The sequence below is a fragment of the Anabrus simplex genome, chromosome 4 (genome assembly GCF_040414725.1).
Source record: "Anabrus simplex isolate iqAnaSimp1 chromosome 4, ASM4041472v1, whole genome shotgun sequence".
In the NCBI taxonomy this organism is placed as follows: domain Eukaryota; kingdom Metazoa; phylum Arthropoda; class Insecta; order Orthoptera; family Tettigoniidae; genus Anabrus; species Anabrus simplex.
This window is the reverse complement of record NC_090268.1, coordinates 110,212,151-111,274,388: the sequence shown is the minus strand read 5'-3', so window position 1 is coordinate 111,274,388 and position 1,062,238 is coordinate 110,212,151. Positions and strand designations below refer to the sequence as shown.

The 1,062,238-nt window shown below is 40.2% G+C and overlaps 1 protein-coding gene and 2 long non-coding RNA genes across 5 annotated transcripts; 2 read left to right on the top strand and 1 right to left on the bottom strand.

Moving 5' to 3' along the window:
- Nucleotides 1-22,916: 22,916 nt before the first annotated feature.
- LOC136872458 (uncharacterized) lies at nucleotides 22,917-57,667 on the top strand. The gene is made up of 4 exons (XR_011018073.1): nucleotides 22,917-23,052; nucleotides 34,346-34,492; nucleotides 40,808-40,978; nucleotides 57,288-57,667. It is a non-coding gene; the product is annotated as an uncharacterized lncRNA (long non-coding RNA).
- Nucleotides 57,668-58,041: 374 nt separating this feature from the next.
- On the bottom strand, nucleotides 58,042-176,445 carry LOC136872457 (uncharacterized). Of its 2 annotated transcripts, none has more exons than XR_010859907.2 (6): nucleotides 176,382-176,445; nucleotides 152,512-152,620; nucleotides 140,386-140,486; nucleotides 104,080-104,188; nucleotides 79,619-79,724; nucleotides 58,042-58,138 (listed from the first exon to the last, which is right to left on the bottom strand). It is a non-coding gene; the product is annotated as an uncharacterized lncRNA (long non-coding RNA). The 2 variants fall into 2 exon arrangements; XR_010859908.2 differs by lacking the exon at nucleotides 176,382-176,445 and adding an exon at nucleotides 160,673-160,840.
- A 30,701-nt stretch (nucleotides 176,446-207,146) lies between these two features.
- Nucleotides 207,147-678,039, top strand: LOC136872190 (membralin). 2 transcript variants are annotated; one of them, XM_067146026.2, is made up of 16 exons: nucleotides 207,147-207,373; nucleotides 220,967-221,408; nucleotides 230,210-230,445; nucleotides 245,655-245,833; nucleotides 263,296-263,357; nucleotides 271,317-271,425; nucleotides 272,551-272,609; nucleotides 295,326-295,367; nucleotides 309,339-309,450; nucleotides 342,686-342,929; nucleotides 349,464-349,554; nucleotides 406,166-406,223; nucleotides 444,140-444,223; nucleotides 533,312-533,444; nucleotides 621,765-621,864; nucleotides 670,443-678,039. In XM_067146026.2, exons 2-16 carry the CDS (start codon nucleotides 221,112-221,114, stop codon nucleotides 670,956-670,958), a joined length of 2,322 nt encoding a protein of 773 aa, XP_067002127.2. In that variant the 5' UTR covers nucleotides 207,147-207,373; nucleotides 220,967-221,111; the 3' UTR covers nucleotides 670,959-678,039. The 2 variants fall into 2 exon arrangements, with proteins under 2 accessions (XP_067002127.2, XP_068083285.1); XM_068227184.1 differs by having other exon boundaries at nucleotides 207,147-207,420.
- Nucleotides 678,040-1,062,238: the final 384,199 nt, after the last annotated feature.

Below are 1,062,238 nucleotides of genomic sequence, written 5' to 3'. Positions count from 1 at the left end.
ACAATATTAAAACAGCCTGAAATTGCCCAAGAGCGTTCCAGTTTGAGTAGTTTGCTATCTGGAAGAGTAAAACAGAAGTCAAAATTGATGCACAGGCAGCCTGAATGGCATCCAACTAAAATGCTTGTACATGGTAGCCTAGGTATTTTTATTATTACTATTACAATAAATCTTATGGTCCTGTAATAACATGAACAAATTTGGAGTAAATATTGTATGCTTCCATTGATGTGTACGTCTAGATATGTAATATGATTTTATTTATAATGAGATCTTCTTTAATGTTACAAAATATGGAAATTTACAGAACTTGTTTAAATTACATGACTAGTTTTGGTTGTTAATTTAACTACTCATTTACTAATATTTTTGATGTGAAAATAAAAATAGGTGTGTAATAAATTGTGGACATGATAGGAAAAGCTGAGAGAACAAGGTGACATTTACTTAAATTTTGCTAATTCATGTACCAGATCTCGGCAATGTTCACTTGTCTATATTCAGTTCATTGAAGTGCAAAAGCTAAGGATTGGAATCAAATGAAATTTTTTTCAGTTATGAGCAACTTCACATTTTGTTCCACCACAGCACAAGCACAACATTGTGTTTTCAACTCCACCGTGGCTTACAGTGCACCCGAATGTCCTTGCACTCAATTTGGGATTTTGGGAAAGGGTGAATGACATAACCTGACTGTCATAAGGACACAGCTGTGTGTCGCAGTTTTGTATGCCTGAGCTGGGTCCCTATCATGACCCAGATGGACCCAAAGCCATTCACAGAGCATCTGGCAGCAAACATTCGCCAATGACCTTGACCTTCTTGGCCTGTCTTTGAATGATTTGAAAATAAAGAAACGGCAGTAGCGGAGAAATATTGTTGCCCAGTGTGTGTGACAGCACGAGAGGAACTGAGAATGAGATCTCGCAAAGCAACAGTATTCTCTAATGAACACAGTTCAGATCCCACACTCTCTACAACTGATGATGAGAACCGAGCTATGAATATTCAAGAGTAATGTGAAGTCTGTCCTACTCTCTCCACATATGAAACCTGGAAAGCACCAAGTGAGTAAGTCGTGCGGTTAGGGGTGCGCAGCTGTGAGCTTGCATTTGGGAGATAGTGGGTTCGAACCCCACTGTCAGCAGCCCTCATGGCCCTTCCCTTTCTTTTGTCAATACCTTCATTTTTCAAAGTGTTGGGCCCCTTACATCTTTTTCCTTCTATTGAGTATTAATAGAGAAGTGTTGCTCAGTTGTACTTCCTCTTAAAACAATAATCACCACCACCACCACTGGTAATTTTGTCCAGAATAAAACAGTGATTCCTATTTCCTGCCATTACTCCTCTACCTTGATCAATTTGGTGCTAGCATCGAGAAACACATTCCAGTGGCCTTCAAACACATATAGTGCATTTATATTACTGCTGCTTTATCCAGAGCCCACTATGAAATGACCCTTGAAATAAAATAATTTTTTTTCTTTCTTTCATAGATATTTCCAATACTACTACTTCTTCATTTCGAATCACCCATCTTTGGGGTACGTCAGATCAATTACTTCTTAGATGCTTGTGCTCTTTTCTTCTCCCAATAGTTCTTCATTCTAACTGATCTTCTCCTCCTTTCCTCTGATATCTGAATCAGTTTTCTGGTGTTGTTCTTAACTTGGAACCTCTTAGTTTTGTCTTTGGTCATGGTTTTGGCTGTACCATTCTTTAACATGAGTTCAGTAATCTTAAGATCTCTCAGATCCTTTTCAACTTCCTTAAACCAATTGGGTTTAGCCTTTCTTTAGTAAAAGAAGTCAAAGATCTGTTTAATTAATCTGTCAGGATTCATTCGGAATATGTGTCCATAGAAATCAATCCTCCTTTTCCTCATGGTATCCAAGAGTCTGTCCGAATTTACGTAGAGGGATTTGTTTCTATAAAAAACTTGTTTGTAATTTGGGAATTTGGGCGCCATGATCTTCCTCAATATTTTTCTCTCCTTGATTTCCAATTTCTCCATTTGCCCTTTCCTCCCCATGACTAGTGCTCTGCTGCATAGAGTGCTTCCGGCTTAATTACTGTGTTATAATGCCTTATTTTGGTGTTCCAAGAGAGGGCTTTCTTATTGTATGTGTTTTTGGTTCTCTGGAAAGCTAGTTCCATTTCGGTCCTTCTCACTTCCATTGCTTTCCCTTCAAGGTTGTTCCATTCAATCCGTTCCCCTAGGTACTTGAAACTCTTCACCACCTTTATTTTTTGAGCTCCTACTTTAATTCTCTTAGGAGTGTCAAGTATATTCGTCATGATCATCGTCTTTTCTAAAGAAATCTTAAGTCCTATCTTCCTCACCTGCTCTTGTAATTCGGCAATTTGTTCTTTTGCTTCCTCCCACGTTTCTGCGAGCAGCGCAAAGTCGTGAGCAAATGCCAAACCCTTAATCATGATTCCTTTGTTTTTTGTTCTAAGTCTTATTCCCCCTCTCATTCTTGCATTCCATTCCCTCACAACTTTTTCAAGTGTATAGTTGAACAACAGAGGGGAGAGACCATCCCCTTGCCTGACCCCTGTACTGACCTCAAAAGGTTCTGATAGTTCGCCCATGAATCTGACTTTGGAGGACGTATTTGTGAGCGTCTCCTTGATGATGTTTAAAGTTTTCCCGTCCAAGCCAAACTCCTCCAAAATATTGAACGACGACTCTCTGTCTATGGAATCGTAAGCTTTTTAGAAGTCTACAAAAGTCACTGTATTCGGTTTTGCCCTCTGCTTCTGGTATGCTAAAATGTTTCTGAGGTTTTAAGATCTGTTCAGGGCAAGATCTTCGTTTCCTTAACCCTGCTTGATACTCCCCAAGTTGGCGATCAAACTGAGGTTCAGCTCTTTGCAGTAATGCTCTGGACAATATCTTGTATGTCACATCAACCAGTGAAATCCCTCTGTAGTTGTTGGAATCCGATTTCAAACCATTTTTGTGAAGAGGGTGTATCAGGGCCATTTTCCATTCTTCTGAAATAACCTCATTCTTCCATATCTCTTCAAAAAGTTTTTGGAGTGAGACAATTGCATTTTTGCTTGCATACTTCTATAATTCAGCTGTTATCTGATTTTCCCCCGATGCCTTGTTATTTTCCATATGAGTTAGTATTGTCTGGATCTCGCTTATAGATGGGGGTTTAGAGTCAGGGTTGGGGGATGACTTTGGTCCACCATCGAACACCATCTTTTGGCGTGGTTCTTCGCAATTCAGAAGTTCCTTGAAATATTCTGCTAGTACCTTAGAGTTGCCCTTATTACTATACGCCATGTTCCCTTTTTTTGTCCTGAAGTTGGAGAGTTGGGGGGTCATATCTTTTTAGCTTCTCCCTGAAGATCCAATAATAGTTTCTTTTGTTCTTAGCAAAGTCGTCATTTATCTTCCTGAGTAGTTGCTTTCCTTGTTCCTTCTTAACTTTCTTCATCCCCTTGGACACCATCTTCCTAGTTTCCATAAAGTGTTGCCAGGCACTCTCATCCTTTTTGGTTTGCCAGGTGTATTCCTCAGAACAAGTAGTCTATCACACTCTTCGTTCCACCATTTGTGCTTCTTCGTCCTGGTAAGAGGCGCAAACTGCTCTGCCTTGGTTATAAGATTCTTCTCCATTTCCTTCCACTCCTGACCTCCTAGGTCGCTGGTTAACTTGCCCCAGTCCTCCTTGTTCTTCTTTATTTTTTCCGGATCATATCTCCTTCATGCAAGGTTTTCCCTTTGAAAGTTACTCTTGGGGATGATCTTCAGTTTCACTTTAGATAAGTAACCCTAACATTTTGGATTTCCTTATGAAATTTCCGCTTTATCGCAACATGATCTAACTGGAATTCTCCCAGGAGAAGATTTTTTTTTTTTTTGGTAATGTTTTCGTACTTCATACAGTGCCAGAAATACTAATACTCAGATTTAAGTGTATTATATTTCAATATTACAGTGTTTGGATGAGCAGTACATTCTAATACACAGTTGAGCCCGAGTTATAGAAACATCAAGTTGCACATCAACTAAGAATTACTTACAAATCAGGATTAGATATTATGTCTTAAATTATTAAAATCATTTTCTCTAGTTTCTTTTGAATACCTAAAATTAAAGACAGAGATATAAGTTAACATGATTGGTACTTACAATTCTTTTCATAGATTAGGTTTGCAACATTATTAATGAATATAGTGACAATAAACATCACAGTAACCGCAAAACTTTTAATTTTTAATATTAATGGGAACTTTTCACTTGAAACTTCTTTTCAGCCTTGTAAAAGCAAACTGGAGTAATATTATTGTCACTGTAAAAGAGTTACAAATTAAGGAGAAATATTAATTTTGAGCTTGATCCTGGTTAAAAGAAATCAGACACTTTGGTTTGGTTTACTTTTGTAGGTTTAAAAGTACAGTATACACCTCATTTCGCTGACTTAACATTTTGCACTGATGTAACACCTACACACATCCATTACATTTTAAAGTGTCACTGAGTTTGGGTGTTTGAAGTTTCAAGTAATTTTCTCCGTCACTGTAACTGTTGTCTGTAACTGCTCCATCCTCTTGAATAGTGCCATTTCGACATCTCTTCCTGTAAGTCTTCACATACAACCAGATCATCATCAAAGTGTACATTTTTGTGATATCGGAAACCATTTATAACTGTTAGGTTCTTCAGTCTGCCAAAACTGATTTTGAATAAATAAATTTATAAACTAACTGAGAAAGAAAAGAATGAAATGAAATGGCGCATGGCTTTTAGTGCCAGGAGTGTCCGAAGACATGTTTGGCTCGCCAGGTGCAAGTCTTTTGATTTCACTCCCGTAGGCGACCTGCGCGCCGTAATGAGGATGAAGTGATGATGAAGATAGCACATACACCCAGCCCCGATGCCAGCAAAATTAACGAATTAATGGTTTGATTTCCCAACCCTGCCAGAAATTGAACCTGGGACCACTGTTACCAAAGGCCAGCATGCTAACCATTTAGCCATGGAGCCAGACACCTGAAAAAGAAAACATACGGTAACAGAATTATACCTGAGAAAGAAAAATCTTAATTAAAGTAGAATGACGTTTCGTTCTTGAAAGAACATCATCAGATTCTATCAAAGAACACTCATAATATTTAGAAATGTATAAACATTTATGTTTATTTCTATTTAAATCCTTAAGAATATAGCATCCTCAATTGGCACTATATTTATTAGTAGAAACAAACTCCATAGAGCCCTGAAGATGGTTCTCCGTAGTTCCCCATTTTCACACCAGGCAAATGCTGGGGCTGTACCTTAAATAAGGCCACGGTTGCTTCCTTCCCACTCCTAGCCCTTTCCCATCCCATCCTTGCCATAAGACCTACCTGTGTCAGAGCAAGTTGTAAAAAAAAAAAAAACATAGAAAATGTATTCTATATCATTGCACCATGTTTTCAAGAAATATACAGAATGTATAAAACAAAAATTTCATCCCCTAGAAAAGAAATCGTTGAGTTGCTATTCATTTTTCCGACACTATACGTAACATTCAAAGTTTGTGTAAATTCATGTAGTTAGTATTTATTTCGTAGCCTGAAGATTGCTTGGCTCCACAACAGTTCCACTATCAGCTGTTGTAAAAAATTGAAGACACAGTGACTTCAACGTAGGAAGGTGCCCGCTCAGGGAAAGTGTTAAGGCGAAAGAGGATCTCCCACTGCTTTAAGTAGAGTTGCATACATTGTAATATATAAGCTGATCACAGCATACCAGCATGGTATAAAAGTCCAAGCAAATCTTTAATTTCCTATTTACTGGTTTATGAACCCTCCCCCGCCCCTTCTTTCTCTCTCTTTCTCGCTCTCTCTCCATAACTGAACTAGACTATACTACCAGACTATCGTCTAAACTACACTTGTTTTTTTTACATTACATCTATCTACACAATGGCATTATTGCAGTGGAAGTGCACTAGTTATCACTGTTGCCTAGCTAAGTTTCGTCAACTGATACCTATCTCTGCGGCCTCCATAGTCTGTCTGCAGGAATCTCGTCTGAGAGGATATTGTCTTTATTCTAAAGACATAGTAGCTGTGATGGTGCGGCAACTGGGGGTGTTTGTACCCTAATCTACTCCGAAATCTTCAGCGATGAAGTACCGTTCCATACTCGGCTAGATGCAGCTGCAGTTCGTGCTCCATTGCCAGTAATGACAACCATGTTCAACCTGTACCTTCCAGCGTACTACGATCTTGAAATGCGTGCACTCCAATATTTGTTTGCTTAGTAACCTCCTCCTTTTCTCATGCTGGGAGAGATGAACACCTGTAATAAATTCTGGGGTTCTCCGTCTTCCTTTGCTATGGAAAGGTTTCTTAAGTGATTAAGCAACCAGTTCAATCTTTGCATGCTTAACACAGGGGAACTGACACATTTCAGTAGCGCACATGGCACATTCCTACACCTGGATGTTACCGTGCGCAGCTGTGCGTTAGTTCCCCTGCTACAGTGGTAAGTACATGGTGACCACTTCCCGATAATTCTGTCTCTCTTGAATCAAAGACAGTCCAAAGTACCCAAGCGCTGATTACTTCCGCGGGTAAATTGGTGAGAATTTTGCAAACTCGCAGTGATGGCCAATGATATGCTGGAGTCTGTTGACAACCATGTTTCTTCCATTACTACTGGAATTCTAGTTGTTGCAGAGGAAACAATTCCTTCCTCATCCCTCACCAGAAACAGGTTCCATTCTGAACCAACGAAACTGCAGCAGCCATACGCAATCGCTGATGGGCTTTAACCATTGTCATCAGAATCCTACAATGGCCAATCATATCACATTTAAGCGTCTGTTCGCGAAGGGCTGTTTTTGATTCGAGAAAGTAAGAAAGCTACGTGGGAAAAGTATGTGTCTTCCAGACGGCACATACTCCATCATCACAAGAGTAGACAAAACTCCACCGTATTGTCGGAGTACAGAACTTGCCCTCAGTCCCCGAAATCTCCATTAATGGAGAAATAGTTATGATTCCTTCAGTCATTGCAGACCACATCATGTCACATTTCGCAGATAAGTCCAGCTCTGGGAGATATGACTGCATTTTTTACCAATTAAGCGCGAAGGACAGGTACACCATCCCTCCTTCACCTCTAGTGCTTCACGTTCCTGTAACATGCCTTTCACAAAATGGGAGTTGTGGAGTGCACTCGCGCTATGGAGGGACACAGCTCCTAGACTGGACAAAATCCACAATCAAATGCTTAAACATTTGTCTCAAGGATATCCTCACTGTATTCAATAGAATATGGAGTGAGGGAGTGTTTCCATCTCAGTGGCATGAGGGAATTGTGGTACCAGTTGCCAAGTCAGGTAAAGATCCAAAACTTTTGTATAGTTATAGGCCAATATGCCTTATAAATGGCCTTTGTAAGCTATTTGAAAAAAATAGTTAACTGGCATCTTGTATGGGCCATGGAAAAGGAAGGTCTCCTGACTAATTACCAGAGTGGTTTTTGCTCTCTTCGGTCTGCCACTGATCATCTGGTCAGACTGGAGAGCGCCATTCAGGAGGCCTTTCTCTGGAAGAGTTTTTTGACCTGAAGAAAGCTTACGATGATTCTCTCCACATTACACCTGTGGGGATTTCAGGAAATTTGCCAACCTTTATTGAGAATTTCATGTCCCTCCGGCTCTTTCGAGTCTGTGTAGGGAATGCATTTTCTTAATATTACGTTCAAGAAAATGGAGTACCACAGGGAACTGTAAAGAGTGTTCATGCTGTTCGCAATTGCCATCAGCGGCATAGTTGCCGCTGCAGCACCTGCAGTCGGTCCATTGCTGTATGTAGATGATTTAGCTCCTCATTACAGCTCTGGTAGGGTGGCGTTAGCTGAGAGACAGCTACAACAAGCTATTAACAGAGTCAACAGATGGGACCTGCAACATGGTATTTGATTTTCAGCAGCAAAAACCTCAATTGTAAATTCTGTCGCCGACAGCTTGTGCATCCTGAACCAGAGCACCGCTTGCAAAACAGTGTCTTACCAGTGGTAAACATCTGCAGATTCCTGGGTCTCCACTTTGATAAGAGACTAACGTGGCAGTCCCACATCCATCAACTGAAGGTTGCCTGCATGAAGAGACTCAACATGTTTAAGTATCTCAGTGGCACTTCGTGGAGGCTGAGCTGACTGTGCGGTGCTGATACGTATCTACACGGCAACAGTCCTCTCTCGAATGGACACTGGTTGTGCAGCTTATGGTTCAGCATCAAGATCTGTGCTGAGCCTTTTAGACGGTTTTCACCATTGTGGAGTTAGGCTGGCAATGGGAGCTTTCGGTATTAGTCTACTCACTGAAGCACGAGTTCCATCTTTACGAATAAGGAGGCAGCAGTTAATACTCACGTATGCTCCCAAAATTCATGAAATGTTGCTACATCCAAGCTATCAATGCATCTTTAGTACCCAATACCACCAGAGGTACCAAGACCGGCCAGTTGTGATTCGAATTGATGGCTTGTCAATATTAAGTTAAAAGAAGGTATATAATGGTTCCACCTTTCAATACTATTAATATAAGAAATGTACGTTTACATTCCTATTTAATTAAAATTGGTACTGCTTTTGACCAGTATTCATGGTCATCATCAGCCAATTATAATTTTAAAACAATGCATAGAAAAATAATTTGCGAAGTTTAAATAATTCTGTTTGTTTCTGCTAGTGAAGCACTAAAATCTTTAAGGAGCACTGTGTGTTAAAATATAGCAAAAAAACACAAATAAGATGCACAAGTAAAAATGAAGTTTAGATGATGCTGTCAGATGCAGTTTATGGAGCACTATAATACATAAGGGAGCACTGTGCATTGAGATTTCAAAGTTATGTAGAAGTCTAAAGTCAAATACATATTTTTAGTGTAGTTTATAAGGCACTGTATAATTTTAAGTATCAGTAATGCGTGTCTATGAAGAAGTCGTAAATCAAATACGTTATTAAGACATATATGTTTCGCTAGTTGCTTTACGTCGCAACAGCTTTCAGACTGTGGCTGCTGTCCAGCACGCTCGATGTTTTCTCTCTAGTCGTGAGGCATTTGGACTGTGGCAGCAGAGCCCTGAGTAGGTCCCACACTTTGCAAGTGTGCGGAGTGTGGAAGGAGCCTGGAAAAACAATGTGGGCTTGTCAGGGGAAGGAAGAGTGCAGGCGGGTGTATGGTCTGCAAGGTTAGTATGGTCTGTCCGGTAGAGCCCTCAGTAGGTTCCTAGAGTTTAGCAAGGGTGCGGGATGTGGGAGGAGCCTGGAAGGATGATGTCGGTTTGTCAGGCGAAGGAAGAGCAAAGGCTGGTGAAAGTGCTGAACGCCGGAACCCTCAGCACATTGCCAACCACTTTACATTGTGCCTAGCTTTTCCCCCCATGTCTTATATTAATTGTTGTTAGAGATTAATTCCAAGATATTTTACAAAACAATGAATTCCATTATAGTGACTATTTAAACAATTAAGTTCTATAAAGAAGCTAGAATAAAGATTCAAAATGTAACCATAACATGACAGCACTATTTGTAGTGTGATCAAATTGTTAAATACATTATCATCCTTTGAAATTTGAGCAAGAAAGAGAAATTCGGGAGTGCACTGTTTATTTGTTTTCGTGAATGTTGTTATTATCACTTGTGATTGCGATCAGTGAAACTGTGCATAAATGCCATTGTAGTGTAGTTAATTCATTAACTAATGTTTTAATGCAGGCAGATTTCCATTCAGCTTGTGTCATTGGATTATTATTATTATTATTATTATTATTATTATTATTATTATTATTATTATTATTATTATTATTATTATTATTATTCATCTAAAAGTATCGTGGTGCTGGTTAGTGAAAACTCGACCGATTGGGGAGTGGAAAGAGATGGCGGCACAGCCCTGCCAGAATAAAATGTCACGAACCGCCACTGGTTCTCGGTATACTTACACTGGTGTCACTCAGTGTCTTATATTAGATCGTTTATATTAGACTCATTTTCTGTATCCAAAGAATCGCATACAATAAACACCCATTGGGTATAGAGGGAAGTGCAGAGGATAAGAACTGTACAGGATGTTCAGAGATCAGACTTGATCACACTTCACTCCTGGTCCATTACTTCTGTTGCTCATTCACTTGTTCCACACAGTATTCATGCACAGACTTCAAATATTCCTGGCAAATTAGTTTTTTGCAGATTTCACCACATGTTATACTTTATTTATCCTGTTTGCTTCCACTGTCTTCGCATTTTTCTGCTTGACACTTTCCGAAGTTGTACTCTTTCCTCAGATTTTTCAGAAAGCTACTGAATATGACTTGGGAGATTTGTTGGGAGAATCAGTATTTTACTTATCAATGCCAAATGTTCCTTTGTGATATCCAAGAACATAATTTTCTAGAAATTTTGACAGAATGTAGGTCCAAAGTTGAGATTCTTTGCATTATAAACAGTGATACTGTTGGTGGCCATCGCGATGATGTTTGAGAGACGGTGTAAGTGTCACATATTTCATCAACCGTGTTCTACAATCCCTTTAGTACCATTGTATAATGTCCTGGCTTCTACTTGGTGCCACACACTTCATCAGTGGCTGCATTGCGATTGCACAGTCGCAGAGTCTTGCACAGTGGATGCTAGGAGAACCAATAGCCACAACATCTGCACTTTCACGGTCACCACTCTGTAGTTCACTTTCCGAATTACTTTCTTCGATACCGTAATTTTCTGATCATCACTAGCTTCAATGTTGTTATCTTCCTTGGGAACATCTAAGAGGTTTGTAATTTTGTTCTGCATCACAGGGCAATATATCTTCAATTCAATTCTTGTTCTTGCCCCCCAAAAAATGCACACATACCTACTTTAAAGTACACTTGTCTAGTAATAATTATTGCACTGTTCGTCCAAAGTACTTAACAATAAACAACAATGGCATTCATGAACGCTCCCATGGGTGAGATTTACCCAGTCAATGTTTCTCTCACACTATGAGTGGAATTAACAAAGCTCTGCAGCTGATTCAAGGTGACCGGGCGAGTTGGCCGTGCGCGTAGAGGCGCGGCTGTGAGCTTGCATCCGGGAGATAGTAGGTTCGAATCCCACTATCGGCAGCCCTGAAAATGGTTTTCCATGGTTTCCCATTTTCACACTAGGCAAATGCTGGGGCTGTACCTTAATTAAGGCCACAGCCGCTTCCTTCCAACTCCTAGGCCTTTCCTATCCTATTGTCGCCATAAGACCTATCTGTGTCGGTGCGACATAAAGCCCCTAGCAAAAAAAAAAATTCAAGGTGATGACATTTGGAAGAGTTCACTAGAAAGGTACATAGGACTCAAACATTTGAATTTGCAAAATCTGGTTGATGCAAGTGGAGTCGTGGGTAAAATCTATATAGTAGAAAGGAATAAACAAGTGATAAAATGAAGTCATACTACTGGTATATCAAAAGATAGGAACACATATAAGGATAAACACAATGACAGATAATATAGAAGACAGTGGTGTAGCATTAGGGGAGACTTTGAGTCTGAGTCTCCCGGAATATATATATATATATATAAAATAAGAGTTTTGTCTGTACATTGCTCAGAATTTGAAAAGAACGGTCATGTCCACAGTAACAAGGAAATGCACTTTTTACTTTTCCGTAATGTCTGTCTGTCTGTCTGTCTGTCTGTCTGTCTGTCTGTCTGTACACGCATCATTAGAAAACGGCTAAAGAGAATTTAATGAAAATCGGTATGCAAAGTCAGGGAATAAGTTGCTGCAATCTAGGCTATAAATAATTTTATTTATGCTGATAGAAATGATAGTTTAGGAGAAGGCCTAAAATTTAATTTTCAAATATTTATGTTATTAGTGGTCCTATCTTAATGAAAATTGGTATACAAACTCGGAGAATAAGTCACTACAATCTAGACTACAAATAATTTTATTCAACCTGGGTGAAATGGTAGTTTAGGGGAAGGTCAAACATTTAATTCTTAAATATTTATGTTATGAGCAGTCCTATCTCAACGAAAATTGGTACGCATAGTCGGAGAATGAGCCAATATAATTTAGGCTATGAATCACTTTATTCACGCTGAGTGAAATGGTAGTTTAGGGGAAGGGCTAAAATTTAATTCTTCAATATTTATATTATTAGTGGTCGTAATGATAATTACTACATAACCAAAGATATATAGAATTAACTTTCTGACCATTTATGTATTATACATTTTTACCTTACCGGCTATGATAACACAGATATTCATGCATTTGTAATTTTGTTGCTAAGTCCATATCAAAGCCAAACCACGAGAAAATGGGTCAACAGAATTTAATAAAAATCAGTATATAGAGTTGGGGAATAAGAAACAAAAGTCTAAGCTATAAACAAATTTATTCACCCTGGATGAAATTGTAGTTTAGGGGAAGGTGCCTAAATTTTTAAATGCCTATATTATTGGTCATATCGAAAAGTATTACATAACAAAAGTGATAGAGAATAAAATTTCCGATCATCTATGTTTTATTCGGTTTTACCGTACCGACTATGGTAAGAGTGTTATTTCAGAGTCGGAAGAAAACTAAATGTGAAGGCCTACAATATCGAAAGCGCATAACATTACATTGACCATTGTTTGTTGTGATGTTCTTTGTCTCTTATGCTGCCTCTCAACTCCGATAGATGGGATTACTGCTGCGTACTGAGTACCGCAGTCTGACTGAATATTGGCGGGTTATAGCTGGGGAGTTAGAAAACTTTCTTCTTTAGCATGCTATTCCTCTGGTTCATACATTTTCTGATACAGCTGGTACGTAACACACTGGTTCATCATAGTATTCCAGCTATTCTATCCCAACTCTGATGTGCTGTTTTGAATGAGCAGTGTGCATACTTAAGGCAGAGGCTCACTTAGTAGTTGTAGTAAGTATTAGTAGTATTAGAAGGTGCCTGAATATTGTCCCACAGGAGTTCTTTTGGGTGCTGGTAAATCTAACACGAGCCTGGCATATTTGAGCACCTTCAAAAACTCCTGGACTAAGCCGGGATTGAACCCGCTAACTTGGTCTCAGAAGGCAAGCAATTATACCGTCTGAGCCTTGATTAAAATCTTTGGGGAATCCATGCTTTAAATATAATTTTCTGTTTCATGTTCATGTGCATATAACTGCTGTAAAAAGTCTAATAATAATAATAATTCTTTTCATTTTGGCCACCTGAGGAATGTTGATTTGTATTAGCTTTGTTTCTTTTGGTCTTTCCCATTGTCCAATATTCTTTCATTCTCATACTCTGCAACCTTCTTCACTCTTCTGTCCATTATGATTTTGTTCTGGGCCTAGTTTTGTCCGAAAACTTGTGCAAACCTGATTTTTTTATTTAAAAATCACTCTGTTGTGTATCTCTGGCTCCTGTATTCCCATTTCTTCTGGATCCCTTTGTACCTCTTGGATCCAGCATAGTTTGGTTGTGTATTATTCGCCCCTGGTCTATTCTCAGGATGTGTCCGAAGAACACGCTTTTTCTTTTCCATATGATGTCTGAGATTTTCTCTATCTTGGTATACAGTTCTTGGTTCGCTCGTCTTCTAAATTGACCTTCCTCTGTTCTTCGCGGTCCCAATATCTTTATCCCACCATTTGTAATATCTTACATACTCCTGTTCTTACTAGGTTAGGAGTTCCTGCTGCGTATAAGGCTTCAGGTTGGATCGCTGTCCAGTGAAGTCTCAATTTTGCATTAATCAAAATATTCTTCTAATTGTAGACAATAATAATAATAATAATAATAATAATCTTTATGAACGTCCCTTCAACTGCTGCTGATTTTTAAGGTACGCCGAGATGTCAGTATTTTATTCCATAGGTGTCCTCAAATTGCACTAATCAATGGCGTATGGCCTCCAGAAAAGCCTGGTACAGGTGTTTCGAGTTGACACCCATGGGCGACCTACGCGTCTGTGAGAATGAGACCCTACTGAGAATGAAATCTAATGTTGAAGATGGACAAACACTCACTCTCGGAGTCAAAGGAATTATCCAATGAAGATTAAAATCCACTATTCGACCGGGAATCGAACCCGGGATCCCTTCCACCAAAACCCAGCATTCTAACCAGTTAGCCACGGAGCCTTCTCGCAAATGCTTCATGCATCAGGAGAGAAAGACAAGTGATGGAATTCAGGTGATCTCGTTTCGAACATTTCATTACTCCGTACATTTATGACAGTTTTAATAATATTAGTATTGGTTTGGTTTATACGTCCCACTAACTGCATTTCACATGATAACATCTAGAAAATCAGGCTATCCGACTCCATGGCTGAATGGTCAGCGTTGAGACCTTTGGTTCAGAGGGTCCCGGGTTCGATTCCGTCCAGATCGGGGATTTTAATCGCGTATGATTATTGTGGCTTGGGGACTGGGTATTTGTGTTTGTCCCAACTCTTTCCTCTCCATATTCAGACAGCACACTACACTACCAACCGCCACTGAAACAGGCAATAGTGATTACATCCCTCCATACAGGGTTGGCTTCAGGAAGGGCATTCGGCCGTAAAACAGGGCCAAATCCACATGTCAGACACAGTTCGCACCCGCGACCCCACAGAAGTCGGAAAAGCGTTAGACAAAGAAGAGGAGGAAGAAGAACATCTAGGAAATCAGATTACCTAGATTTGAACCTTAGTGTAATGAAATCATGTGCTCATATTCAGGCTTCAGTCAGTCAGTCAGTCCGTCAGTCAATCAATCAATCATCAATGATCTTCATTTAGGGCTGACGCCCTATCAGTTGTTTAACTCCGGAACTAAAGATCCAAGCCGAATGGTTGAAGTAGGCCTACTGTTTGATTGGAAATATGGAAAATGAAAGAAGAGAAGATATTCGATGGGCGTTATTCAAATACGTGGGCTTGTAATAAGTAGGTAACAATTTTGAGGTATAAGTTATGATTTGGTTTGCTGATTAATAATGAATAAAAAAATAAATTATTTTAAATACTAGTAGCAAGTGAGGGCCTGAAATTTTGAAATTGGTTTTCTTTTTAAACAATCTGCGATTTAACTGTCTAAATATCAGTTCCGATCCCTCATGTGGGTTACCGTTAGAAAGTTCTTTGTAAGACCAAGTTGTAGGGCCAAGTTATGTGGGGTCGGAATAGTGAGGATTTCTTAAATTGCTTTTGAATGTAAATTCCGTTCCATAATGTACCTACCATTGAATATAAAATCTTACTCCCGATAACGGTGCCGTTGCGGCAAGACTTTCTGCAATTAGGACAAAAGTTACGTGGTGCATGACGTTTTAAAAATTACATTTTCATTTTTTTTTTCAATCTGCTTTACGTCGCACCGACACAAATAGTATATTATGGCGATGATGGAATAGAGAAGGGCTAGGAGTGGGAAGGAATCTGCCGTGGCCTTAATTGAGGTACAGTCCCAGCATTTGTCTGGTATGAAAATGAAAACCAGGGGGAAAAATCTTCAGGGCTGCCGACAGTGGGGCTCGAACCCACTATCTCCCGAATTCAAGCTTACAGCTGCGCGTCCGTAACCGCAGAGGGCATTCTGCCCTATAACAGGGCCATATCCACAGGTCAGACACAGTTCATACCCGCGACCCCACAAGAGTCGGAAAAGCGTTAGATAAAGAAGAAGAGGAAGAACATCTAGGAAATCAGGTTACCTAGATGCCAAATATTTCAAAACGTATGCTTCGTGTCGATTGGTAACCAGCCAGACAGTAGCGGCGCTAAGAAGCTCGCCCCCCCCACCCCTCCCCGCAATAATTGAAAATGGGCCCCTCGTTTCTTGATAAGGAAAGTTACAAATTTATTTCGTATAGGATAGAGTTGTATAGTAGGCCTATTATAATTGAACAACAACGACGCAACGATGATAATAATAATAATTACATAATTTAGTTTTCAAATCCGAAGGAATTAAAGTACCGGTAATACACTTTATGGCACGAACACACACACAAGAAATCTATATTCCAATTAAAGTAACCAAAACACGCTGACTGTCACAATATTAAGAAATAATCTCGTTCCTAGGATCAAATAATTTACAACTCAACCATCCATCGTAAGCCTACTTAGCATCACCGACTGCCGAGAGTTATAAACAGGCTCGAAACTTAAGTATTTAGAATTTAGTAAAGGAGGGTGTCTTTGTTATAGCATCTTCGCTGACTAGTGGGTTCTCAGAACTGGCTAATTGCTTCAAAAGCCTTGTTTATTGTTGTGAGTGCTAGCAACGGATGCTTATTGGAACAGGTTGGGAAACCCACATTCTTTCGAAATAACTACCGTACCGGTACTCCTATTGATAAAAGAAGTTCTGCACTACGACGGCCTAAGTTTGAAATAACCCTTTGTAATACAGATAATACTGTGTTGTGTGTTGTAGCCTTATCAGTCCGGCTCCATGGCTAAATGGTTAGCGTGCTGGCCTTTGGCCACAGGGGTCCCGGGTTCGATTCCCGGCAGGGTCGGGGGCTGGGTGTATGTGTCGTCTTCATCATCATTTCATCCTCATTACGACGCGTAGGTCGCCTACGGGCGTCAAATCGAAAGACCTGCATCTGGCGAGCCGAACATGTCCTCGGACACTCCCGGCACTAAAAGCCATACGCTATTTCATTTTTTCAATATATAAAATCACTCTTCAGCTGTTGAATTAAGAAACAGATATGGGCCGCACTTAAGCGACTGCAGCTATCGAGCTCGGTTTCATGAAATCACTGCAAATGTGAACGTATTAGTAAAATATTCCCTGTCAGTAGCGGCGATTGGGAATTAGAAGTTGGAGGGCGGGGGGGGGGGGGTCTAAAATATGTATAGACAACTAAAAGTACCTGGCGGGGTCTGCGGGGTCCTTATCGCCGCCACTGCGAGCCAGATAAGTTAGCAATAAATAACATCAAAAACGTAACAGGCGTAGCCTGAAAATAGTCAGGTAATCGGCTTTTATATACTGTATTTCATTTTGTGTACTATCTAGTGCGTTTTTCATTTCACCCTGATTTTTTTTCCCCCCCTGTCTTAACGTGTCTTTCATAAAATAACATAACATAACATAACATGACGACATGACATGACATAACATAACAAGTCAGACTTGCATCGGGCGACTTCGTTATGAAAACTCAACGGAAGGCCTTGTGACTATGAGAAAACACGATGTTACTTCAGTCTACATCTTACATACCAATAGGGGCGAAACGTCAGGGGAGACAGGGTAGACAGCGTGTACCCTTAACATTTTGTGAACGAAATACTGTCTAGTTAATTCAATTATTTTTAAAACATTAATTATTTCCACATTCATGACATTATTGTATTCCCTGCTTTACTTATTTTCGTCTCACTTCGGCACTGTTAGGGCTCGCATCAGTTACACGAGGCACGTAGGCGAAAGTAGACGCTGTCCGTTCTGTGTATGATCCCTTTGATTTCAGACAGAGCAACACTAACGCTATCTGTAGGTGTTGACTGTGGAACTATGACTTTCCTATAGCGAGATTTCTCAGCCCAGTAGACAGACTTACCAGCGTCTCTTCTTGCTCTCATTGGCTAGTATTTGGATCTCGGGTATAAAAGTGCTCTTATTGGCTACCATCTCAGACATGTGTTTAATGTAGTTAATTTGAATTTATTTTATTATAAGACACGTCTAAAAATAAAATAAAATAAAAGAAGTACGAAATACAGCAAACTTACACCTAATAAATGAATGATAACATGAAAACCCTTCAAATAAATGCATTTTCTTGCCCGCCAATATTAGTTAAGGTATTAGAATAACCCCCACAACTATTGGCTTATAATGAACTCCAGAGTGTGCATAGGGAAACAACAAAAATTGCTTAACTAGATGTCGTATATTCCGTTAACGTCAGTTTCTAGTGAACGCGCTATGAGTGCCTTGAAACGAATTAAAACCTATTTAAGGAATTCAGTGACCAACCAGAGACTGTCTAACTTGGAAACTCTAGCTATGTATAGAGAAGGAACTGCTGTGGCATCTTAGCAATTCGCCTGACTTCAAGACGAGGGTAACAGATATATTTGCTGAAAGGAAGGACAGGCGGATTGAACTCATTTACAAGAATGTTGTTTAAGGTGACTTGTACGAAAATGTATTCATTTCTTATTTCTCTTATTAAATCTACATAGCAATTTTTTCATTCTAAAAGTATGTTGTTATTTGACAACTCTCGCTGCCCATTTAATCTATATTTTCGTCGCCGTAAGACCTATCTGTGTCGGTGTGACGTAAAACAACTAGCAAAAAAAAAAAAAAAAAAAAAAAAAAATCTATATTTAAAGATAAAACGAGTGCATGTAGAGTTATAGGATTTGTCTTAGTTTCAGTCATTAATATAGTATTGAATATAGATCTGTATGCGTCGAAAACAAAATGCCATATATAACATGATTAAAATAGTTTAAATTTAAAAAAACTCTAATAAAAAATCTCTGTCCCCCCGCTTACTTAGTTCACGCTTCGCCTCTGCATACCAAATGGTATTTACAAATAAATAATTCTGTGTCGTCGACATAATACATGCAGTCTACATCCTTGGATCCGAAGATTTTCTGCTTCTACCGCTTTTCCCGCATTTGTGGGGTCGCGGGTGCGAACTATGTCCCACATGTGGATTTGGCCCTGTTTTACGGCCGGATGCCTTTTCTGACGCCAACCCTATATGGAGGGATGTAATCACTATTGCGTGTTTCTGTGATGGTTGGTATGTAGTGCGTTGTCTGAATATGGAGAGGAAAGTGTTGGGACAAACATAAACACCCAGTCCTCTAACCAGAAGAATTAATCAGACGAGATTAAAATCCCCGACCCGGGCGGGAATCGAATCCTGGACCCTCTGAACCGAAGGCCTCAAAGCTGACCATTCAGCCAATGTGTCGGGTCCTTGGATTCGAAGATTGTTCGACCATAATATAGATACACAGTACATCTACTCCTGCGTTCATGATTTTTTTGTTTTTGTTTTGTTTGCTAGTTGCTTTACGTCGCACCGACACAGATAGGTCTTATGGCGACGATGGAACAGGGAAGGGCTAGGAGTGGAAGGAAGCGGCCGTGGCCTTAATTAAGGTACAGCCCCAGCATTTGCCTGGTGTGAAAATGGGAAACCAAGGAAAACCATTTTCAGGGCTGCCGACAGTGGGGTTCGAACCTACCATCTCCCGAATACTGGATACTGGCCGCACTTAAGCGACTGCAGCTATCGAGCTCGGTTTCATGAAATCACTGCAAATGTGAACGTATTAGTAAAATATTCCCTGTCAGTAGCGGCGATTGGGAATTAGAAGTTGGAGGGGGGGGGGTCTAAAATATGTATAGACAACTAAAAGTACCTGGGTTTGTGGGATATATCAGTGGTGGTGGGGGGTATATACATCAGAACTGAAAAAAGAAAACTACGAAATGTAAATTTTCATACTCTCTGAGCGAATTTCTACAGAGAGGTAAAGGTTGACAGTTTTGTTATCGCTGTTGTTTTTGAGATTTTGATTCAATACTACACAGAAATACTTTCGCCAAATAAACAATATTACATACATATTACAATTAACTAAAAGCACGGCGATGCTATTCTTTTTTCTTCTTCCTTAATCCAAGGTTGATTTTTCCCTCGGACTCAGCAAGGGATCCCACCTCTGCCGCCTCAAGGGCAGAGACGTGAGACTTTGGGTTGGGAGATACAACTGAGGACCAGTACCTCCGCCCAGGCGCCCGCATCTGCTATGCAGAACAGGGATCTTGTTGGGGAATGGGAAGGATAGGCACGGAAAAGGGAAGGAAGCGACCGTGGTCTTAAGTTACGAACCATCCTGGCATTTGCCTGGAGGGGAAGCGGGAAAGCACGGAAAACCACTTCCAGTATAACCCACCTCTACTCAGTTGACTACCCGAGGCTGAGTGGACCCCGTTCCACTTTTCAAATTTTGTGACAGTGCCGAGAATCGAACCCGGGCCTCCGGGGGGTAGCACCTAATCATGGTAACCAGTATACCACAGAGGCGATGTTATACAATTAAAAATCAGTATTTGACTGCACGCGAAGAAACTATCAGACACTAAAGAGACTGCGAGACTGACGAACGCGCGGCAAGCGGGTGAATTATACCTCAATGTCCATGACTTTGGTATATATATGTACATTAAAAAAAAAAACTGCTACTCTTCCTCACAGCACATGCAAAGTGTTCACTACTTGCTGTGGTGCTATACAAATCGGTAAGCCGCAGCAATCGACATTTTTTGCGTACTTCCGCTAAGAATTTTGTTAACAATTAAAGAAAATAAAGGAAATAATTAGCTTATAAGATAACAGGGCTTGTACAAATTGTTTATTGCCGGCTAAAATTAGGGTTGCCATGCGTCCTGAAAAAGCGGGGTTTTCCTGAATTTGAGCACGTCCCGACGTCCTGACTTAATTTTTAAATAAATTTTTAAAATTTATAAAAATCCCTAAATGTCCTGAATTTTAAAAATCAGAGCATATTATTTAAAATTTTGCTCAAATGTTTTTGAAAGGGAATGGATTTTTTTTTGGTTGGTTATCCATAAGCAGAGTCTGACGTCATTACCTGACGTTGTTATGGTAACAGGCTTGACCTATGCTAACGCCCGGGAGCAGCGTGTTGAATGAAAACCTACAGCCTGTTTTCCAGGGATGTAATGAATGAAACAGATATAGGCCATTAGTACAGTGGGGTCGCCACTCCCAAGGTGATTATTAATGACTGATAAATGCTATGAAATGATAATGAAGAGTGTTGCTGGAATGAAAAATGACATGGAAAACCGGAGTACCCGGAGAAAAACCTGTCCCGCCTCCGCTTTGTCCAGCACAGATGTCACATGGAGTGACCGTGATTTGAACCACGGTATCCAGCGGTGAGAGGCCGACGCGCTGCCCGTCTGAGCCACGGAGGGTCCAGCGTGTTGAATAACGATGAAAATTATTTTGTATCCTAGTTAGCTAGTAATAAATGCATTCAGTTTATAAAGCAATGTAAATCCAGTGAAAATATTCTGAATTGCTTAAATATAATGAATGCATGTATGGAAAGATTTTGTTTATGAATACACAGTAGGCAGATGACAGAAATAGACTGAAAGTAGAATCTGTTAAATCAATATTATTGCTGCAATACAATTTTAAAGAAATATATAGGCAGAAATTGTATGATTACATTTAAAAAAATGATGAGTTGCTAAAAAAAGTGAGTCGAGTTCAGAAAAGTATGATTAGTATCAGCATCAGGGCACTTCTGTATCATAGATATCTTTAAGCGAAGGTAAATGAATGCTGTTATTAGTTTTAATTTATTCGTGTTATTGAGAAATGAGTAATTCCACGTTACTTAAAAATCTATGCAAATAATAGTGAATATTATATAATTTTGAAGTGGTCTGTAAAGTAGGTGTTTACCGAGCTCGATAGCTGCAGTCGCTTAAGTGCGACCAGTATCCAGTATTCGGGAGATAGTAGGTTCGAACCCCACTGTCGGCAGCCCTGAAGATGGTTTTCCGTGGTTTCCCATTTTCACACCAAGCAAATGCTGGGGCTGTGCATTAATTAAGGCCACGGCCGCTTCCTTCCCACTCCTAGCCCTTCCCTGTCCCATCGTCGCCGTAAGAGCTATCTGTGTCGGTGCGACGTAAAGCAACTAGCAAAAAAAAAAAAAAAAAAAAAAAGTAGGTGTTTTACATGATGTATGATTTCTTATTATTTTTATATTTGATTTTTTAACATTAACATCATTTAACAAGTGTGTCTTTGGGTTAACCAAATATACTCGTTGGAACCATTCGCGCTGACTTTTGGTCTTGAACACGGGGGCAAGGATAAAAATATCAGATATTCTTACGGGAGCAAAAACACGATTGTGTCCCCGTACCACTATATGTATGGGGGCAAGTGCTCACGTGGAGTCGGCGCCTATGGTTGGAACTTGTCGATGTTGGTGTCCTGAATTTCATCCTGAACCTTATGGCAACCTTAGCTAAAATGCAATGAAACTGTAACATTTTCTCTAACCCCCTCCCCCCCCCCCCCCCCCCACCACGCTCCCCCTAATCGCCGCTATTGTTCCCTATGAAATGTTTCTTGCTTGGAATTGCGGTACTTGATACTTTCTCTGCCCTTCGATGTTTATATCCAAACGTTAATATATTTTTCGTAGAAATGAAAACTTCGGTAAGCTATAATTATTGCTTGTGAAGAAGAAAGAGTACGTTAAAGGTATCTTGTGTGACAGAATTTCGACTACCCGGCGTCATTTAAAATCTATAAGTAGCAATTGAGGGACACTGAATAAACACTCACTATTATTATTAATAATATTATTACAGCCAACAACAGCACGGTCGTGTTGGTTAGACTAAAGTTACAAATTACAGGGTATGAGTTTCTTTAGTTTATTTCAGTATGATGGAATTCTTCACTGTTCCATTCTTGCCAATATTTTCAACTTCTTGAGCAAAGAAACTGAAACCAAATTTTTAGCATTTCAATTTCCAGTTGAACTAATTTGTGTGACAAATTCACTTACTCCTGCATATGGATACGTATTCGAAGCATGAGTTTGACCTAATATATAAATGTCTACATATTGCGTTCATTAGAAACAACACTTGTTGCGACACTGGACTGATTTTGTAATCCCGCTAGGAAGGTTTATTTATTTTTATGTATCTAAATTGTAGCTATATTTTTAAGGAAAATTATTTTAGCATTATCCCTGGATAATTCAAAAGAAGATGAGTCATTGGTTGACGCAGGTAAACGTTCGTCGTCACCGACTCTGATTCGTTGTTCAGTCATCAAGTAGGGATGGTTGGTCATCGAGTGGGGTAATGTGTTCGTGCTGTTTTCGTTTGGGCGGGGAATAGCTCTTTTCAGACAGTCTGGTGTTCTCTTTGGTCTGGTGCTGGCCTTAGTTGAATGTGGCACCGTACGAAAGTCAGTTCATACTTCTCAGCAGACTGAACAGAACGAGGTAAGTAGGTACCGTACTCCGAAGAGTATATTTTTGTGTGTTCAGGGGACAGCTGGCAGGGTTTTTCGAGTGCTATTGCGGAGATAAATCAATTTGGCATAATTTTATTATACTTAGGTTTTTTGTATTTTTCCATTTGAATAAATGTGTCTAACTAATGTTGGCGTATGCCAAACTTTCGATCGAAGACTCCACCATTCATCACAATGAATAACGAAATTTGGCCACTGTGGATATACGTTATTGCAATCCTTCAGCCATGAAGTACTGACGAACACACGATAGGTGAAAGAGAATTAATTACGATAGGTAGCTTATTCGCAGGTGGAATGAAACTACTCAAGGGCGTGTTGAATGGGGTTAAATTATAAATCATTTTCATTTCGAAGTTTCATACGTATGGTGAATGTCATAAAAGAAAGTAAAATATTAAAAAGGGAAATGAAATGGAGAGCAGGATGAAAAGGACACTGCATTCTGCATTTAGTTCTAGACTACTACCTTGTTTGACACCAGCATCAATACCATAGTCGAATGCTTGTGTGGTTAGAGCTGTGTACACTGCTATTGTTATTTCTTGTCAGCGTTGATACAATATGAACAGTAATAATATACATTAACATAACATACGTTACATTACACAAGATATATAGCAATTTACAGATATAATTATTGTTGAAGAATGTGTACGCTATGAATTGCCTACTGTGAATGGTCCACGGTTTTGGTCATACGAGTCTCTGGCAGTAATTGTCTTTATGGTGATGAGATTTGAAATGTTGATCAGAGAACACATGTTTTTTTGACAGTCGGACCCATCACAGCTCATCCCAATGGGTACGGTGAACGTTAATTGTAACTGCGGAAATTTCAAGACGTGAACACTGCACGGCGCACTAAAACGTAAGAGATAACTACCGTAATATTAAGTTGCCGTTGTAGCTATTATGTGTTGTGCGGTTGCAAGAATCGGAAAACCAAATATATTCCTGGAGTAACTTCTAAATACAAAATATATCACCTATTATTGTACTAGTATTTCGGAATCCCAGGAGCACCGTCCACATTTCGTAAGAATGTTTTAGGTTAGACTTAGGGCCTACCTACCACCTCTGAAATATGTATCCCGTTGTGGGTGGTGCCGCTAGAAAAACTCATGGTATCTCCTGCCTGTCGTAAAAGGGGACTAAGAGGCCCAACGGGCTCTTAACTTGGGAGTGTGGGTTGGTGACCACGGGGCTCTTAGCGAAGTCCTTCATTGCCTCCACTTCTCAGGCTCCTCGCTTTCATATATCCTACCAACCTCCCTGGCCAACTCTTGTTGACCTTTCCTAGCCCGACGGTATTACGTGTGGAGGTCTAGGAAGTCTCAATTTCACGTCCTTCATGGCGCCTTTTCTTTCTTTAGCAAATATCTTCATTTTTCAAAGTGTTGGACCCCTTCCATTTTTTTTTCCTCTTAGTGTTAACAGAGGATGGTTTACTTGATGGTTGTACTGTACTTCCTATTAAAACAATAATCCCCACCACTTCAAACTGTGCAGTAAACAGTAGCGGTGATTAAGGGGGGCATGTGGTGGGGCAATCGTCCCCCCCCCCCACTACCTGGAGAAAATACTACATTTTTATATTATTTTGGCCGACTGAAACTAGGAATTATAGGATTTTAAAAAACGGCAATTTGTTCAAGCCCTGTTGTCTTATCAGGTAATTCTTTCCTTTATTTATTAACACAATTATTAGCGGAAATACGCACAAAATGTCGTTCGTCCCGGCTAACCGATTTGTATAGCACCACAGCAAGTAGTGGACACTTTGCATGTGCTGTGAGGAAGAGTAGCAGGGATATATATATATATATATATAGATATATATTAGTTTTTTTTTACCAAGGTCATGGACACTATGGTATGGTTCACCCGCTTGACGCGTGCATTCGCCAGTCTGGTAGTCTCTTCAGTGTCTTTTAGTTTCTTAATGTGTAATCAAATACTAAATGATTTTTAATTCTATAATCACACCGTCCTTTTTAATTGTAATAATTGTGTAATATTGTTCCTTTGAAAGTTTTATTGTATTTTGAATCAAAACCTCAAAAACAAAAAACTTATTACGGCACTTACATTGGTAAACTGTCGACCTTTACCTCTGTCGAAATTCGCTCGGGTACTGTTTTATTTTTTTCGCACTTTTAATTCCCAATCGCCGCTACTGGTAAACAATGTTACTAAGCCCAGTTTGATCCGCATTATCCTCAAGCATTCAGATTGCGGTATGCAGTTATTAAATAGCATATTCCTTATTTTTACCGATATCTGATTTAAATCTATCGTACCACAGGGAGTAGAGTAGTTACTGGTTATAATTATATTGGTGTCTTGTGGCAGATATAGACTCCATCTCGTCAGCCATGCCGTGCGTCTGTGTGACGTCAAGAGTCACGGGAAGGTCTGGTAAAGCTTTAATAACCAGAGTCTCCAACTTAGCCGGATTTCCCGCTAAATATATCGGATCCTAAATCAATTTAGCGACTAGCGGCTTTTTTATTTATTTTTATTTTATTATTTTTTGCGGAATTTTAATGTGTCCGAGGATTTTCTAGTGGCTTTGTAAAATGTAAAGGTAATGTCACATTTATGGCATATTTATCACCGAGTCAAATTTAGAATGCACCTTGCCCTTGGTGGAAGTATCGTGCCACTACTGTTTCTGAATTGCGTTCGGCCGAGCATGTAAATCCCCTCATGTAATTAGGAAGTATAGTTTTTTATTGGACGAGATCTGTTTTCCTGTGAGTGCGATTAGTTTGCGTAGTTTTTCACTGGTACCTGTGCGGGACTGAGTCATCCTACTGCAGCAACACCGTCATTATTTAAACATGTTGTGCATGCATTCTGTGTTTTTATGTTTAAACCATTTGCGGTATTTATTATTAAATTAAAATCAATATGAAAAATCTAGCGGAAATGGCACAGTCAATTAGCGGATTTCGCGCTTAGTGTTCGCAACACTGTTAACAATCTGTAATAAGAGAACTGTGTAGTGATTCACCCAAGACAAGACAAATTAACTCACCAGTGTAAGGGTGTTGTGACGTGAGAATTCATGGAAACTCGATGCGTACGATAGCGTAAGGTTGCCAAGGTTTTCGAGTTGAGGCATTTTCAGTTAAGGTGATAAGCCTATCCGTAATGTTCGTAGTCTTCTTACCCTATAAGGACAAGGAAGAATGTTAAAGGTTGCCTACGGTTATTCTGTTTACAATTTTGTAACTATGACGTGCCTAGCTCTTTTTTTTTTATTTTTTATTTTTTTTTATAACTAAGAACATTTCTCATCCTCGTGAAATTCAAGGAAGTATTTCCTATGCCGGGCTGAGTAGTTCAGTAAAATGACCTCAGACCCTATTTATTATACAAGGGAAAGAAGAAAATGAAAAAGAAAATGTAGAATAGTAAACAGGAAAATCAAAGAAGGTAGGGAGAGTAGAGAAAGTAGAAAACAGCTAATGAGGGAACTGAATAGAGTGAAAAAGGAACCAAAGAGAATTATATGAATGGCATTCTTCAAGAGCGTAATGACCACAAAGGGAAATGGACAAAGCTGTATTCATATATCAGGAATCAAAAAAGGAAAAGGAATCAATTCCTACAATGGTGGGAGAAGGGGGTGAACACTATTTAACAGATACTGAGAAAGCAAACCTATTTAGTAGGGAATTCAGAGATTCAGTAGATGATTGTCAGGAGTTGGAAACCGAAACAGAAGATACAGAGGCAGAGACACAGAGGGAAACAAGAAGCTTCTCATTTACAAATGAAGATATTTTCAGAGAAATCAAACTGCTTCAGCAAGGAAAAGCAGCAGGAAGTGATCAAATTACTGGGGAGGTGATAAAGACAATGGGGTGGTACCTAGTGCCTTATTTAAAATTTCTCTTTGACTATGTCATAAATAATAGTGTAATACCAAAGGAATGGAAGGAATCTATAATACCAATTTATAAAGGAAAGGGTGATGAAAGGAAACCAGAGAACTACAGACCAATCAGCCTGACCAGTATAGTTTGTAAAATACTGGAAAGTTTAATATCAAAGTACATCAGAGGGATATGTGATGATAAAAATTGGTTCATGAGGAACCAGTATGGATTTAGAAAGAAATTTTGAGGCACAACTGGTGGGATTTCAGCAGGACATATCAGATCAATTGGATTCAGGAGGCCAGTTAGAATGCATAGCCATAGATCTTTCCAAAGCCTTTGATAGAGTGGAACATGCAATATTATAGAAATTGGAGGGAATAGGATTGGACGTAAGGGTTACACGTTGGGTAAAATCATTTCTAAATTCAAGGGTTCAGAAAGTCAAAGTAGGAATTAACGTATCGCAGGAAGAGAAAGTTTGGAAGGGAATTGCGCAGGGTAGTATAATCGGTCAGTTACTTTTCTTAATATACGTAAATGATTTAGGGATCAATATAACATCAAAAATAAGATTGTATGCAGATGACATAATTGCTTATAAGGAAATAAATACCATTGAGGATTGTTCAGAATTACAAAGGGACCTTGAGAGTATCCAAAAATGGGTTGAAGAGAATAACATGAAGGTTAATGGAGGCAAATCAACTGTTACAACATTTACGAACAGGTGTTTTAAAACTGAATTTGAATATACTTTGGATGGGGTAGTTATCCCAAAAGATGACAAATGCAATTACTTAGGTGTAAGATTTGAAAGTAATTTGCACTGGAAGGGTCACGTGGATGACATTGTTGGGAAAGCATACAGATCGTTACATGTCATAATGAGGCTACTTAAAGGATGCAACAAAGAATTAAGAGAAAAGTTACTTAAGTATGGTTCGTCCATAATTGGAATATGCAAACAGTGTTTAGGATCCTCACCAAGAATACCTAATAAAAGAAATGGATAGTATGCAGAGGAAAGCAGCAAGATTTGTAACAGGGGATTTCAGGAGAAAGAGTAGTGTATCAGAAATGTTAAAGGAACTAGGGTGGGAAACTTTAAGAGAAGGGAGAAAACTAGACTTATAGGATTATATAGAGCCTATACAGAAGAAGCATGGGGAGATATCCGTGAGAGGCTTCAGTTGGAAAATAATTATATCGGCAGGACTGACCACAAATATAAAATTAGAGGGAATTTTAGCAGAAGCGGGGGTAAATTTTCATTCATTGGGAAGGGTGTGAAGGAGTGGAACAGTTTACCAGGGGTAGTGTTTGATCCTTTTCCAAAATCTGTACAGATATTCAAAAAGAGAATAAACAGCAACAGAGAAAATAAATGAAATGTTAGAGGGCATTCGACCAGTGCAGGTCAATGTAAATAAAAAATGTGTGTGAATAAATTAATTCCATCCCCTGGTCTAAGGAGTTTGGACAGCCAAAGTAGGGGACTGCCTGTAGGGGTGCAGTACAGTGGGGACTTTGAGGGCCCTGGGACCGCTATGGTAGCTATGAAGGCCCTTCAGGAACTCTGAAAAGTGGTGGTAAAAAGGGCTCTGGTTAAGACGCAGCAGGTCGTTATGCTACTTAGGTTCCAGAATGGGTAAAGAAAAGAAAAAGTAAATAACTGCAATGTAAATTTTAATCTTATACCAGTTGTACAGTATCATTTGAAGTAATTCCACATACTGTATATCAGTTGACTATATTTGTAAGTAGTACAGGAGATATTATAAGTAGAATTTTGTAAACAATGTAAATTTATTAAGGATGAGCTGTGTGTTTAATAGAAAAAATTGTTAGCGTAAATTATATAATATTGTATTATAGGAAAATTTTATTCTCTTGTAAATTTAATATTGAGTGCTTGACAATAATGTATTTTAGTGTACCATTTGCCACCGAGATAGACACCTCATTTGCAAATAAAGAGATTTTGATTTGGTTTTGACAGTAAAGCGCTGGCCTTCTGAGTTTAAGTTGACAGATTCGAACCTTGCTTGGTCCGGTGGTATTTGAAGATGCTCAAATGAGGCAGCCTCGTGTCGGTAGACTTAAAACGTTACGTGTGGACGGCGAATGCGACGTCTCACTTGAACTGATCGAGGTTCGAAGACTGAGAAAGACCGATGAGTGAGAGCTTTGTGTTAAAGTAGTGTGCCAACCCACAAATATTTTCTCTGCTAAATTTCGAACTGTAGCAAAATAGCATATACCAGCTGTTGTAATGGAGATTCTCAACACTCGCCAGTTTCAGAACAGGTCATCTTCTCCTCCCAGCACTTTATCCTCTGAAGCAGAACGTGCTGGGTTGAGATCCTGTGGTTTTCTAATGAAACAATACATGCTGGCAGTAATAAAGCATATATGGAAATTTTAAAATCTATTTCTAAAGTTTTCATTTCCATTACTGTTTTTATTGTTTGTGATAAGTGCGGAAAGAAATGTCAAACATTTCGCATTTATATTGCAGTCCCAACAGATGCACTGACCGTGGTTGGGATCAGTGGGAAGCTCAACCAACTAGTCTTTTTAAAGTTTAATTATTTAACCACTCTTTACGAAATATCTGACTACTTTTCAACCTTTTCTTTCGACATATTGACGTACCGTACTAAAAGAGAACCTAATGTCAAAAGAAACATGATATTAAACACGACACTGTCCAGCTCATCAGGACAGTAACGATTGCAACAAATTCTGCTTGAGGCTGTGGGCCAGAGCTGGACTAGAAAACGAGTGGTAGGATGCAGCTTAAGTTCAATACAACGGTATTGACTAGACTATTATACCGCAGTAAATTCTATATTACTTTTCCTCCTGTTAATGAAAGGTGATATTGTTACCCCTGTAAATCGTTAATAGAAGTTTGAAAATCCGTCAAAAAAAATCCGCTGTCCGCTAAATGGAAAATTTTTCCGCTGTTCCATTTAAAAATCCGCTGAGTTGGCAACACTGACGATAAGTGCTGCAGTTAGCTGGAGATAAATTAAAAGCTCTCCTTTCTGAAAATGCATTTGATGCGTATGGAAAATATGTAGCGCATAAAATACGTAGTATTCCAAACGAAACAGGTCTTTGTGCAAAAGCTCATAAACGATGTGCTTTTTGAGGCTGAAATGGAATATTTGAATTAGGACGTTAACATTACCGAATGCGCAGGGCCTATTGAGCGACAGGACTAGCTGATAGTTGTTCAGGAGCAAAGTGTTCCACACCACATGGATTTCCTTACTACACCCGTCCAGGAGACGCCAGGGGTACAATGGTATTTCGACAAGCAATGGAAAGTCCATGCACGAATCTAGAGAATACAAGCTCTTCAGTGATTACGCCAACCTCAGCAAACATTTCGGACTTATTTTCTAAGTATGGGATGAGTAAGCCTATGTAGTGAAACAATGCATACGAATCGTTTAATTCATTATTTTCTACCAGCCGGGCTGAGTGGCCCAGACGGTTTGAGGCGCTGGCCTTCTGACTCCAAACTTGGCTGGTTCTACCCTGGTTCTAAAATACGTCAGCCTCGTAGTAGATTTACTGGTGCGTAAAATAACTCTTGCGGGACTAAATTCCGGCACCTTGGCGTCTCCAAAAGCCATAAGAATAGTTAGTGGGACATACGGTAAAGCCAAAGATTTTAATTATCTACCACTTTTTGCATCAAGAACTAGTTTACAAAGTGACTGTTTTAAGATTTTTTTTAGATGAAAATTTTCAGAAATGTTACTCAATTTTTAATTTTCTTTTTAGAAATTAGAATTTAGATATCAAGTTTGTATTGTTGTAGTAATTTTTCAATAAATCTAAAATAATAAACATGTCATATAATTCGTGTAAGTTTTAAGTACAGTATTCCTTCTTCAGAAGTTTGTATAGGCTATAGCTCGACAGACATATTTCCTGTATAGCCTAAGTAGACTAGAAATTATTGTGAACTCAAGATTGTTGTAGCTCTGCCCCGTCACTAAAAATCTTAATATTGCAGTGAGTGCCTCGTGCTGAGTGATAGCTTTCCTCATAGCAATGTATTGTTTTTCAGTTTCGGGAGTTACTAGAGTTAATAATTTACAGTAAATCTCCATCTCCATACGCAGCAAACTGACGTGAGAGAATCTTCCTCTCAAGTACTGCAAGCATCTTGAGACCACCGTGAGCGATGCACAACCTTTCTTTCTCTATCTCTCAGTTCAATAGCACACAGAAAAATTAACAGTATTTCATCCATGGTGATCGTCGTAACACTGAACAGATGTCTGAGCGGAAGACTGAGCAGTGTGGACGCATGTCTTGCGTCAGTCTTACTTGATCATGCGAGACTGACGATAAAACCTTACGTGTAGACGGGCATTTACTGGCATGTAAAAACTCCTGCGGGACAAAATTCCGGCACCTCTGCATCTCCGAAAACAAAGTAGTTAGGGGACGTGAAGACAATAACATTATTATGGTTGTTAAAAATGCTTCTTACCACAGATGTTTCAAAGTTCTACCTGAAAACATTAGAGAATGCTGATAATGGTAATCAGCGATACTTGAATGAAATTTCGATCGGCTTTTAAATTGTAAATTTGTAATTGCGACAGCCGCCACTTCATCCAAGGTATCCTTACGTATTCCACAATGGAAACCGTCGGCTGTAAACTCCTTACCCTCGAGCAACGCAGCTGGTTGGAATACGCTTGGATAGCAGTCAGATTATTTGATGTAACTTCGGTCCTTTGTCTCGTTAGATGACCAAGTAGGGTACCTCCTTGGATAATCATTCTGATTTGCACACCGGCCCGAAAGAGAACACGGACCCCTTCATTTATCGGAGACTTTCTGTCCATTGTTGGCCGGTACCCCGATTCGGTCATTTTCGTGGATGGTTTGAGGGCAGAAGTGGGAGTAGGCTGTACGTTCGTTGTTCACAATAAGTTTCTTTTTCCTCTACCAAAAGTCTAGTGAGTACATAGCAGAGCTCTATGCCATCTGTCAAGATCTCTGGTACACACTGTCCCCGATGAGCGCCGGCAATTTCTGCGGTGTACAGACACCTTGAGTGCGCTACAATCTATAGATACAAGTTTCCCTTGGCACCGTCTGGTGCAGTGGATCCAGGACCTGGTGGCCGGGTGTTCGGATGCTGGCACCAGAATTAAGTTTATGTGGCTCCCAAGCCACATGGGTGTAGAGGGGGAATAGTTAGTTGAAAAGTCTGCCAAGGAGGCTGTTACACTGCCCTCGTTGCCTTACAGGGTTCCAGCCAGTGATATTCACTCTCAGCAAACACATTTGGTTGTCCCATTAGGAGATGGAGTGGCAGGGCACCCCTCTTCCAAATAAGCTGAGGGAGATGAAGGGAACTACGAAGGTATGGAAGACTTAACTTCGGGCTTCTTAGAGAGAAGCAATGATATGTCTTCTTCGGATCGGTCACTGCATAGTAACTCGCTCCTACCTACTGAAGGGTGAACGCCCCCACCCCCCTGGTGTGTACTTGTGGCGGTCATCTATCCGTGGTACACATCCTTATGGAGTGTGTAGACCTGGCCGATCTGCGCCGTAGTCTAAAACTCCAGAGTGCCATTTCCCTCATCCTACGAGATGACGAGCAGTCAGAAGACCTAGTCATCAGCTTTATGAGGGATAGTGGCCTTTAGCATGCGTAAAAGTGTATTTTGTACTAGTATTTTTCTTGATTAATCTTTTACCCCATTGACTCTTTTAGTTCATGTTTGTGTATTTGTTAATTTTACTTATAACTTAAATGATGCATATCTCTGTACATAAAAGGCAATGCCTTATTCCATTGTAATTCATATTTTCCTTAATTTTATTAGAAAATAAGACATTGCGAATTAGATCCACGGGTTATTGTAATCTTTATCATATTTTATCATCATTTGTTTTAAATTCTAGTCAGTGGATATATTTTAAAAACTTTATTCTGTCTTTTCAGTCCATCTTGTACTATTAGGGGCTGATGACCTAGCTGTTAAGCCCCTTTACACAACAAACATCAATTTGTAATTCTTAAGCTTGCACTACTTGCACGTGTCCTTCAGAAAGCTACATTAACCTAGACATTCTTCGAAATTGATGCCCGATGTAAACTAAGTAGGAAAGAACATTTTTTTTAAAATACTAGTAGATGAAGAGCTACTATACATTCCAGATAATTGTCGGGGCACACAACATATTTCAATATATGGTATATCGTACAAATTTCAGAATTTGTAGAATGCCGAAGTAGTGTACAAAGCAGCGTGAACTCCTTAGAACGTACTCTGCGTAGGTTTCAGCTAATCCATTTACTTTTAACAAATAAGTAGGGGAGGTATGAAATTTTAACCATAGTCCAACTTTGCTTCTTGAGCACTTGTAAAAATATGGTGACATTAAATTACTATATGGTGTCAGTTTCTAATAAGTTTAAAGATTACTAGCCTGAATTATTTAGTGATTATGACCATGTAGATTCTTATATTTCATGGACTTTAAGCCTAGATGTTTTCCAAGCCATACTTTACTTGCGTTCCAAAATTCTATTCAGATATTTCTCTAAAGTACCGTTCCTGTATGGCAAAGTATTGCTTGCATACTTCCCTTTCATACTGGGTGGTTACAAATAAACTTTCCCTACTTAAATCACTTTGGACAGGAAACTATGTCCCAAATTTTGTAGGAATGATGTCCAGATTATGGACTACAAGATTTTCATGGTTCACCAGTTCCTGAAAGATAGGATTTATCAGCAGAGTGGTCACACGTGTTGATCTGGAGGGAACCGCATCAAGAGCGGTATCAAACATACCATTGGAAATGCTTCGTGCAGTTGAACAGCAAGCTGTTGTATACTTAGACTGTCCTGGATACAGATGAACACCATTTCAAGCACTTTGTAGTGCGATGGTTGCGATGTTCATGAAAAGAGCACAGCAGTCTCTTGTAACACAAGTGATGAACTATCACCAAGAGCTATACCAAGTTCGAAAAAATTACAATAATGAAAACTGTTACCAAAATCTCATATTTAAATTAGAAAATTGCCCCTTTGTCTACTGTACCAGATATCGTAATAAGCATCATTTTAGTAAATGTCTAACTTTCGTCATACATTTATTCAACGAGTTGACTTAAATTCCTAAAGGCAATTAGCTGTTGTATTATTGACTAGATATTGAAGAAGCTCTCCTTTGGATTATTTAACACCAGTTGTATCTTGGACAATGTGATGTACATTGTGATGACTTTTAAACAATTTAAAATAAGGAAATGGAACTGTTACTGATATGTTTACTCAAATTTCTTTAAAGGGGCCCTATTTTTTTCCTGCAGGTGGGCCTGTATCATATACATAACGCCTCAGGCTTGGTGCAGCAGAGCTAATGCAGAAGAGTTGCAGTTGTGGTTGATAGTAGTTTACAGCTATCCTTAACATTGAAATTGAATCTAGCGAAGATGTCGGCTAAGGATAACATGAAGGTAAGCATAATTGAAATGGTACAAATTTTAGTGAAAAATGGAAGGGTATGAACTAGGAGAGTGTGCATGTGATGTACAGAAGGCAGAAGTATTCTGTTAGCAGTATGTAAAGATTGTTGGTCACAAAGATAAGGTCCAGATAGAGGAGGTGACTAATGGTAATGAAGTATTGAAATTTATCTATGACTAGTTAATGTACCCATGCTTCGCTATGGAATTTTACATTGTATACAGAATTCTAGGTTAGGTAGTGTACATTAGTGAGCAAGATTGTATTAATCTGCATAGCTCTGAACGTTACCCTAGAAATGCAATGGAGAAGTCACCAAATGTCTCTTTCCATATGAAGACTGGGTTAGGGAGTATTCATTATAACGGTAGGCCCGCTTGCTACTATCAATCACAATCAAGTTGCGGACAATCTCCACCTGCCTTTTTACATCCTCAGAAAGACTGTCTTCGTAATTTTCCCAACTGAAATGAACATACATCATTACAATGACGTCGGTAAGAATGATACGATTAAAATAAATGTTTTCATATGAAATACTCGATCAGATGAAAAACCACACATTTTCTCACTTTTAACGAACAGTACTACGCTTCCGATCTAGCAATCCTAATTTTCAGAGCTGGCAAGCCGCAGACAGTCCTGATCCGTGAACACTCTTCGTCTTTTTTCGGCAGGAGGGGGTGGGGGGGAGGGGCGGACGAATAGTGTAGAGTCCCAGGGCAAAAACTATGCCCTTTTACTAATCTGTTTCCTAGTAATACCCGATGAATCGGAAAATCTCAATTCACTGCACTGGCGGCGGAAAGAACTATCTGACTTGGAGGCAAATTCCTCCTCCAAGCCAGAGGAGAAAGCCTCTCTTCACTGCTAATTTGGAATAAAATGAATGTAGATTTAATAAAAGTGAAGCCGAAGAAGCTTTTCTTAAGAAACGGCTCTTTTAAGGGTTGAATTTTGAATTATTTAGTGAACTGTGGTGCTATAATTTGGAATAGGCCTAAATTATAATTCTAGACCAGGTCATACTATTACTACTACTGAGCCTCTGCCTTAAATGTGCACACTGCTCATTCAAAACAGCCCGTCAGAGTAGGGATCGAATACCTGGAGTATTATGATTAGTGATGTGCGCGAGTGACGCTTGGACTTGCGAGAATCGAGTCTGGCGACTCCAAGCCTCGCCGAGTAACCCGCGCGAAGTACTCGAGTCTCCACTGTGACGTCACGATCTGTAACTGCAACTTGTTGCCGAGCAGTCAGAAGAAATGCCCCAATCATTAAGTACTATTACAACAGCTACGTAAATGATGACCATAACGTGAAACACGCGAGTGTAAGACCGTAACATATTTGTTTCGAAATGCCATTCATTTAGTTTGTCACACAATGATATTCATCCTTTTCTCCTTCGTCTTTATTTAGTTGGGTGCGTTTATTACCGCGCCTCTGTAGCGTAACGGGTAGTGTTACTAACTCCCGTCCTTGGAAGCCTGGGTTCGATTCCCGGTACCGCCAGAAATTTTAGAATGTCCGGAAGGGTGGTATGTTATTGAAATGCTACATGCAGCTCACCTGCAATGGGGGTTTTCCCGAAAGGAGGTGCACCACCTTGGGATGAGGATATGAGTTTGCATATTTGCATTATATCGCCCAGTAGGTTAGCCTTTGGTAACTTGAGATACGGAGTAAAGATTAGGAACATGATTTAACTATTCATTGTAGGCTTCCTTCCCTCTTCCTTGTCTATCCCTCCCAATCTTCCCATCCCCCAACAAGGCCCTTGTTCAGCATAGCAGGTGAGGCCGCCTGGGCAAGGTACTGGTCATTCTCCCCAATTGTATCCCTCGACCGATTGTCTCACGCTCCAGGACACTGCCCTTGAGGCGGTAGAGGTGGGATCCCTGGCTGAGTCGGAGGGAAAAACCGAACCTGGAGGGTAAGCAGATTAAGAAAGATAGCAATCTAGCTGTATCCCTATCTCTTCTTAATCTGCTGACCCTCCAGGTTCGGTTTTTCCCTCCGACTCAGCGAGGGATCCCACCTCTACTGCCTCAAGGGCAGTGTCCTGGAGCTTCAGACTCTGGGTCGGGGGATACAACTGGGTAGGATGACCAGTACCTCGCCCAGGCGGCCTCACCTGCTAAACTGAACAGGGGCCTTGGCGGGGGATGGGAAGATTGGAAGGGATAGGCAAGGAAGAGGGAAGGAATCGGCCGTGGCCTTAAGTTAGGTACGATCCAGGCATTTTCCTGGAGAAGTGGGGAAACCACAGAAAACCACATCCAGGATGGTTGAGGTGGGAATCGAACTCACCTCTACTCAGTTGACCTCCCGAGGCTGAGTGGACCCCGTTCAAGCCCTCGTACCACTTTTAAAATTTTGTGGCAGTCGAGAATCGAACCCGGACCTCCGGGGGTGGCAGCTACTCATGCTAACAACTACACCACAGAGGTGGACCATCCCTATTTCACATTAAAAATATCTTAACACAGTCGCTAGTTACGTAGATTCATCTGAACACACTGCAGACAATTGACAGTGCGAGATGCAAGGTTCGGTAAGGGGCGCAATGTTCACACAATTGTAGACATCAGATATACCACACACAGCTTTAAAAGCTTTGAGGTCAGGTATTCTTTGTATAGTCATGAGCGTACTCTAATGCCCTTTATAATATAAATAGATTAGTCAAATGTACGTTTGTCCTGCCTGATCTCTACAATTTCACACTGTGCGCCGGTAAAATGAAATGGCGTATGGCTTTTAGTGCCGGGAGTGTCTGATGACATGTTCGGCTCGCCAGATTCAGGTCTTTCGATTTGACACCGATAGGCGCCCTGCTCGTCATGAGGATGAAATGAAGACAACACACACACATACCCCCCCGTGTCGGCAAAATTAACCAATGATGGTTAAAATTCGTGACCCTGTCGCGTATCGAACCCGCGACCTCTGTAATCAAAGGCCAGCACGCTAACCATTTAGCCACAGAGCCGGACTGTAGCTCATAAGCACCTGTGTCCACACATTCCTTAGTTTACGTTACAATATGGTTTTGTTGTGTAGGCCTATACATTCATGTAAATACGGCATAATGTACATCAGTTTGTACATTATATCACTGTGCATTATTTGGAAACGGACCCAATACTTGTCCTTGGCCTACCTAAAATATTAAGCATCGTGTTGTTTCCATACACGGCTCGCAGATAACGCTGCTAGCGTCCTTGGCCTCAAGTCCGGACTCGAGTACCTCGAGTTTTACGATCCCAGACTCGAGTCTTCGCGAGTCCATTCGCAGCCCATCAGTAATTATGATAAACCAATGTGTTACGTACCAGTAGAATCAGGAAATACACGGACCAGAGGAATGGAATGCTAAAGAAAGTATTCTAACTCTCCTGCTATTTCCTGCCATTATTCAGTTAGGCTGTTATACTCGGTACACAGCAGTAATACTATCTATCGGAGTTGTGTGGCAGCATAAAACAAATATCACAACAAACAATGGTCAATATAATGTTATTCTTGATGAATGTTATGCGCTTTTGATATTGTAGGCCTTCACATTTAGTTTTCTTCCGACATTGAAATACCACTCTTATTATACTCGGTAGGCCTATGGTAAAACTGAATAAAACAAATGATTGGAAATTGTAATAACTTTGTTATGCAGTACTTTTTGATAAGACGAATAACATACTGTAGGTATTTAAAAATTAAATTTTAGGTGCCTTCCTCTAAACTAAAATTTCATCGAGGATGAATAAAATTTTTTATAGCTTAGACTGTAGTTTCTTATTCCCCGACTCTATGTACCGATTTTCATTTAATTCTGTAAACCCATTTTCTCCTGGCTTGGTGTTGCTATGGACTTGGCAACAAAAATACAAATTCATGAATATGTTATCATAGCCAGTACGGTAAACAAGTATGAGACATAAATGATCGGAAATTTAATTCTGTATAACTTTAGTTATGTAATATTTATCGATAGGACCACTAATAATATAAATATTTGAAAATTACATTTCAGGCATTCCCCTAAACTGCCATTTCATTCAGCGTGAATAAAATAATTTATAGCCTAGATTGTAGTGGCTCATCCCCCGACTTTACATACAGATATTCATTAAATTATATTCATCCATTCTCGTGATGCATGTACAGACAGACAGAAATTACGGAAAAGTAAAATGTGCATTTCCTTGTTACTGTGGACATGACCGATACAGAATTACAATTCTTTTCAAATTCTGAGAAATGTACAGACAAAAGATAAGACATTTACAACAAGATACAAAAGTTGGCAACTAGAAAAGCAGCTGGAATTCATAAGATCAGTCAGTCAACACTGATCTGCATTTAGGGTAGTCGCCCAGGTGGCAGATTCCCTATCTGTTATTTTCCTAGCCTTTTCCTAAATGATTTCAAAGAAATTGGAAATTTATTGAACATCTCCCTTGGTAAGTTATTCCAATCCCTAACTCCCCTTCCTATAATGAATATTTGCCCCAGGTTGTCCTCTTGAATTCCAACTTTATCTTCATATTGTGATCTTTCCTACTTTTATAGACGCCATTCAAACCTATTCGTCTACTAATGTCATTCCACGCCATCTCTCCGCTGACAGCTCGGAACATACCACTTAGTCGAGCAGCTCTTCTTCTTTCTCTCAATTCTTCCCAACCCAAACATTGCAACATTGTTGTAACACTACTCTTTTGTCGGAAATCACCCAGAACAAATCGAGCTGCTTTTCTTTGGATTTTTTCCAGTTCTTGAATCAGGTAATCCTGGTGAGGGTCCCATACACTGGAACCATACTCTAGTTGGGGTCTTACCAGAGACTTATATGCCCTCTCCTTTACATCCTTATTACAACCCCTAAACACCCTCATAACCATGTGCAGAGATCGGTACCCTTTATTTACAATCCCATTTATGTGATTACCCCAGTGAAGATCTTTCCTTATATTAACACCTAGATACTTACAATGATCCCCAAAAGGAACTTTCACCCCATCAACGCAGTAATTAAAACTGAGAGGACTTTTCCTATTTGTGAAACTCACAACCTGACTTTTAGCCCCGTTTATCAACATACCATTGCCTGCTGTCCATCTCACAATATTTTCGAGGTCACGTTGCAGTTGCTCACAATCTTGTAACTTATTTATCACTCTATAGAGAATAACATCATCCGCAAAAAGCCTTACATCCGATTCCACTCCTTTACTCATATCATTTATGTATATAAGAAAACATAAAGGTCCGATAACACTGCCCTGAGGAACTCCCCTCTCAACTATTACAGGGTCAGACAAAGCTTCACCTACTCTAACTCTCTGAGATCTATTTTCTAGAAATATAGCAACCCATTCAGTCACTCTTTTGTCTAGTCCAATTGCACTCATTTTTGCCAGTAGTCTCCTATGATCCACCCTATCAAATGCTTTAGACATGTCAATCGCGATACAGTCCATTTGACCCCCAGAATCCAAGATATCTGCTATATCTTGCTGGAATCCTACAAGTTGAGCTTCAGTGGAATAACCTTTCCTAAAACCGAATTGCCTTCTATCGAACCAGTTATTAATTTCACAAACATGTCTAATATAATCAGAAAGAATGCCTTCCCAAAGCTTACATACAATGCATGTCAAACTTACTGGCCTGTAATTTTCAGCTTTATGTCTATCACCCTTTCCTTTATACACAGGGGCTACTATAGCAACTCTCCATTCATCTGGTATAGCTCCTTCGGCCAAACAATAATCAAATAAGTACTTCAGATATGGTACTATATCCCAACCCATTGTCTTTAGTATATCCCCAGAAATCTGATCAATTCCAGCTGCTTTTCTAGTTTTCAACTTTTGTATCTTATTGTAAATGTCATTGTTATCATATGTAAATTTTATTACTTCTTTGGCCTTAGTCTCTTCCTCTATCTCGACATTATCCTTGTAACCAACAATCTTTACATACTGCTGACTGAATACTTCTGCCTTTTGAAGATCCTCACATACACACTCCCCTTGTTCATTAATTATTCCTGGAATGTCCTTCTTGGAACCTGTTTCTGCCTTAAAATACCTATACATACCCTTCCATTTTTCACTAAAATTTGTATGACTGCCAATTATGCTTGCCATCATGTTATCCTTAGCTGCCTTCTTTGCTAGATTCAATTTTCTAGTAAGTTCCTTCAATTTCTCCTTACTTCCACATCCATTTCTAACTCTATTTCTTTTGCTTTTGTATGTCTTATTTACAAGTTTTTTTATTTTTTATTGCAGGCATATCCTGTAGGATGCTTCTCTACTGTGCTGGGTTTATTTCTGTCCATCCTGTTGTGTGGAGAACTGATTACAAAAGCACATCATAGTTGCAGCCTGTCAACTTCCATCTCATCAGCTGGTCAGTCAGGAATATGCTGCCATATCTCCTGGATGTACTGAGCTTACCAGGTAATTAATTCTGACTTTAATGTTAGAAGATAAGTTATACACTATTTGGATATAATTTAAGTACTGTAAGTAACGTACAGCATTTATTCTTGGAATTATAATTTCTTCATATTGAATTGAAATTGCTCCATAAAGATGGTGGTGATTATTATTTTAAGAGGAAGTACAACTAGGCAAACATCCTCTATATAACACTAATCAGAGGGAAAATATGGAAGGGATACGACGCTTGGAAAAATGAAGGTATCACCCAAAGGAAGACAAGGGCCACGAAGGGCGTGAAAATGAGACTCCCTAGGCCTCCATACGTAATACTGTCGGGGTCAGAAAAGAACGAGTTGACCAAGGTAGGTCGGATAGGATAGATGAAAGTGAGGACTCTGGCACAAGTGGAAGCAATGCCAGGACTCAGCTAAGGGCCCTGTGATCGCCAATCCATGCTCCAAAGTTCAGAGCCGCTGGGGCCCCTTTTAGTTACCTCTTACAACAGGCAGGGGATACTGTGGGTATTCTACCGTCCCCACCCACAGGGGTGCTCCATAAAGTACTTATTTACAGATTTAGGCTACATTTTAGGGAAATGCTTCCAAAATATACTAAATGAAATTAACTGTAATAATTCAATACTGACAATGCCTGCTGACTGGTTCAATACTGTCCTGTATCCAATTATCCTGATCTAATATAATTTTTGTTACAATCATGGCCTATGGCATCCTTCTCAGTTGCACTTTTCCATTCCTTAACCAAGTTAAAAAACTGAAAGAGAGCAAGGACCAGCCAATAACCTAATCTTGGCTCGCCCACAAAATTTTATTTACGTATGCCACATTCTGAATCAGTTGTAAACTGGTAGAACTGATGGAATTTATATATAATAGGTCTGATACTAAGACTCTCTTTGACCTCACGTAGCCAGTTCTGTTTTGATGGCAATTCTTCTCAAGCTAGCTTTAGTTTTACTGTCACGACTATACCTGTGGGGACTTAATGACTGTAAAGTTATGCAAGTGGCATTCTGAAGAAAATTACTTGACAGGTTAACTTCTAATGCTTCTACATTTTTACATTTATTACTTATCTTTAAGCTGTAACTAACTCCTGAGGACGTTAAGGTCTCTCCGTATGAATGATGTACTGATGATGGCTTCCTTCTAGGTAAAATATTCCAGGGGTAAAATAATCCCCCATTCAGATGTCTGGGTGTGGACTACTCGAGAGGGGGCTGTAACGAGGAAGGTGGATACGGACATTCTGTGAATTGGAGTGTGGAATGTTATAACTTTGAATTGTTGTGGTAGGCTAGAGAATCTGAAAAGGGAAATCGATAGACTGAAGTTAGATGTACTATCTGCAAAACTTTTAGTGACACTTCAGCTCCCTAGTGCTTTGAGATATGTATTGACAACTTATGACCAAAAGAGTCATTATAAATTGCTGGTAATACATCTGATTGTGTAATCACAAAACTTAGAATACTATTGTTATTTATACAGTAAAACAAAGAATAATATAGATGAAAAACTGAACTTCAAAACCTATTAGAATGGAGGAAAATCCAATCACATCACAGAAATACCTTAGAACTCCAACTTGGATATCGTTGAAAAATAAAAGCAAAAATAGTGGATTTCTGTAATAGAGAAAAAGAAAATAAATCATTGCCCTTCCCCCTCAGTAAGTAGATTGAGCTGCCACACATACGGCAAAATCCTTTTCCATGATTAAAAGAAAACATTTTCTGCCTCTCATCCTAACAAATCTCCAGGCAACCCTCATAAAGAACATGTTGCACAAGGCCTAGGTGAAAAGGCTGAAGGAAACACAGCATAGGAAGAATGGATAGTTGTCAAGAATATCAGTAAGGCTGCTGAAGAAATGTTAGGAAGAAAGGAAAGAACTAAGAATCAGTGGCTAACTCAGGAGAGACTAGACCTGAATCATGAATGATGAAAATACAAGAATAAAAAAAATGACAAGGGCAGAAAAGAATACAGGTGGTTAAAGAAGTGATTAGAAAGTGCAGGACAGCTAAGGAAGAATGGCTGAAGAAGTGCAAGGATGTTTCAAGGTTGTACGGTCCTAGGAAAGGTAGATGCTGCATACAGGAAAATCCAGGAAACATTTGGAGAAAGGAAAACTAGGTGTATGAATATAAAGAGCTCAGATGGAAAACCACTCCTACGGAAAGAGAAGGCAGGAAGATGGCAGAACATTTCAAACAGTTGTCAGGGTAAAGACGTAGATGATATGGTTCTGGAATATGATATACTTGGAAAAGAAATGACTTAATATAGAGCACGATTCTATTCAAAATACCATTTTTGTAGCTAGGTACTTTGCATAACATGTTTTTTAGAAATCGTTTTGTAAGTTATTAAAAATTCCATATTTTTTAACTTGATTCATAATTACCAAACTATTTAATTAAAAACTGCATAAATAATCTTATGTTTATCCTTCGTAATATGTATAATTTTTGTTTAAATTAAAAAAAACCAGGCATGTCAAAACTTTGCACACAGTACATCAACAAAACAGCAATGTTTACATTCGTTCTGACCACTGCATGTGTCTGACATCAATGTAATTTCTTCTCCATTGGCTATATTTTCAATTATATAGAAAATGCAGGACCCCACCTCACTTCAACCTTTTTTGCCAACAGTAGCAATGAAAATTATAAGAACCCAAATCCAACATGGGTAAAGTTGTACAGAGCCAATAGTTTATAAAAGAGCGCCTATAGTGCTAGTTGATTGACAGTAACACACTGCTTCTATATCAAATTCATGAAAAGTCTTCATTCCTGTGTTTTCTATTAAGGTCCTTATTTTTCAAATGTTTTTTGTGGCCAGTTTTATTTTCATCCTTTTCTGTTTCACTCATTTTCCAAATGTAACATGTATCACATACATCCTTTCATCAATGGAAAGTTATGTTTAAATCTGTGTTAAATATTTGCCTGTAAAGCCCTTTCTTTTCGTAATACTGCTCTTCCTCTTTGCATCACTCAACATACAGATTATACATTTTTGTCAGCTATAGCTCATCATTCTTTTGTTTAGTCCCTTCTGCAGTAGTGTGAAGGGATCCGAGGGAATGTATTTATATGGTCATGAATAAATTGTTCTGCATTCTCTGGTCTCACGTTCGGTGGTTTACGTTTATCACTTTCTTTGTGAATCTGTTGACTGTATTTTAGTGCAGTTCTTACATACATTTTACTCATGTTTAAAATCATTTTGAAAAATGCTTGGTAAACTTGTATCTGGATGTTATTCTTAATCAAGTGATAGTCTATTTTGCCTTCTTGATTTTCCTAACATTGCAGTCGTCCTGAGTACATTTGTTTCACATCACCTAGATGTATATACATATACTGCTTATGCATATCTGATAACTTACAAAATGATTAATACTTTCTGTCTACTTTCTCCAAAGTTACTTGTACACTTTCTAGGGCATCTCGACCAGTCTTTTTGTTTTAAGAACCTACCTGATTTCAGAATGTTACAAACACTTTTGTAGGGTTGTCCAATTTGTTTCTTTTTCCACTCAGATGAGTGATTTTTCTTCTCGTCCTTCTCATAGTAGTATTACGACTTTCAGTAGTCGGTCTCTTCTTTAATCTGAGTTTACATTTCTGTGAGCAATAATTATAGCAACTCCTCCTGGCCAGTTGAACATCAGTACTGATTTTTCTTTTCCTCTTAATAGTGTAGTCTTGCGTATCATAAATTTTGTCATCTGTTGTAATATTATAAAAGAATGCTGGCACAATACATCTTCTGAAGTTTGACATTCCATAATCAATTTTTGTAATCCAAATCAATACTAATCCCTTCTTCAGTTGTGATTTCCCTCCCTTCAGGGCATTCTTGTTATTGATCTCATGATGTAGTGTATTTTGTAGCACTTATTGTAGACCTAACCATAACACAGGAATTTCATTGCAAATCTTCTGCTGAAGTTTCCTCCTGCTTGGAATTAAGTTCTGATTCTGCATCATTTCCAGTCTCTCCTGTTAATCTATGGGCACAGGAATTCTGGAAGGTGGCTCTGGAAAAAACTGACATTTTTAGTCTGGTCACCCTCTTGGAATAGCATGTTTTATAATTTAGTGATAGCATTCATGAAGATACAAGATCACTGATTTGACCTTCATTAAATCTTGATTATGAAAACCCATTATGCAATGACCTAGCTCCAAAGAACATTGCATTTTCTTACTTGGCAGATTCATTGCAGCCATAATCTCAGCATAGCTTAAATACATCGTAATTATTTAAACTGCACACAGTAATGAGCGAACATACCAAGAACAGAAAGAGGCTTGAGCTACTACAGCATTATTGTAGTAAGGAAAAAAAGTGGCAAATATAACAAGCCTTTAGTGCATCTCAATAATTCAATTAGAACCAAAGTAGCATTCACATTTATGTTAATACTGCTCTAAAATTTTCTCATATCCCTTAGAAGCAAACTGATGTATCTTAACTTTTTAGGTATTAACTATTATTATTATTATTATTATTATTATTATTATTGAATATCCAGTTACAAAACATTTAGGGAAGTTTTTTTTTCTAAGTATGAAAACCCATGAAATATGCCATTTTGGCTATTTTTGTAGATATGCTATTTTGGTATTAAGCTGGCAATATGTATATAGTTAATAAATATTAGGTTTTACAGTCTGCTGAAACTAATTTTGAGTAATAAATTTATAACCTACCTGAAAAAAGAAAATATGGTACAGTATTATACTTGAAAAAGAAAGGACTTGATTAATATAGAACATCTTTTGTTTTTGAAAGATCATAATCAGATTCTATTGAATCATATATATTTGTTTTATTTAAGCATAAATAAATATTTGAACATTCTGTAACCTCCGCGATAAGGTGACAAGTAATAGTTTATAGTAATAATACTAATAATAATAATAATATTATTTGCATGGTTCATGTTTGTGGGTTACTGTAGTCACGTCCTAGTTCGTGAACCATGGGCAACGGCTGAGTGGCCTAGTAAGTGGTCCTGAGAGTCGGGATACCAGTTGCTATGGAATGGGAGTGGGCATCTCGGACATATTCCGAGTCGTGGCCCTCCTTGTGCTCAGGCGGCTAGGACTATACAATTCACCGGTGGTCCATAACCCGTTAGAGGAGAGATCCTCACTTGGACTATGTGCAAGTAGGGCAGCATCCTGCTTCATGAATTTACCGAGCTCAGAACACTTTAAGCAAGCCTCGGACCTATGGGAGTAATGGAGTCCCACTCCCATTTGACAGGCGAGGGACTCTTTGGAAACAACTTGGCGAACGAAATGGAATTTGATGGGGAGCTATCAATATTAATGGGGCTTCTGAAAGAAAGAAGGTAGAATTGGCTGAGTCAACAAAGAGGATGCATCTGGATGTGCTAGGAGTAAGTGATATTCGGGTAAGGGGAGATAATGAGGAAGAGATAGATTATAAAGTGTACTTGACGGGTGTTAGAAAGGGAAGGGCAGAGTCTGGGGTAGGGCTCTTTATCAGGAATACCATTGCACGCAACATAGTTTCTGTTCAGCACGTAAATGAGCGAATGATGTGGGTAGATTTGTCAGTGGGAGGAATTAGGACAAGAATTGTGTCCGTGTATTCACCATGTGAGGGTGCAGATGAGGATGAAGTCGACAAGTTTTACGAAGCATTGAGTGACATCGTGGTCAGGGTCAACAGCAAGGATAGAATAGTGCTAATGGGCAATTTCAATGCGAGAGTTGGGAATAGAACTGAAGGATACGAAAGGGTGATTGGTAAATGTGGGCAAGATATGGAAGCTAATGGGAATGGGAAGCGTTTGCTGGACTTCTGTGCTAGTATGGGTTTAGCTGTTAAGAGTACATTCTTCAAGCATAAGGCTATTCACCGCTACACATGGGAGGCTAGGGGTACCAGATCCATAATAGACTATATCTTAACAGACTTTGAATTCAGGAAATCTGTTAGGAATGTAAGAGTTTTTTGCGGATTTTGATGATACAGACCACTATCTGATCTGTAGTGAACTATGTATCTCTAGGCCTAGGGTAGAGAAAGTGAAATCTGTCTGCAAACGAATAAGGGTAGAAAATCTCCAGGACGAGGAAATTAGAAGTACATGGATATTATTAGTGAGAAGTTTCGAACAGTAGACAGTAAGCAGGTTCAGGATATAGAAAGTGAATGGGTGGCATACAGGGATGCTGTAGTAGAAACAGCAAGGGAATGCCTAGGAACAACTGTGTGTAAAGATGGGAAAAGGCGAACATCTTGGTGGAATGATGAAGTGAGAGCAGCCTGTGAACGTAAAAAGAAGGCTTATCAGAAATGGCTCCAAACAAGGCTGGGATGAAATGGCTTCATAGAGTAGTAAAATTAGCGTGGAGTGTTGGTAAGGTACCTTCAGATTGGACAAAAGCAGTAATTGCACCTATCTATAAGCAAGGGAACAGGAAGGATTGCAACAACTATCGAGGTATCTCATTGATTAGTATACCAGGCAAAGTATTTACTGGCATCCTGGAAGGGAGGGTGCGATCAGTCGTTGAGAGGAAGCTGGATGAAAACCAGTGTGGTTTCAGACCACAGAGAGGCTGTCAGGATCAGATTTTCAGTATGCGCCAGGTAATTGAAAAGTGCTACGAGAGGAACAGGCAGTTGTGTTTGTTTCGTAGATCTAGAGAAAGCATATGACAGGGTACCGAGGGAAAAGATGTTCGCCATACTGGGCGACTATGGAATTAAAGGTAGATTATTAAAATCAATCAAAGGCATTTATGTTGACAATTGGGCTTCAGTGAGAATTGATGGTAGAATGAGTTCTTGGTTCAGGGTACTTACAGGAGTTAGACAAGGCTGTAATCTTTCACCTTTGCTGTTCATAGTTTACATGGATCATCTGCTGAAAGGTATAAAATGGCAGGGAGGGATTCAGTTAGGTGGAAATGTAGTAAGCAGTTTGGCCTATGCTGACGACTTGGTCTTAATGGCAGACTGTGCCGAAAGCCTGCAGTCTAATATCTTGGAACTTGAAAATAGGTGCAATGAGTATGGTATGAAAATTAGCCTCTCGAAGACTAAAGTGATGTCAGTAGGTAAGAAATTCAACAGAATTGAATGTCATATTGGTGATACAAAGTGAGAACAGGTCGATAATTTCAAATATTTAGCTTGTGTGTTCTCCCAGGATGGTAATATAGTGAGATTGAATCAAGGTGTAGTAAAGCTAATGCAGTGAGCTCGCAGTTGCGATCAGCAGTATTCTGTAAGAAGGAAGTCAGCTCCCAGACGAAACTATCTTTACATCGGTCTGTTTTCAGACCAACTTTGCTTTACGGGAGCGAAAGCTGGGTGGACTCAGGATATCTTATAAGTTAGAAGTAACAGACATGAACGTAGCAAGAATGATTGCTGGTACAAACAGGTGGGAACAATGGCAGGAGGGTACTCGGAATGAGGAGATAAAGGCTAATTTAGGAATGAACTCGATGGATGAAGCTGTACGCATAAACCGGCTTCGGTGGTGGGGTCATGTGAGGCGAATGGAGGATAGGTTACCTAGGAGAATAATGGACTCTGTTATGGAGGGTAAGAGAAGTAGAGGGAGACCAAGATGACGATGGTTAGACTCGGTTTCTAACGATTTAAAGATAAGAGGTATAGAACTAAATGAGGCCACAACACTAGTTGCAAATCGAGGATTGTGGCGACGTTTAGTAAATTCTCAGAGGCTTGCAGACTGAACGCTGAAAGGCATAACAGTCTATAATGATAATGTATTGTCCCCTTCAAAAGTGGAAATAATTTATTAAGGGAGAATGATTTATTTCATCAGTGAGTTGATACATTATTTCGATCGCCAGGAGGGTGAGATTTTACACTCCCGTGCTAGCGTGAACAAGCTGCCTGCGAACAGGTTTTGACAACCTACCAAGAGAACGAGGAAGCAGGGTGAAATTCCTGTTAGGTGTCTTTGAGACACATGTATGTGGGTGCCACGTGATCGGGCGGGCAGCGTGATTATAATCGATCAATAATTGCAAGGTCGTGTGACGTGAAACTAGGGCAGCCAATAAAAATTACAACCTTCACAGGAATGCAACAGATCCACCAATCAGATATAATCAAGAGGCACACCTCCGTCTTAAGACAGTGAATTTATGGTAATTCCAAAGGAAATTTTATAGAGGGTTTTTACTTCTAAACACTTGATTTGAGCGTTACTCTGAATGCAGCTACGGTCGAGACTGGACGTCGTTTGCTTTACTGGGAGACTTTGCATTAGAGAAGGCACTGAGGACTGAATAAACTGCAATTCAGGCATTTGAAAAACTTCTCTAAGATTTATTTATGACTGTCATAAGATAAGTGTCCATCTCCAAATTATTAAACATCGCGTGTGTATCCTGGACTATTGCTAAGACTTTTATTAGTTTCAGCTTTTCTACGAGAACTCAGAAGGAAGGTCGTTGGTTCGAGCTCGCTTCAAGATGGCTCTCCCTTTCCGAGATGAATCCTACTGTTTCCTGTGCACCTTCATCTCCATGACTCACTAATTATGTAAGGCGTCGGACATGGGCAAGACTTTGTTCGATGGAAGGTGATGTGACCACGTACTAGGTCATCAGCCAGAATCCAGTTAACACCAGCCACATGAGTATTCTTTAAGAATTCATCTTTCTATCTTTCTGTAAAATGTCTGTAAAACGTAGCCTTACCTTATTCATTTAGATTTTCTATTAGTTTAGCAGTAGTTTGACTTTTCATTCTTCTTTCCTCGGTGGGAGGTAGTTTGTGCTCTGGAATGAATGTGTATTCGGTTCTATTAGTTAGAGATAAGAGTGAATGTCATCGAGAGAGACCTCAACTGTCCTAAAAATTTAAGACGGCAGGAGAAATAAAAGTAAATGACCTCCGCGTTAATCTTGAATGATTTTGAAATAGTTTGAAAATTGAGACAGATTAGGACAGTGTTCTAGTGTTTTTCTAAGTGTCAAATTTCTTTCTACGATTATACGACATTTCTGTGGACTTTAGTTCGTTTAGAGTCGTCTGAATAATTTCGTACGATAGCTTTGCAAGTGTGATTAGGCACGGTCAATAAATATAATAATAATAATAATAATAATAATAATAATAATGAGTAAAAATAATTAAACCTAATTACGGGCTAAAATTTGAATAAGGTCATGGGTTTAATGTTGGTTTGTTCTTGGAAAGAATTATCGTGTGCTCACTTTATGTAAAGTAGGCCTGGAACATGGCATCCTCCGGACGGAGTAATGATGAATTATATGTATATTTTACTGTGCTATTAATTTGATTATGACTTGCAGATGGACATTATATTTTGTGTGATAATTTATGCATCCATTAGTCATTTTTGGAAGAAATGTGTCACTGGACACGATTTTTTCTAGCTTGAGTGCAGATTAATCGAGAGCCACAATATAGTAGGAGAATAAGAATAAATGCCGCAACTCATGTACCGTAAGCGCGTATTCTAATATTTTGACCTGTGCTGTAGGTATTTTACTTATTTTGAGTGATTTCTATTTAAAGGATTCCCTTGAACATCGTTGTATAATTAATTTCTGCATAAAAGTGATAACCTCAGCTCTATCATGTCCTAGATCGATACCTGGAATATACATGATATTGTCATCTAGAGAATGATTTCCCTAATTTGGAATAAATCCAAAATTTAATAATAATGGGTTAGTGTTCGTGTAAATAATATTGTAATATTGTCGTGTACCTATGTGTGAATGTGTGATGTGTGATTTGATTATATTCTGTGTTTTGTGAATTTTCTTGAATGGTTTTATGATGATGTTCTCCACTGCGCACGTCAAATTTTGACCGATTTACGTTATTTTCGCGTGTCTGTGATTTGATGAATTATGAATCTTTAGAAGATTTTATTATAATTCAAGGTAGATTAGGATCTAATTCACTAAAATAAATTGAATAAGAGAAGGCAACGTCCGTGGATTGATGTCACGAGGCTGAATTTTTAGTTATTGTACAGTCACTTATTGCATAACAGGGAGTAACGTTTAGGTTGATATGAGATCAAATAAGAATTATGAGAAGTTCAGTCACTTCATAATTATAAAAATGAATGGATTGATGAAGGGAAAGTCTAAGGAAGACTTATTAACCACAATTTCTTGAATTAAACATTTTTTTCAATAATTTTAATAAGGGAAAGAAAATGATCATTTTCTTGTAGAATTAAGTGAGATCCAGAAGGAATATTTTAATTTAAGCAATTTAATTATCATTATTGGAGAGAGTGATACCAGATAGTATTTTGATTTTCAATCCTGTTTATAGTAAATTAATGATCCCTATTATTATTACAGACAAGAACATTCGTTGAGCTTTAATTTGATGAAGATTCCTTATAGACGATAGCACGAGAAGAGATTTTCAAGAATTAGTCCCAGATTTTGTCAATTTAATTGTTTATTGGAAGAGTGATAGTTTTTAATAAATGTATAAACCTGTTTTAGCTTCTTTTCATTTGTCGCTAGTCCTTCATCTATTCCTGCCTTTAAAATTTTCTGCACAGCCGATAAGCGAATGGTCTACCTCTGAGACTCTTGCTCACCGGCGAGCTGAGCCCGGCATGATGGGGGCAGTATGTATGTACGTATATTATTTGCTACCATTGTGCAATCACCTTGTTACACACCAACACTAATTAACGCAGACATGATGATATGTATGAAATTGAAACCATATGCACATTAAACACTGAAAACAATAACAAACAGGTTAACAAACATGACAGCTAAGAAAGGATAATTGGGAAGCAGCTGGGAACCATTTCCAGGTGGTGAAAGGTATTGGCAATGCTGAAGAAGCAAAATCAATAGTGATTTTAAATATATAAGTTTACTTAACAATTTATATCCAAATTAGAGCGCAAATAATCAAACAAAATACCTTTAAAAATCAAAAATGGGTGTTAAAAATGTTTACTATTTACCCCGAGGGTAAAATTTAGGTTATTTAAACCTCTAGGTCTGAACGTCTCACACTACATTTCACTGTTCATGGCGAAACATTTAAATCATACAATACAGATGGAAAGAAAAAGGAAAGTAACATTATATAGTCAGAAGTACAGGTAAACCCTGTTATACATGGATTCGTTATCCGCAATTTCACATATATGTGATTTTGGACTTAAGTCTAGTGATGCCATCTGTTAACAGTACGTGGAAGCTGTAATGCCTTAAGACGGGTACAGACATGCGTGCCAAATTCTGTAATGTACATAACGTCGCGCCAAGGTTAAACGGGACAAGCACATCGTTACACGCATCTTCTGTCGTGTTTGTCGAGACATGAATTGTCGGTTCCGGTCAGTAGAGCTGTAAAGTTACACTTGACAGGTTTTGTATTTAAAATGCTTTGTAAAAGGAAAAAAAAAGTGCCTGTCTAAATAAAGAAGCGTGTACCAAAGTCGTATAAGCTAGAAATCAAGTGAGGAGTTTTGGATCACTATGAGAAAGGTGAGCGTATTGTTGACATTCAGCGTGCTTTGGGACTCGGTGAATCCACTGTGAGAACTATTCGTGAGAATGCGGAATCAATTCGAAAACTGTCAATCTGCCACTAACTTAAGTGTGACTAGTGACCAAATCTCGCTTGGAAGCGATGGATAGAATGGATTGATCATCACAACCAACAACGCATGCCTCTCTCTGAAGCTGCTATTCAAGCTTGTTTATTGTTGTGTGTTTCAGTGTTAAATATTTGTGTATAAAGTGTGTGTTAAAATGTTTCAGAAACATGATAATGGTTATTTTTTGTAAAATTACTTAGAATCTCTGCTATTTTAAACTTAATGTGAGATAACGGAAACTTAACCCTGTGTTTTTTTAAAAATAAAATGACTCTATTTACGCGAATTCATTATGCGCGGCAATTTCGCGGAATGTAACTATCGCGTATGAGGTCTACCTGTATGTACATGTAACAAAGGGAAACACATAAAATATATATATCCTAGTGCAGGGCACCTTTAAGAGGCAACCCCCTCAAAAATACTTCTGCGAAAGGGTGCCTGTCCTAAATGGGAATACACTAAGATGAAATGGGATAAATGACAGTCCCAAGGGGAAATTTAAATTTTACGGTTACATCGAAAGGCGTTGAATATCTAATTTACAAAATCGAGAAATGAAATGGGAACTGTCTCTTAACACAACTCTGACTTGCCGGTAGGCTGTCATTTTATTGAAATTTTGGCGATTGAAGGAAAAAACGGGTAAGCTCCGGCAAAAGAAATTAAATGGAATACTACATTTGAACATAATCTGAAAAATGAAAAATAACTAAGTGCTTACCTGTTGAAGGGGCCAAGAAGACCTGTCTCCTGCAAAAGGCAACTTCTCCCTTCAGTGGTCACGATTCAAAGACTCCTTGGAAGAGCTAGGCTCTAGTAAAGCGCTTTTCTCCGGAAATTCGGAAATCGAAAAACAACCAATGAGCGTCTGTTCTTTTCCTTCACCCACCAATCGCAACAATTTTTATTATGACCAACAGGGGCCCAGGAATAAAATCTGATAAAGAATATCGAGTAGCATCCAGAAACATCGAAATTGATGCAATATTATGAAACCAGAAATATCCCATGCTGATCTGGTGTGTGTGGTGTAGGGTGTTTCCTAATTAATACATCCTACTTCAATCTTTCACATCAACCAAACCATCTTAAAGCTGTATCAAAATTAAATGAATCCAAAATTCATACACAAAAAACATAAACCCACAGAAAACAATAAATAAAGGATATAAAATTCCCTGGTGTTACAATTCTAAACAATCACTACACATTCCAAATATCTGAGTGATTTGATAGAATCTTATCTTTCATGAACGAAATGTCATTCTATATTGAGTTGTTCCTTTTTCAAATATAACACTGGACAATGCTTTCTTTTTCAGGTAGTTCATAAATTTATTATTCAAAATTAATTTTGGCAGACTAAGAAGCTAACAGTTAAAATTATTCATCTGATTGTCAATCCCAGCCTTTGAAGTGGAATACATACATACATACATACATACATACATACATACCCCACGTCATTCCATCTATATGATGGGTTGGCAAATGAAGTGCCTCCACTAACTTCTGTCTTTGTACTTTTCTCCTTCAGTGCTGTCCCAGTCCCCTCCTTGTTGCTGAATGTTGTTTTTCACCATGTCTATATTGCATTCTTGGCTGCCCTCTAGGTCTTGAATATTTCAACTGCAGAACATACATTTTTCTGGGTATGTGACCATACCATTTGAGTCTACTTAGTTCTGTTATTCTGCATTCTGCCAATCTGAGCCATATCCCTGATGTTCTCGTTAAGAATTTTATCTCGTCTTGTTTTGCCAACCATCGCTTGGACGATATCATTTTAGCTGCCTGAATCCTTGCTTCATCCTTTTTCTTCCTGGTCCAGGTCTTACTCCCATATCAAAATTGGCATGTAATAAGTCAGATAATAAGCTCGCATTTCAATGGCACTTTTGGGTTCCATATTAGGTCTCTGACAACTCTATCGAACGTTCCTCCAGCTTGAATCCTACTGGTAAGTTCCTCTTCAATGGAGCCTATTGCTGATATCATGCTTCCAAGATATTTTAATTTGTTGGACATCTTGAGTTGTTTACCCTCTATTTCAATGTAACCTTCAGGTTGACCAATTCTCTGCATAACCAACACGTCACTTTTTTCCTGACTGAATCTTAGGCTGTACCCTTTAGCTGTTACTGTCCATGCATTGATCTGATCCTTAAGTTCCTCCTTGGAATCTCTCCATATACAGATGTCATCAGCAAATAGCGTAACTTTCATTTTTTTGTCACCAATGTTTTGGCATACTTATTGAATCTAATTCATTACAGTAATGAAAAGAAGAGGTGACAACTCAACCTTGTCTTAGGACTATAGTTATTCTAAAGGATTCAGTCATTCCTGATGGTGTTTTGATGCGACTACTGATGTCTTCATATAAATTCTCAATTTGTTTTATGTCATTGCTTCCACTGTTTCTCAGCACTTCCCAGACTTTGTCCTTGCTTACAGCATCAAAGGCCTTTTTGATATCCAGGAAGGCTAGCCAAAGGAGCTAATGTTAATAATACTTCTCGATTAGCTGATGTGGTCCAAATATTAAACTGTTGATCTGCCTTTCTGGAATCTGTATTTGTTCCTCTGATAACTTGAATTCTATCAATGGTCTTATTTTCCTTTCTAAAATCCTTTCATACAGCTTTCTGACTTTGGGAGTAAATGTAATTCCTCGGTAATTGGAACATTTCTTCCTATCACCTTTCTTAAAGAGTGGAATGATACTTTTTTTTGAATCTGCTGGTACCTGCCCATCCTTCCATATCTTGTGTGTTTTCCTGCATTACCCATAGATCTGATCATGTCACCATACACTTCATTAATGCTTGGGAGATTTTCCTGTTTTGATGTACTTCCATGCATATTCTTTATCATTCCATGTTGGATCTGTTAGTGTCTTCCATCCTTCCATCATTAACTAATCTATCTAATGGAAGGTTTGTAATATCATTCACATTTAACAGCTTATCAAAATAATTTTTGATCTTGGTCATCTGTAATGAGATACCCACTATCACTAGTCAGATAATTATGTTCTTTGTCCCTCCTCCTATTGTTAATCATTCCATAAAACATTTTTCTGTTGCCATGTACATCTTCATTTAGTTTCACTCCATTCAACCATTTTTCTCTTTCTGCTCTGACAACCTGCTTAGATTCTTTTTTTTTTTCCTAAGAGTTCTTTGTCTTTATCTGTTTGACTTTTGAAATAATTTCTGTAGACATTCTTTCTTTTAAGGACTGTGTCTCTTGTTTTATCATTCCATCATGGTGTCTCCATTTCCATTTGTTCTTTCACATGTCTCTGCTGTTGTCTTGACCAAGCATTCCTTGAAATTTTTCCATTCTTCAACTGTTCCAGTGTCTGTTTGGATTTGCTGCTGGATTTTTCTTGATATTCTGTGGCCTTCTGTTTATCCTTCAATTTCCATACCTTAATTTCTTGTCCTGGATGGTTCTTATTTCCTTCAACTTTTTAAACCTGAAACTAATGAGCCTATGATCACTGTCAAGAGACACACTTGGGATCACTTTCACATCCAGCAACATTTCTTGTATATATTTATCATAATATAATCAATGATGGATTCCTGTTGCCCATTCCATTTATATCTGGTGATTTTGGCTTTTTTGTTTGTAAAACCAGGTATTACCAATAACTGTTATTTCTGAGAGAAATCTAGGAGTCTGCTTCTCTCAGCATTCCTTGGTCCCCATCCATGTGTGCCCATGATGCTCTCATAACCTTGCCTATCAGACCCTACTTGGGCATTCATGTCATAACAATGGTTCCTTCACCTCTAACTTGCTCTTCCAAGGATTCTTCAAATAGGTCTTTCTCTGAACTATCATAACCTAATTGTGGGGCATATCACTGAATGATACTAATGTTCTGGGTAGGGTTTAATTTTAGATTGACTTGGATAATCCTGTCAGATTTGAAGTTTGTTATATGCTGTTTCCTTGAATGGTCCATTATAACTTGTTCCATTCTTAGCTGAACTTCCTCCTGACCAATAGATGGTAACCTTCCAAGTTTTTTTTTTACTCTTGTCCCTTCCACTTGGTTTCACTTAGTTATAGTACATTAATATTCCTCATTTTCATCAAATCAATATACACTTCTATTTTCCCTGTCAAAGTAATGATATTCAGAGTTGATATTCTGATTGTGGTTGTTTTTTTTGTAGATTTTAGTTATCTTGCTGGATCTTGATGGAGCATAGTGTTGAGCTGTCATTAATATCAATATCAGGAGAACTTGCATCCTTATTGAAATAATGCAGTATAAAATCATGCTAATTTATAACTGTTAGGTTCTTCAGTCTGCTAAAACTAATTTTCAGTGTTTATAACCTACCTGAAAAAATGGAAATTATGATTGACAATCTTTAGTGTAATTTTTAGATTGTGAAAGCTCATTTTGATATCTGTATTTTACATTATGTACTTAATATATGAAAATAAGTTGTATTACAATAAAAAGTACTTTAAAAATTCCTTAGGCTTTGACTGACATTCAAAAATTGTTATGAAACAATAGGTACACTTTAATATAAAATGTTACAATAAAACAAAGATTTGTAGGGAAATAGTTTATATTAAACACTAATTAGCTGTTCATTTGTTGCAGCCTGTGGAGACAACTGCTGGTATGAGCATATCCAATGCTGTGATCAACTCCTGTACAGAAAGCTCTTGACACCAAGGGTCCAATGATGCTGAAGATCAGTGTGGTGGCAAACTGCTGAAAGTGTATAGAGGAATGAAGACATTCTAGTGCTCCAGATATGGAAGTGGAGAGAATATTCTTTGGTTCCAAAGAGCTGTTTCATGCTGAAGAGACATGGCTAGGGAAGTTTGCTGAAGTTTCATTTTGGAAGTTCGGAAGCATGCTGATGGCATAATGCTGCAAGAAAATCTGGTGGACTGTTTTGTAAAGGTCAATGTTTTTAAAAATGTTATTGCTTGTGCATATTTTAACATGACCAATGTAAAATGATTTATGTAATATCTAACACTTTCTTTAATAAACAAATTTGTATAAAATATTCTTTGCTGCTTGATATTTTCATTTCTTTAAAAAATACCTTCCTAATGTTTTGTCCTTACCCCAATTTGCCACCAAACAGGACTTTGAGGAATATATATATATAGTACTTACATATTACTGTACCTGTCCCAATTTTTGTATTAAAAAATTGGGACTTAGTTTTTTTTCAACTTTCATTTTCTACTTTTCATATTTTGAAGTTTACAGAAAAAAAAATGTAAACATGAATATAATTCAGAATTATGAAATGCAACACTAACAATAAAAGCACAAAATAAATTGAAAATTCTTTATTCAAAGCAAAAATTACAATTTTTTTAAAAAATTAAGCAATTTTGGCAGAAAAAAGCCTAAAAAATATCACCTAAGTCCAACACCTTATTCCAAGTGTCCAGCCCCAGCGTTGAAACTTTCATGAATCACGGAGTGTCCTGTTCCAGAAAAAAAAAAATACATAAAAATAAACAAGTGGGGACAGTTTAAAAGAAAATAAACTAAAAATTTGTTAATCTAGCAACCATTTAACACTACAACCGCAGCTGAATCATTTGCGACCCAGCTGTTAGTCCTTTCTCCCCTAATTTTCGCAAAAAAAACTATTTGTAGTAAGTGTACAGCCAAGGAATACACTTGTGCCTGCTAGTGGATATTTTACTTGAAATTTAATACACATTGTGTATATTGATGTAGAATGTTAAACATACAAATAAGAAACATGTAGACAATAGGATTGCCCCACTTTGCTGACCACAGTGAGTCCTGTTCTAAACCCCCTGCTCCTATGGTATCGCAAATGAACACAATAGGAAGAAAGGTTTCCATTTCCTAAACTTTTAGAGGCCAATCATCTGACATCAGTACAGACGATGTACATTATGCTGAATATAGTTTCTTTGCAGGAATTACACTTCACACGACACACACTGAGAATACATAATATTCCTTGGCTGTACACCTGCTACAAATATTTTTTGTAGAAGACAGGGAAGAAAGAACTAACAACTGGGTCACAAATGACCCAGCCGCAGTTCGAGTGTTAAGTATCAGCATACTCTGTAAATCACTTTGCTGACAAGAACTGCTCAGTATTAAAAAGATAATACACATTCATCTGACACACGAATTCAGCAATACATCATGCACTGCTTTCCAAGAACATGACCTTGTTCATCATCACATTTGCTGTTCATGCCAGTAAATAAACACATGAAGAGAACTTATCTGAATGCCTTGAAATACACAGTTCGAAAAAATTAGGGGAACATGTTTTGTAACATCTGGTATGTGAACGTTAATTTGGTGGATGGGGTTCCAATGATCGTACAGCATACCTTGAGACCTTAGCTACTCAGGGTATGTCCAATCAAAGTTATACTCTTATCTGTAGGCATAGCCATGCATTGAATTGTCGGGTGACCCCTCAAAACGAAGTGAATAGCGGTGCGTCCATGTGTTGTCATGAGGTACACAGACTACTGCGGCCATTTGAGCACGTTGTATGTAAACCAAGCACATACCATGAGACATCTTAACAGGTTCAAGTCACAAGGGCCATCACTCTGATCCAGGAAAGATGGACTTTTTGTTGTTACTGTGGATCTCAATGTCTCTCCGCCAGTTATTCAACGCTTTTGGAATTGCTACAATAAGACAGGCCAGTTCACAAGGAGGGATGTACAAGGTCGTGGACGCATGACAACCCCACAGGATGACCGATATCTGGCCATCTGTGCGTTGCGGTGTCGTTCAGCAACTGCCAGAGAACTGCAACAAGACCTCGGGAGGGTCACTGGAGTCATGGTGTCTGACCAGACAGTAAGGAACAGGTTAAGAGAAGTGTCCTTACGACCCAGACGTCCTGTTCGAGTGCCCTGTTTAACGTAGCAACATCGAGCAGCTCGCCTTCCGTTTGCCCGTACCCACGTCAACTGGCAACTTCACCAATGGAGACCTGTGTTGTTCACAGACTAGGCCATATTTCCCCTGACACAGCGTGATGGGTGTCAACATGTATGGAGATGCTGTGGTGAGCAGTACATGCCACATGTTGTCCAGGAAGGCGACAGATTCGGACAAGGATCTGAAATGATGTGGGGTGGCATCAGTATTGATGGCCGTACGGATCTTGTCATCCGTGGTAATCTTACCACTGCGGGGTACATCGAGTATATACTGCTACAGCATATGTTGGTTGCTGCATATGGTGTTGGCCCTGAATTCGTACTCATGCACGACAATGCCAGGGCTCATGTAGCGCGCATAACCAGAGCTGTCTTGCGAGAACTGGACATTCAAGAGATGGAATGGCCAGCAGTTAGTCTCGACAATAATCCCATCGAGCATGTGTGGGATAGGCTTGACAGAAGTGTTCGTGGGCATCCAGTTCCACCACAGACTCTCCAAGACCTCGAACAGGCTCTCAATGAAGAATGGGACCTGATACGGCAACGTGACCTCTGTAGGATGCTTATATGTAGCATGCCACGTAGCTGCCAAGCTGTGATAAATGCTTGTGGAGGACATACGCCACACTGAAGCTCTCCAACTGTGATAAAAATCCACCCTGGAGGACTGTTATCACTTTGTTTTCGCCCCTGTTTGGACATTTCCATTTGTGTTCTGAAAATGAAAGCGAATCCGTCAATGTTCTTTTGTATACTTCAACGGTAAAGAATAAAGGTTTAGTTGGATATATATCTGGCTGTGAGGTATTGTTTTGTGGAGCATGGCATACATTCAAAAACATGTTCCCCTAATTTTTTGAACTGTGTATAACTGGACCGAACCTGTTAACTTGAGTTTGTAATGGCAGCACACTGCCATCTGACACTGCAAGCCGTTCTTTTTGGACTACTTTTTATCTGATCCATTCAATTGCTACATTGTCTTGAAAAATGCCAAAGTTCTGGAAATTTACCCGTGAAAAGTTCTTTGTGTTCTTGTTTTATTTACTGGTATGTAAAAAAAAAAAAAAAAATCTCTTTGTTAACTTAACTATTAGCTGCTCTCCTCTGATGCCTGGGTTTGATTCCCGGCACTGGCAGAGATTTAAGGAGGGCTGGTATGTGGCTGAACTATCACATGCAGCTTGTCTCCATTCAGGGCGTGCCTCAAAAGAGCTGCACCACCTCACAATGAGAACACAGGTTTACTTATTGCAATACAACATTATGCCATCCCTTATTAACTATGTCATCTACAAGACAAGAAAACCACCCCTAATTCAAATATTTTAAACTCTCATTTACCGGGCGAGTTGGCCGTGCGCGTAGAGGCGCGCGGCTGTGAGCTTGCATCCGGGAGATAGTAGGTTCGAATCCCACTATCGGCAGCCCTGAAAATGGTTTTCTGTGGTTTCCCATTTTCACACCAGGCAAATGCTGGGGCTGTACCTTAATTAAGGCCACGGCCGCTTCCTTCCAACTCCTAGGCCTTTCCTATCCCATCGTCGCCATAAGACCTATCTGTGTTGGTGTGACGTAAAGCCCCTAGCAAAAAAAAAAAACCTCTCATTTTTAGAGTAATTCGGAAAAAACTAAGCTAGCTTAGCTTTTTATGGAATCCAAAACACAAAGAAGTGAGTACCGTATATCTTAAGAAAATCTTACATTATTTGCTAGGATTTAATCTGCAGCTCCCTTGGTGACAAGCCAGTGGGAATGTCACTCACTTGTCACATCTTCAATAACTCACAAAATTCTGCCCTAAAATTGTCCACAATCACCTTTTGAATCTGATGAAACAAGACAAGCCAGCCTCCGCCACCAACAGTTTGGGTATAACAGAACATACTATTTTGCCTGGCTGTATCATTTCAATGCTACTACGTTATGAAGATCAAGCCCAGTAATTCGACACTTCTTCGAACAGAAAATTTCCCATACATTGCAATCTGGTTAACAACAATATCAGTTAGGTATTAACAACATTTAGAGAGGTCTACAATCCTCGTCTGACAGGAAGAGAAAGCTAATGTAATACACAGCTATCTATTAATTACTCATCAATGAGTAATGACATTATTCTGAGACATTAAGACTTCAATGGAGTTCTCATCATTTGATTATTAGCAAATGCTTGTATGGTGCAAGATGCTTACTTCCCATTCAGTAAAATGATTTGTACCTTATAGTATGTCCAAATTCACACTAACAATTTTGTGCATTGACAATGATTCATGAAATTAAAATATATCTCAGAAAGGTTCTCTTGTAAATGAATTGCTTGGGATGAATAGAAACCTCTTATAATATTAATTCTAAACTTGAAACTACTTCTCTATATTTTTAAGCATCAGGTATTTTCCACAGAATCACAGAATTAAGTCCATATTAAAAATAGAATGTATTGTGGAAAAAAAGAAAAAAAAAGCATTCTTCAACATGTCTTTATAATTCACCTCCTTGAATGAATTGATAGACTGCAAGGCATATAATGTGATTTTGAAAGACATGAAGTCTCTACCAAAAGCAACTTGCCTTAATGCACATTTCAATGGGAAATGGATGGACTCACCCAAAGAAATTTCAAGTGATTTGGACTCCATTGTAGTTAGGGGTTTAATATCAATTTATTAAGTAACTTAGATAATATAGGGTGATGTACAGAATACACTGCTAATCATAATTATTATACTTTTGGTGATATTGGTAAAAATTGTTGTTCGACTGCATTTCCATTGCATTCAGCCAGTTTTACTTGTACACATGAAAGTATTAATCAACTTCACACAGAGTGCCGATAGGAACTGATATGGATGGCTCTTGTAAGTTCATTATCAACAAACAATGCATTTTGAAGAGTCTCTCTAAAATTTTCTCTTGATCATAATTTTGTCTAACACTCAGTGTTTCATGTTGTGTCAGTACAAGAAACACTGATGTAACAGAATGGGAACAACTAAGTGTACAAGTATTCATCAAAGTAAGGAAGCTAAGGAGAAAGATATTTTTTACTTTGTGCTTTTTTTTTTCCTTTGGTTTTTCTACTCGTAAGGATATGTAATAGGGTGGGCTGAAAAAACTTGAATTCTTTTTCCAAGTCGTAATACCGCGGAAAAGTTGCGAATTGGGGAGAATAAAACGAGGTAGAAAAAGAATCAAAATAGGTTCATTTATTTCGGTTGCGCACGTGCTCTAAAGTTCGCCGAAACTGGGAAAAATGTATATTTTTACGATAATTTTCTACCTTGCTTAACTTGTCAATATTTAAATGTAATAGCTCTAGCCGACTCTTACTCCGACCAATAATGATTTAGAAAAAAGAATGGTTCAAATCGGTTAAGGGCTCGTGCAGCAGCCGTCAAAAATCTAACAAATTCTTGCACTCAGCGTAACTCGCTCGGGTCAAAGACACTGATGCTCAGCCCATCTACCACTCTCGCCACCACGCCGTGCCATTGTGTCAGTCTGCACTTATCCCTCGTGTTTGATGTGTGTTTCATTCGCTCTTCCAATTACTACTGCGGCATTTGCATCTATTGTATTTTGATGTTTGTTTTGTGTTATGACATGTTTGTGTAACTTTGTAACTTAACGGTGGTATACTATGGCTGTACCTCAGAAACTCATCACATGACAGATATTTGATTGCCCTATATTTGCTGCACCTAAAGACTTTTCATCAAACAAGCTAAAGTTAAAGTTAAATCTGTTATCCTTCTAGTAAAAGTAGCGATAGCAACCAAGATATTGGTCTTCATCATCAGTTTCAATAATATTAACATTTGAATACGAGCACGAGGGTTTCAGATGAGATTCAGATTCATCATCCAGAGTTAAATGGCTGTCATGCAATCTCCTTTCCAATGATTTAATATGTTTCTTTGTTTCAGACACATCCAACTCTCCAATTTTTCCTATTCTGTGTGCTCGTAATAAGTAAACAAATCTTAGCTCAATAGCAGGTATTTTGTTTGATTTTGCACACAGTTGACAGTTGTATCACATTTACATAAATCAGGGGTTCTGTTACAAATGCAATTAACAACAATGGGGCATTTGCAAGCTGATACGTCAAAAAGCAGTGAGCATTTTTGCTTAAACTCCTCAATCTTCTGCTTAAACGAATCTTTATTCTTATCCTGAGTATATAATTTTCGAATGCTGTAATATTTATCATGCAACGCTTTTATAAGTTGCACAATTATCTTATCTGTAACCATTGGGATGGATGCTTTCTGATACAAACCAATTATTTTGTTAGCTACTGTACTTGCAACATGGGAGAAACTGACTCTCTTATTTTTAACTTTAAGCGCCAAGTGGTATCTCTCCTGTGAACAACACCAAATCACGTCCTCACCAGTATGAAGCTTGTTTGATGAAAAGTCTTTAGGTGCAGTAAATATAGGGCAATCAAATACCTGTCTTGTGATGAGTTTCTGAGGTACAGCCATAGTATACCACCATTAAATCACAAAGTTACACAAAAATGTCATAACACAGAACAAACATCGAAATACAGTAGATGCAAATCCACAATAGTAACTGGAAGAGCGAATGAAACACACATCAAACACGAGGGATAAATGCAGACTGACACAACAATAGCAGGGCGTGGTGGCGAGAGTGGTAGGTGGGCTGAGTGTCAAAGTCTTTGACCCGAGCAGGTTATGACGAGCGTGAGAATTTGTTAGATTTTTGACGGCTGCTGCGCGAGCGGAAGATCTTAACCAATTTGAACCATTCTTTTTTCTAAATCATTATTGGTTCTAGTAATAGTCCACTAGAGGTATTATATTTAAATATTGACACATTAAGCAAGGTAGAAAATTATCGTAAAAATATACATTTTTCTGAATTTCGGCAAACTTTAGAGCACGCGCGTGACCAAAAGAAATGAACCTATTTTGTTTCTTCTTTTACCCCATTTTATTCTCCTCAATTCGCAACTTTTCCGCGGTATTACGACTTAGAAAAAAGAATTCGAGTTTTTTCGGCCCACCCTAATATGTAATAATCTGTGTTTGTCCTAAGTTTATGTTTGTATCCTCTTCCTAGCTTCCTGTGTCCTGATGAATGGCTCTGTATGTGAATTATGGGTGCAACACTTAGCTTCATCACAGAAGACAGATGCTACAGTACAACAAACATGGCCAACCTTCTCATATCAATCAAGCACATTCCACAATTCAACACAGACTAGTATTACACTGTAGTTATATAAGTTTGGACTAGTGATTTTAACTGCAGTAAGATGAATGCTAAGTATTAAAAAAAAATTCTGACATTTTCAGTAGTGCAATTATACACCTTAATTTTAAGGGTAACTGCATATGTAAAGTAATGGGAATTCACATTTTAGTTTGAGTGCTATCAAAGGTGTTGCTCATAGGGTTAGTTGTGCAGCACTGTCTAGCCCAGTGAGGAAAGCAATGGCAAACTAGCTCACTCCTCATCTCGCCTAGTATGCCTCATTTTGTGCTGCCATTGGTTTTCCTATAACTGTATAGCCTTTGGTAGTGCTATTTGAGGATCCAACCAGCCTGTGGGCTGATGACCTAACAGATACATAAATATGGTGATATCACTGCCACTCAACAGCAGTCAGTTGACATTCCATTTCTGAAAGTGACATTTTTAACCTTTAGGTATGTTTTCTTCAGAAGTCATAAGAGCTAGAGCAAACAAAGTTGGTATATGTCTTTAAATGCCAAAACGCAACAAGGGAGGCTTGCAAAAAGTATATTTTTCCCTAAAAATGTAAGTAGTATGAAACTAATCGCCTCCAAATTTTTTACTGTAACAACCAGCGTTATTAACTTGCACAAAAATAATTATGATTCCAAAAGTTATGAAAATTGTACCTGAAGTTGTGGCAAAAATTTGAATTTTTATATTTGAAATGTTGACTAACTAAGGGAGACAGATAGTTGATATATTAAGCATGTATTTTGCTCTAGTTGCATGCTTATAATTATCTGTGACTATTAATAATATCAATATTACTGTGATCGTAGCCACAGGACCTCTAGTTTTACATGGAACTCGGAAGAAGCCTCCCCAAAGAATGCACCTTGGAATTTTTATGATCATTCTTCGTGATGTGGGTTACTGTAGTCACATGCTAGTTTGTGAACCATGCGCAATGGCCAAGTGGCCTTGTAAGTAGACAAGACCTTTAATTTCAAATATCCCACATACATTGGCTGCAATTCAAACCATAACACCTTCGTGAGAAGAACATGATAAATTCACTCGGCAATCACATCAATGTATGACGATAATGTTGGCAAGAGTACATGGAAATTTTCTTTCATAAAATAGGATTTAATCCAATGTAATCCCAGGGGAACTCGGAAGAAGCCTCCCCAAAGAATTCACCTCGGAATTTTTGTGATCATTCTTCGTGATGTGGTTTACTGTAGTCACATCCTAGTTTGTGAACCATGCGCAATGGCCAAGTGGCCTTGTAAGTAGTCCTGTTGCTATGGAATAGGAGTAGGCATCTCAGACATATCCTCAGTCATGGCCCTCCTTGAGCTTAGGTGGCTAGGACTATGCAATCCACCGGTGGTCACTGACCCATTAGAGGAGAGATTCTCACTTGGACTATGTGCAAGTAGGGTACCATCTTGCTACACATATTTTAAATTTATTTTATCAAGAATGCTCAGCATGTTTTAAGCAAGCCTTGGATCTATGGGAGTAAAGAGTCCCATCTTTGGGGCTGCCGACAGTGGGGTTCCAAGCCGCTATCTCCTGAATGCAAGCTGATAGCTGTGTGACCCAAACCACTGGTTGAGTCAGCAAAGAGGATGCATCTGGATTAGAAGTTAATGATATTCAGGTAAGGGGAGATAACAAGGAAGAGATAGGATATAGTAAAGTGTTATTAACAGGTTTTAAAGGGGAGGCCATAGTGTGGGATAAGACAGTTAATCAGGAATACTACTGCACACAACGTACTTTCTGTCAGGCACATAAATGAGCAGATGATGTGGGTACATTTAGCAGATGGAGGAATTAGGATGAGAAATGTCTCAATCTATTCACCATGTAAGGGTGCACATGAAGATGAAGATAACAAATTTTATGAAGCACTGAGTGACATTATAGTCAGGCTCAACAGCAAGAATAGGACAGAGCTAATAGCGATTTCAATGCAAGAGTTGGAAATAGAACTGAAATATGAGAACGTGAAGGGCAAATTTGGGGAAGATATGGAAGCTAATAGGAATAGAAAGCGCTTACTGGACTTCTGTGTTGGTATGGGATTAGCAGTTATGAATACATAACATAAGGGAGGGTAGGGGCACCAGGTCCATATGAGACTACATCATAACACATTTTGTTTTCAGAATATCTGCTAGGAATGTGCAGGCATTCCAGGGAATTTTCTGTACTGACCTAAATAATTCGGCCTAAAATAAAGCAAATTCTGTCTGAAGATGAATAAGGGTAGAAAATCTCCAGGACAAAGAAATTGGACAATAGATAGTAAGCAGGTTCAGGATGGGTGGCATACAGGGATGCTGTAGTAGAAACAGCAAGGGAATGCCTAGGAACAACTGTGTATAAACATCTTAGTGGAATGATGGAGAAGGGAATTGTAAGCAGATGAAATAAACAGAGTGAAACAATGGTTGAAACCAAGAAGAAGTAATGGGAAGATTTCAATAATAACCTGGAAAGGCTAGGTCAAGCAGCTGGTAAACCTTTCTGGGCAGTAAGGAAGTATCTTAGAAAAGTAGGGAAAACGAAAATGAATAGTGTTTTGGGTAAATCAGGCAAAGTCATAGAAGATCTGAGGGAATCACTGGACAGATGTATGGAATATTTTGAAAATTATCTCAAAGTAAAAGTAAATCTTTCAGTTGACATTGCACATAACTTAGTGAAATTATGCTTGAGGAAGTGGAAAGGATGGTAAGTAAACTCCATTATCATAAAGCAGCAGGAATACCTAACAAAGTCGTGTACAAAGAGCTAGAACCTATTACAGATACTATGCATAAGAGGAGACTGGGATTCTTTGTACATATCATGAGGATGCTGGATTTGAGACTTCTGAAACAACTAGTACAACACAATCTCGTCTCAAAAAATACCACAACAGGATGTAAATGGATCAGAGAAATAAGAGAGGATCTGAAGGAAATAGGCCTTACAACAGAAGACACCTCAAATAAGATAAAATTGAATACAGAACTCAAGAATACAAACCTCCGCTTTACCGTTACACAAAACAAACCAACAACACGCATATTTTCAAGTGAGGAAAGGGCACGAAGATCAGAGCATCTGAAGAATTACTGGGAGGACCACAAAGCCCGAACAATCCCTTCAAAGAGACCTGAACGACGGGCTGATTGAAGCGATCCTATGTGGTCATAAAATAAGAAGAATAAGAAATTACACCTGAAATGGTCAAATATAGTGGGTAAGCAATGATGAAATTGCTTCATAAGGTAATAAAACTAGCAAAGAATGTTATTAAGGTACCCTCTAATTGGACAAATGCAGAAATTGCACCTATCTATAAACAAGGGAACAGGAAGGATTGCAACAACTATCAAAATATTCCATTACTCTGTACACCAGGCAAGGTGTTCACTGACATTTTGGAAGGGAGGGTGCGATCAGCGGTTGAGAATGAGTTGGATGAAAACTAGTGTGGTTTCAGACCGCAGAGGAGCTGACAGGACTAGATTTTCAGTAATCGCCAGTTAACTGAAAAATTCTAAGAAAGGAAGAGACAGTTTATGTTTGTGTTGCATAGAGCAAAAAGATGTTAGCCATACTGGGGGATTATGGGATTGAGGGTAGATTATTAAAAGCAATCAAAAGTACTTATATTGACAATTGGAAGCATTGAGAATTGATGATAAAATGAGTTCTTGGTTTAATAAACTTACAAGGGTTAGACAAGGCTGTAATCTTTCACCTTTGTTCTTCATAGATTACATAGGTCATCTACTGAAAGGTATAACGTGGCAAACAGGGATTCATCAGGTGGAAATGTAGTAAGCATTTTGGCCTATGCTGATGACTTGGTCTTAATGGCAGACTGTGCTAAAACCTACAGATAAGTGCAATGGGTATGATATGAAAATTAGTCTCTTCAAGACTGAAGTGATCTCAGTAAGGAAGAAACCTAAGAGAATTTAATGTCAGGTTGAGAATACAGAATTGTAACAGGTAGATTATTTCAAATAGTCAGGATGCGTATTCCCCGGATGGTAGTATACAGTGTGTTAGAAATGATCCTCCGCAGTAACCTGGTACAGGAAATCTCTAGAAAGATATTTCTGAATGTAGATCCCAAAAAGGTATCTTTGGTCTGACAGTGAACAAATAAATCACTTCTATGTCAATATCAGGAGCTGTATCACAATGATCCTTTCTCACAGGACACTACTAAGGCTGGAGAAATATTAATGAATGCAATATCGGAATACAGGTAAAAAAACATGGAGCACCTTGACATGAAGCAGAACAGAAGTCATGCATGGACCACGAGTGCAGACCCTTGAGTTTCAAGTTAATGTTAACCTGTAACAAGTCAGCTGCTCCAAAATGGAAAATATGCTGCAAAAAAGAATACACCATGAGTGACCAGAGATACTATGCATGAGAGGAACTATTTTCAGACCCCACTTACAACAGAAGAACTGATCCAGGCCATACAGACTTCAAAACCAAATAAAGCTGCAGAGCTATCTGGACTGATGATTGAACAGATAAAGAATTTTGGGCCTAAAATCTTACACTGGCAGGTAGAATTAATAAAATATTGCCGCACCAACCTCAAAACCCCAAAGATCTAGAAGAAAGCACAGCTCTAGTCAAACAACGGATGATCCTAAGAAGTTTAGGTCAATATCATTGCTGTGTCATACATTCAAACTGCTGGAAAGAATTATTCTAAATAGAATCAACCCAGTCCTTGAGGAGAAATTACTGAAAGAGCAAGAAAGTTTTAGAACTGGAAATTCTTACTACAGTCAAGTTGTTAATCTAACACAGCACATCAAAGATAGGTCTGAGAATAAATTTATAACTGAAGTACCTTTTGTCAATTTATCTGCAGCTTATGATGCTGTAGAACATCGACTATTTTTGCAGAAGATTTATCAACTAAGGACTTCCATCTTATGTCACTTATTCAGATCTTTCTTTAAAACAGGGATTTATTCATTACTCTTCATAGCAAGAACAGCAGATTGCAGATACAGAACAATGGGCTTCCACAAGGAAGAGTGTTATCACCTGCACTGTATAACATTTTCACCAACAACCAGCCAATCTTCACTTCATCTATACCAATGACACAGCTCTAGCAGGGCAGGGAAAAGGTTTTAAGAAAATGGAAGAGATACTTGAAAATGGTTTGAAAGTGCACGCACAATACGACAGAAATCACCTAACAACAAATGCTTCCAAAGCTCAAGCACGTGCCTTTCATCTGCGCAACCGGGAAGCTAACAGAAAACTGGATGTGTCATGGTGCAACTAAAGTTTCTCCATAGTTCCAAACAAACCTAACTTGATGTCACATTAGACCACATGCTATCCTTCAAATGCCACTGTTTCAAGGTAAAGGAAATTGTGTATGCTCGTTATAACATTATTCATAAGCTGGCGGGTAGTGGAAAGGGTGCTCAGCCCTCTACACTCAGGACATCTGCTCTGGGGTTCTTACTTTTCAGCAGAAGAATATGCGGCACCTGTGTAAAATGCTTCTTATCATGCAAAACAAGTAGATACTGACTGCAACGAAACAGAATAGTAACTGGACATCTAAAACCATCTCCTTTATGCAAACTCAATTCACTGTTAGGCATAGCTCCACCCTGCATCCGTAGGAGAGTGGCTGCAAATGTTAAAAGACCAAAACAGCATGACAATGTTCGTCACCAGCTTTCATCACCAACCTGCTCCTCAGAAACTTCAGTCACGTAGCAGCTTTCTTAGAATAACTCCAATGTCTTGCTCTCCACAAAGTCCAAGGCTTACAAGGTAGAATGAGGAACAACATCTGTCACCGAATGAGATAAAAAAGGAACTACCACCAGGACATGATTTGCTGTGTATCACTTGGAAATCTCTCAATGGTTTACATGTTGGTGTATCCAAACGTAAGGATAACTTAAAGGAGTGTGGATTACTTTGTGCATCAGGAGACATCCTTTGTGAGTGTAGACTTATTACGAACAAGTACATCTGATAGTCCACCCAACTATTTTTATTTTTTTTATATTTATTTATTTGGGAAACCAAAACAGCAAGAAGCCGAATTACAGAGTTCCGCAATGAAATACATATTTACAATAGAGTAGCACAAGGCAAGCATAAAGAAAAGTGGAAGAATAATGACAAAAAAACATCTAACGATAAAAATAGAGGAAAAAAATTAAAAACTAACAAAATTAGAGACACAACATATAAAAACAAAAAATAAAGGCTAAAGAAACAACAAGAAAAATTGTTGAACGTAAAACGAAGAGAAGAACTTATAGCTAGTCACAGTAAGATAAATACAGATATAACACTTAAGTAATGGTATAGTACAGTAAAAAATAAATAAATATTATATTATGTACAAAAGAGAGGACAGCAATGAGAAGAGAAAAAAGGAATATGAAGAAAATGAACTAGGTTAAGTTAAGGAAGAATCGATTAAAGGAGGCATACGAAGAAAAAACGTCCAAGTTCGTCAGAAGATAAAGAGTTAAGGAGGGTTGGTATGCGGATAAATAAACTTCTTTGAACGAGAGAGAGGCGGGAATACGGAATATGAAGGGGCGGATTAATCCTGGTTTTGCGAGTTGGAACATGTAAGGAAAAGAAGGATGCAGGTTCAGGAGAACGAAATAAACCGTTAACAGCGTTATATAGGAATCTAAGGTCGGCTACATTCCTGCGACTAGATAATGGGTGAAGGTTTAACTTGTCTAGTATCTGATTACTGCTCAAGTTTCGACAATCAGATACTCTGGCTCTAACAATGGCACAGAAGAATGACTGCACGCGGTCAATATGATTCAGATTAGTGGGTGAAGAGGTAGACCAAATGGGAGACGCGAATTCAATAATCGGTGGGAGATACATAGTAGGCTCGGAGGGCGTGGATATCGGTGATGTCAGAAAATCTATACAACAAACCGAGAAGTGACATTGCTCGCGCGGTTATCTTTTGTATATGGGGGACAAATAACAATTTACTGTCAAACATCACTCCTAAGTCATTTTGTTCTGTTAGAGTTGGGAACGGGTTACCGAGGAGGGAGTATTTACTGAGAATAGGGGATTTACGAAGCGTGATCGAAATAGAGGAACACTTGGCAGGATTAGGCTTAAGACGCCATGTGGAGCACCATTCAGAGAGTGAATTAAGCCCACTCTGTAAGGAGTTTACGTCAGATAAAGAATCGATTTGTTTGAATGTTTTACAGTCATTTGCAAATAGTAGAATTTCACAAGAAACGGAGGATATAGAATTAATGAGATCGTCAATAAATAAGACAAAAAGAAGCGGACCTAGGACACTGCCCTGTGGGACGCCAGAATGTACCATAACAAGAGTCGAACTGAACCCATCAAGAACCACACGCTGAGTTTTGGTATTGAGGAAGCTCTGCAGGAGAGTTAGCAAGCGACCATGGATATTAAAATGTTCTGAGAGTTTACAGGAAAGAAGTGCGTGGTCTACGGTATCAAAAGCCTTAGCAATATCAATGTAGCACACGTCCAGTTGAGAACCGGCGTTAAGAGCAGATGTTGCACGATGGAGAAGAACAGCCAGATTAGTTAGGCAGGAGCTACCAGGAAGAAAACCATGCTGCTGGGACGATATATAAGGAAGTGTGAAAGAAAGAAGGCGCTGGTGGATAATCTTTTCACAGATGAGTGACAGGGTGGGTAATATAGAAATCGGACGATAGTTTCTGACATCAGACCACTTTACACTTTTAAAAACCGGAGTGATGTTAGCGATTTTCCAGTCGTCAGGAAAGTAGCCGGCTAAGAAGCAACGGTTAAATATAACAGCAATAGGATGGGCAAGAGTCGTAGCGGTATTCTTAAGGAAGACAGGACTGAGACCATCCGGACCAGTAGGTTTATTTTCTGGCAGGGAGGAAAGTAACGAATAGACTTCTGACTCAGAGGTGGAAAGATTACTGAGACTATGAGAAGGAACAGAATCAATAGACGGAAAATCAGGGAACTGAACAGGTGCAACAAAATTAGACGCAAAGTAATCGTTGAAAATTTCCGGTCTATTACTACCACTGGCTAAATTATCACCCCAAGTCACTGTGTCTGGCACACGCTTTGTATTTTTCCTGCTGTTTATCAGAGACCAGAATCTTTTACTATTACTTCTCACTTCTAGGCAGGCAGAGTTTATGTAGTCCTGGTAATCCCGTTTTAGAAGCTGTTTATGGTGTTTGCGAAGGTCAGAAAAAGTTTTATAGCTGGCTTCAGAAGGTGACCTTTTCCAGTCTTTCCAGGCTTTCGTTTTATTAATTTCTGCAATTTTGGTGTCACTTTTCTTCCAAGGTGGGCATCTGGCGGATGTTTTATGAGTGGGAACAAGGTCACGGATCACAGCACGAGTCCAGTCATAGAACAGGTCCACTGCTTCTTGCACTTCACCCACTTGCAGCAAGTGCCAGGGTAGAAGAGAGAGGGTGTGATTGACAGCCTGCCAATCAACCTTCCGCCACAAGGGTACACAGTTCCTGGTAAAGGGTCGATGACATTTTGGGGGGCGGGGAGGGGCAACAGAGAATGTTGCCTCTACAGACTTGTAGTTCGATTTAAAATTATTTCGTCCCACAGAAATAACGGAAGGCTCAACGGAGCAGAGCAGGTAGTCAAGAAGACTATCCCCGCAGGTGTTCTCAAGGACGTACTGTTGGAGGCCTAGGCCCGTAATATAATGGTCGAGATACCACTTGTCAAGGCTATTAGAAGGGACACCATGAGCAGGGGAATTCCAAGAAATAGAGAGGTTAAAGTCGCCTAATATAATTACATTAGAATTCAGATTAATGGCTTTCATTACAGAAGAGAGAACATTTTCAGAATAATTGAGGGTTGATCGAGGTGGCCTGTAAAAACAAGCAAATAGATATTTGGAATGTTGAAATTTCACTTCTACCCAAATGGCTTCGCAGTCACTACTTAAATCAGTACGTTGGTTAGCATGCCATTTGGATTTAACGGCCAGGAGAACTCCCCTGCCCCGAGATCCACGGTCCGTTCTGAAAATGGAAAACTCTTTGGAAAGAGGGATTTCCGTGTCTGAAACAAAGTCAGTTAACCAACTTTCAGAGAAAGCGACAATATCGAAAGAAGAAAGAAGTTGTGCTCCCAAGATCATCTGTGGGCAGTCAATACCTACGGTATCCCCACTTCTGAGTTCTAGAAAAATCGTATACGAGTCACGTGAAATACACATTTCAGTTTTGCTATGTTTTCTAATATTCATTCCTTTAATCACTATGGGTTTAGGTATACATTAATATATACCGGTACCCTATATGTAGGAAAAACTGTTATCATCTTTTCCTTCCAGGCTTCATTGTTTATGAAGTCTCAGAAACCCCACTCAACAGTGCGCCAGCTTGTCGTTCATCGTGTGTTGCAGCCATAGTGGCAGTGGCCAGACCTCCACGCACCGAGAAACGAGACCAGCTGTTTCAAATTTTAACACTCGGAAACGGTTCTAAATATCATTCTGGACCGAAACAATTTCTATTTCTGAGAAGCATACCATTTTAACCATGCAAGCTGAACAACATGCCAGCCTGAAACAAGTTGAGCATTCCTTGCTAGTATCAAAACTGAGGAAGCCCTCTTTGTGTATAGTCCTAAGCCATCAAACATCATCAGTACAATAAGCTTCAACAAGCTCTAATTTGAGGAATATAACAGGATTATGTGCAATATAAAGTGAAAAATAACATAGATGGCTAAATTTTAAAGAAGGAATTGTGACATCCCCTCGTAAAACAAATTTCTCTTCAACATCAATTTAGTTCAACAGAGTATATATTCTATATCTCAACGTACCAGAAGAAAATTACTGACTAGTTTCTTCACACCAACTTTTGCCTTAATGTAGACTACGTAAAAAAAAAAAAAAAAAAGTATAAACTAATTCCTTCACACCAGTTTTAACCACATACTGTGTTAATATAGATCTTCAGTCTAAACATTTCAGAAGGTTGACCACGTCTACAGTACAGAATGCTTTACTTCATAATGTTCACTCCATTGCCAATGGAACTGTTACTACATGAGAAAGGAGCCATGATGCAATCATAATTCCTCATTATGATCAAGAAAACCTGAGAACAAGCTCAATACATATTTACCGTTTATATTATTCAATAGTTAAATTTTACTTCTTTCTTAATAATACTGTAACCTTAACCGAAAGGTCAACCCCCTGGTTTTGCAGTAATATGCCTATGTCTTGCTTAGAGGCCTCCGGCTTTATTCCCAGAAGGTCCAGGAATTTTAATTATGGACTGCGAGCCAGAACAGGATTCACTCAGCCTCATCAGACAAACTGAGGACCTGTCTAACATGAGAGGCAGCAAATCCAGTCATGAACGTCAAACAATATGACTGAGGGTATTATCGTGAAAATGACATGATGCTCCAATATCTGCAGGCTGACTGACTACGTAGCAATCATCTTAGCAAATCAAAGCCCAAAAATGGGCAACTTAGCTAACAGTTAGTTTTCCTAGCTGTGTGTAAGAGAATGATACAAACCTACAGTATACTGGCTGCAAAATCTCAATAAATGCCTACAGCTTTTATCCTGAAATTCAAAATCCCAGAACACTAAAATTATTCTTCCATCTAGTATTTATTTATGCTTCTTAATTAGAATCACAGTGGATAGAAGAAGTACATGAACTTAAACAGGGTATTTCATCTGTCAAATATCACTGAGGAAGAGAATGTTTGTTTTTCTCGAAACATCTATGATGTTTATCTATATAAATAAAAATGAATCGCTAAATGTGTTGCTAAGCGCAAACGGCTGGACCAATTCGGCTAATTCTTTTTTTCAAATATTCGTCGAAGTCCGAGTCAGGTTTTTATGAAGAGAAAAATTGGAAAAAATGCCAGGAAAAATGTGAAAACCCCATTTCTCTTTTTCCATTCAAACTGTTCATCTCTCTTTCCTTCTCCCAGGTTTGCGCTTAGCGCTGTCCTCCTCTAATCTAGCGCTTTGCCAAATGTCCGTAAATCTCCATGTTATCGGTTAAAATGGGTGAATATCGGATTATGTACAAAATTTCAAGCCGCATTTGATGCCGTTAACAAAAGAAAGGTTTAGAAAACGATTGAGTGTGAAAATGTTAATATAATAGAATGTTACCTTAAATGCAAAATCTTCATTGCTTAGAACTTATCATGTCATAACTCCTATTTTATATTCACTATATTAGTAATTTTTTCACTGCTGGTAAAGGAACATTTCAGCTCGATGTAGATAAGTTTGTTTTTAAATTCAAATGATAAGAACATGCACTATTTGTGTTTCTTTTCAGTCATATTCCGAGATTTTTATGTGCAGGCATGAAAAAGTCAGTCGCTGGCCAACTTCTTTGTTATTGAATTTGCATGGGGGGTCAAAGCGAGGCAAATGGTCTTCAGATATGGGAGTTATTTTTAAAACAAACCTCAAGTTCTTATCTTGCTTAGTTCTCAGTTTGTGACAGTTAGAATGCCTCCTTGGATTTTGGTTTCGCGCGTACGCTCTCCGGACAGTCGTATGCAGTGTCGTGTTTTGTTATAGTTGGAGACCTTTGTCTACCCTGATTGTTTTTAAATCTTCGCTTCTCAGCAAACAAGTTCATCGATTTCTTTGGTTGATTGGTTTATTTTGTGTGTGCTTCCATATACAGCATACTCATTTCAAGACTCATGCCGCCTATAAGACGCGGGCGGAGCAACTTCGGTCGAAGAACTCGAAATGCTACAAGCCAAGCTACTGTACTTTTCAGTCTAATCGGACTACACAACAATGTGAAGAGTAAAATGAAACTGAAAGGATTTGGATATCACAAACCTGTACAGCGCATCGTTCAGCTAATAATCTTCCAAGTTTGAATCAAACTGCTTTCAGTTACCATGTTTCAATTGACTACAGTGCCTACCAATGCGCTGCTATTGGATCTATGAACTCAGTTTGCCAGAACTGTAAGGCATTGAAATACAAAAATGAAGCCGCTGGATTGTGTTGCGGAAATGGCAAAGTGAAATTAGCCCCATTGATTCCACCACCACATTCATTGTACTCATTGGTTTCAGAAACAGGAACAGATTCCATACATTTCCTTACAAATATCCAAAAATATAACAACTGCTTTCAAATGACTTCATATGGGGCAACAAATGTACTTCGGGACAATTTCATGCCAACTATCAAGGTAACATATAACAAACAGACTTATCCCCCATATTGCTTTCTTTTCAACTATTCTAACGGGGAAGCATAAAGGAGAAGACATTTTGATACCACGCATCCCTATGCTTCCGACTGACATACCATTTGAATTTAAACGACTGCAGTTTCCAGTGCGGCTCGCTTCTGCTATGACCATAAATAAATCCCAGGGGCAGTCACTGAGTGTTTGCGGCATTAATCCTGAAAACCCATGTTTCTCGCATGGCCAATTGTATGTTGTCGGTTCCCGTGTTGGAAAACCATCAACTTTGTTTGTTTACATGCCATGTAATGAAACAAAAAAAAAATATATATATATATTGTGTACCTTAAAGCTTTACAATGAAAAATATCTCCATAGTGTTGATTGGAATCAGTGTTTTCTATGATAGTTATTTCCTACGACGAAAGAGGAGTAAGTTTTGCCACATTATCTTCACACCATCAACTTATCAAATTACTTGATTTGCAACGGGGGATAATTATGGTTCTGTGAGGGATTTGAAGACCTGCTGAACAGTTCCCATCTACGTTACAGTCAATCAGGGTTATTTCTGGGCAGTGATAAGCTGTGACCTATTTGAGCATTTCCTTATTCACAATCAAGATAGTAATATTGCAGGTAATGAGAACACGATTTTCCAGTAGTTTGCTACTAACTTTTGGTACCTTAACTCATTTGATGTTGATGATGTAGTCATTTGCATTATTCTGATTTTTGCGTGCAGTACAGACTTAATTTTTGCTAATTCTTTATTTGCTATTTGCTTTACGTCACAACGACACAGATAGGTCTTACGGCAACGATGGGATAGGAAAGGATTAGGAAGGAAGCAGCCGTGGCCTTAATTAATGTACAGCCCCAGCATTTGACTGGTGTGAAAATGGGAAACAACGGAAAACCACCTTCAGGGCTGCCGACGGTGGGGTTCGAACCCACTATCTCCCAGATGCAAGCTCACAGCCACGCGCCTCTAACCGCACGGCCAACTCGCCCGGTACAGACTGAATTTGAGTTCGTTCCATTGTCACTGATTTTTGACAGAACGACGTCTGTCGGGTCAGCTAGTAGTGAATAAATAAGATGATAAATATAAAGTGTATTGGCAAGGTGGATCTTTCCAGCATCCTATATAGATTTTTATGAGACTATACAAGTCAATACACGTGTAAATAGCACCTTTTATGATCAAATTGATCTACAATGTTCTAATTCACGACAGGATTCAAATCCATCATCTGCCGAATCCAAGCTCATAGCTATTTGATCTGAACCGTGCAGCCAATTCATTCGGTATACTTCTATATAGAAGAAAAATCAGATAAACCTAGTTCAGCTCTCTGGCCCAATTTTCAAGAGAGGAGAAAAAAGAAACTATGTATTTTTGGATAACATTATTTTCATAATAGGGCTATCTTATCTTCTTGCTAAGTGTTTTAAGACCACATCAATGCTCGTATATTTTCGGGGGCACTGTGATAACATAGGGGAAAGTCTGGAAAAAGCCTTAATTAAAGTATATTCCCAGCATATGCCTGGTGCAGAAATGGAAAATTGTGGACAACCACCATCACAGCTGCTGACGTTAGAGTTCAAACCTATCACCTATCGAATGCAAAGTTAAAGCTGCACAACCCATACTGCACAGAAAACTCATTCAGTAGGCCTATCTTTGTGGTTGAATCTCTAGTGATATATCAATATTAGCCTGAAACATCTTAGTTTCAAAAACATAGTTCATACACTTCCTCAAGAATTAAAAAAAAAAAAAGTTCTATTATTCATTAATGGCTAAATCAACAAGCAGAGAATAGGAAGAGTGATTCCAGAAGCAGAAAGAAAATTACATTCGGAAAGGATGAATCAGTACTGGGCTAACAAAAAGAAGAAAAACCTCCATAAACCTGACTAAGTAGTCCTATGTCAGCTAAAATATTAAAATAAATAAATGGCTAAATTTATAATAATTTCTTTAACAGTAGAAGAATTGTTCTGAGGTGTCTGGGTAACACATTCCTATACATTTAACCTGTATCCGAACTGACCTCTCTTAACAATACTCGGTCCTAACACAACAATAAATCCTAAGTGCAAATATAAATTGTAATTTTATATACAAATTCTGTACACTGTACATTCAGCAGTGAGTATAAAATTCCAAACTCTTAAACATAATATACAAGTGTAGAAGATATTGCATCATGACTTCACTCTCTGAAACAGGTAAGAACACCAGAAGCCTATCCCACAATATTTGTAAATTAACAGGAGAATGGCATGGCTTGCCTTTTAACTAAGATCTTGAAAATATATTATACTTTCTGAATTCCATGATCAAGATAATTATTACATTTGTACAGCTAGTGGTGAGCTAGTCATACAAAGCTTTAAATATTTTCTGTTATATTAATTCATATTATATATACACTGAAACAGGCCCCAGGTTCTAATATAATATTTCATGAAAATAGAAACATAAGGTTCCTACCTCTTACAAGTTCTCTTCATCCAGCAGCTCAGATCTATGTTGCTTCCAGAGTAGGGTTAAACCTCTGATTGATAGGAAATTGCCGAGAAATAGATGTGCTTTTGCCCTGAAAAAGAAAAGACCAAAACATTGTAAATTTAAACTTGGCAACAAAGTGTCAGAACAAATATAGTTCATAAATAGCAGTATTACAGTACTGTATTGACCTGAATATATAAAATTTCATTGTAGCTAATGGCCATATATAAATGGAGTGTTTAGTGACACAACAAACTATACAACAGTGACGGTGGGCTCTCAAGAGCACATTAGCATGTGAAAACCCAGTTCTAGTGAATTTTACTTTCACCGAGTAGAGTAACTTTGGCTAACAATGGCCACGGATTTTCAGGTCTGCATTTGGGAGGCGGTGGGCTGGTTCTACCATTGGCTGCCCTGAGATTGGTTTTCTGTGGTTTTCCATTCCCCTCACTAAGATGAACGTCAGGACAGTTCCTTTTAAAGGCCAAGGGCGCTCCCCTCTCACCTTCACCGCAATACACCTCCTGGCCTGACAGTAGACATCACCTTTTAGAAAGCTCGCCTTACAGAGTATGGAATGAAAACATAGTATCAGCTGTACTAGTAATTTTAGTTGTTCTTAAAAGGTTATACACGATTCTCCATAGCCCGCCTGGTGGCCATGATTGTTAAGGCATTGAAACCTAAACGGTCTGACACTGAGGTTAGCCGGTTCGAGTCCCATTGGTCGAAAAAGTTTTCACCATCAGAATGTTGGCTGGCAGGGTAGGGGAGGTGGTGGTATACAATTTCCAATCACTAGATTGCATACCAAAAGACTGAATTAAATTCCAAACCTCTCCGCAGTGCTCATATGGAGTGAGGGCATATGATGCTGCTGATGGTGATCGTCCATCGGATGGGGACGTAAAGCCTTGAGCAGACCCCTTGGTGCTATTCAACAGGAGTAGGCTATGTGCTGGCACCAGGTTTCACCCTCTCCCTTCCTACTATCATATATCACGTCATTCATTTCATCTCATTAACTCCTCTGATGAGGTTGACGTCAGGAACAGCATCCGGTCATAAAAACCCGCCATGACAGATTCATCTCACCTCATACCCGACCCGTAGAGAAACAGGACAAGGGTTGGACCAACAAACAAACAAACAAACAAACAAACAAACAAACAAACAAACAAACAAACAAACACGATTTACCATGAAAGTCGGAAAAGATACCAAACTCGCACAAAAACACATTAAAATCGATATGAAACAACAATCTGTTTGTTTTAAAATTTCCGCAGATATTTTCCAAAAGCGGGTTACTTATTAACTCAGTATTTTCTAATTCCGATAAAGGTAGCCTATTTACAAGAAAAATTAAGTAATGTATGTGATTACAGCATATTTAAGATCTCCTACAATTAACATAAATTAATTTCTAAAATAAATTTGAGAACAAAAGTATTATTTCGATATAAAATATTGTGGGTTTTCCTCAGTTTTATTATGTAACACTGATAGGTGACCAAATTTATAGGCATAATCTGTCGGTAGTCACTGTGCAATAGTAGTGCAATGTTATAAAAACAGTCCTGAATGCCGTATCACTTGTTTATTCTCTACAGAACTCATCTGGTTTTACCAGCACCATGTCCAGAATATTCTTCCCTCTAGTTTGTACCATCACTTTCTGAATCAGCTGTCCTTCCCATATTAACTTATTTGCCATTTGTTGGTCAGGCTTCCTGTCGTTTGCATTATGTTCCCAATTGACATTTGGTAAATTGAGATCACACAATTGCTTTTTCTGGGCAATCGCTTAGACTTCAAACGCTTGCCTTAAATTTAGTTAGTAAAACTTTTAACTCTCATGGCACCTCCAGTGCCTTCATTCTAATAACTTATTGATAGGTTAACCCCCAAAAACTATTCCACACTTTGTACAAACTTTTGAAAGAACCATCTTCAAAAAGTTGCAACGGCATCCAGGCACTATTTTTGAGCTCTATAATAAACTGGTAAGACAGTGGCAGCAATATTTTTAAGAGCTCTGGGGTTTTTCGATTTTCCTCTGCACATTAGTGGCAGCTTGTGAGTGCCTGAAGCATTAGCACATGCTGAAACTGTAATCCTCTCCTTATTGTTTTTCAATAAGTGCACTGATAGCAGTTGTTAACTCCTTAGAAACAAAGGCTGAAGTAAACGATTACTTCATTTACTTTGTTACTATTTTTTCTGATTTATGTGAAATTACCGATTTCAGTTCAATAACAGGATTTCAGCCCACAGATAACCCTTCCTTTTAGCTTTGACAGTAGGTTTTTGTCGGTGAATGCAGAACTGTTTTGGTTAAATCTTCAACACAATCTTCAGCACAAACAGTGCAAAGTTCAGTGTTCTCCCCAGAAAGTTTTGTTAGCTGGGTGGCAGGAATGAATAGCCGGGCGGGGAATAGGCCTCCTACATAAAAGTGAAAATGATAAGATTTCAATTTCATCCCCTCAGAGCAATAACAATAATATTAATGTCAAAATTGAACTATTTCAGTGTTATTATCACGAACAAGACATGATGGATTATTTTCAATTTCTAGTGTTCTATTGCTCGTTCACAATCATGTAACACCGGAACTTACACTCGGTTGCTGTGGAATTCCATATGGGTTTGTCACGTCGGGCAGAATCGAGTGCTCACAAGCGATTCCACGCTAACCCAGACACCGCTCGTGCACGACACTACGGATTAATCAAGCTAAACATTTAAACTCCGATGTAATTGATGCAATTATGCTGTCAATAATGAAGATTTATCATTTAAATAAACAGTTTTACAGCATTAACATTTTTATTTGGAACACCTAATTACTCAAATATGTATTCATATTATGTAACTAGTGTGATGGTGCAATTTATGTTAATACAGGCAAAAATTTCTGGAAAAGGTGTGATTTAATTTTAACCATCATTTAAGGTTAAAATATCATGTCCCTGTAAAAATTCTAAATAGAGGTTCTACTGTAGTTTATATGTGGTGCCCAGTACAAAAGCATAGCCACCATAAGACAAATATAATTTATACATGACAAGCAACATGAACTACTGTCGTGGAAAAAGTTTAGACACCCGAGTTTATACATTAATAAAATGTTTATCCTTTTCCCCACATAGAAACAAGCTACATCAAAATTTAGCTTATTTTATTCTACATTTAATTATGTGTAGTAGAAATTTTTATCATGCCCAGTTAAAATTTTAACGCAGGTTGAACAAAAAAAAAAAAAGGTGCCTTTCTTTTTCCATTTCCAACAGAGCGCTCACTTTGAAAATTCATAACTTTATTTGGCTTGTTATGAAGCTCATGAGAATGTCAGGCTAAAATTAAAACTGCATTTTTCCTGCATGTAATTGTTGATTTTACATTGATTTATATTTAAATGAGTGGTTTTGAGAGAAGAAAGCCGCGTATCTGCCAAGCGGTGTTGTCCAGTTGGCCTATTTGCCGCACCACTGAATTCTGTTACTGCTCTGTATCAGCTTTGAGTCATGTACAACTACTTTGCAAGAAATGTGTTGTGGGGTTGTGTGTGCAAAAGGGGGAAGCTTGGTTCTGCAGTTTATTTTTATCATTATTGTACCGGGAGGTACAGCTCAACCCCGTGCATTTAAATGAAGCGCTTTGAAGAACGCTATCTAACATACAAAACTTGAAACACCTAGTGCAAGAAGGCAGGACGCTTATCAACAGATGTCACTACTAAAGTGATAGAGTTATATGTTATTTTATGGTTTCCTAAACTGACTGGATTTCTGTTGTTATTTTTTAATTATTTTTTTTTAGTGTATGACAGGTTTTAATAACTATTACAAGAAGTTTGGACTTTCCTCCATAGATGTCTCCATTTAAGAACTGATGTCATGCACTCTGGTGTCTGGTGCAAAGTGGAATAACTAGAAATTTAAAGAAATTTTGTGTTTATAGGTTTTCTAAACTAAATCTATTATTCCTTATTTTGATATTTCTAAGGTGCAACACTTCTAGCCCTTCCTGCCGACTTAGGATTTCAACCAATAGGAAAATTCATGTATTTACTTTTCTGCCAATCATAGGCTTCTTGTAACTTTTCGACTGTCCAATAAAAATGAGAGGGTGTGTCCGGATTTAGTCCAGAGCCTTCTCGAACCTTCCTCTTGGGTATAAAAGCTGACGCCTTTTCAAACTTTTCAAACTAACTTGTCTTACTGATCGTCGTGTTATTGAGTGTGTGTGCTAAGAGAGGAGGCGAGGGCCACATTCTTCGGCAGTCAGAACATCAGATAAGGTAATGGCCACCAGTTTCTAACTCAGAAGTTAGCTCCGCAAGCCGACTCGAGGGGAAGGTTCCAATCTTTAACTATGTAACAGTCAATTTCCTAAACTGTAAACTTTCTTTCTTCTCATGTAAAAGCTCAAGTAAGTCAAAAGTACTTAACTGAAAACCGGGGTTAGAGAGTGTGTTACCCTCTCAAATTCCCCTTCAATTAATCTTGAGGTGACTACGATTTTGTAACTGTTTTCACTTGTAAATTGTAAATTAACTTGTCCATCTAGTCACCTCAGTAGTTTGGGATTAGCCTCTGCATCATCAGGCCATAAGCCCCAGTAGGGTTTTAACATTTGATTTCAAGGAGCGCAAGTATTCACCTCCATACATTTTTATTTTTGGGCCAGTAATTGAACCTGTTATTTTCCACGAAGGCCCGGTAGAATGGGTACTTGATACCCCTGTGTAAACTTAAAAGACAATTGATATGATTTTGTAAAATGTAGATTGTGCCTAGAGAGGCCTGAACGTGTAATTTTATTGAGCAAAGACGCTCTAATCTCTATTGTAAATCGTAAAAGTTGCCTTGAGTAGGCGGTTAGGGTTTGGGAGCGCAGTCTCCTTGATTGAATTATAGAGCAGGGGGGCTCTTTCCTTGTAATGTAATATATATATTTGTGTAATAATGAGTGGTGCCTTTGGAAGCAGTAACTTGTAACCTTTGAAGCAAAGTGCTCTTCAAAATTGAGATTTAGAATTTCATGTAAAACAAATTGAGAGATTCGTCTCCTTGCCTATCTACTAAATGCAACATTAGCGATGTTGGGACCTTGTAAATTATGAGCTTAAAGCTCAAATTGTAACTTACCAATTCTTGGTTTTTCTGTTTTTCAATTTTGTACCAAACTAGCTCTGTACCTGAAATCTTGTTCTTTCACCAAGTGAATAGTTTTGTTAAAATTTAATATCTGAAAGGAAATATAACCTTTATTTTAAAATTTTAAATTAATCTTTGACTATCGTAGATAGACCCATTCAAACCCGCACCTTCTTTCACCTCTGTGTTCCACAGAATACCCCAGAACAATTATAAAGAAACGGAATCTTTGTTTGGCTCAGTAAAATAGAGAGGTGACAACTGTTGGAACATCCTATAGCTGGCCTGGCTATGTCATTCTCATTAACAATGCCCAACACACCCAGGGAAGTTGGAAAGTGGTGATATTGTTGTTCAGTTTTTGCCCCCTAATGTGATGAGCTTAGTTCAATCCATGGACCAGGGTGTTCTGGAAGCATTCAAACGTCATTATCATGTGTTTCTGCTATGATCTACTCTGAGTGATTGTGAATTATCCTGTAAAAGTCTTACGGATTTGTTGAAGTCTATGAACATGAAACATGTGATTTACTGGGGTGCCCAATCCTGGGTACACCAGTGACTCTTTACAATTCCAGGAACAAAATGTATAAAGAAATTTTTTCGGAAGAATGTTAACCAGCATGAGGTGAACGAGTGGTTACAATCAGATGATGCTGAACTTGATCTAACAGATCAAGTAATAGTGGATTCCGCGTTACTGACAATGGTTGAAGCAGACGACTCCGACCTTGATAATAGCAGTTCTGAGAAACAAGTTACAGCAGATGATGGATTTGATGCATTGGAGGTAAGACTGATTTCAAATTTTTATTAAAATACAGTACCACATGCTTTAATTACAGTACTGTAATAAATTTACTGTATACAATACTCAGTTCAGTAGTAACAAAAGAAATTTTCATTATTTCAGATTGCTTTGCACTTTGTTGAACAAAGCAATGAATCTACACCAGCTGATGTATTGTTGATTGAACGGTGGTGCAACATAGCTGCACGACAGCGCTGTACCAAGAAAATTCAGAAGAAAATCACTGATTTTATACACTGAGTGACATTATGTAAACATTTTAGTGTTAATATACAGTATGCACCTTTGCTTAACAGAGTTTATGCATTTTTATTTCGACATTTAACTTTAGAAAATATTTACCATGTGTCATCCGAAAAAACACGTCAGCCAAAGTGGCTCCGCCCCCTTTATTTCATATTTCATATAAATGGGGTTCTACTGTACTAATGAGATTCCACAGTATTTGGAAATTTGTGAAAAATATAATAATCGCGAATCTCCGTTATTATTCCTTGTACAATACAAATGCATGATACATAAAAGATTAGAAATTATATTTTATACAACATTTATAATGTACAACTTGTTTGATGCAGCTAACACTAACAGAGAAATTTAGCATTTCCTGTTTCGCCTCCTTTCCTGCTACTTCAAGAGATGAAAACAAGCATTTGTCATGGTCCTGGTGTACTATAATTGACTACCGCAGTTCCAACCTTGTGATGAGCAAATTAATGTTCTGTTCAGTCAGTACTGAAAGATTTCTGCCATGTTCTTAAATATTCAGTTTATTATCTTTTGTTGTTGTTATCAACATCATCATCTATATATATAAAATAAGAGTTCTGTCTGTACATTGCTCAGAATTTAAAAAGGATGGTATTTCTGTATCAGTCGTGCCCACAGTAACAAGGAAATGCACTTTTTACTTTTCCGTAATTTCTGTCTGTCTGTCTGTCTGTCTGTATGTATGTACACGCATCACGAGAAAACGGCTGAAGAGAATTTAATGAAAATCGGTATACAAAGTCGGGTAATATGTCGCTACAATCTAGGCCATAAATAATTTTATTCACGCTGACTGAAATGGTAGCTTAGGGGAAGGCCTAAAGTTTAATTCTCAAATATTTACATTATCAGTGGCCATATCTTAATGAAAATCGGTATACAAAATTGGGGAATAAGTCACTATAATCTAGGCCACAAATAATTATACTCACGCTGAGTGAAATGGTAGTTTAAGGGAAGGCCTAAAATTTAATCCTCAAATATTTGTTATTAATAGCTGTATCTTAACAAAAACCGGTACAGGAAGTCGAGGAATAAGTCACTACAATCTAGGACATAAATAATTGTATTCACACTGAGAAAAATGTTGGTCCTATCTTAATGAAAATCGGTATGAGAAGTCGGGAAATAAGTCGCGATAATCTAGGCCATAATTAATTTTATTCACGCTGAGTGAAATGATAGTTTAGGGGAAGGCCTAAAATGTAAATCTCAAATATTTATATTATTGGTGGTTGTATCGATAAATACTAGGCCTACACAACTAAAGTTATACAGTTTTAAATATCCGATAATTTATATCTTCATTGTTAGCGTACCGGCTATGATCATAGAGATATTCATGAATTTGGATTTTTGTTACTAAGTCCATATCAGCGCCAAGTCAAGAGAACATGGGTAAACAGAATTTAATGAAAATCAGTATGTGAAGTCGGAGAATAAGGAACTACAGTCTACGCTATAAATAATTTTATAAGAGGCCCTAATATCACAGAGTTGAAACAAAACTAAAGGTTAAGGCCTACAATACAGCTCATAAAACTAATCAACAATAATATTACATTGACCATTGTTTGTTGTGGTGGACTTTGTGTCTTCTGTCACCACTCATCTACGATATATAGGATTACTGCTGTGTACCGAGTATTGTTTTTAATTTACCTCACGTCACATCGACACAGATAGGCTTTATGGCGACGATGGGATAGGAAAGGGCTTGGCCTTAATTGCAGTCGAAGAATTTGCCTGATGTGAAAATGGGAAACCACGGAATAGCATTTTCAGGTCTGCCGACATTGGGGTTCCAATCCACCGGATGCAAGCTCACAGCTGCGTGCCCCTAACCACACGGCCAACTCGCCCGGTTGTGCCGAGTGTAACAGCCTGCTTGAATATTCGCAGGAAGTAACTGGAGAGTTAGATAACTTTCTTCTTTAGTATGCCATTCCTCTGGTTCATAAATTTTCTGATACTACTGGTATGTAACACACTGATTCATCATAGCATTCGAGCTATTCAATCCCTAATCTGAGGCATTGATTGGAATGATCAGTGTGCATATTTAAGTGAATTATGGCAGAGGAGTGTTCACGGCTGTCTGCAGTCTGGTCATTCCAGCTCTGGAACTGTGAACTGTTAGATCGGCACCGTAGTACTGCAACAGACTATCCTCATTTTTTCCGTATTGAATAGGTGGAAATCAAAGTTTTATTGTTCTCCTTTTAACCGTAGTACTGTTCGTTAAAAGTGAGAAAATGTGTGGGTTTTCATTTGATCGAGTATTTTATATAACATTGCTTTTAATTGCTACTTACAGTACCTATTGATGTTTTTGTAATGGCCTTTGTTTACTTCAGTTAGGAAAACCAGAAATTCAGTCTTTCTGAGAATCCCGTAGCGAAGCACGGGTACATCAGCTAGTCATAGTATAATTTGAGAAGACTATCTACTAGTGTACAGTAGTTGTGGTACTGAATGTACTGTTACGTGCCAGCCCCTTGGTAGCCCCTTTCAGTACTTATTGTAAGGGACTAGTGAAGCAGCTGACCGGGGAGCTCCCAGCCAGCCTGGAGGGCACGGCTGGTATTTCCATGTATTGTTCCGTCTCCAGTCACTTCACGAATCTTCTGGTTCATATCACATGAGCTTTAAAAAGGGAGGTTAGCTGCGGACAGCAGGCGAGTGTTGGGCTCTGTGGTGGGGTCAGTGGCTGGGCTGAGGGCAAAAGAGGTGTTGGCTATCGCTAGTGAACCTCCAAGGTCTTTTTTTTTTTTTTTTGCTAGCGGCTTTACGTCGCACCGACACAGATAGGTCTTATGGCGACGACCTCCAAGGTCTGAACGAGGAGCTGCTGTTGGTGTATCGGAGAGTCAAGCAAGTAGCTGGACTGCAGATGACGTGCGGAATGGAAGACTCTGTCCTATCTGAGAGTGCTGTGTGTTTTAGTATTTCTGTGGACTGAGGAATGCCGTGAGCCCACGAGGGAAGCCGCTATCGTGAGTGTGAGTGTAAATGGACCTGTGTTAATATTCACTGTTGTGAGCATCATCCTGCTGTTGAATACCGTTGAGCTGTTGCTGTTTAGTTGGTTTACTGTACGTGACTTTGTGAATTACTGGACTGTCTGTGCAGTCGAACCAACAAGCAGTCATCGCGTCAAATCTCTATAGAACACTTTTCCGCCTTGTCAATGCTTTACATATTTTATTATATTTAACTACCGTACATGTTTCGAGAGCCAACTACTCTCTTCTTCAGCGGTGCCAAACATTAATTAATCTTTGGACTTGGTGCATTGGTACAAATAGAGCAATTATATATAAATCTTAAAATCTATTAAATTTATCACTATATGTTAATTTTACGTCCTTATTTACATTTAAAAAGAACAAATGTTTCTGAGTGTCTAAATTTAACATTTACTTTGCCATTTAGTACAACCCTTTAAAATAAATAATTTCAATTCGTAAAATAATAAATAACATCTATAAAGTTGGTCACTATCTTAAAATCGTAAAATAATAAATAATAAATAGCCAATTCATAAAATAAATCATCATCATCATCATCATCATCATTTCTCTTTATCCAGCTGTAGCCGGGTAGGGGCAAATATGGTTCCTCTCCACTTTCTTCGGTCTTTCCACCACTCCTCCTCCAACACTGTGTCCCAGTCCAGGTTTCTTTCTATAATGCTGCGTTGGATGGTATCCCTTCCATCTCAATCGTGGTCGTCCACGGCCTCTCCTTCCTTGGATTTGCATTTCCATCACCTTTTTTGGCATTCTTTCGTCGCTCATTCGCTTTATGTGCCCAAACCATCTTAGTCGGCTCTTCTCTATTCAATCATTCATTTTTTCCACTCCAATTTCTTCCCAGATTTTCTCATTCCTTATTTTGTCTCTTCTACTCTTCTGTATCATACTCCTCAAGAACTTCATTTCGGCTGCCTGTATTCGACTCTCATCCTTCTTTGTCATTGTCCAAGTTTCTGCTCCGTAAGTTGTTATGGGTACGTAATACATCTTGTACATAGTATCCTTTGCTTCCGTTGGCACATCTTTGTCCCATAACATGTTTCTTACACTATGATAGAAACAACTTCCAGCTTGAATCCTTTTACTAATCTCAGCATCCAGTCGAGCATTCTCCATTAATTCACTCCCCAGGTATTTAAACGTTTCCACTACTTCCAGGGGCTTGTCTGCAAGTCTAATCTGACCTTTCCCTTCTTTCTCCCCTCTAGTCATAACAAGAGTTTTACTCTTTCCTACACTTACTTTCAATCCACATTCTATCTTCCCATTCACCACATTCAACTGTTCTTGAACCTTCCTGTCGTCTTCTCCCCAAATCACAATATCATCTGCAAATAACATCATGTTCATTTCTCTTCCTCCATATGTTGCTTTTGCTGTTCTCATGATGTCATCCATTACTACTGTAAACAGGATTGGTGATAGAACACTTCCCTGTCTCAGCCCACTAGTCATTTTGAACCAACTTGTCCTGCCAACTTGTGTTTGCACGCAACTACAACATTCCTTATACAATGCCATGATCATTTTTATTAATCCCTGTCCAATTCCTTTTTGCACCAGACTGTCCCAAACTTTCGTCCTGGGGACACTGTCATATGCCTTTTCAATGTCAATGAATGTCATCACCATATCATTCCCGTACTCCCAATGCTTTTCCATTAGTTGTCTCATAATGAAAATGGGCTCTATTGTTGACCTTCCACTTCTGAAACCAAACTGATTTTCCTGTATCTGATTCTCAACCCTCAACCTTATTCTACTTTCCAGTATCCTTTCCATTATCTTAGCAACATGGGATATTAGAGTAATTCCCCTGTAGTTCTTTAAAACTTTCTTATCACCTTTCTTGAAAATTGGGATGATTATTCCTTTTGCCAATCCTCAGGGACCTCCTTATTCTCCCAGACATTCCTGAGAACCCGATATGTCCACTGTAGGCCTACAGCTCCAGCTGCCTTTATCATCTCCACTGAAATTTCATCTATTCCAGCAGTTTTTCCATTCTTCATCTTTCTTACTGCCATTTCAATTTCATTCATTGTAATTTCTTTATCCATTTCTTCATCAACTAATTGCCTTTCCTGGTCGTCCACTGAATGATTGTCATCCGTTCTTATGTTCAGCAGCTTCTGTAAATACTCTCTCCATCTATTTCTTATTTCTTCTGGCTTTGTTAAAATTATGCCACCTTCATCCTTCACAAATCTGGTGTTTACTTGATCTCTCTTTTTGTTTCTTAAGATACCATACAGTAATTTCTTGCTGCCCTGCGTATCATATCTCAATTTCTGTGTGAATAAGGCCCAGCTTTTCCTCTTTTCTTCCTCCACTACTTTCTTGGCCAAATTCTTTGCCTCCACATATTTTCTTCTACTTTCTTCCGTCTTAGATGTTTTCCATGCTTTCCATGCCATTTTCTTTTCCTTCACTTTATTCTTTACCCTATCATTCCACCAGTGTGTTTCTTTGTCTTTCACATTTCCAGATGTTCTACCACACACCTTTTCTGCACATCCAACCAGTGCTTCCTTAAATCTTTTCCATTCCTCTTCAACATTCCCCACCTCTGTCCTGGGTACCAAGGGTATTATTTCCCTTTGAAATTCTTCTTGTATGCTTTTCTCCTTCAACTTCCATACTTTAATTCTTTTCTATCTTCTTAATTGGGGTTTTTCAATCTTTCCAACTTTCAATTTTCCTATCACAACTCTATGATCTCCACCAAAGGCTTCTTCAGGCATGGCTGTTACATCTACAAGGTTCTTCCGGTGTTCTTTCTCTATGATTATATAATCAATCATGGTCCGTCTCCCCAACCATACCTTGTAATCTTCTGACTGTTCTTCTTCCTAAACCAGGTGTTTCCAACAATCATTTAATTCCTCATGCAAAAATCCACCAACAACTCACCTTCTGGATTTACATTTCCATATCCAAAGGGCCCTACAACATCTTCCTTTCCTTGTCTTTCCATTCCAACTTGTGCATTTACATCTCCCATCAATAGTACTTCCTTATCTTCTATCTGTCTCTCCACTTCCTCTAAGAAGTCCTCTAGATGTTCATCTATACAACCAGTTTGTGGGGCATACAACTGAAATAGATCTTTCACGCCATTTTCAAACTGGAGTCTCATCATCATCATCCTATCGCTGATGTACTTCATATATTCCACATATTCTTGGATTTCTCTTCTAAGTATGATGGCCACTCCATTTTTTGCTTCAGGTCCTCCGCTATAGTACAGCCTGTATCCTTCTTTCAGAGGGATCTCCCCCGTACCCCTCTTCTTGGTCTCGCACAGTCCAAGTATGGCTATATCTTTCTCTATCATGAAGTCAACCAGTTCTTCTGTCTTTCCCATCAGTGTCAGTACATTTACTGTTGCAATTTTGATGTAGTTTGGTGCTGGCTGCCCATTTTTCACAGTTCCCCAGCACCTGAAGAGCTGCGCATCGCTTTTAGCAGGGGACGCCCTAACCTTTTCCGAGGCACCATATCTGCTTTGTCCATATAGGCTATTGTTACGATGGGCTCGCCACACCCAAAGGCATTTTATACCTACTGCCAGGTTCAAAATTAGGCCGCCCCTAACATGGAGACAGACGCCTTTCGTAGCCGCTCCTCTGGAGTACAGACGCTACGGGTATGCCCCTTCCGCCATCTCCGCCGTACCGAAGTCCACCTTCTCCGCCGTAGATGCCGTTGAGGTCTTCACTCGTAACCCTGAGCTGAGACCCATACCAGATGTTACACACCGGGTCAGTGTGCTCTAGGACTCACATAGGCAGGGGCGCCACTCCCTGGGTAGGGCTGCCTCCGAAGAGCGTTCCTACCTGCTACCAATAATAAATAACACCTATAAAGTTAGTCACTCTCTTAAAATATTTTCTGCTCTCTTCTTTTTCTTCTTTCTTTAAGTCTGCTATAATTCCGAGACCTCACATGAATTAGAATTTCCTCCTCTTAATCCCGTCCAATTCTTCATTTCATCTAATTTATCCACAAATTAAAGTGATGTAACATGGGTCTGAATCAAATAACATGTCCTCCTTGCTGTCAATGACCTTACGGGGCGAGCTGCTACTATGCTGCCGGTTACGTGATGACCATGCTAGCTACTTATATAACCGTCAAATTCTTCAGTTCGACTGGTTGTCAAATTTAACCATGAACGAAGTATTATTGCACTAGTCTGAATAAACAAACATGTTCTTGCTCTCTTTATATATATAATTGCTCTATTTGTACCAATGCACCAAGTCCAAAGATTAATTAATGTTTGGCACTGCTGAAGAAGAGAGTAGTTGGCTCTCGAAACATGTACGGTAGTTAAATATAATAAAATATGCAAAGTACTGACAAAGCAGAAATGTATCCTAGAGAGATTTTAATATAAGTCAATACGGACCAACATGGTGAAAATAATCAATTCAGTCATCGCGTGTTGAGTGGCCCGTTGTCCTGCATTCAGATCCAGCAGTCTACACATAGCTGCTGTATGAGGTGACTGGTCTTGGGGAAGTGAAACTAAGGATTAACTGCCCCAGGTACAGCGACGGGCCAAACTGCCTGCTGTGCCGTTAGGAAGAAAGAGATTCGGAGTTTCATTAGTTACAAATTAGTGTCAGAATTTGGAATACACCCCACGTGTGATACATGATTGTAATCAGTGTGAATCAGCGGACCAGATACTACAGGTTTTGTCTGCCATCGGGAGCATTCCAGACCATCGGTGTATAGTGGATACACACACATATATTTTTACGTTTCCATTTTGTGTTAATCACTGCAAGCCAGTTGAGACCACAGGTCACATGAAAATGGAGGCTCAGCTAAATGCACTCTTCGATATGAAAAAAAAAAAAAAGATGGAGGAGAAGACAGAAGAAATTCAAAGGAAGATGGAAGAAGGCTATAACAAGATGGAAGAAAGCAGAGAAGTATATTAGTAAGCTGAGAAAGATGGATAAAGGAGATGAAAGGGTCAGAAGAAAACGGAAGACAGCCAGGAAAAGACGGAGGACGACTCGAAGAAGACGGAAGGCAGCCAGGAGGAGACGGATGATGGTCATAAGATGATGGTAGATGGCTGAAAGAAGACTGTAGAAGATCACAATAAGATGGAGAATGCCCACATAAAGTCAGAAGACAGCCAGAAGACAGGAGATGGTCAGAAGAAGATGGAAGATGACCAGAAAAAGACGAATGACAACCAGAAGACAGAAGATGGCCAGAAGGGGGCAGTAGACAGCCAGAAGATGCTGGAAGACGGCCGAAATAAAATTGAAAATGACCAGAATAACATGGAGGACGGCTAGGAGAAGTTAGAGCACCTCCAGGAGAAGAAGGAAGACGGCCAGAAGAAGATGGACGACGACCAGAAGAAGATTGGTGACGGACAGAGAAATGTAGACGAGGGTCTACACGAGATAAAGCACGTTCCGCAGGTTGACACTCTGTCCCATAGACCTTATCCAGAAGACTGCGAATTCTGTTGCAGGAGGGATGCCGACCATGAAATTTCCTGCCTAGCGATCACCGTGGGGTTCAAAGGAAACTGAAGCCGTGATGCCCGGATGGAAACGCAGAGGGACGGGGATCGTCACCTTCCCCTGGGCTCCCTGGGTTACCAGTCCGCAGTGCACGAGGCTATGAGATTTACTCCAGCGAGGACATCATCTGAAAGAGAGCTGCGACTTCCAGTGGATTTAGGGTTCTGCCAGCCTGAGGACCATCCTATCCCAAGAGATAGGAACTGCCTGTATGTGACAGGGAGACCGGAGGATGTGGGCACTGCTATCAAGAAGAGTTTGAGCATGGAGAGTGACTGGGTGATGGCATGGTACGACCAACGGGTTGACACAATCTGAAATAATGAAAACGACCTAGAATGTCTACATAACCTTGTCAGGAAGAAAGGCTTTTCTCTCAAACTCCAGGGGATGTGGAGAGACACTTAGCTTGTTCTGAGGAGATTTTTTTTTTTTTTTTTGCTATGGGCTTTACGTCGCACCGACACAGATAGGTCTTATGGCGACGATGGGATAGGAAAGGCCTAGGAGTTGGAAGGAAGCGGCCGTGGCCTTAATTAAGGTACAGCCCCAGCATTTGCCTGGTGTGAAAATGGGAAACCACGGAAAACCATTTTCAGGGCTGCCGATAGTGGGATTCGAACCTACTATCTCCTGGATGCAAGCTCACAGCCGCGCGCCTCTACGCGCACGGCCAACTCGCCCGGTCTGAGGAGATTAAATGACGTCAACTACCGAGTATGATGGACACTAAGGTGCAAGATGAAAGTGGTACTTCTAGACAGACGGGTGCCATACCGAGAAACAGCTGAGAAGATAACTGATCGGGATGATCAGCTCTCGAAGGGGAGCAATGTCACGTGCCAGTCCTATAGTAGATCCTTTCGGTACTTCTTGGAAGGGCCTAGTGAATCAGCCGAACGGGAAGTTCCCAGCCGGCCTGGAGGGCATGGCTGGTATTTCTGTGTATTGTTCTCGTCGGCTGATTTACCTGAGTGTTTCTTGGAGATTCAACTGGAATATTCCGCTTCTAGCCACCTCGCGAATCTTCTGGTTCACGTGACACAAGCTATAAAAGGGAGGCTAGCTGGCGAGTGTTGGGCTCTGTGTTGGAGTCAGAGTTGGTGCTGGACTTGGGGTCAATGTTGGACTCATAGTGAAGTCAGTGTGAGACTCAGGATGTTGGGGTCGGTGACTGAGCTGAGGGCGAAAGAGGTGTTGGCTGTCGCTAGTGTCCCACCGAGGTCTGAACAAGGTTGGTGTGTCAGAGTGTCAAGCGAGTAGCTGGACTGCAGACGATGTGCAGAATGGAAGACTGTGTACTATCTGAGAATACTGTGTGTTTGAGTATTTCTGTGGACTGAGGAGCGCCGTGATTCAGCGAGGTAAGCCGCTATCGTGAATGTGAGGGCAAATGGACCTGTGTTAATATTTGTTGTTGTGAGTATCATCCTGCTGTTGAGTACTGTTGAGCTGTTGCTGTTTGATTGTTCAATGCATGGGAATATGTGAATTACTGGACTGTCTCTGGAGTTGAACCAACGAACAGTCATTGTGTGTTGAGCTGAGGGCGAAAGAGGTGTTGGCTTTGTTCAGATCCAGCAGTCTAAACACAGCTGCTGTATTAGGTGACTGGACTTCGGGAACTGAAAGTAAGGATTAACCGTCCGAAGTTATAGCAACCGGCCGAACCGCCTGCTGTGCCATAACGAAGAGGGACTTGTAAACAGACTTGTAATTAGTAAGTGTGGCCATTCATAGCTAATTAGAACTGTGTATATACATGTGTGTGTACATTTATTGGGTCATCTTGGAAATAAATTACAGTAATCTTCTTCTTCTTCCTTTAATTCATGAGGTCTCCTTAAAAGTTCCTTTTTAGCATTGACCTCAAAGATCTTTTGCTACCATGTGTTTCCCTTCATCCCCACCTAATTATACCTGCTCCCTTCAAAAAGTTGCAGGTCCTCCTTATTGGGTCTTTCTTCTCCCTTCACCAGGTAATCCCATGTGAAGATTCTAATTCTTCCCAGCGCCTCAACATTCAAAGAGTATGTGTTCAGCTGATTCTCCTGCATTGTTGCATTTCCTACATACATTGTCTCTTATTACTTTAATTCTATGTAGGTGCTTTTTATGATGGCAGTGGCCAGTCAGCAGTTCTACTACCCATCTTATATTTCCTCTGCTGAGTTCCAGCAGTTCCTTAGTATGCTTCTTGTTTGGGCTTTTTATTAGTTCTTTTGCAAGCCTGCATCGTGAAGGATTTTTCCAGTTTTCCATTTGTTTCTTTTGTATCTACTTACTTATGTAGAGGCGGGCTTGTCTACAAGAGACCCCACATACTGGTTCTGGGCCCACAAAAGGTGTTTCTGACCCTTTTCTTACCAGTTTATCTGCTTTTTCATTACCTTCTATGCCTGCATGCCCAGGTACCTATATTATTTTAACAACATTGTATGCTGAGAGCTTCAGAAGTGTATGATAATACCAAACAATTTTGGATGTAACCCGCACAGCTTTAAGTGCCTTAATGGCTTCTTGGCTATCTGTCCTTGAGCCACCTGTCCACCACACAATATCTTCCCTGTCAGTTTTCCGTCTGTTAATGTCCTCGTCTTCCTTTGTAGTTATCTGGGTCTCAAATGGTTTCTCAAAGATGTACTTTGGAATCATATAATCAGCTGGCATGTGTAAAACTTCCCCTGTTATTACTCTCCTAATTTTACAGTGATCAAGATTGGGCCTTTGAGCCTTTCAGCATCCATTTTGCTCCAATCGATATGAGCTCATTCTAGCCTGTCCTTCTCTAAAGTTATTTAATGAAGGGAGATCTAGTAGAGTATTCAAGGTTCCTGTCGGCGTGGTTTTCAGGCTCAGTTATGGTTATGCATGCCATTCTCTGAAGGCTATTTAGTTTGCTACCGACTTTTCCTTGACTTACTTTCACCCACTAAATGATTGCTGCATACGTTGTCAGTGGTCTAAAGATCATTGTGTATATCCACATTACCATTGCCGGCTTTAGACCCCATGTTGTTCAACCATCCCCTTGCATGCATACCACAGGTTCTTTTTTTTTTTTTTTTGCTATTTGCTTTACGTTGCACCAACACAGATATGTCTTATGGCGATGATGGGATAGGAAATGCCTAGGAATTGGAAGCCCTGGCATTTTTCCGGTGTGAAAATGGGAAACTACGGAAAACCATCTTCAGGGCTGCCGACAGTGGGGCTCGAACCTACTATCTCCCGATTACTGGATACTGGCCGCACTTAAGTGACTGCAGCTATTGAGCTCGGTACAATAGGTTCTTAGAGTGGATTCCTGGTTAACATTTTGTCTAAGATTACACCTACGTGTAACACCTGTTCTTCCATATAGATTTCTTGCCCAAAGAGCTTCAGTGTTCTCGTCCCATCTAATTTCTTCCTTCTTGTGAAAGGGACCAGTGTTATCTTGCTCAGGTTGACTGTGAGTTGTTCTTCCCGACACCAGTTCTCCACAAGCAATGTAAAAAAATAGGAGAGCTGGCAGGTATGCATGACCTTTGCATGAGGTCCTGGATGACACTAGATCAATTACAGTAATAAAACAGACGGAGTTTTATTCGTAACTATACTATCATTACAAAGCAAAGAAATATTCTGAGGCTCAGAGGTTCTTTTGTGAAAAGTATATTTGGAATTACATTCCAGCGGTTTACCATTTTAAGTGATTAAATTAGTAAACCATGCAATACATCACATGTGCAAAATCACTTTTGACTCAGTTGCTGGGTGAAAGCAATATGGCGATATTCACTTCTCATTTGAAACGGAACTCTGGAAACATGCTGGCCAATAAGAGAAGAATCTTCAGTGATCACAGCGATACGAAGAAAAGACTTTTGGCATTTGCAGCAACCAATATGAGAAGAATCTTTAGCAACTGAAGCAACACCCTCAAAGGATGGGTTTTTTTTTTGCTAGTTGTTTTACGTCGCACCGACACAGATAGGTCTTGTGGCGACGATGGAACAGGGAAGGGCTAAGAGTGGAAAGGAAGCGGCCGTGGCCTTAATTAAGGTATAGCCCCAGCATTTGCCTGATGTGAAAATGGGAAACCATGGAAAACCATTTTCAGAGCTGCCGACAGTGGGGTTCGAACCTACTATATACTGGATACTGGCCGCACTTAAGCAACTGCAGCTATCGAGCTCGGTAGGATGGGAGTTAGACAACATATTTCAAGTTCTGCAATCAAACCCTTAAAATTAGGAGAAACAAGTAACTGATCGGGACGTCAGGAAGCAATGTAAAAAAATAGGAGAGCTGGCAGGTAAGCATTTGTGTTTCTTTTTGTTTAAGAGCCAACATTTTTGGGATCAATTTTTGAGAAATGTGATACATGTTCAAATTTTTGTGAAGAATTGTATGTATACTTCCAACTGAAATTCCACCCATGGCTAATCTTTAGTCAGTCACCCATCACAACTTCACGCGTAGACTCTGAATGTTCGCTTCATTTGTCGCAGATGAAGGTCGACCACTATGCAGATCATATTTGAAACTTGCAGGACATTCACAAAAAGACATTTATGTCAGGCATATCTTTTTTATTCCTACTACACCACAACATTTTTCAAGTTTTTAAATATCTCTGATGGAGGGTTATGTAACAAAACACCAAATTTAATATTGGTACATTGTTCTGCATTCATCATTCTCAAATGCAATAATCAACTAACACAAACAAGAGACAGTTGCCACACAGAGACAGCAATGGTCATGAACATGACATTTTGTATAGAAGTAATATAATGAGTGCTGCCAACAACTTGACGCAAGTGTGATGAACAGATATAACTTGAAAACAATATTCTCTCAGCCATGGGTGAATAATGCAAGTATCAAGCTCGAATTATTATTATTATTATTATTATTATTATTATTATTATTATTATTATTATTATTATTTCATGATTATTATTATTATTATTATTATTATTATTATTATTATTATTATTATTATTATTATTATTATTATTATTATTATTATTATACCGGTCGGTACATCTCTACGCCGCACATTTGAATTTTCTGCCTTAAAGTACTCCTCTACAGGAGAAACTCTGAACTTTAGCAACTGTATCAACTCATAAGTTTCTCAGAAGATGTCACTACCGGAAATTTTGTGATTACAAAGTTGTCAGTGCTGTGTGGATTTCAACGTATTTTGTTTTCTATTGATCAAGAAGTGTGGACATTCTCTCATAGATGTCTCTACTGTAAAACTGGGATCATGCACCCTGGTGCGAAGTGAATGAACTTTCTTGAAGAAATCTTGTATTCAGAAGTTTTTGTCTTTACTAAATTTTGTTCTTTCATTTGTGGGTTGGCAATATTAATCTTTCTTTCCGCCAGTTTTGAACTTAGCCAATCAGTAATTTCTGCAATTAATTTCCAACCAATCCTAGGTTTCTTCTTCTATTTTGATGTGTAACTTTTAGCCAGCCAATAAAGTTGAGTGGGTGTGTCTTAATTATTCATGAAAGGTCTCGAATCTTCCCTGAGTGTATAAAAACTGTTGATTTTCATGGCTCCTGGCCACTCGAACAACATCTAGCCTAGTGTATGGAAGTGTAGCAGGAGGCGGGAAGTGCCTCTTTCATCCGGCAGCAGCTCTTCACCAAGGTAATGGCCACTTCTTTATTTCTCGCTAGTTCAGCAGTCTAAACCGCAGGGAAGGTCCGAAACCTTTACTATGTAGCCTATCTTGTAACATGTAATTTGCCGTCGCTTTTGTAAAAACTTCATCTATCTTTAACTGTAAATCGGGGATAGAGAGTGTTTTACCCTCTTGAGCTCCCCTTCATTTTTGGTTTGAGGTAACTACGTTTTGTAACTGTTTCTTCCCTTCTGTAATGTCTTAAAGTTTTCTCATACGAGTCACCTCCCTAGCTTGGGAATAGCCCCTGTGTCATCGGCCTAGTGTCTCTTAGGTTTCAAAATGTGTATTTAGGAGTGCTAATTCATGCCTCCTTTCCTTTCTTGCATTTAGGGCCATTTAATTTAACCTATTTTTTTCTTTTTCTTTTAAGGCCCTGTAGGCTGGGTACGAGATACCCCTGTTTAATTCTTGTAAGTTGTGCCTTGATGGCAAGTGATTGTAAAGTCTGGTATTACCCTTATAAGCTTGAAAAATTGAGAGCGGGTTAGCTCTGTTATTTGTGGTAAAAGTGCCTCTAGGAGGCGTGACATGTTTTTTTTTTGGAGCCTATGCTCCTTGAATGAAGGGGTTTTCTGCCCTTTGAACAAATGAGTGTACCCTGGGAAAGTTGGGCTAATAGCTCAAGGATTATGTAATTGGGGCTCGAAGCCCAGAACTTTTAAGGACCCCGAAACTCGGGCTTTCGTTTGTAAAAATTATACCTTGTACCTGATTAGTGGATAGTGGTTGAGTTGTTGTTATCTGTTTAAATTCTATGTAAAATTTGTTAAGTTTTCTACTTATGAAAATATAACCTTTATTGAAATTCTAATTCATCTTTCGACCTTGTAGTTAGACCCATTCCAGCCCACACCTTCTTTCACCTCTGCCCTCCACGGGTAGCCCCGTAACAATTATTATTATTATTGCTTGTAATGTATAGCTACGAAGTGTTTACATCCATTTATTATTATTATTATTATTATTATTATTATTATTATTACCATTATTACGGTATTATTACATCATATGTACATACGATACAACTGCGTTGTTTGTGAGGTTATGTCATGAAACATGTGCTGTACATAAATATTTACATGAGTTCAGTTCATGTAAATACCTGTAAATTAACATTATACAATTTATTTTTACCTGTAAATATGATGTGTAATCCGCTACAGAATTGTGAAACACACTGTAACTTCTAGAATGGCACTAGATGATCGTAGAATATTCTGTACATTACAATCATGTTGTTAGGCACTCTAGAATTTTCGAGAAGGTATTTTAGTAGTGTATCTTTCTAGAAGCCTGGCCAGGCACGTATATAAGGAGGTGGTCTTGATGTTAATGACGAGTTATTGTTCAGTAGAGTTATGAGTTAACAGGTTATACTTGTGACCACGTGGTGACATGCTTTTAAGCAGTCATCTGTTTCAATTGTGTTTCAAGGTTGTAATGTCTATGTGCTATGATACGCAATTGTTAAAATGGCGGCTGTTGATGTTCTCGGAGTGAAGTGTTTTATTTGTGATACAGTGATTAAGGTTATGTGTGTTTAGTTTGTAAATAGATGTGAATGAATAACTGTACCAACTGTCAGCATTTTGTGTGCATCTTTGTGGATACATTAAACTAATGCAGAAATTTTTGAAAGGAGTTATTCATTTCAATGAATAAAGTTTCTACCGGGACCTTTTTGAGCCTAGAGATATGTTCATAGTAAAACAGGTCCCAGGATACAATAGATTACAGTGAAACATCATTAGTGTGTTCCTCATTAACCCGTTTTCCCACTTAGCACCTTGTAAATTCGAAGTCCCGAATCTCATCGTATTAAATCTACCGTATATAAAAATGAATTTTCACTACTACTGCTTAGTATGATAACATTTTTCCTAGCCCTGAAAATTATATTGGTCATCCATTGTGAAACAAATGCGATTTCCAACTCGGGTAAGATCCATCACCACAGTTGCGTGATTACGGAAAAAAGCCTTAAATTCCTGAACTTCAAAGGGTGAGTTGCACGTTCGAGGAGCAAGCCATTAGCCTCAGGTTTGCTTGCTGGTTAGCAGCAAAATTGTTGAATAACACAGTGAGTCTATTTGAGCTTCCATTTCGCATTCCATTCAGAAGTTAGAAATTTATTTTCTAGTACAGTGTAGTGAATATTTGTCACATGATACAGTAGTCTATATCTGGATTAGGAGCATATAAACATACCTATTGCATGACGAATTTTCGCTATTACTGCTTACTAGAAATACGATCACATTTTTCCTAGCCCTGAATATGTTATTTGTTATCCCTCGTGAAAGAAATGTGATTTACAACTCGGGTAAGAGCCGTTTCCACAGTTGTGTGATTATGGAAAAAGTGAGCCTGTTTGTGCTTGTATTTTGCATTCCATTCAGGATTAGAAATTTATTTTGTGCTGAGTGGTACAGTGAAGTTTAGTCGCGTGATACGGTAATCCATATTTGGATTAGGAACATAATCGTTTGAAACTGACTAGCGTGATGCATATTTGTCTTGTGATAGCCTAGTTATAGATATGGAAATAGTCGTGAAATAACTTACCAATGAAGACAAAATTAAAATCTTTCAGAAAATGGTCTGGCATCCACATCTTTAAAGTGCGCACAGGTCGCGAATGTTGAACTCGCCTTTGAGTTTTGACTCCAACATTCAACTTGGTCGAAGTGTTTCAAAATGGCGGTCAAAGTCATTCCTCCTGATTCCTCCCGGTCACTTATAGTGGAGTGTAACCTCCAATTCACTGTCTAAGAGTGTGACTAGAAAATATGTTTAATAACCCACTGTTCCGAAATAAAAGGCTTCTACTAACATTTGTTTTAGAAAGAGTGCAATCTGCAATAATACTTGTATATTTTTGTTTTCATATTTGTTGTTTGGTGTTTTTCACATCGTTTAATACTTTCCTCTCATCTTTAGAAATGTTATAGTTTTCACTGTACCCGTGGATACACAACGTGCAATACCTTCATGTCGGAAAAAATTGTATCTAGTGTTTTCATATCCCTGTTGGATAGGTTTATTTTTTGTATATTCAGTAGTATGTTTTCTCGCTTAACATGTTCATTTTTGTTGTCCCCTGCTGAAACATCTTAACGAGGTTTTACTGTACTTCAAAGTAACAGATGATCTCATCAAAACAAGGTAAATGTCCTACCTTTTAGGAATTGACGTCATCTAGCAGCAATCCTACGATGTATTTACCTGAGCTTAGATCTTTGTTGCTCCTATACAGACTACGGCAACATTTCTGACTGATGGGAAGCTACCAAGAGAACTTGCGAGCATACAAATGTGCTTCAGACCTGAAGTTAATCTGGGGAGGACAGCTGAATCAGAAAGGGATGCAACCAACTAGAGAGAAGAATATTCTAGATGTGGTGATGATAAAACCAGATGAGATCTATAGAGAAATTAACAATAATCCAATATTATCAGTTTTACATCCCATTAATAACTCCTGACTGATTTTAGAGATGCCAAAGTGTCAGAATTTTGTCCCAAAGAAGTTCTTTTACTTGCCAGTTCTTTTACCAACACAAGCCTGATGTATTTGAGCAGCCTTACTGAGCCGGGATCAAACCTGCCAAGTTGGGGTCAGAAGGCCAGTGCCTGAACCATGTGAGCCATTCAGCCCGGTAATAGAGAAAATGTAGTAAGAAATGGTGAAGACCCACTATAATATGCCAGAGAAATGAAGATATTAAGGAGGAGGAGATGCAAGTTGGAAAGGTTAGGAATGGTTATGGAAGTAAGGAATTTACTAGAAGAGTGAATTTAGTGAAAAAGTCATCTAAGGATAACATGATGGCAAACATAATTGGCAGTCATATGAATTTTGGAACACATATGTGAGGAGAAAAAAATAATAATTGTTTACAATACCTGAGTCCAATCTTGACTAATACTGCCTCATTTCAAATGTCCCGAAACAGCTTCCTGGTGATGACCCAACACAGGATGCTCAGGGGATGACCGCAAATAGGCTATTCCTCTGAAAAACCAAATCCAAAATTCAAATACATTCTGCTCAAGAGGAAAAGAAAACATGCATTATAGAGAATAAAAAATGCTTTATAGAGAATCTAGCAAACTTTCCATTCTAATCCTACTTTTACACAATAAAAGCTTGTTTCTAAAAACAAGAGCATGCCTACCAATTTATTTGGTAGCGACTATACATAATTTTTTAAAAAGAAAGTTAATGTAGGCCTGAAGAAAGAAATTCACAGGTCATCAACTGTTTCCAGTATTTGGTAGTGGTGGTGATGAATATTGTATTAAGAGAAAGTACAACTGGGCAACCTCACTAATCAGAGGGAAATTTGGAAGAAAATTTAAATAATTCAAGGTATCAGCAGTATAATAGCAAGGGCCACAAAGGACATTAAAATGTGAGACTTCCTAGGCCTCACAAAACTAATGGGAGAGTGGCATAAGTGGAAATAGTTCCAGGTCAGCTAGGGTCCCATGGTCGTCAACCTATGCTTCTAAGTGGAAAGCCCCTGGGCCCACTTTCATGACAGCAAGGATTACGACGGATGTATTCTACTGCTCCCAACCATAAAGGGTGATTCCAGCACAGTCTGTTATTTCAGAGAATGGTCTTGAGTTTGGTGACTGAGTGAACACTACTGGGATACATAAAATCAAAATCGAGTGGGTTGGCCATGTAGTTAGGGCCAAGTAGCTGTAAGCTTGCATTTGGTAGATGGTGGGTTCGAATCTCACCGTCAGCAGCCTGAAGATGGTTTCCTCTGGTTACCCATCCCTTTCCCATCCTTGTATCACTGAAAACCTTCAATCTGTCAGTGCAATGTAAAACAACTAGCAAATGAAATTGGACTTTAATACTTCAAATAAAAAACAAATCCACTGTTTACTGGAATGAAATTTTCATACCATAGCAAGCAGAGTCAATATACATAAGCATTAAAAAAATCTACAATGTCAAATAAAATTTACAAATTTACACATACTTTCAGTCAAAGCTTGTTTACATGTACTGTAACGGAAGCTGTAATTCAAGACTATTCGATCTCAAATTTAAATAACACTCAACTATGTACTTTGTGCATTTATTTTAGCATTATGTTTAAATTTATACGTATTTAAAATCTCTGTCATGCTTGCCAACTAAATTGTACTACTTCAGCTCAGGAGATCTTTGATATACAGGGTTATTACAAATGATTGAAGCGATTTCATAAATTCACTGTAGCTCCGTGAATTGACATATAGTCACAAAACTCAACAGTCATGTAGAAAAACTCAAAAAGTTTCTGCCACAAGAGCGCAGCAGCAGTGAGCAGTGAGACAAGATGGCGACAGGAGCCGAGAAAGCGTTTGTTGTGCTTGAAATGCACTCGCATCAGTCTGTCATTACAGTGCAACGACATTTCAGGACGGAGTACCACAAAGATCCACCAACTGCTAACTCTATTCGGCGATGGTATGTGCAGTTTAAAGCTTCAGGATGCCTCTGTAAGGGGAAATCAACAGGTCGGCCTGCAGTGACTGAAGAAATGAAATGTAATGAAACAGTTGATCGCGTGCGAGCAAGTTTCACGCGTAGCCCACAGAATTCACAATTACGTATTTATTATTTTCCACCTAGTCGATACAATGATTGCTTAAGGCAATTTAATGGTTAAAAGTGGCACATGTTTTGTATATTATCAACATCTTCAGCCACATAACACTGTTTAGATGAAAAATATATAAACTGACAAAGTAATGCTTAAGAGGAAGTGTCCTCAAAATTAACATAATCATGCCTTAAGCAATCATTGTATCGACTAGGTGGAAAGTAATTGTGAATCTACTGAAGTGCGATACGGACCATGAAGCTGATTTTATGTAGCCCACAGAAGTCGATGGAGAGAGCAAGCAGAGAGCTGAACATACCACAGCCGACCGTTTGGAAAATCTTACAGAAACGACTAAGGCAGGAGCCTTACCGCTTACAATTGCTACAAGCCCTGACTCCTGACGACAAAGTCAAATGCCTTAAATTTTCGGCGCAGTTGCAACAGTGTATGGAAGTGGATGAGTTTAATACGAAACTTGTCTTCAGTAATGAAGCAACATTTTTTGTTAATGGTGCAGTGAACAGACACAATGTGCGAATCTGGGGGGGGGGGTAGAGAATCCTCATGCTATCGAGCAGCACATTCAAAATTCACCTGAAGTTAATGTGTTTTGTGCAGTCTTGCGGTTTAAAGTGTACGGCCCATTTTTCTTCATTTAAAGTTAAAAACTTCATTATTGTTCCGTATTGAATAGAGAAATAAGATGTACAATATTATAGGTTAGGATCCACCTTTCAATACTCCGTAATAAGATGGTAAAAAGTAGTTACAACCTGTTTAATGGGACCGGTTTCAACACATTTTAAGTGTCATCATCAGCCAATTTGCGAAGATCTTAAAACAACTAGCCTGTATTCAATGTGCTAGTTGTTTTAAGATCTTCGCAAATTGGCTGATGATGACACTTAAAATGTGTTGAAACCGGTCCCATTAAACAGGTTGTAACTACTTTTTACCATCTTATTACGGAGTATTGAAAGGTGGATCCTAACCTATAATATTGTACATCCATTTTTCTTCTGCGAAAAGTCCGTTACAGGACACATCTATGTGGATATGCTGGAAAATTGGTTCATGCCGCAACTGAAGGACAGAGCGGACTTCATGTTCCAACAGGATGGTGTTCCACCCCACTTCCATGGTGATGTTCGTCAATTCTTAAACAGGAGATTGCCAAACCGATGGATTGGTCGTGGTGGAGCTGATAAACAGCAATTCTTGTCATGGCCTCCATGCTCTCCTAACCTAACCCCATGCAATTTCTTTGTGTGGGGTTACGTGAAAGACTCAGTGTTTACACCTCCTCACCCAACAAACCTGCCAGAACTGTGAGCTCGCATCAACAGTGTTTTCGAATCCATTGATAGGGACATGCGAGTGTGGGACGAACTTGATTATAGGCTTGATATCTGCAGAATCACTAAAGGGGCACATATCGAACATTTGTAAATGTCAAAAAAAAAAAAAAGGAGTTTTTCTATGTGTGTGCAAAGCCTTGTGACAATATGTCAAATAATAAAGTTATTGTAGAGCTTTGGAATCACTCAAATCATTTGTAATAACCCTGTATATAGTTTTAATTGAGGGTAATGGTTAAGCATATGACTTTATATAATCTGTAACATTCCCCCAAACATGGGCATCTCATCTTAAGGATTACACGAGCACGTGAACACCCTGCTAGTCCCAAAACTCTTGAAATTTACACGACATTGCATAATGAGAACAAGATTTCTGTACATTGAGAATGTATTTACATAGTTGTAACTGCCGATTCACTTCCATTTCCATTTGAATCATGCGCCACACCAGCCGATCACAGGCCCGTTTTGAACTACAAACTTCGGCATATTGCATAGCTAGAGCTTGAAGGGGCAATGCTGCCAGTATGGTGAATATAATCACAGTATGCTTTGTGATCACGGCACTGCCTTCTCAAAATGCATCCGATGGCTGCTTCATATCGCAGAGGAAGTGGATATTAAAAACTATTTAAAATAATATGTGTTTGGTCCACCTTGGCAATATCCTTTTTATAATTAAAAATGGTTTACTCATACATGTTTCAGGAACATAGTACATTCCCTTCATCAGTTTAGTCCAATACTATTTTAAATAGATTTTAATAGCTTTAGACAAGTCAGTATAGGATTAAATCAAATACCTATTATGGTTAAGTTTATCAACAGGTAGTGGATTACAAACCGCTGACCCACTTCCATAGCCTTCTCTAAAATTTCTTTCCAAATCGCAAAGATGGCAGCACGTATCCCGTAGTCCCGTAGCAGTGGTTAATGCACAGAGCTGTTACCCTGGAGCGGTTCATCGACTAACCACATGGCATTCTTGACTGTCGCAGTTGTACCATAATATTGCTTAATTAACCAAACAGGTGACAAAATATAGGCTAACTGAGCTTGTGTTAAAGTACTGATCGACTGAGGAGATGAGGAGCAACTTAGACCTATACATCGGATTCTTTTTATCTACTGTCAGCTCTGTGTAAACTCCCAAATATTTTAACCACGCAACGCTATCGTCCCCAAAAGTCTACATGCTACTTCATTTACCTCTGTCGTCGACTTCTGCATCGCCGCCATACTACCAACACCTCGCATCGTTGCCTGTCATTTTACTGAATGCCACATGGCTTCGTCTCTTCACTCACTGCATCATCGTCACGTCACGAATACGTCATTTTTTGCCAAATTTCTCAAATATTTTCGTATGTCTCCAGAACCTTACACATGCCATATAATATTGAGACTTTCTGTCCCTTCCTCAGCCCAGTCTAGACAGTGGCGTGTGTGGAGGGTTCAACATCTTTTCATGCTGCGTGCTGACCATGCCTTATTATCATCCCGCACCCAGGACTTTTTATTTGGAGACACTTGGTGAGCAAGGACATTTTACTATTTGTTGAGGACCTAGTTTGCCACATCCTTTCTAGATCTGACACTTCTTGCCTCTATTCAAGCCATATTCTTGTAACTTTGTGCATTTGGTGCGAGTGCTATGCTGGATTAGTTCATATAACTAGTTTTGGAACTGAAGCATCACGATCTCCGACTGTCGGAACATTAAGTGCAATATTCTCCGTCAGTGCATTACAAACTTTTTCTTTATGTGGTGATACTTTTTCTAAATACTTCATCTTTTTACTTTGCTCAGCGAGGTCCCATTTCCCATTCCTGCCTGCGATCTCCCTTTACCTTCCCCAGTATAGGGTTCTTTACTTTCTAGGTGCTTTATATAGTGTAACTGTACTTGGGTATCTTATTTTATCTCAAATATCTTTATTGTAGTCATTGTTTTGTAGCCAATTCAAGTTACTGATATTTTATAATTATCTCAAGTCTTAATTTAGGTTCTTCTTGCTACACTGGTATATCAGTCTTTTTACTTGTTGCTTGTGATTTATTTATTCTTGTTATTGATCTTGTTTACGAGTCTTTTCACATCCTAATTTTGAATCCATTGGGTTTTTACATGCTTCTTGAACTCTGCTTATTGGTTCTTCTTCTTCTTCTTGCTTACTTTCTCACTATTCTAAAATATGGTAGCAAGTTAATCATATACATCTGAATTCTGCCCATTTGAATCTTATGTTACGTCACAAACCATTAGCTGAGCCAACCCCCAATACTACTACCTGAACCACAGTTTGGTAGCAGAGCGTTCCGATTCCTTTCTTTCATCTGATATCTTTGGCAACAAATGCTAGTACACAGTTTTGATCTTTTATTACCAACACTACAGTTTTCTAGCACTATATTTTGTTTCTTCATCTTCAATTAATATTTGTCTTAATCCCATTATGGCACGTTTCTCTGATAAAGTAAAGTAAACTCGTGTCCTCATCTCGAGGTGGTGCAGCTCTTTTCAGGCACACCCCCAATGGAGATGAGCTGCATGTACTATTTCATCCACATACCAGCCGTCCTGCCATTCTTAAATTTCTGGTAGTACCGGGAATCGAACCCGGGCCCCCGAGGACGGCAGCTACTAACACTAACTGTTACGCTATGGAGGCGGTCACAGACTAGCTGAAACCATGAAGTTACTGGGCGAACTATGTAGGTTAGACGACTATTTCATCATCCACTCACCTAGACATGACACAAAGAATAAACAGCAATTCAACTGACACTTGCACTGTATCACCACCACCTCCAGGCAAAGTGTCTTATGACTTCCACTTCAGACAGCTGCTAGAAATCATTATTATTCACCCTTAACACTCACACGACGGGGCAGCCCCAGCATCGGAACTTGCACAGATCCTATGTCAGGGCATACTTGACAATGAGTCTTTCTGGCTATAATTCGGTTGTTTGATTGTACCCGCTCGAATTGACAATAAAGTATGCTCCTACCAACTGCTGATAACTCTCTGAAATGGACCTAGAGTGGCAGGCATGTTCCCAGAAAAATAAGGGCTAAGGGTTAAGTTCAACCAACAAAAAGGACTAATTTTGTTAAAAGATTTTGTACATAAAAATGTAGGAAATTCTGATGTCTTCTCTAATATCTGTCATTTGATATAAAACACGTCAGGTACTGTTCAGTGACTGCCTAGCCGAGATAGTTAAGGTACACTAGTTCATCTGGAAGGATGCAAGTTCAATTCCTTGCCAGGAAGTCGAACAAGTTACAAAAAATATTTCCACTTATGAAGAGGCATATGGCCCATGGTTCACTCAGCCTACATCAAAAATGAGAACAGTGCCAGTTTAATTTCTGGGGACACAGGCAGCCAGGCATATCATCTATCCCACTTAGTACCAAGGTTACGGATAGTGGAAGTCTTTACTTGCAAGTAGTAGCATTATACATTCGATACAGACCAAATTTTTAGCATTAGCAAAGAACTTCAGCTCAGACTTATCTATCTCTTGCTCTATTTCTCTATCACATAACTCTCATCCTCCTTAGGTCCTCTTCCATCTTATCCAACCACCTGGTTCTAGGCCTGCCTCTTATTTGACATCTACCGAGCGAGCTGGCTGTGCGGTCAGGGGCGCGAGCCCGCATTCAGGAGACAGCGGGTTCGAATCCCACCATTGGCAGCCCTGAAGATGGCCCACCGTGGCTTCCCATCCTCACACCAGGCAAATGCTGGGGCCATACCCCAATCAAGGCCACTGTCGCTTCCCTCCACTCCCAAGCCCTTCCCATCGCTTCGTCGCCATAAGACCCATTTGCGTCGGTGCGATGTAAAGTCAATAGAAAAAAAAAATTGACATCTTCCCAGCTTTACCTTGAAAACCTTCTTGACCATCATATCCCCTAGCATTCTCTCCACACAGCCTAGCCATTGCGGTCAGTTACTTTTGATTTTTGAAATAATATCTGGTCTATTGTATAGTTTTCCAATCTGAACTACATATATAGAAACCTTCAGATATGTTGTGGAGCATATTTGTCTATTATTCCACTATTTTACCAAAGAGATATGAACTATTCTGGTAATGCTTTGAAGTACAACACAAAACCAGGCCAAGAAAAGAATTGTACCAAATAGCTTACAATTTAATCTATCATCTCTTATAAAATGTTTTAGGTCACAGCAATAAATTAAATGCATAAATAATCATTATTATGAAAGCTTTAACATTTTCTTTAATATAGTAAGTAGACAAAATGTAGATGTTCAGGAGGGGGGTCACAATAGCTCAGACATTATTATTAGCTTTTTGTAAAAGTAGTTGTAGTTCACATCTCACTCCATGTATAGAATATTCTCAAATTAGGAGTCAAGTTACTTTAGTTTGAATTCCACTTTAAAGTATAGATCCTGTGTCTTATGATCAGAAAGTAAGTCGCTTAAAAATAATGCTTATGTTTTTTTTAGGACAAGCAGAAGTACAAGAAATGCATATTGAACTTTCAAAGTGTAAGGATGTCCTCATTTTTGTATTTCTCACTCATTTTGAACAACTGATGAAGTGGTGGTAAAGAGAGAGCATAAATTCTGCAATTAGAATCTGAAAAGCAGTCAATGGCTTTCGGAAGAATATTCTAAAACCAAACCAAACCCCATGGCACTACAGCCCTTGAAGGGCCTTGGCCTACCAAGCGACCGCTGCTCAGCCCGTAGGCCTGCAGGTTACGAGGTGTCGTGTGGTCAGCACGACGAATCCTCTCGGCCGGTATTCTTGGCTTTCTAGACCGGGGCCGCTATCTCACCGTCAGATAGCTCCTCAATTCTAATCACGTAGGCTGAGTGGACCTCGAACCAGCCCTCAGGTCCAGGTAAAAATCCCTGATCTGGCCAGGAATCGAACCCGGGGCCTCCGGGTAAGAGGCAGGCACGCTACCCCTACACCACGGGGCCGGCGAAGAATATTCCATCTAAGCATAAATTCCACATTATAGAACTATTTGTACACAATGTTCATCTAAAATGACTTTTTCTTTGGCTGAACAGCTTCATGTAGTCATATTTAATCACTTTTCCTTACATGAAATAGGAAAAAACACACACAAATACTTTTACATCTCTGAGTATAATAATTTCAAACAGGTGTTCATTTCAATTATAATCACAAACCAGTCAGCAGTGAATCAATTTCTGTTAGATATATCTAACCACTGTGGTAATTATAAATTGATGAAGAAACATCAACATAGTATGTTTAAAAAAAACAAAGTCACCTCTGTACAGGCCATGAAGGCCCTTGGAGGAGTGCAAGGTAAAGGCTTCCACCATTGTTAACCTCGGCACGTGATGGGGTAGAGTGGTTAACTCGACGCCCGGCCGCCTTTGCCCCTAGGAATTAACCTCGTACTCATTTTTGGTGTAGGCTCAGTGAACCTCAGGGTCAAATGCACCTCCGGAAGTGGAAATCTTATTTCTTAAATTTTATGACTTCCTGACGGGGATTCGAACCCACGTACTTCCGGGCGAACCAAACACGCCTTTACCGCCTTGGCCAGGCAGCCCCTATAGCATGTTTAGGTCAACATAATTTAGGATGTGTCTTTAGTAAGCAAGAAAGCTTGTAGTTTTATGAGACTGTTGATATTGTGTTCATAGCCATGGAACTTCTAGTTTTATGTGGAATCCAAACCATTTTCAATTCAATAATTCCAAATGCAATGGCCAGGTTCAAGCTACATTTCTCTGATAATTTTCTGATATTAGAGGATAGTGGTTTATCTTTACCAAATCCTAACCGTAATATTTCACTGCCAAATCCACCATGTGCTAACTTGATATCATTTGAATCTGAACTTTCTAGTTATTCTTCACCTCCAGCTTATACTGACACTCTGACGTCCAACAATGTTTATAAACCTACCTTACCAGATGCTCTTCACCCTATGCAACCTCACCCTTATTTTTTACCTCTTTGCGTTCACAACAACTCAGCAATTACTACTCTTAATATACAGATTATTAAGCAATCTCTGTTTCAGGTACCTCAGTTACAAAATAGTGACCCTCGTAGTCTAACCGTATGGTCATTCTCCGTTCGGAAATTTTAAAGGTTAATTTAGCTACCTTCCCTCAGTTAATTGGTCTCTTGTCTTCTAAAACTACAGGATACTTAACAAATTTTGGGTTAAAAAATATGACCTATTTTCCTGACTGGTTTCAATTCCATACAGCTATGCATAATTACTTCCTATCATAAGAAGTGCGCCATAAACTAAGTTTGGAGTTTGTGTAACGTCAACAACTCCCTCATGAGCCTACTCATGACTATCTCGATTTTATCACTACTTATAGTGATGTCTTAAATATTGCCCATTCTACAGTGGAATTAATTTCTATTGTTCAATTTTTTGCTACTCCTTCTTTCCGTCAGTTGTTTAATGTGGCTGCTCCACCCATCTCTATGCTTCAGTTGTACAATTTAGCTCTCAAGTTCACATTGTACATTCTCCTGGTGACGTATTGTACTAATACTTCCATTTCTCCACCGATTCCTCAAGCGATTTGATCTCCTGTGAATATTCTACCTAAAGCTATGGTTCCTCCTTTGTCTACCAATACCAGGTGAGTTGGCCATGCGGTTAGGGGCGCGCAGCTGTAAGCTTGCATCTGGGAGATAGTGAGTTCAAAGCCCAATGTTGGCAGCCCTGAAGATGGTTTTCCATGCTTTCCCGACTTCACACCAAGCAAATGCTAGGGCTGTACCTTAATTAAGGTCATGGCCGCTTACTTCCTACTCCTAAACCTTTCCTATCCCATTGTCGCCGTAAGACCTAGATGTTGCAGGTTATAAATTTCATCTTCTTTGTCCGTATTGAAGATCTACTTGTGATACAAATTCTTATAATTTTGTTAATTACCACCTATTCAATACAATAAATTATTATTTATTATTATTTATTTTGTTAATTATAAGAATTTGTATCACAAGACCTAGATGTGTCGGTGCGACGTAAAACAAATTGTAAAAAATTGTATTTCAATAAATCTTCTATTATATGCTTTTGATGCAAAGGCAATGGACATATTGTGAAAAACTGTGACACTCCCGATCAGGGAAATGCCTCTCAACCTCGTCGATAGTCAGAAGGCGAACTTCAGGGGTAAATCTGCCTTCTACCGTTAATTTACCAAAAGTGACAACTATATGCAATGTGCTAATTTTGATGATGTACTGAAATCTCCCTCTAAATTTGTTTCTTATAATCTGACCACAAGTTCTTCTTCTTATTCTCCTTCTTCGAATTTCACATAAGCTATTGTATTCTCTTAATCATATTCCATCTATCGCTCTTTTAGATTCTGGAGCTATTGTCTTATTACTTAGTTTATCGTTTTTCCAGCCACTTCAACAAATTTTCCCTACTCTTCAACTTTCTCAATCTAACTTGCAATGCATTTCTGCACCTAATACCTCTATTAACCTGTTTACTGGGGATCGCAACTTAATTCGCTTGAGGAACTAACCAACCAGGCGGGGAGAGTGACTTCAGTCATACGCTGCTGTTTTTTTTCTCGACTCTGAGCCTAGTCAGAGTAATGAAATTCAGTTCTTGTTATCTGCATGCCCCTGTCATCAAGTGGTATTTTTAGTAAGTACTTCTGCTTGATAGAAACAGAGCAGACAGAGCTGTATGTCATTCAACAAAATTCACTTCTGTGCAGAAGTGCGCTATGTGTTCGCCTCGAGCGTGAAGTAATCAGCTGTGTCCTTACTATGTGTTTACTCGAATACTTTTACCGTTTTCTGAGACTGGAAACTGTATAGTATATCATAAGACGAAATTATAAAAGAATTCAATTATATTAGGTCCACTTATTCAATACATTTCTGCCGTCTATTAAATGGTCTATTTGAAAGTTATATAGTAGTTTAAAATACCTTGGACATGTTTCGACCTGACATCGTTCTCTATATGCCATTTTTTATTTTACGAAATAAAAATATCACACGGGAACTCGTTTAGAATTTCTAAACAACTTTATTATCACTACGAAACTTATCCTAGTCTCGTCAAACTCTCTTTTAAAACACCACAGTTCTAACCTTATTTCATTCCTGCCAGAAGAAGAAAACAATCACTCCTCAAAAACAATCTACAAAGAAAATATACATGTTTCACATCAGAGACCTAATGGTGATGTTTCTGCCGCCATATTGGACGTCTGAGTGTCTGTTGCAATGTTACAAGTCTTCAGAGCAAATCCTTTCCACTGGACCTACTCATATACGTTCGGTGATAATATTTTTCTATTATACAAAATATGATTATTGAAGGTTTTATCATGATTAGGATAGCTGTCCTACGACAATTATTCCCCCCTAAAACCTTCAATACCTATCCTAGACCTTTCTTTTTCTAGGTCTTAAATTATACCTAGGGGTCCTGATCTCCATGTCTTCAGCTCTCTCATCCTCCAAGGTAGGTACCGATATGAGTTGATCCTCTCTGAAGTCCGTGTTCTTCTAGGGTCCTTTAGAGAGAGCCAACTCGCCGGTCCCTCCGCCTTCTTTTAGGGGTCGAGGTAATACCTTTAACTCTGAAGTATGCACCTTCGTCGGCGGTATAGTTTTCAGAAGATACACACCAGTTCCCAACCTTTTCTCCACCTCAAAAGGCCCGAGCCATTTTGGAACCATCCCAGCATGGAACTTTTGAAGCTTGTTACTGAGGGGATGGTTTCGACAAAGAACTAGGGTTCCCGGTTTGAACTCCGTTTCTTCCGGTGTATCGTTGTTCTCGGCTTCTCTCCTGGAACGCTCTTCGGCTTGGTTATGCGCCTGTTGAATTCGCTGCTGGTTCTGCACATGCCATGTATCAAGACCCTCCAGTTCCTCTTCTCGCCCATGGATGAAGTTCCAGTCGCCGGTTCTCTTGATTGGACGTCCAAGAAAAAGTTCTGCAGGCGAGAAACCTGTGACGCGATTAATCCACTGTCTGATGGCCAGTAGGGACTCATGTAGGTGTTGGTCCCACTTGGTATGTTCTTTGTCAACCAAGTGAATTCGAAACATCATCTTCAGCTCCTGATTTCTCCGTTCGGTTGGATTCGCTTGTGGGTGGTAGATCGGTAATAATAATAATAACTTAAATGTTTCCACCTTTTCAATACAATATATTCACAAGATTACAAAATTATACGGTACTAGTTTCGACCCATCTAGGGGTCATCATCAGCCGTATTGGAGCAAAGATCATTTGTGCTCCAATACGGCTGATGATGACCCCTAGATGGGTCGAAACTAGTACCGTATAATTTTGTAATCTTGTGAATATATTGTATTGAAAAGGTGGAAACATTTAAGTTATTATTGTTATTACTTATATATTGTTCAATACGGACCAAAAACATGAAATTCATAACCGTCAATGGTAGATCGGTGTCGTCCAGTGTTCGATTCCCCATTCTGACAAAGTTTGCAACCACTGTCTCGAAGTGAATTGACTACCATTGTCTGTGAGTATACACCGAGGATATCCATAACGACTGAAGACTTCTGTCTTTAAGAGTTGTATGATACGTCCCGATGTAGCTCCAGGGATGGTGAATGCTTCCACCCATCTGGTGAATAGGTCAGTCACCATGAAGATTCCCGTTTTTTCCCGAGATGTCCTAGGGTACGGTCCCATAAGGTCAATGGCGAGTACCTCCCAAGGTTGATGGGGTCGGCGTCCTCTCATGCTGGTACTCGCCTTCTGATTGTTCGCCTTAGTGCGAGTACAGATATCACATGCTTGGACGTAGCTCTTAATTTCTTGCCGCATGTGCTTCCAGAAGAAACGTCGCCGAATCGAAGAATATGTTTCCTCTTGACCAGGATGTCCGGCTTCTGGATCATCATGATATTTATTCAAAATCCTCGTGGTTTGCGACTTCGGGATGACGATGACTGGAGAAGATCCAGGCAGATGTGAAATGTATTTAAGTATGCCGTCTTCGAGTCGAAAGTTCTTGTAGCACATCTTAAACTGAACTGGGATAGATCGACAATTAGAGCTGCGTTTGCTGATCCAGGATTTCATTCGGTTACAGGACATGTCCTCAGTTTGCCATTTCCTTATTAATTCTAAATCGATCTCATTATTCCTTCGCTGGATAGCAAGAAGCACATGATCGGTTTGGGGCCTCTTAGTTGGCACAGGAATTTCTCTCTCTAATAAATTCGTCGCTGATACCTGCCCGTCCTCAGGATTTCTTGATAGGCTATCCGCCGCTTGATTGGTTGCCCCAGGAACATGACAGATCTCGAAATCAAAGTCGGCAAGGATCAAGGCCCATCGCATCAGTTTGGACTTCGATCCAGATACTTGGTTCAACCACTGAAGTGAAGAGTTATCCGTAAATAGCCTGAACTTCCTTCCCTCTAGATAACCTCTAAACTTCCCGACAGCCCACACCAGTGCTAATGCTTCCTTCTCGGCTGTACAATAGTTTCTCTTGGGAGCAGAAAGTTTCCTACTGGCAAACTCAATTATATCGTTGCTTCCTCCTTCTCTCTCATGGAACAGTACAGCCCCAAGACCGATGTCACTCGCATCCATCTGTAAGCAGACTTCCCGGTTTGTATCCAGATAGGCTAGACTTGGAGCATCACAAATAGATCTTTTTATCTCCTGGAAGGCTGTTTCTTACTTCTGAGTCCATTTAAATGGTATGTTTTTGTTGAGGAGGTCAGTTAACGGAGCAGCTTTCATCTCAAAGTGCGGCACAAAACTACTGTACCACCCGCAGAGGCCTAAAAATTGACGTACCTGGCGTTTCGTTCGAGGTCTTTCTTGTTCCTGAATGGCCCTATTCTTCTCAATTTGTCCCTCTAATCCCTTGTCCGTCAATACATGACCTAAGTACTCAACCGAGTTTGATGCGAACTGACACTTCTTGACTTGGCAAGTAAGTCCTGAATACTCAGTCTTTCTAATATTCTAGCTAGGTGTTCCAAATGGTCTGAAAATGTCTTGCTATACACGAGAACGTCATCCAAATAGACCTGGCAGAATTCTCCTGTGTATCCTGATAAGACTTCGTCCATCAGACGCATAAAGGTGGCTGGAACATTCTTAAGACCAAATGGCATGACTCTGAATTGATAAAGTCCTCTTGGGGTAGAAAAAGCAGTCATCGGTCGAGATCCTTCTTCGACTTCTACTTGCCAGTAACCAGAGTTCAAATCGAGGGTACTGAAGACTTTTGCCCCACTCACTTGCTTTATCAGGTGGCGTAGATCCGGCATGGGGTAGGCATCTGACATAATCTTGTTATTTACCTGACGCAGATCTACACAAAGTCAATAATCCCCACTTTTTTTCTTAGGTAATACTATCGGAGAAACCCATCCTGATACTGAAGGTTCAATCAATCCCTGGTTCTCCATTTCCTTGACCTTTTTTATAACAAATTTTCGTTTATCTGGGTTAAGTGAGTAGGGCCTTTGTTTAACTGGGGTATTATCCTTGCATGTTATTTTATGTTTTACCGTTGTGGTAAACCCGATTTTATCAGTGATGACCTCAGGGAACTTATTCAGTAACTTCTCAAGATCTTCCTTCTCCTCCACCCTCATCCGTCCTGTTTTCAGATCCGCCCATACCTTGGGTTCTAATGTTTGTGACTCGAGAGCTTTATTTTCAACCCATGCCAGTCTACATCTCTTCCTATTACCAAAGAATATTTCATTAGCTGTGTAATCTATCACTACCCCATATTTAGTTAAGAAGTCATGTCCTAATATTATGTCAGGTATCAAATCCTTGATAACCTTCACCGGTATGTCTATGACTTCAGTGGAGCATTTGACTTGAAGAAAAGTACAACCCTCAATCTGATAATGTATGTGGTGAATTACCCCTCTGACTGTTACCACCTTGTCAGGATGGATAGGTTCTAAAAATTTAGCCACATTCATGCTCACAAACGAGTGTGAAGCTTGAGTGTCAAGGATAGCGATTACAGGCTTATCATCAATCGTCAAATTAATAGCCGGGTGGGGTGAACTAGGCTCATCATCACTACAGATTTGGCCAATATGTTTATCTTCCAGCCAGGTGCCATGTATCTGGGGCTTCTTCATTCCGGAACCCTCCTTCCCCCAGCTCGAACGGTCCCAAGCTAGTTTTCCGGACATTGTTCCTTAAAATGCCCGGTCTGCCCACAACGGTAACATTTCTTGGATTCCCCCGCTGTTGAGGTTTTCATTTTTGAGGAATGGTAACTTGTTTCCTCGTCCAGTTTTGTTATGATGTGACTGAGCTCTTCAAAAGTTTTTGGTTGTGCCACTTTAACAAGTGATCGTATCTTATCATGTAGCAGCTCGATTATATAAGGAACGCTTGTATCAATATTTTCTTTTTCATGGACTCGCTTAAATAGTTGGAGTTTTTGAATTACGAAAGCTCCTGCTCTCATCCCACTGGGTTGCGTTTCAGTGAGGAACTTCGTTTGGACCGACGTTTGGACAGACTCCGAGTCAAATCTCTGGACGGATTCCTTCCTAAATTCCTCCCAGTCGAGGCTGAGCCCTTTTATATTCTGCCACCAAGTCCCTGCTGATGCTTTTAGTTGTTGACTGACAATTTGTAAGTATATCTCCGTAGGTATATTTGTCCTACCTAGTAGAGATTCTGATGTCTTTAAAAATGCTTTAGGACACTCTTCCAGTTTCCCATGAAATTCTGGTAGGCTATCTCTGATTACTCTGGGATCGACCAGTATCCCTTAACCTCAGATTCAAACTTTGTAAGTTTCTGGCCTACTTCGGTTTTAAAATGGTTGGATTCCCGCTCGATTTCTCCAATCTTCTCTTCGACTTTGTTTTCCAAGGTATGCATATCATTTACTACTTTGTCTACATCTGATTCTACGCTGTTGATTTTTTCATTAATTTTTGAAATATCCTCTTTCAGATCTCTTACCAAGGAATCGATTCGGCCTTTTATCTCTTGAGCCTGGGCCTCTATTTTCCCTTCGAGTGTTTCAGATTGTGTCCCAATCAAAGTAGTTAGTTGCGTAAGCATAATGCCTACCCGGTCGTTGGCTTCCTTCTCCGAGACGACTTCAAAATCGAAACTGCCTGGGTCTTCCTCATTTTCTATCAGATCCTAGCGTAGCCTCTCTTGTAGTTCCGACTTGCTCCCAGCCGTCAGTAACCCTCGGGATATCAGCGCCTTTCGTAAAATCACGACGGTCATTTGATCAATTTTCATCGTTAAGTTTCGGAAGTCCTGTCACGGTCGCCAATTTATCGTTCTCTATATGTGATTTTTTATTTTATGAAATAAAAATATCACACGAGAACTCGTTTACGTATTTCTAAACAACTTTATTATCACTACGAAACTTATCCTAGTCTCGTCAAACTCTCTTTTAAAACACCACAGTCCTAACCTTATTTCATTCCTGCCAGAAGAAGAAAACAATCACTCCTCAAAAACAATCTACAAAGAAAATATACATGTTTCACATCAGAGACCTAATGGTGATGTTTCTGCCACCATATTGGACGTCTGAGTGTCTGTTGCAATGTTACAAGTCTTCAGAGCAAATCCTTTCCACTGGACCTACTCATATACGTTCGGTGATAATATTTTTCTATTATACAAAATATGGTTATTGAAGGTTTTATCATGATTAGGATAGCTGTCCTACGACAGACTTAGAGGTCATCATCAGCAAAATAAAGAAGACAGACATACGACATAAAACAGTGATACATAAAAATCTGAGACAAAACACATTCAACAAATGCTATGGGAGTTTACTTTAAAATGTACATACTGTAGCTTCACTATTAAAAATATATTCGACAAGTACAATGGAAAACTGTTAAAAATGTACATGGATAAACTTGGACAAAATACATTGATAGTAGGTTCAAGTGTATTTAGTACAATATTACAAAGCTGGAGGACATATTTAAGAACTTGTGAGGGCAGTTGGATGTTGTTCTAATCTTTCATATTCTGGAAAACGGAGTGAAGTTTATAAAAGATCTGTTGTAATGCATCACAGAGAACACTAGTAAAGCCAGGATGAGAACTTGTACTGAAGCTTCATGGTGGGAGTGACAACTTTCTTACGACCTTTCCTTCCTTTACGACCTCTATTTGTGGGGGTTTCGCTACGTGATGTGTTATCTGTGTTAGACGTGCTCCCTACACTCGATGTTTCATCAGCGTCATCACCGGAATCTTCAGTGTTAGTGGAGAGCTCTGAATTTATATGAGAAGTTTTCATTCCTTTGGATTTCATGCAAGGGGCACCTGGTAACATTGCTACCAGTCATAGTCTTGACAACAAAAGCCAGATTCACGACTAAGTATTTTTTTATTTTCCATCTTGTCGTTATATTAGTTGCTTAAAGCAACTTATTTGTTAAAAGTGGTACGTTTTTTGTACAGGGGCGACTTTTCCGGTGAAGTATTGAATGAATGAATTTTTTAAAAATTTATTTTACTTTTGATATTTGTTAGTTTTACGAAAATAATTTTTTTTTTTGCACGGCGTTTTCTTTACTCACTGATATGGTGTATTAAGGACACAATACTTTTTTGAATTGTAAACACAAAATATTGTGTTATGTTGTTTTATTCTTTTATCTGACCAATGATGAAGGAATTGGTTGAATTCCTGAAACATGTTTGGTTGAATAAATTTTCTTTCATTAATAAGTGTATTGACAAGGCTGATTCAAATATAACTATTTTAAATATTTCTGTACTACTTTTCTCATAGCGGAATGTGCAAGTTAAGTTGCCGGAAGATCGGAATGTTTCGTCTTCCCTGCGTCATACTGTGTAAAGTATGAGTACTAACACATCGTGGTTCATTCGTAGGGTTGTGTTGTTTTATTTAAACCTGTATCCTGTTTATGACATAGTGTGTATTTTATTAGAAACACCATTTTATTTATTTATTTATTTATTTATTTATTTATTTATTTATTTATTTATTTATTTCATGCCTTTGTATGTGGCGAAGTTAGGGCTCACGGCCCTCTCTTACACTTAACCATGTTGGAAAAACAAAGATCAGAACGAAGTTCAACGTTTTGTTGCCCCACTGAATCACTGCAAATTTGTGCTACAAAAGAAGTGAAACATTCTGGTAAATCGTATAATCTTAGTTTCAAACGATCGTGGTTTACAGAATTTCCATGGTTGTGCTCCTCTCCAGCTCTACAGAAGTTGTTTTGTTGGCTCTGCTTACTTTTTAGCAATAAAAATAACATTTGGAATAAAGAAGGATTTTCAGCCCTTTTGAACATAACATGCTCTTTACATAAGCACTCAGACTCTGCAGAACATATAAAATGCCAGCTAGATTTGAAGACTTTGGAAAGAAACCAAAATACGATCTCTGATGCCCTGAATGATAATGCTGGACTGTATATTGTACAGTTCAATGAAAATGTACATTTAAATAGGCTTTTCCTTCAGTTGGTAATTGATGCAGTGTTCTATTTAAGTAAGCAAGAACTAGCTTTTCATGGTCATGATGAAACATTAAATTCAATAAATCGTGGTAATTTTAAGGAATTGTTAATATTGCTGGTGTCAAGGAGCCCTGCAGAAATACAAAACCAGTATTCTAAGATAAAAAGTGTGTTTAGTGGCGAATCAAGCAGCATTCAAAATGAGTTAATCGAGTGCATTTCAGAATACATCGATGATTTTGTAAAAACAGAATTGACGAGTGCTAATTTTCCTCTGTTCAGGTGGACAATACGACAGATATCACACAGGAGCCACGCATTCCAACCGTGACTGCTAATGGGAACAAAAAAAGTTTTAAAACTTGAACCGTGACTCCTGTCCGCTGGAGCTCGAACTCAAAATTATTGAGTGTAACTGTGGATGACTGGGAGGAGCTGAAAGAAGTTTTCGAAAATATAGTTACCAGTGAACAGTCTGGTGACAAATGTACCCTACTTGCCAGAGACTTTCTTCACGACATGAACAGTTTTGAATTAACTTATCTGGCAGTAGGGTTTCATGACATTTTTTGTTAAAATAATATTCTTTATGATATTTTGAAAAAGAAGTCATTGGATGTGAACTATTGTATATCAAAAATAAGAACAACATGTGATCTAAGAAACAAGAGGACCAATGAGAATTTTCTAAATAAATTTGAAAAGTCCAGCAAAATGACGGATATGCGCCAAACCCGAGAGTATAGCACCCTTACTCAGGAAGAATGTGTTCAGATGTATCGAATTTTATATTTTGAAATTTTGGATAACATTTTGATGGGAACTGATGAGAGATTTCGCAATTGTGAAAAAATTAAAATTGTTTGCTTAGCCGATAACACAAAATTTGAAGAATACAACACGTGCTTTCCTTCTAGTGCTCTTGAAAATGTGCAAAATTTCTTTGGATCTGTGTTTCCTAAGATGCATCGCTTAAGAAACGAACTATCTATTTTGTATGCCGATGAAAAGTACAGACATGTTTCTACTGAAAAGACGTTCCAAATGCTTCACGAAGATAAAGACATTTGTACGGATGCTTATAAATTGTTCTCCCTTATTCTGCCCATCTCATCTACTACTGTGTCAGTGGAAAGAAGCTTTTCTTGCCTAAAACGTATAAAACATACCTTAGAAATGCAATTTCAGAAGAGAGACTTTCTTATTTGGGGAATATTGCTATTCAGAAAGAACTACTTCTGCAGTTAATGAACAAACAACCATTCTATGAAGACATTACTGACAAGTTTGCAGCTTTAAAGGATCGGAGGATTGACTTGATGTACAAAAAATAAGTGAGTTCAATTATTAAGAAAAACAATTAATGTAAATATTAATGTAAATATATATTTTCTTAACTACTATAACTTTTTTGGTTTCTAGCGTCAGTAAACAGCTGTGTGTCATAAATGAAAACACGACAAAATGTCCATCTCTTCCCAAGGGTGCCGTGCTTTCATAATTGTTAGTCTCCCGGTCAGATCTTATCTCTACTGTGCATTGTAGAGCAAAGGCAGCCACATGGTTGCCGCGCTGTGACGTTCCGGTCTGTATACATTTTTGGTCACAAGCTGGACCCTCCGCCAGTCACAGGTACAAGTACAAAACAACCATAAACAACACGTAGTTCCTAAATCTGTCGCTCGAAACCGAACAGGTTATAGCTCTTCACCATACTTTACAGCCACGAGCCACCAGTGGTTTAGTATATTACTAACATCTTCAGCCACATAACACTGTTTAGATGAAAAATTCATATATTGACAAAGTATCAATGCTTTGATAGAAAGAGTCCTTAAAAATAGCATAAGAAGATTAAATGACAACATTAAAAACAAAATATTCATGAGAAAATATATAAATTCTTTTATAACCAATAAGTTGCCTTAAGCAACTAATGTATCGACAAGGTAGGTAAGGTAAGGGTTATTCTGCCCGAAGGCAGGTCCGAACCTCCGCAGAGGTGCTCCCGAGCCGGAGTTTACATGCGGTAGAGTGGCCAGTTCCTTTCCACTCCTCCATTCCCTTACCCCCTCACCAACAGCGCGTGGAAACCCATCCAACTCCTGACCACGCCCAATGTTGCTTAACTTCAGAGATCTCACGGGATCCGGTGTTTCAACACGGCTACGGCCGTTGGCTATCGACAAGGTGGAAAATAAAAAATACTTAGTCGTGAATCTGTTAAAGTGTGATATGGACCATGAAGTTGATTTTATGTAATAAAAATACCATTAGAGGTCAACTACTAATTACACAGTCGGTAATTTTTAACATGACACTTTAGTAGTACACCGCTTGTCTTCCTTCTGTTATGTGTTTCATGAGTGTATTTTTCAGTCATAATAATATCGCCTAAAAGATACCGGGTTGAAGAATTACGTGGTGACAGCTTACGCTCACTTGTACATGAAATGCTGGAGTTTAGTGACGAGGACAATGACTTCAGTGACTTCCATTCAGACAGTGAAGATGATTCGTTCCTCAGAGAAGAAGGAGGCACAAGTGTATAGGTCAGCATTCTGCTTCTATCAAAGCGAATGGTCGCAGATTTGAAAGTGACATTTCGAGTGACGACAGTGACGATGGAGAGAGACAGGTAGACTCAGTGATATGTCAGGGCCTACTACATGGGTAGAAGATGGATATAAAAGGAGTAGATTTCCAGCAAAATTCACTCCTGGAGTAAAAGGACAGTCCTTGGATGTAAAGACTCCAGAGGATATTTACGAACTGTGAGTGGATGATACTATCTGTCAGTATTTATGCTCAACAGAAAATTCATGGAAGAACACTGATGAGCAAAATGAAACGAAGGAGGGTAGGATGAAATTAAACTTTTATTCTGGCTTTTTGCTTCTTCAATGGATTGTTCACAAACCTACAATAGAGCATTATTTTTCTTGTAAGAAGTTATTAGCCACGCCCATATTTTACGAGATCAAGGCGGAAAAAGGTTTTTTCTGCTATTGAAATTTCTCCATTTTCTGACGATGGGCAGATGTCTCCAAAACTATACAAAGTAAAGCCAGTCTTCGATCACTTTGTAAAAATATTTCAGGAGGCTTACATCCCGGATGACAAGCTATTCACAGACAAAAGCCTAATTCTATGGAAAGGTCACCTTGGTTGGAAGGTCTGCATTTCAAAGAAAAAGTTCACATTGGAATCTTACAAAGTTTGCGTAGCGAAAACTGTCTAGGTGTGGAATATGTTGTGGTACACTGGAAAATAAACAGAACTCAACAATATACTGTAAGTCCATGGCATTGATGTACCACTGTATTCCAAGCCGACGAGAATTATGTGTACCCTGGTATATACTATTCTGAAATAAGGATGCCTGATAAGAATGGACATTACTGTAGCAGCCCTGAATTGCAAGACCTGCTAAATGACATCTAAACTGACGCAGTGTCTAGAGTAAGAACCAACTGGAAAAATCTCCCAAATGAACTTATGAGTAAAAAAGCTTCAATAAAAAAAGGAGAGGTAGCAGCTGCTTATCAAAAGAAACTCATGGTTCTAAAATGAAAGAACAATAGAGACGTTTACATGCTTGCTAGTGTCCACAATGCAGAAATGCAAACTGTCCTTATCAGAGGCAAGGACGAAACTAAAGAGGAACCTGTAGTTTGCATTGACTACAATGATTCTATGGGGGCGGGGGAGTAGATCTTACTGATCAGTACATCTTTACATACTCCACAGCAAGGAAACGAATGAAGAAATATTAGCAGAAAATTTTCCGGCATCTTCTATTAACAACATGGAGGAATATTCAATCACCTGTAGTTCAGAATTCACCTTATTGATAAAATCCTCAAGAAGTACACAGCATCACCCAACAAAGTTTAAAATCATGGATCTGCTTCTCCCGTGGAGAAATAGATTTCCGCTAACTGTTGCCCTCGTTGGCTTAGTTCTAATCAGATTCTTTCCTTTCTAACACCAGCCACCGCTTTCCTTCAATTAGTTTCTGACTCTACTCAAACGAATTAACCTTTTAAGTGCTGAGATACCAGTTGTCTGTTTGGTAACTCAGTGCTGAGTTTTTTATTTGTATGTAAAAAAAAATGTAGAAGTCTCAATTTTTAGCAGTGGGGTGATTAGTTTAAAATGTTTATAAATGTTGGTTCATTATGAATCTAAATGCAAATGGAAAGTCTTACGCTTACAGTATGTTCAATATTATTTTCAGAGAAAACAAAATTACACATTTTGTGCCCACGCGCGCATCATCTTTATACAAAGCAAAGGGCCCAAAATAAAATTATTTCTTAAAAACTGGAGGCAACTTACAAGTACATAAGTTGACATTTACTTCTAAACTTGGAATGTGGTGACAGCTCAATATTTTCCACCAGTTGTTTGTGATACTGATTTGTTTCATCAACAACAAGCTTCACAAACTCCACTGGCATAAAAGTTCTAAAAAGGGTTGTCATCAAACACTACCTGAAAGTCTGGTGGGAAAAAGTCATCCATCTGTCACAAAAACAGTGATGAAACAGCTTTTGAACTCACCCTGTTTTCCTTCTTTCGTTCAGAAGGAGACTGTTTCTTTTTCACTTATAATATTTTCAGCACACTCTGTATTACTCTCACTTTCAAAATCGGTTAACAATTCATTAAAAGCATCACCTTCATCATCACTTTCCGCTGTGGTTAATAACTGAAAGATTCTTTGATCCAAAATAACATTGTGGCGAGAGCAATTTGTTGTAATGTATATTATAAAATCTCTGAAACCTTTCCTTTTTTTTCTCTTGGACCAGTAAGATCCTTTCCACCCTCCCCCAATTTCTCTACCATTTTCTTTGGAACATTTTCTCTCGCTAGTCTGTTTTATTTTTTCAGTTTTTGTTTGTATCTCTATCTTCTTCATGGACGATCATCACCCCCCCCCAACAAGGCACCTCTCTCAGGACATCCTCCTCCTTATTCATAGTCTGTTTGGTACTTTTACCCATGGTCATCATTTTCTGCACATCCTTCGGCTTTCTCCTGGTGGTGGGAATATGTAACATTCATCCAAAAGTCTACATGCTACTTCATTTACCTATGTCGTTGACTTCTGCATCGCCGCCATACTACTAACACGTTGCATCGGTGCCTGTCATATTACTGAATACCGCATGCCTCTGTCTCTTCGTTCACTACATCTTCGTCACATCAAGAATATGTCATTTTCTGCCGACGTTTAAAAATATTTTTGTATGTCTCCAGAACCTTACACATGCCCTATATATACTGAGACTTTCCTTCCCTTCCTCAGTCCAGTCTTGACAGAGTGGTCTGTGTGGAGGGCTCAACATCTTGTCATGCTGAGTGCTGGTCATGCTTCATTATCATCCTGGGGAACACAGAAGAAGCCTCCCTGAAGAGTGCTACGTAAGGTATTCGGGTGTTCCCTGGGCAACGATGGTACACCAGCTGATTCTTCCACGAAGGCGCTGCTACACAGCAACAAGCAGATGACAGCAAATACTATGTCCGCTAACAGTCCTTTTCAGGACCAACCAGAATACATGTCGATCAGACTTGGTAACAATCTCCACATTTGTCACTTAAATATTGAATCAATATCACCACCAAAGAGTCAGTATCTGTATTGTCTTATGCTGGAGAAGAACATGGATTTGATATCACTACAGGAAACACACACTAGTGACAGTGAAGATCTCTTCAGAAGAGGAAAAATAGGTGGTTACAATCTTGCTGGGGCAATCAATGATGAACGTTATGGGACTGCAACTTACATCAGATCCCAGTTAACTGATTTTAAAGTCGTTTATGAAGACAGCGCAACAGATATATTTGTCCTGGCAGTGGAAATCTCAGGCATTACTGTTGTGAATGTCTATAAACCACCAGGAGTCAGTTGGTCCAGCCGTTCATTAAAAGTTTTTGATCACTCTGTTTTGTACGTCGGAGATTTCAACAGTCACAGTCCAGCATGGGGATACGAATTCGAAGATGACAATGGGTCCAACCTAAATAACTGGATTGAAGCAAACTCCCTACAACTTGTCCACAATGCTAAACATCCTGGCACATTTCATTCTGGCAGATGGCAAAAGGATTATTCTCCTGACCTGTGCGTAGTGTCACAGTCAACTCCTGAGAATCAACAAATGGTACAACGAAAGGTCATCAGTTCCTTTCCTCACAGTCAACACAGACCAGTTATTATTCACTATGGCACTGAGATCCCTCTTGTGTCTTCAGAACCACGACCTCGTTGGAATTTTCGACTAGCAAAGTGAGATAAATTTGCAAAAGGGCTTGATAACACTGTACAGTGGATACCACCAGTTCCTGGAAATTACAGTAGATTTGTCAATGCCATAAAAGCTAATGCTAGAAAGTTCATTCCCCGGGGATATCGTAAGACGTATATACCAGGATGGTCAGAAGAATGTAATCAGCTCTACACCGAATATTGGAACTCTCCTAATAAAACGTCAACTGATGAGTTGCTACGGGCTATAAATAAATCTAGGAGAGAGAAGTGGCACAGAACTACAGCAGAGATGGACTTTAACATACTCTAGTTGTAAAGCCTGGAACCTCAGAAGAAAACTTGGTAGTGACCCTAACATGAAACGCAGAAGTTGGCCAATTAACCCAAACACCATTGACTCCAGACTGACACAAATCTCTAGAGCGAAGATGGATAAGATACACGCAAGGAGTGTTAAGAACCAACTAAGAATGAGAAGATCACATTTGACGTCCCATCCGGAGTATTCCTGTGACTTCAGTACTGAAGAACTGGACAAGGCTCTATCCAAGATAGAGATAAATAAAGCTGCTGGTCTGGATGAAATCTATCCTGAGTTTCTGAAGGCCATAGACCCTGGTACAAAACATTGGCTAGTCAACTTCTTCAATGAAATTCTACGAACTGGTAAATTACCTAACTTGTTAAAACAAGCCAAAGTAATTGCAGTCTTGAAACCAGGAAAGGAAGGAACATGTTTCTCATTATTGACCAATTTCACTCCTTAGCGTAATCTACAAGATGCTCGAAAGAATGATACTTAACCGTATCCAGGAAGCAATAGAAAGAGTCATCTCAGTTGAACAAGAGGGTTTCAGAAAGAATCATAGTTGTTGTGATCAGGTGTTAACACTGACAACACAGATTGAAGCAGGATTCCAGAAAAGACAGAAGACTACTGCAGCTTTTGTCGACCTTACATCAGCCTATGACATGGTCTGGAGAGAGGGACTGTTGCTCAAATTTGTTCAAGTCATCCCTTGTGAGAAGGTAGCATGCTTACTAAACAACATGTTATCCAACTGTCGACTTGCTGTATTTCTGAACGGTGAAAGAAGCAGGTGGAGATCTCTAAATAATGGTTTACCCCAAGGGTCAGTATTATCTCCCATTCTATTCAATCTTTACATCCATGACCTACCAAGAAAAACTCAAAGAAGATACAGTTTGCAGAACTCAGAGTATGGATTCGGCACACCGTGAGGATGTACTTACAGAGGACCTAGCTACCATGTGTGACTATTTTTACAAATGGAGACTCCAGCCAAATCCTAGTAAAACAGAAGTAACAGTATTCTACCTGCATAACATGGAAGCTAATTGGAAGCTACATGTGGTTTTAACAGAAAAGAAGTCTCCCACAATTTCTTCCCAAAATATCTGGGTGTCACACTGGATCGATCCTTGTCGTTCAAACAGCATTACTTGAATCTGTCAAAGAAGCTGAGTACAAGAGTAAATCTGCTGCATAAACTAGCCAGCAGCAACTGGGGTGCAGATGCAAACACTCTTCACACTGCTTCACTTTCTCTAGCATACTCGGCTGGTGAGTACTGCGCTCCTGTGTGGGAAAACAGCGTACATTCGAGCAAGATTGACATACAGCTCAATGAAACCATGAGAGTTGTTACTGGTACAGTGAGGTCCACTCCTACTCAGTGGCTGCCTGTTTTAGCAAACATTGCTCCTCCAAATCTGAGGAGAAAAGCAGCGAAAGTACAGTTGCTCAAGAAGACCTCTGCACACAGGAATTCACTCTTGTTCAATGCCTTACGAGATCCACCTGTGATGAGGTTAAAATCCCGGAATCCACTCTGGACTCCTATGAAAAATTCAGTGTAACAGCAGAATGGAGACAGCGATGGGAACAATGTCCACCCACCAACGCCTTTCTGATTAAAGACCCAATGAAGAAAGTGCCAGGTTTCAATCTTCCTTGACATGATTGGTCAAAACTCAACCGTTTCAGAACAGGCCACGGCAGGTGCCAATATATGATGAAAAAGTGGGGATATTGTGAAAGTGCTGCGTGTGAGTATGGTGCTGAGAAGCAGACATTGCTTCATGTTGTTGAGAGTTGTCCACTGTCAGCATTTAAGGATGGATTACGGGCTCTGCATGAATTGACACCAAGTGCAGTGGACTGGTTGTCGAAGCTGGACATTCTAGTTTAATTACTTCTATAATTTAATTTATATGTTCATTGTATATTTCTACACATTATGCTTGTAAATGTCATATGATATAATAATAATAATAATAATAATAATAATAATAATAATAATAATAATAATAATAATAATAATAATAGTACCGGCCGGTACACCTCCACGCCGCTAGTTCAAATATTGTGCCAATTGAAACTCCTCTACAGGAGAACGCCTGAACTTTAAAAAACTGTATTAACTCAACAGTTTCTCAGAAGATGGCTCTGTGCGAATTTTGATGTGTTTTTGTCATTGATCAAGAAGTGTGGACGTTCTCTACCAGATGTCTCTACAAACAAAACTATGATCATGCACTCTGGTGCACAGGAATGAACCTTCTTGAAGAAATTTTGTATTCAAAAATTGTTGTCTTTACTAAATTTTGTTCTTTTATTTTTGGGTTGGCAAATTAATCCTTCCTTCCGCCAGGTTTGAACTTAGCCAATCCCGAATTTCTTTAATTAATTCTCAGCCAATCATGTATGTCTTCTTCGATATGGATATGTAGCTCTAAGCTATCCAATAAAGTTAAGAGGGCGGGTCTTAATTACCCCTGAAAGGTCTCGAATTTTCCGCGAGGGTATAAAACTGCTGATTTTCTTGTCTCCGGGCCACTCGTATAACATCTAATTCAGTGTGTGAATATGTAGCAGGGGGCGGGAAGCGCCTCTTTCTTCAGGCAGCCGTTCTTCAACAAGGTAATGGCCTTTTAACATCTGTTTTTCTTGCTAGCTCAGCAGTTTAACTTTCGGGGAAGGTTTGAAACCTTTAATATGTAAACTATTAAACATGTAAAACCCTTTTCCTGGTAAACTTCAGTTTTCTCGAACTTTAATTCGGGGATAGAGAGTACCTTACCCTCTCGAGCTCCCCTTCATTTTTGGAATTGAGGTGACTACGTTTTCGTGACCGTTTCTCTTCTCTTCCTTAATGTATTAATGTTTCTCATACAAGTCACCTCCCTAGCTTGGGATTAGCCCTTGTATTATCGGCCTAGCGCCACATAGGTTTGAAAAAACTTTAGTGTAGGAGTGCAAGTACTCGCCTCCATTCAATTTTGTATTTTGGGCCATTTATTTAACCCGTTTTGTTTTCCTTCCTGAGAAGGCCCAGTAGATCGGGTACAAGGTACCCCTGTGCCATTATAAGTGTGCCTTGAGGGCAGTTAGTGTAAAGTCAGTTTATGGCCTTTTAAATAGGCTTGAAAAATTGAGAGCGGGTCAGCTCTTTCTGGTGTGTGAAAGGTGCCTCTGGGAGGCTTGAGGTTAAAAGTTGGGAGCAAGTGCTCCATGCAATTAGGGGTTTTCTGCCCTTTGGTAATTTGTGGTTGTGAGCTGAGAGCTCAGAAATTATACTTGGGGCTCGAAGCCCAAATCTTGTAATGAACTGTAATTTGTAATTTCTTAATTTGTTGATCTGCTACTTGGTACCTGTTATACTCTTTTATTTGTTGATTTTGAAAACAAAATATAACCTTTGTTAAAGTTTTAAATTAACTTTAATTTTGTAGTTGAGACCTATTCCAGCCCGTACCTTCTTTCACCTCCGCCTACCACGGATATCTCCGTAATAATAATAATAATAATAATAATAATAATAATAATAATAATAATAATAATAATAATAATAATAATAATAATAATAATAATAATAATAATATTTGGAGACATATTGTGAGCAAAGACATTTTATTATTTGCTGGCACTTAGTTTCCAGACCCTTTCTGGATCTAGCGCTTCTCACCTCTATTCAAGCCATCATACTGTATATTCTCGTAACTTTGTGCATTTGGTGCGATTGCTATGCTTGATCAGTTCATATAATTAGTTTCGGAATTGAAGCGTCACAATGTCTGACTGTTGGAACATTGAGTGCAATATTCTCTGTCAATGTATTACAGAGTTTTTCTTTACGTGGTGATACTTTTGTAAATAGTCTGATTTTAGGTTCCCTATGGGAATCAACATCTATATCATAGTCTGATTTTCGCGTTGCTCGGCAAGGTCCCACTTCCCACCCATGCCTGTGATCCTCCTTTCTTTCCCCAGTATAGGGTTCTTCTTCTTTCTAGATGTTTTATATAGTGTAATTGTACTTGGGTATCTCATTTAATCTGAAATGTTGCTATTGTAATCAATGTTTTGTGGCCAGTTAGTTATTGATATTTTATTATTTTCTCAAGTCTTCATTGAGGTTCTTATTGCTATGCTAGTATATTGGTCCTCTTACCTGTTGTTTGCAATTTGAAAATCCACAGCCTGTTTCCAGTCATTCGACCAGGTCAGGAATGGAATGAATGAAGCCCCATCTAGTGGCGAGGATAGGAAATGTGCCGGCTGCCGAAGCCTGTTGCACCCCTCTGGGCCAATGATAAATGACTGACGGATGAAATGAAATGTTAATGGAGAGTGTTGCTGGAATGAAAGATGACAGGGAAAACCGAAATAACTGGAGAAAAACCTGTCCCGCCTCCGCTTTGTCCAGCACAAATCTCACATGGAGTGACCGAGATTTGAACCACGGTATCCAGCGGTGAGGGGCCGACACGCTGCCGCCTGAGCCACGGAAGCTTCTTGTTTGCAATTTATTTATTCAAAATACAATTGAGTGCTTGAGTAAGAGAAGGAGCTAACCCATAGAAATTCAGAAATTCATTTTATTGTGTTTTCGCATGGTGCTGGTATCTCTTAGCAATCCTGTGCACTACTTGCGGTTGTGGGATAGTTCTTTGTCTGTCCTAATACACACAGAAATCTGAGGACCTTGGATATCAGCTGTACAATTAGTAAGAGAAGGGGCTAACCCACATGCCTCAGTGAACTGGAGCGGAGGAGCGAGAGTGACATGTAGGTACTTTTTCAACCAGAATATGTCTTGTGATGGTACAAATAGTAGTGTTAGTGTGAGTAAAATGTCTTCTGGTGGCACAAACAGTGGTTTCAATGTGAGTAAATGTAAAAAACTTAAACGAAACGAAAACAACTGGAAGAGCTCCGTAGCTAGGAGATTGAGAAATAGTGGTGAAGCTTATGTAAGTGATAAAACTAAGAAACTTGCGCCAGCTAAGAGAATGAGTGAAGGATGTAAGTGTGCAGTGAAGAATGAAAAGGCTAATGGTACCTGGTGTGAGTAATACAAACTATCTGATATTGAAAAAAGAAAACTGTTTTGTAGGATTTTACAAACATGCAAATTACAACTTACAAAATGCTTTTTTGTTCGGCCTAATTAAATAGAAGTCATGTAAGGGAAGTAAGAGAGCCTATGTAAAAAAAAAAAAAAGGTCCTAAGAGAAAGGTGACATACTACTATTACCTAAGAAATGAAAGCGGTAAAAACGTTAGAGTGTGTTTAAAAGCTTTCGGTGACAAATTGTCTGTATCTAGATAGCGTGCTTCAGTTGCTAGACATGGGAAGAAAGAGGAACAATCATGTGGAAGAGCTGACGATGATTTTAGTTACAGTGATGCAAGTCTGAATGGAAGTACTTCATTTTCTGGGTCATCTTCCAACCCATCAGTACCCTGTCAGGACAAGAGAGGAAGACACGGAAAGTGTTGAAGTGTTGAAAAAAAAAAAGAAAAAAAACCTGACTGTCAATTTAATTTTGTGTGTAAACAAGTTAACATGTTTCCTAGGTACGTTAGCCACTATAGTAGAAAGGAAAACCCACACAAGAGCTACATAAGGTCTCACATCAGTTATTGTAATGCACAGATTCTATCTCAAAGAACACGAGGAACAGACTAATGTAATCCCTCCCCTTTCATATGAGAAATACATGTTTTAAAGAAATCTTTAATAATGGATTTAAGGCACCTTTAAGTGACACCTGCACAGTATGCGATGACTGGAGGGGGGCTATGGATGAGGATGGTGCAGTTTGACTTCATCAAATAAAAGTAGAACAAGAATACAAAACTCTAACTGATGCCAGAAAAGACTTTAAACATCCTACTTGTGAATACTTAGTTATCACATAAGACTTACCTAAAATATGTACGAAAAAGTTTTCAATCTCAGGCAGCTGTGGATGTATAATCTAAGTGTTCATGTCTATAATGATGAATCTGGTATCATGTGCATGTGAATGGAAAACATTGCTTCTCGGTGATCCTGTGAAACTGGTTCATGCCTACTAAAACTTTTGGCTGATAACCACACAAAACTAAACTAAACTAAACTCTGGTTCTTCTCAGATTCTTGTATTTATATGGTTATCTTTATCCTGTATAACATTTTGGTTCATAATGGGAAGTTTGATGAAACAAAACATTTATTTCTGGTGGCTGGCCACACATTTTTGCCAAGTGATAGTGATTTCAGAATGATAGAGAAAAAGTCTCGACAAGTTGATTATGTTTACACTCCCGAACAATGGAAAAACACTGTTAAAAAGGCCCAGGTCAAGAAGCCATTTACAGTAGTGAACATGGAAAATTCAGACTTCAAGGATTTACTCTTAAACAAACATTGTAATGAGGGACAAACCAAGTGTTGAGGGTAGAAAAGGACTGAGTAGAGAAATAACAACAATAAAAGTAACAAAAGACAAGCCAGGTTTCCTGTTCCTTAAGTTCTCATAGTCACATTCAGAGTCATGGATAAAAGTTCATATTTTCAGAAAACAACCTGGAAGGCCAAAAAAAGAACAAGAAGATGAAAGTATTACTTCCAAATGAAGTGTTGAAGAAACAAGAACTGGAAAACCTGAATACCCTGTACCCATCAGGAAGGGATATTAATCACTTAAAAGACAGAGATTTGCTGCTTCTACTGCCATACATTCCAGCAGTGAATCACGGACTGTATTTAAGCCGCAAACCAACTACTAAGAAAATTAATGAAGATCTTGACACTGAAAACCAAGAAGAGGGGGGGGTGGGATCCTAATTTACAGTATTATCTTCTTTGCATACAGTGTTATTTTTAAACTAATATACAGTATTACCCCTCTTTTACACTTTTCAAGGGACCAAGGAATACTGGTGTAAAAGGGGGGGAAGTGTTAAGCATGGGAAACAACTTGTACAGGTATATATGAGGCGTGTTTTTTAAGTAAGGTCCGTTTGAAAATAAGTACACAACAAAAGGTTATTTCAAAAAAGTAAAGTACATACTTCACTCTATTTTTTGACATAGTTGCCAAGTTTATTCAAACACTAATCATACCTCGTAACTAATTTTAAAATACCCTCTTCATAGAAACTTGCCGCCTGCTCCGATAACCAAGAGTTCACTGCCGTTTTCACGTCATCGTCATCATTGTATTGCCAGTGAGGTGATGTTTGAGGTGGAGGAACAGATGGTAATCGTTCAGCGCAAGACCAGGACTGTAGGGTTGGAGGTCTAAAACTTCCCAATAAATCGCAGGTCTGACCTGCAGTGTGAGGTCTTGCATTGTCATGGAGAAGGACAATTCCCTTTGTCAGCATGCCGCGTCTTTTGTTTTGAATCGCTCTGCGTAACTTTCTCAGGGTTTGGCAGTATGCTTCTGCATTGATAGTGGTTCCTCGTTGCATGAAGTCGACCAACAAAACACCATGCCTATCCCAAAACACCGACGCCATGATTTTGCGCTGGGACAGAGTCTGTTTGGCCTTCACCTTTACAGGCGAGTGTGTGTGTCTCCATTCCATGCTCTGTTGCTTCGATTCAGGCGTGATATGCGAAACCCACGTTTCGTCTCCAGTTACGATCTGACTCAAGAAGCCGCCACCTTCTTAGTCATAACGAGTCAAGAACTTCATCGCACACTCAAATCTTTGGTTTTTGTGGTCCTCTGTTAGGAGTTTCGGGACCCAACGGGAGCACAGTTTCCTAAACTTTAGGTGTTCAGAAACAATGTTGTAAAGCACTGATCTCGACGTCAGGAAATTTGTTTGAGAGACCTGTTATTGTGAAGCGCCTGTTCTTCGCTTCAACTGAAGCCACCAAATCGTCTGTAATCAAAGAAGAGCAACTGGAGCGGTCCTCATCATGGACGTTGTCACGGCCATCTTCGAATTGTCGTACCCACTTACGCACATTGATTTCACTCATAACAGTATCACCGTACACTTCGCAAATCTGTCGATGAATTTCTGTAGAAGACAGGTTCCTTGCTGACAAAAACAGTATCACTGACCGAACCTCACATGCAGCGAGCGAGTTGATAGTCTTAAACATTTTGAAAGCAAGAACAGAACCGTACAGGTTAGCTACAGAGCTGAAACTGACATCAGTCCTTCCCGAGGCATGCCGGTACACGACACATGCGCTCGTTGCGATATGCACGCGAACTACTAGTGTCTACAACAAAACAGACCTTACTTAAAAATCACGCTTCGTATAAAAATGCTCTGGAAAAGGAGGTACATGTTACACAAATGCATATTATTTTAATTACTGTAATTACCTCAAATAAAAGTCCATATAAGTTAATTACTGTACTGTATTAACTGTTGACTACACTGTCTTTGTAATTCTGTTCATCCTTTGTCCAGGAGAAGGTTACCAATAGGTGGTTTAAAATTTGTGTCATATATTCTTTTAATATACAGTAGTTACTTTCTTAGAATGGCTATAGAATTATCTAAGATGCAATATTTTCTCTGAATGAAACATTTTAATTGCTACTATTGTACCTGTGTTTACAACATTTACACAAATTTATTCCAGATGGAAAACTACACAATCACAGAATCGATCTCTGTTTAAACTTCTTATTTCTTATGACCTCCATTTGTTTTTCAAGCTCATAAAGGTTATAAAAATTATTTTCCCTCCCCTCTACAGATGACAGATACCTGCGTAAAACATCCACTGCTGCACTTGCATCAGCACTGGTAGGCATCACTTCACTGTCTTCCTCTGCTTCATCACTGTCACTGGTGGGAGACTCGGCTGCTATTTGCTCACCAACCAACTCCTCCACACTTCTTTCCTCTGCAGTGATCACAGAATCATCTACCCGAAGTGCAGTCTGACTCCAACATTCTCCATACATCAGGTAGCAGGCCTTCTTCTTCTTCTTCTGGCAGCTGAGATTCGGGCTGATTCTTGAAAAATCCTGCTTTCAAGAAACAATTTGAGATAGTAGTCTGCTTCATGGCTCTCCAAGACTGTGCAATGAAGTGAAGCGCATCCAGGATTGAAAATTTAAATGATGATGGATCCTTTCCAGCATCCATAAGGAATAAAATTCGCTGCACCAGGTTCTTCCCTATAAAGTGACTTAAAGGAGTAAATGACCCCTAAATCCATAGGTTGTGCAGTTAGCAGGCAGAAGTTCTAATGGCACATTCCTCAAATTAACATCCATGGAATGTGCAGGGCAACGGTCGATGAAAAGAAGAATCTTCCTATTTTGCACACCCATTTTTGAATCCACAGCAATTAACTGCTGTCGGATAAGATATGAGGTCATCCAAGCTTTACAGATGGCATCATAGGCAGTAGGTAATGATAGCACATTCTTGAAGCAACGAGGCTTTTTAGATTTCCCTATCACATAGGCGTGGAGCTTCTCAAAGCCATCAGCATTGGCTCCCAACATTACTGTGAGCCTCATCTTGCTGTGTTTCCCACCATGGCATTTATCTCCTTTGAATGCCAAAGTCTTGCTGGGCAACACACTGAAAAAATGTCCAGTTTCATCTAGGTTAAAAATGTTCCTGGGCTCGTAATCCTTCGTCAGCTCCTGCAATCTTCTATTGATCCATCACTAACTGCATTAGATTCCCCACAAACAGTTTTATAGGTTAGGTTATACCTTTTCCTAAATCGGTTGCCAGCCATTGGACGTGCTGACATTTTCAATGCCAAGAATGTTTGCCACTTTAAGCGCCTTTTCCCTTAAGAGCCCACCATCAATTGGAATGCCTGCGGCTCTTGAAGTTTCAAACCAACTTCAATTATTTCCATTTTCTCATATTTGCAGTATGACGCATACATCCCTTTCTTGGAGTTTGGTCCGCATTCTGAAGCACTTGATGTAATGCTTCCTCTGTTTTCACAATTGTATTCAGCGTGGATACAGGAAGCTGCTATTCGAGTGCCAATGAAACACGTGTTCCACGGTACAAATCAACCTTTTCTAATATTCTAACTTTCTCATTCACAGTGAAAGTTTTTCTTATCTTCATTTTTTCCATTATTAGCAGGAAAACAATAAAGCAATAACAAAGAAGGATTAACAAATACACACGACGGGAAGGGAAGATCGCGGCAATTCACTTTGTAATAATATAAGAGATATTATTGAGATTCTTTCAATATGGAAAATAAAATGATTTTCATTACTTGTAATAATTCACTTTGACCGCTCGACTTACATAACAAGAACAAAAAACGTAACAAATAACAAAAATAAATGTGACGAATCAGGGACAATAACTTTAACAACTCCAAGAACAAACGCAAGTGTAAAACAATAACTGTGAAATAATGAACTCATGAAAGACAAGCAGTGACAAGTGCAAAGTTCCAATTTGTTTGGAGTGTTCAAATAATATGTGTTTGCAGTGCGTGTAACTTGACGTTGAATATGGTCAATTTGAGTAGTACAGATTTTTTTGTGAAATTTATTATAGAGAACATGAATCAATTTTGACTTCAGTGAATCCTAACATTAAATTACAATATTGAAGTTTTCAGGAAGGAAATACCTTCAGTTATTATTATTTGTGTCCATGTGTGCAAATTTTGAATGTAACATGAACAAATTACTTTCAGAACAGTGGAACTCAATTTTGTAAATCTGATGCATTTTATGGTTCATATAAGGTCCCACATATGTAGTACAAAACACAAAAAATTGTGTTGGAAGGTGATTTTTACACATTTTACCCACCTTCTAAGCGCGGTCCAGGGGACTGCACAACTATAGTGTGGGCGTACTATTGACGACTGCAGTTGAGGGTTAAACATAAATATGTAAGTGTAGAAGATATTGCATCATTCACTCTCTGAAATGGGTTAAGAACACCAGAAGCCTATCCCACAATATCTGTAAATTAACACTGCCTTTTAACAAAGATCTTGAAAATCTATTATACCCTCTGAAATCCATGATCAAGATATTACATTTGTACAGCCAGTGGTGAACTAGTCATACAAAGCTTTAAATACTTTCTATTATATTCATTCACATTATATATATATATGTATATAGTGAAACAGGCCCCGAGTTCTAAATAGAAACATCATGTTCCTACCTTTTATGAGTTCATTTCATCCAGCAGCTCAGATCTATGTTTCTTCCAGAGTAGGCTCTCTGACTGATAGGAACTTGCCGAGAAATAAATGTGCTTCACCCCTGAAAAAGAAAAGACCAAACAAATGTAAATTTAAACAGTATACATGGCAAAAAATTGTCAGTAAACATAAAATTCTTAAACAACAGTGGTCAGTACTGTATTAACCTGAATATATAAAGATTTATTGTAGCCAATGGCAATATATAAATAGTATTTAGTGACACAATGAACTATATAGCAGTCGCAGTGGGTTCTCAAAAGCACATTAGCACGTGAAAACCTGGTTCTCATGTATATTCACGCATTCATTGATAATTCAAAATTGTTTCCTTTGTTTTCACCTGAGTATATTAATCGACTGAAAGCATTCGACTTATATTGAAGCTCTGTTACACTGACAGCTGTTTGTTTTGACTGACAATGCAGGGAGCATACTGAATTTTGAGCCACTTTCCGTATTACTGTTAACCGAAGCCTCCCAGAAGTTACTATTGCATTATCATGCCAGAAGATTTCGCTAGTAATTCTGGACAGGTATTTGTAATCGTGGGAAGTTTTGCTTTGCATTGTGATTGGAGAATCGTTTCAAGTTAAATTAATTTGCATAAAAGTAAATGTGGTACGCATTATTTTTTATGCTTGTCATAGCTAAGTGAACTTTATGCTACGTAAAGAAAACTAAGAATAAAGCTTGCGACCTTTAATATTCACTACAATACAGCATTGTAGTAAAGTTGCTGTGAATTTTACTTTTACCGAACAGAGTAGCTTCGGCTAACAGTGACCACGGATTTTCAGCTCGGTATTCGGGAGGCAATGGGCTGGTTCTACCGTTGGCTGCCCTGAGTGTACCGGGCGGTACACCTCCGCGCCGCTAATTAAAACATTGTGCCAGTTGAAACTCCTCTACTGGAGGAAGCCTGAACTTTAACAACCATGTTAATTCTAAAGTTTCTCAGAAGATGTCGCTATTGTAAATTTTGAAGAGTTCTGAACTGTGTCTTTTTCGATTTATATTTGTTTTCTCTGTAGTGAGAAGTGTGAACATTCTCTTCTAGATGGCACTACTGAAGAACTACAATTGTGCACCCTAGTGCAAAGTGAAGGAACTGTTTTTTGAGAAATTTTGTGTTCATAAGTTTGTTATTTGTTAAATTTCTTTCAGCATTTTTTGGGTTGGCAGTATAACCCTTCTCTTTCCGCTTGTTTTGAATTTAACCAATCCCAAATTTCTCTAATTAATTTTTGACCAATAACGTATGCCTTCTCCGATATGGATATGTTGCTTGATCCTAGCCAATAAAGTTGAGGGGGTTGTGGGTTCTCATTCATGAAATGTTTCGAATTTTCCGCGAGGGTATATAAACTGCTGATTTTCTTATCTCCTGGCCACTTCAGTAACATCTTTCCTAGTGTGATTATGTAGCAGGGGGCGGGAAGCGCCTCTTCCTTCGGGCAGCAGTTCTTCCATAAGGTAATGGCCTTTTAATAACTTAATTTCGTGCTAACTCAGCAATTTAACCCTCGGGGCAGGTTTGAAACTTTTATCATGTAACCTTCCTTTAAAATGTAAAAGACACTTGGTATAAATTCCGTCTCTTTAACTACAAATCGGGATAGAGAGTGCCTAACCCTCTCGAGCTCCCTCTCATATTATTTTTGAGGTGAATACGTTTTCATAACCGTTTTTCTTCGCTTCATAATGTAATAAATTTTCCTATCGTGTCACCTCCGTAGTATGGGATTAGCCCTTGCATAAGCGGCCTAAGAGCCAAATAGGTTTTACAAAGGTGTATTAGGAGTGCAAGTTACGCCTCCATTCAACTCAGAATTTTGGGCCATGTAATTGACCTGTTTCTTCACTTAATAGGCCTCAGTAGATTGGGTATTATTACCCCTGTTCTTGTGTGCCTGGAGGGCAGACTGAAGGTTGAGTTTGGTGTGGCCTTTGAATAGGCTTGAACTTTGAGAGTGGGTTGCTCTTTCTTAAATTTGGTTTCTGTGTGCCTCGAGCAGGCTTAACTGGGTAATTGGGAGCTAGTGCTCCTTGGTATGATTGGGGTTTTCTGCCCCTTTGTTGAACCTTATACATAAGTAAAGTTGGGCTCATTGCTCAAGGATTGTGTGTCTGGGGGTTCGAAGCCCAAAACCAATAACAAATTGTAATTGTACATTCTTAATTTGTTGATATGCTACTGAGTACCTGTCATACTTGTTATTTCTTGATCTTGAAAAGAAAATATAACCTTTGTTAAAGTTTTAAATTAACTTTAATTTCGTAAGTTGAGACCTATTCATCCCAGCACCTTCTTTCACCTCTAACTACCACGGATAACTCCGTAACACTGAGAATAGTTTTCAGTGGTTTCCCATTCCCCTCACTAAAACGATTGTCCACAGAGTTCCTTTTAAAGGCCACGGCCGCTCCTCTCATACCTTCACCGCAACACATCTCCCGGCCTGACAGTAGATGTTACCCTCTAAGAGGCTCGCCTTACAGAGTACGGAATGAAAACATAGTATTAGTTGTACCAGTAATTTTAGTTTTATTGTACACTCACGGATTAGTCTCAGATAAAATGGATCCTCAGTTATAAGAGTTCTATAATACCAATATATATGGTCCGTTATTGGACATTATAAATTTTCCAGCTAACTAATTCCTGGTTGCCAGCGTTTCGCCCCCGTGTGCTATGTTGGGCCCATCAGTTGGTACATAGCACACCCATCAAGACGCATGGCTAGTGCATACCGTGGACTTTGTCTCATTACCAAAAATATTGATGCCTGCCTGGCCATCATATGATATAGATATTGATTCCCATAGGGAACCTGTAATATTTGTCCAAATTTGTACCAACTGATGAGCCCAACATAGCACACGGATGCGAAACATCCTTATGAAGGATCTGACATTCAGTACGACGATGAACGAAACACAGCTTCAGGCATGGGAATCATTCAAGGATGTTTGTAGCAAATTCCTGGGTAATGTTAAAGATGTCAACTACCAACAGATTGTGGAAACCATGCTGTACAACTTCCAGAAATTGGGTTGCCGCATGAGCTTAAAATGACATTTCTTGCACAGTCATCAGTATTATTTTCCTTCAAATTTAAGAGTATTCAGCGAGGAGCATGGAGATCAGTTCCATCAGGATCTAAAAGAAATATTATAAGTTAAGAACTTCATTTTCCTGTATTGAACTGAGATTCACAATTAGAATTGTGGAAAGGTTCAACCTATTCCATACTCAGTATGTCATTTACAACAATAAATAACATGTTGTAATCATCTTATACGACACACTTAGTATTGAATAGGTTGAACCTTTCCTCAATTCTAATTGTAAACGAAATATAACAAAGGCATCAGAGGCGATGGGATGTCTCCATGATGTCAGATTACTGTTGGTGTCTAGTGTGAGATAACACTATTGAGGAACACAAACGCAAATCAACACAGAGTTCATTCACATCAAAGTGCAGCAAACAATAGTGTTCTTGTACATTCTAGCAATGAATATGTTACTTTTTTGTATATTCGTTGCAATTTGATCATGTCCCATTAAAATTACATATATTCTCTACAATGGTGTTTTCTATCGAAATTACAACAATATGGCAAATTTGGATTTCAAATAGCAAAAAAGAACTGTAGGTGATAGGCAAAAATGGTTTACATATTTGAAATCAGCACACCTAAATTAGGGTAAATCACCTCTTCAACCTCTCGCCAGAGAGAATTTTTTTTTCTCGCAGGCCGGTGTTATTTATTCTATCATACATGTTTCAGGAACAATATGCATTCCCTTCATCAGTCAAGTACATATGTATTTCAAAACACATTGCAGATATTCATGTTCGATTGTGAGGTAAATTTCTTGTTTTCAGTATCATATCTTCCCGTGTATGACATCTAATGTAGACTTCACTGATGAAGGGAATGCATATTGTTCCTGAAACATGTATGATAGAATAAATAATTTTCAATCATTAAAAGTGTATTGACAAGGTGGACCCAACATAAACTATTTTAATGGAATAATATGGAGCATGAAGCAGAAGTATCGTAAGAGGTTGGCTGCAATGGAACTGACAATGAAAAAAATCACAATCTTAGATGCAATGAATTTCATTAAGGCTACCCTGGATTCTGTGGAGCAAAACACCATTCAGAATGGCTTAAATGCAGCTGGCTTTTGTCGTGTTCCCGGAGGTGAGTTTTCCAAGAGTGAAGAATGGGGCCAAATAGGAGATGCCTCTTTCAAAACATATGTTCGAAACATTGATGATCATTTTTCAGTGTGTGAAACTATGTCAGTAATTGAAGAACAGAAGGCCAAGGAAGCACTGGTGCAGGATAGAAGCAGTGTTGCCAACTTAGCACATTTTCCGCTAAATTTGGCGGAATTAGAAGACCGTCGGCGGAGAAATATACCATTTAGCGGACAGCAGATTTCTTGGCGGAATTCTAAATTTATTGTAGCGGAATTTAGCGTTTTATTCATTTTACTTTTTCTTAAAAATGTACTCCAGTATGTCTCTGAGCTATTCCGTATTTCTTGTCAGGAGCTAGCAGTCACATATGAGTAGTATAGTTCCAAAACCTGCCTTCTCCATTTTCACAAATTTTTCAGGAGAGAGGAAAAACTGTTTCAATATGATGCTGACATATTAATGATATATGTCTTATACCACCGATACCGATATGAATTGTAGAACCAGGAAATGTTAAATCTATTTACTTTAGAGAAACCTGTTATTAAAATTGTAAAGTTTAAATATGGATAAGGCACCTTTTGGAATTGTACATGGTGGATGACCGTTTTTGGAACAAACATGGTTGGATAAGGCAGTTTATGGAACAAAAACGTCAAATATGCAGAAAGCATGTTTTGGAACTAATAAGGAAAAATGGCATTTTCTGGAATAAATTTTGGTGGTGTAGACTGGTTTTGGAAACTACATAGTGAAGGTTACATTGAGTTAAAAGATTAAATTTTCAAGGTTAATTTATAATGTTAAAAAGATTAAATTGCCAAGGTTAATTTATTAGGTACATGTTAAACGTATTACCCTTTATTACATAAAACCTTGAAAGTTAATGTAAATTACAAATATAAAGCAGTATCAAGAGGTACTGAGAATAGAGTACAGATCGGATGAACCTAGACTCTCAGTTCATTGTTCTCAAAACAGTCTTCTTGATGTTCGCACTGTTGGTCAGCTTCAATATCATCTGCGAGGGAGTTATTCAAAACTTCTACATACAAAGACAGTTCATTCAAGTTCTTCCAATCTTCACCATAATGACTTTTCAACAAATTGTCAACATCTCTAAGTTTGGCCGGTTTTAGAGCATTTCCTTTATGTATTGGAAGTGGATGGATGTCACTAATTGCTTTGTTCTTCTGAGTTACGGATTGTGGTTTGTTAAGGTCACTCCGATAAAAAAACTTCTCCTCTTACCAAAGTATTTGTTCTCCTTTTGTTTCTACTAATGATGAACCTTTTTGAAGCATTAAACTGAAAATGCCTTTTCCCGGTGGCTTAACCCTTTACTGCATGAATTATTTTTCGTTTTCGTTTGGTGGAGAAAATTTCAAGCTTCAATGTTCAAATTACGTTCAGTGTTTTACATTTACCAGCAATTCTTAACTGGGGCTAATAGCTTAACACTCATATGTGATGTGGATTGCCATAACGGGGTATATATACGATTTTTCACGATTTCACGCTAAGCTTTTAACATTCAAAGACCGAACATTACTGCCTACTGGCCATGGGTACGTATTGCAGGGCACAAGTATACTTGCACGACCGTAGGTCGGTAATGTCTTTGAGGTTGAGCCAGAGGTACTCCTGAAGCCTGTGGTAATGTGATGGGGAGGGCCCACGTAAAATAAACGGTTGTTGGTACGCGTGGATGCAGACTACCTCTGTCTACAATCTGTATCCATTTATACAGGTGAAAAGTTGTATGTTGCCTGAGGGCAACAGTATGCAGTAAAGGGTTAAGGACCTCTCCGACAGGTTCTTTCCAATTAAAGTTTGGGCACTCAGATCCAAGTTTAAACACGGTACAGTAATTAGAGTAAATGTCCCTATACTCCTGGGGTGAAATAATTGTGTCCTTCTTGCGGATTTCTTTGTTCAAAAAATGTGAACACTCTATTTAGCTTGAAGGCTATGAACACGTTTTTGAGTCATAAGGTTTTGTTTATCAATTGCACTTGTTGCACGTTGCAATTGTTCCTTAAATCTTAAGCAGCGTGAGCATGCATCCACTGCTGGAGCTCCGAACCCAATATTTTAATTCATATTAATATGATTCCTGAAAAAGGATTTTGTGACTTTTAAGGTTACATCTCCATAATTTTCACACCTGGAGTTGTAAAGTCTCCACAACTTATTTATATTTAAGTCGCTAACCAAGTACTGTCTTAGTGACTTACCCCGGCAATAGTGCTTTTCTATTACTTGAATTTGGCCCATAAATTTCCCAATTGCCTCTCTTTTACTGGTGTACTTTTTAGTGATCTCTATATAAACTCTCAGAGCTCAATTACTGCCAAACTATACGTTGAAAATGTAAGATCAGTAAAGTGGATAAGGCACCATTTGGAACAAACTATCAAATGGTATAATGGAAAGCAATGGGAGTAGACTGCTTTTGGAATGAAATGGAGAAGGCATCTTTTGGAAGTAACTTTTGGTGGAGAAGACTGCTTCTGGAACAAACTTTCATTTCCTTATTAGTTTTTGAATAGGAGAACATATTTTTTGGAACCCATTCCTGGTTTTAAACGACGCAGTTTAGAATGTACAACAAAATGGCGTCATTAACTAAATTTCCGATTTTTTTGGAGAAGGCAGGTTTTAATAATAATAATAATGTTATTTGCTTTACGTCCCACTAACTACTTTTACGGTTTTCGGAGACGCCGAGGTGCCGGAATTTTGTCCCGCAGGAGTTCTTTTACGTGCCAGTAAATCTACCGACACGAGGCTGTCGTATTTGAGCACCTTCAAATACCACCGGACTGAGCCAGGATCGAACCTGCCAAGTTGGAGTCAGAAGGCCAGCGCCTCAACCGTCTGAGCCACTCAGCCCGGCGAAGGCAGGTTTTGGAACTATACTACTCATATAGAAAACATGTTATTTTGATTTGATGTTATATGAGATCGTGGTATTATAAATTTGTAATGCATGGGGAAAGGGTACTTATCTCTTAATTGACGAATGACGACAGGTAATGAAACTGGGAGAGAGTACCATTTATATTTATGCTATGAAGGAAGACCGTTTAATGAACTGGCCTGTTCTGTGTGTGGCCCTTGAGGTAGGAGATTCACCTAGTTTGCACCCGGCAGTAAAAAGCATACAAATTTTAGCTTGCCGGCTCGCAGGCAAGAGGTTAATCCCAGTGGAACTCACAGATCAGGCAAGTACAGATATTTATTATTATTATTATTATTATTATTATTATGTGCGTCTGGACCCAATGGATCACGCAAAGCTCTAACGATTCTGTTTTCTGAGTTGCCAAACAGTTCTCATCCTTTCTCCATGGATCCTTTTTCGTTCTTTTGTCCACTTTGCTCCGGTCTTCTTTTTCACTTCGTTCTCTGGTTGCACTTTCCATCCATTAATTCTTTTCCTATACAGGTTTCTGTCGGCGGTGTCATTTGAGTTCATCTGGGCTTTTTCCAGATCCTTCTTCACTTCCAGTACCCATGGAATATTTTTTAGATGTTCTATGTACCGGTAGGTGAGAATCTTGTGTGTCTGTCTACTTGCCGGCAGTCTGTGGACGTGCCCATAAAATTTCAGACGTCTTTTGCAGATGTCTGCTGCAGTGTTGGAAAGTTCTTCTGTCACTTTGCATGACCTCAGTCTATAGCCATCTTCTGTTTTTCGGGGCCAAGAATTTTCCTCAGATTATTATTATTATTATTATTATTATTATTATTATTATTATTATTATTATTATTATTATTATATATAATTCGCTAGGGCCATCAAGGACCATGTTAAGTCTTGTTGCATTTGACACTGTACTTGGCCTTCTTTAGAGCCCAAATTTCCCTCATTCTTTGTGAGTGGACCTGCTTACGCTCCTCTGTCCAAGGGGCACCGTGTCTTCTCTTCGGTTGCTCGTCTCGGTTTAGCCTGTTCGTCAATATTTTCTTGTGGAAGAGATCTCTGTTAAGGGCGTCTTCAGCTGAGATATGTAGCATTTGCAGGTCTTCTTTGGTATTTCTAAACCAGGGAATTGTGGTTTTGGGGTTTGAATCAAAAAAGTGAAAGATTTCTTTAGTTAACTTTCTTCCGTCCATTCTTTTCAGATGACCGTAAAAACATGCCCGTCTTTTTCTGATTGTGTCGGTAATTTTCTCTATTTTGCTGTAGACTTCCTTGTTGGATCTCTTTTGATGGATTCCATTTCTGTACTTTGATCCCAAGATTCCTCTCAAAATTTTGCGTTCTCTTTTCTCCAGTTCTTCAAGGAGTCCTTTGTTAGCATTTAGAGACAGGGTTTCGGCTGCTTATAGAACTACTGGCTTCAGAACTGTTTCATAGTGACGTATCTTGGTGTTTTGGGAAAGGCATTTTTTGTTGTAGATTGTGCGGGATGTTTGGTAGGCTATTTCCAGTTTGTGTACTCGCTCCTGAAGTGCTTCTTTGTCTAGTCCATTTTTCATGATGATCTCACCCAGGTATTTGAATTTGTCTACTCGGGTGATGTCCCCGTATTTTGTATGGAGTTTTGGTGGAGCCTCTTTGATGTTAGTCATTACTTCTGTTTTCTCAAACGATATCTGCAAACCAGTTTGTTCGGCAATTTCCTTTAAAATTTCAACTTGAGCTCTAGCGGTTTCTATGTCGTTTGAGAGAACAGCAATATCATCGGCAAATGCATCATTTGATATTTGAGTGTCCAATGTTATAATGAGAAGATATTTTTTGCAATGTCACCTGAATGATTGCAACCTGGAATTTTCTAAACCACTCTATAATGTACTCAGGTGGTGGTGGTGATTATTGTTTTAAGAGGAAGTACAACTAGGCAACCATCCTCTATATAACACTAATCAGAGGGAAAAATGGAAGGGATCCGACACTTCGAAAAATGAAGATATCGGTCAAAGAAAGACAAGGGCCATGAAGGGCGTGAAAATGAAAGACTCCCTAGCCCTCGCAAACCTAATAGCGTCGGGGTCGGAAAAGAACAAGAGTTGACCAAGAGAGGTTGGATAGGATAGATGAAAGTTAGGAGCCTGGCACAAGTAAGTGGAAGCAATGCCAGGACTCAGCTGAGGGCCCCGTGGTCGCCAACCCACGCTCCAAAGTTCAGAGCCCCTGGGTCCCCTTTTAGTCGCCTCTTACGACAGGCAGGGGGTACCGTGGGTGTTATTCTACCGCCCCCACCCACAGGGGGATATAATGTACTCAAGAGACAATGTTGTTATATGCAGTTTCTCACATTCATTAACAACATTTTTTGTAAACTAATAAGAACATCTCTTTGTTGTGATTTTAAACTATAACCCTAATATACCTATGGTAAAATAGGGTTCATGTATTGTTTTTGGATAATAAATAAATAAATAAATAAATAAATAAATAAATAAATAAATAAATAAATAAATAAATAAATAAATAAATAAATAAATAAAATAAAAAATAAATAAATAAATAAATAAATAAATAAATAAATAAATAAATAAATAAATAAATAAATAAATAATAACAACCTGCTACTTTAGGAGATGAAAACAAACATTTTACATGGTCCCAGTGTACTTGTGTATAGTGCTCTGTTACCGACTACCGTGGTTCCAACCCTGTGATGAGCAAATTAACGTTCTCCCCCCCACTTCAGTTAGTACTGGCAGATTTCTGCCATGTTTTAAACATTTAGTTTATTATCTTTTGTTGTTGTCATCATCATCATCATCACCATCATAGTATAATTTGAGAAGACTACATTTGATGCCAGACATCACTTACAACCAGCCATCTAAGGAGTGAAAACAAGGAAATGTCGCGGAGTTGCGGTACCCACTAGTGTACAGTACTATCATTAACCATGCAAAGAAATATTCTGGGACTAAGATGTTCTCTTGTGAGAAGTATGTTTGAAGTTACATCCCAGTGGTTTACCATTTTAAGTGATAAAATTTGTAAACCATGCAATACATCACTTGTGCCAATTCAATTGTAACTCAGTTGTTGGGTGAAGGCAATATGGCAATATTCACTTTTCATTTTAAACAGAACTCCAATAACAGAAGCATCTTCAGTGATCACAGCGACAGAAAGAAAAGACTTTTGACATTTGCAGCGACCAGTAAGAGAAGAATCTTCAGCAACAGAAGCAACACCCTCAAAGGACGGGTGTTACAGAATACATTTCAAGTTCTGTCCGACTCGTTGGCTGAACGGTCAGCGTACTGGCCTTCGGTTCAGAGGGTCCCGGGTTCGATTCCCAGCCGGGTCGGGGATTTTAACCTTAATTGGTTAATTCCAATGACACGGGGGCTGGGTGTATGTGTTGTCTTCATCATCATTTCATCCTCATCATGAAGCGCAGGTCGCCTACGGGAGTCAAATAGAAAGACCTGCACCTGGCAAGCCGAACCCGTCCTGGGATATCCCGGCACTAAAAGCCATACGACATTTCATTTTTTTCAAGTTCTGCAATCACTGACTTAAAATAAGAAGAAACTAGTACCTGATCCAGATGTCAGGAAGCAATGTAAAAAAAATCAAGAGAGCTGGCAGGCATGCATTTGTGTTTCGGTTTGTTCAAGAGTCGACATTTTTGGTACCAATTTTTGAGAAATGTGATACACATGTTCAAATTTTTGTTAAGAATTGTGTGAATATTTCCAACTGAAATTCCACCCACACCTAGTTACAACTTCACACAGATCCTGAATGTTTGCTTCATTTGTCGCAGATGAAGGTTGACCACTATGCAGATCATATTTGATACTTGCAGGGCCTTCACAAAAGGACATTTATGTCAGACATAAACTTCAGTCATTTTTATTCCTGCTACACCACAACCTTTTTTAAGCTTTTTTTAATATCTCTGAAGGAGATTTGTGTAAGAAAACATCAAATTTAATATTGGTACATATTCTGCAGTGATCATTCTCAACTGCAATAATCGAATAACACAAACAACAAAAGACAACTGCCACACAGAGACAGCAATGGTCATGAACATGACATCTGTATGGAAGTAATGTAACGAGTGCTGCCAACAACTAATGCAGAAATTTCCCAAAGGTAATTATTCATTTCACTGAATAAAGTTTCTACCAGGAACTTTTTGAACCTAGTGATATGCACATGGTAAAACAGGTCCCAGAATACAGTAGTCTACTTCAACGTACCAGATAATCTCATCAAAATAAGGTAGATGTCCTACCTTTTAGGAACTGATGTCATCTAGCAGCAATCCCATGATATATTCACCTGAGCTCAGATCAATGTTGCTCCTATCCAGACTGCGGAAACATTTCTGACTGTTCGGAAGCTACCAAGAGAACTTGGGAGCACACAAATGTGCTTCAGACTTGAAGTTAATCTGGGGAAGACAGGTGAATCAGAAAGGGATGGAACCAACTAGAGAGAAGAATATTCTAGATGTGGTGCTGATAAAACCAGATGAGCTCAACAGAGAAACTGCAGTAATAATAATTCAATATTATTGGTTTTACATCCCACTAACTACTTTTGACTGTTTTGGGAGATGCCAGAGTGCCAAAATTTTGTCCCACAGAAATTCCTTTATGTGCCAGTTCTTTTACCAACACAAGACTGATGTATTTGGGCAGCCTGAGTGAGCTAGAATCGAACCTGCCAAGTTGGGTTCATAAGGCCAGCGCCTCAACCGACTGAGCCATTCAGCCCGGTTATAGAGAAATTGAAGTAAGAAATGCTGAAAACCCACTATAGTATGACAGAAAAGGCAGAACCAGGTTCTAGGAAGGATATTCAAGGAATCATAATGAATAAGGGGAGCATATATGTGATGAAAAGAGAATAATTATTGTTTACAATACCTGAATCCAATCTTGACTTATACTGCCTCATTTCAAGTGTCCCAAAACAGCTCGCTGGAGATGACCCAACACAGGATGCTCAGTGGATGACTGCAAATCGGCTATTTCTCTGGAAAACCAAATCCAAAATTCAGATACAGACTGCTCAAGAGTAAAAGAAAACGTGCATTATAGAGAATAAAACATGCATTGTAGAGAATCTAGCAAACTTTCTATTCTAATCCTACTTTTACATGATGAAACCTTGTTTCTAAAAACAATTGCATGCCTACCAATTCATCTGGTATCAGTTCTATAGAATTAATAAAATAAGTAAGTTAAGTTAATGTAGGCCTGAAGAAAGAAAATTCATAGATCATCAACTGTTTCCAGCATTTGGTAGTGGTGGTGGTGATTACTGTTTAAAGAGAAAGTAGAACTGGGTAACCACACTAATCAGAGGGAAATTTGGAAGAAAATTTGAAAAATGAAGGAATCAGCAATAGAATAGCAAGGGCCACAAAGGGCATTAAAATGAGAGACTTCCTAGGCCTTGCAAACCTAATAATGTTAGGGAAGGAAGAGAACAAGAGTTGACCAACGGAGATTGGACAGGAAGGATTAAAGTGAGGAGACTGGCATAAGTAAGTGGAAATAGTTCCAGGCTCAGCTAGGGTCCCATGGTCGCCAACCCATGTTCCTAAGTGGAAAGACCCTGGGTCCCCTTTCATGACAGCAGGGATTACAATGGATGTATACTACTGCCCCCAATCATAGGGGGTGTTTCCAGCACAGTCTGTTATTTCAGAGAATGTTTTTGAGTTTGGTGACTGAGTGAACACTACTGGGATATAGAGCACTAAATAAAATGTAAAAACTGAGTGGGTTGGCCGTTTGGTTAGGGCCACTTAGCTGTGAGCTTACATTCGGCAGATTGTGTGTTCATATCTCACCGTCAGCAGCCTGAAGATGGTTTTCCGTGGTTACTCATCCCTTCCCCATCCTTACATCACCAAAAACCTTCAATCTGTCAGTGGAATGTTAAACCACTAGCAAAAGAAATTGGATTTTAATACTTTAAATATGGAACAAATCCACTTTTTATTGGAATGACATTTTCACACCATAGCATGCAGAGTCAATATAAACCGAGCTCGATAGCTACAGTCGCTTAAGTGCGGCCAATATCCAGTAATTGAGAGATAGTGGGTTCGAGCCCCACTGTCGGCAGCCCTGAAGATGGTTTTCCGTGGTTTCCCATTTTCACACCAGGCAAATGCTGGGGCTGTACCTTAATTAAGGCCACGGTCGCTTCCTTCGCATTCCTAGGCCTATCCCATCATCGCCATAAGACCTATCTGTGTCGGTGCGACGTAAAGCAAATAGAAAAAAAATAAGAGTCAATATAAATAAGCCTTAGAAGAATCTACAAAGTTTCAGTGTCAAATAAAATTTACAAATGTATACATAGTTTTAGTTAAAGCTTGTGTAAATAATGTATATATAGTGTAGATATGTTCATGTATAACTTGCTTTCTCCTTTTTGATTTTTATGTATTTTCTTCCATTTGTTATACTTCATATGCAAATTGTTCAAGTGCTTCATTCATAACTATATACGGTTAATTTGTTCATGTACAATTTCATATTCAGTACATATATACAGTACCTCTTTCTTGTATATATTGGTACCTCTGACATGAATAAATAATAAATAGTTAAAGTTTACTTATATGTACTCTAACGGAAGCTGTAATATTTAACACTAGCTGAAGATAACCCACTTTGCTTGGTTTTTTTGTACATCCGTGCAGTTTTCTCTATAAAATACAGAAGATGTGCATTAAAGACCACTATTTCTGTTTCTTCTTTTGTTCTTATTCCTTTTTTGGGGTACATAAATATCTTACACACTATGTCATTTCATAAAAATACATTGCATTTGATGTCTTGTTGCCTGGCACATGCACAAACAGATTTTCTGCTTGTCAGACAGGGGAGAAAGCAACATAGAACTGACCACGTGTGAAACAGGAATCCTTCCAATTAACTCTGCAACTGTGGAATGTTTAACGCTGAGACATATTGATAGTCATACTATAAGCTAATCTCACTGGAAATTGTAATTGTTTGAAAGAAAATGACAAATCATTTGAGATCAACGGAATTCTTGGTATGGAAACCAATTTTTCCTCTTTCTCCGCCAGTCAGAATTACTGCCTCAATGATATTGTTAAGGGGCTGTTTCATTAAGTATCTGCTTTATATTCAAGAATTACAGAAAATACTCACAGGTGTACTCAAACAGAAAACTGTTATGGTTCTGAGATTGCCACACTCCTGGGAGATGAATCAAAGATAATATAAAAAACCAAGGAGTATACATCACTGCCTTCTAGAGTACATTCTGATTCCAATCCTTCCAGTATATTCTCACTCATTTTAATACATTCAGTGATGAAGTCAGCCAATTTCAAGGCCCACATCTCCCACACCACCACAACTACAGACCCGCAACCCCTATAATGCATGATGGGAGAGTCAAAGTTACTACCACACAGAAGCATCAGTGGTCTGCGGTGGGTAGTTGTGGCTGCAAGGTGGAATATACAAACACACACAGCTATATATATATATATATATTCACTTGACAAATAAAAAGTCGATACGGAATGAGATTTGTAACATGCAATATATATATTCGGTCACTTTCAACCACCACATCTCCCACACCACCGCAGCTGTCGACACACAACCACTATAGTGTACCACGAAAGACTCAAGGCTACTACCACACACAATCATCAGTTGTCTATGGTGGGTATTACTGATGGCAAGGTTAAACATATGAACACTCATGCCTATTTTTATATGTAGCCAGTCACTTTCAATCCACACATCTCCCACACCACCACAGCTACCGACACAGAACCACTACAGAGAACGATGGAAGACTCCAGGCTACTACTGCACACAAACACCTATGGTCTGTAGTGGATAGTTATGGCTGCAAGGTGAAATAAACATACACGACTATTTTTATACATGGTCAGTCACTTTCAACACCTAAATCTCCCACACCATGACAGCTACCGACACTCAACCACTATAGTGCATAATGGGAGACTCAAGGCTTGTAAAACACACAAACACCAGTGGTCTGCAGAGGCTATTTTTGGCTCAAAGGTGAAATATACGAACACACGCGTCTATTTTTGTGTATAGTTGGCCAATTTCAAACCTCACCCCTCACATCTGCCACACAACCATGGCTACGTACACACAACCACTATAGTACACGATGGGAGACTCAAGGCTACTACCACACATGAACACCAGTGGTCTGCAGTGGGCATTTGTGGCTCCAAGGTGAAATATATGGACACACGCATCTATTTTTATATATAACTGGCCATCTTCAACCCCATCATCTACCACGCCACTACAGCTACCGACACGTAACAACTACATTGCACGATGGGAGACTCGAGGCTAATACCACACACAAACATCAGTGGTCTTCAGTGGATAGTTGTGGCTACAAGGTGAAATATACGAACACACGTGTCCATTTTTATATGTAGTTGGCCACCTTCAACCCCCATATCTACCACACCAATACAGCCACCGACATGCAACCACCATAATTTCTGCCGGGCTGAGTGGCTCAGACGGTTAAAGCCTTCTAACTCCAACTTGGCAGGTTCGATCCTGGCTCAGTCCGGTGGTATTTGAAGGTGCTCAAATACGACAGCCCCGTGTCGGTAGATTTACTGGCACGTTAAAGAACTCCTTCGGGACTAAATTCCGGCACCGCGGCATCTCCGAAGACCTTAAAAAGTAGTTAGTGGGACATAAAGCAAATAACATAATTTCTGCTCAACTGAATAGTTAATCTTACAAAGCGCCAATTTTTAAAATACTGAGATTTTGCCATTGGATGGTGTTAAATGACACCATACATTACCCACCCTTTTATATAGGAACGGCTTAAAAGATAAAGTATTATGTACATCATTGCATAGCGCTCAGCCGGGACCTGAGTTCATGTTCATCGAGATTACTGTTTGTGCTGCGAAACTTCTCTTCCCAGTTGTCTACAAACCTCCTGACATAATGAACATGACGGAGTTTGAAGCTTGTTTATTCGACCTCATGCCTACCTATGAGCATGTAATAATCGTAGGTGACTTTAATACCAACCTAATGAAAGAATCAGCCCAGAGTGAAAAATTAGTGGACATGATGTCTTCTTGTAACCTGGTTATCCTTCCTCTAAAATCTACTATCATATATATATATATATATATATGTACACAAATAATTACACCTCACATACACTAATCGATCATATCATAACTAACAATCCACAGAAAGTTCTAAATCATGGCCAAATTCCTACTCCATTGATCTCAACTCACAACCTCATTTACTTGTCCTACTCCCTCCATATACCCAAATACAAACCAAAGTTCACCACCTGTAGAAAACTAAAAGACATTAATTTGGATCACCTGATGTATGATGCTTATAACCTACCCTGGAATGATATTCTACCACTAGATGATATTGACTCAAAAGTTGACACGCTTAATTCTCTTATTACTGGACTGTACGACAAGGATGCTCCTAGAAGACTTGTGAAAGTGTGACGTAAGTGTGATAAACTGATATAACTTGAAAACAATATCCTCTCACTCATGGATAAGTAATGCAAGTATCAAGCTCACATTATTATTATTATTTTACTTCTTCTTCTTGTGTTCCGGCCTACTAAGGACCACGTTACAATTTCAATTCCTCCTCCTTAGTTGTTCTTTCCTTTTCTTCCAGTATTCTTTCATTGTTTCACTGTGCTTCTTTTTCCTGTCTTCAGTCCACTTTGTGCCAGTTTTATTTTCCTTCCTCCCTTGGAATCCTTCCATTTGTAAGACTTTGTTCCTAAAAGTCTTTCTTTCCAATAATTCTTATTCTCGTATGTTGTTCCTTTCCAGGTCTTTCTTGACTTCTTGAATCCAGGTGGTAATTGACTTCTTTTCCCAAAGGTACTTGAAGATTCGTTTAGTTAGTCTATTGTCATGCATTCTGTAAATGTGTTCAAGAAATAACAATCTCCTTTTTGTTATTGTTTCTGATGTTTTCTATGTTTTGGTAAATTTCATTGTTACTTCTTAATTTCCAAAATTCTGCAATTTTTAGAGGACCTAATATTTTCCTTATAATTCTTCTTTCTAATATTTCTAATTTATCAAGCTTGTAGTTCAGAGCTAGACATTCGCTGGCATAAAGACATTCTGGTTTCACTACTGTGTTTTAGTGCTTTATTTTAAGTTTTCTTGATAAGCACTTTTTGTTGTAAGTATTCTTAGTTATACCGTACGCTCTTTCCATCTTTTGTATCCTCTCCTCTGTAACAGATTTTTCTAAACCATTTTCTTGAATTGTCTCACCCAAATATTTGAATTTCTTTACCTTTTCTATTTGACCAATATCAGTTACTAAAAACTTTGGGGAACTTATTATATTCGTCAAATTTTTTTTATTTTCTCGGCAGAGATTCTCAAGCCTGTCATGTTGGCTGTCTTTTCAAGGAGATTGACTTGCATTGCTGCATCTGTAAGGCTTGTAATGTATGGCTATGAAGTGCTTCCATCCATTTAGTATTAGTATTATTATTATTTACACAGTCGAATGATCGCATTGTTTATGAGGTTATGTCATGAAGCATGTACTGTATATAGACATTTATATCAGTTCAGTTAATGTAAGAACATGTAATTAATATTATATCATTTATTATTACCTGTATATATGATTTGTAATCCACTACAGAATTGTGAAACACACTGTAACATCCAGAATGGCACCGGGTAGACAAGAACTCTGTAGAATATTCTGTACATTATATCTGGGGACGTATACAAGGAGGTGGTCTTGATGGTTGAGACGAATTATTACTTAGTTGGAGTTATGCTAGTCATCAGTCAATTAATTTAAGGTTGCGATCTCCATGTGGCATGTGCTTAGTGTTAGGATTTGTTAAAGATGGCGGTTTGGTGATGTGTGTATTTTGTTTGTGACAGCAGTTGATTAGGTTATGTGTATGTTTATGTGAAGTTAAGGTGAAATAATAAGTGTACCAACTGACAGCATTCTGCATGCGTCTTTGTGGATACATCAAGTTAGTCACCCTCCCTGCCCGTGATAAAATGACGAAATTAAAAGTATGATGGCTCGCCGTGAAGCATGTTTCAAGAAGTACAAGGAAACTTGCAATGAGTGTGATTTCGAAAACTACCGTGTTCTTAGGAACAGAGTCAAGCAAGTCCTAAGAAATTAGAAATATAAATACTTAAACTCTCTTTCAGGTAAATTAAATACAAATGATGCTTCAAAACATCTTCATTCACTGGGTATTTTGGAAAGTCAGCAGCAACAGATGGAACAAATTATTACCCCTGATGAGCTTAATACATATTTTTCAGAAGATAGAATACTGTCTAACCCAATTAACCACAAACATAAATGCACACCAATCATTCACCGCATCACCTAATCGCTCACATTTTACTTTCCAAGCTGTCTCTAGTGTTATTCTTATTGGGGAGTAATGTATGGAAGTACTTTATTCAATTAAATTTAAAGCTGTAAGTGTAGATAAAATCCCTATAAATTTTATTCATAATATTATGGGTGCCATCCTTCCTATTGTGACACATTTTCAACTACTGTCTTAAGCCTGGTATTTTTTCATCTCTCTGGAAGAATGAAAATGTCATTCCAATACCCAAAAAAACCTGATCCTAAACTACTTTCTGATTATCGCCCCGTTTCTTTCTAAGGCTTAAGAATGACTTGTGTATGAACAAGTATTGCAATATTTAAATGACTATTTTCTCCTTGACCCCTTACAGTTAGGTTTTAAGAAGGTATTCAGTACTTCAACTGCTTTCCTTAAAGTGACAGAAGACATCAGACAAGCCATGGAACAACGTCAAGTGACTGTTCTAATGCTGTTGGATTTCAGTGGTGCTTTTGACACAAATAGACTTACAACAATTAGTTAGGAAACTGGAATCCTACTGGTTCAACTCTTTAACGCTCAAGTTCTTTAAATCTCTTTTGAATAATTGTTTGTAGCGAGTAACAACTCATGACAGCATTTCAGAATGGAGACCTAGGAAAGTAGGCACCCTGCAGGGTAGTGTTTGGGAACCACTACTTTTTTCACTGTATATCAATGACATAATACCAATGTAGTTGGTCCGTTATTGGACATTAGACATGATTTTAGTGTAGACAAGGTATCATTGATAAATGCACATATTACACAACTAGGTCTACATATACCAGAAAAACACAGTCTATCACCATTCACACACTTAGCTGTACAGTGCTCACGTCATTTCCTTACACGCGGGTCAAGTATCAGTACGCTTTATGTACAAATCTTCCTCCATAGCTTGCTCTGTCAGCTGTTTTGTTGTGCTTTTTCAGATTTATAGTAAATGTTGAGGAGTTAATTCTATACATTATGGACTCAGACAGGACATAGAGGAGAGTGAAATGCTCTGGTAATGAACAGGGTAAGAGAAAGAGGTGGGAATGAAATTCCATCAAGCCTCTTGAAATTAATTAATATGGACTTCATGTTGCCAACAATGTGTTTAATAAAATAGAACATAAATTCCTTGTAAGGGGACACAGTTTCATTCAGTGCTCTAACAGAAAAAAAAAAAAAAAAGTGGTGCATGAAGAGTTACATAACCAAAGACTTGCACAAAGTTGTAAAAAGTGCCAAGATGAGCAATACATTCACTGTTCAGGAAATGGAAGGAGGTGAATTTTCAGAAGTTGATCAGTACAAAGAAGTTAAATACCTCCACAGCAGTTTGGGTACGTGCAGAGTCTGAGTACCCTGGCACTATTTTGATCAGCTACCGGTCCGTATTCAATGAAGGTCAGAGAATGGAAAGAGATCTCTCTTCTCAAAAATGAAATTACTGTGGATGACTTACGATAGGCTGAGCTTTGACTAAATAGTTTAAAAAACAGCATAACTTCTGAATAGAAGCATGATCTGATGTCTATGATGGAAAAACTACCTGAAAGGGAGCATCAAATATTTTGTGGGAATCTATGTTTAGACTGGATGTAAAAATTAGATTGTTGAAGAACTTACCACATCATTTTCCTCCCCCAGAAGTGCCTGTTAGTTTAGAAATCTTCTTCTTCTTATCCTGTTTCAAGTGGGGTCGATGTTTCTGGCAAGTCTTTTCCACTTTATCTATCCCACACAATTTCTTCCCCTAATTTATTCTCTTTCAGATTTTCTCGTACATTATCTGTCCACCTCCTTCTTGGTCTCCCCCTATTTCTAGTCCCATTCACAGTCATATCCATCACTCTCCTCCCTACATACCTTTCATCCCTTCACATAATACGTCCATTGAGGAGTGAGGGTAATTGTTTCCACCTATTCTATACTACAACAGTGTGACGTCGTTAATACATCACATATTTATTAGATTTCAACATAGGGACCGGTTTTGGCATTTGTATTTGCCATCATCAGCCAAAGGAAAATTGTTACAAGGCTTTATACAAATCTACATTAACATAATTTTAAAAATATATGTATATACAAATTGAACCATACTCTTAAACTATTTTGCATATTAGTTGTACCCTTAAAACTTTTTATTGAAATTACTAACATATTTCTTATGCGATATATTATAATTTGTTAACTCTGTACAATCTTTTGGATATAAATAATTAAAAGGTTGTCAAGTCCTTGTAGTTGTTGTTGCAAAATGCTGATTAAGCATCTAGTTTAATTAAAATCAATCTCTTAAAAAAAATTTTTACAGCTGCTTAGACCTTAAGGGCATACTGTTTTTCTTGGCCAATTATACATTCTAGTTACTAACATACATTAAAATAAATTCACCTAATGTCATATTTGGAACATAAAACATATTTGTACTTGGTATGGAGATTCATTGCAGTACAGGTCTTTGGTAGAATCTATCTCTTAAAAATAACAACTGCTTTAGACATTAAGAGTATTCAGTGTTTCTTGGCTAATTATGCAATTTAGTTATTGACATACATTAAAATAAAATCAGTTGATGTCATTTTGAAACATTAAACATTTTTATGTTTGGTATGGAGGTCCATTGTAATAAAGATCTTTAGTGAAAAAGAGTTCCCCATAAAATGAATGTTAGCGAACTATAAGAAGGTTCACTCTGCCTTGGTAAAATGTGAAGTTAAATGACAATCCTTTGTAAATACAATGGCGTGGAATGGATGCCAGGAATAATATTAATGTGCGTTTATAATCTATATTTTGATTGTAGTGTCCTTAATTATGGATAGACTTGATAACAGTAGACTGGTGAACCAGATTTCTTGAAAATATTACGTTCAAAGGATTTGAGATTCTAGAAATATCTCGATCCAAGACGGACGGAACTGCAGTTCCTCTCCGGCTTTACTCTTGACAACTTGGTGCTTGAGGTATTTATATCCAAAAGATTGTACAGAGTTAACAAATTATAATATATCGCATAAGAAATATGCTAGTAATTTCAATAAAAAAATTTATGGTGTACACCTAACATACAAAATAGTTTAAGAGTATGGTTCAATTTGTATATACATATATTTTTAAAATTATGTTAATATAGATTTGTATAAAACCTTGTAACAATTTTCCTTTGGCTGCTGATGGCAAATACAAATGCCAAAACCGGTCCCTATGTTGAAATCTAATACATTAATGTATTAACGACGTCACACTGTTGTAGTATTGAATAGGTGGAAACAATTACCCTCACTCCTTAATGTAAATCTGGATTCAATACGGACTAAAAATGAAGTTTTTGACATTAAAAATATAATGAGTCCATACCATAGCAGTCTTCTCTCCTGTACTTTCTTCGATACTTCTGCCACTTTAACTGTTCCTCTGATTTTGATGCAGTCCATTCTAGTGACACCACTCATCCATCTTAGCATCTTCATCTCTGCAACATCTAATTTATTACATTGTGCCTTTGTTGTTGCCCAAGTCTCTGCACCATACAAGATGGCTGGCCTCACTGCTGTCTTGTAGGCTTTTCCTTTAACCCTTATGCCAAGTCTTTTGTCACACAGGAAGCCAGATATTCTTTTCCAGTTCATCCAGGCAGACTGCACTCTGTGGTTAATTTCCATGTTCAAGCATGTACCATCCATCTCTAACAATTCATTCCCATCACTTCCGAGGCACAGGTATTTGGTTTTCTTTCTATTAATTTTTAGGCCTCTATCTTCCAAGGGTTTTCTCAAGCTTTCCAGCCTCTCTTCTAATTCTATCCTACTGGTGCTACACAAAATAATATCATCAGCAAACATCATGCACTACGGTGCTTTAGTTCGTACACTATCAGACAAGACGTCCATCACAAGGTTGAATATGTATGGACTCAGTGAGGACCCTGATGGAACCCAACTCCAACTTGTATCCATCCAGTCAACCCTACACTGCTTCTTACTCTCGTTCTAGCTCCCTCATACAAATCCTGGATAATTCATACAAACTTTTCCGGTATTGCCCTGGTCCTCAAACACCTCCAGACTTCCTGACGTGGGACTCTATCACAGGCCTTCTCTAAGTCTATAAAGACCATGTGTAACCTTTTATTTTTCTCCCTGTGCCTCTCTATGGTTTACCGGAGTGTAAAAATTGCATTAATGGTATTTCTCCCAGGCATGAAACCAAACTGTTCATCCCCGATTGCTGTTTCTTCTCGAAGCCTTTTCACAGCAATCTTCTCCCACATTTTCATCGTATGGGACATTAGTTTTATACCCCTATAGTTAGAACATTACTGGAGGTCTCCCTTCTCTTTGTAAATTGGCACTATTTTTGTCTGCCTCCACTCCATGGGCATTTTCTCTTCCTCATAAATCTGCTGCATTAGATCCCAGAGCATATCCATTCCTTTCTTTCCAAGGCACTTCCAGACTTTAGTTAGTTTAGAAATAATAGCAGTTTATACATTCTTTATTATAATATTGTCATAGCCAAAATTTGTTTGCAGCGACCAACTTTGTAAGGTACTTGCAGTGCTTAAACTTTAAAGGGATGTTTCATACATATAGACATCAATTCTTAAGCAAGCAAAACTATGAAATAAATAAGTAATGTTTTAAAATTGTTTTTTTATCTAAAAACCTTTATTTTGGCACTAAGGGCCTGTGTTGAGTTCAGTACTCATTTGTAAAAGATAAAAGCTTAATATAAAGGAACAGAGTCATTGCTTAAATGCTTTGATATGTATTGTTTGTCATGCATATTTCAATCAAGTACGGGACTTCTTCTGGGTTCTGATTTAAGTGTAGTCCACTGGCTTCCTTTAGTTTTAAGATACAAATTATCTATATATACAACATAAGAGGTTTGTCTGTACATTGCTCAGAATTTGAAAAGAATGGTATTTCTGGATCGGTCATATCCACAGTAACCAGGAAATGCACTTTTTACTTTTCTGTAATTTCTGCCTGTCTGTCTGTCTGTCTGTATGTACACGCATCACTAGAAAAAGGCCAAAGAGAATTTAATGAAAATCGGTATGCAAAGTCGGGGAATAAGTTGCTACAATTTATGCTATAAGTAATTTTATCTACGCTGAGTGAAATGGTAGTTTAGGGGAAGGCCTAAATGTAATTCTCAAATATTTATATTATTAGTTGTCCTATCGATAAATACTACATAACCAAAGTTATACAGAATTAAATTTCCGTCCATTTATGTCTTATACATTTTTACTGTACCGGCTGTGATAACACAGATATTCATGAATTTGTATTTTTGTTGTTAAGTCCATATCAACGCCGAGCCACGAGAAAATGGGTTAACAGAATTTAATGTTAAATGTAGCAAAGGCTTTTCAGTCTGTCAAACAGTCTGTCTGTCTGTGTTTGACAGACTGAAAAGCCTTTGCTACATTTAACTAAGTCAACACTGGAAAACATGGCTTCATTTTTAACAAAATAACAGAATTTAATCAAAATCGGTATATAGAGTCACAGAATATGAAACTACAGTCTAAGCTATAAACAATTTTATTCATCCTGGATGAAATTGTAGTTTAGGGGAAGGTGCCTAAAATGTAATTTTTAAATACCAATGTTATTGGTCCTATCGAAAAGTACTATATAAAAAAGTTATAGAGAATATAATTTCCAATCATTTATCTTTTATTCAGTTTTACCGTACCGACTATGATAAGAGTGGTATTTCAGAGTCGGAAGAAAACGAAATGTGAAGGCCTATAATATTGAAAGTGCATAACATTGATCAACAATAACATTACATTGACCATCGATTATTGTGATGTTCTTTGTCTCTTATGGTTCATGTTTGTCACGTAGTCACGTCCTAGTTTGTGAACCATGTGCAGCGGCTGAGTGGCCTAGTAAGTGGTCCTGAGAGTTGGGATACCAGTTGCTAAGGAATGGGAGTGGGCATCTCGGACATATTCTGAGTCATGGCACTCCTTGTGCTCACGTGGCTAGGACTATACAATTCACCAGTGGTCCATAGCCCGTTAGAGGAGAGATCCTCACTTGGACTATGTGCAAGTAGGGTAGCATCCTGTTTCATGAATTTACCGAGCTCAGAACATTTTAAGTAAGTTTCGGACCTATGGGAGTAATGGAATCCCACTCCCATTTGACAGGCGAGGGACTCCATGGAAACAACTTGACAAACGAAATGGAATTCGATGGGGAGCTAACAATATTAAAGGGGCTTATGGAAGAAAGAAGGTAGAACTGGCTGAGTCAGCAAAGAGGATGCATCTGGATGTGCTAGGAGTAAGTGATATTCGGGTAAGGGGAGATAACAAGGAAGGGATAGGAGATTATAAAGTGTACTTGATGGGTGTTAGAAAGGGAAGGGCAGAGTCTGGGGTAGGGCTCTTTAACAGAAATACCATTGCGTGCAACATAGTTTCTGTTAGGCATGTAAATGAGCGAATGATGTGGGTAGATTTGTCAATGTCACACCAGGCAAATGCTGGGGCTGTACCTTAATTAAGGCCACGGCCGCTTTCTTCCCACTCCTAGCCCTTCCCTGTCCTATCGTCGCCGTAAGACCTATCTGTGTCGGTACGACGTAAAACAACTAGGAAAAAAAAAAAGGATTTGTCAATTGGAGGAATTAGGATAAGAATTGTGTCCGTCTATTCACAATGTGAGGTTGCAGATGAGGATGAAGTTGACAAGTTTTATGAAGCGTTGAGTGACATCATGGTCAGGGTCAACAGCAAGGATAGAATAGTGCTAATGGGCGATTTCAATGCGAGAGTTGGGAATAGAACTGAAGGATACGAAAGGGTGATTGGTAAATGTGGGCAAGATATGGAAGCTAATGGGAATGGGAAGCGTTTGCTGGACTTCTGTGCTAGTATGGGTTTAGCTGTTACGAATACATTCTTCAAGCATAAGGCTATTCACCGCTACACATGGGAGGCTAGGGGTACCAGATCCATAATAGATTATATCTTAAAAGACTTCGAATTCAGGAAATCTGTTAGGAATGTACGAGTTTTTTGCGGATTTTTCGATGATACAGACCACCATCTGATCTGTAGTGAACTAAGTATCTCTAGGCCTAAGGTAGAGAAAGTGAAATCTGTCTGCAAACGAATAAGGGTAGAAAATCTCCAGGACGAGGAAATTAGACAGAAGTACATGGATAAGATTAGTGAGAAGTTTCGAACAGTAGACAGTAAGCAGGTTCAGGATATAGAAAGTAAATGGGTGGCATACAGGGATGCTGTAGTAGAAACACCAAGGGAATGCCTAGGAACAACTGTGTGTAAAGATGGGAAAAGGCGAACATCTTGGTGGAATGATGAAGTGAGAGCAGCCTGTAAACGTAAAAAGAAGGCTTATCAGAAATGGCTCCAAACAAGGGCCGAGGCAGACAGGGATTTGTACGTAGATGAAAGAAACAGAGCGAAACAAATAGTTGTTGAATCCAAAAAGAAGTCATGGGAAGATTTTGGTAATAACCTGGAAAGGCTAGGTCAAGCAGTAGGGAAACCTTTCTGGACAGTAATAAAGAATCTAGGAAGGGAGGGAAAAAGGAAATGAACAGTGTTTTGAGTAATTCAGGTGAAATCGTAATAGATCCCAGGGAATCACTGGACAGATGGAGGGAATATTTTGAACATCTTCTCAATGTAAAAGGAAATCATCCTGGTGGTGTTGCAAACAGCCAAGCTCATGGGGAGGAGGAAAATGATGTTGGTGAAATTATGCTTGAGGAAGTGGAGAAGATGGTAAATAAACTCCATTGTCATAAAGCAGCAGGAATAGATGAAATTAGACCTGAAGTGGTGAAGTATAGTGGGAAGGCAGGGATGAAATGGCTTCATAGAGTAGTAAGATTAGCATGGAGTGTTGGTAAGGTACCTTCAGATTGGACAAAAGCAGTAATTGCACCTATCTATAAGCAAGGGAACAGAAAGGATTGCAACAACTATCGAGGTATCTCATTGATTAGTATACCGGGCAAAGTATTCACTGGCATCTTGGAATGGAGGGTGCGATCGGTCGTTGAGAGGAAGTTGATGGAAACCAGTGTGGTTTCAGACCAGAGAGAGGCTGTCAGGATCAGATTTTCAGTATGCGCCAGGTAATTGAAAAATGCTACGAGAGGAATAGGCAGTCGTGTTTATGTTTCGTAGATCTAGAGAAAGCATATGACAGGGTACCAAGGGAAAAGATGTTCACTATACTGGGGGACTATGGAATTAAAGGTAGATTATTAAAATCAATCAAAGGCATTTATGTTGACAATTGGGCTTCACTGAGAATTGATGCTAGAATGAGTTCTTGGTTCAGGGTACTTACAGAGGTTAGACAAGGCTTTAATCTTTCACCTTTGCTGTTCGTAGTTTACATGGATCATCTGCTGAAATGTATAAAATGGCAGGGAGGGATTCAGTTAGGTGGAAATGTAGTAACCAGTTTGGCCTATGCTGACGACTTGGACTTAATGGCAGACTTGAAATTAGGTGCAATGAGTATGGTATGAAAATTGGCCTCTCGAAGACTAAATTGATGTCAGTAGGTAAGAAATTCAATAGAATTGAATGTCAGATTGGTGATACAAAGCTAGAACAGCTCGATAATTTCAAGTATTTAGGTTGTGTGTTCTCCCAGGATGGTAATATAGTAAGGGGGATTGAATCAAGGTGTAGTAAAGCTAATGCAGTGAGCTCACAGTTGCGATCAGCAGTATTCTGTAAGAAGGAAGTCAGCTCCAGACGAAACTATCTTTACATCGGTCTGTTTTCAGACCAACTTTGCTTTACGGGAGCGAAAGCTGGGTGGACTCAGGATATCTTATTCATAAGTTAAAAGTAACAGACATGAAAGTAGCAAGAATGATTGCTGGTACAAACAGGTGGAAACAATGGCAGGAGGGTATTTGGAATGAGATAAAGGCTAATTTAGGAATGAACTTGATGGATGAAGCTGTACACATAAACTGGCTTCGGTGGTGGGGTCATGTGAGGCGAATGGAGGAGGATAGGTTACCTAGGAGAATAATGGATTCTGCTATGGAGGGTAAGAGAAGTAGAGGGAGACCAAGACGACGATGGTTAGACTCGGTTTCTAATGATTTAAAGATTAGAGGTATAGAACTAAATGAGGCCACAACACTAGTTGCAAATCGAGGATTGTGGCGACATTTAGTAAATTCACAGAGGCTTGCAGACTGAACGCTGAAAGGCATAACAGTCTATAATGATAATGTATGTAATGTATGTATGTATTTTATGCTGCTTCTCAACTCTGATAGATGGGACTACTGCTGAGTACCAAGTATAACAGCCTGACTGAATATTGGCGGGAAATAGCCGGGGAGTTAAAAAACTTTCTTCTCTAGGTGGTAGTGGTGATTATTGTTTTAAGAGAAAGTACAACTAGGTAACCATCCTCTATATAACACTAATCAGAGAGAAAAAATGGAAGCAGTCGACACTTCGAAGAAAGAAGGTATTGGCCAAAGGAAGACAAGGGCCACGAAGGGCATGAAAATGAAAGACTCCCTAGGCCTCCATACGCAATACCGTCGGGGTCTGAAAAGAACAAGAGTTGACCAAGGGAGATCGGATAGGATAGATGAAAGTGAGGAGCCTGGCACAAGTAAGTGGAAGCAATGCCAGGACTCAGCTAAGGACCCCGTGGTCGCCAACCCACGCTCCAAAGTTCAGAGTCCCTGGTGCCTTTCTTCTTTAGCATGCCATTCCTCTGGTTCATACATTTTCTGACACAGCTGGTGCGTAACATACTAGTTCATCATAGTATTTCAGCTATTCGATCCCTACTCTGATGCGCTGTTTTGAATGAGCAGTGTGCATACTTAAGGCAGAGCCTCACTTAGTGGTGGAGGTATAGTAGTAGAAGCAGTAGTAGTATGGCCTGGTCTAGAATAATAATTCAGGCCTTTTCCAAATTATAGCACCACAATATTCACTAAATAACTCATAATTCAACTCTGAAAAGAGCCGTTTCTTAAGAAAAGCTTATTTCTCTTCACTTTTATTAAATTCTACATTCAATTTATTCCAAACTAGCAATGAAGAGGGGGTTTCTCTTCTGGCTTGGAGGAAAAATTTGCCTTCAAGTCAGATAGATTTTTCCGCCGCCAGTGTAGTGAACTGATATTTTCTGACTCATCCGGTACTCCTAGGAAACAGAATAGTAATTGGGCATAGTTTTTGCCCTGGGAGTCTCCACTATTCGACCCTCTCCCCGCCGAAGAGTGTTCACGGATCACGGCTGTCTGCGTTTTGGTCATTCCAGGTATGGAAATTTGGACTGTTAGATAGGCAGCGTAGTCCTGTTCGTTAAAAGTGAGAAAATGTGTGGTGTTTCATTTGAACGAGTATTTCGTAATATGAAAGCATTGCTTTTAATCGCGCCATTCCTATTGACGTCATTGTATGTTCATTTCAGTTGGGAAAGTGGTGGTGATTATTGTTTTAAGAGGAAGTACAACTAGGCAACCATCCTCTATATAACACTAATCAGAGGGAAAAAATGGATGGGGTTGGGCCCTTCGAAAAATGAAGGTATCGGCCAAAGGAAGACAAAGGCCAAGAAGGGCGTGAAAATGAAAGACACCCTAGCCCTCGCAAACCTAATAGCGTTGGAGTCGGAAAAGAACAAGAGTTGACCAAGGGAGGTCGGATAGGATAGATGAAAGTGAGGAGCCTGACACAAGTGGAAGCAATGCCAGGACTCAGCTGAGGGCCCCCTGGTCGCCAACCCACGCTCCAAAGTTCAGAGCCCCTGGGGCCCCTTAGTCGCCTCTTATGACAGGCAGGGGATACCATGGGTGTTATTCTACTGCTCCCATCCACAGGGGGAGATGGCCATTATAATGAAAACATCCCCACCTGATTGTTTCTGATGGTATGAAATTGGGTCAACCATTACAGTGAGAATTCCCTCATTCTTCATATGAGAAAAGATGTTTGTGACCTCCCGTCACATTTCTTTTTTTTTTTTTGCTAGGGGCTTTACATCGCACCGACACAGATAGGTCTTATCGCGACGATAGGATAGGAAAGGCCTAGGAGTTGGAAGGAAGCGACCGTGGCCTTAATTAAGGTACAGCCCCAGCATTTGCCTGGTTTGAAAATGGGAAACAACGGAAAACCATCTTCAGGGCTGCCGATAGTGGGATTCGAACCTACTATCTCCTGGATGCAAGCTCACAGTCGCGCGCTTCTACGCGCACGGCCAACTCACCCGGTCCGTCACATTTCTAGGGTAACGTTAAGAGCTATACAATTTAAGACAATCTTGCTCACAACGTGTACACTTCCTAACCTAGAATTCTGTATACAATGTAGAATTCCGTAGCGAAGCACGGGTACATCAGCTAGTTAAGATATAAATTATTTAGTTTTACACTTGTAGCTAATTAATAATTTATGAAACGAAGGACATATAATCCATAAGGATAAGTGTTTAAAAAAATATGATTATCAGACTAATGTAACAAATAAAAACACAATAAAGCTTTTACTACAATTCAGTTTTTGCAGTTGTCAATTTCAATTGTTATTTGGGCAAAACAACTAGCTTAAAAGACCCATAACATTATGGAAGGAGGAAGATACAAGTTTTGATTGTCGAAGAATTAGGGTATCGCTTAAAGAAAGAGCAAAGCCACTAAGGGTAAGAAAATGAACACGTGTCTTAGTCTTTACATGAGTGAAGTCAGAAGATAATTAGTATAACTAAAGGAGGTGTAAGAGGGTAGCATGGTACAAGTAAATGCAAGCAACAATTTCCAATTTGAAACTTCTCAAATAAGGCTAATCAATTTCGTTTCTGCAATTCTTCTGGAAGGAGGGAGAGTTACGAATCATTTTTTAAGAAGAAAAAGAACAAGAATATAAACCCTATTGCAGTTCTAGGATTTAAAAAATTCTCCTATCTAGTGACTCCCAATTTCTTTCATCTCTTGCATAGGAGGAATCAGAGACAAGGACTTAATACAAATCCACTTTGCAATACAGAGAGTGGTGCTGCTTGTGTTTGGTAACTTGTAAGTAGATACCACGGGAAGAGAGGTGAAAAGGGAAGCTGTATGATCCTGTGTGTATTTATCTCAGTGCTCTTAGTTTTTGATCTTGAAGATAATATTTTTGTTATTATGCAAGATGAATCACTACAGTAGATCTCATCTGAAGCTTTTCTAGAAAATTCCCCATAGGCAATGTTCCCCAACAGCTGATAGTAAACCACATACCTTTTTTTAGCTATTCACACTGTGATGAACCAAACCAAATTTTAGTGTGTGGTTCAATTTACCCAACGCTGGTAGAAGACAGTGACAGAAAGTTGCTGAGAACAAACAATGCATAAAAGTGCATTAAACATGAAAACCAGTAAGTTTCAGAGTTTGAGGACAGGTAACATCTGGACACAGATAGTCAGAAATTTCACAGAACTGCCCAGCATGTGGAACGTATAAACATGACAATGGCAAAACCTTGGAACCAGACATTAGGTAGGTTTTACTTGGTACAGACTGACAAATCTTACAGACGAGATTTGCAGCATGACAGAAGGTATTCAAAGGGGAAGGAACATCTTTCATTAGCTTAAATGTAGTAAAATTCAAAATAGCACAGCAACTACAAATGCAATTTAAACAAAATTTTGTATATTTAACCCATCTAATGGGGAGTGCAGCATATGCCGTGCAAAGGTCTCTTCCATGGTGGGCACACACCTTATGATGAATGTTATTATTTAACACGGGTAATAACCATCACATCAAGCTGAAATTTTAAGGATGGGCTCTGTCTTGTGCCACCATCTCATAGGATTCTGTTCAACTCCATAATCAGGGCTGTACCTGCACGAGGAACCCTTGCATCTTTTGAAGCGGTAGCTGTTTCATGCAGGAAAGATCTATATACATTCTCACCTCGCAGAGTCACATCACGCTGAGTATATGCGAATGTTTGAAAGGGTGTATTACATTTTTATGGTGGGAAGAAGAATCTTTGATTGGTGATGCTGAATGTAAAACAAGAGCTAAAATGTTTCCACCTATTCAATACTAAGTGCTGAAGCAGGCTTGATCAGTTACTTGTCATATAATTCCAAGTGAAAGAGACGAAGAGTGTCAATAGTAGTAGTGAGTGATTTTCTTAAACCTCCTTTTTTACAAGCTGCTTTACGGCACAGTGACACAGATAAGTCTTATGGCAACAATGGGATAGGAAAGGCCAGCAAGTGGGAAGCAGCAGCCGTGGCCTTAATTAAGGTGCAGCTCCAGCATTTGCCAGTGTGCAAATGGAAATAACCACGGGAAACCATCTTCAGGTGGTGGTGGTGGTGGTGATTATTGTTTTAAGAGGAAGTACAACTAGGCAAGCATCCTCTATTAACACTAATCATAGGAAAAAAAGGAAGGGATCCGACACTTTGAAAAATGAAGATATCAGCCAAAGGAAGACAAGGGCCACGAAGGGCGTGAAAATGAAAGACTCCCTAGGCCTCCATATGTAATACCGTTGGGGTCGGAAAAGAACAAGAGTTGACCAAGAGAGATCGGATAGGATAGATGAAAGTGAGGAACCTGGCACAAGTGGAAGCAATGCCAGGACTCAGCTAAGGGCCCCGTGGTTGCCAACCTACACTCCAAAGTTCAGAGCCCCTGGGGCCCCTTTTAGTCACCTCTTACGACAGGCAAGGGGTACCATGAGTGTTATTCTATCGCCCCCACCCACAGGGGAACCATCTTCAGGGCTCGGGATTCGAACCCACTATCTTCCGAATGCAAGCTCACAGCTGCACGCCCCTAACTGCACAGCCAACTTGCTTGGTGATTTTCTTAAACACACATTTTTATTTGAATGCCTCATAAATCTATATGTTGAAAAAGTGGCAATTCCAAGGTGGTTTTACGGGGATGTCCAATAACTTTCTACGAATACTAGGTAATTTCTAGATCCCTTATAACACGGTTTTTCTACTTTTGTTATGTTGAAAATGTGGAAAATGGCTTCAGCAATTTTTTTTTTTTGCTATTGGCTTTATGTCGCACTGACACACATAGGTCTAACAGCGATGATGGGACAGGAAAGGGCTAGGACTGGGAAGAAGGTGGCTGTGGCCTTAATTAAGGTAGAGCTCCAGCATTTTCCTGGTGTGAAAATGGGAAACCACAGTGGGGTTCGAAACCACTATCTCCCAAATACTGGATACTGGCCGCACTTAAGCGACTGCAGCTATCGAGCTCGGTTTCAGCAAGTTTTGTCACTATGGCTAGTTTTTACATCTCTGTACCCTTCCTTGACCAGAAACACTGTTAATTAATCAACCTCACCATTTTCTATTAGTGGTGTATCAGAAAGTGCAAATGTAACAGACTTTAGAATTAGAATAGAGAGTTATTTGATGAACAAGACATACGCAATTCTTATTCTCAGATCTGACAAAATTAAAATTGTAGCACTTGTATTTTAATGGCATTATACAAAATAATTCATGGTCCTACGAGCCTAAATACAAGATATAAATCATCATATACCGTACTGCAGTAGTGCATTTTATATCATGAAGAAGAAACTGCTCCCCAAATGGGTGAGATTTAGAGAAACAGAGTTCCTCGCTTAAAGGGTTAACATTAATTCACTGCCATTCATGAGTTATTGTTCAGATTTTCATGAAGCACAGTATTTACCTGTGCATTTTCTTCATCAAAATTTTATCTTAATTTTTTTTTAGCTAAATAAATACTACAATAATTTGTTGAATGTATCATGATTCTTTTGCTGAAATGATTAATAGATTTACACTAGCATCGAAACATTTAAACTCAACTCTGAAATTCCCTATAACATTCTTGGAACCGATACTTCATGGAGATTTATTGGATTTCTGATCTAATTCCTAGTGCAGTATTTGTACGTTCTGATTTATTACAAACTAAAATATGATATTTAATTATTATTTAAGTATTGTAAATATCTGGAGAATGATACTTGTAATATAATCTCCAGCTCCAAGCATCAGCCTGGACTCTGCTATATTGCAATACAAAAGAATTTATGCACTTTAAAAGACTGTTATATGTTGTTGTTGAAATCGTCTATTGTTAGCTTTAATATAAAAGTCTATGTCGGATGACAGTGTGATCCCCAGTCTTTGAATGCATTCAAGTGTACCGTTTGCTTCATAGTTGGTGCTTACACATCTCCCACGCAAGAGTTTTCTTGACATTGTAATGGATGGACAGCAGAAGTGCACATTCCCCTGCAATTCTGGACAGTCAATTAGGCTGGAGATAATCATGCGGAGGATGAAAACATTTTGGATGTTCCTCCTTGTTTCAAGAGAACAAAAGCTAAGCTGATTCTCTCCCTGTGTAAGTGGAACTTCTCCGAAGTGGCAGCCCACGCGAATTCTCACAAACCATTCAAATTTATTCTGTACAGCCTGAAGCTCATGATGCGGTGAAATTTGGTGAGAAGACCACAGCATAGAACAGTACTGATGGATAGGCAGCACTTGAGCACAGACTTTCACATCTTTAGTGTTTGTAGGTTAAATACATGTTTGAGGTGTATATAAGTAGACCAAGGCACTTGGAGGCTTTTACACATATAAAATGAATGTGCTCATTTGGATCCAAGTCATGTGTTAGAAGAACTCTAAGATCTTGCACAACATATGAGCAGTTCAGGGTACAGGCACTTAACAAATATGTAAAATGCAGTGGCTCTCGTGTGCAAGAGAATGTTATACAAGAGCATTGTCAACATTCACCTTCATACCACTGGAAATGCACCAGGTTTCAACTGGTTTTAAACTGTCTTTTACTACAACACAGTCCTTGTATGATTCTATTTTTTGAAATATCTTAATGTCATCTGCGATATTTTAGATATGATTTTACACCATTTCAGCAAAGGAATCATGAGAATATTCAAGTAACTGTGGTAGGGTATTTAAAGAAACGTTATTTAGCTGTAAAAGAAATGAATATGCAAAATTGATATACCATAATTTCTTTACAGGCAATTGCTACAAATTTTAAAGATCTGAATAATTTATTAATGTATGCTGTCTGTGAAGTCTTCAGCCCAGATGGTCGGATCCTTAAATAGCAGCACTGAAGTTGTACGGAAACCGAAAAATACAAACAGCGCTACAAGAGGCATACAAGGTATGAAAAGGAGTGAGGTACTTTAACACTGCTTTCCTCATTGAGGTAGAAAGTGCTATTGAAGCATGATTTGCTTTCTCAGCACCACCTATCATAACATTCAGATGAACTCTGATTGTCATTATTCAGCACCATCAATACCTCAGCAGCTTCCACATTGTAACATCCATAACTGGAACTGAGACTCCACGGTCAACACATCTTCAGACTGATCGACTTTTGTAAGTAGCTTTGCAGCCTATAAAATTACATGGAACTTTGCATGGTCTCAGAAACGTCATTCCCAACTTCCAACCAGAATTATAGGCTAATCATTGTATGAACCAGCAAACGGACAGGGAGCAGATATTCTGCTCCAAACCAGCAGGTTAGTATAGTTCACTTGCAAAAACATTAAACAGGCTCATTAATCACATGTTTCCACTCTTATGGCATTCCTCAACCTACTGATTGAAAAGGCCATTTACAATACCTATAACCTAAAAGCATAAAGATGTAAAAATTAGGGTACAAGTATTTTATGGTGACAGTTGGCTTAGGGTAACAGGGAACGTGGGATACGTGAACGAATTTTTAAGATAAAAAAATTACAATGAAATTTCATGGATACGATTCTTTCACATAACCAGGATAATACGCAAGACAGACGACCCTCTTAACTATAATCGTAGACGAGAGAGGATATAGTCCATTCTTCTAAAAGTGAACGTATTTGAATGCGATACAATACGAAAGGTGTGAAAATGAAAGATTCCAATAGGCTTTGAAAACTAAATACAGCTATAGTCAGAAGAAAACAGTAGTTAACGGAGTGAGGGTAGAGAGCGAAGATAAAATAGATCAGAACGAAAAAAGTAATTAGAAGATGTGATAGACTTAGGTAAGGACCTCGTGGTCGCCAGTCTGATGTTTAATATTAAATAGGGCCCAATAATCCACGGCAGTCGAAGTAACTCATATTTTCCTGTTTGTAATCGGAACACCCTAACCTATTTTAGACATTCATAAGTGCAATTAAGGACCCCGTGAAACGCCATCCCGACATTTTTCAGAGCCGATTTTATTAAAATCAACATAAACATTACATTCATTAACGAAAATATTAAGGTCCTAAACTTACAGAAGATTTCGAAAAAATTGCGGCCGATGATTCAAAGCCGATAAGATCCCATGCAGGCGTGCTGCGCTTCCAGTAAGCAAGGAGTAAGAGCGACGCATCAAACTGGCCGTGGTCAGTGGATGAGTCAATATCGTTCCACGTTTCACCGCTAGGTTCGTTTCTTGCGGCCCTTAATCGTATCGTTTGTATTACGAAACATATACATTGTGTTCCCCTCTTAGCAGTGATCGTGTGCAGTTGAGTGGACAGTCGCTGTGACGAGGTAGCGTGGACGGTATTGAATAGTGATTCTACGAGTGTAATTCGTAAACTATGGGGGAGCAAAGTGGTGGCGAGGAGTCTCCGGATCCTTCAACCCTCATGGTTGCTCGGGAAGAAACAGTTCAAATGGAACAAGATGCGGATGATAGTTCAAGTGAGAATAGCGGTACATTGAGTAATTCTAATACAACAGATGCGTGTGTGAATAATGAGACTGGTGCTACGGTTTCGAAGACTGAGACGCAGGAACTGTACCCTAGTACTCATTATGGACCCTTCATTATTTTTGTGGAGTCCACGGCATCAGGCAATGTTGGTAACATGCACCCCATGACCTTGGGTAGAATTTTCTATGAGAAAAACATTCCAGGAATTAAATCCGTGGCCCGAAAGGGTCGAAATAGAGTACAAATAGAATTTGTATACGCCGTGCAGGCGAATTCATTTTTGAAACACCCTTTATTAGTTGAGCTTAAGATCCGGGCATATATACCAGGCTCTAATGTATTGCGTGTAGGAGTTATCAGGGGAGTAGAGAAGACGTTAAATGAGGCTACTATATTAAAACACTTAAAGTCTACAGCAGCTATAAAATCGGTACGGCGTTTGAACCGTAGAATTGTTAACGAGGGAGGAACTCAGTATGTCGCCACGGGATCTATCAAAGTGGTTTTTCGGGCGCAGAAACTTCCACAGTATGTGTCATTATATCAGGTGCATTTAGAGGTGGAGCCATACGTTTTTGCTCCCATCCTCTGTAAAAAATGCCAACGGTACGGTCAGGTTGATAAACATTGCAGGGCAACATGTCCAAGGTGTGGGAAATGTGCATTGCACCATACTACGGCAAACTGTACAGAAACTTTCCTGCAATGCGTGCATTGTCGCGGCACCAAATTAACTGGAGCCGTTGACTGTCCAGCTCATCATCAGCAAGTCCGTATTAAAAAGATCATGAGCAATCAGAACTTATCTTTCAAGGACGCTGTACAGAAAGTTCAACCTATTGAATATAATGTTGTGGACAATTCCCAAAATTTTCTCCCCTTTAACTGGGGAGGAGCCGATTCCTACACAGGAGAATCCCCGTAAGAGAAAATTTACACAAATAATTTTAAAATCACCTAGACCAGTACCAGCTCAAGGATATGATCGGGATGGTTATTATAATTTCGTTAGAGAGATTCCCCGTACGGAGATGGGTGCTTCACGAGTTACAACTTTTCCAATGGCGCAAGCTGGAGGATGGAGGCACCTTTGGACGAGCCTGCTGCCACTAGTAGCGCCTCAATGGCGCAACCGCTTTCATCATTTCATAGGCAAAGAGAACATCTCCAAAGTGGTCTTTATCAATCTATTCATCAATTGGTGCAATTGTTGGGTGATCACCCAGTGTTAGCTCATAATGTATACCAGTTAAGGGACAAGGTTTGCTGTTTCATTAAATTCTATGATCAGAATCACTCAATGGAACTCTAGAAGTCTCATGAACAAAGGTCATGAGCTATTCAAATTAATTCAGGAAACCGTACCTCACTTTTAGCCATACAAGAAACTTGGATTGACCTTGCAACTCGCATCGCGTATCCTAATTATAAAGTTTTACGTAATGATGGCCCCGGTTATGGTGGGGTTGCTTTTTTGGTTCACTCTTCAGTGACATATATAATTCATTCGAATATTCAGGCCATACGCCATACATATGTTATAGGATTATATTATATGCATATTTTACTTGTGAACATCTATTGTCCTCCTGACGTTTCCATTAATGAGAGACAATGGGATCAATTTTTTCACCAATTTACTACAGAACCATGTGTTTTTATATTTGGGGATTTTAATATTCACCATACAGTGTGGGGAGGAAATTCGGATACACCTCAAGGTATACAGTTCCTTAATGCAGTAAATAACCATTCGCTTGCTATTTTGAATGATGGCTCTCCTACGCGATTGACTGCGCCTTCTGCCCCTCCTAGCGCCGTAGATTTAACATTGTGTAGGCGAAGCATGGTGTCTATCACTACATGGCATACTTTAAGTGATACTTATTCCAGTGATCATTTCCCCATTGCTATTTCTTATGGTATAGGCCGACCTATTTCTCCACCGAAGCACACAGTTCACAATAACATGGTTCGTTCCTTGAAGAGATTTAAACCGCACTTATATACCTCTTACATTGAGGATGAGTTACAAAAAATACCGGACAATATTTTTTCATATCAAACTTTACTTCAGATTTTAACAGATTATATTAATCTTCACCACCCCATCATTGCCACACCTCGTTTATCTTCTAGGAAACCTATGAATGTTAAATGGTGGGATGCAGAATGTCATTTACTAATTCAATCCCGCAAGGTGCTTTTCCGACAATATAGGCAGCACGCCACATCTGAAAATTATTTCCGGCTCAAACGACACATAGCACAGACTCGCAGAATTTTCCATAAAAAAACGTCGTGTCGCTTGGAAGGAGTTTATATCGTCCTTCACGCGTCAGGTTCCAATTGCAGCCTTGTGGAATGTCATTAGGGCAATCACAAGAGTTTCGCAACAGTCCCCTCCCATGACCTTCCCAGGTCAGGTCTTATCCGATTTTCTTGTTCGAGAGACGCCAGATTATGTCGTACCACAGTATGTTCATTCACAAGACCCACAAGACGCACGTTTTTCCGTAATGTTACAACCATGCGATTATCAGGAATTAGAGGCAGTTCTACAATCGTGCTCGAATTCATCCCCCGGTCCAGATAATGTATCATATCAAATGCTTAAATTATTACCTCTTAGAGCAAAGAAGGTATTATTAAATATGTACAATGATATTTTTCGCAATTACAGTACCCCAGTTAGTTGGAATGAATTTTTTTCTGATTCCTATTCTTAAAAATAAGCAATTACCCACTGAAGCTAATAATTATCGCGGTATAGTACTAGGTTCGTGCCTCCGTAAAGTCTTTTTAAAGATTACATCGAAGAATTATATGGGTATTAGAATACTATAACTTGACGCCTCGATATCAATATGCCTTTTTTTAAGGGACGTAGTACATATGATGCATTTAACAGTTTTGTTATAGACTTGTTATTAGCTCGTCACAGAAAATATAGTACCATAGCGGTTTTCCTTGATATACAGCGGGCTTATGATTCCGTACCTTTGAACATATTATGGGAAAAGCTTGCGACTCTTAAGATTCCTGAGGGATTTATTCTCATTCTCAGACAACTTCTTACATATAGATCACTGAGATTTAAATCGACACATTATACAATCCAACCCCGGCAGGTAAGTAATGGGTTGCCGCAGGGCGATATTCTGAGTGGTATTCTTTTCGCTCTTTTTATGAAGGACTTCGAAACGTTAATTCTCCGTCATGCTCGAATACAGGCGTATGCTGACGATTTTTTGCTTTATTATACGCATGAGAATTTACAGCTCTGTAGGCAACATATTATTTACACGCTTCACGAAGCCAGAACATGGTTGAAAGCCCATGGGTTAAATCTTTCTATAGCGAAATGTCGAGCGATGATATTTACACATCACCGAACCTATGACCGATCACCACTTTCCTTTGATCAGTATGAAATCCCCGTAGTTAGTCACCATAAATATCTTGGGTTATTTATCGATCAGAAGCTTACATGGAAACAACATTTTTTATATTTGCGTTCGAAAAGCGAACGGTATGTTCAGGTAATACAAGCTGTAACACGTAGGCAATGGGGAGCAGATCCAGTTGTGGCGCTATCCTTGTATAAAACCACTATTAGAGCGATATTGGACTACGGATCACATATTTTTGACTTGGCATCATATACGAACTTAAATACTCTTAACATCTGTCAATATAAAGCAATACGCTCATGTATTGGAGCTTTAAAGTCCACACATACAAATGCACTGTTGGTAGAATCCTGCGAAGCTCCCTTACATGTACGCAGATAAATACTTGCTACGCAATATTTACTCAAGAAATTTTCTCTGACAAGTCATCCTTTATTTCCGAAGTTACAGTTACTCTCGGAGTATTATTCCTTACGGCGTCAGGGTTTGCGACGATTGCCAGTTCTGTATCATGCTTTTACCACATTGAAGTCAAAACAGTATACAATAATACACAGTGTTAACTTAATGCCCTATACCTTACCCTATCCGGTTTCTTATTATAAGCCTCAGATAATATGGCCTACACGTAGTAGCTCTACTAACGTAATTTGTTTGCAGGAGACCGAGATTCGTCCTGTTAAAAGAGTGAAACTTTCCAGTATCCCACAAAGCATAAACATTTTTACAGATGGGGCCAAGAATATTACTGGAGTTGGGGCCGCTTATTATATACCTTCTCTAAATGTTAAAAAACAATATGGTTTACCTAGTGATTGTTCGATTTTTACTGCGGAGCTATTCGCTGTACAGCAAGCTTTACTTTTTGTTCAGCGTCAGGGATATACGCGAGTTACGATCTATAAGGATTCGTTGAGTGCATTACAGTCGTTGGTCTCGTACGAGTTATCCTATAATTGGCATGTATACAATATCAAGAGTCTCCTCTATATGCTCGACAATTTCGGTATTTATATAACATTAGTATGGGTACCAGGACATGTGGGGTATCTTAGGAAATGAAAAAGTAGATTGTCTTGCAAAACAAGTTTCTCGTCTCCCTGTTCCGAATACTAACAATATTGTTCCTTCTTCTGACTATGTAGTTGTTATTCGACAAGCTGGTCGTCAAGAATGGCAGAATTACTGGCGACAGACTGCATAAGTCAAAGGTAACTTTTATTATCATTTACAACCAACAATTCCGGTTAAACCATGGTTTATGCGAGGATCATATTTTAGACGACATATTATCAACATCATTCGGTTAACGTTTAATCATGCCCTTACCCCACAATATAGATCTCGTTTCCATTTAACGCAGGATACAAACTGTTCGTGTGGTACAAATATTATTAATGGCGACCCCAACCATATCTTATTTGAATGTTCTTTATATGACAACCCCCGTAAAAAATTTATGACCAATCTCAAGCGACTCAAGCAGGTATTTCCAACCAGTTTTTCTTGTTTGCTCTGTAATCCTACCGTCGTCGAGATTATTAGAGTTCTAAATTTGTATCTGGATGAAGCCAATATCGTGTTATAATTCTATCCGCTATATATGGTGAGATGTTCTCATGTTTTTGGATGGTTCCATTTGAGTGATTCTTCATATCATTAGTGTATTCCTTGAGTGTGCATTTTCGGATTATCAGAATGTGTGACACTATAGAAGGAGTGTGATTGCAAGAACGGAAGTTTCTCGTATGGGATAAGTGTGCTGTAGCAAAATAGGGTTATTATGTGATATAGTGAAAAATAGAGTTTGTGTAATCAACTTGCAAGATCAAACATAAATTATTGAACAGAAATTTTAATTTATACTAGTGCTATTACATAAGTAAGGGAGTATTGACTGGGTGAAATGTCGTAGACACAGCCCATAAGCATCAGCAAGCAAGCAAGCATATAGATTGTGTCTGTATATTTGATGGTAAATAAGCTTTCTTAAAGAGTTAGAAAGCTAGTGAGTGTTTAAAATTGACTAGCGAAGCGTGTCGTATTAATGACATTGGACTGCTGTTTGACAGAGACTGTGATGGGTGCTAAGTGATCCTAGGGGACAAGACGCAGTAAAAAAAAAGTTTTCCGTGTCAACTAAAGTAAATGTGGCTTCAAAAACCACAGAAAGCTAATTTTAGAGGTATCCTTCCCCTTCACAAATCCACGCCGACCCAACCCCACACACACACTATTTGCTTTACGTCGCACCGATACAAATAGGTCTTCCAGCACAATGGGATAGTGAAGGTCTAGGAGTGGAAAGGAAGCGACCGTGGCCTCAATTAATTAAAATTGAAATTAAGGAGGGAAGTAAAAATAATGCTGTATACAGAACTACAATTAAATCGATAAATGGAGAGGTATGCTCATTGGCGATTATAGAATATATTGGGGGGGGGAATATAAGGTTAAGTTAAGTGATTTTAAGAGGCCAGACGATTTCTAACACTTTAGAAAGGAAAAGGAAACATTGATTTGGGCTGATACATACGTACATACATACATACATACATACATACATACATACATACATACATACATACATACATACATACATACATACATACATACATACATACATACATACATACATACATACAGTACACCAATGGTTAGAAAACGAAGTCCAGGTTTCTTGGTATAGGTACTTAAAACTTATCAAGAACTTCTTAGTCACTAACTATTATGTCTCTGTGAATAGAGAGTAAAGCAAGCCCGTTAAGCCTACTTTCGGATGTGCTCTTCCTTAAAGCAAGTCTTCAGTCTTCTTAGGCTAGATAAAGTTCTTTCTACGGTTGCGATAGAAACAGGAAGAACTGCGAGTAATTTGAGAAGGGTATAAATGTTGGGGAAGAAAGTCTTGTCACATTTATCTAGAGAACTTACAGCCGTTTTTTGGAAGATTTGAAGGATTTTCCTGACTCCACTTTTCTTTCCACAACATAAACTCACTTTGCACAATCTCTTTATGTGACAGATCTTCTTCGTAGAAACTAAAAGCAACCTCCAGTGAACCAAAATCTGTTATGATACACAATTGTGGAAGGATGTTTTGTAAGGATGCAACAGTTTCCTTGTGAGATTCAAAGCGTCCTTTTAGTGAGTTACAAAAATCGTCCAGGTATGGCACTCGATATTCTTCTTCTTCTTCTTCTTCTTCTTCTTCTTCTTCTTCTTCTTCTGTGGTATAGAGGACGTTTCTACGTGCTGTTTGAAGGCGGCAAATTCTTGGAATCACTTCTTTAATGTCAAGTTTGCAGCAAATGAGTTTACTTGATTATACAAGGCTTTAAATGAGTCATCAGCATTTGCCCTCTCCTTCGATGGAAGGTGGCAGACACTTGTGACGTTAGTCAAGGCCTGTGGAAGATCTATATTTTTGTTTTGAAACTGCTCAGATAAGTTATGCGTGGTTGATAGCATCCGCCTCAAAACAAAAAATTAACAAGAAATGAAAATTGACTAATAGCACTACTTAGAGTGTGAGCCTTACTTGCTGAATCATTTAATTCCTCTTCTATATTGCAAAGGGAGAGAAAGATAGGTTCCAAAATGTCTTTAAATAAAATTACTGAGTCGTGCATTTCTACCCATCGGGTTTCGCACATTGAAATAAGTTTCTTTTTCTTTTGTTCTGGACAACATTCAGAAATCATTGATTTCAATATTTTGGTTCTTTTGGCAGACATATGAATGAATCCACTGACTTCTTTTATGACACCCATACAGTTTCTTGTAGAAGGTATTTTGCTCGCATCTGACAAACATAAATTTAGAGTGTGTGAAGAACAATGTGTATACAGGGCTAACGGTTGCTTTTCTCTGATTGAAGCTTGTACTCGTCTGAATTACCCGCTCATCGTGGCAGCACCATCGTACCCTTGGCCTCTCATTTTGTTTAGGTCAAAACCTAATGTTGACAAGGTCTCCAATATTGTGTTGGCCAAACCTGCTCCAGTGACGTAAAAACGGGGACGAATGTCAGAAAATCTTCTCTGATTTTGAACGTTTGGTCCTCTACCTAACGTACACAGAGAGAAAACTGTTCGATTTGGCTGATGTCAGTGATTTCATCTGCTAAAACGGAATCAAAAACAGACTTTCTGACATTTTCTACAGTTTTTGATTGCATTAAGTGACCGAATGTGTTAATAAGTTCGTTTTGAATGAAAGAACTTGTGTACATCGTCTTCCCACCACTGGTCATTAATTGGTTTTTAAGAATATTATCTCCACTGTTGGCTCGGTATCTCAACAACAATCGAACATTCCCATCATTTTGGTCCAGTTCTTCAAGGCTTATTCATTATTTCGGGGGGCCAGGCCCCCCGGGCCCCCCTTATATTCGCCCATGTGTATGTGTCATGTAGTTTTTGCAAAAGACAGGCAGACAACTGAAGAAATCTGATTGACTCACAATAATGTGAAGTTCTTACCGCCACTTTGAAAGAATATTGCTGCGAACCGCATGAGCAGTAGTGCACGCTTCTAAATCTCAGAAGTAAACCAACAGAAAAGTTCTTAAAGCGACGTGATTTCCATCAAGAATGGGCCGTATTTATTGTTCGGATGGAACTGGAGAAAAACGTGGAAGAAATTCAGAAGAAGACATATGTAAAGTGTGCCGGTATGTGAGTTGGATGTAATGCATAGACAACAACAGAACCTAGGGCGATAATCCGCGATCCTAGCGGTGTGAAGCTCAACTAACACTTTGTCCTCCAACTCTCGGCTCTACTTGCAGGCCTCGGTACAAACTGTATTGCCAGTGACATCACATGAATAGTCACCGTAAGTTGGTGACATTAACCACCTACATTTCCAATGTCCTGTTTTTCTTCTACACGGAGATATTTTTTCGAACGACTAGCACGCATAAACACCATTTTCCCAACCAGTGTTTCTTGTATATTGCTTGACCCCACGCCTGTAATGATTCAGATAATCAATCATTTCCTTGATGATTCCCGCCTAACGTTGTAAACATTACTATTGCATTGTTTTCTTGTAAGCTATTTGTTCCTGCTTCCACTTGTATTTTGTTTACATGTATCTCTTGGATGGGATAACAATATACGATTATCTGACTCAGTGATGTGGATATATTACTTCCCCCGAGAAGTCTGTGTGTGAATATCGGTACTTCAATGTTTTTAGACCAAGTGAACCGTGTTATAATGTGTCTATTGCTTTAAAATTACGTTTTTGTGACTGGGCGACACGTCAAGAGTCCATAAATTTCCGGAAGAAGAAGAACCGTAAGGCTTAATTACCAAACATGCTATGGACATAGCCTAATAGATTACACAAGGCAGTTGTAATCGTGCAAGCGAAGAGGAATGTTGTTAAGTGAGTGAGTGCTGACATGGAGAATAGTACCGGGTGATGATAGGTCGTTGGCACGGTAGTGGCAGGCCCACGAGGCGCAACGTGGGTTGCAGAGCCGGACAGCAGGTAAGTCTGATTTCAATTTCAATGGCTGCATCAGTGATGCCAGTGTTGTTGGTGATTGGAGGGGTAGAGATGAACCCCTCACCTGATCCTGCTAATGCGGTTGGATGGGAAGAGATGGAGAAGATAAGGGAAATCGTTAAGGGTCAAGTTGAACAAATGAGAGAGTTACTACGAGAGCAAGCCAGTGAACTACGAGAAATAGTGAAAGAGGAGATAGGCAAGGTGATAGAAATGGTAGTTCAAAATAATAAAGAAATATCAAGTTTGAGGGTTAAGGTGAGAAGAACGGTGGAAGAGATAAAATAATTGAGGTGGCAGGAGATCAAGCGTCAGAGGGAAACCCGAAAGAAAAATATTTTAATATATAGGTTACCCGAGGACACTAAATAAGATCTGGTATCCAAAGTGCTCGAACTAATAAACGACAGGTTGAAGATCAGCTGCCGGGAGGCCGATATAGACGAGATACAAAGAATGGGGAAGGCAAAAGGCAAGAGACCGGTGAGAGTGAGGTTCGCTTCAACCCTACTAGTGAAGAAGATTTTGTATAATACACGCCGATTGAAAGGTGAAAAATTATGGATCAAACAGGAGATGGAGAAAGAAGCCTTCAGGAACCAGAAAATGCTACAGTTCCACCTACGAAAAGCTGCCTCTGGGGATCCGTGGTAGAGTGTCGGCCTTCGGATCCCAAGATAGCGGGTTCAAACCCGGCAGAGGTAGTCGGATTTTGAAGGGCGGAAAAAAGTCCATTCGACACTCCATGCCGTACGATGTCGGCATGTAAAAGATCTCTGGTGATACATTTGGTATTTACCCGACAAAATTAATTAAATCTCAGCCATAGACGCCCAAGAGAGATCCGGACCTAGAGTAAAACGGAATGTCGAAATTGACGAGCAGACAGCCAGATGGCGTCAAATAGAAATGTCTGCACACGGTAGCTGAGGCCATACGATTATTATTTATACCTACGAAAAGCTAGGCGTGCAGGATTAATGGCCCACATAATAGGCAACAAATTAGTAGCAGGTGACGGCAAGTGGAATAGAGCATGGGGGGGGGGGGTGGAGCATTTAAAGAATATGTACAACACAGAGAGTACATTGGCCGAGGAGAATGGTGAACGTACGAGGCAGCTGAGATCAGCAAAATGCTGACCAGCGAGCGACGATCAGGAAGTGAAACGACAAGGACAGAGAGAGGAAGAAGCCGTCACAGAGACAACTAATAGTGAGGGCAGTCCTGGTGACCTACAACGGCCGGCAGCTGAGTGCTGACTCCGTGGGAGACGCAACACCGAAACTCGGACGTGTGAATCTGAAGGACTTCTGGCACAGAAAAGGTAATTTAAACGATGGTGGCCTCGATAGGGAATGTGTTAATACACTAGATGAGAACTCTGACGAACTGCATGTTACTAGGATTACCAGGTCTAAGAAGAACAGCCAGAGTGAGGGGCAGGGGAGGAAGAAATAACTAGAGATAACAATAAGGTGCATCAATATTGTGGTCCTTAGAAGTAAGCAAATATAGTGGAGACAATACGGAACACTTACTGATTTATCCTTGTTAAAATGGGAGCAAATTCGACGGTGGTGCTTTTAGTGACTTGACCTGAAAACTTGCGCTAAATTCAAATATCAATGGAAATGCATATACGAAAATGGATAAATAAATTACGTCTAGAAAAAATGTGTTATTGAGATATTCATTCATTCATTCATTCATTCATTCATTCATTCATTCATTCATTTATTTCAATTAATTCCAACGAGCCTGCAGGCTCATACATAGGAATTGTACAGGACATTACATACTGGCGGGCACTTACACATCAAAATATAGTTTGTGTATATAAGATTATTAGTAAATGGTTGAGCATATAAACACATACAATATATAAAATATGTACATCATCAATATGAGGATTATATCATAAAAAATGTATTAGCCGTGTGAATCCCTTAAGGGCTATGGCCTCCTGCAATGCAGGGACAGTGGTCAGTTTAGCCCATCAGGTGAGCAGGTCCTGAAGAGCATTATTATATTGGTTAATCTGTAGTTTGTTTCATGATAACGTATTACCGCATATTGTACGCTAGTGTAGTCTCACCCCCGAGTGAATGCAATGGTGTTTTTCTGGATCAACAATTCGCGAAAACGCACTGTTGCATTAATGACACGTGTACAGAGAATTATTTCTGACTGTATTTACATTTACATAACATGAAATTTGCAAAGGTACTATAATAGATTACAGAGCATTTACATAACATAAGAGTTGCAGAAGTACAAGAATAGATTTTAGATTATTTACAATTACATAACATAAAAGGTGCAGACGTACAAGAATTGATTACAGAGTATTTGCAGTGCATATAGATAACACAGAGTTGCAGAGATACAAGGACAGATTATAGAGTATTTACATTTACATAACATAACAGTTGCAGAGGTACAAGAATAGTTCCGGACAGTTTGCAAGATTGTTTGAGAGAATGACTTAATGACAACTGATATTTTGATTTAAACAGCACTGTACATTTCCCAAAAATAAGGCTTGACTCTTTGTTTGAATTTTGCCGAAGTTAGTGTTGTTTTTACCTCCACAGGGATGTTATTAAATAACTGGATCGCAGAGAACTTCAAGCTGTTTATACCATATTTATAAGAGCGAACATTGTATAAGGCAAAGTCATTTGCGTGCCAAGTACTATATGGATGGTTGTCAGAATTCAGAGTATATGTAGTGTTGTGGTGTATAAACGTATGTTTTATTTTATACATGAGTACAGCTGTATTGATTTCTGTACTCATGCTTAGGGGTGGTATTTTAGCACTTAGGTATAGATATTTTATTGGCGTTAAGTAGGGAAGATTAAGTATACCCATTTCTAACACCTCTATTTTGTACTACCATTAGCACATTTAAGTCAGACTTCTTACAGCGCATCCAGATTACATTCAAATATTGTAGGTGACTATGAATTAAAGAGTAGTAGATCTCTTTTAGAAGATGTTGTGGGATAAGATAACTAAGTTTTTTTAAAATTTCTGCAACAGGTGTGATCTTTTTAGTAATGTATTCAACATGGTATGTCCAGTTCAAGTTCCTATCAATCACCAACCCAAGATATTTGACAGTACTAACTAGTTTTACTTCAGTATTCTGCGTATATATTTTACTGTGTGGGATTTCATTCTGACCTTGTTTTGTCATTATCATATAATCAGTCTTTTGCACATTAATTGTTAATTTATTTGCTTGAAACCCAAAGCACAGACAGGTCTTCCTGCATATCTTTTACAATGGAGTCTATATTGCAACCAGTATAGAACAAGTTTGTGTCGTCGGCATATAGTGTGATACGTCCTTTCAAACGGCAAGTTTCAATGCCATTGATGTAGACCAGAAAGATTATCGGCCCTCATACCGACCCCTGTGGAACGCCGTGGGTTACCCTAATTGCTGAGCTCCTACAGTTATTCAGCACTCACCACGAACTCCTACTCTCTCTAATTTAGCTAAAAGTATTTCATGGTTCACTGTATCAAAGACCTTCTTTAGATCTATAAACAACCCACCAGCAAAATTATTAAAATCTATTTACTCTTGCAGCAGATTTATGAGATCTACGGTTGCTACTTCAGTGTTAGAGTTCTCACCAAAACCATATTGTGCATTGTAAAATAAATTATTTTTGTTTAAAAAAGTGAGAAGTCTATTTTTAACAATATATTCTAATATTTTGTGGATTATGGAGAGAATGCACATAGGCCTATAGTTACTAAGATCCCTCCCATCCCCACCCTTGAAGACAGGAACCACTTTAGCCACTTTTGGCTCACTAGGTAATGTACTAGATGCCAAGGATTCGTTAATGATCTCTATTAGCATCCCGCTTGAAGAATCATGAAATTCTTTTAGAAAGTTGGCAGTTATACCATCCTGCCTACAGATATTCTTGTTTTTTAGATTTGATATTATAGATCTAACTTCTGTTTCATCAGTAGGATATAGGTAAAGTGAGTTAAGGTAACTAGGAACCCCAAGTTTTTCAGTGCTTTGGGGAGGGATTGCTGAAGCCAGGGTTTTAGAAGTATTTGAAAAATATAAATTTAATGATTCACATATTTCCTGAATGTCTGTAATTATCATGTTATCTATTTCTGGAGGTGTACAATTATCGCCTTTTGTTGTTTTTCTGTTATGTATGATTTCATTTATTATTTTTCATGTTTCCTTTGGGTTCCTGTTATGAATTCTAAATTTATCAGAATAATATTTGTTTTTTAAGCTCCTTTTTAGATTTGTTACATTGTTTCTACACCTGCGATATTCCTGATTGAGATTGATGTTATTCTTTAGGGTGGGATTTTTAAGTTTCGCTTGTAAAGTGTCACTTCGCGTAATAAGGCTGAGAAGTTCAGAAGATATTCGTGGCGAGCTACCAGTTCATTGAGTTCGATGACTTTGTGCTTTCTGTCTTTGTGTATTAAGCGTGAGTTGGTCAATAAAGGAATTGTATATTATGTCACTGCCTGCTGTCATTTCTTGATGGATACAGTACTTTTGCATCCATCTCTTGACACAGGCCAGAGTAAAGTGTAGCTTCCACCGAAGTCCCAGTCAACATCCATGGCTGTGACATTATGGAAGTTGCTGGGGTATTGGCAGTGCTGAGTAATGACATTCAGAGCATGACTAGTGCTTCTGAGTGTTATGAAAGGTGTTGCTCATAGGGTCAGTCGTGCTGCAATAGTACTTTCTGACCCAATGAGGAAAGCAATGGCAAACTATCTCACTCCTCATATTGCCTAGTACGCCTCATTTTGGTGCTGTCATTGGTTTTTGGGGTTTCCTTATAACCGCATAACCTTTGGTAGTGCTATTTGAGGATCCAACCAGCCTTCGGGCTGATGACCTAACAGACATATTATGTCAATCCTTATGTCAATCCTTATGTTTATCCTTATGTTTATGACTTTTCTGTTATGTTCAGTGATATTACTACAATCAGGTCTATCATCTTTTCTGTCTACATTAATATTAACTTCGAAGTTGCTAAAGCAATTCTGGATAAATGGATGAATAATTATTTAAAGGGTAATTATTCAAAGACTGAATTAGACATATAATCAAAATGTGAAATGGACTGCTGTGAAAGGGCTTGATCTTTCATTTATGCATTACTTTTTTAGCTTTAGCATTCCTGCCTGAACGTTCACGAATAGATTTTTCTTTTTTCTCATTTAAAAGCATTGTATCATCATATTCAAACACTTGTCAACAAAATTATCGGCACATTCCTTATACACATGATTCAACGAATTTACATTTAAGAGCTGGACAATTTTCCGTTTAACTTTTCCTACTAACAGAAAGAAAATCTATAAATTTAGCTTCAAAAACATTGAAACTTCCCTATAAGCAATACTTGCCATAATGTCATTACATTAGGGTAAAGCAAATTTGCATCATCATATTGTTTCAACAAAATATGAACATTTCTTAAATAACCCATAATTTCTTCAGTGCTCGACAACGCATTACGGCTTTCCAAATAGGGTAATTTGGAACACAACCAGCCACACTCATATGCATATGTATTTTCCTGAATTAAATCAAACCCACAGATCATACCTACAACAACACATCGGCACTGAAGGTTAACTGCTGCGCTATACAAATAAAATATCCGTATTATATTTTAAGCCAGTTAAAATATGGGTCGAGCAGGTCAGAAGATTACGAAGTACTATAAAAATATCTTTATCACTGGAAGAATATGTATGCAAACACAATATTACTTACATTTTCTTGTCACGAGGGAAACTGAAGTAAGAGCGCGCAGTCTTCTCTACTTCATAGTTACTGCAGCCAAACACAGCACATACCTTTCCCCTCATGTTGAGAGAAGATATCAAGGAATGACACACGCTACTATTTAATTATGTTAACTCACTGAAAAGGCATAAATAACACCAAAAACTTCACGCATGAATACACGTGCTCTTATGACAGAATCAGTAGTTCTCAGGTCAATCCACTAGAGGGAGCTCTAATAGCTGTCCCTCGATAACTCGCTGAGTATTGCGTATTCTCTCTGCTGCATTTGAAGTACGTTACAGAATGAATCTTTGAAAGAGCTGTTACGAAGCTTGCATATCCTCGCATGTGTGGAAACCTCGATTCCACCGAAAAGTAATGTAGAAATCGAGTAGTTCACGGTTTACTCTAAGGCAACATAAAGACGAACCGGCAGGAGCAGATACCCGGGGGGGATAATGGTTTTGGTTAGGGAGGATTCGCAAGCAAGAATAGACCAAATTGAATCAGAAATGGAGGAGATGATGTGGGTTAAAATAAAGATTTACGATGAGAGTAAGCCAGAGTTATGAATTGGTTTTATCTATAACCCTCTTGAACACTCTCCGTTTGCGAAAAAGGATTTCTTTGATGAGTTGGCACTAGAAATTAATATAATTCAGAACATTTTTGACGATGCAGGTATTCTAATAATGGGGGACTTCAATGCGAGCGTTGCGGATCAGAAGCCGGTGTTCGACAAAGAGGCAGAAGAAGTTTATGTACAAAAGAGAGTGAACCAGGATAAGGGCTGTAATAAACCTGGAGAAAATTTTCTAGGGCTGTATGGTACGGTACAACTATATGTTTTGAATATATGGTGGTATGGTGACAAATTAGGGAACCTGACGTACATAACGGAGACCGGGGAATACGTTGCCTGTGATTAAAAGCATGAAGGTTAAGGAATGGGGTGAGTCACATCATCTACCAATTATTGTCAGAGTAAATGATAGAGAGGGTAGGGCATTAACAAGCAATACGATAAAATTCAAAGAAATGTTTGTTACTAAATACAGGTGGAGACAGGAGCTAAAGAAGTATTTTATGAACTATTATGAGGGAGAAATAAGCCAGATAATGAAAGCTGGAATAGACTCAATGATCGAGATTAACCTAACGAGTACAGCAGTTAAAATAATAGAAAACACTGTGAATATGGCAGGGGAGAAGATGAGGATAAAGGAGGGGACGAACATAATAGGAAAGGTTTGGTACAATGACGAATGCAGCCATAAAAAGTATGAAGTACTGAAAGCATTGAAGGTGTATATAAATCACAGGTGAGAAAACCATAAGATTGAATTTTGTAACTTGAGAAGAGAATATAGAGAAATACTGTGTACAACTAAGTCCGAATGACAGGAACAGAGAGTTGTTGAATTGAATAACAATGCAAAACAGAATGATAGTAGAAAAGTATGGAGTACAATTAGGAAGATTTGTGGAATGCGGAAGCTTCCTTGGCAGGCTGAAAAAAGTCAGGCTATCTGTGTTGAGCACTATAAGAAACTATTAGAGATTGAAGATAGGTGGAGACCGAGAGTAGATGAAAACGGAATATCGGTAGGGCTGGGGTGTACTGTATCTGCATTAGATAAGGAAATATCGATAGAAGAAGTAAGAGAGGTCTTAGGGAAAACCAAGAAAGGCAAATCAGGAGCGGGGCATCACTAACGAATTTTGGAAGCAGGTGGCGCAGACTAAGGATATCCTAGAAAGTATGGTGAAATTATTTAACAAGATATTTGAAGGGGGGGCTTTCCCAAATCTTGGCAAGAGGGAGTGATCTGCCCAATCTACAAGAAGAAAGGAGATAAATCAAACCCAAATAATTCCAGGGGCATAGCGTTGCTGGATACATTAAGTAAAATATACACAGTATGGTAGCAAAAAGGATAATGAAGTGGGCAGAGGGGCTATCGATTCTGGAGAGACTTCAGTTAGGCTTTAGAGAAGGGATGAGGACAACTGATCATATTTTTGTACTAAAAAGAATAATGGATAAGTATGTAAAAAATAAAGTTGGAAAATTGTACATTACTGCTATTGACTTGGAGAAAGCATTTGATTCTGTGAGCAGAGGGGCGGTTGTAGCCAAGATGAGAAGGATAGGGGTGTCTCAGAAGTTGATACAAGCTGTTGCAAACGTATATTCAGAAGTAAAGTGCTGAATTAAAACTAAGGAGGGAGTAGTATTTTGGGAATATTCCCGAAAGTAGGGATGAAACAGGGTTGTAGGTTATCACCTGTACTGTTCTTACTGTTTATAAATGATATATTTCAATCGAAATGTTTTGAGACAGGGGGTTTACCCAAAACTTGAGCACCAGGATATTCCGGATCTCATTTTTGCTGACGACATCCTTCTGCTCACTTTGACACCCAATATAAATGCAGTGGTAAATTACTGTAAATATTGGAATTTAAAAATGAATGCACAGTAATCCAAGGTAATGGTGTGTAAAAAGGACATAAACTGTCAAAGAATGAAAAATGGTGGATGGGCGAGACGAGATTAGAAGTTGTCAAGAAAGTGGAATATTTGTGTTTGATATTGGGTGGAAATGGAAAATGGAGAGAGCAAACAAAAAGAGCTAAACTATAAGGTATGAGTGCACTGTCAGCCATTAACATACCGGAGAGAAAGATGCCCAACACAGATTACAGAGTGTATAAAAATGTTTCTAATGTGTACGGAGTGGAAATTTGGGGAGTTGAAAGGAGGGTTGATTCTCTTGATAAAATGACGATTAAATTTGGTAAAATTATTATGGGTCTAATCAATTATACAGCTAACTGCGGAGTGAGAATAGTGTACAAAGATATAAATCTGCAAGCGGATATTATTAAAAAGATAATAAAGTATTGGCTGAGACTGAAGCTGCGAGAAGGTGGCGAAGTATTACAGATAACATGTCAACGCCAAATTAAACATCAGAACCAAGGATACTGGGTGGATGGGGTACGGAACATCTTGGAAACGATAGGAATGATATATTACTGGAAAAGAGACTGCACAGAGAAGATGAGAATATGTAAAAATAGTCCTAAGTGTTATGGATATTGAAAAGCAATGCATTGCTGCACAATGTAGAAGTAATAGGTCATTAGAAGAATTTTGTAATGTAAGTGGGAGAATGAGGATAAATGTATAGATTATAACACAAAAGGGAATGAAGGATATAATATGGTGGTTAATGGGGATACATAAAAATAAAGCATACAGACAAAACAGAGATAAAATAAATGTTTACAGTGTTCTGAAGAAATGGGATAGGCAAACCTTATAAAAGATTGTTCAATGACAAAGCAAATACGAGAGAAATTTATAGATGAGGAGGATGTAAGGAAAATTGAGAATGCAAATCAGCTATATACAATTGTATAGTTATTGAACAGAGAAAGGATGCACCCGGGGAGAATCGCCAAATTATTTAACATTATTAGGAGAATGTGGAGTAGGAGACTGAACTTCAGTGGAATAACCTTTCCAAAACCCAAACTGCCTTCTATCAAACCAGTTATTAATTTCGAAAACATGTGTAATATAATCAGAAGGAATGCTTTCCCAACTTACATGTAATGCATGTCAAACTGACTGGCCTGTAATTTTCAGCTTTATGTCTTTCACCCTTTCCTTTATACACAGGGGCTATTATAGAAACTCTCCATTCATGTGGTACGGTATAGCTCCTTCATGCAAACAATAATTAAATAAGTACTTCAGATATAGTACTATATCCCAACCCATTGTCTTTAGTATATCTTCCGAAATCTTATCAGTTCCAGCTGCTTTTCTAGTTTTCAACTTTTTTAGCTTACTGTAAATGTCATTGTTGTTATAGGTAAATTCTAATACTTCTTTAGCATTAGTCACCTCCTCTATCTGGACATTATCCTTGTAACCTACAACCTTTACATACTGCTGACTGAATAGTTCTGCCTTTTGAAGATCCTCGCACACACACCCACACACTCCCCTTGTTCATTAATGATTCCTGGAATAGCCTTCTTGGAACCTGTTTCTGCCTTAAAGTTGTTGTTGTTGTTTGAGTCATCAGTCCATAGACTGGTTTGATGCAGCCCTCCATGCCACCCTATCCTGTGCTAACCTTTTCATTTCTACGTAACTATTGCATCCTACATCTGCTCTAATCTGTTTGTCATATTCATACCTTGGTCTACCCCTACCGTTCTTGCCACCTACACTTCCTTCAAAAACCAACTGAACAAGTCCTGGGTGTCTTAAGATGTGTCCTATCATTCTATCTCTTCTTCTCGTCAAATTTAGCCAAATCGATCTCCTCTCACCAATTCGATTCAGTATCTCTTCATTCGTGATTCGATCTATCCATCTCACCTTCAGCATTCTTCTATAACACCACATTTCAAAAGCTTCTATTCTCTTTCTTTCTGAGCTAGTTATCGTCCATGTTTCACTTCCATACAATGCCACGCTCCACACAAAAGTCTTCAAAAACATCTTTCTAATTCCGATATCAATGTTTGAAGTGAGCAAATTTCTTTTCTTAAGAAAGCTCTTCCTTGCTTGTGCTAGTCTGCATTTTATGTCCTCCTTACTTCTGCCATCGTTGGTTATTTTACTACCCAAGTAACAATATTCATCTACTTCCTTTAAGACTTCGTTTCCTAATCTAATATTTCCTATATCACCTGCCTTCGTTCGACTGCACTCCATTACTTTTGTTTTGGACTTATTTATTTTCATCTTGTACTCCTTACCTAAGACTTCATCCATACCATTCAGCAACTTCTCGAGATCTTCTGCAGTCTCAGATAAAATAACAATATCATCGGCAAATCTCAAAGTTTTGATTTCCTCTCCTTGGACTGTGATTCCATTTCCAAATTTCTCTTTGATTTCCTTTACTGCCTGTTCTATGTAAACATTGAAAAGGAGAGGGGACAAACTGCAGCCTTGCCTCACTCCTTTCTGGATTGCTGCTTCTTTTTCAAAGCCCTCGATTCTTATCACTGCAGACTGATTTTTATACAGGTTGTAGATAATTCTTCGTTCTCGGTATCTGATCCCTATCATCTTCAGAATCATAAATAGCCTGGTCCAATCAACATTATCGAATGCCTTTTCTAGATCTACGAATGCCATGTACGTGGGCTTGTCCTTCTTGATTCGATCCTCTAAGATCAGACGTAAAGTCAGGATTGCTTCACGTGTTCCTACATTTCTTCTGAAGCCAAATTGATCTTCTTCCAACTCAGCTTCAACTTGTTTTTCCATTCTTCTGTAAATAATACGTGTTAAAATTTTGCAGGCATGTGATACTAAACTAATAGTGCGGTAGTTTTCACACCTGTCAGCACCGGCTTTCTTGGGAATAGGTATAACAACATTCTGCCGAAAATCGGATGGGACTTCTCCTGTCTCATACATCTTGCACACTAAATGAAATAACCTTACCATGCTGGTTTCTCCTAAGGCAGTCAGTAATTCAGAGGGAATATCATCAATTCCAGGTGCCTTGTTCCTATTTAGGTCACTCACAGCTCTGTCAAACTCTGACCTCAAAATTGGGTCTCCCATTTCATCAGCATCAACAGCCTCTTCATGTTCCAGAACGAAATTATCTACATCGTTACCTTGATACAACTGTTGGATATGCTCCTGCCATCTTTCTGCTTTGTCTTCTTTCCCTAGAAGTGGCTTTCCATCTGAGCTCTTAATATTCATGCACCTAGATTTCCTTTCTCCAAAGGTTTCCTTGATTTTCCTGTATGCAGCATCTACCTTTCCCAGTACCATACAGCCTTCGACATCCTTGCACTTCTCCTTCAGCCATTCTTCCTTAGCTACCTTGCACTTTCTATCCACTTGATTCTTTAATCGCCTGTATTCTTTTCTGCCCACTTCATTTCTAGCATTCTTGTATTTTCGTCGTTCATCAATCAGGTCTAGTATCTCCTGAGTTATCCACTGATTCTTAGTTGATCTTTTCTTCCTTCCTAACATTTCTTCAGCAGCCCTACTGACTTCATTTTTCATGACTCTCCACTCTTCCTCTACTGTGTTTCTTTCAGCCTTTTCATTTAGTCCTTGTGCAACATTTTCCTTGAAACGATCCATCACACTCTTTTCTTTCAACTTGTCTAGATCCCATCTTTTTGCATTCTTTCCTTTCTTCAATTTCTTCAACTTCAGATGGCATTTCATGACCAACAAGTTGTGGTCAGAGTCCACGTCTGCTCCTGGGAAAGTTTTGCAATCCAACACCTGGTTTCTGAATCTCTGCCTAATCATAATGAAGTCTATTTGATACCTTCCAGTGTCTCCAGGTCTCGTCCACGTATACAGCCGTCGTTTGTGGTGTTTGAACCAAGTATTGGCGAGGACTAAATTATGGTCAGTGCAGAATTCAACCAGCCGACTTCCTCTTTCGTTCCTTTGTCCCAATCCAAATTCTCCTACTGTGCTACCTTCTCTTCCTTGGCCTACCACTGCGTTCCAGTCTCCCATCACAATTAGATTCTCGTCACCTTTGACATATTGTATTAAATCTTCTATCTCCTCATATATTCTTTCAATTTCTTCATCATCCGCTGAACTAGTAGGCATATAGACCTGCACTATTGTGGTGGGCATTGGTTTGGTGTCTATCTTGGCGACAATAATTCTTTCACTATGCTGGTCGTAGTAGCTTATCCGTTGCCCTATTTTCTTATTCATTATTAAACCAACTCCTGCATTACCCCTGTTTGATTTCGTGTTGATAATTCGGTAGTCGCCTGACCAAAAATCCTGTTCTTCCTGCCAACGTACTTCACTTGTACCAACTACATCTAACTTTAGCCTATCCATCTCCCTTTTCAGATTCTCTAACCTACCACAACGATTCAAACTCCTAACATTCCACGCTCCGACTCGCAGAATGTCAGTATCCATCTTCCTGATGATCGCCCCCTCTCGTGTAGTCCCCACCCGGAGATCCGAATGGGGGACTAGTTTACCTCCGGAATATTTTACCCGGGAGGAAGCCATCATCAGTACATCTTTCATACAGAGAGAGCTGCATGTCCTCGGGAGGTGGTTACGGCTGTAGTTTCCCGTTGCTTTCAGCCGTGTAGCAGTATCAACACAGCAAACCATGTTGAGTATTATTACAAGGCCGTATCAGTCAATCATCTAGACTGCCGCCCTTGCAACAACCGAAAGGCTGCTACCCCCCTTAAAGTACCTGTACATATTCTTCCATTTTCTCTGAAATTTGTATGAGTGCCAATTATGCTTGCCATCATGTTATCCTTAGCTGAATTTTTTTGCTAGATTCAATTTCCTAGTAAGTTTTTTCAATTTCTCCTTACTTCCACAGCCAGTTGTAACTCCATTTCTTTCCAACCTGCACGTCCTTCTTGGTCTCAGCACTTCTGTGTTATAATATATCTTTACCATTCCTTACCACCTTTACAGGTACAGATGTATTTTTACATTCCTCAACAATTGCTCTAAACCCATCCCAGAGTCTGTTTACATTTTTTATTTATCGTTTTCCACCGATCATAGTTACATTTTACTTTACATAGTTCCTTTTGGGGGGTATGTGAGCGTGATTCATTATTGAAGTTGGTGATATAATGAAGGGTGGCTTTAAGGTGGTTGGAATTTGGTCTGTGAGTGATTATAGGTACTGTTAAGAAGCTAATTTAGGTAGGTGGTGGAATGTGTTTGTTAATGGTATTTGAGTAAGGTGTTTATGGTTTGTAAGAGTGAGTAATGATTATAATAATTTAATGAGGAATTTGGATTGCTGTAAATGGAGTATAATTAAGTAAATCCGAAATATATGTGAAGGTAAGTGTGATTCGGATTAAGAGATTGAATTGGTGGTGTGTAGAGTGATTAATTATTATAATTAAGTGTGGCTATAATGTGGTTGGAATTTGGTCTGTGAATGTGAGAAAACTACTGAAAACTACTGATTCTGTCATAAGAGCACGTGTATTTGTGTGTGAAGTTTTTGGTGTTATTTATGCGTTTTCAGTGAGTTGACATAATTAAATAGCAGAGTGTGTCATTCCTTGATATCTCCTCTCAACATGAAGGGAAAGGTATGTGCTGTGTTTGGCTACAGTAACTATGAAGTAGAGAAGACTGCGCGGTCTTTCTTCAGTTTCCCTCGTGACAAGAAAATGTAAGTAATATTGTGTTTGCATACATATTCTTCCAGTGATAAAGATATTTTTATAGTACTTCATAATCTTCTGAGCTGCTCGACCCATGTTTTAACTGGCTTAAAATATAATACGGATATCTTATTTGTATAGCGCAACAATTAACCTTCAGTACCGATGTGTTGTTGTAGGTATGATCTGCGGGTTTGATTTAATTCAGGAAAATACATATGCATATGAGTGTGGCTGGTTGTGTTCCAAATTACCCCATTTGGAAAGCCATAATGCGTTGTTGAGCACTGAAGAAATTATGGGTTATTTAAGAAATGTTCATATTTTGTCGGAACAATATGATGATGCAAATTTGCTTTACCCTAATGTAATGGCATTATGGCAAGTATTGCTTATAGGGAAGTTTGAATGTTTTTGAGGCTAAATTTATAGATTTTCTTTCTGTCAGTAGGCTTCAAGTTAAAAGGAAAATTGACCACCTCTTAAATGCAAATTCACTGAATCGTGTGTAAGGAATGTGCCAATATTTTTATTGACAAATGTTTGAATATGATGATACAATGCTTTTAAATGAGAAAAAAAAAGAAAATCTAGTCGTGAATGTTCAGGCAGGAATTCTAAAGCTAAAAATGTAATGCATAAATGAAAGATCAAGTCCTTTCACAGCGGTCCATTTTTCATCTTGATTATATGTCTCATTTCAGTCTAACCTGTTAAATAATTCTTCATTCATTTATCCAGAATTGCTTGTGTAACTTTGAAGTTAATATTTTAGTAACACTCTCTTTCTAGACGTAATTTATTTACCCATTCCAACGAGCTAGAATAACATAGAGAGGCGGAAGCGCTGCCTGGGTGAAGCTAATAGAACGAAAGTCCGCCATGTTTCCTGTTGTCACACAAGCAAGGGGCCATGGCCTTTAAATGACGAAAAGTGTAGAAAATATGCATTTTAGAATCACTGGGGGAGAATTAAAGACGGTTGCCGATAGCTTGAAGCATTAAAGCGAATACCGCCACTTCATCACATTGCGGCACGAGGCCAACATCACGATCAGTTGATTGTAGGGTATTCGAAATCATCGCACAGTGACATACGAATAGGCCTCGAAATCGGAACAAGAGCGTTACCCTGCTTGGCTGTTGTGGTTAAGCGTAAATTAGAATAAAAACGATGGACATAAATATTTATGACAGGAAGCCTTAAAATCATAGGGACCTACAATAGGTTACAACCTCATTCTGTTCATATTTTTAACATTATTGCATCCTCATGAGTACTGTGTTCCTTTATTAATCTGTTTACCATCCCGGGTTGGTTTTTCCCACGAACTCAGCGACGGATCCCACCTCAAGGACAGTGTTCTGGAGCGTGTGAGACATTGGGTCGGGACAACTGTGAGGGAGGGCAGCACCTGCTATGCTGAACAGGGGCCTTGTGGGGGGGGGAAAGGAAGCGGCCGTGGCCTTAAGTTAGGTACCATCCCGGCATTTGCCTGGATGAGAAGTGGAAAACCACGGAAAATCACTTCGAGGATGGCTGAGGTGGGAGTCGAACCCACTTCTACTCAGTTGACCTCCCCAGGCTGATAGAATCCCGTTACAGCCCTCGTGCCCCTTTTCAAATTTCGTGGCGGAGCCGGGAAACGAACCCGGGCTTCCAGGGGTGGCAGCTGCTCACGCTAACCAGTACACCACAGAGGCGGCCCATGAATACTTTACCACAATAATCGTTTAGTGTAATTATTTATTATAATATAGGGGGGGGGATATAATGTTTCTCCCATTACCATATCATACTGGGATTACTAGCTTGAAAGTTGTCCATTATGAAGTGTGGCGTAGTTTTAAAAACCAAGGCAACAGATATCTACAACAAAGGCTGTATACATTTCAAAAATAGCAGTAAAATGCTGTATTTACCATACGTGGTGTACGTTTCAACGAAATAAGTGCTTTTTTTGTGGTTACGTTTCCTTGGTGGTGGGCGCTCCATTTCCTTTATTTGTAAATGTGAATGAAAATTAAATAGGGCTGGAAATGTACAGAGCATAAGCAACTGAATTGAGTGGGATACCATTTATCTCTTTTCGCCCTCACAACGCATTGTTCCGTTAATTCCTTGTTCTTTAAACGAAATCTGAAACAAAATTCGACAAATAATAACCGTTGCTATCCGTACTTTCGCTAAGTAAACAATAAAATGGATTTAATTACAAACAGAAATTACAAAAAGGTATCTCGGCTATAATTCATAAAGTACGATATATCCTTGGTTTTATTACTCCGATTAGAACAACCATACGCTGAGCTCACGGCTGGCATTCTTGAAAGCGAGAATCTATGTTTTCACTTCTTAAAACTTAGGGAATTAAATTGGCATGCACGATCTCCCTGTCACCTCAACATATGCTCTCGCGCCAATTCGCTTTGTTTTGACAACCGTTAACATGGCTGCCCCTTACCAACTTGCTTCAAGCAGGGAGCGCTGATGACAGGCTTACAGCCCCTCTATGTTATTCTAGCTCGTTGACCCATTCCCATTGATATTTGAATTTAGCGCGTATTTTCAGGTCAAGCGACTAGGAGCGCCACTTGTGACTTGTTTCCCATTTTAACAAGGCTAAATCTGGAAGTATCGCGTGTTGTCTCTACTGTATTTGATCACACTGTATCGTTGCCTACGCTATAATACAAGGCCTTGAAATGCACTCGTTGAAACGGGTTGCTTCCTACTTCACCATTCAGCCGCTTGGATCGCGTCCTTGCCCCCTTGTATTCGCATGGGCGTATATGTCAATAAGTAAATTATATCCTAAATAAAAAGACCTGAATGTTTTTGAGAGTATTGACAGTACTTTATTTATAGAGCGGTGCTGCATTGGCGGGGATATGTCATTGAAGTTTCAAAACTTTCCTTTTGAGGGGCTTCTTATCAAGTTTCAAAACTTTCTCTCTTCTACTTGAGTGGCTCAAAGCAATGTTGTCTAACAGAGGTCTCAGAAATTTTCACAGTAGAAAAAAGGATGGTCTGCCGCCTTTACACTTTCCACACTTAATTTCACTGTTGAACATGTCTTTCGAAAAAAATAAACGTATACCTTTTAGTAACTTTCTTCGGGGTAAGTACTGCGTAGCGGAGGTAACAAATTCCGTCGTTCACTGCAAAAGTGCCACAGCCGATGATTTTCGGTATCTGAGGGTTCCTCGATTTTGAAAACGAATAAGACACAATGTTGGACTTTGAGTAGGTGGAAAAGAGATATGCTCTAAACAGCCTTTACAGTCTGTTTTTTTCTTTTGCCACACGAACCATAATGTCATTGTATTCCGCTTGGCGTCTTAGGTAGGTGAAGAAGAGCTCGATGTCATAGCTCGTTAGGTTCCTCGTCAATGCATAATGCAAATGTATACTTATGAGGTATTTTACGCAGGCCACAGTGGATTGGGTAGTCAAGATCTATGCCTGATACATTTCTCTCATGAATCCTTTTTACTTTCTCTGAATGCATTTGAAGTTTCTTAATATATGACAGGAAATCATTAATTAACCAACTGAGGCGTTCATCTTCAGTACTAAAAGATGCTTTCTTTGCTAGTGGCTTTACGTCGCACCGACACAGATAAGTATTATGGGGACGATGGGATAGGAAAGGCCTAGGAGTTGGAAGGAAGCGGCCGTGGCCTTAATTAAGGTACAGCCCCAGCATTTGCCTGGTGTCAAAATGGGAAACCAGTGAAAAACCATTTTCAGGGCTGCCGACAGTGGGATTCGAACCCACTATCTCCCGGATGCAAGCTCACAGCCGTGCGCCCCTAAACGTACGACCAACTCGCCCGGTTAAAAGATGCTCGTTTGTTCTCGTTCCTGGAATATGTCCCATGTGAGGTGTTGCAGACGTCATGCGCATCAAACAATTTCTAAAAATGCTCCATAAAACAAATGGCTTATTTTAAACTGTATTTAATGCTCTCGGGACAAACCACCTCCATACTTTTCAAACCAGAGATTGTTTCAGGGGAAAAAATATTTTTAGCTCTTGCTGCATTCATTTTCGCCAAATTTGTTGGGCAAATTATTTGCCTCGTTGGTTTCCTAATTTAATATTTCTGAGTTTGAAGATGCCTCTCAAATGATCGCCGGTCACGGTAGTATTGTTTACAAAAATGTCCAGTGACAAATTTTGGGATCGCCCGATTATTATAACGTACGGTAACTCAGATCAAAACTTAGGAACAGAGGCTTACTTCGATCAGCTTGAAGTCGTATCTCATGCGTAATACTTCCTCTGTTTACTGTTTCGAACATTCGCTGGAAACTTGTGAAACGAAAATCCACTACCTTTAATTTCTCGTGAATAAACCACGACTGGAACTTCGAATGCTTAACATCAGACGAATACATAATATACTCACAACCAACTCAGATAATGAACACGTTTATAAAGGTGCAAACCTGGTAGACGGGGGGCAAGAAAGCGATCCTATCTGCCCGGCATTGAATTTTAGTGTAACCACTTCCATAGCGTTTTACGGACTGTATTTCCAGGCTTTGTATTATAACGTAGGCAACGCACTGTATAGTGCGACGACTTATTCTGGTTGATATGTTCCTTCCCTACGCGGCGCTGGTGTAGATGTATAGGTATCAGCTGACTCTGAACACGTATTTCTAAATGAGATTTTTAAATGATTTCATTCGGAATTTGTCGTTTAGTCCGCCTCTGTGGTGTAGTGTTTAGTGCAATTAGCTGCCACCCCCGGACTCCCAGGTTCGATTTCCGGCTCTGCTATCCTGAAAGCGTTTTTCTGTGGTTTCCCACTTTTCCTCCAGGCAAATGCCAGGATGGTACCTAAATTAAGGCCACGGCCGCTTCCTTACCTCTTCCTTTTCTATCCCTTCCAATCTTCCCACTCTCCCGGAAGGCCCCTGTTCAGCATAGCAGGTGAGGCCGCCCGGGCGAGGTACTGGTCATACTCCCCGACCCAATGTCTCACGCTTCAGGACACTGCCCTTTGGGCTGTAGAGGTGGGATTCCTCGCCGAGTCCGAGAGAAAAACCAACCCTGGAGGGTAAGCAGATAAAGAATGAAATAAAGAATTTATTGTTTAAATGCATGATTTTAAACCGTGTATTCTTTATGGTGGTGTTTCAGGGCTGTGTGTTCTTTTCACCGACCTGTGACTGTGTTTATGAGTTTTCTGTGTTTGATTAAAATTAAGATATAGTGTTTCTTCTTTTGAAAGTAATCAGTGAAAATAAGGAGGAAATATTTTACACCAACGAGCTAGATAGAGGACTGTAGAGTGGCTAAGATGTCTGCGACAGTGCAAAGACGAAATAGCGACCCCATATTTTTAGCGCCATCCATATAGTTTTTTCCGCTTTCAGTACGCTACTTTTCATAGATTAGATCGAATAAATTAAGTGGATAAATTATGCATTCATTGTTGAGAAAACGCAAAAAAGTTTCTTTTTTTTTTACTAAAGTACACAGTTTTGTCAATTAATAGAATTATGTTGCCTGTGCTTGTGTAACACAATCCGGCAAGCGTACAACAGGCCTACTTTTATTTTCTTGTAGGAATTTACCAAACAGCGAAACACTATAAAGTGTATACTACCTGCCTGAGTGGCTTAGATGGTAGCGCGCTGGCTTTCTGAACCCAATTTAGCATATTTGGTACCGTACTTGAAAGTGCTCAAATACGTCGCCCTTGTGTCAGTAGATTTACCTGCCCTTAAAGGAATTCCGGCGGGACAAATCTCTAGGACCTCAGCTTCTCCGAAAATCGTACAAAGTAATATTGGTTGGACCGATAACCAGTAACACGATTTACTATTAGACTGTATCCTACAGAGCATCAGTTCCGGCATTTTGAACATAAATATATAGATAACAACGATGATTGTTGTCCAACGCCACACCTATTAATACAATGTTTTGAATTTCCTAGTCACCTCATGCTCTCTGCTAACGATACCAAGTGATACGAGGACTTTGAGTCCTACATCACCACTACTACTGAGCGAGTTGGCTACGTGGTTTGCGCGATGGTAGCTCTTACATTTAACATGTTTATGGTGTCACCAGTTAACATTTAACAACAACATGTTAAATGTTAAAAGTGTTAAATGTTAACTGGTGACACCATTAGCATGTTAAATGTTAAATGTCAAAAAATTGTTTCATTTAACATTGTGTCCACACTTAATAAACATGTTAAAAACTTGACGTTCTTTGTTTATATACAGGTAGTTCATCATATCAGTTTATGGTAATACATTTAGATGGTGTCTAGTATTTTTAAATAAGGACAATGGACTCAAATGAAGAGGAATTGGCCTTTGTTATTGCCACTGTTGCTTCTTGTTATGATTTAGAAATGCAGTTTTATTAGGCACATTTTCTCCCCTCACTCTGCTCATTGCTTCAAAAGCAAACCACTTTGAAGTATAAACTTCGTCCGCTCCCGACTACCGAATTTTCTGAACTTTCTGCAATTCTCGACTGTACTGGGAGCGGAGGGACGCTAGTTTTTATTTTTCGATTTACTCGCGGGAACAATTATAGATATTTTCGAGTTCCAGGAAACTGTCGGCTTTCTTCGCTTTATATCTGTATTCCTCTGATGAGACATCCCACAAATAAGGCCTTTCTATTATATCATTAATTAAGTCCAGAGTAATCTCCTTGCTCTACTCCATTTCTGACTATACATTTTAGTATAGTGCAGAGAGAACGACACACGTGCGTGTACTGTATTTGTAGCTTATAACAAAGAGAAGGAGTGTTGCGGAGTGTTGTACCGGTAATTATAATCCTACTATATGAGGAGCACGTCGTTTGCGTCGTTTAGGTTATGTGTTGGCATGGAAACATCATGGAAGTTGCCGAAGCTGTGCCGACATCGCACGAACAACGAATTGACTTGACATGTTTTCCACTTGGAGCGGAAAACACGTCAACATGTTAAAAGTGTTAACTCAACATTCTGAGTTAACATGCAAAGTCAATTGGAAGACACAATCACAATATACATGTCAACTGTAACATGTTAAATTTAACATGTTGGTGTTAAATGTTAAACAGTGGAGACCGGCCTTTCGGGATACAGTGAGCTCCAACTCCACTGTCGGTGGTTAGATAGTTTTCTGCGGTTCCCATTCAATAATATATGCTCTGCTATTATGATTCTTTATTTAGGTGCGGACAATCCCACCCCGCCACCCGCCACCATGTATGTTTTTAAAATTATTTTTATGCCTTCTAATATTTAACCTTGTTTATACACAGCCTTTTACGTTCACTGTACAGGTTTCATATCGATATTATTGGTGTAAAACGTTAGCAGGCTGTGGTCTGTGCTCTTCTGTTAACAGACGACGTCTGACACTTAGCTTTTTAGAGAGTGATGGGTGAAATAATTTTCTAGCAAATGGTGTTGTTAACCAATAAGTTCTAAATGTTGCATAAAATTATGCATATTAGTCAACAACGTCCTGGTATGTAATGCCACGATATATGACAATATTCCATATGGTAACGATATATGTTGAACAAAACATGCCAATACCACATCACTGGACTGGATGATACTGTACGCAAATTTTGGCAGGTTAGCCTAGTCAGATGAATTTCAGTGGAACGGAAGCTCTTATTACGGTATTGATGTGAAATGTTTCGAGTACCTTATAGAGCTTGTGTGCTTGTAAAGTGTGATGGTCGTTTTGAAGACGGTGTTCGGTCAGCTGGGTTCTGTTTACATTTTTTTTTCATGTCATGACTGGTTTATTACTGGTGTCAACTTTCGACGTACTTATTTTATCTAGCGCCCTATGTACTGCATTATCTGTATGTATTTCACATGTACTTCGTTAACGCAAGTGATGCTGGTTTGCTGGCGATGTGTGCTGACTGCAGAGGTTATTAGGTTAGGATTAATGAAACGTCATGTTTATTTTGTGTTAATGTTTAGAATGGTTTATATATCTCTGCCTATTTACATGTGTGAAATAGATTTTCCGTATAGATTTAAAAGTGTAATTCGAGTACGTGATTAGGGTAAATTTAAGTAAGGGGGTACATTTTAGTGTGTCTGAATCTCTTTGTTTTCCTCTCTCTCATACGTTAAGCAATATGATTTCACGATTCTAATCCATCGAAAATTACTGCCAGTGACCATATCCTATATTGTTTACTTCTGTTTAGATCTGACTTCAGTTGTGTTGACCTTAATCGCTTAGATACATACTGGTTCTTTAGTGTTAAGTTTTATTGTTATCTCTTGAAAAAAGGTCTTCTGTCACTGGTAGGTTTTGATATGGTGAAAAGTTTTAGTTATTGATAGGTTAAGGTGGGATATATTAAACATACAGGTATGGACAGGAAGTCAAGCTGAATTAGGAAAATTAGAAGAGAAGATTATTTACTTAACTGTATGGTCACCAGGCCTGTTTCCTGTTTTTGATATGATTTGCATAAAAGGGTTTGCAGCAGAGAGGGTTAGCAGGCCATGATCTATGCTCTTCTGTTAACAGAACAATGTCTGACTCTCCTATAAACAGAGTGGTGGTTGGAATTGTTTTTTGGCAAATGATGTCATTAACCTGCAAGTTGTAAATAATTGCCAAGATCTCTTCCTCTGTAATTTTTCCTTATGCACCTTGAATTTTTACATGCACCCTGCATTCCAGTCTTGTGTACATGCCCAGGATGTGATTCGGTTTTCTGAGTTAGCCTATAGATACTGTACAATAATTGAATGAATAGCTCTGAGTGAGAGTTTTCACTGGGGGAAAACTATGATTGCTTATGTAATATAGGTAATATTATTGTCACTGTATAAGAGAAATATTGGTGTTTAGTGCTTAGATATATCCTTTTAGAAAAGTATTAAATATTATTCATCCTATGATAAAATTGAAACACAGTTCTTCAGTACATTTTCATTCATTTCTTTGTCATTTACACATGGCATTATATTTTCAGAATTCTTTTAAAACGCTGACATTGTATCTGTGTGGTTTGGTATTTAACCGTTGGCATTGGAGAATATGTTGTCAGAATCGTAAGTATAAAATGTAGGAAAGGTATTTGGTCATTGCCCAACAGATTCTGGATTGAATACTCAGTCGTATAGTTCCCTAAATTAAATGAGGAAGTTATATTTAGCAGGAACGTATTAACAAAAGTCTTGTCAGAAATTGAAGATGTATTTCGAAGTACTTGCATGACATGAATATTTTGTATCATGATCAAAACAGCTGACAGTTAGTATGTTTAATCTTGAGATTAGAATTATGTTTGTGTGTCTGGAGAATTTACTAATGTACAGCATATAGCAAGAAAGTCAGTGTGGTGGCCATGATCATTAAGATGTCAAGTCTCTATGGTCTGACACCATGGCTTGCAGGTTTGAGTCCTGTTGGTGGAAGAAATTTTTGCCATCAGAATGTTTGCTGGCTGGGTAGGTGTGGTGGTGGTATACAATTTCTAATCTCTAGATTTTGTGCTAAAAGCCTGGACCCAATTCCAAACCTCTGTGCAGTATTCGTATGGAATTTATTATTTTAACTTTTAGTGGTGTTCTTATGGAGCGAGGGCATATGATTCATCCATCAGATGGAGACATTAAGCCTTGAGCAGATACCTTGATTTTATTCTTCAGGAGGAGGTATTATGCTGACACAGAGTTTCATTCTTCCCGTACTTCATCATTATTCTTCTTCTTCATCATCATCATCATCATCGCCGCCGCACATCTAGACAAGCAGGTCCCCCATGGGCGTCAGAGAAAAAGACGTGCGCCAGGCGAGCCGAACATGTTCTCTAACTTCTGGCACTAAAAGCCATAGGCCTACACTAAATAAATATGCCAAGAAATGTTTAGGGCTACCTTATAAAATTGAAACTCTTAAAAATGTTCCGCATAGGCATGCTTTATGATATATGTTATAACTTTCTTCTGGGCTGTACACTTTTGATGGTAGTTGAAACATGATTGGAGCGATCTAACGAGTTTCCCTGCTAGTCCTCAAAGTTCGTATCAGTGCTTTACAGTGGTGTCCCATGTCATCGAATTATTCTTCCAGTTGTATTTTGAGTTTCAAGATCAGGAAAATTGTATTGAGCCAGCAATTTTGTGTATTATCCGCGCAGTTTTTAGTGATAGATTTTTGTACTCGTTGGAGAAGTAAGAAGGGTTCCGTCAATACTGCCAACTGAATGGAAATGAAATCTGAATTGAATCGATAATATGATCGATGGATATGAATTTTATAAACCTTTATTATTTTAAGCAAACAACTGTGTCACACACACACAATATTTAATACTATATAACATTTCCCGTTGCGAAACTTGTTCCTAGCATGAATTCTATGGTTTGGCTTTGCTGTGTAAACAACAACAGTACGAGTACTCAAAGTGTACGCCAGATGGCGCACAGCGATGATAAGCGATTCTTAGTTTGTGTTTCAAAGGTTGCCAATACGAATCTCGAAGATAACCAAAGTCGACCGCTTCAGCACTAGGGTGTAAATCTATCACTAAAAAGTGCGCGGATAATAGTTTTGAAGGAAAGGTTGAGTGTATTGTTATGTAGTCTTCTTGCTTCACGATACTCTGTAACGTGGTTGGTTATGAACTGTAATATTTTTCCAAGAGAGCTTGACCAAATGACGTGACTCTTAATTAATTTGTAGTATGAACAAAGCAGTTGATAGACAATATTGTTTAGAGATTATAATGATAGTCTTCACACTAGGCAAATGCCGGCTATACCTTAATTAAGGCCACGGCCACCTTCTTCCTACTCCTAGACCTTTCCTATCCTATTGTCGCCATAAGACCTACCTGTGTCAGTGCAACGTAAAGCAGATTGTTTAAAAAAAAAAAAAAAAAAAGAGAGAGAGTCTTGTGCCTGTATTGGGAACATTGTTTTCTTATATACCTGCACTTATCATTCTGATGACATATTTTCCATGTCAGCGACTGCATACCATACCACAAAGATACCATGTCAACTCTGTAAAAGAATTCTAAAAGATAATATGTAATGTGTGAAGTCAAAGAAATGAATCACAAAGTAATAAGAATTTTGTTTCAGTTATGTTACAAGATTAATAACATTAAACACTAAAGTGTAAAACACTAAACTGTAAGTTATGTAATATGCTGAGAAATGTCGAGAGCTACCTTTATAAATAATACTATCATAGGATAAGACGAATAGCCTATTTCAAGATTTTTTTAAAAGTCATCGTTTTCACAAAAACATGTTGTTTAGCTGTTGTGGACATCACTTCTAAATTTTGTTTTAATCACTTCATCAGTAGCAATCAGTTTCAAAAGGTTGTGACATTTTATGAAATCTTCAAAATGTATTGGGGTGATGGGGTATGGTATTTTACATATGTATTTGTTGTGTCAAAAAAAGTGAGAGCTTCAGGGTGAGCACATCAGAGACACATGGGCACATGGGCATTCTTAACAGAAATGAGGCATTGGATCAGTTCTTGTAAGTACATACCTGGCTCAAATTAAGGGACCCACAGTATAAATGACAAAATAACAAAAGGTAAACAAGACAAATCTGACCTTGTGCTACTTGTAGGAGTGATGTGTTCATTACAAATGCCAGGGACTCACCAAACAGCTCCTACAGATATTTTTGTTATATAATCTAATATCATTAATCGGGCAACATTTTCCATGCCTCCTGTGGCTGCTACCTCTGCCATTGGCTAAAATTCCTAGAATATTTGCATCACCTCCCAAATTTAACATAGATTTCACTGCCAACCATTGCACAGTAAAAACTCCTCAACATTGTCTTTGCAGCGAGACTATTTTTCTGACACAAAACTCCTTTTTCTGACAACCATAAATCTTTGAGGGAGGCTTTCCACCAGGTTTTGTTATATTGCCACAGGAATTGACCTCCATTCTTCTTGTAGATCTTGGAACAGGTTGAGAGCAGATCACTCACAGTTGGTATTTCAACTTAGCCCAAAGATGTTCAGTGGGGTTGAGATTGCGGCTGAGGGTAGGCCAGTCCAGTTCTACAACCTCCATATCATCATACCATATTTGTATAGATGCTGCTGTAAGTATTGGGGTATTACCATGTTGAAGCTTTTGCCATAAAGTGGGAAGTGCAAAATTGTTTAGAATTATTTCATACTCACTGGCCTGTAGCACTCTCTGAACAAGAGCTAGGGGGCTTAGTCCATACCATGAAAACAGCCCCATACCATGATGCCTCGTTCACCAAACTTCACAGTTGGAAGTACACACTCAGAGTGATGGTGTTTACCTGGCATCCTCCATATCCAGACCCATTTGTCAGCTTGCCAGATAGTGAAGTGTGATTTGTCACTCCTTACCACTTGCCTCCATTGCTCAGGAGTCAAAAGTCCCAGTGGGTGGGGGCTGTAGAATAACACCCATGGTATCCCCTGCCTGTTGTAAGAGGCGACTAAAAGGGGTCTCAGGGGCTCTGAACTTTGAAGCCTGGGTGAGTAGGGCCTTCAGCTGAGTGCTGGCATTGCTTCCACTTACTTGTGCCAGGCTCCTCACTTTCATCTATCCTATCTGACCTCCCTTGGTCAACGCTTCTTCTTTTCAGACCCCGACGGTATTACGTATGGAGGCCTAGGGAGTCTTTCATTTTCATGCCCTTCGTGGCCGTTGTCTTCCTTTGGCCGATACCTGCATTTTTCGAAGGGTTTAACCCCTTCCATTTTTTCTCTCTGATTAGTGTTATATAGAGGATGGTTGCCCAGTTGTACTTCCTCTTAAAACAATCACCACCACCTCTGGAGTCCAATGGCATCATTTTTTACACCACTTTACCCAACGGCAAGGATTAATCTTGGTGCCTGGCCATGAAAACCCAATTTGTGCAGTTCTTGGCAAACATTTCTGGTACTGGCAGTTTTACCTGATGCACTTTGGAACTTTGTAAGTCTTCCATCTGACGACGTGTGGTTTTGTCACACTACCCTCTTAGTACTTGCCGGTCCCTGTTAATCATTTTATATGGTCCGCTGGTTCTTGATAGTGCTACTGTCATTTCCAGGTTACAATATCACTACTTACTGTTGATAGAGCAATCTTCTGCAAGGTTGAAATTTTCCGAACTGACTTACTGGAGTGGTTGGCTGCCTATAATCATGCCGTGCTAAAAGTTGCTGAACTCTGTTGTCTGTCCCATTCTCTGGTTAACACGGTTCTGTGATGACTCCAAGGCAGTATCTCAACTGTAAGCAATAATACCTTGTATAACAGGGGTGTGCAGAAACTTTTGGCAGTATATTGTATAGTTCATATTCAGTACAACTTCTACATCATCATCATTTCTGTGCTCCATCAATACAGGTGCATTTTTTTTTACAAGCCGTGTATGCAACGCCAGTTTACATCTCTAATTTCAAGGTCCTTGAAAATCTGCTGCTTCCAAACATCATGAGGTCTTCCTCTTGGTCCCTTTCCAGGAAACCGAGCTCGATAGCTGCAGTCGCTTAATTGCGGCCAGTATCCAGTATTCGGGAGATAGTAATTTCGAACCCCACAAATGCTGGGGCTGTACTTTAATCAAGGCCACGGCCGCTTCCTTCCCACTCCTAGCCCTTTCCTGTCCCATCGTCGCCGTAAGACCTATCTGTGTCGGTGCGACGTAAAACAACTAGCAAAATAAAATAAATAAAAAAAACCTTTCCAGGAACACTGCGGTTAAAGTATGCTCGAGGAGTCCTGTTGGGATCCTTTCTTTTCATGTGACCCATACCATTGCAATCTCATCACTTTGACACACTCCAGAAAGCTTCTTTCTGATCCAAGTTCTTGTTGGATATCCACATTTCTTATGTTATCAAATTATTATTATTATTATTATTATTATTATTTTTTTTTTGTATACAAGAATGGAGGAATTTCATTTTTGATGTCTGAAGATGACTTTTTGTTGATCCAGTAAGTGTTGTTGTTTCCAGACGATACGTCAGTATAGGTAACAGACATATTTTGTATAAGCTGACCTTGGAGATTGACGGAAATGTTTCATCCCAAAGTATTTCTGTATTCTGTTGCTAATCTCTTGATGTAGAGTATTGCCTGAGGAGAGAACTCTACCTAAGTCCTGGAAGTTGTCTACAATATCCATCCCCAATTCTTAGATGAACAGTTGGAGAGTTTCTACCCATCACCAAGCCAACTGTCTTGGCTTTGCTGATTTTCAGATTGAAGGTTCATGCCAAAGATCTAGTCTAGCTTGTACTTCAGCTTCTGTCTCACCCCATATCATTACATCATCCTCAAAAACAGGGCCGTAGTTGTTGGATCCTTTCTTTTAACTGCTTTTAAAACTTCATCCATTATGATTATGAAGAGGAGTAGTGAAAAGCTTACGATACTACCTGGCGATATGGGATTCTCTCCACACTACACCAGTGGGGATTTCAGGGAAATTTGCTAATGTTTGAGAACTTCATGTCCCTCCGGCTCTTACGAGTCCAAGTTGGGAATGCATTTTCTCAATATTACGTTCAAGAAAATGGAGTACCTCAGGGATCGGTACTGAGTGTCATGCTGTTCGCAATCGCCATCAATGGCATAGTTGCCTCTGCTGGGCCCGTAGTTGCTCCATTGCTGTATGTAGATGATTTAGGTCTACATTACAGCTCTGGAAGGGTGGCGTTTGCTGAGAGACACCTACAGCAAGCTATTAACCGAGTCGACAGATAGGCCCTGCAACATGGTTTTCGATTTTCAGCGGTGAAAACCTTAGTTGTACACTTCTGTCGACGTCGGCTTGTGCATCATGAACCAGAGCTCCTCTTGCGAGACATTGTCTTACCAGTGGTACACACCTGCAGATTCCTGGGTCTCTATTTTGATAAGAGACTAATGTGTCAGTCCCACATCTGTCAGTTGAACGTTGCCTGCATGTAGGACTTAACATGCTCAAGTTTCTCAGCGGCACTTCGTGGGGAGCTGAACGTGCGGTGCTGCCACGTTTTTACACGGTAACAGTCCTCTCCCGAATTGACTATGGAAGTGTGGCTTATGGCTCGGCATCAAAATCTACGCTGAGTCTTTTAGACAGTATTCACCGTTGTGGAGTTAGGCTGGCAACGGAAGCTTTTTGTACTAGCCCCATTTCCAGCCTACTCGCTGAAGGGGAGTTCCATCTTTATGGATAAGGAGGCAGCAGGTACTCCTCACGTATGCTGCCAAAATTCGTGAAATGCCGCTACATCCAAGCTATCAATACATCTTTAGTACCCAATACCACCAAAGGTACCAAGACTGGCCGAATGCCACACGGCCGGTTGGGTTTCGAATTGATAGCTTGTAATACCAATATAATGGTCCGTTATTGGACATTATAAATTTTCCAGCTAACTCATTCTTGGTTGCCTGCGTTTCGCCCTCGTATGCTAAGTTAGGCTCATCAGTTGGGACTTAGCACACCACCCAAGACGCAAGGCTGGTGCATACTGTGGAGGCCACTGCATAGGCTACTTGAAGCCATCAGCACTGCCAATGCACTATGAGAGCTACGTCTCATTTCCAAAAAATTGATGCCTGAATAACGGACCATTATATTGGTATTATAAATTTTACTCATTCGGGACAAATATTTTAAATTCCCTATGGGAATCAACATCTGTATTATTTGATAGCTTGTGTCGAGATTTCAATACAGATATCGGTGGTTATCTTGAACAAACTTTTAGTGAGGTACCTCCGTAGTTAGTTCCACGACCAGAAATACGTCTAGATCTACCCTGTGGACCCATGGTGAACACAGATTGCTCCATTTATCGGAGGTATTTCCAGGACTTCGTTCACCAATATCCGGCCGCGAGACATATCTTCACGGATGGTTCTAAAATTGTAGAAAATGTTGGTTGCTCTTTCGTCACTGATGATATGAGCATGAAGATCTCTCTTCCTAGTGTATGCAGCGTGTATACTGTGGAGCTTTACACCATCTTAGAAGCTCTGCGGTTTACATTGGGTGACGAAAGGAACCACTTTCTTTTGTGTACCAACTCGTTAAGTTCTCTGCAGTCTAATAAAACTTATTTCTCGCAACTCCCACTGGTGCAGCAGATTGAGGACCTTAAGCCAGGTTAAGTGAAGCTGGCACCAGAAACACTTTCGCGTGGCTTCCAAGACGCGTTGGTATTGCGGAAAACGAACTTGCGGATATAGCTGCAAAGGAAGCGGTACTTTTACCTCCAAGGCCTAATAATGTACCTGCTAAAGATATTTGTTCTCAGCTACATCGAACCATCTTGGTGTCCTGTGAATCAGAGTGGCTAGATAATCGAACTCCCAATAAGCTGAGAGCAATTAAGAAGACAACCTCTGTGTGGCGGTCCTCTCTCTGGCCTTTATGGAGAGAGGCCCTAGTGTTGTGTAGGCTGAGGATAGTTCATGGATGATCTACGCACTTTTATCTCAAGAGGGTCACCGTGGCCCACGTCCTCACAGAGTGCGCCGATCTCTCTGGCCTAATGCAGAGCCTCGGCCTGCAGGAAACACTTGAATGCATACTAGCCGATGTCTCTACTACTGCTGATCTTTTTATGCGCTTTATGTGTGACAGTGGATTAAGCAAGGGTATGAAACTTAAAAGTGTACTGTTACTCAGGGAACGCATGTTCCCTTTCGATTCATTAGGAATTTTTTGGCCTAATTCAATAAATTTTTGTTTTATTTTGTACTACGTTTCCAAATTCCTTTTGTTAAATAAATAATTTTATTTTAAATTTCATTTCCACTAATTTGTCCAGAGAGGATGATTACCTAGTTGTACTTCCTCTTAAAACAAAAATCATCACCACCGCTGCCCCTCTGGGTAGGGGCGGTAGAATATATTCACGGTATCCCCTTCCTGTTGTGAAAGCAGAGTTCTATTCAAATGAGCTGCTATTTGAGAATGGCAAATATGAATAAAAATGTATTAATTTATCATCCATTATTCATGCGAGGTACTTTCTCTTATTCATTATATTGCGTTAGTTATTTGTTATTTAAAGTAAAGTTTGCTCAAAGCAGAACCACAAGGGTCTGATTTTATTTTCCGACTTTGACAAGTTTCTGGATTGAACAAAATTATACAAAATGATTCACAAATTATTTACCCTTGATCCATTAGTCTAGTTTTGATGATGCAAATCTCAGTAACACAATATCTTGATGTACCGTAGGTTTATATTCCTCTCGCATGGGCCTGCACTATAACACACAACATAATATGTACAGTATATACTGTATGTACCGTACTCAATGGAAACCGGACAATTTCTGCCTTATTCCACATGTTTAATAGACAAACTACAGTATACACATACTGTAACACATATTGTATAACACAATTTCTGCCTTATTCCACTTGTTTAATAAATCAACTACAGTATACATATAACACATTATATACAATACTGTATTTGTCAAATTATTCTTTCTTTCTCATGTCTTAACAAAGAAACTTGTTTCACCTTCCTTGATGTCATGTCTATTTCAATGCAGTCTTTAGCGCTGTACAGTAGCTCAAGAAGTCGCGGAGAATTCGACTTGACAGCAAATTTCATAATGTCCCTGACACACTCAATAGCTTGTTCATGAGTGCGTATTTTATTCTGACTTTCTCTTTCCTCCTCCTCTTCCTGGTCTTCGTCCCTCAGATTATCATCTTCTTCATTCTCTGTATGGCAGATCTTCAGAAGCTGTACAGCAGACTGGAAACTGTAGTGAGTAGCAAGCTGGTTGTCACTACGAATGTATTAGTCTACATTACATGTGAAATTCTGTTGTTGGCTCAGCAGAGATACCAGTGCAGCATTTTCAGTCACTTCCTCAGGTGTGCTGATGTCATCATTTTCTGCAAATCCCGCTTTTGCAAAACACTTTACGACTGTTTGAGGTTTGATCTGCTTCATAGCCAAGCTGATCCAGTTGACAGCATCCAGTATGGAAACTGAGCGTGCAAGGGTGTAAGTGTTGTCAGCTGTATCAACATTCTTGATCAGTGACTGCATCAGTAAATGCCTGTAGTGAGATTTAAAGGTGTAAATCACTCCTTCGTCCATAGGTTGAAGAACGCTGATTGTGTTAGGGGTAAACCAGGCTAGCTTGACATTGGAAAGCAACATATGTGGGTGAAAAGTGGCATTGTCGAGAAAAAGAATAACTTTGTGATTGTCCTCCTTCACCGTACGGTTAAATTTGTTCAGCTGTTCTTCCATTAGAGCACTGGTCATCCAGGCTTTCACATTGCTCCTCCAAGTTACCAGAAGCTTGCACAAGTCCCAAGTTTTTAAATTCCTTGGTTTTGCTGATTTCCCAATTACCAGGGACTTTTCCATTTCCCCCTCCATGTCACCGCACAACAGTACTGTAAGTCTTTCGACATTTTACCCTCACCACACTTTTCCCCATGAAAGGCAAGGCTCTAAAAAACAATCTTGTTTCGTCGGCATTGAAAATGTCTAGGTTCATAGCCAGAAATTAAATTTTGCAGCTTCGATTTCCACTCGGCTACTACATTTCCATCCACGTCTTTGGACTCACCACAGACTTCATTCCATACGATATTGTGTCTTGTTTTGAAACTCTCCAGTCACCCTGTTGATGCTTTAAATGCAGTGTTGCCAAGTGATTTAGCAATGGCAAGAGCCTCAATCTGTAGCATAGGTCCGCTAACCGGAAGGTTTCTCGAATGGGCACTGACGAACCATTCCCACACTAAATCATTGATTTCTTCATTGCCTGTTACGTTAGATTTCCTCTTCATTTGTCCATTCCCCTTCATCCACTGCTAGTAATGTCGTCCTTATGTTTTAAAGTCTCATAAACTTGAGTTTTTCCACACCTGAAACGCGACATAATTTCACTCACAGACAACTTTTCCTTTTCACTCGCTTCAATAACTTTCACTTTCTCGTTCAGTGTCAGTGATTGCATCGAACTCGTGCTCTCCACAGGCTTCTTACAGTGAAGCCTCATTCCAGAATTGTTCACTTCACACGTCACCGCATGCCACTTCATCAAGGCCATCTTGATTCTCTACAGTACTTAGTGATGGGATATTCAATTCATTTTACTGAATCGATTAATTTGAGTCCGTTCATGTTACTGAATCGATACAGTGATCCGAATCACAGCACATTAGTCACTGCTCGTACTGCATCTGTGTAGTATGGTAAGACAGCAGCAACAGCATTCAGTGCTCGCAGCTGCCATCTGGTCTTCATACCATAAACTCCTTTCTTAGAAAAAAATGCTAGTCACTCTAATACATCGAAGGTTTCCGGCGACGCAGGGTGGGAAAGGTTAGGATTAGGAAGGTAGCAGCCATGCCCTGAATTAAGGTACAGTCCCAGCATTTCCTGGTGTGAAAATGGGGAAACTACAGAAAACCATCTTAACGGCTGCCGACGGTGGGATTCGAACCCACCATCCCCCCGAATGCAAGCGTATAGCTACGCGATACTAACCGCACGACAACTCGCTCAGTCATTTTAGAAAATATGTATTTTTATATCAGCTGAGGATTTTTTTAAAAATCATCATATTTTGTATAGGCTACTCGAGATGTACAGTAGCCTGCTGGTTTTCTGATTCAACATACTGTTGGTTAAGTTATTGCGTCTGTCCACATATGATTGAAGTCATGTGCAACGATGTGACATATGAACTGAGAGAATACTGAGCCGTTCTTCCCAATATAAAACAGCTACTTTTGAGTGGTCATGCGCATGACTCATAGTCATAGGGCAGGCTAGAGTCGAGTTTAATTGTCAAATGTCAACTAAATTATAATACTAAGATTCATTAAACTAATAAATAATATAACCTAATAGCCTATCCACTTACTAGCTACTTCAGAATTATGTTTTGACTACCTTTTTAACACTGCAAATAAATCCATCTATTATTTAAACCTCCCTGTAAGAAGAAGTCAGTGAATGCAAATGGGTATTATTTTCAAATGAGCTGAGCTCGAGAGTCCATTATAGCATATGATTCTTTCAGTGTACCATGGCTCACTGTATGTCTCGCTGCAGCGGAAGCTCGGCCCTTCGCCAGTGTCCAGTGTGCTGATAAGGAGCCGCGTTATCTTGTGTCTCACTGAGCCGTGCTCATTCACGATTCTTTTGGTGTGCCATGGCTCACTGTATGTCTCGCTGCAGCGGAAACTTGGCTCTCCGCCAGTGTCCAGTGAGCCGATAAGAAGCCGTATGTATCTTGTGTCTTACTGAGCCGCGCTCGTTCATGATTCTTTCGATGTGCCTTGATTCACTGTCTCGCTGCAGTGAAAGTTTGGCTTCCCGTCAATGTCCAACGAGTGCGCCACTCAGTGCTGTCCACTGGGAGTAAGCTGAATAGTGTGCCGTGAGCTCGCCGTTCCTGTGAATCGATTCACTCGGACACTTGAATGAATCTATACACTGCTTCGAATCATGCATTCAGTAGCCAACACTACTTGCCGTTGCAGAGAACTTGTGGTAGTCTTTTAACTCACTGGTGATTACAAGATTAGATTTACTTTGTAAAGTCACTGGTGATTGATGCAAACTGACTCACGACTGACTAGCATTTGCTGGCTGTACTATATATATAAGACAGCGAGAGATTTTCATAGTATCCACTTCCCAGTTTATTCTGGGCACCTCCTCGACTGTTAGTCAGTTTCTGGCCTCTTCTATGCAAGCCTCAACAATTCGCTGACGGTATTGTTTTGGTTGCTGGTCCCATGTACATTGTTGCTATTGCCTGCTTTCTAATCTTGCCAGGCCCCCTGTGCTCTTGGCCTTCCTTCCTGCTGTAAGCTTTTAGGAAGTTGCATGCTGACTGCTTTTACTGTCAAATATAGTTCTTAAATCATTTTCTCTGCATGTGGGGCTAGTCTCATAAGCTGTTGAAGGAACCATGTTACTCTCATCAGTATTTAGTTTTGCGATTTACTCTTCTTATTCTGACTGTGATGCTTGTACATAATCGTCAGTTTAAATAATTTTTCTTATATGTGCAGTAACTGTCTAAAAAGCCCAGTAATATTTTTTTTTTAAACTTTTGCTACAGACCTGCATGTTTGAAAACCTATTATCTGAATAATATTTTCATGATGATTGGTTTCAACGAGCTGTTTAATAATTAATGAAATTCATAAGAATGTTTTCTTTCTTTTTAGGTTGGTGACTGAAGGATATGAGGTACTGTGTATATTCTGATACGTAAGACATCTGCCCTGGTTCTTGATAAGCTCATAACCCTCCAGCAGCAAGTAGAGAAACTCTGAAAATACTCAAAAGTGAAGTGGAGGATTGTTTTTAAATATGCCACGTGATGAGGGTCAACCCGAAGGGGCAGGAGGTAGAGGAGCTCAGGTAGACCCTCCAGGTCCAGATATTGGAAATGGACCTGCCCCTGGTGGTGCTGGAGGGGATAATGTTGGAGCAAATGGCAATAACACAAACAACAACAATAGGGCACGGAATAACAACAACCAGAATCCATTAATTAATGTTCGAGATAGATTATTCCATGCATTATTTTTTAAAGCTGCATTGGCATATGCTCGCACATTTCCACGACCTCTCAGAAGATTTCTGGAATTTGTAGTTTTATTGAAGGTAAGAACTTGTTACTTTCTATACATTTCAAAACATCTGATTATTTCTTTTTTTTCTTACTGAATTTTTTGCAGGTCAACTAGTTTTACCTCCACTTTAGATATGTTTTATTTTAGTTCTCCTTGTCATCAGATATCCTCCTTTGATTACTGCATACTCTTACACTTAACAATTCATCAAATATCCCTCCCACCAATTATTTCTGATTGTGTTTTCAGTAGTACTCTATTTTTGTCCTTACAAATATAGTATTTACTGTATATTTACACCTGTACTGTTTGTTTCTTTTCTTCACAAGTCATTGTAATAGATTCATTCCATTGTTCAAGAATCTGTTATTCCTTGTGTGTATAGTATTCAGCTTTTCTTCTTTCCCTAAGCAACCACTTGTTTATTAATTCTTTTTTGCTTCAGTGTAACTTAGTATCTGCTCACTAAGATCCATTATGATGACTGTATGCTTTTAATTCAGTTATATCCTTTTCATCTGTTAAACGCTTCTGATTTGCAAGGTAATTCTTCTTGCCTGATCTTGGAAACCATGTTGTATTTGTTGCAGTTCACCGGTTAATATTTATTTTGGTTGTTTGTAAGTAAGTTAAGCCCATCAGTGTAAGGATATAAGTATTAATGATATTAACAAGATATTTTCTGGAGATTTTTAGTTTATCTGTCTATTTAATTAATTAACTTACTAGAAACCTGTTCTGGTTTCACACGGGATCAGTTTTGAATTTATGGTCATAGACCATGCAAGATTTCCTTGTCTTGACGGTAGATGTTTCCCTCCTAATGTATGCATGTAGCTCAGTCTGGTGTTTTTCCAAGGCCTGGTTTCCTGCCTGTTAGCTCACTCTTTTTTTCCATGCTATATTTAAACCATTCCTGTACTTTCAAAAAAACAATAACTCCTAAAGGATATTTTTATCTTAATAAGATTATTGAGTTTAAAAAATAATTTAGGAGGGCTTTTTTTTTTTTCCCCCAAGGTCCGATCGGTCGTGAAATTAAAACCATAGTGAGAATCTGATGAAGTGTTGTGCATATGTGTTGTGCAGTGTCTCTAGTATGCCCATTGACTGCGTCACGTTGCACTTGCCAGTTCTGGGTGCTCAGTGAGCACATAAACATGCCTACAACCATAGTGTCCCCCTCCATTTATGAAGTGCGTGGAGTCATTCGATTTCTTCTTGCTGAGGGGTGTAATGCAGCTAAAATTCATATATGAATGAATAGTGTGCACAGTGAAACTTTCATGAGTGACAACGAAGTGCAGCAATGGTGCAGAATCTTTGAAGGAGGACGTATAGATGTTCATAATTCAGGCGGTCAGGGAAGGAAGCGAGTGTCAACCGATGATCTTGTTCTGCGAGTGGATCAGGTGATTTGAGAAATCGTTGGGTCACAATTTATGTGTTGAGTGATTTGTTTCCTAAAATGTCAAGGTCAACTCTCTCTATACCATTGTGAGTGAGAGACTTCTGTGCGAGATGGGCTCCCAAGATGCTGTCTGACCACCAAAAAAGCACAGTGAATGGGCACCGCCTGAATGTTTCTTCAGAGCTACCATGCTGAAGGAGAAGATTTTTTGAACAAAATTGTCACAGGGGACGAGACATGGGTCCATTTTGAAAATTAAGAAATAAAAGCACAATCTAAACAGTGGATGCATTCTCATTCCACACCTTCTCCATCAGAAAGTGTATGGCTACTGTGTTCTGGGATGGAAAAGGAGTTTTGTTGGTGGAATTTATGGAAAGTGGCACAGTCTTCACTACAGCCTCATACAGCGTGACTCTTCAACGTTTGCGAAGGGCAATTCAGAACAAGCAAAGAGGAATGTTATCAGGCATTGTCCTTTATCATGGCACACTGCAGCTACAACAGACGCTCCTGCAGCATTTTCAATGGGAAGTGTTTGATCACTCACCATGCAGCTCAGACTTGGTTCACTTTGATTTTCATCTCTTTGGTCATATCAAACGTTTGGTCAGTCACCACTGTAGATTAATGTTTCATGCAGTTAAAAACTTCCTTGATAAATACTATATACAATGCTGAAAATCCACATCAAAATTTATTTGGTGTTTCTCAAGATTAAGTTTGTAGAATAACACCCAGCCCTGCCTGTCGTAAGAGGTTACTGAAAGGGGTCCAGGGGCTCTGAACTTGGGAATGTTGTTTGGTGAACACGGGGCCCTTAGTTGAGTCCTGGTATTGCATTCACTAGCTTGTGTCAAGCTCCTCACTTTCATTTATCCTATCTATTGTCCCTTAGTCAACTTTTGTTCTTTTCCGACCCTGACAGTATTAGGTTCCCGAGGCCTAGGGAGTCTTTTAATTTTCACACTCTTCGCTGCTCTTGTCTTTCTTTGGGCGATATCTTCATTTTTCGAAGTGTCAGACCCCTTTCATTTTGTCCCTCTGATTAGTGGTATCAGGGGATGGTTGCCTAGTTGTACTTTCTCTTAAAACAATAATCACCACCGCCATCACTGCCTCTCAAGATTAGCCTGTACAGGCACAGACATATGTGTACTGAAGACTTGCACATCATAGATTTATTTTCCAAATCCTCATCCACGACATGGAAAAAGGGCAATGGCATAAAGTAGAAGATTGCCTATAGGGGTGAAGTACAGCGGGGAATTTGCTTGCCCCAGGACCAGCACAGTAGCTGTGAAGGCCTTGCAGGAACTCTGAGAGGTGACTGCTGATGAGACTCTGGTGAAGCCATATTGGACCCATGGTGGATTTAGTCTGCTTATGAGCTTTGGATCAAAGAATTTAGGAATATGACATCAGTTAGGTGTGAATGACAGCTTAGTTCCTGAAGCTACACCAACTGCCAAAACTAAAACAAGACCTTTTTAGTATGATTGGAACTTTGAATATTCTCACACTGTTTGTTTGTCCAACCTTTGTCCTGTTTCTCTATGGGGTCGGCTATGAGTTGAGATGAATCTGTCGTAGTAGGTTTTTATGACCCTTCCTGACATCAACCTCATCAGAGGAGTTAATGAGATGAAATTAATGACGTGGTATATGATGGTAGGTAGGAAGAGGGTGAAACCCAGTGCCGGCACATAGCCTACTCCTGTTGAATAGCACCAAGGGGTCTGCTCAAGGCTTAATGTCCCATCCGACGGATGAATCACATCAACAGCGTCATATGCCCTCACTCCATATGAACACTGCGGGGAGGTTTGGAATTTAATCCAGGCTTTTGGCATGCATTCTAGTGATTAAAAATTGTATACCACTACCTTCCCTGCCCTGCCGGCCAACATTCTAATGGTAAAAGTTTTTCGACCAACACGGCTCAAAGCGGCTAACCACGGTGTCAGACCGTTTAGACTACGCCCTGAATGGAAAATTTTATCGTGGTCATGGGAGAAACTGAATTGAAAAAAATTAATATAAGAAACCTCCGATTTGACTGCATGCCTGGAAGTGAATTACATATAAACAAGAATAGGGTGGGGTTTATATGCCTGTAGACAGTTTGATTTTATTAGTGACATAATAATCAAATGATCATCAATTGAGAATGGCGAGAAATACTTTGTGATCCATGTTGATGCTCCACAAGTAGGATGCTTGAGAAGAAAAATCAGACTTCCTCGTCATTCTGGAAGAATATGTAGATTGTGAAAATCTTATCATAATGGGAGACATCTCTGCCCAGGTTGGGTCACACAGATTTGGTTATGAACCACGCCAATACCACTGAATTTTCCTGAATTGGTCTCTATCACGACATTCTTCATCTGCAATTCCTAACCTCTTGAGTTCTTCCTTCATCTGCTTGGCATATCCCCCCTGGCTCTTCAAGTAGTACACTGACTGACAGAGCAAATGCAACACCAAGAAGGAGTGGTTCGAAAGGGATGAAAGTTGGGGAAAAAACAGAGACGGCACGGACGAATAATTGATGTTTATTTCAAACCGATATGCAGGTTACACAATGCGCACGGCATCGACTCAGTAGGATGTAGGACCATCGCGAGCGGCGATGCACGCAGAAACACGTCGGGGTACAGAGTCAATAAGAGTGCGGATGGTGTCCTGAGGGATGGTTCTCCATTCTCTGTCAACCATTTGCCACAGTTGGTCGTCCGTACGAGGCTGGGGCAGAGTTTGCAAACGGCGTCCAATGAGATCCCACACGTGTTCGATTGGTGAGAGATCCGGAGAGTACGCTGGCCACGGAAGCATCTGTACACCTCATAGAGCCTGTTGGGAGATGCGAGCAGTGTGTGGGCGGGCATTATCCTGCTGAAACAGAGCATTGGGCAGCCCCTGAAGGTACGGGAGTGCCACCGGCCGCAGCACATGCTGCACGTAGCGGTGGGCATTTAACGTGCCTTGAATACGCACTAGAGGTGACGTGGAATCATACGCAATAGCGCCCCAAACCATGATGCCACGTTGTCTAGCGGTAGGGCGCTCCACAGTTACTGCCGGATTTGACCTTTCTCCACGCCGACGCCACACTCGTCTGGGGTGACTATCACTGACAGAACAGAAGCGTGACTCATCGGAGAACACGACGTTCCGCCATTCCCTCATCCAAGTCGCTCTAGCCCGGCACCATGCCAGGCGTGCACGTCTATGCTGTGGAGTCAATGGTAGTCTTCTGAGCGGACGCCGGGAGTGCAGGCCTCCTTCAACCAATCGACGGGAAATTGTTCTGGTCGATATTGGAACAGCCAGGGTGTCTTGCACATGCTGAAGAATGGCGGTTGACGTGGCGTGCGGGGCTGCCACCGCTTGGCGGCGGATGCGCCGATCCTCGCGTGCTGGCGTCACTCGGGCTGCGCCTGGACCCCTCGCACGTGCCACATGTCCCTGCGCCAACCATCTTCGCCACAGGCGCTGCACCGTGGACACATCCCTATGGGTATCGGCTGCGATTTGACGAAGCGACCAACCTGCCCTTCTCAGCCCGATCACCATACCCCTCGTAAAGTCGTCTGTCTGCTGGAAATGCCTCCGTTGACGGCGGCCTGGCACTCTTAGCTATACACGTGTCCTGTGGCACACGACAACATGTTCTACAATGACTGTCGGCTGAGAAATCACGGTACGAAGTGGGCCATTCGCCAACGCCGTGTCCCATTTATCGTTCGCTACGTGCGCAGCACAGCGGCGCATTTCACATCATGAGCATAGCTCAGTGACGTCAGTCTACCCTGCAATTGGCATAAAGTTCTGACCACTCCTTCTTGGTGTTGCATTTGCTCTGTCAGTCAGTGTATATTAAAAAAAAAGTTTATTTTACCTTGCTGGATCCATTCTGACCATGTGCCCATATAATTGCAGCCGTCTTTTCCTTATTGTTGTTTCCAGGTCTTCTGTTCTTTTGTATATCTCCTTATTTGATCGTAATCTGTAGTTTCCCTCTAACCCTTGGGCCGTAAATCCTCCTTAATATTCTCCTTTCAATCTTTAGTAGTTTTTCCAGGTTCGTTAGTGTTGTTGTTTCCACCCCATACGGAATCACTGGTTTTACCACAGCGTCATAATGTCTTAGTTTGGCATTAATGGAAAGATTCTTTTTGTTGTAAATGGCTTTGGTGGCATTGTTTAGCCTTTCCAACTTAAGTCTCCTGTTTTCCATGGCCTCTTTATCCATCCCGTTGCTGCTGATAATCTCTCCCGGGTATTTAGACTGCTTTGTGACCTTAACTTCGCCATATTTCGTCTTTATTGTCCTCTTCACATAATTCATGTCCTTGCTCATCATCTCTGTTTTTGTGAAGGAGATTTTTAAACCTGTTTTCTCGGCTATCTCCTGTAGTTCATTTATCTGTGTTATTGATTTCTGTTGTGTCTCAGCGAAGAGTGCCAAATCATCAGCAAAGGCCAAACACTTGGGTTTGACATGTTTATTTTTACTACCTATTATAGCACCTGAGTCATTATGTTTCCACAGTGTTTTCATGACCTTAGGCCTATCTAGAACCACGTTGAAGAGTGTTGGGGAAAAGCTGTCACCCTGTCTCAGACCTGTTTTTATCTGGAAGGGTTTGCTGATCTCTCCTCAAAATTTCACTTTGGATATGGCGTTTGTTGATGTTAACCTAAGTAAGTTGAGTGTTCTTTGATTGATGCTATATTCTCTCAAAATTTCCATCAATGTGTCTCTATCTATTGAATCGTATGCTTTTTGAAAGTTAACAAAAGAGATGATGTTCTTTGGTCGTGCATTGTAATATTTGATTATCATTTTTAGACTCAAAATATGATCCTGACAAGAGCGCCTTCTCCTGAAGCCACCCTGATATTCTCCCAACTTGTGATCAATTTGCGGTGTCAGTCTGTTCAATAGGAGTTTAGGAAAAATCTTATACGTGACAGATAAAAGTGATATTCCTCTGTAGTTGTTGACGTCTGTTTTCGGTCCCTTTTTATGTAGGGGGTGTATTAATGCCACTAGCCAGTCTTCTTGTATTTTTTCATCTCTCCAAATATTCCGGAACTGTTCTGTCGCTTGAGTGATAAAGGCGTCATTGGCTATCTTCCACAGTTCTGCTACTACTCCATCTTCACCAGATGCTTTGTTGTTCTTTAGGGAGTGTATTACTTCCCTTACTTCTTCCTCATCTGGTGGTTTGGAATCTGGGTTCGGGATTGTGTCGTTCTCAATCTTCAATTTTTCCCGTGGTGATTCACAGTTAAGGAGGTCTTCAAAGTACTTTGCAAGGATCTCACAGTTATCTTTATTGTTCAGGGCAAGAGTTCCGTCCGTTTTCTTGAAATGCAGGCTCGGTGCTTTATAGCCTTTGATTCTATTTTTAAAGGCCCTATGGAATAATCTAGTATTGTTTTTCTTGAAGTTTTCATCCAATTCTGTTACTTCTGCCCTAAGGTGTTCTCTTCTGACTCTTCTCAGTGTTTGGTGTGTTTGTTTCCTTATTTCTCGTGATTTTTCCAAATTTGTCACAGTCTTATTTTCATTCCATGATTTCTATGCCTCAAATCTTTCTTTGATTGCATTTTCGCATTCTGCATTCCACCATGCATGCATGCTTCGACATTTCATAGACGCTAATTCAACTGCTGGCTCCTGCAGATTTTTTGTCACTTCATTCCAATTTTTTGGCACCTGTAGCTTTTTCCTGTATTCTTCCCTCTTTTCTTGGATGAGTAATTCACGGTCAATTTTTGGCACCCTATTGCCACACGTATGTGTTTTTCGTCCGGGTATGAAATTTGTCTTAATCTGTGATAAGTAATGGTCTGATGTTACATTTATCGCTTTTCTAACTTTGACGTTATGAATTTCCTTGTAATTGTTCTTGAATATCGCTACAGGGTCCAGTTGAAATTCGCCTAGCAAGGGGTTTGGTGATACCCATGTTTTCTTTTTCTTTGGGCGTGCTTTGAAATGGGTTGACATGAGTTTTAAGTTGTTCATGTTGCATAAATTGGTCAGTCTTTCTCCGTTTTTATTCGTCCTGTTGTGTGCTGGATATTGTCCAACTATTTCAGTGTACTTCTTTTCCCGCCCTACTTGTGCATTGAAGTCCCCCAGGAGAATTTTGATGTTATTTTTTGGGATCGTGTGTATTTCATCCCCCAGTTTGTCCCAAAGCTCTTCAACCATATCAGGGTTCTTTTTATTATCCTCATTTATTGGTGCATGAGCATATATCAGCGTGTATTTCTTATTCGCTGATTTGACCATCATGAGCGATAGTCTTGAGTTTACACTCTTGAAGTCGACTATAGTGTTTAGAAACTTTTTGTTTACTACAAAGGCTGTTCCCAGTTGTGGGACGTTTTTCATGATCTTTTTTCCGGCCTTTCCTTTGAAGATTCTGAACCCATCTGATTCAAAAAGTTCTTCATCCATGTACCGCGTTTCCTGGAGGGCCAGTATTGAGATGTCGAGTCTGTGTAGCTCCGCTGTTAACTGTTTCAGTTTTCCGACCTGAATAAAGGAGTTGATGTTGAATGTTCCAAAATAGTATTTTCTCTTATTCTTGAATTTAGCAATGTTCTTGTCGTGCTCCGATTCACTCACAAGTTTCAAAATGTCAGGCACCCTGGAATCCGAAAGCCTGATTTTGTCTTCAGGGTAATTTAATTCGTAAGAAGCTTGTTCTATGATATTAATGTTCATTTTAGGGGTTGGACATAGTCCAACATTGTACAACTAAGGTTGTTAGCCTTAGAGGGTCTCATGATGTTTTCTGGCGAAAGGCAGGCATTTCCTCCTACCTTAAATAGGTATGGTTTTCCCGCCAATACTCGGGTGGCTAACTGCAGTGGTTACCCACTGGGCGATCGGGTTGCCACATCCCTATGCCTATTATTATTATTATTATTATTATTATTATTATTATTATTATTATATAGATATTTATGAAGTGCATTTTACATTTAAGATTAATATTGCTGTTTGAGATTTAAATATATACTTTCGTAGTGTATTATTATAACATTAGTAGAATACCCTTCATTTTGTATGAAATTTGTGTAGAATTGTACTGGTATTTGTCTGATAATTATAATGGAATGTTGAAAAGTAATTCACTATTTAATTTGCAAACATTTTTGTTTGGGCAGAATAAGAAATGTTCAGAAATAGATTACATGCCTTACCTAATTTACAATATAAGACATAACCCTAGGGAGGCAATGGCAATGAAAGGATCATTCATTTTTTTCTTCTGCAGTCCATTTTAAATTTCAAAAAGTGTTGTTTTGGCTACCAGAGAACCTAGAAAGATTTATTTATGCTTATGTATTTGAATACATTTTCTTAGTAATATTGTCCATATTTGTTTCAGGCTATTACTGCATTCTTCGTTTTGGCATATATTCATGTAGTGTTTTCACGGACTCCAACCAACTGTTTAGAACATATAAAAGATGATTGGCCTCGAGAGGGAATTCTACGTGTTGAAATCCTTCGGAACGGCGGAGAAGACTATAATATTGAAAAATCCTATGCCAAAGAAGAGAGGTTAAGACAAGAAAATGCTGGTGATATCAGCAGTGTGTTAGGGATTCTCACCAGAGATGGGTAATGTCTTGTATATTTATATTTCATGTACGCTCAAAGTTGACGAATATGTACAAATGCCTCCAAGGAATGAGGCTGTTTACTGGTCCCCTGTTAGTCAGTCAGTGCTTTTGAATCTCCCTACAATTTAAAATTAGAGCTAATTAGTATGCATAATAGTACTGTTATTACAAGAGCTGTAAATAAAGTGGTGGCAAAATACCACATTTTCTCGTGTATTTACACACTTTTTTCCCAAAAAAATACAGGCGAAAACTATGGATGTGTAAATTATTCGAAGAATTCAGATATTTTAAAAAATATTTACAATTCATTTACATTTGAAAGATACATCAAATATAATACACATGCACACCATTGGTTCAACTCATTTGCAGTTAATTATCATTTGGCATAAAATTCCAGTGTGAGATTTTTCTGAAAAGTCAAATAAGGTATGTCAGGTAGGTAAGTTGGACGGACACGTGGGTTTGAAGTACCAACACTGGAAAATATTCTTCCCGTTACGAGCTGATAACACGACCTGAAGTGAAATAAGCATGTACTAATAAAAGTACGATTCATTTAAGTACATAATCACGACATACTGGCAAAAAAGAAAACTGTCTAACACGAGAAGGGCCGGGCATCAAAGGAGGTACCTTGCTATATTTCTCCAAACCGTTCGTATCCAAGCTTGTACGAGTGACGTGTCCATCCACTCTTTTTTTGGATACGAATGTGGATCCCTCACGGAAATTTTACTTTAGGCATTGTTTTTCGTTTTAGAACAACTTAAGGTGCAAGTTTTCTGCCATCACCTGTTACAGCAAGTATTGCATTACATCGTTCTTTGTCGCTTCCAGTAGCGCGTACGATAACACTCAATGTCCCTTTCTTATTGATTGTTTGACATTGTGGCATATGGAAACTCATTGGCGTCTGACCTGTTGTTCCTATTTGGAAGAGCAAATATTACTTCACTTTACGCTTCTCAATCACAAAGCGATGAAAATCAATTACTTTTTGGTTGAAATAATTCGGCATTTTGTGGCATAATGTAGTTCGTTGAAGAGAAAGTCAGTTTCTCTTCATAAAATTAATCATCAAGTCTCGGCTAACCTTCAGATCTGAGACATTGATTCCATGTGTAGCAGCGATTTCTCATCCTTTAAAATACAGCATTTCATGAGAAACGGTATATCCAGCGTTGCATAACAAAAATATATATATAATATATTTAAGCAGATCCTCCGCTACTTTCGGAAACTTGCCACTTTTTGGTCTGCGAAATACTTTGTGAGACTGGTTGGTCGCTTGAAGTGCACTTCTCTGTTACCGTGGTAGCGCACGTTGCATTCAGACTGAATACTTGCGGTTTTGAGGTCACAGAAAATGCATGTCCGATACCTGAAACACTCATAAAATATGTTTGTACCAGACTGGAATAGGGTGTCACTACAGTAGTGCAGTGGTATTTCCTACTGGCTGATAATAGCACATTGTCTGGTATTTGGAATGCCTGGTTTTGCAATGGAAAGGCTGCTATCTGAGTAGTTGACATCTTTATTTCAAAACTCATCCGGAGCTGTGTGATGGATGTTTGAACAAGTGGGTGCATCAAATACGTGAACATTTCTTCTCCGCTTTGGACCCAAACATATTGCAGTGCATAAATTATGTAAGGGTGTTAATTATGTGAGAAAATACAGTAGATAGAACACTATATTTAATGAACTAATAAGTACAGTTGGATTACGTTCCTTCAGTGTAGTCACTCGCAAAGTCTATTACATTTTGCCAGAAGCCATTGGGGACCATTGGCAAGGCATTCTCTGTTGATGACAGCAGTTTTCACAAATGATTTCCATACTACGGATTACTTGTTTTTTTCTATCAAATTCTGATAATATGTGAACACGTGTGTTTAACTTCATTCTTAAAAATTGTAATAGTATCACTCCAGTGGCTTCTAGGGACAGAAGACAAGGCAGGAAGATGGCAGGAACATATCCAGCAGTTGTATCAGGGTAAAGATGTAGATGATATGGTTCTGGAACAAGAAGAGGCTGTTGATGGTGATGAAATGGGGGACCCAATTATGAGGTCAGAATTCGACAGAGCTTTGAGAGACCTAAGTAGGAACAAGGCATCGGGAATTGATGACATACCCTCAGAATTACTGACTGCCTTAGGAGAAACCAGCATGGAGAGGTTATTTCATTAAGTATGTAAGATATGTTATGCAGGAGAAGTGCCATCCAGTTTTCAGGAGAATGTTCTTATACCTATTCCCAAGAAAGTCGGTGCTGACAAGTGTAAAAACTACCGCACCATTAGTTTAGTATCTCACGCCTGCAGAATTTCAACACGTATTATTTACAGAAGAATGGAAAGACAAGTTGAAACTGAGTTGGGAGAAGATCACTTTGGCTTCAGAAGAAATGTGGGAACACGTGAAGCAATCCTGACTTTATCTTAGAGGATCGAATTAAGAAAGACAAGCCCTCGTACATGGCTCTCTTAGATCTAGAAAAGGCATTCGATAATGTTGATTGGACCAAGCTATTCAAGATTCTGAAGGTGATGGGGATCAGATACCGAGAATGAAGAATTATCTGCAATCTGTATAAAAATCAATCTGCAGTGATAAGAATCGAGGGCTTTGAAAAAGGAAGCAGCAATCCAGAAAGGAGTGAGGCAAGGCTGCAGTTTGTCCCCCTTACTTTTCAATGTTTATATAGAATAGACATTAAAGGAAATCGAAGAGGAAATCAAAACCCTGAGATTTTATCTGAGACTGCAGAAGATGTGGAGAAATTGCTGAATGGTATGGACAGAGTCTTGGGTAAGGAGTACAAGATGAAAATAAATAAGTCCAAAACAAAAGTAATGGAGTGCAGTCGAACAGAGTCAAGTGATGTAGGAAATATTAAATTAGGAAATGAAGTCTTAAAGGAAGTAGATGAGTATTGTTATATGGCAGAAGTAAGAGGACATAAAATGCAGGTTAGCACAAGCAAAGAAGGCCTTTAAGAAAATAAATTTGCTCACTTTGAGCATTGATATAGGAATTAGAAAGTCTTTTTTGAAGAGTTTCGTCTGGAGCTTGGCATTGTATGTAAGTGAAACATGAATGATAACTAGCTCAGAAAGAAAGAGAATGGAAGCCTTCGAAATGTGCTGTTACAGAAGAATGCTGAAGGTGAGGTGGATAGATCGAATCACAAATGAAGAGATACTGAATCAAATTGGTGAGAGAAGATCGATTTGGCTAAATTATCATAAAATCAACTTCATGGTCCGTATGGCACTTTAACAGATTCACAACTAAGTATTTTTAAAATTTTCCACCTTGTCAATACATTAATTGCATAAGGCAACTTATTAGTTAAAAAAGTGGTACATGTTTCGTATTTTAGTAACATCTTCAGCCACTTAATAACACTGTTTAGATGAAAAATTCATATATTGACAAAGTATCAATGCTTTGAGAGAAAGTGTCCTTAAAAATAGCATAAGAAGATAAAATGACAACATTAAAAACAAAATACTCATAAATAATTTATAAATTCTTTTCACAATTGAAAGTTGTTGTCAAGGAAACACTTGTACAATAGTCCATAGAGAATGTCTTATAAAAGTTCATGTTGAAGATTTTTTGAATTTTAAAGCCAATTTATAATTTAAAATTATATTTTTTATAGTAATTATCGAAATGAAGAATTCTACGTTTCATAATGTGGCTCCTATTACTATTGGAGGTGATATCACTAATTCGTAATCAGTTTTTTTAAAAATCCTGGTCTCCTCTGGAACAGTATCTCTTGTCTTTTTTACAGTCTTGTGTCTGGTGTAGTAGTGATGTGTTCTTTCTTGTTCACGTACTTGAGGAGGTGGAGGAGCGGGGTATATTGGTGTGTCATTAACTTCCTTGTTGTTACCTTCTGCTTCAAAGGTGGAGGCACACGTCTTAGGGCTATCTGGAGGTGGAGAGATTTCAATTCTTTTTTCGTTATCTTTTTCAGTATTTTCAAATACACCAGAATTTGATCATATAATGGGTTCTTATACTCTATAGCCTCATTAAGGTTATCATTTTTCTTTACAAGTTGGTTGAGATAAATGTACAGATCTTCATGTGTGTTCATTAAGCTGCCCTTTTAATTTTTTTAAATGATGGTGAGGTCTTATTCTATGTTGGTAAATTTATGACCTATGGTAGTGATGTGTTCTTTCTTGTTCACGTACTTGAGGAGGTGGAGGAGTGGGGGATATTGGTGTGTCATTAACTTCCTTTTTGTTACTTTCTGCTGCAGAGGGGGAGGATCACGTCGTAGGGCTATCTGGAGGTGGAGAGAATAGCTGAGAATCTTCTAAGTTTTTCAGCATTTACATGTTCTAAATATCTTACTTTAATATTGTGGCTGGATTGTCGTATGTATGTATGTATTCTTGCACTCAAAGCATGTAAGTTTATATATTCCTGAATCAAAACTTTTTTTATTGAATGAGAAAACTGAAACGTTTGTCAGAGAATCCTCTGGAGTGATGTTGTTGTTTTGAGTCATCAGTCCATAGACTGGTTTGATGCAACTCTCTGTGCCACCCTATCTCACCATCATAAAAAAATTAAAAAAGGACAGCTTAATGAAGACACATGAAGATCTGTACATTTATGTAGACCAACTTGGAAAGAAAAATGATAACCTTAATGAGGCCATAGAGTATAAGAACCCATTATATGATCAAATTCTGGTGTATTTGGAAATACTTGAAAAAGATTACAAAAAAAGTATTGGAATCTCTCCACCTCCAGATAGCCCTAAGACGTGTTCCTTGCGCTTTGAAGCAGAAGGTAACAATAAGGAAGTTAATGACACACCAGTATCCCCCGCTCCTCCACCTCCACAAGTACGTGAACAAGAAAGAACACATCACTACTACACCAGACACAAGACTGTAAAAAAGACAAGAGATACTGTTCCAGAGGAGACCAGAATTTTAAAAAACTGACAACTACGAATTAGTGATATTATCACCTCCAATAGTAATAGAAGCCACATTATGAAACGTAGAATTCTTCATTTCGATAATTACTATAAAAAGTATAATTTTAAATTATAAATTGGCTTAAAAATTCAAAAAATCTTTAACATGAACTTTTGAAGACATTCTCTATGGACTATTGTACAAGTGTTTCCTTGACAACAACTTTCAATTGTGAAAAGAATTTATAAATTATTTATGAGTACAGTAGAGTCTCGCTCAACCGACCTTCGCTTATCCGACACTCCGTGTTATCCGACACTGTTAGTCTTAATTTGAACTTTAAGTGGATGCAATTCTGGGACACGCGGTGTGGAGGGTGCGACTGTGGGACAAGCCCTGGCAGTCATGCGGTAGGATTGTTCAATGCAGTATTGGTTGGGTGCGGATGTTATAGTTTTCAAATCCTCTGTGAGTATGGCGAGTAAACGTAAGAAAGTGATTGTTTCTGTGGAGGACAAGTAGAGTGGGTTAAAGAGACTGGACAAAGGGGAAACGCTTCAAAAAATGGCCTCAGATTATGGTGTTGGACGTGTTAAAGGGGGAGACTGGAAACATACGAGGGAATAAATTGAAAAGTGGTGCTCTACCAGAGCAACAAGTGATGCACTGAAAATTAGAAAAAAACAATGAAAAATGTGAGTACGAAAAAGTAAGTGAAGCACTATTTCTTTGGTTCACTAAAAACCAGGAAAAGGGCTTGTCAATATCTGGCCCCATTCTGCAAGAAATGGCGGTGTATATCCAGAAGGAGTTTAATAAGGGACCCTAATTTTACTGCCAGTGCTGGGTGGTTTGATCGGTGGAAAATACGGTACGGCATTGGGAAGCTTAATATCTGTGGAGAAAAACTGTCAACTAAATCCGATGAGGTTGTGAAATTTAAAAGACAATTTCAAGAAATAATTCTTGGTGAAGGATTATCCGGTGATCAGATTTTTAATTGTGATGAGACTGGGCTGAATTTCAAGATGCTGACATCAAAACTCTTGCAGCCCAAGCCAAGACGTCTGCACGTCTACAGGCGTAGTGAGAAAAGAGTACTGCATCTACTGTACAATTGAATTAATAAGTCAATAAATAGAGTCCCGTAAAACATAGTACATAATACAGTATAGCCTTCCTGTTTGTTTTAGTTCAGTTTCAAAGTTATTCCGTATTATCCGACATTTTCGGTGATCCGACGTACTCCAGGTCCCGTTTAAGTCGGATAATCGAGACTCTACTGTATTTTGTTTTTAATGTTGTCATTTTATCTTCTTATGCTATTTTTAAGGACACTTTCTCTCAAAGCATTGATACTTTGTCAATATATGAATTTTTAATCTAAACAGTGTTATTAAGTGGCTGAAGTTGTTACTAAAATACGAAACATGTACCACTTTTTTAACTAATAAGTTGCCTTATGCAATTAATGTATTGACAAGGTGGTAAATTTAAAAAATACTTAGTTGTGAATTTGGCTAAATGTAACGAGAAGAAGAGATGTAATGATAGGTCACATCTTAAGACACTCAGTACTTGTGGTTTTTGAAGGAAATGTAAGCGGTAAGAATGGTAGGTGTAGACCAAGGTATGAATATGACAAGCTGATTAGAGCAAATGTAGGATGCAGCAGTTACGTAGAAATGAAAAGGTTAGCACAGGATAGGGTGGCATAGAGCACTGCATCAAACCAGTCCATGAACTGGTGACTCAAACAATATCACTCCAGAGGATTCTGTGACTAATGTTTCAGTTGTCTTATTCAGACAGCGTCACCTAACTTACCTTAACCATATATCTGTCATGAAAACATATTTCAAGTGCAATCAGAGTAATGATAACTGCTTCCCTATAAATTTACAAACTTTAACCAGACGCAAAAAAATATAAACTAACCTTTAAAATCAGAGATGGATTCAGGTGTATCTTGAGATGTATCACATTATTACTTATTTCTAATGAGTTAACAACCGATATTGGCCATGTTATTTAAGCATTTATTACGAAAACATGTTCTCTTTCATTTTGAATTTTGTTTACAGTACACTTGTCAACGGGTAATACTAATCGACTCTGACATCGCAAAAAAGAGAGTTAAGAGGTTCCACCTATTCAATACACTGATATAAAGTTGCACCAACTTATGTTGCAACATGTTTAATTCGGGACCAACCTCTTAACTCTCTTTTTAACATTGTGATTCTCAGTTCAGTACGGAAGAATTATGAAGTTTCTAACTTTAAATCTGACATCGCCTTCGAATGTCGACAAGAGAACTCGCTAGTGCATTTAGCGAGAAAAGATACCAAAGATGCTCGATCGCATTCAGTATAATGAGAGTACATAAATGTCCTTGCTGCTTTGCTTGCTGCCATTGACCTTATGTTTGTTTGGTTCAGACAAGTGTAATTTTGTTTTAATTTTGTCAAATTTAGTACCAGCTGAATCTGAAGAACTTGACGGTTAAAAATGGCTTGCATGGTCGGTCGAGATTAAGAGGAGAAATTCTTATTTATATGCAAGGTCTTAGAACTTTAGCAGTCTAAATAAGGAAAGGTGAAGTTTTCAAGAACATAGTAGACAGCATTTCAAATTTTAGTATATAGTGACTAACTTAATAGGTTTTATTCATTTTATGATTTGAAAATTATACTTTTTTTAAAAGTTTTTATTAAATGAAATAGTAAGTACACGTGAACATTTTAGACACAAAAGAGATATTTTAGTGATTTCAAGATTTATGTATAATTTGTTTTATTGATGATTTTATTGTACAAATGTGTCAAGTCCAAGAATGTTTGTTTGATTTGCACCGCTGAGGAAGGGAGCAGTTGAGCTCTCGAAACATGTATGGAAGGTAATATAATAAAATGTGAAGTATTGACAAGGCGGAAAATTGTTTCATAGTAATTATCATTAGTAGACGAATAACCTTAACTAGAGTTTTTAAAAGAAAGAATCATGATATGAAGATAAAACTGAATTCAAGAGGACAAATTGGGGCAAATACTCATTTGTGGGAAGAGGGATTAGAGTAGGGTTACCAACTGAAAATTTCCAAATGCAGGACATAGCTTAGCAAAAAGCAGGACATTTAAGAAAAATGCCTGACAATTTCAATCGATAACAAAATTATACATATTTTACACACAACTTTTTACAAAAGGAAATACCTTACTTAATGATCAGTCCTTGCTGCAGTTCATTTCCTTGAAGCTGTATTTTTCAACAGAACCTATTTTTGAAAGAAGACGCAAGTTATTTTCTTAAAGTACATATTTATAAAATTCTTCATACAACACACCTTTGAAACTGAAATTCACAAGGAACATTCCTTTCACTGATTCTACCAACAAATGGTTCCTTTCCTTTGTCCATTGAGCATTTATGAATGAAAACACACATCTAGTGGAGGCATTGCTGCCTGGTATGGCAAAGAAAAACTGGTAAATGTTCAAAAGTTCAGAAAATATCTCAATGTTCTGGCACTTATTAAAAAAAACAGACCATTGTTGGTCTAGTGTTTTATCTTTGTGCAGAGTTGAAGTTTTAGAATAAGCCCCTATGTTGCAGAACTGGTCGAATAATTTTGAATCATCTATTTCTACATCTTTTGACTGTAAGTACTGAATACATGGTACAGTATCGTCAAAGCTGAGGTCTTTAATGTTCTGAAGTTTCAACCATTTGAAACACTTGAATTCCTCTACAGGATGCATCCATTTATCCAAGTACTCAGTACAGGTTTCACAGAAACAAGATACATTCTCCATAAACACTTTGCATTCTTTATCCAAACCATCTTCTGAAAATGTATTTAACATCTGTCTGACTTTAAGGGGAATGAATTGACCTTCAAGTCTGTAACTGAATTCTACAACTGAATTATGTTCTTTCTCAAATGAAAAAAAATTATAGTGAAAAATGTGCTTGGTTGAGGAAAGAAGCAAAAGATAGAGCTCTGAAAAGTCATTTTCAAGGAAGTTTCTAATTGATGAAGGCACTGACTTCCTACCCTGAGAAAGAAAGTAGGATTTAAGAGCTGGGAACAATTGCAGGATTCTTTCAACTGCTGGATACAATGTTAACCACCTAGTCTTAGAATGATTTAAAAGCTGCAGATAATTTACATCAACAAATTCACAAAAGTCTTTCAGTTCCTGAGTGAGCACTGCATATATATGAAAGAAGTTGAACATTTTCATCACCACAGACTTGATATCAACAGGAAGAGCATCAGCTCCATGTTGCAAACAGTTATGTAGAATGTGAGCAGGAGATCCAACACCTACTATGTTTTCATTCAAGTCTTTTTTGAGAGCAGAGAATACATTCTTCCCTTCCCTGCATGCAAGGCTTCCAAAATTAACATCGACATTGGCTTCAGAAGTAATTTAATGCTTTTTGAGAGTATCTGAAATATAGGAGGAAATACATTCAGAAATTTCATTTGGACATGCTTGTAAATCAAGAACTATTATCTGAATGCCATTATTTTTGTGATCAAAGAATTGGATGACAATTGGAAACAACTTTAGTGCACCACGATTGCTTGCATCTGTTCCTAGGCCAAAAAATGGAACTATATTGTTAAGAGTTTCAATTATAATATCTGTCGAGTGAGGAGCAATAACATTATTTATTATGGCTTCTGTTTTAGTTCTTGCACAGGTCAGTTTCTGTGCTACTTCAGAACCTAAGAACATACTCTTATTCAGTTTAGCTGTGCAGTCCATTGATTTGTACGACTGGTGATGGAAAACTGTATGAAATGACATTGTAGCTTCTGCGGCTTGAACTTTTTTATCATCTGGTGAATATTTGGGAGTGACAAATGATAACATTGAACATGATATTGACCTACTTCTCACCGTCTTTTTGTGCTTTTCACTGTTAACGTGTCTTTCCAAGTCACCAACACCTTTGTATCCGACATTAACGTAACTATCACACACTGCACATTTTGCTTCACTTTCACTGCATCCGTGAGTAAAGCAAGGATACTTATTTTTTAGTTTATCCGAAAATTTACACTGTCTTTTTTTTTAGATTCACTCCTTTCAGGTTGCAAAGATGACATACCGGTACGTAATAGGATGCAATGAGATTAACCCATTAACGCCTAGCGTTACCATATGGTAACACATGTAATACATTATTAAAGCTGTTACTGTACTTTCAACAGTTGTGCTGGCGGATTGGTACCACTGCTTATCGCTCTATAAGGGAACCGCGCTTACGATAATGTAGCTCTCATTGACGTGTTTGTTACAATAATAGCATACAGACAGTTCAAAAATTGCAATCGCTGAATGTGCAGCAAAAATGGACATCCGCTTCGAGTAAGTGCATTTTTATAAGCTTATAATTATTACATGGATTATATTTTGGTGTTATACTTATTTGTATAGTGTAATATACATTCTATGACCATAACAAATGATTTTACTCAAAACATGTGGAAGTTATGGCTTCCGAATTTCAAGTTTACCATATGGTAACGCTAGGCGTTTATACTCAGTAAAACATATATTTTGCTTTATTGTTTTAGGAGCGGGTTTTCACTTGCTGAAGCACTGGACATCATTTACAATGATGATATTGACGGTGATGTGTTTATTGAACCTCCAATACCAAATATAGACACAGATGAGGATTCTGGAAATGAGGATGAAGGTGGATTAGCTGACAACCTGACGTCTCGTCAATTACTAGCTAACGCTGAAATAAAGTTATCCAACGAAGAAAGAATAGGTGTGGACGAAAACGAGTACAGCCCATCGGTACAGCCACCCACACTAGCGGCAGCTTCACCTGAAATTATATCTACCCCAATATCTGAAAATGTTATCAAATGGGTCGCTGAGAGGGAAACATCCGACACGCGGTGGGAGAAAGGAGCTGATTTTGACATTGAAAAACCTACTGCATTCCCCCTTCCAGATTATTCAAGATATGAACACTTGTCAGTAATTGACATTTTTGAATTGTTTATAGACGAAGAATTCATAGAACATTTAGTGGAGGAAACCAGACGCTATGCATTATTTTTGAATTATCAGGACCCAAAGATAACAGCAGAAGAAATACGCTGCTTCATTGCCATTCTATATGTTAGTGGCTACAATAACATGCCTTCTAAAAGGCACTTCTGGGATTCGAATGATGACTTGAAGAACCTGGCAGTTTCTCGGTCAATGAGAAGAGACCGATTTCTTCAAATCTGTAGGTTTCTGCACTTTGCAGACAACTCTAGAATTGACCCTAATGATAAGGCATGGAAAATAAGGCCTATAATGGAAAAGTTAAAGAAGAGATGTATTGATAATTTCATACCCGAGGAACATCTATCATTTGATGAATGTATGGTGAAATATTTTGGCCGCCATGGGTGCAAACAATTCATTCGTGGTAAGCCCATTAGATTTGGATACAAGATCTGGAGCCTGAACACCAAGGACGGATATTTAGTGAATTTTGAGTTGTACCAGGGTAAAGGACCAAAATCTAATGTTGACTATGACAAGTTATTTGGTAGGGCTGCAAGTCCCCTACTTGTTCTGCTTGAGGAAGTTCCAGATGAGAAAAGAGAACTAAGCTACACCTTCTTCATGGACAATTTATTTTCTAGTGCACGACTTTTCTCATTTCTCAAGTATTGTGGCTATTCTGCCATTGGTACTGTTCGAGAAAATCGAATTCCTAAAGGATGTCCTCTGGAAAACAAGCAAATATTTTCCAAAAAAGATCGTGGGACTTATGAGACAGCATTAGAGAAGAATGATGGACTGCTTTATGTCCGGTGGATGGATAACTCCGTGGTAACAATGATCTCTTCTTCATGTGGTGCACAAGAAGTCGGTCAAGTAAAGAGATACTCACAGCAGCAGAAGCAAACTGTAATGATTCCAAGGCCAAGGCTGGTCGCCAAATACAACACCTTTATGGGAGGCACTGACCAGATGGATCAGAATGTTGCCTGCTATCGCACTGGGATACGAGGCAAAAAATGGTACTGGCCTTTGTTCACATGGATGCTAGATGTGGCTGTTCAAAACAGCTGGATTTTATACAATAAAGGGAGAGAAAAAAAAATTTCTCACCTGGATTTCAAAAGAGAAATAGCTACAATCTATCTCCAGAGATACCAGAATGTACCAAAAGGAGCTGGACGACCAGCAGTTTCACGGACCTCTCTTAGCGGCCGCATATCAGATTCTGTAAGACTTGATAAAACTGACCACCTTGTCCAGCACACAGAAGGAAAGAGGAGGAAAAGGTGCGCTAATGAAAACTGTAAATCCAGTGTAAGGACAATGTGCTTGAAGTGTGGAGTGGGATTGTGCATCGACTGTTTCGTTCCTTTTCATACTGGCTAGACCGTGTGGTTTTACAAACACAGAAAGAAGTGATGTGTGTAATATATCAAATGTGAAGTTCTAATTGTTATTTAATTTTAGTAGTATTACATTTAATAATAATCATAATGTAGAATAGTAGCCTGCCGATGATTCAGAGTGTAAATTTTTAATCAAAGTGATATCCAATATAAGTAGGTAGTAGAAGCGCCTAGCGTTGCCATATGGTAACGGCAAATATTTTCAAAACTGAGTGATGAATAACATTAAACATTTCTTTTTCAGTGTGTTTGTGTTACTTAGAGTCATAATAATGTAAAAAACAAATAAAAATTTAGAAAAAAATAATTCAGGCGTTAATGGGTTAATATACCAAACATGATAGCTGCAAATCATATGGCAAGCGCATGTAAACTGTAGCTCTCGACACTTCCGGTTTCTCTCAACATAAACGTGGAAATGAAGCACGTTGAATGGTTGATCGATGCCTGGACTTAGAGTTCAATATATCGAATATTAGTATTACTTATTTCCACCCTCGGAAGTAGCGCCCTGAGCACATGGAGTTGATGTACGATACAATAACATGCTGTCTTCAGCCTAAAACCTAAGTGAGCAATCTTGTAACGAAAAATGCCAGACAATGTCGATAAATTAGAAATGCCGGCCGGACATAACCAAAATGATTGAAAAGCAGGACATGTCTGACAAAAGCCTGACGGTTGGTAACCCTAGATTAGAGAGTGAAATAATTTACCAAGGGAGATGTTTGATAGTTTTCCATCTTCTTTGAAATCATTCAAGAAAAGATTAGATAAATAATTGATAGGGAATCTGCCACATGGACTGCAGCCCTAAATGCAGATCAGTTGTGATTAGTAGATTGATTGATTGATTATTAGCCATCTGACTACTCTGTTTTCATAATTTATTGTAGATTAACAGATTTATTTCCCTTCTTCATTCTCGTCCCCAGTTAGCTCCCTCAAGTCTTGAATTGATAGTAAGGTCTCGCATATATTTAAGAGTTGTTTGACTTTTAGGCAGTCTTGTCTAAACAGCGTTGCTTCCATGTTATATTCTCTAATCATTCCTACCATTCTCTGTAATGATCTAGTTATAACTGTAATGGTGAGAGAGCACTTCCTTGTTTGAGACCTTACTCCAGCTTGAACTGCGCTGTCCTCTGTATTCTTATTTTTACATAGCTCTCATTTCGTTCATACATAGCTTACTACTCTTAAACTTACAATTTATTGAACACTACACAACACATTTTATAAAATATTGAAACCGCAATTGGCTTTTGAAATCTTTGTTTTATCCACTGTGGATACAGTGAAATTATCTTAAAAACTTAAAATTCACATGATCATGTTGTCCAAATATTAAAAATTGATTATGTCACTGTAAAGAAACAAACCAAAAGCAGAATACTAGTGAAACGGTTAACATATCTTGTACTAACAAATGATGATGTGATGAAGACTTAACCTTATAAGTTTGGACTGCCAGGACATCAGACTGCCTCAACTGTTACCTGCTTACCAATTGGCCTTAACTGCTTTGGAGGCTGGTGGGAGCTCACATTATATCATCCAAGACTGTAAATAGAATGTTGTCTGCAATGGCTTCTTTGAAAACTTATGAAAAGTTATTCTGTATTTTTTTTTTTTCTGTGTTGAAACTATTTCAGTATTCTTGTGAATATTTAGCCCAAGCCTGGAATTACCTTTGTAAATTAACTCCATATCTTTTTTTTACTTCCTGGAAGTTTTGATTGTTGTTATAAATGTATTGAGCTAAATATTAATAATTTATAATTCATTTCATATTTATTTTTATAAAATAGTTTTGAATGTACGAAGGTCGATCAAATATAAACAGGATTTTTGTTCCTGAACATCAACAGTTGGTAGGACTGGCCCTGAGCTTCTGCTATGCCTAGGCGGTACCGTTAGAAGTGGGGGGAGCATGCTGTTAGATATTTCCCGCCGTTTCATCAGTAATGCTCACGATGTCGGAGCAACAGGTGCACCCCTCCACTGTGCAACACATAATTATAAAACGTCTTGCTCTTGAAGGAGCTACAGCGGTGGAAATTTGCCAGAGATTGACTGCACAGTTCAGTGATCAAACTTTGTGAAGGACGCGTGTGTTTGCCTGGCATAAAAAGTTCAAGGAAGGATGAGATCATGTGGAAAATCAGCAACACGATTGCCATCCTCGGACCAGCATTACAGACGAAAACATTCATGCTGTTAAAGACATTATTGATGATGATCTACGGGTGAGAGTATCAGACATTGCGAAGCACTCCTAGAGGACAAAATTCTGGCACCTCGGCATCTCTGAAAACCATAAAAAGATAGTCGTTATTGGGATGTAAAACCAGTAATATTATTATAAACAAAGACCACCGTACCAAGCGAATGGCTGCGTGGTTTGGGTCACTTAGCTGTCAATTTGCATTCGGGAGATAGTGGGTTCGAACCCCACTGTCAGCAGCCATGAAGATGGTTTTCCGCGGTTTCCCATTTTCACACTAGGCAATGGCTGAGGCTGTACCTTAATCAAGGCCACGGTCGATTCCTTCCCACTCCTAGTCCTTTCTTGCCCCATAAGGAGCTACAGCGGTGGAAATTTGCCAGAGATTGACTGCACAATCAACCTATCTGTGTTGGAGCGACATAAAGCAGTAAATTAAAAAAACAACCTAATAACCCAGAAGATTCTTATTGCTTAGAGTTCTGCTGTGTATAAACAAAATATATGTGCTCTTACTATATTGTCATAACAATGGTATTTCATACATGTATTTCATTCTTGTTTTTCCAGATTTGTAAATATAGAACCTTCTGCTGTGGATGAATTATCTCAGGATGCCAATGGACTCTCAGAAACAAGTTTAGATAATGATACTATAAATGGAAAAATACTTAGTACTGAAATGGAGAGTGGAATTCCTGATATTGGAAAAGACTCCACAAAATTGGGAAACATGTCAAAAAATTTAGGTAGGTTAAAGTATTTCTGTATGGTATATCAGGTATTGTATCCTCTTTTCAATTATGTTTTAAACTGTGGTAGAAATGATTGGTTTTATTTGTATATATTTTCAATGTAAAAAATCTGACCTTAAGTCCAAGATAAGCAACAAGAACATATTTCCACTGAGTATTTTTATACATTTGGCTAGTTCAGTTGAATAATAATAATAATGATGATAATAATAATAATAATAATAATAATAATAATAATAACAATAATAATATCAACATCAACAACTACATCTTAAAATCTCACTTGCAATGTAAGGAAAGGATTTAATTATAGTACTGTACTGAAATAATTATTCAAACTAGGATTTAGTTGAATAGAGACCAGAATAGGAACGAAAGAGGATGACAAGATTTTGGGAAGAAAAGAGGAAAAACGCCCGAAGATGACTTTATGTATTCAAGTTCTATTGCTCTCCTTAAGGGAAACATTTGTGTAAATAAATAAAATAATAAAACGGCAATCGTGAATAAAGAATTGAAGAAACAGTCGCTGCCGGAGGAATGTCCGGGCATGTCTAGAGCTAGTGCTGAACGTGTCAGTTTACAGGTCACCAATGGCAGGTTGTTGATACAGCAGACACCTGTCGGGTCACCCGAAAAAGTCACAGCTGCCAATGACAATACTGCTGATATCCAACAACATCATATCGGTACCACTGAAAGTATCTGTGCCAAATCGTGTAGAAAAACTTATAAAACAGAGAGGAGGACATGTTAGCTATTAGCAATGGTTAAAGGTATCTATTATGTGAATAAGTGAAAAAAAAAAAGTTATTGTCATATTCCAATATTAATTCGCACGGGACTGTCCAGTATTCTAGAATTTATTTAACAGTGTACCGTACTGTATTTGGTCTGTTTCTATTCTGCTAAATCCTAGTTTGAATAATTATTTTAGTTCAGTACTATAATTAAATCCTTTCCTTACATTGCAAGTGAGATTTTAAGTTTTTCCCCCTCATCATGATGATGTGTTCCTTGCAGATCAGTGCCCAAGGAATCTGGAAAATCTCGTGCAGATTTGGAAAGACCGTTCAGGGGAATATGGCTTGCGCATTAACATCACTAAAACTGAGTATGTGCAATGAGGCTTGCAGACTGCTGGTAGTATTTGCATCGACAGGCAAGACCTAGTTAAAGCCAACCAATTTAAATACCTTGGATCACCCATCACCTCAGACGGAAAGACATTACCAGACACCCGAGCACGAGTAAATGCTACATGGCTGAAATGGCGTCAGATCAGTGGTGTGCTATGTGACAAGAAAATTCCCACCCGCCTGAAAGGAAAAGTCTACAAATCCATGGTCCGACCAGTTGCACTCTGTGGGTTGGAATGTTGGCCTACACCTAAGAAGTATGAGCAGGTTCTACATGGTATGGAGATGAAAATGTTACGTTGGTCAGTGGATCTTACAAGAATGGACCATATCAGAAATGAAGATGTCCGAAGGCGATTGGGAGTGGCACTTATCCCAGAGAAGATGCAAAAAGTACAACTTAGATGGTATGGTCATGTCATCTGAAGGCCTGCAGACTGAATGCTACATACAGCCCTCCAATTTGATCCTGGAGGTTCTCGATTCCGAGGTCGTCCCAAGAAGCAATGGCTCGACTGCATCAAGGAAGACGTGCATCTTCTGGGCATCACTGAAGCTAATGCCCTTGATCGCAGGAAGTGGAGGATCACATGTTTAAAAGCAGACCCGGCACCAATGTGGGACTAAATGTTAGGAAAGAAGAAGAATAGTCATCATCATAATTTTTTCACTCCAGCAAGCCGGGTACAGTTTTGTACAAGTCTGCTCTAGTTTGTCTAGTCCATCCACAGATGTTCATATATGCGATGCTGGTTTACATCTCTAATTTCAAATTCCATGAAAATGCTTCTTCCCAATATCATGAGGTCTTCTTCTTGGTCCACATAATTTGGGCTCTGTGGTTATTTAATTGTGTATCTCATTGCATTGCCAACTGTAATAGCAGAAGACTGCCTTTCTTTTCCCCCTAGAAACAAATGACTGATTTAGAAACCTATTTTTATTGTACTCTTCATCTGTTTTCTGTTATACCTTGGTTATTGGCTAGTATGTTGCAACATTTGAGGGAGAATACTGCTCGAAAATTTTGATTCTCAAAGTACAACATGTTAAATATTTTCAACTCGAGCACATAGCAGTTGTCCATTAAGGCATATGTAGATCATGGCTAGAAGGCAAAAACACAGGACTGCATCCATCATGGCAGACAGACAGGCGGCAAGTCCCCAGGTTCACATAGTAACCTGCCAGAGTGAGCGGCAGAAACAGTAGAATGTCGAAGAGCGATAGCCAATAGTAACGTAGTGGGAACTCGTACACCTTTAACAGTTGAACAGCAGAATAATGGTCCACCTTAATTATTAACTAGCTGAAACCTGTCAAGACATGATGGTCAATAGGGTGAATATTTATTGAAGGATTTCCTTTTATATGACATTCTTGTACTTAATTTTTTTACAGTTTTTTTTTTTTTACATCAAACGGACACATACAAGTCTTACGGCAAAGATGGGATAGGAAATAGCTAGAAGTGGGAAGGAAGTGACCGTGGCCTTAGTCCGCGAGTGGTCGCTAGCCGAAATGTAACGTGAGTGGTCGCGCGCGAGACTTTATCTCACATTAAAGTAGTATGATATTTTTCACAGTTTTGTGGGGCGTAAGGCTGAAATTTACTGTTGAAATGAAATGCAAGTTCTACCTTACATATTTTGTATAAAAATGAAATGGCGTATGGCTTTTAGTGCCGGGAGTGTCCGAGGACAAGTTCGGTTCGCCAGGTGCAGGTCTTTTGATTTGACTCCCGTAGGCGACCTGCGCATCATGATGAGGTTGAAATGATGATGAAGACGACACATATGCCATGCCCCCATGCCAGTGAAATTAACTATTTATAGTTAAAATTCTCGACCCTTCCGGGAATCGAACCCGGGACCCCTGTGACCAAAGGCCAGCACGCTAACTATTTAGCCATGAAGCCGGACATAAAAATGAAATGATTAGCTGTTTATTAAAGACACAAACTACTACTTAAAATAACATATGCAATGTACCGTAACATGGGGTAATTTCAATATAATGGGGCCTTCCCGCGAAACTGCGACAACAGTGGATCAAATACGCGGCGTATAAACAAAGGAAACGTTATTGGCTGTCTGACTGCGCACTAAGAATATGTGCATTCTTGTCTACAATTCACCGGGAGAGGTTGTTAAGAAGTGAGAAATTTATTAAATTACCGCTGTCATTGGAAACTTCAGTTTCAGAACGTCACATACCATACACTGATGGTAAATTAATACTGCAATCCTATCTTCTGTTATTTGCTATCATATAAAGCTTTTGCACGAGTTTCTACGTTGCAGTGTTTTAATGTTGCAGCTTTTTATATACGAAGTTGTCTTGTTATAGGGTAATACCGATCATGTTGAGGACATATGTGAACAAAATGGGACCTGTCGGAAGGTGTAGATATAACCCTATCCACTTAGAGAATGCAGTAAAATCTGTCCGTCAAGGGAAAAGGAGTATCCGGAGAGATGCAATGTACCGTAACATGGGGTAATTTCAATATAATGGGGCCTTCCCGCGAAACTGCGACGACAGTGGATCAAATACGCGGCGTATAAACAAAGGAAACGTTATTGGCTGTCTGACTGCGCACTAAGAATATGTGCATTCTTGTCTACAATTCACCGGGAGAGGTTGTTAAGAAGTGAGAAATTTATTAAATTACCGCTGTCATTGGAAACTTCAGTTTCAGAACGTCACATACCATACACTGACGGTAAATTAATACTGCAATCCTATCTTCTGTTATTTGCTATCATATAAAGCTTTTGCACGAGTTTCTACGTTGCAGTGTTTTAATGTTGCAGCTTTTTATATACGAAGTTGTCTTGTTATAGGGTAATACCGATCATGTTGAGGACATATGTGAACAAAATGGGACCTGTCGGAAGGTGTAGATATAACCCTATCCACTTAGAGAATGCAGTAAAATCTGTCCGTCAAGGGAAAATGAGTATCCGGAGAGCATCTGAACAGTTTGCTGTACCACATACCACACTAAACGACAAATTGAAGAACAGATATTCACACAAGGTGGGTGCACCGACAGCCTTAACCAGGGAGGAGGAAAAAACTCTCGTCGAAGGGCTGCTGTTATGTGCCAGGTGGGGTTTCCCGCTCAGAAATACTGATATGCGTAACATCGTCCAGGGTTACTTGAACCACACTGGGAAGGTCGAGAAAAGGTTCGCAGATAACCGTCCCGAGTTAGAATGGATTCGAAGTTTTCTCAGGAGGAATCAGGAACTCACAGTGAGGATTGGGGAGAACACCAAACGATCCAGGGCAGCTGCTACGAGATATATTATCGTGGACTATTTCCATAACCTGCAAAAAGCATAGAGAGAGTTCCTATGTTAAATATAAATTATGATGAGACAAATTTCTGTGATGATCCGGGAAATGTGAAGGTTGTTGTGAAACGTGGGGTCAAACATCATGAGAGAATTTTATACTTGTCGAAAACGAGTATCAGTGTTATGGTGGCTGCGGCTGCAGACGGGACAGTGTTACCACCATTCACTGACTACGAAAGTAAGCATCTGTATGACACGTGGACAGAAGGAGGGGTCAGTGGTGCTGGTTATAGCCGAAATATGAGTGGCTGGTTTGATCTTACGATGTTGGAGGCATGGTTTAAGTGTCGTGTCTGCCCCAGTTCAAGCTCAGGACTCATTCATCCGGGGATTGAACCCATGACCGGGAACGTAGGAGGAATGGTGTCGCTGAGACATACATTGATATTATGGGGAAATTAAGGGCTAATATTCATATTTATGTAATGGTAGTGAAGCCAAAGTATTATAATAATATGGGGAAAAAAGATTTAAGGTAAAATTAAGAACCACATAGGTCTTAAGAGTTTGAAGACACACAAAAGCTGTAAGCAACAGGTTGTGCAATTGGAAGTAAGGCTTGGTCGAAGTAGGGTGAGTCACATGCTGCACCCTGCTGAAAGAACGTAGTATGTCTTTAGAAAAGGTGGGTGGAAAGTGACCGGAAAGAGGCAATTCCGTTTTGGTGTGTCTGTGGACAGTCTCGATAGGATGAGAACTTCGATGGCCTTCTCGAAGGGAGGCGAAAGTTAATGAGGGTATAAAACAGGGATACACACCCTAGTGGAGGCTTTTTTTTGGAACGTCTGTACCAGGAGTGCGGGCGGAAGCTTTGTCAGTCAGGTCTCCAATAATAATAATAATAATAATAATAATAAGGTCCAAGTTTGGACTTAGAGTATTCACTTCGGTACTTCGACCACGCCAAGTCTTCTATGTTATTGATATTTGAAATTGAGAAGGAGATTGTAAATACTGTATATAATTATACATACTCATCAGTCTACAATTAAAGAAGGTTTTGGGAAGCAGAGGACTTCGTCTCTTTCACACGTAGCGAATCACCCAGGCCCATTGAAGTAAAACTCCCTACCGCTCGGGGAAAACAATCTGATTATTCATCACTATTCGTCGCGGCAAAACCTGTGTCATGACATAAGAAAATTATGTTGCCTTATATAAAGGCATTACAGGGGCCTAAGGTCATGATAGGCGATAACTTGTCGAGTCATCTCTCAATTAACGTAATCAAGCTATGTGAATAGCATGACTCAAATTTGTTCTATTGCCTCCGAATGCTACCCACCTTTGCCAGCCTCTTGATGTTGCCTTCTTTCATCCCACTAAAGATGGCTTGGCGAAGTGTATTAGATGAATGGAAGAAAACGAATAGGGGAGTGGTGCACGAATCAGAGTTCCCTAAACTTCTAAAAGAGACAATAAGATAGGTGTAAATTGTGCAACGAATGTTATTTCTGGGTTCAGAAAAACAGGTATTGTTCCTTTCTGTCTGGAAAACATGCTAAACCAGATTCCACATGATGACAGTGCTGATGCCATCAATCGAGAACGATCGTGGACTGCATCGTTCGTTCAACATCTCGAGTGAGCCCGGGTTGGAGAGGCAAGTACAAATGCACCGGTTCGCCGTGCGAAGCGCTTGACTGTTCCTCCTGGCAAAGGGATCGTGGTGAGAGGTTTGGCCACCAATGCAGCTGACAAGGATGATGATGATGATGATGATGAAAGTATAGAGACTGAAGTAACTTCAGAAGAAGAATCAACATCAGAAGGAGACAATTCAAGTTTTGAGGCGAGCGAAACCTGTCACGCCATCTCCACCGCAGAAACTCTAGCTTCTCGTGAGAGAGAGGGGGAAGATGGGTTGTCTATAAATGACTTTGTTCTCGTTGCATTTCCTACGAAGAAGAGAATTCGGCGTTTCATTGGCCAGCTGGTGAGGGTTAGTCCGGGCACACTCGAAGCAAATTTCCTGAGGAAGAGGATCCTGGCTGGCACAACATATTTTGTATTTCCAGACATTTCCGATGTAATGGAAATCGAAAAGGAACAAATTGAGAGGAAACTTATACCAGCATCCTGCAAACGAGGGAAGTTCGTTTTCTTTGATATAGAACATGTTGATGTGGAGTAGAAGGCGACTATGTCCTTGTGTAAAATATTGTGATTAGTGCCTCTTAAATGTAACATTTTTATCTGTATAATCTGTTTAATGTGTGTTATCTATTGTATTATGTTTTACTTTACTATTAGTAAAATATCCCATATCTTCTTTACTATTGGTTCGAACAGTTTTACTAAATAGCTTGAAAATAGAATGCGTTTAGAGACTTTAATTTTCTGTGTATTTCGATCAATTATTTTTAGTGATTTAATGATTGTTTATTTGCTTTGTTTTAGGTTTATATGTTAAGAAATATTAAAAAAAAAAGTAAAAATGTGATCGGTATTACCCATAAGACGGTCAAATGCCGATAATCAAGGAAAAGAAATGACTGATCGGAATTACCCCACTCCATGGGGTAACACCAATCACCGATTTTTATTTATTTTTTCAATATTATCGACTACTTATGATTCTTTGTTACGTCAAATAAAAGCTAAAGAATCATAAATCTTATTTAATTTCATAAGTACTACGTAAATAACGCGGGACGTATCCGAAAAAACCTTAAAAAATGATCGGAATTACCCCATTTCACGGTACTAAAAATAACTTCCTTCCTGAAGTTGTAAAAAATAAAATTTCACACATGCATTACGTCTAGTAATATTTACGTAAAAAGTAAGGTTTCTGAACACAATAACGGTTTCAAAAACAAGAAGTGCTCATAATACAAATACTAATGCGTACAACAGGCGAAAGTTTCTCGCTCCACTTGAACATAACACCAACGCCATTAGTCGCGCGATGAGATAAACTCTCACGCACCGTGCACGGACACATAGGAACCTTTGTTCTGACTAGGGGAGGGTGTGCTTACCCTTCAAATGTGAATCGTTCTACTCACGGCAGTTATAAACTCGGCTAGAATAGGGAACAGTCACCTCCCTTTCATCACTGTGAAGTAATAGCACAATAAAAAATAATGAGAGAAAATCTCATGTAGCGACCACTCACGGGTTAATTAAGCTACAGCCCAAGCATTTGCGTGGTGTGAAGATGGGAAAGCACGGGAAACCATCTTCTGGGCTGCCAACAGTGGGGTTCGACCCTACTATCTCCCGAAAGCAAGCAACAAATACTAACGCGTATAACAGGCGTAAGTTTCTTGCTCCACTTGAACATAGCACCAACGCCATTAGTCGCGCGACGAGAGAAACTCTCACGCACCGCGCACGGACACATAGGAACCTTTGTTCTGACTAGGGGAGGGTGTGCTTACCCTTCAAATGTGAATCGTTCTACTCACGGCAGTTATAAACTCAGCTAGAATAGGGAACTGTCACCTCACTTTCATCACTGTGAAGTAATAGCACAATAAAAAATAATGAGAGAAAATCTCATGTAGCGACCACTCACGGGTTAATTAAGCTACAGCCCAAGCATTTGCGTGGTGTGAAGATGGGAAAGCACAGGAAACCATCTTCCGGGCTGCCAACAGTGGGGTTCGACCCTACTATCTCCCGAAAGCAAGCAACAAATACTAACGCGTATAACAGGCGTAAGTTTCTTGCTCCACTTGAACATAGCACCAACGCCATTAGTCGCGCGACGAGAGAAACTCTCTCGCACCGCGCACGGACACATAGGAACCTTCGTTCTGACTAGGGGAGGGTGTGCTTACCCTTCAAATGTGCAACATTTAACTGGCCATGGTTGAAAACTAGGTGAGGTAAACAGACTTCCACGTCTCTTGAAGTTTATTGATCGTGACACAAAATGCCAAGCGAATTGGAAAGTGATGCCTCTTGAAAGAAAATGGACGTGTTTTATCGGATATTTTAAAGTCAGTTCGAGGGATCAGAACACTCTGTCCAGCTTTATCTTCACTTAATCTTTCCAAATCTAAACAATTTTCATACATATTTCTTAGAATTAGGCCCTAATCTGGTTCAGTTCAAGAGCTGTTAGGAAACATTCCGATTTTTAAGGAGCATAACTATGGCTCCAATTTTTAGAATATGAATATGTGGAGGCAAACCATTAATCCCAAGGAATTCAATTTATTTAGGAAATTGAAGTAGCTAACTTTTGTTGGCGCTAGTGTATGTTTTGAATTATTGGGTAGCCTATAAGCCCAATGACTTTCAAATTAATTAATCTTTCGCAAAGTGAACATTTTGCTATAACTTTCAATTACAGTATCATCATGTGCTGAAATTCTGGTTGGTAGTTCAATAACATTTGATCCGTCACCATTTACTGAGGGCAGTCTTGCAAAACAAATCAGCGAATTCCATTTTTTTTGTGGTTTTGCCCGCATATTTTTCTGTAAGTTAAGTGGCGTATTTTGAAAAAAGATTCAAACAGGAGATTATTTAAGACAGTTATAAATCAGTACAGACTAGAAAACCAAGAATAACGGCTGAGAGGATTTGTTGTACTGACCACACACCACCTCGTAATCTGCAGTCCTTCGGGCTGAGCAGCAGTCGCTTGGTAGGCCATGGCCCCTTGCGACAATTACACCATGGGGTTTGGTTTTATAAATAAATAATTGCTTGGCGATAAGCATGTTGCAAAACAGACAAAAACTTTATGAAATCTCTCCCAAGAACAATAATTTTCACACCAGAAGGATTGAAATGTCGTTACCTATGATACATTTTAGAAAATGATTCCCACACATTAGTGAATGATTATTTGCCATTGGGGCTTTATTCCATGTTGAACCATGTTAGTTGAATATCGCCAGATGCTTTGGAATTTAATTTTAAACCCGACATCGAATTTTCTTTTAAAGTTAGAGAAAGTTTGAATGTAATGTGCACTATTCAACAGCTGGGCAGCAAAACAGTGAATTTTCCTGTCCATGAAGTACCAGCTGACCAGACAAGTGCATTAGCCGATCAGAATGCTACATTTTTCTTTAATAATTTAAAAATATACAGTAAGAAATTTTAATGCTTTTAAAGATACTGCCAATCTACAGGTCAAGAGCTTTTGTCAGAATGCTTTACAATGTCTGTCGGTTCAGCCGTTCTCTCAAAATTGATATAATAAAAATCATCATAGTGTTTTAAATATATAAGCCAATTGCTGTACAACAAACAATGGTGCATTATTATCGTGGTACATTTACATTAGACAAGGAGTAACACTCATGGCTATGGTGCCATTAATAATAATGGTTATAATGATAATTGCACTAAAATTATTATACTGCTACACAAGAATAATATTATATAGCTTGCGAGGACTATAACGTGCCCTTTATGGCATGGGAACTCTGCAGCGCCTTGGTGCTTTGCAAGGACATGTCTCCCGGACCAGACAGTGTCCATAACCAGATGTTGAAACACCTTAGTGAGGATAGTCGGTTATATCTCCTTCATGTGTTCAACCGAATCTGGATAGAGGGTGGGTTTCCATCTCATTGGCGAGAGGGCATAGTAATTTCTGTCCTCAAGTCTGACAAAAATCCTAGGTATGCAGGAAGTTACAGACCTATTTGTCTTACTAACTGTTTGAATAAGGTATTTGAGAAGATTGTAAATCGCCGACTTGTGTGGTGTCTGGAGAAAGAAGGACTTTTGTCCGAGTACCAATGTGGTTTTTGAGAATTCTATCGAGGATGCATTTCTCTACAAATTTTATTTTTATTAAGGTACACTCGAAAGAGCATGAGCTACAAACCGAACATAATTTAACACTCATGGAGACCTAATTCAGAGTACAGTAAACAATCATAATAAAATTGAAATGATCTCCCTAACAGGGATTAGTTTTCACTGCTGTAATCAGACAAAGATTTTGTCCTCATCTGACATACCGTTATGTGATACAGGGTACATCTCTGTCTGCATAATTCGCACACGCACCTATCGTTCGGCGAATGAAGTAGCTTATTCTCACAAATCTTATAATGAAATCCATGATTGGCCAGTCTCGTAATGGTATGTCTTGGTTCGGCTTTGTCCAGTTGCGGTCGATCATCGCTGATGTTCCATAGAAGTCAATATCTATCTCTGTTCTCTTCGTCCTCCTACTTTCCAATAGTTTGTTGGATGCCTCAGTAAAAGGCAGACGTAGTCTTAGATCCCCCATAAAAAAAGTTTTCTTGGCAAGTATGTAAACAAGTCTAGATGGGGCATATTTTCCCACTCTGAGGGCATGTTTTAGGAAACAAGCGTTCACCTTTTCTATGTGATATAAGTCAGTGATAGTCAGTTTTTCCCATATTAGTTTCAGACCGTAGGTAACCATGGGTGATATCATCGTATCAAAAGTCTCATGGCTATCTTCAGTGATAGTGCTGCAATGTTCATTACCCTGCATATTGCTTTCGTGGCCTTTGCTATCCTGTCCTGGATGTGACACTGGAAGGAGCTGGCTGTCTTTTGAAGGCTTACACCCAAATATTTGAACCTATTGACTGTCGTTAGTGGTTTGTTGTGGAGAGTCAGTATGTTTTTTTGCGATAATCTCCCTCCCTTTCTGAAAATCATCTGATGTGTTTTCCACATATTGATTGAAAGATGGTTTTCCTCTACCCATGTCTCAAGTTTCATCAAGGTTTGCTGCAGCCCTTCTTGGTTGGTCGAGCCTAAGACCATGTCGTCCGCATACGTGATTAACGTGGTTGTCTTCTTTCCTTTGAGTATCTCAACGATGTCTGCTGTCATTATGTTGGCCGGGCTGAGTTGCTCAGATGGCTAAGGCGCTGGCCTTCTAACCCAAACTTGGCAGGTTCGATCCTGGCTCAGTCCGGTGGTATTTGAAGGTGCTCAAATACGACAGCCCCGTGTCGGTAGATTTACTGGCACGTAAAAGAACTCCTGCGGGACTAAATTCCGGCACCTCGATGTCTCCGAAGACCTTAAAAAGCAGTTAGTGGGACGTAAAGCAAATAACATTATTATTATTATAGTCATTATGTTGAACAACAACGGACTTACGGGGTCACCCTGTAGGACTTCATTGGTCTGTGTAATAATCTTCGATCTGTTGACAACATCATCGATTTCAATATACTTATGTTGGATAACGTCTTCCAATATATGGATAAGTGGGTGCTCTATGCCAATCATATCTTTGACTTTTTGTCTCAGTAGTTTCCTGTCAAGTGAGTCAAAAGCCTTGCTGTAGTCTATGAATACGGTGAAATATTTCCCTTTGGATATTCTTAGGGCTTCTTGTACTTCTCCCAACAGGTATTAGACTGCATGTAGAGTTGATTTCTCTTTAGTAAAACCAAATTGACATTCTGGAATTGTGACTTCTGATTCTAGCCTCTTTGTAACTATCTTCATATATATCTTAAAGAGGTTGTTTTCTAGCGCCACTCCTCTATATGCATTAGGGTCACTTGTGTTGTCCTTACCTTCATATAGCACTTTAATGAATGATTTCCTCCATGAGTCTGGAATATCCCTGTCCAAGCAAATATTGAAGATATTAGCCCACATTGGTAGTAGCGTCTCTAGTGAGTCCTTGATGTGTTCAATACTAATTTGGTCCGGTCCCGGTGTCTTACGATTTTTAGTTCTTATGATGTTCGCTACTACCCCAGGTGTTGTTGATATTTTTATCGTTTACGGTCTTTGTAGGTTCTTCTGATTCCCTTCTATCCTTGATAAAAGCTACGTCCTCCTCCAATTTGTTCAAAATTGTTTGAAAATGAGACTCCCATTTATTAAGTGGAATTTTGCCGGCTTTTGAAACTGTTTTCTTTCTTAGTGCCAGGAAGGGATCATTTCTTGCTTCCTCTGCAGTCTTCTTGGCTTCTTCTTCAGTTAAATCGTCTCTCTTCTTCTTTATAAGTAGCTTGTATTCTTTTCTTTGGGAGATATATATTTGATGGTCTCTCTCTGATTGTGAGGTTCTTTCCCTATCCAGCACAGCTAGAGTTTCCTTTCTCTTTTTGTGACATTCTGCGTCAAACCACCTTTGAACTCTCCTGACTGAATTTGGTTCAGTTGCTTCCAGTATCATCTTCGTGATTAGCTCAAGTGCTTCATTTATCTTCTCTTCTGAGACGAGCTCTTCCGCTTTCGCACTGCTAATTTTATTTAATTTGTCTTTGTCCAACCTTCTTGATGGCTTTATGCCATTTGTTATCATAATCGATTATGATGGATGTGATATTGTTATGTCTGTTGCTATTGGTATGTGTTTCCTCAAGAGGGAATCACCCGATTTCCAAAGCCCTTCCTGTCTGTGGATGATTATTTCTTTACCCTTGAAGAATACAAGGTCGATGGCACTAGAGTCGTGTCCAAAGTAAGTTTTCTCTTTCCCCTTGTTGACTAGTGTGAAACCATCCTCTAGTAGAAACTCTATCACTATTTCTGTTTTTTAGCTGGGTTTGTCAATCCTACAGTTTGTCACCGGCAACAATAATGTTGGAGTCCTTGTTTACTCTAGTAAGTGCAGTTGATATTTTCTCAGTAATGTCATCTGCAGATTTATCCGGATTCATATATATTCCAACTATTGTTAACATCGACGTCTGCACTGTGGTTATGTTTTCTTCTTTATAAGTCTGTTGTAGATTTCCCGCTGAGTACCTGAGGAAGCAGGATACTCCCCCTTCAGGTCTGCCTTTCGTTGGCTTGGCAAGCGTATGTATCCCATAAAATTCAGGAATGTCATTAGGTTCTAGTAGAAATGTTTCTGTTGCTGTGAGTACATCCAAACTTTTTATTGTCAATTCAGATATGTATTTTAGAGCGTTCTTCAGTCCCTCTGCATTCCATAATATGATTCTTAGCATTTTAGTGATAGTTGAAAGTAGGTTCTTCGGTCCTTCTGTCCTCGAAAGAAACGAAATTGTCTTACTAAGATTCCTTCCAGCCAGAACTGTGGAACAGGTTAATTCTAAGAATTGAAATGGTATACCCACTTTGAAAGACTTGCTTTACCCACGCTTTACTAATTCTTCACATTCTATTTGTCTTAGGATTCCCTTTCTCTCCAGGAAACCTTTTGCGTTTTCTGCTCTTGTTTCTTTTTCCTCTTTCCCCACATAGAGCCAAGCTGTTTTTCCCATGGCCTGTAGCTGGCTGTCCTTTTGACTAGTGCCTATTAGCGGTTAATTTCTTATCTTGGGTCTGTACCTATTCCGATCTCTTATTTGTAGATGCTCATCACCCTCTTCCATCCCCTCTTTATCATCAGACCTTATCAATGCCGAAGTATCCACAGTCTTACTGGGACATCGGATGCGATTTCTTTTGTACGCAACTTCAGTGGAGCCTGCATTCTCCTATTCTATTTCCACTGCAGATTCATCGTCCCTTGCCTCTTTTATGATCATCGTAACTTCTTCTCTCCTATTTAGTACTCCCTCCATATTGATACTTTAGGCTCTTCCTGCCTTGTGGAGGGCGCTGTGTCTTCTCTCGTGCTACTGACTACGATTCTTGTTTTCTGAGATTGTTCTTGTAGTTTATCATTTCGGTTAGCTCCTGTAGCTGCCTATTCATGTCATCTCTTATGCGATCTATTTCATATTGAATGGCCTGATCAGCTTTATGGGTTTGAAAGTCATGCTCACATTGGAAGCATAACCATAGGGGTTTTGATTTCTTCTTCGTCGCTTTAAGTGCATTGTAATGTCCTTGTTGAAGTTCTGCACAAGCCATGTGGTGCCATATTTTGCATGCGCCAATACATTCTACTCCGCTTTTGGAGTCTTTGACTTTTTTCTCACAGATGGGGCAAGTGTTCACATCTATAATGAGGTCATCGGTTTGAATCATATGCTGTGTGCTCGCATCTGGCATTTTGGGAATCTAATAAGCTGTGACAATATGGCAGTTCTTTTCGTTGTTCACGTTTTGGATTTTAATTTCTCTACTATTTAACCTATTGCAAATGAAGTGTGAAGGTAATATTCTGTGGTTTACTGTTATGACCAGGTATATTCTCTTGTGGTTTCAGGTCTTCCTATTTGTCGTCTTCTACTGCTTTCAGCCTGTTTTCACTGACACTAAATTCACTTACTTCTATCCAAGCAAACCCCCTTGATCCGGAATCATAAAATTTTTCCAGTGCTTAGAAGCATTCATATGATTTCTTAAAAGTGATGCATTTGTTTGATATTGGTTTCTTTATTGGTCATAGAAAAATCAACCACTGTAATGCTAGTTTTATATCAGAATCTTTATACAATCAAGTACATATTGATGAACAAGTATAATTACATTACAAAAAAAAATTTCTCCAAAACCAACCCCACTATTGAGGAAAAGCATTGTAGAAGTCTTACATCCAGAGAGAAAGATGATGACAGTGTGTCGGGGGGGGGGGGGGAGATTAGAGTGACAGTAGATATACAGAGCGCCCAAGTACACTTGAAGATATTTCTCCACAAACAGCATTTGATGTCTGTTTTCCTTGACTTAGGAAAGGCCTATGACACCACATGGCAATATGGTATCCTTCCAGTCCTGCATCAGTGGAGATTCCGAGGTAACTTGCTGGTATTTATTGCAAATTTTTTGTTCCTCCGTCTATTCCGTGTCCGAGTAGAGGGGGGCATATTCACAATATCACGTTCAGGAAAATCACAGGGATCAGTGTTTACTATCACTCAGTTCGCGATTGCCCTAAACGGTATTGTAGCTGCTGCTGGTTCAGCAGTATTACCTCGCTATATGTGGACGATTTTGCTCTGCATTATAGCTCGCACAATATGGCAGTCGCAGAACGACAATTACAGCAAGCTATTAGGAGTGTTGAACAGTGGAACAGTGGACTTTAGACATGGCTTTTGGTTTTCAACCGCAAGGCCTTTTTTGTACACTTTTTCCAGAAACGCACTGTTCACACCCATTCTGAGCTTTATTTATGGAATTTCACTCTTCCTGTAGTTGACACTGATTTCTTGGGCTCCTTTTCAATAGCAAGTTATCGTGGGAGCCACACATGCAGCAGTTAAAAGTGCAATGCACTAAGAAGTTGAATATTTTGAAGTTTCTTAGCGACACTACTTGGGGGGCTGACTTCACGGTGTTCCTACTATTTTATAGCGCACATATGGATGGTTAGAGGGAAGAAATGAAAGTGGGCTGTGTGTTGGTTGTCGACAATGATAGGTTTCTTTTTGCTTTCCCGGAAACCTGTAGTGTGTACACAGCAGAGCTGTATGCTGTCTGTGAAGCTCTGCGGTACGTGCTGCCCGATGAGCGCAGCCACTTTCTGCTGTGTACCGACTCCTTGAACAGGTTAGACTACGGCAGTGCAGCATATGGATCAGTAAGACAAAGCGTCCTTGCAAAACTGGATAGCATCCACCAAAGCAGGGTTAGGTTGGCAACTGGGGCTTTTCGTACAAGCCCCATTGCTAGCCTACTCGCAGAATCTGGTGTACCGCCTTTTAGACCTGAGGCTCCAGCAAATGCTTCTGTCCTATGTTGCAAATTTGCGACAGATGCCACTTCACCCAAGTTATCCTTGCGTATTCCACAATGGAAACAAGTCGGCTGTACGTTGCTTATCCTCGAGCAACACGGCCGGTTGGAATATGCTTCGATAGCAGTCACAGATTGTTTGATGTTCCTTTGGTTCCCTGTCTTGTCAAACAACCAAGTAGGGTACCTCGGTGGACCTGAAATAATCCTGGATCTGCACACTGGCCTGAAGGGAAACACTGACCCCTTGATTTATCGGAGGCTCTTCCTGTCCGTTGTTGGCCGGTATCCAGATTCAGTCGTCGTTTACATGGATGGTTAGAGGGAAGAAATGAAAGTGGGCTGTGTGTTTGTTGTCGACAATGATAGGTTTCTTTTTGCTTTCCCGGAAACCTGTAGTGTGTACACAGCAGAGCTGTATGCTGTCTGTGAAGCTCTGCGGTACGTGCTGTCTGATGAGCGCAGCCACTTTCTGCTGTGTACCGACTCCTTGAACTTGCTACAGTCTATTGATATATGTTGTCCTCGGCACCCTCTGGTGCAGCGGATCCAGGACCTTCTGGCCGGGTGTTTCGATGCCTGCACCAGAATCACGTTTACGTGGCTCCCAAGCCACATGGGTGTAGATGGAAATGAGATAGCTGATAAGGCTTCCAAGGAGGCTGGTACATTACCCCCGTTGCCTTGCAAGGTTCCGGCAAGTGATATTCACTCTCAGCTGAGACATTTGGTTATGTCCCATTGGGAGATGGAGTGGCCTCAGATGGAGTGGCAGGCCGTCGTAATCTGTAATCTATCATTTTACCAAAAATAAGGTGTTTTGAATTAGATCCACTGATTATTTTAAACTCACAATCATTGTTCATCACCATTTGTTTTCAATTCTAGTCAGTGGATACATAAAAAAAAGTTAGTTATTGTTTCATGTCGTCCATCTCGTACTATTAGAGGCCGATGACCTTAAGATGTTAGGCTCCTATAAACAACAAGTACCGAGCTCGATAGCTGCAGTCGCTTAAGTGCGGCTAGTATCCATTATTTGGGAGATAGTAGGTTCAAACCCTACTGTCGGCAGCCCTGAAAATGGTTTTCCGTGGTTTCCCATTTTCACACCAGGCAAATGCTGGGGCTGTACCTTAATTAAGGCCACGGCCGCTTCCTTCCCACTCCTAGCCCTTTCCTGTCCCATCGTCGCCATGAGACCTATCTGTGTCGGTGCGACGTAAAGCAAAAAAAAAAAAAAAAAAGTCAATATCATCAATCTGTTTTATGTGATTGTGCTGCAGTGAATTTCAACATTTTTCTTCAAATGAGATTCTATCTCATTATCCCCTAATTCACCATTAAAAAAACATTTCATTGTAACATGGGTTTAAAAAATGTTGATTGGTTAGAAAATATATCTTCATTTGGCGTAAATTTTTCGTTTCAGATCCGCAAATACCACTTCAGACTACAACGTGGGATGGCTCAACTACTCCACAGCCAGAACAGGTAGATAAAAAAAAATGACTAATAAGATTTCTACCTTCTGAATTTAAAATTTCTCACCATCAAATCAATTTTTATGTGAATATTCGGACTAATGAAGAACTCAGTTGTTCCACACCAATTTAGTTACCTCTCCCTCTTCTTCTTTTGAATTTATAAATGCTTCGTAATTATTTAAAAAAATTATATTGAAAGAAAACATTTACTGGAACTGCTGCTCTTTATAATGTTGTCTTAAGGAATGAGGCTGTTATTGCTTTTTAGGTGCAGTGGAACCTCGATTCTCCGTTTTTGTAGGGACCATGAAAGAAAAAGTACAACACAGGAAAATGGAAAATCGACAGTTTGGCTAAGCGTCACAAAAATGAAATATGTATAATTATAATCTTACAGACACTCCTAAACCAAACCAAACTACAGCCCCAATGGGCCTTAGCCTACCAAGCGACCGCTGCTCAGCTCGAAGGCCTGCAGATTATGAGATGACGCATGATCAGTGTGACAAATCCTCTCGCCCATTATTCCTTGCTTTCTAGACCGGGATCGCCACCTCACCATTCAATAGCTCCTCAATTAAAGGTAATCGTTGGGTGAGTGGACCGGGAACCAGCCCTCATATCCAGGTAGAAGTGCCTGACGTGGCTGGGAATCGAACCCGGACCTTTTGGGTGAGAGGCAGGCAAGTTAGACCGCAGTCATTAATTATTGGTATGCTAGTTAAAAATCTTGAATCTTACATTCAGTTTCCCATGGAAACTTCTTTCATTTCAGCAGCAACTTTGATTAGCCAAACTTGCCGAAAAATATAATAATGCCAAGCCAAACAACAATCGACGTCAAGTAGTTTTTAATTTTATAATCTAGTAAAATAAAGCACATCAAGCGCAAAAGTGCCCAACATGATACCAAAATCTTTTTTAAAATCTTGCATTGTAATTTGGTCACCTGTATACTGTTTGTTGTCAGTTTCTGGAAATCTTGTATCGCGTAGATTAGGTCTTCATTGACTTTTAAAGGTTATGTTGTACTCGAGAATATGGTTTCGAATGTAAGTATCAATTCTCAAAAGTTCTTGAATGCATTATATTCAATTCTGCTTGTCACTAATCACACTCAAATTGGAACTAGATGAAATATCATCAGAACTTCAGAAATTACCATTATTCATGACCTTGAGCTCAGCTGGTATGTGCATTTGCTGTTCAAGTCAGTATGAGTGGGAAATGATACAACTTCTTAAATGTAACGTGTGCAAATAAAACGAATGCAGTTTTCATAACATGTTAACACAAATTTAAAATTCCCAGTCTTCTATTAGGACCAAGAACAGTAATAGGCAATTCTGAAAACTTCATGGCTTTATCTATGTAGGGTGCAACATCTTTTCTGGTCTCGATAACATAATTATATATTATAATACTAAAATACTAAATCGAAATCGAGCAGTTTCGATTCATACCTGAAACCCAGTGACTATACAGTGCCCCGGGGAAGTGCTGAAAATCTGATCAGCGATACAATCGAAAAAAGTAAAAAAATAAACATCTAACTTTAGACATAATGTAGACGTTTTACAAGTAGGCCTATATACAAACATTTGATGAAACTCGTTCCGTCTTCAAGTAGAGCTGTCGAAATGCGATCTGTCTCCTTCCAATTGTTGTGGCCACTGTGTGCTCTATGATTTCCAAATGCGATTCTTATGCAAGTTCACCGCCGATTACTTTTTCAGTAGAGTACCTGCTCTAATTATCACAATGATGGGACGTTAACACCAAGATTCATAAGTATGCTGCAGTAATCCTTTTGTGATATACAGTTTGTTGAAAAACTCTTGATAGAGGATCTAGCATTGATGGGACTGAAATTTCTGGACGGTAGATCTGGGAAATCATTTCTTCGAGGGACGGGTAATGCAGGATATTTACGTGATTTAATTATGATGCTCACGGGACCATGTAATTTAAATGAATAATCGAGGAAAACGTAGTTTCCAGGAATGTATAATCAAGGTTCTACTGTACAGGTGAAACCTCATTAGAGTGTTCCGCTTTAAGACGTTTCCTTACTTAGTATGTTGTAAATTCTAAGGCCCCATTTGCAACATGTTAAATCTGTATAAAAATACCTTGCTTTTCATGCCACAAATTTTTGCCATTACCACTTAGTACAATCACACTTTTCCCAGCATTTGTGCTGGGACCCATAAAAGTATCAGTGTATTATTGCACGTAATGTAACAAATGTAATGTTGAAAACTGTTAGTTGAAGCCAGGACCAGTGGGTTATAAACACTGATTTCTGGTCACACATTTCGACCATGAAGTACTCGGAGGTAACACTTGCGGGAGAATGACTTTGACCGCCATCTTGAACGCAGTAGCACTTCGGCAGTACCCGGCATTGATTTGAAGTTTGAACTGACTCATGTCAACACTTGCACCATCTTTACACGCTTAAGATGCAGATGCCCGTCCACTTCCTGAAGGATTTAAATTTTGTCTTTATCGGTAGACAGTTTTGTGACTTTTTCCATGTCCATAATGTAGGGGTACAATTTTAGTTTGTAGTTATTGTTGATTGTGTTTGGACATGATATAAAAAAAAAAATGGCTTAATGGTTGATTACGCTTACTCACAGTTACTGTACTCAGATAAGTGAAGACTGCAAAATTGAGACACCAGTCTGACTAGTGTAGTTGTCAAAGGCGAAGTGGGCTAACAATTGCAGTTTACCAATGTAAACAGCAAAGACCGTGGACACGTTTACACTGTGAGTGCCCAGCGTTTCACAAGATGCTCATACAAATTAATCCATTTGAAAAGTAAGTTATGATTCAAAATCCAAATCACAGCTAGCAGGCAGAGTTTTGCACGAAGCGTTTTGCTGAGACCTTTCCAGAAGACTTACGTGGTAAGTACACATTGGCAAGAGAAAAGGGAAAGGTGAAAGGACAGTCAGGAATGTACAACCACTTAGATTTGCACAACACTTATATATTATAAATACCTATTAAAAATATAGTTACATAAGCAAGTTTTAGTGTTATTAATATATTGATTCTTACAGAGTAGGCAACGAGACTTAACTGAGACCGATATGATAAAAATTTTAACACCATTTAAAGGAACAAATTCCTAATAGTGTAGATTCAAATCTGGAAAAGAAAAGAAAATTACAAAATTTAATATACAAAACGAATGTAAAAAGTTAGATCCTGCAGATCACGACCAGATTGCAATATGACTAACACTCTCTCTCTTTGCGTTTAGGCCATCTGTGGACCACGGTGCTTGTGTTCTAGCTGTGTTTTTGTCTTCGTCTGCCCCTTTTAGCATACTGGATTGTGTTCTTAGTGGCCTCTTGAGCCTTCCTGTTGGCCCAGTATTCCTTCATTTTCTCGCTGAATTCTTTCCTGCGCTCCTCTGACCAATTCCCGGCTCCTTTGTGGCTAGCTGATGTAAGGGATGTTACGAAAGGTTTAGTTTTGACCATTAAACGGTATGCATTTCTGTCAGTAATGGCGGCTTGATTAATATTAAGCTCTGCAAGATCTTTGTCCACTTGTTTGGTCCAGGGGAATCCAGTAGCTTTCCCTTTGTTAGCAACCTTGAAGATCTTATGGGATAATCTATTAGGATCCATTCTGTATAGGTGTCCATAGAAAGTCAGACGTTTTCTCCTGATGGCATCTATGAGGTTTTCTTGATGCTGGTAGAGCTCATTGTTGGGTTTGTACCATCGCCTTCCATCTGGTAGGATCCTTGGCCCTATTATTCTTCTCAGGAATTTCCGTTCTTGCACTTCCAGGGCTCTCAGTGGGTTTTTTTTTAGTTAGGGATAGGCATTCTGCTGCATAGAGGACTGATGGTCTGACTACTGCATTATAGTGTCTCAGTTTTACATTCTTTGATAAATGCTTTGAGGCATACAGTTTTCTGCAGGCATGGTAGGCCTTGTCTAATTTGATTCTCCTTTGTTCAAGAGCCATCGTTTCACTTAGGTCCTCCGATACCCACTCTCCGAGGTACTTCACATTTTTAGCTCTCTTGATGTGTTTTGTATCACTGACTCCCATTGTTGTAGGGGCATCTTTGATGTTGGTCATAAACTCGGTCTTTCCAATGTTGATCATGAGGCCCGCTTTAGCTGCAATAGAGTGCAGTGTTTGAAGCTGCATAGTGGCCTCATGCATGTCGTTTGCTAATAAAGTAAGGTCATCAGCAAAGGCCAGGCATGGAATCCTCAGGTTGTCTGATTTAAACCCCATTCTTAATCCGGTGTTCTCAGGTAATGACCTGGTCCATTCTCTTATGATCTTTTCCAGGACACAGTTAAATAATATGCATGAGATACCATCTCCTTGTCTCACCCCTGTTTTGATTGTGAAGCTCTCTGATAATTGACCTCTAAACTTAACTTTGGAAGTGGTGTTGTGCAGGGTGGCTTGCACCAACCTATTAATTTTTTCGTTTAGTCCCAGTTCTCTTAAGGTGTTGAAGAGTGTGATCCTATCCACGGAGTCGTATGCCTTCTGGAAGTCGACAAAGATAGCTACCCACTGTCGGCATCTTTTCTTGCTATATTGAAGGATGGTCTTCAGATTTTTGTATCTGTTCAGCACAAGACCTTGCAGTTCTGAACCCTGCTTGATATTCTCCTAATTCTTTATCCAGTTGTCTTGTTATGTGCTGTTCCAGAATCTTGGAAAAGACTTTATACGATACTGAAAGGAGTGATATTCCTCTATAGTTGCTGGGATCTGTTTTGCTTCCCTTCTTGTGGATTGGATGGATAACAGCTGATGTCCAATCATCTGGGAGCCTTTCCTTAGCCCATATGTCCAGGATTACTTTGTGTATGTGCCTGAATGTTTGCTCACCAGCTTGTTTCAACATTTCTGCCACTATTCCGTCTTCTCCAGGAGCTTTGTTGTTCTTGAGAAGTTGAATGGTCTCTCTTACTTCTTCATAGGTGGGAGGAGGGATGTCTTTGGTGTCCGGGTTAGCTGGTTCTCTAACTGGGAGGCGCTGCGCAGGTTCTTCAGCATTCAAAAGTCCTTGGAAATAATCAGCTAGGGTCTTGATGCAGTCATCATCATTGAGGCACAATGATCCGTCTGTTCTCTGGAAGTGTAAAGTTTGGGGTGTGAACTTGGTCGTCTGTTGTTTTAGACCTTTGTATAAGTCTCTGGAGTTGTTTTTTCCAAAATCCTCCTCGGCTTGCTTAATCAGTTCTTTGTTGTATTTTCTTTTCGCCCCTCTTATGATGCTGGAGGTGTTCTTTCTTCGTGTAATAAAGGCTTGTAGGTTGGTTTCGTTTTTATGTTGGTTCCATTTGAGCCATGCTAGTCGCCTGGATTCTATAGCCTCATCGCATTCGTTTGACCACCATGGGTGCTTGTTTCCTTTAGGTCTGTTGGGGATCGTCTTCTGAGCCGCGTCTGTTATAGCATCCCGAAGTGGGTCCCAAATTGTAGTGGTGTTAATCGTATTGATGTGTTGGTTCAGACTCTCTTGGTAACTTGCATTGTCTGCTTTAAGTTTGGTGATATCAAACCTAGGAATCTTCTTTTTCTTCATAAGCATAGCCTTGGTCTTATACAGTGGTTTCAGATTCATCTTAACCATGGACAGGTAATGATCGGAGTCTATGTTAGCTCCTCGTAAAACCTTCACGTTCATAATGTCGCAGTGGTGCTTCTTATCTATTGCTACGTGGTCAATTTGGAACTCGCCCATCATGCTGTTTGGGCTGTGCCACGTCATGGCCTTCCTAGGTAGGCGTTTAAAAGCCGTAGACTTCAAGAGTAATCCATACTTGGTGCACAGACTGATTAGCCGTTCCCCATTCTTGTTGGTTCTCTTATGGGCGGGGTATCTTCCTACAATCTTCCGGTATTTCTGTTCTCTCCCAATCTGAGCGTTGAAATCTCCCAGCAGTTGGGATGTGGTCTAGGGTTTCCTCAAGGGTGTCCCAATACTTATCTGTAGTCTCTGGGTTTTTCTTGTTAGAGTCATTGGTAGGAGCATGGAAGTTAACCAAAGAGTATCCCCTATTGCTAGACCTGAAGGATATTACTGAAGTTCTATCATTGGGCGAAGAGAAGCCAAGTATGTTAGCAACTAGTTTGTGGTGTACTGCGAACCCTGTCCCCAGGAAGGGTACATTCATCATGACTCTCTTACCAGGCTTTCCCTTATATATTCTATATTCTTGAGACTCCATGGCATCTTCATCTGGGAACCGTGTCTCTTGTAAGGCTGCAATGCTGATGTTCTTGTCTTTCAGGATTTCAAGGGTATGTTTAAGTTTCCCGGTCTTGATCAGCGAGTTAATATTGATCGTAGCTAGGTATGTGATGTTCCTTTTTCTTTTAGTTCTGACTGGGTCACATGAAGGCATAGGTCCCCCAGAATCCGATGACCTATATGCCCCGTCATGAACGGGGGTGGATTGGTTACCACCTGGGGATTTATCATTATTGTTTTCGTACTTCATGTTTGATACAGTCTATCACACAAGTGTGTATAGTTGGTCACCCGAAAGTGACGAGTTGTTGACTATCAAGGTTGTAAGCCTTGAAGCCCCCAGCACTGATCGGTTCACTGACCCAGTTTCCCGCTGGGATATGACTAACACTATTTTAAGAAAAAACAGAACTATATTTAGAAAGATACATAAAAACACGAAGGCCTATATACAATAAGAAAACCACCAGGATCACCTAGAAAAGATAGGAGCAATAGGAGAGAAAAAAAATCATAGCGCCGCCAAGGGGAGGGGTGAGGAAGATTTTCAGCCTGCATAAAGTTTCAGAAAGTAGTTAAGCCACTCACACAATTAGGCGTATACACTGTTCCATATCCAAGGAAATCACTGATTACGATTAACTCTTCTAGCATCTGTACATGGAGTAAGTCTAGTGGCAATAACAGTGTGAAAATTATAAATCAAGTTCAGAGTGAACATACTCGTAGATAATTTCAGTTGCCACACAAAATGTTATACTGCGAATCATGCCTGAAGGACATAATGGAAGAGATTAATACTTCTTAATCATGAGTTGAAAAGCACAATACGATTAATTTTTGCTCACCCAGCCAGACGTCGAAGTTCAGATGTAAAGTAGCAGGTAGAATATGGTATCGCATACGGGCCAGCCATAATGCGAGTCCGAACGCCTCCCTGCACGCAGTTCGTCTGACTGCCTCTTTGAGGCCAGGGCAGGTACTTATAGGGGAAGATAGCAGAGTTCAGAATGTACGAGAAATAGGCGTGACGTACACATGCAGCGGAGGAGGGGAGGGGACGGAGGGAGAGCAGTAGTAGAGTGCATAGTGGGCTGGGTAAGTAGTGAGAGCAGGTCGGAGAAGTTGACAAATGGTAAAGTGGAAATCTTGAAGTAATAAATACGTAGGGTTACAGTAACTAGGCTATCACAAGACTGTTATCCTCCATGTTACTCAGCTTCTCACAATATTTACTACCCTTCATTGTATCACTCAGCACAGATTACATTTCTAACTTCAGTTTGGAATGTGAAATGAAAGTACAAACAGATAACTGGGTTATGCACAACAATCTAACTGCTAACCGCCAAGCAAAACTTTCCTGAGGCTAACAGCTTGCTTTTCAAAGGTGTAATTTTCCCTGTGAATTTCAGGAATTCAGGCCTTTTCCTGTTATCATACAACTTTTCCCCGGCTTGTCTTCTGTTCAAAATCACATTCCATTCACAAAGGATGATATAAATTACCCTACACTGTGTTGTTGATGTGACAACTCTAACTTCTCTTGTTCATGTGGGTTGATAACCAAAGGTGCCCATTCCTTTGACAGACTGTATGAATTTCCACTGTCTCAAAAACTTCTTGTAAAACTATATAGGCCTATTTATTGTTATAAAAGTTCCATTGAAATAAAAAAATATAATAGCATTTAAATGCTTTTGTTTACAGTATTCCTTCAGTACAAATAAAACAGTTTACATGGATGGGGATGAACCATCATCGGCTGGCAAGACACTTCCTTCAGAGGATGAGGTCAATGCAGAAGCTCGTTCAAAAGGTAAACAACATGATACTGCATATTTTAAAGAGGACTTTTCACAATGTTTGGAGCCAGTGACCTTAATGTTTGGCTTCATAAAACAGCAATCATCATTATCACTATGCTACTTAACCTTTTAAGTGCTGAGTTACAAGTTGACTGTTAGGTACCTCAGTGCTGAGTTTTTTCATTCGTATGTAATTTTTTTTGTAGAAGTCTCAATTTTTAACTTATCAATGGGGTGATTAGCTTAAAATGTTTATAAATGTTGGTTGTTTATAAATCTAAATGCAAATGGAAAATCCTACACTTATGTTCAATATTATTTTGAGAGAAAACAAAATTACACTTATGTGCCCATGCGTGCGTTATCTTTATACAAAGTAAAGAGCCCAAAATAATATTATTTCCTAAAATCTGTACGCAACTAATACATGTAACTTCTTAGAAGTATATAAGTTGATATTTTAAAATATTTTCCAAACCTGGAATGTGGTGATAGTTAAATGATTTCTACTGGTTGTTTGTGATGCTGATTTGTTCAACTATCTGCACCAACTCCATTGGCACAAAAGTTTCTAAAAAATCAATGATTTTCGGGTTGTCATCAAACATTACTTGGCCCTTGAAACTCTGGTGAAGAAAAGTAATCCATCCGCCACGAAATTAGCGATAAAATAGCTTTTGTACTCACCGTGTTTTTCTTCTTTCGTTTAGGAGGAGGCTCTGTTTCTCTCTCACATACAATATTTTCGGCACTCTCTCAGTCACTCTCACTTTCAAAATCGCTTAACAATTCCTTAAAATGATTATCTCCATCATCACTTTCCACTGTGGTTAATAACTGAAAGATTCTGTGATCCGAAATAACATCGCTGCAAGAGCAACTAAATTGTTGTTCCGCCATGTTTGTTTACATCACAGATGAACTCCACAGACATCTACAAAAAGCTCTAAGTTACTTCCCGAAGTTATAATCTCTGATCAGTTAGTTGTACATTATGCCCAACAGATGGCAGAACATGTCAGAGATCAAATTCACACTCGAAAGTGAACTGGGAAACTAAAAAATTAAAATTCTCGTTAGTCTTAATGTTTTTATTTTATTTGTTTTGATCTGTGAATATTTTCTTTCTTCTGCAGAATCTCAAGTTCCACTTCCTCTCGGTGATTGGGACCCAACAGCTCCTGAATCACAACAGGTACTATTCTTTATTTCATTTCAGATTAGCCATTTGCTTTTTGTTGTTGTTGTTGCTGTTGTTGTTGTTGTTGTCAATTTGGATGTACAGATGATTAAAAAGAAGAAAAAGGTCATGCGGTAGTAGAACAAATGATACAGTCTGCTTCTTGTGCCCTAAATTATGAGACCAAGTTCCTGCATTTAATCAGCATTTAAGAGTTTGATAGTGAGACCTCCATCTCAGTAGATTTACTGACAACTGGATGAGTTGGCCATGCGGTTTGAGTCACGCAGCTGTGAGCTTGCATCCGGGAGATAGTGGGTTTGAATCCCACTGTCGGCAGCCCTGAAGATGGTTTCCCATTTTCACACCAGGAAAATTCTGGGGCTGTACCTTAAGGCCACGGCCGCTGTTGTGAGGGAGCTCTGTTATCATACTGTGGTATATATTTGATTACCAATACTGTAGGGAGCTCTGAATTCCGAATACTGTAGTGAGATAGCGGGCGATAAACAAATAGTATCAACTGAAGTGATATAATATAGTATGGATATGAATAATAATAATAATAATAATAATAATAATAATAATAATAATAATAATAATAAATGATTAAACCATGGAAACGCGTGAAGGAGCTCGGCCAATAGGAAGACCAAAAATTAACAATATGAATGGAATATTTTTAACAATCAAACACAGTAACAAGATAAATAAATTGAAGACAAATTTTAACAAGTGGTGAAAGATAAATATGTAAAACTTGAGAAAATTAGAAAATTGTGCCACATTTACAAATAGAATTTCCGAAATGCATGTACGAAAAGCCTATTGAACAAATACAAGCGTACAATGAATACACACAGAAACTGAGTAAGAAAAGTGGGAGCAAACCCTGAAAGAAAAGAAGTACGAAAGGAAGGGGAAGGGAAGTGGGATAAGGATCAGAACGGGGAAAGGATTTTCTTCACCGGGTATTCCTATGTTACGAGAACAGAATTTACAAATGGCATACGTCTTAGAAGACAACTAAGGTGATTACAAATAATTTTATATTGTCCGTAGCGCAGTTCGTGTAGAAGTGCAGTCTTTCATATGAGCTTATAAATTACAAGGTATTAAGTCGGTGGAAGAAAAGTTCAGCAGGCAAATGGCCCAAATGAAAAAATGTCCAAATAATGATAAATCTTGCTCACCAAATAATTTGAAGATATACAGTCCAGATGGAATTGACATAATACAAAGTAGCACGGTTATTTTGGTGCTCCACCACTCTGGGACGAAAGCAGACTCATGTGGAGCAGCGGAGTGGGAAATATATAGTGGTGTAGAAAAATCTAGAAAGGTAAGGAGGCTACAAGCCTGCAAGTTCGAGAAGCATATCATCACGTGTCCAATAGGTGAACACGCAGTGCACAGACAATGGAGAAGGCGAAGCGTAGAAAGGATGACGTCATAGTCACGTGATGAATGGCGCAGGCAGAGCACAGGTGAGCGGAGTAGTGGAATGCTTGATGCGGCGAGGACAAGATCGAAGAGAACAGCAGCATGCAAGGTAGGGAATACACATTGTAAATTCGGCGATCATAACACCTCTTCCTTTCCACTCCTAGGCCTTCGCTATCCCTTCGTCACCATAAGACCTATCTGTGTTGGTGAAAAAAAAAAAAAAAAAAAGTATTACTGACAGTTTAGTAAGTCCTTTCAGAAGGATAAGCATATTAGCATTCCAGTCTGTCATTCAAACAATTAATAGATACAGGATTGTAAAATGCATTACGTTACATCATTATCATGCATTTTGCTCATCCAGCTCCTGCCAAGTTGGAATGTTTATGGCACCTTTCCAACTTCATTTTCGTGGATAGATGTGTTTTCTCTTCTGAAGACTTAGAACAAAGTTGCTGCAAAATGTGAAGAGTTTCTCTTTGTTTCTTTTGATGCAAAAAATACCCAGAAGATAATCATGTCTATCAGTATGGGTTGTTAAAGGTTCAATTTATTTCCTAGTTATTTGATACATACTGAAAATCTGATTCTGACAGCCCTGCTGTAGTTTGAAATTGCACTTGTTTTCTTTCAATTTATTTCCCATAGTTGGTTAACCACTTGACGTACTTTGACGGATCTCTCTGTCCTGGCTCTCGACTGCACTCCGGTACAAAGACGGATCTCTCCGTCTGTGCATAGTGTTTATTTCCGGACCCGCTCCAAGCCGGTTTCCTTTGTGAAAGGATTTCATATTAGTAAGGTAACCTCTTGACAGATGGAATCACTGTTTTATTCCATTGATGTATTCGATAAACACGTCTGTGCAGTTATTTCGCAGAAAGAATAATCAGTATCTTAGCAACCTCATCGTAAGCGAAATCATGGCTGCCTCCATGTTGAGTGACGAAGCGATTATATAGGAATTTTAGAAGAGAATGACATTGATATAGAAATAAGCGACGAAGAATTTAGTGGATATGGAAAGTAGTGAAAGTAGTTCGTGTGATAGAAACTTTGGCGCTGGTAATGGTGAACAAAGTGCTGTTTTGCCGTCAAATATGTTACTGAATTTTAGGCCTACAACTGATGCCGCACCAGCTGCTTCTAATCATGTTTTACACGATAGGAAATGGAACTGGGAGCACGTAAGTAATACTCCACAGTATCATTCATGCATCGCAAGTGGTGAAATGCCCGAACAAACTACAAGTTGTGAACGAATTTCTAACAGCAGTCTTTTCGGGAACATCTAACCAATGAGGTAAATGCTTATGCAAGTAAATGTCTTGTATCGGCTGCCGAGGATATAAATAGGGTAATGTCATTTGGAAGGAACACTGGTTTCCTGTATCTGTGGATGAAATGAAGGCCAGATTACCTTGAAGTGGTAATGTATGATGGAAAAAAGACGTTCAGGCCCCATCTTGTTGTTGTCTACAACTGTGGAAAGGGTAGTGTTGATTCCCATGACCAGAGACTCGCATCATTCCCCTTGATGAGGAAGTATGTAAAAGGATACAAAAAATATACTTCCACATGCTAGGCATGACACTTCTGAATTCCAACATCATTCATCCCCTCCTCAACCCTGAAAAGAAGCAAGTAGGCTTTACCACCGTCCGGATCAATTTGGCTGAACAGCTGTTGACAAGTGTGACCTTGCCTGACTATCTGAAATAAGGCACTCCCAACAACGAAGAAGGTTATCCCATCACGGAGATGCAAAGTCTGTGTGAACCGGGGTCTGAGAAAGGAATCTTCATTTGAATGCCATTGGTGCAAGGTGGCGATGCACGAATATGACTGTTTTATGACCTACCATATTCATAAAGACTGCACAAAGTACATATGACAGTAGTTTGGATATTTCCTCTCATTACGTTGCAGTAAAGCATGCTTTTTCAGTGTCGGTGATAATATCATGTAAAGTAATGAAAATAAATGGTACACCAAGGCATAAATAAGTTTAGTTAAATGGTACGTGAATGGGTTAAAATCTCTTTTCTAAGATGCCTGTAAATACCTATTGGTGTTCTGTTCTGTCTCTATAGTTATTGCAATCTTGCCTGTTCCCTTTCTTGTAGATTAGTACAATTACTGCTTTCGTCCAGTCAGAATGTACCATATTTACTCGCATAATTTCCTCCCCCTCCCCCCTTTTAAAATACTTTTTTCAACCTCAAAAATGGAGAAGGAAAATTATGCGAATCTAAATTAAAAATGGAAATGAAAAATCAACCAGTCTATATAAGGTGGCTGCATATTGTAGCGTCAGTCATTAGTAAAGGGAAGCTGAACAGTGAAGAAGCCAAATGGATAAGTTATTTAGTGAGGCCACATTTAGTCGGTCACTTAGTTGAAGATACCGACGGACAGGCTTACCATGGGGTCATAGAAGGATACACTTACTATGGAGTCATAGAAGGATACACTTACTATGAAGTCATACAGTACAGACTTACCAAGAAGTCATATGATACGGAGAAGAAACAGTCACTTAGTTGTCAATGAAACAAAAAGGATACATCACCAAATTAGGCTTGATACATCTACAGTAAACATCAGATCAAAGGAATACGTCGTAATTACACTCAAAGTCAAGTGAACCAGTGAGGGATATATTTCATGTATAATTGTTAAATGTCCGGTCAAGAAGAATTTAAATTCATGTCTAGTTTCTTTCAGTTACAATGTCATAATTTCATATTCTCATCTGTTTTATTGCAACAAGACTTACTATTTTTTCAATACAATTTAAATAATATATTTTGTTCTATCAAATGAATTCATAGTATTATTTTAATGACAGAATTAGATAACCTCAAATTTAATGGGGAAACCGAACGCCAATCTCCTTTTCCCAGAACTTGTATGGTATGTTGTCAAAAGTAAGTTTATTACCCCACACCCTTTTAGTATTAAATATTCTACATAGTGGCTATGAAATTGTTTTAGGCCTAAAATAGTACAAATTAATTTAAAATATGTATAACAATTAAATAAAAAATCGAGGGCAATAATACGTTCCCTAGCAATAATTTTGTGGAAGCTGTCGTCTTTTAACCCATTGACATACTAATTTTAACAAGCTCAGCATGCCTGTATATACCATTTTTTTCATACCTAACATATAGTTTTACACTACTAGTTTTATACATGTAATCTACATACATATATTCATACGTACATTATCATTATAGACCGCTATGCCTTTCAGTGTTCAGTCTGCAAGCCTCTGTGAATTTACTAAATGTCGCCACAATCCTCTGTTTGCAACTAGTCCTGTGGCCTCATTAGTTCTATACATTTTATATTTAAATCGTTAGAAACAGAGTCTAACCATCGTTGTCTTGGTCTCCCTCTATTTCTCTTACCCTCCATAACAGGGTCCATTGTTCTCCTCGGTAACCTATCCTCCTCCATTCGCCTCACATGACCCCACTACCGAAGCTGGTTTATGCGTACAGCTGCATCCATCAAGTTCATTCCTAACTTAGCCTTTATCGCCTCATTCCGAGTACTCTCCTGCCATTGTTCCCACCTGTTTGTACCAGCAATCATTCTCGCTAATTTCATGTCTGTTACTTATAACTTATGAATAAGATATCCTGAGTCCACCAAGCTTTCACCCTCGTAAAGGAAAGTTGGTCTAAAAACAGACCCTGTAAAGATAGTTTCGTCCAGGAGCCGTCTTCCTTCTTGCAGAACACTGTTGATCGCAACTGCAAGCTTACTTCATTAGCTTAACTACACCTTGATTCAATCTCACTTACTATATTACTATCCTGGGAGAACACACCTTCCTAAATACTTAAAATTATCTACCTGTTCCAGCTTTGTATCACCAATCTGACATTCAGTTTCTTCATACCATACTCATTGCACCTATTATCAAGTTCCAAGATATTAGACTGCAGGCTTTTGGCACAATCTGCCATTAAGACCAAGTCGTCAGCATAGGCCAGACCGCTTACTACATTTCCACCTAACTGAATCCCTCCCTGCCACTTCATACCCTTCAGCAGATAATCCATGTAAAGTATGAGCAAAAAAAAAGAGGAAAGAAATGGCATATGGCTTTTAGTGTCGGGAGTGTCCGAGGATAAGTTCGCCAGGTGCAGGTCTTTTGATCTGACTCCCGTAGGTGACCTGCACGTCGTGATGAGGATGAAATGATGAAGAAGACGACACATACACCGAGTCCCCGTGTCAGAGGAATTAACCAATTATGGTTAAAATTCCTGACTCTGCCGGGAATCGAACCCGGGACCCCTGTGGCCAAAGGCCAGCACACTAACCATTTAGCCATGGAGCCGGACTATGAACAGCAAAGGTGAAAGATTACAGCCTTGTCTAACCCCTGTAAGTACCCTGAACAAAGAACTTATTATACCATCAATTCTCACTGCAGCCCAATTGTCAACATACAGTAAATGCCTTTGATTGATTCTAATAATCTACTCTTAATTCCACAGTTCCCCAGTATGGTGAACATTGTTTTCCTTGGTACCCTGTCATATGCTTTCTCTAGATCTGTGAAACACAGCTGTCTATTCCTCTCGTAACATTTTTCAATAGGGAACATGCATAATTTTCAAAAATATTTTGTTTGAAAAGTACACCAATAAAATAGTACATAAACGTATTACATTGTGGTAAGTTGCCTTGTTTTCTACCATTAAAAAAATATTTAAAACTGCCTTTCTGCAAGGCGAGCGAAACGGCCTCTGGCGTAAGCAGCGCGCTGTGACGTCACGATCCAGTACCGCATGGAGCTTTACCAGCCATTCTGCATCAGCCGTTACTAAAAGCCGATTGTTTATTATTCGTGATTGCGAATAACTTTAAAATGACAGAAGAAAGGTTCAAAACAGCACAGTCAGACAATCTACCATGTGTAGATGTCATCATTCTTGAAAAATAGTGACTTTTGTGGCCGCAGAAATTCGCGGATAAAAAGCAAGTTTGTAAGTGGCATCTTTTATATACGTGCAATGTACTGTAACTCATAGTATTAGGATAACAACGAACCTGGATAGAAATCACATCACTTTCAACATTTCCTTCTAGACTGATTCCCATATTAAAGAATAACATTGCATTTTCGGGCTTTCAGCATTAGTGAAGTATGAAATCGGATTTCAGCACTAACATAAACATATAGGTAGCATTATAATACTAGTCCGCCTCTGTGGTGTAGTGGTTAATGTGATTAGCTGCCACCCGCGAAGGCCAGGTTTCGATTCCCGGCTCTGCCATGAAATTTGAAAACAAATAGTACGAGGGCTGGAATGGGGTCTACTCAGCCTCGGGAGGTCAACTGAGTAGAGGGGTTTCGAATCACACCTCAGCCATCCTCAAAGTGGTTTTTCCTATTTTCCCACTTCTCCTCCAGGCACCTAAGGCCACGTCCGTTTCCTTCCCTCTTCCTTGTCTATCCCTTCCGATCTTCCCATCCTCCAACAAGGCCCCTGTTCAGCATAGCAGTTGAGGCCGCCTGGGCGAGGTAATGGCCCTCCTCACCAGTTGTATCACCATATCCAAAGTCTCACGCTCCAGGACACTGCCCTTACAGTAGACTCGAAGTTATCTCCAGGGATGTCCTGAAATAATTTTTAAATTTATATTTGATTAATCAGGTTAGGTTAAAAAATATTACTTTAAGCACAGCCAGAAGAGTAATATACAGTACTTACCTAAACCTACAAAGACAGCAACAAATGTGAATGCACAAAGTGGTAAAGGTGAAATCCCTCGCTGAATACGAGGGAAAAACCAACCCTGAAGGGTAAACTGATTAAGAAAGAAAGAAGGAAAGGAAGAAATATCATAGTACCATAGGCCTATAATCTATCATTCCCGAAAAAAAAAAAATATTCACGGTTGGGGCAACTGGCCTACCCACTTCCGGGGCTCATGAAAGAGAAACATTAAACATCTTGGTGGAGGGAGAAAGTTAAACACGATAAAGATAATAATGACTTCATCTAGTTTTCACAAGTCGGGCTGAGTGGTTCAGACGGTTGAGGTGCTGGCCTTCTGACCCCAACTGGCAGGTACGATCCTGGTTCAGTCCGGCAGTAGTTGAAGATGCTCAAATATGTCACCCTCATGTCGGTAGATTTACTGGCACGTAAAAAGAACTCCTGCTGAACTAAATTCCTGCACATCGGCGTCTCCGAAAACCGTAGAAGTAGTTAGTGGGGCGTAAAGCCAATAACATTAATTACATTTGGCTTTTAACAAGCTGAGCCTATTACGCAAGAAAAGTGTCTTGATGACATTTTAGTCGTTCAATACAGGAATGTTTTTGGGTGCTGTGACTTTTACCTTTTCTTTTTTTTTCTTTTTTTTTTTTTCTTTTGTTTTGCTATTTGCTTTACGTCGCACCGTTACAGATAGGTCTTATGGCGACGATGGGACAGGAAAGGCTTAGGAATGGGAAGGAAGCGGCCATGGCCTTAATTAAGGTACCTGGTGTGAAAATGGGAAACCACGGAAAACCATCTTCAGGGCTGCCGACAGTGGGGTTCGAACCCACTATCTCCCGGATGCGAGCTCACAGCTGCGTGCTCCTAACCGCACGGCCAACTCGTCCGGTATTTTTACCCTTCGGTTTATTGACTTGGCTTGTATAACCTAAAACTTAAGCTAAGTTGGATAATATTTTAAACACCAGCATCACTTATAAGACCCCAACAAACAAGCATTGGTTTTTTGTAGAGATATACATTTGTTAAATTCACGTTGTTTTCTTTCATGATGTACACGCCTATTTTTTGTTATATTATAGAGTATTTAGCTATAGCCTAAATTTCTTTACAAATGTAAGCTCTTCAATAAAGACATAAATAACTGTCGCATGCCAAGATAAATTGGTATAATTAGAGCTGTCAATATGATTCATAACCCCTTCGATTTATTTCCTTGACATGGATCACCCAAAACATAGGTTAGGTTTGGAGAATACTTTAATAATCAGCATTAATTAATGCACTGTTTATTACCTTCATATTCCAAGATGTAATTGAAGCATTTAATTAAAGCATCACACATTAAAATTTAAAGTTTTACCACTAGAATAGCTGACATGGAAAAGTGATTGAAAATTCAAACGAATTCTACTTACGTTAAAATGATCTTCAAAAAAATAATAATAAACTGTAGACTTTTCCGATATATCACCAGCATTTCTCCGGCTCGCCAAAATCCATTTCTCCCTAGTTTTAGCGTCTTTGGAACATTTATAAACAATTTGTTTGGGATGGTATGTGATGTGCTATTGCACATCTCCATTTATAAGTTTTCTGCCTCACTGTCTGCGCAGGATTCATTTTAAGTCTAAAATAAACCACTTAGATTATTATCCAATGTACAGACCTCGAATTTAACTATACCAGACACTAACATGAAGTAGAAATACGCAATGTGTATCCTGCTTCTCACAGCACACTATGTGTTATTTCGTCTGTTAATTCAGTCAACCTGTACGATGATGTCAGACCAATGAGATCGCGTACGTGCGTCACGTGACATTTTCGTACTTTTATATTTTTATCATGTTTGGAGTTATTATTTGCGCATTCTGATCACATTTTTGAATTCTGCATGATATTTTGAATCAGATTAGCATATTTTTAATTAAAACCCCAGCTCATGCATGTTCCCAATTACCTGGCGCATACTGAAAATCTGATCCTGACAGCCCCTCTGTGGTATGAAACCACACTGGTTTTCATCCAACTTCCTCTCAACCACTGATCACACCCTCCCTTCTGAGAAGCCAGTGAATACTTTGCCTGGTATACTAATCAATGAGATACCTCGAGAGTTGTTGCAATCCTTCCTGTCCACGAACCTACTACGCTGGCATAGCAGTGGGGAGAGGTGATACTCCCATGTGGCGCGTTCCAGGTGGCGTATAGGGGGGTCCTAACCGGCTTGCTGGCGGACTTGAGGGAAATAAAATACCTCTCGCGGACCAAACACACAAATCCCTGTGGGTTGGGGACGCAGACTAAGATTACACCCATGGTATCCCCTGCTTGTCGTCAGAGGCGACTAAAAGGGGCGACCAAAGGATGATTATATTAGAACCATGAAACTCCTTGCGATTAGTACCACCACGCGCGGAACACCATGGGTCGCTTTTCCTTGCATGTAGTACCACTAGGTTAGGTACCAGATAGGTTTGTGATTGGTAGCAAATGAGAGCGCAACGGCTATTACAGTACCTGTGATTAGTAGCACTATCTGAGCGACACCATGGGGTGATGGAACCCATGGTTCTGGCTTGCCTATGATTAGTACCCACTATATGAGGTACACCACGGGATAGTACGAGTCCCTGTGGTTAGTACACTTCGGTGATGAACACTATAGATTTGCGTTGCCTGTCAATGGCGCCGCAATGTGCGAAACAGAGTAGGTCTGTAATACATGTGCGAATTTCATTACCTGTGAGTACTTCCATACTGTGTGGAATACCGGAAGTCTACGCTACTCTTGATTAGTACCGCAACATGACAAATACCATGGATCTACTTTACTAGTGATAAGTACCGTTATGAGGGGCCAATGACTTGGATTTTGGACTCCTTTCGACTACAAGCATCATCGATTCAGTATTGTGCTATAGAAGCAGTCCCTTGGTCAGTAATACTATTGTTTTACACCAGTTTCTGTGCATGTGAGGCACTGTGGGTCGGTTCCACTGATCGTTTTAAATTCATATCCATTCATCCATTCATTCTTTGTCTTCACGTTTTGAATTGTGGTCGGTGGAGCATTTTGGGTTTTTAATTTGTCTTTTCATTTCGTCACATTTCGTACCATTAGGAGCCGATGACCTCGATGTTAGGCCCCTTTAAACAACACACATCAGTCAATCGATCCTTCCTGTTCCCTTGCTTATCGACAGGTGCAATTACGGCTTTTGTCCAATCTGAAGGTGCCTTACCAACACTCCATGCTAAACTTATTACTCTATGAAGCCTTTTCATCCCTGTCTTCCCACTATACTTCACCATTACAGGTCTAATTTCATCAATTCCTGCTGCTTTATGACAGTGGAGTTTATTTACCATCCTTTCCACTTCCTCAAGTGTTATTTCACCAACATTTTCCTACCCCCCATGAGCTTGGTTGTTCAGGACACCACGAGGAAGATTTCCTTTTACATTGAGAAGATGTTCAAAATATTCACTCCACCTGTCCAGTGATTCCCTGGGATCTGTAATGAGTTCACCTGAATTACCCAAAACACTGTTCATTTCCTTTTTCCCTCCCGTCGTAAGATTCTTTATTACTATCCAGAGATGTTTCCCTGTTGCTTGACCTAGCCTTTCCAGGTTATTTCTAAAATCTTCTCACGACTTCCTTTTGGATTCAAGAACTATTTGTTTCGCTCTGTTTCTTTCATCTACGTACAATTCCCGGTCTGCATCGGCCCTTGTTTGGTGCCATTTCTGGTAAGCCTTCTTTTTACGTTTACAAGCTGCTTTCACCTAAGATGTTCGCTTTTTCCCATCTCCTAGGCATTCCCTTGCTGTTTCTGCTACAGCATCCCTGTCATCATCATCATCATCATCAATGTCCCACTCCAGTAGCCCAGGTGTGGTTAACAAGCCTCCTCCACTCCTTTCTGTCCTTCCACGTTTCCTGCTCCATTACTTCCACCACAGCCAATCCAGCTTCTCTAATGTCCTTCCATATCTGATCCACCCAACTTCTTCTCGGTCTTCCAACTGGTCTCTTTCCCTTAACTTCTCTTTCCAATTCCCTTCTTATTACCCGTTCCTTTCCCATTCTGTTTACATGTCCGAACCACCTCAGTCTTGCTTTCTGTATCTTCTGTACTAACGGTTCTATATTTAGTTCCTCTCTGATTATAATATTTTGAATTCTATCTCTTATTGTCTTTCTAACCGATATTCTTAAAAATTTCATTTCTACTGCTTGGATCTTACTATCTTGTCTCTTATTAGTTACAAGCATTTCTAGTCCATATGTTACAATTGGTATGAAATACTGTTTATACGAGGATTGGGGCAAAAGTCATGGCAACTATTTTTTTCTTGTAGATATGTGAATGGATCACTAACGTATATGTGTTGTGTGGCAGTTCTGCAGGCATAGTGTGTATGCAGAACTACAGATGGCTCTGTGATAGCTGGTAGTAGCGTAGCGAGGGCTGTGAAATCAGTCGGTTGGTGAGTGTCGTACGAGATGGAAGTAACCCGTGTTGAGCAGTGCGCTTATATCAAAATAGCCGATCTCCGAGAGAGAAATGCGATGGAACGTCACAGTGAATTAGTGGAAGCCCTTGGAAATAATGCCCTACCATACCGTACAGTAGCACGGTGGATAGGAACGTTTCAGGAAGGACGTGTGTCAACCAGTGATGAGCAACGTTCGGGACGACCTGTCGGTGTGCGGAGCGACGTGGCACGTCCCGTCATTGAGCAGTTCCTGGATGAAGACAGACGATGGACGTTACTGGAGTTAGAGAGGGCAAGTGGCATCGAGAAACACACCATCCACAGGATATTGCGTAATGAGCTGCAACTGCGCAAAATCGCATCGCGGTGGGTACCGCATGCACTGACGGAAGTTCAAAGGTGCGTTCGCTATGCAATATGCTGCTACCACCTTGCATGCTGGCAACAGGACGGAGATCAATTCTTATCACGAATAATCGCCATCGATGAATTTTGGGCCAGGTCATACGAACCAGAACTGAAACGTCCGTATTGAACTGAGATTACATATAATTAAATTTCATAAAAATAGTTTATTCCACCTATTCATTACTTTATATTATTTGCAGTGCATATATTTACATTACAATGAGTAACTAGGGACTAGTTTTGACCCTGGTTGGGGTTATCATCAGCCTTAATTAAGTACACATTTTTTGTTGAATGTCCTGAAACATTACCTTCCTATAAAGTAATAAAACTAATAATATGAGGTATATGTACAGTGCAATAACATTCGTTGTGATGTGTGGTTACACCGAGCCAAGCGCTGTGGTACTTGAAATGTTACATTAATATTAAAATATTTCGTGACACAAATTCATTATATTAAAAGTATACATTTTCGTTAAAATGTCTGAGTACAAAGGTACAAATTTTGCCGGTAAGTTCTGTGAATTGTAGTTCAATTGTACTTTGCATCAATTTTACGACGGTGTTTGAACATTAAAATATTATGTGACACAAATTCATTGCATAATGATAAAAGTATACAATTTCGTAAAACAGTCTAAGTACAATATCCATATGTTTCTAGTAAGTTCTGTGAGTTGTAGCTCGATTGTACTTTACATCAACTGAGTAAAATTTTATTTTTACGACACTGGCGCAGAGGGTATTTTCGATAACTTCCATTAAGTCCAAGTAATGGTAATGTAGGTTGCAAGGGGTCAGTTATAGATATATGCGGACTGGATGTAAACAAATCCTTGAAAGTCTTATAGAATTACAAGTAAGCTCTGCATGCGGTGGTTTGAGTAGATAGAATTCTCAGTCCATAGCGGAAACAAATGGAACCTGATGATGAGAAAAAAGAAAGAGTTAACTCAAAGTTCGCGAAGATAAAGAAGAGGGTACGAAAATGAAGTGAGGAATTAACGCCACCACCACCCTCCTCAGGCTCAATAGTATCGATCCCCATTAGAATCAGAAATAGACCACAAAATAAACTCCCTAGATTTAACTATCACAAGACACTCGGATTCTGTAACTTATAAAATATTTAGGAAACCTACTGAATCCGCTTCTACTATTTGTCAAGACTCAACGCACCCCCAGTCCCATAAACGAGTGACATATAACAGCCTAGTTCATCGAGCTTTCAAACATACCTATGATCAAGAAGGATCTATCAAACGAACTGAACATAATCCGCAGTATAGCAAAATTTAACGGCTTCACCAGTCATTTCAAGAAAATATAATTAACAAACATAAACATCGCCCTAAAACAACACTCAGGAAAGAAGTACCTAAATCTGTATCTTTCTCCACCTTCACATTTAACAATGAAATTGACAAGATTACTAATATTTTTAGAAAGCATGGTGTTAAAATAGCTTTCAAAACCAGTAATAAAAATATGAACATTTTACATAACATGTCACGTATCAAAAAGATTAGCAGTTTCTGAAAATCGGGTGTTTACAAGCTCAAATGCAATACCTGTAATCATATTTCGTATGTATGGCAGACCGGGAGAAATTTCAATATAAGATACCATGAGCATATCAACGCAATAAGATATAATAAATTTTCTGCTATCGGCCAACACATGTTTGATTATAGCCATAAATTTACCAATATCGCACAGGATATGGACATTCTTGAAATAACAAACAAGGGTCATTTACTCAATATAATGGAAAACTACTGCATACACCTAGATCAATATTTTAATGCCAATTACAATCTGAACGAACTCTCGGAGAAATCCTACATTCTATTCTATTTTATTTATTCATTACTTTTCTCAGAAATAATAATTTGGCTGACCAAAATTCGTTCCTAAGTTTAATTAAAGATACTTCGCCAAAGCAATTACCATCACTCCCACATCCTTCAGTTCCACCTTAAGTTACTGCCCTTCCCTCCCCCCACGCCACCCTGCTTAACCTGTTTGCCCCCTCCACCTCCCCTTCCTTCCTCCTCTTTCCTTTTTCAACAGACACTCATACTAGTTGCACACTACCAGCCAAGCTGCACACACACACTGCCACGCGAGGCGAGTGTTTCCTCTCTTCGTTTTTCTGCCTTCTTCTTTTTCTTCATGAATTTTTGTTAACTCTGACTTTCTTTTTTCTCATCATCAGGTTCCATTTGTTTCCACTATGGACTGAGAATTCCATCCACTCAATCCACCGCATGCAGAGCTTACTTGTAATTCTATAAGACTTTCGAGGATCTCATTGTAATGTAAATATATGCATTGCAAATAATATTAAGTATTGAATAGGTGGAATAAAATACTTTTGTAAAATTAATTTATATGTATATGGTTCCATAAGTTGCATGACAATAGCCTCACTCGACAACATTCCAGTCTCTTCTGCTTGGGCTGGTCTTTTTTCTGTATAAATTGAAAATCCAAGACAATATTCACTGTCAGACTCACAAGGGCCAGATCGGGCCCTTTTCTGTGGATTAAATTGGATGTAGCACAATCTTCCCCTAAATTTTACTAGACTTTCATCTACTGCTATATCCTGCTCTGAGTAGTAAAGATCTCTGAAATTTTTTTTGCAGTTGATTTACAATAGGTGCAGTTTTTTGAGCCTGTCATTTTCCATGTGAGTTTCATTGTTTATGACACACAGAAATTTAGAAAGGATTATGAATCTTTTGAGAGGCTTGACTTCAGAGAAAAAGGGACTGAGCATAGACTTTCAGTTGGACCAATATGACTGTAAGGTGGGTGTTCTTACTTGAGCCATAAGAATGCATAAAGCAAAATAACCCTTGATTTAATCTGATGTTGTGGGAAACCATTGGCTCAAACTGGGTGAGGTAGGATTTTTTTAGAAAAACTGATAGACAAAATGGTTTGTTTTGATAGCAGTTTCTTCCCATAAAGAATCGTGAAGCATGTGTTGAAAAATGTGCAGAGGGGCGGGGTCGGAAGGGAGGTTCTTGGTTATGTTGGGCTTTATTCCAGAATTTCCTGTAAAACTGTATTTGTTTTACTCAAATTCTAGCCGTCTTCCCTTGCAATCTTTGTCTTTTTGGGGGCATGCTGTGCTTCATTATCACTGTGGCCATTGATGCTTTCATGGCCTGTACTTATAGGCATGATACTATATAGGCTTTTAGGCTTATGCCTTGTCAAGAAAATAAAGTAAAATTCTTTACGTTTCGCAGAGAACTGTGCTCTACGTCATCAAAAGAAAATCTCGACTGTCCACGAGAAAAGCTTCTTATAAGTTCTCTGCGAAACGTAAAGAATTTCACCTTATTTTCTTGACACGGGTTGAGCCCAAAAGCCTATACAGTGTCATGTTCATTATCACTGTCACATTCAAACACGTCATCACTTTCAATCGAAATTTTTGACACGCTGCTGTCACTTTCACCGCTAGTAAATAAACCTGTATCACTTTCTGAAGCTATATCACTGCCAGATTCACTTCTGCTATCCTGTAAAATATGCTCAATTTCATTCCTCGTAATACGAGGTTAGTTACGGCGTGCCATTTCTGTTGACTAACACACGGGGAATCGCTCTACTTTCAGACTGATTGCCTGAGGCGTGATGCAATCTACGCTGATAATTCCAACTTCAAGAGAGAGCAGAATCTCAGCTTTATTAAAAGTAAAAGTTGTGTAATCTTTTCTAGGTTTATCTGGTTTCAGCAGTTCTAAGAGTTAATATAGACCATGGTTGTTTGATTTGGTCTCATGCCATGGTTACTCAAAGCGCTTTAGGTTAGTTGCGAAGCCATTTTACCTCAAATTTTTTCCTTTCGAACGGCGGGAAGCATAAAATGTTGCAAACGTAAATATGAGGATTTTAATACATTGTGAGCATAGGAAATCTCAGGGGACCAACAAAAAAGTTGTAAAAGACGGGAAAACGTAAAAGCTGAGAACGTAAATGCAGGGTAATACTGTATTTATGTAATCTTTCTCCACTGTATTTAATAAGCTTAGCGGGAATGTTGTCAGTACCTGAAGCTTTATTGTTTTTTTGACATATAATACTTTGTAATACCTCTTTATAGGATGGCTCTGGTATTTATTCTTCTGATGGGAAACTAGATGGTTTACCAATACAGGTTTCTGGATCATCACAATTTAGCAAGGAATCGAAGTATTGCTTACAGTAATTTAATAATTTGTCCTGATCAGCAGTTAAATTTCCAGACATCTCTCTCATAATAATCTTGGTTGAAATCCTTTTTTAATTGTGTTGACAGTTCCATACATCTTGCAGATGTTCCTGTCTCTGTAGTCATCTTGGATTGATTCTATTTGTTGTCTCAGGTAAACTTTTTTTTTTTCTACAAATGAATTTACTACATTCTTCGTGTTTTTCTCTGTATAGTTCCTCAACGTCTACATTCTTATTAGACTGCAGTCACTTATTACACCATATTGCCACTTCATTAACTGCATCTTGACATGCCTCATCGAACCATTTCTTTTTCATACTGCACCCTTCGGGTTAAGGTGAACTACAGTTATTTCTCCAGCTAGTCAGATTTCGTCTCAGGGTATCCATATTTTAAGAAAAATGTTTAATTTTTCTATAAGTTCAATTTTACGTAAGTTCAGAGAAAGATACTAGTTCCAAAATGCAGTTCTGAAATTCGTATGTCATCATCAAATCGCAAAGTCCGCAAATACAAACTTCGATCAACGACTTCCAACGCAGATCCGCTCAGAAATGCTCTTATATGCTAAGTATGACTATAATCAAATACTACGAATAATAACTCACTGAATTATAAAAATTATTAAGAAGCTTATTTATTAAATTAATAAAATTGTGAAAGAAATGGTAAAGTACCTAAATATGTTATGAACTTCCAATTAATATCTCAAAAACAAAGATTCTCATACGTGAATTAATTCTTTAAGTCAGCGCTGGCTTATATATAGCTTATGTTTGCTTATTACAACATTTTAAACTGGATATTTCTAAAGTGAAATCAATTTTTTCTAAATCTTCCATGCAAAAATTAAACCGTGCTACTTGCATGCACAAATATAGCTTAATTATCTGATTATTGTCAAAGTTCATGTTTTTACCAAGTAGTTATATCATTTACGACGTCAAAAATTCACTGTCATAATAATCACAATGATAACAGTAATCGTATTATAATAATAATGACCTGAATTATAATAAAAATGACCTAAATCAAAAACAATCTGCATAATCTGTATTATCTGAGTTCTGATAATAGTGATCTGAATTCGTTGGTATCGGATAAAATAAAGAAAACAAGAGATCGACTGACGTGTTAAGTTACTTGGTTCTACTGCCATTCAAATTACAGCTCCTAGCTTATTACGCATTTCTATAGTGTTTCAATTTAAGAAAAATATAAACGATATCTCATATATATATTATATTTCCCTACTCTAGCTATATAATTCCTTATTTAACGTAACACAGTTCAATGTGCACATAGCCGATAAGCTTCTGCCATATAAACATGCATGCAAATACCTGCTGTATGATATCTCAATATTATATTATCACTCTGGTTATACAGGGTGTTTACAAATGAATATCGGAGTTTTAACGCCTTATAATATTGAATACATTAAACGTACAGTTATACATTATATATCAAATGAAAGAGCAACTCAAACAGTTTTGTTTGTTGGCACCAGTGCGCATGTACGTGCAATGGTTTCGCCGCAATCCGCTAGACAGCGGTAGTAGTACGTCATTATGCCAATGAGGTGGCGCACCATCTTGATGGAAAATGAAGTTCTCTGGCTCATTTTCTTCCAACTGAGGGAAGAGCCATTGCTCTTGTGTATCGAGGTAAGAAGTACCAGTTACAGTACGTTCACCATAAAAGAAAGGCCCATAAACCTTTCGCCGGGATACGGCACAAAAAACATTCACTTTAGGGGAATCTCGTTGCATTTGTACCAACTCGTGAGGATTTTCTGAGCCCTAGATGCGCACATTATGAGTGTTTACATGTCCACTAAGGTGAAAGACCGATTCATCACTGAAAACAACACGATTCATAAACTCATAATCATGTAACAGCATGTCGTTTGCGAAGTTGGCACGTAATCTGTGGTCTGCCGGCTTTAGAGCCTGTAATAACTGTTAACGGTAAGGACGTAGCTGTAAGCGTTTTCTTACAACTTTCCAAACGGTCGACGCAGGAAGTTGTAATTCACGACTAGCCTTCCGGACTGATTTCTTTGGGCTACGAGTGAATGACTCTCTCACTCGCTCAACAGTCTCTTCACTTAATCTTGGTCGTCCCTTGCTCTTCCCTTTACAAAGGCAACCGGTGTCTTCAAACTTATGATACCATCTGCGAATGTTATCATCACTTGGAGGATCACAACCGAACTTAATGCGGAATGCACGTTGCACAGTAACTACATATTCTGTCTTTGCAAACTGCAAAACACAAAAAGCTTTCTGTTCACTAGTCGCCATCTTTGCTACTACCGCTGTCTAGCGGATTGCGGTGAAACCATAGCACGTACATGCGCACTGGTGCCAACAAACAAAACTGTTTGAGTTGCTCTTTCATTTGACATATAATGTATAACTGTAAGTTTAACGTATTCAATATTATAAGGTGTTAAAACTCCGATATTCATTTGTAAACACCCTGTATAATAATCTTGACTTTTACACGATCTATATTCATGGAGAATATGACACAACACACACAAATCTATCCATTACCAGTTATTACTACTGCCAAATCATCCTGAATACTCAGCTAAATACATATAACTGAACCATCCATACCTTGCTATAAGTTTTCCCTGGGGTATGTTTCCTTTCAGAAATTGCTTTGTTTCCATCCATATATCTCGTATTATTCATTTCACACGTCTCATTATTTACCATTCTGCGCAATATTTCAGTTAAATCATAACAAACACTTCCATATCATCCTCAATAACCTTCATTTCAACTCATATTCAACTCAGCATTCATATATAATGCATATAACCTCCAATAATCATCTAATACATTGAGACATCACGTTCATTTCACGCAGAATTTCTTTCTTAATACTCAACTTATCGTAAATACGACACATAACCCCACATACGGTATCTATTTTTCATACATTACCATACAGCAAAGAATATGTTGACTTTAATTAAACACTTTCAAATACGCGTCCTACTATAACGTAATCTAGGTTTGGATAGCACTATGTCATTCATAGATCTTTTAAACTAACTGGCACTCTTTGAAATCAGCTGTTTTACTATGTCACTTTTTTAATCGTATGCTCACTCACTGATTGAAATTATATAATAATACTTGATCAATATATCATGAGATATCGTCTTAATTCCACATTGACTTAATATATTAATAGCATCTTAAATATAACGCACTTCACTTCCTTATATCATTTGCACACTTAATTATTTCATGCTTGGGCTATTCAGTTCTACAGCACATACCATGAGTACGTTAAATAAAGAACTATTCTACTTATTACTACCACTTAGCTCGTCATTCGACATCTCGGGCCTTAGTTGCTCCTCTTCGTCTGCTCCATGGCTGGATCTTAGGTCATGATTTGACGACTGGTCGGATCCTTCATCTCAATTGGCTCTGGTTGCGTGACCTCCATCTCTTGTGTCGGGCTGTCTTAACTGCCAAGATGACATCTCTCTCCAGGTTGGTCCATGCCGGTTTAGTAAGCCATCATTTCCTCAGAAGTACTGTAGACAATATCAAATATCTCTGAAAAATACATATTCATTTTGGATTTCTGATATCTTAAAATTTCGGTTGATATCTATATATTCTAGCTTTCTTCTGTAGAATAATTTCTTAATTCTTGAGGTCTGCGTATATGGTAAATCGCTTCGTCTCTTTGAAATATACGGAGTTAGCTTATTTGATTTTGGGAATGATTGTTTCTCTATTTATAATATCTCCGCTATTATTTTCTCCAGTTGCAGTTCCAGTTTCTGCTCTCGTCTATCACCAGATGTTATGCTTTCAGATGATCAGCATATATATCTGAACGAAGTTTTCAAAATTCACCGGGTTGTTATCCTCCTCACTGTATTTTATATATTAATACGTTCTTCTCTTCGATATTAATGTTGCTTCAGCTTAATATCCTCATTAGAAATTGTTCAATCTTCTCAATTCTTCAGAGCACTATCAATCACCTCTTGTCCTTGCAAGATTAAATTTTCAAGTCAGTTTTTCTAATAATCTCTTCGATTCTTCTTATTTTTTTAAAAAAACAATTCAGTCGATTCTGCTCTGTCGCACATTGCCTTCGTAACATCGTAGTTCCGAATCAGTCGTGGCCTTCTAATATGCTTAAACGTTCGATATCTTGCTATATATTCCTGTGTCTTGGGTGGTCTCTACCTTCTGTAGGCGCCATTTTGAAACACGTCCAAGAAATGCATTGGGTACAATACTAAACACCTTTTGGTATCACTTTCAGTGCTACTGATGCGTTTCGCATTATTCCACATTTGTTCACAAACTTCATAATTTGTTTCATCAGTGTCTTCTGTAGGATCTTCTCCCAGAATATCAAATCTGTTTGCAATTTCCACATTATACTTTAATCTTTCATCCTCCTGCTTTAGTTTCTCAGTGTCAACTTTGCATCTTTCCTCAGTCTGTGACTTACAAGAGGTTTTTAATTTAATTTAAGAGAAGCAATTATTATGTTGTGATCAGATCCTATCTCAGGTCCTCTGTAAGCTTTGATATCAGTTATGGAGCTTTTATGCCTGTTATCAATTAGTACTTGATTTATGTGATTGGCAGTCTTACCGTCGCACAAATACCATGTTTCGTTATATAGTTGTTTATGTGGGAAATTGGTACTTCGCACATTCATGTTCGTGGATGTAGTGAAATTGATTAGTCTAATGGCATTATCATTGCTTTCGTCATGAAGACTTTCCCTTCCTATTGTTGGCACAAAAATTTCTTCCTTTCCAACTTTTGCACTGAAATCACCCAAAATCATTTTGACATGTTTGGGTAATTTATTCCACAGTTCTAACAAATCCTCATAAAAGGAGTCTTTAGCGTGATCATCCTTGTTGTTTGTGGGGGCATGGCAGTTCACCAGTGATATGTTAAACCATTTAGAATGTACCCTCAAATAGCATAGTCTTTCATTCACATGTTCAAAGGGCAGCACTGACGATACTAGTGAATTTTGGACACAAAATGCAGTACCAAATTCGTGGGGTCCAGTTTCTTTACCACTCTTAAAAAGTGTATACTTCTCCATGTCCTGTATACCATTACCTAATAATCTAGTCTCTTGAATTGCAGCAATTCCCTCTCTATACTTCTCCAACTGTTGACTGAGGATTTTGAAGGATCCAGGTTTATACAGGGTTCTGACATTCTAAGTTCCTATTCGTAAAGCCGATTCCCATTGCAGGGTCGTCATATTTTTATATCCATTCTTATTCATCCGAGGCAAATGTGAGATATTCGTAACATTTTTTTTTTTTTTACGCAATAGAGCCGTTAACCCTATGTGCAACCCCCAACCTGGAGGGCCAGAGACATTTCTGTCAGGGTTGCCATAGCTTAGCCGAGTAGTCCCAGTTATGTGCCAGGTACTCACCCTCACCTCTTCTATTAGAATAGGATTAGCTCGTTATAATGTATAGTTGGTGGTCCGTCAGCCACATATTTCTTGAGTTTTAGCAGGTACACTTACTCGACATGGGTTCCCTTCTCCATCTTATGCCGTTGGCCATCTAGTGGCTCTTCCGTCTTTAGGAGCAATTTCTCACTCTAAGGGCAATAGAGTGCCCTTCCTTATACTCGCTCATCCACCCTCCTAGGAGACAGTTGGCATTTGGTAAAAGGTGGTCTTATACCAGGAGATACTCGGTCCCTGCATTCGTTAGCTGCCTGTATGCAATATATATGTATAAACAACTGTTGCCCCCTCTCTAGCACGGGTAGGTGAATATCAGGATTTCACCATCATTGAAACTGAGACCAAAAGGCATTTCCCAGTTTCTCTAGTTCTTTAGAGAGGGTAGATAAAATAAGGGGGGGGGGGGGGGGGGGGGAAATATGCGATTATATTTTTTTTTCCAAATTTTCATTCTAAAAATCAGGGAGGGAAAATTACGTGAGTAAATACGGTACATTACCTAAATCCAATTTTAATTCTGTTGCTCTGTCAACTCATATTATCCCTATCTTCCTGTTACATTTTACTGTTTCAGGTCACATTTTATCTATGCCTTTTGCTTTATGATACTGGCTTATATAGCAACCTCTCTGTTGATATCATCATCATTCTCCCAGTTATTTCTGTTCTTCATTAGAGAGATTACTGTGAGTGGGTTTTCTAAATGTACTTTCCATCTGTCTAGTGATATTCTAGGATCTACCATGGGTTTACCGAATTGACCTATTGCTCTTGGTCTGAAATTTAGTTTTTTAGTTCCTTTCTCCCTTCTAAATGATAGGTCAGATTAGCTTGTAAATATATACTTGTTTATATTGACCTCTTTTCTTGCAGATTGTTGAACAAGGTGCTTTAAGTCATACAGAAGAAGAAGAGGTATGTATTGCTGTTGAAATTATCAATGTGCTTTCAATTTTACATTGAATTCTGACTTGTATGTTAGGTAGTTTATTTCACCACTGCTGTCGCTGCAGTAACAGTTGTCTTCTGAATGAATTGATGTTGTTGATCATGGATTCTTTCAGGGGAAGCTTTTGAACTTCCTGATGACATTACGTACCAAAAAGTGATTAGCGATAATATAAGCAGGCACATGCAATCATGCAAACTGACAGAGCTACAGCATGTTAAAACTTTCAACATTTGTTCATTATCATAGGCTTGAGGCACAGTTTTCATGCGGTTTTCTTAAAAAAAGGACCAAAAGCGAAATATTGGCGTGCTTTTTGGTATCTGTCAGCATAAGTTAGCACTACCTAACAGGAAACTTTTCAAGTTCATTATTATACGTACCTCTTAATCTTCTTCTCTGCCATCTGTCTAAGCCAGATTCACTACCCTCTTAAATCGCACTAATTTTACATATTGTTGCATATACAGTAAAACCTCGTTAAGACATTTCTGCAGGGGACAACAAAAATTAACTTGTTACACAAGAATACGTACTACTGAATATACAAATAAAAACTACCCAACAGGGATATGGAAACACTAGATATGATATTTTCCGACTTGAAGGCAGTTATTACAAGTAATGAATCTTATTATTGTGACCGTATTGAAGCTTAGTACTATATATTAAAAAGTTACAAAATAGTTTATTAATATCCACTAGTTCAATACAATGCAATCCTTATAATTAAGATACAATTATTACATAGTGTTTGATATGGGACATGTTTTGCTTGACATGGCAAGCATCATCAGCCATTAAATACTGTAAGTTAGGTCAGGGCTCTGAGTCAGATGTTACATATAAGACTATCCCTTAAAATCTAATAGTTTATAATAATATTGTAATTAATGGTCATTAGTTCTCCAAAGCGGTGGAAAGTTATGCTAATATTAAATTAAGTCATAAAAACTTTAATTAGATAGTTGTTTTGTTGACTTCACATGTGACAGAGATGAAAAGTATTTTACGTCAGAAATTATGTAAAGGTTGATTCTGTGATTAATGATCAACATCATAAAAAAGTCTTAATATTTACAATAATATTTTCCAATGTTTACAAATATTGTGTGCATCATCAGTTATAGATGTGTGGATTAATTAAAATTATTTAATATGTTAAAATCTCATCCCAGTAATAATTAAGAATGAGAGTCAGATACGTAGTGTTTCGTGGTAGAATAGCTGGTTGAGCGGCGAGTATTCATGTCATGAACAGCCTAATGGCACTTGCCAGAGCATCAACATATAAGAAATTGATTCATTTTCTCCAAAATCTTTTGTGGACTTGTCGTAATTGTATGTCGTAAACTTGTACTGTATCATCTGATGAAGTCAATAAGGAGGAGTTCAACAAGAAATTAGATGTAATATGAACTGCAATGTATCGCGTGTTGAAGTGTGAAATATAAAGGATGTAATATAATACTTCAAGTTACAGTAACTTACACTCATTTTCCTTTTTTGGCATTCTTTCGTCACTCATTCGTGTTACGTGCCCGAACCATCTTAATCAGCTCCTCTCTATTCTATCATTCATTTTTTCCACTCCAATTTCTTCCCGGAATTTCTCATTCCTTATTTTGTCTCTTGTACTCTTCTGTATCATACTTCTCAAGAACATTTTGGATGCCTGTATTCAACTCTCATCCTTCTTTTAATTGTCCAAGTTTCTGCTCCGTAAGTTGTTATGGGTACGTAATACATCTTGTACATAGTATCTTTTGCTTCCAATGGCACATCTTTGTCCCATAACATGTTTCTTACACTATGATAGAAACAATTTCCAGCTTGAATCCTCTTACTAATCTCAGCATCCAGTTGAGCATTCTCCATTAATTCTCTATTCTAATTTTTAAAAATTAATCCATACATAATACAACTGATGGTGTACACAACATTTGTAATAATTGTAAAATACTATTGTAAATATTCAGACTTTTTTATGATTTGTATCATTAACCCTTTGCCGTTCCCCATTTAAAGGTGGATGCCCGGCCGTAATTACGGTGTTTTCTGACAGAGTCCTTTACATGCCAATAGGCACAGCAACTTAAATACCACCCTTCAAAAGAAAATAACTAGAAGTCATAAGAATGAAGATATAAATGTAATTTCTTTTGAATTTTGTTCCTAAACGATTAGTGCATATAAATGTGTACTCACCTTAATGCTGAATATCCACATTCTGCTCCTGATAGTATTCCAAAAAGCACCCTGTCCTGCACAGTGGTAGATTGCACTGCTTACATTTGAATGTTGTTTGTTTACCTCTCCCAGAAGCTGCCCTATCTTTAACTTAAACACAAAGCACACACTTTGGCATGACCAGGTATCGTCACAAGAGAATGAAATAATTTAGGCGATGGACAGCCGATGGGTAAACTTTTCCTTCCCGTACGTTTGCGAGATGTGATGTTCCCGATCAGCTGTTGCACCAAGTTGCGCCGGAAGTTTAGCTGTCTGTTTCCATGAGTTGTGAAAGCTGGTCTGTTACTCATATCATAAAGAATGAAACTGTTCAACGTACACATTCATCACAAGAAAAATAAATTTCCACCATTTTTTAGACGATCGTCCAACTCCGTAGTATTCTCTTTTCTGGTCACTGATGTCCACGCCACCCATGTTTTGTGTAATTTATGACAGCACGAAGACATACAATTTCTATTTCTTCATTGCCTTTAGCATTTTTTTGTTTCACTGTACCATCATTCACAGAATCTGAATTTGTTGACAGCATAAGAACCTTTCAACACAACTCCGTGATTAGATGACATGGTGTGAACTTGAACAAGAATAATCTCCAACTAAAGACGATGTTTATAAAGTAGGTCTGCTTGGGAAATGTACACAGGAAATACTGTCAGCAAGGTCCCGACAGCTTGCTGAGCCAAGGGAATACAGTATGGTTTCACAAGACCCTTCAATATTTCTGTCAACACACTTCTAATGAACGTGAGTAGGATGAGTGCTTTGGAGCATTTGGTACGGCAGGCAGATGATAATATTCGAGTGCTCTGGAGTGTTAAGGACGGCAAAGAGTTAATCATAGAATCAACCTTTACATAAATTTTGACATTGTAAAAAACTTTTTATCTCTGTCACATGTGAAATCAACAAAACAACTATCTTACTAAAGTTTTTATGACTTAATTTAAAATTAGCATAACTTTCTACTGCTTTGGAGAACTAATGGCCATTAATTACAATATTATTATAAACTATTAGATTTTAAGGGATAGTCTTATATATAACATCTGACTCGGGGACCTGACCTAACTTAACTCTTTCCGGTCTAACTGCGAGCATAGCTCGCAGCGGCCGAAATTACGTTCAGGACGCGCTGCGGGCATAGCCCGTAGTAAGGTTTGACAATTCGCTAAAAATCGAGAACGAGCTATGCACGCATTCTGGTGGTTACATCGTGTTCCTTCATGTATTAGTTACGAGAGTATTTAAGCAGATGGCAGTATTATATGTCAAAGTCAGATAATTTACGATATATTTGAACTGCATGCATCAGTAGATGTTGTCACTCAGTGAGCTCTAAGACATGGTTTCTCGCGGCGAACATGTGCTTGACGAAAGTGATATTTTCGATATTTTATGATATATTATAAGTTTATGCGCAAATGAACATATTATTGACATATGAATTCGAAACAACTTCTTGCATTTCATTATGATTGGTGATCGTTTTACGGCCTAGCGTATGTTCCCGCGTATTTCATATTTGCGTGAATACGTAAGATTGTCTACATATTCGTAAAGTTGTCTGTTTAGAAGACTGTATTTTCTCTTTCTCAGAAGTATTTTTTGGTAAATGGAACAATAATTTTACATTTGATTAAGTTTTAACAAAATTTATCAATTAAAATAAAATTTCGTAAGAGTTCCCATTTTCGTTATTGTAATTATTACTATTATTATTATTGAAAAATTGTTTTTATATCGTACTCATTATTGTTGTTGTTTTGTAATTGCAATGCACATTTTATATTAGCGAAATAGGGTAAATATAACTGTATTTCAGAAAACTGTACTTGCTTAGTTATCCGTCAGACTTTTCTTCCATTCGCAAAACATGGTATAATATATAAACAATTTTAAAATGTCAAGTGATAGTTGACATGATACAAAGAGCACTTTTGAAAATTAGATGCTCAAACAAGCACAAAGAAAAAAGAATCATGTCAATATCTACTACAGGTACAGAGATATAATGTTTTAAAGATCCTTAAAAATGTCCAGTCCAGAACGTTTGTTAGGGATATTAAGGCCCAGACTGGAATGGGTTAAGAGTATTTAATGGCTGAAGATGCTTGCCATGTCAAGCAAAACATGTCCCATTTCAAACAGTATGTAATAATTGTATCCTAATTATAAGGGTTGCGTTGTGTTGAACAGGTGGATATTAATAAACTATTTTGTATCTTTTTAATGAAGGCATTTTACGTTGTGTATCCGCGGGTACAGTGAAAAGTATATCTATCATTTCTCAAGATGAGAGGAAAGTATTAAAAGGTGTGAAAAACATGAGAGAACAAATGAGTCGTCCAGTTGCAAAATCCGAGACGTCCATTTTTTCTCAAAATGAGTTGTCACTGCCATTGTATGCAGCTCATCAAAATACACAATCCAGTAATGTAATACACGAGCAAAGGCCTTTAATCCATACCTTTAAAGGTGACAAATAACGGAACTGCTGCAAGACACTGTTTGACCAGCGGCAAACTTTAAACAGTGAAATGCCAGACTATGACATTGATGTGGGAGATTTTGTTGAGGACAATAACGGATTGTTAATATAATTGTACTAAATGTTAAAGAACTTACAAAATGTTTTGAATGAATGATGATTTCTTGATGAAATTATAAAATCAAAGAGCGGGGATTAGATATCAAAACATTATGTCCTAACCTTAAAATTATTTCCATTCATGCTATTTTCATAGTGTAATACTTTAAAATGTAGGTAATAAAACACATTCACCATAAATCTGCACACTCTATTCCATATGCTGCTGTAAAACTCGTTATGTCCAAATGTTTTTTTGCAAAAAACATGGGTACTGTAAGTTATATTTTGTGGAGATTTTGCAGAGTGATGAAGATGAACGCTGTTTAATTACAAAATTTCAACCTCCTATCTCTGTTGCATAACAAATGAAAAATTTGTTTGTCTGCACGTAATGGGTTTTGCAACTGGACGACTCAAATATGAAAACCTTTTCTGCTGGGGCTTATAAAATAACAACTGCACTGAACAGTGTGAAAACATATGCAAAGGGGCCAATAAAAATATCCAAGTATTGTTGTAGAACACACTCTTTCTAAAACAAATGTTAGTAAAAGCTTTGTATTTCGGAACAGTGATTTATAAAACATTATTTTGTGGTCACACTCTTAGACAATGAATTGGAGGTTATACTCGGCCATGTGCGACTGCGATAGAAGGACTTTTGCTGCCATTTTGGAAACTTTGACCCAGTGGAATCAATCGAGTTGAAACTCATAGGTGTGAGTTCAACATTAGTGACCTCTGCACACTTAAAGATGCGGATGCCAGTTCACTTTCTGAAAGATTTTGATCTTTTCTTCTTCTTCTTCTTCTTCTTCTTTTATGACCACATAGGATCACTTTAGTCAGTCCGTCGTTCAGGTCTCTTTGAAGGGATTGTTCGGGCTTTGCGGTCCTCCCAGTACTTCTTCAGACGCTCCGATCTGCGTGCCCTTTCCTCAGTTGAAAATGTGCGTGTTGTTGGTTTGTTTTGTGTAAGGGTAAAGCGGAGGTTTGTATTCTTGAGTTTTGTATTCAATTTTATCTTATTTTTGGTGTCTTCTGTTGTAAGGCCTATTTCCTTCAGATCCTCTCTTACTTCTCTGATCCATTTACATCCTGTTGTGGTATTTTTTGAGACGAGATTGTGTTGTACTAGTTGTTTCAGAAGTCTTGAGTCCTGCATCCTCATGATATGTCCAAAGAATCCCAGTCTCCTCTTACGCATAGTATCTGTAATGGGTTCTAGCTCTTTGTACACGACTTTGTTAGGTATTAACCGCCACTGTCCATCTTTCTGATATTTTTTGTTGATACAGGTTCTTCCAATCCTCCTTTCAATTTTCTGAAGTCTGTCAGTCTTTGATTGTTTATTCAGGTAAAAGAGTGTTTCTGCTGCATATGTAGCTTCCGGTTTTATAACTGTGTTGTAGTGTTTTATTTTTGAATTTATTGATAGACATTTCTTTTTGTAGATATCCCATGTTAATTTTTGTGCTTTAGCTAATCTATTTGTTCTTACTTGGATTGAGATTTTTTCATTTAAGTTATGTGTTATTACTTCTCCAAGATATTTAAACTGAGTTACTATTTTGATTTTATTACCATTTATGGTGACTTCTTTTAGCTGTGTTGGTTTTTGGGGCATAATTTCTGTTTTTTCAAATGATATTTTGAGGCCAATTTTATTTGCAATGTTTTGAAGTTCTGATATCTGGGTTTTTGCTTCTTTTATGTCCACTGCTAGTAATGCTAAATCGTCAGCAAAACCCAGGCAATTTGTTTTGATTTTTCGGCCAATCTTTATTTTGGGGGGACATTTTCTAAACCATTCCCTCATTACCATTTCTAGAGCACAGTTAAATAATAGTGGTGAGAGCCCATCTCCCTGCCGTAGTCCAGTTTTAATTTCAAATGTCTCTGATGTTTCACCCCTAAACTTCACTTTTGACTTGGTATTGGTGAGAGTCAATTTTATCATGTTTATTAATTTGGGGTGTAGTCCAAGGTGTCTTAAAATTTTAAACAGAGATTCTCTATGGATGCAATCATAAGCTTTCTTGAAATCTACAAATGTTATCACCATATCTCTGTTTCTTCTCCTGTTATAGTCCATTATCAACTTAAGACTCATGATCTGATCAGGACAGCTCCTCCAGGGTCTGAAACCTCCTTGATATTCTCCTAGTTCTTTCTCAAGTTGTAAACTTATCCTATTAAGGATGATTATTGAAAATATTTTGTATGTTATGTCTAGGAGAGAGATTCCCCTGTAGTTATTAGGGTCGGTTTTGTCCCCTTTTTTGTGCAGAGGATGAATGAGGGCTGTTGTCCAGTGTTCTGGTAGTTCTTCTTTAATCCAGATAGAGACAAGTTGTTGATGGAGGGCAACTTTTGCTGAGGTTCCTGCATATTTCCAGATTTCCGCAAAGGTCTGATCTTCTCCTGGCGCTTTGTAGTTTTTTAATTTATTCAGAGCTTGGTAGACTTCCTTTATTGTGGGGGGATTGATGTTTTCTGGTGATGTTTTTATCGGGGTGTTGGTGTCCAAATGAAGGAGTTCTGTAGGTTCCTCACAATTTAAAAGCTTGTTGAAATGTTTAGCCAAAATTTCTGCATTGTCTTTATTGTTATGGGCCAGCTTACCATCTTCATCCTTCATCAGTAGGGTCGGGGGTTCATATTTTTGGAGCTGTTTTCTGAAGGTTTTGTAGTAGTCCCTTGATTTAGTTTTACTGAACTGTTCTTCAATTAACTGCAGGGTGTCCTTATGATGTTGTCTTTTTATTCTTCTTAAGACTTGGGTAGTTTCTTTTCTCTGTTTTACTAGCTTTTGATAGGATATTTCTGTCTTTTGGGACTGATGTAATAGCCATGCCTGATGTCTTTTCTCCACTGTTTCATCACATTCACTGTTCCACCATTGGTGTTTTTTACGTGGTTTAATTGGAGCTAGGTCTTCTGCAATTTGTTTAAGGTTGTGTACTAAGTCTTCAAGTTTGTCTGTGATTTTTATTTTTTCAGTTGCTTTCTGGTAATTTTTGTTGTTGATTAGCTGGGTAGGATCTATTTTTCTTTTAGTTTTAAGGGCTTGCTTTTGTTGTCTCCTCTGGGGAGTGAGTTTAATTTTAATTTTAACTACGTAGTGATCTGAACCTGTGTCTATTCCTCGGAGGACTTTGACGTTATAGATCTCTTTGTGGTGGTATTTGTCCATGCAGACGTGGTCCAGTTGCCATTCTCCTTTAGTGTAGTCAGGGTGTTTCCATGTTTTGAGTTTTTGAGGTTTCCTCTTAAAACATGTAGATTTTGAGATTAAATTATGGTTTCTACACAGGTCAACTAGTCTCTCTCCATTTTTATTTGTTTTCTTGTGTGCTGGCCATTTTCCGATGATGTCACGGTATTTTCTTTCTCTGCCTAGTTGAGCGTTGAAGTCACCTATTAATAATTTTATATGGTGTTTGGGGATGTTATCTATGGTCTGGTCCAATAGGTCCCAAAATTCTCCTGTTTCCTCCTGGTCTTTTGAGGAGTTGTTTTTATCATCTTTTCTTCATTAGAAAGGAATTTCATTTTTTCCGTATCCATACCTAGGCTATCACAAGACAAATATGCACCATGCTAGTCAATTTCAAACGATTATGTTCCTAATCCAGATGTAGGCTACCGTATCATGCGAAAAAACTTCACTGTACCACTCAACGAAAAATACAGTGGAAGTCCGCTATAGAGAGTACGGCATATAACGAGAACCCCGTTATAACGACAGGTTTTGTTTGTCGCTTCAAAAGTCCTATATTAAACTGTGTATTAACCTTCGGTTACAGTGATAGCCCTATCACTAACGCATCCGTTATTACAAGTGATTAAGCGCGCACGATTTTTTCCGTTACTTATATTTATGCACCCCAGAAATTATGTTGCGCACGATCGATCACTTTCAGTATCGTTTCCTCGTTACGTCCACTAAAGATTCCTCGTCGACATTTGAAGGCAACAGTTAAATTGAAATAATAAATATGGTAGTTCAACCTATTCAATACAAGTAAATATGAGATGTAGAGATTACATTCTTATTTAATTAAAAGTGAAAATGGTACCGGTTTCGACCCCAGTCTGGGTCATCATCAGCCGATTATAACTCGAAAAACAATGCATAAGTAAGAAAGAAGTTAACGGTCAAGTCCACACAATATCAGTTGAAGAGGCGATTAATAATACCCGTCGACTGCTGTTCCGTAAAGAAAATTTGAAATGAAAGAGAACATGTTCTCTTAATAAGTGCGTAAATAACATGTCCAATAACAGTTGGTAACTCGTTAACAATAAAGGCTGATTAAACGATCTCTTAATTTTAATGCTGAATACTGCAATTAAGTAAGAATGGGATACACCTCAAGGTATGGCAGAGTGCATCATTGATTTCAGAGGTTAGTTTATGTTTTCTCGCATCTGGTTAAATTACGGAAAGGCTATTATCATGTAAATTTATAGTGAGAATGTTATCATTTCTCTGCTAGTGCTGGAAGTATGTTTTCATCATACATACAGTACGGTTAAGTTAGGATAGGTGACGCTGTTTAAGAAAACTGGAACATTTGCCACAAAATGCGATCGATCATCTTCGGTATGTATAGTTTTCTCACTGTGTGAATTTTTGAGCTCTCTCGTTGACATCCCCCTGTGTGTGGGGGCGGTAGAATAACACCCACGGTATCCCCTGCCTGTCGTAAGAGGCAACTAAAAGGGGCATCAGGGGCTCTGAACTTTGGAGCGTGTGTTGGCGACCACGGGGCCCTCAGCTGAGTCCTGATATTGCTTCCACTTACTTGTGCCAGGCTCCTCACTTTCATCTATCCTATCCGACCTCCCTTGGTCAACTCTTGTTCTTTTCCGACCCCGACGCTATTAGGTTTGCGAGGGCTTGGGAGTCTTTCATTTTCACACCCTTCGTGGCCCTTGTCTGCCTTTGGCCGGTGCTTTCATTTTTTGAAGTGTCGGACCCCTTCCATTTTTTACTCTCTGATTATTGTTATATAGAAGATGGTTGCCTAGTTGTACTTCCTCTTAAAACAACAATCACCACCACCACCACCACCACTCTCTCGTTGACATTGAAGGCGATGATGGACTCGATTAGTAATACCTGTCGACTGCTGTTCTCTGTAGAAAATTCGAAATGAAAGAGGATAACATGTTTTCGTAATAAATGCGTAAATAACATGTTCGATAGCAGTTGTTAACTCGTTAAAAATAAAGGCTGAAGTAAACGATCTCTTAATTTTAATGTTATATACGGAAATTAAGTAAACCGGGCTAGTTGGTCATGCAGTTAGGGGTGTGCGGCTATGAGTTTGCATCCGGGAGATAGTGAGTTCGAATCTCACTGTTGGCAGCCCTGAAGATGGTTTTCCGTGGTTTCCCATTTTCACACCTTAGTTAAGGCCATGGCCGCTACCTTCCAACTCCAAGGCCTTTCCTTCCCCATCGTCGTCATAAGACCTATCTGTGTCGGTGCGATGTAGAGCCACAAGCAAAAAAGAAATTAAGCAAGAATGTGATACACATCAAGATATGGCAGAGTAAATCACTGATTTCAGAGGATAGTTTACATTTTCTCTTTCTAGTTAAATTTTAGAAAGGCTATTTATTCCCATGTAAATTTTTAAGTAGGAGGTTATAATTTCTCTACATGCGTTTGAAATGTTTTCATGATATATATACGGTTAGGTTAGCTAACGCCGTTTGAAGAAGAAAACTGAAATGTTTGCCACAGAAGCCTCTGGAGTGAAACCGCATTTCTCCGAATCCAAGTCGACGTCGTCTTCTCAGAATCTCATGTGAAAAATCAAGGGTCTTCTTGCCATCGCGGCCTAACAGTAATGGACACCACTGGCAACTACCGCGGTAACCACGCTGCTTCTTTTCATCCCCGTGTGCGCACACACAAGACTCTCTGACAAACGACCTTTATTATACATGGCTAGCAGCGTCACTAGGTCTCGGGAAATAGTGAAGAGAGAATGACGTTCTATTAGCCTCTACAAAAAGTTTCTCAAATCTGCATAATGGCATCAAAACATGCGAGCCTTCGAATTCTTAGAAAGGCCACAGCTCAGTGGCAGAGTTAAAATGCATCTACTGTACCTCACGCTTAGTAAAATTAAATTTTATAGACAGCAGGGATATTTTTGTGAGGATCGTCGTATTGTAAATATACGTGGAATAGGTATTGCCGGCAAGTTTTAAACAGGTTTTTCGTCAATATTATGGTGTCATTTTTCAGTTATTGTTTGTTAAACACTCGGAAATGTAGAATAATTGTGCAGCCGCAAGAAATATGGCATAGGCCTAACGAAGGCCAATATTCGGCGTTATCGTGAAGACAAAGCTAGCTAAAAAATACGTACTATACAAAAAATGCATTCAGCAGCCCGCAACAAGGACACTTTAAAGAAGTCGAAGATGAAAATGTGTGGTATGTGCTTGAAAAACGCAAGGGTGGAATAGCCACACCACAGCGCAGTAAATTCGTTCGTTGACCTTCAACACCCCCAGGGAAGTTGGCTGAACCCGGCAAGCAAGATGAGGGTGTAGTGGCCGGTTGTAGCTGACGCTGAGGAAAAGTAACAGTTTTACAGTAAGCAAAAGTATTTTCCTGATGGAACGTTTGTGTGAAGACAAAGATAGTCTAAAAATGCATACTGTACAAGAAAGGCATTCATATGGTTTTACAAAGTACTTTTTAAGCCTGATTAAAATCTTTTGAAGGAAAAAGTGTGGGTCATATTGCATTCAGGGTCGTCTTGGATGAAATTAAACATACACTTTCACGTAGCATCAGTTTTTGAAAAAAAAACAAAAAAAAAACAAGAAGTTAGCCATAGTGTTGATATCATTCGCGAAAACACAAGTTTTGAACAAACTGATTGCCATTTCATACCGATTTTAATGTGTATGGGAGTTTTTCAGACTTCTACAAAAAATCTGATACAATGACAGTCCGCTATAGCGAGTAGATTTTTCACCATTATGAATTCTCACTATAGCGGACTTCTACTGTCCATTTCTAACTTCTGAATGGAATACAAGCACAAATAGGCTCACTTTTTCTGTAATAATGCAACTGTGGCGACGGCACTTATCCGATTTGGAAATCACGTTTGCTTCACAAGGGATAACAAATAACATTTTCAGGGCTAGGAAAAATGTGATCGTACTAAGCGGTAATAGCGAAAATTTGTGACGCGATATGATGAGAATCGGGACTTCGAATTTACAACATGCTTAGCAAGAAAACGTGTTAATGAGGAACGCACTGACAAGGTTTCACTGTACCTCATTTGCACTCAGTACCTTGTTGAGTCTGTTCTTCACTGTAAATTACACATTATTCTAAACCAGCATTTTTGAGGGTGAGAGACAGTTTTCAACAATCTTTATAGTTTGAGGTAATATTTGCTTTCTCGACAATGATCTTTATAGTTTGAGGTAATATTTGCTAAGTTTCTTGACAGATCATTGGAAAATACTTCATGCAATTCCTATTGATGATACTTCACTACTATCAAAAACAGAAACAATTTCTCACACAGTTTCATAGTGTTCACAGTCCTACTCCACTATGTTAAGCATGATTTTTGAATTTTCCACCCTTAACAGTCCTCAACAAATATTTTCTTAATGTTCGATATTAACCAGTCAACATCAGGAAAATTCCACTGTATTTCCTCAGCAATCCTATGCAACCCATGAGCAAGACACATTAAATGGACCATATTTGCACAGAGGTCGCGAATGTTGAATGTTGAAACTCGCACCTTCGAGTTTCGACTCAATCTCTCAAGTTGGTCAAAGTTTTGTTCGATTCAAAATGGCGGCCAAAATTTCCTCACAGTTGTACATGTTGGAATGTAACCTCCATTTCATTGTGTATGAGTGTAACCAGAAAATTATGTTAAATAACCTACTGTTGTAGAAAGTCTGTGATCTGCAATAATACTTCGATATTTTTGTTGGCCCCTGTGCACATGTTTTCATATTTGTTGTCTGGTGTTTTTCATGCCTTTCATTGTATTTGTTATTTTATAATTCCTGTTGGAAAAGGTTTTCATATTTTTTCACTCTTATTTTTCACGCCTTTTAATACTTTTCTCTCATCTTTAGAAATGGTAGATAGACCTATAGTTTTCACTGTACCCTCGGATACATGACGTAAAATGCCCTCATGTCGTAAAAAACTGTATATAGTGTTTTCATATCGCTTTTGGACAGTTTTTATTCGTATATTCATTAGTATGTTTTCTCGGTTAACACGTTTTTTTTCTTTATCCCCTGCAGAAACATCTTAATGAGGTTTCACTGTAACCATTTGTATAGTCCAACGAATTACAAATGAAATAAATGTTTCCATTCAAGGATAGCTGCTTCTTTAAGGGAATCTTGAAAAAATATTGAATCAGTAAATAATGGACCATTTAATTCAAAATACTATCGAAATAATGTTTGAAAAAACTATGAGGTTATATCTTCACGGTAACCCGTATGCAAGGGCTGCTATCGTTTTTGGATTTCTTCTTTGTAATTTTTGGCTTCTTAATGAGCTAGACCTGTTAGCAAAGTTCATCAGGCACTTGCCTCTTGTATGGAAGGTTGCCTAATTGAATGCTGCCACAGTAAATTGTTTTTAAGAGTGCTTGAATGCCAGAAATCGATGTCAGAATATTTAGTGGCGCTGTAAAGAACAAAATTCCAGCACTCTAGAAAACTGTTTAAGACCAAGGGTAAATGAAGGTGTATTAAATAATGTTATTGTTTCTTTAATATATGGTATCTGTAAATCTACTGAAATAGTATCCAAGCACTTAAGTGTTATTAAATGACTACTATTGTTGCTATGATTTTATCCTGCAATCTGTAGTTTAGGTGCTATTGTTCAACTATGTTAACTTTCCAGTTGATTTCCATATCCTGTACTCTATGAAGACATTACTGTTACAATTTGACATGATAATACATTTCGTGAGCTACTAGTCGGACCATTAAAAGTAAGTTAAATAAATGACTGTATGTTTCTGTTTCATTACAACCTATTTTATTTCTTTTTCAGTTTGTATTGAATGCAAATGAAACAGTAGAAGAACCTCCATCAACAGCAAGTGATAAGATTATTGCACCCCTGAAGGAATCGGTCTCAGAAGTTGAAAAACTTGTTCGGGCAGGTATGTCTTCTGTTACAGTAGCTGGAATATAATAATAGTAATAATAATAATATTAATAATAAAAATTTTAACGAGGGAGTGTGGGAAATCTTGCATGAGACACTTGTGAAGGGTTTGCACTCCACAAGCTGGTGGGATTCTTACCCACTAAAAATCACACACCCTTTTCCCACGATGTGCATCTCCACCTTGCAATCTCTCTCGCATTACTTCTGGGTGGCATCGTGTTTTTACCCTCTCAGGCTTTTCTTCCTTTGTTTCTCCTTTACTGGTGTTCGTGAGCATTTAAATCCCTCTTTTTCTGTCGTAGGATACTTTCTGCATATTCAACTATGCCATCCAACATTCTTGGTTCCGTAACATCACTAGAACAATAGATTCTGTTGTCAGTTCTCCTTGCTCAACTTCTAAACACCTTCTTTGTGTAGACCAATGTTCACATACAAAAAAAGGTGTGAAGTACGTCAGCATCATTGCAATAAATACACAATGGATCACTTGCTCTGCCTATTCTGAATAGAAATTTACGAAAATATCCATGACCTGTCAAGAGCTGCGTAAGGTAATAGTTAACTTCACCATGTGTCCGTGCTACCCAGTTTGCTAAACATGGTAACAGCCATGCACCCTCATCAAGATGTACACTAAGCAATGCAAATGCACAAACAACAAAATGAAAACAAAACACAATTACTTACCGTAAGAGCAGTAGCACAAAATACAAAGCATGGAGAGCAAAAACATGAAGGAAAAAGGCCAGGATCTTTACATTAATGTTTGACAGGTTGCCAGGTCAATAATACTAGCTACTAAATAAGAAGCAAGATTCATTTTAAATAAAGGAATTTTACTTAATAAATTAAATATGGAATTAAAAAAAAAGTATAAGTCCAATTAAATGTATATTCTCTTTTTAAAAATCAAAACGCAATTCAAACTAAAAGGAGAAACACTATTTTATAATTAATTTTTAAATCAAGATAAAATGTTGATATCAACATGGGCTTCCTCAAATAATCAAATATTGAAAAACTCAAAACAGATATCATTAAATAAAATTGTCAGTAACGTTTACTTAAGGTATAGAAAGATTGAAATGTTAAGAAAAGAGGAAAACTTTGGTTGCAACCGTAATATTTGAACGATAAACAGTATTCAGTTACTACACGGAAATTCATTTAAACAATTAGTTTGATGATCATCAGTATGTGGGCCAGCGACTATTAATACTGCTTAAAATTGAAATTTGCTACACTACCAAAACAAATAATAAGTTGCACGCAAAGTCACACACAAGGACACACGTACCAAGAAAATAGTGGCTCCAACCGCAAATAAAAATTACACAAATTAACCAAACAAGATAAATTATAATAAAATAATAGCGGAAAGCAATCCCAACTAAATGAAGAATATCAAGGGAAAAATACTATAAACGTTCCCACATAATAACAGAACACAGAAGCACACAACAGGAGCAACCATTTACCGAGCCAAGCCATCATCCCATAATAATAATCAAAGCCCCAAAAATCTAAAACGTGTCCATCAGATAAGATAAGAAGAGATGACCCATTAATAACAATAATCGAAGGCAAGGAACCCCAAACAATGAGTAGTATGTGACAAGAAAATGTAAAGAGAATGGCATATATGAAGTTAAATATCGACCAGCAAATTTCAATTTTTCACAGACTTGACGTTATTAAAAGTAATAATAATAATAATTTATCCAATAGGTGATAGTATGAAATTACATTAGCTTTTGTTAAACAGTTCGCCTACAGCTTAGATAACTTAGAATGAAGGGCGCTTTGGATTATGCTAGGATACGTACATGGGGTAGCAGGTACTCTGTTGAAACAAGCATTGTCGTCCTCTTCTTACAGCCTACAGTGTTGCCATGTAAATGCTCTCTCTTTCTCTTCCAGCGCATTACGACGAAATTCAAGCCATACTAACGGAAAATAATTGACATATACTTTGCATCTCTGAAACCTGGCTGACTCCTAGCATTCCTTCCTCCATGGTTGATATCGATCAATATGATCTAATACGTTTCAATCGGTCGGATGGAAGGCGTGGTGGCGGGACAGCGATTTACTGTAGAAATGATCTAAAGAGCCGAGTGATATGTACTTCTTCCCAGGGTGTACGAACACGGCCGGAATTCATGTTCGTTGAAGTAAATATCAACAGACAAAAAGTGATGTTTTCTGTCATATACAACCCACCTGTGTAACTGATATGACCGAATTTGAAACGTCTTTACTAGACTTCCACGCTATTTATGAACACATAATCATTATGGGTGACTTTAACAGTAACCTAATTCATACGACTCATGACAGTAAACGATTAGTAGATTTGTTTACTACTTGTAACATGACTATTCTCCCGTTACAACCCACGAACCACGTGAATGCAACAAACCGTTCATCACACACACTCATAGATCTCATAACGAACAACACAGGTAAAGTAATAACTCATGGGCAAATCTCTCTACCATCCATTTCGACCCACAACCTTATATATTTATCGTATTCCTTCAAAATGCCTAAATACAAACCCAAGAACATAACTGTCAGAAATATGAAGGACTTAAACTTGGATTACTTGAAATATGATGCTTATCAACTACCGTGGGACGATATACGGAGTCTAAATGATACTGATGCTAAAGTTAACTTGTTTAATACGATGGTAAAGAACTTATATGATAGACATGTCCCCAAACATCGAATAAAGGTTTCTCGCCCTTCTTGTCTATGGCTAGATGATGAAACCAAGAGAATGATGGCCCATCGTGACTTGTTAATTCGACATTATAAACGTACCCTAGATGACACAGACTTCGAATCTTACCGCATCTTAAGAAATCGCACAAAGCAATTAATCAGAAATAAAAAATGTGCATATTTCCTGAATTTAGCTAACAACATATATTCTAATCATGCATGGGACCAACTTAGAGCTCTGGGAATAGGAAAACATCAACAGAGACAGACAACTCCTGACATTCCACTTGACGAACTGAACGATTACTTTAGTTGAATAAATATTCAACCTACCCCAGTTTACTGCACCGACTCCGCACCCTCCCCCCCAGCCAATCCAACATTCACATTTCACAGTGTCACAGAGAATCAGGTTAAAAAGCTTTGTACTCGATTAAATCAAAGGCCACAAGTTAGATGATATTCCTGTTGGTTTTATACATAACATTATGGGCGCTGTCCTGCCTATACTGACGCACATACTGAATTTATCCTTCTTGACTTCAGTAGCGCTTTTGACACTATAGACATTCAGACTATGATAAAGAAAATGGAACTGCTAAATTTTGACCTGGCTGTGCTTAAGTTTTTTAGTTCTTATTTGAGTAACCGTCAACAGTGTGTAACAGTAAACGACAAGGTCTCTAAATGGAAAATGAAACTTAGTAGTGCCCCACAGGGCAGTATTCTAGGGCCCTTACTTTTCCGTATTTATATCAATGACATACCATCTGTGACAGGAAATAACATACACCACCTCTATGCTGACGATCTTCAGATTTATCGACACTGCAAGACTTCAGACTTAGATGAAAGAATACAAGATATTAACAATGACCTCACACGACTCAGTATATATGCTCAACGAAATTCTCTTATGCTAAACTCCACTAAATCTCAGGCAATCATAATTGGAACACGAAATTTACTGAACTGCTCAAACAATATTCAATCTCGCCTATCCTACTGAATGGTAACATTATTCCCTACAGTAAAACAGTTAAAAATCTCGGCGTAATTATGAATGAAACACTTGATTGGTCTGATCACACGAAAATCATCTGTAAAAAGATTTTTGGAGCGCTTCACCCTCTTAAACGGCAAAGGGATGTATTTCCATTTGAGCTTAAGGCCAAACTAATACAGACACTGGTTCTCCCTATTCTTGATTATTGTGACGTTGTTCTAGTTGATATGACAAGAGAAGAAACACTTAAACTTCAACGAGCACTGAATTCCTGCCTGCGATTTATTTACAGTATGGGCTGTCTCATGGCTGAAGCCTGATAAACGTCGGCAGCTACACATTTTAACGATGGTGCTTAGAGTACTAGCGGAAAGTCAGCCACTGTATATTTCTTCTAAACTCACCTTTTTATCATCATTTCACAACTTAAATACACGTTCCAGATCCTCTCTTTCTATTCCACTGCACCGCACAAATAAAATTAATTAGATCGTTTGTAGTGACCGGCGCCAGATTATGGAATTCCCTGCCAGCTCAGGTCAGAGAAACTAGCTCTTTATAAAGATTTAAGGTCACCTGCTGAGGACAGCTAACCGAATGGCTGAGGTTTGAATGTGTGCGCGCCTGAGGATTAGTCATTATTAAGAGTTCTTACTATTAATTAGTTTTATTATTAACTTAGTAATGTATTTAAACTTGTTCTTAATTTTATTAATTTTTTTGTTTGGTTTTAACTATTTTAAATATCTCAGTATTTTATTTATGATTTTGATTAGTATGTGGTTAAGTGGAAGAGAGGGCCTTGAGCCCTAACTTTGCCACTGAAAAAAAGGCATTAATACATAAAATAAATAAAAATAAATTCATTAAAGTCTCAAACAATGCAAATAACAATTGCATCCAAATAATTAACCGTGAGGGCAAATTCAAACAATGAAGAAAAATTAGGGAGGAAAATCCACACCAAAATAAATAACAGAATAATAGTAATAAACATCATGGCAATAATAATAATAATAATAATAATAATAATAATAATAATAATAATAATAATAATAATAATAATAATAATAATAATCTCAACAAATGAGTAGGCCTCGCACAAAATACAACCTCTTAGACGCATAACTAGCGATTCCAAATTCCCACACATTTCAGTTATATGCTTTTCTATTTTAATTTTTTTCTTCGGATTCAGTCCAAAGCCGATACAAGATTTTGCTTACAAAGGTTTATATGGTGCCAAAAAGGTGCGTTTATGATGTTGGTCAAATCCACGATAAGATCACACACTTTTTAATGCTTGGTCGTACAAGATCGCCGGAATTATTTATAACTCCCAGTACTTACTTGGAGTGGGGTATCCGATATTAAGACTTACAACACTTTTAGAACTTGCCATGCCGGTATTGGTTAACACACACACAAAGTTTTTTTTCTTACACTAATGAAAATTTAAGGTTGGTGCACACTGAGAAGCATTCAAAAGAGTAAAGGGCATAGTCCTGACATCTTCCCACTTATCCTGGCGAGTAACACTCCATTACTAGCACTCTCCGACTACACCAAGATGTCTTTTTACAAGCGCAGCTAAATACAGCCATGTTCAATGCTCGAACACAACAGACAGACTGCTCCTCACTCACACAGACAAGGCGGAAGTCACCAGCTCCCTGCATTCAAAGTTCGCACTGCGCAAATGCGCAGCACTCGATCGATAATCCGGCGAATCAGATTAATCCAGCAAATACGTAATAATAGGGGATATAGTTTTTTAATTAAATGTGCATGGTAAATTCCACTATTAGACGACAGTTCCAAACAATGTGCGATAATGTTAGATAACATCTCGATACACAAGTAGACATACCAAATAAATAAATACTCATAGATGTTTTCATGTTACAATTCCATTATGCCAAATAAATATTTGTTGACATTTTCACGTTACAGTTCCTCCCTTCCGAAGCCAGAACACAGGGGAGGCGCAAGTCCAAAACAATGGATAGCATGCCATGTGGTAATTTCAGTGCCCAAACCAAATTTTCATATGTTGAATACAAGAAGAGACAAACCCAATTTTTCAAGTCCAAGTAACAAGAAATAGTCTTACTTGGTTGCAGGAATGTTGACCTTCACACAATACCAGCAGATCAACATGTTGTGTGTGAACAGAATGGGATGCAACTTGGCTAGCGTCTCATCGCACACCACACAAGTTGACAGTACATGACACAGAACATTGATCACACCAGTACAGAGTGCAGTAGGCAACCATAGGTATCACACACATTAGATCTCTGATCAGCAGATGCATGGGTGTATCGGCGCGCGAATAAACTGGAACACCACACACACACAAGCAGAAAGAGAGGGTCCCAGTGCACAATACAGATTACAATAAACGGAAATGATTCAACCACACATGTTAAGGACGACAATTTTTTTCCCAAGACACTTTTGTAATGTTTCAGTATGTTTCAACAAGTTCCACGTGTCCAAAATTACCAGAAATAATAGCTCCAATTTTGTACCCAAGTTAAACATAGTAGTAACATCGTTAACGTAATTATATCACACCACATTGTTGGTATCAGCATTTGAAAAATCACCGAAATAATGAAGTTACTTTACATTCTTTTGTTGGCTAGTAAGCAAACATACACCAATTTTTTAATTACCAATTTGTGTGTTATAGTATTAACCATCCAACCTTTGAATAAGAATTACATATTAAGAAAAGGGAAAATAACTGAAATATTCCAAGACTTCTAATATCGAGACTAAACGCAAAAGATCAGAGAAATAATTTTGAATATTTAAGATGGCTCATGGAATCCAGTGGCAAGTTACAGTAGTTTTAATCCCAGCAAGTTAAGTAAAATTCAATAGACTCAGTAAATTAATAGGTCAAAGACCATTATAGTTTACACATTCTTTTACATAAAATACTAGCATTATTCCACACATTACATAATTCCACAGGAGAGTACAGATACCAGAAGGATCCCAAGACAATGAACAGAAAAGATAAATGACCAGCGGGTACAGGGGTGTAACATGGAAAAGTATATACTAGAGGAACGTAGCAGTACACATACTGACAAATCATCCGCAGAAATCAGGTAACCCAGAACACAAAGATTAGGAAAACAGGTAACGAAGAGACAGAAGAATTACAGTAAACACAACTATCCATAACCATAACGCAGCAACCACATGGAAGGAAGGAAGCAATGGCAATAACTGGAGACTTCGCATGCATAATAATAGGTGAAGGGGAGATCTCAAAGTGTGTCCACAAGAGATTACCATGCAACCATTACCGAGGCTAACAGCCACATGACAGTCAACAATTAGAGTCTGGACGATAGGGAACAACTGACAAGACATAAAAATGACATTACATCAACCAGAACCAGCTCTACGCAGCATAATAAGGGCCAAAATTCAGGGAAAATTACATCTCCATATAAATAATCTTTGAATATACTGAGCACAGGTGTATTATCACAACCATCAGTGTTCAAAAGAACCTCTAGATAACCCAGGACTAATTATATGGTGGCATAACGACAGTCCACCCTGTGTGATTATGCCAATCATCACAGACACCCTACCAGCTAGTCGGAATACAGGGATATAATAAAACATAAACGATGAAGAAATGATAGGTTACACGATGACAAGGCGCATGAGTTGATGGAGAAGAACCTTCAATCAATCAATTGGGTCCCATACCCCAACGACGGACAAGGAATTTTAGCAGCCGTCCAGGAACCATTCCGAATGATCCCATACTCACTGGAATAAAACCCGGAACAGTCAGATGACAACCAGGCAGCAATATAGAATTGCAAAATCATGCAAGGTAGAGCCAGAAGCAACTGAATTACAAGAGTTTCGTTTACAAAACCAGATAAGGAACTAGCAAAGGCACCAACTAAGGAATACCTTATGTAAATAAGCTTAACCGGAAGAGGTTACACAGACACAACCACCAGGTGCAAGGAAAATTTCTCGTACACAAATTTTTCATAATAATACCAGATCACATACAACATCTGATCCACAGATACAAATCAAAAGAGTCATAAGCTCTCATATCACTAGACATCAAATGAAGACATGATCAGGTCAGTGTACATTAACGAAATGACATAAAGGAATTTTAAACAAGCATCATCATCATGATATGTCTCCTGGATTGCCATCTGGTCTTGGGGTCTCTTAATTTCTGAGGGAACTAATTGCTGTTGTCAACTCTTCTAATGAATAAAGTGGTATATCATCTATGTCCTTCTCGTCCTCAATCCTCTCAAGGTTATCTGGAAATAGTGTGTTCACGATATCCTCTGTCCGGCTCCATGGCTAAATGACTAACATGCTGGCCTTTGGTCACAGGGGTCCTGGGCTCGATTCTTGGCAGGGTCTGGAATTTTAACAATAATAGGTTAATTTTAATTTCCCTTGCACGGAGACTGGGTATATGTGCCATCTTCATCATTTCATCCTCATCACGATGTGCAGGTTACCTATGGGCGTCAAATCACAAGACTTGCATCAGGCCTCTTCGGTGGCCACATGGCATTTATTTCTTTACTATATCCTCTGCGGTTTTTGAGTCCTTAATTGGATTTGGGAGATTACCAAGTTTCTTCATAATGACCTTATAATCTAGTCCCCATGGGTCATCATCCACTTCCTTAGCCAGTTTCCACTATTTGTCGACTTTACGCCTTTTAATTGCATTTCTAAGTTCTTTCTTCACTGATTCGTACTCCCCTGTGAGTGAGGTATCTTCTTGGCCGATTTGCGCTCTCTGTCTAAGTCGCAGACATAATGTCAGTTCAGCAATTTCTTTGGTTCACCAGTACGCGGAATGTTTTATGTTTCATGGTGTGTTTCGGTTCATAGACAAATCGCTTGCTCTCTGAATGAGCTGCATGGAGAGTTCAACACATTTCTCAGAAATCAGAAATCAGTACTGATCTGCATTTAGGGCAGTCGCCCAGGTGGCAGATTCCCTATTTGTTGTTTTCCTAGCCTTTTCCTAAATGATTTCAAAGAAATTGGAAATTTATTGAACATCCCTCTTGGTAAGTTATTCCAATCCCTAACTCCCCTTCCTATAAATGAATATTTGCCCCAGTTTGTCCTCTTGAATTCCAACTTTATCTTCATATTGTGATCTTTCCTACTTTTATAAAAGCCATTCAAACTTATTCGTCTACTAATGTCATTCCACGCCATCTCTCCGCTGACAGCCCGGAACATACCACTTAGTCGAGCAGCTCTTCTTCTTTCTCTCAATTCTTCCCAACCCAAACATTGCAACATTTTTGTAACGCTACTCTTTTGTTGGAAATCGCCCAGAACAAATCGAGCTGCTTTTCTTTGGATTTTTTCCAGTTCTTGAATCAGGTAATCCTGGTGAGGGTCCCATACACTGGAACCATACTCTAGTTGGGGTCTTACCAGAGACTTATATGCCCTCTCCTTTACATCCTTACTACAACCCCTAAACACCCTCATAACCATGTGCAGAGATCTGTACCCTTTATTTACAATCCCATTTATGTGATTACCCCAATGAAGATCTTTCCTTATATTAACACCTAGATACTTACAATGATCCCCAAAAGGAACTTTCACCCCATCAACGCAGTAATTAAAACTGAGAGGACTTTTCCTACTTGTAAAACTCACAGCCTGACTTTTAACCCCGTTTATCAACATACCATTGCCTGCTGTCCATCTCACAACATTTTCGAGGTCACGTTGCAGTTGCTCACAATCTTGTAACTTATTTATCACTCTATAGAGAATAACATCATCCGCAAAAAACCTTACCTCCGATTCCACTCCTTTACTCATATCATTTATATATATAAGAAAACATAAAGATCCGATAATACTGCCTTGAGGAATTCCCCTCTTAATTATTACAGGGTCAGATAAAGCTTCACCTACTCTAATTCTCTGAGATCTATTTTCTAGAAATATAGCAACCCATTCAGTCACTCTTTTGTCTAGTCCAATTGCACTCATTTTTGCCAGTAGTCTTCCATGATCCACCCTATCAAATGCTTTAGACAGGTCAATCGCGATACAGTCCATTTGACCTCCTGAATCCAAGATATCTGCTATATCTTGCTGGAATCCTACAAGTTGAGCTTCAGTGGAATAACCTTTCCTAAAACCGAATTGCCTTCTATCGAACCAGTTATTAATTTCACAAACATGTCTAATATAATCAGAAAGAATGCCTTCCCAAAGCTTACATACAATGCATGTCAAACTTACTGGCCTGTAATTTTCAGCTTTATGTCTATCACCCTTTCCTTTATACATAGGGGCAACTATAGCAACTCTCCATTCATCTGGTATAGCTCCTCCGACCAAACAATAATCAAATAAGTACTTCAGATATGGTACTATATCCCAACCCATTGTCTTTAGTATATCCCCAGAAATCTGATCAATTCCAGTCGCTTTTCTAGTTTTTAACTTTTGTATCTTATTGTAAATGTCATTGTTATCATATGTGAATTTTATTTCTTCTTTGGCCTTAGTCTCCTCTTCTATCTCGACATTATCCTTGTAACCAACAATCTTTACATACTGCTGACTGAATACTTCTGCCTTTTGAAGATCCTCACATACACACTCCCCTTGTTCATTAATTATTCCTGGAATGTCCTTCTTGGAACCTGTTTCTGCCTTAAAATACCTATACATACCCTTCCATTTTTCACTAAAATTCGTATGACTGCCAATTATGCTTGCCATCATATTATCCTTAGCTGCCTTCTTTGCTTGATTCAATTTTCTAGTAAGTTCCTTCAATTTCTCCTTACTTCCACAGCCATTTCTAACTCTATTTCTTTCCAGTCTGCACCTCCTTCTTAGTCTCTTTACTTCTCTATTATAATAAGGTGGGTCTTTACGATTCCTTACCACCCTTAATGGTACAAACCTGTTTTCGCATTCCTCAACAATTTCTTTAAACCCATCCCAGAGTCTGTTTACATTTATATTTACCGTTTTCCACCGATCATAGCTACTTTTTAGAAACTGCCTCATGCCTGCTTTATCAGCCATGTGGTACTGCCTAACAGTCCTACTGTTAAGACCTTCCGTTCTATCACATTTATTTTTAACTACCACAAAAACAGCTTCATGATCACTAATACCATCTATTACTTCAGTTTGCCTATAGAGCTCATCTGGTTTTATCAGCACGACATCCAGGATATTTTTCCCTCTGGTTGGTTCCATCACTTTCTGAATCAGCTGTCCTTCCCATATTAACTTATTTGCCATTTGTTGGTCATGCTTTCTGTCGTTCGCATTTCCTTCCCAATTGACATCTGGCAAATTCAGATCTCCCGCTACAATCACATTTCTTTCCATGTCGTTTCCCACATAGCTGACTATCCTATCAAATAATTCTGAATCCGCGTCAGTGCTACCCTTTCCCGATCTGTACACTCCAAATATATCAAGTTGCCTATTATCTTTAGAAATGAGCCTTACACCTAGAATTTCATGTGTCTCATCTTTAACTTTTTCGTAGCTTACAAATTCTTCTTTCACCAGAATGAACACTCCGCCTCCCACCCTTCCTATCCTATCTCTACGATACACACTCCAGTGCCGTGGGAAAATTTCTGCATCCATTATATCATTTCTCAGCCATGATTCAACACCTATTACAATATCTGGTGAATATATATCTATTAAATTACTTAATTCTATTCCTTTCCTTACAATACTTCTACAGTTCAACACTAACAATTTTATGTCATCCCTACTTGATTTCCAGTTCCCTGTTCCCTTATCACCGCTCCCTTGGCCATCCCGTTTCCCTGAATGTACCTCCCTATTACCCTTCCAAACAAATTTCCTAACTTATACGTACCACTGCGGTTTAAATGAAGGCCATCTGAGCGCAGATTCCTATCTCCTACCCACCCATTTGGATCTAGAAATTTCACTCCCAGTTTCCCACATACCCACTCCATAGTCTCATTTAAATCCCCAATCACCCTCCAGTCAGTATCCCTTCTACACAGTATTCCACTAATAACAATCTCCGCTTTCTTAAACTTCACCCGTGCTGCATTTACCAGATCCCACACATCTCCAACTATGTTGGTACTTATATCAGCTTGCCTTACGTTGTTGGTACCAACGTGAAACACTACCACCTTCTCCTTCCCCTCCTCCCTCTCTTCTACTTTCCTCAACATCTGCCTCAACCTAATTCCTGGATAACACTCTACCCTGGTACCCTTTCCTCCACACACTTTCCCCACGTGTCTAAAAATGGAATCTCCCATGACCAGAGCCTCAACCCAACCCACCTCGTTTGATCCCCTCCCCTCCTGATCAGCCCTATCTTTCCTGATAACTGCAGAAGCTATTTCCTCCTCCCTTTTCTCCTTCCCATGACCCTGTTCCACCTGTCTTTTCCTATCATCTACTCTACATTTTCCTTTCCTACCTTTTCCCTTCCTCCTACTCCCACACATCTCAGCAACAGTTCCCTGTCCCTCATCTTCCCTCTGTTGTTCTACCTGTAGTGACTCGTACCGATTTTGCACAGACACCTGTCCTGAATTCTGATCCTGAATAGAGCTCTTAGCCTGCAATCTCCTTCCCCTTAGAACATTAGACCACCTGTCTTCTACAACTCCTCCCTTTCCTTCCCCTCCCTCTTGTACACCTACTGTAACCTGTACGTTGTTTGAGGGAGTCCTATCTTCCCTCCTGTCTTCTGTGAGAATCCTAATTATCTCCCTCAAACTTTCCAACTCCTCCCTCATACCCCTCAATGCCTCGCCACACCCACAGAAACTACACTCGCGCTCCTTAGCCATTCTTTACGGGGGGAAAATGAAATTAAGAATAAAATAACTTATTTGCAAAAAAAAAAAAAAAAAAAAAAAATGAACGGAGGGATATATTGTCTGGGATAGTACACAACAATAAGGTAATTAATATATGACTACACTACAATACTACTTAGTCGTGCTCTATTTTTTTTATCCTACAACCCCTGACAGGATAAAAACTGCTGTTAATTACTGAATATCGAAAGTAATAGCCTACACAAGAACTACACAATTCCAAACTGCAATTAAGCCTATTCTAATTACAACAGTATTTTAGTACGAGTTTCTACGGATACCTCTACTACACCAGTACTACACAAATATTTTACAATAATAAAATAATCACACTAAATTCTAATAGGATATTACTCGTATACTACTGTACAGTACACTACAGTAATGTTAAACTACTTTCAGACGTATCCTAATTACGGAACCGTACCGTATGTCACTAAACTAAGCACAACAGAAATGAAATTTGCAAGAACTACTGTACTCAAAGATTACCAAGGAAGCTAAATGCTTAGACAAATTATTATTAGTATTACGGTCTAATAGATACACACGAAAAATAACACACGAATATAGCAGGCAAGATACGGCACTATCTAAATGTACTGTATCTATACTACAATGTATCTACACTACACTACCCTGCGTTTGGTTAAATGCTTAAGTATCGAAAAGATTGCCGTACACGAAGAAAAACACGAATATAACTGGCAAGATACTATCTAATATATTATACCTTATCTTCACTACAATTCTACTGAAATGTGGTTATGTGATTATTACAGCTGGTGGATTACTATTATTTTCCCTACTCCACGGGACGGAAAATAAAAGTGTCCTTAATTAGGCTTACTGAAAAATACGAGGTTGTCTACAGTAATTTCTCAAATATTTCTATAAAAACTACTACTACTACTACTCCAGGGACTTGAACTGCAATTACTGGGATATATGAACTTTATTATTATTAGCTAACCGCTCATAAATATTGAAAGATCGAGGGAGCGAAATATAAATTACGGATACTTTAACTACCTACTTAGAAGTGCCAATGAATGGAATACAAGATCAGCTGATTTTTATTTATATTTACTTGACTACACTACACCCTTTGTTCACAACTTAAGCCAACAATGCAATATTTGAATATGAGGACCGACAATAATCAATAACAATACAACGACTGTTAACTATTACCGTGTAATCTCTTTAACTTCTTTTTAAATGGAGGTTTACAGGCGTATCGTGGTTTTTTTAATGTAGTAAATTATTACCTTCGCGACAGTTTGAACGGATATCTATACGAAATAGCGGAGAAGTTGCTGCAGAAGTTACGGTACTATTCCTTATGATAACCTACCTTTGTAAGTATAACCAACGAACCTACAGATATTTACAAATATTTTTAAAGTTAATATTATTACCTAAAGTATTTCCTAAACCTAAAATCGAAACAAGGTACACCTAGCTAGCCTACTTAACCTAGAAAACGTAATTTACTGAGGACCAACTGAATTACTTGTTACAAAATTTAAATAAATGTCACTACTCCCAATTTCTATCAACAAGCACTAAACACCACTATATAAACAGCACTAAATGAATCAGATATACACAAAATTTAGCTATTTCAATAGGTTTTCACTACTTTATCACTACAATAATGCAAGAGCTCTCTCAACAGCCAACCGTTCTCAAGCGCATCCAACAATGCATGTGTAACAAGTAATCAGCAGCTTCATTTCTCTTGTAGCCATAACATTGTTCTGTTACACTCTCCATTCCATTCTTTAAAACCCTAAGAAATTTATTTCTGTCCATACGGTTCATATTCAACTGCGTTGATTTATGCGGTACAATATTTATCTGTGGAGTTTTATTGATCATGATCAATAATGGACTGCACCCTTACAAGTCGGGGGCTTGAGTCTCTGCACTGAGGGCTTTTCACAAGTCCTTTTACCAACGAGAAGTCCGACTCGTTGGCTGAACGGTCAGCGTACTGGCCTTCGGTTCAGAGGGTCCCGGGTTCGATTCCCGGCCGGGTCGGGGATTTTAACCTTAATTAGTTAATTCCAATGGCACGGGGGCTGGATGTATGTGTTGTCTTCATCATCATTTCATCCTCATCACGACGCGCAGGTCGCCTACGGGAGTCAAATAGAAAGACCTGCACCTGGCGAGCCGAACCCGTCCTGGGATATCCCGGCACTAAAAGCCATACGACATTTCATTTTCACCAACGAGAACAGTCTGAAATATGTACACCACAGTTAGTCAAAGATCCTACAATGCTGATTAAATAAGGTTGCATTTGATGTCAGGTTGATAAATATCCAAGATAACATGAAAACTTGGTTATAGTTGGAGTCATATTGTGTTATCAGTGTTGAACATGGACAATTTAATCGAACAGAATGGATAATTCCATTGGTTTTACATCCGATGGTCTATTGTGAACCTATTCAAGTACCATTATAGTATACTCATGTTCATAAAAACCATAACACCTTGAAAGTTTATACGAAGATAATAAGAAGTTCATATTCACAGGACATGTGCATTAGTATGTTCTGAAAAAATGATCAGCATTTGAAGCATGCCGGCCCTCAGGTTCAATGTCCACATAGGAAGTTCATATTCATAGGACATGTGCATTAGTATGTTCTGAAGAATTGATCAGCATTTGAACCATGCCTGCCCTCAGGTTAAGGTCCACATCGATATCTTTGCGCACCACTTTCGACTGGTAAAATGTGTCTGCGGCTCTCGTTGTCCTTATAAACCGAAGGTAATGGATCAGTGTGACTTGAGCAGAAGTGCAGGATGCCTCGCAGACGTATGCGAGAACCGTACCGTCAAACGAGTGAGTTTGAACGAAGGCGCATTATTCGCATGAGAGAACATGATGCATCCATTTGGGAAATTGCTAGTCGCGTGGGACGAAGTGTGTCGGCAGTGCAACGGGTGTGTACAGAATGGTTCACAGAAGATCGCAGAACATGACGAGATGGGTCTGGTCGCAACACCCAGACCCCCTCCCCCCCCCCCCCCCCCCCGAGAAGATCGACACCTCATGAAAATGACATTGCAGGACAGATCTGTGGCGTTCTCGGCTCTGGCACAAAGCAGCAGATAGTGTTTTCGGACGAATCCAGGTTCTTTTTGTTTGCAAATGCTGACCGCATTTTGGTTTGCCGCAGATAGGGGGAGAGGCATCTCATTGAGTGCATTTGCACAAGACATACTGCACCAACCCAAGGCCTTATGGTGTGGGGTGTTATTGGGTACAACCACAAATCACAGTTGGTGTGTGTCCAGGGCACTGTGCCCAATTTGACCTACGTGAATGATACCCTTTCTGCACAGCACCCCAGACACCATATTTCAGCAGGACATTGCGCGACCATATGTTGCTGCATGAACACGTGCCTTCTTATTGTCACAGGCTGTCAGACTTGACCTGGCTCGGCCGATCACTGGACTTTTCACCAATCAAAAATGTGGGGGATATGGTGAAACGATGGGTGCAGCGCTGTGACCCAATGCCAACCACCAAAGATGAACTGTGAAACCAGGTAAATGCAGCATGGATGGCTATACCCCAGGAAGCCATTCGCGCCTTATACACTTCAATGCCATCACGCATGGAACAAGTTACCAGTGCCTACTAGGCAACAGAACACATGCTGAACCTAGGTGATTGAAATCCTAATAGTTTCTGCAGAACATGCTAATGAGCATGTCCTGTGAATATGAACTTCCTATCTCTAGTCTTTCAAGGTGTTCTTTTTTTTTATGGACATGAGTGTACATCAAGCGCTTGTATCTAAACATGACTGTCATTCCCAATTTTACGTATTCATGATACTCAAAATATTTTATATACTAATGGCTGAAAGAACATTATACATCATCATGGATGGTTGGATATATTTACACAGAAAACAACTGAGATATTCAATTCGGTCATTTTTTATTCAGTAAATCCCTATACTGTTACATTGACAAAACTAAAGAATTTTATTAAGTTGAAGGTTAAAAGAAGAGAAATGATAGGAATTAATCACTCGGACATAGTTTCCAAGCCCTTAATCGTAATTGTTGTTTAAGATAATCCCATAAAATAATGGACAAGGACTGTTTATATGCGTCTGCTCCAATATAATTCAGTGGAAAATCAATTTCTTTGTTTGACAAATTCATTATTCTGTTATACGAACACTAGTTCACATTAATCCTTAATTTGCTTTCTTCCAGCTTCTAAAATGTAGCAACATTCGAATGATGTATAATATTTGTTGAAATTCGGATATATAGGTATAGTCATTTTGTCATACAAACATATCTCAGTTTTTAAATTATCCTGTTATATATCCCGTTTACCAATACTAATTTCCAAGTCAGGTTTTACAAAATTTCTGTTATTCAGATACGTTTCCATAACAAGATCCTACCTAATAACTTTATTCCCGCTGTAAAATAAATTAAATTTAAATATAATTTAACCTACTATAAACAAACATTTGCCCCGAGGGTGTCTACAAGCATGAAAGACGAAACACACAATGGTGTACGCATATACATATGAGGATATATCTCCTTGATTAAGCAGTGTAATGAAATAGCAAATAAAATAACATAAAACAAGAGAGTGAAACCACATTGGACAAAGAAACAAATAAAAGAACAAAACAATACACCTCTGAAGCACACTACAACTTAACTTGGAATTAACTACAATTAAACTATAATTAAATAAATGGCAGATGTCCTTGTAGTTATATGAGCTGTTTAACTAATTAGTGATGGTGTCATTTAAATGTCATCTCAGTGTTAAATAATGTGGCCCAAACATAGAGGTAATATTCATATAATGTGTCTTCTTCAGCTGAAACACATAATTAACAGTTAAATGACCCTGTAGTTGGGCTGGTGGTGGCGTATGAATGATAATTCATGACCTCGGTTCCGTCAACAAGCTATTCAATGTGACCACAATTGTGGCAATAGGTGTTCAAGGCAAGGCCTCTATTATGTGGGATATGTATGTGGTATATGGGGTAACTCATCACGTTAGGGGTGTATGTGTTAAAATTACATATAATGTAACACTGGGACTCAAATGAGGAATATCAGACACTCAGGTTTGAATTAAAATACTCCATAAACTCCAGAATATCACACATATTATACTTCATTTACTAAATTAATGTAGTTCAACTTTAAATATAATCTACACGTTTGGTATGTCTTGAAGAATTTGCTATTGCCAATATAAAAAATATAAAAAATTGTAGTGTCCATCTCTACTCATTAGCACATTACCGCATCGAACTTTCCTATGACGAGGGGAGGAAATCTTCCACTTCCGCGTGCATTGCAACACAGTACAGTGACCCTATCTCCTTTAAAACCATAAGCCCGTTCGATCTTGGCATTAAAAGAAAAAAAGATGTAGGGTTGTGGCGACCCCATCGGCCAGTGTGTAACCACTGCAATTAGCCTTACTGACATGAGGAAATGCATGTCATGCACCGACCAGCTAGTGCATAACAAAATATTAATGCAAAGATTCATGATAGGCCTAGCTAGCCAGTAGTAGCGTATTATATTGCTTTCAACAATGAAACTAGCCTCGGATCGAATGTAAAACCAATACCAAAAGTGACAAAGCCATTGTGCAGCTCTGTCGGGTATGATGGCCAAAATGACTTCGACGATAGACAAATCTGTTCAGAGAAAAATATAATAATTGGGACTATTAATGTAGTATCCTTAGAAAAGGATGCAAGAATTCAAGAAATCACACAGATAATGACAGAAACATACTGATAATGGGACTGTAAAATAAGAAAAAAAGGGAGTGGTAGTAAGGTGCTGGAGAGGGGATATAAAATGTGGTGGTCAGGAAGAGAGAAAAGAAGAAATGATGTTGCAATAATAGTGGTTAAAGAACTGGCCAACAAAGTACTCAATGTGAATAATGTTTGCGACAGAATAATTAAAGTTCAGTTAATGATGGAAGGAAATATCCTTGATATAATTCAGGTTTATGCTTCTCGAATGGATTGTGAAATAGATGAAAAGGAAGAGTCCATCACTAAACTGGAGGATGCTCTAGCATCTAACAAGACTGTGATTATAGGAGACATCAATGCTAGAGTTGGGCAAGATACAGGAGGATAAGAAACAGTTATAGGAAGCCACAGAGAAGTTCACAGAAATGATGGAGAGATGTTATTTGACATGTGTCTGAGAAATAAATGGATCATTGGTAATGGATGGTATAAGAAGAGAGATAGTCACAAATTTACCAGATACAGTTGGAACTTTCAACAGAAATCCATAATTGATTATATAATAAAAATAATGGAAGAAATCAAAAGATGCTTGACAGACGTGAAAGTGATACCAAGCATTAATCTTGTCAGTGACCACAGACTATTAGTGGGGACGTTGATGAAATTCAGAAGGGGTAAATGTGGGGGAAAAAGATAGGCAAAAATCAGATGCTGGAAACTAAAAGATAGAGAAATCCAAGAGATATATACAGAAAAGGTTAAAACTCAACTTCCTAAAGATGAGAGGAAGGATGTTGAGGAAGAATGGAAAATGTTCAAACAGGCTTTAGTCAAGGCAGCAGAAGAAACACTTTCTCGGGCTTTGATGTTAAGAATGAATTTGGACTTTAAGGAAACTTTTAAGCCCAAGAAAAATATAGGTCATTGCTTTGGAATTAAAAATATAACTGGATGAAAACATTGTTGTACTTTTGTGGTGTTATGCTCTCTGCATTTCACCGTTCATTTCTCTCAGCTTCCATTTACCTTCTTTAATAATATCTCGAAAATTTCCCTCAACACTTTCTCAGGGATTGACGTTAAAAATTAATTTGGACTTTCAGAAAACTTTAAAGCCCAAGAAAAATATAGTCATCGCTTTGGAACTAAAGATATAACTGGATGAAAGAATGTTTACACTCCAGCACAGGGCGGCACACAACCGGTATCGACAGTCAGACACAGCCCAGACCAATTAGTCTATCTAGTGCAGCCTTCGATACAGCACGTTCGGTACAGGCACATTCCAGCTGACGCGGAGCATGTCATGTTGCCTCTCGAAGTTCTCACTACTACGCAGTTACAGTCCCGTGTCCCATGTGCCGGCACTCTGTACTGAAACACTCCGCCTCAAGCTCCTAATGTTGCGGAACAACTGAATGTAATACCAATATAAATGGTCCGTTATTGGACATTATAAATTTTCCAGCTAGCTCATTCTTGGTTGCCAGCGTTTCGCCCTCGTGTGCTAGGGTGGGCTCATCAGTTGGTACCTAGCACACCTACCAATACGCGTATTGGTAGGTGTGCTAGGTACCAACTGATGAGCCCACCCTAGCACACGAGGGCGAAACGCTGGCAACCAAGAATGAGCTAGCTGGAAAATTTATAATGTCCAATAACGGACCATTTATATTGGTATTATAAATTTGCTCATTCAGGACAAATATTTCAGATTCCCTATGGGAATCAACATCTATATCATCTGATGGCCAAGCAGGCATCAATTTTTAGTGATGAGACAAAGTCTCTTAGTGCATTGGCACTGCCGGTGGCTCCAGTTAGCCTACGCAGTGGCCTCCACGGTATGCACTAGCCCGCGTATTGGTAGGTGTGCTAGGTACCAACTGATGAGCCCACCCTAGCACACGAGGGCGAAACGCTGGCAACCAAGAATGAGCTAGCTGGAAAATTTATAATGTCCAATAACGGACCATTTATATTGGTATTATAAATTTGCTCATTCAGGACAAATATTTCAGATTCCCTATGGGAATCAACATCTATATCAACAACTGAATGTTCCGGTCTGCCCAACCCTATATAATAGATGGCAAAAAATCAGAATGGTTTAGAACAGACAGAGGAGTTTGGCAAGGAAGTGTACTTTTGCCAGTGCTCTTCAATGGACAACATTATTAGGAAAGTTCACCAAGGGCCAGCAGCAAATGATATGAAAATCGTAGCAAATGCAGATGATGTAATGATTTGGGAAGAAAATGAACAAAAATTTGAAGAACAACTAAACACTTGGCAGAGGGCAATTGAAGAAGCAGGCATGGAAATAAGTTTAACGAAAAGTGAGGTAATGAAAATCAGTAGAGAAAACAAAAAAATTATGTTAGATGTAATGGAAAAATTCTTAAAGAAGGAGATGCTTTTAAATACCTAGGAAGTAAGCTAACTGGAGATGCTTTTAAATACCTAGGAAGTAAGCTAACTGGAGAAGAAAACAGTAAGGAAGAAATTTTGGAGAGGATAGGAAATTGTTCAATATTTTAGTACTGTGTACTGGACATAATTAGAAATTGGAAAGTACCTACCAAAGCAAAAATCATGATATATTAATCATATTATTTGCCAATATTGACCTATGGATCAGAATGTTGGACAAGAAAAGATCTGAGTAGATTACAAGCGACAGAGATGCACTTCCTGCTAGGGATCTTGGGTAAAACAAGAAGGGACAAGATAAATGAAACCGTACAAAACACGCTACAGATCAACCCTCTAAAAGAAACTATGTAAAGAAGTAGGCTGGAATGATTCGACCACGTAAAAAAAAAAAATGGGACAAAAAGATTACCAAGAAGAGCTCTGAAATGGACAGAATCTGGAAGAAGACCAATTGGAAGACCACGAATAGGATGGAGGGATCAGGTGGAGGGTGACTTAAATCAGAACTACAGTGGCAGATGGTGATGAACGATAGAATGTGGGAAAAAAATAGAAGATTGGAAGAGGCTCTGTGAATGACCTGTATAAGCAGAAACGTATCAGGAAGAAGAAGAAGATAATAAAAAAGATCCAGTTTCATCGGCATTGACAATATTGTTTGGTGCGTACGAATTGATTATAATTATGAGTTATGTCTTTTTGACAACTGTCGACATCGCCTGTGTTACATAAAATCAACTTTATGGTCCAAATCGCACTTTAACAGATTCACAAATAAGCATTTTTAAATTTCCACCTTGTCGATACAGATTTAAAAAAAAAATATTCAAGGATTATTCGCGTAGATTAGTAACGACAAGGTGGAAAATAAAAAATAATTATTTGTGAATCGCCAGTGTTCACGGATTCTGCTTTTCTGCACAATTGCCTGCCTGCTACGTGATATTTAATCACTACTGATCTGCATTTAGGGCAGTCGCCCAGGTGGCAGATTCCCTATCTGTTGTTTTCCTAGCCTTTTCTTAAATGATTGCAAAGAAATTGGAAATTTATTGAACATCTCCCTTGGTAAGTTATTCCAATCCCTAACTCCCCTTCCTATAAACGAATATTTGCCCCAATTTGTCCTCTTGAATTCCAACTTTATCTTCATATTTTGATCTTTCCTCCTTTTAAAGAAACCATCCAAACTTATTCGTCTACTGATGTCCTCCCACGCCATCTCTCCACTGACAGCTCAGAACATACCACTTACATGTAATAGACTTTGTATTGATTAGGTGGTCTAATAATTACCTTACTGTTATTATTTCAATCACATACCACTTAGTCGAGCAGTTCGTCTCCTTTCTCCCAAGTCTTCCCAGCCCAAACTTTGCAACATTTTTGTAACACTACTCTTTTGTCGGAAATCGCCCAGAACAAATCGAGCTGCTTTTCTTTGGATTTTTTCCAGTTCTTGAATCAAGTAAATTTGGTAAGGTTCCCATACACTGGAACCATACTCTAGTTGGGGTCTCACCAGAGACAAATATGCTCTCTCCTTTACATCCTTACTACAACCCCTAAATACTCTCATAACCATGTGCAGAGATCTGTACTTACAATCCCATTTATGTGATTACCCCAATGAAGATCTATCCTTATATTAATACCTAGGTATTTACAATGATCCCCAAAGAGAACTTTCACCCCATCAATGCAGTAATTAAAACTGAGAGGACTTTTCCTATTTGTGAAACTCACAACCTGACTTTTATCCCTGTTTATCATCATACCATTGCCTACGGTCCATGCCACAACATTATCGTGGTCATTTTGCAGTTGCTCACAATCTTGTAACTTATTTATTACTTTGTACAGAATAACATCATCTGCGAAAAGCCTTATCTCTGATTCCACTTCTTTACACATCATTGATATATATAAGAAAACATAAAGGTCCAATAATACTGCCTTGAGGAATTCCCCTCTTAATTTTTACAGGGACAGATAAAGCCTCACCTACTCTAATTCTCTGAGTTCTATTTTCTAGAAACAGAGCCACCCATTCAGTCACTCTTTTTTCTAGTCCAATTGCACTCATTTTTGCCAGTAGCCTCCTATGATCTACCCTATCAAATGCCTTAGATAAGTCAATCGCAATACAGTCCAATTGACCTCCTGAATCCAGGATATCCCCCAAAACCTTATCAATTCCAGCTGCTTTTCTAGTTTTCAACTTTTGTATCTTACTGTTAATGTCATTGCTGTCATAGGTAAATTTTAATACTTCTTTAGTATTAGTCACCTCCTCTATCTGGACATTATCCTTGTAACAACAATCTTTACATACTGCTGACTGAATACTTCTGCCTTTTGAAGATCCTCGCATACACACTCCCCTTGTTCATTAATTATTGCTGGAATGGCCTTCTTGGAACCTGTTTCTGCCTTAAAGTACCTATACATACTCTTCCATTTTTCACAAAAATTAGTGTGGTCACCAATTATACTTGCCATCATGTTATCCTTAGCTGGCTTCTTTGCTAGATTCGATTTCGTAGTAAGTTCCTTCAATTTCTCCTTACTTCCACAGCCATTTCTAACTCTATTTCTTTCCAACCTGCACCTCCTTCTTAGTCTCTTTATTTCCCTGTTATAATATAGTGGATCTTTACCATTCCTTACCACCTTTGTAGGTATAAACCTATTTTCACATTCCTCAACAATTGCTTTAAACCCATCCCAGAGTCTGTTTACATTTTTATTTACCGTTTTCCACCGATCATAGTTACTTATTAAAAACTCCCTCATGCCCGTTTTATCAGCCATATGGTACTGCGTAACAGTCCTAATTTTAATTTCTTCCTTTCTTTCACATTTATTTTTAATTACCACAAAAACAGCTTCGTGATCACTAATACCATCTATTACTTTGGTTTCTGTATAGAGCTCATCGGGTTTTACCAGCACCACATCCAGAATATTCTTCCCTCTAGTTGGTTCCATCACTTTCTGAATCAGGTGCCCTTCCCATATTAACTTATTTGCCATTTGTTGGTCATGCTTCCTGTCGTTCGCATTACCTTCCCAATTGACATTTAGTAAATTGAGATCACCCACTACGATCACGCTCCTTTCCTTATCGTTTCCCACATAGCTGATTATCTCTGAATCAGCATCTGCGCTACCCTTTCCTGGTCTGTACACTCCAAAGACATCTAGTTGCCTATTATCTTTAGAAATTAGCCTTACCCCTAGAATTTCGTGCTTGTCTTTAACTTTTTTGTAGCTTACACATTCTTCTTTCATGAGAATGAATACTCCCCCTCCTGCCATTCCTATCCTATCTCTACGATACACCCTCCAGTTCCGTGAAAAAATTTCTGCATCCATTATATCATTTCTCAGCCATGATTCAACTCCTATTATAATATCTGGTAAGTATATATATATATATCTATTAAATTACCTAATTGTTTCTTTACAATACTTCTACAGTTGAGCACTAACAGTTTTATGTCATCCCTACTTGATTTCCAGTTCCCTGTTCCGTTAACACCGCTCCCTAGCGCAGTCTGTTTCCCTGAATGTACCTCCCTATAACCCTTCTAAACAAATTTCCTAAGTTATATGTACCACTGCGGTTTAAGTGAAGGCCATCTGAGCGCAGATCCCTATCTCCTACCCACCCATTAGGATCTAGAAATTTCACTCCCAGTTTCCCACATACCCACTCCATAGTCTCATTTAAATCCCAAATCACCTTCCAGTCAGTATCCCACCTACACAGTATTCCACTGATAACAATCTCTGCTTCCTTAAACTTCACCCGTGCTGCATTTACCAGATCCCACACATCCCCAACTATGTTGGTACTTATACCTGCTTGTCTTACGTTGTTAGTACTAACATGAAACACTACCACTTTCTCCTTTCCCTCCTCCTTCTCTTCTACTTTCCTCAACATCTGCTTTAACCTAATTCCTGGATAACACTCTACCCTGGTACCCTTTCCTCCACACACTTTCCCAACATGTCTAACCATAGAATCCCTCATGACCAGAGCCTCAACCCTACCCACCTCATTTGATCCCCTCCCCTCCTGGACAGTCCTATTTTCTCTCACTGCTGCAGAAGCTACTTCCTCCTCCCTTTTCTCCATCCTATGACCCTGTTCTACCTGTCTTTTCCTATCCACTACTCCACATTTCCCTTTCCTACCTCTTCCTTTTCACCTACTTCCAAACTTCTCGGCAACAGTTCTCTGTTCCTCATCTTCCCTCGGTTGTTCTACCTGCAGTGACTCGTACCAATTTCTCACTGACATCTGTCCTGAATTTTGATCCTGAATGGAGCCCTTAGCCTGCAATCTCCTTCCCCTTAAAACATTGGACCACCTGTCTTCCACAATTCCCCCATTTCCTTCCAATTCCTGTATTACACCTACTGTATCCTGTACATTGTTTGGAGGCCTACTTTCCTTCCTGTCCTCTGAGAGTATCCTAATTATCTCCCTCAAGCTCTCCAACTCCTCCCTCATACTCCTTAATGCCTGGCCACACCCACAGTTCCTACATTGTGGCATTCCTTAAAATGCTGAATACAAACGATTTTGCTCAAACTTAGCAACTATGAAACACACTGTAGACACACCAAAGTGAGTGAAAGTACGGAGAGCTACCCCTGCACATTCCGGAAGACGTGTTACATATGTAACATTTTTAAGGTTATAACAAACAGTTTTGAATAGGTGGAAATCTTTAGCTTTTTTTTAAACACTATATTGCTCTTCAGTACAGATTAATATGAAATTTATTACCTATGCATTCTATCGTGACGTTGAGAAAATTAGAATTTAAATTACCCTGTAAAATGCTACTTTTTAAAATGTAAAGGCAGTTTTGAATTAAAAGTCCAAATTGTTTTTTTCCCTTTAAATATGACATAGGAAGGCAGTTTTCTTCCATCTACAGTTACACAAAGCATAACTGTACACCCAACATCGAAAACTACGTGAGCCAGGAGCGTGTTGACAACCTTGACGCATATAAGACCCGCACCCCAATTTCGTGCCTCAAATTTAAAAAAAAAATGTATGCGGGGATTATTCGCATAGATATGGTATTCTCAACGCAGGTTTCATTATTCCAATCTTATTTGAAGACATTTCAACAAGAAGCACATGACGCAGTTATGATATACCTGATTATATTTTGAATTATAATAAACTGACACGTTCTAGGCTTCGATCCCTTAATATATGCCTGAGCTAACACTTACTATCTAATGTGCCAACCAACTCCTCCTATGTTCCTACTGTATCCCATTAGCATTATGATATTCCGTCCCTAATTAGACCTTCGTAAATAATAGGTTGAGTAATTCACACAGAAAATCACCACACAGATCACCAAAAACTCATGACATTATCTGTTATTCAAACTACTAAGATTGAATTATTATCATAGTATAATCACACATGCCAATCAAGATAGCAAATTTAGAAAGCTAAATTCTGTTAAATACACACAAAAATAATACATACTGTGACTTGCAGTAATACGCTACGTGTTAGCTCTCTTCGTCGCTTTGATAACCTCAGGGTAAACTGTCTGTCTGTTAGATCATCAGCCCAGAGGCTGGTTGGATCCTCAAATAGCATCACCAAAGGCTGTGCAGTTATAGGGAAACCACGAAAACCAATGGCAGTACCAAAATGAGGCGTACTAGGCAAGATGAGGAGTGAGGTAGTTTGCCATTGCTTTCCTCACTGGGCCAGACAGTGCTACTGTAGCACAACTAACCCTATGAGCAACACCTTTCAAGACACTCTCACACTGGTTGTGCTCTGAATATCATTAATCAGCACCACCCATACCCCAGCAGCTTCCATATTGTCACAGCCATGGATGAGACTGGGACTTCAGTGGAAGCTACACTTTACTCTGGCCTGTACCAAGAGATGGATGCAAAAGTACTGTATCCATCAAGAAATGACAGCAGGCAGACAGGGTAAACTATACATTATATATTATACATCTTGCATCTAATAAAGCTGAAAAGAAGACAATAATAACAATGTTATTTCACATTATGATTACAACACAGGTTACTGACTTGGTTGCCAGTGTCTAGGTCGCACATGGCTTTCGTTTCCTCTTATGGTTTCGGGATATACGGTGCTTGTGTTTATTGTCTTATTTAGCAGCACATCTTCACGTCATTTTAGACCTGGTTATTGATTTGCTGGCAGGACCTAGTGTTTACAGTGCACTATGTCTTCTGGTATAGGCTAGAGCAATTTTGTTATTTTCATAGATCTGTTTCTGTCTTAACCTTGGCTTTAACAATATGAAGGTGACTGAAGTATGAGCGATGCTAGTAATGCTATTCCTTATGCAGCCAGTCCCTGTTATGAATGGTGTGAAAATTTTGCTCATAGGGTTGGTTGGTGCATGCATTTCAGTGGGCTTGGCAGACTGATATGTAATAGCCACTCTGGCTTGTTGAGGAAAGCAACGGGAAACTACCTCACTTGTCATTTCCCTAGTACACCTCTTCAATGATGCCTAGGCCATCTATGACAGATGATGGCAGAGCTGTTCAGGATCCAACCATTGTTAGGGCTGACGACTGTACATACATACATACATACATACATACATACATACATACATACATACATACATACATACATACTATCTTACCCAAAATGAACCTGAAACATTGTTTTTGTAGGCTTCACTATTCATATAATTATGCTTTACTGCTACTTGTTATCATCAATCCTATTCAATTCCAACTTGGATTTTTAACACCTAAAGATTTAACTTTTAACAACAACTGATTGTATCTCTACTTTTCCAACCCAGCAAAATAATGGAATAAAAGAATACGCCTTCTCTAATATCTTCAGAGACTATAGTTCCAGTAATTTGGACATGTGATGCCACCAGCATACTGTTGCAGCTTAAATATTTTTTTCTTCCATGGTCTTCATCACTTTTGTTAGTTTCATCTAACGTAGTATGCTAATTATAAGACACTGAATACTCAGATTAATACTAAATGACTATTATATTCATGATTATACCATTCTAATAGTTTCAGAGTCCATTTGTCACTGATAACATTGTTTCTGTCAAGTTTCATAGTACCAGGTGAGTTGGCTGTGAGGTTAGAGGTGCGCAGCTGTAAGCTCGCATCCGGGAGATAGTGGGTTTGAACCCCACTGTCGGCAGCCCTGATGTTGGTTTTCCGTGGCTTCCCATTTTCACACCAGGCAAATGCTCGGGCTGTACGTGAATTAAGGCTGCTTCCTTCCAATTCCTAGGCCTTTCCTGTCCCATCATCGCCATAAGACCCATCTGTGTCGGTGCGACATAAAGGAAAAAAAAGTTCTGTAGTATTTTGTATTACTGCCAAAGCGTATAACTGTATCAGACAAGGGGCTTCTTAATTCAGGTGCCATGTTCAGCAGAACTTTGTCACGTTTGTTCCCTCGCTCCTGCATTCTCACTGCTTCAATTGATATTTCTAATTAGCACCACGGGAAGATGGCACCATTGCCCCCCCCATGACCACCAAATAAAAATTATGTCAAAATTTTTTATTTCATGCAAATTTCTCTGAATGTGTTGTTTTCCTGAGTAATTATATCTTTTTGATGAACTCCGGTTAATATCCTTGATTTCAAATTGAAAATGATAAGATGGTAATAGTTCCTTTCTGCGTCCAGGGTGGGAACGTAAAAGAAATCCAGGCCAGCTTACTTTCAGGGTTCAGTGTTTACATTTTTCAATATGTGAGTTCCGAAAAGAGAACGGCTTCTTAATAAACACCTTATTTGCCAGTAATGATGATGGATGTCTTCATCCTACGAATCGTTGGCTGTAGAAGAATATGATCTATTTGACGCTTTAATTCTAAATCTATCTAAAATCCTTAACCAAAATTGATAAATAGCACTTCCAGGATACCTTAACTATAATCATTTAAGTTTGAAAGTTGTGAAAAAGAAAATGAAATGAAGGAAAAATTATTATCTTACATTGAATTAATCAAATCTGCTTCAGTAGCATAAACTATCAATGTTGATCATTGATACAAGGTGTCTGGGTTAAAGGTATAATAATATAAAATTTAATACCTTGAGTAGTGGAGATATTTGTAGCCACACTCGAGAAAATATTCCGTACACGAAATAATAATAATAATAATAATAATAATAATAATAATAATAATAATAATAATAATAATAATAATAATAATAATAATAATAATAATAATAATAATAATAACTAAAATTAAATGAACTCGGAAAGTAACAAAAATAACAATGCGAAAATAGAGAATAGTAAAATTACACACTAGCGGTGGTTACACATCAAAACTTGGAAATACGACGGTAGATAATAAATACGCAAAATCAAACCATTTGCGAAGGAAAACTTACATGCCTAATAAACGACAACTAAGGACAGTAGTGTGGAATGTGCAAGGGCCCTATTGAGTTCCATGTGAAGGTAGGATGCTATGGTGAAGAAAAGGTTAGCAAGAATCGCCCTCTAGCTGAACTGTAGCCTACTCCTGTCAAATAACACTAAAGGGTCCGCTGAAAGCTTTAGTCCCCATCCGATAGACAAATTACCATCAGCAGCTCATATGCCCTCACTCCATATGAACACTACAGAGAGGTTTGGAATTGAATCCAGGCTTTTGGTTGCAATCAAGTGATTAGAAATTGTATACACCACCTACTCTTCCGGCCAACATTCTGATGGAGAATATTTTTTTGACACACCGGTCTTGAACCGGCTAACCACAGTGTCAGACCATACAGACCTTACGCTTTAACAGTCATGCCCACCGGGTGTGCTTGAAGCCCACGTGTGTGTTGGGAAGTCCAGAGAGAATTTGCACGAAAAATGTACATGTTGTTAACATATACAGCGTATACGTATACGAACGCTAGCGCTGTGCCACGTCCGGGGAGCCACCTGGTGGCGAATGAACGTAGCATTTCCACTTCTATTATAACGTCCAAATTTAAAAAGTCATTGTTTAAGGAGCCTTTCTTGTGGACAGATGAGGTTTTCTTCTGATGACGCAGAGCACAGTTCTCTGTGAAATATAAAGAATTTCACCTTATTTTCTTGACATGGTATAAGCCCAAAAGCCTATGCAGTATCATGTCTAGTAGTTATGGATTTCACTGGGTGAGATAAAACAAATCATCGTTGCGCCTCAAAATGCCTTTATGTGACAATGTCGAAGGGACCAATGCTGACCTGCAGCACATGTATCACTTAGAACGAAAATTCGTTGATATAGTTCATGCAGTACTAAACCTTAGATGACAGAACCTTTCTGCTCAGAGTTCTGAGCTGAGATATCACATAGCAGTTTTCCTAGGTGCAACGACAAAATAACCTTTCTTATACTTCCTGCTATCCTATATCAGTTTATTTGTGCTAGCATATATTTCAGTTGTTTATCATTTCATTATTATTTTCTTCTTTTCTTTTTATCCATCGTTATTGTTTGAGAATTAGCTAAATCATATTGCCGCAGTGTCATTTTTACGAAACAGTCTTGGTTCAGTATAGAAATGAAACAGTGTCTAAGATGAATAGAGCAGCTATTGTCGAACTATGATGAATTTTAGGGCAAGATTATGACTGAAGATAAAGCGATAAACGAACACCAAATTCATAAAGATTCTTTTGAAATGAAATATTTCAAGATTTGTTCTAAAGATTGGGGTAAGATAAACCAGTTGCGTACTCCACAAAATCATGTCAATAACCATTCACATTTAAATTCGACACACACACTTGTTGCAATTCAGTGGACAATTCTTGCAACGCAAAGTTTCTGCGGTGTGATTGATCTAGTAACAAATGGTTAGCCTTTTATGACAAGTTTAAATTAGTTGTTCCTCAAATGGCTCAATTTCCACAGTGAAGAAATTCCGTTATTTTGGTAGCTCATTAGTTGATGATGCAGTACAGGTGATTCAAGGTTTGGAGATATCAGAGGCAAACTATAAGGCAGTGTGGAAATTATTACAAAAGCATTTCCAAAATAAACCTCTCATGATTCACAAACCTAAGCTGATGAAATAGTGTGGTTCATCAGTGTACAATTTATTGAAGAACATTGTTCAAAGACATTTGTATGCAATACAAGCATTAGATCAGCCAACTAAAAACTGGGACAGTTTGACTCGTACACAAAGGGACAGCCGGGAAAGCAGCGTATAAATGAGGACAAAACAGTAACTGTTGAGGGAATTTCTGGAAAAAAGCAATTTTTATTTTTTGAAAAAATGAACAATCTAAGTAAAGCACCACTAAACTCATTCTCAGAGTTTCAGAAAACAGTATAATTTTAATAATAATTGTTTTCAACATGCGCATCACTTTAAATACAAGCTGTGATAAAAACAGCCCTCAGCTTGTCCCAGGTGGGCGCTAACCACTACGGTGGCTGCCGAGGCAGTGGATGGACAATGTTATAGAAGATATACATGCTGTGAACCTCAACCTTGGAGGCGTCCTAGGAAGAATAAAATTGCTGAATTGTAGCTGAACAGTAGACCCAATTTCATGGGGGGAAAAAATGCTAGGAAAAAGAGTCATAGAGATGTACTTTGATCTGAACTTAATGTACATGTAAACTAAATAATACCTATACATGAACTTTCTTGAAATGCATATAGAGCAACAAATGAAATTAACCAATATGAAGAAAACTCCTGCAATTTCAATACACTCCAGCAAAACTAAATTGCTAAATTTAGTAATATGTTGTCATTCTAGACCTACTTCTTGCTGCATACCCATAGTGAGGTATGATCAGTCTCTCTTCTTTGTTAACACCGGGCGGGTTGGCCATGCGGTTAGGGGTGCACAGCTGTGAGCTTGCATCCGGGAGATAGTGGATTCGAACCCCAACGTTGGCAGCTCTGAAGATGGTTTACCGTTGTTTCCCATTTTCACACCAGGCAAATGCTGGGGCTGAACATTAATTAAGGCTATGGCCTTTCCTATCCCATCATCGCCATAAGACCTACCTGTGTCGGTGTAACGTAAAGCAAATAGAAAAAAAAATTCTTTGTTAACAGTGGGAATAACTTTCAAATTATTGTGAAAGCCTGGTATGTATGCTAAGAGCTTAGAACCACTTTTTCTAGTGTTGTATGTCTACTGTTCACTATAAAAGTGACCAAGTATGAACAATGCTACCACCACCATTCCTTATGCAGCTAGTGGAAATGTGACTAATTGGGTTGGTTGATCTACTTGTTTCAGTGGGCTTGGCAGCCTGTTATGTTGTAGTTATGGCTTGGTAAGGAAATCCCTGGAAACTACCTTACTCCTAATTTTTCTAGTATGCCCCTTCAGTGACATCTGTTGGTGAAATTGTTGGATTCTAATCATTCATCAAACTGCGTAGGGAATGTGCATGTACACAAGTATGCTAAATTTTCATAGGGATACGTCTGCAATAGTCTCATTTACTCTTCACATTTAATGAGGTGAGATTGGAGAAATTCTAAGTGTGTTCTTCCTAATTCCTCTTGGAAAGAATAGTTGCAATAATGATTCAGCTTGGCCCAAAATTGCTGGCAAAGTGACGCTTCCAAAAGTGCTTGACAACATTGCCCTTATAAGTTTTTAACTGCAGTACCAGCAGTTGCTGCTGTCGATATAATGAACGGTCTTTATTATCAGCAATTACTGATACAAAAGTGACATAATTTCTGTCATATAACATTATCCTTGCACTTTGTGGTAGGATTGTGTAATAGTTTGCTAATAATAGTTCCATTTACATAGGCTATCTCTGGAACAAATGAAAGTTGTCATTTATAGTAGCTTTGAACTTTGTGGTTTTTCCCTTGCCGCAAGATACTCCTTGTGTTTACTGTGTGCGTGTTGAAATTTGATAGTCTTTTTTTTTTTTTTGGAAGGTAAGTGATGAAAATATTGAGAGAGTAAACCATCTTCTGGCCTACAGATTATTTACGGTGCAGTTCAAATCCACTACCTCTATGACTACATAATCTGTAGTGCATAGCTAACTCGCATGATGTTCTCGTAATGTGTGTTAAAATTTGTTACATCTTCTATTCTTTTCTAATTCCTGACATATTTGAGTGGATGTTAATACTACATTAAAAGTTTTCTTGATTGCAACCAATTTGATAAAGCTTTCTAGAGGTTCCTTATTTGAAATTCCTGGGCTGTACCAAGTTTTGGCATGTTAGTTTTGTTCTTTCAGTCTAATGTACCAGATACTACTATGAATACTTTTATATTTACCATTTTTATTTCTTGTTTCCAGTGTTTCCTGAAGATGAATATATTGTGGAATATTCATTAGAATATGGCTTCCTCAGACTCTCTCCAGGAACTAGGCAGCGACTCAACATACCTGTAAAAATTGTTACTTTGGATCCTAGTAAAGATGCATGTTTTGGAGATGCTTTTAGTCGCTTCATTTTGGATGAATTTCTGGGTTATGATGATTTGCTTATGGCAAGCATTAAAACCTTAGCAGAACAGGAAGATAATAAAGGATATTTACGGTAAGAATTACTTTAGAACATAATTTGCATTGCAATCTATGCTTAACATTAGCAGTAAAACTTATGTTATTGCCATTGAAAAATGAAAATTGTATAGTTCAGGTCAATCAATTCCCAGGCTAATCTCATAAATAGTTCATTGTGTACCTTACACAGTACTGACCCCCATCACCTTCAAAGTACAGGTGAGGAGGCTAGACATCAATCCCAGTGGGGCTGCCAGGATCGTAAGCATTCCAGGAATTAATTTTCTCCCACCGTGTTGAAAACAATTTGCTATTGCGTTTGAATTTCCTTCACCATTTGAAGTCATTGCCACTTCAGGTACATTCTCAGTTTTGGGGATGGGAAGAAGTTGCAGAGTCCAGAGTTGGGCAGTAGAGAGGATGTGACTTTGAGATGATGATGTTCTTGTCCACAGACCATTAAGACAGGAGAGTAGATCGACAGATGCATTGTCATAGTGAATTGAGCCATGGGTTGTTTCACCACTGACATGTCCTTCCATAGACATTTAAAAACTTTTGCATAGAAACCAGCATTAATTATTTGACTGTATTTGCAGATAGTCAGGCACACTTTTGCAATCAGCACATTGGTCAACCAGGTCTCATATCATCATCATCAATCGATGTTCTGCCCTCCTTATAACAGAGAAACCACTCTACTCCCCAAAAAATGCCATCCTCATCATTTAATAATATATTGATGCTGTTTTCCCAGATTTGAAGGAGAATTTGATGCAGACATACTGTTAACATATCCTCAATTTCACTGTTAGCAGAGAGCACTTGGTATCAAGTTACGAGCACATGTCTAGTGTCACTCTTGATGCACAGAACAAGCTGGTTTTCGGGACACTTACTCATCATAGCACTTGGAGTACTGCTTTTGGCTAGTAACAATGATAACATAACTTCATACATGAAGTGCAGTCTGGAAATTGAATGACTAGACCTCATAGAGATTCAGAAATGTGTTTGACAGTGCTTTTCCCGAGGAACTAAAGCCTGAAAATACATTTGCACTATTCATGAAATTCCTTTCAGAACATAAAATATTTCATATCTCCCAATTCTAACGTGAAAGAGTCTTTGTAGAGAAGTAAAATTTTGAAGTATCTAGTTTCTTTAGACAGCTTAGTACAGCATTTTGTGCTTTCACTTAAACCCCATATGTATGATGTCATTTTATTGTGTAGATGGTATGCTTAGACAGAATGCTCATCATCATCATCATCATCATCATCATCATCATCATCATCATCATCATCATGGTCATTAGGGTATTAATTACTAACTTATTTTATATTTTCTTGTCTATTACCAAATCTGTATAAATGCTAGTGGCGACTCCTGACTTCTCTTTCGGGGATGTAACTGAAAAAAATTGCAAGCATCAATGCAAACAGACCGTCATTCCAAAACATTTTTCAAGAGAAAACAACAAACAACGCCAACAGAAAAGTTTATTTAAGATCTCACATCCTCTAATCCAATGGTCTGTTTCGTAAATATTTTTGTTGAAATGACTAACACACGACTTACATTGTGTTCAGAGTTGGACACGGTTGTCCTTCATTTATAATTCTGCTTTTCTCCGTAAAAGAAAGTATACTAAATGGTTCTCTTAATAATCGTTCAATTACACAATGGTTAGAAATCAGTTCAGTTTGCGCAGTAGAAACGTCTGATCCTGGCGCTCCTACATCCATGCCTGCTGAACTACTCTCTGATTGGTATGATATCATTTCAAAATTGTATCATTCTTGTATTTTCGTTGTTTAATATTTACACTACAAGCAACAAAACTGAATCATTTATATTACAACAACACACATTTGTCATGTATCATCATTTATAGCTCAAGAAAAGAGCCACTCACAAGCAAGAACTCCAGTATTTCACGAAATAGCAAATAAATCCTGGCCACATGCGATAACTTACAATACAGGATTCCACCTTGCACCGCCCTCTTGACGGATGTGGCTGCTCATTCCGCATTCCACTCCCACGAAAGGGATCAACAAACAACAAGGGTCTAATGTTCGTGCTGCCATCTCTGGAGTAGTTTGGCAATTAGTAGCAATCACTAGCCAGTGACGCTTGTTTCATCCATCTCTGAGTATCAATAACTGTGCGTTTGAATTTTATATAAATAACAATTAATATTTATTTTTCATTGAAAATACATGGGATGTAACATATCAATCGTATGTATGGGAAATTCGCCACTGATAGGCTTTCTTCTGTTCTCTACTTTCCTCCCTTCTAGATAATTTTTAAATTGGTTTCCAGATTTTTCCAAGAGAATAAGTAGTAAGATATTCAGATTGGGAGCTCCTACCAGAGTACAAATTAATGTTCTATCTTGAGATCTAGCAGTGTGTTCGGGAGAGAGGAAATTTAACAAGAACAACAACAGACATAATGAAATAATAATGACGTTTGATCTCCAGAGAGGCCTGGTGCAGGTCTTTTGAGTTGAAGTCCATTGGCCATCTGCATGCCTGTGAGGATGGGGCCCTACCGAGGTTGAAATCTAATGCTGAAGATGGCAAAACACCCAGTCCTCAAGCCAGAGTAATTTACCAATTAAGGATAAAAATTCCCAACCCATCTCGGAATCAAACTCGGGGCCCCTCAGACCAAAGGCCAACATGCTAATCAGTTGGCCACAGTGCCAGATTAAAATGACTTGGAAAGAATAGCTAGAAATATATGTACCTATAGAGTAGTCCACCAGTCCAATTCCTTGGCTGAATGATCAACATTCTGTCCTTCAGTTCATAGAACCCCAGGTTCAGTTCATGGCCGAGTCAGAGATATTAACTCTGTATGGTTAATTCTTGTGGCTCAGGGACTGGGTGTTTGTCTCAATACACTTCTCATCATCTACACACCAGAAACATGCAGTAGTGAATGGATCCCTCCACATAGGGTTGGCTTCAGGAAGGACACCCAGCTGTAAAACTGGGCCAGTTCCATATGAATTGTCAACCCGAAGTAAGTAGGAAAAGATCAAGAAGAAAGAAAAAAAGATGCAGATTGTACCACCAGACCCTTATCATTCTGCTAGTTCTTACTGTCAATATTCCTCTGCTTGCTACTTCTCAGCAACGTAAAACGAACCAATCTTTCACAAGAAGTCTTTAATCTAATGGGAACAAGAAAGGTTCACCTATTCAATACCATACAATGTTATAAAATAATTTATAACATTTTATTCTTCTTAGTACTGGTTTCGATGCTGGTGTGCATCATCATCAGCCATAAAATTAGAAAAACATACAATGACAAGGTTACAAAAACAATGCATAAAGTGTACACAAATTTTAGAAAATTAGGCTGGTGTGTATGCATCCCTGAATGAAAAAGTAACTAGGGCCCGTTTGAAATGGTTTGGCCATGTCAAACGAATGGACAATAGATGGACAGCAAAACAATAGCTACACACAGTCGTGGCCGAAAAACGACCGGTAGGATGACCTAGGAAGAGATGGCTGGACCAAGTGAAAGAGGACATAGGAACAAGAGGAGTCAGCTGGGATGTCGTGTTGAGAGAAGAGTGCTACATGGACAAACAGAAGTGGAGAGAGCTCGTAAACCACACCCGGGCAACTGGAGTGCAAAACTGATGATGATGATGATGATGAGGCATGACTTAATTAAAAACGTGATCGTAAACATTAACTTATAACCTAAACCTGAAAATATAGCACCAAATGTCTTAAAACTTTGTATATACTTCCTCTTGACAAGAGTTCTCTAAATCTAAAAGCGTTGAATAATATGTGAGCAGATTAAATTGAGCCAAGGACAAAAACTAAAATCTCACTATTTTAAAAGTCCGAGAGCATATTTCCTTATTTTGTAAGATTATTTGTCTAAAAGATTTTCTTGCTGAACATCCACTGAGTCTTGAAGTAACAGGTGCAATTAATAAGAAAACATTTTACTATTGGTTAAAAAAGTCTGTCGTTAAAATAACGTAACCAGTCATAAGACGTAAAAACTTCTAGAACTAAAAAGAACGTGAAGAAACTTCAAACACTGTTTTGTATAATAAAATACATGTCTTCTCTAACTTAAAGTACCTGGCTGGATTCGGTCTGCTGAGTATTAAATAACAAAATTATTTTATTTTTTATTTTAAATGAAAATATTCTCGGTTCAAAATGGACCTGAAGCAGATAAAGAAAAAGAGAAGAATGTTAAGAAAAGCCTTTGAAAAAAAGATAAAAGATGATAAGGCACTGTCGTAAGAATTAATGTGAATATGTGACTCACCTCTGGCAGCGTGTATGATGTTTATAATCAAACGTTAGAGACGACACTGTGAGCTGCAAGACACCGTGACCAGTGTACCTGTGTTGGAGGGGAAGGGAGGAGTAAGTAGATCAGGGGAGGTACTGAGGGGAGATAGCAGGAATAGGTAGGGAAAGTGGGAAGGGGAAGGAGGGGCTTAGAGCTGATGGCATTATTAGCAAATAGTATTGAAGAAGCTAAATTTCAAGTAGAGGAATTAGAACGATTAGCAGCGAAGGTTGGGTTGAAAATTTCTTTTGAGAAAACAGAAATGATGCGATCTTTTCAAGCTGACACTTCATATATTATGTTAAATAATACTCAGAAAATAGTTGTAGACGAATTTAAATATCTTGGTGAGATTATAACTTGAAATGCTAACAAAAAAGCATCCATAGATAGTAGAGCTCAAAAATTGAGACGAGCACAACAAATTAGCTGGCCGAGTTACAAGAAACAGTCTCTTTCGATTAATGCTAAATTTTGACATTATTACTCTGTCATGAAGCCAGAATCAACATATGCAAATGAAACATTATTTAAACTGAATCCTCAGTCAAAAACAGACAAACTGCAGAAAGTTGATAGAAAAATTCTTCGGACATTTATTAATAAAAAACACCAGATTTATGGCCAGTGGAGACTTTTGACAAATTCAGTACTTTACAAGGAAAGTGAATCAATCAATCATTGACACGATGCGAAAATGGAAAATTGCATTCTTTGGACACATATACCGCTTACCAATTTCTAGACTTCTGAAACAATTATTGATTTATTTTGGAATAGTAAAAAAACAACAAAAAAAAACAACAACATGGTTTAAAGAAATACAAATGGATTTAGATGAATTGAAAATTACTGAAGATCAAATTGAAAATAGAGAAGAGAAACAGATTCTAAATAACAAGTACACAAGTCTATCACTAAAAAAATATTACTGCTTTGAAGAAGTTTTGGGAAAGGAAAAAGTTGTTAAGTGTTAAAAGTTGAACTTACGGTATTCTTTGAAGACTTTGTTGTGTAAGGTTTGATTTTGGTGCTCCAATGAGGGCTTAAACAGTGTAAATAAAAATAATACAGTACATTGGAATTATTTTTTTTCTTTCCATTGATTCATTTTTATATATAAATAACAGCAAAAAACAACAACTTTGAAAGAGGCAAAAAAGGCATTAAACTATCAAATAGGCTACTAAGCCAAAAAAGGCAAAATGATAACTCATCCTACCTTTCCCAAATGTACGGAAACATTTTTGTCCCTATATGACACTTCAATATATACACCCAGATAAAAAAAGCATTTTGCCTAACTTCCAGGCTCTACTTATTATTACAATCACACATATATATACCATCAGCCTAGTCAGTACTCAGTTTTAAGTGTTAATTTATCGTATTGACTTGGCTGATGGTATATGTATGTGTGATTTTAAGGATTAATAAAATTGGTTTTGCATCGCACTGACACAGATAAGTCTTATGGCAATGATGGGATAGGAAAGGACTAGGAGTGGGAACTCACAGCTGCACACCCTTAAGCACTCATCAACTCGCTCGGTGACAGTGTTTTCAATTAGCAGTTTGTTATGTATGGAAGCAAAGTATTGTGTAGGACTTACATTGATAACTGTGTTGAGCTTTTTTGACCTCAAAATGGAATGGTTTCCCCATTAGACAGATCAACATAAATGATTTCCCTTTGTCTCTCCCGACCCTTTGCTGCTTTTATTTTCTCTCTTCTCCTCTAACCACCTGATGTAGTTTCTGTTGAATAATTCCTTTTTTTTCATTACAAAATAATTTTTTTTTTTTTTTGGTCATGTGCTATATCTTCAGTCATCATCCTTTCAGCTAATTCTTTTTGTGGTTTAATAAACCCGATGTTTAGCCTTTTAAAACAGCAGCCGTCACCACTAACACAATCCTGATTATGATTATATCTGGTTTTCCATTTTCACATGAACTGTACCTTAAAGAAGGCCGCAGTTTCTTCTTTCCCAGTCCTGTCCCGTCGTGGCCATTAGGTGTGTCTTAATTGGTGTGGCATAAAACAAATTAACATTATTACCACAAGTGTTATCTTTGTTGGTCTAGGCATTTATATATTGATTTTTGTGAAAGGAAAAATGTATCAGTTTTTAACTTTTTTTAATTGAAATTACTGGAGAATGACCTATAGATTTACCACTGCAAAGTTATTTTTTAGATTAAATTATTGTTTCAGAAATGTTGTTACTGGAGAGCACTATCGTTTTGTCAGTATGTGGATGGCCAGGACATCATACGTAGCTGCCTTTTTCATAATGCTAGTCTTTGTAAGTATTCTTACTAATTATATATATATATATATATATCTTATTTTTGGTAAGTTTTAATAGTTTACATATCTGTAAAATTTACTTCAGTTGCCAATTAAAAATCTCCACATGATAATTCTTTGGGATTACACCTTTAAGCAATTACTTTTACTTCAGTTGCCAATTAAAAATCTCCACATAATAATTCTTTGGGATTACACCTTTAAGCAATTACTTTCTGTGCTTGGTATATTGCATTCCAAAAATATTCATAGCCATTGTATATAGTTCTTTTAGACTGACAAGTGCCTTCTCTGTGGTTCGAATTCCATTGTACACATGACAAAGGAAAGGAAATTGACTCAGTACAACAAAGAATGAATGCTCAGAGAATAAATTAAAGAAATGAACCACAAGATATGAGTCTTTTCCAAAGAGGCAAAGAATAGCAACTTCTTCGTAGAGTTTATGAACCCATGTCACCACATACTCTGGTGAAAGAAGAATTTGTAAGCCACGAAAAAGTTAAAGATGAGACACATGAAATTCTAGGTGTAAGGCTCATTTCTAAAGATAATAGGCAACTTGATATATTTGGAGTGTACAGATCGGGAAAGGGTAGCACTGATGCGGATTCGGAATTATTTGATAGGATAGTCAGCTATGTGGGAAATGACATGGAAAGAAATGTGATTGTAGCGGGAGATCTGAATTTGCCAGATGTAAATTGGTTAGGAAATGCGAACGACAGGAAGCATGACCAACAAATGGCAAATAAGTTAATATGGGAAGGACAGCTGATTCAGAAAGTGATGGAACCAACCAGAGGGAAAAATATTTTGGATGTGGTGCTGATAAAACCAGATGAGCTCTATAGGGAAACTGAAGTAATAGATGGTATTAGTGATCATGAAGCTGTTTTTGTGGTAGTTAAAAATAAATGTGATAGAAAGGAAGGTCTTAAAAGTAGGACTGTTAGGCAGTACCATATGGCTGATAAAGCAGGTATGAGGCAGTTTCTAAAAAGTAACTATGATCGGTGGGAAATGGTAAATAAAAATGTAAACAGACTCTGGGATGGGTTTAAAGAAATTGTTGAGGAATGCGAAAACAGGTTTGTACCTTTAAGGGTGGTAAGGAATGGTAAAGACCCACCTTATTATAATAGAGAAATAAAGAGACTAAGAAGGAGGTGCAGACTGGAAAGAAATAGAGTTAGAAATGGCTGTGGAAGTAAGGAGAAATTGAAGGAACTTACTAGAAAATTGAATCTAGCAAAGAAGGCAGCTAAGGATAACATGATGGCAAGCATAATTGGCAGTCATACAAATTTTAGTGAAAAATGGAAGGGTATGTATAGGTATTTTAAGGCAGAAACAGGTTCCAAGAAGGACATTCCAGGAATAATTAATGAACAAGGGGAGTGTGTATGTGAGGATCTTCAAAAGGCAGAAGTATTCAGTCAGCAGTATGTAAAGATTGTTGGTTACAAGGATAATGTCGAGATAGAGGAAGAGACTAAGGCCAAAGAAGTAATAAAATTTACATATGATAACAATGACATTTACAATAAGATACAAAAGTTGAAAACTAGAAAAGCGGCTGGAATTGATCAGATTTCTGGGGATATAGTAAAGACAATGGGTTGGGATATAGTACCATATCTGAAGTACTTATTTGATTATTGTTTGACCGAAGGAGCTATACCAGATGAATGGAGAGTTGCTATAGTAGCTCCTGTGTATAAAGGAAAGGGTGATAGACATAAAGCTGAAAATTACAGGCCAGTAAGTTTGACATGCATTGTATGTAAGCTTTTGGAAGGCATTCTTTCTGATTATATTAGACATGTTTGTGAAATTAATAACTGGTTCGATAGAAGGCAATTCGGTTTTAGGAAAGGTTATTCCACTGAAGCTCAACTTGTAGGATTCCAGCAAGATATAGCAGATATCTTGGATTCTGGGGGTCAAATGGACTGTATCGCGATTGACATGTCTAAAGCATTTGATAGGGTGGATCATAGGAGACTACTGGCAAAAATGAGTGCAATTGGACTAGACAAAAGAGTGACTGAATGGGTTGCTATATTTCTAGAAAATAGATCTCAGAGAGTTAGAGTAGGTGAAGCTTTGTCTGACCCTGTAATAGTTGAGAGGGGAGTTCCTCAGGGCAGTGTTATCGGACCTTTATGTTTTCTTATATATATAAATGATATGAGTAAAGGAGTGGAATCGGAGGTAAGGCTTTTTGCGGATGATGTTATTCTCTATAGAGTGATAAATAAGTTACAAGATTGTCAGCAACTGCAACGTGACCTCGAAAATATTGTGAGATGGACAGCAGGCAATGGTATGTTGATAAACGGGGCTAAAAGTCAGGTTGTGAGTTTCACAAATAGGAAAAGTCCTCTCAGTTTTAATTACTGCGTTGATGGAGTGAAAGTTCCTTTTGGGGATCATTGTAAGTATCTAGGTGTTAATATAAGGAAAGATCTTCACTGGGGTAATCACATAAATGGGATTGTAAATAAAGGGTACCGATCTCTGCACATGGTTATGAGGGTGTTTAGGGGTTGTAGTAAGGATGTAAAGGAGAGTGCATATAAGTCTCTGGTAAGACCCCAACTAGAGTATGGTTCCAGTGTATGGGACCCTCACCAGGATTACCTGATTCAAGAACTGGAAAAAATCCAAAGAAAAGCAGCTCGATTTGTTCTGGGTGATTTCCGACAAAAGAGTAGCGTTACAAAAATGTTGCAATGTTTGGGTTGGGAAGAATTGAGAGAAAGAAGAAGAGCTGCTAGACTAAGTGGTATGTTCCGAGCTGTCAGCGGAGAGATGGCGTGGAATGACATTAGTAGACGAATAGGTTTGAATGGCGTCTATAAAAGTAGGAAAGATCACAATATGAAGATAAAGTTGGAATTCAAGAGGACAAACTGGGGCAAATATTCATTTATAGGAAGGGGAGTTAGGGATTGGAATAACTTACCAAGGGAGATGTTCAATAAATTACCAATTTCTTTGAAATCATTTCGGATAAGGCTAGGAAAGCAACAGATAGGGAATCTGCCACCTGGGCGACTGCCCTAAATGCAGATCAGTATTGATTGATTGATTGATACTCTCTCCCCATTGACAATGTTAAGAAATCTCTGTGGGAAGTGCACTATGTGGCCAGAACGTGTCATCCACTGGAGGTCTCGCTAAGTTAGAAAAGAAGTGAGTTAGAATATTCAGATACTTACTCCTCCGTTGTACTTTGTCTAGCATAAATACTGTTACAAACTACCTGCCTCCATTTTTTGTGGGGGTACCATTTAGTGGTATATATGAGGACTTCTTATGCAAACTGTTTGTATTAACTTCTTAAGTGATTCTGTTGCTTTCAAAGTCTTGCAATCATGGAATGTGGTTGTAATTTCTTAAATCAATATAATTTACTTTTAATCTACATTGTATACATGACAAAGAAACGGAAATTGACTCAATACAACAAAGAATGAAAGCTCAGAGAATAAATTAAAGAAGTGACGTACAAGGTATGAGTCTTTTCCAAAAAGACAAAGAATAGCAACTTCTTCATTGAGTTTATGAACCTGTTTCACCATGTACTTCTCCCTCCCTAATGACAGTATGGAGAAATCTCTGTGGGAAGTGCACTATGTGATCAGAACGTGTCGTCCACTGCTGCTGGATTATCTGATGACTGTCTGGATAGTTGATCATAGGAGTGGGTTGCACTATCCTTGTGAACTTGGCGGGGGGAGGGGGTGTAGTGTCCATGTTATTCAGCAGGAAGGCCGGTTTAAGTCTGTTGATGGACACGGCTGACCACGAGGCGTTTCCAAAGTGAAGTTCTTTCCAGAACATTTGATTACTAGATGTAGTCCAATAGAGGTTGCTGAACTGGATCCTGTCTGATGAATATAGTAAAACCTCGTTAAAACATTTCTGTAGGGGACAAGGAAAAAGATCATATTAAGCAAGAAAACGTACTTCTGAATATACAAATAAAAACTATCCAACAATGATATAGAAACACTAGATAAGACTTTTTCCGACATGGCATTTTACATCTTGTATCCACGGGTACAATGAAAATAATATCTACAATTTCTAAAGATGAGAGGAAAATATTAAAAGGTATGAAAAATATTAGAGAACAAATATCAAAACCTCTTCCATTGGAGCTTATAAAAACAGTTATACTGAAAGGTGTAAAAAGCACCAGACAACACACATGAAATCACATGCACTGGGGCCAATAAAAATATCGGAAGTATTGTTGCAGATCACACTCTTTCTAAAAGAAATGTTAGTAGAAGCCTTTTATTTCAGAGCAGTGGGTTATTAAGCATTATTTTCTGGTCCCACTCTTACACAGTGAATTTTCACTCGACCATGTGCGACTGCAAGGAAAGACTTTGGCCGCCATTTTGAAGGCGACAAAATTTCGACTAACTCAAGTGACCACGACGAAACTCGAAGGTGCGAGTTCAACATTCACGACCCCTGCATGCTTAAAGGTGCAGACGCCAGTCCACTTTCTGACGGATTTTAATTTTGTGTTCATTAGTAAGGAATTTCACAACTTTGTTTGTATCCATAACTAGTCTATCACAAGACAAAAATGCACCACACTAGTCAGTTTCACACGATTATGTTCCTTATCCAGATATAGGCTACTGTATAATGCAGTTCGCTACATTTCACTGTACCACTCAACACAAAATAAATTTCTAACTTCTGGATGAAATGTGAAATACGAACACATTCAGGGTTACCTTTTTTTTCCAGCAATCTCGCTGCTAACCAGCAAACAAAACTGAACATTCCTGAGGCTAATGGCTGAAGGTGCAACTTATCCTGTGAAGTTCAGAAATTCGAAGGCCTTTTCCTGTATTTATGCAACTGTGGCGACGGCTATTACCCGAGTTCGAAATCACGTGTCTTTCGCAAGGGATGACAAATAACATTTCCAGGGCTAGGATAAATGTGACCGTACTAAGTGGTATTGAGAAGTGACGTGGTGAGCGAGTTATTTTTATATAGAGTTAATGCGATGAGAGTTGGGACTTCGAATTTACGATGTGGTAAGCAGAAAGACATGTTCATGAGGAACACACTAACGAGGTTTCACTGTATGTGAAGATGTCAGAAGTTCCAGATGGATGAAAACAGATTTTGCAGTGTGATATCAAATGTTGTCTGGCTTCAGTGAGACCATGTGCTGCCTCAGATTGAAGACAAAAGAAGGAATGTCACAGGTCATTGGTGTTGGATCAAAGAAATAATCTGGAAGCTTGATTGTAACACCTAATGTCATTTCTGCAGGAGTGGTATTTTATTCTGGTATCATGTAAGCAGGGAGGCCAATTTCCATGTTGGCTTTTGGTTCGTAATTAGACATGTTGTCTGTGTACTATTGTGGCATTTTAAATTTAGTTTTTTAAATCAAGATATGCTATTTATTTTTAAACTGCATTATACACATGGCAAGGAAAGGAAATTGACACAATACAGCAAAGAATAAAAGTTTCTTAGGAAGGAAGCCATACTTTCCAGCATCGACTCAGTTAAATGTAACTTAAAAGCTTCCCAGTTTGTCGAACACACAAGTTCAGTATAGATATTACACTGTAATATACCTGTAAAAAACACATTATGAAACAAAGAATAAAAATACACTGTTAAACAAAGAATGACATGCTTCGTTCTTTAAAGGACATTTTCAGATTCTATCAAGCCACACTCGAATATTTAGAATACATAATATATGATAGTAGGAAGGAAGAGGGTGAAACCTGGTGCCAGCACATAGCCTACACCTGTGTGAATAGCACCAACGGGTCTGCTAAGGCTTAACGTCGCCATCCGACAGACAAATCACCATCAGCAGCGTCATATGCCCTCACTCCACATGAGCACTGTGGAGAGGTTTGGAATTTAATCCATGCTTTTGGCCACCGCCGTCTCGATCCTCCTATACTGCCTGCTCTATGCGAGCCTTTTTGCGACTACGCTGCGACAAAATTTCTCCGCTAGATGGCAGACATGGACGCACAATTGTCTAAACTTATTCTAATGACGACAGCCTACAAAACACTATGCAGTATGGTCATATGTTCACTGAAGCTTGTAAATTACATCAGTAATATTAAATATCGGCAATATTACCTGCACGATGTCGCAGTTGGCCTCTTCATGCACAATTTGAAGATTTTCCTGCACGAAGACTTGGAGTGGTACCGTACTTTTTGTGTTCTTGCCAACGCAATATGAAATAAGAGAGGTCTTACGAACTTGGCTAGGATAATATCACTAACATTTTGCTGATGTTCTTTGACCTCACACTGTAAAAAAACACATTCTGAAAGTTTTTATAAATATTTGTTTTACGTCGCACCGATACAAGTGGGTCTAATGGCGATGATGGGATAGGAAAGGCCTAGGAATGGGAAGGAAGAGGCCGTGGCCTTAATTAAGGTACTGCCCAGAATTTGCCTGGTGTGAAAATGGGAAACCACGGAAAACCAACTTCGGGCTTGCCGACCGTGGGGTTCGAAACCACTAACTCCCGGATGCAAGCTCATAGCTGCGCGCTCCTAACCGCACGGCCAACTCGCCCGGTATTCTGAAAGGGAAGACGTCGCAAGTCTTCGTATTACGCTCATACACTTGAAGGACTTCGACAATAGGGCACATCAGTTTAAACGAACTCCTGGAGATGCTTCACCAGAGCAACAAAACTAGGTTTTGGGTATCAAACTCCTCCTCTGTCCTGATGCATACCGGTAATCAGTTCCATTTAGAGGTGTCGAAGCTCTAGGCAGTGAGATGTTGCTGACACAAATGTCACACTCCATCCTCTCTTCAACAACACGAACCTAGTACCCGCAAGTTAGGATTTGATTTCCTGTTTCTAGTTTGATTGGAATATTATCGTCTGGATATCTGAGGTTGTCCAAAATGTCTAAACATGAAGGCGTTTTGTGATTGTCCGTCACAATTTTTATCACAAGGAATCCACTATCCTCCACGGCTTTAATCACCTTCTGGAAAAAAATCCGCAGCCTTTTTCCAGTCATTCGACCGGGCCAGGAATGGAATGAATGAAGCCCCCATCTAGCAGGGAGGATAGGAATTGTGCCAGCTGGCGAAGCCTGTCGCACCCCTCCGGGGCAATGATTAATGAGTGACAGATGAAGTGAAATGATATTCGAGTGTGTTTCTGGAATTAAATATGACAGGGAAAATCGGAGTATCTGGAGAAAAACCTATCCCGCCTCCGCTTTGTCCAGCACAAATCTCACATGGAGTGACCGGGATTTGAACCACAGAACCCAGCGGTGAGAGGCCGGCGTCTTCCGCCTGAGCCGCGGAGGCTCCATCAAATTCTGAAATAAGGTTCAAAGGCACAGATGCGAGAGTAATCTGAGGATATCCAATTACTTCCTTCATTAGGTCCTTGCCTCGATAAAGCCGACAGCCACTTTTCTCTCAATTCTCTTCTAGACGGTATTTCATGGAGTCGTATATTTTCAGGCTGCGAACAACCTTGCCGAGATTGGCAAAATGGTATACAACAGTTGAATATTTCGGGGAAAGAATCAGAAGTTTCAGTTCTACGAAAAATATACCTTGCACGAACGGAAAGAATCAAGTACCAACACCTTAAAATCACTTTTGAAATATTTATAAACATAAGATAATTAATTAATTTCACAGTTCTATTCAAAATACATCTTGTACGAACGAAAGTGACCAGACACGTTTACTCATTGTACAAAATAACTCAGGTTTTCACACACATTCATGCACCAATAATACAGTGCTACACCCACACTGACAGCGAAGATTGTGCGTCTACTGCTGCACTCTTACGGCGATTTGGAGAACTATTGGTAGTCGCGCCTTCCTGTGTTAAACTGGTGGCATAGAGCAGGCAGTATAAGAGGATCGAGACGGCGGTGCTTTTGGCACGCAATCTAGTGATTAGAAATTGTATACTACCACCTCCCCTACCCTGCCAGCCAACATTCTGATGGTGAAAATGTTTTTGAACAATGGGACTTGAACCAGCTAACCGCAGTGTTAGACCATTTAGACTTCAATGCCTTAACGATCATGGCCACCAGGCGGGCTATTTACCCCGTAGAACAAGTTCTCGTTATCAGGTTTGTGCAAGAAAACTGCTCTGTTCACACTGCACATGTAACCAAAGCTTTCTTCAGAGAGCATCCTGTGAAGGGATACGAGTGTGTTCTAAATCGCAACATGATAGAACAAGTCTTCTTGCACCGTAGGTCTAACCATCAAGATATCGTTCAGTGAGTAGTTACTAGTAGTTTTAGCAGAGGCGTTGAAGTTCCATGTGATGAAGATCAGCAAATTCTGTCATGAACATGACATAGTCCTCCTACAAGTCTGGTTGGCGATGTAACCGCTGTTCAATTTGAGAGACAATGAGTGGCATATTTAAATGAATCCCCAAGTTCCTCATGATGTGGTTTAATAGGCAGTCTTACAGCATATCTTCCGGTGCTATCTCTAGTAGTGTTTTCACAAAGTGTTCTTTGCACTGACTTTCTTCCTTAGAATGCAATGGAGAGAGATATCTTTACTTCCTTTTGTTGCCAGAACCGTTCGACCTGTGTGTGCAGTTCATTGCTGCGAACAAGACAAGACATTACTATCTTGCCGGTAGACTTTAGATAGAGTGTGGTGGTATCTTGCCTGATAAGATCCAGCCAAATTCAGTGTCCTGTAGTATGGGGTGATTTTCTCTCTTGAGTTGACCATGACTCAATATGTCAAAAAATACAGAAGCCCCTAGTAGTAAATCAACTTCACCTGGTGTACTAAACTGAGGATCCGCCAAGGGAATGTCTCGTGGAAGCTGCCAGTCAGACGTGTCAAGCTGTGCTGGTAGGGAGCTGACCAGTTATGCAAGGAAGTACAGCACGTACAAAAGGAGTAGTATAGTCTGTGACCCTGGATGTCACTTGAATTTGACAAATATGTGATGATTCAATTGTGTTAATATCACTAATTCCCTTTATAGGCATCGAGAGCCGACTCAGTTCGATCCCCATGTGATCTGCCCAGTGGCTGGTCGTGAAATGCATTTGAGACTCGCTGTCGAGTAGAGCTCGACACTAATGCGCACTCACATGTTTGTCTATAACCACTACAAGAGCTGTTGACAATAGAACTACATGAGTATAGTTGCTCTTCACAGTACAGTAGGTTTGCTGCTGAGTCTGGTTGGTTTCTGATGTAGCAGAAATATTGTAGGAAGTACTCTGCTCCTTGTGCAACAGAGTGTGATATCTGTTATTTCAGATTCGACAATTTCCTGAACTACACTCCTTCAAACTATGATTAGCACCCAGACAGTTAAAGCAAAGCTTACAATTCTTGGCAAAATGTATTCTATTTCCAGCGCTGGCTTTGCAAAACCTAGGGCATTTTGTTAGGGTGTGAGAAGCTTTTTAAAACTCACAATGAGTTGATGTGACGAAGGACTACCCCTATCTCAACCATGTTTGGGTATGACCTATTGCCTGTCCCTTTGGTGTTTTTCAGAGTTGATTAACTCCAGAGTTTGACAACTATTCTCCAAAAATGCTACTAAATCCTTCAAGTGAGCGAACTTCTTACCTGAGGATTTAGCTTCCCACTGTTGTCTAAGATTGAGGCTGATTAGATCTAGCACTATGCGAGATAACAGCCTCATGCAAAGGCACATCTATCTCCATTACTTTGATAGCGCTCAGGTTGCTCAGCAGTTGATTTAACAATATTCTTAAATCTGTAGCGTTTCTGTTTTCACTGATGGAAGATATAGCAGTTGCTTAACATGTAGGCCTACAATCAGTTTGGAGTTATATATCTGAAAGATTAATTCCTAAGCTACCATGAAATTTCTTTCAGTGACAGGAAAGCTTTCAATTAATTTCTAAGGTTCTCCCGATAAGCATGGCAGTAGGTAATAGTACCACTGTATGATCGTTAAGGCATGATTATTAATTACCAGACTCTGGAAGGTATCTTGAAAGTGAACAAATTCAGAAATAATTCCCGTAAATTTTGTCCCTGAATTTGTATGGAGTCTTATTTCATGCATGCTACTAGTATTTGAAGAACTAGACGTTGCAGGGGAAGTTGTACTCGAATTTGCATCCAACAGAGTTTCCATCTTAGATTCTATTTCTAGGATAAGTTCTTCAATGAATTCTCTATCTGCATCATGAACTTCTTCGGTATTGTTAATTTTGAACTGGGTTTGAACATTGTTGTATTCCTTCTTAATTTAACATAGCAACCTTTGCCTAACTCTAATATCATTCATATTAGACCTTTCATTCAATGCACTGACAAAACTAGCTATGCACTTTATTTGCGTCTTAATAACTGCTCTCTTCTTTATGAGACCTTTTCGCTGAACAGGATCCATGGTGAAGGATAACACGTAATAATGGATATGAGATAAGGACTGGGAATGCCAGACTACGTATAGACAGAAGGATGTATCCTTCCACAGCAGGATTGAAGACCAAAAGAGCTCTGAGTGGCTGGGCTGCACTCTGGTGGTCACTTCTGGAACTACTGCTATGGGTCTGGATTACACCTTGGGACCTCCACCAATTGCTGGACAACTCCTTGCAACCTCCACCAATTGTGTTGGCAAGACTGTGTTCGGGCAGCGCTATAGTTAAGATGGCGGCAACACATGCTTCAATCTCGAAGTTTAACGTTAATGATAACTGTGTTACAGCTCAGTTAATCACATCACCTGTCACAGTGTTTCATGTAGGAAATGGTTGTGAATTTTGGATATGGCAGGTTAGTTGAATTCCCTTGTTTGTACTTTACTGCGCAGTAGTAACTCGTGGGTGGTTGTAGGCTTGGCGGCAAATTGAACACATTTGTACTTTACACAAATATAAACACATGTAAATGAACTGTAATCACGAATAAATGCACAGAGTATATGAGATATATCACCACTGAATCATATCGGGTACCGGAGGACCAAAATGTTTGGTCTCGTGTTTAAGTAGATTACTCAAGTTGCATAAGTTCACAAAAATGTACTTTATTATTATCATTAAGTGCAAAGGGAAGGCCAATAGAATGTACATTTCTTAACTGATTTATTCGCTAATCTAATTACACTTTACAAAATATATAGGCCTACACATAGGACACTTTGGGTCATATTGTAGCACACTGCCACGACCAACCTCAACACATCTGCTCAGGCTAGTCCAAGTCTCGTAAATAATTGACGCCGGTGAGTAGTGTCACCTATAGCCTCCCCTTCCACAAAGGATGCAGCTGTCTGATAAGTGATGCCCTCTGATGGACGAACATACACATGGTGTTCAACATTAAAGGCCTAATGAAAGCACAAACCTCCAAATTTAGTATAGCTTCACTCTAGAGTAAGTAATATAGGGGCTAGATGGCCTCCTCTATTAATTGTACATTCTTGCCGTGGTAGGTTATAGAGATTCCGACTCCATACAGTACATTTTAAATTATTCAGTTTATTTAGAGTATAGGCAATGTAGAATCAAAGCATTTTACATTTTTAATTGAAGTTGGTGTTATATACGAGGGTTGGAACTTAAATAGTGGCAACACTGCTGTGGAGATGCTATACAACGGAATCTAATATTGTCGCTGATAACATATGTTGATTACGTACCTACCTTACCTCAGAGCAAATGGACTCACCGTTCCCACATCACCTGCGTGCGCACAAGCGAGAGAAACACAGTCACTTGTGAGCTAGCAGCCTAACATAACGTTGTCAATATGTTTTCCAAACAGGAACAACGAAGTTGGATCAAGATTGAATGTGCCAGAGGTCGTACAGCACAACAGTGTCATCGAGGTTTTCAGGAGTCTTGTGGGGAATCTGCATTGCCTTACAGAATAGTGGCACGTTTGGTAAAAGCCTTCAACGATGGTCGGCAAACTATGGCGGACATTCATCGGGCAGGTCATCCTACAAGCGTCAGTGAAGAAGAAGTGCATGCTCTTGCCGCGTTACTGGACAGTGATCGAAACCAGACGATTCGTGAGCTCGCCCAAGAAACCGGATTAGCGCATATGACTGTGCTTCACATCCTGAAAGAACGCCTGGGCATGCAAAAAATTGCATCACGATGGGTTCTGCATGATTTGACGGAAATGCACAAATGGTTGTGTTACGATGCTGCTAATGTTGTAAGATGCACTTAGAGTGCTATGAGCATGAAGGAAAGACTTTCTTATGCCGTATCATAACTCTGGATGAGACATGGGCCAAATCGTACGAGCTAAAACTGAAATGCTAATCGAACGAATGGCATCATTATCGGTCACCACGAAAGTCGAAAGTTTGTCAGAGACCCAGTACGGTGAAAGTTATGGTGATCCTCGTGTACGACTGTGATGGTGTTATCTTAACGCATTACATTCCTCCACGGCAGACCGTCAGTGCACAATATTACTGTTCATTTTTGGAGCACCACCTGCGACCAGCTTTGAGAAAGAAGTGGCAACACTTTCTGCAGAATCCACCCATCATTTTGCGCGACAATGCTCGGGCGCATACAGCTCAAGCTGTGGCTGATTTGTTCGGTCGATGGGACTGGGAAGTACTGTACCATCCACCATACTCCCTGGACTTAAGTCCTTGTGACTTCGATTTGATTCCGAAGATGAAGGAACCACTTCGTGGCATTCGCTTCAGAACTGTTGCAGAGATTCGACAGGCAGTAGACCGTTCCATTCGCACCATCAACAGAACAGACTCTGCTAAAGGTATACTACGACTTCCACATCGCTGGCAACGGGTTATACACAAAGCAGGTGACTACATTGAAGGACAGTAAAGGTTGCTAACATGTAACTCTTTTGTATCTGTTGTAAATAAATAGTTGCCACTATTTAAGTTCCAACCTTCGTAGTTTCTCCCACGTCGATTGTGGAGTAGTAAAATAACTCTATATATTTCCCTTCATATCCCCATTTGCTTTGAATTGCTTATTTTGAAATGATGCATCCCATATGAGCTATTTCTTTTGGCAGTGGCTAGAGCAAAATGTAGCTTGCACAGGAGTCTATCTTGTTATGGCTGTGATGACGTGGAAGCTACTGCTGTATGAGTGGTGCTGAGTAATGATGTTCACAGTTTGACTTGTGCGTCTGGATTTTATGAAGGATGCCACTCTTAGGATCAGTTGTGCTGCAGTAGCATTTTCTGGCCTAGTGAGTAAAGCAGTGGGAAAGTATCTTACTCCGCATCATGCCTTGTATACCTCGTTATAGTGCCACCATTGTTTTTTGTGCTTTCTTTATAATGTCCAATGATAGACCATTTGTATTGGTATTATAAATATACTTGTTCGGGACAAATATTTCAAGTTCACTATGGGAATCAGCATCTATATCCTCTGATGGCCAGGTAGGCATCAATTTTTGGCAATGAGACAAAGTCTCTCATAGTACATTGGCACTGCTGGTGGCTCCAGGTAGCCTGCGCAGTGGCCTTCGCGGTATACACTAGCCATGCGTCTTGGTGGGTGTGCTATTTACCAACTGATGAGCCCAACTTAGCACACTGGGGCGAAACACTGGCAACCAGGAATGAGTTAGCTGGAAAATTTATAATGTCCAATAACTGATCATTTATATTGGTATTATAAATTTACTTATTCGGGACAAATATTTCAAGTTCCCTATGGGATTCAACATCTATGTCATCTGTTGGCCAGGTAGGCATCAATTTTTGGTAATGAGACAAAGTCTCTCATAGTGCATTGGCACTGCCGGTGGCTCCAGGTAGACTAAGCAGTGGCCTTCACGGTATGCACTAGCCATGCGTCTTGGTGGGTGTGCTATTTACCAACTGATGAGCCCAAATTAGCACACTGGGCCGAAATGCTGGCAGCCAGGAATGAATTAGCTGGAAAATTTATATTGCATATATTGTCCAATAACGGACCATTTCTATTGGTATTATAAGTCTTAAAACAAGAATAATAGTTAACACCACCTTTCCAATACTTATCTTTCCTTAGATTTAGGAAATAAACATTACAACAGACCCCCTTGAACGGCTTATGTCTCCGGTCAACGCTCATCCAACATAAGAGGTAGGCGATCTTAGTCTCCTATTTTGAACACCCTATTTTCAAGGCCCGAGTACATCTTTTTCCTCTTTCCATTTTCAGATTTCAGTTCACGCACTTGGCATCTTATTTTTTTCCGTTTTGGTCTTGAACTCCCAGCAAAAATGAAGCGGCTTCAGGCGTGATCAATCCTGTTTGAAGTGTTACTACTCCATGTCTGCTACAATATATGATTTCTCTCACCTGTTCTCACGTACCTATACAAGAGTGGGATTTAATTATTTCTTCACTTAAAAGAATATAACCATAATGTTTTGTTATGTATGAACATTCTTATTAACTGACTGGCAGCCATGAGTTTGATTATTACACTGCCAGCTCTGTGTTGTACCTTATGTTTTTAACCTCTGGCAACACGATTATGTGTTTTTTCTAACTCAGCCATGATGAACACTCTTATATATTTTCACTCTTGTTTTTATGTTTGAACATTCTGATTGACTGACTGGTAACAATGATATCCTAATGATTTTAATTATTTCACTACCAGCTCTGTATTGTACTTTCTGTTCTTATCCTCTGTCTCAACTCAATTGTGTTTTTTTCTCTTAGCCATGTTGTAACATTCTATGTTTTTTTCACACTAGTTTTAAGCCTATTTTCATTTTCTAAATATAAATGTTTTTCTTAGTGTGCCATATATGTTAAGGACACTAGGTTCAGGGCCCTGACCTAACTTAAGGCTAAGATTTATTTTCGGCTGATGATGCTTACGACTGTTAAGCGAAACATGTCCCATCTTACAACGCCTGTTGCAATGTTTATTTCCTAAATATAAGGAAAGATAAGTATTGGAAAGGTGGTGTTAACTATTATTCTTGTTTTAATGTTCATATCTGATGTCCAATACGGTCTACAATGAGATTTATTACTTGTAATATTATAAGTCTTGTCGAAAACTTTACCGTAGAGTTTGTACGATGTCATGTCTTGAGTTTGAACATCGCAGACCTGTTCACGTGAGACAGCATGACTACACGACCACGATGGCAGCGAGTTGAGAATGAACTGCCTTGATCTAGCAGAACCCCGTTCTTTTATATCAATCTGTCGAGGTCAGCTTCCTCCCCTTATGTAAAAATCAGTTTCTTTACACCTGAATTACTCTTAAGTCTGTTAGCCGATATTAATGAAATTGCAGTATGCTTGCCTTTAAATAATGGGCTATACGGTGGCGTATCTCATTAATTGATATCTCAATGGGTTCCAAAGTTAGTAAAATTTCTTCTAGTATGTTTGACAATATCAGGTGGTGTTCACGTGATAGTTGTATCACCCCTCTGTGTGATATCGCTTGCTTGCTGTATGCATGCCCGAGCCGTTCTGTTCCGCTACTTTGCATGCGAGGGTCATCCCGTTGCGCTGACTTCCATTAAATAAAATAATGTTCCAGGCCATACATGGTTCCTGGTACAATACTTGTGGATGTAATAAAAATAATGAACACATTTTATTCTTATGTAGTCAGAAAGTTCAGGGAATAAATCGCTTGGTTGTCTCAATACAGGTCCGGTGACAGGATACTTGGGCTCCTGGGCAGCTGAGGGGTCCAGGCCCTTAAATACCGGTCGTCCTCCCCCCCCCCCCCCCCTCCTCACTTAATTTAGACCAGAACTGCGAACTTGCTGGTTATTTTATAACCAAGATTTATCTGATTACCAGCCACTGGTGGTGGAGTTTGCACCAAAAAATGATGTAATAATGGTGTAAAATTGTTGCAAAATTTTTATCGGTGCTAACGTGGTGTATTTGCGGTGCTAATTTGGTGCAAAAGCGACAATAAATGCACTGATTTAACACCAATGAACACTGCACCAAAACTGTACTATATTTACACCACACATTTTTTCACATTAATTATCACCGTTTTTACACCAACAAAGTTGGTGCAAGAGAAGTGACATTTTACACCATAGTTACAGTGAAAATGAAGTACATTAATCAGACAATTTCTGCACCAACTTTGTGGCAAAAATACTCCAGTTATTCTTTCAGCCTTCTTTATTGTCAACACCACCGTTGAACCATATTTGCTTCAAAAATGTTCCATATTTACACTAAGTGTTTGGTTGCCTTTGTGGAATCACCTTGGTGTAATTGTAATGCCAAATTTGTACAGATTTCTTTGTATTTACTCCATAAATATAATAGTTCAAAATTGGTGTAATCTTGGTTTAAAGTTGGGGTATTTTTGGTGTCCCTTTCGAAGCAAGCATTGTGGTACATTTGTGGAGTAACCTTTATGCCACTTTGCAAAATTAGTGCATATTCTTTCACATTTATTCCCAAAATTATAGTAGAAAATTGGTATAAAATTGGCAGCAACAACAACAACAACATCATACTTCTCTGCTGTACACTGACACACTCTACCTTGATTTATTTTTTCGCTTTTTACACAACAAAAGTTTGTATTCTTATTGGCATTGAAATTTATTTAAACATATAGATGAAGGAGAGGAACTCGTCGAAGAGGCAAAGGTAAATCCGTTTATAGCTCTAAAACCAAGAAAGCCACACTTCCCTTATGATATTGCCATAGAAGACTGGGAAGGACATTTTAGGAAAGTGCTGAACACTGACAACTTATCTGTAACTACAGTAGATAATATCGTACATGGAGAACAAAAACTCTCTCAGGACTTCACCGAAGAGGAAGTAAAAAATTCCATAAGGGACTTGAAGGCTAAGAAAGCTGCAGGAATTGATGGCATTTTCAACGAACATATACAAACTACAGAAAATATACTACTAACAACGTGGACATCGCTCTTCAATAAGTGCGTGGAAATGAACGAAATCCCTGACACTTGGCGGCACTCAATGATGAAGATCTTATATAAAGAAAAGGGAAACATGAGTTGCCTAGGTTTGTACCGTGGAATTGCCTTAGAAAGCAATATCTTTAAACTCTTTACCAGGTTACTAACAATGAGACTGATGGAAGAGGTAGATCACGCCTTACCGGAAGAGCAATTCGGCTTTCAACGAGGGAGATCTACAATGAATGCGATAAAGAATGTGATCGATGACGTAACGGATACCCTCAGACACCCAAAAGGGAAACTTTACGCGATCTTCGTAGACTACAACAAAGCGTTCGACCTAGTGGACTGGGAAAAGCTACTGAAGAAACTGGGAAACATAATAGGATATATGAATCCTTTAACGAACATCATTAGGACCATTCTTGCTTATAATTACATCTCTGTAAACGATAACGTATCTATCTCGAATCCCATAATGCAGATGAACTGAGTACTACAGCGTGATCCATTGAGCCCCATATTCTTCAATATAGCGGTCTCCGACCTAATACCCACTATAAAGGTCGCAGGCGATGAGGTACATATATACATATATGCAGACGACATGGTACTCGTATCAAAAAAACACGAAAAACTACAGGCTGCTTTCAACAAGCTGAACATTGGGCAGAGGACAATAAATTCAGAATTAATTGACAAAAGACGGTACAGATAATCTTCCGCAAGGGAGGCAGAACAGCATTAAAAGAGAAAATTCACTATGAAAATGGAGGAGAAACTATGCCAATATTAAATATTGGGCATTACATTACAAACGTCAGGAACTACTTATACCAGACACATCAAGGATAGAGTGGCTGAGGCCGTAATAGCAATGAATGACATCTTGATCTTACGCAAACTTTAGGTTGAAGTCGCTATGCAAAAATATCTCCGGTAATGACGTACGGACTAGAATTGATATGGGAACATCTAACTAAAGGAAATATTTGAGACATTGAAAGTTTAAAAGCAATCTACATGAAAAAGGTATTATGTTTGTCCAAATTCACTCCTTCAAGACTATGTTATGAGCTGACAAGAGAACTCTTCTATACAGAAGAACTACGTCACAAACTAATATTGCCGTCTACAGATGCATTCAACCAGTTACAAACAGAGCTGCAAACCAAGAAGGGAAATATATGGGAAACATTTTACACCAGTACGGATTGGATGAAGGCAGACTATGAACTCAGGCATATAGTGACTAGATTAGTAACACACGGTTTTCATCATCGTGTGTGTGCTAACAAAACTTTTCACATCCCGAGAAAGGAATGTATATGTGTACTGTGCGAGAAGACTTGCGACATATCATGTTGTGATGGGACTAACCAAATTCTGTTTGATGTAATTAGTCATGTAAACATATTTTAATGGCCAATGGCTGCAGTAAAATCTTTATTATTTATAAAAGAATATGATTGTATGTCATGTTTTTCTCGAAATTCTCTTGGCAGATAGACATATTTTCACCAGGCTGAGTAGCTAACTGGAACGGTAGAGCGCTGGCCTTTTGAGGCCAGCTTGTCAGGTTCGATCCTGGTCAGACTGGTGGTATTTGAAGGTGCTAAAATACGTCAGCCTTGTGTCGGTAGATTTACTGTCACGTTAAAGAACTCCTGTGAGACAAAATTCTGGCTCCTCGGAGTCTCCGCAAACCATAAAATTAGTTAGTGGGACGTAAAATCAGTAACATTCTCCTATATTTTAATTCAAATATTACCTTAATACTTTGATTACTACTACTACATGCTTGTGCAATTTTCTACTTGTAACTTTAAATTCCTTTTTTGTTGGTTGGTAGTCTTTATAACAAATTGCCTGCTTTCTGATGCTGAAGGATGGGTATTTTTCTATCATTGTACCCCTAAGGCCGGTTTAGGGGTACTGAGCCTACCCCTTACCTTGTGACCCTTGGTTCAATTTGTAGTTGTGTCGGGGATTTTTTACCTGAATCTGAGGGCTGGTTCGAGGTTGACTCACCATATCTGTGAACAGTTGTGAGCTTTCTTTCCAAAACTCAATGTCCAATTGAGGAAACATGAATTTCTGCTGCCAAAATCAAATAATTTTTAATTAATGCATTTAAATGTAATATGGATTTATTTATTGAATTTCTGTTGCGGTATCTTATTTCTAACCCTGATTCTGTTTTTTTTTTCTTTCAAAATGGACTATTTTCTAGATACCAAGCAAATTGGTTACGTGGTTTGGGTTATATAACTGCCAGCTTGAATTTAGGAGTGTGGGTTGGGACCCCACTGTTGGCAGCCCTGAAGTTGGATATCCATGATTTTCCATTTTCACACCAGGCAAATGCTAGGACTGTACCTTAATTAAAACCAAGGTCTCTTCCATCCCAGTCCTAGCTCTTTTCTTTTCTATCATCGCCATACGACCTGCCTGTGTCAGTGCTACATAAAAAAAAAAAAAAAGAGATAGGAAAAATATTTACTGGCAATAGTAAATTTTGAGAAAAAAATATTCTACATTGTTGTTTTAAAACGTTTTATTTAGCACCGAAAAACTAATAGAATATCAATATGTAACACTTCAAAATTTTATACTATTTGCTACAAATTTTAAGTATTGATTATACTTGAATATGTTACTTTTACAAATAAACAGAATGCAAGGTGGATGTTGGGTTTCCACATTCCAAGTCATCGTCTGTGGACAAGGCATCATGGGAACTGTTTGGATGTAGTGATATTAGTGGAGGATATACAGTAGTTAATTTTGATTTTTAAAATGTCCTGTGGGTATAATACTTTATGGAAAGAACACTAATTTTTGCCCTGGATTTAATCATTTGTGAAAATAATTGCACTCTTTTAATCGAGAATTCACCGGGATTTAATATAATTTTGCATAAAACTATGTCACTAGGGAATGCCTTATATGAAATATATGACTACCCTTTTAGTTGAAAAATTCACACTTTGGAAAGAAACCTCTCGATCGAGGAGCTATCCGACGGTTAGAGAGCTGCCCTGGTCTAGAAAGCCAAGAGGATTCGTCGCGCTGACTATGCGTCACCTCGTAATCTGCAGGCTTTCAGGCTGAGCAGTGGTTGGTTGGGAGGTCAAGACCCGTCAGGGCTGTAAGGCCATACCTTTTTTGTTGCCCTAAGACGGTGGTTTCCATACTTTTCATCTCACGGCGCCCTTGCTAAATAAGGGTATTCACACAGCACTGTAGATCAAAATAGGCTTAATAATTACACCTTGCTAATGCGATTAAGTTAGATAAAAGTGATTGAAACACGTATTTAACAGTGCAGAAAGTGTAATAAACAGACATTGAAAACATTCAACTAATAATCTTTTCGGGAAGGATCAGCCTATTGATCGCGGCATGTTTTCTCAAAATCATGGAATCAAACCGTATACTGCCATCCTCATTTCCTTCTTTGCATGGATTTTCACTTGATATTTACTATTTAATAGGACTGCCGAAACTCAGTTTCGCACAGATAAGAGGTTAATGGTGAGTCCACTTTATTTCACTCCCATAACTATTATTGCTGTTCGATTAAAAAGTTTCCATTTTTAAAATTATAAGAATTATCTTTACATTTAGTTGACTTAGCAACATGCTTAATCAGAATATCCTTCAATTGATTTAATGTCCGAGTTCGCAAGAGTACACCCCGCGAAATTAAGTTATTTTGTATGCAAATATAACGTACGGAGAAAGTTCAGGCAAGCTTCTAGAACAATCCAGAACCGTAAATAATTATTGCAAAAATGCCATTTACTAGAGGCTTTAGCAAACTCGGATTCCTAGTAGAGATACTGGGACTGCACCAGAACTACTGCAGTAGATGTCCCATGCTATTGCGCCGCTTTGAAAACAGTGGAGAAAAGAAAACTAAACAGCTCCCCGGGACGTCACGTTGCACGCTGTGGGAACCGCTACCCTGAAATATAAGGTGCTGCAACAACCGTGTTTGTGATATGTAAGAATTTAACAGAAGCAAATGCTGCCAGCTAGAAACTCTTGACACGCGAGGCTTGAGCTCGTATTAAAATGCTAGGTTCATTAACCTGGAATTGTCTGTCCTTTGTTTGAGGGTAAGAATAGGAAGGACGTTGACATCCATTTGTTGGTAAAAATAAGCTTGCCTTTAAACGGAAACATGGCTTTCAACGAAAATAAACGAATTGTGACAAATATGAAAACAGTTTTGCAAAAGTCTGGTCGGAGCGGGGCGCTTTGTGTTGCTCTTCCTATGGGAATGCTGCAGGCACTCGTTAGTATGTATATAATTGAGTTTTGGTTCCTTTGTTCGCCTTCTCCGACGTCTTGAGCCGATCGTTAAACGTAATTGATACATGTCAGATGGAAAAGAAGTCGGCGCATGTAACTCACGGCTACGCACGCAAGTAAAGAGCAAACGAACAGCGTCTTGACGGGCTGCTTTGCTCTAACAGGGTAATTTCATATCCTTTCATTGTACGTTTCGCTTCCTTCAGATCGCCATGTAATTCTCGGAGGCGATAACTTTCATTAATATTGTTGTCACAGTCTTACTGTGTTGTGCCGATCCTAGTGGCACAGTCGGTTACTCGTTGGCTTTATATAGCATAAAATAATAGCGGGTTCGATCTTTGTGACATCGATGGTATTTGGGGGTGAATGCGTCAAGTCCAAAATTCCGACATCCTAGCATCTATGAAGACGCCCGCTTAAGTAATAATAATAATAATAATAATAATAATAATAATAATAATAATAATAATAATAAATGTTTTTTACGGACACCTATCCAGAATGGACTCAAATAGGTTATCCCATAGGATCTTCAAGGCTGCTAACAAGGGCAAAGCTACTGGATTCGTGTGGATGAAGCAAGTGGAGAAGGGCCTTTCAGAACTGTATATAAATCGAAACGACATAGCTGATCGGAGTAACTATCATACAACTCTTAAAACTAAATCCCTCACGGAAGTTACCCACAGACCAAGAGACGAGACCAGGTAATAACTTGAGATCTTACTAGGTAATACGGAAAGTTATGTTTTCTAAACAAATCTTGCGACGAGATATGACTCGTGATTAAGTGGAATACTTAAACTACCTGTAGTGTGGCACGCATGAGACATAAAATGAAGGTTGTAAGACAGACCGAGCAATTAGACTTAGGTCGATAGTGTCGTACATTCTGCGGTTACCTCCAATTCTCTCTCTCACTCTCTCTCTCTCTCTCTCTCTACGTCTTTCTTTAAAGACGTTATCCCAATTACATTAGTTTCTTGGTTGCGCAATAGCTCATCCAATTATTGCCAGCACGCCGTCTGCTGTTCTTAAGTGTGATTAAAAAGAAATTGTAGGCATCAGTTTCAAGCAAATGCATTTGCTTGTATTAGTCTAAATTGTTTTGCCTCCCTATCCCTAGTGGCTCAAAAGTAGTGCGCTGTGAGAAGCCGTCTCTAAGCCCATGGTAAATCTGATGTTGCTTCCACTTGTCAATGTACGCGGAATTTTTGAAATTAATAGTCGCGTTTACGTCGTCCGGATTCAACGTAAGACTGGAGGTTCCATGGCTATGATTACGCTATCAACGATCACGTAAAACTATAAGCCTGGTTGCTTGTATTTTATATCATCCTTACTTTTTTGCATGTATGTGGCAAAGCAACTATTAAACGCCTAGAATAATTTGTTGTGCGATTAAAATTTCTCCTCCCTCTCCCCGACTTTCTCAGTCCTTAGTTCAGGATAACATTTCATTGCTTCTTTTCATTCTTTATTCTTTATTATTATTATTATTATTATTATTATTATTATTATTATTATTATTATTATTTTTCTCCAGATCACAGTAACCAAATACCCAATCGATCCATTGAATGAGAAAAATAACAATGTTCATCCTAAGCCACCAAATTCCACCAACAGAAATTGACAACACAAATTCCTAATAAAATTAATAATACAAACGGAAATAATAATAATACTAATAAACCCCAAACGTACTCCTTGGACATGCCATGAAGTCCGTTGGATACTCCGGAAACTTGACCCACAAAGTTTGGGTCAACACAGTAGTCATCCTCCGTACCTTCATGCCACGTCCATCGTCTCCCCTAAATATATTTATTGGCTTCTTTTCATTCGAAACGCTTCTTTAAAGACTTGACTGACTTTTTGAACGCCATACGTTTTTGTTTGTAATTTCATCCTTGCGCGTTGCTGTTGAGCGCTGTTAGGAAGGAGTGATTTCTACGTAAGAAAGTTGAACATCAATTATTTTACATAATTACTGATTCGTTCTGTTTCATGCAGGAGTTCCCAATTTTATTATTTTATTAATACAACTTCCCCCATGAGGAGGCTGCCACAAGGAAAAAGTATAGGCTATTTTAAAGTGTGTTCATCTTATCCTTAAACAGCTATCCCCACTCAGTTGCCAGCGATCTGGAAAGTTGCAATGGCGACAGCAAATCACCTTTTAGTGCTATTCGAGCACACACTCGTGGACAGCACTGTGAAGTTCGTTAGGAGTTGTACATTTTAGTCGTCTGAGAAGTTGATTAATTTTTCTGAAGAGTCTGTAGTCGGATAGGTCCGACTATGCTGTGTGTTGTCGAATAGTAAACCTCAAAGATAGATAATATTCTGCTGTGAGGGTGATTGCTTCTTACTAGCTTGGTGCCTCGCGTTGTTATAGAGCGCTAGGCGCTAGGGCCATTTCCTCTTCGCCTCAGTTGAATTCTAAAAGAGGAGGAGTGTAGGTTTTTCAGTATGCTTCCCTGTTGGTTGATTGCTTGACAAGAAGCCACTCTATTAGAATGAGCCCTTCTATTTCCTCCCCCCTCCCCCTGAAAATGGGTTTTGGCTTGAAACGCACTGCACTGCGTTTTCTTTGAATATTTGTTACAGATGCACCTTTTTTTAAAGATCTTTTTTACTCCGGTATTTTTTAATTTCGTATGGCTATTTCTAGCCGAGTGCAGCCCTTGTGAGGCAGACCCTCCGACGAGGGTGGGCGGCATCTGCCATGTGTAGGTAACTGCGTGTAATTGTGGTGGAGGATAGTGTTATGTGTGGTGTGTGAGTTGCAGGGATGTTGGGGACAGCACAAACACCGAGCCCCCGGGCCACTGGAATTAACCAATGAAGGTTAAAATTCCCGACCCGGCCGGGAATCGAACCCGTGACCCTCTGAACCGAAGGCCAGTACGCTGGCCATTCAGCCAACGAGTCGGACTTTTCCTCCGGTGATTGTGATAATTGTCTTCCCAGACGCAGACACGAAGCCCTGCCTGTCGTAAGGTGCGACTAAAAGGGGCCCCAGTGGCTCTCAGCTTGGGACTTCCCACCCCCTGTGGGTGGAAGACGCAGACACGAAGCCCTGCCTGTCGTAAGGTGCGACTAAAAGGGGCCCCAGTGGCTCTCAACTTGTGAGAGTGGTTTGGCAACCACGGGGCCCTTAGCTGAGTCCTGGCATTGCTTCCACTTACTTGCGCCAGGCTCCTTAATCTATCCTGTCCGACCTCTCTTGGTACACTCTTGTTCTTCTCCGACCACGATGGTATTAGAGTATTCGAGGCCTGGGGAGTCCTTCATTTTCACGCCCTTCGTGGCCCGTGCCTTTCTTCGTCCGTTACTTCATTTTTCGAAGTGATGGAACCCTTCTTTCTCTCTCTCTCTCTCTCTCTCTCTCTCTCTCTCTCTCTCTCTACTCCCTGTGGATGGGGGCGCAGACGAAGAATACACCCACGGTATTCTCTGCCTGTCGTAAGAGGCGACTCAAAGGGGAGACCAAGGGATGATTGAATTAGAACCATGAAACTACTTGTGATTAGTACCATCACGCGGGGAACACCGCGGGACGCCTTTACTTGCGAGTAGTACACTATGTTAGGTACAAAGTAGGTTTGTGATTAGCAGCAGCAGCAGCAGCAGAGAGTGGGTTCACTGCGGGTTTACAGTACCTGTGATTAGTACTACAATATGCGGAACACCACGGGTTTATGTTGCCTATGATTAATACCACTATATGAGCGACACCGTGGGACTGCGTTGCCTGTGATTAGTGCCTACTATGTGAGGAACACACGGGATGGTACGAATCCCTGTGATTATTTCACCTATGTGAGGAACACCATGGTTTTGCGTTGCGTATGAGTGGCACCATTATGTGAGAAACATCATAGTTCTGCGTTACCCGTGCGATGTACAATACTTGTGAATAGCACCATAATGTGTGGAACATCGTGAGTCTACGCTACTTTTGCGTGGTACCGCAACATGACGAATACCATTATTCTACTTTCCTAGCGATAAGTACCATTATGAGGGGCGGTTGACCTGGAATTTAGACCCGTTTAGACAATAAACATCATCGATTCAGGATTGTGCTTTAGAAACAGTCCCTTGGTCGGTAATACTATTGTTTTAAGATAGTTTCTGGGAAGGTGGGGCATTGCGGGTCGGATCCACTGATTATTTTGAATCACTACGTTTTGAATTCAGGTCAGTGGATGATTTTGGACTTTAAAAAATTGTCATGACATTTCGTCTCGTTTCGTACCATTATGGGCCGATGACCTAGATGTTAGGCCCATTTAAACAAGCATCATCATCATCATAATCAATTGTCTTCCATTGTACGCGATTAAGTCATACTAATGGTGGGGTAATGAAGTAACACAAGCATTTTCCAATGAACAAATTGCAAATAGTTTGACGGTAAATTTCCAGAGAAAGCCAAGAGGAAATCAGGCATTAAATGGACGGAAGAAATAAAACAACACTGAGAAAGGATGAAGAAGTTTTGGGAAGAAAGGGAGAAGAAAATATGCCACCTACTCTTAAAGAAATTAAAGAAATAATTAACAGCCTAAAAAAAACACAATAAAATTAGTAGAGAGGACTCTACAACAGCTGAACTTTTAAAATGGTCTCACCCGAAAATCATTCAAGAGCTACAGTTAATCTTTGAAGATATTTGGATAAATGAGAAGATACCAGAAGACTGGAAATTGGGTCTCATACATCCGTTGAATAAAGAAGGTGACAAACAAAATGTTGATAACTATAGGGGAGTATCTCTGATGCAAATCGCTTGCAAGGTATTCTCAAAAATATTGCTGAACAGAATGGAAACAACACTTGACAAGCAATTAGGAGAATATCAGGGTGGATTTTGAAAAGGTTAATCTTGCTTAGACCAAACACTTAATTTAAAATCAATAATTCAAGAATACTCAACTCCAAGAACATAGCAGTGACAATTGTGGATTTTGAAAAGGTCTTTGGTTCTGTTGATAGGTAAACCTTAAATAAAACAACCTGGGAATTTGGAGTGAAATCTGAATTAGCAAACCTAATACGAAAAACACTCACAGGCTCGGCTTCAAAAGTGAAATTTATGGGCGAAGTATCTAAACCTATCAAGATAAATACAGGTGTACGGCAAGGGGTTGACTTATCGCCATTCTGTTCAACTGTATCCTAGAGAAAATTGTAAGAATTTGGATTGAAAATTTAAAAGAACATCAAATTTCGTCAATAACTTCAAGGAGAGAAACAACAAAGGTGTTGAAATTAATTGCCTGGCATTGTAGACGATTTTGCTATACTTTCAGAGAGCCTGACAGTTGCAACAACACTAATCAATCTCTTGGAGGAAATAGCCAACAAAACAGGTTTGAGAATTTTGTAGAAAAACACCGAAAAATTTGCTTAGAAGAAAGTAAGTTTACACAAATGGAAAGGACGTCTGGCATCATTACGTTTTTTTTTACAACAAAAATGCGTATCTACAAATCTGAAAATAAGGCAGTGGTGGTGGTGGGGATTATTGTTTTAAGAGGAAGTACAACTAGGCAACCATCCTCTATATAACACTAATCAGAGAAAAAAAAAAAAATGGAAGGGGTCCGGCACTTCGAAAAATGAAGGTATCGGCCAAAGGAAGACAAGAGTCACGAAGGGCATGAAAATGAAAGTCTCCCTAGGCCTCCATACGTAATACCGTCGGGGTCTGAAAAGAACAAGAGTTGACCAAGGGAGGTCAGATAGGATAGATGAAAGTGAGGAGCCTGGTACAAGTAAGTGGAAGCAATGCCAGGACTCAGCTGAGGGCCCCGTGGTCGCCAACCCACGATCCAAAGTTCAGAGCCCCTGGGGGATGAAAATAAGGCACTAAAATACAGTGGTAAAACGAGAATGTTTTTACACAAGTTAATAAGTTTTGATCTATAGTTTAGATAAACTTCAAGTACTAGAAAGACGAATCATGAGAAAATCTTAGGTCCAATGAAAACAACAGAACAATGGAAATTAAGAATAAGGAAATATACTAGTATATAGAAAATATAACAGAAATAACAAGGAGTGTGTTATTTTTTTGGACATATCTATAGAATGAATAATAACAGATTGAGAAAATAGATATTCACGTACCTTTGGGAGAACCACGAACCTACTACGCTGGCAAAGCAGGGGGAGAGGTGGGGGACGCCGACGAAGAATACACCCACGGTATCCCCTGCCTGTCGTAAGAGGCGACTAAAAGGGGCGACCAAGGGGTAATTGTCTTGGAACCATGAAACTACTTGTGATTAGTACCACCACGCGGAGAACATCATGGGTCTCTTTTACTTGCGCGTAGTACCACTATATTAGGTACGAAATAGGTTTGTGATTAGTAGCACACAGGAGCACCGTGCGGTCGGCTTTTGCAGTATCTGTGATTAGTACCATCATATGAGCAGGACCATGGGATGATAACTACCATGGTTCTGCCTTGCCTATGATTAGTACCCACTATATGAGGAACACCATGGGATAGTGGAAGGTCCCTGTAGTTAGTACTCTTATGTGATGAACACCATAGGTTTGCGTTGCCTGTAAATGGCGCCGCAAAGTGAAAAAAAAAAACATAGGTCTGTATTATATGTCGAATTTCATAACCTGTGAGTAGTATAATAATGTGTGGAATACCGCAAGTCTCTGCTACTTTTGATTAGTACCGCAACATAGCAAATACCATGGTTCTACTTTCCTAGCGATCAGTACCGTTATGAGGGGCTGATAACTTGGATTTTGGACCCCCTTTAGACTGCAAGCATCATCGTTTCAGTGTTATGCTATAGCAGCAGTCCCTTGGTCAGTAATCCTATTCTTTTCCGTCAGTTTGTGTGAATGTAAGGCATTGCGGGTCGCATCCACTGATTGTTTTAAATTCATGTCTATCCATTCATTCTTCGTTCAACGCTTTGAATTCTGGTCAGTGGAGAATTTTAGACATTTAATTTGTCATTCCATTTCGTCTCATTTCGTACCATTAGGGACCGATGACCTCGATGTTAGGCCCCTTTAAACAACAATCATCATCATCATCATCATCACCTTTGGGAGAAAATGTCAACAACGAGCTGGATACAAGAGCTCAAGAAAGATCTAGGAAGGAATAAAATAACAGAAGAGGAAACTATGGAAAGAGATATTTTTATAATATTTTAAGAACGGAATGATTCCAAGGAAAAATGAAAAGAAAATTTGGTCCAAAGTGGTCTGAGGAGAGGAATAAAGTAGTGCAATGAAGAAGGAATACTGGAAAGAACGGAACAGGAAACAACAAGGGAGGGTGCATTGAAATTGATATGTGGCCCCTATCAAGTCTCATGGTAAATAATAATAATAATAATAATAATAATAATAATAATAATAATAATAATAATAATAATAATAATACTAATAATAATAATAATAATAATAATAATCCGACTAATAAAGAATATATTGATGTACTCACAAACATTAAAGACGACAACGGTTTGTATCAAACTAGTCCAAACTGATCTCAATCACACCTGCAGATATTGAAGACCGCAAAATGTTCAGACATAAGAACTACACTTGGGGAAGTTGCCTCAGTAGATAAGCCCAGCAGATCTAGAAGAAAATGGACTGACGAACGTCGAGCTAAACATAGCGACATGATGAAAGAATTCTGGATGAACAAGAAAAATAACAAAAAATCATAATTTGCTTTATGGGATCCTTTATGGGTCGAAACAAACTTAATAATAATAATAATAATAATAATAATAATAATAATAATAATTTACTGTATGCCACGGATTCGCACTAAGGCTGATTTTATTTAATAATTCAATATTCCTGAGAAACTATTAAATTGTTGTTAAATTTTCGTAGACTTCTTTCAAAGGTTATTTTCCACAACTTCCATTTTCATAAGAATAACATCTAAAAAATATTTTCACCAGTCGTCGTGGAATTATTAGATTATACTTTTTTGTGCAGTAATATGATGAACAAGAATATTTGTACTGTTCATTTAGCTTGAGTATAGAATTAATGCCAATTTTTTCTTTATTGTCATTTTTGGTATTTTTTTGAAGGGACACATGAAATATTAGACGAAGAGTTTTTTGTTGGGTTGTAATGTGTGGATTCTCCTCTGCGTGTGCCCGGTTTGAAACATTACCTTTGTGGAAGAGCACATTCAATGCCTGTGGTGAGCTGAAAGTTTGGAGCTCGTTTGGTATCCGACATGGGACTGGTAATCACGTTGCTTTGCCCTTTAAAAGACCAATCCCACCACCATTGGTACTCCCACCATTTTCCATCCGTATTGAAAATTGTAAGATTTTTACTGCATACTCTTAATCCTACGAGTATTAAGTTGTTGGAACGATATACGTGTTTTTATTTCCATTTTTAATCTGTTGCCCAGCCGTACAAATTTTTCAGGTAGTTTATAAATGAATTTACTCAAAGTTAGTTTCGGCAGACTAACGAGCCTAACAGTTATGATTTTCTAAAGAATGTTTAGATCATAATTTTTTTAAATTTATCCATGTATTCCTTATTGTCAGACTGGTATAAATTCACAAGCGACAACATAAAAAGTTATAAATGTTTCTTACATAAGGTTGAATTTGCTAAATATCTTTCATAACCAAGCAAACTAACCAGCAGGTGCTGGTGACATCTCCCTGTGGATGGGGGCGGTGGAATAACACCCACGGTATCCCCTGCCTGTCGTAAGAGGCCCCAGGGGCTCTAAAATTTGGAGCGTGGGTTGGCGATCATGGGACTCTTAGCAGAGTCCTGGCATTGCTTCCACTTACTTGTGCCAGGCTCCTCACTTTCATCTATCCTATCCGACCTCTCTTGGTCAGGTTTGCGAGGGCAAGGGAATCTTCCCTATTCACGCCCTTCGTGGCCCTTGTCTTTCTTTGGCCGATATCTTCATTTTTCGAAGTATCGGATCCCTTCCATTTTCCCCCTCTGGTTAGTGTTATATAGAGGATGGTTGCCTAGATGTACTTCCTCTTAAAACAATAATCACCACCACCTGCTGGTGACCTAAAAAGAGTAAGGAATGGATGTATACCTGTGAGTCTTGTGTTTCCAAGATATGTGCAGGAACACAATGCAGAATTCTGATAATTAGGGGAAAGTATTTCCTAAGCAAAATGATTGCACCAGCCTTAGCACCCGCCCCTGCAGCCAGTCATTCACCCCCACGTACCTCAAGGCCAAGAAAAGATGGAAACGAGAAGGGATTAGAAACAACAGTTAACTTTCAGATTCAGTACAGACTTATCCTCCCTAGTAGTTCTGTGCAAGAAAAATGCCAAAAGAGAAACCGTCACAAGTGTATTTTTAATTCAGCCAGTACAGTACATGAATTTGGAAAAAACGTGTTTACAACAGATTGGTGTGTTTTATTTTGTAAATTGTGCGGTTTTAAAGTGAGTGCAGAAAGGTGGTTTGTTGTACAGCAGCACATTAACCTAGGAGATAATCTGAAAGCTAACGAGTGGGAAGAACAACATGTGTTTCTAGGTTCTTCGAGGGCAAAGTGTCTGCACTACATCCAGCAAATCATTCTCTATATTTTTATTTACATTTTCAAGTAAATTAGGAGAATATTATTATTTATGTAAAAATAAGACCTGTAGAGTGAATAGAACAGGGATATATTACTTGTAAACCATAGTCACGAGAAATCAGTTTGGTCAAATATTTTAGTCATTTGTTACTTATAACATTTTACCTTAAATTTATGGGCACTTTATTGATCATTAATAATGACTTTCTAGGTCATCACCATCCGCCCCTACTGATGTCAGTGTTGGCCTGCGGGATGCAGGTTGGCGATCCTTGCTCTGAATGGCGGGACCTCGAAAGATCTTAATCTCTTACCCCCTCTCCCTTTTCACCCTATACTGCAATCTCCAAGGCCAAACTTCACACACACACACACACACACACACACACACACACACACACACACACACACACACATTGTTTGATGAGGACATTCTACTGGTTTGCCCTCACGTGGGACAGAGTTTGTCGACCTGATGGGTAAACTTTTGCGAGGAGCACGGGGAAAGTGGTGAGAGTGGTGGAGTGACGTGGGTGGTGGTGGTTATGGAATAAATTGGCTCATTAGAGCGCATCAGCTCCAATTTGGTGTCTTTTAATATAAGAGGGGTACTTGATGGGTTTCGTGCTGTGAAAATACGGGGGATGTATATACGTGACTCATTTGATGTAGAATCAGTCAGAAACAAGAGGGGCTGTTCATGCTCCCCAAGCCTAACAAGCTCTATACATCTTTTATGGAGGACATGTTTATTATTTCATTCTCATGTGGGCCCATTAATTGTCAAAATTGTCTGACAGTGCAGGAAGTGATGGGTGATTGTATTTGTTCCCGATTTCATTGTGACTTGCGCTAACGAGCCCTATTCTTGTAGTTGTATCTGAGTTCCTACAGAGTGACGTGACGACGAAGCGCAAATATTTTGATGTCCCTTTAGGACTTTCAATGAATACCCGAACATATGATAAGAGAAGGCCCATGTATTTTGAAAATTATGGTGTGTCGTTATATATAGAGAGAACGATAAGTATTCGGAAACCGCAAGCTTAGGCCGTTTGCTGGTAGAGCGACATTATACATATCGTCGCTCCTATACCAAAACCGCGAATGTGACAACGCTCTTCCTATCCATTATTTTCCTTAAGACTGGTTACGCCTCCCAGCCACATATTGATATATAGTCCATCAGAACAATTTTCGTTGAGTTCACTTTCCTATGCGGATGTGTAAATACATCATACTCTAGGGGTGGGTAAATATGTCATGCAAACATACATTCCTAGAATACGGTACAGTAATGCTTTACACATTAGCATAGGAAAATGAACTCAACGAAATTATTCTGATGGACTGCATATCAGTATGTACTGGGAGACGTGACCAGTCTTTTAAGGGAAATAACGGACAAGAAGAGCATTGTCACATTCGCAGTTTTGGCATAGAAGCGATGATATAATATAATATAATATAATATAATATAATATAATATAATATAATATGAGAAGGCCCATATATTTTTAAAATTATGCAGTGTCGATACATATAGAGAGAACCATAAGTATTGAATACACAATCATACAAAATACCGGGCACTTACACCTTCATGAAGCACTGATAAAAGTGGGGAAAATATAAAACAGCAACATTAGAAACAGGTAAAAACGAGGGTTGAGGCATAAGTTATAGCAACTTTTTTTCCTCACACATTTTCACGGCGCTACCATACAATGGTCATATGTCCTGGATCGCATGACACTCATAGTACATGGACACATCACTAGATGGCGGTGTATTGGACAGATACCACGCACAGGGCGATGGGACAGCATTAGAGTCAGGCTCCGTGCAGGATGGATGTGACGAGACAAGATCAGCGTCTTGCTTACCGGACTTGCCTTCGTGCGATTTTGATCACATCCTCAAAGTGAAAGAAGCATTGCGTGGGAGACGGTTTGGAACACGAGAGGATATTAACAACGCTGTGAAACATGAGATTGCAAAATTCACACATGGCGAGGCGACTGGTATCCGACATCTCCCCAATCATTGGCAACGTGTTGTGGATAATCTAGGGGACTACTTCGAAGGTTTACCGCAAAGCTTACTGTACTGTCTGAGAATGAACGTTACGTAGCACAAGGATTTCCTGGCTGACACTTTCGTCGCTTTGCGTCCTACGCCCGGTAAACTTACTCGGTATTTTTCATACATTCCCCTGCACTTAACGCTCCCCACTTCCGTCTTTATATTTCAATTTGTCTGGTAGATCCTACGTCCGTGCTAATAAAAATAGTTGCAGTGACTTATGCCCCAACCCTCGTAAATAGAACTTCCTTTCTTACACTTCAAAAGTATTCGGACACATTGGTCCAGTCCAAGAACATGCGCTTTATCATACAACACTGTTATTTCAGTACTTCGTGTTGAATATCGTTTAGTTGCATTTATCGTTTTTAGTCTGCGTTACATGGAATTCACGTAATGTGCAGTTACTGTTGGAGGTATTAGTTCCCATTCAGCCTGTAAAGTATGTTTTAGATCTCTTTGTGTTCGGTCTCTTTCGGATGTTCATTTTCTAAAGGCTCCATATATGTTCACTGGGATTAATATCGGGTGATTGTGGTGGAGTGTGTAGGTGTTTGGGAGTGTTATACAACAGTCACAGTTTGACGTTATGAGTGGTATGCTTGGGGTCATTTTGCGTAAAGATCCAGTCGTCAGTCATCTCGATATTTTTCGCACTGGCTGGTAGCTCTTGTTTAAGGATGTTCTGGTACATTCTGTGGCCTGTTACACCATCAGTAATGTGCAGCCTCCCCACACCGAGTGCACACATGCAGCCTCATACACATACAGAGCCATCTCCATGTTTAACGGTTGGAAAGATGTTCTTTGGCTCCAATTCAGCGCTCGCTTTCTTCCATACCTTCGGCCTTATATCTGGACCTGACAGACACGTTTAATTTTCTCTCATCAGTCCATATCATCTTTTTCCAAAATTCCTTAGTTTTATCCTGATTTTTCAAAGCAAATTCCAGTCGCTTTTTGATGTTGGTTTCATTCACCCACAACTTCCTCCGACCGACTCAACCATGGTACCCTTCGCGATTACAGACACGTCGGACTCTGCTCGCAAAAAACTGTGACACTGGTGTTCTTTAGTTCAGCTGCAATCTTCGGAGCACTGAAACGGTTTTTTTCTTGATAGATTAGTGGATAACACGCTTATGATGGTGTGAGGATTTGCGGTCTATTCGTTCTTGGTCTGTTTTGAACGGATTTGTCCCCGCCGAATTAGTCTATTGCATTTTATACCCTTGAACGAGGTCTATTAACAATCCGGCTTATCTAATTCAGTTGTTATAATTGATTATGAAGCCTTATAATCGATTTAATTTCATCCTGTGTCATCTCCTTACCTTTGCGACCCATTTTATGTTTCCTTATTTCTGGTGTTGATTTAACTGTTGTACACCTGCTGCAACGTGTCGCACTACTACTCCTGAGGCTCCATAAGGTTCTGAAACGCGTGGGTGACGGTACAGCACGAATTTGTTTCTCTCTTTCATTATGTCCGAATACTTCTGGAGCATACAACAGGCCACCTTATATAAACGAAATGATTCAATTTTCCCAATTTTACCAAATTGCAATGTACTTATTATTCCTCTCAGCCTTATAGGACCTGTGCCCCTGAACAGGTGCACAATACTAACTGCCATCACCGATCTCATCCAAACCCACGTGGCTGTAATAGAAGAGTCGCATAACAACATATTAATGATTACTCCTCTCGAATACAATCTTGGCCGAGAACTTCACACACGGATAACAGCATTCAGTGAAGTCCCAAGACCCATGGTTTTCCGCCCCTCAGACGCCTACTCTCACCAATAATCAGAAGAAGCATCTGAAGTAGAAGATGATGACGAATACGAAGACATGTAAGATACAGAAGAAAAAACATCGGAGGATGGTCCTACATTTTGTGAATGCGGCTCCCAAACCACCACACCACCGTCCCTAGCGGACATCAGCACCTAAACCTGTCCTTTAACCATAGAACAGGAAATCCATACTGATTCAATAAACACACAACTTGCAGCCATAGAATCCACCCAAACTAATTCCTCACAACTAAAAATCCCTCCTCATACCTTTCAACAATCACTACCTCCGTCTCAACCACAAACATCCTCCTCACCCCTCATCTACCTGCCAACAAACATCTACTCAGAATCGAACCCGCACTATCCGAAATAAGCCTCGCCCACAATCCACACTAACCTTGATGTGCTATAACTGCCTACAGTTAAACCACTCCTCCGCAAGATGCACAAATCAGCCCCGCTACAACAGATGTGGTGATCATCACTACCACACCGTCTGCCCAGTCCCACGGGACCAGGCCAAGTGCGCTAACTGCAAAGGCAAACATGCCGCTTCATATCGAGGCTGCCTATTCCTCAAAAAAGCAATAAAAGCCCACCACATCGCACACACACACCTCCGCCAACCACAACCAACTAATCAACAAATTCCGTCCCTACTAAACCTCAGCCTCAATCCCCCTCCCACGCACTATCTGGGCCGTACGTCACAAACCATCTTCACCATAGAACTTCTTAAAAGTCTCCTCTCTCTACTAACCAGCACTACATAACCCACGCATCCCAACCCAAGATCTTTCCCACCCAGAAACTCTGCATGCCCCAACAACCGACAACACATCCCTTCTAAACCTCTCAACGAGCCCAACTGATGGCAGCACCTTCCAAAGTGCAAATAAGTCACCTATTCCTAAGTCCCAAACAATGGCAAACAACTGCCACCACCACATTTCAATACCTCCACCTTCGCCACTCCACCATTTCCCTAAAATACTGGAAAAACTACCAATGAGAATACTTTCATCTAGTAAAAACTAAAGTTGTTACAGACGTGAAAATTGGTATTTGTATCTCCTTTAAAAACAAAGAAAAACGCGTTTTGGGGGGGGAAATCATCTTGGGGGGCGGGAGTAAAATGGAGTTGAATTCCTTTCATGAGGACACAGAAATAAAATAAACTGAAGAAGTTAGAGTCGTGATAATTGGTATTTAGAAGATCCTTTACTATTAAAGAAACAAGTTTTTTGCCGGAAAATTCACTTGGGGTAGGGGAGGAGTGTGAAAAGGAGTGAAATAAAGTGAATTATTTTTATGGGGATACTTATATCCCAAAGCTGAAGGTAATAGACGTGAACATTGGTGTTTGGAATCTCCTTTAAACATAAAGAACATGCCTTCTTTTAATTTTTTTGTGTGTGTGGGAGGGGGGGGGGGTAAATAAACTTGACGGCGGTGGGGTGTAAAAGGAGGTGAGTCCAGTTGATTTTACTGTTCATAATGTACTTATAAGGAGCCTCCGTTGCTCAGGTGGTCAGGTGGCAGCGCGCCGGCCTCTCACAGCTCGGTTCCGTGGTTCAAATCCCGGTCACTCCACGTGACATTCGTGCTGGACAAAACGGAGGCGAGACAGATTTTCTCCGGATACTCCGGTTTTTCCTGTCATCATTCATTCCAGCACACTGTCCAATATCATTTAATTTCATTTGTCATTCATTATCCATTGCCCCAGAGGAGTGCGACAGGCTTCGGCAGCCGGCACAATTCCAATTGTCGCCGCTAGATGGGGGCTTTATTCATTCCATTCCTGACCCTGTAGAATGTCTGGAAACAGGCTATAGATTTTCGATGTACTTATTCTGATCATAAACCGATCATTTTTAATCTTTCCTGGGTTCGTTTTCAAGAGCCATCTTTTTCTTCGGAGAACGTTCTTAGATTACAGTAGATTCTCCTGGCATATAAGTAAATAAAAATTTAAACACCTTTGAAATAAACGATAGGAATGAGATTGACCGTCCAATTGTTCACCTCTATAATAAGGTCAATAATACACGGAAGTATGTCATTCTTATCGCCAGAAATCCCGCACACTTGCCTACGCGCGACAATGGTGCTGGTCACAATGTCAACAATGACAATGGCAGCAGATGTAATTTACCGCCAAGTAGCGGTCTTGCATCTTGCTATGGGGTCCAGAACATCTATAATAATAATAATAATAATAATAATAATAATAATAATAATAATAGTAATAATAATAATGTTCTGGACCGTCGCCAAATGTGCGGACCGCGCTGGAAATGGGTCCTGGACGGGTAATGACTAAGAATGCAGTCCGACCGCGGGTTCAGTACCGCCAAGGCACCCAAGAAGAAACCACGCCGGATCTCCTCAAGGATTTGATCCATAATAAAAATGCTTATAGGAAAAGATGGCAAATATTTAGGGACCCAACTGACGGGGTGGAATACCTGGACCTAGCCCGGGAAGTACGAAATCGATTCCTGGAAAGAAAGATTGAAAAATGGGAGGAAACTTGCCGTAATCTATTAGAAAACGAGTCAGATCGCGAAATTTGGCGGATTCTCTCAGAAAACCAGTCAGATCGCGAATTTCAGCTGATTATATATAAAACAATAAGCATTCAATTATAAATTTCAGTATAATACCGTAGCGAAGCACGGGTATCTTGCTAGTTGAAAATGTGAAGACATGTTCAAAAAGCTGTTTACAACTTAATTATGATTACATGTCGTGAGATAATAATTACATGTCTCTCAAGAGACTGGAGAACACACACATTAAATACAAACTCCTGTACCGATAACAATAATCTTCAATATCAACAGAAAAGGAAACCTGTGAAATAAAATCTTTCTATGAAAGGTACATAGCTTATGATTCCTCTCAGATAAGTCATTACAGCAAATTTTACTCAATTATCTGAACAGATTGTTTAAAAATTACATGACTGCAGAAATCTTTCTAAAACAATCAGATACATGTTTTATCATTTTCCGAATATGAAATCATAGTGAAAAGTTAATTTGATTACCGTTTTCTAACGCTGACTGGGATTGACAAGATTGTAATGAGCTTTGTTTAGACTTCACATTGTCAGATTTGTCTGGAATAGCGTATTAACAATTGTATTCTTTTAAGCCTACTGCCATTTCTTGAAGGATGCAGTACTTTTGTATCCATCTCTTGGCACAGGCCAGAGTAAAGTGTAGCTTTCACCGAAGTCCCAGTGTCATCCATGGCTGTGACAATATGGAAGTTGCTGGGGTATGGGTAGTTCTGAGTAATGACATTCAGAGCACGACTAGTGCATCTGAGTGGTGTGAAAGGTGTTGCTCATAGGGTCAGTCGTGCTGCAATAGCACTTTCTGACCCAGTGAGGAAAGCAATGGCAAATTACCTCACTCCTCGTCCTGCCTAGTTCGCCTCATTTTGGTGCTGCCATTGGTTTTTGCGGTTTCCTTATAACCTCATAACCTTTGGTGGTGCTATTTGAGGATCCAACCAGCCTCTGGGCTGATAACCTAACAGACAGACATTATAAAGCAAGTGTGAAAAATTGGAGAAATTAAGACATAGGTACGATACTAATAAATCATTTTTCAGATAATTGATAATTTGAAGGAATACCTTACCCTAATATTAGAAGGTTTTATCAAGTTGTATCAATCATATCTTACGGATTCTAGGCCCAGGTTTATCAAATTTGTAATACCGCTACACAGTTTGTATGAAAGATATGTAGTCTTTTTCAGAACAGCTGTTTAGTTCTAAACAGTTGTCCCCGATGAATTAGAAAAAGGCAAACAAGAAAAATAAGCCTAAATATTCTAAATTTCATGTCAATGCCTTCTCTGAATCAACCACCCTATAACCTGTTTAGTTCTCAATTATGGTTAAATGAAAGTTATTTTTTAACAGTTCAATTTCTACTCACATGTGAAAAGAAATACCAGATCCCTTCTACTAGCAGTCTGTACAAATGAAGGCTCGTGCATATCTTTCCATTCCACAGGTAATGCCTAACTTTAGGCCTAATATTGCCGATCAATTTAAGTAATGTAATGTATCAACTCCCACATTCCTTGAAAATATTTCACAATATGTTATCACTCCGTCACATATAATACCAAACCAGACTCACTAACAGGCATGATTCAGATCGAAAACATGCAAGGGTCTGTAAACATTACCACGTGCTAGCCATGCGTTCGAATCTGAAGCGCCCGCAACATGGCGATGCGCGAAAGTGTTCAATATTTCGCTTAGCATCAGCGCGCTCTGTGAGTCTAGATAAGTAATATTAAAATCTTTGGTGCGTACCGCAGTTAATTTCATTTTCCTATTTGTATGTTTTCTTTACAAGCTGGGCGATGTGCATACATCTCCTGACAGAAAATTTGAGTGGATTCTTGTACAGAAGAATAGGCGTCAAACTGTATATACCGGGTTAAGATGCTCAAGTTGGTGGGTTCGTTCCCAGCTCTGTTCGGTGGTATTTGAAGTTGCTCAAATACACAAGCGTCATATCGAAAGATTTACCGGCATATAAAGGAACTCCCGCGTGACAAACTATCAGTCACTTCACCGTCTCTGAAAACCGTAAAATTAGTTATCTGGACGTTAAGAAGTTATTATTATTATTATTATTATTATTATTATTATTAGACTTCGTATTCTTTGCCCGTGCTATGATCCCTTGTTTTAGTCTTGAATGTATATGCCATGCCTATTCACCACCACCTTGTACAGTCTCATCACATTGGCATCGATTAAAAAGTGTTTCTTCAAATTACGCTATAGACTTTCTTTATGAAGACTTGACATTCGCCATGTTTCGGATATCCTTATAACGAATTATATTAAATATAAAAAACTCAAGTCGGACTACGGACACATTGTGTAGGGCTATATCGTTGTATGCATTATGTTAGACATATCCTCCTGTGGGTGGGGGCAGTAGAATAACACCTACGGTTTCCCCTACCTGTCGTAAGAGGCGACTTAAAAGGGCCGCAGAAGCTCTTAACTTGGAAGCGTGGGTCGGCGACGACGGGACCCTTAGCTGAGTCTTGGCATTGCTTCCACTTACTTGTGCCAGGCTCCTCACTTTCATCTATCCTATCCGACCTCCGTTGGTCAACTCTTGTTCTTTTCCGACTCCGGCGGTATTAGAGCGTTTGAGGCTTAGCGAGTCATTTCTTTTCACGCCGTTCTTTGCCCTTGTCTTTCTTTTAACGTGACACGCCCCCTCACACAAATGATATCAAAATGATGTTCGGCTAGTGACACCATGGGTAAGCGTATCACAACACGGAAGCAACAAAATACAATGCCACCAAAAACACAAGTATAACTTTAAAATAAATGTGGAAGAGTGAATGTGTAACACAAGGGATCCATTTCCCACGGAACTAAAAGGGATGGGATCAACAAGGGAACCAGAACAAGCATCTAGAAGAAAAATTTATACACGCTTTTCAAAAACTATACCATAATTAATTCAAAAATTAATACAAACTATTACATCTTTAGCAGCAAATAAATATGTGAAGTAAATCAATTTTATCTAGTTAGAAGAAATATTTGAAGTTTCAAGGAAATAAAAATAAATACACAAATCATACCTACGTCATCATTGTTTTTTTGAAAAAGGAAGAGAAATTTGGTTAAATATAGTGTTTTTAAAATTAGAATAAATAACTTATAAACCCTAAGGTGAGGATTTTAACACATAAATATACTATCTCTTAATTTAAATAAATAAATAAGGTAAATAGTACAAAATTTAAGAAAATATACATTTTTAAAACGAAATACTAACCCTAGCGGCCTAACTAAGAAAGGAGCTCCTTGGATAGACCTAAAAGGAACCATATTACATACTATCTACACTTAAAAATAAATAAATTTTCTAAGAACCATTGTCGATGGAGGGTTCTCCGCACGAACGCATAGCAGAAGAAGAAAAATACAAATTCGCGCTGCATCAAATCAATTCACAAAGACAAATCTTGACGGAAAGTATCAGTCACATTAGCATACCACAAAAATAGAACCGTATTGCATAGTAAAATTAAACACCACCAATATTAAACCACAAACAGAAAGAAACGAGAAACCATCATTCATATGTCGTACACTTCAAGACAGAACCACACGGTTCGAGGTGAGATAAGGATACTCAGTAATGCAAGAATGATGACACGAACGTTATTAAAGCCCTCCAACAACAATGTCCTTACATTCTATAGAAGCACTACACGTGAAATGAATAATACCGAACTTTGCAACCACCAAATAGACCAGAATATAACTGTCTACCTTAAATTACTTTTAATAATAATAATAATAATTATTATTATTTTGAAAAATGAGTGTCAACAGAGATTGCTCGGTGCACAGTTCAAAATGTACAGTTAGAGAGGAGAAACTAACCCGTGTTAAAATAATGAAATTAATATAACAAGATGTCACAATAAAATTTACGACAGATACCGGCAGAATTTACAAGCACGGGCAGCAATAAATCAAATGAAAACACCAGCATGAAGGGAATGTCATGAGAAGCGCACACACAAATTTAGCAGAATAAAAATAGATGAAAAATAAAATGGGAAATGATCAAAACACACCAAAGGGTCATCGGACAACATCACAATGCACATACAAGGCACCAAATACAAGTCCCATGACGAAATTAACGTACATAATTTACGCCTCGCAAAAATATGAACACCAAACAACGAGGCGAACACAAAATTAGGAAAAAAAACGTATCAACAAATAAATAAGAGGGGTACTTACATAAATTAAGAAAACTACATTACAAAATAATCCATAATGAATTAAGCAACCGAACAATCACTATCGCTCACAAGGCAAACACTACATTTTAAACTAACACTACACCATTTTCATACTAAACACTAATGCTATATCTACTATTATTTACAATTCTTAATCCCGGAAAGGGATACCGAACACCTTTCACCCTATTCCTGAACATAGCATGTTTAATACACAAGCTGGCATCAGAGAGCCAGTTCTCAGCGTCATTCTCCAGCGAGTTCAGATACCAGACAGCCGTTCCTAAAGCGCCCAGCACACAGCCGCAGTCTAGCGAGTCACGCGCTATCTGTCTATCAGTGTTCAAACTCACCACAAGTTCCACTGCGCGCGCACAGATGGCGTTAACGTACACGTTTCAGGCAGTTGAATACGCAATGTTACCAACATAGAAGTATAAAATGTGCCGTGCATATGGTCCAACAACACATACGAAAAGTCCAAATATATTATGCAGATATACGAAGACGTACACCGTCAGATTTCAAGTTTATTTATTAATTGTAACGCCACACACGATATCTTAATTTTTGGAAGTTTCGGATCCCTTCCATTTTCTCTCTGATTAGTGTTAATAGAGGATGGTAGCCTAGTTGTACTTCCTCTTAAAACAATCACCCCCACACTTCTGTGATAGGTACACACTCCACTCATTGGAAGTGGTTACAACTATCAGTGCTTAAGAGGGACATGGAAGGTTACCGGCGACGCAAGGATAGGAGATGTCTATTAATATTCGAGCCGTAGTTCTTATACAGGCAACCACCATTTGCAAGGTGATTGATTACGTGGATATGATATTATTCTATGGAGAAGCTAGACGTAATGCGTGAGAAGCACCATGCTTATACAAAGAATAATTTCTTGAACGAAGGCGACCGGCTTTGGATACGTTTCGAAGGGTTAAACGACGGCTGCCTGAAACGATATCCTTCGAAATGGACCTGCTCGAGATACTCCAGTGACATCTGATAACGAAGAGGCTATGCATATTACAATTAAGGACAGTCTCCAGCCCAGTAGCCATAGAACATGATCTGATTATCATCCTGCATTCGGAAGATAGTGGTTCGAACCCTACTGTCGGCAGCCCTGAAGATGGTTTTCCGTGGTTTCCTATTTTCACAATTTTTTACAATTGGCTTTACGTCGCTTTAGGGTACAGCCCCAGCATTTGTCTGGTGTGAAAATGGGAAAACACGGAAAACCACCTCCAGGGCTGCCGACAGTGAGGTTCGAACCCTCTATCTCCCGGATGCAAGCTCACAGCTGCGCGCCCCTAACCGCACGGTCAACTCGCCCGGTATACCTTAATTAAGGCCACGGGCGCTTCCTCTCCACTCCTATCCCATCGTCGCCATATCACCATAAGACCTATCTGTGTCGGTGCGACCTAAAGGAAACATACATTTTCAGATCAGTCAGACGCGTGTACTGCTCATATTCCATCGCAATAATTATGTACATCGAATGTGGTATGTGATCAGTGATTATAATTACTATCGGTCTTAATTATTAATGTGGCTCACATAAGATTGTAATAAATACATAAACACATTTTGCCAGCATCGGGTTTGAAATTCCGAATACACAACATTGGCCGTTAACAACCGCGGTCATCGGGAAGTCGTTTGCAGTTGCTCTTATACCGTAACATTTCAGTGTCAACGCCGTTTCTGTTCAAACACGGAGCATTCCTTTTATGATTCTCCGCGCCCATTCGTTATTACCTCCTTGCTGGTTTGTTAGCAACATGCATTTCAAGCCACTTACCTACGCAGTAACGTATTTTCGTATGCCAGGGAAGGTAATTTCTTGTTAGATTATAAACTGCGGGTTGCATAAATCCGGAGAAATAGGAGCGGTCGATTCACCCGGTATAATACAGAAATTGGTTGACGAAGTCTTATCCTAGTACGACGGATGCTCATGTTCAACATAATTATTTTATTTCATGGCACCGAGCTCGATAGCTACAGCCGCTTAAGTGCAGCCAGTATCCAGTAATCGGGAGATAGTGGGTTCGAGCCCCACTGTCAGCAGCCCTGAAGATGGTTTTCCGTGGTTTCCCATTTTCACACCAGGCAAATGCCGGGGCTGTGCCTTAATTAAGGCCACGGCCGCTTCCTTCCACTTCCTAGACCTTTCCTATCCCATCGTTGCCATAAGACATTCTGTGTCGGTGCGACATTAAGCAAAATAAAAAAAAAAAAAAAATTCATGGTTCCTGTAGAGTTTAGAGCATAAGCGTAATTTGAAAAAATGAAGTAAATAATATTTATTTTCTTTCTTTTAGCGACGAGGTAATAAGTCAAGACCTAGGCACACGGTCCTATTTTCAACACCTACTTCTCAGCTCACAATCTGGCCACAGGATGAATTTTAAGGAATGTGAGCGGTAGAGCATAACTACTTGCAGGGTGAAAGTTATCCTCAGGGATCTTGTTAACCATACTCGAGGCGAGCGGTGACCAAATTTTCAATTACCAAATTTTAGCCGTCCAAATTACACATTTGTCGAATATACACAAATTTGCCCTAACCACTTCGATTTACTGAAGTTAAAATAAAAATATAACTTGTTTTCTCTAGTTCCTCAGCAGTTGACGTTGTTCCAATACTTACCGTAGCGCAGTTGGTTGGATGCTCCTGTGTTCAAGGTTATGGGATCGAATCCTGGTTTGATGACATTACAGAGGGTTTAAATGCGAAATACCTGCGCCAGACTCAATAGGTGAACCACCTTTCCGTTCATAATTTCGACACTGTTCATGTCGTGATACCGTTAACAGCTGAAGGGATATTAAACACATTAATATCAATATATTAAATAGTAGGCCTACAATAACATTTTGATGTATAATATGAAAGCTCTAGAATAGAGTCCTGCGACGTAAAACCCCTAGAAAAAAAAAAGAGAGAATAGAGTCCTTCCTCCACTCTTCCATCACCGCATCCTGGCCTGATCACGTTGTCTTATGCTGTTCTTAACTACGAATACTATTGGTCCATCCATCCTAAGCTTCAGCTTTTACAGTCTCTCATTTCTTCTCTGTTTCCATGCATTGTTAAATAGCTATGTACACATACGTAAAATAATTATAATGTAAATAATGTGTGATTTTTAAACTGCATTATATATACAAACACGTAAAAATACACGGTATATTTAATATCAATCGATCTGCAATCATCCACTAAGTTGTATATATCAAGAAGATGATGTAGTTTGTAGACAGTATGTTCATAAGTACGACGACATGGCTATTATCTAACGAAGCCATGGCTATCTCTGTCGTTGTTTTTCCTCAGTTGAGCGAACTGTCTCATCAGCGTTTGTTCCAGGGGGCACTTGAGTATAATGCACGTTATTAACTAACTAGTCTTTCACCCTGTATTTATGGAGAAGATATGGCATGCAGACAGTATGCAAGTAAGCGCACAATATCATGGCTGTTATTTAAATGCGCCACGACTGTCTCTGTCACCTTTGTCAGTTGAGTGACGTTGAACATCAGCGTTTATTCCAGGGAGTATTCAAGTATAGTGCATGTATGTATTAAAGACTCTATTGAATCACACTAGTCTCATAATTTGCACAAGATAAATTGTCATATTTAATGGCGTGTGACCTTCGAAGAGTCCTGGTGCAGGTCTTTCAAATTGACATCGTATAGGCGACCTGCGCGTCTAATGAGGATGGGGCCCTGCCTATGATGAATTCTAATGATGAAGACTGCACACACACACCCAGTCCCAGAGCCATCGGAATTAACCAATGCAGGTTAAAATCCCAGACCCAGCCGGGAAGCGAACCCGGCACCCTCTGGACCAAAGGCCAGCACGCTAACCATTAGGCCATGGAGCTGGGCTAATTATCGTATGAAAAATGTTTTGTCCCGTTTTCCTCCACGAAAGTAAAGCAGCAATGCTCTGAGGATTCCCGGTTGGATATCTGAACATTCTGCAAGTCTCAGGTGGGTGCGAGGCTGTTTCATCTTGAGTGTGTTGGATTCTGTCCTTAACATTTCTTGTCCGACGCTTCGTGGTAACTTTTATTTTCTCTCGTCCCTGACGGTGGGGTAACGTAGGTTTAGAATCCCTTTCACTCACATTTTTTTTCCTTCAAGAATTCGGTTCTGTTATTTCCGTTCCTTCTTCGTATTGGTTAGCGTTTGCAATACATATATCCCATGCTTATCGTAAGATGCGACTAAAGGAATAGGGTGCTATGGTCTTAGTATTCATTCTGGTTAATAATAAACGGTTTAAACCCTGCAGCGCTCACATCTTGTAACTTGGAAAAAGATGAGGTTTTTAAGTGGATTTGTTTTCTCTTTTTCCTGAGACTTTAATGATCTATTATACTGTCTCTTTCATTCTCCGTATTCCGGCCTTTTTTTTTCCTTTCGGACTCCAAAAACGATTCTTCTTCGAATATTAAATGTGTTTATTAACTCAACTTTCAGTTCCTCAAATTACCACCAACTTTTGGTATTATTACTAATGCCTGTTACGTTGGGCACTTCAAAACATTGCTACTACCCAGTCCCGTCCCGCCCACCCCCGTCGCTGCCGCCGCCGCCGCCACCAAGTGGAAGAATGGAATCCTTTCTCTCTCTCTCTCTTTCTTTTTGTATGGCTTTTAGTGCCGGGAGTGTCCGAGGACATGTTCGGCTCGCCAGGTGCAGGTCTTTCGATTTGACGCTCGTAGGTGTCCTGCGCGTCGTGATGAGGATGAAATGATGATGAAGACGACACATATACCCAGCCCCCGTGCCAGAGAAATTAACCAATGATGGTTAAAATTCCCGACCCTGCCGGGAATCGAACCCGGGACGTCTGTGACCAAAGGCCAGCACGCTAACCATTTAGCCCTGGAGCTGAGTTTCAGATGATGATCGTGACGACCTTCGTAGCCATATTGCTTGGGTTTTGTGACAAGGTCCGCTGCCTCATATAAACAGCTTTTCAGTTACACGTTATGGAGATGCGGACGCTGCGCTGGGCAGTGGGCATCTTCCTAGGCTTATTTCAGCAGCGACAAAATTTATCATGGAGAAAATGTCCGAGAAACACCTGCGATGGTACGGTAGTTATGTTCCCTGCCTACAGTTTCCGAGACGGCAAGTAATGTTCACTCAAGACCGCTCGAGGAAACCAGATATCAATTTTAAACGGAAATAGATGATTAATATTATCGTGTTACAAGACACAAGGAATGTGTTTGTTCCGACCTTAAGACTGTAAATAGCTGAATAATGTTATCATGTCCCAAGACACAAGGAAGGCTACCGCCTACTAATGTGACTAATGTGTTTGTCCCAATTCTAAAATTGTAAATACTTACTTATTGCTATCATGTTTCCAAAGGAAAGCTGCCGCCAACTAATGTATTTATCGCTTGAGGCAACAGCTACTTCCTCTTATTGACTGTATGTCCCTTATCTTATGAATGTCATACTGGAGCCAGCGGCACTGTTGACCTAAACCAACATCCGCTCTAATGATATTTCTGTCATACTTGTTATTCACTCATTAATGATAAGTAAAAGTTATCTTGGTATAAAAGCAAGCTCCACATATGTATCGGAGCTCACAACATTAGATTAAGTGTTAGTGTGTAGACCACCAGCTCATATTCGTCTTGAGAATAAAACATTGATAAAATTTGTGACTTCTTACTCTACCAGTCAGTACTGCGAACCGACGGTCGAACTTGTGACCATTGTAGTAAATCAAAAAACTACTACAAAAACTTAACTCGGTCATGTAGTCTATGTTTAGCACCTCGGAGTTGTCAGCTTCGTTCTGACAGGGCCAGCGTTTATGTGGGAGACAAGACGTGCAGTTTATTCGAGGGCAAGTGATGTCCAAAGTCGCGTCAAATGGCGTAGAAAGATCCGTGCAGCGGATCCTAGACAATTGAGAAAACGTTAGGAATAATAATAATAATAATAATAATAATAATAATAATAATAATAATAATCCTGTTCTAGTTAAACACCAACGTGGACTCAATTTATTTATGGCTTGAACCTGGTGACCCTTGTCTGTCGTTGAGAGCAAGACAATTCTCCCCACTGTAGTCAGTAGGTTAAACGGTGTAAGGCTTGTCCTTCAAGCCACTCTTTGACGTAACTGAGTGTCTCCTTCTTTCACACAAATATAATATATTCGTACCCCAAATTAAAGTTGCCGAAGTGAGTATGACAGATTAGTTGGTATAGAGTGGCAGTGCGGCCAAATTTAATGGCAGGGGTCCGTCAATAGAGCCTGATGATGGAGCCTCTTGTGACGTGTGATTACCACCACCATCACTACCACCACCACCACCACCACCACCACTGGTGTTATTCAACTCAAATGACTGAGTGAGTCTCCTCGTATATGATCATAATTTTGATATATTGTGCGAGTTGAGTATATGGTATAGTAATTGATACTTCCCTCTCTTTCCCCTCTATTCGTCGTCCGTCTACTCCCTCTCCTCCCTCCCCCTTTGTCGTGGTGTTGTGTGTCGAGTGGTATATGGCTCCCCTCCTCCACCCACCGCAAGAGGGCTCGCGCGGATACCCTGGGTTAATTAGGTCATTAACTTCAAACTAGATGGTGTGTTGAAGGGAGTGAGAGATGAAAGTGAGGGAATGATGGAGAGAAGACAAGGATATTATTTTACTATGTGAGAGAGAAGAATTCTTTGGTTGATTTCAAGTGTTTAATCTCTTCAATTTCTTTTGGCATTCTGCAGCTTTAATTGTTTACAGGACATTGCCAATTGCGTCAAATACGTGATCAAGTCGAAAAATATGTTCCTCTGTCTGTGTATGAACAAGGTTTGCTGGTTTGCTTTATCGCTTTAGTTGTCTAGAAGTAACGTAACGACATACCGCTCGATTCCCATCCTTACCATAGAACATTTAAATACTTTTATGAGAGAGCTCGCAAATTGGAGGTGTCGGCTGAAATAAACGAAGTAGGTTCTCATCCTGTTCTCAACCTTCATGAATGTGTTTCTTCTTTAATTAGGCGATTGAGAGGGGCCCTAGGGGCTCTCAACTTGGGAGCGTGGGTTGGTGACTATGGGGGCCCTTAGCTGAGTCCTGGCATTGCTTCCACTTACTTATGCCAGGCTTCTCACTTTCATCTATCCTATCCGACCTCCCTTGGTCAACTCTTGTTCTTTTCCGACCTCGACGGCATTAGGTATCAAGGCCTAGGGAGTCTTACATTTTCGCGCCCCTCATGGCCCTTGACTTTCTTTGACCGATACTTTCATTTTTCGAAGAGTCGGATCCCTTCCATTTTTCCTCTCTGATTAGTGTTATGTAGAGGGTAGTGTCCTAATTGTATTGCATTTCCTCTTAAAACAATAATATCCACCACCATTTCCATTTCGTCTTCAGCAAAATACTGGGAAAGGTACACATTTTATATGATACAGTCACATTCTCCTCAATCCAACCGCAGTTAACCCACGTTTTCAGATACCTCATTGACACAGGTTTTCAGATTTTACCCAGTTACCCTATTAAACCTATATTGACAAAAATTACTCTTAAATACAACTTAATTTTCAAGTGTTTAAATTACACTTATGTACCGTGATGGTTTGTTAACACCAGATCGTTATCGATTGTAAGGTTTTCTCTTGAGTCACATTGAACTTAGCTTGCACTTTACTTGGACGCGTCGTAATTTTTAACAGCTGTGGACTGACAGAATAATTGGTCGGTATAGCGAGACACACTGATACCATTTACTTCGTTTGTCAGAATCCGCTAGTCGTAGACTCACTTTTAACTGGTGTGACAATCACATTGAACTGTTTGATGATCATTTGCATTCCTGTTAGACTTGCACCGTGCCATCCGTCCCATGTTGTCCAGATTTATTTCAGGCAGTATTTTGCTAGTTATGGCGATTGGTGTGCCATCCTTTTTCAGCCGACATAATTCTACTCAAGCATAGTAAGACACAGCGGAGAGATCCATTCATACCGAAATCGTCGGACATAAAAATGCCTGAGGTCTGTGAGCAAGTACCCAACGCGTAACTCTGTCTTCTAACCGCATATGTGCCTGATGCTATACCTGCATGGTACTACTAGTATGTGTTATAATTCTCATGTTTTGGTCCGTATTGAAATGTACAATGAAGTCAAATATTAAAATTTATTTATTCCACCTATTCAATACATAAAAATAGATATTTTAATTAAGAATTACATCTTGAATAAAGTTATAGGGTTATGTTTCGCCCTTTAATTAAGGGCATCTTCAGCCTTAATCTCAATACCTGATTAATTACCTTTCAGATTGAGATTAAGGCTGAAGATGCCCTTAATTAAAGGGCGAAACATGTCCCTATAATTTTATTCAAGATTTAATTCTTAATTAAAATATCTATTTTTATGTATTGAATAGGTGGAATAAATAAATTTTAATATTTGACTACTAGTAGGTACTTATCTGATGACTTTTGGTTCTTTACTATGTATTGCGTTATTTTGCGATGTATTTATATGAATCAGGGATAGGATTACTACAACCCCGTTGTTTATTGAAAATGTAATCATGAATGGAGCCCAAAACGTTAGTGATGATATCGACCTATTTTCTTAAGCGTCCTGAAATGATTGGCATCAGTCAGGAATCCGGTCTTGCAAGGGAACTGTTGAATTGGACCAGACGGATTTTTAAAGAGACTTTGCTAAATTAACAGCTAACATATCATAGATTCAATGGTACTAATCATTTTGGTGCAAAATCAAAATTGCTGAAAAAATAACAGGCGACTTGAGCACTTCGCTGATGATAGCGTGAAATGAACTTGTGTATGCATTGTCAGTGCAACGTAAAGCAAATTGTTAGTAAACTGTCGGAACTGAAACAACAGAATTTTACTTTGTAATAGCTTAAGCGTATCTCTGTACGGCATACTTACGTTTTCGATACGATTTGGATTCTAAATGTTGATGATAATCAAACCTTACATTATTCAGCATTGTATGTGTAATCATCGAGTATTCGGAGATTCCATAGCTAAGCGAATTGTAATAGAAGAATGTCTTGAGGTACTCGACGAGAATAGATGAAGCGCCACCATAGAATTGTTGCTGGGCTTGAGTGGCTCAGACGGTTGAGGCACTGTCCTTCTGACCCCAATTTGTCAGCCGATCCTGGCTCAGTCCGCTGGTATTTGAATGTGCTGAAACACGTCAGCGTCTAATCGGTAGATATACTAGCACCTAAAAGAGCTCCTGCGGGACTAAATTCTGGCACCTCTATGTCTCCGAAAACAGATAAAAAAGTAGTTAGCGGGACGTAAAACCAATAACATTTTTCTATTACCATACTATTGGAGATACAATAGACCTACTGAAAATGTTAATAATCCCTTCTGTTAACACTCGTGAAATAGAGCGCATTGCTGTGTGCCCTGAGTGCAATGCACTTTTATTTTATTGTTCGTAACGGTAGATTGCCAACATCATGTGATGCCAGACAGCTTGAAAATTAAGATTTATTGTAAACATTATTTTCCTTGAATTTTTTTGCTGAGAAAGGCTTGTAAACAATTTCTGTTGCCCTTGCTTCCTTAAGATTAAATGAACTCGCAACCTTCTTCGGCTTTCAAAATGGTCAGACTAATGAATGCAAAAAATATCGTTCCGTAGCCTCTGTAGATCGAAAGGTACCCGAACAGTAGCTGACGGGCAAGGTTTTATAGTTGTTTCTTTTTTTTTCTTTCGTTTCCGATAACCAAACATCTACATTTGGGAAGTTATCTGTCGTATGGTAATTGTGGGGTAAGGACTTCGTATGGACGTTCATGGAGTAGAATAATCGCACAGTTCTGGGTATTTTTTTACAATGCATTATACTCAGAACAGTCGGATTTCTACTCCGAAAACATTAAGGGTGATGTGTCAGCGAACTTAATAGCCTTAGGTTCGTCAGAAGTTCAAAATTCCAGCGCTCTCGAGTTTTACTTGAGCAAATTTGAGCTGTAACCGTCATTAGTATTATATCATTGTAAAATACAACAATCGGTATGTGCAATTTGATATTACGATACGTCAGTCCAGTTAAAATCCAAAATTGAGATTGTGAAATTGACCTCGACTCAGTTGTAAGGCATAAACATGAATTAAAAAAAAAAAAAAAAAGCAGCGTTCTTGTTTTAAGGCAGAACTTGGACATTCCGACGTGTATGAAAAGCCAGAAGTGACTTTCTGAGCACTGAATACCAACAGTATATTGTTAATATTCTCGCTTTTGGCAGTTGTATATGTAAGTCGTCGGACCCTCTCTGCGCGGATTTGGGAACCATCAAGCTTAGAGAACCGCTGTTCCTAGACTGCGTCATTTTATTTTCGGCAATTTATGACGTCGTAAAGGAACAGAATGAGTGAGGCTGGTGATTGCGTCAAGTACTTTTATAGCTGCATTATTTTATGTATTTGCCAATAAAGTTGCGGTAGTGCAGTTAGTGCTGAGCCAGTCATTGGTTAGTGAATACTTACTCTGTTGCCATTGTGTAATTCACCTTAATCCGACAGTAGCTGGAATTTTCTGTGTCCTGTTATGAATCAACTATTTTATTATTATTATTGCGCTTTTACGGCCGCATTGGACCACTGTAGTCAATTTATGTCTGGTCTTCTATGGCGTTTGATGGTTTTTTCCTTTCTGTTCTTTCAGTATTTCTTCATTCTATCTGATCTTCGTTTTCGTTCTTGTGAAAATACCCTTTTAGTTGTTTCTCTTTTATCAATTTTTGGTAGGAATCTAATTTTACTATTCTTCAATTTATTTACTTTGATTTATTCTTTAAATCCTCCAGTGTTATGTCTAATTCTTTCATGTCTTCTTTTATTTCTTTTATCCAGACAGGTTATTGTTTTTGTTTCCAAAACTTTCCAAAATTTTGCGTATTAACCTGTCTTGAGGTGTTTTCAACAGATGACCAAAGAATGATATTCTTTTCTCTTTCATGAAATCCGTTATAGGTTCTATTTCCTGATAAACTGCTGTATTTGAGATGATATGCCATTCTCCTTCTTTTTGGCACTATTAATGCGTGTTCTTACTATTCCTCTTTTTTTCTTTTTCTGTGTTATTCTTGCCTTAGTTTAAATAATGTTTCACTTGTTTAAGTTATTTCAGGTTGGACTACAGTCTTAAAATGTTTTAATTTTGTATTTATTGACAAAAATTTCTTTTATGAATTTCTAGTTACTTTTTGGGCTCTGGATGATTTATTCGTTCTCCGTCCAAGATTTTTTTCAGTTAAATTGTATGTTATACTTTATCCAATGTATTTAAATTGTTGTACAATTTCTATTTCATTCCCGCTTATCGGAACACTGCTTGTTAAAAGGGGCTCTATTGCCATTATTTTAGTTTTTTCAAATGAAATTGTTAATCCTGTTTTTCCAGATTTAGTTTGGAGACTTTGTGATTTGATTCTGAGCTTCATTAAGGTTACTAGCTACTAGTGCCAGATCATCTGCAAATCCTAAGCAATTTAGGCTAATTTCATCTTCAGTGTATCCAATTTTTATATTTTTGTTATTCTCTTTATACCATCCTCTAATTAAGTATTCCAGAGTACAATAATTGTACAAAAGTGGTGATAATAAATCACCTTGTCTTAGTCCTGCTCTGATTGTGAGTGCTTCGGATAATTCTCCCCTAAACTCCACCTTTGATTTATTATTTGTTAACGTTAAGCGAATCATTTTAACTCATTTACCATGTAATCCAAACTTTCGTAATATTTTTAATACTGAAGGTATGCAATCATAAGCTTTAAAGTCTACTGAAGTGATACTCATTTCTTTCTGTCGTCTTTTGTAGGTGTCCGTTAATCATTTTAGTGTTATGATTTGATCTGGACAACTACGCCATGGTCAAAATCCTCCCTGGTACTCCCCTAATTCTTTCTCCAGTTGACATTTGCACCGATTGTAAATTAATCTCTAGAATATTTTATATGTACAACCCGGGAGTGATATTCCTTTATAATTATCAGGATTTGTTCTATCTCCTTTTTTGCGTAAAGGGTGGATTACTGCAGTTGTCCAATGGTCTGGTAATTTTTCATAATTTCAAATTTTTGTCAAGCGTTGTGAAATTATTCTCTAATTGATTCCGCTGCATTTTTTCCACAACTCAGCAAATGTTCGGTCTTCCCCACAAGCTTTATACATTTCCAGTTCTTCAGTTAGTGCATGTAGTCCGCAAGGGTTGTGAATGTTAAACTATAAGAAGAATGAGGATAACAATTAATTTGTAGTATGTCTTGAGTGTCTTTAAGAGACGACTGAATAGACGACTGTCCCAACACGGCGCAATTTGGGTAACGCTGAGTGAATTGCTTAGTAGGGGTTCACAGATGGTATGTGTAAGTGGACCGTTGCAAAGGGTTTCTGGGTTTCTTTAGAAGCTTGCCAAATATCTCTGTCTCAAAGGTAGTAGTGTAGGCTACTCAGTCTATGATTCGAAGCAGTGTATCGATTCATTCAAGTGTCCCAGTGAATCGATTCACAGGAACGGCGAGCTCACGGCACACGATTCAGCTGACTCGCAGCAGACAGTGCGCACTCACGGAACAATGAGACACAATACACACACGGCTTATTAACGGGACATTGGACATTGGCGGGGAGCCGAACTTTCGCTGCAGCGAGACATACAGAGCCATGGCACACTGAAAGAATCGTACACAGTCGCGGATCAGTGAGGCACAACACCCACACGGTTCGTTATCTGTACACTGGACATCGGTGCGGAGCCGAACTTCCGCTTCAGCGATTCATAGAGAGCCATGGCACACTGAAAGAATAGTTCGCTATAACGGATTCTCGCACTCAGCTAATTTGAAAATAATACCCACTAAATAATAGACGGATTTATTTGCAGTGTTAAAAACAGTCGAAACATAATTCCAAAGTACCTAGCTTGTAAGTAAGTAGGCTCTTAGGTTATTTTATTTACTGTATTAGATTAATCAGTCGGTATTTTTATAACTAAGTGACATTCGACAATTAATCAAACTCAGCTCTCTAGCCTACCCGCCTGGCTGAATGGCTCAGACAGTTGATGCCTGGCATTTTGACACCAACTTGGCAGATTCGAACCTGGTGCAGTCCGGTGGTATGTGAAGGTGCTCAAATACGTCAACCTCGTGTCGGTAGATTTACTGGCATGTAAAAGAACTCCTGCGGCACTAAATTCCGGTACCTCGGCGTCTCCGAATCCGAAAGCCGTAAAAGTACAGGGTCTTTCACTCTAACTGGGGCCGGCGCGGCGCGGCGCGGCGCGGCGCAGCGCAGTGCAGCCAAGCGGGTAGATGGGTGAGCTGGTCAGACGGGCACATGGCAACTCGCTGAGCGTGGGGCCGGGAGTGTGCCCGTATGAATCGAATGTAGATAACAAGCACACGTAACGCATAATCACAGTAAAATAATTTCTCACCTTGTCACAGAAGATGTTGAAAATATCCTCCATCTGCAGCCACACATTTCTGGCTTCATCTAAGGAAATTTTCATTGATACGCATTAGTTCATCTACCGAGATAGCCTCAATTTCTGTAGTGATATTTTGTCTGAATTCATCTACATTGTGAAAATGGGAGTGTTGGCGGCAGTAACTGTAGACAGGATAATAGGCCCTCTAGTTTTTGAAACCACAGGGATTTTGGAATCATATTCTCATTCCATTTTTTAACAATTCTCTGACAATGAAAGCCAGTCTGGATATTTACGGGAAGGCTCGGCAAGCGTGCATACGGCTAACGAGTCATTAAGTTTAATTGAGGGAATTTTAGACAATAGAGTAATTAGTAAACCATTGCGATTTTTATTTAAGGGAAAAATTGAAAAATAAGGGTTTATGCAACAAACAAAAGGAAGGAGCACATTACGTAAGACTGCTGCTAAATTGGTGAGTCAGGTGGCTAAGAGAGAGCTAAGAAACGTTAAAAGGTTCCTCGTATTTTCAACAACATTTTGAGCTGTTTTGAGTGCTCAGTTGCTAAGCAGCCTTACAGCCATTTTTACGTGGCAAATGGATTTGAAAGACTTCGTTAATCAACGAGAAGAAACGGTGCAATTTCGAACATAGAAACTGGACATAATTTACATGCTGTGTAAAATGTGTTTTTGTTTTTTAAGAAAAGTGATTACACCATTTAACATAATACAACTTCAAAACCAACCCATTCTAGTTTAGTCACACCCTTTCGACACTACTGTTAGTTTCTAGGATCGTTGGCTGTGCTAGAGAGGTCGTACCATCTCGCGCAAGTGGAGAGCGGCAATCTGCCTGCTTGTGTCAGCGTGACTACGCTCATTTCCGCAAGAATCGTGATGGAGTGGGGCAAGGCGCACGATGTGTTGCTTGTGAACACTCAGGCGATGTTTTCCGTTTGAGCAGTACCACGCTCTTGCCATAGCTTTCGGCATGCTCGTCACCAGCTGTTTACGCTTCTGTGCAGCGAAAGATCGTAGCAACTAACGGTAGTCGCTTTCTGATTCTCAAAAAGTGAATGCAATTTCTGGGCAGCCACAGATCCTAGCAATTATCAGTAGTCACTTCCTCATTTTTAAAATAAATAATTTAATTTCTGGACTAAAACCAAAAAGTGACTATCATGAACAATGTTATTTTTAAATAAAGGGTAGCTTATAAAAGCATGATGAAATGCAAATTCATTTAATAATGCTAAATACATACTTCTCCTTCAAATGGGCCTTTTTCGAGAGAAATACCCTTTATCATCGGGGTAGTTTGAGTTGACAATTCATTTCTCGAGATCTTAACATTGTCTTAATATAATACATATAATAAAAGTGGTGAATGGTATTTCACGTTGAGTTGGAATGCTCTTATTTATTAGCTTTAAACATATTTATTCTGAATATTTTTGAGACATTTTTGACGTGAGTTCGTATGTTCTGTTCTGTTCTAGACTGTGTCAATATCCATGTTGCTACGGTATTCACATCATCAGATTTTTGTTTTTATTGGTAAGTACTTCTCTGCTGTATCATTTTCTAAACCGCAATTCGTAGTGCTGGTTAGAGAGCTTCTCATCCAACTTCACTGTAATGATTGTATCTCTCCACTTACTGTGCTATATTGGTCAGATTTTGTGTGTAGACAAATTAAAGATCTTTTCAAACACCTGACTATTTTTCTGTGTTTATAAATGACAATGTTATGGAAAAGGAACGGAATAGGAAACAATTGACAAATTGACAACATTGGTTACGCCAGCATTAAAATTAATTGTGTTGCGCAGAAATAGCATTTACCTCCGGCTTTGCACACGTGTAATTTCTTCCAATTGGGTATGAATTTCATCCAATAGTACGTAGCTCGTGTCTTGTTTCCCGGGACACATTGGCGGTGTTTCAGCAATACATGAAAGTGGTGGTGATGGTTATTGTTTTAAGAGGATGTACAACTAGGCAACCAACCTCTGTATAACACTAATCAGAGAGAATGGACGATGATCGATTCGTGATAAAATTGTAGTCGAGATACCGAACTAATGGTGCGGTAACTTTCAAATTTGTCAGTACCTGCTTTGTTAGGCATAGGGATAACGACGTAACAGTTTAAATAAATCTGCTTCAAGAGTAGGTGAGATGGCAGAAGATACGAAGAGAAATAGTGGGCTATTTCATGGCGTAGAAAGTATTTTTAGCAGTTAGTTGCTCTTCACATTTCACTGGTGCTGTAAAAGTTGCCTTTTACACTGAGTGGCCAAAAGTCACGGGAAGGTACTGAATGTGATATTAATAATGAGTTGCTCCCCCGCGAGCCTTCAAAACGGCAGCAGTACGGCGAAGCATCGACTTTACAAGGTGTTGGAATCGTTCTGGAGGGATCTGGACCCACACATCTTGCACTGCTACCCACAATTGGTCTTGTATAATTGGTGCGGGGTTCATGGAGCGCACACCAGCATCCCATAAATGCTCGATTGGATTATGATTGGGGGATCTGGAGGGCCAGTCCATGGTCGTAACTTGACTGGAGTGCTCCTCCAACCACCAGCGTGTCACCACAGAGCGGTGACATGGCTCATTGTCCTGTTGAAACATGGTATCTCCATCAGGGTACTCTAGGGCCAAAACGAGATGCAGGTGGTCTAAAAGAATGTCCACATAATATGCACCTATCAGCGCACTCTGCAGCCGGACAATGGGGCCTTATTGCGACCCTGAGAACGCCAGAGTAGGCCAGAAAAAAAAAAGATGTGATGGCCTACACTGCCGTACGTCCCTCAAACATATCACCAGTAACATTAAAATGACCAACTATTGTTGTTATTTTAGCTGTACGTTGTCTCATCTGCTGTCACGCATTTCCGCTAATGTCATTACTGCTGGAATTATATAAAAACCAACCCGTCAACAACGGGTGCGACAGCTATAATGTACATAAATACAAGATTTATCTGTTTTACATCCTACTTCGCTTTTATCTTGGATTAGGTATACACAAGTTGAACGTGGGTTAAGTTCAATTTTTGTCTGCTAGTCGGTGTGGTTGTTTATGCGAACAGCACAGCAGTTTTTTAGCGTGCCAGGTGTAGGATATAAAGCGAGGAAACTGCCAGTCATAAAATCATTTTGCAACAGAATGTTTATTCTCAGAGAGCACAGTCCACAAAACGTTACCAATGATGCTTTGATACCAGTCACCCCACCATGTGTGAATTTTGCAACCTCATGTTTCACAGCTTTGGCAATATCGTCTCTTGTCCTAATTCGTGTCCCACGCTATGGTTCTGTCATTTTGGCGATGAGGTCAAAATTGCACAGAGACAGGTCCGGTGAATATGGTGGGTGTTCCAGTGCTTCCCACCCCCAGTGCTGAACTTGGCTTTGTACAGCTTTCAGAAAAAATTAATGCGGTATTCCTACACAGTTTATGCAACATAATTCCGTTGACAATTGCCGCACCGAGCGGCACATGTGGTTAAGGGCTGGCGTTCGGAACTCGTTAGTTAAGAGTGCGACCGCGGCGAAGACAGATTGCTTTAAGAGTATGTAAATACTACACTTGTATGTCTGTAGATTTACTGATACCTACAATGCTTTCGTCTTGATCTCATTTATGACACCATGGCTCATCTAGACAATTCAATCCACTCAATAATGTAAACGAGAAGCCATTGTTAATATTCAGGTGTGAACATTACACTACATTTTAAAAATATATAATCAGTGTAGTGTACATGAAATGAAAATTGATGTCAACAGTTTGCTTTATCCAGTTAGTGTTACAGCGCATACCAGGAATTCACTATATGATTCAATGACGACTTGTTCTACCACAGACATTTGATACTTGACTATTTTACAATTTACATACCCATCAAACCGCTAAATTTGCCATTTAGCTGCTGTATAATTTCACGCAGGTTCATGCCATTTGCTCTACAGTCCATCAGTATGTGGCGCGAGGAGAATTCAAATCTATCACACACACACAGGCAGGTGCAGTTTGTTATGAAGCAAAATATTGTTGGCTGGCGGTATTCGTGTTGTTCCATGTTAATTTGAATAGCCCTTCATTAAATATGTCATAGCTAACTTAGTTTGGCACATAATGTCACCAATTCTACTTTTTTTTTGTTTTCAGATAGAGGTTAGTTGAGTTCCCGCTATTGTGTTGGGTTTTGGAAACGAACGTAAACATTCTTCCTCTTGAATATAAATTGGTACAAAGCGACCGAATGTCACAAATGGGTTTTGGTATTCTCTTTTATTTGCCTGTTGCTCTTTTCTGGATGGATGCAATACTTCCTGCATTTGTCACATGGCACAGGCCAGAGCAAAATGTAGCTTCTACCCTAGCATCAGTCTCATTTATGACTGATTCTACGAAAACTGCTAAGATGTATGCGGTGCTGAGTAGTTAATGACATTCGTAGCACAGCTAGTGCGCCTGGATGTTATGAAAGGTGCCACTGATAAGGCAGGTCGTGCTGCAAAATCACTTTCTGGCCTAGTGAGAAAAGCCGTGACAAACTGCCTTACTTCTCATCATGTCCTCTGTGTTTCATTATAGCGCCGCCATTGTTCTTTTTCCTTGCGATTTCCCTATGACCACACATCCCCCTGTGGATGGGGGAGGTAGAATAACACCCACGGTATGCCCTGCCTGTCGTAAGAGGCTACTAAAAGGGGCCTCAGGGGCTCTCAACTTGGTTGGCAACTATGGGCCCTTAGCTGAGTCCTGGCATTGCTTCTATTTACTTGTGCGAGGTTCCTCACTTTCATCTATCCTATCAGATCTTTCTTGGTCAACTCTTGTTCTTTTCCGACCCCGATGTTATTAGAACACCCGAGGCCTAGGGAGTCTTTCATTTCACGTCCTTCGTTGCCCTTGTCTTCCTTTGACCGATATTTTCATTTTTCGAAGTGTCGGATCCTTTCCATTTTTTCCATCTGATTAGTATTTTATAGAGGATGGTTGCCTAGTTGTACTTCCTCTGAAAACAATAATCACCGGGCGAGTTGGCCGTGCGGTTAGGAGCGCGCAGCTGTGAGCTTGCATTCTGGAGATAGTGGGGTCGAACCCCACTGTCGGCAGCCCTGACAATGGTTTTCTCGTTGTTTCCCCATTTTCACACCAGACAAATGCTGGGGCTGTACTTTAATTAAGGTCATGGCGGCTTCCTTCCCACTTCTAGCACTTTCCTGGCCAATCGTCGCCATAAGACATATCTGTGTCGGCGGGACGTAAAGCCAATTGTAAAAAAAAAAATGCCTTTGTTATTGTAGTACGTAAAACAGTTTACAGTACTTAGAATATGTGATGAAAGCGTAATGTTTCAGTTTCGGTTGAGACAGATTACTATTATAGCTTAAAACTGGGACTCGTTCATGCTCTTAATATATGACTGTCGAAATCACATAGTTTTATTACAAGTAGACATAAATCGCCTTTATTTTTATATGACCAAAGACATCGTACATACATTTAATACACGAGTGTCAGTGATGCGGTAAATGGCCGGCCTGTTATGCCAAGATAGTGCGTCTCAACAGTAGCCTACAGCCGTGATCCGGTAAAGATGCGCCCGCTTGCTACGCTGTCCCGTGTTATCTAAACTTTTTGTCTGGTCGCTGGAGCACGTGCCATATAAATATATAATAATGCAATTATATTGCAGCCAATGGCCATACGATGGAATTACTTTAAATTGCATAACGAGTAAATTTAAGTTTCTTAGTGCTTAGAATGATCAACAAAAATTTCTTAGTGTGGTTTGTTCTATTGACACAGTTCTCAACATGGTAGGCCTGTATATCACTCGTCTTTCTGCACTGTTCACAAACACACTCTGTATTCGGCATGTGAAACACTGTGTTGGAACAGAGTGGTTGGTTGAGTGGCTCAGACGGTAGAAGTTCTGATTTTGTCAGTCCAAGTGGGCGGACTTCATCCCGGCACGGTTTGGTGGTATTTACATCATCTTCGTGTTGGTAGATTTATAGGCTCATAAAAGAATTGCCGAGGAACCAGATTCCAGCTCCTCGGCGTCTCCGAAAACTGTAATGTTATAAATTTTCGTCTAGGCTAGCGGATCGCCCGTTACAGGTAAAGACCGTGAGTGGGAGACGCGTTGCGAGACAAGAGACTTTTATAAATAGCCACTAATTAATATTGTCATTTATTGTCAAGTATAATATTGTGTGTGTACTAATTGGGTCATCTCGATTAAATTAGTCCCAATAAAAATGCCAGTATTTTATACCTAACCGAAGAGTTCCAGTGGAACGAACTAAAAGGATTGTTATCCTTCTACTTGATTGTCTCGTCAAGATGATGATGATGATGATGAATGGTGCGTTCAACACATGCAAGTATTGAACTCGTATACAGCTGTAAATTAGCAAACTTTTGTCCATAAATAAAGGCACACAATAACTATTAAAGAAGTAAAACTTCACTTAAATATTTCCGCGTTGTTATTCTTGCTACTGAGAATCTGACGACTCACTGAGGGGTTTTCCAGACGTAGATTTAACGTCAGTTAGTGGAGGTGAGGGAATTCTTTAAATAGCCCCTCTAAGGAGGGCACATAAGCTTATCAGTAAAACAGTTCAATGAAATGCTCATATAGGATACTCTATATTCTCGGAGGATGCGATTTTTACATATTCCAATTAACTTATTTCTATTTTGTACTATCAGGCTAATGAAGGTAATATACTTACTCAACATTTACTGCCCGTGTTCTTTGCAACCTGCTGGAATACTAAATGAACTAATGAACGAAATTAGACGTCAATTTTGTTTCTATTGCAAATATATGAGTTAATAATTGATACATTATTTATTTAAATACTTAATTAATTCTAATATGTACCCAGTAATTTATTTAATTGTCCTTGTTGTGCTTGGCCTTTCGGCTCGATTTCATCTTTCCCAATTTCCAGAATATTATAATACCGTCTCTTATATTAAACCAAGATTAGCAATTACATGAAACTAATCCAACGTACAATTACCAGGAAACAATTAAAATATAACTTATAAAATATTAACTGTATTAAGACTTTTGATGATGATGATGATGATGATGATGATAAAATAATAATAATAATTATTATAACTAGCTAATGTACCCGTCCTTCGCTACGGGATTCTCAGAAAGTCTGTCTTTGTAGTTTTCCTGCCTGAAGTCGTTAGTAGGAATGTAGCGATTAAAAGCAATGTTATCATATAAAATACTCGATCAAATGAAATACAGCACATTTTCTCATTTTTAGCGAACAGTACTACGGTGCCGATCTAACAGTCCGCAAACAGTCGTGAACACTCCTCTGCCATTATTCCGTTAAATATGCAAGCTGCTCATTCCAATCGGTACCTCAGAGTAGGGATTTAATAGGTCGAATGCTATGATGAACCAGTTTGTTACGTATCAGTAGTATCAGAAAATTTATGAACCAGAGGAACGGCATGATAAAGAAGAACGTTATCTAACTCCTCAGCTACTTTCCGCCAATATTCAGGCAGGCTGTTATTTTCAGTACGACCGGGCGAGTTGGCCGTGTGGTTAGGGGCGCGCAGCTGTGTGCTTGCTCCTGGGAAGTAGTGGGTTCGAACTCCACTGTCGACAGCCCTGAAGATGGTTTTCCGTGGTCTCCCATTTTCACACCAGACAAATGCTGGGGCTGTGACGTAATTTAGGCCAGGGCCGCTTCCTTTCCTATCCCATCGTCGCCATGAGTCCTATCTGTGTCGGCGCGACGTAAAGCAAAGTTAAAAAAGGACTCTGCATACAGCAGTAATCCTATCTATCGGAGATGAGCGGCAACAGATACACAGACCACATCACAACAAAAACAGTGGTCAATGTAATGTTATTGTTGATCGGTGTTATGAGCTTCCTGTATTGTAGGCCTTCACATTCAGTTTTCTTACGACTCTGTAATATTAGGGCGTCTTATAAAATTAGTTATAGCGTAGACTGTATTTCCTTATTCCTCGACTTCACATACCGATTTTCATTAAATTCTGTTTACCCATTTTCTCGTGGCGGCGCTGAAATGGACTTAGCAACAAAAATCCAAATTCATGAATATCTCCGTTATCATAGCCGGTAAGTTACAGTAAAAATGTATAAGACATAAATGATCGGAAATTTAATAATATATAATTTAGTTACATACTATTTGTCAGTAGGACCACTAATAACACAAATATTTGGCTGTTCAATTTTAGGCCTTCCCCTAAACTGCCATTTCACTCAGCGTGAATAAAATTATTTATGGCCTAGATTATAGCGACTTATTCCAGGATTTCACATACCGATTTTCATTAAATTCTCTTCAGCCGTTTTGTCGTGATGCGTGTACAGACAGACGGACGGACGGACTAACGGACGGGCGGGCGGGCGGGCGGGCGGGCAGGCAGGCAGACAGACAGACAGACAGACAGACAGAAATTACGGAAAAGTAAAAAGTGCATTTCGTTGTTACTATGGACATGGCCGTTACAGAAATAACATTCTTTTCAAATTCTGAGCAATGTACAGACAAACCTCTTATTTTATATATATAGATTATTATTATTATTATTATTATTATTATTATTATTATTATTATTATTATTATTAACAGTGGTAATAGTCACTGCCGAATAGATAGTAAATATTTCTAATTCTGGTTTTTGAATGACGAGCTCGATTTTACACGTATGATGATGGTGATGATGATGATGATGATTTTCTTCCGATCACTCTTGGAATCGACCATCTTTCTTATCTGACCTTCCTTGGTCAACATTTATTCTTTTCCGCCTCTGACCGTATTAGGTTCGGGAGGCCTAGGAAGTCTTTCGGTTATACGCCCTTCATGGCTCTTTCTCCGATGTTTCGGATTTCTTACTTTTTCCTTTCTGACTAGTGTAACGAAAGAATTTGTTCCTCGGTTGTATTTCCTCTTAAAACAATAATCACCACCACCGCCATTCTCGGAATCGAACGGTTCCAGAGAATTTCCACTGAGTAATCCTGCGTTTGGAGGTTAAAAGAAGTTGCTACAAGGTACAAGGCGATTGACAAACTCGAGTATGTTTTTACAGTAACTGTTTGGCAGCTTTAAAAACATGTGAATTCAATTATGCAGGGAACTGCATTTGTGATGTCATTCGTTTTTCAGTCGGAATGGAATTCACAGGTGAGATGGAATTGATTAAATTTGTGAGGAGGCGCTTGCCGTACGTGCTCGGTGCGTATTGTTGGCCGTTCGGCTCGGTTTCATCTTTCCCAATTTCCTGCATGCAACTCAGTATTGTGTACTAGCTGTGTGATGGATTGCGTGCAGTAACTCGAGTCGAGTCGCTTTGGGCGGGCCGAGTACACACACAGCTTCTCCTGTTACATGCCGCATGTCTGTCTCTGCCTGCTTGGTAGAGCTCTGATGGCTGTAGAAATATCTGGCAAACCTGTACCGAATAATGTTTGATAACACTCACTCTGCTAAGTATTGTTACTCCACAACAGTAAATATGGATTGCTTTCACGTCAGTGAACGGCCTTCGGAAGCACTGTTGCCGACTTGAGATCGGCGCTACTGTAGCTGTTGGCATAGTGTGTAAATGCCATAAAAGTGACGTTCCGAAGGAGGGAAGAGCAGAGTGCCCGGGCTTTTAGGTGCTTTACATATTTGAAAACATGTATTCATCTGCTCGAATTGGTTTGATTACGTGTTTTGCTGCTACTTGTTGTGAAGTTCCTTCTCCCTACTTTTGGCAAGTAGCTATCAACCGTCTGTATATCGTGTAGATACTGACCCACTATACTTGTACCCTTAAGAAAGAATATTCTGACAGCCGACGATTTTCTTTCAGAAAGGAAAAATTTGTCAAGGGTTAATATTTACTAGCATTTAGGTGTTTGGCAGCCACTGTTGTTTATAGACACTAGGATGAAGTATCATGGTACTTCTCCGAAAAGAAAGTTAGCTGATGGCTAAGCGGGTTTGAGCTTCAGAATCCAAGCTATAGAGGAAATCAAAGGTGTACTAATTCTACTCCAGGATTGCCTGTCCAAAGCAACTCTGCAACAAGCAGAGCAATTTAGCTTGCGTGTGACCAAAGCGGGCGTGTGCGCGTACTGAGCGTAGAAGAAAGCAATCAAACTTAGGTTTCTTGACTCGACAAGAATGTCTACGACTGTGCTTCTGTATAGCAGTGTAGCTGCGAATTTCGTTCGGTGCAGCTCCAGGGTCGGGAATTTCAACCATCATTGGTTAATTTTGCTGGCACGGGGACTGGGTGTATGTGTCGTCTTCATCATTATTTCATCCTCATCATGACGCGCAGGTCGCCTACGGCATCAGATCAACAGACCTGCACCTGGCGAGTCGAACGCCATTTCATTTCAGTTGTTGTTAAAGCTGCAAGCAGCAGGAAAATGAACAAACCACCGGAAGTGGGGAGGGGGGAGGGTTATGTTGGTAATTAAAGAGGATTAAATTCCAACATTGGTTAAGTATTCATGTGTTTATGCGCAGGTATCAAATAAGCTAGTAGGTATCTCGCAATGCAAATTTTATAAAAAGCTAATAAGCTCACATTCAAGAACCTCAAGTATGGTACGAAATTTTGTAAATTTGGCCAAAACCACAGTTGATAAATATTTAAAATAGGGCAGATTCATGGTGACTGACAAGTACGTGGTAATTGTTATTATCCTCGTGCCAGAAACATATAGAATATACCGTTAAAAATTCATTGAGTAAGATTATAGAGGTTTAGACCAAAACTTGACTACATTAAGTGCATTTTGTGGAAAGAGGTCGTCTTCAGTACAGGAGGATGGGCACAGCGGACATTGAGTGGAAATGTGCGGGAAGGACTTCAGAACATTTACCACTATTTGAGAGCGAATATGTTTTTGTTTAAATTGAGGTCAAACAGTGATTTAAATGGTCAAAACATACTGTATTTTTCGGTGGATATTATAAAGGATTATACTCTCGAGTCGCAGTAGCCAGGAAAGTACGAACATTTGCGGAGGAAGTGCACAGTAAAATGCTTCCTGATTTAGCACATACTATTCAATCTTAGTATATGTGGACAAATTGTTTCAAGGGATGTATTAAATATATGTTGTGTAGTATTTGATAAATATATACTGTATTAACGTGTTCGCCGTTCCACAGCTGCTCAAAAACTGGTGCAAATATTCGTAGTGAGTTGAAAGATCGTTTGAAAGGTTTAGGCGATTAAAATAACATATTTGCAATATTATATTTTTAAAAAGCTAAGAAATCAGTATTATTGAGAAAAGGCATCTGTGAAAGTTTGATTGAAAATGATGAAATAATCGATTTTATGATTTTCTTATTTATATTATGCTTTACCATAATTCACTTGGATTTTTTTAATCCTTCAAGCCTTTTAAAGCCCTCTGCATGTACAAACGTCTTCCATCGCTGGCTCATGTTATTAATACGGGTTTGAGGCGAACTGTTCCACTACTGATGTATTGGCTATTACAATAGATTTTATTGCAGCCAATGACCATACAGATGGAAGATCATATTAAAAGAGGTAATATCGATTAATTTGCTTTTTTTTAAATATTTAGTCCGTTTTATGTCTTACGTAAGTCTGTTAGCGAGGTTCCTCTGTTTTTGCACCACATTACATGGTATCGGTCGCAATTTGACCCACATAGCTTGCACTTACACTTGTCTTCTGGTTTGTGGTATTTCTCTGTTGTGGATATTCGGCGATGAAACCCATGAACCGCTGCTCTTTTCGTGGTGTGTTGTAGGTCGTATCTGGCTTCAGTCCACTCCGTGTAGATGATCGCATCCGTGGCGAAGAACTCCGGCCATATCTCTTGTTTCTTCTTGGTGAGTTCTCTTAGTAGATCTTTATAGGCTTCGGCGGCTGGCAGGAGTAGGTGTAGGCGAAGTTCTTCTATGAGGAACTTTTCCTTTGTTAGCACGCAGGTGAGGCGTGAGAGTGTGTACTTTGATAGACTTAGAATTCTTTTCAGGAAGCAAGTTTTGACTTTTTCTATGTCTTCTAGATTTTTCTTGTTTAGGTTCTTCCATACCACCTCTACTCCGTTGGCGCGATCTTCAGGCGGAATATGGTCATCGCCGTTTCCAAAGATAGTTTCCGCAGATTCTTTATACTATTTTCTGCCACCCGGGCTGGCTGTTGAGCGCTTTCTCTGATGTGTGGGTCGTATGTGTCCCCTCGGCTTTGCAGCATGAGTCCTAGGTATTTGAAGTTTGACAAGTTTCGCAGTGGATTTCCTATTGGCTATTATGCATTTAGTAAAATATGCGCTTGCTCTAAGCAGGAGACGTATGAGTGATATTATAATCATCTTTAAAACAACATTTTACCACTCAGTGGAACAGATACGTGGACATGCTGCAGTAAGTTCACTCGTGATGGAGGCTGTGAACACTGTTTTGGAGAACGAGGATATTAGAAAATAGTACCTTTACTCTCGAGTCACAGTAGCCAGGAAAGTACAGTAAAATGCTTTTTGATTTAGCATATGCTATTCAATCTTAGCATATGTGGACAGATTGTTTCAAGGGATGCATTAAATACATGTTAAGTAGTATTTGATTAATATATACTGTATTAACGTGTTTGACATTCCACGACTGTTCAAAAATGCTGGCCAGCTTATAGCGTTTCTTAAGATATTTAAGTAAGCCTTAATTTATTCATCCTGTGGGTGATGGGGAGCTGGCTTTTGTGCTACGTTTTGTATTACAGTAGAAAGATTAAAGAAAGAAAGAAAGAAAGAAAGAAAGCCAAGTTGCCTGTAGCTTGGCCAAGTTGCTCTGAGTTTAACTTGATGAGCAGGGCAGCTGCCCAATCGGAGAGAAAAAGCGATTTCTTGAAGTTAGATCTCAAAAACCTTATACCAGTGATAGCAGATCTTTACCAACTAGCGTGTCAATTAAGGTCTTGCTTATTACTTGTTACTGTTTAGTGTACCATCGGTTAATTTTCTTTTAAAATCATCATGAAACTCCTCATTTGATTCAATTAGGTATTAGATTGCATTTCATATAAATCTATTCGACTGAATGTTTCATGATTTCATTTTGCAAACATCACTGAAAATTAAATTTTAAAAACCAGGTAAATTTTTAAAATAAGGTATGTTTTTGCTCTAATCTAATACAATTGTAAAAAAATCTGGCCATTAAAATTAATTGGGACATATTTCTTTATTAAAGCGTAATGTTAAAATAGGCCTATGCCATGTTCGTAGATTTTCGACCTATTTATTACTAGAGCCCTGCGCGGGGATTAAAAATATCATCCGCATTCGCTCCGCATCTGCACTTCCTTCATCCGCATCCGCAAATGGTTATCCGCATCCGTGAATTGCTATCCGCGGATATTGTAAATGTTACCTATATATAATACCGAAGGCATTGAAACGGATAGATCTGTTAATGTGATACAGTAGGCCTGATACCTAGCACCAAAACCCCCATAGTCACAGGTTTGTGAGAGATATTCTCTTGCGACAACTCCCGACGTATTGACCTTTGTTTCTTCCTTCCATTAATTGTAGGCAGTGGGCTTAGATCATATTTACGACTTTATGGTCTCAAGGCTTTTTATATATATATCACAATTCTCCCTTACCACTGTCAAGGGTCACCTAACGACAAACAAAAATAAGAGTATATCTGAGTTAAAATTAATAAACTTCATTATCCGCATCCGCGAATTGTTATCCACGGATATTGTATTATCAGCAAAATTATCCGCACTGCCATACAGTTTGTATCCGCCAAGATAGTAACTTCGCGGATATCCGCATCCGTGCAGGGCTCTATTTATTACATGTTAAGAACATTAAAATGTGTTAGTATGTTGTCTGACATGCTACAGAAGTCGTATTCGCGTGCCACCAACAGTGTTGACTAAGGGAGGACGGATAGGCAATTTGAAAGAAACGGAGGGACTGATAGCGTACCGATATCGTCCGTGGCCTCTCACTTTGGCGTCTGCGGTTCGATTCCCTGCCAGTGTATTTGCGAATTGAAAAGTCGCATTCTTGTGGTTCGGATTCTAAGTAAAATTGGATGGTGGAGGTGCTAATTATTTTAATAGGAAGTGCAACCGGGCAACCATCCTCCCGAGTAAAACTGGAGGTGCTGTGGCTATGGACACGATAATCAGCGATTACGTAAAACAACTAGTTAGTTGCACTTTGTAAAGGTGTGCAGCCTGGTAGTGCCAGATGAGGCTTGGTGCCACGTAGTCGCTTCTCCGCGCTTCCAAGTTGCAAGCCTCTGATGTAAGAGTGGACGATTGCTTCTTATTCTTCTTCTGCCGCTATTCCCGGGACCCTCTAAAGCGAAGCTCTCACAGTGAGAAAATAAGTTGTGATAATGAAGGCCGAGTGCAGGGTGGTTGGCAGAAGGCAATAATGCCAGTGACAGGCGATATGCCTGGCGCTGCGAGACGATGTGAACAGGCCCAGCAGCGATCAAAACAGTAGCCCCAGTGAATTGTTTAATCTCGCGATAAGGAAGTTTCTAGAAGCAGCTGGAAGCAGATTAACAATGGAGTAAGTGTCCGGAATGATCTGGGATTGAAAACTGTTAGGATCTTCTGCGGGCCTATATAAAGAGCGCAACTAGCGTACGCCAGACAGTCTCGAGCGAGTCAGTCTGGAGTGCGTCAATCGCGAGTGAGCAGACGGTCGCGAGTCCGTCAGACGGCTACGGAGAGTTCAACCAGACTTCTCAGTTGTGAATTGAACTGTTCTGCAACGATTCTATTGAAGCCATGTGGGAGAAGAAGCGTTTGACGCTCTACAGGGCTATGTGTTCGAGTGTGTTTGAAAAAAGAAAAAAAAAAAAGAAAACACCTGTCGAGTGAAAAACTCAAACACGAGTGAAGGGGAACTTGTAAATAACTGTAAATAGGAGTATAATATATTTAGTGGATAGTAAAACACACGGCCCCTCTGAGTAGTGATTTTAGTTTTAAGAGCCGCTATAACCCCTCACAAAGTAGTTAAAATACTTCTACTGCATTGGGATCCTCGGGTTGATTAATTGGGACACACATCTGTTACTATGTTCTTGAGATTATTTTGAATGCGCGACTACAGTATGTTAAGAATGTCATTTCGGTGGTATTTGGAGGTGCTGAAATAAATCATCTTCGTGTCGGTAAATTTACTGACACGTAAAAGAACTCATCCGGGACGAATTCCGGCACCTCGGCGTCTCCGAAACCAGTCAGAAGTAGTCAGTGGGGCGTAAAGCTATTATTATTATTATTATTATTATTATTATTATTATTATTATTACTATTATTATTATTATTATTATTATTATTGTTATTATTATTATTATTATTATAGGAATGTAAGACGCTGACACATCATTATCGTTTGGTAAAAGGAGAGCCATAGAGGACTGTTCTGTCCTATTTAGTTTAAGCTAAAGGTTACCAGGGTAGAATGGGGCGATATAAGCGTAACTATGAATTTTGAAAATACACAGCACATGGACCTTTCGCATTCATTTGTTGATCAGTATACAATCCCGATCAGTGATGTATAGAAACCCCAAATATATTTATCGATCAGTATACAATCCCGGTCAGTGGTGCATTGGAAACCCAAATTTATTTATCGCCAATTTCGACTGATTTCATGGAATGAAGTTAAATGTTTTGTTATGGATGGTTGAGCTACATTGAGGTCACCTGGCCGAAGCTGAAACTGCACTCAAAATATTGTTTGATCTTTTTGAGGCAGTAGGAGGACGATTAGTTAATATTCATAGAGTATATACACTAACCGTACAAAACTTCATATATATCTCACGGAAATTGTCAGCATCAAAATATCCGTATTCCTGAAACGTATTTACTACCGGCTGATCCATTTGGAACAAAACTTTATACGGTTGAAGAATTGTCTAGAACTTATAATAATGTAATTCTTGCCATCAGTCAGTAATGCAATTCTGGCACAGTAGCTGGATGTTCACTGTGCGATCTAACTTGTGATTTAATTATTGTTAGATTTTATATACTGTAGGTCTATTACTGTATAGGAAGTCCGACTCGTTGGCTGAATGGTCAGCGTACTGGCCTTCGGTTCAGAGGGTCCCGGGTTCGATTCCCGGTCGGGTCGGGGATTTTAACCTTCATTGGTTAATTCCAGTGGCCCGAGGGCTGGGTGTTTGTGCTGTCCCCAACATTCCTGCAACTCACACACCACACATAACACTATCCTCCACCTCAATAACACGCAGTTACCTACGCATGGCAGGTGCCGCCCACCCTCATCGGAGGGTCTGCCTTACAAGGGCTGCACTCGGCTAGAAATAGCCACACGAAATTATAAATTATTTATACTGTATAGGAAGACGTGAATCCTCAAACCCGTTGATAATAGAATTGAAAATCAGATTAAAGATTGTTATTGATTGTGCTTTTCGATGTGCAAAATATTAGAAATGATAGTCTACAGATATATCAGCAGTGGCTCCTGTTACTAGAAAGTAGTTTTGAACAAAAATACTAATCGGTATACAGCATGCACTTTTTAAAGAAAACATACCTCTGAATAAACCCAACTCCTCTAAGAATATTTTAATAATTTGTGTTCTAGTTTCCTTCCAAGTTAGCCTTCTACTCAGATCATCCCAGTAGATTTGCGTGTTATTTTCACAGACAGACCAACATATAAATATGAAACTGAAGGTGGAATTGCTTGTTGTTCATCTCGTCTGAGATAAAAACGAAGTATTAGCTTAGTATTTGCATATCTAATATTTCAAGTACTGAGGAACCTTTCCGGAAACTCCTATCCCTCCCCACCCCCTCTCTGACTTCCCGATATTTTGGTACTTCTAACATTGATACATACTCCCTTCACTAGTGAATCCACGTAGCTGTAACGTGATAGCGGGAACCGAGGGAAACATACCCGTATGTTGTATGTTAATGAATTTTAAAAAAATCATAGTGAAGCAGATATATGCGTTTTCAAGTAAATACCTTTCTGCAGTAACATTAACATTTTAGGAATGCGTTTACTCGCCCTCCCCTCCCCCAATATTCTTACCTCTAAACTGTGTATTTCATTCGTACTTTGTTTTCATTTCGTATTAGGCAAATAAAATGATTTTGTAATCTTCCTATATCTTCTTTAGGTTTCGAATACTACGTCTCGAAAGATGTTTCAATTACTTTATTTTCTTATTACTTATTTTTATTTTATAGGAAACCTAAGGTTGATTTTCTCCAATTCAATTCATGGCCTTCAGAACTCCAAAAATCTATTTAAAGATATAGATAATGTATTTGTGAAATTCTGAAGATCTTTGTGAGCAATTCTGAAGTGCGAAATTTAGATTGTTTACAAGTTAATATCTCGTAGGTATCAAAGGGGTTCTGAAGCCATTTGCAATTGTGACTTTAAAGTAAACCATCTTAACAGCTTCATCATGGATTTATTTTATTTTTTATCTTCTTATGACTCGTAAATTGAACACTTTTAAACATACTTCCTAATCAAATCTTGATTATTAATTATTTTTCACATCCTGTCCTCCCCACTAAAATCAATATAGCTTTGTATTTTAAGAGCTTTGGTTATGCAGAGTATTGACACATTGGACTGGTATTTTTGTGGAATTGTTGAACATTTTGAAGAACGTTGTTTATGCGGAGTTTGTTCACATTAACAGGAGGCTGAGTGTGTTGTCACATCGTAGATCGATTTCGCGTCGACGTAATTTGTAATTCAAATTTTGAAAAAGGTATAAGATCTTGACTGTTTGGTTTGGATTATAGCAGAAACATTGAATGTACTCTCTCTTCCCCCTTTTCATCACCTACCCGTCGTTCCCACCGTGCGATGCACTTTCCATTCCTATAACCAAGGAGCTAACCCGCAGCGATAAGGACATGGCTCTTTGCAGAGGAGGATTTGCTCATCTTTTCAGGCATACTGTGCTGAACATACTCGTATTCCTGTCTTGCCGTAAGTGACGATGCTTTGGTTTCACCGAATGCTTAACACATTCTACTGGAATTATTTGTGACAAATTCTAAATACCGTAGTTCCTTAAAAAAAAAAAAAAAAAAAAAAAAAAATCATATTCTGGTTGGTTTACTTTTTTCACGAATTAGGCCTACTTGTTCTATATTTTCATCAGCGGGACGTACCCGTCGTTGACGGGTCGATAGTTGGTGATGTCACTGACTTATGTTGACGTGTAATTTTTAAGCAGTAACATTCGCACACTCTCGAGTCCAGCCTGAATTAGCAAGACCTACCAAAAACTGGCCAAATACCAAGCCGAACGCCTCTCGGCCGGTGATGGTTCTGTAACGCGTACTTTAACACACGGAAACCGAATTTCCTGGACAACTATTAAAGTTACAAAGAAAATTCGTATGGTTTTTTGTAGAAAAGTGAATTTATCCACTTGCTGGTCATTATTTGGTGATAGGACTAATCATTAGCCCATTATTTGGTTGTTAGGAGAATAAAATATGCACAGGTTCATTAAATACCTACATATTAATGGCTGCCATTTAGAAAATGTTAGTTCTTAACAATAGATTAGGCTTGTATTTGAACTGAATATCTTGAGATAGGCCTACATCGACACTAAATTTCAGCTCAGTTGGTCTAGTAGTTTAGGCATGATTGGGCAAGAAATGAAGAGGCGCCATCTCATTTGAAAAATACGTGATTTTCAAAATTATTTTCGCGTATATTATATTTTCATGTCAACATCTTGTAAGAGTACATGGCAGAATATAGGCCTACCCGTCGTTTAGTTCCATACCTCTTATAACTATGAGGCGTGATAAGAAAGTTTCCGTTTGAGGGCGTTGCTGCAGCGGTCATGCAACGTAGCGGGACTCCGATTCGGATATATAAGCACGAACATGTAGGCAAAGGGATTAGTGTGGCAGTCTTGTCGTGCCGAGGTGCGTGTGTTAAATGTGTCCATGTGAACTATAGCGATGTTATTACCAGATGCGTTCAACCAGGACCAACGTGCTGTTATTCTGTTTTTTTTTGATGCCGAAGGCCAAACACCGGCGGATATTCATCGGGGAATGAAGACTGTGTATGAGGCTGCATGTCTGTCGAAAACCACTGTTTTGATGCACCAGGTTCCGTGCGGGTCGCGTTTCGACACAAGACGCCGGCCGATTCGGGAGAGGGGTCAGTCTCATCCAGACAAGAACAATTGGGCGGTGGATGAGGCGATTGGCGTCCTATAGTCCTGATCTCTTCTCATGCGATTATCACGCCTTCGGTCTTCTCAAAAAGGCCTTGAAGGGTCGACGCTTCCTGTCGGACGAGGATGTGCAGCAGGCGGTTACGGACTTCTTTACGCAGCAAGACACAGTGTTATACAGCACGGGGATCTTCAACCTGGTGCGTGGGTAGTATGAGTGCCTTAATGCTCACGGCGATTTTGTCTCATGGCATCCCAATTCACATGTTTTCTGTTACTCAGGGAACTCACGTTCTCTTTTGATTCGTTAGTGGCCTTTTGGGCTAAACACAATACTTTTTTTGTTTTATTTTTTACTTCGTTTTGAAATTCCTTAGTTGAATAAATAATTTTGTTTTATTTAACATTTCTTTTCCACTTAATTTGTAGAGAGAGAATGATTACCTAGTTGTACTTCTTCTTAAAGCAGAAATCACCACCACTTTCTATTCTTTCAACTTGTCTACAGTAATTCGACCATTACTTCTGGGTGGCAGTTTCAAATGCATTATTTATTATATTTTGCATTTCCTTAGTCTTGAAATTAACGTTATGTTGTTTAACGTACCCTTTTACCTGACTCTACGCCTTTCGCGGGGATTCAGTTCACGGTGGTATGGAGGCAACCTACGACAAGTTACTCCATTGTTTTCTGCAATCGAGTCCGTAATCATACTGAACTGATCTCGTGCAGAATTTATGATACTAAGTAGCTCTCCTTTAAGATGGTCATCTGAATAAGGATATTTTTTGAAGTCTGCCATTCCCTGATATATCCCTTTCATATTTCGGAAGTGGGGATTATCCATGACCATGGGCCGTACTGGGTTCAACTTTGGCTAATAGTTGATATCTGAAACATAGTTCAAAGCTAACAGCGTCCATTTCGTCGTGGTAGTGAGCATTTCCCTACGAAAACATGTTTCACTTTCTTTACAGAGCTCACCTTACCGCCGGCGTGCGACGGTATACATTGTGGTCCACGAACAGCAGACTTAGCCAAATTAGCATATTTAGGTGCTTTTATTGTTTTGTTCTTCCAAATGTTTGACAGAACTACGAGTTACATTCACCCAACTTTCACAGAAGTATGCAATATTCCTTGCCTTGTTCCTAAATTGTTTCATTTTCTGTAAACATGCGTGTTCTCACAGTTTCTTTCGATCATGACCACTTTCTTTCCTCTCATTTTTGAGCTGAAATCCCACTTTTTTCACAAATGATAAAAAGTTGAATATTCGACATTTTGCAAAGCTTTACCATAATCAACTTCCATTCATTACAATATGAATTGTAACGGAGACATTTTGAAACAGGAATACGTAAAAATTGTGTCGCATGGCACTACGTACAAGATCATTATGTACTTCCCTGCTGGTTTTATACTTACGCGTAGTTTTCTTTTTCCCCTCCGGTGTGATGAATAGCCCTTTGTTACTTCCTTTTGTTAATTTAATGAATATGGGCTTATTGTCGTCAGTCGTCTTACAGAGCTCGCTAACAATGAACGATTGACTACATCTAGGGATCTTTTCCTTCAAGTAGTCGAACACACTTAAAATCGTTTTCCTCTCCCTACTTTTATTCTTACCCATTTTTCTGCGGTCCATTACGATCACTGAACACTTTCAAGTTAATGCACGGTTAGTCACTATAGAGCATTCGTTAGTGCTCAGATCCACTGACACACAACAACCTAAAACAATGTTTTTCAAACAGCCAACAGGGCTACCGCAGGCAGAGAGAGCTTTGAGGTGCCTGATGTGAAAACGGGTTCCCACTGTAAACCATCTTCAGGGTTGCCAGCAGTGGGGTTCGAACCCACCATCTCGCGAATGCAAGCTCACAGCTACGTAACCGAAATCACGCAGCTAACTAGCTCGGTGCGTTAACTACTGACGGTTTTCGGCGACGATGGAAAACTAGTAGATCCATACTGGGAAGGTAATTATCGTGGCTTTAATTCAGATAGAGCCCATGGATTTGTCTGGTGAAAAAATGGAAAAGTACGAAAAATAATTCATTGAATTACGTTATGCATGTCAGTTCTCAATTATCCAACAATAAAAACCATGGGCGCCCGCAGTGGAGTCTATGAACGAACACAACGTTGCAGCCGGCCAGACCACGGCAGACGTTTCTCTTACGCGTGCTATGCGAAATGAAATGGCAGATTCGTGGAAGTAATGTTTCTGGGAATCTTCATCCGAAGATAGAAAATAATTTCATCATTTTTTGCACACCTTTGTCATTTTGGCTTATAAAGCAAAAATTGGCCTGGAACGACAGTTTCTATTGCACATATAAAAATTATTCCGTTTCCTTGGAAATTTACTGTATATATTTAAATATATATAAATATAAATATCGATACACTCTTAGCATCACCATTACCTATGACGATGTTTTTTCAGGTCAATTCGTTCCATATTTTGGCATAATTCGATGCTCGGAATTGAAATGCTTTTAAAAATCGCATTTCAAAGATAACTTCCTGATTTAATCATTTAATAAATGTATAAAACAGTTGACTATTTTTCGCGCTAACTGTCGTGTTCTCCACAAAATTTCCTGCAAAACTACATATTCTATTTTTGTTTCTAAGCTAAATATGAAAAGCGACATATTTGGCAACAGCGCGCCTAATTCTCCCATATGGTACGCTTTGGACATGAGAGCTCATTGAATATTGAATTTTCACGACCGCATTGTAATCGAAACAGACTTTCAACGTTTAGGTCGTGTTACGTACATGTAGTACGTGTTGAAGAGATGTTAAGTACAGAACAAAAATGGCCAGCCGGACACCAGTGGGATCCGAACCCACGATGAGAAAAACGACTATAGGGCGGGGCGTAGCATTCGTAAGGAAGTTCGCAGTCTATACAGTATCTGTTCATTGTCTTAATGCCCGCCTGGTTGCCATGATTCCTAGTGCGAAGTCTCTATGGTCTAACACCGTGGTTTGCCAGTTCGAGTCCCGCTGGTAAAAAATATTTCGTCATCAGAATGTTGCTGGCAGGATAGGATAGGTGGTGGTATAGAATGTCTAATCGCTAGGTTGCATGCCAGAAGCCTAGATTAAATACCAAACCTCTCTGGAGTGAGGGCATATGACGCTATGGATCATGATTCGTTCATCGGATGGACATGTCAAGCTTTGGGAAGACGCCTGGGGATTGTTCGTAAGAAGTATGCTATTTCATCCTCTCCCTACCTTATCATTATTTACACACAGACACGTAGGTCGCCCATGGGTGTCACGTAGAAAGACCTGCATCAGACGAGCCGATCTTATCCTCGGACAACCCTGAAGATGATTTGTCGTGGTTTTCCATTTTCACACCTGGCAAATGCTGGGGCTGTACCTTAATTAAGGCTACGGTCACTCCCTTCCCACTCCTAGCCACTTCCCTATCCCATCGTCGCCATAACACCTATCTGTGTCGGTGCGACGTAAAGCAAATTGTAATAAGTAAGTCAGTCAATCAATCAATCAATCAATCAATCAATCAATCAATCAATCAATCAATCAATCAATCAATCAATCAATCAATCAATCAATCAATCAATCAATCAATCAATCAATCAATCAATCAATCAATCAATCAATCAATCAATCAATCAATCAATCAATCAATCAATCAATCAATCAATCAATCAATCAATCAATCAATCAATCCTCGGGCATACCCGACAGAAAAAGCCATACGCTTAATAAATGAAACAGGTTTAATGTACGGTACCTTTTATAACGTGTTGTTCACTGCTGTGATCTTTTTCAGGTATTAATTTACGTTTCTATAATTGGGTTGACAGTGGCACTAACGATTCCGTTTGTATTATTATTGTTATTTTTTCGTTATGCCCTTTCATAGAATGCGTTGGAACTTGTTCATTGGTTTCATGAATTTCGTCTTCCTGTACTTCCAAAATCTCTTCATGAACTCACTGTGTTGCCTCTTCCGTTCTTCTGACCACTTCGTACTAGTCCTGCTGCTAGTTTTATCCATAAATATGTGTTTATTTGCTGAGGTCCTGAAACTTCACGATTTCTAGTGATGTCTTCCCCGATGTTCAATTCATTCAGGTCCCCTCTTGTTTTCTTCAGGCATTTTATTCTCCTCTTTTGGGAATTTATTACATTGAATAATCTTCTTGTGAGTCTATTATTATCCAGCCTAAAATGTGTCCAAAACGTTTCAAACGTCTCCTTCGAACAGTATTGATGAAACTGTCTACGTGACTACAGTGGTCTGCAGTTCGCCTTTTGATCCAAATTCCATTTTCTTGTGTGGGGTCGAAGATTTTCCTGGGAATTTTACGTTCTTGTTTTTCAATATCTGCAATTTTAGTTAAGGTTGCTGATGTATATAGAGCTTCCGTTGGGATAACTGTTTTGTAATGTTTCAGTTTAGCATTACGTGACATTACTCGTTTTTTGTAGTGATCCCATGTTAGACTTAATGCCCTCTGAAGTTCTGAGGCCTATTCTGTATTGGCCAAACTGTCTAATTCCCCGCCCCTCCCAAAAAAAAAATTCTTTCTCGAAGGTATTTAAAAATGTATACCTGTGAAATTGTCCTTCAATTTTATCTTTCTTGCACTTTTGTTGAAAATTCTGTGTATACTTCGTTTCCTCGAATGATATCTGAACGCCTTTCTGTGGATGTTATTCTGTGTAATATCTCGAGAGCATACCTATATAGTTTCCTCCTTGTTGTTATTGATTATCGTAAGGTCATCTGCGAAAACCAAGCATTTCACTTTGATTTTGTTCCAAGCAGTCCCGATGTTTATGCCTGTGATATCCTGTTCCCACTATTTGATGACTTTATGTAAAACAAAGAAAGAAACTTATCGAAAACCTGTGTGTACTTCAAAAGGTCAGAAATTTCCCCAAAAATGTCACCTTAGATTTTGTGTTTGTGAGGGTCTGACGAATCAGTTCTCTGGTCTTTCTGTCCATTCGAAATTGTTCAAGCGTGTCTGACGAGGTCTGTCTGGCCACAGAGTTATAAGCTGTCTTTCTTTACAGTCTTTCAATCGCATAAACATTCCATTTAACGGTGTTTTATCTTTTGTTTCAATGTTATTCTTCAAATAAAATTCAAAACTTGCATTAGTGATTAATATGAATGTACTTAAAATGGATAATCATGAACACGTGAACTAATTCTGATATGGACATGAATACTGCGCCTATTTAAAATGAGTTAAGCAGTAGATACATAATTAAATTAAAATAATGGTCATATTTTAATATTTGTGCAATTATACAATGAAATGATCAGATATAATTGCCAAAAATGACTGGATGAAAAATAAACTTTGTTACCATGTCCAAGAAATCTTTCACTCCTTATCCCCCGAGCAAGGCCATAATTTCACTGTGGTTCGCAAATTTCTGTCACACTACCGGGCGCGCAACACGATCCCATATCTGTTCCTTTCCTAAAACCAGATTGATATTCCCCAATCAAATTATCTGTTTCTCTAGCGAGGGTAGCGTAAGGGGCGCTGGAACACTCTTGTGCCAGGCTCCTCACTTTAATTTTCCCTATCAGAACTCCCTTGGTCAACCCTTGTTCTCTTCCTACCTCGACGGTATCAAGTTTGTGGGGCGTAGTGTGTCTTTAATTTTCACCTCCTTCGTGACCTTTCTCGTTCTTATACCGATACCCTTATTCTTCGAAGGGTCGAACCTCTACCATTTTTTTCTTTGATTAATGTTAGGAGAGGTTGGTTACCCAGTTGTACTTTTTCTTTAAACAATAATCACCACCACCACCACTACTATCATTTTCACACCAGGCAGTTGCTGGGGCTGCTTCGTTTTTGCTGGCGTAGGCCTTTCCTATCGCATCGTCAATGCGACAAACCACCAGAAAAAAAAATCTGCTAAAGCATTCTGGCATTTAAAGATTTCCTGTTTTAACAGCCTAGCTTGTGAAATACTATTGAATGAGAGGTTTAATGTATTTGTTACATCGCCTTTAATAGCCAGACATTTGAAATGCCGTTTTTATGCCCATCAGGTGACTAGCTCGAGTTAGTTTCAATTGGCTGGTGAATATAGCCCGCTTTCACGCTGCCGTGTCTCGTAGTAAACCCTTAAGGAATCGTCTCTCCAGCGGCTCCTCTCGGAATACACACAAAGAATAGTAGTGGCGTGCTATATATAGTATGTCGTATGAAATATTCATGGAAAGTCGGCCGCACATGGACTATAAGGTGAGACCCTCCCCCGTAAGAACACGAGATGGGATTTCTGTTTTAGCTGTGAGGTTGGAATAAGGAAGAGCGGCTGTCTGTGTATACATCGTTGTCTCACTTGCTTTCCTGTGACAGAGTTCTACATTCCAGATTTTGCATTTTGGCTTGCTTTTGGTGTTCACTGCCCATGTGCAGTTGATAGTTGCCTTGTCTCGAGACGGGAACTTACTTCGAAATGTAACTTGTGGGTATACTTTAAGATCCATTCTGTGTTTTAATTGAACGATTACTATATTTTATCGTGGCAGTTACTCAGAATGTTTGTTGTTGCTTGTATCGTTATTTTAGAAGCATGTCTAGACTATAGTATGTTATCCCTTGTGTAGCTTTTATTTTGCTGCTTAGGCTTCCCGTTTTCCTACCTGACTCATTCTAATTTTGATTGATCATCTTTTTCTCTCTCTACTCTTCGCTCTTCCCTCTGTGGATAAAAATGTGACTTTCGAAACGAAGATAGAGCTTCAGTCCTTCCATGGTGTCTAGCCTGGTAGTTCTACGTACGACCTTTGAGTGAGTCTATGTTTTGTAATGAAATAAACAAGTGACCATTCCATACAGTAACTATTATCCACAGCGGGGGAAATATGTATGTCGCATCCCGGCTGATGCTAGCGGAAGAGGTTAAAATGCGTTACTGGTGCGCTCTCAGACGAAATCGTAAGCATACGTTAATATACGTGCATTCCACCTACTCTGCTGTATCTTGATAGCCAAAATCCACCTGAGAAAGAGAAATCATAATATTGGTGTTCCAAGAAAATTGCCGGAGCTGGACTTATGGCTGGTGAAAACTACGCAAGTGATTTGTGAATTCTAGTGGTAAAGCCAGTTGTCAATCTTAATAATAATAATAATAATAATAATAATAATAATAATAATAATAATAATAATAATAATAATAATAATAATAATAACAACAACTACAATAAAACAGCCATAAATCAGTCAGATTATCATTGTTATAAAATGATAGTGTTGATGTCGTGGTTTTGGGGGAGAAACAATGTGAAAATCATCCCCACTTATAACACTGCAGTGGCAGCGCATACTAGATAAATGTTTGCACTTACATGCTTGGAATTCGAAAATAGCTTGGAACGTAGTAAGAGTATCATGGCATGAAGTGCAGATTGCTTGTGGTCATATTATAAACATTTTTACCAGCCGTCAGGAAGGAAGCTGACTTGACTATGGTAGATTTTATCAGAAGCGTGGTGAATAGTGTTCATCTCATAGAAATGAAGCCTGGCGAACTACACATAGTTTCCATTTTAAATGGATGTGCTACTGAGGCAACTGAAAGAAGCCGCCATTTAGTTGTTTGAAACTTGAAACTGGTTCATCGGCTTTGTAGAACAGGCAGACTACACTATAGCTAATCAGTTTAATGGACTGATCTCTTCAGTATTAAGCTCCTTAAAATGGTGTCGTAAAACTTGCGCCGTGTTAAAATCAGTAAAACTTGCGCCGTGGTCATTAATCATTCTAGGATCTCATTAGCGAGAGGTCTTGTTTGGGAATTCCACAGGGAAGTTTCGCGTTTCAGAATGTGACAGTGTCCACTGCTTACTTATCCCTTATCGGGGTTTTCAAAATATTATTTCTGATTATCTCATCTTTATATCAGCATCACTGTGCGACAGGCCTCGCCAGGGCACATAATTTCCTTGGCAGTAGCTATGGTTAATTCTTGACTCCTATCACTTCATAAGCGGTGCATGTCAGGGGAAACGCAGGGTGAGACAGTTTTTTTTTTTGTTTTCACTGGTCATTCTTTATTCAACAAATTCGCTATCATTTCATTTGCCATCCATTAATCTTTGTCCGAAAAAGCATGCCAGGCCTCGAATTCGGCAGCATTTTCTTCCTTTAGTGGTATTTCATCCTTCATTCATTCTATTCCTGACTCTGTCGGCTACAAACAGGCTGTGGATATTCTTCATTAGACTGAAAAGATGGTTCCATGTTTCCACACTTGGTTTGTAAATAAAGTCAAACTACGTAGTTATACACATTTCACCCACTGATATAAATACGATGCAGGTCTTTTAAAAGTGCAAGAAACCAACATTGATAGAGTGAATAACATTTTGTATATATTAACTAGCAATTACCCGCGGCTTCAGTCCCGTGGATTTTGTAATTTGAACAAAGTAATCGTTCCTCGGCATTGTACTAAGACATTACTGGTAACTGAAAATTCATAAAGTAAAAAATCTCGCCCCAAAATTGAGTGTCATTTACCCCAGAAATTCTTTGTAAACCATGTTTATGGTATTACCTTTTGGGGCTAATACGACCGTGCGACATACAACTGTACCTGCGAGAAACAGTCTTCTCTTAAGTCAAAAAATAAATACATATCTCTTTATGTTTTCTCTTAAGTCAAAAAATAAATACATATCTCTTTATGTTTAAAGGAGATTCCTATTCCCATATCTGTAACGTCTTCAGTTTTTGAGATATACAAAAGTATCCCCATAGAAATAATGCAACCCCTCGATCAGTCCTTCCCCCATTCCTACCCCCATCTAAGTGTATTTTCCGAAGATTAAATTCGTGTTTATTTTTAAAGGGGGTTCTTAGATACCAATTTTTCACGTCAGTAACATCTTCAGTTTTTAAGATATAAGTATCCTCATAAAAAATAATTCAACTATTTTTCACTTCTTTTCACCCCCCGTTAAGTGGCTTCTCCGAAACAAAAAGGTGCATGTTCCTGTATTTTTTAAGAACTCTAAAAATACCAAGTTTCTTGTCTCTAACATGTTAATATTTTGACATATATGTAAATATACCGGTACTCATTTTAAAAATTTACCCGCTTTTCCGTTTCTTTTCAGCCCCTTAACTGGATTATCCGAAAACCAAAAAGTACGTGTTTCATTATTTTGAAGGAGTTTCCAAATACCAGTTTTCATGTCTGTACGTCTGTAACACCTTCAGTTTTTGAGATAAATGTATATTCGTAAAAAAATTCAACTTCTTCCTCACTTCTTTCCACCCCCTTCCGCCTTAAGTGGACTTCCAGAAAACAAACAGATCGTGCTTATTTTGAAAGGAAATTGAAGATACCAACTTTCACGTCTGTAACATCTTCAGTTTTGAGATATAAGAATCCTCATAAAAGTAATTCAACTCCTTTTTCATTCCCCCCCCCCTTCCTACCCGTTGATTCCCCCCTCCCAAAAAAGTGCGTGTTTATTTTAAAGGAGATTCCAAATACCAATTTTCACGTATTTAGCATCTTCAGTTTTTGAGATATAAGTATTCCCATAAAAATAATTCAACTCTTTTTTCACCCCAGCCCGTTAGGTCGATTCCCCCCACGCCTCCAAAAATTGCGTGTTTATTTTTAAAGGAGATTCCAAATGCCAATTATCACGACTGCAACATCTTCAGTTTTGAGAGTTGATCCCCCCCCCCCCCCCCCAACATGCGTGTTTCTTTATTTTTAAAAGAGATTCCAAACACTAATTTTCACGTCTGTAACATCTTTAGTTTTTGAGATATAAGTATCCTCATGAAAGGAATTAACTCTTTTCACTCCACCCCGGCCCCTTAAGTTGGTTTCCCCCACCCAAAAAATGCGTGCTTCTTTATTTTTAAAGGTGACTCCATATACCAATTTCCACGTCTTGTAACCTTCAGTTTTGAGATATTTCTTCAGAAAAAGAATTGAATTTTTTTCACTTCCTTTCACACTCCCCACTCAAATGAATTAAAAAAACAAACAAACAGTAACTTACCCGTTTCTTTAAAATAGCTTCAAAATACCAATTATTACGACTGTAACTTCTTCAGTTTTTGAGATATATGTATCCTCGTAAAAGGAATTAATCTCCGTTTTCACACCACCCCTCCCCCAACACGTTGATCTCCCCCGCAAAATACGTGTTTCTTTATTTGTAAAGGAGATTCCAAATACCAGTTTTCACGTTTGTAACATCTTTAGATTTTTTGGTATACATTTATATATATATTCTCATAGATATAATTAACTAATTTTTCAATTCTTCCACCGTCCCCCGTCAAGGTTCTTTTTTTTCTTCCGAAAACCAAAGAATACGTGTTTCCTTATTATTAAAGGAGATTATAAATACCAATGTTCAGGTCTGCAGCATCTTAGATTATTCATATATACTGTAGGTATGCTAATTTTAAAAATTCACTCCCTTTTTACACTTCCTCTTAAGTGGATTTTCCGAAAAAAAAAAGTTTAATTTTACAGGAAATTCCAAATACCAGTTTTCAAACCTGTAATATGTTACGTATCTGAGATAATTTGCAGATATAGTCTTTTTTTAAATTCACCCCGTTTGTCACTCCTCTTCACCTCTATTCGTCGGATTATCCAAATACACAAAAATACTTGTTTCTTTATTTTCACAGGAGATTCCAAATACCGATTTCCTTAATTTTTTAAGATATAAGTCTCTTCATAGAAGGTGATCAACCCCTTTCCCTCCTCTTTTCACCCCCCTTAATGGGATTTTCTGAAAACAAAAAAATACGTGTTTCTTTATTTTTAAAGGAGATTCCAAATACCAAAATTACGTCTGTAAACTTTCAAATTTTTGAGATATAGATATCCTCATTTTAAAAATTCACCCCCTTTTTGCTCCCTCAGCGACGGAATATACAAAAATCCTCCCTTAGTGAGCACCTACACCCTTATATAATTGTATCCCGAAAATGTCACTTCTTTATGTCCAGAAGTTTTGGCTTGGCGATGACGAGTCCGTCAGTCAGTCAGTCAGTCAGGACATGTTATTTTATATAGAGAGGTTTCAAAATCTCAGTTGTACAGATATTCACACCATTCGTTGAACCTGGAAATAAGTCCCTGCGGTGCAGCGCAGGTAGCAGTTGCTTCAGACAGCTGTCAAACCACTTCTACTCCCGGCGGGGAATCTCCACGGCGCAAATTTTACTCAGCGCAACTTTTACTCGGCGCAACTTTTACAGAACCTTTAAAACACCAGGAATGAACAGCAGCAGCATTGCTCGCCCTGGGTAGTATTAAACAAAGAGAGGCTATCCTAATCCCTGTAAGAATAAATTTGGTATATCCTCCTCCCCTCCCCACCCGTATGGCGCAACAGCCCCAAAGGGCGTTGGCTTACCAAGCGACTTATATTCAGTCAAAGGTCTGCAGATTACGAGGTGTAGTCTAGTTAGTATGACGAATCCTGTTGGTCGTTATTCTTGGCTTGCTGGATCGGGGCTGCTATCTCACCGTCAGATGTAATCTCGTAGGCTGAATGGGCCTCGAACTAACCCCCAGATCCAGTTAAAAATTCCTGACATGGCGGAATTCGAACCCTGGGCCTCTGTGTAAGAAGCAGGCACGCTACTTCTAGCCACGGGGCCGGCAGGGTGTATCGAGTTTGAAGGAAGGTAAAGTATTGAATGATTGTAGATCCTCACTTAGAGCTGGAGCAGATGGGAACAGTAATCGATTTCGGAAAGTCGGAGAGAAGGCTAAGCGACAGGAATCTGGTACAAGAAAGTGGAAACGATACCAAAGTCTCTGGCGTTGTCTACGTTAAGCATTGCGAAAGAAGTCAGGAAACAAGTGTGTTCAAGTTCCAAGTTGACTTTAAATAACTTCCCATGACTTTCGATTTCTATTTCAGGAAAATTCTTTCATTGTGTGTTTTTCGTTCGCTGGTCGTTTTCAGTCCTAGTCCCACTTAACTACAAGTACACGTACCAGTACACTGGAGATTTAACCACAAAAGGCCCAAAGTCATATTAGACTAAACCACCCACCGGGTGTAGTCCATATTCTGGTCAGCTCGATTCCGTTCTAACAGTTCCGCCGTTTGCCATCTATGCTGTCCCTTTACTATCATGTTCAGAACTGCACTCAAGACCCCGATGGGTCGGAGGGCTAAAATCCCTCAAGCCCGAATCCATCGAGAAGTGTGGTCTGTCTGTCTGGAGATCTAACCCATACATAGCAAATCGTGATCTCGCTGTTCCTGTCTCCCGGTTGTTACAAGAGGGTAAACGTAATTAAGATAGAGCATTGTGTTCTTCATTCTAATTGTTACTACTACTACTACTACTACTACTACTACTACTACTACTACTACTACTACTACTACTACTACTACTACTACTACTACATTTTTCATTCCATACCATGATATAGTACGGGAGCTTCCTAGACGGTGATGTCCTCTCTCAGGCCAGGAGATGTATTGCGATTATTTGAGGTGCGGAAATTGAGAGGGGAGCGGCCGTGGCCTATAAAAGGAACTGTCCCGACGTGAGAAGAATTAAAAACCATGGAAAACAAGTCTCAGGACAGCCGACGTTAGAGTTAGCCACAGCCTCCCGAATGCAGAGGTATAAAACCACGGTAAAGTCGTGGCCACTGTTAGGCTAAGCTACTAGATTTGTTACCAAACAATATGGAATAAACAATATGGTAAAAGGGAATACGTTCTCTTACAGAGCTGAACATGTGACAGCTTTTTGAACTCGAGCTCGAAGGTCGCAGTCTGCTAATGGCTACTTTTTTTCCGCATGGACGGTCGATTCGAGATGTGAGAGAATCACATTCAGCTCCTTTTCAATATTGAACTGGCTATGGAGACATCTGCTGTGTATTGGCTGAGTTATGTGGAATCCAGATAATAGTCAAGTGCGTTCATTGCCCTACATGATTGTCTCCATAGACAACCAGTAGGTTACATCTTTGAATATGATTTTCTCTCGTGTCTGTCATTCTAGTGAAAAGTTATCGCACCCGGCGAACGAACGACAGGGATTCGGACTTGTCTGGGAAGCAGTCACATTTTCAGCTCCGAATTAGAAACATAGGATGGACGGATTGATTGATTGGTTGGTTGGTTGGTTGGTTGGTTGGTTGGTTGGTTGGTTGGTTGGTTGGTTGGTTGGTTGGTTGGTTGGTGCAGATCTTTTCTAGTTGACGCCCATGAATATCGCGCATGTTTGTGTGTGTTTGTGTGTAATGGGGTAGGGAGAGGAAGAAGCCCGGTGTCGGCATATAACCTACTCTTGTCGAATGACACCAAGGGGTCTGCTCAAGGCTTTACGGCCGCATACAACGGACGAATCTCCAACAGCGTCCATTTGTATCACTTTTGATATTCTGCCTAAGGCCTCGATGAAACACATGGCTATGTGAACCGCAAATTTTAAATCGTACGTTGCGCCACCGTAGAGTTTTGGGCTGGTAGCGGAGATTAGCGTACCTTTATCATTCTCCTTCACCATCTCCCACCCTGTCTTTACCTAGTGTTCGCCGCATATGACCTGTGTCGCGTCAACACAGAAAAATACTTTACCATTCCGATCGGGTCGCGTCTTACGTCGAAAGTTTTTTTTGACGTGGCCAAGTTTTTTTCGCCGTGTTTTCCATATTTTTTCCAGAAACCAGTCATCCTTGATATTCCGCTGTTCCCTTTTGAGACGAAGTATGAAGTGTCATTGATATATTAGCTTTATGGGGCATTCGTCTGCGTCTGATCTTGACGATCGATTGTGCACCTGAACACTTCTTGAGAGAGTTCTAAACACCAAAGTCAGTGTTCCCTTTCCTGTATTCTGCTGTAGAAGACCGTACTCGAGAGCTGAGTGAAAGGTTCAAAAACCCATAGTTTTGGTAAGCAGTAGCAGTGCATATATTCATAAAACTTGGATGTGGAAAATGTAGATAACTATCTGAAACTACGACAATTCAAGACTGAACCAGCTGCAGGACAATCCCACGATGAAGTTCACTTTAAGGTGATCAATATGGAAAAATAACTTTCTAGAGGTGAAAACCTGTCTGGTAAAGATTGTCGGGAAACTTATCGAAAGGAGTGCACTGATATACAGTTTTCTGAAGAATCTACTTGTCTTGATCCCAAACAGATATTGACTGAGCCAGAACAATTCAAGGCTGACTCAAGAGTGCTTGGAATGCTTTCAACGAATCATCATCTCACTGTGCTGCTATCTGATCGAGCCATCTTTCAGCTTAGTTGCTTTGCTTCTCAAGATCGAGCTTTCAAAATTCATCGTAGGCAATGTCGACTTATTTACCTTCATGTCAAACAAATGAATGGCTTAGAAAAATACAAACCGAGCTCGATAGCTGCAGTCGCTTAAGTGCGGCCAGTATCCAGTAATCGGGAGATAGTGGGTTCGAACCCCACTGTTGGCAGCCCTGAAGATGGTTTTCCGTGGTTTCCCATTTTCACACTAGGCAAATGCTGGGGCTGTACCTTAATTAAGGCCACCCATCCCATCGTCGCCATGACATATGTGTCGGTGCGACGTAAAGCAAATAGCAAAAAACAAAAAAAAAAACAAAAAAAACAAAAAAGAAAAACAAAGATGAGTGGTAAATTGTCAAAATTATCCTTGTGCTCTCCCTGGGCAATGCTTTTATGGAACTTTTTTTTTTTTTTTTTCATTAGTAAGGAAATGTTAGTGGGAAATCTTCATGAAGTGTCTCTGGTAGCCCTAAGAAGAGTATGAGATGGCTGACAAAGTTTGGGTGGAGAAGGTGGTTAGTCGAGGGCCAAGAAATGCTTTGTGATGCTCGTGGGACCAATGCTAAGGTAAAATAAGCAGTCGCAAACCTAAAGCGAAGAGAAACAAATTGTAGAAGCTGAGGCATATGAGAGTGAGAAAAGGGTTGAAAAAGAAAGAGGAGTTACGAGTCAGGCAAAGTGAGCTGTTAGTGAAGATTTAAAAATAATACGTCCAACCGTCCAAGGCACCTGTAACACCACATCTCAAATACCTGAATACGACCTGTCTTGTTGGAGTTCAGTGTCCACGTTTCACCGCTACGCCGCCTACCAAACAAATATTTTAACGAATGGTTTCCCGAACTCTAGGCTCAGTGTGCATTTGGTTAAGAAACCATGAAGAGGTTTCACGCCATCTGTGAATGCTCTAAACGGGCCGTTCTCCACAATGTGTCATTATTTGTGCTTCTGCTCCATAGTAGTAGGAGGCACTGCCTTTGAATTCGCACGTTTTCATCATAAAATCCTGTCTACAATGGTCTGTTCTTACCCTATTTAGCGTAGTCCATTCTTAGCGATGACTCACCTTTTCTTACGGAATCCTTGATCAGATGTGTATTATGAAATGTATGTTCTTTCCAACATTCTCTCCATTTTGTTTGTATTGAAATGTTTCGATACTTTGTGGTAATTTAATGGCGGTTAGCGTTATTTTAATCGGATATGTGGTAGATCCTAAGAACTGTACACAAATGGGTTTTTTTTTTATATTGATAAACGTAGGCCTACTAGAGCGTTACTCTTCTGTACTCTGGGCCAGTAAATTTAATGCAGGAAAACGGTAATAACATACGGAGAACTTGGGGAAAATATAGGGAAAACAGATTAATGTGACAAGCGGGCAACCTATGCTTTGTGTGAGTTGACCGGAAACACAAACATTTCTCGACACGCCAACGACTTTCGACTTGGAGGTCACGGTTTCACTCAAGATCTTTTAATTTCAGAAACACCCTCTGATTTTGATTTGTGCATCCGAATCCTATTGTTGTTAGCAAGCTTCCTAGGTATTTGAAATGTGATGCCTTTCAAATGGGGTTTCCTTCCAGATTGATAACAGCGTTGGTGATTTGAAGCTTATTGATTACATTGAACTTTATTTTGTGAATGTTTATTTTAAGGACAAACTCCTTGTGCATACTTCATTGATGCTGTTGCTTTTGATCCCGTATAAATGTAACTTGAAAGCTTGTCAGGCTGTTGAACACAGAATTTCAGTATAAATATTATACTATAACATACCTATAAAAAACCACAGTATTAAACAAGGAATGCAAGTACACACTATTAAACAACAAATGACATGTTTAGTTCTTAAAAGAACATTATCAGATCTTTCAAGTCACATTGAATATTTTGAAATATTGTTTATTCCTGTCCAATCATCTATGAGTTTGAATTTTGGAACTTGTAGCCCTGCTTTGTCACTACTCGCCCCCGTATGTTTAGTAGTGTGGATTTCTATTCCTTGTTTAATAGTGTTTTGTACAGGTACGTTATAGTGTAATATTTATATTTAACTTGTGTGTTCGACAGACTGAAAAGCTCTTTAAGTTACATCTAACTGAGTCGATACTGAAAAGTGTGGCTTCCTTCTTAACAGATGTTGATCCTAACATGAATTTTGTAAATTTTATTTTTCGCATTGTAGAATTCCAAGTAGTGTGGTCATTGAACGAAATACAAAGAGAGTTAACATTAATAAGTTCCACAACGTAGTGGAAGGATAGTGGATAAAAATAATCTTCGTGCGCATTGCAAATTGAATTGCTTATACTACCAGTCTGCTCTCTGATCAAATCCGCCAATAATAATACTGTAAGCAAAACTGGAGACCGACAAGGGGATGGATTATCACCTATTCTTCTTAAGTGTGCCTTAGAAAAGGTCATCCGGGAATGGAAAAGTGTCCTCGAAGGAAAGGAAGTTTAAAGTGGACTCAGTTTTAAGTGATCTAAACTTAAACTTCATGGAGACTGCCTAGCTTTTGCAGATGATTTTGCGATCCTAGCACCATCCGCTGAAGCAGCTGAACAACAGATTGAGGAAGTTTATCATCAGGCAGGCAAAATCGATCTCAAAATCTCAATTGAAAAAACAAAATATATGATCAATATTAAGGACAGACCATTTAAGATAAAAACAACACAGGGCGATGTTCAAAAGATTGAAGCTTTCAGATATTTAGTAGAGTTGCTAGATATGAAGAACTAGGAAACAGGGCGTGGAGGCAAAATTAATGAAAATGAAGGCAGCATACATGAAGACTCTTGAGTTATACAATCAGAGAGCATTATCATGAGGCGCTAAGATCCGACACTACCAGATAGTTGTAAGACCAGAAGTTTTATATGCATCAGAAATACTGAACTTGAGAAATAAAACCTCAAAACGAGAACTGGGGAAACTAGAACGAAGGATAGGGAGAAACATCTTAGGAGCCATTAAAAAGGAAGGAACATGAACGCTCAGAAAAACTGAAGTGCGTAACAAGGTGGGCAAAGTAACGGACGTCATCAAGAAAAGGAGGCTGACTTTCTTCGGTCATGGGTTTCGTATGTCTGACAGTAGACTGACATAACAGATCGGAACACAAGTTTGGAATCCCTAAGGTAAGCCTGGATGGCACCAAGGAGTGGTTGATGATTTGAGGCTGAACGGGATAACGGAGCAAGATGTCGTAGATAGACGCATCATTAAACAGAAAATTCAGGATTGGAGGGTACCTGAAGATGAGTTCAAACCAGCGAAACGACTTCCCTAGTCAGAGGACGGAAGGAACGCTCACAATAAGAGAATGAAGGACAAGTGGACAAGGATATGTAAACATGGTTGGAAACCTAAATAAACGTGGTCCAACGAGGCCGTAATGATGTATAATAATAATAATAATAATAATAATAATAATAATAATAATAATAATAATAATAATAATGTCTCGACTACCGTGTGCAGACATTTTAATTTGATGCCATTTGGCTGCCTGCTAGTCATTTTCGATATTCCTTTTTATTCTAGGCCTACTAGATGGCAAAGTAAAGCAAATTATTCTAGGGCTGAGTTTTAATGAATTTTATCGGGTGAACACAAAATGTGTCACCAGAGTTCTTTTACATGCCGAGAACGTACCGCATGGAGTGTCGAGTGGACTTTTCTCTGCCCTTCAAAAATTCGACTACCTTTGCCGGGTTCGAACGCGCTATCTCGGTTGATCATAGCGAGGGCGCGCCCTGCTACTCGGATTACTGATGGAATATCAGAAAACCTGATGCCTCGGAGAGGTTGTTTCGACCCAGGGAACAAATCAAAGGCACAAGGACTCATGCCAGGATTATATGGAGCAGGACTTTCCAACGCCACCTACGCAACACAGTAGTCGCTGCTTCCGTCACGTGGCAACGCGCGTTGTCATGCAAGATGCACGGTGAATTATCCCTCAAGAAATGTAGACGGCCGGCCCCGCGGTGTAGGGGACAACGCGTCCACCTGTCACCCGGCGGCCCCGGGTTCGATTCCTGGCCGGGTCAGGGGTTTTTAATTGTAAATTGAAATTGTAAATGATTAATATCCCTGGCCTGGGGACTGGGTGTTTGTGTCGTCATTAACGTTCCCTTCCTCACATTCAACAGTCTACACTTCCGCAATTCCACTTACACGCAGGTTCCCCTCATATGGTGAAAGTAGTGGCAAAAGATCTACAGAGGTCGACGCCGCAAACAAATATCATTTTATTTTAAAAAATGTAGACGTTTCCTCGGTATACCTGGATACAAGTGGTGCTAAAGGAAATGGCGATTGTACTAAAGGAAATGGCGATTGTACACTGTGTTGACAGTTCTACTTCGGGGTGGCATTGTCGGCGTCGTATGCCACTATCAGTATGATTTCGCCTTACTGAGTTCCTGTTGATTTTTCTGTGGGCGTGGCAGTTCTGAGTGGCGCCATTCATTGGATTGCCATTTTAGTTCGGGTTCATACGCTCCTGCCGTGTTTCGCGAGGGACCACAGTACGCCGCAGAAGTCCGGCCCCGTCATTTCGGTGACTGTTGAAGTGGGTACCAGCTACAGTGTACTCGTACAACGTCTGTGAAGTAGCGGAGAATCCAGCAGGATGCAATTTTCCTCAGGTTGAGAATGTTCTTCAACACGTGCGACTCCTATTGATAACTAATCCCAACTTCTGAGGATGGTTCTCGGACAGTCCGTGATGGTTTACGGAAATAAGGCCTTGTTTGGCTCCCCCACAGAAAGCGTTCACCCATCGTGCAACAGTCCGATGTGGTAATGTATAGTTGCCACAGGCTTCACGTAAGCCTTAATGACATTCCTGTTTTTTTTTTTTTTTTTTTTTTTTTTTCCACAGGTCACCTGTATTTTGATGCACGATTGCTGTTCTCCCTTTGCAAACATGTGTTAGGGTAGTATAGAACACATTGCCCATTTCAGCTGCTCGCACAGACATCACCATTCGCTGAACCGACTGCTTTGGGCGTTCTACGCAATGACACAAGCTTAACCGATGCCCCTCACTGTCTGCTAGTGATGCGGGGTGTTGCCACTATTTCATGTACAACCGTCATATATGCGGGATGAGTCGTGTGTTAAGGCCAACACGTTTCCGTTTTGGAGAAAATTTATTCGTGTACCTCGTTTTTATCCTTAATCGAAAATTGCATATTACTTATTATCATATGTTCAATACTTATATTTTCACCCGGTTTCTTCGCGTAATTGATACTTGCCTTAGACTAAGGCACTGAAGCTAGTAAAGAAAGAAAGTCTACTCCGTGCATCTTGAAAAAAAATGACATCAGAGTAGGAAAGATGCTGACCATGGAAGGTGAAAAATATTCAACCCGAACTTCAAAGTCTTCGCTATAATTTACGATGAACTCTGGCAGACAGGAGATCATGAGGCAAGCAGCTCGCTATAAATTGTTGGGAGAAAATGAGTAGACGTAACTCAGTATAGTTCTTCGTTGTTCCATCCTCATACTCGTATGATCTACTGGGGTATAGTTGTCGGGGGAGCTGTTGCGATTTTGTAAGAAGGCAGTCGAGACAAGACAGGTAAGACGGCATTCCTAAGAATCTCTTTAGTTTGTGATTGTGGCTTTTTGCGAAACAAATTAATGTCGTGATGCAAAGGAGAAGATTTTTTATTTTAGCTGTAATTTATCTGCGGATTAAACTGCCATAAGTTTGTATTCGAAGTTATGAGAAACTTTTCCTGTGCTGTGCTGTGCTGTACTGTGCTGCTAATTTCAGTGCATTGTAGGAGGTGTGTGTGTGTCTTGCATGTTACAGTGGATCTTCTTCAGATGCTCGAATTCAACGTTACCATCACTTTTCCTGCCGCCCCTTTGTTGACAGTCATTCTGGCCCTTGTTGGTAAGTCGAAACTTTCATTGCTTTTTTTTTTTTCCTATTTTCCATTTTGTGGTTTGTTCTTGACATGTTTATTTGTTCTGTAAACTGTAACTTTTCAGAAAGCATTGCGAGGGTGGACCTTGAATATTCTGACATTTATGCTATTGGCACACTAAAGCAATAAAATTTGCAGTGCAAATAGTCCTGATAATTTTGCTTATGTTTGGAACGCACTTTTGTCTAGATTGAGCCTTTTATAGTGCTCGAAATAAAGTTCTAGTGCTGTTAACTCCTCTTTCATCAATAATGGTACTAGCAATAACGAATTAATCGACATGTTGGTCATTACCGCGGACATGTTACGTGTTCTCTCTGTTATAGATAATGCACGAAACGCAATGGTTGAATAACAAGACCCGAATGTAGAGATCATAACCAGAATGGGTATTGAAGAACTGTTTTTCTGGAATTAAAAAATCTTGTGTACAACCGTGACATCTGATTCGAAACTCTTTGGCGTGTCTTTTACGGTGTCGAAGGATTGACGCTAAAGCTTCGTCAATAAACCGACTTCAGGCCTTTGAATTGTGTGTGTATTGCAGAATGTTGGAAGATCCCACGGGTAGATCATGTCATCAATGATGATGAGATACTCCAGTGTGCTGTAAATCATGCCAAATTTTAACCCTCGCAGCCTATTTTTGTCACATCTATCAAAATGTCAAACACAGCCTAATATAGCTGGTTATAGAACACAAGATAGAAGGGAAATGTGGAGTGGAGGTTATCATCCTGGGTGCGGAATCTCTGACAGTGGACATCCTCAATACGGCAACTCTGACCCTCTGTGATATGACGCCACCAGAAGAAAACGACGAAGAAGAAGATTAATCCAACCATCCGTCATATTCTTTGCAGAAACATTTTGCAAATATCACACAATGGTAGTGTTAGTTATTTTAAGAAGCAAAAAAAGTGTATTTAACCCCGCTTCTTAACGTTATTTATTGGAGAGAAAGGGATAATTCAGATCCTCTGGTAAATGAAGTTATCAGCTAGAGAAAGGGGAGGACATTGAAAGGCAGGAAAAATTATTCTCACGGTGATAGCAAAGCAGCAGAAGTAGGCTATGGAGGTCGGATAGGGATGAAGTGGAAGTAAGCTGAGATCCGGCAGCCACCACTCACAAGTTATGACGTCCAGAAGTACACCTAACGGATACCCTCTGTCTGCGCCAGAATTTGAATCGTGGTTTCCAAGTGGTACACTATCTGTTATGGAACACAACTAGGATCTATTTACGAAGATGACATTGTGAAAGATACCATTCGGCGTTTTGTCTGAATCTCATGATTTCTATGTTGATGATCTTGTAATTGTTTACATCCACAATAAAGAAATATTCGTCAGGAGTGAAGCGAAATCCAAAAATATTCCATTCTAGAATAGTAGCTGCACAGCTGCCGAAATCGGAATTTAAACTACCGGCCTCTCATATTACAATCCCCGCCTCCATAGCTAAATGGTCAGCGTGTTGGCCCTTGGTCCAAAGGGTCCCGGGTTCGATTTCCGGCCAGGACGGGGATTTTAACCTTCATTGGTTAATTCTGATGGGTCGGGGGCTGCATCAGGCCTCTCCGGAGGCCACACATTATTTCGATTATTATTATTATTATTATTATTATTATTATTATTATTATTATTATTATTATTATTTTGCGATCGAACGAGTTGTTTTACTACCGATCCATATTTAATATCAAATTAATGTCATTAAATACTAGATTACACAGAATTGGGCCCATTTAAGATTTCTTTTTTGCTATTTGCTTTACGTTGCACTGACACAGATAGGTCTTATGGCGACGATTTTAAGATTTCTGTTTAACTTCAGAGGTAGGAGAAATGTTCCTCTGAACCTTATATTTTTTCTATTTTTTTCTATTTTATTGTTTTAGTATTGTTTCACACTACAATCCGCCTTTGTAGCCGAATGCGCTATGCCATGTTTCGTAACAAAACTAGGAACCCAAAACAAAATTTTTCGATTCTGTACCACGGTGGTTTTTGTGAGGCTGCTTTCTCTTGTGGATTTCTCCGACTCAAACAGAAAAAAAAAACACATTTGTAATAGTCGTAGGGCATATTCCAGTTGTAAATACAATAGTTAACAATCCCATCCGTGCTACTGATAAAATCATTTTTATGAGAATTGGCGGATACTAAACATTCCAAAAATCACATGGCATACTTTTTCTTTCTTCCTCAAAATTGTATGTTATCTATAACCGTCTCCCAACATCAATTGGTTAAATGATTAGCGTGCTGGCCTATGGTCACAGGGGTCCCGGGTTCGATTCCTGACAGGGTCGGGAATTTTAACCATCATTGGTTAATTTCTTTGGCACGGGGACTGGGTGTATGTGTTGTCTTCATAATCATTTCATCCTCATCCTGACGCGCAGGTTGCCTACGGGCATCAAATGGAAAGACCTGCACCTGGCGATTTGAACATGTCCTCGGACACTCCGGCACTAAAAGCCATACGCCATTTCAATTTTTTTCAACCTCAAATGATTACAGTGAACAGTATTCCAAATTTGTTAGCTCCATTTAACTTAGCACTGTTGTTGTTGTTGTTGTTGTTGTTGTGGCATTGGTAACGTTTCATCTGTGTTTATTTAGATGAGGTAACTTGCCATCAGTCTTGATAGGACGCCTTATTGAAGTCAAACGTGCGTTGTTACAGCTGTGATTATTATATGAAGTTTTTCTTAGTGCAAGTGTGTCTGCATGATGCTTCATTCTTTCAGCAAACCGCCAGTCAGCCAAGCGTAGGTAAAACCCGATAAACGATACTCTGTCGCGTCGCAGTGATTTCCTTGTGCGTCTTCGACCTTTGATTGTTTAGTTTACTTTAGTTTATTGCCTTTCTTATGTGGCGGGGTTCAGGCAATAGAGCCTTCTGTTACGCTAAACCATATTATGCAACTCCATTACACAGTTTATATAATAATATAAATACCTGTACATGTAATCATTAGTTAAACATCACATTTCTAAATATAACTAATTTCTAAATATAACTTCTTTTTGCTATTTGTTGTACGTCGCACCAATATAGATAGGTCTTATGGCGACGATGGGATAGGAAAGGCCTAGGAATGGGAAGGAAGTGGCCGTAGCCTTAATTAAGGTACAGCCGCAGTATTTGCCTGGTTTGAAAATGGGGAAACCACGGAAAACCATCTTCAGGGCTGCCAACGGTAGGGTTCGAACCCACTATCTCCCGGATGCAAGCTCACAGCTGCGCGCTCCTAACCGCACGGCCAACTCACCCGGTTCTATCCTTGCTGATAATTAAGAACTAAATATTCGTTTTTTTTTAAATAGTGAGATTTACTTTTTTCAGGTTTGAGTACCGCATTAAACATTTTCTATTAAATATCATTGGATTACCTATGCCTCTAATTTCAGCAGGGATTGAGTTCCAAGAAAGTATGGTTGCAGGTATAAATAAGTTGTTCTCTGCTTCACTGTGAAGAATGGAAGGGATTATGCGGATAACCTCGAGGGAGCTCTACCTGAAGGGGGATGTATTTAAAGTCTGTTCTGAGATAGTCTGGTTTGCTTGTTAGCAGAACACTGTGGAGTAAAGAAATAGCGTGGTATTTACGTCGTTCGGTCAGTCTTATTCATGACAGTCGAAAGAGGTAAGAGCTGATATGAGTTTGGAATGGGATATTCAATACGAATCGAGCCCAAGCATTGTAGGCAGGCTGTAGTCAAAATCCAAGTGTTTTGCTCATACTGAAGACTTCGTGCCACTTTTTGGCTCGTCCTCTGTTGCCTCAACCCTAGTCACTCGGTACGTGGTCATGGGAAGGTTTTACAAATATTCTGTTTGTCACTTTCTCTCTTAGTATAATTCGGATTTCATATCTTAAGAGAATAATACAGTAGCCATTTATTACCTATTTCTGTCACAGTTGATAAGCGCCAATCTGGAGATAGCACCAGATGAAGGTTCGGAACTCAACACTGACATAGGTGATTCTGTGGTTTGTCGACCCCGCAAATCACTCACTGGAGGCAAATACCAAGATCATATTCTTCGCTGTATATCCGGAGCTAAGGCATGACAATGACATATAGCCAGACTTTATTTTCGTAATGAGTTGATTCTTCTGACTAAGAGAAAGTAAACGACGACGTCACTGAATTTTTTAGTGAATGAATAACTATTTCTTGTCTTCGGATTGTTGAAAGTGTGGTTGTATAGTACAGAATTGTAAACTGTGAACTTCTGCATTTGTGATATCACCTCGAGTGCATGTGTTTGTTAGTGCTCAGGACGTAAAGCTCGTATCTCTTGCGTATTGTACAGTCAGCTAATTACGTACTTAGCCGTCATCTGAGGAGTTCAATAGCCATGTTTTGTTTCTCGACATCGTCACTGACTTAAGGTTAGGTTTGCTAGGAATTTTAGATACGTATTTACCTCTATCCCCGGTCTAGAAAGCCAAGAATAACGGCCGAGAGGATTCGTCGTGCTGACCACACGACACCTCATAATCTGCAGGCCTTCGGGCTGAGCAGCGGTCGCTTGGTAGGCCAAGGCCCTTCAAGGGCTGTAGTGCCATGGGGTTTGGTTTGGTTTGGTTTTTATTTACCTCTATCGCTGTGAGCAACTTTATTTACTGTGTTCTTGGTTTCTGCACCTTCCAGCCTCTTTCACTTGGCTCAGATTGCTTTTGGAAGTTATGTAAGACATGCCGGATATAATTGAAGTTAATCAGTGTGTCTCAATTTACCGAATACTGTTTATATCAGGTTAATTGAATCCTTTGCTTGAACGTCATGAGTACCTCCGGTGGTGCTTTCGTTTTAACGGAATGTGGAGTGTCTTAAGACGAGGGGTGGCAGTTGGGGGGAAAACAGTGTATCGATTGAGATAACGCGTGCACTGTACGGGCTGTTGAAGCCGAGAAAGCGCTAGAGGTGCTTAATTAAGTGTAGCTAATGTTGGAACGCAGTGTTCCAAGACCCTCGGTGTGGATATCAATGAAGTAAAGATTAGTAGAGTATGTTGAATTTTGTTGCACCAGTTTCGTTGTCATTGATACAGAACATAAGGAAAGCCTGCCAGGGCAGCTCTTAAATTCACTTTTCGATAATCTCTATGTGTAATAAGTCATAAAAGTTGAGTATTGGCACGTTAGCTGTGTAATTGTTGTATTTATGTGAGCACTAGAAACGGGACACAAATTGTTCCAAATCCATAATTCGTCGTAAAATATTCGAAACTGTGATTGAAGTATGATGACATTCTTATTAGAGACTTCGTGGTGGGATAATTTCAGTATAATTTTGTTGTTTCAAATATTATGCTTTGTACCTGTCTAGATTCGTAAATTGAAATAATATTTCATTGTAAAATATTGTTCTTCCTAATTTAGTTGATATTTATTGACCTAATGTTGACACGTTGACGTCAAGCGTCTGTTGGTCGGTCATAAAATCAATCAATCAATCAATCAATCAATCAATCAATCAATCAATCAATCAATCAATCAATCAATCAATCATATTAGTTGAAAATCACAGATTTGGAACTCTTTATCTACTACTTTGTAAGGGACACCAGGTCCACAGTGCACTTCGACTGATTTCAACAGCGAAATGTTTTCCTCTGAGATTGCAAGTGCCCCGTCAGTGAAGGAAGAATTAAACGAATAATTATTTCGCATATTCTTGTTGGTAGAGAAATCTTAAAGTAATTGCAATTATTGCCATTGTCATTGCATTTCGTAGCAGTAGTATAGATTTTATGATAACAGTATTTTAATAGAATCTTCGTTGTTCGTAGTGAAGTTGGTAGTTACATTCGATTAGTATATTAATTCCTTTTACTTAATGAGGGGGTGGTCTGACATTCAGTTGAACTGATAGTGTTCTCTGATTTTGAACAGATTTCGACATGCTACCTAATCGAAGATTCCCTGGCCAATACCTTCCCGCTATCCATTCACCAGCATTCCTTTGTCCGTTGCAGCTGATTGCGTTAAAGGGACTGAAAGAAATGATGAGAGGTAAGTTTCAAGTAATTCAGTAAGTTTGTATTTTGTGAAAAACTAGAGATAAGAATGCACAGTACAGATTAAATTATATATTTTGAAGAGGAATTTTATAATTTTTGAATTACATTGCTTCTAAATAACCTGTTTAAGTGACCATAATCTTACGTTAAATGGACTGATATAAAATTACATCTACACCGACCGAGCGAGTTGGTACGCATTTAAGTCACGTTGCTGTGAGCTCGCATTCGGGAGATAGGTCGTTCGAACCCACCATTGGCAGCCTTGAAGATGGTTTTCCGTGGATTCCCATCATCACATCAGACAAATGCAGGGGCTGTAGCTCAGTTTAGTTCACAATCGCTTCTTTTTCTGTCCTGGTCCTGGCCTTTTCCATCGTCGCCATGACCTATGTTGGTGCGGCGTGAAACTAATTGTAGAAAAAAAAATCTGCATTAACTAATATCGATGCATGCATGTATGGCTGTTTTCCTTTTCAAAATTGAAATCTGAGCCTTGCTTTTTTTTTTTTTTTTTGTATTGGGGGCCGATGACCTTGGATGTTCGGCCTCTTTAAACAACAAGCATCAGCATCATCTTTTTCTGTTACGTAACGTGTGGAAGATGGCACTGATATCAGCGGTGAACTCTATAGGCTTGTAGTATATTCATATACTGTACATTATTCATATCTCTGCTGATTTCGAGTCCAAAGCATATCCGTGAATTTATATTAACTAAAGAAGATTTTTAGTAAATTTTTGTGGACATTTTAATTCTGAGCACTCCAGTGATTTTCACGAGCTAAGGGACGGTTTTACGTAAATCTGTGTAAACTGCTTGTAGTGCAAAATAGGAACAAGTATACTTTTGAACATTCTTAACTAATTAAACTTTGATACGATAACGAATTCAAACTTTTAGAATGCAGAAGGTAGGACCATTTTTTATATCATAAAAAGAGGTGAAAGGATATATGCACTAAATGGCATAGTTAGGACAGGATAGACGTTGGGTGTGATGAGGGTTTTTAGAAACTGAGCTTTGTTCTTCAAAGTAGTAACAGTCGAAAATGCTCATTAGCTGTAATTAACACTCCATATCCTCTTAACAGGAAAGAAGCAGAAGTAGAGAGATTCAAAAGGCTCCTATTACGTCAGCATTTTGTAAACCTTTTCTTTGCTGCGTGTGATAGGAAAAGAAGTGAGAGAGAAACGCACACACTTTATGAAAACAAAATGAGGCTGTTCCGTTTAGAAAATGCAGCAATGCACACCTTACAGATCAATTACTGTATATTATATATTAGTTTAAAATATAAATTATGAGTGACTTATTTGATTCCTTTTTAAGAATTTCAGTTGCCTATAAGTAATGATGAGAAATGTTTCATTACTCGATTACGATGTTTTCACAAACGAATATTAGGTCCTCCTCATCAAGATCATTTTTAAAAATCTGTTGGACAGCCCTGTAAACAGTTCATATTTATTTGAAAAGGAGATATTGGAAATAAAAGATTGCTAGATGTGACCCAAAGAATCTGTGTGGTAGGCCTATAACAGGTATTTTATTAATTCATGGCTATATGTTGAACTTTTGTTTTCAAAAAGCACCTCAGTTTGATGATTTTTGTCGTCCTGAGTTCGATTTTTGGATATGAAGTAAGAAATAGTCCTTAGAACCGCTTAAAAAATATTCGTTTACACTTTATATATGAAGAATTTAATCAGTTCTCTCTGCTGTTCATTTAGCATAGGAGTAAAATTTTAATATCAGTCATTAAACTCGGTCAAACGACCAGGATATTAGAGCGCCTTTAAGTGCTGGCCTGTGTAGCGAGGAATCGGAAAAGAGGCGATTTGAAGCATCAACGTCGATCATTCTTAAAATTACTTCCTTAGTTTCTATATTTCATTTAATGGAAGATTAATAGAATTTTTCTCAAGGTTATTGCGACTTCTGTCCTTTACTTAGTCTCAATTAGGTACACCTTCACAAAGAAAATACGCAAGTCACACTAAATGTGGTGCCCAGATGGTTCACATAAGCAGTGGAGTACGAAGCTGCTGGTCTTGATCGACCAAGCTTTCAAACAGCAATAACAACTGCAATTTAAATTCAAGAGAGGAAGGAAAGGAGCTTGTCTTAAGATAACAGAATAATTATGTGGTATTCGGGTATAAGAGCAAAAGTCCTTATTCTGAGGTTAATATGGCAAGCAGCAGAATGTTTTTGCTTCACTTCATAGTAAACCTGAGTAATTCCGAATACAGTTCCTTTTGGTGATACCACCAGGTTAAAAGTGCACCAGTAGTAAAATGCATCATTTTGGTTCGGGAAACAACCACACATTTTCGCTTGTTACTTATTTTACGGTCACTATTCGCATTAATTTTATTGCGTTTAGTGAATAACTTTACTTAGGTATTTTTACTTACTGCATAGATCTAATATTTGGAAGAATTTGCTGTCAATGAATATTATAACGTTAATTTGTGTATGCATTCTCAAAATTATGTAGGGCCAATATCGTTTTAATTTTTCATTGGAGTTTTTGATTTAAAATACTTAACGTAGTACCTCACAGATGGCATATTTACATCAGGTACCTTTTCATTGCAGATCTCATTTATTTGAAGTATGTGATGTTACCCCCCCCCCTCTCTCTCTCTCTCCTGTAAAATTATATTTTGGGACTTACGCATATTTTGGACGAAATAGCTACATTTCTGTCGTAATAAACGCCATGAATAATTTTTGACACATTTGTAGATTGAATTCGACCGTGAAGATGGGGAATATATTGTCAGAATATAAAAGTAAATTGAGACTATTTTTAAACAAACCTTGTATTGGATATTACATACATCCTCGCTTAACAAGTACTTCTGTAAACAACTTTGGACTCAGCAGTACACCTACAATGGACATCTTCTAGTAAATAAGAATGTTCAGTTGTTGGTTTGTGCTGTGTAAATTGTGTTAATGATATCAATGATTGGAAGCCAGTCTCTGTATTTTAATCGCATGTTGATGCGAGATTGCAGGTCAACTAATGAGTATGCATTGGCCCACTATCCACTACTGAAGCTTCATTAGAGATTGTCCGGAACCGCTTTGGTTCAAAAGTTTATTCCAATCTGCGTTCAGAAGCCCAAAGCATTTTTAAACGGTAAATTGGAATAATTGATATTACTCAGAAATGGCTGTACACCTATAGGTACAAAACATAATGTCGTTCAAGAACATATTCTTGACAAAGATGTTACATTTTTTGTGTGTACGTGTTATCGGAAGTAATTTCTTTTCAGTTTCTGCTCGCTTAATTTATAATTGTTAGGTTCTGGTCTGCCGAATTATGAATTTATGAATAAATACATTTATAATCTACCTGAAAAACAAAACATATGTTTTAACATACGACTCTGTATGTTTCGGCAGACTGAGGAACCGAACACTTATAAAGATATTACAATCACCTCGGTACTAGCCAAATGAAATGTTTACAGACAAACTCACAAAAGAACTGAGTTATCAGGAGAATTGGTGTCGGTTCGACGGTCTTGAAGTCGATCTTTGGGAGTAAGTCGGCATCCATGCTATTCAGAGAGGTACTAGGTTGTTTTATATGCATCCGGGAGATAGTAGGTTCGAATCCCACTATCGGCAGCCCTGAAATTTTTGTCCGTGGTTTCCCATTTTCACACCAGGCAAATGCTGGGGCTGTACCTTAATTAAGGTCACGGCCGCTTCCTTCCAACTCCTAGGCCTTTCCTATCCCGTCGTCGCCATAAGACCTATCTGTGTCGGTGCGACGTAAAGCCCCTAGCAGGTTGTTTTATCTTCTAGTTTTCGCTTCGTCTTATGTTCGGTTGTATTGTTATATTACTATTTACTTTTAAACAAATGTCACATCTGTTCTTTAAAAGTTGTGTTTATGGAGAAAATGTGTTCCTAATCTGGAGCTTCATCTTTAGAGTTAGATCAGGTTAAACCAGGGAGGTGAGAAGAGTAATGGAGTGGCCCATCACCACTGCTAGCCTGTGGAGAAAGTGGGCCCACTCTGCAGGCCCATTCGGCACAACCATGCGCTACTGAATGAGTGAGAATGCAGTTAAAACTAACTCCGTTTTCTTCCTTTTCAAGTACAAGGCACCTAATTATAATATACTACATTGTACACAAAATCTATATATATAAAGTAGCTTGTCCTGACTGACTGACTGACTGACTGACTGACTGACTGATTCATCATCGCCGAGCCAAAACTACTGGACATAAAGAAATGAAATTTTGGGGATATATTCATATTAAGATGTAGGTGCTCGCTAAGAGAGGATTTTTGGATATTCCGTCGCTAAGGGGGTGAAAAGGGGGGTGAAATGTTAAAATGAGTGTGTTTATATCTCAAAAGTTTAAAAGTTTACAGATGTGAAAATTGGTATTTAGAATCTTCTTTAAAAATAAGGAAACACGTATTTTTTTGTTTTCAGACAATCCCAATAGGAGGGGTGAAAAAGGGTGAAAAAGGGGTTGAATGCCTAATCAGGATACCGGAGCTTATATCTCAGAAACTGAAGATATTACAGACCTGAAAAATGGTACTTTTGATCTCTTTTAAAAACACGTATTTTTTTGTTTTTGGAAAATCCAATTAATGGGAGGGTGAAAAGGGGGTGAATTTTAAAAATGAGTGAATCTATATCTCCAAACTTTTAAAGTTTGCAGATGTAAAAATTGGTATTTAGAATCTTCATTAAAAATAAACACGCATTTTTTTGTTTTCGGAAAATCGCAATAGGAATCGTGAAAAGGGGTGAAAAATGGGTTGAATGCCTTTAATGAGGCTACTTATATCTCAGAACCTCAAGATATTACAGACCTGAAAATTGGTGTTTGGGATCTCTTTTAAAAATAAAGAAACACGTATTTTTTTGTTTTTGGAAAATCCAATTACTGGGGGGGGGGGTTAAGAGTGGGTGACATTTTAAAATGGGTGTATCTATATATCAAAACTTTTAAAGTGTATGGATATAAAAATTGGTATTTAGAATCTCCTTTAAAAATAAAGAAACACGTATTCTTTTGTTCTCGGAAATTCCCAATAGGAAGGGTGTAAAAGGGTGAATAATGGGTTGAATGCCTTTAATGAGGCTACTTATATTTCAGAACCTGAAGATATTACAGACCTGAAAATTGGTATTTGGGATCTACTTTAAAAGTAAAGAAACACACGTATTTTTTCGTTTTTGAAAAATTCAAATATTGGGGGGTGAAAAGGGGGGGTGTGTGAATTTTTTAAAATGAGTGTGTCTACATCTTAAAACTTTAAAATTTACAGATGTAAAAATTGGTAGTTAGAATCTCCTCTAAAAATAAAGGATCACGTATTTTTTGTTTCCTGTAAATCCCAGTAGGAGGGATGTAAAAGGGTGAAAAATGGGTTGAATGCCTTTAATGAGGATACTTATATTTCAGAACCTGAAGATATTACAGAACTGAAAATTTGTATATGGGACCTCCTTTAAAAATAAAGAAAGACGTATTTTTTAGTTTTTGGAAAATCCAATTAATGGCGGTTAAACAGGAGGTGAATTTTTTGAAAGGCTATATCTACAGAATATCTTGGAAACGTAAAATGTTACAGACGTAAAAAGTGGGTGTTTGGAATCTCCTGTAAATGTAAAGAAAAATAGGTGATTTGTTTTTTGAAACTCCACTTAAGGGGAACTCAAAAGGGGTGAAATTTTAAAATGAGAATTTTTACAGTATATCTAAAAAAACTTAACATGTTACAGAAGTGAAAAATGGTATTTTTTATCTCTATTAAACATAACGAATCGTGTATTTTTAGTTTTCGGAAATACCACTTGTGTGGTGGGGGGTGGGTAAAAGTGACTGAAAATGGTGTTGAATTCTTTTAATTAGGCTACTGATATCTCAAAAATTAAGATGTTACAGACGTGAAATTTGATATTTGCTATCTGCTTTAAAAGTAAAGAAAGATGTATTCTCGGAAAATCCAATGAAGGGGGGGGGGGTGAAAGAATTAAAAATTTAATTGACTTAATTGTATGAGAATGCATACATCTAACAAAAACTAAAGTTGTTACAGACGTGAAAATTCGTATTTAGATCTCCTTTAAAAACAAAGAAAAACGCGTTTTGGTGGGGAAACCATCTTGGAGGGTGGGACTGTAAAGGAGTTGAATTTCTTTCATGGTGACACATAAATCAAAAACTGAAGAAGTTAGAGTCGTGATAATTGGTATTTAGAAGATCTTTTACTATTAAAGAAACAAGTATTTTTTGCGGGAAAATTCACTTGGGGGGGGGGGGGGGGGGAGTAGTGTGAAATGAAGTGAAAAAAGTAAATTATTTTCATGGGGAATCTTATATCTCAAAACTGAAGACAATAGACGTGAACATTGGTGTTTGGAATCTCCTTTAAACATAAAGAAACAAGCCTTTTTTTAATTTTTTTGGGGGGGAGGCAGGGGTAGCGGTAAATAAACTTAACGGCGGTGGGGTGTAGAAGGAGGTGAGACCAATTGATTTTACTGTTCTTAATGTACTTATAAGTATCCTCCGTTGCTCAGGCGGCAGCGCGCCGGCCTCTCACAGCTGGGTTCCGTGGTTCAAATCCCGGTCACTCCATGTGATATTCGTGCTGGAAGAAACGGAGGCGGGACAGGTTTTTCCCCGGATACTCCGGTTTTCCCTGTCATCAGCCATTCCAGCAACACATAATAATAATAATAATAATAATAATAATAATAATAATAATAATAATGTTCCGGACCGTCGTCAAATGTGCGGACCGCGCTGGAAACGGCTCCTGGACGGGAAATGACTAAGAATGCAGTCCGGCCGCGGGCTCAGTGCCGCCAAAGCACCCAATATGACACCACGCCGGATCTCCTGAAGGATTTTATACATATTAAAATGATTATAGGAAAAGATGGCAAAGATTTACGGACCCAACTGACCGGGAGGAATACCTGAGCCTCGCCCGGGAAGTACGAAATCGATTGCTGGAAAGGAAGATTGAAAAATGGGAGGAAACGTGCCGGAATCTAATAGAAAACGAGTCAGGTCGGGAATTTTGGTGGATTCTCGCAGAAAACGAGTCAGATCGCGAATTTTGGCGGATTATATATCTAAAACAATAAGCATTCAATTATAAATTTCAGTATAATACCGTAGCGAAGCACGGGTATCTTGCTAGTTGTAACATATAAAACTGTACTTTTGATCAAACTAAAGCCGCTCAAAGACCACAAATTGACAAGAACCAGCATTGCAGTCACAGTCCAACTGTGAGCATCATTGCCCTTTGAACTGCGTAACTTTGGTGAAAAGTTTGTAATTTTTGTTCCCTGGATCTTTTCATTTTGCACTCGGAATAAGTGTCTTAGTCGAACGCCTGAGATTTTAGTAAGCTAAATAGCGCCCTCATTTATAATTAAACATTTTGATTTCAAGTCGTAAAATGAAGTTTTTCAAAGCTGGCGCTTTTTTTTAAAAATTCTAGAATTCCTTCTTCGTAAATTTTTAATGATCATTCTCGTACGTCTCAACAAGGCCCTCATTTTTCTAATTACCAATTTCAATTTCTCTTCTTTCTTTTGACACTGTACATGTTCGAAGTTTTCTCCATTTTCCTCGTCTGGGGTTGAACACCCTGAATTAACAAACGAGAATATTATTAGTTAAAATAGGGACTAGCCAACTATTGTAGGAGTATATTGTGTTCATAGCTCTTCCTGTAATAAAATAGGAAATGTTCTCACCTTTTGCACCTGAGCAGTATTAATGGCACTGGTAGCCCACTTCAATACGATATTACTTCGCTCGACTGTGTCAACATCCCTGGATTGTGATTCCTTCCTTTTCTGCAAACTGTTATTTTTTAGAATGCCATTCAAACGGAACTGTTAAAGCATATCAGTCACTGTCTTAATTTAAGTCCTTCCGGACTGAGAGGCTCAGACGGTTGAGGCACAGGCCTTCTGAAACCAACTTGGCAGGTTCGATTCTGGTTCAGTCCGGTGGTATTTGAAGGCAATGAAATACGCCAGCCTCGTGTCGATAGATTTACTGACTCGTAAATGAACTCATGGGGGACTAAATTCCGGCAGCTCGCAGTCTCCAAAATCCGCAAAAGTATTGAGTGGAACGTAAAGAAAATAATAATAATAATAATAATAATAATAATAATCATAATCATCATCTTAGGCGCTGATGGCTGTAAGTAGCTGGGGTAGGCAGGCATTTTCTCTCGGTCTCGGCCCGGATATGTATGTATTATTCACCTCTTCAGGGCTTAAGTGCTCCGTACAAATTAATAACGCTATGAACACCAGGTGGCGAGTTCTTCCTCTTAACTGCCTTCGTCCACAGGGCCCGACGGTCTGGGTTCTTAGGGAATCTACATCAATCCTTATTTTAAAACAATGACGTTCTCTCCATGAAAAAAAAAAACAACGAAACAAAACATGCGTGTCTACGTTTGATACGTCGTAGCCTACGAGAAGGAAAACTTACCGATGAAAAGCAATGCCGAGTTTTCTGTTCCTGTCACATCTATTGTTGTAGCCATACACACAAAGGTCTATGATAAACAACGGTTCCATTAGGTAACTTACTGGGTGAATACAAACTTATGACTAGCAACTAGCTCACACTGCTCCCCAGCCGGCCGTGGTGCCGAACAATATGGCTGCCGCTTTCAAGGAGTGGTCCTGTTTGGCTTGGCTAAGGGCCACTCCATTACCCTTCTCATCTCCCTGGTTTAAACGTTAATTTAGAGTAAAAAATCACTCAGAGTTGACTGCGGTATGGGGGGGGGGGGTCATGTGTTCGGGAGATAGTGGATTGAAATCCTTGCGTCGTGTCGACAGCACTGAGGATGGTATTCTGTGGTTTCCTCTTGTTCACACCAGGCAAATGCTGGAGATATATCTGTATTAAGGCCACGGCCACTTCTTTCCGGGTCGTAGGTAGGTCTTTCCTGTATTGTTGCAGCCGAAAACACTAATTGTGTTATGAGTTATGACGTTAAAGCTCTAGTGAAAACATAGAAACACAAAGTTGTCATTAATTAAAGTATGAATTAATATACCGCCCTTTTAGATCAGGCATGTTCGTAGCGATTGCCCACTTCTCGAGAATGCTGTTCTTTTTTCTAGAAAAGATTCATGCTCGCGGCTATGGCGAGTTCAGTGCTAGTTGTCTCACTGAAGGGATAGGTGTGGAGTGAGTGTTCAGCGTGGGAGGTGAGGAGACAGTCGAACGAATGCTTTTTGGAGCTTGAAACTTCCGAATTATGGAAATATATTCAAGACAGCGTGTTCACTGATGTCTTACAGCACCATTCATATGCATATGTGGCATCGTCTATCGCAGATTTTAGAATACATTAAAAGTAAATAGTGCGTGACAATTTATTGCCACGTACTCTGTGTTCCTATACAAGTGTCGCAGGAAGTAGATTTCTGAAACTTCCAACAACAGCGTTTAATACTTTTTTTGTACTTCGTCACGACTGAAGTCTGTCGATGTTGAGAAGATCATTCTCAACTAACCTCGTACTCTGTTCTCGTGCTCTGTCACTGATGTGAAATGTCAACAGAACAGAATATAGTTTGTCTTAGGGAGAGACCGTACGCTTGCATTTTTATTTGTTGCTGTTAGGGTTACCATTATATTTTGAATCGGAAGCATGGCGTTGAATGTTGGTCAGTTTAAACCTGATTTTGTTGTTACGAGGGTTAATAATAAAACTTAATGAAACTGGAACATGTAGCTGAATAGTTAACCAGTTAGCTTCCTGTGTTAGAAGTAATCATGCCGAAGGGACCCCGAAATTGAAACCTTCTGATATAACAGAAGTTGTACAAATGGCACGCGCCTTATACTGCATGAGAACATATGTTGTAGTGTAACCTACATTGCATAATAGAAAAATGATGTACCTTATATGTTATTTCCATAGATTAATATATGTACTAAAGAAGCTGGTTACTCCCTTGGTGTTAAACGTTTGGTGTCTGTAGAGTTTTTAATTATAGAATGTTATCCTTCAAAGTTCTGAAAGTTAAATTACTCAGTTTATTTCTGTTATTTCTGCTAGAACCTAAGTCGATTACGATTTTGCTAGATCTACCTCCACGATACTAGATATGGCGACACTGCTCACCATGGTATGGTCTGACTGTGAAGTCTTCAGACCGGAGGCTAGTTGTATCCCCAAGAATCACCACCGATGGTTATTCGGTTAAGTTATAGGGAAACCCCACAAACCGATGGTAGCGTTGTAATAAGGCGTACAAATCATAGTAAAGAGGTAAGGTATTTCGCTATTGTTTTCGCCACCAGGTCAGAAACTCCTGTTATAGCACGACCGGCCTTACGAGTAGTATCCTTCATAACATCCAGACGCACTGCTAAGCCAGCTTCCTTACCGTCACAGTCATAAACGAGTCTGAGACGTCGGTGGAAGCTACATTATTATTATTATTATTATTATTATTATTATTATTATTATTACCTGGCGAGTTGGCCGTGCGGTTAGGGTTGCGCAGCTGAGCTTGCATCCGGGAGGTAGTGAGTTCGAAACCCACTGTCGGCAGCCCTGAAGATGGTTTTCCGTGATTTCCCATTTTCACACGAGACAAATGCTGGGGCTGTACCCTAATTAAGGTCACGGCCGTTTCCTTCCTACTTCTAGGCCTTTCCTATCCCATCGACGCCATAAGACCTATCTGTGTCGGTGCGACGTAAAGCCAATTGTAAAAATAAATCTTATTATTATTATTGCTCCCTCTGTGGATCATTGGTGGGGTGTCAGTCTTCTGATTTCAAGATCGTGGGTGCAAACGTAGCAGACGTAGTTAGGATTTAAAAGTGCAGAAAATAGTCCATTCGATATTCCATTTGCCGAGCTGGGTGGCTCAGACGATTTAGACGCTAGCCTTCTCTCCCCAGCCTGTTAGGTTCGATCCTGGCTCAGTCCGGTGGTATTTGAAGGTGCTCAAATACGTCAACCTCGTGTCGGTAGATTTACTGGCACGTAAAAGAACTCCTGCGGGACAAAATTCCGGCACCTCGGCGTCTCCGAAAACCGCAAAAATAGTTAGTGGGACGTAAAACAAATAGCATTAGACTATTATTATTGATATTCCATTTCGTATGATGTCGGCATGTGAAGAATCTCTAGTGACACATTAGTGTTTGCTTTACAAAATTATTGGAAACTCAGCCATAGATCGTCCAGTAGAGAGACGTTTTTCTGTCACTTGATGGAGTAAACTGGAATTTCGAAAGTGACATACAGGCTGTCTAAATTTTGTCAAATAAAATACCTGCGCACGTTAGTTGAGGCCATAGATTATTATGTCGTTGAGGCATATTTTAAAATAAGTTAACCTCCGTATCACATCACTGAATTTGTTGCTCTATTCTTAATTATTCTCTTAGGCGACATTATTATAGTCCCGTTTTAAGAAACAAGGTTCCTTGAGATGACGAGCAGTCAGCAGACCTCGTCTGCGTGTAGCAGAACAACTCGTCACCCATTTTATGAGGGATAGTGGCCTGTTTTATCATGTAGGCCTATAAAAGTTTTCTAAATCTGCTTTTGATTTTACTTAATTCTAATTACGTTTTATTTTGGTGACTCTGTTTTAGTTTGTTTTGTCTATTTTCTCTATCATTTATAAGAAAATAAGGCATTGTGAATTAGATCCACTGATTATTTTGATTCGTAATCATTTTTTATCATAATTCATTTGAAATTTTAGTCAGGGGATTCATTTTAACATTTTAATTATCATTACATTTCGTTCCGCCTCGTAGCATTACGGGCCGATGACTTAGATGTTTGGCTCCTTTAAACAGCAATAGTCTTCAGCATTATTTCCTTGATTATTCCACTTTCTATCGAGTTGTGATGCATCTTCCTTGAGCGGTGTAGTTTCCACACAATTTTGATTACGAATTTACATTAAATATGTAACTACAGTATTTAGGTAATATAATACACACATAAAACATGTGTTAACGTTATTTTCGAAGCTCCCTTTGTGTGTGAGCTGGGATCAGCTCTAGGACATGGCGAGCTGTAATGTGCTGAAGCGCAGAGCGTCAGCCCGCTTGATAATGCTCTCTCTCGTAGACAGGTCGTGTGTTGACTTCACCAGTGGAACTTTTCTGAGAGTTTTCTGGAAACAGTGTTTGTGTTTGTCCCCATGGATTAGCTGGCAGAGAGATTGCATCTGTGGATGGCTTATTACATTACAGTTGTTCGTTTCGCCTGCCGGAGCGAGACGTGTGTTTCGTTTTTGTAATTGGTTTGAGTGGTCGGACTGTAATCTCTGTTGCAAGAGACTTCTTTCGAGTCTCGCTCATCTTCCTAGGCTCTCATAATGTATTAAGTTGGAAGATTTAATGACAATTCCTAATATACGGTTTAAATTCTAGATTCGCATTTTAGTATTGTTTTCCTAAGTAGCCGACCACATTAATTAAGAATGGGACTAGGTGTTCTCAGAACTGTTTCTAGCAACTTCTAACTGACCCCTTTACCATGTAGTTGACGTAAAGTTTTTAATCTTTAGGATGATTCATCTAAGTTGTCCACCTCAAATATCTTCTGATCCGTTAATGATATAGACATTCAGTTATCAATTTCTTAAATAACAATAATGGCGCATGGCTTTTAGTGCCGGAATGTGTCCGAAGGCTTCGGCTCGCCAGGTGCAGGTCCTTTGATTTGGCTCCCGAAGGCGACCTGCGCGTCGAGTTGAGGATGAAATGATGATGAAGACGGCGTATATACACAGTCCCCGTGCCAGGGGAATTAACCAATTATGGTTAAAATTCCCGAACCCGGGATTCCTGTGACCAAAGGCCAGCACGCTAACCGTTTAGCCATTGTATTAAAGGGCTCATTAATTACTGCCCTGTTCCTCTCAACCACGTACGTAATACAAAGAAACGGGTAGGAACTTTGTTTTTAAAAATGGGACTATAGTAATGTCGCCTAATAGAACAATTTGGAATAGAGCAACAAATTCAGTAATGTGCGGGGTTTTTTTTCAAATCAGACGAGTACTTTTGGAGATATTGAAGAGTTTCAAATGTGTGGGTATTAGACAGAAAGCTATGGTCCTCTCGCTGTGATGTGATTCACGCTTTGTTGATAAATACACATACCGAACGTATTCCATACATAGCATATTGTGATGGTATTGTGCAGTAAGAATAAATTTAGAAGAGACAGTCTCAAGAAACGAAATGGGCGAGTTTAGTTTCATTTTACATTTTAATGTGTAAGTTAATTCAGTTTTCTCAAGTTCACCGGTACTGAAAGAGTGCAGACTTATTTTTATTTATTATTATTTAAACTCGACCTCTGCCTGTTGCTAACGTACATGGATTTTACTTGTTGACTTTAAGGAGGATCAAAGAGCCCAACAATGATGTTGTCCGTTAAGTTTGCATCCATTCTTCTCAATGACCATGTCATTCACTGGATTTTGAAGTTGTTGGTTTCATCTCGTGTACTAGGTACTCACGAGAAGGACAATAAAACTGTTAAATTATTACAATTTAACTTTGCCATGTGTTTTTTCTGTTTCAACAGTAATATAACAAAAGTTTTGTAACTCCAAAATGCTGTAGCTCTACATCATACGGTACGGTATTTTTTCCGGCCCCCTCGAGATAAAGGCGAGGTATATGTGTTTATCAACAGGGCGTGAGTCAAGCACGGAACTACGCGCCCAACATCAAGGCGAGGGGCTCATCTCTTATCTGATGCCTACAATTTGAAACCGTTTAATATCTTCAAAAATACTCGTCGGATTTGCAAAATAAGAACAACACTGAATTTGTCGCTCGACTCTTAATTGTTTTATTGGGTGAAATGAGTACATTCCCATTAAGAAAACTAAGTTGCTACCGGTTTCATGTATGTGATCGAGAGAAGGAGGGCAGTATTTTACGAGCCCCTTAATACAATTTAAGAATCTGAAAATGGAATGCCTATATGTTTAACAAATCAGAAGATATTTGAGGTGGACAACTTAGCTGAATCATCCTGTTTAGTACAAGAATTAATAAATTGTATTCTTGTTTCTTACGCAGAGCGAACTTCACGAACTGCTTCGTTCCTCTTCCATAGGCCCCTAGAACTCGCTTCTTGACTGGCGCACAGTGGACAAAATGCTCGAGAATGCGGCCAGAAGTTGAAAAATGAATTTCGTTAAATCGAAATTTTGTTTCATGGGAATTAAAAGAAGGGTAATTCCTTAATTAAGTACCGTTTAACTGATACCCTTACTTTCATTACCCGCGTTGTACAGTCATTGTGAGCTTAATTTTATCCTGTGCGTCGTGCGGGGCGCATTCAGAACACGCTGTTTGGGTTGCGTTGTGACGTGTTTAAATTCTTTGTTTGAAAAGAAAGCGATACCGGGTGAAAAGAACTATGTTCATGGAGGTATGTGCCGTATTTTTCATATATTTATGAAATAAGCATTTGAACGTATTTTTAATTTTTAATTTTCTTGAATACTGATCTACGTGTTGCGTAAAGGTTAGAATTTCCTCTACTTCTTGCCGTGGTTTTATTTATGTGCTCGTACTTTGAAGTGTTCAGAAATGAGTTTAAAGCAAAATTAGCTGCGGATAGCCGCGCATTCAGTTTTTTTAATGACAAATAATGTAACATGGCCGGGCTGAGTGGCTCAGACGGTTAAGGCGCTGGCCTTCTAACCCCAACGTGGCAGGTTCGATCCTGGCTCAGTCCGGTGGTATTTGAAGGTGCTCAAATACGACAGCCCCGTGTCGGTAGATTTACTGGCACGTAAAAGAACTCCTGTGGGACTAAATTCTGGCACCTCGGCGTCTCCGAAGACCTTAAAAAGTAGTTAGTGGGACGTAAAACAAATAACATCATTATTATTATTATTATTATTATTATTATTATTAATATTATTATTATTATTATTATTATTATTATTATTATTATTATTAATGTAACATGAGAATTAAAGATGTAAATTGAATACGAATGCATAGTCACATAAATGTAACCAGACGTTCACACAGTCTTTCCAATAGAACAGAGTAACATACCGAGTTTACATGTCACTGCTTTCGTAATATTTAGGTTTTCATTTAAACTGATAGGAAGTATTGTTGGTATGCCCTGTAATATTTTTACGTTCTTGAATTCTTATAATATTGTTGTAATATCTATATAAACATGCTAATATTAAATTATTATACACCGGGCGAGTTGGCCGTACGCGTAGAGGCGCGCGGCTGTGAGCTTGCATCCGGGAGATAGTAGGTTCGAATCCCACTATCGGCAGCCCTGAAAATGGTTTTCCGTGGTTTCCCATTTTCACACCAGGCAAATGCTGGGGCTGTACCTTAATTAAGGCCACGGCCGCTTCCTTCCAACTCCTAGGCCTTTCCTATCCCATCGTCGCCATAAGACCTATCTGTGTCGGTGCTACGTAAAGCCCCTAGCAAAAAAAAAATTAATTATTATACATAAGTTAATTTATGTGATATTTCGGCTTTTCAAATATTTTTCACTTCCTAAGCAAGGCACAGATGCCATATCGAAGCCACTGTTTCGAACTGTATGGCCTACAAATTAAGATTACTGACAGATTACTAAATCTTAACTAGGTATTCATACCACTTTTAATGGAAATTGAATGGCAATTGGACTTTTGACCACGTTTTCGAGTATCTTGCCCCCTGTACCGTGGGGTGCCGGATGAGCCTGGTATAGAGGCCACTTGCATGTGCCAAGTTTCTTTGCTTTTCTACGTTAAGATCTGCTTTGGTAAGATACTGTTCTGTTCCAGCGCCTGCGGTGCTGTGTTTGCCAGTTTGTGGGAGTCATTCGGTTTATCTTATTTCATAGTGTCAGTATCATATCGAAGTTACGAACTCTGGCAGATACGATTTATTGCACTTGTATTGTGAAGTACTTCAGTGGTATCTATTTCCACACGTTCCTGATTAAAACATTCGACGCCGAACTTGGAAGCTTCCTGGTTAATATTTCGTATTGTTGTACGTGGTCCCTCGTGCATTTTTCCTGTGAAGTGATGGGCAAATTCCACATGCATATTGTTTTGTTTGTACTCAAAATAAGCGAATGAAGATCAATTGAGAGAATAGTACACAAGTGGTAGCGCCAACAGAAAATGTTATTATGCTGTTTAGCTGTTTGTTAATCTGATGATCATTGTTGAGTAGCTAGTTAATTCAGTGTTGGATAGGGATTTCCTTTGTTTAAAGGCAAGTATTCTATTAGTCATGTGCATAGTAATGGTGACTTCAGGGAATATGAGCTATTTTCTATGTTTCTTGTCAAGCCTTGAGACTTGAGATTGGCGCATGTGCAGCAGCCATGCTTACCCTGCGCACCCCTTACCCCGCAAACACGCGACTTCTCGCCGGACAACCATAGTATTTGTGGACGGACTTAACTTCTATGTTACTAGCTATAGGGTCCATGCTTGTGTCCCGTGAGTGAATTGTGAGATCCAGCGTAATCGCATTTCTGGTGATCATTCTGATTGATTGGGAATACTCGTTTATTTCATCATTCATACGCTCGCTCACTGAAAAGAGAGAGAAGGGAGAGCATGATAACTGAGTAACGTCGTCACTTACCTTTCACCAAAGCGACCGCAGCCAGTTTGTAGAATTTTCGAAAAAGGAACATGTTCCTGTGCTTACATTTAAAACCATATCCGGGCCCTGGGCTGTCATGGGAAGATATTGAAAAGCTCAAGGGGGTCATGCAAGAATGTCAAGCGGAGAAGACAAAGGAAATGTTAATGGAACAAAAAATGAATTCAAGGATATGAAGACCTTCATACAAACAAAACTTGAGAATACAAAGAGAGCGTACTGCAGAACAAAAACGAGATAGATGAAATGTGGAGGGAAGTCCTGGATCTAGAAGAAAGGCTAAAGAACCTTGAATAAAAGGAAAAGATACGACTGAAGGAAAATAGGAAAAGAAACATAATAATATACGGGCTGGTAGAAACAGAAAAAGAGAACTTTAATGATATGTTAGACAGAATACTTTCCTTAATCAGAGAGAATTTGAAGGTCGAGTGTAATGAGAGTGATATCGATAATGCCTTTAGATTAGAGAGGAATATGGAAAGAAGACCAGTGAAAGTATGTTTGGTATCGAGTTTGAAGGCTCGAAAAATTTTGGAAAGTGCGAAGAGCGTGAAGGGCACAAAAATATGGATTAAGAAAAGAATTCGATCAAGGAGAAATGGAAAATATGCGAACATTACGTTTTCATCAAGGAAAGGCGCGGCATTCGGGGCTAAACGCATTTATCCGTGGAAACAGACTTATAATAGCGGGCGATTCTTGGAGCCGGATATGGACTGTTAGTCAGCTACACGAGCTGGAGCATTGCCCTGATGTGTCAGCTATACGGAAGGCCAGCGGACTAGTGAGTAACGACTGTAGATCCGAGACAACAGCTGTGTGTAGCAATCAACAAAGCACGGACAGTGAACTGGATGACGCAGCGCTCGAAACCAGGCATCACCAACCCAAGAAATCAACTCAAGAAGGAGAAGTGGTCCATAGGAGGCAAGACAACCCAGGGAGAAAAAAAAAGAAACATAAGCCAGCGCTAAATTTGAAAGACATTTGGGCTAAAAAAGGGTTCACAAGGTCTGAGAAGGCTAGGGGGTTGGAAGAGGAAATAATTAGCTCTCCAAGTGGATCCATTATACAGTTAGATAAAGCACGAATGACGAGAAGTAAGGCATTGCCAACATCAAATATACCCACGAACAAATAGTTAGACTGGGTCGTGGGATTCATAAATATCGAGGGTATATTGTGCAAACTGGGAAATGATGAAGTTAGAGATCTAATGCGAGATAGGGAGATTATTGGGATAGTAGAGACTTGGTTGCCGCCTGGCCACAATGTACAAATACCAGGTTTTACGGTCTGGAGTAGAACGAAACATAAAAGAAGTCTGAAAGGGCGTTACCCGGCAGGGATATCAGTAATCGTAAAAGACGACATATGCAAGCAGGTAGAGCTATGGGAATCGGGTTGTGAGGAAATGATTTGGGTAAAAGTAAAGAAAGGAAACCAGAGTGGGAGATTTTCATTGGTTTTGGTTACAACGATCCACCGGGGTTCCCGTTTGAGAAGAAAAACTTCTTTGAAGAGCTTACTGATGTTGTAAACCAGATTAAATTAGGAAATGAAGAAGCGGGAATAATTATAATGGGTGATTTCAATGCAAGGATTGGCGTAAATAATCCATTATACGATAGAGAAATTGATGAAATATTAATAGAAAAAAGGAGAAGCAAATACAAAGAGTAACAAAAATGGAGAGAAATTGCTGGAAATGTGTGTGATAGAGGAATTGTGCATTTTGAATGGGGGCTGGCTGGGGACGAATCAGGTAACTTAACATACATAGTCGAGTCAGGAGGGAGTGTTATAGACTTGGTATTGGCATCTAGGGAGGCTTTAAGTTATGTTAAGGACATTCAGATAAAAAATTGGACAGCGTCTCATCATTTCTCAGTTGCTATTCGATTACTGAGAGACGAAGGTGAACAAGAAGGAAAACAGCATTTTAAATATGTACAGAGAAAATTTGTAAGATAGAGGTGGAGTGAGGATCATAGAGACGAATTTAGGGATTACGATAGGGGAAAACTTTTGAAATTCTGAAGATAGACATTGAGTATATGATAAGAGGATAATAACATAGATGAAGCAAGAAGAATGGTTAAAAGATCAATAGAAGTAGCTGGTAATAAAATGATTGTGAGAGAAGGCAATATAAACAAAATGTATGGTATACTGATGGGTGTAAAGAAAAGAAAAATCAAGTGATGAAGGCATTGAAAATGTACCGAAATGAGGGATCCAAGGATTTACGAGCAGATTTTTGTAAAAAGAGGAAGGAATACAAAGAGTTAATGAGCGAAAATAAAAGGAACTGGCAGGCCAAAGAGGCAAAAATTATTACCTAAGTACTGTAAAGAAAATGAAACTAAGAAAGTATGGAAAAGAATTAGTTCAATATGCAAAGATTTTAAAAGCTGTAACCAAGTAAGCATATGCGATGAGGAGTGGTTAGCGTATTTTAAGGGGTTGTTAGGGGGTAAAGATACATGGGAAAGGAAGAGTACCGAGACTGGTATACTGAGACATGTGGAGTTTACTCTGCCTGTACTAGACGATACAATAACCACAGATGAGACACTAGATATATTGAAAAAGGAGAAGGGAGGAAAATCAGGTGCTGTCAACGGAATTACGTATGAATTTTGGAAAGAGTTATGGAATAACAACCGGGTGCTAGAAATAATATCTAAAATATTTAACAAAATCTTTGATGGCAGAAACATTCCAAGATGCTGACAGGAAGGAGTAATTTGCCCGATATATAAAAGAAAGGGGGAAAGATCGAGCACGAATAACTATGGGGGCATCACGTTGTTGGATACACTCAGTAAGATTTACACCGGTATTTTAGCAAAAAGAATTATGAAATGGGCAGAAGATTACTCTATACTCTCAGTGTACCAGTCAGGATTTAGGAAAGGAATGAGAACTAGAGATAATATATTTATAATTAAAACAATAATAGATAAATACATAAGGAGGAAAGGAGGTAGATTATATATTGCAGCAATAGACCTGCAAAAGGCTTTTGATACGGTTAGCAGACGGGCTGTCGTTGCGAAGCTGGCTGGAATAGGGATGTCAAATAAAATGATTAAAGCCATAGAAGAATTATATGCAGAAGTGATATGCTCGATTAGCGTTAAAATAGATCTAATGGTAGGCAGGATACACTCGAATATGTAAACTATCACCCATTTTGTTTTTACTTTTTATTAATGATGTCATGGACTGTCAGGGGGAGGAGGATAGGACAAGCCCTTGCTTAAATAACAAAGAAATTCCTGGCCTCGTCTTCGCAGACGACATCCTTCTGCTCTCACTAACTACAGTCGGCATCCAGAATAGTCTTAAGAAAACGGCCGAATACTGCAGTACATGGAATTTGAAAATATAAAGAAAACTAAGGTAATGGTTTGTAAAAGAGGAAACAAATTAAAGGGAAACGAAAGTCACTGGTGGTTAGAAGGTGTAGAATTAGAAGATGTAAATAAATTAGAATATCTAGGAATCATAATAACATCGAACGGGAAGTGGAAGGAACAAATAAGACGTGTCAAATTGAAAGGACTGGCCGCCCTATCAAGTACAAGGTCTGTAGAGAGGAAGATGCCAAATATGGAATACAAGCTGCACAAAAATGTTTTAAATGCTCTTGTGATATAAACCTCACTGTATGGTGCAGAAATATGGGGTATCGAAGTATACAAAAAAGAATTAGATGTAATAAGTAATACTTTCTGTTAAATAATAATGGGTCTACCAGAATGCACAGCAAATAGTGGAGCTAGAACATTATGTGAAGATATCAGCATCCAAGCAGATATAAGCAGGAAAATAGTAAAATATTAAGAATGGGAGAGGGGAGGGAAATATTGAACCTAGCATACCAACACCAGATGAAACACCTAGGTGATGATTATTGGGTGTCGAAGTATGCTAGACAGAATAGGAATGGGAGAATACTGGGATAAAGAGATGCACAGGAAAGGGAGGAGATTCATAAAAAGAAAGTAACGATTAGACTGACGGACAGATGATTAGAGCAGAATGTGAAACCAACAGAACACTGCAGAATTTTGTGGAATTATTCAAAATATGCCAATAAGAAAAGAAAGACTCCCAAATAGAGAACTAAGAGGTGTGGTGTGGTGTGGTGGCTAATGGCGTTATATAAAATAAGGGGCTGAGAGAACCATAATGAAAATCGTTGTTTATTCTGTGGAGAAATAATGGAAGAGGCTCACCTATTGGGAGTATGTAGGGGAAGTAATGCACTGAGAGCTAAAGATTTAGGTGATGAATATATATTAAAACTAGAAAGAGAGAAGGAATTTTATTCAATAGCTAAATTGTTAAATAAAGAATGGATCACTCCAGGAAGAACAGCAAAGTATTTTTTGTATTTTAAGAAGTATGTGGCAGAATGAAATGAAAAGAGATTAGCACTAACTAAAAGTACTTTTACGGTTAAACAAATACTTGCGTCAAAATAGTGAAGGTAAGATACATGGTGACATTTAAGCAAGCATTGTGATACACCTGAAAAGTTTCTTTAAATGCCTGTGGAGGCGTTTTGGTGTCTTGCCTGAACAGGTTTGACATAAAATGTAGTATCTGCTGGCAAGTGGGTATTTACAATTATTTAAATTATTTCTGCTGTAAAGTAGAAGTGTGTGTTTTTTGTTAGTTTGCCGCGAGGTGAGCAGTTATATTGTATGTTTGATAATGCTCATTTTTGCTTTAAGTTAAGTGTATAAATAAGTTAAGGTAAGATACATGTTTTCCTAGACAATATAGCATTGCTAACGTCTAGGAGAAAACAGATTATATTTAGTATAGTTAAACAAATATTAGAAGAAAATGTAAAATATAAGGCATGTATCGAAATTGAACAAATTGCAATAAAAGAGTGCTCTCTCCCTTAATTCCGGATAATCCGGAACTAGGGGATGGCGTACTCCTATTCATTTATGCTTATGCTTATTGTTTAAAGGGGCCTAACATCGAAGGTCATCGGCCCTATTCATTCATTCATTCATTCATTCATTCATTCATTCATTCAGTCTTACCCAGCTATGGCCTCCCGCCGTGGTCCTCTCCTGATTGACTCCTAAGACTGTGCAATCGTGGTTTGCGGCTGGTTGGCCAGCGCCTTCTTCTTTCTGGTCCGGGGCCGGCGTCGTAGTCCCGGCGTCGGTCTCTTCTTCATGGTGAAGGAGGAAGCCTCGTCCTGGCTGTGGCGAAGCCGGCTTTGATGGCGGTTTTGACTGCGTCGTCAATATCAGCAGGGCTTTTTGGGGTGGTATTTTCCATTCGCTGTATGAATGTATCGAGCTTCTTTTCGAACTTGCTCCATTTGGCTGGTTTGAAGTTTAGCCTTCGCTTGGGATTTAGTTCGTATTGCCGATGGTATGCACGTGTACGAGCTTTTGTCGACATCGGATCATTCCTTCCAGTTGCTTAACTGTTTGTCAGTGAATGTATTATTATTTTGGTACATGAAGCCCGGACGATTGAAATTTTAACTTCTTAAGTGCCTTCTTGGAACGTTCCTGTTTCCAGTAGGATTACATGCTACAGCAATTGATAAGAGAATTCACTACTCTGTCGTACCTCTTGCTTAACCCACTTAATGATGCAGTTTCATCGAACGTGACCTTTATTATCCGAAGCAAGTTCCTGTATCAAGGAGGGTTCATTACCATTGTTGGAATTAATTAGTTCACGTCTTATATTTATAGCATGTGATGTTAAGATGTAATGAGACTTTCAGTGCTCCACTCTACATCCCATTACCTCTTTATATCCCTCATGAAAACTGTATTCTCCCTCTCACCCGCTGCAGAAGTATGCCACTTGATGAGGTCACGGACTATGTATGGAGGCTGTGGATTGTAGGCCGAAGTATGTTGCAGTTTCCTCTTAAAAAAATAATAATGCAATTCTCTCAGATGTCTCATGTTGATGCTGTTGATGCGACTGTTTTGGAGTGTTAACGGTATTTTTTTTTTTAAAGAGGCACGTTATCTCACGCTCTGCAGTAGGATTAGAGAGCTACGCTCATCAGAAATTCAAGATGTAAATGTTGTTACTGACAGCAAATGTCAAGAGTTACCCTGCCAGCTTTTTCCGCACTCACTGTTAACATAAAATGTTGGGTTAGTTCCTTATTTCAAATATTGGGACCCGTTCAAGTCATATGTATATGTAATCTCTCTCTCTTTCGTGCGTTTATTTCACTCAAAAAATCGGAATGTTTCTGAAAACAGTCTATTTTTATTATGCTTTAACATGCTTGAGTTGGAATCTTGTGAACTATGATAGTTTTAATTTAACTTGAGCTGGCACATGTACTGGCACAATCTTAATATAAATCTCTTTTAATTTTAATCCCCGTAATACTAAACTAATTTACTTTAGACCTGCATCTTTTTATGTACAGTATACGATGCTTAGTCTCTGTTTTACACACACACACAGAGGGGGGCGCAGTTCTTTTTTTTTTTTTTTTTTTAAGGGACTATCCGTCGAGATGGTCACGCTCGATGTTGCTTAACGTAAATCTCGGGAGATAGTAGGTTCGAATCTCACTATCGGCAGCCCTGAAAATGGTTTTCCGTGGTTTCCCATTTTCACACCAGGCAAATGCTGGGGCTGTACCTTAATTAAGGCCACGGCCGCTTCCTTCCATCTCCTAGGCCTTTCCTATCCCATCGTCGCCATAAGACCTATCTGTGTCGGTGCGACGTAAAGCCCATAGCAAAAAAAAATTTTTTTGTCACTTTAAGAACCCCTTTTCAGAGACAAATATAGTCATTTTCTTGTCTCTTAAAATTGATCACTGTCGGAAGAACATTGAATAATAATAATAATAATAATAATAATAATAATAATAATAATAATAATAGTTGTATGGCCTCAGCTACCGTTTTACGCCATCTGGCTGTTTGCTCTTCGGTTTCGACGTACCGTTTTATTCTAGGCAGACTGAAGAACCGAACATTTATTCGTTTAACTGAGTGGAAACTGAAAAGAGATGGATTTAGATATTAAACTAACAAATGCCAAATATTCCAAGAAATTATATCGAAACTAGAAATGTCACGATTACGAACGAAGAATGAAAGAAGCACATTAAAATAAGAATAATGATGACATTCTCATCGACCTTTGGATGTTAGGGGAAAATGAGAGCTTAGGATTTTTTTTACTACCCAGCATGGGAGTGTTGCATGTAGGTGCCTATACGATCAAGCAGTTGTCGCAGTTTAAGTAATTCGCATCATCATTTGTGTTGACAGCGGATCGTCTCTAAAGCCAGTTGTACGCGATCAAATTTCTGTCAAACTCAAGACTTTATAAGACTTCACAAATTTACTTGTCAAATCGCTTGCAATACTCGACAAGTCTTGAGAATTCTTCAAAAGTCTTGAAAGTAAATTAGAATATGTTCTAATCGATCAATGAACGGTGGGGTCTTTGACAGAATTGACCAATATAATTAGAGTATTAACGGTGCGCGCTATGCCGCTAGGCATGCTAGGATTGTCGGGACGGGAATCAGAGTAACAAAAATGGCTTCTTCATGACCGAGGGATGTTTTATCTGTATTAATTGCTAAGTATGAGGCACATCCGTGCCTATATTCAGTGGACACTATAGAGTACCACAATAAAATTAATACGGCAGCGTACGAGGAGACTAAAGGCGCGTCCAGACTTGTAACAGAACATCGCAACGTAACCGCGTCGCGCTCCTGTCTGGACGGTACTGCGTAACCTCGTCGCGCAACCTTAGCCCGCAACATGAACGATACGGAACGAGGTTCGCTGCGTTCCACTGCTTGTCGGTTTTCCCGCGTCACATCAAAGAGCTGCGCGCGCGGAAGTTACAGCAAGCTTGGACGTACACAGGACCTCGGCGCGTAACACACATTCGCCTCTGTCTACTTGATCAGTAAAAATGTTGTGGACCGAGCAAAACACACTGCATTTTATTGAAATGTACAGAGCTAAGGAAATGTTGTGGCTAACTAGCCATCCCAGGCATTTCAACAAAATTTTAAGGAATGACCACTCTCCCCATCCACTCCATTCTCCGGTTCACTCTACATATTCCCAATATCCCCATCATGCTGCACAACATAATGTTCATCAGCTGCCGAACCCATCACATTTTCAAGGTTACACTGTTTCAACACCCACTCCTTCAGCTTCCCTATCCTCACCGAATACTACTACTACACCCAATTCTCCTCACTCCAACTCCAATCTGTCCACTGAGTCAAATACAGTAAGCAATTCCCACGATGTGGATATGGATTTTCAGGACTTGATTAGACTTACAAAGTAGTGTTTCTGTGTTGAATAAGCAATTAAAATAGATAATGTTTGATGTATGAAACCTAGAATATCCCAGCAATAAATTCCTTACTTACGTTTATATTTTCTTTTAGTGCTTCAATCAGAGCTTATCACATTCCGGTATGATAACAATAATCGACTGTTTGGATATTTTGAAAAGATACTGCAGACTAGTGTTTGAATCACCGGTTGCTAGAAATCGTACTGTCACTGCCAGTCTCTCTTGCACCGAGATAGCCTCTCTGAATGTGGTATCCTTCTTAGCAACTTAAGGCCCTATCAAATTGATGAGGTGGGATCTCTCGCTGAGTCTGAGGGAAAAGCCAACACTGGAGGGTAAACGGATTAAGAAAGAAGGAAAGACATGTATTATTATTATTATTATTATTATTATTATTATTATTATTATGGAATTTCTAATATGTTTTCATGTAATAAGATACGTATTTCCGTTTCATTGCTGTCATTTTTATTCAATTAATGTGAGTATAGCTATGCAGTATAACTTAACCTCTACAAATGATGTTATGGCAGTAAATACATTGCAAAAATTATGTTGAAGATAACTACATTAATATTTTGCCCATGTAAATTGTGTTTTTTTTTTTGGGCGTTTCTCTTCCTTTTAAGACTGTACCCCCCTGCTAGTCCAACAACTACAACAGCTGTTTGCCTTTCCTCTATGTTAAAACGAAATGCTATCAAACCTTGCCAAATCTTTTCAAATCTCATCAAACCTTCAGCAATGTTGAACAGTCTTTGACAAGATTTGGCAAATTTCTTGTGAAATGTTGAACTGACAGGTAAATGTAATGGTGTACAACACGTATTTCCTACCCCAGAAGTTCAGGCGTTGTTATAGATTAAATTTATGAATTAAATTTAAGTCCGCACATTCCTCCACACCCTCCCCGAATTATTCAGATCACGAAATGAATGAATGTAATAGAAAGACATGGAGGGGAAAAAAAAAAAAAAAAAAAAAAAAGGAGAAGTCTGCAGAGAATTACGACTTTCTTTCAAAGACGAAATGTGTATTACGGTCAGTTCAGTCACTCCACCGTTGTAAAATCTTATATACTGTAATAATATTGTAAAACTAAAGTACAGAAAACCGTCGTCAGGCCTGAAAATCGCTGAGCAGGGTCGGCTACAGTCAATCACTTGTTTATTTTCACTTGATGAAAAACGTGTTTAATAATTGTTTTACTATGCTTTCACTACCCATATTATCGGGCAAGTTGGTCGTGCGGTTAGGGGCGTGCAGCTGTGAGCTTGCATCCGGAAGATAGTGAGTTCGAACCCCACTCTCGGCAGCCCTGAAGATAGTTTTCCGTGGTTTCCCATTTTCACACCAGACAAATGCTGGGGCTGTACCTTAATTAAGGCCACGGGCGCTTCCTTCCCACTCCTAGGCTTTTCCTATACCATCGTCGCCATAAGACCTATCTGTAAAAAAAATCTACCCATATTGAAACATTTAAACCTCCGACTTGATTGCCTAAGCAATAATACTCTTGCGCGGAACTCGAAAACACAAAGCGTTGGAAACGGAAACGACGCCTTGGTCAGGTTTAGCAAGTAAAATGTTTATAATGCTCACTAACTGTCTGAAACTTACTGTCAGCCAGCAAATTTGAACCACCATGTGTAGTTCTACGTGAATATAGCTGAGTTTGCCACCATCGCCTATGTTTCCGTTTAGTTGCATAATGCAAATAAATATAGGCTGCAGCAGCTAAGTCCATCTTTCAAAGCTGCACTGTCTCAACTGGCGGAACGCTGGTAGGTTACGCGTTACGACCTGCGGCGCGGGGTAGAAAAGTTTACCTCGCAACCGCGGTGCGTAACATTGCCCCGTTTAACCTTGGCGCGCGACATGGTTACGTTACAGAGTTAGGCGCGCATGTCTGTACCCGCCTTAAGAAAAATATCTCAAGGAAGTGGACATCTTTTATGTATATTGGCGTACGGTAACCTGTAAGTAAACATTGTCAGCAATGATCGATTTATGACGATCTTCGCATCTTAAAAACGTTTCCTAAAAACATCTTTGTCCAGTCTGTATGGCCGTTCTACTGGACCGATTTGCTTGATTATTGTTTTATTCTCTTCGGAATTACCTGCTGGTGAATCATCAAGCATTGATAGGTCTCCAGTTCAGGTTAACTTTGAATAATCATAAAGTCAAATCATTAAATGATCACTCCTTTAATTGCAGGCGAACCCGCAATACATTCTGTACTTAGTGGGTTGCACCAGTTAAGGAGCAATATCGTTACATAAAGATATCGAAGCTAAACGATCAAAAAAGACGGCGACTGTAGGCAAACCTGGTACCAAACTTAGTAGGCCTGCACATATGAGTTACTACTATCTAGAGATTGACAAAGACACACTTAGAACCCTAGGAATGGAGTGGGGCGGGAGTGACATGTACAAATAATAGAAAACGACCTATATTAGTAAATAATCCATAGGTTTTGGGGTCGCTGAGGTGAATAGTGACACTCCCGATGACATTTAAGTCCAAGTTCAGCCACCATTGACATGGACCGGAAGGGCTGGGGGGGGGGGGAAAGGGAGGTGAGAAGGGGTGAAAAAGAAAACGTCCTAAATAACCGTAATGTCAACTAAACTTGGTACACATCACAAATGACTTACTATCTGGAGAAAAATACCGTGGGGTAAGACACCCCTAGCGTCCGTTCGATTGGAGGTTGGGAGGGAGTGACACAAAAACTAATCGAAAACGACCAATATTAGTGTCTCATCCATACTGTTCGGGGTCACTGAAATTAATTGCGACCCACTTTGTGCCGTTTGTCCAAGTTCAGCCTCTATCGGCATGCGGGTTAGAAGGGGTGAGAAAGAAAATGTCCAGAATGACCGAGATTAGTATTGAATTCAGTTTTTGGGTTTGCTAGGCTGCTGAGTGGCGACAGTACCAATGACAGTTGGAATCGTGTACATCATATCTACGGTGTGAGTGGAAATACATACAGTTATCACTTATAGTTATTGTTTGAAAGGATCAGCTACTTCCCAGACAATTTGGACTGCCACAAGGACAAAGTTCCATTCAAAGCAAAATAATCTAAAACTTGAAATTAAACACACAGCAATAACTCTAAAGCTACAAAAATATTTCGTAGAAACTGAGCGAGTTGCTGCGTGGTTTCGGTCATGTAGCTGTCGGCTTACATTCGGGAGATTGTGAGTTCGAACACCATCCGGCAGCTCTGAAGGTGGTCGGTTATTCGGGGTTTCGTAATTTTACGCCAGGAAAATGCTGGGGCTGTACCTTAATGAAGGCCATGGTAGCTTCCTTCCCATTTCCAGTCCTTTCCTAACCTGTCGTCGCCATAAGACCTATCTTTGTTGGTGTGACGTAAAACATTTTTTTTAAAGTTTGTTAAATGTCAATCCACATAATAAAGAAATCTACGAAAGTTTACTTCAATCATAATTAACAGGCAATACAAATCCTAAAAGTGAACGTTCAAAAATGTATCCGGGCAGTGTATGGAGGAATTTTATAACGAATGTTGCGGAGCAGCATGGGTCCTTTAGTATTGTTATTTTTATTATTATAGAATTCCTTATATGTTTTGATATAATAAGATGTGAATTGCCGTTGCATTGCTATCATATTTATTCAATTAATGTGAGTAAATGCAATATAACAAGACCTCTGTAAATGATGTTACGACAGTAAATGCATTTCAAAACATTACTTATGTTGAAATTGTGGTTTATTGCGTGTGTCTCTTCTTTTTAAGAATATATCCTACTGCTAGTTTGTCTTTTCTCCATGTTAAAACAAAATGCTGTCGAACCTTGCCCAATCTTTTCAAATCTTGTCAAACCTTTAGCAATGTTGAACAGCCTTTGACAAGATTTGACACCTTTTCTTGTGAATTATTGAATTGAAAGAAAGAAAAAATGATGGTGTACAGGATGCAAAGGGATGTTGTAGATAATTTGACGAAGCTTCTTTAGTACGACTATAATGACAGAAATAGACTCACTGTTTTGTTAGGGTCCCGATACGCACTGAGAATGATACGAACGGTTTGATGAAAATTTTGGAAAACACTTCAGGTCCTTGAATGACACTTGATCACTTTCGAATAACTATGCTATCTCATGTTTTTAAGGTCACGCATTGTTACATTGTCACTGTTTGGTTTACATAGCTGTGAATTTGTATTCGGGAGTGGGTTCGAACCCCACTGTCGGTAGCTCTGAAGGGGTTTTCCGTGATTTTCAGTTTTCACACCAGCAAATGCTTCGGCTGTATCTTATTTAAGGCCACAGTCACTTCCTTCGCAATCCTAGGCCTGTCCTGTCCCATCGTTGCCATCTCAAGAGGAGCTTTGTAGGTCAACTAGGTTCCTGTACGTACCTCGTTTGTGGAGCATGATAGGCAGTGAACTTGAAAACTTCCATTTAGTCCTGAATATCAAGTAGAAACTAGGAGTTCAGTGCACTTGAAATGTGCAGTTCAGTACTTCAATGAAATACGACGTAGAATTCGGTTCAAATACTTGATCTTCTCTGTTTGGACATAAAAGTTATTCGCAGAACTACCTGTGCATGTTATCATTGCATCAGTGAGATGCCTTCCATTGGTTTGATATATTATTTAAGGCCTGCAGTTTACTTGCTTGTTTTCCTCACCTTCACCTGCATACCGACTGTAGTTAAATTTACAGGGTGACCCAAAAGTCCGTTAACACTTGACGAGGCAATTCTTTACGGAATATTGAAAGTAGAGAGGTAATAATTGGCACACCTGATTGGCATGACTCGGGGTTTTATTGACACCAGGATAAAGTAAATAAATCTTCACTAACAGTGCCTTCTGGAAACGTCAACATGCCACGATTGTAGGCGCATCTGACGCCCTCTCTCACGACAGCTCCTTTAATACCGTATACGGGTCTCATGCGACATCACTGACGTGTTGCTTTCCAGCGCCATCTGTTGACCTGTTTGTGCACTCGTTGTTGGTGTCAATAAAACCCTATGTCATGTCAAGCATGTGTGGCCATTTTTGCATGACGTGTTGCGCCATCTGTTGGTCATTTTGTGCACTTTATGTTGGTGTCAATAAAATCCCATGTCATGTCAATCATGTGTGTCAATTATTACCTCTCTACCTCCAATTTCCGTGAAGTATTGCCTCGTCAAATATTAACGTACTTTTGGGTTATTTTGTATTATGTGTACCGGTACTTTCCACTTACCATGGCAAAGTATTGGTCCTAATGTGATACCCTCTTACAGATAATTGGAACTCGCCGAACGGTTCCTAATGCTTAGTTCATTTTGTGGAATGGTTGCAGAGTGCGCCACCCGGGGTCTTTAACATGCCGAGAATTATGGCATTCAATGCCAAGATTTTTTCGTTAAAAATTCCGATCTGTAGGCAGAAATCGAACGCACAACTTTGCATCGTACGTCTGACACTTCCTCTATATGACTAGCGGTATCCATGTACTTTACTGCATGTACAAATCGCAATACGTGTCATAGGAAAAGTTTACCAATTAATGCGCAATACCAATGGATTGAACTATGTTAAATAATATTAATACCGTTAAAGAGGTGAACGAGGACCATAGCATTTTTCAAATGAAAGGGCCAAAATACATTAGTTAAGATGCGTTATTTCTTGTAAATTTATTTAACATATGTATTACTGTAAATGTCATTAGATCTATTTTGTTCTAAACACATGGTTGCAATATATCTTAAACCATGTCACTAGGTTATTGTAATTAATGCTGATGTTTACTAATTTGAACAGTAACGACCCTAATTAATACAGATTAATGATTTACTTATATTGTATTCGTAGCAGGCCCCCTACTACCGTCGACCGGGTTCACGTCAGTTATTATTATTGTTATTAATAATAATAATTATGTATCACTACCTCCTTAATTCCTCGAAGATTTCCCCTGGTAACTTTCTCGGGGTTTGATGTTAAAAATAAATTCAGACCTTCAGGAAACTTTTAAAGTGCACACAAACTAGGAGACATTGCTTTGGAAAAAGTTCCTGTTGGATGAACAAGGTGCTTACGCTTGCATACTTTAGATGTTTGCTGTTGAGCCCCATTTTCGACCCCTTTCCCCACCTTGGTCCTCTCGGGGAATTTAGAGAATTTTCAATTTCTTGGGGATCTTGGAATAAGTTTTTAGTATCTAGGGTGTCCCAAGCTGCTTTTTTAATTCATGTATATTTTCGTACCTTTATACCACTTCGCGTTCCGATTATTCGTACAGTCAACTAAATAATTTATTTCATTAACCCGTTAATTCTGTTGTCATGTGTTTTGCATGTATTAACACAGTTTTTATTTGTATGAATATTGCAAGAGGGAACAAAATGTGAGATTTTAGTAGTTGAGAAAGAAAAATATCAATAAATGTTTACATCTTGTAAATCTATCTAGGTTATGTGCGAAACACTTTCACTTGATAGAAGTTGCATGTTTTTGAATACTTTGTGAAGAATTTTATCCCCTTTATATACCCAGTTTTGAGTGGATTGAAATACTCTGAGAAATGTAAATACCATTAAAAAGAAATTGCATTAGGGCTCGCTCTTTATTAACGCTTGCAGTAACGTATGTCCAATAAACCACCACAGTATTAGATTTGTTTCAGTACTATAGAGCTAATAATGTTTGTTTACTCTGCTGGCTTTCGCTGACCCTCTAGGACAAAGCCTACCCGATGTAGACCGAGAGGAGAGCCCGTATATTGGCCCGCCTTGCTTCTCTCTTTCCTCGCTCGATACGGCCCGGCCTCAGCCCGACCCGGCCTTGTCGGCGGAAGCTTCTAAAAGCACGGCCTCCCGTTGCTGCGGTTATGTCCACCCCTCCAGCGAGGGGGTCTACTGCTTGCCAATCGACACGGGGCTTTTAATGGATATCATAGGAAAATTCAGCGCTTTTTATTGACACTCTCTGAACACGCGTATGAAGGAATTGCGTTTGTTCAGTTCATCTGTTCTACTTCCATTGGGAAAAATGGAGAAATGTGACATGATGAGCAACGGTTCTGGCACTTGATCAGTTTTGCTCTTCAGTATTCATCTCTCTTTTGTGGTTATCTCGCTTCTCCTCTTCTTCGTCCACCTTGTCTGCAATATTGTAGAATATTCGAGTGTCTTAACTTTTTAGATCAGGGATTCTCGATTTGTGAAGATTTATCTTGATGTATGTTTTGAGGGGCGAATTACCCTTTAATTTACCATTAATGTCATTGTTATGCATTTAATAATTATATTCTCGACGCCTAATTGAATGACAGGATTTAAACTTACAACTTCAGGCACACGTTTTAAAGAAATTTCTTCGCAAATTATTTTGTGTTACCTTCAGTATTAATTTAAAATGGAGGGATATTGAAACTGTAGGATTAGTGAGAACTAAACTACCTGAGTATTATTATTATTATTATTATTATTATTATTATTTTCAAGAAGGTTATTTGAAGAAGAAAGAAAATTCATTTTCCCCACTTACCGTCGTCAGCTACATAGGCCTAACAATAAGTAGGCCTAGTGGCGAAATTTATTTTCTGATGCTCTGAATATGGTGCTAATTACTGTTTTGTATGCATACTGAAAAAATGTTTAAGGACAGTGCATTTCGTGCAGTGTTTTAGAGGTATGTTTTCTCATCCGTTTATTGTTGTAGAAACTGTAAATTCCAGTGTTCATTATAGTGTTTGTGCTACTATCATTATGTTATGATACCACATTGTGGGAGTTTGTGTAGAAGCTTACTAATTGTTTGGCGAGTAGACCTTCTCTTTCAAACGCCGTTGATTACAGAGTGAACATTAGAAACATTAATCACGCATAGACGATATAATCTGCGGTAGGTTTGTTAAGGACTGTTCATGTTGGCACAGTTACGATAATTAGTCACAGTATGATTATGTTTCGTACGTTACCGTAGGCCTATGTACGAGAGGGAGAGGCTTTCTCTTGGTAAATATATGACAAGACCGTAAGCAGGTTTCTCGAATAGTCCTTTATTCTTCTTATCTGCTATATTTTTCCTTTGAAAGAAGATATATTTTCTACTGTAATTTTCCCGTACAAATCCTTTCATGTAGCTTCTGGTGTAAAAGCCTCAACAAAGTAGGTTATGGTATTGTCCTGGATGTCAGTGATCTAATATGTTCGTAAAATGAGCTGTCATTATTTCCTGTCACAACGTTGCTGACTTTCGCAACGCAGTGAATTATTGATGAACTCAATTTGATCTTTAGTGAAATATTGTTGACGTGAAAACACCACTATTTATTTCCTTATTGCAAAGTTCCACTGTTCAATGCTTAGTCATAATATTTATATTAAACATCATCTTAAACATCTAAGATATGTTTTGGCCGTTTTGTGCCCATCTTCAGCTAAAATCGGAATTATTTGTTCTCTTAGAAAAGTGCTACATTATGAATAAAAATATAAATTAAAGGAACACATAAGCACAAATTTAAATAATGTGCCATTTTTGTGACTTTGCATGAAATGTTTGTTAGCTTAAAAATTTTCCAGTATTGTCTTTAGTGATAAACTGTCGGAATTATTTGATCATTAGTGAAATATTGTTGATGTGAAGACGCCACTATTTATTTATTTATTTGCCACCATAACATCCGTCGCAAATAAGAATTACAGCTAACGTCCTCAGCGCAGTTGAATGTATACCCCATTTACTAGAGTTCAGTTTCCGAAGGATCTTATTAGGATTGAGACCTGTCTAGTGTTGATGCAGTGCTTCTCGTATATTAGAGGTCGGTCCAGGGTAGCTTCCAAATACTTTGCTGGAGAAAGACAGTGCTCCTGTCGTTTATCCTCTCACTGTAACACAAGGTTGTCTGTTACATCCCTGGTTTTTTATGTGACAAGTACTTAACTGGGACTTGCTAAGTTTCTTTTTATATCAACCGGTTCTTCTTGTCATGTTTCGATAGCGTATTGCGTGCATTTGTCAGCAACCATACGTCCGCATTTATGCGGAGATGTCCGTACTTTTGACGTTAAATGTAGCGTTCGCTTATATTTTTAAGATTTCTACTGATGTCCGCATTTTTTATTTTTGGGAATTAAGATGTTTTGATTTTCGTTTTAATCTCGTGGCTTCGAATCCTACCGTTAGCAGCCCTAAAGATGTTTTTCCGCGGTTTGTCATCTTCACACCAGGCACATGCTGGGGCTGTACCTTAATTAAGACCACGGCCGGTACGTTCCCCATCCTAGTCCTTTGTCATTCTTGCGTCCCCGAAAACCTTCGATATGTTAGTGGGACGTTAAACCACGTTATCGTCAGAGTAACACAGCCCTGCAGTATACTGTGTAGTGTTAAATTTAGGAAGATAGTGATATACCGTTCTCGAGTGTGAACCTGGGTGTTCAAATGTTGTCGGTGTGCTTCACAGTAACAGGTGCGGGCATTAATATTGAATGTCTCTGTCCTTTCTTCTCTCTTTTAAATTATTCGTAGCTTTTTGACAATGGACTCCTTTAAGACAGATTATGTTTTAAAGTTAAAACTGTGAGTCTAGCATACATTAGGTCGTAGGGCCCGGAAGGATGTAAATACTAAAACGGGATGGCCAAATGATCTAGTCTGTTGTAATATTTTGAAAAAGTGAGTTTATTTGTGATGTATAATCTTGAAAGCTTCGCAATCACTTTCGCCATTTTTACGTGGAAACATTAATTTAAGAACGGTCTTCTGAATGATGGAGTTGGCTGGGAGGGCATGCTATGTGAGATGGGGAAAGAGGGAAACGTAGACCACGGCGCCTTCATTGTGCATAGACTTACAATGTCACCCTGATACTATTCAAGTATGTAGCTGAAATACCTGGCACGTTATGCTGCCATTCGCTCTTCATTGGTCATCTGTTTTAGCAAAAAAATATTATGGTTGTCCACTTCTTAAACACCATAGTATATCTAGTACATACCCTTGCTCGTTTACTTTCGTGTGTACTGCGGTTAGTACTTCTGAGAGTTAATTTTCGTTTTGCACAATGCTTAAAAGAAAATATTTCAGTGTGAAGGCACAGTATACTGTAGTCTCCGTGGAGTGGAAGAAAATAACAACAACTTGACTGTCTCAGATTAAAACAAGTAATTCGACTGTTTCAGATTAATACGGCTTCCTTTAGGCGAACCCGTAAGAACAGATGATCGCTCAGTGTATAATATAGTTCATATTTCAAGGACTCAGGCTAGACTAAATGCTGAATACTCTGAGCGAATTAACGAACTCTCCAGAGTACGGTACTATGCCTGGATGCAGTATTCAGTATTGGGTCAGCCTGTACATTGACCGTTGGCCAAACTCCTAACAGCTAGCAGTATATTTAGGACGTAGCCTGTGCTATTAAGTCTTACAATCAAGTAGGAAGATAGAAATGAAATGTCAAACGAAGGCTAGGACAGACGTAAGTAGACCTAAATGGCGGATATTTGTCAATGGGTGTCAAGCCATTTGTCCATTCATGCTGAATCACGGTACACGTTTCTTCCTCACACTAGGTCTCCAATACACGCGCGTCTGCCATGCTGCTCTATTCGTAAATGCACGACCCCGAAGTTTTACAATATGCCCGTATTTCCTGTCCCTCTGCGCATGCCTTTTACATGTGCAAAGGAACTGCCTATCGTTCCTTGCACGTGATTGCGCTCGTTTATCGTTTATGATATTACCCTGTTAGTTTTGTAATAAATGTTAAAGCATAGAGTGTGTTATATATTGAACGATCTACGTAGTTCACTGTTCTTTAATACTACTAACTGAAGTTCCCAATGGAATATTTAATGTTCCTAATTTGCTAACAACATGTCATACTTTGCCTGTTCAATCGTATAGCGGTACCGCATCGTATTTAACAAGAACGCTAGAGACCTGAGGCAGACGTTAAAGGAATTAGTACATACTACCTTCAAGTTTCTAATTGCAAGTAGGAAATCACTGCTTCCATTTGTAATCCATGTATAAAACATAACCCGTTCATAAATCACCATTCATCACGCAATTAAGAATCATGTGATCTCTTTATATATCCCCTCGTACCGTTAAAGTGTAATTTATGCAGAGCTATAAACTTCAGTGTTTCACAGCTTCAGAAGTCATAACATAAACGCTGTTACGAGTGACCCGTCTCTCTCTTTCCCTCTCCCTTAGTAAGACAGATGCTGTGTTAGGCTTGACACTATACGAAGAGAGAACGGAGAATAGCATTACAAGCCATTTAACGCAGCATGGTGATGATAATGGTATGTAGAATACTTCATTTTATAGTTGTGATGGTAGATACGTTAACAGTACCTGAAATACCGTGCAACGTATTCTCGTGTTGTGTTTGTGAATAGAGGAGCAATTGAAGCTTTCTTTACTGTCTATTTAGCTCAAGCCATTGCTGGCTCTAATTCTGCAGCTTAGCTGTCGCCTATTTACTTAGCTTTATATGTATTAAAAAGGCAAAATATAAAACTATATTCTTGATCCATGATAGATTTTAAAAACATATTTTCGGGCTGTTTCTCCCACAAGAATTTCAATTATTGCTTGTCGCCCTTTACTTTTAACCATTTCCGACTTGTGGATCACAACGACTATTTATCTGGAGAGCTAGAGGAATCAAAATCAGAACACTTTTCTAATTGCTTGAAAGTTACAAGAAAGACTTGCAAAAACATATTTTCCCATAAAATGGTAGTATGGTACTAACCACGTCTAAATTTTTAGAGAAAAATATTTTTGAGAGCCTAGTTTAATAGGGTAGACTAATTTAAGGATACATTTGTAAGTCCGTATTGTATTAGCGTTATTAACTTGCACAACATGAAATAATGGCTTATAAAGTAATATCTTCTTGGAAAATTCTTCTTAAAATTTGGTAAACAATGAGTTTTTAAATATTACTTCTTGCTATTTGTATCCGTATTAATGAATTAAGAAAAGGGAGATAGATGATAGATAGTTAATATTATGCGTGCATTTTTAATGTTAAAAGGTGAGCAAAAATGTATGATCTTGTAACGGTTTCTTAGATATGAATGTACAAAATGGACCGTACAAGCATAGTTTCACGTCCAGGTGCCCATAATTCTCTTGGCTGTACTCATATACTGCAGTAATTCTTATCACTTTATTAGTCAATGCTTTCTTCGGTACACAGCATTGAATAATAGTAATTCAAGGCTAAAATAAGATAATAAGATAACCGAGCGATTTAGCAGCGTAGTACTGGTTGTGTAGCTGTAAACTTGCATTCGGTAAATGGTGAGTTCGAATACCACTCAAGATGATTTTTCAAGGTATCCCAGTTTCACAGCTGGTAAATGTTGTACTGAACCTAAATAAGTCCACGGCTACTGCCTTCGCAGTATTAACCCTTTTCTAAATCATCGTAATTGAAAGCATGCGTGCTAAATGGATGGCAAAATTACGATAATATCCTCCGGATGTATTAGTAGGCCAATACTATGCCGTATTTTTGTGTAGCTGTGAGCTTGCGTTCGGTAAATGCTGGTTTCGATCCCATTTAAGATGATTTTCGATGGTTTCATGGCAGGTTTATATCGGGGTCTGCGTAGTTAGGTGTTGGCTACTGCTTTCCCAGTCTTAGCCCTTAGAGCAGTTTGTTGGAAATTTTTTAATATCTCTAAATTTATTAAACTCTACTGTATGGTGTGTTCAGTCGACTGAATGGTGCTAAAGTTTAAAGGCTCTTGCGTCTTACATTTGCGCCTGATAGTATTAATGTGTAGGCAACCTGCTCCGTACGGGAGCTCAAGAAGCTGCATATGTTCGTCACGTCACGGCGCTCGAGTCTTCTGGCTAGTCCATGCGAGAAAGTGCCTGGTTGACCGAGCTTTGCTCGGAATCATTGTGAACTTTTATTTATACTTGAAGAGCAGTGATAAAGGATCATGAAAAGAATACAGTAATTCATATAAATCTCTTCGTTGTTGTAAATGCAGTAAATTAATATTTTGCAATGAAGGGGTACAAGGAGTATTGACGTGCATTCTTCTGTGGTAATAGTATTCTTAATATGCTTGACCTCTTAACTCTAGAAAATGCCACGTACAGCATAAAACTGATGTTTTTAGGTCCACGCCAACAAACTCGAAAGTTTGGTCCTGCGCTTTGTACACCGCAATACCAAATGCATGGCACATCCTAGTTGATGTTTTGTCGAATTAAGGGTGATTATAAGAAAGTACACTTCTTTGCCTGATTGTTCACCAGTGATGATCTTTACGTTAATTACCTTATTTCACAGGCTTGTTGCAGTTATTCTAGTTCCGTTACATAAACTTTCTGATACATCCGAATTACGGAATAGCATTATTATTGCATTTTTAAACTTCATTTGGTGGCAAGTCTGAAATGTTGACCGAATCAACTTGTAAATTCAACTGTTCGGGTTGATCTTTTACTGAGTCGTAACTGTGGTAGATTTTATATACTCCGGGAAGTATGATAGCCATATCAATAATAATTCTGTCGACATCTCTGAGTGGCGCCAGTATTGCTCTATCTTCCATTCCAATGACAAAGCTATTTCCAAACACTTTGTCAATAAGATAGTCGCTTAAAATTATGTCTTGTGGCACTTCAATTTCTTTCATTATATTCATCGGTAATTCTCCGTTGCCTAGCTGTTGATGATATTGAGCAAAATTGGCGTTGCTCTGAATCAGTACGCATTGTTTTTCGAGTGTAAACATATTGAATAGCGCGCATATGTAACTTTTAATGGAAATATCTAATAATTAATTTCTATTTACTCCCGGCTATACAGGAAGACATGAGGAAAATCTCCTCGGAGTACCATAAAATTGTCCTCAAAAGGGAGAGTCGGATTTTCAACGTTTCGTAAGAGTTGATCCATGATGTTAAGTCCATATTTTGGAAGCACCAGGGCTTCATCCTTAACCCCTTATAGGTTAGTGGCTAAATATGTAGCCACCAATTTTTGCTCTGTATGTTCCGCTTAATTTTTCTCTGTGTTCTGCAAACTATTATTTTAGATGAGTTTGTATGGGTGTAATTTTCACCGGACAAGTGTTCTTTGATTGCACGTTATCATACTATTTCCAATATGGGGTGGCTAATTATTTAGCCACTCTCCATTTAGGTTATCCTTCTGGAAGGTGGTCAGATATGTGAACACCAATTTCAGTACATTTCATGGATTTTATTAATTTATGTGATATGACAAATTATTCGGTTCTAATTATAACACAGCTTCCTATATTGATGAAAATGATGTTTCTCTACACTAGCTTAAATGGGAGGGAAACAACTTTTGTTGATTCATCTGTTTTTCATAAGCCACAAATCAAACAATTTTATATAATAACTAAATTACAATTAGAACGACTTCTACATTACCCTTCTCAAAAATACCTAGAAGCAGAAATGGTATATGGTATGTCCATTCACGTGTTGAAATACAGTAATTTGCCAAAAATTGCTGTTGAAGGCTATTTCCATTCTCAATTTTTCACGTACATTCAGGAAATGGAGCAAAGCACTCTAAGCACAAGGATACCTGGCATGGCCTATATTGAATTCTGGACCTCTTCACTGTTTTTTTTTTTTAGTGCTGCAGTAAGCACATCTGCAGCTTACTGCAGGTAAATGCTCTCCAGCATTAGTAATACCTATGTTTGAACTAACAACTCCACCACTAAGTTTTTTTGCCTTGGTTTTCATGATTACTACTCGAGGCCTCACCGTCTTAGCCCTGCTGCAGAATTTTCCTATCAGTTGGTCAGAAAGCACCTTACGAAAACATGAGTGGGACATGGGGTTTTCCCTCTTGCTGGTTAGTTGCATGGTTGTTCTGTATAACAAAAATGAATTTACTATAGCGCTATCAATTAGGTAGTAAAATAACTTTATCCACCATCTCCTTGACCTCCATGAAATGGAGTAATATGCCAGTAGTTTATCAAAATGATCTACACCTCTCATATATTTATTATCATAAACACTTTTAGGTCATGGAACAGCTTCTTTTTCTCCTCTACTATTAGTTCTATCTACATGTGTCATTTCAGTTGGGTTGTGCGTGTTAGAAACTACAATGACAGCCTTCCTTTCCCCGTGCTTCACTTGCATACAGATATCTTCCCCCCCCCCCCCAAAGTAGCATAATCCATGTCACCCATTTTACGTCTTCTGTCATCATGTAATTGATCTTTGGGATATAATTTTCTATTTGTCTGCATTGTACCACATGCAAAGAGACCTTTAGATAGCAGAGTTTTCATCAGAAGGGGAGTAGAAAAGAATCTGTCAAAAAATAGACAATAACCTAACGTTTGAAAGGTTGTGATGATGATGATGATGATGATGCTTGTTGTTTTAAAGGGCCTAACATCGAAGGTCATCGGCCCCTTGAAAGGTTGTATTGAAGCCTAGCACTACTCTCTCACCTAGAGTAAATTGGGAGTTTTCACCACTTTTACCTTGATATACCTCAAAACCAAGCAGGAAACCAGTGACGGCACAAGAAAGGGCCTACACTTTGAACCCACGCTTGATAGGTTTCAAAGGCAAATGCTACTTTAGAGTACTTCTACCTTTGAAACCTATCATACTGTCATCCACAGATAAGTAACGACTAGCGTTGAAAGCAGTCTTGTATACTATGTTGAGGTGGTCTAAGAGAGGTCTCAGTTTGTACAGGCGGTCATAGCCAGGATGACCTTTGGATGGCATTTGAGAATTGCCATTCAAGTGGATATATCTGAGAATCTTTAGAAACCTCCGTAAAGACATTACTTTAGCTATCCTTAGTACAGCAGAATTTTCATCTGTTGACCAATAGAGTCTAATAGACGGAAGAACATGATTTCCCATTATAATCAGAGGGCCCAGGAATGCTTTTAGCTCTTCTACAGAAAGATGCAGGTTGATCTGCATTTTGATCTGCATACAGATTTGATTGTTCAACAATTAAATTGAGTATACCTAGATCCCATAATTTTAAAAATATTTGCAATGGAAATGATACATCAACAGGGACATTTGGTCCCAGGTTACAATCAAAATGGAATGAGTCAAATGTTTGAGGATTCAACCCTTGCTTAGAAAATGTATATTGTTCATTTTCAACAACATTGGATTTAGGTGTAGTAATCACACGGCTTGTTTGCTAGACTAGGTTCTTCTAGGCCCCTATGACTATAGAGCGTTCCAACCTTAAATTGCAGTACAGCGTAGATGGAGCGCGCTGTTGCGAAATCGACTCGTGAAGATCACGCTCGAGAGTGACTCAAACAGGGCGTCACAGTTCCACATTTTTCGTTTGTAATTTTGTAATTTTAAGTTCATTCATTCATAAATTGATATTTGTAAGATGGTAAAATAAATACAACATATCTTAATCACTATCGTTGCTCTCAGACATTGGACGTACACCTTCTATCATTTCTGCAAGGCCTGATGTTACCGCTTTGGATGAACCGGGTTCGGGAGATGAACTTGAGGATGATCCGGACGATGAAGAGAGTCTTTAAAAAATGTTTATCGTCTACATCGTCCTGTAATTCGTCTGCTTTCCACAAATCTCTTTTATTTTTCTTTACTTCGTTCACGTATTTTGCCCAATTGTCCACCGTAATGTTCTTATACGCAGCGGTTATTGAATATTCCATATCATTTTTCTTGAATGATACATTATGATACCGGATGTAGTTTTTCACCAGGGACCACACCATCTCAATAGGGTTTAACTCGCAATAATAAGTCGGGAGACGTAGAATCTGCCGACCTGCCGCTTTTGCAATTTCATCTATTCTCTACTTACCATACAGGACCCTATGCTGAGAAGCGATGTGCAACAATTCTTGCTTGAGCATCCCGTCCTCAAAAGATATTTGTTTTTTATGTAACCACTGTACGATGTCTTCTTTTCGCCAAGAAGCCACCATCAAAGGTTCCAACTTACGGGAATGATAAGCGGCATTATCCAGCACGATCACGGGACCTTCGGGAGTGTTCGCCAACAGTTGTTCCGAAAACCACTTCTCATAAATTTTACCAGTCATTTCCTCGCGGGCTTCCGCCATGTTTTTATGGCATAAAAATGTTAGTTCACCATTTGGAACAAAACCATGTTCATTACCCGCGTGGACTAAGGCGAATCGCGGTCTTCGGCTTTTCGGTGGCCTAAGTCTCGAATTCACCCGTTCAGTGGCGGCCTGCCGTGTACTTTTCACTGCCGTATCCTTCCATTCTTTTGTCACTGTCTGCCCAATATTTACCCACGATTCATCTGTGTAAATTATAGCTTTATTTGGGCCCTCAAACGTTTTATCACCCTGAGATATCTGTGCCTCCAATTAATAATTTCATCGGTTTCAGTGAAAGCTGCTTTATTACCCCGTCTTAAATAAAGGAAGCTTATATCATGTAAGAAGCGATAAAACGTAGTTTTGGAAAATCGTGGCAAAGAATCTTCTCCATTTACCGGACTCAAAATCACGTTCAATGTCGGTGGTATTTTAGCAAATAAAAGAGTGAACCACCCGATGCACTCCACTTTGCACAATTTCATCATATTTAATTTTCCTTACATTTTTCTGCCGTCCTTCTCTTTTTTTGCTTTGTTTTGGCGGGAGTTCGCAAAGGACCATGTGTGTGTTCCTTCCTTATAGATAGCATAGATTGTTCTTTCGGAACAACTTTAGCTGTTTCACTGACTGCGCTACTCACGTTCATATTCTTTAAATAATAATCTAGGACACTCATTATAATATTGTGTTATTTTCGCCTGAGTTAACCTACGGAGCGTTTCTTTTTAATTTGACGATCCATTGTACATCCTTCTGCACTTTTCCTTCAAACTAAGAACCCCACGCACGAGCACGAGCACGAACTCATGAACTGCACAAACGAAATACACTTGCCCTCAAGAATTGTACATATGTCACTGATATGTATTTAATCACTATTACACATACTACTGACAAAATGAGTTCTGCACTGCATGCGACTGTCTGGAAATGTTAAAAGCGCATGCTTGGGAGATCCCTATCGGTACTTCAGCCAGACAGCCAGCGGAGTCACGCGCGAAACCAAAATTCAAGGAGGCATTCTTCCTGTCACAAATTAAGAACCAAGCAAGATAGGTACTTCGGGGTTGTTTTAAAAATAACTTCCATATCTGAAGTCCATTTGCCTCGCATTGACCCCCCCCCCCCCCATGCAAATTCAATAGGAAAGACGCTGGCCAGCAACTGGCTTTTTCGTGCCTGAACATAAACATCCCTGAACACGACTGAAAATAAACGCATATACTGCATTTTATTATCATTTAAATTTAAAAATAAACTTATCTACATCGAGCTGAAATGTTTCTTTACCAGCAGTGAACAAATTAGGAAAAAAATGAATATAAAATGATAAGTTCTATGCAATGACGATTTTGCATTTGGCGAAACTTGCCATTATATTACCATTTTCACACTAAATTATTTTTTTTACATTTTTTTGTTAATGGCATCAAATGCGCCTTGAAATTCTGTACATAACACGTTGTTCACCCATTTTAACCGATAACATTCTGATTGATGAATATTTGGCAAACCCGCTGCTTTAGAGTAGGACAGCGCTACCCGCAAAACATGGGAGAAGGAAAGAGGCGGAATTATCCCATTACTGCTGTACTGCAATGTAAGGTTGGAAAGCTCTAGTACTGGGTATAGGAATATCAATTGCTGATCTATTAATTGTTGACTGCAAACTTAATGATGATGTATTGGAGGTTTCCATTGCTGTTTGGTCCCGGCAGTCCTCTGCATCATTATCTCCCCCATACTGAGTCCTCTGCTTGCTCGTCAAGTATATTGTTAAAGATATTGTTCCTAGCATCATCAGTTAGCAGCTCCCATTCTGCAACTGTGTAGGAATATTTATCCATCCTGTTGGAAAACATTTTTTTTTTCTGTTTGCTTTACGTCGCACAGACACAGATAGGTCTTATTCGACGATGGGAGAGGAAAGGGCTAGGAGTGAGAAGGAAGCGGCCGTGGCCTTAATTAAGGTACAGCCCCGGTATTTGCCTGATGTGAAAATGGGAAACCACGGAAAACCATCTTCAGAGCTGCCGACAGTGGGGTTCAAACCCACTATCTTCCGAATACTGGATACTGGCCGCACTTAAGCGACTGCAGCTATCGAGCTCAGTAAAACAATATACTTAAATTACTTTCCACCAAGTTTTACAAAACAAAAAGTCATGTGTTTCAGCTAATGAATATAATAGACCTACTCAGAGATAGTAGGAAAGCAGTCAGCAATTTGAATTATGTATTAGAATTCGTGAGCGCAACAATTCCTAGAGTTAGTTTATAGATAAAATGGTGGTATAATAATACAAGAACACATCACTACTACAAAGGAAGCATAGTAATCATTCGTAAGTTTCGAAATTTTCTTCTGACTTTAAACATTACTTTACGACTTGTAGGTTATGAGTGCTTGGTCAGTATATAAAGACAGATTTACGCAAACATACTCGAGAAAGATATATGAATATATTTGCACTTACCTAATAAATGTTCTATTTTGAATAATTTAGCATGTAAAATCAGGAAGTAGTACACAAACACGAAGGAAAACAGGCATTAGTTCACAATAACACAACTACAACCGCTTCACTCGCTTGTAATGCTTGGTGGTTACATATTTAGCCACAAATTCCACAGATAGCAGCACCGTCCAGATGTGCTGCTCAGATATACGAAAGGTGGCTTCATATATGGCCACTAAGCGTCTATGAAAACTCTTCATGCCGCTAAGGATAGAGCACAACGTATATTTTCACGTATATTGACCTTTAAAGGAAGTGGTTACACATGTTGCCATTAACCATTCATACAAAATCAACTCGAAAAAAACTTGAGCGTTAAGGGGTTTAAGAAACTATATCTATCTGCTAGTTCTGCTGGACCATCAGTGAAAAAGCATTTTACTTCAACATTTGCATCATTTACCGCATGAAGTGTGATATTGATGATTTATGTTGGTTTCCCTCCAAGAAGCCCTCCATCTCCATCATCATTTTCCAGTTTCAATTTTCTGGGTGTGATGTAAAGCGCTCGCTACTACTCCCTGCCAAAGTATAGTTTCTGTTCCTCTATGTCTTCCCACTTGACATTCCTCTTGCTACCCTCCGATTCACTGTGTGTATCCATCTATTCCCAGTGCTGCTGATTCGTCGGCGTTCAGAATTCCTGATTTATTTAATTCTCGTAATCATAAATGTCCTCTAAGCCAAAAGTCTGTATACGGTATTGGAAATTTCTGCCTTCTGTCGCTTCAGTGTTTAATTTATAAGCAATACTCCGTGAAGTGCGCTAAATTGCGTCTTCTGTAGCGTGTCCATTTGTCGGGGCGACGACAGGATAATATTATAGTTTGATATACCACAATGAAATAAAATGTACCATAATTGATAAGATAACGTTAGGTGATCAAACGTGCTTAATAAAATATAATAAGTAGGCTATGATGAGGAAAATCGCGCAGTAAAGAAGGAACTAGGCCCAAAAGATGATGACCAGAATAACAGTGCAAAATAATATATAAGTATATTTGAACAACCATAAGTTAACAACCAGATAAAAATTTGGAAATGGAAGAAAAATCTAAAAAAGATGTGCCACATTTACAAAAGTATACAATATGCATCGAAACCAGAACCCCGAAAAGAAAAAGGACGCATGGGAAGGGAAAGGAGACTAGAATGAGAAAGGATCTTCTTCACCGGGTAATTGAATAGTTTAGCAGTAGCAATAGATCATAAATGAGAACTGAAGAAGCTGTCTTTTTGCAAATAGTCCGTAGCGCAGTTCATAAGTAGAAAGTGTCTATGTGAAAGTTTTAAAGCGAAGCATTGCCACTCGACTGAGTAAAGTATTTATAATAGGCAAACGCCAGAATGAAGGTTAAGTCCAAATGTAAACAAATGTGTTATAAGCCTTGCTCACCGAGTTGTAGCAGATAATGTCCAGCTGAAGTTGACATAATAGCACAGCACACAGTTATTAGCGTGTGTAAATCCACCACTCCGCCACGAAAGCCCGACTCAAGGATGGATGGGCGGAGAGAGCAATTTAAAGAGGAAAGGAAGTTTCCAGAAACGAAGCGAAGGCTATACACTCTAGCGAGTTCTAGAAAGAATAAAGTCACGTGGTGCACAGTACACAAGCACGGCAAAGTGTAGCACAGCTGACGTAATCAGTCGAGTTGACAGTAGGTGATCAGAGTACATCATGCGGCGAGCGTAGAATTGAAGCAAGCAGCGCCAAGCAAGGTAGGGAAAAGTAGAGTATATAGGGAGATGGTAATACATTTCGCCGAGCTGCATGTGTGCAGTCTTCTGCCACGTTTTCTTTAAATGTTTCCCAGAGCCACTTGGGATTTCAGTAGATCCAAAGATAATTCTTCGTATCGCTGGGACGTTTTAGGTAGGATGGATTCTTGTAATCCTTCTATCCATTGTTGATCGTTGTAGTTAAAACCACGAGCCAAGCATGCTTATTTATATGTCTCATATCGGATGTTATTTTCAGTTGTTGCGTCTTAATCACAACTGGCATAGGTTCAGTTACGCAATATAATTTACATTGAAGAATCCTACCAAAGATCTGCTGCTGGCGAACTCTGTGCTCCTGTTCACTCGATCTTCCAATCCATCTGAAATGTTTGGGCATCTTCCAGTAATAATATAATGCAGTCTCAGACTGTCAATTCAATCGATTGATATCCTCTTGTTGTTGGTATGTTTTGTGTGTCTGAAGTCTAATGTTGAACCTATTTGCCCAATCTCGGCTAAATATTCCCGAGCTCGGCGTAAGTTTGCGATTCGATATCGACCTGGAAAGTGTATGTTCAAGTGTTGAACGCTGTGACTTTTGTTTTTAATTTCAAAAGAAAATAATCACCAACACGCTTCTGATGGTGTGGGACACCGTACTTCAGTGTATGTTTTCGCTTCATTGTAAATTCCTGTTCTGTGTTCTGCAGCAACTTCAATCGATGCACAGCCATGTTCCTTGTATCTGTACTTGTAAAGGTATTTCAAAGCCAGAATACTCCCCACGTTATGAACGTTAATATGGCAATTGAACTTTTCAATAAATATTTATTATAAGGTTCTACTTAGCGACTATCTTTAGTTATTCGACGGCGTTTTATGTCGTTACGATAAACGACATGCTCGTGTGAAAATTCGGAACTATGAGGGTCCAACTTCGCGTCTTAGCGTCGTCGATACTTTGATTTTTCATTCTTTTAAAGATGTTACTACCTGAAAAGATTTAAGGAAGGCGAATAGGCACTTAGTTCTGTAAGAGGTTCCTAACTCCTTTACTTACTTGAAAACATAATAATCTGAATTTAAATTGAAAAAATATGAAAATTAATATTCATTAAATAAAATACACAATCGTCGCACCTTGTACTCACACTTAGTTCTTACCTGCTTACTTACACATACGTTATTTGAAGGGCGCCAGCTACAACTCAGTGCAGCAATAAGAGAATGAGATTCTTGAATATAAGCTTACTTTTGACAACATACCATATAAGTTCTGGGAAAAGGAGATTGGCGTTCGGTTCCCCATTAAATTTGAGGTTTTCTAATTCTGTCATTGAAATAATACGATAAATTCATTTGATAGAACAAAATATATTCTTTAAATTGTATAGAAAAACCTAGTAAGTCTTGCTGCGATAAAACAGATGAGAATATGAAATTATGACATTGCAACTGAAAGAAACTAGGCATGAGTTTGAATTCTTCTTGACCGGACATTTAACAATTATACACGAAATTTATCCCCCACTGGTTCACTTGACTGTACCTTCAACACTTTGAGTGTAATTACGACGTATTCCTTTGAATTGGTATTTGCTGTAGATGTATCAAGCCTAATTGGGTGATGTATCCTTTTTGCTTCACTGACGAATAAGTATCCATGTGACCAGTGGCGTATGCTGGTATCAAGACGTGGGCTACCACTAGACTTAGGCTACCCCTTTTCGATAGTTGGTTTAGGGAACATCAAGCCTTAAGCATTTTGAGCTGCATCCAACAGCCAACGGAGCTGCCCGCTGTGTTATCAAGGCTGCTTCACAAGCTCCGAAGCCTTGTTCTCAGAAATACGTGCGGCGTGTTTTCTCATTGCTTTCAAGGTTTGCAAATGGAACAATGTGTCAGATGCTTACAATATAATGTGCTTTAGATTTCCATCGCTCGCATTTGAGGTTTGGGCTTCACTGATAGCCTTGGTAGCCCTCAGTATACGCCACTGCATGTGACTGCTTCCTCTCCATCTCACTGACTGACCAACTGTGGCCTCTCCGTCCACTTGACTCCTTCACTGTTCACTTATCCATTTGACTTCTTCACTGTTCACTTTCCACTTGGCTAATAACTAATGACCGACTGAGGCCTCTCCATCTCGTTCACTCAATGACCAACTGTGGCCTCTCCTTCCAATTGAATAATGACTAATGACCGACTGAGGCTTCTCCATCTCGTTCACTCAATGACCAACTGTGGCCTCTCCTTCCAATTGAATAATGACTGACGCTACAAGATACAGCCACCTTTTATAGACGTTAGTTGACACACCTACGCAATCTCCAGAAATAACCATGATCTACTCCCACCTCGTGACAAATGTTACACCCTATGGCGAAATCGCTCGCGGTACCCAGTAGGTATCTCCAAGAACGTGAGCTCACCGCTAAATACGCACGATGACGTAGCGATGACTTGGCAGTAACGCCAGCAGTATTGCACAATGTAGCAATGTCGTATCCACATCTGATATACAGCAATTCTTACTGTACATGTTTTTAGTGTTAATCTACACACACATCTATATACGCATACATTTAACTACAATCACGCAAGCAACAAGCATTGCAGAATGGAACTGAGCAATAAAAATAATACAGTAATAGTAATCTCACAGATAAAATATTAATACTATGGACATAATAATAATAGTAATAATAATAATACAATATGAATGAATGAATGAATGAATGAATACACTTCTCTCCCAGTCACGGAGAGCGTATTCGTTTATTGTAATCTAAAACATTACATGTAGTTAAATCTGAACGCACTCCAAGCCAACAAACCAATAACCAAAAGCAAGGTACACAAAAATTCAAAGATTTTAAAATTCGTTAACAGTTAGATAATGTTAGTATATACTGCAAATCACATACATATTATACATCCTTATAAAAACAGCGAACAGAACCCCTCCCCCCCAAGTCAGGGACAACCGCCCACCTAGGAGAGGGGGAAGGTCCGACCGCCGCGACCATTGCATACACATACGACCAGGATAATTAATTACAGTAAATCGAATATATTTAACTCCACACGACCGATTGGAAACAATGAACGGACATCACCCCGTCCCCCCCCCCAGCCAAGGATGGCCACCAACCCGGGGGAGAGACCGTCCGATCATCGCATCCATCGCTATCACACGTCACTGGTTCTGTTCAATTTCGAAATGCCACTCACCTGTAACTGATACCACATTCAATTATAATTTACTTCCACAGACATATTCTTTAATAGTTACATTCATATATCTTTGAACGTATACAACCTTATCCTTATGAGGTATTTCCTGGATTTTAACTAATGATACAATATCACAGATGAATAATAATAATAATAATAATAATAATAATAATAATAATAATAATAAAATACAGATATCACCTTGTAACGGGATTTGAACCGATACAGTTCGTCCATTTTTCTTGACCATACATGTTGCATTTGGATTTTATTCTCCTCATGGATTGTGAATCTTTCCATTTGGTAAGAGTTTTCTTAATCGAAAATCATCGTTGCCGAGTATTTCAGCTGAAGGTTGATGAATCTTGTCATTTGTGGCCGTAATCACAAGCAGTTGGTATCTGAGAGTCCTTTCGTTTGGAATTCTATAGTACTGTGTATACAAAAGCGGGGACTTTTCCAAAGACCTGACTTTTGTTGAAATCTTCGAGTATCAAGGTAGGAATTGTGGCTACAGTATCAGGAGGATTTTGTTGGAGCTGCCCGAAGGTCGTATAAAAAAATTGCTACCCTTTTTTTTCATTTCCGACCAGCTAGGATTTGACGTCACTGTGCAATGGAAATCAGGATATCCAAACCTTCGAACGATAGCCATCGCTTCTTCAAAATTCTCAGTTTAGTATAGAGTTGAACCAGGAAACGAAGAACTGTGGCATTCTGTTTTTCGCCTAGTTCATTAATGAAACGCCCTTCTGTTCTCTGTTGTTTTGCGAAAATCTTATTCTGATAATGTTTTATTCATTGAAAGCGGCCACATTCTACACGAATGTACGTATCCACCAAATACTGTTGAAATAATCTTCCCGAAATGAAGTGCGTTGAATGGAATTTGCCGTAAATATCCTCCTTCGTTGTAAGTATTTTAACTAGTCCGGGTCGAAATGAAAGCCCGTATTGTGCCCTCTTAAGGGGAATTAGATGGCGGCGGCTAGCATAAGGTGTATGCAATTTTAAATTAATATAGCCGTCGGTACATGCGGGATGAAATAACGGATGAGTAAAGAGATCACGCATTGCGCTGATCTTTCATTTTCAGTAAAACCCTCTGATCAGCAATAAGTGTAAAGACTGCACAAACTTCATTACAGGAGGGTATATTATAACGTCTGTGATCAGACTGCTCTTGCGTTTTAAATAAAAGTTGAACGTGAGATAGTGGTATTCCTTATGCAGTAGCTTGTCGATTTACTTCCTCTTGTACTTCTCTCATTCTGTATCGCTATACATAACCATCATGCGCTCAAATAATGCATTCTAGTAATTCCATCAAAGAGGTGCTAATTCTAAAATTAAGAGAATGGTTTTATTCGCTTATTAATAGTGCCTTCAGGATCTAAAAAGTACAGTTGGCCGTACTGTGGCCGCTCGCATTCTCCTTCAACATTCATTCTACGTTACATGAGCTGCTATATTCATTTTATGATAAACTTGTCCAGAAGCAATAAAACTATAAATGCCACGACTATTCTTCTATCATTGTCCACGTTGAAAGACTCTAGCGCAAAAGATGCATTTCAGTTTCTTATTCTTTTGTGAAATTTCTCCGATAGCTGATGGTTGCTTAAAAAGAGACGTACTAATTCATTTGAAAATTACGGTGATTCTTGGAAAATGCAAAGTGCCTTAGTGGGTGCTCAAAACTTGGAACGGTCGCAAGCTTTGGTACGGCACATCTGCACTAACACCGCATTTGTATGTTGGTAAGTAATTTCTTTTGATCTCCTAACCGCTGCTCTCGTGGCTCGTTGGTTTCACTGGCCGTACGCTGTGACGCACACTGTCGCAAATCTTTCAATCGTTGCTCACGTTGTTTGACACTTTCACTGGCTATACGCTGAGATTCCCACTGCCATAGATAGTGTAATAGTTTTCCTCTCCTCTCACTACGTTCCGTAGCTCGTCACAGTTGTACCTTTCAAACTTCGCGCTGTCCAGAACAACCTGAAAATTCCAAGTGAGAATTTACAGGTGAATTATCCTGAAAGTGAAAAAGTTACAATTGACTTTTAAACTAATCCTCCTCCTAATCAAGACACGCAGTTGTTACTCGCCCTTGCTGCTAAAGTAAGATGTATTCAGATAATTTCTGAAATTCTTTTTTCTGAAATATCCTATATTGTAATTGTTTTACGAGAACGTAACTAATTCCCATCTTCACGCATACTTTTTCGTGGTCATTGTCTTGCTCTTTCTACTGCAGCATTCCTGAATGTCACCCGTTCTCTTTTTATATCCTGAACCTACTTACTGACTATTGTTTGGAACGTTTGGCTAATCAAATCCATGTACTTCTAATTTCCTCGTCCTCGAGATATTCTACCCTTATTCGTCTGTAGACAGATTTCACTTTATCCTAGGCCTAAAGATACTTGGTTCACTACAGATAAGGTAGTGATCTGTATCATCGATAAATCCCCGGAATACCCGCACATTCCTAACGGATATCCTGAACTCACAGTCGGTTATGATATAGTCTACACCGAGTGAATAGGCCGTGCGGGTAGAGTCGCGTAGCTGTGAGCTTGCATTCGGGAGATAGAGGGTTCGAGTCCCACTGTCGGCAGCGCTGAAAATGGTTTTCCGTGGTTTCCAATTTTCACACAAGATATATGCTGGGCTATACTTTTCATTAACGCCTTCCAACTCCTAGCCCTTTCCTATCCCGTCGTTGATATAAGACCTGTCTGTCGGTGCGACGTAAAGCAAAATTTAAAGCAAAACAGAACCATCAGTTATTCTTCCAGCTCTCACATTGAAACCGCCCATTAGACCTATCCTATCCTTGTTGTTGACTCTGACTACAATATCACTAAGAACTTCATAAAACTTTGCAACATCCTCATTTGCACCCTCCCATGCCTGAGACAATTATTGTCTTCATTCCTCCAAATGCTAAGTCTACCTACATCATTGACTCATTTACGTGCCTAACAGAAACTGTTGCGTGCAAGAGTATTCCTGATAAACAGTGTTACTCTACACTCTGCCCTTCCCCTTTCAACATCTGTTAAAAACACTTTATATTCATCTTTTCCTCGTTATCTCCCTGTACGCGAATAGCAGTATCTCCTAACACATCCAGACGCATAGTTTTTTTTTTTTACTCAACCAATTCTGCTTTCTTTCTCCCCTAAGCCTCATTAATATTGATGTTTCACTGTTGAATTCCATTTCGTTTGCTAAGATGGTTCCATGGAGTCCCTCGCCTGTCAAATAGGATTCCATTACTCCCATAGGTAACTGAATAGCGTCCACCACAGCGTAGTTGGACTGGCAACGGGAGCTTTCTTTACGAGTCCCTTAGCCATGCGCGCTGAATCTGGTGTACCTCCTATTCACCTGAGGCTTAAGCACGTGCTGTTGTCATATGCTGCAAATCTACGGCAGATGCCACTTAATCCAATCTATCCTTGACAACCGGAATTGCCGGCTGTATCCTACTTGTACTAAAAATTGAGCCTATTGGAATACGTCTGGATAGCATTTACACATTGTTTTATGGACCTTTGGTTTGTTCCTTGTCCGTTCAGTGCGTCTAGTAATTTGCTTCTGTGGACAGTACATCGACCTGACATCCTGGATTTGCACACGGACCCAGCAAAAGATAACACGGATGTTTCTATTCATCGGAGGCTCTTCAGGTCCGTTGTATGTCAGTGTCCAGGATCAAATGTGGTATAAATGGATGGCTCGAGAGGTAGGGGTGGTGGAAAGTTCACTTCATTGCGAACTGTGATGGATGCCTCTTTTCTGTCTACCTGAAACCTACACTATCTACACACCAGAGTTTTATGCCGTCTTGGGAGCTTTCGTTCTAGTAGACGTCAGCATTGCCTTGTGTGCGCTGATTCCATCTCTTTGCAGTCTATCGATACGTGCTTCCCGCAACACACCTTGGTTCAATGTATCCACGATGTGGTAGCCGAAGTGTAGAAAGTAAAAACCAGAATTACATTTGTGTGGCTTCCAAGCCCCGTGGGTATAGCGGGAAATGAGTTAGCTAACCAGGCTGCCAACGAGGCAATCATATTGTTCTCGTTGCGTTGCGAGTTTCAGCCCAGGATTTAGTTCTCAGTTGAGACATAAGTTAATGCCTCACTGGGAGGATTGGCCAGCTACCCCTCTTTCCAATACGCTGATAACGATTTAAGGAACAACGAAGGTATGGAAGACTTTCCTTTAGGTCCCCCAGAGGGAAGCAGTAGTATTGTGCCGTCTTCGAAACGCCCGTAGTACAGCAATGTATTCATACTACTTTGTGAAGGGTAAAGATTTCCCGGTGTGTACTTGTGGCGGCTGCAAGTAGGCCTACGCATGGGGACAGTATTGTCATTACCAAATTGATGGGCTGTTCAAACTTAGCGGAGATCTAAAGAAATGAAATACGGATGACGTGTGCGAGTGAGTGGGTGTCTAGAATACTATTAAAATACACTGCCGGAATATATGCTACATCCTAAATAGTGATCTATTTTTTATATGTTTTATTATGTTTTTAAGTTTTAAGTCGAATAATTATACATGATTTTACTTTTTAAGAACAATGTCTTGCGTAACGTTATTGAATTTTAATATATGTTTCATTCATTTAATGAAAATAAGGTGTTACGAATTAGAGCCGCTGATTATCTTAAATTCATAATCACCATTTTAATCCTAGTCAGTGGGCAAGTTTAGAAAGTAATCTAAATTTCATTTAAACTTACGCCATTAGGAGCCTTTAGGTAATAATAATAATAATAATAATAATAATAATAATAATAATAATAATAATAATAATAATCGATTGTGATTGGCGTTCTTCAGCATCTACTGGTCTCCGTACGAATGCAATGAAGTGTAAAACTGCAGTAAATATTACTTCTACTTCTGACAGTAATGTTTAGGTTACGGTACCTGACATGAAATGGGCGGAACATTTTCTTATTTTGAAAATTATCATATTATAATATTTAAGAAATTATCTTTCATCAAAGTATCTCCCAAATCCTTTGTTTGCACTGCATCACGTATCTTTAACGTCTTTAATCTTCACCGTTTCGCAAATAACACTAACTGTACACAACTAAAGCAGTTCTTAACATCTATCTTTCTGGAGGAGTACGCAAGAGGCTGAGATCAGGCATTCTTGTGTCGAACAATCAGAAATATGTATATTTCGAAGAAAATTGTTTCTCTGCCTTAGCTTTATGTTCTTTAAATCCATGTAGTCCAAAATAACAGAAGGGCTTAATGACTTAATTTCTTACTTATTATATATTGTATGTCTTAACCTTACTGGATTTGGATCTGTATTTTAATTTTTTTAATGTTTCATGTGTAGTTTAATACTTTAATATTATAAAAATGTAGTTACTGTGATCATAAATCTGTATTGTATTATAAGAAGACGCTACATAAAGGGGCTTTTCAGCCTCAGTGGCATGTAAATCATGATCAATAATTCAAATTCAAATTATTTTTATGCCATAGCATCAATTTTAGAATTTCATTCTCATGGAACTGGGTTGACTGGAGTCGAATACATTATTGAAGTGATTTTGACAGCGTGATATCATAACATTCACTTTGTTTCACCATGTCCAGCCACACACCTGACTATCGTGTGCGCCTAAAAGGTTGAATGTTGTTTACATGTGTAACAATCGAGCTATAGCCATGCCTCAATGACAGTTACGTGTCCCTGTTGTGCTGTATGGTTGTCTAAGAGGGGTAGCATCTTGGTACTCCGCGAAGCGGGGTGGACATGTTGATACATTGCTGCGCACGTTGGTCGTGGTAAATCCGTAGTGTGGTAATGTTATAACGATATTCAATTTGATAAGCCCACACCCGTGGACCAAGTTTGGGACAACCGTGTAGTACAAACGTACATTAAGACTGTCGTCTTGGTCTGCCAGCGATGCCCAAACATAACGTATCTGCTGCGTAAATCGGAGCAAATGTGTCACCAGGGGTGCACACACTTACCATTGGGAACCGTCTACTTGTAGCTGAACTACGAACACGTATACATCTGGCGGGCCTTCCTCTTCTGTCACAACAGCGTCATTCACGTCATCGATGATGTCCGGCAAGGATCGGTGGGAGAATAGAATGACGCTCTGTTGTATTTAGCGATGGAAACAGGTTTGCTTTCATGTAAGTGGTTGCCATTTACGTGTGCGACGTCGATCTGGCGAGCGTCATCTTCCAGTGTGAATTCGTCCCCGACATACCGGCCCAAATCCTGGTATTATGCTGTGGAACGCAATAAACTACAATTCCAGTCCACCTTTGGTGTTTGCGGAGGATCCGTTAAACAGAGCCCGCTATATCCACGGCATTGCTCAACCGGTCCTGCTGCCATTTCTGCAACAGGTGGGCGATGTGCTATTTCAACAGTATAAAGCATGTCTATATACTTCTACTACGTTACGTGCTGTTCTTGGTGCGTTACAGCTACCCTGGCCACCAGGGTGTCGAAATATTTTTCTCATTGAACATGTTTTTTATGTAATGAAGTGACGTCTTACCCAGTCTGTTCGGCCAGCTATAAATTATTAACGTTGCACAGTAGCGACAGAACACTATCTATATCTCGGGATGATATTCGTTAGCTGCATGCCAGAACACTGTGGGGGTATACTGTGTATTGATGTGATTAGCACCTTCAGTACTTGTCGTTTATTGCTTGGTATGGTCTGTAATATTGATCACGTAATGTTACCAAACTATATTACCCCTAGGTTGGATCGTGAATGAAGTGACACCCACAGTCACGGTGTTGCAATATGTTTTTGTTCCGCCAGAGTATTTCCGGACAGAGATGACGATCTTTGATGAATACTCCTCTTCGGATGTTTGCTTGTTGTTTAAAGGGGCCTAACATATAGGTCATCGGCCTACTCCTCTTTGGAATCTTATTAGTTTCTCAGCCTCGCACCGATATTTTAAGACATGCCGGCCATTGTTGTGGAACTTTATGCGATATGTTACGCATATAAACTTAGAGATAGCAATCGATACTCCGTAAACTTATTCAACTATATTAAGATGTTAATGCTACGGTATTCTTAACGTGATTTGGTTTTGTTTCTCGTCAGTGTGCCATAAGGAGTTACTCTGTTACAATTTGCAAACTCAGCCGCGTGATATTCTGTATACATCTGCCATTGAGGCCATGCTGTACAGTATCTGTTGTTATATGAACGTACTGTATTGTGTTGGCCACTTCGTTTCAGCAATGGTGCTCATTAATCAGAATCAAATGCCAATGGTGTATAATTTAAAAATAAAATGAAAAATTGTTCATCGAGTTGAAAAGAGTGGTAGGCAGTGGGAGGGTTTCGTTTTTCGTATATGTGTGTGTGTTGAATACGACGCCAGGGACATTGATTACGGCTGGCTTTGTGTGCGTGTGTAATTTGAAAACGATTGGAGCCGTGGGAACTCGTCAGTGAGTACAAGCAGATAATGGCGACCCTCGTGCCCTCTCGCTCGCCGCCAATTGAATGATCCTGGCTGGCTGGCTAGCTAACTTGCTCTCTTTATCATGAGCATTTGCTTATCTGACGGTAGCATATCAATTGCTCTACACTGGTAGATGTTTTTTCTTTATTTTGTTGTATATGTACCTATTTTCTATAGACTTTTGTCGCATTTCAGAATCTCCCGTTAGAACAAAGTGGTGTCAACATCATTAAAGCAACGTAAAAGAGAAATGTAATTTATAATTTCTGCATCTAGTTTTTCATGTATACCGTACCCTGTGAGTTGTATTAGTTGCTATAACCATCTTATAATTATCTGCCTCCTTGACTGAGTGGTCACCGCCTTTGTGTTCGATCCCAGAGGCTCCAGGTTCGATTTCCGGCCGGGTCCTGGGATTTTAATTTTAAACGCTTAATTTCCGTGGCTCGGGGTAAGTTGTTTGCGTTGTCCCCAAAATTATTTATTCTCTCTCTCAATAACGCATAGTTTCCCGTACACGGTAGATAACGCCCACATTCACCGGAGGGTCTGCGTCTCACGGGATGCACCAGGTCAGCAATGGACCACGGAGTTATTTACTTGGGGTGAACGGATTGTTTTACCTTCTTCTTCTTCTTCTTCTTCTTCTTCTTCTTCTTCTTCGAATGTTAAGGTTGTTTCATTAGGAATTATCGAGTGAGTTGGGCTGCGCAGTCCGGATCGCGTAGCTGAGAGCTAGTATTCGGGAAAAGGTGGGTTCGAATCCTAAAGACTGCTGGGCCGAAGAACATTTCCCATTTCCTCACCAAGGGCTATATATTATTTAATAATAATAATAATAATAATAATAATAATAATAATAATAATAATAATAAACTAAATTGGCAAACCTAATACGTGAAACCCTTACTGACACAATTTCAAAGGTGAAATTTATGGGTGATATATCCAAACATATTAACCTTTTGTTGCCTGACGGTACTTTAAAGTACCATCTTATATTTCATGGCTTTGGAATTATTCAGTAAATCCTAACCTTGTATTTTCCTCATGGTACTTTCAAGTAACTAATTCTTGAAACAGAGATATTTCAGTTTTGAGGTAGGTATTGATGAAAAACGCGGGAGATCGTTTTATTCTTAGGGGTGTAGTCATAGTGCTACCACTGTAAACAAATGACATTTTGATTATTTCTTTGCTCCTATTGTTACATTCGACCTGCAAGTGATCTTAGTACATGTAAGTATGCTTCTATAATGCAATAAAGTACTCAAATTGATGAAATTTGCAATTGGTGTGGATATATAGCTAGTAAATGGCGAGGTACGTAGAAGTACCGTCAGGCCATATGGAGCGTCTCATGTTAGTCATATCCAAAACCGAAAGTAATGCTTTCCTTCGATGGACATCAGTGTTTTTCTATGGAAAGACAGTAAAGGTGTGTGCTTAGCATCTAATTTCCATGGAAGAGAAGACAACTGTTTCTAGGGAACAGATGGACGGAAGTAATGTTACTGTTGATTGCCCGGTTGTTGTGCAAGACTACAATGCACACATGGGTGGAGTGGACCTTGCTGACAGACTTCGAGGCGTATATGGTTTAGACTGTCGATCCAAAAATGGTGGCATAGATTGTTTGGAAATGATTGAGATAGCATTTGTCAGTGCCTACATCATATACTGTAATCTGCATGAAAGAGTCCCTCTAATGGCATTCCAGCATAATGTGGCCCTAGGACTGATGAACCAGAAAGAAATTCCTCTTCCAGAAAAACTTTCACGTGATATGAGGTCACCAAAGTCACCAGAGCAAACCTGTCTACCAAAAAGGAGGAAAACAGAGTATTCTTTGCCCAGTGATGTCAGACTAAGTAATCGTGGAAATCATTTTGTTGATTTTGTAAAAAGCCGTGGTCGATGTGAGGTGTGTTCGAGAAAGAAGGTGCAGTCAAGACCGCATTCAAAGTTTACTACATGTAGTGTTTTTCTTTGTGTCAGCTGTATAGGATGTATGCAAGATGTTCTACATATGAACAATAATATTAGGAAACTTCATTCTTCTTACACATATTTGCTTTAAATTTTGCTTTTACATTTTTGTAATAGTTAAAGATATGAAAAACATGTTCTACTAATATTTTGAGACACTGAATGTGATATAATTCCAAAATGTGAACATTCTCATTTGCCCAAATATGAAGCCTCCTATATGCCTGACAGTACTTAAAAGTACCAGGCCCTAAAAACATACCAAAAATTAAAATTATGATTTGAAATTATTAGCATTTACTATTTGAACATATTTCATTAGAATAAGGTGAAAAAATCATGTATAATTATTTTTCACTATTCAGGCAACAAAGGGTTAAGATAAATACCGGGGTACGGCAAGGTGACGGTCTGTCACCTCTTCTATTCAGCTGTGTTCTAGAGAAAATTGTAATAATTTAAAACATAAAGCTTAAAGAGCATAACATTTTGCCGGTAACTTTGGGGAGAAAAGACAAAGGCATTGAAATAAATTGCCTAGCTTTTGCGGACGATTTCGCTATATTGTCAGAAAACCTAACAAGTGCAACAAGACAAATCAATCTCTAGGAAAGAATAGCCAACAAGACAGGTTTGAGAATCTCCGTAGAAAAAACAAAATTTATTGCAAACATCAAGAAAGCTCTAACGTTTTTGGCAACAGATATTGGTCCAGTGGAAAGAGTAACGAAATTCAAATATGTGGGAGAAATAATTCAAGAACATGGTTTAGACAAATATGAAGTAGAAGACAGGGTACACAAGATGGAAAGAGCATATGGTATCACAAGGAATTTTTATAACAAAAAGTGTCTATCTAAAAATCTTAAAATAAGGCACTACACTACAGTGGTGAAACCGAAATGCTTATATGCAAGTGAATGCCTGGTACTAAACTATAGATGAGATAAACTTGAAGTACTAGAAAGGGGAATCATGAGAAAAATCTTAGGCCCTGTGTAAACAACAGAAGTATGGAAATTAAGATCTAATGATGAACTTTACAGGAGCATAGAAAACAAAACAGAAACCATAAGAAAAAGGAGATTGCAATTTTTCGGACATATTTACAGAATGGATGATTCCAGATTAACAAAAAAGATTTTCAAGTACCTTTGGGACAAAAAGGCAACAACTAGCTGGAATCAAGAAGTAAAGAAAGATTTAGAAAGAATATAAGAGGATAAGAAACTATGGACAGAGAAATTTTTAGCAAGAGGGTAGTAAGTATGGAAGGATTCCAAGGAAGATTGAACAAGAAGCCTGGTGCGAAGTGGTCCGAGGACAGAAGGAAACAGCATAGTGAAAGCATGAAAGAATATTGGAAGGAGTGGAAGAGAAAACAACAGAGTATGATGAACTGAATTGAAATTGGCACGTGGTCCTTAGCAGGCCTCATCGGAAAAAAATAATAATAATAATAATAATAATAATAATAATAATAATAATAATAATAATAATAATAATAATAATAATAATAATAATAATAATAAGAAGAAGAAGAAGAAGAAGAAGAAGAAGAAGAAGAATGGTTTAACGTCCCACTAACTTTTTTGGTTTTCAGAGACTTTGCGGTGCCGGAATTTTTAGGAGTTATTTTTCGTAGCGGTAATTTTCCTGACACGAGAGTAGATTGAGCATCTTCAAATACCCCCGAACTGAGCCGGGGTTGAACCTGTCAACTTGAGCTCAGAACGCTAGCACTCTACCGTCTGAACTACTCAGCCAGGTGACGTATCTTGATTAAGGCCGCGGCCGCTACCTTCCCAGTCCTAACCTTTTCCTATCCACGCTTCGCCGAACACCTTCTGTGTGTTAGTACGTGTCATTAGTTACTTCACTCTGCTTTCAGTTGAGTAATTATTCCATTTTTTGTTTTAAATCATTGTCAAATCCTTCCGTTGAGTAAATAGTTTTGTTTTCCACTTAATTTGTTCAGAGGGGATGGTTACCTAATTTTACTTCCTCTTAAAACCGAAATCACCACCTCCAATCACTCTTTTCTTCTTCTCAGCCGTCGCCTTGTCTCAATGAATTGCGGTTTGCACAACAAGAGAATGGAGCCCATTTTTGCGGCCAGATGCCTTTACCCGTACCTCAGGAGGTGCTGCCTTTACTGACGTCAACCGTATGTGAATGAATGCATTCACAATTGAGTGTATCTGTGATCCGTTATATGCAAACGCGATGTGTGTTGAGACGAACACAAACATCCAGTCTCCAAGCTAGAGGAATTAACCAAACGTGGCTAAAATCCCCGGCCCGCTCGGGAACCGATCTCAGGGCCCCTCTGACTCGAAGGTTAATACGCTGCTCATTCAGCTAAAGAAACAAAACAAAAACAACAAACAATTAATCGTTAATTTTGATGGATTACTAAACCCTGTACACGGTATAGGAAAACTCTAGTACTTCCTTTTGAAACTCTGAAAGTTAGCTGCTGCTAGGTTAACCTAATACTTTGTTTTTCGCTTTCAGTAGTAGAATTTGTTTGGCCTGAAGATGTTTGAGAATCAAGGTTCTGATATTGATAAAATATGAAACAAATAACAGTAGAAACGTGGAATTGCAAAATACAGTACATTAATCATTTTCACAAGGCATGGTTGAGTAGCTCAGACGGTAGAGCCGTGGCCTTCTGAGCTGAAATTGGCATATTCAGTTGGAGGTGCTGAAATACGACGTCCTAGTGTCGGTAGAATTAGTGGCACGTTAAATAACTCCTGTGGGATAATATTCAAGCACCTGAGCGTTTCCGAAAACCATAAAATGAATTAGAAGGGCGTAAAACCACATTATTATTATTAATTATTAATTATTATTATTATTATTATTATTATTATTATTATTATTATTATTATTATTATTCGTCTTCAGCCTATCATTATCCCCATTAGCTAAGCAATCTTTCAATATAAGAAAAATATGTACAAGTTACAGTAATTGGCGCAACCTCGTAAATATTTTCTTCTGTAAGGTTGTATGTTAACTTACGTTCTGAAATGGCATTTAATTGTATTTTCACCGGTGTTGGAAAGTCTTTGTAGATTTAATTAATGTGAGTAGAGGATGGGATTGTCAGTGTTTCTCTTTATGAGATCTGGTAGAAGCCCAGTAGCCTCATGCACTGTGTGTGTGTGTTTTTAGGAGGAAGGTTAGCTACATAGTTGCTTTCAAACGATTTTAAGCTGGATTCGTACTTCGTTTTTTTTTAAAAGAGAATACTCGTGTAAATATATTTCTTCAAGCCCTTGACGTGTGCCTAACGTTTTAGCTTTTATCCCCTATTTTACAGCTTTATTTGTCGCTTTTCTTTTGTACCTCTTTGTTTTGATCCTGTAGAAAAAACGTTTTGTAAACATATTCTTTAGTGTTAGGAAGATATTTCACACGATTTAATTCTTTTCGAAGAAGTTCTAGTAGACTACTAGCTATTCTGCTGTTTTCATCTAGTTATATGTCCGACTCGTTGGCTGAATGGTCAGCGTACTAGCCTTCAGTTCAGAGGGTCCCGGGTTCGATTCCCGGCCGGGTTGGGGATTTTAACCTTCATTGGTTAATTCTAATGGCCCCGGGGGCTGGGTGTTTGTGTTGTCCCCAACATCCCTGCAACTCACACACCACACACAACACTATCCCCCACCACAATAACACGCAGTTACCTACACATGGCAGATTCCGCTCACCCTCATCGGAGGGTCTGCCTTAGAAGGGCTGCACTCGGCTAGAAATAGCCACACGAAATTAAATTATCTGGTTATATTGTCAAGTTTCTGTTCTCTGTTTGAATTCACCTTATCATGCATTAATTTTCTATTCAAAGGTTTATTGGATACGTTAGTGTAAAGTACGTTCTGTTCACTTTGTTTCCCCGTGTTTTGCAGAAGACAATACCTAAAATGACGTTCGCATTGTGTCGGGGGTAGATTTCCTGATGAAAACATAGAATGTTGTACATCAGGACAAAGCGGTAACTTTTTTTGTGGTGTGATGCACGCCTTGCACAAAACGATAGGATAATCAGTTATTTTCCTAAGAAGTGATTCAAGAGGTATTCGAGAAAAGAAATATAAAATTGTAGTGGTGAAAGATTTGAAGTAGAGGTATCTAGCGAAGAGATATCTCAAATAATAAAATAAGAACTATAAATTAGATCTAATAGAAATCAACTGCTGTTGAGGGATATCGAGGCTTGAAACTTTGACGCGAACTCAAATTTGACAGCCTTTTAACTATTTCTCAATTTTCTGCTAGTTTGAAGTGATTTATACGTGAGATTTGTTGATCTGGTCTTCCCTCTTATATTGTGTCTCTTAAAATGTATATGTTTAGCACGCGTGATTCATTGTTTAGAATTGGAAACAATTTAAATATATCATACATTACAAAGCTTTTGGAATATGCTTTGATTTCCTCGGCTTTTTTCTCGAAATGTTATTTTGATTGCGTAGCCGTATTTTCGGGTCTAATTAAAGCTCTTGATTACTTATGTTTTGACATCAAAATACATGTAAGTTCTTTCTAATTACTTCCGAATCCTAAAAACAAAAGAACAAAAAACAAAACAAAAAACGCGAGGTATGCAGAGTGTAAGAATACGGGCGAATTCGGATTCTGCGAAGGAGTATAGTCAAAAGAACCTAATCTATGAATCACAACTCTTCGTAAGAAATCAACGGATATATTGCGGAAATAGATACCACTAAATGGGGCACGAGCATTTCTATTAAATATATTCTGAACACACATATTGGGAAGAATTTTAATTTTATCGTGAAAAAGGAAAAGGAGAGAGAAAGAACAAGCCAGCTGTTCTTGCAAAGGGTTAGAACCAAACAAACGTAGTACTTTTGTTATGGAAGGCATCATCCGAGAAATAGTTGAAAGGCTGTCAAATTTCTTGTTGAATCATGATAGGAATCTCACAGTCACGGATTAGATCTTGATGCAATAGGGATGTCGCTTGTTTCTGATATTGTAAGGTGGAGAATACTAAGGATGCTGGAATTCATGTCAGGCAAGTTTAACTCGTGAAATCCCTTATTTGAACTGGTACTATAGTAAAGACAAGATTTCTACGTATTTAATTCATGCATCTGTCTACAGTAATTCCTTTCACTGAGATATGTGCGGAATCTCTCTTGAGCTTGACAGTACTACTTTATTTTAATTTCGTTTTATTACGGGGCAATAATTTAGTAATAGGAATATACTTACCCTGAAGCCGATAGTTTGACGTATTTAAATATTGTCTGGTCTTCTTCTTCACAGTACCATATCAGGTTCCCCTGACGTTGGCGATCACTGTAGCGAATGCAGTACGATCTCTTGCTAGGTGGAAAAGTCTTACAACACTGTGAATTCCAGTTCATTCTTTGATGTTTCCAAGCCATGATGTTCGCCTCCTCCCGACACGTCTTCGACCCTGTATTTTGCCTTGTACAATCCACTGTAAGATGAGGTAACTTTCATATCAAAGGATGTGGCCAAGGTAAGAGATCTTCCGGTGTTTGTTTAATGTTTGAACGAGTTCCGGACTTGCTCTTGCCGTTCTGAGTACTTCTTGGTTCGTTAGTCGTGCAACCCACGAAATCCTGAGCATCCTACAGTGGATCCACATTTCAAAGGCTTCCAAGCGTTTCACTGATATGTTCTTGAGAGTCCATGTTTCCACACCATGTAGCAAGGCTGACCATAATATATAGCACTTGACCATCTTCTTTAAGTTTTATATTTAAATAGTCATTGCAAAAGAAAGATTTCATTTTTGTGAATATTCTTCGTGCTATTGTTATCCTCTGTTTCACTTATTTCTCAAGATCAGATCAGTGACAGTGGCACCCAGATATTTAAAAGTGGTTACTCTCTCAATCTGTCGGTTGTTTAGTTGTAAGATTGCCTCAGCATTGTCACGTCTGCTGAAGATCATGAACTTGGTCTTGTTTATATTTATTTTTAGTCCCATGTCCTCACTTACTGCACTAATATTATTGAGCAGGAGTTGGAGACCTTCAAAATTGTCACACAAGATGACTGTTTCATCCGCATATCTTATGTTGTTAATTATGCCACCATTTACTTTTATTCCATATTGGCGATATTCTAAAGCTGTGTTGAAAATTTTATCCGAGTAAAGGTTGAGTAACAATGGAGATTTGATTTGATGTGATTTGATTTATTTATTTATCATCAACAGAGTTACTGATTCTCCAATTACAGATGATATAATACATTCAAATAATAACAATATTAACAGAACTTACTACTACCACTAATTATAAATAAGCAATATATAATATATACATATTTACAAAACACATTAGGAAGAAAAAAAGACATGAAAACAGAAAAGTGTTTATAGTTTTGAAATGACCGAAGGAAGGAAGTATAACACAAAAAACACAACCTTGTCTTAACTCCTCTTTGGATGGCTATCTCGTTTGTAGTTTGATTTCCGATTCGGACAACGGCCTTCTGTCTCCAGTAAAGATTTTCAATAATACGGATATCTTTGCTGTCAACTCCTATATCCTTTAGGACTTCTACAAGTTTTGGATGTTGTACTCTGTCAAATGCCTTTTCAAAATCAGTGAAACAAGCAAACACTTCTTGCTGTTGATCTAGACTCTTCTGAACTAGGATATTTAGCGCAAACAATGCTTCTCTTGTACCAAAAGAATTTCTGAACCCAAACTGTGTCGTCGAGGTCTTGTTCACACCTGTCTTGATTCTGTTATGTATTACACGAAGGAATACTTTAAGTGTGTGGCTCATGTGCCTTACTAGCCGATAATCATTACACATACATGCCTTTTGCTTCTTTGGCAACGTGATGAATGTAGATAACAGCCGGTCAGATGGGATGTGTCCAGTATTATATATAGTATTGAACTACTTTACCAAGAATTGGATATTGTCTTCGTCATTGTGCAACAAAATCACACATGTAGCGTTATTACTGATAAAACGAATTTAAGCTGAATTAATTATTCGCTCTTAAAACAGCTGTATATCAAGTACTGCTCGAATAAAAGATGTTAAGACAATGATCTAAAAGTCGGCACCATTTATAACATAATTTTTCATGTCTGAAAAATGATGTATACGAAACCACTTAAAACAGTTGGCCTTGAAGATGGTTTTCCGTGTTTTCCTATTTTCACAGCAGGCACTGAAGGGTGTTCCGTTTCTCTACGGAGTGGTGGGTGTGAAGTGAGTTGAGTCTTCGTAGCGAGTTTTACGACCGGGTGCCTTTCCTGACGTCAGCCTCATCAGAGAAGTTAATGAAATGAGATGAATTACGTGCAGTACATGGTAGTAGGAAGGGAGAGGGTGTAACCCGTGCCAGCATATAGCCTATTCCTGTCGAATAGTACCAAAAAAAAACAGTATAGGGCATAATGAAACTGTACAAAACCATCTAAATCAAATATATTGCATACACTTCACAGTGTACACAGTACGTCTACTGTATTCAGTACAATATATTTTACTTTTCTCTCTCATCATTCTGCTTAAAAAAATTGATCTTCGTCTGTTTCTCTTCTGTGCACAGTCAAAGCTGGGTACACCAGTCAACAGTGACATTTGTCCACAACAAATGACTTTATTTGCACTATAATATGCCTAACATAATTTTTTTATAGACTGTCCGCGTCTATATCGATATCACTCTGCTGCTTCCGGCACTTATCTGCTGGAGTGTTTTTCGGCCAATATTGCTTCTGGATCAGGATCGTTGCAGGTTGCCACTTCATCATCCAATGCAACAAAACGTTCAAAATATACTCCCTCGAATTCTGTCATGGGTGATGGAGCTTGTGAGCATGCGGCAGTATCTTGCAGTGGAGTTGTGATAAATCCAACTTTTCTGAAGTACTTCTGTATTATTCCTGGTTGTACTTCATTCCAAGCAGAACTGATCCAGAGGACAGCATCCAAAGCGTTAACTGATGCTGCGGTTGAAGTCCCACAGTTAGACTAGAATCTTGTGTCTTGGTGGTGACACATTGCAGGAGCTCGGAACGGTAGTGCATTTCGAATGCTTTGATGATGCCTTGGTCAAGATGTTGGGTTGGGTTTTTAAGATCATGTGTGGAGGCAGAAATGTGTCACTTTATAGTGAGGTTATCCACTTGCGGGTATTCAGAACAGTTTTCGACTATAAGTAGAATATACCGTTTCTTCGTTTTCACTTGTCTATCAATATACCTTGATCATCCATGAAGATTTATTAGATCTCCAAGTGACGCTAAGGTCGTCATGCTTCAAGTTCTTCAAAGAGCGCCGCTTTGCCGGTTTACCGATCATCAAAGGCTTTCATTTCTCTCTGGTTGAGCTAACGGAAAGCTTTCCACTCTTACATTTGTCACCCTTCAAGACGAGGCGTCGGTCGGGCATTTATTTGAAAGAGAGTCCGCACTAGACAGCGTTAAAGAAGCCCCTCGCGATATCTGGGAACTTTTCCATAAACTCTTCAACAACTTCAATTGGAGCTTCATTAGATTCGCCACACAAGGCTTTCTGAGAGATCTCGTGTCGCACTTTAAACTTTTCTAGCCGTCCACTTGACGTTTAAAAATATGCTACCTCCAAATTCTGTGCGATTTATTTTAGGAATTTCTCGAATCATCGTGTGAGAGATTCGGACATTACCTGCCGTCATTTGTTTGAACTAGCATAATATGACTTCAAGTTTTTTTCCTCTTCCGCTGTAGGTCTTCGCTTTTCTTACTGTACCTCTCCTCTTTGCGGTTTTGGATGTTGCTAACTGTTGACTTGCTATCACAAAAATATTCTGTTGTCTTTCTTTGGCTGCTACTTTCCAGATAATACAGAAGATCAACCTTCTCTTTCAATGTCAACTCTTTCAGTCCTTTCCTTTGGGACATCATGACTTGATTAGTGCTGTACATTGGTTGAAATGTTTGAGGTAACGTTAAGTGCATAAATTACGTGCATATTAATAACTACAAGAGCAAACTTCATTTGCGAGCAACATCAATTAGACTATTGTATGGATTTGGGATATGACTAAAGGACAATCTACTTACTTTGTAGTAATAATAATAATAATAATAATAATAATAATAATAATAATAATAATAATAATAATAATAATAATACAAGGAATGGGTGCAGGTGCGCATGCAAGTATTGTCATCGTTTTTGCTATAGTGGCTAATTGAGTCTCTTCGTTTTGCACATGTAACGTTATGATATCTGTCAACAGTATTGATTGCATTCCCGTTCTGGTCCATGAGACACCTTTGACCTTCATATCTTGTGATGGTAACCATGCTCTCCTGTTATGAGGTAGAGTAGTGGTTGCTTAGGCCATGACCAAAATTGATCCATCATTTGAACTAGTAATGTAAACTCCGGCTATATTTCTTCTCTTTTCTGTTTTCTTGTAATAGTCTCGACCAGTTTTCCGTTGATAGGAGTAGGAATCTGATTCGTAGGTCCTCCTTCAAGAAGGTTTTCCTCGCGAGCTCAAGTGTTAGCCTCGAGGGGGCGTACGTCGATAGCCCAAATGCAACTTGCAGTAAAACGCGACTTCACTCTTTCCAGAATTCTGAAATCCGCGAGACAAGCTTTCCAAGACAAATTCTGTAGAATAATTTTGACTTCGTTGTAGGGTAGTGCTTAGACACAGTTGCTTGAGATTCTTAATGTCGAATATTCCCTTTGTTGTTGCGGTGGCTCTCTCTTCAATATGTATCCGGAATTTTGTCGTTGCTTGTAGTGTTATCCCCATATATTTCAAGGCGTTCTTCTCCAAAGCGGTATTATTTTGTTTTGGATGGTGATAATGTGAGGAAGGCATTACAACGTTTCTGAAGTTATTCTGTCATATCTCAATCTGCGTACTAGGTAGTAGTGGTATTCTTCTCTACTTCAGGGCCGTGCAAGGATCCGGGACGGCTGCACCCGCTAATTTCTGTCCTCCTCTATATTCTGAATTTTTTTTTTTGTCCTTCAGGAGGGATTGTTTATCTTCCTTAGCAGAAAGTAGTGCAATATATCGTGCTATATTCCTGTTTATTTTGCGTGGCGCAAGGCCTATAAAACGGTCTGTCGTTCATGGTGGCATTGCACTCTGAACCGTGGTTTGGCATGCCTCTCATTGACTGGTATTATTGTTAATTGAATTATCTTCTGAAGTTTTACGGTCGCCATTGTTGTGTTGAGGTGTGCCATTTGCTGATTTGCATCGATTTCTTCTTTCTTAGCTGCTAGGCTTCGGAGATTTATTTTCTCCACACGTTACGGATTGTTTCGACACTTTTGTTTGCGGAAAATGTCAGTGCGGAAGGTTGTGGTGATTGGGATGTTTTTTCTAACGAAGTGGTGCCAAGGATTTATGATCTACCTCTATCACATGCGCATATTGAAACTTCTGTAGAAGATGAGATCCATTGTGATACTGCCAAAAGTAGGTTTTCTGGTCTGCTTTGTTAGCGAGTCTGAAACTCTTTTCATTCATGGCCTGTATTAGTATCCTGCTGCTCTGCAATGCTTTTTTTTCTATACGGTAATTGAAATCACCCACTGCATCGTTTGATTTTGATGGTTCTGATGTTAATATTGCACTCATTATGGTTTCAGTGATTGTTTCTACATGGGTGTGAGGTTTGAAGTACATCTCTAGTAGCGTGATGTCGGTTTTCATGAGAACAAATTATTCTTCGATAAGTCTGTAGGTTACCTGGCTAAAATTCGGACTACCGAGCTCGATAGCTGCAGTCGTTTAAGTGCGGCCAGTATCCAGTAATCGGGAGATAGTGGGTTCGAGCCCCACTGTCGGCAGTTCTGAAGATGGTTTTCCGTGGTTTCCCATTTTCACACCAGGCAAATGCCGGGGCTGTACCTTAATTAAGGCCACGGCCGCTTCCTTACACTTCCTAGGCCTTTCCTATCCCACCGTCGCCATAAGACATATCTGTGTCGGTGCGACGTAAAACAAAATAGCAAAAAAAAAAATCGGACTAATGTAGCACGATGTTGCCCCGTAAGGCCTGCCTTCTGTTCTGTGTTGTTCCGGTGAGTGTACAGAGCATTTTCCCTAAACCTCTGTCCTTCGGTTGTCATGGTTTCTCGTTATGCCGTATTGTGTTAGTGTTTTCTCCGGTATTTGGTTTATTGCGCTTTTCAGACCGTCCTCATTCTAGATGACATGTTCCAGTCGGTTGATGTTGGGTCGTTATTTTGTGATTCCTTGTTTATTGCTTCTTTGTATACCCACCATCCCGGATTCCATGATGACTTGCATTTCTTTTTAGCTTTTCTCTCACCCTCTCTACTATGTCAGTCAGATTAACGAGTTTTTAGTTTACAGTCTGAGCACAACCATGTAAGCTTGTCGTCTTTTCTTTACGTCGAATGCTCCTTTTCTCAGCCCGCTACTGTCGAAGTGTTGCCATGTTCTGCGGTACTCGTACACTTTTTCATTGCCGTCGTCGTCGATGTTGACGGATGTTGCAGTAACTTGACTTATCTGCTCGTGTTTCGTGGTTACCTTGGATTGGTTGCCTAATGTTTATGGAAACTTCCTGTATTCATTGTAGATGTGTGTATTGGGCCATTTACGGTAAAATGATTATAGAAGGTTGGTGATGTCCGTATGTGTTTTTCTTTTCTTAATAGTGCAATGTTGCTTTTTGTTTGATACCCACAGTTAAGTGTTTTACTCACTCACTATAACGAAACAAGCATTAAAACGTCGTTCACGTCACTTTCGTGAAATTGAATAAACTTTTATATCTACGTTGTAAACTGCACAGAAAAAATACAGTAATATTGATTTATGATGAATAGAGACGATGATATACGGATTCCTGAATACAATTTTAAACACACATATAAATACAGTTGAAAACATATAAACGCGTGTAATCACTATCGTAAGTTAGTTTACGGCTAAGTTTCAAACACCGCTGCATTGTCAGACTATTAGCTATTACATATAAACGCCTAACCACACTCCTGTGTTACAGAAGCTGCGTTATTCCTTAGGAATGAAATTACGAATGTGGCACTGCATTTTACACAACCTTTAAAATAAATTAAGACGTAGTACAGTTTCCTCTATTTAGAGCTATTTCTGTTCTAAAATTAAGGGTGATTAGGAGCACAGTATGGATTGTATCGCTTCAAGTGCAAAAGTTCAATGACATTTCTTTTGTAATAAATGCATACTTTTTTCTTCGACAAATTGATGTATCTATGTTCTGATTTTCATGGGGATTGAAGTGGTCAAGGCAAAACTTACGGCTGGTCGGTATAGACACACCCCTCTTCGATTATAAACTGTACACCCAGACTATGAAAATTCTTCCGTCCGGAATATGAAAATTCGTTCAACTTAAAGGAGGGCTCAGCGTATGGAGGTGGGCAACTTTGGAGGCTATACTGTATATTTTGCTATCTTTTGATGTCTTTTGGTTTCTCTGTTCTTTGTCCGAACTTCTTAATTCTCAGAAGTGTTGATGGTTGTCTGTTTCCTTTTCTGGGGCATTTCACCTAGATGTTAAACCATATTGCTCAAAGAAACATTCTGAGTGTGATACATATAATCGAAGAAATTAGGCTCTACCTGAATAGTTCAGAAATGCTTTTTACTAATAAGCAGGTTTCTTTTCGTGATCCGGAGACGCTATGGTAGACATGTTCTGTTGCGTGCGTAATCTCTTCAGCAAGCATAAAGATGGTTGTCCAGTGGTCCCTTACAACAGCGTGACATTTGTAAGTCCCTTGTCATTAGCGCTCAGTGTAATGTATACAAACGACGGGTCTCTCCGCTCTGTGGATGAAGTAATCACCCACCCACCCTGCCTGCCAGCCGGTTCCTGTGCTGTGCAGCAGTTACACTGAATTACAGTCGAGTCTCGTTTAACTCTGTTCGTGTATTACGTAATAAAACTGCAGGATAACATTCTATGAAAATGCCTCAATATAGCGCCGTAAGCTTCGCTGTACGAATACAGACTTTTATGCCTATCTGCTTTCTCTTACATTGCTATTGATTTTCTCTTCCTCCTTTCTTTTAGTAATTCTGTAACAGCGCCCCGAAGGTACTAAAAGTGATGTTTCGGATACTTATTTTAAAAATAAATATTATTATGTGCTCTTCTACATACGCTTTAAAACTGTGCACATTCTGTACTTTATGTCAAGTCGTTTAGGAATAACTCGGTCTAATGTTTCGTATTTCTACCTGAATCAGTCTTTACTCCAAGATCGTGCAAATTATTTAAAATGTTAATACTTGCATCAGAGAGAAAAGGATGTCCCAGAGAAGTCAAGTTATTTGGTTTTAATGCGGTACCGGTAATGTTAAAATGTTCACTAAAGGCGCAATCTTAATTTTTCGAAGTGTCACTCTTTGCTGCTGGAGAGTTGGAAATATGTTCACTATTGCCAGTGATATCCTTTTCAGTACCTGATCACTGTATATACTTGTGGAAAGTGAAATCCCAACACCAAGAAGACGTTAGTTTAGAGGAATGCAATTTGGGCTAAGTAATTATCTAGGAAACATATTAAATAGGTTTAAGTTTTCAAGTCACAGGTTCAATTATGTGCGAGAAGACGTGTGACATGGAGGTACATTAATAACCGCTGCAGTCGCCACAATTTTGAATAGAAACATGTACACGTGCATGCCTTGTGTCGTGCAGGTGCTGTATTTCATTTTGTGGGGTGGAGTTCCACGCCTGTTGCACTTGGTCAGGCCTGATCTTGGATGACGCTGGATTTGTCATCCCCATTATGCCCCGGACATGCTCAATGGACGAACGTTCTGGTGATTTCGCACGCCAAGGAAACTGGTCGAGACTCTGTAGAGCACGTTGGGTGATAGCATCGGTATGAGGACGAGCATTCACCACCTTGAATACTGCGAATGAATGGCAGCACAACCGGTTCATTCACCAGTCCGCTGTCAAGGTTCGTGGGATAATGACGAGTGTGCTCCTGCTGTCAAAAGAAATCGCTCCCCAGACCATGACTCCTGGTGTAGACCCAGAATGTCTACGCCGCAGACAGCTTGGTTCCAAGCACTCACCTGGCCTTCTGCTTACGAACCTAGGGCCATCACTGGCACTAAAACAGTAATGGCTCTCATCTGTTAATAGAGATTTCCATTCCGTACTCCAATGAGCTCTTGATTGACACCACTGAAATTGCAGATGGCAGTGATTCTGGGTTAGTGGCATGAACGCTACAGCTCAGAGCTGTCCGGCAAGTAATCGATTTCTTACAGTGCCAACTGAAGCTCTAATGGCTGCTGCAGATGGAGTACGAGTCACCACAGCCATGGGGCAAATACGGCGAGCTTCCCTCTCTGTAGTGGCCCGTGTGCGGCTGGACCTCGGTCTTCTTGAGACAGTGCCTCCCCGTGACCACTGTTGCCAACACTGATGCACTATAGATACATCCCTGCCAAGTCTTTCTGCAATATCACGTAAAGAACATCAAGCTTCGCATAACCCTATTACACTGCTTCGTTCAATCTCAGTAAGCTGCTGATACTGCCTGCTTCGTCTCCATAAGGCGACACTCCGGAAATAAAAATACATTTTTACGAAACTTTGTGGGAATGTCACCTACATACAAGTAGATATATCACGAACATTTTTCATATACAATTAATAGTTTTCCAAAGTATTTTTTTTTTAAAAATATGCAATTCCATTCTTAATGCAATTTAATTAACATGTTAATGTAAATTCGTAATTAGATAGATAATACTCCTTTTAAAAGCACTACGTATCGATTTTTCTGCACATAATTTATAAAAGGAGATATATCGTACTTAAAGTTTGTGTAAATTTACGTTCTAAAATTTTGGACTTAAAAATCCCTACTACTTGAAAAAACTTTGCAATAAAAAATTCTATTCGCAGGTTTCTTAATATAGCTGTGGTACATATACCATACAAATTTTGTTAGATTTGGCAGAATATTATGGGAGAAAAAATGGGATTTAAATTGGCAAACAAAGCATTATTACAGTGACAAATTGTTTGAATTCAGCGGAATAACTTCGTGACAAGAAAAAGGAAACTCAATCCTTTCAATTTGTCATAAAAATTTCACCAAAATGACCAAAATATAGATTTTTTTTTGCTAGTGCCTTTACTTCACACCAAAACATATAGTTCTTATGGCGACGATGGGATAGCCACTATCTCCCGGGTGCAAGCTCAGAGCTGCGCGCCCCTAACCGCACGGCCAACTCGCCCGGTAAATATAGATTTTTATCTGCGGAGTGTCGCCTTATAGGCGTGATTGACTCACACCTACCTCACAACGTCAACACTGGACTATGACTAATGCTCACGAAGTGTACATAATCAAAGCAAATTTACTTTTGAAAGGTTATAGTGGACCTTCTAGCATCACTCTTCGTCAACCAACGTGCAAATCTGAATAGGTGTCATCTTTCAGATGTACAAACACGTCTGCCGAATTTCGTTTATGTAGCACAACTCCTTCTTGGTGTCGGGATTTCATTTTCCGCACACGAACCTTCATATTTACTGTTAACACCACATCCTTATATGATAACAACAATAGTTTTGTATGTGCTCAAAATATTTTACCTCATATGTTGGTTTTGTCTCGGCTTAGGTGCAGAGAAATCGAAAATAGGTTCATTTCAGCCGGGCTGAATGGCTCAGACAGTTAAGGCGCTGGCTTTCTGAGTCCAAGTTGGCAGGTTCGCTCCTGGCTCAGTCTGGTGGTATTTGAAGGTGCTCAAATACTTCAGCCCCGTGTCGTAGATTTACTGGCGCGTAAAATAAAGCATGCGGCACCTCGGCGGCTCCGTAAACCTCAAATGTAGTTAATGGAACGTAAGAACAATACAATCATTATTATTTTTTATTATTATTAGGTTCATTTCATTTTTTTTCTATTACATCACGGGAAAATAAACACAATTTCTTGTAACTCCGTATATAAGTTCAAGAATAGCCGGGTTAGGTACAGTACATATATTATTTTATTAGTGTACAGTGGCGTAACATTATTAAGGGGCCAAGACAGGAAATGCAAAATGTATCCGCTAATATTAGCTGAATCGAAAAACTGTACTTAGATCATGTAAATTCATGACCTCGTCCCTAGATGCCGCAGTCTTTTCAGGCACACTCCTAGAAGAAGTGCGCTTTTTAACCACATGCCAGCTCTGATGCCAATCTTGAATTTCTGGCACTATCTGGAATCGAACTCAGGCCTCCGAAGAAAACAACTAATATAACTAATAAGAAACATATACATATGGGGTAGTTCAGGTCGTGTGGTTGTGAACTTGTTTTCGGGAGATAGTGAATTCGAATTCCACTGTCCGCAGCCCTGAAGCTCCGTGGTTTCCAATTTTTTGCCAGGCAAATGCTGAGGCTGTACCTTAATTAAAGTCTCGTCTGCTACCTTCCCAGTCTTAACTCTTTTCCATCCCTGTGTCGCCGAAAACCTTTTTTTTTAGCGCGACGTTAAACTACTTACAAAAATGGAAGGACCTTTCATTGTACAACACTTCTTACAACGTTCTTAAAGGGACTAGTACACTTTCTTCTTGACGGTACTTCAGTTGATATGCTTCTCGTGTTTGACACTCTGTTTTCGAGAGCTAGAAGTTACTTGCACGATTGTTTTCGTTTACAGTGTAAGGTGCTGGACTTGAGTTGGTTCCCAACCATTTTCGAGGGGACACTCGATTGTTTCCCGAACTGTTGGAATGATCTGTACAGGAGTTGGTCCACAAGTTACCATTTTTGACAGATGTAGACTCTACTGCTACTGCAGTAGACAAAGATAAAAGTGTTTAGGAGTAGCAACATTAATTCCCCAGTTTCGAGATAACATTAATAAATTATGCATTAGAATGAACTAAGGTCGAGACTTATATACAAGTCATGGATTTTTTAAACAGTCGTTTTACAAACATGAACATATCTAGATATTCTTTCTGCCTTTCTTTAACCTCTCAATCCACTTCTACACACATTCTCCGCTTTTTAGGCTGGTTTTGATGTAAGTGCACTCTGAATTCCTTGAGGACGTTGGTCAATTGGAATACATTAGCGTATGGATTGCAGAACTGCCCATTCAATTTGCTGTTGAAAGAGTCACAACAGTTAATATGTTCTTAGGAACTTAAATATTCCATCCAAATTTCTGGTGAATATCCGCTGTCTGCAGTATAAATGTCAAGACATTTCATTTATTCACATGTGCATGTGTTTGATAACCGTTAGGTTCTCGACAAAACATTATTCAGTTTATTCTGATGGAGATATGGCGGTAATTACTATCGGTTCTCGATATAACTATAATTCAAGGTACAAAACTTACGGGAACCAAATTAAATTCAAGATCCAAAATTAACCGGGACCATTTCGAGCACCGGAAGTTCGGTTTTAAAACCAACTCGAGAACTCCGGTTTAAGGAAAGGTTGAAGTAATGTAATGGTCTCCAGGGCTATTAGTTTTACAGTAACGAATCGTTCGTTATAATGTCTAAGTATCATTAGGTATAACCAATTATTTTATAAATGCCCGCTTACACATAATTAAAGCTTCTGTTAATTTTATTGGAGGAAAATGATTTAGTCGATGTTGTGTAAAACGTTCTCAGCTTTGGGAGGTTCTAATAAAGTGAAAAGATGGCAGTAGTGAGATGTGAAGCTTTGAGCTTAAATTACGATGAGGGGTTAAGGGAGAGAGAGAGAGAGAGTGTGTGTGTGTGTGTGTGGTGGTCGTTGTCTGACTTTTTGCGCGTCCGATCGAGAAACTAATTTCTAATTTCACTCGACACAGGTTAACAGTGGTTCCGGATGAACTCCAGTCGATCCTTACTTGATTCTTTTACTGACCGCCTTGCGGATCGTATGGGTTAGTGGTTCGTGTCCTAAGCTATGGGTTGCAAAATCGAATAGAATTGGACTGAACCAGGTACTCAGCAATCTTCGAAGTCCACTCTCCTCCCCTCCCCTCCCCCCCCTGCCCCCCTCCCGCACAAAATAGTTTTTTTTCCCCTTCGTGGATCAGTTCTGCGGTATTTGTGAATGATTATTTAGATAATTCATTTAGCGAATTCTAGTTTTACATGACCTAGGTTTCTTATAAAGGGAACATTTACCTGAAGGTGATTCTCGTAGAATATAATACAAGAACTTCAACTTTCTCCCACCCGTCCTCTGACACTTCATGGGATAGTGTATATTTTTGCGATACCAAATAGCTGCATATTAAATCACATTTTAGAGACGGAATAAAAGGGCTTTACATTGGTATGCACTTCTGTTTGTGTTGTAACGTATGCAGAAACCTTTTACTGGAAATTCTCAAAGAGGACTGTCCAGTTAATGATTTTCCAGGAAGACTTAAGCTTAAGGTACAAATAATTCCACAATTGATTGATCTAAAATGTTAGATTAGCTGATGCAGGAAAAGGATGGTATTTTCTTTGGTAATATTTAAGAGCGGCGGCAATGATAGGTCTCACCCTACTCGAGTAACTTACTTCGTCCTCTTGTACCTTACGGTGTCGAGGATTTACAGAGTCTGCCAACTGATTCTATCCTGGACCAATCCCTTTACTCTTCTCCGTTCTTTTCCTCTCGCTTCCACTGCTGCCCTTGCGCTTTACTCCCAGGTTCTTCTAGGCTCCCACATGGCCTTACTCCCTGCATCCTGGCTTGAAAGCTTCGCGACTGTGGTGTCTTCCGTTCGTTGGACATGTCCAGACCACCATAGCTGGCTTTGTTCAACTCTCTCCAGCATAGGTGGGACTTCAAAACTGGATCGTATGGTCTGATTTCTTATTTTGTCCCTTCTAGTTTTGCATGGAGCTTACTTTGGTGGTTAGTGCCCAAATTTTACAGCTATACATTAAGGTAGGGAGATACATTACTTTGTAAACTCGGAGCTTCGTCGATTGAAATATATTACAATTAGTCAGAAAGTTCTCTTCAACGCATTGAAGAGCTAGCCCATGGCGTGAGATCGACCTGTGATCTCACCGTCTAGTCTGCCATCTTGCAGCACGGTAGTCCCCAAATATTTAAAATCTGAGGCGAGCTCCAGTTGTGTCCCATTATTTAATGTAATTCATTGTGGCATGGACTGGCGTGATATCATCATGGTCTTCTTAATCTCCATGTCTCTCTTTTCCTCCTCCTCATCTCAAGATTAACAAATTTCTTTTTAGGTTCTCTGCCGAGTCTCCCAACAGGTGTAAATCGCCTGCGAAGATTCATTTGGTTATGTTAACGCTCTCAAACCTTTGTACCCAATTTGAACTTCCGAATTTTCTAGCTACATGAATAAAGAGAAGCGGGCTGAAAATGCACCCTTCTTTGAGTCCCACCTCAGTCTCGGACTCTCGTGACTCCGCATTACAGGTGCGCACATAGTTCCAGCACCGTTTAAAGCAGCCCTGAATCGCTCCAGATAAGTGGCTGCCAACTCCTCTTTGCTTCATTGACTTCCGCACTTCTCTAGAAACTATCAAATACCTTCTCTAAGTTAATGGAAACCAGGTGTATCTCTTCTCAATTCTTTATGATTTTTCGCTGATTTTTCTAATGGTGAATATGAGGTATTACGTGTTTCTTCCTGATCGAAATCCACACTATGCTTCGTCTAGCTATGGTTCCATGATTCGTCGAAATGGAGCTTTCCCGGGCACAATAAGGAGGGATATACCACGATGATGAATGCATTCCCTGTTATCGTCTTTTTGAAAATAATAATAATAATAATAATAATAATAATAATAATAATAATAATAATAATACCACCATCTACATATATATGTGCAAACTCCAATTCTTCATCTTTGTACAACAGAATGCATACCGCTATTGTATGTTTGAATATTTTTTTTTTACAAAATTTAGGATACTATTGCTTTCACAGCACATCCTTAAACTTTAAACAGATACTTTTACAAGACAGGTACCTCAATAGACAAATAAAAACTGTGCATGTACCTTTTAACTGTGTTAGCCTCAAGCTATAGAATGTGTACTATGTAATATTTTTAAAATTTCTTATACTGTGTACAAAACTCTAATTAAGCACAATGTTGAGTGCAGCATATGTACTTATAAAGTTAAAATCCGCTGAAGATGGCCTAAACTAGTTTGAAACATGTTTAGTCATTTTAAATACTTGACTTCCACACAGACAGAAGAGGAAACTTTGTATTGAGTAGGAGAATCTAACAGTCATAGAAGTGTATAATTCAGTACTGTCAATACGGATATGAAGCTGTTATTATGTAACTGCACTCCCAGTCAAATTGCATCTTAGCTGACATTTTTAACCTAAGCCTATTCATAGGTGATTCATTATACCGGCTTTCATTAATTGTTTATATTACTTTTAATCGTTTTATTTATTTATTTATTTATTTGTTTGTTTGTTTGTTTGTTTAAACCTCTTGGAACAGACAATTGTGGCACCGAATATGAATACTCCTTACCTCTGCAATGGGCTACGATTCTCGGTCAATAAACTGATGCCGAATATTACTTAAGCCACCATTATAACTGGGCGAAGTAGTATTATTTCCTCGTATTCAAATGATCCCTTATATATATTCCGTTTCAATTTGGACGTTTGCAGTTTCCCGTTCGTTTGAGTTTCGCTGTGTACATCAACAAGGCACAACGGAAATTGTTTAAAGTTGTTCGACTGGATCTTCGGAAACCGTGCTTCTCCCGTAGACAAATGTACGTGGGTTGTTCAAGAGTTGGAAAGGCAAACACACTGTTCATTTTAGCTCCAAATAGAAGAGCACTCTATATAGTTTATCCGGAAGCTCTATAAGGAAGAAGTAATTTTGAAAATAGAATAGTTGTCTTTTGTTTTGTTTTAATGTTATTTGTACCATCCGCCGACTCGGTTTCTTAAGTAGTGAAATTAACAATATAATTAAAAAATATGACAACGTAATCCGTTTAATTTATGTACAAACCATGTATGCTAATGCTTTTAAATACATGATTGAAAAACATCTAATGGTTAATTTGATAAACGCTGGCGAAGCCGCGGGTACATGCTAATGAGGAAATAAGGAAATAAAACTCTCTCTCGCCCTCGCTCAATTTAATGTTATATTTTTTGCCTTTATTTTTATATAGGCTACGCATTATACTATGACCGTATTTTTCGGTGTTCGCCCGGTGTAAAATAAATCAGCTTCCTTTTCGAAATTTGCTAAATTTGCTATTACTTGCCGGACTAAGTGAAACCACAAGCAAATATATTACATGTAAGAAGTAAGAAGTCAGTAAGAAGACACAAAGACTAAATCTGCAAATCGTTCCAAGGTCGTGACAAGACATGACAAGGTTAGGTTCATAACGAAATTTCCTTCCATTTCAAACCGAACTAATCGTTGTAGAGGAGGTAACGTTGCTATCCTTTTTTGGAGGAGTTCTTTCAGATTTTTCTTTCGTCTTATACATCCTAATTGAATTCTATACATACGAACTGGACGAAATAAGATCGTATTAATAAAATGCTGCGTTCCTCATTTAACACCAACTATGTTATTAAATGCATTATTCGAACATGCCACAGTTCTGCTTACCAGGTATTACCCAAACAGATTTACAATCATACGAAAAAATGCTTTACTTATATTCACAAATGTAACAGTAGTGATTTTCACAATACGGCAGTGGCATTTGGTATAATCTCGCAAGTCACAAAAAAATCATGGTTACACAGTGCCAACCTAAAGGATTAACAGTCACTATAAGACTTCGCGTTGGCAAACAGTGTCCCTAAACTGTATGGTTAGCGACCCTGATTCGAACCCTGCGGTTAGAAAATACATTCATGTTCGTAAAAAACAGAACACCTTGAAAGACTAGAGATGGGAAGTTGATATTCGCAGGACATGCTGATTTATGTTCTGCAGAAACAATTAGCATTTCAGTCACGTTCAGCATGTGTCCTGTTGCCTAGTAAGCACTGAGTCCTTCATGGGCACTGATAACTTGTTCCATGCGTGATGGCCTCGACGCGTATAAGGCGCGAATGGCGTCCTGGGGTATAGCCATCCATGCTGCATTCACCTGGCTCCATAGTTCATCTTTGGTGGTTGGCATTGGGTCACAGCGCCTCACCCATCGTTTCACCATTTCTCACTCATTTTCGATTGGCGACAAGTACGGTGATCGGGCGGGCCAGGCCAACAGTCTGACATCTTGCGACAACAAGAAGGTATGTGTTCGTGCAGCTACATGTGGTCGCGCATTGCCCTGCTGAAATATGGCATCTGGGGTGTCGTGCACAAAGGGTTTGGGTACGGGTTGCGGGATATCATTCACGTAGGTTAAACTGGTCACAGTGCCGTGGACACGCACCAACTGTGATTTGTGATTGTACCCAATAACACCCCACACCACGAGACCTTGAGTTGGCGCTGTTATGTCTTGTGCGAATGCAGTCAGTGTGATGCCTCTCCCCCTGTCTGCGACGAACCAAAATGCGGCCATCATTTTCAAACAAACGGAACCTGGATTCGTACGAAAACACTATATGCTGCCATTCTTGTCCCCAGTGACGTCGTTCCATGCACCATTGCAGTCAGGTATGGTTATGCACATTAGTCAAAGGTAGGTGGAGAAGTGGACGGTCACCCAGACCGTAATAAACGGCGACGGACTGTCACTCCCGATATTGTACCATGTGTTACACTGTTCCACTGTTGCGCCAGAGCCGAAGAGGACGCAGATCTGCCCTGCAATGCCATTCGGATGAGGTGTCGATCTTCTCGGCGGGTGGTCTGGATGGTGCGACCAGACCCATCTCGTCGTTTTCTACGACCTTCTCTGATTCACTCTGTATACACCCGTTGCACTGCCGTTACTCTTCGTCCTACACGAGCAGCAATTTCCCGGATCGATGTATCATGTTCCCTCATGCCTCGTGACTCATTTGACGTTATGCTTCTCGTGTACGCCTGCGAGGCATCCTGTACGTCTGCTCAAGTCACACAGATCCATTACCTTCGGTTTATAGCGATAACGAGAGTTGCAGGCACATTTTACCATTCGGTGGTGGTGCGCCGAGATATCGACGTGGACCTTGAACCTGAGGACCGACATGGTTCAAATGCTACTCATTTCTTCAGAACATACTAATGCACATGTCTTGTGGATACGAACTTCCTATCTCTAGTCTTTCAAGGTGTTATGGTTTTTATGAACATGAGTTTAACTATAAATCACTACCTTCAGTATTAACAGGGGAGAAAGAGTAAGGTTGTATCCTTAGTCTATACGCTTACAAGGCAGGGACTATATAGTCAGTTGGTTTTGTCTTGTTATTCCTTACTGAATAAATTCGCACCCGCGATCCCAGATATGTGGGAAAAAGTGGTAGAAAAAGAAGAAGAAGAAGATTCCTTACATAGTATTTTTAAGCTCATTTGTGACATATCGACGCTGAGCCTGCGAAAACCGTTATGTGATAATATTTTTGGAGAAATACTCACCCGCAGCACATGTATTATGAAGAGCGAGAATTCCTTGACAATTGTCGCACAATATTGAATTTTAGATGACCGAACCTTACCGGCCAAGGTTCTAAGCTAAAATATGTCACATAGTGGTTTTTGCTGGAGCAACGACGATATATTGTTTCAGCCCAGTATGTTTATTAAGTGTAACCTTGAGGTATGTCCCCTTAATTCTGACTTTTTATCAATATAGCATATTTGTCTTTTTGCAGGCATGGAAGCTATTATGTCGGAATTCTTCAACGATACGACAACAGCTTTCTACATCATTCTGATTGTATGGATAGCAGATCAGTATGATGCCATTTGTTGTCATACGTCCATCACGAAGCGCCATTGGTTGCGGTAAGTCATTTACTATTATTTGTTTAACATCTTCCCATTGTGGTATATTCTTCTGAAATGAAACGTCACGTTTCGTGGTTCGGATTCCGCGTACAACGTCGCGAGGCTATAATGATGATTAACATCGTCATGAAAAACCGCAAACTTGCTCTGTTGATTTTGTTTGGTAATATTCTCGCAAATTAAGATAAAGCTTCGTGTATTGTTAAATTGATCTTTTCACACCAGGCAAATGTTGCGGCTGTACCTTAATTCAGGCCACGGCCGATAACTTCCCAATCCTAGCTCTCTCCCATCTTTGCGTCGCCGAAAAACTTCGATGTGTTACTGTGACGAAATCGCTATCAAAACGAGAGAATGTTATTGCATTCTTTTAGGCAATTTTTAAGTTATATTATTTGGTGATCTGTGTATAGAAACCGTAACTTAATTAAAACAGCCCCCCGTCTAATGTTTCTAAGCCACTTTAATTCCCTGTATGCTTTAGCGACAATCTTTGCTACTGTGAGTGGATTCACTAATACGTTTATTATTTCCACGAACTCGGCCAACTACTTGTTAACCTTGACTTATTTCCTGCATCTCCTAAGTGGAGCATAGGGTATCAACGAACTTCCGCCACCGGACTCTGTTGTACGCCATCGTCCTGATCTCGATCAAGGCCTTCCCTCCTTTCTCCATCCCTTCCGCTAGTACAGTTTCCTCCGTGTGTTCCTTAGTCTGCCTCTTCTCCTGCTACCTTGTGGGTTCCATTCCAGGGCTTGTCTTGCTATGTTCCCTTTATCTCGCCGTAATGTATGCCCAATCCACTTCCATTTCCTACGACGCATCTCAATGTCAGTGAGTGTTTGATGGGTTCTTCTCCACAGCTCTTCGTTGGAGATCACGTTTGGCGGCCATATCCCCACGATATTCCTCAAACTTCTGTTCATAAATGTTTGCAGTCTGCTGATCAGTTGTTTGTTAGTCTTCCGAGTTTCACACCCATAGAGCAGTACTGACTTGACATTGGTATTTGAAGATGCGTAGTTTGGTATAGGTGTTAAGTTTCCTTGATTTCCAGATTGGTCCCAGCATTACAAATGTTCCTTTAGCCTTATTTATTCAATTTCCTATATCTATAATTCCTCCCTCAGTGGTGACCATACTTCCCAGGTTGCAAAACTGTTCGACTTGTTCAATCTCTTGGTTTCCTAAAAATAATAGTGCCTTATTGCGGTTATTATAGCGCATCTCCTTGGTTTTCTTTCCATTGATCTTCAACCCCACCTCTTATGCTTCGGTTTTTAAATCATTCAGCTTTGCTTCCATATCATTAAAACTGCTGGCTAGCAAACACAAGTCATCCGCGCAGTCAAAGTCCTCTAACCTTTGTCAATCCCTACTTGTTAAACGACTTCAAATAATATATTGTCCTTGCTGCTCAGCTTTGTGTTTGTAGGATTGCATTCGTGAGATACTGTGTTCGAACCTCATTGCCGGTCGTCCAGGAGATGATTTTCCGTGGTTTCCCAATTTCACACCAGGCAAATACTGCAGTTGTGCCTTAATTAAGGCTATGGTCGCTTCTTCCCCCGCCCCTATGTCTTTCCTATTTCGTTGTCGCCATAAGACTTGTCCTTGTCGGTGCGACGTAAAACAAATAGAAAAAAGTGAATTTAGGGCGTACTACAATGCATGGTTCTGAAAATTACTTTGGTATTGGATTTTATACTGCTGTAAGCGAGTGCTGTAAACAGTGCTGTGCCAATTTTGGCTGTCAGTCAGCTGAGAAGCTTTGATGCAATAGAATTGGAATGGTGGTGAGGGAGTATTGTTTTGAGGTATAACCAATGGCTTGTTGGGACAATAGCTGAAATTCATTATGTTTAAAAAAAGGCAGCCTAGGTGATTTTGTCGTTCTTAAACTGTATTTCTGTATATGCCGACTGAACGCCATGTACAACTGCATCAAGGGAATTGAACGACCGATTCGAACCTGCCAACTACAAGGCACATAATTATCCTTCCCACTCGACCGTCTCAAGGCCTCTGCTCAGCAGCCGAATTGTAAATTAGAAGCAGCTTTAATTCGATATGGACAACCGCCCGTTGAGTTTCTCAGAAAGTATGGAACTGATATTGTGACTCAGGACTTTTATTTAAGGCAACAATCATTGAAATATGTTCTGCGGTTGTGGTTATCGCAAACATATATTTATTTTATTTTATTTATCAAACGGAATGCATATAAGAACAGTTCTATCTTTATCGAGCTCTTGTAATTATGATACGAAGGATGAGTCATTTCCCATTTACCGAAGTTCTGTCTGTACTTAGGTCAGAGTTTGTGCGTCGGTCATGTCCGGAATAAGGATGATATGCTTTTCTTAAAGGGTCATATCTGTGTAGAGGTATGTACGTGTATTATGAAAGAAGGAACCGAATTTGATGAAAATCCGTATGTACGGTCAGGGGAGAAGGCGCAACAATGTAGGCTATACATTATTTTATTTTGGGTCACGTGGCTTTCAGCGTGCATATGGGAGAGCGGGTTCGAACCCCATTGTCGACAGCTCTGAAGATGGTGATCTCCAATTTTTATACCAAACAAATATAGGTGCTGTACCCTAAATACCGCCACGGTCATTTTCTTCCCAGCTCTAATCTTTTCCTATCCCATCGTCGCCATAAACCTGTCTGTATTGATGCGATGTAAAATAAATAAAAAGATAATTCTCAAATATGTACGTTAAAGCTGGTTTTATTGATAGATGCTACATAACAAAAGTTGTACGAAATAACATTTTCGATCTTAGGCGTAGTATTCATGGATCCCACTGCGAATAATAACTTACAATTTTATACTTTTTAAGACTTTTTTGCGTCCTGCAATTATTATTTATCTCATCGTAACGAAGACTCCTTTGTTTCAAAGAGAGGAGGAATAGTAAATTCTGATTGCCCATGCCTGTGCGTTTTTATCGCAGTAGAAAGGTTACTGGTTCCGATACTTGAAAGTGTTGTCTATCAAAAGACTGGCCGTGAGTGGACGTCTGCATGGCGCGTGATCTAGAGGACTTTCCTCTCCGGGTGGAAGATCCTCTTTCTGAATATTAGCGAGTGAATCAGTGTGTTTTTCTTTATTTACCCGAACTACTTACATGAACGACATTTCGAAGACAGGTACGACAGCTAGTCATATATACACCGATGAGGCATAGTATTATGACCACTCGGACCTCTAGAGAAGCAACGGTTCCGCGGGAAGAAAGCGGTCCTACATCGTATTAGGTAGGTAGTCCACAATGTAATGGCTCATCGGTGTAAGGATAATACGAAGTAATCGTTCCCTCGCACTGAATAGTTTTCTAAGATATTTGTAACATTCTGGAAGAATGTTCATAACCAGATTCTGACGAAGGCTGACAAAGCATGCAGGCATAGTACAAGGAGGTCGTCGGATCCTGCATAATCTCTGCTATCCCAGCGTCTTCAACGTTTGGAAGGGGTTAAAAATATGCTTTGTGTGGAATGTTAGGTGAAATATGAACTGGAAGTATATTATTGTTATGAAAACATAAATAAAACACAAACTTTTCAAAAGGTGTGAAGTACACCTTTCATCAGCTTAAATTGAGTAAGATTCAATTTTTTGTACCTGAGCAACTACAGATTCTACTTAAACAAAATTTTACACGATTGACATAGGCTTGATCGTTAAGTGCCCGTTGGTCGGAAAAAATCACCATCTGAATGTTGTCCGGAAGGGTAGCAGAGGTGGTGGTATACAATTTCTAACCTTTAGATTGCGTGTCAAAAGCCTGGATTCGATTCCAACCTTCTCTGCATTGTTTGTATGGAGTGATGACATATGACGCTGTTGATGGTGATTCGTTCTTCGGATGGGGACGTAAAGCTTTGAGCTGACCCCGTGGGGTTATTCGACAGGAGTAGGCTATGTGGCGACACCGGGTTTCACACTCTCCCTACCTCATTATCACCACCACCGCCACCATCATCATCATCATCATCATCATCATCATCATCATCATCATCATCATCCTACATCTTCCACACGCGCAGGTTGACCATGGAAGTCACATAGAAAGACCTGCTCCAGGCGCGTCGAACATGTCCTCGGACACTCCCGGCACTAAAATCCGTACAAGTCTTACTGTTCATGAAATAATGTTAAGATTTTCAAAACGTTTAGTAATAAAAAATTGCTTATTTATTAATTATTGTATCTAAGTAGGGTTTGCATTATAACTACAATATTTACATTATGCATTTTTCTGAAATGATTTAAATATATGCCAGCAATGTGCTCTAGACCAGGGTTTCCAAATGGCGCCCGTCGGCCGCATGCGACCCGCGAAGCCATATTTTGCGGCCCGCGTTGAGTTTTTAAAGGAAATATGTTAAGAAAAGTGAACAAAATTTACAAAAAATATTTCATAGGTCGTTCAAAAATGTGTATTAATTTTATACCCTTTATAGACTCAAGTCAGAACTAATTCATTCTTTAATACATTTCCTGTTTTTAAGTATTCACTTCGGCGGAAAATGAGCTCTCAACAAATGCCAGTGCTGGGTCTTAACCGTTTTAAAAATGGCTGTGGGATTCATACCAATTTTTGAACTCCATGCTAACCTCACTGTGGATATTTTATGCAACGTAGCATGCACTGAATACCAAGGAATACTTTAATTGCCATTGGTCTAAAAAGCGATTTCACTTCTTCGTTTTTCTCTCATTGGTAGTATTGGCTGGTACACAGTGCTGCAGACTTGAAGAAAATTTGAGGGAAGTATTTCTGGAAGTGTATTGCTGGGATTTTAGTCTCTTGCAACTGAATACCATTGTTGTCATCACACCACTGCCACACCATTTTCCTTATTTAAGTTTTGTTTTGACTTCAGTCTTAATTTCAGTTTGTCTTTTGGTACTTTTTTTAACTTCTGTCATATAATTCAAATGAACTGACATTGCTGGCTGCTCTTCTTCAAAATTAAATTTCCCAGTATATAAATGTGTTTATGTTTAATTTCATTCTCCTGTGTAATTGTAAAATAGTGCTTTAAGCAATTAAAATTATTAAACCTTCATTTCAATTGAACTATGCATATTATTTCATACTGTTACCTCTGTTCTATTTGCGGAAGTTTTTGAAAATTGGCCTATTATTAAAATGTTGCTCGCGATCATGAGTAAGGTTTCCAAAGTCGCCCTCGACCCCTTACAAACTAGAAACCCCTGCTCTAGACGGTGTTCTTTGAAACAATGTTTATTTCTTCATTCTTACCTTTCATAGACTTTTTCTGATTGAGCACTAATTATTCTTAAATGTGCCAGAGAAAAGAGCGTAGGGCATGTTATGTATAAAAATAAAATACACTGTGCAAAATCCTGTACACGTGTCTAGAATAGCTTGTACGTGTGACGAAAACTATGTGTAAAAATGCGAGTAGCAGAAAATGAGCAACGTATATGTTGGAAAGAGTAAGTGACATATATAAGGTTTCACTGTCTCATTGTTATATAGACGTATTTATAGTGACTTCTCTTTATGGGTGTATAAACTGATAAGGATTGTGTATCCGAACTATAAAACTCAGTTTCGATCAGTAGCAAATTGCAGTGGAGTGAGAATACTCACGTCGTGGTTACAGCATAAATAACAGCCTGTAGCGATAGAATTGGACTGTTACTAAATTTTACGATTGTACAATAGTTTCATTCCTCTGCACCTTCAGCTGCTGTACGCTGTAAATGCTCGTATAATTCCCGTTCTCCAGGAAGCTGTCTTATTAATCACTGTAGTTTTAATCGCTTGCCGAGTAACAATAATGCAAATGGTTCTGAAAATGAAGCGGTCACGTCTCATTAAACTAGCCGGAGGAAATTTGATCTCTGGGATATACGCTAATTGCGTGTTGCCTGCTTTGCTCCTGGAAATTAGTCCTTGGACCGCTGGAGTTTATTGCCGCTGCCCCGTTGCTCTGGAAAATTGTTTTGTATTAAGGCTTGACACGTACTGTTCGAATTGCTTCTTCATTTGTATCTCTTAGAAAACCTTTTCATCACTTCAGGTAAAAATAATCATTCAACCCAGTTATTTATTAGTAATCACGTAGAAAATATGCTTTCTACCTAATTCGCATATTAGTAATAGAAGCATAGTTAGCTTATTTTGAGAGGTTCTGTTTTTTTCTTGTACATTTTTAAAATGTAACTATAGATCGTTGAATTGCATTTATTTTATCATAATTTTTCCTTCAATTATTGTCTGCGTACCAATTACAGTCATGTGAAATTACCCTTAAAAGGCAAAATTAACGGATAATATTGATGTCTACGGTTTTAACCGAATGAAGCCAAATTAAAATTATATAAAGGTAGGCGTCTAAGAATGACCGTCCAGTACTGGAAATGATAATGCGTGCAGCATCAGTATGTTTAATACCTATGAAGAAGAAAATAAAACATTCAAAACCTGCCGTCACTGTTAAATATTGTCTTTAGGTTGCATAGGATGCTCCGGGAATACAGTAAATAACGCTGCGTGTTTAACATATCTTCAGCCGCCATCGTTCTTAGAGATGCCGATTTGTTGTTGTGTAAAGGGCTTACTTAACGTGCCAAATGAATTTACTTGTACGAGTGTATCATATGTAAACAGTGACAAATGGCCAACGACTGTGCGTGGTTTTGATCCTGAAACCTTAATTATCAAAGACGATCGTTAACCACCTGTGACTGTGCTACTCAACCGACTACAGGAAATCGGAATATAGTGTCCCATTTTTTATGTAAAATATTATTCCTGATAAAGTCTGTACTTACCTGAGACGAAGTTGAGGCTGAAACCACACTGCTCCCAACTAACTGCCTGAGACGAAATATTTGCAGCGGTTTCAAACAACTGCATACACATACAACATACGCAGTGAGTCGGTTGTTGAGATGTCTTATGAGGAAGAAGACATTGACGAACGTATACCAATGCTGTGGCAGTGGTTACTTTTAAATTAAAAAATATGACGAAATCTCTGTATTCATCCCTTAAATAATACCATAATTCCCTTTTCCTTTTCATATGAACTGCGCAGTTACGATGATACATTTTTTAATTACACAAGAATGAGTTCTGACATTTCTTATTAAATTTTTTGATCGAGAACGAGACGCCCATTTTCAAAAACAAAACAAACAAAAAAAAACTTTCAAACGAAAAGCTACTTGTGAGTCCTAAGAAAAGTGAAATAAAATACAATAAAACCGCTTGTTATAGGGAGAAACATTAATTTCTTCCTGTAATATAAATCTACATAATGCTCTATCAGGGATTAATGTAAGGGGAAGCGTAGTGGAGGGCTCTGATAGAGGGAAGAAATGTGTTGTGTTCATAGAAGAACGTCCAGCATTTCTTTCAACATCACACTCCATTTAAAAGGACACTATTTGCTTTTGTTTAGACAGATACAAACAATTTGTAATTTATGGTACTTGATTTTATCTTTACAACCACGCATTTAGTCTATGTACTAGGATGAATCAAAAAGTAAGTTACACTAGCTCGCTGCGAGTGCACGCTGTGTGTCGTGACCGTGGCCAATGCAGAGCAAGCTACAGTAACTTCCGATAGGAAGGTTGATGTGGTATTCCGTCGTGTTCCGATAGGAAGGTTGATGTGGTATTCCGTCGTGTTGTGAGTGCAGAGCGAGCTAGGCTCAATGCCGTGTCAACTGGATGTTCACTCCAAATTGGAGGTGCGTGCAACGATTAGATTTCTATAGACTAAACAGCTCAATTGCACGGACATTCATCGTGAAATCACTTCTGTATATGGTGAGCGTCCAACCCAGGTATTGTAAAGTGGTCTAAGCAATTTGACGCCGGACGCACGGATCTCACGGACGAATATCGCCAAATCAGGTCCGCAACGTCCAGTACCGTTGCAAATGTTGACCTTGTTGATGTGATCATTAGAGATAATTGGCGCATAACACTGCAGGAAATTGCCATCATGCTGAACATTTCGCATGGCAGTGTGCACTCTTCACCAGCACCTTGGATTTCGTAAACTGTGTAAGGGATGGATCCCACGTCTGCCCTCCGATGTTCACAAGGGACAACATTTTCAGTCACTGGCATTTTTGCAACGGTATTCTGTGGAAGGCGACGAGTTTCTGCAGCGAATCATGACAGGGGATGAAACGTCGGTCCACCACTTCACCCCCGAAATAAAGAGAACATCGATGGAATGGGTGCACACCACATCGCCACGAAAGAAAGCCAAGTTCCAACCTTCAACAGGAAAGGTAATGGCGACAGTGTTCTTTGACATGGAGGGGGTGGTGAGTGGACGACGAATCCGAAACAATGAAGAGGTGACGTGGCTATCTTCACGTGGTTAAGATACATAGCGCTGGAAGTGATTTCTACGCATCCGGAAACGAAACGTTGGTTGACCGTTCACAGAAATGTTTACAGTCTCTTGGGGACTATGTGGAAAGGTGAACGTACATTGTATGTTGTCATAGCCGTGTTGCCTATGTGTAGATGGTTTCATAAATGGCCACAACTTGAAGTGTAACTCACTTTTTGATTCGCTCTTGTATGTATGTCCAACCCTTGTTCAGTTTCTGTATGATATGAAGTGAGATGCAACTTCTGAGCGAGTTTTTACAACCGGATGCCCTTCCGCCGTTAACCTCAGTAGTATAATTGGACAGTTCGGCGGCCACCTCCACCTCAGGCTCCCAGTGGCCACCTCCACCTCCACCTCAGCCAGAGGCCTCCCAGTGGCCACCTCCACCTCCACCTCAGCCAGAGGCCTCCCAGATGCCTCCTCCACCTCCCGCGGGAAATTTGAATTTGTAAACAAAGCCACGTGCTTTTTGACAGCTGTCATCGACAACAACGCATCGCTAACCTCAGTACTGCCATCTTGACGGGCCTAAACCTCAGTAGTGCCAACTTAACCTCACTAGCTCGAGATAAACAAAGCCACGTGTTTTTTGACAGCCACGTGCTTTTTGACAGATTTGTAAACAAAGCCACGTGCTTTTTGACAGCCACGTGCTTTTTGACAGATTTGTAAACAAAGCCACGTGCTTTTTGATAGACAACAACGCATCGCTAACCTCAGTACTGCCATCTTGACGGACCTAAACCTTAGTGGTACCAACTTAACCTCACTAGCGCGAGGTAAACAAAGCCACGTGCTTTTTGACAGCCACATGCTTTTTTGACAGCTGTCATCCGCCATCTTTAAACCACAAAGCACTGTGCTGCCCTCTTGCGTCACCTGTCATCGGCAGTGCTGCCATCTTGGCGGGCCTAAACCTTAGTGCTACCAACTTAACCTCACTAGCTCGAGATAAACAAATCCACGTGCTTTTTGACAGCCACGTGCTTTTTTGACAGCTGTCATCCGCCATCTTTAATCCATAGAGCACAGTGCTGCCCTCTTTAGCTACTTACCTTTGAAATGTGGTGGCGGATAATTTGAAAAATGCTTTTTGACAGCAGCCATCTTGCATCGCAAACCTCAGTGCTGCCCTCTTTAGCTAGATACCTGTGGTAGCAGACAATTCCACGTGACAGCAGCCATCTTTAATCAAGAGAGCACCGTGCTGCCCTCTATGTGGTGGCGGCAAATTGAAAAATTCCACGTGCTCTTGTTTGGAAACAAACTCACGTGCTTTCTTGACAGCTACCATCCACCATCTTTAATCAACAGAGCACAGTGCTGTACTCTTTAGCTAGATACCTTTGAAATGTGGTGGCGGCAATTTGAAAAATTCTATGTGCTCTTGTTGGGAAACAAAGCCACGTGCTTTTTTGACAGCTGTCATCCGCCATCTTTAATCAATAGAGCACCGTGCTGCTATCATGCGGGCAATTTCATCACCTATCACCCGCCATCTTTAATCTACAGAACACCGTGCTGCCCTCTTTATGGCTACTACCTTAAGCATGTAGTAGCGGGCAATTTGAAAAGTTCTGTTAGCTATCATCCGCCATCTTTAATCAAGAGAGCACCGTGCTGCCATCTTTATCTAGATACCTTTGAAATGTGGTGGCGGCAAATTGAAAAATTCCACATGCTCTTGTTTGGAAACAAACTCACGTGCTTTTTGACAGCTACCATCCGCCATCTTTAATCAACAGAGCATAGTGCTGCCCTCTATGTGGTGGCGGCAAATTCCACATGCTCTTGTTTGGTAAACATAGCCACGTGCTTTTTTGACAGCTATCATCCGCCATCTTTAATCCAGAGAGCACCGTGCTGCCCTCTTTATCGCAGTAGATGTAAATTCGTCACCTGTCATACGCAGTGCTGCTATCTTTAGCTAGATACCTTTGAAATGTGGTGGTGGATAATTTAAAAAGAAAAATTCTACAGCAGTCCTCTCTCGACGCTAATTGCATAAGATGGCAGCTATACATGACTCCTTAAGGGTGCTTACGCAAGATGGCTGCTATACACAGGTTCTTATGAGACGCCCTTGGGATGCTTGCGCAAGATGGTGGTTATACAAGGCTCCTTATGAGACACCCTAGTGATGCTTGCGCAAGATGGCGGTTGCTCTTATGAGGCGGCTTAAGGGTCCTTGCACAAGATGGCTAGAGACGCCCTAAGGATGCTTGCGCAAGATGGCGGACACAAGATGGCGGCTATACACGTCTCCTTATGAGACGCCTTAAGGGTGCTTGCGCAAGATGGCTGCTGCTCTTAGCTTAGAGGCTAACGTGTCGTGCTAGTTCGATTCATTAAATTTAGGGCTTAAATGCAAAATGTTAAATATCTCGAAAGCAGTGCACCGTAGAGCAAAACGGACAAAATTTTTCTGCCTAATACCTAGGTTCGCAGTATGAGGAACAAGAAAATCATAGTCTAATGATGGGATCAACGGTTCGGTTCCTACTTAGGCCCTTTGGCATTTGCTCTGTTTTAGCTTGTATTGAAGCGAGTCTTCGTAACATGATCAGGTTTAGCTATGGTAGAGAGTATAACGTGCCGTGCAGGTTCGATTCATTAAATTTGGAGGCTTAAATGCAAAATGTTAAATATCTCGAAAACGATGCATCGTAGAGCAAAACGGAAAAAATTTTTCCGCCTAATACGTAGGTTCGTAGTATCAGGAACAAGAAAAAACATAGTCTAATGATGAGATCAACGGTTCGATTCCTACTTAAGCCCTTTGCCATTCGCAGCTATCTATTTCTACAAGATGGTGGCTGCTCTTATGAGAAACAAGATGCCTTGAGACGTCCTAGGGATGCTTACGCAAGATGGCAGACACAAAATGGTGACTATACATAGCTCCTTATGAGACGGCCTAGGGGTGCTCGCACAAGATGGCGGCTACTCTTATGAAGAAAGCTAGCTTAGAGGCTACTGCGCAAGATAACAGCTGCTGTTATGCATGTGGTGGAGGGCAATTTGAAATTCTATGTGCTTAATCAACAGAGCACCCTGCTGCCCTCTTTAGCTGAAATGTGGTGGTGGATAATTTGAAAAATTCTTTTGACAGCTATCATCTTTAAACAAAGGCGACTATACATAGGCTGTTAAGGCCTTATCATTCTCCTCCTCCTCCTCCTCCTCCTCCTCCTCCTCCTCCTTCTCTACCTCCTCCTCCGCCTCTTATGTCAAGGCATAGCTTTATATCGAACAAGTTTAAACCTGCATCGCGAAGGCAAGCGTGTGCAGCGATAACATTATTGTGCATGTTTAGACTTTCGAAACATAAGAAGAGTAGAATCAAACGCTGTACTCGATACGACATGTGATCAGAACATTGATTGATGCGTTCAGAAAACAAAATAAGTGATCAAGACTAGAATCGAACAATGTACTCAATACATCATGTGTTTAGAATATGTCAGGGGATACGCTTGTTCTAAGAAGATCAGATTGAAACATAACAAGACTAGAATAGAACACTGTAATCGATGTTGTTAACTTCAACATGTGATCAGAACATTGATTGATGTGTTCAGAACACAAAATAAGTGATCATGACTAGAATCGAACACTGTACTCGATACAACATGTGATCAGAACATTGATCGATGTGTTCAGAACACGAAATAAGTGATCAAGACTAGAATCGAACACTGTACTCAATACAACATGTGTTTAGAACATGTTAGGGGGTACCCTCGTTCTAAGAAGATCAGAATGAAACATAACAAGACTAGAATCGAACACTGTAATCGATGTTGTTAACCTCAACATATGATCAGAACATTGTTTGATGTGTTCAGAGCAAAAGTACAATTTTGATGATTTGCGCAGCTAACTCGCTCGGTAAACGATATAGCCAAAGTATAACTTCAAATTATTTACCTTCCATCATTCGTCTTGTGTGTAAAAATCAGTCGAACAAGTTATCGCATAAACATGGCTGAAAAAAAATCGTGATAGGGTATGGAACCCAGGGGTTACATCTTACCAGAAGGGCAAAAAGGATGAAAGGACTCTTCCTCCTACTTACCGCACATTCCTTGGCTAAAGGGCTAATGGGCTAAAGGGCTAAAGGGCTAAAGGTGCAACAACCTCATCGATCGCTATCAGCAAGAACGCTTGTACTTTGTTAAGTGTAGAAAATTAATCTTTATTGGTAAATGGTTTTATGTTCAGAACAAGGAATGGAACCTAGGGGTTACGTCTTACCTAATAAAATCCCCGAGGTGCGATGAGTTACGTTTTTCGAACTAGTGTTTGGAACACTGAACTTTTCAAGATGGCAAGAGTGAGGTTAGCAATGTTCTGTTGTTGGATTTTAAATTCCGCGCTACAACATGCATAAGGTGGCAGCCCTTGAGGTTTACTCCCGTAAAGATGGCAAGAGTGAGGTTAGCAATGTTCCGTTGTTGGATTTTTAAAATTCCCCGCTATAACATGCAAAAGGTGGCAGCCTTGAGGTTTACCGCCGTAAAGATGGCAGCAGTGAGGTTAGCGACGCTCCATTGTCCTTCAAAGTGAGGTTAGGGTTCGTCAAGAAGACAGCTGTCAAAAAAGCACGTGGCTATGTTTACCAAACAAGAGCACGTGGTCGTGACGTCACGGTCACGTAATCAATCCTTAGCTCGACGTCGCTAAGAGCAGCATTAGGATTTGCTATGCTTAAAAGTCTTGGGAACAGAGCAGCAGTATGAATTGCTATGTTTCAAAGCGTGTACACATCACCTATCGATTTTACATACATCGACCATCGAACTAAACTTCATCCGCTAGATCGTGCTGCTATCTTAGCATGACTTTAAAGTACAATGAATAGCCATGTTTCAAAGCGTGTACACATTACCTATCGATTTTGCACGCATCGACTCTCGTACTAAATTTCTCCCGCTAGATTGTGCTGCTATCTTAGCATGACTAAGATGCATGAACTGAAAGTACGAAGAATAACCATGTTTTAAAGCGTGTACACATTACCTATCGACTTTGCATGTATCGACTCTCGTACTAAACTTCTGCAGGTAGATTGTGCTGCTATCTTAGCATAACTTATACGCATGAACTTAAAGTACAGAGAATAGCTATGTCTCAAAGCGTGTACACATTACTTATTGATTTTGCATGCAACAAATATCGTACTAAACTTCTTCCTCTAGATTGTACTGCTATCTTAGCATAACTTATACACATGAACTTAAAAGTAGAAAGAATAGCCATGTTTCAAAGCGTGTACACATTACTTATTGATTTTGCATGCATCAAATATCGTACTAAACTCCTTCCGCTAGATTGTGCTGCTATCTTAACACAACCTATACGCATGACCTTAAAGTAAAAAGGTGTGTACACATCACCTATCGATTTTGCATGCATCGAATCTCGTACTGAACTTCGTCCGCTAGATTGTGCTGGTATCTTAGCATAACTTATACACATGAACTTAAAGTACAATGATTAGTCATGTTTCAAAGCGTGTACACATCAACTATCGAATTTGCATGTATCGACTCTCGTACTAAACTTCTGCAGGTAGATTGTGCTGCTATCTTAGCATAACTAAGACGCATGAACTTAAAGTACAAAGAATAGCTATGTCTCAAAGCATGTACACATTACCTATCGATTTTACAAGCATCGACTCTCGTACTAAACTTCTTCCGCTAGATTGTGCTGGTATCTTAGCATAACCTATACGCATGGCCTTAAAGTACAAAGAATAGCCATGTTTCAAAGCGTGTACACATTACCTATCGATTTTGCATGCATTGACTCTCGTACTAAACTTCTTCCGCTAGATTGTGCTGACATCTTAGCATAACTTATACACATGAACTTAAAAGTACAAAGAATAGCCTTGTTTCGAAGCGTTTACACATTACCTAATGATTTTGCACGAAACGACTATCATACTAAACATTTCCCACTAGATTGTGCTAAAATCATGTAAGTGTGCTGCTATCTTAGCATAACCTATCGATTTTACATGCATCTACTATCGTACTAGACTTCTTCCGCTAGAGCATGTAGCAATCGCTTTTGAGTATCCCTAACCCATGTGCATGAACTTAAAGCATAAAGATGAGCTATGTTCTAAAGCGTGTACACATCACCTATCGATAATGTATGTATCGAATATCGTACTAAACTTCTCCTGCTAGAGCGTACGAGTATCGCTTGTGCGTGCACGAACTTAAGGCATAAAGAATAGCAATGTATAAAAATCTTGTAAACAAAGCAGCAGCATTACGTATAGATAAGATTAAATGCGTGCACACATCATGTATCCATGACGCACACAGTACTAAACTTATTCCATTAGAATGTTCAAAGTTCGCATGTGTTTGTGCTGCTATCTTAGCATAGCCTATGTGAATGAACTTAAAGCTTAAAGAATAGTGATGTATAAAAATCTTGTGAACATAGCAGTGTGTTAACTACGTAGGTGTAGACATTGAACTTTACATGCTGAGGCAGCATACTACGTGACCGTGACGTCACGACCACGTGCTCTTGTTTGGTAAACATAGCCACGTGCTTTTTTGACAGCTGTCTTCTTGACGAACCCTAACCTCACTTTGAAGGACAATGGAGCGTCGCTAACCTCACTGCTGCCATCTTTACGGCGGTAAACCTCAAGGCTGCCACCTTTTGCATGTTATAGCGGGGAATTTTAAAAATCCAACAACGGAACATTGCTAACCTCACTCTTGCCATCTTTACGGGAGTAAACCTCAAGGGCTGCCACCTTATGCATGTTGTAGCGCGGAATTTAAAATCCAACAACAGAACATTGCTAACCTCACTCTTGCCATCTTGAAAAGTTCAGTGTTCCAAACACTAGTTCGAAAAACGTAACTCATCGCACCTCGGGGATTTTATTAGGTAAGACGTAACCCCTAGGTTCCATTCCTTGTTCTGAACATAAAACCATTTACCAATAAAGATTAATTTTCTACACTTAACAAAGTACAAGCGTTCTTGCTGATAGCGATCGATGAGGTTGTTGCACCTTTAGCCCTTTAGCCCTTTAGCCCATTAGCCCTTTAGCCAAGGAATGTGCGGTAAGTAGGAGGAAGAGTCCTTTCATCCTTTTTGCCCTTCTGGTAAGATGTAACCCCTGGGTTCCATACCCTATCACGATTTTTTTTCAGCCATGTTTATGCGATAACTTGTTCGACTGATTTTTACACACAAGACGAATGATGGAAGGTAAATAATTTGAAGTTATACTTTGGCTATATCGTTTACCGAGCGAGTTAGCTGCGCAAATCATCAAAATTGTACTTTTGCTCTGAACACATCAAACAATGTTCTGATCATATGTTGAGGTTAACAACATCGATTACAGTGTTCGATTCTAGTCTTGTTATGTTTCATTCTGATCTTCTTAGAACGAGGGTACCCCCTAACATGTTCTAAACACATGTTGTATTGAGTACAGTGTTCGATTCTAGTCTTGATCACTTATTTCGTGTTCTGAACACATCGATCAATGTTCTGATCACATGTTGTATCGAGTACAGTGTTCGATTCTAGTCATGATCACTTATTTTGTGTTCTGAACACATCAATCAATGTTCTGATCACATGTTGAAGTTAACAACATCGATTACAGTGTTCTATTCTAGTCTTGTTATGTTTCAATCTGATCTTCTTAGAACAAGCGTATCCCCTGACATATTCTAAACACATGATGTATTGAGTACATTGTTCGATTCTAGTCTTGATCACTTATTTTGTTTTCTGAACGCATCAATCAATGTTCTGATCACATGTCGTATCGAGTACAGCGTTTGATTCTACTCTTCTTATGTTTCGAAAGTCTAAACATGCACAATAATGTTATCGCTGCACACGCTTGCCTTCGCGATGCAGGTTTAAACTTGTTCGATATAAAGCTATGCCTTGACATAAGAGGCGGAGGAGGAGGTAGAGAAGGAGGAGGAGGAGGAGGAGGAGGAGGAGGAGAATGATAAGGCCTTAACAGCCTATGTATAGTCGCCTTTGTTTAAAGATGATAGCTGTCAAAAGAATTTTTCAAATTATCCACCACCACATTTCAGCTAAAGAGGGCAGCAGGGTGCTCTGTTGATTAAGCACATAGAATTTCAAATTGCCCTCCACCACATGCATAACAGCAGCTGTTATCTTGCGCAGTAGCCTCTAAGCTAGCTTTCTTCATAAGAGTAGCCGCCATCTTGTGCGAGCACCCCTAGGCCGTCTCATAAGGAGCTATGTATAGTCACCATTTTGTGTCTGCCATCTTGCGTAAGCATCCCTAGGACGTCTCAAGGCATCTTGTTTCTCATAAGAGCAGCCACCATCTTGTAGAAATAGATAGCTGCGAATGGCAAAGGGCTTAAGTAGGAATCGAACCGTTGATCTCATCATTAGACTATGTTTTTTCTTGTTCCTGATACTACGAACCTACGTATTAGGCGGAAAAATTTTTTCCGTTTTGCTCTACGATGCATCGTTTTCGAGATATTTAACATTTTGCATTTAAGCCTCCAAATTTAATGAATCGAACCTGCACGGCACGTTATACTCTCTACCATAGCTAAACCTGATCATGTTACGAAGACTCGCTTCAATACAAGCTAAAACAGAGCAAATGCCAAAGGGCCTAAGTAGGAACCGAACCGTTGATCCCATCATTAGACTATGATTTTCTTGTTCCTCATACTGCGAACCTAGGTATTAGGCAGAAAAATTTTGTCCGTTTTGCTCTACGGTGCACTGCTTTCGAGATATTTAACATTTTGCATTTAAGCCCTAAATTTAATGAATCGAACTAGCACGACACGTTAGCCTCTAAGCTAAGAGCAGCAGCCATCTTGCGCAAGCACCCTTAAGGCGTCTCATAAGGAGACGTGTATAGCCGCCATCTTGTGTCCGCCATCTTGCGCAAGCATCCTTAGGGCGTCTCTAGCCATCTTGTGCAAGGACCCTTAAGCCGCCTCATAAGAGCAACCGCCATCTTGCGCAAGCATCACTAGGGTGTCTCATAAGGAGCCTTGTATAACCACCATCTTGCGCAAGCTTCCCAAGGGCGTCTCATAAGAACCTGTGTATAGCAGCCATCTTGCGTAAGCACCCTTAAGGAGTCATGTATAGCTGCCATCTTATGCAATTAGCGTCGAGAGAGGACTGCTGTAGAATTTTTCTTTTTAAATTATCCACCACCACATTTCAAAGGTATCTAGCTAAAGATAGCAGCACTGCGTATGACAGGTGACGAATTTACATCTACTGCGATAAAGAGGGCAGCACGGTGCTCTCTGGATTAAAGATGGCGGATGATAGCTGTCAAAAAAGCACGTGGCTATGTTTACCAAACAAGAGCATGTGGAATTTGCCGCCACCACATAGAGGGCAGCACTATGCTCTGTTGATTAAAGATGGCGGATGGTAGCTGTCAAAAAGCACGTGAGTTTGTTTCCAAACAAGAGCATGTGGAATTTTTCAATTTGCCGCCACCACATTTCAAAGGTATCTAGATAAAGATGGCAGCACGGTGCTCTCTTGATTAAAGATGGCGGATGATAGCTAACAGAACTTTTCAAATTGCCCGCTACTACATGCTTAAGGTAGTAGCCATAAAGAGGGCAGCACGGTGTTCTGTAGATTAAAGATGGCGGGTGATAGGTGATGAAATTGCCCGCATGATAGCAGCACGGTGCTCTATTGATTAAAGATGGCGGATGACAGCTGTCAAAAAAGCACGTGGCTTTGTTTCCCAACAAGAGCACATAGAATTTTTCAAATTGCCGCCACCACATTTCAAAGGTATCTAGCTAAAGAGTACAGCACTGTGCTCTGTTGATTAAAGATGGTGGATGGTAGCTGTCAAGAAAGCACGTGAGTTTGTTTCCAAACAAGAGCACGTGGAATTTTTCAATTTGCCGCCACCACATAGAGGGCAGCACGGTGCTCTCTTGATTAAAGATGGCTGCTGTCACGTGGAATTGTCTGCTACCACAGGTATCTAGCTAAAGAGGGCAGCACTGAGGTTTGCGATGCAAGATGGCTGCTGTCAAAAAGCATTTTTCAAATTATCCGCCACCACATTTCAAAGGTAAGTAGCTAAAGAGGGCAGCACTGTGCTCTATGGATTAAAGATGGCGGATGACAGCTGTCAAAAAAGCACGTGGCTGTCAAAAAGCACGTGGATTTGTTTATCTCGAGCTAGTGAGGTTAAGTTGGTAGCACTAAGGTTTAGGCCCGCCAAGATGGCAGCACTGCCGATGACAGGTGACGCAAGAGGGCAGCACAGTGCTTTGTGGTTTAAAGATGGCGGATGACAGCTGTCAAAAAAGCATGTGGCTGTCAAAAAGCACGTGGCTTTGTTTACCTCGCGCTAGTGAGGTTAAGTTGGTACCACTAAGGTTTAGGTCCGTCAAGATGGCAGTACTGAGGTTAGCGATGCGTTGTTGTCTATCAAAAAGCACGTGGCTTTGTTTACAAATCTGTCAAAAAGCACGTGGCTGTCAAAAAGCACGTGGCTTTGTTTACAAATCTGTCAAAAAGCACGTGGCTGTCAAAAAACACGTGGCTTTGTTTATCTCGAGCTAGTGAGGTTAAGTTGGCACTACTGAGGTTTAGGCCCGTCAAGATGGCAGTACTGAGGTTAGCGATGCGTTGTTATCGATGACAGCTGTCAAAAAGCACGTGGCTTTGTTTACAAATTCAAATTTCCCGCGGGAGGTGGAGGAGGCATCTGGGAGGCCTCTGGCTGAGGTGGAGGTGGAGGTGGCCACTGGGAGCCTGAGGTGGAGGTGGCCGCCGAACTGTCCAATTATACTACTAACCTCATTAGCCTGATCAAAGGAGTTAATGAGATGAAATGAATGATGTGATATGATATGATAGGAGGAAGGGAGGGGGTGAAACCCGGTACCGGCAAATAGCCTACTCCTGTCGAATAGCACCAAGGGGTCTGCTCAAGACTTAAAGTCTCCGTCCGACGGGCGAATCACCATCAACAGCGTCATTTGTCCTCACTCAATATGAACACTGCAGAGAGGTTTGAATTGGAATCCAGGCTTTTGGCACGCAATCTTGTGATTAGAAATTGTATACTATCACCTCTCCTACCCGGGCCGATGACCTATATGTTACGCCCCTTTAAACAACAACCATCATCAAACAAGCACCTCTCCTACCCTGCCGGCTTACATTCTGATGGTGAAACCTTTTTTAGCGAACGGGACTCGAACGGGCTAACCACGGTGATAGATCATATAGACTTGGCCATCAGGCGGGCTAACGGAATATAAAGGTGTAACCACGCATTCAATAATCTATGTAATATATATATATTTTCTTTAATAAACTGCGTGTCCACCATTGACTGCCTCACCTTGAATTCCCAATGTTGACTGGATCAAACAGTTAGCCCAGGCAGAATTCTCGCGTGACTGAAACAGCTTGGGGCAAGCCAGACGTTTTTCCTGCGCAATGTGTTCGCACTCTACCAGTATTTCATAGACTGATTGACTCAAACAGCCTGCTGCCTCAACCTGCCTGAGACGGTTTTGTTTCATGCAGTGTGGTTAGGCCCTAGCGTTCACACTGAACGTCCAAAGATTACATTACCTTTGGGTATCACAGCGGCCTCAATTTTCGTTAAATAATTTACCATGGTAACGATTTAAAAATCTCTTCATAGTTTTCCTAGGGTATACTATCCCACGTCGATGAGATAGTGCCTTCCAGTTCTCGCAGATTATGTGGTAGAGAGGATCGTACTCAGACTGTTTGTTCTACTTCATGTCATAAGTGCTGAATGGAATCAAGCTCACGGGACTAGAGGCCATGGAGCAACGTCAAATCGATTAGGCCACTCGAAGCGCTTTAAGTTGATACTGTCTCTGTGGCAGCGTGCATCATCCTTTCAGGAAATAACTGTTTTTCTCTGGAAATGCCAGTTGTTATAAGTGCTCGTGGCTTCTATATGCCCATCTGCTGGTACTAGGGAACTCAATTCGGTTAAACGTTCCCCACACCATTTGCACCCCTATTATCTATCTCTCTGCATGTTTGACTTATGACGCTGTCGTCAATTGATTCATGAAGTTTCGCCTCACATCGGAAGCCTTCATTTAGCCTTGTACAATGTAAATCTAGATTTATTGGATTTATACATCACTGACTAGTGGTCTAATTGCGATGGTCCTCGTCGAACTGCAAGCGGTGTTTCTCGACAAACTGCAGGCAGTGTGTTTCTTGTTTAAATTGTGAACTGGAGAGCTCTTGTTGAACGTTGACTGCCATAGTCCTTTAGAAACAAGTACCTCTTCCAAGAATTTTAAATTAACAACGGAGGTGAGTATGGAAAACCTTGACAATATTCACTCTGAAAAGATGAGTTGAAAATAGATTCATATTACGGCAGCGTACGTGAATCGCCGTTCCTGTCCACAGCTTTTGAGTAGTGATGAAGGAAATTGCCTGAGCAGTGTGACGTTGGCCTTTTTTACTCTAGGCTCCGATAATCGAACCTCTGTGTGACACGGTAGGTGTCGGCGAAAACAGACCTGGGTAATCAAACGAGAATCTCCTTGACTCCTTCAACTAGATTTTCTGTAGCTCGTGCCACGTGGCCTACAGCAAAACGTGTCGCTCACCGACTGCTCCCACTTTGTGACTCTTCACGGAGTCTCGCATAAGGAAGTGTGAGTGTTCACATTAGTCACTTCGACCCATGGTACAATGACGAGACACTAATTGATGCCGTCCTAGATAATTATTTTTTAAAATCCGCTTGTTCGAGCAATTTCGAAAATACTTCATCTAAAGGCTCCTATTTGATGACACCGAATTACAGGATGACACCATACTGGCTTTGTTTTATTTCTTCTCTGCAAGAAGTGTAGTAAGCAGAAGTATTGCTCCAACTTCCTCGGGTTCCATCATTGTATAGAGAGAAAATGTATTGTCCTTTGAACCACTCTCCTTCTTTGGCGTAGCGGGGGGAGAGGTAATACTCCCACGTGGCGCGTCCCAGGTGGCGGTTAGGGGGGTCTTAACCGGCTTGCCGGCGGACTTGAGGGAAATAAAATACCTCTCGCGGACCAAACACACTACCCCCTGCGGGTGAGGAACGCACATGTAGAATACACCCGTGGTATCCCCTGCCTGTCGTAAAAGGCGACTACAAGGGGCCCAAGCAGCTCTCAACTTGGGAATGTGGATTGGAGACCACGGGGCCCTTAGCTGAGTCTTGGCATTGCTTCCACTTACTTGTGCCAGGCTCCTCACTTTCGTCTATCTTATCCGACCTCCTTTGGTTAACTCTTGTTCTTTTCCGACCCCGGCGGTATTAGAGCATTCGAGGCCTAGGGAGTATTTCATTTTCACGCCCTTCGTGGCCCTTGCTTTTCTTCGTCCGTTACTTCATTTTTCGAAGTGACGGATCCCTTCTTCTTTTTTTCTCTCTCTACCCCCTGTAGTTGGGGGACGCAGAAGGAAATTACACCCACGGTATCCCCTGCCTGTCGTGAGAGGCGACTAAAAGGGGCGACCAAGGGATGTTTGTCTTAGAACCATGAAACTACTTTTGATTAGTACCATCACGTGGGGAACACCATGGGTCGCCTTTACTTGCGAGTAGTACTACTATATTAGGTACGAAATAGGTTTGTGATTAGTAGTAGAGCGTGGTTCCCCTGTGGGTTTCCAGTACCCTTGAGTCGTACCCATGTGAGCAACACTGCGGGTCTGGGCGTTGCCTGCGAGTTTTACCACGATATGAGAGACACCGTGGGTCTGCGTTGCCTGTGATTAGTACCCACTATGTGAGGAACACTACGGGAATACCGGTACCCGTGACTAGTACACCTAGGTGAGGAACCTCATCGGTTTGCGTTGGCTATGAGTGGCGCCATTGTGTGAGAAACACCATAGGTCTGCGTTACCTCTACGAAGTACAATACTTGTGAGTAGTACCATCGTGTGTGGAACACCGTGAGTCTTCGTTACTTTTGATTAGTACCCCAACATGACAAATACCATGGTTTACTTTACTCGCGACATGTACCATTCTGAGGGCCCTTAGACCTGGATTTTGGACCCCTTTAGACATCAAGCATCCTCGATTCAGGATTGTGCTGTATAAGTGGTCCCTTGGTCAGTAATACTATTATTTATGACCTTTTTTGAGTTGGTTCCACTGATTTTATTTTTTTGTTTTTTTTTGGGTTCATGTCCATCCATTCATTCTTCCTGACATTTTTTATTTTATTTTTGGTCAGTGGATGATTTTGAACTGTTTGTTATTTCATTTCGTACTATTAGCGGCCGATGACCTCGATGTTAGGCCCTTTAAACAACAAGCATCATCATCATCATCATCATCACCACCACCTAAGGCTCGCGGAGCTTGAACGATCTCTGCGTGCCTGTCTTTTCAAACCGAGAGACGGTGGAGCCTCCGGGAGACTTGCGTTCCCAGTCTCACGAAGACTAGTATGAATGGGGCCTTACAGTTTATGCATGCTGACTCTCGGGAAGCTGGTAGGCTATTAATTTAGAGTGAATCGTAAAATCCAGTTTTACTTCCGAAGGACATACAGAAAGATTCAGAAAGAGCCACTCGCTCGGTCAATCATTAACTTCCGGATTACTTATCCAATTACAAATGTTCCTTAAATATCTTGTCTCATTCATGGGATCATAACAGAATTGAAAATAAAATGTGTTTTACCGGGCGAGTTGGCCGTGCGATTAGGAGCGCGCAGCTGTGAACTAGCATCCAGGAGATAGTGGGTTCGAACCCAACTGTCGGCAGCCCTGAAGATCGTTTTCCGTGGTTTTCCATTTTCACAGCGGGCAAATGCTGGGGATGTACCTTAATTAAGACCACGGCCGCTTCTTTTCCATTCCCAGGCCTTTCCTATCCCATCGTCGCCATAAGACCTATCTGTGTCGGTGTGACGTAAAGCAAATAGCAAAAAAAAAAAGAAAAGTGTTTTAAGGCCGTGCGGTTAGAGGTGCGCAGCTGTGAGCTATCATTCGGGAGATAGAGGGTTTGAATCCCACTGTTGGCAGCCCTAAAGATGGTTTTCCGTGGTTTTCTATTTTCACGCCAGGAAAATGCTGGGACTGTACCTTAATTAAAGCCACGGCCGCTTCGTTCCCACTCCTAGCCCGTTCCTATTCCATCGTCGCCACGAGACCTATCTGTGTCAGTGCGACGTGAAGCCAATTGTAAAAAAAAATTCAAATGTTTAAAAGTCTCTCTTCCTACCACTTTTCCGTGATGTTTTCCTCTCTTCGTATGCCAGGAGGTAACATATTAGACAGCGGACTCAGTGACACGTACGCTGGTCATTCGAACCCAATTTGGTAGGTTCGACCCCAGCTCAGTCCGGTGGTACTTAAAAATATTCAAATACGTTAGCGTCGTATCGGTAGATTAACTGGCACGTAAAAGAACTACGGGACAAATTTACAGCACCTCGGCATCTACGAAAACCGTAAAAGTAGTCAATGGAACGTAAAACTGTAGTAGTTTCCTTTTCAAACTTAATACTGACAACGTCGCTTAGGTTGTTGGAAGTTCTGTACTTCACGTTTGATTACGGTAAATCAGTCCATAATATGACCCTGCAATGACAGGGACTATTGTTAGGACTCAAATTTTCCGCAAAATTTCCTCTCCATGAATTCACTCTATGCATTCTGGTCGACGTGTGAACTAACACCTCTTGCTTCAAAGCTTCTACTTAGGAAATCATACGTAAACTTTATATTCAGTAGTTCATATTGTACTTGTGATTTTGTTTTTCTTTTTTCTTGCCTTTCGAAATATTATGCCTAGCGTGACTTGGAAATTGTGGGTGTGTGTGTGTTTTGTACTCTTCTCTCTTGCATGCTCTTAATTTGATGTGTAAGTTGCCGGTTGTTCTTTTATTCTCTTCAGTTGTTTATTCATGGCAACTAGTTAGTTTATTTCTTGTGTTTGCGAGTCGTTGCCTGGCCTCTTGTGTTGTGATGGTTTCAGTGAATACGAGCTGATTGGCTGTAGCATGTGTGATTACGGGTATTGTTTGAGGTATGACGGATGGTCGGGTTAATTAAGTTCATTGCTAGATCATTCGGCGTAATGACGCAGATTTCTAGACTGCACAATAAATTACACGTACAGCTGTTATTTTTCAGCACATTGTACACACCACGAATAGTTGTATCCAAATTTATCTTTGAATACGAAATAACTAGTTACTCCTCCTATACATTCGAACCGGTTAAGAACATCTTCGAGAACGTACTTCCTGTTTCTTGGAATTTGTATTTCGGTACGTACACTGTCTGACGCAAAATCTGAGCAGACTCTTGTACAGAAGAATCAGCTTAATCAGCTGTGGTATGGTCTTTCGTAATGAAATATTTATCGTCTTCTTCTTCAAAATATATAATACAGTTTGCCGATGAATTTACGCGGTCGTATTGTGTTCGAAAGGTAACAAGAAGTATTTAGGGCAATATGTTGCAAACGTTGTCATTTAAAATCGTTCTGAATACATGAAAATAAACCTTGTTATTGGGAAAGTGCAAATGAATATCTGGGTATTAACTAGTTTAGACATTTCTGTAATTATATACTTGGGCCGTCCTTGTAGTCCGATACAAGAAACCTCTAGCCGATCACATTTTATGTCAAAAAGTGTACAGGGTGTACATGACACTTTTTATATGACTTCGGTGGCACGGTCTGTTAGTAGTAGTTTTGAACGTGTCTGAGGTTGGTGGCATTTGAGGGAATTTAAACCCTTCCAACCCAAGCCTGCTACTTCTAGATGTTTTTGTTTATTTATAGATTACACTGCAGCCAAGTACATAATGGTAATTTACCTTGGGGTGTTAGGAGCTAATGACAGGTACTATTTTATGGCACTCATATGAAGTAATTAGAGGACAGTTCCTAGTTATATTTCCTGACCCTCCTTCCTGATTTACTGAGGTGCCCTATTTTGTCCTGTATATTTTCGTATATTCCATTTCATTCTTTTTCTCAGACATTTTCTCAGGCTTTATATGACCAAGAATATTTATTATTCACAGGAAATTTCGAGTAACGGTAACACTAGAATAGCTCGGCAAGAGATCAGTTCAAAATATATATAAATATTTTTGAACATACATAGCTTCTACTCTTAAATGCAAGAATATAATGTTCTTTGGAAACAAATGTGTATCAGGTGGGGCAATTATACGGTATGTCACAATTTCACGACCTGGCGATGGAGAAAAATAGCTGAAACGCGTATTGGAGTAAATAATTTAATAAATATTGTGACTGGTGAAGAATTTCATAAGGATTTTCAAGATATTTGGGGTCTACCCCTTGGTGAATATTCTGTATTGTTTTAAATTACATTGATTTTTCGCATCACATTTCTTCAGAATGGACAGGGGAACAACGCACAACTATAGTATTTTTATAATAGGTGTTTCTTAGCATAACTAACGACTGGTATTCATATGGAGTAATTAGTAGACAGTTTCTAGTTATGTTTACTGACTCTTCTTCCTGATTTACTTGGTACCCTATTTTGTCCCCTATGTTTTCGTAGCTTTCATTTTCTCAGAATATTTATTGAAAATGAAAATGATATTGGAGAGTGTTGCTGGAATGAAAGATGACGGGGAATACCGGATTACCCGGAGAAAAATCTGTCCCGCTTCTGCTTTGTCCAGCACAAATCTCACATGGAGTGACCGTGATTTGAGCCACGGAACCAGCGGTGAGAGGCCGGCGCGCTGCTGCCTGTGCCACGAAGGCGTGGGAATATTTATTATTCACAGGAAATTTCGATTAACGGTTTTAATATGATATAACTGTTTCACAGTATTGAAGAACTTCTTTAGGTTTTACGTTGAATCTGCTGAATGATGCCGCATGACATCTCGAACTTTTCACCGTAAGAGAGTCCGAACATAATGAATTTTAACACCATGTTCTGGATGTAAACTTCAGTCATTTTTGTGAAAGCTTCACTCATTGTACCTAGGCTGGAAAGGGTAATTGCGACAAGTTGGCTTCTAACCTGTTAAAAAATTTCTACAAGACACTGGTACTTTAAGATCTCTTAAATTGTATAGTAATTGGAGGGTGTGTTATTATTATTATTATTATTATTATTATTATTATTATTATTATTATTATTATTATTATTATTATTATTATTATTATAAACATCTCAGTTGCATACCTTGCCGTTTAATTAGGAAATTGAGGGAAAAGATGACCTCACATTAAACAGTCTTCTGTTATTATGGCACTATTTATTGGAAGCTCGCTCTGTGGATCACTTGTAGAGTGTCGGCTTCATGATCCGAAGATCGTGTGTTTAACCGGGCTGAAGTAGTCGGATTTTTGAAGGCCCGAAATAAATCCATTCGACACTCCATATCGTACGATATCGGCGTGTTTAAGATCCTGGTCACACATTTGGTGTTAAGTCCACAATATTAATTAAATCTCAGTCACAGATCGCCCAACAGTGATAAGGTTTCTCTACCTTCTGGTAGAGTAAAATGGAACGTCGAAATTGACGTACAGGTAGCCTAAACGGCATCAGATCCAAATGCCTGCACACGGTACCTGAGGTCGTAGGATTATTACTGTTATTTTCTTTACTAAAAATATGTCAATATATGAAATGATTTAAGAACGATCACTTAATCCATTTAAACATTTGTGGAAACATTTGTTCATTCATTTCCCTGGTGTACGGAGTTTATAACTAATGAGAAGTGGGTTGTATTCTCGGACCCTGTTCCTCTCCTTTCATTGTACCTTCCTTTCCCCTGATTGCCGCGCTCATTCCCTATAGTGTCGAAACCGGTAGTCGTTTTTTTTCTTTTTTCGAAGAAGGTAGTATTTTTCATTTCTGCGTTTTGTTTCCACTGGGTCTAGGGTCTAGTGTTTCTGTACGAGTTCCTTCATGTTTTGAGGTTTTGTTGTTGTTGTTGTTGTTGTTGTTGCTGCTGCTGCTGTTCTTCTTTGTCTTGTTCGACGTGAATTTCTACCTAAACGATTCCGCATTTGACGTAGATTTTTAAAAGTAGTCTGCACTTCCAACTGGTTGCTTTACTTGTATGTATGCAAATGGAGAGAATTTAATTGTCCTTTCGAAGCTAGCAACGAACGTTGTTTTAGGCACAATGTTAACTCTCCTAGCAACATGTTTGGTCGTAAGCAGATGTTCGTAAATAGTTGATTAGAAACAAGGCAGTTTTATTCCAACGGGTACGTAACCCTCTCATGTAGGGCTGATTAGAAATGAAACAAAAGTGATGCTGTGAAACGAAATACAATAATGATGATGATAATAATAACAAAAGTAATAATTCCTCATCTTCATTAAATGTGACTTCAGCTATTAATGATAATAGGAAAAGCTAGGATACCGCAGATTTATTCTGGAAAGGATTATTGTACGAACCAATGAATCTGGTATATGCTTTCGAATTTAAGCACTCTTAAGTGTCGATCGTCTGCTCCAAGAATCAATCAAGCAACTTCGGTTATAGAAATTTGCCACATAACCAATTGTACCACACAGATGGCAAAAGAAGTAGCACATATAAGACACTAGTACTGTTCAACCTGAATCCGTACGATCAATAGGGTTATTGGATTGAATAAAAGTTAGCCATAGCGTTTAAACTCTTGAAAATAAAGTACGTGCGGTTACGAATGGTTTACTATTGGAACTTGAGACGCTTGTTTTCTTTAATATAATATTGGAGTTTCATTTAATGTTTCGTGTGAATTCTCTTGCAAGTCAAAGTTACTCCATTCTAAAGTGGAATGCCAGCATTAGCAGGACTAAGCACTGCCGGCTATTGCTAGCATTTACTTACCTGTCATTGTTTAGCCTAATATCACCAATTAGAGGCTAGCCTACACACTTGTACGGACTCGGGAGGAAACTTTAATTACTTCTGGACCACACATTCCTAACTCCACGAGGAGTTCCACCGCGTAATGAATGGCAATCGACTTCTTGTTTGCTGGGACTGGTCGGCTGAATGCCGCCCACTGGGGACTGAGGTAAGTTGCTTCCGGAATGGATTGCACGGCATTTTGTTCGGGAATGAACATTAGATATTTATTAACTGTTGAAGTCTTGGGATTGTGCTGGAAAGAATTGGAAAGTCGCGTCATTTTCAAGTGTGAGTGGCGTAGTGGAAATGCAACTGGACTTCTTTCTACCGTTACTTGCCTCGCCGAATCCCTCTCTGTACTTTCTTCACCTATCTCAGTTTTCGCTTTTCTAGTAGAAGTAAGTCCCTCCTTGCTTATACATTTATCTTCATCTGTCCTCTGCAAATAGTAGATCAGAATATAGTGTAGGATGCAACTGAAAGGCTGAATGTTGTATATATTATCTGGATTTTATAGTACCTGCTATTAAGATACCCGTGATTTGGTGCAGTTTTAGACTGAAGGGTCTTCTAACCCTGACGGTTGCCAAGGGACTCCTTTAGTTTTACAGGATTTCATGGATCGTTTGTTTCTTAAGTCAATTCCTCGTTTCACAACAGGTCTAAGCTCTTAATTTCACTTCCTAATGAAACTGGGCGATGACCCCATTTTCCACATAAAAAACCACCCTCCCCGACCACTAAATTTTATAAAACTTACTTTCAGACTAAATTTCCTGTTGCTTAAGTGCGGCCAATATCCAGTATTCGGGAGCTAGTAGGTTCGAAACCCACTGTCGGCAGCCCTGAAAATGGTTTTCCGTGATTTCCCCATTTTCACACCAGGGAAATGCTGGGACTGTACCTTAATTAAGGCCACGGCCGCTTCCTTCCCACTCCTAGCCCTTTCCTGTCCCATCGTCGCCATAAGACCTATCTGTGTCGGTGCGACGTAAAGCAACTAGCAAAAAAATGTGAGTGTGTGCTCACTCGCCTACAGACTACGTACAGCCCAGGTTTGGTTTCTCACCCGGACTCAGCCGAGGGATTCCACCTTCACCGCCTTAAGGACAGTGTCATGTAGAATGATATATTTGGTCGGGGATACAACTGAGGAGAAGGACCAGTATTTCTCCCACCGAGCTCGATAGCTGCAGTTGCTTAAGTGCGGCCAGTATCCAGTATTCGGGAGATCGTGGGTTCGAGCCCCACTGTCGGCAGTCCTGAAGATGGTTTTCCGTGGTTTCCCATTTTCACACCAGGCAAATGCTGGGGCTGTACTTTAATTAAGGCCACGGCCGCGTCCTTCCCAATCCTATCCCCTTCCTGCCTCATCGTCGCCATAAGACCTATCTGTGTCGGCGCGACATAAAGCAAATAACAAAAAAAAAAAAAGTATTTCTCCCAGGTGGCCTCACCTACTATGCTGAACATTGGCCTTGTGGGGGATGTGAAGATTGGAAGGGATAGGCAAGGAAGAGGGAAGGAAGCCTGTGGCTTTAATTTAGGTACTTCGAGGATGGCTATTCGCAGGAGAAAAGTCCGTTCCTCAGATCCACGCCAACCACCCGCTGAGACTTCCGCTGTGCATTTACAATGCAAAATTTGACAGGGAACTGCACTAGTTGAAACTGAAAGGGCTAATCTTATTGGATGAGAAGAGTGCGTGACATGAACATTTCACCTTCATTGAAGCCTGTAAAAATGGCCGCTTCTATGAGATGTTCATGTAGGCATTGCACAGTATAGGAGCAATATAAGTTGGACCTGTTATGCACCACGCGATGTGCAGCAGTCGAGCCGTCAATCAAAAAATGTTCCTTAGTACTTGTACCGTATTGAATAACCGATAAATCATTAACCGAAATCCAAAATCAGCAGCTAAGTACACCTAACACCCCCACTGAATTACAAATTACGTGACGAAAAAGCAGTTCAATAGTCCGTCGAGAACGTAAAGAAGGGCCTGATTACAGTTTTCAAAATAGAAGGAATCAGAGTCAAATAACGAAACTACAGTTTGTAAACCAAGAAAATGCAAAATATCGACCGTGATATAACTGAAAAAAGACGATTAAATGCACGTGTCTGCAAGGTCCTTCCCCTGAGGAAATACAGAGAACAGTGAGTAGCGAGGACAGAAGAGTAGGGCTGACAACAACTTACCATGAAGCAAATATAAATGCTCCTGCGTGCATTTTTGGACGCTTTCGTACAGTGGTGGGAAGCAAAACCATGTACTGGCTGCGCGAAAGTAAATAATTTACCAGTATCGGTGTGGTGCGTGACCTTATGCTTTTTTACTTCTTTTTTTTTTTTTTTTTTTTTTTTGCTATGTGCTTACGTCGCACTGACACAGATAGGTCTTATGGCGACGATGGAATAGGGAAGGCCTATGAGTGGAAAGGAAGCGGCCTTGGCATTAATCAAGGTACAGCCCCAGCATTTGCCTGGTGTGAAAATAAGAAACCACGGAAAACCATCTTCAGGGCTGCCGACAGTGTGATTCGAACTCACTATCTCCCGGATGCAAGTTCACAGCTGCGCGACTCTAACCGCACGGCCAATTCGCCCGGTTTTTTACTTCTCTAAGCCAAATATGCTATTACCTGTGTATGCAGTATCAAACATCGGAGACAACTTATTTATTCAGATTTACGTTTAATGATTTGTTATGTAACAGTCTGTGGTAGAATTCTGACCTCGTTCAATTACGTTCTTTCTATTACTAACATTAGTTGTGTTTTTTTTTTTTTTGTTACCTGCATGTCCTCATAATTTTACGTTTTTACTCTCTTTTCATCCCTGTAAGTGTTACAGTGTTCATTTCGATGACATTCAGATTTAGTGTTTGTCAGTGACTGTCTCTGGTCGTCACACTGGTATACTCTGCATTTATAAGGACGGTTGGGGTGTGTAGATTGGTACGGTGGGCCTGTAATCCCTTCATGTATGTGTATTAAAGTTCCAATCAGGAATACAAACAAATGTAATTGGACCCCGGTCCTGCACTCTCGCTAACCTTTCCTGGCGTATCCACGTGAACCAAATATATAAAAGATCTTTGAGCAATCTCAATACCGACCGTTTTGTAGGCACAATGTACTTGTGTCCATTAATAGTGAGTACATTTGGATCTAGAAACTCGTTTGGATTACAGTGTTCCAAAAGTGGGTAAAATTCCTGTGCAACCTTCAGAATTCCTTACGCCGTGACGCAAGGGCAATGTCACATGATTTACCTATTGTCTGTTGCAGGAGAGACTGTCGTGTTCCGTAGATTACTTCATGATACTGCACCCTGTTTAGTATTAGACGACGGAATTCCCTACTGGTGTATATGAATTGTTATTAAGGCAGATGATTTAGTAGATGGCATCACAAGTCCTTTTCTTGTTCCTCGTCTTTTTCTCTCTTGGCCCTATATATGCTTTCTTAAATACTTACAACATAATTATTTCATGTATTGATCGTTTTATTGTAAATTACAGGTAATTAACACCGAATCTGTTTTTCTTTGCGACTTTTACGAGTGCTGGACATCCAATATAAATTTTGTTGGTGGTTTTGTCATCTTTTTCTATTTGTTTTACGTCGCACCGACACAGATAGGTCTTATGGCGACGATGGGGCAGGAAAGGATTAGGAGTAGGAAGGAAGCGGCCGTGGCCTTAATTAAGGTACATCTCCAGCATTTGCCTGGTGTGAAAATGGGAAACCACGGAAAACCATTTTCAGGTCTGCCGACAGTGGGGTTCGATCCCACTATCTCCCGGATGCGAGTTCACAGCTGCGTGCTCCTAACCGCACGGCCAACTCCCCCGGTCTTTTGTCATCTAGACGGATGTGTAATGTGGTGATGTTTTAGAGATCGACTGTATCTTGAATGGATTGGGATTCGAAGCTTGTCGCGGTTTGTAGTGCGCAACCTTGATATTGTGAACATCACATACAGAAAATTAAGAGGCTGAATTATTATTTCAACCGTAAAAACTGTAATAACCACCTCCTCACCAGTGTAATAGTATCCTTGTTCGCATTATTGAATTATATACTCTTTCGTTAGCTATCTTGCGAAGTTCAAATGATAGAGGGCAATCTCTGAAATTTCAACTATGTACGAATCTCGTCGTGGTAGTGAAGATCAAAAATTTATTGCGGCTTCGATACTCTGTGTGTGTTCAGAACGACGTTGTAAAATTAAATAACACAGTTGACTTTCCCGGTACAAACGACCGTTTTTATCGTTATAAAACATAACCTGTAGGAGTAATATGGTGATTAATTCAACGTTTAGCATAAGGCTGCAATCTAATTGTCAGCGATCTTCCCATTTCAAGCCATCTTGAGGAGAGGCTTTGATGCCATTCGACCTCTCTTAGTATGGTGAACAGTATTTTTGTTTCGGTGATCTCTACCAACGCATGGAATCAAATCCGCTACTTCATTGGGATTCCCAAAAGGAATTTCTTGAATTAATTATATAAAACAATCTAATATAATTTTGTATGCACAAGCATCGTCAGCGGTGGTAGGTCAACGGAAAGAGGATCGCTTGCCTGCTGCCGGGGGCGGGGTTGCTAGGAACAGTGTATTCTCTTCCTTGTTCATCGGTGGACAAGTTACCTATATATTTCGTATTAATGATAATTCAGTGTTTTATTTTCCATTACTGTAGTTTAAAGCCGGCCCTGCGGTGCAGGAATAGCGTGCTATCTCTTACTCGGAGGACCCGGGTTGAATTCCCGGCCAGGTCATGGATTATTACTTGGATCTGAAGGCTGGCTCGGTGTCCACTCAGCCTAGTTGATTACAATTGAGGAACTATCTGGCGGTCAAATAGCGACCTCGGCCTAGGAAACCAAGAATATCGGCTGAGAGAATTCGTCGTGCTGAACAGCGGTCGCTTGGCAGGCCACGACCCTTCGGGGCTGTTGCGCTATGGGGTTTGTTATTGTTTTTACGTCTCAATAACTACTGTACTTCGACGGTTTCCGGAGTGATGCGGTTTGGTTTGGTTTACTGTAGTTTAAAAGGCGTTATGGCAAGATCCAATGCCATCAACGCTTATAGAGCAAGCGTGAAAGCTCAGAGAAGGTTGATCGAGAAGACAAAGCATAGCAGTGCACCAGGTACGGTTTATGTTGGTGACCACGTGGCTTTGTCCGATTGTATGAAACTTTACCCTCTTCCAAATGTTTATCTCGTTTTCCTACGGTTGCATTTGTTGAACTAAAGAACAAAAGCTGGTTAAACATATGCTGAATATAAATACGAATAATAAACCAAACCATATTGCCTTTAGCATGGGAAAGCATAACATGTAACTTTTGTTTCGTAGACGTAATTATATCTACTTTTTAATAATAATAATAATAATAATAATAATAATAATAATAATAATAATAATACAAGAAACTGAATCGTATCCACAGGTTGAGATGCATTCATTATTGCATCCGGGAGATAGTGGGTTCGAACCCCACTATCGGCAGCTCTGAAGATGGTTTTCTGTGGTTTCCCATTTTTACATTTTAGTTAAGGCTACGGCCACTTCCTTCGCACTCCTAGGCCTTTTATCTTTACCCACTGCCGTCTTACAGCTGGCCCGGCGAGAGTAATGCGTGTAATGACCGAGCTCTTGGCAAAGGTTTGTGCTAAACAGTGGGCGAAAGCCACCAGTGGCCGTTTTTGACAGCGCTGGCTTAAACAGAATTGTTTATTAATGATTACTGTATATAATTTTAAAGTCTTATACGCCACTAAAGGCAGCATTAAAAATTCAGTTCCCTCTGCTAGAAAATATTTGTTGTGATATTTCTTAGGTAATATTCAAACTTATACAGGGTTATTCAGCTAAGAAGTCCACCTCAAAAAACTCGTGAACAATTCTGTTTTCACTTCCAGTAATGCTACCAAGGGGTTCATAATTGAACCAGCAATTCTTTTCCAGGGTGTCGGTATCTGCTGAGATGACGGCTCTAATTTTTTTTTTCATATAGAGGTACGTTGTTTTATATAAAATATTACGAATTCAGCTCCGTGATTATTTTTGAAAATCGGACAAGTATTTCTCGAGAAAATGTAATGTAACTTATTCAGACTTGCTTCATTTGCCAGCCGGGGACTGCCCCTTTCGATTCGCGCTACCTATGACACATGAGCTAGCTGTTTACACGCAAAGTTCTTTCACCTTCTCCTGACAGCTAGGTATGCGCTCTGCTGCGCCCATAACTACACTATGATAAAACGCTTGATATAACACCTCTTATATCGCCGTAGGTTACGGGTAAAGCAGATATACGGTGGGTTTTCTTTCCTATTCGACTTCTCTTCATCAACCCTTGTACATTTCTGATGCCGATGGTATTGGGTTTGCGAAGCCCAGGGAGTCTTTAATTTTCACGACCTTCGGAGCTATTCTCATTCTTTTGTTAATTTTTTGAAGAATCAAACCACTTCCTTTTTCCCTTCTTATTAGTATTAAGAAGTGGTGATTATTCTTCAAATAATACGCACTTCCACTACCACCGTTACTTTCTTACATTCAGTGTAATGTTAAATATTAGGACTATAATTCATACTAGACCTTTTTTTCCTTTTGTTTATTGATTTTTCTCCTTTCCCTGCCACTTTTTCCACAACTTGGTAGGGATGTGTTGCGATCCGTGTCACGCATGTCGGAGGATGTTTGCCCAGTTGTACTTCCTCTTAAAACTATAATCACCACTGTTACGGGGATACCCGTGGAGCAGAAAGAGGTTAAAGAAGGTGCGGGCTTGAATGGGTCTAACTACGATATCAAGAATTGATTTAAAACTTTAAAAGGTTATATTTACCGGGCGAGTTAGCCGTGCGCGTAGAGGCGCGCGGCTGTGAACTTGCATCCGGGAGATAGTAGGTTCGAATCCCACTATCGGCAGCCCTGAAAATGGTTTTCCGTGGTTTCCCATTTTCACACCAGGCAGATGCTGGGGCTGTACCTTAATTAAGACCACGGCCGCTTCCTTCCAACTCCTAGGCCTTTCCTATCCCATCGTCGCCATAAGACCTATCTGTGTCGGCGCGACGTAAAGCCCATAGCAAAAAAAAAAAAGGTTATATTTCTTTTCCAAAAACAAACTTAACAATGTTTTTCACTGACTGAACATAACAATATATCTTGCAACAAGCCTAGGAAAATCCAAGATTCAGAACTTTAACAATTTTGGGCTTCAAGCGCCTATTTTACAATGTCAGCGATTACAAGTAATGAAAATCATTTTATTTTCCGTATTGAAAGAATCTCAATAATAATATAAGAGAATTTATTGGACTCCAACCTATTCAATACATTGTAATGTATTGTAATGTATTGAATAGGTTGGAGTCCAATAAATTCTCTTATATTATTAATGTCAGCGATACCAGATTCAGTTTACCAAAACTTTAATTGACACTAAGGAATCATTTATTCAAAGGCAGAAATCCCCTTAATTCAAGAGCACATGCTCCCTCAGTTACAATCTCTAGCCTCCCAAAGGCATTCGTTAATCTTACAAAAACTTTGAAACAGAGCAAACAGGATCTCAGTACCTTCTAGCCTATTCAAGGCAATATCAGAAAATTACAATCACTGGCTCATCAAGGCACAACTTACAAATTGAAAGATAATGTTATACAGGGGTATCTAGTACCCAACCTACAGGGCCTTGGCGAAAAAGAATAGGGTAAATAAACGGCCCACAAACTGAATGGAGGCGTGCACTGCACTCCCAGATAATGAAATATTAAAACCTATAGGATTCTCGGCCGATGAAGCAGGGCTATTCCCAAACTACTTGAGGTGGCACGGTTGGAAATAATTTTAATACATTACAGAAACGAAAGGTTGGGAAAACGTAGCCACCTCAAACGAAGATGAAAGGGAGCTCGAGAGGGTACTTCGCTCTCTGTCCCTGGTTTACAGTTAAAGTTTTAATGAAGTTAAAGGAGAAGTTACATTTTAGAAAAGTAGGTTACATAGTAAATGATTCGGACCTTTCCCTCGGATTAAACTGCGGAGGTAGCAAGAAAGAATGAAGTTATGTGGCCATTACCTTGTAAATGTTATAGCTGCCGACGAAAGAGGCCGCCCGCCTCCTGCTTAACACACACTCTCAGAAAGACGTCGATCAATTGGCCAAGAAACATGAAAAGCCGCAGTTTATAAACCCTCAGTGAAGGTTCGAGATCATTCAAGATTAAACCGACCACACCCTCTCAATTCAATTGGTCAATTTCAAAGTTACACTCAGAATCGAACAAGAAGCCTGTGATAGGTTGAAAATTAATTACAGAAATTAGTGATTGGCTAGATTCAAAACTGGCGGAAAGAAAAAGTAAATATTGCCAATCCAAAAATAAATGAACATCAATCAGTTACAAAAACCTAGAAATACAAAACTTCTTTAAATTATAAGTTCTTTCACTTCGCACCAGGGTGCATGATCATAGTTTTTTGGTAGTGTCTTCTATGGAAGAATGTCCAAACTTCTTCATGTATAGCAAACAAAACTAGGAGAAATTCAGTCAGTTTAGGAAACTTCACAATAACAATTTTAGTGGTGACATCTTCTGATTAAAGTTCCAAGTTGGTGTACTTTCAGTTTCACTGTTTTACCAATAGAGGAGTTCATTTTGGCCCTAGTTTTGAATGCGCGGCGTTGAGGTGTACCTCCCGGTACAACCACCACCACCATCACGCATTTTAATTTGGCCCAGGTTTACGGGATGTCCTTCCTGACGACAATAATGTAGCCGGGCTGAGTGGCTCAGACGGTTAAGGCGCTGGCCTTCTGACCCCAACTTGGCAGGTTCGATCCTGGCTCAGTCCGGTGGTATTTGAAGGTGCTCAAATACGTCAGCCTCGTGTCGGTAGATTTACTGGCACGTAAGAGAACTCCTGCGGGACTAAATTCCGGCACCTCGGCGTCTCCGAAAACCGTAAAAGAGTAGTTAGTGGGACGTAAAACAAATAACATTATTATTATTGACAATAATGTATGGTTTTCTTTTTTCCTAGTGTTCGCACTAACGGGTGGGTTTTCGGCGACGATGGGATAGGAAAGCGCTAGAACTTGAGGTCCAGCGGTTATGGCCTTAATTAAAGTGAAAATGGTAAACTACCGGGTAACCATCTTCAGGGCTGCTGATGGTGGGGTTCGAACCTACCATCTTCCGAATGCAAGCTAGGTAACAGCTAAGCAACTAGCTCGTTCAGTCCTGTGTGGTTTAATGTCATGTCAGGATGCTATTGTTGTGCCATAGAACCCGTCGCATACAGTTTTTCCTCTACCTTTTACTTATGGCGATATTAATGTGTTAAATTATACATTTTATCATGTATTTTTGGGTTGCAGATAACTCCGTAGTTACATTTAAAACACTATATATTGACGCCATGAAAAAGTACTGTCATTCCGATTATGACCTCGTAGGTACCATTACTGAAAGTGAAAACAGAATGTCAATATCTTTGACTGTTCACGAGTTAGTTGAAGTGGACAAAGCTGAAAAACCCTGTGTATAATATCAAGATGTTGCTCGAATAGTTCCAGTTCTTAGAAAGTTTTATACAACTTTTACACCATGAAATCATCTAAACCTATCAAAATGATTGAAGAAATTAGATTAGTAATTCTCCGAAAACCGTAAAAGTAGTTCGTGGGCCGTAAGGTCAATAACATTATTTATTATAAAGATTTGTAATTTATTTTGCATTGTTTAAATGAATTGTATAGGCTACGTCATGCATTTATCAGTGATCTCCAAAACATATATCTCTAAATAACTTTAACCGAGCTCGATAGCTGCAGTCGCTTAAGTGCGGCCAGTATCCAGTATTCGGGAGATAGTGGGTTCCAACCCACTGTTGGCAGCCCTGAAGATGGTTTTCCGTGGTTTCCCCATTTTCACACCAAGCAAATGATGGGGCTGTACCTTAATTAAGGCCGCGGCCGCTGTCTTCCCACTCCTAGATCTTTCCTGTCCCATCGTCGCCATAAGACCTATCTGTGTCAGTGCGACCAATCAAAAAGATTGATTAATTCAAAATAAATAATCTGAATTATATTTATCGTCTCATCATTCACAATCATTCTCACATCAATCGTCATAGTATTAAAATAAAATAAAATAACAGACCGCCTCTGCGCGTGGAGCATCAACCTGAGCGCACCTCTTATGAGCCCCAAAAAGTAAATGGCCCACAGGACACTTCCAACATCCTCATTGGTAAGAACAAGTTGAACACTTGCTTTGTTTGCATGCACGTACCACCGCTGATAATGCTTGTTCTTAGTACCGAAGCAAGCTAAAGTTTTAAAATGTGAAGAAGAGGGGGCAGACTAACGGTATGTGCGCGCGCTCGTGTTTAATTTTTATTTGATTACTGTGGGAAATTGAATTTTTGGAATGGATACTGATATCATTGCGTTGTGAGCACATATTTAATGTGCGCTGTGATTTGCCTTATATTTTCGTAATTACTCAGGGTAGTTAATACTGAGCTGTTGTATAGGCCTAAGCCTATTATTGCCAGGAGGGGTAATGATGCGTGGCTGTTCCACTTGCCCTACTCTTGTAGAACTTTCGTGTGTTGGACGTACAGCCTGGTCTGGATGTTGTATGACGACCCTCTTTTATGCATTAAGGAACATGTTATTTGGTATGTTTGTCGGTTGGCTCGTAAAGGGTCGAAGCGAGAGAAATGTGCTCGCTCTCACTCTCTCTCTCTCTCTCTCTCTCTCTGGGTGTCATTGGTAGTTTGACAGAACGTAAGTTACCATTTAATTAAATTTTGCTGTGCGGAGCTGAGCGGACTGGGGCGTGGTGTGACGGGCTGGAACCGAGCATGACCTCGCCTCGGCCGCGCCAGACTGTCGGCCCACCCGCCCGCACTTGGCTGTCACCGCAGCTTCACGCTGTCCTAACCCATGTCGGCAAGGGATCTTCCGAGAGTGTGAGTGCCGAGAGCTCGCGGACAAGCAGGAGCGTTTAAAATACTCCTAAATGATAAAGAAAAGGGTTATACGGGTTCACGGGAAATGCATGATTTGTGTTAGCCGAAAGGTGATTTTCATCATTCTGCAGTTCTTTATCAAGACGCAGTCCGCCCCCGTAGCTAACGGTTAGTGTTATTAGCTGCCGTCCTCAGAGGCCCGGGTTCGATTCCCGGTACTGCTAGAAATTTAAGAAAGGCAGAAAGTGGGGGGGGGGGGGGGGAGGGTGCCGGCATGTGGTTGAAATGGTACATACAGGTCACCTCCATTGGGGATGTGCCTAGAAAGAGCTGCACCACCCCGGGATGAGGACACGCGTTTTTTTTTATCACGACGCACATTGAACAAGTTTCGGTTTAATCTCTTCTTGTTATGGATGTGAAGTAATGCTATTTTTATTTTAAACTTACGTATTTAAGAGTATATGTGAAAATGAGGTCATCTGTAATGTGTCGTACTACAGTTTGGTTGCTAAGATGCCAAGTTTTTATTATTTTAACATCTTTTTAAAATGGCATTCTCGTGTTTTGTGTTGTACCAATGCCTCGTCACAAAAATTCGAGATTTTTGCCTAGTTCAGCTAGGTTTTCCTTTTGAGGCATGCCTATTGATAAGTTTCAAACACACTTAAAATATGAGTCTTCCAGGGCACAAGGAAAGTATACTACGAATGTAAAAGTAAAATTCAAGCTCTGAATGATGTTCGACTATGTTTTACTTTCATCTCCTCCGGGGGGACGGAATTCCTTTAGCTCGGCTTTATGGAAAATAATGAACTAGTAGTTAGTTTTACGAAATCTACTGCCCTTGTCTCCCAGTGGGTTATGTGATATCTCCGACCCCATTATGAAACTGGCTGGCTTCAGTTTGCGCCGTGCTGTTTGGTCAACTCTGAACAGGATCCGATGTTGTGTTGGTAGGACTGGCGCAGACTTACATCTATGGGGATGGGTAGATTCTCCCTGCTGTGACTATGGTGCTCAAGTGCAGTCTATCAAGCATATAGTTCTAGAGTGCCCCCCCTACGTGCATTTCCTGGTTCTGCGGAGGAATTCTTTGAAGTAACACCGGAAGTGATTACATTGATTAAAAATTTGGACATTAAAATATACAAGTGAAGTCCTGATGCTGTCACTAACTTGTATGCTTTGTATTATGTTTGCATATTTTGATTGCCATGTACACATCATACGCTAATGCACTGCGACCAATTAGCAAGCCAGAGGTATTAAAAGGACATGTTGGAAATGCTTAAGAATGTGTACTGATTAGGAGAAGCAAAGTTAGCAACCTGTGTCTAGTGATGAATTGTAAAATATAAGGGGTATCCAAAACTGACACAGGACCTATGCCTTACATTTACTCATTTAAAAGCCTGTCTGATGGGGATGGTCGTTAAGGCGTTAAGTCCGTATGATCTCTCACCATGGTTAGCTGGTCCGATTCCTGTTGGTAGAAAAAAAATCACCGTCGTAATGAAATGAAATGAAATAACGCATGGCTTTTAGTGCCGGGATATCCCAGGACGGGTTTGGCTCGCCAGGTGCAGGTCTTTCTATTTGACTCCTGTAGGCGACCTGCGCGTCGTGACGAGCATGAAATGATGATGAAGACACCACATACACTCATCCCCCGTGTCATTGGAATTAACCAATTAAGGTTAAAATTCCCAACCCGGCCGGGAATCGAACCCGGGACCCTCTGAACCGAAGGCCAGTACGCTGACCGTTCAGCCAACGAGTCGGACACCGTCGTAATGATGGCCGGCAGGATAGGAGAGGTGGTGATATACAATTTCTAATCACTAGATTGCATGTCAATAGCCTGGGTGGAATTGAGGCCATCTGATGCTGTTAATAGTGATTCGCCCGTCGGATAGCGATGTTAAGCCTTGATCAGATCCCTTGGTGTTATTCGGCAGGTGTAGGCCTGATGCCGACACGGGGTTTCACCATCGTCCTATAGGTCTATTGGTCGCAGTGCATAGTCACGCAGTGCATAGTCACACAGTGATCTCCTTGTACAAAACAAAACGAATTTCCCAAGGACAGTCGATTCCGTCGAACGAAATTCACTGGCACTAAGTGGGTACGTACAGTGACAGTCAGATTTTTCGGACAAAATAATCTGTATTTGTAATACCCCTGTTATTAAAGAAAGAAACGTAACATTTCGAAATTACTAAACTCTGAATTCAATGCACTTCGTAGGTACTGCAATTATCCAATTGCAATTTTTAGATGTGTGTACAAAGTAATAATACCTTTCACTTACTTGAAATAGGAAGATTTGCTGGTCAATATTTTTCGGACAGGAGACGTTTAGCTACTCAAGGCATGCTTTGCACTTCTTACGCGCTGTGCAGGCAGGTCCAGTCAGTGCCTTCCTCATGCACAAAACGGACACAACGATTCATGAGTGAAATGGGACGCAGAGGAAAGAGCAGTACACATGATCAAAGGCAATTAGTAATATTCCATCATGAAAAAGGAAAAACATGTCGACAAATCGCCGATTTGTTGAACATTGTAACCGTCCAGGCTTCTCCAGCCAGACTAATTTAATATACTATCATTTTACGCGATATCATTTGATATCAAGTTTATCCGCCATCGGCAATCATTCGTAATATCATATTTATTCAACGCCATGCATTTGTAAATAAGGCTTTTGCAATCATATTATATAATTATAACATCATTTATTATTTAAATTATTATATTAGGTAGGATAGGAATTCATAATGTACTGTAAATATGGTCAATATGTTGAGACATGGTTGTCATTTCATCTCGTATTTGTGTATACGGAAAAGGTTATTATTATAGCGGGGGAAAATTACATGAGTCATTGGGTTAAACTCATGAGCTAGGCAGTACACAGCGACCCGCGTGCAAGGCTAGGCTTGCAGACTACATCATCGCCACGCCTACTGGACTTGTCAAGAAGAAAGAAGAGGGAGATGATAATGAAATCTACGAATCAGATGCTTCGTTATATAGAGATCTGAGATTGAGCTGCCACCAAGAGTGGGGAGCGCCCGGTGATATTATCTAACACGGAGTCACGGATACTGACTCGCATCGCTACTTCTACTGTGAACATCTACTTTGAACGACGTTATTGATTTTGAGACAGTGTGTGGTCTCTCCGAGACATAGTTATTTTTGTACAGTGTGTTGTCGCTTCAACACTTTACTCAGCTGCGGTAATGTTATCGGATCTACGTGAGACGAAACAAGCTTACGACTTGTGTTATATTCAGTAAATCTTCTGGACGAAGAACTATGTTTAGTTCAAGTCCATGGAATTTGGTACAAGTCTGTGCCGTATAAATAGTATAGCTCAGTTGGATTGAGATTTCTACTAACATGGAAAAATTCATATCTCTGAATTTTCTCCTCATACGATCAACGCTGATCAGTTTTTACAAGTATAGGGCCAATGTCTAATTTAAAGACTAGGCAATTAGGGAGTGCTAGTCCAGATAGCCCGTACCACATCAGAGAAGGAAGGATGTCCATGGAGTCAATTCTACATCGAGAAGAAGAGAACGAGTAACCACGGAAACCAGATGACTTCAACGGAAACTGCAATTGGTGAGCTTCAATTAGATAAAGTAAGCAATAGTAATTTGAGTAACGTAAATTCTAAATCCCTCCACGCTTTAAGGAACTTTTCCGATTCATCTCATTTTTTGTATAATAAATTCATTTGTATTTTATATTGCGTTAATTTTCTTTCTCAAACGATACTTAATGGTTAATTATTTAAAATCCTACCCCTGTGATTTAAGTATAAGTCTCTATGCTAGTAAATATAAATTTTGGTTTACAGTTTTGTTTAAAACTGTAACCCTGGCGCCTAAACATCACATAGAGAAATGGGAAACCATGGAATGTTAATTGTTTCTATTTGCGTGGCAATTTGCGGGCAAGCCACATATAGTTTATTTGATATTCATGTGTCCCATGGTATTAACTTTCATCTCCTCTAGTGAGAAGCTTAGGGTCGAACAGTTAGAACATGAAGAAAAGTATCTGCCGATACAAATTTCAAGACAGAATTGAAAATTTGCCACAGAGAGGTCACCCGAAGTTCCTTACTAGGAGAGAAGTGAGAGCAGTACTAAGAAGAGTGAAAAGAAATCCATGTCTTCCTACAACCACTATTGCTGCTGCAGCTGAGAGCAAGTTTGGAAAGATAATTGCAAGTACTATCCGGAGGGTGTTATATAGAGGTGATTATCACGGGCGAACTGCAAGAAGGAAGCCCTATATCAACAAAATAAATAGGATCAAGCGGCAACGATTTGCTAAGGAGCATCTTGGCAAAGACACGAACTGATGGAAGACTGTCATGAATCGAAATTCACCGTTTCTGGCTCAGATGGGTGCATCATAGTTTGGAGACAGCCCAATAGAGTGTTTGAAAAAAAAAAAAATGAAGGCAACGGTAATACATGGAAGGGGGGATATATTATGGTTTGGAGCTGTATGTCGGCTCAAGGAGTAAGTGAGCTGGTCTTTATAGATGGAAACCTGGACCACCGCCAGTATCATCAGATTTTAACAAAACAACCCGAAGAAAAGTGCAGAAAATACGGGAGTTGGTGGACTGTTTTAAATGTTATTAGGACAGCGACCCGAAACATACGGCCTATAATGTTGGGTATGGTTGTTGTGCAACTGTCCTAAAGTTGTGAATCCTCCCCCACAAAGTCCTGGCATTAACCCCATAGAGAATTTATGGGATGTACTGCAAAACAACATCCGGAAACTGCAAGAGGAGTGGGAAAAATGGTCCCATTCCACCACAAGAAAATTCGTGGGGAGCATGCCGAGACGCCTGCCTGAGTCCTACATGGACTCCATCCTTCATATTTTTGTTGTACTTGCATTTTTGTCCGTATATTTATGGACAGGCAATTTTGTATTATTGTAATTCCATTCGTAAGTTTCATTCGTAAGTTTCAATTTTTTTTGTATCATAAAATTAAGTGCATGTTTATTTTTGGTATCTGTATGTGTAACTATTCATTCTGGAGTAAGCAATGTTTGTTATTAATCTTTTTTTGTTTGTTTGTTAAATATAAAGAAACTCTGCCTGTCCGAAAAATGATGACTGTCACTGTAGGTGTTAAGAGATTACTTCATTTTGATTTCCATCGTGTGATCATAAGCCTTGTCGTAAGAACTTAATGGGAAAAGGATGGAAACCGAGAAGTTCAAAAATAACATAAAAAGAGAGAAGTCAAAAACATATTTATCAGTAAAGCAAGGTATAAACCGGATCGAAGCTGATCAGAAGTTTTGCAACAGCAGCTCGTGTGTAATAGGAAGCTAAAAAAATAAGTGGGCGCTATGCCAAACTTAGCTGGTTTTTCGTTGTCAAATCACGTCTCACAAGTTGTAAATCTAATCCCTCCTAAGTTCATATTACTTGAATAAATACTGCATTTTCAACTGTAAACTACTACCAGGGATGAATAGTGGCGTAACCATGCACGCTATGGCTAATTAAACGTTAAGTATGATGCAATGATTCGATGAATGTTTAATCATATAGATTGGATTGATTGTGTGATTGATTGTATACGTTGTATATGTAACACTTTCTAAAACAAAGGAACACCTTCTGTAAGATCAAGCTTTTAAACTAGAATCCGTCTCTTGAAATCGTGGGGTACTTCGTAAGCGGCTAATCACTGCCTTCTCACCGAGGTGGCCTCAGTTCGAATTCGGACTATTGCATGTAGCATATTTGAAATGAATAGTTGCGTCCTTGTTCGGATTATACGTAAAACTGGGGTCCCACAGGTAGGATTATGATATCAACAGCCATGTAAAACTACAAGCTTAATTTCTTCTTTCATTAACGTCTGTAGGTTATTAAGAAATGTTATAACATTTCGCTTTTAGGTTGCAATAATGGCACAACTAAAAAAATAAATAAAAAAACAACGAACTCGGAGTTATTGCAGGCTCTAGCGTTGTTCGTAAATTTGTTTCATAATTATAAGCCGCAAACACCCAAGGTAGTCCCACTCAATGCATTTTTTTAAAATTGCAGCGATAGTGACATGTCTCAAAACTTCTAGGTCATGGCTTCGGCAAGGGGAATGAAGGAGCAATTTTTAAGTAATATTTTTATTAACTGAACTTTTATTGAGCCACTTAGCACTGCTTGCTCTTTATTCCATAGATCTATCGTGTGATTTCTGCATTTCACTACCGAGGGAAACTTTGTACCCATTTGTCTCAGAACTTGTTTTTTGAGTTGTGCCACTATTGTAGCCCATGAGCGATTTAATCATTAACCTCCTTGAATATTAGAATAAATTTGTTAGCTTTCTAGATGGAGGGCATGCTAAAATTGATGTGCAACAATGAGATAACTTTGCCTAACGATGCTTGTAACACTGACCGTTAAGAGATGAATGACTGGTGACATTTGTGAGCAATGACCACAAACGTTCTTTGCCATCACCTGATGATTCCAAGAATTTTAGTGTGTTGCTTGTTGCCAAATGCTTTCGGCTAGTGCATTTCTCGGTGATGATGATGATGGTGATGATGATTATGGCATCAACCACCGTATGCAGTCATTTTTACTTGACGCCTTCTAGACTGCCAGTGTGTCAGTTTTGGTGTTCCGTTTTATTCTGTCAGATGGTAGAGGAACTATCTCTGTTAGGCGATCTGTGGTTGTTTTTCAAATTTTGGTTAAACACCAAATGATGTTTTACATGCCGTTGGAGAACATGGAGTGACGAGCTGACTTTCTCAGTCTTTGAAAAATCCGACTACCTCTTCCGGGTTTGAGTCCGCAATTGTGGAACCCTGAGGCCGGTACTCAACCATTGATCCACAGAGCGAGATGTTCGCTAAGAGTGTACATAGTCCAGTATGCATGCTAGGAACAATCCACCCAGTATGACGCATGGTTCGCAGATATGTAGTTTTCTAAAATGTAATTTTGTTCCTTTTCCAGAGTATCTTGGTCTGGCCATGAAAATATGGAATAAAGTGAGTGGGTGCTCGAATTGCCAGCACAACCTCATTTCTGTCGAGAATGCTTTAAAACAGATTATGGTATATAGAAAATCGTATTACTGTACCATAGACAATGCTTTGTCAGATAGTTTTAGGCTCACTCGTTTATTTTCTCCATACGGTTTTCGGTAACTTGAAAGGAAAGTTAAAACTGGGAAAAGTTTGAACTGTTAAATACTAAGATAATGGTGTGCTGTGGGAACAATACCCACGACTCATTTTCTCCATAATCTTACCGGTCGCATCTCTTCTAGGCTTAAGGTGATTGAAAGTTACATTAGCATCCATCTTATTAATGTGTTACCTATAACGGGAAATCAAACTCTGTTATGGAAAGTATCTTCTTGTAAAGTTTCCTCGTTAAAAATAAAAGTAATGCTGATCAGAAAATTAACTTTTCGCATTACATATGCGCTGTAATAGCCTATTCCTATTTCAGGTTAATGTGGATTGCCGAATAGCCACCTCATGACTCTTGCTTGAGCGCAAGCTGTATCGAATTCGTTTTAAAATAAATAGAAAAAGTATTTTGCATAGTGCACAATCAAAATCCAATTAAAAGTTTGTCTCAGACTTTTCTACCCGCCTGGTTCAAGTAATGACTAGGAAGGGAGGGAGAGAGAGAGATACTGATCCAGCAACGCCAAGAGTAATGTCATTATTAGCTTGTGATACAGTTTTTTCTTTGCTACCTCTCTTTAATTCAAATTCAGACATGCTGCGCTATTTGATATTCTTATAATACGGACGGCTGCGTTGTAACAATAATTGTAATACATTATGGGTCAGTAAGTATCCTGAACTTCGAGCATCTTTTAGAAAGGTTTATAATAAGAGAGAAGCTTTAAATTGGCTCGTTTGCTGGTAGTTGTGAAAAGCACGCTGTTTGCTTGCTGAAGGAACTTGCTTGAAGGTAAGGGAAGCGAGGATTTTTGTGTCTCTGTCGCACTCGCGCTGTATTAATTGGCTTCTCTCGGCGCGAACTTTTCAGCGCACACACACACACGCGTAACGGAACGGAACAACGCTCGAACGCGCTATGTTTCATCAACTCTCAGATTAGTACAGTTCAGAGACTCAGCAGGCAGGGGCTATGAGGAGAGCTCTTACAAGTGCGATTGGCTCCTGCAGTCAATCACAAGAGAATTGAGCTGGCTTCCTTTGAGGCTTGCTTGGGATCTGGGTTGAAATCTGTACCCTGCAACCCAACCTCGTCGTCAGCATGGAGCCATGGTGGATTAAAGAAAATCAACTCTGTACTTTCTATCGTCTGTACTTTGCCGGTCGAATATAATGTTCAAAACATGAAATATCGCTCTGGACAAAAAAGGATATTGTATAAAAATTAGAGTTCTTCCTTCCTAGGTACTGGAAACAAAATTCTCCTTAATTCCTGCCCTGTTGAACAATGATTGCTATATGTCTGGCTGATTGTAACAGATAATAGAGCAGCGGCTTTCTAGATTCCATCTGGCGAGTTCGATACTGGTTCTGCCCGGTGGTATTTGAAGGTGTTCCGGTAGAATTACTGGCACGTACGGGAACTGCTGCGGGACAAATATTCCGGCACATCGGCGTCTCCGATAATCATAAAAGTAATTAGCTGGATGTAAAATCAGTACCATTAATAGTAATAATAATAATAATAATAATAATAATAATAATAATAATAATAATAATAATAATAATAATAATAAGAAGAAGAAGAAGGAGAAGGAGAAGGAGAAGGAGAAGGAGAAGGAGAAGGAGAAGAAGGAGAAGAAGAATAGTGATCTAGCTACATACCCAGAGACTGGGCAACAAGTCTCTCAATCCCAATTTTCATGAACAAGGGTAATCCAACTGTGTGCTCTCCAATTAATTATCGTGGAATCCGCCTCCTGTTACACACAATGACAATTTTAGAAAGGATTCTTGATAAAAGATTTGTGGCATTGTACATCTCAGGTAACATCAGGCGATCTGAAATCATTGATCCGATATTTACAGCTCGACAACTCTTTGAGAAGCACTGTTAAAAAACCCGGTCCATTCACATTCTCTTTCTTGACCTTGGGAAGGCTTTCGACCGCATAACACACCGTCTAATTTGGTATGCACTGAAAAATCACAGGAGTTCCAGAACAACTTATTAATTGGGTTCAAATGCTGTATGTTAACAGCAGTAGTAGAATGCGATGAGCAGCTGGTATGTCAGACAGCTTTTCGGTCAAAGTTGGTGTCCATCAAGGTTCAGCCTTCCCACCTCTACTCTTTATTTGTGTAGCGGACACAATCATACTGAACCTACAGCGCAAAATTCCATCTGTGCGGATGATGTCATGCTTGCCAGCACCTCAAAACATGATCTGCAATACCAGGTCCAAGCCTGGAATGACGCCCGCAGCAGATTTGATCGTCCTCTTAACACCAAGAAAACCGGGCGAGTTGGCCGTGAGGTTAGGGCCGCGCAGCTGTGAGCTTGCATCCAGGAGATAGTGGGTTCGAACCTCACTGTTGGCAGCCCTGAAGATCGTTTTCCGTGGTTTTCCATTTTCACACCAGGCAAATGCTGGGACTGTATTATCTTAATTAAGGCCACGGCCGCCTCCTGTTCACTCCTAGCCCTTTTGTATCCCATCGTCGCAATAAGACATATCTTTGTCGGTGCGACGTAAAGCAGTTAATAAAAAAAGACAGAAAAAACACAACAAAAACATGCTATCAAGAAGACAGAATGCCTAACAAACCAGAGAGACGGTGATTTTGAATACCTACCGAAGGCCGATACCTTCCGTTACTTCGATCTCATGTATGCAGTAACACCAACATCAGCACTCAAATGCGAGGAAGGAAAATGCTGGATATAGGCAACGGAGGGAGGTAATGGGAGTGCTCTTTGACAGCAGAATGCCGATATGCCTGAAGTCGAAAGTATATCGCACAGTTGTTCGCCCAGTCGCTATCTATGGAGCTGAGTGCTGGCCAGTAAGGAGACGAGTAGAATAACTGCTTCACGTTATGGAGATGCATATGTTGCGTTGCTCGATGGGACTCTCTTGTCTCGACCACATTACAAACGACGTTGTTTGGTGGAAGATTGGCATCGCCGCAATAAATGAGAAATGCTTAAGAGACGTCTCTAGTAGTATGGCCATATCATGCACGCAGCGCCGAACACCTTCGCCAATGCTACCTACGACCCTAAAGTCAGCGGGACTTGACCAATTGGAAGACAAAAACAAGGATAGGAGGATGCCATCAACACTGACATAAGAACTTTCTACCTACAGCGTAATGATATTCTAGATCGTAGGAAATGGCGTTCCTTGATCCATCAAGCGGACACTCATGTTTTTGATCGTAGGAAATGACATTTCTTGATCCTTCCAGCGGATCCTCCACCAGTAGGTTCAAACCCGGCAGAGGTAGTCGGATTTTTGAAGGGCGGAAAAAAAGTCCATTCGACACTCCATGTCGTACGATGTCGGCATGTAAAAGATCTCTGGTGACACGTGTGGTGTTTACCCGACAAAATTCATTAAATCTCAGCCATAGACGCCCAAGAGAGTTTTGGTTTACTCGGTCTGCTATCTACTGGGCCTAGAGTAAAACGGAACGTCGAAATTGACGAGCAGACAGCCAGATGGCGTCAAATTGAAATGTCTGCACACTGTAGCTGAGGCCATACGATTATTATTATTATTATTATTATTATTATTATTATTATTATTTACAAAATTGATTGAGCTTTCTGTCCTGTGGATCTGTCCGAGGATTTTTATCAACTTCTCGATCACTTAGGAAATTCAAACTTTATATAAGAAATTTCCTGCAGACTGTAGTTTTGCACAAAAATAATTAAAACTGCCGGAAATTTTATGGAACTGAAGGTTGACTTTTTGTGGTATAAATTATTTTAACTACATTCTCTTGAAGAGGTGTGTATGCATTTATTCTGGAAGCACGCTTGGAACTAATTAATAATACTAAGCTTGTGAGCATCACTATCGGTACAATATACGAGGGTTGGGCAAAAGTCATGGCAACTATTTTTTTTCTCGAAGATACCAGTCCGGTTGGAAAATGTGACATATACAGACGAAAGGACAAGGTGTTAACTACATGTGTGGAGAATTAATAGCACTGAAATATCGTAACACACTAATTTATTACGATAGTATATGGCCTTCCCGGTGCAAAAGAATGACAACACAGTACACATAAAGTGGACATGACAAACCTGGGCCTAAAGACCCTCGAAGTAGTCCCCTGATACTGACACCACACGCTGCCAACGATGTGAATACCATCTGCCTTAGCATTTGCTGCACCATGTGTGAATCGGGTCACCTGTTGTCGCACAGCATTAGCAATGCCCTCTCGTGTTGCAGAACGCCTACCACGTAATGGTTCCTTAATCTTTCGAATGGTCGGAGCATATTGCATAGCACACCCACCTTTGAACTTCCGTCAGTGCATGCGTTACCCACCGCGATGCGATTTTGCGCAGTTGCAGCTCATTACGCAATATCTTGTGGACGGTGCATTTCTCGATGCCACTTGCCTTCTAACTCCAGTAGCGTCCATCGTCTGCCTTCATCCAGGAGCTGCTCGATGACCGCACGTGCCACGTCAGTCCGCACACTGACAGGTCGTCCCGAACGTTGCTCATCACTGGTTGACACACGTCCTTCCTGAAAACTTTCCTACCCACCGTGCTACTATATGGTATGGTAGGGCATTATTCCCAAGGGCTTCCACTAATTTACTGTGGCATTCCATCGCATTTCTCCCTCAGAGAACGGCTATTTTGATGTAAGCACGCTGCTCAACACGGGTTACTTCCATCTCGCACGACACTCACCAACTGACTGATTTCACAGCCCTCGCTGCGTTACTACCAGCTATCACAGAGCCATCTGTTGTTCTGCATACGCAATGTGCGTGCAGAACTTCCACACAACACATATATGTTTGTGATAAAAAAAATAGTTGCCATGACTTTTGCCCCAATCCTCGTATTTGATCGTCTTTCTGTACTTTTTAAACATTAACCTGATAATTGTTTATTGTACTGGACTAGGCCGACGACCTTAGATGGCAGGCCCCTTTAAACAACAAGCATCAACAACACAAGCTGTACTGGACAGGACAAGTAATGGTTTATGGCGGCGTCAGTTTAATTCTCGTTACATCACGGTAAAACAGATTGAGGAATTTTCATGAAATTTGATATTTAAGTTCAGGATAAGGCTGACCGGGATCTTAGCTTTAACTTGTTCAAAAATTCATCGGAGGGATTTAAAACGTAAAACTTGACGTATCTCCATTTGATGTAGATTATTATTTTCAAACATTTTAGCTCTTTCTTCCTATACAGTGAAAAATAAGGGAAATATCAGTGGTGATCATCTGAAAGAGCAAGTCCAAAAGCCAATGACTTATTTTGTGGAGAGTTATTATGGAGATCTTACTGGCAACGTTTTAAATGCTTTGTACATCTGCCTGTGCTTTTTGAATAATTATCTGATACTTGGTTTTTATACTATAAAGGAAAAATCAAATGCAAAAATAGATCAAACTGCACGGAGGCAGAGAGAGCCAAGAAACGTGTATTTCACCACAAGCCGCTGACAGGAAGAGGCTGTCCACGAACGTGCTCCAGAATCTCATTACAGCATGAGTCGACACACATGTAATCATGCACATACTAGGTGATAGTTCCGTAGATTCATGGTTTCTGTTACTAACAAGTAATTGTGCACGATTGATATTATGAAACCTCAGAATATCAGTTACATTTTAGCAATATTTGTCAAAATTTGCTGTAAAATTATCTCACAGATATCAGACGTAATTTCTTTCTTACACTGTCTGACAAAAACATTGAAGCACGCAGAAGAAATGTGCAGTAACTTCGCAAACGTACACATCATCGGCGGGTAAGTAAATGAATAGAGTTGCAATTTTCTTTGACAGGTAGAATGGCCACCAGTGCATTAGTGTTGTTAAGATCACTCTGAAGGACATGGAGGTGCCGCGTACTCGTGTGAGACAGCGTTTTTAGCACGTGACAGAGTTTGAAACGGGCCTAATTGTGAGTCCTTATTTGGCTGGCTGGTCGAATCGTGCAATATTCAGATTTGTGGGGCATTCGGATGTAACAGTGACCCGATTTTGGACTGCATTGGAAAGTGAGGGCAGGCATACTCATCGTCTAGTTTCCGGTCGACCACGTCTGACCACCATAAGGTAGGATCGCCTTATTGTGCGCCAAGCACATCGTAACCTCTTCACACCTTCCATCCGAGAACAATACGTAATGAACTCCCTGCAACATTCTTTGTCATCCCGCACCATTGGTTGGAAACTACTGGCAGCCGGACTAGGGAATTACCGTCTCATGCGTAGGCTGCCGTTAACACAACAACATAAACGACTGCGTTTGGAGTGATGCCGTGACTGGGAAACATGGACTGCTAATTAATGGCGTCGCGTTGTGTTCAGCGATGAATCGCGGTTCTGTAGTACCCCAGACGACCATCGTCTGCGAGTATGACGGCGACCTGGGGGGAGGTCCCATTCTTCCAGTGTTTTGGAGAAGCACAGCGGTGTTACTCCTGGCGTCGTATGACCTCAGGGCATGGCAGGTAGTGATTATGGGAACTTTGACGGCACAACGGTACCGGGTACTTCACGGACATCCCTGCGTCCTCATGTGTTACCTCTCATGCGGCAGTATCGTGGTACCATTTTTCAACAGGACAATGCTCGCTCACACACGGAACGCGTCTCTCCATGAACTGTCTGCATGATGTTGAGGTACTCCCGTGGCCAGCAAGATCCCCAGATTTGTCCCCGATAGAACATGTGTAGGACCAGCTCGGACGTCAACTCCGTCCCAGTGCTAGTATGCAGGATCTCAAGGACCAGTTACAGCTGCTGTGGGTCAGCATGCCTCAGAAGAGGATGCAACGGCTTTGACACCCTTTCCAACCAAATCAGGGCATGCCTCCAGGCCAGAGGAAGTGCAACGTCATACTGATAAGTGGGCTGGTACTGCCAAGTTCTTTGTAAATTTGACTCGATTTTGTAATCACTGAAATGTCACACATCCTCTCAGCTCGTTAAGTTTCATTTAGTTTCTCCCCTTCCCTTCTGGGTGCTTCAGTTTGTTTTGTCAGGCAGTGTATGTGTGATGTTCGTTTATCTAATTTCGTCGTTATGCACGACATAAATCATTCTAGGTTTTAACCAATTTTTTACAGCAGTTGTCGACATCATTTAATGGTTTAGAACGCACGACGCTCTGTTATTGACGTGTAACATTGCCTTTCAGCAAATGTTGAATATTTTATTGAGTATTGTCTTCTTTTTTTGTTAATGATTTTTTCTTATTTTGACGCCGTAACGATTGTCGTCACCACAGTTTCTGGTGAGACGCTTCGTTGTATAGAATGAAACCGTTATTCATTAGGGCATCTGCATACAGAAGCTTCAACTCCTATTCTACTATATCACCATCACGTCATTAGACGAAAACCTGTCACCAGTCTAATCTTCATGTATTCTTTTAACTTTATAGCATTAAATGAACATACTTGTAATAAATCAATAATATACAGTACTCGTTTACGTGTTTTCAAAGAACTGTTGGAGACGACTCGATTGTTATTCATTCCTTTCTGCCTAGAATTGCAACTGGCTTGAATACTGGTTTCTCCAACAAGACAGGTACTTACAACATTTTATGGTGATGCGCAATCAATACAATCTGAATTATGTAAGCTTTTCTAGGATTCGAAGTATCTTCTTTGAAGGAAAATATTCAGTTATGTGAACTGTACAATACATTCTAGTCGCTATGAACTTATTTAACAGAATGCACTAAGGACCAAAAATGTTATATTACTTCAGGAGAGAGAGCCCTGGTCATTCGAGTCGAAAGTACGCTATAAACACAATACGATTCAGAGAGCAATTTAACTTCTGTCCGGTATTAAAATGTAATCTAAGCCTCACGGTCATCTACATTCAAAATACTTGTACGGTTTGTCTTTAGTATAAAACAGAGAAATATTTGAAAGTGAAGAAGTATGGTAATGAAATACCAAGTGCATGAAATGACTACAACAGGTAAATGTTCAATTCGCCCGAGAAGGAATACACCTTTACCTCGGCTTGTATGACACATTCTAGTACTACTTTGTAGATGTGTAGGTAAGTGTGAATCAACAAACTAAATTCTTCATTAAGGCGAGGAGATCATCTTTCAGTTGAAAATGCTGGCATCGTTAAAATGAAAATAAAACATTAGAGAATTAACCAGTTTTTACAGCCTTCATATGTGTGTATGCCTGTTATGTTATATGACCCTCCCAGACTGATTCTGATGGTTCCGTCAGCTTCCGCTTCGAACGCTAGCGCTGTACCGCGTCCGAGGAGCCACCTGGTGACGAATGAACTTACCATTTCCACTTCTATTGGATAACGTCTCAATTAAAACCTCATTGTTTTAGAAGCCTTTCTCGTGGACAGTCGAGATTTTCTTCTGATGACGCAGATCATAGTTCTCTGCGAAACATAAAAACTTCGTCTTATTTTCTTGACACGGCATAAGCCCAAAAGCCTATATCATGTCTTTTACAGCAGCTGCCGACACACACTGCTGGTTTAGAACATGCTTTTCCATTGTCTGTAAGCGGAGAACTAATACTTTCACTTAGCATTTTAACGTGTCTGCTTTTCCACAGTATGAAATACGGATATCAGCACTGAGGGAAGTGTTTTGCGGGACGGTCGTACCTCAGTTCATCTCCAAAGGAACTACATAACGCTTGTTGATTAACGCTCAGAGCATTCTGCATTGTCGGAGACGCGAAGAACGAGTACTTTATAACATCCCCCTCACCCCCGTATGGCACTACAACCCTGATGGGCCTTGATCTACCAAGCGACGGCTGTTCATCCCGAAGGCCTGCATATTGCGAGGTGACGCGTGGTCAGTGCGACGAATCCTTTCGGTCGTTTTTCTTGATTGTCGAGATCAAGGGTACTATCCCATGACCAGATAGCTCTTCACTTGTTCTCGCGTAGGCTGAGTGTATCTCGAACCAGCCCTCGGATTCAGGTAAACGTCCGTCACCTGGCCGGGAATCGAACCTGGGGCCTCGATATCCTAGACCGCAGGGTACATATAAATGATCGTTACTGATGATTTCTTTGAGTTAATACAAAACTAGATATTATATATATATGATATATTTTAATGACGGATATAAAGCATCGTGGTCGTTACAACATTAGGACAGCTGACGTTCCGTCATGCAGTATCATTGTTACCAGCTCTAAATTGTAGATCTCACTTGACTGTAACTTCACGAAGTGCAGTTACCGTATCTCAATCTGTCATTGCTGCATGAAGAACACTGTGCGGGAGATTTTTATTAACTTTTTTTGTTTTTTGTTTTTGTTCGTGGCTTTACGTCGCACCGACACATATAGGTCTCATGGCGACGATGGGATAGGAAAGGCCTAGGAGTTGGAAGGGAAGCGGCCGTGGCCTTAATTAAGGTACAGCCCCAGCATTTGCCTGGTGTGAAAATGGGAAACCATGGAAAATCATATTCAGGGCTGCCGACAGTGGGATTCGAACCCACTATCACCCGGATGCAAGTTTACAGCCGCGCGCCCCTAACCGCACGGCCAACTCGCCCGGTTGTTTTGTTTTTAAATTGCAAAGAGTTATATTACAATTTTCTTAGTTGAATGCTATCTAAGTTAATTCCTATCGAACTTAGTGTACTTGAATATATGCCTTGTGTCTATCGACATATACAGTATATATTTCGATAACACTATTACAACCTGGAAATAGTGTGTAACCAACCTTCTGTTACTCCATGAATACCATTGAACTGTTCTTTAGTTGGGAGGTGCTACGCAGTCAAGATTCCACAATAGAGTGAAAACAGTGGCCTGAGTGAAACAATATTTCTCATGTCCAATGTTCTTAATGCATGGCGGTCTCAGCATATGTTCCTCTTCCAACATTGTATATGTGGGGAACAGCTTTCATTCGGGAGGTAGTAGGTTCGATCCGCACTGTCGGCAGCCCTGAAGGTGGTTTTTCTTGGTTTCCCATTTTCATGCTAGGCAAATGCTGGGACTGCACCTTAATTACAACCACGGTCGCTTCCTTCACACTCCTAGCCCATTCCTATCCCACCGTCGCAAGAAGACCTGTCTGTGTCGGTGCGACGAAAAGCAAATCGCAATTTTTGGATCAAACTGAAGGTACAGGGGCAATCCACGTATATTTTTGTGATCAAGATTAAATTAGGGGGAAGCATTAAGGGGAAATGGATTACTCATTTCTCAGAGTAAATTGTGGATGCAAGATTAAGATTATTTCAGAAAATATTTTCGCGAAATCATCCTTCGTATTGTTAACTCGTGCCAGTCTTTGTAATTCTTGTACATTGCAAATATTGTATCTTGTTGGCGGAGTAAACTCGCCGTGTGAACAACGCAGCTATGTATCATATGAACACTTCTTGCATTATCTACTTTAAATCCTTACGGAAGAGCTCAGTTCAGCATCTTCGCGGAGTAAAAAACTCGTTTCTTTGTTTGTGGATACCAGAAAGGGGCATAGGGTGACCCTACCATTACTTCTCATTATTTACGTAGCGTTGGTTTCATTACAGCCGAGTCTGTGTACAGCGAGCAACCGAGCTTGGGGATTACAGCGGAGGACCGTTTGTGCGTGGTACGTACTCTGGGCCGGGCCAAGTTTGGCAGTAACTCGGATTGAGGCTAGGTCTTGTGTTTAGCCACCTCAAGACAAGTTTAGCTCAAGCAAGAGGTTTCAGAGTGGCGTGCCTGTTGCTTTTTAGGGGTATAATGAACAAGATCCACTGGAATATATTCAATGTGTATTGAAATGCATCTCACTTGTGCCAGAAATGATGTTTGTAATTGGCTAATAGCAGTCGTTGCGGGATCGAATCGATCGTGTGTTTGAGTGTGATTACTCCTAAGATGTTTACGTACATCTTTATTCATAGCAGAATTTCGACACTCCAGCTTTTCGGAAGACTGATAGAAATTAAAGTAATATAAATAACATTATTTTTGCAAAGGAAGTATGCATATATATATATATATATATATATATATATATATATATATATAGAGAGAGAGAGAGAGAGAGAGAGAGAGAGAGAGAGAGAGAGAGAGAGCGACTTTATGTCGTTCTTCATGATCACTTCTTTCCGGCACTATGGCAATATTGTTCCTCTACGGTCTAACATTAGATAGTCTTACTACCACATGTACTATTTGTTCAGCTCTCGTCCTTGCCTGTACATTAAGTGACCCTTCATAGGTTTTGGAAGACGTTTCTTATCAACGCTTTCTAAATCCTCATCATTACATATCTTCCTACCTGTTAATTACTCGCTGTCGATGTTTCTCTGTTCACCAAATTTTTGAAGGGATTGTGTAAATCTTCGAGACTATGCTGTGGGAGTGGACAGAAACAAATACGAGGTGCGACTACAGGGCTGGCATGCATTGCTTTCACCACAAGCAGTGCATGGTCAAAACGTTTTATGACCCAAGAGATGCTTGTGTGTGTAAACTGTGTTGAGATCTATGTGGATGGTACCGTATTACGAATTGTGTAGCAAGGGAGTGTTGGATTAGTGATCTAGCTGAGGAGAAAAAATGTAATGCACATTGTATGCATTTTTACTACTACTGCTACTAACTCAGATCGTACATACAGCACGGTGATTAAACCCGAATGTCTCTATGGAAGTGACAGCCTCCGAGTTACTGGAAAGACTGGTCTGAGAGAAGCTGAGAAGATTGAGAGGAAGATCCTTGGGAAGATAATGGGCCGAAAGATCGTGGATGGACAATACTGGCTGCGAGGACGAGAGGAACAATATCAGAAAATCGAACGACTGATGGAAGCCATCAAGAAGCAACGAGTGAAGTTCTATGGTCGTGTATTTAGAATGGATGACAAGCAGTTGATTAAGAAAAATTTTACCATACTCTATAGTAGACCTAACACATGTGATAATTGGCTCAGGGAGGTCAGAAAGGATCTGAAAAAATTGGACTAAATCGTGAAGACATCGTTAACAGAACCAAGTACCGACAACAGGTCAATTACTTGAAGGGCTTTCGTGAAGAAGAACAGCAAAGCAGTGGGTGGGCAGCGGAAAAGATACGGGCTGCCAGAAAGAGAGAGAGAAAACTGATGATGATGATGATGATGATGATGGTGATGATGCTTGTTGTTTCAAGGGGCCTAGCATCTACGTCATCGGCCCCGAGAGAAAAAATGCACCGATACTGGGCTGCGAAGAAGGATTCTGAAAATGTATAACAGTTGCTTATTGCGGTTTCTGATGGCGTAAGCTACTTAAAAATATATATAATATTACGAGTATGCTTTTAATTCAGTGAGAAATTCTGAAACGAACTCGACTGTAGTTCGGTTTTCTTGTTTACATCAAACGCTCTCCTTAAGCAACGTGTTTGTACATAGACGTCATTGGTACTAAATCTCAGATTAAGTACGTAATATGATTGCCTGATGACTTCATTGATACTTATACGATTACCTAGTTGCACTTCCTCTTAAAACACACCGAGCTCGATAGCTGCAGTCGCTTAAGTGCGGCCAGTATCCAGTAATCGGGAGATAGTGGGTTCGAGCCCCACTGTCGGCAGCCCTGAAGATGGTTTTCCGTGGTTTCCCATTTTCACACCAGGCAAATGCCGGGGCTGTACCTTAAGGCCACGGCCGCTTCCTTCCAATTCCTAGGCCTTTCCTATCCCATCGTCGCCGTAAGACATATCTGTGTCGGTGCGACGTAAAGCAAAATAGCAAAAAAAAAAACAAAAAAAAGCCTCTTAAGACAAAAATCACCACCACCACCACCACCACCACCAAACTGAGCTGCTGAAGTCACCCTAGCCTATCTTGTATTGATGTGAAGTTTCCACCGTCTCTTAAATTTCTATTCAGTTTTTTCCAGGCTGAATTGTGTTGTGTTACGTACCTTATGTACACGTTGCCGACGTTTCCAATACATAGCAGTATTCTTTATCAACGCGACTGATTTTCCCCTTCTCGATCCATCGTTCCGAATGTCTCCCCAAGCAGTTAAAATCAACCAGAAAGATGGCCACTGTGCCTCGCCGTAGTCATTCTTCCCATCGAGGAGCGTTTTCAATCATCTGGAACACACCTCTCACTCGGCAGTCAGTTGGGAGTTACCGGCGTTGTTACATAATTTGAGGGCTCGTCCTGTAGTTTCGTGGTCTGACCTGCATATTGGCAATCTGTGTATAATAAACATCCAAGAATTCCTAATTTTGTAGCGTTCCTCTAAATTTGTTGTCCGAGTGTTTCTTAGTTCCGACAGTTTCTCGGATTTTTCTTTCGAGATTCCGGGGAATAACTGCTAAGGTATTAATTCTGTCAAATTAAGTTTTATGTTTTGTTTGGCTGGAATGCTTAGCGACAGCTAAAATTTCCGTGTCTTGGTTCTTGGTGTGACGGACGGGTAGAAATCAGACACTTCCTTTCGCCTACGTAGCAGGTATCGCAGCTATATTCAATGTAGTAGACTCCAGGAACCTGTAAAGCACATTTACTCACAGTATAACGAGACTGAATCCATGTTTCGTTTAAAATACATATCCTGTTTAGGATTTTCAGATTTCCTGTTGCGTTTCAGGGTCCGTTGGTATCAACTATAACACGCCAAGCAATGGCATCGTTTAGCTCCATTGATACATGTCTATTGCTCTTACATTTCTTGAATCGGAATCCCATTGATATTAGTCATTTTTCTCAACGTTTCTTTATTTTCTTTAAAATTCAAGTCATTCGTAGCTGTTAAATGAATCTTTTTCAAGGTAGGAACTTTCTTTTTAAGTGTGTAAAATGAATGGAAAATATTTCGTAGTGCAGAGGAGTTGAAGTTGTTCAGTGATGTTTGCAAAGAGGTGTTTTTTTTTTTTTTCAGTTGATAATTTGTAGCCAGTAACTTCTGCTATTACACTTTCTTCCTTGATGTGATATATTATTTGAAAAACACTAGTAGTGATTGCGGCCTTCCTTGTAACATTTGTAATTGGTGGTATTGAATCCCCTGAATTATTATTTTCACCAGTATGCTGTAGTAATTCGCACTCATCACTATCGATAGTTTTCCGAGAAGACATAGTATCGCTATTCGACTCGTTGGATGAATGGTCAGCGTACTGGCCTTCGGTTCAGAGGGTCCCGGGTTCGATTCCCGGCCGGTTCGGGGATTTTAACCTTCATTGGTTAATTCCAATGGCCCGGGGGCTGGGTGTTTGTGCTGTCCCCAACATCTCTGCAACTCACACACCACACATAACACTATCCTCCACCACAATTACACGCAGTTACCTCACATGGCAGATGCCGCCCACTCTCATCGGAGGGTCTGCCTTACAAGGGCTGCACTCGGCTAGAAATAGCCACACGAAATTATTACTATTGTATCGCTGATATGAACGAAGAGAGACATCACTAAACCACCACAAGTGCGCAAGTATCCTAGAGCAACTTGTAGCAGATGACTATACATCATTCACAAACTGTTAATCAGATAGGGTAGCAGTAGCTGTTTTTCCAGGATAGGAGGGGAGGTACAGTAGAGAGTCGAGGATAGGTTGTTCACATTCTTACCGCATGCAGAATTAAGTTGGCCGGGTAGTACCAAAAGAGTCTCGTTTATTATGTGAGATAGCATTAATTTAAAAGTGAATTGTATAAAGGAAAGATAATGGGCAAGTAAACATATTTCCGATTATTAGAGTTTGAATCGCTGTCTTCGACGTAATACCAGCCAACGGTTGAAGGTGATAAATATTTCGCTAACGCAATGTGTAGGGTTATTGAATGTCGTCTTGATTCTGTCTACTGTGAGTGTTCGTCTGTTCTGCGCATTAAGCCGTCATACCTCCCGGTTTGTATTCAGTTATATGGCAGCATGCAGCCCGTATGTAAAAATTGTATTCAGCGAGTGGTTTCCATGATACTGTTCACTTGTATTACGCGAAGCTGCCTGACGATGTATTTACGAGAGGGATGAAGCATCAGGTGATTTGTCTCTGTCTTATCCAGTTCACCAGTTCACATTTCAAATCTCAGTTACGCACGTGAATGGTAATGCTATTAACTTAATTGGTCCACTTGATGTAATAGGTAGGTTTTGACGTGTAATAATAGTAAAGGTTAAGCGTTCATCTCTCTCCATTCACAGAGCTCAAGTGTGGGAATTGTAACGAAGCCTGGAAAAACAATAAATAGGTTTCGAAAAGGCATGGTTTAATGTACATGATATCATGCTTTTAGAGTAATGGATTGTGTAATCTCGGAATGACATAATATAGTCCTCGCGCTCTTTAGTTCAATATGTCGTAGGTTGGAGATGGCTTTACTTGATACTTGCTTGTGTCATGGGAGACTTAGCAGTGCCCATTTATAATAATATTAGTGACCCGCTCCAGCTTTGCACGGGTACATTTTAGAATTTATAATCGGTAGGTTTATAAGATTTCTTTATAGACGACATTATAACGGTCGTTTTTCCCCCTGATGTACCTATGTGCGAGTGCGACTTTTCCTAGGCCCTTCCGCCTGCTTGTTACAGTTTCTCGTTTGTCTACGCGCGATATTAAAACCATTCTAGCGTTTTCACTAAAACGGCAAAAACTCCTAAACCATACGCACAAATTACATACTGTAAGGGGTATTTTTTATTTTACTAAGAGAAATGGTGGCGTACAGCCTAAAATGCCTTTGAATAGATAAGGCATTGCAGTGGCGGAAACATCCAAGAGCGGGGAGTACTCTCTAAGGTTCAGAATATCCGACCCTGAGTGATGCTTGGGAGTGTCCATTGAGAACCCATATACGGCCAGGAAAGAAGAAGAAGAAGGTGAATGAACAATGACCAAGCGAGTTGGCCGTGCATGTAGGGGCGCGCAGCTCTGGGAGATAGTGGGTTCCAACTCCACTGTAGGCAACCTTAAAGATGGTTTTCCCGTGGTTTCCCATTTCCACACCAGGAAAATGCTGGGACTGAACCTTAATTAAGGCCACGGTCGCTTCATTCCCACTCCTAGCTAGCCCCTTTTCAATCCCATCGTCGCTGTAAGAGCCATCTGTTTTTCGGTGCGATGTAAAGCAACTTGTAAAAAAAAAAAAAAAAAAAAAAAAAAAAAAAAAAAAAAAAAAAAAAAAAAAAGATAATTAAAAATGCGTTTCATAAGGCTTACGTGATTAATCTCTAAATACGGTTTCTAATTTTTAGGTTGATTTATTGCTGCAAACTACCGTGTAACTTCATAAGGCTTATTGAGCGTTACCGTTTACAGGTAGTTGTATACCGTCATGGACTCTTTTCGTTCTATAGCATTTTCTGCACATACTTGCGGTCTATCTTTGACCATTTAGGGACCGCAAATCAAGTAAACGCACGGATAGCTGATTTTTCTTTGACGTTATTTCCTAAAACCGTCCTTGAATTCTTCTCCGTCACAATACTTTATTACATTCTTAGGAATTTTGCTGCCCGGCACTGCAGAAGACATTGTGCCGCTGATGTGAACGAAGGGAGACAGGACTAAACAACCATAAGTACGCAAGTGGAGCTACTTGCAGCACTTTGGTTAACAGATGATGTACGTCATTCGCAAGCTGTTAATCAGATACGATAGCAGTACATCGATAGATAGGTAAATAGATTTATGTTTCGTATATCTAACCCTTCTTCGATAAATGGTCTGTACAACGATGAAAATAGTATTATCGCCATTACCATATAGATTACGTGAAATATCATTTGTACCTAACTGTTCACATTCGGAGGACAATATCTTCGTTACGTCACAAAAATAAATCTGTGTGCCATCTGTCGCAACCTTCTCCTCACTCTGGTAAATATTTCATCGTCCTCATATTTATTTCAGGGGATTGAATTTTCCGAAGTACAGACTCGGACAACTCTCTGGAGCTCCCTAGCCCTATACAGTAGTTTTTTTAAGGACGTACGTAGGCTTTGGTGGAGCGGTCTCATATTGTCGCGATGAAAATACTCGTCACACCTTTGAGGACGAACTGTTTTGCTGTCTTCATATACACATTTTTGAGTTATGGGGCAACACATTTGCTAGAAAGAATTAAGCTTAGAGTTGCGTGAGTGTTGCTGTGACCGTTGGGTACGGGTTGTTTAGGTTTGTATGAGATCCGAACCACATGGATGTGAATGTTTGTTTCAAATTCTCACATGAATCGAGGATCGAATCTTGAACTTCTACTGCCATAGTGAGATCGTCTACTAGAGCGTTTCTTTTATAGCTCCAAATGATTGTCACAGTTACTTTAACGGTGGAAGGAATTGCTTCCGTGGCAGAGTTCGTGTGATGTCATTTGAGGTAGACCTATGTCTCTTGTTGAAAGTAGTAAGACCATATTTCATCACCTGTAACAATGGTGAATAAAACTAATCTGTTGAATTTCTGTTGACCTACCTAATAGCCTTAGTTATCCTTAATACAGCTTGATTTACCGTCGAGGATGCCATCTTGATTATCCTAACTTCGTTTTTGTTCCACAACCTCGCTTAGCTCTGACTAATCCAATTGAACGTTTTTATTCTTCTGTTTTCTCAGATCCTGTATATTTCTGAAGGTCATATGATTGATCTGGTCCTGGAATCATAGTTTTGAGCTTCTTTGAATCAGTGACCCTAATCGCTTCACTTAATGACTGGCAGTCTTGATATCCACGACGAGGGTTCTATTTTTTTTAATGCGTGAGATTGTCGGATTATATTTCTGTTAAAAGACGTAGCATTTTATTTTCTGGGTGGTTTGCGTCATAAGACACATCTAAAATCTAGACATCTAGAATATTGTTGACAAAAGTTCAAGGCTACTTCACGGCGCGTTGAAAGTCTTGAAGGCCTATACATTTTTACTGTACCATGTACTTGTCTCTTTTTAGATTAAGGTAATTATTTACTGATTACTAGTCCGAATCCTTGGCTAAATGACCAGCGTCGTGGCCTTCGATTCAGAGGACCCCGGGTTCTATTTCCTGCTGGGTTCGGAATTTTAATCTCATCTGGTTAATTCCTCTGACTCGAGGTCTAGGCGTTTGTGTTATTCTCAATACACACATCTTTATGCACTCGCAACATATACACTACCAACCACATCAGACACACGCCTTTTAGTGAATACATTCTTCCCCATAGGATTGACGTTACGAAAAGCATTCAGCCGTTAAACAGGGCCAAGTCCACATGTGTGAAAGAGTTCGCACCCGTGACCTCACCAGGCTATGGGAAAAGCGGCGAAAGGATGATGATGATAATAATAATAATAATAATAATAATAATTTTTAATAATAATTTTAATAATAATAATAATTTTTCGATTGTAGATTTTTAGACTCGTACTGAAAGAAATGACTAAATAGCCCATTACTCTAAAATCAACATTATACAAAGGTGTTTTTATTTGCAGGTGTAGTTTCTTTACCGTTCTTTCTGCGGTGTCACGCGGACCTTGAATGACAGATTTAGCTTGTTCAGTTTCCCACGCAGACAGTGTTGGCTTGGTCTTTTGACAGGTGTTCAGAGTGTTGAGAGTGATGATATGATGTTGACACACTACTTTAGAGTGTGATATTGCTTTGCGCTCTGGTTCAGACGACGGAGGCAGCTTGTTTCTTGACACACGACGCGACGGCCAGGGCAGGGCGCCTCCTGGGGTCCGCCAACTGGCTACTCACCCACTGGGCTGTGAGGCCCCCGACTGGGCTGCGACGCCACGTCGACAAGAATATCCCATTAACGACGCCTGGGACGCGTCGTCGCCGAAGCAGCGGGGGTGACAGCTCAGTTTTGCAAGCGTACGTCGCCATCGGTAGAAGTTAAGCTGAGGTGACGATTGGACATACTTTGTGTAATGAAACTGCGATCTCCATGACAGTGCTGAAGGTCGGTGCGCGGCTGAAGAGAATTACTAGCAAGTAGTAAATGCAACATCTGGATTAGGTTTCTCTCTAGTTGTGAAGAGAAGCTCATACTGTAGGACAGTTATTTTTAGGAAGAGTTGTTAATAGACTCTGAAATTCACTATCGCTGTAGGCTTCCAATTTCTTCGTCATCTGTTGTGTATTACGAGAACTGAATTTGTTGATGTATATATTATTGACATGTACGAGTCCTCAACTCGAAGGCTGGCTAGATCCCAACAGTTCCACAATAAGCTTATACAGAAAGTCCAGGTGTCACTGAAGAGGCTTACTCGGGAAATGAGTGAGTTTGCTATTGTTTTCCTCACCGAGCTAGAAGGTGCTATTACATATCAGTCAGGAAGTTCGTTGGATTTTGTATGCCGGGCCGAGTGGCTTAGGCGCTTGAACGCTGGTCTTTGAGCCCAAATTCACGTGTTCGGTCCCGACTGAGGCAGATTACTTTTGAAAGATTGACAAACATTTTGGCATTTCATGTCGTTATTTCATGTTTTCTGAACTCTGACGATGGCCACTTTCTAAAATGTAGCGCCTGTCTCCTACATATCATTTTCGTATTCCGAAACAGGTGATTTTCGTACTTCACAAAGCCAAACTTTCCATCCTTTTCACGTGGACAGTGTTTTCCATTAGCAGATGTTTTGCATACGAACCAGACGTTGTGTGGCGCTTTCAATGTTATTAATTACATTGTGCTCTCGGCACCTCGAAGTGGAGTAGGTTACCTCGTCGGCCGTAGGAATCGTCCACCAACCCTGTGGGGCAGGGGTAGCGTGCCTACTTCTTACCTGGAAACTCCCGGTTTCGATTCCTGGCCTGTCTATATATTTTAATGATAACGTGAGGACTGGATCAGGGTTCAGTCAGCCTCCTGAGACCACATGAGGAGCTGTGTAATATGAGAAGCAGTGGAACCGGTCAAAAACCCAAGAAATATGATTGAGGTTTTCTTGACGCTAATCACGTAACGCTCCATTATCTACAGGCCGTCTGGTTGGACAGCGTTCATTTTGGCGGGGCAAGATCCTAATGCGGTGTTGTGTCACGGGTTTGTTTTCTAGGGGTCGTCTTGTAGAAACCTGCTTTCGTTGCTTGACAGCTATTGGAAGTCAGGCTACCTACATGGCACTGCTTGAGGACTGCAACAGGGTAACTGAAAGATTCTTCTTCTTCTGCCGGGCTGTGTGGTTCAGATGGTTGAGGCGCTAGGCTTCTGACCCCAACTTGGCAGGTCGTATTTGAAGGTGTTCATATACGTCAGCCTCGTGTCGACACATTTGCAGGAACGTAAAAGAACTGTTGCGGGGCAAAATTCCGGCACCTCGGCGTTTCCGAAAACCGTCAAAAGTAGTTGGTGGAACGTAAAGCCAATAACATTTATTATTATTATTATTACTATTATTATTTTCTTTGCGTTTAGGCCATCTGTGGACCACGGTGCTTGTGTTCTAGCTGTGTTTTTGTCGTCGTCTGCCCCTTTTAGCGTACTGGATTGTGTTCTTAGTGGCCTCTTGAGCCTTCCTGTTGGCCCAGTATTCCTTCATTTTATCGCTGAATTCTTTCCTGCGCTCCTCTGACCAATTCCCGGCTCCTTTGTGGCTAGCTGATGTAAGGGATGTTAGGAAAGGTTTAGTTTTGACCATTAAACGATATGCATTCCTGTCAGTTATGGCGGCTTGATTAATATTAAGCTCTGCAAGATCTTTGTCCACTTGTTTGGTCCAGGGGAATCCAATAGCTTTACCTTTGTTAGCAACCTGGAAGATCTTATGGGATAATCTATTAGGATCCATTCTGTATAGGTGTCCATAGAAAGTCAGACGTTTTCTTCTGATGACATCTATGAGGTTTTCTTGATGCTGCTAGAGCTCATTGTTGGGTTTGTACCATCGCCTTCCATCTGGTAGGATCCTTGGCCCTATTATTCTTCTCAGGAATTTCCGTTCCTGCACTCCCAGGGCTCTCAGTGGGGTCTTTATAGTTAGGGATATGCATTCTGCTGCATAGAGGACTGTTGGTCTGACTACTGCATTATAGTGTCTCAGTTTTACATTCTTTGATAAATGCTTTGAGGCATACAGTTTTCTGCAGGCATGGTAGGCCTTGTCTAATTTGATTTTCCTTTGTTCAAAAGCTATCGTTTCACTTAGGTCCTCCGATATCCACTCTCCGAGGTAATTCACATTTTTAGCTCTCTTGATGTGCTTTGTATCACTGACTCCCATTGTTGTAGGGGCATCTTTGATGTTGGTGATAAACTCGTTTTTTCCAATGTTGATCATAAGGCCCGCTTTACCTGCTATAGAGTGCAGTGGCCTCATGCATGTCGTTTGCTAATAAAGTAAGGTCATGAGCAAAGGCCAGGTATTATTATTATTATTATTATTATTATTATTATTATTATTATTATTATTATTATTATTATTATTATTATGCCGGGCTGAGTGGCTCAGACGGTTAAAGCGCTGGCCTTCTGACCCCAACTTGGCAGGTTCGATCCTGGCTCAGTCCGGTGGTATTTGAAGGTGCTCAAATACGTCAGCCTCGTGTCTGTAGATTTACTGGCACGTAAAAGAACTCCTGCGGGACAAAATTCCGGCACCTCGGCGTCTCCGAAAACCGTAAAAGAGTAGTTAGTGGGACGTGAAGCGAATAAGTAGTTAGTAGTGCGGTATCGTCCTGCATGTGTGCTGGCTATCCGCGTACGTGTGGGATGATACTGAGTAGATGTAGAGGTAGTAAATGTAGTTAAGTAGTTTTAAGAGATACGTAGTTGTTATTATTGCTTGTTTTCCTTTGTTTCGCTCTGTCTGTCTTTATTGCCTGTAAGCCGATGGTGTACACTAGGGTGGGCAATAAAGATATGTATGTATGTATGTATGTATGTGAAGCGAATAACATTATTATTATTATTATTATTATTATTATTATTATTATTATTATTATTATTATTAAATTATGTGTGTAACGATCGTCTCCTAGGTCTATCTTTGCTCCCAAAGGCCAGGTCCATTTGTTCTCCAGCCTCCTCCAAAGTCTGTCATGATCTTACAACCGAAGCCAGTCAATAATACCTCATTCAAAGCTTTAATTTCTAATTTTCTGTTTATTACGAATATCATTCCGCCATTGTTTATGTCAGTTGTACTGGTAACCATTCCCGGTATCGAACTGGGAAAACCGGGTGAGTTGGCTGTGCAGCTGTACGCTTGCACCGGTGAGATAGTGGGTTCGAGCTCCACTGCCGGCAGCCCTGAAGATGGTTTTCCGCGGTTTCCCATTTTCACACCAGCCAAATGCTCGGGCTGTACCTTAATTAAGGCCACTCCTAGCCCTTTCCCATCCTATCGTCGCCATAAGACCTATCTGTGTCGGTGTGACGTAAAGGAGATTGTAAAAAGACAGGAAATTCGGGCTAAAAACTGTCTTTTTGTAAAATGCCGTTGATCGCAACTACGAACTTTCCACGTTAGCGTTGCTACTCCCTGGTTCTAATTGTCTCACTGAATTGTCATATAAATGTTGATTTGCATGCTTCAGTGTTTGCGTTTCAACATATAACATTAAGGGCCTGAACTACGACAGCCTAATAAAAGCGCGGTTTAAATTTATGCGGCAGTTAGACATTTATCTGGAAGTTCGGTTGAAAACGCGTACAACGACTTTCGGTTATGTACAATCTGGAAGAAAATTCTCTAGTTTAGCTATGCCGAAATAGGAGAGGCATTTGACGCTCTTAACTGCGACTTTGCTCCTATCTGGGACTCAGCTATAAGAATCTAGATGGCTGCACATCGTTTTGAATCTGCATCTGCGTGATGCTATACGAAAAATAAGTTGTCATAATGTTATCTATGTACATATTTATAAAATACGTCACGCTCCCTGTGTAGCTATCACATAATTTTTTAATACTTCCCGAGCTAGCAAGTTGTTGCTACTGACTGCGTATAGTGAGTGTAAAAAGTATTCTTACGACCCCAAATATTTTATAAACTACTGAATTTTTCATACGTTTAGGTAGGTTTCCGGATTGAGAAAATCGTTCACGTAGTATTGAAATACCTTTATTCATTCCGTAAAAATATGCAAACAAAACATTGGCATAAACTTGTAAAAAAATCACAGGCAATAAATTTTCGTTTGAGGACCCGCGAAAAGTATTCATACGACCCCGTTTTCACGAGTAAAATCAGCCCTCCACTCCCGGCTAATGACGTTGTGCAAGCTGCTGTGGCTCGGACGTATCCCATTCACTCATTTCGACTCAGATGTTGACAGGACACCGTTGGAGTGCATTCACACGTTGTCAGAATGAGGCGAAAGTGTCCGGAAATTACTTCCAGCGAACGAAAAGTCACCATCCGCCTTCATAACAAGACATGGTCGCTCAGAAGGATCGCAAACATAGTTGGGAGGCCTAAGTCAACCTTACAGTCGATTATCGACCGCTTTTTCTAGACAAAAAGCTACAATAACAAGCCTAGAATTGGACGTCCCCGGGACCTTACTCTGGCAGACAGGCTCTTCATTGTCCGAGAAGTGAAGAAAAATCCGCTACACAATGCCTCGAAAATTGCTGCTGAGGTGAAATGGCGAGATGCTAGTGTGAGTCGACAGTGCGCATCATCACCTTTCGTCAAATGGACTTCCACGGGCGTCTGGGACGTAACAAGTTCTGTGTGAGCAAGGTTAATCGTCTGAAATGGCTACGCTTTGCCACGGAGCACCGAAACACAGGTCTGGAGGTCTGCAAGAGGACTGTCTGAACTGATGAGAGTAGAACATCTTTGGGTCAGACGGGAGCCTCCAAGTGTGGCGGCAACCGAACACCGAGCTACAGCAGCGTGACCTGATTCCTACTGCGAAATTCGGGGATGGTTTAGTGATGGTGTGGGGGTGTATGGGCGCTAAGGGAGTAGGAAATCTTCATTTCATTGAAGGCAAGATGGACCATCGAATGCACAACAATATTTTGAAGCAAAACTTACCTGCCAGTGTTGATAAAATGGGACTGGGAAGTGATTATCTTTTTCAACAGGACAATGATCCGGAACACAGAGCTTTAGATACCCAGCTCTGGTTGTTGTAAAACACTCCCAAACGCTTGAAAACCCCTTCCCAGTCCCCTGACCTAAAGTAATTGAACATTTATGGCACTACCTTGCAACAAAGATGAGGTCTAGGCGTATTTAAAAAAAAAAGAGGTTTACAAAATGCTCTCAAGGGAGAATGGGAGAAAATACACCCTTCCCACTCTCAAGGGAGAATAGGAGAAAATACACCCTTCCCACTGTGCTAATTTAGTAAAATCATTGCCCAATCGCATCCAAGCTGTCATAGCCGCCAAGGGATATCCTACAAAATATTGATTTCCACGGACTGATGGAGAAATGTACAGAAGACAGGGGTCGTACGAATACTTTTTGTTAGTCCCAAGAAAGATATTATTTGTTTCTTACTTTTTTACAAATTTATTACACTGTTTTGTTTTCATATTGCTTTTGGAAAATAAAGGTATTTGAATACTACATGAATTATTTTTTCAATCCATAAACCTACCTAAACGTATGGAAAATTCATTATTTTCTAAAATATGCGGGGTCGTATGAACACTTTTTACACTCTCTGTAAGATGCACGCAAGCACCACAGCGACAGACTGCATAGGCAGCCATATCCGGCATCGTCGCTTGATACTACCACGCCGTTATTTATCGGTTCGAGTCCCAGGAGTTAAATACCTTTTTACTTTCGAATTTTAGTTGATAGGGTTCTAGAGGTGATGGTATAAATTTCCTAATCACTGTAGTGCGTACCAAAAGCATGGGTTCTATTCCAAACTTTCGTTCATGGTGATTCGTCCGTTGAATGGGGACTTACTAACAACTTACTACTAAGTGTTTACACTAAAGTGAGATAAATCCTTTCCAGTTACTATTCTAAAATCGTCTTAAAAAAAAAGTAACTACTTATTAAATTAGCAATAAATTAACAATAAATTTTACATCTTGACAAAATTGGTGGTATTGATTACGAATATAAATTTTACTTTCGCCGTAAACTTAATGCGCATCCTCGTAATTAGTAGTAGAGAAAAGACAAAATGATATCGTGTGGTAGGAATTTTTTCATAAGATACTTAACTTGAATCTTACCTTTTACGTCCATGTAACATTTTCAGTCTTTTTTAATTTTTTTCTACAACAATTTCTGAGTTTCGTTACATATTTAATTAATTTTAAAATTTCTTCGTATGTGTAGATTTCAGTCCTTATTCTGATCTTGGCTGAAACTTCCACATGATAGCCTAATAAGAGTCTAATATTGGAGTCTAGTAATACAATATTTTAAAAAATGCGCTAAACAAACGAAAACACCAGAAGACAGGTATACCACCGCGCTAAATTTCACTGCATTTTCAGTAACCTTGTCGCCAATGCAATAAAAATGTTACTACATCTTCCCCACAACAATACCATATTTAAAATCCGTTGGTTGTACGCAAGAATATATATATAAGTTCTAGTTTGCAAAACTGCAGCCTACTTATCTGGCTGTTTATCTGACAGTCGTAGTACAGGTCCTAAGTTATCCATACTCTCTGCTATTACCACCAAGTTAACGGCATAAGCTAATCCTTGACCAAAACTCACGCTAAGTTAGTTTAGCAAGCCATTGTATTTTTGCCTGCCACTATAATTTATAAGCTGGGGCTGTACCTTAATTAAGGCCACGGCCGCTTCCTTCCCACTCCTAGCCCTTCCCTGTCCCATCGTCGCCATAAGACCTATCAGTGTCAGTGCGACGTAAAGCAACTAGGAAAAAATAAATATATAATTTATAAGTTTGGTCAGATTTACTCTACACCTACGGTAACCCATGTCTGTTGTATGAGGCGACTGAAATTGGTCCCAGGAACTCTCAACTTGGGAGTGTGGGCTGGCGACTACGGATTCCTAAGCTGAGTCATAGCATTGCTTCCACTTAATTGTGACGGGCTGCTCAGTTTCATCTATCCTATCCGACCTTCGTTGGTCATCTCTTGTTCTTTCCGACCCCGACGGTATTACGTACCGAGGCTTAGGGAGTCCTTCATTTTCATGGCCCTCGAGGCCCTTTTCTTTCTGTGGCCGATTTCATTTTTTCCTTCTAATTAATGTTACTAGAGGATGGTTGCCCAATTGTACTTCCTCTTAAACCAATAATCATCACCACCATCTACTCCGTCATTGTGTCCATTTTCTGAATAGAGTTTCGATGTTTATGTTCTTGTTCTATTCCCACTGGTTTGTTACCTAAACATTACCAGAATATGTTTTCCCTTTTTGTCAAATGGAATATTTGCAACAAGACCTGATTTGGACAAAATACCGCTGATTTTCTTATTCCTCCAGTTCTAATATTATTTTCTTGATTGATTCATTTTCCACTTGACCTAGTATTTCCTTTCGATCTCTAATTTTTATTTATTTGGCTCTGTTTCCCTCCTCTATGGTAGTTACTGTATTTGTTGCAATTTTTTGAAACTATTCTATATGTTATAACACCTGAAATATTCCTGGCGTAAAAATAGGTGAATTTTGTACCACAAGTGTTCGATCCTGAGCTTGCGAATTTATGAGATTTTGTTATGCAGGTTTACGTTTGTTAATTCGTCTGTACATGTGAATTGTGCTCAGTGTAACTATATCTTGTGCTTTGAAAAATTAGATTAAACGAATGAATAAATACATGAATAAATGAATAAAATAAATCATAATGCCAAAGAGAGCTTGAAATGTGAAGATAGATGTTGGTACAAATATATCAATAACTATTACAGTGGAAGACGTCGGTATTATTATGTACTTATGTTTACATAGTGTTTTCATTTCATATTTCATGGAATTCAGAATGTAACATAAGCTATTACGACAAATTATAAACACACATTCTACAGTTTAATTCAAATTGAATAAAATTCATGAACTAAGTGTAATGCGTTCCTTTTAAACTAAAAATTGGAGATTAAGCTGCCATCACCATCTTCATACACCACTGATTTTCATTTAGGAAAGTCGCCAGGAAGGCAGATTCCCTGTCAGTTGTTAGCCTAGTCTTTTCTTAAATAATGTCAAAAAAGTTCGAAATTTATCGGTCATCTCCAGTGGTAAATTATTCCAATCCCTAACTCATCTTCCTATAAACGAATATTTGCTCCAGTTTATCGTATTGAATTCCAACTTCATCTTCATATTGCAATCTTTTCTACTTAAAAAAAACACCACTCAACTTTGTCTACTAATGTTATACCACGCCATCTCTCCACTGACACTTCTGACCATACAGCTTAGTCGAACAGCTCGTCCCCGTTCTCCCACGTCTTCCCAGCCCAAATTTTGCAACATTTTCGTAACACTACTCTTTTGTTGGAAATCACCCTGAACAAATTGTGCTGCTTTTTCCAGTTCTCGAATGAACTAATCATGGTGATGGTCCCATACGCTTGAACCATACTCTAATTGTGGTCCTATCATAGATTTTATATACCCTCTATAGGTAAGAGGAGTCCCGGATTTTAGATATACATCGATAATCTGAAGAACGTACGGATAATCTTCACAACATTTCTCCGAGAGTGATTATATCGTAAATAATCGAGTTAGTTTAATAAACCTATTTAAATAGGCAAACTGCCGCAGCGCAAGAACAAATGAATAACGAAGCAAAATGCACATGGGATTGTCCGGAGATCCCATTTGACAGAAAAGTTTAAAAAGAATCGTGTGGCTATTTCTAGCCGGTGCAGCCCTTGTAAAGCAGACCCTCCAATGAGGGTGGGCGGCATCTGCCATGTGCAGATAACTACGTGTTGTTGTGGTGGAGGATAGTGTTATGTGTGGTGTGTAAGTTGCAGGGATGTTGGGGACAGTACAAACAGCCAGTCCCCGAGCCAGGTGAATTAACCATTTAAGGTTAAAATCTCCGATCCGGCCGGGAATCGAACCCAGGACCTTCTGGACCAAAGGTCAGCACGCTAACCATTTATCCATGGAGTCGGACTGAAAGAAGAGGTCACTATCAAGTAATATCATTCATTTGTGATGGAACCTGCGATGATAGTCCTAGAAGGTTGTACTCAGCTAGTTCTAACCCTCAGGCCGGCATTGTGCTAACTGGGAGCACGTATAGATAGCAAGTTTCTAAATGGTCTTAATTATTGAATGTCATGTACAGAAAGAACTATTCAACGCGTTTTCATTCTCAGGATTCTCTTTACCTACATTCGCCTACATTCGTTATCACACTTGAAGTTTCATGAACTGCGTTGATCTCTGAATTAGTACGGAGAAAAAGTGTAATATCCGACGTAGTATTTAATATTCATATACCGGTGTAGTTGGATTTGAGCATTATAGATGGAAATTCAGCTAAATCTGCAGCTAAATCTGGAAACACTCAAGTTTCAGATCAAAAATTAGATGGATGGCTTTTCCGGCGTTTGCTCTATTAACCAGCGTTTCGTCTTAGGTCTGACACTCAAGTTGTAAGTGTTTGCTTTTCCCTAATTCGATCTACATGTATGGACGAAACTTGAACCTCTGTCACGGTATTCTCTATTCAAAATAGTGCAGTTATCGCTGTAGTATATTAAACAACTGTAATTTTCGGGATTACAAGTAGTGCACTTCTGCCGAAATGAGAATCATTAAATGATATGCTGTACACAAAAACTGAAATTAACCTTTTAATGCCCTGCGTTACGTATTTAACATATAACGAGGGACCTAAGACAGAAGTTGTCCCTTTATCGACTGAACCACATTTTCAAAGAATCATAAACAGCCGCTGGGGATTTTTTAAATAACTTCTGCGTTTGAATAACATATGAACTATTTTATACATATGTAGTTAATCGAAAAGATCTCTTGCATGTAATTGAGTTACACTATTGTATTAAAATATTAATATTCAATTAATTTAATATTAATATTCGTTGGATTTTGATATAAGTAGTAACTTTTTTTAAAAATTTCTGTGCTCTTTATGGAAATAATAGTTAGCTCCGAACTACCTTTTCAACTACAGTGTGGATTGACATGTTCTCTATCAGGAAAGCAGAATACTACTTTTAAATATGTTCTTAGGCCGTCGAGTAACCATTGTTTCAAATATGTTACTTCGAAAGGAAAGGATTAAAGTGAGAAATAATAATTTTTAATTTGAACATGGGAGCATAAGCTGAGGTTGTAGGAAGCAGTCTTATTGTTAATCATTTTATTAAACAATATAATTGGATTGGCATTGCAGGGTTAAATGAAATAATCCTAAAAGAGTAGTGTCCCCCCCCCCTCCCCTCCCCTTCCCTATCCCTTTCTCTTTCGAAGTTTGTTGTTCGAGCTTACTTCTCTTTCACTTTGTTTTCAAATCATTGTACATTGTGTTTATGACAGACTCTGCACAAAGGGGCTCATTAGCCTCAGTGCCTAATTGTGAGCTAATAAATTCAAATTCTGTCGACGTGTTGATAACGCGTCGTATGTCATCTCAACACCCATGTTTGTGGCGCAATGTACAGTCCGTCGTAGTCCGTTAGTCTATCGCTCCTTCTCTTTTGAACGTTGTTTTTGACTCTCCTCGTTTGAGAATCAGTTTCCATGTCCTTATCGCTCAGTCATTGTCAGCGAACTCATTCTCCTTCACAAGACTTTTAAACACGTTGTAGTTGTGTGTAGAACACAGGTGGGAGCATGCGCAGACGCTATTGTGATTAATAATGCAAACTAGCCGAGCTTGTTACTACTCTTTTTGGCTCTGTGATACAGAGTAATGGCTTGAAGAGTTCCTTGTGGTGTACTCTTTGAATTATGGAGCGTTGTGTGTGGACTGTGTATGCTGAGAGGCTGCCTAGTTCATGTTTCATGCCTTGCTTGTGAACGTGTGTCAACGGGATGGACTTTGAGCTTGGAAACTCTATTTTCGTGTGTGTGTGTGTGTGTGTGTGTGTGTGTGTGTGTGTGTGTGTGTGTGTGTGTGTGTGTGTGTGTGTGTGTGTGTGTGTGTGTGTGTGTGTGTGTGTGTGTGTGTGTGTGTGTGTGTGTGTGTGTGTGTGTGTGTGTGTGTGTGTGTGTGTGTGTGTGTGTGTGTGTGTGTGTGTGTGTGTGTGTGTGTGTGTGTGTGTGATATTTTTTCTCGAAACCTCAAGATGATGGAAGCTTTCAGAACAGCTATACGTATTTTTGTGACAATATTTCCAAGGTGTTGTTTGTTGGTTGGTTAAGTAACGCTGGAAACGTGTGGGTGAAAGAGGACAAGGAAGGAAAAGGGAAGTAGTCTAGAGATGTAGTAAGAGGTGGAGGGAGGTAGGGAGAGGGGGATGGGGAAGAGAAGACATCTTATAATATAAAACCATCTCAGGTCCTTTGGTAGCCAGCTTGCGTCTCGAGTACACAATGTGTGTAGGGATTGATTCCAGCGACCCCGCACACTCTCGGTCTGCTTTATGGCAGAGATCCGTCCTTTGTCTGGCACGTTCTTGTCAATATCCATTTATCTTCGCACGCAACAATGAAACATGATCCGGATTTTTAGTACACTTGTTTGCGTCATCCTCGTCTCCTCTTTTCATGGTATTGCACGCTCTCCGTGAAATAGTATCATAATAAGCGAAAACTAGACTTTCTATCCATTGACATCAATTCATATAGCTTATGCATGTCTGAAAAGCTCTCTTTATAAAATCTGAAGGATTGGCACTTGTTATTATTGGTAAGTTCCGTCGTTATTAATGCTGATCAAGTAGATGTATAGAAAGGAACGGATACATTATGTGGATAAAAACACCTCAACCTCAGAAGAACAAGTGGGAATCTGTAAAGTTGTGAAATAAGCAACCGTGCAGAATAGGAGAAAACTCGGCTCCAAAACATGCAGGAAAGTTATCAGACAGCATAATCCTTACCGATACCTTCATTCTTGTGATCTTTCGCCTGTGTTTTCCTGAAGAGTCGTCCGTACACCTTTCGGAGACTATCTGATGTAGGCCACAGGCAATCTTGACTGGCGGAAAACATTTACTGAAGAAATGCATGTGGTTTGAATCCTTCTTTATATGTTGCTAGGGGATTATAATCTAGTTGTCTTTACACAACTCGTTTACTTTTACTACTACTATGAAGTTTCGAACTATATGAAAATATTTGTTCAAAAAATATTAACATACAGCCTACTGTAATTAGCCTGTAATAATAGAAACGGCGACGTGGGGGTGTGTCAGTTGATTGACTTGCGCTGTGCAGATGATGCTACTATTCTGGCGAAGATCATCCCTGAAGTTCGAGATATGTTTGAGAAGATCACTGCTGAAAGTCGGGGCCTAGGATTGGAGATCAGTTTCGAAAAATCAAACTAATGATTATCGATAAAGGCCAGACTCTCCAACTTGCCACCTCACATTGAAGTGATTCATTTACCTCGGATTATTAGTTTATAGTCGGGGTAGCTGCGGAACAGAAATCAGCAGTGGCTCGAAATGCAGTGGTCAGCCTTACGAAAGGCGAGTTGACATGATAGTGTACTCGTAGCGAGTGTACTCGGTTACTCGCTCGCCACTCTCATCGTGTCATTTGGTGATACGTGTCCAATAGCCTGGGATTATGTGAAGAGCGTACACTCGGACTGTGCCCAGCATTTCTCTTTCTAGTGCTGTGCGACTGTAGATGGCTGAAAGCTTGAAGATCGTGCAGGAAGGCTAAATTTATGCAACTGTAAGAAGCGGAAGAAGTTTCTATTTACGAGAATGAAGATGCCGTGAATTCAACATTGCTAAGGATTGCGGAAACCGAAAGTAATATTCTTACCGTGGACGCACGTTGATTAAATCATCAAGCAAATAAAGATCATACGTAGTACGCTACGTACAAACAGCAAATTCTGAGGATTAACAATTCTAAGACGTCTGGAACATAACTTTAAAAATGTGCTCATCAACAATTCATCGGTTTGATATCTCTGACAGATCCTTGGTGAAGTAATTTCTCACTGGAATTAGAAACAAGGATTTTTGTGGATGATTTGTATACTGTATAGAGTAATACATAAGTTACAAGTTACAAGAATTTGTCTACAATGTTGTGAGATGGACAGCAGGTAATGAAATGATGGTGAATGGGGTGAAAAATCAGGTTGTGAGTCTCAAAAAAGAAGAAAAGTTCTCTGTTTTAATTACTGCGCTGATGGGGTGGAAGTTCGTCATGGGGATCACTGTAGTATCTAGGTGTATAAGGGAAGGCTTTCATCGGGGTAGTCACATGGTTATGAGGTTATTTAGGGTTTGTAGTAACGATGTAAAGGGGAGGCAATACAAGTCTTTGGTAAAATCATAATTAAAGTATGATTCAGTGTATAGGACCCTCACCAGGATTACTTGTGTAGAGAATTGGAGAAAAATTCGAAGAAAAATTATGGATGATTTCCGACAAAAGAGTAGTGTTACGACAATTTTGCGAAGCTTGGGCTGGGAAGACTTGGGAGAATAGCAGACAAACTGCTCGACTTAGCGGTATGTTCCGAGGATGTTAGTGGAGAGATGGCATGGAATGACATTAGTAGACGAATAATGGTTAGTCCACACCAACGTTAATAAACAATGTTTATGAAACAAAGTTAATAAACAATGTTAATGAAAACATTTCTCAACATGTTAATAAACTTTTTGTTAACAAACTTCAGCATTGTGTGCACACCAAAATAGCTATTAGTGAGGTTACAATTGATAGGTTCAGGAAGAAGAACATATATACAGCTGCAGCTTTCATTATTTTAATGAATACAATTAGAGAAAAGCGCAGACGCGAAGTGTGGCAAAGAAAAATACTGGAAAGGCGAGTAGAATTAAGTTTGGAAAGAACTCTTATGTCAGAACTTTTAATTCATGATGCAGCAGACTTTCAAAATCCTGTTGAGTATGCCTCCACATGACTTTCAATTCTTGTTGACAGTAATTGGGTCAAAAATTGCGAGTAATGATACAAATTATCGGAAAGCCAGCTCTACTAACGACAGTATATATATATATATATAGGGCTATAGCTTCAAAGATCCCTAGCAAATGGTGACATCTCACTTATATACCTATTTGTCTAAGGTATCAAAACAAGTTATTGTGTCTGAGATGTTTGAAGCTTTATACAACAGTATCAAGGAATTGGTAAAGGTACAAAATAAAGAAAATCTTCATTTAACCTACTTAGTTAGGATAGTATTATTTTGATGATATACAAGCGATTATGGGAGATTAGGTTATTTAGGGAGGAGCGAAGCTGGATATAAAACTACATTAGAACACAGCTAAAAGAATATCGTACAGAATTAAAGGTACTGTAGATTAGAAATTTCGCTTGCAGTTCGATAGTCAGTTTTTAGAAGAAATAAGAAATCATCGTATTCCGCACTACGAATCTGCGTGCTCTAATTGCGTCCTTGCGCACGAAAACACGAAATGTTAATGAAAAATGTCATTCACAAAAGTTTTAAAAATTTTGTTTATCAAGGAAGATGTTCGATAAATTTCCAAATTCTATGAAATTATTTAAGAAAAGACTAGGTAAATAACTGATACTGAATCTGCCACCTGGGCCACTGCCCTAAATGCAGATCATTGATTGATTGATTGATTGATTGATTGATTGATTGAACGAATGTTGACTCACTCTTTACTCAGATGGGAAACACTTGTTTGATAGTACGATTGTTGGCGTGCGGACTACGTGCATGTCCACCGGTACTGCCGTCATATAATCATGGCTTCTGTGCTGGATGTCTGTTCCTCTGTAATGGCAGGTTGTGGAGTTTTCATTATAATGGCAGACACTCGCTCTCCACCTGCCTTTTTACATCTTCGGAAAGACTATCTTAGTGTTTTTCCCAACTGAAATCAATATAGGTCATAGCAAGCAATGCTATCATATGAAATACTCCATCAAATGAGAAACCACACATTTTCTCACTTTAAACGAACAGTACTACGCTGCCGATCTAACAGTCCAAAATTCCAGAGCTGCAATGACCATGCCGCAGACAGCCGTGAGCCGTGAACACACTTGAATTTCGGGGCGGGGATAGTGTAGAGTTCCAGGCAAAAACTATGCCCTTTTACTCATCTGTTCAATAGGAGTACCCGTTGAGTCGGAAAATCTCAATTCACTACACTGGCGGGGGAAAAGCTTTCTGACTTGGAGGCAGATTTTTCCTCCAAGCCAGAGGAGAAATCCCCTCTTCGCTGCTAATTTGAAACAAAATGAATGTAGAATTTAATAAAAGCGAAGAGAAAGAAGCTTTTCTTAAGAAACGGCTCTTTTCAGGGTTGAATTTTGAGTTATTTGGTGAACTGTGGTGCTATAATTTCGAATAGGCCGAAATTTTAATTCCAGACTAGGTCATAAGTGAGCCTCTGCTATTACTCCATTAAGTGTGCACACTGATCATTCCAATCAGCGTGTCAGATTAGAGATCGAATAGCTAGAATACTATGTTGAACTAGTGTTACGTACCAGCAGTATCAGAAAATGTATGAACTGGAGGAATTGCATGCTAAAGAAGAAAGTTATCTAACTCCAAAGCTATTTCCCGACAATATTCAGACAGGCTGTTATACTCGGTACGCAGCAGTAATCCCATCTATCGGAGATGAGTGTCAGCATAAGAGACAAAGAATATCACAACAAACAATGGTCAATGTAATGTTATTTTTGATCAATTTTATGAGCTTTTGATATTGTAGGCGTTCACGTTTAGCTTTCTTCCGACTCTGAAAAATGGCCACTCTTATCATAGCCGGTGCGGTAAAACTGAATAAAACAAAAGATCGGAACTGTATTCTCTATAACATAGGTATTTAAACATTAAAATTGTAGGCGCCTTTCTCTAAACTACCATTTTATCCAGGGTAAATACAATTGTTTATAGCTTAGACTGCAGTTTCTTATTTTTCGACTCTATATACCGATTTTCATTGAATTCTCTTTACCCATTTTCTTGTGGCTCGGCGTTGATATGGACTTAGCAGCAAAAATACAAATTCATGAATATCTCTGTTATCATAGTCGGTACGCTAAAATTGTATGTAAGACATAAATGATCGGAAATGTAATTGTAAGAGAGGGCCAAGAGCCCTAACTTCGCCACTTAATAAAGATAGTACAAATAAATAAATAAATAAATAAATAAATAAATAAATAAATAAATAAATATAACTATAGTTATGTAGTATTTATCGATAGGACCACAAATATAAATATTTGAGAATTAAATTTTAGGCCTTCCCCTAAACTACAATTTCACTCAGCGTGAACAAAATGATTTATAGCCTGGATTGTGGTGGCCCATTCCCCGACTTTACATACCGATTTCCATTAAATTCTCTTCAGCCGTTTTCTCGTGATGCGTGTACATACATACATACATACATACATACATACATACATACAGAGAGACAGACAGACAGACAGACAGACAGACAGACAGACAGACAGACAGACATTATGGAAAAGTAAAAGGTGCATTTCCTTGTTACTGTGGATATGATGACCGATACAGAAATACCATTATTTTTAAATTCTGAGCAATGTACGGACAAAACTTTATCTATCTATCTATCTATCTATCTATCTATATATATATATATATATATAAGAGTTTTGTCTGTAAATTGCTCAGAATTTGAAAAGAATGGTATTTCTGTATCGGTCATGACCATAGTAACAAGGAAATGCACTTTTTACTTTTCCGTAATGTCTGTCTGTATGTATGTACACGCATCAAAGAAAACGTCCTAGGAGAATTTAATGAAAATCGGTATGTGAAGTCGGCGGGTGAGCCACTACAATCTAGGCTATAAATCATTTTACTCACGCTGAGTAAAATAGTAGTTTAGGGGAAGGCCTAAAATTGAATTCTCAAATATTTATATTATTAGTGGTCCTATCGATAAATACTACATAACTAAATTTATATAGAATTAAATTTCCGATCATTTATGTCACACATTGTTACCGTACGGGCTTTGATAACACAGATATTCATGAATTTGTATTTTTGTTGCCAAGTCCATATCAACGCCGAGCCACGAGAAAATGGGTTAACAAAATTTAATGAAAGTCGGTATATAGAGTCGGGGAATAAGAAAGTACAGTCTTAAGTTATAAACAACTTTATTCGCCCTGTATGAAATTGTAGTACAGGGGAAGGCGCCTAAAACTTAATTTTTGAATACCTATGTTATTGGTCCTATCGAAAAGTACTGCATAAGAAAATTTACAGAGAATACAATTTCCGACCATTTATGTTTTATTCAATTTTACCGTACCGACTATGATAAAGAATGGTATTTCAGAGTCGGGAGAAAACTAAATGTGAAGGCCTACAACGTTGAAAGCGCATAACATTGATCAACAATAACATTACATCGACCATTGTTTGTGGTGATGTTCTTAGTCTCTTATGCTGCCGCTCAACTCCCATAGATGGGATTACTGCTGCGTACCGAGTATAATGGCCTGACTGAATATTAGCGAGAAATAGCTGGGAAGCAGCTCGATTTGTTCTGGGCGATTTCCGACAAAAGAGTAGCGTTACAAAAATGTTGCAATGTTTGGGTTGGGAAGAATTGAGAGAAAGAAGAAGAGCTGCTCGACTAAGTGGTATGTTCCGGGCTGTCAGCGGAGAGATGGCGTGGAATGACATTAGTAGACGAATAAGTTTGAATGGCGTTTATAAAAGTAGGAAAGATCACAATATGAAGATAAAGTTGGAATTCAAGAGGACAAACTGGGGCAAATATTCATTTATAGGAAGGGGAGTTAGGGATTGGAATAACTTACCAAGAGAGATGTTCAATAAATTTCCAATTTCTTTGAAATCATTTAGGAAAAGGCTAGGAAAACAACAAATAGGGAATCTGCCACCTGGGCGACTGCCCTAAATGCAGATCAGTATTGATTGATTGATTGATTGATTGATTGATTGAGTTAGAAAACTTTCTTCGTTAGCATGTCATTCCTCTGGTTCATACATTTGCTGATACCATACTGCTGGTACGTAACTCACTGGTTCATCATAGTATTCAAGCTATTCGATCCCTACTCTGACGCGCTGTTGTGAATGAGCAGTGTGCACTCTTAAGGCCGAGGCTCACTTAGTAGTAGTAGTAGTGGTAGTATGACCTGGTCTAGAATTACAATTTGGGCATATTCGAAATTATAGCACCACAATTCACTAAATAACTAAAAATTCAACCCTGAAAAGAGCCGTTTCTTAAAACGAGCTTATTCCTTCTCACTCCTCTGGCTTGGAGGAAAAATTTGCCTCCAAGTTAGATTTTTCCGCCGCCAGTGTAGTGAATTGAGATTTTCCAATTTATCGGGTACTCCTAAGAAACAGATTAGTAAAAGGGCATAGTTTCTGCCCTGGGACTCTCCACTATTCGACCTCCCCCCTCCGAAAAAAGACTAAAAGTGTTCACGGTCACGGCTGTCTGCGGCCTGGTCATTCCAGCTGTGGAACTTTGGGCTGTTAGATCATCAGCGTAGTACTGTTCGTTAAAAGTGAGAAAATGTGTGGTTTTTCATTTGATCGAGTATTTCATGTGAAATTGCTTTTACTCGCTCCATTGCTACTGACGTCATTGTAATGACATATGTGCATTTTAGTTGGGTAAGCCACTAAGACAGTCTTTCTGAGGATGTAAAAAGGTAGGTGGAGAGTGAGTGTCTGTCATTATAATGCAATTCCCCAACCTGATTGTGACTGATGGTAGGCAAGCGGGCCTACCATTACAATGAAAATTCCCTAACTTAGTCTTCACAGAAAAAAGACGTTCGGTGATTTTTCCGTCGCGTTTTCAGGGTAACGTTAAGAGGTATGCAGTTTAGTACAGTTTTGCTCACAACGTGTACTCTACCTAACCTACAATTCTGTATACAGTGTAGAATTCCGTAGCGAAGCACGAGTACATCAGCTAGTTTGTATATATAGATTTCGGAGCATCTATCCGAGTTTTATGTCTTGTTACTCGCACTGCTGGAGACTGGTAAGGTAGTTTGAGACACACAAGGACAAGGACCGATGACCGAAGATACTCCAAACGCCTAAAATGATCAACCATATTCACAGCATAATCATCAAAATCTCTTATCAGTGTGCATCTCCTGATAAATACAGTACGGTATGCCTAATATCTGAAATTGGAATTAAAGGATGACGAGGTACAGATTTATTCATATTTCTAGTACACAGCACGTTCCGATTTGTAAGCGTGCGGCTAGGGTGGAGGTTGAAGTGCAGCCTACCCTCTGGGCATCTACTGACATGCTATTTATGGTTTCCATCGTCAGAGGATCCCGGCAGGCTCATGGATTTTAGCCCTGTCTGATAAATTCCTCAAGCTCGGAGACCGGGCTGTATGTTTGTCTTGACATATACCCCGCCATATATACACAACGAGCCAAGAAGGACATACGGCCGTAAAACAGGACCTAGTCTTCATATGTGACACCTTAATTTCTCGTCTTCATTGTATGTTGTTGACTGCTCTTCACCATCCTTCTGATGCTTCGTCTTCACTACAATATAAAATAAACCAAGTTTCAGATTCTTGAAGTGATACACATCTTGGACGAAAATCTGAAAATTCCATTATTTCTAATAGTTTCTGTACATACTTTTGATAAGTATGATCAGCAGTTCTGTGCATACTTTTTATAATTACACTACCTGATCAAAAGTATCCAGACACCTGTATATAATGCGGAATATGGCCCTAGATGTCACGAGATGCGGACCCGCCAGTAGATGGGGAGTATTGTGTTGTCAGTAGAGAAGCAGTAACAGCAGAATTTGTTGGTCAGGAGAGCTCAGTGACGTCGAGCGTGGACTAATAATTGAATATCACCTGGGTAACAAATCCATCAGGGACATTTCATCTCTTCTGGAGCTGCCCAAGTCGACCGTTAGGGATGTGATCGTGAACTGGAAACACGAAGGACCAGCCGCAGCTAAACCAAGACCAGGCAGACCTCATTTAATGACTGACGGAGAACGTACGTAGGTGGATTTAAAGGTTAGTTGCACTAACGCGCCGCAGCAGCGCGCTGTGTGTCGCAAACGTGGGCACAGCGGAGAAAGGGACAGACACTGCCCACACGTCTGTTAGGCAGGTCGCTGTGGTGTCTCGTCTAGTATTGTATGAATAGCGGCCAAATGCAGTGGCGCGTCAACTGGACCTTCACTACAAACATGAGGTGCGCGCGGCAATCCGATTCTTATGGGCCAAAAGGAATAATTGCACGGACATTCATCGTGAAATTAGTGCTGTGTATGGGGAACGGGCCATTTCTCGCCAAGGTATCGTAAAGTGGTGTCAGCAATTCGAAGCCGGACGCACGGATATCACGGACAACCATCGCGAAGGCAGGTCCGCAACGTCCAGGACCCATGCAAAGGTCAACAGTGTGAATGCGATCATTAGACAGACCGGCACATTAAACTGAGAGCAATCGCGACGCAGCTGAACATGTCGTATGGCAGTGTGTTTGCCATTGTTCACGAGGACCTTGGATATCGTAAGCTGTGTCCAAGATAGGTCCCACGTCTTCTCACCGATGAGCACAAGGGACAACGTTTCCAATCTTCCCTGGCATTTTTGCAACGCTATGCTGCAGACGGCAACGGGTTTCTGCGGCGAATCGTCACAGGCGACGAAGCGTGGGTCCACCACTTCACCCCCGAAACGAAGAGAACATCAATGGAATGGGTGCACCCCTCATCACCACAACGAAAGAAGGCCAAGGTTCAACCTTAAGCCGGTAAGGTTATGGCGACAGTGTTCTTTGACATAGAGGGTTTGCTGCACGTGGAATTCATGCCGAAAGGAACGACTATCAGTGCGGCGTAGTATTGTCAAACGTTGCACCGGTTGCGTAAAGCGATTAGAGAGAAGCGCCGGGGAAAATTGAGCGCCGGTGTGATTTTGTTGCACGATAACGCAACACCTCACAAGGCCCGCCAAACGAGAGAACTGCAGCGTTTCAAGTGGGAGGTCTGGCAACATCCACCCTACAGTCCCGGCCTAGCGCCATGTGACTTTCATGTGTTCGGTAAGCTCAAAACGGAGCTCGGTGGTCGACGTTTCCAGGCTGAGAGGAGGTGAAGGCTGCTGTCTCCGAGTGGTTGTAGAACGCTGGAAAAAATTTCTATGCATCCGGCATCGATAAGTTGGTTGTGCGTTCGCGGAAATGTATGGAATCTCTTGGAAGCTATGTGGAAAAGTGACGTTACAGTGTATGTCGTTATAGTCGTGTTGCTGTTGTATTGGCGGTGTAATAAATGGCCATAACTGGGAAGTGCAAGTTATTTTTTGATCTGCCCTCGTGGATCATAGCGATGGACGTTTGAAAATATTTGCAGAAAATCAGCGGAAGGAATCACTCTTCAGTTCCAAAAAGCTACCAGCAATCCAGCCAGCACAGTGAATGTGTGTCCAAAAAAAGAATGAGGGTACAACGGTCGAACTGCTGCTCATAAGCCAAACTTTTCTTTAGTCAGTGCTAAGCGACGCTTGAGGTGGTGTAAAGTGCGTCGCTACTGGACAGTGGATGACTGGAATTGAGTAATTTGGTGTGATGAATCACGCTATACCCTGTGGCAATCCGATGGAAGGGTTTGGTTTTGGCGAATGCCTGGAAAACGTTGCCTGCAATCATGTGTAGTGCCAACAGTGAATGAAGTACGGACGAGATGGTGTTAACGTATGGGGGTATTCGTGGGTGTGGTCCCCTTATTACCCTTATGAAAGCTCTAAATGCAGAAGGATATGAACTTATTTTAAACCATTGTGTGCTGCGTAGAGGACCAATTCTTATAGTGGGTTCGAACACCACTGTCGGCAGCCCTGAAGATGGTTTTCAGTGGTTTCCTATTTACACATCAGGAAAATGCTGGGGCTGTACCTTAATTAAGGTCACGGCCACTTCCTTCCCACTCCTTGCCGTTTCCTCTCCCATCGTCGCCATAAGACCTGTCTGTATCTGTGCAACGTAAACAATTTGTAACAAAAAAAAAAAAAAAGTAAAACAGGTAACTGAGAGGTACTCCACCAAATAAACCTGTATGCGCCGTTTGGAAGTAACAAATAATTCAACTTTCTTTATTAAAAGGTCAAACACAAATCACCATATTAATTCACCATTAAAAATAATGTCAGTCAATTAATAAAATGCCAAACGTGGACATATTTCACGAGGAGTGTGTCTTCTTAAGGTCAGTCAGAAGGGAACTCCCACAGATAGAAGATATAAATTAAATAGGGTATTATACTTTTGTGCCATGAATAGTTTAGTCCGTAGACTAATACAGATTAACAATGTATATTTTTTAGGAGAAATTAAAATATTAAATTGAAACACACACTTACCACTGTCCATGGTTCATAAGTATAGTATTAGGTTTCATATTTTAATTATTATTGTGTGCTATTTACAACATTAGAAATAAGAAATGGAAATGTTCTTTAAATGGGCAGAAATGCCTGTTGAACAATAAAGCAAATAAATACATAAATAAATAATAGATAATATATTAATATACAGGATCTTTGGGGTCTTATGTATTATAGTTGAATACTGTTAAATGCATTCGTACCAGAACTGCATATGAAAGTCCTGTTTCTTATTGTATCATAAGATTTTATTCATTTGCTAATGAGGAATTTCTTTTTCAGGTTTTTCTACCTATACCACTTCTCTTTCTACGCTTACCACTATCGGTTTAACGGCCAGTATAGTGGATTGGCTCTTGTCACGTCCTGGCTCTTCATACAGGTATTGTGCTCGATAATTTTGTTTATCATAAGGGCTATCTGTTTAACGTAGTATGTCCTCCGATTTTATGAGGTTTTTCTTGCGTTAATATGCTAAATGGTTATCCCGGTAAGAACTTTTTTGGTGTTTCAGATGCCTTGCTATTGAAGGCAAGGGGAAATATGTCTTTTATTATTATTATTATTATTATTATTATTATTATTATTATTATTATTATTGGCAGACTCAAGTGGTCCAGTGTGGCCAATAAAGTTAATAATAATTAGGGTTCTATGTCACTGACTGAATACTGGTGGTGTCTGTCATGAAAATATTCAGGCTTAGTACCTTATTTCAAATTAGTTTTTTTTTTAAATTGTGAGAGCCCATAATTATATAACTAAGTTATTGTTTTATTCAAATCAACATACAAAGGGCACTAGGAAAGTTTTGCAATGTGAGTGAACACTTTAGACTTTTTCAAAATAATCTCCACCACATTCAATACACTTCTCCATACGTCGAAACCAGTCACTGAACCAACTCTGCCACTTTTCTTCGGTTACATTTTCACACCCTTGATCCCATGCTGCCTGAAGCTCCTCGTCGGATGCAAAACGCCGCCCTTTCAGCTTCATCTTCACTTCTGGAAAGAGTGCGAAGTCACATGGGACAAGAACAGGACTCTATGGAGGGTGATCAAGCACAGTCAACCCTGATCTGGCAAGAAAATCCATTGTTACATTAGCATGATGTGCTGGAGCATTGTCGTGATGCAAGAGCCAAGTGTTGAGCCGTGACCTTGGACGGAGCTGCTTGAGAGCCTGGATTACCTAAGGCAGACAAGTCTCACTATACCACTTCGCAGTAACTGTCCTTTGTGTTTCTAGCACAACCCGAGTCAGGATGCCCCGTTTAGTGAAGAATACTGCAATAATCCTTTTCATCACTGACCGTGACTTTCGCACAGTCACAGGAGAACCCTCATCTTCAAACAGCCACACCTTGTTCTGGGATTTTGTTGCGACATCGTAATAATAAAGCCAAGTTTCGTCACCCGTAACGATGTTATTGACGATACAGGAAGTCCCATTTTCAAACTGTTTTAGCATTTCTCGGCACCATTTCACTCGATGTTCCCTTTGTTGCTCTGAAAGTGATTGGGGCACCCAAAGGGAACAAACCTCTCTAACATGGAGATTGTCGTGTAGAATTGAATGAATAGCTGGTGCAGGGATGTGGAGGGTCTTTTCTACCTGTCTATATGTCAACCGGCTCTCTTGCTGCAGCATTTTCCTCACAGCTTCAATGTTTTCCTCAGTCACTGATTCAGACGTTCGCCCAGAACGAGGATCGTCTTCAACCCCAAAATTTCCATTCTGGAACTCTTCGTACCAGCGGAAAATTGTTGTCCGATGTGGACAGTCTTTCCCCAGCACAGGAGTCATTACCTCCAGGCACTGGTCAACAGTTAATCCACGAGCAAAATTGTAGCGGATAATTGCGCGATATTCACCTTTAGAGCACACTGACATCTTAACTTGTTTTCAGTCCCACTGCTTGGTAACAACTGGTGTGAAGGTCGCGCCTTACTGTCTTCTAGACCGGTTTTCACCCCTCTTTTCATCCCTCACCGTAACAGGAGTGTCCAGCCAACCGTTTTTGCGTTTTGAAAAACTTTCCTAGTGCTCTTTGTAGACTATAAGACAGTATCCTCACGTGATAAATATACGAATATGTTCTCCTTGGTCCGGTATGCAAATGGCCCGTAATGCAAACAACAATTTTGATTGCAGCGTAATTATTTTATGTATTAAGCCTGAGATGGAGTGGGATTTCCTTCAAGATATCTGCTGGATTCTCCAATGACTTGGCTGAGGAAGCCACGCCACTAGGCAGTTAACAATAAATTAATAGATCTAAATCCATGAGCGTTATTGCAGCACCACTGGCTCTATGATTAGCACCTTTAACATCATTCATGTGTGTGTCCATACTGCCTCAGTCATAAACAACAGGTAACAGCTAAAACTACATTTTCCTCTAGCTTGTACCAAGAGAGAGACAGAGACAGGCAGAAAAAAAGCATAATGCAGAAAATTGTGGAGAATTTGGAAGATAGTGGTTGAACATTGTTATTCTTATTATTATTATTACGTATTTTTAATTGAATGCGTGTGCTTCGGTGGGTGGAAGCGGAGAGTTGCTGCCTTAGTAATTTAGCCTCTCGTCTCTCAACCTAAGTGTCTAGGCTTTGAATCTCGGGATTTCGGGTGTGATTTTTAACGAGTCCAGTGATTGGTGGCATTAGGGATATCTGGCATTGAGCCTGGTTGTTACGCTGATTCCACAAAACGTTAGAAGGCAGCGTTTTGTGTACCCTGTACCAGGCAAATCAGTTGCTTCTACCAATATTTTGTTTTTCAGCCTATGAAGCGTGTGAGATCGATGTTTCTCTCCTAGCATCTCATATGGCACTAATGCACTGGAAGCACATCCTACAAACGATTTTGAACATTATTATCGTTCCCGCCATGTGACTATAGACTGTTCGAAAAATGACATCCTTTCGATCAGTTATCGTATGTCAGTTTTACCATGTAACTATGTTAAAGCGTCCTGCCAAGTTCCCAGCTATAGCAAAACATACATTTAACGCTTAGAACTAAGATACAGTAATGTGGAGTGCGTACGAAGCAGCGAACATGAAGAGTAACGTACTCTTGAGGCTTTTCTAATGCAAGTCTCTTACACATCCGTGGCAGTAGTGCATATGATCAAACGCTATATAGTATTAATAGTTAGAATCCTACAACGCACACATTGCAGCTAAGGTTAGGTTGAATGGAGAATCCCACCTTCCAGTACTTGTTTGTTTTTTAATGCTAGTCTATTTAATTGTGTAACATAATCCAGCTTAAACGCTAATTACATTATTTAAAAAAGTACATATTGCATAATAATGTGGAACATCTTCAGCTAAAAAAAATACAAAAATTGGCATAAACGGAATAAAAACACTTATGATGATGGTGATAAGATAAAATGCTCCTTTATGTTGGGCTAAAACCTCATGTTCGAGTTAAAGATTAAAAATCTGACGTAAGGGATCTTCTTTCTTGAAAAGCTGAAGAAGTATGGAGGTCGCTTCAATCATTCCCCATATATTTCCGGACGATTGCGTTGACATGCTCCTTATTATCTATAGGTAAGCAAGAGGATTTGTTGCAGGCAATTATGTCTGTATTAGGAAAGGTACCCGGACAGGCGGCATCCGACTGCAAAGACTTCCACAATGTTGAAAGACGTTCACGAACAACATGGGTAAGATATGATACCACTTGTATGGTGAGAATGAGGAGGCTGCTCTGCACACAGGTTGCAATAACCCACACACGAGTACAGGGGCAATTGCACAACAGGTCAAGAGCATCCAGACTTCCGTACTACGAATACTGCATGCGCGTAATTATCACCCCGACCATACAGTTAAACAAGGGGCTTCGCGGGCGGGATTTCGAAGTTTGAATTACTTCCTGTCACGTGTTGCCGGCAAATGAGTTGCATTCCTCTGGAAAAACCTCCTCTCGCACGAATCGCGATTCCACAGCAATGGTTACGTCAGCCGTCAAAACATGCACTGTTAAAGTGCTGACAATCCATACTGAGTGCTTCAGGCAGTCTAGCAAGTGGAATCGTGGGTGATCGCCCTAATTGACCGTACTTCTTTGAGGGCCATTTAAAAGGCGCATACTTCCTGCACTTCTATCCCATAGATTCCCCACTGCTGCTGGAGGATATACCGCTTGAAGAACGTTTAACGGTGTGGTTTCTACTAGAGGCATTTGAAACAAACGGTTTACACCGAAGGGACAGAAAATTCCGAGCGTCTTCGACAACTCGCGAAACCTGCAGATCAGTAACGCCGGCTTTTTTTTCTTTTTTTTTTTTCAGATGCTAAGTATTAGCTGAAGCGTGATGTCAAAATTGACGCGTAGTTAGCCAGAAAGCGTCTAGTTATGATGCTTGCTACATTGAAACTGACTTATGATTATTATTATTATTATTATTATTATTATTATTATTATTATTATTATTATTATTATTATTATTATTGGGAGTGTGGGTTTGTTCCCCTAGCTGACTTTGACATTGCTTCCACTTACTATTCGCAGGTTCCTCACTTCCATCTTTGCCGTCCGGCCTCACTTGGTCAACTCTTGTTCTTTTCTGACTGCCATGGTATTAGGTTTCCGAGGTTTTGGGAGTCTATCATCTTCATGTCCTTCGTGGCCTTTGCATTTCTTTTGCCGATACCTTCATTTTACGAAGTGTTGGACCTCTTCCGTTTTCCTTCTAATTAGTGTTGATAGAGGATGGTTGTCCAGTTGTACTTCCTCTTAAAACAGTAATCACCACCATTAGCATAGGATAGTGAGTGAAGTTGAATCAAGGTGTAGCAAAGCTAATGCAGTTTAGACGTAACAACCATAAAAGTAGCGAAAAGAATGATAGCTGGTACAAACAGGTGGGAACAGTTTACGATTCCAGTGAAGAGCGCAGTGATGATATAAGGGCTAAGTTGAAGCTTCTCTCGTATCTGTGTACCTCATTGAATTGTATTGCTGTGCTAGTCCATGTCACAGGTACAAAGAATTACAATTTTCCTTACTCGGCTGTCTTCTGCAATATGTGCGCGGGACAAATACCTTTTTTCTTTACAGTTTGTTTCAGTGGTCTTCATTTAACACAGTTACATCTACTGTCAACCGTCTTGTTTTTCGCTGTTCTGGCTGTTGCTGGAGTCTGGCTGGCAATTCTCCATTCCAGAGCATATTTTTCCGACACTCAGTACGGGTAGCTATTCAGCTAGAATGATTATAAAAATAAACACATAATAATGTTATATTATATAAGCTCATTGACGTCACAATCAGGCCGTCAGCTGCAGAACTGCATGACAAAACACAGTCTTCTTTTTTCCCTCTTCCTACGATTACGTCCCCTCTTCTCTTCAAAAAAAAAAAAAAAATGTAAACAATGGTTACAACCAATATAAGAGCGGTGCCCACCGAAGGATGAAGAATTCTTTGACCTCACTTGTTTGAGGACAAAGAGAAACGCTTAGCTTTATCAATATCAGGCAGGAGGACTCCCACAGAGATGACTGCCGCTTTTGTTTAGTCTTTTCTCTCCCGACGTCCTTACAGGTTCCATTTCAATAACGAAACTATATAACTCGAACCATAAACCCCTTACGGCTGCAGCCCTGTGGGATACATTGCGTTCTCCTCGTCCATCGAGGAACAAAGCAAGATGAATTTGTAGACCTTAGGTTCAGGGTGGCCTAAGTTGGGAATGTAAGCCGAATATGAGCTCCCATTTGGTCTATGAATCCTGATTTTTTTTTAAAAAAATAGCGAAATGGTGACAACATAGTGTGAGCAGTCAGCATAGTTATTAATATAAAATCATTGTATAATTAAAATAATGCTAAGTTCCCAATCACATTTATTTCGCCAAGAAGTTTGGCTCTCAGATCTAAATTATTTCTACATTGAGGAGTTATCACTCAAGTGTTATTGTGAAGACATCTTCATCGTAAGTGAAACATATGAACTCTTCGAAATTACGGCTACGACATGACAGCCTGGTAAATATACTGTAAATTTACAGTCGAATCTCCATTACTCAGATTTTCAGTATCTCCAAGCAACTTCAATTTCCTAGCCGTTAGTCGAGCAGCTCGTCTCCTTTCTCCCAAGTCTTTCCAGCCCAAACTTTGCAACATTTTTGTAACGCTACTCTTTTGTCGGAAATCACCCAAAACAAATCTAGCTGCTTTTCTTTGATTTTTTCCAGTTCTCGAATCAAGTAATCCTGGTGAGTGTCCCGTACAATGGAACCATACTCTAGTTGGGGTCTTACCAGATACTTATATGCCCTCTCCTTTACATCCTTACTACAACCCCTAAACACCCTCATAACCATGTGTAGAGATCTGTACCCTTTATTTACAATCCCATTTATGTGATTACTCCTATGAAGATCTTTCCTTATATTAACACCTAGGTACTTACAATGATTCCCATAAGGAACTTTCATCCCATCAATATAGTAATTGAAACTGAGAGGACTTTTCATATTTGTGAAACTCATAACCTGACTTGTAACCCCGTTTATCATCACACCATTAAGTACTGTCCATCTCACAATATTATCGAGGTCATTTTTGCAGTTGTTCACAATCTTGTAACATATTTATTATTCTATATAGAATAACATCATCCGCAAAACGCCGTTTCTCTGATTCCACTTCTTTACTCGTATAAGAAAACATAAAGGACCAATAATATTGCATTCAGGAATTCCCGTCTTGATTATTACAGGGTCAGATAAAGCTTCGCCTACCCTAATTCTCTGAGATCTATTTTCTGGAAATATAGCCACCCATTCAATCACTTTTTGTGTAGTCCTATTGCACTCATTTTTGCCAGTAGTCTCCCTTGATCCACCCTATCAAATGTCTTAGATAGGTCATTCGCGATACAATCCATTTGACCTCCTGAATCCAAGATATCTGCTATATCTTGCTGGAATCCTACAAGTTGAGCTTGAGTGGATGGGTACTCTTTTTTGCTATTTGTTTTACGTCGCACAGACACAGATATGTCTTACGGCGACGATGGAATAGGAAAGGCCTAGGAAGTGGAAGGAAGCAGCCGTGGCTTTAATTAAGGTACAGCCCTGGCATTTGCCTGATGTGAAAATGGGAAACAACGGAAAACCATCTTTAGGGCTGCCGACGGTAGGGCTCGAACCCACTATCTCCCGATTACTGGATACTGCCCGCACTTCAGCGACTGCAGCTATCGAGCTCGGTAGTGGAATAATCTTTCCTAAACCCGAAATGCCCTCTATCGAACTAGTTATTAATTTCGCAAACATGTCTAACATAATCAAGAAAGAATTCTTTCCCAAAAGCTTACATGCAATGCATGTCAAACTGACTGGCCTGTAATTTTCAGCTTTATGTCTTTCACCCTTTCCTAGCAACTCTCCATTCATTTGGTATGCAAACACTAATCAAATAAGTACTGCAGATGTGGTACTGTATCCCAACCCATTGTCTTTAGTATATCCCCCTAAATCTTATCAATTCCAGCCGGTTTTTTTTTTTTTTTTTTTTTTTTTCAGTTTTCAACTTTTCTATCTTATTGTAAATGTCATCTTAGGTAAATTCCAATACTTCTTTAGTATTAGTCGCGTCTTCTAACTAGACATTATCCCTGTAACTAACAATTTATACATACTGCTGACTGAATACTTCTTTCTTTTGAAGATTCTCATAAATATAAAATATTCTGTAACTCGAATTTTGTTCGACATTAACTGTGCAATACATCATTTATTTTACTGTACATATTCCCGGCCGACCTCGATGTGCTTATATAGCAGAGTACCTGTCCATCCCTGGTGTGTTGACCATAGTTGGAGCTCTTCAGTCCTCTCCTGTACTGTTAGCAGACCGGGTGTTACTGCTCTTCGATTGTAAATGATAATGTTTCAATAACTGTTTTTTTGTGAAAAGTATGCGAAAGAAAGCTTAACGATAAAAAAAACCAGAACCGAGGTTTCATGTTCTATTGTATGTAAACTGTTTTCAACGAGTTGCTATAATAAGTGCTGTACTGTTGTACTTCGAGTTTGTTTTTATATAGTTAAATAACACTAGATACATGATTCGATAATGTATCTCCATATCTCGAAGTTTCGATAACTCGAAATAAAATGTATCTCCCTAGGTGATTCGAGATATCGAGGTTCGACTGTATTTCATACTGTGACGTATTGCATTTTTTTCCTTACCCAAGGGAGTACGGTAAATGACACTTCACTGTGATGCAATTGCTATCCGCACGTTTTATTAGAAATCGCCTCTGGTTGAACTCAACTTCACAGTAAAGTAAACACACATACGTCAGAAAACAGTTAACTTAACCTTTTCGAATTGCTTCTCCGCTGATTGCAGCGTGGTGTTTCTGTACCACTCCCAACAAAATAAAGACAAAAGAAATTACTGCATGAGTCAGACACGGATTTTTGCTTCATAACTTGTCAACATTATTTATAATTAAATATTTAATTTAAAATAAGCGGATTACCATATTGTGAAATAGAAAATTATACGCAACAGCCACTAAAGTGATAAGTGTTTTACACGTTTCATAGAAGTCTCACTCGTGACGTAAAGATCAATTTCCGTGGCATATGCGTAAATAACTAATTCGTTTTCGTATCGGTCGTGGAAACTTGCACCGATAGCGTATTTCTGCACGTACACTGTTACGTATTCAGACCTATTCTGATCCGGAAAAGTGGCAAGTGAGTGAATTTAGGTCATATTACGAATACGTCGGAGAGCCCGCCCGGTCGCGGCGTCAAGTGGTTAGCCGGTTTGAGTCCCGATGGTCGAAAAAATGTTCACCATCAGAATGTTGGTCGGCATGGTAGAAAATACAATTAAAACAATTAACGTACCATTTCCTCTTGTATTATAACGTCTAAATTCAAACCTCATTGTTTGAGAAGCCTTTCTCATGGACAGTCGAGATTTTCTTCTGATGATGCGAAGTTCTCTGCGAAACGTAAAGAATTTCACCTTATTTTTTTGACACGGCATAAGCCCAAATGCCTATATCATGCCTATAAGCACGGGCCGTGAAAGCATCAATGGCACATTGAGTCACATTTATAGAATTTCAAACAAGTTTTAAATATAGCCCATATATGGGCGATGCGAATAAAAATGATCATGTGGTGTTTCGCAGTAGGTTCAGAAATAGTGTTAACCTGTTGTATATGAATTCCGCATTGTGTAATGTGCGACGAAACCAAACTAGCTTCTGGAAATAGCTTACAACTTGTTTCTTTCGGCATTGAGGTGTTACCATTCTGTGTTTGTCTTAACGCGCGATCTGCCACTGTAGCACCGGAAGTACGCTCGTGTCCGGGTGCTCACGGAGGCATGCTGCTGTTCACAACCGGAAATCCGGAGGACAAAGCTCGGCGTTAGTATACTCTTATCTTTTCTCTCTCCTCCTCTTTTATGATTCTCTGTGCAAGAATTGCTCGGTCTCCTGTCATAATTGAATATTAGTTCCCTTTTCCCATGCTTTCCTTTGACGTTTTGTTGAGGAGAGTCTAGGCTTATTCAAAGCTGTTTATTTTTATTTTCTTCCGTATGAATTATTCTCGGGGTCATTTGCTGGCCAACTTAAAGTTGAAAATAGCCTATAGACTTGATAACATAGTGCAATCAGGAAGGCGAATTATTATAGTCTTGGAGGAGATAGTTCTAATAAGAATGTTGTAAGCTCTACTTCTATGCTACTTCCAGCGAAACTGTCACGTCTTTGGAGTTTTCAAATAGTACATCTAAGCAATGAAAACGTTCATAATATTGTATGAACTCTGCGTTTTCGATACTGATGCACAATAATAATAATAATAATAATAATAATAATAATAATAATAATAATAATAATAATAATAACATGAATGTAATAAAATATGCAATTATTATTATCATGGCATATTGTTTTGTATTCATGTCATCTATTTAATTTTCGAGTTTCGGCTTGCCTTGTCTTTTACAAAGCAAAGGTGTTCATGTAAGCCTATATGTTCCTGCTTCAGCAATTGAATCTTTTAGATATAAGTGGGTAGTTCTTCCTTAAGCAATTTCTCGGCTTTACGTCCAACGAAAACGGAGTGGTTAATAACCGATCCTCGAAGAAGCTGTGGCAGCCTTTTCGGTCTTCATGGAATGAAAGGGTTAGTTTTATGGAGGTTATGGGGATAAGAGATATTTATATTCATATCTTCTAAAACGAGGTCATCTAGGCCTACTGTTCAGTTGTGGCATCATATTCATCGTGGCGCACGTTTCGACCAAAAGTGTGGATTTCTATATTCTTAGACATACTCTTAATTATTCCGAAACACTCGATTTCGTACTAATATGTGACGAGTACAGTGTTAATCTCAGTACTCGCCAAATGAGGGAAGGTGGACTTACTTTCGAATTCACGAGTGATGTTTCCTCTGGGACCGTAAATATTAGTAATTTCCTGGACATTGGCCGATCAACTTCGGGTCAATTGAAAGTTGATGTGGCTCGGGGTTGAACTTCTGTACTCTGTTGTTTTGTTGCTTACAACACATAGCCTGATATTCCTAAGATCATCTAGTCCGTATTTAAATTCGAAGTGTTACATTTTTAAACGTTCTCATTATGTTATTGAGCACAGTTGTTTTAGCTGATTAACTTGTAATTTGTTCGGTTCTCTGTTGGTTTTCGACGTGAGTACACAGGTATTTACCGGCCTCGATGTGACTGGCGAGGCAAGAACCCTCGTTAAGATGAAACTGTTGTGTTTCTTTTATTGATATGTGGTGTAAATTTAATGGACTGAATTTATATAACCTGTGTAAATGTAGACTTTATTGTAACATTACTGAATATTTGGATGCACCGTTGTAAGGGTCGTGCAGCACACTCGAAAGATGGTGTGTTTGAACCACTACGTCGGTAACCCTAAGGATGGTTTTCTGTGATTTCCCATTTTACACCAAACGAATGTCGAGGCTGGACATTAATTGAGGCTACAGCTTCAAATTTCTCAGTCCTCGCCCTTTCCTTTTCGACTGTTGCCGAAAACCTGCACGTCGTAGTGTCGTTCAGCTGGCTAAGAAAATAAAATCCAGTGTTGCTGTAATTTTCTTTAATCTTTCACCATTCTTTTCCTGGAGAGCGTTTGAATAAATTCTGTGAAAATCAACACTCATTATGAGGGTAGCAACCTAGTGTCTCCTGGGTGCGGAATAGTCATAAGATTTAGCTTCACAGTCTCCTCAAAAGTACTACTACTACTACTACTACTACTACTACTACTACTACTACTACTACTACTACTGGCTGAGAGTGGTTCAGACAGTAGAGCGCTGGATTTCTGAGCCCAAGTAGGCGGGTTCTATCCTGGCTGGGCCCCGTATTTTTGGAATGTGCTGAAATTCTCCGGCTTTGATTCGGTGGGTTTACCGGCACGTAACAGAACCTGTACGGGACAAATTTCCGGTACCTTGGGGTCCCGAAAACCGCCAAATTGTTAGTGGGGCGTGAAACCAATAATATTTATTACTGCTGGGTTCGAACCCCGTTGACCGAGCTTGATAGCTGCAGTCGCTTAAGTGCGGCCAGTATCCAGTATTCGGGAGATAGTAGGTTCGAACCCCACTGCCGGCAGCCCTAAAAATGGTTTTCCGTGGTTTCCCATTTTCACACCAGGCAAATGCTGGGGCCGTACCTTAAGGCCACGGCCGCTTCCTTCCCACTCCTAGCCCTTCCTTGTCCCTTCGTCGCCATAAGACCTATCTGTGTCGGTGCGACGTAAAGCAACTAGCGAACCCCGTTGTCGGCAGTCCTGAATATGGTTTTCCGTGTTTTTTTTCCATTTTCACACCAGGCAAATGCTGGGGCTATACCTTAAGGCCACGGCCGCTTCCTTCCCACTCCTAGGCCTTTCCTATACCATCGTCAGTGCGACGTAAAGCAAATTGTAAAATCAGTCACGAGCGAGACGTCGGGAAGTGCGGACGTGTGAGTGAGCTGAGGTGCGCAATATGGGAATAACGCTACAGCAATACAGGTTAAGAATTGGAAGATGGCATGGTGCAAGGGGGGTTGGAAGGAAGGTGGAGCTGAGAGAGGAAGAGAAATTAGTGGTTATAAAGGACTGTTGGAGATTATGTTGTATGCGACGGTTATTGCGACGCTGCTGGTAGTAGGAGGTATAGAAAAGAACTCGGGTCCAAACCAGAGACCGTTCGGTTGGGAGCAACATGAAGAGATCAAGAGAGTGGTGAGGGAAGCGAGCAAAGGAGAAGAAATAAAGGAAATGATGCAGGAACACCAGGCAACCCAAATCAAGGAGATGAAGGACTTAATTTTTTTTATAAAAGAAGAAATTGGAGGGGTAAATGACAAGTTAGCGGAGATAGAAGATGAGGTAGAGAGCTTGAAAAAGAAGATGGTGTTACTGGAAGAGGAATTGGCAGCACTGAAGAGAGAAGTGAGGTTAGCGAGGAACGGATCAGCAAGGAAAAATGTGTTTGTGTATGGTGTACCTGAGGAAGGAACGGAATCAAAAGTGGATTGAAAGTGGTGGACATAGTTTCGAATAAAATGAAGATAAACTTCTCTGAAGTTGATATAGATGATATATATAGAGTAGGATGGAACAAGGGACATAGGCCGGTGAAGTTAAGATTAATTTCAAACCTGATGGCCGCTATAATTCTGAGAAATGCTGGAAATTTGAAAGGATCGAACATTTATTTGAAGGCTGAAACAGAGAAAGAAGACAGGATGCGGTTGGATGTCTATAAGCGGCATATGTGGCGGGCTAGAGCTCAGGGATTGCGAGCCAAGAGAGCGGGGAGGTGTCTGGTAACTTCAGGCAGAAATTGGTCGCGATCGTGGGCACAGGAGGAACTGGTGAGGAGGAAATGAGTTGCAGAAATCGAGAGAAGGGTGACATCAGTACGGAGAAGGAAGAGAGAAGACGGGACTGCGGTGTTAGCGATCAGGTGGCGGAGACAACAGAGTCCTTGGTGAGTCAGAACAACCCAGAAAGGAGTGAATCAACAAGTGGGACACTAGACCGAAATGAAGTGGGTATAGGCAGTGAAGAGGCGACGCGAAGGGAAAGGTGTCAGGGTAGTGACTCAACTTCCCCGAATAAGAGAAATGCAGAAAGAAACCTGGAGAGAAATCAGGCGTTGAATAAGGCGAGATCGTTAAGTTTAAAAGATCTGTGGGGTGGGAAAAAAGACTCTGGCACGGAAAAGGGGTGGGCTGGGGGGGGAGAAGAAAGGGAGGGAAGGGGAGAGGGATGGGGTGGAGCCAAAAGGAAGAATTACGAGAAGGGGGAAGTGGTGAAATGCAGAAGTATAGAGAGGGAGGGGGAGGAAATAAACAACTAGAGATGGTGATAGGAGTGCTGAATATTGAGGGGTTGATGGGGAAGTTCGGGAATAGGGAAATTGTGGATTTAGTGAAATATTTTGAGATAATTTCTCTAGTAGAGACTTGGTTAGGGAAAGGGGTTGAAATTACATGGGACGGTTATAGAGTAGTAAACGTGGTAAGGAAAAAAATAGGGAAGAGAGGCCGAAATCCAGGGGGCATAGTAGTTTTAATAAGAAATAAGGTAGCTGAATGGGTGGAGATGTTACAGACTAGGGTAGAAGGGGTAGTGTGGCTGAAAGTAAAAATGGGGAAGGGGGCAGCGGAAGCAATTTGTCTGGCACTGCTTTATAACCATCCGTGCGATTCAGTCTATGCAAATAAACATTTTTTTGGCGAACTGATTGAAGAAATAACATAATTAAAAGGATGTATATAGAAGATGGATGATTTTATTGGGTGATTGGAATGCGAGAGTGAGGGTACCGGTGTACGGGAAAGAAGTAAAAATAGACGGAGAACTGCAAAGAAAGAGTAAGGATAATGGTGTAAATAGTTATAGAGAAAGGTTATTAGAGTTATGTGCTATAGAACATTTATTTATTTTAAATGTATGGATGAAGGGGGATAGTGTGGGAGATTTGACGTATATTACAACAAATGGAGGGAGTGTAGTGGATATAGAAATAAGCTCAGAGATAGCGTTAAGTAGAATAATTTTTGAGGTGTTAGAATGTGGGTTAACGGAACATATGCCTATCAAAATAAAAATTGAGAACTTTGGTTGCTGATGAGAAGGGAAAGATGGAGGAAAGTAGGGAGAGATATAGGAATGGAGGATGTAAGTATGTATGGGATGATAATACTAAAGATAAATTGAGACGGCATTTGAAAGAGGAGGGAAATATATTAAGGGCAGGAATTGAAAGGGCGGCAGAAGGGAACGATATGGATAACATGCTAAAAATTATAGAACACTCTGTACGGAGGGTGGGGAAGAAAGTGAGGAGAAGGGTAGAGGTGAAAAAAGAATAAAATGAATGGATGGTTTGATGAAGACTGCAGGAGAAAACGTGATGTTTTAATGAGAGCCCTAGCGGAGTTTAGGAAGGAGGGTGAGTAAGAAAAAAGGAAGGAATATTGTAAATTGAGAAGGGAATATAAGGCGGTATTGAATGAGAAGAAAAGAGGATGGAAGGAAGCGGAAGCTGAAAAAATAAATAGATATTGTAGAGAGAAGAAATTTGAGAGGATATGGGAGTCAATAAACAAGATCAGAAGAACGAAACCGGTGGGGAAGGGGGATAAAGTAGGAGAAAACGAGTGGGTTAGGCATTTTAAAAGGCTTTTAGAAGGGAAGGGGAAATTGGGTAGAGAAATAGACAAGTCATATATAGGAAGGGAATTGGAAGTAGTCATTCAAATATTGGATGGGGAGATAACAAGGCAGAAGGTAATTAGAGTATTTAAAAATGCTAGACCCAAGGCTGCAGGAGGTGTGAACGGTATTTCCAATAGTGTGTGGAAGGATGTTGGGGCAAATGAACCGATGTTTACGGGTATTGTGAAATTCTTAGTAGGTTGCTGGAAACAGGGAAATTTCCTAGAGAATGGAGGAAGGGGCTATTATGCCCTATTTATAAAAAATAAAGGAGCTATCCTAACAAATATAGAGGAATTACACTCCTAGACTCGTTGTCGAAGGTGTACACAGGGGTTTTGGCGAATAGGATAACAAATTGGGCGGAACAGTACGGTACGATATCTGAGTTCCAAAATGGATTTGGGAAAGGAAGGAATACAGTCGATAATGTTTGGATTCTGGACACTTTGATTACAAAGTATGTGAGGATAGCAGGGCGTAAATTATATGTAGTAGCGATCGATTTAGAAAAAGCCTTCGATACGGTCGGTAGGGAGGCGCTATTTTTGAGATTAAGGGAGGTTGGAATGTCGAAGAAAATGAGGGTGGCAATAGAAACAATTTATGAGGATGTGTTTGTGATGATTAAATTACAGGATGGAAGGATGAGTAAGTGTTTTGGATCAAAGATCGGGGTGAGACAGGGGTGCAAGCTATTCCCGATATTATTTATAGTATTTATAAATAATATTTTAGAGGGTCATGGGGGAGAGGCATGGCAATGCCCTTGGATAGGGAAAATGGAGGTTCCGGAGTTGCTATTCGCGGATGACCTATTGATTTTGGCTTTGACGGCAAGTGGGTTGCAAAAAGGGTTGGACAAGGTAGATGAGTATACTAGGAAGTGGTCTCTCAGAGTAAATGTAAGAAAGACTCAGATAATGGTGTGTAGGAAAAGGGGTGGGAGAAAGAATAAGGAAGTCTGGAGGCTAGATCAGGAAGAAATTAGACCAGGGGAAAAATTGAGTATCTAGGTGTAATAATTAGTAAGAATTGTTCTTGGAAAAATCAGTGTTGGAGGGCAAAATTTAAAGGAAGAGGAGCGCTTGCGGCAGTGGGGGTATTAGGAAAGAAATTTTCAGATGTTAAATACAAAATTCAGAAAACGGTGTTTAAATCACTGGTAATGGGCAAAATGCTATTTGGGGTCGAAGTATGGGCAGTGGAGGAGGGCAGGGGTGAACTAAACCAGGTGGTGGCGAAATTTAGTAAGATCATGATGGACCTCCCGAACTGTACAGCCAATGCCGGTGCCAGATTAGTCTGTAATGAATCACTAGAGGTTGAAATAGCTAAGAGGGTGTTCAAGTATTGGATTAGATTGGAGGAAGGGAAGGGTGGGGATTTAGTACAAGAAACGTTTAGTTTTCAGAAGGGTATGACGAATGAAGGTTACTGGGTGAATAAGTGCAAAAAATGGTTACAACAGATTGGATTGGGGGTATATGGAGAGGTCTGGTGGGGGGGGGGGGTAGGATTAAATGGGTATGGGAAAGGATAAAGGGAAGACTACTAGATATTGAAAAACAGAGCTTAACAGGGGAATGTAGAGAGAGAGTCTCTTTATCAGTATTAAATAAATTGGTGGAAGTAATAAACCCGAAAACGGAGTTTGAGTGTTCCTTGAAACAGGGGATGGGTAGGTAGTGGGAATAGTGATAGATGTGTGTTATGTGGAGAGAAGTGCGAGGACCTGCTAATCAGTGCCGAGCTTTGGAGGAGATAAAGATCAAACTACTAAGTGCTTGTTGTTTAAAGGGGCCTAACATCGAAGGTCATCGGCCCAAACTACTAAGTAAGACGGAGCTGGATATGGTAGGGGAAAGCTATAAGATAACATCTTGGTTATGTAGAGAGTGGGAGAAAGGAACGAATATAGCGAAATTCTTAAATGTGGCCAGAACTAGATTTATAAAGAATTTGAGGGAGTAACAGGGGTTGTGCAGATAATGTGGTTTTTGCCGAGGGAGGAAGGGGGAAGGCATTCTGCTCAGAAATGGAATGGAATGGATATCCGCCCTGAGCAGATGCGGGAAGGGTATCATGGTGACCATGATTTCAGATGAGGGGGCTGTAGTGTTAGGGGAAAAGGGGAGAGCACCTTGCCCTGTGCAAAGTTTATCGTGGATGATCGAAATGAAGCTTAGGCGGAAGCAAAAAAAAAAATAAAGTAGTGAGATGACTGAGTGAACTGTGGACTTCGACTTGTTTGTGTGGAAATGAGGTGTGGAAAAATGGATTGTTTAAGTGTATTTGTGTGAGGAGGAAGGATAAAGAAGATGTATGTAATAGTAATTTAGATGCATTAAGTCGGACTGTAGTTAAGGAGAAAATTTTGGCAGTATGGAAATTATGAAAGTAGGTCACATGAAAAAAAGAAAAGAAAAAGAAAATAAATTAAATGGTTGTAGATGTCCTGTTGAGCGTTGTAAAATGATTGATTCTTGATGTTTATGTACTAAGTTTAATAGGATGGAAGAACTGGGATAAGTCTAACAGTCTGATGTAAGTGTGGTGCTGTAGATTGAGAAGACTGAGTGAACTAATGGACTTGGAATGGAAACTGTTTGTTTGTGTGTGAGGTGTGAAAAAGAAAAAAATGTGAAATTGTTTTAGGTGTGTTGATGAGGGATGTAAAATGGTTGTTGAGTTGATGTTTAAGTCTTAAGTTTAATAAGGTGAGATGTAGTCGGCGAGAATAGTGCGAGAGAGGAGAAGGTGACGTATCAAGGGACTTGACCCATCCCAAAGAAGTTAGGCTTGAGCATGCCTGCACGGGAAGAAAAAGGAGAGGGAAGGTAGTGCGCTGACAATGGGACAGAGTAGGCGTGACGTACATAGCGGAAGTGTGTGGCAGGCCATGTGTTGGGTCTGGTTTCCGCCAAGCTGGCTTGTCACACATGGTAGGGAAGGAATACAGTGTCAGTAAGTGTAGGTGAGATATGAGATCAGTTCTCACGTGGCAAGGCTGGTGGCTGCGGTCAACGGGTTGGTGGGCATGTATTCCATACCAGGGCTGACGCAGCGACCAGTCTACTAATTTTTTTTAGGTGGTAGGTAGGAGTAGGGGAATAGGGTAGTTTGTAGTGCGGTGCTTCCTGCACGTATGCTGGCTATCCGCGTACGTATGGAAGAACACTGAGTAGATGTAGAGGTAGATAATTTAGTTAAATAGTTTTAGGAGAGAAAAAAGTAGTGCCTATTTTTGTGTGTGTGTGTGTGTGTGTGTGTTTCGCTCTTTCTTTATTACCTGTAAGCCGATGGTGTATACTAGGTTGGGTAATAAAGATATGTATGTATGTGTGTGTATGTAAATTGTAAAATAATAATACTAATAATAATAACAACAACGCACAAATAGGCAGAGAAAAGAAGTATTCCGATATAGTTGGCCAGTACCCAGCCCATAAGAGAACTGACCTCAGGGGTAAGCGTCTGATATATACCTGCAGAATGTTTTCGTTGATAATGAAATCCACATGGTTCAAACACCTTCCAAGGAAACAGAAGACATGGAAGACACGAGGTTCACGTTCAGAAGAATACCAAATTGATCACGTAGCCATTTCATACAAATCTGATACAGAGATTTGGAATGTAAAGGTACTCAGGAACGCGAAAGTGGACTCTGATCACTACATCTCGAAAGTGAAACTAAACTTTATCCCTAGAAACCATAAAATTAACCAGAGGAAAGTACAGAAACTCATCCCAAAATATGATACAGTAAAAGTCAAAGACCACATAACTTTCAAAGAATACTTAAGCGAACGCATCGGACATTCACCTCCTGAAACCTGGGAACAGCTGAAAGAAGCAGTAATCTCAACCGCACAGGAAACAATCCCTCTTAAGAAGAACTATAAACATCCATGGTGGAACCAAGAATGTGAGGACGCCATAAAAGAGAGACAAGAAGCGTGGGAAAGGTGGTACAAAACCAAAAGTCAACAAGATTGGTTCTACTTCCTTGAAATAAGAAAGCAAACTACCAAAGTCATCGGAAAGACGAAAAGGATCTTTGATAAAGATACCCTTGAATCCATCGAACAAGACTTCAAGAAGTACAGTACAAGAAATTTCCACAAAACATTCAAAAGAAGCACCTAGAAATACAGTATGCGCCGTCGCTTAGCTTCAAAGACCTGGGACTTAGAAAATGTGTAACTGATCAAGAAAACAATGAGATCTTAGCGAGATACTTGGAACAGTTACTAAATTGTAAACCACCACATGAACAACTACCGTTCAGCAAGCTTGAATACATCAAACTAGATGCTCCAATGCCATCAAGAGGTAAGGTGGAACAAGCCATCAAAGAATTCAAGAATGACAAAGCCAGCGGAGAAGACTCAATCATAGCAGAACTTTGGAAGAATGCAGAGAGCAAAACAATACACATCTTGACTAAAATTATACAAGACATCTGGATTAAGGAAGAACTCCTTGCAGAATGCACCAGTGCTCTAATCCACCCGCTCCACGAAAAGGTGCATAGAGACGATGTTAACAATTGTAGAGGCATTTCCCTTCTCTCGGTAACCCACAAAATTCTCTCTATGATACTACTCAATAAATTAGAATCTCAGCTAGATAAAGAAATTGGAGAATACCAAGCATGTTTCAGGAAGGGTAGATCATGTATTGAACAAATACACAACCTTAAATCCATCATTATGCAAACTAAGAAACAGTATATACATTTCGTAATCACATTTATTGACTTCAAAAAAGCTTACGACTCTGTTGATAGAGCGGTTCTATTCTAAATCCTGCAAGAAATCGGACTTGATCATAAGACATTAAACATCAAGAGCACCCAAACAAAAACCCCATCTAAAGTCAAGTTCAGAGGAAGAATCTCTGGCCCTTTTGAGTTTAAAACAGGAGTAAGGCAGGGAGATGGAATCTCGCCCGTATTGTTTAATTGTGTACAGTATTAGGAAAAAATATCCGAGAACGGAGGAAAACACTCACTGAAACAGGTCTAAGGGTAATAAACAGGAAATTCAAAATCAATACCCGAGTGGATTGTATCGCGTTTGCGGATTATGTAGCTATACTAGCAGATTCGATTGAAACAGCAATAGACCAGATAAATACACTTCAATCCATAGCCTACAAGACTGGACTTCAGTTGCCTTACGAGAAAATAGTGTTCATGACAAATGACAAATCTGCACCAGAATACCTTCTTCCTTGCGACAGGGTCCGTAAAGTCTGAGAATTTAAATATTTGGGGAATGGATCAGTGAAGACCTCAAGACCAACAAAGCATTGGAAGAAAGGATTTATTTATTTAATCGTGTCTGAAACATACCTTATAACTTAAAATACTGTAATATCGGGACAATAACAAATCCGGTAATATAACCATTAATCATTTCTGATGATGGCAGGTAACGATGTGATTAAGGTCTACATAAATACAAATTTAATTAAATGTGGTGTGGCCAATATGCGGCTAATTCACATGCTTCCTTGGTAACGTCGATCACATTCTGGAGAGAGCAAGTAGTTGGACACAAGTTACAAACAAGAAGATAGCTCATTGTTTGTTCTTCACCACATTCACATAGAGTGAAGTCACAGACAAAACCCCACTTTCCACGAACCTACTACTCTGGCGTAGCAGGGGGAGATGTGATACTCCCACGTGGCGCGTTCCAGGTGGCGGATAGGGGGTCCTAACCGGCTTGCTGGCGGACTTGAGGGAAATGAAATACCTCTCGCGGGCCAAACACACTACCCCCTACGGGTTGGGGACGCACATGTAGAATACACCCGCGGTATCCCCTGCCTGGCGTATGAGTCGAATAAAAGGGGCGACCTAGGCGCGGATATGGAATGCGGTTTGTATAATGTGTTAGACCTCCCGTGGGTGGGAGGTTTGAATACATTCACAGGTAATCCCTGCCTGTCGTAGAAGGCGACTTAAAGGGTCATATGGCCATAGTCCCCTCTTTATTTTTTTATTATTTTTCCGAGGGTCAGATGTAGACCATTTCAAAATTTTGATGTGCGTGCTGCCCAGAGATGGGCCTCTTACGTGTGCGATTACGCCCAAAAGCCCGCAATTGCCCACCCAGGAATCTTGCGGGTGGGAGCGCCATGTACCTTGACAGTAGTATCCGCCTGACAACACAGGTCCCCGCACAGCCGAATGCCAGACGGACATATTATTATTAATTATTATTTTCTCTATATTTAGTGCTCTGTACACGCTATGGGGTACATGCTATTGCGGGTGACTGGAGGAAGGGAGTCCTAGTGCTCATTGCCTCAGTCATCCCGTATTAGGCATCGTCCAACATCGGACCCCGGGCAGTACCTGCTATGACCAGGTGGGTATTGCCTTGGCTGCTTGGTTCGGCTACAGAGACCCCTGATCGGAGTGGCTGGCTTCGGGGAGGAACTTTTCGGGCATGGCTTCCAAACGAAGTCGCCCCTCTCAAGGTGGTCCCCCACCGAAGTCTTTAACTTTTGCTTCCCTGAGAGGTTCAACTCCCTGGGAACATGCTCAGCGTGAAGGAATGGGATCCAGCTTCCCTAGGTTTCTGGTCGCTACCAGAACCGGTGGGCATGTTTTTAAGCTGGTAAAGTCGATCCTCTTTAGTAGACACATTGAAGGCGTCTACGGCGAACTTCAGGACCTCAAGAAAATGCGCAACGGTAGTTTGTTTATGAAAACTCATACAGCACTGCAAGCTGATCATTTGCTTAAGTGCGACCACTTTGGCGAAATCCCCGTCAAAGTGGAGGACCATAAGTCCTTGAATGTGGTTCGCGAAGTCACCTTTTACCGTGACCTTACTTTGAACACTGACGACGAGTTGATGGAACACATGAAGAACCGTGGCGTGACACACGTCCGGCGCATTACGCGCAAGGTCAACGGTGAAAACGTTGCCACTGGTGCCTTCATTGTCTCTTTCAAGTTGTCATTGTTTCCTGAGAAAGTCAAGGTAACAACTTATCTTTGCGATGTGAGGCCGTATATCCCGCCTCCAATGCGATGCTATCAATGCCAGCGATTCGGACATATGGTATCTCGCTGTTCGAATCAGTCTGTATGTGGTACACGTGGACGATTAGCTCACGGCGCGGAGGAGTGCTTCTACGAATACACCTGCCCGTACACTCGACTATAGCATGATAGCTCAGAGTTTTCCCGGTTCGTAATTTACAACATCGTCACCTGTGCTGATCGCTGCACCCAAGGTGACTGTTGCTGCTCCCAGCAACGTCGCAAAGAGTAAAAGCTCGAAGGGGGGGACCCCAGTCGGCGGAGGCGGCATCGTCGACCAGGACGGGGAAACCATCTCCCAGCCCGTCTAAACCAGAGAAGAAGAAGGCGGCGAAGAAGAGTGCCCTTGCTGAGTGCTGTCGCAGTTCCCCTGCGAAGGAGAAGTCATGCCTCCCCCCATCTGGGGGGGTTTGAGTCTGCTCCAGGAGGTACTCCTGCTCCCAAACCTGTGCGCTCTCCTCATAGGGGACCTGCTCTCCCCGAAAAGCGTCGAAGTTCTTGGCGGCATCCCCGCCGTCTGTTGATGATGGGATGGATGTCGCACTGTCCTCTACATCTACGGATGTAGATGTTCATAGTGTTTAGGCTTGCGAGCATTTTGTCGCTCATAACCTAACACTCCTTTTACAGTCCACACTATGGCACTGTTACAGTGGAATTGTAACCGTTATGTCAGGCATCTTGCTGAGTTACGTCAGCTCATTAGTGAGTACACAGCGAGTATAGTCTGTATTCAGGAGACCAACTTCAGACCTGGTCATCATACGGTCTTGAGAAATTTCAGACTATACTCGACAGAACGATATTATGCCTACCGGGCGTCTGGTGGCGTGGGCATTTTTGTCCGTTCTGATACTTTTAGCGGAGAGGTTACTCTAAGGACCCCACTGGAAGCAATTGCGGTGCGGGTACCTCTGCCTGTCATAGCAACAGTGTGTAATGTTTATTTTCCACCAGGCCAGCCTCTTAACATAAATGATGTCACTGATCTTATAGATCAGCTTTCACCTCCCTTCCTCTTATTGGGCGATTTTAAAGCCCATCACCCCACATGGGGCTCTGAGACGCTTTGCCCCCGGGGAAGAGAGCTGGAAACATTAGTAACAGAGCTGGATTTATGTATTTTGAACACAGCGGAACAACTCACTTTAGTGTACGTTACGGCACATATTCTCGCATAGACGTAAGTCTATGCAGCCGAACGTTGGTTCCGGTGTTTCGGTGGAATACACACGATGATCTCTGTGACAGTGACCATTTTCCCATCATCCTTACTTTGTTGAAACATAAATCCTTCGAGGCTCCAACTCGACGGATTCTTAAACATGCTGATTGGCCAAAGTACACATCACTAGCTGTCTTTAATTACGATATCAGGTGGACCGTCGGTGAGGAAATAGCTTCGTCACCCAAGTTATTTTTGCTGCTGCTGAGGAGTTCATTCTGTTATTCTCGGGGACTCATCGCCGAAAACTCGTTCCTTGGTGGAACGATGAAATAGCAGCAGCCATCAAAGAACGCCGTCGCGCTCATAAACGTTACCGTAGACAGCCTACTGTGGCCAACTTGGTAACATACAAGAAACTCCGCGCTCAGGCGCGAGTTCTTATTCGACAAAGTAAGAAGGCTTCGTGGGAGAGATATGTGTCGTCTATGACGTCACATACTCCATCTCGAGTGTGGACTAAATTTCGACGGATTTCGGGTATCCAAGGATCATCTCCTGTACCGGGAATTTCCATTGCAGGCAGTGTCGCCACTGACCTATCGCGATTGCTAACCATCTAGCTAGTCATTTCGCGGATGTATCTGGCTCCGGGAATCACCATCCTGATTTCCTCGCTCTGGAGCGGGAGGCAGAACGTCATCACCTTAGTTTTGTCACCCAAGCTTCAGAGAACTACACCATGCCCTTTACGGAGTGGGAACTGCGCAGCGCGTTAGCGCTTTGCAAGGACACGTCTCCTGGACCGGAAAACATCCATAACCGGATGTTGAAGCACCTTAGTGATGATTGTCCACTATATCCCCTTCGTGTGTTCAACCGAATCTGGATAGAGGGTGATTTTCCGTCTCGGTGGCGAGAGGGCATAGTCATTCCTGTCCTCAAGCCTGACAAAGATCCTAAGTATGCAGGAAGTTACAGACCAATTTGTCTTACAAACTGCCTGTGTAAGCTATTTGAGAGGATGGTAAATCGCCGTCTTGTGTGGTGTCTGGAGAAACAAGGACTCTTGCCCGAGTACCAATGTGGTTTTCGAGCCTCTCGATCCACCATTGACCACTTGGTACGCCTGGAGAGCTCTATCCAGGTTGCGTTTCTCCGCAAACAGCACTTGGTAGCTGTTTTCTTTGACTTGGAGAAGGCTTGCGATACCACATGGCGATATGGCATCCTTTCAGTCCTGCATCAATGGAGATTCCGTGGTAAATTGCCGGTATTTATTGCGAATTTTTTGTCCCTCCGTCTATTTCGTGTCCGAGTAGAGAGGGCATATTCGCAATAGCACGTTCAAGAAAATGGAGTCCCACAGGGATCGGTCCTTAGTGTCACTCTGTTCGCGATTGCCATAAGCGGTATTGTTGCTGCTGTTGGTACAGCAGTAATACCGTCCCTATGTGTGGACGATTTTGCTCTGCACTATAGCCCGTGCAGTATGGCAGTCGCAGAACGACAGTTACAGCAAGCTATTAAGAGAGTAGAGCAGTGAACCTTAGAACATGACTTTCGGTTTTCTGCCGCAAAGACCTCTGTTGTCCACTTTTGTCGTCAACGTACTCTTCACCCCCATCCTGAGCTTTATTTAGGAAATGTCGTTCTTCCAGTTGTTGACACTTACCGATTTCTTGGGCTCCTTTTTGACAGTATATTATCGTGGGAGCCACACGTGCGGGAGCTATTAGTGCAATGCATCAAGAGGCTTAATCTCCTGAAGTTGCTTAGCAGCACTACTTGGGGTGCTGACCGCGCGTTGCTCCTACGATTTTACAGGGCACACATATTATCCAGGTTAGACTACGGCAGTGCAGCATATGGCTCAAAAAGACCAAGTGTTCTTGCGAAGCTGAACAGCATCCACCACGGCGGAGTTAGGTTGGCGACGGGAGCTTTTCGCACAAGCCCAATCGCCAGCCTGCTCGCTGAGTCTGGTGTGCCGCCTTTACATCTGAGGCGCCAGCAGCTCCTACTGTTGTGTGCTACAAATTTGCGGCAGATGCCACTTCATCCAAGCTATCCTTGCGTGTTCAACAATGGCAACCGTTTGCTGTACGCTGCTTGTCATGTAGCAATGCGGTCGGTTGGAATACGCTTAGATAGCAGTTGACATGCTTTCGGTTCCTTGGGGTACCTCCGTGGGTCGTACGACGACCTGAAATAATCCTGGATCTGCACACTGGCCCGAAGGAAAACACGGACCCTTCGATTTATCGGAAGCTCTTTCTGTCCGTCGTTGGTTGGTATCCAGGTTCAGTCGTCGTCTACACGGATGGTTCAAGGACAGATACGAAGGTTCGTTGTCGACAACGATAGGTTTCTTTTTGTTCTCCCTGAAACCTGTAGTGTGTACACAGCAGAGCTCAATGCTATCTGTGAAGCTCTGCGGTACGCACTGTACAATGAACGCCGACACTTTCTTGTGTGTACTGACTCCTTGAGTTCGCTCCAGTCTATTGATACCTGTTTCTCTCGGCACCCTGTGGTGCAGCGGATCCAGGACCTGTTGGCCGGGTGTTCGGATGCCGGCACCAGAATCAAGCCACATGGGCATAGAGGGAAACGAGGTAGAAGATCAGGCTGCCAAGGAGGCAGTTACACTGCCCCCGTTGCCTTTCAAGGTTCCAGCAAGTAATATTCGCTCTCAGCTGAGACATCTGTTTATGTCTCATTGGGAGATGGAGTGGCAGGCCATTCCACTTCCCAGTAAGCTGAGAGCGATAAAAGGAACAACGAAGGTATGGAGGCAGAGGGAAGCCGTGTTATTATGTCGTTTTCGGATCGGCCATGGTTTCGTGGCTCACTCGCATCTTTTGAAAGGAGAACCCTCTCCGGTGTGTACCTGCGGCGACCATCTTACCGTGGTACACATCCTTACGGAGTGTATGTTCCTGGTCGATCTTCGCCGTAGTCTTAACATCCCGGGTACCGTCTCCCTTATATTGCGAGATGATGATCAGTCAGCAGACCTCGTCATCCGCTTTATGAGGGATAGTGGTCTGTTTTTTTATCGTGTCTAATGATGTCCTTTGTCGTCGTGTATTTGTGTTTATTGCGCTTTTATCCCATTGACTTTATTTTAGTTTGTGTTGCGTATTTTAATGTGTTATTTTGACGTCTAATGTAAATTATGTATATATATCTGGACTACCAGGCAATGCCTTATTCCTTTTCCCCCCTGTTTTCCTCTTATTTTATTAGAAAATAAGGCTTTGCGAATTAGATCCACTTCTGTTTTAATCTCACACTCACTTTCTCATCACCTTTTTTAAACTCTTGTCAGTGGATACATTTTAAAATTTTAAATATCATGTATCATGTCGTCCATCTCATTCCATTAGGGGCCGATGACCTTCGATGTTAGGCCCCTTAAAACAACAAGCATCATCATCATCATCATCATCAAACCCCACATTCTCATGTTGGTCTTTATTCTTCCAACTCATGAACGCAACCTGTTCAGCGTCTTCCATGTTGACTACGATAAGGAAACTGGATATTGCATACAACCAATATAGAAACGTTTACCAGAGGAAATTCATATCCATCAATTTGAAATTAAGACACTTTAACGCTCTAATCAGTCCTGAGGTCCTCTTTGCATCTGAAACCCTAACCATCAAGGGAGCGAAACTCATACAGAAACTAGAGGTCAGGGAAAGATCTATCTTGAGAAAGATCTTAGGCCCAAGGATCATAAATGGAGAAAGGTACCTCAGGGCCAACGATGATCTATATTTAAAGCAAAGAACCTCTAATGGACACCATCATCAAGATACGCCTCCTATTCTCTGCACACCTTGAGAGAATGAAAAGTCTCAAGTCAAGACTGACCGACGTTATCCACAGAGCCAGCTCCTGCAATAAAACAACATCACTGTAGTACAAGCAAGTTAAACAAGATCTTCAACCCTTCAACATCTCTGAATCCAGGACAGACAAACTTTCCGGAAAATGTTAAAGGGAGACTCACAGATTAAACATAAGGGTAGAGACCAAAGAGACTAAAAGCAGCTAAACAACTACAAAGCCAGAAAATGAGAGGAGATATAGGATAGGAAGAAGGCTCTTAAGAGCGTGAAACCAATCCCTTGTTAGCTGAAAACCATTTTGGTTAACCTTCGTAGTCCATACTTGGCTCATTCGAAGAAAGAATAATAATAATAATAATATAGGTGGTATCTCATAAGTAATGTCGGTTTTTTCAAATATACTTTATTCACATTAATTATTTATTTAAGCCCGCCTGGTGGCTGTATTCGTCAAAGCGTTGAAGACTGAACGGTCTGACACCGTGGTTAGCTGGTTCGAATCCCTTTGGTAGGAGAGGTGGTGGTATAAAATTTCTAATCGCCTGATTGCGTGTCAAGTCTGGATTAAATTCCAAACCTCTCCGCAGTGCTCATATGGAGTGAAGGCATATGACGGTGTTGATGGTGATTCGTCCGTCGGATGGAGATGTTAAGCCTTGAGCGGACCCCTTGGTGCTATTCGGCAGGAGTAGGCTATGTGCCGGCACCGGGTTTCACCCTCTTCCTTCCTACTATCATATATCACATTCATTTCATCTCATCTCTGATAAGGTTGACGTCAGGTAGGGCATCCGTTCATAAAAACCTGCCACGACAGTTTCCTCTCACGGGACAAGGGTTGAACAAACAAAACCTTTATTATTTAATTAACTATGAAACACCACACATTTATTCTTCAAAATGAATGCAGTTCGGTTCAGTGGTCTTGGGGATTTTTCAACCAGTGCTATTATTATTATTATTATTATTATTATTATTATTATTATTATTATTATTATTATTATTATTATGCTAAGAATTCGCGGATCTCGCCTTCGACTTCTTTGATGTTCTGGAAGTTTCTTTCCCTAAGAAAATGAGCCATGTATCGGAACGAATGGTAATCAGAAGATGCAATGCCCGACATGTACGCTGGTTGTGGTAGCCGTTCTATTGCACCCATTTCCTGGATTGTTTCTGTGATAGTTCGTGCTGTGTATGGTCTTGCATTGCCCTATTGTAACAGTACTGTTTTGCGGTTTATCAGTGCTGGGTATATTTCGGTTAAAATAACATGTACTCGTTCAATTGTTCAGAATACAACCCAGCATTGATATCTTGTCCATTCCACCAAACCCACAACATTGTTTTTCTTTGAAATCTGCTTTATTGAACAATGGCTTTAGCTGGTTGGCCAGGGGCAGGCTAGTGTTTCCAGGTGCCAGGATTACGGAAGTAGACCCATTTTCCTCACATGCCTAAACCTACATTTATGATAAATGACCTGCTCACTCGCAGCTTATATTGATAGGAATGACCGGGCGTGCCGACTAGGCTGTTACACGAAGGCTGTCCTCTACATTTTAAAATTAAGACGACACAATTATGTGTATTTTAATATTTTAATTTTGATTTTCACTGATAGAACTAAGATTCCAAAAACCGGTTGTTTTGAGTAAAAATATTTTAATATGTGTGCTGATATGGACGGTTTTTAATTTTAATAAGTGTATCAAGCGAGTTCACCCATACACTACTAAAGCCTTTGAACTTGCATTAATTACTCTGTTTCGTTCAGAAATAAATTCGATGACCTACACGATGGCGCACCCTGGGCAACGGACTACAAGAGGACAGCAGGAAGTCTTCACATACGGAAGCCGAACTAGGTCTATACTGAAATTCAACTCTAGAGCTTAGGAAAAGTATCCTTCCGCACGTGAGCACGTCTCCCCTGTTCCCCTTCCCGTCTCCGTTCTCCATCTCTGCCACAACCAGCTTATTATTAACGCCGTGCGTCTACCTGACAAGTACTTCATTATGAAATAGTGAAGCATCAAACGAAATCACATCCTTTCACATAGCTGTACTTTGATTACGTACCATACCTATTTATTCCTTTATTGACCATATAAAACCTACAGATTACTGACGAATACCGAGGCAAGAGAAGCAAGGTTTATTTTTATTTCATAATGCAATTTGTGTTAGGCACGTGGGGACTTACATCATAAGTATACGATTCCGCTCTCGTGCAACGACTGTCAGTGGCAGTTTCTCATAGTTCAAAAAGCTGAGAAAACCACCTGTGAGTGGGATTGCAAAATACAATGTTTCCAGGAATGTTGTAAATATTGTAGTCTCGTCATTTGGAAGGTAAAAACGAACTCATGATCCCCTCATGACAACATTTCTGCAGGTAGAGGGCGGTTACGAATATAAAGCAATGTACAAATTATTATTATTCCAAACCCCATGGTACTACAGCCCTGGAAGGGCCTTGGCCTACCAAGCGACCGGTGCTCAGCTCGAACGCCTGCAGATTACGAGGTGTCGTATGGTCAGCACGACGAATCCTCTCGGCCGTTAATTATTATTATTATCGAATACGCCAAGGATCCTATTCCCATACCGTGTTACGGCCCTTGCTGTTTTATTTACGGCGAGTGTATAGTTCGAACTGAGCTGACACATCGACCTTTCGCTGGAGACTTGGATTTTCCGTGGAGTTTAAATTCCACGCGAGCGGCGTAAACACTGTACACTGAAACGCCAGTCAGCTGCGCGGTCTTTTTCACCACGTCTTCCACAGTCCACAGCGGATTCTCATCTCGTAGGCTACTGTAAACGTTTAAAACAATTTGGTTTAGATTTCCTATACTTAATTTTTCTCCACTTTTGTTAGCTTTAATGTATTTCACAGGGGACTCAAGCGTCACAGCATCACGCACGTCTTGCTCACAGCTGGCAGCCATTATGAATACTGAACATACTGTTGCAGCCAGTATTGCCAACGGTTTTCTTGGATCCATCTTCAACGTCGCACATATTGTGCTAACTTAACAGCAATGGAATGAACGAACAAAGCTTACTAAGTACAATATCATATTAAATAATTATTATTTTGCTACATACACCACTGAGAACAATAACTATTCATAGCCATCTACGTATGAAATATAAGAGTTGGTAACGAACCCGAATAACATACAACCTGTGATATCTTTTCCATATTTATACAGGGCAAACGTTTTTAATTCGTCAAGTCAGTTCGCCAGAATATTTAACCAAACTGAAGGAAGCTCCTGACTTCAGGAACAAGTAACAAACCTAGGGAACTATTTGGCGCTGCGGAAGCCTTTTCACCGACCAGAAGTCTAACTAACATCAAAGGGACCGCTAAGGTCTTGAGTTGACTCTCAGTATAGTATCTTTCTCGGCAACAAAAATTTTCAGCTTACTCCCAATGGCACTTCTAAGCGCCAAATGATAACTAGAACTGTTGGTCATCTCTCAAGAGTCCTACTATTGATTATAGAAGGGATATCGCGAGATAAATGTGAATGCACGAGCAAAATAGCAAAGGAAAACGAAATTAACGTTATGTTATCGCGGTAAATCTGTGTGTCTGATGAAAAGCAAAAAAAAAAACACCCACTCTTTTTATGTTGCTTATCACGACAAGATGGCTATTGTGTCTGTTCTGGTGTGTGTATTTTTATTTATTTGGACTCAAAGTTGAAAACCAGTCATATTGTAAAATTTCGGTACCATGCCCACATGTTTTTGGAGTTGATATGGCTAGATACTAAAATGACCGAGAGAAGTAACGCACTTACCGACTTTTCTCTACTGTGATTCTAGTCAAGTGAATTGCCGAATGAGTTAGCTGCACGGTTTGCGTCACGTAGCCGTGTGGTTGCATTCGGGGGATAGGTTCGAACACCACGGTAGCTTCCTTCCATTTCCTAGCCTTCTCCTATTTTATCTTCGCTATATGGTGAAATGTAAACAAAGAAGAAAAAAGTACGCTGACATTTCCTGCATCATGTATGCAAGCAAAATTTGTTTTAGGGGATAAGTGAACAACCTTTATCATACTTGAGAGTCACATAACTAGAGGGTTGCTCTTTCTTCTCGATGGTTTTGCTCTTTTCCTTACATTCCTTTTTCTCGTGACCTCCAGAGAGATGCAAAGTACACACGGCCCTTGTTTGCATTTTCCTCCACTCTGTTGATAACCCTCAGGTTACCAACGATCCTCCGTCAGTCCGTAAACGTATGTAGGAAGGTTGTTCATAGCTGTATGAAATTACATTTCCCTGTCGTCCTCAATTCCTGTCGATTTTTATGTCTTCTTGCTGTAGAATGGCATTTTACTATTGTAGTTGTTAACTGGGAAACAGTTTCGGTTATATAGCGAGATTCGTTCCCGCATTTATACTTGAGCACCAGGAAGATGAACTTTGAAATAATATTAATTCAAAATAAAATTAAGTAAGTCACAATTTTAATTTATCACAAGCCGTGTCCGATGGTTTGGAAACCTAATTTCGATTATAGGCTTACTTCATCCACATAACATTAAATACAGAGCACACTATTCATCTAATGAAAGTAGGTAGTTAGCAACTAGTATAATTGTCTTGTGATGGAATTGAGTTACCAATAAAGTTAGCTCTAATGTACAGTCGCTCAAAAAGGAATGTACTCATGACATTGTGTAAGTTCCTCGCAAGGACACTTTTCTCATAAATAATCGAACCTACGTGTGTTGTGGGTATATTTTGTTGTTTTTTTAAAGTCGCACTAACAAATCGGCGACGCAAGGGTGAGAAAGGGCCGGATTGGGAAGGTAGCGGCCATGCCCTTAATTAAGGTACAGCCCCAGTATTTGGCTGTTGTGAGAATGGGAAACCACGGAAAACCATCTTCAGAGCTGCCGACAGTGGGATTTGAAACTACTATCTTCCGAATGCAAGCTCACAGCTGCGCGACCATAATCGCGCGACCGACTCGCTTGGTGTTGTAGGTATCCACAGGGTTTGTACGTAGATGGGAGTGAATTATATTTTGATGATAATTAAAATTAAGTCTGATACGCGAAAACATAACGATGCCATGCGCTCTTTATTTTTTGAGTGAGTATAGGCTCTACATAAGGAAGGGTAAGTTATATGATTGTCTTCGACTATATAGTACTGTTCAACATCTGGGACAAATAACTGATCATATTTAAAATGGGTATAGGACACTTATTAGATCTAATTATAACTGTTTAATATTGTAATAGGGAAACTAACTGGATTACAAGTTTGGTGATCCTGAACTAGGGGAAGAGAGTATTCTATTCTATTCTACTGTGAATTTACCTGTGTAATGTTGCACTAGACTAATAGAAATTTGCTTTGGAATTCTTGAAGATTATAGATAAAGTTCCAATAGAACATCATCTTGTCTCACAATGAGCGAAATGATGCCTTTTAATACCAGTACACAATAAATTTTATGAACTAATACTTGACTTCATTTCCGCAACTTCATTCGAGGTGACCCATTTATGTAGATTTATCCTGATTTAGGTTGCAGGACGGCACTATAATTATTAATTTATTCCCGCAATGAAACATTACGAGAAGAAACTAGTCCCAAATTCACAACAGTGTAACATTGCCACCCACTTCTAAATATAACATAATATCTTATTATTATAAGTTGCAAATTATGATAAAATGCTACAAGTTTTCCTTCGCCAATTGAAGGATCGATGCTGTTCGTCAGGGGAGCAAAAAGTGGACCTGATTGGGGGAAGTTTCCTCACGATAACTCTCCGTAAAACCCTTCTTACATCTTAATTCCAAACCGACCACTAAAAGGTAATCTATTTTGAGGAGACGTAACACAAGTTCTGGACAGAAATGCCATTCCGTGAAATTCCGATTTAGTTCATTTCCCTCGAAGGTAAAATATTTGCACATCCCAACTTCCTTCACTCGGTATTTCTATCACTAGTAGACTATTAACAAAAGGGATTACTTTTCCTCACCAATTCCTGTCCTTGTCATTTGCAACATTCCAGACTACTGAATATTACGGTCTTATATGCTACAATTTTGCAGTATATATAGATTAAGGTTCTCTCATTGACAGCTAAAAATGAAGTGTACTTACCTGGATAATTAGTAGACAAGTATAATTACATTAACAGTTTTTCACCCTTATATAATAATACAATTGGCATTAAATGTATTTAATTTGTGCAGCTTAGTTTATGGTCGTTATTTATGTTATAATGATTACACAATGACTCCCACGTATCCAACATAAAATCAATAAAAACAATATAATATAAAATTAAGCATACGGCCCGTAAATTAATCCTTGATAACTGCAATGGCCTGTTGTCAAAAAAAGTTTGGACGCCCCTGTTGTAGACATATTATGATAAAATGCTACAATGCTGCAATGCCTTTGTTAGCTAAGATATGACAGGCAAGGCTCATCTATCTTCCTTTTCTCTTGGTCAGTCGTCTTTGCCTGGTCGATGCGCGTCTCAAACCGAACTGTGGGGTCTAACACGTAGTCTTCATTTCCGTACCAATGCACGAAGTTTAATGCAATTGTTCTTATGCTAACAATTTTTGTGTGTTTTATTTCCTATCTGCACTCGTGATCTTTGTTGTAATCTCAGCTTTCGATTTCCTTAAATATAAATATTTACTGTAGTATTAATGTTTCTTTCTCTCAGCTTCTCTATCCTTGAAGTATGTGTATCGGAGTGTATATGAAGGACTGGAGATCTGCCTTGTGAGAGTGTACGGGCGGCAGTCCAGCGTCGTGGTGGCGTCGGCGTGATGGGAACTGGCAGTGAATGAGACCCCCTGCCGACCCCGACGTGGCCCGTGCATTTAATCAATTTGGAGGCGAGTCATTAGAGCACGTGGGGTTGGCTTGTGTTGGCTGGGCTCTTCGGCGGGGAGTCCATTATCTGAAGACTGACAGGGGTAGCATACATTGCTCGTTCGAGTATACTCTAGGTCACTACGGTTTCTAATTTGTTTTAAGAACAAAAGAAAGCCGATAATAGGAGTTGATGATGACTTGTCGCTGATGTGATGGTGACAAATGTGATGCCTCGCTATAGGTGGCCGTATGTCATAACAGATACGGGTTACCGACTTGGCCAGCGCCCCAAGAGATGAGAACTGCTTCGTGCGTCTTCGAGGATTGTCGAAAACATTCAAGTTTCCTTACCAGGGTAACTTGTGTCCATTCTGAAGGTAAGGATGAAATTAACACGACTCTAAGGGACGCACGATTTCATTTGGTGGTCTCAATAGAAACTTGAGCAAACTCCCATTATTTTTTGATGGCTTCTCACCTGTTATGTTCCCTTTTCTTTAACAGTGGTCTGAATACTTCTACTTTGGACAGTTTCAGTCTGGTGTTTTTAGGGCTGCATTCTATTCATAGTACTAGAGAACAGATGATACATCCTACTTGCAGAATAACGGTGAAATTGATACAGCTGTAAGAGCACCAACATTTTGAAGTGGCTGTGCAGACTTGTGGGCTTCTTGATTCCGGCGGCGCAAATTCTCGTAGGTTGGATTGGCCTCGGGTTATTGGCAAGCTAGGAAGCTGTTCCCCGCCTTTCTTGGAAGATTACCAACTGTGCATATCATGTGAATTTATAAATTTAATTTTCGCACATGTTTCGCCTTTCTTAGGCTTCCTAAATTAATTTCAGTTCTTTTGATATATTTAGTCATAATAACTGATAACTGCAATGCTAACAAATGATAATGCATACATTGATTTGAGTCAAGTGATTCTGAACCTAGAGAAGTAAGTTATCGGTTTTTTTTTTGCTTTACGTCGCACCGACACAGATAGGTCTTATGGCGACGATGGGACAGGAAAGGCCTAAGAATTGGAAGGAAGCAGTCGTGGCCCTAATTTAGGTACAGCCCCAGCATTTGCCTGGTGTCAAAATAGGAAACCACGGAAAGCCATCTTCAGGGCTGCCGACAGTGGGGTTCGAACCCACTATTTCCCGGATGCGAGCTCACAGCTGCGCGCTCCTAACCGCACGGCCAACTCGCCCGGTAGTAAGTTATCTTTGCAATAACATAATAAAAGCTTAAAATCATACTAACATAAGAAATAATTAAAATTCAGGAATATTAGACCGAGATAATGAAAAGGTTACGGGCATTCAAACGGTAAAACTCCTCGTTGTTTCATCTTCCTAGTTAAGAAAATTATATATAATACTTCCCATCTAGGACATAGAAAATACCTCACAACCCTTCTCCAAACGACTCTGAGGAACTAGGGAAGAGGAAATTCCTGGTTGAGTCGCAGAGGACTTTCTCTCATCACCTAATTAGCAAGAGAAAACAATAGAAAGAAATTATAAGTCTACGCTGGCCTATCGCTCGGTGTCATTCTGGAAAACCGTGTTTCCTCAAGATGAAGAATCACTGGTAGTCCAAGCAATATAGACCATCTAGGGTCCTTACATAGAAAAAACCGTGGTAGTTCTGGAAATTGGCTTACTTTGTTCCTTGGGTCAATGAATCCCACCAGAAATTCCCCCGCAATCCCTCGAACTTTTGAGGAAATTCCAAAATGTGGATTTTAAAAGAAAACTCTTATTGTGTGCCTTTTTGGGAAATAATACCTGAACACATGAAAAGTAGAGGCTTTTGCTTAAGTCTAGCCGAAAAGGAGAAAAAAGAGAACAGAGATGTATTTGTAGTTCGTATTATTTATTTCATTTGTACAGGTCAGGACTCCTGTTTTCGTGGAAACTGAATACTTTTTCTCTTAAAATGAGGAACATACGACATTACTTGATGGATTGAAAAAAATAAACTTTCCCCTACTAATGAGAAGTTTTTGAAAAAATGGAAAAAATGTGACATCTGAATCTGTTTTTCGAGATGTTTAAGTTGTTCTCCGCTTGACTGAAGTCGAGGACCCAGGTCAATTTGTTCATTATCAGATCCGTCAAGTGTTGTTTAGTGGGTTTTACCCAAGTCTGAAACATGCGGAAATATGCATGTGCCAGTCAAGCTGAACATTGTGTTCATACATGACAAAGATGTAAGTTTTTCACACCAGGCAAATGTTGGGTCTGCACCTTAAAGACCACAATCGCTTCCTTCCGACGCCTAGCTCTTTTCTATCCCATCGTTGTCATAAGACCAGTCTGGGTCGGTGCAACGTAAAGCAGATTGAAAAAATCAAGTCTTATTTTAAAGCAGATTGATTGATTGATCGATTCATTGATCGATCGTGCGATAAAACTCTATTATAATGAATGCGTAGTTGCCAAATCTTCACGTAAAAAGCAAAGGTAGTTGAATTAATTTAGGAAAATGTTTACTTTTCGATCAAACCTGGCAATTTTGATTAACTGAGCGATTCATTAGTTTGTTTGATAGAGAAAGTGGGATAAAGTGTGTAAAAAAAAAACGACTAACCTGACTTTTTTTCGGGCTCTGTACAAGCTGAATCTTCATATTCACACGATTTCTCCAAAATGTTCTCATCACATTGACCAGTGTCAAGTTCTACTTCCTATGGGTCATATGCATCCAGATCCTCGACGATATTTTCAAGGATATTCTCAGATGAATTGTTGCACTCGAGGTATATGATGGAACGTTGCGACCCGCTTTTCTTTTAATAGACCAAAACAGACTCACGTTTGTAAAAAAATCATGTTTCTTTTTTCAAAAATTTTCATTAGTAGGAGAAAGTTTACTTTTTTCAATCCATCACGTAATGTCCTTAATTTTAGGGGGAAAAGTTTCCCGTTTCAACGAAAATAGGGGTCGACCTGTACAAATGAAATAAATAATACGAACAACAAATGCATCACGGTCCCCCGTTTTTCTTCGTTTCGGCTAGACAAAATCTAAGAAATTCGGCGCCAGGTAAGCCTATTGCTAGTCACATGCGTGCACGATTGTACGTACAATTCGCATAAGTAGTTGTAATCATCAATCGAGTATTAATAATAATAATCGTATGGCCTCAGCTACCGTGTGCAGACATTTCAATTTGACGCCATCTGGCTGTCTGCTCGTCAATTTCGACGTTCCGTTTTACTCTAGGCCACCACTAGATGGCAGACCGAGTAAACCGAAACTCTCTTGGGCGTCTATGGCTGAGATTTTTAATGAATCTTTTACATGCCGACATCGTACGACATGGAGTGTCGAATGGACTTTTTTCCGCCCTTCAAAAATCCGACTACCTCTGCCGGGTTTGAACCCGCTATCTTGGGATCCGGAGGCCGACACTCTACCGCTGATCCACAGAGGCAGCTAATCGAGTATTAGTACCTTCATTCGCACGTTGCCGTGTTTACTAGCGCAGTCCTCTATTACCTACCTTCCTCAGTAAATTTAGGTTTGGGGTTCACGACGTGAGAAGAGAAGATTGAGACTATTCGTAAGTGAATATCAAGCAATTTGGACGTACTCAACATGTTGCTTATTGAAAAGCGTTTGCTAGTTTGGGCTGTAATGAGACAGAGCTGCAATATACGGTTTCAAGAACAGTTCTTCCGGTTTGGTATTCTTTCCTACTTGTAGAGTATAAAAAATGCTCTCCCCATCGTTTTACATTAGCAGATTATTGCCCCACCATAATAAAAACTATCTCTAATATTGCAGTTTTAGAATTAAACCTTGATGTTCTGGAGTGTAGGATTGTTATTGGATAATGCCTACAAACTATATTTATCTGCTAAGAGTATCAAACAGACAATTTATGCTACGCGGTGTGACCGGAAAGTTGTACCGTTCGGGTACAGAAGAATCGAACTCCGCCGCTGACGACAAACAATGACGGCAATAACATGTGTGAAATGTGGCATGCCGAGACTGCTGTGTTACAAATGGTTTAAGGACGATAAGGTTTTTATTTTAAATGTGTATCCCGCTTTTCACCCACTTTATTTGCGATCATCTCTAACTCCGATGGGTGAAATAATGTGAAGTGCTGCAGCGAGTGTCTGTCGCTCATTCATTCATTTATTCTCATTTCTTCCAGGCAGTTGCCCTCACGCCTGTTCGGTCGGTCACATCTACGGTGACTGGGCCGCGCGCGGCGTTATGTTTGTCTAATGAGCGCTCGTTCTCTCGTCTGCTTCCCCTTCCCATCAACCAGGCCAGGCCAGGATTTCCATATAAATTTGATCGCGTCGCTGTTTTAGTTTCGGCGGACACAGCAAGCAGCAGCACGCGGTGGTTGAAGACCCACGTGATGTTGTTGGGCGTCGGGTCGGTCAGGCGTCGACCAACATTGTTTCCCCTCAACCGTTCCCCTCTCCCTTCGTCATTGCCACCACTTAGCACGGCGAAAGGTGAGGTTTTGTATGTGATCTGTTGACAGCTGTTAGCATACGTACTTTGGAGACCAGCGATTTTTTGTTTATTTTCTGCTTGTGTAAACCTGCATCGTTATTTTAAAATTACACTTCGCCGTATCATCATTTTGCGTTCACTACCCTGTTAAGAGAGAAAAAGGAGAGAGGGAATTTGACATCAAACGAAATGGTGGGCTCGCGCATTGTCTAGTATTTTGTTACCCAGTATTTTAATCCTTTCAGACAACCTGCAGTTATTGCCAAAGGATACATCACTATTATACCTTTATTTAAGTTTCATAGAGGACTAGTAACATCGTGGGTAGTCTAGCATCTTGTACTTATTTTGTGTACCGACATTCCAGATAGTCCGTGTTGTAATATATCTGTACTAGTGTATCTGTTATTTTGATAGGGAATTGAATAAGGAGCGTTTGTGGCTATGGAGAAAAGTACCACCTCAGGATACATGAGTTGAAATGGGAAGACAAAATGAAAACTGTTTCATGGATGACAAAAAATAATATTGAATCTTTGGGCCATATGTGTAGCGCTTAAACACACTGGGCTATTCTGATTTGTCTACATGGAGTTCCAAACGTATTCTGTTCGTTCTCTGAGAAGAGTTACTGTACTCCTTGTGAAGTTAAATCGACTGTATTCTCTGTTGTAAGGAGAAGGGAAAAGGATTTAAGAACTGGTGTCGTATGAGTCGTTAACGGTCATCGGTTCCTTTTGGGATACGTGCACAATGTTATCCAATCCGTGCTGTTAAGAATGCCCATTTAAGAAGGTGCAAGAGTAATAATGGCATCAAATAAAAATATCGAATTAAATAATATTGAAGTAGAAGGTTCCACTAACCACATGTGCAATGAGAAATATGTCTACCAGAATTTGCCCAGAAACAAATGTATCTATAAAGGTAGTAACAATGAAAATATTTATTGTGGTTGGAAAGTAATATACTTATGCTGTGTAATATTCTGTGAGGTCATTTTGAAATGGCTTGAATTATGCGTTCGAAAAAGAAACATTTTACTACACAGTTTATTTTTATTCAATTTGCACTCGAAAAGCAAAAATAAAAGCAAATAGTATTGGAGGTGCGTTGAAAGAAGTGGAAAGTGTAACTGTTGTAAAAGACAGTACACGACATTTCGACGAGGCAGTTCTTGCTTCGGTACAAGTTCTTCGAATGAAATCAACACTTCGGCAAAATAAAAAAATAAATAAAAAAATTAAAATCTTCGCATCGTCCACATGAAAGACCCTCTGGAATTATACGGGAGGTCATTGATGAAACTCAGAACGAAGAACTTTTGGCGAGAATTCCAGACAGAAACAACCTCAGAAGAAACGTAAATCGCCAACAGATCGTGACTTCAGAATATTCAGAATTTGCAAATCTCTAGTCAAACCAAACCAAACTAGGAGGTGAGAAGATTTTAGTGTTTGATTCGAGTAACGAAAACAGTGCGTTGATATTTTCCACTAACAAAGATATCGAAATTTTAGGGAACGTTTAAAACACCTCAGTTTATACAGTTACTTAGCGTACCTACATGAAATTATAAACGATATTACATATCTGCTAGATTTCTATTAGATGACCAACAAATATTAAGATTTGTACTCTATTATGTGCATGTAACTTAAAAGTTCTTCAGTCTGTCGAACACACAGGTTAAATATAAATATTATACTTCAACATTCCTGTAAAAAATATTAAACAAGGGATAAAAACATACATTAATAAATTACATTTAACTGAGTTGACACTGGAAAATATGGCTCCCTTCTTAATAAACCATTATGTACAGGAAACTAAAATTAGAAGCCGACAGAACAGGCCCTTTAAAGCAGCCTCAGAGATTATAATGGATGTTGAACTCGCAATTATGAACGCTGGTACAAGTAAGTGAAGGCAATGCCAGGCTCAGGCAGGGGAACTTCGGTCGCCAACACATGGTCCCAAGTTGAAAGCCCCTGGTCCCGCTTTCAGTATCCTTTTACGACAGGCAGGCGATGCCATGAACGTATTCGACCGCATCCACCCACAGCGGCTTGAAGTCGGAGAGCTGTCCCATCAAGATTTCCGGCTACGATTTTGAGCTAATTCTACGAGGGTATTCGAGACAAATAATACAATGGAAGCTTTTCACAAGATAGTCGCCGTACAAGAAAATAGCATAAGAAAGAAAACCTACTTTCTCAAATTCTAGCAGGCCACATTAACATGACGCCCGCTCAAAATAATAGAAAAATGTCAACGTAACCCAGAAATTAAAATACAAACCGCACAAAAATAACAATGAAATCAAAGTATACCTTCCTGTAATATCATACCATTGAAAATGAATAGGATGCCCGTGCGATGTCTAGGACATCTTACATTTTCCTGCTCTTCGTAACACTTTTCTTTCTTTCTCCAATACTCTCATTCTTCGAAGGGTTGGGCCTCTTCCATTCTACCTCTGATTAGTGCTAAGAGAGTGCGATTGCCCATGTGTACTTCCTCTTAAAACAATAACCACCACCACAGGAACGTGACATATCATTTTCGTTTTAAAAACCCCACACGCATCGGCTGTTGCCGGGCTGAGTGGCTTAGACGGTTGAAGCCTTCTGACCTCAACTTGGCAAGTTCGATCCTGGCTTAGTCCGGTGGTATTTGAAGGTGCTTAAATACGTCAGCACCTTGTCAGTAGATTTACTGGCACGTAAAAGAACTACTGCAGGACATAATTCCGGCACTATCTCGGTCCGGAAAAATGTACGGGTCTTGCGCATGAACATGACCTCGTGCTGTAGAAATAGAGCTCTACTCTCTTCTTTGTAAAATGTTTCCAACAGAGATGCTTTTGGCTTAACAGCGGCTAGCTTTGCAGCTCTTCATTCAGGAGGCGGAGGAGCTGCTACCTACTGTCTGCTGTCCTAAAAATGGTTTTCCATTCTGCACTAAGGCGAATGCTGGTACAGTTCCTATTTTAGGCCACGGTTGCAGCAACCTTACCTTCCCCATCACGTCACTACCTCACTCCTCATTTCCCTAGTACGGCTCTTCAGTAATGTCTCGGCCATCTATGACTGCTGATGGCAGAGCTGTTGAGGATCCCACCAGCGGAAGCGCTGACGGACTGAACATACATACATACATACATACATACATACATACATACATACATACATCTCCCCGATGCAAGTTCACAGCCGCGTGCCTCTAACAGCACGGCCAACTCGCCCGGTGCGTTATCATTTAAGTGGTACGCCGTAACCTATCTGGGTATGGAATGAACACTTCTACCTACCACAATTTTTTTCTTTTTCTGTCAATCTCTCTTCTCTAAACACATGTATCTCCGTCCTTGACTTCGTGATTAGATCCATACTCTTACGATTTCTGATAGTTTATAGCGTGGAAACGAGTTGCATTAACAAGCGCGCTAGGATTTAATGTGAATACTATCCATTAACTTACTGTTTTACGTTAATAAAATGCTACTCCCTTTCCTTTGACTGTAAGTTGTAATCTGACGGCGTGGGGTTGTAATGTTTCATAGTGTTCTGAAAGGGGTCCATGCTAATTCATTTTTAATGGTAAATTATGTTCGGTGTTTTGAATAGCCCGAGGGTATTGTCGATATTGGCGCTTCTGCATATCATGTAGTCTAAATGTATAATACAGTGCAAAAATTACTAGGAAAAAACACATAATGTTTTTAAAAAATGAGGTAAGTGAAGTGCAGGGTGCTGTGATATGAAGTGTGGGAGCTAAGACTTAACGAGGCGAAAACACAATCGTGGATTAGCATATTGTTAAGTCAGCCGTGTTGGCAGCTCCACATTCATCTGCATAGCACAAGCCTCTGGCTCCAGCTTGACGGGTTCACCAAGTCGCGCTGTAAGGGGCGATCTAGTCGGTGTTAAATAACAACATTTCAGTCCACCATTTTCTTCACAGAAACTTTGTTACAGATTGTTAAAAGATTGGCAATTGGTTTTTGTGAATTCAAGGGTACGGTTTGAAAAGGGACATGTCAGGGTTTTTTCCTTCTTTCGAAAATGAGTTATACTAAGTTCCATGCATTTATACAGACATGTATACGGTAGATCGTTCTAGTGACGTACACCTTATGCTAGCTTGTGACAAATTGAGTTTAATATGCTCTACATTCCGAAAATAGCAAATAAATTGAAAGTATTCCAGGGGAGCGCAGTTCGTTCTCTTTCCGTTATCGGAGTGCAGTATATGCCGATGTTTCTGTTTGCATGACGAAGCGTCTGATAAACATCCTGAACATTTCTTAAGAACAATGAATTGTGACAAAGATGATTGTAAAGTGATTTCCTTGCTACTAAACTCTGATCGGGCATAAACGGGTGTAGTGTTGGACGGTTACGGTGTATGTACTTACCGCCTATGAAAATAAGTTGTAATGTTGACGTGTACACATTCGTATTACATCACAGACTATATCCAAGGACGATGGCATCAAGCGTTCGATAACGTTAAGTTTCCCTCGTCTTCTGTAAAATTTATTTCTCTTGACAGTGCCCTTTTTTCGAGTGCATCATTGAAATAAAATCCTTGTTTTTCATTATGTCTGTCAAGCCGTCACTCCAGGGGCTACTCTAATCCTTAAACAGTATCTTCTTCTACCGCTTTTCCCTACAACTTTTGGGGTCGCGAGTGCGAACTGTGTAGCACATGTGGATTTGGCCCTGTTTTATGGCCGGATGCCCTTCCTATGTGAAGGGATGTAATCACTATTCGTATTTCTGTGGTGGCTGGTAGTGTAGTGTCTGAATATGAAGAGGAGAGTGTTTGGACAAACACAAACACCCAGAATTAATCACACGTGATTAAAATCCATGACCCGGCCGGGAATCGAACTCTGGACCCTCTGAACCAAAGGCCTCGAGCTAACCATCTGCCAAGGAGTCGGACCATCACCAGAGGTAATGCGGTTATAGAAAACCAGCAAAAACTGATGAGGACACCATAATGAGGCGCTCCGCGCATGACTAGGATTGAGGTTGTTTGCCATCGCTTTCCTAAATGGCCCAGTCAGTGCTGTGTTTTAGCATCTTTCATAACATCTAGACGCACTAGTCAAGCTCAGAATGTTATTACTCACACCACCCGTATCGCAGTAGCTTTCATACTGTCACGGTAGGAATGAGACTTCGGTGGAAGCTATGACTTGTGCCAAGAAACAGAACTAAACTACTGTATCCATTAAAAAAAATAGCTACAGGTGGATTTTCCATCATAATCGAAATAATTTTCTTTTTTTTGCATTTCTTTGCCCAAACTTCGATAAATTCTTCTTGCTTCGCTAGCTTCCATATTTCTTTAGTTAAAAATGAAATGTTTGAGTTTATAAGTACACTTTTTTCCTTGACAGAAATTAGAGAATAAACGCCCTTTAAATACGAAGCTTTTGCCGCTAATTAATTTGAAAGCATAGGTGATAACAACCTTCCAACGATCCTCTTCTTCGTTTACACGAAAGTAGGCTAGGCCGTTGTTATCGCAGCTTAAGGTTTGGTCTCTAAGGTCCAAGTACGAAATCCTTACATCCTTCCCCGTTTTGTATTTTTCGAGGAATGGAATTCAGAATGGTTCACTTGCCTGATGGCCAATCTCTTGGCGATGACGTGAATATAGCTGATGTCATTGCGTTTTAGTGTGTGTGTGTGTGTGTGTGTGTGTGTGTGTGTGTGTGTGTGTGTGTGTGTGTGTGTGTGTGTCGTCTTCAACATTAGAATTCTCACAGATGCGGAGATCGCCTATTAGGCGTCAACTCTAAAGACCTGCGTCAGGCCTTTCCGGGAGCCACACGCCATTTAATTTCTAGATATTTTTTCTCGGGGTTGTAGGGGTTGTATTATTTTGTCTGCACTGTTCAGTATTAATTCGTATCATGTCCACCGGTGGTACCATATTGCACCCGGCCCCTACCCATAGACTCTTCGGCGATAAATCTACAGGATCGTTAACTAGGTTGAAAACAGGTGGGCATCAAATATATAAATAACTTAGCGGCATAAAGGGTAGGAGAATACGGACCATAACAACTAGCGAATGAGAACACTCTTTTAAATGTTAAAAATCAAAGGGATTGATTATAATCCTGATGATGATGATGATGATGATGAAAAATGATGCAAATATACAAGGTGAATACATGATCGAATTTTACATAGTTTCGGATTGTTGAGCAGTATTTAAATTTGAGGGATAAGACAGAGTATTACCATTAAATAAGGATCTATTTCATGACTTCACATGTACGGAATATTAAGTATTAATCACTGAAGCTGCTCTCAGTTTTACTGGGCAGACATAATCATAATACTCAAATATCAACAAACCTGAGTGACACCTAATCTAACGTAAATCGATTTTCCACTGGAATAACCTTACATAATATAATACAAACACACACACCCCTACCCGTATATACACAAACTAGCCGCACCAATGGTAGCCTCCATTGTCGACGCTGAATGACATCACAACACAATATTACAGAAACACATAAACACTCAAGAGAATATAGAAATTATATACACAACACCGGTGGAACAGCAATCACCAGTCCCAACATTGCGAGACTACCATTCATCCAGAGCCAACCCAGGGATCCATGACATCTGCAGGGAACCTGAAACCCCTACTTATGATTTTATATGCATAAAGAACAGTTAAGAAGGAGAAAAACCGGGTCATTGATATCTGACATCTATGTCGGCTGAGGAATTAAATCAGCATTATACGCAGGGACAAAATACAAGACAGGCCACAATTTCACGGTGCGAGTTCGAAGACACAAAAATTTTACGAGAGGCATTCTCGTAAATACAGTCCTCAGGTCTGCCGCCCATCCTCTCGGCCCGAGGCGTGGCGAAAGGACAAAACTCATCGCTGTCAAAGGGAGAACAATTTCGTCCCTTTAAAACATCATTTAAACACATCAATTCACACTGAGAGTCCTGACTTCAAATCCATTCTAACATCGTCGCCTGACGCATTTCTCTGCAGACTATTTCCGTATTTACGCACACAATCTTTCACACAGCTGGTCCGATATTAACCCAGCAAACACAGAAATCTGAATTCCAAAACACCGCTTTCTATTATTATTATTATTATTATTATTATTATTATTATTATTATTATTATTATAGATCTTTAAAATCGGCCTAATCTCTACCTGATGGGCCTACATGACTTACATGGTCACTAACTCGTCATTTTACACTTACATCAAGACGACAGAAACACACACGTTAATTATAAAGAAGCTCAATTGTAACTTCACACAATTCGCAGTGTAATTAGGGTTCTACAGTTATCGAAACACACGTTACAAACGTACACAATAAAAAATGAAAATGGGCACTAGCTATATATTTCATTGGAGGTCGTGGTTCGGCTCTCTGAGCGATTTCAGAGCAACATTTCTTCTTTCACACAGGATAATATACACAAATATTACTTGGCTTGCATGAGAGGTCCGCCGGTTGAATACCCGCCCCTCTTACACAATCCATCCCAGGAACTAATTACACTAACCATTATATTCGAATCAACTACACAGAAAAGTAACCCCAAATAAAATGAAAAGAAAATCACCCCACAAACAAAATTTCCGATATCTACAAGTTAAGTCACTCAGACTTGTTACTAAAATAAACTCTGTGCCATGCCTTTGCACATTTAACAATTTAATAATCTAAAAATCCCTATCAATTAATAACTACAATATTATAAAATAATTCTCCGTACCCCTTTACGTCATGCTTAATAGAATGGTATTACTCAGCCTTATTGTCCCTCGATAACACCTCGGTCAGCTATGGGACGTTCATGCTGGGGATTTACTGGTGACTAATGTCCACGTTGATGACTGTTGATTCCATCTGCTGGCTGCGACTGCTGATCTCCATCGTCCTTGGGCACTGGCAGCCTTCAGTATCTAAGGCACAGATGCACATAGTTAACACCCGTTCCTTTCGTCTGCGTCACCGCGCACTAATCGACCCGATCTTTGATTCGGTGTCCCGGAATCAAATGGATCAATACAGGGTATTTAGACACGTACCGTACAGCTTACTGATTGCTCGACTCTGAGTTTAACCCTATATTATTCCTCATAGTGATACTTGTACTATTACATGTCTTCCTTTTTTGTCTTGGGTGACGGACGTAATAATAATAATAATAATAATAATAATAATAATAATAATAATAATAATAATAATATGTCTACGAGTTAAATTTATTGTTCGAAACTTGTCAACATTTTAACTGCGCACTTAATTGTATCCCGCTTCTTCTTATGCCACTTGAATTAAGCCGTTTTGCCTATTCTCATCTTTAACAGTACTCAAGACAAAATAACTTGGAGCTCGATCTGGACACACATCTGTTCCTCGCGATAAGAAAACACCGACTGATGTACTGTAGTGTGACGCTTCTAAAGTCTTACATTAACTGAGAAGTTTCCCCCTCTCAAATTTCCTATACACCCTGTTCTCGGTGTATTTGAGGCGCAATAGTGCGATACCAGGTGAGCAGTAATCTCTTAATACAGAAATCCAAAATCCGATCTAGAGTCTCCTGTAATAAATAAATATCTTTCTTCAACTTTCCCCTCGCTCGCAGGATTCCCCTTGCCAAGAGAGTGTGAAGACGTTTAACACATGGCCTCTGTAACTTTCCGCTGTTTCGTAATCTTCTTTTGACAGAAGATTATCACCAAAAAGAACGTCACACACTCTGAATAAATTCTCTGAATAAAAACTCTTTTAAATCTTTGTGCAGTGCATTGTTATAAAATTAGTTAATTCTTTTATTCTAGAAGACGAAGTTGGTCATGCTGTTTTAAAGATGGCTCCCAGATTACGATGCTAAAAGGTGTACCTCTCCCACTCGGCAATAAAATGTGGTGAGGATGACTTCTCCATTATTTTTAGCCCGGAATTCCCTAGCTCGGCCACACCCGTGGCGTTCCAACCTTCGAGTTCCCGCGAGCTCGCTACCAGACAAAGAAATGCTCGTTCCCTTGATTACCATCCTTGGTTCATGTCCCTGTCGGGTACAATATATATATCGAGTTTGTGTTTTGTATTACGTCTTAATATCTTGGATGTTGCCTATTAATTTCATATTTAAACTATGAAAGTATTAATGCCATAGTTTTGAACACCACCGTTTCGTTGTCCTGGATTCGTTCTCTCTTCTAACAGTTTTGTGATAAAAGCAGTCTATCGCTGTTTTCCTCATCCTTCACAGTTATATTTTTTCATTAAGTCCGAAATCTGTGTTAGACATTCCTTTTCCGCCTTGATCATCATCCTTATCATAAGTCTACCTATGTGATAAGCCACACAAATAATAATAATAATAATAATAATAATAATATGTTGGACTCTTTGACTGAATGGTCAGCATACCGGCCTTTGGTTCAGAGGGCGCTGGGTTCGATTCTCGATCAGGTCAGGGATTTTTACCTGGTTTTGAGAGCTGGTTTGAAATTCAGCCCACATGATTGCAATTGAGGGGCTATCTCACAGTGTGATGGCAGCCCCAGTCTAGAAAGCCAAGAATAATGGCCGATATGATTCGTCATGCTGACCACACGGTAGCTCATAATCTGCAGGCCTTCAGGCTCAGCAGTGATCGCTTGGGAGGCCATGACACTTCGGGGCTTTTGTGCCATGGGGTTGGGGTTGGTTGCTTTATGGTTAATTCCTCTAACTCGGGGACTGGATGTTGCATTCGTCTTAATACACTTCATTTCATTAGCCTATGTACTACACCACACTCCCAACAACCACGGAAACACGTAATATTGAATACAACCCTCCACGTAGGGTTGGCGTTCGAAAATGCATTCGAAAAATTAGGCCAAGTCCCCATCAAGTTTCGACCCCAGTAAATTGAGTAAATCGACAGGAATAATAATACAAATACGTATCTGCTACCGCCTGTTGCCATTTCTTAATGGATTCAGTATTTTTGTATCCGTCTCTTGGCCCAGGCCAGAGCAAAGTGTAGCTTCCACCGAAGTCCCAGTCTCATCAATGGCTGTGACAATATGGAAGCTGCTGGGGTATGAGTAGTGCTAAGTAATGACATTTGGAGCACAACCAGTGTCTTGAGTGTTACGAAAGGTGTTGCTCATACGATCAGTCGTGCTGCAGTAGCACCTTCTGGTCCAGTGAGGAAAGCAATGGCAAACTACCACACTCCTCATCTTGCATAGTGCGCCTCATTTGGGCTCTGCCATTGGTTTTTGCGGTTCCCCTATAACTGCATAGCCTTTGGCGGGTCTGTTTGAGGATCCGACCAGCGTCTGGGCTGATGACCTAACCGACAGACAGACGGACATATCTGCTCACTTCTTTCGTAACGGAGACCCATCCTCATCCACTTTGATTAGAAGTGCCTACACTGTAATTATGTGCTATCCTGTGTTTCGACTCGTGTTGTTGACATCTGTGAGCTTTTCGTTTTTACACGAATACGTATTTGAAACTTCTGATCTACGGAAGTACTCTTTCAAAACTATCCAGCAGTGTACTTCATATTCTAATATAGGCATTCATGATTTTAAATTTGTTCTTTCCTGTTTTATTGGGAATGGTATATTTTGTGTGTATAATTTATTCAATAATTTGATTTGATTGTTCTCTTTTTCTTACATTGCAGCACTCCATGCTGTACTTCTTCCATCACTATGAACTACCCGTGATCCTGCAACAGGCTCATTTGCAACACCTGCTTATGCGAAACCAGCAACAACATCAGCAGGCGCAAGCTGCTGCTGCTGCTCCGCCAGGAGTGGAGGTATTGAGGGTGCGGCAACCCGACGCTGCTGTGCCTGCGCAAGAAGAAGGTGTAGGTGGTAGGCTCCCACCAGTTGAAGATATTATTGCAGGCCTCGTAGGCGCTCCCGTAATTCCCCCCGCTCCCATCCCCGTTGTACCATCAGAAGTACCTGTTGTATCGGAAGGATCGGTTTCGAGTGAAGGAGTAGCTCTTCCGCCCGCTCTAGAACGGGAAGACACCGCGACAACTTCCACGGTTGGATCAGATGATCCACTATCTCCAGTTCCTCCTCCACCACCACCACCACCACCACCTCCCCCTACCCCTTCCGGCACTGCTACTACAAGTGCTGCTACTTCTGCTACTCAAGAAAGTGACCACAATGACGTCCAGTGATTTTTAACGGGGCCTTTATAAGCAGAAACGAAATCGAAGATTGATGTAAACATAGGTTGCCCACCGTTTAAAGATGCTCCTTGTTGAAAGGGCATTGGTGGTGCCATAATATATTCAGGAAAGCTAATCGTAAGTTTAACGGTGGGAGTGAGCCCCGTTTGTCAGGTTTCGGAGTTGTGATAGTGAACTTTCTTTTTCTTGAAAGTGGACTCGTTCTACAACATCGCTCCGAATTGCTGCAAGTTTACATTAGCATGTTGTTCCCCGGTAGTGATATAGAAAGAAGTGCACCACTTTGGGAAAGAAATGATGAAGGAGAACCGATCTATTCGTGAAACAGTGTGCATTCCATCCGAATATGTGCAAAAGGTGATGAGCAGTTCTGAGAATCCGCTTCTCTAATCACATCACCAAGGATAAAGGAAGAACTTCACTCGCAGTTGATATTAGGACGTAACGATTTCATGTCGGTCCATTCAAAATGAATGGGAGAAAATGTATTGCAAGAAATAATACTTTTGCACTTCATAATATTTTCTCCCACCTTACAAGTGCCCTTCCTATCATCGTCGAAGACCTCACTTATTCTTAAAATGCTACTTCGAAACGTGGCTTTCAATGGAAGCGCTTAATATCTTATTCCTCTATTTTAAATCCTTAGAGAAATCTGTTTTAAGTTGCGTCTATGAGGCAAAGCAACTTCATTTGATTGAAAGTTTATTTTGAATCATTTTCTTATTTGAGATTATGTAAATGAGAGAATTCATCTTATTTGTATGTACATAACTGAAAAAGCATATTTTCCGTCTTAGAATAACTTCTGTCGGAGTTGATATGGCAGTACTGTAGAAATATGTGCATTCTGAGAAAGTAGTTTCCACTTGCAGTAATCCATTATGCTAGTTCTGCATCTGTTATCAGTTTCATGGATTTCAGTCTATGAATGAGTATGGAAATATTTTTGAATATTGTTATGAATAGTTGATTTACGAGTGCATTCTCTTATGCTATGCTTCTGAAGAATACTATTTTTTAAATGTCATTGTTCTCTAGCTTTTGAAATACCTAACTAACTTGACAACCGTATTAGTTATCATAGACGAGGTAACTTACCTTAAACTAAACGTAAATAATATTAAAAGTTTAGAGGTTAATATTATAAATCCATCCAAAGCTATTATCGGTATCAAAAAATGTGTTTTGTCTCTTTATAGACTATTTTTTTAAACTTCAGAGGAGACCAATCATAACAGTCTCAGACGTTTGTTAAAATTACTTACTAGTTTGGTCCTTTATCGACCACCTGTAACATTTTATAGTCCAAGGAATTCAATTAAAAATCAAAATGTTTCTCTCCATACTCCTTTTAAATTGGAATATATTTTATAAATTTGTTTAAAAATGGGCTCAGAGGATAAGAAGGGAATTCCGTACACTTCTGAATTATTGAAATATGATTTCTGTGGGTTGCTATAAATTTCATGACCCTCCAACATTCAAATATTCATAACCAATTAAATCGTGAAAATGTTCGTAATCAATTAAATTCTACGAATTAAGTATTCAGTATGTATATCTTCAATAGTTACACCTTTATATATACTACATCTCATCCTGTAGGTAGCTGCACGAAAGTTATCTTTCATTTTTGAAACATGGTCATTGTTTATTGAGATTATACTTACTGTAGTGCGTCAAACGTACTTGCACATCCGCTAATCTCAGGCGTAGCTTTCTTCCCAATAACCTATGATGTTACAGCTTAAAGCATTTAATTGACTCTCAAAAGGCTGATTTTCGATCCGTGAAGGAAATGTTCTAAGTTACCATTCGGTCTCCTGAACGTATGTCCTTCAAATATTGTCCGTATTCCTTTTATAGCATACAAATATAAATTAAAGGATAAGCAGTCTTGTACATGTTCAAACAGATGCGGTTATTTGAATATAGTACTTTGTGTTTGAAATTGTGAATATTGTAAAACATTACTTCATATTACAAGTGGAAGGGATAAACTAAAGCCATAGACGACTTGAGACTTACTAGTCATTATTTCCGTCATCCTTCTCGTAAGCGTTTGTGGTTTTATATTGAAGGGTATGCAAAATAATGAAAATTGAGGATCGAAATATTTCATGCTCATGACAAGTTTTATCTGCTCAAATATGTCTTCTGATTCTAACTTGAGCGTCTCCTACCTGTCAGTCAAGCTTGAAAATGTTACTCAATTTGGTCTACATATTCCTAAGGGAAGATATTGAAATTGTACGTTACGAACTTTTGCAATTGTATTTTGAAGGTATGTTGATGAAGTCAGATTTTTAAATATTGCTATACGAAAATTTACTGGTGCCGTTAGTCGAATTAATCATGTGCCTGTGCCGTCCACATTAAACACATTGCGTGTTGTCATAAAAGTGTTTTAATTCTGTCTGATAGATCATAGACATATAACTAAAATGCCATATTTTTCAGAGAATTTTAAAAGTTAAGTAAGCCCAACCTTCAAGATGTTTTTTAAGTTTTACAGTTGGCAACAGTCTTTAGTCGTAATGCGGTTGGAAATACGCATGGAAAATGTATTTAAAAATTATTTATCCGGTATTAAGAAGGGTTTACGTCAATTCTTGACGGCATTGCTAACTAATATTCATATTTCCTTACTTCATTAATATTCCAGAATTTTTCTCTTAGGCGAAGAACTATGTTTGGGGCAGGTGATGTGCATTTACTATAAAGAAAACGTTAGCTGTAAGTTACGTAGTTGTTGCTAACGCAATATTTACTTTCTATGCGGAATTGAACTCGTGAGAGGTTTGTATTTCCGGTGACATTGCGTGTATAATGTTTTTACTTACGCACTATTTAATATGATACCTGTATTATCTTGGGGAAACATTCCCTGACAACATCTGCACGTGCTTGGACCATTCTTCTTCTAATCTGATCAGTTATTTAGCAGAAGTTATCCCCTAGGGTTTTAATTGGTTTTTGTGGTGCGAGATCGCAGCCCATCTTCTTTCTACGTACTAGTAAATAATCCTGTGTTGGGATATTTTTTGTATAAAGGAAAATGCCACGTTACTGTTTTATCGTATCACAACCGTTTTTATATTCGTAACTTATATTTCAATAACGTTTTACCGCAATACAGAAAGACATTGAGCGGTGATTTTCCATAAAGTATGAATCAGAATTTTGGCAGTTTTGATAACGAAGAATTATTTTCTTCATTTTCTTTGAAAATGCTTATTACGAATGTTGTATTCTCATCTATGTAAGAGTATAACTAAAGGAAGGAATTGAAGTATCCACTGAAATACAAGATCAGTATAACATTCAGTAGAAAAAGCTTAGCAAGTTAAACAAAAACTATACTATAGTAAAATAAGAATCTGAAGCATCTATTCTAGATATAGAACTACTGTAGTTACGATGTAGACAAATTAAGATATCTTATTTGAATTACCATATGTGACGTGATTATAGTGGGTTTGTTTAATACAATTTCTGACATGAAAAGACCTAAAAATTCTATTTAAAACTAAAAATGAAGGATGTTTACAGATGTCAGAAATATCTTTTTCCATTGATGAAACATTTTAGAGCTTCTGGAAAATTTCGGAGCACAGTTACCATATGCATATTTTCAAGTTTTTTCGTTTGGAATAGAAATATGACATTTATACTGAAGTTAATGTACGGTGTACACATTTGAGTAGTGAAAATGCCATTGATATCTTAGTTGTTCCATTTTTAACAATATGAAAGATGTTTAAGGACCCCTCATAAACTTGACATATAATATTCGACGTCCCTAGACCACATCTTCGTAATCCCTAAAATAACCGCCAAAAAGACTTCAACCGTTCACCAGTTTGGTAGGGATGTCCTTCCGCTCTCGTTTTTATAACGTGATCATTTTACAATAAACCTTTAGAATGTCAGAGTTAAAACGTATTCGTTGTCCAACATTAGTGAGGCGGAGAAAGGAACGAATTTAAATCGGGCCTCTCGGAATTGCCATTACCCGTACCAAGACCTGAAACCATCTGATTAAGTAACCAAGTGTGTGTGCATACTACTACTACTACTACTACTACTACTACTACTACTACTACTACTACTACTACTTTTTGTTTTCAGTGTAGCAATTGAGACCGTAAGAACTCAGATTTAAACATTCATGAAGTGGTAAATTCTACCAGATATATAAGATAAAACCTGTAACGTAAAGCGAATATTATCAAAATTTGACCGAAATCATTTGGTAGCTATTCCGTACCTGTTCATTAAAATTCCATGAGGGTTGATAATGCTGACAGGGTAATGCACGGAAAGGGAGGGTTAGTACTCATAATGAATACACTTGGAGATTTTCGGTATAGTACTGAACTCATTTTCCTTATTCTTTACTTGTTTATGATAGTTTTAGTTATTATTTGAAACTTGAACTTTAAATGAACTGTATTTACAGAAATATTTAATCAGGTTTCACTTCTCGAAGTAATGGCGGGTGATGTCCACTTGAGAAACTATTTAAAAGTTTGAAATGTATCACTAACATTTCCAGATTTTGAAACGTTGATCATGGCCTTTTTATGGATGAATGCACAATCATGAATTTTAAATTAATATACCGAAAAGAGTAGCGTCTTGAAATTGAGATTTATTTATTTATTTATTTATTTATTTATTATTTTTTTCTCTGTTATGTATTCAAATCATGTTCGGAAGTATTTATACAAACATACGTGAAGTTTCTACTGAAGCATTATCTCTAGTTCTGTATCAGCTCAATTACTATTCTTGTCATAGCTAATGGTTTCCTGGAGGATGGGTTTCGACTTCCACAGAATTCCTTTATCTTGGAACGCTTTCTAGAATCACTTTTCCCTCCAAAACAACTATTAACTCGGCTAGGAGCTGATAACTTCTCTCCTTATACTATTATAATATAATGTGTTCATTTATTATATTGCAATACCTTGGACAAATTACTGTCGAAGTTTAATAGATGTAAGCTTCTCAAGTTATTTTCGCGACAATCCCAGTTCTTCAATAATTCAACCGAACTCTTCCTGAAACTTCAGTCGAGTCTATTCGTTTACATCTGATGTCGTTTCCTACCCTACCTTGGAAACTTTTCAACGTTTGCAGTATAAGGTGAATTATCAGATGAACTGCGTAATATGACAGGTACTATTGTGTTGACTATCCATCGGCACTAGAATTAACCTGCATTTTATGAATCAGCTGTTTTGTTATATAAAATATGAAATTATTAAACAGCACTGCAATATTACGACTCAAATTTTCTTTTCTTGCACCATATAGCCGTGGTCGCTGGCGTTCAGTGCGGTGAAGTAAACAAGTGAATGACGGTCGAAAGAGAATTGGTCGACGTAAAGGACTGTTAATTTATTTCATGCATTATATGTCTTGAATATATGTAAATCACAGTAATTGTATTTCAGAGGCACCCTTTGTGCCTTTGTTATATAATTCATACTTAATTTATTATTTCAAGGTGTTGATCATTATTTTATAGGGGTTAGAAGGTACAATTTTATTTGTCCCCTGATGAGGAAGTGAGTAACATAAATTTACATTAGGCTCAAAATGGACTGAAATATGTAAATATTTATGACGATGATGATGTACATTTTAACGCATTGATCTGCTTGACTCACAAGCAATCATCATGCCATTGAATGGGGCTAGGTCTATACATGGCCGTACAAGTAAGGAGTTGTGATGCTATTTTGAGAGACTTGCAAAAATGTGATATGATTGTGAAAATAATGTGCTGAATATGTGATACAAAATTACTTGGTATAATTACTTGAAGACACGTTCTTGTATCTGAATATCAGAATTTGTAATAATTATGTGCTAGTCGAGTGGTGTACATACAGTTTTCGAATGGTGTGTGTGTGTGTGTGTGTGTGTGTGTGTGTGTGTGTGTGTGTGTGTGTGTGTGTGTGTGTGTGTGTGTGTGTGTGAAATATATTTAAGAATTATATTTTTAAAATTAATTTAAAATGTTTCGTGGTATTGCAGAGGAAGCGCTTCCCAAAAGTGTCCAAGTTCATCAGTAGCATTTTAATTCTGACTAATATACTACATTTCATACACTATACTGTGGATTATTTTTCCCCCAGAAATCTCAACAACAGGAATAGTTTCGGAACAGTTAGTAGTACTCATTCTGTATTTCCTTAGTAGAATTATTTTCTTTGCCCTCTTTAAGTTCATGTCTCTAAATTCTTACTGAAATTTTGCTTCATGATTTATTCGTTCCATTATCACTGTAAGAAAAGTTATTTATTTTAATTGATTACGGTTGGCCAATCCGTAGTATTACTTTGGAAGTTCTGATTCATATATAATTATATATATTAATAACACCACTTCTCGTCATGGTGTTCCCACTATTCTGTTCTTGAAACTCTTGTATTGTTTCGAAATTCTACTTATGTGCCTTTAGAAGATGGATAGAAACACAGTTCGTAATTTAGGTTCGATTAAAGGAGGGAGAAAATGTTTTTCATTTTTTTATTTCAAGCTGCCTTGTGTTTTACATCACATATTGGCCTATTGCCTAGTTATGGGATCTCAAACCATTTCTTCCGCTCGGAAATAATCCTACCCTTTACAGATAAAGTTTCGGACAGTTTGCATTATTTAAAATAGAGCGCCATCACATGTTCCCCTTGATCACACAGATCCCTTTCCCGCTTCCTGCAAAACCTTCCTTTGTTTCAGTCCTAATTATTTCCTTTAATAGTTAAGGAAATGTTGTGAACAGATCTTGCATATTATGTTTTGTGATAATGAATGCCACAATGTAATGTCTTTTTAACGGAATTTCATGTTATTGTTTTATGATAATGTTAGGTAATCGAAAGAATGTATTTATATAAAGATACATGTAAATATTAAGTTGGAATACCATGTTGAATACTTTGCTTTATTAGGGAACATCGTGATAATTATGGTGGTGAATATATTGTAATGGTGTGAAGAATTGTAATGTAAAGCGCCAAATAAAATGAAATTAAAGTTTTTAATTAAAATATTTCTCCCTTTCGCTTGTGTTTATATTTGTGTTAACATGATAATCTATACTCTTATTATGAAGAGAGGAAGTTTGTGAGTTTGTTTGTATGTGAATGTTAATCTGGGAAACCTCTTATGCCTGCTTATCTGAAGAGCAGGCAGTTCTTAAACAATATAGCAAGTCGGAAAAATGTTGTGTCTGGGACCCATGAAAGTGAATATGCCTGAACCCTTAGTCCTATTAAAAATGAAGCTCACCAAGTATGAATTCAGATGTGTACAATTCATTCTAATTTTAGCAGTTTTCCAGGGACAGAAAAGGAGCATACATACAGGACTTGGAATTAAATTTCCTTTAAAAATATGCATATTCTTCGTCACTCTAGACGTTTGCCAGCATGTTGCCCGTGGCGTTCGCACGTCGATTGGTTGCAGCAGGTTAGATAACGGTGAAAATGGTTTTTTACACATTACCGGTGCAAGTGTAACAATCATACTTTTCACTGAGAGAGAAAATGAATGTTCGAAGCAAAATATGAGGGTGATGGTGGGAAGCACTAAAAGAGAAGTAAGATGGACGAAGTCTAAGAAAATGTACAACTGGGACCCTTGATCTGTTTAGAAGTACAGGTTTAAGAACAACACTTTTCAGGGGTTAGTTATTATTGGACTTTTCACTATCGTTACCGACTCTGTCCAAATCTAATTAGTTTGACATAAATGCGGGAACTGCTAGTATTTTATATTCACAGGAAGTAGGTGATTTCAAAGTGAATACGAGGAAGCGTGGACTATAAACTTCTTAGATTTATTGAATAGATTCTGTATTCAGGTTTTGTATTAAGACTCTTACAAATGCGCGTAATTGTATTCGTAGTACAATTTCACGACAATTCTTTCCAACTACGAGCATATGATAAATGGGTTTGTAATATATCCCTTGTCATTATTTCCCCAGTTGTCGACAACTTAGAGGAACGGCCATGTGTCTGATTGGCTGTTATTGTGACGGTCTGGGTTTTATTTAGATAATAATTTTATCGAATTTGTCCACTGTGAAATTGCAGACCCCAGTTGCTGTAACATCATCAGTAAACATCATGCAATCTAGGTGAAATGGTTGAAAATGCGGTGGAAGTAATTACAGTAATGTGCTTAGGGCCAAGTGGAGGATTTAGTGGATGGTACAAAGGAAAAAAAGGGGGGAGTATTTGAATGACAAAGTTGAAAACTTACAATAATCATTTCATTGTTTTATGGTTCCAGACCGTAAAATTTAGTAACACAGAGTATCAGTTGTTTTTGTTTTTGCCAATAGTACATCATATGCTCTCATGTAAATGAATTTAATGACCCGACAGGATTGACATTTAAGAAAAATTTTTCTTCGACCCATTCACAATAAAATAGCATAATGTGAGGAACATGGAAGACTAAGTAAAGGCTTGAACGTAACCAACATTTAATGAATAATGATAAAATCATTTGCTATATACCACTTGATAAGGCTAAGAAGTCAATGTGCAAATAATTAGAGTGAAAAGATGGGGAAAGAACATGTAATGGGGCGCGTAAAGCCCCGACAATAACATAATGTAAACTATCAGAAAATAGAAGGGGAATATTCTTTTATGCCCACAGTCCTTTCAGGGACTGCATGGAAGAAGATTAATTTGCTCAAAGAAAGTGCGACGGACAATAAAATATGGAAATCAGCACATAATTACACGAAACAGGGCAATTTATTAAATAGGAAGTACAATGAAGTGGCCAATTATAAAAAATACTGAACTTCCAATGATAGGAAAATTAGCCCGGATATACTGAGAGATAATGGCCTAATCAAATTAAAAACCTTAGATAACAATTCAGTTAAGTTTCTAAGACACTCAAGCGCCTACCAAGCTAGTAAGAGAAGGATGGTTTAAAAAATGTTGGAAATAAGCAGGCTGGAAAAATCCCAACCAAGGGCAATGTTAAAAAATATCTAAGCAAGTCCAGCTTGCACCATTAGATATAGAATTGCGGGAAACATAACACAGAAGTAAGAGGCAAGTTAAAACAAAAACTATTGAAGTTGAATTACCTCATTCTTTCCCCTGCCTTGGCATGATGACCAGAAGTTAAAGCATAGGTGGCGTAGAAAGACTAAGCAAAGAGAACTTCAGCCCCACGCGAGAAGAACTTCGCTCGTAGCCAAGCCGATGTCACGCCCAAACTGCCTTTACAATTTTTTTTGGGGGGGGGGGGGGTAGCGAAGCCCGCCGCTCCCCGCGCGTGGCAATCGACACTAATCTAAATTGCCTCCGACATGCTATTAATTCTAAGGAGAAAGAGATAGCAGGAAGGAGTGGGAAATAATACTGCAGGAGTATCGGTCTGTTTGCACGTCAGACGCGTTACCAGGCAGTTTTGTGTTGGTAAGGTGGTGTTGAGGCGTAGTATTAAGTGTTACGGTAAAACCACAGGCGGAAAAAAGAGCCTACATGTAAAACCTGACAAACTTTGATAGCGCATGCAATGGTGTGGTTCTGGAAAGGCCCGGGCGAAAGTGTTAGTTTAGAATAGGTATCATGCACAAGTCCTAAGCTATATTCTCGCCTGTCCAGTTATTCAGGGGATCAGTCCTTCTGTGCACTTCCGTGAATAGCGCAGGCCTTGCCGGTTGCGGAGCCATGCGCCAATAGACACCAGGGCCTGTCGCACCGCTCTGTCCCCCTGGGGTCCCGCATTCCAGTCTCCGATCTCGGAGAATGAGGCCAATCCCGCCGAAGTGGGGGCCTCTTGGATGAGGGTGGGACATGACGCCGGGCTTCCTTTTCTTGCCCGCGCCATGGCCCGGTTAAACAGAGCACTACGATGAGAGGCCGGGTGTTCTCCCGCACAGTTGGCGCACACCAGGCGCCTCCTTAAGTGCTGCGCAGGCTATGTAGTGATTATCACCCCCACAACGGTTGCACCTCACTAGGAACCCACACCTGTCCTATCGGTGGCCCCACCTCAAGCAGTGGAAAACTGCAAGAGCTGCTGAGGAGGACGTTTCAATCTTGCCTGACTGCCACTACCCGCTGAGGTCCTCTCCTGATTGGCTCCTCGGTCGACTGCTGTCCTGGGAGCAGTTCTGGGTTGTGACAGAGTGGCCCGCTCCTGGTGGGCCGGAGTCGTCTTCCTGCTGGTCTGGGGGCGGCGTCTGCTTCCTGGCGATGGCGGACTCTTCTCGGCTGGGGAGAGGTCTCATTCTGGTGGCCCCCGTCCCGGCCTTGTGACCGTGGGGCAATGCGTGGCGTGGGTCGCTGCTGTGCCGTCTTCTCCCTTATCCTGGCTGGTGGCGACGTCGATCGTTGCAGACACCTGATTGCGTTTCCTGTTTTGTGAGGCGCACATCGATGTATGCACCTTGACAGATCCGCTGGCAGGCCGGGGCTGGGTAGCAACCTCCGAACGCCGGGAGGCGTCGTCCTCCACTGCTGTACTGCCGTCCGCCGTCTGGGGCGCTTTCCTGCATTGCGTCGTGATAGGCCTTGATGTGCGTCCACCTCGCAGTAGAGGGCCTCGGGACCGCAGTCTGCGTTCACTTGGCAGAGCCTGGGTCGCGCAGTCGCGGCGCCAGAGGTCGGCATGCTCCACCGCTGTGGTGGGGTCGCTGGTCTCCGACATGGCCGCGAGGACTAAGTCGGTATTAACCGCCGTATTCCTCAGCCATCTGTCCCTCTTGGTCGTCTGGGTGGCAGCTGCTTTGGTCTACATCTTCAGGGCGTCGGCGTTCACCCCTGTTACGCCGTCCCTTCCTGGTAGTCGGACGACCTCGAACCGGACGGGGAGCTCCTTCGCCATCCTTTCCAGCCGCTCCGCGCTGTGGTGCCTAACAATCAGGCCCCCGGGAGAAAGCTCTCGATGTAGCCCTCTACTCGAGTTACGCATCATATACAAGAGTATGTCCCTTTCTATGAATGCGTCGTACCCCTTCCTTTAGTACACGAGGAGAGCCTGGTTTTCCGGGGTCGCACTGTTCTCCTGGAACTGTTAGCCATTAGTGGGGTCACACCCCTCCCTGTAGGCCTCCCACTCCGTCTCGTACGCTGTCGACATTCTGGTTCTGAAATAAATCTCTTGAAAGAGAATATGAGCACTGAGAAGTGCTTCAGACTATGCCCATACTGTGAACTGAAAAGTACACACTGTAGACAAAGCTCCTTCGGAAATATACTAAAAAGTACAGTTGCCTGGCTAGTAATTCGAAAGTACAACAGCCTGGCGAGGAGAGTGACTCAGCGGGAAGCACGTACGTCCTTCCGCTCTGACTGCCGAACTCGCCCTCTGTCTTTACAATCCAACTAGCCCCGTATTCATACAAGCCAAGGCAGGGCATAGAGAAGACAAGAATGTTCGAGAACTACAGTAAGTGGAGTAAGTTGAGTCAGACATATGACGAAATGACGTCATAGTTCCGGCATCAGCAGGCAGGCCGTGGGTAGTTGATTGTCAGCGATGAGTAGAGTAGATAGCGAAGGAAACAGACGTAGAACAGGAAAAGTCGAGTGTATGTTTGTGAGCTCCCGTAGAATGTTTCTGGAACAACAGAGTGGAGTTGACGATTTCAAAAGTAGACGAAATGGTGCAGTCGGCGGCACAAGGTAAGCAGGTTATGTTACAGTATGTATATATCTGTTTCGTTGGTAAGTGGTATAAGTAGAGGAAACCTGTACAAACTTCTTCAATAATCATTGTCCTTCTATCGGTAGAAATACAATTATAAAATCTGATCTATTTACATCCTATTTTCTACACGCTGTAATTCTCCATACGAGTTGGGACCAGTGCTTTCAAAAAGAGTGTAAATGTAGATATCGTATCAATATTAGACGTTAACACAAAAGCAGTAGTTTTCACGTATATTTTGTAGTTTTCTTTTTTTTAATACAAAATGATTGATGTTTTCTATCATGCATAGCATCCGATCTGCAGTAGATTACCAGCTTTTGACTCGAGGAGGAGGAGGCTAAGGCTGAGGAGGAGGATTTGCACTTGAATTTACATATCAACTTGCACCTCAATTTTCACATCAGCCTTGCAGTTCATTTTTCAACTCTACTTGCACCTTAATTTGAATCTCAACGCCCTTGCTCATTAGCCGCTGCTTATCTTAACAGAATTAACTAAAGCATACAAGCATTAACCTTGAGTTAGTCCTATAAAAGTATGCATAGGATAACTAAGTCTATGAAATTTAGTCGATATTCTTCCTCTCAGCTAACTGGCTGGATAGCTGTCATAGAATGGCTAAGAAATTTAACATTTAACTAAGCATCTATTGTACCTGAAGCAGCGTAAACCATAAACTATTTTGACAAAGGGTTGGCTATTAAACGGACTCCGGTATCAAGCTTGAGACGTCGACTCCACGTTAAGTTCTCTGCTTTATCTTAACGCTCTATGCCTAAGCTAAGCATAACTTAACTGCATAGCAATGTTAAAGTCTAACACGTAGCAAAGCACCGAAGTGAAAGTCTTATTGATTGGAATAGAAGATTGTAAACTTGCACCTTGCTGTAGTTGATGAAGAAAACATCGATCTCACCACAACAGTGACTTTCTTGCAAAGCATAGTATATTTTCAACACTTAAATTTGTAAAACAATAATTAGAAGGCATCGCGAGTATGATAGACCTTCACAGTAAGAAGTATGACGTTAACATTACATAAATTTGTGAATACATTTTAAAAACGTTCTAATTATTTCTAGTCCTACGCCTTGTTTGGCGCAAGTAGCAGTGTTTAGTTACATTGTACATAAAATTCGAATCCTGTTCAATCTTTCTGTACCTCTGCCCCAGCGCCCGCCTCAGCTTTGTCTTTATCCGCCTCAACTTAAGCCTCCTCCTTAGCCTTAGCCTATGTCGCCTCCTCCGCAGCTTTGTTATTCTGAACATGATCTTTGATCTGCCTGAGTAAAGTTTTGTGTGTTAACACTGCCCCTCCTAAAGTAGTTGATCCTCTAAAAAGACAGGCTCCTTAAAAATAGATGATCCTCAGCATGTAATCCTCGAGTCAGAAGCAGGTCATTCTCGGGGTGAAAGCAAGTAATTCTCAGTATATCCAGGCATTTGTAAAACAGTAACTAGAAAGCATCACAGGCATGCTAAAACTTCGCTGTATGATGTATGGCCTTAACGATTGTAGTAATTAAACAAATATTTCATTAAATTTTAAAAACCGTTCTACTTTTTTTCCTAGTCATCACTAAGACACTTCTAGTCCTACGCTTTTTTCACTTCCTTGACTCGAGTAGCAGTGTTCATTCGAACGTTGCACGAGGTAGTCTAGAGAGCTAGCGAACATGTTCACGTAATCTCTTAATCTGCTTCGCCAACTTGGATTAAAGGTTTCAGTGTAATTTCCACATAAAGTAGCTTAGCAGATTCTACTCTGCTACTCTAACTATGCTATTTTAGCATTTAGTATTTTTATGTGTCTAAACAAGAGCTTGTCGTAGTCTGAGCTAAGATCGAACCTGGGGTTATTACCTCAAAAAAAGTGCACCTGGTAAATTAAGCCGGTACACATGCGAGCTGGAAGAACAACCGGTTAGCTTTTAAACGCTAAGGTTACCCACATAGCGTGAGGTTAAGGTAACACTAGCTCAGCTCTAAGGTTACCCAGACGTGTACTGTTTTTATCAGCGTGAGGTTAATCCAACACTCTAGAGCTCAGCTCTAAAATTACCCAAATTTATACCCGTTAGCTCAGCGTAAAGTTAACCCTACACTCTACCTCAGGTTTTAAAGTTACCCACACTTTTGTAGAGAAACGTAACCTGGTGTAAGGAAGAGTAGCTAGTCAGGTTAAACCCCACTCTTAGCTAGGGTTAGGCCCCCCTACTCATAGCTGTAGTGCAGCGGTGCCCAAAAGCTGCACAGTTCAGTGTGTACAATCACCGCACACTGACTTCGCACGCGTGATGAGCTTGGTAGGCGTGTGCGCTCTCGGGGAGAGAGACGTAATGTGGGTGGTGGGGAGCACTGACCGTAGAGTTGGCCAGGTGTATTGTATGAGTTTGACGGCTAGGGAAGTTAGCATATACGGTTCAGAACGGCAGTTTGTTTTAAGTGTTGTTGCAAACGCATTGCATTATGGAAAGTACGTGAAAAAAAGAGAAGAGGCGAAAATTTGCAATCCTTTCAAACGGACTGGGGAATTGCAGTTCTTTTTCACGTTCGACGGGAACAATTCTAAATGCTTATTTTGCCAGCGGCCTATAGGCGGAAAAGGAGTCGAGGGTAAGTTGATTTATATCACCGGTTAGAAGATAATTGTTGATAAGTTTTAAGCTAAAAATCGATTTTCTAGAACAATCGGTTTGAGAGTTATTATTTTTTTAAGTTCAGGATTCTTTTCACTCCCTACCTAATTTTCATTCTAAATGTCATTTAAAGTATCCTCCAATACGTTTTATACGTTATATCCAAAACTTTGGATATAAACAGCCGGGGGAGAGTTGATCACTAGCACCAGATAGAGGATAAATGTTTATGAATTTTAAGCTAAAAATGAATTTTCTAGGACCATTGATTTAGGAGTTACTTAATTTTTCATTTGAGGGTTGTTTTCATCCCCACCGATTTTTTTTTAAACTCTAAACTTCATTTTTACTTCAGAACTTTAAAACTGTGTAGAGAAGGGCAACATGGTGTAAGGTCTTTTCTCTTTGCATATAGTTGACGGTCGGAATGAAAGACGAACCTTAATGCCACGTCACGAATCCCAATATTTGGTGCCGAAACACGTACAAAACGTACTGACATACCCTTGTATGCATATAGTGTTCGGACTTTCCGTTGCCTTCTACACTACGCAAGGAAACATGACATCACAAACTCGATCATACCAAGAAAACTCCACGCCACGTTAGCTCACACCACGTCACGCTATCAACGCTAAAACGCTGCAAGAGCTCGTATCTCATACCTATTCACTACAGATATCAGATTTAATTCAAGATATTCCGGTACATAGTATAGCAGTCACGCATAACTATTAGCGTGATATATTCCCCAGCTTTGGAACTACGCGTAAGCTATATATCTCGTCACATGCGCACCTGAGAGACGAGACTTGAACTACACGAACACAAGGACTCCGCTACTACACTCATGTTCATAAAAAAAAATAGAACACCTTGAAAGACTAGAGGTAGGAAGTTGATATTCACAAGACATGTTCATTAATATGTTCTGCAGAAACGATTAACATTTCAGTCGCCTAGGTTCAGCATGTGTCCTGTTGCCTAGTAGGCACTGGGTCCTCCATGGGCACTGATAACTTGGTCCATGCGTAATGGCATCGACGCTTATAAAGCGCGAATTGCGTCCTGGGGTCCATGCTGCATTCACCTGGTTCCACAGTTCACCTTTGGTGGTTGGCATTGGGTCACAACGCCGCACCCGTCGTTTCACCATATCCCATACATTTTCGGTCGGTGACAAGTCCTGTGATCGGGTGGGCCAGGGCAACAGTCTGACATCCTTTGACAACAAGAAGGCACGTGTTCGTGGAGCAACATGTGGTCGCGCATTGTCCTGCTGAAATATTGCGTCTGAGGTGTCGTTCAGAAAGTGTATGGCTACGGGTCGCAGGATGTCATTCACGTAGGTCAAAATGGTCATAGTGCCCTGGATACGCACAACTGTGATTTGTAGTTGTACCCAATAGCACCCCATACCATAAGGCCTTAAGTTGGCGCTGTATGTCTTGTGCGGATGCAGTCATTGTGATTTCTCTCCCCCTGTCTGCGGCGAACCAAAATGTGGCCATCATTTTCAAACAAACAGAACCTGGATTTGTCCGAAAACACTATCTGCTGCCATTTCTGTACACAGTGACGTCGTTCCAAACACCATTGCAGTCTAGCATGTTTATGCACATTAGTCAAAGGTAGGCGGAAAAGTGGATGCCACGCCGGTAACCCAGACTTTACGGCGACGGACTGTCACTCCTGATAGTGTACGATATGTTACACTGTTCCACTGTTGCGCCAGAGCCAAAGAGGGTGCTGATCTGTCCTGCAATGCCATTCGGATGAGCTGTCGATCTTCTCGGGGGGGTGGTCTGGGTGGTACGACCAGACCCATCTCGTCGTGTTCTACGGCCTTCTGTGAACCATTCTGTACACACCCGTTGCACTGCCGACACACTTCGTCCCACACGAGCAGCAATTTCCCGAATGGATGCATCATGTTCTCTCATGCCAATAAAGCACCCTCTTTCAAACTCACTCCTTTGACGGTATGGTTGTCGCATATGTCTGCGAGGCATCCTGCTCGTCTGCTCAAGTCACACTGATCCATTACCTTCGGTTTATAGTGACAACGAGAGCCACTGGCGCATTTTACCAGTTCGAGGTCGTGCACCGAGATATCGATGTGTACCTTGAACCTGAGGGCCAACATGGTTCAAATGCTAATCATTTCTTCAGAACATACTAATGCACGTATTCTGTGAATATGACTTTCCTATCTCTAGTCTTTCAAGGAGTTCTGGGTTTTATGAACATGAGTGTATTAACGGAGTTTGGACTTTAAGATAAAGTTACACGCTCACGCGTCTGACATATTTAGCACTCTTTCATATCCGCTAATACACCCTGAAGGCTACTGCAAGTACGTATTCACGCCGAAACAGGGCCGGTAAAGTACCTGTCAATCAAAAATTATTAACGGTACCATATCCTTCAAGATGACAGACAATTCTTCAAATACACTAGCACACTTGAAAGGGAAGCGAAAGCGGAAAGAAAAGCTGTGAAAAATTTTAGTACAGCAATAAATAGCGCAACTTACTATGAACTCTCGGAATACGAATATAATCGCATTAGACTCCAAGTTGCTCTAGATCGACTCACCGCCATCGATGACGTCATTCAGGAATTTTTAATAGACGCTGAATACGAGATCAATATCGGGAAATATGAAGAATACATGAACATCGCAAAGAGAGCAATTCTAAAAGCATCACAGGCCATCGGAAAGGAGAAATCTACGCTTGTCGCCAGATCGATGTCATCTGTCACCGGCATGAACATACAGTACAACCAACACACCGCATAGCTAACATGCCACCATATCTAGTACGTACACACTAAAACTCCCTGCAGTGAAATCAGAAAAAGTCGCAGGTGACATTGAGAATTGGGCACGCTTTTGGAAACTATTCAAGTTGTCTATGGGTAACAATCAATCTCTCGCTAACTTCGATAAGCACGTCTTCCTTCGTGGATATCTAGAAGGAGAGCTGAAGAACTTGGTTGATGGAATACCACTGACGGCTGATGTGTATGAAGAAACAAAACGGATATTAAATTCTCGCTACAGAAACATTGGCCGCATCATTCAAGCCTAGGTGGATTATCTCGAATCCTTGCAACCAATTCCAGGTGAAACTCGTGCTCTAAATACCATCTATATAGAATGCAGTCGACATCTACAAGCCTTACGAGCGTTAGGGGGATGGCATAGATCACCACGGACGTATGTTTGACCCGAGATTTCTACGAGCGTACCGTGGGGATTTTGTCGGCCGTTGGATCATTTATTCCACAAGAGAGGATACTTACGAAGTCATATGACTAAGCTGATGGGAGTTCCTAAACAATGAGGTAGAGGGTGCTATGATCACACACAAAATCAAGGGAGATTTCGGATGACCAGATTACTTCATCGCCACGGCCGTGAAGCTTAACGAATGCAAAATAATACCTACAATGAAAAACGGATCGCATCAATATTCGTGGGAAAGATTGAAGTTTATATACCGAACTTCACATATATTCAAACAGCCAAGATTTGGATCACATGGCCAACCGGTCTCAGAAAAACGTACACGCTGCATTTTGGATGCCGGAGTTCAAGTTTCCTAAGTAGAAGTCTGATAGATCAGCTTCAGTTAGCTATCGTGGGAAATAAGGATTTGACACTTGGCTGGATTCGATTCACCTTGTCGGACAGCCTCAATACGCAGACTTGTTGAGTTTAACACTAGTGGAATATGGACGAAGATTACCTTGCGTAGTTCAGCATTTGAGAGTGAAAACGTCTACATGTCGCATCTGCTGGTTCCATACGAAGTACAATCCTTGTCACGCTTGTTGATCCCAAGGATGACAAAAGCGTTCTTCCAGTATAAATTCTCGTAGGTTAAGACCAATATTGGAAGGTGATTCTTGATGAAAAACCCATACACCTCTCAGAGTCAATAATACTCCTTCCTTCTAAATAAGGGCGAATTCTGAATGGAAATTAGTTAGCAACAAAACGTGAACCACATCACAATGATAAAGAACCATCTCTTGTGGACGATGATTTTCAAAGATTTTGGGAACGCGAAATCTTAGGAGTAAGGGTACGTCCAAAAAGGACACTCACTGCAAAAGACGCTCCATTCTTCAATGATTCCATGATTCCTTGATTCCTTGATTCCTTAAAAATTCAAGACGGGTGGAATGTTGTGTCCCTATCGGTGAAAGATGATCTGGTCTTGCACTCTAACCACAATAACGGTCAAAATTGTTTTCGCGTACTGCAGAAAAACTTTCCGGTAATGCTCAATTCAAAGAAATATACAAATCACAGATGATGGACTCAATCGAAAGGAGTCACGTTGAAATGATAGCCACAGAGGAGTCGACGTATCATGTATTTTACTTGCTTCACCACGTTGTCAAGAAGGAATGAAATGGCACGGTGAAGTTGAGGATCGTCTTTGACGCATCAAGCGAGAAAGACGCACCGCCCCTTAATTATATTTGGAAGCAGACCCTAACCTGTTGCTATAAATATTGCCTACGTTAATCCGTTTCCGGACTTACCGTCAAGCCATAGTAGGAGTGAAAGTTAAGCCTTTTTTTGAATTATGCCTGGATATGAACGACAGTGATTTATCCCGCGTGGTGGCCATGATCGTTAAGGCGTTGAAGTCTAAACGGTCTGACCCCGAGGTTAGCCGATTCGGGCCTCGTTGGTCGAAAAATAATTCACCATCAGAATGTTGGCCGGCAGTATAGGGGAGGTGGTGGTATACAATTTCTAATCACTAGATTGCGTGCCAAGGGCCTGGATTAAATTCCAAACCTCTCCGCAGTGCTCATACGGTGTGAGGGCATATGACGCTGTTGATGATGGTTCGTCCGTTGGACGGGGACGTTAAAACTTGAGCAGATCCCTTGGTGCTATTTGAGAGGTGTAGGCTATGTGATGGCACAGGGTTTCACCCTCTCCCTTGCTACTATCATATATCACGCCATTCATTTCATCTCATTAACTCCTCTGGTGAGGTTGACGTCAGGAAGGGCATCCGGTCATAATAACCCGCTACGACAGATTCATCTCATCTCACCTCACCTCACACTCGACCCTGTAGAGCAACGGGACAAAGGTTGGACAAACCTGAACGACCTTGATTTATCACAATTCTTCTGGTACAGTGTCAAAAAAGACAAAGATGGCAACTGGCAAACAGGAGGTGATGTGGCTTGTCGTTTGGCCTCACAGGTAATCTTTTTTTTTTCCGTTCACTGCACTCCATGAACTAGCTACGAGATTCAAGGATCAGTTTCCGACAGCAGCAACTCTTCTGGATGACTTTCCTGCCCGTGCTGAAGACAACGGAGCTATCACCTTATATTACGAATTGACAGGTTTACTACGAGAGATATGAATGCCGATGGCAAAATGAGCAACGAACTCTGGACTACTCAAAGACATTTGGAATGATGGACACGAAACGAGGAAAGAAACTTGGGTACTCTGTGTACGATGGGAGACTGAATCAAATTCGCTACTTTTCGATCACAGAGAAATCACTGACATTGCGTTTATCACCCCAGGGTGGGCTGGATGTCACATGTCCACGTGTTCTACCTATGGAACCGCACTGTATGTTCCATTATTCACTGACGTCACTGCTTTTTATAAATCTGGCCTTCAGTAAGAAAGTAGTTAACGGCCTCATGACTAGAACTACTTGCCATTTCAGTGGGCTCTCGTCTTCTGAGGATTTTATGGCAAGCAGTGGATTCCGACATCACGAAATCTACTCGGTGGAGTGATTCCATGTTGGTGTAAATTGGATTATAAGCGATGCAAACCGCTGGAAGATATTCATTTTCAACCGACTGACGGTAATCCAAAGAATTCTGAGTCCAGCTCAATGCCGGTACAGCCCGAGCCAGAAAAATCCAGCAGAACTCCTGTCACGAGGAATGTCCGCAAAGGAACAGCAATCACCTTCAGTTTGGTGGCATGATGTCAATCATCCTGACTGTTGGCCTCAGAATTGTGTGTCTAACACCTCACTTCCAGAGACTCGAAAGGCGTGTCGTCAAATCCTTATTTTTTGTCGCCTGGGAACCTCCCATTGAAGCTCCAAAATTCAGCAGTTGCTAGAAAATACTGCACATCATGTCTTGGATTTTACGCTTTCTGAATGTCAGACGATCAGAAAAATTTCACTGTAATTACTGCACCAGAATTAGAACTAGCACTATTGCACTGGATACGTACAGTCCAACGAGAGGGCTTTTCCGAATACAATGGCTTGAAGAAAGAAAGAAGAAAGGAGACTTGTCTAGAAAGTCCAAGATTTTACGAGAGAAGCCCCTTCTTACAAGATGGCTCTTTTAGATTTAGAGGGTGCTTCCACCATGCAGACCTGCCGACACAACAGGAACATCCTCCGTTACTGGATGGTGCACACCACTTCACTAAGTTTTTGATCGTCCAGACGCACATACTGCTACTCCACCTGGGAGTCAGAATCGTCCTCTCAGTACTACGTGAAGAGTTTTGGTTACTCAAGGAACGCGAGGCTGTAAAGAAGGTCATCGGCACGTGTCTACTATACAAGATCGGAAGGAACCAGCAAGGCAATGAGATCGAAGCTCCGTTGCCTGCAGATCGTGTACAACATACTACTCCAAATGAAGTTACTTCAGTTACTGATGAGGCTTTGCAGGACCACTACAAATTACGGTGGGGAGTCTGTACAGAAATCGTATAGTGCACTCTTCACATGTACGACTACAAGGGCTTTTCACATTAAAATTAGTTTTGGATGTGACTACGGAGGATTTTCTGATGGATTTCAGACGGTTTGGGGGAAGAAAAGGGCTCCCATAAACCATTTACTCGGACAACACAAGAACATCCCAGGCTGCACACGGAGAAATGCGACAGCTCAGCCAAGGCTCATTGACCCGCGACCGAGCCAGTACTTCGCACACAACGGAGTCCACCATGGTCGGCTTGGTGGGAAAGAATGGTGGGGGACGATTAAAGGATTTCTAAGAAATATTCTGGGGAAGACTGGAATTAGTAAGGAGGCACTCAGAACGCAATTGATGGAAATAGGAGCCCCTGTTAACTCGAGACCAATAATAATTCAAGACGAATATGAGACACTGATTCCAAGTCATTTCCGTAATGGTATTCGACTAAGTGCCTTGCCTACCGGTTCCGAACCCACGACGCAAACAGACCTGAGGAAAGAGACGAAACTCAGGGGAAAATGCATGAGGGCTTCCTAAAGAGATAGAGGAATAAGTATCTTCTTGAACTTAAGCGCTACCATGAAGTTCGACTCTCAAACGGACAGGCGAGTGAGTACCGATTAGGAGACATCGTGCTACTTCGGGATGACCTTCATCCTAGATATCTGTGGCAGAATTCGCGAATCTCTGGAAGGAGGCCAGGCAGAGACAATAAGTTACGAATCCTCATATTTCATATGGCCAACGAGACCAAGATTTGTCGACCTGTACAGCTGGTCTTCCCTTGGAAGATTGACGAAAGTGGTGAGGAGTGGTGAATTGGGAAACCGAAATCCCATAATTCCTTTCTCTATGCATGTATTTATTTCCTTTTCATGTCTTCTTTTCTCTTCGCATATAGTTGACGGTCGAAATAAAAGCTGGATGCGCTATAGGACGTACTGTATTATCAGTACACGAACCTTAATATCACGTCACGAATCCCAGCAGGCTGGGCATGAAGCAAGATCTTATCTCCAGAAATAAACGAAGGCACTAGGGATACTTTACTGTGGTTTCACATTTTTACACCAGGCAAATGTAAGATCTGTGCTTTAATTATGGTCATGGCCGTTTCCGTCCGATACTAGCCATTTCTTACGCCATCGTTGCTAAAAGACCTAACTGTGTCGGTGTGACGTAAAGCAAATTGTAAAAAAGCCAAAACGCGAAGACTTCCTTACGGTGAACGATTCGGAAGATAACGTAGTGTGTTTTTCAACCCAAACTAATTTGATTGAGATGTGTAAAGCGGAAGTGATGGTACATGGTACCTTCAAAAGTGCGCCTTAGCTTTTTACCCAACTTTTTACAGTTCACGGTGCGATTAGCAATACATATGTATCTTTAGCTTTCTACCTTCTGCCAGACAAACAGCGTAAATCATAATAGTGTAGCGTTTCAGTGATTAGAAGGAGAATTCTAGAAATGTGTCATATATGCAGATTTTGAAATGGCCATCCACTCTGCTGCTAACATTACTTAACCTTCTGCTTTTCTCAAGGGATGTGGATTTCATCTTGGACAAACTTGTTCAGAAAAACACGAAAACCTTGGTCTAGCTAAAATGTGCAATGATTCTCACCTCAGTTAATTCCTAAAACCACTTTTCGATCTTCCTTGCCAGTTCCCTGAGAAGGTAGAAGATTGCTTTGTTTTTTATTTGCTTTCCAACCAACCACAGGACGATCGACTGGAGCAACTGATGGATTATTTGGGAGACAACTACTACATAATTCCTACTGTACGCTTATACTTCAACCCTCAGTTCGAGCTGAATTTACAGTCATTACCAAAGCCTACGAACTGTTGCGAAGGATTCAAAAGTAAACCGGGTGCTTTCATCTCTCCACGGCAATATTTATATCTTCTGATATAAATCATAAAAGAAGTTTGATGTGGCACTGGCATACTTGGCGGAGCTCACCATCGAAGAAAGTAAGGGAAAAGCAAGAAAGTACCATGCTTATTCACTACTAGACCAAAGCCTGCACTAGGAGTGAATTCGTTCAATCAGTATACTATACGTTTCTAGCCGTTCAAAAGTGATGCGGTTTGTTACCGTGACTTTTCCGTGGTAGGTAGAGGTGAAAGAAGGTGCGGGTGTGAATGGGTTTCAAGCTACGAAATTATAGTGCAAAGTAAAATTAATTTAAAAGTTAACAAGGTTATATTTTCTTTTCGAAAACAAAGAAATAACAAGCATGGCAGGTACAAAGTAGCAATTCAAAAGGGGTTAGTTACAATATTTACAGAATTTGGGCTTCGCGCCCTGACTTCACAATGCTTGGGCAATCAGCTCAGTTTTACCTCAAACACAAGTTTTAACAGAGGGGAAGAAAACCCCATTTATACCTAGGAGCCCTTGCTCCAAATTACACTGAAAAACCTCCATGAGGCATACAACCCAGAATTTTCAAAAGAGCCACTCGCTCTCAAAATTTAAGCCTCTCCCAGGCCACACCAAACTCCACCTTCAAGTTGTCCTCAACGGACATAAACACAGGGGTAAAATACCCAATCTACTGAGGTCTATTAAAAGAGAAGCAGGTTAATTAAATGACCTCTAAAATAACAATTTGAGAGGAGGCGAACTTGCACTCCTAATACACTTTGATTAAGACCTACTTGGCACTAGGCCGTTAATACAAGGGCTAATCCCATGCTAAAGAGGTGACTTAAGAAAAGAACAATTTGTTTTACATTAACGAAAAATAGGTCGAGAAAATAAGTTCACCTCAAGACAATGTGAGTGGGAGCTCGAGAGGGTTAGCACTCTCTATCCCAATACGTCGTTTTAAAAGAGAATATATGAAAGGAGTAGTTACATTTTAGGAAAAGGTTACATGGCTGAACGCTTAGAACCCGCCCCGAAAGTTAAACTGCTGAGCTAGCAAGGTAAGAAGTTATTAATCGGCCATTACCTTGAGTTGAACGGCTGGAGAAGAAAGAGGTGCTTCCCGCCCCCTGCTATGTACTTAACACACTGAAAGATGGAACAGAAGTGGCCGAGAGACCCAAAAATCAGCAGTTTATATCCTCTCGCGGAAGTTTCTAGGCGTTAGGGGAAAGAAAACACCCTCCCACAAACTCTTTATTGGATAGGACCCCGCAACAGATTCAAGTTGGGGGAAGATACATCTGATTGGATAGAAATTAATTGAAGAAATTCGGGATTGGATACATTCATAACAAGGGGAAGAAAGGGGTAAATATTGCCAACTTAAACGATGATAGAAAGAAATTTAACAAAGAACAAACTCTTGAAATTAAATTTTCTCCAACAAAATAGTTCTTTGACTCCGCACTAGGTTGCACTATTGTTGATCTTCAGTAGTGTCCTCTAGGAGAGAAAGTTTACACTTCTTACTTCAAGCGAAACAAAAACACATCAAAAATGACACAGTTCAAAAACTCAAAATTTTCCGCGTGGTGACATCTTCTGAGAAGATAGAGAATTAATAGTGTAGATAAAGTTCAGACTTCCTCCAGCAGAGGAGTTTCAACTGGCGCACATTTTAAATTAGCGGAGTGGAGGTGTACCGCCCGGTACACGGTTTATTTCCGTTGAAGGAAAATATTATTACATGATTTACAGATGTGAAAATCTTATTTTTTAACTTACTGGCTAAAAAGTAAAAAATTTTAACACATGGCAAACGTACGTAAAAGTTTGAAAATGCGAAGTAAAATGTTGCCAGGGCCCAGACTTACATGCATATTGCGTGCGCCGCAATGTATGTGCCACTGCAAACTAGACGACACACAGAATGAACAGAAGAGTTCGCTGGTGGACCTACTACAGGTAATTGACATTCTAAAATCTGAAGATAAACTAAAACAGGAAATCAATGACTTAAAAGGACGAGTGGAGGACATCGAGCAGTACTCCAATCTGAATTCCGTAGAAATCCACGGAGTTACAGAAACACAAGGTGAAAACACGGAGGAGGTAGTTAGTAAAGTTATTGCTGCTACTGGAGTAAATATCGATTCGTCCATGATCGATATATGCCACAGAGTTCCCTCAAGAACATCTACCAGACCGGGTACTCCATCAGCACCTCGTGGCATTATAGTGAAGTTCGTGCGGAGAACGGATAAGGAGAAAATGATGGATGCCATAGCTGAACGAGGAAAGACAGTAACAGCCCTCAACCTTGGGTGGACAACAAGTCAGCCGGTATTTATCAATGAATGCCTTTTCCCTCCCAGGAAGAAGCTCTTTGCACAGGTAAGAGCAAAGAGGAAAGTGGCCGACTACCAGTTCTGTTGGGTGCGGAATGGTAAGATATTTGTTTGGAGGAAGCCAGGCGATCCGGTCTTACAGATTAAATGTTCAGAAGACATTGAAAAGATAAAATACAATGCCAAAACAAAACACGAATAATAGTATGGATAGGTATAGTAGTAAAGAAGAATTGGTTATCACAATGCGAGGGGTGTTAATACAAGGACTCAAGAATTATATTATATTTAGATACCGCTACCTCTGAAAATAACCATAAGATAATCTGCATAACCGAAAGTTAGCTTACTATGTCTCTATTGAACCCATGACCTCTGAGTCATAAGAAGCCAGAGTCCTAAATTCATTACACGAGGTCCCATATAAATTTCAAGTTATGAACTCTAGCTGCATTTTTATTAAACTTTGACCAAAGACGGCACGTGGAGAACAGGTGGCGATTCTCATTCTCATGCTACAGAAATTAAGTCACCCCCACGTGTAGAATGTGCAGGGATACGAAGTAACTTGGCGGAACTATTTTTTAAATTAAAAATACATTTTAAGAAGAATTGGCGACGAAACTGCCGTAGTAAACGTCAGGAAATCGTAAGTGAAACAATTTAATTGTTAATGGTAAAGACATTAGACCCCTAAATAGCTCCAGAAAGAAAATTGTCGAAAGACGCGCCTGTTCGTTTAAACTCTGTGACATCGACCGAACTATAGTGCCCACATTACGAGTTAAATTAACTATTCAGTTCGTTAAGAGAAACACTTAAATGCCTATCATCAACACCGCTACTAAACTAAGCAACTGTGTGTTATGACGGGATCAGCCATAATTACGTACATTTCTGTGGGTTGGAAAAACGTGTATGTAAACTTTTGGCGGTAAAGGCGAATGACATGGGAGTGGGAGTAAATCTTTTCAAAGAACGCCGCGCCATTTGCAATCCCGCATTGTTTTCAGTGAATTTCAAGCGACCGCACGTTATTCAGACTAACATTAATAAAACGGTTGTGCAGACTAAGTCCCAAAAAAGAAGGCAGTTTGGCCAAAAGTGGCTATCTGATGTCATCTCCAAGTGGAGGGCGATTGTTAGTCAAATTAACGGTATTCCCATGTGGAACCGTCATGTAAACTGAACTCACGTTCAGGCAACAGATGGTCATTATAATGCTGAAGTCCTGCAGTTAAATCAGAAATATCCTTGTTTGACTTTATTGCGTGTGCGGATCGGTGATTTGACGTACGTGTTCGCTAGAAAGAGAACGTGTGAAGGGCATTTTTTTGTTTATATCATTATTTTCAGGTGAATGACGTTAATAATAAACGCAGATGAATGATGTTAAAAATAAACGAAAGAAAGAATATGTTTTGTAAAGCCACCATCTGTCGATATGGCTAGATAAGGAATGGGAGAGGCTGGTGGGCCTATTAAGATGTGAGACGACGTACGACTTACAGGTATTTAAATTACCTGTGTTATAAAGTGCATTTTTATTTAATGATGTTACCATTTTATTTGTGTATCTGCGATGCATTTTGGTCACCCTTTTATTTCGTAAAAATGTCAGAGGAATACGACAAAAGGTCATTTTTATGTTGCTTGACTAATCGGGAAAGTCACGAAACTAGCGTGTGAAACGTGGTACCGTAGAGGATTTGATGGCCTTAAAACGAATATAATGTCAAGAGCAAATTATTATTTCCGTACCTATATTTGTTGTTTGCCAAAGTTAAGACATGAATTTATCATAAAATTCTGCCGTGTGTTCGGCGCTGTAAAATTTGTCAAGGGAATGTATGATGAGAAACCGGTGTAGAATTGATGAGATAAAAATAACGGTAACATTTTTGTAAGTCAAGTTGTGAGATTAATTTTTGGAAATATTGTGTTGTCAAATTCAGATATACGAGGAGAGGTGGTGGTGGTGACGATTATTGTTTTAAGGGGAAGTACAACTAGGCAACCATCCTCTATATGCGAGGAGAGATGTTTAGTTTGTCACAGATTGTTTTATGGAACGACATATTGGGTCACCCAGAGATATTCCATATTACTGTCGTGTAGAGAATTTGAAGCTGCGAGTGGTTCAAGTCTTGCAAAGATGGGAAGGAATGTGGACCAGGTTGTTGAAATCCTGTAAATTTGAAGAGACTTTATGCAGGGATTTTCATTGTAGGGAACCCGAGGATTTACTTTGTGTAATTTAATGATATGGGAATAGGGTCATTCCATAGTTAGGATTCCACGTGAAACCGTAGGACTGTGATAAGTGAAGTGAAGTGAAGTGAAGTTTTAAATTAAATCTCTTTGCATATTCCGTGTTGGTCAAGAATTGTATTTCATGCGAATTGCCAGCGAGGCGAGGTTTTCATTTGATACAGGTCAAGATAACGTACGTGTGTTTTTTGTTAAGTGATAGCGAGGATGGGTCGTGTTCCCGTTATCAAGCCAGCTGTTGGGCGGTCGAACTAGTTTATTATTAGAAAGAAACTTTAACTGAGATTTTGTCATTTGTAGTAAAGGTTTGAAATTAGATTTCATTATCTTAGAAGAGAGTCATTTTAGTAGACCCTTGAGATTCATTATCGAAGCGACGTAAATGACACGATGGTATGTTATGTTGGAAATAACCATTTTCAGGGATGTCAAAATTTGAGAATCGGTAGTGATGTTGTTTGGTGTTGTTGAGGGTTGTACACAGTTTTGCATTTATTTTATTAGAATGTCACGATAGCTGTTAATCCATAGAGTTCGTGATGGATGATTGTGTTGTGTTGTTGGTTTCCAAGGCACAGATGTAGGTTCATGTGATATGAGGTCATGCTTGTGGAGCACATGGGGTGCAGTAGTCCATCCACCCTAGAGTTGGGTGAGGTGCATTACGACACTTGAGTCTCATCGACCTGAAATCATATCGAAGGAGGTGCCGGAATTAGTCCAAGGGATAACCATAGGCGTTATAAGCGATTTGACATGAGTTGTTTTATTTTGCGTTGTGTGGCAATTTATGCAGATTATAGAATGTAATATTAGGATCATACAAGCTAGTTCCTTAATGATTATTAGTGTTATAATGTAAAGTTGTTGAGTGACGTTATTAAATAAATAAATGATACTGGTAGTTATGACAATGTATTTCGTTTCCAGCTGAAGAAAACTTTGAGCATAAAACAATATCAGATCAATATGTTTCGTCAAAGGAATATTTCTGATAAACACCGAGTGATAAGGAAAATGTACCGGTAATTAAACAGTTAGGGAGTTTAAAGAAACCATTCGTCCGGGATGGATAAAATTTGTTGTTAATGAGGATTATGAGATTACTTCATTTATTAATTTATTAAATGCAGTGGAATCATATTTTGAGAATTAGCTTAAAACCAAGTGACTAACTTGTATTCTGGAAGTCTTAGTTTTATTTTGCTGGGAAATTTCAACTTATTAACGTAACGATGAAGGGGACATGTCCGATGGCAAGGGACTTTACTGCCACAAGTGTTGTAAGCGTTTGTTGTTGTTATTATTATTATTTTGATTTGGTTGGCATCAGATGTGCTGGGGATTTATTAATGTGGAAACCTTGCTCATCAACTATTGTAACTTAATTGTGTTCAGCCTTCAGCTTAGAAGTTTGGATGGTCATGAGGTCATCAACCTCAGTGACTTAGATTAGGACCGTCTGCCAGTATAGCATCATTTTCCTTACGGTCATCACCCACAATGACTTTAACGTAAATCGCGAAGTTAGATCTCGGTCCATGACATAGTCACAGGTCACATCGATTCAGTTAAAGGTCCATGCTGTACAACCACTGTGTGGCGCATACCGATTGGACTGCCTTAATTATACCAAGAGTCCAGAGCTCGTGTTACGGGGGCTCGATCATCACGAATCATTATGATGGTACATGTATTCTCACATGGAAACCGATCTTAGGGATCTCCCGACTTTCTTTATTTTATTCTTAAATTAAGACGGTGGTTTCTGGTAAGGATGGTCCTCAGGCAATTGAATTAAGGTCTCCAAAGCCAGCGTCTCTCATCGTTATTCTCTTAACGGATAAGACTGAGTTCGTTGATTAAAGGTGGTATAATGTCACAAGTTTCTCCGATTGCATCGCCTATGGTTAATAAACAACCATTTATTTTTACTGGAGTCCTCTCATTGTAAACAATAGTTTAAATTACTGAAACTTGCCTCTTACCCAGGCAAGTGACGAAGAACCCATAGACAACCCAAGAGAAAGATCTCATGCCGATTTGCTGATAGGTAAGGAAGGTAGGTATCCGACGAAGGACATTAAAGGGTTCAATATATGATAATGAAATCATCTCTAGTAATTACTCTGTGTTTAAAGCAGATGAAGAACATGAAATAACAGATAAACGGAGGGGAGGTAGGATAGTCATAGTCGTTGATAAAATGTTTAAAACACATCAAATTATTTCTTACTCTCGTGAATTCGAATTTGTAATGATTAAAGTTCAGTTTAAATGTAGGCCATAGTTTATAGGAGTAGTGTCATTTTCCACCAAATTCTAACCTTAATCAATACTGCGAATTTTTGAAATAGTTGGATCGGCAATAAATCCAGGAAATAAAGGTCCTATTTGTATTGCAGGAGACTTCAATTTGAGAGAAACAAATCAGGATGCTGGCACAAGCAAAGCAAGATCGGCCGCAATGGAGCTTCAAAACTTCCTAAATCTCATGAATATAACGTCTAGAAATACAATTTCGAATAAATTTGAATACTGTTTGGATTTAAATTTCGCCTGTACAACACAGCAAATTCACATTGAACGAGATGACCAGCCTTTGTTACCTAAAGATGACTATCATCCTGCACTGATTCTCTCAATAAACGTTAATCTAAGAACACTTAGTGTATTGGACAGTAGATTAACTTTTAGGTATCATAATAGAGCCAATTTTCGATTACTCTTTGAATTACTAAACACTTGTGATTTGTCAGAATTGAATGACACTGAGGACGTTAACAGTGCTTTAGATTGATTTTATAAGTTAATAAATTCTATGAGATTCTTGATTATTGCGTTCCTCTAACCGAGTATAGTAAAATAATTCATCCAACGTGGTATAATAAAGGAATAATACAACTAATTCGTAATAAGGAGTATCATAGGAAAATAAGAAATCGTAGTGACAAGAGTTCAAAATAAAGAGAGCAATCGTCAGAAATGAAATAAGAATATCGTATAAAGAATACATTCAAAGTGCCGGGCTGAGTGGCTCAGACGGTTGAGGCGCTGGCCTTCTGACCCCAGCTTGGCAGGTTCGATCCTGGCTCAGTCCGGTGGTATTTGAAGGCACTCAAATACGTCAGCCTCGTGTCGGTAGATTTATTGGCACGTAAAAGAACTCCCGCGGGACAAAATTCCGGCACCTCGGCGTCTCCGAAAACCGTAAAAGAGTAGTTAGTGGGACGTAAAACAAATATTATTATTATTATTATTATTATTATTATTATTATTATTATTATTATTATTATTATTGTACCGGGCGGTACACCTCCACTCCGCTAATTTAAAATGTGCGCCGGTTGAAACTCCTCTGCTGGAGGAAGTCTGAACTTTATTGACAGTATTAATTTTCTACCTTCTCAGAAGATGTCACCACGTGGAAAATTTTGAGTTTTTGAACTGTGTCATTTTTGATGTGTTTTTGTTTCGCTTGAAGTAAGAAGTGTGAACCTTCTCTTCTAGAGGACACTACTGAAGATCTACAATAGTGCAACCTAGTGCGGAGTCAAAGAACTATTTTTTGGAGAAAATTTAATTTCAAGAGTTTGTTCTTTGTTAAATTTTTTTCTATCATTGTTTAAGTTGGCAATATTTACCCCTTTCTTCCCCTTGTTATGAATGTATCCAATCCCGAATTTCTTCAATTAATTTCTATCCAATCAGATGTATCTTCCCCCAACTTGAATCTGTTGCGGGGTCCCATCCAATAAAGAGTTTGTGGGAGGGTGTTTTCTTTCCCCTAACGCCTAGAAACTTCCGCGAGAGTATTTAAACTGCTGATTTTTGGGTCTCTAGGCCACTTCTGTTCCATCTTTCAGTGTGTTAAGTACATAGCAGGGGGCGGGAAGCGCCTCTTTCTTCTCCAGCCGTTCAACACAAGGTAATGGCCGATTAATAACTTCTTTCTTTGCTAGCTCAGCAGTTTAACTTTCGGGGCGGGTTCTAAGCGTTCAACCATGTAACCTTTTCCTAAAATGTAACTTCTCTTTTCATCTATTCTCTTGTAAAACGACATATTGGGATAGAGAGTGCTAACCCTCTCGAGCTCCCACTCACATTGTCTTGAGGTGAACTTATTTTCTCAACCTATTTTTCGTTAATGTAAAACAAATTGTTCTTTTCTTAAGTCACCTCTTTAGCATGGGATTAGCCCTTGTATTAACGGCCTAGTGCCAAGTAGGTCTTAATCAAAGTGTATTAGGAGTGCAAGTTCGCCTCCTCTCAAATTGTTATTTTAGAGGTCATTTAATTAACCTGCATTTCTTTTAATAGACCTCAGTAGATTGGGTATTTTACCCCTGTGTTTATGTCCGTTGAGGACAACTTGAAGGTGGAGTTTGGTGTGGCCTGGGAGAGGCTTAAATTTTGAGAGCGAGTGGCTCTTTTGAAAATTCTGGGTTGTATGCCTCATGGAGGTTTTTCAGTGTAATTTGGAGCAAGGGCTCCTAGGTATGAATGGGGTTTTCTCCCCCTCTGTTAAAACTTGTGTTTGGGGTAAAACTGAGCTGATTGCCCAAGCATTGTGAAGTCAGGGCGCGAAGCCCAAATCCTGTAAATATTGTAACTAACCCCCTTTGAATTGCTACTTTGTACCTGCCATGCTTGTTATTTCTTTGTTTTCGAAAAGAAAATATAACCTTGTTAACTTTTAAATTAATTTTACATTGCACTATAATTTCGTAGCTTGAAACCCATTCACACCCGCACCTTCTTTCACCTCTACCTACCACGGAAAAGTCCGTAACAATTATTATTATTATTATTAATAATAATACATTCAAAGTATAGGAAGTAGTATAGCTAGTAATAATCGGAATCGTTGGCTGAATTGTCAGCGTACTGGCCTTCGGTTCAGAGGTTCCCGTGTTCAATTCCCGACCGGGTCGGGGATTTTAACCTTATTTGGCTAATTCCAATGGCTCGGGGCCTGCGTATGTGTAGCGCATTCAGCATTAGAAATCATCCTAGGTAGGGCCATCATCTTCACAGTCATGCAGGTCGCCTAATAGGCCGTCTACGAGAAAAAGACCCGCACCAGGCCTCTCCGGAGACCATACGCTATTATTATTAGCTATTAATAGCAAAAAAATATCTTTTGACAGTTTTTAAAGCAAAAGAGGACCAATAATTAAGAATGTCACAGGTATGTTCTGAATGATATCGCCTTAACGTCTAAGACAGAAATAGCCGATCGATTTGCGTCTTTCTTCAAAAGTACATACACAAACAATATCACCGAAAATAATGAGCAGTATATACTAGAGGAACTGCAATATAAGGAACTTTACATGTTGAATATACCAGAGGTCTCTGTTAATGATGTTAAATGTGCCATAAAAAGATTACAGTCTAAAAGGAGTGCTGGTCCAGATAATGTACCCCCCAATATGTAGTGAAAGGATGCCTAGGCGCTCTTGCATATCCACTTCGTATAATTATTAATAAATCTCTGCAACAAAAAATATTTCCTGATTTATGGAGGATAGCTAGAGTGTGTCCAATTCACAAAGATGGTAATATTGAAAACACACATAAGACCAATATCAATACTAGCAGTCTTATTCAAAGTGTTTGAGGATATACTTTACTGCAATATCTATCGTCACAAATTATGTGCCATCTATTTTAGATCAAGGAGGACAAGTGGATGTCATATACATGGACACGACAGAAGCATTCGATAGGATTGATCATCATAAACTTGTGAAAAAGCTTCACAGTTTTGGTTTTAGCCCAGACCTGGTTGAATTCTTTAACTCCTTCTTCAGGAATAGTTTTCAATTTGTTACTTTCAAAGGGGTAGCTTCATCCACTTCAGGCATATAGCAGGGTTTAGAATTAGGTCCACTGTTGTTCATTCTGTTTGCTAATGATATTGGTTCTGGGTCCTTCTTCAGGAATAGTTTTCAATTTGTTACTTTCAAAGAGGTAGCTTCATCCACTTCAGGCATATAGGAGGGTTTAGAATTAGGTCCACTGTTGTTCATTCTGTTTGCTAATGATATTGGTTCTGGGTCCGGCTCCGTGGCTAAATGGTTAGCATGTTGGCGTTTGGTTAAAGGGGTCCCGGGTTCGATTCCCGGCAGGGTAAGGAATTTTAACCATAATTGGTTAATTCCCCCAGCATGGGGCCGGGTGTGCGTGTTGTCTTCATTATCATTTCATCCTCATCACGACGCGCGGGTCGCCTACGAACCTCAGATCGAAAGACCTGTATCTGGCGAGCCGAATTTGTCCTCGGACACTACCGGCGTCAAAAGCCATAGGCCATTTCATTTTTTATTGGTTTTGTACTGAAGAATTCTAAATTTTAATTATATATCAATGACACGAATATTTACAGGCAGATTTCTTCAAATCAGGACAACTAAAAATTGCAAGACCTCACAGCACTGATTGAATGGGGAAAACACAATTATTTTCAGTTCAATGTTAATAAATATGAATCACTGATCTTTACTAGAAAAGACAACTAAAACCCCATTCTTATGAAATGAACAGTATCGGCCAAAAACGGGTTGAAGGAGAGGAGCATTTAGGAGTAATATTTGATAGTAAACTTGTGTTCAATATTGAATAAAGCCGTAAATAAGACCTATAGTAACCTACGATTTCTAATGAGAAATACAAACAAATTTTAAAATATCAAAGCCATTATATAGGTATACAATTCACTAGTTAGAACAGTAATAGAATATGTATCCATAGTCTAGAGTCCATAATGTAATACATATGTAAAAGAAATAGAAAATGTTCAAGCTAAATTTCTAAGATATTTGTATTTCTGTATCTCTAGAACTAGTGCAAAATATCTGGCATATAATAACTTAATAACAAATTTTGGTATTGATATTTGCATACTAGGAGAACATTAACGAGTGTAAAATACCTGCATAGAATTCTCAAAGGTAAAGCAGATAACCGAGAGTTACGTCACCAAATAAACCTGTATGCACCGTTTGGAAGTAACAGAAATAATTTAACTTTCTTTATGAAAAGGTCAAACACAAATCACCACATCAATTCACGTTTAAACAACATATGGCAGTCAATTCATAGAATGCCACACGTGGACATATTTGACGAGAAGAGTGTCTTCGTAAGGTCAGTCAGAAGGGAACTCACATAGAGAGAAGACAATAATTAAATGGTGCATCATACTTGTGTACCATGAATAGTTTTATTCCTTAGATTTAGATTAACAATGCATATTTTAGGAGAAATTGAAATATTAAGTTGGCACACACACGCACACAGTATTAGGTTCCACATTTTAATTTTTATTCTATATTATTTATAACAAGCCTCCGTGGCTCAGACGGCAGCGCGTCGGCCTCTCACCGCTGGATACCGTGGTTCAAATCCCGGTCACTCCATGTGAGATTTGTGCTGGACAAAGCGGAGGCGGGACAGGTTTTTCTCCGGGTACTCCGGTTTTCCCTGTCATCTTTCATTCCAGCAACACTCTCCATTCTCATTTCATAGCATCTCTCAGTCATTAACATATCACTTTGGGAGTGGCGACCCCATCGTACTAACAGCCTATATATGCTTCATTCATTACATCCCTGACCCGGTCAATGACTGGCAAACAGGTTGTAGGTTTTCATTTTCATTTTCATTATTTATAACATTAGAAATAAGAAATGGAAATGTTCTGTAAATTGCAGTTGAACAATAAATCAATTAAATAGATACTTAAAAACAATTCCAGGTGGTGAGCCGCAATGTGCATACCACTCTCCACGAGGTAGGCTGCAATTTACCGGGAAAATGGGTTAGGAGCTGCAATTTATCGGAAGCGGTCAAGTAACCCACGCACGCCATGGACCTCCAGGGATAAGTTGAAAACTTAATTCCATAGGGAGCAACGGAGGGCACTTTGAACATTTCATGGTACATTTTGTTCCTGTGTGTTTCCAACGATTAATGTACAGAATAGAGTTGTAGAAAATGAGTTCTAAAGTGAAAATAAAGTATTTCGGGACTCTTGTCCATGTGACATCTTTTCTTCTTCTACATGTGAAGAATGTGTCCCGAAATATTGGCCGAGCCTTAATAATTGTTACAACCTGTATAAAAACATTTGGCATATGTATATGTGACGTGTTTCATCGATAACTTGATATTCTTCAGCTGTTTCTCCTACTCTTCTGAGTTCTGTTGTGAAGTACAGTGCAGAATAATATTTCTAGTAAACTCCTTCCTTAAAAAAATCCTCTGTGGGTGGGGGTGGTAGAATGACACTCACGGTATTCCCTGCCTGTCGCAAGAGGCGACTAAAAGGGGTCCGAGGGTCTCTCAACTTGGGAGCGTGGGTTGGCAACCACAGGACTCTGAGATGAGTCCTGGCATTGCTTCCACTTACTATCTGTGTCTGACGAGAAGTCGCGGTAGTTTGTAGGTACGGCAGGAGTAACAGATATACTACACTCATTACAAACATTAGTCGTGATAAAAGAAGCAAATGCAAGTACAATATTAAGCTTTTCATTATGCAGTACTTACAGTAAATTCTCAACAGCACCTCAGTTCGCAAGAATCAGCGCGGACGGAACAGAGGTTTATTGTCATGCCTTGAGACTTGAGATAGGCGCTTGTACAGAAGCCATGCTTACCGCTCGCACCCCTTGTCTCGCATTCATTTTCACCCATGGCCGCCCGCAGGATCTTTTCCAGAGGGGTGGGGGGCACATCAACAATTTTCTTGAATATAAAAACCAATGTAACGTCAGCAACATTAAATTGTTTATAGAAATTTCCGGTTATAACATGTTAGATGACTGTCAGTAAGTTCAGTTTATGAAATAATCTTGTATGATATTAAACCAATTGAACATCAAACTTTTTAGAATTCCCCTTGCCCCCCTCCCCATGCGGGCGCCCATGTTTTTCACCCCCTTCGTGCCTTTGACTTTCTTTGGCCGATGTCATCATTTTTCGAAGTGTCGGATCCCAGTCATTATTTTTTCTGTGATCACTGTTAAAAGAGGATGGTTGTCTAGTTGTACTTCCTCTTAAAACAATCATCACCACCAGCACCACCACTATTGCTGTACATCGCCAGCGTGTTGAACTAGGTTGCCATCGAATATGTGCAATACCTGGAGTGTCCGTCAATCAATAAGGCTGTGCACATTCAAGTGCATAGTGGTCATTTTGTGCACTCCATTGTATTAAAATGCAATATCCCTGCTGGTACATCAACATTCCATACAAAGTTATTGGTGTACCCGTAAACGATTTACCTTCGAGCTTGTTTATGTGGACTTCTAATGTTCTTTTGTGGTTTCCATTGTTTACACAGACTGAAGATGGTTTTTCGTGGTTTCCGATTTTCACACCAGGAGCTGTGTCTTAATGAAGGTTACGGCTGCTTCCTTCCCACTCCTAGCCCTTTCTTACTCCATCGTCGCCATTAGATCTATCTGTGTCGGTGCGACGTAAATCAACTTGTAAAAGAAACTGTTTATACAGGAAATACTTTATTTTTCTTCTTGACCTTCTACGCATTTTATTGGGATCGGTTCTTGATATGGATTTGGCCCAGTTTTACGGCCGGATGTACCTTAAGACGAACATAAATAAAGAAAGAAATAAATGAATGAATAAATAAATAAATAAATAAATAAATAAATAAATAAATAAATAAATAAATAAATACATCTATAATTATAAAAGGAAGTGTTTGTCTGTCTGTGTGTCTGTCTGTGCGCGATAGCCAGCAAAATATACAGCACGCAGAGATCTGAAAATTTGAACATAGGTAGATGGAAAGGAGTCCAAATGCACCTCGAAGCCGCAATTTTCAGTTTTGGTTTCGTTGGTGAGTTATGAACGAAAAACCATCGGCAAACGTGCTTTGGGATATGACAATCCAACGTGCTGTCACCAAGATTAAATGCATAGAGTCACTGTCGCTAGGCAACATACATAAGATAGATAGAGAACACAATATTCAAGGAGCCATTTTACGTCCAGGACGTAGGAAGCCGTTTTTGGTCTTATATGGTGTGAGGGCATATCACGGTGTTGATGATGATTCGTCCGTCGAACATCTTGAGCTATTCGAGAGGAGTGGGTATGTGCCGGCGCCGGATTTCATCCTCTTCATTCTTACTATCATATAAAAACTCGCTACGAAGATCCATCTCACTTCATACCCAAACCCCGTAGAGAAAGGGGACAAGGGTTGGACACGTATACATTTACAGGAAACATGTATGGCACAAGATAGACGATAATAATAAACAAGGAATAATACATCTATCAGTCAAGATGCACTTTTAAGTCCGTGGAATAGGAAGCCATTTTCCTTCAGTCCATGCTGTCTGTCTGTCTGTCTGTCTGTCTGTCTGTCTGTCTGTCTGTCTGTCTGTCTGTCTGTCTGTCTGTCTGTCTGTCTGTCTGTCTGTCTGTCTGTCTGTCTGTCTGTCTGTGTGCGATGCCCAGCCAAATCCACGGCAAACAAAGATCTAAAATGTTTGTCATAGGTGGGCACAGATTTTCACCTAAGACGCATGGTTGTTTCCAAGAGCAATTCTTGCACCGAGACGTGAAGCTGTCAACGTCATCAACAAGCAACACTCACAAGAATTATCCGGTTTTCTATAAATTGAAAAGTCTATTGACACGACATGTCATACAGATGAGGCTGTCAACTACACGACAGAGATTTTGAACAATTTTGAGTCACCTGGAGTACCCTCGAACACCTTGGGGTGGACGATTGTGGCACCAGTTATTCTTCTCAGGAATATGAATCCTTCCCTCTGCAATGAAAACGGCTCTGAAACTGATGACGAATATTACTGAAGCCACCATCATGACTGAGCATGCCGCGGGCGAAGTAGTATTTCTCGGACTGTAAGTCCATTGAGTAGGAAGCCATTTTCGGTCCACGACACGAGGAGCCATCAGTACGTAATATTCGGAAGTGTTTGTGTGTATATGTGCGAAGCCCAGTCAAATCTACGACACACAGAGATCTGAAATTTTGACGTAGGACAATCGCTTAAAGTTGTAAGACTCCATCTTCGAAAACGGTGCTTTTGCCATTGTCAGCTGTGCGTGGATTGTTCATGGCAAACACAATACAGTATACATCTTACCTCCAAATGGAAGGACATTGATATAGTTTATTCCGAAGCTCTAAGGAAACAATACAGTATATTTTGTATTATATAAATAAATAATAAATAATACAAGTCTCCAAACCAGAGGAGTTAACCATACTTACTTAAAATCCTCGGTCTGGCCGCGAATCGAACATGGGAGCCTCTGAACCGAAGACCAGTATACTGACCATTCAGCCAAGGAAGTGAACATTTGCACAAAACAGAAGATAAAGGAAATCGAAGAGAAATTGGAAAAGCATTCAAAACTCTCGAGATATGACGATTTTGCGTATTTAATTGAATGTGCTGAATATCTGAAGAAAAAGCTCAATAGTATTAACACAGTCTTGGACAAGGAATGCAAGATGAAAATTTATTAATAAATAAATCCAAAATAAAAGTAATAGAATGCAATGATGCAGAAAGTATCAGATAATGCAGATGAATATTGTTTGGTACTAGAATAAACAATTATGTTGGAAGTAAGGAGACATGAAACGTATGCTAGCTCATATGTTTCTTAAGACTTCTGTGTAGAGTGCGGTACTGCATGTAACTGAAATGAAATGAAATGTCGTATGGCTTTTAGTGCCGAGAGTGTCCAAGGACTAGTTCAGCTCGCCAGATGCAGGTCTTTTGACTTGACACCCGTAGGCGACCTACGCGTCGCGATAAGGATGAAATTGAAACCAAGGTATATATACAGTAGACAGGCAGGCTTGGTCACGTTCCCGGAATTCTTTGCGATAGCAGCCATATTGGGACCAAAGGCCTTCACTGTATGTTATACAGTGCAGTGAGATTAAGTTGTTGGTTAATGTGTCGCTCTGAATCGTAGAAGTCATTCATGTAAAGGGACTAGGTTATTTACATTCCCGAAAGATAAAAACAGGGGGGCAAAATGGGTTCAAAATTGCCGACGTGATAAGTGGCAGCCCACAGAACATTCGTAGCTGTGTGAGGTTAGTGTAACCTTTGCTAGATAAAAATAAATAATCACGAAGTTTAATTATATTTACTTTTGCGGTGTAGTGGTTAGTGTGATTAGCTGCTATCTCTGGAGGCCCGGGTTCGATTCCCGGCTCTGCCACGAAATTTGAAAAGTGGTACGAGGACTGAAACGGAGCCTCGGGAGGTCAACTGAGTAGGAAGGGTGTTCGATTCCCGCCTCAGCCATCCTCGAAGTGGTTTTCCGTGGATTTCCACTTCTCCTCCAGGCAAGCGCTGGGTTGGTACCTAATTTAACACCACGGCCGCTTCTTTCCTCTTCCTTGTCTACCCCTTCCAATCTTCTCATCCCTCGACAAGGCCCCTGTTCAGCATAGCAGGTAAGGCCGCCTGGGTGAGGTACTGGTCATCCTCCCCAGTTGTATCCCCCGACCCAAAGTCTCACGCTCGAGGATACTGGCTTGGAGACGGTACAGGTGGGAACGCATGGTGTTCCACGCGTGATGGTAATAATCACAAGTAGTCTCAAGGTTCTACGCATGGTGTTCCACGCGTGATGGTAATAATCACAAGTAGTCTCAAGGTTCTACGCATGGTGTTCCACGCGTGATGCTAATAATCACAAGTAGTCTCAAGGTTCTACGCATGGTGTTCCACGCGTGATGGTAATAATCACAAGTAGTCTCAAGGTTCTACGCATGGTGTTCCACGCGTGATGGTAATAATCACAAGTAGTCTCAAGGTTCTACGCATGGTGTTCCACGCGTGATGGTAATAATCACAAGTAGTCTCAAGGTTCTACGCATGGTGTTCCACGCGTGATGGTAATAATCACAAGTAGTCTCAAGGTTCTACGCATGGTGTTCCACGCGTGATGGTAATAATCACAAGTAGTCTCAAGGTTCTAATTCAATCATCCCTTGGTCGTCCCTTTAAGTCGCCGCTTACGACAGACAGGGAATATCGTGGGTGAGCTTCATCTGCGGCCCCCACCCCCGTTGAGCCCGATGTGAAGACCAACCCCGGATAGAAAAAGGATTAATAAAGAAATAATAAGTTAAAATTTGCATAACTTATTATTATTATTATTATTATTATTATTATTATTATTATTATTATTATTATTATATAAAATGTACATCACCGAGCAAGCGGCTGCGGGCCGTGGGTCACGTAGTTATCAGTTTGCATTCGGGAGATAGTGGGTTCGAACCACCCTGAGGATGGTTTTCCGTGGTTTCCCTTTTTCACACGAGGCAAAAGCTGGGGATGTACCTTAATTAAGACCACGTCGTTTCCTTTCCACTCCTAGCTCTTTCCTCTCCCATCGTCGCCATAAGACCTGTCTGTGTCAGTGCGACGTAAAGCGAATCGTAATAAAATGTATTACATTATAACAGTAAACTTGTGTCGTCATCACGTGGCAGTGCGGCTCTTTTTTTTTTTCAGGCACGCCCGCATTAGATGGGAGCTGCATGTACCATTTCGACCACATACCATTGTTAAATTTTCGGCAGTACCGGGAATCGAACCCGGACCCCGAGGACGGTAGTTAATTACATAAACCGTTACAATACGAAGGCAGTTTTCTAATAAACGCGTTTATTCCTATTACTAGAAATGTAGCCTAAATTGCTGGCTTTAATATTAATTATAATAGCCTAATGTTGTGTTAGGCCTTAGCCTTTATGTAATTATTTAATTTTAACCGTTCACACTTCATTGTTCACTATATTACTTTGTTTATACTTAAGTGCCCTAAATTAGGCCTACTGACTGAAAAATTGATGATAATTTTGTAATATAATCGTAATGCCATTGCAACTGCTCACAATATATGAAAACCGAGTGCTTATAGATGACAAAATATATAAATTAGCATTATTTCACAATTCGCAGGTTATGATAAAACTATCAATTACATGTAATCAAAGGCAAAAAACTAATTTTAACGCCTTTTTGTTCTTAAATCAATTTTAAATCCAAAACTCGCCTGTATCCAACACGGAAATACTGTGGGAAACGTCCAGACTTTGTCCCAATATGGCGGCTCCAAAAGTAACATGCGTGTCCTGCCCTGTGTATATAGACCTTGAGTGAAATATGAGTGAGAGCTGACGTAGGAAGGAAAGAATAGAAGCTCTTGAAATGTGGTGTTGCTAAAGAATGTTGCCGGTGAGATGGTTAGATCGGATTATAAACGAAGAGATACTGAACGAAGTTGGTGAGAGGAAACGATTTGGTGAAATAAGACGAGAAGAAGTGATTGACTGATTAGACATATCTTGAGATACCAATGACTTCTTCAGTAAGAATGGTAGGGGTGGGGACAAGGCATGGATATGACAGACAGATCAGAGTGGATATAAGATGCGGTAGTTATGTACAAATGAAGAGATAAGCATAATCTAGGGTGGCGTAAAGAGCTGTATCAAATGAATCCATCGACTAAGGCCCTAAACAACAACCGCCCTTATTTTTCGAAGGGTTGGAACTCTTACATCACCTGTCATATCGAGGAACTACAGCTAGTAGTAGTTGATATAATAAAATAATACCCTATATGCATACGCTGTATTATACACGTATGATTACATCTAAGGATATATAAAACATCATCTCATTACGGTAAGGGTGCAAAATATCTTATTACCCCTTAGTCTTCATCCCCCATCGTCCAAAAAACTTACGGAGTTAATTCCCCGGAGGCCAGAAATTTGCTTATGAAAACAAAGAAATAGTCCGCCTGTGTGGTATAATGGTTAGTGTGATTAAGTGCCACCCCGGAGGCCCGCGTTCGATTCCCGGCTCTGCCACGAAATTTGAAAATGGTACGAGGGCTAGAACGTGGTTCACTTATCCTCGGGAGGTCACCTGAGTAGGGGGAGGGGGGAGGGCGATTCCTTCCTGAGCCATCCTCGAAATGGTTTTCCGTGCTTTCCTACTACTTTTCCAGGATGGTATCTAACTTAAGGCCACGGCCGCTTACTTCCCTGTTCGTTGCCCTTCACTTCTAATCGTCCCATGCCTCACAAGGCCCCTGTTCAGCATAGCAGGCGAGTCCGCCTAGGTGAGGTACTGATCCTCCTCCCCAGTTTTACGACCACGGAGCCTTTAGCTGAGTTCTAGCATTGCTTCCACTTACTTGTACCAGGCTCCTCACTTTCATCTATCCTATCCGACCTCCCTTGGTCAACTCTTATTCTTTTCCTACCCCGATGCTATTAGAGCATTTCGAGGCCTAGGGAGTCTCTCATTTTCATGCCCTTCGTGGTCCTTGTCTTTCTTTGGCCGACACCTTCATTTTTCGAAGTGCCTAATTCCTTCACTTTTGTCTCTCTTGATTAGTGTTATGTAGAGAATGGTCGCCTAGTTGTACTTTCTCTTAAAACAATAATCGCCACCACTCCCCAGCTGTATCCCCCTGAATCAAAATCTCACGCTGCAGGACACTGTCCTTTAATGCTCTAGAGGAGGGATTCCTCGCTGAATTTCCCCTGAGGGTGGGGGCGGTGGAATAACATCCACGGTATCCCTTGCCTGTTGTAAGAGGTGACTAAACTGGGCCCCAACAGCTCTTAACTGGGCAGAGTTGTTGGCGACCACGGGGCCCTCAGCTGAGTCCTGGCATTGCTTCCACTTACTTATGTCAGGCTCCTCACGTTCATCTAAGCTATTCGGCCTCCCTTGGTCAACTCTCGTTGCTTTTCGACCCCTACGGTATTAGAGCACTCGAGTCCCTCGTGGCCCTTGCCTTTCTTTGGCCGATACCTTCATTTTTCCAAGTATTGGATACCTTCCATTTTTTCTCTCTGATTAATGTTGTATAGAGGATGGTTGCCTGGTTGTACTTCCTCTTAAAACAATAATCACCACCACCACCATCACCTAGCTGAATCCGTGGGAAAACCCTGGACGGAAAACGGATTAAGAAAGGAAGAAAAACAGAGAAATATATCAGTTTTGAGAAACCAGTAGTCTCTCTTACGTTTTTAGTGGCTCGCATTTCCTACATGAGAGAAGCACTTGCGCGTGAGAGTCGCTGCTACCAGTTCAACACGTACGTTGTCACGGGACGTTTGAATTGATTGATCCCGTTAATGCATCTGTATGTCATTACCGGATTGAGTTTATGTTCTATCGGGGATAATGCACTTTACAGAAATGACAAGGCGATATATCGGTTGTGATACTGTTTGTTGTACGTGAGTTCATCTGCAGTACCAATTTAGAGGGTGTAGCTGGAATGAAGGTACGCCCCGTGCTGTAGGGGTAGCGTGCCTGCCTCTTACCTGGAGGCCCCAGGTTCGATTCCTGGCCAGGTCATGAATTTTTACCTCTATCTGAGGACTGGTTCAAGGTCCATTCAGCATATGGGATTACAACTGAGGAATTATATGACGGTGAGATGGCGATGTCCGCCTCTGTGCTGTAGTGGTTAGTGTGATTAGCTGCCACTCCCGGAGGTCTGGGTTCGATTCCCGGCTCTGCCACGAAATTTGAAAAGTGGTACGCGGGCTGGAACGGGGTCCACTTAGCCTCGGGAGGTAAACTGAGTAGAGGTGGGTTCGATTCCCACCTCAGCCATCCTGGAAGTGGTTTTCCGTGGTTTCCCACTTCTCCTCCAGGCAAATGCCGGGATGGTACTTAACTTAAGGCCACGGTCGCTTCATTCCCTCTTCCTTGTCTATCTCTTCCAATCTTCCCATCCCCCATCAAGGCCCCTGTTCAGTATAGCAGCTGAGGCCGCCTGGGCGAGGTACTGGTCATCCTCCCCAGTTGTATCCCCGACCCAATGTTTCACGCTCCAGGACACTGTCCTGGAGGCGGTAGAGGTGGGGTCCCTCGCTGAGTCCGAAGGAGAAACCAACCCTGGGGGGTAAGCATATTATTATTATTATTATTATTATTATTATTATTATTATTATTTGCTAGTTGCTTTACGTCGCACCGACACAGATAGGTCTTATGGCGACGATGGGACAGGAAAGGCCTAGGAGTGGGAAGGAAACGGCCGTGGCCTTAATTAAGGTACAGCCCCAGCATTTGCCTGGTGTGAAAATGGGAAACCACGGAAAACCATTTTCAGGGCTGCCGATAGTGGGGTTCGAACCTACTATCTCCCGAATACTGGATACTGGCCGCACTTAAACGACTGCAGCTATCGAGCTCGGTTAAGCATATTAAGAAGAAGAAGAAGAACGAGATAGCGGCACCGGTCTAGGAAACGAAGAATAACGGCCGACAGTATTCCTCATGCTGTCCATTCGACACCTCGTAAACTGCAGGCCTTCGGGCTGAGCAGCGGTTGCTTGGTGGGCCGCGGCCCTTCGGGGCCGTTGCGCCGTGGGGTTTGGTTTTCTAGCTGGGATGAAGCCAGGGACCTCTGTCTGAATTTCTTCGATACGCTCAAAATGCAAATGCTACACATGTGGGAATACATCTCTTGTTTCTACTGAACTGTCATCCCTATACTGTTTGTTTGACTACCGCACAAGTTCGTGCAGAGATAATTATTTAGTATTGGCATATACAGCGTGTTATCAAAAGTGTGAGATGTAACTGGAGCGTGCAGCCCAAAAGGTAACGAAACGTCCTTTTGAATATACGTCCTACGATCGACTGTAAATGAGTTATAGAGATTACTAAGTTACTCTGAAATTATTGGTAATAATCCTACCTAGGCATCCCTCTTTAAGTAGTTGTAGGCATGTTTCTATAGAAGAACTCGAAATGTATCACAAATTAGATATCTTTTCTGCTACTCAGCAGCATATTTTCGTGTTCTGTAAGGAATCGTGCATAACATTTTCAGTCAAAGAATCTTACGTAATTTTAGCCTTGGAGGATGAACTGACATTATTGAACTCGAAATATTTAGATGGATTGTGAAATGATACGAGACCTTATGACATAATTTCTGACCCCGCCCATTCCACCCGATAACGTAAAGAGGCATTATTCGTAATAATCGACCATAGGATGTATGTTCATACGGAAATTTTGTGTGCACTATATTACATCCCACGTTTTTGAGAACACACTGCATCCTTCAGGAACGGAACTTACGATGCAAAAAACAGATTTTTATATGAATTTATTTCGCAGGGCATTGGTAAGGCTCACCTTAAACAAAGAAGTATGAACAGTTCATGCATGTTATTTATCATTATTACCAGCATATGCATGATCAGGGGCTGCCTGGCCGAGGCGGTAAAGGCGTGCTCGGTTCGCCCGGAAGGACATGGGTTCGAATCCCCTCAGGTAGTCGTAAAATTTAAGAAACGAGATTTCCACTTCCGGAGGTGCATATGGCCTTGAGGTTCACTCAGCCTACACCAAAAATGAGTACCAGGTTAATTCCTGGGGGCAAAGGCGGTCGGGTGTAGAGCTAACCACTCTACCCCATCACGTGCCGTGGTTAACAATGGTGGAAGCCTTTACCTTCTACTCCTCCAAGGGCCTTTATGGCTTGTACGGAGGTGTCTTTGTCTTCATATGCATGATCACGTTTCTGTCGATCCCTCTTGTTGCTGCCGAGATTCTGAGACACACAGATGGACAACCTTTCCCTATCAGCGTATCGTTCACTGGTTTTCTCTGACCCTGTAAAATTTCATCTTGTTTACACTTGATCTCTTCCTTCTGGTATAAAATCCAAGTACCAGATAAATATTCAAAAAGTACCAAGCATTAAAAGCGGCGCTGTTTTTAATATTTTTATTATTTAGTGTACGGCTTTCAGTGCCAGAAGAATCCGTGGATATGTTCAGCTCGCCTGGTACGGCCTATGGAGAACTAGCGCGTCTGGGTGTGAGATGATGATGATGATGATGATGATGATGAGGAGGAGGAGGAGGAGGTAGGGAGAGGGTGAAACTCGGTATTAGCATATAACCACCTCCTGTCGAATAATATTGACGATTCACCATCAACAGCATCATATGCAGTCACTTAGCATTGGTCAAGCACCATGGATAAACGGTTAGTGTGTTGACGTTTCGTCCAAGCAGTCCCGAGTTCGATTCCCGGCCGGGTCTAGGATTTTAACCTTCACCGGTTAATTCTGATGGTTTGGAATCTGGGTATGAGTGCGTCTCGAAAGACCTGCACCAAGCCTCTCTGGAACCCTCTACTGCATGGATTATTTTTCATTTGCGTCTGGTGACGAAAATTTCAATCTTTAAAGTTCAACTTGCGTTCAGTGTCTTAGATTTACCAACAGTTCTTAACTGGAGCTAGTAATTACATGACAGTAGGTCGGTAATATCTTTGAGGTTGAGCAAGCGGTACTGCTGAAGCCTGTGGTAATTGGATGGGGAGGGCCTATGGAAAATAAATGGTGGTTGGTACGCGTGGACGTTGACGGGCTGGAAGGAGCAGCTTTGGTTGTAGGGTTGTTTTATCGTATGTTATGTAAAAGCACACACAAAAGGCATCACTGCTATATGTGTTTGATTGACTGCACTGTTAGCTGCCTCTGTGGATCCGTGGTAGAGTGTCGGCCTCCGGGTCCCAAGATAGCGGGTTCAAACCCGGCAGAGGTAGTAGGATTTTTGAAGGGCGGAAAAAAGTCCATTCGACACTCCATGTCGTACGATGTCGGCATGTAAAAGATCTCTGGTGATACATTTGGTATTTACCCGACAAAATTAATTAAATCTCAGCCATAGACGCCCAAGAGAGATCCGGTTTACTCTGCCTGCCATCTAACGGACCTAGAGTAAAACGGAACGTCGAAATTGACGACCAGACAGCCAGATGGCGTTAAATCGAAATGTCTGCGCACGGTAGCTGAGACCATACGATTATTATTATTATTAAGGTTATTATTATTATTATTATTGTTACGGAGTTATCCGTGGTAGTTAGAGGTGAAAGAAGGTGCTGGCTGGAATAGGTCTCAACTTACGAAATTAAAGTTAATTTAAAACTTTAACAAAGGTTATATTTTCTTTTCAAAATCAACAGGTAACAACAACAGAGTAACAGGTAACAAGTAGCAGAAAACAATTTAAGAAATTACAGTTGTTACAAGATTTGGGCTTCGAGCCCCAAGATTAATTTATGAGCTCTCAGCTCACCACCACAATAGTTACAGGGCAGAAAACCCCTAAGTACAAGGAGCACTTGCTCCTAATTACAATGTTAAGATGAAAAGAGCAGACCCGCTCTCAATTTTACCAGCCTGTCAAAGGCTACAACAACCTTTATTTCTAACTGCCCTTAAGGCACACATACCGTGAAACAGGGTATCTTGTACCCAACCTACAGGGCCTTCACATGAAGAAAACAAACACTGGGTTAATTAAATGGCCCCCCAAAAAAAACCAAATTGACTGGAGGCGTAGCTTGCACTCCTACATGAAACTTCTTAAAACCTAGGTGGCACTCGGCCAGTTATACAGGGGCTAATCCCATACTAGGGAGGTGACTAGTTGGCAAATAAGTTTAAGACTTTAAGAAGGAAGAGAAAAATGGTTACGAAAACATAGTCACCTCAAATTCAAAATGAAGGGGAGTTCGAGAGGGTTAAGCACTCTCTATCCCAACTTGCGGCTAATTTACATGAATACAGTAAGGTTTACATTAAAAAGGATTCGAACCTTCCCCCGCTGGTTAAAACTGCTGAGCTAGTAAGACATAAAGATGTTAACAGGCCATTACCTTGTAGATGAACCGCTGCTTGGAGAAAGAGGCGCTTCCCGCCCCCTGCTATATATGTTCACACACTGCGAAAGATGTTACTGAAGTGGCCCCGAGACCAAAAAATCAGCAGTTTTTATACCCTCGTGGAAAATTCGAGACCTTTCAAGAATGAAAAAGACACACCCCTTCAACTTTAATGGTAGACAAGGAATTAAACATGGAAACCTGAGGAAGAAAGCTATGATTGGAGGAAAATTAATTACAGAAATTACCGATTGGTTAAATTCAAAACTGGCGGAAAGAGAAGGGTTATACTGCCAACCCAAAAAATGACTGAATGAAATTTAACAAAGAACAAACTTATGAATACCAAATTTCTTAAAAATAAAAAGTTCCTTCACTTCGCACTAGGGTGCACAATTATAGTTCTTAAGTAGTGCCATCTAGAAGAGAATGTTCACACTTCTTACTACAGAGCAAACAAATACAAATCGAAACAGACATAGTTCAGAACACTTCAAAATTTACAGTAGAGACATCTTCCGAGAAAATTTTGATTTAATACAGATTGTTAAAGTTCAGGCTTCCTCCTGTAGAGGGATTTCAACTGGCGCAATATTTGAATTCGCGGCGTGGAGGTGTACCGCCCGGTACAGCCCTCACCCCCCCCCCCCAAAATTCCTTCCAAGTGGGGACACAGGAGAAAACAAAAAAAAATTTGTTTAAAAAAGGTCCAAGTTTTTTGCAGATTGGATGAAGAAAAATTTAGCAGAGAAAATACCAATTTTTTCTGTAGTCAGAGATCTCTTAATAGGTTTGATATTGGTGGGTGCGACGATATTAAGTCCAGTTTTTAAACTTTTGTAGTAGATTATGATGAAAAGTTCTCTATGGTTGTAGTAATTGAATTCCAAAGGAAAACTTTAATTCTTGGAAGAAGAAAACATTTTTTTTTTCTAAGTCCACCAGATGTTGATGTTGAATCCAAAAACGCCGTAATTGTGGATATGGAATGTCCATGTAGCTGAATAAGTGCATTAGTTGCCGATTACTTTGACGGCCAGGCCAGCCGCCGCTGCTTGTGTCCAGAGGAGGCCGCTCGGACCCCTCAATTACCCTGAGATAGACCTCTCCCGCTACTATGAGAAGGGTAGTGGTGGTGAAGCACGCCGCACACGTGGCGATGTTTACAGACCGCGGGCAGTTAGCAGGTGGTGCGCCGCACATCAGCCTTGGCCGGAAGGAGGGCTCCGACTCGCCGTACACTGGTTGACCTCACTGGAGTAGAGCGGGCCCGTACTCCACCACAGTGGCGGTACGGCGCCGCACGGCTGCGGGGGCTCTGAAACATTAAGATCTCGGCGGCAGAATTTTGTTGGACCATAATGATTTTACGGTACAGTCTTTGTGGTGAGGTTGAGGGGCCAGCGGCGTGGAAGTTTTTATTTCATTTTAATTAGCCACTGGTGTGTTTGAGCAGGAGACGGGAGCTTGGTAATGGCCTAGGTGGACAGGACAACAGTTCAACTGACGGGGGAGGTTGTACAATGAATATTTAAATACAAAGAACATGATTCAAAGGGCAGAAGGCCTGAACATGAAACCCAAAATTTAACCTTCAGATTTCTTTCAAAAGGTAAAAAAATAAAAACCAGCTAAGTTAGCGCAGAAATTACACAGGTTTTACCTGCGACAGGTGAACCCTAAAGATCCTCTCGGTGGCTGGATTGCTTAATAATAATAAAGTAACGGGTGTGAGGAAATCGAGAATAATACACGGCCCATGAAATCTGGGGGCAAGCTTGCCTGCGGGAACAAAATTCTTGACCATTACTTGGTCGCCTACATTCAAATTGGTGGGTCTCCGTCCACGAACATATCTTTCCCTAACCTTTTCATGAGACACTTTAAGGTTGGCCTTAGCCTTCCTTCCCCCTGTGGGTGGGGGCGGTAGAATAACACCCACGGTATCCCCTGCCTGTCGTAAGAGGCGACTAAAAGGGGCCCCAGGGGCTCTGAACTTTGGAGCGTGGGTTGGCGACCACGGGGCCCTTAGCTGAGTCCTGGCATTGCTTCCACTTACTTGTGCCGGGCTCCTCACTTTTATCTATCCTATCCGACCTCCCTTGGTCAACTCTTGTTCTTTTCCGACCCCGACGCTATTAGGTTTGCGAGGGCTAGGGAGTCTTTCATTTTCACGCCCTTCGTGGCCCTTGTCTTCCTTTGGCCGATACCTTCATTTTTCGAAGTGTCGGACCCCTTCCTTTTTTCTCTCTGATTAGTGTTATATAGAGGATGGTTGCCTAGTTGTACTTCCTCTTAAAACAATAATCACCACCACCACCACCACCTTAGCCTTCTTCCAAAGATCTTTAATGTTATCAGGGTCTATTGTCTCCGGTAGAATATCACTAAGAGACCAAAGGTTAGAGAGCGGCGTGTTGGGAACAAACTTGAACATCAAGGAAGCTGGAGTAAACTTATGAGATTCATGAACCGCCGAATTCAAAGCAAAAGCTAACCAATGCAGGGACGTGTCCCACCTAGAATGATCTTCATGATGATATGCAGTCAGCGCCGACCTCAAATTACGATTGACCCGTTCAGCCAGAGATGGTTGAGGATAGTAAGCAGAAGTTGTTACATTAGAGATAGATAGATCGAAACAAAATTTACGAAAAAGATTGGAAGTGAAAGCTTTAGCATTGTCGGACACTATATATTGACAAGGACGAAAAGAAGCAAAGATAGAATTTAAACAGGAAATGGTGGACTAAGCGGTAGCCAGCTTAGTCGGAAATAACCATGAAAATCTAGTGAAGCCATCTACACACACAAGGATGAATTTGTTGGCATTCCCCTTTGACTGGGGGAAGGGTCCGACGTAGTCGATATACAGACGTTCCATTGGGCGCGATGCTTGATGAGAAGACAATAGGCCTACCTTGGTGGACATGGTGGGTTTACTAAGCAAGCAAGATTTGCAAGCATTTACTAGTTCACGAATTTCACCGTCCATACTTTTCCAAATAAACACCTCCCGGATCTTTTCACGGGTTTTGAAGATACCTAAATGCCCCCCCTAATGGGGTTCATGATAGTACTTGAAGATCATGGGCACGAGAACAGCTGGAACCACAACCTTCATCTTATTATCATGCCTCGACGGGCAACATAAAACACCATTCCTCAGAACATAAGGGACAACATGTTCCCCAGAAGAAAGGGTTTCCATGATAGGGGCCAGCGTCGGATCTTCACGTTGATATTTCTCGAAATCCCTAAACAACATGGGAGCATCAGTTAAAATGGCATTAACCTCGGGTCGTATGGACTCGGGAGGTGAAGAACTATCGACCCGTTCATGGGTCTCTACATCATTGTAAAACATACGGCTTAGTCCGTCTGCCACAACATTTTCAGTACCTCTGATATGCCTAACGTCAAATTGGAAGGCAGAAATTCGGATGGCCCATCGGGCTATACGACCAGTACGCCGCGGCCTAGCTAAGACCCAACTTAAGGCTTGGTTATCGGTCTCCAAGTCGAATTTGACATGTTCCAGATAGAGACGGAACTTTTCTAGCGCAAACAAGACAGCCTAACCCTCAAGTTCATAGATGGGATATTTGGCTTCTTGAGCCGATAGAGTCCTAGAGGCATAGACAATGGGTCGCCTCCCTAGTTCGGTCTCTTGAAGAAGGACCGCAGCCACTGCCGCCGACGACGCGTCGGTCTGGACGATGAATTTCTTCGAGAAATCCGGCTTAGCCAGAACAGGGGCATTACACAGAGCTAATTTAAGATCTTCAAAAGCGGCTTGTTGAGAAGGTCCCCACTCAAATTTGATGCCTTTCCTACGTAGTAAGTTCAAGGGCGCCGCTCTATTGGCGAAATTTGGAATAAATTTCCTGAAGAAATTCACCATACCAATGAACCTAGCAATACCTTTGATGTCCTTGGGAGGCTTGAAATCACGGATGGCCTGTGTTCTAGAGTGATCGACTGCAACACCATCGGGCGACACAATATGCCCTAGGAATGACATGGAAGGCTTAGCGAAGGCGACCTTGGACAACTTCACAGTTAACCCAGCCTTACGAAGGCGATTGAGAACTTCTCTCAGATGATCTAGGTGTTCTTCGAAGGTCTCCGAAAATACGACGACATCATCAAGATAGTGGTACAAGTACTCAAACTTGATGTCGGAGAAGACCCTGTCTAGCAGTCTAGTGAGTACAGCTGCTCCCGTGGGAAGCCCAAAAGGCACGCGGTTGTATTCATACAAGTTCCAATCTGTGGCAAAAGCTGTCAGGTGTTTGGATTCCTCTGCTAGCGGAATCTGGTTATAAGCCTGATTGAGGTCTAATATGGTGAAGAACTTAGCTTTACGAAACCATGAAAAACAAGATTGAAGGTCGGGAAGGGGCACAGATTGTAACACCACCTTCCGATTGAGAGCCCTATAATCAATCACGGGCCTGAAGCCACATTGGGGTTTCGGAACAAGGAAAATAGGCGATGAATACGCTGACTTAGAGGGCCGAATAATACCATCTTTCAAGATCTGATCAATGATCTCCTTCAGAGCCTTCATTTTAGGCGGAGATAGTCGATAAGGTGGAAACCTGACGGGGATGGAATCCGTAACCTCAATCTTATATTCAATAAGGTCAGTAACACCAAGAGTATCCGAGAAAACCTCTGGAAACGACTGACACAGCTTACGAATACTATCAGCCTGCTCCTCAAGTAGATGTCTAAGATCTAACAACATCTCATTCTGGGTAGGCGAAACAGATGAACATGACACAGAACTACATTTAAGTAAAGGGATTTTACAATCAGAAGCAAATTTGAATGTGCACGACTTGCTCTGAAGATCGAGCACTAGACCAGTATAGGACATAAAGTCTGCTCCCAATATAATGGGGCAAGACAAGTGCTTTGCCACCAATAGTTTAACCTTCCAAGTAAATTTAGAAATACGAATTTTGGCCTTCAAGGAACCTAAAATTTCTAATGGAGAAGAATTAGCCGAAACATATTGAACCGAAGACGAGCAAAGATCAGGAAGTTTACAAATAGATTGTAATTTGGAATACCACTCAGCCGAAATAATTGAACAAACACTGCCTGAATCTAAAAGAGCAGTTGCGGGCTCATTATTCAATTCAATTATGAGAAAAGGAACAGGTGCGGGGGTAACCGCCGCAATCCTAAGACATTCTTTGGGACCTTCAAAAGATAAATTTGAAGACTGAGTTTTCGCAGAAATTTCGACATGTTTACTTGGGGCTGAGCCTCGGGAAGGTGGGTTGGCCGACTCAGCCGAAGTCACTAGTCACTTATTATTATTGGCCTTATTGGAAGTTGCACCAGAAGTTGGGCAGGAGGGGGTGCTGCTAGCATTAGGGCAGTTCTTGGCAATATGTGAAAACGCGCCGCATTTAAAACAGCCTTGAGATGACCCTGCTCCATTCCTTGTCCCACTAGATTTGATTGATGGGCACTTGTTTCGAAGATGATCAGGCGACCCACAAGCATAACATTTACGGGCGGTGACTGGTCGGCGAGGAGGAGGCCGAAAACTACTAGAGGCTGGAGGGGGTTCTTTCGCAACACGCAAGGTATCGGCGTATCTAACTCCTTCAGCGGAGACCTCCATAGCCTCTAACTCGGCAAAAGTTTGCGGACGCAACGCAAAACACAAGTATGATCTATAAGGTGGTGAAATTCCTTCCACAATGGCCTGTACAATCTGATCTTCAGGGAAGTGAAGAGCAAACACCCTGGTATAGAATTTAATGTCTTGTATGAAATCAGCAAGATTTTCATCCAGTCTCTGTACTCGATCATAGTACTTCAGAATCAGAGATGACCTTGCACGAGCAGGAATGAAATTTGCAAGAAGGTGTGCGTGAAAATCTTCAATTGATGACTGTTCAGCTATTGCCCTAACAATTTTGTCCGAGAGGACACCTATGGCATACGGATATATAATCTGAAGAATTTGTGAAGCAGAGAGGGAGAACATTAGAGCGTGATCCTAGAATTCGACCAAAAATCTCAAAAAATAAATTACATCACTGGTAGAGTTGACCGAAAACTTAGAAATACCCTTAAGTAACATGGCTAACGGATGAGGCAAACTACTAAACCCAGGTGACATAGTAGTAAGGGGCCTAAGTGGCGGAGAAGCAGATTGAGAAGGAGCATTATTTAACACGAAGGGTGGCATGGACGTGCGACGATCGGACACAGTTTCTAATGGGGCAGATGTTCGTTGGGTTGCCTCCGCAGTACTACCTCCTTCCTCTTTAAAGGGATCCTCCCCACTTACGATATTTACTAGCATAGGCTGGTCGGTTTTTGGAATAGCAGATCCAGATAACAAATGGCTAACTTTACTAGACATTTTAGACAGGTTTTCAGCAACAGCACTAGCTTCCTTACCCTGAAGGTCATTTAACTTCAAGGACAATAGATCACGTACCCTATTATAAAAGTGGTAAATCTGGCCTGTACTCTTTTGTGTTGATTAGGAGATGGATCACTTACTTCAAAAAACTAACTACAGATGCTAGCTCAGTGGCATTATCAGTGATCGTGGAGAGGGCGTCATCTATCCCTTTTTCTCCCAAAGTCGGGATGGTAATAGGCAAATCAAAGGAATCTTTTAACTTATTGGTGTCTGTCGCAACCGTGCCTCCAGATTGAACATTCCTAATCGTTAATTCATAGATCAATTCCTCCTTGCGCAAATAGCCGGGATGGAGGACGTCGCGAGAGCCGGACATGATGACAGAAAATTTTTAGAAAAATAAAAAAAATCCAGCAACTTAGAAAATTGTTAGAGTTCGAAATGAAAACAATGTTTAGCCATCAAAAGGGGCTAAATTGAGACCCATTCAACCACGCTCTGCTACCACTTGTTACGGAGTTATCCGTGGTAGTTAGAGGTGAAAGAAGGTGCTGGCTGGAATAGGTCTCAACTTACGAAATTAAAGTTAATTTAAAACTTTAACAAAGATTATATTTTCTTTTCAAAATCAACAGATAACAACAACAGAGTAACAGGTACCAAGTAGCAGAAAACAATTTAAGAAATTACAATTGTTACAAGATTTGGGCTTCGAGTCCCAAGATTAATTTATGAGCTCTCAGCTCACCACCACAATAGTTACAGGGCAGAAAACCCCTAAGTACAAGGAGCACTTGCTCCTAATTGCAATGTAAAGATGAAAAGAGCAGACCCGCTCTCAATTTTACCAGCCTGTCAAAGGCTACAACAACCTTTATTTCTAACTGCCCTTAAGGCACACATACCGTGAAACAGGGGTATCTTGTACCCAACCTACAGGGCCTTCACATGAAGAAAACAAACACTGGGTTAATTAAATGGCCCAAAAAAACCAAATTGACTGGAGGCGTAGCTTGCACTCCTACACGAAACTTCTTAAAACCTAGGTGGCACTCGGCCAGTTATACAGGGGCTAATCCCATACTAGGGAGGTGACTAGTTGGCAAATAAGTTTAAGACTTTAAGAAGGAAGAGAAAAATGGTTACAAAAACATAGTCACCTCAAATTCAAAATGAAGGGGAGTTCGAGAGGGTTAAGCACTCTCTATCCCAACTTGCGGCTAATTTACATGAATACAGTAAGGTTTACATTAAAAAGGATTCGAACCTTCCCCCGCTGGTTAAAACTGCTGAGCTAGCAAGACATAAAGATGTTAACAGGCCATTACCTTGTAGATGAACCGCTGCTTGGAGAAAGAGGCGCTTCCCGCCCCCTGCTATATATGTTCACACACTGCGAAAGATGTTACTGAAGTGGCCACGAGACCAAAAAATCAGCAGTTTTTATACCCTCGTGGAAAATTCGAGACCTTTCAAGAATGAAAAAGACACACCCCTTCAACGTTATTGGTGGACAGGGAATTACACATGAAAACCTGAGGAAGAAAGCTATGATTGGAGGAAAATTAATTACAGAAATTACCGATTGGTTAAATTTAAAACTGGCGGAAAGAGAAGGGTTATACTGCCAACCCAAAAAATGACTGAAAGAAATTTAACAAAGAACAAACTTATGAATACCAAATTTCTTAAAAATAAAAAGTTCCTTCACTTCGCACTAGGGTGCACAATTATAGTTCTTAAGTAGTGCCATCTAGAAGAGAATGTTCACACTTCTTACTACAGAGCAAACAAGTACAAATCGAAACAGACATAGTTCAGAACACTTCAAAATTTACAGTAGAGACATCTTCCGAGAAACTTTTGATTTAATACAGATTGTTAAAGTTCAGGCTTCCTCCTGTAGAGGGATTTCAACTGGCGCAATATTTGAATTCGCGGCGTGGAGGTGTACCGCCCGGTACAATTATTAATATTACTGCACTGTTGAAGGTGTGCCGCAAAACTACCTTTGTCCACAATCTGTATCTCAGATGCATAGGTGAAAAGTGATATGTTGCATCATGGCAACACTGTGCAGAAACGGGTAAACATTGAATCCAGGCTTTTGACACGCAGTCTAGTGATTATAAATAGTATGTCATGACCTCTCCTACCCTGCCGACCAAAATTCTGATGGTGGCGACTCGAATTGGCTGACTACAGTGTCCATATGGACTTGACGTCTTAACGATCATAGGCCACCAAGCGGGGTAATGTTGCCGGTATTCCCTCCATAGAGTTAGTTAACGACTGTTGGACAACTTTCAGACGACCACCAGTGATACAACCTGTGACAATAACGTTCGGTAAATGAAGTCAGAACAGTCGATCCGGCAACACTGGCGCCACATAACGCTGCATCTGCGTAGCAGCAGGTTTTGGCCATCTGCTCCCAACGTTGTTCAGTTGAGCATCGTCTGTGTGCGTGTAAGACCTGTTTGACACAGTTCGTGTTTAGTGCGTTGGTTCTGAACTGCAAACAGGAACATGAACGACCGAAAGATCAATGTACAGTTTTGTTTTAAGCTTGGCAAGACACCGAAAGAAACGCATGCTGGTTCGTGTTTATGAAGAGCAAGCACTGTCCTTGAAGTGTGTCTAAAAGTGGTCTGCCCGTTTTCGAGGAGGCCGGGAAAGTGTTTCTGACAACCCCCGTAGCATAAGATCGGCGACCGGTCAGGTGAAGACATTAATTACAAACGATTGGCGATTAACTGCGTGCATAATAGGGGATGAATTGAAGATTAACCGTGAATCCGTGTGACAAATCTTTACGCAGAAGTTAGGGTAGAGGAAAACGTGTTCTCGTCTTGTGCCACATCACTTGACTGACGATCAAAACCAGGCACGTTTAGATGCTTCACAGGATTTTGCCGCAACGGCGGATGCGACACCAAACTTCTTGAACTGTATTGTCACTGAGGATGAAACGTGGTATCTCAAGTACAACCCTGAAACGAAACGGCAAAGCATGGAATGGCGTTCTCCGGGATCCCCTCGTCGGAAAAAGGTCAGAGCCGAAAAGTCACGCATCAAAACAATGCTCATCACCTTTTTCGATAGTCAAGGCATTATCCACAAGGAATTTCTACCTAAGGGAACGACGTTGAATGCTGCACGGTACATTGAAATTTTGACCCGTTTCATGAAACGTCTACGCAGGGTACGACCCCAGTACGCACAACAAGGTTCATGGTTTATTTTTACATGACAATGCTCGCCCACACACAACCAATATCTTCAAACAGTTCATGGCAAAATAGGGGTTGGTACAACTTGAACATCCCCCATACTCCCCAGATCTCATTCCTCCAGACTTCTTGCTATACCCACCACTCAAACTCGCCTTCAAAGGAAAGAGATTTGATGATATTCCTGACATCCAACGAAACGTGACGAGGCTTTTGAACACCATCCCTAAGGAAGCCTTTTTGCAAAGATTCCAGGACATGTATCGCCGATCTCAGCAGTGCATAGTTATGGGAAGGGTATATTTCGAAGGACAGTAAGATCACTGTCGTGCATTGTTCATCTATGTTTATAGTACAGGACTATTCACCGAACTTTATTGTCACAGCTTGTATATGGGACAGTTAAATTAAAACCAAACACCCGCTACAATGTGACTATGGAATGGTGTTATTCAGAAGTAATTACCGAAATCATTAATTCATCTATCCCACTGGAAGACGAGACGATCAATTTCAATTTTGTAGAAAGAGGAAGATCGCTGACGGGTACTGTACCCACTCTTGCACTTCCTCGTCCGAATGTCTTCCGTCCTTCGTGATTCGTCGGTTTTCCCGGATAAGGCCATCAGTCCGCCCTATCACATCAGGAGTAATGGTTCGATGGAACTGTCCTGGGCGCGCATCGTCTTGTAGTTACGTGCGCCCCTTTCGGAATCTCCTATGCCACTCCTATGACATTCAGTGTTCGCCATACACAGCAGACATGCGACGATGAGTTTCGCGTACTCCAGCACCCTCGGCCTCCAGAAAACGAACCACATTTCTCTGCTCTTATTTGATGGCCTCCATTTCTACACCTGCACGAACACACTAGACCAGTCCGCGCATCAACAAAGACATTACCCAGAGGTGCTCAGCTGGGCATCCGTTGTTGAGGCTAGCCCAGTGCGACCGGGCTGGCCTGACTTAAATGCGGGCAGCTTACGTAGAAAGCATACGTCATAGTGAAGCGAGAGAGCGAACACACTTTGCAGGGAAGTGAAGCAGTGACGTCCGATTGTCACTACGAAGCTGTCCTCCAATATTGAGCGAAATGTGGATTAGGTTACGGTATTTAAAAAAAATACACTACAAACACAAGACAACCGACATTATGAAGATATTCCGGTTTGATTTATACTGCGCTCGATATAAACAGTCTGTTTTATTTTCTTATATTTATACATTCAAAGAAAGCTGACAAGTTACCATTTTTGTGTTACAATTTATGAAGATACGGGGTTTAAACGCACAAGCTACATTTACTATTCCTTGGTCGGGAATGACGGTATTTCCATTAAGAAAAGTTAAATGCCTGTTATTTATTCAGATAAACGTAATATATTTACATAGTTCAACAAGTTTAATGTTTGATTTTGTACAGTGTTGTAGTGTTATATGACTGTCCCTATTCACTGAATTTCTGAAAATAGTATTTAAAACTTACCAGGCGTACGATGATAATAGCTAGTCGCTAAATGACGAGTGAGTTTCATTACGGGTGAGGACACACATATTTACTATGCAAGATTAAAGTACAACAACAATGTAAATGCATCTACCAAATAAATGCACAGTATGCCTTTACATAAAGAACCTAACTGATGTTATTCCCGGTAAGCATAATTGGACTATTGGTGAGTTTATCAGATAATTTAAATCTAAGCAACCACAAGAGACAGCTTATTCACGTTAACTCCTAATTATATTAGAAATGTTTCTAAACAACCTCTTAAAATATAATAGTGTAAATCATTGAGGTTGTAACTCTTTATTGTGCCCGGTCAAAATCCATGAACTGCAATTAACAGAAATAACTTATTTCTTACAATGCAAATTGAAAATGATGTGGATTTCTGTCCACTGGAAATAAAATAAAACAAAATCAAATCAACACTTCAAAAAGGAACATATATCGTTTAGAAGTGGCATTCTACGTCCGCCTCTGTGGTGTAGTTGTTAGTATGATTAGCTGCCACTCCCGGAGGCCCGGTTCGATTCCCAGCTCTGCCACGAAATTTGAAAAGTGGTACGAGGGCTGTAACGGGGTCCACTCAGCCTCGGGAGGTCAGCTGAGTAGAGGTGGTTTCGATTCCAACCTCAGCCATCCTCGAAGTGGTTTTCGGTGGTTTCCCACTTCTCCTCCAGGCAAATGCCGGGATGGTGCCTAACTTAAGGTCATGGCTGCTTTCTTTCATCTTACTTGTCTATCCCTTCCAATCTTCCCATCCCCCACCAAGGTCCCTGTTCAGCATAGCAGGTGAGGCCGCCTGGGCGGCGAGGTACTGGTCATCCTCCCCGGTTGTATCCCCGACCCAATGTCTCACGCTCCATGACACTGCCCTTGAGGTGATAGAGGTGGGATCCCTCGCTGAGTCCGAGGGATAAACCAACCCTGGAGGGTAAGCAGATTAAGAAAGAAACAAACAAACAAACAAACAAAGAAAAAAACAGCTTTTCCCACTGGCTCTCTCTGCGTGGCTCAGGCGGCAGCGCGCCGGCCTCTCACCGCTGGGTTCCGTGGTTCAAATCTCGGTCACTCCATGTGAGATTTGTGCTGGACAAACCGGAGGCGGGACAGGTTTCCTCTGTCATAATTCATTCCAGCAAATTTCTCTAGTATAATTTCATTTCATCTGTTATTCATTAATCATTGCCCCAGAGGAGTGCGACAGGCTTCGGCAACCGGCACAATTCCTAACCTCGCCGCTAGATGGGGCCTTCATTCCTTCCATTCCTGTCCCGGTCGAACGACTGGAAACAGGCTGTGGATTCTCATTTTTCATTTCCGCTGGCTTTTTGCCGTCAGATTCGATGAGGCCCTCTTTCATTAATTTCTTCCTCCATTTCAAACTTGTGTATCGCCGCAGTGGGAGAACTTCGCCCTACCTTCTTGGCCTGTGACGTAACGACAATATCACTGTGGCTGAATAGCATACGGTCATCGCCTGCATGCCCGCTTACAGTGTTGGGCGCCCGCGTGACGAAATGCCGATTGTGAGCATCTCTGACATAACCCAACAACTGCGTGCACCTGTGAGTTGTCACTTTGCAGTTCTCCCACCATAGCAATGGCAGTATCGATACGTAACAACAGTGTTGCCACCTTTCACGCGGAATGTGTGTTATGGCGGGTGCTCGTTTTTTTATTTCACTGGCCCTTATTAATCCCTTATTTTACACCGTATCGAAAGAAAAAATGGAGCCAAAATGTTTATCGATTTTCCTGTAAATCCAAACGAGTTTCATGTTTCTGGGCCCCTCTGAAGCACCCGTCCTGCTGAATGTTTTTGAACGGCTCGTAGCTACTGTAAGATCCCACTCCTCCTTATCCCGAACGTAAATTCCAAGTGTTATGAAAATCCACCAATCCACTCTCTCCTGTTGCTGTAAAAAAATTATAAAACTGAACCCGACGTAGGCTATTATGTGTCCGGTCCGGTATAAAAACCAAGAATCAGGTTAATATTAAAAAAAATAGGCACAGGAAGATGAAGCACATTGAAATTGGTAGATCTCTTGGTGGCAATGCTTAGCTTGAAATGAAATAAAAATTAAAACATACATTATATTACGACAATAAAATATACAACAAAATTACATGCCAACAAAATATTGCTAGAAACCATGAAAACAATAAGTTAAATGATAACGAAAAAAAGGTACTAAAATAATAAAAATACATAAAAATGACACATTACTCACAAGTAGTGTAACATAATTTTAATTTCAGTCCATCGCATAGGAATACACACAAAATGTACACAATTTATGTCGAATATGCGACCCAAAGATATAGTGCATATTTGATTGAAATCTGACCGTGATATCAAGTAGGGGAAGATACAAAGGGCACTAGGAAAGTTTTGCAATACGCAAAAACGGTTGGCTGGACACCCCTGTTATGGTGAGTGATGAAAAGAGGGGTGAAAACAGGTCTAGAAGACAGCAAGGCGCGACCTTCACACCAATTGTTACCAAGCAGTGGAATTGAAAGCAAGTTAAGATGTCAGTGTGGTCTAAAGCTGAATATCGCGCAATTATCCACTACAATTTTGCTCGTGGATTAACTGTTGACCAGTGCCTGGAGGTAATGACTCCTGTGCTGGGGAAAGACTGTCCACATCGGACAACTATTTTCCGCTGGTACAAAGAGTTCCAGAATGGAAATTTTGGGGTTGAAGACGATCCTCGTTCTGGGCGACCGTCTGAATCAGTGACTGAGGAAAACATTGAAGCTGTGAGAAAAATGTTGCAGTAAGAGAGCCGGTTGACATATCGTCAGGTAGAAGAGACCCTCCACATCCCTGCAACAGCTATTCATTAATTTCTACACGACCCTCTCCATGTTAGAAAGGTTTGTTCCCTTTGGGTGCCCCATTCACTTTCAGGGCAACAAAGGGCACATCGAGTGAAATAGTGCCGAAAAATGCTAAAACAGTTTGAAAATGGGACTTCGCGTAACGTCAATAGCATTGTTAAAGGTGACGAAACTTGGCTTTATTATTACGATGTCCCAACAAAATCCCAGAACAAGGTGCGGCTGTTTGACGATGAGGCTACTCCTGTGACCGTGCGAAAGTCAAGGTCAGTGAAGAAAAGGATGATTGCAGTATTCTTCACTAAAGGGGTCATCCTGACTCGGGTTGTGCTAGAAACATAATAATAATTATTTCGTGTGGCTATTTCTAGCCGAGTGCAGCCCTTGTAAGGCAGACCCTCCGATGAGGGTGGGCGGCATCTGCCATATGTAGGTAACTGCGTGTTATTGTGATGGAGGATAGTGTTATGTGTGGTGTGTGAGTTGCAGGGATGTTGGGGACAGCACAAACACCCAGCCCCCGGGCCATTGGAATTAACCAATGAAGGTTAAAGTCCCCAACCCGGCCTGGAATCGAACCCGGGACCCTCTGAACCGAAGGCCAGTACGCTGACCATTCAGCCAACGAGTCGGACTGCTAGAAACATAAAGGACAGGTACTGCGAAGTGGTACAGTGAGACTTGTCTGCCACAGGTCATCCAGGCTCTCAAGCAGCTCCGTCCAAGGTCACGGTGCAACACTTGGCTCTTGCATCACGACAATGCTCCAGCACATCGTGCTAATGTAACAATGGATTTTCTTGCCAGATCAGGTTTGACTGTGCTTGATCACCCTCCATACAGTCCTGATCTTGCCCCATGTGACTTCGCACTCTTCCCAGAAGTGAAGAAGAAGCTGAAAGGGCGGCGTTTTACATCCGACGAGGAGCTTCTGGCAGCATGGGATCAAGAGTGTGAAAATGTAACCGAAGAAAAGGGGCAGAGTTGGTTCAGTGACTGGTTTCTACGTATGGAGAAGTGTGTTGAGTGTGGTGGAAATTATTTTGAAAAAGTCTAAAGCGTTCACCCACATTGCAAAACTTTCCTAGTGCCCTTTGTATATCTAGCCACTTGTTCAACTATGTGGACACAGGGGAATTATTATTTCCATAGTACATGATTATTTAAAGATTGGGATCTACACGCTTCTTAATATTGAACATCAAAAATTAAGTTCCCAGAAGGGAAACGTGCCGGCCCCACGATGTAGGGGTAGTGTGCCTGCCTTTTACCCAAGGCCCCGGCTTCGATTCCCGGCCAAGTCAGGGATTTTTACTTGGATCTTAGGGCTTGTTCGAGGTCCACACAGCCTACATGATTGCAATTGAGGAGCTGTCTGGCGGTAAGATGGCAGCCCCGGTCTAGGAAGCGAAGAATAACGATCTAGAGGATTCGTCATGCTGACAGCATGATAACTCATAATCTGCAGGACTTCGGGGTAAAAAAAGTAAACTCATGTCCTCATCTCGAGGTGGCGCAGCTCTTTTTAGGCACACACCATTCCTCCTGCCACTCTTAACTTTCTGGCAGTACCGGGAATCGAACCCGCTCCTCCGAGGACGGCAGCTAATAACTCTAACCGTTACGCTACGGAGACGGACGGCCTTCGCGGTGAGCAGCGGTTGCTTAGTAGGCCATGGCCCTTCGGGGCTGTTGCGCCATGTGGTTTGTTTTTTGGAAGGGAAACATAATTTAATTTCAACGATTGCGTATAAATGATGGTATTCAAGCTCTTCAGTCTTTTTCAATTACCAGACTTTCTCTCCCGTGTGGCAGCGGACGCGTCAGTTGGGATGCTACACTTCTCCTATAAGCTCATTCCACGTTAAGAAGACAGTATTGCTCTTATGGACCTACAAGGAGTGAACACAGCCCCCCTGAGGCACCCATAATTCCTCGTCATTAAGGGATATTATACTGTACTTTGTAATGTATTATGAAAGATAGATGAAAAAGATGAGGAATTTTTGCCCTTGAGTTGTTAAGATAACTACATAACATTTTATTTTTTATAAATACATTTGTAGGGAGGAAGCACAATGGCGGGAACAGCCATCGCTTCGTTGCCTTCCTTCATTTTCCTTTTTCCGTGTTGCTCCGGTATATGCCTCGTGTAGTCCCTCACTTTGTGAACCGCTGGCATCTCGCTTCTGCAGTGAAGTTATCTACAGTATATATTTGTTGCCTGTTTGTCTTTAGGCTTTAAATCAGTACGTAATTGTCTTGTGTTGAGTGAGAATTATGCTATAAGCCTTCGTGTGTGATTTCTTTCTTTAGCAGTAATACTGTGATGTTTTGTACAGTCATCTACCAGTATTTATTTGTTGTGTCTGTTTTCTAGCCTTTATTCCCTGGAGAAATTTATTAAATGCAATTAAATGCATCCCTAACCCCTCGAGCCAACACAAATTATTTGTCAATTTTTTTTGCCTTACACTTCAATGCTGAGGTTTCTTTTATGTGCCGTAGTTTATCTTCGATTCTGTAGAAACCAAAAATAGCCCCTGTAAACTCCCCGTCTCCCTTAGTTCATAAAAATAATTTGTAGCTTAGTTTCTTCCACTTTTTGTCTTGAACTTAAATACTGAATTTCACAAATTTATGTGTCGCAGTTTTCCCGTGATGGTGTTGAGCAGAGCCGTTCGATATTGCAACCCTGTTGTCGTAAGACCAATACTGTTTTCTTAACATGGAATGGTCTGGCGGTTAATGTGCGTTGAGACACCACTGCAAGCTTCTATTGAATCACGTGAATCCGTACCTTTTGCTTTTATATTAAATTATAGCAAGTGGTGGTACATATCTTCCCTATTGCAACAACACTGCATTGATATACGGTTTGTTTTGGCAATGTCTGTTGATTTTTATAAGTAACTATTCAGGTTGCCAACAATGATTGACTTTACTTATATTAAGGCCTACTAGAGTTCGAGCCTGACGTTTAGCGCTAGCAGCGAGAGAAACTTGACTAACGCTCCTCGAAAATGGTCCGTTTCCATTGCAAGGATTCCAGCCATGCCACATTTTAAGGATGATATCGCCACGTGGCTTGGTTTGACGTCACTTTTGTCATATTACTCGGAGTGGTATTGTGTTAGTTTTATTGCTGTTCGTGTTTGTTTTCTTATGACCGGCTGATGAATATAATTTATACGCTGACTGCAATTTTTATATATTATCCATCTGTGGATGTTAATTATCTGCAATTGAAGACTATATTATTGATTATGAAATCTCATATTTATCGCCAATGACATGTTCTGTTTTAAATGCTGAAATTATTAACACGAGCGTAGGAACGGATCAAAGTTCATTGAATTCAGTTAAGCCTAGATGTTTTACAGCCTGTATTAAAGGATGATATGTCACTGACGGAAGTAACTATGGCAACGCAACGCACCTCATAGTTCTTGCTTTCGTCGCTCAAATGTTAGTCTCCAGATCTCCTGGGCCCAAGTATAGGTTTGCAATATTGAATTTTTTAGTAATAATTAATGGCGTGTGGCCTCCGGAGAACCCTCGTGCAGGTCTTTCGAGTTGACGCGTATAGGCGACCTGTGCGTCTGTGAGGATGGGGCCCTAATGGTGATGAATTCTAATGCTGAAAACGGCACACAGACCCACCCCCCGAGTCATCGGAATTAACTAAGATTAAAATCCACTACCCTGCTTGGAATCGAACCCTGGACACCTTGAACCAAAAGTGAGCACACTAACCATTTAACCATGGAGCCGGACGATATTTTAGTGACCAATTTAAACGGTTATCTACTCTAATATATTCTCTCCTTAAAATAGAGGATGGTTGCCTAGTTGTACTTCCTCTTTAAACAATAATCACCACCACCACCTTAAAATATTCTACACCCACATCAATATTGTTAAGAATCGTTCATCAATTACCGGTATAGATTTATCACGTACAGCATTGCTGTTGTCGCGCGGCAACATTCGAGTTGGATTTGGTCGAATGCCGATGTTAGTTTTAGTCTTTGACTTAACTAACCTAGTAAACTTGCGGGAGACATGACACATTTACAGGAGGAATGTATATAAAGGTTACTGCGAAGGTCTCCCTTTATTAAAATTTATAGAACGTTCTAAATCTATGGAAGCGGACTATGTACTTTCTGGAGAAAGTTACTGTGCTCAACCAGAAAGTAATTAGATATCTGGGGTGACACTATGTGTGACAAGCAGAAAATTATAACCGAATTCATTTCCAGTGTGATTGTGTTCGAGTAGAAATTAATGTTGAATATATTAAGGGCAAGCAATTGGCACGTGTTCCGTAATGGAGAAAAGGGCTAAGAGTCACCTCTGGGGAACTGCATAACTACAAATCCATTTATATGTTAATTCGCTGGAACAAGTGAGAAATTTACCACTAGATGGATATGTCCAATATAAATTGGAGCTTGATTGTAGAATTACCTAGCTCCATTTGATGTGATAGTCGTTTGGAAAATACAATTATTTTGAACAACTGCAAACTTTCTTGAAAAGATTGTTTTTCTGGCAGTAAGTCATAGTGGAGTATATTGATTTCATGATTGCAATTTTTCCTAATATTTCCTTCCCACCCCCACCCCATTTGTAATTATTATTATCAATATGCACCCCTAGTCTGGAATAGCAATAAAATCATCATACTTTTTTGTGTGTGAGGGTTCGAATAAGTTGGCGGTATCTTTGACCTCTCATAATAAGCAGATATTGTTCTAACCTTCGTTAATTTAACTGTGAAACATTCTTGACTCGAAGTGAGTTTATTTTTCTGAAGGTTCTAAATCATACTCGAGCACTGTCGATCGGCATTTCAAAGTCCTTACAAGGGAAACGTTCGAACTTCCCAACGAAAATCGTCATGAAAATTCTTGCGGTGAACAAACAAGAGACCAAAGCAACTGGTATAATGTACAGAATTTCTTAATCATCTTCAGCTATTAAAGCAAAGCGTATTAAAACAGGTTGCGTGACTGTAATGTTTACATTCATAACGTGCGAACACACACTATCTGTGAAGTACGAGACACGAGATTACGTACATCTTGAGGTTTCAAATGTTATGTACATACGCCTCATTCAACATCATGGTAATGAGATGTGAGCAGGCAATGCTTGCAGACAAAGATGCATTTCACAGTAAGAGTTAAGAATGCCGACACTGGAATCACAGTCATGTGTTAGGTACAGCAAAACTGACGTCCAATCCATTACGGAACTGAAGTGGTGTGTCTTTTGAAACGTATCCAGACGCCTTTCTGCATAGGCTGGTATTGTTGCGAACTCAAATTATAAAATAATGTAACTTGAATATCCTGTCATGAAGATCGACAGCATCATGACTTATCTACTCTTCCGTGCGTCGAGCAAATACACTATCTACCAAAAAGTAATTGGAAGCATGTCGACAATGTTTGTTCGGTGGTTGTCGCCCAATTACAACCTCGTATAACTGCAACCAATATTTACAGATTGATCTCGATGAATATGTGCAGGACATCTACTGGGATTCGTTTCCATTCCTCTTGCAACCTTGCCGAGAGTTGAAGAATGGGTGGCCACTTCTCCCGAGACCTCACCTGGCTATCCAATTCGTCGCAGAGATGTTCTATAGAACTGAGATCCGGACTCTGGGCAGGCCAGTCCAATCGGCGAACATTGTTGTGGGCTTACCACTGCATAGTAGTCCCCGAAACTAGCACCTAGCATCGCCATCCAGGAATTAACATGAATCCATTTCGCAAAAACGCCACAATGTTGGGTGGTCCCAGGAAGTTACAGTATATCTCTGTGTTCATTCTGCCAAGTACAAACACCAGCGGTCCCACGCCGAAGTACCATAGACAGCCCTCACACCATCACTCCACCTCCACCATCATCACCACCACCAGCGAATTTTTTGGTTGGCACTGTATACTCCGGCAGAAGCCGTTTACGGAATAGACGCCACATCCACACACATCCGTCGGATCGCAATAATGTGAATCTCGACTCATCACCCAACAGAACCGATTTCCACTGCTCCAGTGTTCAACTGATACAGTCCAGACACCACCTGAGTCACCGAACTTAATTTTCTTTCATGATATGGATACTCACGTTGTTGCATGAAAGTCCTGTCGGAGAGTAGTTATCAGTTGTACTCTATTTCTGACAGACTGACATATCAGGTTTGTGTGATTTCTGTCGAGCAACATTTTAGGTCGCCCAAATTGTGCATGATTGGCAAAATGCGCATCCACGTTCTACTTAAGTAGGACGAATGCTACTACTGATTTGGGCCTGTTTAACTTCACTCCAATAGCTCTGCTATGCAGCCAACAGTCAGGCACTTCTCGAAGTCCAATAACTCTGTACCTCGCGCCATCTCCTTGTGAACTGGTTCCTATACGTCCTGAAACATGTATATGGGCAACACTTACGAAATTACCAACCATCATGGGTGCCCGATTACTTTTTTTGAGAGTGCAGTTTTTATGGCTACGTCAGGAGACTGACAGTACTTTATTGTTTTATGTGGTTTGATTTTTGTGTGCATTCCTTTCTGCTAGTGGTTTAACGTCGCATTAACACACCGAAGGTTTTCGGCGAGGACGCAAGGATAGGAAGTATAGGACTTAATTAAGCTACAGTCCCCGCATTTGCCTGGTGTGAAAATGGGTTGTGTGAAAATATACCTGACATGCCATAACGAACCAATTACACAATACAATAACAACATAACCATGATGACATTCAACGAACATGCTTCAGCCCAAGAGGGATTAAAGGACCACTACTATCCTCAACGACATGCCATGAAGCCATCATGCCCACCCCAAAATATAACACCAGAACTAACTCATGGTACCATAACATCACCCACACAGGACAAGACCATGAATCCAGCAACAGAAGATATGTTCCCTTTTGTTCCGTTTCCAGTATTTTCCGTTTCGAGCTTATTACGTTATAGTGTGTCGGAAACACGTTTGAGTTAACCGTGCGGTTGAGGGCGCGTAGCTGTGGGCTTGCATTCGAGAGCCGATTCGTTCCAACTCCTGTCGCCGCCATAAGACTTATCTGTGTCGGTTCAACGTAAAGCCAATTGTAAAATAATGGAAAGAAATTTACCACTCACTTCCTGAAATCAGCTTTGCATCGCATCCTAACATGGAAATAAGCATCTGAATGGTGCAGGAGTGGATAGTGGATGTACATTGATTCAGCAGCTTCAGTCGTCTTTTCCCTTGTCATTGGTAGTGTCGTATTTGACGTGAATTCATACTCAAACTGACTTTGGTCCGTATTGAATACCATGCTGGCATCGATTGCATTAGCAGAAATGAAATGAAAGCGTAACTTCTCAGATAGACTCCAATGCTCTGGCCATCACGGCTGTGTCAAGAGTAACATCACATCTAGTAACGAATCTTGTGTTCTAGCGTGATGTTATTTTATAGTGGCTTTTGAATTAGGACAGGAAATACTTGTTGGCTTTAAAATTAGGTATTTCTAGCAAGGCAGCCGCTTCTTTAAAAATCAGAAGTGAATTGCGTCAAGCGTATTCCGGAATTTGGTGTAAATATGTTCGCGGATTCAAGCATTTCTGTGTTCTAGGGCACCGCCTCGCAAGAGCCTTTTCTGTTTGCCATGATGTCTTCAATTGTAGGACAGTTGCTGCAGCGGTTTCCCTTGCAATCTTGGCATTGTGATCAATAAATTGCATTGTGTTTCCCGAAAGCTGTTCGTGGATACTTCTTCGTTTCACTCATTCACATTAACTATTTCCATCACTACCGCCCCAGAATATCTGTCCTTCTCACATGACACCGACGCGACGGACTTTGCTCCAGGACGTAATACAACTCTCGTGCAGTGCATTTGTTTTTGTATATTGGAGGCTTGTTTCCCGCCTGGCAATTTTGTATAACTTCATTCACCTGCATATGTACCTCAAAAACTCACCACGAAGATCTCTTCATACCCGACGCCGTAGATAAAAAGGACAAGGGTTGGGACACACATATTATTGGTTTTATGTCCCATTAACTACTTCTACGGGTTTTAGGGGCATAGAGATGGCAAAATATTGTCCCGCTTGAGTTTTTTTACGTACCAGTAAATCTATAAACTGAAGGCAGGCATATACACTACTAAAAACAAAATCAGTACACCTGGAAAGACGACATCGATTTTGATCCGATGACGGCAGATGCCACCTGGGGGATAGTAGATGTACTGGTAATGGTTTCAACGTTGTCCGCCAACAGATAGCGTAGTGACATAGCTGCCAGAGCGCCATCTGCCTGTACCTTTTAATAGGAAATGTTAACAGCCATAAGGCTCAGTGTGATGCAAACGTGTGAACCAAACACGCACCATCCATGGAGACGCACTAGTGCTTCCTACAACCAACTGAGCGAGTTTGACAGGGATCAAATTGTGGCTTTCCGAGTGGCTGGATGGTGCTTTCTGATAATTGCCACACAAGTTGGACGTGCTGCGTCAATTGTGCAACGATGCTGGTTGCAAAGGTCACGTGAACATTCTCACACCCGTAGACGAGGTTTTGGACGTCCACGCAGCACAGACGTCCGCCAAGATCGTCGTATTATAAGAGCAACAGTGGCAGATCGTACAGCTACCACAGCACAAATAAGAAGGTTTGTGAGCCCAGAGTGTCAACACGAACTATTGGCAACCGGTTACTAGCAGTGAGACTACAGGCACGCGCACCTCTAGCCCGTCTCGCACTCACGTATAGCATCGACGTGCACGGCTCGACTGGTCACTTGGAAGATGGAATGGCGGGCCGTGGTCTTCAGCGATGAAAGCAGATTCTGCCTGCACGCAAGTGATGGTCGTGTATACGACGTAGACTTGGCAAGCGCTGTCTCGTAGAGTGCATTCGTCCAAGACACACTGGCCCCACCCCAGGCCTTTGGTCTGGGATGCGATAAGCTACAACTCTCGTTCACCTTTGGTGTTTGTGGAGGGAACGCTGACCAGCGCTCGATGCTTGCAGAATGTTGTAAGAAATGTTCTTTTGCCATTCTTGCAACAGGAAGGTGATGTGTTGTTCCAACAGGATAATGCTCATCCACACACTGAGCGTGAAACTCAACGTGCTCTTCAAGACGTGCAGCAACTTCCCTGTCCAGCACGATCTCCGCACTTGTCCCCCTTCGAACACGTGTGGGATATGATGGGACGACAACTGACACGCGCGACTCGTAAACCCACAACTCTTGCAGAACTACGTGAACAGGTCGAACAGGCGTGAAATAATGTATCCCAAGACAGTATTCGCCATCTGTTTGATCGAATGGATGTCAGAATCAGCGCCGGCATTGCCGCTCGTGGAGGATACACCACGTACTAATATGAATGTTTCAGCATGGATCGACACCTGGTACCTCAATACCACATGAGCTATTGATCTGTAAATGTAATATGTCATGTACTCCATATGTAAACTTATAACAATAAATCTCTTGAGTGAATTGGAAAACTCCAAGAGGGTGTACTAATTTTTTTCCGGCAGTGTATGATCAACTTCAAATAGCACCATACTGAGCCGAAATCGAAACCGCCAACGTTCTACGGTCTGAACCACTCAGCACGACTGTCATCAAAACAATAATTACCCCCACGCCGCCACCACCACCACCACCACCACCACCACCACCAGCAGCGGTAGCAGCAGCAGGTGAAATGCGATGGCGTATGGCTTCTAGTGCCGGGAGTGTCCGAGGACATGTTCGGCTCGCCAGGTGCAGATCTTTTGATTTGACTCCCGTAAGCGACCTGCGCGTCGTGATGAGGGTGAAATGACGAAGACAGCACGTACACCCAGCCCCCGTGCCAGAGAAATTAACCATTGACGGTTAAAATTCCCGACCCTGCCGGGAATCGAACCCGGGATCCTCTGAACCGAAGGCTAGTACGCTGACCATTCAGGTTTATTGGCCTGACTCACTGCCTCTCATTCCAGACAGCTCGTCGGTTGTCTTCTGGCTGTATTACCTCAGTACCAACCGAGAGAAGTGGTGGTGGTGGTGCGTATCTTTTCAAGAGGAAGTACAAATGGGTCCTCTACTTCAAAGAATGAAGGTATCGGCTAAAGAAAGGGAAGGGCCACGAAGGGGGTGAAAATGAAAGATTCCCAAGGCCTCTCAAACCCAATAAAGTCTGGGTCGGAAAAGAACAGGAGTTGACCAAGGGAGGTCGGGTAGAACAGATGAACTGGGGAAATATGTAACTCAGCTAGAGGGACCGAGTGAGTTGGCCGTGCGGTTAGGGGCGCGCAGATGTGAGTTTGTATTCGGGAGATAGTGGGTTCGAACCCCACTGTTGCAGCCCTGAAGATGTTTTACGTGGTTTCCCTTTTTTTTTTTTTGCTATTTGCTTTACGTCGCACCGACACAGATAGGTCTTATGGCGACGATGGGACAGGAAAGGCCTAGGAATGGGAAGGAAGCGGCCGTGGCCTTAATTACGGTAAAGCCCCAGCATTTGCCTGGTGTGAAAATGGGAAACCACGGTAAACCATCTTCAGGGCTGCCGACAGTGGGGCTCGAACCCACTATCTCCCGGATGCGAGCTGACAGCTGCGCGCCCCTAACCGTACGGTCAACTCGCCCGGCGTTTCCCATTTCCACACCAGGCAAATGCTTCTGCTGTACCGAAAAGGAGAGAAAACCTTAAGTTTATACGCTCTGGATTAATCCACTCTCACACACACGAAGCGAATGGCCAGATCTGTAGTATACTTATCATAGGCTAGTATGACTACGAGTGCCTCCTGTAGGCCAAGGTTGAACCTTAGGTCAGAGAGATTAGCACACTCCGTGAGGACATGGACCACAAGAATACAACACTTGGTGGAAAGGATTTCTCTTCAGCCTGCACAAAACTACGGCCTCTCTATGTCCGGCCATCTTAGGCCGCTTCCTTCCCACTCTTAGCCCTTTCTTATCTCATTGTTGCCATACGACCTCTATGTGTCGGTGCTACGTAAAGCGAACTGTAAAATTACCATTCCACACTCCTAAGATGAAAGCTTCCAGGTCCTCTTACATTCTCCTTTTACGACAAGCAGGGGATACCGTGGATGTATTCTACCCTAATCACCCACATGGGGATATCATGAGACTAGAATTTAATCCTTAGACGAACCGAGAATCGAACCCTAAGCTGTTATCATAGCACGCGGCTAGTTGACTGAAGATTTATTTATGTACTTGCTGACATCTCCACATGCATATTGACAGTGTGTTGCATGGAGCTTACAGCGCTGAACAATTTTGTCGGCCCGGTTTCTGACAGAATCAGCCATACATCGCCTGTGATGGTCAAGCTGTACCAGCCTAATGAAACCCCCCCACTAGTCTGGTGTAAACTATACGGCGCAGTAAAGTGCACATTGGCTGATCGTGAGTACACCACTCTGCTCCGACGAGTTGGCCCCTTTCCTTCGGGGACCCTGTAGTTCAAATTAACCTCTACAATTTACACCAAACATGACGTTTAATTGTTTGATACTCCGCTGAAGGGTGAATTCGCATTTCCATGAACAATTTTCGACGGATTTTAGGGGCTGGATAGCGGAGGCATGCTTGATTCGCCCAGAAGCGCGTTACTTCTTCTCCCCATCAGGAAGTCGAAAAATTCAGAAAAGAAAACGATATTTTCACTTCTGGAGAGAGAGAAACCCTGAGGTTCACTCAGCCTACAACAAAAATGAGAACCAGGTTAATTCCTGGGGCCTAAGATGGCCGGACATAGAGAGGCCGTAGTTTTGTGCAGGCTGAAGAGAAATCCTTTCCACCAAGTGTTGTATTCTTGTGGTCCATGTCCTCACGGAGTGTGCTAATCTCTCTGACCTAAGGTTCAACCTTGGCCTACAGGAGGCACTCGAAGTCATACTAGCCTATGATAAGAATACTACAGATCTGGCCATTCGCTTCGTGTGTGTGAGAGTGGATTAATCCAGAGCGTATAAACTTAAGGTTTTCTCTCCTTTTCGGGTTTATAAAATTTGTTTTTTCAACTAAAAAATTCAAATTGAATAAGTTGTTTTTTTAAATTTTTGTCTCCATTTAATTTGTTCGGAGAGACATAATAATAATAATAATAATAATAATAATAATAATAATAATAATAATAATAATAATAATAATAATAATAATAATAATAATAATTTCGTGTGGCTATTTCTAGCCGAGCTCAGCCCTTGTAAGGCAGACCCTCCGATGAGGGTGGGTGGCATCTGCCATTTGTAAGTAACTGCGTGTTATTGTGGTGGAGGATAGTGTTATGTGTGGTGTGTGAGTTGCAGGGATGTTGGGGACAGCACAAACACCCAGCCCCTGGGCAACTGGAATTAACCAATGAACGTTAAAGTCCCCGACCCGGCCGAGAATAGAACCCGGGACCCTCTGAACCGAAGGCCAGTACGCTGACCATTCAGCCAATGAGTCGGACATAATAATAATAATAATAATAATAATAATAATAATAATAATAATAATAATAATAATAATAATAATAATGGCATGTGGCCTCCGGAAAGGCCTGGCGCAGGTCTTCCGAGTTGACTCCTTTTAGGTGACCTGCGTGTCTCTGGGGATGGTGCCCTATCAATCATAAATTATAATGCTTAAAACGGCACATACACCCAGCCCTCAAGCCATCGGAATTAGCCAATGAAGGTTTAAATCCCCGACGTGGCGGGGGGGTCGAACCCAGGACCTCTTGGACCAAAGGTCAGCGCACTAACTATTTAGCCATAGATCCTAACTTCAGAGAGGAAGTTGAAAAATCACTACTACCATCACTGTCTCCTGCCTGTCGTAAGAGGCGACTAAATGTGTGACTCTCCAAGCGTACTCAACTTGGGGTGAGAAGGAGGAGAACCTTCATGATGATCACGATGGGTTAGTGACTACGGGGTCTTTATCTGAGTAAGGTATTGCTTCCACTTTCTTATGCCTGGCTCCTCACTTTATCTTTCCTATCCAAGCTCCCTTGGTTAACTCTTGTTCTGCTCCGACCCCGACGTTATTAAGTTTGCGAAGCCTATAGAGTCTTCCAGCTTTACGTCGTCCGTGGCCCTTTCCTTCCTATTATGGGATGTTCGAACCTCTTCCGTTTTCCGTTCAGTTTAGAGTTACGGGAGGTTTCTTATATACCTGTACTTCCCACTAAAACAAGAATTTTATTGACTTCATGTCCCATTAACTAACTTTTACGGTTTTCGGAGATGCCAATGTGCCGGAATTTTGTTCCACAAGAGTAACTCTACCCACACGAGGCTGACGTATTTCAGCACCTTCAAATAGCACCAGACTGAGCCAGGATTGAACCTGCCAAGTTGGGATCAGAAGGCCAGCGCCTCAAGCGTCTGAGCCACTCAGTGTGGTTGTAATTACCATCACCGCCTGGTGGATAATTTCCACAAGTAAATTCGATTTTATATCTTGGTTTTGAAAGCGCTACTTTTAATGAGAAGTAACTTTGATTCTCTTTATGTGTAAAGAAGATGATACTGTTAATTACAGTTGTTGTAAACAGACAGGTGCAGTTATCTTAATGTTATAGTTTTGGATAAAATTAATAAATCCACGATAAAAATAATATTAACTGATGGCGCAAACAAAAGTACGAACTCGTATTTGTGACCACAGTATTATTTTACTTTTTGTCCTCCTCACTTTTTCACTGCTATCTGTGCTATCAGTTTCTCTCTCTCTCTTTGTTTTTCTTTACAACTTTGCTTCACGTCGCACCGACACAGATAGGTCTCATAGCGACGATGGGAAAGGAAAGGCGTAGGTAGAACCATAGCTCCCAAACGTTTTAATGCAACAACATGCGTTCAAATGTGCGTAACAACTACTATATAATCAACTCACAATACTTTTAATATTCATCTTGTTTGTGTATACTTTATCCTCAGGGGCAATCTCCAGTTGGGGAAGTCGAAAAAGAAAGTTGGCATCAGTAGTGTATGTTAGGTTTGTTATATTTGCCTTATAGGTTCCAATTTTACGTGATGTCATCTATAATAAAATACTAGAAACTGGGGTCAGAGGTGATAGTTGAGTAAATTAGTTACCAACTTCACACCGATTAGTTCGTGGTTCGGACATTGCATGTGGAGGTCCCATGGTTGTGATAGCGATATCAATTGACACGTAAATAAATCTAGTGACAAATATTTGGAGATGTCCCATTTTTCGATTTCTAGCACAAACTTCCTCCCAGTGTGTCTCTACTGGGAAAGTATGGATTGATGACTATGGGGCCGATAGCTTAAATTCTGGATTTGTTTCCTCGTAATTGTGTCAGGATTCTCGCTTGTTTTTTTCAATTCGGACATCCCTTGGTTATAACAAGTTCTCTTCTGATACCAGTAGTGTTAAAATTGATGGATCTATCCTTACGCCTTTAGTAGCCTATCATTTTCTTTCCTTTGCATCATTCCCGTCCTTCATCGAAGAGTCGAAATTTTACATTTTTTAATTTTTGTACAATTAGCTTTACGCCGCACAGACACACATAGGTTTTGTGGCGACGATGTATAATTTCTTTCTCCGATTAGTTTTAACAGAGCCTCCCATCAAAACAATCAACACCAGAACACCATCTCCACCTTCCAACATCCCACTGTGGATTGGGGTGGTATTCTCTGCCTGTCGTAAGAGGCGTCTAAAAGAAGCTCTAAACTTGGGAGCATTGATTTGTAACCACAGGGTCTCTAGCTGAGTCCAGTATTGCTTCCACTCACCCATGCAAGGGTCTTCGCCTTTATCTTTCCTGTCCGACCTCCCTTGGTCGACTCTTGTTCTTTTCCGACTCCGACGGTATTAGGTTTGCGAGACCTTGAGAGTCCTTTTTTTCACGTTGTTCGTGGTTACCTCAAAAGTAGGTGACGTATGTACTGCAAGCCAGGGGCCTTGATGATGCAGTTGGAGCTCGGGTCTCCTTAACTTGTAACTGTGCACTGTCTAGAGTTGGTGAGGTAAAAAGGGGCTCTTCTCGTGTGAGAATAGCCGTTCCTCTGCTCGCCTCTCGTAAGAGCCAACGACTGAGTGAATGGATGGGCCGACGAGAAAATATTTTCTCAGCAAACACCGCTACGCCGTTTAATATGTTTGGCAAGGTTTATTGCTAACTGAGACCATAGAATGTGTCGCAACCATCACCCGTGACATACTGTACTAATTTCGATCCGACCATCGATACTAGCAGCTATCTGCTCACCCTCCAATATTAGCCAAGTCTTTTGCCACTATTTGTGGCTAAGGTGACCAGCGGCTTCTTCTAGTTCAATATAATTCTACTTGATTTGTTTTTACTTTTTTATTGATAACTAGCTGTATTACCCGGCACTGCCCGAGTACTTTTAAGATTTGTATTGCCGGACTGAGTAGCTAGGACGGTTAAGGCGCTGGTCTTCTGACCCCAACTTGGCAGGTTCGATCCTGGCTCAGACCGGTGGTATTTGAAGGTGCTCAAATACGTCAGCCTGGTGTCGGTAGATTTACTGGTACGTAAAAGAACTCCTGTGGGACGAAATTCCGGCACCTCAGCGTCTCCGAAAACTGTCGATAAGTAGTTGGTGGGACGTAAAAACAACAGCATTAATTAGTTATTAAGATGTGTATTACCTGTTAATTATGTGTGAAGCGTATTTTTCTTTTCTTAGATTTCTGTAGTCCGCCTCTTTAGTGTAGTGGTTAGTATGATTAGCTGCCATCCCCGGCGGCTCGGGTTCGATTCCCGGCTCTGCCACGAAATTTTAAAAGTGGTACGAGGGCTGGAAGGGGTCCACTCAGCCTCGGGAGGTCAACTGAGTAGAGGTGGGTTCGATTCCCACCTCAGTCATCATGGAAGTGGTTTTCCGTGGTTTCCCACTTCTCCTCCAGGCAAATGCCGGGATGGTACCTAACTTAAGGCCACGGCCGCTTCCTTCCCTCTTCCTTGTCTATTCCTTTCAGTCTTCTCATCCCCCCACCAAGGCTCCTGTTCAGCATAGCAGGTGAGGCCGCCTGGGCGAGGTACTGGTCATCCTCTCCCAATTGTATCCACCGACCCAATGTCTCACGCTCCAGAACACTGCCCTTGAGGCGGTAGAGGTGGGATCCCTCGCTGAGTTCCAGGCAAAAACTAACCTTGGACGGTAAACAAATTAAGAAAAAGAATATTTCTGTAATGTGACGTTGATTGATATATTTTACGAAATATTTTGTAGTTTAAGAGTTATTTTAACTTCTAGTTCTAGATATTTTTTCTTTCGCGTTAATTAAAATTTAGACTTATGGCAGCCTGGATTGTCTGGAAAGTACTTGATCCTTTCAAATAAATAATAAAAATAAGAGGAGTACGCCAAGTTTGCATACTTTCACCGCTCCTATTCAACTTGTATGCTGATCACGTCTTCAAAGAAGCCTTGAACGATACTGAGCAAGGTGTGCAAGTAAATGGAGTCGTCATAAACAATATTAGATTTTCAGATGATACCCTAATTATTTGCGACACCATTGAATGTCTTCAAGGACTGCTCAGCTGAATTCATCTCAGTGGATTAAGACATAGTCTAAGCATCAATATCACAAAAATCAAGTTCATGGTATGTAGCAGAAGCAACTATGAAGGTGTCTCCATTTCATTAAGTAATCAAAATGAACGAGTATGTCAATAAGTCTGTTCACATATTTTAAGGAAACCATAACAGACAATCTGGACCCTGAAAAAAGGAATCAGTTGCCGTATTGAGTTTTCCAAATAATCTTTCCAAAGGTAAGATCATTCTCATGGTAATCCAAACGTCCAACTCAGGCAAAAGCTGTTGAGATGTTACGTCCGATCAACACTGCTTTATGGAGCAGAGATCTGAACTGTCAAAGCTTCCTCCATGAACAGATTAGAGGTCTTTTAAATGTGTAAGAGAATGTTCAGAATACCCTCGACAGATTTTGTAACCAATAATGAGGTGTTAAGGAGAGCCAGAGCTGAGTGTGTGATAGCAAAGAAATCAAAGCCAGGAAAACATCTTTTTGGGCCATGTTCTACGACCTACTGTAGAAATTACGGGCTTCTACACCTCACATTATAAGGAAGCATATAAGGCAAGAGAGGATCTGGAAGACCACCGATGTCATAGCTCCAAAATATCAAGCACTGGACTTGCATTAACAACACCAAACAACTCTTCAAGTTAGCTAGAGCAAGGGGTGCTTTCTCCAGGGTGATTGCCAACGTCTGGGGAACCGGATATGGCACTTGAAGAATAAGAAGTGGTAGATACTGCACCCGTCATGCCGGGCTCAGCTCGGCCGGTGAGCGAAGATCTCCAGGGTGCAGATCGTTCGCTTATCGGCTGTGCGAAATTTTTAAAGTGCAGGGATAGATAATGAACAAGTGGCAAATGAGAGAAAGCTAAATAGGTTTTAGACATTTATTACAACTACTGCTCTTCATAAATTATACAATAATTAACAAAATCTAGGTATTTTGTTTATATGATTGTCTTCTTTTATGTCGTAGTCACATAGATACTTCATCGGTAAACGAAACAGGAAATGCCTGTATCTGCAAATATAATATTCATATTTTTAGTGAAAAATTAATTAAATAATTAATAATAATTAATTTGAGATGATCTCTCTCTGATAATTTAATAATTTGAAAATAAATTTCCTTCCTTCATGAATTTGATTTTAAACAAATTTGAAAATGATCATTTTCATTTCTCTTTGAAAATCAAATAAAAATTTTCTCTTATAAAATTATAGTTAAGTCGTCTTCTTTGACCTTTAAATTAATAAATAAACTCAACTTTATAATTATTTAGTATTTGCTTCTCACATAATAGCTCGGAACTTGACCTCATGTCAATTTACATTTATCCGTTACTTGAAACAATTAATTAAATTATTCTTACAATTTTCGACTTTGTGAGTTCAATCCACTGACATGGCCTATACTTATTCATGTGTATTTGTTAAATAAGATCCTATTCCTCCTTAAAAACGAATAAAATTCACTAAAGGTTTGAATTCATTCAAATGGTGAACCACTAAAGTTGGCGTAAATTAGGCCGAAAATTCCACAAAATAATGAAGAGCATCATCACAAATATGGATTATAAACTTACATTAAGCAAAACACAGTCAAATCACACATACTACACTCACACAAGGATACACGGAAATATTATATACATATTTACACGAACGCTAGCCCTTGATTATTAATTTTTATGTTTAGACAAAGTTAGGAAAATTATTCTCACGATGACACTATCGTGGTGACCTCCTCTCATCAACTGGGAAATGTGACAGAGCAAGGATTATCACTTAATTATAGAACACAGTTATACGACAACGTTTAGAGAAAATTTACGAACACAAAATCATCCAAAAAATCATCGATAAATCGCTTAAACATAGGCCAGAATAAACATTCCGCGCACGCGGTTCATGAGCTACGATATTTATTTTTACTTCTCCACTATAATTGTGATTCTCGATTAATCTGCACTCATAACGAAGACATTACATCAAGTAACATATTTATTCCGTCATTGACTCATTAATGGATGCACAGCTCGACTGCTGAATTCAGTAATATCCATCAATCAATCAACTAATCATCACAGCACAGCAAATATATAACAAATTGTATCGGTCAGATACTGCCATTTCCCAGGCCTAAATTACAATAATGAGCGCACATCAACCATTTCCAATAATAACTAATATTATGCTCATGACCTTAGGTGTTCTTTTACGCGATAATTTAGTTAAATTATTGTTATTATTATTGTTATTATTATTACTGGCCGCGCAAGATCATACGTGCGGAAGCTACTACGCAATAATATTTCAGATGACTCTATTGCCCACAAAACTCAACCATATGTCGCATAATTGAAGAATGAACTCTAACATGATAGAATCCACGGAATTTCTGTCCCATTTGATCTCATTAAAAGTAAAAAATATTCAAATAGTCCAAGTTTAACGTTGGGGTCAATTTACACTTATTTCTCCTGCCACAATGAACTCGGGACAGTTGAAACACTTCTCGAAGACATCCACTCAAACAAACTAATAGGTTCAAATACTCACTCATCCTCAATCTACCATCACCAAGAAAGAAGAGATGGAAAAATTCTAACTAATAGAAAATGTCTAAACAAATAAGTAGAGGCTATGTCATTACAATTACTTTACAAAAGGAAAGAAAGAATAACAAAGTTTAAATATTACTTGGTGGTGACTGTCGGTTGTAGAACTCGGGCTGATGACCTAGTGCATTATCACCTTACGCACCATCGATCCTCGTCACGCCCGTCTGGACTGCCTTACATTTTACTCGTGCATTGGAGACATGCTGGCGCGCTGGAAATCACACCGTTCACGAAGAAAGAAGACTGACATCCTGACTCGGACTCGAACCGGTGACCTCTTCAGTGGAAATCTTGTGAAGCTGAAACTAAAAATCACGTCTAAGACAAGGTCCAAAACTCACACCGATGTCTGATAAGATGACAAGGAAACTTAACTTTTAGAGTCTGCTGAATTATAGATGGAGTCCGCAAACATCTGAACTGCAGTTGTAACCAGTTGTAGGCTCTGAATGACGATGTTCCCTGGCAAGCGAAGTGCGTCTTCTTCTGCCCGTAGTCGAAGCTTGAGTAATTCTTCTCAGTAAGCGAAATACGTCTTCTTCCGTCCGTTGTTGAAGCTAGAGTAATCCTCCACAAAACGTGTTCAGAGGTAGAAATTTCTGTGTAAATTTTCCCTAGGAAAATCCATTATTCACTGTCTTAAGACAGGGGTGCGTCTTTTCCTCATAAGCGATTGGTTAATTTATTAACTTAGCACCAAATTAATCGCTTGATTGGCTGCCATAGTCAGACGTCATGCACCTTCACAATTATCGATCGAGCACTTGACACACATTCAGCCTTGTCACGTGTCATTCACGGCTGATTCCAAGGTTATTTGGCTAGCTGTCTCTGCGTTCTCCCCTCGCCTGGCCTTGAGTGGAATTCCCAGCCACCTGGCATATCTCGCTCAGTCAACTCGACGTGATAAAACTCCCTTCCTGGTTCATAAATAATATTTTAACATACAGTAGAAATAAATGCTTTCCAATAAATGATTTTGCCAATTTTGAAGGGGACATCATCTCCCTTGGTTGGTTAATGATTTTGTCGGAAGATGAAATCATTAATGCTGGAAATAGACCCTTAACATGTTCCCTGAAAAATTTGAGTGGTAAACATGCGTCACACTTCTAAGCCATATTTTCAGCTCTTGTTCCGGCACGTAGCCTCCTGTTGTCCGCTTCTAGTGCTGCGCCCAGTAGTCGAAGTTGATTCATTATAGTGTTCTGCATTGTTTGACATTCCTCACAGGTTTCTTCTTGCAGGTTGACTTGGGTCGATGCATGGTGGTACACTGCATCCTCACTTGTATCCCATGACGTTTCTTCTTCCATTATAGTGTTGACTTGGGCATTATTTACTGGTCTAGGGCAGTTGTAGCTTCGTAAATTTGAGGCATTATGAACTCCCTCATAGCTCTTGTCAAGACTTTGAATTTTATAGGCATTATTCCCATATACTCGGATAATTTTATAGGGACCCACGAAAAGAGGTGCGAATTTCGCGTAGAATTTACTGGTAGGTTCCGAAATGGCTGGTTTCTTTAAAAGAACATATTCATTCAATCTCAGGGGTCGACGGAATTTCTTTTCTCTTACCCTCCGTTGTCTGCGATCAGCTTGCTCCCTTAATGAGATAGCAGCCTTTTGAATGTTTTCCTCTAGTGTTGGCCTTAAGTTACCGGGGTATTGAACGATGCTATCCCAAGGTCGAGTTGGTGGTCGATTGAAATGGAGACTGACAGGGATTTGTGCCGTGGCCTCATGTACAGTATTGTTTAAACACTCCATCATTATAGGTAGAACGTCAACCCATAACCAATGTGTATTTCCACAATAAATCCTACAGAATTTAGCTAGCTCTTGCATTACCCTCTCTGCCGGATTGCTTGAAGGATGGCGGATAGAATTCAGAATATGCTTAATTCCAAGCTGTTCCATGGCTTCACGGAATTCTGTGGATGTAAATTGGGACCCATGGTCAGTGAGTAACGTCTCTGGTTTGCCCATATCTGGAATCAGATTGCGAGTGATGCGCCGAATTATTGATTTCGAGTTCGCTTACTTCTTCAGTGGCCTCCTGGTCTTCAGATTCCCACGGTGCATAGGCGTTGCTAATTTGGAACACACTCTGATCAGCTATTTCTGATGGGTTAACCATGACTGTTTCAATTGTTTCATCTGACCGGAATAGTATCTGATTTAAATTAAGATCGATGTTGGCCTGATAAGTAGTTAAGAAATCCACCCCAAGGATGATATTGAATTTTATATTTGACATGGCCAGGAAAATATTTTGAAATTTTGAATTCCCAATTTCAACATCCAGTAAAGTTTGTTGTCTACATGCTACAGTTTTATCCGGGATAATTCCCTTTATTTTTACATGAGACACTGGAATAATCGGAATGTTATATCTTTCGTTCAAGTCATTTAGAAACGAATTGGAGATGACACTGATGGTGGACCCTGTGTCGACCAAACATTTTACTCTAACACCACACACTCGGGCTAAAATTATTGGCAATGTCCTCGTACAAATTCTACTTGAATCCATATTTTCTTCTAGTAAATCCTCCGACTTTGTCATCCAAGAATCAATCTGCACTATTATCCATTCTCGTGTCTTATTGTCAATACAAGGGCTAGAATTCCGGCTATCTCCCGTTAGTTCAGGGATTGTTTTTTTTTTAATAGCGCCCTGACTCTGTTCTTCTCTTTCAGGACGTTCCCTTTCCTCCTTTTCTTTAGCTCTCTGATATTCTAGGCTCTCGGCGCCGACCATGTCAGGATTGACGTCTTGGTCGTGGATAGCACGGTGCCATTTGCGTCGTTCTTGGTTGGATTGTTGTAACTCGCGGAGATATTTTTCCCGCTCTTCTTGCCTCCAGTTCCTCTTCCGGGTTTCGAGTCTGCGGTCGTTGGGTTCTCTTCTCCAGCGATCTCTATTATTTTCATACGGCCTTCTCCGATTGTTCCGCCGGTAGTAATTCCATTCTCTTTCATTCCTATAGCCTGGTCTTGGAGAACGATCCCTGGGCGGTCTTTCTTCACTTTCGCGACTCCGGTTTCTCCCTTGGCTGGTAAGGTTCCTGTCGTCTGATCGATTGACAGTTGCATGGAACACCTGTTGCTCTGGGTTTGTACTTCGCCGAGACGGTTCCCTAGATGTCATATCTAACTGTCTGAGAATAGCCTCTGCCTGAATTGCCGTCTGGACGTTCGAGGCTATCATAATTCTTTGGATATCCGCAGGCAGTTGTCTTACGATGACCTTTATTAATTCAGTCTCTGTAGGTGGCGCGTCAAGCTCACGCAATTTGCGTAATTGACTTGAAAAAAATTCTGAGAAGCGCGTGGGTGTAGACTGAGCATATTTCTTAGCGTACAGTTCTGTCTTAAGTTGGTCCTGAATATCTGAGTTCCAGTACTTCTCTAAAAATGCCATTTTAAAGCCTTCAAAATCGTCAAACGAGTATCGGAAAGCTGTGAACCACGTCAACACTGAGTTTTCCAGGTATCTCTCGGTTACTCGTAGCTGACGTTCCACTGGGATTTTATTGTCTCGGAAGAACTCCTGCAATTCGTTAATAAAACTCTTGGGGGTTATTCCTTTTACATTATTGAATTTCTTTGGGTGGTCCTCATGCAATCGTATTATATTTACGATTTGGGTTTGACCAGAAGTGTTCAGTTGACTTGTTTCCCCTCTAACAGGCTCTAAAAATGGGTTGGTGGTGTTTACGGGAACGTTTAGAATTACCCTTTCATCGGTCTTGGGAGTTGAAAATTGAACTTCCCCAGATACACGTTTCTCCAGTTGTCCCTGCCGTTCTATTAAAGAATTAGCTACAATGTTATTACTCTCTCCTTGTAACTTGAGTAGCTTCAGCTCCTTGGTAAGCTCCTGTATTTCTCCCTGTAATTCCTGTTTGTAGACTTCCGAGCTAGCTCTAACTTCACTTATCTCTTTGTCCACGGATGTTTTTATTGTTTCAAGACTCTGCTGGGTTTCCTCGATTGTCTCATAAAAGTATTCGAGTCGTTCCGAATTAGTGACTTGGGCTACCTTAATCTCGGCTATTACGCCCTTCTCCACCTGTTTTACCGTTTCATAGATTTCGGTGAACTTCCTGCTCCATGCGGTTTTAGTTGCAGACAAGTCCTCGGCATTGTCAATAATTTTCTCTTCAATGGTCCTAAAATTTCCATTTACTTCGTCCTTGTATTGATCTAGTCCATGCAGTATTCCTGTCTGTACTTTGGCTAGCCTTTCGCTAAACTCATTTGACATAGCTGACATGGAGCTATCGATTCCGGCCTGGATTTCCCCTTTCAGGTTAGAAAATTTTTGCTTAACGCACACCAATTCACTCTGGACTGACGCTAGTTTTCCGTTAAATAATTTAACGTCCATATGCAGTTTCCCTAAGTTTTCATCCGTCCTAGCTTGAATTTCCTCTAGGGCACCCTTAAGATCTTGTTTGAGTTTGTCCTGTCCTGCATTCAGTTTTCCTGTTAGTGTAAGTTCCAACTGAGTGTTATTTTCGGTTAATTTGCGTTCTAGTTGAGCATTCACATTCTCACTAATTTCACGTTTTAACAGTACACTGTTCTCACTAATCTCACGTTTCAACAATTCATTGTTCTCACCTAGCTCACGTTTTAATTCCTGTTTCAGTAATTTATTGTTTTCATTTAATTCCTGTTTCAATAAGTTATTGTTTTCAGCTAACTCCTGTTTCAATAAGTTATTGTTTTCATTTAATTCCTGTTTCAATAAGTCACTATTTTCATTTAACTCTTGTTTTAAACTGCCCTTCAAGTCCGCGGTCACTACCTCTAGGAGCCTACGAAGGTCCTCCATAGTCACAGTACCCATTCTAATTTGAGACAACTAGCAGTTCAGACATTGGACGGACCAGGTTCGATGGTCTAATACCCGAGTTCCGATCGACAGTCACGTGTGGATTGAATTCACAGTCATAAAAGAAGATTATTATCGCACACAATAATATCTTATAATTTACGTCCAAACTATGCGGAAATCTGCCGCAAAAGGTTAATTTTGAAAATATCATCCAGATTTTGTTTATAATATAGCACCAAGGCCCTTCCTAACCTTTAACATGAGCGTAGTTCGCCACAAAAATTTGGGCTAATAAATGTCACAAAATAAACCTGAAAATTTTTAATTTGCCACTGCATCTTGTTTGCATCCAAATTCTGGACTACAAGATCGAGTTCTTTTATTGGTACAGCCAATAAATCGGGCCTTAACACGTTGGCCGCCAAATCTATACCTGCACCCGTCATGCCGGGCTCAGCTCGGCCGGTGAGCGAAGATCTCCAGGGTGCAGATCGTTCGCTTATCGGCTGTGCGAAATTTTTAAAGTGCAGGGATAGATAATGAACAAGTGGCAAATGAGAGAAAGCTAAATAGGTTTTAGACATTTATTACAACTACTGCTCTTCATAAATTATACAATAATTAACAAAATCTAGGTATTTTGTTTATATGATTGTCTTCTTTTATGTCGTAGTCACATAGATACTTCATCGGTAAACGAAACAGGAAATGCCTGTATCTGCAAATATAATATTCATATTTTTAGTGAAAAATTAATTAAATAATTAATAATAATTAATTTGAGATGATCTCTCTCTGATAATTTAATAATTTGAAAATAAATTTCCTTCCTTCATGAATTTGATTTTAAACAAATTTGAAAATGATCATTTTCATTTCTCTTTGAAAATCAAATAAAAATTTTCTCTTATAAAATTATAGTTAAGTCGTCTTCTTTGACCTTTAAATTAATAAATAAACTCAACTTTATAATTATTTAGTATTTGCTTCTCACATAATAGCTCGGAACTTGACCTCATGTCAATTTACATTTATCCGTTACTTGAAACAATTAATTAAATTATTCTTACAATTTTCGACTTTGTGAGTTCAATCCACTGACATGGCCTATACTTATTCATGTGTATTTGTTAAATAAGATCCTATTCCTCCTTAAAAACGAATAAAATTCACTAAAGGTTTGAATTCATTCAAATGGTGAACCACTAAAGTTGGCGTAAATTAGGCCGAAAATTCCACAAAATAATGAAGAGCATCATCACAAATATGGATTATAAACTTACATTAAGCAAAACACAGTCAAATCACACATACTACACTCACACAAGGATACACGGAAATATTATATACATATTTACACGAACGCTAGCCCTTGATTATTAATTTTTATGTTTAGACAAAGTTAGGAAAATTATTCTCACGATGACACTATCGTGTTGACCTCCTCTCATCAACTGGGAAATGTGACAGAGCAAGGATTATCACTTAATTATAGAACACAGTTATACGACAACGTTTAGAGAAAATTTACGAACACAAAATCATCCAAAAAATCATCGATAAATCGCTTAAACATAGGCCAGAATAAACATTCCGCGCACGCGGTTCATGAGCTACGATATTTATTTTTACTTCTCCACTATAATTGTGATTCTCGATTAATCTGCACTCATAACGAAGACATTACATCAAGTAACATATTTATTCCGTCATTGACTCATTAATGGATGCACAGCTCGACTGCTGAATTCAGTAATATCCATCAATCAATCAACTAATCATCACAGCACAGCAAATATATAACAAATTGTATCGGTCAGATACTGCCATTTCCCAGGCCTAAATTACAATAATGAGCGCACATCAACCATTTCCAATAATAACTAATATTATGCTCATGACCTTAGGTGTTCTTTTACGCGATAATTTAGTTAAATTATTGTTATTATTATTGTTATTATTATTACTGGCCGCGCAAGATCATACGTGCGGAAGCTACTACGCAATAATATTTCAGATGACTCTATTGCCCACAAAACTCAACCATATGTCGCATAATTGAAGAATGAACTCTAACATGATAGAATCCACGGAATTTCTGTCCCATTTGATCTCATTAAAAGTAAAAAATATTCAAATAGTCCAAGTTTAACGTTGGGGTCAATTTACACTTATTTCTCCTGCCACAATGAACTCGGGACAGTTGAAACACTTCTCGAAGACATCCACTCAAACAAACTAATAGGTTCAAATACTCACTCATCCTCAATCTACCATCACCAAGAAAGAAGAGATGGAAAAATTCTAACTAATAGAAAATGTCTAAACAAATAAGTAGAGGCTATGTCATTACAATTACTTTACAAAAGGAAAGAAAGAATAACAAAGTTTAAATATTACTTGGTGGTGACTGTCGGTTGTAGAACTCGGGCTGATGACCTAGTGCATTATCACCTTACGCACCATCGATCCTCGTCACGCCCGTCTGGACTGCCTTACATTTTACTCGTGCATTGGAGACATGCTGGCGCGCTGGAAATCACACCGTTCACGAAGAAAGAAGACTGACATCCTGACTCGGACTCGAACCGGTGACCTCTTCAGTGGAAATCTTGTGAAGCTGAAACTAAAAATCACGTCTAAGACAAGGTCCAAAACTCACACCGATGTCTGATAAGATGACAAGGAAACTTAACTTTTAGAGTCTGCTGAATTATAGATGGAGTCCGCAAACATCTGAACTGCAGTTGTAACCAGTTGTAGGCTCTGAATGACGATGTTCCCTGGCAAGCGAAGTGCGTCTTCTTCTGCCCGTAGTCGAAGCTAGAGTAATTCTTCTCAGTAAGCGAAATACGTCTTCTTCCGTCCGTTGTTGAAGCTAGAGTAATCCTCCACAAAACGTGTTCAGAGGTAGAAATTTCTGTGTAAATTTTCCCTAGGAAAATCCATTATTCACTGTCTTAAGACAGGGGTGCGTCTTTTCCTCATAAGCGATTGGTTAATTTATTAACTTAGCACCAAATTAATCGCTTGATTGGCTGCCATAGTCAGACGTCATGCACCTTCACAATTATCGATCGAGCACTTGACACACATTCAGCCTTGTCACGTGTCATTCACGGCTGATTCCAAGGTTATTTGGCTAGCTGTCTCTGCGTTCTCCCCTCGCCTGGCCTTGAGTGGAATTCCCAGCCACCTGGCATATCTCGCTCAGTCAACTCGACGTGATAAAACTCCCTTCCTGGTTCATAAATAATATTTTAACATACAGTAGAAATAAATGCTTTCCAATAAATGATTTTGCCAATTTTGAAGGGGACAATACAAATGTGGATGGATATGAGGTACACGATTCCAGCCATCATTGGGACTGTTACCAGTCAGCCTAGGGATCCCAAAAACTGTGGATTCCACGCTAATATCAGTCAATTTGGGCATTTTGTTCTTCATCACTTCTCATCCCATGTCGATAGGGACTGAACTGGTACTTAAAAGGCATCCGGAATGCCTCAATTCATCTCAGCGACCCCGAAAACTATGGATTCGACACTAATATTGGTCGTTTTCGCTTTGTTTCACATGGCACCCTCTCCTCTGGGGTTGCTGTGGATGTTTAACCCTTCAGTACTTTTTCATATCCGCCTGTTGCCATTTCTTGATGGATGCAGTATTTTTGTATCCGTCTCTTGGCACAGGCCAGAGCAAAGTGTAGCTTCCACCGAAGTCCCAGTCTCATCCATGGCTGTGACAATATGGAAGCCGCTGGGGTATGAGTAGTGCTAAGTAATGACATTTGGAGCACAACCAGTGTCTTGAGTGTTATGAAAGGTGTTGCTCATAGGATCAGTCGTGCTGCAGTGGCACATTATGGCCCAGTGAGGAAAGCAATGGCAAACTACCTCACTCCTCATCTTGCCTAGTACGCCTCATTTCGGCTCTGCCATTGGTTTTTGCAGTTTCCCTATAACTGCATAGCCTTTGGTAGTGCTATTTGAGGATCCAACCAGCCTCTGGGCTGATTACCTAACAGACAGACAAACTTTTTCAGACAATGGCATTGTGTAACAAGTTTGGGTGAGAGCTATTCTGGAACATATACATACAGTACATCCGTAATTTCGGCTATTTTGGACATATTATTTTCCACCACTTCTCATACCAATGCCGATGGGGCTGTAATTCGACTTAAATTGTATTTCGAGTGTCACTTTTCATCTTAACGACCCCGAAAAATATGGATTCGACACTATCGTTTTCGATTATTTTCACGTGACATCCTCTCCGCTAGAGTTGCTATTGGTGTCTTACCCCTACAGTATATTTTCAAGATAGTAAGTCATATGTGTACCAAGTTTGATTGAGACCTATTCTGCAACATACACAGGAATGGTCAGTTTGGATGTGAAAATCTGTAGACTCCAGTTTCTGTTTACAAGTTAAACTGTACAGTCGATCAATCCTTGTTGTTCACTGAAATACATGGTTGTGGAATAGGCAGACATGATTTTCGTGTACGAACAAGCCAATGGGAACAGAGCTGCCAGGTTGTATCTGGCCAATTACTCACATAGAAGACACCCGGCCCACATCACGTTTCCAAGACAGTTTCAATGATTAAGGGAAACTGGGCAGTTGGCACAACAATACAACGACCGAGGAGGACGACTAAGCGTACGGACTGCCGACTTGCAAGAAGCAGTGCTTGCTCGTTTGGATGAGGAGCCTTCAATCATAATTCAATCAGTCGCACGTGAAATGGGTGTCTGTGTGGAAAATAATACGGGATCAGCAGCTACACCGCTACCATTGTCAAAAAATGCATGCTTTGACTCCTGCTTACTGCAGATTTCGCATCGTGGTCAGCCAGCGCTGTATGGTCGATCCTAACTTTCCTGCGTATGTACTGTATATCTTTCTCGGATGAAGCCTGTTTCTCCAGAGACGGAATCCTGAACAGTCGCAGTAGTCATATATAGGTCTTTAAGATTTTCACGCTACAGTTATGACCAGCCATTAACACAGACTTGCAGTGATATTGCGGGCGGACATAGTGAATTATTATCTAATGGGCCCACTTAACTGCACCGGTGTACAATGCGTTCCTGAGAGAAGTGCTCCTCCAATTGTTGGAAAATATCCTACTTGATCTTCTTCAACGTATCTGATGACACCATGATGGAGCCCTGTTTCACACTAAACCAATTATTGTACATTAGAATGATTTTATTAACGCTAACATACTTAATAATAAATAAAGCACAGTTAAACACGATCAAAAATATTTTATAACAGAAATAAAATTCCACCCCAGTGAAATATACTTAGCCCTACTATTAATAATAATAATAATAATAATAAATAATAATAATAATAATAATTGCACCGGGAGGTACACCCCAACGCCGCGCATTTAAAACTAGCGCCTAAATGAACTCCTCTATTGGTGAAACTGTGAAACTAAAAACTTAGAACTTTACTCAGAAGATGTCACCACAGAAATATGATGTAATTTTGTTATCTTGCAGTTGCCTAACCTGAGGGAATTTCTACTTGTATTGTTTGACATTCATCAAGAAGTTTGGACATTTCTTCCACAGATAACACCACAAAAAACTATGATCATGCACCTTGGTGCGAAGGGAAAGAACCTATAATTTAAAGAAGTTTTGTATTTCTAGGTTGTTTTAACTAATTGGTGTTCATTTATTTTTGGGATGGCAATATTTACCTTTTCTTTCCGCCAGTTTTGAATCCAACCAATCACTAATTTCTGTAAACAATTTTCCACCTATCACAGGCTTCTTCTCCGATTCTGAGTGTTACTTTTGAAATCGACCAATACAATTCATTGGGTGTGTCTTGATTAATCGTGAATGATCTCGAATCTTCCCTGAGGGTTTATAAACTGCGGCTTTTCACGTTTCTTGGCCAATTGATCGTCATCTTACTGAGTGTGTGTGTCAGAGCAGGAGGCGGGCGGCCTCTTTCATCGGTCAGCAGTACATCTTCAAGGTAATGGCCACATAATTCCATCTTTCTTGTTGTAGCTATCTCCGCAGTTTAACCTGAGGGAAAGGTCCGAATCTTTAACTAGATAACCAACTTTTCTAGTAACTTTTTTCCGGCTAATGTAAAAACTTCATAAAATCTTTAACTGTAAATCGGGGATAGAGGGTGATGTACCCTCTCGAGCTCCCCTTCATCTTGGTTTGAGTTGACTACGTTTTGTAACTGTTTTTCTTCCTTTCCGTAATGCCGTAATTTACCCTTATACGAGTCACCTCAGTAGTTTGGGAATAGCCCCTGTTTCATCGGCCTAGTGTTCACATCTAGGAGTGAATTTTTCGCCTCCATTCTTTTAATGTTCGGGCCATTTATTTAACCGTTGTTCTTTTTCCATGAAGGCCCAGTAGTTTGGGTATTAAATACCCCTGTATAATCATTTTCCAATTGTAAGTTGTGCCTTGAGAGGCCAGAAATTGTAAGTTGATGTTGCCTTTAGTAGGTATGGAAAACTGAGAGCCTGTTTGCTCTTTTTCAAAGTTTTGTAAGATTAATGAATGCCTCTTGAAGGCTAGATATTGTAATTTTGGGAGCAAGTGCTCTTTGAATTAGAGGATTTCTGCCCTTGTATACATTTGTGCTATTTTTTAAATTTGAGCTAGGAGCTCAGGAAAAGTGAAGCGAGGGCTTGAAGCCCAGGATCTGTTATAACCACTAATCTGGTCTTTCCTAGACTTGTTTTATGATTGCTACTTGTACCTGTAATATTGTCATGAAAAAACTGTTACGTTTGAAGTTCCGAAAATATAACCTTCAGCTTAAGTTTTAAATTCAATTCTTAACATTGTAGTTAGATCCAATCACACCAGCACCTTCTTTAACCTCTTTCTGCTCCATGGATAACCCCGGAACAATAATAATAATAATAATGTAATTGCACGATCAATGAAAGACTAGAAATGCGCAGTATCCTGCTATATCACATAACGCTCTTTTAAATGACCCTGTGGTTGGTATTCCTCTGACGTCATCCGGTATACGGTTCCATTCTCGTGCGGCAAACATAGAAAATGATTTTTTACATGCGGCAGTTCGATGGTGAGTAATGACGATGTATGAGCTCTTGTAACTCTGTTATGAACATGTGATAAGTAATGGAAACGCGAAGAAAGGTAAGATAGGAAAGATGTAGTAAGAACTCTGTGGAGGAGAGACAAAGTATGATGGTTACGACGAACATGGGGTCGCGACCATTCTAATTCTAGGAAAGATGATGACACATCGTAATTTATTATTATTATTATTATTATTATTATTATTATTATTATTATTGTTAATCATGTGCGTTTTCAGTTTGGCTGTGATCGGCAATTTTTCATTATTTAGCCCCGTTGAACGGCCGGATGCCTTTCCTGACGCCAATCTTGTGTAGAAGAATGTATTTAATATTGCGTGTTTCTGTGGTGGTTTGTAGTGTATTGTTTTGTAGCTGAGTATATCAAAAGGAACAAAAACGCCCAATCCTTGAGCTAGAGGAATTAACCAGATAAAGTTCAAATCTCCAACCACCGAGCTCGATAGCTGCAGTCGTTTAAGTGCGGTCAGTATCCAGTAATCGGGAGATAGTGGGTTCGAGCCCCACTGTCGGCAGCCCTGAAGATGGTTTTCCGTGGTTTCCCATTTTCACACCAGGCAAATGCCGGGGCTGTATCTCAATTAAGGCCACGGCCGCTTCCTTCCACTTCCTAGGCCTTTCCTATCCCATCGTCGCCATAAGACATATCTGTGTCGGTGCGACGTAAAGCAAATAGCAAAAAAAAAAAAAAAAATAAAAAATAAATCTCCAACCCGATTGGAAATCGATCCCGGGCCCTCTGAACTGAAGGCCGTTAGGTTGACCATTCAGATAAGAATCCGGACATATTTATATTTATTTTTTTATTTATTTATTTATTTATTTATTTATTTATTTATTTATTTATTTATTTATTTATTTATTTATTTATTTATTTATTTATCCGTTTGTCCTCCAGGGTTATTTTTTCTTTCGGATTCAGTGAGGGATCCCAAATCTGCCGCCTCACGGGCAGTGTCCTGCAGCATGAGACTTTGGGTCGGGGGGATAGAACTGGGGAGAGGGACCAATACCTCGCCCAGGGAGCTTCACTTGCTATGCTGAGCAGGGGCCTTCTAGGGGAATGAGAAGATCGGAAGAGATAGACAAGGAAGAGGGAAGGAAGCGGCCGTGGTCTTAAGTTAGCTGCCATCCCGGCATTTGCCTGGAGGAGTAGTGGGAAACCACGGAAAACCACTTCGAGGATGGCTGAGGTGGGAATCGAACCTCCTCTACTCAGTTGATCACCCGAGGCTGAGTGGACCCCGTTCCAGTTCTTGTACCACATTTCAAATTCCGTGGCAGAACCGGGAATCGAACCCAGGCCTCTGGGAGTGACAGCTAATCACACTAACCACTACACCACAGATGCGGTCTATTTATTTATTTATTTATTTATTTATTTATTTATTTATTATTGTTGTTGTTGCTGTTGTTAAATTCAGTTAAAATATCTTTCACAGACGTTTATACATACACTATCAACCAAGGAAGTACTCAGAATGTTGAGTGAGTGACGTTGTAAATGATCTCGTATCTTGTGTTAATGGTGTTTTGTATAGTTGCCTTGCAGGGAGATGTCTTTGTGTATACGGTAGCTAATGCGAGTAACGAACCACCACTGATATTAATCTCAAGAAAGTGCGCTCACGCTATCGCGTTAATTAACAGAAGACACCTCTCTATTAGCGTGTAACATCATGTACATAGACATAGTAATACCTGCGCTCCGAGGAAAAATTAACACCCTCCCCAACACACCTCTCCTTGTATTGTTAACCGCTCTCATAAATCCTGCGGATCAGCTTGCGGGAGGGATAGATTGCAGATTTCGCTAGGATAGAGTAGTATCTTCATTTTGAATTATGTTGTCTTGTTAAGATTAGTAAGTGCAATATTCATATCCATCTCAAAGTACGGTCTGTTTGCCGAAACACACACAAAGCCACGGCTAAAAGTAGGGATGCTACCAAGTGGTATGAAAACCAACGATTGTAGCATCCCGTGACCTATCGCTCCGAATCATTACCCATTTTTACCCGGTATGGATTTAATGTTTCAAACAAGATTTCTTTCTTATAACCAAAGAGTAATCTCTGCAGGAAATTTCACTCTGATCGATTTGGTTGTTCCTGAAATATCGAGACGAGTGAGTTCCGATTTCGGCGGATTGCATTTCCGTAATACAGCCGAGTTTTACCATAAAACTCCCTATTTACATTACCGCAAAATTGCACATATTTTTTACCACAAAATATTAGAAATCACTACCGCAAATATAAAGTGTACAACAGCTTAGCTTTAAAGCTGGCAGTAAAGCACACTGCTTGCCCCGGTGAAACACATGTCCGAGAGTGGGATAAGCTGGCACCGATGTGCAATTCTTTATACGTACTCCAGCAACGGTAATTCACCACGTTGATATTTCTTTCACAGTTCAATAGCAGCACAATCATTTTCACGGACACGTCTATTTATTTTTGTTTTATAATGCACTGCGTAAAAGCACAGGTAAGTTTCACTTTACAATTGTTTTAAAGCTTGCAAAATTTGTAAAGTTGTTGTTTTAAATGTCGATGAACGATTCAGCACCATTTGTAGTTCTAATTTTATCTGTTGGTGTACTGGTCCTTAAATTAGGGGGAAATTTAGCATCATCACTAACATAGTTTTCAAATACATAGTCTAGAAAAATTTAACTGATTGTCATTGGGAGCAATACCATTCAACTCTACGAAGGCATCCACGACGTGCTTGGAGGTAGAAATGTTTTGCGGTAATGAACAAGTTTTTTGCGGTAGGGTAATGAATTTTGTTTTTTTTGCGGAATTTCCTTTATGTTGTTGCGCATTTGCAGTCCAGCCTCGGATTTATAGGCAATGAAAGGAACCGGAAGATAACGGACACCGATGGTGAGCGTAAAAATCAGAGTTGGAAAGTAACTGAGTAAAAGTAATTAAATTATTTGTAATAGTTACTTTTTAGTAATTTTTACTCGTAATATGTTACTTTTGACAAAATTCAATTTTTACTCGTAATTTACTTCTGTCTGTGGTGTAGTGATTAGTGTGATTAGCTGCAATCCCCGGAGGCCCGGGTTCGATTCCCGGCCCTGCCACGAAACATTTAAAAGTGGGACCAGGGCTGGAACGTGGTCCACTCAGGTCAACTGAGTAGGAAGGGGTTCGATTCCCTCCTCAGCCACCCTCTAAGTGGTTTTCCATGGTTTCCCACTTCTCCTCATCGCAAATGCCGGGATGGTACCTAACTCAAGACCACGACCGCTTCCTTGCCTATCCCTTCCAATCATCCCATTCCCCTCACAAGGCCCTTGTTCAGCATAGCAGGTGAGGACACTTGGGTGAGGTACTGGTCCTCCTTACTAGTTGTATTCCCCGACCCAAAGTGTCACGCTCCAGGAAACTGCCCTTGAGGCGGTAGAGGTGGGCTCCCTCGCTGAGTCCGAGGGAAAAACCAACCCTGGAGGGTAAACGGATTAAGAAAGAAAGAAAGAAAGAAAGAAAGAAAGAAAGAAAGAAAGAAAGAAAGAAAGAAAGAATTTACTTCTGAAAATAAAATTGTTATCGTTACATTATAGTAATCGATATTCATCACATCCAGAGCTTGGACTTTGGAGCCCCAGCACTCCCAAGGTTATAATTCCAGAATATGATCGCGCACTCGTTCACTTACTCACAGATTGTCGTGTTGACTGGTTGAGTTGTTGATAATCGTGTACGTCGCGGTCGAGATGGTGGTGGAGGTGATTATTGTTTTAAGAGGAAGTACGACTGGGCAACCATACTCTGCTAACACTAATGAGAAGGTAAAATGAAGGAGGTCTGATACTTCGAAAAATGAAGGTATCGGCAAAAGAAAGGGAAGGACCACGAAGAGCGTGAAGACGAAATACTCCCTACGCCTCGAAAGTCTAATACCGTTGAGGTCGGGAAAGAACAATTGTTGGCCGAGGTCAGTGACGCAAGTAAGTGGAAACCTAGCGGAACCATAGTCGCCAACCCATGCTCCCAAGTTGAAAACCCTTGGTCTCCCTATTAGTCGCTTCTTACGACAGGTAGGGAATACCGTAGATGTTAGCCGGGCTGGGTGGCTCAGACGGCTGAGACACTGGTCTTCGGATTCCAATTGGCTCATTCCGGTATTGTTTGTAGGTACTCAAATACGTCAGCCTCTTGTCGGTAGATTTCCTTGCAAATAAAAGGACTCCTACAGAACTAAATCCCAGCACCTCGGCGTCTCCGAAAACCGTAAATGTAGTTAGTGGGACGTAAAACCGATAGTATTATTATTATTATTATTATTATTATTATTATTATTATTATTATTATTATTATTATTATTATTATTATTATTATTTGCTATTTGTTTTACGTCGCACCGACACAGATAGGTCTTTTGGCGACGATGGGGTAGGAAAGGCCTAGGAAGTGGAAAGAAGCGGCCGTGGCCTTAATTAAGGTACAGCCCCGGCATTTGCCTGGTGTGAAAATGGGAAACCACGGAAAACCATATTCAGGGCTGCCGACAGTGAGGCTCGAACCCACTATCTCCCGATTACTGGATACTGGCCGCACTTAAGCGACTGCAGCTATTGAGCTCGGTATTGTTATTATTATTATTATTATTATTATTATTATTATTATTATTATTATTATTATTATTATTATTATTATTATTATTATTATTATTATTATCATCGTCCGGCTCCATGGCTAAATGGTTAGCGTGCTGGCCTTTGTTAAAAGGAGTCCCGGGTTTGATTCCCTGCAGGGTCGGGAATTTTAACTATAATTAGTTAATTTCGTTGGCACGGGGGCTGGGTATATGTGTCGTCTTCATCATCATTCCATTCTAATCACGACTAGCAGGTCGCCTAAGGGAGTCAAATCAAAAGACCTGCATCTGGCGAGCCGAACTTGTCCTCGGATACTCCCGGCACTATTCATTATTATTATTATTATTATTATTATTATTATTATTATTATTATTATTATTATTATTATTATTGCGTAGATAATATTCTACTGACTTCACCCACAGGGGTTACGTGGTCGTAAATTGGGCCATTTCCATTCCCCTATTTAAATACATATTTTGAATTAGTTATCCTGAAAATAATGAAAACGCGAACGTGACTGCAAATTTTGCTTGGGAGCAATCATTTTTAAAGTTTGATTAGTCTCGCCCAGTGATGATAGCCACGTAATATTTCTTTGCTAGAAAAAACAAAATGGAGTAATGCATTTTTCCTTGGAAACTTTTGTATCTTTCCATCCCCATGTGAAAAAAAATCAGTGATTCCCTAAAGACTCACATTCTGTCAAGTAATCGTAATTTTGCTGATTACCTTTTGAAAAGTAATTAATACTTGTAATTGAGCAATTATTTGCTGTTTATGAAAAAGATGTTTCTTATCGTAAACTTGTCAATCCAGCCTTCACATGCTTTAAAATAGTTAAATCCTAATTTTGAGCAATTTTCACGTACAAGAAGTTTCCACACAGGTAAGTTGTTGCTAGGAGCACCACAAAATCACTCAAAAGCTGGGTTGTCAACTTTCAACCCAAACAAGCATTTAACAGAAATATTTTTCATTTCCAGTCCTTAACTGAAAGATAAATGTCAGGCTCCATGGAAAAATGGTTAGCGTCCTGGTCTTTAGGCACAGGGGTCCCACGTTTGATTTCAGGGAGGGTCGGGAATTGTAACCACAATTGATTAATTTCTCTGGTACGGGGGCTGGGTTTATTTGTCGTCTTCATCATCATTTCATCCTCATCACAATGCGCAGATCGCCTACGGGCGTCATAACAAAGACCTGCATCTAGCGAGCCGAACTTATCCTCCGACACTCCCGGCACTAAGAGCCATACGCTATTCCATTTTTACTGAAATATGTCACTTTCCCGTCACTGAGGGCCTGTACTACGACTGTCAGATAAACAGCCAGATAGATACGTAGGGTACAGTTTTGCAAACTGGAAGTTAAATATTTTCTTGCCTACTGCCAATGGATTTTAACTACGGTATTTTTATGCGGGAGTTGTAGTAACGTTTTATTGCGTTGGCAGTAAGTTTACTGAAAATGTAGTGAAATTTAATGCTGCTTTCCTTTGGATCTTTTCCAGTTCAAGAATCAAGTCATCCTGGTGAGGGTCCCGTATACTGGAATAAATAAATAAATAAATAAATAAATAAATAAATAAATAAATAAATAAATAAATAAATAAATAAATAAATAAATAAATCAATCAATCAATCAATCAATCAATCAATCAATCAATCAATCAATCAATCAATCAATCAATCAATCAATCAATCAATCAATCAATCAATCAATCAATCAATCAATCAATCAATCAATCAATCAATCCTGATACCACTGAAGTATTTGTGCTGGTAGCTAAAGTAGTATTGATTATGCCATTTTTCTCCGTTTATATGTTTGCGACATCCAATCAACGGCGCTGGCTGATTGCGAGTACTGTAATAGAATTTCCTGTCTCGTAAGCTGTCTCCAAAATGCTATTATGCAAGTCTGAAGCACGGGGTATGGCCTCCAATGGGCTCAAATAATAGAATTACGTTGCTAACTTGGCAAATCACCGACCAATTTAGTCAACATGTTCTACGTCTGCTTTTCAGGTCTGTATGGTAAGTTCATCTGACGGTCTTCGGAAATGATCGACATGTATGAGTGGTTCTTTTATTCCTCACCAGTGGACAAACATTTGATCATTCTTCACATGTCTCCATACTGAATGTAGGGTTGCCTGATAGAGGATGGTTGCCTAGTTGTACTTCCTCTTAAAACAGTAATGACCACCACCACTTACCGAGGAGGAAAGCAGAAGTGAATGGAATTTATTGTGCAGATGATGCTTCTGGTATGTTATGTACTGCTTGTTGCTTGCTTAAGGGTAATCCCTATTGACATTTATATTTTCTGTAAGTTTAATGCTAAATACACGAAATATTTGGATATAATATGGCTCTTAAAAATCTCTAAAATTTTACCTAAATTGGAGAAATATTTCAGAAATGACGGCCCTTTTAAAAACAATTTTGCCGGGCTGAGTGGCTCAGATGGTTGAGGCGCTGGCTTTCTGACCCCAACTTGCCAGGTTCGATCTTGGCTTAGTCAGATGGTATATGAAGGTGCTGAAATACGTCAGCCTCGTGTCGGTAGATTTACTGGCACTTAAAAGAACTCCTGCGGGACTAAATTCCGGCACATCGGCATCTTCAAAAACCGTAAAAGTTAGTGGGACGTAAAGCAGATAACATTATTTAAAACAATTTGACCCATTTTCATAATGTTCCAGATACGACAATTTTTGATTTGAAACACCGGATCCCGTGAGATCTCCGAAGTTAAGCAACATGGGGCGTGGTCAAGATTTGGATGGGTTGCCACGCGCTGTTGGTGGGTGTAAGGAAATGGAGGAGCGGAAAGGAACTGGCCACCCTACCGTATGTAAACTCCGGCTCAGGCACACCTCTGAGGAGATTCGGACCTGCCTTCGGGCAGAATACACCCTTACCTTACCTATTTTTTTTTACGGTCTTAATAGCACAGATAATAGATTTATGGCCTTGTAAGGTCAAGGTATTCAGTTCGAACCCGACTCAGATCGGTGATATTTGAATGTGCTCAAATATGTCAGCCTCTTGTCAGCAGATTTACTGTCACGTACAAGAAGTCCTGCGGGATGCTGAAGATGTGTTACATACAGAGGAAAAATTCGGCTACTTGTACTCCAGTAGGAACCGAACAGAAAGTTCTCGATTTCGTGGCGGATGCTCTACCAGTTGATCTATGGTCATATGTGTTCTATTCGAAAGCATCTGAGCTACAGGTCTGGCACTACTTCCGGAATTGTCGCCCGCTGTGGATTCGGATCCCATTGGTGTTCGGTTGGCCAATTCTTGTTCGGTACTTAACATATCTTCAGTGTGTACAACATGGACTGAACTCGACCTGATAAGTTAAATAGTATATTTCAAGTATAATACAGTCGTGAAAATTAAATATTCAATAACATTATTATTATTATTATTATCATCATTATTATTATTATTATTATTATTATTATTATTATTATTATTATTCCGGGGTTACCAGTGGAGCAGAAAGAGGTTAAAGAAGGTGCCAGGGTGAATGGGTCTAACTACAATATCAAAATTAATTTAAAAATTGAACGGAAGGTTATATTTCTTCAAAAAGACAACAACTCAACAAATAACAATATGTCAGGTACAAAAGCAATCTTGAAACAAGAGTAAGAAAGTCTAAGATTAGTGATTATTACAAATTCTGCGCTTCAAGCCCCTAGTTTTACAATTTTACAAAAGGAAGAGGTTTTATTTAATGAGGGGCAGAAATCCACTAATTTAAGAGCACATGCTCCCTAAATCACAATACCTAGCCTCCCAGGGGCACACTTTACAGTTACAAAACTTGAAAAAGAGCTAACAGGCTCTCAGGTCTCCAAGCCTACTCAAGGCAACATCAACTTGCAATCACTGCCCTCTCAAGGCACATCTTACAATTTGAAAATGATTTATACAGGGGTATTTAATACCCAACCTACGGGGCCTTCATGAAAAAGGAATAGGTTAAATAACTGGCCCAAATATAAAATGAATGGAGGCGTACACTGCGCTCCAAGATAATGAAAAATTAAAAACTTACAGGGCTCCAGGCCGATGAAACAGGGGCTATTCCCAAACTACTGAGGTGACTGGCATAATAATTACATTAACACATTACAGAAGGAAATACAGTTACAAAACGTAGTCACCTCAAACCAAGATGAAGGGGAGCTCGAGAGGGTACATCACTCTCTATCCCCGATTTACAGTTAAAGATTTTATGAAATGTTTACATTGGCCGGAAGAAAGTTACATTTTAGAAACGTCGGTTACATGAATATTGAATTTTCACGACCGCATTGTAATCGAAATAGACTTTCAACGTATTAGGTCGTGTTACGTACATGTAGTACGTGTTGAAGAGATGTTAAGTACAGAACAAAAATGACCAGCCGGACACCAGTGGGATCCCGATTTCGCGTCGGTTGCTCTACCAATTGAGCTATGTTCTGTTTGAAAGGATCTGAGCTACAGGTCTAGCACTGCTGTTTGATTCGTTGGATTTTTCTATATTTAGTGTGCGTGTATTTTAGTGCTTGTTTTTGCAGATAAAGCATTCTGTTTTTCAAAATGTATTATTATTCAACAGAATTGAATGTCAGATTGGTGATACAAAGCTAGAACAGGTCGATAATTTCATGTATTTAGGTTGTGTGTTCTCCCAGGATGGTAATATAGTAAGTGAGATTGAATCAAGGTGTCGTAAAACTAATGCAGTGAGCTCGCAGTTGTGATCATCAGTATTCTGTAAGAAGGAAGTCAGCTCCCAGACGAAACTATCTTTACATCGGTCTGTTTTCAGACCAACTTTGCTTTACGGGAGCGAAAGCTGGGTGGACTCAGGATATCTTATAAGTTAGAAGTAACAGACACGAAAGTAGCAAGAATGATTGCTGGTACAAACAGGTGGGAACAATGGCAGGAGGGTACTCGGAATGAGGAGAGAAAGGCTAATTTAAGAATGAACTCGATGGATGAAGCTGTACGCATAAACCGGCTTCGGTGGTGGGGTCATGTGAGGCGAATGGAGGAGGATAGGTTACCTAAGAGAATAATGGACTCTGCTATGGGGGGTAAGAGAAGTAGAGGGAGACCCAGACGACGATGGTTAGACTCGGTTTCTAACGATTTAAAGATGAGAGGTATAGAACTAAATGAGGCCACAACACTAGTTGCAGATCGAGGATTGTGGCGACGTTTAGTAAATTCACAGAGGCTTGCAGACTGAACGCTGAAAGGCATAACAGTCTATAATGATAATGTATGTATGTTATTATTATTATTATTATTATTATTATTATTATTATTATTATTATTATTATTATTATTATTATTATTAGCGTTTGGATTTCTCCTGGTGTCTTCTTAGAACCTTAATTGGAAGAAAACACGGTTTATGCTAGTCATGAAATGAAGTATATGTTATCGTTGTCATATTTGACCAATCAAATGGAAAAAAAGCAAAGTTTTGAAAGAAACAAGACATTGCTATGAGGAAAGCTATCCCTCAGCACGAATCGCTCACCGCAACATAGTGACGGGGCGGAGTTACAAGGACCTTCAGTTCACAATAATAATTTCTAAACGAGCTCTTAGTCGGCTTATACAGGAAATATGTCTAGCTGTATACAAAGCTGTGAAGAAGGAATACTTAAAAGTTCGTGAATTAATTATATAAAGTTTTTTCTATTATTTGAGGTTTATTGACCATACTATAAAAATTTTAGCCGTTCTCCAAATATTATTCGTATGTTTTGTACCGATAAATCCAGGTTTTTTTTTTGTTGTTGATGATTTTAGATTTCTTTTACTTACATACAGGCCTATATATACTGCGTGGCCAAAAGTCACGGGAAGGGGTGTCCCATTAGAAAATGTGCCCTGTTGCGGCCAGCTGCGGCGTAGCTGATCAGTCTCTCACTGACACCAATGTCGTGAAGATGGCAACACGTCGCGAGTTAACCGACTTTGAACGTGGGATTTTCGTAGGCGCAAGACGCATGGGTCGTAGCACTGCGGAGATTACACGCGAATTTGGTTTTCCGAGGTGAACAGTGTCGAGGGTCGATCTTTAATATCGCAGAGAGAATGTTACCACCCGTGAAAACAACCGCACGGGGAGACCACACGTGTTTAAGGAACGGACCTCACGTTGCTTCCGCAAAACCATACTGGGCGCTCGACGGGCTATTGTGAGTCAGATCACCGCCCAGTTGAATGTTGGGAGTCAGGAACCCATTTCTACCAGGACTGTAAGGCAGGGCCTCTCAGGGTGCATGCGCGTGGTGCATGCACTGTGCACGGTGCAAAAGACGACTTGGCTTGGTTGACCAGAGTGCAGACCCCCCACTCCTCGATTTGGAGCAATAGCGCTTACTCTCTCTTCCCTCGCGCCTGTCTCGCTCGCTCCGCCTGTCTCCCTCTGCCCCACTTGCGCCGTAGCGCTCCAAATCCGGGCTGACTTGAGCCGAGTATAGGCGAGTTGTGCCGAGCTTAGCCGAGTAGCAGAGAGACGAAGCGTTGACCCGAGCTATGCCGAGCGGCAGCGATGCACAGTGCACGGAGCTCTTGCGCCTCTATCTGCACGCGTGAGATTTTGGGCGTTTGAGAGGCCCTGCTGTAAGGAGTCAACTGCACCGCGTTGGCTTCACCAGCCGATGACCCACTCGTGTCCCTTTGCTGACACCTCGACACAGAGCTCAACGACGTTCATGGGCCCGCGAACATCGGCAATGGACCCTGGAACAGTGGTGGCGTGTGGTATCCGATGAATCCCTGTTCCGGTTGTATCGAGCTGATGGGCACGTGAGAGTGTGGCGTATGCTCCATGAAGCAATTGATCCTGCGTGTCAATAAGGTTGTGTCCAGGCGGGAGGTGGCTCACTTCTAGTCTGGGTGGCATTGTCATGGTCACCGTTAAGGTCCGACTACACGTAACGTTTTATCGCCAGTCTCGCATGATCAAGTAATGCTGACAGATAAGACTGATGTAAGACATGTGTACACACTGTTCAGTCTTATGCTCTTAAGTGCGGCCAGTATCTAGTAATCGGGAGATAGTGGGTTCGAGTCCCACTGTCGGCAGCCCTGAAGATGGTTTTCCGCGGTTTCCCATTTTCACACCAGGCAAATGCCGGGGCTGTACCTTAATTAAGGCCACGGCCGCTTCCTTCCACTTCCTAGACCTTTCCTATCCCATCGTCGCCATAAAACATATCTGTGTCGGTGCGACGTTAAGCAAAGTAGCAGTCTTACGCTCAAACTTCTGTTCAGTCTTACGACGATCACGTTGGATGAAATACTGTTATTAACAATAATTTCTCTGTGTGCTACTAAACTGAGAGAATCGAGAAGAAAAAAAAACCGTTGTGCATCGTTCACGGTGGTGTCGAAGATGGTTACTGATGAGAGGAATATTCTCTCACGTCAATTTGCTACATGAGTTACGACAGGAACCAGAAGACTGGCGTAATTATCTGCGTGTGAATATGGAGACTTACTGTAAATGGTTAACTCTGGTAACTCCCGAAAGAGAGAAACAAGACATTGCTATGAGGAAAGCTATCCCTCAGCACGAATCGCTCACCGCAACATAGAGACGGGGCGGAGCTACAAGGACCTTGAGTTCACAATAATAATTTCTAAACGAGCTCTTAGTCGACTTATATAGGAAATATGTCTAGCTGCATACAAAGCTGTGAAGAAGGAATACTTAAAGGTTCGTGAATTAATTATATAATGTTTTTCAATTATTTGAGGTTTATTGATAAATTTTTAAAGCAATAATACAAACGTGATACCTAACAATTCTAATTACTAAGAAGAAAATTAAAAATAGAGAAACATTTCTGAAAATCTGAAAAAAAAAATCGTAAGCAGTCACTTGGTGAATTAATTCTTGATGTAAAAAGTGATAGAAAATTAATAATGTTAATGGGTTACGTCTCACAAACTACTCTTGCGGCTTTTGGAGACGCCGAGGTGCCGGATTTTAGTCCCGCGGGAGTTATTTTACGCTTTAGTAAATCTACCGACACGAGGCTGGCGTATTTGAGTACCTTCAAATACCACCGGACTGAGCCCGGATCGAACCTACCAAGATTGTAGTCAGAAGGCCAGTGCCTCGACCGTCTGGGCAACTCGGCCTGGCTGGTAGTAAATTAAATGAATTAAATGATTCGTATGCATTGTTTCATTACATACTCATCCCATGCTTAGAAAATAAATCCGAAATGCTTGCAGAGCTCGGCGAAATCACCGAAGAGCTTGTATTTTCGAGCTTCGTGCATGGACTTTCCATCGCTTGTCGAAATGCCATTGTATTACTGGCGTCTTCTGGATGGATCTAATTAGGAAATCCATATGGTATGGAACACTTTCCTCCTGTTGCTCAGTATGCCTTGCGCAGTCGATAATTTTAACGTCCTAATTCAGAGATTCCATTTCACATCGTTCATGAGCTTTTGCGCAAAGACATTATATTTTCCTTGAAGGCCACATAATAATTTATGAGCTACATAATCTCCATAAGCATCCAATGCATTTTCAGAATGAAGAGCTTTTAATTTATCTCCAGCTAACTGCAGCGCTTATGGTACATCTTGCATGAACACAAAGCTATCGCCCATCAGTCTTTTGCTCAGTCTTCAAACCTCATTCAGTTCAAGCAAGACGTCACATTTTCCTTCCACGCGTAACGTTTTGCATGACCGATCTGGCATGATCATGCAAGACTGATGATAATAATAATAATCGTATGGCCTCAGCTACCGTGTGCAGACATTTCGATTTGACGCCATCTGGCTGTCTGCTCGTCAATTTCGACGTTCCGTTTTACTCTAGGTCCGCTAGATGGCAGACAGAGTAAACCGGATCTCTCTTGGGCGTCTATGGCTGAGATTTAATTAATTTTGTCGGGTAAATACCAAATGTATCACCAGAGATCTTTTACATGCCGACATCGTACGACATGGAGTGTCGAATGGACTTTTTTCCGCCCTTCAAAAATCCGACTACCTCTGCCGGGTTTGAACCCGCTATCTTGGGATCCGGAGGCCGACACTCTACCACGGATCCACAGAGGCAAGACTGATGATGAAACCTTACGTGAAGACGGGTGTTCAGGTCCCATTGACCGGCGGCAGAGAGCGCTGACAGGTACATATTATGAGGACATTCTTTCAGACCATCTGCATCCCTTTCTGGCCCTAGAATACCCTGACGGAGATGCCATGTTTCAAAAGGACAATGCGCCATGTCACCACTCTGTGGTGGCACGCAGGTGGTTTGAGGCGCATTCCAATGAAGTTACGACCATGGATTGGCCTTCCAGATCCCCGATCTTAATCCAATCTAGCATTTATGCGATGCTGTCGATACTGATGTACGCTCCGTGAACCCCACACCAACTGCACAAGACCAATTGTGGGTCCAGATTTCCCTCCAGAATGATTCCAACACCTTATGGAGTCGATGCCTCGCCGCATTGCTGCCGTTTTGAAGGCCCGTGGAGGAGTAACTCGTTTTTAATATCACATTCAGTGTCTTCCCATGACTTTTGACCTCCCAGTGTATATATATTTAATGAAGTTTGATTTTAATGAGTTTTGCGAATAATAAGTTGTCAAAATAATAATTGACACTAGATGTTAGGAATGTGGTCTTCTAAATAAATTTTGGACAGTATTTAATTTCCTTCGCATCACATTTTGGTGTTTTTAGGGCATGAGTTCATGCATATTTCCATACTTTTTTGGCAATAGAAATACGAGCACTAATTATTTTTCCTATTATCACCATCATCATAATTTTACCGGTATTTACTTTTTTTCCCCTCTATTCTGACTCTAATAGTGTCTCATATTTGCAATTTTCTTCCGTTAGAATGCAATAAAACCGTTATAATTTCATGATCTCGTCGAAAATTTATTCTCTCAACTGTGAGCCGAACAGCCAGGCATGTTTAGCATGATATTGTTTGTTATACTCTTGTTTTAATGACCACCGTATTTTGAATAAACAAAGCAATGTTTTAATATGCCCTCCCATCTCGCGGTAATTCCATATCTATTTCATTTCATAATCAGCGTTGAAGGGTAGGTTATATATATGTGAGTTTCTAGAGCTACATATACTGTATACGCTCCGCTCCGTTTTGTAACACCATACTTTTAGGAAGAAGGAAGTTAGACGGATACAGAACCCATTCAATGAGCTTGTAACGGGTAAACTGAGAATTATGAGGACGTGGTAAATGAATATGCGTGCCTTGTTGGTGGCCCTGAACGTTGTTTGTTTTCTTCTGGATAAAAGCCTAATGAAGAACCAAAAGCATTTAGTAACTACTCGCCTGTTTGCTTGAGTGTGACGGCAGCAGTTTGGGAACAGTACTCTCCTTCACTTTATCCTTTTACTTATTCTGTGTCAATCTCGTTAACATGTCCACGGTAGAGTTCAAAATTACTCATCCTCTCCGTGTCGTAAGCGGAATTTTTCCCTTTTCTGTATATTGTTTGGTTGATGAAAATTAAATGGTGTATGGCTTTTAGTGCCGGGAGTGTCCGGGGACAAGTTCGGCTCGCCGGATGCAGGTCTTTTGATTTGACACCCGTCGGCGACCTGTGCGTCATGATGAGGATGAAATAATGATGAAGACGACACATACACCCAGCCCCCGTGCCGGCGAAATTAACCAATTGAAGTTAAAATTCCTGACCCTGCCGGGAATCGAACCCGGGACCCCTGTGGCCAAAGGCCAGCACGCTAACCATTTAGCCATGGAGCCGGAATTTTGGTTGATATTCCAAACATACTCTCTTTTCATGGAACTTTATAATATTAATTAGCTATATATATATATATATATATATATATATATATATATATATATATATTCTTGTGTAGGAAGCCAAAAATATCGGCCGAGAGGATTCGTCGTGCTGACCGCACGACACCTCATAATCTGCAGGCCTTCGGGGTGAGCAGCGGTCGCTTGGTAGGCCATAGCCCTTCGGGGCTGTTGCGCCATGGGGTTTGTTTGTACGTAGGCTATAATTTTTAATTTTCTCCTAATCGATGGGAGGCAGGGTTCCAAAAGTTTTACAACCGTTTTAGGCTTACGGTATGTCGTTGTCTACCCCTTTAGCTCAATTTCCTGATAGAGGTCGCCGATGAGGTAGATTTTTGCGGACGGATGCCCTTCCTGTCGCTATCCTCACTTTCAGATGAGGAACTAGTGGAAATGAAATAAATGATGGTGAATGGAATTGGGTAAGGGCAGGTGGAAGGAATCGGCTGTGGCCTATGAATAGGAATGTCTCGGGATTTTCCTGGCAATTAAAACACGGGAACCATAGAAAATAATTCTCAGGACAGCCCTCGGTCGGGTGCAGAACTAGGCTCCAGATCCGTAGCGCCTGAACACGCGCAGCCACTCCTCTCAGTAGTTTTAAAGATACAGTATCTGTGGATTATTATGTCCGGCTCCATGGCTAAATGGTTGGCTTATTGGCCTTTGATCACAGGGTCCCGGGTTCGCTTCCTTGGAGGGTCGGGAATTTTAACCATCATTTGTTGATTTCGCTGGCACGGGGGCTGGGTGTATGTCTCATCTTCATCATCATTTCATCCTCATCATGACGCGCAGGTCACCTACGGGAGTCAAATCAAAATAACTGGATCTGGCGAGCCGAAATGTCCTCGGACACTCCCAGCACTAAAAGCAATACGCCATATCATTTGTGGATTATACTGAACCTTTCAAATGCAAAGTTGATATATCTGATTGAAATCTAGAATTTGGTTAATGAAGGTGAAAATTTGAAGAAATAAATTAAGATATTGTAAACACTTTTTTAATGTTCCAGATTATGAGTATTTTATTACGTTTAGAGTTTTTGCTTATTCTATATAATCAAACATTGTTAAATTGATGTAAAATATTCAGATGGCGAGGTGTTATGTTTCCAATGATAAATTGTTTTGAAAACTATCATTTTCCATAAAATCAAGTTAAAGTTGGCAATTGTTCTAACAGCCAGCACACCAAAACATATTCCTGAAAAACGCAACATACCACCAGCCGGTAGCCATTTGCCTTTAACAGTGTAGCCAACTTAAAGCATGTATAATGCGCTAGCGATATATACAAACCACAGCCTTCTATGTGTAACCATTCCAAAAATATCTAATTTTCAAGCGTGTCATGTCAAAATAAAAAAACTGAGTGTGTTGGCAATGCGGTTATGATCGCGTGGCTCTGAACTTGAATTTGGGAGATGGTGGGTTTGAATCCCACTGTTGGCAATCCCGAATATGGTTTTCCTTGGTTTCCCATTTTCACACCAGGCAAATGCTCGGGCTGCACCTTAATTAAGGCCACGGCCACTATCTTAATAATCCTAGCATTTACCATTGTGTCTTCGGCGAAATTCTTCGATATATTAGTGCGACGTTAATCCAATAGAAAAAAACACTTGAATGCAGATATATATTAAAAACTAATTGAAATACTTCTAAGTGAATTATAATAATTCATTATGTATTTTATTATTCAGAAAAGTACAAATAAATGCGCTACTTTTCGGAACAAATAAGACTTTTCACATTTTTGCTTGGAATCGTTCCCTTAAAAGCGCTGGACAGTGTATTTTTGGTGATTTCCCACCTAAAATTTTCGTCAACCACTCGTGGAACACGACAACTAAAAAAACCTGGGCCTCATCGCCGCTAGTGCACGCACGCTTTCCGCCTTCTTTTCTCGTCTAGGCTACCTCAGAACATCATTAATTTCTCTGTTGATAAAACCGCAAGCATCCATCCCCTTTATTGATATGTAGTTATTGCCTTCGTCCTGATCGATAGTCTCGTCATACATTATGACTCGTCCTGGAATAGCATGCCAAGAAATGGATACGTTGTTAAATCTGCTGAGAAGACAGAGAAATACGAATTAGTATGTAATCTTGCACCACGCCTCTGCGAACTACGTGCGTTTACCCCCATCTTACGTAGCAGCGTCTGTTTACGACGGACGTGTACCACTTGTGATTCATGACGGTTCATGTGAACGAGTGTGTTTACCCTCTGTCGTAAGTGACGGCCACTTTTTACGACGTGTTTATACCACCTGTGGTACATGACGGCCTGTGTGAACGATGTGTTTATACCACATGCGGTACATGACGGCCTGTGTGAACGATGTGTTTATACCACATACGGTACATGACGGCCTGTGTGAACGACGTGTTTATACAACCTGTGATACATGACGGCCTCTGAGAACGACGTGTTTATACAACCTGTGATACATGACGGCCTCTGAGAACGACGTGTTTATACAACCTGTGATACATGACGGCCTCTGAGAACGACGTGTTTATACAACCTGTGATACATGACGGCCTCTGTGAACGACATGTTTATACCACATGCGGTACATGACGGCCTCTGTGAACGACGTGTTTATACCACATGCGGTACATGACGGCCTGTGTGAACGGTGTGTTTATACCACATGCGGTACATGACGGCCTCTGTGAACGACATGTTTATACCACCTGCGGTACATGACGGCCTCTGTGAACGATGTGTTTATGCCACCTGTGGTACTTGGCGGCCTCTGGGAACTACATGTTTATATCACCTGGGTTATATGACGGGTTCTATGAACGACGTGTTTATACCACCTGTGATATATAGTGGTCTTTGAGAACGACGTGTTCATAACACCTGTGATTCATGACGGCCTATTTTTTTTTGCTAGGGGCTTTACGTCGCACCGACACAGATAGGTCTTATGGCGACGATGGAATAGGAAAGGCCTAGGAGTTGGAAGGAAGCGGCCGTGGCCTTAATGAAGGTACAACCCCAACATTTGCCTGGTGTGAAAATGGGAAACCACGGAAAACCATCTTCAGGGCTGCCGATAGTGGGATTCGAACCTACTGTCTCCCGGATGCAAGCTCACAGCCGCGCGCTTCTACGCGCACGGCCAACTCGCCCGGTGACGGCCTCTGTGGCCGACGTGTTCATACCATCTGTTATACATGACGACCTGTTAGAACGACGTGTTTATGCCAGCTGTGGTACATGATGACATCTGTGAACGACGTGTTCATACCATCTGTGACACATGATGGCCTGTTAGAACGACGTGTTTATGCCAACTGTGGTACATGGTGGTCTCTTTGACCGACGTGTTCATACCATCTGTGATACATGACGGGCTGTTAGAAAGACGTGTTTATGCCAACTGTGGTACATAGTGGTCTCTTTGACCGACGTGTTCATACCATCTGTGATACATGACGGCCTGTTAGAAAGACGTGTTTATACCAACTGTGGTACATGGTGGTCTCTTTGACCGACGTGTTCATACCAGCTGTGGTACATGACGACCTCTGTGACCGACGTGTTAAGACCATCTGTGATACATGATGGCCTGTTAGAACAAAACGACGTGTTTTTTTGCTAGGGGCTTTACGTCCCACCGACACAGATAGGTCTTATGGCGACGATGGGATAGGAAAGGCTTAGGAGTTGGAAGGAAGCGGCCGTGGCCTTAATGAAGGTACAGCCCCAGCATTTGCCTGGTGTGAAAATGGGAAACCACGGAAAACCATCTTCAGGGCTGCCGATAGTGGGATTCGAACCTACTGTCTCCCGAATGCAAGCTCACAGCCGCGCGCCTCTACGCGCACGGAGAACGACGTGTTTATACAACCTGTGATACATGATGGCCTGTGTGAACGACGTGTTTATACAACCTGTGGTACATGACGGCCTGTGTGAACGACGTGTTTATACAACCTGTGATACATGACGGCCTCTGAGAACGACGTGTTTATACCACATGCGGTACATGACGGCCTCTGAGAACGACGTGTTTATACAACCTGTGATACATGATGGCCTGTGTGAACGACGTGTTTATACCACATGCGGTACATGACGGCCTGTGTGAACGACGTGTTTATACCACATGCGGTACATGACGGCCTGTGTGAACGATGTGTTTATACCACATGCGGTACATGACGGCCTGTGAACGACGTGTTTATACCACCTGCGGTACATGACAACCCCTGTGAACGACGTGCTTATTCCACGTGTTGTACATGATGGACTCGGTGAACGACGTATATGTACCAGCGGTGATACACGCCACGGCGTCAGGATCAATAAAAATCTGTCTCTTTTACAAATAGTCACGAGGGGTAAATCTAGAAATTCAGGATATCGGTACTGGGACAAGGTCTGCTCATTCATTCTCATCAGCTCTGTCATGTTTTTATGTCGTTATTTACTCCTTGTGTGTTGACGAAATAATACTAAAACCACAATGTCTCCTGTATGTCATAAGATATGACTAAAAGGAGTGACCCCAGAGGTGGTCAACCGGTATGTGGGTAGGTAGATAGAGGAGTAGAATGGAGATCACGTGGCTTTTAGCTGACTCTGTTTCCTTCCTATAGAAGATGTGGAGCATTGTATCTACTGCATTCAAAAGACCGTTCTTGCCAAAAGTGGACGATATAAAGTAGCGTATTGAGAAAGCAAATGGCCCTTTTTCAGCTATAACCTATCTGGACGAGCAAAGTCATAAGCACAAAAACAAAGGTGACTCGTATCAGATGAACACGACGGATGTTCTTGTACCTCCCATTGCCAACCACGAAGAATATCCATCACCGTGTATGTCATGAAGGAATGCTGTCGATTTCTGCTGAGTACGAGACAATGTTCCAAAAACTGGTAGCAGCAAGTTGCTCTATCGCCTGCCTGGGTGGTACAACGTAATGTACAGTACTTTGATCCCATGGCTCAGTGGTCAGTGTCTTAGCCTTCGGTCCTCAGTGCGCCGGGTTTGATTCCTAGTGGGATTGAGGGATTTAAATCTTAAACCTTCCTGTAACTCATATATCACACACAGCACTATCCTCCAACATTCCAACACTCCAACACTCAGTTTCCTATAAACAATAAAGTCGGGTTGAGTGGCTTAATTGCTTAGCGGCTGAGTGCCCAAGTCGGTGGGTTCGATCTTGGCTCAGTACGGTGCTCCTCCTGTGGGTGGCGGTGGTAGAATATATCCACGGTATGCCATGCCTAACGTAAGAGGTGATTAAAACGGAGACTCCCAGATGCTCTCTTTTCGAAGCATGGGTTGATAATCACGGGGTCTCTAGCTAATTCTGGCATTGCTTTCATTTATTTGTGCCAGTCTTTTCACGTTCATATTTCTTATCTGAACTCTCTTGACCAACTCATGTTCTCTCGCGATCCCAACGGAGTTAGGTTTTTGAGACCTAAGAAGACTTTCATTTCTACTTCCTTTGCGGCCTTTGCTTTATCTTTGCCGATAGCTTCATTATTCCTTATTCCTTTCTATTTCTTCATTAGTTTTAGTAGAAGATAGTACCTAGTTGTACTTCCTATTGAAGCAATAATCGCCACCGCCACTCAGTCCGGTGGTATTTGAGATACTCAAATACATCAGCCTCGTTGCCGTAGATTCACTAACACGTAAGTGAACTCTTGTTAGGACAAAATTCCAGGACGTTGGCGTCTCTAAAGCCGTAAAAGTAGTTAGTGAGATCTAAAGCCAAGACATTTATTTTCTTCTTCTTCTTCTTCTTCTTCTTCTTCTTCTTCTTGCGTTCCGGCCTTCTAAGGACCACGTTACAATTTCAATTCTTCCTCCTTAGTTGTTGATTTATTTTCTTCAAGTATTCTTTCATTGTTCCACTGTGCTACTTTTTTCTGTCTTCAGTCCACTTTTTGCATGTTTTCTTTTCCTTCCTTCCTTGGAATCCTTCCATTTGCAAGGCTTTCTTCCTAAAAATCTTTCTTTCCAATAATTCTTCTTCTCGCATGTTGTTCCTTTCCAGGTTTTTCTTGACTTCTTGAATCCAGGTGATGGTTGATTTCTTTTCCCAAAGGTACTTGGTCAATGGTCTCGAAGGCGAATGAGGAATTTAATGTCCCAACGGCGGTGAGAGCGGAAGAACCTAGCGGAGTAAAGCACTAAGTTTATTTATTTATTTATTTATTTATTTATTTATTTATGTATGTATGTATGTATGTATGTATGTATTTATTTATTTATTTATTTATTTATTTATTTATTTATTTATTTATTTATTTATTTATTTATTTACAGGGAATCCCTAAAGTCTGGTAACACTTTTGTTAATTTATTACAAAAAGCTATAAATGATGCAGCTTTCATATATTATAATCATTAGTCGTTTGGCTCATTGCTGAGTGTCGTGACCTCATACGATCATTTCTGTGTTGTAGCCTTGACGAAATGCCTCCATCCAGAACGGTTTTCAGCTTTTCCTTAACATGATATGAAGAGGTAGTCCAGTGATCTTCTTCGCCTGATCTAAGCATCTATTTGCTGTTCTTCCTCGTGGTCTACTGCATTCAACTTTGCCTTGCAAAATGGTCTTTTCCAAGTTCTCTTCTGAAAATGTGGCCAAGGAACTGAAGGTAACACTCACTCAAACCTAAGATAGCCTTTCCTTGATGCCCAGTTCGTCCATAATGGAAATATTGGTTCATCTTAGCGTCCACGATATTCGTAGCATTCATATGTATATCATATTAAAGAAGAACTCAAGTTGTTCTGTTTTCAGTGTTTGATTTCACACTGCGTATAACTCACCATATGTCTATACGGTAATTGAACACTTGCTCCTCCTGTTGGAACAGGAAATTGTCGGAATTTTCTTGCACTTGCAGAAACAACGATTGCTGAACGAATTTATTTTTTTCGCACTTTGTATGAATGCCTTTCTCACACGGTTAACGGTATTTTCTCACTATAAGATGGCCACTTCTATTCTTAGGACACAAGCAACCTGTACTCACAAATTTGGTACTTAAGGCATACATAGCCCTCCTGCTTGGTGTTTCTTTACCATACTTAGTCCTGAAATTCCGTTGCACATCTGCAGTAATATTATTTTTGAAGAATTCCAACACACAGAAAGCATGCTCTTCGCCAGAAGTCGCCATCTTTACAAAATGCCAACTGCAATGAATACGGGAACTACGAGCGTACAAGCATTGGCTGTAATATTCAAACAAAATTGTTTGAATTCCTCTTTAATCTATATAAATAAAATCGTAACGCCCATGTGTCTGTACACTGACTATTTGGACGAAATATTCATTTTATCCGTTTCAGGTATAATACTGACAATCTCCATATTTTTTTACCTTTCGTGTCTGTTTGTTTGTTTGTTTGTTTGTTTGTTTGTTTGTTTGTTTGTTTGACTGAGTTCTTATAACTTGTAAAATACTCCTGGATACATTTCTCCCACACTTGATATTTAGAATCCACCTGTTCTTGGGTAGGTTTATTATTATTATTTTTATTTTTGCTATTTGCTTTACGTCGCACCGACATAGATAGGTCTTTTGGCGACGATGGGATAGGAAAGGGCTAGGAGTAGGAAGGAAGCGGCCGTGGCCTTAATTAAGGTACAGCCCCAGCATTTGCCTGGTGTGAAAATGGAAAACCACGGAAAACCATCTTCAGGGCTGCCGACAGTGGGATTCGAACCCACTATCTCCCGAATACTGGATACTAGCCGCACTTAAGCGACTGCAGCTATCGAGCTCGGTGGGTAGGTTTTAGGGACAATATTGTTTCTAAATCCCGGAATTGACTGGGGTTTTATATGAAACCGAAACCTTCAATTTGCACTCCCACAAAATATACACACGCAAACTTAATGAAAATCTACCTGTCGTAATGGAAATCATTTTGTAAACTTTTTTTTTTCATACCCGGGGCTCAGTCCAGTGGACATAGCCCAAAAGGTGTTGTACGTAGAGAAGATTCCTTATCTATATAAACAAAATAGGTACGACCGTGTGTCTGCACGTTGACTATTTTGGCGAAATTGTCATTCAGTTATCCGTTTCAGGTGTAATAATGACCATCTGCATTTTATTTTAGCTTTGATATCTGTTTGTCTGTTTTTTCGAGTTCCTGTAACTTGAAAACTACTGGAAATATTTCTACCAAACTTCATATTTAGAATCCATCTGTCCTTGGGTAGGTTTTAGGGCAAATATTGTTTTGAAATCCTTGAAATGACTGGGGGTTTATACGAAACCAAAACCTTAATTTTGCACTCCCACAAAGTATACACAACCAAACTTAATGGAAATCAATTTCTAAACCCTTTTTTGCATGTGCATCCTTCCTATACGAGTATTAATAAGGGAGGTATCATTCATTAACGGACCGTTTTTCAGTCTAACTTTCAGCGGACTTAGCCAAAAAGCAGGTGCGTGTAAAGCACATTTCTTATAACTGCAAAACTACTGTAATAGTACATTATGCAACATGCCTATAATGGCAATAGTTAAGACACGAGCATGTTTATAAAACGAGTGAAGCGAGTTCCATACGACTGTTCATGCTCGACGATAATTAGAACTCTATTTTTATATATTCATAAATTTCCGTCGAGATGTCGCTTGACGGTTGAGTTTACTGAACAGAGCGCAGAGGGTTATTGATTTTCCTTGACTGGATCAGAGACCTTGACAATGTTTTCAAAGCTTTGATAGAAGGTTATCATAACCGAGCTTTATTTCAAATACAAATTGTTTATTGTACAGTTGGTGAAGTGAATTTGCGGAACTGTGCCGTGTGGTTGTGGAATATTGGAAATAGAAGGTGTATTGATGTTAATATGCGTGTCCGACATGTTTGATTTTGAAAACAAGTGCGAAGCTAGTGCGTTGAGCGCAGTTGCGTTGCTATCCTTACCTAATTGGTCAAACAGTTGTATCATGAAAACAATCTGAACTCTGATTGGTGGAGAACCTGTATCATAATGAAACTCGAACTGTAATGAGCCGCATTAAGATTCGGTTTTCTGGCATAATATTTATCTTTCGGCATCGTCGAGTATAAATATTTTAACCAAACTTCATATTTACAATTCCCCTGTCCAAAGGTAGCTTTTAAGGTCCATAACATTTCAAATACCCGGAGTGGACTGGGGGTTCGTAGGAAACCGAAACATTGATTTTACTCTTTCACAAAATATACTGGTCTACCTTGTATGGGAATCAACCATCCTTGATGGAAATCCATTTACCTCGTGAAGACTTTTTCGATAGGATGATTAATAAGGGATATGCGTATTTTCAACGGACGTTTTTACAGGCTCAGTCCAGTGGACATGGCCCAAAAGGCGTGAAGCAGATTCATTATATGTATAAATACAATCGTAAGAATCGTGTGTCTGTACATTGACCATTTTGGCGAAATTGTCATTCAGTTATCCATTTCAGGTGTAATAATGACCATCTGCTTTTTTTAAGCTTTGATATCTGTTTGTCTGTTTGTCCGAGTTCTTATAACTTGAAAACTATTCGATATATATCTACAAAACTTCATATTTAGAATCCACCTGTCCTTGGGTAGGTTTTAGGGCCAATATTGTTTCTAAATCCCTGAAATGACTCAGGATTTATACGAAACCGAAACCTTGATTTGCACTCCCACAAAATATACACAACCATACTTAATGGAAATCTACTTGCCTTAATGGAAATCAATTTCTAAACTCTTCTTCTCACGTGCATTCTTTCTATACGAAGATTAATAAGATATCATTAGCGGACCGTTTTTTAGTCTAATTTCGAGCGGACATTTATTAGCTTTTCGTCGATTTGTCTTTTTGTCCGTTTGTTGAGATACTAGGAGTGAGGTAGTTTCCCGTTGCTTTGAATAGAGGCATCTTAGCATAAATTCATTAAGGAATCCTGAAATGGATTACCGATTACCGTGCGAAGAACGGCTACATATATGCTAGAGAGATATTCGAGAGATGTATCATTTGTTGTTCATTTGTAATAAATTATTAAAAGTGTTACCGAACTTTAGGAAGTCCCTGTATTTATTTATTTATTTATTTATTTATTTATTTCATCATCATCATCATCATCTGTTTACCCTCCAGGGTCGGTTTTTCCCTCGGACTTAGCGAGGGATCCCACCTCTACCGCCTCAAGGGCAGTGTCCTGGAGCTTCAGACTCTTGGTCGGGGGATACAACTGGGGAGTATGACCAGTACTTCGCCCAGGCGGCCTCACCTGCTATGCTGAACAGGGGCCTAGTGGAGGGATGGGAAGATTGGAGGGGATAGGCAAGGAAGAGGGAAGGAAGCGGCCATGGCCTTAAGTTAGGTACCATCCCGGCATTCGCCTGGAGGAGAAATGGGAAACCACGGAAAACCACTTCCAGGATGGCTGAGGTGGGAATCGAACCCACCTCTACTCAGTTGACCTCCCGAGGCTGAGTGGACCCCGTTCCAGCCCTCGTACCACTTTTCAAATTTCGTGGCAGAGCCGGGAATCGAACCCGGACCTCCGGGGGTGGCAGCTAATCACGCTAACCACTACACCACAGAGGCGGTTATTTATTTATTTATTTATTTATTTATTTTTTTTTTTTAATCGACCAACTAGGGACCGCGATAAGATTCATTATTCATTCTGGACTTTATTCAATTTTCGATTGATCCAGTGCGTTTACATTTGATTGCTACGCCGAACACGTCGTCTCTCCAACCACTTTGCACCTGGAAAGTCCCAGAAGACACGATGCTTGTCCTGGAAAGGTCTCGTTTGTGCGCGTCACCTGGTCGTAGGCTCATTTTGCGAGGTGTTTCTTAACGTTAACATATCAGGGATTTTTTTTAGTCAAAATTGTCAGAAGTGTTTTCTGTCCATCAACAGTCGTCCATCCGTCGTGGGTGATGTAGAAGTGAGCCCTGCGTTTGGGTAATTTGTCCGCGATCTTCTCTATCCTTGTCTGGATTTTCTCGTGAAGATCCTACTTTTGTAGTTTGGGTTAAGCATGTTGTGGAGAATCTTTCTCTCCTTTTGTTGTAACTACATAGCGCACGCAGGCCCCGCGGTGTAGGGGTAGCGTGCCTGCCTCTTACCAGGAGGCCCCGGGTTCGATTCCCGGCCAGGGCGGGGATTTTTACCTGCATCTGAGGGCTGGTTCGAGGTCTACTCAGCCTACGTGATTACAGTTGAGGAGCTATCTGACGGTGAGATGGCGGCCCTGGTCTAGAAAGCCAAGAATAACGGCCGAGAGGTTCCACCGTGCTGACCACACGACACCTCGTAATTTGCAGGCCTTCGGGCTGAGCAGCGGTCGCTTGGTAGGGAATAGCCCTTCAGGGTTTTTGCGCCATGGGGTTTGGGCGTTTTAGAGAGCGCACATTTCTGAGAAAGTGTAAGGCATTCTGACGCATAGAGAGATTCTGGCTTGACGACAGTGTTGTAATGATGAATTTTGGTGTTTATAGAAAAGTACCTTTTGTTATATATGTTCCGGGTGATTTGGAAAGGTACTTCATATTTATTTTATTTATTTATTTATTTATTTATTTATTTATTTATTTATTTATTTATTTATTTATTTATTTATTTATTTATTTATTTGCTCTGGCCGCTAAAGCTTCTTTATATAGTCCGTTTGTCTGGATCTACTTACCAAGATATTTAAACTTATGCACACGCTTTATTATTCCATGTTTTGTGTTCAGTTGGGTTGTGTTATCCTTGATGTTCGACATTATGTTCGACTTTTCAAAGCATATCGGCAAACCTGTTCGTTCTGCTTCCTCTTTCAGCAAGATAATATCTTCTTTTGCAGTTTAAAAATTCTGTCATTATTGCTATATCATCCGCAAAAGCTAAGCAGTCGATTTCCCCTCCGCTCTTCTTCGTGTCAATCCTTAAAGGTTTGAACAAGTTTCAGTTTTGTGGTATCTGATGCGTTCTTATCCATCACGCAGTAGAATAAGAATTGTGAGTCTATCTCTCTGCCTAACAACCAATTTCATTTCAAAGGATGCAGAGAAGCATCCTTGGAGCTTTACTTTGGAGATGGTATTAATCAGGGTTGCTCGTATTCCCGCTAGTATTTTTTCGTCGACTCCCATTTTTGCAATTATTTTGAAGCAGCAAATGGCATCTTATTGTTATTATTACTATTACTAGCAAATGTACCCGTGCTTCGCTACGCTATTCTACATTGTATACGGATATCGAAGTAAATTACTCTACATGCAAAGAATAAGACTTTCTTAAATTGCGTTACCCGTGAAACAGCATGGGGAGGTTCCCATACGTTGTTTCCAATGTAAAATATGAGTTGCGGAGTTGTGCTGATAACGGCAGGCTCACTTGTCTACTGCCATTCACAATCGAGTTGGAAAGTTTACATTATAATGTCAGTCCCCATTCTCTACTGCGCGGTTACAATCGATTTGGGGAGTTTTCGTTACAATGGCAGGCCCCCTTTCCTACTTCCAAATATATTACAGGTGAGGAGTTATTATTATAATGGCAGGCACCTTCCCTAGTACCAGTCAGAATTGAGTTGTGCTGTTATTATTATTGTACCGGGAGGTACACCTCAACCCCGTGCATTTAAATCAAGCGCCTTGAAGAGCGCTATCTATCACATAAAAATTGAAACAACTAGTGCAAGAAGTTGGGACGTTGATCAACAGATGTCACTACTAAAGTGATAGAGTAATGTGTTATTTTAAGAAGGTTTCCTAAACTGACTGGATTTCTTTTTTTTTTTAGGGGGTTATCAAAGTTTACAAAGCTATTTCAAGAAGTTGGGACCTTTCTCCATAGATTGCTCTATTTAAGAACTTACGTCATGCAGTCTGGTGCAACGAGGAGTAACTAGAAATTTAAAGAAATTTTGTGTTCATAGGTTTTTTGAACTGAATTGACTTTCTTTGTTTTTGATACTTCAAGGTTTGTAACACTTCTTACTCATCCCGCCAGCTTTGGAGTCTGGCCAATCAGAAATTTTTGTATTTATTTTTCTGTCAATCATAGGCTTCTTGTAACATTTCGACTGTCCAATAAAAATGAGAGGGTGTGTCTGATCTAAGCCCAGAGCCATCTCGAACCTTCCTCTCGGGTATAAGAGCTGACCCCTTTTCGAGTTAACTTGTCTTATTGATCGTCGCGTTACTGTGTGTGTGTGTGCGTGTGTGTTAAGAGAGAAGGCGGGGGCCTCATTCTTCGGCAGGCAGAACATCAGCTAAGGTAATGGCCACCATTTTTCTATCTCAGTAGTTATCTCCGCAAGCTGACTCAAAAGGAAGGTTCCAATCTTTAACTACGAAACAGTCAAGTTCCCAAAATGTAAACTTTCTTTCTTCTCATGTAAAAGTTCAAGTAAGTCATAAGTACTTAAACTGAAAACTGGGGATAGAGAGTGCGTTACCCTCTCGAATTCTCCTCCAGTTAATTTTGAGGTGACTATGATTTTGTAACCGTTTTCGCTTGTAAATTGTAACTTAATTTATCCAGCTAGTCATCTCAGTAGTTTAGGATTAGCCTCTGCATCGTCGGGCCACTAGCTCAAGTAGAGTTTTAATCTTTGATTTCAAGGAGCGCAAGTTTCCGCCTCCATACATTTTGATTTTTGGGCCAGTAACTTGAACCTGTACCTTTTTCACGAAGGCCGGTAGAATGGGTACTCGATACCCCTGTATTATTTCTTTAAAAGCAACTGCTCAGTCTTGTTAAATGTAGGTTGGGCCTAGATAGGCCAGAAATTATAACTTTTATTGAGCAAGACGCTCTAACAACAAGTGTAAAAGTTAAAGACTCTAAGGGTTTGGGAGCGCAGTCTCCTTGGTAGAATTGTAAAGCATCGAGGCTCTTTTCTTCAATTGTAAAATATATTTGTGTGAATATTGAATGGTGCCTTTGGTAGGCCATAACTTGTAACCTTTGTGGCAAAGTGCTCTTGAAAATGGTTCTTTTCCGTAAAACAAATTGGGAGATTCGTCTCCGAATTGGGAGATTCGTCTCCTTGCCTTATCTAACTACACGCAACAGTTGTGATGTTGGGACCTTCGTAAATTATGATCTTGAAGCTCAAATCGTAACTTACCAATTCTTGGTTTTTCTACTTTTGTGTTTTGTACAAAACTACCTCTGTACCTGAAATCTTGTTGTTTGTTAAAATTTAATATAAAAAAGAAATATAACCTTTATTTTAAAGTTTTAAATTAATCTTTGACTATCGTAGATAGACCCATTCCAACCAGCACATTCTTTCACTTCTATGATCCACGAAAACTCGGTAACAATTATAATGACAGGCCCCTTTTCCTGCTGCCAGTCACACCGAGTTGGTGAGTTTCCATTAAAATGGCAGGCCACCATGCCTAATGCCGGTCACATTTTTTATGGGTACATTTGTTTATAATGGCGGGAACCGTTGCCTACATCCAAACACATTCGGGTAGGGGAGTTTTAAACAAAATTGCATGCTGCCTTTCCTTATGGAAGTCAAAGCGAGAAGGGCATTATTAATTACAATGGTAGGCCCTCTCTACTAATGCCAGTTACTCAGGAGTCAAAGTCGACGTGGGGAGTACTGATTACAACAGCAGACACACCCTTTCTCGATCGCTACAAATCGACATCAATGAATATATATAGATCGACATACGAAAGTGTATGCATGTTTACAGTATTGCAGACTTAATTTACAGATTGACTGCTGCTAAACGGTACGTCATGTCGACAAACGGATTGTACCATAACACGCCGTATTTAACGGTCCAAATGGCTTGTCATAATTATGATATTTTCTCGTATCTTATATATTTATGGGCCAGATTGTGTTAGAAACGTTGAATAGGGTGAAATTTGGGTAAGATTGTCTCACAGTGCATTATTTTTTGGATAATTATGTGACAGCTAAAAGCATAGCATTTGCATCACATATGGCTACTGGTTGGGTCAATGTTCGTGTAGTATTTGATGATTCTATATTTCCTATAAGTGATTCAAAGTATGAATTATGCGTGTAAAAAGTGAAAAATATACTTACCATCGAGAAATAGAGACAAACCTAACGTATAACGGGTAGTGATACGACAAAAAGTTATAGGACTAAAGTTGTCCTGGGCCATTAGTCCCTCCTTCACTCTCTTGCATCTTTTCTTCTTTCTGCAATTTGAGCCTCATTCTGCATCTCCTGGCTTCCTTTATGAACTTACGTGCTCTCTTCTCAGCAGACCGAATTCATTTCACATCCTTCTGATTCAGCCCTTGAATGGAATAAGCTCCTGGTTCCAGCCCAATTTGTTTCAAAGCCTTCACTCTTCCATTCATCCCATCATTGAATGTGATGGCTGCATGTTTCGCTGCTATTAACACCTTTTTTGGCACAGAGTCCTGTTTTGGGGTATATTTCCCAAATTTTGGCATTATTGTTCCCACACTCGCCTTCAAAATATCACTGAAAGACAAGTCTTTAAAATTTGGCCTAATTACTTTCATTATTGCCATATGAATATTATTTTTGTGTTTATACTCGTTCTCCTTGCCTTCTGAGACTGATTTCTGGTAACTACACCAACAATTAGAAAGAAAGTGCACGAGGAAGGGGTATAGCAAAAAATGTCAGCTAGTCAAAATTTTATGTATATCTCTGGAACCAGGGCAGATATTTCAATAATTATTCCTTAAAGTAAACCTAAAACTTAGCTTAGTAAATATATTCCTGGTAAGCTGGATCTCCCCTCTTAAGCTCTTCGGTCTTTCTGAATCATGAATTTACCTGCGTTTCGTTCCGCTGCATCAGTCGCATTGCTACACCTTTCCAACTGATGAGCCCACTGCTACAGTGGGACGAAACGCTGGTAATTTACCGATTGAAGAGACCTGAAGAGGTTGATCCTTCCAATAATGCTAGGTACACATCATAGCAATGCTGTCATTACTTTGTGTTCACCCTAAATAGCTAAATCACAACGGTATTTGAAACATCGCGTGATACTATATTGCATATAAACCGTAGAATTAGTTAGATATATTTCCATTTGTGCTATTGAACACCCACACTCCTACTTCCTGATTATTTTATTCTGTTCTCAGCTGACCCACAAGCTATCCAGCGCGTTACTCCACATTCTATGTCATCTTTATACACATCATCCTCTCTTCATTCCTATCTCTATTTAATTATTTCTACGCCTGTCTGCCACTGCTCTTGTGTTTTATTTATTCATGCAATCTTCTCTCTAATTAGTCTGATGACTTTTATTATTTAATTATATCTATTCCCAGTACCGGTGATACCACAGCCTTCCATTCAAAAGTAGTGATATGAGCTTTTTCTCCGGGTATTGTGGCGGCTTATGAGCCATCTGGTGGCGAGCAAGGGTACCCTATTCATAAATTGAAATGGAATTATGACCCTGCGGCATTATCAAAACAGTCCTAGTTTATACTTGAATCTTCTATGATCTGATAAACAACAACCTGAGTTCAGATTAGTGGGTTCGATCTGGCCTCAGTCCGATGGTATTTGAAGTGTTCAAATACGCCAGCCTCGTGTCGGTAGATTTACTGGCATTATTAATATTCAAAATAATCTTTCTTTTCTTTTTTATCCTTGAGAGGGCGTGGTGACATGTCACTAGCAGTTGGAGAGTTTTCGCCATGTTAATCGATCTTTGGCTAATTGCGAAGCCTCGAATAAAGTATTTATAACCAGTGTCCTTATCCGATCGGCTTATCCTGCGGGGCCCGCCCCTGAGGTCTCCCTCCTGGTACCTTCCCTTCTATCACCATCTTCTTCGTGGTTTCATTCCTCCTTGAAATATGACCAGAGTATCTCAAGAATGCTCGGTTGATCTTCTCTATGAGCCTCCCCTTGACTCCGATCTCCTCAAGAACTGATGTCTTGGTTCGGTGTTCCGTCCATGAAATACGTAGGTGCCAGCAATATATATGCACATTTCCAGAGCGTCTATCTTCTTCCTGTCAGTTGTTTTAACTGTCCATGTCTCACAAGGAAACCCTATTATCTGTATATCCCCAATATGATTGAGATTAGTACAATGACATCAGTAGGAACGTTTTATTCAGTCACATCAATATTACAGAGGTGTGCAAATTATTATGGTAAAGACAGAAAAATATTTTATTTCAGTTTTGAGGTGACATAAAAGTTACAAAGTGAATCACAATTTCATTTCAATACTTGGTATGCATGCCTTTGACCTTTATGAGTGTTTTCACTCTATCTGGCATGCTTTCTATCAATGTCTTGCACTGTTCTTTGATAGTTTCATCTTGATGCCATATTTTTGTGAGTGTCTCGACCAAATGTGCTTTAGTAGTAATGGTTTCCTTTTTAATTTTCTTTTTCACTATAGCCCACAGATTTTCCAGTGGGTTCATGTCAGGACTGTTGCCAGGCCAGTCAAGCATTTTAACACCATTTTCTTGTAGAAAGGATATCACTTTCTTTGCCTTATGGCATGGTGCACCGTCTTGCATGAAAATGCACTCATTTGAGCCATACCAGTCCTTCATTTGAGGTAGTAGTCTTTGATCCAAGACTTTTAGATACTGTTCATGCCTCATTGTACCCTCCACAATGTACAACCTTCCAGTTCCATGCCAAGAAAATACACTCCACACCATTACCGATGTTGGGTGTTTCACCGTTTGGTGGACGCACTCCTGGTGGAATTCCTCGTTTTTCTTCCTGCGGACATATTAGGCGGATTCTTCAGCGACACAGAAGACAGATTCATCACTGAAGCACACCTGAAGCAAAAACGAAGTATTTAGGCCATACAGTTGCACATGACTACGTGGTAATAAATTGTGTGTTGGATCTGTTAATCTGGATAACTTTTTCCACTTCATTGTAAAAAAGAGGCAATGACATGTTTGAAAACCCTACAGTTACAGAAATTGCTCAAGAATTGTATAAAATAATAATCCTACCTTCTTCCAGTCTTCAACACTCCAATCATTTAAGGTATTTGCCCACTGAAGTCTCTTAGCTGCTATTGTTGGGGTGATCTTGGCTTTTCTTCTTGGTCTCCTTGCCTTTAAACCTGAAAGGCAAAGTTGTCTTCTGACTGTTGAAGGAGATATCTATACCCCATACTCTTCCATCTTCACAGACAGATCCCTGCTAGTTGCTTTACGGTTAGATATTGCAAGATTCTTGAGTTTCCTTGTGGATCTTGGTGTTAATTTTGGCTTTCTGCCACATTTCCCAACACGACTTTGCTGGTATACACTACCCCTGTCGTCACTTTTCTTTATATTACTCACGGCCTGTTGAGAAATACAGAGTCTTTCAGCTATCTGCTGCTGTGTATAACACCCCTCTTGCAGTGAGGTCCTTGCAATACCTATTTTTCTTGGTGAGAGGTCCTTCTTACGCCCCATAACCTAAAAATTTAGTTCACTTCAAAGAATCCAAGTTCAAAATAAAATTCCTGCAAAAGAAATACCATACACTATAACAAAACAGTCTAACAATAACCAAATAACATCATATTATACATACCACAACTCAAACTCAACAATAAAAGATCAGATACCTTCACAAACTTTATGTAAGCAACACGTTGTAACATGGAAGCTCAACAGATGAAGGTCAATAATTGCAGTTCAAGTCAGTGTTGCCACCACTTGCACCCAATATTGTTATAACTAGTAATATATTTGCTGCATAGTATCCCTGCATACATATTATGTGTCATGACTAATTTGTCAACCAAGAAATTGTGCTTAAGAGTTACTAGTGAGAAGAAACAGTAGAACAAAGTGTTTTACCATAATAATTTGCACACCTCTGTAGATGCCCAGTCATATATTTAACACCTGTTTTGGGGTGTCGAGCTTTGCTCATTTACGCACCGCGTGGACTGGTCTGAGCGACGGGGAGCAGGTAGACGCGGGGCGGCCGGCCAGTTCATGTGTCACACTCTGACACTTTCGCTCTCGCACCAAATACAGTAGAGACAATACGCGACACTTACGGATTTCGCCTTGCTAAAATGGGAGACAATTCGACGGTGGCGCTCCTAGTGACTTGACCTGAACAAATCGCGCTAAATTCAAATATCAATGGAAATGTATATACGGAAACGGATAAATAAATTACGTCTAGAAAGAAAGTGGTATTGAGATATTAACTTCGAAGTTGCTAAAGCAATTCTGGATACATGAATGAAGAATTATTTAAAAGGTTATTATTCAAAGACTGAAATTAGACACATAAACAAGATATGAAGTGGGCTGCTGTGAAATGGCTTGATCTTTCATTTATGCATTACTTTTTTAGCTTTAGCATTCCTGCCTGAACTTTTACGGTTGGATTTGTCTTTTTTCTCATTTAAAAACATTGTATGATCACATTAAGACACTTGTCAATAAAAATATCGGCACATTCCTTACACACATGATGCAATGAATTAACATTTAAAAACTGGACAATTTTCCTCTTAACATGAAGCCTACAAACAGAAAGAAAATCTATAAAATTCCGGCTTTAATCTGAGAAGAGGGATTAAAGAAAGAAAAGTATGAAAATGTTGTCGATAGCGATGCTTTGAGGAATATTTACGTACAATTAGAGTAAAAATGTAACATACCTTTGGCTGTATAGTCGAGGATTTTTAAAGTCGCTGGCCTGGAAATGATCTGAACAGATCTTATAATTCTTATATAAGCGTAACGTCCCTTCTTTCTTGTACACCTTATCCAAATCACTTCTGTGACATTTCAAAACCCACAGATCACACCTACAACAACACATCAGTATTGAAGGTTAACTGCTGCACTATACAATAAAATATGCGTCTTACATTTTATGCCAGTTAAAATATGGGTCGAACAGGTCAGAAGATTATGAAGTACTATAAAAATCTCTGTCACTGGATGAATATATATGCAAACACAATATTACTTACATGTTCTTGTCACGAGGGAACCTGAAAAACGACCGCACATTTTTCTCTACTTCGTAATTACTGAAGCCAAACACAGCACATACCTTTCCCCTCATGTCGAGAGGAGATATCAAGGAAAGACACACGCTACTATTTAATTATGTCAACTCACTGAAAACGCATAAATAACACCAAAAACTTCACACAAAAAATACACGTGCTCTTATGAGAGAATCAGTACTGTTCAGGTTTATCCGCTAGAGTGAGCTCCAATAGCTGTCCCTCGATATCTCGCTCAGTGGCGCGTATTGTCTCTACTGTATTTGATCGCACTTACTCCCCCACTTCTACCTGCTTCCCGCGGTCACTCCTGTCTACGCGGTGCTGAAATGAGCAAATTTTGACATCACAAAACAGGTGCTAAGTATACGACTAGGCATCTAATTTTGATATAGCTAAATAAAGCATTCCTACTGAAGTCGTCGTATCAAATTTCAATAAGATCGGAGATTTACGGTTGGAAGGGTTTCCGTGTCAGTTGCGAGCGTGGCGAACGAAAAATATATATTTTTTTTTTGCTAGGGGCTTTACGTCGCACCGACACATATAGGTCTTATGGCGACGATGGGATAGGAAAGGTCTAGGAGTTGGAAGGAAGCGACCGTGGCCTTAATTAAGGTACAGCCCCAGCATTTGCCTGGTGTGAAAATGGGAAACCACGGAAAACCATTTTCAGGGCTGCCGATAGTGGGATTCGAACCTACTATCTCCCGGATGCAAGCTCACAGCCGCGCGCCTCTACGCACACGGCCAACTCTCCCGGTAACGAAAAATATCAATGTATTTACCAGCTTCAGTTTCGTATTTTTGGCGATGGTCCTGCCCCTCCGTATCTTGTTGAGTTTGGCAGTCGCTACCGAGGCTAGTGTAAGGCGTCTCCTTATCTCATCCGAGGAGCCTCCGTTGTTCGAGACTAGAGTTACCAGGTAGCTAAATCTCGCCACCACCTCAAACCCAGCTACCCTGCTCATGTGTGGCAAGTTGTTGTTCGCTCTGTCCATCATCCTGACTTTCAGCTTGCTCTTGTTGATCTCAAGCTCTTGACCTCCCTGCTCGTCCTTATCAGCCGATCCATGATTATCTCCAGGTATGAGATTGTCATCGGTGTACTTCAGGTTGCTGATCGTTTTGCCTACCATTATGAAGCCGCCTTCCCATCCATCGAGGACCTTCCTCGTAATGTTGTATAGTACACGCATGCACAGAAATGGTGTCCCGACATAAATAATCAACACTGCCCCAATCCAGTACTGAAATGGAGGGGGTACTTTTGAACGCCACTCCAGTACCAAAAAAGAAGGGGAAGGGAGTGAACGGGTAGTGCTGAAGGCACAGTGTCTATGTTGCTGTACATCCGCCACTTTGTCCATTTCAATCACATCAGTTTTGTAGCGAGCTGTCTACCTGCAGCAATGCGTTAAGTGAGGAGGTGGGGAGAGGCCATTTCTGTGCATGCGTGTGCCGGCGACAAAATGCACCCTTGTATGACTCCTGCCGTGGTCTTGAAGGTGCTGGAGAACATTTCTTTGACAGATACTTTGACTCTGTTGTTAGTGTAAAGTGCCGTAATCAGACCTGTCAGGTGATCTGGAACTCCCGTGTTCCGAAGTATGTTCCACAAAAGCTCCCATTTCACGTAGTGAAACGCCTTTCTGTAGTCAAAACAGCACACGAATGTAATAATATAACATCATTAAAGAACATTCAAAGCTGAATATTGATTACGTAAACCGGATGAGTCTTCAACCCCGTATTTTTCTTGACCCGTCTAGCGCCATGAACACGAAGTCCTTTGCCGTTAATCTGATGTTGTACGAAGGGAATGTGGATGCACCTTGTAGAGCAAAATAGTATCAAACGATAGGCAACGACGGACCACTGCATCACAGTAAGCCCGTTCGAGAAAGACATGTATACGTCAGGTGGTGGTGGTGGTGGTGATTATTGTTTTATGAGGAAGTACAACTGGGCAACCATCCTCTATATAACAGTAATCAGAGAGAAAATATGGAAGGGGTCCGACACTTCGAAAAAGGCCAAAGGAAGACAAGGGCCGCGAAGTGCGTGAAAATGAAAGACTCCCTAGCCCTCGCAAACCTAATAGCGTCGGGGCCGGAAAAGAATAAGAGTTGACCAAGAGAGGTCGGATAGGATGGGTGAAAGTTAGGAGCCTGGCACAAATAAGTGGAAGCAATGCCAGGACTCAGCTGAGGGCCCCGTGGTCGCCATCCCACGCTCCAAAGTTTAGAGCCCCTGGGGCCCCTTTTAGTCGCCTCTTACGACAGGCAGGGGATACCGTGGGTGTTATTCTACCGCCCCCACCCACAGTAAGCCCGTTCGAAAAAGACGTGTACACGTCAGGTAGTGTACATACTGCACCTGTCTGCCATACGGCGATGTAAACAGATTGTGACTAGAGATCATGTTGAATAGAATATAAAAGTAACGCATTGTGTACGGTTTCTGGAAGACCTGTAAGAAGTTAAAGAAATGTTAACGTTTATTTAATTCAACCTATTCAATACATAAAGAGTGATTTTAATTAAGAATTAAATCTTACGAAGTAAATTATAGGGACATGTTTCGCCCTGTTTTTAGGGCATCTTCAGCCTTAATCTCAAACCTGAAAGATAATAAATCAGGATTCTGATTATTCTTAATTGTAGTTTTTTAAGATGATAAATTACAAATTATAAAAGTGAGGATGATGTAGGTACATGCGTCAAAAAATAACTGCGGTTGTGGGTGAAGGGTGGGGCTCAAATCCCACCAGAGGCAATTATTTTTATTTACATCTGAAACTCCGAAGATCAAACTCAAGGCTGCTCATTCCACATTCGCTGAATAGTTTACAGTTTCGTTTAGGATATAGATGACCGAGCGAGTTGGCCGAGTGGTTAGGGGCGCGCAGCTGTGAGCTTGCATCCGGGAGATAGTGGGTTCGAACCCCACTGTCGGCAGCCCTGAAGATGGTTTTCCATCCTTTCCCATTTTCACACCAGGCAAATTCTGGGTCTGTTCAATATTAAGGCCACGGCCGCATCCTTCCCACTCCTTGCCATTTCCTATTCTACCGTCGCTATAAGACGCGAAGCAGATTGTTAAAAAAATAAGTATATATCTCTGAATCTGTGTAAGCTGCGTAATTGGGTGGCTGAATCGTAGCCTTTGAGGTATTTTTCTTTCCGTATTTCGCTGTCGGCCCATCACGTTACATTATCTTCTAAATGCCTTCAATTTCCACTGTCATTTGGATTAATGTTTGAAATCATGTGGTATAATATTTGTCACAACAAATAGTGTCTAGTTCCATGGCTAAATGGTTAGTATGTTGGCCTTTGAACCAAGGTTACCCGGGTTCAATTCCTAGTCGGGTCGGGGATTTTAATCTTTATTGGTTAATTCCAATGGCTCAGGAACTGGGTGCGTGTGCGTCTTCAATATTATAATTCATCATGGGTAGCGCCCTATCCTCACTGACGCGCAGGTCGCCTATACGGTGTCAACTCGAAAGACCTGCACCCGACCTCTTCGGAGGCCACATTCCATTATTATTACAACAAATGATAGCCCTGTATAGTTCCACAAGTCGCCGGTCTGCGCAGCTCAGAAGGCCTTCTAAGCCCAGCTTGGCAGGTTCGATCGTGGCTCACTCCGGTGGAATTTGAAGGTGCTCAGATACGTCAACCTCGTGTCGGTAGATTTACTGGCACGTAAAATAACCTCATCGGTACAAAATTCCGGCACCTCAGCGTCTCCGAAAACCGAAAACGTACTTAGTTATTATTATTATTATTATTATTATTATTATTATTATTATTATTATTATTATTATTATTATTAGTTCCACGAGAAATAAATATTCAGCCAGTACACATTTCCCATAGATATACGTACCCTTACCCCATCCACCTGACCTCTTCTGATCACCGAAGCCAAGTAATACGGTTTTTTCACTGACTACCTTACAGACAAATTACCATCTGGCTGACAGCAGTCATTTTGGCAGACCAAAACCGTTAATATCTCTACGTTTCTCAGGTACTCGTCTAGGTTATCCATCAAAATTTTCTAAATTCAGTATTTTGCTTCTTTATTTTGAGTTCCTTTCTTCCCTCCTGGTACCTGCTCTACACTGGATGACTCAGGGGTTTGGCTCTGAGACAGATCAATAATCACCTGAAATATGATTATCTTAAAGCCGAAAACATGGCCTGTGTGCATCGAGGCAAGGGTTTTCGTTGGGAGTCCATTAAGCAATGAGAATTTCATGAGCTAATCGTTGCGCCTTATACCATATTAGTTTAACGATATATCATGGCTGGATCGTGGAGAGCACACTCGCTTTGGCTTTGTATAGAGCCTTCCATACAAATGGAAGCCACAGCCCCTTTGTACTCACCTGTTACGAAATGTCAGCTCAGGAATTATGTATTGCAATTACAATTAGTTTCTGATTATTACTTATCCCTCATGTATAGAATAAGCTGTATTCTCTTAATAAATCGGCAGGATTACCGCTGAATTACTCTGTAACCGGAGCTGACTGGATATCTCGGTATCAGCATGAACCACCCAGATTGTACTGCCGCTGCTGCTTCGTTCATGTAATACGTATGTCTCATTTAGAAACCTTTTAATACTGGTATTCTATATACAGTGCCGGCCCCGTGGTGTAGGGGTAGCGTGCCTGTCTCTTACCCGGAGGCCCCGGGTTCGATTCCCGGCCAGGTCAGGGAGTTTTACCTGGACCTGAGGGCTGGTTCGAGGTCCACTCAGCCTACGTGATTAGAATTGAGGAGCTATCTGACGGTGAGATAGCGGCCCCGGTCTAGAAAGCCAAGAATAACGGCCGAGAGGATCCGTCGTGCTGACCACACGTCACCTCGTAATCTGCAGGCCTTCGGGCTGAGCAGCGGTCGCTTGGCAGGCCAAGGCCCTTCAAGGGCTATAGTGCCATGGGGTTTGGTTTTGGTTTTTATTATATATAGAGTAAAACCTGTGTTCAGTGGAAACCCAAGGGACCAGAATTTTTTTCCGTTGTATACAAGATTCCGGTTCACAAAGGTGGTTAAAAAATAACGGTGTTTCTGAATTGCGTTCCTTGCAGATTAATTGGTATCCCAGTTGATTCCCGTACTGTCTTTAAGCGTTGGATTGAATTGATTCCCGCCTTGACGATCTCTAATTGGATGTCATATAACTATCGGCATCACCAGTATCATGTATATTCATAAATCAATATAGAAAAAGTGATTGAGAAACCTTGGACCCGAATTATCTGTTGAATAAATTTGTATTTTTATATACGGTTCTCTGTATAAAATTTATTTTCATTAAAACACGCGATTATTTAGAAAATCGAGTTATTTAAGAACATGCAATGTTGCAACCTACATTAACGTATATGTAAAATCTTAATTCACATAATTCCCGCCTTGTATTTCCGATCGCTTTCATACGAACGTATTAAGTAGGGCCTAATTCTTACGTTCCTTCATAAGATTTAACGCCCATTTTTACGACCCACCTCCATCCCCCCCACCAACTAAACCAGGGCCTCTCAAACGCCTAAAATCTCACGCGTGCAAACAGCGGCGCAAAGGTCTTGTGCACAGTGCATCGGTCCCGCTCGACTCGGCCCGGCCCGGCTCGCACCAATGCTTCGTCTCTGAGCTACTCGGCTAAAGCTCGGCTCAACTCAGCTCGGATTTGGAGCGCTACGGAGCAAGTGAGGAAGAGGGAGACAGGGAGACCGAGCGAAACAGGCGTGGGAAAAGAGAGAGACAGCGCTATTGCTCCAAATCGAGGAGTGGGGGTCTGCACACTGGTCAACCAAGCGAAGTCGTCTTTTGCACCGTGCACAGTGCATGCACCAGGCGTATGCACCCTGAGAGGCGCTGAACTAAACGCTTGATAGAAAATTTGAAGGTGGTACAGAGTAAAAGATACAGGATGTTAAGCTGCGAATTGACAAGGGAGAGAACTTTGAAAAATGTACCTGATAAAACGAACTTCACGAAACAAGAAATGGCAAATTTGGCTAATTTCATTATTACAGGATATGAGTTTTTAAGAATTGGTACGAGTTTCTGTCACCTGAACAGGGAAAAATTTATCTTTATTTTGTGTGGCAGTTGCAAGTTTACATTTTAATAGTGATAATCACTGGAAAGTCATACATTTTAAACCATACCTACAACATGTGGATAGTCGTAAGTCTGTGGAAAATGGGAAGTATGGTGTAGTGGCTCCGCCCCATGGAATCAATTCGGACGTACACTTCGTTAGAAGCCAGGAATCAATTCGGACGTTACGGAACCAATTTGAATGCAGCCAAAAATAACGTACATATCATATGTGCATACCTCCATTAGATAAACCATCAGTATATTTATATGTTTTTGTGGGATAGTGGATACAATAATGACTCTAATCACACACTTATATGCACTAGTTAATCGGCTCTAACGTAAACCTGGTCTTGCTAAGAACTTCCTCACAGTGCACAGTAGTACAGTATGTACATTTATTTAATACACATTACATGTTTTATAGAAATAACACCAGTAGTAATACTGTACATTGTGTCATGTACTTCTTCCAGTAATCCAGAATTGAATGCTGGACACAACTATCATTGGTAGCACCGTTCTCAATTGAAATATGGGCACGGCAAATAATGTCGAACAATTCTGTGTCATTTTTCGTTAGCAAAATAGACTGATTATTCTTTACGACCGATAGGGCATGTCGGTAGGACTTCACGTTACGTAAACCATCTTCTTCATCGTGTTCGTTCTCGTCTTCATCGCCATCAATTTCTGTTCCCTTTCTTGGAGGTGATAGATGACGAAATGTTCAATTTTTTCTAAAGTCATCTCTGTCTTGACTTCTAGATCAATGGCCGCGTAATCGTCTGCACTGACAGTAATTATTAATAATAATGTTATTGGCTTTACGTCCCACCATCTACTTTTCTTTACGGTTTTCGGACACGCCGAGGTGAGTAGTTATTATGAGTGGGGACTACCCCTGTGGGGGGTTATACCACAGCACGGATTCTAGGCCACGAGATGGTGACGTCATGGCAAACGTGCTGTGATTGTAAGGTGGATGAAACGCAGAATAACCACGAGAGTGCTCCTGCTGTCGTAGGAAATTGCTCCCCAGACCAGAACTCCCGGTTGAGTTCCAGTGTGTCGATGCCGCAGACAGGTGGAATGCAGGCGCTCACCCGGCCCGCTTCTAACCAATATACAGCCATCACTGGCACCAAAGCAGAACCGGCTTTCATCGAAATACACAACGGAACTCCACTCCATCCTCCAGTGAGCTCTCGCTTGATACCACTGAAGTCAAAGATGGCAGTGGTTTGGGGTAAGTAGAATGCACGCCGCAGGGCGTCTATCTCTGAACTGTCCTTCAAGTGACCGATTTCGAACAGTTCGTTGCGTCACTATGGTGCCAACTCCCGCTCGAATTGCTGCTGTAGACGCAGTCCACTGCGCCACAGCCATACGCCGAATACGCCGGTCCTTCTTCTCGGTGGTACCACGGGGACGTCCGGAGCCCGGTCTTCTTGTGAGTGTACCTTCTCGTGACCACTGCTGGCAGCACGCATGCACAGTGGAGACATTCCTGCCAAGTCGTTCTGCAATAGCGCGGAAGGAAAATCCACCTTCACGACGCCCTATTCCTTGTTCAACCGCAGTGAGCTGTTGATACTGGCATTCTTGACCCACTCACAGTCATTCCGTCCAATTTCACAGGTAACTAACGTTCTCGCTTCTTTTTTTTTTTCTTCGGGGGGGCCCCCGAAGCCCGTTCCCCCCGCGTGACCAACGACTCAATCTACATGGCCTCCGACATGCTATTATTTCTAAGAAGAAGAAAGAGATAGCAGGGAAGAGTGGGAAGTGATACAAGGAGTATCTGCCGGTTTCCGAGTCAGACTCGCTACCACGGCAAAGTTTGTGTTGGTTGGATAGTGTTAAGGTATGGTATTGAAGGGTCAGGGAAAAACCACATAGGCAGAAAGAAGAAAGAGCCTACATGTAAAACCTGACATCTTGTGATAGCACATGCAAGGATGTGGGCTGGAAAAAGACCAGAGGTTGTGTTAGTTAGGAACAGGTAACATGCACAAAACATAAACCAATTCCTCGCCATTCCATCGCCTGGGGATCAGTCCGTCTGGGCACTGCTGGGACTAGCGCGGTCCTTGCCGGCTGCGGAGCCATGCGTCAAGTACCACTAGGGCCTGTCGCACGACTCCACCTCCTTGGGGTACCTCGTACCCAGTCTCCGATCCCGGAGAATGAGGCCAAGCCCGCCGAGGCGGGGGCCTCCTGGAATGGGGTGGGTCATGGCGCCGGGCCTCCCTCCTCTCTGCCCGCGCCATGGTCCTGTAGACTGGGCAACTGCGGTGGGAGGCCGGGTGGCCCCCCGCGCAATTGGCGCACACCGGCGCCTCCTTAAGTGTTGCGCAGGCCGTGTAGTGGTGATCACCACCACAGCGGTTGCACTTCACTTGGAGTCCACAGCTAACTTGACGGTGGCCCCACCTCAGACAGCGGAAACACTGCAAGAGCTGCTGAGGGGGACGTTTGACTCTCACCTGACTGCCGCTACCCGCTGAGGTCCTCTCCTGTTTGGCTCCTCGGTTGACTGCTGTCCTGGGAGCAGTCCTGGGTTGCGACTTGGCGGTCCTCTCCTGGTGAGCCAGCGACGCCTTCTGCTTCCTGGTGCGGCGTCGTCTTCTTCTTCTTCTTCCCGGGGGTTGCTTCTCGGCGGGGGAAGAGGCCTCGTCCTGGTGGCCCTCCTCCCGGCCTGGTGACCCCAGGGTAGCTGGTGGTTCCGCTGCGTCGCCGTCTTCTTCCTTCTCCTGGCTGGCGGCGGCGGCGTCGGTCGCTGCTAACGCTTGACTGCGTTCCCTGTCCTGTGGGGCGCACATCGAGGTCTGCAGCTCGACAGACGTGCTGTCAGGCTGGGCCTGGACAGCAACCTCAGAACGCCAGGGGGCGTCCTCCTCCACAGAAGTCGCACAGTCGCGACGCCAGGGGGCGTCATGCCCCACCTCCGTGGTGGCGTCGCTGGTCGCCGGCTGGGTGGCCAGGACTAGGTCGGTATTAACGTTCTCGCGCAGTACAGCCCGTATTTAAAGCAAACCTGTTGTGCAACGTCATAGGGCCGCTACTTGCGTCACACAAATGCGATTTGCTGGAAATTTGAATCACGTCATCTTTCAGGGCCGGTTATATCAAGCTCCGTTAAGGATTTAACGTCACGTTAAACTACCTTAACGGGATAGTTAACAGAATGGCTGTTTCAACGTCAACGCGCCGTTAAACTCTCTGTTAACTTAACGGCCCGTTAAGCTGCTTAACGTCGTGTTAAAATAAAAATGACTGGAAGAGATTTTCTGTTGTGTGCTCAGGTGCTGTATAGATTACCTTCTAAATGCTAAGAGACAGGAAGTTTCATTGAAAAGAAATGACATACTTCAACTAACAGACGTGCAGTTTTTGGGGCGATATAGGCTATCTAAACCTGTCGCGAGGAAAGCACACGAAGAGATAGAAGAGAGGTTAGAATACCGTACTTCTATCGGACGAAATTCACCCCTGTTTCCAATGTAGCAATTGCTGAATACACTGAGACATTGTGCAACGGGGCCATCCGATCGTTACGGGAGATATCAATATTGTAAACTGTAGAGGAGAGATAGGTAGACCTACTTGAACTAGTATTCCATTAACATACTCATATGTAAGAAACATTGAGTTGAAATATAAATTCAAAGGAAGGGAGAACATAATTAATATGATTTAGCTACTGTAGTTATTAATGATGCGTCCAGTTAGTAAAATTCAGCTTAAAAACCCCTGAATTGTAATAAAAAATACATATCTCACAGAATGCTTTAAAACGAAAGCATCATATTGAAATACAAATTTCAAGGAAGGGGTATCATAATCAAATGTAGTCTACACCATGTATAACTTGGTAGGCCTAATTTAGAATATGATTGTGCTACTGTAGTTATTGATGGTATGTCCAGTTAATAAAATTCAACTTAAAAACCTCTGAATGGTAATAGGAAAGAGATATTTCACACATAACAATGTTTTTAATGTTTTAAACCAAAGCAGCATTTCATAGAAAAGAGTATACCGATTGTCCATTAACTTATGAACATGTAATCAACATTACATTTTTTTTTTGCTAGGGGCTTTACGTCGCACCGACACAGATAGGTCTTATGGCGACGATGGGATAGGAAAGGCCTAGGAGTTGGAAGGAAGCGGCCGTGGCCTTAATTAAGGTACAGCCCCAGCATTTGCCTGGTGTGAAAATGGGAAACCACGGAAAACCATCTTCAGGGCTGCCGATAGTGGGATTCGAACCTACTATCTCCCGGATGCAAGCTCACAGCCGCGCGCCTCTACGCGCACGGCCAACTCGCCCGGTACACTACATTTTGTATTGAAATATAAATTCAAATTATGTGATTATAATCCATGCACCCTTCACCATGTAAAACCTGGTAGGTAAAATTCCTAATATGACTGTGCTACTTTAGTTATTACTAGCAGAAGTACCCATTCTTTTTACGGGTTATCAGAAACTGGCTTTAGTTACTTATACTATTTTTTGTGACTGACTTCATTAAATATTTATATCACTGGTGTATTTACTTAAGTACGTAGAAATTATTTGTCATGTTTGGAAATGTAGTGTAAGTATCTTCTTCTTCTTTTCTTCATGGGGGCCTCTAAATATTAGTTCTTAATTAGCATCGACCTCTAAGATCTTTTGCTACCATGTTTCTCCACCATTCTCACCTAGATGTACCTGCTACCTTCACAAAGCTGCAGGTTTAGTGTAAGTATACTTCCGCTAGATAGTACCACAAATATAAATATTATTGAATGTATTTAGATCCGACATTTCGTAACTATTACAAATGATCAAGGAAATTCGCGATGCATGAAAACTACTATAATGATCGAGAATTAAAATTCTCAGGGCTTGTCACTCATGTCGCACATCATATAATGAATCCGAGTATAAATGTTGAGAAACTTTTTCAAGTCATTGGCGCACCATCTTGACAATTGTATACAGTGATGTGACCGTTCACGGTACTTTAGATACCATATCGTGACATTCCATATCAATAATATGCCGTTTTCCGCGTCATTCTACGACGTTTTGCCGCAAAGTTAGCAGGCCACAGCGCTGCACGGTATACGAACGATGCGCTGCTACTTTAGAGGACAAGGGGCTCTGTGCGCGTAATGACGAGGGCGAGTCATACGCTAGCCAGCAATTAGAATGTTTCTTTCTCCTGTGCGAGTGAGTTGGAAGGAGTAGAAGGTCATGTGACAGCCCGCCGGCCATGCTTAATAAGTCGGGTTAACTTGGGGAGAAGTAACTCCCTAAATATTTGTTGGTGATTTTAGTGGTACCAACCAAAACCTTCATTTGTTTCAGAATTTTCGGTATTAATAACAATAATAAGAATCATGTGACTATTGACTTACGCATCTAATATTCATAAATAAGAGCTTGCCGTGATCAAGGAATTATTTAGTTAAAGATGACAACGAAACATCTTCCAGTTATTCAACTTATCATTGATTACGTGATCTGAATCGGTGCAGAGAATTGCAGAACGTCGCCACAGGTCTGGCGAGGTGAGCCTATCCTGGAGTTCGGCAAGACGTAAGTCAATCATTGCACAAGTTGTAAATGACGCTTTGACGATTATAATTAAACCGCCGATCCTAAGAGAATAAGATTCGATCAGTAAAATATGGAAGGTCAGAGCTATCTTTTGATATGCAGATCAACACCGACAAACGGTTTTTTACGGAAGCGGTCCCCGACATGAAGGCGGAGTTAACCCCCACTCTTGATTTTTTCCTCTGTTTTACAAAAGGAATCGGACAGGAGACTACTTACCCATTATCTACTGTGTTTCCGTGCTGTTCAGACGCGTTGCTATTTTACACGACCTGTGAAATTGTGTAATACTTTCATCAAGTGATGAAGTACTGCAATTGTGAGATTTAACCAGCAGAAGTACTGCATAAGTCATTATTTAAGCGCATTGATTATTGACGTGCACTTATTGTGTAAATTTCGTGTATTTATAACATTTTGTATCATGGTGTAATCAACGAGGAAAGTGAACGAGGAATAATCTACCTGTTAAGAGCTGCGTAGCATTCAAGCTACTGTAATATATGCTCGATGGATTCGTGTGTGGCTAGATTAATCCACTACTAGTCAAATACAGTGAAGTGTTGTGAGAGCACAATTGGAATTACAATTAGAACGTTGAAAAAGTGAATTTGTTCAGGAAATTGCGACTCACGCATAATAATAATAATAATAATAATTTGGGCAGCGTCTGCTGAAAGTACAAACGTGGATGTGAGTTGTCTTACATTGTGAGGGGATGTGAAATAAGCAAGTTAGTTACCCTTAACGTTGGATTACAGTGCAAGTGAATACGTGACAGTTCAGCAATATTCGGGATAAATTTAACCATGCCTGAATGTAGTGCGTGTTACAAAGTGACCCAATTATAACCATAGTGTTTTCCCCTTTTGCATATTGGAACGAGTGATCGCTGGTATGGGAAGAGGATACACGAGTCACTCACCTACCCAACATCTCATTGTGTTGGATACATCCAGGATTATTATGCGTGGTGAAGTCTACAAGATGGAGTTCATCCCGGAAAGGAACCAAGGACCTTACGACATCAAAGGCAGCAAGATGACGGCTTAAGCTGTTATGAGTGTGCTGCCTCGGACGAGAATGATCACCCTAAGATAAGTGCATTTTCAAGTTTACTGTGTTTGAAAGTCATTTTCCCTCCTGTAAATAGTTAGGATTAGTATGTCAAGTAGATTAAAAATGTGAATGATGATCGCGGGCTGTTCGAAGGGATTAAAATTTTTAGCTTGTGTAGTAGGAAGTTTGTACTGGCAATGATGACCAGCAGTTTATTTAAACCCCTTGGAAAGTAATGCATGTTAGTTATAAGATTCCTGTAATGATTTATTTTGTCTTCAAGAAGTGTTATGATGGATGGAAGTGGTATCCATCTAGGTAACCCCAGATCTTATGATAAGATGAGATGCTCTGCCTCTTCAAAAGAATACGAGGATGACTTGTATGTCATGTATAAGACGGAGCATATGAGGAGTTCAAATGATGTTTTTAGATGCAAGTATAATTTCTAGATCGTGAATTTAATATGTAAATTTGTTTTATAGAGTGGCATGAATTAATATCCCTTATGTAATTATATGCGAGTGTTCGTGGTATTGAGTTGGAAGTGATGGTCGGTGAATATCTATCAATTGATAATCAAGGCGATATAAATATGTGCCAGAGATAATTTATGCAAAGCGTGAAGAAGTGTACCACGCCAGTTATATTGAGATTAGGTTGAATAGAACCATGTGAGCTTCAAGAAGCCGAGTCGGCCCGAATTTATATCGAGGCGGTTTATTAAAGAGAGATACCTTCCCCGGACTGTATGAAAGGGAGGCGTGCGGAGGTACCGTTACACTAGAGAAAGTGACAGATGAATACAAAGGCTAAGCAAGCTGTGGGCACGTTAAAAGCCTTGACTGTGGAGTGTTCGATGGCCATTTACTTTCTAACAATATCCGACGGACATTTACGCATAGAGTAGCTAATTGTCACCGCGACTGAATTAATATAGTAGAAACAATAGACTTCCTCCCAATTTATTTTGTTCATTTCATCCGATCTAGAAATTTAAAACATGCATCTTGCAGTGAGAAGACTACGAGTTCGACCCCTATCCAGGGCAACGTGTATCATTGTCATTATTTTTGGTAATGGAAGGACCATTCCTTCCATATAATCTTGTATACATGATATAGGGTCATATTAATATGTTTGGTGGTAGTTGAGTGTATTATTACAAGTAAAATGTCGTGTTATTGTTCACGCGTCATCCATAAGCCCAGTATTATTATATGTTAATTGATCAAATGGTATTTTATTTTAATCCCGGCGAAACATGCCTATGCGATTTGTTATACCTTTGTAAATAATAATGAAGTTAGTTATTAGGGCTGAACATGACTTTCAGATATCTTGGAATGTGCTTGTCATAATTAACATACTGTCTTAATCCTTGATTGCGTAATAATATAATCACAAGAAATTATAATATTTCAAAACTCCAGTTTATGTATAGAAAGCTGGGATGATATCAAAAGGGTGATCATTATAGTGCCGATTATTATGTATAATTAATTAATTGATTAATTAATTAATTAATTAATGACTATCAATGTTGTGAATAATAGAGGTAATAACAAGTGAAAGGCCTCTAAATATCGGGATTATCGGTGTGGAATACTAATTCCACAAGACAATTAAATAATAATTTCATTAATGTGAATCCCGCCTTTTTCTCCTTTTTTTAACTTTTTAACTTTGTGATCAAATGTTATATGGCACATTTCGTTTTAATTATGGATGTTCTTTCTCAGTTGATAATAAATCAGATATTCATAAAACTTTAAAACATCATTCTTCTGATTTGTAGTGACATTGTATTCCTCTTCTATACTGAGATCCCTACTTATAAATAATTTATTAATGCCTTTTAGTCCGAACGTACCATTGACCTGAATGCTCTAATATTATAGCCGTGGTTATTCTGAAGTAGGGATGATGATGAGAATTCGATTCTAGGGCCATTCGCCGAAGATCTCATCACGTATTTTCCATTCGGCCGATGCCCTCACGAATTATTATTATTATTGTGCCCTGAAGCCCCGGATAGGCACAGTATATAGGTTATTTTCATGGTTACAATGATCGTAAAGTGGACCAAAATATCGGCACTAATAACATCAGTGATACTACTACTCCATGATTTGATAGAAAATAGTTTAAACTATAGGTAACAGACTCCGCAAAATGCTGAAACCTAAGCCAGTACGTAAAAACGGAGGCCCGTCGGCAACCGCTGGTCGCTGTACTACGGAGATCTCCGGGGCTATTATTTTTATACTTCATCCCCTTTCCATCCCCGCCCAAAGGAGTGCTATGAGCGTCTTACACAACATATTATTTTTTCCAGATAGTAAGTCATATGTCTATCAATTTTGGTTGGCAGCTATGCCCAAACGTACATGCATAATCTAGCTGCTGTAGAATCCTGGAGCTGACGTTGCCATGGTTACGGCCGTTCGTTTCTTTATCCAATTCCTAGAGTAGGGGTAGTGTGGTTCCAACATCTCCACAACGGTTGGTTTTAGGGCCTTAAACAATGTTTTAGGACTCGTAGGGTTTACCGAGTTTTGTTCCTTGCGTCAAGGAGCTTAAAATGAGCTTTGTCTCGTCATTGTACGACAAATTCGATTTAGCCTATATTAGCCTATAATTTTAATATTTTATATCTCCCACGTCGCCCCCGCCGTCGAATTGTTTCGAATATGAAATAAAGTCCATGTTACTCACTGGCAATGTAGCTTTCTATAGGTGAAGTAATTTTTAAAATCGGTTCAGTAGTTCTTGAGTGTATCCGTTACAAACACATATAAAAATTTTTCCACTTTATAATATTATTATAGAAGTATAGATTACATCCCTACACATACGGTTACCGTCAGGAAGGGCATCCGGCCGTAAAACAGGGTCAAATCCACATGTGCGACACAGTTCGCTCTGCAACCACACAGGTGTGGGTAAACGATAGAAGAAGAAGATACTCATTTTAAGAATTCATCCGCTTTTTTTATTCTTTTCACCCCCTTAAGTGGATTTTCCAAAAAGTGTGTTCATTTTTAAAGGAGATTCCAAATACCAATTTTAAAGTCTGTAATATCTTCATTTTTTGAGATATATGTATCCTCATATAAATAATTCAACTCCTTCTTCACTTCTTTCACACACCTCCCCCTTAAGTGGATTTTCTGAAAACGAATATTTGTGTTCTTTTATTTTTAAAGGGGATTCCAAATATCAATTTTCATGTCTGTAACATGTTAGATTTTTGTGATTTATTGTAGATTAGCAAGTGCTTTGCTACGGTATTCTACATTGTATTCGAATATCGCAGTAAATACTGTACATGCAGCAAATAAGATTGTTTTAAAATTGCATGTCTCTTAGCGTTATCCGAGAAACAGCATGGGTAGGTCCCCATACGCTCTTTCCAATGCAAAGTGTTTGTTACGGATTTGTGATATAACGGCAGGCTCACTGGGCTACTGCCGTTCACAATCGAGTTGGGAAGTTTATATTATAATTGCAGGCCCCATTGCCTACTGCGCGGTTCCAATCGATTTGGGGAGACAGATAACAGTTGAGGAGTTTCTATTATAATGGCAGGCAACTACCCTACTATCTGGCCCCTTTTCCTACTGCCAGCCAGTTTACTGCCAGTCACACCAAGTTGGTGAGTTTCCATCAAAATAGCAGGTCACTATGCCTAATGCCAGTCACATTTTAGATGATGGTATTTGTTTATAATTGCGGGCACCCTTGACTACTGCCAAACACAATTGGGTAGGTTTTTTTAAACAAAACTGCACGCTCCCTTGCCTTCTGCTCGAAGGCCTGCAGATTACGAGGGGACGCATGGGCAGTGCGACGAATCCTATTGGCAGTTATACTTGGTTTTCTATAGTGCATTTTCGCCGGCAGATAGCTCCTCGGTTGTGAATGATGGGGGTGGTGATTATTGTTTTAAGAGGAATTACAACTCGGCAACCATCCCTTCTATGAGTGGTATTTAAACTTTTCGGTTGGTGTACCCCCAAAATTCAGTCGTTTTACCTTCGTACCCCTGAAGTACGAGTATATTGCGATTATACCAGACGTGGCAAATAATTGTTGCTGTATGCTAAATAATATTAACTACTAGCAAATGTACCCGTGCTTCGATACGGTATTCTACATTGTACAGTATATGGATTTCTCCGTAAATTAATGTGAAGGTGGTAAGTAAGATAGATTGCACGTCTCTTAGCGTTATCCGATAAACAAAATAGGGAGGTCACCATACGTTGTTTCCGATGTAAGGAAGGCATTGGGGAAGTTTTGTTGATAATGGCAGGCCACATTTCCAACTGCCAATCACAATCGAGTTCCGGAGTGTCTACTACAACGGCAGGCTCACTTAGAAACTGCCATTCACAGTACATATGGAGAGTTTTCATTATAAAGACAGACCCCTTTTCCTAATGCCAGTCACAATCGAGCTGGAGAGATTTGATTACAAGCGAGAAATGGAGCGCTATCTAACGTATCAACAATCGAGACACGACAATAAGCCATAGGACTAAAGTTGTAGGTCTTTCCAAATTGAACGGCGATTATGCTATCTGTTTTATGATACGACTTACCGTTTAGCCACCAATTATCCTGAAACGAACGTCTGCACCGTTATTGAAATTGCCTACACATTTCGATATACTCCGGGGCCAAAAAGTTGTACATTGAACAGCTTGGAATTTTTCTTCAGAGGAAAGAGTGTCCAAATTTCGGGATTAGCACTCCAGTACACACGGAGTAATTAAGGAAGAAAGTAACACAGTTAAGAAAGTTGAAATTAGTTGTTTATAATAAAGAAACGTTTCACATTCAGTCCACGGCGTTTACAGAAAGACAATAGTATAAGAGAAAATAAACCCTATAAATATTCAGTCTATTCAAAGATTTTAAAATCATATGCATATCAAAACCTTCCCCGGGATGTGTATACACTAAATATGACGTTTGGTCGAGATTTATTCACCCGTTTCGCCGTGATGGTGGAACAAACAGATAAACAGACAGACAAACAAACGGACAAACAGACACGAAAAATAAAAACCACCGATTTGGTATTGAGTTGACCTAAAACGGATAATATCTGAAAAATTCGCAAAACAAACGAAATTACAGACAGTGGATCCCTACAACTGCGTTGTGAAGGATTGCCGCGTTGCCGAGAAGGGAACAAAAGGTCCCAATGGTCCAATAATGGGGCTATCATTAAGCAATAAAAGTGCTAGGAACAGTTCTCTGGCCATTGTGACCACTCATTTCTGGGCTTCCGTAAACTTGCGAGAATTGCGAGGTTTACTTCACCACGCGATGATGTATACAGTATATCTATATAAATAAACCCACGGTCCGAAATTTAGAGCCCTTCGGGCCCCTTTTTGTCACCTTTTACAACAGGCAGAGGATACCGCCCCCACCCACAGGGAGACCTCGGTTGTGATCACATAGGCGTAGGGTGAGTGGACCTCGAACCAAAATTCAGGTCCGGGTAAAAAAAGAACCTTACCTCGCCGGGAATCGAACCCGGTTATTTTGAAGCAGTGAAAATAATTAATTCTTATCAACAGATGAAAGAGGAAATTATATTCTAAAAAGCATCATTAAAATTATTTTTTAACCCATGAAGGTGTTAATCCCCCACTCCCTTCCCTACACACAGAAGTAAAGTTGTGCTCCATTGTCTTTTACCTTTTACATGTAAAAATGCCTCCCATGTTTGAACACCTTTTTAGATGATGGGTAGCTGAACGGTTAGTGAAAGTTGATTATTTCTGCAAAAAGTAAATGAGAGTTTGTTTTGTATTTTCAAAGTAATTCGCTGTATTTATTTGCTCAATTTGGGCTTGAAACATTATCTTCGACGAATGAAAATATCAAAGAACGTTACTCAGCTAATCCTTGTTTGTTTATAAACAGTGAATATTGGGTTGTTCCATCGATGAGAATTAGAGTCTGTAAATAACTTGTGTGGAGTGTGTCCGGCCCAGACGGAAAACTTTGATTGGTAGTATAGAGAGAGATGAAGAAGTGAGAGCTGCTGCCAGACTGGTGATGGTTTGTTGAAGATGGCGAGAACCAAGTTAACTAATAACATTGCTTTTTGTCTCCATGGCAACTCAAGAGAGAAGACAAGGAAAGCATTTTCCTCTCCCCCTCCTCCCCAACACTGCAAGCTATATCCTGTTCTTTTGTTATCGTTATGGGTTGCCCAGCCATATTGACCGGCCTCTTTTACTTAGCACTGATTGGTGTCCAGATCAGGTTACAGTATCGATACGATCAGATCACATCCTAGCTCCTCCCCTACTTCCCTCATCAAGCCCTGGTCTCCTTCCGAGCACATTCACCTTTGTCATTCACAAGAATATAATAGTTCATTTGGCAGTAGCTAATATTACGAGCTACATTTCTTTGTCTGGGGAAGCTGTACGTACTACTAGTGACTAGAACAGTGAAGTCCTGAAAGAAACTCTACTATTATTACAAACACTACAAGTGATAAGAATACACAGTTCTACCATTTCAGGCAAGCAACTCAGTGTTGAAAACGTCCGGATATGTGGTACACATTTTAGGTAGCCCTAAATCAAATATAATAAATTATAAGAATATATTCTTTACTCATTCCTAAAAATTACAATTATTGTCTTAATCATCGTTACCCGGTCGATTATATCACGGCCGACTGGATCCCTCGCTGCGCTTCTAGCTAGAGCGACGCATCAAGTCGGCGTGATTATATTAGCTGTTTTCTTTTTCATACCATAATGGGCGCCAATGTGAAGCAATACATTGTTTAATGTAAGCACCACTACTAAGGATTGAAAACCGAGAAAGTGACCTCTCAGGTGGAGTCCGATAGATGCACTATTGATGTGGCCAGTATGAGCGGTCATGACACCACTAAGAAGATCTTATTTGGCAATCCAGATGGGCAGAGAAATAGAGGAAGGCCAACATTGAGATGGTTAGGTAGGGACGGACAAAGAAGATAGATGGGGATGAAGAACTGGAGGATAGCTGCCCAAAGTAGAGACGAATGGCGAAAGATCGTTGAGGAGGCCAACGTCCACCAAGGGCTATAGTGCCGACGAAGAAGAAGAAGACATTGGGGCATGACGGATTTCGCTGGCTATCCTTGATATAAATTTTCCTATACTGTACCGATCTGGTTAGATTAGGCCAAGTATGTATTGTATGTTGGGTATTCAGCCTAAAGGCTGGTTGGATCCTCAACAGGTTCACCCTTAGCTGTCATAGATGACCTAGGTGTCACTGAAGAGGCGTACTAGGGAAATGAGTGAGGTAGTTTCACGTTGCTTTCCTCACTGAGCCAGAAGTTGCTATTGCACATCAGTCTGCCAAGCTCAATGAAATGCGTGCACCAACCGACCCTAAGCCGAAAAAGGAAAAATATATAGGCCTTAGCTAAGTACAAAATTTGGAGCATACACAATGAAGGAAGAAAATAGAACTAAACAAAGAAATGAAATTCGAAGCATAAAAGTAGAAATAAAAGGAAAGTTGTTCTCGTGTAGCTATTTCTAGCCGAGTGCAGCCCTTGTAAGGCAGACCCTCCGATGAGGGTGGGCGGCATCTGCCATGTGTAGGTAACTGCGTGTTATTATGGTGGCGGATAGTGGTATATGAGGTGTGTGAGTTGCAGAGATGTTGGTAACAACACAAAGGCCCAGTCCCCGGGTCAAGGGAATTAACTATGTAAGGTTAAAATCTCCGACCCGGCCGGGAATCGAAACCGGGACCCTCTAGATCAAAGGCCAGCACGCTAACAATTTAGCCATGGAGCCGGACAAAGGAAAGATTGAGAATCAAGTAAGATGCAAACTGAGAATATAATTCATTGCATAAACAAGAACCAAAGTAGAACTATTTCATTCCAGCAACACTCTCGAATATCATTTCATTTCAACTGTCACTCATTAATCATTGCCCCAAAGGAGCGCGATAGGCTTCGGCAGCCGGAACAGTTCCTATTCTCGCCGCTAGATGGAGGCTTCATTCATTCCATTCCTGACCCGGTCGAATGACTGGAAACAGGGTGTGGAATTTCATTCAAATTAAATTAGTAGAAAGGGTAAATGGCAATGAACAGCCATGTTACTTACACTTTATATACCGTACATGAGATAAAAGCTAAATATCAAGTATATATGCATTATAACAGTAAAATAATAATACTAATAACAACCTAATATTACTTATAGGAATGAGGAGTATGTTTTAGATGTACAGTAAAAGGACAATGTTCCTGGTCTACACACCATAATCACACAAGCTATCATCCGTCACCAGTCACACGAAACAGCAGTATTCAGCAGACAATCTCTTTGCATGTAGCCTTAATTATAGGGATTTTCTTAAGAGTTCTATAAGAATATGTAATGTTGATGATATGTCCCAATATAGAAAAAAAGTAGCCAACTATGCAACATTCAAACTTAAAAACTTCATGTTAATTCCGTATTGAACCGAGAATCTAATGGAAACAAGAAAGGTCCACCTATACAATACCATGTTTTTCTTATTTTATGGCTGATAATGGTGCACACCAGCATCGAAACCGGTCCTAAGAATAATAAAATGTTATAAATTATTTTATAACATTGTATGGTATTGAATAGGTGGACCTTTCTTGTTTCCATTAGAACTAAGCAACAGTTAATATAATTTTTTGTTTACACTTTATACTTCGTACCGACGCAGATAGGTCTTATAACGACGATGGGACAGGAAAGGTCTAGGAGTGGGAAAGAAGCGACCTTGGCCTTAGTTGAGGTACAGCCCTAGCATTTGCCGGGTGTGAAAATGGGAAAAACCATCTTCAGAGCTGTCAACAGTGGCGTTCAAACATACTACCTCCGGAAGCTGACAGCTACCTGACTCAAACCACGCAGCTACTCGCTCGGCAATACAAGTTTTGATCTGTTGACTCTTTGTGGTACGGTGCCGAAAGTTTACTATCGATACATGTATTCCTGTTTCTCATCTCTGAAATCTACAACCCTATCTTATGGTCAGGAACGCTAGGTCCAAATATCTAAATGTGTACACATTTCTGTAAATGAAGATTATCAGAAGAGTTGCAGATACCTAGTATGGAGGCTAACTGTTGAGTAGACTTAACTCGTATAAAATGTACGAGTCCGCCTCTGTGGTGTAATGCTTAGCGTGATTAGCTGCCACCTCCGGCGGCCCGGGTTCGATTTCCGGCTCTGCTACGAATTTTGAAACGTGCTACAAGAGCTGGAACTGGTCCACTCAGTCTCGGGAGGTCAACTGAGTAAAGGGGGTTCGATTCCCACCTTAGCCATCCTCGAAGTGGTTTTCTGTGCTTTCCCACTTCTCATCGCAAATGCCGGCATTGTACCTAAAATTAAGGCCACGGCCGATTCCTTCCCTCTTCCTCGTCTATCCCTTTCGATCTTTCGATACCCCCCACAAGGCTCCTGTTCAGCATAGCTGGTGAGGTCGCCTGGAGGAGGTGCTAGTCCTCCTGCCTGATTGTATCCGCCCGACCAAATCTCTCATGCTCCAGTACTCTGCCCTTGAGGCGGTAGAGGTGGGATCCTCGCTGAGTCCGAGGGAAAAATCAACCCTGGAGGGTAAACGGATTAAGCAAGAAATAAAAAGAGAAAGAAAGAAAGAAAGAAAGAAAGAAAGAAAGAAAGAGAGAAAGAATGAAAGGAAGGAAGGAAGGAAGGAAGGAAGGAAGGAAGGAAGGAGGGAAGGAAGGAAAGAAAGAAAGAAAGATAAAATGTACGAAGGAAGCTTGTGGGAGCATTGTTGCTGGGTCTCTTTTGACCACCTCTACTTGACACTGCATTTCCTTTTTATTTCATGGCCCTTCTATTTCTTAATCTGGTAGTTTCCTTCGTAGAGAGCTTGAAAACCCCTCCTGTTCCCTTGATGTTCTTATTGTTTGATCTTAAAGGCAACAAGTACCGCCACTACTACCACTATTAATATCTGTACACACTACTACTTTTCTTTCCCTTTAAGACTTTTTCTTAACCAATGCACGCCAGAGGTTTTCCGTTAGGTAAGTAATAATAATACTATTAATAATAATAATAATAATAATAATAATGACATTTTGCCTTCATCTTCTTCATCGACCCGAAGAGCATATTTAACTGAGCCTCCGTCTTCGTTTGACTTCTGGTCAGCATGCTGATCTTCTGAATTTTCAGAAAATTTGCTATGAAACTCCTAGAGCCAAACATTTACTGAAATTTTTGTTTTATGATAATAACAATGATAATATAAATAAAGCAATCATCACTTCCACTAGCTTCATTTTCAGGATTCGAAACACTTAAGTTTTTATTTTGGTAAGTGTGGAATGGTTATGCAGTCTTCCTTTCTTTTAAGAACGTAATTACCATCATAACCACCACCACCACACCACAACCAATAGAGATACTCCTGTTCGTTGAAAGTACGAATAATTTCTCACTTCGGTTAATTGTAAGATAAGCTGCAGTCCCTATATGAGGCTTGTGGAAGAATCTTCCCATTACTTAGTGGCCATTTCCTTTTCAGAATAGCGTAGTTATTTCTATACCCGGCCGCCTTTGTTCCAAGGAAGCTGGAGTCGGCTCAGTGAATCTAAGGGAATACATGATCTCGTTTCTTATTTGCGTGAGGGAATCGAATTCACGTCACATGAGAGCGGGGTAATACTTAATAGTCTCGCGACATCGCACCAGAAGTAAAGTGAATTGCGTAATTTAAATCTCATTTCATTTATTACAACATTATCCGCTGTGGGTGGGGGACGCAGACGAAGAAAACACCCACGGTATCCCCTGTCTGTCGTACGAGGCGACTAAAAAGCGTGATCAAGGGATAATGGACTTAGAACCATGAGACTACTTGTTATTAGTGCCATTACGCGAGGAACACCATGGGTCGAAGTTACTTGCGATAAGTACCACCATGTGAGGAACACCATGGGTCTTTGTTGACTGTAATTAGTAACACTATATGAGGAACACCACGGGGTTGCACATTGCCCATTATTAGTACCACTATGTGTGAAACACTATAGGACTGCTTTGCCTGAGAGTAGTACCATTATGTGCAAAACACCATGGGTCTGCGTTGCCTGTGGTTGGTACTATAATGTGTGAGGCACCGTGGGTCTACATTGCCTATGACTAGTACCACTATCTGAGCAACACTATGAGTATACGTTGCCTGGGATTAGTACCACTATGTGAGGAACACCACGGATCTAGCCGACGCCCGTAATTAGTCCCATTATGTGAGGAACACCATGGATCTGCGTTGCCTGAGAGTAGTACCATTATGTGAAGAACACCATGGGTTTGCATTGCTTGTGAGTAGTACCCTTATGTGAGGAACATCATGGGTCTGTGTTAACTATAAGTGGTGCCATTATGTGTGACATACCATGGGTCTACATAACCTGTGATTAGTACCATCATGCGAGGAACACCATGAATCTACAATACCTGTGTTTAGTGTCCGGCTCCATGGCTAAATGGTTAGCGTGCTGGCCTTTGGTCACAGGGGTCGCGGGTTCGATTCTCGGCCGGGTCGGGAATTTTAACCAAAATTGGTTAATTTCACTGGCACGGGGGCTGGGTGTTTGTGCCTTCTTCATCATTATTTCATCCTCATCACGACGCTGGTCACCTGCGGGCGTCAAAACAAAAGACCTGCACCTGGCGAGCCGAACTTGCCCTCGGAACTCCCGGCACTAAAAGCCATACGCCATTTAATTTTTTACCTGTGATTAATACACCATGGTACTGTTTCACCAGTGATTAGTACCATTATGAGGGGCCGGTGATCTGGATTTTGGACCCTTTCGGACAACAAACATGGTCTCAGAAAAAGAAGGCATTGCGAATTGGATCCACTGACTCTTTTGGATTCATGATCATTTCTTCATCATCATTAGTTTTGGATTCTAGTCAGTGGATCTTATATCCATTTGTCCTAATTATTCTTTTCGTTGCACTTCGTGCTATTAGGGACTGATGACCTAGCTGATAGGTGCCTTTAAACAACAAACATCATCATCAACATTATTACAGCATTGCATAAGTAGTGAAATATTGTGTGCATTCTCGGCGTTCTAGGATATAACGTGAGTGATTGATAAAATTCGACTGTGATTTAGTACTGAGTCTTTTAGCTGAAAAGTTCCAAAATTTGAAAACATCATTTTTATATGTAATATTCTTGTAGTCCCATCCTCGGAAACGCTCGAGCGATGCTGGAATAAATGGCCAGTATCCAGTCTCTTCCAGAAGTATGTAGTTGCTTTTCTGTATTGTTAAAGAGTTGTTTTCCCCATTTGTTGCTGTCATTCAGAGCGAAACGATATTTACGTACAGTTTCTTGTGCATGCAGTCCTTTTTATTGTGGAAAGGGTTGATCGGACAGGGTTACCTGATAATGCCATCATCTCAGCTGGGTTACCCCACTGTCCTGCGAGGCGTACCAAATGCTCTCACAATGGGAGAACGGAGTGGGGCGGAGAGAGAGAGAATACAAAACAGTAGCTTTTACAGAGTTCAAAGGGTAATATTTCATTGTCGAACAAAATATGTTATGAATGGCTGTATAGCTACATTCTTTCAGTAAAAATGAAAATTGAAAACAAAATACTAATGTTACACAGCGAGGACAGGCGGACGTTATACACTCGCTACCAGTGATATTTTTCAAAACATTCTTCTTAGCCGTCTAAACTGGCGGTATCGATATTTTTTGGTGTACGGTTGATCGATAGGAATGACAGTTGAGGTCAGCATACTTGCATAATGTTTGATGTTTAAATATCGATCTTGCACATCAGATGCCACTCCGGTGGTGGTGGTGATCTTTTTTTTTAATTTTTTTTTTTTTGCTATTTGCTTTATGTCACACCAACACAGACGGGTCTTATGGCGATGATAGTTGTTTTAAGAAGAAGTACAACTAGGTAACCTTTCTCTCTTAACAATATACGTGGGAACAAAAATAAAAAAAAATTTATAACTATTTATTAAACGGAGGAATTTTAAAAGAATTTTAAAAAATAACTGGTGGCCCCGTGCTGCTCCCTAGCATTAGTTATAAATAGGTCAGATAACTCGTCTTGCGGAAATGGAATCCACGCTCAACAAATATAATATGAAGATCAACAAAATGAAAATCACGGTCCTTCTCTGTAGCCGGCAGTATGAACCTCCTCGTTGTACTTTAAATGGAGAACAGTTGGCAAATGTATGGGAGTTCACTTATCTCGGTAGCAAAATAACAGCAGATGGAAGAAGTAGAAGAGTAATAGTCAGCCGCATGAACCAAGCAAAAATAACGTTCAACGAAAAAAAGGAAGCTCTTTAAATGCAAAAACATTAGTATGAGCATCAGGAAACGTCTTGTGAAGATATATGTGTTGTATGGTAGACTAGTAAAACCTGGACTCTTAGCTTGGCTGATAAGAAATCTGTAATAGCCTTTGAAATATGGTGCTACAGGAAAATACTGAAAATTCCACGGGTGGACAAAGTCACTAATGAAGAAACGCTGAAAAGTATTGGAGAGAAGCCATGTTTATGGAATACGCTTACTCACCGAAGAGACGACCGGCTCCTTGGTTGAATGGTCAGCGCAGTGCTCTTCGTTTCAGAGGGCACCGGGTTCAATTCCCGGCCGGGTCGGATATTTTAATCTTAAATGGTTAATTCCTTTGGATCGGAGACTGGGTGATTTTGTTGTCCCCAACGTCCATGTAACTCACACACTACACATAACACTATCATCCACCACAATAACACGCAGTTACCTGCACATGTTAGATACCACCCACAATCATCGGAGGGTCTGCCTTACAAGAGCTGCACCCGGATAGAAATAGCCACACGAAATTATTTACCGAGTAGACAATTGGATTGGACATACCTTGAGGCATGAAAGTCTTCTGCACACAATACTGGAGGGCAGTGTGGAAGGACACAACTGTAGAGGTATACCGCGGCTAGGATATATAAAACAAATCATTCACAACAAGGGTCGTGATAATTACTTTGACTTGAAGAGACTTTTTGTTTTGCTATTTGCTTTACGTCGCACCGACACAGATATGTCTTATGGCGACGATGGGATGGGAAAGGCCTAGGAATGGGAAGGAAGCGGCCGTGGTCTTAATTAAGGTACAGCCCCATCATTTGCCTGGTGTGAAAATGGGAAACCACGGAAAACAATCTTCAGGGCTGCCGACAGTGGGGTTCGAACCCACCATCACCCGATTAAGGCCACGGCCGCTTCCTTCCACTTCCTAGGCCTTTCCTATCCCGTCGTCGCCATAAGACATATCTCTGTCGGTGCGACGTAAAGCAAATAGCAAAAAAAAAAAAAAAAAGAAATGATCAAGGGACTGCTTCTATAGCACGATACTGAATCAATGATGCTTGTAGTCGAATGGAGTCCAAAATCCAAGTCATCGGCCCCTCATAATGCTACTTATCGCTAGAAAAGTAGAACCCTGGTATTTGTCATGCTGCGCTACTAATCAAGAAGAGCGTAGACTCGCGGTATTCCACACATTATGGTACTACTCACAGGTAATGAAATTTGCACATGTATTACAGACCTACTGTGTTTCGCACATTGCGGCGCCATTCACAGGCAACGCAAACCTATGGTGTTCATCACCTAAGTGTACTAATCACAGGGACTCGTACTATCCCGTGGTGTTCCTCATATAGTGGGTACTAATCATAGGCAAGCCAGAACCATGGGTTCCGTCATCCCGTGGTATCGCTCAGATAGTGCTACTAATCACAGGTACTGTAAAAGCCGTCGCGCTCTGGTTTGCTACTAATCACAAACCTATTTGGTACCTAAACATAGTGGTACTACGCGCAAGGAAAGGCGATCCATGGTGTTCCCCGCGTGGTGGTACTGTGGTACTAATCACAAGGAGTTTCATGGTTCCAATATAATCATCTCTTGTTCGCCCCTTTTAGTCACCTCTTACGATAGGCAGGGGATACCGTGGGTGTATTCTTCATCTGTGTACCCAACCCACAGGGGGTTGTCCGAGGAAAAGTTCGGTTCGCCAGATGCAGGTCTTCTGACTTGACACCCGTAGGCTACCTGGGTGTCGTGATGAGGATGAAATGATGAAGACGACACATACACCCAGCTCCCGTGCCAGAGGAGTGAACCAATTACGGTTAAAACTCCAGACCCTTCCGGGAATCGAACCCGGGACACCTGCGACCAAAGGCCAACACGCCAATCATTTAGCCATGGAGACGGACAGCCCTTGATTAAACCACTCTCACACATATAGCGAATGACGAGATCAGCAGTAGTGACTATTTTCAATACTATTTTAATGGGTAGAGTACCTCTACGATATTCATACAGGAGGGGTATCTTCCGAGAAGCCCCCACCACGAACTAACTACCATGGAGGTCCTGGTTGAGTCTTGCTCGCGTGGATAGGTAATAGACTATATCGACCGTATCTCCACAATACAGGTGTCTTCCCAGGCAGCACTGAGTAGCGACCACCGGACTTCTAGATGAAATTGATATTTCCACCATTTACTTGTGCAAGCCTTATAGTTTCCACTTTTCCAATCTGATCACTCTTTGTCAATTCTTGTTCTCTTTCGACACGGACGATATTTGATATTGCGTTACTTCGGTGTTTTCCTTTTCCCTTGTGGGTTAGACAATAGAATGCGAGGCGACTGCTCTCAACTTGAAACGAGAGTCGACCACGACAGTGCCTCTCTGAACCTGGCATTATTTCCATCTATCAGAACCAGCTCCTCCCTATCAACTCTCCTCTTTGATCTCCTCCAGTCAACACTCTTCGAACCCCGAGCAACCCATCCCCTTCTTTTGTGGATATTCTTTGTCTTTGAAGGGTTGGACGTCTGTCTTTCACTTCTGAGTCATGTTAAGAAGCAATTATCTGGCTATACTTCTCCTTAAAATAACTACAACAGATCGAGTGTCTGCGCGGTTTTCGTCACGTAGCTGTCAGCTTATATTCCGGATATAGTGGTTTCGAATCCCACTGTAGGCAACACTGGAGATGATTTTTCCGTGCTTTACCATTTTCACACCAGTCAAATGCTGGGACTCTACCTTAGTTAAGGCCACGGTCGCTTTTCTCCTCACTCCTAGCCATTTCCTATCCCATCTTCGCCTTGAGACCTCTCTGTGTCGGTGCGACGTAAAGCAAATTGTAAAAACACACACAAAAAAGAACAACTACATGTCACGAAAGCTCAGTAATTATATATATTATATAATTCATTGTTGTGCCTCTCCTACCTTAATAAGAAATTAGCCATCTCCGAACAGACCATGAAGGCCATTGGAGCACTATCATAAACTCGGCACACAAAGTGGTTAGCTCTGTTGTCGGCCCCTTAATTTTAACCTAGTACTCATTTTTTTGGTATGGGCTGAGTCAACCTCACAGACGTGTGCCTTTCTACAAGTGGAAATCTCGTTTGTACATTTTTCTACTGCCTAACGGAGAATCGAAACAATATCCTTCCAAGTGAAACGAACATCTCGACTACGTAGCCCCATCTACTTAAGGACTATTTCACATAGTTTCAAGGACTTTTCAATCAATCAATCAATCAATCAATCAATCAATCAATCAATCAATCAATCAATCAATCAATCAATCAATCAATCAATCAATCAATCAATCAATCAATCAATCAATCAATCAATCAATCAATCAATCAATCAATCAATCAATCAAATACTTCTATTACCACTGAATACTGGATCAGAAAATAACTAGAAACAATGAAAGGTAGATATCCTCTACCTGTCGTAGGAGGTGAAACGTGGGAACGTGGGTCGACCACACCTCACTTACTTGAACCGAGTTCTTCGCTTTCATCTCTCCTGTTTGATCTCCCGCAGTCAACTCTCCCTCCAGAGATCAAAAATTAACTCCATTAAGCCTTTGAAGGGCTTTGGCCTACCAAGTGACCGCTGCTCAGTCCGAAGGCCTGCCGATTGCGAGGTGTCGTGTGGTCGGCACGACGAATCCTCTCGGCCGTTATTCTTAGCTTTCTATACCGGGGCCGCTATCTCACCGTCAGATAGCTCCTCAATTCTAATCATGTAGGCTGAGTGGACCTCGAACCAGCCCTCAGGTTCAGGTAAAAATCCCTGACCTTTCCGAGAATCGAACCCGAGACCTCCGGGTAAAAGGCAGGCACGGTACCCATACACCACCGGGCCGGCAGAGATCAAACATACTTAACTAAAATATTACTATCATACAAGCAAAGCAAAGTCATCTCCGTACAGATCATGAAGGCCCTTGGAGGAGTGGAAAATAAGGCTCCCACCATTCGTAACTTCGGCACGTGATGGGGTAGAGTGGTTAGCTCTACGCCCGGCCTCCTTTGCCCCCAGGAATTAACCTGGTACTCATTTTTTGGGTAGGCTGAGTGAACCTCAGGGACATATGACCTCCTGAAGTGGAAATCTCGTTTCTTAAAGTTGACAACTTCCTGACGGGGATTCGAACCGACGTCCTTCTGGGCGAACCAAGCACGCCTTTACCGCCTCGGCCAGACAACCCCTATTACTATCGTACGTATTTTATAATTTAAAGAGAGAAGAAGGTAATTTTTAACAATAGTAATGAAAAGTTTTGAAACAAATATCATTTTAAAATGCCTTATTTTTGTTCAGATCCTCCCGGGCTGAGTAGTTCAGGCGGTAGAGCGCTGGCCTTCTGAGTTCAAGGTGGCGGGTTCGATCCAGGCTCAGTGCGGTGGTATTTGAAGCTGCTCGAAGACGTCAACCTCGTGCCTTTAGATTTGCTGACACGTTAAACAACTCATAAGGGACAATATTCCGGCACCTCCGTGTCCTGAAAACCGTAAATGTAGTTAGATGGAGTTAAAAACCAATAACATATACTGCATATTACGGTAATTAAAATCCTGATACCTCTGTTGTTTCTGAACACTGTGAAAATTTTGACGTGGATTAGATTTCATGCCAATTAGCGTATATTAGCGTCAATTAGTGTCGTAGGTAATGACCACTTTACTTCACGTACTTCAGATTTTCGGAATGTGTATGTGTTTTGAGGATGGAACTTAATAGCAAATATTACTTGTACAGTGTTTTAATAATAATAATAATAATAATAATAATAATAATAATAATAATAATAATAATAATAATAATAATAATAATAATGAGGTGAGGCCTGGTGTAGGTCTTTCGAGTTGATGCCGTTGGCGCCCTGCTAAGGATGATTTCTAATGCTGAAGACGGCACAAACACCCAGCCCCCGAGCCACGGGAATCAACTAATGAAAGTTAAAATCCCCGACCGGGCCGGGGAATCGAACCCGGGACCCTTGTGACCAAGGACCAGCATGCTAACCATTTTGTCATGGAGCAGGACATACTACTACTACTACTACTACTACTACTACTACTACTACTACTACTAATAATAATAATAATAATAATAATAATAATAAAGCAAAGTCATCTCTGTACAGGCAATGAAGACCCTTGGAGGGTAAAGCCTTGCACTGTCCGTAACCTCGGCACTTGATGGCGTAGAGTGGTTAGTTCTACGCCCGGCCGCCTTTGGTCCCAGGAATTCACCTGGTACTAATTTCTGGTGTACGCTGAGTGAACCTCAGGACCATATGCACCTCCAGAAGTGGAAATCTCGTTTCTTAAATTTTTCGACTTCCTGACGGTGAATCGATCCCGCGTCCTTCCGGGTGAACCGGGCACGCCTTAATAATAATAATAATAATAATAATACTAATAATAATAATAATAATAATAATAATAATAATAATAATAATAATAATCTTATGGCCTCACCTACCGTGTGCACACATTTCAATTTAATTCTAACTGGCTGTTTCCTCTTGAACTTCGACGCTCCGTTTTACTCTGGGCCTACTAGATGACAGAGTAAATCGAATTTAGTGACTAGGTAACAAATGTTTACATGAACGCTTGAGTATTGTGTCAATTTTTTGCAGTCACTCCACGCCTTCAGTTACGGACTGCTACTGTTGGCAGGTTGATGACACTGACAAAAAGATCAATAAAAACAACAACAACGATCCCAAGAGAACTTTTCATTTATCTTCCGATAGTTAACGAGGAGACCCCAACCGGGAAAATAAGTGAGGTTGTTAGCTGTCGACAATTATATATATTTTTCTGGAAGTTATTGAAGCGTACGTGAAGTAAAGGCGAGGAAACACAAGTCTAGTTACATCTTCCACTCTAGTGCGATATATCTGGGAGACAGGATTAGGGGAAGCAAGCTGAACGGATGACTGAAGGTGCGAATAAGCACACATAACGATGCTGGCAGATTTCCGCGAAACCAGAAACCATTATTAAATATCCAGGGGAAATGTTATTTCACAATAGAAACAAGGAAAATTAATTATTGATTGGTATAATCATTAGTATTCTGTCTTCATGGCTCTCATCGCTGGGTTCCGTGGTTATAATCCCGGTCACTCCATGTGAGATGTGTGCTGGAAAAAGCGGAGGCAAAACAGGTTTTTCTCCGGGTACTCCGGTTTTCCCTGTTACTTTTCATTCCACCAACAGTCTCCACTATCATTTCACTTCATTTCATTTCATTTCATTTCATTTCATTTCCATTTCATTTCATTTCAATTCATTTCATTTCATTTCATTTGTCAGTTCGTAATCATTACCCCAGGGGTGTACGACAGGCTTCGGCAGCCGGCATAGTAAGTATCCTTGTCGCTAGATGGGGACTTCATTCATTGCATTCCTGACCCGGTTGAAACTTGAAAAAAGTCTGTGGATTTTTCATCATCATTAGTATTGTTAGAGTTAGCTATACAAGAAGTACAAGTCAGAGTGGAACAATGTATATTTTACAATTGGCTTTTGTCACACCGACACAGGTAGGTCTTATGGCAACTATAGGATAGGAATGGTCTATGAATGGGAAGGAAGTGGCCGTGGTCTTAATTAAGGTATAGCCCCAGCATTTTCCTGTTGTGAAAATGTGAAATCACCGAAAACCATCTTCAGGGCTGCCGACAGTGGGGTTCGAACCCACTACCTCCCGGAGGCTAACTCACAGCTACGCGGCCCTAACTGCATGGACTAAGCTCGATAGCTGCAGTCGCTTAAGTGCGGCCGGTATCCAGTAATCGGGAGATAATGGGTTCGAGCCCCCTGCTCTGAAGATGGTTTTCCGTGGTTTCCTATTTTCACACCAGGCAAATGCTGGGGCTGTACCTACCGTAATTAAGGCCACGGCCACTTCCTTCCCATTCCTAGGCCTTTCCTATTCCATCGTCGCTAAAGACCTGTGTCGGTGCGACGTAAAGCAAATAGCAAGAAAAAAAGAAAAAGAAACTAACCGCACGGTCAACTCGCCCGGTAAGAGCAATGTATAAGATAAGCATATAAACATGAAAACCGGCCTACCGGGCTAGCGGTAGCGTGCCTGGCTCTCAATCGGAGGCCCCGGCATCGATTTCGGGCCATGTCAGGGATTTTTAGCTGGACTTGAGGGTTGTTTGGAGGTCGGTGTATGCAGAGTGGGTCTCGGCCCACAAGTGGCCACGGCTGGTCCGTGATCTGACGGCTCTGCACTCCGACCGGCCAACAGAGCAAAGGAAGGGGGGGGGGCACGGCTCTACCGTGGCTCTACGCCTGGACTGGACCTCATGGCTGGTCACAATCGTCGGTTTCATCGGGATGGTTTTCCGTGGTTTTCCATTCTTCTGTACTAAGGCGAATGCCGGAACATTTCCTAGTATAGGCCACGGCCGCCAACCCTCTCAATTTCTCCGAACATCTCCTTCACCGTATCACATCTCCCTGGCCTGAGAGACGGCGTTATCGTCAAGGAGACCCGCCGCCCCTCCCCCCCATTTGTGTGTGCAAAAAAACGTGTTTAGTAGTAGTTGTTGTTTGGAGGTCCACTCAACCGACATGATTATATCTGAGAAGCCATCGCTTGGTAGGCGAAGGCCCGTCAAGGCTATAGCGCCGTGGGATTTGCTTGTTTTATATATACATGAACATAGACATGGATTAATGAGGCATTGCAAGGTCCTTTTAAAACCGAGTGAGTTGGCTGCGCGGTTAGGGTCATGTAGCTGAGAACTTGCACTCAGAGGATGGCAGGTTCGAATCCCACCCTTCTTTCCGTCGCCAAATAAAAGTACCTGTGAAACTTACAACTTGGTACCAGAGAACGTGAAAGCCCCAGGTTAAGTCAAAAAACACGAGCATTTTCAAATCTCTCCAAAGGGGTCGAGTTAGAGGACGGGGGAACTTTCGAAATATGGGCAGATAAGCAAAACAGCACAAGTACACTAACGTAAGCATCTTTCCAACCAGTGGGTAACATTTCTTTTTAATGTCCAACACTTGTCCCGTCGGGTATAAAGTTAGCTGAATCTTCGTAGCGTTTTTCTTATGACCGTATGTCCTTCCTTACGTCAACTTAGTAACATAGTTAATGAGATTAAATGAATGACGTGATATATGATAGTAGGAAGGGAGAGGGTGGAACCCAGTGCCGGCACAGAGCCTACTCAGGTCGTATAGCATTAAGGGGTCTGCTCAAGGCTTAACATCGCTATCCGACGGACGAATCACCATCAACAGCGTCATATGCACTCACTCCATATGAACACTTTAGAAAGGTTTGGAATTGAATGCAGGCTTTTGGCATGCAATTGAGTGATTAAAAAATTGTTTACAAGCACCTCTCCTACCCTGCCGGCCAACATTCTGATGGTGAAATGTTTCTCGTCCAACGAGATTGAAACGGGCTAACCACGTGTCGGACCACTTAACTTACAGACTTCACGCGTTAATTATCATGGCAAAAAAAAGAAAAGCGTATTTAAGTTTATTTTCGTAAATGCATTAGTTGAAATTTGAACGTTACGAGTAATACTCATATTAAAGATGAAGGTTTACTGCTTCCGTTTGTACTCTTCGTTGCATGTTGCATTGCCCAATATATTTTAAATCAGTCAGTCACTACTGTTCTGTATTTAGGGCAGTCGCCCAGGTGGCAGATTCCCTATCTGTTGTTTTCCCAGCCTTTTCTTAAATGATTGCAAAGAAATTGAAAATTTATTGAATATCTCCCTTGGTAAGTTCTTCCAATTCCTAACTCTCCTCCCTATAAACGAATATTTGCCCCAATTAGTCCTCTTGAATTCCAACTTTATCTTCATATTGTTATGTTTCCTTCTTTTAAAGACACCACTCAAACTTATTCATCTACTAATGTCATTCTCTTCTCTCCACTGACAGCTCGGAACATAACACTTACTCGAGTAGCTTGCCTTCTTTCTCCCAAGTCTTCCTAAGCCCAAACTTTGCAACATTTTTTGTAACGCTACTCTTTTATCGGAAATCACCCAGAACAAATCAAGCTGCTTTTCTTTGGACTTTTTACCAGTTCTTGAGTCAAGTAATCCTGGTGAGGGTCCCATGCACTGGAACCATACTCTAGTTGGGGTCTTACCAGAGAATTATATGCCTTCTCCTTTACATCCTTACTACAACCCCTAAACACCCTCATAACCATGTGCAGAGATCTTTACCCTTTATATACAGTCCCATTTATGTGATTACCCCATTGAAGATCTTACCTCTTATTGACATCTAGGTACTTACAGTGATCCCCATAAGGAACTTTCACCCCATCAGCGCAGTAATTAAATCTGAGAGGACTTTTTCTTATTGGTGAAACTCACAACCTGACTTTTAACCTCCTTTATCATCATACCATTGCCTGCTGTCCATCTCACAACATTATCGAGGTCATTTGGCAGTTGCTCAGAATCGTGTAACTTATTTATTACTCTATACAGAATAACATCATCCACAAATAGCGTTTTATATTATTCCACTACTTTACTCATATCACTTATACATATAAGAAAACATAAATTCCAATAATACTGCCTTGAGGAATTCCCGTCTTGATTATTACAGGGTCAGATAAAGTTTCGTCTACTCTAATTATCTGAGATCTATTTTCTAGAAATATAGCAACCCATTCAGTCAATCTTTGGTCCAGTCCAATTGCACTCATTTTGCCAGTAGTCTCCCATGATCCACCCCATCAAGTGCCTTAGACAGGTCAATCGCAACACAGTCCATTTGACCTCCTGAATCCAATACTTCTGCTATATCTATATATATAAAGTAGCTTGTCCTGACTGACTGACTGACTGACTGACTGATTCATCATCGCCGAGCCAAAACTACTGGACATAAAGAAATGAAATTTTGGAGATGTATTCATATTAAGATGTAGGTGCTCGCTAAGAGAGGATTTTTGGATATTCCGTCGCTAAGGGGGTGAAAAGGGGGGTGAAATTTTAAAATGAGTGTGTCTATATCTCAAAACTTTAAACGTTTACAGATGTGAAAATTGGTATTTAGAATCGTCTTTAAAAATAACGAAACACGTATTTTTTTGTTTTGAGACAATCCCAATAGGAGGGGCACAAAAAGGTGAAAAAGGGGTTGAATGCCTTTAATCGGGATACCGGTATTTATATCTCAGAAACTGAAGATATTACAGACATGAAAATTGGTACTTTTGATCTCTTTTAAAAATAAAGAAACACGTATTTTTTTGTTTGGGGGAAATCCAATTAATGGGAGGGTGAAAAGGGGGTGAATTTTTAAAATGGGTGCATCTATATCTCAAAACTCTTAAAGTTTACAGATGTAAAAATTGGTACTTAGAATCTTCATTTTTTTGTTTTCGGAAAATCCCAATAGGAGGGGTGAAAAGGGGTGAAAACGTGGTTGAATGACTTTCATGAGGATACTTATATCTCAGAAACTGAAGATATTACAGACCTGAAAATTGGTGTTTAGGATCTCCTTTAAAAATAAAGAAATACATATTTTTTGTTTTTGGAAAATCCAATTAATGGGGGGGTGTGAAAAGGGGGTGAATTTTTAAAATGAGTCTATCTATATCTCAAAACTTTTAAAGTTTAAAGATGTAAAAATTGGCATTTAGAATCTCCTTTAAAAATAAAGAAACACGTATTTTTTTGTTTTCGGAAAATCCCAATTGGAAGGGTGGAAAAGGGTGAAAAAGCGGTTGAATGCCTTTAATGAGGCTACTTATATTTCAGAACCTGAAGATATTACAGACCTGAAAATTGGTATTTGGGATTTACTTTAAAAATAAAGGAACAGGTATTTTTTTGATTTTGGAAAATCCAAATAATGGAAGGTGAAAAGGGGGGTGAATTTTTAAAATGAGTGTGTCTACATCTTAAAACTTTAAAAGTTTACAGATGTAAAAAAATGGTATTTAGAATCTTCTTTAAAAATACAAGAACACGTATTTTTTGCTTTCTTTAAATCCCAATAGGAGGGGTGTAAATGGGTGAATAATGGGATGAATGCCTTTAATGAGGATACATATATCTCAGAAACTGAAAATATTACGGAACTGAAAATTTGTATATGGGAGCTCCTTTAAAAATAAGGAAATACGTATTTTTTTGCTTTTGGAAAATCCAATTAATGGGGGTTAAACAGGAGTGACAAACTGGGGTGAATTTTTTGAAAGACTATATCTACAGAATATCTGAGAAACGTAAAATGTTATAGACGTAAAAAGTGGGTATTTGGAATCTCCTGTAAATGTAAAGAAAGATAGGTGATTTGTTTTCGGAAACTCCACGTAAGGGGAAATAAAAAGGGGTGAAATTTTAAAAAGCGAATTTCTACAGTATATCTCAAAAACTTAACATGTTACAGAAGTGAAAAATGGTATTTTTATCTCTATTAAAAATAAAGAAACGTGTATTTTCAGCTTTCGGAAATACCACTTGGGTGGAAGGGGGGGGGGTAAAAGTGACTGAAAATGGTGTTGAATTCTTTTAATTAGGCTACTGATATCTCAAAAATGAAGATATTACAGACGTGAAATATGCTTTGGAATCTGCTTTAAAAGTAAAGAAACACGTATTCTCGGAAAATCCAATGAAGGGGGGGGGGGTGAAAGAATTGAAAAATTAATTGAATTAATTGTATGAGAATACATACATCTAATAGAAACTAAAGTTGTTACGGACGTGAAAATTGGTATTTGAATCTCCTTAAACAAAGAAAAACGCGTTTGGGGGGCGGGAGTGAAAAGGAGTTGAATTCCTTTCATGAAGACGCATAAATCAAAAACTGAAGAAGTTAGAGTCGTGATAATTACTATTTAGAAGATCCTTTACTATTAAGGAAACAAGTATATTTTGCCGGAAAATTCACTTACGGGGTGGAGGGGAGGGGAGTGTGAAAGGAAGTGAAAATAAAGTGAATTATTTTTATGGGGATACTTATATCTCAAAACTGAATGTAACAGATGTGAACATTGGTGTTTGGAATATCTTTTAAACATAAAGAAACACGTCTTCTATTTTTTTTTGGGGGGGGGGTGTAAATAAACTTAACGGCGGTGGGGTGTAAAAGGAGGTGAGATCAATTGATTTTACTGTTCATAATGTACTTAAGGAGCCTCCGTTGCTCAGGCGGCAGCGCGCCGGCCTCTCGCAGCTGGGTTCCGTGGTTCAAATCCCGGTCACTCCATGTGACATTCGTGCTGGACAAAACGGAGGCGGGACAGGTTTTTCTCCGGATACTTCGATTTTCTCTCTCATCATTCATTCCAGCAACACTGTCCAATATTTCATTTCATTTGTCATTCAACGATCATTGCCCCAGAGGTCTGCTTCGGCAGCCGGCACAATTGCTATTGTCGCTGCTAGATGGGGCTTTATTCATTCCATTCCTGACCCTGTCGAATGACTGGAAACAGGCTATATAGTTTCGATGTACTTATTCTGATCGTAAACCGATCATTTTTAATCTTTCCTGGGCTGGTTTTCAACAGCCATCTTTTCCTTCGGAGAACGTTCTTAGATTACAGTAGATCCTCCTGGCATGTAAATAAAAATTTAAACACATTTGAAATAAACGATAGGAATGAGATGGACCGTCAAATTGTTCACCTCTATAATAAGGTCAACAATGCACGGAAGTATGTCATTGGTATCGCCAGAAATCCCGCACACTTGCCTACGCGCGACGATGGTGCTGGTCACATTGTAACAATGACACTGGCAGCAGATGTAATTTACCGCCAAGTAGCGATCTTGCAGCTTGCTGTGGGGTTCAGAACATCTTTTAATAATAATAATAATAATAATAATGTTCTGGACCGTTGTCAAATGTGCGGACCCCCTGGAAAATGGTCCTGGACGGGTAATGACTAAGAATGCAGTCCGGCCGCGGGTTCAGTACCGCCAAGGCACCTAAGACGACACCACGCCGGATCTCCTGAAGGATTTGATCCATATTAAAAACGCTTATAGGAAAAGATGGCAAAGATTTAGGGACCCAACTGACGGGGTGGAATATCTGGACCTAGCCCGGGAAGTACGAAATCGATTGCTGGAAAGAAAGATTGAAAAATGTGAGGAAACATACCGTAATCTATTAGAAAACGAGTCAGATCGCGAATTTTGGCGGATTCTCGCAGAAAACGAGTCAGATCGCGAATTTCGGCGGATTATATATCTAAAACAATTAGCATTCAATTATAAATTTCAGTATAATACCGTAGCGAAGCACGGGTATCTTGCTAGTCTATATATATATAAAATAGCTTGTCCTGACTGACTGACTGATTCATCATCGCCGAGCCAAAACTACTGGACATAATGAAATGAAATTTTGGGGATACATTCATATTAAGATGTAGGTGCTCGCTAAGAGAGGATTTTTGGATATTCCGTCGCTAAGGGGGTGAAAAGGGGGGTGAAATTTTAAAATGAGTGAATCTATATCTCAAAGCTTTAAAAGTTTACAAATGTAAAAATTGGTATTTAGAATCTTCTTTAAAAATAAGGAAGTACGTATTTTTTTGTTTTCAGAAAATCCCAATAGGAGGGGTGAAAAAGGGTGAAAAAGCAGTTGAATGCCTTTAATCAGGATACCGGTACTTATATCTCAGAAACTGAAGGTATTACAGACCTGAAAATTGGTACTTTTGATCTCTTTTAAAAATAAAGAAACACGTATTTTTTTGTTTTTGGAAAATCCAATTAATGGGAGTGTGAAAAGGGGGTGAATTTTTAAAATCAGTGTATCTATATCTCAAAACTTCGAAAGTTTACAGATGTAAAAATTGGTATTTAGAATCTTCATTAAAAATAAAGAAACACGTATTTTTTTGTTTTCGGAAAATCCCAATAGGAAAGGTGGAAAGGGGTGAAAAATGGGTTGAATGCATTTAATGAGGATACTTATATCTCAGAAACTGAATATATTACAGACCTGAAAATTGGTGTTTTGGATCTCCTTTAAAAATAAAGAAACACGTATTTTTTTGTTTTTGGAAAATACAATTAATGGGGGGTGAGAGGGGGTGAATTTTTAAAATGAGTGTATCTATATCACAAAACGTTTAAAGTTTATAGATGTAAAAAGTTAGTACTTAGAATCTCCTTTAAAAATGAAGAAACACGTATATTTTTGTTTTCGGAAAATCCCAATAGGAAGGGTTGAAAAGGGTGAAAATATGTTGAATGCCTTTAGTTAGGCTAATTATATTTCAGAACCTGAAGATATTACAGACCTGAAAATTGGTATCTGGGATCTACTTTAAAAATAAAGAAACAGGTATTTTTTCGTTTTTGGAAAATCCAAATAATGGGGGGTGAAAAGGGGGGTGAATTTTTAAAGTGAGTGTATCTACATCTTAAAACTTTACAGGTGTAAAAATTGGTATTTAGAATCACCTTTAAAAGTAAAGGAACACGTATTTTTTGTTTTCGGAAAATCCCAGTAGGCGGGGTGCAGAAGTGGTTGAATGCCTTTAATAAGGATCCTTATATCTCCGAAACAGAAGATGTTACAGACCTGAAAATCGGTATTTGGGATAACCTATATAAACAAAGAAGCATGTATTTTTGTTTTTTGAAAATCCAAATAGTGGAGGGTTGAAAGGGGGGGGTGAATTTTTAAAATGTGTGTATCTATATCTCAAAACTTTAAAAGTTTACAGATGTTAAAATTGGTACATAGAATTTCCTTTCAAAATAAAGAAACACATATTGTTTTGTTTTTAGAAAATCCCATGAAAGGGGGGTTAAAAGGGGGGGGAAGAGTTGAACACCTTTTATGAGAAGACTTATATCTCAAAGACTAAAGATTGTAAGTCATGAAAATTTAAATTTGGAATCACCTTTAAAAATAATGGAACACATATTTTTTGTTTTTGGAAAATCCAAATAAAGGGAGGTGAATTTTTAGAATGAGTGTATCTATATCTCAAAACTTTCAAAGTTTGCACATGTAAAAATTGGTACTTAGAATCTACTTGCAAAATAAAGAAACATGTATTTTTTTGTTTTCGGAAAATTCCAATAGGCGGGGTGAAAAGGGGTGAAAAATTTTTGAATGCCTTTAATAAGGATCCTTATATCTCAAAAACTGAAGATGTTACAGACCAGACAATTAGTATATGGAATATCCTTTAAAAATACAGAAACATTTATTCTTTGTTTTTGGAAAATCTAATTAATGGGGGTTAAACAGGAGTGACAGATTGGGGTGAATTTTTAGAAAGACAATGTCTACAGTATATCTCAGAAACGTAAAACGTTACAGACGTAAAAGCTGGTATTTGGAATCTCCTGTTAAAGTAAAGAAATAGGTATTCTCGGAAAATCCAATGAAGGGAGGGGGAGGATGAAAAGTTGAAAATTAATTGAATTGTATGAGGATACTTACATCTAATAAAAACTAAAGTTGTTACATACGTGAAAATTAGTATTTACATCTTCTTTAAAAAGAAAACGACGCGTTCTTTTGGGGGGGCGGGGAATCATCTTTGGGGGCGGGTGTGAAAAGGAGTTGAATTCGTTTCATGAGGGGACATATCTCAAAAACTGAAGATAATCGGTATTTAGAAGATCCTTTACTATTAAAGAAACAAATATATTTTGCCGGAAAATTCACTTAAGGAGGGGGTGGTGGTGAGTGTGAATGCAAGTGAAAAAGAGTGAATTATTTTTATGTGTATACTTATATCTCAAAACTGAAGGTAACAAAAGTGAACATTGGTATTTGGAATATCCTTTAAACATAAAGAAACACGCTTTCTTTTTTTCTGGGGGGGGGGGGGGGGGTAAATCAACTTATCCGCGGTGGGGTGAAAACGGAGGTGAGACCAATTGATTTTACTGTTCCTAATGTACTTATAAGGAGCCTCCGTGGCTCAGGCGGCAAAGCGCTGGCCTCTCGCCGCTGGGTTTCGTGGTTCAAACCCCGGTCACTCCATGTGAGATTTGTGCTGGACAAAGCGGAGGCGGGACAGGTTTTTCTACGGATACTCCAGTTTCCCCCTCATCATTCATTCCAGCAGCACTCTCCAATATCATTTCATTTCATTTGTCATTCATTAATCATTGCCCCAGGGGAGTGCGACAGGCTTCGGCAACAGGCACAATTCCTATCCTCACCGCTAGCTGGGGCTTATTCATTCCATTCCTGACCCGGCTGAATGACTGGAGACAGGCTGCGGATTTTTAATGTACTTATTCTGATCATAAACCGATAATTTTTAATCTTTCCTGGGTTCGTTTTCAAGAGCCATCTTTTCCTTTGGAGAACCTTCTTAGATTAATGTAGATTCTCCTTGCATATAAATAAAAATTTTAACACATTTGAAATAAACGATAGGTATAAGATTGACCGTGCAATTATTCACCTATATAATAAGGTCAATAATGCACGGAAGTATGTCATTCGTATCGCCAGAAGTCCTGCGCACCTGCCTACGGGAAACAATGGTGCTGGTCATACTGTCATCAATGACAATGGCAGCAGATGTAATTTACTGCCAAGTAGAGTTCTTGCATCTTGCTGTGGGGTCCAGAACATCAATAATAATAATAATAATAATAATAATAATAATAATAATAATAATAATAATAATAATAATAATAATGTTCTGGACCGTCGTCCAACTGCGCGGACCGTGCTGGAAAGGGGTCCTGGACGGGTAATGACTACGATTGCAGTCCGGCAGCCGGTTCAGTACCGCCAAGGCACCCAAGACGACATCACGCCGGATCTCCTCAAGGATTTGATCCACATTAAAGATGCTTATAGGAAAACATGACAAAGATTTAGGGACCCAACTGACCGGGTGGATACCTGGATATAGCCCGGGAAGTACGATATCGATTGCTGGAAAAAAGATTGAAAAATGGGAGGAACGTTGCCGTAATCTCTCAGGAAACGAGTCAGATCGCGAATATCGGCGGGTTATATATAAAACGATAAGCATTCAATTATATATTTCAGTATAATGCCGTAGCGAAGCACGGGTATCTTGCTAGTCTTTCTATATATTTTGTCGTTCGGGAACCTTGCTACACACTCCGAACAGGTCATATTAATGTTCGTGCCTTGATAAATTAACACTGCACTTATTACGAGTGTTGGTCCATTTTTAAGTATTGATTTGATCTCTTCCTTTCGGTTTAAAAGAAAGCCAAGTATCTACCTTACGACAAACCTTCCGCCTTTTCCTTCCTTACTACACCTTCCCGAGAATAACATCGAGCTTACATACACTACGCCTCCAATATCTGAAAAGAGGCACCCTCTATGACAAACCTATAATAAGAGAAGCTCTCACATTATCATCTCTAGCCACCGCGATCATAAACGATAACCGTATACCTGAATAACATCATCTCTTTCCTCCACCCATCACTTAACTTCCACCTATACTCCATTGTCACCGTCCCAAACTAATGAAATGAATATTAACAACTTGAATAATGCAAACGTTTAGGATGCTCCTGGCCACGGTGACACATCACCTGTTCACTGTACTGGCCAACGTAGCCATCACAAGTGCTGTATATTAATAAGAGTTTTGTCTGTACATTGCTCAGAATTTAATAAGAATGGTATTTTGTATCGGTCGAGTCCACAGTGACAAGGATAAGCACTTTTTAATTTTCCCTCATTTCTGTCTGTCTGTCTGCCTGTCTATCTGTCTGTCTGTCGGTATGTATGTATGTATGTATGTATGTATGTACGCACATCACGAGAAAACGGCTAAAGAGAATTTCATGAAAATCGGTATGTAAAGTGAGGGAAAGAACCACTACAATCTAGGCCAGGGCCTCTCAGAGTGCATGCGCCTGGTGCATGCACTGTGCATGGTGCAAGACGACTTGGCTTGGTTGACCAGAGTGCAGACCCCCCACTCCTCGATTTGGAGCAATAGCGCTTACTCTCTCTTTCCTCACGCCTATCTCGCTCGCTCCCCCTGTCTCCCTCTTCCACACTTGCTACGTCGCGCTCCAAATCCGAGCTAAGTTGCGCCGAGTAGAGCCGAGCTTAGGCGAGCTCAGCCGAGTAGCCCAGAGACGAAGCGTTGGTCCGAGTCTAGCCGAGCGGGAACGATGCACAGTGCACGGAGCTCTTGCGCCTCGATTTGCACGCGTGAGATTTTGGGCGTTTGAGAGGCCCTGATCTAGGCTATAAATCATTTTATTCACGCTGAGTAAACTGATACTTTTGGGGAAGGCCTAAAATTTAATTCTCAATTATTAATATTCTTAGTAGTCCTATCCATAAATATGATATATTTAAAGATATATAGAATTAAATTTCCGATCATTTATGTCTTATACATTTTTACCGTACCGGCTGTGATAAATTTGAATTTTTGTTGCTAAGTTCATATAACCGCCGAGCCATGAGCAAATTGGTAAACAGAATTTAATGAAAATCGACATGCAGAGTCGGGGAATAAGACACTACAGTCTAGGCTATAAATAATTTTATTCACCCTCGATATAAAGGTACTTTAGGGGAAGGCGTCTAAAATTTATTTTTTAAATACGTATGCTATTGGCCCTATCGAAAAGTACTACATAACAAAAGTTATGGAAAATAGAGAATACAATTTCCGATCATTTTATGTTTTATTCAGTTTTACCGTATCGGCTATGGCGAGAGTGGTATTTCATAGTCGGAAGGAAACTAAATGTGGAGGCCTACAATGTAGAAAGCTCATAGTTGATCAACAATAACATTACACTGACCATTGTTTGTTGTGATATCCTTTGTCCACCGCCGTCTCGATCTCTATATACTGCCTGCTCTGTGCCGCGAGAATTGCGTTTACAGCGACATTGCAGATGGCAGCACTTACCGCACCCAGAGCACATGTTGGTTAAATGAGAGTTGGTCCGTAACACCAATGTAAAATGAAAAATAATCCTTAACATGTCACTAATTGAGAAGATAATGTACATACAGAAACTAACATTTCACATTTGAGCTTGGCTTAAGATATAGAAACGTAAAATATATAAAATCTTACCAGTTACAGTAGATATATTAGGATCATCCCACTGCTGCATGGTACATACAAATTTCAGAATGTTCTTCACACGAGTAACGGAGCAACTTTTCAGTCCTTTATTTACTGTTATTTACCAGCAGTGGACGCAAAAAAAAATTCCTATCACTATTTCGCTGACCTTTTGTTCGTGACCAGATTTCAGGATACGTTTTATAGCACATAATGCAGTGCGTGCGTTTGTCATGTCATTAAATCTACCACCCAATCTCACTGAACTAAATAGAGCTTCTATTGCTTCTCCAGAAAATCATCTAGTGAGAACATAAAATAACCGATTTTGTAACAGGTAGGACACACATTCCACTGTAAATTTCACAGTTAGCGAGACAGCATCTGCCGTCTCATTAGTCAGACACTTCAGTGTTTCACGTTTTGATTCCAACCGAATTATTTTAACGTAATCGATGAAATCATCGTTCAACCATTGTAAGTATTTTATCAGCTGGTGAATAGAAATACACACAATCTGGATTGTTTTGCCGAAAGGCATTACAGTAATAATTTATGAACTAAAAGAGATAGATCGGAGACTCCTAAGCCTTTAACGAGGAAGTAGGCAGCAGGACTAGAGAACTTCTTTCAAAGTCGGATTACAAGAAAACACAACAGTTTATTCGCGAGAGCAGGAAATTTTACACTATCTGTACCGCATACACCTTCAACATTGAACACGCAAACGAACTTGTCACTGGTTCGGTCGTAGAGGAGCCATACCTAATTAGCCATTTAATCGGCGATCACTGTTACACTCCTCACTGTTGGTCTGTGAGTTTTACATTCAGCTCTAAGTCTTCCCTTCACTAATTGAGAAATTCCGACAGAACATTTTCCATTTAGGCTACCTGTCCAGAGTACGTTGTGACGGAGCTGACACTAGACCAGGAGTCCTGCCATATACGTAACCGTTTGGGATAATATTCCCCACGCCACATAGTACCGCGTGATTTGTTCTGACTGCCCGGATTTTGTCTTGCGAAAATTATGGATTTGATTTTAAAAGACGGTCGTTTTTCCTTTATATTTGGCTGCTTCCTTTACTTTATTCAGACGATCAATTTCTGGGTTGTCTTCGAATTGTCTCTGTAGTCTTTTAACGTCATTATGGTTAGTCATCACATGTTAACGCAGTCTCAGATTCTTGATCGGAGCCTCTAATGTCTGATTTTTTGATCACTGCTGTCATTCTTACTCGTTGGAATACTGACTTGGATTGATACGTCGTTGTTCAAATGAATTTCGTACTCGTCATCCAATATATTTCCTGTGGTTGAAGAGCTTGTTTCATCAATATTTCTTCCGAAGAAATATCTTGTCGCTGTCTGGTTTTTCGTGGAGCTATTTTTCTGGTTTGAAGGTAATGGGGTTAATTCGAAGACTGACTAGGCACGCTCTCTGGCTTCAATATATTTTTATTTTAGTTTTATCTTTTATCTCCTTCTCGAAAATTCAGGCTACAAACACGAGAATAATCGGATGGAATCCATTGATTAGCCTTGGTTGATCCTTGCCTTGATATAGCGTTAAGCCAATTTTCCCAAAATTCTTTACTTGGGCGGATAACAGGAATCCTCACACCTGAAGAATGTGGATTTCCTGCTTTGATATACAGGGGGGAACACAACAATTAATCCTTTTACAACCAGAGACGCACACATAAATGCTCGATGCAAACGCACTAGAACACAATAACGTGGGTACGGAGATAAGTTGGGTGCGTTAGCTCGCGCCCCTAGCGGAGGTTCGTGACACTAAGAGCTCACGCTGAGAAGCATGTTAAACGCATAGCATAGAGCAGGCAGTATATAGTATTGAGACGGCGGTGCCTTTGTCTCTTATGCTGCCACTCTTCTCCGATAGATGCTGCGTATCGAATATAACAGCCTGCCTGAATATTGGCGGGTAATAGCTGAGTAGTTAGTTTAGCATGCCTTTCCTCTGGTTCATAAGTTTTCTGATACTGCTGGTACGTAACACACTGGTTCATCATAGTATTCCACCTATTCGATCCCTACTCTGACGCGCTGATTTGAACGCGCAGTATGCAAACTTAACGGAATACGGCAGACCCTCCCCTTGCAGGGGAGAAATGAAAACATCGAGTAGGTACTAGGAGTGTTCACTGCTGTCTGCGGCCTGGTCATTCCAGCACTGAAACTTTGGACTGTTTGTTCGGCAGCATAATAGTGTACTGTTCGTTAAAAGTGAGGAAATGTGTGGTTTCTTATTTGATTGAGTATTCCATATAATAGCATTGCTTTTAAGCGCGACATTCCTACTGACGTCATTGTAATGACCTATGTTGATTTCAGTTGGTAAAACCACTAAGACGGTCTTTCTGAGGATGTAAACAAGCAGGAGAGTGAGTCTGCCATTATAATGAAAATTTCCCAACTTGATTGTGACTGATAGTAAGCAAGAGGGCCTACCATTAGAATGAAAATTCCCCAACCATTCTTTGCATGGGAAAATACGTGTGGTGACTTCCCTGTCGCGTTTTTGGGATATCGTCAAGAGCTATGCAATTTAATACAATCTTACCCAATACGTGTGCACTACTTAACCTAGAATTCTGTATACAGTGTAGAATTCCGTAGCGAAGCACGGGTACACCAGCTAGTAAATACATACAGTATCTTCAAGTAAAGTGAAGTGAAGTGATAATACCACCAATACCTGAATAATAAGCAATAAATTCAGTGCTATATTCAGTAATAATTTTTACATAATAGTGCCAATATCTAAATTTATACAACCATTTAATGAAAAATAATTCGCTTAATATACAGCAATTTTAAAATCTCATTTTCCCTTACGGCAAACACATGTAAACAAATTAATCAACAAACTCTCTTTTTGACTCAGGCTGAAATTTATTTTCTTCTTTCTTTCTTTCTTTCTTTCTTTCTTTCTTTCTTTGTCTCTCATTTTTATTCTTTTTGCTTTTCTTCAATCCTTTGAATTCAAATCCTGTCTGCTTCAATAATTAGTATTGTGAAAATCCTTACAAATGTTCCACCTTTACAATACCATAAATCGTCTTTATTGATAAGACTGCATTAAAATACATTAGTGATATACGTTTCGTCCCACTTTCGAGACATCTTCAGTCACAAACAAGATCATTTAAAATAGGGTAAGGACACTATGAAACCATTGGATAAAATGTCTAGGAATCTTATGACGCGACGTATTGGCGTCTTGAGTCATAAAAATAACACGAACATAAATAAGATGTGAATCACTAAGTCCAGATGTTACACGGGTTAAAATATTGCTACATACATGGATTGCACAGATTTAATACAACATGAGTGGCTTAATAAAATGAATTAATCATGTAGATAACCCAACATTGTAAAAATATTGCACACGTTGTTAACATGTATACATAGACAGTGCAACATTAATGCCACATTTAAATTAGCTTCGAGCAATCGGTCACAGAAAGGTGGACTTTTGTTGAATAACACGAGTTGATCGTAGTTGACGTTGTTGACAATATGGGCCTAAGAAGAGAAAAATAGAAATGAACGAAATGAATAAGTGCAGTGTGAAGTGTAACATTTGTGCCCATCTGGCCACTCAACTCCTCGCCCGTCCTGTGCCCTCCGATCTAGTGTTGAAGGGTTGAAGCTAACTGAGCGCAATATTAGAAGGGCGTTGAAAACTGACTAGGAGGGGAGGTTGAGGAGAGATCGAAATGGGAGAAGTGTGGGGTTGTAATAATTTACTTGGCGCCTCATATTAAAGAATGTAACAATTTTCTCTTCGATAAGCATATTTATTTCTTCCGAATGAAATTCAAATTATGTGCCGGGTTACATTTTGATAAATATTTGTCAAAATATTTTCCAAAATATTCAATAGATTCCCTTGCCTACTTAGTTGGAGCATTTGAAGGTCTTGCTTTATATCTGTGAATGCATGATTGTTATATATCATATGAGCACCCACTGCCGAGAATCGGCCGTATTTCGACGCATTAACATGTTCCTTATATCTGATGGAAAAATTGCGCCCTATCTGTCCTACATAACTTGCGGGACATTGCTGGCATTTTAATTTATAAACTCCTCATTTCTGAAATTTATTATTGACTTTGTTGATAGTGTGTTGATCATAAAAATTAGCGTTATTGTTTGTTGTCTTGAAAGAATCTCACACAATAAGCTTCGTAATTTTATAGATTTTGCTACGACTGTAGATAAAAAGGGCGTAACTGTCTTCTATATTTTTAGTATCCTTAGTTAATGTCGAAAACGATTTCTTCTCGACTTTGCTAACAACAAACTGCCTGTTGTGCCCCTCAACAATGCCAACTACTATCAACTTGTGTTATTCAACAAAAGTCCGCCTTTCTGTGACTCATCGCATGAAGCTAAATTAAATGTGGCATTAATCTTGCACTGGCTATGCATGCATGACAACAACTGTGCAATATTTTTACAATGTTGGGTTATCTACAGGATTAATTCATTTTAAAAAGCCACTCATATTGTGTTACATCTGTGCAATCCACGTGTGTAGCAATAATTTAACCCGTGTAATATTTGGACTTTGTGACTCACATCTTATTCATGTTCATGTTATTTTTATGACTCAAGATTTGACAAGACGCCAATACGTCGCGTCATAAGATCCATAGATTTTAATCTATATAATGATTTCATAGTGACCTTACCATATTTTTAAATGATTTTGTTTCTGACTGAAAATTTCTCTAAAGCGGGACTAATATACAATATTTAATGTAGTCTTATCAATAAAGACGACTTATGGTATTGTAAAGGTGGAACATTTTAAAGGATTTTCACAAGCTAATACTTTTTGACAATACGGGGTCAAATATGAAATTTATTACGTGTAATGCTCAAAATAATATTTTAATTTAAATAATATATAAAATAAATATATTTGTAATATAAATCAAATCTTTGCCAATTGACGTATTTTACAAATAATAAAGCCGACGAAAAAGCAAAAGATATTCTCAGAAAGAAAAAAGTATAAATTTGTACTGCCTGTAAATATGTACATAACGTAAAATAGCTCAATAAACGGGGCGCCAGAGGAAACAATAAATATTATTAACAAGTCTCTGCGTATGTGCAAACATAGAACACAAAATTCAAAATTAATAAGCCAACAATACTCCCCTTACATTGGCCTAAGAGCCACTGGTTTGGCTGATGGCCCGCCCAACCAAGCGGATAGGAATATTTGAAATAACTCGGTTCAGTTCGGTTCGCGTTAATATTCAAACAGTACTGACAGGTTTATAAAATCTTTTCTACGTGGGCGTTAGGGAGTGGTCTGTTCAACGCACATGATATCAATTCCTCCAAAGCAGGCAATTTATATTGTATAATAATTTCCACCCATTTACACACTTTTGCCATCACAGTCTAGAATATGTCAGCTTAGTGCAGCCGGCAAGAAGTCCATCCACATTGCACAAGCTGCCTCTAGAATTTTTGGAAATCCTGGTTTTTGGTAAACATATGGCTGGAGCCGCGCTGAATGGCTCAGACGGTTGAGGCACTGGCCTACTGACCCCAAGTTGGCAGGTTCGATCCTGGCTCACACCGGTGATATTTGAAGGTGCTGAAATTCGTCAGCCTCAAGTCGTTAGATTTACTGTTACGTAAAAGAACTCCTGCGGGACAAAATTACGGCACTTGGGCGTCTCCGAAAACCGTCTAAAGTAGTTATTATTATTATTATTATTATTATTATTATTATTATTATTATTATTATTATTATTATTATTATTATTATTATTATTATTGTACCGGGCGGTACACCTCTACGACGCAAGTTCAATCTTGCGCCAATTGAAACTTCTCTACTGGAGAAACCCGGAACTTTAACCACCGAACTAACTCTACTGGTTATCAGAAGATGTCACAGTGTGTTTTTGACTTGCTTTTGTTTGTCATTGATCAAGAAGTGTGGACGTTCTCTACCAGATGTCTCTACAAACAAAATATGATCATGCACTCTGGTGCAAAGGAATGAACCTTCTTGAAGAAATTTTGTATTCAAAAGTTGTCTTTACTAAATTTTGTTCTTTTATTTTCGGGTTGGCAATATTAATCCTTCCTTCCACCAGGTTTGAACTTAGCCAATCCAAAATTTATTTAATTAAATCTCAGCCAATCATGTATGTCTTCTTCGATATGGATATGTAGCTCTAAGCTATCCAATAAAGTTGAGGGGGTGTGTCTACTCATTCTTGAAAGGTATCGAATTTTCCTCGAGGGTATAAAAACTGCTGATTTTCTTGTCTCCGGGCCACTAGTATAACATCTAACTCAGTGTGTGAATATGTAGCAGGGGGCGGGAAGCACCTCGTTCTTCAGACAGCAGTTCTTCTACAAGGTAATGGCCTCTTAACATCTTTATTTCTTGCTAGCTCAGCAGTTTAACTCCCGGGGAAGGTTCGAAACCTTTAATATGTAAACTATTAAACATGTAAACCCTTTTCCTGGTAAACTTCAGTTTTCTTGAACTTTAATTCGGGGATAGAGAGTGCTTTACCCTCTCGAGCTCCCCCTCATTGGAAATTGAGGTGACTACGTTTTCGTAACCGTTTCTTCTCTTCATTAATGTATTAAAGTTTCTCATACGAGTCACCTCCCTAGGTTGGGATTAGCCCCTGTATTATCGGCCTAGCGCTACATAGGTTTTAATAAACTTTAGTGTAGGAGTGCATGTATTCGCCTCCATTCAATTTTGTATTTTGGGCCATTTAATTAACCCGATGTTTTGTTTTCTTCATGTGAAGGCCCTGTAGGTTGGGTATTAAATGCCCCTGATTCTTTGTGTGCCTTGAGGGCAGTTAGAAGTGAAGTTTGTTGTGGCCTTGGATAGGCTTGTAAAATTGAGAGCGGGTCCGCTCTTTCTGGTATTTTGGAAGGTGCCTCTAGGAGGCTTGACATTATTAAGCGGGAGCAAGAGCTCCATGTAATTAAGGGTTTCCTGCCCTTTGGTGTTTTGTGATTGTGAGCTGAGAGCTCAAGGATTGATAAATTTGGGGCCCGTAGCCCAGAATTTGTAAACACCAATTAACTGGTGCTTTCTTGTAAATCTACTCTGGTACCTGATTTTGTTATTTCCCCTAGTGGAAACTGGTTTAAGTTTTTATCTAATCTTGGACTTCTTGATTGTGTTCCTGATTTAACTTGTTGTTATTTGTTGTACGCTCAAATTCTATGTCACCATTGTTAAGTTTGAAAATATAACCTTTGTTGAAATTTTAATTCATCTTTCGAACTTGTAGTTAGACCTATTCCAGCTCGCACCTTCTTTCACCTCTGACTTCCACGGATAACTCCGTAACAATTATTATTATTATTATTATTATTATTATTATTATTATTATTATTATTATTATTATTATTATTATTAGATGGCTGGAGCTAAAGCAGCCAGAAGAACTAACTGATCAATGTCTTTAGCGATCGTGATACCAGCATCGTATTAAGCGGGAAATGATATGGCTGTAGAGATCGTAATTAATGATAAGGGTTACCAGAAAACAATCGTGTGGCCGTTCGGAAAACTGTTATTTGCTTCACAGATCTGTACGTACCTTAGTATCATATTATCTTTTTTAAGAAAGCGTGGCCAATTCCAATCCCAATATCACGTGCCGCTCTTTGCCCTCCTACACGTTTATTCTCAACGTAGGCACACAGTACGTGTCTTTTCCAAACCTTCCTGAAGGATTTACCTAATAAGTTTCCTTTGAAACTCCAGCCAGTACGCAATACTTCATTATCATCTCCGATGGAAAAGGAAAAATGAACGCGGGGGAAATTATGTAACAGTGTCGGCTACGAATCCCTAATTGGGAACGGGCGTGCTGGTGGGACGAGGGGAAATAACATTCTGAGGTTAAGAAAAAAAGTGAGTGGATTTTTATTTGTAAAGAGGCATAAATGCTGTTCTTCCGCGGGAAGAGATGTAAAAATGTAAACTCTTGTCCTCATCCCGAGGCACTCCCCTAATGGAGGTGAGCTGCATGTAACATTTGAACCACACACCAGCCCTCCTGCCATTCTTAAATTTCTGGCAGTACCGGGATTCGAACCAGGGCCCCCAAGGACGGCAGCTAATAACACTAACTGTTACGCTACGGAGGCGGACTGCGAGAAGAGATCATAAATCTTTTAAAAAAGGTGGATCTGCCACCATGGCCTATGTAGGAGTTGGAATAGTAGGCCAAGAGTTGGTTTCCGCGCGGTAGATCTAAGTTCAATATTCAAAACACATATAACATGCATTACATTTTCGTAATTCTTTGACAATCAGCCCCCTTCCCCTTAAAAAACTGAACCAAACGTAAAGTTTGACAGTCAAAAAGAAAATTGTTTGGGAACTAATCTGTACTGAAGTTGTTAAAAAATTAAGAAATGATAGAATACATTCCTGTGATTAATTTGTATGTTCTTATCACTAATACTAGTACTGAGGAAATCTATGGATGTATCACATATAATGCCCCTGATGACGACAATATTTGATATTGTTTTTGCATTGAGAATAATTAATATGAACTTATTTTGTCAGATAAACAGCACCGAATAACAAAAGCAACATTTTCGATTACATAATTGTTGCTTCATGAGGAGGTTCTGGAATGACATCCTTTCTTCCACTTTGGTAAAAATTTCATCCTATTTGCACCAATTTGTCCTCCAAATACCCCCTGTGGGTGGGGGACGCAGACGAAATATACACCCACGGTATCCCCTGCCTGTTGTTAAGAAGCGACAAAAAGGGGCGACCAAGGGATGATTGAATTAGAACCATGAGACTAGTTGTGATGTACCGTCACGTGGAGAACACCATGGTCGCCTTTACTCGCGAGTAGTACTACTGTGTTAGGTGCATAATAGGTTTGTGATTAGTAGCAGCAGTGAATGGTTCATTATAAGGTTTTACAGTACCCGTGATTAATACCACTATATGAGGAACACCACGGGCTTACGTTGCCTGTGATTAGTACCACTATATGAGGAACACCACGGGTTTACGTTGCCTGTGATTAGTACCACTATATGAGGACCACCATGGGCTTGTTTTGCCTGTGATTAGTACCACTATATGAGGAACACCACGGGCTTACGTTGCCTGTGATTAGTACCACTATATGAGGAACACCACGGGCTTACGTTGCCTGTGATTAGTACCACAACATGAGGAACACCACGGGCTTACGTTGCCTGTGATTAGTACCACTGTATGAGGAACACCACGGGCTTATTTTGCCTGTTATTAGTACCACTATATGAGGAACACCACGGGCTTATTTTTCCTGTTATTAGTACCACAACATGAGGAACACCACGGGCTTATTTTGCCTGTTATTAGTACCACTATATGAGGAACACCACGGGCTTATTTTTCCTGTGATTAGTACCACTCACGGCGAGTCTACATTACTTTTGATTAGTACCGCTACCTGAGAAATACCATGGTTCTACTTTACTAACGATAAGTACCATTATGAGGGGATGATCACCTGGAGTTTGGACCCCCTTTAGACAACAAGCATCATCAATTTAGGTTTGTGCTTTGGAAGCAGCCCCTTGGTTAGTAATACTCTTGTTTTAATATAGTTTCTGGGAAGGTGGGGCATTGCGGGTCGAATCCATTGATTATTTTAAGTTCATAATCATGGTTCATTGTCGTCTTTTTGAATTCTAGTCAGTGGATTGATTTTGGAATTATTCTTAACTTTCAGTATTGTGTGTTGGATCCCCTGATTATTTTTATTCTTATTCATCCATTTATTCTTCACCGTCACTTTTCGAATTATGGTCAATGGATGAATTTTTGGACTTTTAAATTGTCATTACATTTCATATCATTTCGTGCCATTAGGCGCCGATGACTTAGATATTACGTCCCTTTGAAGGATCATCATCATCATCATCATCATCATCATCATCATCATCATCATCGTCGTCGTCGTCGTCATCATCATCATCATCATCATCATCGTCGTCGTCGTCATCGTCATCGTCATCATCATCATCACCATCATCATCTTGATCATCATTGTCTTCCGAATACATCTTATCGTCTATTCAGCCTGCTATAGAGCTTTATAGGGAAATAAAGTCTTGACTAGAAAGACACGTTAGTTCGTGTATGTGTGAGAAAGTGTGTGTGTGTGCGCACGCATGTGGTCGGTGGAGAGACACCTCTGAATTAGCCCAAACGCCAAGCTTAACAGTAAACACGGAGCGATCTCGGCCTGAAGCAATCATTGGCCCTCCTCACACACACACACAATAGTGTACTTAAGCTGCGCTGCTCAAACAAACCTTTCCTCGTAACATACACATCAACTTTTAAAGCCATACGAACTGCTGCAACTCCTCGTTCCAAGGAAAGTTTCGTGCAGATAATTTCATAGCGAGGGCTTAAGATGGATTTACGTTTATTATTACTTTTTCTGATATCATGTTTGTATTGCGATTATTAAGTATCGCTTAACTAGGTTCTTCATCTCTGTACATTTCCCCTACACAAATGACACGCAAATTTAACGGAAGGATATCCATAATGAGTAAAACAAGTTCTTTTTTTTCATCTTTGTATAAATATTGTATCGAATGTCTATAATTTTGCCTGTACACTTCAAATTTTTATAACTGTTCTATTCTAATTTTATAAGATTACAAGTTGCGAGATTGTGAGCAACTGCAGAAAGATCTCGACAATGTTGTGAGGTGGACTGCAGGCAATGGTATGGAGATAGACGGGGTTAAAAGTCAGGTTGTGAGTTTCACAAATAGGAGAAGTCCTCTCAGTTTTAATTACTTAAGGGGATTGCAGTAAGTGTTCACACCTAGGTGTTAATATAAGGAAAGACCTTCAATGGATAATCACGTAAATGAGATTGTAAATAAACGGTACAGATCTCTGCATATAGTTATGAGGGTATTTAGGGGTTGTAGTAAGGATGCAAAGGAGAGGGCATATCTCTCGTAAGAGCCCAACTAGAGTATGGTTCCAGTGTATGGGACTCTCACCAGGATTATTTGATTCGAGAACTGGAAGAATCCAAAGAAAAGTAGCTCGATTTTTTCTGGGTGATTTCCAACAAACGAGTAGCGTTAAGAAAATGTTGCAAAATTTGGGCTGGTAAGACTTGAGAAAAAAGGAGACGAGCTGCTCGATTAAGTGGTATGTTCCGAGCTGTCAGTGGAGAGATGGTGTGGAATGACATTAGTAGACTAATCAGTTTGAGCGGTGTTTTTAAAAGTAGGAAAAATCACAATATGAATGATTTTCTTCTTCTGGGTTGAACCGTGTTTTTGTTTTCTGAACATTTCGTACAGTTTCCAACGTTTCGAATACATTGCAGTACTTTTTGTCAAGGTGTCTGAAATACCCTTACTCGATCCGAGGTCATCAGTCTCCCAGGCAAACTGTACGGGATGTACACAAAACAAAAACACAGTTCAACCCGGAAGAACTAAATAATTGTACACACCGTAAAAGCTTCACTTCTAAGATCAAAATATGAATATATAGTTGGAATTCAAGAGGACAAATTGGGGTAAATATTCGTTTATAGGAAGCGGAGTTAAGGATTGGAATAATTTACCAAGCGAGATGTTCAATATATTTCCAAATTCTTTGCATTCATTTCAGAAAAGGCTAGGAAAACAACAGATAGGGAATCTGCCACCTGGGTGACTGCCCAAAAAGCAAATCAGTGGTGATTGATTGATTTTGAGGAATATATTTATAAACCACATGAAAAAAGAAAAGATATGGACACAGAATTATATCTGAAAAATAAAAACTTAATTAAAACAGAATTGCATGTGAGCTATTGGTATTAAAAGGAGCAATCTCCACTTTTCGTTGGAAATGAGTTACTGATACCGTTGTATTGTATTAATAGCTGTCTAGAGAACTATGTTGTTTGTCTTTTTCAAAAAGAACAAAATCCCATCGTTTCAGAGCCCTAAAGTACAGTGTGACTTTCAAACAGAACAATCTCCGCCATCTGTTGGTATAAAAAGGGATAATCTCCAGAACTATCAATCAGGTCTTTCTGCTCACGCCATGTGAGTGCTGCCATATTGGTTCAATTGAGTCATAAATTGAGACTGTCTTGCTTATGCATGCCTATTTTTCGGTTTTAGAGTTATACTGGAGGTATTCTCGGTGTTTTGAAAATATATGAACGTGCACGAACATATTATATTACCAAAACAAACTGTAGCTTTCTTCAGTGCGTTCTGTGATGGACATGCTACCGCAAAACGTGACACGTGTGTCACCCAGAAAAGCGAGGAAATAGACTCACATTCATAGGAAATGGAAATCAGTTATTGCAAAAAAGTGACAATAACATTCAGTCAGTAAATACTTTTTTACCAGGTAGAAATTCAATTGGGAAATGGACTTACTGTATATACTTGTGTATGGTCAATATCCATATGAACTGATCATAACCTCAGGACACTTTATTATAAGAGCTATCCTTAGTTTACAGACTTCTCTTCCTTCTTTTTACTGACTGAGGGATAATGTTAACTTTTAAATTTTATTGAACCCTATATTGAATGTATTGGTAATAATATTTTTTGCAAATCTAAACTGACGTGTTTCGTGCTGGTGGTCTTCCGTTTATTCATCACTTTTGTAACTCTTAAATAAATGTACAGTACATTATAGTGACATTCTTGACCTTTCAGTCTAGTGTAAATAAAAATAGTGTAGGTATCACAATTCTGTAAGTTATGGTAGGTTTTCTTTGATTACTCGTTCACAGCCTGTCTGTTGTGTATATAAGACAAAAATCACCCAGATAGAGTGAATGGAAATGCATTAGATAAAAAATCACTCCCACTGTAAAGTGCAGGAAGGTGGAGATTGCTCCTTTTGATACCAATAGCCTCATGTGTCGCTCTTGAAAGAACATCATTAAATTCTATCAAGTCACATTCAAATACTTAGAAATGTATAAACATAAATCTAATGATGTTCTTTGAAGAGCGAAACATGTCATTCCCTTTTAATTAATTTTTTCCCCTTTCAAATATAATACTGTTACCGTATGTTTTATTTTCAGGTAATTTATAAATTTAGTATTCAAAATTAGTTTCGGCACACTGAAGAATCTAACAGTTATAAATTAAACTGAATGGAAATTGAAAAAGTTGGCTTCGAAAATTACAAACTTCAAATTTTTGCGTAATGTTTCTTTTTATTTCAGGTGGTACACTAAACAGGAAACGGGTTCAGTTCATTTTTTGTGGGGCTGTTACATGACGGGGAAGCAAAGCAAAGCCATGAAGGCTCTTGGAGGACATTTATAACTGTTACAATTTCGATTGGTGCGTGTGTGCATTTCAGTGGGCTTGGCAGACCAATATGGTATAGAAACGGGAAATTACCTAGACCTATTCCCATACGCCTATTCGGTGACACCTAGGACATCTGTTGCCGTGCTGTTGAGGATCTAAACGAGCATACATACTTTTCTAACGTACGAGGAATAATAAAATAGATGTTCACAAATTTCAATTTTAATAGATGTAGATTTTAGAATGAAGACTGTTAGCTCATAAATGAATTACGTAAAATATCTAAACAAACATTATTATAAAAACGAAACAGGAATATCAAAACGGAGGAAGAAATTAACTAAAAAGTGTTTGACTGGTCCTCGCGCACCAAAAGTAACCCAATCACCTCCCAGCAACTGGCGGGTATGTAATACTTTTCTTCAAAGTACTTAAAAGAGAGTTCTTAGTGTCTCTTCTTTTTAGAATCAGCTTCGTTGGCCTGTGAACTGTTACTCTCAACCCTTATTGTTGGATCAAATACAACGCCAATGTTTCTCTTCCTATCAATCACGACAGTGTCTGCACGTTTACTGGATCCATCGTTTTAACTGGCCATTATGGATTTTGTTGTCGTGATTGTCTCTGTAAGCTATAATTTATAACTGCGAGGTTCTTCAGGCTGGTGAAACTAATTGAGTATAATATAAATTTAGAAAATAGCTGAAAAAGAAAACAATTATTAACAGACTATACCTTAAAAAGATACAATTAATTAAAAACAGAATGAAATGTTTTTGAAAGAACATCACCAGATTCTATCAAATCATACGTTTTAATGAATATTATGAATTGATGAAAATCGTTAAGTTACCCTACGTAAACATATTTATGTTTAAATTCTTTTTTCAGAACTATTAAAGAGAGAGAATTCACTAATGGAGCAAGTACTAAAAGGATAAAAACAGATCCTGTATGTAGGATGAGGTTAGATTCAGTGAATGGATTTTGCATGAAGTGCATGACGAAGATATTGATCCCAATTTCAGTCCCTCCTTAGACAAAGCGTGGTTTCACTTACGTGGGTGTGCGGCTCCATGGCTCCATGGCTAAATGGTTAGCGTGTCTGGCCTTTGGTCCAGAGGGTGCCGGGTCCGATTCCCGGCTGGGTCGGTGATTTTAACATTAATCGGTTGATTCCGATGGTTCCGGGGCTGGGTGTTTGTGCCATCTTCATCATCAGAATTCATCAAAGGCAGGGACCCATCTTCATAGCCGCGTAGGTCGCTTGTACGGTGTCAACAGGCCCCTTCGGAGGCCGCACGCCATTATTATTATTATTATTATTATTATTATTATTATTATTATTATTATTATTATTATTATTATTACTACTTACGTGGGTGCGTAAATTATCCAAACAGTCCATGATGGAGAGTTGTAAAACCTAATCTGCTGCATGAGGAACCCCTTCTTGAGGATAAATTGAAATGTGGCGTGAGTACTTTTAGTGTGCATTTAAATTCATCAGACGGTCACTCCGGCTTGCCGGACGAGTTTTCAGTCTCAGGTGCAGATTTGCATTAATTAATTGGGTGACCCTCTACTACTACTGCTACTACTGCAGTGCGTTTCTCTCATCGGTTGGCCGGCAGGCGCGCCCAGTTTATCTGCCTCACGTCCACTCAGCACTTCCCGTTGCACAGCGCAGCGATAGCACGGGAATGCCCGCACTTTGCAGTTTAGGTCCGTGCTTAGAACGTATATAAATTGTTGATCTGTCGCTGCAAATGTTCTCGAGTTGTGAAGTGGTACTTAGGGGTAATTCTCATGTTGCCTCTGCATGTATAAACGGTAGAGGAAAAGGCACTTATGTACCCTAATTATGTAAAAAGGGGAAGTCGTTTGGCGATTTGTAATACAATTGCCAAGTGTACTCCCTCCACGTAGAGAGATCGTGTGGAAACTCGTAAACAAATTGAGAGAAACTGGTTCTTTACCCGATAAGAAGCGAAGTGTTAAAAAATGTTACTTAACGGGGAAAAGTAAATGAAACCGCAGAAAGATTAGAGCATACGCCTACAAAATCCGTAAGACGACTTGAACCAGAAGCGGAGTTTCGAAGAGCTCAGCATGGCGTACTACGAGAATGTTAAAATTGAAACCATACAAGAACATATCCAGAGAGAAATAGCCTCAGTTAAGGAAGACGAACTTATGCGTGTGAATCGGGGTTTGCTAAGACGATGCCAGAAATGTGTGGAAGCATAAGGAGAACGAGCTTATTTTCTTAATTCTTGATTACTAATTTTCTTAATTCTTATTTTCTTAATTTTAATTACCATCTCATGTCATGCACGGATAAAGTGAGTGAATTGCTCTCCTTGTTGCTATGACGCGGAGTGGGGAGTGATGAGTCAACGGGAGACAGATAGGCTGAGCGCGCCTGCCGGCCAATCGATGAGAGAAACTCACTATAGTAGTATTAAAATCGTGAAGGTGTGCAGAGGAACGATCTGTTATATAAGCGTATGTGTTATGATCCGTTGCGCGGAGAGGGACCTAAAGTCGGATTTTCCGTTTTAGAGATTTTTGTGATTCTAACATTGGCATAAGATACAGAGCATTTTTTTAAAAAGTTCATGCTTATAGGTGAAGTACTTCAGAAGATATTCATTATTGAGTGTTGCTATTAAGAAAACTGTATTTTGAGATAAAAGCAATTATAGCTTTCGCTAATTTTCTTACTAACTGTACAAAGTTTTCATGACATCTAGTTGAGAAGTCTCGAACTGCTGCGTAACTTAGTTTGTTAAGAAGACCCATAGGTAGCGCAAGAAGTAAAAATATAGAAATGCAATTTTTACACCCCAGGCACTTTTGTTCAGCTCTTGAGTAAAATTTCCCTTGCCGACTTTGGGTCCCTTTCCGTGCAACGGCTCAGAATGTTACTGTAATTAATTGAGCGCACAATCGGGACGATCTATAGTTCCTGTGTTTATTGAAGATATCTTATTGTGGTTGTGGTAATTATTGTTTTAAGAGGAAGTACAACTAGGCAACCATCCTCTATAACACTAATCATAGAGGAAAATGGAAGGAATCCGACACTTCGAAAGTTGAAGGTATCGGCCAAAGAAAGGTAAGGACCGTGAAGGGTGTGAAAGAACAAGAGTTGACCAAGGGAAGTTCGACTGAATGAATGAAAGTGAGAAGCCTGGCACAAGTAAGTGGAAACAATGCCCCGTGGTGGCAAACCCACGCTCCAAAGTTCGAAGCCTCTGGGACCCCTTTTAATCGCCTGTTACGACAGGCAGGGGACACCGTGGGTGTTATTCTATCGTCCCCACCCACGGAGGGAAGATATCTTATTCTTAATAGCTGTCAACTAAGGTTTGAATCAATATTCGTTTGGGTTTGTTTTTTCTTGTTTTTGCGATATCTTTTCGTTTTGTCAGTGTTATACTACAGCCCAGGATAAGAATTGTTAGTCGCTGCCTTAAGATTTACGTAATGTGAAGTGGGTTCAGATTAATCGATGTCTCCATTTCACAGTGTAATTTGCCAGATTCCCTCTCCTCAAACCTCGCCCAACTAATTTTCGTCTATTCAAGCGTATTCGTGAACCACTTGTTCAAGTTAAGTTTCTAGGTCAGTTCTTTTACCCGTAATTTGAACGAATAGATTCGTAGACAGTTACGATCCAGAGTGAAAGGAGTCCTCTTTCTTCGCAATTACAGATGTGTGATAATTATTATATTGGACACAGTTTCGTACTATTCATTTAACTTGCATGATTTATTACTTGATGCCCAAGGAAATGACAGCGAATATGCTTTCCACTGCAGTGATGTATTTCTTCAGGTGCTACCTAATATTGTTAGTCCTGCATTTAAAGTGATTGTTAGACAAGGTTTTTCTTTCTTTCTAGAAATCACTTGAATAGTGGCAGTCTCGACTCCTAGATCAGTATATATTACAACTTGGGCTTCGAATTCAGTCAATATATGATACACTTTCTATTTTCATTAATCACCATTAGGGATCGTATATTGAAGATCTATAAATTGCCTAAAAGGACGTAAAAATTCGATCCATATTAATTCATAATTTTGGTTTTAATTGCATATTTTAATGAAGGAATATGTCCTACTCATTGGCTGAATGGTCAGCGTACTGGCCTTCGGTTCAGAGGGTCCCGGGTTCGATTCCCGGCCAGGTCGGGGATTTTAACCTTCATTGGTTAATTCCAGTGGCCCGGGGGCTGGGTGTTTGTGCTGTCCCCAACATCCCTGCAACTCACACAGCACACATAATACTGTCCTTCACTACAATAACACGCAGTTACCTACAAATGGCAGATGCCGCCCACCCTCATCGGAGGGTCTGCCTTACAAGGGCTGCACTCGGCTAGAAATAGCCACACGAAATTATCGTTATTATTATTTATGAAGGAATATAATGTTTAAAAATGCAAAATTTTAGTGGATGCAACATACAGTGGAAACATATGAGTTAAATACTCTTCTTTCAGACATCATACATTTTTATGAAAAACATGAAATACCACAATCTGTTTTCCATTCAGTGACCGGATCAGGGATGGAATGAATGAAGCCCCGATCTTGCGGCGAGGATAGCAATTGTGCCGGTTGCCGAAGCCTACCACACTCCACTGGAGCAGTGATTAATGACTAACAGATGAAATGAAATGATATTGGAGAGTGTTGCTGGAATGAAAGATGACAGGGGAAAACCGGTGTACCCGGAGAAAAACCTGTCCCGCCTCCGCTTTGTCCAGCACAAATCTCACATGGAGTGACCGGGATTTGAACTACGGAACCCAGCGGTAAAAGTCCGACGTGCTGCCGCCTGAACCATGGAGGCTCATTATACATTTTTAGATTAACATAATTTAAAAAAGGAATTCCGTGTTTGTGAAATTTCAGAATTTAAAATGAAATATTATTTTCCACCTAGAATTAATTCAGCGAACCCGCTGTGCACATCCTAGAGAAAGAAATTGAAATTAGTATAACTGGAATCATATTTGGCTTAACCTCTCTAGGGTTACAGAAACTGGAATTCGGAAACCTTACCTCAGTCGGCTTTGCAGTATATCACAATAGTCATCTCCAGGTTTTTAGGTGTAAAGGGTCGTCGGTTTTCAGACAGCACGTTGCGAAACACCGAGAAACTTCTCTCCACGTCAGTGGGCTGATACTTGAAGCAAGTGAGATCTTGCTCTGCAAAAACACTCACATCAAAATTTTCTTCTTTCAATATTTCACTTATCTTGTAATTAATATGATACTCCTGGTTTTTTCAAACACTAGTTTCATTTAATTTTCTTTCTTTTCAGATATGGTTCAAATATTTGTATTTACTAGAGAAAGGTGTTTAAGAGATAAAGTTTAAGATAAACTAATGATGATTAGAATTGAGAATGGGCAGTAAACATGTAGTCGAATGAAAGTGAAGTTGAAAAAAAGCTGTTAAGACATAAAAAGAGATTAAAATGAACCTATAAGCCAAAACCCGCCGAAAACCGCAAAACAGGACAAATAAAAACCATCATTTTCTGGCCTGCAATGATCCAGAATGAACATATATTATGTTCGGCCTCGTTTTCGAGCACTCGAGATAAACAAGGATTCTTCCTCAACTTCCGAGCCCTAATCATCACTATCTTCTTCTTTTTCTTCTTCTTCCTCTTTAGTTTGAAGACGTCCACAGCTGAATATAAGCCTCTTCCAGTTTCTCCTATGCCGTCCTCTGCTGTGACCATTTCCTCCCGGTATGACATTGGACCTACTTGTGGTTGTTCAGAGCCTGTTTCAAATGACCGGGTTAGATTGATTATGAAATCCAACTTATTTTTCTTGTCGATTACAATGATGTCCACTCGTTTTGTACTTCCGTTGTCAGTCATGCAGTGGAATTTATGAAATACTTCAGAATTCTTTTCAGAGAGACCTAATTCGATTGTGGCGAGCGTTACGTATGAGTTCACCATGTGGACAAGAGCCTAGGACGTGTGCTAATGTTTCTGTCTCGCTATAGTGTCTGCGTCTAGGCTTCGACCGTGGATGGCCTATTGAAACATGTAAGTTTTTTGAAGATTAAGCCAAAATTCTGTGTAAATTAATAAAAATGAAACTCTACTTTTAGATTAGCTTAGTTTGTTCTCCGATTTTTTATACTGCTGAGAATTATGTTCTCTTTGAAATATATTTCTTCGTTAATTATTATTTCTCATTACAAATTTCAATATTCTTTATGATTCTGAGGTAATATACAGGTTGGTTGCATGTAGCTCTATAGTTTTAAATGTCCATAAGATTTTTTGTTAACGAATATTTTCACACGGAACTGGTTGTTCCGGACCATGAGAATGTGTGTACCACACTAAAATTCCACATTTTCTCCTGCGTTGTCGAGAAAAGGACGTAAACCTATAGGAATGTCATCAATTGGCTTCTGCAAGAAACTCTTAGGTACATTTCCGAGGACAACTCTGATTCTCTCCTCTAATTAGTCCAGAGTGCGTGGTTTTGTTCGATACACTTCTTTTTTGGCCCAAACCCACAGAAAAATGTCACGAGGTGTGAGGTAGATATTTCTAGCAGGTCATTCATATGATCCTCGCCGCACTAGCCAACGTCCTGGAAAGTGTTCATTCAGCAAGTCGCGAAAGATTAAGGCAAAATGAGGTGGTGCTCCGTCTTGCTGAAAAATGATGTCAGAATAATTGTCCCATTGTGATATCACTGGCCACACGTGTTCATTCAGTATCTGGCAATACCGGTCGGTATGCATGGTGTCTCGTAATATGAATGGACCAATGATACGATCCATGGTCATACCACACCAGACTGTCAATTTTGGTCGACTTTGGAATTTTTCAACTGTCACTCCTGGATTTGTTCCTGCCCAATAATGCCAGTTGTGTCGATTTACGAACCCTCCAACGTGGAAAACCGCCTCATCGCTCAAAACAATGTTTTTGAAGACATCTGGCCAATCGTTATGGCATGACAGCATAACTTCGTCATATTCCATCCGCCTGTCACAATCCTCCAGCGAGAACTGCTGAACATAATGGGGTTTCCAGTGTCTCCAGACGAGGTCCTTCTTTAATACAGCACGCACTGTATTGCTGCCTGGCGTGTTGATTTACCAGGACTGTGAGTGAATATCTTCCTCCCTGCCACTACATTTTCTGGAGATTGCGCTTCCGAAGGCCGTCTTCTTTATGGTTTATCAACAACCAGCTCAGTTGTCTTTAGCTTGTTGTGCCAATTCCTAATGGTTTTTAGCATCAATTGTGGCATGAGAGCCATGAACACTTCGCTACCATGGCTGAACAAGGGCAACCAGATCGCCACACTTCAAACCGCGAAGCCGTCTCGTTGTTCACCGGGAGAAGATGCTACTGAAGGTCAGGGTATTCTCGGGGCTAGTGTAACAAATCAAAACAACTTTCATTTATAAATACTAACAATTATAAAATTTATGGACATTTAAAACTAGTGAGCTACATCGCACACACGTTGTATTTAAATGGCGGCAAGTTACTGGAAACCGATGCTATAAGTTAATTTCATTGTATGTATAATCTACAATCTACAGTACAGTGATTAGAATGGTGGCCCTTTATGGAGCTGAATGCTGGCCTACAACATCAAAGTATGAACAGGCACTTCATGCAGTGGAAATGAAGATGCTACGGTGGTCAAATGGCTTGACTCAACTAGACCGTATCAGGAATGAAGCTGTGCGGAAGAAATTCAAGGTTGCTCGAATCACAGAGAAAATGCGGGATTCATGCCTGCGATGGTATGGACATGTACTCTGTAGCGGTGAAACGTCAGTTGCAAACAGTGCCCTTCAACTGAACGTGAAGGGTCGCCGATCTCGAGGGCGACCTGAAACACGCTGGCTGGCAATTGAGAGATGACATACGGCTCACCAAACTCAGCCCCCCCACGAACCTGCTACGAAGGCGTAGCAGGGGGAAAGGTGATACTCCCACGATGCGCGTCCCAGATGGCGGATAGGGGGGTCCTAACCGGCTTGCCGGCGGACTTGAGGGAAATAAAATACCTCTCGCGGACCAAACAAACTACCCCCTGCGGGTGGGGGACGCACATGCAGAATACACCCGCGATATCCCCTGCCTGTCGTAAGAGGCGACTAAAAGGGGCGACCTTGGCGCGGACATGGATTGCGGTTTGGTATAATGTGATCGACCTCCTGTGGATGGGAGAGGCTGAATACATCCATAGGTAATCCCTGCCAGTCGTAGAAGGCGACTTAAAGGGTCATGTGACCATGGTCCCCTCTTTATTTTTTATTATTTTTCCGAGGGTCAGATGTAGACCATACAAAATTTTGATGTGCGTGCTGCTCGGCGATGGAGCTCCTATGTGTGCGACTACGCTCGAAAGCCCGTGCCAGCAACCACCCAGGACGCGGCAGGTGGGAGTGTCATGTACCCGGGCAGTAGTATCCGCCTGACAACGCAGGTCCCCGCACAGCCGAATGCCAGAAGGACATATTATTATTAATTATTTTTATTTATTTTTCTTATTTTTAGTGCTCTGTACACGCTATGGGGTACATGCTATTGCGGGTAACTGGAGGAAGGGAGTCCTAGTGCTCATTGCCTCAGTCATCCCGTATTAGTCATCGTCCAACATCGGACCCCGGGCAGTACCTGCTACGACCAGGTGGGTATTGCATTGGCTGCTTGGTTCGGCTAGAGAGACCCCTGATCGGAGTGGGTGGCATTCGGGGAGGAAGCTATCGGGCATGGCTTCCAAACGAAGTCGGCTCTCTCAAGGTGGTCCCCCACCTAAGTCTTTAACTTTTGCTTCCCTGAGAGGTTCAACTCCCTGGGAACATGCGCAGCGTGAAGGAATGGGATCCAGCTTCCCTAGGTTTCTGGTCGCTACCAGAACCGATGGGCACGATTTTAAGCTGGTGAAGTCGATCCTGTTTAGTAGACACATCGAAGGCGTCTATGGCGAACTGGAGGAACTTAAGAAAATGCGCAACGGAAGTTTGCTTCTAAAGACTCGTACAGCACTGCAAGCTGATCAGTTGTTTAAGTGCGAGCACTTCGGCGAAATCCCCGTCAAAGTGGAGGAGCATAAGTCCTTGAACCTGGTTCGCGGAGTCATCTTTCACCGCGACCTTATTTTGAACACTGACGACGAGTTGATGGAAGACATGAAGAACCGTGGCGTGACACACGTCCGGCGCATTACGCGCAAGGTCAACGGTGAAGACGTTGCCACTGGTGCCTTCATTGTCTCTTTCAAGTTGTCAGTGTTACCAGAGAAAGTCAAGGTAACAACTTATCGTTGCGATGTGAGGCCGTACATCCCGCCTCCTATGCGATGCTATCAATGCCAGCGATTCGGACATATGGTATCTCGCTGTTCGAATCAGGCTGTATGTGGTACATGTGGACGAGTAGCTCACGGCGCGGAGGAGTGCACAACTCCATACAAGTGCACTAACTGCTCCGGTTTTTATTCTCCTCGGGATCGGAATTGTCCGACATACCTGAGTGAGAAGAAGATCCAGGAGATCAAGACCCTGGATGGTCTTTCCTATCAAGAAGCGCGCCGTAAGTTTAATTCTACGAATACACCTGCCCGTACACTTGACTGTAGCTTGATAGCTCAGAGTCTTCCAGGTTCGTCATTTACAACCTCGACACCTGTCCAGACCGCTGCGCCCAAGGTGACTGTTGCTGCTCCCAGCAACGTCGCAAAGAGTCAAAGCCCGAGGGGGGGGGACCACCCCACCTTAGACCAACCAGAAGTCTGTGCAGGCTGGTAGTTCCCAGCCGGCACAGCAAGGGGGGAAGACTAAGTCTCCCCCCCCCTAGGAGGTCGACGAAAGTCGTGCCCCAGCCGGCGGAGGCGGCATCGTCGACCAGGGCTGGGAAACCATCTCCCAGCCCGTCTAAACTCGAAAAAAAGAAGGGGAAGAAGAGCGCCCGTGCTGAGCGCTCTCGGATTTCCCCTGCGAAGGAGAAGTCATGCCCCCCATCTGGGGGGTATGAGTCTGCGCCAGGAGGCACTCCTGCTCCCAAACCTGCGCGCTCTACTCGTAGGGGACCCCCTCGCGCCTGAAAAGCGTCGAAGTTCTGGGCGGCACCCCTGCCATCTTTTGATGACGGGATGGATGTCGCGCTGTCCTCTACATCTACGGATGTAGAATTAGATAGTGTTTAGGCTTACGAGCATTTTTTCGCTCATAACCTAACACTCCTTTTATAGTCCACACTATGGCACTGTTACAGTGGAATTGTAACGGTTATGACAGGCATCTTGCTGAGTTACGTCAGCTCATTAGTGAGTACGCAGCGAGTATAGTCTGTATTCAGGAGACCAACTTCAGACCTGGTCATCATACGGTCTTGAGAAATTTCAGACTATACTCGACAGAACGGTACTATGCTCACCGGGCGTCCGGTGGTGTTGGCATTTTTGTACGTTCTGATGCCTACAGCGAAGAGGTTCCATTAAGAACTCCCCTCGAGGCTGTAGCTGTTCGCGTTCCGCTGCCTGTCATAACAACAGTGTGTAATGTTTATTTTCCACCAGGTCATGCTCTTAACATAACTGATGTCACTGATCTTATAGATCAGCATCCACCTCTCTTCCTCCTTTTGGGGGATTTTAACGCCCTTCACCCCATCTGGGGCTATGAGACGCCTTGCCCCAGGGGGAGAGAGCTGGAAACATTAGTAACAGAGCTGGATTTATGTATTTTGAACACGGGGGAACCAACTCACTTTAGTGTGCGTGACGGCACATATTCTCGCATAGACGTAAGTCTATGCAGCCGAACGTTGGTTCCACTGTTTCGGTGGCATACACACGATGATCTCTGTGACAGTGACCATTTTCCCAACATTCTTACATTGATGAACCAAAAATCCGTCGAGGCTCCCCCTCGATGGATTTTGAAACATGCTGATTGGCCAAAGTACTCATCGTTAGCTGTCTTTAACGTTGATATCAGGCAGACCGTCGGCGAGGAAATAACTTACATCACCCGAGTTATTCTTGCTGCTGCTGAGGAGTCCATTCCGTTCTACTCGGGGACTCCTCGCCGAAAGCTCGTTCCTTGGTGGAACGAAGAAATAGCAGCAGCTATCAAAGAATGCCGTCGCGCTCACAAACGTTGCCGTAGACAGCCTACTGCGGCCAACTTGGTAACATTCAAGAAACTCCGCGCTAAGGCGCGAGTTCTTATTCGTCAAAGTAAGAAGGCTTCATGGGAGAGATATGTGTCGTCTATGACGTCCCATACTCCATAATCTCAAGTGTGGACTAAGCTTCGACTTATTTCGGGTATCCAAGGATCATCTTCTGTACCGGGAATTTCCATTGCAGGCAATATTGTCACTGAATCCCTCCTGATTGCTGACCATCTAGCCAGTCATTTCACGGTTGTATCTGGCTCCGGGAATTACCATCCTGAATTCCTCGCTGTGAAGCGAGAGGCAGAACGTCATCACCTTAGTTTTGCCTCTCAAGCTTCAGAGGACTACAACGTGCCCTTTACGGAGTGGGAACTCCGCAGCGCCCTAGCGCTTTGCAAGGACACGTCTCCTGGACCGGACAACATCCATAACCAGATGTTGAAACACCTTAGTGATGATAGTCTACTCTATCTCCTTCGTGTGTTCAACAGAATCTGGATGGAGGGTGATTTTCCGTCTCAGTGGCGAGAGGGCATAGTCATTCCTGTCCTCAAGTCTGACAAGGATCCTAAGTATGCAGGAAGTTACAGGCCGATTTGTCTTACCAACTGCCTGTGTAAGCTATTTGAGAGGATGGTAAATCGCCGACTCGTGTGGTGTCTGGAGAAACAAGGACTCTTGTCCGAATACCAGTGTGGTTTTAGAGCCGCTCGATCCACCACTGACCACTTGGTCCGCCTTGAGAGCTCTATCCAGGATGCGTTTCTCCGTAAACAGCACTTGGTAGCTGTTTCCTTTCACTTAGAGAAGGCCTACGACACCACATGGCGATATAGTATCCTTTCAGTCCTGCATCAATGGAGATTCCGAGGTAACTTGCCGGTCTTTATTGCGAATTTTTTGTCCCTCCGTCTATTCCGTGTCCGAGTAGGGAGGACATATTCTCATATCACGTTTAGGAAAATGGAGTCCCACAGGGATCGGTCCTTAGTGTCACTCTGTTCGCGATTGCCATAAACGGTATTGTCGCTGCTGCTGGTCCAGCAGTAATACCGGCGCTATATGTGGACGATTTTACTCTGCACTATAGGTCGTGCAGTATGGCAGTCGCAGAGCGACAATTACAGCAAGCTATTAGGAGGGTGGAGAAGTTGACCTTAGACCATGGTTTTCGGTTTTCTGCCGCAAAGTCCTCCGTTGTCCACTTTTGTCGTCATCGTGCTCTTCACCCACATCCTGAGCTTTATTTAGGAAATGTCATTCTTCCAGTTGTTGACACTTACCGATTTCTTGGGCTCCTTTTTGACAGTAAATTATCGTGGGAGCCACACGTGCGGGAGCTAAAAGTGCAATGCACCAAGAGGCTTAACCTCTTGAAGTTTCTTAGCAGCACTAATTGGGGAGCTGACCGCGTGGTGCTCCGGCAATTCTATCGGGCACACATTTTATCCCGGTTAGACTACGGCAGTGCAGCATATGGCTCCGCAAGATCAAGCGTTCTTGCGAAGCTGAACAGTATCCACCACAGCGGGGTTAGGTTGGCGACGGGAGCTTTTCGTACAAGCCCCATCGCTAGCCTGCTCGCTGAGTCTGGTGTGCCGGCTTTACACCTGAGGCGCCAGCAATTCCTACTTACGTATGCTGCAAATTTGCGACAGATGCCACTTCATCCGAGCTATCCCTGCGTGTTCAACAATGGCAACCGTTTGTTGTACGCTGCTTATCCTCGTGCGACGCGGCCGGTTGGGATACGCTTGGATAGCAGTTATGAATTGTTTGACGTACCTTCGATTCCTTGCCTTGTCAGACAACCAAGTGGGGTACCTCCGTGGGTTGTACGACGACCTGAAATCATCCTGGATTTGCACACTGGCCCGAAAGGAGACACGGACCCTTCGATTTATCGAAGGCTCTACCTGTCCGTTGTTGGCCGCTATCCAGGTTCAGTCGTCGTTTACACGGATGGTTCAAGGACAGATACGAAGGTGGGTCGTGCGTTCGTTGTCGGAAATGGTCGGTTTCTATTTGCTCTCCCGCAAACCTGTAGTGTGTACACAGCAGAGCTTTATGCTATCTGTGGAGCTCTGCGGTACGCACTGTACAATGAACGCCGACACTTTCTCGTGTGTACTGACTCCTTGAGCTCGCTCCAGTCTATTGATACCTGTTTCCCTCGGCACCCTCTGGTGCAGCGGATCCAGGACCTGCTGGCCGGGTGTTGGGATGCCGGCACCAGAATTACGTTTGTGTGGCTCCCCAGCCACATGGGCATAGAGGGAAACGAGTTAGCAGATCAGGCTGCCAAGGCTGCCCCCGTTGCCTTTCAAGGTTCCAGCAAGTGATATTCGCTCTCAGCTGAGACATCTGGTTATGTCTCATTTGGAGATGGAGTGGCAGGCCATCCCACTTCCCAATAAGCTGAGAGCGATAAAAGGAACAACGAAGGTATGGAGGACTTCCCTTCGGGCTTCGCGGAGGGAAGCCGTGGTATTATGTCGCCTTCGGATCGGCCACGGTATCTTGACGCCTCCCATCTACTGAAAGGAGAACCCCCTCCGGTGTGTACCTGCGGCGACCATCTTACCGTGGTACACATCCTTACGGAGTGTGTGGACCTGGTCCATCTGCGCCGTAGTCTTAACCTTCCGAGTACAATCTCCCTTATCTTGCGAGATGACGAGCAGTCAGCAGACCTCGTCATCCGCTTTATGAGGGATAGCGGTCTGTTTTATCGTGTGTGATGATGTCCTTTGTCCTAGTGTTGTTTATGTCAGTTTCGCTTTTATCTCATTGACTTCATTTTAGTTTGTGTTGCGCATTTTAATGTGTTATTTTAACGTCTATCGTAAATTATGTGTTAATATTTGTACTACTGGGCAATGCCTTATTCCTTCGTTTTCCTGTATTTTCTCTTATTTTAATAGAACATAAGGCATTGCGTATTAGATCCACTGAATGTTTTAATCTCACCCTCATTTTTCTTCATCACCATTTTTTTAAACTCTAGTCAGTGGATACTTTTTAAAATTTTAACTTCATGTCTCATGTCATTCACTTCGTTCCATTAGGAGCCGATGACCTTCGATGTTAGGCCCCTTAAAACAACAAGCTTCATCATCAAACTCAGCCCTCGGGACGGTATGGATCGATTGACGTGGAGCAAACACTGCAGGAAGGCAGAGCCCACATACATGAGAAAATGCAAAGAACTGTATATGTAATGTCTATATGGAGCATAGATGCCAGTTGCCATTTCTTGATGGGTGCAGTTACTTTTGCAACTGTCTTGTATGGATAGAACTGTGTAATGACACTCGGATCACGACTCGTGCGTCTGATTGTTATGAAGAGTGTCATAATGGTGCAATGAGGAAATTAATCGCAATATGCCTCACTGCTCATATTTGCCTGGTACGCCTCATTTTGACGCTTTCGTCGGTTTTTGTGGTTTTCCATATCTGCATAACTCCAGGTGGTGCTATTTCAGGATCCAAGCAGCTTCTGGGCTGATGACCTAACAGACAGACACATGAAGTATAAAACACACTAAAGAAAACAAATAGAATTTTACACACTGTCAAAAATTGTCTGGCATTATTTACAATTCCTAGGTATTCAAGATAATGCCTGTGTTTGGAGACTGGTAACAAGACATACGCAAGTGATAGAGAATTTTATTTGATTGTATTGATTCAGTAATCAAACGCTATAAGTTTCATTTTTGATCCGTAACGACATCAACCACATGATTTGGTTTTAAGTATTCAGTACAAACACATGTGAATACAACTATATCTTAGTATCTGTTGTAACCAAGGTTGAAGTTTACAGAACACAACTTTATTTGCTTCACTTTATAATATTTACACAAATAACTGAAATGTATTTTGAAGCAAAAAGGAATATTGAATCTTGAGAAAAGTCTGTCTTTATACAATATGTACAGGTTTGCAGTCTTTATATACACTTCTATCTTGAAAAGATAGTCTTTGTGAATTGACACGTTGATAGTCGAGAACTATCTGGCACACTAACATAAATGTTCATGAGAGTCCTTGTTTGTTGAAGTGCCTGAATTCTTAAAAAGCAAGTTCAATTGATTGAAGAAATTCCACCTAGCGAAACTAAGGGAGCTTGCATATATTAGGGAATGAAAATGGCTTGTAAAAGAATTACGGAACATAGGCAGCGGAAACAGGTAAGGGAGCGGTGACCAGAGGTGAAACCTCGTACTGCCAGAAATTCAGTCCACCTGGTCGAAGCACATTTTCAAGAGGAGTAGCCTCCGTGCTCGACGTAGGGTGTATTCTGGAGCTGGACACCGGGGCAAGTGGGCAAGTGAGCAGGCAGGGAGCTCCTATTTATAGTACACTCGATGGTCAGGCACGCGCACTGAGGGCTGCGCGTCGAAGCTAGCAGAATGATACACAGGCGCGCGTGCAGCTGGCTGGCGGAGCGAGAAGGGAGCGCCGGACATACAACACCCTCCCCTCCTAAATGCGCCGGTACGGCGTGAAACGGCGGCGGCGCTGGCGGCGACTGCGATGCTGGGGCGGAGCTGCTGATATCTCTGTTGTATTGTCCGGAGCTGGAACTGGGCGGAGTGGCGCTGTCTCGTCCTGAAAGGAACCCATTGTTATTAAATGATCTAAGGCTCGTTCTGCAATAGATTTATCTGGTTTAGCAATAGCATCAATAGCTGGACAGGGGCGGTAGCGCAGACGTATCTGATCTTGATGGCGGCAGATACGTTTCTCCGTAGTCTGTATCTCGTAGAGACGATGACCCAAAGATCTGCAGATGACTCCAGGTATCCAGAGTGGGTTGGATTTGAATGTCCTGGTGTAGACCTTGTCGTTGAGGGAGAACTTCGTTGGTGATGTCTTATGCTGGGCCGGAAGAGGCTGTAACAGAGAAAGTAAAGTTCTGTGAGGTCGTCCATGGAGCTTCTGTGCAGGAGTGATATTATCAGCGCCGGGTAGAGTTCTGTAGTTGTTTAAGAGTTGGAGCAAGGCTTGATCTTTAGTTAAGCCTGAAGAGACAGCTTTCTTCATACTTCTTTTAAATGTTTGTACGAAGCGTTCAGCTTCACCATTAGATTGAGGGTGAACAGGTGGTGCTAGGATATGACGAATGCCATTATGTGTACAAAAGTTCTGAAAAGCAGTAGCTGTAAATTGAGGTCCGTTGTCCGAAATGAGTACTTGCGGTAAACCTTCTGTAGTAAAGATTTTCTGGAGAGCACGAATGGTAGCTTCGGTTGTAGTAGTCGAATGCATATCCACGACATATGGAAAGTTTGACAGTGAATCGATGACTATTAACCACATGGAATTGAGGAAAGGACCTGCGAAATCGATGTGAACTCGTTCCCATGGAGTAGTAGCAGGAGGCCATGAAGCAAGATCAGAAGACGGAGCGTTCTGATTCGTTTGACATTGCTCACAATGACGTATTAGCTTTTCGATGGCGGCATCAATACCGGGCCAGTAGCAGTGTTGACGGGCGAGTTGCTTTGTTCTGGAGATACCCCAATGGCTTTGGTGTAATAACTCGAGAACTTGTTTCTGTAGGCTAAGTGGGATAACCACTCGGAAGATGGTGCCTGCTTCTAGTAGTACAACTCCGGCACGAGTCGTGAGACGATGCTGCATACGATGATAAGGTGCCAGGTGGGCAGGAAGTGTGCTCTGAAGAGGCCAACCGTTGCGGATGTAAGTACGTACAGTAGCAAGTGTACTGTCCTTATCCGTAGCTTTAGCTATGCAGGTAGCATCAATAGGAAAACTGGATACAGTATCTTCAAGTTCTATGTCCAACTGAAGACATTCAGATTCTTGAGAATCGAAGGCAGTATCAGGACCAACGGGTAAGCGGGAGAGGGCATCAGCATTACAATGCTGGGATGTGGCTCGATATACAATCTGATAGGAATAATCAGAAAGGAACATGGACCATCTTTGAAGCTTTCTGAGGGAATTCTCTGGGATCTTATTACCAGGATGGAATAAGTGTACGAGAGGCTTATGATCGGTAATGATCAGGAAATGGTTGCCATAAAGATATTCATTGAAACGGCGAATACCAAAGATGATGGCTAAAGCTTCTTTTTCTATCTGTGAGTATCGACGTTGATGGTCATTAAGTGTTTTCGAAGCGAAGGCGATGGGGCGTTCTTGTCCATGACGATCCTTCTGGGAGAGAACGGCACCGACACCATAGTCTGAAGCGTCAGTAGCTAGCGTGATGATCTTGTCGGGCTGAAAATGAGTGAGTTGTATAGCTTGAATTAAGGCGTTGTTGATTGTTTTCCAGGCCTGTTGGCATTGCGGAGTCCACTGAAACTTAACACCGTTTTTACGTAGAGCGTTTAATGGAGCTGCCACTGTAGCGAAGTGTGGAATGAACTTATTATAATAGTTCGCTTTGCCTATGAAGGACTGAAGCTGCTTGAGGTTCTGAGGTGCTGGCATGTTTACTATCGCGGAGACATTCTGTAGACTAGGACGAATTCCATTCTTATCAAGTATATGTCCGAGGTAGTGAACTTGAGGCTGAAAGAAGGTACATTTAGCGAGATTCGCTCGTAGTCCATTGTCTTTCAATTTCCGGAGAAGAAGGCGGAGATTGGTTAGATGTTCCTGATGATCTTTTCTCGTAACAATAATATCATCCAGGTAGTTAGCACAACCGGGAATTGAGGCGGTGAGTTGAGCCAAATAGCGCTGAAAAATAGCCGCTGAGGATGAAACACCGAATGGGAGCCGCTGGAGCTGGAGCAGTCCGAGAGGAGTGTTGAGTGTGAGAAATTTCTTAGATTCTTCGTCTAAAAGTAGCTGGAGATATGCTTCTTTAAGATCAACTCGAGAGAAGAATTGTCCACCAGAGAGACGACGGAATAAGTCTTCCGGACGTGGAATAGGAAAGATATCGGTTTCGAGTTGTGCGTTGACTGTAGATCGAAAATCGCCACAAAGTCGAACATTACCATCAGGTTTCTTGATTACCACGAGTGGAGTAGCCCATTGACTAGAAGTAACTGGTACTACAATTCCAGTTTGTATCCATCTTTCTAATTCTTTCGTGACCTGGTCTTGAAGTGCTAGGGGTACTGGACGTGCTTTGAGGAAGCGAGGCTTAGCTCCGGATTTCAGCTGTATGTGAGCTGTATAGTCTTTTGCCGTTCCGAGCTGAGAGTCGAAGACTTCAGGAAACTGCGCTAGGAGAGCGGTAACGTCAGAAGTAGGATGCAATGTAGATACGACGTTAATGTTGTCATGTATCTGGAAACCAAATAAGTTAAATAGATCCATGCCCATAATGTTTGATGCAGTGTAGTTGTTAACTACGAGAAGAGGAATGGCCTTCTGAATTCCTTTATAACTAGCCTGAAGCTTAATTTGACCTTTGATGTCAATTTTCTTCTTGTTAAATGTCACGAGCTGGATGTCAGCTGGAGAGCATGAAGGTGAACCTAAGTCGTGGTAGGTAGTCAGGTTAATAATAGAGACAGGTGATCCAGTGTCTAATTGAAAATCGACAGATCGATCAGAGAATGAGAGAGGAATGATGAGTTTGTGAGAATCCTTTGTGGGAAGAATAAGATTGATCTGATCAACTTCCATGTCTTGGCGGGGCTGTATATGCTTCCGGCGCGCTGCAGTAGTCTTAGCAGGGCGGAGCGAACTTTGACAGACAGTCTGAATGTGTCCAAGTTTATTACATCGTTGACAAGTAGCTTTGAAAAAACGACAGTCACGACGTTCATGATGCTTGAAACAACCTCGGCAGGAAGGCAGGAGTTTCGAGGTGTTTTTAGAATGGGGCTTCCGTGTAGCATTACGTGAGGGAACCTGGCGAGAATGCTTGGTGGAGAGCGCCTTATCAGTACGGTTCACTATAGCAGAGGACTTGCGGGCCTGAGGCGAGACTTGTGCAACTTCGTGTGGAGAAGCTATGGCTGCGGCAGTCTTGGTAGTAAGCTCATAAACCGTAGCAATACGCTGGACGTCTTCTAAAGAAGGGTTACTCTGCTTGACAGCGTCAAAACGTATTTTGTCTTCAGGAGTATGTAAAATTATCATGTCCCGAATGAGAGAATCAGTGTAGGATGAACCACAACCGTCCTTGGAGCAGATGAACTGGCAGGGTTTAGCTAGACCACGCAATTCAGTTATCCATTCAGTATGTGTCTGATGGGGTTGTTTTCTGCTCTGAAAAAATTTATAGCGAGCAGCCACTATGTGAGGAGCTTTGGCATAGTGTTCCGTGAGACGGGCCAAGAGCTGCGTGAAGGGTACCTCAGATAAGTGTTCTTCTGGACTTAATTTACGTAGTAATTCACACGTAGCATTGCCAACCGAACTAAGAAATAGTGCGCGGCGGCGTTGATCATCTGTGACAGAATGGCAGATGAAATGCTGTTGCAAGCGGGCTAAATAAACTGACCATTCTTCCTTAGCCGGATCAAAAGCAGAGAACGGAGGAATAGCTGATGGCTGTGTAGATACAGAAATAGCTTGAATAGCCTGAATGAATGCTGCCTGTTGTTGTTGCATAAACTGTTGTTGTTGCTGCTGTAAGGCTTGGAAGACCGTAGCGAGTTGTTCCGCAGTAGCCATTGCGAGATGCGTGCAAGAAAGAGTAAAGTAAGCCGTGTGTCAGAACTGGTTGGAGTGTCGTTGTTGTTTAGCACGTCGCCTTAGAGTTGACAACTGGGCCCGTTGAATTGTAGTGTTGGTTTCGTGTGTACCTCGTCGCTATAGAGTTGGCAACTGGGGCCGAAGAATTGTAGTTGGTTGCTTTTTTTACCTCGTCGCCATAGAGTTGGCGACTGGGGCCGATGAATTGTAGTGTCGCTTTTTTACCTCGTCGCCATAGAGTTGGCGACTGGGGTCGAAGAATTGTAGTGGGTGCTTTTTACCTCGTCGCCATAGAGTTGTGTTGTAACCAAGGTTGAAGTTTACAGAACACAACTTTATTTGCTTCACTTTATAATATTTACACAAATAACTGAAATGTATTTTGAAGCAAAAAGGAATATTGAATCTTGAGAAAAGTCTGTCTTTATACAATATGTACAGGTTTGCAGTCTTTATATACACTTCTATCTTGAAAAGATAGTCTTTGTGAATTGACACGTTGATAGTCGAGAACTATCTGGCACACTAACATAAATGTTCATGAGAGTCCTTGTTTGTTGAAGTGCCTGAATTCTTAAAAAGCAAGTTCAATTGATTGAAGAAATTCCACCTAGCGAAACTAAGGGAGCTTGCATATATTAGGGAATGAAAATGGCTTGTAAAAGAATTACGGAACATAGGCAGCGGAAACAGGTAAGGGAGCGGTGACCAGAGGTGAAACCTCGTACTGCCAGAAATTCAGTCCACCTGGTCGAAGCACATTTTCAAGAGGAGTAGCCTCCGTGCTCGACGTAGGGTGTATTCTGGAGCTGGACACCGGGGCAAGTGGGCAAGTGAGCAGGCAGGGAGCTCCTATTTATAGTACACTCGATGGTCAGGCACGCGCACTGAGGGCTGCGCGTCGAAGCTAGCAGAATGATACACAGGCGCGCGTGCAGCTGGCTGGCGGAGCGAGAAGGGAGCGCCGGACATACAACAGTATCAGTTATATCCTCATTTTTTATTTTGGTACTAGTTTCGACCATTTTGGTCATCACCAGCCGTCACAATCATTGGCACATAGAAACATTACAAACCTGAATCTGTATAAAAACATGAACTCTAGATAAAATAGACACACTTTAAAAGACACTCCAAATAAGTGTGTGTAGTGATCTTCACAGTGACGATCAGATCGACAGTCATAAGTGCGAACTATAACAGTCTTGATTTAACATCGGTGCATATAACATCTGTCCTTGATCGATGCTTGTAACTGTGGTAGTCAATCAAAACTGAGGAGAATGACCATGCCTGAAGGGGGTATCCGTAAAAGAAATCCTTACAGACCAATCAAACTGTTGAGGCGGTTGTCAACGGATCGTGTATTTGAAAACAGTGTTTCAGTAACACAAAGTTAACTGAATATTCCTCTCCTACCTTACGCTTTGCCTTGCTTACACGAATTTGAGATGAGAGGCTGAGAGAAAGAGAGAGAGAGATGTTGTTTTTAGGAACATAAACCTCGAGTATTAGGTTACTTACCAATTCATGTGATGTTGAATGGATTCTCGTATAACAAGAACCCATAACAATTACCTTAAATCTGCTCCTTTTGTTTTACCTGACTGATGTATGGATTATACAGGAGCTCAGTAGGGATTTTTAATTTATTTTTGAGATTGACCTTATAACTTTGAAGTACGATCGAAAATTGTGTTCAGTGTGAAATTAATGAAGCAATGGAGCGTAAGGAGAACATGATGAACAAACACATGAATAAGAGGAAAATGGACTTTTTATTAAATAGGTAAACGAAAAGTGAAGAGAATCCCGATGTTTATTGGAAAATTGGGCCGCTTGAAAGAGTGAGATCGGCTGGGGTGCGATTAATGTTTGATAATGAAAGAAAGAGATTTGCAGATACAGATGGATAGATACGTGGAAATTAAAGAAAAAAAGACAAACAAAGGAAGAATAAAAGAATTCCATTCTATCATAAATCTGTTCTGGGAGGTCAGGAAGTTACGGGGAGATTAGGTAAATTTACATATTAACCTTTTCCATTTCACACTGGAATGGACTCTGAAGTCATCACGCGTCTTCCGCTGTCTCAACAACAAATTAATTTGGATTAAAAATGTTCCAGTCCCGACTTTATTCTGACGCTGCAGTTCTGTTGCTCAACACGAGATGGTGCCATCTGGTACTGCCCGATGAAGACGTCAGTCTGTTTGATACATCGCTTTGCCGTATTGTTCATGACTATTTAACTCATAGTTGTAGTGAGCAATCTGGTACAAGGATATCATGGACTTCAATCAGTGAGCAGTTGTATTTCGCGACAAAATGAACGATTTTGAATGATCACACTTACATGTACGTGCCTTATCGCGCATACATGAACTTGTTATTACATACATTCATCAGAATAAAATGCATACACATCACGCTTCTCCACAGAGCACGACGGGGGATCACGCCCGATTATCGAACGGCTACTCACGAATTCCTCACAACGCCTCTTTTTGTTCGGCCGGGGGCCTTCACAACTTTACTTTAGCACCCAGCCGACCTCAATCAGCAAAACGGCCTGGCACTAAGTTGGAAGTCGGCCTTCCCGTCATGTCTAACTGCCTTATCCACGATGTTGAACTTGACTTTTCTGAAGACGATCTCCTTCACTTCTTCCGCATTAACAACTATCCAGTTTCAAATGTATCTCGGGTCCAGGAGGACTTTGTCCCAACAAGTCGGGTCCTTATACAAGTACCCACAGAAGACGACGCCCGGCAATTGTTCCAGGACGGTTTGTATATCTCCACCTCCGGGAATCGAGTGGAACCTTGTCCGCCGTACTTCACCGATGCTTTTGAGACGCCTGCAACAACATTGCCGTAGCCAAGGATACCAACTCCACAGACTTCGTCGTCATCCTACACCACCACCACCACCACCACCACCACCACCACCACCACCACCACCACCACTACTACTACCACCACCACAATCACCTCCGCTTACACCTCTCCGAATGTTCCTATCACCACGACTGTTATGTGCCACCCTTCCTCCCTTCTGACGTCTTCTCTCCCCTTCGGTACCACCCTGATCAATCCAACTCTCCGCTTACAACTGTTCAGTTATCCGCCGATGACACCGCCACTTCTCCTGCAGCAGATACGGCACGTCTACCATCGTCGCCACCACCGTCCGACTGCACCTGCGTCGTCCGAGGCGTGGACCCATTAATACCAACAGAAGACATCGCCATTGAACTCCGTCTGGCAGGATTGCCCGTTCGAAGAGCTACCCGGATTTACAACGCATCTGGACCCACGTATTTAGTGAGATTACATCTAGAGACTCCCGACGTTGCCCAACATCTTATCGCCAATGGAACACAACTTCACGGCCGACACCATCAAGTCGAACAGTCACCCTCTCCTCCCCAACGTTTGAACCGCCCCAACCCTTCACGTCCCCGGCTAGCTCCTCCATTCGATCTACCTCGTCCACATCACCGTTCTTACCATCCCCCTCCTAGCTTTTTCCCCCCAAAATCGCGCACACCCGATCCCCTCCGTCTCTTATTTACTTCCCTAGTCAATATTTCTTCCTTATTTCACATCCTCGCCCTCCAACTTACCCCACGCACCCTCACATACTAACCCTTCATATCCCCCTTCGTACTCTCCTCTAAACTTTTACTCCCTAAACACAACCCCGGTATTTACATATACGTGCACACCTGCTCATCCCTTACTTCAATTATCCTCCTCCTCATACTATCGCTCCTTCCCCAACCAGCCGAAACTCCTGGCCAGGGTGAAGGCTTAACCTTCAAGGTGGCCCGCCCCTCCCCTTCAGGGAGGGAAATGAAAACATTGAAAAAAAATGCTCCTACGTGAATTCTTTGCTGTTATATCATGTTTCGATTATCTTCAACAACACATTTTCTTCCGTTCTTTTTTTTCTTTATGTCTTAATCAGTTTACCCTCCAGGTTTGTTTTTCCTCTCGGACTCAGCGAAGGATCCCACCTTTACCACCTCATGGGCAGTGTCCTGGAGCGTGAGACTTTGGGTCGGGCCCAGGTGGCCTCACCTGCTATACTGAACATGGGTCTTGTGGAAGGGGGGGTCAAGGAGATTGGAAGGGATATACAGTGAAGAGGAAAGGAAGCGGCCGTGGCCTTAAGTTAGGTACCATCCCGGCATTTGCCTGGAGGAGAAGTGGGAAACCACGGAAAACTACTTCGAGGATGGCTGAGGTGGGATTAGATCTGACCTCTACTCAGTTGATCTCCCGAGGCTGAGTGGACCCCATTCCAGCCACTTTTTAAATTTCGTGGCAAAGCCGAGAATCGAACCCGGGCAGCTACACACTAACTTGTATACCACAGAGGCAGAAGAAGAACACATTTTACTTAACATATTTGTAGACTACCACCCAAAGAGTTTAAGTGAAAATATGAAACGATATATTCCAGTGTTAATAGTGTTGTTCTTTATACTGTAGTGGTTTTGAATGCGTATTACACCCGCTCGCCGTCCCCCTCTCTCTTCTTTCTTCTTTACGCCGACCTGCTCAGAGATAGGGTACACAATACTCACTTCGAGGGGAGTAGTGGTTCATATTGATGGCCGGGTGGCTCTTCGTACACTCGAAGATATGTCATTGTAATAGGACAGGTAAAGGACTAGCTACAAGCTCAACAACAACTCCCCATTTGCACATATGGAAAGATTTAATCGCCTTTATGATGAATAAGCCAGCCCCGAGAAAATGTGCCTCTTACCCGGAGGACCTAGGTTCGATTCCCGCTTAGGCCAGGGATTTTTACCTGTATCTGTGGGCTGTTCAAGGTCCGCTTAGCCAACGTGATTAAAAACGAGGAGCTATCTGACGGTGAGATGGCGACCCCGGTCTAGAAGCCAAGAATAACCGAGAAGATTCGTTGTACTAACCACACGACACCTCGTAATTTGCAGGCCTTCAGGGTCGCTTGGTAGGCCATGGGGTTTTTAATTAATAAAATTTGGAGTGACAATTTATAACAGCGTGAGTGTATCTCTGATAACACAGAATCAATGGGATGTTCAAGTAATGGACCGTATTTTATCGCTGTAATAATGGGCCGATTTACAAAAGATGACGCAAGCAACAAAGGCGTCCGGAAAATAATAATAATAATAATAATAATAATAATAATAATAATAATAATAATAATAATAATAATAATAATAATAATAATAATGTTATTTGCTTTACGTCCCGCTAACTACTTTTACGGTCTTCGGAGACGCCGAGGTGCCGGAATTTAGTCCCGCAGGAGTTCTTTTACGTGCCAGTAAATCTACCGACACGAGGCTGTCGTATTTGAGCACCTTCAAATATCACCGGACTGAGCCAGGATCGAACCTGCCAAGGTGGGGTTAGAAGGTCAGCGCCTCAACCATCTGAGCCACTCAGCCCGGCCGTCCGGAAAATAAATGTTGTATATGTTGTATGTCCGGCGCTCCCTTCTCGCTCCGCCAGCCAGCTACACGCGCGCCAGGTGTCATTCTTCTAGCCTCGACGCGCAGCCCTCAGTGCGCGTGCCTGGACCGTCGTGTGTGTACTATAAAGAGGAACTCCCAGCCTGTCCTGATGCCCACTTGTCCCGGTGTCCAGCTACAGAATACACCCTACGTCGAGCACGGAGGCTACTCCTCTTGAAAATGTGCTTCGGCCAGGTGGACTGAATTTCTGGCAGTACGAGGTCTCACCTCTGGTCACCGCTCCTCTTTCCCATTCCGCTGCCCATATCCAGTCGTACTATTATATACCGTTATATTTCCCTAATTAATGCAAGCTCCCTTGGTTTCGCCAAGTAAGAATTCTTCCAACAGTGAACTTGCTTTTATGAACTCAGCAAGGAAGGACTTTCCAAAACATTTATGTCAGTACTTCTGATAGTTTTCGACTATCGACTTTTCATATCACAAGGACTATCTTTCGAGATAGTAGTGGATGTAAATACTGCAAACTTGTATATAGTGTACAAAAGATAGACTCTTTCTCAAGATTCCTAATTCATTTTGCTTCAAGTTAAATTTCAGTTTTATTTGTGTAAATAGTGTATTTTGCATTTGAAGCGAATAATAAAGTTGTGTTTTGTAAATCTCAACCTTGGTTACAACAGTATATGTATGTTCAGTCCGTCAGCGCTAACGCTGGTGGGATCCTCAACAGCTCTGCCATCAGCTGTTATAGATGGCCTAGGCATCACTGAAAGGGCGTACTAGGGAAATGAGGATTGAGGTAGTTTCCCGTTGCTTTCCTCACCGAGCCAGATTTGCTATTACATATCAGTCTGCCAAGCCCACTGAAATGCATACACCAACCGACCCTTTGAGCAACATTTTCACACCATCCATAGTAGGGACTGGCTGCATAAGGATTGGCATTACTAGCATCGCTCATACCTCAGTCACTTTCATATTGTCAAAGCCAAGGATAAGACAGAGACAGATCTATGAAAGTAACAAAATTGTTCTAGCCTATACCAGAAGACACAGTGCACTGAAATAAACGTTATCTACAGAATTCCAGAACATTAGTTCAATAAAAAAAATGTTAGAGATAGTATTAAAATCATATACAACTAGAGAGAAATATAATGAATTCCCAAAGCATCAGCAATAAGAAGCAAAGTTAACGTTATTGGAAATAATTATTGAACATGAATTATGTTCAATAATTCATGTTAATTGTTTTACGAGCGAACCATGACACGTGGCGGCTTTCACTTTCCCTTAGTAATGTAATAATGTTAATGGCTTTACGTCCCACTCACTACTTTTACAGTTTTTCAGAGACGTCGAGGTGCCAGAATTTTGTCCTGCAGGAGTACTTTTACGTGCCAATAAATCTACCGACACGACGCTGACGTATTCGAGCTTCTACAAATACTGCCGAACCTGCCAAGTTGGGGTCAGAAGACCAGCGCCTCAACCCCCTGAGCCACTCAGCCCGGCTTTCCTGAGTATTACTGCTCCTCTCCTAAATAAAGTCCGGCTCAATGGCGAAATGATTAGCGGGCTGCCCTTTGGTCACAGGGGTCCTGGGTTCGATTCCCGATAGGACTGGGTAATTTCAACCGTAATTGGTTAATTCCGCTGGCACGGGGGCTGGGTGTATGTGTCGTCTTCATCATAATTTCATCATCACGTCGCGCAGGTCGCGTACGGGAGTCAATTCAAAAAGACCTGTACCTGGCAAGCCGAACTTGTACTCGGACACTCCAGGCACTAAAAGCCATACGACCAGCGAGTTGGTCGTGCGGTTAGGAGCGCGCAGCTTTGGGCTCGCATCCGGGAGATAGTGGGTTCGAACCCCACTGTCGGCAACTCTGAAGATGGTTTTCCATGGTTTCCCATTTTTACGCCAGGCAAATGCTGGGGCTGTACCTTAATTAAGGCCACGGCCGCTTCCTTTCCATCCCTAGGCTTTCCTGTCCCATCGTCGCTATAAGACCTATCTGTGTCGGTGCGACGTAAAGCAACTAGAAAAAAAAAACATACGCCATTTCATTTCATAAATAAAATCGATAATCAAATGCTTAACCTTCATGAATTATATAAAGATTTACTCGTAGTTTGAGCGGAAATTCTACCTATGTTAATAGTATAACAATGTCGCATACCCTGCAAACGATGAAACATGTAATACAACTCAAAATATCACAGTAATTCAAGATCCGTCCGCCTCTGTGGTGTAGTGGTTAGTGTGATTAGCTGCCACCCCCAGAGGCCCGGGTTCGATTCCCGGCTCTGCCACGGAATTTGGAAAGTGGTACGAGGGCTCGAACGGGGTCCACTCAGCCTCGGGAGGTCAACTGAGTAGAGGGGGGTTCGATTCCCACCTCAGCCATCCTGGAAGTGGTTTTCCGTGGTTTCCCACTTCTTCTCCAGGCAAATGCCGGGATGGTACCTAACTTAAGGCCACGGCCGCTTCCTTCCCTCTTCCTTGTCTATCCTTTCCAAACTTTCCATCCCCCCACAAGGCCCCTGTTCAGCATAGCAGGTGAGGCCGCCTGGGCGAGGTACTGGTCATCCTCCCCAGTTGTATCCCCAGACCCAGAGTCTGAAGCTCCAGGACACTGCCCTTGAGCCGGTAGAGGAGGGATCCCTCGCTGAGTCCGAGGGAAAAACCGACCCTGGAGGGAAAACAGATTACGAACGAACGAATTCAAGATCCTCTCCAATCCGCTGCGTCCCATGCTAAAATTATTACAATAGAACAGTATCCAAACAAATATAATCTAGATACATGTGCTATTTAGTTAAATAGAAAAGCGCACAATGTGCATACAACATATTATTACACTGTTTTAAACTCTTATTCACTGCAATGTTATTATATTGAAACAGTCCTTTTATTACACGCTAGAGAATGGCATCTGTCACATGGTCCCCCACACCATTCACATCTGCAGTCTAAGGTCGAATCGTGGAATTTCTTATTTTTACACACTTTACAGTTAAATCCATGCACCGCAAAGTGTTTATTCGTGTGCCTCAATTCATAGCTTGCACTTTACCATTCGTTTGATGCCATAGCCTCCGTGACTTAGAAGTCTATAGAAAGGTTTCTCTTCTTTTCAAACAGCGTCTGCAATACAGCGTTGTATTGCTGTGTATATGGCAATGGCATTTCATATCTTAATTCCCCAATGAAGAAAGGCTCCCTTGCCATCTCGTAAACAAATCTTTCCAGGGAATATTTTGAGACACAAAGGACTCTCTTTAAGTAGGTGGATTAGATTTTATTTGTTCCATTACAGGCGCTATATGTACGCCTGGGAAAGTAACAAGATGGGCCACAAATAAGTACATGACCAATGACCATGCAATGTCGAAATAACGAATGCAACGTGGAATCTATATATATAAAATAAGAGTTTTGTCTGTACATTGCTCAGAATTTGAAAAGAATGGTATTTCTGTATCGGCCATGCCCACATTAACAAGGAAATGCACTTTTTACTTTTACGTAATGTCTGTCTGTCTGTCTGTCTGTCTGTCTGTCTGTCTGTCTGTCTGTCTGTCTGTCTGTCTGTCTGTCTGTCTGTCTGTCTGTCTGTCTGTCTGTCTGTCTGTATGTATGTACACGCATCACTAGAAAACGGCTAAAGAGAATTTAATGAACATCGGTATGCAAAGTCGGGGAATAAGTCGCTACAATCTAGGTCATAAATAATTTTATTCACGCTGAGTGAAATGGTAGTTTAGGGGAGGGCCTAAAGTTTAATTTTCAAATATTTATGTTATTAGTGATCATATCTTAATAAAAATTGGTATAAAAAGTCGGGGAATAAGTCGCTATAATCTAGGCTATAAATAATTTTATTCACGCTGAGTGAAATGGTAGTTTAGGGGAGGGCCTAAAAATTCATTTTTAAATATTTACATTATTAGCGGTCCTTTCTCATTGAAAATTGGTATGCCGAGTCGGAAAATGAGCCACTACAATCTAGGCTATAAATCATTTTATTCACGCTGAGTGAAATGGTAGTTTAGTGGAAATCCTAAATTTTAATTCTCAAATATTCATATTATTAGTGGTCGTATGGATAAATACTACATAACCAAAGTTATATAGAATTACATTTTCGACCATTTATGTCTTATACATTTTTACCGTACCGGCTATGATAACACAGATATTCATGAATTTGTATTTTTGTTGCTAAGTCCATATCAACGCCGAGCCACGAGAAAATGGGTTAACAGAATTTAATGAAAATCAGTATATAGAGTCGGGGAATAAGAAACTACAGTCTAAGCTGTAAGCAATTTTATTCACCCTGGATGAAATTGTAGTTTAGGGGAGGGCGCCTAAAATGTAATTTTTAAATACCTATGTTATTGGTCCTATCGAAAAATATTACAAAAGTTATAAAGAATACAATTTCCGATCATTTATATTTTATTCAGTTTTACCGTACCGACTATGATAAGAGCAGTATTTCAGAGTCGGAAGAAAACTAAATGTGAAGGCCTACAATATCGAAAGCGCATAACATTGATCAACAATAACATTACATTGACTATTGTTTGTTTCGATGTTCTTTGCCTCTTATGCTGCCTCTCAACTCCGATAGATGGGATTACTGCTGCGTACCGAGTATAATAGCCTGACTGAATTTTGGTGGGAAATAGCTGGGGAGTTAGAAGACTTTCTTCTTTAGCATGCCGTTCCTCTGATTCATACATTTTCTGATACAGATGGTACGTAATACAATGGTTCTTCATAGTATTCCAGCTATTCGATTCCTACTCTGACGCGCTGTTTGAATGAGCAGTGGGCATTCTTAAGGCAGAGGCTCACTTAGTAGAGTAGTAGTAGTAGTAGTAGTAGTAGTAGTAGTAGTATGGTCTAGAATAACAATTTAGGCCTATTCTAAATTATAGCACCACAATTCACTTAATAACTCAAAATTCAACCCTGAAAAGAGGCGTTTCTTAAGAAAAGCTTCTTCCTCTTCACTTTTATTAAATTCTACATTTATTTCAGTTTTATTCTAAATTAGCAGTAAGAGGGGGTTTCTCCTCTGGCTTGCAGGAAATATTTGCCTCCACATCAGATAGATTATTCCTCCACCAGTGTAGTGAATTGATATTTTCCGACTCATCGGGTACTACGAGGAAACAGATTAGTAAAAGGGCATAGTTTTTACCCTTGGGAGTCGCCACTATCGACCCCTTCCCCGCCGAAAAAGGACGAAGAGTGTTCACGGCTCACGACTGTCTGCGGCTTGGTCATTCCAGCTCTGGAACTTTGGACTGTTAGATCGGCAGCTTAGTCCTGTTCGTTAAAAATGAGAAAATGTGTGGTTTTTCATTTGGTTGAGCATATCATATGAAAGCATTGCTTCTGATCGCGCCATTCCTACTGACGTTATTGTAATGTATGTTCATTTCAGTTGGGAAAACCACTAGGACACTCTTTCTGAGAACGTAAAAAGGCAAGTGGAGAGTGAGTGTCTACCATTATAATGAAAGCTCCCCAACCTGATTGTGACTGATGGTATGCAAGCGGGTCTACCATTACAGTGAAAATTCCCAAACTCAGTCTTCATATGAGAAAAGATGTTTGGTGAAATGCCCGTCGCGTTTCTAGGGTAACGTTAAGAGCTATGCAATTTCATACAATCTTACTCACAACGTGTACACTACCTAACCTAGAATTTTGTATACAATGTAGAATTCCGTAGCGAAGCACGGGTACATCAGCTAGTTCCCTCTAAGTCAGAACTTAGACCATACTCTTCCAATATTATGCTTAATATAAGTCGTTATACTATCAGATTAATAATATTTCTGCTTCAAAGAAATCGCACCTGTGAAATTTACCTCACCTACCAACTAATATACGTTATACTCGGCTCTTACTTAGATGACCATGAATACCTCGTGTCTTAAAATTCTTCTGTAGACGTATAAATATGACGTGGCATATTATCAACGTGAATTATATCGAAGATATCTCATATATTTATCCATGACGCAGATGTAGTATAAAGGTAAAAGCAAAGAAAAGTCATCTCCGTACAGGCCATGAAGGCCCCCAGGAATTAAGCTGGTACCCATTTTTGGTGTAGGCTGAGTGAACCTCAGGACCATACGCACTTCCGGAAGTGGAAATCTCATTTCTTAAATTTTTCGACTTCCTGACGGTCAATCTAACCCACGTCCTTCCGGGTGAACCGAGCACGCCTTTACCGCCTCGGCCAGGCAGTCCCTAGTATAAAGGGTAACCTGAGACATATCTCTCGACTAATTATTATTGCTTTACGTCGCACCGACACAGATAGGTCTTATGGCGAATTATTATTAATCCACTTCTGGTACATATTAAAGATTCACACTATGGTCTTCTTTCTTTCTTTCTTAATCTGTTTACCCCTCGGTTTTTCCCTCGGACTCAGCGAGGGATCCCACCTCTACCGCCTCAAGGGCAGTGTCCTGGAGCGTCAGACATCGGGTGGGAGTATACAACTGGGGAGGAGGACCAGTACTTCTCCGAGGCGGCCTCACCTGCTATGCTGAATAGGGGCCTTGTGGGAGATGGGAAGATTGGAAGGGATAGGCAAGGAAGAGGGAAGAAAGCGGCCGTGGTCTTAAGTTAGGTATCCCGGGATTTGCCTAGAGGAGAAAACCAAGGAAAACCACTTGCAGGATGGCTGAGGTGGGAATCGAACCCCCTCTACTCAGTTGACCTCCCGAGGCTGAGTGGACCCCGTTCCAGCCCTTGCACCACTTTTAAATTTTCGTGGCAGAGCCGGGACTCGAACCAGGGCCTCCGGAGGTGGCAGCTAATCACATTAACCACCACACCACAGAGGCGGACATGATTATTATTATTAACGGTTATATTTATTGTGTTTTTGTTCTTTGCGGGTTGGTAACGGAATGTCTTCTCTTTATTGCTGGGAATGACCGTCGTCATATCAAATTATATGCCGGGCAATGACAATGCTAGTAGGTGCTCACGCAGTGGTGGCTGGCGCGTGATACTTTTCTTTATAAACGTAAATGTACTTGTGGGGACGGGTTGGCGGATATCTGGCTATTTCAATGGACACATCTCTCCTCTAAAAGGAATTGCACATAAGATTTGCATCTTTTCTGCTCTATACGTATTGAACGAACCGTAATTGATAAAATGCTGCATTCGTAATTTCACGCCAACTAAGTGATTACACGCATTATTCGAACATGTTGAAGGGGCGTGGCCTACCAAGCGACCGCTGCTCAGCCCGAAGGACTGCAGATTACGAGGTGTCGTGTGGTCAGCACGACGAATCCTCTCGGCCTTATTCTTGACTTTCTAGACCGGGGCCGCTATCTCACCGTCAGATAGCTCCTCAATTCTAATCACGTAGGCTGAGTGGACCTCGAACCAGCCCTCAGGTCCAGGTAAAAATCCCTGACCTGGCCGGGAATCGAACCAGGGGCCTCCGGGTAAGAGGCAGGCACGCTTCCCCTACACCACGGGGCCGGCCGACAACGGGTACACCAAAAGTAAAGTTTTCAGACGCTTTTAGTGTTTGAGTAGAACGTGTAAATCACTGACAGTATTACGATTATGCGTAATGTCTCAATTAACACACAAAAGAGGAGACTACCTGTTAAAAATAAATAAAAATCTGATACGTAATTTTCACGTAATAGCGCTTCAAAGTAAGGCAAAATTTGTGTAAAATATGTGGCGTCACATGCATTCTCTGTTATAAGATGGCGCTGTGTAACCCTCCCGTTACAATAGTGACAGCTTACTGCCAATTAAAAAAAAAGATGTTATTAAATTTGCATAGCAGATAGTAAGGTTCTACCGAAAGAAGAAGTATGCAGAGCAGTGTGTATGTTCAGTCTTCAGTCCTAAGGCTGGTTAGATCCTCAACAACTCCGCCATCAGCTGTCATAGATAGCCTAGGCATCACTGAAAAGGCTTGCTAGGAAAATGAGGAGTGAGATAGTTTCCCGTTGCTTTCCTCGCCGAGCCAGAAGTTGCTATTGCATATCAGTCTGCCAATCCCACTGCAATGCATGCACCAACCGACCTATGAGCAACATTTTTCACACCATTCATAGCAGGGACTGGCTGCATAAGGAATGGCATTACTAGCATCGTTCATACCTCAGTCACTTTCATATTGCCAAAGCCAAGGATAAGACAGAGACAGATCAATAAAAGTAACAAAATTGCTTTAGCCCATACCAGAAGACATAGTGCACGGTAAACACTAAGTCCTGTCAACAAAGGCAAATACGGAGCAATAGCCTGTAATAATGATGGTAAGAAACTTTCCTCTTATCGCAGTCTGCTCCCTCCTCGTCTGTATGGAATCAGGTAGATTACATAGTTGGTTTCCAAATCATCTTGCTATCAGCTTTGCCCCGATTGGGCTTTGTAACACATTGCAGAAGTTATGGTTGCCACAATATCATCATCCTTCGTCGTCGTTCTTTTTGTGCCATAGACCTTCCCTTCAGATATTCAATGGCACGAAACACATTGGCACCGTATTAATGAGCCTGTCACTAAGAGCCTCCGTGGCACAGGCGGCAGCGTGCCGGCCTCTCACCGCTGGGTTCCGTGATTCAAATCGCGGTCACTCCATTTGAGATTTGTGCTGGGCAAAGCGGAGGCGGGACAGGTTATTCTCCGGGTACTCCCTGTCATCGTTCATTCCAGCAACACTCTCCAATATCTTTTCATTTCATCTGTCAGTCATTAATCATTGCCGCAGAGGAGTGCGACAGGCTTCGGCAGCCGGCACAATTTCTATCCTCGCCGCTAGATGGGGGCTTCATTCATCCCATTCCTGACGCGATCAAATGACTGGAAACAGGTTGTGGATTTTCATTAATGAGCCTATCATTATTCTATAGAACACTATCATCTCACTTGCTTATTTAACACTATTTGCTCTATCACTTGTGAATAAATCCTCGATCCGTCTCGCCGCACAATTCACGTATCATTGACTAGTGTTTGTTTATTTTGCTCAACGATCCAGTACACGGTCGTATTCTCACACTACAATGGCTACTCCAACAATAATTGCAAATCTAACGCGCAGGTAAACATACACTAAATGAGAGATGGGCCTAATTGATCAAGAAGACTTCTGTAAATTGTAAAACATATATTGTATACAGGCCTGTATATCTGAAAAAGAAAACATATGGTAACAGAAGTATACGTTTCGTTCTTAAAAGGACATCGTCAGATTCCATCAAATCACACTTACATATTTAGAAATGTATAAATGAAATGGCGTATGGCTTTTAGTGCCGGGAGTGTTCGAGGACATGTTCGGCTCGCCAGGCTCAGGTCTTTCGATTTGACAACCTGCGCGTCGTGATTAGGATGAAATGATGGTGAATACTACACATACACCCAGCCCCCGTGCCACAGAAATTAAACAATGATGGTGTAACATTCTCTCTGCAAATATGCAAGTTTTCTACATTCCTCCCTTCTGCTGCCGCTTCTCTTTTCGACTATTCTGCTGCTGCTGCTGCTTTCGCTACGTACTCCTTGCTCGCTTGCTGCTACGTACAGCTATGGACATGTGACCGTGACGTCATTGTTCTGGAAAACACTGGCTCTCTCTCTCCTCTACACTTCTAGATGTTTGCATCGTGCTATATAACTCGGGCTCCACTCCTCACAAATCAGAGCGAAACTAATAGACCACGAATTCCACCCAGGCTATATAAGACTTATTAAATCTTATCTGGAGGGCCGAGAGTTCAAAGTAGACGTACACAACACGCTGTCAAGTACACGCAGGATTAGAGCGGGTGTAGCCCAAGGGTCCCTTATCGGCCCAATCCTCTTCGTTCTGTATACAAACGACATGCCTACTACAGAACTCACTACCACACACCTCTACGCTGATGACACCGCTATCTCAGTTCAACATCCACAGCTAGCGTGCGCTCGAAAGAGGCTACAAGTAGCACTAAGAACTCTCGAGCCTTGGCTAACGAAATGGCGCATCAAAGTCACTGTTGACAAGTGCCAAGCAGTGCTGTTCACTAAGAAGAACAGACTCACACGCAGACCAGTCAACATAAAAGCGCTAAAGCTTTTCAACGAAGATATAGTGTGGCATGACGAAGTCAAATACCTAGGAGTAGTCCTAGACAGAAAGCTCACCATGCTACACCACATCAATGATATCCAAAGAAAAGCACACATACTGAACAAAAAGTCCAGTATTAACACGGAAGTAGCCATAAACATGTATAAGGCCCTAATCAGACCAATAATCATGTACGCAGCCCCAGCGTGGGGGTTCACTGCAATGACGAACCTGGATAAGCTGGAATTAATACAAAATAAATGCCTACGAGCAGCGACCAGACTCTCTTACGACACGCCAATACGCCAACTACGCAGTATTGCAAAAGTCAGCTCAATAAAGCACTAAATACGTAAACAGACACTAAACATGTACAGAAAGTCATGGAGTAATAAGATCAACCCGCTAATAAGCGGGATCGGACGCTACGACGTCGATCTGTACAAAAAGTATCTTACACCGAAGCACATTCTGTTCCCGCCAAGCTGACACCTATATACCACATAAACCCACACACTGCAGACACCTATGTAAATATGTAAATATGTTTCAGCTGTCCTAGACACAGGGACCAGGCGAGGAAGATTGACAAAAAGTACAACCTAAGAAGACGACGGCAACGCAGCCAGACGGCCAAAGACGTATCAATCCACCCCCGCCTCCCGACAGAGACATGGGAGCGGAACACCAGCCCGCGCCCTATAAACAGCACTAATATCTAACTGTTTAATAAGTTATCTCACTCCTATCTAGGTTGAACGCTGGACACGAGAGCAGGCAAACAGCCGGCACTCCAATGAGAACTTGAATATACATATGTTATTAATAACCTTAGTTTTAGATCTGCAGTGACAAGTGTGTTCCAACAACACCGCATAGAGGGACATCGACAGGAGGAAGAAGATAGCCCCTTGCATCCAAGGCTTGGCTCTAATTCCCCCCTCTCCAAAAGGAGACTTGGCACCAGGGACTGCTGGCTGCTGGACAATGGGACGAACCTGTGGCCCAAAGCCCAGACGCTAGCAGACCCGAGCCGACCCGGCAGTGACAAGAAGGACTGATCCCCATAATAACAAAAATTGCAAGGAAATGGTTATGATTGCATGACACCTATCCCTAACTAACACAACCTCTGGACTTTATCCAGCCCACATCCTTGCATGTGCTATCACAAGATGTCAGGTTTTACATGTAGGCTCTTTCTTCTTTCTGCCTATGTGGTTTTTCCCTGACCCTTCAATACCATACTTCAACACCATATACCTAACACAAACTCTTGCCGTGGTAGCGAGTCTGACTCGGAAACCGGCAGATACTCCTTGTATCACCTCCCACTCCTCCCTGCTATCTCTTTCTTCTTCTTAGAAATAATAGCATGTCGGAGGCCATGTAGATTGAGTCGATGGTCACGCGGGGGGAGCGGGCTTCGCCCCCCCCCCGAAAAAAATACTCACAAATCAGGACAAGGACGAGGTGACTGCCGAAGTGAAAGGACGTACGTGCCTCTCGCTGCGCTCTCTCTCTCTCTTTGCCAGGCGCTCAGTACTTCTAGTGCTAACCAGGCAGCTGTACTTATTAGTACGACTTCGGAAGAGCATTTGTCTGAGCTGAGCACTTCTCAGTGCTCGCTCTTTCTCTTTCAGAGTTTGTTACAGGAGGACCAGGATGGACAACCAGGCGGATACGATGACAACCCAAGAACGGGCGGTGGCGATCGGGCACTTGCTCCGAGATCTCTTCACCGGCATGACACCGACACCGGAGAGCAACACGGAGCCGCAGACGCTGGAACCTGTGCCGGAGACTCCGGCACCCGAGCCGGAGCTGCCGCAGGAGGAGCCGGAGATCGAGGTGGAGACGGAGCCTTACAGGGACGGGTGTGACCCCCCTAACGGCTTCTTCTTCTCCGAAGGCTACACCGACCCGGCGCACGAAGCGCTGCTCGTGTACTACAGGCAGGGGCGCCCTGTAACTTCTGAACGGGGCCTCGTCCTGGACAGAATGCGGCGCCCTCGCCGAGGAGGCAGGATCATCTCGACAACCATGGCCGTCGAGAGCTTCCTACCAGGAGACCTCATCATCAGGCATCACGACCAGGAGCGGATGCGCGACGCAGAGAGGGAGCTTTCTTCTCTGTTCCAGGTCATCCGTCTACCAGGGAGGGACGGAGTGTCAGGGATGAACACCGGCGCAGTCAGGGCCGCGACGGAGACCAGGGAGACGCCGAGGAGGCTAAGGAATAGGGCGGTTAACACCGACCTAGTCCTGGCCACCCAGCCGGCGACCAGCGACGCCACCACGGAGGTGGGGCATGACGCCCTCTGGCGCCGCGACTGTGCGACTTCAGTGAAGGAGGACGCCCCCTGGCGTCCTGAGGCTGCTGTTCAGGCCCAGCCTGCCAGCACGTCTATCGAGCTGCAGACCTCGATGTGCGCCCCACAGGACAGGGAACGCAGTCAAGCGTTAGCACCGACCGACGCCGCCGCCGCCAGCCAGGAGAAGGAAGAAGACGGCGACGCAGCGGAGCCATCAGCTACCCTGGGGTCACCAGGCCGGGAGGAGCGTCACCAGGACGAGGCCTCTTCCCCTGCCGAGAAGACACGCCCGGGAAGAAGAAGAAGACGACGCCAGACCACGAAGCAGAAGGCGACGCCGGCCCACCAGGAGAGGGCCACCCAGCCGCAACCCAAGACTGCTCCCAGGACAGCAGTCAACCGAGGAGCCAATCAGGAGAGGACCTCAGCGGCTAGCGGCAGTCAGGTGAGAGTAAAACGTCCCCCTCAGCAGCTCTTGCAGTGTTTCCGCTGTCTGAGGTGGGGCCACCGTCAAGTTAGCTGTGGACTCCAAGTGAAGTGCAACCGCTGTGGTGGTGATCACCACTACACGGCCTGCGCAACACTTAAGGAGGCGCCGGTGTGCGCCAACTGCGCGGGGAGCCACCTGGCCTCCCACCGCAGTTGCCCAGTCTACAGGGCCATGGCGCGGGCAGAGAGGAGGGAGGCCCGGCGCCATGACCCACCCCATTCCAGGAGGCCCCCGCCTCGGCGGGCTTGGCCTCATTCTCCGGGATCGGAGACTGGGTACGAGGTACCCCAAGGAGGTGGAGCCGTGCGACAGGCCCTAGTGGTACTCGACGCATGGCTCCGCAGCCGGCAAGGACCGCGCTAGTCCCAGCAGTGCCCAGACGGACTGATCCCCAGGCGATGGAATGGCGAGGAATTGGTTTATGTTTTGTGCATGTTACCTGTTCCTAACTAACACAACCTCTGGTCTTTTTCCAGCCCACATCCTTGCATGTGCTATCAAAAGATGTCAGGTTTTACATGTAGGCTCTTTCTTCTTTCTGCCTATGTGGTTTTTCCCTGACCCTTCAATACCATACTTCAACACCATATACCTAACACAAACTCTTGCCGTGGTAGCGAGTCTGACTCGGAAACCGGCAGATACTCCTTGTATCACTTCCCACTCCTCCCTGCTATCTCTTTCTTCTTCTTAGAGATAATAGCGTGTCGGAGGCCATGTAGATTGAGTCGATGGTCACGCGGGGGGAGCGGGGTTCGGGGGCCCCCCCGAAAAAAAACACCTCACAAATCAGGCTCGCATCGTTACGGAATGGTGGAGCACCGAAGGCCTGTGTGCCGTCTTATTATTTGGCCATTACTATCTTGGCCTATCGACATCAGGCAGCTTGGTGAACAAGAAAAATCATACTTTAAGAATTTTCATTGGCCCGTCTGGGCTTATTTCATTTCTATATCTGGCTTCTTATTTACTTTTTAGTTCAGCCAGCCAGTGTCAGTGTTAACATTGAATATGCAAACTTCATATTTTCAACTTAACTTACTATGTCATTGATACTCTGGACAGAATAACATTAATTGGAGTAACCTATTTTACGTGCTTGCAATACCTACTGGTTCATCTACACTCTCATTTCTCCAGAAAAGTAAAGCTATTCGGCGAAGAATCTCTTCCTCCTAGTTTCACTCCTCTTTTCTTGCGTTTCTATCATATTTTTCAGTTTATTTCTTTTTATCTTTTTCATCTGAAGTTCCTTCACTAATTCTGTAATTATTTCTTTGTCACGCCTTAATTTATATTCACTAATTGGATGTACTTCCACTATCTATGTGACTTTGTAAATGTGGCATATTTTCGCTTGGCTTCAAAGCTCTTCCTACGATTTTCACTCTTCGCTTGTTCATACTCGTCTCCTATGCTTATCAATAGAAACTTATATTTCTTGTTGGTCATTAAAACTATTTATTTGTACCGTTAATGTTCTAGTACTCTCTATTATAACCCTTTTTTATCCTCTGCGGCTCATCACTTCTCTCTGCGTATTTGCTTCATACGTCACTATTCACTACGCCGCTTCACTTTTACAAGTTTAGTAGCAGACCTAAACTACAATTATTATTTGTTGTCTTCTTTTTCATTTCTTGGTGTCACAATTTGGTCATCTCACTATGGCATATTTTTCTGATAATTTTTCTCCATATCAATCTAGTACTTCTACACATTATTTTATTGCTCTCAACTTGTTCGCTCCATATCTGCGTCTTGATCACGTTTCTTTTTCCCCATGATTCATCTATTACTACAGATTCTATTACTCTGTTTTCCAACCCGCCTTCGTATATTTTCTTCTCGCCAGAAACTTGAACCATATATGGACTATACTGCTCTCTTTGCTGATACTAAACCAAATTTATGTCAGTTACCTCCTTCTCCTCTTAACCCTTTCATACCGACCTCTCACCCTGATCCAACACCACCACCTACCCATTCTCCACAATTTTTTTATGAGTCTTCCAACCTGTCTCCTAATTCTTCATATTCACAGGCAATTAATTTTTATATCATTAAGAAATGCTTAGATTGAGTTCTCCAATTTACTTTTACGCATTCCAAGGAATTAACATTTTGGTTATTCGCAGCCCGTACATTTTAAAGACTAATTTAGCTTCATTTTCTCAGGTACTTTCTCTTTTGTACTCTGATCATTTTAGTAATTTTCTTTTACAACACATGTCTGAATTTCATGTCTGGGTGCAATTTCGTTCCGTCTTGCATACCTATTTTCTTCCATATGAAATTCGACAGCAATTAAGTTCTTTCTTTTTACGTCGTCATCAATGCCCAGATGAATCAACCTATGACTTTTTAGATTCTCTTATTGGTTTTGCAGACATTTTGGTTATATATGAAGACCCTCAGGAACTCATTTATCTTGTACGATTCTATGCTGCCCCTCCCTTTCGTCAGTTGATTAGCCCTTTCTCTCCTCCCACTACTATCACCCAGCTTTATCATATTGCTCAGATGGATAATTTTAACTCTTATAGTAAAGCCTCTTATTATGCTTCTATTCTCCCTCCTTCTTCCTTCATTTCTTCTCCCCTCCCCTTCCTCTCTCCCTTCTTCGACTCGCATTCTTCCTCTTAATTATTCACCTACTTGTACACATTCTTGTTATCGTTGTCAAGGTCGTGGACACATTGCTCGTATTTGGTCTACCGCATGTTCCGGGAAACGCTCTCTCCCGCTGTATGTAGGCACCATTCGGTCTTTTGGGAAAAATCTACCATCTGTCCTACCCTCCTCCACCTCCGTCACCTACCTCACATTTTCGAACCGCTTATGTTCTCTCTTTTTTTTTTACAGAAAGTACCTTCTCTTGCATTAATGGATTCGGGAGCTTCTATTTCGCTTCTTAGTTCTTCTTTTTTTCCACCAACTACTTCAATTGCATTTTTGTAATTTATTATGTACCTCGTTATCTCGCCACCCTTTGCATATTCTTGGCCAATTTTCATGGTTTTTCCTATTGTACCATTACGTTACGATTGACGTCAGTTTACATGAATATACATCGGAAGAAAAATGGCGCAGATCAGCTTCAAGCGTTAAGAATGCATGGAATAACTTTTTGTGACAAGTTGACCGCAATTAGGAGGCAGTGCCTGGCGAGATGGAAAGGAAACTCTATGAGAAATGAACCATTATACGTAAAAAAAATTGAAAAACGGTCTATTATTATCTACTTTGGCAAGAAGAGTTTTCGTCGTAAACGGACTGTGAATTGCGATTACTTGACCAGAAGATTAGCTGACATAATCAATATAACCATAATAGGAGCCATACGAAGGAAGAATCCAGAAACAAACTACTGGAAAATACATAAAAACGGCAGGGAAACACGCATAATAGATTTCAAATACTGTACGGAAGAAGAGGTGTTGGGATACGGCATTCGTAAATAAGGCCTACACTGACTTAATAAACGGCCAAATTTTCATCAAATTATACGTATTGCCCATTGATAAGATTTAAAGAACATTATTCAGACAACATAAAAAAGACCAAGGAAGAGCCAGTTTATGAAAATAAAATTGAATCTGAGCAGTATCTTTAGAGGAAAAGAAATATATATACAATTAGAGAAAGTACTTGGAAAAGCTTTATATACTGAAAATTAAGATGTATTCTATCAATTTAATATTGTCTTTTCGTTGCATGGAAATTGGACACGAAATGGAGCTAGCCTAAAGCGATGGAGGGAGGCTGACCAGATCATCGTAAGCTCAAGCCTGAAGACCTAGAGATCCAGCATGACGTGATCCAGTGCAAGGCTAAGCATTCCGAGATGCCGTGACGAGGAAGAAGAAAGCAGAGTCGGACATAACATGGCCAGAGATAAGTAACGTTCTAGTAAATTTAACTATAAAGTATTTCATTTGGTGTAGTATAATTGTAGGAATGCTGAAATGCCAAAGATATGACCTGTTTGTGCCATTGTGTGAATTCTAAGGCATATGCCGGAGAAAATAACCACAGATACGTATTATTTATGTGTAGTAATATACTGCCGTGCTCATAAGTTTGATATGAGGTTAATGTGAGCAGTGTCGGGAAGAGAATTGATGTTTTTGAACCTATATGCTTACGAGAACGTCATATATATTAAACTAGGCAAGGCGAAGATAGTGAAGTGCAATATAATAATAATAAACCTAGGCTACCCAATGACCAGATTGAATAACTAGGCCAATATCGTCTACATTTACGATGAGTTGAAATAAACAGTAGCAGCTTGCGGTGTTTTGAGTAGATATTTAAGTAAAAGGAATGTTTTACTGCGACGTGGTAGACATTACGTGGAATCTGAGTAGAGATATTGTTGTATGCGGAGGAATCGCAGTAATTAAATGCATAAATGATAATATGTTGTTGGAGATTTGAGATGTTGAATAGGTATTGTGTAAGTAAATGATTGATGGAAATAGGTGCGAATTTATTCTTAGCTACAGTTATGTTGCGATTGAAAATGAGGCAAGCAGTGAAATTAAGGCCTAGATACGTGAATATATTAAGTGAAGCAGTGAGATTAAATGGTCTATTGGTCGAACTTATATGGAATATGGAGATAGATGGATCGTAATTTACATGTATTTGAAGTGTATATAGAAAAGAGATATAGCCGCCTAGTAATATATTCGTCTCATATAATGAATATATAGTAGTGGAGCACGCGTTAACCTGAAAATGGTAAAAATTAGTAGGCAGTAGAAGGAGTAATTTTAATTGAAAATACACATAATAATTAATCGGTCGGTACGATTCTGACAGGTCATGACGGTTGAAGAACGATGGCATTCGTAAATGAAGATATTTAATTTTATTTTTGGCACACATTTTTAATATATATAGGATGTTGGAATTTATATTTATGGTTAGGATTAATTTCTTTTAGATACTTAAAATGGCATTTTGAAGCCATCATTGGAAAGAGTTACTTATCTCATGCCATAAACAAGTCAATACGCAAATTCCCAAACCAATTCCAAAGAGTAGTGCAAATAGACCTAAAGGAAAGAAAGACCACTCCCTCCTTTAATAAAGAGTAAATCCTAGTTGTCCCCATGATGAAATAAAATGATGAAGTGTAGTCACGCAACAAAATAATAATTGCCCAGATGAATTAAAGATACCTGCCCAATTTTAATTATGTCAATTCGTCAATTTTAGTTGTCAAGAAAAATAATATGTGATTTTTTTGATTTACTTTCCTCTATTACCAAAGATGATCATTATTTTGTTAATTATAATATTGGCATGCTAATAAATTAGTTTTAAGTTATTCTAGCGTTTATTTTCAAAGGTAGAGATAGGAAGATTAGTTGTAAGGATACATTTAGGCTGATATTTCGGAGTCATGATATTTAAAGGCTTATATTAATTCTACGGTAGGATTTCGGAGTAAATGAGTAACACATTGAACTATACACCCTCTTCAACGGAACTTGCGAAGGTAAATAGTATTGTTGAATATATATAGATGTTTTTACCCTGAGATATTGACTTAATATGGACATGCAACCACCGCGTTTGATTGGTATATCCATCCCCGATTTCGCATAGTTAATTAGCAACATGTAAGTGGAAATATTGCACGGGCAACATCATATTAAATTAGTACTACAACTTGAGGTGAAGTATGAGGAAGTACAGCGCGATGGTGATACCTATATTTTTATCAGTCCAACCTGGACCTTGGTAAGAATTAGGACTATGAGGCCACCAATAGGTTGCATTAAATTTGTTGCCCATACATGGGGCAAAGTGAAGAGAAAAACACTGTTGCCGCAGGTTGCATTAAATATGGCGGCCCGAACGTGAGGCAAGTTTGAAGAGGTCGGATGAATAATTAGATTCTGGATATACAGAAATTTGATAACTTGATTATGGAGTGAATCTTGAGGATGAGATATGGATGTTAGGCTTGGACATATGTCATATGATGCCGTAGCGTCGAGCAAGTCTGAAAAGAAGGACGAATTGAGGAATGAGAATGGTTTCAAGAGAAAGATACCGGGGTTGTTGAATTAAATCTTGGACCACAGTCATGAAATTTATTCGAAGAAGGAGACGATGCCTGATAGTTTATGAACTTAGGTATGGCATGCGACGCAGAATGGATTGATAGCCATGAAGATTAAGGAAGAGAGGGCTTAACTAATGGAGAAATTTATATTTTTGGATGGAAAAGAAGAAGGTAGCAAGAAATTTGATGCGGAGTCTCGCAATATTTGACAGTCTCGTGGAAGGAGAAAGTCTACTGTATATATATTTAGGTTACTTTAAGGAATTTGATGCATGAGTGATGATGAGGGAAGAGTTTTATAACGCAAGTTTCATATTATTGATTTTATATATATGATTAGGTGGATACGACATAAATATAATTAAAATTGGGCATATAGGTCAAGGTTTGGATTTGCGTATGACTTGTATAGGTTGTCATGGCTGAGTTACGATGGTCTGGGTTAGTCTTTCCCAGTTAAACAAGAAAGTACAAAGTAAACTTTGAAGTATTTATAATAATAGATATAGTTATAAGTCTGATAGACTATTTTATGTTGATATTTGATGATTGGTTGGTTGAAGTTGAGGGATAAATAGAGAATTAGGGTTATATATAACATAACTGGAATTATAGAGCATTTTAAGTGGAATATCAAAAAAATGTCGAACTTAGCTCAATTAAAATCACAATTTGAGGATTATAAGAAAGAAATTGAGGAGGAGAACAGGAAGAGAGATGAAGTAATACAGAAAACCAAGGAAGAGCAATTAGGGATTCTTGAAGTGTTTAGACAGATAGCTGAAGAAAATAGGAAGCAAAATGAGAAGCTGCTCCAGGAGATGATTAAAAATCAGGAGGAGAGACAACAACAGATGGCTGAAGAAATTAGGAAACAAAATGAAGAAATTAGGAAGCAGAATGAAGAAAATAGGAACCAGATGGCTGAAGAAATTAGGAAACAAAATGAAGAAATTAGGAAGCAGAATGAAGAAAATAGGAACCAGATGACTGAAGAAATTAGGAAACAGAATGAAGAAATTAGGAAGCAGAATGAAGAAAATAGGAACCAGATGGCTGAAGAAATTAGGAAACAGAATGAAGAAAATAGGAAGCAGAATGAAGAAAATAGGAAGCAGAATGAAGAAAACATTAACAGACTGGAAGGAAAGCTCTTGGAAAGGATGAATGAGAAAAATGAGGAATTTCAGAAAATAATCAACGGACAGGATGAGAAACAAAAGCAAATGATTGAAGGAAAACTTCAAGAATTCATTAACAGGCAAGAAGAAAAACAGCAGGAAACAATGAAGGAAGTGAAAGAAGCTGTAAGGATGGAAATGGAAAAAGTCGGAAGTGAAATGACACAAATTAAAGTGGATATTGACGTTTTACGTAAGGATATGACAGGGATTATGGAAAATAAGAATCAAGAGATAAATCAAGAGATAAATAAAGTTATGGAAGAATTGGCAGAAAGCAGAAATGTTATTCAAAAGTTGAAAATGGAAGAGATGAAGAGTATAACGGATAATTTGGAGAGTTTGAGCATAAATTCCACAGAAAGAATTAACAAATTGAATGAAGCAATCGAAACAACGAATAAATCAGTGGAAGTAAATATCATTCTGGCAAGAGAGCAGGTGTCAGATAAAATTAAAATAATACAAGAAGAAGCTGAACGGAATAAAAATGAAACTGACAACAGAATCAGCAGAACGGAGAGAGAATTACATACGATTCGTAAGGAAATTCAGGAAATGAGAATAGAGAACCGAACAACAAGGCCTAATGTCATGAGAACAGTAGAAATTCAGGCTTGTGATAGGGAAACAACGCCAGCAAGGACTACGGATTCAAGCCAAGGTATTAATGGAAGTTCGATGGGGAACGGAAATGGTAATAATGGAAGTCCAGCAATAATAAATATAATTAAAACCATCGAGGATAAGCCAAAACATTTTAATAATACTGCAAGTTTATCCCCAAAACGATTTTTGAGGGAGATGGAGGATTATTTTCGGGATAATAACGTTCCAAACGAGAAACGACTCAAAGTAATTGAAAAACATTTAGATGCTAACCCAAGTATTTGGTACCAGGCATTTAAGTACAGTTTCCACGAATATGAGGATTTTAAAACGGCATTTTTAAGGAAATATTGGAGTCCGGAAGTACAACAGCAGCTTAGAATGGAATTGTATTCACGAAAATTTGCTGTTACCGGTCAGACAAGATATAGTGACTATTTTGCTTTCCAATTTCAACGTTTTCAGGATTTGGATTATGCACCCAGTGAATTGGAAGCTATTAAAACTATTCAAAGCCAACTTCCACCTGAAATACAAAGATTATTGGCGACCTCGAACGTTCAAACGGCAATTGAAATGGAAGATAGGCTGAGACAAATTGACATGACGACTTCTCATCCCACGAGTAGGTTAATACGTAGTATGGGAAATGAAGAGTCAATCAATGTAATAGCCCATGAGAATTACGAAATTAACAAACGAAAAGGACAAAGAGACGTGGCTAGGAACCAGGAGATGGATGAAAGAAAAGAGATGAGAGGATACCAACGTCAAAGAGATCAAGAATATCGACGGACATATCAGATGGATGGAAGATATGTGCCATATGACAGGCAAAGTAGCAGATATACAAGAAACAGAAATATGATCCGAAGAAGGAATTATTACGGAGGAAGAGGTGAACGGAACTTCAGAGAAAGGGAGTTCGGAAATAGAAGATATGCCCAGGAGCAGAAAGAAGACTTGAGAAATCAAGAGAAATGGAAGCAAGCGATTAAAGACAAGGAGATTGTTGGAGATATCGAGGGCGCAGAGAGTTTAGAGCTCCAACAATATAAAAATTCGGAAGCAGGGAAACGTCATCTTAACCCGAATGCACAGAATTTCAATACAGGGTTAGACGTTCCTGAGAAAAAAAAACGACAATTTTGAATTAGATCATGAGGGAAATGGTAATAGAGGAAAGAAAACGGATAACAAAATTATAAGTTGGATCCATAACGCAGCAAATATCAAATATTATTACCGGGAAAATCAGGAACAATCCTTAAATAATATACCGGAGATATGCGGAAAGGAAGGATGCATTAATTCAGAATGTCAAACAGATGGAGAAGAGGAGACTGTTTAAAAAGAAATACATAGAGTAATTGCAGAGTCAACAGTTATGAAATGAAGTACGGAGAAGGAAGTTGAGTAACGTAAAGGTCCATTTATTATACGAATGGAAGCATAGTATAAATATATTGTGACCAACATATTTAAAAAAATAAGTGGGAGGAGAAAATGTACCATTACGTTACGATTGACGTCAGTTTACATGAATATACATCGGAAGAAAAATGGCGCAGATCAGCTTCAAGCGTTAAGAATGCATGGAATAACTTTTTGTGACAAGTTGACCGCAATTAGGAGGCAGTGCCTGGCGAGATGGAAAGGAAACTCTATGAGAAATGAACCATTATACGTAAAAAAAATTGAAAAACGGTCTATTATTATCTACTTTGGCAAGAAGAGTTTTCGTCGTAAACGGACTGTGAATTGCGATTACTTGACCAGAAGATTAGCTGACATAATCAATATAACCATAATAGGAGCCATACGAAGGAAGAATCCAGAAACAAACTACTGGAAAATACATAAAAACGGCAGGGAAACACGCATAATAGATTTCAAATACTGTACGGAAGAAGAGGTGTTGGGATACGGCATTCGTAAATAAGGCCTACACTGACTTAATAAACGGCCAAATTTTCATCAAATTATACGTATTGCCCATTGATAAGATTTAAAGAACATTATTCAGACAACATAAAAAAGACCAAGGAAGAGCCAGTTTATGAAAATAAAATTGAATCTGAGCAGTATCTTTAGAGGAAAAGAAATATATATACAATTAGAGAAAGTACTTGGAAAAGCTTTATATACTGAAAATTAAGATGTATTCTATCAATTTAATATTGTCTTTTCGTTGCATGGAAATTGGACACGAAATGGAGCTAGCCTAAAGCGATGGAGGGAGGCTGACCAGATCATCGTAAGCTCAAGCCTGAAGACCTAGAGATCCAGCATGACGTGATCCAGTGCAAGGCTAAGCATTCCGAGATGCCGTGACGAGGAAGAAGAAAGCAGAGTCGGACATAACATGGCCAGAGATAAGTAACGTTCTAGTAAATTTAACTATAAAGTATTTCATTTGGTGTAGTATAATTGTAGGAATGCTGAAATGCCAAAGATATGACCTGTTTGTGCCATTGTGTGAATTCTAAGGCATATGCCGGAGAAAATAACCACAGATACGTATTATTTATGTGTAGTAATATACTGCCGTGCTCATAAGTTTGATATGAGGTTAATGTGAGCAGTATCGGGAAGAGAATTGATGTTTTTGAACCTATATGCTTACGAGAACGTCATATATATTAAACTAGGCAAGGCGAAGATAGTGAAGTGCAATATAATAATAATAAACCTAGGCTACCCAATGACCAGATTGAATAACTAGGCCAATATCGTCTACATTTACGATGAGTTGAAATAAACAGTAGCAGCTTGCGGTGTTTTGAGTAGATATTTAAGTAAAAGGAATGTTTTACTGCGACGTGGTAGACATTACGTGGAATCTGAGTAGAGATATTGTTGTATGCGGAGGAATCGCAGTAATTAAATGCATAAATGATAATATGTTGTTGGAGATTTGAGATGTTGAATAGGTATTGTGTAAGTAAATGATTGATGGAAATAGGGGCGAATTTATTCTTAGCTACAGTTATGTTGCGATTGAAAATGAGGCAAGCAGTGAAATTAAGGCCTAGATACGTGAATATATTAAGTGAAGCAGTGAGATTAAATGGTCTATTGGTCGAACTTATATGGAATATGGAGATAGATGGATCGTAATTTACATGTATTTGAAGTGTATATAGAAAAGAGATATAGCCGCCTAGTAATATATTCGTCTCATATAATGAATATATAGTAGTGGAGCACGCGTTAACCTGAAAATGGTAAAAATTAGTAGGCAGTAGAAGGAGTAATTTTAATTGAAAATACACATAATAATTAATCGGTCGGTACGATTCTGACAGGTCATGACGGTTGAAGAACGATGGCATTCGTAAATGAAGATATTTAATTTTATTTTTGGCACACATTTTTAATATATATAGGATGTTGGAATTTATATTTATGGTTAGGATTAATTTCTTTTAGATACTTAAAATGGCATTTTGAAGCCATCATTGGAAAGAGTTACTTATCTCATGCCATAAACAAGTCAATACGCAAATTCCCAAACCAATTCCAAAGAGTAGTGCAAATAGACCTAAAGGAAAGAAAGACCACTCCCTCCTTTAATAAAGAGTAAATCCTAGTTGTCCCCATGATGAAATAAAATGATGAAGTGTGGTCACGCAACAAAATAATAATTGCCCAGATGAATTAAAGATACCTGCCCAATTTTAATTATGTCAATTCGTCAATTTTAGTTGTCAAGAAAAATAATATGTGATTTTTTTGATTTACTTTCCTCTATTACCAAAGATGATCATTATTTTGTTAATTATAATATTGGCATGCTAATAAATTAGTTTTAAGTTATTCTAGCGTTTATTTTCAAAGGTAGAGATAGGAAGATTAGTTGTAAGGATACATTTAGGCTGATATTTCGGAGTCATGATATTTAAAGGCTTATATTAATTCTACGGTAGGATTTCGGAGTAAATGAGTAACACATTGAACTATACACCCTCTTCAACGGAACTTGCGAAGGTAAATAGTATTGTTGAATATATATAGATGTTTTTACCCTGAGATATTGACTTAATATGGACATGCAACCACCGCGTTTGATTGGTATATCCATCCCCGATTTCGCATAGTTAATTAGCAACATGTAAGTGGAAATATTGCACGGGCAACATCATTTTAAATTAGTACTACAACTTGAGGTGAAGTATGAGGAAGTACAGCGCGATGGTGATACCTATATTTTTATCAGTCCAACCTGGACCTTGGTAAGAATTAGGACTATGAGGCCACCAATAGGTTGCATTAAATTTGTTGCCCATACATGGGGCAAAGTGAAGAGAAAAACACTGTTGCCGCAGGTTGCATTATTTACGTCGTATAAGATCTTCCCATACCTCTTATATTGGGGTATGATTTTTTCACACACTGGTTTAACCCTTCATACTAAAACTTCTTCTATTTTTTAAAATTTTGATTCCACAGTACATATTCCTTTGATTAATCCTTCTGATTATCCTACTTCGCAACATCTTTCTACTTCACATGTTTATGCTACTACTTCTCAGCAGGTTGTCTTAAACTCCTTACTTGCTCAATTTTCTGATGTTGTTACGGAACACCTTGGTACTGCTGTTAATTACGAAGCTCACATTGATCTTTTGGATACCACTCCTGTTCATTCACCACCTTATCATCTGAGCCCACCTCGTATGGAAACTTTTATAGCAACATATTTCTAAAATGCTTTCTGAAGGTACTATCATTCCTTCCACATCTAATTATGCTTCACTGGCTTTTCTTGTTGATAAACCCGGTCATACTACGCGTTTCGTCATTGACTACCGTCGTTTCAATTGTAAGATTAAATATGACGCCTATTCCCTTCCTAAGATGCAAAATACACTTCAATTTTTTGCTAATGCTAAATATGTTTCTGTATTTGATTATAATTCTACTTTCCATCAAATAGGCCTACCCTTAGATTCTGCCAGCTCTAAGCTTACTGCCTTTATTACGCCTAACGGTCTTTATCAATTTACTAAACTTCCCTTTGGTTTCAATGTGGGATCTCAAGTCATGCAACGACTTGTCGATTCACTCTTTTCAGATATACGTACAAATATCTTTACCCGTATTTTCTCCTGACTTTGAATCTCATGTTTCTCATCTCACAGAAGTTCTTTCTCGTCTACGTGCTGCTGGTCTTACCGTCAACCCTTCTAAGATTTCCGTAGCTCAAACTTCTGTCAAATTCTTAGGACATATTGTCTCCTCACAAGGTGCTTCTGTTGATCGCGACCGTACTGCCGCTATTACTCAAATTTCGCTCCCCTAAAATATTAAGCTATTGCGCACGATTTTAGCTATGGTTTCTTTTTATAATCGTTTTATTTCCAACTCCTCTCACATTTATGAACCTTTGAACTACCTTATACGTAAAAATGTCAAATTTCTATGAACTCATACTCAACAACAGGCCTTTTCTACTCTTAAATATCTCCTTATTAATGCTCCCATTCTGCATTTTCCGGACTTATCTTTACCTTTGGAAGTCCATACGGATGCTTCTAATATTGCGATTTCTGGCGTTCTTAATCCACTAGTTGATGGTACCCCTTTGCCTATCGCCTATTTCAGTAGACTTCTTTCTCTAACCGAACGCAACTACCCTCGAACATTTTTCAGATTACCTTGGTCATAAACAATTCATTGTTAATACTGATAATGCATGTGTTTGAGTCATCAGTTCATACACTGGTTTGATGCAGCTTCCATGTCATCCTATCCTATGCTAACTTTTTCATTTCTACGTAACTGCTGTATACTATATCTGCTCTAATCTGATTATCATATTCATACCCTGGACTATCCCTACCGTTCTCATCACATACACTTCCATCAAAAACCAACTGAAAAAGTCCTGGGTGTCTTAATATATGCCCTATCATTCTGTCTCTTCGTCTCGTCAAATTTAGCCAAGTCGATCTCCTCTTACTAATTCAATTCAATATCTCTTCATTCGTGATTCGAACTATACATCTCACCTTCTGTAACACCGCATTTCAAAAGCTCCTAATCTCTTTTTTTCTGAGCTAGTTATCGTCTGTTTCACGATCCAGACAAAAGTCTTCAAAATAATCTAATTTCTTCCTTGCTTGTACCAATATGCATTTTATGACCTCCTTACTTCTGCAATCGCTGATTATTTTACTACCCAAGTAACAATTTTCATCTACTTCCTTTAAGACTTCATTTCCTAATCTAATATTACTTACATCAGCCGACTTTGTTCGACTGCACTCCCATTACTTTGTACTCCTTACCCAAGACTCCGTCCATACCACTCATCAATTTCTTCAGATCTTCTGCAGTCTCACTGAAAATACATCTTCCACAATACATTCATTATTTCTTGTTTTTATCCTTCGCATGATATAGTTTATATTCACATTCCTTATCTTCATACATCATATTATTTTTATTTTTGGAACTTTGACAATATTTTTTTCTGTCCAGTCCCTCGTATTGATTGTTATGAAATAATAATGGTTGGACAGGGGATTACTTAGAACAACTTTTTCTTTAACAATTTTGGAAATTTTATTTCTTGCATTTCTTAAAATTCAGAGAGAGGAATTTAATGGTATAGCAAAGAACAGTTGAAAATATTAACAACGAGGTCGTCAGCTCTAACAATGCCTTGGACTTAGAAGTCTTAAATCAGGTACAAAATAACTTGGGAAAATCTCCCAGTCGTTAAATTGCATACGAAAAAGCTATTGCTCTTGACAGGTACGATTTTATGAAAGTCCATAGTTGCTATGAATAGGTACACTTTATGGAGTCTCAGCTCCAAAATACAAGAATCTAACCTCGAACAGGCAATCATTTGCTTTTGACACTCTCAATAACTCTAGGCGACACATAGGGAGTTTCCACTTTAAAGTGTTCATACACGATTGCCCCACAGTGGGCTTATCCATTGCAAGGTTCCACAATAAGTTTAATTTAAGGAGGGAACCAAAACGAAGACACAGTTACCCTATGCAATGTACATAATAAACAGGCTTTAAGAATAAAAACAAAATGTAAGGAGGCGAAACACTAGCACTCCTTAAATAAATTTTTGGAAAGCCGAGAATCTAAGTGGGCTTATAGGCCAATGACACAGGGGCTAATCCCATAATATAAAGGGTGACTAAAGGTCCGGGACTAGATTTACAAAATTTAAAGATAGAAAAGTTCAGCCACACAAATCAAAAGTTGAAGGGGAGACAACTGAGGGTCACCACTCGTGTTCCCTTACATCAAATACTTCCCAGTAGGGAATAAAAATAGAAACCAAAGACTGCGCATAAGGTCCTACATTTAAACTACCGGAAAGACAAATTAAGGGTTCGAAGATAGTGTAAAGACGCCTCGGCTGGTGTCAACGGAGTTTCATGAGTCTCCACTCACGGGCATGGACATTCGACGAACACCGGTTACAGTTCATTTCTACTTGATACTAGGCTCTTATTACTATAGCAAGAATTCATTATACTTAACTATGTAAGGCTGTTCTAATTGCCAATTCAACGAAATGAAAATCTCGAGAATTCTAGTTTCTTGGAAGGATATTCCAATTTAATTAATCAAACGTAAATGGAGATAGAATAACATTAATATTTACATTACAAAATGATTGAAAAATAAGAACAGAATTGACATTGCAAGCTTTGCTGGTTTGGATCATAACACAATCAATCACATGTTGGTAATAAACTAACTTAAATTCAAATCTTGACTTGTAACAAATCCAACATGGAACTTGTTGAAGGCTTATTTATCACGACACATTAAATTATTCTATTACCTTCTCATTGTCCACCAATCATAGAATTAAAATAAGAAATATCTAGTTATTTCACTCGTACTTGTCACTCATTAATCCAAGATTTTATATTTCTTTATTGCATCGCATGAATTAAGTATCTATCTAACAACTTGAGTATCCCATAGTAACCTATGTTCAACGCTGTCGCCTGTTAATGATGTAATCACATACTATTCAGAGATACTGCGAATAATTCTAACAAGCAAATTCAATCAAAACAGAAACAGCATATCCAGGAAACCTCATATCCGCCGCACCTAAAATACACAACATCTAGCTGATAATATCATTAATAAATACGAAGACTTGGAAACGATCCAACAGCATCTAGCTTCACCGAGGTTATTCTCCTGAAAATTATAAAGATCTACTACTATCTACGAGAATCCCTACTACAAAGCAACTACTTAAATAAATACTAGCCATACACTGCTTCAGGTGACAATAACATAACTTAAGTTGAGACATCTCATTACATTCATCTTAATGTCGTATACTGTTGAAGATCTTCTATCAATGATATTCTGTTCAAATATGTAACATTCGCATCTTCATCGTGCCATAGATTAAGATTTTGATGACCGTACACACGTTTCGATAGTCATAATCTTCGGAACATAATGAAAAACACTATCATCAAATCCTATCACTTGTCTATTTCTGATGCCACTTCAACTTAGCATTATGAATATTTTATTTAATCATTCTCAATCTTCAATTCATCAACATTCACGAAGACCACGCTACACTTCCGTAATGCTTATTTTCAACTACGCATTTTATCATATTAAGATTCTATCGATGACCCTATCATTTACTATTCACGTCACCTTACATGCGCACCGTGCCTATTCATAATTATCCATCCAAAAATATACAAGCACATATATCCCAAGAAACCTTCTCATTATCAAATACATGTTAGAATCATCCTAGCATTAACCTAACGAAATATTCACATCTTTCACAAATCATACGCGCACATGAAAGTTATCATATAAGAAAAATCTTAAAAAGCGACACGTAAATCACATCATCACACAAGAATTATCTACGCAGTAGCTAGTATATTATCATTTCAGTTATGAGGACAATACTTCCTACACTCACGAACAATCTTTAAGAAATCCCGGAATAATTGCCAGGAATGCGTGCTTTACAAGTTGAATATTGCACGGGAAACATGATTCTAATAGTTCCTTATTGAAAACTTAACTGCAATTAGATAGATAGATATGATTTATTTTAACTGGCAAAGTTAGGGATACGTGTCCCTGTCTTACACTTAACCAGTGAAATACATAATTAACATAAAAATATATAACATACTGAATAAATGAAAAAAGAGACTGAAACAAATTACTACGGTACTATGCTATCCTGCTGTACATAAAAATAACTGTTATAATACACAATATAAATTAACATTTTGCTTCCTACGAAGAAATTAACATACAACAAAGAACGAATTACAATTTCAATAATAATAATAATAATAATAATAATAATAATAATAATAATAATAATAATAATAATAATAATAATAATAATAATAATAATAATAATAATGATGATGATATAGATAAACCTACTAATATTTATAATTAATTTGTCCAATTTCAGAAATATATCACATTGACGAATGTTGCAGTTTTCATGTGTTTACTGTGGGTGAAAAACATTGCAAAATGGGGATAGGGATAAGGATAACTATGCAGGAAACCACAGCTGAGTACTTTCTAACACTATTGAATAATAATAATAATAATAATAATAATAATAATAATAATAATAATAATAATAATAATAACAATAATAATAATAGTCTAATAATGATAATAAGTAGAAGAGGAAGAAGAAGAATGACCATAAGAAGAAGAAGAAAACTGTCGCACTACGAGCTCGTTTCATAGAGATATTTTGAACACATACTTTTGAATCTTCCGTGGTTTGATATCCCTCTGACCTCCTGCAGAAGGAAGTTCCATTCACGGCTGGCCACAACAGTGAAGGAATTGTTGTAGGTTGAGGATTTATGCTTAGGAATAGCGAGCAATGTCGAGCTCAGCGCTCTGGTGTTTTTATCATGGTGTTCAGAAAGGCTATGAAATCGTTCATACAGGTAAGATGGGGATTGTAAGGTATGGATTCGGTGCAATGAAGTCAGGGTATGCAGCTTGCGTCTGTCTTCAAGGCGTAGCCATCCGAGGTTGACGTAAGACTGGGTAACATGATCTGAAAATTTCAGATTACATATAAATCTTACACAGGCATTCTGTGCACGTTGTAGTTTATCTCGAAGCTTACGGATATCATTGAATATTTGCGACTATCACATTATGTTACTCAAGTTGTATCTTAATTATGTCACCTCATGACAAATAAAAGAAAAATATAGGCGACTGCTATGCATTCTACATGACGGAATAGAGAAAAGACAACATCTTGGGGTACTTATCGTTGACGGGTTCTTGTAGCTCATCTCATCCTCTCATCTGATTGAATTTTAACTGTTACTTCATTTCGCCATAGTTCCAGGCCTGTCAGGACACAAATCCTGTTCAAGCCCTTATGGATAATTTGGTTGTGGTATTACAGTAACAATCATCCACCTTCGTGGGCATTCTGACCTGAAACTTGTACAATCGGAATTAGTACAACGCTGTACAACATACAATGTTTCAATATTAATCCAAAAACACTCGCCTTTTACTTATGTAAGGCGCTGGACCTTATTATTATTATTATTATTATTATTATTATTATTATTATTATTATTATTACAATTATTTTCTGTATTCCTCTCACAATAACTTCTCAAATATTACAATTTTCAGCTAGCTTTTTTCTTAAATGTACCTAGCAGTTCTTCCTCTCGACCTTCAATCTCAATTTTTACAATAGCATTGTTCATATGAAACAAAATCCTATTTAAATATTGCAATAATAACATTGGTTCACATTTTATAATTTCCGACAAATCGCTGGTCTGTAATTTCCTTTCAATCTGTTTTTAACATTTGAGAAATACCTTCCATGACAAGACAACTCTCTTAATTAAGAAATCATGCAAAGGAACACACTTAAACATTCATTTGTATCTTCTTGACGTGTACAATCGATTGTTCCAACAACGCCTTCTTGATCACTGAACTTGCATCGTTCAAACCATGGCCTCCGTCATATATGCTGTTGCTGGACCTGAATATCACATAATTATAAAACTTTCCTTATTCTCCCGCTGACATGTGATTTTTCATTTACTGGTTTCCGCTTATACACTAGACGGGTTATAATAATTATAATTATTATGACCACGGGGTTTTGAGGTTATTAATTTACGCCTCATCCTATTTCCATCAAATTTTCCTATTCAAATTAGTTATATCGGCCGACAAACACAGTTGGACGTATAGTAACTGGATGTATAACGGCTGGACGTATGCTTTGTGCAATTTCCATTGACATCTTCTTTACCATAACCTTCAATGGCTCTATAACTGATTTCGAGACCATTGGAAGGTTACAAACAAATATGTAATGGTACGTTTCCCATTCTGATTAATAGTTTTGTAGTGAAACAGCTTTTTAGTTTACTAAAAACTACGGTGTGTGTGTGTGGAAATCTTTTCCTTTTTAATCTCCCACATTCAATTTCATCTCTGATTATTCGATTATTCTGCAAGTACATTTTGTAGACCGGTGGTTGAAGAATGTTGATATAAGGCAGGAAATAACAGCTGGATTGGGGCCACAGCATTTGAAGTAGCTAGTACAATGGTGTAGGAAGGACGCCCAGTCGGAGTAGCATTCGTTTTCATTAGCAGTTGATTGGAGCTAACGTGCAATTGTCACTGAACCCCGAGAGCAAGCGAGGGCTAGCAAATGAACAAATTTCCGCTCTTGCTTGTAGGGGTTCCCCAATCGACTACTAAAACCTTCCTTCGTCGCGGATTAATTGTTGTCTTTGTTTCAATGTGTGTTACAACCCCCTTGTCCCCTTTTACTCCTCCCACACCGCCCTCCAGGTCGTGACAGTGTGTTGTGTTCGGGGCTTAATAGCGAGCTGGGATCGTATAGGGTCTGGTTTCCTCGCCAGCGATATGGTAGGGATGGGGCTTGTAATTAGGCACTCTCTGAATGAAATCATGCTCTATTACGAGCAATTAAAACATGAGCTGATATAAATAATAGAGTTCATTACCACATTTTTATCACGACAGGGATTATTTCTGATGTCGCAACAGCCATTTCTCAGTTTCAAGTAAATGTTTGACTTTGATTGTCGATAAAGGGTAAGATTTAATAATAATAATAATAATAATAATAATAATAATAATAATAATAATAATAATAATAATAATAATAATAATAATAATACCGAGCACGATAGCTGCAGTCGCTTAAGTGCGGCCAGTATCCAGTATTCGGAAGATAGTAGGTTCGAACCCCACTGTCGGCAGCCCTGAAAATTTCCGTTGTTTCCCATTTTCACACCAGGCACATGCTGGGGCTGTACCTTAATTAAGGCCACGGCCGCTTCCTTCCCACTCCTAGCTCTTTCCTGTCCCATCGTCGCCATAAGACCTATCTGTGTCGGTGCGACGTAAAACAACTAGCAAAAAAAAAAAAAAAGTTTGTTTGTCCAACCCGTGCCCCGTTTCTCTACGGGGTCGAAAATGTAGTGGCAGATTTTTATGACTGGATGCCCTTCATGACGTCAACCTCGTCAGAGGAGTTAATGAGATGAAATAAATGATATAATATATGATAGTAGGAAGGGAGTGGATGAAACCCGGTGCTGGCACATAGCCTACTCCTGTCGAATAACACAAAGGGATTTGCTCTAGACTTAACGTCCCCATCCGACGGACAAATCACCATCAACAGCGTTATGCACTCACTCCATATGAGCACTGCGGAGAGGTTTGGAATTCAATCCAGGCTTTTGGCACGCAATGTAGTGATTATAAATTGTATACCACCACCTCCCCTACCCTGCCGGCCAACATTCTGATGGTGAAAATGTTTTCGATCAACGGGACTCGAACCGGCTAACCACAGTGTCAGACCGTTTAGACTAAAATGCCTTAACGATCATGGCCACCATGCGAGCTAATAATAATAATAATAATAATAATAATAATAATAATAATAATAATAATAATAATAATAATAATAATAATAATAATAATCCTTGAGCTTTAATTCTTCTCCAGTACTCACGCATTCTCGTTCTGTGAACCTCCTTTCTTTCATCAGTCCACTTCTTGCCTGTTTTCAACTTAGGCCTTTCTTGGAACCTCTTGTATCCCTGGAGCTTTTCCTGGAGAGGAGCACGTTTCTGGATGTCTTCGAGTGTGATTCCTATTTCTTGAAGGTCTTTTTCAACTTCGATAAACCAGGGTCCCTTGGTTTTCTTGTTAAGAAAGTAGGAAAAGATCCTATTGGTCTGTCTCTGTGTGCTCATGCGTGCTATATGGCCATAAAAATTAATCCTCCTTTTTCGAATCGTGTCCGTTATCCTCTCCATATGCTGGTACATATCGCTGTTGTGTCGTCTCCTGTACTCTCCATTTTCTTTGATTGGTCCAAGAATCTTTCTCAGGATTTTTCTTTCTTTATTTTCTAGCTTCTCCATCAGACCTTTTCTGTTCATTGCAAGGCATTCTGCTGCGTACAGTGCTTCCGGGCGTACAACCGAACAATAATGCCTAAGTTTGGCGTTGATGGACACTGATCTTTTGTTGTAGACATTCCTAGTCAGCTGATATGCCACCTCCATCTTGCTGATTCTGCACATGATTGCTTCTTTCTCAGAGTTGTTAGGTACTATCCACTCGCCTAAGTACTTGAACTTTTCCACCTGCTTGATTTTTCCCTGTTCCACAATGAGATCTCCGGGAGCTGGCTTGATGTTGGTTATAAACTCTGTTTTTTGGAAAGAGATTCGGAGACCAGCTTCTACTGCTCGGATTCTCAGTTGGTTAATTTGTTTTTCAGCAGTATCTAGGGAATCAGAAAAGATCGCTAGGTTATCTGCAAATGCTAGGCAGTCTATGATAAGATCATCTTTCTTATATCCTATTCTAAGGCCATTCTCAACCTATTCCTTGCACATCTCCTTGCGCCATTCCCGAATGATTTTCTCCAGAAAGCAGTTGAAGAGAAGCTGTGATAGTCCATCCCCTTGCCTAACACCAGTCTTGATTTCGAAGACGTTCGAAATTTCTCTCCTGAATTTCACCTTGGACGTAGTGCTGGTTAAGGTCTGATGAATGATAGCTCTCGTTTTGTTGTCTAAGCCCATTTCCTTCAGAATGCGGAGGAGTGTGTGTCGATCTATGGAGTTGTAGGCTTTATGGAAGTCAACAAAAGTAACTACAAAATTCTTATTCCTGGATTTTAGGTACGACAGGACAGACTTAAGGTTCATGATCTGCTCTGCACAAGATCGTCCTTTTCTAAAGCCTCCTTGGTATTCACCCAACTCTGAATCAAGTTGCTCTTCTGCCCGAGTTTGAAGGACTTTGGAGAGAATTTTGTATGTTACTGAGAGAAGGGAGACGCCGCGATAGTTGTTTACATCTGTTTTGTCACCTTTCTTATGTAGGGGATGAATCAGGGCTGCTGTCCAATCATTTGGGATCTTCTCTGTTTCCCAGACCTCGCGAATGATTTCAGTTAGTTTTTCGATCGCCTTTTCACCTGCAGACTTCCAGAGTTCAGCAATTATCGCATCTTCTCCAGGTGCTTTGTTGTTCTTTAATGATGTAATTATCTGTTTGATTTCCTCCTTTCTGGGGGGGAGAAGCGTTTGGGTTGGGCTGTCTGGATTCTTCAAAAGTGAATTCTGATTCTGGTTCTTCGCAGTTAAGAAGAGATTCAAAATATTTAGCCAAGATTTGGCAGTTATCCTTGTCGTTCTAGGCAACGTTTCCATTGTGATCTCGGAAATGTAGACTTGGTGGCGTGTACTTGGTGAGGTTGCGTTTGAAGGTTCTGTAGAAATCCCTAGTATTATTCGTATTGAAGTCCTGCTCGATCTGTGTCAGTTGGTTTTTGTCAAATGCGCGCTTTACTTGGCGGATCACTTTCGCTGCATGTTTTCTAGCCTCCAGAAAGTCATAATAATAATAATAATAATAATAATAATAATAATAATAATAATAATAATAATAATAATAATAATAATAATAATACCTGACTGAGTGGCCCAGGTAGTTAAGGTGCTAGCCTTCTGACCCCAACTGAGCAGGTTCGATCCTGGCTCAGTCCGGTGGTATTTGATTTGAGGGTGCTCAAATACGTCAGCCTTGTGTCGGTAGGTAAAAGAACTCCTGCGGGACGAAATGTCGGCACCTATATGTAATGTATGGGTTTGTATCTACACGAGAGATGAATTGTATTTTGATAATAATTAAAACTGTCCCTGATAAAATATTACATGTGAGAAACATAAAATATCATACGCTCACTTTTCTTAAGCGACTATACACCGTTATTACAGGCTCTTACAGCTTTCACCGTTCAGCCTCCAAACCTCTGAATTAACAATGCGTCTCCACATCTCTTTAATTTCTAACTGTTCCATTGCCTCGTTTAGTTATACACCTTTATATCTTTAAATAATTAAAAGCTAAGTTGTTGTCCTCTTACCTCGGCTCCTGTTACCTTCTCAAGTTGAGTCCATTTTCTCCAAGGTAACCTATTCTCAATTCGTCTCACAAAATCCCATCACCGAAATGCGTTTCTAGGCGAAGATTCATCTATCAAGTTCATTTCTAATTTAGCCTCTATATCCTTAATCCAAATACTCTCCTGTCATTGTTCCCATCTTTTTTTATCAGCAACCACTCTCACTAGCTTCATAACGTTACTTCAGATTTATTATTATGATTAAATAATGTTGTTTTTACGTCCTACCAAGTAGTTACTTTTGATGGTTTTCGGAGACGCCGAGGTGCCGGAATTTTGTCCCGCGAGAGTTTTTTTATGTGACAGTAAATTTACCGACGCGAGGCTGACGAATTTGAGCACCTCCATATACCACCGGACAGAGCCAGGATCGAACATGCCAAGTTGGAGTCAGAAAACCAGGCGCCTCAACCATCTGAGCCACTCAGCCCGGCATGTGGAATAGAATGGTTAGCCCTAAGCTATTATATCCTGACTCTCATTTTTAGTGTAGGTGAACTTCAAGACCGTCCGCCTCTGTGGTGTAGTGGTTAGTGTGATTAGCTGAAACCCCCGGAGGCCCGGGTTCGTTTCCCAGCTCTGCCACGAAATTTGAAAAGTGGTACGAGGGCTGGAACGGGGTCCACTCAGCCTCGGGAGGTCAACTGAGTAGAGGGGGTTCGAATCCCATCTCAGCCATCCTGGAAGTGGTTATCCGTTGTTTCCCACTTCTCCTCCAGGCAAATGCCGGGATGGTACCTAACTTAAGGCCATGGCCGCTTCCTTCCCCCTTCCTTGTCTATCCCTTCCAATCTTCCAATCCCTACACAAGGCCCCTGTTCATCATAGCAGGTGAGGCCGCCTGGGCGAGGTTCCGGTCATCCTCTCCAGTTGTATCCCCGACCCAGTATCTGAAGCTCCAGGACACTGCACTTGAGGCGGTAGAGGTGGGATCCGTCGCTGAGTCCGAGGGAAAAACTGACCCTGGAGGGTAAACAGATAAAGAAGGAGAAGAAGAAGAAGAACTTCAAGACCACGTGACTCTGCAGAAGTGGAAATCTCGTTTCTAAATTATTTAACTTCCCTCAGGGAAACGAACTCACGTCCTTCCGTGAGAACCGAGCACGCCTTTACTGTCCCGGCTAGGCGCCTCAATTATGAATACCAGAGATGTAAAAATAGAAATGCCGGGCTGAGTAGTTCGGAAGCTAGAGCGCTGGCTTTCTGACCCCAACTTAGTTGGTAGGACGTAAAAGTAATAACATTAATTAAAAACAAAGTCGCATTTTTGTTCAACATATTCGCTCTATCTTGACATCTCATTTTTTTAAGATCTAGCAAAGAAGATTTTCTCACCTGGCCACGTATTCTAAGGCCATCCATCCCGTACTCTCTTCACGTCTTGTTTCCTCGTAATGTGCTAGCTGCAGCGCTCGTCTTGTATTGCTGCGCCATGCTCCAGTATCTTAATTGGAACCATTCGACACCGCTTTCATGTGTCTATACCTGTGAGGAACTTCAAGCTTGCTTTTCTTCATCGAAGAAGGAATAACGTGCTCTGTCTTGTTTCAACTTGAGCCAGTCTTTGTTATAATAGTTGAACTACCTGGCATTTTAAGAAATATTGCATTACTTGCTGTACTCAACATCCTTCTTCTTTTTATCTTCCTGGGCTTATTCGTAATTTATTGGGGTCGGCATTTGATGTGCATTTTTGTTTTGCGGCTCGATGCCCTTCCTGACGCCCACCCTATGTGAAAGGACGTATTTAATATTACGTGTTTCTGAGATGGTTGATAGTGTTATGTGTTGTATGTAGATGACGAGAAGTGTATTCATACGAACAGAAACACACAGTCCAGAAACAGAAGAAGTAAACATAGGCAAGTTTAAAACACCGACCCGCTCGGGAAACGAACCAGAGGCTCTCTGAACCGAAGGCCAGAACGCGGACCACTGACATAAAGACTCAATATATTTGTTTTAGCTGTGGATACAAGAGAAAATCGCACCGTGACATATTTGGAGAGTATGGAGGAAAGCCACTGAAAGGAATACAGTTTAAAGACATTATAGATATTTGGACGATCTGAATAATCATATCAGAAGCAGTAGGAGGACCAGTACCTCGCCCAGGCGGCCTCACCTGCTATGCTGAACAGGGGACTTGTTGGGGGATGGTCAGATTGAAAGGGATAGATAAGGAAGAGGGAAGGAAGCGGCCGTGGCCTTAAGTTGGGTACCATCCCGGCATTTGCCTGGAGGAGAAATGGGAAACCACGGAAAACCACTTGGAGGATGGTTGAGGTGGGAATCGAACCCACCTCTACTCAGTTGATCTCCCGAGGCGGAGTGCACATCGGTTCCGGCCCTCGTACCACTTTTCAAATTTCGTGGCAGAGCCGGAAATCGAACCCGGGCCTCCGGAGGTGTCACCTAATCACGCTAACCACTACACCACAGGAGCGGACCCGAAAACTTTTTAATAAATAAATAAATAAATAAATAAATAAATAAATAATGGCAGTAAGTATCGATTGTGGGGATTACTTTGATGAGAACGAGAACTATTAGTCTGTAAGTTTAATATTTATTTAAAATTAAATGGAATGGAGAGGCTTGTGTTTTTTATTTTCTTCCTTTTGTTGTTGTTGTTGTCGATAGTAGAGGTCAACAGCTTTCTGGACTTAATATAGGTGTAACCCGTCATAATGCTTATGTAGGTGCCGCGCCTTTAAACCGCCGGCCCCGTGGTGTAGGGGTAGCGTGCGTGCCTTTTACCCGGAGGCCCCAGGTTCGATTCCGGCCAGATCAGCGATTTTTACCTAGATCTGAGGGCTGGTTCTAGGTCCACTCAGCCTACGTGGTTAGAATTGAGGAGCTCTCTGACGGCGAGATGGCGGCCCAGGTCTAGAAAGCCAAGAATAACGGCCGAGAGGATTCGTCGTGCTGACCACACGACACCTCGTAATATTCAGGCCTTCGGGCTGATCAGTGGTCGCTTGGTAGGCGGAGGCACTTTAGGGCAGTAGTACCATGGGGTTAGGTTATTTTTGCGCCTTTAAACCAGCGGCCCGTGAGGGGGTGGCGCCCGCGCCCCGAATCAAAGATTTGAAGTTCATATGACGATAAAAATTTAATTTCATTTTTTGAACATTTATTGCTATCCTCATATTCTCAGTACAGTAAGCCAAGCAAGAAGCTTTTTCACACTTAATCAGAACTAATGTAATTTAACAGAAACACTCTACTTTACTTAGAATTTCGCATGTGCTGACCCAGAAGGCTGGCCATTAGATACTGCCAGCACGATTTCGGAGATTAGATGCTGTCGCATATCTTTGTCTACAGCAATTTCCCCAGCGCCTTTCAGGTCCGAACCCACCACCTGTGTCAGTAACGACTCTATGACAATAAGCAACTTGACAAGTTCCGCCAATAACTGGATACGCTACGACAATAGATTACTTTTTCTCAGCCTGAAAATCGTGTAATTCAGTGCAAAAGCTATGAGTGAACAGTACACAGTGCTGTACAGATAGATTTCTGCGCGTTCTGGGTGGGGTTAGTTAAACGTTTTGGTTGTAAGTCGTCATAATCATGGAGAAGTAGCTTCTTCATAGGGTAAAGGGTAATCCCGTGAAAGTGTTTCGTCAATCGCTTGATCTCCCACGAAAATCCCGAATAAAGAACAGGTTGCAAATTTAGTTGTATGTTCACCTTCCAAATCTGACTCAGCTCTGCCCGGTAAGATTAATTATTTGACAAAAACAAAAGTGCGCAAATATAAAGACGATTATCCAACATTGGTTTCACTAACATTATTGTGAATAACAAGGAATGCTTGGATACTTTAACCAATCAGACAAATCATCCAGAACATGTGAGTAAACCTATCGACCTTTTTTTGGCTAGGGGCTTTACGTCGAACCGACACAGATAGGTCTTATGGCGACGATGGGATAGGAAAGGCCTAAGAGTTGGAAGGAAACGGCCGTGGCCTTAATTAAAGTACAGCCCCAGCATTTGCCTGGTGTGAAAATGGGAAACTACGGAAAACCATCTTCAGGGCTGCCGACAGTGGGATTCGAACCCACCTATCTCCCGGATGCAAGCTCACAGCCGCGTGCCTCTACGCGCACGGCCAACTTGCCCAGTACCGACTTTTAAAGCGTCACGAGCAACAATGGTAAGTGTCAAATTCCTAGAAAAGCTTGCTACAGTTCCTTAGAAAGCACTAAAAGCATCCTTTACCGAGCTCGATAGCTGCAGTCGCTTAAGTACGGCCAGTATCCAGTATTCGGGAGATAGTAGGTTCGAACCCCACTGTCGGCAGCCCTGAAAATGGTTTTCCGTGGTTTCCCATTTTCACACCAGGCAAATGCTGGCGCCGTACCTTAATTAAGGCCACGGCCGCTTCCTTCCCACTCCTAGCCATTTCCTGTGCCATCGTCGCCATAAGAACTATCTGTGTCGGTGCGACGTAAAGCAACTAGCAAAAAAAATAAAAGCATCCTTAGAAATATCTTACTCTATTGCAAAATCTATGACGCCCCATGTCATTGGTAAGAAATTACTTCTTTCTGCAGCCGTAAAGATGTGCGCGATCATGCATGGAGAAAAGTATGGTGAGAGTCTGAAGACGATACCGCTCTAAGGAGAGACAGTGGCTCAGCGTACTGATGCAATGCCTTCTGATATATATTGAACCCTACCTTCCTTACCTATCAGCAAAGTTCATGAGATCTGTCTCTTGGGTCGTATCGGGTTCTTCGTCACTTGCTGAGGTAAAGGTAGGGTTCAGTAATTCTAATCTATCTACTGGAATGAAAGGTCTATTTAAAAGATTCCTATTTATTCAGGACAATTCTGAAGCATTCTGATATGTCAACGGTATCATAGAAGTCAACTGTGTCCACTGGACACCACAATCATTTTAACATAATGGTCAGAACACTGGTGTGAGACTTTGACGTAACTGCCTGATGGGCATTCTTACTAGAAACCATTGTCTCAATCATTAATCATTTAAGAAAGGAAAGTCTGGAAATCCTTAAATTCGGCTTCCATGTGAGACCACATGTACCATCATAGTGATTCGTTATGGTCCAGCCCTCGTAACACGAACTCTGGACTCTGGGTATAATTAAGGCCGTCCAATTGGTGTGTGCCACACAGTGGTTCTACGGCATGGACCCTTAATTGAATCGATGTGACCTGCCTCTATGTCATGGACCGACATCTAATCTTCTAAGTTACTTTAAAGTCATTGTGGATGATGACCGCAAGGAAATGATGCTACAATGGCATATGGCCCTAATCCAAGTCACTGAGGTTGACGACCCCCTGACCATCCAAGTTTCTAGGCTGAAGGCTAAACACAATTAAGTTACATCGGTTGATGACCAAAGTTTCCACTTTACTATCCCAGCACATTCACTGCTCAATCAATCAAAGTTCAATAATTAGAACAATAGCAATGCTCACAAACTTTGTGGCAGTAAAATCCATTTCCTTCGGATATGTCCCCTTAATCGTTACTTCATTTTTAATATTCCCCAGAAAACAAACGAAAATTTCCAGAATGCATCTCCAAGTTATTCGCTTGATTAAAGTTATTTCAAAATGCGGTTTCACTGAATTTAATAATTAAATAAATTTAAATGATTTAACGAAATGTTAAAGATCAGTAAATTTTATCTCCGCGGACTCTGGTTTCTTCACAAATTCCTACGCAGCTGTGATGTAAATTCAATATTGCGATGTTTATCTGGCTGGAAAAGAATTGTTACATAATTCATGTCCAGTTATATATCTTGTCTCATGATTTCACACTTTAAAATCTAATCTAGTCCTAACCGTTATTAACACTTGGATATCCTAATAATCTACGTACAAACCAAACAACTCGCCATATAATTACGATGTCATATCTCGTCATTACCATTTATGAATTTTGCACACCCCTCACAGACAAACCGATCATCACAACCATCGCTCTATATTTTGGACAACCCTGAATTTGGTTACTCTTTTCCTTATACTCAAAGTTCGTGATTTCAAATGTTCATTACGTCCCCAATTACAGTATTTCACAATACTCAGATCATTACCGGTTATGAATTTCAACTAAATCCAGCATTTTAACGTTTTCCCTGGCCGAGAATACAGTACAATCTTAATTTCACGCCTGTCCCGTTATCACAGCTGAGGCCTCTCGCCCCCAAGTTCGCTTGGCAGTTACATGAAACACCTGGTTTATTCACAGTTGACTGGCTTCTCAAAATGCTCTCTTTAAACTCTGCCGACAAAATTAAACAAATACGATATTCTAACCAACAAAATGCACAGATTATGCTTCAAGATGCCCACACTAATTATACGCGTCGCCAATTAATACCGCTATGGATTTCTATGAATCTCTTTCCATTCCCAACATTATAAAATATACCTCGGGCTATCGTGTCCCGACTTCAATGACAGGACTCTAACCTGATTCGCACATCTCATCTCAACTCATATAAAACATTCCTCGGGCTTCCATGTCCCGGCTTCAATGACAGGTCCAACCTGATTCACAAATCTCATATCAACAAAGCTAACCTCTGTTTCCCAGCTCCACAATTATCATCGACAAAGAACTGGAATAAAATCCTTACTAGAAATCTCGACGTCTAATATCGCACAATGCATTAATCATGAATAACTTCGCATAAAGGGTATCGTATTTAATAACTTGACTTTTACGAGAAATGACTGAAACATTCTACTAGATCTTTTTATTGTCAGTCAGACACAGTTCAAAATGGGCCTAGCAAAACGTTTCTCTCCGTGACCAAATTCATCACCCTAGGTTCTCACCCGACAGCGCGCTTCCACTCGATTGAAAATGAGTAACCATGGATTATTATTATTAACGTCAAATTGCAGACAGAAAATTTTTACGTCGAATGAACATCTTAATTTGGCATCACAAAATATACGCAGTACACTCACACGGATGACGATCTACATTGGACGTGATATCACTTCGAAACCCTATTCAATAACTTTTACAACATTATACGGCACTCGCAAGACTTCAAAAATTTATCCAAGTGGGAAATAAAACAAATGACTTTTAGTCGTACTCTCTCATTTACAAAACTTAGTAGGGGTGACCACTGCGTCGTATATCCCCATTCAAATACACTTTTAGAGATCATGAGACAAGATATAAGAGGTAGTAAGATGGAAAGTCACCTACCTCATGTAGTCACGCCAGTGTTCGTCATAGGGCTCACCTGCGACCCTGGCATTTTATTTAGCCATTTTTACATTCATGGCTTTACAAACCATTATGTTTCTTCAGGTTTCCTGGAATAAAGCATAACATAAAAGAAAATACCCTTCACTTGTTTGCTGAGCGCACACGATGGACTATAATTATTTCGGCACACGAATTACTTAATCACATTAGAATTTATTCAGTACTTTGACCGTCCTATCTGGTACACTTATTTCACTCAAGAAAACTATCTCCTCATGGACTCAAGACCTAGCCACACTGGCTGAAATCTGCAGTTGAACTCAGTCTACTTTCGTTGGTTTGATTTCGCAGAGCAGCTCAACAATTTTTCGTCCGCTTTGTATCACAAATGCCGGAGAAGGAGACTTCGTCATGGCGTTCCTTCATATTTATAGCAGTTACCCCCTCTCTTCGGATATCTCCCTTTGCCGCCAAGAAAATTTCTATAAATTTTCTGACTTAACTAAACTGTAATTTCAAGAGTTTTGAAAGTGACTACATGCTTGCTACATTTCTGGCGGTAGTGTTCATGGACATTTAAAATTTTTACGGGTTCGATTTGTGAGATGATTGACCTCCCTTCATAGGCACTATATTTTTTGACTTGGCTTGGTTCACGCCATGTACACGCGCTTTGAAATAGTTCACAAAAATGACTTGAGATTCTTCCGCCGTTGACACGTGTGGCTGACGTCACGTACCCCAGAGCGTGGTGGGACCGAAGGTAATCACCCCCTCGTCACGTGTCAAATCCATGCTATCAAGAATCCAACTTTTAAATGATTGTCGATTTATGCATAATGTTCTTAGGGCACAAAGGTCATGGGTTCAATATATATATATAAACAGTTATTAACACACCTTCACGAGATACGAAAATTCGCCTTGCAAATTGATGTATTTGTTCGCTATTGTCACGGAAATGATATCCATGAGAGCCTTTTATTTTGTGAACTAAACGGGAGGACTACAGGAAAGGACGTTTTCTTTTCTGTGTATTTCTCTTTGATAGACAATAATCTCTCATGGGCTGATTGCGTTGCTGTACCTGCGGATGGAGCCAGGTTCTTCATCCCCACATGCAACCAATAATATTTCTGAAGTACAATTTATTTATTTATTTATTTATTTATTTATTTATTGTAAAAATAAGAAGCCATTACAGTTTTCACGACAATTGCTACTTAGACGTAAAAATGCAAATAAGAAAACAGTATATAGCTAGAATAATCTTGAAATCTAATTCCAGTGAGACACAAGTTACGTTACCAGAAAAAACATTACAATAGTTGTAATATTAAATCCATATTTAAGTAATAATAATAATAATAATAATAATAATAATAATAATAATAATAATAATAATAATAATAATGATAATAATAATACTAGTTCATTTTCAACAAAGTTATTGAAATTTCATGAGCTTTAAGAACATTTCTTAGCTTTAGTGTAAGTAAAGTTGTTCCCTATACTTTTATTTGTTGATAATTAATTGCATTTAGGATTGGGAAGTTGAATTAGTAAAATACGAATTTTTTTTCAGAGGTATTTATGAATTTGCTCTTTTCTTCGGCGAGTTTTTTTATTGTATTGACACACATAAACGTACACTGTTCAAGTTGCATTACATAATATTGGTTATCAGTTTATTATATTAAAATTATTGTACAATGTAATGATTAATGAGAGGGTGGGAGGGAGGGAGGGAAGGGAGGTAGCAAGCAAGAGTGTGGGGGGGTGGTGCTGGGGGGGCGGGGCGCAATAAATTTTATGCTCCAGGTAGTGGGTGCCACAAAAAAGTTTGCGGAAGACTTCCCTATACGTATATTTGTTGGTAAATAATTGCATTTGGGACTGGGAAGTTAAATTTGGAAAATACAAAAAAATATTTCATGGATGATCAAGAATAGACTTGCGATTACAATTATACTTACTGTACCCGATGCATTTACTGGACGTATTCAAAATGGCGCCTACCGAAGGTAGAGGCCAGCCAAGGCAAAGAAATGTATAACAAGATATCGATATTGATGTATGCTAGGAGGCCTTGACTAACTTAAACCTACCACTATGAAGGCGGTGTACAATGGTGCAGAATCGATAGAATTGTTTTTTAAAAAAATAAGAAGGATAAAACAGATTATTACAAAAAACTGACTTGAAAAATTGTCGCGGTGAGAACAAGACGTATCGAACTTCGCATTCTAAAATAAGCAAAATTGGCAACATTTAGCGAGAAGTATTACGCTGAGAACAAGGAAGTATTGAGCGAATTGAATAAATAAGCGTTAAAATACTGGAAGGAGCAAGTAAAATCCTGAAGCTTAGAATAATACGTCCAGATACTCAGACGCAAAGCCGTTTGAAAATAGGAACTTGATTGAGACGAGAGAGCTCGAGATTAAGCCACGCTGAGTGAAAATAATCACTAGGAAAACCAAATAAGGAAGCAATCACCATAAAATATATATTCTACGCAGAACTATGATGAGCTTATATTTTTCAGAATCATCGCATTTTGTCTACTGTCTTGCTGAGCAGATGATGGCTTGCTAAATCGGCATAGACCAACCTGGAGGGAGATGTCGTCCTGGCCGTTAAAACCACCCGACCCGTGCGGAGGAGATCATTCTACCTGACATCCCACTGGTGGAATTTCTGCCCAGTTCCTGACCCAAGGACTACGACCGCACCGAGAAGCAACTAAGGCCCGAGATATTGAATGGCGAGCTAAGTAATAGTATTAAGTAATATAATTTCTTATGTGGAGTATTACCAGTATATACAGTAGATCTGAATAGCCTAAGCATGAGATAATTAAGTGTGCTTATGAATATAAGAAAGTGCAATGTGAAATATTTAAGTTGACATCTCGTTATGAGGTGATAGCGTGTTACTACATTACTTTATCCAAGGATGAAGGAATACCATTTAAAAATACGACATAGTGCAACAGCTATTTTCAAGGAATCCCGGTTAGTTAGGAAGGTTCATGCGTGATGTAGTAATAGTCAAACCCGGTTACGTCACAGAGGGACGCACGTTGAATTGATTAAGACTAGTTACCATACTCTTTGCTGTATGATTTATTGAAAGGAAAGATACTGAATTTGGGGTTATATACGGAGTTGTAAGATTAAAAATGTGTTCTGAGGAATGAATTCTGCGCTATTCATGGGATACATATCGTTGTATAATTAAGTATTGGAGGTTAAACGCGCTAGTTGTGAATGCTAAATGAGTTAAATATGAATTGAATTGGAGGTTAATGGTAAGATAAAGGAAGTGTGTATAGTATTTGAAATGATATATTGCGCAGAGTAATAGGAAGTAAAGCGTATTAGATAAGTTGAATATGTGATATTGGAGCACATGCAGTGCCATTACAGAATATAAGTATGCCCCAGCGAGGAACTACAGCAAGGTACGAACAATAATATTTCGTATATTTTATTGATGTGTGAAAGTGGTTTGACTGGAATAACAACCGGTGATGAATAAATGAATACGTGATTATGTCATATACTGAATGAATGGATATTGCATGGAAGAATAAGCGTGTATGCAAGTAGTAACGTAATGTAGTATTGAAATATCTTTGTGTTGGCATTAGCACACCTATATATGATAAATGCTTACTGGCTGTATGTATATCGAGCTGGTATACGATACATAAGAAATTATTTAGCTAGAATAGGGAATTTATTTGACATTTACGTAGGATATCATCGATGTTTTGTTTATATGGAATATTATTAGAGTGAATACTTAGTTAGGAGCCGTAATTTATGTGGCAATAGGACCGAGGAACTTAGTGCGTCATTCAATATTTCATTTTCTTCATGCTAACCTGCACCAACGAACTCAGATACTTTTCAACATAATATAGGTCACTGATATTTGTACTCAGGACATATTATTCAAATTCAATTCATTTTTCGTAGAGACTTGAACAACGTGATGGTTGTATTTCAATGAGGTATATAATTATACCGTGACTGATGGAATAATTTATTGAAATAACGAATTTCGACCGTGGCCAAAAGACTGTGAAGTAATATATTCTTGTGACCAAATGTAATTTTTAAATGGAAGATAATTCATTTCAGGAATACGTTACTCAATGTATTAAGATGAAAGCTTAGTTTAGGAAATAGGCAGCGCTGACCTAAGATATTTGACTCATTGATTAAAATATTTATTTATTAAGTTGATAATCGAAGCTAATGAGACATACCTGATATTAACCATTTCTTTTGCGAAACTTGACAATATAATAAATGTGTTTCTTGATTAGTTTCTTATATAATGAAGTGAGTTTTCATTTATATTGGTAGTTAATAGTTTTATTTAGTATGTAAGGTTCTCGTTGTGCGAATATATATATATTTTTTATTTATTTCTAAAAGGATGACTGAAGTTTGCGTTCTCGAAACAATTACTGAGCGTATGGTATCGTTACTGTCTCTGCACCGCGCATGGCATCGTTACTTTCTTTGAACTGCCTATGGTACCGGTATTTCTCCTCGGACACACGTAAAACCAGACATAGAAAAATTAACCATTTTTCTGGAGGCAAGGATACCCTGAGATCTGTTTAACTGACTAGTTGGGAATTACTGTGGTTAACCTGACCCGTAGGGTGCAGTAATTTTTGGCCCCCAACAGTGGGGCAAAATAAGGAGAAAGGTGCCGTGCGAAATGAGGAAAAGGTATACACGAATGGGGCGCTTGAAGAGAACGACACCGCGGGAACATCGAATAATGGACCGCCAAAAGTAAAAAAAAAATTCCAATATAGCCCGATTGAAGAGAAAGATACCGGGGAGAGAAACATATCAATCACCAAGAATAAGGAAGTAAAAGTTGTCGCACAACAGTGAGGAAGTTGAAGAGAAAGACACCGCGGGATCGAATATTTAATTGAGAGTTAGACCCGAGGAAATAGCCCGATAACTTACTGCTGAACCAACATGCAGGTCAAAAGAGAATGATATTGCGGAACGTTGTGGGAAGCAAAGGAACCCAACGTACAGTTGATGAAAGAAATACTTGGAGATTTCTCAAGAAATTAGGCTCGGATGAGAAACCGATAATTAAGTATTGAGAGAATGATGGGTAAATATGAATATTTTCCAGAAGTAGATTATTAGATGGAGCGATAGGAGGATATTTTATCATTTTTATTAAAATAATTGTAGCTCTTCATATTTCATTTTATTTTTAAAGTATGATTGAATTTACTTTTGATATTTGAATTAATAATTAGTATGTAAGTAAATGATGAATACCACGTGGTGGATAACCATTTTTTTTCTCTTTTTGGGAAACTATTTCTGAAATGAATTCAAAGGAAAATGATCTGAGTTCGTTGGGAAGTTGCTCATATTTTAACGGGTAGGATGATATCGATCTTCAGGAAGGTCTATATTTCAAATAATTTTGAGAAACTAACTGAACATTTAGTATATAAGACTTGATTGCTAGCTTTAAGGATATTTTAGATTTAGTAATTGAATATTTCACATATCCATTGACACTGTGTGATATTAGAGTACCTAAAAACTTAAAGTTGGTTAGGAAATTAAGGAATTATTCGAAATATTACTGAAATTGATGAGAAAATGGCAACTCAGGGAAGAGTGCAAACCAGAAGGGAACAAGAAGAAGAAATGAAAAGAGCGCAGGGAAAGCATGAAGGAATGCCGTTATGGTTTCTAGAATATATAAAGAAACAGGAGGAGAAAGAAAAGAAAGAAAAACAAGAACGTGAAGAGAAAGAAAAGAAACAGGAAGAGAAAGAAAAGAAACAAGAAGAAGAGAGACAGAAAGAAAAACAAGAACGTGAAGAGAAAGAAAGGAAACAAGAAGAAGAGAGACAGAAAGAAAAACAGGAACGAGAGGACGAAAAGAGGAAAGAAAAACAAGAACGTGAAGACAAAGAAAAGAGACAGGAAGAAGAGAAGAATAGGAGACGGGCAGAGAAAGAACGAAAGCAACGTGAAGAAAGGAGGAAAGAACAGGAAGAATGGCAACAGAAGCAACGTGAAGAAAGGAGGAAAGAACAGGAGGAGTGGCAACAAAAACAACGTGAAGAGAGGAAAAAGGAACTGGAGGAAATAAAGGAAGACAACACAAGAAATCGATTGGAAATACAGAATTGGATAGCTGAAATGACTCAGAGTATGGAGAATGGAAACAAGCAGATACACGAAGAAATGGGCAGAATTAAAGGACAGGTTACAGAGAGCCAGGAAATCATCAAGAAGTTGAAGGATGAGGAGATTAGCAAACTGACCAGCGATCTCCGAGAACTAAAAGTCAGTAATGAGAAGAAATGGGACGAATTAAGTGAAATAACAAGCGGCATGGAAGGATTGAAGATCAGACATCAAGAATTAGAGGAGAAATTCAATCAAGCAGCTGGCACAGTGGCCGGAAAAATTAATGAATTAAAAGAGAAGATCGAGAGCGATAAGAATGTGGCGGACCAGAAGATGGAGAAGACAGAAGAGGAGTTAAGGCAGATTAGGAAGGAAATGCAAGAAATTAAGATAGAAAACCAGACAACGAAATCCGTTATTTCGAATTGTAGTGAACGGCAAAAAGCGATAGAGATTCAGATTAATGAAAGGGAGACTACACCATCAAGAACACTGGATCCAAGTAGGCAGAGCATAGATTTGGTAAATGGAAGCAGCCAAAATGAAAGTCCAACCATAATAAACGTCATAAAAACTTATGACGACCGCCCAAAGCATTTTGATAACACATCAAAAATCTCACCCAAACAATTTCTCAGAGATATGGAGGAACATTTCCGCGAAGGTAGAATTCAAGAGGATAAGAAGCTGCGCGTGATAGAAAAACATCTAGATGGAAACCCGAACATCTGGTTCCAAGCTTTTAAATATACTTTCCACAGCTATGAGGAATTTAAGGCAGCGTTCCTAAGAAAGTTTTGGAGTCCAGAAATTCAACAACAACTAAGAATCGAACTTTACGCAAGAAAGTTTTCGTTAACAGGCCAAACCCGATTCAGTGATTACTTCTCGTTTCAATTTCACAGGTTTCAGGACTTAGACTCAGCTCCAAGCGAGCTAGAGGCCATAAAAACTATTCAAAGGCAATTCCCACCGGAGGTGCAGAGGTTATTAGCAGCCTCAGATGTTGAAACCGCAGTCGATATGGAAAGGAAGCTCAGACAGATCGATATGACATCCTCGTACCCACTGAATAGAAATATACGGAATACGGCCCAAGAAGAAGTAATAAATACCATCAGTCCTGAGGAAACAAACCATAGGGAAAGTCATAAGTCAAAGAATAGGCCAGAGGACCATGATGAACACAGAGAGAAGGGCAGAAAGAGATGTTGTTGCCAATGCAGTGGAAATTCTAATGGGCAATGTGGACAGAATAATAATAGACACAACCCATATTATACAAATAATTCAAGGTTTCGAGGCAACAGGAACCAACAACATTTCAGAAACAGATCATGGTTTAATAACCGGAAAGGGCAGAACAGTTATCGCAGGAACGAAGAAAATCGTAAATATATACAACAACTGCGAGAGGAAAGACGAAATAAGAACAGATGGGAAGAAGCGATAAAAGACAAAGATATAAATGGAGACATCGAGGGAGCGGAGAGCCTCGAATTACAATCGTATAAACGAAGGAAAGCTGAAGAAGGAAGACTCAACCCTAACACTCCTGAATTCATAGGAAATTCGGAGCCACCTGAAAAAAAAACTCCGAATTCCAATTGAAAAATGAGGAGACAACAAGTAGCAAAAGAAATGGAAAAATTGACAAAATTCGTAGTTGGATAATTGCGCAAGTAGACCACTGGGATATTCGACCTGATGACCTGCTTGACGAAAATGATCATGGCAAAGAGAGAACAAAATTTAGGTTACCCGTAATCATAGTAACAGTGGCCGACATAAAGTTGCATTGCTTGGTGGACTCTGGAGCAAGTATCAGTGTAATGGCATCGACATTTTTCCAAGAGCTTACTAAAAGAATCGACATACCGACAATCCCAGTATCAGGAGTTAAAATAAGAGGAATAATCCCAGATAAATCTGTTGATTGCAAGCTGCAAGCATACGTTACAGTCATGATAGGAAGGCACAGATTTGAACATCCATTCATGATCATGAAGAGGATAAAATATAATATCATCTTTGGTATAGACTTCATGTTAACGACACGAATGACCATTGATATGGAAAGACGAGAAGTCCGGTTCCCAGTAACAGAAAATGGTGGAATGCAATCTATAGAAACCATACAACTTAATAATCTTACAGACGAAAATGAACACTTGAAGATTATGGTGAAGGAAATTGATCCTGAGATCATGGAAGGCCAAGATCAAAAGAAAGACGTGTATGAATAAGAGATAGATTTAGCATTAATTGATAGGCTCGAAGAAATAATGGCTATCGAAGAGGAGGAGGAAGAGAAAACTGAAATTTGGAAGACTATGACCGAAGCCACAATATCATCCACAGAAAAGCGGAAAATCTATGAAATTTTGAAGAGACATATCAAAGTTTTCGACAATAAACCGGGTCAAATACCCAACTTTAAATATAAAATATTAGTCAATGACTGGACACCATATAAAGGAAAATTATACGATGTACCAGAAAGGTATTTAACAGAAGTAAGAAAAATTATTCAGGAAATGATGGCTGACGGAATAATAGTAAAGACAACCACACCTTATTTGAACCCGTTGGTAATAGTAAAGAAAAGCAACGGAAAACTCAGGCCGTGCGTGGATGCCAGGGTCCTCAATGGAAGACTTATTCCAGAGTACAATAAGGTCCCAAGGATTAAGGATATAATAAAAAAATTTAGAGGTCTGCAGTACTTTTCAAGCTTAGACTGCACATCGTCCTTCCATCACATTGTACTGGAGGAAAAGTCAAGGATATTGACAGGGTTTAATTTTGATAACCAAACGTACGCTTACTGCAGGTTGCCTTTTGGGTTGAAGAACAGTTCTGCCGTTTTGATAAGGGCCTTAGATAAGAACCTAACCGATGAAGTAAAAGGATTTGTCAACTGTTATGTCGATGATCTAGTATTTGGCAGTACAACTTTCGAAGAACACTGTGAAAAATTAGAAAAATTGCTGAGTAACCTGCAGAAAACCGGATTTAAAATTAACCTAGCAAAGTCAAAATTCTGCCAAAACCAAGTGCTTTTCCTTGGACATATAATAGACGGCGAAGGAGTTAAGCCAAACCCGGTAAAAATCAAAGCAATTTGTGATTTCCCACGTCCTTCTAAAGTGAAACACATAAGACAATTCCTAGGCATGACTGGATTCTTTTCAGACCACTGTAGAGGTTATACAGAAATAGCTGCACCGCTCCAGGAACTCTTAAAGGCGAATAACCGTTGGAAATGGAACGAGGAAGCCGAAAACGCATTCATAAGAATGAAAGAATTGCTTAGGCAAAGCATCAAACTAGGGTACCCTGATTTCGAGAAAGATTTTATTGTCCAAGCAGATGCGTCAAATATTGGTGTTGGAGCATGTTTATACCAAGAGGAAAAGGAGAGTAAGAGACGGACATACTTAGCCTTTACGAGCAGGAAACTGCGAAAGCACGAGCTACATTATACAACGACTGAGCTCGAACTCCTTGCCATAATACATGCACTACAGCAATGGAGACGAATTATTTATGGATACCCCGTGATCATCAGAACGGATCATAAGGCATTAACCTTTGGGTTAAAAGCAATGATGACCAGCGAAAGAGTAACTAGGTGGATGCTTTACACACAGCAATTTAATCTAAAAATTGAACACTGCAGCGGGAAAAAAATATATTAGCTGATGCATTAAGCAGAAATCCAGCAGACAATGAGGAGAATGTTTTACAGTTAACGCTAGATAGTCAAGACCAGGAGTTGCTATCAAAACTAGAAGACCTTGCTGAATATCAGAAAATGGATGAAAAGTTAAAGATCATAATTGACAAGTTGATGGCTGATGAGAGGGAACCGTTAATAGAAGACAAATATGAGATGTTGAGCGGCTTATTAACGAAAGTCATAGATAAGACCACAAACAAGAAAAGAATAATAGTACCACAAACACTACAATGTGAATTAATTTGGCACGTACATAAAGTAACAGGACATGCAGGAATTGATAAAGTCATTGCAACACTATCAGAGAAGTTCACATGGTCAGGATTGAGGAAGTCAGTCAGAAGCACAATTAAGACCTGTGATATTTGTCAGCGGGTCAAACACAACAATTTTATCACTAGTAACCAACCTATCGCCATATTGCCATCTAAAGTAAGAGAAATATATGCAATCGATATTTTTGGAAAACTACCGACAGCCAAAAAGGGAAACAAATACATATTGGTAGTAATTGACATCTTTTCGAAGTACATATCGCTACAGCCAATACAACGGGCAAATACGAAGCAAGTTATACACAGATTAGTGGAGAAGGTGTTTCCTAAAATGGGCAAGCCCGAAAGGATATTGTCAGACAGGGGAACACAATTCACATCTATGCTGTTCCGAGAAAGAATGAAAAGTATGGGCATAAAACACACATTATGTTCAGTTCGACACCCATCTGCAAATCCAGTGGAGCGATACATGAAAGAAATAGCAAAATTCTGTAGGATATACTGCAATCATTGTCACTGGAAATGGATTGATGTAATAGAGACAATAGAGGAATGCCTAAATAACACCATAAATGAATCAACTGCTCAGGTCCCAAACTTGGTACATCACAATAGAGAATCACGAAGAACATGGGACAATATATTAAACATATCACTTGAAGAGAAACCAGACATCCAGCAGATCAATAAAATGGTCCAAGAGAGGCTAAAACAACAGTCTGAGAAGAGACTAAGAAGGTTACGAAAGACAAGATTTCGCGCACCATTCAAGAAAAACGATCTCGTTTTAATTAAAAAGGCACCAATAACGAACGCACCAGCCAAAATATGCGCTAAGTTCAACCATTTATATGAAGGACCGTATAGAATTGAACATGCTTACGGAAATAACGCATATCTTATTATGAGCATGGATGGAAAATACAAAAACGTCCACAATGCGTGTAATATGAAGTTATATTTCCCAGAAAACAAGGCTGGAGAAACGATAATATAAGTCCCATAGAAGTACAAACCAAGTTTAGAGTAAACATATTTGTGAGTCAGCTGATATGCAAAGAGAAAGGCTTATAGAAGTTAAAAAACATCAATCATAATAACAGAATAATCGATACGATTCCATAGAGAAATAAAATCCATTAATCGATCAAAGAACCATGGAGAAATACCAGAAATGCATCGTCACATTTGTCAATCATAATTCGAGAGAATAAATATATCGCAAGCAATATATTTAATCTGTACTGGGGAAATAAAATGTACCCGATGCATTTACTGGACGTATTCAAAATGGCGCCTACTGAAGGTAGAGGCCAGCCAAGGCAAAGAAATGTATAACAAGATATCGATATTGATGTATGCTAGGAGGCCTTGACTAACTTAAATCTACCACTATGAAGGCGGTGTACAATGGTGCAGAATCGATAGAGTTGTTTTTTAAAAAAATAAGAAGGATAAAACAGATTATTACAAAAAACTGACTTGAAAAATTGACGCGGTGAGAACAAGACGTATCGAACTTCGCATTCTAAAATAAGCAAAATTGGCAACATTTAGCGAGAAGTATTACGCTGAGAACAAGGAAGTATTGAGCGAATTGAATAAATAAGCGTTAAAATACTGGAAGGAGCAAGTAAAATCCTGAAGCTTAGAATAATACGTCCAGATACTCAGACGCAAAGCCGTTTGAAAATAGGAACTTGATTGAGACGAGAGAGCTCGAGATTAAGTCACGCTGAGTGAAAATAATCACTAGGAAAACCAAATAAGGAAGCAATCACCATAAAATATATATTCTACGCAGAACTATGATGAGCTTATATTTTTCAGAATCATCGCATTTTGTCTACTGTCTTGCTGAGCAGATGATGGCTTGCTAAATCGGCATAGACCAACCTGGAGGGAGATGTCGTCCTGGCCGTTAAAACCACCCGACCCGTGCGGAGGAGATCATTCTACCTGACATCCCACTGGTGGAATTTCTGCCCAGTTCCTGACCCAAGGACTACGACCGCACCGAGAAGCAACTAAGGCCCGAGATATTGAATGGCGAGCTAAGTAATAGTATTAAGTAATATAATTTCTTATGTGGAGTATTACCAGTATATACAGTAGATCTGAATAGCCTAAGCATGAGATAATTAAGTGTGCTTATGAATATAAGAAAGTGCAATGTGAAATATTTAAGTTGACATCTCGTTATGAGGTGATAGCGTGTTACTACATTACTTTATCCAAGGATGAAGGAATACCATTTAAAAATACGACATAGTGCAACAGCTATTTTCAAGGAATCCCGGTTAGTTAGGAAGGTTCATGCGTGATGTAGTAATAGTCAAACCCGGTTACGTCACAGAGGGACGCACGTTGAATTGATTAAGACTAGTTACCATACTCTTTGCTGTATGATTTATTGAAAGGAAAGATACTGAATTTGGGGTTATATACGGAGTTGTAAGATTAAAAATGTGTTCTGAGGAACGAATTCTGCGCTATTCATGGGATACATATCGTTGTATAATTAAGTATTGGAGGTTAAACGCGCTAGTTGTGAATGCTAAATGAGTTAAATATGAATTGAATTGGAGGTTAATGGTAAGATAAAGGAAGTGTGTATAGTATTTGAAATGATATATTGCGCAGAGTAATAGGAAGTAAAGCGTATTAGATAAGTTTAATATGTGATATTGGAGCACATGCAGTGCCATTACAGAATATAAGTATGCCCCAGCGAGGAACTACAGCAAGGTACGAACAATAATATTTCGTATATTTTATTGATGTGTGAAAGTGGTTTGACTGGAATAACAACCGGTGATGAATAAATGAATACGTGATTATGTCATATACTGAATGAATGGATATTGCATGGAAGAATAAGCGTGTATGCAAGTAGTAACGTAATGTAGTATTGAAATATCTTTGTGTTGGCATTAGCACACCTATATATGATAAATGCTTACTGGCTGTATGTATATCGAGCTGGTATACGATACATAAGAAATTATTTAGCTAGAATACGGAATTTATTTGACATTTACGTAGGATATCATCGATGTTTTGTTTATATGGAATATTATTAGAGTGAATACTTAGTTAGGAGCCGTAATTTATGTGGCAATAGGACCGAGGAATTTAGTGCGTCATTCAATATTTCATTTTCTTCATGCTAACCTGCACCAACGAACTCAGATACTTTTCAACATAATATAGGTCACTGATATTTGTACTCAGGACATATTATTCAAATTCAATTCATTTTTCGTAGAGACTTGAATAACGTGATGGTTGTATTTCAATGAGGTATATAATTATACCGTGACTGATGGAATAATTTATTGAAATAACGAATTTCGACCGTGGCCAAAAGACTGTGAAGTAATATATTCTTGTGACCAAATGTAATTTTTAAATGGAAGATAATTCATTTCAGGAATACGTTACTCAATGTATTAAGATGAAAGCTTAGTTTAGGAAATAGGCAGCGCTGACCTAAGATATTTGACTCATTGATTAAAATATTTATTTATTAAGTTGATAATCGAAGCTAATGAGACATACCTGATATTAACCATTTCTTTTGCGAAACTTGACAATATAATAAATGTGTTTCTTGATTAGTTTCTTATATAATGAAGTGAGTTTTCATTTATATTGGTAGTTAATAGTTTTATTTAGTATGTAAGGTTCTCGTTGTGCGAATATATATATATTTTTTTATTTATTTCTAAAAGGATGACTGAAGTTTGCGTTCTCGAAACAATTACTGAGCGTATGGTATCGTTACTGTCTCTGCACCGCGCATGACATCGTTACTTTCTTTGAACTGCCTATGGTACCGGTATTTCTCCTCGGACACACGTAAAACCAGACATAGAAAAATTAACCATTTTTCTGGAGGCAAGGATACCCTGAGATCTGTTTAACTGACTAGTTGGGAATTACTGTGGTTACCCTGACCCGTAGGGTGCATTACTAATCTTGAAATAATTCCCGGCTGGAAAAATTCCGGCTTTCCTGTATTACTTTTTTATTTCGATTGATTTTTACGTCGCACCGACTCAGAAAGGTCTTACCGTGATGTTGTGAAAGGACAGGGTTAGGACTAGAAAGGAAGTGAGTGTGGCCTTAATTAAAGTAGCCTACATTTGTCTGCTGTGAAAATGGAAAATCACGGAAAACCATTTTTCAGCTGTTGAGAGTGGGGTTCGAACCCATCTGCTCCCGAATACAAACTCACAGCTACGTGACACGAACTACGCAGCCAACTCTCTCGCGAACGTTCGTTGCTAGATCAATGGTAGGCACGAACCTGCTAACACCGATTACAAATTCAGTATGCAACCCGCAAGATAACAGAGTAAGATGGGTAGTTGAGTACAGGGGGCGTTAGATTAGTTACATTGTCTAAGAAGTAGTTTGCTTCAGACTAATGAGTGCACCGGACGAGATGGCCGTGCGCGTAGAGGCGTGCTGCTGTGAGCTTGCATCCGGGAGATAGTAGGTCCGAATCCCACTATCGGCAGCCCTGAAGATGGTTTTCCGTGGTTTCCCATTTTCACACCAGGCAAATGCTGGGGCTGTACCTTAATTAAGGCCACGGCCGATTCCTTCAAACTCCTAGGCCTTTCCTATCCCATCGTCGCCATAAGACCTATCTGTGTCGGTGCGGCGTAAAGCCCCTAGCAAAAAAAACTAATGAGTGCTATCAAATGTTTTCCTTTTTTGTAGTTTCAACACCGATCTCTTCGGAGTCATTGGAATAGAATGTAACTCAAAAAATCAGTAGGCCTACATAATGGTTTCCAACCCCACTTTCCGTTTTCCATGGTTTCCCAATTTTATTTTTATATGCATGTAGGGCTGTCGCCCAGATAAAAGATGCTCTATCAATAGATTCCCTAGTTTTTCTTAAATAATTTACAAAAAGTTAGAAATTTGTCTATGATTTTCCTTAATAAACTATTCCAATCCCTAACTCCTCTTCCTGTAAACGAATTCCTGAACAAATTAGTCCTCTAGAATTCCTGATTTATCTTCATTTTATGATTTTTCTTACTCTCAAAAACTTCACTCAGATTTATTCGCCTATAAATGTCTTTCCACGCCATCTTTCAACTGACAGCCTGGAACATATCGTTAGACGAGCAGCTCGTCTCCGCACTCCCAGATCTTCCCAGACCAAAGCTTCTAACATTTACGTAACACTTTTTTACAAGTTAATTTACGTCGCAGTGACACAGATAGGTCTTATGGCGACGATGGGATAGGAAAGGGATAGGAGTGTGTAGGAAGTGGCCGTGGCCTTAATTGACGTCCAGCCCCAGTATTTGACTGGTGTGAAAATGGGGAGACCACAGAAAACCATCTTCAGGGCTGCCGACAGTGCGAGAACCCACTATCTCCCGAATGCAAGCTCACAACTGCGCTCCTCTAACTGCACGCCAACTGACTCGGTTTTCATAACACTATTCCTTTGTCTGAAAGAATCCCTAATACATCGTGCTGCTTTCCTTGGGATCTTTTCCATTTATCGAATTAAGTAATCCTGAACACCAAGGTATTTACAGCAGTCCCTATGTGGTACATTCACTCCATCAACACAGAAATTGAAACTGAATTGTTTTTCCCACTTTATGAAACTTACAACCTGAATTAATACCAGTCAAATGCTTAATAATAATAATAATAATAATAATAATAATAATAATAATAATAATAATAATAATAATAATAATAATAGTAATAATAATAATAATAATAATAATAATGTTATTGCTTCCATTTTTTGCCAGGCTGAGTGGCTCAGACAGTTGAGGTGCTAGCCTTCTGACCCCACCTTGGCAGATTCGATCCCGTCTCTGTCCGGTGGTATTTGAAGGTGCTCGAATACGTCAGCCTTGTGTCGGTAGGTTTACTGGCACGTAAAAGAACGCCTGCGGGACTAAATTCCGGCACCTCGGTGTCTCCCAAAAACGTATAATGTATTTAGTGGGATGTAAAGCCAATAACATGATTATTATTATTATTATTATTATTGTTGTTCTTACGTCCCATTAACTAGCCTACTTTTCCAGTTTTCGCAAACGTCAGGCAAATGCTTATGACAACGTTCGCTTCCTTGCCAGTCCTCTCCCACCGTCGCCGTAAGACCTCTGATTTGCTGTAACGTAAAACAAAAATGTAACTCAATGAATGGTGGGTGTTTATAGACAACTCGCCCAGAAGTCTTAAAGCCGTGTTACTCCATTATGAGAATAAGGATCCATCTCTTCCCTTGACTCACTAGATGCAGCCCCTGGGGCTCTTATCACGTCGGCCATGTGGTGTAGGGGTAGCGTGCCTGCATATTACCCGGAGGCGCCGGGTTCGATTCCCGGCCAGGTCAGGGATTTTTACCTAGACCTGAGGTCCACTCAGCCTACGTGATTAGAATTGAGGAGCTATCTGACGGTGAGATAGCGGCCCCGGTCTAGAAAGCCAACAATTCCGGCCGAGAGGATTCGTCGTGCTGTTGACACGACACCTCGTAATCTGCTGGCCTTCGGGCTGAGCAGCGGTCGCTTGGTAGGCCAAGGCCCTTCAAGGGCTGTATGTCATTGGGTTTGTTTGTTTGTTTGGAGATCTTATCTTGGGAGCGTGGTTTGGTGACCACGAGGCTCCTGGCTGAGTTACGACGTTGCTTCCACTTACTTGTGGCAGGCTCCCCACTTTCATCTATCCTATCCGGCCTCTCTTGGTCAACTCTTGTTCTTTTCTGACCCCGACGGTATTAGGGCATTCGAGGCCTAGGGAGTCTTTCATTTTCACACCCTTGGCCTTTGTCTTTCTTTGGCCACTATCTTCATTTTTGAAATGCAGGTTCCTTTCCATTTTCTCCTCTAATTAGTGTTAATAGACGATAGCTGCCCAGTTGTATTTTCTCTTGAAACATATAAAATGGTTCTATCTGCTTTACGTCGCACCGACACAAATAGGTATTAAGGCAACGATGGGATAGGAACGGGCTAGGAGTTGGGAAGAAGCAGCCGTGGCGTTAATTAAAGTACGGCCCTAGAATTTGCCTGGTGTGAAAATGGGAAACCACAGAAACCGTCTTCAGGGCTGCCGACAGTGGGGTTCAAACACACTTTCTCCTGAATGCAATCTCACAGTTACCGGGCGAGTCGGCCGTGCGGTTAGGGGCGCGCGGCTGTGAGTTCGATCCCGGCTCAGTCCGGTTGAATTTGAAGGTGTCCAAATACGTCAGTCTTGTGTCGGTGGATTTACTGACACGTAAAAGAACTCCCATGGGACATAATTTCGGCAACTCTGCACCATTATGAACCGTAAATGTTGCTGGAGGAATGTAAAACTAATTACATTATAATTAGAATAATAATAATAATAATTATTATTATTACAGCACTACAAGAACTTACTAAAATCATTGAAGTATTATGAATATAGCTGGGAGGTAATCGGGGATTTAGAAATAGCAGCAACGAGCGTGTTGGTCCTGCGTCGAACTCCACTGTCGGCAGTCCTGAAGATAGTTGTCCGTGGTTTCCCATTTTAACACCAGGCCGTACCTTGATTAAGACGGCGGTCGCTTCCTCCCCACTCCTAGATCTTTCTTGTCCCATCGCCGCCATAAGACCTACCTGTGTCAGTGCGACGTAAATCCAATTGTAAAAGAAATAAAAAAGGAGCTGTTCAATTCTGCTATGTTATTTATATTTTTTAATTCACATGTGCCTTATTCTCAAAACAGCGACAGTAAAGCTTTAGTTTTGTTCCTTTGTGAACAACATTTATTTTATTCCTTTTAACAACACAAACATCTCTATCCCGTATTTAGTTTGCCTGTCATAAACACGTTTCAACCCAAGGGATACATCGCATTGTATTTACGAGACGTGTTTGTGCGTACTGCAGAGTGCTAGTTGTTTGGCTGGGAACAGAACAAGGGGATAGCTTGCGATAGCGAACCCCGCCTAATACACCAGTACTCCCATTCAGCCACAAGAACAACAATTTGCAATATTATTGAGTAATTGTCCGATGTATGAATTAATTACATGTGAAAATGAAAATCCACAACCTGTTTCCAGTTTCAACCGAGTCAGGAATGGAATGAATGGAGCCCCCATCTAGCAGTGAGGTTAGGAAGTGTGCCGGCTGCCGAATTCTGTCGCTCTCCACTGGGGCAATGTTTAATGACTGTCAGATTATATGGTATTGCAGAATGTTGCTAGAATGGAAGATGACATGGAAAACCGGAGTACCCGGAGAGAATCCTGTTCTGCCTCTGCTTTGTCCACCACAAATCTCACATGGAATGACCACGGAACCCAGCGGTAAGAGGCCGGCACGCTGCCGCCTGAGCCACTGAGGCATAATTAATTACATGTCTAAAGTCGTAACAGTATAAAAGTATCTGATTGTGCCAATAATAATTACCATAGTCCCATTTAAAAGAACGAAGTTGGTGTCGGTCTGTCTGTTAGGTCATCAGCCCAGAGGCTGGTTGGATCCTCAGATAGCAACCACCAAAGGCTATTACTCATCACCACTCATACCCCAGCAGCTTCCATATTGTCACAGCCATGGATGAGACTGGGACTTCGGTGGAAGCTACACTTTGCTCTGGCCTGTGCCAAGAGACGGATACAAAAATACTGCATCCATCCAGAAATGGCAACAGGCACATTGGTGTCGGTATCTTCGTTGTTTATAATCCCTAGTGCAATGTTTGACGAGCTCCTTAACACCATTTAAGAACACGAAAGCAGAATAAATAAATAAATAAATAAATAAATAAATAAATAAATAAATAAATAAATAAATAAATAAATAAATAAATCGGTATATATAAAATAAGAGTTTTGTCTGTACATTGCTTAGAATTTCAAAAGAATGGTATTTCTGTATCGGTCATGTCCATAATAACAAGGATATGCATTTTTTACTTTTCCGTGATGTCTGTCTGTCGGTCTGTATGTATGTATGTATGTATGTATGTATGTATGTATGTATGTATGTATGTATGTATGTATGTATGTACACGCATCACGAGAAAACGGCTGAAGAGAATTTAATGAAAATCGGTATGTGAAGTCGGGGGATGAACTACTACAATCTAGGCTATAAATTATTTTACTCACGCTGAGTGAAATGGTAGTTTAGGGGAAGGCTTAAAATTTAATTCTCAAATATTTATATTATTAATGGTCCTACCGATAAATACTACATAACTAAAGTTATACCTAATTAAATTTTCGATCATTTATGTAATACATTGTTACCGTACCGGTTTTGATAACACAGATTTTCATGAATTTGTATTTTTGTTGCCAAGTCCACATCAATGCCGAGCCACGAGGGATTGGGTTGACAGAATTTAATGAAAGTCGGTATACAGAGTCGGGGAATAAGAAACTATGTTATAAACAATTTTATTCGCCCTGTATGAAATTGTAGTTTAGGGGAAGGCACCAAAAATTTAATTTTTAAATACCTATGTTATTGGCCCTATCGAAAAGTACTACATAATAAAAGTAAAAGAAAATGCAATTTCCAACCATTTATGTTTTATTCAATTTTACCGTACCGACTACGATAAGAGTGGTATTTCAGAGTCGAAAGAAAACTAAATGTATGTGAAGGCCTACAATATTGAAAGCGCACAACATTGATCAACAATAACATTACATTGACCATTGTTTGCGGTGATGTTCTTTGTCCCTCATGCTTCCACTCAAGTCCGATAGATCGGATTACTGATGCGTACCAAGTATAACAGCCTGACTGAATATTGGCGCGAAATAGCTGGGGAGTTGCAAAACTTTCTTCTTCAGCATGTCATTCCTCTGGTTCATGCATTTTATGAACCGTACTGCTGGTACGCAACTCACTGGTTCATCATAGTATTCCAGTTATTCGATCCCTATTCTGACGCGCTGTTTGGAATGAGCAGTGTGCACTCTTAAGGCAGATGCTCACTTAGTTGTGGTAGTGGTAGTAGTAGTAGTATGACCTGGTCTAGAATTACAATTTAGGCATATTCCAAATTATAGTACCACAGTTCACTAAATAATTCAAAATTCAACCCTGAAAAGAGCAGTTTCTTAAGAAAAGCTTCTTCCTCTTCACTTTTATTCAATTCTACGTTCATTTTATTTAAAATTAGCAGTGGAGAGGGGAGTTTCTCCTCTGGCTTGGAGAAAAAAATTGCCTCCAAGTCACATAGATTTCTCCGCCGCCAGTGTAGTGAATTGAGATTTTCCGACTCATCGGGTACTCATAGGAAACAGATTATTATAGTTTTTGCCCTGGGACTCTCCACTATTCGAACCCCTCACCCGAAAGAAAACTAAGAGTGTTCACGGATCATGGCTGTCTGCGGCCTGGTCATTCCAGCTCTGGAACTTTGGACTGTTAGATTGGCAGAGTAGTACTGTTCGTTAAAAGTGAGAAAATGTGTGGTTTTTCATTTGATCAAATATTTCCTGTGAAAACATTGCTTATACTCGCGCCATTCCTACCGACGTCATTGTAATGACCTATGTTAATTTCAGTTGGGAAAACCACTAAAAGAGTCTTTCTGAGTATGTAAAAAGGCAGCTGGAGAGTGAGTGTCTGCCATTATAATGCAATTCCCCAACCTGATTGTGACTGATGGTAGACAAGCGAGCCTACCATTACAATGAAAATTCCCTAACGCAGTCTTCATATGAGAAAAGACGTTTGGTGATTTCTCCGTCGTGTTTCTAGGTAACGTTAAGAGCTATGCAATTTAATACAATCTTGCTCACAACGTGTACATTACCTAACCTACAATTCTGTATAAAATGTAGAATTCCGTAGCGAAGCACGGGTACATCAGCTAGTAAATAAATAAATAAATAAATAAATAAATAAATAAATAAATAAATAAATAAATAAATAAATAAATAAATAGTCCCCCCCTCTGTGATGTAGTGGTTAGTGGGATTAGCTGTCACCCCCGGACGCTCGGTTCAATTCCCGGTTCTGCCTCGAAACTTGAAAATTTGTACGAGGGATGGAATGGGATCCACTCAGCGTTGGGAGGTCAACTGAGTAGAGGAGGGGGGGGTTCGATTCCCACCTTAGCCATCTTGATAGTGGTTTTCTCTCGTATCCCACTTCTCAGTGCTCAGCATGGCGGCCTACGAAAATGTTAAAATTGAAACCATACAGGGTAACTGCAGTACACGAATTGCTTATTTTCTTACTTCTTGATTACTAATTTTCTTAATTCCTACTTTCTTAATTCTTATTTTCTTAATTCTAATTTTTATCTCATGTCATGCATGGATAAAGTGAGCGAAGTGCTCTCCTTGTTTCTATGGCGCGGAGCGGGCAATGATGAGTCAACAGGGGGCAGATGAGCCGGGCGCGCCTGTGAGAGAAACTCACTGTATTATTATTATTATTATTATTATTATTACTGAGTGGGTTGGCCGTGTGGTTTAAGGTCGCGCAGGTGTGAGCTTGCATTCGTTAGATAGTGGGTTCGAACCGCACTGTTGCCAACAGTAAAGATGGTTTGTCGTGGTTTCCCATTTTCACACCAGGCACCTCAATTAAGGCCACGGCCGCTTCCTTCCCACTTCTAGCCTTTTCCTGTCCCATCGTCGCCATAAGACCTATCTTTGTCGATGCGACGTAAAACAACTTGTAAAAAACCACGTAACATCCCTAAAATAGTTTTCTGCCGAGTGCTGCAATGGATTTGCTTTATGCTGGATTTTTTTAACGTGTTACTAAATCTTATGGCTATGCCCTCCTTTGGAAAGTCAACTGATGTTTCTGGGAATTGAACATTTTTTTTTTAAATTTTATAGAAGACGGGGCCGTAATCAGCTTCCCTACATAGTCAATCTTCTTAAGTAAGGAAATCGTACGTTTTATATAATACTTGGTCTAAGATAAACCTGTAGTAACAATAATATCCTTTACTTTATTTGTATTGCCCACATTGGGGCTACTAGCGATGGAATTCCACTTCTTCTTTTGAGCGTGTGAAGAGTCTTCTCTGCGGCTCGCGGTGTTTAACAGCTCAGCGTTCACTAACCGCTAGGCCGGGCTGAGTGGCTCAGACGGTTAAGGCGCTGGCCTTCCAACCCCAACTTGGCAGGTTCGATCCTGGCTCAGTCCGGTGGTATTTGAAGGTGCTCAAATACGACAGCCCCGTGTCGGTAGATTTACTGGCACGTAAAAGAACTCCTGCGGGACTAAATTCCGGCACCTCGGCGTCTCCGAAGACCTTAAAAAGTAGTTAGTGGGACGTAAAACAAATAACATTATTATTACTAACCGCTAGTATGACACCAATGACACTCATTACTTCTCAGCAACGAAGCTCATCTATTTACTAGAGCGTAGGTCGTCATTTCGCGTGTAGGAAATATTGGCCGCAGGAAAGACGTAACGAGGTCGTATAGCGACTGGTAGAGAGCAAGTGGTGCGGGGTGGTTACGGTCAGCCGTGGTGAGTTCTTACCAACCGTGGTCTGAGGAAGGGAAAAAACCACGAACCGCCGCGCCCACAGCTATTGGGCTGCCAACTTGTCGATGTGGGAAGAGAGAACAGAAATATCATTCTGTTAAGGCGAGGGGACGTATTCATGTTCTGGAATGTTTCTGAGGATATTCATTACATTCAACACTTGAAGTATCGCATTTTGTATTTGCTTTTCATTTCCCTCTGTGGATCAGTGGTATGGTGCCGGTCTACAACGATCACGAGTTCAAACATAACAGAGTTTGTAAGTGTAGAAAAGTTCATTTGGCACTCTATGCCAAACGATGTCGGCTTGCAAAATGTTTTTGGTGTTAGGAAGAAGGAAAAGTGTGCCTCCGTGGTTCAGGCGGCAGCGCGCCGGCCTCTCTCACCGCTGGGTTCCGTGGTCCACATCCCGGTCACTCCATGTGAGATTTGTACTGGGCACATTGGAGGCGGGACACGTTTTTCTCCGGGTACTCCGGTATTCCCTGTCATGTTTAATTTCAACAGCACTTTCCAATATTTCATCTGTCAGTCATTCATTATTTCCCTAAAGGAGTGCGACAGGCTTCGGAAGCCGACACAATTCCTATCCTCTCCGCCACATGGGGGGCTTGAATGAATTCCATTCCTGACCCGGTCGAATGACTGGAAACAGGCTGTGAAGTTTCATTTTCAAGAAGAAGAAGTAATAAGAAGGAGAGTGTTGTGGCAGATTTTGAATTTTTAAATGTGATTTGTTTCTATTTGCATCCCTGTTAATGACAATATAATTATTAAATTAATGTAGTAATGGTCCACCGTTCAATACTATAGTATGTAATATTCTAAATTACATTAATTAGGGACTAGTTTCGGCCGGGGCTGGTCATCTTCAGCCTTAATGTAAAACACCTAATAACTAAAAAAATGTACATGCACACAATTGACATAAAACAAATGAAAACAAATATATACAAAGTGACATTAAAAACTGAGATGGAATTATGAATAAATTTGAAAATGAACTAGGTTCTAACATCTTGAGTATGTTCATCATTGAGAATAATTTCAAGTATTAATTTAAATACACAGAACTGTTAGTCTTAATACTGCTGATCATTACTATTTCAATAGTAAATGGGAACTGGTAAATGTTGATCCTGTAGTTTGTCATCAAATCTATTTGTGTGGTATTAGCTATATGTAATCCATTGGACACCGCTGTAAATAACCACTAGCTGACGGGGAACTGTTAGATGTTGTTTCATCCTCAATCAAAGTAATAAATCAAATAATCAAAGGAATACGGATCAGAACCATGAAGTTTATAACCTATGATCCCTGTTAGTGAACCTTAGTTCAAGTTAAAAGGTCATCAAGGCTGATAGTCTTGGAATAAATTTATTTAGATAAATACTTACAAGTTAAGCTACAAAACAGACAGGTTTCATGGTAAGCGCAGCTGTGACCTCGCATTTGGGAAATAATGGGTTCGAAATCTGCTGTCGGCAGCCCTGAAGATGGTTTTCCGTCGTTCCTGATTTTCACATCAGGCACGTTAATTAAGGCCATGTGCACTTTCTTGTCACTCCTAGGCCTTTCTTATCCCATCGTCGCTATAAGACCTATCTGTGTCGGTACGACGTAAAGCAAACTGTAAAAAAAATGTTTCATATCCAGATGCCTTAAAAATTGAATGGAATCCTCCTATACTTTTCGAAAAATCGTATGAACTGAGTTACGTAACCTGGAAAATTTATTCGACTGCTAAGGATTAATTAAATTTGCTGCAGACATTGTACACAAAATTAGTCGCTACTGATTGTATCTTGACATAGGTTCTCGGAGCATAGGTTCCAGCCACTGGCTGCACTACACAGTCTTCTTGAGAGAAAAGAGTCTCTCTGGCTGGAGGATATCTGGGCTCGCTCAGGCGACTGCTTGCTCTCTTTCCTTGCCGTTAGTGCTGGCCCGGGAAAGCACTAATAAGTCTTCAAATGTGTCCGCCACATTCCCCACCCGCTTCCAAAATGTAAAGAACAAGAAGGAAAAAATCGGCGATGAAGTCCATTCTTTACTCCGGTTTCTTTCTTTCCCCCCTCCCTCCCAAACTTCCTTCCCTTGCTACTGTTCCACCGCCTCTACCCACCACAAATAATGGAAAGGACTCACGCTTTCTTTCCAGCTACAGAGAATGATGCAAGAAATGAAGCCGAGAAAGGGTGAACAAAGGACGAAAATTAACTTTTGGAGCTATTTATCGAGCAGAAAATCTTTATCCTCTTTTGTTGTTGTTGTATGTAGCGTTCAGTTAAACAAGCCTCAAGCAGTTGCAAGGGGAAGAAAGAGGCACTTGAATTTGGAAAGAATATTAATATTGCATTATTTTTATAGTGGTACTGAATGTTAAAGCGTTCTGACCTTTCAATAATTACGTACAATTCCAAGAGTTTAGTGCACATTCGGTTCTACATAGCAAATTCGGAGCCAGAATGGGACATAACTACTTGTGATCAAACCAGGGACCTATTCTATGCAAGGAATTGCTCTAATCACTGATTTGTTTCTACATCCTACTTCGATGCTTAAAGTAATAATAATATTAATAATAAGAATAATAATAATAAATTAAATATCTCGGAGGTCCAACTGTTAGAACGGGTTGCATTTAGGAACACAGTGAAATTTTTTAGGGAGTTCAAGCCGCAGGAAGTACCAAGAAGACCGGAAGAGCCTGGACAGATGAACAACGGAAGCAGGCCAGCGAACGCATGAAGGAGTATTAGACACAGAGAAAACTCCACACGAAGAGAAAGATATGAAGTTGTAGAGTAATCCTGAATGGTCCATTCGCTTGTAATAATAATAATAATAATAATAATAATAATAATAATAATAATAATAATAATAATAATAATAATAATAATAATAATAATGTGTCGTGGTTACAACCCGATGGAGCCCTTGTAAAGCAGACTGTTCGCTCAAGGTGGACGGTATATGGTGTGGTAAAAGAAAGCGGCTGTTAATGTTGCGATGGTAGCCACCAGACCTGATCTCATGGACTACCGTGGTAAAGAAACTACGTGTTAGTAGTGGAGAGAAGGGTAGCTTGCGGTGTGTAAGTTGAAGGAATTTTAAAGACAGAACAAGCAACCAGCTACATAAATTAACCATATACAGTTGAAATACCTCGACGCGTGGGGGAATCGAAGCTTGAACCTCACGGTCCGAACACCAGAACTCTGACCATTTACCTACCGAACCTGACATTAATTGGAATAATTACATCGGTGATGGTGGTGATGTTTGTTGTAAGATGAAGTACATCTAGGTAATCATCTTCTCTGAATAAATTAAGTGGAAACAAAATTGTTGTGTTCATATGTTTCATCCGCGTGGAACTTCAAACTGCTATAAGTTGTACGTGATTGTAGCCACAGCCATAACACATTCCGCAACACGCGGAATTCGAACCACGCACACGCGACGTTTTATTTCAGTTGGACTTTTTCCTCTAATACTGATAGCCGATTATGATTAAAATAATTCTGTTCGCCTAGGTAAACTGTCTCATGACTGAAGAAGGAAACAAGACACCAACCCCTCAAGAAATAGTGTAGTAAATAAAACATAAAGTACTGTTAATGCGGATTGATAAAAAAATAAAATGGGTGGTTTTAGAAGTAGTATGTCTTTCTGACTCGTCCCGGAGTGGGCTTCGCCGGAGGTGCTGGAGTATTTTGTTGCTGTTGCTGTTGACAAATAGCCATCACCAGCGGGGTGTGTCCACACTGAAGGGTAGTCAGTGTTGGAATCCTAGATGGTGGCGGCGCGGTGGGGTTACCACTGAAGTAGCGGAGGATGATGAAGGAGCTTTAGGATTCCGTCGTCTTGTGTGGCGGAAGACTGCGGTGACCGGCTGCTGCATCACATGGAGGGTCACTTGTTGGTCCTCTCCCTCCGCTACTATCTGCCCAACTGTTTGTTCACACTGGACGGATTCTGGCGGTGTTTGTTTTTGTTGTATCTGAGTGATGTCGCCATGGCCCATACGTTATTCCTTATTTCCTCCATTTAGATTGTTCTTAGAGTTATCAAGTGTTGTGAAGATGCCGCAAACATTGGTTAAGCGTCTTTTTTGGAGAAAAAAAACACGACTGGATATCGAACTCCATCACTGTTACGCAAGGAACATTCCTAAGAGAACATGGTGCATGCATTACTTCGAAGAGACACACACACAGTCCTGGTATTCGTTCTTTGTTAAGAGATATTGGTAAGCATCGCTCATCTCATACCAGATAGAAACAAACCTTCCAGGAACTTTTGAGCAACTGGATGGTATTGATTTGTCTCAAGGTTATATTTAACTTGTCACATGTAAAATGGGTCTCTCGCCCTAATCGAAAGTTTCTTCAATGATTGAATAATTTTACAGACATCTTGGCCTCCTAGATCGCCAGACCTCACGCCACCAGATTGTTTGTTGTGAGGTTAATTTATAGATGGAGTTTATGGTAACTGAGGAGGAAAAATTAACGATTTGAAGAGGAATATTGTTCGGCGAAAGCTGATATTTATTATATTGCTTTAAAGTGTTCTTGAAATCGCTGGGCCAATATCCAACCAGTCTTTCAAATGTAAATCATTTTACAGTCATTACATGTTAGTGTAGGGATCCTTTTTATTGCCAATACTTCGGTTATAGATTTTGTGAACAATTATTTTGAGTTTTAAACTATATTTTAAAATTAAAATTCTTAAATATATTCGCATTTCTGATATTTATTTTGCACAATATATAAATGTTACATAATATTTACTAGCTGAATCTTTTTGTTTTTATTTCCACTATTCTTTTACTTTAAGTATGATTTATCAACCATTTCTGGACTGTATCCATTCGCCTTTGCAATTTTCGGATTATCCTTATTTTCCTTATTCGTTTGAGCTTTCAGCATGCTAATAATGTAATTTTATTTGCTGCATGTTTGTGGATTGTTGGATGATTAGAGTTGTTGTTAATTGTACTAATTGATTGTTTTTTTGCTAGGGGCTTTACGTCGCACCGACACAGATAGGTCTTATGGCGACGATGGGATAGGAAAGGCTTAGGAGTTGGAAGGAAGCGGCCGTGGCCTTAATTAAGGTACAGCCCCAGCATTTGCCTGGTGTGAAAATGGGAAACCACGGAAAACCATTTTCAGCGCTGCCGATAGTGGGATTCGAACCTACTATCTCCCGGATGCAAGCTCACAGCCGCGCGCCTCTTCGCGCACGGCCAACTCGCCCGGTCTAATTGATTGTGTTGGCTTTCTAAATGAACCTCACATTCTATCTCATTTTACATTATATACAGCCAAGGAGTGTTTCGGGAGTTATAAGGTCACTGTTTAAAAATACTGCCGTGACGTCAACATAACGGGTCCTATTCTTATTTCCGTATGATACTTTTCAATGACGGATTTTTCGAAGTTGATAAGAAAAATATTCACTCAAAAATCTGATAAAGGTGGGTAAACCTGTTTTATGTATATAATATTTCCCTTTAAATGTGAGATGATTGTTTTTGTACTATTAGATCTAATACTCTTTCTTTCTTTCTTTCTTTCTTTCTTTCTTTCTTTCTTTCTTTCTTAATCTGTTTACCCTCCAGGTTTAGTTTTTCCCTCGGACTCAGCGAGGGATCCCACCTCTACCGCCTCAAGTGCAGTGTCCTGGAGCGTGAAACTTCGGGTCGGGGATACAACTGGTGAGGATGACCAGTACCTCGCCCAAGCTGTCTTACCTGCTATGTTGAGCAGGGGCCTTGCGGGGGTATGGGACGATTGGAAGAGTTAGACAAGGAAGAGGGAAGGAAGCGGCCGTGGCCTTAAGTTAGGTACCATCCTGGCATTGCCTGGAGGAGAAGTGGGAAACCACGGAAAACCACTTCCAGGATGGCTGAGGTGGGAATCGAACCCAACTCTACTCAGTTGACCTTCTGAGGCTCAGTGAACCCCGTTCCAGCCCTCGTACCACTATTTCAAATTTCGTCGCAGAGCCAGGAATCGAACCCGGGCCTCCGGGGGTGGCAGCTAATCACACTAACCACTACACCACAGAGGCGGAATCTAATACGTTTTAATTTAATAAATTGTATCATAACCATCAGCATTGTATAAGAAAATGGCTTTAATTTTTTATGCCGGTTATAAAAAAGATCCTACTCACCCTTTTCCTAAACATAAATACCTGCCAAGTGTCATGAAAATTCACCCATCCATTTTCTGGCGATGCTGTAACAAATAAACAGGCACACCAATGTTGTTGTTTGAGTCATCAGTCGATAGACTAGTTTGATGCAGCCTTCATGACACCCTATCCTGTTCTAATCTTTTCATTCCCGGGCGATTTGGTCGTGCGGTTAGGGACGCACAACTGTGAGCTATGTCGGAATCAGCCTAACTTTTGTCTCTTTACTTCGAACACTGAGGGGCTGCCTGGCCGAGGCAGTAATGGCGCGCTCGGTTCACCGGAAGGACGTTGGTATGATACCCCGTCAGAAAGTCGGAAATTATAAAAGATAGTGAGTTCGAAACCCACTGTTGACAATCCTGAAGATGGTTTTCCGTGGTTTCCGATTTTCACATCAGGTGAATGGCGGGCGGCTTTACCTGATTAAGGCCACGGCCGCTTCCTTCCTGTCTTAGGCCTTTCCTATCCCATTGTCGCTCTAAGACCTACCTGTGTAGGTGCGACGTAAAGCAAATAGTAAAAAAAGTAATAATAATAATAATAATAATAATAATTGAAAAATACATTTTTTTCTTTTCTACGTAAGTGCTACATCTTACATCTGCTCTAATCTACCGTTCTAACAACCTACACTTCCCTCAAAAACCAAATAAATATGTGTCGTAAGATGTGTCCTAGCATTCTAGCCTAGCCAAATCGATCTCCTCTCACCAATTCTATCCAGTACCTCTTCACTCGATCTTCCCATCTCACATTCAGCATTCTTTTGCAGCACCACATTTCAAAAGCATCTGTTCTCTCTCTGAGCTAGTTATCATCCATGTTTCACTTCCATACAACGCCCCGCTCCAGACGAAAGTTTTCAAAATCATATTCGTAATTCCTAGTACAGTATATCAATGTTCGAAGTAAAGAAAAGCAAAGTCATCTCCGTACAGGCCATGAATGCCCTGGGAGGGGTGAAGGTAAACGCTTCCACTATCCGTAACCTTGGCACTTGGTGGGGTAGAGTAGTTAGCTCATTTTTGCTGTAAGCTTAAATGGACCTCAGGATCATATGCACCTCCAGAAGTGGAAATCTCGTTTCTTAAAATTTTCGACTTCCTGACAGGGTATCGAACCCATGTCCTTCCGGTTAACCGAGCACGCCTTTAGTGCCTTGGCCAGGCAGCCCCTCAGTGTTCGAAATAAAGAGACAAAAATTAGACTGAATCCGATATAGGTCATTCTTCTTCCTTTTCTATCGCTTTTCTCACACCTGTGGTGTCGCGGGTGCGAACTGTGTCGCAATGTGGATTTGGCCCTGTTTTACGACCGGATGCCCTTCCTGACGCCAACCCTACATGGATGGATGGATGTAATCACTATTGCGTGTTTCTGTGGTGGTTGGTAGTGTACTGTGTTGGAATCCGACAGAGGTCATTATTAATAAATAATAATCGTATGGCCTCAGCTACCGTGTGCAGACATATCAATTTGACGCCATCTGGCTGTCTGCTCGTCAATTTCGACGTTTTGTTTTCCTCTAGGCCTACTAGATGGCAGACCGAGTAAACCGAAACTCTCTTGGACGTCTGTGGCTGAGATTTAATTAATTTTGTCGGCTAAACACCAAATGTGTCACCAGAGACCTTTTTTATGCCGACATCGTACGACATGGAATGTCGAATGGACTTTTCGCCGCCCTTAAAAAATCTGACTATCTCTGCCAGGTTTCAACCCGCTTCAACCACTGATCCACAGAGGCAGCTTATAGGCCATTATTTGTCTTACCCGGTATAAAAACCGTGTACCAGGTTGTTGGTATTAATAAATTACTGAAGGAACGATGATTTTTAACATCATTATACAATCTGTGACAATAAAGTTCGGTGAATAGTCCAGTACTATAAACATAGAAGAACATTGTACGACAGTGACCTTTCTGTCCTTCGAAATAGTCCCCTCCCATAACTATGCACTGCTGAGATCGGCGATACATATCTTGGAAACTTTGCAAGAAGGCTTCCTTTGGAATGGTGTTGAAAAGCCTCACCACGTTTCGTTGGATGTCAGGAATATCGGCAAAATTCTTTCCTTTCAAAGCGAGTTTGAGTCGTGGTAATAGGAAGAAGTCTGGAGGATTGAGATCTGGCGAGTATGGGGGATGTTCAAGTTGCACCACCCCCCTTTTTGCCATGAACTGTTTGACGATATTGGCTGTGTGTGGGCGAGCGTTGTCATGGACAAAAAACCATGAGCCTTGTTGTGCGTACTGAAGTCGTACCCTGCGTAGACGTTTCATTAAACGGGTCAAACTTTCAATGTACCGTGCAGCATTCAACGTCGTTCCCTCGGGTAGAAATACCTTGTGGATAATGCCTTGACTATCGAAAAAGGTGATGAGCATCGTTTTGATGCGTGACTTTCCTGCTCTGAACATTTTCCGACGGGGTGATCCCGGAGAACGCCATTCCATGCTTTACCATTTCGTTTCACTGTCGTACCTGAGACACCAGGTTTCATCCTCAGTGACAATACAGTTCAAGAAATTTGGTGTCGCATCCGCCGTTTCGACAAAATCCTGTGAAGCCTCTAAACGTGCCTGCTTCTGATCGTCAGTCAAGTGATGTGGCACAAGACGAGAACACGTTTTCCTCTTCCCTAACTTATAGGTAACGATTTGTCGCACGGATTCATGGTTAATCTACAGTTCATCCCCTATAATGCGCACAGATATTCGCCGATCGTTCGTGATTAATGTCCTCACCTTCTCAATGTTTTCGTCACTGACGGCGGTCGCCGGTCTTCCGCTACGGGGGTTGTCAGAAACACTTTCCCGGTCTCCTCGAAACGGGCGAACCATTCGTGCACACACTTCAAGGACAGTGCTTGATCTTCATAAACACGTACCAGCATGGCATGCGTTTCTTTCGGTGTCTTGTCAAGCTTAAAACAAAACTGTACATTGATCTTTTGGTCGTTCATGTTCCTGTTCGCAGTTCAGAACCAACGCACTAAACACGCACTGTGTCAAACAGGTCTTACACGGCACACACACGATGGTCAACTGAACAACGTTGGAAGCAAGTGGTCAAAACCTGCTGCTACGCAGGTGCAGCGTTGTGTGCCGCCAGTGTTGCCAGATCGACCGTTCTGACTTCATTCACCGAACTTTATTGTCACAGGCTGTAATCTGATATACATTACGGTGTCCACCTCTGTGATTAGCTGCCACCCCAGGAGGGCCGGGTACGACTCCCGGCTCTGCTACGAAATTTGAAAAGTGGTACGAGGGCTGGAACTGGGTCCGCTGAGCCTCAGGAGGTCAACTGAGTAGCGAGGAGTTCGATTTCCTCCTCAGCCATCCTCGAAGTGGTTTTCCGTGGTTTGCCACTTCTCCTCCAGGCAAATGCCGGAATTTTATCTAAATTAAGGCCACGGCCGCTTCCTTCCCTCTTCCTTGTTTATCCTTTCCAATCTCCCCATCCTCCCTCAAGGCCCCTGTTCAGCATTGCAGGTGAGACCACCTGGGGGAGGTACTGGTCCCCTCCTTCCAAGTTGTATTCGCCACCCAAAGTCTCACGCTCCAGGACACTGCCCTTGAGGCGGTAGAGGTGGGATCTCTCGCAGACTCTGAGGGGAAAACTAACCCTGGAGGGTAAACGGATTAAGAAAGAAAGAAACATATGAATCACGAAGGGCATGAATACTTGGGAACAGGAAGATTTTGTTCTATAGATACGATTCATGAAAGGCATGCATATTGAAGTGATGATTGAGAATGGGGCGATGGGTTTCAGAATCGATTACTTGTCTGGAAGTGCGAACGGTATTGACGGGTAGCTACACACCAGAATTGCTGACAGCTTAATTTGTCTGTTACTATTAAAGGAATATATGTTTTGTTAGAAAGGGGCGATAAAATGTTTAGAGAATTATGGTTCTCGCCTTTTGTTTCCGTCGGTAAGTTAAGGGTTGTCCTTCTCTGTGGTGTAGTGGTTAGTGTGATTAGCTGTCACCCCCGAAGGCCCGGGTTCGATTCCCGGCTCTGCTACGAAATTTGAAAAGTGGTACGAGGGCTGGAACGGGGTCCACTCAGCCTCGGGAGATCAACTGAGTAGAGGTGGATTCGATTCCCACCTCAGCCATCCTGTAAGTGGTTTTCCGTGGTTTCCCACTTCTCCTCCGGGCAAATGCCGGGATAGTACCTAACTTAAGGCCACGGCCGCTTCCTTCCCTCTTCCATCCCTTCCAATCTTCCACTTTCCCCTGCAAGGCCCCTGTTCAGCATAGCAGGTGAGGCCGCCTGGGCGAGGTAAAGGTCATCCTCCCCAGTTGTATCCTCCGACCTAGGGTCTGAAGCTCCAGTACACTGCCCTTGAGGAGGTAGAGGTGGGATCCCTCGCTGAGTCCGATGTAGAAACCAACCCTGGAGGGTAAGCAGATTAAGAAAGAAAGAAAGAAAGAAAGAAAGAAAGAAGAAAGAAAGAAAGAAAGAAAGAAAGAAAGAAAGAAAGAAAGAGAGAAGGAAAGAAAGAAAGAAAGAAGGTTAAGGATTTAAGTTGATATTCGTTCCTATTTCATTAGTTCTAGGGCTGAATTTTGCTGAGTTACATTCCCACGTACTGGCCCAGTGTGGAGTCGAATTTAGCCGTAAACATACTGTACATAGAAGAAAATACGTAAATATATGGCCCACTTAATCGCTTCACCCTCACATCTGGAGTGGAAAGCGGGTGGACAGGAAATACGAGAGAAGTACATGCCAATGCCAATAACCGAGCGCTGCGTTGAACACAACAGTGAACACAATACATATTTAACTGGTCATGACAGTTCATTTTCCGGCTCAGTTGGTGCTTGGCCATGTGAGGTGCTGGAGTGGGCCGACGCACAAAGACAACACCAGCCACCGTGAGAAATACCGCCGCTGAAAAACAAAGGATAGCTATTGTTTTCTTCACCAACCCCCGCTCCAATTGGCTTCGAACGCAAAATAGTTCAATGCGACTTTCTCTTTTTTCCTCCCTTGTTATTTTACAATACTTGCATGCGTCCTTTTCTCGTTCATGTATTTATATGTTTATATGCGTTGCGGTTCACTTCACCACAGAATTGAGGTACTAGATTTGATTGTTCAATACAAGACGATTGAAATACTTAATGATTATTTAAAAAATGCCATCTCCTTACAGACCCCGGAGGCCCCGGAGAGAGGTGAAGGTGAAGTTTTCCACTATCCGTAACCTCGGCACTTGGTGGGAGTTGAGTGGTTAGTTCTTTGCCCGGCCGCCTTTCTCTCCAGGTACTCATTTTCGGCGTAGGATGAGTGAACCTCAGGGCCATGAGCACCTCCGAAAGTGGAAATCTCGTTTCTTAAACTTTTCGATATCCTGACGGGGAATCGAACCCTCGTCCTTCCGGGTGAACCGAGCACGCCTTTGCTGCCTCGACCAGGCAGCCTCTACTTAAAGATTGTTTTTACAATTTGATTTACGTCGCACCGACACAGATAGGTGTTATGGTGACGAAGAGATAGGGAAGTTCTAGGAGTGGGAAGGAAGCGGCCGTGGCCTTAATTAGGGTAAACCCCAGCATTTGCCTGATGTGAAAATGGGAAACTACGGAAAACTACCTTCAGGACTGCCGACAGTGGGGTTCGAACCCACTATCTCCCGGATGTAAGCTCACAGCCGCGCGCCCCTAACCGCACGGCCAACTCTCCCAGTTTAAAGATGTTTATTCATGCTCTTTCCTGGAGAATGCTGGAATTGTTTTCTTCACCACCCCCGCTCCAGTTGGCTTGGAACGCAAAATAGTTCAATGCGACTTCCTCTTTTCCCTTGTTATTTTTCAATACCTGAATGTGTAGTTTTTTTATTAAAGTGTTTATACTTTTATTTATTCACTTGCCTACTTTCGTAACATATAGCGCTGAATTATTTTTCTGAACCCATTGCCTTCATATTTTCCTTCCTTTTCCTGATCTATTCGCTGTTGACGATAGGCTTCTTCCATAAGTATCCAGTCCTCTTTGATATCTGCTGAAATATAACTAGCCAGTCACATGCTGTGCATACTGCCCAAGAAGTTGCACACCATTGAACTTGGAATTTCTTGGTGTTAAGAAAGCAAACATGTGTCATTTTTACGTGACTGTTGATAGTGCGATGAAATAAATGGGACCTTCAGTTTTATGTGGAATCATAACCACGTGGACGTGAATTTTCATACAAAAGAATCACACATGCAACGATCGGGATTCGAACAGCGGGTGTATTGATGAAAAGCCAATTACTATGTTACTCTGATATCACCACGTCCCTGCTGGCCTAGATTTTCTTGTGAACTTTCATTCTGAAGAAATGCAAAGTTATTCGATATCGGTCTGTAGTTCAAGAACAAAATATCCTCATGTTTTCCCCAAGTTACGTGCAGACATTCTCTAAAGTCTTTCTTTCCGATTTTCAATCCTCCATATGTCACTCTATAGATCAAATCTCGACATACCACGGTTGAACTACGAAAGACGAAGGAAGACAGTGATATATCTTATCTATATTAATTAGGATATTCCTACTTCCATGTACTGGACAATGCTGGAATTGGATCCAAGTATCTTGAGGTCAGGACAGTGAGACATTAATCAACTGTGCTACCCTGCGTATCTGCGTATTGTCTGCTTCATATATTGAGGAAGTACTTGGTCCAGTACAAGTACCTCTGATAACGAATATTGCAAATGAGGTGTTCGTTGCTCACACTTCATGCACCTTCACAGAAAATCTCCACGGAATCATAACTTTACAGTGTCCCACCAGGTTGCTGGAGCCAGTGCCTATTGGACATGTGTAGGACATGATTGATAGATGACTGAACAACTCTCTTTCAACAGTTTGAACTCTGAAACAACTGATTCTTTTGGTGCAATAAGAACGGGCCGCGATTCCATAGAAAGTGATCCAGGACCCCATTGACTCAATGCCTCTAAAAATTCAGCAGTATTTTGCAGTCTCATGAGGTCATATCACTTCTCAATGCTCTTCGTCCCCGTTCCCAAAAAAAAAAAAAAAAAAAAAAAAAAATGGGACGCCTATCTTAAGTATGGGTGTGGAACCTAGGAGGGGGCATCATGAAAATAAATTAAAGAAACTGGACAGTCCATTTGCCAAAATTAATAGAAACGTTTCTTTATGATTATGGGAATTGGTCGCTATTTGAAAGAAAAAATTAAAAATATTGGATTTAAATCAAATGGTTCGTTACACAAAAAATTCCCTTTCGATCTAAGTATTCGCTGTACTATATATTCGAAGAGAATGTAATAATATGAGGAGGCATCTGGAGCAGATAGAGAAGAAAAAAATATCAGTTATAACTCCTGGCATCGAGTTACAGAATTTATTAAGTCGCTCTCAACATGAGAGTCGGCCCCGCGGTGTAGGAGTAGCATGCCTGCCTCTTACTCGGAGGCCACGCGTTCGATTCCCGGCCAGTTCAGGAATTTTTTTTGCTATTGGCTATCGCACCGACACAGATGGGTGTTATGGCGACGATGGGACAGGAAAGGGCTAGGACTGGGAAGGAAGCGGCCGTGGCCTTAATTAAGGTACAGCCCCAGCATTTGCCCGGTGTGAAAATGGAAAACCACAGAAAACCATCTTCAGGGCTGCCGACAGTGGGGCTCGAACCCACGATCTTCCGAATACTGGATACTGGCCGCACTTACGCGGCTGCAGCTATCGAGCTCGGTCAGGAATTTTTACAGGCCTGATTCGAGGTCCACTCAGCCTCCGTGGTTACCATTGAGGAGCTATCTGACGGTCTAGGAAGCCAAGAATAATGACCAAGAGAATTCGTCTTGCTGACCACACGACACCTGATAATCTGCAGGCCTTCGGGCTGGGTAGCCGTCGCTTGGTAGGCAATGGCCCTTCGCGGCTCTTGCTTAGTGGACTTTGGTTGCGATTGGTTTGGTATCTGGAACATATAGAGAAGAAAACATATGTTATAACTGCTGGCATTGAGTTATAGAATGTATTAAGCCGCTGGCCATGGCCCTTGAGGGCTGTTGCGCCATGGGGTTTGGTTTTTCCTCAACATAAGATAAAATTATTTAAGGTATGGCAACAATGCCTTAAGAAATTCCAATTGGAAATGGTTAAGTATTAACTCATCAACAATGCATAACTACAATTATTGTAAATGAATACATTATTTAATTGTTGAATTAAATTAAAAACAAGCTGAAAGGTTTAATTAAAATTAAAATTAAATTAACTTCAAAATTATGACTGAAGGTGAGAATTCATTATGACAATCATTAGTTAAATTTTGCATATCCATCACTAATCTTAATTAATCCTATCGGATAGAAATTCTACTGGTCCTAAAATATTTAAATAAATTAGCTGATTAAAACAGTGCCTAACCTTAGCAGCTGATTATCTAACAAACGCAGGAGTTAACTGTTACTTGAAAACACAAAGTATGTAACTGGGCAAGGCAACAACAGATCAAATACACTTGGAAAACTAGGTTACTCCATCCAGTAAACTTTCAAAGCAACAAGATGGACATGGAAGTTCAAATAATCACAGGAATAAACACATAAATTCAATGATCCAGAACGGGGTCTTGAAGACATATAATCCCTGTAGGCCTACCATATATACAAAATTAAAAATACGCAGGCAAAATAAGGGATAACGCGTTTAAAATATAAGTTTCAATTAACTACAAATCATTGCCTGCCTCTGTGGATCAGTGGTAGAGTGTCGGATCCCAAGATAGCGGGTTCAAACCCGGCAGAGGTAGTCGGATTTTTGAAGGGTGGAAAAAAGTCCATTCGACACTCCATGTCGTACGATGTCGGCATGTAAAAGATCTCTGGTGACACATTTGGTGTTCACCCGACAAAATTAATTAAATCTCAGCCATAGACGCCCAAGAGAGTTTCGGTTTACTCGGTCTGCCATCTAGTAGGCCTAGAGTAAAACGAAACGTCGAAATTGACGAGCAGACAGCCAGATGGCGTCAACTTGAAATGTCTGCACACGGTAGCTGAGGCCATACGATTATTATTATTATTATTATTATTACAAATCATTGTTAATCTTCCGGAAATTCCGTGGCTTACAGAGGGGTAAGAAGGTGCTGGGGTGAATAGGCGGACAAGGAAATCACCAGAGCATCATTTCTTCTTCTTCTCCTTCTTCTTCGTCTTCCTCTTTATCTGTTTACCCTCCCGGTTCAATTTTTCCCTCGGACTCAGCGAGGAATCCCACATCTATCGCCTCAAGGGCAGTGTCCTGGAGCTTCAGACTCTGGGTCGGGGATACAACAGGGGAGGATGACCAGTACCTCGCCGAGGCGTCCTCACCTGCTATGCTGAAAAGGAGCCTTGCGGGGGGATGGGAAGATTGGAAGGGATAGACAAGGAAGAGGGAATGAAGCGGCCGTAGCCTTAAGTTAGGTACCATTCCAGCGTTTGCCTGGAGGAGAAGTGCGAAACCACTGAAAACCACTTCTAGGATGACTGAGGTGGGAATCGAACCCACCTCTACCCAGTTGACCTTCCGAAGCTGAGTGGACCCCGTTCCAGCTCTCGTACCACTTTTAAAATTTCGTGGCACATCCGGGAATCGAAGCCGGGCCTCCGGGGATGGCAGCTAATCACACTAACCACTACACCACAGAGGTGGACCCAGAGCATCACTTAAAGCACTAAATTTTGAAAATGTATTTCTTTCCTTCCTTTTTCTTTACTTTAAAATTGGATAAATAGAAGATCTGAATAAACAGCAACAATATAATAACAAGCTCATCAGCTCAAACAACAGTTCAAAAATCAGGTACAGAACTGAAAAGAATTATCAACACGATAACATACAAGGAAAGAGCATTATAGCTCTGAACAGGGACACTATCTTTAAAGAGCATGCTTGTTCCACTAGTTAACATTGCCTAGGAGTCTGAGCTCCAAAAATTAACGTAGTTCAGTCTCTCGGAGTCATAAGTTTCTTACAGCGCACAAGGATGTACTTGACAATCTTCAAACTAGGTTATTTACAGTCACTTAGCCCTGTTTTGGGCCTATCTTCTGCTCAATAGTTATTCACGTTCTTTTGCCAGAAGTGCCCATACTAAAAGGCCTTAATATAAAAAGGTTGAACATGATTGGCCATGAAAAATAGGGTGGGAGGCGATACATTTGCATTCCTTCTAGAAGTTGCTAAAACCCTACACAGAGGCTAAGCCTATTCTACGCCGGGATGACTAAATGAAAAACATTAAATCACAAGAGAGTGTTAAGAATTTTAGAGGATTAGAAACTTTACTCACCCCATACCAAGATGAATGGGAATCAACAGATGGTAATCACTCTTTTCTCCCTTACATTACATGTTTCCCAGCAGGAATTTGAACAGAGACCTCAGACTTGCCGAAAATATACATTTAAATCATGAAAGTAGAACTTTAAATTAAAAAAGAAGTTTGAAACATTCCCCTCAAGCTATCTGCTGAGCTATCACATGTTAAAAAGTTCTGCCATTACATTGAGTTGCTGGGCCTTCCTAACGCCAACCCTCGGCCCCTGCCCCCTTAGCACACGCCGCACACAATCAGCTGGAGCGATGAAAATGACGACACAGCCCTAAAGTAAAATGAAATGGGGTATGGCTTTTAGTGCCGGGAGTGTACGAGAACATGTTCGGCTCGTCAGGTGCAGGTCCTTTTTTATTTGAGGACTGTAGGCGACCTGCGCGTGATGATGAGGATGAGATGATGATGAAGACGACACATACACCCAGCCTGCGTGCCAGAGAAATTAGCCAATGTTGGTTAAAATTCTCGACCCTGCCGGGAATCGAACCCGGGACCCGTGCGATCAAAGGCCAGCACGCTAACCATTTAGCCATGGAGCCGGACAGCCCTAAAACGCCCAGCTTTTATAGCATTTCGAGGGGAAGTTTCCAGAACTCTTTACAGATGGGCTGTACACACTCCAAATTTTAATTGGCTGCAGAAAATATTCCAAAAATGTTTGATTGGTTGCTAGATAAAGGAGTTGGAGGGGGCAGAAGTGCTGGCAACCTTCACACAAGTACAAAAGAATCTTCAGAAACGAAGGTTAGGTAACAATGAAAATCAACTTTCCCTTAAGAATTAAATATCCTTAATCCCGCCAGAGGGGGCACTTATGCCGATGGTAGAGACATCTCACAGTTGAAACCTTAAGTATCTTGCATAACATTAGTTAAAGTTCAATTACTTAGATGGCCTTATATAGGAGGTGCGCAGTTTAACTGGACGGAGAAAGTGTACCCCGGTGACGTTATTATTATTATTATTATTATTATTATTATTATTATTATTATTATTACTGTGTTTGTGTAGAGCGGAGAGGTGAAAGAAGGTGCGGGCATGAATGGGTCGGTATAAGACAATTAGAAGATTAATTTAAAACTTTAAAATTAGAGATATTTCTTTCTCTGCTAATTTGGGTTTCCTTTCAGATGTTAAATTTTAACAAACAATTCTACAAGCGAAAACAAGATTTCAGTTACAGAAATAGCTCGTTAGTTTAGGTAAATTGTAGGAAAAAATTCAGAATAATCCAAAAATTGCCAATTAACAATCTGAGCTTAAAGCTCCCAATTTACAAATATGACTTTAGCTCCATTCACTCCATAATCAAGGAGACGGATCTTTTACATTACTAGGTGACAGAGTATCCAAAATACACAATCTTCCAAGAGCACTTTTTGCTTCACAAAGTTATCTAGGAGGCTACTCTCCGAACATTATCACATTATAGCCTACCAAAGGCACCATTGAAGGCGGACACTAGCGCTCCTTGAAATTTGAAATGAACAGATTAAAACCCTATTTGGGCTTTTGGCCCGGAGTTACAGAGCGTTATACTATACTACTGAGGTGACTAGATGAAGGAAAAATTTAAGTTACAAAGATTACAAACTGGAAAAGGTTACAAAAGCATAGTCACCTAAAAATCAAGATGATAGGGAACACGAGAGGATCCCTCACTCTCTATTCCATTATGTCCCTTAAGTTCCTTTCGCTTGTTTGAAATTTGCATTAGAAATTTGAAATTTACATTTTTTTAGAAAATTAAAGTTACATTATTAAAGATTGTAAGCCTTTCCCTCGAGCTAGCTTTCAAAGACTATTACTTAGTTAAACCAGGACTGCTATTCCCTCGAGATGATGCACTTCTCGACGATGGACGAGGCACCGAGCTCGATAGCTGCAGTCGCTTAATTGCGGCCAGTATCCAGTATTCGGGAGATAGTAGGTTCGAACCCCACTGTCGGCAGCCCTGAAGATGGTTTTCCGTGGTTTCCCATTTTCACACCAGGCAAATGCTTGGGCTGTACCTTAATTAAGGCCACGGCCGCTTCCTTCCCACTCCTAGCCCCTTCCCGTCCCATCGTCGCAATAAGACCTATCTGTGTCGGTGCGACGTAAAGCAACTAGCAAAAAAAAAAAAAAAAAAAAAAAAAAGGATGGACGAGGCACTCCCGCCTCCCTTCACAAGCACACACACAGAGACCTTAGACTGGAGCGATGAATAATACAACCGGGTCGAAAATGTGCCAGCTTTTATACCCGAGAGTAAGGTTCCAGAAAACTCTGGACTAAGGTCCGACACACCCCTAATTCTTATTGGATAATTAAATAAATACCAGACACATTGGATTGGCTGAAAAATAAATATACTAATTTTTCTATTGGCGTATTGGCGAACATCTTAAGTTGGCGGGAAGAGATAGAAGTGTGGTAAACTTTAACACACCAAAAACATAGTTTAGTAAACCTTATAATACCAAAATACTTTACAATTTTAATAATCGCTCTTCACACCAGAGGGCATAACATAAGTTTATAGTAGAGACATCTGTAGGGAAATGTCCAAACTTCTTGTATAGTTGTTGCGCGTTTTAGATGATAGATAGCATTTCCAAGGCTCTTCATTTAAATGAACGGGGCGGGTGTACTTCCCGGTACAATTATTATTATTATTATTGAAAATGAAAACCTACAACCTGTTTTTCAATCATTGACCGGGTCAGGGATGTAATGAATGAAGCAGATATAGGCTATTAGTACGATGGGGTCGCCACTCCCAAAGTGATTTATTAATGAATGATAGATGCTATGAAATGAGAATGGAGAGTGTTGCTGGAATGAAAGATGACAGGGAAAACCGGAGTACCCGGAGAAAAACCTGTCCCGCCTCCGCTTTGTCCAGCACAAATCTCACATGGAGTGGCAGGGATTTGAACCACGGTATCCAGCGGTGAGAGGCCGACGCGCTGCCGTCTGAGCCACGGAGGCTCCCATTATTATTATTATTATTATTATTATTATTATTATTATTATTATTATTATTATTATTATTATTATTATTATTGTTGTTGTTGTTGTTGTTGTACCGCGAGGTACACCTCAACTCCGCTTGTTCAAATAAGCGCCTTAATGAACTCGTCTATTGATCAAAAGGTGAAACTCATGCTACATGAAGTTTGAACTTTAATCGGAAGATGTCACTACTGAAATATTAAGTAATTGTGTTATTGTGAAGTTTCCTAAACTGATTGAATTTTTCCTTGTTTTGTTTTCTATACATCAAGAAGTTTGGACATTTTTCCACAGATGTCACTACCAAAAATCTATGATCATGCACTCTCGTGCAAGGTAAAGGAAGTTGTTATTGAAATAAATTTTGTGTTTATTGTTTTCCCAACTTTCACTTGTTTCTCATGTAATTCTAGGTTTGCAACACTTCTGTCTCATTCCGCCAGTTTTGAATCTGGCCAATGAAAAATTTCTGCAATTAATTTTCAGCCTATCACAGGCTTCTTGTTCGATTTTGAGTGTAACTTTTGAGTTCAACCAATAAAATTGAGAGGGTGTATCCGGATTAGTCCAAAATATTATCGAACCTTCCCTGACGGTATATAAACTGCGGCTTTTCTGGCTACTTGTCAATTGATCGTCGTCTTTCTAAGTGTGTGTGTTAAGGCAGGAGGCGAGGCGCCTCTTTCTTCGGCGGGCAGAACTTCTACAAGGTAATGGCCACTTAAATTCTATCTTTCTTGCTGTCTCCGCAAATTTATCCGAGGGGAAGGTCCGAATCTTTAATTATGTAACAAACTTTTCTAAAATGTAAATCTTCTAGGTTAAGGATTTCTAACTTCATGCGTAAAGCAACGCCAGAATATTATATTTAAATTTACTGTGCAATTGAAAATTACTTGACAAAAACGTTTAAATACCTAAAGAAACAAGTTTTCTTTTTGCTTTGTTCTAAGGCCTTTTCTCTAATTCTATATGTATATTACCTTGTTGTCAATTGCTTTCTTTTCTTTTCTGTAACATTTAAATCACTGTACATTGTTGATGGCCAAATGTACTAAGGACGAAGGCCATAATTAAAAATATATAATTTGTTACATTTCTGAGCTTTTCGAAATATGTACGGGCGTTCGTCAAGGTGACGGCACCTCTTCTATTATGTTTAAGTTAATTATAGACAAAGTTATTAGAGAATGGGAAAGGGACGTCAAAGGTGTGAGCATCGGAAACTTGGGAAGCAAAGTCAGGGTGAAATGTTTAGCCTTGGCTGATGATCTAGCAATCATTACTGAGATGAGAGATGAAACCAGATATGTCGCACAGAGATTACACAATAGAGCACCAAAGACAGGACTCCAGATATCGTACGAGAAAACCCAGTTCAAGGAAAATCTACATCAACATAGCAAAAAAAAAAAAAAAATTATAATATATATATATATAAAATAGAAACTCCGCTAGAGATGGCAAACGGCACAATTTCACAGGTGGCCTCCTTCAAATGCGTTGGATAAGGCATGGGGAATTGACAGTAGGGCCAACATAGAAAGAGCCAATAAACTCCATATGGCATGCAGTCTAACCTGGAATTACTACAACAAGAGAGTCATATCGTGTAATGAAAAATTACGACATTATATTTGCCGGAAGCTTTATACGCCATATCCCTTGGATGTCACTCCAAAATTTTAGAAACTGAAAGGCAAGAAAGGAAAATTCTCTGGAAAATGTATGGTCCCACGATAGAAAATGGAATGTGGATTAAGAGGAGAACTGCGGACCTATAATCATTAACTGACAGGTTTACTGATGCCGTACGCAAGAGACGCCTGAAATTCTACGGCCATATCTAGAAAATGGATAGCGACAGACTCACCAAATATTGTTTAAAGTAATCAACTCAAAGAAGGTCAAAATAAACCGGCTAGAAGAAACTAAGGCGGACCTCCAAGGAATGAATATCACGGAGAGATCATAGAAGATTGTGGAGCCTTTAGTACAACAGTAGCCAAGCACAAACTCGTGGAGAAACTTAAAAAAAAAAAAAAAAAAAAGAACTGCTAGGAAGTGGTCCGCAGAACGCAAAATGCAATACAGTGCATTCATGAAGAGATTTTTGGAGGATAAGAAGGCAAAAACCATCGGACCAACGAAAAAGTTCAAAAGCGCTCTTTGAATGGGCATAACGAAGAGAGAAGAAGAAAAAGATTAAGAATAAGAATAAGAATTTGTTACAAAAAGAGAAGTTTGCATTTTTCTGTGAAGGAATGTTTAAGGATATGACGAACCAGTTATTTTACATACATACATACATACATACATACATACATTATCATTATAGACTGTTATGCCTTTCAGCGTTCAGTCTGCAAGCCTCTGAGAATTTACTAAACGTCGCCACAATCCTCGATTTGCAACTAGTGTTGTGGCCTCATTTAGTTCTATACCTCTTATCTTTAAATCGTTAGAAACAGAGTCTAACCATCGTCGTCTTGGTCTCCCTCTACTTCTCTTACCCTCCATAACAGAGTCCATTATTCTCCTAGGTAACCTATCCTCCTCCATTCGCCTCACATGACCCCACCACCGAAGCCGGTTTATGCGTACAGCTTCATCCATCGAGTTCATTCCTAAATTAGCCTTTATCTCCTCATTCCGAGTTCCCTCCTGCCATTGTTCCCACCTGTTTGTACCAGCAATCATTCTTGCTACTTTCATGTCTGTTACTTCTAACTTATGAATAAGATATCCTGAGTCCACCCAGCTTTCGCTCCCATAAAGCAAAGTTGGTCTGAAAACAGACCGATGTAAAGATAGTTTCGTCTGGGAGGTGACTTCCTTCTTACAGAATACTGCTGATCGCAACTGCGAGCTCACTGCATTAGCTTTACTACACCTTGATTCAATCTCACTTACTATATTACCATCCTGGGAAAACACACAACCTAAATACTTGAAATTATCGACCTGTTCTAGCTTTGTATCTGACATTCAATTCTGTTGGATTTCTTACCTACTGATATCAATTTAGTCTTCGAGAGGCTAATTTTCATACCATACTCATTGCACCTATTTTCAAGTTCCAAGATGTTAGACTGCAGGCTTTCGGCACAGTCTGCCATTAAGACCAAGTCGTCAGCATAGGCCAGGCTGCTTACTACATTTCCACCTAACTGAATCCCTCCCTGCCATTTTATACCTTTCAGCATATGATCCATGTAAACTACAAACAGCAAAGGTGAAAGATTACAGCCTTGTCTAACTCCTGTAAGTACCCTGAACCAAGAACTCATTCTACCATCAATTCTCAGTGAAGCCCAATTGTCAACATAAATGCCTTTGATTGATTTTAATAATCTACCTTTAATTCCATAGTCCGCCAGTATGGCAAACACCTTTTCCCTCGGTACCCTGTCATATGCTTTCTCTAGATCTACGAAACATAAACACAACTGCCTATTCCTCTCGTAGCATTTTTCAATTACCTGGCGCATACTGAAAATCTGATCCTGACAGCCTCTCTGTGGTCTGAAACCACACTGGTTTCCATCAACTTCCTCTCAACGACCGATCGCACCCTCCATTCCAAGATGCCAGTGAATACTTTGCCCGGTATACTAATCAATGAGATACCTCGATAGTTGTTGCAATCCTTCCTGTTCCCTTGCTTATAGATAGGCGCAATTACTGCTTTTGTCCAATCTGAAGGTACCTTACCAACACTCCATGCTAATCTTACTAATCTATGAAGCCATTTCATCCCTGCCTTCCCACTATACTTCACCACTTCAGGTCTAATTTCATCTATTCCTGCTGCTTTATGACAATGGAGTTTATTTACCATCTTCTCCACTTCCTCAAGCATAATTTCACCAACATCATTTTCCTCCTCCCCATGAGCTTGGCTGTTTGCAACACCACCAGGATGATTTCCTTTTACATTGAGAAGATGTTCAAAATATTCCCTCCACCTGCCCAGTGATTCCCTGGGATCTATTACGAGTTCACCTGAATTACTCAAAACACTGTTCATTTCCTTTTTCCCTCCCTTCCTAGATTCTTTATTACTGTCCAGAAAGGTTTCCCTGCTGCTTGACTTGGCCTTTCCAGGTTATTACCAAAAATTCCCATGACTTCTTTTTGGATTCAACAACTATTTGTTTCCCTCTGTTTCTTTCATCTACGTACAAATCTCTGTCTGCCTCGGCCCTTGTTTGGAGCCATTTCTGATAAGCCTTCTTTTTACGTTTACAGGCTGCTCTCACTTCATCATTCCACCAAGATGTTCGCCTTTTCCCATCTTTACACACAGTTGTTCCTAGGCATTCCCTTGCTGTTTCTACTACAGCATCCCTGTATGCCACCCATTCACTTTCTATATCCTGAACCTGCTTACTGTCTACTGTTCGAAACTTCTCACTAATCTTATCCATGTACTTCTGTCTAATTTCCTCGTCCTGGAGATTTTCTACCCTTATTCGTTTGCAGACAGATTTCACTTTCTCTACCCTAGGCCTAGAGATACTTAGTTCACTACAGATCAGATGGTGGTCTGTATCATCGAAAAATCCACAAAAAACTCGTACATTCCTAACAGATTTCCTGAATTCGAAGTCTGTTAAGATATAATCTATTATGGATCTGGTACCCCTAGCCTCCCATGTGTAGCGGTGAATAGCCTTATGCTTGAAGAATGTATTCGTAACAGCTAAACCCATACTAGCACAGAAGTCCAGCAAACGCTTCCCATTCCCATTAGCTTCCATATCTTCCCCACATTTACCAATCACCCTTTCGTATCCTTCAGTTCTATTCCCAACTCTCGCATTAAAATCGCCCATTAGCACTATTCTATCCTTGCTGTTGACCCTGACCACGATGTCACTCAATGCTTCATAAAACTTGTCAACTTCATCCTCATCTGCACCCTCACATGGTGAATACACGGACACAATTCTTGTCCTAAATCCTCCCACTGACAAATCTACCCACATCATTCGCTCACTTACGTGCCTAACAGAAACTATGTTGCGCGCAATGGTATTCCTGATAGAGAGCCCTACCCCAGACTCTGCCCTTCCCTTTCTAACACCCGTCAAGTACACTTTATAATCTCCTATCTCTTCCTCCTTATCTCCCCTTACCCGAATATCACTTACTCCTAGCACATCCAGATGCATCCTCTTTGCTGACTCAGCAAGTTCTACCTTCTTTCTTCCATAAGCCCCATTAATATTGATAGCACCCCATCGAATTCCATTTCGTTCACCAAGTTGTTTCCAAGGAGTCCCTCGCCTGTCAAATGGGAGTGGGACTCCCTTACTCCCATAGGTCCGAGGCTTGCTTAAAGTGTTCTGAGCTCGGTAAATTCATGAAGCAGGATGCTGCCCTACTTGCACATAGTCCAAGTGAGGATCTCTCCTCTAACGGGTTGTGGACCACCGGTGAATTGTGTAGTCCTAGCCGCCTGAGCACAAGGAGGGCCACGACTCAGAATATGTCCGAAATGCCCACTCCCATTCCATAGCACCAGTTATTTTAAAATCTTTTTTATATTTATATTTTTATATTTGTTTAAAATAAGCCTCCATGGCTCAGGTGGCAGCGCGCCGGCCTCTCACCGCTGGATACCGTGGTTCAAATCCCGGTCGCTTCATGTGAGATTTGTGCTGGACAAAGCGGAGGTGGGACAGGTTTTTCTCCGGATACTCCGGTTTTCTCTGTCATCTTTCATTCCAGCAACACTCTCCAATATCATTTCATTTCATTTGTCTATCATTTATCATTGCCCCAGATGTGTGCGACAGGCTTCGGCAGCCGGCAAATTTCCTATCCTCGCCGGTCGATGGGGGCTTCATTCATTCCATTCCTGACCCGTCCGAATGACTGGAAACAGGCTGTGAGTTTTCATTTTCTATTGGTTTAACGTCGCACTAACGAATCGAAGGCTTTCGGCTACGCAAGGATTAGGAAGGGGTTAGGATTGAAAATATCCTCACAGAGTGTGCCGATCTCTCCGAGCTAAATTGGAACCTCGGTCCGCAGGAGACACTCGAACTCATATTAGACGATGGCAAATGGTGATCTCGTCAGTCGATTTATGTGTGAGAGTGGGTTATTCTAGGGCTTCTAAATTTCAAGTGTCCTTTTCGGTTTTAAAAAATTGCTTTACATCCCACCGACACAGAATATACTTATGGCGGTGATGGGAGTAGGAAGGAAGCGGTCGAGGCCTGAACTAAGGTAAATTCCCGGCATTTACCTGGTGTGAAAATGTGAAACCACGGTAAACCATCTTCAGAGCCGTCGGTAGTGGGATACGAATCCACTATCTGCCGAATTCAAGCTCATAGCTACGTACCGCAAACCACGCTGCTACTCTCTTGGTCTTAATGAAATCATTTTTGTTTCGTTTTATATTGATTTACAAGCTCCTTCGTTTAATAAATAGTTTTCATTTCTGTTTTCATTTACATTGTTCCGAGAGGATGGTTGCCGAGATGTGTGTCCTCTTAAAACAACAATCACCACGATTGGGAAAGTAGCGGCAGTGGCCTTAATTAAGGCACATCCCCAGCATTTGCCTGGTGTGAAAATGGTAAACCATATTGGTTGTTGCTCATAATGAATATTGTCACACCCTCCTATATTACGGTATCTCTTTAATTTTTGCTAGCTTAGTTGTTAAGGACATAAAGATAGAAACCTTCACATAAACCATGATTTCAGGTCGTTGTATTATCCAAGGAGGTACCCTAATTGGTCGTCTGGCAAGACAAATGGTCTGTGACTGCTATCCAATCGTATTCCAACCGGCCGTGTTGCTCGAGGATAAGCAGCGTACAACCGACGGTTTCCAGGAAAATATTTTGTTATAATCGATATAAAAGGGATACCACCGTGAAACTTTCACAGTCGCTCGATGTAGTCACCCGCATTGTGTAGAAGTCGTTGCCAGTAATATGGAAGTCTGAGTGTACCTGTCTCAGTGCCTGTTTTCTGAACAGTACAAATGGAGCGATGTACCTCCTGTAATAGTTCGCAAGCGGATGCGACGAAAAGGTTTCTTCATCGTCGTAAAAGAATAAAAAGCACAGGGAGTTTATTCCAGGGAAAATGATGGATCATTGAGCACTTCCCACCCGCATCGAGGGAATGACTCAGCCACCGGTTGTGTCACAAGCGCCTGAGCATTGTCCTGCAAGGTAATGGGAGCAGTCTGCAGGAAATGTTGCTGCTTCGTTTGTAACGCTGGTCGGAGGTTATGTTAAAAAATGAACAGTATTAGAGTAATCGTGGCTACTCACCTTTACTCTATTCTTCGCAGCAGAAAGACACATGCGTGGAACGTTTAAGGTGAGTCATGATTGAAATGTTGCGATTTTTTAATTTTAAAAATATCGAATTTTCAGTTTTAAATTTAAAAATCACCCAGTTCTTTCTCTTTAAAAACCCCTTATCACGTTTTTCCCTCTTGCCATTTTTCTTTTTCTTTTTGCTTTATGTCGCACTGACACAGATAGGTCTAATGGCAACGATGGGATAGGAAAGGCCTAGGAGTTGGAAGGAAGCGGCCGTGGCCTTAATTAAGGTACAGCCCCAGCATTTGCCTGGTGTGAAAATGGGAAACCACGGTAAAGCATCCTCAGGGCTACCAACAGTGGGATTCGAACCCACTATCTCCCGGATGCAAAATCACAGCCGCGCGCCTCTAAGCGCACGTCCAACTCGCCCGGTACGCCATTCTTAAAGCTCTATTTAAATGAGTAGAATTTTGCTTAACTTTTGGCTCGATCGTTTCCAGAATGTGGTTCCTTATCTCAAATTGATCCATTTGACGTCGTCCATCATCCTAAAAGTTTGTAACATCACGGATACACCATGTATATCACACGCTAGATCGTTACCTCACCTACCACGCTGTACATGGACACTACCATTAAGGGGAGACATAAATGAAATTTGGAAGTTCTTTGTTTTTCTGAAAAGATTTGAGTACATGTGCCTATCTGCGAAGTGTTGTTACTGTTAATAATATGTTTGCTTTCACATTACTTTTCATTAGAAAAGCTGTGAACGCAGATTTTGCTTCGTCGGTCTGACTTCACCACAAACACACTTTCCACCTGCCACGACTGACAGCATACGTCCACCTTTCTCACGCAGAAACTTTCACCGCATATCATAGTGCTTTCCGTTATTATTATTATTATTATTATTATTATTATTATTATTATTATTATTATTATTATTATTATTATTATTATTATTAACGGCACATTCGGCTCGTCTTGTTCAGGTCTACCGGGCGAGAATGCCGTGCGGTTAGAGGCGCGTGGCTGTGAGCTTGCATCCGGGAGATTGTGGGTTCGAATCCTACTGTCGGCAGCCCTGAAGATGTTTTTCCGTGGTTTCCCATTTTCACATAAGGAAAATGCTTGGGCTCTGCCTTAATGAAGGCCTCGGTCGCTTCCTTTCAACACCTAGTCTTTTCCTATTCCATCGTCGCCATAAGATCTGTCTGTGTCGGTGCAACGTAAAGCCACTAGCAAAAAATGTAGAGTTCAGGTCTATTTTACGACCATGGGTGATCTGCGCGTCTGGGTGTTTGATGATGGTAATGATAATGATGATGATGAAAATTATTAGACAGGGAGAAGGTGAAACCCGGTGTCGGCGCATAGCCTACTCCTGTGCAATAACACCAATGGGCCTGCACCTTCCCATCCGACGGACGAATCACCTTCAACAGCGTCATATGTACTTCAGCTGGTCTCCTTAAAAGTGACAGAATACATCGCACTTGCTATGGTACAAAGGTGACTGTTCTAACGCTGTTGAATTTCAATGGTTCTTTTGACACAATAGATTTACAACAATTAAATAGAAAACTTGAACCTTACTGGTTCGACTCTTTAACGCTCACCGGGATGAGTGGCTCAGGATCGAACCGCCAAGTTGGAGTCAGAAGACCAGCGCCTCAACTGTCTGAGCCACTCAGTACGACAACCATTTGAAAGAAGACAAATAAATAAATAAATAAATAAATAAATAAAAAAAATAAATAAATAAATAAATAAATAAATATGTCCTCACTCCAAATACACACTGCGGAATCAATTCCAGGCTTTCGGCTTGCAATCTGGTGATTAGAAATTGCTTACCAACAGCTCTCCTTCCCTGCTGGCCAACATTATCATGATGAAAATTTCTTCCACCAACGGGACTAACCACAGTGTCACCACGCTGGCTTGTATTTGAGATCTGCATTTAGGGCTGTCACCCAGGTGGCAGATTCCCTATCACTGATCTTTCTTTTCAAGTTCTTCCTAACCATTGATGTCCTGGAAGGACGACGTCGAAGAATGGACAGTGATCAACAGCGCCCATCGGATTTTCCATCTGTAGCTAGACGGATCTTTCACCACAGAGAACGTCTGGGCGACCGGATTTGACAATTGAAAAAGAAGAATAAGAAATGAAATGTCGTATGGCTTTTAGTGCCGGGATATCCCAGGACGGGTTCGGCTCGCCAGGTGCAGGTCTTTCTATTTGACACCCGTCGTGATGAGGATGAAATGATGATGAAGACAACACATACACCCAGCCCCCGTGTCATTGGAATTAACCAATTACGGTTAAATTCCCCGACCCAGCCGGGAATCGAACCCGGGACCCTCTGAACCGAAGGCCAGTACGCTGACCGTTCAGCCAACGAGTCGGACTAGAAGAATTAGAAGAAGTGTTTTTATTAAATTGATTCTTTAAAGTATTTAGGGTCGCTCATAACTTCATGGAAAAATGTAAACGATATGAAATTGGGGATCGCGACTGGTTAACATACGGTACCATAATTTAAAATGTTTCTTTAAATTGTCTTCTTCTTCTTCTTTATCTCAGCCTTTTCCCACGTCACGTCGGGTCAGCAGTAGTATGAGCAATGCATGTTCTAAAACAATGGGGACTGAGTCAGCATTTTCCCACGAGGTCATTGACCCCTAGTTGAGTAGTAAGGCTATGTCGATTCTGGAGTGAGGTCATTGACCCCTAGTTGAGTAGTAAAGCTATGCAGGTTCTAGACCATTGAACGCGGAATACCGTCATAAGCCTGCGTACGAGTGCAAGCCTAAACTCACAAACTCCATTAAAGGGACCTAATTGGTCAGGGAATGATCTGGGTGCTTTTGACCCCCCTAGGTGAGGTTATGACGTCACTCTTAGATTCCCTTCTACTTCTTATTTCTATCTCATTTTTGGTCTTCCTCTCTTCCTTGACCCTTCAATTTCCAGATTCCCAACTCTTTTCCCCACGTAGACCTCCCCTCTTCTCTGCACATGCCCATGCCTACTTTCATGAATCTTCTTTCCTATGGGTCCAACTTTCACTGATTCTCTGATATGATCATTCCTTATGCTATCCTTTCTTGTAACTCCACACTTCCATCTTTATATTTCTTTAAATACAGCGCGGATAATAAAGTCAATATAAGCTGCAGTCGCTTAAGTGTGGCCAGTATTCAGTATTCGGGAGATAATGGATTCGAACTCCACTGTCGGCAGTCCTGAAGATGGCTTACCGTGGTTTCCCGTTTTCACACCAGACAAATGCTGGGGCTGTACCTTAATTAGGCCATGGCTGCTGGCCTTTCCTATCCCATCGTCGTCATAAGACCTGTATCGGTGCGACGTAAAGAATTGAAAAAGAAAGTAATTAAAGAAATTAAAAATTGGCTGCCTATCATCTGCGAATCCTTCGAAAAATGCCACTACTTAGCGTGAATGCTTAGAAGCATTACATAAAATCAGCTTCATGGTCCGTATCGCACTTCAATAGATTCACAATTATTTATTTATTTTCCACCTAGTCGATACAATGATTGCTTTAAGGCAATTTTTAATGGTTAAAAGCGGTACATGTTTCGTATATTATCAACATCTTCAGCCACATAACACTGTTTAGATGAAAAATATATAAATTGACAAAGAAATCCTTTAGTGGAAGTGTCCTTAAAATTAAGTTTGACAACTCATTGTATCGACTAGGTGGAAAATAAATAAATACTTAATTGTGAATCCGCTTAGAAACAGTTAATGAGCCTATCACAGATTTAGCTCTACGACCTGAAAGTGGTGTTGACAAAATTAAAAGTAAGTGGAGGAATATTTTTCATAAGCTAGGAAATAGGTCCTCCACGACTGAATTCTGTCTAGAATGTAATCTATATATTGACGCTGTGGTAGAGGATTCTTATTTATAATGCTCTCGTTTGCTCTTTCGGCCCTAACTTTGCCTCATTCAAATTCAGAAGTGAAGCCTGTGTTCAGTCAGGTTATCAGAGTTTAAAATCAAGCTAAGAATCAAGAGCGTCAGGTTCGGACAAATCCGTATGAAAGAAATAAAATAAAAGGTTTCCATACGAAGTCCCGAGGGAAGTTCTTCCGTTTGTTGAAACAAACGCAGATTACACGCCATCAAAAAGATCAACGATACCCCAAGTGCTTCTAGAAGGAGTGCATTTGAAGAGGGTTAGGGATGATGTATACTTTTGTTTGGTGAATTCAGTAACATTTAAAATAAACTGTATACGTATGTATTTTCTCTTTATTCCACAGCTGTTACAATCCCCCATGGGTGGGGGCAGTAGAATATCACCCACGGTATCCCCTGCCTGTCATAAGAGGCGACTAAAACGGGGCCCAGAGGCTCTTATCTCGGGAGCGTGGATCCTTAGCTGAGTTCTGGCATTGTTTCCACTTAACTTGTACCAGGCTCTTAACATTCATCTTTGCTATCCGACGTCCCTTGGTCAACTCTTGTCATTTTCCCACCCGACGCTATTAGATAACGAGGGCTGGGGAGTCCTTCATATCCTCGCCCTTCGTGGCCCTTGTCCTTCTTTGGCCGATACTTTCATTTTTCGAAGTGTCGGATCCCCTCCATTTGTTCTCTCTGATTAGTGTTATACTGAGGATGGTTGCTTAGTTGTACTTCATCTTAAAACAAATAATCCTCGAGGGACATGGGCTGTATTTTATTTTCAAAACAATTCGAGGGCGGGCACGGGCGGGAGATATACAAATAATAGGCTAATATAGGCAAAAGATCGAATTTGTCGTACAACGACGAGACAAAGCTCAATTTAAGCCGCTTGACGCGCAGAACAAAACTCGGTAAGCCCTACGGGTCCGAAAACCATGTTTTATGGCCCGAAAACCAACCTTTATTGAGATATTAGCACTACACTACCCCTGCTCTAGGAATCGGATAAAGCTGTGAGCTTGCATCCGGGAGATAGTAGGTTCGAATCCCACTATCGGCAGCCCTGAAAATGGTTTTCCCGTGGTTTCACATTTTCACACCAGGCAAATGCTGGGGCTGTACCTTAATTAAGGCCACGGCCGCTTCCTTCCAACTCCTAGGCCTTTCCTATCCCATCGTCGCCATAAGACCTATCTGTGTCGGTGCGACGTAAAGCCACTAGCCCCTAGCCAGGAATCGGATAAAGAAATGAACTGTCCTAACCATGGCAACGTCAGCTCCAGGATTCTACAGCAGCGAAATTATCTACAATACATCACAAAGACCTAACATGTTACAGACATTGAAACTGGTATTTGGAATCTTCTTTAAAAATAATAGAACACAAATTTTTGTTTCAAAAAATCCACTTAATTGGAGGCGGGGGTAAAAGGAAGTGAGGAAGGAATTGAATTCTTTATATGAGGATACATATATCTCAGAAACTGAAGATGTTACAGACGTTACAATTGGTACTTGGAATCTCCTTAAAAAATAAATGATCACACATTTTTTTTGAAAATCCACTTAAGGGAGTGAAAGGAATAAAAATGCTGGCGATTTTTTAAAATGAGTATATTATTCTTCTACAGCTTTTCCCACACCTGTGGGGTGGCGTGTGCGAACTGTGGCGCACATGTGGATTTGACCCTGTTTCACGGCTCGATGCCCTTCCTGACGGCAATAATTACTATTGCGTGTTCCTGTTGTGGTTGGTAATGTGGTGTGTTGAGTGAATATGAAGAGGAGGGTGTTGGGACAAACACAAACAACCTGTCCCCGAGACAGAAGAATTAATCACATGCGATTAAAAACCCCGACCCATCCCGTAATCGAAGCCGGAACCCTGTGTATCGAAGATCTCAACGCTGACCACTCAGCCAAGGAGTGAGGCAGTTTTTAAAATGAGTCTCATAAATTTAACACATTACAGACGTGAACATTGGTATTTGGAATCTCCTTTAGAAATAAAGGAAACTTATTTTTTCGACATAAAAGAGGACTGTTTCTCACATGTCGCACGTACCAGATTTAGGTCTGGCAGCAGCTTGGTCATCTTAGCCCCGAAAGGCTATGCCACAAACGTGGTTTACAAAGAGGTTCTGGGGCAAATGAAATGCAATTTATCGGTGATTTTTTATACTTTAGGGATTTACAGATAATGTATAAGTGCAACACCGAGAAACAAGTAACTTTTATCAAATTACGAAATCCACGCGAGCGAAGCTGTGGGTGACAGCTAGTTTTCAATAAAAACGATTATAACCTGAATTAAATGTAATAATATTGAATAAGACATTAGTTTACTGGGTTTTCCTAATGACAAGTTAAAATCTAGGATAAAATTAACAGATAGAAACACAGTTAATACATTGTTTTTCTTTTACAATTGGCTTTACGTCGCACCGACACAGATAGGTATGGCGACAATGGGCTAGGAGAGGGAAGGCCGTGGCCTTAATTAAGGTACAGCCCCATCACTTGCCTGGTGTGAAAATGGGAAAACCACCTTCAGGCCTGCCGAGAGTGAGGTTCGAAACCATTATCTCTCCAATGCAAGCTCACAGCTGCGCGCCCCTACCGCATGGCCAACTCACTCGGTGGTTAATAGATTAAAGGGTCAGTAACATAATGAAACATAATTACAGTAAACGAGTTCATAATATGACGTGTTTTACCGAACATGTTTTTCAATAAGTTTTCATTTTGAGGATGTTACTTTATCCTGCATATACTGTGTCAGTCACATCCGACTTACTTAACAGCGTGACTACATTTTCTTACTAGTATTATGCCTCAATTATGATGGTCCTATCCATAAATTTACAGTCTCTACTCACTACAATTGAAAGAGAAAATCTTCATCAAATTGTTTCTAAATATTCCACAAGATATGTTGGTTACTGTGGTTATAAAATTTTTCCACTTTCAGAATTTAGCACCGATCCATCTTCTCTCTGTTGGTTAAGACACTAACTTAGACTAATGGGTGAAGTCCAGTGGTTCTCTCTACTGTCGAGGTAAGCTGTCGCTGTAATATGCTTTATAAAGAAGTCACGAGTTTGTTCAGAACGCAGACAGGCAAGACGCAACTCAACAGCTAGCTCCAGATTTCCTGCTGTCACAGTCCCACTTCTTATCTCCACTCTGTATTCAAACGCCACCACCTCGCCCTTTATCCTCATGTCCACACAACGCTCGCCTGGGATTTTATATAGCGTCGCGCTCTTCCCACATTACGAGCATAGAGGTAGTCAATTTCAGTGTGTTCTGATAGTAAATAATGTCGAGTTGAGGAATGGGTAATGATAATGATGATCATTTTGCTCCCTTCGTTCCTTCTAAATAACCCCCATTCATCTACCCATTCCTTGATTCATTCTACAATTCTGGAGTCTGTGGACTAGTAATGATATTCCTTCCATTATTTTCTACCAACTTGAGAGACTGAAAACCGTAGAACCCCAGCTGAGTCTGACATAATTTCACGTACTTGAGGCTGATTACTCGTTCTTCTCTTTCCTGCCTGACTTCTCCCTCGTCAGCTCTTATTGTCTTCTGACCCCGATGGTCTTAGCTTTGCGAGGTCTGTACACTTCGTATCTTTTTTCTGTCGTTTTCTTAATACGTTCTTTTCTCAGACGATCAGATGTTTTCTGGTTTATGCTCAGATTAGCGTTAAAAGGAACTCTTATGTAGGTACTCTTAAATCTGGTCCGGTGACTAGGTATTTATGTTTGTCTCTGTTTGCGTCTTCTTGCAATACATTACATCGCAGAAACACAATAGTGAGTATATTTCTTCACATAGTTTTGACGTCAGAAAATGCCTCCGGCCGTAAAACACGGCTGAATCCACACAAAGTACCAACCCCAGGTAGTTGGGAAAAGGAAGAAGGAGAAAGAAGAGAAAGAGAAGCATAACAATAGTATTTCCTCTTAAGGAATAATCACTACCACTTTCCACTATGTTCTCTAAATACACTGGGTGACCGAAAGTCACGGGAAGAGGTGTCTCATTAGAAAATGTGCCATGTATGACCCCTGGTCGTTGCGGCTAGCTACGGCGTAGCTGAGCAGTTTGTCACAGACACCATTGCCGTGAAGATGGCAACATGTCGCGAGTTAACCGACTTTGAACGTGGGATCATCATCGGCGCATGGGTCGTAGTATTGCGGAGATTACGCGAATTTGGGTTTTCGAGGTCAGCAGTGTCGAGGGTGGATCTTCAATATCGCAGAGAGGATGTTACAACCCGGACTTCACGTCGCCTCCGCAGAACGATACTGGGCTCGACGGGCTACTGTGAGTCAGATCACCGCACAGTTGAATGTTGGGAGTCAGGAACCCATGTCTACCAGTACTGTGAAGAGGCAACTGAACCGCATAGGCTTCACCAGCCGACGACCAACTCGTGTCCCTTTGCTGGCACCTCGACACAGAGTTCAACGACGTGCATGAGCCCACGAACATCGACAATGGACCGTGAAAGAGTGGTGGCGTGTTGTATGGTCCGATGAATCCCGGTTTTAGTTGTACGAGCTGATGGAGGCGTGAGAGTGTGGCGTATGCCCCATGAAGCTATTGATCCTATGTGTCAACAAGGTTGTGTCTCACTTCTGGTCTGGGAGGCGTTCTCATGGCCACAATTAGGCCCCATTGTCCGGCTGCAGGGAGCGCTGATAGGTGCATTGTATGTGGACATTCTTTCAGACCATCTGCACCCCTTTCTGGCCATAAAGTACCCTGATGGAGATGCCATGTTGCAACAGGAAAATACGCCATGTCACCGCTATATGGTGGCACGCAGGTGGTTAGAGGAGCGCTCCAGTGAAGTTACGACCATGGATTGGCCCTCCAGATCACCCGATCTTAATCCAGTCGAGCATTTATGGGATGCTGTCGATGCTGGTGTACGCTCCATGAACTCCGCACCAACTACACAGACCAGTCGTGGGTAGCAGTGCAAGATGCGTGGGTCCAGATCCTTCCAGAACGATTCGAACACCTCGTAGAGTCGATGCCTCGCCGTCTTGCTGCTGTTTTGAGGGCTCGTGGAGGAGCAACTCGTTATTAACATCACATTCAGTGTTTCTTATGACTTTTGGACACTCATTGCATATAAGATTCAAATGTACGATACTAGCTACATTACTTTCATGCTCTCAATGACTTATATTTACATGTTTAATAATAATAATAATAATAATAATAATAATAATAATAATAATAATAATAATAATAATAATACAGAGCCTCCGTGGCTCAGACGGCAGCGCGTCGGCCTCTCACCGCTGGATACCGTGGTTCAAATTCCGGTGACTCCATGTGAGATTTGTGCTGGACAAAGCGGAGGCGGGACAGGTTTTTCTCCGGGTACCCCGGTTTTCCCTGTCATCTTTCATTCCAGCAACACTCTCCATTCTCATTTCATAGCATTTATCACTCATTAATATAAATCACCTTGGGAGTGGCGACCCCATTGTAATAACAGCCTATATATGTTTCATTCATTACATCCCTGACCCGGTCAATGACTGGAAAACAGGTTGTAGGTTTTCATTTTCATTTTTTCAATAATAATAATAATAATAATAATAATAATAATAATAATAATAATGTTGTTTTTGTTTGAGTTATCAGTCCATAGGCTGGTTTAATGCAGCTCTCCATGTCACCCTAACCTGTGCTAATGTTTTCACTTCTGCATAACTGCTGCATCTTACATCTGCTTGTCATATACCTTGGTCTACCAGTACTGCTCTTACCTCCTACACTTCCTTCAAACACCAACTGAGCAAGTCCTGGCTGTCTTAAGATGTGTCCTTTCATTCTATCTCTTCTTCTCGACAAATTTAGCCAAATCGGTCTCCATTCACCAATTCGATTCAGTATGTCTTCATTCGTGATTCGATCTATCCATCTCACATTCAGCATTCTTCTGTAACACTACGTTTCCAAAGCTTCTGTTCTCTTTCCTTCGGAGCCTTTTATTGTCCGCCTCCGCAGCGTAACGTTCAGCACTATTAGCTGCGGTCCTTGTGGATCCGAGTTCGATTCCCGATACTGGCGGAAATTTAAGAATGACAGAAAAGCTGGTATGTGGTTAAAATGGTACATGCAGCTCACCTCCAATGGGGGTGTGCATGAAAAGAGCTGCAGCACCTCGGGTTGAGGACACGAGTTTACTTAGCTAGTTTTTGTCCAAGTTTCACTTCCATACAATGTCACGCTCCAGACGAAAGTATTCATTTTCGTGGTAATAATATACTAGACAATATTGAAAAAACAAAACGTCCTGTCACTAAGTTCATTCAGATCAATCACTACTGATCTGCATTTAGGCCAGTCGCCCAGGTAGCAGGTTCCCTATCTGTTGTTTTCCTAGCCTTTTCTTAAATGATTGCAAAGAAATTGGAAATTATTGACCATCTTCCTTGGTAAGTTATTCCAATCCCTAACTCCCCTTCCTATAAACGAATATTTGCCCCAATTTGTCCTCTTGAATTCCAACTTGATCTTTCCTACTTTTAAAGACACCATCCAAACTTATTCGTCTACTGATGTCCTCCCACGCCATCTCCCCACTGACAGCTCGGAACATACCACTTAGTTGAGCAGCTCGTCTCCTTTCTACCAAGTCTTCCCAGCCCAAACTTTGCAACATTTTTGTAACGCTACTCTTTTGTCGGAAATCGCCCAGAACAAATCGAGCTGCTTTTCTTTGGATTTTTTCCAGTTCCTGAATCAAGTAATCCTGGTAAGGGTCCCATACACTGGAACCATACTCAAGTTGAGGTCTCACAAGAGACAAATATGCTCTCTCCTTTACATCCTTACTACAACCCCTAAATACTCTCACAACCATGTGCAGAGATCTGTACCCTTTATTTACAATCATATTTATGTGATTACCCCAATGAAGATCTTTCCTTATATTTATACCTAGGTATTTACAATGATCCTCAAAGGGAACTTTCACCCCATCAATGCAGTAATTAAAACTGAGAGGACTTTTCCTATTTGTGAAACCCACAACCTGACTTTTATCCCCATTTATCATCATACCATTGCCTACTGTCCATCTCACAACATTATCGAGGTCATTTTGCAGTTGCTCACAATCTTGTAACGTATTTATTACTCTGTACAGAATAAGACGACCCTAAATAATAATAATAATAATAATAATAATAATAATAATAATAATAATAATAATAATAATAATAATAATAATAATAATAATAATAATAATAATAATAATAATAATAATAATAATAATAATAATGTTTGATTACCCATTACCGAGAGGTGAGATGAATTTGTATAAAAGTTTGGTTTACGTCGCTCTCACCAGGCGAGTTGGTCGTGTGGTTAGGGGCGCGTGGCTGCGAGCTTACATCCGGGAGATGGTGGGTTCGAACCCCACTGTCGGCAGCTCTGAAAATGGTTATCCGTCGTTTCCCATTTCCACACCGGGCAACTGCTGGGGCTGTACGTTAATTAATAATAATAATAATAATAATAATAATAATAATAATAATAATAATAATAATAATCATGTTACTTGTTTTTACGTCCCACTAACTACTCTTTTACGGTTTTCGGAGACGCCGAGGTGCCGGAATTTTGTCCCACAGGAGTTCTTTTACGTGCCAGTAAATCTACCGACACGAGGCTGACGTATTTGAGCACCTTCAAATGCCACCGGACTGAGCCAGGATGGAACATGCCTAGTTGGGGTCAGAAGGCCAGCGCCTCAACCGTCTGAGCCACTCAGCCCGTCTGTACGTTAATTAAAATCATGGCCGCTTCCTTCCCACTCCTAGGCCTTTCCTGTCCCTTCGTCGCCATAAGACCTATCTGTGTTAGTGCGACGTAAAACACGTAGAAAAAAAAATCACATCGACACACATATGTTTTACGGCGACGATGGGAGAGGAACAGCCTAGGTGTGGAAAGGAGTTGACTATGGCCTCAATTAAGATACAGCCCCAGCATTTGCCTGATGTGAAGATGGGAAACCACGGAAAACCATCTTCAGGGCTAGCGACTGTGGCGTTCGAACCTATTATCTCTGGGATGCAAGCTGATAGCTGCATGACCAAAACTGTGCATCATATTGTTCGGTATGAACTTATATGGGATGCTTTTACGGCCTGATGCCCTTCCTAACGCCAATCTCAGTTGAGGAGCTAATGAAGATGAAATTAATGATGGCAAATGAAACTGGATAAGGAGGTGGAAGAAACTGGCTGCGGCCTATGAATGTGAACTGTCCCAGCATTTGCTTGAAAACGAAAGGAGAAAAATCGCAGAAAACCATTGCCAGGACGGTGGGTTTCGAACCTACAGGTCTTCCGAAAGCAGAACTCGGATCCATAGCCGTAGCGTGGTAAAACGCGCGGCCACTCCATTGGGTATAATAATAATAATAATAATAATAATAATAATAATAATAATAATAATAATAACAATAATAATATCTATTTTCGGATGAGCTGACTATGGATTTAGAAAGTTAATCAAAGTGACTTGAAGTTTAAATTCTTGGGTCTGCTTGAACATTGTCGAGAACCTTCTTCGTTGCCCATATCTTATCTATTTCTTTGGGATTGTTGTTGCGTATTTCCTTCTGATCTTTTTCGTCTCAGACCTATCTTAAACTGGACGGGCTGTGTGTCTCAGACGGTCAGAACGCTGACTTTCTGAGCCCAACATGGCAGGTTCGACCATGGCTCAGTTCGGTGATATTGAAGGTGTTCAAGTACCTCATCCTCGGGTCGGTAGATTTACCGGCACGTAAATGAATTCCTTTGGGGCAAAATTCCAGCATCTCGACATCTCCGTAGACCGTAATATTAGTTAGTGAGATATAATCTAAAAATTATTATTATTATTATTATTATTATTATTATTATTATTATTATTATTATTATTATTATTATTATTATTATTATTATTATTATTATTTACAAGTTTGTTGCCCCGACAGAGATAGGTCTTATAGCGACGATGGGACACGAAGGGGATAGGAGTGGGAAGGAAGAGGCCGTGGTTTTAATTAAGGTTCAGCCTCAGCATTTGCCTGGTGTGAAAATCGGAAACCACGGAAAATCATCTTCAGGGCTGCCGACAGTGGGGTTCGAACCCACTATCTCCCGAATACTGGATACTGGCCGCACTTAAACGACTGCAGCTATCGAGCTCGGTTGCCACCATCATCATCATCATCATCTTTAACTGGGTTTGTTGATTTTCTTGTACGCCAATCGCTTCGCAGAAAACGTTTCTGTCATGTATTAGAATTTTAGGGATATTGAAACCTTCAAGATCTTGTTTGACCTGTTTACACCAAATAAATATTGTTTTCATACGAGAGTTAGCTCTGTGGATTATGCTGATTAGTCTTGATTCTCCCATCCTTTTTAGGTGTCCATAAAAATTGGATTGTTTGTTACAGTGATGTCCGTTAAAAATTCTAGTTTAAGGAATAGTTTTTCAGTGGGGCCGTGTTAACTTCCTGTCCTTATAATCCTCGAGTCTGATAACTTATATTTCCCAGGATGGTTCTCCGCTTGAACTCTAGTTTCTGTTACAGGGTTGTTCCTGTGGTGTAGTGTCTCGATTTTTTATTATTTGATATGGATTTATATGGATAAATCTTCCTACATTGGTTGTAAGCATGACCATTTTTCTGACTATTACATCGAATGCTTTTTCATCTGCGAGATCTTGTCTTATCCGCTCACCTAGATGTTAGAACTCAGGTTTTAGGATCTTGTTGATGAGTAAAAGATATTCTGATACTAAATAATAATAACAACAATGGCGTGTGGCCTCCGAAAAGGCCTGGTGAAGGTCTTTCGAGCTGACGCCGTAGAGGCGACCTGCGCGTCTATGAGGATGCGGCCCTACCTATGATGCATTTTAATGATAAAGACGGCACACACACACGCAGCCCTCGAGCCATCGCAATTAACCAAGGAAGGTTAAAATCACCGACCCGGCTGGAAATCGAGCCCGTGACCCTCTGAAACGAAGGCCAGCACGCTAACCATTTAGCCCTGGTGCCCGACATTCTGGTACTGGTGTGTCGTTGTTCATGATGACTATTTTCTCGTAATATAACTGAAGCTCAGTCTTGGTAATTATGAATTCCTTTTTCTGTTGGCTAGCATTGCACCAACGCAGAAATATTTCGTTGACGTCCACGGAAAAGAAAATAGCAATGACTGGGAAAGAAGCAACGCTGGCATAATTTAAGGTACATGTGTAAAAACAAAGGAAATTCATCTCCAGCGCTGTCGGTAGTAGACTCGAACCCCGCCATCTCTTGAATACAAGCTAACAGCTACAGAGCACAAATCGTGCAGCCAACTTATTATTATTATTATTATTATTATTATTATTATTATTATTATTATTATTATTATTATTAGTAATCTGTTTACCCTCCAGGTTTGGTTTTTCCCTCGGACTCAGTGAGGGATCGCACCTCTACCACCTCAAGGGCAGTGTCCTGGAGCATGAGACATTGGGTCGGGGGATACAACTGGGAAGGATAACCAGCACCTCGCCCAGGCGGCCTCACCAGCTATGCTGAACAGTACCTTGCGGGGGATAGAAAGATTGGAAGGGATAGACAAGGAAGAGGGAAGGAAGCGGCCGTGCCCTTAAGTTAGGTACCATCCCATCATTTGCCTGGAGGAGAAGTGGGATACCGTGGAAACCACTTCCAGGATGGCTAAGGTGGGAATCGAACCCTCCTCTACTCAGTTGACCTCCCGAGGCTGAGTGGACCCCGTTCCAGCTCTGGTACCACTTTTCAAATTTCGTGGCAGAGCCGGGAATCGAACCCGGGACTCCGGGGATGGCAGATAATCACACTAACCACTACACCACAGAGGCGGACATTATTATTATTACTATTATTATTATTATTATTATTATTATTATTATTATTATTATTATTATTATTATAATTATACTCTGTGTACTATTGCCACTGTTCCTACCCGGGATAGAAAGAAGTACGTAATCCTCTCCGGAATGATGTCACCTTACGAGATCTGTTTATCGGAAAACAGTAGGTATTTTGGGGACGGTGCTGCTGCTCCTCCTGCCGGGAGCGGCGCCACATTCCAGGCCTCTGAGTGTGTGAGCTTGTTCATTAATTGCAGCCGTCACAGCACATCACAACCTTGGCTGCTCTGCAAAGAGAATGCGTGAGCTTTGCTTTAAAATCCCGAGTTGTTAAATCTGCCTGACCTCTGACTTCTTCCCTTTCAGAAATCACTTATCCCTTTTAGTTCCAACTTGACACTGATTTCCTGTTTCACTTCATGTCTTCGTGTCCCACTAATCCGTATAATTTCAACCTGAGAAGAGGGAGGGTTCAGCCAAGATGTTGATTAATTTCACCTTGGATCACATCCTCTTATGTATGTATGTATGTATGTATGTATGTATGTATGTATGTATGTATGTATGTATGTATGTATGTATGTAGGCGTACCAAGTAAGTAAATGTAATCGATTTACAATCTCCGGATGCCTTACGCCGCGATGCGAGTACATAATCATAAATTAAGAACCAAAGCATCGTCGCATTGTAGGCTTATACGGGTCGGGGTTTGTAAATTGTGACCTAATCATAGATTAAATAAAATGAGGCATGAAAAATTCGACTTTAAGAATTAACCATCCTTTCTAGGGCAGCATGTAAATTTAGACTTAAACTTTGTGACTCGTAGGAAAAGATGAAGTGAGCACGTTCCTTCCCACATTCTACCAGAATTACGAATGGAAGATTTTACAGAATCTGATGTGGCTAAAAGTGCTGTAATCGCTAGTCTTATGTGTGACCATAAGGTAAGTCTTACTGTATTATTACAAAGGTCTAGCTAGTTTTCCTTGTTATGTCGATCTCAGTATGAAGGGCATTCCATCAGAACCAATCATGTTATCATTCCACTTCGGTATGAAGTAAGGTTTTGTGGAATAATATTATTCCTCTCTTCTGTTTGTCTTAGTTGAGGTGTTATACTCTTCAAATTGATCATAGAGTTTCTGTAAAACATTTTCACTACTTCAATATATTCTTATATATTAGGGTGAGAACAGTAAACTTGCGAATTTAAATTTGAGTTGAAACTCACACAAGTATTTGTTGTCTGTTCAATAAACTCCCTGTCATTAGCCCAGATTTCAGGAAGAAATGGAGAGTACTCTGTGGTTGTCTTCTAGATAATTCGAAAATTGTACAACTCTCTCATCACATGGCTGAAAAGAATCAAAATCTGTAGCAAAAGAGCCATCTATTTCTGTGGGTAAAAGAAACGACATGCCAAATAAATCGCTCAGCGATTTCCTTTTTTCATTGTTTTCGTCTTGAAATTCTGTAGACTCAAACGAAACCTACAGCCTTTAAATATTTCTTTGATCATATGCATTTAATAACGTTGTGTTTGACTTGTTTGTGGTCTAACATAAAAATCTCTGACGGCAAAATATACGAGAAGTCGTGCCATTTCTCGACTTTAGGTCCAAATAACTTGACGTACATTGATTTTGTTTTATCAGAACATATTAACCATTATTACAAGTTAAACTGTACCTGGTACTGACTAAACCTGAAGTCGAAACGTGCAATATTCAAATGTTCAATAATAAATCTCATCACACCGATACATAAACTTGAATAGAGCAACAGAAGGTATTACTGCATGATTTGACACTCTGTCAATTATCAAATTAATAAGTTCAAACCCTGATGTTCATCCATTTGCTCTAGAACAGAAGTGCTCACACTGGGAGTTCCGTTCCGCGGGCTCCCAGCACTGTAAGTGGGTGGGCGGGCAGGCGATGTGCGTATGCTGTTCAACTACAGCGACGTGGCTGCGTCACAGGCCATAAATGTTGGGAGAAGCCTTTCAGCGTTCAGTTTGCAAGCCTCTGTGAATGTACTAAACGTCGCCACAATCCTCTATTTGCAACTAGTGCTGTGCCCTCATTTAGTTCTATACCTCTTATCTTTAAATCGTTAGAAACTGACTCTAACCATCGTCGTCTTGGTCTACCTCTACTTCTCTTACCCTCCATAACAGAGTCCATTATTCTTCTAGGTAACCTATCCTCCTCCATTCGCCGCACATGACCCCACCACCGAAGCAGGTTTATGCGTACAGCTTCATCCATCGAGTTCATTCCTAAATTAGCCTTTATCTTCTCATTCCGAGGGCAGAAATCCACGCAATTTTCAATTTACGTTGTAAGAAATAAGTTATTTACGTTCATTGCAGTTGATGTATTTTGACCGGATTTAGTAAAGAGTTAGGCCTACAACCTGAAGTATTTTTATAATGTACGTAGTGAAATACGATTTTCACTATTACATTTTAAGAGGTGCTTTGGAAACATTTCTAATATAATACGGAGTTAAGGTGGATAAACTGTGTCTTGTGGTTGTTTGGGTTTAAATAATCAGATAAACTCGCTAACAATCCAATCATGCTTACCGGAATAACATCAGGTAAGCTATTTATTTGAAGACGTACTGTATATCTATCGGTAGATATATTTTTATTTATTTATTTGTCTTTAATAGTGGCGAAGTTACGACTCATGGTCCTCTCTTACACTTAACCACGCCATTGTACAGAAAATCCGTAGAGAATATTAAATATTTTAAAAGAAACTAATTTGTATCATAAATTCAAAATAAATAAAACATCATAATTATACACATATCATTTGTCAAACTACTAAATGAAATTTAATGAAAAATAAGTTTAAATTAATTTAAAGAAAAATTAAATTATACACACATCCATACACCACCATTCACTTATCAAGATTCACACCGTGGGCGTATGCATCTAAGAGATACCTTCTATAGGAAGACTTGAAAGACTCTAGTAAGTTTCGACTTCGGATGTTATTTGGAACAGAGTTCCATAATCTACTTCCCGTCGCAATAAATGAGCGATTATAGGCAGCTGACCTGCTAAAAGGAATGGCAAGTGTAATAACAGAGCGTGTATTATGCTGGTGAAAAGAAGAAAGGTATGTAAAATTTGATGACAGGTACAGGGGAGTTCTCTCAGTTAGTGATCTATACACCAACAGGGCTACATGAAGATTTCTGAGTTCTTCAAATTTCAGTAGGGAAAGTTGCTTGTAATAAGGTGTGACAAGAGTGTCGTAGTGTAACGAAAATATAAATCTGATGCAGGAATTCATGGTGCTTTGTATTTTTCTAATTTGTTCTTTCATTGCATCTATGAATACAGCATCACAATAGTAGAATAAATGGAGAAATAATGTTTTTCTAAGCCTGACTTTCATATTTAACGGTAAAATGTTATGGTGGTATTTCAGAGGATGGAGTGAGGCATATACCCTGTTACAGGTACGTGTGACGTGTTCATTCCAATTAAGGGTTTTATTTATAACAATGCCTAGATTATTTACCCAGCTTTCATACGGAATTTTGGTACCAGATAGAGTGAGTGAAGGGATGTCTAAAGATTTTGTGAGGGGGTTCATGACCTTCGATGTTAGGCCCCTTAAAACAACAAGCAAAGACTTTGTCATGTTTATTAATTTCGATTGTCCAACTATAAAAACTTTAGTCTTGGAGGGATTTATTAATTATAGAGTTTTTACAAGCATATGATAATATATTTTGTGTAAGTTACCATTCATTCTATCAGTTGATAGACGAATATCACCAAAATTTGTGTGTGTCCTCACTCGTGATGAAACACCCTCTCGCCGGCTAGCTGTTATCATTGGATGCCTGTTAAATTTTTAATACTATTTTCAGAAATTTAGTGAGCTGACAAAGTCACACAACATTATAACACTGTGAAAAATCAAGCAGGAAACTTGTTGAATTATGTAATTAAATTACTTTTTGCTTAATGAATAACAGGATTTTAAAAAATGGAAATACCGTCATGTCCATTCAAGGCATTGTAAATCGTAGCTTGTACGCTTAAACATTAGTAGATTGTTACAAAAAAGTTGTAACGTGTCAGTTTTCTTTTAATGTATAAATATAAGAAAATAAAACTGACTGTTTATATCGAGCGTAGCATAAATCAATTCGGAATTTTCGAAATCGACTTTCAACCTATTAGCTCGTTTTACATACATTCACGACGTGTTGAAAAGATGTTAAGTACAGAACAAAAATGGCCAACCAGACACCAGTGGGATCCGAACCCAGTAGCAGTCGGAAATCTTTTGTCGGAAATCACCCAGAACAAATCGAGCTGCTTTCGTTTGGATTTTTTTCCAGTTCTTGAATCAAGTAATCCTGGTGAGGGTCCCGTACACTGGAACCATACTCTAGTTGGGGTCTTACCAGAGATATGCCCTCTCCTGTACATCCTTACCACAACCACTAAACACCCTCATAACCATGCGCAGAGATCTGTACCATTTATTTACAATCTCATTTATGTGATTGCCCCAATGTAGATCTTTCCTTATATTAATGCCTAGGTACTTATAGTGATCCCCAAAGGAAACTTTCACCCCATCAACGCAGTAATTGAAACTGAGAGGACTTATCCTATTCATGAAATTCACAACCTGACTTTTAACCCCATTTATCATCATACCATTGCCTACTGTCCATCTCACAACATTATCGAGGTCATTATGCAGTTGCTCACAATCTTGTAACTTATTTATTACTCTGTACAGAATAACATCGTCTAGAAAAAGCCTTATCTCTGATTCCACTTCTTTACACATATCATTGATATATACAAGAAAACATAAGGATCCAATAATACTGCCTTGAGGAATTCCCCTCTTAATTATTACAGGGACAGATAAAGCTTCGCCTACTCTAATTCTCTGAGTTCTATATTTTAGAAACATTCAGTCACTCAGGTTGCAGAGAGGATCAATATTTCTTGCTTTCAGCACGTTGTAGGCCCACTGCTTCTGCCACCTCGTTCTGGCATGATCTTCCGAGGGCCACCAGAGTGAATGTGTCAAATCGCACAGTACGAATTCTGCTGCACAGCGGATGACTGCTATCAGGGAGGTCGTATGCTCTTTTCTGATGAGATCACCGTAAGCTCTCTTCCATTCAAAAGGAGTATAGTGTCTAGAGACGATCCAGTCCAGTGAGAAATGGATCAAGCCCTTCATTCTGGAATGCCATCAACAGAAAGTGGTTCCGTCATGTTTTGGGATGGGATCATGTTTGATCGACGTACGTTTCTAATTGCTATCCAGGGTAACATAACTGATGTGGTATACAAATACAGTATCGTCCAAACTGTAGTTACAGGATTTGCTGCCATTGTGGACGAGGGTTTTACACTTCTTCTTATTCTTATTCTCTCCTTCTTCAGGTGCCATATCCGCTCTCCCAGACGTTGGCGATCACCCTATAGAAAGCACCCCTTTCTTTAGCCAACTTGAGAAGTTGTTCGGTGTTATTGATGCAAGTCCAGTGTTTGATGTTTTGGAGCCATGCCATTGGTGGCCTACCAACTCCTCGCTTGCCTTCTATCTTTCATTGTAATTTAATTAAATTAATTGATTAATAAAACTTCCCCCATGAGGAGGCTGGCACAAGGACGGGCTATGTCCACTACACAGTATTTTGTCTTCTAAGTTATTGGTGAGTTTGCTAGTGTGCCTGATAGAAATAACTATCACAAGGCTCAGGAATACATTTGGAATGTGGCATGATGTATGTTTCTTCAAATCTTATATAAATGATTGCGGAGTATGGTTATTGAACCTCGTATTGTGTCGATAGCGATGTAAAGCAGTGTCCGGTTGAGACCAAGAGAATCCCATAGCTGTACAAGAAATTTAGGGATTGTGCCTCGAGCTCCGATGATGAGTCCATGGACGGAGATATTGTCTAGGGGATATTTGTCTTGATAGTAGTTCATGGTTGGCTGGTAAATCGGCTTCTTCTCGGTGTCCATCTCTTCGGCCTGGCCAATTTGCGACTCGAAGCGTATTGTGGGATCTAAGATTAGTGCTTGCTTGTTTGCTGGTTGAAAGGCTATCATGTCAATACGCCTGTTACTCTCATCGGTAGCTAGGCCACAAACTTCTTCGTGCATCCTGAAACCGTGATCTCTCGGCGAGTTCGCGATCATGTGTCGTATTGAATGATGGCGAGAATTTCTCAATACCTCCCAGTGAGGACAGGCACCCAAGACATGGGCAAGAGTTTCGCGCTCTCTGTGGCAACGCCGACAGAGGGCGATGTTCTGGAACTTTCCGGCACGGAGCGAACGGCGCATACATTCGCTGTCATCTTGATGACCTTTCTCAATTCCGCACAGGATAAGCCTCGGCGATTTCTCATCCATTTGTTCCCTGGCGTGTATTCCTATTACAATTTTCATGTATAGAACATGGAAAGTGTAACATTTATTCCTTCTTGGAAGGTGTAGAAGCCCGTGCTTTCTACCTCAAGGAACATGGCCTAAATAAGCTGTGACAATCACTGGTGGGTGATAATGCTCGTGGTTATAGAGCCACGTCTGTCAATCAGTCCCTGGAAACGCACAATGCTGTAGATCTCAACGATAGGAATGGTTTCTGAAATACGACAATGGACAAATAGGCCAAAATTTCATTACTGAGGTTTCACAAAACTATAGTTCAAAAATGTTGTACAAGATCTTCTTCGCATGTAAATGGTCATTATTATTATTACTTTGCGAAAGTAGTAGAGGAGTTATCAACCAACAAGTTCTGAATATTTTAAAACGTGACATATAAACGTAGCCTGCATTAGAACTGACTTCGTAGAATGCGATGATGTTAATGAAGTAGTATATTTCCCTTCTTTCTTTCTTTCTTTCTTTCTTTCTTTCTTTCTTAATCCGTTTACCGTCCAGGGTTGGTTTTTCCCTCGGACTCAGCGAGCGATCCCACCTCTACTACTTCAAGGGTAGTGTCGTGGAGAGTGAGACTTTGGGTCAGGGATACAACCGTGAAGGAGGACCAGTACCTCACCCAGACTGCCTCACCTGCTATGTTGAACAGTGGCCTTGTGGGGGATGGGACGACAGGAAGGGATAGACCAGGAAGAGGGAAGGAAGTGGCCGCGGCCTTAATTTAGGTATCATACCGGTATTTGCCTGGAGGGGAAGTGGGATATCATGGAAAACCACTTCGAGGATGGATGAGGTGGAAATCGAACCCCACTCTACTCAGTTGACCTCCCGAGGCTGAGTGGACCCCGTTCCAGCCCTCGTACCACATTTTAAATTTCGTGGCAGAGCCGGGAATCGAACCCGAGCTTTCGGGGGTGGCAGCTAATCACACTAACTATTGCATCACAGAGGCGGACAGTATATTTTCCTGCTGAATTTATTTATTAAATCTCTTCATCCTTTAGGTATGTCACCTCATAACTCAGAAAGCTTGGATTCGTCGTCATTCTTTATCGCAATCTAAATACTAATGGTGGTTTGTACAATGGAACTAAATCAACTTTGGTAAAGCTAGCAAAAATAATGATCATGCAGACATTCTGAGAGGCTCAGCTTCAGTGAAGGTCTATTTTATTCCAAGAATAGATGGAAATCTCAACACACCATTTGTTCTTAAACGGAGGAAATTTTCTCTCAGTTTAGCCTTTTCTGTAACAATTCACGTGTTACAGGAACAGTTGGGATAAATCTCTCCACTCCAGTGTTTAGCCATGACAACTGTAAATAGTTTCCTGAAGAGTTCACTAATTCTCAAAGTACAACTCTCACCTACAACTACACTTGAAATGGCTCACAACGAAATTTCTTAATGACGTTTATAATTCTATACAATTTACATGTATAGAACATGGAAAGACCCCCTGCGGGTGGGGGACGCACATGTAGAATACACCCGCGGTATCCCCTGCCTGTCGTAAGAGGCGACTACAAGGGGCGACCAAGGGATGATTGAATTAGAACCATGAAACTACTCTTGATTCGTACCATCATGCGGGCAACACTTCGCTACTTTTGATCAGTACCCCAAAATGACAAATACCATGGTTCTACTTTACTCGCGATATGTACCATTCTGTGGGGCCTTAGACGTGAATTTAGCACCCATTCAGACATCAAGCATCATTGTGCTTTATAAATGGTCCCTTGGTCAGTAATACTCTAATTAACTACCTTCTTTTTGAGTCTGATCCACTGTTTTTGTTCGTTTGTTTGTTTGTTTGTTTTTGTTTTTTGTAGGGTTCATGTCCATCCATTCATTCTTCATGTTCTTTTTTATTTTGGTCAGTGGATGAATTTGAATTTTTTGTTAATTCATTCCGTACCATTAGGGGCCGATGACCTCGATGTTAGGCCCCTTTAAACAACAAGCATCATCATCATCAGAACATGGAAAGTGTAACCTCTATTCCTTACATGAATATGCCCATTTCAATTTTCCAAATTATATTTCACATACAAATTTCGACTGTCGAAAACAGGCTTGCATGCTCGAGAAAGATAAAACTAAAGTCTTTCAGTAATCTTAATCAGGGATAGATGTTAGTTGCTGGCAACTTAAAACAAAAAGGAATTCCGTAATTTGAAAGGCGTATTTCTAGAACTAAACCTGAGAAGCAGAACAAAATCTCGAAGTATCTTTATAACCTGGGGCGAAGAATTCCTCACTCTGTCCCCTTCGTAGCGGGAATTATTAATACCATCTTTGTGACGGGATGGTGTGCGCGCTAAAGAATTGATCGTGTGCTCGATAATATGCGAGAGGCTAGCTAAGGGATTCGGATATTTAATGAAGTACGTGTATATATTTTCGTACTCTTATTTGTGAAAATATTTAGTAGAACAGGCTCATACGTCTTTGTTACGCGCTTTATTAACACGTTAGTCATTATTATGGTAGCGTTTTATCGGTAAGTTTTATTTTTATTCTCCTTCCCGCCTTTTAGGATACCTTGAACCTATGATTACTTGTATATGTTTTCTGAGGAAAACTTGTTTTTTTTTTTTTTTTTCAGGGGAAGGTTATCTTAGCACAGTGTCAGATTATTGTCGAACTAAATCCGAGGATTTTAACCGCTCTGGTTGATTTTTCTGCTTCGGGGGCCGGATGTTTCTGTCCATCTTAATGAACACCTTCAGTTTCATATATCACACCGCCAACCACCATGGAAACACACAATAATGAACACTTCGGTCCACACAGGGCTGTTGTCAAGAAAGAAATCATTCTCGTAATGTAATAGGCCACGTGAAATTTAAGTGTATGAAGATGTGGGGACATAACTTTACGTTTACCATTTCAACATTCTGTTAAACATTCTGTTCCTGAGATAGGATGCCGTATGTTTTATGTGTGTACTTAGGTCCCAAATAAGTACTCTCCAATGCAAGACGAGTTAAGACGGTTTGATCTCTCTATGTCCGGGTCCATAGCTAAAAGGTTAGCATGCTGACCTTTGGCCCAAGGAGAGCCGGGTTCGATTCCCAGCCGGGACGGGGATTTTAACCTTCAATTGGTCAATTCTGATGGCTCGAGGGTTGGATGTATGCATCGCCTTCAGCATTAGAATTCATCATAGTTAATAGTTAGGATCCCATTCTCACAGACACGCAGATCACCTATCAGGCGTGAACTCGAAAGACCTGAACCAGGCCTCTCTGGAGGCCACACGCCATTCTTCTTCTTCTTAATCAGTTTACCCTCCAGGTTTGGTTTCTCCCTCGGACTCAGCAAGAGGTCCTACCTCTACCGCCTCAAGGGCAGTGTCCTGGAACTTCAGACTTCCAGGGCGTCTGAGGAGGGAATCGAACCCATCTCTACTCAGTTGACCTCCCGAGGCTGAGTGGACCCGTTCCAGCCCTCGTACTACTTTACAAATTTCGTGGCAGAGCCTGGAATCAAACCCGGACCTCCGATTATTATTATTATTATTATTATTATTATTATTATTATTATTATTATTATTATTATTATTATTATTATTATTATTATTATTATTATTATTTACCTATAATAAACAGAAGAGATAAACAATAAACCTATTTTCTTATCCACATGACCTTTCACCACTGGAAGAACAGTTGAAATAATCATACGAAGTTTTTAATATGATGCCATTTCCTTTAAAACGTTGAATATTCAAAAGTCAAATTATACTGCTCAATAAAAATTCTTTAGGTTTTGTATAGGGTTCCTTGAAGATATCATTCTTCTTCTTTATCTGTTTACCCTCCAGGGTCGGTTTTTCCCTTGGACTCAGCGAGGGATCCCACTTCTACCGCCTCAAGGGCAGTGTCCTGGAACTTCAGACTCTGGGTCAGGGATACAACTGGGGAGGATGACCAGTACCTCGCCCAGGCGGCTTCACCTGCTATGCTGTACAGGGGCCTTGCGGGGAGATGGGAAGTTTGGAAGGGATAGACAGGAAGAGGGAAGGAAGCGTCCGTGGCCTTAAGTTAGGTACCATCCGGCATTTTCTTGGAGGAGAAGTGGGAAACCACGGAAAACCACTTCCAGGAAGTCTGAGGAGGGAATCGAACCCATCTCTACTCAGTTGACCTCCCGAGGCTGAGTGGACCCGTTCCAGCCCTCGTACTACTTTACAAATTTCGTGGCAGAGCCTGGAATCAAACCCGGACCTCCGATTATTATTATTATTATTATTATTATTATTATTATTATTATTATTATTGTTACCGTATTTTTGTGGTAGTTAGAGGTGAAAGAAGGTGCGGGGGTGAACAGGTCTCAGGCAACGAAATTAAAGTTAATTCAAAATTTAACAAGGTTATATTTTCTTTGTAAAATTCAGAAATAACACGAATGGCAGGTACAGAGTAGCAAGGCAACAAAAGTACAATTACAGTATTTACAGGATTTGGGCTTCGAGCCCCGAACGCGCAATTCTTGGGCAACTAGCCCAACTTTACCTCAAAACAAGATTTAACAGAGGGGCAGAAAACCCCATTCATGCCCAGGAGCACTTGCTCTAAATTACACAGAAAAGCCTCCTCGAGGCATACAACACTCAATTTTCGAGAAAGAGCCACTCGCTCTCAACTTTAAGCCTATTAAAGGCCACACCAAACTCCACCTTCAAGTTGTCCTCTAAGGACATAGACACAGGGGTAAAATACCCAACCTACTGAGGTCTATTAAGTGAGAAAAAGGTTAATTACATGACCTCTAAAATAACCATTTGAGAGGAGGCTATCTGCACTCCTAATACACTTGTTTAAAAACCTAATCTGGCACTAGGCCGCTAATGCAAGGACTAATCCCATACTAAAGAGGTGACTTAAGAAAGAAACAATTTACATTACTGTTACGGAAGAATCGGTTGAGAAAAATAAGTTCACCTCAGAAGAATATGAGTGGGAGCTCGAGAGGGTTAAGCACTCTCTATCCCAATCTGTAGTTTAAAAGATAGAATAAATACAAAATGTCTTTACATTTTAGGGAAAGTTACATGGTGGAAACGCTTCGGACCCGCCCCGAGAGTTAAACTGCTGAGCTAGCAAGAAAAGAAGTTATTAAACGGCCATTACCTTGTTGTTGAACTGCTGCCCGAAGAAAGAGGCGCTACCCGCCCCCTGCTATGTACTTTACACACTGAAAGATGGTACTGAAGTGGCCCAGAGACCCTAAAATCAGCAGTTTATATACTCTCGCGGAAAGTTCGAGGCGTTTCAGGAAAGAAAACACCCGCCCACAATCATTTATTGGTTAGGTTTACGCAGCATATCCCATTTGAAGAAGAAACACCTTATTGGTCGTAAATTAATTAAAGAAATTCGGGATTGGCTAAATTCAAAACAAGGGGAAAGAAAGGGGAATACAGCCAACTTAAACAATACCAGAAAGAAATTTAACAAGAAACAAACTTTTGAAATAAAAATTTCTCCAAAAAAACAGTTCTTTCTCCTTGCACTAGGGTGCACCATTGTAGTTTTTCAGTAGTGTCCTCTAGAAGAGAAAGTTCACACTTCTTACTATAAGCAAAACAAAATACGTCGAAAACGACCCAGTTCAGAAACTTCAAAATTTCCAAGTAGTGACATCTTCTGGGTAACTTGAAAATTAATACATTAGATAAAGTTCAGACTTCCTCCGCCAGAGGAGTTTCAACTGGCGCAATTTTTAAATTAGCGGCGTGGAGGTGTACCGCCCGGTACAGACCTCCCCCCCAAAAGTTCCTCCAAGGGGTGACACAGAAGAGCATAAACTTTTGTTTGAAAACAAGGTCCAAGTTATGATGATATGGAGATTAATTGCAGAAGCATTTATCAAAATTGTTGAAATTTGATTTGATCCAGTTTCAAAAATTCTCGTAGTAATTGCTGAAGTAATGTCTTTATGTTTGTAGAAGTTAAATTCAGAAGGAAATCTTTAGTTTTTAAAGTTGAGGAAAACTTTTCTAAGTCCACCAGGTATTGCATTAAAATCCAAGAAAAGGTAGTAATGTTGAACTGGAATGTCCATATAGCTGATTAAATATTTTCAAGGTTGATTAAGTTAGATGGCCAGAGCGGCCGCTGCAGCTTGTGTCCAGAGGAGGCCGCTCGGACCCCTCAAGTACCCTGAGATACCGCTCGCCCGCACTATGAGAGGAGTAGTGGTGTTGAAGCACGCCGCGCCCGCGGCGAACATATACAGGCTGCGGGCAAGTAGCAGGTCGTGCGCCGCACATCAGCCTTGGCCGGGAGGAGGGCTCCGGCTCGCCGTACACTGGTCGACCTCGCTGGAGGAGAGGGGGCCCTTCCTCTATTCCAGTAGCGGTACGGTGCCGCGCGGCTGCGGGGGCACTGAAACATTAAAGCTCGGCGGCAGAATTTCTGTTGGACCAGAATGATTTTAGGGTACATTCATAGTGGTGAGGTTGAGGGGCCAGCGGCGTGGAGATATTTATTTAATTCCCCTAAGCCACAGTGTGATGTGGATCAGGAGACGGGAGCGTGGTAATGGCCGTGGTAAGGACAGGATGGCAGTTTAACTAATCGGGGGAGGTTTACAAAAAATGCTTAAATATAAAAAAGAATATTATAGAAGGGGCAGAATGCCTTAAAAGTGAAAACTCAAAAAAAAAATATAACCTTCATATTCCTCTCAAGATTATATGAAGCAAGTTAGCACAGAAATTATACAGGTTTCACCTGCGACAGGTGAACCCTAAATATCCTCTCGGTGGCTGGATTACTTAATAACAACGTAACCGGCGTAAGGAAATCGAGAATGACACACGGCCCATGAAATCTGGGGGCAAGCTTGCCCGCGGGAACAAAATTCTTGACCATCACTTGGTCGCCTACCTTCAAATTGGTGGGTCTCCGTCCACGATCATATCTTTCCCTAACCTTTTCATGAGACACTTTAAGATTGGCTTTAGCCTTCTTCCAAAGATCTTTAATGTTGTCCGGGTCTATTGTCTCCGGTAGAATGTCACTCAGAGACCAGAGGTTAGAGAGCGGCGTGTTGGGAACAAACTTGAACATCAAAGAGGCTGGAGTAAATTTATGTGATTCATGAACCGCCGAATTCAAAGCAAAAGCTAACCAATGCAGGGACGTGTCCCACCTGGAATGATCTTCATGATGATAGGCAATAAGCGCGGACCTGAGATTACGATTAACCCGTTCAGCCAGAGATGGTTGAGGGTAATAAGCAGAAGTCGTCACATGAGAGATGGACAAGTCAAAACAGAATTTACGAAAAAGATTTGATGTGAACGCCTTAGCATTATCAGACACAATATATTGGCACGGACCAAAAGAAGCAAAAATAGAATTTAGGCAAGTAATGGTGGACTGAGCGGTAGCCAGCTTAGTCGGAAATAACCAGGAAAATCTTGTAAAACCATCTACGCATACAAAGATGAACTTGTTGGCATTTCCCTTTGACTGAGGGAAGGGTCCTACATAATCAATATACAGGCGTTCCATGGGGCGCGAAGCCTGATGCGAAGACAAAAGGCCTACCTTGGTGGACATGGTGGGTTTACTAAGCAAACAAGATTTACAAGCTTTTACTAGTTCACGGATTTCACCGTCCATACCTTTCCAGATGAATCTTTCACGAATCTTTTCACGAGTTTTAAAGATACCAAGATGCCCGCCTAATGGGGTCTCATGATAGTACTTGAAGATCATAGGTACAAGAACAGCTGGAACGACAACATTCATCATCTTATCATGCCTCGATGGGCAACATAAAACACCATTCCTCAGAACATAAGAGACGACATGTTCCCCAGAAGAAAGGGTTTCCATTATCGGAGCCAGCGTCGGATCTTCACGTTGGTATTTCTCGATATCCCTAAAGAGCATGGGAACATCTGTTAAGATGGCATTAACATCAAATAGTCAGGACTCGGGAGGTGATGAACTGTCGACCGGTTCATGGGTCTCGACGTCGTTGGAAAACATACGGCTGAGTCCATCGGCAACAACATTTTCGGTACCTCTGATATGCCTGACATCGAATTGGAAGGCAGAAATACGGATGGCCCAACGGGCTATACGACCTGTACGACGCGGCCTACCTAAGACCCAGCTTAAGGCTTGATTATCTGTCTCCAGGTCGAATTTGACATGTTCCAGATAGAGACGGAACTTTTCTAAGGCAAATAAGACTGCCAAGCCTTCGAGCTCATATATGGAATACTTGGCTTCTTGAGCCGATAGAGTCCTAGATGCATAGGCGATGGGTCGCCTCCCTAGTTCAGTCTCATGAGGAAGGACTGCAGCTACCGCCGACGACGACGCGTCGGTTTGGACGATGAATTTCTTTGAGAAATCAGGCATAGCAAGGACGGGGGCATTACAGAGAGCTAATTTAAGATCTTCAAAAGCGGCTTGTTGAGAAGGTCCCCACTCGAATTTGATGCCTTTCCTACGAAGAAGGTTCAAGGGCGCCGCTCTATTAGCGAAGTTAGGAATAAACTTCCTGAAAAAATTCACCATACCAATGAACCTGGCGATACCTTTGATGTTCTTAGGAGGTTTGAAATCACGGATGGCCTGTGTTCTAGAATGATCGACTGGAACACCATCAGGTGACACAATATGCCCTAGGAATGACATAGAGGGCTTAGCAAAGGCAACCTTGGACAACTTGACAGTTAACCCAGCCTTACGAAGGCGATTGAGAACTTCTCGCAGATGATCTAGATGTTCTTCAAAGGTCTCCGAAAATACGACGACATCATCCAAGTAGTGATACAAGTACTCAAATTTGATGTCGGAGAAGACCCTATCTAGCAGCCTAGTGAGTACAGCTGCTCCCGTGGGGAGCCCGAAAGGCACGCGGTTGTATTCATACAAATTCCAATCCGTGGCAAACGCTGTAAGATGTTTAGACTCTTCCGCTAGGGGAATTTGATTATAGGCTTGATTCAAGTCCAAGATAGTAAAGAACTTGGCCTTACGAAACCATGAAAAACAAGAATGAAGGTCAGGAAGGGGCACATATTGTAACACCACCTTCCGATTGAGAGCCCTATAATCAATGACAGGCCTGAAGCCACCTTGGGGTTTCGGGACTAGAAAAATAGGCGAAGAATACGCCGACTTAGAGGGCCTAATAATACCATCCTTCAACATCTGATCGATGATTTCTTTCAGAGCCTTCATTTTAGGTGGAGACAGTCTATAAGGTGGAAAACGGACAGGAATCGAATCCGTGACCTCAATTTTGTATTCAATAAGGTCAGTAACACCAAGAGTATCAGAGAACACCTCTGGAAACGACTGACACAACTTACGAATACTATCAGCCTGCTCCTCAGGTAGATGTCCAAGGTCTAACAACATCTCATCCTGGGTAGGCGAAATAGATGAACATGATGCAGAATTACATTTTAACAAGGGGATTTTACAATTGGAAGCAAATTTGAATGTGCACGACTTACTCTGAAGATCGAGCACAAGACCAGTGTGAGAAATGAAGTCCGCTCCCAATATGATGGGGCAAGACAAGTGCTTAGCCACAAACAGTTTGATTTTCCATGTAAATTTAAAAATACGAATTTTGACCTGTAAAGAACCTAGAATTTCTAATGGGGATGAATTAGCCGAAACATATTGGATCGAAGAGGAACAATAGTCAGGAAGTTTACAAACAGATTTCAATTTTGCAAACCATTCAGCCGAAATAATAGAACAAACACTGCCTGAATCTAATAGAGCTGTTATAGGCTCATTATTTAACTCAATTTTGAGAAAGGGGACCGGTGCGGGGGTATCCGTCGCAATTCTAAGACACTCTTTGGGGCATTCAAAAGATGGATTTGCAGATTGAACGTTCCCTGAATTTTCGATCTGTTTACCAGGGGCTGAGCCTCGGAAGGATGGATTAGTCGACTCAGCCGAAGCCACTAGTCACTTTTTATTATTGGCATTGGTGGAATTTGCACCAGAGGTAGAGCAGGAGGGGGTGCTATTTGAATTTGGGCAATGCTTGGCGATATGTGAGAAAGCCCCACATTTAAAACAGCCTTGTGATGAACCAGCTCCATTATTTGCCCTACTAGTTTTGACCACTGAACATTTATTGCGAAGATGGTCAGGCGACCCGCAAGCATAACATTTACCGGGTGTGACTGGTCGGCGAGGTGGAGGCCGAGTATTACTAAACGAAGGAGGGGGTTCTTTCGCGACACGCAAGGAATCGGCGTATCTAACTCCTTCCGCTGAGACGGCCAATGCTTCAAGTTCAGAGAAGGTTTGCGGGCACGCCGCGAAACACAAATATGACCTATAAGACGGTGAAATGCCTTCCACAATAGCTTGTACAATCTGCTCCTCAGGGAAGTGAAGCGCAAACACCCTAGTATAGAACTTAATGTCTTGTATGAAATCAGCCAGATTTTCATCCAATCTCTGTACTCGATAATAGTACTTCTGAATCAGAGATGACCTCGCGCGAGAAGGAATAAAATTTGCAAGTAGATGTGCATGAAAATCTTCAATAGATGACTGTTCGGCAATGGCTCTTACTATTTTATCTGAGAGAATACCAATTGCATAAGGATAAATTATCTGTAAAATTTGACACGGAGAAAGAGAAAAAACAAGGGCATGATCTTGAAATTCAACTAAAAACCTTAAGAATGAAATAACTTCACTGGTGGTATTAACAGAAAACTTAGAGATACCTCTGAGCAACATTGCTAATGGATGAGGCAAGCTGCTAAACCCAGGTGACATAGTAGGTAAAGGTTTCAGTGGCAAAGAAGTTAGTTCAGAACGTACATTATTCAACGACATACGGCGTTCAGACCCGTTGTCCAATGGGGCAGAGATAGTTTGAGCTCCAACGGTTTTCCTATTGACTTCTCCCTTAGGAGGCTCTTCCTCGCTACCTACATTTACCGTAGCGGGTTGATCAGTTTTGGGAGGAACTTCCCCAGTTAACAATTGAGTGACCTTACTAGATAATTCAGAAATATTTTCAAGCACCGTACTAGCTTCCTTCCTCTGAACGTCATTCAACTTTAGAGACAACAGATCGTTACCTCTATTTGAAAAATGAAATAGCCTGGCTTGCACACGCTTAATTTGATTAGGAGAATGATCATTTTCGTCAAAAAAACTAACTACAGATGTTAGCCCAGTAATATTCTCGATGATCGTGGAAAGAGAGTAGTCAATTTCTTTCTCTCCCAAAGTGGGGATGGAAATGGGCAAATCAAGGGACTCTCTAAGCTTGTTTGTGTCTACCGCAACCGTGCCTCCAGATTGCACATTTCTAATAGTCAATTCATAGATCAACTCCTCCTTGCGTAAATAGTTAAGATGGAGAACATCGCGAGGGCCGGGCATGATGACAGAACAATTTTGAAACAGCACAAATCAAAAATTCCAATAACTGAGAAAATTGTTAGAGTTCGGATCAAAGCAATGTTTAGCCGTCAAAAGGGGCTAAATTGAGACCCATTCAACCACGCTCTGCTACCACATGTTACCGTATTTTTGTGGTAGTTAGAGGTGAAGGAAGGTGCGGGGGTGAACAGGTCTCAGGCAACGAAATTAAAGTTAATTCAAAATTTAACAAGGTTATATTTTCTTTGTAAAATTCAGAAATAACACGAATGGCAGGTACAGAGTAGCAAGGCAACAAAAGTACAATTACAGTATTTACAGGATTTGGGCTTCGAGCCCCGAACGCGCAATTCTTGGGCAACTAGCCCAACTTTACCTCAAAACAAGATTTAACAGAGGGGCAGAAAACCCCATTCATGCCCAGGAGCACTTGCTCTAAATTACACAGAAAAGCCTCCTCGAGGCATACAACACTCAATTTTCGAGAAAGAGCCACTCGCTCTCAACTTTAAGCCTATTAAAGGCCACACCAAACTCCACCTTCAAGTTGTCCTCTAAGGACATAGACACAGGGGTAAAATACCCAACCTATTGAGGTCTATTAAGTGAGAAAAAGGTTAATTACATGACCTCTAAAATAACCATTTGAGAGGAGGCTATCTGCACTCCTAATACACTTGTTTAAAAACCTAATCTGGCACTAGGCCGCTAATGCAAGGACTAATCCCATACTAAAGAGGTGACTTAAGAAAGAAACAATTTACATTACTGTTACGGAAGAATCGGTTGAGAAAAATAAGTTCACCTCAGAACAATATGAGTGGGAGCTCGAGAGGGTTAAGCACTCTCTATCCCAATCTGTAGTTTAAAAGATAGAATAAATACAAAATGTCTTTACATTTTAGGGAAAGTTACATGGTGGAAACGCTTCGGACCCGCCCCGAGAGTTAAACTGCTGAGCTAGCAAGAAAAGAAGTTATTAAACGGCCATTACCTTGTTGTTGAACTGCTGCCCGAAGAAAGAGGCGCTACCCGCCCCCTGCTATGTACTTTACACACTGAAAGATGGTACTGAAGTGGCCCAGAGACCATAAAATCAGCAGTTTATATACTCTCGCGGAAAGTTCGAGGCGTTTCAGGAAAGAAAACACCCGCCCACAATCATTTATTGGTTAGGTTTACGCAGCATATCCCATTTGAAGAAGAAACACCTTATTGGTCGTAAATTAATTAAAGAAATTCGGGATTGGCTAAATTCAAAACAAGGGGAAAGAAAGGGGAATACAGCCAACTTAAACAATACCAGAAAGAAATTTAACAAGAAACAAACTTTTGAAATAAAAATTTCTCCAAAAAAAAAAAACCAGTTCTTTCACCTTGCACTAGGGTGCACCATTGTAGTTTTTCAGTAGTGTCCTCTAGAAGAGAAAGTTCACACTTCTTACTATAAGCAAAACAAAATACGTCGAAAACGACCCAGTGACATCTTCTGGGTAACTTGAAAATTAATACATTAGATAAAGTTCAGACTTCCTCCGCCAGAGGAGTTTCAACTGGCGCAATTTTTAAATTAGCGGCGTGGAGGTGTACCGCCCGGTACAATTATTATTATTATTATTATTATTATTATTATTATTATTATTATTATTATTATTATTATTATTATTATTATTATTATTATTATTATTATTATTATTATTATTATTATTATTATTTACCTATAATTAACACTAGAGATAAACAATAAACCTATTTTTTTTATCCACATGACCTTTGACGTCTGGAAGAACAGTTGAAATCATCATACGAAGTTTTTAATATGATGCTATTTCCTTTAAAACGTTGAATGTTCAAAAGTCAAATTATACTGCTGAATCAAAATTCCTTAGGTTTTGTATAGGGTCTCTTGAAAATATCATTAGTCACGTTTATTTTAACATTAAATTGTTATTCTCAGTCAGGTCGATGAGGAGCTTGCAAGCATATGCATCCGTTTCCTGAGTCACACAGTCCGGCTCCATGGCTGAATGGTTAGAGTGCTGGCCTTTCGTCACAGGGATTCCGGGTTCGATTCCCGGCAGGGTCGGGAATGTTAAACATAATTGGTTTATTTCGCTAGCTCGTGGGCTGGGTGTATGTGTCGTCTTCATCATCATTTCACACTCATCACGACGCGCAGGTCGCCTGGGGGATGTCAAATCAAAAGACCTGCATCTGGCGAGCCGAACTTGTCCTCGGACACTTCCGGCACTAAAAGCCATACGTCATTTCATTTTAACGCACACTGCAATTTCTTTTGGAGGTTTTACTTGTTCAAAACACACGGACAGCGTTATCTACAACCGTATAGCGTAAGTGTGTAATGTGAATAGTTACCAAAAACTTTTCTTATGTATCAATTTCGAGTGTGAAAAATATAACATATAACATTTAATATATAACAGTTTTCGTTTACCCTTTTGTGTGCTTTAAGGTAGATATAAATGTCTACTAGGATAAAATCGTAATAAAATAAACACGTAGAAATATATATTCCAAGACGGTACCTGTTAACAAACTGTGAGTGACCATAGAAATCGTAAATTCTTCTTGTTTTCTTTTCTTTTTAATGTTGAATTAGGTCGCACCGACACAGATAGTTTTTATGGCGACGATGGGATAAGAAAGGACCGGCCGTGACTTTAATTAAGGTACAGCCCCAGCATTTGCGTGGTGTGAAATTGGGAAACCACGGAAAACCATCTTCAGGGCTGTCGACAGTAAGGTTCGAACCCACTATCTCCCGAATACAAGCTGACCGCTACGTGACACTAACTACGCGGCTACTCGCTCGGTCGTGAATTCTAATTGTAAGCCAAATGATTAGAAAGGTACATACGACTCTATAGAATAAAAATACCCACAATAATATCGTGAATAGCACAAATCACGATCTGCAAAATGCCGTGAGCTATGCGTCTTGGAGATTGTGATTTCAGATGCTAAATGAGTGTTTTATGTCCGAGCAAGTGGCTGCGCGGTTTCAGTCACGTAGCTATGGTCTTGCTTTCGGGAGATAGTGGGTTTTAACCCCGTTGTCGGCAGATGCTGGTGGTGCTTATTGATTTAAGGGGAAGTACAACTAGGCAGCCACCCTTAATAACACTAAGTGAAGGGATCCGTCACTTCGAAAATAAAGATATCGCCCAAAGAAAGACAAGAGCCATGTAAGGAATGAAAATGAAAGGTATCCCTGAAGATGGTTTTCCATGGTTTTCCATTTTCACACCAACGAATGTACCCCTTAAAATGAGGTGATTTTAGTGAAGTAGTAGGCTATATTATTCTGTTGAATTTCATAACTCATTTTATCCTTCAGTAACTCTATGACAAAATGGTCAGCGTGCTGTCCTTTGGTCCACGAGGTCCCGGGTTCGATTCCCGGCTGGGTCACTGAGTTTAACCTTAATTGGTTAACACTGAAGGCCTGGGGGGCTGGGTGTGTGTGCCTTCCTAAACATTAGATTTCATCATAAGTAGGGCCCGGTCTTCACAGACGCGTATGTTTCCTATACTGCGTCAACTCGAAGGTCCTGTGCCAGGCCTCTCCGGAGGCTACATGCTATTATTAATTTTCCTCAGTATGTCACCTCACAAGTTAGAAAGTTCGTTGCGTCGTAATTAATTAATTAAGGCCATGGTTGCTTCCTTCCCACTCCTAGGCCTTTCCTGTCCCATCGTCTCCACAAGACCTACCTGTATCGGCGCGACGTAAAGAAAACTAAAAAAAAAGAAATAGTTTTTTATGATATTTACTGTGATGTTCTCTAGCGTAGGGTGATCAACACCCTACCCTTCCATGAGCCTTCACGTGTAGACATAAATTATCATCTGATGCCACAAAACCTTAGCTGCGCTCAAAATGAAATTTGTATGCGGGCGAGCCCACGTGATGCAGCATGAGTGAGAGTGGAGGAACTTTCACTTCGCTGGTTGCTACGGAGGAGTTCACGCGGCTCCTCGTAATTTTGACTGTACTGTGGGTTACGATCTCAAGTGAACAGCACAGCAGTTTTTACCCCCTCCACTAGCATCCTTCCCCTCATTTTCCCTCCAAACTCACGGCTCCGCGTAGGTTTGAGCCCTCAGGGAGTATTTATTTATTTGATTTATTTTATTTTATTTATTTATTTAGCTAGTTAGTTAGTAAGTTAATAAGTAAGTAAGTTATTCAGTTGGTTATTTAGTTAGTAGAACAAAGTCTAAGCTTAAACGACTTGTAGGAGATACTGAGGATAACATTGTTCAACCAAGAAAAGTAACGATTCTATTTTGAAAATCCTAGTCACAACAAAATTTCATTTTATGATGTATATATATTCAGTTCTCACACCGACGGCTGGTTGGATTCTCAACAACTCTACCATTAGCTGTCATACATGACGTAGGCATCATTAAAGAGGAGTACTAGGGAATAAGCTGTGGGGTTGTTTCCCGTTGCTTTCCTCACTGAGGCAGACAGAAGTTGCTATTATATATGTGTCTGTCAAGCCCGCTGAAATATATGCACCAACCGACCCCATGAGCAACATTTTCACACAATTCATAGCAGGGACTATCTGCATAAGGAGTGGCATTACTACGAGTAGACCGAGGTCGATAGCTGCAGTCGCTTAAGTGCGGCCAGTATCCAGTATTCGGGAGATAGTAGGTTCGAACCCCACTGTCGGCAGCCCTGAAAATGGTTTTCTGTGGTTTCCCATTTTCACACCAGGCAAATGCTGGGGCTGTACCTTAATTAAGGCCACGGCCGCTTCCTTCCCACTCCTAGCCCTTCCCTATCCAATCGTCGCCATAAGACCTATCTGTGTCGGTGCGACGTAAAGCAAGTAGCAAGATTCAAATACTACGAGTAGCATTGTTCATACCTTAGTCACTTTCATATTGTCAAAGCCAAAGGTACACGTTAGGGCGGTTACATTGGCTGATTGAAGAGGAAATGAGAAAACCTACATGCTTAAGTTAATGACAATTCTACATTAAAACCGAAGCAGGCACGGCACAATCGTAAACTTATTCCAAGGGAACGCTGTTATCTTCCCGATGCCATTCGATATTTCTAGAGTCACATTGTTTAGGATGAAGAAGCCTACCTTGCTTGTTGCCCCAGCACGCCAGCTGCCTTAAGTGGGGTGTGAACCTCAACCGGTGATCCCACAATGGAGATAATGTTCAGTAGGCAATTGGCCCTTCCTTTTTTTTGATGGCAGACTGAGCTATGATTCGTTGAATAAAGGTCAGTAGGAGCAACTCCTAGAAGTAAACAAAGAGTAATAGGTGCCAACTCCTAACCATTTTATTTCTCACTAAATGAAAATTCCAACATAGGTTCCTAGGTGGCAACCTCAAACAGGGAAGTGCTATCTGTAGGTGGGCTTCAGAACTTCACATTAGGACAGAGAGGGACTTATCTCCACAATGTGTCACAATAGGTCATGGTTAACATTCAGGAAGGAAAGAGCTTTGTGCTTCAAAATAATTAATTGGAAGAATAAAATAGATATGATATGGATTTATGCGTCTGGTGAGATCGACCGTAACTCACTTCTGAGGAAGCAGAGCTAAGTCTTTTCGAAATGTAAAGTTTCTCTGCAGTTCGCGACGTTTCTCACACGGCATAGTCCAAAGAAATACCAATTTGAGCCGTGGGAACTTCAGTCTAAGTACTGGAAGAAGGAAGTTGAGAATCACCAACGTTTATCACCATAGCTTGGCTTTAAAACTTTCTGTATCAAAATAGAGTCTTTCTGTTTTATAGATTTTTGTTAGTTAGTGAACTTGTAATGTAGATTCCATAGAAATGTGTCCAGCCAATTTGCCGTTGTAATTTACAAACAGAAATCTAAACTAATATTTTGGCATATCACAATTAGGGCTCAAAAGTTGAAGGCCCATGGATTGCCTGAAAAATACCTATAAGAAGATTTAAAAGTATCCAGAAAATGACCTACGAACTGGCAAAAAAAGGACGTAAAAATGCGATCCAAATTCATTCGTAATTTTAGATTTAATTACATATTTAATGAAGATATAGCCTATAATGTTTAAAAATGCGATATGCAACATACAGTGAAAACATATAAATGAGTGAAATACTTCTTTCAGACAGAATATATTTTTAGATTAGCGTAATTTTAAAAAGGAATTCCGTGTATGTTAAGAAAAGTACTTACAGAATTTAGAATGATTTTTTCTCCCTAGAATGAATTAAGCGAACCCGCAATGAACATCCTGGAGAAAGAAATTGAAATAAGTGGAATCATATTGGACTTAACCACACTAGGGTTACAGAAATTGGAATTCCAAAATGAACGGGAAACATTGGGGATGTGAAAACAAATCATTGCATACTCCGGTGAAGACAGATCAATGAGGCTTCATCCGAAACGAATAGATTTAAAAAAATTGAATTGATGTCGGTCATATAAAATTTTCTTAAGTCAGCTCCTTGGTTGGATGGTCGAGTACTGGTCATCGTTTCGATTCTAGCTGGGGCACGGATTGTACCTGGGTGTGATTAATTCCTCTAGTTCAAGGACTAGATACTTGTGTTCGTATTATTATACTTCCTGCCACGTAAGCATATACACTAAAGGTACAACCTTACCATTTCTCCTCTGTTAATACTGAAGGTAGTGATATTTAGTTATTTTCTATCTGTTGGGTTCGCCTCAGTGTCGCCTCAGTTTAGGGACCCTACTTGCCGATACGACGTCTTACAGTTACTGTTAATCTGGCACGTTGGCACTATACAGTCATGGGTTATTTCGTGATGTGCGAGACTTGCGTATTGCCACTGCCATATTGTTAAACTCACTAGTGTTACATTTACGGGTATTATTAAAGTATATTTTCTTTTTTGTGGGGTTGTAAATCTGTCTGGGTAGTACGAGATAAGTAGAATTGTGACATGCTCTAATCATGCATTTAATTACGTAGAACGCAGAATTTCATTAATACGATATATTATCATTTCATCCATTTCGTAAATACAGAATTCAGCTACGATACATAAGAACCACGAAAAATCCGCAAGAACTCCTCTGAAAAGGAAAGCAACAATTACCTCCTCTATAAAGATCAGTTCAGTTCAAATGGAAGGAAATTTCGTTATCAATCTAATTTAACATAACCTTGTAATGCCACGAGTTTGGTACCGTTTGCAGACTTAGTCTTTGTGTATAGTTATTGACTTACGGCACATGCACCTGGAATATATTTGCTTGTGTGTATTATTACAGTGTGGTTTCTCTTCATCCCGCCAAATAATAGCAAACTTCAAAAAGGGAGCTGAATTATTTACACAAGGCAAACACCAAAGAATACGATGATAGTAATGTGTATGTCAAAATAGTAGCAGAGAGGTGTATATAACATTAAACTGATTGAGGGTGGGAGAGAGTGTGTATTTTCTTAATTCCTCATTAAGCTTGAAAACTGACTTAAAAATCCCTACAAACTGTTTTCCAGTCAGTGGCCGTATCAGGGATGGAATGAATGAAGCCCCCATCTTTGCACTGAGGATGGGAATTGTGCCGGCAGCTGAGGCCTGTCGCACTCCTCTGGGGCAATGATTAATGACTGACAGATGAAATGAAATTCTATTGGAGAGTGTTGCTGGAATGAAAGATAGAGGGAAAACCGGAGTGCCCGGAGAAAGACCTGTCCCGCCTCCGCTTTGTCCAGCACAAATCTCACTTGGAGTGACCGGGATTTGAACCACGGAACCCAGCGATGAGAGGCCGACGCGCTGCCACCAGAGCCACGGAGGCTCTTGAAGACCGACTTAATTATGATCATTTATTATTATTTACTTGGCTACATGATTGATACTTACGTCGAGGTTAGTTTGTTGATGTTTATGTCTCGTGATTTTATAATGTAACTAGTTGGCAGCAGTGATGAGCCATTAAAAAAAATGAGAAAAAAACAAAACCCCCAAACCCCATGGCACTACAGCCCTTGAAGGGCCTTGTCTTATAAAGCGACCGCTGCTCAGCCCGAAGGCCTGCAGATTACGAGGTGTCTTATGGTCAGCACAACGAATCATCTCGACCGTTATTATTGACTTTCTAGACCGGGGCCGCTATCTCACAGTCAGATAGCCCCTCAATTCTAATCACGTAGGCTGAGTGGACTTCGAACCAGCCCTCAGGGCCAGGTAAAAACCCTTGACCTGGGCGGGAATCGAACCCGGGGCAGGCACGCTGCCCCTACACCACGGGATGTATAGGGCGACAGGGCGGCGATATTTGCCTTTCAGTGTTTAGCCTTACGTGACTGTCTACTTCTCATCTATACACAACACGCAATAGTGAACACATTCCTCCACACAGGTTTGGCGTCATGAAGGTCATCCGGCCGTAAAGTAGGACCATATCAATATCAAGGCTGATTCTAATGGGCTGGGGGGAGAAGGCCAGAAAGGAGTAGAAAACATTTTTTTCTAAAATCAATATTATTCACGGATAAGTGTAACAACTATGTTGAAAAAGTACAGGCCTTTCAATCCAAGAGAAATCCAGCATTTCATTCCAGTGTGTCTTGGCCAGAGACTGGGCGTAACTGAATAAGTGGCCCGCCCCGCTCTGCAGGTGGGAATGGAATTATCGAAAGGAAGTCCCATTGTGCGTGGGCTTGTCCCTGGGAATGACATACAGAGTAGGAAACCTGTGTTCAACTCAACTGATGAAACTCATAGTAACTTATTTTGGATTTCATATTCCTAGGCACCGGGCGAGTTGGCCGCGCGGTTATGTTGCGCAGCTGTGGGCTTGCATCCGGGAGATAGTGGGCTCGAACCTCAGCCCTGAAGATGGTTTATCCGTCGTATCCCATTTTTACATCAGGCAAATGCTTGGGTTGTACATTAATTAAAGCCATGGCCGCTCCATTCCCATTCCTAGGTCTTTCCAATCCCATCGTCGCCATAAGACCTATCTGTGTCGGTGCGACTTAAAGCAAATAGTAAAAAAGAAAAAAATATCCTAGACAGGTATATCCCAGAAGTGGAGATACTATTTTCTCTAGCACATTGTCATTGCACCGTGCTTTTGCGGTGGTAACTGGTCGGTGGTCCGCCTCTGTGATGTAGTGGTTAGTATGATTAGCTGCCACCCCCAGAGGCCCGGGTTCGATTCCCGGCTCTGCCACGAAATTTGAAAAGTGGTACGAGGGCTGGAGCGGGGTCCACTCAGCCTCGGGAGGTTATCTGAGTAAAGGTGGGTTCGATTCCCACCTCAGCCATTCTGGAAGTGGTTTTCCGTGGTTTCCCACTTCTTCTCCAGGCAAATGCTGGGATGTTACCTAACTTAAGGCCACATCCGCTTCCTTCCCTCTTCCTTGTCTATCCCTTCCGATCTTCCCATGCCCCACAAGGCTCCTGTTCAGCATAGCAGGTGAGGCCGCCTGGGCGAGTTACTGGTCATCCTCCCCAGTTGTATCCCCCGACCCAATGTCTCACGCTCCAGGACACTGCCCTTGAGGCGGTAGATGTGGGATCCCTCGCTGAGTCCTAGAGAAAAACCAACCCTGGAGGGTAAGCAGATTAAGAAAGAAATAAAGAACTGGTCGGTGTATGGGCCACCGTAATAGGAAAGTGTGGAAGCTGATAAGCCCACCGAAACATTGTGGGTGAAGAGCTATGTTTTAAAGACTGGGAGGCTTGCATTTACCAGCGAAAGAAATGCACAAAAATGAAAGGTTGCATTAAAAAGAAACAAAATTATTATGCAAAACATAATTAAAGTAAGTTGAAATCAAAAACAAGAAATAGGTAAACAAAAAACAAACTAAAACCACAAAGTGGATATCCTACAAGGACTCTATATAAGATAATTAATAATAATAATAATAATAATAATAATAATAATAATAATAATAATAAAAATAATGATAATCATGGTAGATATCGGAGGAAGTATTCAGACAGCAAAATTCAGGAAAGGTGTAAGGCAGGGCTGCTCTCTCTCACCGTAACATTTTAATGTATTCATTGAGGAATCCATAAAGAAGTTTAAGGCAAATACCAAAGGAGTAAACGTAAATGGGCACTGTATCCAATGCATTCGATTTGCAGACGACATAGCAATTGTAGCGTACTCTGAGAAAGAGTTATCCAAGATGCTGAATGTATTGTCATCAGCCTTGTCAGTTTTACGCTTAAACATTAATGTTAAGAAGACAAAGATATTAGTTGTGAATGAACATCCTGAATGAATTCACACCAACATCAAGCTTCCTGACACGATAGTGGAACAATTCACCAGTTTCCCTTATCTAGGAAGCCTGTTAACAAATGACAGTTAATGACAAGATGTCAAATGGCGAATAGCGCTTGCCAAACAACTGTTTAGTAATAAGAGAAATATTGTAATAAGTGCAAATTTAGATTTTGGAATTAGGAAGAAATTTGCATTCGTTATGTATGGACTGTGCCATTGTATGGCTGTGAATCTTGGGCAATCAGAGATCAGGATTGGAAACGACTGGAAGCATTTGGGATATGGGTCTGGAGATGAATGTTAAATAGATTGAAAAGAGAACAAACAAAAGTGTTCTGTAAGAAATTCAAGGGAAGAGAGAACTGAGGCTAACAATACCGAGGATAAGAGCTAAATTCAGTGGCCACATCTTATGACATAACACCCTTCTTACCATTCGGCTGAAAAGAAACATCACGGGGAAGTAAGGCCGAGAACGACCGAGAAAGAATTCCTTCAAGACTTGGCAGAGTCTTTATTCTGGTTCTTATTATGAAATGAAACGAGAAGCTGAGGACAAAAAAAGAATGATTGCATAGACAAGGCATTTTTAGACACTGATGATGATGATGATGTGGTGATGATTTGTTTTTTAAGTCCCACTAACTACTTTTACGGTTTTCGAAGACGCCGAGGTAGCAGCATTTTGTCTCTCAAGAGTTCTTTCACGTGCCATTATATCTACGAGGGTGTCGTACTGGAGCACCTGCAAACATCATCGGATGAGCCGGTATCGAACCCGCCATTATGAGCTAGCATTCTACAGTCTGATCCACTAGACCTGATATATGTTATCACTAGAGCCCGGAAGTTCGGCAAAATGCCTTTTCTTTCAGGGTGGATATACCGACGTGTCACTTAGAGACAAACATGTTTTCATACGTTTGAGAACGGTAAGACCAGTTTTGCCGTTTTTCACCTGTTTTAGCTTCCGTAGCCTATTTGGTAGTTTAATGCCTTTTTTTTTGCCTTTGTGCTGTTATTTATATATTAGAATTAATTAATGAAAAATTGTATAACTCCAATGCACTGTGTTAATAATACAGAAAAATTCATTTTAAATAGAAAAAAATATCATTTACATAAATGATATTTTCATATTAAACAAATCTCTACTGAAAACTCCACGAGCCGTATGATCGAGAGAGCTGCCAGGCCCCGCCCTTGCAACATAAAATTAAGTGCTTGTGGTGATTATTGTTTTAAGAGAAAGAACAACTTGGTAACCATCCCCTACTAACACTAATCAGAAGGAAAATGGAAGAGGTCCGGTACTTCGAAAAATGAAGGTATCGGAAAAATAAAGGGAAAGACCACGAAGACTCCCAAAGTCTCCCAAATCTTATACCTTTAGCATCGGAAAAGAACAGCATTTAACCAAGGGAGGTCAGACAGGAAAGGTAAGAGCGAGGAACCTGACACAAGTAACTGGAAGTAACGCCAGACTCAGGTAGGGGAAACGTGGTTGCCAACCCATACTCCCAATTTGAGAGGCCCTGGTCCCCCTTTTAGTCGCCTCTTACGACAGACAGTGGATACTGTTGACGTTATTCTATCATCCCCACCCACAGGGGATGTAAGCTTAAGTACTAAAATATGACATAGATGTCTGTTACGCAGCTTACATTAAAGCATCTCTATTATTTTATTGTCCATTTTTGTCATTTTAAATGCCTATGTAATGGTGTTACTGTCTATTTCCAAAATATTAAGTGCTTATTTGCCTGCCTGTTTTAGCAAATATAAATATCTAAACTTCTGGGCTCTGGTTATCACAAATCACAAGTATTTGCTTATTGTACAAACATTTCACCTGGATAGTTTTATTCATATACAGTATAAAATTTCAAATTCTTCTCACCCTAACTGTTTGCTGTACCATGTTTTTAACAGATGGAGTACACAGTAAATTTTAAAATATTAATATGATACTGCAGAGTAACCTTTTAGCTGGAACTGGAAGAGTAGATGTTAATTAACATAGCAAACCTTTCCTCGTCTGCATTATCCTGTATGGTACTGTTTAAACATCTATCACTCATATTCTTCATTCTCTGACTCTTCATGCGTGAAAAACAAACGGAGGGGATATACTTAGAGAAGTGCTCTTAGCAGCTATTAGAACAGGAAATGTGAGCTTTCAAAATGCGCTTCAAGAGATTTAATTCACTTCAGGCCTACCATTTGGGAGTTATTTTAACTTTAATCAAATCTTAAAATAGCCCCGAGAATAGTACTTCTGTCCTCTTTATTTATGTCCTAAGTCTGTGCAGAATTCTCCTCTACATTCAACAGAAATTATGCATAAGTCAATAAATGAATGACTGCATAAATGAATGACTGCATGACTGAATTGTATACATACATGCATGTATTGATGAATATAACACCTCTCTCCCAGTCACGCATAACCACCAAATGGGGAGAGAGCATTCATAATTGAATGAATAGTTGAATAAATAAATAAATAAATAAATAAATAAATAAATAAATAAATAAATAAATAAATAAATAAATAAATAAATAAATAAATAAATAAATTGGATGCTCTCGGCCTATACTATGGAACCCCAGCAGCTACGGAGAGAATATTCCATTCTGAATTAATGAATGAATGGTTCTTTTGCCTTTACATGCAAGATATGTATGATCCAATAACTTATTTTCGTTTCCTTTCCTCATTCCATGAAATTAGTACCCGTTCTGGTTCCTTACTTGAAATTCCACTAAGTCGAACCAATTCCTACAATCAATCCTTTTTAGTTACCGCATCGAGACTCTGGAATACACTCCCAATGGACATTCGGCACCTTACTTCCTCTCATAAATTCAAATCTGCCTGCAGAAAGTTTTTCCTGGTAACATAAAACTGAGTTGTGTGAGTCATTGTGTGTATGTTGTGTGAATGGGTTTTCTTCATTTACTATTATTATTATTATTATTAATATTAATATTGTTGTTATTATTATTAATATTGTTATGATTATTATTATTAGTAATTATCACATTAATTGCTGTACTGATATGTAGGCCTAACTTACCGGTAGTCTTAGAATTATCTGTTTGTAGTATTATTTCTTTTTAGAATTTCTATGTCTTACTTTTATGTTTACATTTTTAAATTCTGTTTATAGTGGTTAAGTGTAAGAGAGGGCCGTGAGCCCTAACTTCGCCACAAATGTAAGTCAGGAATAAATAAATAAATAAAATAGTAAGTAATATCAACGGGACTTTTAATTCAACAGTTACTGTCTTGCTCTGTCTCTGGACTTCAGTACGCTAGCTCACTGTCACCGTCACTACTTGTATTATTATTTATTCGTTTATTTATTTATATTTTAGTTCCGTTTGGACCTGCTATGGACCCCGTGGTTCTTATCTTCTTAGACCAGTACTCCTTCATTCTTGCACTGTGAACGTCTTTCCGTTCCTGAACCTCGCCCCGGACGCACTGTTTTTCCTGTTAGTGACTGGAGAAAGTTTGATTTTCTGATCAACGTTCTGTACTTACTCCTGCCATAGATTTCACTGGGAGCAATGTCCAATTGTTGAAGGTCTTTTCTGACAAGTCTTACCCACTTGGAATTAGTCGCTTTCCTTCTAGAGATGGTGTGGAAGATTCTGGAGATATCTGACTGTCCATTCTCATGATATGGCCATAGAAGTTCAATCTCCTCTTCCTCATAGACGTTGTAATGCTCTCTAATTGTTGGTACAGTTCTGTACTTGCCTTCTTCTTTAATAGGGCCCATGATTTTTCTCAGGATCTTCCTTTCCTTCAGCTCCAGTTTTCTAAGTTGCCCTTTTCTCACCGTGTTTAGGCATTATGAGGCGTATAGTACTGACGGTCTCACTACAGTACTGTAATGTTTTATTGATTGATTGATTGATTGATTGATTGATTGATTGATTGATTGATTGATTGATTGATTGATTGATTGATTGATTGATTGATTGATTGATTGATTGATTGATTGATTGATTGATTGATTGATTGATTGATTGATTGATTGATTGGGATTTCTCCTGTCTGAGAGCAGAAGTGCGAATTCCTAAATTAAACTCCCTGTAATGTTACACAGTTTTGCTGTTATCCCTGCTGTCTTCCATTCTTTGTGTAATAACTTTACACTCTTTGTTAAGTTCATTTATCCTTTCTGATATTTTCTTGACTCATCACAGTATTTTAGTAGCTGAGCCTCTTCTATACCTTTATTGCATAAGATGAATAGATTTTCCTCATTTCTTACCTTATGGTTTTATTATATATCTCTATCAACCACCAAATTATCCTTCTCATTTCCCTTTTTGTTAGCCATAGCTGCCCTAGAAGAAGAGATACCGTGCGGTAGCATTATCCAAGTGATAGTAACCTATTGTAATGCCATTCAAATTTTCATACAGTATTTATAGGATAAAATGAGCGTAAATGTTTTAATTCTGTAATTCCCCCGTTGTACAGCTATCCCCGAACGGCAGTACTTTGTTTTTCATTGCATATACCATATAAATGGTGATTTACTATTGACAGTGAATTACGTAAACTATCTAAACAATTATCTTCTGAAAATGAAACAGTAATACCAAAACAAAGGAAAATATTAACTGAAAATTTAGTCACAGACTCTCGTGCACCGAGGAGCAATCTAATCAAGCCCCCCCCCCAAGCAACTAGCGGGTATGATACTTTTATTCAAATTACTTAAAATAGGGTTAACAGTGTCTCTTCTTGGCCTGTGAAAACAACATATTATTTTTAAACCTTTCAGTCTTTACTGTCATATTTTCATTTATTTTACAAAATTCTACATATCATTATTATTATTGTACCGGGAGGTACACCTCAACTCCGCACTTTCAAAATAAGCGCCTTAATGAACTCCTCTATCGACCAAATTGTGAAATTGTTACTACATAAAGTTGAGACTATAATCAGAAGATGTCACTACTGAAACATTAAGTAATTGTGAAGTTTCTTAAACTGGTTGGATTTCTATTGGTTTTGTTTTCGCTGTACACCAAGAAGTTGGGACGTGTTTTCCACAGATGTCACTACCAAAAAACTATAGTAATGCACTCTGGTGCAAGGTAAAGGAAGTTGTTATTGAAAGAAATTTTGTATTTATAGGTTTTCTCAACTTTCATTTGTTTTATTTATGTAATTCTAGGTTTGCAACACTTCTGTCTCATTCCGCCAGTTTTGAATCTGGCCAATGAAAAATTTTTGTAATTAATTTTCAGCGTATCACAGGCTTCTTGTTCGGTTTTGAGTGTAACTTTTTGGTTCAGCTAATAAAAATGAGAGGGTGTGTCCGGATTAGCCCAGAATCCTCTCGAAACTTCCCTGGGGGTATATAAGTTACGGCTTTTCAAGTTTCCTTGTCACTTGATCGTCGTCTCTCTGAGTGTGTGTGTTAAGGCAGGAGGCGAGACGCCTCATTCTTCGGCAGGCAGTACATCAGCCAGGTAATGACCACCTAAATTCTGTAGCTACCTCCGCAGACTTATCCGAGGGGAAGGTTCGAATTTTTAACTATGTGACAAAACTTTTCTGAAATGTAAATTTTCTTTCTTTTGCTAATTGAAAACATAAAGTCTTTAACTGTAAATCGGGGATAGAGAGTGAGTTACCCTCTCGAGCTTCCCTTCATCTTAGTTTGAGGTAACTACGACTTCGTCACTGTTTTCTTCCTGTAATGTATTAAATTTATTTCCATGCAAGTGACCTCAGTAGCTTGGGACTAGCCCCTGTTTCACTGGGCCCAGAGCCCTGTTAGGATTTTAATATTTCATTATCCAGGAGCGCAAGTGTACGCCTCCATTCAGTTTGTGTTCGGGCCATTTATTTAACCTGTTCTTTTTCCGCAAAGGCCCAGTAGATTGTGTACTAGACACCCCTGTGTAAAACTATTTCCATTTGTAAATCGTACCTTATGAGGCCAGAGAGTGTAAGATTTTGATGTAATGTTGCCTTGAGTGGGCTGTAAGAAGTCGAGAGCATGTAAGCTCTTCTCGAAGTTTTGTAATAGTGAGAGGTACCTCTGGAAGGCTAAACATTGTAACTTCTGGAGCAAGTGCTCTTAAATCAGGATATTTCCGTCCCTGTCTAACCTTCGAGATTTTGTGAATTTTGTAAACTGGATCCGAGATCTAAGAATTTGTAAACTAAGGGCTTGAGCTCTAAAGCTGTAAAATTCACTCAGCTTGGATTTTTCCACGTCTCGTTTTAAGATTGCTAATTGTACCTGTCATGTTGTTATGTTCACTCAGTGAAGAAATTTGTTAACGTTTAATATTCTAAACGAAATGTAACCTTTTAAAGTTTTAATTCAAGTCTTGATATTGTAATTAGACCCATTCAAGCCCGCACCTTCTTTCACGTCTCTGCGTTCCACAGATACCCCGGAACAATTATTATTATTATTAGTCTATCTAGTTAGAGGAGGAGGAGGAGGGCTAATGGCGCTGGTATTACTGTACAAAACAGAGCTAATCTATATACATGATACTGTATAGCCTTTTAGGCTTATGCCGTGTCAAGAAAAGATGAAATTCTTTACATTTCGCAGAGAACTGTGCTCTGCATCATCAGAAGAAAATCGCGACGTCCACGAGAGAGGCTTTTTAACCATCAGAATGGGAAGGAAGCGGCCGTGGCCTTAATTAAGGTACAGCCCCAGAATTTGCCTGGTGTGAAAATGGGAAACCACAGAAAAGCATCTTCAAGACTGTCGACAGCGGGGTCAAAACCCAATATCTCCCGGATGCAAGTTCACAGCTGCGCGCCCCTAACCGCATACAATCTTTTAAGAAGCCTTTCTCGTGGAAGGATTCCAAAACCAAACGGATCAACTCAGTAAAAACAAACTTATAGGAGCTGCAGGTCCCATTAGAGACCTGGCTACCGAGCTCGATAGCTGCAGTCGCTTAAGTGCGGCCAGTATCCAGTATTCGGGAGATAGTAGGTTCGAACCCCACTGCCGGCAGCCCTGAAAATGGTTTTCCGTGGTTTCCCATTTTCACACCAGGCAAATGCTGGGGCTGTACCTTAATTAAGGCCACGGCCGCTTCCTTCCCACTCCCAGCCCGTCCCTGTCCCATCGTCGCCATAAGACCTATCTGTGTCGGCGCGACGTAAAGCACCTAGCAAAAAAGAGACCTGGCTGTGCGGTTAGGGGCGCGCAGCTGTGAGCTTGCATCCGGGTGATAGTAGGTTCGAACCCCACTGGCGGCATCCCTGGAGATGGTTTCCCGTGGTTTCCCATTTTCACAACAGGCAAATGCTGAGGCTGTACCTTAATTAAGGCCACGGCCGTTTCCTTCCTATTCCTAGACCTTTCCTGTCCCATCGTCGCCATAAGACCTATCTGTGTCGGTGCGACGAAAAGCAAACAGCATTCGAGACCACAGAGAACCGATCTCAGTGTACCGTCAGGCCACCCTACAGGGAGTCTTCCCATTGTCCCTCACAAGCAAATAGAGTACAAAGATCACCAGACCTAAACGGACGGATTCGACAAAGCAGACACACAGCCAGAAAATGGAAGCGTACTGGGCCAAGAAAAAGCAGAAGATTAAGACGAGCCCCGTGGTCCCTAGTAGGCCAAAATGAACAAAAAATGGTGGGGAGCCTCTGGAGAGACTTGATGCAGGTCTTTAGAGGATACGCCCACACGCTAACTGCACTTCTGTAAGAACAGATGACTACCTAGCATGAAATTCAGTGTTGAAGACGGCACACGCACGCAAACTCCTAAAGCAAGAGGTATTAACCATTAAAGGATAAAATCCCTTACACGTTTGAGAATCGAACTCGTTACCACTTGCTAACCAGTTAATCATGGAGCCCGGCAAGTAGGTAATACTAAATTTCTGAAAATGCATTAAGAATTTTCTTTCTGGACGAATACAGTGTTTATTAGTAAATATAAGTAGCCTATTAACTGAATTTCCTGTTTTTCAGCCTATGAAAATAATTAATGTAGAATCTTCCTATATACCACATTTGCTACAACAACATCCAGTAGTCTATAAAATAGCAACATTTTGAAAAATTGATTTAGTTTTTTTCTGAAAATATATTCGTAATTTTTTGCAGCAGTTAAACAATTCAGACTAGTTCATCTTTCTTTTCTCGTCTCTTCATTAACATGGTTCTTCATTGCAAACAATTCATCCTCTTTAATTTACGGAGTTCATTTCTATTATTGTAATAGTTGAGATAAGCAGCTGCAAGTTATTTTATACCCTAAATAATAATATATATCGTGCAAGTGGCCGCGTGGTTTGGTTACATAGCTATCAGCTTGTATTCTGGAGGTAGTGGGTTCGAACCCCACTGTCGGCAGCCTTGAAGATGGTTTCCCATTTTCCCCCCAGGAAAATGCCTTAATTAAGTCCACGGCCGCTTCCTTCCCACTCCTAACCTTTACCTCTCCCATCGTCGCGACCTAAAGCGAATTCTAAATAATAATAATAATAATAATAATAATAATAATAATAATAATAATAATAATAATAATAATGATGATGGATTCACGCCATTTATGCTGCCTGCGCGACATTTTCGAAGCTCTATTGTACTATACCAGACGACCGAGAAATTGTAATTCCTTTGGGAGACCTCTGATTAAGATTTAGTACATTTTATTGGGTAAACGCAGAATGTCTCACCGAAGATTTTCTACATACCAACATCGTACGATACGGAATGCTGATGGACTTCTTTTCACCCTTCAAAATTACTATTAACTCTAAACCCAGGATCTTGTGATACGAAGGCCGACACTCTACCTCTAATCTACAGAAGAGCTTGTCAGGCAGGAATACATACCCCTTTACTAAGCAGGGTACAGCAGCTCAGTGGGACAGCCAGGAATACGTTTTGACTAAAAGTTCCAACATAATATGGGTCTGAGAATAGGAATAATTTCAAAATAGGAACGTCTTAAATATTTTCATCATATTTAGCCTATATTTTGTAAAATAACCGATTAAAAATATTATTACGTTGGAGGTAACGCTTTTACTTGCCATTGTACTCTGTCTAAGCTAAGGTTGTAGGTAATTTTAATAAAATGTCAGCCTTTGTAGCCTTTTGGAATTCATTCCCTACCAATGAATGAGTTTGCAGTTGACATGATTTGTTCTATAACAGATGAGTTCAACAGAATACTTCATTTTAACATTTTCTCTGTATCATGACATTGCTATTAACTTCCCCTCATCACATTGTCTGTTTCAGACGCTTCCTTTCTTCGCCTTCCCAGCCAGTCGTCTTCCATCTCCTTTAGTGCCATTATCCCATTCTTCTGTCTTGTAATATGAAAAGAGCAAGACCAAAACTCTCCACTTCTACTCCCCCAGTACTGACGCTAAAGGGTTTCTGGAACGAAGGGCCATTGCCTTATAAAAATACCAACATTCTGTTATATTTTACAATTGCACCTGTAGAGAGTACCAGTTTCTTAAAACAATTTGAGGAATGATTCATCTAAATATGTCCGCCTCTGTGGTGTAGTGGTTAGTGTGATTACTTACCATTCCGTAGGCCCGGCTCTGCCACGAAATTTGAAAAGTGGTACAAGACTTGAACGGGCTTCTCAGCCCCGGGAGGTCAACTGAATAGAGAGGGTTTGATCCCCACCTCAGCCATCTTCGAAGTGATTTTCCGTGGTTTCCCACTTCTTCTCCAGGCAAATGTTGGGATGGTGTCTAAATTAAGGCCACGGCCATTCCTTCTCTATTCCTTACCTGTCCTCATCACCCCCCCCCCCCCTATATGCACTTGTTCAGCATAGCAGGTGAGGCCGCCTGGGCGAGGTATTCGTCATCCTCCCCAGTTATATCCCCGAACAAATCTCTCATGCTCCAGGACACTCCCTTGAAGCCGTAAAGGTGGGATCCCTCGCTGAGTCCGGGCGAGGAACCAAACCTGGACGGTTAAAAAAAGGCTGCCTATTTTCTTGCTAACCCCCTGCATTTTGGGATTGTGTAGTGGTACTGTTTCGATTCCAGAGTACTCCAGGGATTTTAATTCTGGACTGAGTGTAGTAACGGGTTACTCATACGAGGGGCTGCGGATCGATGTGACCATGAAAGTTATGCTCTGAACATCATAGTTTCTACATTGATGTTTTGGCCGATTTTGGCTCTATCTGGTGGTTTTCGCGGAAACACAGACATCCAACCAATCCCAATCTGCCGTTCATTTAGATTTATATTGACTGAACGCGATCTCAAATCTTAGTTGCCAACTCTGTTATGTACATTCACCACGTGGTTGTGCGGCTCCATGCCTAAATGGTTAGCGTGCTGGCCTTTGGTCACAGGGATCCCGGGTTCGTTTCCCGGCAGGCTCGGGAATTTTAACCATCGTTGGTTAATTTCCCTGGCACGGGGGCTGAGCGTATGTGTTGTCTTCATCATAATTTCATCCTCATCACGACGCGCAGGTCGCCTACGGGAGTCAAATCGAAAGACCTGCACCTGGCGAGCTGAACCTGTCTGGGATCTCCCGGTACTAAAAGCCATACGCCATTTCATTTCATTTTTTTACCACGTGGTTAAGGTTCCTCGCTCGGCATCTATGGTATTTGGTACGTTCCGCGATCTTTTGCATTTTTTTCAGTAATTTGTGTTTTTTGATATTTTTATTTCTACTCTGTATCTCTCTGCTATAGCGTAAATTATTGTTTAGCACAGCGTAAGTTAGTACAATAGCCTATAGTTATTTATAGGTTTAATAGTTCAATGTAGCTGTAGTTTTATTTTCATCCGTGTGTTGGCTAGTGTATCTAGTTCGTCTGTGCGTACCATGTCTCAGTGTAGTTCGGGAAAGACAAGTGACTCTCAGATCCTTTGTAAGCCATCTCTTACGAGGAACGGTACGAAGTCGGGCGGCGAATTTCGATTTCATTTTTACGTACCTTATTCGCGAAGGTCTTTTTAAGTTGAAACAGGTAGTGGAGGTCTAATATTTCGCTGGTACTTTTTAAGAGAGCATTTGACAGCTCCAAGTTGGCGGTGCGCGCCCTGAATTGTATAGTACATACCGGCACACGTCAGCGTTCACAGCCAGCGGCTGTCTTTCCTCGCCTTCCCTCCCCACTCGTTAGGTTCTCCACTATCCCCCACCACATACATTCAATGTGTTAGTGCGACGTTAAACCACTAGACAAAAAAGAGAAGAAAATACAACACTGATTGAATAAAAAAAAAACCATCTTCTTTTCTTCATTTCGAATCACCCATCTTTGGGGTACTTCTTACATGCTTGTGCTCTTTTCTTCTCCCAATAGTTCTTCATTCTAACTGATCTCCTCCTTTCCTCTGATATCTGAATCAGTTTTCTGGTGTTGTTCTTAACTTGGAACCTCTTAGTTTTGTCTTTGGTCGTGGTTTTTGCTGTACCATTTTTTAACATGAGTTCAGTAATCTTAAGATCTCTCAGATCCTTTTCAACTTCCTCAAACCAATTGGGTTTAGCCTTTTTTTTTTTTTGTAAAAGAAGTCAAAGATCTGTTTAGTTAATCTGTCAGGATTCATTCGGAATATGTGTCCATAGAAATCAATCCTCCTTTTCCTCATGGTATCGGAGAGTCTCTACGACTTTACGTAGAGGGATTCGTTTCTATAAAAATCTTGTTTGTAATTTTGGAATTTACATATTTACAGAAACATGGACGATAACTAGCTCAGAAAGAAAGAGAATAGAAGCTTTTGAAATGTGGTGTTACAGAAGAATGCTGAAGGTGAGATGGATAGATCGAATCACGAATGAAGAGATACTGAATCGAATTGGTGAGAGGAGATCGATTTGGCTAAATTTGACGAAAAGAAGAGATAGAATGATAGGACACATCTTAAGACACCCAGGACTTGTTCAGTTGGTTTTTGAAGGAAGTGTAGGTGGTAAGAACGGTAGGGGTAGACCAAGGTATGAATATGACAAGCAGATCAGAGCAGATGTAGGATGCAATAGTTACGTAGAAATGAAAAGGTTAGCGCAGGATAGAGTGGCATGGAGAGCTGCATCAAACCAGTCTATGGACTGATGACTCAAACAACAACACATATTTACATGTGATTTTTTTACGTCGCACCTGCACAGAGAGGTGTTATGGGGACGATGGGATAAGAAAGGGCTAGGAGTTGAAAGGAAGCGGCCGCGGTATTAATTAAGGTACAGCCCCAGCATTTGTATGGTGTATAAAATGTGAAACCACGGAAAACCATCTTCAGGGCTCCCGACAGTGGAGTTCGAACTCACTATCTCCTGAATGTAAGCTTACAGCTGCGTGGCCCTAACGGCACGGTTAACTCGCTCGGTATTTACACATGAATATACAGGCAAACGTTTGGGTAAATTAAATATAGTCTACCCAGTAATGGACGGTGATAGGAGAAGTATGGAACGTACTGTAGGGTTGTTAAATGGTTTACGAGGCGACGGAATACAGCACGAGTCATAAATAATAATAATGTTATTTGCTTTACGTCCCACGAACTACTTTTTTTAAGGTCTTCGGAGACGCCGAGGTGCCGGAATTTAGTCCCGCAGGAGTTCTTTTACGTGCCAGTAAATCTACCGACACGGGGCAGCACGAGTCACTTCTTAACGTTGTGTAACTCGAGAGCGAATCTATCACGCATGAAGAAGAGAAACTTTATCTGTATGTGTGGACGTATAGCCCGTTAAAATAAATCCAAAGGTCCAATGAAAAGAAAAACATTTTGTGGCCTCAAATGTGTTTCTCTGGAGCCAATATCGCGAAACAAATAACTAACATAATCTCCCGATAAATAAACATCAGATTATAATTCACTCAATAAATCTGCCATTCTAACGATGAACGATTGTCTTCTGTCTATTATCGCATTCAATACGCGAAAACTTCAAACCAGGGAGTGCAACTTGGTTCAGTCTTATGCCAAGAGATGACCATGTTATTATGTACATCAAAATGACAACCTCACACCGTTGAATGAGAGGTATTTTGTCGGAAAACAACCAAGCATACGAAATTCTCAAACAACCGAATCATATCTCTACCATAGACTAATTTTTCAAGTTGCTTTACGTCGCACCGACACAGATAGGTCTTATGGTGACGATGGAAGAGGAAGGAGCTAGGAGTGGGAAGGAAGCGGCCGTGGCCCAGCATTTCTCTGGTGTGAAAACGGGAAATCACGGAAAACCATCTTCAGGGCTGTCGACAGTGGGGTTCGAATCCACTATCTCCCGAATACTGGATATTGGCCGCAAATAAGCGACTGCAGCTATCGAGCTCGGTCTATCAAAGAAACATCTAGGCCTACAAGGAAGAATCCAAGATAAACATTTGTTAATATGTCATTCCTCAAACTCAGCGGAAAGGGATTTATCTCGTGCTTGTACAACCTGTGACAATAACGTTCGGTGAATGAAGTCAGAACGGTCGATCCGCCAACACTGGCGACACACAACGCTACACCTGCGTAGCAGCAGATTTTGACCATCTACTCCCAACGTTGTTCAGTTGAGCATCGTGTGTGTGTGTCGTGTAAAGCCTGTTTGACACAGTGCTTGTTTAGTGTGTTAGTTCTGAACTGCGAACAGGAACATGAACGACCAAAAGATCAATGTATAGTTTTGTTTTAAGCTTGCCAAGACACCGAAAGAAACGCACACGATGCTGGTACGTGTTTATGAAGATCAAGCACTGTCCTTGAAGTGTGTGTACCAGTAGTTTGTCCGTTTTCGAGGAGGCCGAGAAAGTGTTTCTGACAACCCCCGTAGCGGAAGACCGGCGAGCGCCGTCAGTGACGAAAACATTGAGAAGGTGAGGACATTAATCACGAACGATCGGCGATTAACTGTACGCATGAAAGCGGATGAACTGCAGATTAACTTTGAATCGGTGCGACAAATCGTTACCCAGAAGTTAGGGAAGAGGAAAACGTGTTCTCGTCTTGTGCCACATCACTTGACTGACGAGACAGAAGGCAGGTTTAGAGGCTTCACAAGATTTTGTCGAAACGGCGGATGCGACACGAAATTTCTTGAACTGTACCGTCACTGAGGATGTAACCTGGTATCTCAGGTACGACCCTGAAACGAAGCGACAAAGCATGCTATGGCGTTCTCCGGGATCCCTTCGTCGGAAAAAGGTCAGAGCCGAAAAGTCACGCATTAAAACGACTCAAACTCGCTTTGAAAGGAGAGAGATTTGAAGATATTCCGGACATCCAACGATGATGATGATGATGATGATGATGATGATTGTTGTTTAAAGGGGCCTAACATCTAAGGCCATCGGCTCCTCGACATCCAACGAAATGTGACGAGGCTTTTGAACACCGTCCCAAAGGAAGCCTTCTTGTAAAGTTTCCAGGACATGTATCTCCGATCTCAACAGTGCATAGTTATGGGAGGGGACTGTTTCGAAGGACAGTAAAGTCACTGTCTTGCATTGTTCATCTATGTTGATAGTACAGGACTATTCACCGAACTTTATTGTCACAGGTTGTACGTCTAACCCTTGTCCCGTTTCTCTTCGGGGGCCGGGTATGAAGTGAGATGAATGTCCACAGAGAGCTTTTACGACTGAATGCCCTTCCTGACGTCAACCTCATCAGAGGAGTTATTGAGATGAAATGATTTTCACACCAGGCAAATGCTGGGGCTGTACCTTAATTAAGGCCACGGCCGCTTCCTTCCCACTCCTAGCCCTTCCCTGTCCCATCGTCGCCATAAGACCCATCTGTGTCGGTGCGACGTAAAGCAACTAGCAAACTAGAGATGAAATGAATGACACGATATATGATAGTAGGAAGGGAGAGGGTGATGCTCGTTGCCGGAAAATAGCCTACTCCCGTGGAATACCACTAAGGGATCTGCACAAGGTATTACGTCGCCATCCGGCGGACGAATCACCATCAACAGCGTCATATGCCCTCACTCCAAATGAGCACTGCGGAGAGGTTTGGAATTTAATCCAGGACCGAGTGTGTTGTCCGTGCGGTTAGGGGCGCGGAGCTGTGAGTTTGCATTCGGGAGATAGTGGGTTCGAACCCCACTGTTGGCAGTCCTGAAGATGGTGTTCCGTGGTTTCGCATTTTCACACCAGGCAAATGCTAGGGCTGTATCTTAATTAAGGTTACGGCCAATCCCTTGCCACTCCTAGATCTTTCCCCTCCGAACGTCGCCATAGGACTTATCTGTGTCGGTGTGACGCAAAGTCCAATGTGAAATAAAATAATAATAGCAAATAAATATAATAATAATAATAATAATAATAATAATAATAATAATAATAATCCAGGCTTTTGGCATACAATTCAGTGATTAGGCCAACATTCTGATGTTAAAAATATTTTCAATCGCTGACTCGATTGATCCTCTTATACTGCCTGCTCTACGCCATTAGTTTAACACAGGAAGGCGTGAATACCAATATTTCTTCAAGTCACCGTAAGAGTGCAGTCACGGCCAGTGTGTATGTTGTATTGTGTTATAGATGCATGCATGGGTGTGAAAATGAGTAAAATGAATAAACGTGTCTGTTCACTTCCGTTTGTACAAGTGATATTTTGTATAGAATTGTGAAATGAATTAATCATCTTATGTTTAGGCCTATACATATTTTAAAAGTTATTTTAAAGTGTGCTTTTTTTCTTCCGTTTGTGAATTTTTTTTGTAGAACTGAAACTTCGGATATTTTCCCCGAAGTATTTAACAATTGTGAGCCATTTCGCAAATTTCGCCAAGGTGGTTCTCAGCCAGAATAAATACGATTCCATGAAATCTTGTGTAGAAGGGAATTAAGAGAAAAATGGCTGTCGGCTATATCTAGGCAAGGTTCTAATAAAGGAAGTAGTTGGATATCCTCAGATTACTCTCGCATCTGTAGCTTTTACACCTTTACACCTCATTTCAGAAGGTGATTAAAGTCGTGTAGGATAGTGGATTCCTGATAAGAATTGTGATGGACAACCACAAAACAAACGTCTTCATGATTAGACATTTTCTTGTTCTTCTTCTTGTTCTTCTTCTTCTTCTTCTTCTTCTTCTTGAGGCGCCTTCTCCTAGCGGAGGTTGGCGGTCCGCATAGCCAGCTCTGGACGTGATGTTGCAGCATGGAAAGCATCTTCTGAAGTGCAGTAGTGCCATCATCGGATGTCCTTCAGCCATGAATTCTTCCTCCTGCCAACATACCTTTTCCCCTGTATTTTACCTTCAATTATGAATTGTAATAGCTGGTACTTCTCGCCTCTCATAATGTGCCCTAGATATTACAGAAAGTAATAGTTCTCTTTGTTTCTACATGCGATGAAGGACTTCGTCATTTGAAATTTTCAGCACCCATGGTATTCGGAGTAGGCGGCGATATAGATACATTTCAAAAGCATCAATTCTCTTTTCTAGATTTTGGTCAAGGGTCCAGCTTTCACATCCAAAGAGAAAAATGGAGAATACATAGCACCGAATCATTCGCATTCTTAATTGCACACTTAGGTCCGATTTTGTAAAGAGCTGTTTCATGCTAAAAAATTGCCTCCTGGCCTGTTCTATTCTACATTTTACCTCTCTCTTGGAATCACATTCCTCATCTAGCACAGTACCCAAGTATTTTAAGGAGGATACTTGTTCAATCTTACTGCCGTTTATTGACAGGGCTGCTGGAATTTTTCTTTTAGAGGAGACTACAACTTTGGTCTTGGAAGCGTTGACAAACAGGCCAAACTCTTCACTGCACTGGACTAATTTGTCTATCATGCGTTGGAGCGCAGGTAATTCATTTTGCACAACCTCAAAAATCCAAATGATAATGTCCCAATCAATCTCGAAACAGAAAATCAAATCCTAATTTGCGGGTACTTGGTTAGTGTTGTTGGAGAGAGGATGGAGTGTGGCATTTTCGTCAGCAACATCTCACTCCTAGAGCATCGACACCACTAAATGGAACTAATTATGCATCAGGACAGAGAAGGACTTCGATACACAAAATCTTGTTTTGTTGCTCTGATGAAGCACCTGCAGGAGTTTTGTTGAAGCTGTGCTAGGCCCTACACTCGGAAGTCCTTCAAACGTACGAGCGTAATACGAGGACTTGCTACTTCTTCCCTTTCAGAATGTGTTCTATTACAGTGAGAGGTCGAAGAATAGCAGCAAAATGTTAGAGATATTATCCTAACCAAGGTCTTAAGACCTCTATTAGCTGATATTGCGTTGGCAAGAACACAGAATGTTAGCGGCCCGGTGTATCACTCCAAGCCTTCGTCCAGGAAAATGTTTAAATTGTGAGGTGAAGAGGCCAACTACGACTTAATATTACTGATGTAATTTACGAGCTTCAGTGAATATATGATATATACTGCATAGTGTTTTGTAGGATGTCGTCATAATAATGCGTTAAGAACTTCGTGCGTCTATGCCTGCCATTATAGCAGCCTGTCGCAAAAAGCCTAGCATAGAGCAGGCAGTATAGGAGGATCGAGACAGTGGTGGTTAGGATGTACGCAGTTCGATCTCATGTCGGTAGAAATAGCTGTGTACGTAAGTCATCATGGCGATGAGACAAAAAATTCGTTGACAGAAACCTATTTTTCTTTTAAAAAGTACAAACGCTGTGGTTGTAAGAGGTTTATTGTCTTTTTATTGTAAATAAGATATAGCAGTATATAATTGGTACCACGGGAAACTACCTCACTACTCATTTCCCTAGTACGCCTCTTCAGTGATGCCTAGGCCATTTTTGACAGCTGATGGCGGAGCTGTTGAGGATCCAACCAGCCTTCGGGCTGAGGACTAAACATACATACATACATACATACATACATACATACATACATACATACATACATACATACATACATACATAACTGGTACCAATTTCAGCTCCTGAAATATTCTCGTTTTCTCAATACACTGTAAATGGCAGACATAGTACGGATTATATAATATATAATATATATATATCGATGACGACCGGTCGGCGGATGCAGAGTGGGTCTCGACCCACAAGTCGCCGCGGCTGGTCCGTGGTCAAACAGCTCTGCATTCCGACCGGCCATCCGAGCAGAGGAGAGGTAGCCATGGATCTGCCGTGGCTCTACTCCTCTGTATTCGGGAGACGGAGGAGAGACGGTCCCTACCGTCGGCTGACCCGTAAATGGTTTTCCGTGGTTTTCCTTTCTCCTGCACTAAGGCGAATGCCTGGACAGTTCCTAATATAGGCCACAGCCGACAATCCTCTCACCTTCTCCGCACATCGTCCTCTCCGATACGAATCTCCTGGCCTGTGAGACGGTGTCACCATCTAGGAGGCCCGCCTCCCCCTTCAGGGGAGGAATGAAAACATTCAGTAGCCTAAGAAGATGATGAACACTGGTTGCCATAGCTACAATATTTTCGGGAAATAGATGACGCAAATTACAGACAGACCAGAGCCCAAGAATACATCCACGTTTCTTTCTTTCTTTCTTTCTTTCTTTCTTTCTTTCTTTCTTTCTTTCTTTCTTTCTTTATCCGTTCACCCTCCAGGGTTGGTTTTTTGCTCGGACTCAGCGAGCGATCCCACCTCTACCACCTCAAGGGCAGTGTCCTGGAGCGTGAGAGTTTGGGTCGGTGATACAAGTGGAAAGGAGGACCAGTGCTTCATCCAGGCGGCCTTGCGGGGGGGGGGGGTGAGAAGATTGGGAGGGATAAACAAGGAAAAGGGAAGGAAGCGGCCGTGGCCTTAAGTTAGGTACCATCCCGACATTTGCCTGGAGCAGAAGCGGGAGACCACGGAAAACCACTTTGAGGCTGGCTGAAGAAGGAATCGAACCTCCTCTAATCAGCTGACCACCATCGGCTGAGTGGACCCCTTTTCAGCCCACGTACCACTTCTCAAATTTCGTGGCAGAGCCGGGAGTCGAACTTAGGCGTGCGGAGGGTGACAGCTAATCACACTAACCACTACACCACAGAGGCGGACTAAAACTGAATACACCACTGCAAATAGGTTGCCATCGGGAAGGCCACCGGGCCGTAATATTTGGCGAAGTTCTTAGGCCCGTCTCAGATCGCACCGGCGACCCCGCACGGGTATGGAAACAGTGGCAGGGAAGAAAAGAATGCAATAGAGAAAAGAAGAAGTAATAGAATGACTTCTAACACTCAACTTGCAGCTATGTTGAAGAAGGGAAGGGTGTATTTATTATCATAGATTTGTAATCTACCGAGCAAGTTGGCGCGCTGGGGCATTCGGGGCATATGACTCGAACCCCGCTGTCGGCAGCCCTGAAGATGGTTTTCCGTGGTTTACCATTTTCACACCAGGCAAATGTTGGGGTTGTAGCTTGATAAAGGCCACGACCGCTTCCTTCCTAGTTCTAGCCGTTTCCTATCCCTTCTTCACCATAAGACTGTTATTATTTCTAGTTTTTTCATCTCATTGTTATCTTTTTGGCATCAGTTAAAAGTAGTAGTAATTATTAATATTGTTCTAGGTTAAGACTGGTTAAGCGTAAGAAAGGGAGTACATCCCTAACTTTGTTAGAATAAATAAAACATAGCATTATTATTATCTGTGTCGGTGCAATGTAAACCAGCTTGTAAAGAAAAAAACTTGTAATCAAAATTTCTGACATGTCCGCCTCTGTGGTGTAGTAGTTAGTGTGATTAGCCGCCACTCCTGGAGACACGGGTTTGTTTCCCGGCTCTGTCACAAAGTTGGAAAAGTGATACGAGGGCTGGACCGCGGTCCACTCAGCCACGGGAGGTAGCTGAGTGTATAGGGGTTCGATTCCCTCCGCAGCCATCCTGGAAGTGGTTTTCCGTGGTTTCCCACTTCCCCTCTAGGCAAATGGTACCTAACTTAAGGCCACGACCACCTCCTTCCTTTTTCCTTGTCTATCGCTTCCAATCTTTCCATTCCCCAACAAAGTCCCTGTTCAGCATAGCAGGTGAGGCCGCCTGGGTGCGGTACTGGTCCTCTTTCCCAGTTTCACCCCCGACCTAAAGTCTCACGCTCCAGGACACTACCCTTGAGGTGGTAGGGGTGGGATCGAACCCTGGCCTCCGGGGGGGTGGCAGCTAATTACGCTAATCACTGCACCACAGAGGCGGTTAATAATAATAAACTAAACGATACCTAGGATGAAGTCTGATATTGAAGAGGGCACAAAAAGCCAGTCCCCGAGTCAAAGAAAATAACCATTGAAGAATCGAACCCGGGATCCCTTGGATCAAACACAAGCATGCTAGTCAGTTAGCCATGGAGTCATGCACAATAATAATAATCCTCGTGTAAACGATCCTTCCATAGAGAAGGCCACGCCTGCTGTTTGCTTGTGGCACAGCAGAGAGCAGCAGTCTCGTATGCTCTGAACTAGCCTCGGAATGTTTAATAATCAACTTAGGCTGTTTTCGTTCGCGGAAGATGACATCCGCAATGTACTTATGGAGCTGTCGGGGGCATGCAGCATGCCAATGAGCTACCCTTCTAATATAATGGGATAATGTCATTGGTTAAATGAAGTCGCACGCCATAGCCAAAAAAGAAGAAAGAAACCCTTACTCCTTACCAAGAATATGCCAATGCACTTTAAACTGACAGCTTGTATTTAAGGATCCTGCAGAGAGCATGTATTCTGAGTCAGCTTATTCGTCTTTCCCTTACATGGTAGTATGTCATTTGAAATTTCAGCTAACAGTCATAAACACCAAGAGGAAAAGTCCTCTAAGTTTTTAATTATTGTGTTGATGAGCTGGAGAATACTGTAAGTACTTAGGTGTTAATATAAGGAATGATCCTCATTAGGGTAATCATAATAACGAGATTGTTAAGAAATGTTACAGAGAGATAGTAGGTTCGAACCCCACTATCGGCAGCCCTTAAGATGGTTTTCGGTGGTTTCCCATTTTCACACCAGGCAAATGGTGGGGCTGTACCTTAATTAAGGCCACGGCCGATTACTTCCCACTCCTAGCCATTTCCTGTCCCATCGTCGCCATAAGACCTATCTGAGTCGGTGCGACGTAAAGCAACTAGCAAAAATGTTACAGATCTCTTCACGTGGTATTGAGAGCATTTAGGGATTGTGTAAGGATATAAAGGAGATGGCGTACAAGTCTCTGGTAACCGCGGTCTTACTCACCAGGATTATTTGATACGAGAACTGGGTCAAAGGAAAGCAGCACTATTTGTTCTGGGTGATTTCCGACAAAGGAGTAGTGTTACTAAAATGTTGCAGACTTTGGGCTGGGAAGACTTGGGAGTAAGGAGACGAGATTTTCGACAATGTGGTATATTTCGAGCTGTCAGTGTAGAGTTGGCGTGGAATGGCATTAAAAGACGAATAAGCTTGAGTGAAGCTGTTAAAAGTAGGAAAGGTCATAATATGAAGACAGTGTTGGAAATGAAGAGGACAAAATGGGGCAAATATTCAATTATGGGTTCGAATCCCACTGTCGGCAGCCCTGAAGATGGTTTTCCGTCGTTTCCCATTTACACACCAGGAAATTTCTGGGGCTGTACTTTAATTAAGGCCACGGCCGCTTCCTTCCCACTCCTAGGCTTTTCCTATCCCATCGTCGCCATAAGACCTATCTGTGTCGGTGCGACGTAAAGACACTACCAAAAGAAATCAGTTATAGGACGGGACCTAGTGTTTACAGTGCACTAAGTCTTCTGGTATAGGCTAGAGCAATTTTGTTACCTTCATTGATCTGCCTCTGTCGTATCCTTGGCTTTGACAATGTGCAAGTGACTGAAGTATGAGCGATACTAGTAATGCCATTCTTTATGCAGCCAGTCCCTGTCATGAATGGTGTGAAAATGTTGCTTATAGGGTCGGTTGATGCATGCATTTCAATGGGCTTGGCAGACTAATATGCTACAGCAACTTCTGGCTCGGTGAGGGAAACAACGGTAAACTACCTCACGCCTCATTCCCTTAGTATGCCTATTTAGTGATGCCTAGGCCATCTATGACAGCTGATGGCAGAGCTGTTGAAGATACAACCAGCCTTAAGGGTGTGTACCAAACATACATATAGGACGAGGAGTAAAGAATTGAAATAAATTATCAAGGGAAATGTTCTTGGAAAATGTTTAAGAAAAAGCTAAGTAAACAACTGATAGGGAATCTGTCACCTGGGCGACAGCACTAAATGCAGATCATTGATGATTTACTGATACAGGATGTAACAATAAATTACGACCAAACCTCCAGAACACATTCCACACACGTAGAAGAAAACATGTTGTATGAATATAGCTCCGGAAACGCTTTATTTCCATCGTAGAACTTAATATAAATAAATGCTGTTTACTTCAGATTTAAAATAAGAAAAATACATTGAATTATAAATATAAAATTAATAATGAGGATCTCAAAGATTTTCACTCTGTTAATGACTTAGGGGTAATTGTTGCAAAAAATTTATGTTTCAAGGAGCATATTAATACAATGGTTAATGATTCCTATAAGAAACTGGGTTTTATAATTAGAAATTCAAGAGATTTCACTAACACGTATGCACTCACCTTATTGTTCAATAATATTGTCCGATCAGAACTTGAGTATTCATGTATAATTTGGTCTCCATATTATAAATATTATCGAAATCAAGTTGAAAGAGTGCAGAAACACTTTTTAAGATATATTTATTATAAAAAATATAAGATATTCCCTTTTAGAAATTATGCTTCATATGGATTTTTGTTGAATGAATTTAAATATGTATCGCTAGCCAGTAGGCGTGTGCTAGCTCAACAAATTTATCTCTATAAGATTGTTAATGCATTAATTGACGATAACAGTTTGTTTCACGAGTTATGCTTTAATATTAGAAAAGGAAATTTAAGATTTCGACAATTGTTTATAACTTCACTCTCCAAAAGTGTATTTTTTAAGAACTCTCCGTTTATCAATATGTTTGAAACATACAATAACTTAATAAGTATCATATAGAACTTGACTTTGCTTATGAATATGACACATATGTAAATATATTAAAAGAAATTTACTCGTCGAAGTGATTTGTTTATATGTATAATATTTAGATGATTTGGTTACAATTTTTTGTTTGATGTATTAACAGGCTTCTGTTTATGAGATATTGTTCCATTCATTTCATACAGAGCATTATTATTTCATTTACATAGCATTTTCATATTTTCTTCTTTTTGGTATTTCTGCTTTATTTGTGCCAAATAATCTGTAAAAGCCACCTATAATTGGAGTGTGTGTCTGTTGGTGACACATTTATTACTTAAATTTTCTACAACACTAATCATGTTTAAGACACAGCAACAGAACGTACCAGCCTAGCACATGGAACTATTTCGTATATGAAATGTTCAAATACCCTCCGTTAGCATTGACACATACATCAACCCGCCGGCCACTCCAGTAATGAAAAGGAGGGAAGGGAGGGAAGGGTAGTGTTGAAGGCCACTCCAATAGTGAAAAGGAGGGGAGGGAAAGGTAGTGTTGAAGGCCACTCCAGTAGTGAAAAGGAGGGGAAGGGAGTGAATGCGTAGTGCTGAAGGCCACACCAATAGTGAAAAGGAGGGGAAGGGAGTGAATGGGTAGTGCTGAAGGCCACTCCAATAGGAATAGGAGGGGAGGGAAAGGTAGTGTTGAAGGCCACTCCAATAGTGAAAAGGAGGGGGAAGGGAGTGAATGGGTAGTGTTGAAGGCCACTCCAGTAGTGCAAAGGAGGGGAAGGGAGTGAATGGGTAGTGATGAAGGCCACTCCAATAGTGAAAAGGAGGGGAAGGGAGTGAATAGGTAGTGTTGAAGGCCACTCCAGTAGTGGAAAGGAGGGGAAGAGAGTGAATAGGTAGTGTTGAAGGCCACTCCAATAGGAATAGGAGGGGAGGGAAAGGTAGTGTTGAAGGCCACTCCAATAGTGAAAAGGAGGGGGAAGGGAGTGAATGGGTAGTGCTGAAGGCCACTCCAATAGGAATAGGAGGGGAGGGAAAGGTAGTGTTGAAGGCCACTCCAATAGTGAAAAGGAGGGGGAAGGGAGTGAATGGGTAGTGTTGAAGGCCACTCCAGTAGTGCAAAGGAGGGGAAGGGAGTGAATGGGTAGTGCTGAAGGCCACTCCAATAGTGAAAAGGAGGGGAAGAGAGTGAATAGGTAGTGTTGAAGGCCACTCCAGTAGTGGAAAGGTGGGGAAGAGAGTGAATAGGTAGTGTTGAAGGCCACTCCAGTAGTGCAAAGGAGGGGAAGGGAGTGAATGGGTAGTGCTGAAGGCCACTCCAATAGTGAAAAGGAGGGGAAGAGAGTGAATAAGTAGTGTTGAAGGCCACTCTAATAGTGAAAAGGAGGGGAAGAGAGTGAATAGGTAGTGTTGAAGGCCACTCCAGTAGTGAAAAGGAGGGGAAGAGAGTGAATAAGTAGTGTTGAAGGCCACTCTAATAGTGAAAAGGAGGAGAAGAGAGTGAATAGGTAGTGTTGAAGGCCACTCCAGTAGTGCAAAGGAGGGGAAGGGAGTGAATAGGTAGTGTTGAAGGCCACTCCAGTAGTGCAAAGGAGGGGAAGGGAGTGAATGGGTAGTGCTGAAGGCCACTCCAGTAGTGCAAAGGAGGGGAAGAGAGTGAATAGGTAGTGTTGAAGGCCACTCCAGTAGTGGAAAGGAGGGGAAGAGAGTGAATAGGTAGTGTTGAAGGCCACTCCAGTAGTGCAAAGGAGGGGAAGGGAGTGAATGGGTAGTGCTGAAGGCCACTCCAATAGTGAAAAGGAGGGGAAGAGAGTGAATAAGTAGTGCTGAAGGCCACTCCAGTAGTGAAAAGGAGGGGAAGAGAATGAATAGGTAGTGCTGAAGGCCACTCCAGTAGTGAAAAGGAGGGGAAGAGAGTGAATAGGTAGTGTTGAAGGCCACTCCAGTAGTGAAAAGGAGGGGAAGAGAGTGAATAGGTAGTGCTGAAGGCCACTCCAGTAGTGAAAAGGAGGGGAAGAGAGTGAATGGGTAGTGCTGAAGGCCACTCCAGTAGTGAAAAGGAGGGGAAGGGAGTGAATGGGTAGTGCTGAAGGCCACTCCAGTAGTGAAAAGGAGGGGAAGAGAGTGAATGGGTAGTGTTGAAGGCCACTCCAGTAGTGAAAAGGAGGGGAAGAGAGTGAATAGGTAGTGCTGAAGGCCACTCCAGTAGTGAAAAGGAGGGGAAGAGAGTGAATAGGTAGTGCTGAAGGCCACTCCAGTAGTGAAAAGGAGGGGAAGAGAGTGAATGGGTAGTGTTGAAGGCCACTCCAGTAGTGAAAAGGAGGGGAAGAGAGTGAATAGGTAGTGTTGAAGGCCACTCCAGTAGTGCAAAGGAGGGGAAGGGAGTGAATAGGTAGTGTTGAAGGCCACTCCAGTAGTGCAAAGGAGGGGAAGGGAGTGAATGGGTAGTGCTGAAGGCCACTCCAGTAGTGCAAAGGAGGGGAAGAGAGTGAATAGGTAGTGTTGAAGGCCACTCCAGTAGTGGAAAGGAGGGGAAGAGAGTGAATAGGTAGTGTTGAAGGCCACTCCAATAGGAATAGGAGGGGAGGGAAAGGTAGTGTTGAAGGCCACTCCAATAGTGAAAAGGAGGGGGAAGGGAGTGAATGGGTAGTGCTGAAGGCCACTCCAGTAGTGAAAAGGAGGGGAAGAGAGTGAATGGGTAGTGCTGAAGGCCACTCCAGTAGTGAAAAGGAGGGGAAGAGAGTGAATAGGTAGTGTTGAAGGCCACTCCAGTAGTGAAAAGGAGGGGAAGAGAGTGAATAGGTAGTGCTGAAGGCCACTCCAGTAGTGAAAAGGAGGGGAAGAGAGTGAATGGGTAGTGCTGAAGGCCACTCCAGTAGTGAAAAGGAGGGGAAGGGAGTGAATGGGTAGTGCTGAAGGCCACTCCAGTAGTGAAAAGGAGGGGAAGAGAGTGAATGGGTAGTGTTGAAGGCCACTCCAGTAGTGAAAAGGAGGGGAAGAGAGTGAATAGGTAGTGCTGAAGGCCACTCCAGTAGTGAAAAGGAGGGGAAGAGAGTGAATAGGTAGTGCTGAAGGCCACTCCAGTAGTGAAAAGGAGGGGAAGAGAGTGAATGGGTAGTGTTGAAGGCCACTCCAGTAGTGAAAAGGAGGGGAAGAGAGTGAATAGGTAGTGCTGAAGGCCACTCCAGTAGTGAAAAGGAGGGGAAGGGAGTGAATGGGTAGTGCTGAAGGCCACTCCAGTAGTGAAAAGGAGGGGAAGAGAGTGAATGGGTAGTGTTGAAGGCCACTCCAGTAGTGAAAAGGAGGGGAAGAGAGTGAATAGGTAGTGCTGAAGGCCACTCCAGTAGTGAAAAGGAGGGGAAGGGAGTGAATGGGTTTTGCTGAAGGCCACTCCAGTAGTGAAAAGGAGGGGAAGAGAGTGAATGGGTAGTGTTGAAGGCCACTCCAGTAGTGAAAAGAAGGGGAAGGGAGCGAATGGGTAGTGCTCAAGGCCACTACAGTACCGGAAAGGAGGGGAAGGGAGTGAATGGGTAGTGCTGAAGGCCACTCCAATAGTGAAAAGGAGGGGAAGGGAGTGAATGGGTAGTGCTGAAGGCCACTCCAATAGGAATAGGAGGGGAGGGAAAGGTAGTGTTGAAGGCCACTCCAATAGTGAAAAGGAGGGGGAAGGGAGTGAATGGGTAGTGTTGAAGGCCACTCCAGTAGTGCAAAGGAGGGGAAGGGAGTGAATGGGTAGTGCTGAAGGCCACTCCAATAGTGAAAAGGAGGGGAAGGGAGTGAATAGGTAGTGTTGAAGGCCACTCCAGTAGTGGAAAGGAGGGGAAGAGAGTGAATAGGTAGTGTTGAAGGCCACTCCAATAGGAATAGGAGGGGAGGGAAAGGTAGTGTTGAAGGCCACTCCAATAGTGAAAAGGAGGGGGAAGGGAGTGAATGGGTAGTGCTGAAGGCCACTCCAATAGGAATAGGAGGGGAGGGAAAGGTAGTGTTGAAGGCCACTCCAATAGTGAAAAGGAGGGGGAAGGGAGTGAATGGGTAGTGTTGAAGGCCACTCCAGTAGTGCAAAGGAGGGGAAGGGAGTGAATGGGTAGTGCTGAAGGCCACTCCAATAGTGAAAAGGAGGGGAAGAGAGTGAATGGGTAGTGTTGAAGGCCACTCCAGTAGTGAAAAGGAGGGGAAGAGAGTGAATAGGTAGTGCTGAAGGCCACTCCAGTAGTGAAAAGGAGGGGAAGGGAGTGAATGGGTAGTGCTGAAGGCCACTCCAGTAGTGAAAAGGAGGGGAAGAGAGTGAATGGGTAGTGTTGAAGGCCACTCCAGTAGTGAAAAGAAGGGGAAGGGAGCGAATGGGTAGTGCTCAAGGCCACTACAGTACCGGAAAGGAGGGGAAGGGAGTGAATGGGTAGTGCTGAAGGCCACTCCAATAGTGAAAAGGAGGGGAAGGGAGTGAATGGGTAGTGCTGAAGGCCACTCCAATAGGAATAGGAGGGGAGGGAAAGGTAGTGTTGAAGGCCACTCCAATAGTGAAAAGGAGGGGGAAGGGAGTGAATGGGTAGTGTTGAAGGCCACTCCAGTAGTGCAAAGGAGGGGAAGGGAGTGAATGGGTAGTGCTGAAGGCCACTCCAATAGTGAAAAGGAGGGGAAGGGAGTGAATAGGTAGTGTTGAAGGCCACTCCAGTAGTGGAAAGGAGGGGAAGAGAGTGAATAGGTAGTGTTGAAGGCCACTCCAGTAGTGCAAAGGAGGGGAAGGGAGTGAATGGGTAGTGCTGAAGGCCACTCCAATAGTGAAAAGGAGGGGAAGAGAGTGAATAAGTAGTGTTGAAGGCCACTCTAATAGTGAAAAGGAGGGGAAGAGAGTGAATAGGTAGTGTTGAAGGCCACTCCAGTAGTGAAAAGGAGGAGAAGAGAGTGAATAAGTAGTGTTGAAGGCCACTCTAATAGTGAAAAGGAGGGGAAGAGAGTGAATAGGTAGTGTTGAAGGCCACTCCAGTAGTGCAAAGGAGGGGAAGGGAGTGAATAGGTAGTGTTGAAGGCCACTCCAGTAGTGCAAAGGAGGGGAAGGGAGTGAATGGGTAGTGCTGAAGGCCACTCCAGTAGTGCAAAGGAGGGGAAGAGAGTGAATAGGTAGTGTTGAAGGCCACTCCAGTAGTGGAAAGGAGGGGAAGAGAGTGAATAGTTAGTGTTGAAGGCCACTCCAGTAGTGCAAAGGAGGGGAAGGGAGTGAATGGGTAGTGCTGAAGGCCACTCCAATAGTGAAAAGGAGGGGAAGAGAGTGAATAAGTAGTGCTGAAGGCCACTCCAGTAGTGAAAAGGAGGGGAAGAGAGTGAATAGGTAGTGCTGAAGGCCACTCCAGTAGTGAAAAGGAGGGGAAGAGAGTGAATAGGTAGTGCTGAAGGCCACTCCAGTAGTGAAAAGGAGGGGAAGAGAGTGAATGGGTAGTGCTGAAGGCCACTCCAGTAGTGAAAAGGAGGGGAAGGGAGTGAATGGGTAGTGCTGAAGGCCATTCCAGTAGTGAAAAGGAGGGGAAGAGAGTGAATGGGTAGTGTTGAAGGCCACTCCAGTAGTGAAAAGGAGGGGAAGAGAGTGAATAGGTAGTGCTGAAGGCCACTCCAGTAGTGAAAAGGAGGGGAAGAGAGTGAATAGGTAGTGCTGAAGGCCACTCCAGTAGTGAAAAGGAGGGGAAGAGAGTGAATGGGTAGTGTTGAAGGCCACTCCAGTAGTGAAAAGGAGGGGAAGAGAGTGAATAGGTAGTGCTGAAGGCCACTCCAGTAGTGAAAAGGAGGGGAAGGGAGTGAATGGGTAGTGCTGAAGGCCACTCCAGTAGTGAAAAGGAGGGGAAGAGAGTGAATGGGTAGTGTTGAACGCCACTCCAGTAGTGAAAAGGAGGGGAAGAGAGTGAATAGGTAGTGCTGAAGGCCACTCCAGTAGTGAAAAGGAGGGGAAGGGAGTGAATGGGTAGTGCTGAAGGCCACTCCAGTAGTGAAAAGGAGGGGAAGAGAGTGAATGGGTAGTGTTGAAGGCCACTCCAGTAGTGAAAAGAAGGGGAAGGGAGCGAATGGGTAGTGCTCAAGGCCACTACAGTACCGGAAAGGAGGGGAAGGGAGTGAACGGTTAGTGCTGAAGGTGCAGTGTGTATACTGTTGTACATCCACCACTGTGCCTATTTCAACCACAACAGTCGTGTAGCGGGCTGTCCACCTGCAACAATGCGTTGATAAAGAGTTGGGGGATACCATTCTTTGTTTACACCAGGACACCATTTCTGTGCAAGCGTGTACGTGCTAGTAAATATACCGACGCACAAAAATGTCGTATCTGAACACCTTTAAATATCACAGACTGAGCCTGGATCGAACACGTCAACTTGGGCTCAGAAGGCCAGAGTGTTTCTGCCATTTCAGCCCCTCAGCCCAATTACAGGAGAAGTCGTAGGCCACCGTATTCTAGCTATTAGTATTAACGCTACTCACTCAGTTGACTCAGGAATTTGATATTTTTTTCATTCCAAGGCATGTTAAATACCTTAGGTTTGCAGCATATTTCGAATTTAAGGTGTTTGACTTTTGCTTGATTTAGTATGGTATACAAGTTCAATGGTGCAGCCAGGTGTTGAAAATGGGGAGTGCGCGCCTCTAACTTACATGCAACATGTTTGTAACATAAACTTGGATTGACGGCGTCCAATGAACAGAACGTCTCCATCCGAAATAACCTATTGGTAAACTGGCTGGATCGAAGCAGGGCAGGTAACCACAAAGTATCCGCACATCAGCAATCTTTGTTACTCCGTCGCAGACTATGAAGGTCCCATTTGGTACTTGTCATCTCGACAAACAGGTGGACTGGCCCTTAGTGAGATTTGCCGGCTGGTGACAGGCTGTTTAAAGTCTGTAGACAAGGTTTATCAGCTTACAGGGATTGCACCACCACCTTCGAAAAGAAGTGGCTGCGAACACGGAGAGGACAAGAGTTGAACGAGAAAGTGCTCACGCACCTCCAGCTCAGAGACTGAAGTTAGGAACAGTTCTTGACGAACATCTCAGGAACTAATAGGATCAGCTGAGAAAGCAAGATTACTGCTATGGAAAAGAAGGTCTCCCAACATCTCTGGACAGATAGCAGTAGCTGAGTGCTTACCACTGATTACGAGGAGAACTGGACAACGTATAAATCCTTAGAGTGAGATTAGGTGTGGACAGATCCAAAGCTACCTTAACAGCACGGAGTCAACTCGATGCTAACAAGATCAAGTGTGAATACTGGGAAGACTATACTTCGATGATTCGATATCCGCTGTGCCCATCATCCTATACAGAAGATTAACTTTTTCAAGGCACGCCCAATGCGCTTGATAAGGCGAGGTTCTTTTTCTAAATGTTAATGTTTCTTTCTTTCTTTCTTTCTTTCTTTCTTTCTTTCTTTCTTAATCTGTTTACCCTCCAGGGTCGGTTTTTCCCTCGGATTCACCGAGGGATCCCACCTCTACCGCTTCAAGGGCAGTATCCTGTAACTTCAGACTCTGGGTCGGGGATACAACTGGGGAGGATGACCAGTACCTCGCCCAAGCGGCCTCACCTGCTATGTTGAGCAGGAGCCTTGCAGGGGGATGGGACGACTGGAAGGATAGACAAGGAAGAGGGAAGGAAGTGGCCGTGGCCTTAAGTTAGGTACTATCCCGACATTTGCCTGGAGGAGAAGTGGGAAACCACGGAAAACCAGTTCCAGGATGGTTGAGGCGGGATTCGAACCCACCTCTACTCAGTTGACCTCCCGAGGCTGAGTGGACCCGTTTCAGCCCTCATACCACTTTTCAAATTTCGTGGCAGAGCCTGGAATCGAACCCGGGCCTCCGGGAGTGACAGCTAATCACACTAACTACTACACCACAGAGGTGGACGTGTTAATGTTACTGAGTGTATGTGTAATATTAGAGTAATGTATGTATGTCAGTAGCCTGTAGGTAGCACCACTTCCATTTGGTGTGATGCACTTCTCTCTGGCGCTGCCAGATGGCCTCCGGATGTCACCTTGCAGCTCGGAGTGGACATGAGGGACAGAGATGTTATGTTTGCTTGAGTGTTAGTAGCAGCGTAGCCCTGCATTTTGCAGCTTAGTCCTGCACCAGTGTATTAACTACCTATACATCATGTATTGATTGTTCACATGACAATGTTTAATATAGTTTACCGTTGTTTATATTATTCCTTCTTGCATCCTGTGAGAGAACCAGTCTCATGGCAATACAGTCCACTTCACAATACTTAAATATTTTCAAGTTTATTCAGTGTAAATTTAACTGTATATTCCAGATGTTTCTGAAACGAGATGATTCAAAAATAACGGGAGAGACAACTAGTTCAGATTCGTGTCTCCATATTTTCTGCTGATTTGTGGAGTTTTATTTTTGAGAAAAATATTTTGTTGTTGTATTTTGAGCTCACTATCAAACTGAACTAATCGACACTAAAACCTGCAATTAACTGGCTCTCAGTAGAAATTGTTATATGGTGCACATATCGTCTAAGTGGAGTCACTACAATATACCCTTTTAGGAACGGCTGCAAACAAAGTTCTGTTGGGATGTAGTTGATAGTACTGTATGCCATAGTACGCCTCGTGGGCTTGCCTCTCCCATGCCAACGACTTATCGCCACCCGGTACTGCTGAATCGCGATCGCTATGTTAGCACTCGCTTAATGAACAACATTCCTCTTCGTTTGCACGATTACAATTGGGGATTAGAGATGGGGAGATTCTGAACGAGTGATTCAGAACGAACGAACCATTGCATTGAAGGTTTGAATCATGATTCAGTTACGAAATGAATCGACTCATTTGTGAATCGAAAGTAGAATCGAAACATGGCAGCCCCGGCAGTTGCTACTTGTTCCTCCTCCTTTAATTCGTTCTGACTCATATCGCCATATCAGTTACCCACCATTTTTTTAATCAAAGTTAACTAGTGAAGTACGACTCGGTTATTCCTCATTTAACCTCAACTAAAAGTTCGGTTCAACAGTAAAATACTCCTAACGTAACCTTACAGGAAAAATATTATTTAACAAGAAATATTCACTTCGTTTCAAGCTAAATTCCACACGAAACCGAAATATTTACTCACGTCTAACTTATTGCGAAATGTTAGGCCGTTCTCGTTCTTGGCCTGCTGTGAACACCGAAACCTACGCGTTCTCGCTCTGAGCTATATGATGTGAAGAATCGATACAAGTGATTTTTATCTTGTCATGAAGTGTGTATGCAAGTTAAAGTGAAACAGCAAAGCAAGATTCATTTGTAGAGTATAGGCGTATAATGCCCATAAAGGTTTTTGTTCATCATGAAGGGGTGTATTCTGCCCGAAGGCAGGTCCGAACCTCCGCAGAGGCGTGCCTGAGTCGGAGTGTACTTGCAGTAGGGTGGCCAGTTCCTTTACGCTCCTCCATTCCCTTACCCACCACCAACAGCGCGTGGCAACCCATCCAAATCTTGACCACACCCAATGTTGCTTAACTTCGGAGACCTCACGGGATCCGGTGTTTCAACACGGCTACAGCTGTTGGCATTCTTCATCATGAGAACGAAAGGAATGAATAAAGAAAGACAAGTCTTCTAAATCAGTGGTATTCAAAATGTGGTACGCATGCCATCAGGGGTACGTGGGGCTGGCTCAAGGGGTACGCAAAATTATCTAGCTTCTAGCTATTTTCTATGAGCAGTTCAGAAAAGAGTTAAGCCAGCTCATTTTCAATAAAATTTTGTGCCACTATACAGAGTCCCTTTTTCGAATTATTCATTCTGAGAGATATGTCAGTTTGACTAGACATGAAAAAAATGCTTACTTATGCTGCATTGTTCTTTATTTTGTTTCGAAATGCACAAATTCACTTACCTTTTTCTCTAGTAGCAGTGTATAGAATAGAGTGGTAACCATTGCATAAATATTATACTCGTATGTGCTAGCCAATGAAAACCTTGTAATTCCACTCAAGAAAAAATCACGTTTCTCCATCTGTCTTAAAAAGGCTTGCTGCCGTTGCCTGAGAAAAGAACATAGGCTACAATGGTAGAATAATTGGGCTATCATTAAGCACTGAAAATGCCAGGAATAGTTCTCCGGCTACTACTGACCGCTCAGTTTTGGGATTCTTCTGTGAACTTCACTCTGAAGGAGTTACGAGGTTCCCCTTGCCCAGTGACGATTCTATACAGCAGGCGTCATCACGTAGTTGGTCTAGGGAGCCGGTGTTACTTGCTCTGCTCGGGACGAGTGTTTCTCACGTGACAAGAGAGAAGCAGTCAGGCGGGTTGCATACCGTGGCCGTACTGTACTTGCGCCACTGGCATTCAGTACATATTAGGTCATGCACTTACCCTACTTCTTCCCCTACTTGCTCGCCAAGCTGCTCTCGTTCCTCGAGAGCGGGGAGCAAACTGGCTCCGAAGGCATTTCGCTCTCGATTGACGATGCCTGATATACAGTACACTGTTGTTATTGGGGAACAGGATAGTGTAGTGGCTTAGCTGCTTGCCTGTCATCACGACGACCTTGGTTTGATTCCTGGTGTTGCTGGGGTGAAAACCCCGTGGTGTTAGGAAGGGCACACGACCTTACATTCCCGGCCACAACTATTTTAAGCTAAGTCCGTGGAGATACCCTGAGCAACCGGGATAAGCTGCGGAAGATGATGATGATGAAGACGATGATGATTATAGTTAATATTATTTAGCATGTCCGCCTCTGTGGTGTAGTGGTTAGTGCGATTAGCTGCCACCCCTAGAGGCCCAGGTTCGATTCCCGGCTCTGTCACGAAATTTGAAAAGTGGTACGTGGGCTGGAACGGGGTCCACTCAGCCTCGGGAGGTCAACTGAGTAGAGGGGGCTTCGATTCCTCCTCAGCCATCCTGGAAGTGGTTTTCCGTGGTTTCCCGTGGTTTCCCACTTCTCCTCCAGGCAAATGCTGGGATGGTACCTAACTTACGGCCACGGCCGCTTCCTTCCCTCTTCCTTGTCTATCCCTTCCAAACTTCCCATCCTCCGACAGGACCCCTGTTCAGCATAGCAGGTGAGGCCGCCTGGGCGACGCACTGGTCATCCTCCCAGTTGTATCCCCCGACCCAGAGTCTGAAGCTCCAAGACACTGCCCTTGAGGCGGTAGAGGTGGGATCCCTCGCTGAGTCCGAGGGAAAAGCCAACCCTGGAGGGTAACCAGATTAAGAAAGAATGAAAGAAAGAAAGAAAGAAAGAAAGAAAGAAAGAAAGTAAGAAAGAAGATTATTTAGCATCCAGGAACAATCATTTGTTATTTCTGCCATAATCGCAGTATTCATGTACTTCGGTGATACGAACGTAAAACAATTGGATTTTGGGTGTACCCCAATCAAAATGTTTTGAATACCACTGCTGTAAGTGATACATTCTTGTGAGTGTGAAATGTACACCAGTTATTTACTATGTCACACATAACCTCATTCACATGGTAGTATTTCTCGAGAATTTTAATAAATTGTTCCTATGCTTCCCTCTTTAGCTTTTACCTTTCTTTTTTTTTCGATTACTGTAAGGAGCGGTAATATAATGTATCCTTTAGAGCGGTAGTAAAATATGGAGCTCTAAATTTCAAATTCGATTGTCGTATCGATTCGAACAGCAGAAACGAAGAAAGTACGTTACTTTCCCAGAATCACAGTTAAACGTCGGCAGTTACCGATCTACCTAAGTTTAGAAATAATTAGTCGGTTAACAGTGCAGCATTTCGCGACTGTATCCTCTAGAAAGGATATTGCTCTTGTTAATAATGCTAACAATTACTTTGAACATTTCATTTCTTGTACCTTGCAAAGAAGTATCTGTTATAAAGAATATAATGAACTAGTACAATCGATTCCACGGTTTTACTTTCGACTCTCCACTACGTGTTAATCGATTGAACGAATCATTTGGTGAATCGTTTCAACTGTATCAATTCTTTTAACTGAATCGGATTCTCCGTCTCTACAAAGCGACACATTCGCCGAAACAGACCTAAATAATATATTTTTATATACAGATTTACAACCTGCAGCTTTGTAAAGGGAGCAGGTATATCTAGGTGGGAATGAAGGGAAAAAATGGTAGGAAATGATCTTATTGGTCGACGCTAATTAGGAACTAATATTTAGAGACCCCATAAAGAAAATAATAATAATAATAATAATAATAATAATAATAATAATAATAATAATAATAATCATACCGGGCGAGTTGGCCGTGCACGTAGAGGCGTGCGGCTGTGAGCTTGCATCCGGGAGATAGTAGGTTCGAATCCCACTATCGGCAGCCCTGAAGATGGTTTTCCGTGGTTTCCCATTTTCACACCAGGCAAATGCTGGGGCTGTACCTTAATTAAGGCCACGGCCGCTTCCTTCCAACTCCTAGGCCTTTCCTATCCCATCGTCGCCATAAGACCTATCTGTGTCGGTGCGACGTAAAGCCCCTAGCAAAAAATAATAATAATAATAATAATAATAATAATAATAATAAGAAGAAGAAGAAGAAGAAGAAGATGCGGATTTAATTTCAATAAATTCAGTTTCAGATTAAAATACAGCTACAGCGATTGTAAATCGACACTTCAGTGAGGTCATTTTACTCCGAGACTATAGAAATACAATGCCCAATTCCCCATGGCTGCATCGTGTTTTTATTTCGGACCTGAAGATTTTAAAACCGGTTATTTTCAAGAATACCCAAATCATCTAACCAGTGAACACCTTCAACTTGGAACAAAAATAGGAAGAGGAATTGACCAACAAGGTACCTCTACAACGGCATCTTGTCAAGCAACAAGATCCCCTGTGGGAGGGGGACGCAGACGAAGAATGCACCCATGTATCCGCTGCCTGTCGTGAGAGGCGACTAAAAGGGGTGTCCAAGGGATGATGAAATTAGAACCATGAGACTATTTGTGATTAGTACCACAATGTGAGGAACACCATGGATCTACGTTACCTAGGATTATAAGTGAAGAAATTAACGGGTTTGGATGTTGCCCGTGATTAGTACCTCTATGTGAGGAATACCATGGGTCTGCTTTGTTTGAGAGTAGTTGCCTGTGGGTGGTACCATAATGTGTGATACGCCGTGGGTTTGCATTGCCTATGATTAGTATCAATAGGTGAGCGGCACCTACAGTATACGTGGCCTATGGTTAGTTCAGCTACGTAAGGAACACCAAGGGATTACCGGCACCCATGATTAGTCCCACTATGTGAGAAACACCATGGGTCTACGTTTGCTTGGCGAGTGGTGCCCTTATGTGAGGAACACCATGCGTCCGTGTTGCCTGCGAGTGGTGCCATTATATGTGACATACTGAACCCTTGAACTTACCATTCCATCGTTGGTCGGCCACGGCTGCTACAGTAGAACAATCTAGAACTCTTAAATCATGGGTCGTTGTGGGAATAAATTCGGTCACGATCTTAACCAAACGATGGGATTCAGAAGAGAGCCTAACTACTTGAAATGAGGAGCAAAATGTGCTTACTAACTTTTATTAAATTGAAATAGCACGATAACATTATGGATTTAATATGCATTCTTGAAATTAAAAAAATTATAAATTATTGATTTTTGAATGTTTCAAACACAGTCACATTACATAACGTTGATTTGTTTCTTACAATATCGAAGAGTTGCTTCGGAGAAGTTAATATATTAGTGGACAACGAAACTGAAAAACTGAAAAAGGGAAGACCTGAAAACCGGGCACCTATTATTCCAAACGAGAACTGAGAGTTAATCCACACGATCCGTGGAAAATCTGACTTTCAACAAGTAGAACGCCTGATTTTCTCTCAATTAAGGTTATCCACCAGTCGAATACCCTTTACGGATACGGAACACCCACCGAATGGACCCTTAATCGAACCAAACTGACTATCAGTTGCTTTGGATAGGTTGCGAAATATTATGGGAAAGCATGGTGTTCACTACGAGTTAACAGCATCATTCACAATTGAAATAAAATCCCACCATGTATTTGTCATTCATGACACCCTTAAGTGATAAGGTAATCCCGATGCTAAATGTGCATCACCCAAAAACAGCTGTTCGGAAGGAACCAACAACAACATGATCCGTGAGGATCCTACGTTATGTCGTTCTAAAGGAACAAAACTGCGAAATGCAGGAAACACTTATTCATCATGCATTTAGAAGAAATGCCAAACACTGAAGTTAATTAAAAGTGGAAAGTCACTTGAAAAGTATTATTATCGAACCGATTTTCAGGTTAGAAATGGGTTTGTTATGCTTAATAAAATTACCAGTCCACGTTAAAAATTACTACAACTTTAAGGAATTCTTTCCCTTGAAAAACAATGCTACCAGTACAGATCTATCTATTTACTGTCTGTCCCAACACACTACTTATAAAGTGATTACTTAATTACTTTCAACTATGAATAAAATGAAAGTACGACAAGATTGAAAATAAAATATTGTTACTGGCTGACGAATCGAAACCGCATTCGCAACTCAAGTCTCACACTAATACACTGAGTGTCAATATGCACACTATCAAACGAAACGGACGTCAAAACGAGAAAACAATAAAGTCCGTAAAATAAATTAACATATCGAAGTCATTAAAGCTCAACACGCGCGGAGAATTACAGTAAAATATTTAATCTATATCGGGCCGATATCCAACATTTGGGCAACCCTCACTCACTAGCGATCCCGTTATCTCAAGGAGAGCTACGCATTGACCCTCTTCATAAATCATATCATACTGTAGATGCTACCTTCGTCCAGGCCACTTCAACAAAAAAACAAAGAAACATCTAATCTGAGACTTGAGTGTGTACAGCTGCCATCCCAGACCTATCGTCGGGCTCACTTGAAATCTGTACATCCTAACACTAATCACTATGTACATGATACCTTCCAAATTCTATCGTCGGGCGTGAACTAGGACGTCTCATCATCAGTGACTCCAAGGATAACATGTGACGTCCTAAATCTATCGTCGGGCGTCAAAGTGGGTCGTACTACGCCTCCCTTAACATATCAGGCGAACTAGCAATTTCAAACAACTCCGACATTCAATACTAAACCTGGTCAGACAAATAACGCACGACGGAACCACGTCTCTTACTATCAGACGAATGCAAGTCGAAAAATACAGTAAGTCTCTACCTCGTTACAATACGTGAACTCAAAAATAAATATACGTGACGAACGATTCTCCACCTCAAACACAATCTCAGCCTGTGCACTGAAGTTTTAGGGAAGCAATGATAATTCCCAACACACGTTTACCATTTAGTGGATGCCTTCAAAATAATAATCATCACTACCGCATTCGAAACTCACAAATCGCCTATCGTCAATTCCAACTATTTATATCAATGACATATCCAGTGAACAAATTCAATACACCCCAACCATGGGTCCAAAATGCTCTTTTATCCTTGAGGTCGCATTATCTTAACAAATCGCTGGACGTTTACTACCAAGGTTTTAACCTTTTACTGGAGTCGTTTTCACTTGGGATCTTACTAGAAATCTACGGTGCTTCACACAGTAGTCGTCTCAAATTTCGGATTGGTAGCGGAAAACACTACAGCCTGCCTCAACACAGCCTGTTTCCTAAATACTTCCTCTGCAAAAATATAGCCTGTCTCAAACTCCTCGCTTTATTCCAGCGGTATCACTTAAAATCCAGGCTTCATTTCATCCATCTCTCTCATCTCCACATACCTATAAATTCGTCGCTCTCAATCCCCTTTTCTTACATTTCCAAGACCCTTTTTCATAATTCAATCCCCTGGTGAAAACAACAACCACTGTAAAACACATCTCTTGCTTTACTGTTATTACGACTTTCGGACCTCGAGAATCCAAGAACACACCGTGATTTTTCGTATCATTGATATACACGATGTCTCAAAATTTTACATCCCATGAATAAATGTAACTCTACCGAATTTCACTGAAATTATCTAAATATGCCTGCGATCCTTGTAAAAATATACTGGTTAAATGCACTTTTAACATAGAAAAAATTTCTTTATCCCGCGGTAGACATTATTATTATTATTATTATTATTATTATTATTATTATTATTATTATTATTATTATTATCATTGACAAACATTTCCGAATTCAACTGATATTTGAAATTTAGATATTCGCCACGACTAATTTACACTTATAACTTTCCAAAAATCCACGCTTTGGACAATATCTCATCGAACATTAACACCAAATTTTAAACGTCGCATTTTACCGTTTCTTGACATGAAATTGACACACTGAAATTTTCACACGCTGACCAAAAATTACAACACCTTTCGCCTGATAATTACGAATATCAACCCGACAATCATCTGGAAAAATTTGTTGGGACAGAACAGTAGAACTAACTACAACATAATACAAATATAGACAGACCTGCACAATGGCGCCATTCCCAGTATTCTGGTTACATCGTCACCAGCAGACCTCGTGCTTAGCCGTACATTTTCACAGATAACATTATCATTTCCAACATCTCACTCTTACAAACACTACCCTTCTCACACACGATATTAAAATTACCACATAAATCACGCACTTTTCTCTGTAATTTGCACCACGAACTTCCCTCGTTCTGCAGTCGGCTGAGACTGTCTGGTTCGTTCCCAGAGTTGTCTCTCTCCGTTACTCCAATAAAACAGGTGTTCAACAGATAAAGGGAGCAGAACTACTCTGAATAGCTTCCCCAACCCTCTTCACTTTCAAACGTACATGAGATGATATAAATAAAATCTGCTGTGTATATTTTAACCAACGCCTACACTTTCCTAGTTCGTCGGCAAACGTTCAGAACTTTTCCAATCACCTTCTCTTCTTAACCGAGTATGTGGACCTTAGCCACGGACATGTATTTAATTATTTGTCGATCAATCTGGCGCGAATTTCCAATGACGACGGACACAAGCTCCCGCGGCTTCAAGTTCCAGATCGACACTGAAAAATATACGGTGGGGGGTTTCTTTTATAATCTCAGAAGGGACGCTATCCCCACTACTAAGCTTGATTGTGTAATCTGCCAATTTTGCGTCCAATAGACCGATTTTGATGAGACTTGTCCCAGACTTCCGGACAGGCTTGCACTTATTTTAGATGTTAATCTTATAATTTTACCACACTCACAACAGGGGAAATAAATTATTTCTGCCCGTGCGTTTCGCGCGTTTTCTTCATCCCCTGACCTTGGCACGTGTAGCTGGTTCACTGATCTGACGCTAACATGTACTTAGGCTTAACTGCATTTATGTTTTTCCCTGGGGGCTCTGTCTTCACGTAGTGTTTACGAATAATTTAAATTATTTATTTCTTTATTTACTGTGTTGCGAAAATCCCTCGTTGTATAGAATTCCATGAATTTAAAGAATTGTCGGGCACTCGAGTTCCGCCGAGGTGTCCCGGTATTTCACGAGCGTGCCGTGAGTGAGATCCTTCCCACGCGACATCGGGGCTCTTAGGAGCGCAACATGGCTGCCCTCACAAATAAAAGTAGCTTCTTGATGCCAAATAAATATTGAGAAAAAAAATATTTTTCTCTCCGTAGAATTATGGGTTCAATACCATGGGTCTACATTAAGTGTGATTAGCACCACAATGCGAGGAACATCATTAGTCTACCTTAGCTGTGATTAGTACCGCTATAGGAGGAACTCCATGGTTCTTTTCTTTTACAATTGGCTTTACGTCGCACCGACACAGATAGGTCTTATGGCGACGATAGGATAGGAAAGGGCTAGGAGTTGGAAGGAAGTCGCCGTGGCCTTAATTAAGGTACATTCCCAGCATTTACCTTGTGTTAAAATGGGAAACTACGGAACAGTGGGGTTCGAACCCACTGTCTCCCGCATACTGGATACTGGCCGCACTTAAACGACTGTACTGTAGCTATCGATCTCGGTTGATCAAGGTTCTGCTTTACTAGTCATTAGTATTATTATTAGGGGCCGGTAACCTAGATTTTGGACCCCTTTTAAAACAACCATAATTTCAGAAGGAAGGTTGGCATCGTGAATTGGATCCATTCGTTTTATAAGTCAGTGGATACTTTTTGAAGTTTTAATTATCGTTTCATTTCGTTGCACCTTGTAACATTAGGGACCGATGACCTACGTGTTAAGCCCCTTTAAACAACAAACATGCTCATCATCAAGCAACAAGGTGCTACACTTCCGGGATTCGATCCCTCCTTTTTATTATTATGGTCAGCCTAAATAGAATACAAACGAATTATAGCAGCAGCTTCAAAAGAGGTGCAGGACTATGATATGAAAATTAACATTTCTAAGACTTTGGTACGTCAGATAGGGAAATCGAAACTGTAGCCTCCCGGGAGGTACACCTCAACGCCGCGCATTCAAAATCAGCGTCTAATGAATTCCTTTATCGAACTAAGGTGGAAACTGCTACAATAGGAACTTAGAACTGTAATCAGAAGATGTCACCACCGAAATTTTATGTAATTTTGTTATTGTGCAGTTTCCTGACCTGAGCGTATTTCTCCTTGTTTTGTTTGCCATTTATCAAGAAGTTTGGACATTCTTCCATTGATGACTCTACCAAAAAACTATGATCATGCACCCTGGTGCGAGGTGTAAGAAGTTATAATTTAAAGAAGTTTGGTATTTCTAAGTTTTTGTAACTGATTGATGTTCATTTATTTTTGGGTTGGTAATATTACTTTTTTCTTTCCGCCAGTTTTGAATTTAGCCAATCACTAATTTCTATAATTAATTTTCAACCTATCACAGGCTTCTTGTTCGATTCTGAGTGTAACTTTGAAATTGACCATTTAAATTGAGAGGGTGTGTTTGGTTTAATCTTGAATGATCTC

Bases quoted from the DNA above. Each gene is read 5' to 3' on its own strand.
- LOC136872190 (XM_067146026.2), top strand. From the start codon at position 221,112: ATGCCACGTGATGAGGGTCAACCCGAAGGGGCAGGAGGTAGAGGAGCT. The intron at 406,224-444,139 runs GTAAGTACTTCT...TGCATGTTACAG, and splicing joins TCAGATTTTTGTTTTTATTG to TGGATCTTCTTCAGATGCTC. The intron at 533,445-621,764 runs GTAAGTCATTTA...TTTCTTTTTCAG, and splicing joins ACGAAGCGCCATTGGTTGCG to GTTTTTCTACCTATACCACT.